Source organism: Falco rusticolus, chromosome 14 (genome assembly GCF_015220075.1).
Source record: "Falco rusticolus isolate bFalRus1 chromosome 14, bFalRus1.pri, whole genome shotgun sequence".
Classification (NCBI taxonomy): domain Eukaryota; kingdom Metazoa; phylum Chordata; class Aves; order Falconiformes; family Falconidae; genus Falco; species Falco rusticolus.
Genome location: NC_051200.1, coordinates 16,875,554 through 18,028,986, shown reverse-complemented (window position 1 = coordinate 18,028,986; position 1,153,433 = coordinate 16,875,554). Strand labels below are relative to the sequence as shown.

The window sequence follows — 1,153,433 nt, the reverse complement described above, 5'->3', positions numbered from 1 at the left end:
ATGTGGCTACCTTTGTAAGGAACATTGCCCATTTCTTTTTTACTTTAATCTTTTAATCCTACTAATCTCTATTATATACTTTGGGGGTTTTCTCTGATTGAACTCATGCTTCTGCCCTTGCCAAGACACTTTCAGCTCTTTTTTGCTTACTATTTACTCTGTACTTTTGAGTACAGAGTTAGAGCAATGTTTGCAATAAGGTTCAGTGGGTTTTGATGGACCTTGAACTACTTTAAGTTGGAAATTTAAAAGGCATATTCAACCTAGAAATGAAGTTTTAGAAGAATTTCCTTGTGAAGGTGATGACTTTGTGATGGAATCTGAAAATTTACTGAAAGGGTTACATGACGATATTGTCTATGATAATTGCAGTGAACTGAAATAGGAGAGATTTCTATTAGCACTGGATATTCCAACACAATCCCAAAAACGAGTGCCTTATTTTAATAAAATCAAATATCTATGACTTTATAACTTGCTTGCAAAACAGTGTTTTTCCAGCTCCTTCTAAATGGAGATTGTGACATGAATGAAAATGCTTATTGTTTTTTATTAAGTTTGACATACACAATTTTTATCCTCTGAGGTGGCTGAAATCACACAAATCCATTTTTTTTTTTCCAAGGAGATCAAATGAAGTGCCTTTTATTCATCCTCCACTTCTCAAAACATACAAACACAAATGAATTCACTAGATATAGTACCAAATGGCTGTGAAGCTACTTTATCAAGACACACGCAAGACTTCCTAATGGATTTTCTTGCCATAAGACACTTCATTTTCTTTATAAATTTATTTTCATGTAGGACCAAACTTAATTTGTGGTAGACAAGTTTAAAGGTCATAAACAAAACATTGTCATTTCAGTTGCCCTTTAACGTCATTTCAAATATGACATACGATCTGCTTAATTACATTAGAATTGGTGTGACTGTATAACTCTCCGAGATACGCCTGTTTAACATGGTGAGCATCACTGATCAACTTAAAACATGCATCACTGTCACTGTGAGAAGTCTAACAGTATGCACTAACTAGTATACGGTAAATCACTAGGTATGCTAAACATTCCCATTAGCATTTCTGAATCATAAAAGAAATACATAGAATTAGGAGTACGAATATAAAATCTTGTGTCACATGGAATATACACAGTGTGCGATGGGAAACAAAAAAAGACCAGTTTTTCCTTCCCACCCATCTATTGTTAGCAGTTGGGATATTTTAAGCCTGCAAAGGTTCAAAAAAGCAAATACGTTCCCAAAAGAAAAGTCTGGAGACAAAATAATATTTCCTGGTCTGGGAAATGGAAGAACAGAGAATGGAAGCCAAGTAATGATCAGTAAAGAAGATCAGATTCTTCCCTTTAATTTTTTCCTCATCTAATAGGTATTTTGTGGAAACAAAAGGCGTAACACTATATTCTTCACACAGTCCTTTTAGTAGGGTGAATGTGTTAACTAATACCCATGAGTCAGAGTACAAAAGAGAGAGCTATACTGCAAGAAAAAAGAACCCAGTTCTTTTAAAAAGCCCTGAACTAAATGGATACAAAAGCATAGTTAATTCTTCTCTGCAGCTACTCTAAGTTATCTGCAAATCTCCTTGTGCTTTTTACAGTTGCATTTTTCTTGAAAGTACTGAAAATAACTTGACTTATGGAACGAGTCAAGTATCTCAGCTAGTGTCATGTTCAGTATTCTTCCAGGACCACAGTCATCTTGGCTCTGTAAACAGGAACATCTGGGTACCTCTCAAAATCACATACTGTAGCCTTTAGTGGTCAGAGAAGGTCACATTACTATTGGAAATGAATAAAGTGCTAATCCAAAAAATGCAGAAAATTATTAAGGTGGCAAAGTAGTAGCAAAACTTCTCTTCCAAATGCAACAGGAGTCTAGTCAAATTTCTGAAACTCTGAGAATGTCATTGTGTTGTGCCTTCTAATTAAACTGCATGGCCATGTACACGCAGAAGTACCAATGTGTTGTGCTCGTTGTCTGACCCCTGGAAACTACTCTGAGTGTCTGCAGTTTTGAAGAATGTTCACTTACTGAACTAACCAAATCCTATATATGCCTTTCAGGCTGTGTGAGAGATGTCCCAGTTCAGTAAGAACAGCTGAGATGCCCTAAAGTTAAATATTTATGATGCTAGTTTTACCAACTTTCTCTAGGAAATGGTATTTTACCTGTTTCTTTTTATACAGTATTTCACTGCATTCTTTTTTGGTGGAAGAGTGAAGAACAGACAAGCCAGGTACCCATTAACTGACCTGCTGCAATTATGCCAAGTTAAAATCTGTTTTTTTTTTTTTTTTTCCAGGACTTAACTCAAAATACAAAGACTATCCTTCAGCAGGATAGTCACATCAGATTTTAGTTTGTTGGTTTTTTGGGTTTTTTTGTTTGTTTTTTTTTTTTTTTCTGGGAGACAGGGGGTTTTGCAAATGAAACAATGAGCAAGCATTCATTTTCAGATATAAATTCTCTTGATGTGATCATTCCTTCTTCCCGTTACCTTTATAATTTTTCTGGATGCTTAGTAGGTGCTGATTAAGAGCTCTGTTTGACATTGTAATACCAGTGACTCTAGGTGGGGCCTTTTCTGCCACTGTTGCTCTTCCTACCCCCACTTTTTTTCCCCAGAGCACATAAACTGCTTTATTGCAGGGCTGATCCCAATAAGCGGCTACTATTTAATGTGAAGACATCAAGTGTACTGAAGGTCTTTTTGAAATAGGTCTCTGACATGTTATTTCACATTTAACCTTCAATTATAAAATGATAGGGACAAATTGTTCTAGTCCCTTACTGTAAGGATTTAAATAAGTTCAGGTTATCAGTTTGTTGCAAAGTGGCTAGACAAATGGTTAGAGTAATTGTCAGAAATGACCACTGTTTTTCTCCACTACTCAATGGATAATGAAATATCCTCACTTTTTATTATGCATAAAATCTTCATCTCTGCCCTGACATTTAAGCAGCAGGAGGCACTTATTAACCTGGGATAATTTTCTGTTCCACTGACATTATCTCCTAAATTTATACTGTTATGAAAGACTGAATATTCACAAAATGAACTTGTTCGGGCCATTCCGAATATCTGTGTTCAAATCCAGAATTACAGAACTTAATTTTTTTTTTAATTTTTTTTTTTTTTTTTTTTTACATCTTGCATAGCTGGAGTAGAGTTAAAAGATGGGGCATGGGTTTCCTTGGTTGTTTGTTTGTTTTTGTTTGGGTTTTTTTGTTGCTTCTGTTGTTATGGGGGGAGGGGGTTTAGGGACATCATTAAAAACATTTTAAGTCTTTCAGAATGAGTAGCAGCACAGAAAAGCCAATTAACTGGTTTTAATGGGCAAAACTGTAGAAAACTACCAAAAGTTTTACATAGGTAAACATCACACAAGGGCTTTTGAATTCCTTCAAATGCTAATCCGCTTTACAGTTCAGTTTGACTTCAGCTTCATTACAAGCCAAAATTACTGTCTTTCCTGCTGAGGAGGTAGCTATGCTGCCTGGCTACCCATGCTACTATGACTTTTTAAGTTTTTATCATTCAAGCTAAAAATGTGTGTGATGCCATATGGTCATTCATAATTGTCACAGGATTGAGAACACACCAAAATATACAGAAGCACTAATAAGACTAAACAGATTTTACTACAGAGCAAGAGAGAAAGAATTAAGTATGTGCATTAACACAGGTGGGCAATTGGTTTCCATGGAAGAACCTGACAAGGTACAATTTAAGCAGAACACCTGTCCAAGCAAAGAACAAGATGCACACGGCTGTTTGCAACATGCTCAGTTATTTTCAATGGAATAAACACAGTAAGGGAAAAGCAGGATGCTGGTGACACACATGTTGGCCCAATACAGGCGCTTCCCAGCAACCAAACCCTTAACTAACCCAGATCAGCAGAGGCTGGCACGCAGTTCACTCTGGCTGGTGTAGCAGGTTGGTTCAGCCATCTGAACACACACATTTTCTGCAGGATCCAACCAAATTATTGTGTTGCTACCGTGCTAAGTGGTTGACCTGTAATTTCTTACAGAAAATAAGATTGTGATTATCTTAGTATCAAAGACTTCATCTCTCCATGAACAATGTGAAAGAGAATGCTGGCTTCACTGCAAAGGATAAACTGCCTTTACAACACTGCTATCTCCGAAAGCGTTCACCTGTAAATCCATTTTCACTGCCTTAACATGTTTGTCCCTCAACGAAAGGTAAATAATATGTGGAAGGATGTGTTTCCAAATGAAATAAATATGGTTTATGCAGCTATATGATACACTGTACAAAGAAATTTAAACCACCCTTTCTTGAGGAACAGTGCCAAAAGTTATTAAAATTCTTTTTCTCTTTTACCAAGTTAAGTTACAAATTTACCCTCCAATATTTGTGACTCCAGATAAACTCATGGTACCATGATTTATTGAATTTATGTAATTTCAAGTGCATTTATGTGACTTTAATAGTAGCATTGTAATGTTATCTTTATATCACCCAGCATATAGATATCTATCTCGCATCTCTAGAATATTAGAAAAAGTCATGTAAATAATTATCCCATTAAGGTATCACAAATAATCTTTCTTTCTGCTTATAAATACCATAGTCCAGTTCAAACAAATATAAAGACCTCAAGATTGTGTAGGAGAAACAACAAAACGCCCACTATGAAAGCTGACAAACCATTAGATATACCTTCACTCTCTCTAATGTCCTTAATTACCTTCTAATTTTATCCCAACCTAAGAATAGTTTTCCTGAGTCACAAAAGTCAATAATTCAGAATGTCCAAATTAATCTTAAAAATAGTTATGCAGGCAACATGTAAGTAGTTAAAAAGATACAACTCCAGCACGTTTTCAAGGAGCACTAGCATGGGAAGCTATTCTGTTCTCATTGTACTGCATATATCTTACGTCCCAAATTATTCCTGTGGGACAGAATACTAGACCGAGTTCACTTCTTTTATGGACAACATCTTCCTATAATCCTTTCACGATCAAAAAACCTCCTGGAGCACCAATCAGACATAACTTATTGTCATCAGTAAACAAGTTTATTCCCTGTTATATTAGAACTGGTAAAGGAATAATTAAGTCTTTAGTCTACAAAATATATTTTTTTTGAGCCGAGTTGTGTTTTAAATTTTTTGTGTGACTGTGTAACAGATGCCTCCCCATCACTGCTTTGTGCCTGCCACTCCACCATGCGGTTTTTGTTACACAACCTGCTGAGAGACCAGTCAGCCAGATAGGACCAGCAGAAAAATGGGAACTTCATGAATAAACATTTGCTTAAAAATCACATTATTTCATCATTTTCTCTTTCTACTGTGGTTACTCCACATCTGTAAATTGAACTAGTACCAGGCACAGCCTACTGCAGTGCTTAGTTTCTACTGGCATAGAGATTTATAGAGGCCCACGATACACATTTATATAACAGCGGTGTTTCCAAGCTCACAAACTTCCTATTGAGATCATTACTTCATCCCTCTGGGTGTTCCAATCATTCCCCATTTTTTACCAAGATAAAGCAAGGAAAATAATGAATAAGAAAGTGGGATAAAGAATAAGAAAAATACTTTCATTTTCAACATTTGGATTTGTTTCTTTACAATGTAGATTCTCAAGTGTTAGCCAGAACAGGCTTGCTAAAGAAGGACAGCATGTATTCATCACAGAAGGATTAATCAGTTTTCAGAAATTATTACTGATTGCAGATAGCTGATTTGAAACACATTAAGAGTCACACATTAGTATGTGCAGAATATGTCTGAAGAATTAGGTGCTACATTATATTTAAATGGACATTCAAAAGTACTATGCACTTCAAAAACATGGCCTTGGGCTCTAATACTCGAACAAAGCAGCAGTCATGCAAAAACATAAAAGTGTCTCTCTCCAGTTTACCTCCTCCTGGTTTTTTCTTTTCTCTTGCTATTCCTAAAGACTATGCATTATGTCATATAGCAAAAACAGTATCAGGAAAAGAACATTAGCAAAGGAGTTCTCCTAGAACATAATCTGAAAAAAGTCAAGGGATATTCCAGCCTGATTATAGAAATAAATTTACAGTATTCTTTCCTTCTCCAGCAACTACATACCATAGCAACTGCCCACCACATGAAGAGAAAAAAATTCCCGAAATAAGCAGTTCTTTCATCCATAAAAAGAAAAAATTCTAGAAAAGACTGTACATGTTTCTAGCATGCAGAAGATCTGTTGATTAAAATGTTCATTTTAAAGCACTTTTTAGCATTCAGTATTGAGTACTGATGTATTGTACTATTTTAATAGCTGTAATTGATTAAATACTCTATGTTTATATACTAGCTTCACTATTATGGGGGGTTTTTTCCTCGTTTTTATTTTTCTATGCACGTCCTTCATTCTTACCTCCTACAACTCTATCTCTCTCACCACTCTGCTTGGAATTTCCAAACAAGGAATTTGAAAAACTAAACCCAACATGAATTCTGAATGGGATTGTTCTACACCATATGAACATTATTAACCAGCTGTCTAAATCTAGCTCACAATCACTCTTCTACTTTAGAAAATTATGGTAGTAAGTTTCTTAAAGAACTACAGATATAAACACTACGTCCTCTGTCATTTTTCAAGCAAAAAGGGTAATAATAATAAAAAATCTATCCAACTTACTGCATCAGTGATTAAAACACAGTTTATACATGATCATGTTTAATCATGATGCAAGATGTGAAGTAGAACACATCATTGGAAATTACCAGATGCATAAAATATCTCTTAAAGGGATGATTTAACAATAAAAGATGAACAAACTAACTGAGAGTCAAGGAAGATGGAGATACAGATGATCTACTCTGCTTAACTAACAGCATGTATGTCAGAAAAGATTAGCTCTGCCTTCCTCCATTTAAAAAAATATAAGCTTTATTCTTGGTGCCAACACTTCATAGTCTTTGAAGTCCATCCCTGACAAAACTTGTTGAAAGAATAATATGTCATAAAGACTGAAAGTTTTTGAACACATACACTGAATGACAAAGCTTCAGGATATTAAAAATGCATTGTGAAGACTAGCTTATCAGAAGCACAGTTTACCAGAAATCCAAGTTTCTTGAAATAAGAGAATCAAACCATCTTGTAGTGTCTTCAGGTATGACTGTGGGAAGGAATACCGTGGAAGCTAGAGTAACACCACATTATCTTCATAACCTTGCCATTCTTATAATTTAATATGGTAATTTTAAAAGTAAATACAATTTACAATAAAAAGAACTAGGATACAGAGATTTTTAACATTCTGGTTGCCTAATATTCCTTTTTGCTGTTAAATCAAACCGTCAGTATGTATTTTTGTGTCATTCACTATAGTAATTTAAAAATGCAAAGGAAGAGCAGCAGAATTTCACATATATGCTCTGCAAAAAAAGAAATACAGTACAGAAACCTTTGAAAAAGACCACTTACATACTAATGGGATTCAGTATTTATATTATAATTAATATCTAGTGGGAAATTATCATTTATGCTTATTACTGCAGGTTGGTTTTAGAACATCCTTATCTGAAGTGTCAGATATTGCACATTAGGAAAATAGGTTTTTGTTGATTAGTTTCATCCCAAATGCATTCCAGTCCAGCAGACACACACTTGTCCATCAGCAGAAAAAGACACAGTGGTTTTGAAACAAAAGAGCTTCTTATCTTTTGCCTTGATTTTTAATTCTCTATAACCATCCACACTAATTGTGCTTTTGCTAGAACCCAGTGCTTTTAATATGTGAAAAATGAAATGTATTTAATAAAGCCATGTGTGGCTTCAGCATAAGGATTTTATAAAAGTGTCTTAATTTTGGATTCAACTTGAATCTTCTATTAAGGATTAGTTCCAGTCCAAACAAAATAAATAAACATTACCAAAGGCTGCTCAGATCAAGAAGTGTTGTTTTGTGCAAACGCAAACTGCAGGAGTAGTCACCTTGAGAACTTTCCCTACCAATTTTGACACAGGAATTAATAAGCTTGTGAAGAACCTATGTTCATGTGACTGGAATTTCAGTGCGTTCAAGTAAAACACCTAGGTTTAAGTGTCCTTATAGAAGACATTAAAAAAAAAATATCCAATAACAACAAAAAAACCCTCAACCACACAATAAAATCCAACTGATATTTATATGGTAGCAAAGATGTGATAGCTAACATATGTCCTTTATCCGACTAAGCAAGTGTTTTCCCCATGCAATAAACATTGGGACTTTAGGCATGAAAGGACTTACCTGTGCAACACTGCTTAACTAAAAGTTGTGAAAGCACATGTACTGGTATAAACTACTCTTCTAGTATTCAAAAATAATGTATGAAGACAAACTCATTTACACATTTCTCGAATAGGTATCAGTTATCTTTTATGTATCTAGAAGACTAGGAAATCTCAGAAACATTAGCTATCTATATGCATGGCAGGAGACAAGCGAAAATATTCACAGTGGGAATGTGCATAAATCTTTTTCCCTTATTACATTTCTTTTAAGAGAACCAAGGATAGATGACAATTATAGTCTTCCAATAGTGTTCTATCCAATGGTTGCTTTTATCCACACTATAAAGAGATGTGAGAGATGCTAATGAACTAGATAGTCTTCCTGGGACTGATAACAAAGTCTATCCTTTGTTTCTCATTAATCCAGTTTAAAAAAATTAAAATAGCTAATAAAAAAAGTATCATGTCTATCACAATCTGCTCAGCTCCTGAGGCAACTCCTGAGACAGACAGACAGACAGACATCCTTCAGCTGGACACAGTGTAAGGTACTGAGCCCTCAAGTTTCAAAGATACCGATGAACACTCTCTTGATCCTTTGCTCCCCCTAACAATTGCACACTTAGGTTCCAGAGGCCCCAAAAGTGCATCTTCCACATCTGTCAGTGGCCAGCAGTGCAACATGGAAAATAGATTCTAATTAATTTAGTATGTGTCAGCTGGTGAGAGAATACTGTTCCTTAACACTGTAAGAAATCCTTCAGAAAATTTACATTGAGGAATCAAGTAACTCAGTCTAAAAGTTTGATGTTTAAATCTTACAGACTAATACTGCTGGCTGAGATTCTATTTTATTTTTTAAGGTTACTGTATTTTGTTCTCTAACTCTCGATTCAAACAGGGTTTGGAATGTTTTTTTCACAAGGGTTATCCCAATTCAGTTTCTATGCCCTTACTAAGTAGGAATGTTAAGGTCAAACTCTGTCTCTCTGCCAGAATGTAAAGGAAAGCCAAACCAATTCTACCATGTTTTTGCTGGACATCTACATAATTTTGGACCCCCTCCAACAGGAGGGGCTGAGAGAACAGTGGTACTACTGTAATCACGGAGCTTTTCACTGTGAGACCTCATCACACTTTCTCAGGAGAAATGGCAGACCTTTCTACAGAGCTCAGTGCTCCTCCGCACTGCTCCTTAAAATCCTGATTTATAGTCTCACCGTTAGACTGGCTCTAATCATATCTTATCAACCAACATAACTGATTGTCTGTCTGCTCTGGAACACTTCTGGCCATACCTAGAAACTCCCCCACAAAAAAACCCAAGCTAGAGACAAGCCAGCTTCCATGAATACACCAGCAGCAGCACTGATCCACTTGGAAATCACAGCAGCAGGGAGTTTACATAAGCCTTGCTCTGAAAACACACCCCCTCACACAACAGATGTCACGCTGCTCCCAATACATCTTACTGTTCCCTAACAAAATATTTTATTTAATCACTGTGCTTGCTCTGTACATTATTTTTAAGGTCTAAAAATGCCATTTTATTGCCACTGCCTACAAAACATGCTTTTTGAACACAGTGAAGTTCCATTTTTGTAAAAGCAGCAGCTGCATAAATCTCTATTTCATTTTGGTCCAGCAAACAGGTATTGCTACACATACATGAAGAATTCAGCAAAGTATAACACCTCTCCGTGGGATGGGATTGTTGCATGGAGTGTGTTAAGCAGTGTTGGTTTCTATCCTGAGGGCATAAAGTTCTTGAGAGAAAAAAAGAAGGGTATTTTCCAAGGAAAGCTTTAGAAGTACAGCTTCCAAGACCTAATGTTCTGTTGAAATAGATACAACGGTAGAAGCTCCCTGTGGTGGTTACTTTCTTTGCTCTTTTTACTACATTCTTTTTTAAATCTTTCTATAGAATTCACTTTTGGCTGACACATTGGAGCAAAATTCAGAGTTGGGGAGTTCTAGGTTGGGAGGAAGGCTATACAATTATCATTGATCAGTTTATTTGCTAATCTACCTTTCTAATCTAATCTACCAAATTTTTTTGTGCTCAGCAGCAGGGAAAGAATGGAGTCAGAGGAGAAACAGGGAGATAGGGGCACCAACCCCATCGGTGAGTAGCAAAGGGAAACATTAGCTCCAGCAGAAGAAGAAACGGAGGTCATGAAAGAAGAACAAACCACAGGCATAACAGCGAGACAATCCCTTAGAAGTCTAGCAGGAAAAAATTGCAACGAAGGAGGGGAGAAGCTCAAGGGCAATGAGGTGAAACTCAGACGAAGTGGAACAAACAGCGATGGATATCACAGAGGTGAAGAATGAAGGCAGCTGGAACGAGACACACTGTATAATACATCTGCCTTTGCTGCAAAGATGTGACTTAAAGTCATGAGAAAATGCCTGTTTGTATCGACTATCCATCTCGGGTACTGTAAAGGCCACACTGAATATATACACCTGAAAATAATCCACACCATAGTATAAAGACACAGTAAATAAAGATTTAGGGACAGATTATGCTAACTAAATGACTCCAAGCACTAGCCTAAGACCATTTCAATTTTTTTCAAAATTTGTAAGACTAGCTTTATTACTTCAGCTTTTGTACCACAGTCTGTCAGCTCTACTCTAATTCGATGCCCATTTAACTACTCTTCTCCATCCAACACAACAGTGGTAAGTCATCACAAATGCTAATGGTATGTTCTAGCTAGCTGAACAGAAGTCGTACCATGCATTGATATATAGTCTGGATCGAATATGTGCTGCCTGGAGATCCCACAGTGCACAGCCTGAACGTTAACGAGTTTTGGCCCAAGTTCAGTGCTACAGAACCATCATTCTATTAACAGTGTTGGCTTTTCCAGCTTTTGTTAGCAAAACAAGTATGATGCTATCCAAAACGCATGCATTGAATTATTTTCCTATAGGCCAGATGTACATGAATGTGTAGCAAGGTTATTATATAAACAGGGATTGTTTATTTTTATATATATATATGTATACACACACACACACCCCTTTTAGAAACAATTCAGAAGCCAGATGTTTCCTTCTGGTGAGAACCTAGACCATCAGGTGTACCAGAAGAGTTTAAAAAAAACAAAACAAAACTACTGCTAGTTTATTTATAAAGTTTAAGAAAGATGTACTTTCCAAACAGAACACATGTTCTGTATGCAGCACAACATTCGAATTCAAGGAGAGGGGTGGAAATCAAGTTTATAGTATTATACAAAAATTACGCACATCTAAAATAATAAAGAACCAAACTGGTTATTAACAAGATGGCTTAGAACTGCATTTTTTTTCCATTTTGTTATTACTGGCAAGAACAAAACAAGACGTCCTTATGGCATTTGGTATTATTTATGTATAAAATTATATATGACCATGTAGAGTATCTGTTTTGAGTGACAATTCTCACAGTGTAAAAAATAACTAAAATTCCTGTCAGACAAATATTTTTCTTAAAGTTTTCAAGAAAAAGATAAAAGGTTGATGAAGGTTTTTTGTCATTCAGCATTCACACAGCATACGCGACTATAGAGAAACAGAGCCACGAACAGTTGATAGATTTGAGACTAATTTTGGGGTATTTACAACTTAATTCAACAAACTATTTGGAAAGAGAAGAAATCAAGGTTTAATCGTACAAACTAAAACACCCTGAAGTCTGTAACTGTTAACATTCAAATCAAATTTGGAGTAAATCCAATGGGTTACATTTGTCTGTGCCAGTATGAAAATTTGTGTGGAACCTTTCAAGTTCCTAAAGTAGTTCTGAATTAAGAGTTTGGCTCATCTCTGTTGTTAAGACTTACACAGGCAGGACTATAGGGAGATTGCTTCAGTTGCTACCCACCATGCATGTACATACTAAACCATGTTACTTACCAGGTTCAAAAAACCTGAGTTCAACATACATTTGTTTGTTGGGTACAAATACTCCCTTATGCCTATGCCATACAATTGACACAGAAAGACACAGTCCAAACATAAAGCTAATTTTAGTGATGAAATGCTAACCTTTGCTGTCCAATAATTAATAACACAGTGTTTGGTTCAACAAGGATATAATTAAAATTTCAAGTGCAAGCATTATAAATTACTGATACTTCAGGATTATAAATCTCTGTAGTGTTTTCTAATGAAAATAAATTGAATTGACATTGCTTCTAAAGGAGTTGACTCATTTCACCTTCACTCTCAGTATCTGATTAAGCTCGCTGACTCTGTCATTTGGAAATATTTGAAACCTCTTCCTAGAAAACATGAGTTTAGTAATGCCCAGCGTCATAAAACAAGCGAGCAAAAAAAATATTCCCAAGTATTGGATATACAGACAACCTGACTATTCATGGAGATTTAGTAACTTTACATTAAAGGTTGAAATAATTACTTTAGGCTTCATGGATACATGAATATTTCTATTATGCTACTTGATCATCCCTAAAATTGCAACTTTGTTAAGAGGTTCCCATCATAATAATCTGGTCCAGTTTGATTAGACAAGAGCTACATTCAGTTTCTGTCATAAACCACAGATGACAGAAGCATGGTAAAAGAGACTTAAGACTCAATTGGTATTAAGCAGAAGATGAAATATAGAAATTAAAAAAAATAATAAAATGTAATAGCATTTACCTTCTCAAAGAAAAATGAAATGGATTTCCAGGAATTTAATGCAGTACAAATACTTTGTTCTGAAATGTTTGATTAAATGGGAATGTAGTTCACCCTATTCTAAGTCATAAACCCAGGATGAATTCCACCAATCCAAGATTTATTTTTTTCTGAATAGGGATTATCTGAAGTTTTAAACAACCTTAAATCTTCATATCTGCATGCATAATGCATATGTAGAAGTTGTTCCAAATATTTCCGTATTTTAAAAACTAATTAAGGACAAAACTTAGAACTGCTCCCTTCCCCCATCCGTCCAACCCCTCCAATCTTCCCAGACACACAATAACATCCTCCAAGTAATCCAAAACAGAAAAGGAAGCTTGTTAGAAATTAAGCATCTGATAATGCCAACTTTTTAATTGCTGCTTCTCAGCATTTTCCCAAGTCAGAAAATTTTGGAATATTGCCTTGCAAAATGCTTTAGTTTTCTTAACTGAGCACAAAAATCCTCTCATAGCTACCTCCTTTTACATGTTAACTTTATCTTGTTTTTTCTTTTAATATAGTGAGCTTTATAACCCCAAATGTGAATATTGACTAGCTGCTTCACATTTTGAAAATTGTTTCAAACTAGAATGAATTCTGCTTTATATCAAGTATGCAGTGGAAAAAACAGTCTTACACACCTGAGACTAAAGAACCCTCTTCATCTTCACAGACACGAACCATATTTTTTTTTTTGCTAGATAAGAGGAGGTATTAAGTTACAAAAATTGACTGTCAATACTATTATTTACTTCTGGAAGGGCTTTTTTGAGTGTGCATCTTTGATGTCACTAACTTTAATGATCTACAAAGATTTCCAACAAAGACATACCATGACTTCTGTACAATCCTAAAAAAGCAGAAGTAGCAAGCGTTCAAGAGAAAGTTAAGGCAGAAGGAGGTAAACAGAGAAACACTCTTGTTTTGGATATTATTTAGAATGTACTTCTGGAGTCATTCAGAGAAGCAAATTCATTACCTATTAACAGAGCGCTATCAGCCTGGAAACAGCATCAAGTCACGGAGTTCAATTTTTAAGAGAGACAGAACCTTGACCTCCCAGATCTTAACTCTTCTTAGAGGATCTCATCTGTTTGCAGTTGATCTAAACTACAGCTGTTTTTTAAAACAACTTAAAACTCTTCCCCATTAACTTTGCAATAGAATGTGCCTATTCATCTTGAGATGTAGTACAGCATCCTTGACTTGATGCTGCATATTATATGTTCAGTGTCTACTCTCAAAAATGTATGAAAAGGTCATAATGATACATTTCTGAAGATGCTGAAGGGTCAAGAAAAAATGCATTTTTCTTAGCATGAAATGAAAGAAATGTGGAAAAAGGAACAAAGGTAGGAAAAAAACCCACAATAAATATCTCATTAAACTACCAATAGCCTCTGCCTCTATGTGAGCAGGTGCTTGCTGAGTCAGAAGACTAAGCTCACTTAACTCAGAAGAGCCAGAATGGAACTTAACCACTAGACAAGTAGTAAATTAAATACACGCTTCAGAGCATAAGCCTCAAGAGAACTCAAAACATTGATTTTTCAAAAGAACTTTTTTTTTTCTTCTCTTTGAGAAACTGTTTTGTTGTTCAGAAGCTATAACCTCGTGAGTCACAGACATATAAAATGTGAATCAAATACATCTTACAAGTATGGTCAAATTATTTTGTGATTATTTTGATAAACATTATTAAAACCATACCATGATTTGCCAAAATACTTTAACATGGATGCCTGTAAAGCAAGTAAAAAGCAGTAAAAGCATTGTGAGGTGATTAGAGAAATTTTTGTAGGCTGCTCTGTATTAAAGATTAATTGATTTCAAACACTGGAACAGTTACAAGAAAGCCAGAGAGAAAGTGTGTGCGTATGTATGTGTGTGTATATATATGTATATACACAGAAGAAAATCTGTACAAGAAACATTGCGTTAATACGGATGGCCAAACCAACCAAATTAATAATTCTGAGAAAATACCTAAGACGTCTGCAATTTTATGACAAACTCATGTTCATATTGTAGAATTTTGCTAATATAACTTCATTTAGGAAAGGAAGAGGTTTAGGGACAAATTAGGCTATTGTACATGAATAATATATTCTAGGTAACAACCTTCATTCTTAGAGAAAAGCAGACAGCCCAAGTAGCAGCTGAGGGGAAAAAAAAAAATAAACACCCCCCCCCACACACAAAAACAAAACCAAAAAAAAACCCCAAAAAACAAAACAAAAGCACATATTTTCTGTCCTAAGACAGACAAATACAGGACACTTGAGTATTGATCAAGAAGGCAAAACATAAGGCTATGCAGCATTGCAGAATTCAGGCTATGATGTAAGGGAAAACTGGAAAAATATTTCAACCATTATTCATTTTTTACATTGCACACAAAGTACTTTTGCTGAGGGAAATATTGTACCCAAGAGTCTGTACTATATATTTTAGCATGAAAGGAAGGAAATATACAGGTGTGAAAGAAGTCTTAAGCTGAGAGCTAAGCTATCCTGAAGCCCTTAAGCACACTTCCTACCATATAATTTAAGTAAGTAATAGCAACTAAAGGTTATTCCAAGATCTAAATCCTACCATGTGGTTGAGGAAAATACCTCTCTTTCCAAATGAGCCCAAGCACATGTTTCATTTTAAGTTTGATCTCTGAATTGCTTCTTGTTCTTCTGATATGTTTGGTTTTGGTTTTGTTTCTGGTTTCGTTTTTTTTGTTTTGTTTGGGTTTGGGTTTGTTTTTGTTTTTAATTTGTTAATGTAGATATACCTGCATTTAAGCAAAACATGGCTCTACAAACCATGTTCTCTCCTCCCCTGCCAAAAAATACCCACCAAAAAACTTCAAAATTTGATCTGCAATAAGAGGCAGGAAAGGCTCATGAGATTTATCATCTTTAAAAAAGTAAACAAAGATTAAAATAAATCTCCCTATACACATATCTGTCTGACTAGATACAAAATATACCAATACATCCAATTGTTGGAGATGGAAAGAGGCATAAGCTTCTTTGACAACCCATTTTGACTTTTCAATACTAAAATGCCATTCTTCAATTAAAATTCCAAGCTAAAACTCAAAACATAAATAGTAGGCTTGTGCAACTTAAATCCCTAACAGTTTCCAGGCACAGAGATATCAACATGTGAAAGACATGCAACTAGAACTAACTGTGCTTGGAGGCAGCATCATAAGTTCTGGTATGTTCCTTCCAAAATACCATCTTCAGCTGCAGAAAAAGCTTATGATCTTTGGCACAGTTTAAAAACAGTGGAATATCAACAACCATTTTAATCAATCTGCTACTTACAACAAGCAATTCCATCATTCAGTTGCTTATTCATAACCCAGAGCCACCTCCTTTCTGGTATCAATGCAAGCATTCACACATGTGATGAATTGAAACAGCAAGTGATCTAACTTTAAGAACAGTAACAAGTTAATTTGATCGAATTCATTGTTGAGACCATATGTATTTGTGCTGGACTAGCATAGCAGTCTCTTCAATAGAATTGCAATTGCTAGGGTTATACAGCAGTGGAACTCACACTGATGCAGATTCCTGTTGCACATTCACACTCACTACTGGCATGCTACTAAACAAAGCAGAAAAAAAAAATAGTAATAATCCCACAAGAACAGTTTAGCAAAATAAAAAGTGAAGACACTTTGCAAGACTCGCCTATCACTGCTTTTAACTGGCACTAGCACAGTACTATTATCACAAGTATTTACTGGAGGTAAACTTTATACTGTTGTCCTATTACAGGGTGAATACAGCTTTTACATATTTCTGATCTTTTCCCTTACCTAGCTTTTGCCTTTTTGTAACTACATGTCTAAAGATTAAGTACACATAGGCTAACATACACGTAAACAATTTATACATCCAGAAAATGTAAAAATGCACCCACCTCAAAAAAAGCTATAAAACAGTTCAAAAAATTGCTATTTGGCCATCTATTTTAAAAAGCCATTCTTGGTTTTGTTTGTCCTTTACAGCCTCTCTTTTGCTTTCTAGGCAAAATCATATCTCGGAACCATCCCCACAAGCTTCCCTTACTCAGGCAGCACAACAAGAATGCAAAGGTACACAAGAGCAGAGTCCTGTTGGCCACTGTGCCAACCATCACCGAGAATCCACAGCTACACAATTATTCTACATGTCCTCTACACATAAAAGATTATTACCCGAAGCAAGTGATTCTGAGTTCAACACAGTTCGTGATTGTCAGCCAGTGCAGCTCTGACTCCTGACATCCACTCAGCAGAGCAGCAGGCCAGTACAGACACCAAACTGAGAAACTGTGGCCATCAACTTAGATAGCAAGAGAATCTTACCGTATCATGAAGTCCAATACCACTTAAGTTACAGTAAAGCCCACCACTAACGTGTTCAACAGCAAGCACGTTAAACTGGCAGCTGCTGGCACTCATTGCAGCGATAAGAACATAGGAAACAGCAGAAAGCAAGAGGTTGCCGGAGCCTCCACCCAAAATGGCCAATTGCAGAAGCTGAGCAGCATGCTGGAACAACAGAGCCACATGAACTGTTCCCACCACTAATGAAACATAAACAGTCGAGCGAATCACCAGCAATATCCATTTCCAAAAGGTTCTTTTCTGCCTGTAACACACAAGAAATCTCGGGATTCCAGAAGAAAAAAAAGTTTATGACATAGAGGAAGCCACACAGCTTCCTGACATCTGTAAGCGTAGGCAAGCCTTAAATGTAATCAGACAAGCCATTCTCTGCTTCGAGAAGATACTACTAATGGTCTGTCACAGGAATCAGCACAAAGCAAAGATGGGATTAGAAAAAGTTCAGGCAGAAACAATAAAGTAAGCAATTTCTCATGCATTATGTGGGAAGGTTTGATCAAACCAAGGATCATTTATTTCTTCAAATACTTTCAGTCTGCTCTGCCAATTTTAAAAACAAAAACTCAAACAAAAAAACCCACCCCAAAACATTACTGGTTTTCATATGTCTTTAGCAGTGTATGAAAATTTATAGACAAGTACATCATTCTATACTTTGTTTAATATAAGTTCAAAATACAGAAGATGCAATGAAATTTTCCCAGCTGTACATGCTTTAATTCGACTTTGTAAAATGACATGTCTTTGTGTATTCAGTATCCTGCACTGTAATTATTAGACTACTAACTGCTTATAGCTCTATGTGGTAGCACAGAACACTCCATCGTCCTGGCATCCCACAGGAAAAAATTGCAGCAACAGACTCTTCTCCAGCTGATTTTCCAAAAGCTGCCATAACATCTTCTCTTGTGAGCGCCAGAATAATTTAGTGGATTTGGCAGACATTCAGAGAACTGCCCGGGTTCTTAATGCATCTGATGTTGAACCCCAGAAGGAAAGAAAAAAAGATAAAGAAAATAGGAGAAAAAACCCCAATAGAATCCCCCTGAAGACAGCAAGACAAGTAACTTCCCAAATAAGGATAGAAAGAAGAGATCCCTCTCCTCTTCGAAATCCAGATTTTCTTCTCCTAACTGCATCACAAATTGTTCCATCATTACTAAAACATAATGTGCAAACTTTTGAAGCACTTGGCAAACCACCCTAACCCTTACGCATGGGTCTCCTATAGGGGAGCCATGAAAGATTATGCAGCGAGAATATGGTGAGGCAACATCCCTAAATATAATAAATACTTATTTCTACTGTTAGAGAAGGTTTTCTCTACCTGAATCTCATTTTAAACAAGAATTTCAAAAGATTTAAGTTTTATTAAAACACTAGTTTCTAAAGGGCTGAGTCACTGTTCAGTTCTGAACTACAGTAAAGACTAATGAAACATGAAGGAGAATTAACCATTTTTCCTCAAAACTTTTCAATGAAATTTAAAACAAATACTATTGGTCAAAGAAACACTTATCCAAAAATAAATAAAATTATCTGTTTACAAGAAGGAACACTCTGCACTTCAATTATTATCTTGTTTTTTCTGGAAAATTAGATTTCTCGCACTATGCATGTATCCATAAAAGCAAGAAAATTTCAGAAACTTCAAGAATGTCTAATAGTTAAAAAAAGTTTACACAAATTCATTAAAATAGGTACATCATCTTCTACAGAAATAATCTTTTTCAGAGAAAAGCACTCTACTGTTACCTGCCCCCAAATTCTCCATCTCCTGTGCTATACTTAGCTGTTCACAAAACTCATTGAAATAAGATTTATTCTCATGACAAAAAAGAACAAATTATTAACACTGAGATCCTGCAAAAATTGTTTGTCTTTCTACCAGTGTATTTTTTAACAGTAAGATGGAACACTGCAGCTACAAATGGTAAAACATGAAAGAATAGTTGTACTGCGTGAAGCAAAGAAACACACTAAAAACTATTCTTTAATTTAAATTATAATTTAAAAATTTAAATAAATCCTTATTACCTAATGATTTTTTAAGTCATCAAGAAAGGTTAACTGATGTTAGTAATTGATATAAAGGGTATACTAATGTTATCATCTAAAAATCCACCTCAGCAGATGCAGTAGCCTCTTTTAAGTGATAATGACTTTCCCTTTAAAGGTATTCAGACCATAACAGAAGTAATGAGAAGGTTTTGTCACGATAGGGATTTCTTTTCTCTTCTTGGTAACTGCTAAGAGACATGAACACTGCTGCGCAGGCAGGTAAGTTGTCTGGACTCTTTGCAGGTGAAGCCCAGCAGCAGGGCACTGCAATCTGTGACCAGCACTGCTCAGTGGGACATTATTTTCAATTATACATTCGACAGCCCGTGCCTAGAAACCAGAACGTGCTGCATCCTCCCAAAGCTCTGTCAGGACAGAGCTATACACCCCTAACCAGGAACAAGGCTGACCTGTTTTCCTGGGGAGAAATTAGAAGGCCTGGCAACAGATCCTCCTCACAACCAGCTTCGCAGCATTTTTCCACCCAGCTCAGACTGCCACAGCGCTGCACTAGCGGGCCCGGGTCCCTCAGCTACTTCCCTTCGCCACAGCGAGTATTTCTGTACAACGGTTCGCTCTACACAAGATACTCATGAAGACACTTATCAACTATTTACTGTAGTTCCGCTTCTTCCATGAGAAAGGCAGGAAAAACGGACTATGAAACTTTCTCAATACCTGCTTCAAAACACAACAGTATTTTCTGCCCTTGTACTTCACTTTCTCTTTTTCTGCTGCCACAGGCCAAGAAAACATCCTCAGAAATTAACACTTACAGACAGCACTTTTATACAATTTCTAGTAGTCAGCAATACTGTGTGTCCTGTACTGCCAACAGAAGGCTATTTTGACATTGGTTTTTAATTTTCTCAAGCCTCTAGGTGTAGGTTCAAAGCACATTTTTTTCACTCTATAGTGTGGAAAAAGGTTGTTTACATACTCAAAAGAGAAAGCAGTATCACTGCTCTGTGCCACCCTCAGGTAAGAGGTCTGCAGCCAAGAATAAACTTCAAGCTAAGAGACTATATATAGATGAGTGGGGGTGTATATATAGATTATATATAAATGTGTGTGTAAATATATATACATATATATGCATATAAACAGGACCTGCAATACCTGCTGTAAATCAAAGTTCTGGCATATTACATATGTTGAAGCCTCCACTGACACAAGGTCTGGTAAATGTTATTGTTGTGCCAGACTGCTTTTGAAATTCTTAGGAAATCATTTGTAATTTTAGGCCTATGCATTCACAGCGGTTGGCGCAGTTTCACACACTGGCAACCTCGTGGTATCCCAGCCACCTGGGAGCATTCAGGCAAAAGGCTGGCAAGCAGATGTGAGGCTGTCATGTACGACAAGGCAGCCTGGCAGCTTCAGGCGCGGTGATGCAGAGGCTGCAGGGAGCAAAGTGGGAAGGTGTTCAACTGCTGTTTCAGGAACCAAGCGTAGGGCAATTCCAATTCTCGTAGAGAGCCTCCAAACCCATGAAATTGTCACTACATCATGTTAACCAGAACGTTCTCAAAACACTTTGTAATGCTAAGGGGAATGTACCAATTGCTGAATTATTGCAATCCCTTCTTTCTGTATGAATGTTCTTTCTCTATCCGAAAAGGAGATGCTGACATTTTAAGACATTACCTTGATGTTTTAGAACACCAGAAAGTGAGCAAAGAGATTTAAAAATACAAACAAAACCAGATGCTGTAAAGAGCCTTAGAATATACAGGATAATAGTGAGAATATGAAGAAATCCTTTACATTATGGTATTTCAAGATATTTCAGTCTATGTCTTTTGGACTTACAAATGTTTATTTCTGTTTAGATATCTCAGTCTTTTAGAATTAGATAATGATAATTTCAAGGTATTTCAATATACCAAATATGGACTATTGGAACTCTATATAGTTGATAAGTTTTAACATTTTCTATTACAGACTTTGTGCTCTCCATATTACCTAGAACGGACTGCTAAGAAAATTCTAAGTCCTTCAATAGTGTGGCTGAAAAAGGAGAAGCACTCATCACCTACACACGTAAACCCTAGGAAAATTTAGTAAGACTATTTACAACAATTATTTTTTGGCATCTACTAAAATAAGACACTCCTTTTCCACATTTTAACTTGAATTTTTTCTTAGCAAAATTATTTTAAGTGTCACACAGCAGTTGTTTCTTCATTAAATAACAAAATAGATAACCTTTCAGAAGTTCAGAAAGCCAAGGCTTTCTTACATATTAGAAAGAAGAAAAGTGTAAAAGAAGGCATTATTAATATTATAGGATTTAAAATTGGATTTCATGAGATGCTGAAATGCTCTTATGTATTAAAAGCCAGCTATAGGTTCTGAAGCTTTAAAAAGAAACAACAAAAATCCCAACACACAGAGCACAAACCAAACCAATTTCTTTCACTATAATAGTAGTCAAACTAGTAATTGGCCTTAAGATTAGCTCAGGGTTTAAGAGCACTTCTCAGTTTTTCTTGTCCAAATGAGTTGACACAAATGTTTGTTTTTGTTGATGATCAGTGTCCATCAACAAGGTGTTTTTAGTAAATAGACCAATTTTATTTTATTTTATTTTATTTTTTACTTCCCAGCAATTAATACAATTTCTGTTTCACAGAAAATGCATATATTCATTAGAGAAAATGGCTGGTTAATATAACTGACTGGTCAATGAACCATCAGTTGTAACACTCAGTCATTTGCTTTCTTTTTTTTGATTCCTTTTGTCCAGGTTTTCAGAAGTGTTGAGCAATAAGAAATGATGGAATCACTGACAAATGACACAATTTAGGATGTGGTTTTACCTTCCAAGAAACCAAACTGCAGGTCTGAAAGGAAAAGAGGATTCTCTTCAGGCTGAAACCTCCCTATTTTATCTTCATTCCTTTTCTCAAAAACATTTTACTTAATTTTCTGCAGGGTGCAGCAAGAGAAAGCCATAAATCCTCAATTTATTGGATATAAGTAGAAGGGTATGTGGAATTGCAAATGTGTTTCTATGAGTAACACAGATTCTACTCTGAAGCCATCACAGCAAAACGGCAAGAGTAGCCAGCACTCCTCCATGCCTGGAGAGACATGTTCTGTAACTCTGTGGTGTTAAGTCAGTAGGATTAATCTGATTTCTACCAAACACCTAGTATCTAGATTGTGGGAGCTGTTTCATACTCTTTCCTTAGCAGTCAGTTTTACATGACCAAAACACACGCTGAGGGACACTTCAGAAGTATCCCATGAGCCCTTCAGAGGCCTCTGGGCAAAGTAGAGTTCCTCCCTCCCCCTTATTACTTCACCTCTTTTTTTCAAGAAAGCAGAAAACAATTTAACTAAATTTCAAAGTAATATAACAGAGCAGATTTATTTGCCTAGCTTTTGAACTTTCTAAATATTTATGCTACTAAAAATTTTTAATTGGACTGGAAAAAGAATGTGGGTAGAAGATATGTAACTATAAAAAACCCACAAACACTAAAGCTAGAAATGCAAGTAGGTATCTATTCACATCATTAAAAAAGTAATCACCTTACACTGTTCTATACGTTCGATTTTTTTTCATTTTTATTTTGGATGTAAATTAGTTTCCTTCCAAAGATTCTGAGCAAAAGTCTGTTTATAATATCAAATTACTCTGCATCCCCACCCTACTCTCCAGTTCTAAGACATAGATATCACTATGAAATAGAGTATGTGCCTTTCAATGCAAACTGAGACTTCAAAAATGTATCAAAACCTGAAGACACAACAGTCAGTCCATTAAAGCTTTTATTTCCCATAGAAAAAAATATTTGAGTAGGTCAATATCTGAATTACGGGAGTATTAAACTATGAATGTGTTCAAAGGAGGAAGATTTATAAACAGAAATACACCACTCTAGGAAAGATATTTAAGAGAAATAAGCTACAATTCCCAAAAGATTATGTCCTGGTTTCAGCTGGGATAGAATCAATTTTCTTATCACTAGCTGGTACAATGCTGTGTTTTGGATTTGCTATAAGAGTAATGTTGATATCACACTGATGTTTTTAGTTGTTGCTAAGTAGTGCTTACTCTTAAGTCAAGGACTTTGCAGTTCTCCATGCTCTGCCAGTGAGGAGGTGCACAAGGAGCTGGGAGGGAGCAGAGCCGGAACAGCTGACCCCAACTAGCCAAAGGGATGTCCCACACCACATAATGCTCAGTATAGAAACCTGGGAGGGGGAGGAGGAAGGAAGGGGACATTTAAAGTGATGGCATTTATCTTCCCAAGTAGCAGTTACACCTGATGGGAGCCCTGCTCTCCTGGGGATGGCTGAAGCCCTGCCTGCCCAGGGGATGTGGTGAATGGATTCCTTGCTTTACTTTGCTTGGGTACGCAGCTTTTGCTTCATCTGTTAAACTGTCTTTATCTCAGCCCATGAGTTTTCTCACTGTTACTGCTCCAATTCTCCCCCCAGTCCTGCCATGGGGGGAGGGAGCAAGTGGTTGTGTGGGGTTTAGTTGCTGGCCAGGGTTAAACCACAACAGATTACTATAGCAAAAATTCTGTCAAGTGTATCGTCTGAACAGGAGGCCTAGAATGTTCAGTGTCTTATTTATCACTAATGAAAAGACCCCAACCATTTTATGCCTGCACAGAAGATGCAGAACAAGTATGTTTGAATGCATCGGGTTTTCTTAAATAAAGCCGTTGAGCCCTGGACTGTATATGCAGCAGGTCTGAATGCTATTCAGCTAAAAAGCTTTGCTAATGAAAAACATTCCAGAAATCTTCATAATGAAATCTCTTAAGGCAACAGCCAATTGATCCTTTTTAACAGACAGAAACAGGTTCAGCCACAGCAGTATTAAAATACAGTGAATAATGTTCCTTGACTGCAAAAAGCAAAAAGGCAAACTGAACTGGCAGAGAGTACAGCATGAGTTGCTTCGTAATCGAATATGGGAAGGCAGTGTGAAGCACACAGAGCAACATATGCACATTACATTATTTCTGTAACAGAATCACTAAGATGGAGTACAGAAAACAGCTATGAACAACTGTTGTGACAGACCTAAACTTAAATCAATAAAACCCCTAGCCCCCAAGGCAGGACTTTGCTTCCAAAATATGACCTTGAACGTAAAGGTCAGGACTCCACTCACAGCTCCTTAAGTGCCATAAGCAGATCTGTATTAACTAATTAGCAATACAGACATAATCCCAAATGTATGGTTTGTTGGTTTTTTTTTTTAAAAAAGAAAACCACACACATCTGTTTGTAAGATTAGATAAAAGCATCATAGATTAGGTAATTCCAGTGTTCCTGAGCAGCTGAGTTCTTTCTCAGAATAAGCAAAAATGACTCCTGACATGTATTCTTTGATCTGTAGAGCCTTTATGTTTTATTAATGTAGAGATGTAGTAATGCACCATAGTAAGGAAAAACATAACTTGTTGTCCAGGTCAATGTTTCAGCAACACACAATCAAAATTTGAGCACAAGCACAATCTAAATTCATATTCACATTTGACAATCAATTCAAAGTAATAAAGTAGCAGGGAAGCACCTTTAGAATCATAAATATTTTGAAAATGCCTGCTGAAAATGATCCAACATTAGAAAAAAATCTGCAGGAATGCTGATTAGAGGACAAGAATGTGTAAGCACGGTACAAAATACAAGGAATTCTACAGCAGTTAACACTATGCAAGTTTATGCATCACATGGAGATCACCAGTATATAGAAGATACTGTTGCTGATATCATGTATTTAAAAAAAAAAAAACTGGAAAAAAAAAAAAAATCACAAAAGCCGTATTGAATACTTCTAACTGAAGCTTAGATTGCCTTTGTATCACAAGTCTGAGCCTGATTCTCTGCCTTTTCTCCAAATGATGACACCTCTAAAGTGGTTTTAAATTGCTATCATATCAAAAGACAAATTATTTTAGAAGAAGTCATCTTGTCACATTGTAATTTCTTTTACTACAACACTGTGTAGGAAAACAGAATCTGAAATATCTGTGTAAGATACCTCTGTTAAAGAAGTTCTTGGATATTCTGTTCGTAGCACATACAAAGGCAAATGTAAGAGAAATAAAGTTCTGTCAATTACGTAAAGGTTGGGCTTTATAGGGCAGCACTGCTTCCCGTTATATCCTGTTCTAAACAGTTGCTGGGTACCTTCTAGGATGCTGCCAGACGGAAGGTGTAACAGCTACTGAGTTACCTCATTCATGGAAGATAAGTATGAGCAAAGACTTGAGGAAAAGTTTCGGGACTGTCTGGAAGTAAACAGAAGCCTGACAAGCCTTTGCCCAGCAAAGATTTATTTACCTCTTGCACTTGCAGAACATTCAGCTACTCACTACTAAGAAACAAGCAGCTACTATGCAAGATTTATACAACAATAATGACAGAATTTGTTAGCGTGATTCTAATTATTCTGTAATGAAAGTCTAATGAAACTAATAAAGCTTTATCACAACCTGCAGGGATCTTACCAGAAGTCAGACAGAATACTTCAATTAGGTTGTGGGAGGTCTTCAGAAAGTCGAGAGAGGAGCAAGTGCTAAACAAGACAGACTTGGTAACATAGAGGCAAGGATATGTAATGACAGGCAGCATTGGCAGTGAAGCAGAAAACAGCATTTTTGTCGGTGTCTTTTGGTGCAGGCTATCTTGAGTTGCTAGAAATATCTGCCGTACATACCTAGAAATATCTCCCATGCATAAGTTTCCAAACAGCACTGAGAAGTTTCAGATTAATTTGCCAACTACTCTGTATTGTTGGCTTTGGACAATATAATTTCTTCTTAAGAGTTTGATATTAACAGGTAAAACAGCTTAAGATTTTTAATTCCTATTAAAGATTCACATTTATTGCATTGGTATTAATGAATACATGAATCTGATGTCTCCAATTTGCCCATAATTTCTGTTCTTCACCATATCTTTTCTATTAATCTGTTCTGGATTCTGTCCACCTCTGTGAGCAGCACAGACCAACCTTTTCAACTATGGAAAACCCAGCAATACATACAGAACAGTACTACAAATATGCTTTTCATTGTCCAGTCATTAAAAAGCTATTATTTAGCATTCAAGCGTTCTCAAGATGATACCATAAAGTGTCTTCTGAGAGATTCAAACTGATTTCATGATAACATTATATTTCTTTCGCTCTCTTACACCTCACATTTTTTACCGTGAAACAGAAGAACACTTCTTGGTTTCAGGTCTACGGACAGTCAGCATCTTACCTGTAACTCCCGAAACAACTGTGAAAGTCCACTACTGTTAAAAATTTTATTCACAAAGGAAAGATTGGTGTTTATGAATGCATACAAAATTTATGCAAATGTCATTGCTGGATTCCTTCCTTACAGAATTGACACTGGTTTCGGAGGAAACCCATCAAGCCACTCTCTTTGAAAGCCTGTATAAACAGCCAGTGGTCTCCTAGCTTACCTCAAATTCTGCCATGTGGTACTGCCTTCATCTGTTCTGCTCCCTCCCTGCAGGGCCAGGGGAGTTGCCGTACTAAAACAACAAGCAAGTTGCTTCTCTATAACACAGTACTTAGAGCACACTTTCTACTCTTGAAGCTGCTACAGCACGAGCTTACTCAATTTTGGCTCTGATCTACTTATAAACACTTCCCACTTCAAATTTCAGTTGGTGTCACCAACGGAGAAAAACAACATACCCAACCAGGCTGTTTACCCACAACTGAAATTCCCAAAGAAGCTTACAAAGGCTAATAAACACACTTAGTGTCTGTCACACTGAAGAACCACATCAAAGCTATCCAGAAAAGTCACTGTACAAAACTTTAAACAACAAGGTTTTAATAATAATAGCTTTATTTCTTCCTTTGCATGCTGCTGACGCATGCTGTTTAAAGATACAGGTATTCTGACATGTTTAGTAGAAAGCAGCAGGGAATTAATCATCTTAAATTTGTTAACTGTCCCTTGTGACTTGTCTCAATGAAGATCCAGTAATGAGCTACATGCATTTAGTCTATTTAAATTATTAATAATCATTTTCAACACAAATAGATGGATTAAAATCTAAGATTCGATAAGATACTCATTTTCATCTGAATCTACAGAAAGCAAGTGAAACATTTTAACTCATGTTGAAAAAGATATTGCCTGAAGCTATCAAATGGTATCTATGTATCTGAAGAGATGAAGTAAACCTTACTTTCACCAAGAGCGGCTAGGTGCTCCCCTGGACAGGGAAGATCATATTTCAGGATAAAACACCAAACCTGTCCAGACTCTGAAAAACAAGTAGAAAACCACCTGTAAGTGTTCAAATCCTCTGTGAAGAAAGAAAATCTAGAAAGGTGGTGTGCAAGTCTTCAAGCAGTCTCCAAAAGCCAACCTGTGATGACAGCAGCTCAAAGGAAACTGCCCTATGTGTGAATTCCTTAGAAAGGCTTCTGAATAGCATCTGTCCAACAGATTGATGTATGCAAAGACTGAAAGCCTAGCTGCTGCTTTGTCAGTAAGTCCACTTCTGATGCAACATCAGTGTAAGTAGTTCTAGCATGGTTCCCTTCCTTTCATCACCTGTATCTTTCATAGACCTTAACTGCAAGTCTGGGCTTTTTTGTTACTGGGTTTTGCAGTTTGGTTGGTTGGGCAGGGCTTTTATTTCAATATAGCTTAAATAAATGTTAACTCTGAGCCTTAACCATCAAGCTTGCAAAGTCAGAGCATTGGGTACCTTGACAAATGTTCACTTGTGTAGCTTGTTTCCTTCCATATCCTAAGGCAACAAAACAGGTCCTGTTTTATCTACACTGGCCAGACAGAGTTGGAGCAGCAACCAGTACTGAGCAGGAAAGTTCCCTGTAAGAACGTCACAGTCACAGTTTCAGTGCACTGAAAACAAATAATTTTGTAACACCTTTAAAGTTTAAATAATATAATTTATTTAAAATTGTTAAATACTTAAGGAAATAATTAAGAAGTCATTTTAAATGTTTGTATTGCATTCCACAGTGTCTGTCACTAGGCCAAAGACTGTTGGTTTCTTACTGCTTTGAGATTATCCTATCTTCATTGAAGGATAATGCTATCTCAGTGAAGATGAAAAATGAAAACCACTGGACCACATATTAGTGCACTTCCCACACATGGTTTGGGTTTTTTGTTTGCTTTGGGGTTTTTGGTTGGTTGGTTGGGTTTTGGGGTTGGCTTGGGTCAGTTGGGTTGTGTGTTTGCAGTGGCACGAACTCTGTCCTGTAGCCCCATCTGCCATAGAGGACTGCTGGTAGTGCTAGGCAGTGAGCATCCAGTCTCAAGCCTTTACCAGAAATGCTCATCTCAAAAGTACACTCGGCCAAGCAACAATCACTTGCCCACCAGGTAACTGTTGAGAATAAACCAGAAGTAGCTCAAACCCAGACCAAGCCCAGAAAAGTCCCAAGAACCTGCATTTGCAGGTCACTGCAAGGCATATTGCTGCCTGCTAGTAATGCCAAAAACATACTTACCAGGCTACACCATATCACAAATACAGTTTTGGCCTCTATCCCAAGAGGATACAGTGATGGGAGACAAGGACAACTAAATTGATCCAAGGGGAGAGAATACAGCTGCTTTTACAAAGGATGGCTGAAAGGCTAGATCTCTTCCATCTGTAAAGGAAGAGGTTGAAGTGGATAAACAATGAACATTTTCAGAATCATGAAGGTGACGTATCCATCTGAATACAGAGCTGTTATTTGTATAACCCTACACTACCAAAACACACAGTAAAAGGAATAGGTAGAGATGCAGCTAACATTCCTAATACATTAAGTGTGGATGCAGGAGGACTATGAGGAGAATGGATAACCAAAAGTGACTAGGTTCACACAGTTGCCCTAAACGGTATTAGTCTAAAATGCCACTGCTGGAGATCAGCTATTGGCCTACATGGACTAATGCACCCAGCAGGCCAGTACTGTTCTTAACAATTCAAGCTGTGTAAGAAAAAAGGGAGATGTCCTTGGGCTAAATATATTATTCATTTGCCACCAGGTCAATTCCAGACACTTCTTCCCTGTGGGATGATTCTGCTTTCTCATCAAATCTTGAATGCACCCCTGCCTCATAGAAGTGGTGCAGCAAAGGCAGAAGCAAGCTGCTGCTGCTGCCAGAACAATTAATATAGCCCGTAGCCAAACCCAGATTTCTTGACAGCAAAAAAACTGCAGGCTAGATTAACTGCACACTCTGGAGCAGCTGATGAGCTGTTGGTGGGTACCACTGAATCTGTAGACCACTTGAACAGGTTTATTGTGCATAAGGGCAGACACCTAGAACTATGCATGCCAGAGGACATATCACTCTAAAGCAACACTTCATTCAAAGGTAGATTAGACAACTTTCCAAGGACCTAACAGAATTGCCTTGGGTTTGCTGGAGCTAATACCGATGAACCATGAAAGCCTTGTTAATGAAAGAATTCTGCGTTAATCATGATAGGAAACAAGCAAACAACTCTTATCCTTTTGAGCATGCTCCCACAAATACACCCACAAAAATGCAACTTCTCCTCGTCTCTAAAGGAAATATTTAAATGCCCAGAAGCTCAGCTCACTAACTGCATAACACTACCTTACATGTAGTTTTCAAATTATTTTTTTTTCATACCACAAAGCTGTCCCCAGCTGGAGTTACACAGAATATACTTATGTATTTTCCAAAATATTATTATACATTTTATTTTCCTTATCAATATTTAGTTATTTTAAGAGCTATATGAACAGGATACAGTTTCCTCTTTCAGGCAGTGATGAACATGTAGTTTGTTTGTTGGGGGGTTTTAAATCTATTACTGAACTACAGCACAAATCAGTCCATTCTTACTTTATTTAATAGGTACACTAAGCTAAGTACTTGCAACCTGCACACCATCCGAGGAGAAACAGCTCCATCTAAAGGTTAATTGGCTGCATATTCTCCTGCCTTGTGTTTTCCTTTTTTACATCAGCTATGTCACAAGCATAATAAACATCAGTAGCAGTAGTATGCTTATAAAAGTTAGTGAAGGACATAGATTGGAAAGCAATGCCCTAAAGCTGGGGGGAAGATGATTTCCCTACAACAACAGAAACTTGAGACCAGAAGATCCATCAACATTTTTTTTTCTTCCTTTGAATAACCTCATACATGTTCATCTTCTCAGTTTACCTATGTTTTCATGGTCCCTGATGTAATAAACGACTATTGTTTTGTAGCTTAAGATCCAACATCACATACAAACAACAGTCTTCAGTTTTGAATCGGTTTTGTCATGGAAACAAGAACCCAAAAAATCACTTCTAAGTGTCCTGTCTTTTAAAGCCACCCAGAAGCTTCTTATCCCTCTTAAAATGTATTGACTTGAAGGGAAGTACATCTCAGAAAGAGACCTTTTACTTGCAAATATCTGATAATTGGTATTGGAAAGCATTACAAAACAAATTTGAACAGCTTTCAGAAACACATTCCAAGCTGCAGTGATGCTGATCTTCATAAACACATAGTTTAAGAGTATGCTGCCTTCACCAGCCAACAGCTTTTTACTCATCCTTATAATGGTACCACGAAGTTCATTCTCAAGACAGTATAACTGCATTTTCCAACATTAAACCTGGAAAGTTACTTTTTAGTCTTCATTTCACAGTACAGTGAGTTAGCCACAGCTAAGAATGAAATAGGAAAGTATTTTATGTAACTTTAAGAATATTCTGATTAAAGGTTTCTAAATTCTTTCTAGGCTCTCATGTCTGTGTAATCCTGAGCACAATTTGTGCACACTGTCAAAGCAACAGCAGTGTTTTAATAAAGGCATTTAGCAAGGATGAAGTACTTGGAAACTGCAGCTGTAATTACAATCACAATTGGCATTACATTAATAAAGATGACAAAACCCAAGCTTTCCCAAGCAAAAATCAAGAAGCATTCATTATTACCATGCAGTGTTTATTGAAGTGCTATTCTTAATCTAGATAGAGCATTAGGAACCAGAGAGAAAAAAATCTGGTTATATTCCGGGTCGCAAAGTATTCTGAGTAGATACAGTTACTCTCAAAGCAAATTCAGCAGTACAAATTCTAACTCCGAGGTGGGATTTACCTATATTCAACACAGGACTGCTTTGGATATGCTTCTGCCGTATTCCAGTACATTTTAGTCTATAATTTCTATAATGTTGACAAAATATATGTACTTTCTATAACTTATTCAACATAATTTAGAAAACAGTAAACTGAGAAATAACGCAGACAATACTGCAAGTTCTACTGGACATTTCCTTGATTGCATGGGATGAAAAAGACTACAAACCAAATCATTTAGGGAGTGAGCATCTACGCTATCAAGTTAGCAGTCTGAGCTGTTGGGTTTTTTTCTTTTTCATGTTTTTTGCTTGTTTGTTTGTTTGGGGTTGGGGTTTTTTGGTTTTGTTGGGGGTTTTTTTTGGTCCTAAATTCGTAGCATACATGCTATTCATCCTATTTATCTTGTATCACATCAGATACTTACAATCTGATCCTACGCACCAAACTTCACAGTATTTTTTCATTTCTTCTCCTTGGGCAGATAGCTGGCTTTCTTTGTAACATAGACCAAAATTCTACATCTAATGAAGACTATTCACAGTGTAACTTTCGTATTGATTAACCATAATAAGGAAAATAGCAGCACCCAGAGGCATCTAGAAGAGTGCAGTGGGACCAGTACCAAACCAGACACAGTGAACAAGCCAGTAATCCTTGCAAGAGCACCCAGTGCATTCAGAAGATACCTCCTGCACATCACTTTGGACTATTTCAGAGAGGCAAAGAGGTACATACAGCCACTCCCTGTTTTTACCACATCCACCTGCAGCACTGTCACGGTTTTAAACAGAATTTTAGTTACAAACTTACTGATGTGCATTGTAAGTCCAGGAAGAAAACCAGAAATGACATTGTATCACCCTAAGGAAACAGTCTCTCTTCAGACATGTAAATTAATTGCTATTAGTAGTAGCACTCTTTAGGTGACAGTACTTCAACACATGTAACTAAAAATTTGTACAACAAAAAAAGAATTCAACCAAAATAAGTCACAGATTTATTTATTATTTTTCCTAAGCAAACACTAAAATTTAGGGCTTTAAGGTTGGGGGTTTTTTTCAGAATTTTCTTCAGTTTCTGATCTATGAATGAAGGGAAGCAGCACCAGGCCTGTCTCTACTGGACTCCCCTCAAGGACTAGACTAACCTGTTCCTATTATCTAGCAACAGAACTGCCCTGCTGGGTCAGACCAATCGCCCACATAATCCCATGCTCTGTCTCCAACTAACAGCAGCACTCCAGCTAACAGAGTAGGGTTAGGAATAGGACACCTAGCAGCTAAATCCTCATCAAAAGCTTTACACATGACCAAAATACCTGTTTCAAAAATACCAACAAACAAAACATAACAGACCACTGATTTCTTGACTAAACAGTATCAACAATTTTACTTTCAGATTGCAGAATTTATCCACATAAATCAAATGGGTTTTTACACCAGCTATCACTGGCTCTTTTTTTGACCCCTAAAAAAAAGAAAAAAAAACCCCAAAACACAACAAACAACCCCCAAACAAACAAAAAAAAACCCAAAACAAACAAACAAACAAACAAAAACACAACAAAGAAAACCCCACCTGGTTCACCTCTTTTTTTGCACAAGACTCAATACCTTCAGTAACAGTTCTATACAATGCTTGTGACTGAATAATCCTCTGCAAGGAGCTAACACGGCCAGCCTAACTTTGCATTATACAGAATCTATAACTTGATGTAATGGGTAATGCAAGAGGGACATGGACAATGGAAGTAGAACAGTTTGTCAATCTGATTTAATCTTTTCTGTATCTACCACACAATGGCTGAGACCAGTTCTGGAAGCTTCTGTTTTATCAATGATAGCACTATCCATCTCTGCTTTTCACTGCAACCTTGCTGCTGGTCGTCGGTGGGAGTATGAATACAGCAAAAGCAAGTACTATGAGAAGTGGGAGTTTTATTAGCTTCCACTTGTTTTCCAAATACAAGACAAAGCCAAACTGTAATCCTACCACGTTGGTAACAAGTCTGTACATATGCTTTGTGCCCCTCTCTGTTCTGCCTTTTCACCGCTGTTCTGCAGCAATCAGTGTAGGTGGCCAATAAATGCCAATTCTCTTTTGTATTAACTGTTAAATGTAAGAAGCACTTTAGCTCTAAATTTAACACAATGGCAGAAAATCCAGCCCAAAACCCAAGAATTGGCATGGGGGAAGAAGGATCAGAATTGATCAAGATGCTTCACAAAGATTTTCCAATAAATACAATTATAACGAAATAAAATACGTAAAAGCATTCTTCTGTCAGATTACTGTGTTTAAAACAATCCTTTAGAAAACAAGCCCTTCTGAGACAGTGTACCCTAGAGAGTTTTTCCAGAGACTGCTGTGCTCGCTTCTGTTACTGCTCATCAACATGCAAAAACATTAGTAGCTATGGTCACAGTTTAAAGCCTGAGCTGAGGTTTTTCTTGTATCAGGGGCAGGAAAAAATCTCCATGCCATACTAGCAATAACAGAAATCATGGTAGCTTAAATAAAGTTTCCACTCTCCCTCCACACCTTTAATTTTCTTTGGATTTCACAGTTTGTCTGACCCATCAGAACTGGGAGCTGTGGCTCCATGCCCTGCTTGTATATCCCCAAACCTAGTATGATTAAGCCCCAGCCAGGCTCACAAGCAAGTGCACAGGAGTGCAGCTCCTCACTTTAATGCCTCTGCTTCAGCTGGAAACCTTGGATAGCCTCCCCAGAGGATGGCACTCCTCACAGGTAACAGCTGGAATCTGTTCCAGTCTTGTAGGTCAACCAGAAGAAAGAAACTTCAAGACTGGCCCCTTCAGAAAAGCTTCCTCTATCACATCCCTTTCCCAGTACAATGTATTTCACATTTTACAGGAACATATTTTAGGTTCGCAAAGGCCTTTTTGCCATGACTACTGAGATGAGTCGATGAGCGCAACAGCCAGTGCTTGTTAACCTAAAACCAGTCCTCCAGGAGGGAGTACTAGTTTCCTACTTCCTTCATCATCCCTCATTCTGGGCCAAGCCAAATCGTAACATTACAAATAACTTCTTCCCAAATATTATTTTTTCTCCCAACTCACTGAAGTCCACAGTTTAATTTCCCAGCTACCTCAACAGGGTGCCATGTAATCCAGTAGTCTTAAGAGTAAGTCCTAAGCCATGTAAAGCTTTATGAATAAAAGGCCATACATATTTTAGAGCTTTATAAACCAAAAACCAGTAATGTGTTCTAATGCTCTTAATTTTTTTGTAGAAGAAAATAATAAAAAAACCCCAAACTTTTAAAAGATAGGTATTTTTTTATTTTAGAAGGAAAAGACTGTGAACAACAGAGGTTTATATCAGGTATGACACTACATACAATTAGAAGTATTATTAAAATTATAGGAATAAAACTGGTGTAGCTAATTAAGAAACAGTAAAAGTAAACAGCTCTTACTTGTTTAATCCAGGTTCACAGTCTCATCCCACATACAGCTATGTATTGCCTGCATGCATTTCACCCCTCTTCAGTCACATTTTTAAATCGCATCATCTCCTATGGTATTTCAATACATCCTATTGCTACTGCCGAAACAATATTAAAAAAAAATATATCTCATAAGACATTTTATTAGGGCTGCTCGCATTAAACCTAAACATATCAAATTAAAGGGTCTGTGCCCTGCTTTGAATAAAAATATTGTATGTTGTTTTTTGAACTTAATTTTTAAGACAATTATTTCTCTTCAAATAGCCACCTAAAAAATGTTTGTACAACACTTGTCACTACACGGTCTATTCTTAAACAACCCCACAAAACTACTAAAATCTGTGAGTTAGATCACTAACAAATTGCAAGATCCTTAATATTCTAACAAAAAATGCAATTCAACTGCTTTGAGGCAGTAATTTTCCACTTGTGTAAGCATCAGGCTGATGGAGAGCTAAATGTTACAGTTAGTTGGCAAAGAAAGAAAGATCATCCGGAATTGCTTCCCTCCTGCAAACAAGCCTGACACAGGACATATGCAATATGCGGTTTGGATAATGTACATCACCTAAAAAATTGATAAATTGGTAAGTTAAGGTGCCGAGCATCAGCCAGGAAGATTTATACTCTGCATATAATGAGCACTACAGTTGGTCAACATAATTGTAGTAAGAACTGTCATAGAAGCGTATAAACACTGGTTTAGTCTTTCTTAGTTCAAAGGTAGCAGTCAACTCAGATGACCAATTTTCACCTGATATCAAGATCTGTATCAAATTTCTATTAACAGATTATTCCCCTATGAATTTATTATCCATTCCAGAGATCACATTATCTTAAGATCTTTAAACAGCTTGCTTCTCTTTTGGAAACCGGAACAGATTTGCTTCTACAGAAAAATTGATTAATTCAGGCTTTGCCAGTAGATTCATGCTTCACTTTCTTATTCCTTCTTTAGGTCTCCTGCTGGTACCACAGTGAGTTAAGGAACCTTGATTTTTATAGACTATTCAACTCCAGTGAACAGCTAGCATACTGTGCACACAGTCTGCATAAAACATTCATACACCAGAATTAAAGTCTCCTACCAAATCCTTTATTTGAGTTCAGGATGTCTCTTCTCCTCAGAAACTTTACAAACATTAAATATTTTCTTTGGAGTGTCTCAAAATATTCTACATGCAGTTGGCTCAATCTGCACACTGATTCATAATCAATATACGGACTCATATTCCCTTGTCCTCTTACTTATAAGGCAACAGGAAACATCAGAATTACATTGTGCATTGTAAGTCTGTAGCTCCACACCCCGCCCCCTTCAGAGCTTCAAGTAAAAGTTGGTAGCTTCTGCACTCACCAAAAATTAGAGACTAACTTTTCATTACCTTGAATATCTACATTACAGCAGCAGAACAGAAGTGGTACTTCAGGAAAGTGGAATCTTAACAAAAGGCATCATCCCTTGAGAAACTATACACCAAGACAGAGGAATTAAACACCTCCTAAATGTATCATCTTACTCTTAACTGCTGTCTAGGCACTTGATCAATCCCTGGCTACATGTCAAATGCAAGTACCACCTCTACTTAAAAACTGAATCCTTAAAGAGATGTGTAAATCATTACTTTTCCCTCTATCACAAGTGAAGAGCCAATCATCATTACAGAATCAAAATACTTGAAAAGGAAGCTAGGATGTAATCATTAGATATAATTTCTCTCCCTTTATAAAGAAGAAAAAACATCTCTTACACAGTGCATCTTACCATGTGCCACTGAAGCACCTCCAGGTCTCTGAAACATACTCAAACATTATTTTCAAAGTATACCAACTATGCAAAGTTAGTCCTGATCACACCTCAAACAGTACTTTGGAGATGACTTTAAATATTGCTTAAATAAGTGTTTTCCATCTGCAGACAGATCACTGACTCCAGTGCAAAATTATCCCCACATTGCACCTTGACATTATTTAGATAAATTTCTCCACAACAGCAGCAAAATAATACTGCTCCAGCCACCAGAAAAACCCATGAATATTTCCAATGTTTTACTCGGGTAAAAAGAAAAAAAATGGTCGCTGAGGATTACTTAAACAGTATGAAATTCTACCTGATCCAATACAGTTCACTTGATAAAGGAAAGCCAAATCCAAAAGGCATTAGCTCCCTACAAAATCACGTTGAAAATAACAGATAGGATTAATGTCCTTCATTCACCTAAGGTTTATGTATTTAATCACGAAACCTGAGAAAGCAACAGGGAGAAACCTGGCTTGAATTATTCCCTGGTTTACTAGGTTTTGTTTAGGAATCAGTCAAGGGGAAAAAAATATGAACATGTAATATAACACATTATTGCTTAATCTACCTTCTGGGATAAATAAAAGAGAAAGACACCATGGCTACATTACAAGAATAAATAGTGAGGATTGCTGTTTTCTCTTTTCTACAGCACTGACTTTCCAATGGCACAACCCTAAGAACATCAACAACTTTGTAAAGTATAAACTAATCAGTTCACCTTTAAGTCTGCATGCGCCTGCCAGACCGACTATGCTAGACTCAATCCTCCACTGGAATTCCATAGAAATATACACAATCGATTTTCATTTTATGGGCAAAGGAAAGCAAGCTGGCTTAAGGGGCTCAGAGGAAGATGATGATCACTCCAGTAAGTTAATGCCTTGAGCTTAAAACTTCTGTCTTTGAATGAAACTTTCTATCAAACCATTAACCTTCATCTTCTGACTTTTGGCAATATAATAGCATATATATGAAATTTTATTTCTGCCCAAGTTTTATATATGCCTGGGAGGCAGCAAAAGCCACCACCAGCAGCTGAAACTACTTCAAATACCAGAGGCTGGAGATTTAGCATTAATATCAGCTAAATATACAAAATCTTAATTAAATTTATAAATATATGTTATGTTCAAACTTATTTAACCAGATATTGCTTATCCCAAAACCATGAAATTTCATTTTGGGTCTCAAATGTACAGCAAATACTCTTTAAACAAAGCAAGCAAATAAATCAACGTAGAAACACAGTTTAAATAGTTTGTTAATTATGCTAGGGAATGGAAAGGAGACATTTATGACTGTAGAAAGCTTTGAAGTTTGTAATTAAAATTAAGCCTATGGACTTGAGAGTCATCTGCACTAGGCAGGGGGTGAAGAAGGCTTTAGACATCACTACTGCAGTGGGCAGTACCATATGTTTTTGTTATTTAGCTTTAAGTCATTAAAAGACCTCTGTTTATACAAAGAATGGGTGAAGTTACTCTTCAGTTATGATGCCATCCAAACAGCACACCATTTGCTTAATAAACAAGACCAAGCCACTCCTGTTTATTAAACAGTAACTGAAGAGACAGGAAATAGCAAATAAAGTAGCAGAATCAAGATTATATATATTACCAGTCACACTGTAATTACATATCTGACAAATTTTTCAGTGTTAGACTTGTAACACAGAACTGATCTTTTCGCCATTCCAAACACATTTTGCACCAAGCTATTAGGCAAATTAAATTTTCTTTGTCATCATTCTTTTTAATGCACTGCCTCCACTGATGGCTATTCACTCTAAAGTTGACTACAGCCAAAAGAACAAAATTAATGGAAACTTCCCTTGATCTATTTTACAATAAAAGGTGGAGCAGTAAATTACACACAAAACTCAATTGCTAAGTGATAAAAGGAAAATTATAATCTTCATATTCATCAATGACATCAGCATTAATCATATAACAACACAAACTAAAAGGTTTAATTAAATAATAAACATAGCTGTTCAGACATACAGGATCAAAAACCTAACGTTTCTAATGGTACTAATGTTGCTCATTCAAGCTTGATTTTTTTTATTTTTATATATAATACAGGCAACCATTCTGCTCTGTGCAGCAAACTGTCATTTCACTTTTAATTGGTTCCAAACTGTACTTCAAATCATTGTGGAGATTTTAGGCTGGATACACCAAACCCAAGCTTGGATTTATTGAATATCATCACTCAGAACAATGTAGAAAAAAAACCCAAAGCTTACTTCTAAAAATGAAATGAAAGTGCCTCCCCACACGTTCAAGTTTGCTTGCTAAGCCACAAGGTCAGCTGTTTGATCAAACTAATTTAACTTCTTTGTAGCTGAGGTAATGATCTACTTCAGATACTTAACCTATGGCATTTACAAATGCCAAAATAAAGTGTGTCTGCTATTACCACAGCTACAGGGCTACTATCAACTACTGTGGTCTTGGGTTTTGAATTCTGACAGGCTTTCTCTGTTTTTAAATGTGTTTTGTTCTAAGTATGAATGTAAGTACATTAACCATTTTGTCATTGCTATTTTCTTTACTCATTACCAGTGAGCCTAAAACCAAGACCCTTCAATTTTCAATACAGCAAGATAACTATCATTTCTAGAAACACCGTGGGGTTTGGAAGGAAATTAGCTGGTAAGATAGGTCTGTAAAATTGGTACTTATCTCATAAAAGACACAAGACAACCCATTTTCCCAGTACTGTCCTGTCACTTACACTAAATTTCTGACCCCAGAACAGAGTAGGAGCCATGGGATGAGTTACTGCAGAAGAATCATTCAACAAGGAAAGCTCCAACTTACATCACACAAAAAAATCTACCTATTTAAAGCCAGCATAACTCCTTTTCATCTCTTCTTCAATATTATGGCTTGGGAATTATGGTGTCTTGCTGCCCTTTCTGTTACACAGCTATGAAATTCAGTATACTCTTGAGTCAGGGAATGCCTCTTAGAAACCACATCCACTTCTAAAAATATGATGAACTTACTGACACACTATAAAACAGTAATCCTATTTCCATTTAATCAGCTCTAAGGAACCCAAGTGTCAGAACATGAGGGGTTGAAAATTGTTAACATGAATACTCTTCACAAATGCCATCAATGTAAACCCACTGTCAAGTTAGTAGCTACAACCAGCTGTCACATCATCTGTTGGAGAACTAGTGGTTACCTATCACTGCTGATGAGTCACACATTCTTCTCCACTTCTTCTAAGACTATAAAATACTACAAAGATGGCTTTTTCCACTTATGAAACAGCAAATAACTAAGGACAAATAAGAAACTGGTCAATTTTGGTCTTCCTTCAGGTTTTACATGGGAATTGTTTCAAGGAAAATAGAATAGCCAAAAAGCTTCCCTGCAATTTTTTCCTTGCCTCTTCACAAATGTCATGATTGCACACATCTGCAGAAACTCTGTATGTGCATTATACCAGTCTTTCAGAAATCTACCTCTGAAGCAAAGAAAACTTGCCAACCTTTGTTTAACTACTAAATACTTTTTTAAATAGTCTACCACGAGATAAGATTACACAGCAATTAACCTTGTCTTTACCACCTTTATCCTCAGCTGGCACATTTAATTGCCTTACAGACTACCTGGCTTCTTACGTCAGAGTAAACTTTACGACCCGGCTTCACAGAATGACAAAATAGTCAGGGTTGGAAGGGACCTCTGCAGATCATTGAGTCCAGCCCCTGCTAAAGCAGGGTCACCTGGGGCAGGTTGCACAGAGTCACGTCCAGGCGGGTGTGAATGTCCCCAGAGAAGGAGACTGCACAGCCTCTCTGGGCAGCCTGTCCCAGGATCTGCCACCCTCATGGTAAAGAAGTTCTTCCTCATCTTCAGAAGGAACTTCTTGTGCTGCAGTTTGTGCCCTTTGCCCCTTGTCCTGTCGCTGGGCACCACTGACAGGAGCCTGGCCCCATCCTCCTGGCACTGGCCCTTAAGATACTTGCAGACACGATGGGATCCCCCCTCAGCCGCCTCCTCTCCAGGCTGGACAGGCCCAGCTCTCCCAGCCCTCCCTCACCAGGGAGATGCTCCAGTCCCCACATCATCTTCATAGCCCCATGCTGGCCCCTCCCAGCAGCTCCCTGTCTCTCTTGAACTGGGGAGCCCAGCACTGGACCCAGCACCCCAGATGTGCCTCACCAGGGCAGAGCAGAGGGCAGGGTCACCTCCCTCGACCTGCTGGCCACGCTCCTCCCGATGCACCCAGGGTCCCACTGGCCGCCTTGGCCACCCGGGCACACTGCTGGCCCATGGGCAACTTGCTGCCCACCAGAGCTCCCAGGCCCCTCTCTGCAGAGCTGGCTCCCAGCAGGTCAACCCCAGCCTGTGCTGGTGCGTGGGGCTGTCTCCCCCAGGAGCAGGACCCTGCACTGGCCTTTATGGAACTTGATGAGGTTCCTCCCTGCCCAACCCTCCAGCCTGCCCAGGTCTCGCTGAATGGCAGCGCAGCCTCTGGGGTATCAGCCGCTCCTCCCAGCTCTGTACCATCAGCAAACCTGCCCAGGGTGCTCTCTGTCCCTCATCCAGGTCACTGAATAAACTGAATAAAACCAGACCCAGCACTGATCCCTGGGGAACACCACAAACCACAGGCCTCCAGATAGATCGCAGCCCTCTGAGCTCTGCCATTCAGCTAGTTCTCAACCTACCTCACTGCCCACTCATCTAACTCATGTTTCCCGAGTTCATCTATGAGGATTTCATGGGAAGGAGTATCAAAAGCCTTGCTGAGGTCAAGGCAGGCAACAACCATTGCTCTCCCCTCATCTACCCAGCCAGTCATTCCATCACAGAAGGCTATCAGGTTGGTCAGGCATGATTTTCCCTTGGTGAATCCATGTTGCCTACTCCTGATAACCTTCTTTTCCTGCACATGCTCAGAGATGACCTCCAGGATCAGCTATTCTATCACCTTCCCAGGGATGGAGGTGAGGCTGACCAGCCTGTAGTTTCCCGGGTCCTCCTTCTTGTCCTTTTGGAAGACTGGAGTGACACCAGCTTTCCTACAGCCCTCAGGCACCTCTCCTGCCTCTATGACCTTTCAACATTGATGGCTTGGCAATAATATCTGCCAGCTTTGTCAGCACTTGGGGGCGCATCCCATCTGGGCCCATGGATTTGTGGGTGACAAGTGTGGCCTAAATGATCTCTTATGTGTTCCTCCTCAACCAAAGGAAAATACTCCTTTCTCCAGACTTTCTCTCTTGCCTCCAAGGTCTGGCATTCCTGAGGGGTAGTCTTAGCACTAAAGGCTGAAACAAAGAAGGCATTCAGTAACTCCATCTTCTCTGTGTCTTTTGTCACCAGGGCACTCACCTCATTCAGCAGCGGACCCACATTTTCCCTAGTCACACTTTTCCTGCTTTCTTCCTTTCTTACTTCCCTGAGACTCATACAGATTTGATGATAGTGTGTCTCATCAAAGTTTAGCTACCACAAGAACAGTGAAGAGATGTTGCAACTGTTGTCCTGTTGACCTTATATCCCTTCCTCCCTCCCTTCTCCCCTCTCCTGTTCTCCACCAAACAAAAATTAACCACAAGTCTTTAAGTATCAGTGACAACTCTGATAAATCAGTCTCTCACACTGCTAATATTAAATTTCCATAAACTGTGACTGTATGTTGCAGAGAATCATTTATCAGCTAAACAAGCTGTCATACAATTTCTGTCTTAAGACTAATTATACAACTTCAGTTTTTAAATAGTTCATGAAAAAAAATCATCAGAAAAACCAATTTGATAGCCAAACTTCCACAGACAAAGAATCCACACATCAAAATTTTGCACATTTAGTTATTACTCTTGATACAGCTTTCAGTGCCTTGTATAGCAGAGGCCTTCAAATTTCCTACCACAAACAGACACTTCAGCTCACCATTAAAGAGCAAACTAGCACTATTTTTGTCCATGCTTTATTTCTTTCACAAGCAAGCTAGTGGTGTCCTTTTCCCCTATACCAGTCATTTCACATCTTATTGTACTCTGAATTGACTTTACTAAACAAAAGTCAGTGCCCTGGCAAGAGCCCCACATATGTACAGGAAGAACAGTGGTTCACTGGTCACTGCAAATAAGTCAGGTTTGAAGCTAACGCTGCAGAAGGACTCTAGAAGTCCTAAAAGCCTCAACTAGTAACTTTCATAAATAGCATCCATGACAAAGTTAAGGAAGAATAAAAACCACCATTTTATGCTGTCAGAAATTTCACATCAAAGTTTCATTTTCCTCCTACTGAAACACTAATATACTTAATGGAACAGAAGGTAAAAGCAGAAGAAAACTCAAATTGACAACAGGAAAGTGTTTCATAGTAACAATGTTCTGATACTCTCAAATTGGATTATTTCATTTGATGTTGCTGTGCTCAATATTTTCATTTTGAATCATTTAACATCAGCTTTTATTTTATGACAGTCTGCATTGTTTCAGGAAGGTTTGAAAGTCTCACTTTTCTGTCTTTGATTGCCATTATGTCCCACAGCAACACACAAAGACCTGTTTCATTAGGTTGCAGATGCAGACAACGCGCTTTCCAGACTCTGTACTTAACTCTTGTATTGATACCTCAAGATCACACAGCAGTTAAGTTTCAAAATGGCAAAGAACAAAGACCTATAGTTATACAGTATCTCATGCACTGTCATACACTCCACCTCAAGAAAACTGCCTAAGGAAAAACTATTTTGAAGTATCCAGTCTTCACCAGGGAATCAGACATAATGTCAGTCATAGACAAAAACATCTACAGTAACTGTACATCAATTCTAATCACTGATTTTATATGTGGTTTTATAATGCCAACAGAAAGAACATGTTTCCAACATGAAAGTTAACATTATTTCCCAAAAAAATGTGCGGTATTTTTAATTTTTGTCACTGAAGCAGATACAAATTATTGACAATTCAACATGTTCTAAACCTAATTTAACCTTTCTTGGTCCTCAAAAGGAAGAAGACTAATAACCAATACCATAACTCCATGTCACTGGACAGCTTTATTTCCATTCATAGTGGAAAGCAGGAAATTAACATATATTCAGCTCTTGAAGTAAATCAGTCTCTGAAGAATTCATTGAAAAAAAATATTTTAAACACACCATGAAATTAAGCAGTATTACAACCATCCAAGGTATGTGTATATTTCCTTGCAAAGTGGTACTTAAATTAGAGAAAAAAAAAAAAAAAGAAAAAAAAAGGACTCAGAAGTGCAATTCATAGCATTCTTGGCTTCCTAAGCACATACCATTAGCTCTGTATTTTTAGTCTTTGGAGGAAAATACCTGTATAATAGTTAAAATTTCAGCTTGGTGGTCAGGGTAAAAAGAACTGCATTTAAAACATAAACCAAGTTTTATACTATTTTTATGTTGTCAGTGCTGAAAGAAATTAAGCTTGCAGTAGCTACAGTTTCATCTAGGTACAGATTATATGTAAGTGTACCATCCTATAGTAAGGCTTTAGGAGGCATTTAAAGACACACTGAAAGCGTAAAGGCATTTAAAGACTGAAAGCGTAAAAATCAAACATGAAAAACAGATACGTTCCAGTACTTTGACAACATAGCACCAATGTAACACGTTAGCAGGGGATTTAACTCCATAAATGGATTAACACTTTCTGGGTTAGAAATATTGTTGTAAGAAAAAAGGGATATCACCTTTACCTACATAGAAGGGACAAAGACATTCTGGGTTGTTTTTTGGAAACTTCTAGATGTTTGGTATCTTTATCATAACAACAATCTCTATTAAGATTATAACGGGAACCTCTGGGAAAATTTTCACAAGTACTTCAAAGAGTTTGGACTTCTGTTCTAAAAAACCACTGGAGTAGATCCGAGTTCATGAAAAAATCTGATAAAAACAGCATGTCTGTGAGTAGTCAAGAACCTGAAATGACTGCTTCATTCTGAAACCACAGGACAGCTGACATTTCCTAGTTTTATCGAAAGTTCTGAAGGAAAAAAAAAAAAATCTTACCAAAGAGATTATTGTATTTTAAGTAGCCCTTGATAACCCATTTCCATGAAACCACCATATGATGAATGAGATTAATTTGGTGAGGGTTTTTTTTTGTTTGTTTTTTTCTGTTGTAGAACTGTTTTGACTGCAGCTGAAAAGCTGTCTTTGTGGGAGACATGTATAATATATTCTGTATAAGAATTGTCATTATACAGAATATTTTTTGCCTCTGATATTTTTTCATGCCACACATTAGTTAGAAATATGCTATTTACTTACCAGTAACTCAAAATATTTAATAAGAACTTGACTTTTCTTACACTGAATGTCAAGCATAAATCATGAAGTACACGATTTAAAGAAGTTATTTTGCTTTTGTTTTGTTAGTCTTCCCTAACAGTATCACCTAGGCATCCAGAATGCATCACACCATGGGAATTAAAAGCCTTAAAAAAATAACACCACCACTACCCATCCCACTCACCCCTGATTTCTGTGTGGTACTTTTTGTTTGTTTTAAGGAAACACTAATTTGGGGGAGTTATTTCTCACTGAACACTGTGCTAATATATTTAACTCTTAACCTCTGGCATGCTGTCCCAGAGCTACTGTTCTAAGTTTACTACATTAGCCAAACACTACTAATTACTTATTGCTGTTGGAAACAGTGTGGTGCTTATAATGTCAACTGATGGCTCTCAATACTTCCTTCATCCAATCCAATTTTCAAATGGAGCCAGTAATGACAGGACTTCATCTGTATTTTTCTAAAATATAACAAGTTTTCAGTTTGGGAAAGTTTTCAGGATTATTTTTTTTATATACTATTCAGCCAGCAAGGGCATTCTCTACACACGTAATTGGTACAGTAGCTTTATCTTTAACATCACAGTATTGCAAGATTGGCAACATCCTGCCTAGATCAAATGCAATATATTGAGGACCCACTGCAGAGTTATGAAGAAACATTGACAGAAATCTTTGTTATACTTAAAGATATCAGTGAAACATGACTTTACCAGCAGCATAAGGAATGGGAAAATCTCAGTGGCTTGATTAAAGCTATTTTTGTAACAAACATTAAACAGTGCTGTATTCTTTGAATTTTGGAATGCATGAGAATGATGCCTTAAGGAAAGAGCACTTCATCAGAAATTCCCTAAATTATTCTTACTCTAGTATTATAGGAGTGGAATGAGCTAAGGAGTCTGCATATCTGCCAGTGAGAACTCTGAAGCGATTTATAAAGCTTTTTGTGCTTGAAATTTTACTGTAAACTTACTTCAAAAAAACAACTCACTCATCTATTAATACTTCAGAACACAAGCAGGGTCTGATGTTTGCTATGTTAAGCAAACAGAAAGGATTTTAAAGCTAAATAAACATCCTCAGAACTTTCTTTTCCAGTAAAGGCTGAAGCTCGTTAGAGGTAAAAGAAAGTGCCGAGAAGTAGTGGGGTACTGAGAATGGAAGACTAACATCAAAGTTGTGCAATACCTTATAACAGTTGATTCTCTTTCCTCAGCACAAAATATCATTTCTTACAACTTCAAGTAAAATACACCTTTTGTAAGTGGCATTTTTACCTGCCAAACATACCTCAAGTATATGCTTTCATACATTTTTTACTTACAGTCTTCAAAAACGTACAGTTCAAAGAACTTCAGGATCAGAAAAGCCTGGTTACATATACGAAAGCTATAACAGATACAGACCTCTTTCTTTATATGGTGCTCAGGTTTATATATGGTCCTCCATCAGTCCAAAAGCATTCTCTACAAGCAACTTCTATGGTATTTCAAGAACTCTGAAATGAGACTACCTTTTCTTCTTTGGAAAAAGCTATCTCCTTTCTCTCTCATGAATCAGAAACTCAAACAGACAGAACTGTTTCTCAGCAATAGTAGATGTTTGACAGTCATTTGCATATGCTGAAAACAGTGTTTTCAACGGAAGTTCATCAATTTGAAGCAATGATAACCAACGGACTTAAGTACAAGTGTAGTCATTCCTACTAACAAATAGCAGTCAGTGAACTGGACCAATGCATCACCTCACAGGACATATACACACATGCACAAATGAAGGATAAAGGATAATGATTTTTGAAACTATACAGGTGTTCATTAATTACCAGACAAACTGTTGCACTTTCCACTAGCTCAAAGGTAAAATTAAAATTAACTATACCCTAAATAACTGAAATACATTACCACTGACATCACAGTATACAAAATCCTCATTAAACATATAATTTAAAAAAGTAACTAAGGAAGCCCATGTTTATATTATGTCTCCCGTTAAAAGAAAACAAAAAGTGAAATCACTTTAAAACAGTTTTTTTTCACCACAGGGTGAAACAAGCATATCCAAATAACTTCAAAAAATAACTAAATTTCATTCTTAGAACTATGAGTGCAGCTCATCTACACTGATTCCCAAGCATCAGTTAATACAATGTTTTTGCCCTCAGGAAACACAAATACTTATTTTCCAGTGTCACATCTGTTTCTTTAAGGTGCCAAAGAACTTAACTGACTGTGTGTAGAAAACCTGTTACAGCCACCCCATAGATTAGTAAAAAACCCTCAAACAATATTCCAGCTCCAAACCTTCCTTCTTCCTAAAACAGAAAAGACTCGGAATGAATAGAAGAAAGACATTTCCTCATTTCACTCTGGAGATAGTTAAGCACTGGAACAGGTTGCTCAGGGAGGTTGGTGAGACCTCCACCCCTGGAGTTTTTCAGGGCCCAACTGGACCAAGCCCAAAGCTATCACCCAGTTTGAATTCTGCATTGAGGCAGGGGTTAGACTAGACACCAAGGCTCCTTCCAGCCTGAACAATCTGTGATCCTGTGAAATACTAAGCTGCTGTGAAACACCATGAGTTTTACTCATCCTTTTCTAGAGGTACCGTTAAATAATTCAAGAATGCGGCAAACTCTGCTTCAGCATCTGACAGTTGCTCTGTGATATAATAGTTCCCTCACACACACACCCCATATACAGACACACATATATATATGTATATTTATTCCATGGTGTTAGTCTTGATTTTACATAATTACATAGGAAAAAGAATGCAGCAGGAAATAATAAAGGACCATCAATTCCAAAAAGTCTACCTCATCTTTCTCCATGTGTACTTGTTCAAAGGAAGTTAAATGATATTTTGCTGTTTACTTTAGAAGAAAAAACAATCAGTCCTATTTTCCTGGAGCATGATATGCAGTTATTAAATTAAACTTTCTTTGTAAATTACATATTCATAAGATTAGGAGAACAAAGATGAATGTTAAAGACAAAGTATCAGGATTTGCCATTTATTAAGGAGAGAGGGGGAAATAAAAAGAAAAAAAGAGATCATGAGGTAGAAGCCCCCCCACCCTCATACACTAATTTCTCAGTAACAGAAAGAAAAGACATACTGACAAAAAAAGTCATTTCTTTCCATAATTTTTTTTCTTCAGTGATAAGACCACAACACTAGTGATTATTTTCCTTAATATTTTTATGGCTGCCTTTCACAGAAGTCCATACAGAAGCTATTCTGAACATCTGCTGCTTCCAGTGCATATGGAATAAAAGAACTCACTTAAAGATAGGCTGCTAGACATACCTCCAACAACTTAATGGAAAGTCATGTTGGGACTTAGTATTTAGTTACCTTTATTTCAAGATATAGTTTTCCTAAAATTTTGGCTGAACTTTATATTACTAGGGAAGATAACATCAAGGAGAAGTACAGTGTAAAGTCAGTTCTTCTGTAATTTATGACTAAATATAAAACCACTCTAAGATCCAGTTAAATTTGTTATTAAGTCTTATGAGGAGCAGCTGAGGGAACTGGGGTTGTTTAGCCTGGAGGAGGCTCAGGGGGACGATATTGCTCCCTACAACTGCCTGCCAGGGGCTTTGGGCAGGTTGGGGTCGATCTCTTCTCCCAGGTAACAAGCCACAGGACAAAACGAAATGGCCTCGACTTGCAGCAGGGGAGGGTTAGATTGGATATTAGAAAAAAATTTCTTCCCTGAAAGGGTGGTCAAGCATTGGGACAGGCTGCCCAGGGAAGGGGTGGAATCACCATCCCTGGGGGTGTTTAAAAAACACATAGATACGGTGCTTAGGGACATGGTTTAGTGGTGGGCTTGGCAGTGCTGGGTTAATGGTTGGACTTGATGTTCTTAAAGGTCTTCTCCAACCAAAGTGATTCTATGATTCTAAATTCTACCCTAAGGAGAAAAATTCAAGTATTTAAAAAGGTCTGAAGATCATGTGTTCATTAACTTATCTCCTGATGTTGTAGTTAAGCTGTATTGGAGAGCCAGCCTGCACCCGCGCTATGAAACACCCTATTTACATTTTTAATATCGTTACAGATAAAAGGAATCCACTGCCGGCTGCGGCGAGAGCTACCGGCGCGCCTCTGCAGCTGCGGCCTGCGGCCAGCAGATGGCGCCGCAGCACCGGAGCTCCGAGCCCCGCTGCCGCACCGGGCGGGGGGGGCCCGCAGCGGGCGCCGCCCCCGCCGGTGAGCGGGGCACAGCACCGCAGCGCTCCTGAAAGGGCCGTGGAGCAGCTGAGGAAGAAACGATTCCCTGAGAGAAGGCTTTTCTTAATATCTTTTCTAATTAGGCCTGCTTCATCTGAAGTACAGCAAGAACTACCAGAAGTAATAAAAAAAATCCAGAGGGTTCTTACACATATCAGACTAAACATGCTGTGCTGCAAGGAATATGCCTTCAAAGCCACTTCATTTCCTACATGCCTGCATTCACATCCATAAACCCAGCCGCATGCATATATTTCTGTAACAGCCTGTAGGTAAGGCAATCTTTTTAAACCCTTTTTTTTCTTATTCTTCTCAAAAATAAGTTAAGGTTGGGGTTTTTTTGTTGGTTTTGGGAGGTTTTTTTTGTGGTGTGTTTTTTTTTTTTTTATCAGGAGAACTAATATGAACACTCAAAAATACGTAATATTTCTATTATTACCACCACTGTATCGCTACTTTGGAAAGCGCTGCCAAGTGACACTTGCCCTTCTCTTTTACCCTTAACTACCAAAAAAACCCACGAAGACAAGGAAACAGTTTCTTACAGAGTTCCCAGCATTGTCATGTATTAATTCAGCTAAAACAAAACTCAAACCAGGAACACATTATTTGAGGTCAGTATTGTATCTGGTATTCCACAGAAAGGAAACTACAGCAGCAGCAGCCTAAGCAGTTAGTGCTGCAGTTAAATATCACAGTGTAAAGGTGGCTGGAAGCAGTCAGTGAGCCTACAGAAGCTGTATTCTCACTCAAGCTGCTGATAAACCAAAAAAAAAAAAAAAAAAAAAAAGCAGGAAGGAGCCCAGCAAAAACAAAATGAGCAAACCAAATGCAGATTCTCTCATAAAAATTCCAGATATTTGCTTTTTTTCTCCCTTCACCTTTCCTCTCCCGGGGTGGGGAGGAATCAATCTGGGAAGAGACACCACTTCTCCCTCCGCATCTTACCCCTCCCTCGTCCTCAGACCATCGCTACCACTAGACACTTACGGTGACAACACTCCTGTAACAATGCCTGCGTGTTCTATCGGCTTTTCTATCACCACAGTTCAGCCAGCCACATAAGCATCCAACAAGAAAGCATCTAGCTACATTATTCCACTGCAAACATTTAAAGGGATAGCATGGCAGAACTTTTTAAAAATGCTTTGCAGGTTTAAAACAGACCCCCATCCTTACCTACAAGGAAGATTTTAATAAAGGCGTTGACACACCAACCTATCAACTGGTGTATTTTTTTCCATTTTTCTTTTCAACAGGATAATTTACAGGTGGAATGTCAAGCCTAAGCATCCATTTCCTCCTTCTAAAGTAGATCTTCAGCTGTTACTACGACTTTGCCCACACTACCAACTTAATTTTAAACAGCTGACTCAATTAACTGCATCTTCCCAGAACATTTACCAGACATAAATATCAAGCAGTCTTTATGCAAATCTACTGCATACAGGCATTTTCCTAACTCAAAGCATACCTCTCAGGTAAATACATTTTTGCTGTACCAAGATGAAGTACTTTTCTACAAACTTAGCTTCATTTTAGCATCAGCCTGCAGAAATGTATGTATTGTACAGTTTATTGAGAAATTAAATTAGTGCTAGCTTTGATTGCAGTAATTGCAAAAATCACTGTAGCAGCAGATGCACTATATATACAACTATAAAAAAAGATTTCAAGTGATAATTTTCAACTGGGTAATTTTAAGCTAGTTTGTCTTGTCTCAAAAACATCAAAGTGACATGTTTTCACAGTCAAATCTTAATTATTGTATTTTGCAGACCTGTTGATAAAGCCTACAGGAATTCTAATTAGCTATGCTTCTGCATTACTGCTTCTGCTGTATATGCCACTGTTCTCAGCATGTGCTCTCCCTCTTGCAGCTTGCTCAGTCAAGAATGAATACAACCACTGGAATATTGGCCTCGATCCAAGTTACAAAACCTGTAGAACTTATTTATTGTTTTAATCACCTACTTCTTCATCCTCTCTAATTTTCTATCTCCAGCTTCCTATATTCAGAGAGTAAAAGAAAATCTTAGTTCCTTAAAATCAGGAAAATTCTCTTTTGTAAATGCAATTTTAAATAATAAAAAAGTTAAAATTAATAACAGCAATACAGTGACAGTAATAAAGTAACAATAAAATTAAAAGGAATAAAAAGCAAAAGGCATTTCAAGGAATGATTTTAGATATTCAGACTTAGCATGAATAGGGAGAATTCTAATAAGATGTTAAAGAACTACCTTCATTGGCTTTTTGCAATGAATTACCTCCCAAGGAAAGAGAAGGGAAGAGGTTTTATTACACTGAAATTTGTATTTTTAATATCTCTTTTTTTATACTACAGGACTCAACAGTTTAAGTTTGCTGGATGTCACATATGAAACAAACTTCCTTACCGGTTTTGTGATCTGCAGTAAGAGTTAGTGATGGATGCTGGTTGAGCACAGTCAGAAATTCTACATCCCTATTTAATTCCCCTTTCCCCATTTGCTACATAATTCACTTCCACAAGGTTTCTAGTGCAAAACCAAGATACAAACAATTTATTTAAACAAGTATAGCAACAGCAACAACAACAAAATCACAATGGAAGACTGGAAATGGAGTAATAAACACCTATCAGTGACTGACTTTTTAATTTGCTAAATAGGAGAGGCAACAGGAGTATTTTCAACGTAAAACCTATCTTGACATCAGTTTTAAATAAGTTTTTAAGATTGTATTTATAATAAAATTAAAGAAATATTATAGTTTGGATACGGAAAACACTTCTCAACGAAGCATTGGCCAGAATAATCCTGTATGTCAGAGGGACATATTCCCAAACTGATAATGTTGCAGTACACTGAATACAGGAAATAGCAGGAAGCCAAAGATTTCAGGTTGAACACAGATATTGTTCTACTGGCATTTGGGACCTTACCATGGCCCAGAGCAGGAGTAGGGATTACAGCACACTGCGTAAACTGGTAGAGGCTTAGAGATCACGGAATCACCAGATGACAAAACCTTGCTGAGTTCAAACATCCTGAGCTCAGCACACCTAATATGCTATCAACATTATTACTGTTAAATGAACTCTTATAAAGCTCTGTAAGTCTTGTTCTCATGGATATTAAATCATATGATGTAAATCAATGTATTTACACGTACCAGAGGATGTGATTAACAGGACTATCTTTCCAACTCATGGTAACAGAACAGCACACCAGAAAACCAGCCAGACGTCTTCCTGCTTAGCTAACAGTTTTAAGCTCATGGCACCAAACAGATCCTAAAATCTGTAAAAGATAAACCAGGTTAGGGTCACCATTAGGTTCTTATGGTGGTTTGGGTTTTTGGGGGTGTTGGGCTTTTTATGTTTGGTTGTTGGGTTAGTTTTTTGTTTGTGTGTTGTTTTTTTTTTAATAGAGTTTGATCTATAATGCCACTTAGTAAGATATTCCACTAGAAAAACAAAATGTAAAGAATTTATGTGTCAACCAGCAATTAAGTTGACGTAATTCTTCAATCAGACCTGGTTGTGTTGCTGCTGGGTTTTTAGTTACTTTTTGGTGGGTTTTGAGTGTTGGTTTGGTTTCCCCACCCCCCAAACAATAGAAGAAAAATAATTTCTTTAACAAAAGTTTTGTTTGGAAATTTCCTATTAAGAAAAAGCAGCAGCTGATCCTGTGATCAAAGGTCTCCAAACAACAGTTGAAAGCTTGACCCAATTTCTGTTGAAGCTACATGGATTTATGCTTCACGCTAGACAGCATACATACTCCTGCCTTAGCTCTAAGGAAGCTTTGGACATCCAAAACATGGGTATCTTGGAATTTCTGAAGTAAATTGACTGGCAGGTTGGAGGATGAAGTAGTACATTCATGAGACACAACATGTACTCTTTGACATAGAACATGACTGAACCCATATAATATGGACTCATGTTCCAAGTTTTTAATCGCACACCTATGCGTAACATAAGAACCTTAGAGGCAGGTGACTGATCTTCTGACCATATTTTCTCTTGGAAAATGTCTCTAGACATGGCTTAATGTAACAGTAATTTACTTAACAAACCTTTCTAAAGCCTGATGATTTAACCGACAGGAAACACACAAAGCTGACAAAAAGCGGCAACTCATTGAGAAACTTGCAGAGTTTTGTAGATAATATTTGCACTAGGCACTCTCAAATTAAGACGGCTCTAACTGCTGTGCTATAGGGTATCTGAGACCAAGATCTACCCTATTCTATCCTATAACAGCCGCTGGGCTTCAATTTCTCCTATCTTCCGTAGCACAAGAGGAAGAAAAACCATTAAAGGCAGATAATGTGAATAGGGGAACTGGGTTAGGCAAGTAACTGAGAAGACTGTATGAAGCAGAATACTGTTTAACCTTACAGCTTACCTTAGAATCACAACCACCAGAGACATGTTGAGTGAGTGCATCATTTGCTGCCATAAGGAACCACAGCATGACTACTCCAAATTATTAATATCCTCAAATTGCTAATTACCCAAAATAATTTTAAAAAGTTACAGCCTCCAAGTACATAAAAAGTGGCCTTCCACCAAACTCAGAAAAAAAGTCACTATACTAAATTGTTCATCTCTCCTGCTATGTTACTTGTACACATAGTAGCAATGATTTATTGTCCAGCTGTGTGACAGACAACTATGTCTTTATGTACAATCTCTAGGACACCTTTTTCATAAAAGTGAAGAGTGATTTAGCTGCATGAGTTCCATTAACATTAATGGGTGTCACACGGCTAAATCCCTATGCCCCACTCTAAAGTTTTATATCTCTGTGTAATTAGAAATAATTTCCTCTGAACAGACTTCCTAAGCAATTGTGTGAGGAGACAACAGGAAAATATTGCAGTACCAACCCACTGTGACATCAGTGACACAGCTCTTACAGAACACCCAAGAAATGATTTCCCATGATTCTAACCATTTCTCTCTTGCTTTCATATGTTCTTACTTTCTTCCTCCAACATATTTTGGTTGCTGAAAATTTATTTCATGGGGCTTTTTCTTTCACAAAATTTACAAAATAATAATGATATTAAGCCTTCCCCTCTTACCAATTCAGTCACAAAAAACCAAGTTTAAGTTACAGGCTTTTAGTTCTTTGGACCTGCTACATCACTTGGACCATCCCCTACGCGATGAGCTACCAGCTTCTAAGTACACTCCCTTCCAACGCTTAAGTAACTGGTTGCTTTAATCTCTCAGGGCAACTCCTGCAGGCATCTTTTCTGCACCAGGCCAGAAAGGTTCTGCTGTGTCTGCTTCTCTGAGACTTGCTCAACAATACAGTTACCCACTATTTCTACCATGACACACAACCCAATGAAATAGTGATCTTGTGCATACACTCACAGGTGTGTAAAACTGACAGTGATACAAAAAAAAAAAAGTGACTGAACTGCATAAAGACAGACTGTATAGGCCAAAAAAGCCTTTTCAAAAAAATTCCAATAATCTGCCAGAAAGAGATGGAGGACTTGAGATATGCAAGTTATCTGTACACTCTCTGGAGAAGTAACCATCTCCAAAGGAGCATGAGTAGAGGTCAAGGTACTTACTGAGAGCTTTTACAGTTAGACACAGAAGAGAATAAGCATAAAAGATATATAGGAGGACAAGGTAAAAATTAAACAATCGGGGTGGGGTGGAATTACGAGTGCCTTTTGATATGTGCATCTACTGCTCCACCTAAGATTTAAGCCATTGTAATCATGACTTCAACAAAGGAGAGACAGGGCAAAAGACAGTTAAGGAAGAAGGTAAATACCACAAGCAGAGTAAAGAGCAAATGGGGGAAAATGCACACATTCACAGAAACGATACAGGAAAAAAAAATACAGCAAACACATAAAGCAATAGCAGCACGATGAAAAAAGCATTTCAAAATGTCTGAAATGTTTGTTTACAGAAAACACTCACTAAAAGCTAGGACGCTGGACTCCCTCTGCCTATTCGTATAAGTGAGTAATAAATGCTTCACCAGCTGTTGTGAGCTGTATGTAAGCTGACACAAGTTTTGTATTAACTGCAAATACAACTGGCAACTTCAAATGGAAGGTTCTCTTAGCTGTTCAAATGGCTTTTAAAAGCTTGCACATCTCAGAAACTTTGCCCCACTTTTAATGATGGCTGTATTGCATGCCAATACTATCCACTACTTACAAGAGGCCAACTGTTCGGTTCCTGCATTCAGGTCTATTGTAATCAAGAGCCATTTCCACCCAGTAACCGCTTCTTTATGCATACAAATTGAGTCATTTATTTCAGTTAGCATCTTTATGAACACCAAGCAAAATTCCACATTACTCTGATTGTTGCCATTTTCATGTGCAAGCTGAACTGCCGTTACCTATACATCTTTTTCATCTTCTGGTAATAGCTCATTTTAGTGCTACACTTCGGGGGGGAAAAAAAAAATCTTGCTCTTTCTAGTTTCTTCTCTCAACATTTATTTCTAAAGTGCATTCCAATTTTGATAATGTTTTGAATGGGTGTGAAAAATACCGATCTATTAACACTTTTTTTTAGTGACACTAGATTCTTAGTGGCCCTTGTAAGGCTGCTCTTTCCTTTTAAAAAGCCACATTAATGAAACCACAGCCTCCCATGTGAGTTCCCCGAGCAGCTGCATATGTGAAGTTTTAAGTAGCTTTTATAGTGTAGATGTGGTGTTTAGGGACATGGTTTAGTGATGGACTTAGCAGTACTGGGTTAACGGATGGACTTGATGATCTCAAAGGTCTTTTCCAGCCCAAATGATTCTATGATTCTATGACATAGCTTTTACTCTCCTGAAGTTGTGTCCAGTATAATGCAAATATACTCTAGAAACACTTAAAGGCCAGAATTCTGTGCCTGCGCTGCATAACGACAGCCAGTACAAAAGATTCCTACCATCTTTATAAACTCAAAGACACTATATTTTAACAATGTGAGACAATTTTAAGGGATTTAGTCCTAAAGAGTCGTATTTTTTTAAAAAAAATCAACCTAATAGCATATTAAAAATCTTTTACCATTACAAGCCACAGTTGTCACATTACTCTGTGCTAAGAAACTCGGTCTAGTAAGCAACTCTGAGAAAAGCTTAGCACAAGTGTAAACAAATTTATGCCACAGCCGCAACTAAAGCATCTCAGAAAATACTTGACTGCCTGGAACATTAAGCTTCTCAGATTTCCTTTTTCGGTTGTTGTCATTTTGTGTGGAATTTCTTTTGTTTTGGTTTGTGGGTTTTTTTATTATTCTTCTTTAGCAATTATAGACCTTTCTTTCATTTTCAAAAATGCAAGGCCAATGCTTGAGAGTACATCAATTTGTTCAGTCAAAAGCCACTTACACATGGTGGGTGTTCTTCCATTTGGCAGATACATGCCTTATATTAAAAATAAGCTCTATATCACTACCTGCTGAATGGCTGAAACCTGACACGCATGGTTACTCACACAGCAGCTCAAAAGAGCAATGGCTTTATATCGTATTGGTAAAACACAGAAACACGTCATCCGTCTTCCTACCTGTTGATATTACCAAAATGGCACTGCAATGGAGTTGTAATTAAAAACTATAAGGCATGTAGAAAGAGGTAAGTAATCCTCATAAACTTTTCCAATTCATGTTGGAGGGTTTAAAGTTCCCCTATATACATTTTTTCCAGGTGAACAAAGAAAGGAATAATTAACTTACTGCCATTATAAAAATAATCAGCCTAATTTAAACAGGTAGAGCAAGATTCACAAATCAGATTTAAGACATAATGAAAAGGTGACAAGAGACAGGAAAAGTTCAGAAACAAGCAACCAAAAAAATCCAGGAGGATACTTTAGAAGTGCTGACAGTGACTCATCCACACTGGGCACACATGTTCGATAGAATAGGGTAGTTCAGCTGGAAGGGACCTACAACATCATCTAGTCCAACTGCCTGACTACTTCAGAACAATACTCACACTACTACTACTAACAGTAGAAGAAAAGGACAGACTACCAATATAACATTTACATCCAGGGAGGTATTTATCAATATACTTGTCAACTGAGAAATATTTATCTAGAAAGGACCAGATACTAACATCACGAAAAACAGCTGAAGTCAACAGTCTCATCTCACTTTTCCTGAGACTTTTTTGCTCAGTGAAGCCATAAAGAAGTAACCTCTGCCAAGTTTGTCTCTAATGTTTGATTCATCCCATATGCAGCATGACTGAAGGAGATGCACTAAGGTTTAATTATCACTTCGTAGCTACTAGGCTGTCAACATATTGATTTCCAAAAGCATAAAAGTATAGATACTTTCCCTAAGGCTACTTCTATTTAATACACATAAAAAACTTAAATACTACCCAAGACACAAAACTAATCGCCTGTGAAAACAACATCACACCCACAATAACACATCTTTTTAAGTAGTGGTGCTTTTATTTGTTAATGGATCTTGGACTTCCTTTTCCTCCTTTGTTTAGTACATCTTTATCTCCAGTTTTTATTTTTCCTTTTAGCCTTCCCTTCCTTTCCCTGTCAGCTCTCATTGTTTTTATTGTTAATTGATCTCATTCCCCAAACCCTTCATCCTCTTCTCTGTACTTTTGTATCATTTTATTCCCAAATCCACATTATTGCTTCAGACTTTTTCCTAATTGCTTTGCAGTTTTATCTTTTTTTTTAATTATTATTTTATTTAATCCCTTTTGTATCTGTTAAGTCTTTCAAAGATCTGCACAAGAGGTACGCTTCTCTTATGTCTTTCTTCTTCAGGTTTCTCAGGAATTCATTAAGTAGGAAACTTGCGAATAGACAAGTTTTACTGGTCTCTAAACAGTATAATTTTGTTCTCACTCAAAATGGTCTTTATTAAAATTACCTGAGAAGGTCATAATTCTAGATGAACAAGTGTTTAGTTTGCATTGGTAGAGAATTTAGCCCTGGCTGATAGTAAAATAAAACCACCTAGAAACAGACATAAAGTAAGCTTTGCATCCAGGACTACTAATATACCTAATTCCCAGACATCAAAGCTTTCATCACCCTCCATCCTTGGTAGGAATGCCAATCGTGACAGATTTCATTACATTTATTTGTACACTGTGCAAAATCAAAAGGATATTTTCAGTAGATGTTCAATGAGCATATTTTTCTTGCTGATCAGGAAAAAACAAAAAGATTGAAGCTAGATTTACGGATGAAAGACTACAGAAGCCTTAGATTATGTCTACACCAGCTCACTTACATAGTTTGCATCTTCGTGTTATGTGACAGTACCATTTGGCAAACCAATACATAAACACATTTTCAGTTCAAAGCAAGTTCATGCAGGTAGTCGTGAATATACTTTGAAGCTAACCATCTGAGAACAATCATCAAGCTCAAACAGACTACTCACAGCATGGTAGGCACTGCTCATTTACAGCTAGATTCCTATGAAGTAAGAGTTCAGTCCCATAATGAGAGAGGACTCATTGTACTGTTTACAATCAGGGTCAATCCACACCTCAAACAGTTTCAAAACTCATGCTAACATTAATAGCTTCAGGATTTACTTGTAGATGTCAAACTCTGTGCAAGTAGCTCTTCTATTAAAGAAAAGGTGTCCCTTTATCATACGTGTGTCCTGGAGTTGCACAGTAAATTAGAGTTTCTACAACTCTATAACCAGCTGTAAAAAAATACTACCTACATTATCATACTCTCCATTCATCAGGGTTAAATAACTTGGTTTTGACAAGCAAGGAAAATAGCACTCGTTTTTCATTACCATTAGGTGAAATATTGAGCAAATAAGACTGCCTAAGCAGGTAAATCTCATGATTATTTCTCAACACTGTTTGCAATGAAGTCAAGTAAAAAATACTCCAGTTTTGGCACTGCAAAAGCAGACAGAATGAGCCAATCTTAAAGAAATCTTCTTTACTGTACACTGCTGCTGCCTGTAAAACTCAGCAATAGTTTGTCTTGAATCTCTTGCTTCAAGATGATGTGGTATGATTAGAGCAGATATCTCAAGACTGCATATTGTATACTCACCGTCTGGGGCAGTCATATCACTTTTTATTCTTTGTAGACTTACAGTTTGATGCTTCCCCTAAAACAAATGATTAAACAAACAAACAAACAAACAAACAAAACCCCACAAACAAAAAACCCACCAAAAGTAGTGACTCTAAATGCAAGCAAGTTTTACTATTATATGTTACACATTTGATTGTTGTAACTAATCAATACACCTTCTCCGAGTAGCTTCTGTCTCACTCCCCCATACCAGCACCGCCCACTTCAATAAGTTTCTTAGTATTGAACTCTTCTGGGAATGAGAAAACCTGCTATTTTTGAAGCTGCCATTGTCTTACTTACTAGATACTAAATAAAACTTTAATGCAGCGTATGAAAATCTTTCCTTCATTTTACTCAGCTATGACCAGAATCTAAGGTGTTTACATCATGTGAGTTGATTCAGTACTGCAAATATTTTAAATAAACATGAAGCTGATAGAAAACTTCATGTTGACAATCCAAACCACAGTTGTAGGACAATGACAATGCAATACCTCTTCTTTCTTCAAGTGTACTTGAATCCTGGAAGCAAACTAAGCATGCAAATTGCCTGTTCTCTTCCATTCTGTGAAGTTACTGCATGATTTCTCTCCTGACTGAAAATTCTGTAAAGGTTTCTAACATTCAAAATTTAAAATATTCATCTCAAAAATCTTGCATTCTGTGTCTGCCCTTTTTTCATCACAGCTCTTGATGCGCACTCCAGTACTCTCTGACCTGCTAGCATACAGACTATTCTTGCAGTAGGGATTAAGGTGGGGATCCATCCCTCCATCAAACCAAGCAGGCTTCTAGGAAACAGGGGCAACAGCAGCAGAGAACAGTATAGAAACTCACCATGACTTTAACTAATTATTCTATTAAAAGATATTTTAATGCCAGTAATATGATTCTGTTCTAGCCTGACTCAGCAGTAACAATAGAATATCTGCTTTTGCTGTAATGCTATGGAACAATGGACAAAGTTTATTTAGGTATGGCTATATAACGTAGGTGTTGCTGAACTCAACTGTAGCAATGGCTGGCATAGCCTGGGGACTCAATTATTCTCAGATCAAGCTTTTTCATAACAATCTCCCAAGCGCTTCATTTTTCAAAAAGAAAAAGTACATTTACTCCAAAAATTTGATGACCAGTATCATCAAATATATCAGCTTTGACAAAGGCAGAAAAATCACAACATTTAGACGTTGAAATATGCAGAAAAAGAATATTTTAGGAAAATAAACTAATCCAGCTGATGTGCTATTCCATTTAAATGGGAACTCTTCCATCCCATCATCATTTGGGAGATCACTGTATATGTCTGTGTCATAATATGAACCTCCTTCTCATTATAAACCTGCTCCTTCCTGTAGGCCTGCCTTCCACAGAGTCAGTCTGCAATTCTTATTAATTTATTTCCATTAGAAGAACTACACAGAGCATGAAGTACAAGTTTCAGGAGGGAAGAAGTCAGTTGGTAAAAACCCCCATCAACATAAATTCACTCAAAGACAGAAAGAAGGAAGTTCATCAGTGATTGACCTGAAGTAAAGATGAGAAAGATATGAAAGGATAACTGCAATTTGATTTCTATGCCATTTTTAATGATTCAGGAAAGAGAGATACTTGCACTATCTAGCTTCTTCTCACTGGATTACAGAATACAGCCACTGCTCAACATTCAAATACTCAACTGCCAATCATATAGATGTATATTCTGAAGGGAGACTGAGATTGGAAATGGAAGAATACTCTTTTCTCTCTTTCTTGAGCAAAACCAGTGTATTATAGAAAGTATTCAATTGCCTGAGCTTAGTCTAATTGAAATTACTGAATTAATATGGCATTATCTTACATCTCCTTTATTTACCCATCACACTCAGAATTTGTCATTCTATCACTAAGGAAAACCTTGAACACTCTAAATTAAGAAATCCGTTAGTTATGAGACACAATTCTGGGAAATTTAACAGCTGTCATACCTTTCCAGAATGAGATGAAGCACTTCAAGTCAGTATTATTAGTAACAAATTACAAAGTGTGCAAGAAGGATTCATAAGCAGAGTTAAGAAGATCTTTCTTAGCTAGAGAAGAAGAGTAGACCTGGGTGAAAGAAAGTGCTGACAGAAATGTCATAGAAACTGCACTGATGACAACTGCATTACTAGCTCACTAGTCAGTATGCAGGAAAAAAATGACAGCAATGAACACCAGGTTATACTGCTCTCCGCCAAAAAACCCAACCAGTTGTAAACAGACTATATATTTAGCAGAGATGCTTGCATAAAACACACTTCAGCTCAACACCTAGAGATTTCTGCTTTTCCAGTCATGATTTCTAAGGTATTTATCTTAAAAACTTCCCATGCAGGAACTGAGGATCAACAGTCAGTTCCAACTGATCAAACCTCACAAAGCAGACAGCAAACTGCACAAAAGGTACAATCAGGAGTCCTTGGGAGGCATAAAACAATTCTCTCCTGTCTCCCTAATTTCCACGATAGCAAATAGTTCAGGGAATACAGCTGGGATAACTTTGATTCTCAATTGCAAAACACATGGGGGAGGGGTGTGTGTGGAATTAAAAATGCATTTTAGCAGAGGTGATGGCAGCTCTATGCAGCACAGACATATAGGCACTGACAGCTCCAAGCCAGCCTCAGGACTGAAGTAACCTACACAACAGCCTCAAATACAGCAAGTTCAGTGATCACAAGTCTTACTGCAAACCACACCTACAAGCAAAATATTCTGCCACTCTTTAATTTTCATCTTATGAATTTTGAAACAAATGGAACTAGAAGAAAGGTAGTCAACAGGAAGAGTGATCTCAGAGACAAGGCAGAGGTTTTTTTTTCTTGTTCTTCTATGTAAAGTATCCCATGAGATGCGAATAAACCAGTCAAACTAATAATGGAGAGTTATTTCACCTTAAGTCACAAGTCTTGACCCAAATTAAATCTGATTTTTTTGTTTGTTTTGCTTTTTTGGGTTGGGTTTGGGGTTTTTTTTTTCTTAAATTAAGGAGATTTTCATCTTTGGCTTAGAACTGTGGATGATTCTGCCTAGCCAAATATTTTTTTTCCTCATAAGAACCTTTGTTACAATTACTGCTATTTGCTGTCTCAGAAAAGACAAAAGACTAAAACCACTGGACATTAAACAAACCTATAGGGAGAGGTTCTGCTCCACCAGAGGAATGAGACAGCAGACAGCCTTGACAGCCTTTGTGTTGTCAGTTCTGAAAGCAAAGAATCAGTGTCTTTAGTGATAACACTGAAGACTCTAGGAAGTAAATTCAATTATTAATTACATCAGTGAATGAACAATTTAAAATCAGTGAATAGAAACTTCATGAATTATGTCCTGGATTACCAGTTTTTGTCATAAAAGTTAACTGTTTAATTATTCAGCAGAAACAAATGATCAAGACAAATCCATTTGATCAATTTCATTGTCAACTCACTTCAAAGAAAATGTTTGTAAAAGAGATGATGACAAACCAGGAGCATATTTAACAGTATCCCATTTCTACTCCAGCTGCTACAATTATTATTGTCTTTAGCATCTGCTAATACCACCATTTTAAGAATTTCAAAACTAACAGTATACCCTGACTAGATACCTACATTAATTTCTAAGTTAACAAATTGATTCCAGTGTATTCAGAGATCTGGTAATTAAAATGACTGATGGTCAATACCAAAGTCTTTTAGAATTCTTAGGAAGTCATTTATAAGTAGTTTATACTGGATGCCACATCCCTGGAAGTGTTCAAGGCCAGGCTGGATTAAGCTTTGAGCCACACTTTCCAATCAAATCTCATTAACCACATCTGCCCTTCCCATCCTTTGATACAATACACAGATATCATTCCCCTGGTCTATGGACCACTGCTGTAAAAATGTCCACAAAATGTCCATTGAGTTCATTTAGTCTGTAACTTTGGGCTCCATCTGCTATGGAGTTCACTCGGGAGAGGAGAGGTTGTGTGTTGTAAGGGGCTATTGGGCACCAAAGCCAGCTCAGGCCAGGTCACTGCTGCACTTGCACTGCTGCTTGTAAGGCTTGTCCTCCACTGGTTCAGGTGGTTCCTGCTATAGTAATTCCTATAACATGCAATTCAGATCACATGTTACAACAATTTAAAGGTATACCCACTGCAATCTTCACCTCTGGCCCCTTCAGATCAGCTCGCAGGATTTAACAGTGCAAGGAACTCTTCCCCTTGCCCCTGCTCTGGGGCTTGGACTTGTCCACAGACTGCAGTCCCTTTGGGCTGTATCTGCTCCAAGTGGAGCCTCAGCTGTGAGCCACAGTCTCTCCAGAGGTAACAGGCTGTGGCATAGACTCAGCCCCAGCCCCAGCCCCTTGGAGGTGCACCTGTTCCAGCGTGGCCTTATCCACGGGCCATGACCACAGACCTGCTCCAGCACGGCCTTACCCACTGCCACACTGGCCATGTACTGCTGATCCTAACTAATCCTGTCTGAGGATTTCACAAAGTAATAAAACAGTTGATTTATCAACCATAACCTGAAAAAAAGAAATACTACAGTCTTGTAAATTATAAGGAATAAACTGAACTTCTAGTAGTCTCGTATTTTGTAGGTACGTACACACACCACTTCCTTAGGAAGAAAAAGAAAACAGTACTTAATTTAAGAGTGTAATAGCAGCAGAGAGGAACATGGAGAGGAGAAGTATGTTCTCTAGATTCTCTATTAACCTATTGAGCAGAAAGGAAATAAATTTAACAAAACCTTGGAAAAGGTGATGAAAAACATAGGAAAGGATACAGAAACAGCAACTTATAACAAAATCAATTCTCTCTCTCTACCAGTAGATAATTGTGATTTTCTGAAAACTCATAGGAACTCGCTTGCCATGAATTTACCATTTGTAAAATGATCCACCATCTGCCTGAAAGAAAGCACCCAGACTTCGTTTGCATTGTTAGAACACAGAGCTCCTAGAACGAATTTCAGTATTACACATACACCAAAACATAGAGATAATATTACCTGTTTTAGAAGAATGCTACAATAGCCCATTTCTCATTTAAATTAAGTCCATGACACTACTAGGTGTTGGGTTGTGTTTCTTCCCTTAAGGAATCCTGTGGGAATAACATACTAGCTTATGTTTTGTCAGTAGACTCTTTCCTCTGAAGGGTATGTCTAAAACAGTAGCTTTTTCAAGCAAATTTAATTTTTCCTGCTTTGTCATTCTAGATATTCATTACTAAAAAAAAAAAATCTAAAAATTTAAACTAAGTTTGTGTTACAGATTATATACCAAACATTTCCTTTAACATATGAAAATTTCTCAAAACTGGACCAGTCCAGGAGATCCATATGAATAGATATGGATCATGTGCAACGTTTTAATACTTGTTACTTCACAGGATTCAATTCAATATAAAAAGGCTTTTAGTTTAATTGGTAATATGGGACTGCTTCATATTTGTGTCTTCTTTGCATTTATGTCTTCAAACACATAAAAAACCCACACTCATAATGAATGAGAACAAATTGCTGAACAAACACAGTAAAGCACATATGTTGATAGTTGAATGAGTGCATTTTTTGCATATAAATTAAAAACTGTCTTGGCCCCCCTCCTTTTGGGGTAAGGGTTGCTTTGCTCCTAGACACTCCTAGAAATTGCACAGGCCAGCTGGTCAGTTTGTGGTTCTCAGAATCACTGCATACTGTGCTGCCATCTTCAACAGCTTACGTGGAAGTAAGAAGAAGGAAGATTCATTCTGGAAGTTCTAACAAGAGCTGTCAAGCCTTGCTGGGGGAAATTCCATGCATGTGTGGTCTAAGTATCTGCTTTCAAGTAGCATCAGAGCAGAACCTGAAACTAATTGTACTGATCAAGCCCGAGATATCTCCAAAGACAAAAGTGAGTGTTCCCTCTTAATAGTGAAAGGCAAGAAGCACTTCTGCTTACAGCAAACCTTTTGTTCCAAATGAACACTTCAAAGAATACAAATTACTAAGTGCAGCACAGACTAGAGCAATTTGTAAAGGTCTGAGATCCGAGTAACAGACACAGACACCGATTTGCTCTAGATCCAATACCAAGGAAGCAAATATGATACAACAATACAAACCACTCCCCATTAGATAATCTTGACTGGAAAACAGGCAAGGAGGTATCATCCACACAGATACTGCAATAATGGGAAAGCATACATTAAAACATAAAATGTTTCCAGACATTATTGTCAACTCAGAGTTCACCACTTTTGCCTCAATTCATTACATAAAAGCTATATTGTACGTAACAAGTTTGTATTTACAATTCTTAAATAACATGCTTCTATTTCACTTTGACTTTTTTGTTTGTTTTCATCTGTTTTCCTACACAGCAATGACCGGAAAAAGACTTCTGTATTTTGTTTATGTACAACAGTTCTTTTGTTTCCAACTATGCTTCAGAAAAACACTGCACCGTACTTCAATTACACAGTCTATAAAACCTCCCGCTTGCTTCAAATGTATAAAGCTGGCCTCGAGAGCTCGAAAAACTAATAATAAATGACAATCAGTAGCAGTTCAGCAATCCTCTGAGGGGAGGATACCAGCATACAGGGAAAAGAGTTAAGTTCCTCAGATTTAGCTGTCATTATCTGCAAACTACATGTCTGTAATGGAGACTAGGAAGTGAACACTGTTCCATGGTTGGGTCACAGCCCCGCCCCCCCCCCCCCCCCCAATGTCACCTGGAAAAAAAAAATCTATTGAATCATCAAGGATGAAAAAAAATGTGACTTGCTAAAATTAAGAAAAACATTTTCATACCTACTGTTTTGTGTTGTCACAGTACTTGTTTCTTTTAAACTACACACAATATGACTTCTGGTTGCATTCACAAAATTGGTCCCAGGGACCCAAGACATTACTACCTGAGGAACTTTCTAATATTTTCCTAAGAGACATTAATAGCCTAAATATTCAACAGTATTACAATGTTTTCTTTAAAACAAATGAAGTACTAGCAGAACAGAATAAGAACTCAAAAAGGTTCAGAAGGAAAGACCTACAGTACCCTGTGTATGAGACTTCTCAGTTCTGCCACATAACATGAGCTCCCTTAGTGTGCAACAAAAAGGCAAGAAACATCTAATGCTACTGCCCACGTGCTGTGCACCGAGGGTCCCTCTCTGCATTGGGAGGCAAGGGCAGGTAAAGAATTTATCAGAGTATCCAAGTGCTGGAAAATGACATCTATTGGAATACCCCAGAAACAGCATCAGACCTTCAGGGTACTTGGAGCAATTGGCGTGCGTTGAAGTTATGACTAATGGTTCACAAGCTGTATGTGGTTGTCTGATACTCTGTTACAGAAATGGGGGGGTGGGGGGGTGGGGGTGGGGGTGGGATTTTTCTCAAAGTTATCATCTCCAATACATCAATGCAGGTCAGTTTTTTATGTCAGTTATTTTCTGAACTTCCTGTGAAGTGATATTTGCTCACATTACAAGATCTGCATGTCTCTGCTCTTACAGACTATGGAGAGTTGAATAAATTACAGATAATAATTACTATAATAATGCCTTATTTTTCCCAGAGGTATTTTAATCTATAATACTATCTACAAAAGATTCTGACAAACTTTTTTGATTCAGTTTGAAAGACTTTTTTTGTTGAAACAAAAGAAGATTTAATTGGTGTTTTTTTTAAGGTAATCTCAGCCTGCAAACAACAGGTTCTTCCAGCATTAAATTAGGAAAAATATTCCTCGTAACATAACTTGAATGGGTATTAACCTTTGCAAGCACACAATGTTTTAAATTTTGTGTTGTAGTTACACACTAAAAAAAAAAAAAATCCCTATAAAAAAATAGATTCAACTAAATGTTAACTCAGACTGAAAAGGACCTCAGGAGCTCTGTAGCCCAACCTCCTGACCCAAAGCAGGTATTTGTCCTGGGTTTTTTACCAAAATCCTCCAAAGAAATCAAGTCCACAATCTCTCTAGGCAACCTGTGCTTATTGTTAACCATCCTCAGAAAGCATGATTTTCAATGCAGAAGACTAGTTATGAGCCCGCACATGTGCTTTTAATTGCTCACATGGAATAATCTCCTCCATACATACCTCATGAAATGTTGCTGAGAAGCCCGAACGAGCTCTGAGTCAGGCTTTCAGTATTGTCTTGCTTGTATGTTCTGTATTACTTTTGTTTTCATATTCTTAGGCCAAAATACTGCTGATATAGTAGGGTTGGGTGAAAACACCAAGTAATGATTACTGAAAAAATGTCACATGTATTTTATAAAAACTTATTAGCACTCTAACCCTTGTATTATATACTTTCCATCATATTAGAACTAATAGGTGATGACTATATTGTTCTGATTACATAAATAAAAGAAATAACACTGCTCTGTATCTCAAAAATCTATCTTTCTGAGTAAAGCAGACTCCAGTAATTCACAGAGTTTGAAAAATCACAATTTCAACTTCCACAAAGATCACTTGATAAAGCCTGGATTGAATTAATTTTTTACTTCTGGGAAAAATCAGCAAACAGTCTTTTATGTAACCAGACTGAAATAGGAACAACATTGTGCAGACATTGCAACAACATGCCAATTACCATGGTGTAGTCTCTGGTGAAATATATTTCCAATTTTCAAAGATGAAAGACCTTCAATAATGGTAATTAAAGATGCTCTAACGCTTAAAATCCTAAATACACCAGGGATGGAAAAAGAGATTAAACAATTTCCAGTGATTTAGCATACAGCTGAAGTTGCAAAAATGTACTGGGACACGAGCAGAGAACACCACGTAGCCTCATTTACAGGCACCCTCTGGAACATTTAGCTGCCAAACCACGGCTGGGACTTGTTTTCATAGTTCACCAGTTGGAACACGCCAAAAATGTATCAGGGACCTTCCTAACAGTCTGCCAGCACACAGAATGTTTCCTAGGCACATTTGAACCAAGTATATATTCATTCCTTATTTGCAATTCACCTGTTTTGTCCTGTTATCTCTGTGTTATTGAAAATGTGCATTCTAATTTTTTTCCTGTGACCAAATTGGATAAATGAACTGATAGATATTAAATAATATCCTAAATGGCACAACTAAATTTGATTTAAATCAGTAAAAAACCTCAGTAGGGCTGATCACCAATCACCATTAGTTCAAGTCTTCTCTTTTAACAGACTAAGCAGCCTCTAAATTGAGAAAAATTACAGTGGAAGTAAAATGTAGTAATTGAGTTCATGTTGCAATCTCCTTCAATGAACTAATATTTCAATGGCTTCAAAGGCAGCACACACTAAGGCATGTTTAACAGAATTCTCCTCCATATTAATTTTCTTTCACAACAGGCAATTGAAAAGCCACACAAACAGAGGAAACTACCCACATTTTATCTTCTGAGTAGTCACTCAAAAGCAGAAAAACCCCTAAAGCTATTGACCTGCAATTTGTATTTCTATTGCACTAATGTCCAAAGCTTGGCCTTAGTTCAGTACTTCTCTTCCGACAAAATTTCTGTGCTCAAAGAAATAAAGCCAAATGACACAACCTACCGATCATCAAGAAATGCAAGTGCATCCAGACGTGTATTGAGATAGCAGATGGCACTCCATTGTGTCTCCTACAGAATGGAGAGGTCATGTAATTTGTAAAATTGCATATATCTGTGATTAAAGTGTTCTGGTATGTGAATGCATTCCAGTTTCCATATTGCCATTTGGTCTTATGGGAGGTGTAATTTGACAAAATGTAAGATGTAACACGTCATGCAGGAGATTTAAAACCATAGGAGATAGTTTATTTCCAAACGCCCCAATTTAAGGTGCCTCAGAAATATTATAATAATCCTGTAATGGGAAAAACCCCATGTATTCACAAACATTATTTACATCTACCTAAATATAAAAATGCATATCCTGTATTTTTAATAGTAAATTTAATATATTACAATAAATATTTCAAATATAAAATAAATATTTTTCTAGCAGTAACTCAAAGATTTCTACTGGTTGTTTCTTTTTTTTTTCTTCATATGAAGGTCTTGTTTATTTCTGCAGCAGTACCCACATTTTATGATTACTAGCCTTTTTTCAGAGCTCTGCAGCATTTTATTATTGACTACTTCTCTTTCTATGAGGTTTTATTGTTCCACCTGGCATTTTAATTACAGACCTAGTATCAATTTTACATACTTGCTGAAGAGGAAAAAAACCTGACCTTAATACTGACTTCCCTGGAAATTTACATCATGACTTCATTAAAACAATCAATTTGCAGCAAAATTCTAGCGTTAAGTATTTTTCCTTTGTAATATAGAAACATATCTGACCATATGTTATCTGACTATATGTCGGACAGCATTAGAACAAGTAATTTAAAATCAGCTAACATTTAAAAACTCATCATTTTCTGTTTTACAGGAAATCATTGAAAAAACCCTAGAGTTGAGTTCCAATGAATATATAAGAAACTCGGTGAAGATTAACGATGTGAACTATTACATGAAGCTAGGCGTTTCTGAGAACACACATGGTACCATCCACCTACCTTCCATCAATTGAGGACCCCAGGTATGTACCAGACATACTGACTGGATACTGTATTCTCTACCACACACAGCAAGGTATGGAAGAGTAACAGGAATCAGCAAGAAACCATTGTACCTCCTTTTACAGCATTTTGCTTGAGATTCAGAGCCTACTGATAGGTTTACACACTTGATACTTTTGCTTATATGAAAGTGATTTGGTTTCAGCGGTCCATACCCTAAAACCCTGTCATATGACACAGATTACATACCCACATCACTGCAATTTCATCCAGACAGGTCAGAACTCCAGAATAAAGAAGAAAACACAAAGAGAACATCAGCAGAAATACTTTCAGTGAACTTGCATAAAGCTTCTCAAAATCCTTATTAAATTCTTCAAGTAACCATACAAGAGTTTTCCCACAGCATCAATATACATACCACTCACATAACTTCAAAGAAAGCACTATTAATAGGCCTTGCTATGGGTAAAGAAAAGTACATCAACACTCTTGGTAAAATCCAGCCTCTTGTTTATCACTTTCTACAAGAAGCGTTATATTTGATACATCATGTCATGTTGCTTCAGATTTCATGTACTGTCACATTACCTAGTATGATTTGATAGGTGTAATTTGACAAAATGTAAGATGTAACATGTCACTTAGGAAATTTAAAACCATGGGAGAAGGTTTATTTCAAAAAAACCAATGTGTCCCCCCCCTCAAAGTGTCTTAAATCAGCTATTTCAAAATATGACATTAAAGAATAACTCCATTGTTGTGTAATTTTCTTATCTACTAATGACATGAAAATTACAACTCTTAAAATATCAGATAAATAAATCAAAAATTTTATTTTAGCATATTCTATTTTCTAATTTACCAGTTATGTGTTGTCTCCAGAAAAAGTGCATTTCTCTTTAGAAAGTCAATGTTTTTCTACTCAACTTTTAACTTTTATTCCTCCACAGACAAGTCCAAATTCAGAGACTTGTATAATTAATTTGCTGACCACAGCTGCCTCAAGATTTACACACAACCACTAGTGCCACGAACTAAAGAATTCCACCTCCCCCAGTAAAATATTAAAACTGTTCCCTATATCAAGTAGTTTATGACTGAGACTGCTTTTTTGATCTGATCAGCAGAAAAAAGCAAATGATGACATGAAATCAAAAAGCATTACCTCTGCTGAATTTTCTACACTGGCTAAGCAGATTTATCAATTCAAGGACAGAAGGGGAAAAAGGGGGCAAGGACTTCAATTCTTCCTAAATGTAAATTACTGACACAATTGAGATACTTATGCCAACATAAAGTTGAATTCAACAGGACCCTCTGGAGTTTTAAATTCTCTGTACAGTGATCCTAATGGGCAGTATGTGCTCTCTTTCAGGCAAACTGACAAAATAAAAATGAAAAATATGCAAATAGGCATATATTCACCTCATCGAACTATTAAAAAAATAAAAATTATCATTTTCTTGTTTATGTCCTGTCCACAGATTATCAATTTTTAAAAGTGGAGCAAATGCATCATCTAAATTTCCTTCCACTACCAAAAAATTTATTGAAGATCACGTAGAATAAAACTAACACTGGTAAATAATCTTTATTCTCTAACAATAATTATTTTCAAATTCAAGTAAACTGCAGAAATAGTTTGCTATTTTGTGCTATTTCAGTCATTAAATGGTACATTTTACTATTAAAATACATGCTGGAAAATGAAAAGGCTTCTAAATTAGTGTCTGGGCTCCTTCCAGTCATTCTAATCCATATCATAATATATTCATAGAAAGCTTAATTTGTCATTAAGGAAAGTCACTTATAGCATGAAAATCCCAAATCAAATACCAGTCAGAGGCTCAGAATACTAAACGAAATCATCCTGATATTAGGTATAGGACCACAGACCAGAGCAGCATACACCTTCATTTAATGCAACAGAAATTTCTACCTGCACACAGACTGCACCAGCATTGCAGCCTAAATTGTTTCATTACAGCATCCTGATGAAGGGGCTGTATGCAGTTACACATGGGGCTTGACCGTTTAAGAAAACAAAGTCATGTTTGGTCCAGGCAGAGTGCTGAGGTGCCTCATTGGAGTCCTCATTCCTTTGTGGGTAGCAGTTTGTGCTTTGTGTTTTGTTCTGAGTGTCTCTAGATAAGCTCTCTTCCCTGAGACAACAGTGGTAATCTGATGTGTGGAAGTCAGCTTTAAAAAAAAAAAAACAAAACCGAGAAAAGAGAGAAAAGGAGGAAAAAAGGAAAAAAGGAGGAAAAAAGGAAAAAAGGAGGAAAAAAGGAAAAAAGGAGGAAAAAAGGAAAAAAGGAGGAAAAAAGAGGAAAAAAGGAGAAAAAGGAAAAAGGAGAAAAAGGAAAAAAAAGAGAAAAAAGAAAAAAGGAGGAAAAAAAGGAAAAAAAGGAGGAAAAAGGAAAAAGGAGAAAAAAGGAAAAAAGGAGGAAAAAAGGAAAAAAGGAGGAAAAAAGGAAAAAAGGAGGAAAAAAGGAAAAAAGGAGGAAAAAAGGAAAAAAGGAGGAAAAAAGGAAAAAAGGAGGAAAAAAGGAAAAAAGGAGGAAAAAAGGAAAAAAGGAGGAAAAAAAGGAAAAAAGGAAAAAAGGAAAAAAGGAGGAAAAAAGGAAAAAAGGAGGAAAAAAGGAAAAAAGTAGGAAAAAAGGAAAAAAGGAGTAAAAAAGGAAAAAAGGAGGAAAAAAGGAAAAAAGGAGGAAAAAAGGAAAAAAGGAGGAAAAAAAGGAAAAAAGGAGGAAAAAAGGAAAAAAAGGAGGAAAAAAGGAAACAAGGAGGAAAAAGGAAAAAAGGAGGAAAAAAGGAAAAAAGGAGGAAAAAAGGAAAAAAGGAGGAAAAAAGGAAACAAGGAGGAAAAAAGGAAAAAAGGACATGAAAAAAGGAAAAAAGGAGTAAAAAAGGAAAAAAGGAGGAAAAAAGGAAAAAAGGAGGAAAAAAGGAAAAAAGGAGGAAAAAAGGAAAAAAGGAGGAAAAAAGGAAAAAAGGAGGAAAAAAGGAAAAAAGGAGGAAAAAAGGAAAAAAGGAGGAAAAAAGGAAAAAAGGAGGAAAAAAGGAAAAAAGGAGGAAAAAAGGAAAAAAGGAGGAAAAAAGGAAAAAAGGAGGAAAAAAGGAAAAAAGGAGGAAAAAAGGAAAAAAGGAGGAAAAAAGGAAAAAAGGAGGAAAAAAGGAAAAAAGGAGGAAAAAAGGAAAAAGGAGGAAAAAAGGAAAAAGGAGAAAAAAGAAAAAAGAAAAAAGAAAAAAAAAAGAAAAAAAGAAAAAAAGCAGCAGGGGGAGTTTAAGACTGTGTAGTAGTATCTCTGAATCAAATTATCTTTCTCCTGAATAAATCACCTAGAGTTTGAAGGCTTCTTATGCACAACCTAAAGCTCACTCCCAGTAGAAAATTTTGTATTATTCTGCTTCATAACTAGGTTATTTCACATGGAAAAAGTTGCTATCTTCCAGATACAAATAATCACACTTTTGTACTCAGTTTTGGAAGGAAAGGAGGTAAATGAATGTCATATTGCCCCTTTTAAACTGCATTGTAAATTCTCATAGTCATAAATATTACAAAACAATACAACACTGTCCTAATAAAAACAACTATCTAGGATCTTCTTTTTACAAGAGCTACAAGCACAGATGCTCAAATGGCTGTTTGGTGGCACTAGTGTAACACCACCATGGTGTTTCTTTAAAACAGACACCACGAAGTTTAAAAGGAAAATAGACACCTGAACATCACAGACACAGAGACATGAGGATTTTCTGATCTGTGTTTAGCAGTAATCCTGAGAGATGTGCTTGAACAGTGGGGACTCAACAGCCTAACCTCATCTACACTTCTCTTGTTCCTTTAACACAGTCATAAATAATATATTTTTTAAGAATTTCTGTGGGCAGATAGGTAAACACCCACACACACACACACATTTATGCTCCTGATACTATAGCCTTACATGAAAGGAAGAGCTAATCTCACCCTCTCTCTTCAATCTCACCCTCAAGTATAAAAAACATTATATACATCTAGAACACAAAGGCTTCCAAGAATTATATGAGAAAGGAAAATGATGGGGGGAAAATCGAGGATCAGTCTAAAGTTATATTACAGAAGAAGTCAAACTGTAGTACATGACAAAAACTGCCCCAATACATTATCAGCAAATGAACTCTTACAACCAACAGGTACATTCTCAAATCATATCAAATCTTAAGTGACTCACCATCTCCACCATAGCTGGCTCCATCATAACAGTTAACTGCAAACATTAATAACAGCATTTCATAAACTGCATCAATCGTCCTAATCAAAGAACTAACCTCTTAGTAGTTTAAAGTTACCAGCACTTGGCCTGTTGTTTCTTTACACACATAATATTTGTGGCTTTTAGTTTCTTTAAAGGACCTGAAAAATATAAAAAATTCAGCTTTTTTTTTTTTATATACTATCTATTTCAGAGCTGCCAGAACTGAATACCAATTTTTATTTATTTATTTAAATGTTAATAGAAATGAGATACAGCCACATCTCAAAGGAGAGTTGAAGTATGGAAGCAGGCTATTAATTTATTTCCCATTACCACCTGGAATTTCTTTTTTTTTTTAATTTAAACTATTCATAACAATGATTTATCATCTGTTCTGCTTAGCCCACACCTATCAAAGTACATACATAAAAATAAAACTGAAAATCCTACTTTTCTGCTATACTACAGCTGTAAACTGATCAGACTGGTGACCTAACAGCATTTTAAATTAGTGTCTCAAGTGTTTAATTTAGATGCAACTAGATGCTTAAAATACAGTACGTTAATTAAATAATCACTTGTAGGTGAAGTTCCTTTGCTTAGGTTACTCAGGCTCCCATGTAAGTAAGAGACTAATTACTTGACTGTTTCTCATACTTAGCTTTGACTACAAGCAACTACCTAAAATCATTATCTGAGCCTCCAGTAATGGTGAAGCGGGAGGATACAGGGTAGTGAACAGAAGTTGTAAAACTTTTGACATTCTAGTCCTTCATTCTACAGTCTTTTAGCAGTCAAAAAGTATCTTTAGTTATACGTATTATTATTAAAGGCAAACTGTGAAGTAGTTATGATCACAACCTTGAAACGGAGGCTAGAACACCATCTGTGGAGCACTGTCTTGTCTAACAGCAATTCTGTCACATTACTTACCTGCACTAGCAGCATATATGGTAAGGGCAGATTAAGTCAGAACCTTCATTTCCCCCTTCTAAAGATGCCAAATGCCACCCCCTTTTTTAATATTCCTTCTACATTGCAATGTTACCTTTTCCCCAGCTGCTTAATAAAACTAAAAAAAAAAAAAAGAGTCATTTTTTGAAGTGAAGTGCTAGAAAATGGGCTTCCATGGTGATACCAAGCAAAATTAGTTATTTACCAACAAAGACATTGCCCCACCCTACTCCCTACAGACATTACAGCCCATTTACAGTGACAGGTTCTGTGCTGAAATCATTTCATGCATAAAACTTTTGACACACGCATACAAACACCAACACCAGTGATTACTAGAAGTAAATGTGGTAAAAGCAAATAAGTTTATTATAATAAGCAATATAAAGGCTATCTTAAGTGTGTCATGTATTTCTACAAAGACTTCATTAAAGCCATTACATTTTTTTTAAATTAGGCTATCACATAACTTACAGCCTACAATGCCTCTCACATTATACTGAATTGCTCCATACAGACATTCTTGGAACTACCTTCTGAATACAAAAATAGCATTCATGTAACAGTAAGAACACTGCATTTCTGGACTTCAGACAGACTAGAAACGTGTATCACCTGCTTAAAGTTATAAAATCTTCTGTTTCTACAACTTAGCACATTTCTCTGGTCATCACCAACTAAAACCAAATAAAAACATGTATAAAAAAATCCGTCTTGATCTCTCTAGAGAGAGGACTCCTCTAATCTTAACAATTTTGCTTTTGACATATTGCTGGTTACTGTGCAATCTTTTAAGGTTATCCGGGCACACAAGTAGACTCAAGACTAATTCTCTCAGAACTTTGCTCTCAGTAATTTCTACCAATTGTCAATATTGTCTTGAGTCATCTCCTCCCCTTCTGTCCATTCTAGAAAAAAAAACCAACCCATGTAAATCAATTATTTATGTAGATGTCCTAAGAATTATACTACCACACACTAATCTTAAAGCACAGTAGAATGCTGCAGTCACTTCAGTAAGACATCATAACTAATATCCTTCATAGAAAAAAAAAATGATAGAGAGAAAAGACAAATAAGTTGAGATTTGTAGCAGTTTCTAGTAGTGTTAAAGAAGGTGGGAGGAAGAGTTACTAGTTCAGATCACCTTGTCATGTGCTCTATAGCTTCTATAGAACTCTCCTAGAGCACAGTAGTCTTTGCTCAGATTTTAATCCTATGAGGGTTTCTTAGTTTTATTTATGAAACTATTCTGGTATCCAAGCTACTGTCTTTCCAGCTTTTGTTTTGTTGCGTTTTTTTAAACACATACTTAGCATCTCAATTTGAACTGTGCATTAAAAGTCTGGGAATAGAAAACAGCTGATGTTATTTCTGTAAAAGCGGCACAATACATATTAACTCAGAAGTGAAATAATGATAGGTACACGTTATCAAGATAGGAAACCCTCAAGTCTTTAGGAAGCAACGTAAAATTGATTTCCGAGCAGTCAATAGGGAATTTAAGAAGGACATTAAAACACAAAATGAACTCAGACTGCTCCCTACATAGAAATAATTCAGTAATAATGCACACTTATACGCTACCAAAATTCACAACCTCCCCCCCCCCCCCCCCCCATCCCCATAGAAAGAGAACTTTTCCTGGTTTTCTGAGTGGGTTTCATGACCCCTATTGCGAACAGGCCAACATCTTTACTTAGGATTTACCCACCAGAGGGCACCACAGGATTTCACAATCAGCCAGACACAGAGAGGCGGGAGAGCCCAAGCAGTACTATAAACACCACCCACCACCACCACCCCAAAAAAAAAAAAATAAAAATCAAACACCACCGAATAAACACACAAGGTTTCAGCAGGTGCTTTTTTATTTATTTAGGAATTTCGCTTGGCACTCACACGTACCCACTGAGGACCTTTCTGTAGTATGATTAACTTTGGAGACACAACAGAAAGCTTTCAAAATTAAAAGACCCAGTAAAATAAATCTTGTACATTCAGAAGTCAACATCAAAACCATAGGGATGATTTCATCTGTTCCCCGTTTTAAATCATCCACATCTCTTTCAAAGTGCAGCTACTATGCTTAGGTTGGAACAGCCCATCAGTTTATAAGAGCTCACTACCAGCATTTAATAATCTTAACTTGATTCATTTTTTAACTAGAAAATAAGAAAGCAAACAACCTTCTTAAGAATTTAAAAATATAACAGAACGTGTACAGCTTACAGATATATTCAGACTGTCTTAATTTTCTCTTACACAGGAAACAGATGAACTTTCAGGATTCCGTTAGTTTGCATTATCTCCCAAGTTCCAGGAGTTGCAAGGACTCATCTAGGCTTCTCCTGTCCCTTTCCTTTGTTTAACTGAATTTTCCCCCAACCAAGCATTGCCTCAGTGAACCTACACCTAATGCCCATGTTGTTCAGTGACTCTTGCTTGGCCCATTTTCCGATTCTTGCTTGAAGTTGAGATGTTCCTTCCCAAAGGAACCAAGAACATTTATATTGATAACCCATCAATCACTGTTTTGCTGTATGGTACTTAGCTTTTAGTCACTCTCAGATATCTCCAGAGGGGGCTGAACTGAAATGCAGTTCCTCTCAAATTCCAATATAACATGTCTTCTATGCAAGAAAAATACTTGAGGATACAGATTCATTATTCATTGTTGAACACCATGATACACAGCTTCAGAGTAGAACCACTGGAATAAAAAATCAAATACCAACCCATTTGTGTTAGTCATTTGTTCCATCTCAACTACTGCTCAATAACTGAAGATCTTATTTTCTGAATCCAAAACTTTAAAATAATTTATTGTAATTACTGGAGCTAGGCAGGAGCCTAAGACAAAGCCTGACAGTTCCTGAAGGAGGCTGCTTGCTCAAAGAGGACCAGCAAGGGCCACAGAAAACGGCAGAAGCAGTAGTTGCACTTTGTGAATCAGGGAAAAAACATTTCTCTGACTGCCTCTGACCCACCTGTCAATAAATACTTCAATAGGAATACCGCAAAAGGGCTTATGCATAGGGTACAATGTTTAGTGCTGGAAGCACTGGGCTTTGTAATGAGCATATATGAGAAGCTGAACTGTTCTGATACCTTCCATTTGAACATTAAAAAAAGTGTCCTCTCTAGACGTTCCAGACAAAGCTTTTAAACTCAAAACACATAGCTGCACACATATGTCATCAATTCAGAAGCCAAAAAATGAAGCAACAGATTAAACAGAAGCTACTGCCAAAGTTATCTGGATATTCTCTGAAGTGTTCCTCTTGCAGGTCTTCTTTTTATCTAGACTTTCCAGGTAGATGCCTCTAATCAGAAACTTGAGAAGTGGGGGTTTTATATGTCCTAACACAAATCTACTTCTGGATTATACTGCCACTATGACATTATCAAAAGTGGTAGGTGTTCAAAAGTGTTTATTTGTGGCTTAGGTTTCCTAAAGAGAGAAAGATCTTTCAGAACTGAAAAATATAATTCATTTCTCTCCACTAACAGCAATAGCTGCTCAATCTCAAAACACAATTTAAGGTTTTGTGTTTGGCTTTTTATTTGAGAAGTGGATTAAGCTCAAGCAAAATTTTTTATTTGATAATTCTTGATTAAGTTTCTCTCAGATTTAAAGGAAAATTAGGACATTTTGTACTGCACTGTAGTCATTTACTCCAACATTCACACCCCCCATAATCTGCCATTTCAAGTCAGCTCTAACACCCACACAGGTCAATACATCTGGAGCACAGCTGTTTAATTTCATATCTCTCCTACAGAAGGTGTTATCTCTTAGAGATCACCTATTACAGTTGTGCCAGCAGACAGGATAACATTATTCTTCATCACTCTTCCCTGACAGTTTTAAGGTTGATATTCCAATCTCCAAATCTAACTAAAACATTCTCACTAGTTCTTGTTCGATTTTTTGGCAGTAGGTGATTGTTCTGGCTGCTGCAAAATTGTCACAGGTGGTACAATAAATGTTGGGAGAACATATTCATGCAACACCTACAAGTTGTCTTTTCATTACCTTTACCATACATCCTACATCCCTTGTATACCTCCTCCAAATACACTTAAAGGTCACTGATACAATTACTATTCTTTAACAGGCAACAAAATCAGTCTTTCAACTGATGACCCCCAGTGAGGAGTGTTCTCCAACTTCAGTTTGGTTGATGAACTGTACCAACCTAGTTCTACAACTTCTTCAACCAAACTACAGCACAGACTGCAGCCAGTTTTTGTTGGCTGTAGGGCAAGGCCTCAAGGAGGAGAGTCTGAGCACTGTTAGCCTGATGGAGACCTGTTAGGACTTGTAGGGCATAAGCCCTGGGAACAAAGGGACAAGTTAACAGCAGACTCTTGAGCCACAGCACTTGAGATGCCAACCCTACAGACAAAAGAGGGACATACAGCAAGATAAGGGAACGGATAGTGCTGATAAGGAACTTTGTTATTCACGAAAGTCAAGTAGAAAGAAAACCCCTAATCTTAGAATTTGATGCTAAGATAAGATAGACTAATCAGTACCTATTGTTTAAATTATGTGTCTTAGAAGATAGCCAGTCTGTGTAGTTCATGCTTAAGATTTAACCAATCAGTGTCTAACATGTAGAAGGTAGAAACGTATATTAATGTAAAAGAATCACTAATAAATCGACATCTTGCTTGCATCAAGCTACATCCCGTCTCTTCATGTGCTGCAGTTGGCTTCTTTTTCCCAACCCCAGGGCTGAAGGTGGGCCTTTTTTTTTTTCTTTCTTTTTTTTTGGTTTTAAACTAGTATGTTCTTACAAATCAGTTGCCCATGGCAGCTGCCTGCCGACATGAATCTTCAGTGAGTTACAGCACATGTACCTAACGAAGACAAGTGCACACACACAAAGAAGTGTAAAAAAATGAAATGGCAAAACGCTGTTACAAAGAAAAAAATGTAAAAAGCTGAAATGACAAAGGCTGCATTAACAGTTTGTCTCACAGTCGTAAACTGAAATAGCTGCTAGCAGTTGTAGAGTCAGAAAGAGCTAATATGATGAAAGGACGGACTTCAGATTGCCCAATTTTTTCTTCTTAACATGGGCAGTGTATCAGCAGCTGAGGGCTGTTGACACAGTAAAAAGTTTACAGAAAGCTAGATATGAAGCTGAATAGATTCATCATCAGGAGATGATTCCCAACAAATAATCATAATGCCATTAAGAAAAAGAAAAGCCAAAAACCAAAAAACCTAAACCAAAATACCTAGGAACTGAGAAGTATCAACTTTCAACTTCAGCATTCTGAAAAGAAAAAACAGAAATTAATTACAAAAAATAGATCAAAGAACATTTGCCATCAAGTTGCCTAAAAGAGAAAGAACAGTAAATGGAGTGCAAGAAACACCATTTTTGTTGTTTTTAAGTGAAGAGAGACAACATCAAAACTGCATGCAGCACTTCCCAACTCTTGGTCAAGATGTCCCCAGAAGACATTCCTATGTCAACCATGTCCACCAGCGACACTTCTCACTGAAGTGCAAAACTGACACCAGAACTCCCCACAGAGCACAATTTGCTCTGCAGTCTTTTCCTGCTGCCAAAGGGTGAGGGAACACTGTCCTCAATCTGTAACCCAAAAGAACACCACAAGCTTCAGGAGCTTCCCAAAGGTTCAGAAAACATTTTATGCCTTGCTTTCAAGCTCCAAAAGCTGGCACAAATTTGCAGGTCCATAGTACACATACAAACCTTGCACCAGGAAATGTATACTATTTTGTTATATGGACTTACGTCTGATAAGAGTGTCCTGGAAATGCCTCCCCATGCTCTTCTACTGTTGTTGAACTCCCCACAGACTTTCACTATTGATTGACTTCAAATGACAGGAGTGAAACAGGATGAACCTTCAATTTTACCCAATTCAGCTAATTCCAGGTTTTCAGTTCCTTGCCTGATCTTCCGATGCCCACAAGGTGCAAACAATAACATTAAACAGTAATACCACAAAACTCCTGTCAATAGACGAATATATTTATTCTGTCAATGGTAGTAAAGGGCAGTCCTAGCCCCTCTGCATTCTTAGGAGTTACATGAAGCCTTAGACCTGAAGACTTCCATTCTCCATATTTATAATCTAAAATAATAATCTGAAATAGATAATTATGGTTCCAGAACTTACTTCTGAAGTTGTAAACCAGAAAATTTATAACTGATGTGTTTATTAAGCATGTTTAAGTTCTAAATATTTTTTTCTCATTACTCTTGTTCCTTATGCCATCCAGTAATACCTGTGCAAAGGAAGATGCAGGGCTCCCCAAGTGAAAAGAGAAAGTGCGTAAAGGAAAGAAGATACCATGAGCTTTCCACTCAAAGACCACTGCTGTATTTATTTTGCTAATTTTCAACACAGCCTATTTCTAACTGCATACTTCAGGATTTTAAACACTAGATCTTTCACAGACGAAGGTTTCCAGTGATTTCTCAGAACTGAAAATCATCTGCAAAGCACAGAAGTACAGCATTTCATAGCAAAGTAACTCAACCCAGATCATAGCAGAAGAACTGTGACCAGTTTAAGATAAGAACTTCTTCAAACACCTTATTTGCCACCAGAACAGAAAGGCAGGCCTCTAGGACAGAAAAGTAAAGGGTGGGGGGAAGGGGGGGAGACAGGAGTGACCTTTTGCTGCAAAAGCTTTTAGCTTTTCTTTGTGCCAGTGATCATATTCACAGCCCATTTCTAGTGTTTGTGAGTCCATTCAACTCTGAATATCATGATGCCAATACTGGCATTGCTATTACTCCACAGTGTAACTTCAGCAATGCATTTAACTCTTTGGTGACTGGAACTCCTCCTATGCTGTGTATAGCCTATGGTAACCAACTGTAATACCAGCAGTAAGGTCAGAATATAGACTGTTTACTTAAAGTATTTCAAACAACAGACAAGAAAGGGAGAGAGAAGAAGAGAGTTTCTTATTTCAGAGCCAGATGTATGTCTACAGCACACATATACAATCAGCATAACACAGTGAATAGACTACAGCCTGACAATTCTTATCCCAACGTGGAAAACCCACAAAGGTTTTCTGTCTGTCAATTTCAAAATCCTCTTGTTAATTTAACAATTACTAAGAGACATTAAGTAGCATTACCATATTTGTTAGGCTTTCCAGTATCTTATGCATGTTTTTGCCCTTAAAACATTTTTACATTCATGTTGGATGTATAAATCTTTTTCAACAAATTAAGAACACTGTAGTTTAAGCTAGCTGACTCTAAGAGCATTAAAAAAACCAAAACAAAAACCCCAAACACAAAGCCCCCCAACAAAACAAACATTTTGAAAAGGGGATACATTGTTGTAAATATTCTGTCATCTACACATAAACATTAAAACAATTACTGTATAAACACAGATATAGTTTACCACTAACAGGTGAAGCAACACTGGACAACAACAAAAAGAGATACTGACAATACTTCTGTGTACCACCTGGTCCGCTTTAAAAGCATGGCAATTAACAAAAAAAAAAAAAAAACAAACCCAAAAAAACAAACAAACAAAAAAACCCCAGCAAACCGGTGTGAAAAAGATCACTGGGAAAACAGCTAAGGGTCTGAAACATGCCAGATTCCCTTCTGCAGCTCTCATATGAAGTTCAAATGAAAGACGTAATTCTCATGGGTAGTGCATATGGACTATGTGCCTCAATATGGCATCTTGTAGGAACACCAGATAGGCTTTATTAATTGTTGGCATTAAGTCAGGAATATGCCTCATCCACAAATAACTATGCAAGACTAATTCATCTACCCCGTAATCACTCACCACTGTAATGGGTGTGTGTGTTACGATTTTTGTCTTTTCTGTGCTTCTAATAGACCTTTCAATGTTTAAGACCACGTCACAATTTAAGATAGAAACCAGTTACCCTTCCCACACTATTTTACACATACAGGTGCTCCTATAAATTACCACTCTCAAAAAAATTTGCACAGAAACATCTTAGAGTTAGACTGATCAAAGTCTTATAGAAATAAAAGTACATCCTTTACTTGTTTAGAACATTCTCAGAAGGATGGCAGATCACCACCTAAGCTTTTCCACAGAAACCTGAAGATGACTGAGGCAAGAATGAGGACAGCTCCTTTGTGTATTTTGTACAAGGAAACCTGATGTGTCATCAGCCTCTGTTTTTCTTTATCCAACTGTCTTGAATGAACTTGGGCATTTAGCCTGCTCATGTAATGTGAAACAATAAGCTCAGAAGTCATTACAGGGCTGAAATTAGTAGTGCACAATGTAAGCATAATTCACTATTGTATAAAGATACATAGCTGACAATAACGATGTGAAACTTGAGTTAGCTACTGGTAATTGCTGCTCACAAGTCACTAAGATCTCATTATTTCACTTTTTTTTTTTTTCCTCTTTCCTTAATTAATCAGGAGTTCCAAATCAACACACTTTAAAAGATTTCTACTGTATTTGGTTTTTAAAATACTGTCCAAAGTGTAGCTTTTGGGTTTTTTTTTACATTTGGAAAATTACTGAAACTTTGCCTAAGAAATTCATTGATATTGTTAACTTCAGTTGCTACGTAAATCACCTGCTATTGGAAAAATGAAACAACTGCATATTGATCACTAGATTAATGAATGCACTGTGACTTAAAAAAATTGGCTATCAAACATAGTAAGTTGCAATAAGGAGTACTCCCAAGTACACTCATATAGTTACATATAATACAGTACTATTTCAGAAAATGACATAGTAATTGTATAGAATCTATTATAATAATGAATATTACACACACACACACAAAAAAAAGTGAAATGGCAGTCTCACTCTAGACAGGTTTGGTATTTAGAGACCAGAAACTTTCAATGAAGTTTGCTGTTGCAAACAATCTATGTCCCTCTTTTGGTAGAGATACTGTTGAATTAGAGTGAAAGGTTAAAACAGTTACGCTTTGCCTATCCCAGTTTCCATTTATTCTTCCCATGCATTAACTAGTTTAAAAGCACTAAAACCAAAACCAAAGTTCTGTGTTGCTAATGGAAAACTCTTTGTGGAGCACCCATTCTCCGTTATGCTTGACACCCCACTGTTTGCAAGTGCCTTGGGGTTGTTTCTGAATTTAAACGGTAGCTGTATTGAGTTCCTTCCCCAACAAGCAAGGTGAATGTGACAGGCTCACACAAGACACACCGCATTACATCTGTTCCATTACTGAAGCACTCTGCACTCCCAGCAATTCTTCCACCCAAGCTGAAAAGCAACATCTTTTCTTGTAGTATTTTCTTACCAAGAGATTAATTCATTAAATAGCTGCTGCAGTGTGGTCACCCAAGGCAGAAATGAGCACTAATGGAAGATCAGAGTAGTTGGCTTCACCATCACCCTTCTTACACAGGACACGAATGAATTGTAGTTGATCTTACAAGTTCGATTCAGAGAACACAGTTGTTTCACTGACACTGGAACCGAGTGCTAATGTAACCCATCCCAGTAAAACCCTACAGAACAATGTTACCTTTCCCATAAGACTGACACCTTTAAAACAAAACAAAACCTAAACCTCACCACAGAAACAACTCCTCCCAAAAAAACCCCAAACAAACCAACACTCCACAAAAAACAAAGCCAAGCCAACACTCACACAGAAAAACAGAAAAACAAAACCAACCCACGCCAAGCCACCAACATTGCAGACTTCATTTACAAGCAATACATTTCTGTCCAGAATTCAGAATATACTATATACATTTTGGTTTTCCTTAAATAAATTTAGAAAAATACCTTCCATTTATTATTTGTGCTGAACAGTGACAACTCTATTCAAAACAATAATACATACCTCTAGTATCTAAATCTATCTGATATTTGAATTACTTTTCTACCAACTTGTTTAAGGCTTTAAGAATGACAGAAAAGCGTAGCAGGCTTGCGAAGCATAGGCACTATCTTCCTTCAGTTGCATGAAGCACTACCACGACGACCGACCCTTGTGATTTCTGTTTCTCCTAAAACCCTATTCCTGGTATCAGGAGATGGGATGCAAAACCCCAAATACAAGAACAGTTTCAGCTCTTAGGTTAACAAAGAAAAACATGGAAGCATCATGTAAAGATAAATTAAGGAGGTCAAAAACCTGAAAGTGAATAGAGTCCAAAATGTAGTATCCTTTCAAAGTTTCAGTGTAGTCTTCAATCTTGTGATTTTCATTTTTTACATCATTTTGAATGACTGACCATTAACATAAAATTGCAATGCTGTTCACCCTGAATTTGGGAAAACAACATAGATATTGTATAGGAGATATCTTACTTCAGAAACACACGTGCATATCTTTCAAATTGAAGTCAGAATTACATTTTACTTTTGCAGAGTTCACGAGAAACATAGGCCTTAACTCTGGACTTGACATCAAGTAATTCTTACTATCAGTACAAAATACCACTGCTTTTAAGCTATAGTTATAGTACATGACAGCAATATAATAAATTGAAGTAACTGCATTGTATTAACATAATTGATTTTAACTAATAAACTCAGGTAAGTTTCTCATTAAAATTTGTTTTAAAATACCACTCCAAAAATGACAAGTACATGAAATAAAAATGACCTACCTAGTCTTTGCCAATATTATTTGCCAATAATACATTCAGCTATACAGCACAGCTGTATATAAATCATTTTTCACATATTCTCATCTTAATGAAGAGGCCTTCATTAAAACTCCTCGTGAAAGACATGTTTGTAATTTAGTTTTATACAGTCTGCACATTTTAAAAAAGACAAACTTCACTAACAGGAACTTTTAAAAGCAGTTAAAACTGAAACATCCCTAACATCCAGAGAAAAAGAAAACAATTTCTACACCTGAACAACAAAATCTGGAAACAAAGGTAAAGGAGACAGTGAGAGAAAGATGTTATCAACATTCTAGGGGCTTGAAAATACGGCTGTAGAAGATAAAAAATGCACACAAAATTGACAAGTATTAACAAAATAGATGTCCCTGCTGTTCTGAAATCATCTTACAGTGTACAGCTTAATAAACAGCTATATATTTAAAGCTACTCAATTTCAACTTACTGGTCAACCCTTTTTATTACTATAGCAACCAACAGTCAGTACAACTGAAAGAACATTTACCTTCTGCATACTAAAGACCATATTATATTTTTCAAATCTAACTCGTCTCTGTGACATTGCCTTCCACCTTCATCAACCTTTCCCACATTACAAACACAGCCCCTTACACAAGTAAACAGCTTGTTTTTCCCTAATTCTCATCCCACATTCTGCACCAGTTTTTCCAGTTCTCTCCCTTCATAATACATTTATTTTCTTTCCAGTCTCTGCAATGAAGTATCAAATTGTAGAGCAGTAATTTAGTAGATTTACTTAACTGATTTTTCTATAATCCACCTTCATTGATGATATTAAAAGTATGCTAAGAGGTATTTCAGAAATCTATTAGAAATTTGTTTAGAAAGGACGGTAATAGTTAATCAGTGCTGGTTAACAGGCTAGTCCTTTTTTTTTTACAAGGCTTTCAGAATTCAAATTAGTATCATGACAGAACAATATCTACTCACATACATCTGGCAAAACTTATCTTCTGTCTCCCAATGTCACTCTTTATTTTTGCTTTATTTTATCTGTTTGTCTGAAAGATAAATAGGAAAGCCTGCATTATTTTTCTATCTTGCTGCAGTATAGTATCATTGGCTTTCATATACCAGATAGCAAATGCACATCATTTTTATGGTATTATGGCACTCAATCCAGGCTATAAAAAAATTTGATCTTTTCTAATATTCATATACCAAAACAAAACAAAACCCAAAAGAATCAAACAAGAAAGGTCTTTTAAATTATTTTAGAATCCTTCCACAATTCATGCGGAATACCTTAAAGTCCTGTGGGTTGTGCAGTCAAATTCATATTTGGAATCTTATACAGTGGTTTTTTTTATATCTAAGACAGATGCCAATATGAATACTCAAGTGTATGTGTACATCACAAAAGTCTACACATTAATCATTAGAAGACTTCTGACTGCTATCCGTGGTTTCAAAGGCACTTTTCATGTATTAAAGCATATGTCCTCCTAATTTTAATCTAGTTCTTGCCAATTATCTTTTGAAAATTGGAGCAATACATGTAATCTTTCATTTCTCTGATTTTCAGGACAGAAAAATTATTGATTCTGGTTTATTTTAGATATTTCAGTTTAGTACTTGTAACAGCTGGAAGATCAACGAGATAGTTTCAAATGACTAACCCTTCACATGATAATGTTCGCATAATTAAAAAAGTAATAATAAACATGAGTGATCTTTATGCCATTACACTGATGTGGATACATCTGTCTACCTGAGATGCTAGCATAAAAGTCTTTTTTGTCTGTATTACATATCAAAACAGAAAACTGACATCTGTTTTCCTAGATCCAAGTCAGAGTATATTAACAACTTAAATGGCATCCATAGGTCCAGATGATCAAAGCTGTCTGAACATTGGGTTGTAGATTAGCTGTACTTCCACCTTCTCTAAATTAAGTTTTCTAAACTTTTCAAAACGACCATAAACATCCAAAAGGGAGAAAAGAACAGATGATGGTTAAATCTGTTGACAATGACAACCAAAAAGAAAGCAAGATCGTAACTAACAGAGCCACAGTCGAGAAATATTCCAAGAAATGTATTTGATTCCTATTAATGCACCTGATGGATGCAGTCATCACAAGAAGGTATGAAAGAATAGTCTTTGTTCCACTCACATGAAGATTGTACATGGGATGCTACAGTCTTAGCTCAAAGTAATCTCTTTGAGGTAAGGGACACAGTGGGTATTTTAATCAGTATTTATTCAGCTTTTTTGCTACTGCTAGCCATTACTTAATTCAAAGGTCAGGAAGTACAAAAAATAAAAAGCAGAAACTATTCACAAATCCTTTCTGAAAGACAAAGAATGAATCTAAAGTAACTTAATCAGTAATCTTTCTAAAAGCAGGGTTTCTTCACTGATTTTGTGGAGTTTTAAGTTGTGTCACATCATCCAAAAAACAGCTTGTTGATAACTGAGGTTTAATTTTATGATTTGATCATGTTAAAAAGCTTGCAACAATAGAACTGGAAATATTCTTAAAGCACCACAAACAATAAAGCACGTTAATTAGATCAGAGCAAGGGCTGTTTCCCTTCACCATCATGCAGACAGCTGCTGAAACCTTAAAAGCACCTGAACGGAAGTATCACAGAGAAGGAAGAATGACAGCACAGAGATCACACTAATCTAAGGCAGACCTTGTTCCTACAAGAACTATGCTAAAAGAGCAATGCATCTCATGTTTAAGAAAACTGCATTCTGTCTTTCTACATTAGCAATTTGGCAATTTGGCCCCCCGCTATGAAAAAAGTAATAGCAAGAATTTTATTGCAAGTAGTTTCTCAGATCCACAGGAAGTTTTCTACATTTCCTTGCATATTTTCATTTCTGTTTTTTAGTTTACTCATCAGTTTTAGTTCAAAGGATCCTAGATCTTCCATAAACTTGGCTGAAAAGCTGTTTCAAATAAAAGATGGCATCTATCACACATAAAGGAACACACTGATTTTGCAACAATTAAGGGACACACTGTTACAATGGTCTATGGGAAGAGTGACACTGACAATTTTTAATTTTAGCATACATGGATACACAGTGAAACTACAAAGGCAGCAAAGCTTTCAGAACTGCAAGCCAACAAGTACAAACATCCATTTTTGGGCAGCTTGAAGCTGTCAAGCCTAACATCAATTTTATAACCAGATCAACAGTTAACCTCCTCTCCTTCCTACTAAAGGAAGATGAGAAAAGGGTCACAGATTTTTCGACACTTTGAAGCGCAGCCACCAACCCCGTATCTTGCTGAAAGGCAAGGAAAATGCAGACACTGGCAGAGAAACTGATCATTAAAGTCTTTGCATTTCTTTCCAAGAGGTTCCAATAGACCTGCAAAAGAACTAGTGAGCTGAGGAATTAATTTTGAACACTTCTGACTGCTCTTTGCAAAAAGACAGGTGATTCATTTCCATGTTATGAACAGGTATGATTTTCACTGGCATTTAATAGAGTGGATATATGTCTGAGAAAAGAAGTACGTACCAATTAAGGAACCCCTTAAAATACTGGCAAGTATGAAAGTTAGTAAAATGCCTCTTCTCTTCCCTCTAGGATCACCTGGCCATGAAAGCCTGTGCTCCAATTCATACTCCAGAGGAATGCTTAGGCCCTCCACCATCCACAATACTGAAGGACCTACACCAAGTTTAACAGAACTCTACCAAATGCCATTCTTTCAGATATTATGCCAAATCCTGTTTTGAGTAAAATATTTTGTAGCCTTTTCAGCCTTGTAAGGTGAGTTGTGGCTTCATCTTCAGCAAGAAGATGAGAGTTGCCTATTATCTTTGCAACCTTAGTTAATCACAAAATATACAAAATTATTTTTCAAATAAAGACAGCAGTCCTACAAAGTGTTTTTCTTCATATACATGTTTAAATTTAAATAAAGACTTTGATGTGAATAAGAGCTCAGTCCCCACTACTGCTGTCTTTCAGAGAAAAGGCTTTTCATTCAGAAAAATTATAATGAGAAAACGGGAGTTATTTACCAATGAGAAATCACGTTTTTGTAAATACATAGCACGCACATTGAACTGAATGCTGACATTTAACTTTAGCCCTGCAGGACAACACTGTAGCACACCAGTTAAAAGACTTGCTTCAGGGCGTCAGTAGAAGCATGTATCGATAGAAGCAGTACGCTGAATGTTTGAGTGGTGCTGGAGCGGACTACTGAGTTATACATGAGGGCTCTATACTTAAGTCCACTGGACTTTCAACCATTTTTCAGCAGTATCTATGGCACAGGCAGATGGTTAGAATGTACCTGAAGTGGTGTGAGCTGTGGAGAAACCATTATTTCATACCCTATGGACACGGATTTAGTACCTGATGAGGAATTCACTACATTCAGGTGATGTTTCTGTGGCTTTCTTATGACTTCATCAGCATTAGACAATGGGCATTTAATCTTACTAATCAGAAAAAGATTATACCGTGAGACCTGAAGCACTAATGAAAGCTTCTGATGTGCTTCAAACATTTAAACAGATGTTACTCACATTGATAGGCATATAAAAAGATTTGATGCTTAAATATGCTCTTCCTTTCAGAAGAGTTTGCATTTGTCACTTGTTCAGTGTAATGAGATTTATTTTCACTAGGGTATATTCTGGGAAAAAAGACAACCCAACAAATAAGAAGAAATGTGCATTTTGGTGTAGTGAGTTCTCACACCTGTGTGTCAGTAACAGACGGGGAAGGGGGGGGGGCGGGGGGCGGGGAGGGGGCATGACAACCACGAAGAGTAAGAAGCAAAAACAATCATAAAAAAATTCCTAAACATTGAGTCTAAAAACTTGATATGTTCATTTAGTCATTCATCTTCAAAACTGTACACCTCTATTTATAACATCACAATATTAAAAATCACAGTTTTGGAACACAGTTTTTGAAATAATGAATTACAGTAAATTATTAAAGTCCCCAGATAAACTTTTCAGATAGTGGTTCTCCTATCATATTTTATGTAGTAAGTGAAAAAAGTAAAATATTTATTAGAGAAACACTACTCTATCTAAGGCCATTGACTAGAACAAAATCAGAAACTGTGCAAGAAAAACAAGTGTTGCTCCTAGCCTCTGAGTCAGTATGCTTAAAAAGAATTAACAATACAGAGAAAATCTTATTTCCTAGACAAATTTTCATCATGGTCACTGATTAGACTTACCTTCCTCTATCACTGTTGATTCCCAATAACTTCCTAAACAAGGAACAAATATTTTACTGGGATGAATTTCTGACAGCTTGCTATTAGACTCTTACTGCACACATTAGACCACCATTACTGTAACTTCATGAATATATTTCAGGAAGAAAATACTGTGTGTGTTTTCTTGGCTAAAAGCACTATCTCTTGATGAAAAAAAACCTTTGCTAAGATACTCTTCTTCACAACATGCTATTGCAAAAATACTTTTTTGAAAATACTACCCTAGTTTAAAAAAAAGTGCTCAGCAGAACTTATTACTAGTAACAATTATGTCAGAGACCTGTCAAAAAATGCCAACTAATGAAAACAGGACAAGATAAACTCCAGAGCTCAGCCTGAACTGGAGGATAACAAGAATGACGCAGACATATAGGTCTATGGAATACGCAACTTTTTAAAGTTTTAATATACACACACCTTTTTATTTTTTTAATGAAAAAGCCTTACTTTTCAAATATGCTATAAAGAATGGGGTGTGAAAATTTTCTTGCAGTTAGGAAAAAAAAAGACAAAACCACAAAGGATGACATACACTTGCAAGACTTACAGGTAATGGAATACAGGAATAAGGTCAAGATTATTTCAGCCAAGATATGACTTCATTTCGGCTGTCTTTCAGTTCAGCAATATTGGTACACTACATATAAACCAGCAACATCTTGACTTTTTCCTCTTGCAAGGTCAGAAAGTAAATGAGATCTTTTGAATTATGAGAAAAGATTACATCTGATAGACTGCCACTATACATCAGAAACTCCCACTATTAATCTGCAAATTTCTTTTTAACTTTCATGAACCAAGTTCTAATCAAGCTGGTACCAGTGCAAAGCCTTCTTGGACTAAGTGCACACTAAGCATTTCCAGTAATTATCTCTCACTTGCACAAGTACTAAACTGATGCAAGGCAAAGACTTGAAAACAGATAAGCAACTGTTTATGAACTAAACTCCAGGAACAGTAAAAGGGAAAATTCTGGAAATCACACCCAGCAGTTAAATAACTTTGAGGGACATTACTGCTAGAAGCAGTAACTTTTGGTATCCTCAAGACTTGAAACTCTATGCAAAATCAAACAGCTGAGTTCAGAGGACTATGCTGGAAAAAAAAGAAAGGCTGCATGTCCAGCTACAATGAAGAGCTGGCTTGCAGAAAGACCGACATACTAAGGAGATAAGGAACTCAATCCTTTTAGCACCTATTAGAGAAAAGGATTAAATATTAACAACGCATTGCTGTATTGTCTATAACGCTTACTTACACTTGACTAACATCACATCTGTTTTCCTGCTTTTTTCCTTTCTACCCTACTAAATTCTCTTACGCACTCCTTGCTACACTTTTTTCTTCTTCTTCTGTGAAGTATTGATTCACCATGCTTTACTACATAGCATCCTTTTTACATAACTGAGTATTTTACTAAACAAACATGCCTGCAAATAATTTTTAAACTGATTACTAAGAAAATTTTTTCAACTGATTGAAATAATAACAAAAAAAAATTAACACTATGTATTTTCCTAACTGTAGCTACCTGAGTTCATAGGAGAAAGGTAAACACTTTTGGTCATAGCATTAAAATCTCCTGCTGCTTCACTTGTTACTTAAAATCTGGAAAACCTTTGGCATAAAACTAGAGCCATGTCACTGCCTTGTTTAACACTTTCAAAAATTACTCCACTGCTTAATTTCCATGTTCAATTCAAAAGTTCACAAATAGCTTATAAACTGCAGCTGGGTCCTCAAAAACATTTAACATTTCATTTTTTCTTTTCTTCCCAAATATGATGAACAGCTTCAAAAAGTTCATTAATAGATGAAGATATACCTTAGAACTTGTTGAGCTACCAAGCATTCTGCATTTTTTCATTTGATCCTACAGATCTTAACAGCAAGGTGGTATACTTATGAAATTTGTATTGAGATTGATTTCTGCAGAGACTTCAAAGACTCCCCCCACCCCACCCCTTACAGAGATACAATTATAGAAAAAACTTTTTATTTGCTGAGAAAGCTGAGCTTTCTGCATAGGAACTTTTGCTGCTTTTTCAGGGTAAAAATACCTATGTTCTAAAATTCTAACTATTTATCTGCAAAATACAATTATTTTTGTTAAACAGTGAAAGATATTGTCACACCATTTTGGTAACAATGTGTCAGAAAGACTTCTGACAGAATTACCCACAGTATCCCTATAGCCAAATTTGTGAGATATGGACTGGACAAGTAGACTATTACAGGGGTGGAAAATTGTCCAGACTGGTAGAATCCAAAGGCTGTAACCAGTAGTACACAGTCCAACTGCCAATCTAATACTACCGGCATCCCTCAGGGATCAATACCAGGGTTGAACCGGTTCAGCAGCTTTGATAACAACCTGGACAATACGATAAGACTTCACTTTCAAATTCATGGCAGTGGCCCTTAGACTGAAGGGCAGAACTGTTCTTCAGAGCAAAGTTGACAGGCTGGAGAAATGGGCTGACAAGGACCTCATGAAGTTCAAAAAAAGGCAAATGCAGTCCTACATTTGGCATGGCAAAGCCCCAGGCAGCAGTACAGACTAGGCAGTAACTGGCTGAAGAACAGCTTTAAAGAGACTTGACACTCCTGGTAGACAAGAACATGAGTCACCAGTGTCCTTGCAGTCAAGGCAGCCAAATGTAAATCAGACTGTATTAGCAGAATTGTAGCTACCAAGTAGAAAGAAGCGATTACACTCCCTGTTCAGCCCCATGAGATCACATCTGGAGTATTGTGGCCAGTTTAGCACAGACATGGACATACTGCAGTGTGTTCAGTAGAGGCCACAAAGGTAATCAGGGGGCTGGGACACAAGAGCAAAGGAGAGAAAAACTGGAAAAAAGTCATAACCAGATGTAATGCCGAGTTAAACCTGCATCTCTTCACTAAGCTAGCTCCTATCAAAAAAAACTAGATGTAAAGGAGTCAGCCAAGGAAAATACAGAGTAAACCACAACCACACTTAACACCAGTACCAAAAATGGAAGTATGACACTGCTCTTTCACAAGCAAAAAACATAGGGATTTCATATGTATAAAGCATATACATGTTTACTTCCTGCTTGTGTACCATTAACGGGTGCCAGGGAGCAGGAAATATTGAACTCAACTGAAAACATTGCTAAAATGTTAAGCTATTAAAAGGAAAAATAATTAAAAGAAATACTTTAACTGTGTATGTAGAAGTCCAATTACAGCTGTAGAATCATGAAAACCAAGTGGTAAAGCTATTCAGAATGAACACACTGTTGTAGTTAGCACAAACACTAGAGCAGCTCAATTAAGTCATTTTAATTATTGCAAAGCAGTATAAAATTTAACAGTTTACCACATATTAACTCAATAGTTCAAAGTGCAGCTAGACATCGATGCAGAGAAAAACCACAAGAGATAAACAGGTGATAAAAGTCTACACTGAACAAATTAGCAAACGCGAAATGCAGTAATATTTACAAATTTACAAAACTGAATCAGGTAAAGCTGATGAGATAAAACTGAGTAAGCTGACTTTTCTTAAAGAAAGGGAGTTTCCTTTTATATATATATCTTTCTATTATGTAGGAACACAGAAGACTAATTTGGCTATAATTTTAAAGCATAAATCATCAACTCTTAAAACTTACTTGTCATTTTAATTCATTAAGATTGATGAACGGTTGTTATCGATTTTGTGGAGCAGAAATCCTTTAAAGCAGCTGTACAGAAACAATCAATATATTTTGACAGCTACTCCCATAGCATCACTGTCCAATAAGACCTACTGTTCCTCCTTCCTCCCCCGAGCTGTTTAGGACAGCTGTATTTTCAGTCTGGCATATGATGGACTTTTGCTTGTGGTTGTTTTGGTTTTCTTGGGTTTTTTGGGGGGTGGGTTTATTTTGTTTTGTTTTATTTACACTTCCCCCAACTTTACAATGGACAGCAAAGTATTGATTTTATGTTATTTCAAGACTTTCTTTATGCAAATATACCTTATTCTTTGACAGGAGAAAAAAAAAATATTCATATACAAATTTGTATCCCAGCTGCAACTTGCTTCTATTCCATAAAAAAATTATCTAGTAAACTCAATTGTTCAGTGAAATTCAGGGAATTGATTAAAAACTGTAAAGGGAAAAAACCAAAACACACCCATTCTACAAACAACACCACCCCACCCCACCGAAATAAAAACCAACAACCAATGTAAAATGGTTACTGAAGATGTGGTTGAAGGTGGATAATATCATAAACTGTAAGAATTACCATGCTACCTACAAAATTTATAATATTCTGTTCACTAGCAGAAATCTAAGAAACTGACTTTTAGGTTAATAACCCATCTAAAAGTGAAAACTGTTTCAGAATTTGGTGGGTTTTACAGTAAATATTAATTTTTTAACTCAAACTCAGTGAGAGTGTTATTAGATAAACCCCTTAATACATGTCTAAGAAGGTGCAAGAAAAAGCTGGAAGGCAAAGTCACTTACAGTGTACTCACAGGAGCACAAAACAACCTGTGTCACTCTGACATACTTGTTAAAAATCACATATTTTTCCTCCAAATTGCACAGAGCTTTGTCAGTCATTGGACTGGCTGCAGCATGAGCCGATTTGGTCTGACTTAAAACATTCTTTGTAAGGTCAAACCTACATATAATCTGTTTATTAGTACAGAACAGCGCAAACCAAAAGGCCAAGGACAGAACTGTGTTACACTTAATGGTGCATGTGCATTCAGTATCATTCATTCCTTCGTGCTATTTGTTATTGTTATTTATAAGGGTACGTGGCTCAAGGATGGTTTGTCTATCCTATAAATATTCCAATTAGTACTGTCAGAAATAAAGCTCTTGTCTCTACCAGTTGTTTGACAGTGCAACTGCCAAACTGCCAGCTCCTCTACAGTACTCCATCTGCCATGGCCAGAGATCCTCATCAGTACACAGCCTGCCACAGCCCCAGCTATTCACATCACCCTCAGTGACATAGCTATGATTACCGTTCTTTTGTCTTACAAACAAACAAAAATAAATAACAACCAAAAAAACCCAGCCACCCACCAGCCACAAACCAACCAAACAAAAACAAACCCATAACCAAAATCACTAGCTGTTTCCATTTTCAGCACTACAGCTGTTGACAACCAACTACTGCCTGGCAATTCTAAAACAAAATGGTGATTGGTGCCACAGCACCTAGGTGCCTATCAAGTATTGAAATCATTATTGATTACAAACTTGCACTAATAAAACTGGTTTGATACAGAAAACCACAGATAATGCTGACAAAGGAACAACCAAGGGAGAAAGACAAGCAGCAAGACATCTAATTCTACAACACTTTATTGTATTCTACTCAGTTTACTAATCTAAGCTTTCTCCAAGTAAATCAAACTCACTGCAGAACTAAACATGCAACAGATGACAATCAATTTACATTTGCCTAGAATTAGTCTGAGTAGTGTCAGTAAAAACATTTGTGCTTTACTTAAAGTATCACTTTGTCTCCTGAAGCACTGCAGCAGCACTAGAAAAGGCTGGAGTGTTAAGCATCAGTTCTGTGTGTGCAAAGCCCAAGACTATGACTACCAGACTCAGATCAGGGTGTTTAAAGATAAACAGAGTAGATTTTCAGTGAATTAATAAACAGGCATCTTGATAATAACTGAAAATTTACTGATTCTTTTAATACGGCAACAAAAAGAATATGCACACAGAATACAAAGGGAGAGGAAGGGGGTAAAATTCAATCTACTTTTCAGATAGAGGCTGCTTTACAGGTTACAGCCTGGAGAAGTGAGAGCTATAAAATGTTTCACTCAGTTTGCCAATGGGGTGATTTTTACATGTTCACTAATAAGATTTGATTCTGGCTGATCTACTTTCTACATCTGCTCCCACTCTTCAGAACATTTGTGCATAAAGTTGTGCTGGCCTGGCTGGAACACTGATGGAAACAGGTAGGGGGTTTTTAATCCCTTTCTTAGCACTATCGCTAACCTATTTTTCACTTTTGCTAAAGTAGGTAACCCAGAAGTTTGTTATGCAAATTCTACAGACAATGTCACACTACTGGTATGTAAAAATTGAAATCTCATTATTACATACTTACAGGCGCATAATCTGAAAATCATTCTTCAATATTATTCTCCTAATCATTTTAAATAATACATTTGCGGTAACTGTAATATGCCATTAACCACTTTCAAGAAAAAATTACTTTCACTGAATGTATTATCCGCTCTGAAGTATTTATTCAGAGTAACTCAGTAAGTTTCACCACTTTTTTTTCCCTTACCATATTAAAAAAAGCTGATGGGCTTCCCATTGGCCAGTGGGAACTATTCTATCAATAGTTATTTTCAGAATGTCTGAAGCATGTCCGTCTTTTTTTCTTTTTTTTTTTTTTTTTTTTCCCCTTCTCTTCCCAGTAACCATTACTACTCTGAACATCTGGCTTATTTGCTCAAATGAACTATCTCCTTTTTTTTAATTTAACTGCTGTTCTGATACTTACTTTGATTCTCTCAAACCTTCTACACTGAGGTCAAAAGAAGAGTCAAAGGTCTGACATGCAGTGTTTTGTTGGCAAATTACCTTGCTAAAGGCAAACAATGCAGTCTTGTCAACCTTGTTACTCCCTTGAAGCATGTCCACGAACTTTTTTTTTTTTTTTTTTTAAACTACTGGCTGTTGGAAGAGTCATAAACTGCTCTAGTAACTGCACAGCTTCACAGGGTTTTCTGTGCACAGTGTTAATCCTTGAAGTCATACTAGCCACATGTGTTATTAAAAATCATACTAACACATTGCCTAGAAATTATTACAGACATGGGTATTTAGAAAATGTCAGCTATAATTCAGGTGGTTTTGCATGATTTTTTCTAATAATAACAATATATTAAAAGAAAATTAACAAGAAGTCTTCATCATCAACATACATACCATAAACCAACCAAAAAAAAGGTACTTTTATTAAGAAGATGCCAGGAAAAATAAAGATGTCTCATAGACATTTTACAGTTTCAGTGTGACCACATTTGGGAGCACATGGCAGCAGTAACTTTCCTCCGCTGCATTTTATTTCAGAATCCACACATGCTAGTTCACAAAATATATACCAATTTAGTTATACCTATACCCCATGGCATTTTAACTTTCATGGTCTCTGGGGGTGGGGGTATAGTGGAGAATAAAAAGAAAACAGGAAGAGTAGGCTACTATAGACAATCTTTTTTCCCCCCCCACCACTGCTCCCTACTTTGATTACACAAAGCTATCACAGGTAGCTTGCCTGCATTCATGAAGCAGCATGGCTTTAACAGCTAGGAGCGGAGAGAGAAAGACAATGGATTTCAGCAGGAGTTGTTAGGATCCTAACTGGTGGAAGAAAAAATGACTAGGAGCAATAAAGAGTGGTCTGACAAAGGGCCACAGAGTTAATGTATAAATGAAACAACTCACTGTACTCACTTAATTGTCTACTTGAAGACACACATGAATTATTACACAGGAAAAGGATATAACATTAAAGTACTGTTGCTCCCCCCCAACAGTACCCTTTCTTTAAAAGGTTTCCTTAGAAAACAATATTCCACTCACACTTTTCTAAAGATAATTCATTTTCTCAGCACAAAATTTTATTACATGCTGTAGTAGCAATGAATTTGCACTATGTGGTTCTCATTTTTAACTTCTACTTGCTGCTGCAGAGCCAGAGAAATTTCAAGAATTTCTAGTAAAATGTTATTTTGAGTATCCTTGATAGTGTTCAGCACTAAGAGCTTCAGAAGACCCTTGAGGATACCAGTAAGTGTTTCATAAATTTAGCAGCTGAGTTTTCACACCAGGCTGCATTTTTTGTCATGTAACCTGAAAGAATCTACACCTGCACAAGATCATCAGTTTCTAGTTTCCACTGAGCTACCAGATGAAAATACTTGTTCCACAGCAAGTAGTAATGACACACTGTCCTTAATGCAGTCTCTTCTGGAGAAGCAGAATGACAACTGGAATAACTCAAACATGCAAGAATCCTTTGCAGGGTTTCCACTCAAGGAAGGACAAAAGGACAAAATATATATCCATAATCAACTTCTGAGCTTGAAGGCAGAATGAGAGCAAAGTTTAAACATTAAATAAGATTTAATTCTTCAATTCAGGCATTCAAAATCTATGAATTCCTATTTGAAAACCTGGTATCAACTACTTTTCATACAGAAGCAAATTAAAAACCAATTGGCAAAGACAAAGCCAGAATTGCTTCATGACTTTATTTGCAACTGGCCATCAATGGAATTTCCTTCTCCATGTTCCTACTTTCACATACTGTTACACTGCACAACTGATTACTTTCATCTATCTACCATACAATGTATGTACAAAAATTGACACCAAATCTGGACCAAATCTCATTTTGATGTAACTAGCGCTTTTAGTCAGCAAAAAAATTTGGACATTGTAGTATTTTCAATAAAAAATGTTTACTTGCCATTGTCAGAGTTCAAGAAGACCTATGTAAGTTGAGTATGATTTAAAAGCTAATAAGGCAGCAATTTCTTTTATGGCACAAGAAAATTAATCAACTTTCATACAACATAGTCTTGTCATTTATGTTAATTCTAAGTTATTCCTGCAAAAACACCATTTTATTTGCTTTGGTTGAATGATTACTGACCCTGTTACAGACACCATAAGATTTTAGTTAAGGAGACTGTGATTAAAGACTGTGTTAAGGAATCCATTATGTGTATACACTACCAGACCTTTTCCAATAAAATGTTCCACAGAAGTAGCTATTATTACCCTGGTGAGATTGTTAGCATGGGTCAACAGTATTCTAATCCTGACATATGACACAGCCTGTTCTGCAATACTGGATTAGCAACTAACACAAAAAGACACTGAAAAATAATTTAAAATTCTCCTTCTAGTGATTGGTAATTACTGTTAAACATTCAAGAGGGAAGAGAAAATAAAAAAAGGATTTGTTACTGAGACAGAGCTGCTCTCCTTCAACTGAAGATATTGCCACGCTTCCTGCCATAGACAGTTTCTCACTGGACTCTTAAAAATTCTTCTGAAGAGCAAATACTAGGTTTTATTATGTACTTTAGTTTTGGGTATTTCAATAAGAGACCTTACAGAGTCTTAAGTCAGACAGACAAACAGTGGCCATAAGTAAATTTAGATGAGAAATGAAAAAGTTTTTTTAACCAAAGGAAGGAGAAAGCTTTGTAATATCCTTGTGACTGGAAGACAACAATCAAGCTAGTTTTAACAACTAGCACAACTGGTTTATTTTCATTCAGACAGAGCTTTTATATGCGCAGCTGACTAATAGCTAGAGAGAGGCAAGCTAGAAATGGAAAGAACTTTTTCAGCCAATGTTTCCAAATTTTCCTACACATTCATTTTGAAACAAAAGGATACGTATGTATGTGCTCCATAAACAATTCATCAATTCAAAACAAATAAATGCAGTGTATATATTTCAAGCATGTGATAATTTTGAAGTAATTTATATCACTTAAATTTAAAAATATCTTCTTAAAGACTTTTACTATGAAGTGTCAGCTGCAGTTACTTTGTGCAAAAGTGGAAGAACACATCTGTTAGTGAAAAACAGACCTTGAGCATGCTGACACAGTTGCAATCTGTGAATGGGAAGTACGAGAGAAGTTCTGCCTAGGACTATAATAAAGTCCCTTGATCGTGGTACCCAAAACAGAAACTATCATCCAAAATAACCTACCTAACAGTACTGTCCTTTGCTTGCATTTAAAGCTTCCCAGTATAAACTGCTTAAGCTTTAATGATGTATCCTTTTGGTTCTTAAACCTGGCCTAACATTAACTTGGAATAATCTTGTGCACATTACCCACATGACTCTTTCAGTCATCACATGTTTACTGTCTACAGATGGTCTTATAAACTGTTAGTTTTCATGTTGCACTGGCTACAACGTTTGCGTGACATGATGTAGCAACTCATCTAGGATATATAAAGGCTTTATCGGAGAAGACTAAGTTCCATATCTGCTTGTCTTCAAATCCTAATTGCAGTCAGATATCATTATAGTATACTTACATTCAACTATTAGATTACATATTCTATATTTTTAATTCTGCTTCTCCAGTAACCTCAGGAGAAAGGTAAAAAAAAAATAATCTGTTTTGCACAAAGCATGCAATCATGTTGTTGATGTAACTCAGGTAACAATCAGCTCAGTCAGTAGATAAACAACACACTGAATTTTCATGTCCAAATTTTTTTTACAGTTGTCTTAAAACAAAACTCTATCTTCTCCATTCCACAAACCAAACCCGATAGCCAGACCAAACAAGTAACGTCTTTCAGCACAAGATCCTGAGCTAAAAAGAGCCCCAATGACAGCCAAAGTCAATACACAAGCTGCAGATCACAAGCCCCAAATTCTTATATAATAGCAGATGCTAAGATGTTTCCAGAACATTTTCTTCTCTCTCGGTATGAATGAAAGATTGAAGTCAGAGCTTACACTGGCATTCAGGCACGCAGCCTAAGGGGAGTAAAAAAGAAAACAAATAAATAAATAGATAAATAAAAATCACTGTATTTCTCCATCCATTCATCTCCATTTCTCTGTAATGCAGACACACCTTCTGTTTAAAAATTTAAGAATTCAACATTTGCCCTACACAACAGAGTCACAGGTCACCACACCAGGTACCACCAGACAGTCTAGCACATCCAAACAACATGGCTCTAAGGTTGCACACAATATAACTCTGGCTACAGAAATAACTGCCTTGATCTCAACAACTTCACTGAACAGCTACAGCAACATGTTAATACAGCTTTACTAGTTCCGCAGGCAGGTCAGCCACACTGATCACAGCACCTTGAGACATGTATATGTAACCACAGGAGATGCTGCTTAGCCTGTTCTGTAGAAAAAAGGCTTTGTTCAAAGCTTTGTAAGGTTTTACTTTACCCAAGAACACTACTTTCTACACCATCAATAAAACAAAGCTTTCCATGAGAAACCTTTTAGTAATGCTGTGTGAAAAGATCACACCAAAACCTGAACTCAATGAGATCCAGCTGGCAGCAGCAAAATCATTATACATAGGAATTCACATATGAAATGATATTAAAAGATATGTTAATGAGAAGAGAAAAAGATTTGTTCTTGAACTAAAAAAATATTCTAAAAACGTAAGTGTTTTGCAGGATATGATCCCTCCTTACCACCCATTAAAAAATAAATTAAAAAAAAACACCACAAAGAATTCAAAACGTTTTACTTTTAAAAAAAATCAGTGCTTTGACATTTTGAAAAAAATTAGATAAAATACTCTTTTGAAACAACATTGAAGTACATGAAAAGTGAAGTTTCTCAGCCAAACTGAACTGATCAGATATTTCATTCATAAAAATTTCAAAATTGTAGTTTTTCATTTAAAAACAGAACAAATGAAAACAAATTACTCCATGCAAATCAAGTACAGCACCAAAAGTCATTTGAGATCTAGTTTCCATAACAATGAAACCATTTTCTTAAATAACTTTTTAATTTACAAGTTGAGGAATATCATGAAAGCTGGGTATGGAAACATAAAAAAAAAATCAGCATGTGAGTAAATTCTGTTTCTTAACAGTGGCTAAATAATTCAATCGGACTAGACCTTCAAACTTCTTCATAAAACATGCCCATTTCATGAAAGACAAATTGAACACAAAGCACTTTCCATTCACTCACAATTCCTATCTGGATGTGTCACACAGTATTTGATCATGACAGTCTTGTCGATACAATCTAAAGGCGAAAGGTAACATTATGGCACAACATCCGCTTTTGCAATGAATCAGAATTAACTGGACAATGCCAAACATACATTTTACTAATACTGTTTCCATTATTATAACATTCAAAACATAACAGATTATATAAATTGTATTAACATTTTAAAACATCAGATGATCTGTCCTGACATTACCAAACCACAACATATTGCAGTCCTCAAGCTGAATTCAAACAATGGTTGGAATCAATAGACAAGAAAAAGCAGCTCATCACCCCTTACTTTAAAAAGTATTGGTGAATTTAAGTCAACAGTTACCTTATTCAGCTTATGTATTTACTTAAACATTTTTTAAAAATTTCTTGATAGTCTTGGGCTCTTTTCCATGTAAATCAATTAGATGCACTATAGATCTATTTTAAAACATAAACAAGAGTTCAGTTATGATTGGCCTCCTCCTTTCCAGCTTAGTATTGCTATCAAGGTCATCCATGCAACTGACAGCTCTTACATGACTGCTACGTAAGGATTACAAAGTACAAATATCCCATATCCCTGCTTCCTTTCCCTGCATGGTATCATATTAAAGTGTGGCAGCTTTAGGAATACATTACAAATACTAAAACATTGACCTTTCTCTCACCTAGTAAAAAGTATAACTTAGCTATTCATCTGAACCACACTTGATTAATTCTCCAAGGTACATAAGAAAAAAAAAAGGGGGGGGGGACGACACACGAAAATCCACCTCAGTTATAAAACAACTTTGTAATTGTAATCCCACCAAACTGACTCACTAGAGGGCAAGATTTAGCCAGAAATGCGCTCCAGTCGACAGGGCGAGGCGGGGGGATGGAGAAATACAAACCCCTCTTCTTTTATAATGCAACAAAAATGGCTAGCAAGATGTTAAAATTTATTTTTATCAGAATTATCCTTTTCATCATGCCTAAAACAAGATTACCAAGATGCTTTTTAGAATATATCTTTCTCTCTTCAATACCCTAAACTGGAAGGGGTTGGATGAGGAAAAATAGCTAAACTAAGGTTTAATGAAGGCATGGCCAAGAAAAATCTCCCTAAAAGCTATGGTACACACAAGTGTTCCAGGGAAAAGAACAGACTTATTGGGAGAAGGTTTTTGGAAAAAAATATGATAAATTATTTTGGGTTTGCATTGTTTTTGCAAGCTGCGGCGTCTAATTTTCATAATGATACTTTATAAGCCAGCAGCCTGAGAGATAGTACTCACTTTTCAAACAGAAGTATCTGAAAGCTGTCTGAAATTAGACATTAAGTAAATTTTGATACATCATTTTTTGTCTTCCTCCTGCATGAACCCCTACATAGAGTTGGAAATCATAATCACAACTTGAGGAATGCAGTACCTTCCCTGAAGCCAAATAGCAGAGCAGTGCTGCATTAAAAAAAAAGTAAAAAAAAAAAAAAAAAGTCAGGCAGATAGTACCACCTGCAATTCCCTCACCTTATTTAGCTCTGTTCAAGTTGACTTGTAATGCTGAGTAAGACACAGAACCCAGTGTTTTGATGGTGCATCACTTAAAAATATTATAATTTACTACAATATACTGTAGTCATATTAGCAATATCTCCTCTGAGGTACTGTTGCAAATTCTGCAATGAGCAGATGAAAGAAAGAGACTGAATTGCTCCACGGGATTTAGCTCATCTTCTTTCTACTGCAGCTGACTGTTCAGTACAAACTGGTATCATTATTTTAAAAGCACTTCTGGTTTTCAGTAGACAGATATTAACAACAGTGAAGGAAAATAATACAGTTGGTCTAAATGATATTCGGAAATGCTCAATGTTAAGGATGTTACCAGGTGAGTAGATCATATTTTCTCTATAAAGTAGTTTAACCTCTGACTTAACAGCTTTAAGGCAATTGTGCTACCTAATCAGCCACTGCATCTCTTGGTCTCCTTCCTGCAGTTGCTGAAATCATTAGTCAGGGAATTGGTGAGGAAGCCATGGAAACTCACACTAGCAGCAGGGAATAAAAGTCTTTAATGGTAATAACTCACACTAAAAATGACAATTTATGGCTTTTTACAGCATGTAATATAATTTATGGGATGTTACACATTGATGTGTATGCCTAATGAGTGTTGTAGAAAGCCATAAATCAACAGCGTTTCCAACTTTCCATTAAGACCTCATTTATTACACTATTCCAGAAGTATATCCTCATGATAACCACAACCTTGTCTTGCTTTATTAAAAGATAGGTAAAAGATAGAAAACACAGATATAACTGCAGTCTGATGCAGTATTAAAACCAAAACCACACTCCCAATAATACACTAGGAAAAAAAGAAAAAAAAAAGAAAGAAAAAAGATGAGTCCTCATTGCAAAATGCATTGACTTCCTCCATCTTATTTATTTTATTAACAACTGGGGGAATACACAACGAAACATTTTACCACATTCATCCTCTGAAATGCAACATCCCATTTAAAAAGGTAATATAAAAGGGAAAAGACAGGAAGCCTGTCTCCAGAGCAACACAATTCTCTCCATTGGTGGCTTTGCCATACTGAATCTAGCATTATGTGTTTGTATAATTATAGTATTCATAAAACCAGAATTCAAAGCTGAGAAGTCCAAACAGTTTAGTAGTCAGCCTTAAATAAATGCACATTAACATAAAACAAGTAATAACACTGAGAAGAGAAACAAAAAGAGCATTCTGATGAAAAAGCACTAAGCTTTAAAAAAATACATAGGAAAGAAAAATATCGGGACTAGCACAGTATGTCTGAATACTGTTTTGGGGGTTGATTGGGTGTTTTTTTGTTTTTAGCCATTAGTTCCTAACTACTGGTGTATCTTGGTTTAAGTCAGACCAAAATCAAGTGAAATTTCCTAACAGTTTCAGATGCCATGACTTCAGATGAGATGTTACAAGAGCTGCCTGGGATTTTATTAAGGAATGTTCTTCAAAAAAAATTTCCTCAGGCACAGGACAGAATCTCTGGTCAAACCGAAAGCAAAAGACATACATTCAGACCTGTTAACAACTTCAAAGGGGTGGCAGAAAGTCCACTTTTTGTTCACGGCTAGTTCAGTCACGTCCTAAGAGAGGGTATTTTCTAGCAGAACAGACTGGACCTTTAACTCCTCCTACTCATACATGCTGTATGCATTTATATATCAGTTAGGAACACCAGGTGTGTTTTCCTGCTCTTTAAGAGGCTTTCACATCTGGAGAGGTTAACACAGCTACAGAGCTAGCAAATTTAAGCAAAACTAAGGAGAACTGAAAACAGTTCCCCTCTCCTCAAATTTGTGAACTGTGACACTTCAAAGTATAAGCTGTCATTATTGTAACTGAGCACACACTGAAAACCCAGGTGTTACAGTCTGCAGTTTTTTAAATAAAACCTTCATATTTTGCAGCAGCTCTAACCTGAAAGTCAAAAATTCTGCAGATTTGCTACACAACCTGTCTTCAGGTTCACTTCTTACAAGCATGCTAGCACCAAAGCCAGCTTGAAGGCCAGAAGATGCTGATCAGCCTTTTGCATCATAGCTGCAAGCATTGTAGATCAGTCTTGCTAGATGACAAAACAAAGACATTAATAAGCTTCCCCCCCCCCCCCCCAATTAATTACACTGCCCAATTCTGCAGCAAAGTTTACAGCAGCCAGGTAGCAACTCTTGGATAACCCATCTGAGAGCATTTCTTGGAGAAAAAAAAAACAAAAAACCAACAAAAAACCTCAAGCTCTCGAATGGCACTGACACATTTTGCCAAAGATGAGACCAAGCTCCAGCTCTCTCATACAACACACAGCTGAGACTATTTCCATAGACCAGCAACATTAAGGTACTTGAATAACAGCAAGAAATCTGTAGCTGATTAACTGGAAATGGAAGTGTCAATGCCTGAGCTAGTATGACTAAGACTAGAGCATGCACAAGCTCTTGTACTGATGTTTTGCTGGCTTTTTGTTTTTTAAACAGTTCTTATGGATCACACACAAAAAATGCATTTATCCATAAATAAACTCAAGTGCAATGGAAATTGTTGAGATTATGCTAACCATAAAACAAATACAGCTTTTAATGTTTCAGCCTTAAATATTTAATTAAGCACAGCAACAGCTCCATAAAAGCAGGTGTATTATTCAACAGTATCCATTTTATTTGCAGTAATCTTGAGAAACTGTACAGGACTCCCTAAAGAAGTCACTCACCCATCTTCCCATGTACACAAAGGGTAACGTTTGCAACCTTGAAAAGCAAACACCATACAGAATTCAAAACACAGTCCACATTTTGTTTAAGATCATCCCAGAAGCTGAAAGAAGATCAGGTAACTTCTTTCAGCTCCCTGTTAACTATATCACACGAACTTCCCAGATATGCAAATATAACAAAAGTCATACAGCAGTTTGGGTTGGAAGGACCATATTGACTTCATCTAGTCCAATCCCAAGCTAAGGGGGGCCAATTTCAGATTTAACTTAGGTTTCTCAGAGACTTATTCAGGCAAGTCTTTAGTGTAGCCAAGAATGGAGATTTATCAACTTTTCTCAGTCTCTGCCCTAATGTTTGACTAACCCTCATTGTGAAGCTTTTTTCTCCACTACACAATCAGAACCTTCCTTGCCACAGAGCACCTCCCCTAGACAGGCTGTTCAACCCCTACAACAAAATATAACCTCAGTGCACTCAAAGTTTCTGAACTGCCTGTGCTCCACCACATTGCCCTTCCAAAAGGTATCAAGTAATTAAAGCCCCCACAGAAAACCAGCGCCAATGATCATGAAGCTTCTTCCAGCTGTCAGAAATAACCACAACCCAAAAGGCCTCCTCCACTTCCTCTTCTTGACTGGATAACCTGTAGGTGGTGGTTACCATCGCATCCCTCTTGCTGGCCTCTCTGATTCTGACCCATGAGCTCGTATGGCCTGTTCTATAGCAAAGCTTCACCTTTTCTCAATGGTGTAACAAAAATACGTTATTCTTGGAGACAGGTTGGAAAGTACACTGCTAGAGCCAGATGAATTTTAATTTGTCCAAACTAGAGTCCCCTGATTTGCATTATGCAAACAAGTCTTTGGGGTATACCCTGACTAAAAGACCAACCAATTCAGCAGTTTCCAGATGTTTATTTTGTTGGCAATTTTTTAGTGTACCCCTTGAGGCACATTAAATTAAACATGTTTGTGCTTGAACATTAAAAAAAGAAAAAAAAGAAAAAAGGCAATGCATTGGGTAGAGTCCTATGACCATAAGCAGTTCTACAAGAAGTCTGCAAAGATGCATCACAAGCAGATTCCTTATATATATATTTGCAGCAGCACCACTCCTGTAAGCATCAGTATGGGGCACCTGAGCTTGGAGTTGGGTCCATACCCCAGCCCAGCTCTGCTGCCCAAAGGTAGCCCTCAAGCCCTGGAATTCCAGGACAGCTACAAGACAAAGCTGCAGCTGTTTTATACCTCATCACCACAGGAAAATTCAATCGCTCAGAAGGAGTTGCTCTGTCTCTGGCATTCCTGCTTCCAGCCAGTTCAATCTGTTCTACACCTGGGCCCTCTTGCCCTCCATGCCAGATCATTCCTTGGTCACAAATTATCACTGCTGAGCAGTTATATCTTGAATTTCCTCGTCTTGAAATTCACCTGGCAATGTCTTCTCTTAAAAATCCAGCAATTTCCTCACATCATTACCTACAGAGTATGATACACTCAAATTTTAATTTACTATACAAATAAAATCTGGAAACATTAATTATCAGTTTACAGGCAAAAAGGTCACAAATGGTTAGAGCTACAAGCAAAATACATCTACAGCAGACTCTTAGCGGAGAAACTCTCAGAAATCTTGCATTTCTCCAAGTACAGTATTCAAGCCTTCAAGCACTTCAGCCTGCTTAGCAGTGATAAAGGTTTGAACTTTTGCTGTCATCTTAAAAACAATCATCTCACAAACATTCCATTCCATGTAAAAACATAGATATTACTGATCCCACATTCTGAAAAGGCCTCTTAACTTCTCTTTACACAAGGGCAGCAACTACAATACTATACTAAGAGCCAGAAGCAACATCTGCTAAGTTGCAATCCTTCCCAACATTTCCAGTCCTTCGGTGATTTTATTCGGTTATGTTTTCTACCAAAGGTTCAACCTCTGTCACTCCAAAGTACAACAGAGGGGTTTCTGCTTTCAGTGAGAGCTGCTTAACCACCTTCAAGACTGTTAGTTGAGATGAGGAAGCAAAATGGGGAACACCCAAGCCTCAAGCTAAGAAATTTAAAAGTAATATATATTAATTGTACAAGACAATCCCTACCTGAAACAATACCATGAAAATTATGAGATAACTTGAGGAAATTACCAATAAATTATCTACCTAAGATCAGCTATCTAGGTCAGAAACAGAACAAGAACACGGGTCTCCCAGTATCAACTTCACAGCCCTATTCATCAGGCCAAAGAAATCTAATACTATAATCTTGGGAGATGCAAATAAACCTAAAAGTGTCACTTATTTGCCCCTTTATTCCACCTCTACCCGTAAAGGTGAGATTTCCCCCCACATACACTTTACACACACTTAGTTTCTTCCATATACTAGATTTTAGCAATTAAAATCAACAGATTGTATTGAACAGATGTGTGCTCTAAACAGTTAAAAAAATTAAGCACAATAACGTTAAGTGCAATTTACTGAAAGGTAGCACTTCTGGCCAAAGCCCCTTTTGCTAAGAAGGTTGGGAGATTTCTACCATATAGGAGCAAACTAATGAATAGTTTTAGACAGTGCTTTAACTCACTCAGTAACACCATGCTTTAAATCCTCAAAATAGTAAAATGCAAAAGACAATAAGGAAAATTAGCCCTAGGGTACATCAGTTTCTTCAAGTTTTTGTAGTGTATCAGAAAGAAGAAAGCTGGAGTACATTTATGAATTGTAATTAAAACCAGCATTTTGGATACCAGGAATAAGTCAGCATTCATTAGGAAGATTATTGGGTACCAGAACAATATAAATATGAAAATACACAGTGGTCTTGATATTCCATCACTTCCAAAACTAAGTACTTAGAACTGATCCTTCTGATGATGCATAAGCTATGCTAGATTGGATGAAAAGAAACAAACATTTCTGCAATAAAAGATGCACTTCCTGCAACATCCAAATCATCTGTAAAAATAAAAAGTGGTGATGAAAGTAAGTAGACATTCTAAATTACTACAATAGAAAAGAGGCAGAAAAAAAAAAATCACTATCAATTCTTTTAAAACTCCATTCCCTTGGAACTTACTAGTTCTGAAGGAAATGAAAATTTATGAAACTTTGCTTCTGCAAAAGTCATTAAAATTAATGGGAACATTTGATATTTATTTGCAATAAAAAAAATAGGAAGTATCATTTTTTTGAGTAAGAAAAAAAATCTAGTCTCCCAGGAAAAGAGTTAAGAAATAAGCTATCAGGTATCGTAAGCCTCTGAATCAAATTCCAACTTCAAATCCTCATTGAATTTTCCCCAGCTCTTGTTGTAAGTTACCTACTTATACTGCATAAGAAAAGATGTTTTTCAGCCCAGTAAACTTTATTTATCCTGTTCCTTCCGCCTAACAAAACATACTTAAGGCACATGCTGCAGCACACAGGTATCAAATATAAAGGATGTAGGCCTGGCAAAGCTAGCAAACGATTTTTAGTTTTCTCTGACCAGTTCCCATTTCAGTTGGCAGGTCCCCCTGCTTCTGCCATCCTGCAATATTCAGCCTTCTGTATAAAAAGAGCTATTTATTATATGCAAATATGCTGGGCATTCCTGCAGCACCCAGTTTACAAATACAGCTTGCTTAATACAAATCAGAAACAATATACATTCAATACTTTCACAGTCATAGCCCAAGTTCAAGTCTCAGTCTGTTCACAATGCACATTTTCATAGAAAAATACACCAGCAGTTCTTAGAAGTTCAACGGGCAACAAACAGCCAAGTTCTGTTTTATCACCACCAGGTTTACATTCTAAGATGACTTATAAAAGTCTAACATATTAGGGGAATTCTTTTTCCTTTGGGCTTGGCAGAACCAACAGGACAGTAAATGTGCAAGACAAAGAGACATGACTTCTGCAGCAGAGCAGAGGTGCTGCTATGTTTCCGGGCAACAAACAGCCAAGTTCTGTTTTATCACCACCAGGTTTACATTCTAAGATGACTTATAAAAGTCTAACATATTAGGGGAATTCTTTTTCCTTTGGGCTTGGCAGAACCAACAGGACAGTAAATGTGCAAGACAAAGAGACATGACTTCTGCAGCAGAGCAGAGGTGCTGCTATGTTTCCAGACATGGACACTCAGCTAACTAGAAGAAGTCCTGGAAGTGATCTTCAGACTTATCACTGAAGAGTATGTGGCATTACTTCAGGCTAGGAAATACTTACCCTATGCAACTCTTAAGAACTACAATTTAGGAGCTGCATTTTAAGAGAAGGAGAATACATTTCACCGATGCTCTCAAGAACCTCAAAGGACTTGGGTGTTTTAACAGCATTGCCTTTTCCAAAGCAGCTGTACGCTAAGCACCATGAAGCAAAAACAAGGCATCATTAAGTACTACTTCAATGGTTAGGCACAGTCCTGAAAATCTTGCAGTAGGAGCTGAAGCTGAAATGCACCCAATTCCAGAAAATAAGTTAGAAATGGGAATTGTACCTTTAAGTGTCAGGCTCAGAAATTCCCCTCCAAACAAGAGGAGCTATCATCTCAGCTTCCTGTGGAAAGAATGGTGCAGACTGGCTTGAGGGTAAAAGGTCTCATGTTCTCCAATAAGTGTGGCCTGGGCATCTCCTTGAGACTTATACAGCATTTCAAAGCAATGTCACTTGTTGATCCTATGGAGACCACTGATTTGCCATTCCCTTTTTCACCACATTTCTTGAAAACACCGGACTTACGACCATACACTAACATGAACTTCTTGCGAAAACCATTCACATTGGAGAACTATTGAAGATTACAGAGGGATAATTTTAGACTTATGTTACTACTTCCATAACAGTCTGTAAGCTTAAAGTCTACAGCATTACAAACACAACAACTTTTGCTGATTCGGAGTTTGCTACATGACTGCAAAGATAAGGTAGTCCGACATGCTGTTAAGGTGACTGCAGAACAAACAAACTCCACTAAATTCCAAAAGTAATTTTCCCATCAATTCCAAAGCAATTCAGCATCCAAACTGAGATTAAAGTATAAGAACAAACTGGAAACTGCGTGTTATGAAATTAAAAATCTGTGCTCAGGTAAATTCTATTTCTTCAAAATTACAACCCTTCCCTTGTGGAAAGTGTCTGTGCACGCATATGTGTGGTTACTCCAACCAGCTAAGCATATTTCTCTTAAGTCTGTTTCTACACTTACATATTCAATTTAGAGATTTACAGGTCAGCAGTGCAGCAGCTGCAACATTACAGGAGACTAAATAATTGAATTATAATAGCTGGTGGTTTAGTACTATTTGATGAGTTTAATTGATTTATAATGCAGATAAGCACCAAGCAACCAAATTAATAGAATCTGTGGAAATTAACATGTCTTTCTTCCCACAGCAATAAAATTCTGCATATAGCAATCTTTAATCATAGATTCTTTACAATAGTATTTTAAAATCTTCAAAAATGAGAGTGAAAGAAATAGCTATACTAGTTTATGTGTAGGAAATTAAACTCTTCATAGAAGTTTTTCCTTCACCAAAACAGAAAAGCCCTAATCAGTTAGGGGTAGTTCTCACTTGTTTTGAGAAAGCAGGTGCTCCAGTCCTAAACAGAAAACAGCTTGTACCTCTCAGAGTAATTCAGCACTTTCAGTTTAACTGGAGATGCTCATTACTGCAGGCATGGAAAAGAAGTCTATAACTCAAAATCATGGAGGGAAGGGCTTCTGTCACACAGAAACACCACGTAAATACTTTTTGGGTTTTCCTTTGTTTTCAGTTAAACAGATGGAGGGGATGAGTGCTTATTTCAAATTTGTCAACCTGTGTAGGAAGTTTGTGACAATACTGAAATGGATGCTGAAGCAGCAAGCCTTACTTATTAAGTACTTAAGAAATATGGCAGTACAGTCTGCAATATTTAGTTCTTCTCTAGGCATAGTAGAAAGACATTTGTTGCAAAGGCTTACGATGTGGGATATGTTTGTTTCCTTATGCAGCTCATTCAAGCCAGCTGTTGAAATCAAAGCTAACATACAAAGTAAGAGGGTTAGGGAAACCCAGCTCTGCACCACCACTTTGTCTTCCTAGCCACAATTGATCTGTATCATTTGGAATTTAGAGGCCAAGACCACACAGTAACACAAGTTTAGTTAAAACCGGTGCTAGATGGAAAACCTTAATTTTCCTTTTCAACTACGCCAAATTTAAAACACATGTAAAAATATAGCAGACACTTTTGTTAGTTTCAGCTATGAAATAGTCCAAACAACTGTTGTCACTATTTGATCTCAGAGTCCTTTGTTTAAATAAAAGAAAAACCCCACCACTACTACACACAGACCTTTATTCTGCCAAAAGACCCTGCACAGCCCAGTCAACAGAATAAAACTGAAATTGCTTTCTCTACTCTCATTATTTAAAAAGAATAAAAACATACAGAGGAAGAACTGTTAATAGCTAGAATTTCCCTTGCACTGGAAAATTCCTCATCAGAACCACACACAAATTTACATGCCCACACATCAAACTTCATGGAAGACCCTCTCTGAGGGACATAGCTCCCCAGTTCTGTGAACTGTTAGTTTCAGTGTTATTCAAATAATCCAATTTCCACTGAAAACACTTCTGGTCTTCCAATCCAAATCAGTTTTATCTAGAGTTAGCTTTGTACACACTGCAGTGCATATGCAACTATTTTAGGTATAAAGCATAACATAATTGTGCACGGGAGCTTCAGCTTTGCAACCTACTCACATATCACAGCATTTATTTCTGCTTACTCAATCATTGCAGGCAAGCAAGTTTAAGTCACTGAAAGTCAGGAAAAGATGTTGGGGGACAGCAGAGGGCACATATCACTAGCATTCCCTGTATCATGTCAGAGGATTTCAGTTATCTTTACAGAGACTGAGATGAGAGCTGGGTCCCCTGGTATTATTAATTTGTAAGACCAGTTACATGCGCTGCTTAACAACTGATATAGCTGCTGATAAAAGGGAATGAACTCTGCTATTTGCATGTTACATCTCTTCAGTTCTATACCTGACTCTGACCTTAAGGATCTTGAAGTGACTCTAGGCTCCTCTCTGTGCACTTAAACAGTGGCAATTCAGGCAATCCAACCTGCTAACCGAAAACAAGTTGAGAGAGCAGTGGTCTTCAGGGAAACTCTCCGGGAGCCTCAATGAGCACGTGATTTGTACTTCACAATAGTTTAGTGTTGTACAAAACAAATTTTTGGTAAAAAGTTATAATGTAAAAAGAGAAAACTGCAGGGGAAAAAAACCTATTAGACTGTGTTGGTTGGGATGCAGTTTTTTGTCCTAGTAAGTTCTGAATGCTGGAAGTAGGAATCTTTGTTCTACATAGTTATCTTCAAGCACTCTTCATTAACTTGATATTGACTAACGATTATCAAACGGAAAATCTGCAAAGGATAGCAAATTCTTCTATGAAGCTTTACCATTTCTTTCACAGTTAGACAGCAGAGATCAAATATACTTATAACTTTAAATACAAATGTAATTTTCAACCCTTCTTGAAAATTAACTAATGACAGTTGCCCGTATTAACTTCCTATTGCCCATAGGCACTACCCAAAACTTGGTCCATGATTAGACCTGGAAGAAACTGTTCCACATAAAGCTGTATACACAGTGAAATGCATTATAGAATTAAAACTGCTGTTAAAGTCTTGTTACCTTATCAGGTAATTCAACCAAGATAATTAGAAAAAAATATTATAATATAATTTGGCTGATACCCAACAGGAATCTAGCTATTACCTTGGTTCTCAAGAGGTTTAATGTAAAATAGCTTTTGTGCTCTGAAGAGCTGCCGTATCTTGCACCTCTCTTAGCCTGTGGCCAACATAAGTTATGTAAGTCTTGCTTGGCTTAATATCTACTCTGATTTGGGCTTCAGAGAAAACAGTAATGATAGAGCAGTAAATTGATCTCAAATAATTAATTTTGTTACAAAAATGTTGAGTGCTTCATATCATTTTCAGAGATTAACTGCTTTCATTATCTTGCCTCTATAGCCCACAGTGTAATGCAATACACATGTAATACACCTCAAACTTACCAGAATGAAATAAACATCAACTTCAGAAAAGGTGATACAGATTCTTAGAGCTTAGTAGAAATAAATGAAATGCCAAAAGTCAATGAGATTTGTAAATCAGGACAGTATCAAAACAGACTAATTACGTGCATTAGCTGTTATTTTTACGCATCGTTCACAACTTCTCACAGGAAAGAAGTATTTTTTAGGATCTCAATCAGAACAGAAGCTGCCAGGCAAATTCAGCAATTAAAATTTATTTTCTCCTTTGCGAATATTTACATACTACCATATTACATCGTCCTCTTTATTACTCTACTGCTCAGCTCAAAGTCAATGGTTTATTTCTTGCTGCTTGGAATGTTACATTTTTAAATGGCATGTGAATTAAAATACAGTACCTCTCCAGAGTGAAACAAGATCTGCAGTTAAGAGCACCCTCTAACAGATGGAGAGGAGCTTTACTGACACAGTACTGTATCTTCACAAGGTAGCCCACAGGAAACATCACTTTTGAACATAGCCATTTTGAGAGTGAACCCTGCTGATAAACACAGACCAGATATAATTATGTGCACTAGTAACACTCCATAGTAGCAATAGGGACTTGACTTAATGGTGCTGAGAGAGTCAGATGAGTGTGCTGTTGATGCCTTGGGTACCAGGAAAAGAATAATCAGCATTTAACTGAGCTCATAAAAATCAGTTTTAGCTAGGACTTTTCTGTTCTAGGGAAAAGAAGATTGAATACAGACAGATTTTATGACGTTAATTAATGTTTGCTTTTCTATTCCTCATATGCTACAAAATATATATTTCGTTATATACTATTACACAAATTTTAAAAATAATTGGAAAACCTGACTTCATAACTTGCAGTAAGAAGGAAATACCAGAACTAAGGCTAAAAAAGTTTTTAAGACTTACTGGAGATATATTCAAATAGAGATCCATAAATATAAATCACCTTGGTATAAGCAAGAATTCTTTGCCTTTCAGAATACAATTCTAAAGACAAAGAATCTGTATTTATTATGACAAAAGGTTGGTTTTTTTTTTTAAATTTATTTCAAATGTATTTTGAAGAAAGATGTAGCATTCCTTAAAACTTTAATTCCTTTTAAAAAATATTAACAAGTATATTGTCATCATAATGTATAGGTCCTACAAAAGGGATCTTCATCCTGTCTTCACATTTAATTTCCAGTAACCCTTCCCAATCTCCATGAACCTAAGAAAATATAAGGTCCCATGCTTTTAACTGTGTTAAATATAGTCCTAAATAACTGAAGGAAAATATGTGTAAGTGGAGGAAGAGGTGTTTTCTGTTTTTTTTATAAAAAGGCAGAGCACATTAAACACTGTTCTATTTAGTGTACTTGCAGGAAAATAAAGTTATACAGGACATGAAAGCTTCCACTTAATATGAGAAGGCAAGGAGTATATTCAGCAGCATTAGTATTAGACAGGACATTCTTACTGCCATTACATCTTTTTGAAATGAAACACACTTGGAAAGGTAGGAATTTGTCTATAAATTGAGAAGATTATTTATATAGGAACATTTAATTTCAAAATCCTAGTATGAGTGGGAAACTACACAGTAGAATAGGATTTTATTATAGTATTTGCCTGCTGAATGCTTTCAATACGTACAGTTTGAGTACTGGTGACCAGCTGTCAGAAAAGCCTCTCAGGAAATTCAGTTTTGAAACTGTTTGACCTGAAGCAGTTCTGTTTTGTAAATACCTGTTCACAAATGTTTAAAAAGCTTGGAACCTGGAAGTAAGACATATGAAATCAAGCACAGCCATTTATATTAAGAATACATTGTCTGTAATGATTTCTAAACTTATAGTTGGAGTTAATTTTGTTACTAGCTTAGCTATGGGGTTACTGACAGTTTCTGTCAAACCTCACTTGGATGACTCACTATGACAGAGAAGAGGAAACCTAATATGGAGTCCAGCGACCTACTGACTGTGTAATAGTTAACTGTACTAGACAGGGTTATTTCTTATTTATTCAGTTACTTTAAGCCTATTATGCACATCCTGATATACTGCATAACCAAATGACCGCTAGTAAATGTAGCTGAAGGGTAGTCATCCTCTGGAAGATACTTTATTTGAACTCATATTTGACACAGCACATCACATCCTTGTAGTACTGACATACTGTTAAATGTTAGACTATATTCCAGTTTATTGCCTATAGAGATACTGTACTTGTGTTGTTCATTTTAACATCACCAAGTTACATAGCTTCTGCTTTATAGCTTCTTGCCTAAGTAAAGATGTAGCAGGCTAAGAATTTTTCTTACAAATGGCAAATAGAAGTATTTATTGAGGAAGCTATTCTTGCAAATGTACTTGTCAATAAAATGTTGATTGGAAGATGTTTCTTGAATACTATACAAATAAAAGAGAAACCCCAAGTCAGAGCAGATTTTGTTGTTTACAAAACTTTAGGACTAATCTTCATTATTGAGATTAACACGTTAACTGCATTTACACGTAGTACAGGCTGATGATGGATTTTATGGTAAGTCTTGAAAAGGCAAGTTGCAGTAGACTTCAGCATGTGAAAAATTGACACAGGAAACATGTCAGCTCAATGACTTTGGAAAAAGAAAATTTGAATTTAAAAGCATTGCTCAGTTGAGAATCTAACTCTTCTTCCATTTATTATAAGATGCACAGAAGGTTTTTTAGCATTGACTAGTGTATTGATTAGCTTCTAAAATTCACGTTTCAGTCCTAACAAATTGCCTTAGCGTGAGGCATCCAGACAATACAGCAAATTTTCTCAAGCAGTTCACCTCACACATTCTTACCAAGAAATTTCTAGGTTCCTTTTATTTGTACTAAAGTTTTTCACTTAGATGCCCAGAATAATTATGATGTAGATTAGACATCAGTAAATTGCTCCAGACCAAAGCTGGAAAGCTGTGATTTAACAGAAAGTTAATTGAGCACCTGGAATGAAAAATAAGAGGTACATAAAGAACAACGTAAAATGCTGTTTATCTTAAGAAGGAACAGTTGGAAACTCACTGAAGCCAGAGAGCTCCCAGCCATTCCCAATGTAGGGAAGCAAAGGGCACATCATATTCATTTTCACAGTATTTCAATCACAGAGTATGACAATGCACCAGAAAAACTTCTGTAGCTAACATATGTTTTATCTAAAGGGAGCAGGAAATGAAATGCAGGTTTCAGGTCATGTAGAAGAAACCTTTCAGTGCTGTGTTTAATGATACTCAGATGTAGAAGTACATCGTATTAAAGTGAGTCATCTGACAGGTGCAATGTGTACTGCAACTGCATTTTCAAATATAAACTCATTACAAAAGAAACAACTTCTCAAACAAGGTCACTCCACAAACAGAAGTAACACTGATGCAAGTTACGGGCTTGAGAATCCAATTTAAGACTCTAATTTGTGAATAGGTCATGGGAACACTTAAGTATTGTAATAGCATTCTGGGGTGGTATGATGTCATCATTTTAAGTGGGGAAAAGCAAACTTCAGCTTATGTGGTGAATCTTTGGCTATAAGCATACTACCAGAGAAGCAAAAAGGATTTTTTATTATTATTACATTCAGCATATTCTGGGTTGGTATGATTGTTCTGTCCTCAGAAATAAAGAGTTCTGTTGACTGACAAAAGTTTTATCATAGTTAATGATCCTAAAGTAGAAATTTCCCCATAATTTTCTATAAAGACCATGTTTATGTCATAAGCTTTAAGACACAAAAAGTTAAGGGCAGAATTGTTCCTGAAACAAAGCAATGGAGACAGAACCTTCGAAGCTGCTCTCAACAATTGCTGATATTACAAAGTGCCATAATTCTCCAAGTAACTTTTTATGATCAGTGCAAATGCTGTCCCTCAACTCCAACAAAATTTTCATATCACCAAAACACTTACAGATTTGCACTTTCAAAAGCAAATTTTCCAGTTAAACAACAGTTGTAAGGTTAACAAAATAATTTGTTCATAAATGAATGCACTGTTTTATCAAGATTAAAAAAGAGAAAAAAACAAGCTGGAGAACCAAGACAAACTCTGGAAGAAACCAAAGCCAACCAGAAGCCAACCCAGGATAAAAAATGCAGCATGGATATTTCAAATTGCTTAGATTTTATACACCATCAAGAGGATTCAGAGCTCTAGCCTATTTGCAGCCTGGCATGCATTCATAAATTCCTAGGCTGTCTTTAAATTTGGTTCCTAGACTGGAAGACCACAAAAAAAAAAAAAAAAAAACCAAACAAACTTTGAAATAAAATAATTTTTGGACAGATTTAACAAAGCTTATGTATTTGCCTGAATCAAGTTCAGAAGTCTCACTTTCTGTGACCTGATGCCTGGCAACTTGATGATCAGCATATATCTTCCTTCCTAGTCCAGGATACTACTGGTTATTACTAACAGCTAGCACTAACTTCAGGGAAGCATGAGCGAAGACAATTTCTTTCTCATTTAGTTATAGAAAGAGCTGTTGATTTATGTTTTCAGAATTATAAAAGTATATATGGTTACTGTGACTAAATTGATATTATAAAGTATCTAGCTTAGCCCTACACCATCTTTACACTAGCAAGCTGGTTTATCAGTGTTCTTGAATTACAAAGAATTCGCAAATCATTCCTGAGGTAGTGGTATGTCCTCAGAAGACAAGTATATCCTTAGGAAAGCCAGCCATGTGGCAGCCTGTGATCGTTGCTTATGTTCCACTAATGGAAGTGCAAACAAGTGTGATGCCCGAAGGAAAAGCAACAACAACAACAACCACCAAAAAGAGAGAGAGAGAAGGAGCCGAGAGGGATCCAAGTTTCTACATGCAGATTAATAAGTGTTCATTTTGGATACAGAAGCATGGATTCTGGCCTGCTTTAAATTATCTTCAAAGCACTTCATCCTCCTTTATTCTGCATGTAGTTTCAAATTTCTCTGTCTAGGAGTAAGTATGATATGCTACCATTCAAAAAAAGCCATCTATCTGTTTCTGCTACTGCTGGTTAGCGAAGCTGTCAAAATTCTAAGTTCAAATTCAGTTGCACTCCAAAATCAGACCTACATCCTGAACAACAAATTCTCATCAATAAGTGCTGCAGTTTTAATGTTCTGCTCCTAGCTACGTATTTCCATGTTCAACATACTTCTGTATATTTTTTTTTTGTTAAAGGTGTAACACAAGCATGATTTCTTCTACAGCTGACTTTTGGCAACTTCTGGATGGCAACTACTCACAAACAGTTGTCAGCCTCTTCTTTCCACTGTCTATACAGCTAGACAGGATTTGTTAAAATATAAATAGTAGCTATTAAAACTGGACTTTGAATTTTTTGTGTGTTTACACATGTGCATACACACATGTGCGTGTGCTCCCTTACACTTCAATGGAGAGGAAAAAACCTGGTTTAACTACCACTCTGTTTTCCAAGGCAAACAAAAATGCTTCGCCAGTAACACAGGGAACACTAGTCAGTTTCTTTACTGCAACCTTAAATAATGGTATGTGGTAACAGCAAGTTCAATTCTCAACACTTCCCCAGCTGGAGGGCAAAAACATACATTACTGGTATTTGGCATGAAAAGACAGGATATTTCTGCACGTAGAATTAACACCTTCCAACACCACAAGACCGAGGAACACATTTCTAGCCCAAACATTTAACAGCCATTTTGATACATCAAGAACTGGAAAAAATACAATGAAATCTAGAACATCTGTGAAAATGAGACATGTCAGGGTTCAGGATTAGAGTTTACCACACTTTCAAACGCCAATCAAACAGAACATCAAGAATGAATTGTAAATCTAGCCTCGAGCACATGCTCAGGGTTAGTGCTGATACCGAGTGCCAGGTGCGCAGCTGCCCCTGTAAGCGGCACCACTGCTAGAAAATTCGTCATGCACAGAATTCAGTATGGCAGCTACGCTCTTCGCTGTGCTGGAGTTTTGGAAAGGGAAGACTGATATTATTGGTGGTTGGGAAAAGCTGATAACCAGAAAATTACCTCATCCTCTGGGAAATAAATGAGGCTTTTAGAGGTTTCTAATGAAAGTTGCAAAAGCATATACTGCTCAGTGGAAAATGCTAAAGTGACAGATAGAAAGTGCACAGTGTGTTTAGGAGGTAATCAAACATCCAGAACCAAGTAAGACGGAACAAAAATCTTTTACAAAACCAAACAAAACAACCCCTACTGAAAACAATGCAAAATTATAGGTCTGTTTATGATTTTTACCTTACTTCACCACATAGACTACAAACAAAACAGCTTCTTTAAACCATTCCTCTCAAAACAGGACAGGAGAGGTGTCTGTTCTCTGCAGCAAACACTGTGCCATCCCTCGGCACATGGTGAAGGCTCCACCCGGCTCCTCCTGCTTACTCTGCAGTTTCAACCAACAAAAACCCAATGCAAGAAACAAACCAACCCCAATCCACTGCCGAGTTACAAAAGAAACACTATCTTTAACATCCAGACAAGGTATTTACGTACAATTTGCTGCTCTCAAGATGCCTTCAGGCGTCTCCACACGTCTCGGAAAAGCAGGGCAGGCACCTGGTACTTCGCCTCCCCTGAGGGGGGCCGAAGGCAGGCGCTGGGCTGCGCCCCCCACCCCCAGCGCTGCTCCGCGACTAACCCGCGGCCCGGCCCGGCCCGGCCCGGCCCGGCCCCGCCCCGCCCCGCCAGCAGAGGGCAGCCGCCGCGGCCCGAGCGCTTCCCCTCAAAAGCCGCAGAAATAACGCTCCGGCCATGGAGGGCAGCGTGTCACCTCCGCCCCCGCCTGCCATGCGCGCGTGCCCCCGCCCGCCTCGCGCTCCCTCACCGGCGCCTCCCGCCCGGCCGCCCGCGTGCGCCCGCGTGCTTTTTCCCGCCATGTGTGCCCTGCGCGTCCCCCGCCTTGCTGACTGACCCGGCACGGCACGGCACCGCCGTACCCCAGCCGGCCCCTGCCCTCAGCTACCTGCAGGGATTTACGTGGAGGGCCAGTTCCAGATCAGTCTGCGGGTACAGCGGGGTTGGGTTTGTTTGCTGGCTGAACTGTTCGGGGAGGAAGGTTCACGTACAACAGTCCAGCGAGGATGTGATGTCCTTCTGTGAATGTCATTTGCACTGAGGTATAGGAAGTTTTGTAGCTTTCAGATTTCAGTCACTTTCCTTTTACATTTATTGTGGAAGCACCAGGAGCTGGGCACCGGCTTCCCAAACGAGGAGCTGTCTGCTGCCTCAGTTACGCCGCCAGCGCTGTGCTCCCCAGTCCCTGCAGCTGCCCCTCCGCCTTTCCAGCTGTGTTCCTGTAACCCCTACGTGGTCAGAAGCAGTAATAACTGTTACATTTTTCATTCTTAGGATGAAAAGCTTATGCTGAATTGGCAATAACTATTTGTGCAGCTACATGCTGGGCTAAATGCTGGTGAAGGTGTCAAGAGACGGCAGCGCAAGGCAGAATGGCAGCACCGCTCCAAACAGCTGGAGAGTGGTGAGTAGCATCTGTCTGACCTTCGCTGTGGTGCTACTGGTGAGTAGCGTCTGTCTGACCTTCGCTGTGGTGCACAGTTGCTTAGCCCGGGCCGGCATGGGCATGCTCTTGTCAGGGTGTGCTTGTCTGCAAGTCATTGCTCTTTGATCATTATAAACGCTACAACAAAATGGAAGTGTTATGCTTATACCTTGAAATGTTACAACTGGTAATTAGAAATAATCGGTTGTTTATTGACATATTTTGTTACAAGTGAGTGAGTGAATGTAGATACTGGAGTATGCCTAGCACAGCAGTAAAAAAGACAGCTATTGTCTTGTTTACAAGGTGATTTTAATTTCATTCGTGCAAAGAAAAAAGAGTTTTTCTTAAAGAAAACTTCTGCTGTCTTTTTTTAATTTTTTTTTAATTGAAATGGCCTCATTACCTGTATTTTTGCTAGTTATTAAGTCATTAGCAGAGTATTAAATAGTAAAATAAAATGTGAAGGACACTTGAAATATTTTCTCCATGTTTTTCACAAATGGGAATAGTAGGGATCTTTGTGACTTTTAAAAATTATTTTCTAGATAAAGTATAAATTTACCTAGCTAAATATAGATAACATTGCAGCGTAAGAAAAAATCTCATTGATTTGACAGTTTATTTAGGGTAAGACAAAAACTGTCTAAGAAGCGCGGAAGTTTTTCATATTCTTTTTATGCTTTGATTTTTGCTGTTCAATAAGGATTCTGAAAATGTCAGAAACATTTAATGAACAAAATGAAATATCCCTATACAAATAACCCATCTGTTCTATCCACCTGGTTAAAATAATTGACCAAGAGTACAACCAGTTGCATCATTTCTCTCATAATTTTTCTGAGGGGTACCATCCATACCCACTACTGACATCAGGAGAGGTCCTGATACTAGTAGCTTCAGGGACACTGGCTGTAAGAAGAGTTACAGAGTATTATGAACAAATTAGAGCAGAAAGCAAAATCCATACTTTCTGAGACAATCTCTGGTGCTGGTAAGAGCAGTGTACAGAAATACTGACTGAAATAATCTGAAGAGAAGTTTCTAAAGCAGAGCTTACAGGGGTTTTTTACACAATCATCATATAGAGCTGTCAAGGAAAGCTTTCAGAATGGTTATGCCATGAAAACTGAGCATGCAAGTTTTAAAACTTGAGCATAAAGGGCATTAACACATTCTAAAGACAAACTAGGGCTACAAATTAAATGTAGTGAAAAAGCAGCAGACTGGTTATGCATGAGCTGAGGTTAATGTCAGCCTATAAACCAATAAAGAGGATCCGAGATACGAGCCTGAATAGCTTTCAATCATATTTTGGCTTGTCTGGTTTAGACTAATACAATATGACTACGGACCGGCCAATAGAAATTTTATCTAGTTAATTGATAACATCTTAAAGTATCTGTCCTGGATCATGATAAACCCAGTGTTTACAGCAGAAGTTTGATGAAGCTTTCATTTCAGATTAAAGTTGAAACACAGTCATTGTCAAGCAAGATGGGTGTGGGATACCTCCCAAGTCTGGACTGTAATAATGCTTTTGCCTCAGGCAAATGACCTAGACAATTGCTGAAAAGGTGTATAAACAAAAGCAAACTGAGCTGAAGAAGTACAGATGACTGGAACGTAAAACAAGGAATTTTCATGTCTTAGAAGATCTTACTGTACTCATGTACAGGATCTCACTTAGATTAATTGCTTGTCAGAAGACAGGTAAGGATCAAAGTGTTAGAAATCAGAAGGCAAGCACAGGTGATTCCGAATCATGTGAGACAATCTAGTAAGATTACGGTGAGAAAGGTGTGTATAAATCATCGTGTACTACATTATGCTAAGAAACTAACTGGGAAAATGCATTCTTCCGCCCTGCTCCCCTATATTCTTTGTGCATCATTGCAGCTGAAAAATTCAACAAGAGTAAAAAAAAAATTCCATTCTACTCTAAATAGAAAAGGAAATTTATGTTGAATTCTAGGCAGCATGGAGGCTACAGTATAAGATCTGCCTTATGCAACTTAGAGCTTAAAAAAACAACAAGGAACAGAGTAGACTGCCATTACCAAGTAATATGAAAGCAATTTCTTACAGTTCAAAGTACATTTTAGGCATTTAATGAAGTAGGGAGGCTGAGCACTAACTCTGAAGATGCTTTGTGTGATACAGTAAGGATATTAAAATGTTTATGCCACAATATCTAAGATTGTTACATAACTGACAGGATTGGAACTAATAACATCCAGTAACACCATTTAGTTAGGCAGAGTATATTCTACTGTCTTGCTTTTTAAATAAATCCTGGTTTAGTTACTTTGCATAAAGACAGACTAACCTAACCGTACATTTTCACAAGAATTCAGTGATTGCTTTATGGTAAGGGCACAATGCAAGTTTTCGCTGTACAATTCATTGTCACTCAGGACTTGCAGCATCCTTCCTTTTCCAAGAAGCAGTCCTTGGCAGAAATAATGTTTTACTCTGTTGTTTAAAATGTCATAGGAATGATGGGAAAGGGAACTACATGTTGAAGTGGAGACAGTTCTTTAATAAGGATGATGGAAAGTAATGCATAGATACACACAACTCATTCCACTTGAACTGAAATAAATTGGGGAAGGAAGGAAAGTGATTTAACAACTGCTCTTCAGTATGCTGCTGAATTCCTTTTCTCTGAGTTGATCTAAATCCAAATTCAAGGCTGGTTTTCTTTAACTTTCTGTAATTACTGTGAGTATGGATTTGGAAGTTGCGGGTGTTAGAAGCATCAAGGTTTTGATTTGTCTTATTTCTGTAAGATTTCCATCAATCATAGATATGAATTTAATTGAGATTTGTTATCTCTGTGTACATGACTGAATGCGACTTTACTGCTGTCATTGGAATAGTTATGTAATGTTTCAACTTCAGTCAAAAATGAGGTATTTATAAAAAACACAAAGTATATAATGCTAACCATAACTTTCTGACAAGATAATACAAAAAATGTACTTTCAGGAGTTGCATAAAAAAATAGGTTATTAGCAGATTCACAATAAAACTATTTTATTGGAATTAATAATTAAAATAATACTGTAGGGTGTTTTTTTAAAAAAGATGAGGATTTTAAACTTTCCTCTAAAGAAGGGGAGGTAACTTTTAAGGATAAGGATGGCATTTGAGTTACTTTATTATTAGGCACAAGCTCTTTAATATAAGTAATTTCAGATGTTAAATTGTCTTGAAAGCCAAAGGGCTCTGCTGAATTACTTTGTTCTATGCACATTATGGCTTCACTACCATGGAGTTAAAGAACATATATTTCATAATCTTATCGAAAATCACTCATTTTTATCCTAGCCAAAGGATGGGGAAAGTCTAGATTATTCTATATTTTTCTAACATTAGTGTGTTCAAGACAGCTGACAGGTATTCAAGACAAGGATGAGTCTACCAGTAAGTATTCTGCCTTTTGAAATAATGATTCCGTTAAATAGTCACAGAAGCGCTTACAGAGTTGAGGAAGTGAGAACAAACACTGGTGCAGATTTAAGCTCAGTGGCTATAACAAAAATGATGTCTTAAGTAAAGTTGTCTGATAAAGCTGAGAAGAAAAGCCTCTAAGCAATAGTTTTGCTGATGGAACTGAAGGGTAGTGAAAATAAAAATTAGAAATAAAGACTTTACTACTCACTTCACTAAAATAGTGCAGGAACGAGAAGGGCACTAAGATAGATTCTTTAATGAAAATACTCCAAGAAAGGATATTCTGAGGGTATGATTCCATGTGTTTGTTAGATATAGGTATAGAAACTGAAATATATTGAAACTATTTAAAAAATGAAGTACATAGTTTTTCTTTTCCACACTGTGCTTTACCACTGGCTCCTTTTGTTACTTTCAGTAACTAAAGAAAATCTGCTAGTTCTGAACTATAATTACATTTTTCATGCAGACACTGTAGACATGCCTTTACACATAAAATTTATAACTATACTCTTTGGGACTTCTAGTTTGTTCTTCTTCCTCCATTATTTTATTATAACTTGGGGGGGGGGAGCCGGGGTGGGGCAAGCAAAGAGAGAGGGATATCCACACTCATCTTGTGTAACTTCAAGGCCAGATTAAAAGGCCAGAAATAATTACAGTTTTTCTTTAAAGCAGAATTAGGTGTGGGTCCTGTCATCCAAATAACTATACTGCTGTCAATGGAAACTTTGCTTTCTGTACTTCCTGGTAGGACTGTTTATGGTTGACACATGGTCAGTTTAGTTCATTGCTATGTCTTGTTTGCTTTGTCAAAACAACTTGAGATCAGATAAGAGAATATGTCCAAATGCAGCAGTGGTGAACTTCTCCCTAATCCCTGTGGACATTTTAATCTCTGAAGCACAATGACTCCTATCTTTTCTTCACCTATTTCTATGATCCTTTCTAAGATGTACTTGATCATGTAATATTTCTGATGTCTAACATGCTTTAGTGGAATGCTTCTACAACTTGTATTTCTTGCCTGTCACCAGGAAAAACACAAATTGTAAAATGTTTCAGATAATGAAAATTGAGAGTAAACACTTCAGGGTAAGACAGTGAAGCAATCAAATGGGTTTCACTAGCAATTAAACCTTGTGGGAAGTTTTAAAACATGCAATTCAATTTTTAATGCTATCCACATATAGCAAAGAAAATCCACAGAATACTGGAACATCTAACCCTAGGGCAAATCAAAATGAAATAAAGGTATAGAAATGAACAGAATACTCTTATTTTCCAGGTCAGATTTTCAGTGCAGTGCAAGTTGGCATTAGCTTAACATCTGATAAATTACGAAGTCAAAACTATGTTATTTTGTTTCAAGGACATCCTCAGCTCCTGTAATTCTTTTTACAAAATAAGTAAAAGATACCATTTCCAGAACTGTGGAGAAAATATTCCAATTATCTATTTGCTTAGATTTCATCCTCTCATAGAGCTCCTTCAACATAGTTCCTTGATTTAAAAACAAAACAAAACCAGCTAATGTCAAGGTAAATGGTGGTATTTCTCTCTTTTCAGTTGCTAGTCCTCCCTACCATAATGGCTGTGATGTGAAATCAGGCTATCTGGTATTTTCTCTTATGGCGTATTTTTGCTTTTGTACCCAACCATCTATTTGTCCAGACACTTTCAGAATTCAAGTAGATGCAATCTCCATCTGTAAATTCATTTGTTCACTCTTCAGGTGGTTATTACACAAAAACCCCCACCACCTTTCTACATGAGTAAATCAATTCCTTTTTATTTTAATGCAATTTTTCATGCAACTAACATATGGATCGTATGTATGTGCATGTGTGGAGAAGCCTTGTAGAGCTTTCAGTAAAAGCTATTTAAGATGATTTTGTTTGTTGTTTTGAGAGATTATTACAGCTATGTTCAAGGTCTTCTCTTTATTCCACTAAATCACAGTCTCCCATGCATCATATTCTTGTGATTTGGTTTTGCACAACTCAAATCCTTCTGAAGTTTTGTTTTCCCAGGTTATTACCACAGGCAGCTAGCAGGGGAGCAGGTTTTATCAGCCACTGAGGTAGCTGTAAGTGGAAAAATAACACAATGACTATTTCTGTCTCTGTTTTAGAGGTTTTTCAGCATTAGGAAATTTCAGAAGGAATGGTGCCATATAGGTTGTGTTTCTGTTTTTACTGATTACTGCTTAATGATTATTACCTCCAATGTACAGACCAAAGCATACTTCAGAAGAGGCAGCAGCACTCGCTGTTGCTTGTTCTCAATAAAGCTGGCACACACTTACAAGGATTACAGTGAAAACAAGAGTTTCTAATGCTTTCAAACATATGAAAGTATTCCAGTCCCTTTCTCAATGTCAATTGACTGCAAGTGAAGAAAATGACAGGCTGAGGGAATGCCAATTATAAAAATCTCTAACCTGAATTTGACAAATGTACATAGAATAGAGTTCACCTACTCTTGGAAGATTTAAAAAAAAAAAAAAAAAAGGACCCATATCTGTGGCGGTAAGATAACTGTTATAATAATGCATGGTTATATAGATCAGCCTTCAGAAGCGTTCCATTGTACTCCATCTACAGTATGCTTAGGATAACATGCAGTGTATTTTTTTTACATACCAAGTGTTTCTTTCAATTTATCATTGGTTTCTCAATGTTATCTTTGCATTTGTGAGAATCACAGCTGAAGACTGATAACAGAACATGATGAAGTACTGAAAGACTGGTTGAGGTTTTTATTGTGTGTGGGGTTTTCTTCTTGTTGTTATTTTGGGGTTTTTTATAATTGATGTTCCTGTGACATGAGACTTCCTATTTAATTTCATTTTGCCCTGAGGTGACTGGGTAGTATTCTAAAAGGGTTTTCATAGCCTGTGTTTTAAGAGATAGAGGTGTTACTAGAAGCACCTACCTAAAGAAGGAATACATGCAGTGCATTTATTAAAAATAAATTATATCTAAGTTAGTTAACAGTCAATACATGTGATGAATTCTATACTGCTCTTTGTAACCAGAGTTCACAGTCTGGTGTATGTGACTTTGTATTTGGTTGAAGATTTTCCCAATAAAATCTTTCTACACTGGTTTCTGCTGTTGGTGAGTAGTTTCTGTTAGTTGTATAAGCAAAAGGTTGCAAAGCTTTTCTGTACAAGAGTGACAAAGAATAACAGTATGCCCATGAAAACAATGATACTTCGGACCAGTTTTCTGTTTTTCTTAGGGATTCATGGTAGCATTTGTCATGCAATGTATGGTATTCTGCACAGTTATCTCTTTTGTTTAAGATTTTAAACCTCACAAAACCCAATTATAATTTTGTACTATTTGCTTGTCTTGTAATACACTTAGAATTACAAGTGCTTTTTAAAACCAATGACTTAGCTATGGCAAATGTATGCAGCCTGAACAGACAACGATCAATTTGTCAATTCCTTTTCATATTTAAGTTTTTAACTAAAAAAACCCAAACAAACCAACCAACCAAACACTAAACCCCCAAAAAACCCAAACAACCCCCAAAAAACTGTAGTAAGATATCAGAGAGAACTACCTGAAAGAGGAACTGATCTGCTGATTGATCATCACATTCAGGTGTTTTCTTTAGGTTTTTTTCACAATATTGCTTTAAAAACCCTTTCCATTTATTTGAACTTAATTTCAGATAACTTGGAAATTAAATCCCATTGCCCTATGCATTAAATAACATTATGCAAGTCCTGAAGTGCTCAGAAATGACTTCAGGACATAGTGTGCAATGGGGATAATGATGGAGTACTTCAGAACGCAAGGACCTCTGAAAATTGCCTGGTGAAACCCTCTGCTCAAAGCAGGGTTACCATCAAAGCTGATCCAGGTTGCTCAGGGCTGTTTACAGTCGAGTTTCAAGTATCTTCACGGGTGGATATTCCGTAGCCTGTTGAAGTAGGTGACCACTCTTGTTGTCAATCATTTTCTTATGAGCAGGAAATTTTCATTGTTGCAGTTTCTGTCTGTCCACTGACTCTTAACCTATTACCTTTTCTCAGTTTAGAGAAGAGTCTGTCATTTCTATAACTCCCATTCGCTAATGGAAGACTGAAAGTAGCTGCTTCTTTTGCCAGCTCTTCTTTTCTCCAGACTAAACACAACAATGCCGTTCAGCCCCTCTTCATACCTCATATGCTTCAGTCCCCTAGTGATTTTTGTTGCCCTGCACTGAACTTGCGCTCTCTTGTCATAAGGGGATCTAAAACTGGTCTGAGTGCTCAAGATGTAGTCTTGGAAGTGCTGAATAGAGAGGGAAGAAAATTCTTGTATCAGTTTGTTATAATGTACTTAATGGGAACAGAAAACATGCAGTATCTAGGGTACTGATTACATCCAGTGCTCTGGCTTGAATTAGCAAGCGTGTTACAGCATGAAAACACAGAATATTGAACTTCACGTGAGTCCATGCTAAAGGCTTATAAAATCATTTCTGTTCCCTAAAGGATCTAAACATGTACATGAACGGTAGGTAGGTCTTGTATGTTTCTTCCCTGATCTTGTGTGTGGGCTGTAAAAGTATGGACAATCACAAGACAGCCAAGGACCTGTATTAAATTTTTTCTTTTGTTAACTGTGTATGTAAGTGGACCGTGAAAACAGGATAAAGCCCTATGTGCCCGTGAATAGTATATTTTGTTTATTTTAGTTGCAGTGAGGAAAAGATAACTCTTGATGGCTTTCCCAGACTCTTTATAGATTGGCTACATTTAATGATAGTTCAACATAAGTGGAAAAAAATGTGATTTCAGCTTTATAAAAGCTAATTTGGTATGAAAATACGGTTTCTGGTTCAGCATTGAAAGTGATCCTATTTACACTGAGAACTGCAACAGATTTTTTGTTCTTAATGTTATCTAGACTGAAAAGTATTTCTAGCACATCACTTCTTCTATTGCTCTGCATCATGGCAGGCTTCCCTTTAATAGGTAGTTTAGTAGAAATAGGAGTGTTCCTAGAGAAAATAACTGTACAACTTCCTGTGGCAGCTTGGTCCACTGCTGTTTTTTCTCAAAATATCTCTGACTTTCAGTAAGGTGACAATATGCTTAGAGAAAGATGCTGTCAGAACCTAGGTCATTCCAAGGAAGTAGTCGTCTTTTCTGTTTTGAACTCCTCTAACTTGTTCTGCCATACCATTGATAATGATCTGCTCTACTTGATTTAATAAGGAGTAATAAGTAATTTGGTGTGAAGTAATAAACAGTATTTTCACCTGTTTGCTACTACAGATCACCATCTCTGCCTTTAACATCCATGTATGTCTTGGGTGGATTCAGCCATGTTCTTTGTGAGTTATGACTTGGACCACACATTATCTTTTATGAATTTTTGGGAGGCTAAAGGACTTTTGCTTTATGAGAGGTCATGCCACTAAACATCTTCAAGATAAGCCACAGCCTGTTGCTTTTTTATCTAGGTCTGTGGTGATCCTTAGTGATACACTAGACTATTGAAAATTTGTTTTCTTTTAGCTTGATTGTGATTATTGTTGCTTGAAATCTTTTAACATGACTTTATTTTCTTTCATTTCTACACCAGAAGTGCTCTTTGTTCAATGTTTCAAGGGATCTGGAGCTTTCATTTGCCATTTCAAGGGTTTTTAACAAGATGATGGGGGATACTATTACAAATTTTTTATATTTAGCAATGATGTTTTCTGGGTGAACACTGAATAAAAGCATGCAGCAAGTTAGTAATATGAGGGGTTTTTATGGCAGGGAAACCTTTGAAAGAGGGGAAAAAAAGATCCCAGCTGCAGTGGGAATATAAACAATTTATGTCCTATGTGTTGAGAATTTAAAGAGAAAGGTCAAAAACCTAGAACAAAGATCTTTTGCCATTTAACTTTTATGAGGTTTCATCATTGTAAACAGACTGATTTGGCTTTTATGATACAATTAGCAAGTGTATGAAATAAGTGCTGCTTTGGTCATCTTTGCAAATCTTTGCAAGCTGTGCAAGGCTTAGTGCTATAAATCTTTTTGTTTCTGTGTCAGATTCCACCATGATCACAATGGCTTGCGATTTTGAGAAAAGATGAAGTATAGCATATGTCCTTAGAATTAGTCTGCTCTCTCTGTCATGGGACTCAGCCTCGTCAGGAAGATGCTATGGGATACATAAATCAGGAAAGTAACCTGTATGTCTCCTGATTTGGTATGCTGGAATACAGCTGTCTCTGTGGTAATATGTTCTTTAATGCTTCGTTGAACCTGTTCTTAGAGAAATGAAAATGCATGTGTTTGACACGCTTGTGTAGTTGGTTGGTTGATCAAAATAGATTTTTCTTAGCATTTCTCTCTCACTCATCTTTTTATGGGCATCATTACCCGTTACTTAAGATTATTCTGAGAACAATGTCTGAAGCTTCTTTGCTAAACTTATTTGAATATGCCTGTATAATCTACACAGAGCAGTGTCCTTTTGGACATGTGCTAAAAAATTAATAGGACTTCAAAATTTTTTTAACAGTTGGCTCCAGCTGCTGAATTTCTTCCTGTATTAAAATCACTTAAAATCTCTTTTCAGTTCTGTTCAGAAAGCAAATTATCTATGAAGGGTAGATAAAGTAAAACTGGCAGATCTAGTATTTCTTGATGAGATGTGAGTGTATTAAAATATGCAGTTCTCTGAGGCAACATATAAAACATGCATAATCTATCATAATGAGATTCTAGAAAGTACCATTCACAGGGGCTGAAATGTTTGGAAGTGATCTAAAGGAATGTGCAGTGCAGGCCTGGCTTCAGATGGAAGCCTGACATCTGTGAAAGTAGTGTGGGAGTTATCTGTGCAGTCCAGGACAAAATATACCTGTTACTATTGACAGTATTTCTATTACAGCGTGGGAGCATTCTTCTTTTTTTTAATTAAAAAAGAAAATAAATGTTGAGCCCTGTTTTACTATATATCACAGATACACACTGTAAAATCACTGTAGTAGTTATAGTCCCTCTTCCTGTGTTTTTCTTTCCAATAGAATGTGAGAGAATTTAGGAGAGGGAAAAGTATTTTTATTATTAATATTTTGGAGGGGAAAGGAAAGCTGAAAGATGTTAACAGAATTTGTCTGGCATTAGGCAGATACTCTGACAGGACAATGAATAATTTTTAAAGTCTCTGTTTTCACAGTATAAGAGCAGTATAGTTCTGTATTCTGCACACTTTAAAATCTTGAATAAGATAGAATGATGTTATAAGAGGAATAATTATTTAGCTCAGAATTGCACTGTCCTTTTCAATAATACTTTTTTTCAATACATTTGAAATTGTTACATGATGATTAGTACCCTGTTGTTGCCTCGCAGTTACTAACATATTACTAGTATTGTGTTAATTAATCCATTTTTTTGTAATAGTCTTCATCTCCTGAGCAACTTTTAAATACTACTTAGGAAAAGGTGTTGTGTGCTGTGAACACAAAATTTCACATGCAAATTAAACAGATACCAGGATATAATTATGTCACACAGTCCAGCAGGAAGAGTTATGGCCCTGAATAAACCAGAAATTCAAGAATGCAAATGAAAGATTTGTAAATGGGACACCTAAGGCAGCTGATGATGGGCAAATGAAGGGAGATGTATTTGAAATACCACTTGTATCTTGACTGGGGATGGCCTTCAGCTTATAATTGGTGTCACTGTGTGTCTGGATTCTTAAGACTCAAATGCTTCTGTCAGCCAACATGTTTTAGCCTTCCCTTTAGGCACACAATTAAAAACCACCGCAGAAATACAAACTGGAATACAAACTGACCAAAGCAGAAAGCTGTCTGCCTTTTTGGTTATTGTGTAATGGTTAGATTACACACCTGGGAAATCCAGGAGATTCAAAGTCCGTTGCAGCCATCATGCAAAGAGTAGGTTTAAGCAGTTAATAGGTACAAACAAGAATTATAACCTCCTATTGACGTCAGGTGAGAGACTCAGTCAGCATGTTGCATACTCATGATTTAGTTCCAATTGATATGAACTGATGTTCACCAGGAAAAGGGTGGCAAAATATGTTATTCTAGTTTTGTTGAGTTTTCCTAATTCTTAGATATTTTACTTGCCACAGAAGGGAGAACAGATGGGTCTATTTGGAAAACATGAGTGTGAGCCCACAATAATTGTTATTGTGCCTCAGACACAGATCTATTACCAGACTATATTTTAAGCTGAGTGTTACAGCTCATGTATGATCTAATTCTTTTTAGAAGAGATGTTCAGCTTGCTTTGAAGTCATATGTTGTTCTAAGTACTTTTGTATTAAATTAAATGGTAGTAATGGGTCTTATAGTTTGCCAAACCATATGCAGAGCTCACCCTTGCCCCTGGGATCACCATACTGCTAAGGTTTTTGAGTAATGATCAGAAATATCTCAACAGGCAGTCATGTTTCAGAGGAGAGGAAACAGTATGTGGAACTTTATCCTCCATTGCCATTCCTTTCATTTTGTTTAGCATCTAAGAAACAAATAAAAGGAATTACAAAAGATTCTTCTGGGGCATGCAGTATCACAGATATGCTAAAACATTTGTGTAATTTGAACACTGTATAAAATACAGCTTATATACATCTTATCTATATCTTATAGATGCCATTAATTAATATTAATAATAAAATGATGAAAAAATTTCTTCTAAACTTGTATTCTTTCTTCTTTATAATGTAATTGTGGAAGGTTGAAGGTGCAGGGTTTGGGAGTGCTGAATATTATTTTTTGTCATTTCAGAAATTATTTCTCTCATCTCACGTATATGCATAGATTTACTGTTATAGTGAATCTGCCTTTGTTTTGTTGGTTTTTTTAAATGGGCATGAAGGCATTTATAGTATTATTAAGAAAAGCATACATGCAAAATCTACAAAGATTCTGCCTATAAAGAGAAAACACATTACATTATGTCAACCTTGATAGCTGCCCTCTAAGTCCAATTTGGGTTGAATAAGAAACTGGATACACAGTTTTATTTGAGCTTTTGAATTTCTCTACCAGTGAAGCAGTCACTGCCTCCGTTGTAGGTAAGTGCTAGTTGTACTGTTCAAGTATTTGGGTTCTCAGTGGATACATTGTGAGACTCAAAGATGCTAGCATCAATGCTTGTCATACTTTTGGCATGACATTGCTGGCATTTTCTATGAATACTGTTGAAGTCACCTTCTGATTTGTAATGATACTTAACTTTTAAATGACAGCATATAATTAATATAAAGGAATATTATCTGCTTTCTTTATAATACAGCCATCATATCAGTGTTAGAACCAGCAGAAAAAAATCACTTATTTGATAGCATGCCCATCATTCTCTCTTTTCTCCCTTTTTTTGTCTACGTACTTGCTTGTGATGTGCTGCTGTTGCAAAACCAAACTTTTATTTGTTATTTTAAAAGATAACCACAAACTGTAACCAGAGAAATAAGTAGAATAGCAATTACTGTGGGAGATTAGTAAATGGCAGCACTTAAAGGAGAAAGAGATGTAAATATATCAAAATAATAAAAAAACCCCAACCAACTTTTTGTTGCATGAGTCTCAAGGTATCTGTGGCCACAGTTTGTGTTGATGAAGTGCCTTTTATCATTCTTAAACACGGTCCTACTGTAAGCAATCAATATCTTGGTGGCGGGGGCTTATTTCTTTGCCCCAAACTGCAAGATTGACTATCTGCATCAGTAATATTTTTAGAAATAATTCATCATTTCTTACTTTAGTCTTTTACAACTTGGAAAGAATTAATATATCGAGGCAAATGAAGCAAGAACTGGATATGTTGATATGTCCTCAAATTCATAAAAAACTGTTTAGCATCTCTTAATGACAACCAGAAAGTCCCTGTGCAACACAGGCATGTTTTTTGCAGATCTAGATGGACAAAGCCGTACAGTTTGCTGAAGTCTGTTGTTGCATGAGGCAGCACTTTGCTGTAAAGCAGATGCTGTTCCCAGTTAAAAGAAGTAGCAAAGTCCTCTTAATGGATATCCCTCCTGTTTCTTAGGACAGTTCTTGCTCCATCCTCTCCCTTGTCCATTGTTTCCCAGAATCTAGAAGAAAGGAAAAGCCTGGGTTTTTCTGAATTACTGTTGGAGGACAGAGGGGACTGCTTTTTGCTGGATGGCATTAGGAAAGGATGATCTGGATCCTAGAAAAGGATGAAGGTAACAAAGCTGCTTGGAGAACATGTTGGGAGCAGTCTTGCAAGGTCTGGGAGGGAATAAGAGTATTTTTTTCATTGAAATGGGGGAGGAGGAGGAGGTGTTAGAAAAGAGATCAATAGGAAGGCTGTGGAAGAGAGAAGTGTAGACCACTAAACCAATCATAATCATCTGAAGTTTCTCGTATTCTGAGAATACATACTCTGAGCCTGATGGACTCTTATTTAATAGAAGCTCATTGGAACTCCTTTCTGCCTCTGTCCCCTATCTACCGTCCACCATTATTGCCTGAAATTCCATACTGTCCAAGCCTCCTCACTCATGGAATATCATTAACTGCCCCAACTCATACCCTATACTAACTGTTGACATTCTTCAGGTACTTTTGAATTTTACATAATTGCTTAGGCTCCCTGAGCCCTTATTACACAACTGATATCTCTTTTATTTTGAAGGGGACGTTCTGTCATTCATTTGCAACCTCCGCTTCTTGCAGATCCTAGAAGGAGTAAATAGAATTTGCTACAACTAAAACTAATCAGATCGTGTGACCTTTTCTGTTTCCACTGAAAGAATTTTTTATAGACTTTCAATGACTCACAAAATTTGTTGAGTAATAGGAGCAAAAGTATAGTATTGTTTCTGAAATCCTTTCTTGGAAATATGCATCCGTTTTCTTCTGGTCACAAAAAAGTGATTTTAGCTTCCTTTTTATAATTTTAGAGATGAGAAGGTCCACCAAAACCTTCACCAGAATGTAAATCGGTGTAATTTGTCATTCAATGGTATTTCAATTTGTGTTTTATTTCTGAAATGGTGTAACTAATTTCAGCTTTATGAAGAGTAAGTTGATACACAGTTGCATTCACTAGATGGACCCGTATGATCCCCGCTTTCTTTCCAGCTTCCAGTTATCTCATCCCCACCACTAACACAACAACAAAAATAACCAAAAAGCTCAAACGGCCTAGGCTGCCTTTACCAGGCAGATATAGAATTACAGGTAATGACCTATTAATTATTTTCAGCTCAAAGGAAGTAGGTACATAACAATATACACTTTTACTTAGATTTCAATTGAGAGTTAAGACTTTGCATTAACTGCAGTGACGTTAGACCAAATCTGTAAAGGATGACAAGTATTTACTATTTTTTGACTTTTGGAATGCTCATCTGAAGTATAAGGAAAGAAACAGGTATAGCTTGGATGAAGATAAAATACTTCAAGGGACAGTAAATTATAACAGTGTCTTTTCTCTTCGCAGAATAGAGAGTAACACTTCACAATAAGCATAATAAGGGTATCATTAACTCCCCTGTGAAAAGTCAGACTAAGGTAAAAAGACAACTTTCAAGAGGAAAGCAGATCAGTTGCAAATCAGGGTAAAAGCACACCACTGTGTCACAGTGCAGCTGACCATTCTGTACCTTTTTCAGAAGAAAAATAAAATCCATATTCTTGTTTACCAGATTTTTTTTCAAAACCATGAAAATTATTGTAAATTAGTATGAAGATGACAACAGAGAAAATGAATGTTCTCAAATGGAAGTTTGGAGGCAGTTTAAGCTATTAAGAAAAACACCAGAATTCTTTCTGTGTGATTATACAAGCGTTCTAGACAACTTTTATTTGTTCTTGTTTTAGAATTGTGTTTCTAAAGTTGATTTATGTCTTAAACTGGTTGCTGATGCTAGGAAGAGTGATTCATAGCCTGAGAGGCTTAGGAAGCTTTGGTGCAGCTGTTTTTAAGGTTGATTGTTGTGGATTGTTAAACTCCTTTTTGGAATAGTCTTAGACTGGTATATCTGTTTTTTATTTATTTCGCCTGGATTAATTAAATGTGTATTGGAACAAGATGGGATGATTTCACAGCAGGATGGATTCATCATTTCTATCATTCTGTGATATTTTAAAATTATATTTTAAAAAGCGTTCATCAGCAAAAGTTCTTGTACTTACCATTTTCTACAGAAAGAAAAGGAATTCTAAAAAGTCTTTTACCTACAACAGGGTATTTCTTTGGCTTTATAGATGCTCTGTATTATTGGTAGTTCACTGTAGAACTCCCTTGCAACTTCAAAACTTTGGTCTTTCTGTGGAAGTTACAGAGATTATGATTTAATTATAAGCTGTGAGACAGCGTATTATTTTGAGAGGAAACTGCATGGCAATGTAAAGGCAGCAAAGATAATTACATGGTAATTTTTGTTATAAATCTGGTACGTTCACATGATAACTTCTATCTTGCCATATGCATCTTGAGATGAATGTCAATGCTACTTCAATATAAACCAGAACAGATGTGTCTGATAAACTGGAAGGGCATTATCTTACAATAAAATAACATAGGGGAGAGATGGGCTAAGTTCTTGTATCAGCTCTCCAGGTTCCAGATGGTTCAGGCCTTAGAGGCTTTGTAGTTCCTGCAGGGATTAAATTTTCAGGGTAAGAGACCCTGTAATTTCGTAGGAGTTGTGAAGGAAGAGGGTGTCCAGTTCAGTGATCCTCTTCAGGCAGGACTGTAGATCCATGGGTTGGGTTGTTTTTAAGTGGGTTTCTGCCAGCTGGAACAGATCTTACACTGAGGAAAAGAAGCTAAATTCTGTGTGGATGAGGGAATTAGTAATTGAAGGGAGTACTCCCCCCCATACGCTTCAGATTAGCCATTTTACTGTTTCTTATGCTCTAGTGTCAAAATCTTATGAGGGCAAACTGCTGCAAATGCTGTGTTTTTATTTTTGATTTCTGCAGCAAGCAGCAATGAAAATTCTGACAGCTTAATCAGCCAGTATTATGCAAATGTGTGGAAAATTACAGTAGTTGATGTTTGAAGAGGGTTGTCAGCAGTGAAAGTGTTTATAATGTTTGATAAAGTTATGGCTTTTTTTGCAAACAAGTAAAAATAAAGCATGCATCACCACAATTTTGAATACATTTATGTTTTGGATTCCTAGTGAAATTCAAATTCAAATAAATCAGTTTTGTCTAACCAGTGCAACTAGATGGCCAGTGTTTAGTGCTAGTTTAATATGTTTTTGTATTGATTTATTCAGTCTTTTCAATTGTCATTAAAACGATAAAAAAAAGAAAGAAAATGAAGGAGAAAAAATGCTGGCAAAAGGCAGAGATAATCATCACTACCCACATATCTTCAACACAACGGTTACTTTGTAAGACATGAGGTGGTGTCAGAATTGTTAGCTTGGTGCAGAAAAATGGACAACAGAACCTTGTGTTGGCAGTTTGGATTATTGCTGGCATAGTCTGATGGAGTGGGCAGCAAAAGACATTGGTGCAGGTCTGAGTTGGACAAAAGGGCTAGCTATTGTATCTTCACTCACTGGGAAATTTCTTCCTGGTATTGGAAGGAAAGTAACAGTATCTTAGGAGATGCTGTGATCTGTGAAGTCGAATGCAGATTGTTTACTCATGCACTGTACTATCTTGTTCTTCATGTTGATCTCAGCATGGCTGAGAATGTAATAATTCTAGCTTGTGCAGCAGCCTCATCTTGATGAGGGGGTTTATTATGCTGAGACTTGTACAGGTATTTGCTCTGAAAGACACAGAAGCATATGAGGAAGGTGGGGATGGTGCCTTAGGAAGCACATTAACTTTGTGGCGTCCAACCCTTGCTCAAGGGGTAGTGCATTCACATGGAAGACAGCAGAAAATACGGACCTACTTATCTGCCTTTAGAGAGGGATGTATAGTTGTGATGACTTCACTGTGTTGTATTTTTAGTCATTCTTATTTTTGATAGGTACCAGCTAATATCAGAACAAGTGAGCTTTAACCAAGATTTAGAAATATTCCTTCCAGTCAAAGGACAACCAGTGTGGGTTCAAGTATTATAAATGAAATGCATTAGAATAAGCTATAGTTATCTAAGGGTTATAAAATTCAATGCAAAACCTGGAAAGTAAGAAGCAGTGAATGGGAAATAGTTGCAGTATATCCATCATGGGGTGTTAAAAACAAAAATAGCATCTCTTTGTGTTGATGAGTATATCAGAACTGTTGCTGATTTCATTGTAAAAAGTGAAAGAATATTAAGGTTTTCATACTGAAAAACATTTGTACTGCACTTTAGAACATATGCTTGTGCGCACAAAAATACAGGCTGACAGTGTACAGGGATCCAGTACTGTGGTTCAGAACTGTTAAACATAGCTTCATTATTTCAATAGTTCTCCACCCTGTTGATTAGACTTCTTTTTTGGCAGCTCTGAAAAAACAGTAGTTCATGGATTCTTTAATTGAATTTCAGCCCAGAAGTCTGTATGGTGTAATCCAATGAACTTGGATTTTTCATTACTCTAAAATTGGAAGCTGAAAAGTAGTAACATACAGAATTGTATGTCACAGCGTCTAAAATCTACCCTTACTTGCAGGTAGATTTTCTTTCTAGTATTGTAGGGTAGCTGCATTGTTTTGAAATAGACAAAAATACTTTTTTGGTAATGAGCATAAAAGCAAGTATACCATGTTCTGTACTGCTTTGGGTAGCCTTTTTTGGTACTACACAATTGCTTTAGCTAACTAACAGCTCCATTAGTTTTGCAGTGCTGACATATATCAACAAAAATGGATGCAGACAGTCAATTATTTGAATTATGTTCAGAGGGATTCTCATCTCTGTTTTATGAAAGAAGAAACTTTAATGGGGAAGAACTATTCATATGCCAATTACTACTAAGGAGAGCTGCTGAGAAGAAGGGGCAATTTAAGTCAGGGTTGCGGTGGTGAGGTTTGATTGGTATCTTACATTACTGTAAGTATTCTTATGTATTAAAACATTACATTAGGGGAAAAAAAGGGCATTGAGTTCAGCCTATACATTTGAATGTAGTCCTGAAAACAGTGTAAAAAATTTAGAAAATAATGATGCTGCTTTTAAGTGGGAGAAGAAAAATTGTGCGTAGAGAGCTTACAAGGTTTTTTCTGTGGTTCCTGTTTAAATTTTCAGCTATGCCCTTTTAAAAAATTAGTACCTTGTATAGCAAACACCGTACAGTGAATGGAAATACATTTTTCTGCTTTCTGGAGTAACCAGTGTGTATTCACTACCACGGCATGGCTAAGCATTTGTTGCTGTCTCTATATAAATAGACTTAGGATTGATGAAATCAGGTAGACTGCCTGTCCCTGTTCAGGAGTAAGGGAAATCCATATACTTTCTTGATCTTGCTTTGCCAGACTACTTACTGACATTTGTGGTGTAGTTTTCATGTTGTGAACACATTCCATTTCCCCTACATTTATATAGTTGATAAGTTTAATAAAACATAAAAGAAATTCACATGTAAACATTTTCTGAACTTACAAGCTTTTTTTAAGGTGAACACATGCTTGATTTACCATAAGATAGTGGGACTCCCTCTTCTATATCACCAAGGTAAGCGCTAAGTATGTTCATAACTAAAATTAGTTCCACATTTTCAGTCTTTTGCGTTTGGTGTCTGGAAGTTAACATGGCTATATGTGTTTGGGAGAATAAATGAAAAACTTTGAACACAGTCATATCAAATGCTTCATCTAAACTTTCAAGTAGAAAACCCCAAGAGTATGCTTTCTGTATTAATGATAAAATATATTCCAAGATAAGTGAGTTTTGGATGGTATTAAATAAAATGAGTCTAACACTCATATAATGCCTTTTAATACCAACTTTTATAATCCTTATTTTCATGACTTGAAAGCCTTCATTTTTTTCATCAGAATGTTCCAGTTTCACTTTTTTTTGTGTGTGTATGTATGAATGCATATTATGGTTTTGGCTTACTGAATGGAAGGAAAAAAGCTGTATTTCTTGGGGTGGAAGTGGGAAGAGCTGCAATAATATTCAAACAATATTCTTCTTTATCTATTTTTTTTTATTGAAATGAGAAAATAACTGCTCTGTGAATATGCATGTCTCCTGCTACTGCGCAGCTGTAATGAAAATTCAATAGACAGATTTTTTTTCCCTGAACTGTACATGCATAAGGAACTTCTGTCAGAGAGATCAATTAAATCATAATTGATGGTACCATATCTCTAAATAGGAAGTGCCTTTATTTTTAAAAAAAGTCAAAAACCAAAGCCTTTCATTTGCATAAAAATATGACCTACAGCTGTAATACACTTCAAAGATAATTATGTGAGGGGAAAAGAAAGAACCCTTATAAAATTAAGGGTTTATTTGCCTTATTCTTGGAAAAAAAAGTATTCTAAAACGTATGTTTCTTATATGCAGTTTGCATGAATAAGTGCTTTCAATTATTAAAGATGATTCCTGGCTCCACAGTTATGTACTGCTCAAACTGACTGTCAAATATTTGACATCCATATTATTCCCCCTGTTTGAGTGCAACTGCAGAGATTATTATGGAAAAATACATGCATTCAGAAATTCAGGGTTTTCGTTGGAATTTCATATTAGCATTTTAAAATAGTATTGCTAACATTATCAAAGCACATTTTAAAGAAAAGTAAAGGTAAAATAACATAGCTTCTTCTGGTGACCAACATCCTTGTTTGAGGATGATGAAAATTGTTTTTCCAGATCATACTGAAGGACAGAATTTTAAAGCTCTCAGGTGATCTTTAGCTTATTCCAAAATAAAGTCAATAGCTGTTCTGGCTTCTTTCCTGATTTTCATGATGTGCATTATAATCAACTACTAAAGAGCAAGCTGAATCAGTATTTTGATTAAGGAGATTGTTCTAATAATAAATTAATAGTTTTTTCTATTAAGCAAAAATAACAACCAAAGAACTTTTAAAGCTTTTTTTCCTATGAGCCCTATCTTTCCAAATACCAAATTTCACAGATTTCAATAATTTTACTGCAGGATGAGGATAACTGAATTCTATGGCAGCTGAGTTATCTAATAGTGCCCTTAAAGAACAGAAAGGTCTAGCTGGAAGTCACTGAAAAAACTTCTGTAATGAGGAGAATAGGGTAGGCTTATAAAATGAAGACCTCTATTTAACAAAACCAAAAGCAACAAGAAACCCCCAACAAAATCTCTGATTGAAATGAATAGAGGTGCACATTAGGACACAAACTGGAAGTATTGTGTATGTTACCCTCTTTCTCTGTTATTCATAGCTGATCACCTCTTGGTATGTAAAAAATATCTTAACAGAGTAAAGCAGGCTTTACGAAAACTATTGGCAACAATAGGATGGATTTAGGGGCATGCTATTAATGGTCATCTCCACTCATTCTCTCATTATCAAGAACCTTTAACAAGTTATCTACAAGCAAGATATTTTTCTCTGTTTTACACTGTCTTGTGCAATTGCTTCCAAATTTGACAAATCAGTCCTTCGCAAAAAAATGTCTGTGCTGTTCTGCCAACTGTGTAGCTTAGCACAAATGACTTGATATTAGATAGGGGAGCCCTTACTTATGTCTTAAGCATATGCTTATGCTTAGGATAGAATGCCATTCTTGTGAACTTTATGCCAAGCAGTGTTGGCTGACTTCAAGATGCTTCTCTGTGCCCATTCCACCAAGTCTTCAGCTGTTATCTCAGCCCTTGCACTCCTCACACGCGAGGGACTGCCTAGAGTGGCTCTTCTGCCAAACCTAACTGCTTCTTGTTTGGGATGGGAAGCTGAGACCATGAGGTATCACCCTAGCCTGGCTTGTCCTAGTTCTTTTTCCCCTGGGAAGTAGTAAAGGCTATTTTGTTAACCTTACTTAACAACAATCAATGAAATTAAAATGAACTGTCACCTAATAGAAATGTGAATGTAATATGTTTTGGTCAGTTCCCTGTCCTTGCTGATCAAGATACCCACAAAGAGCTCTCTGCCATATAAGGTTGCCTTCTGTTTATCTCTGATTTTCTCTTTATTTCATCTTCTGGGAGTATTGATGCCTCCTGATTCTTTACAGACCTTACCAGACTTCCATCAGTAATTTAAGATGATGCTTATGACTTAAACCCCCAAAAATGCATTAAATATTTCTGGCAGTCAGGGCAATGGGACATTGGGTAAAAAATCCAACAAACTATTCTTCAGAAAAATAGATTCTAAAGATAGAATATAGAGATAATCTTATTTCACCTTAGTAATTAGGCCTTGTAAGCAATTAATCAAATCGCTTTGCTGTGTAATACAATTACTGCTGTAATTTGTAGTCATTACAGTTTGTGCTGAGGTATAATTGTATAATTCATTTTATGCAGGTTATTGACAGAGAAGGTCTTAACAACTTTAGCATGGAGACTTACTTTGGGTTTACTACAGTGTAATTTGTGGATGATTAGCACAATAGGCTTAATAGCTTGTTGTGTCTACCTGTCATAGAGTCATTTATGTTTGGGTCATGCACAAAAAAGGAAAAAAAAATTAAAAAAAAAAAAAAGAGATTCAAGGTAGAGACATTACTACCTGATGCATTGTTCCCCTTATAGTCCATTAGGTTCTGTTGAGTCAGCACATTTTGTTTCATGTACAGACTTAATTCCCTGGTCAGCAGTATTTTTATAACAGGTTGCTTGAAGACAGTAGGTGGCTTTTCTACATGCAATTAGTTATTTCAATTAACAATTTAATATTTTGGCAAAGTCTTCTGCATCTGATTAATGCTTACTAAATCAATTGTGATTTGATAGAAATAGATTTATGTCAACTTTCACATCTAAAATTGAGCATAGTAACTGTTGGTACAAGTTTAGGAGCTGTTGTTGCAGGGAAGGAAGGCACCCTTACTTTGTCCTCTGTGCTTTCTTTGTTACTTTCCTGCTAGCTGACATCTGCCATATAATAAAATATAATGAGTAAGTCATATTCCAACTGTGGGTTTTTTTCTAATTCTTCTAAGTTTATATCCTGAATGTTGTTCATGGTGGGTTTTAGGAGTGGTGTTTGGGGTTTTTTTGCCATTGCTGTCCCTCTATACCATTTTACAAATGATTATTTTTACACTTATGCCAGCTCCTTCACAAATAACAGTGATATTTTTCCTCACCTAGTGTCTCTCTTTTAATTTAAAAAGAATGATAAAGTTAAACCAACCAAACAAACAAAAATTATTGTATTTTTGAATGCAGTCAGTGTTCTACGTATTACAACATTCAGGCTAAATAGACATCACTTAAGATTTACTTGGGTGATTTGTATAAAAAGTTCCTCTTGAAAAAAAGTGAGGGGATGATTCTGAAAATGTCATGTCTTGTGGAACTGATATCTTGGCAGGTTTTGGCATGTAGTCTATTTAGTCCTCACTGGTAAACATACATCACTTGGTTCAGACAAGTTTAGTTATATGATATGCCTGTAAACTGTATTTGAAAGATGCTTTTTTGCTAAAGTCTTACTTGAGTGTTGGCTACTTTTGTTTTCTTATGCAATCTGACAGTTTATAATTTTAAAATGTTTTGCAAGTGTAAATAATTACTTCCAGAAGCTTATGCATAAGCTGGTCTTGGACTATTTTTTTTTCAGTCAGATTAAGATTTTGAAGTTTGCGATATCCCTGAGTTATTCAGATGTTTCTGAAATTTGCCATCATTGCAAAACAACTGCCTTCATAGTTAGCCTTGATTTATTTAAAAAAAAAGTCAGATACATATACCTGGCTTCCTGCATAGCCTAAAATTAATTTAAAGTTTCAAATGTTAGAAAAGCAAGAAAATAAGTGAGTTGTGTGCATGTTACCATTTGCTTACAACTATAATATAAATAAAATGTAACTTACATTTGTGAAGCTGCAATATATTCATACGTTGAAAGTGTTCAGTGATAATGATATTGTGAGTTTATCTCTTCTTGATTAAAACCTTGGAATTCCCTTTCCTAACATTCCTCACGAGAAGCTGTCTTATGAGTTTGAAAAAGAGAGCTTACCATTATGGAAAATCAATGGAGTAGGAAAAGGGAGAAAATTGTTATTAGAAACTACCAGAATGGGTTAAGAATCATAAGCCTTAGAAAAGGAAGATCTGATACGAATGAGCTGGTATGTGATGAGTATTTGATGGAAGTTGCCATTGTTGCATAATTGAAAGAGCGGCTGCTTATCACCTCAAGGACGTTATGCAAACAGAATTTGTTGGCTGAGAGGAAACAGCCAGCAGTTGCAAGGGATTGCACAAAGTTTTCTGTTATAAGCAAGCGAGCAAAGCCGAGTCAGTGGCCATCAGCATTCTTTCTGTCTTGGAAAAAAAATTCTATGCACAGTCCATTCTGTTGCAGTAGCAAAGTATTATTCTTTGTCTGTCCCGTCAGAGCAGTGCAGAGATTATGCTATTGGGAAAGGTACTGGAAGAGGTGGGAGTTTGGTGAAAACTGTGATGGCAAAATCACAGTAAATTACTGGCACACAAGGCAGGACCATTTGCATTTGCCATCAGGAGTGTTTCTACACGTGTTGCCTCCCTGCTGAAACCAAATCCTGTTGTTAACATGCACACAAGTGAACATGGACAGTGATTTCAGTCAGTACATCTGTTATTTTCTAGTTCAAGTAGTTGCTGTAACCTGGCTGTTACTTATCATGAGGATGAGATTGCAATGTGAAGTAGGGTTTACATAAGATGACATGGCAGAAGATTTGCCAGAAGGCCAGATACCTTGATTTTCCACAGACATTCTTCCAAAACTTCGTTTCGTCTTTGTTCTGATTCTAGTGGGTGCTCACAGGGAGCAAAGCAGCGGATGAGTATCTTCCAGAGGTAATTGTGCAGGCAAAACATTATCAGCTGCAGCTGCTTGTCTCTGCCCTCTTTTTGGGGATTATACTGTCATGCAGCAGCAATCTGCTGATTAAGCAGCACATGCAAATCCTATCTCATGTGTCTTGGGCAGAATCAGGCTGAACAGTTTAAATAGTCACTTTTTGCCTGAAGTAAATTAGTGAGCTTTGAATTGAAACATACTAGAGTAGATCAAAAGGGATAATAACTTCCTTTTACTGATGTAGTTGAAGCCTTGATATAGTCAATGGGCGTATTTGGCCAATCCTTACAACATCCACTTTACCCAGCTCGAGATCCCAAAGGGAAATACATTCTCTTTGCTTCCGTGCGTGGCTGCAGCATGTGTGATTGTGCTCGTTTGAAGTCAAATATTCAGTTCATTTGAAATGGCCAGGATAAATTAATTATATCAGCTACATGCAGAGTTTTATCATGTATTCTTTTCTGATATATTCTCATAACAATTTGAAAGGATGCTTTCCCCATTTGGTGTGATGCATTAAAACATGTTTCATCTCAGGAATTCTAGTTCTCTTGTTGTCAGTGTCACCTTCATGTAAATACAAATAAATCTAGCTACGTATAGCACAGATTAGTCCTTAAAGGATATATAACTTCTCATATATCCAAAAGAAAAACTAGTAACATGGTTTTGCCTGAACAGCTGCCTCAGGGGAGCTATATACCATTTACATAACATCCTAATGCTTTGCTTTTATTAGGTAATAAATCACATAAATTTGACCACCTTAAGCCTTGAAAAATATTCCTAATTGAGAGCTCTAACAAGAAATATTAAATAAAATAAAAAAAAAAGCAAACTAGATGCAAGATTTTATCAACATGCTGACCCAAGATGTACGGATCTCTAGACAGTATTTATCATGGCTTTATGATTGCCATTTTGGTGGTACTCGAGTGCCTTACTGACTGTAATGTAGGTGTCATTATTGTACTATTTCACTCTTCAAATAGAAATGAAATATGTAGATAAAGTAACTTGAGTAAGGACTTCTGTATTTGCAGTTGTGTAAGCTGTTGAACATGTCTTCCAGTTGCTGGCTACTGTCCTTTTCCTTCCACTACTCTTTCTCCTGATGACTATAACCTATTTTAAAGTTTCCTTCTGTGCCCTTCTCTCTCTGCTGCTACCTGTCAAGATACTGTAAAGAGACCCAATGCACCTCCTAGAACCCCTGAACAGTGACCTTGGCTTATCTGAGCTCTTTGGTTATATTGGAATATTGAAAGAATAAGTTCAGATTGCCTCAGGTAAAAATATTGAAGGTTAAATACATTCAAATCCTAAACATTTTTAAGTAGTTTGTGTATTTCTTTTTTGACTGTATCTTTATTTCTGAGCATGGATTTTCATAAACAATGACTATTAAGTGTAAGATGGAAGAGTTAAGGTGGGGCAGGGGTTGTCTGGTAAAAGAACTGGCTTGTAAGCTACTGTGACTACATTTCTTTGTAATAAATGTAAACTGAGATTATATGTGCCCAGTAAGGGGAAGGGAGGCAGAAAGAAAGCTTTTCATATTTGACCTAAGCAGCAGTATCTAGGAAATTTATATTCATGATTATGAAAAACATTTCCTGATTAAGCTGATGCTACATGGAAACAATAATTATTTTTTCCACACTTCCTGTCATTATTGCAGATTTCTTAAATTGACCATTCTGAATTAGTATGTTTGCAGACATACTAATAATTTCCAAATAGCATCTCCTGACAGTGTTTCTTTTTACTTAAATTTCTTACTGTTTGCATGTGACCTCTTTGTTAACCTACTTCTGTTCTGAAAAAAAATCTTTTAAAAAGTTATCATAAGGACACACAACAAAATAAAGTTATTCTTTTCCTTCATACAAACTTTATACTCAGAACGCAGAATCCAGATTGTAGTGCCTCAGAAATTCTTGGGGGAAAAAAAAGGCAAATGTTGCTATGGTTACAGAGCCATTTCCATTTGCTTTTCTTTTCTGCCTTAGTAATGAAAGTGGAAAGAGGGATTTTTATTCCAATGATTTGTATGATGCTTTGCAGAGGAGATTCATCTCCCCCTAAATACTTCTCAAACATTTTTTTAACTAGAATATTTTGGGTTTTGGTCTTTTCTGAAGTTGTTTATCCCTGTTCTCATAATAAAGTTGATTAAACACAAATGTAATCTTAAAAAGCTGTAGTGAAATGGTGAGTTTCACTGACAATTTAACTTGGATGAAGGATAGATTCAATTTTCATCCTTCCTCAGTCTAATACCCCTCAGGTCTAAAATACTCAGGTTGCCCTGAGTTACCTTAGTTTATTGAGTTACCTTAGTCTCAGGAGTGACTGGCACTAATAACTTTTTTTTTTATATATATATTAAAGCACAAGATATTCTTCAGATTTCTTAAGCGCATGTGGAACAGATAAAGGATTTCTCTGGGATGCCCAGTTTTACCTCACTAGGTTGCTGGGGGTTTTATTTACACTTCTGTGAGCAACTTCCAGTTTACTCTCCTTCCACTAACACAAACCTCTGTGAACCCAGAAAAAAAAGCCTACGATGCTTTGCTTATCAGCCCATGAAAGCATCTTTGATAAGTAATTTCTAGTATGGCTGAATTTAAATGTTTGTGAAAAATCTTCTGATTTTCTTATCAACAAAGCATGGTCATCAGCTCTTCCTGAGGATGAAAATATCTTTGGAAGAAGCTGCTGCCAGGGTAATGAAACTGAAATGTTCTCCTGAGGACAATAAGCAATGTATTTTAAGGTAGCAATGATATGGCATAAATGTACTCTCTAAGGACAGAAAAACTGATGCGTTTCCCTGGGGGTCATTACAATTCTGCTGCAGAAAGCTTACTGTGAAATGACAATGCAAATAAAAGCTGCTTGTCATGGAAACACACATGAGATTGTGTAGAGTTTGTTTGGGTTTTATTCCCCAAAAAAACTCATTTGGGAATGCGAATAGGCTTCCATTTTACAAAACCTGAAGACCTAGACTACTTTACACAGCCCCATAGGAAGAGATTTTTTATTGGCTGTCTTGATAGTGTATACATTTCATGTGGGCATGTCAGCATGGCTATCATTAATGTTTTCTGATACTTTTTTTAGTAACACATAGTTCTCACTAGCTCATAACTTTGTCAAGCAGCTATGTGAATTCTTCCATTCTGAATGGCTTTTCTAGATTTTTATAAACACACAGATATATTCCCTTTAATGTTTTGCCTTATTTTATTATTTCAGCCAAAGTAGTTGCAAATGTCTCTGAGAGTTAATCTAAGGAAGTAGTATAATGCTGTTTTGTTGGGGTTTTTTTTAGTTTGGATTTTATTTTCCCTTCATTCTCTTTAGCCTTTGCTTTTTGGAAATCACACTTTGGCGCAGAAACTTAATTAGATGGCCCTTAGCACTACTATGCTTTTGCTGACCCTATGAAAACCTACCCATGTTTTCTAAATTGCAAGACCAAGAATTTCAGTTAATTCTTGGAAAGATACATTGTTATTGTAGGCAAGCCCTTCACAACTTTTTTTTTGCCTGAGCAGACTGGATATTGTCTGTTCTCACTCAGCATCTACATGTCCAGACTCTTAATGAACTATCTCTTCAGACTAACTGAGCATGCACCGACTGCCACAGCTTTGGAAAGTGAAAGAACTGGAAACATGCCATCCTGGAGTGCAACAGCTGCTCCATGATGCTTAGAGCTGGAAGGAGGGGTGCAGGGAAAGGGCTTTTGGTTAGAACTGGGAGCTTGTGGTCTTGGTAATCCCCTGTTAACACAGTGGAGAAAAATAACGGGTTGAAATGAACGTGGTTAATAGGGCATGGTCTGTGTGTAAGGGACATAAGCCTAAAAAAGCAACAGCTAGTGTGACCTTGGTCTGGGACCATTAGTTTTAGAGCTGGAACAACAGAAAAGCACATGAGGCAGTGCCTGATGGATATAAAGCTTGCATAGATTGCTTAGATTTCATGGCATTTGCTGACACAACAGAAGTGGTGAAATAAGAGGTCCTTCTGTGATGTGTAGACATAGCTCAAGACTTTTCAGCAGCATAGGAAACAAATAACATTTTTTTTGCACTGGCAGTTGACTGGACTCTTGAGAAATGGGGTGGAATGGAAGAGAGTAACTGCAGAAATATTAGAAATGGAAGTTAAAGGTTGAAAATTCAAGAGGACTGCAGATATGAAGGTGAGTAAAAGCTGAGAGGAGCCTGAAATTTCAGGAGGGGGAAATGGGGGGACCCAGGAGACTTTCAGACTGCAGTTGACAGAATGAAGATTAAGAAGGGCAGAATGAAGATCAGGAAAGAACACAGTAGAAAGAATCAAGTTTCAGAAACAGGAAAAAGAATTTATCCACATTATCTTCTGGAGCAGGGGTCCTCAAACTACAGCCCATGGGCTGGACACGGCCCCCCAGGGTCCTCAATCCAGCCCCCGGTATTTACAGAACCCTCCTGTTCCCACCCCCCACCCCCACCCCGGGGGTTGGGGGGGAAACCAAGCAGCCGCAGATGACTGCCTGCCACTTCATCCGCGCCGGCCCCCTCTTTAAAAAGTTTGAGGACCCCTGATCTGGAGTCTGGATTTAGAGCTGGACAACAGCAGACACAATAGTTACTAAACTGACTGCCAGTGTTGCCTGTGCCAGAGAGATGGTGACGTCTTTTACTGCTGCTGGACAGAAAGAGTTGCATTATTAGCAATATGTCTAGCTGTGCTTATATAGTTATGTAATTTACAAGTTCCTTAAAGCTGTTCAAATTTTAAAGTAACCAAAGATGGGTTAATGCATAATAGAGCACAGACAATATACATTGCCTAGTGTTTATACTGACTGAAGCCTCAAAAGCAAAGAAATGGACATCAGAGTCCTGATAAACAACTGCAGACCTAAATACTTTATTGAAAAACCCTTATGATATGCTTAAAAAAAACCCCCACCAACCTTTCCCATTTTTCTCCAAACATAATATTATGGATGCTTTAAATAATAAGTGTTTCTGATTCTTACCACGTTACAAGGTGACTCTGCCAAAGAATTTGAACTCCTATGGGCAATGTTATAAACTAAGCTTCACATTCTAAAGATTTTAAGTAACAAGTGCTTAAAGCTTCTTTGAAAGAAACAGTAACTTATGCAAGTTTAATTTTTGTATTTCTGTGAAATTTTTCTTCAAATATTTGATTGAAGTTTTGAGAGGTCTCTCGATTTCATGAGAAGTGAAACATTTAATTAAGATTGACTTAAAATCTAAAGAAATACATGGTGAGTTGCTTCAGATGACTTAAACATGGGATAGGGAAAGATTTTATGTATTTGCATATTTTATGACTGGATATAAAAAGCATTTTTTCAAATAAATGCTAGTTCTTCTGAGTTTTCTGCCCATTTATCTGTAAAAAGATCAAACAGAGTATGCAATTTCCAGAACACTCTGATTTTCTAAGCTGTAGAAAAATATTTCAGTTCTAGCTGTCCAATGTAAGTTACTGGAGAATGTTCTGTGTTTTAATTGGTCTCTACTGGTTTTATGCTCAAAGGACAGTTACTTTAAGATAGCTAACAAAACTCTTCGAAGAGGAATAGTAGTCAATATCTAAAAGCGGTTTATTAAAGGAAAATGTTATCTTCTTTGTCTATCTCAGTTTGAAGTTTTACATATTTTTCAGTGTTAGTCACTGATTTTTTTTTTAAGTACTAACACTGCTCTGTCTGTAATTTTATTTCCTTTGTTGTTTTCTATAACTGAGTTGAATACTGACTGACTGACATTTAGGTTGAAATATTTTGGCATTTCTAAAAATAGAAAGAGTTTCCACCTACCCCAATGCCTGAACTTCTCAGAATTGTAAGAGTAGCACCTATGCTGTTATTGCTGTGCATTGGATGCATCAGCAGAGTTAAAGGAGGAACATTTAATGCCTTGAAATAGCTTTCATTTAAAACTTTGCAAGCTGGTGATAGATGTGTCCTACTAAGAACAGGCTACCACTGTCCAAATATGCAATTTTATTAAGTATAAATAGTTTTCCAAGTGATTCTTCATCTCAGGTCTTGGTGTTTATATCTGCAGATACCTAAATTTGCCATGAGTTTGAGCATATTATGGCTGTAGTTACCCTTTATGTTATATCTCATATCACATATTCACTGACATAGAAAGCTTAACAGATACGAATTTTTAGATGTCCACAGCCATCTAAATAAATAAATAAATAAAACCAAAAGGTGATTACTGATGCTTATTCTTACTAAAACCAAAGGGTGATTATTGATCCTTACTAAAAAAAAAAATTAAAAAGTGATTATTGACTGCTTTTTTTCTATATTGGATTCAAATTCAACACACGATATATATTTAGAGCAGACTGTTTGCATGTTACATTTTTAACAAGTAAAAATAAAGCATTGGGGGGGGCGGCGAAGAAGTCTGCAGAGCTTCACATTTTGCTGGCAGGTGGAAACTCATTAAAAGCGCACATGCTTGAGGAGGTAGTATATACATTCTCTACTGCTATTGAGACAATTCTCACCGAAATATTCCTGTTTCATCTGTCTGATAAATGGTGATCTTCGAAAAGAATGTGGTTCTTCTCTAGGCAGCTGTGCAATTCACTGCTTCATGCTTCCTTTCTCTGTATGCTATAAAGATGAAGTCTATTGCCTTAGACATTTACAAATCAAATCTTTTCATATGTCACTAACTGCTTTTAGAGAAAAGCACAGATGTAAAATCCCTGTTTGTCTCTGCAGAGAGGCTAGCAAATAGGCTACTGACAGCAAGGCTCGCCACTGTTTAATCAGAATCTATACTCAAAAGCATTACTACAGTACTTTCCAGGGGAAGTGCATTGCTTAGAATAGCTTTTCTTTCGAATGCTGGAAAACAACACTACACTTAAAATAATTTACAAGAGACAAAACTGTAGAATGTCTAACTTTTTGTTTGAAGTCCTGCACTTCAAAGCAAAAAATATCACTCCATCCCCCTCTCCTCTCCATACAGCTTTGTAAGAATTCTGATTGCTGCAGCTGGGACGTGGGTTTCTAGCTGCACTGAAGAAATGTGTGGAATCTGGGGACGGAGGGGGTGGTGGTGTTAGGGTCTTGTTTGGTGTTTGGGGGTGGGGGTGTGCTTTTTATGGGAACACAGGCATTTCTTTTTACTGCACGCTGGTAGGACTGCAAACTATACATTTGGGGAAGGACTGTAGGCTTTGAAAAGTCTGCTGGAAGGGGGAGGGCAATACCAGTGCCTGAATTTCAGTTGTTTTTTCAGTCATTGCTGCTGGACATACACTTGCATCAAGCTGTAACACACTTTAATAGTTTGGAGTTTTTAAATTAAAAGTAAAGGGCAGCAATTCTGCTGCTCTCTTGCTGTTTCTCATTCTGAAAGCAGGTAAACAGACTGAATACTGTTTTATTTTCTGGTCTTATATTGTAATGCTTCACAACATGAATCCGCTAGCAGAACACTTAAAACTAATGCAAAAATGTCAATTTTATTTTAGTTTAATATAATTCAGAGGGATAGAGCTTCAATCTTATGCAACACATATGGTGATTTTATTTTTACCTTCTGTTGTAATGGACAAATTATACCAACAGTTTGAGGCTTTTTAACGGAGAAGGGTGTCAATCCAGTAATTGGTCAAAATTGAGACAAAAACTAATTTTTGAGCCTTTCAGCAGATCTGGAATTGCTTTCAAGAACTGACCTGTAGTATTATATTTTTGAGCTAGAAAGATATGAGGTGGTATAAAGATGTCAGTTTATAAAGTTCTTTCATCCATGAAAGCACAGCATGTTAAAATTGCAAGCGATGGAGTGGGCTTTTTTTATCACGTAGCAGGAAACATTCTGAGTGACTTCAGCATGGTTTTCCTCTTGTCAACAAGATAATTTGAAGAAAAATAGTTGTACTTCCAAAATAATAGTGTCTGCTGTCATAGAATTGCTGAATACTTGGTTCTGCTACAAGGATTTTTATGAGAGAGAAGCAAGACTAATTTACAAACATCAAGAACCGGGACGTGATAAACCTGGCTATGCTTGGATGTTTAGAGAATCCGCACTGTCAGTTTAGCTCTAAATGTGCTGTGGCAGTGAGGAACACTTGCCAAACCTCACTGCAGCCAGAGTCCACTTTATTCTAAAAAGCTTTCTTGGGTTTTTTGAGACAAAAGGTTATGACGTCTCACTTGATGTAGTGTATATCTCCATCATCTAGGTATTCAAAACATATGAGTTGAGGCTTTTAAAATCCTTTAAAGCTACTCAGTTTCACAGATATAAAGTGTACACTTAAATTTCTTTCATGTTGTATTTTAGTTTGGGAGTTCCACAGCATACAATAGATGTGGAAAGAAAGAATGAAGAAGCAGCAGTAGAGATTAAAAAAGCTTTTAAGTTAATAAAATAAAAAAAAAAAAAATCAAAAATTGCATGCATCCATCCATCCATCCATTACATTGCCTATGGGCATTTTTAAAATCCTGAAAGTAGGTATCCAACACCTTTTTGATAACTGTTTGCCTATAAATATACTTTGCCATTCAGTACTTAAGTTTTTGCACTGATCCAAAATGTTACAAATTCCTAATTGTCTGTTATCGTGGCTAAAGACCTACACAAGTTTTGTTACAGACATTTTCATAAGCTTCTATAACTCTGTCAGCATAGCTTTTAGTTATTTGTCTTCCTTTGTATTCTAATTAAAGTATTGAAATAGCAACAAAGGCTAATAATGTATGCCTCTAGCTCTGCTTTTATCATGGCATTTATTTCTCCCTTCACTTAAGAAATATACATTGTTATGGCCTCCTGAACACCTTTGTGAAAGCATGCTATTACAGCTCTGTCTTGCATATTTTTTGACATCTGCATGTGGACTTTATTGTTATTGTTAAACTAGTAATATCCTAAGCCATCTCCCAATGTGTTCACTATCAACATATTGTCCTGATGCAAAGACTAGATGAAATTTACACCGTAAAGCTGGAGCTGGTTTAATTTGTTGCTTCTTCAAGAAAATGTTCTGGTTTTTTTTTACATGAGGACATGCTGTTCTTGTCTCTAGCAAAAGATGGAATACTGTTAACTGTGCTGCCTATAAGTAAGACTCAAGTTCTGTAACTGGGAAGCCAAGAACAGTGTAATTATGACCTCTGAATTGATGTTATGTTTATTTGAACGCATATGTATCTTAGCTACTGAGTTACAAATCAGTACTAATTTAAACAAGTCAAGGCCTGTCTCTTTTGACTTGAAACAGCTGTTACAGGCAGAAATCAAATATATGGAGACACCTGACAAAAATTCAGATGCTGGCAAACTGTAGTAGGTGCTTTCAAACACCAAGTTCTTCTACCAGTATTTTTGCTTTGACTTTTATCAGTGTAAAGGTATTACAAGATTCCCTCTGAAAATAAAGATATCTAAGAAAGATGAAATAAGAGAAAAATCTATAAGCTGAATCTATTATTTGCCTCTTGCCTAAGAGAATAGTTCATGGCTGCAGTGGTTTAATGAGCCACTCTGTGGGGGCACTTGACTTTGACTGCATTCATAATGAAATAGTTGCACTCTCTCCAGTCACAAATAGCATTTTTTTAGTAAGACACAAAGGTAATGGATTTAACTTTTGATTCTGCAAGAAGAACTTGAGAACGCTCAGAACTGAAAACTTCAGCATGCACAAAGCAAATCTGCTTGGACAGAATGAAGTTAATGACAAAGTAGAATACGGCTTAAGACTTATGTGCATGGCTGTTTCAGGGTTCAGTGATCTTTGTCTTCACTGCATACTTCTCTGTTCAGAAAATAATTACTTTCACTAGTAAAGAGGCAATATTGAAAATACAACTGCTGTAAAGTAACTGAGGTAGTGTTAAAAAGTGAGGGAGATATTGTTTGGAGGGGTTACGCCCATGTAAAACTGGAGCTAGAAGAATTGCTGCAAGACATCTATACAGATATATTATTTTTTTCTTCCTTACTCACTTTCTGGATTTCTGCTAACCTGAAGTTTTCTAAGGGAGAAGACAGAAATAACCACTAAATCAGACCTAAGATCTTGCCTCTCTCACCCCTTAATGAATGTCATAAGAACCAGCCTGCTAGGTCTCTCATTATCAGGAATTCATGATGGACCTGAAATAAGTTTCCTTCTGAAGCTTTGTCTGAAACTGACCTTTTCTTAAAACCTTTTAATAAATTGTCACTTTCTGATGAAACTAATCTTGGAAAAAAAAATCTGTTTAACTATAATAGCAAGGATTTCCCTATAACTTTCATTTTAGACATAAGTGTATGGTTATATTTATGTATCTATGATTGCACACTCAAAAACTCGCAACCCTTACAGCACTACTGATGAACTGTTATTTTTCTGGAACCTTAGTTTAATTTTCAGTAATAGGCTTTTTTTTTCCTGATCTTTTTGTTTAACTGAAAAGCTCTGGGAGCTATAGATGCAGGCATAATCAATTAAAGCCTAGTGCTGGTATTTTAAACTTCTCAGTGGGCCACCTACGTTTTGGGAGCAAATGTGCAAAAATTTCCATCTCTTTTCATCCAGTCTAATAACAGAGGAGCAGTTTCATGGCTGTGTTTCTCCTTTCACTTTCTGTTCGCTATAGCTGCATGTAGCCTTTCTTGCTTTATACTTACTTGAACAGGTACTTGGCAGACCTGTGGGCTGCTTTGTGGTTTTGTCCTGCGGCAGGAAACAGAACCTGAGCCCAGATTACTCCCCACGAGAAGAGGCGGGAGAAGGCAGAAAAGAGTTCATCTAGTCATGTCTACTATGGTCCTTTCAGGGACGACACTAGAGATGTGCATCTGATATACCATCCTTTCCTCAAGACCATACTGAATTAAGACACATCCTGAAATTATCTTTCTTAGCCTACTGGCTAAAGGCTACCTGTAAAGCATCCTTAAGTGTGTGTATACATATATATATATGTGTGTGTGGATGTGTTACGGGCATGTAAAGCTCTGCTATACTTCCATTATTCAGATGTACTTTGTCAGTTTGTTGAACTGTTTGATATGTAAGAATAAACAGTCAATTTGCATTCTTAACCCTAGCTCACACGCAGCATTAGAAAAATTGCATTTTCTTGGTTTACTTAAAAAAATATTTAAACAAGGGATCTTCATCTTTCCATCTAACTAGTTCCAGAAGTTATGACAAAAGTCTTCACACAAGTCCCGTGTCAGAAATAGAAATAATCTTTTTCATAGGCCAGATGTGTGTTTATGTATAGTATTTGGTTGAGCAATTCCTAGCACAACAGAAGTAAGAAACGAGTAAATTATATCTGGATGCCTCTTACTAGCAGTTGGAACAAAATACTGAAAAATTAAACAGCAGCTGCACTGCCAATCTGTTTATACTCTCACACTTGCACCAAGCTTTACACAGTTGAAGCCCATGGCACAACCGAGCTCTTTTCCATTTCCTGTGTCTTTAAAGTTAAGGAGTTTATTCTGATTGAGTAAACAAGAGAACATGCTCTAGACATTCTCCCTATCTTTAAACACCACCTTTTGCCACTGTCATCTGACATCCAGATCTCTGTGACAGCTGTGACCTCCCAGGGTTCAGCCTTAGCTACACACTGAACTTCCTTGGGAGTAGGGGAAAAGCAGCAGCTGTACCACCAGCTCACAGCAGTAACGTCCCCTTGGTTTCAAGCTCCATGTTACACAGCCTGTATAATTCACCACAGGAAAGTAAAATACACCAAGAAAACACACATAAATACCTGAAAGATTTAACATTTGTAAAAGTATAATTGCAGGATAGATGACATTGCATATACCTATGAGCATCACTAAAATAAACATAGTCTCCTCAGGACCCTGGCAATACATCGTATTTGTAACTCATAGTTCAAGAGGAATTTCTGCATAATTGTTCCAAACACTGGGACGAAAAGGGTTTCCTGGGTTATCAAACCCAGTGCTTCTTTGCTGTAGGCAACTATATCATATAAACCCTCCCTAAAGTGGTACCTTTCATGTAAAATGAATGAATTTTCCACTTACCCTCCTCAGAGGTAATTCTACTTCCTCAATTGTCTAATAGTTAAGAAGCAGTTTCCAATCTGAATTTCTTCCAGGACATGTTATTCATACCTGTTCTTTCCTAAAACCAAAAACCAAACAAATCAACAAACCACCCTCTCATTTCGTGTTTCCTCATGACATTTATTGTGTATGCTATAGGTTATGCAATAGACTGATTCATTGTGAGTTTTCAATTTCCATTTAATTTTATTCCAATGTGGTCCCTTTTTTCCAAACAGAAAATTAAATGTAATGACAACACCTCCTCCTGGACATAGCAGGCCTGCATATGAATCATACCTTACTAGATATGTTGATTCATGAACACTCCTTAGATTACTTATTTTATGAGTGGCTTTAAAGTAGGACATAAATGACTGTGGGTGCCTAAAGATACTAAAACGGAATGAGACAATATTTCAAGAGTTTCTTATTTTGATTATTGTAAGGCTGAGTTGGTCGTTCTCAGATCAGAGAACAATTTACAGACTCTAACTGTCCATAAAATTCGTAATTTAAGGAGTATCTGAAATTTTTTTTTCTAGATTTTGAATCTGACTAATCCAACACAAGTCAAGATTACTTCATTTCAACATTAATTTTGTTGATTCAGAATAGCACATAATTCTTCAGCTACTACAAATACTGACAGCATCTAGATGGTTGATTTTAAACACATCTTCCTCTGCACTCACTCACAAAAACCAACCCCAATATGCTGTATTATCCTGTAACTCTTGCTTCAGTGTCCTACTTCTTGAAACAAGATGTTTTTAGGTGATTTGGGAAATACTCAGGCCACTCGAGGAAAGCTGGTAGGTATTTCAAACATCACCTTTTAGTATTCACCATTATCACTGTGAAGAGTACACAGCTACGTCACACCATGGAGAATTATGTTTGACTACACTGGGACTATAAAAGAAAAAAGCTATGAATACTTTATTAATTCATTTTCTTTTCAAAAGTGCATAGTTAGGCCTCTCAGAATGTATTTCTCAAGAGTAGCAATTTATGATTGCAATAAGTTAAACGAATGCAGAGATTTGAAACATAAAAATTACACTGTTTATTATATTTTGTAGTGCTATTTGTGCACAGTAAAAAGGGAGTGAAATCAGTAATCCACTGCATACAGAGCACTTGACTCAACAGTGCCAGGCTAGGAAAGACTCACAGCACTGGAATTTGAAGACCATCAGGTGGAAAGGGCTGCTGTTGTCCTTGTGGATATGATCCTGAAGAGGTGCCTGTTGTTGCACCAATTCTTTGGAGAGGACTTGTATCATATTTTTAATGCCTTTCTTTTGACGAGCATTTGATTTCTTAGAACGCAGACACAGAATAAATTCATGTACTAATGGCTCACCAAATCAATATTTCAACTACTTTTACAGTAATGTAGAACAACAACTGTGATTGCAATTCGATTATTTACTGGGAAGATCTCATTTTCAGGTATTCATCACTTCGTTCCCTTCATAGTCTAACTTGAAATGCAGTTTTGACCATTAATTCTCTCTAGGTGTGATGGGTCAGCTTTGGCTAATGGCCAGACTCCCACGCAGCTGCTTGTTCCCTTTCTCCACAGCAGGAGCAGCGGTGGAAACAGGAAGAACACAGACAAGAAAGCTCGTGGGTCAAGACAAAGACAAGGAGATTGCTTACAGTTACTGTTGCAGGCAACACAGACTTGGGGAAAACAAACAACCTATTGTAAATTAAAATACGTTCACTTAGTAAGAAACACAAAGACAAATATTAAAACACCTTTCTTCCCGCCCCACTGCCCCTTCCTCAGACTCAAGTTCAATCCTTCACCCCCAACTCCTCTACCACCACCACCACCTCCTGATCAGTATGCACAGGTCTCTGCTGCTCCTATCTTCTCACCTTTTTCCTTGGCTCCAGCATGGATTCTCCACAGACTGTTGTTCCTTTGGGCAATACCCACCGATCCAACAAAAGGTCCTCCACAGGCTGCAGCAGGGGTTTCTGCTCCCGCATCATGGAGCGCTTCTTCCTCCCTTCTCTAACCTTGGGGATCCCTCTGCTGCTTCTCACTCTTTCATTCCCTCTTCTCTCTCTTTCTCTCTGGTATTTTCCGCCTTTCTGTAAGTATGCTTTCACACAGCACCACCAGCTTTGCTGACGTGCTCAGCTCATCCTGGTTTAGGTCCATTGCAGAGTCAACTGTCCTTGCCACAGGGCAACCCTGACCTCCTCCCACAGACACCCTCCTGCAGCACCACCCCCCAGCCCCCGCTACCAAAACCTTGCCACACACCCCAGTACAATAGCTAAGGCTTATGTTCATGTATGCTCTTTATTTAGTATTGTTATTTTAAATTGACAAACCTGGAGTTACAGTTCTATCAGTCTTTGTTATCAGCTTGTCAGTTGCTTAATAAATACGTTCCATCATCTCTGTGGGAGTTTTAGTCATTTAGGTAGTAATTCCTGTTTCATAGGTATGTTCTGCACTAGGTGCCAAATATAATCATCTGTAATATTACTGGTGATAAATTTTAAGTTTTCATGTCCGTACATTTGTGTGTAGTTTTATTACGTAGGAAGTACCTGAATTTAAACTAACATCTCAGATCTACGTGGGCCATCTTTCCCTTGCAACTTCTTAATGTTGGTGCACTTCAGATACGTGAAGCATTACAAAGCAAGAAATAACATACTGTTAGAGTGGTCATGTCTGTTACCACCAGTAATTATGGTCATCACAACAGCAACCCAGTCTTCATCCCTAGCTGTCAACAGAGTTCGTTATGATGCTCAGAAGGGAAGCCCAGAGGAAATGTTGGAGACCTCTTTTCTGATAAAGTTTAACTGTTACACAGTTTAACTAATAAAACTGTTTCATCCATGCTTTGGGGGTGATTAGGGCCATCTCCAACTGCACTAGAATGAATATTCTCCATGTTCTTTTATCCCAGCTGTTTAATGTATCCATCAAAATACTTATGCCATAAGGGCCTTCAGATACGCTGGTACATGGGAAGCCCTTCCTTAAATAAAGAGTATTTTTACCCTAATTTGTTTGTGAAGTGTCCTGTGATCGTGGTGGCGTAGTAGAAGTGAATTTAAAATTATTTTTCCATATAAACTTTAGAAATTCATGAAGTTTTTCTACAGACTGTCAGCCAGCTGCAAATTACTTTGCAGTTGTCTATCTACACTTACAGATTGGCCTTCAGGGAGGGAATAGAGGCAAAGTGAAAAGATGGCATTAATGAAAGCTAGACAAGCTTTTCCACATCTTGTATTAGATACTTAATCTACCCGGTCTCTGCCAGATCTTTTCCCCCAGTAAGTGCCTATGATGAAAGCTTTTGTATCCACTGTGCTTTAGACTAGGTGCTGTAAGTCTGAGAAAAGGAACAATAATTATACCTGATATTCTAAAGTCATTTTAGTGAGCCTGTGTATAATTTTTGTATAAATAAAATGACACATTTGCAACTCTTTCTATAACTTTCAAGTGCTCTTTGCAGAATGGTTAGAGTAACATACTCACAAGTTACTTTTTTGGTTTCTGACCATTGGTTAAAAAACCTAAACACCATAATCCTAGTGATTTCCAAGCGGTGCAGGAAAAAAAAAATGGGGAAAAGATTAAAAAAATGTTTGGAAATATAATAGGATGCTTTTGAAACACAGCCAGTTTAAATAAAAAAATCACAATAGGCAATATTCCCAAATAATAATAATAATAAACCCCACCCCCCAAACCAACAAACACTCTCCAGATCTTGAGAACTAGGAAACCTGAGAGAAGCGTGCAGAATCATCCCTCCCAGCCCAGTCCTTCGGCGTATTTGATACAGTTCTATTGCTGTCTCTGCCAGTGAGTGCTTACTGCTCTCCCGTGACTAGATTCCAGATGTATTTATTTCAGAAGAGATCATAAAATGCTGGTATAGATGACATTTCATCTTTCATGGATTTTTTTTGTAATCAGAGATAAGCGAAGGTTAATTAGATTTAATACAGTGTTGTTGGGTTATTAAAGAGCACAGTGATTACCAACTGGCACAGTGTGCATAACCCAACTTTTACATTCTTCTGGTCTGTTCAGTAAGTAATGAGATTTCTAGAACAGCAGAATTTGCTGCAAAGACATTGGGCTGGGACTCACGAGACTTGAAATTTATTCCTCACTCTACCGCTGACCTGCTGTGTGACTTCTATAAAAATCACTTCAACTCATTCCTTTTCATTGCCACCCTTTGCTGTAAGTTCTTTATACAGGTAGTGACCTCCTAAGGCAGTAAAGAAACTTCATAATTGGAAGCTGAGCTTTTTAACCTCCTCAGTGTAAACACTGCCACTCTCCTGCTATAACAATCTGCATCAGTTCTGTTAAAAGTATGAACTGTAAGTAGTATAATACAATTAAAATGCCTTCACCTTTTTATCAATAGCAAAATTCAGTGCAACAAACTGACACTATGAAATTACGGTGAAGTGGCTTATTGTAAAGTAAGTTTGATGGAGGTGTTCCAGTTGCCCAGTCAACAGCTACCATCAAGCCCTTACCACTTATTGGAACCCTTATGGGAATTCTCAGCACAGGAAACAAGGAATTTCACAAGCAGAATGAAGTAACAAACCAAGTATGGTTCTTCTTGGACAAGACTGCAATCTTCTCTGTGTCTTATTCATGCATGTGCTCCCACCCCCCCTACCCCCTTTTCTGGGGAGCTGGGAGAGGGGGAGAAAGACTCTCAGAGTAAAAGGTAATGGTAATCTCCTGGTAAAAGGATATGTAGGCTTTATTAAATGTTTGTTAATATCTGCTGTGATCAAATAGTTCTGTATTAACAATAATTAAAGCTCTCATTCTGCCTTTCCTTTTCTTAACAATGATGGTTGCAACAACTTTGCCGTCCTCTAAGTCAGAAAAAGTAGAAAATGCAGAGAATGGCAGTAAGAAAAAAAGATGTGAAATGATGAATTGCATTCAGCACCAAAAATATGTAGGGAGAAGAGTAAGAATGGCTGTTAAAGAAATCATATCATGAAAGATAAGAAATCTCACAGAACATCAGTCATTCTTATTCTGCATATTTGCTGGCACAGTAAAGGCAATAAAACAAAACATACGCTTTCCTTTGTGTAGCACACAAAAGCAAGATCTGAGGAAAAATAACAGCAGAGCACTAGACGGTAGTCAGCTAAAATAAAATAGATTCCAGTGCTGCAATTTGCAGTATCCTGCAGTGTTTGCAGAAGTTTTTTCCTTAAGCATTACTAATGTTAGAACTTCAGACAGCTTCCTCGAGTCTTTGTGGAACATGTTGTATTAATTCCTACAGTGTTAAAATGATGTTTTGGCCTGACAATAGTATGCAAAACTCCCGGAAAGGCTGTGTTTAAAACACAAAAAGCTACAAGCGATTCTTTCTAAATTGCTCCCTCCTGTTTTAAGATATACTGCACTTTCAGACATTGCCACATAATATTCACTATAGTATGCACATAAGAAATGCAGAATCTTAAGGTCTACTTCTGGAGTAGGTTAAAGCAAATGAGTAGTACAAAATGAATCTCTAACCTGCTATATGGTTCCCCAGCTTCATCCTATGCCTACCTCCTTGCTACACAGAGAGACTGTTTGCTTAAATAAATAATAACAATGAAACTAATCATCATCTTGGCATATGGTAGCACTTCCATGGTGGAATCAAATCACTTTAGCCAGATGATTGATCACTGTCTGGGTGGCAACAGGAGTTTGTCACAAGGATCCCTGCATCAGCACTTTCAGATGAATCAGGTAAAACTTCCCAAACCGCTGCCCTGTAAAGCAGGGCTTCATCGCATGTGACAGTGACTGAAGACAAATGCCATAACTGTGAATGTCCTTCCTCCCTCCTCCTTAACCTGAGCTTTTCTGCTGAGCACAGTGTCATATGGTATGGGATATTCCTTTGGTCAGGTGGGATTAGCTGTCCTGGCTGTGTCACCACCTCCCAGCTTCTTCTGCACCCCTAACCTTGCTAGCCTTTACAAGTTCAGAGTTTTTAAAACAAGTCTAGATAGACAATATTAATTTTGAAGAATTTGATCTAAGCCTGAGATTTAAAGTTATCTCCTTTAACCAATCTTTTTCAGATTTTAAAGGGAAGAAGACTTCACTGTACAGTAGTTAGTTCTGCAGCTATGGGTGGGATTGATCAGTATCTGCAACTATGACCAAAACGTGAAACTGCTAAATTAATATTTTCCATCTGAGGTTTTCAGAAGGGGAAAGCATAGAGCCTGTCAATTTCCATCTTGAAAGTTCCATCTCTACAGTTTATCCTATTCTTTGATGTATAAAAATTGAGGTGCATCCAGAATGAGTACTTACATGTGAAACCATGGCAATTAGTTCTTTATGAAAGCAAAAAACTGAGTAAAATTTCAAGAAGAACAAGCTCTTCTGTCTCAAAGATACTGTCCCAGAACACCCTCCTTCCAGAAGGATGTTCAAGAATACTGGGAAACACTTAACAACAAAGGGAACATTTATTGGAAAAATATAACAGTGGTCCTCAAAGCACTCAATTTTTGGTCAAGAGGGTTAATCAATCAAATAGGAAAACAAAATTTTTAAGTGGCAGGTCTAGAAAAAATGGAAAGTAGTTTGAATTTGTATTCTGAAGAAGAACCAAAATAGAGCAAGAGAAGAAAACAGCTGTTTCAAGAATAGAAATGCTAAATTTATTAATAAAAGAGGAGACAATATGATTAAGTTGTTTAATGTACTGTGTAAAGCACCAGAACAGCTGGCATAATATATTTAACCAGGAAGGCTAAGAAAGCCATGAGCCCAGGCTGGAGTAAGTTCCTAAATGGGTTATCACCGCATTCTTTGATTGAGATTGATCTCAAATTATTTTTTGGGGTTTTTTTGTTTGTTTCCCTTGATGCTCAATCCTGGCAAAACTGCATTGCAATACAGAAGTACCTCAATAACAAAAATGCTAGTTCTAGTCAGCACTGACTTCTAGCTGACTGTATCATACTGTGTGTGTTCTTCACATCCAGCTGTACAGCCCAAGCCAAGTTAATGAGCTTGCTCAACCCAACAGGTACCAGAGCATTTAATTATTTTACTATACTCTTACACAGTTGATCTCAGCAAAGGCTCCTTCAAAATGCAAAACAGAGCAGAAATACTAAAACTTTACATAGGCAAGGGAATGTAAGCTTTATTCTAGGAGAGAAAAAAATTTCTGTCACAGTGAACTCCAATAACAGAGATAAGGGACGTAGGGAGATAGCCATATGCTTTCCATCAAATTTTACAGGACTTTCTCAACTGTAATTTTTTCCCTTTCAATATGTCTTGAATTTGGTTGCTTTCAATCATCCTCAGAGCAACAAAAAAGCTAGCAATATTGTCTATTATTATATATATAGTCTGCTACTTCCCCTCAAACCAGCTGTAGTGGGTAAAGGAGGAAGGGGAGCCCTTGCTATTCTCATTACCTAGACAGACTCTGCAAGTCAGTACCAGTGGCAGGAGGCTAGGTAGAATTAAGGGCAGCCAGTTAGTAGTGAAAAGTCATGGAAGCCTTATATTCATGTAAGCATGTATATGTATACACATACCTACAGACAGACAACATATAGTGGGAGAAACGCCCAGCAGCACCGCATCAGAAAGAAAACCGGATGAACTTTAACACACACACACACAAGAATAATTTCTGTTCTCACAGCCACAGCACATTCATACAATCAATAAGAGTTGAATTTGGATCACTGAGTATTGAAAGTGATCCATGTATGCCTTAAGGAATATATCACTGAGGAACAGTAGACTGCTTGTGACATAAGCCAATAACTGGTCCTCTCAAGAGAAAATGCTGTAGAGAACAAATGTCATTTCTCTGCAGGGAGTAAATGAGCAAAAGTCTGCTCACTGGGACTCTTTTTCTTCCACACTGAAGAATTTAGTTCACTGGAAACACTGTCTCCCTCTACATTACATATGCTTCAGTGAAAATAGGAGAGTCTTACTGTTCCGCCTTAAGGACAGAATAACCTTAAAGTTACTGCAGATGGAGTTATGCCTTAAAAGACCTTGTAAAAAGTGTTAACGATCAAGCATGACAACAAACTGCATCATTCACGGAGAGCAGATAAATAAATTACTCAACAGTGAAGTGATGAACTCGCAGACAATATATAAATCCAACACTTTTTCCACACTCACACAATGTGCTACACCACAAAGGGATTCATGGGAATCTTTTGGAAGTGTAGTTATGGTAGTTCTTGGCTACTTCCATCCCCAACAGAGGTTTACCAATACAGAGTACTGTCCTCTCTCTATTGACTATAGACAAAATCTAAAACTAAAACCAACTTGTGTGACTATTGTTACATACGCTGAAATAATCAGTTTTATTCTGTGTTTACAATTACCCCCAAGCATAAAAGAAATGGTGGGGTATATAGTCAGTTACACACTGCTTGCCAGTCTCAGCTATTTACTATGCTGAATTATACAGTCTAAGTGCAAAACCAAAGTTGCCAGAAATGAGGGAATTTATAAATTGGTAAAGCAGAAAGAGTGGGAGGGAAAACCTAACACTGTTAGAAGCGATGGACACTCTTCTTCAAAAGGGTAATTCTATGTGTTACTCAACAGGTGAGTAATTCAACATTTCAGTAATTTTAATATAATTTAGCAGACACTACCCTGCAACAGCTATTGTCACGCAAACTACTACCGTTTCACTGGTGTCATATTGATTGGTGTTTGTAGGATGAGTCCTAATTTCTAAAAGTATCACAAATTGCGAAAGAAACATGTACTTTCACTTGGATTGTAAATGGAGTAAGTTACTTTTATACTGTTCCTTACTTTTTCTTAATGTGTAAACTTCCTCTGTAACTAGTTATCTGAAGATTTTAATTTAGAAGTTAATCTTCTAAAAATAATATTAATTAATATAGTTTTCCTTGTATTCCCCTATTACCTTCTGTCCTTTTAGTTCCAGGTTTTCAGTTGTAAAGGCCTTCAGCTCTACTGCAGGCTTCCTAGCGGAGAAACAAAATTGTGCCAGCTTGCTGAGCAACCTCAGTAATGTTCATTCACTCAGAACTTTTCCATCTGTCTGTCCACCCATCCAAAGAACCAGATGCTCCAAAACAAGCCTTACCTACCTTGCCTGATGTATCAATATCTGAAATATGCCGTTCCCAACCCTACAAGCAAAGGCAACAACTGACCTACCTTGAGCCCTCAGTTGTTTAGTTGGTCCGGCACAGTGTTTTCTTTACAAGTCAACTGTTTCTGCTGCTGAAGCTACAAAGAAACCTGCAAAAGGTTTGTACACGATTCCCACCCCCATCCCCTGAAAAAGAAAGCACTAACTAGAAGCACTGTAACAAAAACTAATAGAAAGCAACCATTTCACCAAGGAAGAAGTTCAAAGAATACGCATATTTCATCAGAATGAGAAGTTAAAAGTTTTTATGCATAACTACAGATCAGCTGCCTCCATTGGTTTTCCACTGATAGGCATTTAGACAGCTCAGTTATTTTATTATTGAAATTACATAATGAGGTAATTATATACATTCCTTTCCAAACTTGATATATTCCACTGACATAGGCTGCAGAAATATTCTTGCCAAGAACTTAATGATTAAATGTGAACGTGCTTCAGCAGATATGAAGAAATGCCCCTGGTTTTTTTTTTTACACATCCATGCAGCTGTTTTTTGAGTTCAGCACAAAGATTAATACATAGGATCTGAATGAGCAGCTAATCATTTTCCAAAACATTTGGCTAGTAACCTGAAATTTCTTCTGAAAATACCTTCAAATCAAGTTTCCTTTTGTAAAAAAGAAAATGTGTGCATGATTTATAACAATTTTTGTCAAAAACTTAACTATGTTTGATTATCATAAGCCACTGCAACTTTTTTCTCTTATACTCCCTTGACTGAACAATTACTTTGGATTAGAAGCTTTGGCAAAAATATTGATTAAGCCATGTTCTTAGAAACAAAAGGAAGATGTATATGAATCTCATGGAAGCAGGCAAAAATTATTTCTGATTTACATCTAACAGACAGATACTGCTGACCATACTACATTGCAAAGCATTGGAAGGGAGATGTTCGTTACACGATCAGGTAAAAGCAGTCCAGTGATTACTCCTGCAAAGTTAAGCGTCTTCAGCCATACTTACTACTAAGTATTAAGAATGTTGTAGAATCAGTTTAAAAGTGAATACCACTAAAGAGTGGAAAGTTACTGAAACTTGGTATTTTATAAAGGAATTTTGTTGAAAATGCTTTACTTTTACTTCCGTTGAAGTGCTTTAGTGTGAAGCGCAATTCAGTTTTTAATAAAAATAGTAATAATACAGCTACAAGTCACGTAAGCCAATGAACTGTGTTAACAAGTAACACTTGGAAAAGGTGCTTACGCATTTTAGTAGCTTAATTTCTTGTTTTTAAGATAAACATTCCATCACTTAAGCATCAAAGCTTCTGCCTTGGGCAACTATTCACTGCTGGAACATCTGTGGAAGCTGAAGTTACTGCCTCCCAACTGTTTGTTACCATTACTCTTTTGCCAAAAATTGCCAGCCCCATAGAATATGTTGTCGCTCAGCCAGCAGAATGGTACAAGGATTCCTTCATCTGTTTCAGTATAAAGTTAGTTAACTTAAATCCAACTGTTCATGCACGTTGGTGAATCAAAAGAAATGGCAGACTTTTTTTCTAAAGACTAGAAGTTCAGTGTTCAACGTTACATACATTTTTGCAAATTTGGTAAGAATCCTATTTGAGGATTAAAAGGGTTTAAACTCATCTCAGATTTAGTCTCCAGCTTCCTGTTCTGCAACAGCTTTAACATGTTGATATTGTTAATCTTTAAGTGATTTGCTTCATTAGGGCTGCTAGATATTTGTTGCTAGGTATTTATAACTACTGCAGCAAGAATCAACAGCAAAACTCTACAAGACTGCTCTATAACTCTACAAGGCAGCCAAAAAAGCATCAGGTGGTGTAGCCACGCCACACTACACAGCACCGCTCTACAGATATTTGCAATACTTTTATGCTGTGTTAATATACTAGAAATACAGTGAAAACATTCAAGCAGGAAATCTGCAATTCTGTCAGGAGCTTATCCAGCATCTTCACTTGACCCTTCCTCAAAGTTCTCCTCTAGAAATTAGAACAGCAGTGTTTTGTATTCTGAACTGTATTATGATCTGGATCTGAATGCTCCAGGCTGGATTCTCTTCGTCTACTAAAATGATTTGTCCCAATGCAAACGGGAAACAGAGAAAGACATGTAAGAATTATAAGCACACACTGTGTACAGCTGGCACGTTAATTTTGCCGTACACCTCACAGTGAATGGACAAGTTGACTGAGAAGCCATGTTAGCGCTGTAACATGAGGCAAACTGAGCTGTCAGGAGAGTTAGAGCTGTACGATGCTCAGTCCTTGCCCTCCCCATCTGCAAGTCTTTGGCCAGAGGCATAACATCGGTCCCCAGCAACTATAAGCTGCGTAGGGTTTGGATGTCTTTGCATCATGAAACTGCAGCCTCTTTCTGACATATCAATAACACCCAATTATAGCCTGAACTGTAGGAATGTGGCATTAAAATCAGAAGAAGGGAAAAAAACCTCCTATTCAGAGAACATCCTTGATAAAGCAGCAGCGTGTTCTGTGTGTCAGCTAGGCCTAGAAAGATAGGGGGGGGTTTACGTAAGACGGAACTGTTGATTTTAGTCTTACAGGTGGATTCATTTATAAATGCTGACCCTGACATATAATCTTCAATAAGAGCTGTGCTTTTCTATCTAATTTCCATCTTTCAGCTGACACATTAGCATTCCTTATTCAACGTTCTTCTCTCTCAGGCATTACCTCAGATTAATTGGCACTGTATAAAATAAGTTCCTGGGTGCACAATGGTAACCATGGTAGCCTTCATACTATCTTCACAATGCATATGTAATTCAGTCCTCAGGAAAACATAATTAGTATGTAGCATAATATATTCTCTATAAACACATCACCACGGTATGAAACGCACACAATCAAAGCAAACGATGCCTACAACCTCCACGGCACCGGGCTGCCACTACTGAGCAGTTTGGTTACAAATGAATATACTAGTAAGTAGTTTTGCTGCAGCATCCCCAGCTTGCATAACGCTGCTTCTCTAACTGTACGTCTTTCCTTTGCGGCCAAAAGGTGGCAATGTTCTACCTAGCATCAGCTGGCCTTCAAGTCAACAGAACTGTACTCCGAAGGAATCGTGAAATCTCCAGCTAAGCCAGGAAGCTATGCATCATTAACTAGGGTGCTGACTGGGTCCCAATACTTCGGTGATGACACCTTCAAGCTGAAGTGACACAAATATTAAAATACCGTTCAAGTTGTAATCCAATGAGCTGTGTGAAAGTACATTCATGTGTATCTTCTTATAAGGAAAATTAAAAGGCATATGCAGCTTAAAAACAAACTGTGTTCTCTGTTACTCATTACATATAATCAGGCTTTATTCAGGATACTCCTGACATGTTTATACAAGACAATTATGGCTGTGCGGTGAGTGAACGTTTTCACTAGCCTGGCTGCTCCGAAGATGCCACCTAGGCACTTCAGAGTTTTACAGAAGCTTATTTCAAGAAATGTAACTCATTTGAGGTGACCTCTGTAATTTATCTGGGGACTCACCAGTTGTGAATATACAAGTCACCCGAAACATCTGCCAGTGAGGCCTGAACACCACACCCACACGGACGGTCAATACACAGAACAGCATGGAAGAGCGAGCATGCAGCTGTTACTCTTCTACTTAGTGTATCAACAACTGCATTACTTCTTTTAACAGAACAAGTTAGGAATAATCACACGTAGGAGTAAACTGCTACCCTGGTGCTGGGCCCACCCCTATGATTACCAAACATGGGGTGTCTCACACCCAAACTTTTGGATGCTGTTTCTCTAAGACACTAAAGACACTGTAAGACACCAACGCGACAAAAGAAATCATGGTGCTCCTGGTGTTTCACAGGGAGATGTTTTTCAGTATCAGTAGTGAAATGGGAACCCTAACCTTATTTTGTGTAACTATGGTATTTAGGATGACGGACTGCTTGCTGTGGAGTTAAAGGCTAAAGAAGGAAAGCCACGGAAGAGAGGAAGATTACAAATACACTGAAGTCATTGTCACATTTCCAACAACAACAAAATAGCATGCTCTGAGGCCAAATTTGGCATCATGATCATTCTGATGAGGTTGAGGAGAAAAAGTTACAATAAGAGATCTAGAGAAATATATACATTTTCAAATGCTGCCAGCGAATATCTGTTAAGTAACTATTAGCAAAATGAGAACTGCTACTCCACAAAACAGGCATAACAAGAGTAAGGAGATGTCCTAACGTGTGCAGAATAGTCAGCACTTAGCAGACACGAAAGTAATTTAATTCCTCATGTGAGCATGTATTGATTTAGTTTACTGATGTACTAGAAATGTTACTTTCATAAGATGTACCATATCAGTGTGTCAGATGAAATGCAGACATCAACTACATCTCCGGTAAAATTTCAGACAACTTGTTTTGGAGCCCAAATCAACTCAGCAAATATGAAATATGATGTGAAGTACTTGCCTGGTGGTTACTTCATTTGAGCCCAGAATCCTTGGTAATTTTAATGTGTACAAGACTTACCTTCATGTTACTCCCTCTGCATGTGCTTGAGGGGAAATACTCTGACTCATAGCAAAAAACCTTGAAACTGTTATATTTTAAGTGGTTTTGATAATACTGCTTCACCTTTCTTTTATACCAAGAATGTGCTATGGACGCTTTTCTCCTGACAAATCCCTGTGATGTGGTAGTACTGTTATCAGAACAGAATTAACTAACTGACATTTCCACTCAAATGCTGTCATACCTGGTGACAGCCTTTTGTCCCAGTCTTCTAGGACAACAGGTGCAAATCTCCATTTCAGATATTTATGGCAAAAGGCAGCATTATGATCATGAAATTCCAGCCACACACATGCAGACAATCCCTGTGCATCTGATTCCACACACTTTGACTTCTAGATATGTGGGGGAATGGAGGGAAAAGTGACAGTGCTATAAAGCAATTTTTCAGGTAACAATGACATTGATATCCATGATATAGAATCAAAAGAAAACACCCTCTGTTAATACTGTAATGCTTAAGCAGACATATCACACTATCCATTTATGGCCCTTATATTATTTGGCAAAAAATGGGGGGAAATGGTAAAATATTAGCATTTTAGATGGAAAAGCTTGCTAGTTCTGGAAAAGCTCTTCATCTTCATGTAGGTGATGATGACAATTATTTCATGCATTTACATTAGGTTATAAATGTATGACAGTAACTTTACATTTTTCTAAGATACAATATTTTATTAGATTTGTTGTCATCTAGTCTCAGTCATGTCATTGATTCTAAAAAACACTTAAAACAGTTCTAATATTTGCTGGACTCACTAAATGTGGATCCATTCATTTATGACCAGTTATCCTGGGACGGAGGAAAAAGGTGAACTAGTGATCACAAACAGAAACAAAACAAAACAAAAAAATTTGTTCAATTTCAGGTAACAGAATTTGAGAGCAGGAAGATCACAAATACTATTTACCATACATTCGACATTCTGTTTCCATTATATAAACTTGGTTCTGCTTTATGTAAAACGCCAAGGCAATACTGTGACTGCAGAACATTTTGCACCAATGCCACTAAAAAAGGGATTACTGAGTCCTCAGAGTAAGAGTTTTTATAACCCATCACATGAAAAGTATATATAGCATGGGGGTGGGGGAAAGGAGTTACTGGAGCTTGAGAATGATAATTAGGTAAAGTCAACTTTTTCCCACAGTCTCTGTGGGAAATCTTATAGGTGTATGAGTAATAAGAACACAAGTTACAAGTCCTATTATTATCCCAAGTAATATAGTTTGAGCATTAACGCAGTAAAATATCGGGATATTTTAAATGTTTTCCAGCTGCTGAAAACTAACAGTTGTAGTCATCAACTATTCAACATTAGAAATACTATTTGTTCATTAAGGTTATTTAATGTTTGTGAAATTATTTGACTATCCTTTAATTACTGGAAATCCAAAATCGTCACCCTTTTCAGACAGACCTTCTTCAACTACCAGTATACCAAATATTTACCAACCATGGATATCTACATACACTGAGTAAAATGTATAGATGTATACACTTTCTAGAAAGCAATGCTCCTTTCAAAGTCTCTCAGTTTTTGTACCAAATATATATGGCAGGATTAATTAGAGATGAATTTCTTAAACATTGCAGGAACACCTCAAGGAAATCAATGGCCATAAATGTGAAGACTCTAAGAAGGTCAGCTGAAAGTAAGGAGTCCAAAAAAAGCTTCTTCCAGCGAAGTGCAGTGGAAAGACAAAACCATCGGCATTATTTAAACAAAGGAGAAGCTACGGAAGTTACCATGACCAGAATTTCATACCAGAGACCTAACATAGAAGTGCTCTGTTCCTTCAACATTAAATACCAAGTTCCTGGAACGGTATTGTGTAGCCACAAGTTTCAGATGCAATTCCAAGGTATAATATAATGCAAGATGCCTACAGATACTAACTCAGAACCAGGCAATGCAGTTAAAATATCGTAATGATTTGCAAACCAGCAAGGTTTTATGAACCAATTCGGATCATCTCCAATATTTTTTTTATGTACTCTCTCTCTATATATATGTATTTATACAACAAAAGAAAAATGAAATCAGCACGAAAACAGCATTAGTCTTTTTAATGTCTGCAGCATACTTATGTTAAGACTTCGGCCTCGCTATATCTTAAAACTTTCTGAACTTTTTGCAGACTTTCTGAACGTTTTGAAAGCGTGATTTTGATGCTGTGAGTTATTTTTCTTATTTTGAGGGGGGAACACAGTATTATTATTACTATTAGAATTAGACATATATTTTGCAGCCATTCTCCTAGTCTGAAAGTACAAGCAGAGGCTCATTTCTTGCTGCCGTACAAATGTTACACAGTCAATCCCTTGTCCCAAGAGCTGGAATTACATGTCAATGTATAGCACAGTTAAGTTCCAAAACTCATGTTTAAAACGCATAGCAAACTTTAGGGTGATTTATATTCAAAGTTCTAGCTACATTCATGAGGATGGAATTCAGGTAAGAGTTTCCCAGTTCAGTCCAAGACTCCTTTCATACACTCAGGAGTGTAAAATACTCATTTCACCTTTTTTGTTAAACAAGATGCCATTAAAGATACTTAAGAATAAACAGAATGAAATATCATATGTAACAGAGTTCCACACAAATGCACAGTCAGGGAGGCAAGTAGTGGCTTATGCCACTTGAAAAATAAGGCCTCCATCGGAAAAAAAAGCTAGTGACAGTAACTGCCTGAGTGACAACAAAAGGCATGATAAAAAAGCCTGCCACTAAGGTGAACACTTACAAATCCTAATGCCCATTACTACTGACTTGTTCTTAATGGATTGCACTGTAGAATGTGTCGAATGTCTCCGAGCATCTTGTAATTGCCATCAACAAGATTACGTTACTAGGTGCTAGTACAGCATACTCTGTGTTATACACCGTCACAAGTCCATTAAGCATGCCAATTAGATCCATTTAAAAATAAGTATATTTACAGTGTCCTGTAAAATGCAGTAATGATTCAGAGAGAAACAGTCACTCGAGAACCGAGTCTTTTCTTTAAACAACCTTGGTTTACAAACCCTGTCATTTTTCAGTATAGCTACGAGTTGTCATTCAGAGGGAGCTGTCATTGTACTGACACGTTGCAACATGAGCTCCAGGGTAATTGTGCAGATTAGGAAACAAAATATTCATGTCCCATCTGAATGAATTTAAAACTTGTAAGACAAATTTGTGTTTGGTTAACTCAGTTTAGCAGCTTGTCTTCTGACACATTCCCATGGGAACTGGGAACCCAAAGGTGTGCGGTACATGAGCTGACTGACTTTGAACACTTCCCATGTTAGCGCTAATTCAGGGGACAGATTTTCACATGTAACCCACTGTCCTTCACAGGGCCACACAGTCACTTCAAATGTCTATTGCCAGTTCATACACACCAGTTTCTGGAAGCTAGAGAAGGCAATGATGGATCAGGCACAACAATGCAGTACTTAAAAATTGGAACATACGTACATCAATTAAGAAGTAGCAGAAATTACAAACAGATCAGAAGTGTGTAAGTAACTTTGGGGTTTTTTCCCTCCAATTTTCTAAGGTTCCAGGAGATCTGGCAGAACCAACATTTTTATCAAAACCAAACAATTTGCAAATCTGCCATAATTACTAATTTTCCTGCAGTTTACTGAATCTTGAGGAAAACCAGACTTAATAAAGATTGGACGCCTGAATTTTCAGCCACAGTAACAACCTGTATAAGAGTCCCTAGTCTATGTGGAGAAATCCTAAAAACATCAGAAAGGCAGAAAGAAGCTTACCTCGCTATGCTAACAGCTACTAGCAAGGGATTATTCCCTCTCTCTGTTTTTCATTCACAATAGTGTTCTTGGCAACAGATTTATTTTGTACTTAGGGTGTCTAATAACAGCTGTTATGCATTTATTTTCCCACTATCCCGACACAGTAATGTTCTCCTACTTAACTCCGTGACTCTTTCTGACATAAAAATGCACCCACCATGACATTCTTTAATACTGTAACAAACTGGCAGTGACCTAGGACTTCATGGCTGTTACCAGTGCACACTCCAGTTGATTTAACTCCCCCATAGTACTAATGGATAGAAGTCATTACAGTTTAATTGCTACCAATAATATAAAACCTATAAAACAGAAAACACCCAGTTTTAATGCCAAGATTGGTAGACACATTACTTTTAGAGACAAGTATTTAAAGTAGCCTTTGAGTAGAAGAATTGCTCCGTCTGTGGTTCTTTTTCTTTCACCTTAGTGCACCGATATTTTTCACTCTCATAGTTCCATTTCAGTATGTTACATTGACTTTGAAACCCAACATTGGCAAGTCATTCCCACAGTGCTACTCTTACCTTCTGCCCATAGTCCCACTATGCTGCTGTAGCTTTGTTAGACTCACCGTTTTGCCCGTCACATACCTCCTCATGCAGGTCACAAATGATGGGTAGATGGGTAGAGACATGACTTTCTTAAGAGAACTCCTCAGTCATTATTAAGTCTAAAAGTACACTTCTTTCTAAATAGATTTGGTGTTGAGGGGGTTAAGGGGGCGGGGGGGGGGGGGGGAGACCCCAAAACAATAATAGCCTTTTCCACGATTCCCATTTCCTTCTAAAGTGGAAGATGACTCAATTTCAACAAACTTCTTTCTCAGCGACTCGTTCTTTTGAATGGAACATGCAGCTAAAAATGTTCATTTGTTCATTCAAAAGATTTTTAAGCATAAAAAAATTTGATGTTTCTACCCATCATCTTTGTCTCGCTAAGTATCCTTTAAGATAGAGTCTACAAGTCAGGCTCTTACTAGATACGCAACTTCCTAGATAAAATTCCCTGAGGTTCTCGTGCATTTCCTTTTATATGTCCAAGCCATCATGTGTCTGCAGGTCAGTGCAGTGAAGCTGGCGAACGGGTTTATAGTTTTTTTTAAAAAATGGGGGGGTTGGGGAGAAAGAAAAATAATGCTACATTGGAAGAAACTCATGTAGACAGAGTCCATAACGTTGCCATTGAGAGAGAGGAATGCGACCTTCTGCAGCGGACACCCCACCCACCCCCACCATGACGATGTCTGCCTCCTGTATCGTTGGTGAAGTTGTCCAGGGTTCAGTAGGCGCTCCCCCTAATAACAGTCCTTTCCTGAGTGGATGAATGGAAACAGAAGCAAAAAACAACTTGGAGAAAGTTGCAAGTTTATAACTTCTCTGCGTTTAAAAAAAAAGAACCACCAAACCCAACCAAAAACTTGTAGAGATTTGATCTAGATTAATAAGAATAAATAATACAAGATAGAAAATGCAAGAGATGAAAGCAGAGGAAACTAGAAAGGAATATAAATTATCAAAACCTCACTGGAAGCAGAAAAGTTGGGCGGCAGGAAAGGCAGGGACAACAACATCAGCCAATTATAAACTGGAGAGGAAAACCGAGTACAAATGACACTAAACCAAAAGCCTGTGTACGTAATGTCTTAGGAAAACCGTAAAAAGAAGTATTAAAACTACTGAAGTACTATACAAAGATATTTAGAAGACAGAGCAAATACTAATCATAAATGGTTTAGTTGATCCTTTCTTATGGGTCTGGGATAAATTGGATGACTCCTGAAAAGCTTATTGAAGCCGTATTTTTCTGTGACCTGAAGTTGCTATATCACAAAAATTCGTACTTGAAAGGAAGTTTACTTGTATTAAAAATTAAAAGCTTGTGTCTCTCTTATTTAGGCAAACACTCCAGTAGTCCAGAAGGCATTGAAGTATTTGTTTACTCAGTCTTGTTACCTATTCTGTAAGTTTTTCTAACCTTTAAAATATAAAATAGCACACTGTATAATAGCTTTTCCAGTTAGTTTTCTCTCAAAATCCTTCACAAACAGTAGCTTAATCTCTTTAAATACTTGTCCAACATTCTCTGCATGCATTGACACCATGGAATGTCTTCCAATAATAAAGAAAAATAACAGCACAGCATTTATTTTATTTTTTATTTCTTTGAGCTGTAAATCACACTTGAAAGATAATGATTACTTCACGAATGTTTAACCCATCATGTACTTAAGATAGATAGAAGACATATATTTTGAGTTGTTTGTTCTGCATTTTCATTGCCAAAATAGAAGGATGGCTTTCTTTTTGCAATTTCATGCTGATTACATTCTTTAAGAGTATGAAAATCTTAATCAGTGGGACTATCCTAAGTATTCCTAAAGACATAAGCCACAGTGGAATATGTCAGGCTTTTCTTTCAATAACAAAATGAAATTAAATAAGGCAAGGAAATAAGCTGGAATAAGCATGTCAGAAGTATTTTTCAGAGGACACACTCTTTACAGAGTATTTTTGTTCCTCACACAAATTGACTGATCGGCATAAAGTGGGTGAGCAGTAGGAAGCCTAGTCTGATTTCTCTTCGATTTTCCGAGATTATTTTGCTCTTACTGGAACAGCTGAAGTGAACATACAGGGTTTTTTTGTTTGCTTCACAAAAGAAAGCTTGTATTTCCCTTGACTTTCTCTATGACAGAGTGTACAATCAAGCTCAAGCTGCGGACAGTGCTTTTCGTCTGCACAGCAATCATCACCAGGAACAATACCAGCAGTCAGATACAGCAATACAATCCAGTGCTGTATCTCTTGGCTAAATCCACATATGAATTTGTATTAGACATAATCCAGCAATAAAAGGCCATATTTGAAAAAAAAAAAGACCATTTGGATGAGTTCCTCATCTACATTTAAAACACAGCAGAAAGAGACCCAAGAAACCATTTGAAATGAAAAAGGGGCATTCAAATTGGGAACATCTCAGCATTGGGAAGTTTTACAATTCAGTTTTCAAACTTAGAAACATACCATCCTAAAGCCACATTTTTTGAAAAAGAACTATATTTCAGGGTCACGTAAAACTTCTGACATGCAACATAATGAATAGAGAGCTATCCTGACATCCGTACCGCTCAGATTTCATGCAGACTGCACTCAAAAATGAGCTAGGCTTTTTGTACATTACTTGGAAAACCATCATTATGTCAGCTGTGGTTCTGTATAATTTTGGTACGTGCTGCTGAAAACTGCTACATAATGTAAAAATAAAAAGCAAATTTTAATTATATACAGTTGTGCATTCACCAGGGTCAGGGGAAGCCCTTTATTGTGTAGGAAGTCCATGTCATGTGAGCTACCCCTCAATTTCTTCTGCATTTTCTGCGTTTTATCTGCTCCGCTGGTTTTAATATGAATTACAAACAAATAACATCACCTACTTGCAGACACCATAATACATAGAAATAAAACCGCACATAGGTGAAGCCTGAGACAAACCAGGGCAATGGAATGCAGTGGGAATGTCGTGATCGCAACAGGAGGAGCTTCAAAGTATTTTAAATAATCCTTACTCTTCAGAGGTAAGACGAAGAGCAAACAAGACAAGGCACAAAATAAAAAATTCTGTGTATGGCTTCTCCTCCTCTTCCATTTGCTTACTGCAAAACTGTTAGCCTGCCATTTTTATGTAACTTTGTGTCACCCTCTTCCATTGGGGGACAGGGAGGCATTTTTTTTTCCTACAGTTATTGTAGACAAAGGTTCAGCCGAAATTAAAGACCACAAGTTAACTGAGATCAGAAGGAAATATATTCAGCTATAGCCCTGATTAAGCATTCTTAATGTCTGTCTTCTTCATGCTTGCTTCTATTTAAATACAGAGAAACGGCTCATTAGAAGAAATAAAAAGTGAATTTGAAACTACTTGGGATCAGTTGGTTCAGAAAACAGCCACCACTTCGTTAAGCAGAATTGGTCTGAAGAGAACTGACTTAAGGGTAAAGAAGCAGAGGTAATACCTAGGTGAAAAATAACAATACTGATCGGACTTGTAGCATTACTGAACTCACTGGCTCACAGACACTTCAGGCAAGTAAGAGATTTGGTAGAGAGACTGTCGACCAATATTACTTCAAATAGGTCTAGCAACGCTGGCTTACCCAGGTTTGCAGTAGCTTCCGATCTCTGAGAGGGATGGATTTTCAGAATTCCTTTAAATTTCCAAACTGTGAGGAAAGTGATATATTTATAGTTCAAGATGACAGGAAGCACTGACATGGAACAGAATCCATTCGCAGTAAAGGAAGAAAGATAAACACAAACTGAAAAAAAAATCACAAAAAAAAAAACCCCAAACAACTGCAAAAACAAGCTGATAATCATCAAATTCAAAACAGAAGATTTCAGTCTCTCAGCTCTCTGATACTAGTTATTGTCCACTAACTTACCAGGTAACCATCACACTGTGACTTCACGTGCACGTTTTTATTCAGTAACTTTTATCTTGCAATGTCTTTTAAAAAAACCCAGAAAAACCCAAACAAACATGGAAAATGAAATCCACAAAGAGTTCACATATAGTGCTGTTAAATACCTGTTCAAATATTTTTTTTGAGAAAAAAGATTATCTAGAAAAAGAAATTATAATTATTTCATCAAAATCAAGATAACATGCAATCCTTGCTCTCATATAGCCCTTCTTCTCTCCAGTTTCTTTCAGAAAACTTAAATTCTGAAAAGCCAGAGAAATCAGAAAGGGAGCAACATAAACTCAAGCATGAAAAATCCTCATTCTCACTGTCCTTGAGAAGGAGAACAGAGAACTATGGAACTATACTTGCCTATGGACCATCAAAACCCAGAAATAATAATAATAAAAATCATTTAGTTGTCAATAGGACAAAATTACTTTAAAAACATTAAGTTGTCAATAGGAAAAATATTTTAAAATAAATGCAAATAGATTATGCTATATAGAAACAATAAACTGAAATAATCATAAACAGGAACAAATAAGATGCTCAGCTCTTCTGTTTACTCCTGTGGTTTTAAAATCCATCTCTTAATCTGACAATTTTACAATGTAGTACATCAAGGTGTGTCTTCTGATTTAACTTTTGGCACAGACACCAGCTGTCTGGTAAAAAGTCTCAGTTAAAAGAAATTATCATTTCAAATTATAATGAACAAAAATATCACGTCAAGCAGAATTTTTCAAACAGTATGAAAAGATAGGCTGTTTACTAAAGTTTTCATTTTTTTTCTTTACTGAATGCTTCATTCCGCATCTTCCATTTCAGTTCTTTTTAACTTATTTGACATTTGCAACGAGCAGTTCAAATATAACAGGAGAACACAAAAGGTGAGGGATGTTTTTACTGTAACAATTAAAAAGTTTCCAACATGAAAGTTCTTTTTAAAAAACCTGCTGATGCCAAGGAAAGCTAGTGCTGAGCCCTCTCCTCCCTAGACGAGTTTGCTACCATAAACTGCCAATGCACACATCTCCTATTTTGTCAGGCATCCTTTTCTCTTACGTCTTGGCACCAAATTTACTCACATTGAAGGTCTGAGTCTTTTAAATAATGCTTTGTGTTATGACTAAATTTGAAGGTTGTTTTTATATGCGATACATACAATTTCTGATAGTACTTAAAACGTTCATCCAAACCAACAAGGCTCCAGGGCACCTGACAGCTCAGATTTCTGGGGAGCACGGTGACTGACAGCAGTTTTCCTGTCTATCTACTGAACAATATTTTTTAAGAAAGTCACCGAACTCACTCTCCATTGGAGACCTTGCCAAGGAATCAATTACAGGCATTACAGGTATCAATTTAATAAATCTCTAGTCCACCTTCTACTGAGAGGTTTGTGAATATCAAGTTTTCTTTCAGCATCAGCACCAGCAGTTCATAGCAATTACGGCCTCCTCACTCCCCCAGAGACAAGGTTTCAGAGTCCAAGCAGCACAAAGCTAACACCTCCTACGCGGTGTTAACTTGTAGAAAAGTAGAAAGCTGTTAGAAGTGTTATAAAGAAATGAGAAATAAATTTTGTGTTAGATGATTTTGTTGAAAATCTTTTCTCCTTTATGATGGAAGTTAGGTTAACATAACTCACGGTTACCTCTCCACGTGTTCTCCTCTTCAAAGAATTACCTCATGCACATACTACTGATAAGTAATTTTCAGACTTTTTGTGGACATTTCGATCTGGAGGCTTGGCATAACTTTGGGACAGGTTTTATCAGGAAATAATTCTGCTTAGCAAACCTGTTCTCCAGCACTCTAATACCTATATCTGCATGACAGATTAAGTAGCACAGGGGAAAATCAAGATAGCATTTTTCAAGGTTATGATGATTAATGATCTATTAATGACTATTAATGATCCTTACTCGTCAGCTTTGCTGGTACAAACAAATGAGAACATGTTAAAGTGAGACCAGATACATAATGTCAGAGACAGATAAGACAGAGGCTTCATGACTGTGGTGCTGTCACAGTACAGAGTCCAGCTGACAGTCTTACTATAACCGACACAAAACACATTTTTTAAGATAAAAGACTGAAAATAGACAGAAAAGGCAATGGTTACATACAATGTGCAGTTGCAAGATTACAGAGGAATGTTGATTAACACATTTTACCCTGGTTATTACACATACATTATCCAAATTTCATAGATTTTTGAGAATTCAGCATAATTTTACTATTAAGATCTTCTTAGAGATGGCTGACAATTGAGAAATATAATCTTTACCAGTATGTCAGGGGCTGAAGTTACATGATGAAAAACAAAATACTGACTAATTCAGATTTTTAGATACTGAACTAATTTCATAGAAATGAAAGCTTGCATGTTTAGCAGGAAGCCATCAAAATTCAAAATGAAGCCTGCTTGAGAAAAATGATGTCTTATTTTAGTGAGGAACTTTTGTCTAATTGCACTTCTGAATGGAAAATAAAGTTTTCAGTGAGCAATGCATGAGAAAAAGCATAGCACAAACAGCACAATAAAGAACATTCCTACTGTACAAAAACTCAATCTAGAGCACTAAGATTTAAAGATATCAGTTATCCCTACAAAATCAGGGAATATTTTGACATGAAATCCGAGCTGGGTGCTTCTCTGAAGGACATTCAAATCCTTCTATAATATTTAGTCAATCCACCATGATGCTGTTCCCCTTCCGTGCTTACACACCAAAATTAAACAGCTATTTTAAGCATTGTAATATAGAAAGTCTTTCAGAGAGCTGGGGCCTTTGGAGTGGTATTCTACCGGAGTTAGCGAATTCAGCCAGAGGAACTCAATCCTCTCAGCTCTCTAGATTGCCACACAGAGGAAACCCAGAAGTTTTCATGCCTCCTTATGGGAAACCTCTGCCTGGCTGCTGTTCGTCCCCAGCTCTCTCCCTGCTTAGAAACAATTCATCTGTCAGAGCTTCAAGATGAGCTGATTAAACAATCCCATGGCAAGGATTACAGCCCAGCATCTGTAGTCCACTTGAGCAGCATTTCTTTCCCTGCTTTCACATGAGCTATTTACCATATTCTATTATTTCGTTTGTTTGTTTTGAAGTTTGTTGTCTTCCCTCATTAGAGACATTTGCATTCCTAGGGAAATGTGCACCTGATTTACATATTTGTTAAATCCAAAAATATAAACAGTCTTGAACATTAGTACACTGACAGAACGTCACAATGTAAATAATGCAAAAGAGTCTCATAAGAATTTCAACACATGTCTCTCAGGGTAATTTGTACAAGTACTCTATGTTGTGGTTTTAATAAGAAAATTATTTTGATGCAAGCCAAAAAGAGACAGAGTTACAAGTAAAACCATGTTAACTTATAATTTTGTCCAACTTACTACAGAGAAAATAATTAAACGGGTGAGGGAAAACATATTAAAAGTCAAGTGAGGAATATAAAGAAGTAGATTTAAAATTTCCATTGCCTTGTGAATACTGCTGTGCTACTGCCAGATTTGCAGAGATACCTCTTGAGGGCATAACAGTGTAACCGCAAAAAATCCCATTGAGCCACAACGTTTTGAAGAGTTGAGTGTACACTACTTGAATCCATCTAAGACTTTCTTTGAACTCTGTAGAGTTTTACACAATTGCCATGTAATTCTCCTTTCAATAGAGAAGCACATACTAAACATTAAAAGGAGTTTTTCACAACTTCTCAGCTGTTATTACTATCAGCTGCGCTACACTGAGTATCAGACTTCCACAAAGACATAAAACAGTCTTTTTGTAGCGATTTTAAGTTAGAGTTGTTATGGCATGAGTTCAAATAAGCTTCAGTTATTGTATTATCTCTTCTGTTGTGTAAGCTACATAGAAACTGTGAAGCGCCCTTAAACTGAAAGTAACTGTTAGTTTTTAAGAGAGATTTGTCTACAGCACCAACTGACCTAACCCCTTTCCTTCTTACATATGTAATTCTCTTTCTGAAATGGTTTTGGACTGTGGAAGTCAAATCACACCTTGATTTCCAGAGGTCTGCCTCCCAGCCCTCTGCACAGATGACATTCAGCTTTAGAAATTGTTTTCTTAACAGAAAGACAAGTAGTCTCCACCTCTGCTTGTGTGCCTCCTGCTGTTTGCATTTGAATAGAGGAAGAGCAGTACCAGAGCACAGCACTACAAAATATTTGTTTGTAAGTAAATAAGCTGCTGATGAATGTCACACTCTGATCAGAGCAACAAGGCAGGCAGGTGACTGTTTATTCTCAAGCATGTCTGCTATTTTAGGCGTGTCAAATATTCTCACAGGAGAAATGGCAAGAAGTTCACTCACTTTTCCCCCCAAACTGAGGATTTCATCCCTGAAATATTCACAGGTGAGATGGAAGCCATGCACATAGCTGTACTTCTGCTGAATGCAAAAGCTAGTGAAGATGGCCAGGGGTCAGTGGTACAAGGTTTGACTTGCCTTCAAATGCACAAATCTACTACGCAGACAGAGCTAGGAACCAGCGCAGAACAAAAAGGAATTAGAATTCTAGGTAATGCCTTAACAGAGGGAGTGAGATACCACAACGCTTAATTACTGCTCATTTCAGAAACACTTAAAGCCTGTGTCCGTACACAGTGATACTGTATCATTACTGTAGGAAATAAAAGCCTTAGCCTGGACATGAATCACGAATGGAAACATTTTTTCCCTCCAAAGCTTTGCAAATTGTCTTTAATATGCAACCAAGAGCATTATTTGACCTTCAGAAGTTGAAATTGTGTAAGTCACATTTCCGGAGTCCCTGTTTTGAAAATCTCCTCCTATCTTTGCTATACTTACACTTAAAGAAGTGTTAAATAAAGTTAACTTTATTTACTCTTAACAATATAAAAATTGTTTTTACTTTTTCATAAAGCATTAAACATTGTAACTTCATGTAGTATCCACTGATATAAAGAAACACATAATCAGTATTGCTAAATATAAAACTCCACAGAAAATTCTTTTTTTTTTTTCGGTATATTTATTACCCCTGCAAAAATAGGAGTAATTTTAAAATCAGAGAGTAGTATAACTATGGTGATAATATATTTATATCGTAAACACAATAACGCAATTCTGGCTTTGAATATTAACATCTCAGTTTCAGTACTTTGAATAAAATGCGTATAGTGAAAAATAGAATACAGTTGGTCAGAAGATAAATCGAAAATAGAAGCCAACTTGAAAAAAGAAAAACATCCAAAGAAAAAACCAGATATGCCTTAAAAGATACTTTTCCTCCAAAATCTTTAAATCAAGTTTAATGTGAAACGTGACAGATGAAACAATCCCAAAATACCCAGAATGTAGTATTTCTTGTGTTGCTACTGGTAGAATAGACTACAGCACTTTCAAGCCTTTGCTCATGAGATCTTCACCCTATTCTGATTTGCAGAGCATGCTAACTTTTTATTTCTTTTCCTTTTTTTATAAGCTCAAGGGCACACTGGGAATCAGAGTATTGAGTAATTTTTCCAAACAGGAAGATTTCTGTGCCAAAGGCAGACAACGTAGCGCAGTGCTGTGTGAAATACAAAGCTGATGGCTGAAGCTGGAAAATGCCAAGGTTGGAGCAGCCAGTTTACTCACATACTCACCTTCCAGTATTGCTTGCTGATTCTGCTGTGAGGTGACTGTGGCGCCAGCAAAGGAGCCCGCAAGGGAACAGAAGTTTACAGGGGTAAGTGTGGGGCTGTAGTAAGTTGTCATGGATCAAATGGGCTACAGACTGCTAATGGAAACAGCAGAAGGCCAGGACAAACAAAGGAATACAAATCTTGAGAAACGGTGCTAAGGAATTCAAAGTACTGAGTTACAGCAACATCCTCTCACTGAGAAACCACAGAGTATTAAACTAAACTATATTTAGAAGTAACAGTGAGATAGCATATTCATGCTATCCCAATATCTCCTCTCAGCTACTGCACAGCAGGGCTGCTAAATTTTCCAGATTTTCATTACTTTATCTTCAAAACTACCGTGTATGTCAAAGCTTTCATGTCAAACATAATTAATTACTTATGTCTGACCTAATTGTGACTAGGGATTTTTGCAATAGGGGTAATTATACACAGAAGTCATTCTCCTATGCTTCCAACCTTGTGACTTGCCAAGACACTAAACCTAAATTTCAAATTATAAACAGAACCTAGATATTTACAAAGTTGAAAGAAATAGCCAATTTGTAGTTGTCATTCTTCATCATTTTGCTTGTCTGGGGACAAAAAAACCCAAAACTCCCACCACTTAAATAATATTTATGCTACTTGCCACACACAGGAAGTACACGCAGATAGCCTGCAGCTGCAAGCAAATCAGTCTCGTTGGCTGCAGCTTGCTTCATCCAACTAGTTTACTATTATGTGTATATAATGAATAACTTCCATGTTGAGAGCTTAGCATCTATAAGAACACACTTGCCTTCATGTTCCCATTTAAGTTACTAAGTACTACCTCAATTTATGTAAACTCATGCATCTAACACTTTGTCTCTAAACCTTCCTCCATGCTCTAGCATTTGTGGCTTTCCAGAAGAATTTCACCATTTCTAGTTTTGCTCAATATTTTATAAAGGCAAGCAGCATTTATAAGGCAGATTTACAGAGCTTGCAGTCAGGTGGATTTCTGCTTGTGTGTCAGCTGAATATATTTTCTTACTGTAACATCTATATAGTTGATAGCTGCAGTCAGATAACAACAGAAAAGTAATAGCACCAGGAGTCATATGAGCAACCTAGGCAAGTTATGTCTATTTAATGGGGACGGATTGTCCCCTGTGAAATTTTTAAAGCATAATATACAAAACAATGAGTCACTGGTTGAGAAAGCAGCCAGATCTGTTACGGAACAGCTTCAGAAAAGCTGTTATCACCTCAGTAAAAGAGGTGAACCAGAAAGCTGGAACATTGACTCAGCAAATTAATGCATGCGCACGTTGCCACAGATGCTGGAACTCTGAAGACTGATTTTCAGCTGTGGTTATGAAATACAGAATTTTGGAAGCGTTACCTTGTGGGTTACAGAGACCTAAAACTGAATTACTGCTTTCTAAAAAGCAACAGTGGCTCCAGAGCTAGATTATACAATGTCAATTTTCATTAATAATTGTCCTACAAGTTATTTGAATGTTAATGAGAAAGCAGAGAAGTGAGTTCTCAAAATCAGTAGGAATTCTGTTGTGCACTTGAAAAAGTGGATACTACAGAAGTCAGCGATAGCATTCTCTGCTAAGATTTCAAACACTTCAAATATTAATTGTGCCTTATATTACCCATGAATTCACATGATTGGGGAAGTCAGCATACTATGTTGTATGTATATATTATATACACTTTAGAATGTTTTCTACTAAATTTTTCTTTTAATGTACAGCTAGACATTAGCATCTACTAATGTGCTTACCACAGTAGAAACAATACACTCAATATCATGTTTTAGATTGAAATCTTACATCTTTTCATACATTACTATATTACATGCAGGATCTTGCTTGTTTGATAGAAATGTTTCTAGAAATCCAGCCCTACTTTCCTTAGGTATATTGTGCTTAAATTCCTATTGCTTTGTTTTGAATTCTTTCCTTACAAAAGAAACTTAATTTATTAGAAAAGAGATCAACAGTACAAGCAACATGAACATCATGGTTTACTGTGAAAATAGACAGAAGCACTGCAACAGTTCTTTGTCATTGCTCATTCTTCCAAAATGACAACTTTACATAACACCGAGAAGAGCTGACTGCCTTCTATCCTGTTGTACTGACAGCTTTTGGCACAGGCAATTATGACTCAATTTAAAAATCCCAAGAGAGAGCATTTGCGCGTGAACACTAGAGATGGGCCAGCTCTTTTTTAATCAGCCATTAAGCATAACAAAATGGCATTTGAGTTCTGCCTGGTCATTCTTCACCTTACAGATTATCTGAAAAAAAAGCTAGTAGGCAAATGAGGAAGGTTCACAAAATGAAAGTAGAGCAGAGAAGAAGCAGAGCGAGAAAGACTGAGAAGAAGCCGTGATTGCAAACAGTAGCAGAGAATGGTTAATAATGTACATCTTTTAACAACAGAATGCTTATTCTAGATGAAGTAGCACTTGCTTTCACTGGAAACAGCCATTTATTTTTCATGCATCTTTCCAAATAGGATAAACTGGAGGAGGGAAGTTGATAAATTTTATCTGCATAATGAATCAGGCATCGTGTGACAGCATATTTCTCAGCAGCTTCCCAACCTCTTCTACATCCCACAGACTAAACAGTTAGAAGCCTGTCATAGTAATAAAGCCAGAAACACTAAGGCTGATCATTCCCATACCAAATTATTTGTGACTAAACAAAACAGAATTGTAGCAATTATTTTCCCTCATGTGAACAAATTTTCGTTTTTTTTTTTACTCCTAAAACACAATAATTATCTTCCAGAAGCAAACCTGTGTGTTACCTGACTGGCGAATCTCTCAGGCCTGGGGTATGCAGGTAGTCTAAGGGAGTGCGCCTGTTAGTTGTCACCCGCTGCTTGCATTTTCCTTATCAATCACCTTGCTGCTGACTAGAATAGCTAGTGGCGCTCCTGATGCCAGTTATCCTCCTAAAAGAAAAAAGATTAATGCCAGTATTTCAGTTCTTCCACGGTAATAGCTGAAGTATTTGTAGACACTGAGACTCCTCTTCCACCATCTCCAAACAGATCCTTCTCCAGTACTGGGGCAAGATTTGCTGAACCGCATGATACTGCTTTCTAAAGGCAAAAGATGAAGAAGTTGTGATGAGAAATGAGACTTGCTCCCCGACAAACATTTGCCAAGTCCTCCAAGAGTCTCTCCTGGAGACATTGTTCTTTTGCAATCACCTAAAAGCAAAATAAGAAAACTAAACTATTCTTCTGTTGTACACCAAGGTTGCAATTCAACCTTCTGCTGCCATTAGCTGACAATTTCATAATAGCCACTATTATGTTCAAGCCGGCGGTCGTCTTCACTTGAGGAAATGCCCGTACCCAGGACTTGCTGACCTGCTGCCCACCCGGTATCTGTAACACGTGCCCAGCAGCTCAGCACAGCGCACAGCACATGCTGGTATCGAAGCTGCTCTAGTTTTTGCTGCCACTGGAACTGTCACCACAGTGTCACTGGGATGAGAAGAACATTTTGTATTCTGACTTACACAGGGGCGCTTTCAGTAGCTTTTTCATCTTTAGAAGGTGATAGCTGAAGAACAACACTGCAGAATTTACAGTATTTAAAAAAAATTGAAAAGCATTTTAATTGACTATGCAGACATTTGTGCTGCTGACATCAGCACATATTTGGGACAAGTTCCTTTGGAAATACCAAGAGAGCTGACAGCTCTTGGCATGCCAGTTCTCAACGGCTCGGGCAGTGCCTAATCTCAGAAATTCTGTGGGTTATATCAAAATAAATGCCAATAGCACAAGCGGTCCTAACTCCTGTTATTAATTTACATTACTCTTCTGCCTTATAAGTACCTTAGCCTTTTTCAAATAATTTGCAGACTAGTTCATGGCAAATCCTATGACCTATGCTTTCTTTCAGAAATTGAGGCCTTTGCTCTATGCTTCCTAGGTAGAGCACGCACTGACTTCTGTGAACTTCCACACATTTTTCTAAACAGGAACAATATGCTCACTTCCTTTTATCAGATACAAATACAAATTTATTAATGTTGATAACCAAATATTAATACTAGATTTACACAAGAAGTTTTCTAAATGTGCCGAAATTTGCATACACCTTAATGGAGATAGTTATGAGTTACATCTTCCTATACCATATGCTTATGCTAGGTATTTGCCATTGCTCGATACCTAGTTAATCAGGTACTCCTGTTCGAACAGCTATTAAGGTACACAAGGGGTGACCGCTCTGCTAAAGATTACCTAATCTGGAACCGTTAGCAGTAGTCAGAAGAGGAATCAGGTAGTGATGCAGCTTTAGAAGTGTCAGTGTCTCGAAACGTATTTTGGTCAGCATTTCTGATCACATTCCTTAGCCCTGGATTGTAGAAATCCACAGTATTTCTATTGCCAGGATTCCTGAGCATCTACAGCATTAAGTTTATTTAAGCCCTCATTCCAGCTTAATTCCATCCTTTTACTTCTAAATGCACTTTTTTCTCTGAAGTCAAATCAAAATCTCTAGACAGAAATCAAACTTAATCTAGGCTAAGAAAACAAATATGTTGGGGGAAGAGGATGGGAGTTTGCCTAGTTATTTCTTTCTCAAGGAGTGAGACAGTAAAACTAATTTTTCCTTGTCCAAAATCCTTGCTGATAGCAGCTTATCACAGCTGTAGCAGTGTTATCACAAGGAATCAGTAGTCTAGAACAGCTAAAGATCTGGCTCAGACAGTCTCAGACAGCGTTTGTGGATGCGATTGATGTTGTTCATGTCTGTGTATCATTTTTCAGTCTTGGCAGGTGAATTTTACTTCCAGGTCCAAACTCTAGCTCAGCCTGCAACTGAGAATATCTATGTTCTGCTCCCTTAAGTATGGTATTATGCAATTAATTTAAAAGAAGTCGATAGCTTAGTGAGACATCAAAAATCATAGGGGTTTTAAAGTTATTTTAATAATATTGATGTCAGCCACAAGTTGGTAATTTTTCTGTGACTCAAAGACTAGCCCATGATTTCCTATGTTATTGACAAGTGACAGGGGGATTGTTCTGAAGGAGTGAGATGAGGTTTCTTATGTGGTAGGGAACAATAATCTACCTCTGACTTTTCCAAAATCTGATACACATTTAAATGTTCTTGAGGATGAGTGAAGACATAACCACATGTTCTGCGGAAGACACATACATGGACAGAAAGGATTAGTAACATGCATGACAAATCCATATAAAAATGGATATAACATTAGTAAAATTCGTAACAGCTGTCAAAAAGAAAACCACCATTTCTTTGTGATGACCAACTGAACCTAGGCATCCTAGCTTACTGAATATCACCAAACTACTCTAGAACTTAAAAGTATGCGCTTTGTAAGGAGCAGAGGACTTTTCCACCCAAGTAACATGCTGACATGACAGACAGTGGCAGAAGGCTGCGATCAGCAATGCTTGCTGCAAGGGTCGACAAGCCACTCACATTCTAAAACAGTTCCACTCTAGCACCTGTATTTATTCATCTGTCCCAGAATAAACACTTGGCTTGAAATCTGATGCAGGTTATTCAGAAAATATTTTCAGAAGCACACACAGCACATTTTTCTATTTGAACAGTGCAAGAGTTTTTCTAGTAATAGCAAGGAAAGGGTCTTTTGCCTTTATTCTTTTCCTGGTCAGCAATAATGCAGTTAGAAAATAAACACAGGTGTCCACCCATCTCCAGACAAACTACATGTAAACATGTAAATTAAAAGCTTTACAGACCTACGAATATACAAGTAACCTTTATTTCCAGACAACACAGTTAGGGATGAGCCGGTTTTGCAATCTAAAACCCAGTAGGTAAGCCTGATTGAATGTTCAGACAGCCATACATGTAGTTAGTGAACACTTTGCTGTTAGGATAGAGATTGATAAATACTTCAGGATGCACTGTACCCTGCATTTTAGTAGCTATCCTTTATCCTTAACATCCTAATTATAAAAGATCACATTGTTGTCTTACAAACCACAGAGCAGAAGTGAAGAAGGAATACCCACCCTGAAAGAAACACTCAAATAACATTAAAAAAAACAAACAACAAAACCATCAAAGCTGTTTTGGTGGAATATGTTAGAGTTACATATATAGTATATTGCAGAAATGAATAATTTTTTTGTCTTCCAAAATTTTACAGTCAAACCTCACAACAGTTTTCCCTGAATCTCCACGAACAAGACATTTTGTATCACTGAAGATTGCATGGCTGGTATTGGTCTATTTTCTTTTATTTATACTAAACGCACATTAGATAATGAAAGAATAGTACGTTGAAATGGCTTACCTTCTGGGCCATCTCTCTTTTTGTCAGAATTCTACTCTTCTGCACCCTTGGAGCTTTTTGTCTGCTTTTGCTTTGCCTTGCAAAGATATTTTTCTAAGCAATTAAGTCTATTGCAAGTGGCAATAGACTTGAACCAAGCGAGTATTCCTCAGTTTGCTAGAAGCTGAAGTGACATAGGCAACAGAAAGCTGCAAAAAGGGGCAGCTCACATCGATGAAGAGAAATCCCATGCTGACATAAACCTCTACTACTCCACTAAGCTTTCTGTTCTCATTGGCACAATTTTTCCAAATAAATGAAGAAAAACTCTTGTAACAAAATTATCTATGGTTAAAATCATTATTTATATTTCTGTGCATTGTTAATTTTACACAAAGTATGTTTGCATAAGTTTAAAAATGTATCAAGCATATCATAATGCAATTATAATCAAAACTACAAGTGTTAAAAACTATCCCTTTTCAAACTACGTTCCACTAAAATGAAACTGTCCTTTTCATTCTGGGTTATTCTGGGGTCTGTGCATTTGTATTTCAGTGAAAGGTGCGTTGATAAGACCATTTTATGTCTGTGATCACTTAAATTAGAAAGTAAATTTTTCCACAAGATAATGAGATGATGCCAGGCGTGTAGTGCTCCAAAATGACTACATAAATCCAAAATCATTTATCTGGTGGGAGTGAAAGCAAGAGAGGTGCAGTTCATCAGCTGGGGAAAGTACATGGCAATCTCCTTGGATCTTCTTATAAACCTGTGATTAATATTTCTGCATTAAGTGCTGATGAACTCTAGCACTTGGGATTTCGCATGCAACATTCTCTGTGACCCTCATTGGGCAGTGATATACGCACTTTTTGAGGACCAGTTGCTAGCGCAGTTCCACAATGGCCAGAAAATAATGGCACAATACTTTCTTCAGTTTTGACTGTGTGACTTGGCTATACAAAAATAATTCCATGAGGTATGTTGTGCCATCTTTTTTGACTTAAGGATCCTATCTTCAGAAGAGGAAAGCTCAAAGGGAAGTGAATGAGATGGAATCACATAGGCCTTCTTGAAACAAACGTTCATGCTATTGTCCTCAAAGTGTTGTCATAAGCTCTTGCCCTATACCCTTTCTTTACAGACTCCTGTCTTGCTTTCAGAAAGAAAAATTCTGTCATGTTTCACTCTCCACTAAAGAGGGGAGAAAAAAATCAAAAGCCCTCACACTAAATTGTATTCCTAGGATACGCCAGTCACAGAACTACACTAGGGTCTGAAAAACCATGCCAAGGCGGTGATAAGCAAGGTTTCATCGGCTCCTTTTTCTTCACAGACTCATTCAATGGTTAAAAACTCATTAGCAGATGACACATGATCAAAAAATCTGCCTTCAGCCATTATCTCAAAGTGAAAATATGTCAAGGAAGATTCATCTGGACAGCTTCGCTACAGGAACACGCAGGACAGGATAAAGCATGCCCCACAGGAGACATCCTGCAGAGTTCCTACAAGTTTTCAGCAGTGTTTCAGTCTGGATAAGGAGTTTCTTGGAGTGAACGCACCTCCTGCATCCCTGAAGCTACAGCTTTGCAAGCCTATAACTACAAGACTGGTAACATAATGAGCTCCCTGCAGACTTCTTCCTAATGCATGCAAAAGGATGTGCAAAATATAGAGTAATATTGCTAATTAGGCAGAAAAATAGCCCTGTAATTCTAGTCCCCCAAGCAGCTGGACTGTTCCCTTCCACTGAGGGCACTAGGGTGACCTTGTTCCTGTAACACTTAGCCCTACTGCAGAAAAACTGCAGAGCACAAATGCTTACATGGCTGTCTGAAACTCAGCTTTTAATGCTGCTGGGATACCACTGTCTTTTTACAGGAACATTCTGTACTATCTATGGATGTAAGGTTTCCAACAAGTGGCCAGCTTCTTTATTGACAATTACACTGATGGCTCAATAGCAAACAAAGATGAACTAGCAGTGCACATGTAGCCGTTTCCTGTAGCACATTGATTGGAGAATGGTCATCAATGACAGTCAATCTACAAAATGAAGTTACCACTGCAATCCCCAATGATTATCTCTTTCCTGAAACTCTTCACATTTTATAATTTAACCTACCTTGTGCTGCCAGGGTCACCTTTAATAAATGAGGTTTATTTCAAGCCATCATAAGTCTCATGCTGATATATAAATTAAGAAAGACTTATTAGAAATGAAGAGTGACCATCCCTAATTGAATAATCCTGAATGAAGAGAGGCCAGGCAGGAAATAATCTATAAAAAATACAATTCTATTTTTGTACAACATTGAGAGCTTTCTGGAAGTTATCAGGGAAAACAGCTTGTCCGGAAATGTCCGTACAAATGCCCAAACTTCCCACAGAAACAGAAATCTCTTAAGATGGTCTGTACGCTAAAATCTTTTCACAGCTGCCCCACATAGTGTTTCTGTGGGATAAAAGAAGCCAGACTTCAACTTCCTTTCTTTTTCTTGCCTTTCAACGGCAACTGGACTTGAAATTCATTCTCCTATATTAAATGGCAGAGTTCCTAACAGCCTACCTATTCTGGACCAGGAAGCAGTACATCTGTCCTGGCTCAATTATCTTTGTTCATTAAGAATGTCTTGAAGCTGGACATCCTCTATAATCTTGGATTTAGTATGACTTGGAATAGGACATTTTTGAAATGCCAACTTCTGCAGGCTTGAAATTATTTCGAAAATCAACTCCAACATGACTACCACTGTGATACATTTCTCTAAGTACAGACATTAATAATTTTTGCCAATAAATACTTAAACTGAAAATGCAACATTTATAACTGCAGGGTAATAAAATTTTTGTAGCTGAATAATAAGATTTAACCTATTAAGCTTGACCAGAAATTTGAAAGCTTGTTACTTATTTCTTTGTGCTTCCTTGAGCAGCACACTCAGCAGTAGACTACTCAGCAGTAGTCTGCAATAGGCATATTTAAAGAAGAAATATAGATAGGGCCAAATCCGAGTTAAAAAAACTAAAGAGAGAGAGAGGAAAAAACTTTGGGAAGGATGGAGCAGAAACTCCTTCCCAATGCAAATTCTAGTATCATAACTCAGGCAGTTTCACAGCTCCTGAAGCAAAAACAACAGAATGAGAACCACGAGAAGAATAGCCCTGCTGAAGACCATTCTGAGCCTGAATATATCTCCTAGGTAATTCGCTCTAAGAAATTTCTCTGTATATAACTACTTCCTTCACACATAATTAAGAGCTGTCATGATTCAGGTAAAGAGTCGCTGGAAGTAGGATAGTAATTGCAATCTTCCACCAGGGATAGATGTAATAAATAATAAAGATCTTTCTTGAAACAGTACCTGCCTCGAGAACAGAACTCCTGCCTCTGTCACCCTCCAAAAGCACATGGAAATCTGCTATGGTAATTTAACTTTGAAACCAGTAGAAACTTTGCTGGGTAGTGCTTTGCATACAGATGTGTATAAGAGAAAGAAGTAAGAGACTACAAAAGAGATTCAGACTAGCTGAGCATTTTGTAGGGGCAGCTGAAGGTGTTGTTAAAAGAGTTTGGCACCTACCAGCAGAAGTCTGTCTCCATCTCTTATTTGCACATTTTTCACCAAATCTTTAAAGAAACAGAACTCATGAATTCTTTTTAAATAAGTAAGATTGCATTTTTAAAAGCCCCAAAATTTATGTATAGCATTTTCACTGACATCTTTTCTTTTTCCATCTGAAACATCTTTACATGTATGTGTTACTGCCTGCACATGACAATAAACTATAGTTTAACACCATGCAGCATGTGTTTTCTCCTCCCTTTCCTACCTTTTAATAACATTCACAGTTCACATGTAACGTTACAGAAACCCTCAGAGGGTAGTTTCATTGTAATTCTGAATATATGTATTTGGAATAATGGGTTTCTCCTCTGAGACCAATATCTCCAGTGGCATTTTTACAAAATCTGTTCAGCACTGATGTGAATCCATATGCATCATACCCTCCTTGCAATATGTGCTACTGCTCAAAATGAAATTCCTCACCGCTTTCTTCTGAGAATTCCTTGAAGCCTCCGACATTAAACAGTTGTACAGAACCTGATAAAGTTTTTAACTAGTATGATACAAAGCCTTGGAAGATGACCCATGAACCAAGTCCTTAAACATGAATTTTGCCTACTACAGCTAAATGGATTTTTATCAAGCACTTATTAAATGTCTGTAGAACAAAAAGGAAAATTATGAATACTTCATGCAAAAAGATTGAAGTTTTTCCTCTCTTTAACAAAGTAGCATTCATCATTTTTTCCTCCGCTGCTACGTTCCCATATTTTCAAGCAATGTTTCTGAAGTTGGACATTTTGCTTTGCCATTTTATCTGTCAAGCAACTGAAAAGAGATCAATAATCTTATTGGCGTCCACTAATGTTTACATCTGCTTTCTTCCTTGCCTTCAATTTCTTCTACTTTTATCAGCACTGTTTACAGACTGATTTCAGACAACAACCTTCTCTAAGTGATGCATCAACAGAATTCAAAATCATTATCTTACTTTATCAATTATGATACCCAACTGAGCAAGAAAAAACCAAGTAAATAACTTTCAGAGAGGAACGAAAAGGGCTTCTGAGGCACCAGGAAATGCAATCATTCAACAAATGTGTTTCTTCATTTTAATATGTGTAAGTAAACTTTGATGAATGTCCTAAAAAAGTCATACTAGTGATTTAAACTGTAAACTAGTTTTGTTTCATGGTTTTCCAATAAAATTTAATGTCTCCCACTTGGACTTAATCCACAAAACTCCTGAATTGTGATGTGTAAAATCTTTTGTATAACCAATACTCTATTTAAGTTTATGAATTGGCTCCTCTTCTAGGGGTGAGGTGGAAGTGGTGAAAGCATTTCAAAATAGCTTTAATGTATCAGTAGAGATACAAACTTCCAAACAGCGCATGAACAGATGCTCTCTCTTCATTCTAACCCACCTCCATAACCTTCCCATACTCCACTTGTTCCTCAAGGACCTCTCTTTCTGCCTTTATTTTCTTCGACACAAAAGTGAAATTCATTTTCTCTCTCTCCAAATCTGGTAGTTGTTAAACTGCTTATCAAAAGAGAGCGTACTGGCTAGTCCTTCCAGTAATTTTACTCCACTTGAAGTTTTAAAGGTTCAGTAACTAGATACATCAGAGAAGGCAATAAGGACCAGCAGCAAAGCTGGCTCCACTCCATGACAAAAAATGCAAAGATGCTCAGAATCACTCCTGGAACTTATTCCTTAACTGACAAACTTGAACAGGGTCCGTTCCCAGGTGGCTCAGAGAGCTGACTGATAAATAATTTACCTAGAAGGTCTTTCACCTTACTTGAAAGAAGAGCAATGATACTTGAGTTACAGAGCAGCAGATTTTTGTTTGTTTCTGTCCTTCTTCAGTGGATTGACATATTCTGTTCCTCTAGACCGTGCCTGAAATAAACTCTGGAAAGAAAGAAACTTCAAGGAGCATGGCTGGGAAATGACCTACTCTGGCAGCGGGAGGTGCAAACTGCCTGCAGCCTCCTAAGACTGTTAACAAGACTAATTCAACTGATGCCCGAAAAATACAGAAGCAGCTACTAGTAAGAAACCGATCTCAGTATTACAGATAATACAAACCAGTGCTGCTAGATTAAGGTAATGTTGACAAAAGGAATTCACAATACAGTATTCTTTTCGAATGTGTACCTTTCACACAACACAAACTTCTTTTCACTTTCACTGATATAAATATTAATTTCATTCAGCCCACTTTTTGCATCACGTAACACTTGGGTATAGAATCCTCTAGGTTCCTTTCAATGGCAAAATGTATGAACATGGGACAGCCACGAGATAAAGGTTGTTCTTCAGAGTGAAATTCCCATGGCTGATATTCTTACAGTGATCTAGGGTAGCCTCAAGTTATAGCCACTGGGTTTTGCTAAAAAGGGGAAATTCTGCTGATCTTCCCCAAAAGATCCAATTAGTAGTCACCTAGAAGTACTTTGCACCTATAAGAGGTAATGGCAGGAACATCAGTAAAAAGACTGAAAAGGAGTTTTGAAACATTATGCAGGTGGTTTTGTTTCTTAAGCAGTCATTAATGGAACAAGCCTGAAAAGCATCACGTTACAAACTAACACTAAAGATACTTGTACTATAACAATTTTTCACACCATCTCTACAGTACTGAAAGTTCTCTTTTCTGCTGCATGAAAATGAAGGACTACTACAAGAAGGAAATGACAAGGAACAGACAGCAGCTACAGGCAGTAAATAACACCCTCAAACAAAGCATAGGATCAAATAACAGCAAAACTACTGGCAGGTCATCCTCAGCTCTCCAATTCTCCCGTTTTTCTGCAAAACAGAATTTTTTGTCTGAAAGATGACTGTTAGCAATTCACATTCCGAGTCCTCCGTACCCCTCTTCAGCAAGCATGTTTACGAGGAAAGCGAAGCATTGTAGCAATCTATTCCATAAGCAGACATGAATTGAGTAACAGAGTTTCAGAAATGTACCTAACACCCTACCCCGCCACCCCCCACCATAGCACATCAGCAGGGGTATGGGTATGGGTGGGTGGGTGTGGAAAAAACTATACTTTTTAAAATCACCAGTTGTTTTGGTGAAAGTTATCCAATTTGGTACTTCCCATTCAGGTCTCGTAGGGCATACACCTCAAATTGCCAATACTTAGGTTAGAGATGACAATCTGTGCTGACCTCTGAGAATATTTTCAAGGCTTTCAACAAACAGCATTAGGCAGATTTTTCATTCTCATTTCATAGTTGAGCATTAGGGAAGAAAAGCAAATAACTTTAAGAGTTAACTCAGTTAAAATTAACATGAAAGCAAGTCTTTTTAGGGTCTTTGTAGGGTCACAATATTCTAATAGCTTTACATATAGAGCTTGGTGCTAATATTTAAATGGCTCAAAATATTTAGTACTATTTTGTAGCAGAATATAAAATATTCTACTCTTAAGAATGCAGCTTTATATAAAACATTCTTGCCTATTCTTGTACATTAACATATTACTCCTCAATTGACTTGTGTAGCATCCCTTTTTCCCCACCCTACACTTTGACTAAAGCTGGTTCAAGGTGTAAGAAATTTAGTTGGAGGAAATAAGCTTCAGAGAGAATCCAGAAAACATGAGCATAAAGAATAGGGAAAGAGTTTTACCTTAAACTAAATTTATTGCAGGGTGGGGGGAGCACGGGGCAGGAAGTGCAGGGGGGAACTGCCATTTGAACTACAGGCTGTTTCCCATGCATCATTAACAGGTTTTGGTTTCTTATTAAAAGGTCCGGGAGTCATCTTTACTTTGTATCTGCAATCCACAGAGATTATATTCACCACTACAAGCCAAAAAATCTTGTATAGCAGAAGCCACTATTTATTAATAAACATAAAGGGAAGCACTGATGTGCAGAGCAGTTCTGCCACAGAAAACACCAGTTAAATGATGCAGAAAATTAAAGGAGGGAGGTAAGGAATAGATCCTGCAATGAATCTTGACAGATCTCTTTTGGGAGAAGCCAAATGCTTCTCATCTAGTCAACGTTTCAAGTGCTGCACTTACTCTCTCAGTATCTATCCCAATGTCCTGTCAGTTAAGATGTGTCCTTACATTCTGGTCAGTTAGAGCAAGTAACAGACAACCAAAATAACCCCTGAGCAAAAACTTAGGCCAAAAATAATCCTTATAGTGGTACCAGTAATTGCTTTCAATAGGGAACCATAAAGAAAGAGATGTCTGCTTTTCCTTTTCTAGTACTGAAACACTTCCTGGAGGAAGCTCTGGCTGTGAACTTTAAGTTATGAGTAAAAGGTAACTTGTATTGATTTTTTTTTTCCTACAAATCTTAACAGGTTTATGCAGTTTTTGAAAGAAGTGTTGACAGAATCCTCAAATGGATTACAATGCCAGAGAATAAAAAGGGAACTGTGATCTTTTATTGAAGAACTGAAAGCCTAAATTCAAAGACACTTCCAGCTTTAAAGAACCTTAATGCAAGGGACACAATTTTTCTTGTCAAGGTGTATTTCCGTTTTGAAGTTCTGTTCAGTTTATTCTGGCTGACTGTGGGGCAGAACATACAGGTTGATGTTCAGCACGCAGACTCCTTAAGCAATGAGTCACAAAGTGGTGTCTGGGATCCAGCCAGCCCATGGACCAAATAATTTGCTAAATTTAGTCAATACATATATGTCTGAAATGTTTGAAATCCTGCCCCTTACTTAGCTTGAATATTGAATAGCTGATTCGTTCAATCCCATATGCAAGCCAGAATACCTCTGGAAGACAGCTGTTCAAATGAAATGCTCTCTGAAATAACTGAGAGAAATTTGTACTTTTATGATGAAGTCCTAGTTGCAGTAACATCAGTCTCCAATGGCTTTCCTAACAATGGCTAGTGTATTTGCAGAGGCAAAGCTTCAGATTCAAGATGTGTATAGACTAGAAATATGAAAAACATCTCGAATTTTGACACTCCAGAATTACATGAAAATTTTGGAGTTTGGGAGCAATTTGACCTAGGCAACTTTAAACACAAATCACTTATCAAATATATGCAGTAAAACATAACCAGACCCAAATCACCCCCCAAACGTACTAGAAAACTGTGATCCTGTAACGGCCATTAAGGAAACGCTTCTGTAAAGTACGCATATATAGATTGTGTATATAGGGCTGTGGACTGAGATGAAAAACAGACAATTTGATCCTTTTAGAGCAATGTCAAGGCTGTAATTTTCAGTACCTTTTTTAAATAAGAAACTAAACACGTAAGAAGAAATTCAATATTTGAAGTGAGGACAGGAATGCATGGCGGGGAGAGGGGAAAAGTGACATATCACCATTTGGAGAGACATCTGTACTTTCCTTCCAGAATTCCTGTGGATTCTTAATTGATAAATTTCCATACCATAGTTCAAAGCTTATGTGCCTAAACCAACAGTTACAGACTTTAGGACTAAGCGTCATAAATGCTGGCTTACACATATGTCTCTTTGAGCTATCTTCCTTGGGATTTTGATATTTAGATTTGAATATTACCACCACCATCCCCAATGCCTCTGATCAGCATAAAGCTAATTATGTGCTGCTATTAAAGGAGATTACATGAGATGCTGACAGTTGGAAAGGCCTAATGGCCAGCTGGATAGGAAAAAAACAAACACATCCAATGTTGTTTAGTAATAAGTCTTCTAGAATTTTTCTAGCCATCTTTTATCACCAGCTTCATTATTTCATTCTACCATTAACAAAAAAAACACAAACAACCAAACCACATAAAAACCCAACAATCAAAATTAAACTCAAACCAAACCCAAAACAGAACACAAATGGAAAAAAGTCAAGCTTGAGAATGCAATGAAATTTATACTCTCACCATAATGCATCACTACTCATGCAGGTCATCCATCATGTATGTGTGAAACCTCAGAGTGGGTGCTGAGACTAGCGTTATTCCTATCGTGGAGAACCGTTTATTTCTTCCAAGTACTGCAGGACTCATAACCAAGATGCGGCCAGCAGGACTAGGGAAGCGATTGTCCCCCTGTACTCAGCACTGGTGATGCCACACTTCAGATGCTGTGTGCAGTTTTGGGCCCCTCACTACAAGAGGGACGTAGAGGTGCTGGAGCGTGTCCAGAGATGGGCAACAGAGCTGGGAAAGTGTTTAAAGAACAAGTCTTATGGGAGCTGTTGAAGGAACTGGGGTTGTTTAGCCTGGAGTAATAAAGGCTCAGGATGCACCTGATCGCCTTCCACAACTACCTGAAAGGAGGTGTAGCAAGGTGGGTGCCAGTGTCTTCTCCCAAGTAACAAGTGACAGACAAGAGGAAACGGCCTCAAGTTGCACCAGAGGAGGCTTAGGTTGGGTATTAGGAAGAATTTCTTCACTGAAACAGTTGCCAAGCACTGGAACAGGCTGCCCAGGGAAGTGGTTAAGTCACCACCCCTGGAGGCATTTAAAAGATGTGTAGATGTGGCACTTAGGGACATGGTTTTTGTGGTGGCCTTGTCAGTGGGTTAATGGTTAGACTCAATTATCTTAAAGGCCTTTTCCAAAATAAACAATTGGAGTTTTTCAATGAGTCTATGAATAACTGGCAGTCATGAGAAGACAGCATGATAGAGAAGCTCATGTTACAAGGAAACCTAAGTGTCAGTGAAGGGAAGCACTCTGAAAAAGAAAGATAAATATCAACTCAAGTCCTATCATCAGTTGCACCAAATCTATTTAAAGGTTAACATTCCAAATATTTTTTATTACACATCATACTATTGAGTCATTGACTCCCAGAATAAGACAAATTGAAAGGGATCTCAGGAAATTATTTGGTCCAGCTCTGGACTCAAAGGAGAGCCAACTGAAAGGCTATTGTTCAGGCTCTTAAGTGATGCTGCATTTTATAAAAAGTTTGATTCATAAATTCAGTAAAACAGGTATATTTGAACCTCTGCAGTAAAAAAAATGCAAAAAAGAAAAAAAGCAAACCCCAAATTCCCCCTTTCAGACAGCAATGACCATTTGGACAATTGAAACTTTGGCTTTTCACCCTGTCTTTTGAAGTGAAAACACTACCTACCTAAATCACTGGGGAAAAACCCCCACCCCTTTGGCAATTACAAAGCCCCAGGCACAGGATGCAAAAAACATACGAGGGAGTTTTTGATTCCTCATAACTCAAAAAGCACAAAAGTTGAAAGCCTAAGCTAGCCAGCTGTTCAGATAAGCTGGGGTGTAAGCAAGCATTGAAACAAGTTATTCCTGCAAAGAATAAATCAGACAAAAAGCATGTTTCCAAACAGTAACTAGTCTTTTTTTTTTTTTTTCTAGTCAACAGCTCCCTGATTTCTTAGTCCTCGTATTTCACATTCTTACTGTCAAGTCAATGGCACTTGCTACATTTGTGTAGAGATCAAAATCACTGTGATTTGTGTAAACTCAACCTTTCAACACCCTTGTAGACCTCTGCAACTTGACACTGCAGTCCAGCCCCTCATACACATACCAACAGAAAACCTGGCCAAAAAAACCCACCCCACCTAAGCTCTGCTTTTTTCATATCATGAAAAAAAGACTCTCCCTGACTTTCTGTTAATATCACTGTCACTGCTATCCCTTATCTCTACTATTGTATATTGTACTCACAATAAGCTGTTTTAGAGATTGATTAATAATTGAACCAGAGCCGAGGCATTTAATCAATCTGAACAACAGATTATTGCTTTGTGTACCACAAAGACAGATTATCCTGTTACTATTGATTAGGCTCGTTGTACTCCTGCCGGTTCCATTGCCCTTATTTCTAAATATTTTTGCTCAGCAAGTTTTCAACTTGCACCAATCTTAAAGCAAAAAACATTTCTTGGAGCTTTATTCATATCGATCAGCCTTCTATGGTAATCCCCCTACTTTTCTTAGATAATAGTGATACAATACATTACACTACTTACAGTGCCTTCTTTCCTCATAGAAAATAGACTGAGGATTCTTGTACCTTTCACATCTTTTTTCATCTTCCCTTTGTTCAGGTACAATAGATTCGATCTTTACTCATAAGACTTTCAGAGAAGTGGTTGCAGCTTACAGGGAAGCACCCAAGTTGCATCATTTCACAAACAAGGGGCTTGGCTCTGGGCTGCGCAGATGGGCGAAGTGCTGCAGAAGGAGCAATCTGCACTTCAAAACCTGGACAGACTAGTACACTTCAGCAAGACTAATCAAAGCAACGAATTCAAAATGAGAACTAGCTTCAGTCGAGCAGAAATGCGCAAACCACTAAACATGTTTGGATACCAGCAGATATAGAGAGGAATGTCATATGCAAAACATGAGGCAATCCCTCCATGTTCCCCAGTGGTGTCACTATCTGCATATACATAAGACCCTCACAAGCACAGCAACAATATTCAGAACTTCAGAAAAAATGTTCTGTGGGGAAAAGAGAAAAAAAACCACAAGTGTCTTCACTGTGAAAATACATGATAATAAACTTCAAAGTGTAAAAAAAGGCTACCAGAAAGGTGAAAGGAGGACATAACAATCCACTGAATAGGACAAGAATGGTGACTTCTCACTGCTGATAGGGAAATGAATCAGAAGTAGGAAATTCTTTCTCACTGTAAGTTAGTGAAGAACTGAATCATCTCACTTAATGCAATTCTGGAAACCATTGCACTAGAGATTTTTAAGTGGAGATTAAGATTTATGAGACATTTCAATGGATTAGATAACCTCGCAAATTTTCCTTCAGCCTTCTTTTTTCCGATGACGTGAATGTTTTCAAACAGAATATTTACAGGTGTTGCTAATGCTAGAATTTGTTTATTTTCTGATTTACCAGAATGAAGTCAATTTTATAAGAAACATTTGTGTTAAGAATTTGCTCTTTAACCTTGACTTGAACTATAAAAGTAGAAAACAATTATTCTCTGTTTAAAGTATCTGCATGACGTGCCAAAACACTGATGCACAATTGAGACAACAGTGCAAATGCAATTCTTCATTGTTGTGACTTCAGAAGGTTTGCTATGTTAACATCAATACACAAACATTGTATTCTCTGAAACTGGAACATCCAGTTTCCAAAGCGAGTTTCCACTTACCACTATAAAATCATAATTCTTCATATTTCTTTGGAGAGTTAAACACATACACTGATTTTAATCTTGCTTATTCATCGATGTGTCCATTTGCTTTCAGAGACCTACGCTCTTCTGGAGTGACCTGCATGAATTCATCCCTCCTGAGACCTGGCTTAAGCCCAAGCAACATACAGCCCTATTTATGGGTCTGACTCACCCTCTTTCACTGCAGGCCCAAGTTATAACTACTTTAAAACAACACAATATTTATTAAGAAACCCACTATTAAAACCCTAATATATCAATTAAATAATAAGCTAATAAAACCACAGCTATTAACTTAGTATTCTGTCATTTTGTGCACTACTACACACAATTATAAAATCATTATGTATCACACCTAAATGTTACAAATCACACACTACTACTATGGAATTAAATCAAATCAGTCCTTAGGTGCTGTTCACAGCTGTGAATACTTAAGTGTGATCCCATCAAGTCTTTGGAATAGAGAAGACACAAGTGCTGGTGATAAAACAGCAACCAGAATGAAGGACCTGGTTTAGTCACCTGAGAAACTGGCAAGTCAGGGTAAGGCTCAGTCCTTCCTTATTGGCACACAGAAGGTGAAGCCTCTGTTCCTCTCTACTCTAAACCTCTGGTGAGAGCAGTACTGAGCACCTCCGGGCACAGACCGCCGCTGCGCAGCCCAAGAGCAAAGGGCTCCTTTTCCAGGTCAGAGCGCTGCCATGTCCGGCTGGCAGCTGCCACTAGCAGGGAAGGCTCAGGGTGCTGCAGGGGCAGCCACTACTGCTGGAAAAAGAGGACTCTCTTCTAGAAGCAGCAACCAGCACTCCTTCTGCATGTAGCAGCAAAACTGAAATTTCACTCTCGGCAGCTTTTTCTTCTTCCCTTGCCTTCTGTACTCCATTTTGCCATTTCTCACCCTGTTTACTTCCACATCAGGGGTTTTGTGTACCTGACCCTCTCCTCCCAGAACAACCAAATTCTGCCTGTACTGCTGAGAAGCCTTGCAGCTAACATCACACCAAACTAAAATAAATTAACTCTAAGAGGAGCAGCATCTTCTAACAAGACAGAAGCTGAGGCATGTTTTTTTGCCAAGAACATCTCAGTTTCAGAATTATGTATTAAGTTGGCCAATAAAACTAAGACTGTTTCAAACCATTTGTAACATGAAAAAGTATTCCCACCCAGTACATTTTTTTATTTATTTCATAATTCTGCCAAAGCACACGCAGAGGAATTTCTCTCTCTGTTCTGCTTTAAACCTACTATGCAGTGAGGCCAGGCTCTCCCTGTAGACAGTATCTTTTCTCAGAAAACGATTCATCTTACTTTGCTGTTTGTCTGAAATCTCTAGCTAGTTTCAAATTCTTGTTTTATTATTTTTTCTTTTCATTTAAAATGCATCTCCAGTATCTGATCACTGTCACCCATTACATACTGATTTGTCCACTGGTTATTTTCAAACAGAAGATGGATGCTAATGTTAAAATGGACTAAACCTGTTCTGTTTGTCCCGAGTGTCTGTGTTACATTCCAAGAAAACAAGGACATAGGGGCAGACCTCTAGTATTACAGCTGTTCCTGGGAATAACTGAAAAATAAGATGCCAGAAACTATGTGGTATACTGGGGAGGAAAGTCACAGCGTGGTGCTGAGAACCTGTGGCTCCAGAAGGGACCATGCCTTCCCCTTCCTGGTACCAGTAGGGGAAAACGCACACTTCTCAGCAGGGACGAGGGAAAATATTCCCCATGACTAGACCAGGCTGGGTAGAGTTTGCCACTATTCCTAAAATGAACACGTTGACTGAAACCCGGCCTGGGGCAAGGACCTCTTCTGAAAGGATGCAGGACAGGACGCAGAAGGGGACAGAGACATTTATAAATCTTTTCCAGTTGTGCTCTTTCTCACCTATATAATGTACTTACAGAGTTAGGTAATTCAGTGGTTACTCTTAATAAATCTGGCTTTTTAATTTTAAAAACCATTTGATCTTTGAAGCACTTCCTGTAAGGAAAGACTTGAAGAGCCTCATCTCAAAGTTCTGGCCACATCGGATTCTGGCTATGTGGGCATTACCAAGACTAAATGGTGAGAACAGCAGTATGTTTATGCTTCTAATCCAAGGTAACACATATAGATCGGTTTTATTTCAGCATTACATCCAACTATGGAGAAACTGATAAAGTGTTCATAGTAAGAGACTGTATTTTGAATGCTGTCCCACTAAATTAATTGCAATGACCTCCTACTCAACTGTCATTTGTCACTAGTCCAATTGAATAGTACATTTCATCAATGACTTCTGTTACATGCTCTCAAAAGCAGAAATGTTGGACTTGCATATTTTTCTCCCCTTCCCTCTAAATTTAACAACTATTGGTTGTGATAACACTTACACATGATTCAATTAACCGAGCTATGCAAAACACCAGTTTTCTCATGTTGCTCAAAGCAATTAAACAGTGCAATAGAAAGGGTTTTCTAAGTATATTAAGAAACAAGACCACAAAAGACATACTTTCTACACATACTTTTTCTATGCAATAAACAGCCTTTTTCCTGCCAGATATTTATACCAATGATGCTGTTAACTCCAGATGCTTTCTGAAATTTTAGTATGAATCTGTGGGTCAGAGGTTTGCATTTTCTGCTAATCTCATCCCTTAAAGAATCTGTCCAGTTCACTAATAACTGCTGAGGATGTGAGGAAGCTCTCCTTATTACATTGTTGTTTCTCTTAAATGGCTGGACCAGTAAAAGTTATATAGATGGTATCACAAACCCCTTGCTTCTAGCAGATTCTCAAAGAAATCACCCCTGAATCCACCCCCCTCCCCCTCCCCCCAAAATAAAAGAAAACCCACAAAAAACCCACAGCCAAACCCCAAAACTGCCACACAAACCCACTACCACCCTGCTCCAAAAAGGTTTATGTGTGGCCTTGCTTTGGGTACAGTAAATTTTGATTCCATGATCATAGTAAACTGAGGCACATATAAGACTACTCCAGAGGTCTCTAGCCCGAGATGGTGATAGTACTGAAGTGGTGTTTATAACAATTAAGTAAAAATTACTTCATAATTAATGCATGAACAAAGATTTCAGCCCTGTATAAGATCATAAATGCTCTACATATACTAACTTGAATGACAAATCAATCTTAGAAACAATGGGCTGTTCTGCTCCCAGCACTTTCACCAGCCAAGTCATCTCACTGTGCAACTGCAAGACTGAAGGCATCCTTTCAGAAATCGGAATTGGCTACCTTCTCACAGTGTTTGTCTATTTATGCTTTTAATATGGTTTTTTTTTTCTTTTCTATTCTCTAGGGTTTCAAACCTCTAGCAACCGCCTTTTCACCCACTGTTTTCATTCAGCAGTCACACTTCTCACCCGTGGTTCTGTTTATTGGCAGCTTTAGGAATATGTCTGGAAATCATTTTGCAGACAAAAGCAGTCATCACTTCAAATCAACTGGAAACTGCATGGATTCAGTTAGCACAATACAGAAATCAAGTCAATGAACCTACTGAAAGGCATGCTAACATTAACTCAAATTCTGTTTCATATTGCCCATATTGCCACAGCTTCTGGTTGGCTCAGTGCTGGCCTGGCAGACATCCCTGTCTGCCTGAAAAATGCAGGAAACCAGATTTATCTTCTGTTCGATATCTGCAATCATCTCCAGAAACTATTGGTAACAGACTTGTGAGACCAAAAAAACTGAAAGACTGACAAACAAAATTCTTGAAACAGTTACTTAAAAACCACATTCTTCCTAGTAAGGGTGTGTTCACATTACCGTTTTCATTTGTATGAGGAGCACACTTCTGAAACAAATCTCCTGATTATACTAGACCTTGCTGGCAATACAATGTCCTCAGCATCATGTTCTAGTCTACATATTTACTCTTACTGCTTGCTAATGAAGACAGCCATTTGTTCTCGGGAGGCAGAACACCCATCTCTGGTACAGCCCCCTGGAAAAGAAATCTGTTTTATTTTGTGTTCCATGGTTTGGCAATTTGTTTCTATTTTATATTTGGACAAAGATCTTTCAGCAGCAGTATCGGGGGAGGTTGGGGAGGAAAAAATATTGTTTAAAAATGATAGCATTTCAAAGTTCTAAGTATTTTTTGTCCATTCCAGCAAATATTTTTTTCTACAAGCTAAACAGGAGAGCTTGAAAGAAAGGAGGAGTGAGCTAATGGTGGAAAAAAACCCACATCTTGTCTGTGGCTTCAAGTCTTGAGTCCAAATCTCTAAACCACCAAAACCATCAAACATTACAATCTTCACATTCCAGATTAGTATCAAGCATTTGCTTACCTGGAATCAGTCTCTTCATGCAACCAAAAGCATCTTTGGAAGAGTACAAGGCTGTCAATTGGAAGGAAAAAAACCAAACCAACCCCAAAAAACACCTTGCAATTCTCTATGCAATGACTTGACCTCACCAAACCAGCTACAAATACATTAACTAGCAATCCCATTTCATTCTTCCATTATCTAAAAGCAGCTCCTTGTACAAAATTTTTTTCCTACAATTTAATTTTGTTCGCATTTCTTTATTAACATAATTTAAAAGTTCCAGGGAGGGCTCAGCAATCGGGCAATAAAACGTTCCTCAAGTTCTCCACTACACTGCCTCATGGTCCTGTTTTTCCTCTTGCTGTTAGCACCCCCATCCCCACCGCCCTCGATGGCCAGGTGCTGCCTGGGTGTTGATAACTAGCCTTTGTTAAAGGTCAGAATGAGATTCAAAGGCACAGCTACTAAAACAAAGATCGCCTGATTTCCAAGATCTGAATTCTTTCATTATTTACTACCACTTTACAGGTGAAAGGGCAGAATTATTCATGATAATGGAGTACATTAGGCAAGGCATATTTCGATGGGTTAAACCAATTTAAGCTTAATTCCTTTTCTTGCAACAGTTTGCAGACTCCTAGAAAAACAACTGTGAATTCCCCGTTTATGATTTCTAAAAAAATAGTAAAAAAAAAGTCTGCCTTGTCTATCTTTCTGTCACTGTTCAGGAATTGGTGTATTCCTATGAATAAGGTCAGTCCAGACTCTTATAACCTAACTCCAGTATGATTCCGATATACATGATAACTTCTTGCTCACTCTGAAGAGAAGCCATACATCTTTTATGAGAGTGAACTAACACATAGCTTCTCTTAAGTATTTAAAACATACTAGTATATAGTAATATTATTTGCAATATTTTAACTTTTAAAAATACATGTCATATGCTGCACTCCCTGTACTAGCACATTTTCCCCCCAAGCTGCATGGCGATATTTTGAAACTATTGAAAATACAGCACTCTCACTGAACTGCTTACATTATGCCCAAAGAGGACTGATGAATAATACTGCTGTACCCATACAGTTCAAAATGATTTACAGAGTGAGAAAATATTACATAAAAGCTCACTGGGGACTCAGAGCTTCACTCTGCTCCAGTTCCCTAGCTGTCAGGAAACGGTGTTTCTCTGGTATAGTTAACATTTGTGTACGCATCTTTGACATCTGAGTAATGTATCTACATGGATATACATTGTTCATCTTACAAAACTATTTAGCAGAATTTAATACAGTAGTTGGAATTTTAACTCTGTAGTTTTTTGAAAGGAATGCAATATACATTAAAAAAGCCACTTATTATGTTATGTCTGATACATGGAATATTAACTATTTACTCCAGATTTATCAGTTGAGACTTTCATTCTATGTCAACACATACCCTACAACAGGACACATTAAAATACTGACAGTGTAAAGAGACCTCCTACAACCTGGAAGACTGATAAAGGCTAAAAAAAACAACTAAGCTTTCTTGAAACAACATTTCGGACAAAATCATCTTTTTGCACCTGTGGACATTTTTATGTAAGAAACTGATAAAACCATATATGCATTCAAGCATAACTTATACTTTATGGGTGTTTGGCTTTGGGTTTTTGTGTGTTTGGGGAGGGGTGGAGGAGCTTGCTTTGTTTTGTCAAAAACCAAACCCAACAAAATAATAATAAAAAAATATCAAAACAACAACAACAACAATCTCACAAACCAACTGTCTGCAAATTAATGCAGACCCCGTTTGCATTCAAATTTCATTGGAGGCAGAGGCTATTTTTTTTCCCAAGATAAAGTGGAAACAAGGTAAATTGAATTTGCTTGCGCTTGCCACTTTATTCCACTCACAAGTATGTAATTGGACAGAAGTTTGATCAGTACATCAAGACATAGTCAGATTCATTCTGGTGTGACAGAACGAGTGAAACTAACAGAGCTCTACTGATACCGGGACCTGAAATTCAGCCACAGGGAAGTTCTGTTGCCATAGAAGACACTGCAATTGGAAGAAAAGTTTTTTCCCTGTTTACATGTAACTATTTCCAAGCTAAATAAATAAAGCGGGATAAATCTTTCCTGGACATACACAAGTGTGCTTATTTTCTCCTTCTCATCTTTACCAGTCTTCCACAACTGGTCCAGGTCTCAAGTTTTCTTAAAGAAAATTACTCTAGGGAGAACACCACTCTCAACAGCCGTTCCTCCCTTGAAGTTAATGATGTGGTCTTGACCGCTCTTGTCACTGCTACATGAAGAACTGTGAGGAAATGGATCCCAAGACAGGACCAGTCAGAAGAAACAGTGAAGTCCCACGTGACAGAGAAGGGCAGGCATTTTGAAGCACAGTTTCCACAATATGCATGACCTTGAACTTTAAGGTGAATTTCCACTTAACCCAAGTCATTGAGTGCCTCATTTCCCTATATTCTTCCAGGGGAACAGTCTCTCAATTTGAGCTATGAGACCTGCTTAATAAATTAATCACCACTATAGAGTATTAAAAGCTTGAAAATTTTCAGTTAAAACTATTAAGTACAAAAAACATACTGCAGGTCTTTATCAGTTCACTATGCACGGGAAAAAGCTAGAGAAACGTTGCTGCAGGCAAGAACATATGCTTATTTACCTGGAATAGGTTTTTGTTATTATCTTGACCCCTCTTCCCCCTCCAAAGCAACCCAAGCTTCAGAAGATTATCTTGAAAAACTACTGAAAAAAAATCATCATTCTTTATGTGGTCAATAAAGTCACTGCAGAGAACAAACACACAAATGAAAGTGGAACTCCTACAGAATGTGCCTTTCAACTGAAAGCAAGCTCAGAAAAATAACACTGTTCGGGGATGGAAAATTGACTTTTTAAGGTCTTTACAGAAGGGGAAGTATAGAAAAAAAAAAGCATGATGTCGATAATGTTTTATCTGTGAATATTTTCAACATTTCTTGTACTGACTCCAAAATACGTTGTTCTTAGGACTTGCATGCCAGAAAGAGTGCTACAAAGAGCAGCACAATACAGCAAAACCGCTCCTGAGGTGAAGACCAGACTATTGGCCAACTAAGTCTGGAGGTACATTATCAAAAAATGGTAGCCAGATATTAATTCAAGTGATCTCTGTCCGTTTTATTTTGATATTTGATAGATATACCATCTATCAACCCTTCCACTATGCAGCACAGGTACTCCCCAGTCAAGATGAGATCCAGTCACATGGAGACATTGTAATGGATTTCCATAGTTAACAAACACAGACACAGATCTGTTTCATCACCCATCAAACCTTTTCTAAATGAGCCAGCTACAGCAAATCTTGATGAAAGGTAAAATATAGCATGTGTGGTGGTGCTGGGAAGGTCTTTCACAACACATTTTTTCCCACCCTCAACAAAATTCAGTACCTGCCTATCATAACACCAGTATAACAATAAAAAGAAAAAAAAAAAAAACTTCCACAAATCTTTCACTTTGGCAACACATCAACTGTTTTCATGTCTCACAGTTTTAAGAAGCGTTGTGGGGTGCATAGGTTACAGTTCCACCAGAACTGCCAGCTCTGGGAAGAAATTTAAAAGCTCTGGGCAAATCGATCCAACACAGAAAGGCAGAACTGGCAGCATTTTCCAAACTGTTTGTGTGCCAAAAGGACAACGTCAGCCAGTGAGTCAGCTGTATGCCTCTGTGTTCCCTGGCATGCTAGAAAAAACCCCATTATCAGTGCTACTACTTGGGGACCAATAATGATATTACTGATACTGCCTTCATGCTCAAAGTCACAGCAGTAGTATCTGAAGCCTTATATTAGCTTCCTCGTGTTTTCTTACTTCACCCACTGCTGTGTAAGGCAGAGACAAAGAAAGTTGCGACACAGATTATATATTCATCACAGCTAGTACAGCCTAATACAATAATGTCAGTGCCACAGTGTCACTTGTCACTTTCAGAGCATGAAATGAAATGATGCCATCTGCGAGAGAAAATAAAATGGGGAAGTGAGTCATAGCATACTCTGATAAAATGGCACAGCCACTCTGGAGCTGGAAAGAAAATGATGGAGGAAAGGCAATCAGAAAGCCACAACACTAGTGATTACCTCTTAACTCATACAAAGACATAGTTTGTTTTAGTCCATAGAAGCATCACTTGATAAACCTGCTATGCACACCTGCAATTTTATGGTAGTTTTATTATACCTGCTAAACACACCTGCATTTTTATGACTGTGTTTGCCTGAAGGCCCTGTACTAGCAGGGCCAAGAATATATCTGGAAAATTAGAGCATCATTAAGCGAATTCAAATTCATATGAACGATCAATAGATCACTAAATAGAATTTAATTAATTCAAAAATATACTATTTTGTAGTTGAAGAAACAAATCAAGTATTTGCAACTTGCAAGCTTTCAGCATCTGAATTTCCTTTTAGGAAGTTCTCCGTCAGAAGTGAAAAACGTCCCTACTCAAGATATCCATATAAAAAAGAAAAAAAACCCAGTTGAATTCTATTTATCATTCTGTTTTTTTAACAGTTTTGTTTTATACAATTCTATGCATACTAGGAGTAATATAAGCTTAAAAATCCAGGTATACATTAGCTTTTCAATGAGTGAAAGAAGTATATTTTTCCATGAATGTAATTTTTTTTTTTTTTTAATTATACAAGCAAACAACATCTGGTACAAAACATGTTTCATTACTATGGAGGAAAGTGGGTTTTTTCTGTATTAACCCACCTAAAATCATGCTGCCAAATAGGCTTCAGCTTGACCACATATGCTGAACTGACAAGGTGCTAATCCCATCTCTCTTTATAACCAACAGAAGGCTGCACCTTTGACCTTCAACTACCAGGCACTCAGGATCTATGAAGCCAATTTTTCATTGTATTTCACTGCTGTACACATCATTAAAGATGCCTGATCCACATACTTCTAACAGATGTTTTATATATAAAAAACATATAGCTTTTAAGGATACTATTGGTATAGTTACACGGAATCCATTGGTCAGCTGTCTTTTGTCATCGGTAACAGTAATTTGTATCATACTGCATCAGGCTGCTAAAGGAGACGTCACTGATCTATTCTGTAACAGATGGTTATTTCTAAAGGTGAGGGTTTAAAGTCCTGCATCATTCATCACCAACAAACTGTAAAAAAGAATTCACAAACCACAGCATGTTTTAGTAAAATCTTACCAGCTACCAACAACTCAATAGAAAAAAAGTTTGCATGAATGCTACTCAATTATATTACACATATACATTCATGTCAGGTGGTCAGATACTGTAAAATCAATTACTGCTTCTTGCCCAGATATTTGACGAGTTGCTCAATACCATGAACGCAGATCAGATTTCTAAGCCCTTGCTTGATGTTGTAAAGATATTTCTTTTCTCCTTTATGTCATACGGCATTATTGATTTAGCTTACTAGTTTCTTACAGAAGCACTGAAAAAGTGCTTCCATTCACCTATGCCAGATTAAGCTACAGGTCTGCAATTATAGATCTCTAAAAGATACAAATCAAAGTTTCTACCATGACAATGAAGAGATGACTGAAAAGATGAATAAGCTTTTTTTTTGCTTTAACAAGATTTAACGGTATACACTTTTATGTCTGATTATAAGAAGCTTAATAGAATAACTATTTTTCTTTTTTCATTCTTACATCTAATCTCAAATAATTAAACTACAGATTCTACATGTCTGAATAAAACCATTAAAGTAACCTAAAGATGTGGTCACCTATGGTAAAGTCACTACCATGAATTTGAGTTGCTAGTCCTCAGCTAAGCCTTATACCAGTGCCAAGTATGTTCCATGTGCAAAAACAGAGAGTGCTGGCTGAAATCACCCTGCAATGGAGAGCAGGTAACCTCAGCTAGTGAGCAGCAACTTGTTAAAGATCAGGTGACTTCTGACTGATGTCAAACCCTTTCCCACTTCCATGGAAGCCAAATACTGATAATTCTACCCGGTAATAGTGAACTTCAGCAACTTCAGTCTTTGACTTTGCCAAAACCTACAAGTTCAACCAAGTAAGTTAGCTAGCTGGCAGGGAGAAAGACCCTTACTCAACAGCACACTCTCTGAGACACCAAAAATGCTATTCAGACTCTCATGTTTCACTGGGGTTTCTCAGATGGTAGTCCCTCAGCAAAATGTGACTTTTATATGTCTACAGAGAAGGTAGCTGTCCACTAGTACTGAGGATTCAGGACCACCAAGCCTGCTATCCCTCCATAGGACAAATCTGTTTTCTAGTCACTGCTCCTGCCTTCCTGCTCCCCTCTGCCCAAGTTTGAGTTTATAATTTTTCCAAGCAGATGGCTGCTGCTTGTAAATAGATAAATTATAGCCAGCGGAAAGCATGAAGCTTGGGATCACTGCCATGGTGAAAAATTTCATCCTCAGGAAACAATATTATATATAACTTAACACTGCATCTAAAAAAATAAAACCTAAATTTTCAGAGCCCAGTATGCTTTACAAAGAAAGCTAACAGTTTCTTTTCTCATGCCTGAAGCTTTGCAATCACTAGGTTTCTGAACTGTATTTTTTTCATTAGTCTTATGCTTCCAAATATAATCTATTATTTGGCAGCAAAGGCAGCAAAACATTTGTTCCCTCTCAGTACAGCTGCAACCAATTGGATTTAAAAAAAAATGGTATTGGAGATCCAACAGTCCTCTGTCATGTTGATTTTTCCATGGTAACAGGGTTGTACTTTTTTACTTTGGGGGATAGATTGGGGGGAGGTGGGAACAGAATGAAGAAATGCATTTCCAGTGTTCTCTGCTTTTCCAGTTCTTACCCTTCCACACACTGATAGAAAGGATTAACCTCAACTCCAGAACTGCATACGATGAAACTTTTAAAAATGTACATTTGTATAAAATAAGCTTTTGTCTTTTTCATGCTCAGTCACGCAAACATAAAGAAACCCCAAACTATGTGATTATATCTAAACATGAGGAGGACACTGGAGAGTTTACTGTGATCTTTTACCTAGACTCTGAAAGGAAACCAAGTAATAGTGCTTCCCTTTCAGATCTATGACAATACACTGAAGATGATACTGCACGTAGGTTACAGCAGTATTTACTTGAGAAAAACTCATCAAAATGAACAAAAACTTGCTGTAAATTACTTGAGGGCTAATATTAGTGCTAGGCTAGAAAGCTGGCCATGCAAAAACCGTAGACACCCATTTATATGGTCAAATTGACTTCATTTCAAACAGAAGGTTGTATTTTTTGTACTATATACAAAATATCAAAACCAGCACAGTACATAGATGAATACAGAAATATGGCATAGTACATGCATAACAGTATACACAAGTTCTGGCAGAAAACACACACAAGAAAGGAACAAATACCAGCTGAAAAGATCCGTCTGTCTCAGATATTGCTAGTGCCAGATGAGCATCAGGCTTAGACTACACTTGTACCTCAGACCAACAGTTGCCCTATCACAGTGCCACCAGCCTCAGCAGCCGGAGAGCTGGTCAAGGATGCTCCACGTGTCAATCTTACTCCACCAGGCACTGAGGGTTCACCAGGTCAGGCTGATCCTTTAACAGTTAAAGAAAACCACAGAACAAGCCAGTCATTTCATGCCTACAGGTTTAAAACTATAGCTCCTGAACACACTGGGATACCTGCAATGGAAAATTCATGTTTTGTTTCTAATTGAGATTTTTATAGCAGGTATTATCGAGTGAAAAATAAAAATAAAATAGAAACCCCAAAGTGGTGGGTAACAGATGAGCTGACAAGCTCCAGATAGGCACTTGTTGGGGGGGAGAGTGGAGGGAATTCTTTCATTTCTGAATTGCAATTTACACCTGCAAAACATTCAAGAAAAAAAAAAAAAACAACTCAAAAACCGCAATTTTGGAGAGAATCAAACACAAGGCCATTCACTTGAGCTAACTGTTTCAGAGCAATAGAACTCATTTGTCAAATATAAAAGCTGACTTCTGGTTTAGTGCCAGACTAGGAAGGGGGAAAAAAAACACCCAAAACCACACCAAACACACCCACAAAACCACAAGAAGCCTGAGTGGCAGTGCAATTGCTGTTGTTTGGTAACACTTCAGATAAGGACCAAAAGGGTTAGAAGAGCTTATTTCACAAGTGTGGTACAAATCAGGAATGCTGTGATAGATCTTTGGCCTCTCAGAAAAGTATTGATTTGACAAGCTGAAATTTCTCACCAGGTTTCTGTGAATTTTGTGAAGTTTACTAGACTGGTTGAGAGACCAAACCAGAGACCAGTCTATTAGACCGAGTTAAATGATTTATTAAGAGGTGGGAGAGAACCTATAATGCCTACATGAAGTTGTATTCTGCTGCTTAAAATCCATCCCTGTATCTGACATTGATTCTTCTGTTTGACTTGATCAATATTTAAGATAGTCAGCTTTGACAGACATTTCATAATGTAGTTTCTGGCAATTGTTCTTTTTATCTATAATAAATTTTCCTACATATTATAGTTTAATTAGCTATCCAGAAGATTCCTACCAGCTGAAAAACACTAAGGCAAGCAGGATTTCACAGTATGATTATTTATCAGCCAGTGCAATAAAGAATTAAAAAGACATATAGATGATGTAAGTATAATCATTTTGAAGATTTAAGGACAGAAGGAAGTTAAAATACATAATTAGAACAATACAAAAGAACAGACACTGATCAGAGACAATATTCTCAGGGCATTGGTGAGTAATTAATCAAAACAGGCACATAAAAGAAACTCAAGCCATAACTGTCAGAGCAGTCCTTCTCTAAGTTCATAAACAGCTCTGTTCTGCAAAGCATCTCTGCAAAAAAGGTCTTTGGAATAGGGAGAGATATTCCCCTGGGTTTTCCACCTCATTTGCTGTCTTGCAAAACCAAAGTAAGTTTTGCTGCCTCCAATCTCCTGTTAGCACTGCAAGTCAACGGAGACTGCTCTCAACCAGTTAGGCCAGGACAAACATACTAAAAGCATCAGGTTTGCATTAATGCAATTAAACCTTATCTTTCAGAGCTTGAGGACATTGTGTATCGGTCATTCCCTGAGTGACTTTTTGGGGAAGGCAATTGAAGGAGTACTTAAGGGGAAAAGGAGAAGGGGAAAGAAAAAAAAATTAACTCTGCACACTAATATAGTGGTGTTTTTAGTCACTGCACCGTGTACGTGGAAGCCTATAACAACATTTTTAAAGTCACTTTGTGGAGCACAAGCTGATAGTAAACAGTGTCAGTTTTCGTCTTTACTAGAGCAAGGGTGATTCACAGCAGATGCCTCATAACTGAGTCTTGGCAAAACACTGCTGGATCCGTATGTGTCCCATTAGTGTTTTAAAGGTTTTAAAGTATAAAATACCACAAGGTAGAATTATGCAGGTTGACAGCATATGATCAATACTGTTATGATATGTACTCCCTTTAATTATCTCAGCTGTAACTACTAACTCCAATGTGCACAACAGATTTCTCTGCATGTTAAGTATGTTTCTGTACATTGTTTATTCTGTTAAAGAACAATCTGATCATCACATTACAGCCAAAAACTTCAATATCATGGAGTTTAAAAAAAAAAAATACAAAACCCAAAGAAAATCTTAGAGAGCCACCAAAGCACATGCCTACACTACTATGAAGTAAAAGCTAAGGTATAAAAGAATGTTTGTTTGCAGAAGACATAGCATTTCATTCATAGGCATCACTGACAAGCTGTTTTTCAGCTCTAAGGAACTGCTATCTGTAGTTTTGAACCCTATATGAAACAATATATACAATGCCACTCAACTCCTTTGAGCAGATATCTACAGATATTAAAACACTGACTTAGAAGGATGACTGTCTTATAATGCACCATGATGTGAAATATTTCATCATTTATTGGAAACTATTAAAATTGTGAGTCCTTTTGAAGGAAGCGTTGAAGAACAATACTTGGAAGATACCTATTTTTTCAAAATATCAAGAAACACACACTTTTTTTAAATAACTTGTTCCCTATCTTAAAAAAACCCTTTCTTATAAGTTTATATTTGCTTGGTTTTAAAAATAGACTTCAGCAAAGTTTTGCTATATGATCATGAATATTTCAGAATACCCTTTGGAAACAGAGGCTATTCTGGAAAAAAAAAAATCTGAGACAAAACCTAGAGCTGACAAAACAAAAGAAGGAAAAGAAAAAAATAGGTAACGCAAAAAAGGGGGAAGTCAGTTTCAAGCACTTTTTGAAGTTGACTGAATTATTTGGTTGTGGCTATGAGACAAAAATGTAGAGATTCAATAGTAACATGGGACATAATTATGTTTTTCAGCCAGAAATCACAACCTTAAGAGTTATGAATCAATATAAATGGCAAAATTATTGACATTTCTATTTTCCTTTTATTGCTAGAGAAACACTCTAATTAAGCATAGCTTGACATAGTGGTAAATAAATGCCTTCTTGGTTATATATTACATCCAATCTGAAAAGAGCTCACTTCGTATGGTAGTAACTTTTAGTTTTGATACACCAGCGAATTATAGAGCATAATTCTTTCTTCATAGTTGCATCATAGCAGCATATATAGATACAAGTGCTAAAAACTGATTTTGCTGAAACTAATGTCCCCTACTCTTTTCTTGAAATTTTGTAATTCAGTACATTAGCATATATAGCCAAAGAGTAATGGATATAGTTCACTTGATTTCTTTCCCTGCTCTTTTGCTTGGGGTCTCATGGACAAGATACACAGGTCACACAGACCTTATTCTTTGCTTGGATTAATTTCATGTTAAAAGAGTTTTACATGACTAACACACGCTTAACAGGTACTTTGATTAGCACCATGGATTTCACTGCCTTACCGAATGTAACTGTTTTCTAGTGTCTCATGAAATTTTCTTTTCACACCATTTCTTTTCACAATTTGAAGACTTGGAGAGCTTTCTTCACCTTCAGCAATACAGCAATCTGACAGAACAACAGTACTGGGAATGGAGGACCTTCCCACCTCCAGGAAGAGACCAGCTGTGTACTGCTCATTACCCCTGCAGTTTAGTCGCCTTGTTTCAATGGGGTTTTGGAACCACATTGTAGGTGAAAACTACAAAATTTAGACCACAGTTACTTTTGTGTAACGTTGCATTCCTACCCTGTAATTACACTGCATCATTATACATAATGATATTGCTACTAATGTACTATCATCATGTGTTGTACAGAGATGAGCAAAATCTAGCTTTGCAACAAGGCCTGCAACCTTTAGAATCTGATTAAACTGGCATTACTTACTTGACTGTTCATCACCCTCTGTAGAATCTTATTGCTTTATTAAAATTAACTTATTCTACTGTTTGACAACTTCATACAGTCACAAATATCCAGTTATAACCTTTTCCTTTGTCTCTTTTTTTCAATTACAATTTCTTGATAGCTCTGTATCATGACATATTTCTCAATCATTGTCTAATTTGCACAATTCAAATCGCTCACTGATCTTTTACATTGCTCCATGCCAGGAACACACTTTAATTCTCAATAATCATGCTGTGTTTATATTCCGAGTGGTGGAACTCAAATGTACAGAGTTTTTGAAACTAATTGTCAGTTTCCTGATTATTTTCCTTCCTTTGTTTGCACTCCCCATCCTTCACCAACCCCACCCCCAGCAGCACATATATTCCTATGACCCCATCTCCCAGTACACTACTGGGTACCTAATGAAGTGGCGGTGCTTATCCACTTTTCCTCCCCCTAACATATTGTCAACAAGATCCTAAGTGTTACTGAAGAAGTAAGCAAACACATTTCATTATTCCAGGCCCTCAAAAATAAATGTAATCCACCACATGCAGTTTCTACAGAAAACCCACATGGCCCCAGTAACAGCCCACTGCATCCTCATTTTCACTTGGGCTTAACTAGTATAGAAGCTCCTTAAGGCTATCACTACTTGCTTGTTTGCAATCTCAGCTGTGGCTCTTACCTTGAGTAAAAATCTCTTGTTTATTTACACTTTTATTTTATATCCTCTATATTAACTTAATAGAAGCAAATAAAAAGTAGCAGTTTCTACCTTCTGTACAAATTTGCATGCCATAATGTATTAGATGTTTTGAAATATGCTGTATTTTTATACTGAAAAAGTAGCAACTTATTCTCAGGTATCACACTGTAATTTCTATACTACAGTACCATATCCACAAGACTGATACTTCTCACTTATAAACAGGGAAACAAGATTATCTACTGCAAGAACCTTTATGCAGACAAACTAGTAATTAGAATTGAAGGTCCAGCAAATCTCTCAGTGGAACTCTACCGACAAAAACTGTGCATGTTCTCTTACCTTGTATTGGTGGCCCATCGCAACAGTAATCAGTACCTCCTTCAGAAGTAGCCAAAGTTTAGAATTATTCTGAAGACAACCTGAATAATTCATTTCATGGTATATATATGTAAGAGACGTCACCATAGCTTTGCAGTGAAATCCAGTTCTACTATTTGAAATATCAAAGCAATGCATGTCATGAGCAATCTAACCATAAGCAGGGTGAGGGGAGAACGACCACCTGACAGTTATAGTTGAGCCATGCTATTATAAAATACAAAACTAATTCAATTATACGGTGTTCCTGGAGTAATAAGCAATGTTAGTAAAGTCTGATCAAGCTATAGTTATATTTTGCAGTCGTTAATAAGTCTTGTTAGCATGACTACACAAAAGGAAAACTTTCTGTTCTCGAGAGATTACCATTTCAGGCTCCATTTTCAATACAATTAATACAGGATTGTTTACATGACAGACAGAATGGACTGGGCCATCCACAGATTGATTTTTGTGGAATCTGTTTGATTGGTTTGGTTTGTTTGATTTTTTTATATATATAGTATGACTAGCTAAGGAGTAAATATATACTCCTTTTTAGTAAATAGATACTAACTTTATACCTACATACGTCAACCATAACCACGGTAAGTAATAAACTTGATGCTTACACAACAACTAGTCCTAAACCCTTTATTTCTACAGATTACCCTACCTTAAAGTTTTCTCCAGTATAAATTCCTGAATGGGTATTAGAATATGAAATACAGCCACACCACCAGAGACTATCTCCTGACTCTGCTCTTCCTGCAAAGCCCCAACTACTCCAGAAACTTTCACACTGTGCCAAGAACAGTATCTAATTCTTATAAGATAAGAATTATATCTTATAAATTCTTATATAAAGAATTATATATAGAAATAGATATATATTATATAAAGAAATCTTATAAGAATTATATCTTATAAAACAAGTTGTTTAAAAATTAGAAAAAAGGATGTTCCAAGTAAGACCTTCTGTACTTGTATTTTACGATTTGCACACCTGTGGCGCACTTAACAAGAAACGTTATTTTAGAAACACAATTTGGCTATATAAGGGCCCATTCAGAGGACAATTACAATTCTGTCAAAACTCTCCAAGGACCAGCTTAACCTCTGTATTTTTCTTGATTGTTGCGTGGAAGTTCATCTAAGTGTTATTGAACTTGAGCTAAAATAGCAGCAGTTTACATAATTTACCTTATTTCAGTCGGAAACAAAATGATCAGTATTGCATCTCTTTCGATAAGGCAGCAACTTAAGCTACTCATCGCTGCAAGCGATCACAGGAATATATTCAAGCTCGTGATCAGTCTTCATTGAATAACAAGCTCCTCAGAGATTGTTATTACTCACAGATAATAATTCCCAATGTTAAAAAATCTGTGCTCGAAATAGTACCTCCCAAAGAAAAATTTCAATGCAAAGACAGTAAGAGTTGAGATGAAAATCTGTAAATTGGGAAAGAGGGAAGAAAAATTGAGAGCTTGCCCAAAATCATCTGACATTTAAGGAAAATCAGCAAAACAATCAGAAGTGTCTTCCAAATTATATTGCAGATAACACTACAGCAGAGAGAAAATACCTCGTTTGTACTATAGAAAATGGGTATATTTACCATTTTATGTTAAGTCAGCTGTGGAAGTGCTGGTTTAGGCTCACTCGAGGTATTCATGCGCTCCAGATGTTGGCCCTAGCAAGTGAGAAATTAATTATATGGCTTAAATTTAGGAAAAGTTGAACAGGATATATCGGACATTTCCACAAGAAAAATCAGTATATTCGATAGCAGGTTCACCACTTCCTAGCAATGGGAACAACTTCAGACGTGTAATCTTAGCTCTGCTGTGTTCTTATCAGTATGCTTTAAGGTGTGAAATCTCATTAGCAGGGAATAACTACATGCTTCCCAGGGAGAAAGAGGCACATTTAGTATTTGCTACAGAGGACTAAGAAGAATACAAAGAACATTCCATTGCTGATAATACTTAACTTGCTAACTGAAGAAAACAGGCACAGAAAAGGTTGATGGAGCAGTCACCCCTGGACACGTTACTTTATTAGAGAGTGGCATCTTAGCTCTCAGTTTCCAAGGCAGGTTAAGACCAAAGACCTGAGATGAGCCACACTGATCATAAGGAGTAAAGTAAATAGAAGCATAAAAAGAGAATGTGTTTATACATATGTTTTGTTCTTTCAAATCCAAGAATATTATCTAGATATGTAACAAGGACATAAACCAAAGGAGAACATGTTCTCAACACAAGGTTAAAATCTCTGCTATTAAAATAGCATTCAAGTGCATCTACAGCCAACTGACTTTCACAGAGCTCCACATGTTCCATTAAGAAACATTCTTCCAAAACAAAAAGCAAGTGACCACATACCAAGCTAAATATGCTAACAAAACAGCTAGTAAGCACATTGACTTGATTCACTAGGATCAACTTCTAAAATGTGATCACGTGTACATGATTACACTGCAGGGCTGTATTAAATAGTGCTGGGTTAAGCAAGATACCTTCAGGAAGACATACTGCCCATAACAATTTTATCAAAACAAATACACCTAGAACAAGCGATGCTTTTCCCTGAACTAATATGACAGCAGGTTCATCATTTAAAAAAATCAAATGGCCGACATCCAGTGTTGTTATCCATGCTTTTGTCAGAGATTCAGACTACTCAGGCATTTACCATTCATATGTTTAACCACGGAAAGAGGTGTCTAACATACCAGAGATATCAGTGTGTTTACTAGATTGATGCACCACATTACCACTTAGTTCACAGGAGTAAGAAGTGTACCTCCTCATCGTTCCCACTAGTGGACTCACATTGGTTCACATCTTGAAATGATTTAAATATGTTAAGCTTTATTCCTTCTGGATTAAATTAAACCAGAAGGTATGCTCAATTGACACACCTGATGTATCCTAGTCACTATAAGTTTTTTGAACCTACAGGACCAAACTACAACTAGTTTCAAGTAAGCATTCCTTTCCCACCCTAAGCGCAGAGATATCATCTTTACTGTCTTACTGCACAGAGCTATGCCTACTTCACCACAATAGTTGCTAATGGTCACATAGTCAGAGTTTGATTGTCTTCTGGAACATCTCCAGAATTGAATTTACTTGTTGAGAATCTTGGCACAATTTCTGCAAAAAGCAAGCCTGCTTCAGCTGAACACTAAGCACAAAATTCAGCCATCTGGATGGACTGCAGCAGTATATCGACAATTGACGCTAATATAGTTAAAAGTAACTAAAATGCTTGTGATTAATCTGCTTCATTCACTAATCTTGTGTTGCTAAGTTATTATTGTACTGTTCCACACTTACTGCATAAAAATAGTATCTGCGTGAAGGGTCATCCAAAGAAGAGGAACTATTTTGCACCTTTGTATTAATATACACTTCCTTTACAACTACACATTTTCACATTTAACTGTCTGACACCACCATGAAAGCTTGGTTCTTTGAATTACAAACACACCTTCAGCATTTCTGAAATCAGTAGCCACACCTCCTTTTCTCAGTGCTTTCAGGAAATTATTACTCACTTAAATTTGGTCAAATAAGCAGAATATGTTTAACTATTGTGGCCAAAAAAATTAAACATTGAAATTTTGACCCAATTTAAAATTAATACTGACTAAGACTGAGGAGCTAGCCGTAAGCCTCAAGTGGCTTACTTGTCATACTGAAGTATAAATCCTGATAATTCAGTTATAAACTGACCCTTTCACCAAAATACCCCAGTATTTCAGCAGCTCTTTCATTTCCACAAGAACAAATACAGAGTCTTGAAAAGGCTCTTCAACATACTTTCAGTTTGGAAGCATTTTTAACAGTTCAGAAAAATGAACTTCAGTTACACAGATCTTGATATATTTCTGGGCTTTTTTTGTATTGTTACTTCCATAACAAAGCAGGGCTTCTTCTTGTTACTTGAAAAAAATTTAGTTATCTCTTATCAGTAATGCAGGATTGTTCATTCTTTTGAATACAGCACATTTATTATGAATTTGATCAAATGCAGAGATTCATCATGAGGATTCTTATTATGTTTACAGTTACTGAAATAGTTCAGCTTATAGCTAGTGCTTGCCGTTAAAAGGCTGATATTTCAATTTAACAGATCTACCGGTTCTAAACTTTGTAACCCAAATATTAGAAAACAATTTTACCTCTCAAATGTTTGTGCTTCCTGGCTTTGCGTAGGAATTCATAGCTTGAAAGCAAGTGCAGTAGTTGAATCATAGACTGTGTATTCAGTATGCACTTGTAAAAAGTGAAAACAAAATAAATGGGATGATAACACTGTGGGGGTTTTTTTCAGTAGGAATAAGACACTTTTTTTACCCTAACCTCATGAATTACCTTGATAATTATTTTGATCATTGGCAAAAAGATGTTCCAGTTAACTCTAATCACACATGAAGATTTCACTGTCAGCCATGGTAAAGATAGCTTTACAAAATTATTTCAACAACGTTTCTTTTGCATCAGAACTTAGTGTGAAACTAGACCATAACTGGCATTGTGAGCACAATAACCTACAAACACTATTATTATCCATGTCTATGTAAATCTTGAACTCTTGTGTCCCTGTTTCCCCACTACTCCTACATGACAACATTATTTTCTCTCCTGTGGTTGGTTCTTGTCCTCTCAACCTGTTCTCCTTGCTCAACTGCCTATAGGAAAGAAAAGACAATTGCAAAGTATCACTATATTTGCCAGCCCAAAGATGAACAACATTTTCTTGAAAATCTCAAATAATATACACATGATCATATACTGTTTATATATACATATATATGTATTTATTTGTAACTTGATTGTTACAAAGGTCTATGCCTATGGCACCCTCAGACAGTAGTTATCTAAACACCAACTGCCCCTGCCCCAAACCCGACCAGACATCATTAGAGAGAATTAAAAGCATGTCCTACTTCAAAAATATTTTATGCTACAACTGGCACCCATCTATCCTGCCTCACTCCTTCAGACTGCTAGAAACACTTTTGTCACTGGTAGTGATGCTTTTATATTCCTTGAGAGCAGTTCTTGAGCAATTCTTGTCATTTAGATGACAACTTAAAAGCCCCATTATGTTAGTAGACGCAAATGCTTGAAGTTCTCATTTATTCCATGTTCTCAGAATAAAACTTCTACAGGGTAAGGGAAAAAACCCCTCCCACCACCACCAACAAAAAAATTGTCATCTGAGTGCATATTAATAACTGTTTATATATAATTTGGATTCTTCTCGACATCTCAGTAAATAACAGCAAGCACCGAAAAATATCTACAAACAAATTACAAAAACTATGAGCTTTTATGAAGAGGGAAGAAGTGGCAATATGTTAGTAGGGCTAACATGTTTTAGAGATCCCAACAGTAAACTTCTGGGAATGAAGCAGAAAAAAAAAAAAAAGGGAAAAAAACCAGGACTGCTTCCAGTTGCAAACATAATCTCTCTACACTGATGCAAATGCCTATGCATCTCAACAGTTCAATGCTTTATTACTCTAGCCCTTCATATTTTTTTAAAAATGTTTCCTCAAACATAGAATTCATACTGAGCCATCTTCCTATAATGTGTAACATTACCTATCTGATTATAATTTACAATTTTTTAACTGTCTAGCTTTATAACTCCACAGCTTAAATGCAAATATAAGCAAATGGCTTCAATTTTATGCAGCTTTTGAAAGCAACATCTAATCTCAGTCAACACAGAATTTCCGTATTGCAATTTTATTTCATCTTCCTCTATATGCAGCATTGCTTAGTATTTTTTAAGGTAGTTTAGTATCTTGCCTCTGTTGAGTTCTATTTTGTGATTTTGGAAGAATTACAATAAAAGTCAATAAACAGGTAGGCTTTAGAAATCTTTTAAGCTTTGTCTTTCTGAATGACTGTATTTTTGCATTGATCTTTTTTAAACAGACACGCGTTCAAGAGAGGTGACATAAGTACTTTCATTAAAGCATATCTTTTTTCTGTCTGTTACTTAATGCTTCAAAACCATTTCATATACTTAAACTCTTTCAGTGTACTTAATGGAAAGAAACCTCTTTTTTTTTTTTTTTTATTTGCTACTTTTCACTCCATAAAATAAGTACTTTTATTACTGTGCTGCAGATCTCTCCTACACGTAAGTTAAACTCAACGAAGCCAGTAATATTTATTAATTGGACATTATTTTCATAAGACTTGTAGCACCAGTTGTTTTCTGATCTATGCTTATCAAGTTTTTGGAGATATCAGACTGCTTCCAAGCATGTTTTCTCTTACTCCATTTATGCAGCTTTATATCCTCCAAAATAGATGGGGGAAAAAAAAGCCCAGACAACAGAAGTTTGCAATTCAATCTCATATATATTTATAACGCATAAAGCATTAAAAAAACCTATCCAGATAGGTTGGCCTCTTCCACTTTTTCCCCTTAACAACATCCTCAGTAGGCTCTCACTGATGTTGCCTTTTCTTCCTTTTATTCAATTACCCCTCAGCTTGAAGGGGCTGCTTCTGTATCCTAATGTACCCCACATACTTAGCAACTTCTTTCCTTTTTGACATTCATCATTCTCATGCAAGTAACTACTGCAAATCTCCTTATCCTACATTCATAATTACACTAGATGTACCTCAAGGAGGCTCCAAGGACTTCAAATGTATTTAGTCACTTGTACAACAATTCCCAACATTCCCAACAACCACTATAGTCAGACAAGCACCAACTAACATGAAAGCACAGGGAACTACTTTGGAGCATTTATTCTGCAAAAATGCAGAGAAGACACATCTAATTACTAATTTGTAATTTCGATTGTTTTCCAAGAAAGAGAAGTCAATAACAGGAAGTATATGATACCTGCCTAAATACATAACAAGCTGCTGCACGACGGAAATATGTATTACTTTTGCATTATGGATGGCAATGGGTTAAACCGCAGCAGGGGATTTTCTGTTGAGACATCGGGAAACACTTTCCAAAGCTAACGATAATCCATTCCTACAGAACCTAGAAGTGCTGAAACTTTTACTGGATGTTTGTTTGGCACCTTTAGGAAAGGCAATATTTTGGGGATTGTTCAGTCAAATTCATGAAACATACATCCAAACCTGATTCTAGGAATATTAGCCTGAAATTCAGCCACAAATACATAATCAGTAATTGAAGTGTCTTTTTAGAGGAATAGTAAAATGTTAAGATGCAATAAAACAAATACATAATGCTGTAAGTACCTCATCTCAGTATAATAATGAAAACAAGAACATTAATTAACTTTCAGTCTAAGCACAAATGGCTGTCCAGTCATGACTCCTTCATCATTAGGAAAATAAAAGCACTGTGTCCTGAAGTAAACATCTTTTACAATTTGCAATGAATGGTTTAATTATGATATCTTGCTTGTCTTGTATACTCTCAAATCACATTAATTATAATAAACATTTCTTGTGATGGTTCTCACATTATTAAACTTGGTCCCCAGCTCCAATGTGTTATTTCCACCCACAGTGCTCAGCATCACCAATCAGGGCCAAAGACACCAATGGAACTTACCGTAAGAACTCTTAAGTATAAATGTGCTTAAAATAGAGTGAAAGCTATTTACTAAGCTTACTGCAACAGTCACTAAAAGCCATAGCTGTACGTATGAGAAATTATTTGAAAGGATTCTTTTTGGTAAATGCATATTTGAAGAGTACACCCTTTATCATTTGTTGAAAAACCTGGAAAGGGAAGTAAGACTGTGTAGCTTGTTAGCTTATTTATGGGCTACAATCAGTGATATTTTTTTTCTTTAACTGTATGAGTAATTCTTTGGCAATATGCCTTCAAAGTTAAAAGGATGAACATCAAATTATGCACAGAACAATTTAGCAAAGACTGCTCAAGCAGCACACAGGAATAAGAATCCACATTTAGAATTTTATTTGGTCTCAGGATTTTAAATTGTGGCAGATAACAATCTATTAGCTCCTGAATCTGTAGGTGCTCTGCTGCTAAGTGCTTCATTTAATGCCCCTTCCACAGACACTCCCCACGTTCAGATTTCCATTTAACAGTTTAAAGAAAATTAAGCTCTACAGGTTCTTGTCAGATGATTTTAATTTCTAGACAGAACCAGCTTCTACATCGAGCATGTAGTCGTTTAGTATAAGTCCACAGAGAAAAAACAAGTCTGTGCAGTTTTCCACTGCTGCCCTCATTCTATCACTGAAACACAAATCCACTTTAGGGCTTACACCAAACTGGAATAGTGATAATTAAACAGTAGAAAACAGAAGAATGAAATCACTCCACCTTAACAAAAAAGATACAACATTGTAAGTGCTTCAGGGATACCAAATCGTAATCATGAGTATAAACGTACTGGGAAATGGTGCACATCTTCTACATAGATGTCACGAGGCTCCTCAAAAACACTGAAATGACACCCCTGGCCAGCTTGCCTTGTGTGCATTAGCAAAATGTAAGTCACCTTAAAACAGATGGTAACACAGAACACAAACTGTGCTGCTTTTACACCAGTACAGAAAAGCTGTGACAGGGCCAACGTCACAACATAACCCGAATGGAAGTACTGAAGGGTAAGATCATGCTCGACCATGAAGGGTAAACTGGCTGAGTGACAAACAGGCTTCTCACGAAGTTCAGAAGTCTAGAAAGGCAGCCTAGCTGTCCATCCAAACAGAGGTACAAGAGACAAGGGCAACTATCAGGCATGGTCTCTCCTTACAATTATTAAAAGGGAAAAAAAAATCAGAATTTTAATTCAATAAGGAAAAAAGTTTCCATTTTAAATGCTTACAGTAAAGGTTGAGGAAAAGGTCTATTTTTTTTTTTAAAAGTCTTCATATGATTTTCAAATGATTAAGTGGAAAATTAGTTGTATGTATTTAGTGGCAAGTCACTTCACAGTGAACACTGTTTTAAGTGACCAGTTATTACTGATCTTAAGACAATAGAGCTCTTTTATTCATACCCCATCAGGGGTCATTATAATAATTGTGTAATGAGCCATCTGCAAACTTTCTGAAACCTTTCCTTTTCTAGACAAACTTACAAGCCTATTAACACCAAAGACCTTGGAAGCTGGAAATTTCAGGCAGATAGCAGAATCACAGAGCTTCTCACTTCTATAAAGCTAGCTGTAGAGTCACACCATCACTAGAAGTGACAGGAGGTCATTATGAAGTCAGGATGTTTCACTGATCTACATGGAACCCTTTGGTGGTCTCAGTCTAGTTGCTTGTATCATCTGTAACACTAATTGGCTCCTGTCCTGGCAGATTCAAATGAATAGAAGTAGTGGAAACTCAATTGTATTTCATTCATTTTGGAAGCAGAACATTTAATCCTTTAGAACTAGCTCTGAAAGTTCTTTTACAGTCTCCGATGTAAAGAACCTCAAAAACTTAACATTGATGAATCATGCAAGTTTATCTTGTTAGCTCTTGCCTAAACTGATATTCACAGAGAATAAGTTTTACTTTGTGGGTTTGGTTTGTTGTTGTTTTTTTTTTCCCCCTCCTTTTCCTGTATTAGAGAAATTATTTGGACACTCACTGGAATATACCAAACTATGCTCATCTCTGCAGAGCAAGGATGGGGCTGGGTACTATAAGAGCAGCCAGAGAAGGGCTATGTTCATAGACAGAGAAAAGATGCTGCAGGAGGGGGCTTTGTGCTTTGAAGGAAAACACTAGGAAGTCCACAGCAGTCCAAAAAAGTTAGCTACTTCAGGGCCTTGGTAACAGGTGAGAAAAAAGCTCCGTGAGAGAAGGCATTTGTGTCAGTCATTCTGACACCATTTAAGTTACAGCACTTTTACCCAAAGTTTAGGATCAAACCACTGCAAATGGCCTTGCAAGGTGCTTTGATAAGCAATCTGAGTAATATATGGTAGTTTTAACTTCATTCGTTTTGAAGGACAACTGTGGCAGTGATATGTACTAATAATAAAGCCCCAAACACTCCACACTTGCTTTTAATTTAGATTTTGTAAAATATTCAAATTAAGATACCTGTACTTCTTCCATACATAACAGCACTAAACAATAAATATATTGCAACAGTCCATTTTCAAAAGCAAATGTAACACCAAATAAAATGAACTAATGCCCTTAACTGGCAGCTCTTTTGTGGTCATTTCAGGAGATGAGTACAGTAAATACCTTTGGACCATCAGAATGCATATGACAAATATTTACAATATTCCCAACTTGACAAATTTAAGCTGTTAAATTCTAAAAAGTGGTGTAAAAAAGAAAAGTTTAAGTTCCCTGCTCTTCTTTTGTCATATAGACATATGGAAAATTTTACTTGTGAAAAAAATCCATTTGTCACAGGAGAAAAAAAACCAACCAACCACATAAAATCAAAGAAACACTGAGTATTTGGTCAAAATTGTTCCTCAGGTAGGAGGCTTGAAAGTAATTGAGAGTCTCTGCCTCAATGTATCTAATATTCATGTGAACCACCATAAAAAACTTCAACATAAAAAAATTAAACAAAATTACTACTTCTAGAATTTCCTTAATCTTATGGCAAGAAAACACACGTGTTAAAAGACATAAGATAATAGCACCATATCGGTGGTCGATATTTATTAACCACACTTCTCACTAAGCATATCTTCAAACAGTTTCATTTGCAAGTTTTGAAATAATTTATCATGTTCTACATCTTTCCACAAGACAATCACCTCATTCTCTGCACACTTGCTCTTTTTCTCAACTGTTTCCTTCAAAATCAGCAACTTGTTACTGATTAATCACTTGTACACTAAACAGAATGAGCACCATTCCTTGTTATTTAAATTACTTTTACTGGTGAATACCTTGCCATACACTGTAGCTACAGAACATTATCTGTGAGAGCATTACAGAGTCTTTTGATTTAAGAGACTGAATCCCAAAAATTATTTGACCCTTCATGCAGGTCAATTATGAGGGAATATTTGTTTGACCCTAGTCAGTATATATGTTGGAAGCAGAGGGGAAAAAAAGAGAAAGAAAGGGCCGGGGGTGGCGGTGGGTGGGAATCAGCAGGAGGTGCAAGAAGCAAGATTACATTATCACCTACACAGGGATTTGCAGCTAACCTAGCAAGCCCTAAATTGTTCCACTTTGCATTTCCAAGAGGTTCATACTGTGCGGAATAACAGCTCCTACCATCTCTAACACCCGCTAAAGTTTGAAAATGAGAGAGAAGGAATTTTTAAGAACTTGCAATTTTGATGAATCATACTGTGCATCTACCTACTGTAAAGCAGCAAGTTACTTCATGATTGTCGTTGTTTAACCCAGCAGGCAGCTAAACACTGCTCAGCTGCTTGCTCACTCCCCTGCCCCCACCAGTGGGATGGGGGAGAGAACTGCGAAAAAAACCCAACAAAGTTGTGGGCTGAGATAAAGACAGTGTAATAGGACAGAAAGGGAAGGGAAAATAATAATAATAATAATAATGATTCACAACACAACTGCTCACCACCTGTTGACTGATACCCAGCCAGTTCCCAGCTGCAGCCCCCGCCAGCTTTCCCCCCAGTTTATAGACTGGGCATGATGTCCTGTGGTATGGCATATCCCTCTGGCCAGCTGGGGCCAGCTGTCCCAGCTGTGTACCCTCCCAGCTTCTTTTGCCTCCCAGCCTGCTCACTGGTGGGGTGGAGTGAGAACCTGAGAAGTCCTGACTTAGCGTAAACAACCACTAAAGCATCAGTGTACTATCAACATTATTCTCAGACTAAATCCAAAATACAGCACTGTATCAGCTACTAGGAAGAAAATTAACCCAGTCAAAACAAGGATAATGATCTGTATCCTACAGGAGTAACTGTACATTGTTATAATGAAAGGGCATGCCAAATAACATCATATTCAGGTAGTCTCTCTAGGGGAGACAGAAAATAGGAGGATCTCTTTGCAAGTCCAGACCTTTTTGTTTCCACATTATGCTGTGCTTGGTAACAATGGAAGCTGTACAAATAATGTAAAACATTGTTCTGATTCTCAAAATGAGAGACCAAGTATCTTCAGCTTAATTACATGCAGATTAAAAGGTTTTGAGATTACTTGACTGAGGTCAATGCACCAATGTATTTTATGTGTCTATACTTACAATACATATTCCCTTTCACTTAAAAAGTAGTTCTACTTAATTGTAACAGTAAATATAAATTGTTAAATAATTTAGAACCCTTCATTTTTGGCTTTGTACTTGGTACTTTGGAAGGAAGATCTCAAAACCAAACTTTTCTACAAGGCACCTAAAGAATAAAAGAAACAGTGCAGAGCATGAGAGAAACACTGGACAGAAGAAGCTGAGTGCAAATCTCATGTTTCTTTGGATGAAAATAAAGCAGATTTAACAATATTCCTTTCTTAAATGAAAAGCCTTGAGAAGTGATGAAAACATGGAACAAAACAAATAAGCTGTCAGGTACTTGCTGTGCAACCAACTCGGTAACAGTCCAGACATCACAGAATTCATAACCTATTTCTCTTCTACACTTCTCGCACTGTTACCTGACACATGGGTGAGGAGACACTTATCAGAGCCATTCTGAAATTGAAGACCTTACTCCACCAGAATTGCAAAGGATGCAACACTGGAAAATCTTTACTTCACTTTATTCATAGCAGTTTCCCTGCCCCCAGAAGTTTTCTCAAAGAGTAATTGTAAAATTTTCTTAAATAAGGTATGTGAGTTTAATGGAACAGTAAAATCCTCTATCTGCAAAAGTTAAATAAAAAATGCTTACCCATATCACAACCCAGGAGCCCCAGTTGCCTCCCCTCAAGCTTCCCGAGGCACACAGGCTTTTATTATTTATCTGGAGGTTTTCATCCCAGTCATTATTTATTCCTAATTTTTTTGTTTTGAAACAATGTAAACTTTTAACAGCCATAACTTCTTGCAGCAAAAAGTCTCACACATTGACAGCCTACTGCATCAAGAACAGTCTTTTGTTTAACGGTCTTCATCTACACCATCCTTTAGATAGTGCTATAATTTTTCTACAACAAGAGACAATGAAGAACTCATCTCTGCTATTCTTGAATAACAGGTTCCATAATATTATATCATTAGTTGTGTCTTGTGTGAGTGGAAAATGCTATGCTAGCTACACATTCTTATTATGAGAAGCATTCTGTATCTTATCATTCTTGGTGATCTTGAAACTCTTTCTTGTTCTTTTTACAATAACACAGCAGATACTTTCTGATATGTTATTTTTCAACAATGTATGTAAAAATTCCATCAGTAACTGGAGGGCTAAATTTCTTCATGCTTATTTTGTGAGTCTTAGTAAATGATATCTCTTTTTGTTCCTTTCTGTAATTTCTTCCTTCCATTCTGTAATTTTCCTTAAATGACCAGAGCCAGATAACTCAAAATTCCTTTAAATTGCTGGTAGTCCTTTAACAGTTGGAATAACAATATCATTTTATAAAATGACAACTTAGAAGAAATTCTTTTACATAACTAGATTGAAACATGAAAGGACTCCTGATATACATATTATAACAGTAGAATGACTATATAGGTTGTTTCTGCATAATGTGGAAATAAACTAATTATCTCACCAAGTTGGTTATTTTCTAAGAAGGCTTCTCATTCACCCCAACAGTGCTATCTTGGTTACTGTCTGAGCTATTGAAAATGCTACTAACTTTCAGATTCGCTACACAGCAAAATTACTAGCAATAGGCATTACAAATACTGACTGTAGTCAGAAGTGTTCGGATGAGCCTCTCAGTTCAAACAAAATTGCCAAGTTAAGTCCCACATTGTCACAGAAAAAAACAAGGGTGTGCAGTCAAAGGACTAAAAGCTGTGTCATGCTGAAAGTGGAGGAAGGCAAATTCTGCATCCCTTTTGCTTGTATTCCCACACTGAATCAACACCTTACTTGCTCCATGACAAGATCCAAAGAATTAGAACTAAAATACTTCAACAAGTGCAGACTGAAATAGTCACAAGATAAAAGTACCAAAGTACTAATTTTGCAATGTCTTTCAAGGACCTAAGTACTATAATGTACTAAAAGGACTAAAGGCAATCCTATCTTGGTTCATCCTCAAGTCAGCCTGACAGTTTTCACTATGCATCTTTTTGCAGTTCGCCTTTTTCTTCCCTTTAGAGTCTCCTGAACAGCAGTTATAGATTGTTGCTCACCCAGATTTTGACTACAAAAAAGTTTTGACTACAAAAAAATCTCTCCAAACTGCATGCAAACATGCATTTGGTAGCTGCACAAGGAATAAATATGTCTCTATAAAAAAACTCCAAAAACTACCATGATAAAATTGCCTCGGAATTTTCTTATTTTTTATAGGAACTTTTTATAGGAGGGGGTGCATCTGAATAATCTATAACTTCAGTCACTGAAGGTGCATCACAGATTTCTTATACTGGGAAGTAACAAGACTGGAAGCAGACTCCAACACTGCAAATACAAATTCAGTTTTTCAAATATAAGTTTTAGCGCTATTGATCAACATAGTGTGTTAATAATGTACAGAATACTATCTCACATTAGAAGGTAAAAGACTGTAAACAAAAAGAATAAATTAATAGTGAAACATGCTGTTATGTGAAATCAAAGAATTTGCTCACATTAGCTCTTGATGCCTATTAGAAAGCCAACAGCACATTTACTGCACCATACAGTTCAGAGGGTTGTTTCTAGCCTGAGATGTTCATATACATATGAACATCTGAGATGCTGAAACACATATAAAAATGCTTAATTATTAGGATTTTTTTGCAGCCAGCTTGCCTGATCCTTTAGTAACTGTAGTAAGAAAAGTAACTTATTGCTGTGCCTTCCCATTTTGTATAGAAAACCAACAGGCTGCCTAATTCGACAGATATATTCAAGTGATCAAACAACAGCTGACAAAAGGCAATTACCAACAGAAAACTGTTCTGAGCAAGGAATAACATAGGAGAATAAATATATATTTATTACACACACTGATTCAACGTGAACTGTTGTTACACAGTTTATAACTGTAACGCTTAACATTTTTCCAAACAGGACAACCAGAATTTCAAGAAACTTACAGGAAATATATAATTTGAGGTCCAGCATCATTAGCCAGAACTGCAGAATTAAAATACAATCAGGGTTGATAAATACCAAATAAACCACCTAGCTAATCATGAGTATGGGAATTGGATTGCTGAATTATAACTCTGGATTTAGAAATAAGAAATGTTATTTACATTATATGCATCAACCTCATTAAGCAAAGCTGGTGAAAGAAGGAAAAACAACTTATAATTTGAAGTTATATCCGTTCTCATTATGACCGAATTTCTTACATCACAAAGAAATGCAGTTATTCTTTAACAGCTTTCAGTCCACAGGTTTCCTGCTTGCCTCAGCTTAGAAGCTCAATAATATAACCTCTTGTTGCACTATTAGCTCCAATAGCATTTACCACTTATTAGCCTGTGAGAATTTGAGAATTAAATTTGGAGTTAAAAAAAAACTAAATTAATGTTGTACCTGGATAACTTTTTGTTCAATAAATAAAATTATTCAGTTCTATTTATCTGTAGTTTTTAAGCGACCATTTTGGAAGCATCCCCAGATGGAAAACTAATTGTTCCAGACCAATATTATTTTCCATCCCACAAAGTGACTGGCATACTGGTCTTTTATGCTTCCCTTATTGCTTTGGATAAGAATAAGTATCCAGGGCTGAAGTATTTCATTCAGAGACACTTCGATACAATCATGTTTTGAACACAGGGAAGAAGGCAAAGGGAACAGTTTTAATTATCATTAGTTAGAAAAACAGTCCTGATGCACATTTTTATTACCTTTTGCATAACATTCCCTTGATATTTCAATTTTATTACAAAGATACTTGAAGTTGTTCTGCACATTGATATTACATGTCCTGCATAAGTGAACTATTTCCAAATGGCACTACATTACAAGTCTTTAAAACTACTTTTGTTGTTTTTTTCCATAAGAGACAGGTAAAGAGTTATGTGTTCTATAAACATTAGATGCAAAAACCTGACATTTTCACAACTAAAACCTGAAGTCAATGTCTGTATTTCATAAACAAACCAGTTTGGTTATAACTGCCAGGAACACTATAATCCTGAAACAAAAGAGGTTTCAAAAAATCACTTCTGTTCTATATTGAACAGAGCAATGAAAATTCTTGTTGTTAAGTACTGTTTAAAACAAACAAGCAAGCAAATCACCCCAAAACTCAAAACCCAACAGAAGTCCTAAAAAAACCCTAAAATTCAAGCCCATCTAAGAAAGTCAATGGCTAAAGCATTCAGATGAGTTAAAACTGGATTTCTCACATCCCAAGAACTGTCCTCAGCATCCAGTTATTCTGCCTGCAGACTACCTTTCTGATCAAAAAGAAATTCCATCCCACATATTCAAAACATGTATTTTGCAGCATTCTAACTCCTACATTTACAAAATGCTACCATGACAACATAGATGCCGAAAGTGAGTTAAGTAGATCATATTCACAGTGTTCTGACATACAAGTATGAATATTTCAACATATATCTAGTGACAGATTTGCAATCCAGAGGAAAAAAGGAACCTGTAAAATAAGGATGTTCTCTTCATTATAGACCAGGCCTAGTCACTGGCATGCTTCTGATGTCACTTACTGGATTTACTACTGCCTCAAAATCTTTTGGATTTATGCATCTAATCTCCCTTAACTTGGTCCAAACAATGCAAAAAAGTCTAACAGTAAAACTTACTGCTTGGACTTTTATGGGCAAGATTGCACTTGCAGGTAAAATTTCATCAGAATTTATCCTAATTGCTGATTGCACTTCTAGTTTGAAGCCTGATCCTTTCCAGTATAACAAAGTAAATGCAACTCCAACACACTGAAGGGATTAATTCCTTAAACTTTCTCTTTTAAGCTCTTCTGATACCACATGTTAGATGTAAGTATATTTAAGAAAGTGAACTATGAGTTTCTACAACCACAAGTAAACAGTATGTTAGAAAGAACAACCCAGTTATTTAGACCTTGGGAGTCACCTAACAGTAACAAAACCCCCAAACAACAATAAAACTAATAGCAGCCCCTAAAAAATAAAAAACAGAACAAAAAATCATGGTGAAGTTTTCCAGCTTATATACCTTCTATTTCAAAACATTAGAATTATGGATGAAAAAAAATGGTAATAATGGAAGCTTGAATACCGTTCTTTGTCATGATCTGGTGACAGCTTTGAGCAACAACTAAGCGTATGAGGGACTTGTCACCATGGGGTTCCCTAACCACTGGCTACACACCAGCTACCTTACAGCCCCACCGAAAGGTCATTTTGGGGGGAGTGGGGGCTGGAGTGAAGACTTTGGAACACAGCTGTCACTTTGGTGTTGAGGATCCGTTTTTCTCAGCTGAAGTCATCAGATTTCTCACATCTCTACACTGACAGCCTTAATCTCATTCATCTTCTTTCTAATTTGGGTCAATCGAGAAGCTAAGTCCCTGTCCAAATTAATTTATAAAACTGAGGTAGATAAACCTTTAAGTACAAAACTTTAAGTTTGATTTATTGTAGTTCAATAAGGAACAATGCTTAGATGAGGTTTACTTGGCTAAGTAATAATTGCATCACTACACTATGAATGTTAACAGTGCCTTATTGCAGACAAATTTCCTCTGATGCAATTTGGAAACAGTGTTTAAGAGCATATAACATAGTTACTTCACATTTCTTAAAGTCTTAGCCACCTTGCTTTGATATCGCAGATTATTTTTTGTGCTGGAGTTCTGGAAAAGTTAAGTAGCTGCTCTGGTAACTGCTCCCCAACAGAGATCAGTTTGTTTTTAGAGACCACAAATTTGGAAGGTACCCTAAGGGAATCTTGCAGTCCTACCCCTTTCATTAGGGGGGAACTTTTCTGACAGAGAATTACATAACATTTTAAATTCCACTGAAAGTGCTTTTGACTTTTTTTTATGTCCTTATTGCAAATAAAGATTTACTTGTCTACACTACATAAAATATTTTGCATTATTTCTGATGCTCGAAAAAGAACCACACATACTCTCACTGGCCCAGCCTTCACTATCCTTTATTTATTGTTATTATTAAGAAAATATCAGTCTTAACATCTGTGCAACCTGATTGACTATATCGGTTGGAAATTCTGAGACACACTAAGCACTCAATTTTCTTACAACCAGTGGGTTCCCATTCTTATAATACTGGTGTTCAAAATAGCACCGCCATTAGCACATTGTGCCTCAGTTGCCTTCTAGCAGAAGATGGCATTGAACAGACTCATCAGACAACAGCAACCGAAGTAACTATTTCTGTACAAACTGCCTGAGTGCCTTGGGATCTCTGAACGAGCAGCTACTACACTCAGTCAGCATTATGATTCAAATCTGAGCCACAAGGCAATCTGACTATGCTTTAGATCCTTTATCAGTGTGTCTCCAGATTAACTATAAGCACTACATCCATAACAAGGTCAGTTTCCACAGCATGTAGATGTTAGCTATCTGACATATTAGACTGCTCCCAGGTATTAAAAAAAAAAAATAAATAAAAGCAGCATTTTCTTACTGAAAGAATTTTTAATGTGTCTGAGGGTTGCCACCACATGAAATATGGAGGTATTACCATCTTCATTGCAGATACTATCAACATCTAATAATACAAATTTTCCTATTTATTACCAATTCAGAGACTTAATAAGAGTAATACATCTTTTTGCTATTCACATTTTAGAACAGATGGAAAAAGCACAAAATGCTTCAGTGAAATTTTGATAAATTTACAAGAACCCTTATTTTTACCTCTTTCAAAACAGTTTTATGTTCTTCCACAACAACTGCATGCCCGTACAGGACTACAGCACCAGATAACATGCTTGACCGTTATGCTGTATCCTAACTCCTGTCAAAAGGAAGTGATAAATCTGAAGAAATTTTAGTGTAGTAACAGCTTAACTAGCAAGTTACCTTATAAAAAAAATCAAAGTATATTCCCTTCAGTTAGAGAAAATGCAGCTATACTGGACAAGTGAGCAAATGATGCAATAAAGAATTATAAAGTCTAACAACCATACCTATGTTATTTTGCCTTTTGTGTAATCCACTTGCTCAGTGCTACTAGTTTAGAAAGTCACTTTGCTTCCTCACCTCCTAGTTTAGATAAGCACACATACGGTATTCTGAAGCCATAGATGGTGAAGAAAGGGAGCACTGCTGCAGCACTTGCCATCTAGCCTTAGAAAAAACTTTTTCCCCCCGCCCCCCCTTTCCTCTCCTGTTGACCACTGGTCTCAGCAAAGCTGGACCCTCAGGTATCACGTACTACGTGACATTTTTTTCTGCCAGTATTGATGAGACGGAAGAATAAGCTCTATCCTACTCCAGCAAGACTGTCATAGATACTCAGCAGCTACCTCATTTCAGTTATTTGTTTGAGTACAACATGGATGTCATCAAAGAGTTAACAACCATAACAAAACACCCTTTGAACTTTATTCCATATGGCTACTCCCACCATAACAGATGGTGTAGCTATTTGTTTTCAGTTTACTCCTGATGTACTGTTTTCTGTCTTCTGTTTAAGTGACTGTGGCTAAACAGTAAAAATGACAGCTGCCCATTCCTGTTGTCCTTTCCTTGCAGCTTGTTATCTTAAAGCTCAAGGAGAACACTGCCGAAGGAGGAGATTGCTCATATGCTGCAGGCTTTCCAATTGCTTTTTTCCCTCCTTCCCACTCCTCCACATTGCAGAAGCTTCTTTTAGCTGAATATACTCACTGCTATCTGGGAAGAAAAAGTAGGAGACTCCAGAGAGGAGCCAGGAACTTCCCTACAGCAGGAGCAGCCCCAAAACCAATCTGCAGAAGTGATAAGGATGAAATAAATAAATAAATCAGCTTGAAGAATTTTCACACAGTTGTTTTTCCCCCATAGAAAACTACAAGTATGTAAGTGTGTTTATAGCAGGCTTCAGAGACCTTTCATCCTGCCATTCTTTCCTTCACTGCCAAAAACACATGTCTATTTTTTTAACCATATCAAAAATTCAATTCCCATTTCTTAATAACAGTTTTGAAAAAAAAAATCTAGTTAAGTTTGTTATACATGAGTTTTCAAACTCATCATCCAAACATACTTAAATGATGTAATTTTAACATTATTTGACCTAAGTGTTAGTTTTACTAGACTTCTCTATCATGTTTCTGTATGTGTATCTAACTGAACTACCAAAACACAGAACAATAAGCTGTCAGGAATGCCTATATCACATTTTCCATGAAGAGCTTTTCCTAAACTGTTAGAAGTTATTAGTTTGTTGTTTATTCACAACGCTTTTTTTGTTCTTGCTCCAGATAAGATACAAATCTTATCAAAAAAGCATTTCGTTAATGACCTCACAGACTAAAATCTACAGATAAATAAACTACTGGTACATTGCTTCAGAGAGCTAGGCCACCTCATATGGGAGGTGTGGGGGTTTTTCTGCTACATATTTTTATTAACTCCCCTAACAGCAATCATATGGCTTTAACAGAAGATGAACTCCCACTATTAATTTTTCATCTTAGCATTACCTCATTGAAAGAGGAGGGGATGCCTGAGCTACTGAGAGAGGAATAGAGTGGAAGGTAAGTCAGAAGACAAATATCCCCATTGAAAACTAAACTTTACTAAACAATACTTTTACTGGTTTCTTTCTTTCTTTCTTTTTTTTTTTTAACTTGAAACTCTTAGTCAAAAACTCATTACAAGCTTATGACGAAAAATAGCTCTGAAATTATTTTTTTCCAAGTTGCATAAAAATGCTTTTCATTACAATAAAATACGACAAATGCTACTGTTGCATGTTTATCTTTAACTCTCTATCTTTACTTTCCCTATTAATCATCTCATTTTCATGAAAGAGCCAAAAAAGAGGACAGGCTTCAGTTCCACACAGAATGATATGCTTGTCTTTTCCCTCCCCATCCAACTGCATGTACCAAAAATTTCTTTAAGTTTTACGAATGGAAAACAAAACAAAAAGTCTGAACTTTCTGCTTGCTCTGCACAAAGATAAATTAAGATGCTTCTGATAGAGAAGTTAAATCAATTACTCAAGGATTGACCTGTAATCATTTAACTGCATAGGATTTGTGGTTTTTAAATGTTTCTGTTGACAAGATATCAATGCCCAGGCTATAAGCACTAGATAAAAGTTAACACTGAGTACACAACATCTTCATAGAACTCCCAGTTAAATGTCCAACATTATGGTATATTTTATCTTATATGCCAGTATAAAGCCAACATAAAAACAACCACATAGATGCTTTACTACAGTTATACCACTTGCATTGTCTAACTTCAGACAAAGTTATGGTTTCCCAAATAATTTAGTTCTAACTAGACTGTATGCCTCAGGAAAGGCTTAAAATGATTTTAAATCTCTTCCTGACTCCTCCTCCATAAAGATGAGGTTCATATTTAATTAAAGACACTCTCAGTCACTTCCTTCTCTGCCTTAGAAATGACATTCTGGCTGCCAAATATCACAGTAACATGGCAGCGAGCAAGAGGTGTGATCAATTTTTTAATTGTACTCTGATAACGGATACAGGCATATTTCATGTAGATTACAGAATGGGGAGGCCATCACTGAATTTTCACTATGATTTATTTCATAGAACAGAGGTGAGCCTAAAAAATGTGGACAACCCCCCCAATCATTTATATATGATAATGACAACAACATGCATTAATTTACAACGTAAAAAGACATATTTTAGGATTATTTCAGCCACTGTTCAATTAAGTCATTAGCTTTCATTTCTTTGTAAGACCCATTTAAAAATCATCCAAATGCCAACATCAAAATGAAATAAGAATTATGTACTGCTGAATTATAAAACAATCTCCTTAATGTAGAAAAATCAATTCTGCAGGCAAGGTGAAATGTGTGCAAATGCCTCTTTGGCAAAAAAAGTAACCATTATTCAGTCTTTTAAATATTTCTCAGGAGAACTTAAATTTATGTGTCATCTATTTACTTGACTTCATGTAATTAAGACTGCCAACAGATGACCTCTATAGCATTGTTCTATACATAGGCTGATGGTACTTGCTCAGTAGTAGAGTGTATTTCACCCCTGGGAAGTAGTAGTAAGGGCTCACCCTTGCAGATTCCAAGATCCTGTGCAGATGCCCCACTCGGGCACTTTATCAAACATCACATTAGACACATGATAGTGTTGTGAGCATTTCTATCTTTCACTGCTTTTAGTCACAATTACAGCAGTTTCACTGTGAAATCCAAGTTTTCAAAGAAAATTTTCCCCTCTGCTGTAACCTGTGCTCCATGTTGTTCACAGCCCCAACATTAACCTCCTCAAAGAGTATGAAACTATGTTGTGACTATATATAAAAGCTTCCAATACCAATTTGGGTCTAAACTATTCATTTGTGCCTAACGAAGTTCTGTGCAGATTAGGTCACCTTGAATCATTTATAGCACCAAGTAGCATGTGGAGTTGGAAATCCCTGTCTTTTGCATGTTGCCACTGTTACAGGCATTCTTTTGTCTTCTTTTAGACATTACTTAACCATTTCAAGGATCCAGGTCACTTATTTTGGTAGAGGATCCATTCGGCAATTGTGCTTAGGCAACTCTTAAATCTTTTCATTATTATCATTTAATACCTTGCACTAATGTATGAATTCCTTATATTTCAAATGGATTGTTGTTACTTCCTAAGTTGATCACTAGACTTGCACCATATCTGAACAGGGAATTTCTTCTACTCAACACTTCCATTTCACCTTAAAGCAAGAAAAATAAAAGAAGTTCATGCTGCATTTGCTACAGTATTATAGAGTTCTATATGCTCAAGCTAAAAGACACCAAGCACTGTAAAACTTTCTGCTGCTATTCTAGACTGTCTAGGTTGAATCCATTATTCCTGCACCACATCAATATGTAGCATAAACATAATCAAGTTTTTGAGTCTCTATTAGCCTCTACGTACTCCAGGATGCCCCATGGTTAATCAAGAATGGCCAGCAAGGCACATGCTCACTGCCTGTTTCATTGCAAAATGAAATTTTTTTGATAAGAAAAAACCTGATATATTGTTTTTGTTTTGCATCTATTTGCAACATCAAATATGAAGTACTAATGGTTCAGCATATATAGTGGATACTAATTTAGCTGGATGCAAACACATTTGCAATTTTTGCAGAGGCTGAAAAGAGAATAGGTATGCTGAAGTGGATCAGTCATTGCCAGAATTACTTCAGTTACTTATGTGCCATGCATACTGCCACTGGGAAGGTTATGTTTCCTTGGCAACTATCAAATATGTTGTTAATGTCCCTGAAGAATTTCTAGTCAATAATAATTTCAGTCCTTTAAAGCTTATTTTTTAAACTAAATTTTTGGATAGTTTCATCCTACCTCCCCTTTGTGTATTTAATTTATTATTGTCAGGTAGCTGAACATTTTTATGAAGGAAGGTTTTGACCTGCACCTTAGTTATCTTAAAAGATTTAGAGCAGTGCATCTGAGGAAATCAGATGCATCCATAAGAAAAAAAAAAAAAAAACACACTTGCAAGGAACCTACCCCATCTTTCACAACAGAAGTTTAGAATCAAACCGAATTAAGGTGAGCACTGAAATTAGATGACAAACACTAATTCCCATGTATGTGTTGCTCTCTCAAGTAATTACTGCATTGAGAACATGAAAAGCATATGCAGTTTTACTACAGAAATAAGGACGATTGCAAATACTAAAGTAGAAAGATAAAAAACAGCTTTAAATTCAGCTGCCGTCCAAAAAGTTTTGAACACTCTTAAAGCTACTATAGACTACATCCTACTGAAAATTAAGATTTCATTCTTAATTAAAAACTCCAAGTTCCATGTTTAACTTAGCACAATAAGAACAGGTATGAAAATTATTACATGGTTAGGTTCCCACTAATTTAAGAAATATCTCATGCATGAAAAACTCAATCATATGTGTGGGGAAATAAAAAAAAAGTCCTGAGAAGGAAAAAAAAATACCTGAAGGATAAATAAAACTGTTTTGATCAAGTTCTCTAGCACTGTGCTATTTTTCTGTTTTCTCAAAGCAGCTGTTTGAAAGTAGGTATACCACACTCGTAAGCAGTAATGGAAAAATGACCTCTTCTCCTGACCCCTTGCTATTTATTCCCCCTCAGTCATATACAGAAACAAAATTCAAGTTTCAGAATTATGTTGCTAATTCAATTAGCGTCATTTAAAAAACAACATTACAACTAATCAAACTTTAAGAACTTTAAAAAACATGCCAAAAAAAGAACTTCATGTCCATGCCAAGTTAAAAGACATTTGACCTAGTTTATGTAGTTGAGTAGGAGAGCTTGGGGTTTTCAGTTATTTCTCGTTTTTATTACTTCTAAGGGCAAAGAAGAGAATCCTAGCTCAAAAGCCTTCAAAAAGGCCTCATGTAGGGGGAGTAACTTCTCCAGGGTCACTGCTAACATTAAAGCAAGAATCTGTGGACGTTGCCATTTCCAGTCTCAATACTTCTTGCAGACCCTGCTTCAAAAGGTAGCCAAGTTAAAATTTTGCTTTCATTTCTCACCGTACCTAAGCAAAATTCTAGCCTTTAACTGTGCAAAACAGAGTTTGTTTCATTTCTTTATTTGGTTGTTTTAAGATATTAACTTGGCAGTTCAAAAGTAAACATATTTCGAATATCTGCATGTTGTTCAGCATGGGAAACAAAAACACCAGAAAAGAGGAATTGAGCATATTTTGGTTCTTCTGAGCCTTCCAAATGGCTGCTTTTTGTAATCATGAGCTTTTACTGTTGAGGGGAAAAGGAAACAAGAAAAAAACACCACACACAAAAAAAACCCCAGCACAACTCTACCAAAAGGCATTTTATCCTCTAACTTACTGTTTATCAGCTCTACAGTTAATAAGTTTTTAGATACAGAAATCATTCCTGATAAGACTTGACAATATTGTTTCCAGGTTCAGATCTGCAAACTACTTAGCTAAACTAGTCCCCAATACTGACTAGGGAAACAGGGGAATCAGCTTGATATTAAACAACCCTATGCATACATGAATTCAAAATACTTGTCTTCTTAATTTTGTGATATGACAAGCATCATTTGAAAGACAGTTGAAAAAAATTATAAAAAAATATATTCCAAGTCAGGAAACTATAAAGGGGATTAAATAAGACATTAATGGTAGTAATATGGATTAATGATGTCTTTCAGCATTTCAGAAACCACATTCAAGTTTTATCTGGAGCAGAACTGACATGTTTGGGTTTTTTTTATCTCTCATTGTCATTAAGTATTTATAAAGATATGTAAAGACATAAAAATGGTCCCCAAACAATTGGGCTACTAGAGGTGTGGGCTACTGGCCAAAGCATTAGTTTACATGTTTACTGCAGAGTTCTCCATCAAACAAAAAGCACCTATAAATATAAAAGATCATGCAGAAGAACTCTCGGAACACTACAATACTTCAACAAAAATAAAAGCAAAAAAAAAAAAAAACCAACCACCTTGCAAAATAGACCACATATATTAATTTTTGTGTGCTTTAACAAGTTACCTCTAAGCATTAGTAGTCTTCTGGACACTTAAAGGAAAGCAGTGCTACAGTTTTCTGTGCTACAGCACTAGCACAGAGATATCAAGTCAGTTCATTGAAGCATCTGAGTATAAGGATTTAAACAGTTAAGCAAAACTTGAAACAAAACCAAACAGATTACAGATGCATTTGTAAACACTTACTGAGAAATTATTAGTATAATTGCATCCAGTCAAATCTAAGAGAGGCAGTACAGAGAAGCAGCGAGACCAGAACTCTCTTTCATCTAAAACATTTCATTTTACAAATATCTTACAACAGTGCCTGCATTAAAGGTATGCTAAGTAGCAGAACAGAAGACAAAGAAGAATAAAACCACACACTGCAGCAGGGAAGAGAGAAACTAAGAGATTAAGATAATACTGAATAGCTTGAATTAAGTGTCAACCAGTGCCATCACTTTGAAATCCAATAGCTTCATGTTTTGAAGCTATTAGTAACAGCCAGCAGTCATGCTTTACCACAAGACTTCTCACGCCACTGGGACTTGCTTTTCCTCCTCCAGTTCTAAATTTGACTCTTATTGTATTGGTAAATACCTGGACCATTGTTAATACCTCTCATTGCTTTTGCCTCTATGTGCTACTAATCTTGGACAGCATAGGTAGCAACTGCCTCGTTTTCTTAAGTTTAATAACAGAGATTAAAAGAGCCCACGTACACTAGTACTTCACACTGAGCACTATACATCTTCCCCAGTGGCCAGCATATTCAGGAACTTGATCATAATTTGCTGATTCAAGATTCTCCTGCCACTATCTATATTACAGTGGCCTTGAGCACTGCTGCCATCCCTGTATATTCTTATCCCTTCAGTTAAGACTACTATACCTCAATTTGTGTCACATCCCATCAGTTACCAGTTCCCTTTCTTCAGCATCTTTGCAAGGTTGTTATCCAGGTAACAGTAAGGTCTTACTACTTTTCTGCTTACCTAACGGTTAATTTTGCAGGTATTCACCTTCTTGTAAAGCACACCTTAACCTACCTTGCTACAACTATAGCAACTTCCATACCTCTTCAACTGTACCTCCACATTATCGTCACAGAAAACTGTCTCTAATACAACCTCCAAATAAGTTCACAGACTAAAGTTGACACTGCCCTGCTGTCATTTCGTCTTCTTTTTTTTTAGTATCAGTGCACAACAACTAGTACTAACATCTTTGCATATGTAATTAAGTCATTTCTAGAAGACAATTTGAATCTGAGAGAATTTAATTAACGCAAAACACTCAAATCCCCTCCATCTTACAAAAAGGTCTTCTACTAGTTTTATGTACGTTGCTTTTTTGCTGGTGTCTAATTTTAAGAACATATTACTTGTTTTATTAAGAACATATTACTTTACTTGGTACTTTGCCACATGAAAAATTTTCAACTATCTTAATATTCAATTCAATAGTTCTGTTCTTACACATCTTTTTGTTCCTTAGTAGTAGCCGTTCAGTCAGGGGTTGTTTTTTTTCTTTTGTTTCATTGGTTTTGTTTGCTTGGTTGGGATTTTGGTTTGGTTTTTTGGGTTGGGGATTTTTTAAAAAATACTACCCACAAGAATAGAAAGAGTGATGTATCTATTATTCAATTTCTTTTGATCTAGCACTATATGCCTATATATTACTCAATCACAAAAGTTTTTTCTTAAGATTAAAACTAAACAAAAATATGTATGAGACCAGTACAATCTGCTTTGTGCTTCTTAAAATGCAAATATAATTGAAGTGCATTTATAGTTGTTGAATATTCAGAAATATTCAGGGGGATATATTAAATTTGGAATGATACGATTCACTTGAGTTTGGTTTTTTAGTAACAGTAATCTAACCACTAGAAGGCAGTCCAGTTATTTTCTTCAGAGCTAGTATTTTTCCTCACAACTAAAGCTTTGCTGTAGAAGGATCTCAGCCAAGAAATAGTTTATGGGAAAAGGAAGTCAATTGGTTTTGTAAGCTATAAAGGTCAAAACGCTTCTGTGAAATATTCCCTTCGGAAAGCTTGGAAACAACCTTTATCTCCAAAATTTTTTGACAGCTGGTAAAGCAAGAAGACATATGCTTTTTTGTATTGCCTAAATAAAAATGACTGATCTGACTTATTAACACTGATTCTCTCCAGACAAAAACTAGAGTTTCCAGCAATTTTATGCACTTCTTATTATACATTATTATACATTATCTATACCTGCTCTTAGATGAGCAATATTTATCCTAAACATCTGTTTGCAGGATCATTTAAAGGATTTAGAAATTATGCTTCCAAATTTATTAGCTTACATGGAAACTATTTTTCAGCCTATTGAGAATGATTAACTGAAGTTTTTAAGGCTAGAGAAATAAAACCAAGTGTTAAGGTCTGATAAAAGTCATGCCTGTAATTATCTGATTCATAAAACAGAGGAGTTATGCTACTTATATTTTGAAAAAGATTTTAGAGTTCTCTTTTCCATAAACTTTTACATTTCAAAACCAGGGAAGAGACTATACTATAATCTGATAATAGAATAGTAAATTCATTTTAGTAGATAAAATCCAAAAAGACTTAATGAAGTCACACAGACATGTACAAACAACAGCCTAGTAAAAATATGTACAGTAAAAGTCCATACAGGTTCCGGAACAAACAACAAATACACATAACAGGAATAAATATAAAAATCTACAATTAACTGGAAATCTTTTAAGAAAGTGAGTCTATTAAATCCTGTTCAGAGTCTCTAAAATAAAGAAATCTAGAATAGCTAGATCTTTCCATTTATATTGTTATTCTCCTTGCTTACATAGAAATTGAAGAGTTACACTAGAGAAGCAGCCTTCCACCACTGTGTCAATGAAGTCAGGTTATAGTATAAGTTTTCACTTGTGGACGCAAGAAGAGTTGAGAGACATGGGCATTCTGCTTACCTTCAACATTCTATCTAGAGAGAAGTACATATGCAAGAGTATTGACCTAGAAGGGAGAAAGGTATTTAGGCACTCATCTGTATCACACACTTATTTTCTGCTCTTAGCTTAACTCCCTTGCTGAGCACAGGCCAGAGTTGCAAGAATCCTGAAAAAAGGAACTAGGCAGACCAATTTTATCAAATACTTGCAAGCTCCCTGACAACATTCAGAGAGAACACTAAATTTTTGCACATATAAAGGCTGCTTGGCTTAAAATATACAGTAAACAGGAACCAGAATGTTGTTAGTAGTTTCAAAAATAAAATATGTTAGACAGTTATGCTATTTGTGTTCCTCATACAGACTGTCCTGCATTCTCACTATTATATATAATGATGCTAATATAATATTCTCCCTTACACATTTAAGCACTTTCTCCCCCCACCTCCCCTGAGAGCTTTTTCTACTATTTTAACATAATCCAGGTACACAACACTGGAATGCTCTCCCTATCATGAAGCAGCACAACAAAGAATTCCAAACTTATTCAACAAACAAACATTTTAGTGCTGACAGATGAGTTGTGTGAGCCACCTTTCTCAGATGACAAGTTTGTTTTCCATGAGCTAGACTCTTGAGCTCATATAGCCATTGCAGCGGGACTTCCAGCCAACCAGTGCCTGAGGTACAGCTATTTTCCCCTTTGCTTTCGACCAGCACGCCACACAAAAGGAGCTCCAGTTATTTTATTAGAAATAATATTAATAAAAAGAACTACAACAGGAAAATACTAAATAGTGGGAAGCTTAGAATTTCTAGACGGCATAAACCAAATCTCAAGGTTGTTAAGACTCTCTCCCTCTGTCCACAGGGAGACAGAAAGGTACGTGGTTTCCTCCAGTCCAGAAAATCTCAATAGCTAAAAAAAGCTTCCATGCAGTGCTTTTTAGTCCCTCTCTCCTGTTACGTCTACATCCCACTGTGCTCTCTACTCCAGACAGGCACATCCCCCTTCTGAAGTCCCTACTTACCAGTTTGTCCTAGTCTCCTTGCCAGAAGGACATGCAAATTTTGTTCAGTTACTCTTAAACAAGGTGCAATCTCCCTTTCCTTCTCAGCAGGCTCAGTCATGACCTAGACTGCATACACAACACAACAAAAACTAGAAGCTTTCATCCTTGCTAAGTTACAAGAGTTCTTTAAAAGCTTACAGGTAACCACTACCAAGTTCAGCAGCTTTACCACATAATTTCTGCTATTGATAATCTCTTCCAGCTACTCTCAAGGCAAAAAACTGCTCTCAAAGGATGAGCACGGCACTGAACTGTACACAGCAACTTCTCTCATAACAGTTCAACAGCTACTTTCCTACGTTACTGTTAGGTATCCCTTACTTCTTGTTGAAGAATTTCATGCCCTCTAAATGCTAGCAGAGATTTGGTAATAAATTAAAATCAATGTTACCTTTCCACAGTTTCTCTGCTTTCCTTAGAGAGCGTCAAGCATCACAGCACAAGCTACATACAATGCTCTAGTAATTTTGTGCTTTGGCAGTCTGCAGAACTTTGAGCACAGCTTTATGTTAAATGGGATTACTAATGTATGAGACTGTCATTTGATGGTACAGGAGAGAGACTAAGCTATATAAGAAACCAGGAGAGGAAGAAATTTACCAACCTCCAAAGTGAAGGCCACATTCACTTGACGAAGTTTACTTGACTTGGCAAATGTATTTATGACTGCAGGCTACCCCAAAACTCTCATTATTTCAAAAATTCTATCCAGAGAGCAGTCTCACTGCTGCTTCCACTGCCCAGGCCATAGAAAACCTGGAAGAACCAACAGGACAAGGAAAAACGTATCTGGTTTTCACATTGCACAGGAAAACAAGAGTAACTATTTTCCTGTTTATTGCTAAAAGTATCAAGGTTAGGATTTCACCTTTGACGTACCGGAATGGGGAAAAAAAAAAAAAAAAAAAAAAAAAAGCTGCAGAAAAACATCAGCACTGGATGTCATGCACTAATGGTGCCTGAATAGAACAACTCTCCAATAAAACATCATCCGTTGTTATACCTTTTTACTTGGGAGTGGGAAGGGATACTAGACAATGATTTAATCTTAAAAGAGTAGTAAAGGAACTGAAGATCTTAACAGAAATAATAAATTAAGCAGCAAATAATCCCTCAATTTAATAGCTCCACAGCACCAAAGATTAAACTACCCTTAATTAAAGTCAACATTTGTGGATTGCTGTATACTGGACAGGCAGAAGTCTAAGTACCCCGTTACGCTCTCATTTTCCAACAAGATTCATCACAGCAAATGCCCAAATCTTCCTGAGTAAGAGAACGCAACACTTAGAAGACAGACCTTAGAGAGTTCTCAAGGACAACTGAGAAGGTAAGCAAACTGAAAAATGTTTGCTGAATTCTCATCACACAATAAAATGATACTTTGAACAAAGAAATTTTCTAACCATAATACAAAATAAAAGAAAAGCTCCCCTCCACAAAGGCATTGCTACTTCATCACCAGCCACTAATAGCTTCGACTTCAGAAGAACAGAATGAATTATTTTCCTCTTCTACTCTTTATGAAAACAGGTTTTTTAACTGCTACTAGATAAAGTCAGGTTAGTGGTTTTTGTTTTGGTTTTTCTTTACCTAGTACATCTAAGTAATAAACTGATGAATCCATCTTGCTATGTCTTTTTCCAAATGTGAAATATTATAGCCCACCATGTCTTTATCACACTAAATGTTACTTTCCTCTTTGCTGAAGTTTCACAAAGCTCCATGACAACAAACATAACTTGCAGATGTCATACAACTAGCTTAGAGACTTCTAGTGCAACACTGACCAGCCCAATGTTAGATACCATCTACCACAGAAGCTTTAGCATCTGAGTTTTGGGTTCTACTGCTGTGCTCGCTAATTCATAGAAAAGTGCCCACTCAACCAACCACCGTTTGTATGTTTCTCAAATTACTCCAATAACCACATATGTGAGCAATCAGAGCCAATCCAAGAGAGAAAAAAAGGATTATGAAAGAAAGAACAAAAGGAAAAAAGGAAGTATTGAAGAAAATTGAGATAAAATACAGTGATTTAACCGACACTGTAGTGTAATATCTAAAGCATAAAATTCCTAAGAAAAACTCCTTAGGACAGAAAGACAGGTGAGGCTGCTGGTCTTTGAATTGTAACATGCCAAGACAGCTCTTTAATCCTGCAGTCTATCTATAGTAACATTCTGCAGTTCTACAGAGCTAAGTTATTTTTTACTTTCTGTTCACTGTTTTTCCTATGCTATCTAAAGCTAATGTGCAATCTGAGTAATAGACTCTCAACAAAAATCAAATTTTCTAGTTATTCTTATTCCAGTGCCTACACTTTCTGAGAATCTCAGTAAGGCTTGTCAGTGAAGGGCCAAACACTCTTTGCACCATCATGTGTCCTATTCCTACAGTCCACCAAAAGTGAGATGCAAGCATAAGTATTACTTCAGTTGTATCTTCACACATGCTAACTGTAGCCAATGTTTTTTGTTTGAACAGATGCTTTCCTAGCCTCAACAAAATTTCTATTAACAAATACAGTATGTTATTGATATGGATGTATTCAATCATTAATTGCATTATGCCTTAAGTGCTAAGAGGATGAGTTACAGTAAACTGGAAAAAATTCAGTACATTCAGAGTGAAAGAAAGTTACTATACTAACAATTTGCCCACGCAGAAGAAAATTTGTTCTATTACCTCATGCTAATAAATAAGCCTCTGCAGTAACTCGTGCACTTACTGCAACCAAACCAGCAAATACAATTCTCATTTTTAGGCCCTTCCCTATGAACAGAACATGAACACAATCCCAGCCGAAGTGCATATGGTCTTTAGTTCCTATACATCATTTCACTGTTCTTTGGTATTAAATTCTGAACATTTCTGTGAAAACTCGTGTGACTCCCCAATCCTGCAAAACTCCAGTAGACTAGATGCACACTGAAGATGGGCTTGTCAGTAGCAAGGAGCAGATTTACAGAGTCTAGAGCTGAAGGACAGTCTTGACACTTTAGAGTTGTAAAATTTTGGTAGACATTAAAGTTACATTATTAATACAAATATTAAAAATTAAATTAACTTGTACTTTTCCAGGATATAATCCACTGCGTTACAATTCCATGAATATTTTAAGAAGGCCCCCAACATTTTATACATACTTAAGAAGGACCTTTTGCAATTATGGTTTCCAAAGTTAACTTGCAGAGCAGCTGAAGTGTTACTAATGAAATTTTGAGAGTCCTTTCAGCTTTTATGCAAACAAAGTACACATCTTCCCCTACACATTTCTAGCTCAGTTTTGACATTCTCACTTGCATCATCCTTTTAGGCAGATCTAATGTTTATTTGTAGCAATGCTAATCTGACAAGAACTTTAATAAAAAGAAAAAAAATCCACCCTGAAGGAGGACTATTAATGATCAGCATTTTTGCAACTGGAAATCACTTGTTTTTATTTTGATTACTGCTGATTTCTAAATCTGTGTGAAATTTCCTTTTGGACAGGGTAACGTGACCTTTTTTTTTTTTTACTGATTTCAAAGATTCTCAAAGGGAGAAAAGGGGAAGGCAAACAAAACTCAACGTGCACTGTTGAAGAACTATAGCATCAGAAAGTACTGAGTAGAAAGTAAATGGAGACAGGAGGATATTTAAAAAGATGTACTTGTACAATAAGTATTTCTTACAATATTAACCTTTTTGAGGGTACGGATAAAGGAACATAATGTCTCTTGTGTTCCTACACACAGTCTTAAAGTTCAAGCTCAAAAGGATAAGGCAACTTTATTGTGAAATGCTGCAGAAAGTTTGAAATACAACCACAGCACAAGGACTTGATAATCAAGTAATTCCTCAGTAAAAACAGTTCTAATAAAACAAGTTATCTTCAGTACATCAACTGATAATCACAGAATTGTAGAAACATTTAGGCTGGAAAAGACCTTTGAGATCATCAAGTCCAACCATGAAGCCAGCACTGCCAAGCCCACCACTAACCCGTGTCCCTAAGCACCACATCTATGTGTTTTGCCAAAGTTTGCAGGGAAGGTGATTCCACCCCCTCCCTGGGCAGCCTGTCCCAGCGCCTGACCACCCTTTCGGTGAGGACTTGTCCCTAATCCCCAATCCAACCCTCCCCTGGGCACCTCGAGGCCGTTTCCCCTCGTCCTGTCACTTGTTCCCTGGGAGCAGAGACCGACCCCCCCTGCCCACAGCCCCTGTCAGGGAGCTGCAGAGAGCGATCGGGCCCCCCTGAGCCCCCTCTTCTCCAGGCTGAACCCCCCAGCTCCCCCAGCTGCCCCCCCCAGCCTTGTGCCGCAGCCCCTTCCCCAGCTCCGTGCCCGTCCCTGGACACGCTCCAGCCCCTCAGGGTCTGTCTGGGAGTGAGGGGCCCAGAGCTGAGCCCAGCGTTCCAGGGGCGGCTTGAATCCTTGTGTCTCACAGGCTGGCTTTATTGAAAGAAAAAATGATACAATTCCCTGTTGAGAAACTAATCCATGTCCAATAAATACCATCTTTGTATCAATTTATATCATCAAGTATACAATTTTTCAGAGTTCATGTCATAACTACGCAAGTAATCTTTCTTTTAAGAGCATATCTCTATGCAGTATGATGCATTTAATGTTTCTTACATAATGCTTATTTACACCCTGGAAACTGTCTAAATGATTCTGGTTTTCCTTCTTTTTGATCTCTATATTAGTAATTAATGCTGAACTGTAATATCACCTTTTGGGACCATAATCTGTTGCCAAGGATACTAGGGATATAATTATAATTTTATTGTAGACTAACTGAAAGAGTTCTCTTTGTTGAGAGTGCAATTCAGACTGATCTACTGTTAATTGCACCTACACACCTCCTTTCATCAAGATATTGTGGAGTACTATGAAAATTATATACCAACACTCCTGTGACTCAAATTTTATTTCTATTATATGGACAGAGAAACTACAGCACAAAAGTTCTGAATGACTTGCTGAAGGTTAAAACTTCAACTGGAAATGAAACTCAAGTGTCACCCTACTTCTGGCTGCTAACTCTAAAGAGGCAGCAATGAGCATATTTGCCCGGCCAAAGACAGCCCTCCACCATAAATTGTTACTTTGTGTGAGTTCAGCTATACGATTGCGAAAGCTGACTCTATTCCTCAATGCTATCAATTTAACTATTGCATCTGACCAGGCAGAAATGCCACTTTAATCCAAGTTTTGTCATTCCTCATCAGTACGGTGCAGCTGTTACCTCGCTTGCCAAAACTGCCAGCCCTCAGGAGGGAACATCATTTAATTAGCTTAGGTTACACTCCAAAAAGCACAGAACTTGAAAAAAACCTAAGCCAACGTACCAAGAATTAAATTGCTGTAATTGTAGTGATCAAAAAACGCTAGGGAGACTCAATACTTCAAGGGTTTTTTTTCCATCCTCTCCTTTTTTAAAAAAATAATGTATTTCACATATTTTTAATGAAATAACAGAATATTCCCCTTTGCACAGGAAAAGCTCTGAATATTGGTATGAGTCCTGTGGACTCATTTTACCGCTCTTTAAAGCAAAAGAAGGAAAACAGCAAGGGGGTAAAAAAAATTTCAAAAAAATATACCTTCAGGAGAAGAAGAAAAAGCATGCCTTGGCAATACACCAAAGATGGAATTAAGTCACCAAAGGTGGAATTCAACTCAAATGCATCCATCAAATATCAGGAAAGATTAAAACCATCATGTTACAAAGGAAGGAAAGAAAATACTACAGGGTTAAAACAACTTGAGCAATTTTAAGCAAGTAATTGGAATTCAGAATTCAGATTCATTGCTGCAGGAGCTTCATGTAACATTTCAAGAGCGTACCCTCTGTAACTGGCCTTGCATGCAGGTGCAGTTCACAGAGCTTCAGCAGTTCATTGGAACCAATGAACTTTCTTTCCCATATTTCTATCTATACATGTTTTTTCCTATGTAGTTTGACATGTCCTGGTAGCTCCAAGTTTGATTTTTATCAAGCAGGACTATAACATGTATTATGAAAGAGCTTTAACCTCTTATAAACTGTCTCAAACCCCACCCCCCACCCCATAGTCAACTAACTTCATGTTTTCCACATTGAGCGAGAGTACATAGCACCAATCAAGCCTTCATAAACATATATTAATTGTCTTTTAATTTTTTTAAAAACATTTTGCTGTTGAAACTTTGCCATTTTTTATGCCTTGAAAACATTTAGTACTCATCAATGTAGTACTCTCACATAAGAACAAAAAAATAGTCTAGAAAACAGAAATAATCCTACCATTTATTAGAACTTTTGGTACAAGTCCTTTACATAATAAATAAATAACCTTCCAGCTGATAATAACTCTCAGCTGAAATTTTATACTTGGTCTACTACAATTATTGTGCTTAAATTATTGAAACACCACCACATGTTTAATTTTTAAAAGTTTAAGTCAATTTCTGGTCTCCTACCTGATTTGATCCAAAATAAAAAAACCTCCAAACCATCTTCATGCTATTAGTGCTATAGTTTTGGAAACCAGCTCTGAAGAAGCCACAAAATTAATTTATTACTTTAATTCTACACGTCTCAAGTGTTTTTGCTTGGTTTTTGCTCTTAACCATCCAGTTTAATAGATCTACTACACAAGGCACTAAAATCCAGGCCAGAGATACTCCACTCTGGATTGATTTTCCAATTGTATGTTGCTAGCTGCTTTTCTCAGATGGGTTTACTAACTGCTGTCATTAGACCACTCCAACACACTAAATGAATTTAAAAGTAGAAATCAAATTAGCTCCTTATTTATCATCCAAAGCAGGGCATCAAATACTAATTTTCATGGGAATCACTATTTTAAGTTTATTCCTTCTCAGCCAATAGTTTAAAGATAGGCCTTAATAACCATTTAGTTTTTACCAATATTAATATTTTGACAAAAAAAAATTCAAAAAGGCCATTGAACGCTTCCAACTTTCCTTGGGAGCGAGGACAAGGTAAGGTAGATTCATCTCTGACACACAACTACGTTTGGTAGATGAAGGTGTCTCTGATAAACAAATGCTACCATCTAGTTTCTTTGACGAGTTGCTTAAGAGCAGCAGCAAGATGATCATGAAACCATCCTTGAAGTCTGTCTAAGCCCTGAATTCCTTCTTCCTCTTTATGAGTTTTGAGGAGAGACAGATGCAGCCTCTTCCAATATGGTCATTCACCTTGTAGCTCTTTGTGCACACAGGACACTTCTGTAACAACCTCATGCTTTTAATAACATTTTGTCTCTCTCTCCAGCAATATATGACACAAAAAATATAGATGATGTACATGAGATCTTGTGGCCTCTTCTGCAATTCTTAAGTGATGCTCTGCTGACAGGGCCAGGAGAAACTGTCAGATCTGGGATGACAAAATAGTTCCTGCATACTTTTATCTTTTTTCTTCTATCAGATAAGCATGCACTTTGCCTAGTTACTCTTCTATAGGATGAGCAATGCCCTGAGAGTCACATGAGCTTGTTTCAACTTCCTGTCACTATAAAGGTTTTTCTTTATTGTGATAGTGTTTTGGGTTGTTTTTTTTTAACTGACTATTCTCCATCTTTGGTGTTTAACTAATTTAGGTTACTACTTTCATCCTTAAGAGATTAAAACAAAAGAGGAAAAAAAAACCCAAACAAACAAAAACCCCAAACCCACAACTTCAGCAAACATTCTGGGGTAAGCCAAAATAACCTACAAGATTTCAGGGATTACAAAAGATAATCTAGCAGACAATCCAAATTGCAACTTCACGGAACTATAGAAGGATGCTTTTGATGGGAAAATTTCAATGGTAATTTTGTCTCATAGTAGCAAGCTGATGCAGAAAAGGCACGGGATCTGAGCTTTCTTAGGGAGTACCATAAGATAACATGAAGAGAAAAAAAAGAAAATTATCCCAAACCAAAACAAAGTAACCAACACTCAAAAAATTTCTTCTTTCTCTTTGGCAGAGACAGGAATTACAAGTATCCTAAAGGATCAAGGATTTGGTTCCCTACAAAGGATTTCTTTCCATTTCAAAGACTAAAGTAAGTGTTGTTACAGTTTCAGTATTTACAAATTGTTATCCTGTACAGAATTCTACCCTAGCTACGTAAAATAAATATGATCATGTACCCACATTAATCAATAGACCAAGATCAGCGATTATTTATGAAGACATTACTACCATGTGCTGCAACACAAACAAATTAGGCTGCAACAAGGCTTTACCGTTGGTCAGGTCCTACTGTTCATGCTGTTTCTCCTTCCCCCAGAGACCAGACCACACTCCTCCTCCTCAGTCCAACCCCCACCCCACACTCCCCAGAGCTATTTAACGACTTAGGAATGAGCTACACTGAACTTCGTCCATGTCAATCAAACCACTGCCTCCTAGGCATGGCCACAGTTGCATATTATCAATGCTAATCAACCTGCTGCCTTCATTCCTCTACAACTCACCCTTTTTGTTTTTAACCAAAAAGGCCATGTCTATCATCCATTGCACCATGGAGTATTTGACTGATAATTAGTCTTAGTGGGTAAGAGGAGCTATGAATGTGTCAAAGTGGTTACCAAGTTGTAACCCATATAAATGAAACAAATTCTGTGCGTATTTTATAGCTATTAGCTTCATACACTTTGTAGCTTATTTTCAGCTGTCAAAATAAAAAAGTCTTTCCAGAAACTTATCTCTTACCAGACCATCTCACACTGGCCTACTAGTTCTGGACACCAAAATTCCTCAATGCATTATCATTTTGATTCCCGTTTTGGTCCTAGTTTCATTACAACAATGCAATGTTCAAAAATTGCTTTAGGTTATCATTAAAGTTCAAAGTGATTGCATCATCATAATAACTGGCTGAAGTAGCTCAGATGAAATCTGTGGCCAAGCTAGCTATCTTTTCAAAAGGCATTTAATGGAGTTTGTTTCTGAATTGTTTCTAATCAGCAGCCAGACCAAATACCCTTCCTTAACAGTTTATTCGCTTGGCTTTTTGGCAGTACACCTGCTAGGCTGCCCCAAAGTCAGTGACTAGTTGAATGGAGCCTTATCTTTTTTTTAGGAACTTTACCATTGTTTGCTCAAAACTGGAACCTCTTGAAGTGCTGGAATATTCCATGGAAAATTATTCTGCACCATCCACTTAGAGTTATTAGGTTATTCTTCCTTGGCAAACAGACTGTACTTGAGTCTCCTGTGGTTCATCTATTGCCATTCATTTGTAACTTTCAACACCTGCTCTGAGAAGACAAAACCCCTTTGTGTTTCAAGGCTTGGTGCAAGTTTCACTACTGTTCAAGCTTCTCTTTTCTACTGAAGTTATACAGTCACTTAACTCATCACACAATTCTGCCTGCCACCTGGGGAAAAACTACAATTTCTGAGACATATGAGGATGGGCTGTTCAGGATTTCTTTTTCCTAAGTTCAGACTATGGTAATTCTATTCAAGAAGCCTAACAAACCAAGTCTAAAAATTCTGAAGTATTCAAAATCTACCATAAATGCATGCTAACACCAGCTTTGGCTTTTTAAAAAAAGTAAATGAAATTCTAAAAGACTTCAAGCTGCAGGAACCATAGGATTCCACTGGATATCTTAGTATCTCAGTGTTGAAAAGTATATTAAAGAGATATTAGCATTCTTCAGCTGTAAAACTCTGGAATAGAGTTGATGGCTCATACTACAGGCATTTCAAATTGGGTATTACCAGCCTCCTGCTGCAAATACATTTTTTTAGTTCTAGTGTCACTGGCCCCTTTATATATATCTGCAAATTTGTATGGAAAGGTGTTTAGAAAAAAGAACAGTTGGATCATACTTTACAAAAATATTTGTTTCTTAGATGTTATCCAAATGTAGTCTTGAGTCTAGATTCAAAAAGAATAGTTTCATGGTAAGTGGCACTATGACTCATGTAGAGTACCAAAATGACACATAAGGGAAACATCTATATTTATTTTGTAGCCATATAGATGCCTGCTACTGAGTCCTGGAACGTTCAGCAGAGAATCAAAACAAAAGCTGGTTTAATTAACAATTGTTAAAAAATCCGATTTTAGCAGGAAATATCATTCAGATCTCCCATGTGAAAACTGACATGCGAAGCATTTAAAACTCAGCCACATAATTTGCCAGTTTGCTTGCTGTCAGGAAGTGGCAAGAGATGTCAGAAGGCAATTTCTATCTTTGTCCATATCTTGCATCTGCTAGTGAGAAAGTACAATTCTGTGCACTTGCTATTTTTAAAATGTGCACTCAGAACACCAGCAGCAACCAACCTTCTGCCTGTTACTACATGGTAACAGCTGCACATTGAAAGTGCAGTGGATCCAGATGAACAAACGTACAGTCCTGAGTGAAGACCTTCGGCCTCTGTGGATCTCAGGGGAGCCAACCTGAGCAGTGCCTTAGTAGCTACGACCAATTTAACATAAGAACTTACATTTTAAAGGGAAGAAAAGGTCTCTCAGCAAGCTGTTCATCTCTGGCTACAAAGGTGAACAATCTGCAACATTACATATTACAGAGGCAAAATGGCATCAATTAAGGAGGGGAGAAATTGTGGTACAAACATAGGAGTCTCTTAATTACTTGCAAGAATACCCTGCGATATGCAAATGCTTTGACAGTGTGAAGCTCTCATATACAGTGCAGTCTTAAACTGTACTGGGCATCTTTCAGTGTTCATGTTAATTAGAATATTACTATCACTGCTAACTCATTTTGTCGAGAATATACCACAATCAAAAGCTAAGCATTTTCTCTTGTTATCTTAGATACTGTGGCTGACCACAAAATCTGTGTCGTTTTTGCATCAACTCACAGAACGACATTTATGCACAAATTCTCACTGAAATTAAAGAAGCATTTAAACTCTTGAAGTTAAGCTGAAAGATAAGTCCATTTTAAATATCAGTCAGAGGCTATACGGTTAACGGGTTCTATACTGGATAAGTCTTCCTTGCAAAATTCAAATACTTCATTGCGTGCTCTTTGTAATGTACTGCAAATACTTAGCATTTGTGCTACTAGTAGATACGAAGTGGCTTAAAATATTAGTGCACTTACTCTTTCCCAAAACTGATTGATGCAGTTTTAGTCACTTTACAATATAAAGCTGGTTTGTGATGCAGGTAAGGGATTATATTCTTTGTGTGTAAGAGACTGCAATAACAATCCTCTTACCTCAGTCCTAAGCATAGGCTGTGCTTTTAAAAATACTTTTATTGCTTATTTCACCAGACAGTAAAATGTACTCTCTGTGGGTCGGCCAGTAGAGGGAAGCATCACATCCCCAAATCTAATAGTACATTACCGTCATGCACCACCACAAGTTTGAACGTTTTATGAATCAGCTCAAAAAAAGTACATTCTCAATTCAGGTTTTTAAACCTGTGACTTACTCGTACGGGACAGCATAGATACGGAAACTACCAAAGGAAGCTGCAGTTCTCTCATCAGATGATGTTTGCTGTTGCAGCCCACTGAAGTACTGTCACATGAGGAAGGATAAACATAAAGCAACATTCTGAGAAGGGGAGTTTAATTTTGGCACGAATATTTTATTCGGACTCAGAGTTTAGTTAAGAATTTATAAAACTCAGTTCTTCCTTGATCACAGTGGCAATTAGAAACATTTGGTGAAGCAAATCCATAACTATTTAATGCTTTCCTGTTTTCATCTTAATTATGCTTCCAAATTCGAAGTTGAAGAGATACAAATTCCTTAAAAATAAACTGAAGCAGTAAATTTCACTCAGAAATCACATGAAGATAAGAATTAGTAGAATGTGCATGTTTTATAAAGCAATACCTGATATTTAATTTTGTGGAGAATATACTACAATCAAAAGCTAAGCATTTTCTCTTGTTATGTTAGATACTGTGGCTGACCACAAAATCTGTGTTGTTTTTGCATCAACTCATAGAATGACATTTATGCACAAATTCTCATTGAATATGTGCATAAATAAATGAAACACAATAGTGTTTTCTCAGATTTGTGAATATCATTTCTTTTCCTAGCATATTGATTTTGGCTCATTATTGCCACCTTCATGAGGTCAGATCTTTAAGGGAGGTCTCCACGTATTTGCCGTCCTATCATTAAAGCAAAGTCTGACGCACCTTTGTGCTTCAGCTGCAGATTTATATTTAATTTTTATTTGTCATTTAATATGACAAATGATCATTGTAATCAGAAAATTAAGTAAAAAGATTCCAACCCATTTACGATTACACACATGATATGAAATTTAACATCAACCCCAAGATTTTTATTAGGTGATCAACATAATAGAAAAATATATCTAGAAAAGATTACCGTATTTCAGGTCTCAACTCACTCAACCTGACTTAGGAAACTGGTCACAAGTTTGCATACTCAATTACTTTTGTACCTAAGTCTTGTTTCCGTTACCAAAAAAGTAAAAAAACCAAAAAAATACTACTCTATTTTCATAGCAATGCCTAAACAGCTTATTGACTCTTCAATAGCAGTCAAGATCTTAATATAAGGAGAACTGGTTGAGGAGTATATTTGACCAGGAAGAGTCATTTCAGCTTGTTATTGTCTGCCTTGATTTACCACCAGAAGCTACTAAGTAATTAAAGGTAAAGTCCTTCTGTCTTTTCTACTTAACATAGTAGTTTGGGATATTTGCCTTCCTGTGCTTTAGCTCAGACAAACAGTTAAACCATGTCAACTATCTTGAGAAATTTTTTTTTATTTTTTTTTACTTCACATAAAATTTAAAAGAAGGTCATAAACAGATTTCGTTTGTCTTCAGGTAAAGAAAAAACATTAAGCTTCAATAGGTATGGAAAAGCTGCATAAAGGATGGGCAGTACTGTTTCACATGTTGGAAAACTCTTATTGCACGTTAGTATAAAAGCAACCATGACAATAAAGTTTTTTCAGCAACTTTAAGAGGAAGCATTCACTCAACAACAAAAAACCCATGAGATTCTCCACCAAGTAACAGAATTAGAAAGATGGGAAGAAAGCAGATTAGCCGCTGAACAAGTCTTGGTGCTTCAAGGCTAATTCTCACAGCTTTGGACAAGTGCTGCATTTTGCAGCAAATTAGTGGCTTGGCTTGACCTAAAATCACTCTCATATTGAGCATTATCATGCCACAAACCTATCATACTTTTAAAACCAAAACAACACAAGAACATAAGTCAACTTGAGAATAATGCTGTATTTTTCAAAAACTGATTAAAAACTGATTCCCCCCCCCAAGTTTTAGTTTTTCCAGAAATCACAGAATGCCTAACATTTGATATTTAGTTATATAGCACTGTGAGGGGAAAAAAGAACAATCAAAACAGATTTCAGCATTAAAAAGCTCTTGTAAGCCATTGCAACCAAGTTTTTGTTTCATATTCCTTTCTCTAATTAACATCACTACTCTCTGCAGTGTGTTGTTTGGGAACCCTAGAAAAAGCTGTACCAAATTTAACAATAACCTGTCTTCTCTTTAACCTACTTCCCTACTAGTTTCATTTGCCTTTTCCTTCAAATAAAAGTGCCTGCACAATCTACCGCTTGCAATAGGCATTTATTCTACGTGCCTGCCTTTTTCAGGGCTCAAAAGCAGCAAGGGGAGACAAATTTATCTCCAGCTTTCCCTACACCTGATTTCTAACCATCTTCACATATCAGACAGGTCAGCCTTTCTTTATTGCTCTGCTAATAGACAGTCTACAAACAGTATTTTTAGGGGTCATACTGCCAACAACTGGCTGGAAACCTTCAGTAACAAACAAGACCTGGTTAAGTGAATCACACTTCAGTGACTATACAAGTCCAAATGTAATTCTGCCTTGGACTGTGATGACAGACATGACCTGAATATGACCACTCAAGCTAGAATTGTTTCTGGTATATGTGAAAGCTTAAATGGTCATTAATTGTTCTCTATATTTATTTTTTTTTTACATCTAGAAATGCTTTGTCCCAATGATTTCTCCCCCTACCTTCCCTGACAATCCACAGTCATTTGTTAGCTTACATCCGACAAACAAGAACTACATTTAAATTAATAAAACTTTAGCCACCAACATGAAGAATTTATCACTAGTTCATAAAATTGTACATCTGAGTCCATTTTGGAAGTATTCTTCAGAAAAGTTTCATTAACAGAACTTTAAAATGGCAGTAAGTCAGAGGAAGCACTGAATAAGGGATGATTTAGTCCTCCCTAGTCTTTTCTCTGAAGTTGCTCGAACAAGTTACTGGACTCTTCCCTCTGTCTCTATCAGTGTATTTATTAAATAAGGATTTCTGTAGTGCTCAGTTGTAAACAACATTTAGTTCACTGTAGCTATGCCTTAACCTTTTTGGTCTGTAAAGGAAGCACATTATTTTCAGGCAGGCTTAATGATTTTAGGTATGGGCTAAACACTGTTTCTCATTACAATATTGCCTTAGCAACTTCTATGCATTTGATTTTTTAAATTGAGAATAGAGGGGCAATGAGGAGAAGAACAGTAGAGAGGGGGTAGGAGAAAGCTTTTCCTAGCATTCATTCCTTCTAACATCAAATTTGGCTGGCAAACTTTAGCCTGCCATTGACCAGGAACACCCAACTAACGTTTATATCAAAATGCATCTATTCTCAGCTGCTTAGGAATGAATTTATCAGCTCTAGTTGAATGCACCATATCAGCTTTGGTTCAATTCTTATTCATTTTATTGTCACTACTTGGATTTTAAATAAGGCTAACATCCATGCAAACTGCTTGTTGTTTTAGCAGCAGTTTCCCCAAGAGTTTTAATGGGTTATTTGTTCTGTCTAATTGCCCAAGGAAGAAAAGCTGTATTTCAAAATTCAAACTGGATATATGTATCTGAGGATGTTCTATTCTCCAGTGACCACATTTAATCTATTCACCAATTTACTTACTGAGATATCAACACATCCCCATCGCAAACCTTCAAGTATTGTAAGCTGAAGAGTCCGCAGTCTCTTCTCATGCATCACTGTGAGTGACATCCTTGAAACTATTTCTTTAAAGATTCCACTCAGCCCCTATGTCATTAGGAAGAATATGAAGAAGAGTTATAAGAACTTGGACAATAAACAGGTATATTTGCTAATATCTAAGGTAAGAATATCTCCTCACACTCCATACAGAAACCAGTATTTGTTGCATGAGATATTCAAATTACTTGGCTTCACTTAACTACTTGTTTTATTCTTTTCACAGTAATTAGACAAAGAAATCATGCAGCACAAGTACATCTTGCTCTCTACCCCAACACTTTCTATGTTGCAATGTACAAGCCTCTGGAAATCATGGAAAAAAAAATTCTGTACATTAACTCTGTTAACATGAGCATAATCAAGTGCAGCCCAATGAAAACAGTACATTAAACAGAGCAGTATCTCTGTGGATGGTTTTCTTTTATGTGGAAGCATTGCTTTCCAATGATGACTGAGTCATTCCTTAGAACAATAATGAAGACATGAATCCTAGATACTTAAGTTCAATAACTGAAAGCTTAAGCCTTCAATGTGCCATCCTTTCTGAAAGGAAACAAAACAAAACAATTCCACTTACCTGGACTTAGGTATGATTAATTATATCAGAAAGCTTGAGTGGGAAAGCTTCAAAGAGCATTTTTTCCTTACAGTGTGCAAAACTCCAGTGTTACATTAATCATACTATTACTTAAGGCTACTTAGTAAACTGTTACACTAACAGATACCAGTATACAGATATTTCTGTGCATTTTTGCTGATTCTTAGTACTGTTTTAAAATTCGGGAAAAAAGTGCAAGCACAATAAGCATTCTCACCATCTAGTCACAGATCGCTTGTAGCCCAGTAAGGTCACATATCTGTAATTGATTTTAGTTAAGGAATTGCAATTAAAAAAACTTTTGTTATTACGTATGTCTAAGTGAGCCACAGTGAAGAAAAAATAAAATCATAATTAAAAAAAACCCACAACCAAAGAGAAATACTGGTTAGCACATATACATATTTTTCTGAGTTCTAAAAAACTTGGAAAATTCAGCTGAAGCACAAAACCAGAAATAATTTCAAATGCAACTGCAGTCAAATTCCAGTAATGACAGACAGCTGTTTTCAGTACCCAAACTTATAGAACTGCAGGACAAATCTCATTGTGACAAAGTTATACAAATTAGTAGATCAGGGGAAACAGCTAACCTAATCTCTGATGATGATGCCAAAATCATCCCATAAACTCACATCTATGCAAAACTTAAAATAAATTGCTTCAAAATTGGGGGGAGAGGAATACGTGGCTAGATTAACATCGAATGAGAAAACAGCTCACAACCAAATGGCTAGTTTTACTAAAAAACACGGTGAAGAATTAATACACCAAGTGTCTTTATTCTTAGTTGGGTTTCTTTCCCCTTCAAATTCAAAGGGAGATCTACTGTCCTTAAATTCACCACAACTTAATATACTTGTCAACCCCTACATAACACTATGAACTCTTTCTTTAAGGGTGGTTTGTGATTACAAGCAAGATACTGACACCTCTGGAACTATTGTAAAGCACACAATTTTCACTTAAGTCTCTGAACACGTTTTAAGCATGTGCTGTACTGCAAACACCTGGAATGGTGTGGAAACATGGAGGAAAGAGTGGAAAAGAATTACATCCATACAGCATAAACATTCCTTACTGGCCATACTAGTCCAAGACTGGACGGCAAAAAAACCCCACAACAGTCACCTTTCAGACTTCTCATGTACTTCAGTGGGACCTTTCTCTTACAGAATTTTATGCTAGAACAGCCTCAAACTGTTCTATTATATTTTGTATAGCCAAATAGTAAGGAGGATAAACTTTATAGCTAAAGACAGAATTTTTTTTTCACACAAACTCAGGTTAGTGCAATGTAACCATAGCTTTCAAAGCCTACCATACCAGGCAAGTTAGAATCAATCTTGACTTCTTAAGAATTACCAGCAATTTTGACATACTAAATAGCTTCATAATACAGTACTACTGCTCTTTAGCGAAGTCAAAAAGGTGATCAAGTATGTTATGAAGTCTTTTCCAGTATTCAGATAAATATATTCATGTGTTCTTCACCAGTCATGAAAAAAAGAGGAAGAGGGAGAAAAGGAAAAAAAAAAAAAAAAAAAAAAAAGGAAAAGGTACTCAAACTTCATGTCATCATTTTGATTCGGTCAAGTTCAGTTAATTCTTCGACACAAAATACAACTATGCAACTCTTTTGGCACATTTTCTTGATTAGATTTAACCATAGTGTAAAACGTCTTCATACTTACTCTACAGGACTAGCATTAAGCATGTATGAGCTTGTGAATACCAGAGAAAACAATATGCTTAAATAAGTCTGAACAACTATTAATTTCAATATCTTTCTTTGGCCCTGATTACACCAAAACACTGCTACTTTTGTCAGTATCCGCAAGTTCATTTTCTTCCTCCCCTGAGTCCTTAAGTCAAATTAAAAAGTCAGGTTTAGATCAAATTAGTCTTTTGCATTATTATGAACAATCACAGTATCCAGCTGTGCGCAATAATAAATCTATTTTTATACAAAAGTATGCAGCAGTATCTTTCATAAATTATTTTTGCAGCTCTTTCCTCTAGTTACATACTTATGAATGTTTTCATACAATGCCTGTTTCCTGTTTCACCATCACTTCCTATCTAACGAAGCTCCAGAGGACATAAATCACAATGTTATCCATCAATCAGTGTTAGCCCTCATATCCTCTCTGCAGGTTCAGGAAACAGTAGGGTGGTTTGATGCTACTAATATCCATAATGGCAGACTGAGACTTACAAAAATATATGCTGGATTTATAGACATAAACACACATACACACTCATTTGTTATGTAATTTTATATTCCTGGAAAGTTTGGAAAGTTCCATGGTCTGGACTTTAAAAACTGTGGAAAACTTGAGGGTGAGGCATGAAAATCACGACAAAATACGGTAATTATGCAAACTTCCCAATTCATGCTATTCTCTATTTTTTTATGCTGTTCTGTGCTACAGAGGGCTCTGGTGCTTTGTAGAAACACTGATTTCACTTACACAAGTGAGTCTGGACCCAAGTTAAAGTTTAATAGAGAACTACCTAGTGTCATGACTAAGGTATTCCTATATCTAGGATTCACTGTCACCACAATAACCAGCATTTGTATGATTATAGCCTGTAAGTCACCTCTGCTTTCTAAGACTTTCTTTTACACACTCAAATTTGAGATCTTTTGAGAAGAGACTATCTAAGCACACACCAAGACCTTTATTTCGCCCATAGGCACTTCATAACATAAAGAAACCATCCATTATTAAGAGGAATTATGGCAGCATGCAGCTGGGATGGACTAGAGATAAGCAACTCAACAGATCTACTTCCATCTTCAAGTTAGGCCTCAACAGTCTTGTTTCTACCCTGCCTGGATTATATATTCAAACACATCAACAACACTATGTAGTGGAAGAATTTGTAAAGGGCTTAAAATACAAAGAAAGAGGAACTGTATGAAAGGCGATGCAGCTGATGACTACAAAACTGTCTACCTGTCATTTAGAAAAGCTGTCAGTGTTTAGCACTGTCCCCACACAGCTTGTACTGCCAGCTCATTTCAGCACTGCAGACCTTCGTCTTACTCATGTGCCTATTTCCAAAACCAGCTTCTTAGAAATGTGTAGGAACCTGGACTTTCATTTTGTGCTGATAAAGATCAAATCCAGAATACCTTCAACAGAAATCAATGTTCTTTCTCTGTGTAGAGGATAAATGTGGATAAAACATGAACACACTCCTCTCTCTTCAATACAAAGATGTTTTTGTTATCCACATGTACCTTCCTTCAGAGATACACAACCTGTCCAAAACTATACATTCTGTGTACTACTACAGGCTAGTGACACATATTTTTAACTATAATGCCTTTGCAGTCTCCCAAGTGTCAGAGACCATTTCTAGGAAGTTTTTTTGCAGTTTCAGCTTCCTATTTGATTACCTTGTTGACTGTTCAAACACCTGAAGAGGCAATAGTGTCCCATACCATTAATTTGTGACTCATTTCCACTGTGTCCTTAATAAATAAATACATAAATAAAGTGTTTCTTCATCTGATTACATTATGACTCTATTACATGCTGGAAAAGAGTATTTCTTATATACAACTATATACAGTTTCTAGTAGGGCTTCACAGTAAAGTTTCACAGCACAAAATAGAACCCAAAAGCAATTAGCATAAAAGTGGTAGATGATAAGGGTAAATTCATAAAACATTGGTCACTGAAGTCTACATTTAAGTCTTGATGACAGGTGTTGGAGTGTCTATGTTAAAAAAAACCAAAACCACAAAACAAAGAACAAAATTAACATCACTAGCAAGAGTTCGACATGAAAAAACAAAAGACCACTTAAACTGATTATGAAATCATGTTAATCATTTAATCATATTTAGGTAATTTCATAGAAAGCATCTCTTTCTGAAATTATTTACTTCACTAACATTTGCTACAACATTATTGCCTCTTGTTAGGAAACACCTGAATTTTTCTCAGAATTTTTTTATTTAAAGTATATTTATTTCACTCTATTTTACAGTCTAGTACAAATACTGTAAGACCCTGGAAACGTTTCTTTCAGCATGCTCATGAAAAGGTAGGTTCATTCAAAATGTTATTTCACAGAATTACTAGTGTACAGTGATGATGTCCCATTTCCATGTATTGTTTATTACCAGAGCAACAAGTAATAACATTAAATATAACTGAAATGTCTGGCATGCAACAAAGCTGAGTGGAAATAATTAGCAAACACTCAACTGTGAATTGTTTTTCATCTGAACAGAATTAAAATGGTAGGGCTGTAGCCTGTAACTTGTCAAATCTCCAAAAAGAAACTATGGTCAAGGAAAGAACAGCTAACATGCTAGACAGCAGAGCCAGCCGAAGTATTAGAATGTTTAAGAAGTTGTTTTGGTTTACAGGAGCCACTTTAGCAGCCTATTTAAGACTCAGTCTTGACCTGTGCTAAAATCAGCTGTTTGAACTGCTCCTTTCTCCCATCTCTGAAGAATTACCTTGTATCTAGCTGTCACAACTGTGGCACTTGTTCCAGCCCTGGGAGGGGGAAAGAGGGGCAGCAGGGCAAGCATGTCTTTCTCCAGTATCAGGCAATACTTGAAGTTCAGAAGCTAAGCTGGTTTATGTGTAAGATAATGGTTAAGATGTCTTAACACCGATTCTAACTCCTAGTTATCTTCCACCAGAAGCAGACACAGCTGTATCACCATCTGGGCATCAACCAAGGAAGTGTGGCCAACGAGTCGAGGAAGGCGATTCTCCCCCTCTACTCCATTCTCATGAGACCCCACCTGCAGCGCTGCATTCAGCTCTGGAGCCCCCAGCATAAGAGGGGCATGGACCTGTTGGAGTAAGTCCAGAGGAGGCCACAAAGATGATCAGGGGCTGAAGCACCTCTCCTATGAAGACAGGCTGAGAGAGTTGGGGTTGTTCAGCCTGGAGAAAAGAAGGTGGCAGGGAGACCATATAGTGGCCTTCCAGTACCTAAAGGGGCTGACAAGAAAGATGGGGACAGACTTGTTAATAGGGCCTGTTGTGACAGGACAAGGGGTAAAGGTCTTAAACTAGAAGAAGGTAGGCTTAGATTAGATATTAGGAAGAAATTCTTCCCTGTGAGGATGGCGAGACTCTGGCGCAGGCTGTCCAGAGCAGCTGTGCTCAAGGCCAGGCTGGACGGGGCTTGGGGCAACCTGGTCTAGTGGGAGGTGTCCCTGCCCATGGCGGGGGGGGTGGAGGTGGGTGATCATTAATGTCCTTTCCAACCTAAACCATTCTATGATTCTATGACCATTGTCCTTGGTAAACTAAGGAAAAAATGTATATATTAACACTCTGATAAGTAATCCACAGTTCATAACTACAAAATTATTTTTATTTACTACTTGAAGTTAGATATAAAGCTGCCTTGTAGGAGATACAAGCATATTTAATTGTGGTTGCTTAATGTAATTGGTTGCTCTGTACCAAGGGATTACTCTGTTGCACTGAATTTGCAATTTATATTTCCATATGGCTGAGAGAACTGTTTTAGAAAATCACAGCACTTTTTTCTAGTGCAAACTATAAATGCATGATACATAAGTATAAATCATACACTATAACCAATTCAAGTTAGTGATCCAATGAGTGAGTGCAATCATAAATGTTAATTTTTATATTTTTTTTTCAATTTTCCCCTTTTTCCATGCCATTAAAGTAATTTTATCCTATAAACATACACGGAAATACAAGCTAACATTAGAAATTATTTAATCAGCAAGGGAGGAAAAGAAATTATTTCAAACAAAATAAGCTAGCCCACAAGTGCAACAAATCTTTTAAGCAGACATCATATGTTATCCAGTTTCTGTCAATGGTAATAGCTCATATTTGGAGTAGCCAATCAAGAAGGCAATCTTATTCATTGTAGCTTTAAACATCTCTGAAACTATTGCCTACAAAACAGATACTGATCACTACTCCAGAAATCACATGAGAGACCCTGCAATAACTTGATTAGTTTGGCTGTTCACTACCGAAAAACATAACTGAAGCATTTATACAGCATCTGTTCTACAACATACTTTTTTCCACAGAATTAACTGTCAAGGTATATACTTTCTCAGTAGCAAAATCCATCCTTGTTTCTTTCCATCTTATTCTAATAGGCAATGGATAGACAACCTTATTTTCGCATGTAGTAGAAAAAACATCACAAACCAACCTTGTTCTTCAGAAGACAGTTACATTCTCATCTGTACAACTAGCTTTGAGTAAGTAGGTTTTAGTTTTCATCATGTGACTACTTAACAGTTTCAAAGACAGTGAAAAGTATTCAAATCCTGAGCAGATAGGAAATCTTCATTATTTTCATGCATAACTGCCAATATTTTTATTGTTACGCAAATTAATTGCTGTAAATAAATAAAAATATCTGGGAAATATGGTTCAGGGATTCATCTAGCATAGCAATTCTCATTTTCATGTATTAGACCCATGCAGGTCACTCTTTCTCCCCTTTTAGAAATCAGTGCACAGCACCAAATGGGACAGTACCTCATGGCAACACTGAAGTACTAGAGAGTTGATCCCCTTTGTCTTCATGTAACATGGAATTCCCTCACTGCTCAATGCATTATGTAATACAGATGAACCTACCCGCTTGTTATGTGCCATTATGCCTTTGTATTTTGGGATATTTTTTGTCACATATGGTTTACCAGTTAAAACATCCACGCTGGTCAAACATACATGGTTGATCTCTGAGCAGTTCTACATATCTTTCTTTCTATGTCCTCATCATTTTTGAGATAGCAAAGAAATGTTTTCCCATGGCTGCCAACTGCAGTTTGGCAAACAAACTACACACTGTATAGCCAGAAAGTGAGTCTGTTGGGGAAACCAGCAACCATACCACCAATTTTTGGCTGCAACATTGGGAAACAGTAGAAGAACTTACTTGGAACTAAACACTTCATCGGCAAGAACTTCTTCCCAAAGTTTTTTAACTACTAGTGCTATAAAGATAAAGAACTTGTGTTCTTTTATTATTTTTTTTTTTTACAATCCCCATTTTAAGCAAATTACACAAAGAGATGTCAGAAGATAGCTTTTACAAGATCGTTGAAGGCAGTCAACAGGATAAAGAAGAGATCCATAGTAAACACTGTATTGAAAGGAAAAAGCACCAGCATAAATTTATCCCTTATACACCAGAGAACCTGTATGGGAAAGAGGCAAGTGCCTCATCTGCTAGAATAATTTCAGAGTTTATACCTTAGATATGAGAACTAGAGCAAGACAGTTAAGGAAGTCAGGCTTCATGAATTCTGATGGTCATAAGATTAATTATCCTTTTACAGCCTTAGTTTTGTTTTTATTTTTATGATCTTTCAAAACCCTCAGAGCATGAATTATTTGAATCTGAATTTATTTAGATTTCAGTAAATGTAATCTACAGCTTGCAGAAATCAAGGAAAGATTTGCAATATTATCCAAGCATTGTAACAACAACCTAGAATGTTACAAAACCAAGTAAGAACATAGCATGTGCGTAAACTGGGTTAACTTAATGCAACCTGGTTTTCACAACCATACTTTTTTGGAAGCTTTCTGTCTAGTCATATTGCATTCAGACTGAAATGCCTTAAAACAAGGTACTTACATTCAAAAAAGGATAAGATCCTTTCAGATACATAGAAGGAAGACACAGGGCTCAAAACAGAAAACAAAACCCCTTATCTACTAACCCAGATCTACCGTATTAACAGAGATCATGTTTCTGTCATAAATGCCTGAATTATTTACTTGGTGCATTTATTTGTAATATAAATGCTACTGTGCCAGTTAAGTGCTCAGCATTCCAGTATCTCATAATCTTGTTGTACTTACATGGAATAAGTATCCATTACCACTTGGAACATGCATTTAGCCTGCTCAACTGACTGCTTAATGAGGTCTGGAAAGTAAAAGCCTTATCTGCAAAAAAGCCAATGTAGAAAGAAGCATGCATACACTCTTTTTTTCCAAAGCAAAGAAAAGTATTTGTTCTGTCTTGATGTGAAAAGGAATGAAATTAAGGAGAGCGTTCTTAATAATCATAATCAAACAAAAAATGAAATACCTATGCATATTTCCTAACAATGAAAGCAGTGCTCTTTTCCATTTGTTGAATATTGTATTGTTAGAATTTTGTTTTTATAAATACTATTAGATTTTCAAAATCTCTCCTAGAATCTATGAATTCTCCTTCACCCCCATCAAGTGAGTTCTTTAGGAATTCCACAGATAAAAACAGGCCTAGTGCAGCTCCCTTTAACATCTATTTTGGAGTCTTTATAGTAAGCCAAACTAGTCTGCATTTTAGCTCCAGAAACAGAGAGTCATCATTAGCTACATTCAGTCAGGTTTTAATTAACATACTAGTCATCACCAAGTGTTTAAACGATATTTTCAGTAAATGCTGGCTAACTCCCTTTCACTCACTACTCAATTTGTAGCTACATACAAAACTGACAAAGGAAACCTGTTACTGCTATCATTGCTATACCACTGCTGCCAATGCAAGTTAAAACAATATCCTTGACTTTATATAGATGCACAAGTTGGATCAGATAGAAATCTGAAATTGCCATTGAGATCATACAGACTGTTTCTTACCATGTATCTGCAGCAAACACATTAAGTCTGAGTCAAAGGCACTCAGCCAGAAGTATTTGCTATCTAAAACATTTCAAATTGAAGCACAGACCCTACATGGCAAAAAAATGCATTGACTGACTGCAGAAACCTAGGTTTCTTTTAAGAAGCATTCCATGAACTTATAGTTGTCTACCTACTGGAAAACACTGTTTGAAGTGGAATATTCTATAGAAGAGTCATTTCAATGCTTTAAATTAACTTTATGCTCAATGACACGTTTATTTTGCTGCTTAAAGATCCACAATTTTATTAAATTATTTAGATTTACTTTTTTATTCAAAAAAAATCCAAAAAAACTCCGAAGAACTTAACTGACTCTGCAGCAAACAAAGCACTTAACCTTTTCTCGTAGCACATCATTACCCAAGATCTGGTATAGAACAATTCTTACATTTGTAGAAAGATCACTGCTGCTACAGAAAGCTTCCTTTTAGTTCCTGTACATGCACAAGGAGAAACCGAATAATTGGTCAGTTATTCTGATGGGGGAGAAAAAAAAATGCCTTGCCATTCTAGCAACCAAAACTGATTTGCTTGTGCCCGCTTTCTTCAGTGTGCAACACTGGGCATCTGCCAGAGCTGAAAAATTAAAGTTTAATTTCGAATAGTGCCATGATGAAGTGTTTTCCCCAAAAGGAAGTATGACAAAAAGCTGTTTCCTGTTTTCTGCAAACTGTGTGGTCATATTATCCATAATGTAAGTAACAAGAGCTTAAGTTTGTCTACTGAGAAAGAACTTGTTTTCACATACTGCTATACTCAATTGCAAGTAAAAATACAAACAAAAAGCCTACAACAAAACCTACGAGAACTGTTACGTAAAATCCATATGCTTTCTCTATGTATAAATGTCTTTTATTGTTCACATAGGTTGATCCTGTCATTCAAACTTTGCTTTTCTCCCCAAGATATCTCATTTGTCTCCACTTACCATGATGCTGTAATTAGTGTGACACTAGTCCAATGCATTTGGTGTGCCAGTTATATGAAATCTCCACGTTGCTGTTTCCATTTCATGAGAGAACTGGCTTCACTAAAGACAGAATACAGTTAATTTCTTAATTAATTGTAAATGGGGAGTACTAGGAGCAGCCAAAAACTGGAGAAGGTCTAAGCCTGTAAAATGGAGCTGCAGTCGGGCATTGGTTAGGTATATAATCTTTTGTAAAAAGCAAAGGGTGGATGGGGAGCCCCCATACTCCCAGGATCCCTAAATCTTCCAAGATTATTATTTCCCATTCTTGTGCTACTTCTTCCCTCACGTTTCATCACTGTTCAGAAAGCTATGCAGCATCTGTGAACTAGGCACATGATATAACAAACAGATCTAAAGGATGGAACAGCACTGCCTCAATGATGAGTCAGCACACACCTATTTCTGAAGTGAAATAAGCTTTTACTTCACACTGGAGAAATTTAAATAGCCCTTGAAAGAAACAGGTCACTGTATCTCAGACAAGAGTAAATTCTGAGGAAAAAAACCCAAACACCACCTCTGAAACAAGATACCAATACATTGGTAAAATATTCCTTACTGTCATATGACTCAGGGCAAGTTAGCTTCCTCATGGCTACTGGCTATGAACTGCGCAGAAAAAACAAGTACTGGAACAGTCAATGTTGCAGTAGTATGTTGAAAACAAGCACACAATTTTTCTTAGAACTGTCTGCCCTCGTAAACTGCTTGTACTTCTAGGATAAACTGAGGATATAGGAACAATGTTCCATTTACTAGATAACTAAGAGATTCCTAAATGAACTAGCCGTTTAGTGTCTCAGGTTTCTTTACTTTGTACAAGCATGTAATTTAGTGCTATGAGTTGAACATTAAGTTTAGTCAAGTTTTAAGTACAGACAAGCCAAAATAATATCTTATGCAACTGAATACCACTTGCAGTCAACAATAAAAGATCATTTAATAACAGAATTAATGAAAGCCATTATTTTATTGTTCCCAGTAGCTTCACGTGCAATTAAAAAAAAAAAAAAAGTTGCCACTAGTTAACAAATTTCTGTTTTAAGAAAAGCAACCATGCCAACCAAGAGTTTTAATACATTTTAATTTAATTTAAAATGCAGAAATGCAAAACAACAACCCAGAATTTCCCCTCTCCAATCCACTGGACATCAAAACTTAAAAGGGGAGGAGGAGTAATTACTCTTCTTAATTAATTTCACCTAATTATCTTTGGTAAGTAAATCACGCAGCCTTTAAACTCCAAAAATCCCAAGTTTTCACCACTTTTCTAATTTTCTGCTCTGTATTATGTTAAAAATGCAGGGATTTTAAACATATCTCAGATTAAAATGCAGTCAACTTTTTGAAATGGGCATTTCTCTCCCTCCCCCCTCCCCCTTTTAAACAGCATCCTTATCTAAGGCTCTTTGTATGTATGCTATTTTGCTCTCAGCTAGCAGCTGAGAAAACCTGAGTTTTTTTGGCATGAGCTCGGGCCAGTGAAGGTCTGTTCTTTGACCATACATTTATGAAATTCTTTTCCTTCCTGCTTCAGAAGTACATTAGAATTTTCTCCTTTGAACTGACTGTGCATTCAAAAAGTATACCTGTATTCTGCAATTTTAACTTCTGTCTCTTTGGTCTGTCTAGTTTTTCTTCCCTCCACAATGTGAATAGCACAATTCTGGGTATAAACCATTCCACTCATAGAAAAGAGTGCCAAAAATAAAGCGAGCTTGTAAAAAAAGGTGATGTAATATGACTAAGTGCTCTCTGTATAGATTATATAGTTCCTCCTACAAAGCAAATGTTCTGGCAGGGAATCTTTAAGCCAATAATGACTCATTAAAACCTTATTTTTTTTCTAAGCATCTGGAAGTCACTGTATATTGGTAGAAAGTATCAGCCAGGTGGAACAAATACTTGGAAGATCTTAAGCTGTATTTTTAAACTAAAGGCTGCCATTCTTTAGAACTCTCAAATTCATTAACAAAATCTACAGAGCTACAGAAGTAAGCCAATGCATGGACAAATGGTATTGAAAATTCAATACCTCAATATTGACATTTATAAATATTTTATTAAAAAATGCAATTACTTACAAATATTAAATATAAAAATTATTTCTAACACAGCTTGGGCATCTGATTAAGAGTTACATTAGACGGTATATTGCAGTATGTAATTTGGATTCATCTAACATCGATAAAAGCACCAGCTATGCTACTCAAGACAGAATGAACTCAGCACCTCCACTAGTTTTCTTTCTGCCATCTATGAACAGTTACTGTCACAGAAGTAAAATTCCCAAGGTTATGACTTATTTTTCCAAGAGGTGTACAACACAATGAAGCAGATTCAAAACAACTTCAACACCTGTACCATATGATACTAACTTCACAACAATTGCCATTACATTGGAAGCATACCTCAACTTCCAAGAACTACATACAAGCACAATATAGTTGTTTCTGTAGATGTTTCTACAGAAAAAAAATATATATCCAAAGATTTTATATATGCTAGCTGCCTGGACCACTTTTCTCTTCAAAATGAATCTCCAATTGACACAAGTTTTAGGTTTTTAATAATTAACATACATGTTTTAGAACTAGACATTTCATTTCAAACTAGTTTTGCGTATTTTTTTAAACCATATTTTTATGCAAAACAGAAAAAGAAACTGCTAACATAGGAATGTGTTTAGGCAACCATTAATGCACTTAACAAATTTCATTTTAGAGAATCAAACTCCTCTATTCATTTGCTCAACTGTCGGAACAGCATACTGTGTTTTAAAAAAGCAGCTCTAAAATTCTCCTGTTCATTTCACTAAAACCAGATTAGCATGATCTTGACTGCTGAGCATCACTTTAACACCTCATTAGCTTCTCTTCTAAATAAGAATATATAAGCCCAGAAACTAATGTTACGTTACTGTATTCTCCTAGTTCCAATAGTTACACCATTATGTTTCCTACACTTAATTAGTAAATACAGCATGCAGAAGCTGACAGCAAAAGGCATTGAATTCTGCATTTGACTTACAGATGTGAAGCTAAACAGAGAAAATTGTGAATTGTCAGTGAACAAGATTATAAACGTTCTGCCTTATTGCTTTAGGGTGGGAAGAGAAGTGTGGACATAACAAACTTTCCAGACTGCGTAAGGGCAAAGCACAGGAAGTGCTCTGCTAAGTACTGACCTCTTTGTGCCAGGGTTTAATCAGTGGTGCTGACAGATTGTCAACAGAAGTTTGAACTGGGAAGAGCAGTAGTCAAAGCACAGCAATACAAGCAGTATCTACAATAGCAGGGGATATGCAAACTAGTAATGACATGCTTTGGTGAGGATGCATCACTTTCAACAAAAGCTTTCCCGTCTTCAGAATGAAGCACCTGGTACCTGCCATTCCTGTGATAAGAGCATTCATCTTAGCACTGGAAGGCCAGTTCTGGCATTCTGCTCAACTGAACTGAAGTAGGCATTTTAATCTTCCAGATAGTATTCTAGGCTCAGTTTTGGTTTTTTTGGTGTGATTTTTTCTTTCCACATACATGACAATCACTTCTGATTTTCTTGTTGTTTCCATGAAAATATTATTTGCTTAATATAACCTATCTATCAGGACAGTCACATTGTAAAAGCCCAAGGTTCAAGTAATTGGTCATGAAAAAACAGATTGTTTCCTTTAGCTCAGTCAAATGTACCACTGTTTAGTCACCGAGTAATCTTAATCTGCTAATCTGGGAATATAACAAGCTTCTTATTAAACTAGTTTACTTGAAATATAAAAATATTTATACAGAAATAAGTATAGGCATTGGACATACTTAATGAGATACCTGCCTTTCAAAACTGGTATTAAATTTAAATTTTAACTAGCTGCTGACAAGCAGTCTCTTCTGTATTTTATACATTATACTGAAAGATAAAAAGATACTAAAAGATATACAAATAACTGACAGGAAAGTTATTTCCAGACTGCTGTTATAAGGGCAAATTAATTTCATCACTAGAAAGTGGTTAATTAATATTCATATTATATACGTCTTTATTTACAAATTTGAGTTTCCAGTGCACTTTTCTCACCTAAAAAACTGCAACAACATCCGAAGACTACCAAAACTGCTACGAAAATTATATAGTTCTGCTTTCGAATATCACATCCAGTAACTTGCCCTTAACTGCTGCCCTGTACGGAAATTTGATTAAGGAACATTTGAAAGCCTAAGTGCTAATCGACCATAGATAAAACACTGCAAATTTGTGAGTTTATTGTGTATTACACTCCAGAACAATTGCAGGATGAAGTTGTGGGTTTTCTCCAGTTTTTTATAAGCATAACCTCACTACAGTGAACAGTGAAAACATTGCTTACTGGAATTTGAACCTAGAATGTGAAAAATAAGATCCAAGAAGTTAGCATTTTTTCACATAAGGAACATGACAGCTAGCCACTAAAGTTTTCACTGATATGCAGGCAGAATTATCTGCCAGAGTCCTGACTCATAAGCAGCTTGGTGGCTATATTTAGCAGCAGTGGAATGTTTAGTTTATTAGCTCTCATATAACAATAAAAAAAGATATTATTTAAGTCTGTGGAAAGTACTGTTGAGGATCTCAGGGAGTGCAACAGTGTAAAGCCAGAGACACCCAATTAACCAAAGGACAAATTATCAAACTTAAAAAGTATTAGTTTTTAAAACCTGGGTGGTTTTTGTGGTTACGTCATCTCCCTTATCTAAACATTCACATGGTTAATATATTTTTAACTTTAGTCTGTAAAGCCATAAACAAGTGACTATGTAATTATATTAAGTAATTCAGTGACTCATCTCACTTAAATGATGGGTCTCACAAAAACTACACAGAAGAACAAGGGTACTGTGCCCTGAAGCCTAGTTTTAGTGAGTTGTTTTTCTGTCATAAAGCAAATCTATATAACAAGACTTAAAAAGAGAAAAAAATTATGCACTGGAAGAAGTACTCCAAAGGAAGCATTGTAGAAGCTCCTAAGCATACTCTACTACGTGTTTGTTTGTTTAGGTGTGCCTCAGTACTAAGGAGAGCCAGAAGAACTAAGGCTAATCAGCTGAGTCTAAGCAAGATAGTATCACTGCTATTGGTAATATGCTGACTAATTTATTTATTATTTTTTTTAGCAAGACAAAGATAACATTGGATACTGCTGTGCATCAAGATACTTATTCTGCCTTAGCCTGTTACCGCATGATTACAGCCAGTGCTTGTTTCATCAGCTTCCAAAAAGAAATTATTTTTGTATTGTTAGGAGAAAAAATACCCAAGAACCATTTTGCTTTATACAATCCAGCGACACAATGATGTTCTAATATCCACTATGCAGAATATCAAGACACTATTCCTAAATAATAAACTTCAATATGCTTTCAATATATGTAGTCACATGTACTCCTCTACCTAGATGTCATTCAAGAACTAACATGGTAACATCAACATTACACTGCACCCTTTAGAGATTAGAAAACTATCAATATTTTTTCTTCTTTCTTTTGGGAAAAGAAAAAAAAAACCACCAAACTGTTTCATAGTAGTTTCAGACAATCACAACTTCCTTTGATTGCAATGATGTCAGACTGTTTCAGGGCAGAAATTGAACTTACTAAGGTAACTCTGACTATTTTCCCTATACTTATAAACTAACTCAGTTTTAGCTCAGTGTACAACTACCGGTCTTGCAACAAGCTTCAACCAGATTCTACACTATAGATACTATCTTGGGACAGGTATTTATTTATTAGAGATAGAGGAAAAGAAATAGGTTTGTTCAAGTGCAGACTTACTTTGGAGAAGTAATGTCAAGGGTCAATTTAACTGGCTAACCATGACTAGTAAAATTATACTAAGATTAAATTGGTAGAGCACAAAGGATGAAAAGGGAAAGTTGAGTCATACTAAAGACTCTAATGTTTTATAAATTACTTAAAAGCTTTCAAGAAAATTGTTTTACAGCTACATTAGGTCCATTAAACAGGTGTGCAGAAAATAACTAACAAAACCCACAAATGCCATTTAGAACTTATAGGATGACCTAAAACGTCAATTTATTTACAATACTACATTAAGATACAAACAGGACCTGAAATAAACAAAAACACCTGTCACTATATAAACTGATTTTTCTAAGAGGAATTTAATCCAGTAAAGCTCTTCTGTTGTCATGAAACTAGAAGCACTGTATCTTAATACCTCCTATTTGAGTGCATCAAAATACATCCCTTTATGTAATTACTCAGTACAAGCCAATAGTACTACTCAAATATACTGCCACCACTGCTTGGGTCACTTCTTAGGCACCTTCAGCCATGAACAGAGACTGCACAAGCAAAATATGTATGCAGTTTAAGAATATAAACCAGTCATTTATAAGTTAACACATATAAAACACAGGTTGGATTTAACAAGTTACTTCATTAAGAATAGTATACACACCAGGCTAACAAAACATGCAAAGAATCCTTGCTGGTGAAACAAGCAAAATCCTGGGAGATAAAAATTAGCTTTCATTGGCTGGAGCAATACAGCCTTACTATTGCTATGTGGCTATCTTTAATTAAGTCCTTAGTCTTTTCAGTTAGGATTTCATTTCCACACTGGTATTTTTCCTTTATAATCCTTAAACCACCAAAAAGCCTACCCCAGACTGTAATTTTGTTTCTTCTTCTCACATGGCTCAAGTTTTACAGGCCTTCTCACAGCTGTTTCTCAGAATTTAGCAATTTCCTCAGCAGCTTGAGCCAAGATGAACACAGTTGGGCCAGATAAGAGAAGGGAGCTGGATTCGTGAAAGGGACAGCTGAATGGTAAAGGGGTTTTATACTGCCCTTTTACCTATCTTCCCTTTTGTACTAGTGCAGGCATTTCTGAGACCACATGACAGGCAAGATCAAGAAACTGAGCTAAGTTAAACCCAACCATTTTTAAATAAGGTAAATTTTAATCCAGATCACTTTTGCAATCCACTTAACAACAGTCACATGAATGTTTGCTGTACACAAAAGGGAGCACTAGGAGACAGGAAAGGGTAACAGGCAGAAACAAAAAGAAAAAATCTTTTTACAGCATTGGTAAGTTTTTAAAGTGAAACCACAGTTCAAATAAAATGTGAAGCAACTTCCAACTAATAAATTTCCATTACCAGAACTGTAAGAACTATACATAAAAAAGAAGTAAAGCAAGAACTTCACAGCAAAGACTTCAACTGATTACCTATACATAAGCAGTCCTCTACCCATGTATACTTCAGTGCCATCAGGTTGCTAAAACTATTTCCTTAAAAAGGGACTGGGAGGCTCAAAAGTCCTTGGAGGGTTTAAAAAGACAAATTCCCCCCAAGGAATAAGCATGATTTAGACCACAGAACCACAAATTCCAGCAGAAACCCGATTGTGGAGCTCCATGCCAGTTCTACTCCTTCCTTAGGCTGCAGTGAAACCACTTGCACTGAAGTCTGAAATGACCTTATACCCGAACTGGGAAACCCTGACCTTTCCTGTGCCATTAGACACCTGTAGCAGCTGACTACACAGCTACCTCATCACCCTCTCTTAGCTTCCTCTTATAGCTTCCAATTCTCTTCCAGATACTCTTTTGGATAGTCTCACCTCTCTCCAGTTGTCTGCAGAGATTACAGAGCCCTTTCCTCTGGACTTTTAACCCTTTCTTCCTGCTGTTTTCTCCCTGGACAACTTGATCACACTTTTCTGTACTATTTCTGTTCTGAAATTGTAAGATTGTCAGAAAAATAGGTTTTCTAAAAACTGGATAGTAATCAGTCCTGTCAATTGAACCTATATTCTTCTACTGTTCTTGTACTATCTTTATCACTCCAGCATTGTGTCACTTTCCTATAAGGCATTAAGCAATGGAACAAGCATCTGCCACATGCTTGTGCCTGTGTACCTCCAGAGAGGTGTATGCAGGAGACTGTTTTGTTTTGGTAGCTTTGTATTCATTCTCCCATAACTGAAGATTCAATAGAGAACACAATGCAAAGGATTCTGACCCAGAAATGGGCAATAATATACACTGATCTGGCTGAGAAGCTTCACTTGCCTCTAGCCTATACACCTTTCTCTTCCTGCACAATTTCAACTGAACTTAACACACATGGCTGTGAATTGTGGCAGCTTAAGTGCAGACAAGTATTCTTCCCTAAGTCATGTGGGAAAGGATAAAAATCTTGCTAATTGTCAAAGTATAAACTATCACATCCAATGTATTAGAGCAATTTTAGTGGAGAGTTAAAGGTGAGAGTAATGAGGATTTGGTTTTACTGTTATATTTTGTATTGTTATATTTGCAATGTCATATTTTAGTACTGTTCTTAGTCTGGTAACCTTCCACTGCCACGTTTGTCCCCTATTCCTTATGTCAGAGCCAAGGATACTACAGACGCGAATTAGCTCAGTAGACTAATCTGGCAGAAAACTATTATTTTATTTTTTATCTACTAATTTTGCATCACATAAGGTTGCTAAGGTGCACAGTACACTTTACATGTGGATAAAGAAAAGGAAATGTATACCACTAGCCACCGTAACTCACCTCCTCTTATACTAAATGAAGTCTAATGTGTCTTATCATGTGAAGAATCACATTTCCTTGGGCTGAGCCTCAAGCTCATGTTCAGCTACTCCTCCCATACTCCTCCCACTAAAAATATATAATTGCACATGTACAATATAACATGAGTTAATCTTGCTTTTCACTGGTGTTGTTATCTTATCACATTCCATCTTCACTCAAAGAGGACTAAGTGGACACAAAAGGAAGACTAATTCAGAACAAACCAAAAATATAGAACAAGAGAAGATACCTCGTTTTCCATAAGCCTTGTGCAATACCATCTTCCTAGAACTGTAACAGATGACAAGAAAGCATATTAGACTTCAGAGCTAGGTTCTTCCACCAGAAAACCTACACATACAGTTTACTTCAGTGGTAGTTATTAAAGATTCTTGTAAGTTACACACAATTATTAAGTGAAACAGAACCAATATAGGGAGTATAACCATTACATTCCTGTTAAGGGTAATTTTTCTCATTCCTCAAAGTTGCAATACCTGCTTCTCAAGATATTTAACTAAATCCTTTAAGTACCATGAAGAAATGATATAATAAAATATTATTAGTTTACCTACTAAATAATTGCATCATGTAACTAGCCTGCCTCCCTTTAAAGAAGCTGTTTAAATAATCTCACTGTTAGCTCATGTAAAAGGACACACTTTTAAGGTGTGTCCCACCATTCTTCACAAGAATGCTCTTTAGTGGAGTTAGCATAGCTATGAAAAAAAACTTGATGCAGACCTGGCCATGGTAATATCTCCATACAGTGTATATACCACCAATAAACAACATGTGCTACACTCAAGAACAAGAACAGTTAAAAAAAAAAAAAAGAAAAATCAATCCCTTTCTTGCAAGGGAAACTATTATTAATATGCTGGACAGGCAAGTACTACGGGTGAAAATTCCATGAGTTTTTACCAGATTCTTCTATCTAACAACTTGAACAAAGATGTCTTAACATGATCTTTAGCTTTAATCAGACCTATTTTTGTCCAACTGCCTGGAAGCTCTTCATTAGCACCTACTAATGCCTTAAATGTGTGTATTTCCATCAAAATAAACTTGTTTAATTCCACTCAGAAACGTACTTGTTGCAGTATGGGCTATAGTGAGATATATTAAAACTATTCCACTGATAATTATTAATTCCCTGTACTGTTAAATCCTTATTTTACTAAGCCTTCCTATCACTTACAGAAATTATAAACCCTATTTGTCCATGATACAGCATTCTCTGCAGACAAAATAAACAAAATAGGAAAGTTACAATGTAGAGCAGTCTGACCATTAAATAACCAGTTCTAGTCTGTCCTGTACTGAGCAGCCCTGGGTAATTACAAGGCATGTGTGAGGGGTTTGCTAGAGAATGGCTGCAGTAGGGTATTTAGTCTTTGTTAAGAGCTGTGAAGATGCAGAAAAAGCAAGATGAATAGAAAGGTCTCTAGTGCTGAATATGCTCAAGGGAACCCATATAGTAAACAAAAGGAGTAGTAAATAAAAGTTTATACTGAACTCCTTAGTTATGTTTGAGAAGTAAATTGTACTATGAGATAACAACTTCAAAAGACATTTTCTAAACAATTTGGGGAGCGTACCACAGCATGACAAACGCTGCAACTCAGCCATCAGTCTGTACGGAGATGAACGTAACAGGCAACAGAATCCCCCAGTAGCCTTAAAGGGGAAAAAAATGCCATGTTCTGAAGAAACATCTTTTCTGTTGCCTTCTGCAGAACCACAGGCAATGATAGAACAGGCTCTTTGAATTACACTGTCAGATACAGCTAGTACATAGGTGATTGGTTTATAAAATACTGGAGATGATGGAAAAGTGTAAAAATTAAGTAGCTTTTACTAAGACCTTGAATACTCTATTTAAATCCACAGTAACTATTGGGAATTGATTCTAAATCAAAAAGATCTACTATATTGATAAAAATTAGTTAAGTAGCCCATTTGAGTAATATTAAATGTATGTTTGAAAACTGAGACATAGTATTTAGTGGTAATATTACATTTTTTCTCTCTCTGTATAGATCATCTCCAGTACATTCAGGCCGGGAAGAAAACTCACTATCATAATATGAGACATAACTGGGTTTTATTCACATAGAGTAGTTGTGTCCTCATACATAAAATGTGAAAAAATGGAAGTACTAACCCAAGAAGTTCTGTATGATACCATTAGGATTATTTTTATGAAAAGAAAATAAACATAAAAAGGCAGTAGGCTTCTTGTTTGCCAGCAACATTGAGAAATTACTGCTAGATGCAATGGTTAGATAACAGTTGCTAATAACTGCATCTTGTACTAGGTAAGTCTACAGATTGGTATTTTAAAAGCAAAGGGGAAAAAAAGAGAATTAATTATTAAGTAATTACCATGTATATTAGCTGCTTCATATATCCACATTTGTTTTGTTTTGTTTTTCCTCTGTGAAAAGCCCCAAATCGAGAAAAAGGATGTATTCCTACTTACTGTTTTTCATCATCCTCTGAAGTAATCCTGTGCAATTTTTTTATACATGTTGTTTCTAGAAAACATGAAGGAGGCATGAATGCTCTTTTCTTACGGTTCTGTTAAAACCTGAAAGTAAAAAACCGACCGAGATAAGATAAAACTAGTTGTGATCTAGAATTACAGACTAAGTGGTCAAAATACAGAAAATTGTGTAACCAGAATTCAGCTAAATTAGTTAATTGTTTCAAAGAGGGAAAATGTTTGTAACAAAGTAACACATTGGAAAATATTTTCCTAAAAGGCACATTGATGTTTTGATTCATAACTAATAGGGGAGCCTGGCTTGGAATAAATTAAAATCACTGAAGAACTGTTCAGATTAAAACCATTATTCAGTTTATTTCTGGATTCATGTTAAGTCCTTTTAATGAAGAAGGTGCCTTGACAAAAGTAGACTCTATACTTTTAATGTGCCATTTAATAATGATATATCTCATCTAGCTCCAGTGCTTTAGGTTTTAAATTAGAGGTAGATATAGTAAGTAAAGTTAAACCATAGGTCTGCTGTGACCAGCGAGATAATCACCTCACTACCATATGCAACATGAAAACTTTTTAAATGATACGTGAGAAGCTGTCACTTTCCTCTTCCTATAAATAAGTACAGGTAAAATGTGTAAGTTGCCTTAAAATTGAAAAGTTAATAGCCTAATAAGTGAACTGTTGCACAGCCATCTCACAGCTGGTTAAAAACAAAATGTAGCTGTAGCCATAGAGAATTAACCTTGCTGAAGCCGTAATCTTATCCATTTATAGAAATGTTCGGAATTAACTGTGCTTTAAATTAATATTTGTGATACTGTTCATCACTGTAATACGAAATTTAATTTTGCTTTAATGGTTAATAAAGGATGTTTTAAAAAATAAATATAAACATTCAAATCACTAACATTTTGCATAAATATGATATGAACTTTTTGCGACTTAATTTACAGAAACACTATAGAATGTACAATTATTGCCTCTAACAGGCCAGGAAATTATTGTTTTAAATTAAATAAAGATTTAGCAAACAAGTATTTCTTGGAATTATCTGACCAGTGAGTGGATTTTCTCTGGATTTAGGTTTGCAAATAAATCATATTTATTAAGTAGTCAGAGTATTTTTTAGAAAGTTATTTTGTCAATAGGAAATGTCTACTCATATGCAAATAATGCTCTTAATTGATTTTTATAGCTTAGTAGTTAATACTTGTCCTATTTTCATACCTATTAAGATAAGCCATATACCCTGTGATTTTCTTTTTTTTTTATTTACCACATTCTCATGTACTCAAAACAATCTTTGACTGCCTTCTTAAACTCCCAAATTAGATTCCAGCTAAAACTGCAAAAAGGAGGAAGGAGCAGGAGAGTAAAAACTGACTGCAGTGATGATACTGATCAGGGAGAGAAACAAGACGTTTTGAAGAAAGATTACAGCTCAAGAAGAGAGTGGAATGATTGTGGTATGTTTTCTGTGGCAGAGTGGCTATGCTAATGATACAGAATTTTAGGATGAAGAGCTGGGGAATGTACTACTGGGTGACTTAGCAGCCGCCTTCTTGTTTTTGGTTAAGTTAAATACTGCATGTTTTCTCTTGTGGTAGCACTCACAACAAATCCTTTTTTCTCCACACACTCCCCCTTGCCCCCCTCCTTAGGACAAAGACTTCAATGTTGTTAACTTTCTTCTTCAACACTAGAAACCTGGAGAACAGAACATTTCTCATAGACTGAAATCTGAATAAGCTGGTTTGGTGACCAGTCACCTACAGCTGTTTTAGAACTGCTGTTATTAAGCAGAAGCCTATGCCTTCTCTATCAAATGCAAATTCTATTGCTGAATTTATAAAAAATGATAAACCAAGGACCCTTTTCTTTTTCATAGATACTTGCATATATTCTGGAACCTTGCATGATTGTATTTTTTATAAGTTTAGAGAATGCTAGAGCAATAAGTTCTCATATTGCTGGGTCAGCCAGTCATCTTCAAAGGCCTATTTCATTCAAATTCAGATACAAAATAGTACGTGTTTTGGGGAGGCTCAAAATATCTTATGCTTATCAGTCTATGATAATTTTGTTGTAAGAAAATTGTGTGGGGTTTTTTTTTTTTCTTTACAGATGCACATGTGCAGTTTTCTGTCACTGCTAGCTGTTGTAGTTGTGTGACTGAATGTGACTGAGATTATATGCAAAACCACAATGAGAAATGTTAGCATTTACATAGAAGTGGCCTTCTGTAGTTACATGTTTTTAACGTTGTGAGATGTTTTTTGTAAAATGCATAGTTTTAAAATACATTTTCTTCAGAGATGAAGCCAAGTGAAGAACAGTTTGTACAACTACTAGTTTCTACCCTCAGGACCTACTATGTTGTTCTCAGAGATGGGCCAAAACACTGCATTGCAAACTGCCAACGTGATCTGAGGTTTGTCTGGTTGCCTTAAGCAGAGTTGTGGTTTTCTGGTTGGTTTTTTTTTTTGTTTGCTTGTTTTTTTGTTTTGTTGTGGAAGGGCTTTTCCATTTAAATTTTCCTGATTGGGATAGCTTGCATTCTTTCAGATCGCTCCTTTTGCTTAGAATTGCCTGCAGAGTTAATATGCTTCTAGATCCTCAGTTCATACACGGAATATTTGTTTCTCAGTCCCGGAAACTGGGATGAAAAAAAAAAAAAAAAAAAAAAGAACACTAAAATGCTGGATGGAGTATGACTAAAAACATTTTCAAAAAAGAATACTGTAGGCTTTAACTTCTGCTAAGGAGGCTATGAAGTAGACTTAATGACACTTGATATATACTAACATATTCAAAAGCAGATCTCTAGAAAATCCTGTAGCAGTATTTTGTACAACTCATTAAGTCACAGCTGAGCACTCTATATGGAAACTTGCAAAATACTTGTAAGATGGAGTTAAAAAAAAGTGACAATAACTGTGCCAACCAACCAGCCATTTGTCCCAGGAGAGTGGGCAAACGGCAGAAGGAAAAGAGGAAGTAAGAGTCCCTGTGGGGTAGCTCTTTCATCACATGATGTAGCTACAGCCTGATGGTTACATGTTTTCTCTATCACTTGGATAACTCATCACTTAGATTGTACAGTAACAATTGCATACTAAAAATAGTAAATATTTTGTGTTTTCTTTTCAGTGTAATGTGAATGGTTCCTAAACCTGACCTCTTTTTGTTTCAAGTGCTCTTTTTCCTGTTTTGCTGAAGATCACGAACGTGATTTGAGGTTTACTCCATCATAACCTAAGAGAAATAAATGCCTGAATGTACATGTGCTCAATTTTCTTGATCTCTGCCACCTGCACTTGTTTGCACTTATACCACAAAGTATTTTTCTAATGTTCTGCCTGCTGCTCTTAAAACTTAGAGGTGGGTCCAATGTAAATGCTTTATGGAAGAAGACTTGGCTAAAGCAGTATGAGTATTGTGGAAAATGCAGAAAATTTGGATTAAAAAAGCTCTTGAGCACTTAGGAGTTATGCAGAACAAATAGTGCTGTAGAGTTTGGATTTAAAAATTAAATTTGTGCAGAGATGTCAGTCAGTTGGAAATTATTCTCAGTTTTTCCTGACTCTGGAATGACTGACCTTTCTGCTCCAGTTATGTGTGCTGCTTAACACAGACAAATAAAAGCACAGAAAAACAAAACGGCCATTAGGGCCAACTGAAGAGAAGAAAAAAACAGATCTGAGTATTTCTTTTTAACTGAAACTGGCAAACTGTTAAACTGTGGCTGTAGAACAATGAACTGTGAAATATAAACTGATGTAGTTGGAAATAAACATTACATTGCCTGTAATGTTACAATGTTATACATTGCTGCAAACAAGTGATTAAACCCATGATTGCTTGATTAATTTCACAATTCCAAAGTTATGTGTGCTTTAGACCGCATAAACTATGCCCAAATACTTACTGTTAAAATTTTAAAAAAAATAAATAAAAGGAACACTTGTACTCAAAAGAGAAGGTGCATCTCAAAGTATTAAGAACTGAGCAGCCCAATGGAGCTGGCCTATTTTATAACCTACTACCTTCTGCCATGAAGATTCGACTCCAATTTTAAGATGCCTGCAAGTTTCAGAGCTGTCATTTTATTTGAAAGCTGGTATTATTGGGTTTTATCAACAGGTTTTCACTGTTGGATTTTTTAAAAGAAATACCATTTCATCCAGTACTCAGGTACGCCTCAGCGTCAGAAGAAATGCAGACAGCTACATGAATTTTAGGCATGCTTTAACTACGTGTGTATTAGAGACAGATGGGTAAAATTCACTGTACTGGTCTTGCTTGCCTTTTTAAAAGAACAGTCACACTGTGGAAACAGTGCTGAGCTGGAACCATTTTCCAAAGTGCAATCAAGTACCATGTTTGTATCTAAATCTGGACTCCAAAGATTTGTGGATTGTCCTCATCTCACTGTAACAGATCATGATTGTTTTCATGACTCTTTTCTCAGTATAACTTCATAAGCACAGACTCAGTTATACCAACACAAAATGGGTATTTTTCTCTTTTTAAAATAATTGTATTAATACAAGGACATCTGTTAATATGAGCCCTCTAATAATCAGGCATATGATTCTGGTTTCCACTACCCACACAAATACGCCCATGGTGAGAGACCTTCAGTTTACGTGGCGAGACTCAGCCTGAGGGATTCTCTAATCCACAGAAAGTTAAGCAATTTTTCATTCTTGTGAACCATGAGCACATGCTGATGACTCAGGTGTTGGGGACTGGATTTCTCAAATTTGATGAAAGAAAGTTTGTCTTTTGTTTGTGGTAACAACAGTTCTATTTTAGCCAAACCACCACACCAGTTATCCCTTGTGTCTCGCCTGTTCCCAAGATAAAATTCAGGCAAACCTGCTGAAGTCAGAGCGTCACAAGGAAACCCCCGTGTGTGTGAAGTGTAAGGACACGCCATGGATGGGGCCCTGAAGAAAACGAAGTGGAAACAAGGCTTTTCTCCAGGGGCCGGCGTCCTCCTCGGCTGCCCGCACTGCCACAGCCAGCCCCGGCCGCCTCAGCTCCCGCCCGCCCGCGGAGCAGCCGGCCCGGCTGAGGGGAGACGGCCGAGCACGAGTCCCGGCCTTCCCGCCTCACGGCGGCCCCACCGAGGGCTCGGCCAGGAGCCCTCGGGACGGATCCCCCTACACACCCGCTCCGCGCTGCCAAAGCCCAGGCCGGTCACTTTTGTGCGTTTCTATTCAAAACGCCGGCGCTCCGCCATTTCCTAGCACCAGCCCTGCCCCGCTGCCGCCCCGCCGCCCGCTGCCTCCGCTCCCGCAGCGCGCCTGCGCGTGCCCATGCGCGGCAACGCCGGCCGGGCGGTGCGCGTGCGCCCAGGCGTCCGGCGTCTGTGAGGCGGCGGATTGGGAGGAGGCGGCGGCGAGGCAGCAGGACCAGGAACTGCTCCGGTTGCGGCTGGGAGGGGACGGGGAGGCGCCCGGTGGTGCTTGTCGGTCCTATGGGGCCTTGAGGGTACAGCCCCGGAGAGAGAGGGGGTCTGTGCTGGGGCGCGGAGCCGGTGGGAGGATGGAGGGGCAGGCGGCTCCGGGCGCGGGCGGCGGCGAGGAGGCGCTGAGCTCCGGCAGGATGAACCCCAAGCGGAGTGGGCGCGCCGCGGAAGAGGAGAGCCGGAACAAGCCCAAGCTGGTGAGCGGGCTGTGGGGCTGGCAGGGGGGCAGGGGAAGCGGAGGAAGGCGAGGGAGGGGGGGAGGGGAGGGGGGAGGAGGAGGAGGAGGAGGAGGGAGGCTCCGGTGCCGTTTTCTTGTTTCCCAAGTAGAGAATCTGGGGCGGAGGGGCGTGCGGCCGGGCCTGGGGGGTGCCGGGCTTTCAGGAATTAAAGGCTGCTTTTTGAATAATCCCGTGAGGGGGTTTGGGTGCCTTTTGGCGGAGGGAGGCGGCAGCTGGCGGGGACGTGCGGCGGCACCGCGCCGAGGGCCGGGGGCGGCCGCTGACAGGGGCCGGGAAATCCCGGGTTCCCCGTGAGGGCGATGCCGGCTGGATTCCCGGCGGGTGGTGCCCGGGCCGCCCCTTTGGGGTGAGGTGCGGTGACAGCGCTCTGCTGTAGGCAGGACCTGTTGGTGTAACCTCTGCTCCGCTCATTTTTCGAGTGGAACGTCACGGGTGGTTTGGTTTTTTCCTTCTGTATGAGTTGAACCATCCAGAATATTGGTGGTTGTGATGCAAACAATGTGAACTTCTGAATTACTGTCAAAGCAACTCGAAACATTTGGGTATTGTCCAGTGTTTTTGGAAATATGTGACGAACTTTTGACCAAAGCTTCTTTAGGACTGTAGAATTTGTTCATTACATGTGGGTTTTTTATTTAAAATTAGATATTTCTACTTACAGACCTGATAACTTGAAATGTAGGTACATTCCAAAGCCAACAGCACTGGATTGCATCTCATTTTATAAACACACTAGCAGCAAACCCAGTGTTTACTTTTGATTGTTTACTTCTGTAACTTACAAGTAACTTATGTTCATGTTAGATCAGTTTTCTGATGGGTTTTCCAAGAACAGCAGTGTAGCAGATGCTTAAAACTTACCTGACTTTTCTTATGAAATAGAGTACTAGTTTCAAACTTTATATAATCAGTGCAGGGCTTTTCAGCGCTAGTGGTAGAACCAAGTCCACATGTAAGTGCTCCCACCTTGTGTTCCCTTCGTGTCTGCCTTGGGCTGATGAGTCTGAGAACTGTGGGAGTGTTCTTGTCACCGAAAACTAAGTTAGAATGCGTGTGGGGAAGAAGTTAAATTTGTAATGTATGAGGCGTTGAAAAGTTACTGAAAGTTATAATGACTTAAAAGGTTGACAGAAAGCCAGAATACTGAATAACTTCAAGTGTGCTTGTATTGAAAGTGACCATGTTTATTTTAGCAAAAAGTAACCAAATATGTGTCTCATTTTCTGTGTTATTGAAAACAAACTCATACTTCCTTGCATAGGATAAACATAAACAAACTTCCTCATATAAACGAGGTGCTTGTTTATGTTTATACTACCTTTACTGTTTCCTAGCTAAAGTGGCTGGGAAGGCTGCCTGAAGATGCCTGCAGGGAAGTGATTTTAAAATCACACAGGAAAGTACCTCTATTGGAAGCTGTGGGCACAAATTTGAATGCTTCTTTAGCAGGGAACACTTTGTTCTGAAAAAAATACATAATTTAAAAAATCAAAGAGCTCAAAATTAGATTGAACAGGGCAACTGTTTGCATTGCATATTCTTTTCAGTTATTCTAGTATCACTAGAGTAGGCTTTTACTGTTACATTTAGTGGAAAATGTCCATGATGTTAATATTTGACTTTGTATGCAGTCATACGCTTTTGTTTCTTGAGGGGATGATTACAGTCCATCAGCAACATGGGTCAGAGTAGTGGTATATTGGTTGAGCCAGATACCTTCTGAAAGGTAGTTTTGCCCTGAGATAAAGTGACTAGACTGATGATGTAACGAGTGAGTGGGTTGAATGGAAAAGTAGTTATTTTGATTCTGGACATGATGCGCACAAATGGTGTATGAAACTGACATGAAGAGGGATCTTCCTCTGAGGGAGAAAAGGGATGGGGTTCAGGTGTGTTTTAAGTTGAGGTAGTGTGAGTGGACAGGCAGATTTATCAATTCTTGCCATGGATTTGCGAGGGAAGAACAGGACCGTAATCAGGGAAAGTCTGCGTCCATTATGTGGGAGAATAATCTTACTAAATTTTGCTGGCTTTAATTTTGAATGGAGTATTGGCTCTGCTGAGGCTAGCAATATCTTTAGGTATTCGGAGGACAACCTTACTAGTACCTCATCCCTGTTCTTTTCACTGTGTAAATAAGATGAAGGTATATTTGGGACTTCTGTAAGAGAAGCCACACTATTTGTGCAAGTATTGTCACTGAGTTTGTATACAAAGCTTTTCAGAGTTTGATGCAGAGATTTTCTTGGTTCAGCTGCATAACTTAAAATTCATCAAGTTTCAGTACAGTTACAAGATGAATCAACCTGCACTCTGTCAGTTTGCTGTGTGTAATTCAAGGAACTCTACTGTGCGCTGAGAGGAGTGTGTCTCTTTTCCAGAACTTCTTTCACACATCAAGTGGAGTGCTGAATAAGGGCTTGGTGAGAAGTGGTGTGCAACTACACATAACAGAGGGTTTATTTTTAGTTCCTGGCATAGCAGCTGAAATCAGGCAAGACATTGGGAAGAAGTCTAGGGGAATGATTTTTATATGATGGACTAAAAATGGCTGTAGATGACGGGGAGCTGGGAAAGCTGAAGTCATTATTTTGGGGGAAGGGAAACTTGAAGAAGAAGGTGGAAGTTTTTTGTTGCCCCATGCTTCCCATCTGAAAGTAGAAGGTGGGCAATGGTGCTTGGCCTGCAGAAGCATAGTGGTTTGGTGGGTCTTTTTTAAGGACTGAAGCCTGATTGATAGCATTTATTCTTGACTGACAGGAAGTAAGACTAGGCTATCAAGAGAGGATCTGTGCTAGAAAAGACAATGATGGTTTAGAGTATTTTTCTGTAAGATAATTGATACATATGTATGCACACAAATAATTGAAGATGGATTATATTAGAACTACTAATTCAATTTTCTTTTGCTGTAGGTAATTGTAAGAATCATTCAAGTTTGATATAATTTCTAGAACGTGACAGAGCTGCACAATGAGAATTTAGTTCCAGTTTTTATACTAGTACTGTGTAAACTGGAATATTTTTCTAAAATCTAATGTCTGTCTTACAGGCACCTTGACAGCTGCTGAAAGAGCTCTACTTTCATTTTTTTTTTTCCTTCCCCCCCCCCCTCCATTTTTTGCTGGCACAAGAACCAGAGGTGGGAATGAGTGCCTGGTGTTTTTGTCATTATTTTTGTTTATAATGAAATGGGCAGGAAAAAAAAATGTTTTGGCAAACAATCACCTGATCTCCTGCCAGCCCTGAGAATAGGCTGGCATGAGATGGCAATAAGCAGTTACATTCTTAACTGGGTTTGGCTATGTGCTTGTTTTGTTTGTTTAAAAGTATGCATGTTATACTAGGGAAACAGGCTAAATTAAGGTTGTCAGGGAGATTGCTGCAATTCCTGTATTTGTTGAATGTCATTTGCTCTCCTTAACACTTGAGTAACACATGGGAAGTATATAATTCTGTTGGGTACCTAGGAAATTGGTAAGTGCTTGAAAGAGTAGGGTCTGATTTGGCATAGCTGTTAATGCTTAGCTGAACCCACAGTCTTATCAAGTTATTCATCAAAAGATGAAGTTGAAGCAGAGAAGTTGAAGCCAGACTTCTTACAGAACTTCATGGGAGAAGGGAAGACAGAGCTTGTAAGAAGGAGCTGGAGAGTGGGCTGAGTATAAGGGGGGGAAAAACATTTGAAGGATGATTAAGCATTGGTTGACCAGAGACACTGGAATCCTGTTCCTTGTAGTTTTTCAATACTTGGAAACCTGGACAAAGCGTTTAGCAGGCTGGTTGGAGTTCAGTGCTGACCATGCTTTTTTGGGCAGGAGTTTAGGCTAAACTGAGAACTGAATGAGATCCTTTCAAACACCTGTGTTTCTATGAATCAGTACTCAAAAAGAGGAGTTACAACAGGATTTGTGGTGCTTCCTGACTGTTAGGACACTGACTAACCAGAAGTTAATATGGCCAATGGTTTTCTGGGTGCTTTTAAATTAGCGTTAATAATATATTGTGTCAGCTTAGTGTTAGCATATGTAGAAATACTTGTGTGCATGTAATGGCAAGTGCCACACTAAACACGCAGCATTACCCCCAGGTTCACTTCAGGTTTGTGTGATAGTTGTTCAGCGATAGATACTCCACTTAGCTACAAACAAAATTTCTGAAAGGGGCTGTCTTCTGAGTGTGATGCTGTCTTTAAAAGTAGATAAGGAGACATATCTTGTATAACATGAAAAACAAATTTTTAGGGGTGAGGGAGAGCTTATTTGATTGGAGAACAAGTGGATTTGGTGATTCATCAAACAAGGAGCAAGTCATGCTTTGTTTTAAAAGCAGAAATTGTTTATGCTTAATACTGAAGTTTTTTAAACCCCCTGAGCTTTGAGATGAATCAAAAGCTGCGAACAAAATGTTCTGACTAATGTGGCATAAACTGGTGTCGAACAGTGGAATGAAAGCTTTCATCAGCTTTAAAACAGAAGTAAACTGAGTGTGCTTGGGAGAATCGTTTTCCCAGCTGGGCTCCTCCACCCATATCACTGCAGGAGTTAATGAGCACTTTAAATATTGAGTATCAGTTACTGTCAGACAGGCTCTGTTTTACAAGACCTACAATGTGCCATCAACTTTGACTCCTAAGGTTGTTTGATATTGTTCTCCTGTGGAGAAATAATGTGCTTTTTACATGTGACTTTAGATGTTTGTACACTTCATATGTGAACTATGAGTCAGGTTCAGCAGAGATTTTTGGCAAATGACTAAAATGTATTATGTTTGAGATCATAGTGTCTCCGAGTTGAGTCAGCGCATGCCTGCAGAGGATTCTTGCTTCAAGTGTATGCTTCACAATAAAGTGAACAAAATGCTTGTGTTTTAGAAGACTTTTGGTCTTATTAGATCAAAGTCAAGGTATTCCAGCAAGTGAAGTTAGTTAGGGTACAGCTATTACTGACAAGTAAAATTAATGTCTTGAAAAATTTGGTTCTGTTTCTGAAAAGTATACAGATTAGACACTACTTCTAATATGGTACAGTAGGGCATGCTTGGTACTGATGTTTAGGTAAGCGCTTTAGCTTTTATGTGAGTGTATACCGACACTGTTTAAATGGGGTGATATGTCAGGCGATAGGCCTATCTGCTTGTGGTACTTAAACTTCCTGAACTACTACTTGTAAGACAAAACTGTAGAGCAATTCTGTATGATACAGGAAGCTTTGCAAACAAAGCAGATTCCACCTAGGCAATGTGAAAGACAGTTACAGCCAGAACTAACAGTGTGCATATCAAGAGTGATGTTTTCAGAGATTTTAAGCAATATCGTTCTGAATATCCAAGTTGAGCATTTGTATTACAAATAGCCTGTAAAGCATGCTAATGATACTGTGATTGCTGATGACTGGGTAGAAGGAAGAGATGGGCTTGAAAAGTTGGATGGGCTACAAGATGATGTCATGTTTTCTGCATCATTTGCAGTTCTTTAGGGCTAAGCAATAATGGCTACTAACTTTCCTCTCATTCTTTTCATCCCTGTCCAAATTTAGAGGTGAAGTAAAACAAGAGATGGCAGTTGCTGCTGAAGCAACTGGCAATTTCAGTTGTTACTCATCAGTTTACTTGTTCAACTTTAAAGCCACAAGAACTTAGGAAACTACTAGAATGAATATTTTTGTACAGTTCCTTACAGGTTGTATATCGTGGTCATTCTTTACTTTCAGTGTTTTTGAAAATAATTTAATAAGTTCATTTTGGAGCAAGTAAGTTTTTTGTTATGAAGGGCTATGGTGGTAGTGCAGATAATTTTGAGAGAAGATTGACAGTAGAAAGACTTCAGTGTTTGTGTAGCAATTCATAAAGTTGCAGGTAAGACAAAGGTAACTTGTCTTAAGCATGCATGTTATTTTTGTATCCAACTAATTGCTTATTCTAAGGTCTCATGCATCAGGTAGCTTTTTTGTACGGTATTGGAGTGAGCGCCTCTGTTTCCCACTCTCAGACACAACTTCCTAAAAGGTAGATAAGCGAAATCTTGCTTAACAAAAGTAGTGGTAACGCACTCTGTAAGGCAAATATATTCTATGTGTTAACTATTAATTGATAGTATGGGAGGAAGGGGTGATTGCAGAGGAATCAAGGCAGTGGGTTGATTAGCATTGATAATAGGCTGCTGTGGCCTTCTGCGAAGGCAGTGGGTTGATTGACATGGATGATGTGCAGCTGTAGCTCTTTCTGCTAAGTAGTTGAATAGCCCTGAGGGGTGCGGGAGAGGTGGCTGGATGGAGGAGCAGCAGTGTGGTCTGGCCTCTGGAGGAAGGAGAAACAGCATGGACAGTAGAATCTGACTGACAGCAAAAGCCTTGTTGCAGCCTGATAGCTTGCTTGTGCTGCAACAGGTGTCAATTAAAGAATTTTTTTTTTTTTTTTTTTTGAGGCAGTGGTGTAGGCTTAAGCAGTCTCCATGCCCACCCTGGTGCTCTACTGCCTTGAAGTTTTTGTGTGGCAGTGGGACAAACAAGATCACGAAACTGAACCAGTCAATGGTTCAGCTTTTTTATTTGTTCTTTTTTTATTTGCTAGAACTGATGTGCCTAATGTTATGGCACACTAGAATTCCTCCCTTTGTATTTTCTACAGTTTTCTCCCTGTTTTTTCTACAGTTGATCTACCAGTAATATTAAGTTATGATTGTGTCTGTTTTCCAGCTGTCTTCTTGTGATAGCTGTTTAGTTGGATGTGATGTGAAAGCAGCATGTTGTATGCACATGGGCAGATCTGAAAAAGATCTGCTATGGCAGTTAAATGATACTGTCACCTGCATTGTGATACAAACTATAAAATCAGCTGGTTTACAGAAATTGAGAAATACCTTGGAAGTTCAATGCTGGAACAAGGCCTCACAGGGGAAACATGTTTTGATACAGCTACAGAGAAGGTCTTCGGTCCACCTGGGTGTGGTAATATTTGGTCTTAAGGTGTAGTGCATGCTGTAGTATCACCACACCTTCTGTTACGTAAAGCAAAAATGTTCTTAAGAGTTTCAAATAGATATGGGCTCTTCTTGTGTAATCGGAAAACTGTGTTTTCGTATTCATTTCAGGCTGTTTTGGGGGAGAGTGGGAGAAGAGGAAGTTCAAGATGATGCATATGATGGATAGCTTTCTTGTCAGGTTCCCTTCTTGATCCTTTTGGTGACCCTAAAACTTTGGAAATAAGATAGTATTGGAGGAAGTATTAGGTGTGCTGGATGTGTGACGTGTGTTTGCTGCTTTTAAATTTTCTTCGCACAGTGTTATCAGATATGGAGGACATCAAAGATAGGAAGAGTTTTCATTACTAAAACTGTTCTCAATGTGTACTTCCCAACAGTTGAGTGTGTTTAAATTTGTCTTGAAAGTATAGAATGTAAGTGTAAAAGTCATCACCTGATTAAAAAAATGTAATTGGAATGAATCCTGCCTTCTGTTTATTGGTGATTTGTGTGTGTGTGTATATATATATTTTAACACACATACTCCTACTGCTTTCCTAATTGCAGTTGAAATACTAAGTTATCTCTTTATAACATCCAAATTAACATACTTGTTACCTTTTTATATGAGAATAAATACAGGAGAACTTGCTTGAGGAATGTGAAATTTACAGAGAAGTGCTACTTTGTAGTTTAGAATAAACATCTAAATAAAAAAGTTAAGTTTGAGATAGTCAGGTAATAGCACTGTAGAATCCCGGCACTTGGAGCTACAGGACAGTAGCTGTACAGCAAACAAAGTAGCATCTGTAATTTTAGGTTATGTAGGCCAAGGGAATTGCAGAAAAGGTACTGGTGGATGCAGGTTGGCTTGAAGGTACACAGGCCCATTCTCTCCGGTTTCTTTGCTCAGGGACTAGCTAGTCAAATGTTAGTAACTTCGTCCCGTATGGGATCACGTGAAAAAAACACATCATAATGCAATTTTAGGCATGAAGATGAGAGGAAATGATCACAGACCTTAAATGTTCTTGAGGATAACTTTTTGTCACAACTAGTTAGTTATGTGTTTGCAAGTGGCTCTGTATAAATTCATGTTGGTGTCTTAGGGATGGTTGAACAAGACAAAATAAGTACTTTGGGCAGGAAAAATGTTAGTTCTGCAGTCTGTTATTCTTTCTTAGTATGGTAAGAGCTAAAGACGGTTGTTAGAATATGACCTTTAAAAATGCCTGTGGGTTTTTTTTTTGTTTGTTTGTTTTTCTTCTGTTTTGTTGTTGTTTTTTGTTTGTTTTTTTTAAATGAGTAGCTTTCTGAGGATCAAATGCTAAGCCAACTTGAAAGTCATTAGATTCTGGACTCCTAATAAAAGATAAGCTAGCTAGTTCTTGTAAAATGCAGACTCTCCTGTCTACATTTTCAGTCTTCATATTCTCCTGCTGTGAATTATTTTTATACCTATAAAATTGAAGTAACTTCTAAAATACTGTGGCTTCATAATGGAACTATGCTGAATGTTTGCATTTATGATTGTGTGAGTGCTTGAGTAGATGAGAATTTGACAGTTATTAATAGTTGAGATGGTTACATGGTATGTTCCAGTTGCATTAGAACAGGTAACTATTTGCATAAAGAAGAAAAAAGATGACAGCGTATCAGGCTAAGCATATATGCTGGTGTCATATACTTTTTAATTTTTGTGCCAGCCACATTTAGAGGGTACCTTAAAAACAAAAGGTTTAAATAAAAAATCTGAAACAAAGGGTGAAGCGATATCAGCTGGCTAAGTTCAGAAGTTAGCACATGAACTCAGATTAGCTTAGATGGTTCAGTTGGGTCTGTCCCTCTTTGTAAGCCATACAATAGCATTTCTGTCTAATTTTGTATACACTTTACATAAAATAAGAACTGTTTTCTTAATCATTGCAAGTCTTTGCTTATAAGAGCCTTAGCCACTCGGATTGAGTGAACTGTTGCGTATGACAGATAAATAGAAGGTAGTTTATGACTAGACTGGAGAGAGAAGTTGCAACCAAAGCTTCGGCACTGAAACATCTAGTAACTGATTTTATCCTGACTTTGGTGTCTATACAGGGATTTATTTCTGGTGCTGCTGCCAGTCTTAATTCCAAAATTCCCATAAAACCAGATTCTTTGTTTTGTTTTTTGTGGTCTTATATAATGGGACAGTAAGAATTGCTGTTCTCAGGCTATCCACTCTACTAGAACTTCTTCAGTTCCTCCTTTCCACTCCACTATGGCAAGTGGATCTTCCACTGCTTTATTCTCATCAACAGAAAAAAGTGAGGTGAGGAAACTTTAGTTTAGCACATAATTTCTTGGCTAAGCTAGAAATACAGCAGGCAATGTCTGCTGCAGTCTCTCAAGCCTTTACAATCCTCCATTCTCCACTTCTATACTGTCTTCCAGCTGTGCAGTTTAATTTTTGTTCTGTAGCTTATTTACAGCTTGATGGAGACATTCCTGAACTGGGAAGGTGAAGAGTACAGCAGTAGGCTTTGGTAGAATTTCGATCTGTAAACTAGATACACAATTTTAATTTCCATATTTTACAAGTACACATCCACATTTGAACTTCAGACAAAGTTTGGGTGGTTAAGACAGGCTTCCTAAATCCATTAAGGTCAGTTGACAGTATTCTGTGATTCTAACTAAATCCTGAATGACTTCGAAGATAAGCAGTAATCCCATCAGTTAACATTTTAGATTTCAAAGCAATTGTTTTGAAATTTTGATTTTGAAATTTTTGAAGGCCTTTATATATAAATTCATGTGGGTGTTCAGGGGTAACCTAAGCACATACCACATCTTAATATTATGATGAACTACCTTTTTTTTTTTTTTTTTCTCCTTACTTATCCTTTAGCAGAAGATAACAGATTCTCTGAAACCTGTTAGAAGCATCTGTAATCCTCCTGAATTCATGTTACTTCTTAACAGGGAATCTCACTTGTTGTGAAGTTGAATTATACTGTTGGCTTTCTCATTATTATGTATAGCATAATACCTCTCTGTTCACATGCTGCTTCATTTCCTACTTCCTTAAAGGACAAAGAATCTTGGGAATCTGTTATAAACAGGAAGGAATAGGAAAAGGAGCAGAGAGCCCTTGTGCTTACCACAGCAGATATAAATTCAGTTTAACCTGATTATGCTTTGACTGTTGAATTATATTATGGTCCATGCCTGCAGAAGCTACTTGATCTAGAATTTCTGTCCTTCAAGGAAAAGCCCAAGTTTACTGTGGCAGCAGCATTGCTCATTTTTCCAAGTTTTAGTATCACGTTGTTCATTATTAGGGGAGAAAAAAGTAACTTTACTATCAACTTTTTTTTTAATGTAGGGATCAAATACTGCTGTGATCAAATACTTGCTCTTTTCTGGGAAGTTAGTGACTTGGAATAAAGACAACATTATTCTAAAAAGTTGTTGACATGATTCCTGTGACTGTATGTTCCAAGATTGCTGGGTACAGACAAAATGAACAATGTTCACTAGTAATTCCTGCTTCTTTGGCTCACCACATCCCTTCCACTGCCAGTTTTGTTAAAGGCTGTGTATCAGTTGATTGGATTTTGTGGGGTTTTTCTTACTATTAAAAAAAAAAAAAAAAAAAAGGCAAATACACATGTCTTCCCTTCCTCAAAGTCTATGAAAAGTAAAATATTCCATTTTCAAGGAGCTGCCCAGCATCCAACAAAGCTCTTCACAGAATAGACTTCATATGAACTTATGAAACTTGCTGTGGGCCTTCTGCTTTATTTTTAAGTGTATCAATTCTCTCCGTGCCTATTTCTATTAGAAATTATTATTTCTAATTTATATTATATTATATTATTCTAATATAATAATATAAATTTATTAGAAATTATTATTATTATTGTGTTAGAATATAATAAAATTTCTATTATATTCTATTCTACCTATATTCTACCAGTTATATAGTCTGCTCAAATGGTAGCAGAGGAAAATGTAGATTGGCTGTGACACTGATTTCAGTGTTTGCTGGACCCCAAGAGCAAGATTTATTCTATGAAACCAACAGCATACTCAGTAAAGAATCTTCCCCAAACTATCTCTGCACAGAACAGGAAGATAAGTATATAGAAATTAGCCTGTCACATATGAAGGGGTATTAGGCTGTACTTGCATCCACTGGGAAATATGAAGCAGGGAAGCAGGAATGAAAAAAAAAAATAATAATGGTGCAATAGTACTGAAGAATTTTCTCAAAGCAGTTTCTGCCTGGTGTTTCAGAATGTTTTCAAAAGAAATCTCTAACTGTCGAGTTAACTGGTCATTGCTCATCTTGAAAGAGAAACCTAGGTTTCAACAAAAGATTAATGCCAGGTTCAAAGCATGTAGTTGTAGTTAAAAGGGCTGCATGTCTAGGAAAGAGTAAAAACAAACTAAAACTGCATTTCAGGGGTGTCTCTTTATGAAGTGAGGTATAAAAGGAGGAGGCCTATTCTCACTACTTTAATTGGCCAAACTCACTAGCTTTGTAATAGCTTTCACTCAGTCTGAGCAGCTCCACAATGTGTGTGAATGAAAAGATCAACCAATTGCACTCAGGAGAGCCCAGAACAAGGAAGGAAGATGAACGGCAATTTGTTGCACATGAAGTATTGCTCTCTAGCAAAACGGGCTTTGTTCTGCTGCCACATTGAAAGCAAAGAGCTCAAATCTATTGCTTGTATCTTAAGTATAAGACTGAGATGAAGCCTGCACTTACTATGTCAATAATTGTTTTGACATAGTTTTTCCAGTTTAACTATTCCAGAATGTTTCAAAAGCAATTCTCAATAATACACCAAAAAAGCAAAAGCCAAGTTCCCTAAAACCTCAATGCTCACAAGTCGAACAAATGCATTTCTGAAATACAAGCAGCGGAGCTATGTGGCTGAGTATGGTACTGATGGGCACACTTGGCAGAAAAGCAGCAGGCATGCCACCAGTACACTAAGCATCTAAACCATCCTTTTACTGAACTAGGAGCTGTTCTGTGTTCTTTTCTAATTAAGTCCTGGAAGTTTATCCAAGGACTATTGAAGTGACTAATTTAGCATGTGAACTCCGTCTAAACCCACTAATTTTCTTCCAAACCAAGTGATGTGCTTACTGTACATACAATACAGAGAAATATGCTGCTACTGACAAGCAATCCAGCCCAATACCAGTACCATATCAACTGCTTGGACAGATGGCTTCTTGTCTGGTAAAGTATACCTGGCACTCTTTATAGTCACCAAATATATATAGAGAAGACTACATGGGTGTGTCACAGGATTTTTGAAATTATTTCAGTGCACTTCTAATTTACTGAAGGGATGCAGCTTTTGAAATAAGCTTTCTTATCAAGCAAAGCATAAAAAGTAATTGGCACTCAACAGTCTGAAACCTATTCTTTTTAAGATGGTGTTCTTCAAGAAAGACCATTAAAGTATCCTTTACCAAGATAATTAGATTTGAAACTGAAGTTATTTAAGCCCAAAATAAATGCAATGTTAGATAACCCCAAAAAATAAAATGTATATGCTTAAACAGATGATTCAAGGACATGAAGAAGTAGAATACCTTTACTTATTTTCCCTATTTATGCTGCTGCCCGTTGGTGCAGTCCCATATGTTATCTTCATATGGCCAAATAGGACTGCCTTGTTTCCTTTATGCAAATACTTGTTGTAGTGCAACTGAGACACGGCATGTAACATGTGAGGTCTTTGTGGAGGTACCTGCGGTTCCTATGCAGAAACTTTGTATCAATTTCTGTGGCTACACTTATTTTATTTGGATTTGCCAGATTGCCCAAAATCCTTGAAGTGGAAGATTGTTCTGGGCCTTAAGGATATGTAGCCATAGAGTTTTGTACTTAATTATTTGTGGTGTTGTGGTTGGTGGTTCTTGGCTGCTTTTTTTTCTTTTTTAATGTGGGGTTTTTTCCCTTTCTTTCTCCTTGTTTGTTTTTTCCTTGTTATTTTTTTAAAGATGTGTTCTATAAAACTTTCTGTTGGTTAATGATTATGCAATGCCACATGCATTTCTAAATTAAGTACTAAAATCAGCGGGTAGAATTTCTCATTAAAAATGGAAGCTTCAAACTAAAATAAAAGGTGTTAAATCTTTGTTGTAAGGGCAGGGTTTGTCATGTCTCTTAACCTTTGTAAAGATCTCGGTTAGTTAAATAGCTTTTAGAACATTAAACCTGCATATTGAGGCTAGTATGCACTTCATAAAAGCAGTATTGCAGTGCTTGCTGCTTGTGAAATTTGTGAATGGAATTATGACTTGGCTCTTTCAAAAGTTTAGTTTGTAGAAGTTTTAACTAGCAAACTGTTGCTTGATAGTTTTAAGTGAGGAATTTAAAAGCTGTAGAGCATCCCTAAGAGAAACAGTTTATCTGTCCTGAAAGGCATGCTGTGCTGTCACAAGAATTTTTCCAAGATGCTCAAGGGAAAACCTCTTGCATGACCACTAGATATCAAAATAAGAAACAGATCCTGGCTGTGTAAAGTGCTGTATAAAGAACTTGGTAATTATGTAGTATAACTGTTACAAACTCTGCTATTCCTGGCTTGGTTGATGGAAGGTGTTTGGACTCTAGCTCTAGCAGTAGCTCTGGAAAATGCTAAAACTTAGTTAATTTGCCTCTGTGCTGGCCAATGTGAAAACTGCCTTTTCTAACATGCTTTCTGAAATTGCTTCTACAGTAGTCTAAGCTGCTCTGGCTGGCTGTCCTGGTGCAACCCTTGCCCTTTTTGTCTCATGGCCAGCAATTTTATTGGCTTAGACTGATGTGGAACTGCAGCTTTTGGAAAAAGCATTTAATTTTGCTCTGATTTTTAAAGATTCCTTATCAATGCAGACCAGTGAATTATTGTCTGAAACAGGCTTTTCAAAACAGTAATCACAGTTTGAGCTACAAATAATAATACTAATAAATCAGTTGAACTGTCTTCCTCAACTCTTGGTGACTTACAAAATTGTTGACATTAAGGATATCTAAATTTGTTTACAGGTATTTTTTTCAGCTTCTGAATTAATCTGGCTTCTTTGAAGTCATCTGGGAAAGCGCAGGTTTTTTGAGCAGTCTGTTTGGTTTTGGAGTGTGATAGTGGTCTGCCAATGAGACAAAAAATGAAGAAGCTGTTTCAGTTTCTCTCAGCCTCTATTTTTAGTTAGACCAGACTGATTCTTAGGGTCTCTCTATTCCCCTTGCACAGTGTGGAGGTGCCCCTTTCACTCAGGGGATCAGACAGTGGCATTTGTAACTTGCCTCCAGCCTGTTTTGCCCTCCCTCCAGTTCAGGATCAGCGCTGATTCTCCCAGCAGCGTGATTAAAGAGTTGGTGCCCTCTGCTGTTAATAATTACCAGCATGGGTGACCCTCTGGCTTTATTTAGCATGAAGAGTTGTATAACTTTTCTGAATGTTGCTTGTTTCTGGGTGGCCAGTCTCCTGGGGAAAAAAAGTCGAGTAATTGAGGAAAACCAGACAGCTTCTTGGTTCTTGGTTCCTCCAGTCAAACAGCACTGACTCTGTGTTGTGCACATTAATAAGTTCTCAGCTTCCTTTTGGCAGCCTTTTGTAAGGTGTTAATGTGCTTCTTGGTCTCACTTTGTAGTGCCCCAGGGAATGTTCACCTGCATGTTCAGGTTATGGATTAATCCTTAGTTTAATAATTTAAATAATGCATACCTGAGGAATTTGTGAAGCCAATGGCTGCAAAGCAAGCAAGAATTTTCCATGTGGTGTCACAGACCAAGTGCAAATGTGCAACAACAGTAACAAAAGTATTAGTGTTGTTACCTTCAATTATCTTTGATGTACCAGATGGATTGCAACAATTCAAGTTCTTTTTGAAAGCATGGTGAATGCTCCTTGAAGTGCCAGGAACTTACCATGACAAACATTTTGTCAATTACTTTTTTTACTAGTTTTATTAGTAATGCCAGATATACTTTGTGACTTGTAAAGATCTTGAAAGTCCTAAATCAGTGTGTAGTTATAGTTTCTGCACATCAGCTAATGTGGCTCAGGTATCTTTTTGCAATATCCTAGATACCTTTTTATATTTAATTACCAAACTGAATATGTTAACAGACAGTTAAATTGTCTAATGGGAACATTACTTGTTCTCTGTACTGAAGAACAGAAGTTGTAGGAGTGAATTCTGTTTTGTGGCTGTAAGACCTAGACTTGAGTTGCACACTTTTTAGACTTCAGATATTGATCAGTTTTGGGTTTTTGTCCCTTTAAATTCCCTTTGTTCAGGTATTCATACAGGATGTTACCCCTTTCCTGGTTTTATGCAAATTTATTTGCAGCTAGTTAAAAAACACTTATTCTTGAGCAAAGTTTACAATGTCTTTTGGAGGTGTTGAAGTCCAGGTAAATTTTAGGAGAGTTGTATCATCCCAATTTAAAACCAAGAAAGTTATGAGAAGGTCTCATTTCCATTTATTACTCTTAGAAAATTAGGATTGCTAGTAGCAGTTGGAGCTGTTACCTGAAGCTTAGTCTGTGTGCAGAAGTGGGGTGTTGCAGTGCACCGCGATTTGCCTGAGCAGTGTGCAGTGGAGTTAAAATTGCTGTTAAGTTTAGAAGTTAGCCAGCTGATCATTGTTTCATTATACATGTGGTAAACTGTGGGCTGCTTTTGATTTTGTTTTTGTGGTGGAAGCAAGTCTAGAGTAACAAGAAAGTGGCAAAGTAATACTTAAATATAATGGAAAGGTTATTCAACCCATGTAAATGCATTTTAATTTACAATTCATGGCCAGCTCAAGTGATCTGGAAGGTTTTATTAACACATAAATGAGAAAAAGATTTAAAGAAAAGACTTGCTGTGAGTTTTGTGATGAAAGTTAATGCAATAATCTCAAGTCTTTAAGTTCTTTGAATGTTGGAATTGTTATTGTAGGAGCCTGAACTGAGCTTGTATGAGGAAATAGTGATTTTGGTATCAATAAATACAGCAAATTACGGTGGAAATCTGTCTACTGTTCTTACATGCAAGATTTCAGTTACACTGAATATTAACATGACTGAGACTGACCTTTTAAGATGAGTAGTGTGATGCAGTTGCATTAGTACATGCAATGATTTTTGTGTGCCTTATTTTCATGATCTGTCAGTACATACACAAGTAATGGGATACTTAGAGTAAACTAAAATTAGGAGGAGTAAACAAAGTGGTATTTAAAAGTAGTGATGGACTAGAAAGACTACATTTGAGAGGGGGAAGCTCTGCCACTGAAGTCTTCTAAGTGAAGAATTAAGTAAATCAGTAGGAAATAGTTCTTTCATATGGGAGTTGAAGAGGTTCCATGGTATGCATTGATATTAAAACCTAGGAGAGCTGTCTTAAATTGCATGTGTGTTTTTACATATAAATACTAATTTGATTTCCCGTATTTGCAAATGTTTTATCATAGAGATTTTTGCAAAACCTTTGGCTTTGGTCTGCTTCTAAAATGAGGGAATGATGTCTTTAACAACCTAGGAAAGGGTTGATTTCATCTTCTTGTGTTCTGACTGTCTTACAGATGGCATAGAGAATAATGCTAGAGGAGCTGACAACAAAAAGTGTGCTATCTTAAACTTCCTCCTGGGGAGGTAAACTACTTTTGGCTTACAGTCTTAAATCAGACTGGAAGTGTGATTTCTTTGTTAGTATAAGAGTCTGTCAAAATTGCATGTCAGTGAGAATCTGCAGGTACATAACTGCCTTGCCTCTGCCTCCAGCTGCCTGCAGTTTCTCTTCTACCTGTTAAATATGTTGCTTATCTTGAGTAGCTACTGGCAGCAATGTAGTTTGTGCACTATAAGGAGATCTGGGAAGTGCGCTTGAGATGTCTGAAAAAAATGCTGTGTGGAATCTTGCTTTAGTATTCTGTATTTTGCCCAGAGGTATTTGAGTGACAAATGCAATATAAATGTAGAGATAGAGTAGGTTATCCTGTTCCAGGTTCTGGGAGAGACTGGCAGTGCTTAAATGAGACGAAGTTGGAGGGGAGGGGGGATGTTTCTAGTACATCTAGACTAAAACGGATACAGAGTTTTCAGACTTCTTGCTTGCATAGGTCTCTGGCTTCCAGTCATGGTTAGGCTTTACTTCATTTGGACTTCTTTCTGGATAAGCTCCACTAAAAAGAAAAGGTTTGTTTACAAGAGTAATGACATATTAGATCTGATTTCAAGGGTGGAGTATTACTTTCTTTTTTAATTCCATAATAAGTCCAGGTAACAAAAATACAGGAGAGGTGTAGTTGTAAGGAAGACGTTTTAGATACAGCAGTTAAGAAGCTGAAGGGTTGGTGTCAACATCTGGAATAGCAAGAGAAGATTTTATCTTAGATGTCTGCACTGGGTCAGGCTGAGATGGAGATAATTTTCTTCATAGCAGCCCATATGGTTCTGTGGTGTAGATTTATGACCAAAACAGTGCTGATAAAACACCAGTGCTTTAGCTTTTGCTGAACAGTGCTTACCCAGTCTTAAGGCTTACTGTTTCTTGTGGCCAGCAGGACAAGGGCAGTGATCGTCCCCCTGTACTTAACACTGGTGAGGTTGCATCTCGAATACTGCATTCAGTTTTGGGCCCTTTGCTTTAAGAGGAACGTAGAGGTGTGGAGTAGAGGTGTCCAGAGACGGGCAGTGGAGGTGGTGGAGGGTCTGAAGCACAAGTCTTATGAGCAGCAGCTGAGGGAATTGGAGTTCTTTAGCCTAAAGAAGAGGAGGCTCGGCGGGGGGACCTTATTGCTCTCTACAGCTATACTCACATAACAAGTGAGAGGACAGGAGGAAAAGGCCTCAAGCTGCTCCAGGGGAGGGTTAGATTGGGTAGTAGGAAAAATTTTTTCCCTGAAAGGGTGGTCAAACATTGGAACAGGCTGCCTAGGGAGGTGGTAGAATCACCTTCCCTGGAGGTGTTTAAAGAAATGCGTAGTTTTGGTGCTTAGGTTTAGTCATGGATTTGGCAATCCTTTGTTAATGGTGGACTTGATCTCAGAGGTCTCTTTCAACCTGGATGATTCCCTGTTTCTATTCTTCCAGTGCTCACCATGACCCAAGAGTAGGAGGGGGTGGGCCAGAGGTTGGGAAGGGACACAGCCAGGACAGGTGACCTAAACTGACCAAAGAGATACTCCATACTACAAAGACATGCTCAGCAATAAAACAGGGGGTGGGGTGGGAAGGAAGTGTTTTTTCTAAAGTAGCAGTTGCTCAGAGGCTGTGTAGGTATTGATCTGATGGTGGTGAGTGATGGCTTCAGCATCATCTGTTTCTTTTTATCTTTTTTTCCCCTTCATTTGTTAAAATGTCTTTATCTCAACCCATGAGTTTTTCTTGCTTCTGCACTTCTGATTGTCTCCCTGATCCCCCTGCCAGGGAATGAGCGAGTGGCTGGGTTGGGGACTGACCTACCAGCCAGGGTCAGTCAACCACACTGTCCTGGATACCTCTCAATGCTTAAAGTATGAACACATTGCTCCTCCTTCCCACCTTGATATATCCTCCGCTATTTGTATAGACTTCCAAATTTATTGAGCAGTGTTTATTAATGAAATGATTCCTTGATATGATGGTTGATACTGGTATGTAATACAAATTGCTTTTTTGTCCATGAATAAAAAGGTAATGTTGGTCATCTTTGTCAGCAGGATTTTACTACTGTTAAGGAAAAAGTGAGAGTATACTAGGAAGGGAGATACAGTGGGGTTTGGTTTGTGCATCATCAGTACACTGGCTTTAGGCAGTTCATGTAAGAAATCAAATTATTTGGTCTTAAGGAGAAATTGGCAGAAGACCTAAGAAGCTAGGGCACAGGAAATTCTACTCAACTGAGTCTCAAAAACTGTCAAAACTGAGAGTGTCATATAGTTATCTGCTGACTGTTTGAAGTCCATAAGTCCATATTTGTGTTGGAAAGCTTTCTAAGAGATTCTGCTTTTTTTTTTTTTTTTGTGTGTGTGTGTGTGAAATATTGGGGGTGCTAGAGCTATACAGGTTTTGCATTCATGAGTTAAATAGTCAAAAACCAAGGTGAAATAGGATGCAAGCATTTTTCATATGAAACACTGTAGATTTCATGCCCTATTAGCTGCAGTTTTGCTACAAGACTTCCTGAAATTTCAAGTGCCTTTTAGTGTTAGAATACATGAAATACAGACTTCCTTATTCTGAAAAAGTAGGTAACGCTGTCTTTTTTTCTTTGATTTGTGTGTGTGTTGTTTTTGTTTTTTTTTTTAATAGAATATTCAAATAAAAACTTTGGCAGATGATGTGGTAAGGTCTTTGTAACATCTTAATTTGCAATGGTAACTCCATGCTGCATGCTGTTTTACTCCAAATGTGGACTATGTAACACATTTTTATAAGGATATTAAGCATTAGATTTCAGAAAATTGAGTTACTGTTCCTAAAGAGCATAATTTGTAACTCAGTTGAAGAACAGTAATTTATGATATCTGTTTGAAGAAGCTTTAACCACATTCTTTACACTTCAGTAATACTGTGGATGTGATGAAACTTACTCAACAGTTCAAGTGCTACTTTTCTTGACCTTTTTCAAGTAAAGGATCTGCAGTGGCTCTTGTGGAGTTAGTTGCCGCATGATTCAACTGGAAGTGTTATGTGTAATAAGTATGTACTGTATGTCAAATAAGTTTTTATTCAGTAGCACTAACTTTATAATTCCAAATACTTTGAAAACTGTTGTATTTTTACAGAAACTTGTATCAAAATTGACAAGCAAAATTAGAAACTTCTGTTTTCTGTATATATTAGTTAAGCTGCACCAGCCACTTAGTTCATTATCACTTACATGTCTGAAATGAAGAAATTGTACCAAATAATCATGTAGAAGATTGATTTATGACTTGAAAGTGATCTCATCATTGCATTGGGATTAAATAAATTTGTTGTTAATAAGGTATATTTGAAACAGATCACAGTACAATGAAATTGATCTTAAATGACTTCTTTTTTTGGTGACTGCTGAACGCACATTTTAATGTATGTGAACAGTAACACTGCATTCAGTATATTGGCTAATTTTGGGTACTGCCTTTCAGGCACTATGTCCTACCTTTGGCCCTTTCAATAGGCTATGCCCTAATTTTAGTTTCAGAAAGTGTGATGTAAACTATTCTAATAAGGAAAAAATAGGATTAAAGTAGTAATCTTGTCAACTATGTTAACAGTATCCTTGTAAGCAATGTGTTTCTGTCCACAAAACTAAGATTTCTAAGGAAGAAGAAAACCCAGCCCCAATCCCCTCCTCTCAAAAACACAAACAAACCAAAAAAACTCCAAAGAAATTCAAAGGGCATGCAGCTTATCTAGGATTACTTTCCCTTCAAAACTTTAAGGTGGTCTTGTAGGATCTCAAAAAACAACAACAAAACAAGCCAATAAAAAGAAACAAAACAATTGAAAAAAGGAAGAGTATTTCTTCGCCATGTTCTGCAACAGTCAGAAGTCTCCACTCCTGACTGGACTGAATGAACACTAAATGAATCCAGATTTCCTATAAAAGAAATACTCCATTAAAGTCTTCACAACTTCACAGAGGTTGTGTAACTATAGGAAATAAAATTTTGATTGACATGCCTTCATAAAGATTGCAATAACTGCTATGAATGAGACTGGTAAACCTACGTAAGCTGCTGTTACATGAAAGCACATCTTCATAAGGCTGTTCAGTGCCTGAAACAAATACGTTAGTATTTGTTGATGCAAACAGTTAATTTAGAAAAATCGTTACAGACATAATGTTATAAAAATGAGTATAAAATATATATCTTGTTAAAGACAATATTATTAAAAAATTCTGCCTTTATTCAGAATAGTTATATATTAATAATACAGTAATAAATGGCCTTATAAGGAAGGTGCTCTTGTTGTTTTTTTCCAATATTAACAAATTAACTGAGTAAGCATGCTTTAAGAAAAAAAAAAAAAGGTGGGGGGTTTGGTGTAAGGCATAAAACAAGTCAGCCTTAACCAGTGAAGCGTCATTGCAGACTGTATGATATGCTGTCACTAATGTCTGTTATGTGTGTTTAACTATGGATGGCTGCCTCTATGTGAGTAACCATTACCTGGCTTTTTAAAATTATGCACTAATTTCAGGAGTCTGTACTCAAAAACACTTCAAGGAATTGTGAACTAAACTTGGAGCATTAATTCCTCTACAAACTTTATTTTACTTTAGCAGGATTTTTTTATAAGCCTGATGAACTTGTGAGTACCTCCTTCCCAACGCTGGCTTTTTCAGTTGTCCTCCAAAGACTTATAGCTCTTCAGGTGAAGGAACGCTTGGACATTACCTTTGTGGTACCATATTTATTCACTATCAGGATAATTAGGGAGTAATGTGAGAAGATGAACTCAAGATTTTGAAATGCTTAGAGTTTAACATAGATGGCATACTTAAGAAACTGTGAGAAATAGTTATATCCCTTTTGCTTGTGACCTGTCATGTATTTACCTTAAATGTTTTTGTCTTCCTATTAAAAGCAATCTCTGAATATTAGAGTATTTTTACTTACAGTTCAGTTTGAGTTTTAACTCTGCTGCTTGGATTAACTAAAAAATGTGTGTATTACTGCCATGTAATTGGCTGCTTTCCTATTTCTGCTTATTTTTAAATGGATGTCTTTGCAGCGTGACAGAATAACAAGCTTCAGAAAATCAGCAGTGAAAAAAGAGAAACCTCTCATTCAGCATCCTATTGACTCTCAGCCTTCTATAAGTGAAATCCCACTTGCCCAGGCACTTGTTGATGAGCGTTGCATGAACTTATCAGAAAAAGAAGTTATGGATCTGTTTGAAAAAATGATGGTAAGATGATGTGCTACACTATATTTGAAAATAACTATTATATACTAAATGCCAACATGAAAACAAATTAAGACACTGTAAAATAATTTTGGAAGTATGAACTATAGCATAGGCCTGACAAATCTGTTTAAATTGGCACATAAAGAATTGAGTAACTCATAGAACACTAGTATTATGTAAGTTTAAATTACTTGGTCTACTTCTACAAACAAAAAAAAGCAGAAAATAAAAATATTAAACTGTTGACTGCTTCTTTAAGATAAACTCTGTTGAGCTTAGTTGCAGTAGTTAGATACTGCTGATGGACAGGTTTTAATAAACTTAAGTAAATACCTTTGGAAAATAATAATTTTCATTACAAAAATCTTAATGTATGGAAAGCTGATTTTTTTTTTTTGTATGGTCTTGAATATTTTCTGTCTTAGGATCACTTGTCAAGGTTTGCGATTCTACTTGCAAGCAAGTTTTTCTATTAGTAGTAAAGAAACAAACTTTTGAAGTAGCTGTGTATTAATCCTGCTGTGCACATTGTTGGTGGGTGAAGTATCAGGAAATGCAGCTGAGTATTGTTAGAAATACTGTTTTCTGTGTCATTCGTTAAAATTCCATGCAGTCAGTATGGCCTAAGAACCGTCCTGTTTCATTGTGTAGCTTTAGTCTGCTCACTGAAGTTGTGAATCTCTTTTGAAAGATCGGGTAAGTGTTAATCTAAGTTTGCTTGATTTGCTTGTTAGGTGAAGGGATTAATTTTTAACTTTTTGAAGTGTAATGTTTGAAACAGATGATAGGTCTGTCTTCCAGAGAGGAGTAATTTTTTTGAAAAAGCTGTTAGTAAGTTATTACAGTAACATTTACTGGTTTTAGTAGCTACTGTGAATTTACTTTGACTTCTAATGGCAAGAGTAGTCATGATTTGTAATGACTACATGTTGCATTTAGTCAGTTACTAAGTTGAAACAGGCATTTATATTTTTTGGGGTTTTTTTATTAATCTAGCATAATATTTGGAATTTTAGGTTTGTTTTCAAATACATCAGAACACATTCGCATCTACGCCTGCCACAAGCTAATAAAGTATGTAATAACAGGCTTCTGATTGAATAGTGCAATAATAGTGTCCGTTCTGATAAGATTTTTACAAAGAACACAGGAAGTTCACAAGAATTTTTGGCTTTATCCTCTAGTTTTATTTCTTGAGCCAGATTTCACTAATGGTAACTACTCGATGTATATATGATTTTGGCTAAGTCTTGAAAACAGGAAACACTTGCAGTGACAGAATTAAATGAGAAAATTGGGTAGCTCAGAATCAAACAAAAGCTGATAAGCTGGAGAAAATCACCTCTGTTTGTTTAAAAATGAGCCGTTTGTTTAAGAAAAGGAGTATAAAAATAGCAAAGACTAATAAAATCCATGAAATAGAATCTTGATGTTGTGTGGTCTGTTTCTTTACAGGAGGACATGAATCTAAATGAAGAACGTAAAGCTCCTTTAAGAGATAAAGACTTGACCACAAAACGTGAAATGGTTGTCCAGTACATTTCTGCAACTGCCAAATCTGTAAGTAGTCACTTCTCCAAGACAGATGAAAGTAAGAAGCTTAGCTTTGTGAGCATCAAGCTTGAAATTTAGAAAATTTTTTTGTCCGGATTCATCTTCTAGGAGTAGCAGGAAAAAAAGTAATAAATATGTACTCAATAATACACTTCTAAATGCTTGGAGCTTCATCTGAAGGGTTAATTGGTATTTCAGCTGTCAGGCAATGTGAAAACTTGATGCTTTCTTCTAAACTATAAAAATTTGCAAATCCAATGATGTAGAGTAATGGGTGGAACCTGAGCATATTTCTGTGCAATTAATCTAGACATTTTTGGTACCTACCAAAAGTTATTGGAAAAGACAGCATGACTATATGGTTCAATTAATGACATGCATACTAGATGTACAATTTGCAGTGTTAGAAGCGGGGAATCAAAATACTGAAAGTATTTAAAATTGAAGTAAAGTCAGTATTTTAGCTTAATTTGGGTGTGTTGAGTACTGTAGCTGGCTTGAAGACTGGGTTAAATAGTCTGCTAAGAAATGTTCTGAAGGCAGATAAAATGATTCCTTTAGTGAAAAAATGGTCTTAAAATGAGTTTAAAATTATATTTTGAGTAGAAATATAGAGGCCTTTCATTCATGTTGATCATTCCCTGCACTTACATTGATTGATTACACTTAGTTGCTGGATCTTTCAAGCAGAATTGTTGAAGTCTGTCTGTTCTGGGGTGCCAGAAATATAGGAGAATGACTGGATGCCCCAGCTTTTGTTGGGATGGAGAAACACAGTTTCAAATAGTGAAGAGGTGCCACTTATTTCCTGCATTGCGACTATTAGTAGTAATTAGTTATAAAATACAACAGTAATGTTTGTGTTAGAACTTGGCTATAGCCAATATAGTTCTCATGTAAAAGGAGAATATGCCACAAAAACTCGTGAATGTTGGATTGGATTAAACATTACATGTGTGTGTATATATATATAAAAATACAGTGTTAAGATTTCACTAGAAATAGGTTTTGTCCCGCTCTGTGCCACTGTTGTATAAAGAATTTTAAAGAAGCTAGTAGTGAATTCTGAGGAATTGAATGTATTGCAGTTTTAGGGAGAAATGGTGGTAGGGCTAACTTTGTGTATCCAAGGGGCAGTAGTATGCTTCAAGTGATAAAATTTGCTATCAGCATAGTTCTTCAATAAAATGCGTATAATTTTATTTGGAAATTAGGTTGAATGTCATTTTTCCCCCCACACTTATTGTGTGCACTATAAGGTTACTGCAAATGAAGACTATGTGTGGAAAAATTGTTCAAGTACATAATGGCAGCACTGCTAGAAGTTCTGCAGAGCTGAGTCTGAGTGCTGAATACAGATAGTGTTAAATAATAATCTCTTTCTTAGTGAAATAAACCAGCAAATAAGATTATGTTGGTGTCTGCCTAATGAAACTATAAGCATGGACTTCTGCATCTGACTTGTCTTTCTTTTAACCTTCAGAATCAGCTCTGCAGAGTTAGATTTCACAAAATTAAAATTACAGTGACATGCAATTATTAAACGCAAATGCTTTGCATTAAACATTATAAACTTTAGTGGAAGGAAGAAGTTGTATTATGATGTGATTTACATTTCTGAGAGAAGTGATGTTCCTGCATGAGTTCATCTTAAACAAAATCCACAGTTGTTTAGTCTGTCCTGGAAAGAATCCAGCACTTAAAGCATAGTGTAGCTAAACATCAACTTATTGGAGAATTATTCAAAGCTTAGGCAGTGAATATTATGAAATTTCCTGTTAATATACTTTGCCTAGACTATCATTGGGAACGATTGATAATGTGTTGTAAGTTTTTTTATCTTCACTTGATGATCAGTGTTAAATGTCTGATTTCTCTTAGTAAGCAAAAATAATTTATTGAAGTAGTAGAAACTTTCACAGTGGAAGTAGTTGCAGTTCTTTCCCAAAAAGTAATTGGACAGCAGTGATCTCTCATGTATGCTGGTACGGAAATGTAGCTGCCTAAGGTAGCATAATCTTGCAGCTGAGTAAGGAAAGCATGGCTACCATTGCATGTCTAACTGCTAAAAAATTTAACAGATTGCGTTACTGCCACCGTATGCGCTGTAGCATGGGCAACTTAACAGAACTGGGGATATGTTTGCCAAAATGTACTAAAATATAAAGATAAATAAAAAAAATCCTGAAATGTCCTCATACATGGATGTGCGCTTTAAACTTCAGTTGGCGCCAGCATGGATGTTTTATACATATGCAAAATATTTTTCCTAATGAAAAAAGGGCTCATATCAAAGCTTGTGTGCTTCAGTAAGTCCTTCTTGCAATTGCATCACAGCATTTGAATGGAATAATTTCAGGTTGTTCAGAAATGATGCTTCTGTAGCGTGTTACCCTAAATTAGCTTTTAAATAGATAGCATCCTAAGCAATTTAAAAAATATATAATGTGGTCAATTTTAAAATGTTGATTGGGACTTTGCAATAAAGCAAAGCCTCATTTTCATTGTTAATTTTGTCTTCTGTTTGGTTAAACTACTATTCTGTGTAGTTGAATTCAAGCCTTAACCAATTCTTACTGCATCATGAATTGTCAGGCTTTCTTTTCTTCAGGCCATCTTCAGGATTGTCTTCCATGAAAATGCTGATGGCATTCAAAATGATTTTTCTTAAAATGTATTACCTTCTTCTTTGGTCATAGATAATTGTTCAAATCTTTTCCTCTTTTATACTGGAAATCCTTGGGCCTTTTATTCTGCTCAGAGCTCACGAAACACACTTAACAGTTGATGTCACTTTTCTTCTGGTTCATTTAATGTTTGTTTTAGTTAGACTTGAGCTCTCTCCTCTCATTTAAAAACACTGCTCTTGTTTGCTGATCCTATCTTAACCAAATTATTTTTAAATTTGGTGCTTCATTTTCTCTGCCTTGTGTGCCATCTGCAGTGTGTTGACCATGCTTTTCTGAAACACTGTACTGTCTTCAGAGTTCTGAGAAAGAAACCTTGATTTTCAATCGGTGAGAAGCAGCTTTCCTTTCCCTTGGGGGATGGAGGAAGTACAGAAGCCAACAGGATGCATGTTTTTATGTAAAGTGATTAATTGTGCTTCCAATTCCTTCTCTCACTTGAAGAGAAAGATTGACCATGGAAAATGGGGAAATGGTGAAGGCTCAGAATTCCGTTTCAGAACAGAACTTAGTGACATCTCATGCCATATTGTACAAGTCGAACATTGGCGAGAGAAGGCGGCAGTAAATTAGGAAAAGAGATTGTCTGGTGGTGACGGTCCCATCTTGTACTTCTAGAGGAAGCTTGATCAGGAAGAGGGCAGAAGGGGTGGTTGTGAAAGACTTGCAGGGACTTCTGTCTTCTGAAAGGCTTCCTGGAAAAGCAGTGGAAGAGATAAGGGTAGAAAATGAAGAAGGTGCAGGCTGAACATATACAACCAAATTCAGATCATGGAACAAAATCATACTGTCTCAAGCTCTTAATCAGATGAAAGTAGTTATTCAAGAAACTGGCAGCTATCAGATTACAGCAAAGAGCTGACGATGAAAGGCCTACAAATATTCAAGCCAAAGTCCATAGTCCTGGTGTTCGCAGGAACATGGTCATTTGTGCAAAGTGGTAGAACAGGGCAGAGAGTGCTGCCTTACTGCAGAGTTTCTTCTGTCTAAAGTCAAATTCTGGGTCATGAATATGCAGAGATGCTGTTCTATGGTAAAGAAGACAAGATGTCACTCTGAAAATCACTGTTTAATTATCCATGTAATTAAAAGCATCCATACTGAGCAGTTGAAGAAAAATGCCGCATGAGATTTTCTGAAATGCAAGTTAGATTTATAACTGTAGGCTATGTTTTTTATTACAAAAACTTTATTAAATTCAGTGATGACATCATCTAGATAGATGAAAAGCTTCATAACAAATGAAGTTGTTACATGTACAAGGAAGTCAGTATGCCATTAGTTTTTAATGTAGCTTTCTTGGTGTCGTTTATAAAATAACTGACCTGATAATTTTAACAAACTGGCATATCTTAATCTTTCAAGATACCAAGCCAGGTATTTAGTTATTTTTTTGTAATTGTGTAAAATACTGATGGTTCAGCAGTGGAATATAAGAATTGAAAGTTATTTCTCCTACAGTAGAAATGCTTTCCTGTTGAGAAGCTGTAACTCTTAAACAGTTTGATAAAGTAATAAAATAATGTAACTACTACTAATGAATAAACACTGAAAAATTTGTGTGATGCTACATCCTACTAAGTACTTTGCTGTGTTTATTTATGTATTATTATTATCTTTTTTACACAATAACCTCTCTTGGCTGACAACTGCATGCAGATAGTCGGAAGTAAAGTTCCGGTGAGTATGAACATGATAGTTTTGTTTTTTCTTATGAATACACTTCCAGTTTTAAAATTAGGCTGGACTATTCTTACTTTTTGTTTTGGATTTAAAAGGTCAGCGTCCATAACTGAATCCTTGTTTTATCAAAATAATTATCAACTACCTCAGTCATAGTTATCTTACAGTATAAGATCATTGATTGCATATTTGAGGGATCTGTTTTCAAGTTTCCAGGAATCTATGTCCGTATACTTCAGACTTGCTAGGAACTCATCTGTTCATTGTGAGCAACAAATAGAATATAGGGTTGCCTTGCTTTTTATTGAAGGCAATCACTCAAATCTTTAAATTTACAGTGTTTGTCTTCATTCTGTTTAGACATGGATTTTTTTCATGTCTTAATTGTTAGTATTTATAGTTGTGGATATGTCAGCTGCTGGGTATCAGTGTGAGAATGAGATTAATGTAGAGGATTCAGAAGGTCAATAAGCATAAGATGAGATCACTCACAGCATAACATGTCTAATTAATTGCTCAACTACATTTTATGTTGTCATGATTGAAATTTGCCATTTTTTATAAAAAAAATATTTGAGACTTAGGTCATATTCAGTACTTATATTTTGTCATAAAAATAATAAAGAACAACCTATGTCTTAAAACTGTAATCACTACTTCAAGATGTACTTAGGTATATAAGGATATAGTGCATAGGGATAAAGAAATTGCTGTTGGCTTTGTTTTATTTAGTGGTCTTTAAACAGACTTCTGCCTGTATTCACCAGTACTTTTAAATTTTGTACGCAGTACTGGTTCTTAAAGCTATTTGAGAAAATACGTAAGCACAGGGAAGGTATTTAAATAAAGTATTTGTTTTCTGAGGGGAGAGATCATGAATTCTCCAGTTTGGTGCATTAAAACCAGTTTCAAATAATTCCTGCTGCCATCTAATTTCTTTATGATACGAATTAGCCTGAACAGCTGCATTGTGCAGAGATGATTTTATAGAGAAAGCTGGTATATGCACTATGGGTAGTGGAGAAACTCTGTAATAACTGTTTTCTTCCCCATGCATTTTAATTCAGGGTCTGATGGAGATCAAGCATAGTTATGCATTACAGGCATGTTTTTGCACAGATAACTTGCAAAATAGTAAAATAAGAAATGCTGCTCTTACAGTATGGCTTCTGCGTATTACTGCTTGAAGAATGCATGCATCTTGGTGTGCTTCTTCTCAGTGTATATTTCCATAGGATTTATCCTTTGGGAGTTGATTGGATTTGGCGGCATCTGTGGTTACTTTCCTGAAGATCTGTAGATGTACTGTGGTTAGGGAGGAGAAGAATTATGGTACTGTTGGCTTGTAGTGACTCTTGCAGAGAAGAGGCTTGCCTGTTAATGGGGAGTTTAGAGCTTTAACTTACTTGAGTTTTACTTGTGATATGAAGTACTGGTGCCCACTTCTCTATTTTAGCTGCCTGCAAAGTAACCTTTCCTTGCCTTTATAGATAGTGATAATTGCATTGAAATGGCAGCTACACATCTTGTTTTTATCTGTAAAGCATTAATGTAGCTGTCTAAAGTAGGATTAGCTTTTTAGTTCTGTTTTTAATGGGTTGAATTAATGAGTTTGGCTAATATCTACAGGGTGAAGTGGATACAAATTGTTTAGACTTCCAATTTGTAGTCCAGGAGCTGATAGTGTTTCCTCATAGGCTGAAGAAGGATACTGCTTTTCCAAGTCACGTGTGCAACAACTAGAGTATACGTAGTTTAAAAAAATCATTGAAAATGCTTTTATTGCTTTCCTAAAAACAAAGGAAAAAACCACCACATCATCCAAACAACTTGTCTTATCTAACTTTGTTATTATACTCTAATTAAAATATACCAGTTTCCTTCCTTATGATAGAAACAGAATTGTATTAATAGAGTGTGCAAAAACTCTTCAGTTAGTCATTAGTGAGGGAAAAAGTACCTGCTAATGAGGTGTGAGTTGTCTGGTGCCTCAAAGAGGAGTAGTTTGTGCAGGTTTCCTGATCTTGTGTATTAACTGTTACAGCCAATCCATTTGGTTCAGGTGTGCTCCACAGTTCTTTACCGAGTAGGTATTCTATCTGCTTATTTCCCCATGGAGGGTAAAATGCCTTTGCTTGCCTATTTTCTTAGATACTGGTTCTCAAGGTCGTTTACACACCTCTCTCTGGTGGCGCATCTGAGTAGTATAAAGCTGGACATTTGCCGAGTAAGGTACTGGGCGAGGAATTTCTTTGTCCAGCTAACAACTTTCAAATCACCTGGAGTCAAAGTGGAGTAAGATAAACTGAAATCTCTAAAATATTTAATTGTTGCTTGGTTTTCTGAATATTTTTTTAAAAAAGAAGTTGGGTAGAGAGAAAACTGTGCTTAAGTTTGTTTTTCACTGTATCTTGCGTTGTAGGGTGTCTGTCCTGTCTCTCTGTCACTGTTGTTCTTAAACCCTGAAATGTGTCCTACACACAGATTTGAATTGATTGGATTTATCTCCTTTATGGGAAAGCAAACTGGGTTTTCTTTTATATACTTGAGTTTTCTCCAGAGATTTTTAGGATTTCCCTTAAGCTTAGATTTTCACTAAAAAGTCATTGCTTCTAACTTCATCAAAGAAGGATTTTTAAATGTGTGGTCCAGGCTCTCATTTGAGTTGTAGTGAGTAAATAATTCTATGCCTTAATTGTTATACTGTGAAGGTGAGTGATCATAAATTAATTTCTAAGATTTTTGATCTTAAGCATTTATTTGATCTCTGAAAGTTCTGGTGTGGGATCTAACCCTCAGAGTTTCTTTGTACTTGGCTTTTACCTTAGTCTTATTAGATGTTCTCACGTAAAGCGTATCTTTCACTGAGACCTTGTATCTCAAAGTAAATAATAAACGTATATATTAAAATCTTATCCATGCAAAGGCATAGCATGGTATTCCAAACAATCTGTCTTTGTACAGGGAAAGAAAAGAGTGCTACAACCAGGTGCTATTTCCAGTTAGCATGGCTGTATGTAAGAGTGAGTTAAGACTGAGCAGTTGATTGTAGAAGAGAACAGAAAGTCATCCTGTTAAACTGAGAACTCTCTGGCCTGAACTGGAGTATTTGGGTGAAAGTTTTTGAGAACGGATTTTTATGAGACATCTTTAGTGACGGTGTGTTTTGAAGAGGCAGAGGAAGAAAGGAAGGGGAGATGATTCTTTATTGCTATGCAGTTAAAGATGCTTAGTCATAGAAACAATGAAGTATACCTGTCCTATAAGGCATGGTAGGGAGTCTTAGGATATCATGCTGTGAATTACTCTAACTTTTCATCTATTTTAACTGTTATTGAGGGAGTCGTAAATCTTCTGAAAACAAGGGGCTAGGCAGAGGAGAGGGTCCTCACTAATGTTCTTGATGTATAGAAAAAGGACACAGCAAGAGCACACCTTGGTTTAAATGTGAAAGAAATTGTAGCAAAGACCTTAAATGTTTCATCTTTTTCTGGAGCTTGCAGCAGACTACAGTGGAAGGGCTAACCCACAGGAAATAATCTTTTCGGAAAACCAAATATATTTTGTATTCTAGAGTGCATTTCAGGGTCTAGTTTAACATGTAATGACAATGTAATGAAGTTGCCATTATCTCCACAGATTTTATGGCTTCCAGGAGTGCTTCTGTTCTCTGCTTTTACTTTTAGGGTTTGGGGAAAGATTGTTGTCTGAAATGACAAAAACTCTATCCAATATTGTGTAGATGGTGTACATTAGTTACACATACAATTTTTTTTTTGCTTCCATTCAATGCAATAAATGGCATAAAGCTGTTCCTGTTTTCCAGTTTTTTACCTTATGGTCTTTCAGAGTGATGATCTTTCTGAACTATGGTGATTTTTAATATATATGCTAATATACATACCTCATTTGAAGTCAGTTCATACTCTTATAAAGATAACCTCACCTATTTTTAATTCTTTTTCCTTTGGTGGAAGAGCATCTCTTAGTTTAGGAAGTTGATCATGACAAATTGTAGTTCCTTCAGTATCCTATTTACTTTGTCTGTCTTGGTCCTTTGATGTGTAACTGGCATGTGTGGTCCAGCCAAAGGTGCTACACGTGTCAGCAAGAATTATCTTCACAGTTGACATGGTCCAGAGGACACTGTTGTCTTAATGAATTCACAATCTGTGTCAGGTTTTTGTTTTGTCGAGGTGAGGACAACCAATCTGAAGGTATATTGTGAACATTTACTTAGTTCTGTTATGTGCATTAATATGGAATGTACGTAGGTCAAATTCGTTAACTTAAATGTAGACAAGTCATTTTGTCACAGTCATACTTAGTGTCATGTTTGGAAAATGAATGGTAAGAATTTGAAAAGAACAAACCAGAAACTTCATAAGAAGGGTAGCTTTTTAAAAGTGAGACAAATAGAAGATTACAGTAGTCAGAGAAGTTCCTGATATAATTAAACCCAAATACTTAAAAATCCTGTTCTAGGTCAGGCACTTCTTCATATAGTGCCTTTAACCCATGACATCTTTATCAGGTTCCCTTCAACAGACCGTTTAGAGCTAAGGAGTTTTACGAACTGCATATTAATCATAACCACTCTTCTGAGATAAGCCTCCTGTTCTGCAACTTGTCAGAGCTGTACAAAAGATTAGTTGCACCCTTCGGCAAAATGTTTTGTGTATTGTTTACAGGTTTGAATACTACAGCTCTAAAAACTGACTATTGGATATTATAATACTGAAATACCTTGTAGTTAGTTCTTCATTATAAAGTTTTATAGTTAGTTATATAGTCAGGTGTTCTTAGTTATACAGGGAAAACAGTGATTTTTAAAACTCACATGGAAATACTGGTGTTAAGTGTTGTCATCGAAATGCTACTATGATCAGTATAACATCAGGCAGCATTTTGTCTTCTGTGATAGGGTGGACTGAAAAACAGCAAACATGAATGCACACTGTCCTCGCAAGAATATATTCATGAATTGCGATCTGGCATTTCAGAGGAAAAGCTTCTTAATTGTCTAGAATCTTTGAGAGTGTCTCTAACCAGTAATCCAGTCAGGTAAGTAATAATTTCTGCTGTACTTTTTAAGCATGCTGTTTTTGTGAAGCAATAGAGAGTTGTGTGAGTGTTGTCGTCTGTGTCCGCCCTGCCCCCCCCAAACCAGGGTCATTAGAGTAATGCTTGTTGGTTTGGTAAAGTAGTTCTCAGCATTGGAAAAGGATGAGTGAAATGTTTTTAGCTGTCTGCACTGTCTTCTGCCTTTCACACAGGTTTTCAACAACTTGAGACTTAAAGCAGTGTCTATAGAGATGTACAAGCAGTACTGGAGACATAACTTTGCAAGTTTTATGTTTTTTTTCTTCCTTTTTCCAGCTGGGTTAACAATTTTGGGCACGAAGGCCTTGGACTTCTGTTGGATGTATTGGAAAAGCTTCTGGACAAGAAACAGTAAGGACTCGGATCATTTGAAGGGAGGGCTGGGGGACCTTGTGAAGATCGTTTGTACTTATGTTATTTTCCTCTCCCTTTGAAGGCAAGAAAGTATTGATAAGAAGAATCAACATAAACTTATTCAGTGCCTCAGAGCATTTATGAACAATAAAGTAAGAGATATTTTCAATTCAAATACTTCTAGCCTGATTGTTTATTGTTGACTTCAAGATCTCTGTAGCATGTTGAATCTCAGAAAAAGAAAGAAAGCTGGTATATCCAGTGTCTGCTGACTCTGGAAATGTAGGTCTTAAATGTAGCGTAACTTGTTGTTGAGAGTCTTGTTCATAAGCCTTTCTGAATATGCATTTTTTTTTTTAGTTTTGCTTCCAAAAATCAGTAATAGTTAACAAAATAATTTGCAGACAGGGTGATAGTGTGAATTTAACGTAAGTGAATTTGGAATTATTTGCTTTTGAAATTGAAAGTAAATTATTTCTTGCTAAAATTAATTTTCAATACATAATTGTTTTTGTTAATATAATGTATTCTTCACCTGATTTTAAATTCAGTATGACTTAGTATCTTTAGCTAATAGCTACAGTTATTAAGTTGGTAGGCAGCAGGTAAAAGATAAAACTTCAGTCTAGTTTAAGCTGTATTAAACTTGTTTCTGATATGGGTTCTTCCAGTTCACAAAGTGGAATTATTCTTTCTAGAAGTTGGTCTGTTAAACTTGTAATTTTTCTTTATTCATAGCAAAATCTAAAGTGTTATAGTGATTAATTCTTCCCCCCACTGTAGCAAATATAACTGTGCATTAAAGTTACTTTTAGCTACTGTTACTCAGTTTAGTAAAATCTCAAAGAATAGCTTGTCTGAAGTGGGAAAAGTAAACTTAAATGGTTGCATGCTTCCCCCCTGCTATTGCTACAATTAGATCATAACTTGAAACAAATACCTGATTTACCAACTATCCTGTAGTTAATGAAAATGGAAAATAATGCTACTTTAAAATAAATGTTAATGTGTACAAGTTTATATGTACAGAAGGTAAAATAGAATAGACAATAAAAGAAATAGTTGTTTAAAAAAGAATTTCAACCTCTGTTAGCCAGTGTGTGGAAAATACTGACTTAACCAGCACTTGTTACAATTATGGGGGAAAAAAATGAATGAATTTTTTACGCTGTTGAGGTGTTTCAGATATAGATAGCAAATAAAAATGGATTTGTCTTCTGGTGGATACCTGATTTTAGAAGTTTATGATATCTTGCTTAGGAACTGACTTTTCCTTAGGTGAAAGCCTCAAATGTAAGGTTGGAAAGACTGACTTGTGTCCCCCAGTGGTAATAGCCAGAAGGTCTTAGTAGAGTATTGCTAGACTTCATATGGGGGGGAGTCGTGTGAGGATTCCTGAGGATCTGAAGCCCAAAGGTGACTATGAGTATTCAAAGCAAATACTATCTTTTCACTGTAAACTTTTTATTTCTTTAAGTACGGATTGCAAAGGATTTTAGGAGATGAAAGAAGTCTCTTGTTGTTATCAAGAGCAATTGATCCAAAGCAACCACACATGATGACTGAAACAGTGAAAATACTTTCTGCTATCTGCATTGTTGGAGAGGAAAATATGTAAGTAAGATACCGAAACAGATTATTTTGTTTTCATGTTCATGAATTGTCAGTTTGGACACAGGTGAGAACTTGTCAATGAAACAACATAACCTGTGAAGTCTTTACTTTCTTAATGTTAAAATGAAGAGACTTTCACCTTTTTTGATACATTAATCCAATATTAATCTGCTACTGAGCCTGTGGGGGGGCTGGGGTAGGGACACGTCCCCAGAGGAGGGGAGGTGAATTTGATTAAATTTGAAAAGTGCTAATTTGACACCACATGTTAAGATCTTTCATTAGTTTTGAAGGTAATAGTATAGCAATAAATACATGTATGGATTTTTGAAAAATATCACCTTTCTGCCTAAACATAACAGATTTGACAGGGCAAAAAGCTTACGTTTATAGCTGAAGTTTTGAGTAGTTCAAGTGATAGAGTTACGTAACACATGCTCGTGGGCCTTTTTAAAACAAAGATATTTGGCACGCGTTTACTTTGAGTTATTGAGGGTCTTAGTTTACTGAAGATTAAAAATGGCAAACTTCATGTCTTCTATGCAAGAAATAGATAAAACCATTATAATTTCTGAAAAGACTATTTATTAGAACTCCTAAATATTAAAATATTAGCTAGCACCAAGTGCACAGTCTTGCAAAGGTAGTGATTCCACACACACACACCCCCCGCCACCCCTCCTGACTGGTTGTTTCTTAGCTGAATGTCACAATAACATAGAAATTCATTCACCTTTTTTTTTTTTAATTCAACGTTAATCTTGTAGATATTTTTGACACTTGGTTCTTGGTTGGTTTTCGATTTCATATAGGTAAGTGTAGATAAATGCATTCAGTTTCTCTTCAGCGCAGTGAAGTCTGGAGTTGTGTAAATAGTGGGCTCAGTATCTTTATAAGGAAAAAGTTGGCTGTGGTGTGGTTTTTGACAGTTTATCTTTCTCTTAGTCTGGACAAGCTTTTAGGTGCTATAACAACTGCTGCTGAAAGGCACAATAGGGAACGTTTTTCTCAGATCGTTGAAGGACTGGAAAACCATGAGTTCTTACAGCTGCAGGTGGGTTTACTACTTTTTTTTGATGCTTAATAATAATTAAGAAATGATCTAAGATACTGGAAAACTGTGTATCAGTTTATGATCTTGAAATTATTTACCAGCAAAATATTTTAGTGGTATTACTCCAGTGTTCAGTAAAAGAAGAAAAATAAATGGAAGTAGCTTGCTGATACTAGATTTTCTAATTTTTCACGGTATGAAAGCAAGAAACTCCCTTAATTGTCCCAAGCATAGAAATAAAAAGTCTTGGCCTTAATAAAAAGAGGATAAACAGTCATACTCCTTTTCTTGGATGCCAGATGTAGCGCTCAAGGCATAAGCCTGTGAAAGCATTTTATTATCTTTCTCACTACTTTATCTTCTTGACCGGGAGTTTTATGTGGTTTAATGGACCAATAAAATTCGAGCTCTCAGTCTGCCCCCAAAATGTTTTAGTTATTGTTACTGGAGCCCTGAGGAAGCTGGAGTTTAAGGAGCTGGGAGGCAGTGCTCCCTGTATGTCCCCTGGCTTTAGGGAAGGAGCCTGAAAAAGTATCCTTAAGTTGCATCGCTTGTTTAAACACCCTCTTTCTTCCCAATCTTGCCTCACCCAAAGTAAGCAAAAACTCCTGTACCGGTGGCTTTGACCTGATTCCATCGAAGTAATGCATTTGTAAAAAGACAAAACAAAATTGTGTTGTGCTCTTGAAGTATTTCAGTTTAATTAGAACTACAACTGGAATGCCTTAAGTGAGCACACACTTCAAGTATCTTGCTGTTTAAAGTACCTGTGGCAGGCATATACTTCCAGTGTAGTTCACTTTTTTGTAATATTACTGAATGACGAAATAGATAAGCATAGATCGTATTAAAATACAGAAGAACTGTGCATTCCTTGATGTGTCTTTGACACCTGCCTGTCATCAGCCACTAGTGCATCTCTAGGGATAATCTAGCAAGTTTTTAAAAGGATTAGGATTTTTATAGGATAATAAACAGTATCCTGTGCCAGTAATCTTAACTGAGTCACAGCCCACATCACCTGTTCATTGCTGCTTGTGTGTCAGTAGACAGGTTTTTTTTATTCTCTCTATACACCTGAATAGCCCAAGAATCTTTGGTTGCTGTTAGAATGCAAGCCTTTTTAATTGTTTGTTTGGGTTTTCTGGTGGGGTCGGTTTTTTTGGTAACTACAAGTGTTTGCACAGATACCAAGTGGCTGAATATTCTGCTGAAGGACGACTTCGACTTATTTCCTTCTCATAATACAGTACTGATACATAATCTGTATTGTTAAAATTTGTATTTCAGGTACCATGGCTGAAAGATATGGAAAATAGAATGCAAGCAGGGCAGGTGTAGCTGCATGGAAGGGATAACTTCTTCCATTATTAGATCATATGTATGTCTCCTATAGTTATCTTAATGCTATGGTTACCATCAGTAGTTATTGTTTCAGAGCTGATGTGTTAATGATGTTCAAGAAGTTTCAATAAATGACATCTAATCTTAATTATGCTATCACAAAAGAATCAATTTTGAAGTTGTCTCCTACTTTATGACCTTGTTGATTGAAAGCAAACAAAACCGACCACAGAACCTACCTGCCCCCCACCCCTGAAACCTCACTTACACGTCAGTAAAGGTACAATTGCAAGACTCATTAACTTGTTTCTGACAAAATCATTCTTTACTTGTAACGTATTAGCACAAGCCATTAAGCCAGTCTCTTCCGGCAAAAGCAATCAGGGCAGATGGCACCTCTTCTCTCTATTAATTTCAAATTGGACATGTACTTTGGCTTGTTAAGGCATGTCATAGTAGTAAAATAACAAGAATCATTCAAGCGAGCATGATGATACTACATTATCTGAAGTTGCAGCTATATAAAGGGAGTGCCTTTGAAAGAGTCTTCTAATAGAAATTTAAGACTCCATAAGGTGTTTCATTAAAACTAAATAGTGAATGTAATTAAAACAGGAAGGGTGCTTTTATCTGACTATTTTTCTCTGCAGCTATTGATTTCTGTTTGTTTAATTTTTTTTTTCTCTAATGCTACATCTATTTGCAGTTTACATCTTTTTCCAAACTTGGTATTTCCCTGGAGTCCCATTTCAGTCTTTTAACGTGGATCAGCACTTCTGGCATTATGCTATTGTCTACCTGTTTTAAAGTAAATCAATTAAAGCGCACAGCTGTTCAATTAAAGCATTAGCCAGTATCCTGAGACTTTAGGCGTTTTGCGAAAGTGCTGTGCAGGAGTAGAAAAGACACCTGGTGATGTGAATTATTTTGTGTATGGGTGTTTTTGTTGTTTTTTTTTTTTAAGTTTCAATTACTGTATAAACAGTTCACGTTTTTTTTCGAATTGGTGAATATTGTGGAGGAACAGAAGGAGCTGTAGTATGGAAATAACTTTCTGAAATAAAGTATGATCCTTTATGTGATACAGTTTTGACGTGGCAGAAGCATTCATGATATGAAAACAAAGCAGTGTTTGATATTGCCTAAATTAACCAAAATGTTGCATGTGTGCTGCATAATAAATAACACCTTCTCTTGATATTTGGTTTTATAATTAAACTGAAATAGTCAAAGGCAGTATTTATTTTCATTCTATACATACTAAAAGTTTTTGCCTATATTTCTGGTAACAGGTAGCATGTATGCAGCTCATCAATGCCCTTGTTACGTCTCCAGAAGAACTTGATTTCAGGATACACTTGAGAAATGAGTTTTTACGATGTGGCCTGAAGAAAATACTGCCTGTAAGTAATTTGTATATAGGAACTGATGATCTCAGTCAACTGTTTGTGAATGTTGACGATAACAAAATTGGTTCACTGAGAGCAGCAGATGTGAAAGATGGAGGTGGGGAAGGTCAGACCTGGAAAGGGCTATCAATCCAAACCTGCTTTCATTCTGCATAGCTGCAAATGTAGGCTCTCATGAGCTATGTAACCCAGAATAGTAGCTGAAATAAGTCAATATATTAGAATTTAAATTGGGGTAGTCAAATTTAGCATAATGAGCTCAAAGCACAGGCAGTGAATGTGAATCTGGCTGTGGAACCAATTTTGGATTAACTTTCTTTGTATATGCCATTCCTGTTGTTTTCTGTGAAATCTGTTTTTATGTAATCTGCCTTCTGAAAATGCATTTTCAGTTTTTAAGGAAAAATCAAATTGACTCTATTGTATTTGAGACTGCATGTCTTCTTGCAGCTGCGTGGAAGTATGTCTTTACGAGTGCTTGTGTATGAATGATTTGTGGCTTACAGGTAGATTTATAACCAAGAAACCATTCTGATGCTGACATCAATATATATTAAGCTACTAAGCAGTTTCTCACAAAAGATGACAGAAATTAAAGAGTACCTGCTTATATTTGTCCGAAGCAGAATTTATACTGCTGTAAGTTGTGAGGTACAAAGTTTTGAATCATTAACATGAGTCAGAAATAAAAACTTTCAGTATTTATTACGTTCAGCTTTGAAACTGTTCCTGATGAGTGTATGTTAATTATTCTTAGGGTATGTATTTAGGTTTTGTGTCACATAGATACCTAGTTGTGATCTACTGTGTATTTGCTGTGGCACATATGAAAGCCTGAAGGCTTAGTTTTTTTTAATGTATTAAAAGTCAGTTTACATCATAAATGTGTAAAATCTTTTAAGAATTGGGTGTGAGTTAGGTGGCAAATAAACCGAATAGTAATAATCATGACAGAAAACTCTATGAAGGGTGTACTGACATGCAGATATTATGAGTTTAAAAGCAATTAATATTTAGTGATAACATTTTCTAAAATGTTTAACAGCTATTGTGTTGCAGTTCTGTTGCTAGTAGGTTTAACTAATGTTAATATAAGCTATAGTATCACCTTAGTCAATACCATCCTGCTGTTTGTTTATTTGTAAGATCATAATTAAATACACATTGAACGCAGATCATTATTCTGCAGGCAATGGATCTCCAAGGTAAAGGGTTTGTTTTCTTTTTTGCATTAGAAAGCAACTTTCTTAATGATAAAGCATCTTAAAAATACTTCATGCTCATATCTGTGCTTAAGGGTAAATTTTCAAGGCCTTTATAAATGAGTTTATTGAACAAAAAAACAGCCAGGAGAAGGATTAATAATCTTAATAATCTGTCCACATTCACAGTAGCCTTACCTGGTTTTCAAACATGAGAATTGGTAAGACTTCCTATATTTTTGGGGAACATACATGGTTGCCATTCAGTTTGTGCATGTGCAGTTATGACATTTCCAGGCCAGTTTTCATTGAAAGTATGGGGTGTATTTCCACTAATGGCTTTTGAATTGGTTTCCTTTTTTATGATTTGCCCAGTAGGAAGCTAAACTTGGTTATTAAGCATATTGGAGAAGTTGCTTTTATTTCTTGGAAGAAAAACAAATTTTTCCCTGCTCCCAGTACTAGTGTTGGGGTATTTTTTTTAATACTCAGTATTACTGTGTACTGTGGATGTTTTTATGCTATGATCTAGATTGATAACAGAAACTGTAACATAAATTCTGTACACTTCTTTAGGCTTTTCAATTAACTTTAATTAACGGTTTGAAATACCTTTATGCTATTTTTTAAAGAAACTCTGACATTAACAAGCATAAGTTGACTGTCCCTTTAAGAGAACTCAACTCAGTTAGAAGGCTTTATGTTTGTTCTGCAGCCCATACCTGCTATATTTGCTGATATTTTGCCTTAATTTTTCTTAGCTGTGCAATTATAATAAAAAAACCCCAGGCACCGAGTTACGGCTTATTGCTGTTCCAAAGGTTAATGTCTTCTATTATGTCATGATATAATCTTTGAAAAGGGGAATTCTTGCTTTAAAAAAGGGAAAATTAAGATATACTATGCCTTGAAAAATAGGGCTTGAAAGATAAGGATAATGAAGAGCTTGATATTCAGCTGAGAGTGTTTGATGAGAACAAAGAAGAAGACTTAATTGAACTGTCACATCGTCTCAATGATATCAGAGCTGAAATGGAATATCCTTTATAGAAATGCCTTTATAGAAATGGTGCTGTAACTTGTTGCACCATTTAATAACTTTATTAAACATAAGCTAGAATGGTCTTGTGTAGTTTGTCACAGTTGTGTATCTTACAAAGGACTTTCTCAAGCAGATTTCTTTGAATTTCTTTTTTATTAAAAACTTTTTTAGAAACTTATTGCTGAAGTTTGCCTGTCAAATGCAAATAATCGGGAACTGAATTAATTTTTCGTAAATAAAATTACTAAGTTAAACTCTAGCTTGCATGACATGAAGGTATAAAATTATACCTATGGCAGATTATAAATTTGAAGAAAAATGAGTTTTGATAACTAGGTTGGAACAAAACTTCTGTTATGTTCTCAAGCACTTAAGATGCATGCCTTCTCTAGCTGTGGTGAAGCAGTAAATTTTAAATTACCAAAGTTCAGAATGGTTGCTTGCAGTTTTTAAGGGTACTGTTGGTACTTAAGAAGCAAAATAAGATAGATGCAATCAATGAGAGGAATATAAAATCACTAACAAGCAATGCTGTTGCATTACAGAACAGGTAATTACAGGTAATTTGCTTCTTTAAGAAATTAAAATGGTTTACTAGTGTGTATTTGCCAATAGCCTGGCTCACTTCAGAATGAAAATGAAACCATTGTGTAAAATATGTTTAGAGGACTCTGTGCAAAGTACGTTTTTTCTGAGTAGTAATTAAATGTGTCTTAATTGTTAAAAAGGGGTCAGAGTTTCTGTGGATAATCATAGTGGAAAAGGACTATTTAGTAACAGGGGTAGTAGTTCAGAGCGTTGAAAGGTTTTACTTGAACAATATGAACAGCTAGGTAACTGGATGTGGGGTGGGTGTTTCGTTGTGTAGTGGGGATTTTTGTCTTTGTTTTGTTTTTAATTTTTGTTTTATAAGTCCTTTTGTTTCCTTAACAATATTTGCACTGATGTGAATGAAGTATTTCATCTGCTGTATAATATGTTGAAAGATACTTCTTCTGAAAATTACTTCTTGTCAATTCTCCAACATTTCCTTCTCATCAGGAGTGATTACTATGTCCGGTAAGTGTTGGCTGTCGGTTTGAATTTTCGAGGGGGCAGGGGGAAGGATAGAAATCAAGACCCTGGTAAACAGAGTAGCTCATAATTACACATGAATAGTTGCTCTGTTACTGATGTGTTGTTTATCTTCCTGCCCAATGTTAATATTGAAAAGATCTTGTTAAATAAAATAATGCTTATTTCAAAGACTTCAACCTCATTCTAAAACCCTCACCCTGAAATATCTTAACTCGTTGAGCACCTTTTCCTTTTTACAAGTTTGATAACTTCATGACTTCAAAGAATATGAAAGTCAGTTATATAAGTAATAATTGAAAGGACTTCCACAGTGCCTTGTATCTTGTCTTTTCAATGTAAGCTTCCTATGAGCATCTCAGAGTGTCTTAGCAGTGTCAAAGTACCACATAAAAAAAGCTTGTTCTAAGAAGTATTTTTTTAATTGTAAAAAGATAATAAAAACAATTCATGTGCAAGATGATAAAATTAAGAAGTAAATTATAACCTGAGAAAATCTTAAATTTTTATAATTTCTGTAATTTGGAAGATCATGAGTTTAGCTTTGAGGGTTTGCTACTTTAAGAGCTCACTGATATGTGAAATTGAGATGTAATACCTTGTGCTGGTAAGAACTAATAACTTTGAGCACAGAATCTCCTAATCTTAAATGCTCCTGATGTTATGCAGAGATTTACATCAAGAAATTAAGTGAATAATTAACTCATTTTCTAAGTAATAGAGTACTGGTACTGTTGCCTGATGGAATTCACTGTGTTCAGAATGTGCTAAATAATTCTTGCAGCATATATTGAAAATAATAAAGACGTTGTATTGATTATTGTCTGGCAAAGGATAAATGAAAAGTGTATTTTGTGGAGTCCTGAATTTCAGATAGCGTTCTGAGAAACTGAAAACAGTGCTTTATTAAGTGCAAAGATGACTCTTAACTTGATCCTTTTACCAGCAATTGTACAATTCATATATTAGGAGTTAAAGTTGCACTTTTTTTTCCTCTCCACATTGCATAAGTGATTTTTCATGTTCTTATTAACTTGTAAAATGTTTTCTTTGTTAGACCTCAGTATTACAAGATAATAGAAGAATGTGTATCACAGATAGTATTGCACTGCAGTGGCATGGACCCAGATTTTAAATGCAGAGGAAGAATGGACGTGGATTTTACTCATCTTATTGGTTTGTATACTATAAGCAATTTTTCCTTGTTTTACTGAAGTGTGTATTTTTCTTCGTATTCTTCTGTCTAGACTTAAACTGATTGTGGAATTTTTTCAGTTTTCTGGAAATAGGCATGTAAGGTACAGGACCACATCAAAGGCTGCACGCTTTAATATAATGACACTGACAAAGATTGCTTGTCCAAGTTTGTATTCAGATATAAGTCAAGACAATAGTCTTAATAACCATATATTTGCTTGTTCATAAACCCCATGATTTTCAGGTCTGTTAAAAATAGCAAAATTTACATAAGCGTTAATTGTTAGTGGATTTATAATTGCTACATGGTTCATTCTAAGAATATTTTCTGTAATACTTTCTAAGTATTTGAGGTTTGTTGAAGGTGAACTAATCAGTTAAAGCACTGAGGGACTATGGATGTTCAGGTTGTGGGAACAAAGCAGCTGAATAAATACTATATCATTTAAATGGTAGTTATCAGCATTTAGAAGTTTTTATGCTTTTCTTAAGATTGGGGTAGATGGTATTGAAATACAAGGGCATCTCTGGAGTAAGTATTTCATAGGGGAAATAATTATTGGAGAAGGCGTTCATTTGGGAAAATGTGTTTTCGGTGATGTGACAAAAGGAATGAAGAAAGGATGTTGTACATGTTTACTTTGGGGGTGGGGGCAGGGAATTGATTTCTAAAAGGTACCTTGCATATCTAAGAAATTTTTCTGCATTTTCTGTTCACTTATGACTCTAGGAACGTGATTACTTATTCTTACAGTAAGATCTTGCTTTCTGTTTCCACTGACCTACTAGTTTTAGGAATAACTGGTTTGCCTTTCCATGCCAGTTCCTACCTATAATATATAGTTACTTCTGTTTATCTCACCTATAAAATGTTTTACACTGCATGAAAAGTCAATAGAAGTGCTTTGTACCATTGAGTAAAAAAGCTTGTGCTTTACCATATGTCCAAATCCTCCTTGCCTACAGAATAATTTTACTGAAATAATGAAATGTTTGACTTTTTGATTCCTAATCTGGAAAGGAGGCTTTCTGATTTGAAACCTCAGAAGTAACTATTTCTTCATACTTACTGAAGAATTCTTTGTTGTTATTTAGTAGTAGATTAATATAGAAGAGAAGGGCATGCAAACTGGCATGTGTCAGAGGCAGAACAACTAGGATGATTCATCCTCAACTTTCTTGGTCATGTGTCTTTTAACACTTTTTTTAAAATTTACAGGTTTTGTACATGAAAATAATTTACCAAATACTTTTTCAGATTGATTTAGTTATTAATTGTATTTTATTTTTTTTTGTCTGGTGCTTTTGTGTCATGGGGTCATAGGGTAGTTATGGTTGGAAGGCACTTGATGGCTGTGATACGTTTTATCTGACTTCTGTGTGGTATTTTATTTAAATTCTAGATGCATGTGTGGACAAAGCTAAAGTAGAAGAGAGTGAAAAGAAAGCAGCAGAGTTTTCCAGAAAGGTAAGTCCTAGTCATCACTCTTTTTAAGGTATGGAACAGAAGCCTGACAGGAGCACAGTAGGCTTGTTTCACAGTAGAAACTTAGTGGAAATGTGGAGATAGTGCATCTTACAGGCAGGATGTTCTTTCACATTTAATAGCTCTTTAAGTTTTGGGCTTTCCGATGTGTGTGTGTGTGTGCAAGGCTCAGATTCAGTTTACTCTGAATTTGAAAGCAGATGAGTAGTATTAGCTGTACATATCTTCAGATATATTCCTCTGATGTAGATAACTGATGACAATAATTTTGGTTGTTGCTTTTTTTCCTGAAATACTTAGTCATAGTTAAATACCTACAGTGCATGTATATGCTTTCAAACAAAAAAAACCCCAAGGTGGGGGAAGTGGTCATTGCTCTTCATCTAGCTTTGTTTTAGAACCTGAAAAAAGTTACTGAAAAGCAGTGTCATTCAGTGTTTGAAAAAGCATCAACTATTTAGGCACAGAGATGCTAACGTTAAAATACTGCTTTATTTCCTAATAATGCCCATGGTAAAGTATTCCATTATGACGGAGCGTAACCTTATTTCCTTATTACTCACATTTAGGAATCTTACAGTGCATTTTGGAACCTCTTTTGCTAACAACTTGATCCCTCTGCTCCGGTCCTCTTCTAAGAGGAACTTGATAACTAAGTCGTATTTTGGTCATGGGCAGATTTAATTTATGACTGGATACAGAAGAGATTAAACATTTAAAATTATTCCTGTAGGAAGAGTTGCAGCTCAGTGTATTTCTTGTAATAATTTTTTTGGGGGATATTTCTAAAGAAATTGATGCTTGTGCTTCTACTTCATCACTGTTGGTGTTTGTGCTGAAAATACCTTTATACAACGTGTTTTCTCAAGTTACTTGAATTTTTATTTCCTAGATTATGTTAATGGATAATTTGTTAATCTCAGTTTATCACACCCTGTCTAAGGATATGAAATGCTGAATGTACTGTGTTAGCTGCAGTAGTACCAAAGTTCATATACCTTGTTATTGTGTATTCAAAGCATTGAAAATTTTGATTTTTGCTGGTGTGGTGTAAGAAGCCTCTTGCAGGCCAGAAGAAAGTACATGTTCTTGAACATTATGATTACAAATTTCAAATGAAGGTTTGAATGAAGTCATTACTTTTTCTGTCTTCAGTGTTATATGTGGATATATTTTCAATAGGAGCTATGGTGTCTAGGCTTTATAGAAAGCCATTTGTTGTGATGCTTCCTTGACAGTTATTTATCATGATGTATTTTGTCAGTAGAAGTCAACACATGTTCATCCTAGCGATAACTTGTGTCTTGTGGAAGAGTGAGTAACAGCAGCTCTTAAAGCTGCTAATTATCTCTAAGGTTTAGCAAATAGTAGTGGGATTATCCTAGCGATAACTTGTGTCTTGTGGAAGAGTGAGTAACAGCAGCTCTTAAAGCTGCTAATTATCTCTAAGGTTTAGCAAATAGTAGTGGGATTATAATACACAGTAGATATCTCACAAACATGTTGTAAACTGGACTTAAGTTTTATATGGTGACATGTAGACTAAAGTGATCACTAGCTTATTTGTATACCTGTTTTCTTGCGTTACTTCGTGGATGATGATGCTGAAGCTGCATACATCTCTTCAGATTTAAGCTTGCTGCGTGAGATGTGTGTTTGAGTTTACTTTGAGAAGTTTGCAGAGTTCTGTTGAGGGAAGAAAACCTGTTGAACTTCAGCTGTACTAAGTAGCTGGATGTGAGAGGTTCAGAATCCTTGCTAAACTGATGAAAGAAATTATGTGATAATTGAAGAACACGTAATGGAAAAATAGTACTTTTTTTTTTTTCTAAAGTGAAAAGTGCGTCTGTGTTGTACTAATTGTGATATTGTTCAAAGAATTCCTGAAAATAAAGTTTCTACTGTGGACATTAATGGGCAAACACTTCTGTATTGCTTAATCATTACAGTTTGATGAAGAGTTCACTGCTCGACAAGAGGCACAAGCAGAGCTTCAGAAAAGAGAAGAGAAAATTAAAGAACTTGAAACAGAAATCAAGCAGCTACGAGCACAGGTAATAAAACAATATCACAGTAAGTTCCACAGTTGAGTTCGTTTATTTATTTATTTTAAGAATTGAAAAGAAATGGCCCTGGAGTATATTGTCTCTATAGAGTCTGGAAATGTATACTGTAGGTGTATTGATTGGTTTTTAAGGCAGCATAAACTACTAAGGTTCGTTAACACTGGTAATATTTTTCAATAGTTATCTATTCAACACCTGTTAGAGAGAACCTGCTTTATTGAGGAAAACAGTTCCTTAGGATATGAAAAGTTTGCATACAGTTGGACATTTTTTTCCTCCAAGTATTTGTTTATGCCTTAACGTTATTACTTCTGTATGTTTTGCAAAGTGTTTGTTTCATAAGGCTTTATACTTGAATTGCAAAGGTGGACATCTTAATAGCCGTGTGTGCACAATATACATACCTTTCAGCCAGCATGTGGATGCAACTGGTAACATCAATATTTGTTTGAGCTCTGGGTATCAGACTGTAGCCATTTCTAAAATGAATATCACATTAGTTTTATACAGTTTCATCAGTAAATGTAAGAAAAAATGCAAGACCTTATGGAAGGGGAAGGTGATACTTAGCTTCAGCAAAGCTGCTTTTACCTGCATTTGTTTCCTCATAAATTTTGCTCACAAGCCCTAAAGATGTGTCTCAAAGTGATCTGTCACTTCAGGAGTATTGCCCGCTGAGCCCTTGCCACATCTCTTGGGTTCTTTTTGTACAATGGCAGTGAATTGGGTTTTAGACAGGTCATCTGTACCCTTTAGGAACCAACAGATACTATGGTTTGATATTTTGACACAACCTGGCTTATTTCCTATTCTTTCAATGCTAGGCAAGGTCTGCCTGTTGCTTTTTTTCTTTATAGTGGATATCTTAATGCCTGTGATCTCACTGCCTGTTTGGAAGAACAGGAGGAGGAAGAACACTGTGTGATGTACTATATAACCTGGTTGCTATCATCCTGCTTTCAGGATGCTGGTCTGCAGCTGGGAAGTTGTCTATGCCATCTCATGTTAATGTAAGCGTGTTATATCGCATTTAACAGTTGGGTTACTGTTCCTTGTCATTGTGTCCTTTGCTAGCAATACAGGTCATTGTTGCAACCTGTGGTGGTTTATGATTTCTTCCTCTGTTTTCCATCATAGACACTTCTGTTCAGACTTCATTCATAGCAATTTTAATGTTTCTTATAAATATCTACAAGACAATGTTACGCTGAAATTTGTCAGTCTGTTTTAATGAGTTCTTCACCAATTGTTGCATTATAATGTGTAATAGTTCATGAGCCAAGAAACCACATGCTTTCTGCAAAGCCAAACACTTATTTTTAGTCTAATAAATTATTAATTCTGTTATTGATTCTAACACAGGTCAGGTTAACCAGATATTACAACTCATCCATAATAATGGTACAATTACAAGTGATACATTTTAAATATGTAGTATCTATGCTTTTTTTTTCTCTTGTGTTATGCTATGCATACAATATATTACAGCATTTGTTTTTAAATGCCGTCAGATTTTTCTCAGCTTGATTTTTTTTTTTTAAATCTTGCTTTTCTTTTTAAAAAAATAATCTTGCTTCCTTTAAACTAGAAACAGTAAATAATTGAGTAGGGACACAGTATACGAATCAGATAAAATGAACAGCCTATATTACGTAATTTTGTAATTATTATTTTTTTTTTAATAATTATAACAAAAAAAAGTTAGTTAGTAGAGGAAATAGAGTATGAGCTTGCTGGCAGTTTGTGCATAGCTCCTGATGCTGCTTTTTAACAGACAGTCTTGAGAAACAAAAATCTGTGAGGAGTTTGTACTAGGCTAGGATCATGTTATCGCTACAGAAACGTCTCTGATGATTTAACACACTGCAGTTTCTCTTCATTGTTCATTTCACAACTTACTAGAATGGATATTACAACTGCTTTTTCTTCCTATCACCACAGAAACAACTGCAGACAGATTTAAAAGAAACCTTAACTGGTGTCTGTTTTCCACCCCTCGCCCCCGAATAAGATGTCAGCATAGTTATGAACAGCTGCAATCCCATAACCTCTTGCACTGCAATAACAGCTTCAGTGATTTCTGTGGAAAATTTTCCACCAGCAGATTAGTGATAAAATTCAGTGTGGTTATTGCCATGTCTGCCCCAGCTTGCCAGAATATCCTGAGTGGGTTAAATGTTTTGTGTATTGGTAAGAAATAAAGTGCTGTTCTGTTTACTTAAATGTTACTGCTACTGTTAAACTTTCTTTAGAACAGGAACAATTTGTTTTTATAAAAATGCCAGGTTATTCAGTTTATTTGGCAGTTTTATGGTATGTGGTAAAATCTATTGTTATTGCTTCTCATTTAAATAGGACAATGGTTGCATTTCTCACTTTCTTGAGGTACCGTTGACTACAAAACATGCTGGTTGGTTCAACTTTGTATTAAACCTCCTCCTCAATGAAAGTAATTCCTCTTTTATGTTTCAGGGTCCAGGCCTGACAGAAGCAGCACCATTACCTCCCACCCTACCAAGTGAGAATGCACCACCATCTCCAGCGCCTCAACTACCTGGTGGAGCAATACCTCCTCCTCCGCCTCCGCTACCTGGTGAAGCAATACCTCCTGCACCACCTCTGCTACCTGGTGGAGCAGCACCTCCTCCTCCACCACCTCCACTGCCTGGTGGAGCCATACCTCCTCCACCTCCGCCACCGCCTCCGCTGCCTGGTGCAGCCATGCCTGCAGCCATGCCTCCGCCACCGCCTCCGCTGCCTGGTGCAGCCATGCCTCCGCCACCGCCTCCGCTGCCTGGTGCAGCCATGCCTCCGCCGCCGCCACCGCTGCCTGGTGCAGCAATGCCTCCGCCGCCGCCACCGCTGCCTGGTGGAGTGATGCCTCCACCGCCACCACCACTGCCTGGTGGAGTGATGCCTCCGCCACCGCCTCCACTACCTGGTGGAATGATGCCTCCACCACCACCACCACTACCTGGTGGAGCAGTACCACCTCCACCACCTCCGCTACCTGGTGGAGCAGTCCCTCCTCCACCACCACCTTTTGGTGGACCTCCAATGCCACCAGGTCTTGGGGGTGTTCCTTTTGCTCCCTTTCCGGTGATACCAGCATTACCACATGGGATGAAGGAGAAGAAGAAGTATAAGCTGGAAGTCACAATGAAGAGAATCAACTGGTCGAAGGTATAGCAGTGTTTGTTTTTATTCTCATTGGTAGAAAGTGGCTTTTGAGAAAGAAGGATGCGATGTGCTAGAGTTGATGTTAGTTTATTAATAGTACTCATAGAGTCTGGGGAATTAATTTCATTCTTTATCCAAAACATTTTTAAGGCTGTGGTTATGATTAAGATGGTTTTGGTTTTCAGAGGCAACTTACGCTATGGGGTAATCTCAACTGTTTAATGCTGCTAAGAGCCTGTAATACCCCATATTCTGGGGATGCCTGTAGCTAACAGCTCTCAAAATTTTTGGCTGAAACTCTTTTGAGTTAAGTTCTACGTGTTTTTATCTCTTAATTGGTATTTGACTTGCCACGTGAGCACTTCAAAGGTAAAATGTCTTGTTTAAAGCAGATCTAAATTACCAAGAAATTAAAATGTTCACTTTGGAAATCATGTTACTCCTTTGTTCAGCAAAAAGTTGAGTTGAAGGATTGCTGGGTTTTAAGGCCTGGGAAAACGAATCTTGAAGTAGACAATTGGATGGAAGACGGCTGGGAAGACTGCCATTTAGGAACTTTGACAATCTGGCGGTTGACAGAAAGAAGGGTCTGGAGTCAAGGGATGACTACAGCTGTTGGTTTAGTAGCTGTGTTTGAGTAATAAAAAAGGGTGCTGAGAAGGTGCTTTGATTATGCCTTCTATAAATTTCTAATTTTTCCTAATAAAATGAATAACTATACTTATTATGATAGTAAGCATACACACTTAAACTACTAAAATGTTCTCTTTCAGGGCTGATGTCTTAACATGAGGTTAAGAATTGTTTTGTCAGTCCTCTGAATAAATAGGGTAATTTACTATAAATCAAAGGATCTAATTAAGAAATGAAGCCAATAATTTTGTGTCCAAATTTCTGTTGTTCTTGTGATATGTTCTGCAATTTTGAAAGGAAATTTGACTTTCATTACCCTACCTGTCTGTCAAAGATAGTTGTATTAGAAAATACACTTAACAGTGTTTTTTCTTTCCAAGAAAGGCAGGCATTTACCTTGTTAACAGTTGCAAAGCTTACCAGAAGGTTTTAAAGGCAATGGTGTTACTAAACATGAGGTTTTGTTGTAAACATTGAAGAAATTCTTACTAGACTGATTTTTGAGCTATCTAGTTTTGTATAAAATTACTACTGCATTTGGTTTAGTATTAGGTGGTTTAATGTTAAATTTTAGTTAAAAGTCATGGCTCTAGTAGAGTTGCGGAGCTGATGTTCCTCCTCCCTCCTTTACTTTACAAATGTAGTTGATACTGTATACTGAAATGAATTTTTAAATGAGATTCATCTTGACAGAAATTTGTATTTAACGTTTGACAGATTAGTATCCCAAGAAGCTAATACAGTTCCGATACAAAATTTCTAAAATATCTGGGTTGCACGTTGCTGAGTGAGAGATTTTTTTTTTTTTTCCCCCGTGAGAGCTTTTAGGGAATGTCTGCTAAGCTCAGTAGGTTTATGTAACGACAGCAGGAGATGGCAGTAGGTGACTGCTGTGTTTTCTTTCTCTTCTGGCCCTGTCATGAGGGTGGTTCTGAGAGGACATCTGTGACTCCTCTGAGGTATGTGGAGTATAATCAGTGGGTGAACGTTCAGTGGGTTTTATAGTTCTGCGGAGTTACTTGTATTGTTGGTCTCTATCAAATCAGAGTGGAAAAGCTGTGGCGACTGAAATGAAAAGATGGGGCAATGTTCTGCAGGTGCAGTGGGCATGAGTTGTGGCTTCGCGTTCGGTTGCATACATGTATCTGAACCATTAGGAATAGTTCTCAAGCAGTTTTCAAACATAGATAACTGCATGCCATGTCATGTAAAGACCTTTGAAGTTTATGGTGTCTCTTGTAGTTGTAAATTCAGAGAATGCTGATATCTGTGGTATAATGATAATTGTAGGTTTTTAACCTGAGATATTTCTTGTTTCAAGTTCGTAGTGTGTGAGGGCAAGGCTATAGCTTCTGGCAGGAGCTATGGGGTTGAAATGCTTGGGCACCATTAGCTTCAAAGAATGTCGGCTTATGCAGAGTCTAAACAGGGTTACATTTAATAAAAACTAATTTTTTAAAACATCATAAAATATAAAGACTTGAGCAATAAAAAAATAAAAATAAATAAAAAAAAAAACCCACAAACAAAAAACCTCCACAAAGCACAGTCTCTGATTTGTAACCTAACCTGTAGGAGCAGTTACTAGTTAAGCGCCTCTCAATATAGTTGGTCACTTTGTGATGTGAGAAGTAGTGCTGGTATTCAGGTGTGTGTTTGTGTATGTGTTGCTTTAAAATCCCTCTTTCATCAGTATAGTCTCTGTTCCTTCCACATAAATGAAATATATATGAGGAACTCGGTAATTGCATCTATCATGAAGACTAAACCATCACATCTTAAAGGCAGTCTGTGATTGGCAGTTTTTTAGTGGTATAAAAGGTGATAGCTGTATTGAGGTTTGCTGTAGGAAAAAAACACATAGATCACCAAATCATCAAGGCATATCAAAACAGGATGTTGATATTTTGCATGCTATCTGGTTTGTGCTCTAGCTCGGACTTCAGTGTAGTTTGACGGGATATCTGCTGCTTATTTGTCAAGGTACTGAAATCTTTGTACTATGAGTAGTGTCTGACACTTTTCTTGAAAATCATATTCCATCTCAATAGTGTGTTGGTACCAAGAACTTAGTAAAATCAAATTGCTGATAAAAGTGAAGTGGCTACAGACTGAAGTTGCTGACCATAAGTTGCAATTTAACATTAAACAACTGTTGAACCTGCAATTTAAATTGTACCCTGAAGTAGTGCAAGTTTTTTTCAGGATGTTTCACAGCTGGTAGAAATGTAAGGAAATTCATATGGATGTAGATATACATCTTTCTATAAAGTTGAGTGCTGTCATGTTGTCCTGGATGGAGCTGGATGACATGGGATGCCAGGTGCTGCTTCTGGCTAAGGATGCTGCATCGTTTCAATATAAACCCTCTGAAATGAATGACGTGCTGGCACAGAAATGACGGTCTGTTGTAGGCTGTTCTCACAGTAGTGCTAGGCACAAGGCTCATATGTCCATTGAGGTTGTTACGTAGCTGATCGACCCTGTCAGACACAATGGGATTTCAGCTCTAAGAGTGTACGTAGCGATGGATGGTCTTAGGGAGCAGCACTGAACCGTGTTTGGAAATGTTTTTTCCATGGGGTTTTTGAGATGATTTAAGCTAAGTAGCTTTGTATAATTTCTGAATATGTACCATCACCATTTCAAGCAAAACCTTTCAAGAACTAGTACCGACAGGTGTTTGCTGTTGGAGGAGGAACTAGACTGTCCTCTGATATATTTGAATAAGTGATCTTAATCGCCTTTCTAACTAAAAAATAAACTTAGGTTTTGTGTTCCTTTGAATTCTGAACTGTTGCATACTGAAATGGCTCTTTCTTCGGAGTAACAAGTAAGAGCAGTATCACCAATGATTAATCCTTCTAACTTTGGAAGGAGGAATATAGAATGTTGAGGTAAAATCAGTGTGGAAATGCATGACATATCAATTGATGGTTTCTTTTACCAGCAGAATTGATGTTCATAACTGCTCTTTAGTATTTTGCCATTGGATTTCAAAATATTTGGAGATATGCCAATATAATCTGAAAGTGTATCTAGTAGTAGTAGCTTAAAAACAGATTTTCAGAATGATTAGAAGGATACTCAAAATAGTTGACCATGTTTTAATAAATCAATTACAGGAAATGTTAAAATAAGTTTAAAACTCCCTACTTTTTCTGTCTGTAATACTTATAATCTGCATGTAAGCATAAATGATAACTTTGCCTCTTTATTGTGGGAGGAGGAATTGAAAGTATCTGGGGGGAAAAGAGACCTGAAATCTTTGGCTTTGGTTAACACACATCAGTGTGTGTTCTTAGTGCTATAGCATACAGTATGACAGGGAATTTCAGGCCCATTATAGAGAACTGTAGATGAGGCTGATGTTAAAAGTAACTGTAGAGTGCAGCAAAATGGAGGGGTATATTTTGTTTGTTTACATATGATTCTCAGTGTATTTCCAGAAAATTGAACATTTTTCTGAAAACAAATATTAACTTTAAAGCTTCTGAATTTTAAAGGAATTATATAGTCCTGCTGTTCATCTGTACGAAACATCTTTAAACTCCTGTCAGCCACACGAATATATTATTTTTTTGGAGGAAAAAACCAGACTGTTTTAAATAGTCTAGTTGTGTTACTAAAAGAAACAGGAATATATCAGTTGTCATACTAAAATAGATGCTCATGTGTGACTGAATCTGGCATTACCCAGTCTTGGAATCCAGAGATTTGGGGGTTGGTGGTGTTTTTGTTTTGGGTGTTTGGTTGGTTTTTTTTTTGTTTTTGTTTTTTTTTTTTTGAAATTAATCTAGCCATATAAAAGTCCTTTTAGTTCGTGTACACTTAGGATATTTGAATTATACAGTATGGTAACCTTTAAAATGCTTATAAAAAAGAAAAATTCTCTTCCCCTTCTATGAACTGTTTGTTGTCTGTTGGAGATACTTTACCATTGAATGTCCTTGTCTTTCTGTTTAGAAGATTATTTTTTTCAAACCATCTATCATACAATTTTCTGGATTATTTTACAACCTGTTTTTTCTCTTTTTGAAATGTAGCTCTAATGTTTTAGAAATGCATTGCCACCTCCCCCTAGGCTTTTAAGAAAATGTTGTGTGGCTGTTATTTCAATTAGCTTCTGTTACTATCTTTAACTTTTAGAGTTTAATTTTAACTTTTTGTGTCTGTTTGGGTATTTCCATCTGGATTTGTTTCCTTACAGAATATAGGTTTCATCATATACATATTTTGCCCATTTCTTTGGCACGGGGTGTGGGGTGTGGGTGATAAAATCTGTATGCCACTGACAATATAATACTCTCTTGAAGTTGCTGCTTGTCTTAGAATCTTTATGCTTTGTCTGGTTAGGATAGTTTCTCTCCTACAGTTCATTTCTCTTTTTCATTTATTTAGGCATCTCCCATAAGTAGAGAAGAATTCCTGCCATACAAATAATCTGTGCTTTTTATACCCAGCTGTCCTTTTAAGTAATATCTGATTCTAGAGTTGTTTGCACTAGTTCTGTAACTGCAACACACTCGATTACTGTCCTGTAAACATGTAGAAGAATAAGCTTTTTAGGTTATAACATGTATTGGTCACTGCAGCCAATTTCATTGTAATCAATTATGTTCATGTGTTTATAGAAATAATTTATAAAGTGTACATGTGAACACTCTGTATGACAATGGAAAATAACTGCAGATGGACACTTTTGCATAAGTGCTCTGGAAATGGTGCCAAAATCTCCTGCATACTGAAAAAGAAAAGTCTATTTGATCATCACTTTTAAGGAGCCATCATTTGGGAAATTAAATTCTTACTGTTTACTGCCTTTTGTTGTAACTGTCTTCACCATTGGTGTTGGATTAAGGTAGTTTTAAAAAAAGTCTTACCTGCTGCTGGTGGTAAAGCAGCTACACATTAACAGATTGATCATATGGTAAAAGGTGGAGGACCAATGCGTTGTAGTGAAATCCTAGTGAGGTTAACAAATACAGTATTGATAAATTACCTGCATATCATCTTGAAGTCAAATAGCCCTTGAAAATTAATTGACATTTCAACAAACTTGTAAACAAAAATTGATAACACTTTAAGAACTGCAGGAAGAATGTATTTTGAAAACAAAATAGCTGTTGGGAATCATACATGAAAAGTCAAATTGACTTTCAGCCTCTGTATTGTAGACTACTTTCTTCTTTTAATATAGCCAACATCAAGTAAAGTACTGTAATGAAATCTGTGTTTACATTTGAAAAATGGAAGCTACGTTTTAAAAAAAGTGATATTAAGTATTAAATTTTCATGTATTTAAAAAGATATTTTTTTCCTACAGTCTTGATATTGAGTCACTGAAAGGTCCACATTGACATGTAATTTATAAATAAGGTATTCAATACTTTGGCGGTGTAAGAAAACTCTTTCTACAGTTGTAGCAAGGATGCATACCAGTGGTGAGGATTTTGGGAACTCTCTAGAAATCGAGAGTGGTGGAAAATTTTCAGACCTAGGTGTCAGCATGTTATCAAGGCTGTTTGGAAAACTTGTTGAAAGGGGGAAATAAAATAAAAATTGTTGAGTAGATACAGGGCAGTTGATCTGATGGCGTTTTGTTTGGGAAGCGTCCTTAAGGGAGCATCGTATCTGGAACATTAACAATTCAGTGCAATTATCACAAAAGTCTAGTAGCATTTGCTTTAATTCGACTATTGAAAATAGTAGTTATTAACTATGGAGATACCATTTTTGTTTCAGATTGAGCCTCAAGAGATAGCAGAAAACAGCTTTTGGGTAAAAGCTGAAGAAGATAAATATGAAAACCCAGAACTGTTTGCAAAATTGGCGCTCACCTTTGGAACACAAATGAAAGGTACATTCTTCTTTTACTTTGTATTATGCTTTTATTAAGTTTAAAACTGTGCAATGACATCAGTGTGATTTCTGCAATAACATGGAATGCATGTAACGGTTTTATAGCAGGAAGATCATATAAAACTTGTGTTTTTACTAAGCATAGAAGTCCATTATAAGAATTGCTCCTCCTTCACTTTATAGCACAATGTGAGGAACTTGAAGAGGTAATAATACCTCTTGAAAATGCAGGGTATGTTGCAGACAGATGTGAATTTTCTTCAAAGTGTAATTAAATTGAAATTTTAATCCTAAAATCATGCTCACCTGCATTAATATTCCTAGTTGTGGGAGCTCTTAAGTTGTCAGGTTCCTTCAGATATTCTACACGTGGAGGTTTTGTTGTGTAACAAAAATTTGCTTCTATCACTCAGCTAAGTCATAGTCCTCTAGAAGTACAACTAAGACCTAGAGTGTAGCAATTAAAATAAGCAGTTGAATCACAAAATCACAACACTGTAATATGTCCTCTGTTACAATTCAAGAACAAGTTGTTTGAAACTATCATTCTTTTCAAAGTTCTTGTGTTTGTGTCCTTAGTCTTTGCTCAATTATTTTTTTATACTGTATGCAGCTCTTTAAAGAAAAAAAGTCTTTAAATATACTCCTTCAATTACTATTGAAATTTGTCATGTGATCTAAGAAGCATTCCCCCCCCCCCCCCCCCCAGATATATACAGTTAAACTGTATTGTTACTGTTGTTAGTGAATGATATGTTAGTTTTCAAAGGGTTGAATGTGTGAATATGCACTTCTTATACTGTTTGGGTAATACCATGGGAAAGAAGTCAGTCTACCAATTTTTTGTTTGTTGCAACGCAGTGTGAAATGGGTCGGTTTGACTACTAGAGAGAACAATACAGTGAGAATAAAAGGTATGCTGCAGCTTTTTGACAAGTGTAACTGCGGCTGCGCAGCGTGTCGTGTAAACAGCTCTTCTGCTGTTGGTTTTAGATGAAAAATAATCAACTTCTCAAATACTTAATTCCTTCAATAGGTGATACAATGATAATATTTGTATCTTGAGTGGGGAAAGCAGCTTCTAACAACTGAATATTGGTTATGATTTTGATACTTCAATACTATCCTCAGCTTTTCATTGCTTTCAAATGGTCTTTGAGTACCTCTGAAGCTACACACAGCCTCTTCAAGTCTTTTCATTATTATCAATGTTTAATCGTCAATTGATCGCTATTTCATATTTGGCCACTTACTGGTAATTTGTTTCAGGCACTGAAAATAAGAAGTACTGTTGAAGTATGGTTCAATGATAACTTACTTCAGAGCTAGTGAGGAAGCCCAAAAAATTAGAGTCTGAGAAGAGGTAGATACTGAAAGAATGAATTCTTGATCTAGCTATAAATCTTTAGTTCATTGATCAACCAGTTAGAATATGAAATACTTTTTGGATGTGCAGTTCTTGAAGGTAGGTGGAGTCAGATGTATCAAGTGTTCAAAGGCCAAATCTGAGTATGCAAGCACAGCATTTAGAAATGAATGTGTGTACTGACTGGAAGAATTTTTGTGCTGCTGTTTTTTTGTGGGTTTGTTTGGTTTTTGTTGTTGTTGTTGTTGTTGTTTGTTTTTTTTACTTTAACATTTTGGCGTTGGGAGTTAGCGATGCGTGTGATGCTTTGTATTTTAAACATAGGGAGTCTTTTGTTTTAATTTGAACCACTAGAATGCTGTCGCTTCTGTCAATTAATTTGAGGATTTTGTTACTTGATAATTAAGTTGCATGTAGAGGTTTGTTTGATTGTGGTGTCCTGGCTGTTGTCTGACTTTCAAGAATAAGAACTTCATTTTATACCAATACAGTGTTTGAAAAGTTAACTTAAGGAAGGTCTCTCAGAGGAGCATAACTTTCCTGAACCATTTATTGTGTAGATTTGAGTTATTTCTGAATGTGTCTTTTTCTGTGCTCTTTTAAAAATACTTTGAAGAGTTAGTCATAGCTGTGTTTTTCGTAAGATAGACTGTTCTTTCACCTAGAGCTCATGCTCTTTTCAGTAGTCACTGCATTTGAGCCATTAGTATTCTGCTTTTACAATGCTTCCCACGTACTGCTCTAAATGTACAGATATTACACGCAGTAATACAAAAGCACCATCGATGGTAATTTAACACTTTTTTTCAAACAGAAGTTTGATAGATTCTTGGTTCATAGCATTTCAGTGAGGTTAAAATGATGTGGAGTTTGTCACTGATGTTAGTGTGACAGCAAGACAGGAAAACCTTTAAGGGAAAGAACCCCTAGCAGCAGATTAACACGTACAACAGAATGAAACTCTTCATAATGATAATGACAAGCTTCTGCCTTGAGCTGAAGACTTTCATCAGAAATCTGAAGAAATGTTTCTGAATTCCTGAAAAGCTTCTTCATTAAAAATGCTGAAAAAAACTCTGTTGAAATTTTGACATAGCTGCCGGTTTCATACGAGAAGAAATTATTGTTGACATAGTTGCACAGCTCAAACTGTGAACAACAGACATACTCCAAATAGCTCACTGTGGTGATAGCCTTGCAGGTATTTTTCCTGTTCTTCCTTATGTTGTTCTTGGTTAACTGTTGTAGAAAACAATATGCCATAATGAAGGATAGGAAGAGTGTTAAAAATGCTAATGCATTTTATCCAGGATATTAAAATCTTATTTGGCTGACTAGTAGAGCAAGTCAGCACTGTCATGCTTTGAGTTCAAGTTTTTCTTAAGAATTGAAAGCCTACTAGAAGTCAAGAAGAGTCTCAGAGCATTTAGTTGCAGCACAGATTCTAATCGCATCCTACAAGCAACTTTTTTTCTGCAGTTTCTATCTGTAAAGGGAATCATTAAATGGTATTCACCATTCTTAATCCCTTTTGTTTTAACAGCCACAGGCAGATAGATCATTAATCCCCAAAGTACTTATTTAAAGCGTAATCTAAGATCAAATTTATTTTCTGCTTTAGTCCCGTTTCTTGGTGTGGTCTCCCAGTGTATTACAGTAGAATGATAGAAAGATAAATAGAAACACATTTTATATTCTTTCAAGAACATAGTCAACATGTGAAAAACATAAATGGATGAGTGGAAGAAAACTGACAATTACTAAAAATAATTGTGATAACTTGGTGTTTACTATTTTGTATTTCATGGCATTTTGGAATGCCAGTGGCAGTAGTAACTGAAGTAAAACAAATAATAGTATAAACAGTTATTGAAAAAGAGTAATTCTATATAGGATGCAGCACTCAAATTTGATTAAACTTCTGAATTCTATTCATGATTCTCTGGCACAGAAAGAATGAAACTTAAGGGGGTTTCCTCATTTAACAAAATACTGTTTTAAGATACTCCAAGAATAACATAATGTTGTTTGTCACTGAACTGTGTGCTGCCTTGCTGAGTGCCGCCTGTTTTCAGGGAAGGCAGCCAAGGAGGTGGTCCTTTGGGATACCAAAAGCTGGGCAGGGGGGAAGTTGAACACCTCTGAAGCACGCTTTTCATTAGTTAACAAATTATTGCAATCATCGATTAGCTGCTTGTAAAAGATAAGAACATTTAATCACAGAGTACCAGAAACAAAAAGGAATGATCCCTGACCAGTAAAATAATTTTACTTCAGATATTCTTAGATCCAAATTTTGTTTTAAAAAGCATGCATAAGGTTAAATCTTTACTTGCTACTTTAACATCAGATATATAGTACTGATGCCCTGTGAATATGTGGAATGTATTTAGTTAGGTTCAGATCATTGCTAACAGTCACTGCAGCATTTGATCTGTAAAATCAGTTACTGAGCACAGTTACGGAAACATCTGTTGTACAGGGAGCGGTGGAAACAAAAAATATTCCCTTTCAGACTTTACAGGGTTTTGACATGTCAGGGTTTAAACTAAGTTAACAGAGACCTATTTATTATGTTCTCAGTACAGACTGGAAGGATTTTCTCCTTTTTTCTTCAAGATAAATACAGGTGATCTGAATGCCTTTTAAGGGCCTCTGAAAAATGGACTCGAGTGCTTCAGATTTTTATTAAGGGTTGTAGATGAGTGTGTTAAGCTTGCAATTACGCTTTCAGATGCAGAGGTGGAAACAATGATTATATTCTCATAGTTAATTTTGGCAAGTAAATGGTATTCCGGATCAGGCATAATTGAAAGTGAATGGGCAACTGTGGTGGTCATCGATGAGTTGGGTGGTATTAAGACATGGGACGGTTACTGCATTGTGGGTGACAATGAAACACAGAGATGCACATTTCCTCGTGCAGCTGCACAGAGGAAAAGAGTAAAGATGGTGCTAATTTCCAGTCAGTTACTTGTTTTGACCTGGTCTAAGAGAGAATCTGATATAATCCAGTTTTATTTTGTGAATTATGTATTGCTGTAACGTTAAAGCAGTGATTTTGCAGGACAGAACATGCATCATTCTTTTACAGTTGGAGTCAGAACTTGAAAAATTTGGCTCAGTACTATTTGATTTGCAAAATAATCTTATCATGGAGGATTGATTTGTGTTGATATTTAAACAGCAGGAGGAAAAAAAAAACCTATTGAGGGATTGTTAACTTAACCTTATCTTCTTGTTTTTAAATCTTTAAATTTTACCTGCAAGCAACAGCCTTATCAGACAGGTTTTGTTGTTTTTGTTTTTGTTTTTTTTAACAAGTAGGGTAACCTTTCCATAGAGAAAATTTTCATTTTTAAAACTAGTGGTCAATTTTAAGCTTTGTGTGACCACAGAAATATTTTTGTAATTAAAAGTAAAATAATCCTTTCCAGTTTATGGAGTATAAAGAAAATGTGAAATAAACTCAACGAACAATCCTCCTTAGCTGGCTGGTGTGGTATGAACCCTGCAGTATTTCTTAATAACTGAAGAGATCCAACTGATCAGAGAAATGCCTCTTGTCCTTGTGAGACTACTTATGTGATCTTAAGTCATTATTTTCTGTTAATACGCAGTAAAATCATGAGGTACATTGTCAACTAAGAATGCATTGTTGATGTCTTTAGTGATGTCCCACTATCAAAATGCTAGAAATAAAAAAAAAGTATGCATTATTGATCAAATACATAATAGTAATTTTTTAGTGAGGGAAATATTTTAACAAAATTGAACAACAATTTCTGTTTAGCATATTAATCTCTGGAATTAATTTAGTATATAAATCTCCAGAAGCTTGGTCTACTGGTGTTTGGCCAGGTTGGGGGGGTGTACCTTTGTATTTCTGTAGAACGCCTTTAAAAAAAAAAAAAAAAACCAAAACAAACAACCATCAACTAAAATCAAGTGTTTAAAACATTACTGTTCTTGGCAAGAACCTACTAAGTAGTAAATATTTGAAATCATTTAAGCAGATCATATTATTTTGTGTAAGTAGAGCATTCTTTTCCTCAGTTTTGCTTCTGTCCCATAACTGACAGCAAATTTTATCTTGTCTACCAGCGTAAGGGAAAATAACACCATCGGCAGCAGTGTGATGTCTGCTGTGAATTGTGGATTATGTTTTCAAAAACTCCCTATGTTGGCATTTAATGTTTTCAATATTAAATACACATGTAATTGTATGATGAAGTGTTTTCTAGCAGGTGAAAGTAAAGGATTAAAATGTTATGGCTCTGTAGGCGAGTTGTGATACATCATGTGCTTGGGGCTTCAGATAACTTTGTAATAATGTGACAATACTCAATGTATCAGGCCTGCTGCTATCAAAATCACCCTTTGCAGTTTGATTGATGGTCTAATTGCTAAACACTACCAAGCAAGTTAATGCCTTCTCCCTAAAGGATCATGTTAATTTCTGTCTCTTGTAATTTAGGTTGTGTATTTTGCCAGTCAAGAATGATAGTGGTGCTCTGAAGAAATTAATTATGTGTACAGTAGATCTGTAAAGGTAGTAATTAGTACATAATAGTCTGTAACTACTGGGATTGTTCCAGTACAGAATTCATTATCCATCCAACTTACCTCAAGAGAAAGCTTCTCGATCAGGTTCTGTTGATTCTTTATGATTAGACTTGTAAACTACAATTCAACAATCATTTTGATATGCTTTCAAAACTGAAGCAAGGTTTTAATACCTGAAATGTGGTTTTCACTTTATGGGAGTCGGAGTGAAAAAGGACAAGAGAAAATAACAAACTTGCATGTAGGCTATAATTGAACAAAATATTCAGATTTTTGTTTTCTATGTATAATGTAGTACTATGTGCATACTATATATTAAATAGTTTATTTCATTATGATGTTGTTTTAGTAATGACAATATGAAAACTTAGGAGGTTTTCCAGTCTTACCTTTGATATCTTCTTTTCTGAACAACTTTTAGGACTCAGCACTCAGCTTAGTTTTAAAATATTAGTAATAATGAAAAAATAGTAGAATGTTTAATTTGTTCATGTTTTGGGTCAGTGCCAGGATTTTGGTATCTAAACTTGTTTTGTTGGTTGAGGAGGAAGAGGGTAGAAACGGGCAATTTAAAGTAGTAGGAAAATGTTGTTGGAAAAATGTAAGAGCGTACCAAACCTACAAAAAAACCCTGAAGAGCAGTGCAGGGAGACAGCATGACTTCTGAGGAAGACAGAACATATGACGTGATAAGGCTAAGAAAAAGGTGTTGTTTAAACAACACTGCAGTGATGATACCAACAGCCTCTTTTGTCAACATTCTTAATAACACTTTTTTTAAGATGATGAATAGTTTCTTTTTTAGGCTGTAAAGGTTGGACTGTAAACAGTTCAGAAAACTGTACTTAAGCACAAGTGTAAGCAGATAACAGTGTTTACCCAAATAAGTTTATTGTAAACGTTATAAGGTAAATGTTCTTTTTAAATTCGCTGGAAATAGTGAAGGGACTGGCTCTAAAAATAGGTGAAGGTGGAATACTAGCTGGTACTATACATAGGCAGTATGATAGATGTATGCAGGTGTTGCACTCAATGTTTTCATGAACAAAAAGTATACAAACGATATATGGAGACTTCAACAATTATTTGTACTTTGTTAATGTGTTAAGTCTAATAAAAATACAACACTATTACTCCAGTTATGTTGAAACTTACATTCAGACATAGACTTCCTATCATCCATCCCTGCTTTTTTCTGATGGTACGCTCACCCATCCTATGCCCTTCTGAAAAGTGAAGGTCAAATGGTCTTGTAACAAGTCATCAGCATCTTGAGTTCTTCATCACAAGTTGTGTGAGTTGTATGAGATTTTTCTCCTTTTAAGTATGCTTGGGGTTTTTCTAGCTTGCTGGTAAAATACTATTTAAAAGGTACTGGCAATTTTTTTTCTGCTAGTATATTATTGACTAGTGTCTTCTGTTTGCATTTGTTGATTGGTGTAGTTTATCAAGACTTCTTTCAGTTCTCATAAAATTTCTGTACATTATTTTCTCTACCTTAAAGTGCTTTGATGATTATCTATTAATTCAAGTGAATTATTAAATCTTGAGCTGTGATAGTATTTTGATTGCCACTAACTCCCTGTGAATACATGGCAATTAAGGTCTAAACTTCAGCTTTCTTGGAGTAGTGAATGTAGGTGGGCTGCTGTTCCCACCCACTTTAGCTTTTATTTTCCCTTGGTTGCAGCATCAACAAGAACTCCTTATTATACCTTCAATTAATATTTTCCATTATTAGAAAGGATGCCAGAAAATTTGCACAACTAGACTACTTTCAGTATTTGAAATTATTCTTCCACAAAATATGAACTTCTGTAGTTCAGCAATAGGAAAGACATGACTGTGTTTTTTGATTTGTGTGTTGAACAAATTAGATATTATAAACTAGGAAGATGCGATTTCCTTAGTATATTTTTTTTATTGGGCTTTAATTAAAACAACCCTTCACTTCTGAACACATTTTGTTGACGTAATTATCATGTTAGTTCTGTAATACCCATGTGCAAGTAAATAGTGCAGTCTTACTCGTTAACATCATGCAGATGATGTTCTTATGTTCATCTGTGGGATACCCACGTGCAGTCTTTAGGAAGTTTTCTTTGAGGCCCTATTGCTGCAATTCGTTGAGCCATTGAATGTTCGCCGTAGTTTCTGTCATTTGAACCTTACTGTACCTGCTAATTTCAATTGTGCAAGGTACCTTTATGCAAGACAGGAACATAGAACTGACTACCAAATTACTTACTTAGCAAGAGTGTATTAAAGCTATGTCTGTTGTGTTCTATTTTTGATATAAAGCAGGCTGATTTTTATCTTCTGAAGAAAATAGTGTGTATTTTTTTTTCCTTTGTGAAACCACCATTTCCTGCAGGATAGTGTGTTATTTTGCAGTGTTTTTTTGAATTTCTAGACTAACTTAGATTCCTTCTATTTACACCTCTGCCCAGATATTGAGAGAGAGAGAGACAGACAGGCTAGTTTCAATGTAGTAGATGTCAGTAGATATTGTTGATTCACTTGATTTTTTTTTTTTTATTTTTTTTTTTTGCTCCTTCCCCTTGCTCCCCTGCTTAACAGGCATATCTTTCTGATGTGAATTTTTATTTTTTTTTAAATCCCCTCTGTGACCAGTGAGTCTATTATAAGAATGAATGTTTTAGCTTCAACCATTCTCACTGAAGGAATTGTTTGCATTCCTTAAGTGCAGTTTTCAAGTTCTTATTCTTCTATCAGTCATATAATATTTCAAGATTGATTCTACTTCTGTGCAGTGTTCCTCTGTGAATATTACAAAGCTTATATTCACTGTTATTCTTGACTGACAAACGACAATATGAAATATGCATCATTCTTTATCAGCCATTTTTACTGGGGAGAAAAAAAGTTCTGTTTATCTCTTCAGCTGTTTCTTAAAGAGATAAGTATCAGCTAAAGAATAAGGTTGGTGCATCATCAAACTTGAAGGAAAACTGTTTACATTCATTTACATTTCACATTATAAAGAAGAGGAAAAGGGATTAGTACTTTCAAAAAATGGATCTGAATTTGATGTGCTAAGAAGCCCAGACCACATTCAGCAAAGAGCTTAAACTTTTACAAACTTTTAATGGACTCAGTTTTGGCCAACGTTCCTTTAACACAGCTGTATTTGTCGGTGTGAGACCACATGCTCCAGTTTTATACAGGAATCTCTAGCATTAAGCACAGTCATGTTGTACTGGCTCAACTATATGCGTTGCTTTGTTGAAATAAAAAGAAAAAATCCCACAGACTCATAATGTATTTGTTTCTGGATTGCAAACTGCAGGTGGCTCCCTTGGTCTTCTGATTAATTCAGGATGTGTATGTTTGCTTTCCCTCCTTGCCCTCTCCTTTTCAGAAGTATATGAATCCAAACCCAAGGAAGGTACTGCTTCACAGTGTGGGGTCACCAAATGTTTCTGTGTCTTACAGGAATTTCATTTAGTTAGATTGCATACTTAGATAATCTGTCTTTGTATCTGTTTCAGATAGAAGTGAAGCAGGCTCATTTGTTTTCATCTTTCAGTGAATTTGAAATAGTTCTTTTTCAACAACAGAATAAATGCAAGTACCATAAAGAAGAAAGAGTTACTAGTTTGCCATTTTTCATCTTTTTCTTTTCTTCTCAACCAGACTTGTCCAGTAGTGAAAGTGTCAAACCTTGGAATGGAAAAAGCTTTAGATTGTTTAAAAAAACTTATGCCTGAAATTATTACCACTTAGCATAGATTTACATTTTTGCGGCTCTGTATTTTTATATGCATTTTTTTTGTTTCTTAAATAATCTTGGAATTATTTACCAACAATCATAGTTAATGTATAAGAAATATATTTTTGGAGGGGAAAAAATACTTGTATAGAAATAGCAATGAAATAGAAGCTTTTCTGCCGAGAAGTGTCAGGGGCAATTTGTACCAGATAACTAGACCCAGTCTTGCTATGTTTGAAGTATCAAGAGAAAAAAGGAGGGAAAAAGGTGCATGTGTTCTTTATAGTTTGTTTTGCATCAGGTACTAAAGCTTATCTGCAGAAGTTGACTTCTTAATAGTTATGCTTGGTAAATAAACTTTCAGTAGTTACACAGAGAAGCATGGTTTCCAAACTGAGCTTAGGAATGATGCATGTAGTTTTGCCGCAGCTGGGATACTGTTCAGGAGAATCACAAATGAAGCCTCTCAAGAATTACTTGTATGTTCCTGTGTAAATTTTGTTCTGTGAAGAAGCCACTGTGCAAGTGGTAGCTGTTAGATAGCACTTGCTCCTGTTGAACAGGGTGTGTGTCTTACTTCAAGAGCATCGCTACCCATTTCATTCATCCTAGCACAAAAAAACTAAAATGAGCATAGCATTCTGAAGGGGCCAAAACAAACAAAAGCTTCCAATTAGGAGGCAATAATTGTAAATTTTGGTTCTTTGTGTTTTATTTCAAATAGTGTTTTAACACACCTTTCAGTAAGTTAGAAGATTCATTTTCTTTGTGGCATTTGCAACATAGATTCACAAAATATGTATTTTATTTTGAAAAAAACATACTATGTAAAACAGATGTTATGTTGGTATGACCTACTAGTAATTATACTAATTTGCTAGAAGTAGATCAGAAGATGAATATTCACCCCAAAATTTGTATTTAAAAACCACTGTAACAGTGTTTTACTCGCTTGACATGGGAGTGCTTGACAGTTCTGTGTTGATTGTGTTTTCTCATACGAATTAATGTTAATTACAATGCTGTATGATGAAATGTACAGGTAAGCATTGTCTTAAATACTGCTTGGAACAAGTGAAGTTTTTCTTTTCATAAATGACTTCACTAATACTAATATTTTGACCACAGGTTTTGTTTGTGGTGGACTAAGGTGAGGGAAACACTGATATTTTGTGAAGACTTTCTCTTGAAACATACAGGAAATTTGAAATATACATTTAGGTTATTTTCAGTTTGGGACTGTAAATTTTTTTTCATCGTGTGATAGTGAATGAAGACTGTCCCAGATAAAAAATATCTGTTTAGGCTTTCTTAGAAGTTAGGCTCAGTCTCAGTTGTGTTATGTTTTGTGTATTGTCTTGCTTTCCTGCAGAAACTAATATAAATAATGCTTTTTAGAATGATCATGCCATAGGGTTGAACAGATAGAGGAACTTAGCTGGAGATCCCGGGCTGTAATACACTTATGTCTCTTTTATGACTGTGCTTTTAAAGGCTTTGTAGTATATTCATAAGGGGAAAAATTAATGAGGGACAGGTGAGAGAGATTCAGTTTTCTTAGATCTCCTCCTATTTGTTATTCCTGGAGCTTGCTTTCTTAACGTGTGCAGTAGTATTTTTTCAGAGCATTGGTGTTGTATCAGAAGGATTTGGATTGAGTAGTTCGGGTCTTGGTTAGCATTACATAAAGAATGGCAATAATTGCAGCTTCAGAAAATCAAGTACAAGTAGTCTGTATGTGAATGAAATTGTATTCAGATTAAGACACAGATGGGAAATAGCTTGAGGTCTGGGATATTTAGAAGTTGCTAGCTTTTGCATTGGTTGCTTTAATGTATATCACCATGTATTCCACACAGTTCCTATAAACATCATGTTCATGTTCAAAATCAGCATCTTGCCTATTCAGAATCCAGGTCAGTTGCTCGAAGGTGGAGGTGATTCCTTCCATTTTAGTTTAATTAGCACTTCTTAACCCTTTTGAAATGTCACTAGGACAGGTTAGTCTTCCCCACTGGAGACCTGAGGAGGAAGGACACAAAATAAGAAACCCTGCTAGTTACTTCCTGACAGTATTACCTCTACAGAGAGATGCTGATTATCTGTCTTTATTTAGTGCCAAGCATGAAACTGAGATTGTAGAGTATGTCACGTATGTATACACTAGCTGTAAGACCACCATTTGGTAAAGAAATGCGCGGAACTGGAAGAATTAATACAGAAACCCCTGCTGCTCAGCTTCACCACAAGTTTAAATTTGTTTGTTTTTTGTCAAAAAGCTTCAGCAGTAGCATTTAAGGCAGGCTATTTCTTTTTTTTTTTTTTCCTGAAGTGTGATATATTTACTATCATAGTTATTCCATTTAAGTGAAGCATGATAGTTCTGCTGCTGGAGTAATTTTAGGTATTCATCGGTATTCCTTCAGTAAATTTTGGGAACTGTTTGCTAATATAAAATTAATAAATTAAAACCTCTTATGTATTATTTCATTCATAAAAATCTGATTGTGGAAATTATAAGGACTGGTTTGCAGACAGTGTAGTTGGTGTTGGGGTTGTGGAGAACTTGTAGAGCAGTGTTTTGTGTTAGAGGCCTGGAAGGAAAAATACTGGAGTATGAAACAGCTATGTATTGCCTTAAAAGGTCTCTTGTATGTGTTTTTAATGATGTTGGGACTGAGCTGTCTTAGTTATAATGTCTTAAATTTTAGGTGGTAGCTTAGAGAATTCATGTATGTATTTGTTAGACCCGATTTCTCAGAATTTAAAAATAAAGATCTTGCAGAGAAGAGGTGGAATTGTCATTTCTGGCTATAAAAGAAGTAAAGGGGAGGTAAACTCAAACTCATGCTTTAGTGTTTTTCCTACATCGGTTGTTTCAGAGGTCCCCATTGGAAAAGGGTAAAGATCACTGCTTGTCACACGTGAACAAATGTATACATACATATATTCAAGAAGTTTGGAATTCCAGCCTAGTGTGATAACTCTGTTATTAGGTAGTAGATTCTGTACCTACGATATGGCTTGTTTTTCTAAGGGAAATAGAACTTTTGTTTGTTAGCAGCTCTATAAAATACAGCAGAGGAAGAGAAGCAGTTTTGTATTCTGAAATGTCTATTTCAGTCTCAGTGATGCAGTGCTCAAATAAACTATAGCACATCTAACGAGCAGTGGAGGACAGAGACACATGTACTAGGTACACCAGGGAAAGGGTTTCTGTACAAAGACTAATTAGCATGAAATATGAATACATTCATGAAGTAGTCTTGATCTATAATGCTTTTACAGAGAGTATTTTTTCTATGAATTTGACGCAAAAGAAATTCAGAAGTTGAACTGAAAAAAGAATCTGTGTTGAACTGAAAAGTGGGTTTTGTTTGTTTTTAAACAAATATAAATATGTATTCCTAGAATAAAACACATTCTGTATGAATAAGTAAAAAGATCAAGACGAAACAGAAAGCTTTCTCTAATGTCAAAACAAAAAAAAATCCTCAAAAGTTACTCTTCTTCAAGTATTTTTTTTCCATCTTTGTTTTTAGCAAGGGAATTTTAGTCAGGTACTGGAAAAATCTGTTTAATTTGGAGTTAGTTACTCAGAACATGATTAAATAGACCATTCCACGGATTTGACAGTCATTTTTTTGTTAAATGAACTGTTAAGATTATCTGTTGTGGAAATTTTTGTCAAGTATGGCTTATCTTTCTTGTGTATAACTTCATGTATGCACATAATACACTGATAATGAGTTGGAGGTCAATCACTTGTCAGTTCTTGGTCTGTGTTCTCTAATTTTGTGCATGGTGGTTTTTAAATAACGTCTTAAGCTTTCTGATGTGTTATTTGCAGCTGTAGCTATATTTTTGGGAAACTTTCTCAATACTGGTAAAGGAAGCTCCATATCTAGCTACTAGTAGAAGGCTGAGCATTGTAATGCAGGTTCTTCAGCTGAAGGAAAGCATAAATTTGTGACCCAAGGGAAGGTGGGAGAAAAAAAAAATGTGTCTAGAGGAAAGGATCGAAAACAGATCAGCTACTTAGCAGGGAAGTTTGTGCAGACTTAAATACACTCTGCACCTATATTTTAACATCCTGAAAGCTTCCAGCAGAGTTTCAGAAATAACAGTGCATTTGTTTAAATAAACAAAACCCCACTGTAAACAAAGCTGTAGTTATAAGCTAAATTTATAGTCTTACTTGTAAAATAATTATTTTAAGTCTGGATTAGAGATGTTTCCTCTATCTTTTGTCAGACCCATAGCTAGTTCATGCTACATCCTAAATATACTTTTGCACAAATTTCTCTGAGATGAAACACAATGTGGGTTTTTTTCTGTGCAAGGGTAGATTGAGAAAATGCTCCCCTTTCCATGCCTGTTGGTTTTATGTGCAAAGCTGATATTTTTTCCATTATTGCGGACAAAAAAAAAAAAAAAAAAATTCCTCATCTGCTTTTGAGATTACAACTTTTATCTGATGGATAGTAGTTTCAACTGTAATGCTATTAGGAGATGCTTTGAACAGAATATCTGTCATTGCAAGACTTTCTGCCATATATACATAGAGTAAGGATAGATATGTTATCTAAATGAATAAAGGTTCTTTGGAGGAAGATATATTAAAAAGCTATCTAAAGGATTAAAAGTTAATCATGCTATTAAGTTTCTGATTTCATTGAGAAATTGAAAATACTAGGTACATAGACATTAACACAGATAAAAAACTGGTAATTTTGTTGAGTTGTTGAATTACTTGTTAAAGGATGTAAATGTGAAATTAGCATTTCGTATGTTCTGTAGGTGTTGTGTCTTGTGCAGTTGTAAGAAGCTGAAACTTCTCTGAAACTTCATTCTTTCAGAAAAACATAATTTCTTTTTCTGTTCTGTAAGGTGGAACATAATTATTTTAGAATACTATCACAGAACACTTTCCCAATATGAAGAGGCAGATGAGTAAGAAACTTACTGTCTAAAGCCTTTCTAAAAGCAAAAAGTCCACATATGGTAAACTGGCTGATTTTTGTAAGTCAGCGTGGAATTATATCTAAGTTGCATATTCGGAAAGGCAGTAGATATGAAATAAGTTTTGAGGTTTTCCCTTTGACATTTTTTGTTCTTGCTGTTAAGACATTTGGATCATTGGCACTTAGATGCTGCCTTCTTAATGAATCATTTTTTGCCAGATTTTGCTTACATTGGTAGTATAACGGTAAGCAAAGCATAGGTTACATGTGCTAAATTGAGAATATACTGTGGATTCTGTATGTGTAGATACTTAAAGTGTGCTGAGGCAAATAGTGAAACCTGATGATGTTTATAAAGGTGAGAGACTGGTAGCTGTGTGTTTCTGGACTATTTTTAGTCTGCTACAATGTAAGCTGCTTAATTTAGTACTCTGATAGGTCTCCTAAGACTAATCCTGTAATGTGGAAGTAATTTATCTTTTACCTCTTGAAGACAGATAATCGTTGCACAGGTATTCAGTGAGCACCTGGGTGTTTTGAACACATTCTGACATACTTAGACCCTAAAAAAGCTTTTTCAAGGTAAATCTGTTAGAAGGTAGTAATAATGGATACAGCCATACGGGGTTACCTTAAAGCTGGTTGAGCCCTGTATTTTGTCTTCAGAAGGTGACTGAGAGCAGATGATTAGGAAAAAGAGTAAATACATGTTAATTAATATATATTAAATGTCTGTCTCTTTATATACGTAGACAGAATAAACTAAATAGTGATACTTCCCAGCCTTCAACACTTGACAGTTTTTTCTGAGCCAGAGGTCACATCTTCATGCATAGTGAGGTCTTCATTGTGTTTTGTCTTCAGCAAACTCAGATTCTTTAGCGTTCATAACCTGTGACATTGACATTCTCTGTATTTGAAACAAATGTGTAGTTTTCCAGTATTTCAACTACTGTTTGCTGGTCTGTCTTGTTTGTTGCCTTCTCTTTCTGTCATTGCAAGTCTCACAAGTACCTAATTTCTATTTACTTTCTCTGTGTTTTCAAAGACCGCAGAGGGGAAGACCAAAATACTATGTGATAAACAAAAGACAAACAGTAATGCATCATTGAATGATGGCCACTATCTAATAAGTATCAGTTGTCCTATCCCAGTTACTGGGAGGGGAACCTCATGGTTTTGGTTGTGTTAGTATGGAATCGTCAAATATCTCAGTTACTGTTTGTTTTTCAGAGAGTTACATCAGTATGCCAGAAATGTTTCACTGTTACAGTATGTTGAAACTCTATTGGGATGACCTTAGTTAGAATGATGATTAGTCACAGTGATTGTGATGTGGAAAGTTGCAATATGTCTTCCATGTGACAACGTATGGTGTGACAGTTCCTGTTCTCAACAAGTCACTGCCCTTTAATGTGTCTGGTTGCAACTTGTAAGTAATTCTAATTTGAAGTTTGCAATAGCCCGTATTGTTGTCACTGGCATGTAGTATTATTTTTGCCCGCATATGATCAGGTTGAAATGTATGCTTGTTATAGATTACATGCAACTAATTAGATTTCTTTGATACCACCCACCACAAGGCCACAATTTCAAACATTTGTTTATGGGAGACTGATTTCTCAACATGAGATAAATAAGGATAAAAGTTGCTATTTGTATTTATTAGCTATCAAAGCTGTGATTAGCAGTCAACTTCACAGTGCAGTGCTTACTGGCTATAGAAATAAATGAAGTCTATTAAGTCAGATAATTTCCCAATTATTTTTAATATGATCTTTTCCCCCTGTAAAGTTATGCTTTGGACCTGATGAGTATGAAAGCATTCCTTTGAGTTCTGCTGGCTAAATAATACAATAAAGCTGATGACCAATATTTTTTTTCTAATTCTGAGTTAATAGGTGGATAGAATTTTCTTTAATAAACATTACATTACATTTCTTAAGTACTGAGTCAGTGGACATGTAACTGTCTATTTCACTCTGTAGGTCAGTGTATAACCAGGTTTAACACTTGACACTTAAAAAGCTACAGTGTATCTTGAAATGGTAAACAAATTGAGGCGTTTGGGATTGAGAGATGTACAAGTGAAACAATGTTTCATGCATGTTTGTTTAAAACCTTGATGGTAGAGAAACACTTCAAAAAGGGGGAGGGTCCTGGAATGTGCATTTGGAGATGTTTATTTTACATAATGTGTAAATATTTAGGCAGGTGCTTTTGATGTCAATTATCACAGTGAAAGAAGAAAATAAATAAATTTAGCACATCAGTTTTACCAAAATTTTAGTTTGTTGCATTAAATGCCAGTATCTACTTGACTGTATAAAGGGATTTTTGGATCTTGGGATCTTTTTTTAGCTTTATTATTGCTAAAATTCCTTTGGAAAATGTCATTCCCCTAAGTGTCTCTGTTGCGAAACATGTGCTTTTTACAAGTCTAATTAAAAGGAACAAGAGCTGAACTATTCATTTAAAAGATTTTTATTTACTAGACTTTTCATAGTAATAACAGAAAATGAGTTTATTAGAATCTTGATAAAATGGGATAGCAATTTTTGGTGTTCTGTTTTACTTGGAGTTTTTTTTTTTATCTGGATGTTGGTACTTCCACTTTTGGAAGTTGTGTCGATATGAGGCGTGTCAGAATCTGGAAGATAATTATAGCTATCCTATCTCGTAGTTCTGTGGTGATGATGGCCTGATATCAGAGCAAAAAATATAACTGGGACATTTGACTGTCTAAATTGGAAATACTATTATAAGCAGCATTTTTTTTTTTTACAGGCAAATGTCTTCTCTGACCCACATAAAAACTTCCTATATAACTTCTAAAATGAATTGACTGATCTCTTCAGTCCTTATCCAAGCACTAATATATAAGCAACAAAGACACCTAATGTTGCAGTGCCAGGAAAGCCCACCTAGGATAAGCATCTCTTTGGAGCAAAACCCAGTGTGTTTGCGTTAAGCGTTGCAGATGTTGAAGCAATAGCAATGGCAAAAGGAGAAACAGGGTGCACAATCCTGAGGTTTTCTTCCATATATTCATGGAGAGAATGTGAGAGAAGAGTTTGTGGAAAAGGCTAGTAGCTTTTATTCCAGCTTCTTACGGCACATCTTACAACACAGTTAAGTAGGCCTATTGAGGATATTATTTGTATAATCGTTGTTTGCCTGCTGTTGTTTGTTTTTCTAATGTTCAGAAGGAACACTTGCATGGATTTCTGTGACCATCCGTACGTGGTGAATTATTATTTTCTTACCATCTTTCAGCAAAAGTAACTTTTCTTTGTATGATCTTTAGCAGGCTAGATAGGGGGCAAAATCAGTTGTGGGGGAGGGAGGGGGGCTGGATGGATTTTTTTGTTTATTTGGTTTTTATTTATGGCCCAGACATCTACTTGAAATCAAAGCTGTTCGTGGAAAGCTGAAAGCAACTGCAACAGGGAGTGGTTAATTAAGTATGCTTTAACTCTGCAACTTCATTGCACAAGTTCTTGATGCAGGTTTTCAAATTGTACTTGAAAATTAGGCTAATTAAAAACATTTCAGGGCAGTTTTTATGGAACAAGAACTATTTCATATAGGCATTAAATGTGGTGTATTTTAATTGTATTTTAAAAACAAATAATAGGAATATAGATCCCCTGCTATTTTTTTCAAAACTAATTTGTAAAACTAAGTTGAGATATTTATTTTTTTTTCTTCCACAGAGCATAATCTGTTGGGTTGATGTCACTTCCTTCAGCTTGATTACATTAATTAGGCAAAAGACATACCAGATTGCAAGAGGTTCCATGTGTTTTTTTTTCTCCAGTCAGTTTTATTTTTTTTTATCTTGAGAGCTGAAACTAAGATCCACTTTCGAATCAATTACTTGCTTCCTTTGTAATACATTTTTCTTTCTTTCCTTTTTTTTTTTTTTTTTAAATGCTGTACCAGGTATTTAGCTCTTCTGATTGCAGAAAGGACAAAGTGACAGCAGGAGTGCTTAATTAATTTTACTTCAGGAACTGATGACTGAGTGATTTTAGGTGAACTGAAAAATGCCAGGTGGCATTGGGAATAAACATGAGATCACACAGCTGCGGACTTAATTGACAAGAGGGTGTGGTTAGCATCTGTTGCTGCTCTTGCATTTATCTCTAGATATTTGGGCAAATGGTTTGCTATTTGTCAAGGTTTAAGACCACATGACAGTGTGGAGGCTGTAAATGAATTTGGATACCAAATGATTTTGATCTTGGTTTATGCATTTCACAAATTGCATGACATGCATGTTCTGCAGGAGAGATGATGTGGTCCAGGAGAGAAAATGTACCTTTAGTTGTGTGAACTGTGGCATCTCCCAGTCTCCTGTCTGGGATCCTGTACTGGGCTTGCATGGCAAGGTTTTGGTAGCTGGGGGAGCTATAGGGGTGGCTTCTGTGAGAAGCTGCCAGATGCAGCCTGTGGCAGCCGGATCCGAGATGGACCCACCGCTGGCCAAGGCTGAGCCTTCTGTTGTGTTTTCTCTGCCCTGCGCAGCTGAAGGCAGCGACGGAGCAGCTTTGGGGGGAACCTGGCACCCAGCTGTGGTCAGCCCATCACAGATCCATTAGATATTCTATAGTTTAATTTGCTGTAGGACTGGATAGAAAATACCTCCTTGGTCACTAGTACATTTAGCTTGCACTGTTTTTTTCTGATGTTGCCATTGTCAGGGCTCTGCTCATTCAGGGTGATTTTGGACACATTTGCACTTCTTGATGACTAGCGGGTAATTTGTGCAGTTTGGCTGTCTTAATCCCTCAGGGCGCAACACTTGCCAGAGTTCATTCTGCTGTCTGGAACTACAGGCTGCATCATTTCTGGGGTGCATCGGGAGGAGGGTGGCCAGCAGGTCGAGGGAGGTGACCCTGCCCTCTGCTCTGCCCTGGTGAGGCACATCTGGGGTGCTGGGTCCAGTGCTGGGCTCCCCAGTTCAAAAGAGACAGGGAGCTGCTGGGAGGGGCCAGCATGGGGCTATGAAGATGATGTGGGGACTGGAGCATCTCCCTGGTGAGGGAGGGCTGGGAGAGCTGGGCCTGTCCAGCCTGGAGAGGAGGCGGCTGAGGGGGGATCCCATCGTGTCTGCAAGTATCTTAAGGGCCAGTGCCAGGAGGACGGGGCCAGGCTCCTGTCAGTGGTGCCCAGCGACAGGACAAGGGGCAAAGGGCACAAACTGCAGCACAAGAAGTTCCTTCTGAAGATGAGGAAGAACTTCTTTACCTTGAGGGTGGCAGAGCCCTGGGACAGGCTTCCCAGAGAGGCTGTGCAGTCTCCTTCTCTGGGGACATTCACACCCGCCTGGACGTGACTCTGTGCAGCCTGCCCCAGGTGACCCTGCTTTAGCAGGGGCTGGACTAGGTGATCTCCAGGGATCCCTCCCAACCCCAACCATTCTGTCATTCTGTGATTTCATTTTTCTACCAAATTTTGTCAATGGGGTTTATTTTGAACTACTCAGTGTAATTAATAGTTTAAGCTGTTCAAGCATAGTGTTGTATGTATAGTTCACATCCCTTGCAACTATATGTACACTTAACTTTTTTTTCCCTGTACTCCTGTAATAGGAATAGATGTCCTTTCAGGTAAAGGGAATAGTAAAGCAATTACTACTTTTTGTAAATTTACTTTTGCTGCCAAATACTAGTAAATACAATTGGTAAGCCACATGCCAGATGGGAATAAGATGAAATTACTCGTTCTTTTTTCCATGACAATATAAGGGTGTTTGTGCACTGTGGGTAGACTTGATAGAAATTGGAGATTAAAGCTCAGGTTTCGGTAGGCTAACATTCACCTGAATCTCTGCTTTCTCCCCACTGGAATTCTAAATACTCCTTTTTATCTCACATTAATTTTCATTCTCACCATATTCATGACTGACAGGTTTTAGTGTTAGCTCTTTATTAAAGTTAGCTGCTCTTTATTTAAAAAAAGGAAAGGAGGAATTTAATACAAACTGGATATTTTAGCTTGAAGTAAAGTGATTTAACAGCTCAAATACATACTATATAATTTTGTGGTATTTCTAAAAATTTTTCATGATGGCTTTTAATGCCATTCAGTAGCTAAACTAATGAACAGGTGTAGAACGGTACTTTTTGAGAGGCATGTCTGTTTACTTTTTTTGCTACCGAGGTACAAAAGTACTGATGGTAGAATTTTGTTCTTAATTATGTCTCTGAAGTATTTCACCATGTTTGTGTATGTTCTTTACCATAATTATTACTAGTGTTGTTTAATGTATCATTAAACTTACATAACATTTTCTTTAGTGTTGTCAGTCTTTCTTTAGACCCTAAATGGGTTTCAAGAGGTGCACTTTCAGTGGGATTAAATTTCCCAGCTGAAGGTAACACTGAAGGTACACACTTGAGCTGCACATGCGTCTCATAATGTTAGATGAACAGAAAACAATCCCTTGCAGCATGTTGCATCAGCTTTTTTCTTCCAACCCAGATAAACAAATTTCTTGTTACTAGCAAAATAGAACTCTAAATTAAAAGGGGCAAAAAAAAAGAGAAGAGAAAAAGAAAAAATAGCTTACATCATGTTGGTGTTGTGATCTGTAGTTTGTGGTCTTCAAAAAGACATCTGTGTATGCTAAAACCCTTTTCCCCTTTTGCTTTATCATACTGTGTCTCCTCTTTCTCTCTCCTGTTTGCTTGAGGTAAATTGTGAAGAAACATAAACCCAACCAGAATGTTCTATACATGTAACCAGTGTGAGATAATTATGCATTAGTGGCTATATTGTCATTTCAATTAATGTTAATTGTGTTTTTTTAAAAAAATGTTCGCTGCTTACTTCTTCCCCACTGAATTGGGACGTTTTTAAACAACCAAGAGTATGATTTTCTTCATTTCTTTAAAACAGTGAAGAAACATGTATGTGTGCCTGAGTGTTTATGTGTATGTATATACGTATTCCAGACAATCCCTTTTTACACAAATGTATGTAGATTAGTATTTGGACATAGCTTTCTAGAAGAAAAAATATGTAAGGTGGAGGTTTAAAAATGGTTTGCATGAACACAGTAGATGTGCTTCACCATGGGTGTGATAATAGGCAATGCTAATCTGAAGTGCAAGGGGACAACCTGGCAGGTCCTTTTGGGTCTGAACTCTGCTGGTACAGCTTTCATGTGGTGACAAAATACTTGGGCTTCTTACTGAGAACGTGCGAAGGAGTTACTTATCACTTTGGTGAAGGGTGACTTGCTAGAGCACCTGGGCAGGATTCTGCCATTGTTCCAGGGCTGTTTATGCAGTGGAGGACTGACATAAACTTAATTAGTGAGTATGTTCTGGCAAGTAAAACGGGTGAGCCGTGATTTTGGAAGGCTGAATTTGGACTCAGCTATTTAAAGTGGGGAAAACTCTGATTATGTGTTCTGAAAGGAGAGAGGCAAACTTAAGCAGGGTACTTGAGGTGGATGGCTAACTCATGGAGTTGGGTAGGAGGTGGACCCTGTGGAATAAAGCTTCAGACTTGGAGAGCTGACCTGTTTGTTTTAGTGTTGTATTGTTTAACCAGCTGTGGTGGTCAGAACATGAGGAATTTTCTCTTCTGATACGCCTTTTTTCCTAAAATATGGCCATCTTTGTTACAGAAACCTGAGTATGACCGTCACTAGTTCTAGGTACTGTCTGTAAAACTTGCCAGTTTGCAAAAAAGCTCGTTTTCAATGAAGATGTAAGCCAGTGCCATTATCAAAGTGCTCTAATGAATAATCAGAGTATTAAACTCCAAGATCTGTATGAAGTAATACAGACTCTTTAGCTTCCAGATTGATTTTTCATCTTGCTTTTTTTGAGCTACCCTATGTTGACTGCTATGAAATCCATTTTTTTTCATTTCTCCTTCTGGTTCTGTGGCATCAAACAAAAAATGTGTGTCTCATCTTCAAACAGGCACTTATGAAGGGAGTACCTGAAAAGGACAAGGAGGTTGGTCAGCAGTAGCATATTGATTCTGAAATGTTTTAAGTAGCTTTTTGTTGATTTAATTATTTTCTTAAATTCTCTAATCCATGGTCCCTGTCACTGTTGAGTCATTGTGAAGATGGACTAAGTGATCAGAGCGAGAGCACCGCTAACAGAGGAGGGGGAAGAGCACGCCTTTTGATAGCTCACTGATGCTTAATGTAATCTCAAGCATGAGTCAAACTGTTGGAGAATGCTGGTGATTTAATGTCTTTTCCTGCCTACAGGTCTTAGGTTGGTAAGATGGTGTTGATGCTGTGTTGTGTGCAGTCACATAAGCATCTGGTTCTAGTACTTCTCCATGTTTTCTGTGAAGTGGCGTAAAGCTAACTTAAGTCTTTGAAGTCTTTTAAGTTAGTGAAATACATGTTTTAAGTTGGGTTCATGTAATAACTTTGTCCTTTAACTCCTGCTCACAAAGGTTTCTCTCTCACTTGCTGTGTCTGATCAGGTGTACCTGAATTACCGATGCAGGACAAGTGTTACCTTTGTGAGGGTGACATCTGGTAAAAAACCCTTTTCTGATTCTCCTGTGTTCTTTTAGTATTTAATATTTTTGTTACCTCTGCAGTTTTGCAAGCCACGGGACTGAAAGGATTGCACACAGAAATGTGTGTGTATTCTCTTAGCTGGCTACAGGACAGGTTTGTCCTCGGTGTGCAACCGTCATGATAACTGGTACCTGGGGTAGATTATGAGGGTGTGTGTGGTGTTCAGCACTTCAGACACCCATTCATAAATGGAAATACGGAGGGTTTAATTCTTAAACAGTTAAAGTTTGGGATACGTCAGTCATCTTCTTGAATCATTTCTCTCATTTGTCTCAAAAGACACAAATCTAGGCTTTTGAGTAGTTTCTGTTCATATAACAGAAATCTTAATGTTTATTGTCATTTTGTGGGACAACTATTTTTTAACTCTTGGGTGTGGTTTTTGGGGGGTTTTTTTGTTGAGCTTCTGGTTTAATTTCCTTGTTTAATTGAGAACAGTTAGTGCTAAGGGTGCAATAATTTCATGGAGTGACACTTCAGGATTATAAATAGTAGTTTGTTAGTAGGTCGGTGTTGGTAGGAACTTTTACTATTATCTGTGTGTTATCAAGCTGATATGTAGCTCTGTCCTTTTACAAATATAAAGCAAACTGGTCATGAAGTAGTTAGGCGTGTAGAATAATGGTAGGGAAAGGGGAGCCCAAGTGTTGCTTTGTTGTTGAATTATCTTTTCTGTTTAGCTTATTCTGCTTTAGGCTTTTTAGAGGTAGCTGGGGATGAGGGAACTATCTTGTACTAGCTTAGTTAACACTGGTATGAGAATGCCCAAGGTAAACTAATTATTCAAGTGGTATAAACCTAGTAGAATTATTTTACGCCAGGTGTTTTCCTAGCCATAATGTGTATAAGGAGAAAAATAACTTTTCTTTGTTTGGGTTGTTGGTTTGTTTTAGTTTTGTTTGGGTTTTTTGTTTTGTTTTGTGTGTTTTTTTTTTTTAAGAGGATGATACTGAGGTATTGTTCTGTACACTGAGAATTAACATAACCTTTTAGGAAATACCTGTAATTAAACCTATGCTGATTAGTACAGCAAAAAGCAATGCTCAGACAAGAAAGGCATTCTTAGTCTGCTTAAAACTTCCTCCTAATTTGTCTTTTAAGATTTTCAGTCACTTTTGAATGACTTTAATTAAACTTAATGAACATTTTAAGTTAAGCATGTTAACTTTCTACTCTTTCAGTGCCAAATATCATATTTAAAAGGACATAAATCCTTGTTAATGGGTTTACTTAAACAGGAAAATTCTGTGGAAATTAAGTATGTTAATTTATGCAAAAACTTGCATATATTTTAAATATTTCAATACCATGTTCCTTTCTATATAATATTTAGCATTGAATATAAGGCTGGTGATCCTTGATAATAAAAAAACCATTCAGTTTTAAATATATGATATTTTCGTATTTGTTTTCACTCTTTACCAGTGACAATATAAATAATTACTAAAAACCTACCTTTGTGTAACGTGATAAATCTCATCTGATTTGTCTTACTGGTTTTGGATGAAGTTCAAATAGTATTTGAGTTACTCATATTTCAACAGAGGGCACTCACGTGCTTTGAGGTAACACCAAATCACTGTATTTTAAAAAGTGCTTGGAATAAACTGGAGCTGACGGTAACAGGTTTTGTAGGTTAAAATGTATAAAATATAATTTGATAGTGCTTGGGAAAATTGGTCATTGATATGAATGTTTTCATTTCATGTTCCTCTTAATTTTATAAATTTGCTTGGTTTCTTTGGATATTTTACAGTACATTGATGCAGTTGGCTTGAATTGATTCTAATAGATGCATTATTATGGCTTTCTAGCTGAGTTGGTATTTGTCTGTTAAGATTGAACAGTTGTGTTAATGAGTCAGAATTTAATAAATACATTCTTTCCAGCTAAAAAGGCAGTAGAAGAATCAGAAGAAAAGAAAACAGTTCAGTCAAAGAAAAGGATTAAAGAACTAAGAATTTTGGATGGAAAAACTGCACAAAATTTATGTAAGTGGCATGAAATGCATTAGGTGAATATCTAATTGGCATGTACACACATGACTTCTTAAATGTTCTTTTTTTGCTTGCATGTGCGAAATTCTTTTTGTAAAAACTGGCTAATGTGAACACAAGTCTTAAGTTCAGGAGTGTTTTACATACATATGATTTGAAATCACTACAAATTGGCAAAACTAACATGGAAAAATGGTATACACTTAAATGTTAACGAACTATATTTTTTTGTAACAAAAAGTTTTTTCTTCCATTAATTGCTTTAGACTGGAAGTATAATTAAATTATAATCACTGGTTCAGGGAAGGCACAGTGTAGGTAGGTTTTGTGGATTGGGGTTTAGAGACCGTTCCTAATTATTCTTTCTGGATAGAGCATTGGAGAAATAGAGCTTGATGGGGGTTAGACTTCTAAAGACAAAAATAGGATAAGTTAGGTGGAAATACTACTATTATTAATTGGAAGGAAAAGAAACGCACTTTTTAATTTTTTTTAACTTCCTGCTTCTCTGATTATGGAGGGAAATCAATCATTAAGAGTAGCAGATTTTCTTATTTGAATTAGGAATACCATAAAATGTCACTACTCCAACTGTGCCTGTGGCAAATGAAGTGTGTAAGACAAAATCTGTGCATTGTTTATTACCACATGCATGAGCACATTTTCTTAAGCAGAAAATCAACTATGACATAAGTGATATAAAGCTTCAAGTTTTGAAAATATGGATGCAGGAAAATCAGCATTAGTAGTTAGGTTGAATATACAGCACTTGATTAAAAGCGCTAATACATCTGTGTTAGGGATACTTGGTAATTTATTGAATGGGGCGCTGTCGAGACATTATGAGATCAAACTGCTATGAGAATTCCATTTTGAAGGGTATACAATATGCATTGTCTCTTGTATAAGTTTAGTTACACTAAAAAGTGATAGAGTTAGGGGTTTGGGTTTCTTTCTTTTTTTTCTTTTTTTTTTTCTTTTTTCTTGGAATATCATGTAAATATAATTTATCCAATTGTAAATGCAGTACAGCTATTAATACATGGCTATGAAAGCAAAAAATAATAGATGAATTCTTTCTAGTGGGTAAGTCATTCTTAGTAATGCAGATGTTGCCATTCATAAAAACAGGGCTTTATTGCTAGAGGTGAGTAAAACTGCTAGGGAGCAACTAAGGCTGATTAAAACAGGTAAAAATGTTGTCATACTTTCATTTCTTAGAAATGAAATTGATTATAAGTCAAACTGCAATTGTGTGCCTCATCTAGCATTTATTTTATATAAAAACATTAATTATGAATCATCTTTATTTGTATCAAGATATGATTTTTTTCATTTGCTTGAAGTTGATGCCTTATATAAATATTCTTGGTTTTGTTGATTCGATTTCTTTCTGAATTTCAGCAATATTTTTGGGTTCTTTTCGTTTGCCTTATGAAGAAATAAAGAATATAATTTTAGAGGTTGATGAAGAAAAGCTGAGTGAATCCTTGATTCAGGTATGTGAAAATATCTGTGGTTTTGTTCATAGCTTGTTTTCCACAGAAAAATTCTGTAAAGGTGTAAGATTTCAAGAGTATGAATCGTGTAGAGTTTCCAGGGTAATAGCTACAATTGTAACAAGTGTGTATTGTTTTATTTCACCTCTACTTTTGAATGTGGTCATGTATAGCAGTAAAAGTGTCTTTAAAAGACACTATTAACAAAATGACTTCTGAATCTCTGACTTTATGAAGTTTCCCTTTCAAAAGAAAAAACTCTGGTAATTCAAGCTTTTCAGTTTCAAAGACAAGCACTTACCAGGTTTAGGCTGGTGGGTAATGAAGTTGCATCAGGCTTTTTGTGGTGACAACTCTGCTTGTCACTAGTGGTAGATGAAACTACCTGAATGTTTCAGGATACTACTACAAAACCCAGAAACCCTTTGTAAATGAAACCTATTCTCAGGCTGGTTTGGTCTTATTTTGAGTCCAAAATCTCTCAGTTGGAGAGAGTGAAGTATGGATTACAGCTGCTTTACATCCCTCTCTTGATTTCCTCATAGTAGAAGAGCAAGTGTGTGTGCTGCCCCTCACAGTCTCTAGGGAGTGACACAGTGCAACAGAGAAACATGTAAACCTGAAATGGTTTACAGGTGTAGCACGCCAATGATACTGGTATCGAATTGGTTTATTTTAGTATCATACACCGGTTCAGATTTTAACTAATATACTAGGCCTCGGTTTATCCTTTTGTCCTTCCTTGTCTCCAGCTTGCACCCCTGTCCCATTCCCCACAAGCCTTTCTAAAAAATTTGGGTTTCCTTTCCTGGACCTGGAAAATGGTCGTTCCAGGGACACAAGGCTAAACTGAGTTGCCTGGTCTTTTCACAGTTAATTATGTAATTCGCAACTTCACATTTTAACAGGAACATGGTTTAATAAAGCTAGTGTGTTGCAAAAAGCACGGTGTAAATGGGATTAAATTTATCAAATTATAATTCCTTGTCCTTTGCAATTTCTCTTTTTTCACCAAGGCTCTCCTACATTTTTGGAGTTTTGTTTGAGACTCTAAAGGAAGGGCTGCTGTTTTATTATAGGTCTCAAACTATTGAGCTCAACAGCACTTACATACTGTTACATTTTCTTATCATGTCACATTCTGAGATTTATAGTACTTAAACTGTGTTCAGAAATACATATTTGGTATCTAGGATTCTCAGTCATACTCCATTTGGGAAATATTATGGCACAGTGTTTTTGGAAGTTGCCATTTGATGGGAAATCATTTCCAGTCTGACTTTATTTGATGTGTTTGACTATGATGTCCTGCTTCAGGCCATGTCAGCATGAAGTTGATTAGCATTTCTAGTGTATATTTAAATTGCTAATAATACTCTCTTTGACCACTGAGTATGTCTTCTCACAAAAAGCCTATGCACATGATATGTAGTATTTGGAAGTAGGTTAGAAGTCCTACGTTTGTTTATTATCAGAGATATCAGATCATTTGATTGAAGATTAGTAAAATAATAAATCAACAGGGAGTAAAAAACCCTACCTTGAATGCCTCAAATGCATAATAGTTTCACACTGGTGTAGTTATCTGCAACAAATGTAGAGATACCATGAGACCTAGGTTAATAGAAGTAGAATGTAGTATGTTATGCTGAAATATAAGGTCATGATCTTACATGTCAACAGTAAAATGCTGAAAGCTGATGTAATGGCAGCTTCTCAGATGGTAATGATGGAGGAGAAGTAATAGTGAGCCTGTGGTCAACCGGACAAGTATAGCTACCACTGTGGTGTAGCTGCACGTGGAGCAGCTATTCCCTCACCCAATCCCAACCACCGGCCCCTGGCGTACTTGTTGGGGCAGGAGCCACCGATTGCCCACCCCATGGGATGAGAAACAGAGGAGGCTTTGAAGCTGCAGAAGGACTGATCAGTAGTAGCTTAAACATTGGTGTGTTATCAGCACTGTTTTAGTCACATGTCAAAACAGCACCACGTGGGCTGCTGTGAAGAAAATTAACTTCATCCTTTCCAGACCCAGTACACAATAAAAAAGGCAAATGTGATTGCAAGGTGTATCAGGTCAAGTATCTCCAGCAGAGAGAATAATTATTATGCTTTTGAATAATGCACTTCAAAGGCCTTATCTAGTATACTTGCTACGTTTCTCAAAAATGAATGTAAAATGGAGAAGCTGAACTTAAAAGCTACTTAAGATGATTGAAGGATGGTGAAACAGGCTACAGAAGGAAGCTAGAAAAGATTGGCTTGATTAGATTAGCAATATAAATAGCTGAGAGGGGATATGACTACATTATGACTATAGGGGGAGAAGAGTGATGTGCATAAGCATTGGGGAGGAAAATGAAGTTGCATGAGTAAAAGGCAGTGTTAATACCAGAATAAATGTATGTGAATTCATCATGACTGCAGCTATCTAGAAACACAGCTGCCTATAATATTAAAAAAAAATAATAATGAAGCTTTAGGAATTGGTTTGTTTCTGAAGGGAACAGTGTGGCAGAGTTGCTCCTCGTAGCAGGGAGATTTCACTGGTAACGGGAGGAGATTCCTCCTATGTTTCTTAGGACTTTCCGACAAATGTATTGCGATGAATGGGCTGTATCATTTATTTCATGTTCAGTCCGTTCTGCTTTATATTTATTCTAATCTTCCGACTGAGTTATTAACCAATTTACTAGTTTAACAGTTCTCGATACTACTGGTTGGAAAAATTTTACAAAGCAAACCTTGCTTTCCTTCATGCTTAGCAAAACTTGTGCTTTCTAAAAATACACATGTAGGAACTGCTTTGTTCTAAGTATCAAAGTGGGGAAGGCTAAATGGGTATAGCGTAATTGAGCATAGAGAAAAGTGCTTTTTAAGTTATGCTTCTCAAGTCCTCATTTCTTGCTGCTTTTCAAACTTAGGTTATAATACTTCATGAAATTAATTGGATTAATCAGTTTGAGTACATGGTAGACTATATACTGTTGTAACTCTTCCTGAGGAAAACACTAGGAAAAAATATTCTCAGTTCCCAGTGTGTCTTTGAGAGAGGAAGTTTTTGTAAACACACAGTTGTCAAATACCACGTTTAGCAGAATTCAGGGCATTGTGACAGTGAATAGAGAGTGATAGTTTCAGCCTCTTAATGTCAGCCATAGATTTCTACTTCTTTTTATGTTTATGTAAACAATTTTTATTTATTTTTATTTAAATCCACATCATGAATACATTAATGAAACTTGTTTCCTAAAGTACTGACAAAGATTTGACTATGTGATCAGTGAATGCTTTAGCTTCATTAGCTTCATTTCCAATTATTCAGTACAATTAAAGAAAGTAAACATTTAAATATATGTATATATATGTATGTATCTATATAGGGAACTGCAGTGCTAGTAGAGTTGAAGTTTCCTTTGTAGGAGCTGAGGGTAAAATGAGTTGATATGTCAGCTCTCAACCATAAGGGGTTGTGGATGAGGAAAAAGAAATGATCAAGCATCTTAGCAGATTTCAGTCATGTAGTTAAAAAAAAAAAAAAGGCAGTTTTTTTAGTTAGTAGTAGGTAGTTGTATTTCTGCATTGATAGAAAAAATGTTTTACAATGTATGTTAATGTGTAATGAAATACAGGTTTCTGCCAAATACTGTGAAATTCTTGATGACAGCATTCAGTAAATAGTTTACCTAATGAAAATAGGTTGAAAAAAATTAGTTTTTTTTTTCGTCTTTACGAGCATTAAACAGTCAATCAGCAGGAATGTTTTAAAGAACCTTAATTTTTTTTTGAAGTAGAAATTTGTGGCACATGGGTTTGGGTTCACAGGAAAGGAAGCATGTTCATGTTTAAACACAAGGCTATAGCTTAATTGTATGACACCAAGGAGAAGCGTATCTCTGCCAAGTATATTCACTCGCTTTTTGTATAAGTGTAAAAATCTGTAACAGGGATGCTTTGTCTGAGAGTGCTTGTCAGCTTTATTTTTCCCTGTTAAGATGGGTGAATATTTCCTTTTATTTTCAGCTTGGAGAATTAGGTTAGCTACCACTTGTAAATTTGACGAATTGAACTGATGTGTTTCTGAAAGTTTTGACCTTAATGTACCTACTTCATCAAGCCGGGCAGAGTGATCAATAATCAAATCCTCCTAGCAAACAAGAATATTGCAAGAGTGTCAAGACTGGTATAATCTAAAAATAAGATATCTATGCATCTGTTCCAGTATATTGGCTAACCAGATGATGTGTACAATTTTGAGATGTTGCTCTTTTCTGTGTAAGGTGCTTTCAAGTGAAATTTCTGTGCAGCTATTTTGACTGTCTAAAGATATATTTTTTAGGTAGTTATGTTTTGCTTTACACAGACCAGTACTTTCTTGATTGATATTTAATGAGCAAGATGAAATCATGAGGGCAAAAAAAGATTGTTGATAAGGTCTAATTCTTAAAGGTCTGAAAGCATCAAGGAGTTTTGTCTAAATTTTTATTACTGAGAAGCCATTCTTCAAATTAGAGACTGTAAGAGAGGTGCTGTATTAAATAATTACTGGTTTGATTTTATGTTTATATAGTGTTAAAGCACTGTAAATAAAATAAATTTCTGATGATTTCCTCATGCATTTCCATGTTGTGGTATTTTAAGCATGTTATTTTAAGATCTGAGCTAGTTTAATATAACAAATTTGATATAATGCCTTGTTTGTTTTAGAACCTAGTGAAGAATCTTCCTGAGCAGAAAGAACTCAATGCCTTAGCCGAATTAAAGGATGAATATAATGATCTTGCTGAGCCAGAACAATTTGGAGTTGTGGTATGTATTAGTGCAATAATTAACTGGAAAGTTCTATTTTGTCAAAGAGATTAAACCAAAAAAAATTAGGTTTAAATTATTTTGGTTATTATTTTTGCAAGTCCTGCAGTAGGAAAAAGTTACTGGTGAGTAATAACCTTAAAATCTCTCTAATTATGGTATTTATTTAAGAGCACCAGGTACCTCTGTGCCAGACAAAAATCTTTTGTCTGACTTTATTGTCTTGTATGCAAGTCTTCTATGTTTTTTAAACAGTTATGGAGAACAGTCAAGATTCAAGTAGTTGAATTTCCAAGAGTTCATAAAATACCCAGTAACTGAATGGCATTGCCAACTTCGGTAAATCTGTCCTGCTGTATCAAAAACTAAACAGCTGAAAGAATTGATATGCCCACAATAACCTGGGCTTAAAAAAAGTCTCTGTGTATGTATATTATGTGTGCATGTGTGTGTATATATATATGTGTGCATATACCTATAAAAGGTATATGTATATATATAAACACATAGACTCTTGCAAAACTGATCTAGAATAGGTGTGGATTCATACTAGAACTGAAATTGTAAATCGTGTTCTGTTGCTTTTACTAATGTTCAATACATACTTCTATTCCAAAAGTAGGGATGTCTAATATTTTAGTGGCTCAAACCTGTCTCCAAATGAATTCGTAAAATTTGAGTAAGTTTCCTTAATACAGGTTGGTAGCTGACTGCTTGTGTGATACGAAATATTAAGCTAGGACTTGGAAGACTGTTTTCTCCTTCTGGTTTTTCAAAGAGCTGATAAATCCTTAGGGAAACTAGTCCCCCTTCATGAGCCTCTGTAATGTGTTTAGAATTTATCTCTTAACTCCACAGGAACTAGGTTTGTGCTTGCTGGGTTTTTATGGTATGTACATTAAAACGTTTTAAAACAGAAATAGAGATCTCTTAAAAGGAAAAAGTGAAAACCAGGTTTTTACTAAAAAGCTCTGATGTGAGCATTTGGCTTCAGAAGTACCTTTTGTATGACTTTTTTGGGGTGGGGTGGGGTAACGGAACCTAATTTGAGATTTTTGCAGAGTATTTAGAAAATTAAAGATATCAGTGACTTACTTAGAAAATCCTTAGACTATTGATTTTAATTTTTTTTAAATAAATGGCATAAAGTTTGAAAAGTTTTATTTCATAACAAAGATGAAGAATTTTGGTAGAGGTGTGATACATTGGTTACTTTTATTGCAAGGTCTGCAGTAGTAAAACATTACCATCGATTTGTTCTGTTAGTAACAATTTAAAGATCTCTATAAATACCAATTTGATGCTTTCCTTGAATTATGACATGAATATGTATATATATGGTATAATATACTAGTCTGTTATGATATCTTTTAGATATGTATTAAAATGTATCCATATATATGGATGTATAATATATTATTACATTTATATTTATCGTTACATACATATATATATTAAATGTATATATTTTATATTGTATTTTCTATACCTACATATATATGTGTGGATATATATTAAAAAAAAATCAATTTCAAAGCACTAGAGGACTACTTGGTTCCCTCTTTGTCATGTAACACAGACTTTCAGAGTGATTAAAAGAATTTGATGATATGACAGTACTACTTCCAGGCCTAGAACAAGATTTTTGAAATTTCAATGAGCAAAGGATGCCATGGAGTGGCTGCTTTATGAAATGAGTATTTCATTACTTCCGTCCTACATCAATACTGCCAAATAATGTAGGAAATTACTTAGATTTTGTGCAAGGAGAACAGCTGAAATGTGTCTAAGGAAAACACAGAACAGAAACAGGCAAGGTGGAGGCATTAGGACAAATGAAGGTGGCGATGTCTATGAATTCTTTATTCAAAATAAGCAAAGAAATTCAGAAAATTCTGCATAATAACCTTGACTTAAAAGATTTGATAGACATTCCTCCATGTTACTGCTGTGAGTTCCTTAATGTTTCACCCATGGACTTCATATCTTGGATCCTTTCCCAACCGGATCCCACTTTCTGCCACACATCTCTCTTTTATAAACACCGTACCTACCTTGTCCCTTCTGCTTCAGCCTTGCTCCTCTATTCAGATTTACTCCATTGATCTCTATAGCCTTTATATAGAGATATTTCTGGGTTAGTGTGCTGTTTATTTGCATCATTCCATCGTGCTGCTCTATGGTGAGTAGTAGTAAATTGCCTTTCTGCCAATGAAAGCTGTGACAGTGGCACTGCATTCAGTAATCAGCCACCCTTGTAGTCAAGTCTTCCTCAAATACAGTCAGAACTTCCTGAATGCTGTGTGCACCTTCAAAAATCCTCTGGTTCCATCTTTTCTTATCTTCCCTTTAGGTAGCAACAGAGTCAAGATAGCTATTTGGAAAAGAGTAGGTCTTGTGGATTAACCCTGGTAGGCAGCTAAGCACCACACAGATTGCTTACTCGCTTTCCCATCCCCAGTGGGCTTGGGGAGGAAGAAAGGAAGACTGGAGGTGATAAAACTCATGGGTTGAGATAAAAATAGTTTAAGAAGTGAAGGATAAGTGGAAGAAGAAAGAGAGAAAAAAAAGGCAAAGAAATAAAACGGAGGCAGCCACTCACCATCTCCCATGTGTAGACTGATGTCCAGGCAGTTACTGAGCAGAAGATGGCTAACCTGTCTGAGCCCCCATCCTCCGCATTTGATTACTGAGCTGGCATGGGATATCTCTTTAGTTAGCTTGGGTTGTTTGGCTGGTTGTGTCCCATCCCAACCTCTTGCACACCTGCTGTCTGTTCACTGGGTTGCGCAGAGTGAGGAGTGGAGAAGGCCTGAACACTGCAAACACTGTCCAGCCCTAGCTGAAGGATTAGGGTGTTAACAGCATTGTTTTGGTCACAAGTCCCAACCACAGCATCATGTAGGCTGCTCTGATGAACAGGTCACTCCATCCAAGCCAGACCCGGTCCAACAGGGTTGGTCAGTGTTGATTGTTACTGCCAAGGTTTGTGTAGAAGCATGTGGTTGTTGAGAGATAGGATAGCTATAGCTGACCACTTATGCAGAGATGATGTGCTGGTTGTTTCTTTGTAAATAAAATAATTCCCCCAGTTTCACCTCTGTTCAGAAGGTAAGATGAGAGAGATTCATTAATGTATGCAACTTCATTAATCACCTAGTCTGAAATTTGGTGGGGTGTAGGACAGGCAGGATCAGGTCTCGCATTTTGCACTAATTTGGTTGTAGTTGACTAATGGCCTTTTCGTTTTGGGTATATGCTAATGTGCTGCTGGAAATGTATTTAGGGTATAATTATTACAGATGTCAAAAGGCTCATCTAAGAGAGCGGGAATGTTTTTCATAAAGTAAAGAAAGCCTGTAAAAAGTAGCCTGTTTTATTTTTTGCCATGCAGCTCATCTTGGTTGGATGAGTATGAATTTAAGTGAAAGAATGTAACTGATTAGTTTAACTGTTTGTCTATGAATTGGCTGCACAATGGGTATAAGGGACAGTGTAAAAACTAAGTTTTCTGTCATCAAATGTGAAGTACTGAGATACTACAAAAAGTTAGTATATGAGAACACTTGGAGAATGTTTTACTTCTCATAATCAGAATGTTATTTACCTCCAGTTCAGGTGACCACAAATTAAAAAGAATAGTTCTTTTGCTTTGTCTTGATGTAGTGGTCAAACATAAGCATTTAATGAAGTTGACAATATACAAGTAGTGTGTATTAAGTGTGTAGATGTAGTAAGTGTTCTTAGCACGCTTCTTACTAGAGTTTGAATTCACATCCATTTATGTTTTACTGATAGATATTTGAAAGCTACTTGAACTAAGAGGAGTGGTCTCGTGTTTTTGTTCCTGTTGGATAGTTTGGGATTTTTTTGTTCATCATTTCTATCAGTTATGTCTAGTACTTAACTCTTTTTTTTTTCCTCAATCTTTTTATATAGTAGTATGATTTGTTTCTTTTTGTAATCTTTCATTCTGATTCTGCTGGCAGTTTCTTTCCCAGCAAATTATACAACTATAGTTGGAAGTCACTTGGGAAACTGTATCATCTTTATTGGTTGTCCTACATACCAGGGGATTGTGCGTTTATCTGACTTAGGATTGCTACTGGACTGAAACTAAACAGTCCTCTTTTTTTCAGTGGATTGTATTGGAAAAAGTCATTAAAGTATCCTTATTTTCTGACAGTACTAATATAGTCATGATCACTTTTCTGTTGCTTTGTTCTTTTGAGGAATGACTGACTGCAAAAAGTTGAGAGAATTTAAAAATATATCATGGAACATTAATTAGAAAAAACTGTTTAATCAAACATCTCCAAATGGTGATGTTTGCCGTATGAAGGGACTGTTTCCTGAAGCTTGTTTGCTTATTCAACTTTACCATCTGGTTTAATAAAAAATATTACGCTTCCTTATGGGTAGCAATTCTGTCTTATTTTTAGAGGTCTCTAACTACATTAATACTACTAAATTGCTGGTTTTATGTCAGATTTTGATTTAATTGAACAATTCATTAATGTGGAAGAAATACAGTTGAACTTAAGCTCTTTACTTGACTGGAATACTTTTTTGCTATGTGTTGAATTAATTTTGGAGTTTTTCATTAATAATAAACTTAACCTTGATGTTAAGAATATATTTATGAATAGAAGAAGACAGAAATACTGTCTAAAGTAATATTAATAATGTGTACCCTTACTTGTATGTAAACTTACTATCAAGAGATGATAATTGGATAAATACTGTGCCCATCAAATTTAATAAGGGTTGGAATAACTGGTTTAAAATATGTGTAGAAAAAACATACTTTGTAAATTATTAAACTATTGGAAGAGACAGATTAACGTAATGTTCAGTGATATGTAAAGGAAAATAAGAATTGCATTTTCATTTAGATGAAATGTTAAGATCAATTATATAGTTAAATAAGTTATTGGAACTGGTTTTGAAGTTATATCCTGGGATGAAAAAAGGCAACACAGCTTCATATAGAGAAGCTTGCATTCATGTTGAAGTGGGCAAGAAAAACAGATTAACTGGATCAGTTGTAAAACATTAAATTAACTAGACAGAATGTTATCTGATTTTTAAATGTAGAACTCGTGTTTAAGAGTTAATATTTTTACAACATGGGAACAGCTGCAACTTCAATAAGGATGAGGCTTTGGATTTCCTTATCAGTTGAATGTTTTAAGTATTATAAAAGCATAGGTCTCATCTATTATACTAAGTGCAAGTACCATCAATTTACTGTCAACTCAGAGGACAGGCTCAAAAAGAAATAAGGTCTTTTGCAGTGTTAGTGGTATTTACATTTGGAAAGCTTTACCCACATTACCGCAAACTGTGAGTTTTGAAGTAGAGTGAAGAATAATATTACCACTTTTAAAAAGACTCACTATTATGAGGTCCAAATTTTAGTCGATAACTCTTCAGTGAATGAACAAAACAAGTGACGGAACTGACCAGACAATTCACTTTCTGATGTGTTCTGGAAAAGCAGGAGTTTTTTTTGGCTGGTTTCTAATGGATGCAAACCTTCTTTCAGCTGTTAAGAACTGGGTTATTGGTAATTTAATTGTTAATGCAAAAGGATAAGTTTCACTGAGCAGTTGTAGAGGCTGGCAGATTCTGTGACCCTTTTTTGCTGTATAACCAGGACTAGCTGTCTTGAACAGTCCTTGCTGGGAGGTAGAAGTGGGAAGAGTTGTACAAATTTATTGCACCTGCATTGGTTTAGAGGCATTCAGTCATCTTAATTGAATTTGTTTGCCACTTATTTGCCTCACTGTGATTTCTAGAGCTGCTCTAGAACATTGCTGGGGGTTGGAAAGAAGGCAACTTTAATATATCATAGGTAAGAAAGAAGCTGAGTAAGTTGTTGTAGTAACTTGACATTTTTGTATTGGAGGAATGTCGGCTTTCTTCCTTAGGAAGCAAGGCAAATTTAATTGTGCTTTTTGCCTTTCTCCAGTAACTTTTGATTCTTGCTTTAATACAGGGCTTGAAAATTGAATGATGGTAATAATGAATAAGGAACCGAATAAAGAACTTGATTAGGCAGACAATTCAAACCAGGACCTTTATGAAGGCCCGGAAAGAGCAATAATGACATGCACTCCAGTATTCACAGTTAGCTGGAAAAGAGATATCCATTTTCTTGATCTTTTAATTGTTTGTGGTGAATTCTAATGCTTTCTGTTACATACACCTATTTTAATTTGTTATTTCTTACATGCCTTTGACACTAATTTTGTACAACTATAAACAATTTGACCTTTTCCTAAGTGAATATAATCTTTGCACCTTATCTATTTTCAGAAGATTCCTTCAAGTTCAATATAGTTATCAGCCATTGGACATATTTAGAAACATGCATATGAAAGAAACCAGGGCAGGGCAGGGAAGGAGGACATAAAATAGTGGTCATCTTCTATCGATACATAAAGAGGGTAATATATATATAAATGTCTGGAATTCTAAGGAAACAACCCACTTGAAACAGTTCTTACGAAATTGTCAAGATACTTTTAAAATACTCTGTAGATCAGCAAATGAAATTAAAACTTGCTGCTGGTTTGGTACTCAAACTACCTTGCAAAGCAAATAAATGATCAGTGTTCCATGACACTCCACAGCATTAAAAAAAGAAAGGAGGTACAAATTGGCTGAACTGTTGTAAAGGATTATTCTTCGCAAATGTTGAAGTCACACTGTTCTGTTGGCTTATATGTATTTTGCTGCACTGTTTTCAGGATTTAAGGCTTTTGACAACTTTTCTCTGTGCCATTTTGAGTAAGAAAAGTAATTGGAGATTGTTCCACTAAAGTTAAAGCGAATTATGTGATTAATTTTAATTTCCATCTACTGCAACTCACTGAAGGTAGATCCTTTCAAGGCAGATGTTTTCAGTATGATATTTCTGAAATACAGGATGATTAGAAGAGAAATATTTCAAGAGCTGGCATGATGTTGGCTTATAGAAGCTCACAGAGAAATTTGTGACAATGGAGGTGTAGAAAAAAAGATTGCAAGTTATGCTGTAATGCCTCTTTTTCTGATCCTTTCCTTTTCCTTGTTCCAGTCTGATCATATGACTTGTTCGAGACCATCTGGAGTGCCTTCAACCTTATGTTCATTTTAGTATGAACTCATCATTATTCAGGCTACCCAAGTTTTTACTGTGAAAGTTATTGCTCTTGCTTCTGGTAGCTGTCTGGTAGATAACACCAGGAGAAAAATCATGGTTTGTCAAAGAGCCATGAGCTTTGGTCAACAGAGACATGAGGACATTAAAATCTTTTCTGTTTTGATATTCAAGTTCTGTGATCTGTCACATAACAAAAATTATCTTTCTGGGGGGTAAAGTGCTTCAGGAACACCACTGATAGTGAATTCATAGTGGGAGAAGTTTTTCTGTATTCTGCTACTTGAAATTAGGAGTTAAATTTGGAACATAATCATTCTTGCCTTAAAATGAAAATTTTCAAGTGGCTTAATTCTTCCACATATTTTTCTCTTAAATTTATCTCTTGTGAATTACAGTCCACTAATATAGTAGGAGGAAATATGACTGATCATTTGTGCAAAGTATGAAAGACACGAACATATTTTGGTAGCTAGTCTAATGGAATTAGTCTTTGGGTTTTAAACTAATGGATCACTATTGTAGATACTTTTCAGTATCTATGTCATTTGCCATGTTACAATGCTGTCATTTATAATCTCCTGTCTTTTTATCGGTTCAGTAAGGAATTAGTCCTACAGAACCTTTTGCAAAGTGTCTGAATCATAAAGGTGATAGTATCTTGGGCACTAGTTCTACAAAATTTGTTGAAAACAACAAGATGATGAGGTTGAAAAGCAGACAGTATGTTCCTTATGGAGTATGATGTCATGGGACCAGAACTCGAAAGGGTATACCAGATCTATGTCCTTACTTTAGTATTTATAGGTTTATTGCCTTTTATATAAAACTTGCTGTCATGAATTTTAGGCAAAACCTCTTTGTCCATCTCCTCAATTAGATTATTCTTTGGGATACAACAGATTTGGGCTTTTTGATATTACGACCTTAAAAGTCTTAGGATCAAATATATACCATAATGTATCTTTGAGTTTGTTTCGTAACTATCAATACTGGTAACATTCATATTATTTATTTTATAACTTGCTATAAGTTTAGGTAATAACTGAACAAAAACTGGTTTGGGTTTCATTTTAATGAAACACTGCAAAAATAAACACCTTATTATATGTAGCGCTGATGTCATTTGTAAATATGACATCAACAGATCGCATCAGTACAATGGCAGAAAAAACTTAATGAGCAATAGTACTAATGGGACCTGGCTTTATACCAATACCTGAGTAGTGAAGCTTGACCTCACATGTCTTGAACTCACTTAGATACTCCCAAGTCCTTCCAGAAGGGTCCCTGAGATTTCATTGTGTCTCTCCCCTGTTGCTCTCCCAGTGACCAAGAGCAAGTTGAGAGCTACACGTCAGCTCAGTACAAGAAGTCCAAAAATGGGAAGTATAATTTTTTAGCTTAATCAGACAGAAGTGTAGCTGTTTGCGTCTGTGCTGGTATCAACACACACACTTGAGACATTCTTTTAGCATTTCTGAAGGAAGAAAAACTAAGCTTAGTTTTAGGAAATTGGTAAATACCAGAGTGCAAGGGTAACCACTGGAGATGTGATGAAATGTTTGCCACGTATTCCTTTGGGCTGATCTTCAGTTCTTGTTAACTGATTGAAGTGGCTTACAAATCCTTTGCTAGGAGGAAGGGTTTTGGCAGTGTTCATTTATTGCCAATGAGTTTGGAATTGACAGGTTAAATGGTTTGTTAAAATAAAGCAAGCTTTTACTTTCAATATGGTGCTTCACTGAATTTTTTCAGGCAAAGTATGGTTTGGGGAGGAATTCCTGTGGGTAGGTATTCCTGGAAATAAAGGATGTGTAATAAAAACGTACAGAAATGGTATTTTTGCTGGCTGCACAATATTGTTTTATAATATAAGCTATTTTGCATAAATAAGCTTTTTGGGTTTTATATTCTGATTTAATGTTTCTTGTTTTGTAGATGAGTTCAGTGAAAATGTTGCGGTCACGTCTCAATGGGATCCTTTTCAGGCTTATGTTTGAAGAGCACGTAAACAATATCAAACCTGACATCATGGCAGTTACACTGGCTTGTGAAGAGCTGAAGAAGAGTGAAAGCTTTAGTAAGCTTTTAGAGTTAGTGCTGTTCCTTGGAAATTACATGAACTCTGGCTCCAGAAATGCACAGTCTCTTGGCTTTAACATCAGTTTTCTTTGCAAGGTAAGATGAGGCTATAAAACTTTTAAGTGTAGATTCACAAAACTCATGACACATGAGAAAGTACCCTGAACAGGGAAAAGCATTCAATCAATGTAGTTTACTGACTGCTCTTCTGTTTTTAATAACAGACAAATACAGAGTAAGCATTTCTAGGATGGTCCCCTGCTGCAGCTGTCTTTATCAGTGCAGTGGCAATTTAAGGCAGTTTAATTTGAAGTCTGTTCTGAGTCTTTCTGGAATATACAAGTAGAACAGCTTTTTCGATCTGAATTTGTTCAGCTTATCATCTTGTCAATAGAATATACATGGAGCTCTGAGTATGTTAAATAGCTCTAGCTACTCGTCTTTCTTCCCATCTTTGACCCAGCTATCCCTCAAGCTGTGTCTCAGAAATAAGTATTGGGGATTCAAGATGAACGTTGTTAACCAAAGTTTAACTGTAATTGTAGTGGTAAAAAAAGGAATGCAAAAAGAACTTCAAAATTTCATGTGCAGGGCTTGTTTGTTGTATGTAAATTGTGTGTAAGGCATTGATCTGAACTTGACAATCTCATTTTGTAAAGTACCTTTAAAATAAAGGGATGCAACATTTGTAAACAGATGAAACAAAAAAGGGGCATAAATTATAGAGGAATTTTTCAGTAATTCTTTTTTTGGTCTAATCAGAGGATCCAAGTTTCAAGTGTCTTTTTTGGGTACCATGAGTAAATATGATGTGTACCTCAAGGAGATTTAACCTTGGGGGGAAAATAATATTTCAAATACACAGCAAGTGTGAACGGATATATTTCAGTGGAGAGAAGCTTTGCTTGCTGTACTTTATAATGCAAAGATATTGCTAACTTCTGACAAAATAAAAACCATCACCCGAGAAAAAAAAAATATTCTTTAATAGCTTTTTAAAAATACACACCAAGTTGAAGGATTTTTTTTTTTTTTCTTCATAGGTATAGTGTTCCATTTTCTTTTTGGTAGTAGTGGAATCTAAAGGGAAATGAATGTTTTAAAGCAATTCAAGTAGAAAGCTGTTTATGAGGGGGAGGGGAAATGATGACTGTGCATAAATGGTACTCTAGCATAGATTTCAAAAGGTATTCTTGCACTTCAGGTGATAGTTTTATGAATTGCTGTCAATGCAAATCCCGCAGATGTTGACACAGCTAATGTAAATTGACTAATCCTGCAAATTGTTCTCTACTGCACTGAATAATTGCTGAAGCATAGCTATCTGTGCTTACAGCTAAATTCCGTTTAGAAGAATTGAGACAAAAATCTATAAGTATTTAATTCAGCCTTGCCCTCAGAAACAAAATCTACTTAGCTTTTTTGTTTGTTTTCAAGATGGATGTTTGAGGGAAGTGGGTTTTGAGTTCTGGTTTTTTCTGTCTGTGACATTTAGAGAAAATACTTAAACATTCTCTGTAATAAAATGTTGACTGTGTTGTTGCATTTAGGCGCTAGGTATATTTTGTTATGAGGTGATGCCAAAAAATAAGAACATCACAAAGACAGTGAGGGTGATTGGAGCAAAAAAGAAGGTCATACCAAAATCTAGATATGCAATTGCATCATTACTTGCCTCTACATATTTATTAAATGTTGTGAATTATCACTCATAAATTCCAACCTCGGAACAAGTCACTTAAGTTAATGGAAATGTAGGCAAGTTTCTTTGAACAGTGACATGTGCATTGTCTGTAATTTAAATTTATTGTTTATTACTCAAAAGGCATTTTCTGCTGTATAAAACCCAATTTTCATTGCTTTATGTATTTACCATTCTAATTTGAATTAGGGTATAATAATAATCTATTTGTATTATAATATAAATTGGTATAATAATTTGCTGTTGCAAGAGTTAACTTTTCTTGTATGGTTTCGTACGTGTACTTTAGTTTTAAATGCTTTATCAAGATACTGTATGCAGAGGATGATTTTTTGTTATATTGATATTATTTCTGAGCCACAGACCTAAATATCATACTCTGTATGTTATTTGATTTGAATGGGTGCACTGTGAATATTGTGCTCTGTGTATACTAGTCTTTAATCCTTCCCCAAACAATGGATCTAATAGTATCGACCATTCAAATTGATTCTTCAGCATTGAGCTGGAAGCTCCTTTCTATAGCCTCCATTTATCTACTGGTTTTTTGGGTTTTTTTAATTACTTATTCATGTATTTTTTACTAAATGTGTTGTTCCCAAATTCTGTGTCTCATGTAAAGGAGGGCCGTAGAATCAGAAGCTGTATTTGAAAATTTTAACACCATAGTGTTAGTGTTGTCTTGAAAAAGAAATAAATTTGGAATACCTAAATTCAGTGATACGCGTTGTTAATGTTTTGCAAATGCCATATATACAGACACTGCTCTGTAAAAGCTTTTATGTTCCAGTGTGTTAACTCTGCTAAAGGTGTGGTAGTAAAGCAATTGCCTCTATTCCAAATAGCAAATTCTGTTACTGTCAGTGGGTTTTGTTGGGTTACCAAATCTCAGGGAACTATTGTGACTTGTCTAATATGGTAATGTTTTGAGAATTGAAAGGATGAAAATACAGAGGGCATAACGCAAAAACATTTGAAAGGCAGGGATTTTTAGGATTCACAAACTTATGTTCCAGTACATAGCTATATTAGACAGGAAGCAAAATTCTTTTGTTATCTGTTGTTTGTCTCAGCTGTTGAAAATACCTATGAATGTACTGGAAACCTGTTTCTTGATTGGGGCAAAGAAGTGAATTTGACACAGTTGTTTAAGAGCTGAATGAATGTTTACTACAGGTGTTAAACAACTCAGCAGGTGCTAATGGTAATTCTTGCTAATATGATGTTGCTGTTGGTGACAAAACATGTTTCTGTTGTAATCTGAAGGCAAAATAATGTCCTGATAGGAAAAAAAAAAAAACGTTTTATCCACTTGATGATGTCAGAGAGATCAAAGACTGCAAATCCTACAGGTCTTGTTCACAGACAAATTGAAATGCAATTTCTTTTTACCATGCAGATGTTTAGCCACTAAATTTACAATTTTTTTCAAGTTGGAAAAACTTGTATGTACGTAATGTATTAAAACCTTTTAACTGCATACCATTACTGAGCATTGTTTAGTCTTTAATCACTGAATCGGTATGAATTAAATTGCATTCTTAATTGCCTAAATACCTTATATTTTTAAAAGCCTGTTTTTTGACTGCACTCATTTATTCTTAACAGGGTAATCCTTAAAGCTGAAAGGCCTGTATTAAATTGAACATCGATGGCAAGCCTGTCATGAGGATTATAGAATTAGAACTTCTAGTGATTTAGAGAATGAGAAAACAAATAGGAGATTTTACACACACATTTATGTATTCTTCTTAAATAAATCCCTGATTTCATTTGTTGTGTATGTTGTAGATTACTTATGTAAGAACTGTACTAGATGAGTTAGTAAAATGCAGTTAAAAAAATACTTACAGATATACTTGTAATACTAATTCTTTATAAAAAGTGAAGTACACTCATCTCAAACTTTTGCAAATACCTACTCTCTGTATGGACTTTGTAAATGAGGGGTAATCTCTACTTTTGCTTCATCTTTAATCAACTCATACATCCATTCTTTGTATAAGAATGGAGAAACTAAATTTGGACTTAAGAGAATGAGAAAATAAATTTGAAGTTCATGAGGTTACTTTGGATATACACATGCACTCTGCCATGGGATTTAGCCACAAGTATCTATGTCTAGTTGGAAATCTGCCACTAGCCCTGTATTTTAACAATTATTTCAGAATTTTTCTTTTTAAAAAAACAAGTTGATTCTAGCAGTTAATGCACTTAGGTTAATGGAGAACAGAGGTTCTTACCACCTTCAAGAAGAGTAGTTTATTTCAGATCACCAAGAGCAATTCTGCAGTTAAGAGGATAGTGAAAATATGCAGTTACATAAATGTGCATCTACCTGCATCTTCACACTGCGCAAAATTTTCAGGCGGCTTTTCATAAATGAATCTGGATTTATTAAGTTTCCTTTCCTGGCAGCTAGGATTACCTTTTGTTTTTTCTGTTGTCATCTTGTAGTCCAATAAGGTGGAGTGCGTTTATTTCATGTGTCTGTGTAGAATTTGTCTGAAAATCTTTCGGATAAAGCAGCATGTTTTGGATTTTGCTTCAATAAAACACTGTGGATTTATGACAAGGAATTTCTTTAACTTGACTGGTAAAAGAGCAAATTCTGACTTTTAGCACACTGTCCAGCTGTGCAGCATTCTGAGGGATTCCTTAAGAAATCTGGCAGTGGGGGACACTGAAGGAATGAACTAAATTGTTTGGTGCCTGTTCACAGCTATTTTTTTAATCACAGCGAGCATTCTGAACGGGCTTTGTTAAAATTGTAGAACTTTATGGGCTGTCTTCAGGTTTTGTTCTTGGCATAATTAATTATTCTTAAAAAAACCTACAGCACTGGGAGAGATTCCTCTTGTATTCTTAAATTATAAAAAACTGGAGAAATTTCATTTTTTAAATAATTTGTTACATATGCAGGCTTCCGGTATAGGTAACTTTTTGCTAATGAGTTTACATCTGCAATATTCACTTTACTTAAACATTTTACTAAAAAAAAAAAAAAAAAAAAAAAGTAGTTATTTTTTCACTTTGTTTTCTCTGTGTTCGCTTCTTTAGATTCGCGATACTAAATCATCAGATCAGAAAACAACCTTACTGCACTTTCTGGCAGAAATCTGTGAGGAGAATTACCGGGACATCTTAAAATTTCCAGATGAATTGCAGCATGTTGAGAGTGCAAGTAAAGGTAAGCAAATAGATAAAACACCTTGAGGTAATAGCAGTTTGCTTTGACATTAAATATTTCCAACATTTCATTTTAGATTGTAAGATTATGTAACCTTGTAAGCATCGATAATCCACGTGGATTTCGCTTTCCTGGTGTTGATTGACCTGAAAAAAAGTGAAGAGGGGAAAAACCGTAGCCAAATAATGTCTCTTCTTCTGAAGCAGATTGTGGAAATAATACAGGGTATTTCAGTGAAGTTCTTAGACAACTCCTGGTGTATGATTTCTTTAAGCAGTGTAATGATGATGATTAGTTTACCATTAAGCCTTTGAACTCCTGTTATAGGAGAGTTAACACCCATGTGTGTGCATGTGTGTACACACAGAGTGTGTTTTTCCTTTTAACACTTGGTTTAACGCCTGAATAGAGCACAATAAATATGCTTTCTAAAGATCCCAGACTGTATGTGAAGTATATAGTTTAATTATACTGTACAGTCAACTGATTTTATTCTTGGTCAGTCAGCAGTATAGCCTGGTGAATGTGATAGAAAGCTTAATTCATTTATTGGGTATCTTATGTGAAATATGCTGTGCTGCTCGGCACACTTGTTGATTAGCTGTAGAAAGCAAAAGCTGTGTTATGGTGGTTGAGGAAGATAATGCAAACTGTTTTATTTTCACTGGGCATTGCTAATTCATCAGAAGATAAATACTTGCAAGAATATGAAGGGAAAAGAGAGGAAGAAAATTTGGATATACTTTTCCAATAGCTTTATCTAGGTTCTCTGTTGCAATTCTTTCTCCATTTTATTTCAGTGTTGTCAGTCAGTGTCCCTTTTCAGTGCAGCGGTTAGCTAGATTAACATAGATTTTTTTAAAAATTAAGCTATCATTTTCATTCAGTTAGTAGTCTTCTGTCTTAAACTTCAGTGTACTGAGAGCAGAACTCTCTTTTCCCCAAAGACTTAGAGAATAGTTTGTCAATCAGTCTAACTTTGGTGGTGTTTCATCTCCAACACATTCACAGATTTATGTGATTGTCATCATAGAATTTTTTTGCTGTTTCTCAAACTTCACAGGTACCTTTCCATTGCAGCTTTTTCTGCATATAAACTAAACTTTATTTGTATTGATTAAATGTCTCCTTGCTTCACTTTGCTCTTTGCTGATGAATACTTCATTGGCATGAATGCCCGTTGACCAAATGCAACTGATCTGTCAGTGTAGGGTCGAGGATGGAGGTGTGTTTTAAGGCATGTAGAGTCTGAAGAGATAACCTGTACATTACCATCTTGAACGTACCAGATATATACACACATATATATAAATAAAATGCATGCTTAAGCAGCATACAGCTGGCTGCTTGCATCTGAGCACTACAATGGATAGTACACAATTTTTAATTTATTTAAAAATTTAAAAACAATTTTTAAAATTAATATTAACTTTGCTGTTTCCTCTCTGTGGCGTTTGTACCTGGCTTCTGATATGTAGTCAAATAATGTCCTCAAACTGTTTGCTTTAGGCTTTGGTGTTGGTTTTTTTTCTTGCTGCAAGTGTCACTGGTGTGACCAGTGTGTTCACAAGGATCTATGACAGAGTAACATAGCGATTAATTTTATTTGGATAAATAGGAGTTTGTCAACTTATCTAAACTCCAGAAATGTTTTCTACCACTTGACACTTCTTTTCTGAGGATAATTTTTTTTTTTTAAATCATCTGTTTCTTCCCTGTTAAATTCTTTACAGAGCCTTATGGTTTATCAGGCACATTTGATGATCTTTTGTTAATTTGCTCCTGTGGCTGACACTTAACCTTGCAGCTTGAGATTTTTATAGTTTGATTCAAAGCCTCATACGTCCTGTAAGTTGACTTGAGGAATCAAACCAGAAGAGTGGGGTTTAGTTAAGCTATAGCATTCATAAAAGAGAAAGCATATTTATGGGAGCAAAGCCACTAATAATCCTGATGCTTAGAATACATATGAAAAAGGTTTTATTGCAGTTATATTTGTTTCATTGTGTAAGATAAAGGTCATTACATTTCCTGTAAATGGCACTGACTTGTTATGAGAAGTATAAATTACTGTTCATTTTTAATGACCAAAATTTCCCTTTCAGCCCTTCTTTGTTTTCTGTTACAAAGCAGATTTTTGGCAGAATAAATGTGATTTGTGCAACTTGCTTAAACTGTTCCCCATGGTATTTTTTGGTTTTTGTTTAATTGTAATGTTCATCTGTTCTGTCACTTGTGGTCATTTTTTCTGTGTGGCAAGCTAACATGCTTTGTGTGGAAGAGAAGATTTTCACTTCCTATTTATTTTTTGGTGTTTTATAAAGCAGTGGTTTCAGGGATGGACAGTTAGGTTTATTTTTCCTGTAGGAGGCTGCTTTTGGAATAAATTGCCTACAGATTTGAGGACATTGGCATCAGTTAGCTATACACAAAATAGAAGGAAATCTACCAGCAAATATTATCTCTGTATGAATTTTAAATAAGAAAATATGAGCTAAATGGGTGACATCCTCATTACTTGAGATGTATGCTTCTTACTTTTTAGGCAGAAGGCCGCCTCGTAGTTTGAACGATAGGTAAAATTCCAAATACAAGACTTAACATGTTCAACTTCTTCTAAATCTTGGGTGCATTGTCCTAGTTCCATGTAAATAAAAAGTGAGTCTTGTTTTGGTTTAATTTTCATATAAGAATAAAGAACCAGCATCTGAACAATGGATGGTTTTTATTTTTTTTATTTTTTTTAAAAATAGCAGATAAAGCATAAAACTGGATTTTAATATGAAAAGGTCAATGGGATTAGGTGAAATGCCCATGCATGTACTAAAATCTTCAATAATCTGATATTAGGTATAATGAAATATTTGATCTTTTCAAGATGGAAGATCAACCTAGTGGTTTATGAGAAGTAAAAATAAATTAGGAAACAGTTTTATTCTGTAAAGTATAAGCAAAGGTCAAACTGATTAACTGTCAAGAGATTATTGGAAAAGCATTACTTATTACTTGAAGCAGACTGTATGAAAGGTAAACTAATAAAAAAATCACAAGATTGTAAAAACTGGATTCTTTGATGGAAGTGATATTGACTTACCTTCCTCCAGTCTGCAGTGTTTTACTCTTGTTCCCCTACCGTTGAAATTGTGTAAAGCCTTTCTTTCATCTTTTTACCTTTTTCACTTTACTTGGAATTCCAGTTGCTTTTCATGTTATTTGCTTTGATCATTTTATTAAATACCTGAGAAATTCCCATCCCTTTCTCTGGGTTCAGTCAAACAAAACGTGAAATCAAAACCAAGAGGTACGTTACTGAAGTCAGATAACAAGTTTGAGATTTCTAGAGAAAGTCATGTTGTAAAAAGTACAGCTTTTAATTTCTTAGAAAAGATGCGGGTTTTTTAACTTGAAACTCTTCTAGGCATCAAGCTTCCCAGAAATCATAAAAAAGAAATATATGATACAGAACATCAGGAGGAGGAGCATTAGCCATGTATTTTATAAGAACAACTTAATTTCAGATTTTAAAAGAGCAACAGTTAAAAATCACAGTATATTATTTTAAGCATTGTGCTTGTACTTAAAACATAACCACATCTTTATCAGTTGAACGTTGTGTCCAGCTCCTCCTAAATTTAACAGTTCTTGACTCATGTTACCTTTGTTTTCCAAGAGTGGGAGTTACTAGGCTGTGTAGAGTCAGGTGAAGTTTTGTGAGCTTGTGTTGTCCAACTAGTATTTGCTTCTGAAACCATTGGATATAGAACGCTGTGATCTGTAGTTGGCCATTGGCCATTTCATATCTTCTTCTGACGTGTTGGGTAAGTTCAAGTGATAACTTGTACATGTAGACAAGAGTATGGATTTGGGCTTTGGCTGAGCCGTTAGGTAGGACTCCCGAGAACAGCTAGACTCCAAGTGAAGAGCTGAGCTCAACTGTGAATGCAGTATAGATAATAAAGTCTTTTCCAGAAACAGTGAGGGGGTTTTCCAGTCCTTAACATACAGAATTCTATACCTCATATAAAGATACACCACTTAATAATTTTTTCAAAGTATTGTTGGAAGAAACACGGGCATTCTGAGTAAAATCCAGTGAAAGATGCCTCAGGGGAGTGTGTGTGTGTGAATTATGTCAATGTAGTAAAACTAGAAAGTACTAATAACACGAGCACAGATTTCTCACTCATGTTGACACAAAAAATTTATTTCTTTAATTTGCAAGCATATGGTTCTGATGGTTGAGGCATCTCTCTAGAAAGGACATTAGTAATCAGAAGCAGTGTGGAATGCAAATATGTATATACTTAATATATTACAAATACTTTAAGAAAATATTGATTTTTAAAATTACATACAGGTATTTCACTTTGATTTAATGCCATAATTTTAGAGTGGGCAAAATGTTTTAAAACTTTCTGTGCCATTTTTGATTTAAAGTATAGCAATTTAAAATATACTCATAAGTAGTAGTCGTTTCTCTGTCAAACAAAAGTTTTATAGTTCGTTGCAGTACAAGAAACTGTGTTTTTACAAAGAGATCTGCAGTATTTTCCACCTTGCGCAGTTTAAATTGCTGAAACAGATTTTGCCCAATCTGGCACGTTATTGGATATAAAATAGACAATGCCTTCTGGCGTGAGAAATTTAATGCCTGCATCTGTGACTTTTCTCTCCGTAATAGAATCTGAAGTTGGCATTTTGCATCATAATCAAAAGTCAATCTTGCACTGTATAGTGACTTATGTCATTCTTTTCATACACATAAACTGCAATATCAAAATGTCAGAAACTATCTTGATGTAGTAAATACACAGTTAGGTACATCAAATACGAGAAGACTTTTTTTCTCAAGTAACACTCTTGTATTTGCATATTGCTATATTGATGGTAGCTTATGCATCATCTCATTAAAAGTTTTTCAACAGACGTGCTCTCCTTCATTGACAAGCATCAGGAAGGAAGACAGGGAAGCAAAAGCTTCACAGATTGGTTTTGTATTGCAGTTCCAAAGTGCAATTATTGAAAGGGATCCTACTGGAAACTAAGTAGGATTCTGGATTGCCATACACTCTGCAAAATTGCTCACTAAATTCGTAGAAGCGTAGAATCATTTAGGTTGGAAAACATCTTGAAGATCATCAAATCCAACTGTTGACCCAGGACTGCCATCCAGTTTTCCTACCTAGTCTGTGAAGGTTTTGAGGATTTATTTAGTTGCTGTCTTCTAACATGTAATCCGTAGTATACAAAACTTTAGTAGTTCTGAATTCTGAGGATACATTTTGAAGCTACAATTTGGTTTCTACATTAAACGAAGTTGTTTTCTATAGCATGCATTTTAAGGATCTACTTCTCTCCCTGAAGTGTAAATATCAAGGGCAAAATTAAAGAATTGTCGGAGTGACACTCATGGGCTGTTGCTTGTTAAAGAAATGAAAACATTTAAGAATTTCTGGCTGTAGTTAAACCAATTCAGTTTCGGAGACTGCATTAAATGACTTCTCAAATTATGTAATCCATTTAAATTCCTCAATACAAGCCACTAGAGAGAAGTGAAAGTTACAAAACAGAACTTTCTTTTTCTCCTTATCTGTTGAATTTGCACTTGCATTGATGTAAGAAAGGTTGTTACACATCTGGAAGCATGACTTGCGCTTCAGTTAATTAGAAAGACTAAAATCCTGGTACAAGTTGAGAGCCTGAAGGGAGGTCTGTTGGATTAAGTTGCTCAACACCTTCTCTAGTGAGTTTTTAGTAAAAACAGATAGGTTGTGTTCCAAAAGCTTTGCTCCTTCTCTTTCTTCGTATTCCTTACTTACTTTGATATTTTTTTTGCACAGGTGCCCCACTAAATATAGTGTGCTGTAGCTGCTTCACAATGAATTACATTTTTGTATTACATAAGTTTGATATGCAAACCAAGCAAAGGTGGACTATGGAGAAATAGTGACACTGCAAAATACGGGCTTTTGAAAGAAACACAGTATAATTTGGCATGTTCAGTTAACGCTTCAAATCTGGATGCAATTAATAGAACTTGAAAGTCCATTCCCTTCTTTCCTTCATCTCACTTGCAATCTGCCTTATACCTTTGCCAGAAAGTTTTGCTTCAGTGTGTTCATTTAATAGATACTGATTTTTGTAATTATAAGCTCTGTTTTCAAAATTAGCTCAACCTTTGAGGTCTTGAAAGACAGTTGTAATTAACATCAGAGTAAAGTGAGTTTCTGGAGCGGTCTGGAGGAGATACTCATATTGCCAGGAGAATGTTACTGAACATAGTGATACTCTCACTGATCAGCTCTAATATTTCTGGTTATTTTTCTGAAATTGGGACATCTGTTTCCTAAAATATGTTCATCTGTGATATGAAACGTCAGTTCACATTCAACCAATAAAGCTTAGATTCTACCATGTACTGTTTTTTACAGTTTACTCAGGGGGATAAGCCTGGAAAGTTAGGTGAAAAAACTGATACTCTCAAGGGAGTTCAGAGAACATAGGAGGTTGGCACACCCAGAATTTATGCTGGTCACAAAAATAAGCATTGCACTTGTCAGGTTTCAACCAGAAGGCATTTTATGGGCTCAGAGAGGTTTTTTTTTTTCTTTTTCAGAAAACTGGTCTTTTATTGCCAATTAATTTGACCTTAAGAAGTAAACCATTTTGAGCCAGTAATGAGTTGGATGTTAGGACCTGTCCAAGGAGGGGATTTCATGTCCTGATACATCACTTAAGAGATCATTGACTTTCTGCTGTGCTTTGGAGAAGAGTTTTAGCAACTGGCTCATGTTGATAGTGGTAGTGGTAATGCATTTTGAGCTCCGAACGCAGTTTGTCATATATAATTGATTCCTCTTGTCTTAATAAGTTGTGTTATGTGCATCAGAATTACTCTTATATTCTTAAAATGTACCTAGGCACATAATTGCTGGAACTGAGACAAGCAGATTCATTCCTTAAACCAGAGTACCGTTCTGTACGTACATTGATGTTAAACACAAGCTGCCCACAGAAATTCTTCTTTTGGTTTTGAGGATATGTTGAATGTTTCAGAATTGTCTGTAATTTCCTCAGCTCCAGAGGAGCGAAGGCATGCTGCTTAAAACGTTTCTGATTTTAGGCCTAACAGGCAATGTTTTGGGTTTTTTCCACTATCTCACTTGTCAAGGCAAGCTTGTTAATGGCATTTGCACTTCACTGTGTGTAATATTTAAATTAAATTTCCTCACTTTAGATGGCTGTTATTGTTATTCTGAGAAGCTGAAAATCTGTTCATAGTTTGTACCCAAAAATTGTTTTTTAACAGAAAAGCTAAAATGTTGTAGTTGTTTTCCAGATGTGTGTTTAAAATCTCTTTTGCTGTCATCTTCTTAAATTGTATCAGATATATCTGTTTTCTTTCCATGATAAGACACGTAAAGATGTCATATACATTTGTATTGTGATGGTTTTAGGTCTTGATCCCAGTTGAGGGTTTTTTGGGATAAGGACTGGTAAGTCTCCTTCCTTTCAGTAGATGGAGAACAATATTGCAATCTAGAGCTTCTGCGCATACATGCCTCATTAAACATCATAATGGATTGAAAGATGTTTAGTGTCTTAGACTTAATTTCTCATTCAACTCTAAAGCCAAGGGCTGCTTGGGGCTGGACTTGTTACAAGGTGCTCTTATCTTAAAATTGTGGTTCACCTCTGCTTGCAAATGGATGGGACGATAGAATCCATGCACAACTGCTTTATCTTTGGTTAACTGAGATAATGATGTTACTGTCGAAGTCTGAAATGATAAAGCATAGCTCTGTCATTGCCTGCTTTCAGCATTCTATATCAGTGTTATGATAATGACTAAAATGCAGAGACTGTGCTGGTGAATGAAATTCTAGCATGCAAATTAGTAGTATGAATGCACATCTTCTGTGTGAAATGTATCTGTTAAAAATTCCTTTTTTCATTTTTTTTTTTCAAATTACATGTTTTCGTTTATAGTACATTGTCATAATATATAAATGAAACATTATCATTTGGCCAGACTTGCTGCTTTTCCTAAACTTTAAAAGATGCAGGGAAAAAAAGGTGTATTATGCATGATGTATTGATTGCTAGGTATAGGTAGCTTGTGGCAGAAAGCTCAGACATATTTTTACAAAAGGAGGATGGTGATGTGCTTTGGCTAGGGAAGGTGGTCTCTATTTTTTTTTTTTTTTTTTTTTTTCATTTTGGCTCCAAGGTTTTTAACCCCCACCTGTAAACACTTTTAAGATTTCTTTTGAGCTTATGAACTTAACTTTTTTTTTTTTTTTTTTTTACCATAGCTGGGGTTCTGCTGAAATTTAGACACTGTTGGCCTAAGAATGTACTTTTCAACACTTCTTCTTTACTTCTGCCTAAGTTCTGTTAAAAACACATGGTGTTTATCTGAAAAGAGGAGGAGTGTTTGCTTTTTACCAGTAGTAGCCTTGGTTGGATGTAATCTCAAGAGCTTGCCTGATCCCATCTATCTTGGCTGTTCATCTAGTTTCCGCTTCAGAACTTTTTATGATTAAGGTCAGTGTCCTTCCTGGCAAATGTATTTCAATATAGGGTTATTTTCACTGTTGAAATTTATTCTAGGTCTGTCATGCTAGCCTATACTGAAGACCTAGTTTCTGATAAAGGAGACAATGCATGTGCTATCTCCAGTATTTTTCCCCTCTGGTGTTCAGGAGGAATTATGATCGAAGCCATATTTGTACCATGCCCTTCAGAATCATTCTTCTGATGCTGGATTTACCTTTTTAGCACAGTGGTTTATCTGTATATCAAAGTGCGACAACATGATTGATTGTAGCTTGTGTCCTGCAGCCACTATAGCTCCGTTAGGAAAGATTTCTAGTATGAACGGTGACATGCTAATTACTGGAGAAGTAACATGTTAAGGGAGCTGTGCTGCTTTCAAGTTTGGAAGCTGTTTCACCATGAATCTTTCAGTATGGGTGTTTTTGTGTGATACAGGCATACTGTGGTGTGTATCACAGATATATATGTGCATGTGTCTTAGTATACACACATATAAATGTATGTATACATACATACGTGCCTGTGAGTTATATATGGTGCACCTGTATCACAGAAAATATACAGATACAAATGTATTAATATGTCTGTATACCTGTGAGCTATACTTACTACAGTATATGTACATATCTGTACAGACACATATAACATACGACATACTTGGAGACACACACATGTGCGTGCTGTGCTACTCGGAACCCTCAAGTAGACTGTGTAGCACTGATACAACTCCAACAGAACATTTATTCTAGGAAATACAAACTTAGTGTCATAAATAGTGTAACCAAAGACTGTAATTCTTGCAGTTTACATACTTGCTCATCCATTTCCCTTAAACTGTTATTTAGACTTTTGTGAAAGACTACTTTCATCTGCCCTCAATCAGAAAGAAATAAATAAACGTTAGTATGCTCAGAATGTAGTTATAGTACAAATACTGTCTAGGCTTACAAATTCACTAATTCATTTGCTTCATATAGACTTGCTGTTGTTTACTGAAGTAATTGATATCATTGGCTATCTCATTTGAGATTTTACTAAATGCAGACGTGGCCATCCCAGTTTTGCATCATGATCAGAGATGCTTTGAATTTATTATGCAAGAGACACTGCACCTAATAAAAATGTATCCTTTCACCTTTTGTTATAGGGATGACTCAGTCTGATGCAATCTTATTTTAGAAAGGATTATTCTGTCCTTTGGTACTATTACTGTAAATATAAAATGTTTAGCCTGACTGTGGGGACTAGCTAGTGTTTGACATTAACATGAGATTAACTGCTTGTAGCGTTTTTCTAGGACTAAAGTGGTCTGTCTACCAGATATTCACTAAGCCTTCCTTAGTGTACAGGCTGTGCAACTGCTTTTTCCAAAATAAGTGGATGAAATTTTTTATTACTTGTATTTTATAGAGGAGGAATTAATATAGGGGAAATAATGAAGTGGCAAAAAAAAATGCCACCTTTCATGTCAAAATAACATGCTATGTTCTTTTCAATTACAGTGGATTTTTCTATAAATAATAATATACAAAATAATCTTTTAATCAGTCTTAGATTCAAGATGCATGATTAACTGATTTATTCAGTATTTGTGCAGAGAGAATATTGATAAATTTAGGTGCTTACATTAGTCTTCCACTGACATGAGAAATAATCTGGCAATACATTAATACACATAACTTCATAGTCACCTGGTTTATATTCATCCTTTATGTTAATAGTAATTCTGTGCGATAATGCTGTAGGTAGTTGAAACATGCACATTTAATTTCTGGTATTGGAATTTTTCTCTGTTTAATTATTCCTTTTATTACAGTGGTTTGAGGTACATGTTAAAGATGCTGTTTTCTTTTCGCTGTCTGAGTTGCAGCAGGTCTCTGCAAGCCAGCCTTATTGCTAAATAAGGGGCCAATCTGGTGGGATTTGGTAAAGATTGAGAGATCTCTCTGCCTTGTTTCCTCTCATTGGCCTTGAACATGGATTTGTATATAGGTTTTGGGGTTTGTGTGGTTTTTTACTTAAAGCGTAAGAATGTACTAAATGCCAAGTGGTCCATGCAACCTGATGCTCTCCCCAGTATGGGCAGCGAGTTATGTATTTTGGGAAAACATTTTGGTTCCTCCAGCCTGTTTCCCCCACCATGCATACATGTTGTCAGGGACATGTTAAGCATTACATCCCTGCAAATTCCTTTTGATACCTTTTCACGGACATGGACGAGCTAAACAGTCCTGTTCTAAACTTGTTTATGCCATCTGCCTCCACTGTTTCCTGTGTCAGCAGATTCGACTTTCTTTGCACTTCTCAAACTTCCCCATTTCTTAAATGCTGACCTTTCCACTATGGAGGGGGGGTGTTAATTCTCCTATAAGGCTGTGAGGGTAGTGAGATAGATTGTTTGTTGCTTTTGATTTGTTTTACTTTAAAATTGTGTCAAATATTTTATTTTTGCTGCTAATACAGGGAAATCTCTAGGCTTCTTTGTAGGCTGCATCCTTTTCTTAGGATGGCTCATTCCACAGTGTGTTGGGGTTATGTATGCTGATGGTTTGTGTTTTCTCCCCTCCTTCCTCCCCCACCTTTCTCCTCTTTTTTAAAAAATATATGCCTCAAAGTTTCTGTCTTGAAAACAGATGTTTGCGTACTGGGTTTAGCTGGTTACTCTCTCCTGCTGCAACATTAAACAGAATAGCATTGTAACGGTTGCTCCGGAGAGGCTTTCCCAGTAATAGTTCTTGAAGGGTGCTTGTGTGCCACTGAAGAGTAAATGCCACCTTTCGTGTACATTTTTAAACTAGTTTTACTACGATGCCTAATTTTTGTGTACAATGATGGGCAAATTGAAGGTGAACAAACCTTTGTCTTGTGATCAGCAGCTTTAAGGAGTATAGTGATAGAGACAGTGTGTTTAGCGTGTGCATTTGTGGAATGGTTTCAAAGAAATAGCACTTTGCTGCAAGTAGAGTTTTATGCCTTCATAAATAAAAACCTTGCAAGACTTTTAAGAAATTTACATGATTTTCCCTGAAAGAGTAAGAGGTATTCATGTTGCCACCTCTTCACATTACTGAAGTAGTAAATCTCTAATAAAACAGTTTATGGGAGGAAATGCAGATATTTTATGATAGCGTATGTAGATGATTTCTGTTATGTAGTCTTTTTAAGCTTGTCTTGCAGAACAACAGCTTCATAAATTGTTTGAACAGAAAATTGTACATTTGCCTGGGCTAGGCAAGACAGAAAAGGTGACTGAAAATGCATATTCTACAATGTTTTTGGATAGTTCAGTGTGGATGTGGAAGTCAGTTAATGGAAGCACAGCCTTTGAATGCCACCTTCTTGCTTGGATATTCCTCGTAGTTTCAAAGTTAGTATGCACCTCATCTGAACTGTTTTCTGAACTTAGTTTTATAGAACAGAGTTACTGAAAATGCCTTCTTCCATTTTAATCACAGAAGCTAAGACTTCTTATTCGTCATTGCTTGCTGAATTTCTTTGCACTTTTAAATATCAGACAAAAATAAGCTACTACTCTTGCTAAGCAGTCATGCATTTAAATATTTTCAAATTGCTGAAAACAGTTAAACTTTCTGTTATGCTGCCTGTTTGCTTATCAGCTGCTATTCTTTTTTCCAGTAAAATTACCTTTTGCATCCTCCTAATTTATTTTTCCAGTTCTAGCATTTTACTTCAGTGCTATTTGTCTCCCTATCCAACTACATAACAGCCTACAAAAATATTATAGTAATTCAAGTTCTTCAGTTCAAGCAAAAATCTGTGTTCCTTTTCTGAGAATAATATCAAATGATTAAACTAATGCAGCTGTAACCTGAAAGCTTTAAACAATGTTTATTGTTTAAACTGCTGTAGTGGTTGATTTCAAGGTTAGCTCTCAGATGTTTAAGTTAATAGCCACAAGGATGCTGTTGTCAGTATAGATTCTCCTCCTTCCCCCAAGTTGAGTTAAGCTTAAAAAGCTGTTTCACTAATAATTTTAAGATTACATGATTAGTAGTTCCTTTGGTACCAGTATATAATAGATAAAATGGAAAATAAAATCAAGAATATGTCTGGGATGAAGACAGCTGTATTGCTGCCTTATGTATTTGAATGTGCTTGTGAAAAATTACATCAGCGGTGTTATGGCTGATACGAATTGGCACTTACAAAGAATATAGAATATATTTTCTTCTGGGAACAGCTTCTTTATTTACAGTGTTTTTATTTCCTGTATACTGTTTTTCAAGTCATCTTGAATCAAATTCCTGCTACTGTGTAATCTCACATAGCCACAGCACAATTTTTTTTTTTTGTTTTAGATTACAAGGAAAAAGGAAAAGAAACTGTTCTTTTGAAAATAGTCTGTGCAACTTTTGGACAAATTGTTTACCGTCAAACAAATAATTACAAGTTGAAACCCCTTAAAAAAAAAGTCATGTCCTTATCTTGCCTACACAAAGAACCCTTGGGTTAGCTGGGGTGCAGATGTGCCCTGTTAGCTTGGTGGAGCAGCTGTCTGCGGTCAGTAACGAGCATTGACTGGGCCAGTTCCCCAAGAGCAGATGATGTGCTGGGTGTTTCCACCTCTGCTCTCACAAAGTTGTTTGTCCCACTGTATTTTTAAGACTTAACCAGGATTATATGCAATGTCACTATGGATGAAGTAGTTTATAGAGTATAAATTAGCTCTGAAAAAAAGTATACTTGAAATGCTCTGTAGTCAGTGTAGAGGAAGGATGGGACATGGTGTGAATGTTACAGCACTCTTCAGGGAAATGTGGCGTTGAGATGGCTTTTTCTTGAAAGCATGTGTTTGTAAACTGTGCAAGAGGAGACAAAGAATAGAAGCTAGAATTTGGTTCTAAAATGCATCTTTGAATTGAGAGCAAGTGCTTTTCAAACTGCTTTTTATGATTAAATTGAGAATGATAAGTGGACTTTATGGATTATGTCATGAAAATCAATAGTATGGATTCAGTTTGTTTTAATTTTAAAATATCAGCGGCTTCTCTGCAGAGACAGTTGGTTTTCTTCTAGTTCTGGAATTTCTTTGTGGTATGGTATTACTTCAACTTCAAAATTGTGATGTCATGATTTCCAGTGGAGATATCTCTCATCATGTATCAATTGGTGGTTGTTTAATACAAATTACAGAAATAGTGCTTTACATTAGAATAGCACATGACAGAGTAAGCAGTGTCTCTTTAGGGCAGCTTCTGGTTTTTTGGTTTTGTGGGTTTGGTTTTTGGTGGTGGTGGTTTTGTTTGTGGTTGGTTTTTTGTTTTGTGTGTGTGTGCTGTACTGTGAGCCCTTTGCTGCTTTTTAATTATCAATAGCTTCTATTATTCAGAACAGCTTTGATGTTAACAAAGGGCTTCACAGTTCTTGGTTTCTGGAAATCAGTTTAATTTCGATAAAAGGAAAATACTTGATCTTTTCTCCCTGTCTGTTGCTTAAATCGTTTCTGTAACAGAGCACATGCGTTAATAGGATCATTCATTTAACCAAGTACATGCATTAATAAGGTAAAATCACTTTGAACCTTAGTTACTTTTTAATCTTTGAATTAGATTTAAAGGAATGAAATATTAGATTTTTTACCAATAAATTCAAATAGAAATTGAATAATTTGAACTAATGGCAGAATTAAGCGGTGACATTTCAACATTAAGTATGATGATTTGGTATATTACGTTAGATATTTTCACTTAATTTTTATGAAGAGTGTGATTTTTATGAGCAGTAATTCAGAAAAATGTGAGTCTACTCAATAGAATCCGTCTCTTTAAGACTATTTATACTGACATTGTTTTTTTCCCCTTCTGATACCCTTTCTGCAATCTGGAACCTTTCTACTCATTGTCATTTTCTTCTTAGTTTCAGCTCAGACTCTGAAGAGCAACCTTGATTCAATGAACCAGCAGATCCAGCGCCTAGAAAATGACATTAAGAATTTCCCTAAAACACAAGATGAACATGATAAGTTTGTAGAAAAGATGAGCATATCCTTTTTGCATGTCTTCATTGGTCATCTGAACATTCTGATCGTCTGGTTAAGTATTTACAGCACTTGAAAATAAGTTTTAAGTCTCTTATTCCATGCTTTTATTCCAGTGCCGAGAATAGCATAACAGAGCACACTGATCGTAAGAAAACATATAACTGAGTATAACTTAGAGCATTTATTATATTCAGGGCTCCAAAGTGGAAACCGTGTAGCTTTCTTGAAGGAAGTAGTTATAGTAATGGGTCGTAAAGATAGTAGTAAGGGTGCATTTTTTGCCTTAATGAACAGTATTTAATGATAATTATTGAATCATTTCAATCTAGAAAACTATCAGCAGTAGAGCTGAGATTATTTATTATTTTAGCTTGAGATGTCTTGTATTTTGAAGGGGTCAGTATTAATTTTGTTAATGTTTTTTATTTATTTTCTTGTAACAGATCATTCTAGAGAAGAAATATTTACCTTTGTTGTACTCAAGTGAGTTGTCCTTTTATTTCTGTAGGGAATAGAGACTGTTGGTCCTTTAAACCTACAGTACCTAAATCTGTGGGAGAATACCATGTCTGTCTAGCCTGTTTTCCCACCAAAATTTTATATATCCAGCTTTACTTTTGCTTAGAAGTGTAAAGCAGTGAAGTATACTGTAGATGCAAGAAGCTCACAAAACTGTGAGGAAAAACTAGGCAAAAGTCCTTTTTTTCTAAAAAGAAATTTGCAGGGTTTTATTTTACACAAAGCACATGTCTGTATGTGTGGGATTATTTGGAGGTATGGTACATGGCCAAGTCCAAGGCGTTTTGTGTATTTATAGAAACTCAGATAATTCATGTGACATCTTTCTTACTGTGACAAGACAGAAGTGGGTTTTGTAGGTTTTCCAAAGGAGAAAAAAAAATAAGGGGTGGGGGGATTGATGTCTAGAGCTCATCACATTTAGAAATTGAATGTGATGAAGAATTCTCTGAACTACTGTATACTTGGAAAATAACTTTTAGCAGGATTAACCATCTGAATGGATTCAGTGACAGAAATTCACAAGGAGATATTAAATATCTTCTCTATATGGATTTATATTAGGTTTCTGACAAGACTGCAGGAAAAGTAGCTTAAGGCAGACAACTCATGACTAAGTGGAATATTGTTTCATATTGCTTACACATTCTCTTCCACCCTGTCTTATTTGCAAGGTTAAGAGACTTGCTAGTAATCATGTTTATCAGTTCTGCTGTTAAAAAACCCCCCAGGCTTATTATTTCCCTGCAATACATTCACATCAGAAAATTTTATAATACTGCCTCATAATTGTCCTTGCCTTGTCGTGCTGTGCGTAGGCTGAATGCTGTCAAGTAAGCCACACTTTTGTTCATAAATGAAACCAACGTTCTGAAATGTACCTTTTGCAACTGTGTTTTCTTGTTAAGCTTGACAGCTGTTTTACAGGTTATATACATTATTTTTCAGTTGTGTTGAGTAAATGCTTTGCTATTTGTTCTTTTGCTACCTGTGTATTTACTGTACTTAGAAAAATGATTGCCATCACTCAAGTGATTTGGTGAGAAAAGAGCCAAGTACGTATTGTTTACCTTTTTCTGTTCTGTGGTTGATCACTTGAATTTCTTAAAGAAGGAGGATTGTCTGACAAGCAGAAGAGTTTAAAACCAAAAACTGTTAATGTTTTGTTTTGGTTTTGTATTGACAAAAATATGATGATCCTATGAAATTCTTGCAAATTAGTTGTTGAGTGTCTCCTGGGCAGCCTTGCTTCAGTGGACATACATTGATGTCATGGCTAGATTCCCAATTCCTGGTAATGAAAATAGGCACCCTGAACTGTAGGTGTCTTGACAGCATTTATCAGACTGGCAAATTTTGTGGCTTGCCAAAACAGGTAAGAAATTAGCTGATTCTGCCTAAGGATTTGTGTTTTCATAATTAATGGATGACCTGAGAGTGTTTTTCTCTTTTTAGAAAGTCATAGCCAGTTATATCCGTTTCTGTTTATCATGAAATATTTTGAAGTTCTTTACACTCCCCTATTTATTTTATTTTTTGGATTGAAGAATAAATCTTAGGGGGTGGGTGGGGTGGGTGGGCAATGACATCTCTAGTTTACAGCATGTATTTCTTTTGTTTCTATCAGCTTGTTGACGAACTGTTGATGACACATACAGAGATGAGATAGTTAAAGAATTTCAGGCTGAACATTTCTCTAACTGCTGGAGAGTTTCAGAACATTTGAGATGTGTCTGACCGTAAATCATCTCTGAGTATAGTGTTTTAGGATGCAGGAATTACACCGTAATTAAAGGCATTGTTCTCTTTCGCATTCCTGCTAATAAACAAAAGCTGTTACCGGTAATTGTGGATGAGACTTTCTTCAGAAAATACAAAAAGGAATATTGCTTGATATCATACTAAGGTAGGAGATTAATTAGAATAAAATTACCATGCATAAATTTAATTAATCATAATAAAATGAATTAAATTCTCATAATATAGAAGCAAAGGCTACGGAAGAAATTACCTGATTTTAGGTTTTTAAACTTTATTTAGAAAATAAGCTTTTGGTACTGTAAGTGAGGAAAAAAAAAGATGGCTGTTCCATAATCTGTTCAAAAAAAAATTCAATATATTGCAGAAATAATATATTCAGGTAAATATACCCCCTTAATTAAAAAAAAATAATTAAAGCTGAATTAAATTCATGTAGTTTTGACTACAGTCTGTTAACTTGGTATGTGTTAAAAGGTTATCTTGATACATTTTGATTAGTTACAAACTGAGAAAAATGGGTTAATATTCTCTGAATAGTTAATATTTAAAGTAAGTGTAGGTAACTAAATGAAATAGTTTCAGAGACAGAAGCACATTCAGCTTCACATCACTTTCTTTAGAGTTCTGCCGATATTCATGTAAATGGGTTCTATGTGTCAATGTGACTTCTTGCTTAATGGTGTCTTATTATTCCATGTATGATGATAAGGTTCAATGAATATCATAACAGAAATTCAGATGATAGTTATAGGTCGGTTGCCATCTTTCATAAGCAATTAATAACTAAGATACAGTATGATCATCTGATTTGATTTCAAACATAATAGAACGGCTTCAGCAAATAATGCCGCTATCAAGTTGATACTTTCTTTTTAACTAAAAACATATATTTTATGACAGTACACAGTCCTGACTTTAAAAATTCAATTATTGTAAGTTCTCCTATACCTGTAGTGGATTGTACCAATGTTTTTTCTCTCAAATACACATAATGACATTGGGTTGACTCTGCAGTTTGTTTCTAGCTTGTGATACTTAAAAAACGCGAAATATTTTGGGGACCTGTTTGTTAGTATTTACTGTCCATATGAGAATCTTCATACTGTCATGAGGTTAATTAAACTTCATTTGCAATAGCAAAGTAGATGCACTTCTTGAGCTTTCTCTGTTTTTACTGGCATTTTTTTAATATCAGATTTCAAATAGATACAGTATTTCAGTAATTTTATAGCTTCATAGTTGTGAAGAGTAAAAACCATGATACTATTTTATCTTTTTCTGCATCAAAACACTGGCTCTGTTACATCATCAGCATGGTGGAACTTCATATTCAAAGAGTAAAGACAGTTCAAACTTGTTTGCGTGATCCCTACTTGCTGGGACACAGTTTGGCATTTCTTAAGTGTGTGTTTATGTTGTTTGTAACGAACACTGTGGACTTTTTTTTTTTTTTTTTTTTTGTATTGAAGTACTTCTGTGGGATTCTGAATTGATTTTTATAGTTGCTGTCTGTCTTGCTGTCATGCTAGGATCTTAGTTTGTCTGTCTTATATTGAGATTTCTGGTTTTAATTGCCTACGTTTTAAGAAATGCTCGCAGCGCTCTTAAAGTCATCGGGATCATGAAGCTGACCTGTCTGGTTGGCCATTGGGAATAATTGATTCCAAAATGAGGATTACAACTAACCTATTACAGAAAGTAGAGCGTAGTATGGAAGGTGGGGGGGAGATATTCTTATATTCTTTCTGTGATTTTCTACTATATTAAATAACTAAAGTGTGATTCTTGAGACAACTTTTTTCATGATCGGATCCATAGCTAGCATCATTACTTGAATATCAAATTGTAAATAATTTAACTTCAAATGTGAGAGTTTTTTTTCTATAATTAGCCCAGCTTCATGCAACACTGGGTATTCTTATTCAACAGTTTAAAAAAGTAATTACAGACTATGAAAAATCTGGCTTTCACTCCTTGTTTTATTTCAGCGTATGTGCCTCTAATTGAAGGGGGTTTTAAGTGGGAAACTGAGTTTTATATTTACTTGCTGTAGGTGTATATGCTGATTTCTTTTTAGTGATGTTAAAACTTGAGTGTCTCGTTAGGAATTGAGGAAGATAGATTAATGGAGATTAATTGTTGTTAAGACAGTTTAAAGACAACAGAATGAAAAGGTATTTCAGCAGGAATAAATGAGTGTTGTACAGAGGTAACTTACTAATTAATCTTTAATTAGAGCCATAGTTACATAATAAATACCATCTCTTCCTCCCATCATGCGCCTGCCGACGACAAATATTTGTTCCTCTAGAAAACACGCAGGACCATTCAGGTTCGTTTTGAGGAGAAGGGAGAAGGGGCAGAACTAGTGTGGCAGGAGGGCACGCTGTTTGGTCACTGGACATTATGTTCATTCTTTTTGTTATCCTGCCAGTTAGGCTGTGTGGCTTTTGGACCATTATATACTTTGTAAACAATAGCATGTTAATTCTTTTATATAATGTATCCTAGATGAAGTAGTATATCCTTAAATGAAGATTTCTTACAGCTTTTCTGTTTTCAGCTGTATCATTTCCCCTAGTAAGAGAGATTAACATGCCTAATCATGCTAAAATCTTATGCTTACCAGAGCAATAAATGGTGCCACTTGGTTTTTCTGATTGCATACATGTGAAGAATTAAAAGCTTATTTTTAAATAACTGCTAAATTAAGGGAGCTATGAATGAATAAACAAAAACTACTGCAGATAAAAATTTCAAAGCAGTGTGCATTCATCTCACCATTTAATAGAACAACAGCAATTTGTGAGCTAATTTTAATTTTCAGAAAGTAACACTATTCATTAAAACAGAATTATTTTTATAAAATAAAAAGCTGCCTTCCTGAAAGGCATATATTCTTATTTGATATGTATTTATGCTCCTAGTTCTAGCTAATAATGACTATTGCTTCACAATTAATATGAATTTTATTAGTTCCTTACTTGATGTACTTCAGTTGGAATGAAATGATCTGGGGAGAATTCTACTTTAAGTGTGTATGGGACTTTAATGCACTGAGAATGTGAGATATTTAATGTGCGCTAAACATCAATGGATAGTTCTCTGGTATGAACCACTGTACTGCGGAATCTTTTAGAGCAGGCCACTAGGGAAGAAACAAATACACTCTGAATCGGAACCTCAGCATCTGGAAACGGCTGTGAACCTTTTTCCTGTCAGAGTGACTGAGCAGCGGGACATCGTTTACACACTGACATGGAGCGCTGAAAGAATGTTAATGGCATTAACGCTCCTGTCATCTGTTAACACTTGGGATTTCCTCCTAGCTTGTTATGGAAAAATAACTCACTTAGTGTTTTGAGATGTCATTTAGAGAAACGCCTGCTTTTGTTTTTCAGTCTATTTGAAATGCACTAGTGCCTTAATTTCTGCATCAGAATGTATATTAATATCTGAATTTGCTCATAACTAGGGGCTTATCAAAAACAACCCCAAAGGGGGAAAGTTTCTAGAAAATTTCTTATATGCCCCTACCTTTGATGTAAATTTATTTTGCCTGAATGTATTTGAATGTTTTTTTTAAATGTGGAAGTATTTTTCAGTGCTTTGGGAACTGGAAAAGAAAACCATTCAGTCATTTTTGAAATTCTAGGTCATGTATAATCCTTAAGACAATTGTATACATGTGCCTTTTCTTGCAGTATTTATATAAAGCTTTTGTTCTTGCTGTCTACAAAAATGACGTTTGAAAATGCTTTCATTGGAAAGTGTAGTTCATGGCTGAAAGAGGTACTTTGGGGAAAAGAATGGTTATTTATCCAGATAAAATACTTTTTCAAGATAGTGTCTAAGGAAAGAAGGTCTACCTTACTAAAGTTTGCACATCAATAAGATTATTTTGGGGGGGGGACTTCTCTGAGAACCTGGTTCTTATCCCCTCTCTACTTCCCTCTTCTTCCTACCTACTCATTCCTCACCAAGTGAGAAAACCTATGTGCAGTAGTTAGAAAGTTATGAAGTTATGTGATGATTAACAGAGGAACAGAAAGACCTATCTTCTAGATGTAGCACGGCACTTTTTTTTCTTTGTTTGTTATGGTTACGTTATATGAATATAATCAGGGTGTTTTGTTACTCTTGGTGTTGAGCATTTGTTTAAAAGGTAAGCCTTCTGCTTACAGCTAAAAACACACTCCAAGGAACAGTTAGCAGAAAGCTCATGTCTTAAGATGTGCTAGCAGGGAATAGTCTTGTTGAAGAAGACGTATGAATGCATACAGTGGAAGGAAAAGAAACAAGAGTGATTTATTCAAGCTTAAGAGATCAAAATGTCAGTTGTGCTCTTCAAGTCTTACCTCAGAAAAAAATTAATACTTGATTACATGGTTAGTCAAGCAATTTCTAAAATGTTTTCAACCATCAATTGTTAGTCTTTTGTACTAATATATAGGGAAGACAGGACAAGTAACATTAAATTATTGTTATTGATACCATTTGTAAATGAGGAAAGACTAGAAACAGTGGAATTTTTAAATCCCCCCCCCCCCCCCCCCCCCGGGGAAAATTGGTCAAATTTCACTCAACTCTTTCGAACTTTGATATACTTGATTCTTAAGAGTCAGTTGAGGCCATCATATGGTCTATTTTGTTGTCACCATCAAACAACTATGAACTTGCTGAAACTTCAGGATTTTGCTTAATAGCAAGAAATTATAGTATAAATTATATATAGATTGAACATCTAGTAATTGTGCTGGTACTAGGTCACGTAATGAGACTTCTGTTTGGTAGTGATTATTAAGAACATACAATTTTTGTAGTTGTTTGCATTGAAGTATGAGCTAAATTATTTCTTCAAAACTAAACTTGCGATTAATTTAACCCTCCATTAATAACCTACAAGAAAACCCCTGTTTTTTTTCTAAGTTAATGAAGTAAGAAGAAGAAAGACTTTGTGCTGCCTACTGCAGGTACAGTGCAGGAAAGTAACAATTTATTTGCTGTTGACTCTTTAGTTTATGGAGTTCTCTATTTAAACTGTATCTTGTATTGTTTCAATATATGCAGGGAAGAAACTAATGAAATATACTTTTGAATAGGAAATAAACAGTGTATTGTTTGGAGAGGTTACATTTGAAAACCTTTTTATCTTTGAACACTCGCATCATATTTAAATGTCCATGCTAAAGCAAACAAGGCACACTTGATTAAACTGATCGTGCTTGTAATTCTTAGAAGTACATCTGAAGGTCTGACGTATTTCATCAGCATAGGCAGAAAATCCCACTTCTGAAAGCACTGTGATACAAGATAGGAAGAATTAGTACATACATATAATCTGCTTTTCTTTTCCAAACTAGTGGGGTTTTTTTTTAGAAAATTCAGGGCATCAATGAATAAACAGTGTTTTCTTCTTCCATTTTTGCGTTGCTAGTTGTTCAAGCTCATAGCATCTCAGCATTTTGAATCCTACTGAAGAACTGACACTGCCAAGTTCAAAATCAAATTACAAGCAATTTGTGCTGTTACGTATATTTAGTTGACATTGTTAAGCTAAGGGGGGGAAAAAGGGACTGCTGTTTGATGTTGAGCTCAAATGTACTTGTTTGCTTAGTCTATAGAGAGTGTGTCTCCCTAGCATATAAAATAATGTTCTTGCATGCTACAGCCTTTTTATAGGGACCAATTTAAATTAGATAATCAGCAGGTGAAAAATACTGCTAGGACCTGGTGCAGTTAGAAGGCACAACATCAAAATCACACTCTGGAGATCTGTCCTGAACAGCACAGCAGCACTCGCACAGAAGCAATCCCAGAAGCGGTAATTTTTTTTTTTTATTTTTTTATTTTAAATCCTGTTTTTCAGTGACAGTGTTGAGGTGACTGTTGCTATTCAATTTCATTTCCACTGAGAAATGTCAGTATGGCCTTGTGGCATTTACTGATCCTTTCACTTAGCTAATTTTTCACCCTGAAAAAAAAAATGCTGATCCCCCACTAAGATTGCTTTGAAATGTTTGCATGAGTAGTGTCAGATTTTATATGACTAGATACTTGTCATGAAGGTCAACAGACATAATTGAATTCATCTAAGGTTAAATATACTGTTTCTGCTGTGTGTAAATGTTCTAGACCAGCAATTTATTATCCCATTGTGTTTGCTGTAATACGCAGCAGATGAAAGCTGTGAATCTTTCTATAAAGTTAAGTTATAAAAATACATTGCTGAAACACGGCAAGTTATTTTGCTATCCTAATAGAATGAATCTCCTTTTCTGGTCACGACTGAAACCCAGTTGGGTTTTCTTTGTTATTTAATACGGTAAATGGTGGTGTTACTAGTTGTTTTCCCAAATAATCTTCTTTTCAAACTAGTCGGAAAGAATTCTATCATAATACTGTTACAATCCTTATTTCAGAATTGCTATACAGGTTTTTATACTAGCCATTTAAAATGAAACTTTTTCATTCATGTACTAATGTGCTTTGAGCATCCATGGTTACTGAGCTTCAATCCTTGTAGAATTAGAGAATTTGCAATAAAAGAGAAGTTTGACCTTGTAGAAAAAAAACTTTTGTAACTTCCTGCTTGATCGAGTCCAGTCTACCAACTGAGAGACAGTGTAACATTAAGTATATTTTCCTTAAACTGTTTCTTTGACAGAAGGGGATTGAGGAATGAAGAAGGTTTGAGCATAGTTTTAGCTTTCACTTTTATTCCCTCTGCTTTATCTCTTCTGAGTAAATGTGATACTAAGAGGTACGTGAGAAATAGTGATGGAACTGTCAGTCCACCTTCCATCTTTCCACATTGTCAATTTAAACAGCCAGTGTGGAATTATGAGGGCTTCTTGTAGGGTATGTGGAGTACAGGCTTATCCTGAACCAGAGTGAACACACTTACCATTTACGAACTGAAAGCCACCTCTTTGTTTTACTACCTCTCTTTGTCAGCTTTGAAGGCATGCTGAAGCTTTCTGGAATAAATGTGGATGGTTGGGGGTGGGGTGGGTGGGTATGTGTGTGGTGGGGTTGTGTGTTTAGTCACACAATGTATGATATTTTCATTAAAGTGTGCTGAGATTCTTTATTTTCCTCTGTGGTGCACTATGCATCAATATAATTGTTAGTCTGTTTTTATTACATACCATAAAATAACAAGAGATACTGTTCAGATATTTCATGTTAATTGTTTAATTGGATACAGCCTGTGTGTTGCTCAGTGAAATGGAATTTGGAAAACTTTGAATCGGTCAGGTCTAATCTGGCGAGATTCCAGATGGTGTTTTTTGTCCTAATACGAGGGGGTTTTTTACAACACTTTGCTGTGCTTTTGCTTCGTACATGACTTTATTACCTTTTTTTGTGTTCCTGTATTTTAATATTTTTATGTTCATGGTTGGAAAAGGAATTTTGTACACATGCATAATTGATCATGAGATATTGCATTGTTTTATCAACAAAACAAGATATAAACCAAGAGAGATATTAGTAAATCATTGTTTCAGTGCTTGACCAGTTATGTGAAAAATGTTGATTTGCTTTGAGACAAGATCAGCCTCACAGACTACAGACCGCTTTAAGGGCATAAACAAAGGATGATGAGAAGTAGCAATTTATTTAGGAGAGTAAGGTATCAGTCAGGTTCTTTAGGGACTGATGTGAAGTCCGTTTTTATGTACTAGCTTCAAGAAGATTCTGTAACAAAAGGCAAACAGTATATCAGTTAGATTCTCAGGTAACAAATCAGCAAGAATACAAACACAAAGGAGATAAATACTACATGGTCCTGGGAGGGGAACTGGGACCTAATAGTGTGAGAATAACTCTGAAAAAAGTGTGTGATCCTCTATGTGAGAAAAACAGCAGTGGACTTTGCGATCATAAGGATAGAGTTTGGTAAGATAAATTGTATACTACCTTCTCTTGTTTATAAAGTTAAAAAAAAAAAAAAAGAAACAAAACCAGCTGGAAATGTAATATAGCTCATAGTTCCTCATGGAGGAAAATTAATGAATTAGAATTTTGCTAAGGGTATGTTCTTTATTTTGTTGTCTAGAAGATAGCATGGTAAGTGTGTGTGTTGATTTCAGGGTTTTTTATGTTTATGTAGGTGCTTTATAGCAAAGAGGTTAGGTAAGTTGCATGGAGTTGAAGGTGGGGCTGTCAGGTGTGTGTGTGGGGACGGTATCACAGAAAGGCATGGCACTAGGCCTGGAGGGGAGAAGCACAGAGATGCCAAAAGTATGAATGAAAAGTGTTCATAACTCATCTTCATGAAAAATCGCACAATTTTTCTGAAAGTGTTGAATCTGTGAATTAAGTCAAAACTTTGTGCTTATATGCCCTCTGTTGTACCTATTAAAAACTTCTCTGAAGAACTTTCCTTTCCCAGGTGGTGAATTTGCCCAGTTCACTGGCTCTTCAGAGTCAGTTAATAGTTTTTGTTACTTTAGTGTTGCTCTTTAAAGGGCTTTTGTCTGTCTTGTTTTCCCCTTCATTCAGATGTACGTAGAAAGAATCACCTGTAAAATGTCTTTCTGCCAGATTCAAGCACAGTGCTTTAGAGAGCTTTCTGCTTCCTTTATCGTCATACATTTTTGCTATTCTTTCTTTTTTTCCTATTTGATTCACCTTTCTTAAAGCAAACTAAAATACCCACTGTGTTCCAGGTGATAACTACAGGATTATATAGGTGTAATCATTACTTCAATTGAACTTGAAAATCACCTAATAATGTGTCGTGTGTCGATGCATAATGTTAATTTCTCTTACAGTTATTTGCTATCAGTATAATAAATGACATCCCTTTAGAAAATGGTTCTTTGAATTTTAACTGGTCTCAACTAAGGTACTATTTCCTTAATATGTAAAAATACAAGAACTATGGGACATTTTAAATGAAAATAGTGTTACATAAAGCAGACTATCAATTTTCTTTCTCACAGTATGTTTCTACCTTCAGATCTTAATTTCTTTTTAAAAAGGAAAAGCCCTGATGCAAAGGGACATAAGACTATGTTGATGTCTTTCATGTTGGGCTATACTATAAATATTGTGAACAGGAGTGTACAAATAATCTGTAACTTCCATTAGAGTATGAATGAAGGAAGAAATTGGAAAATGTTACAAATGGGGAGGTGTAATGATATGCAACAGGTAGCTGTGTGGCAATTAAGAACTTCAAATAGCTTATTTTTCCAGTTTTTGTTTACTGAAAAACATAATTTCTGTAAATTACATAGTACAAACTTTTGTAGGTTATCTGTTTAAGTCCAGATGTTTGCCTATAGATTTGTGTTGGATTTTTTTAATCCTTGAGATTATGTAGATGTACCACTTGAGGGAGCTCCGTTCTGTTCTCACCTTGACGACTGCATCTCAAATTCTGCTTTAAAGCTGGTATGAAAAAGATTGAGAGAGGATTTTATACAAGAAAGAAGAAAAGTATAAAAATGTTGCTGAAATGCATTTTTAGCATATAAATTGGCTACCTAGTGATAGAAAAAAAAATGGCTGTAATCTCCACTGACATGAAAATTTTAGAGGAGGAAAAGCCTGCTTGTTTAGGAGATTCTAAAGAGTAAAATTCTATGTGCAAAAGTCTACTTAAACACTTGGAAATCTAAAGGCTTCTTGATTGTGAATAATTGCCTGAGGGAAACTGTGCTTTCATCCTTAAATTTATATTAAACCCAGTTGTCCAGATCACTGAAAGATAATTTTGTACAGAATTGTGCACTACTAGAATGATAATTCATTAGACATCCATTTCCTAATTGCTGTACACTTAATTTAAAATGTGAAATTAAAGGGAGAGTGCACTGTATAAATCCCTGGAGCTGCAGCATTAGATATCAAAGTCAAGCTGGCATGAGACATTGCTTTATAAAAAATGTTGGTGTTGGTGGAACTGCTTTTTGCCCTCTATCCTTCTCCGCTCCAGAAAAAGAAATAATAATAAAAATAAAAAACAAACAACTTTTTGGAGGGGAAGGATGCAATCGGAAAATATACTCACTTTTTTAAAGCAGTTTGTCTTCAGTGTAGGAAACTTGGAAACTTTCATTTCAGATCCTGATTGCCCTGTGATTATGCTCTTTGCTTTTCTGTCTAACCAGAACATTTGTTTAAGAAATATTTTTAAGTATTTGTTGGCTGAGATCAAAATACGAGGTATTAGTTTACTGGCTTTTCCTTCTTTTAGTCCCAATCGTTTGAGGCAAGGCTATTTGTGTGCGTGGGGCGGTGAGTTCCGAGCGAATAATTGCCAGATGAACTACTAAAACAAAAAATACGTAACCGTATCTGGAAAGAAAGCAGGGAAAGGACATGCACCATTTTAATCAAATCATTAATGGTGAGTGGGTTTAAGTATGCAACTGATATTCAAAATACTATTTATGTGCAAAATAAACTGTTATTTTCAGAGTGTCGTCTTTCACTCTCATTTTCTCCTATACTTGGATTTGTGAAAACTTCATTGCAGCAGTCGTTTGCACTAAACAAATCTCAATTTGAATTAATTTATTCTGTGCTTTTTTTTAATCAGGTGACATAAAATCATTCCTTTTCCTCTTTCATTTTGAAAATCTAGGCTCTTGAAACATATGATTTGAACTTTTCCAGGTTTCTAAAAGTAAGTAAATTAGGGGTTCTGATGCTGCTATATTAAAGAAAACCTAGAAATATAAGAAGGCACTTGTATTTCCTTCCCCACACTTCACCAAAATCTCTATCTGGATGAAGTAACCATCAGATCTGCTGATTGAAGCTTGTTAGAACAGGGCACAACTGACAGCTTGAACATACCTCTCTTAATTAAATCCAGATGAAGTGTGGAAAAAGTGCATGATCAAAGAGGAAGTGAACGTGGTTGCAGTTTCTCTGAAAGATTTAGGGCACGCAAAGCTATAAGTATTGTTTAAGGCATCTTATTTTGTGTCCCAAAGCTAATATAATATTTCTAGGGGTGGCTACCTTACCGTGGCTTTGCTGAAATAGATATCAATAACTAATTTTTTTTTTAATTGTTGTTAGAATATTGTTTCTCAATGCTCTATTTGAAAGTCACATTTAATTTGAATACAGATTTTGCAGAATCATTTTGTTTGTACTAGCTGCATTTTATTTTCTTTCTTGTTTTTATTAATCTAAACAAATTTTTATCTAATTATTCTCCAGGGAAGGTATGCTAGGAATCCATTAGTCTTGCAACATTTTCTGTTTGATATATTCTTGACTATCATGTTTTCTGTGTTGCTTTCTAATTAATGTATGAATAGTATTATAATTAATTGTGTGCCGCCGCAAAATATGAGAACGATGCGAGTTTGAAAAAGCTACAAATACTACTCCATATAGTTTCAAATTATTTTTCAACTTAAATCCCACAAATGAGAATTGAGTTAAGAACTAGATGATTTCTGTTGTAAAAGGTGCCGGAAAAGCACCTGTACTAAAGTATACAGGGAGTGACTTTTCAGATGAGTTAGTATGGGATTCCAGGCAAAAATGTGGTCCATGACTTATAAGGATCTGAGCAAAGATCTATGAATATTGTACAAGCATAGAAAAATAACCTGTAAAGTATTACCAAGCTGGAATAATAGACTGGAAAATGCATTACAGTCTTCTGTAACATCGAAAGACTCCTTTTGTCTGTCTTGTCTCTTGTCATCTGCGTCTGTTCCTGTACCCTGCCGTCAGTTACCCCCTCTTCATGCTATCATCATGTACGTACTGTAGGTCTAAAAATGCTTAAGAGCTGTGAGGGAGGATTAGGAAGTAGTAACCAATACGTGCTGGTTGTAAGCTAATATCTATACCTGTATGTGTTTCGTTCTTCAAGTGGTATAATCTTCCTTTTTCTTTATTTCAGCAGTGCTCTGAACTTTGCCGTTCAGAGCAGATGAGGCTGCATGGTCACCTCTCATTCATGAATGGTGTTTTGCCAGTCTCCTACAAGGATGTTTTTCACCCGTCAGGCGGTGTCACTCAATTCAGTTCTTCTCAGCATGTTTTTCCAAAAGCAGTTTCAAAATTCTGGTGACTTCATCAGTGGAAATGAAGTTTTGCTTTTGTCAGGATGAAAGGTCTGGTTTGCTTTTTCAATTGTTTTGATCTTTCTATCTCCTGTTAAAAATAGGAGTATGGACTTTAGGGATTATTTCCCTGTTACAATTACGGGAAAAACCCTTAACTTCTGAGGTCAGCAACTTCCTTTTTCTCTTGGGGGATGGTGGGGCAGGGGGAGAAAAGGTTCATTTAGGTTAATACCTAGCTCTAATTTTGGCATTTCTCAAGAATTCTTTTAAGTATTTTTGTTTAAGGAAGACAAGATCAACCTTCTCTCTAGTCTGTGGCTTTATAAATGTTGCCTTTTATGTGTTCTCTTTGAGGAGTCAAGTGCTCTTGTTTCCTTCTAAAGTTTTCTTCCTCATGCTACCACAGCAAATTCCTAAATTGGCATCGTAAGTCTTTGAGCAGACTTTTCCAATATAAACCAATTTAAGAAACAGCCTGTGGAGCTTTGTTTCGTGGACTGAATATTTTATACAACTGGCCCTTGTTTATCATTTTTTGCCTAGAGAGTTCCTATGGGACTTCTGGAGAACTGAGCACTGATCGTTGCATCCTGATGAACAGAAGTATAAATAATAAAGGCAATGTTCAAATTATGTTGACATAAGCTTTCTCTTGTGCGTAGTGCTGTATGTAGAATCAATGGCGATGGTCTTTTCATTATTGAGAAGTTTGAATACATGAAAATCAGGAATTGAAATGATTGCTTAGAGCTAGCAGTAAGTAAACATTGACAGATTTTTCTAGTGTTTATCAAGATGCAAGTTTTATGGCCATTTAGGGACAAATCAGAAAGCCTCATCTTAATTAACATGAACCTAAGTATGAGTCTGCAATTTAGGAGGAAGGTGCAGGTCACAGCTAGCATTGTTATCAGAGGGTTGTGATCTCTGTGCTTCGTTGTCATTAACACAAACACTGAAAAAGTGTCTGGACACAGTGAATGCAGTTGTATTAAATAATTCTGATAGTTAATGATTTCTTAGGTACTGATGTAATGAAGGCCAGGGAGGGGAACAGACCTCTTTGCTGTACAATAACTTAGAAGCAACTGCTCTTTGGTGTGTTTTTTTTTCTGGGCTCTCCTGTCAAATGCTGAATTATAAGGTAATTTGTTTTGTAATGAGAAATCAAAAGCTTATTGTGAGAATTTCTGGGTATTTTGTTAGTGAATCTTTAAGCTCTTCAGACATACATGTTTTTGTGTAAACAGGTAAAGTGGGTCCTGGTCCTTCTATGGGTCTTGGTCTATTTGCGTTCCAATTTGGGTAGATAAAGTGTATTGTAATGAAGATTTCTGCATGGTTTTTTTCCCCCACAAATGCTTTAAACAGGAAGAAAAGATTAGGTATATAATTGTGATTCATAATTATCTGTGTATGCTCCAGAAGTCTTGTTTTCTGTGTAGTCACAGAGATACATTATGTATGTAGTGTGAATGATAAAATTGTTAGCATCTGTTTACAACTGATAGCATGTGAAAATAAAGCTATCAGTGCAAATGACTTACTGTTATTAAAGCTGAATTTCTGTCTTCAGCTAATAAGTTCTGCTTGTGTTTCTGCAGTTCAATTCAAAGGGTGCTCTATTATGAATGAGCTTGGAGATTAGAAACTAAGAGCGTTGGTACATCCTTCATTAAAGGTGACTACACTATAGAATCAAACTTTCTCTTTTAGCTATATAAAACATATTTTTAGCCTAGTTTTAGTGGTTCCTTGATCGAGAATCCTACTTGGAAATGGTATGCAAGAGTTTTGAAATGACATAATGCAGCTTGCATGGTTGAAATATTTTTTGTAAATTTTCAGTTACTGGTAGTTTTTTGGAAACCATTATAAAAATATTTGTGCACTTGTTGAAGTGGATGTCTTAAATTTTATATATTAGATAAGCGTATGTATAGGAAGGAAAAAAAAGTGGTTTGCTCTGTGATCAGTGTATGGCAATAGATTAGCAAGCAATCTACTTATGGTTTTAATTTCAGATGATCATGCCAAGGGATTACATTGTTTTCATGAACGAGTCTGAAGCATGGGTTTGGGGTTTTTTTGTGAAGCCAGACAATGAGTTGGCTGAAGCGTGGATGGGAACCTAAATCAAACCCAGTGCAGATAAATACACTCAATTATTTGGTCCTTATACTTTCTCTATCTGAATTGTTAGTATATTGTGAAATTCTGATGACTATGAGAACAATCCATTTTATTAAAGAACAAGTTTAAAAACCATTTAGATTTGTTGAAATAATGAACTGTTCAGCAAGGTAGTTTTAAAAGTGGATGTTTGTAGTTCATAGTGATGATTCTGAGAACTGTTTCATTTTTAGCATTTCATGTTTTTCTTCAGGTGTTTTCATAATCAAAATTCATGATTTTGGCATGCTTGGGGTGGGACAAGCTGTATTTGGATCAAGTGCAGCGTGTGAAGCATCTATTTCTAAATTTTAGGAGTTTTTAATGTAATGAAGTTACTTTACGTATCCAGCTTAGAGGGAAAGAAATTATTTAAGGTGTTATATCTTGAAGTTGGAATTACATATGAAGAGGGTAACCAAAGCCTTGTTCATTTGGATTTCCCAGAATCCCAGAATGGTTGAGGTTGGAAGGGACTTCTGGACATCATGTTGTCCAAGCACTCTGCTCAAGCAGGGCCATTTAGAGCAGGCTGACAGGACTGTGTCTTTTGAGTATCGCCACAAGTCCATAACCTCTCTGGGTAACATGTTACAACACTCAGTCAGCCATTTAAGCTCAGCTTGGCTGCTCGTTTCAGATTCAGACTTGATTCTTGATTCAGACTCAGCAATATAGAATATCAAATATGCATTAGGTTGTGAGTTTCCATTAAAGTACCTTTAGGTACAAATGCAGATCCCTTTGTGGAAGCAACCTTCTAATTGTTTTCTGATTTCTTGTCTTTTCTACTGTACATTTAATTTCTTTTTGTTGCTAATTTCTTACTGCTGAGAATGTCAAGTGCCACCTATGACATAATGTTTTCTTGCAGGCAGATCTGGTGATCCACAAATTGATACTAGTAAAATGCAATATTTATGATGAGTGGTGTCACAAATATTTTTTAATCCCACTCTTGTATGCTTTGTTTTCTACATCATAAAGGCATAAAAAAGATAATCAGCTGTTGTCTGATTGTTTACACAATTCTTTCTGCCTAATTAATTCTCCCCCAACTATGTCATTTCAGGCTCCAACAACTTTACTTCCGAGCATTTTGAATAGGCAGCTTTTCAGCATATTTATTAATTTTTCCCCACAGTCTGCAGTAGCATGTTACAGATTGAGCTGGCTGACAGTTAACAGAAGTAAAGCTAGCTTTCTTCAAAATAAAAGAATGGACACTCAAGATAATAGACTGGTTTTATAACATTAGAATTTATATCCTCTGCATTGGATTAATAATGAAGTTCTAATTTTACCAAAACATCAACTATTGCTATGTTCGTTGTTCCACATATTCTAGATGCATCTGTCCCTTTAAAGAGTTGTGTGGATGCGTATCTCCAGAATAGTAAGTGGCATTATGATACGAATGTAGCTGCATTGCCTCCTGCTTCGTGTACTGCTGACGTTAGTTCCATAGCTCTGCTCAGGACAGGAGAGAAACATTTAAACGTATAATTTGTCATAGACATTTTAATAAACCAGTTTTAATTAAACTGTATTATCTGAGACACAGAACATTCGGTTGGAAATTGTCAATTTTCAGAACAGTAAACGAATACTCAAGAGTTTGAAATAGATAACAGAATAATTATTTCAAATTGTAAATTTAGTAAAGCATGAAGGATTATGTGTTGTCATATATATTTTCAGTCTTGCAGTATTTAGGGTTATGAAGGCTTGGAGCTTTATCACTGCATAATGATATAGTACATGGACATTTTGCACTCAACACAGATTTATCAATCTGCAACTTAAAGCTAACAAGCAAAACACTGCGCATTTTTCAGAAATGTATTATTTTAAGAAACATAAGTTATTTGCATTGCAAATAGTAAACGGATTACCGGTTTTCTTACTGTAAATTCAAAATTACTGTTGGCTATAGTTTTTGTCTAAAACGAGTGTGTCATATAAAATCTAACTGTAGAATCAAACAGAAGTGCACCTAAAAAGACTGGTGTGGACAAATTCAAGCGAAGTCATACAGAGACTTATAATGAACATCTTTCAGGTTTTCTTCAATGATGCTGTCTGTCTTGAGAACAGTTCCTGTCTGTAATTAATATGAGGATCAGTGTGGAGAATAAGAAACCTCGATACATTCAGTAAAACTGGAAGTTAACTGAAAAATAAGTAGATCAGACGTTTAAATTTGAAGTGGCTTGGCTTTCCAGAGTCATAGAAAATCCCAGGCTAACTATTTTTTATTTTTTTATCTCCTCATTATAATGCTGATTTATATAACATGCTAAATACATTGATTCTTTCCCTTTTGGTTGAGTGTGTTTATGAATGAAAACATCCTCCATCTCTAGTCCCAGTGGGCCTTTATTTTCTTTTGCCCTTGTGTTTTTGCTCTCTAGGAGTTAATACATCTGTAGTATAACGCCAGCTACCTCTTTCTTAAATGTGTTTTTTGGTTGTTGTTTTTTTGGTTTTTTTTCTCTTTGCATCAGCACAAACTTTTAAGAATCAAGTGTTACATGAAAAACTCTCCCAGTGGAATGCTGCTTTTGCCTGTTTTCAGCTTCCTGTGACCGGTAGCTGGAAGGACATGTCAAAAAGAATATCTATTCAGTCTTTGAAAAAATACTTTTGCAAAGTGTTTAGAAGTTTCTAACAGGTATCTCCTTTTGATGCGCATTCTTTCTTCTTCTGGAGGTATCAGAGACATCAGCTCTGTAGTCTGTTTGTTTTACTGTTTCAGATCTGTTATGAACCTGCCTTAAATTCCCTTTCTATAGAGACTGTGTGCCTTGGAGAGGGACCTCACTAACTGCTGGAACACCAGTGCATTTTCTTCTATAATTATAGTTAAATAACCACTGTTCTTTCTGCAGTGGCATATGTATTGTTGATGAAAGCCAAGCTGTCAGTGGACAGTAATAAGTGTTGCCTTTGGGGAGATGAACTTTTTGTGTGTTCAGGCACTTTTATTAACTATTATTCAAGTTATCAATATATTTATGTGAAAATAATAGGAGATGTTATGGTAGAAGTCATGATTTTCCCTCCAGCTGATCTAAGGTCTTTAACCTTGATTTCTCTATCTTTTTATCTCATATGTTTACATGGAAGAAACCAGTAGAAAGCATGGAAGTACCGTGATAGTAGTCCTAATATGGACATAAAGAATTTAATTCTACTATTTATGGTAATTAGTGATTCTTTATTTCTGATATAATGTGGTAGCATAGTTCATGGTAACATTTGTATCCATTGCTTGCTTAATTTAGTGAATTAGTTTAGGCATTGCACTGAAATGCCAGCAGACTGGTCATCTGGTCATATTTCAAAGTGTAAAAAATCATTGGTTTACTTAAAGTTATTTTTAGCTGTTTCAGCTGGCTGTGTACAGCCGTACTAATATTTACCTCTGTTGTGATACTGACACTACACTTATTCTCACTGCAGAAATCCTTATCCATCTGGGTATCTAATTATTTTTCCCCCATTCTGGGGGTGGTCATTGTTAAGCAAACCACAGAACTTGGATGGAAGCTTAAATTGGCAGCTGCAGTGCAGACACATTAACAGGTTTGTTTATTTTTTTATTTTTTTTTTAAAAAAGGAAGAAAAAAAGGTGTGGAGGTTTCCCAGCCCCTCTCCTAACAGTGAGAAGAAACAGGAAAAAGTAGAATTTGTAGATAACTGCAATTTGGGAAAAGAGTTAAACCAGTAAGAATAATGGAAGTTAATGGTCTACATTCACCTGTATGTTTTTAATTTAAAAGACACAAAGTTTTCTTTTACTTTTTGTTTGCATTTTAATGTTCTTCAGAGTTCTTCAGAGACATGGCATGCAGAGGATTTTACTGGATTGCATGGTGAAGCATGTATTACTAACTTTTTGATACTGCTTACTGAACAGTGATCTATTTAATTAATCTCAGGGTGATGTGTTAGAACCAATGCAGTAGGATAGCACTTTCAGAAGACACCTGTAAATTTTAAACTGAAATAACACTTTTTCAAAAATTCACACTTGACACTTAGAATATCTCAGAGTAGTTTTGTGTAGTTGCCTTTTGCAGTGGTATTAAATTGAAGAAAGGAAAGGGATGAAACAGCATAAACTTTCCTTTATGTAGCAATCGCTACATATAAAAACTTCAGTAAGGATTGTATGTCCAGAGTTGCTTAGATGGTGATTAGGGATGGTTCTGTTATCCTTGCAGTGCTGTATTTCCTAACCTTAGTAAAGCAATAACTGTCTGTGTATACAGATTTACAAACCTGTTTTTCTTGGTTTATGTGGAACTTGGGGAGGCAGGTATGGTGCTGAAGAAGAAAGAATGTTTCCAAGTGGGGCTTCTGGGATGATTTTTTTTTGTTTAAAATTTTCAAATAGTAGTATTTAAAGTAAAGTCTTGGCTTAGATTTTTCTTATGGTTATGAAAGAAATTGAAAAAAAAAATAAATGTGTATGTGGAAAAAACCCTTGTAAATAAAGTAATTTCGTTTACCTGAACAACAGGTTTGTGATTTTTGTTTTGATTCAGAATACTAAGAATGAAACCTTGTTTACAGTTTTTAAATGAGCACTCATTAAAGCTTCAGTCTATATTAATGAAAACTTTTGGAATTAAGTACTAATAATACGTACAGTTTTGATAGCTTAGATTTTCAATCGGTTTTTTATGCAATAGTGTAGGCAAGTACAGCTTTGCTTCTCTGTTGTATTGACTGTCTTTGCAATGAGTTGTAGTACATTTCAAGGTGATGTTTCAAGTTATTAGTATTTCATGAGCATGAAGACTGTATGAAGCATATAGAGTGTGACAAAGGAACTTCGTTAATATGATGTACCATATGACTGGAAACTATTGTGTTTACGGCACTGACTTGTTTTCTTCAAAATTAAGTAGAGTTAAAATATTCTGTCTTACTGACATTCTTTTGTCTTACAAGCCATGTGTTAATGGTATTTATTTGCACTTTCGTACTTATCAGATCAAACAAAAAAATTGTTGAAATTACAGTATATGTTTCTGCGCTGTTACTTGAAAATATTTCCTAGTTTCATTACCAGTATTGGGGTTTTTTCTCTTTTAAGTGCTTACTGTGGCTATTGCTCATGTTAAATGTGCAGCTTGAATGGAGAATTTGACTCTGGGAGTCTTGTCTGAAAGAACTAAATTCACATCTAGAAGGTTGAGTGTTTTTTTTCTTTTATTCAGACTTGAGTCATTCTTAATATATTGATTTGGGTTTATATTGTATTATATGAGGTTCTTTCTAAAGGAATCATAGATAAAATTTGTATAGTTATATACCTTCATATTTCTGTTTCCTACCATATTTGGTGAGTTTTTCAATACAGTGGTCTGCTGACTCCAAGGCAATTCATGTTTTTTTCTAAAATTTTAGGCTGTGTTCAATAATTCAGTGATGTGCCATTATTACCTACTTAATGTATTCTTGCTATTAAACTTTAATTTCCTTTTGTACAGTTAAATGTCATTAAAGAGGGAGCTATCCCAAGTTTGTCTTGTGTTAACATGAGTGATTCAAGCTTGACATTCTAACCAAGCAGGTTAAACTTCATTTCAGTAAACTGGAAATATAGGTGTATTAGTACTGTGTTTGCAGTGGTATGAAACTATACTGGTAGATATTACTGTTTCAAAGTCTTGATATTTATGTGTAAAGATCCATAGTGTTGGTTTTTACTTTCTGCCTGTCTAAATGAACATTATAAGCTGACATTCTATGAACAAGATAAAACAGCTTTCCTTTTATGCTACTGAGGCTTTAATGAATTAGGATTACTTAGAAAATTATCCCTTTGGAGGAAAGCTTATATTATGTAAAGTTTTCAGACATACTTTCAAGAACCTGTTTGTAGTTGACTATTTACATACTCTCCCATTAATCAAAGCAGGAAAATCTAGGTGAAATATCAGGCCTCTTCACAATGGGAGATACTTTCAGCCTTGTTAGGCTTCCTTTTAGCTTCGTGTAGCTTGGAGATGGCAGCCCTTTACTCAACAGTATCCAAACACTACAGAAAGGCTTTGAATAGAATATCCACCTGAATTTCTTTATTCTGCAATTTGTTGATGGTTCTCTAAAGAATCATTTTTGGGTTTAGTCTGTCTTGAAAAGAAATGGTTTATAAGATTTCTCTGTATGTCTGTTTTCCCTAATTAGTTTCTAGGTTGTTTGTTATTTTACGGAGAGATACGGATCTCAAAAATATTGAGTAATTACAAATGTGGTACTAGGCAGAGTCTCAAATTAGAGTCTCAGGTATGGGGAAAGGTTGAAGCATGAGCTCTGCTGTATTAAGAATCAGAATCTGCATGGAAGAGAGTCATTACAAGTGAAAGCCACAGGGAGCCAGGCTGCATGATTTTTGTAGTTCAGGGAATAACTTGTGTCTTTTGTTGTTGGGTTTTGATAGGTACAGCACAACACTTTCATCAGCTACAATTTGGTATCAGCAGAACTAGTTTAATCGTGTACTAGCTGACTTTTTTACAGTGATTTGTGACTGTTATCTTTGTGGATACAAACAAATACAACAGAAGAAAACAGCAGACGAAAACCTACTTGCTTTGAGACAGACTTAGTGTTTCCCTTAGCAGTTTGCACCCTTCCTTTATTTGCAAATGAATTGTTCTAAAAATATTTTTTTTCATATAAGGGGGAAAAAAATGCCACATTTTTCTATTTAAAAGGATTATGCCAAACTTTTAACGATGACTGCTGAGATGGAAGTCAACCTCTGTTGCATTTCTAGACTTCCATACTTCCTAACAGAAATACAGAATTCTGTTGTTCTGTGATGTTTTTCTTACTAATAATTTTTCAAAGCTGTTTGTCGGTTAACTGGGGCAAGTGGGTGGATGTTCCATTTTTAGAAGTTCTGTGAAATTACATAGTTGAGAGAGTGCCCCAAATAACTGTACATTGTACAAGCAGCCTGAGGCATGAGCTGAGCTTTGTGGCTAGGCATTAAAGAATCCACAAAAAAGACATCCATATTAAAAGGCAATGAAAATTAGACATCATATTATATAATTTTGTCATTGATGGTTATGAGCAATGCAAATTCTACATATAAAATACAGCTATATAATACACAGGGACATGACATCACCTGAACAGGGTGGATGTTATAGTCAGATTCTCACAGAAAACTGATTTTCAGTATGACTTTTAATAGACAGTATTTTACAAAATTAGATTATTTATTAAAAGAAAAATGTCTAAGGTATTTGGAAATTTTACCAAGTTAGTTGTATAGTGTGTTAATGGCAAACCTTCACCATTGGAAAGGGATCATTTAACGGAAAAGTGTGCCACAACTTGGTATAAACTTGCAGACATGTTAACATTAATATATAAAATTGTCATATTTGAAAGCAGAACAGCACTAGCAAATTTTCCATTTCTAACCGTTGTGTTGAGTTTTCTTTACTTCTTTTTTACTGTTAGATTGGATTACATTGAATCATTTTCCTTAACAAAACCTTACAGCTTTGCTGAGAGTGCCCGAGAGCAATACGAAAAATTGTCCAACATGCACAACAACATGACTAAATTGTATGAAAATCTGGGAGAATACTTTACCTTTGATCCCAAAGCAGTAAGCATAGAGGAATTCTTTGGCGATCTGAGCAACTTCAGAACTCTGTTTTTGGTGAGTAACATCTGCAAAATGTTATGCATATTCTGGTATCTTCTTTCTCCTAATTTTAATTCTTTCCTCTCTCTCGTTTTTTGTTATAGTTAACTTTATATTTTGTTCTGTGGCAGGAAGTCAGGTGAATGTTTCCAGAATGATTTAGATTTTGGTCACTGATAGCTATCATCCTGCATTTTGTAACTTGCCAGCTCAACTGTGTAAGAGGTTGAGACATACAGATAATAACAAATTGTTTTTCCTCTTTTCAAAAACTTGCCTTTTGGATGACACACAACAAACAGGTGTGGTAGTGAAAACCATGTTAAAATTGAGACCTGACTGGATGTGTATCTCTGTTCATATTGTGTTAGAATTGATGATGCTTTAGTCATGCTGTGATGCTAAGGCTAAGACTTTCAAGATGAGCTCTGTCTGTATTGCTGACAGAACTCATGAAGTTCACTTAGATGCTTATATTTTTTTTTTCATTCCAGTCATCCAGAGTGGTTGATGTCTGGGTATGGCTTTTTTATGAAGGAATTTAAGAATTTCATTTTAAATAGCTAAGTTTTTAAATGGGTTTAATGTCATCTTTCCTAGTAGCTGTGTGGGAGCCATAATTAGCTGCACCATAGGAAGTGTATAGGGAAAACAGATGTCTAGAATGTCACATTGTGTCTCTGGAGAATATTAACACCACTTGGAAATACCATCATTTACCATACAGCTGTGCCTCACTGATCTGTCTATTGCCAGTAGCTAGCTGAATATATCATGTAATCATAAGGAATTTCAGTTTCAGTGTGATGGAGATAGAACTAGTTTAAAACATCAATTTCATGCCAAGTTTACTTTAACTATGATATATTTAACTATTCATTTTAAATTGGCTGAAATTGTTCTTTTTCTTTTTCCCCCATAAGTAAATCACCAGTTCTTTCATAATTATTAAGTATACCAACACATCTGTGTGAAGACTTGTCAAGAACAGGAATAGTTGTTATGAGGTATCTCAGAGCATTTTTCCTAAATCCAAGGCTTGAATTTTCAATGAATTTGGAAATCTGTCCTATTGTAACTCCTGGAAACAGACTTCCAACCCTGAGCGTTCCATGAATCTGTGACTTGAGGCTAGTAATGTCCAAATACTGTGATGAAAATCTGTCCTCGAGTATGTATTTAAATTCTATGAAGGTGACAGGAGCTAGAAGGCAAATGTTTTCTAGAAGATGTATTGGAATGAGAATACTTCCAATTGTGTTTTTACAGTTTCCTTGCTTTTGACTTCCTAAAGATCTGGCTGATGGCTCTTCAATGCTTATAATTGAATTTCCAGGGAGAATATTTCTAACAGATTCATGTATTGCTTTGAAGTGGCTGAGTAGGAGCAAGGGGGCAGAGGAAATGTTATTACAGGTTTTTAGTGTGTAAACATGAGAAATTAGATAGGAAGTACAGTAGCTCTTTTAATAAGAAAGCTGGAATATTTTTGTGGCCTTTCTAAATGAACCAAAAGCAGACAACAAACTATTATGTGCACATCGTCACAGTTCCAGGAACAGATGACATTTTCATTGTTTCAGGTTTAGAATGAGTTTCTGTAAGTAATTCTATAAGTGTTAAAGCATTGAATTCAGGGCTGGTGGTGCTACTGAGTCATATGTAAAAGAGTCTTATTTCGCGGCAAAAATTGGTACTTAAGAGTTCAGAGACATAGTGACAATTTGACTATTGACTTTTCTCAGTGTTGTGAATTTTGAACTCTATGATGTAGTATTAGTGATAAATTTATTCATGTTATGATTTCAGTAACACTTGTTCTTTTCAGTGTTTTTGCATGGGTTTAACTGATTGGTGTTGCTAATTATTTTATAAAGGAAATGAAATGCAATCTAGCAGACTACATTTTATCCATGTTTCTTGCTTGCTAGTTAGAAAAAGAATTTTGCGGTTTATGTGTAGATCTTTATACAGAGGGCATATCTGTGAGTTTCATGGTATAACAGTTTTATATTTTCTGCATTAATGTTGTATTCTATGGAAATAAATGGTTATTCCATCCTTTAGCCTTTAATATAATGGCCATATGATGTATGATTATAATAGTTATTGCTTTACCTATGTCCATTATTTTGTTAACTTAATGAACAAAGGGACAACTGAATGAAAATCTGGCTATGGAGGGATCACCACATGCCAAAATTTTAAATATATGGATATGCAATTTATCTTCTGATGATCTAAGTTCCACTATCTGCAAAGGCAGAATCTGCGTTAATTCCTGAAGCTTTTATACTTTCTATACAATATCAACACTATGTTGCTGGGTATCCATGTCTAAATTCATGTGATATTGTTGATTAGGCTTCAGAGATTATGTAGTTTAACTTTTCTGCTCAGAGCAAGGTCAGGTTAGAGCAGGTTGCACAGGGCCTTGTTCAAACTCTCTGGGTTGGTTTTCCAGTCTTTGATCATGCTTGTGGTGAGAAAAATAAATAACTGAATAAAATTTCCCATGTTCCAGCTTTGGTCTATCACCTCTTGCTGTATCACTGTGCATCTCTGGGAAAAATATATTTCTGCCTTCTCTAACCCTCCTGTTAGCTCACAGGCAGCAATTAGATCCTTGCAGAGCCTTCATTTCTTACAGCTGAACAAACTCATGTCTCATTTTCTGCTTGGCATATGCTCTAGATTACTTACTGTCTTGGTATCATCTGCTGGGCTCACTCCAGTGTGGCTGTATCTGTCTCATACCGCAGAGCCCAACCTGGACACTGTCCTGCATCAGCCAGTTACCCATGAGGACCTTCAATTTTCTGCAAAACAGTTTTCTGGGATTGCGTTTACATTTTACGTTAGTAGTGTTTAGGGCTAAGTACAAGCCTGGTAATGCAAGCCTATGCTATACAAAACCCCTAAAAGCTGGCAGGAGGGAGTGTTGGAGTATTGCCTTTTTTTTTTTTTTTTTTTTTTTTTTTACTTGGCTGAATTTCATTAAAAGTATTTTTGAGATGATTATGTCTAGTTTTAGGTTTCCATGCATGTCTGCCTGCACTTAAGAGGCCTGAATTGTCTTAACTTTTTTTTTTTTTTCCCAAAAAATATTTGCTAATTTACCTCATTTAAATGGAGTCCTGTTTTAGGAGCTTTTAATGAAATACTTTATTCACATGCTTCCCAATCTAGATAGTTCAGGAGAGGTGGTTACTCACAGAAGAATTTTAATTTGAATTTAGAATAAGGTTTTCTTCAGTATGAATTCACTTCATTTGTACTTATAGCAAAGCTATAGATAATGAATGTTTCAGGAAGTTGTCGAAGAGTAGGACAATTGTGACTTCTTTTTTAAGCTCTGAGACATCGATAGCAATGAGAGTAATGAAGGTTTTGAGACTGTTTATGCAAAGTACTGTCAATTATTATTTACACATAATCTTCTGGTTAATGTTATATACATATGTATGTATTTTACTTCTGCAAATACTTCTCTGTAGATACAGAACAGTGGTGTAAATTGTGTAAACCACCCTAGTCATTTATACTGAGAAATACTGTGTGGGGTTTTTTTGCCAGAATCTCCTTAACTTTGTTGGCTCTTCATATGTGAGTGCACGAATACCCACATTCTTCTGAGTACTAGACAGTACTCAAACCAGACAGCAGACTTGCTGTGATTATTATTATTGTTGTTCCTATTATTACATAGGAGGGGAAGAGGCTATTGAGGAAGTGTTTCGCAGTTAAAATATCCTCTGTAGCTGAATCCTTCTGCTAGATTTGATTTTGAGCAAGTGGGTTTTCTATATTTTCAGCAGATTATAACTACTCTGCTTTTTTCAGATGTAATCCATCTTTTGTATTTCATATATATGCTAAATCACTTCTAGTGCACTTTCTGTTTAAAATTTTCGTAGGGGTAGCTAAGGACAAATAAAAAGTAAGGCTGCCTTCTGGTAGGCACCGTGTAGTTAGTCATGAGCTAGTAGTCCCTTGCTTTTTACTGAGGATCATAATAACTTCACGTATGCATTCTTAAGATCCTTGGTATGGGGTTGTCATGTTTTAATAACATCCCATAAAACCCCTTCATTTTGTGGTATGAATACACTCAACAAATTAATGCACTGCATTAATTGTCTTACTACCTAATTAATGTAAAGTGCCTTCTGTGTTAAAGGGAAGTCATTACAGATGCAAACTCCTGTTACTTCTCCCAGCAGAAGTTTCAATCCAGCAGGTGTTTCAGAGGTTGGAGGCCTTTCTGCTCTTGGAGTTTCTACAAACCTCTTTATTCTTAGTTCTTCTTACGATATTCATGATATTATATTTGGCCTGATAATAACGAACTGCAATTGAATGGTTTTCTTGGGTGGAAAATTATCCCAGAGACTAAGTCTCTGTAAACTAATCTAGTTTATCAAGACAGAATTGTCAATTTCTGCGTTCTCATTTGGAATATTAAACTTGCATTCCATACAGAAATAACCTATCATAAATAGTGGGTTTGGGTTTGAGGAAAAGTAGGGTTAATCTCTTGCATTGCTTTATAATTTTAAAAAGTGAAAAAAATAATCTGCTAGGGTACTGTTCTACTGCTACATGTTGGTCTAAATAGTTCATTATTTCCATCTAGTGCTGTGGTCTTTAAAGTATTTATCTGTCCTTTTATCTTCTAAGCCTTTTTTTAAAGAAAGTTATTAAATAAGGAAATTAACTTGGACCATATGTATGATGCATACTAATTTCAATAGTAATGCTTCACTAGAAAAAAAGTGAAATCTGAGGCTCACGTAGCATCATTTGTGCTTCAGTCAATTCACTTGTTCAGATAGATACAGTAGTAGTAATTGTAATTAGGTCTTTTGAGAGTTTCTTGACTTATTTTATCCACTAGAGCAGAACCTTGTAGATTTTAGTGGCATAAAGATTCTTGTTTAGGGATTTAATTTTTTCCAGACACTTGAGGAAGGCCTAGGGCAAGCATTAAAAGTTCACAGTGCAGGATTTTTTTTTTTTCTATAAAGAAAAAAGTACTAAAAAGAATTAAGTTTTTCTGCAACATTTTGATGCTTGTGAGAAGTTTCCCAAAAGGAAAAAGACACTGAAACTAGTTTAATCTGTGGAATTAACTGTAAAAAGGAGTCATAATTACTGATAAGAATTCAGGAGCAATCGGAAAAGACTGAGCATATACAGCATCTCCTAATACTCCCCGTAGCGTGCATATTTATTAAATTTGTCCAGCTCAGACTAATGCCTGTATGCTTACTCTAAGTGGTCTCATTAATTTTTATTAGTATTTTGGTAAAGGACTGAAGAATAATTCCAGATATTTTGGAAATATTGATGACATTTCCTCCTGTTAGTCGTTCTCCTAATGTTATTGCTAATGCCTGTCTATTGATAAAGCTTGTTTCTTCTACTGCTAGCAATTCTAAATTAGAAGTTCAAAAATTCTTTAGATTGGTTCTTCTGGGTTTGTTGCGAACATTTCTGGTGTGAACATACGTGATGACAAGATAAACCATAGAATCATAAGGTAATTTAGGTTGGAGGAGGATGTTAAGAGGGTCATTGAATTTGACATTCTGCTGAAAGCAGGGCTAGTGTAGTAGTTCAAGCTGCGTGGGACCTTGTCCATCTGAGTTTTGAGTATCTCCATGAATGAAGATACCATGACTTTAGGAGTCTGTATTGAAGGGTTTACTAAAGCCCAAGTAGGCCATATCCATTGCCTTCTCTTCATCCAAAAAGCCGGTCATCTCATTAGAGAAGACGGTCAGGTTGGGCACAATTTACCCTCAGTAAGTCAGATGTCAGGTGTTTCCAGTCACCTTCTTGCCCTTTATGTACCTTGAAATGCCTTACAGAAAGAATTGCTCTCTGATCTTCTGGAAAACAGAAGCCATGACTGAGTAGTGTGTAGCTCACCAAGCTTTCTTCACTCTTCTGAAGATGAGCATAACATTTGCCTTTTCCAGGCACTGAAGAAGTTCCTTGAGTCCCACAACTTTTTGATGAAATAGAGGCCTTGCAGGGACATCAGTCAGTTGCTTAAACTACCTGTGAGAGAGTGATGGCAAAGGTTGAGATGAAGGCAGCGCAGACCATCTCAGCTTCTTCTTTGATGTTAGGTACCATGCTCCATTCAGCAGCAGACCTACATTTTCCTTAACCTTCCTTTTGTATATGTTTGTAGCTATAAAAGCTTTTCTTATGGCTTTTCATGTACCTTGCCAGTTTTATCTCCATTTGAGCTTTGACTTTCTTAATTACTTCCCTACCTGGGCAGTATTCCTCCTGGATGGTGTAGTTGTCCTTCCACTTCTCTGTGTTTTGTGCTTTGTGTCAGAGCTCCGCCAGGAGTGCCCTGTTCAACCCGGCTGGCCCCTGCCCCACCGCCTCACCTTCCTGCACAGCAGGGTGGGCGATTCTTGGGCTTTGAGGAGGTTTCCCTTGAGGGTCAGTTACGAACAACAAATACTTTATGTATGCATCATATACGTGTGCCTATACACCATGAAACTACGGTCTGTATCGTTTGAGATAACTGGCCTTTGTGAGCACTTAGAATTGAACATAGCCCTTCAGGAAATCATCACTTGTCTCCTGCTGCCTTTGTAGAACAGCTGTTGCTTGGATTTCCCTTTGTTCAACCGCTGATTCTGTGAATGATTCCGCTCTGTAAAAGTGAGAATACTGACTAAATAGATTGATTGTAATGACAGTTTTTCTTCCTTTCATTTGCTAGTAAAGATAAGAATACCTTATGTTACAGAATCATGCAATTCAGCTAGTGTATTTGAAAAAGATGGAATATATATGGATGTTTTTAAAGATGAATTCAAAAGAATTCGTTCAAAAATATATTCTGCAGGGCACATCCCCAGGTTACAGAGAAAATGTTCTCTGTGTGTTTATATGTTTATGTATACATATATATATAATAGTATGTTTGGAGCTTGATATATATTTGTCTTATGTTTATATCAAGCTATTTTAATGTTAAGAAAACAGCTGGTCCTTTGAAAACTCAAGTTAAAGACTTATAAACATCATTAGAGGAAGCGCCATGTATCAATTGAAAAATAATGCCTGTTTATTACTTGAAAAACCACATATATATGCATGCATTATGTTTTCTAATTGCTTGCCTTTTGCAAGTTGGACAGAAACAGTATATAATAAATGCACCTCCACATAATATAAGCATTCAGAAGTTCTTGTGCTGAATGGCAAGTATCTAGAGTGTGAGAGAAACATTTTCTGGAATAGTCAGTGCTGTTTTTTCATCCTTCATTCTTCTGATCAAAATGTACAAGCAATACTGCGATACTCCTTTGCGTCCAGTAGTTTGTCTTCAACAAAATTTTCCATATAAATAGGTTGTTATTCTGTTACCCCTAAACTACAGGAGGGAAGGAAATTGTAGGCAGGCAGTGTGAGCTGCCCTTTCTCATTTTCTGTGTGAGACTTACTGGTTGCCACAGGTGCACTTCCTATACTTTTCCCAGTACTGGACAGTTACCCTGGAAGTTTAATGACTTATGGACAGTTTTTGTTAGTTTTTCTATGACTTTATAACTGTACAGGTAAAAAGTTTCCAAAGTACCAAATCAATGTTTTGTATTTAGTTTTTATCAACGTTTGTCTACTTTTGTGGGACAGAGTAAGTATTTTGGGGCTGTTCTGTGATGGTAGGAGGAGAAAAAAAAAACCCACCGCAGCGTTAGGAATTCACAGTCTAAGTGACACCATGAAAACTGCCCATCATATGACTGTAAATAGTCAAACTTACAGCACCTCTGACCAGCCATCTAACCAAATAGTCCTTGTGAGCCATTTAAGTTAATTGAGCTGTAATATAGTGAATCAACCCAGAGATGCAGATAGAAGAAACAGAGTTTGTTTATTTATTATTCTATGTCTGCTCCTGTTTTATCCCCAAGCTTCTCTAACCATTTCTGCAGGAAACATAATTAGAGCCCAGGGTGTAGTGAAACAACGAAATAAAGTTTGTATTGCTTTACCCTTCTGCCTTTTACAGTTAGAAATCTTGTCTCTCATGGTCCCCTCATGGCTGTCCTGCTTCTTGCTTAGTCTTTTATTTATTTGTCCTGAGATTAGGTAGCATATTTAAACCTATGAAGTGAGCTTTTAACTAGATTTTTGCTGGTACTTGTGTCACCTGTCTGTTTACTACTTTGATTTTGTGCTTAAGTAGGTGTTGATAACCTCATTGTATTCGAGGCATATCACAAGAAGTAAGTAAACCACTTGAGCACTTCCTTTGCAAACAGAGCACTAGACAAAATCAGGCCTGGAAAGCGGGCGGGGGGGGGGGGGGGGGGGGGGGGGGGGGCGGAAGAAGGGGGGGGAAGTGTATTCTTGGAGCTGACAATTAAAGAGACATTTAATCAAAAGGGGGGGCGGGGGGTGGGGGTGGTGTGGCGTGGGGCGCTTCAGGTTTTCTGGGTTTGCTTTTGTGTTTTTTTTCTCTTTGCAGATAAAATGGTAGATCCACTGAATAATAACATGCCTTTTATATTTAGGACTATTTTGAAGAAATGTTTTTTAGATTTTATTGATTTAGTGTCTGTCTTCCACTGAAAATAAACACAAATCTCTATTGTCCTTGAGGACAATTGCAAACTGATTTATTTTGGTTTGATACGGTTTCAAGCTCTTATCAAATAATGATTAATCATTTGCCTGAAGCAAGATGCCAGTTTGTTCTTTTGTTTTGGATCTTCACTTTAACCTGCTGTCTTAGAGTTTATATCAAATGATCAGAAATATTTTTAATCTGTCACTTCCTGAATGTTTCTGTTGGTGCTAGAGTATTTAAAATATCCACCAAATCTTTCATGCCTGCATCTGCAAGTGGACAAAAACTTTCTTTTAATCAGATTTTGTGCTGTACAGAAGTTGTATGAAATAAATACTTTTACATTAGATAGGAAATGTTCTTTTCTTTTATACAGTTCTTAAATATTTCATATTTCGTTTGCTCTGTGGGCTCCCCCTTTAATGCAGGTAGTCTTAAAGGTGAATTTTGAGTCTGAAAAACAGATGTTGTAATAAGGCCTATAAGAATAGTTGGGTAGAATTTGAAGCAATAACAGGCTTTGATGGGCATAGTTGTTAGGAAATACAGAGAAGCTTTTTCCTTCAGTGAAGTGATATTCTTTTATATCTGGTAGACATTTTTATCAGTGGTGACTGTTTCCCTCACATTTGTTTAAATGCAGCACTTTGAATAAGTAATTGAATCTTTAAATTCCATTATTTATGTACTTAGGGGAAAAGAGTTGTGTTCTAGTATAAGTAAATATCTAAGCAGATGTGAGTAACTCATCAACAGAGACCTATGAAATGAACTGCCCTTTTGTATCTGAACTGACTACTGATTGATGATTACTATGTGGCTGGGTTCTTTTTTACGGTAACCCTGTAATTCAAGATCCAGAAAGTGCAAATCTCCCCAAAATGATAAAACATTTTATGGAGCACCTGCTACCGTGGGCTTTCAAGATTTTGTAAGATGGTAGCCCTGTACCAGGCGGGAAACAAAGTATCTGTGATGTTGCCTTCGTAAGAAAAAACTTCCACCACAGTAGATAAAGCATCTTGAGTATAAATGTACCTGTAAGACCTTTTCTCCTTCCTGTTATCTGTTTGCTTGTAACTTGTTTCAAAGTAAATTTCAAACTCCATGACTCAGGAATGTTTTTGGGTTTTAGTTGTTGTTCCCCCCCCTCCCCCCCCATGGCTTTTTTGAAATGTCCTTTGAATATACCAGGTCATTGGCTAAAAAAATATAAATCAATGAATATACAATACATAAATAAATACATAATAAACATATGATTTACTATGAAATGCAATACATAGTCAAGTCCCAGCTTTCAAAATCATAAATTGAGTTGGTAATTCAGGAGTGGTATAAAAGCAAGGCTGTATTTATTCATTGTTCTCCCTGGTTACTTGTCTGGGAATAGTTTCTCCCTTTTGCCTAAAAAGTACCAGTTCTTTAATGTAGTCTGAAAGATAGCAGTTTCTAGCTAAGAAGAAGCTATGAAAAAATAAAGAATAATGACTAAGAATATGTTCTCCAGCAAAATTTCCCAAGAGGTAGTATCAATAGTGAAACGTTGTTCATGCTAACAGGCAGTATATAGCAAGCTCTTCCTCCTCCCCTGCCCCAACCCCCCCACAAATACCCTTTTGTAAGCTCTCTAAATTCTCATCTGAGTGCATACATCCAGCTAGTGCTGGAGAATTATTTTTGTTTTTTAAATCATAATATTGAACAAATCAGTAATTAGACGTAGGCTGGGAAAGTTTATAAGTAATAGAATTAGAATCAAAAGAATTCACATAGGCGTGATAACTCATCAACTTTATTAACAAGCTGTTAGTACTGCTAGATAAGTAGCTACTCTATTCACAAGCTGTTGGTACTGGTAGATAAGAAGCTACTCTATTCATGATATAGAAGGTGTGATGGCATTCCTCTTGGAAGATACCCAAAATATGTAAAAATAAATAATAATAAATTGAGCTGAGTTACAGTATACTGCATTTGCAAGTATTTGAAGGTAGGCAAGTGTAGAAGTAATAGGCAACATAAATGAGGTTGGAATTTGTTTCAGACAAGTCTTAAATTTCTTCTGTGGCGATGTGGTTGCCCTTGTGGATGGGGTAAAAGCAACAGATGTTATATTTCATGGTAGTGATGCTTTTGATTAAGTAATATTTTCAGAAGTAATATGGGAAAACATGGTCTAGAGGAAGTGGTGGAGTTAAGTTTCCTAGCCTTGAAAAGGAACGGAATTAAAAACTTTTCTTTCAAATTTTCCATTAGATAGTTTTAAACACACTCTCAATTCAGTGCTGATGGCAGGCATTATTTTGGGAAATTTATAATATTTAAATGAAGATTTTGAATCCTTATTCCACTCTGGAAACTAGGCATAGTTTGGGGTTTTGACTGCCACGATACTTAAACTGTGAATCTAACTCAGATGCTGGGAACCTCTTGTAAACCAGTAGACTTTATTACTTGCTCTAAGTGACTCACTTTGTCAAGAGTTGAAGTCTAAAAGAGACCTATCCATCCCTTACGTCTGCACCTCACACAATTCTGAAAAGCTGTCATGGGTTAGAAGGAATCTGACTTCTCTGAAATCTCCACAAGGGTGTTTCATGTAGTCTTAGCCTCATCATTCTGTTTGTTCATATATCTTATTAAGATAATTTGATAATTTGAATCCATGTTTTTCTTAATTGTGATTTCAGATTGATCGCTGCATTATTGCATCTTCAATTAGCTTGCTGATGTTGTAGTAAATTATAGCTCATTCACTTCCATAAATTCATATTAGTTTGCTTATCACGTTTAGGAAAATCCAAGGCAAACTAATAGAATTGGATTATCCTGTCAAATTATAATGAGAAGCATGAAGTGGAAGGTGTAAGAAACCTCAAGAAAAAAATTGCAGATGAATAAGCATATCCCTTAGATGTAGGGGTTTTCTTTCCCCGTTTATCATTTCTTTGGAGTGTAATGCCACACAACCTCTAGAACACTTTCTTTTGGTAGTCCGTCAGCCCTGTCTTGAAAGAAGCATGCAAGATCTTTCAAACCCAGGCACTGAAAAGAAAGACTTGGGGCTGTTGGTTGACAAGAAGCTCCACATGGCCCGGCAGTTGTGCGCTTGCAGGCCCAGAAAGCCGCCCACGTCCTGGGCCGCACCAAGAGAAGCATGACCAGAAGGTCACTTGAAGGGGCTGTCAAGAAAGCTGGAGAGGGACTTTTTACAAGGACATGTAGTGACAGGACAAAGGGGAATGGCTTTAAACTGGAAGAGGGTAGACTTTAGATTAGATACAAGGAAGAAATTATTTTCAGTGAGGGTGGCGAGGCGCTGGCACAGGTTTCCCAGAGAAACTGTGGATGCCCACCCCTGGCAGTGCTCAAGGCCAGGTGGGATGAGGCTTTGAGCAGTGTGGTCTAGTGGAAGGTGTCCTTCCCCATGGCAGGGGGGTTGGACTAGATGATCTTTAAAAGTGCCTTCTGACGTCAATCATTCTATGACTCTGTGATACTTTATATTAATATACACTGCACTGTGTGTAATTCTCACAGCCTCTATTAAAATTTGTTTCAACATTTCTGGCTAGGAATTCTTAACCTTTCAACACATCATATTCAAAATCCTGCTGTTTAAAAAAAAATAAATCACTTTTTCTACTGAATTTAGACTTCTGCAGGAACATATTTTTCAGACTTACCTTAAAAAGAGTGAGTTCTTATTCAAGACTCTAAAGAGTTGTGCTTTGTGCTTGCATGGTGATGCAAGGCTTCATGCGCCAGCCTGTTGATTTGTCTCTTCCTTGATCCAGAACGATCACTTTTTGAACAAAACAGTAATTCATCTTCTGTGGCCCTTGGTTCCTCTTCTCAGGTTGTTATGAAAACAGTAAACATTTGTTGCTTTTTTAATTTTGTTTTGCTTCGGGTTTTGTTTGTAGTGACAGTAATACAGTTTTGGTAGTTGTGTATTTCAGCTCTGTGTCACTTACAGGAATAGCCTGAATTAGACATGCATGTTTATTCTGCTATCCAAATATTGATTTAAAAGAGCTATTAAAACAATCTCAAATCTGTCCACTTGGGGGCTGTTTAGTAATTAGTCAAACATAGACTGTTAAGTAATTAAGACATACAATACAGTTTTTCACTGATAGCCTTAAACTTGGTTCAGTAAACACTGAAAACGGCTTCTACCTCGCACTGCTAGGCAGTTTGAAGAGCTTGTGCAGCGCACACAGTAAGGCAGTAGCAACCCCCTTCTCCCTACCTGAATATGCAACAGCAGCTACACTTGCCAAAAATCCTAATCTGGAAAGGCATGCCAAAGCCATTTCATGTCAGATATAACGGCCATGATGCGCAAACCATGGGACAGTATCCCAAACATAATCTTTTCTACTTACTCTTTCATGACCACCCATCAGGAAATTAAATTTGTCTGCTTTTGTTTAATACCAGCTCATTGCATCGCTTTTCTATTTTTTTTATAAGGATAACAATGTATTTGCATATGTTATCCTCCAAGGAATACTCACGAAAGGTCCTTCTACATATAAACTGATTGCTCAATCTGCTGTATTTTAACTCCCTTTATTTCTGTGGATTAACTTCCACTTAATCTGAGTTTGTTGTTCCTAATGAGTTCTGACTGAAAAAGATTATTTTTTTTCCACTGGAACTTCAGTTCACATATTTTATAGTTGCAAGGCAAATTTAGGGAAGGCCTGAGGGATCGCAGGCAGCCTTCATTATTGGTGCATGACCGCTTTGTAGCCAACTGCATCTTTAATACATCCAAGGAGATTTGTGCATTACAGTTCTTCTTTCTTCTTGTTTTTAATAATTTACTTTTGAGAGGTTACTTACAACCATGTTTATGTGTGACTATCTGTTTGTCTGTCGAAACTTCAGATATGTACAGAATGCAAGAGATATATTAATCTTTTATTTGTTCCTTAAGGAAGCCAAACTATAAACTGTCAATCCTGCGTACAAGAGCCTCACTTCAGTGAATCCTTATAAACACAAGGGGGAACATAAAGCTATGTGCTCCTTCAACTTAGCTCCCTTAACAAGAGATAATATTCCTTGCTGAATCTATGCCTGCTAGGAGGGACAATAATTTGTTTTGTTTTTCTTTAAAAACAAAAAACGGACAAGCAAACTTTCTCGAACTTTTAATTTGCAGTTGAATTTGGTAAACTGCGTACGGTTAATGCACCAACCAAAAATACAGAGGCGCATGAATAGCACATCAAAAAAGGGGGTTATATACATTAAGATATTTCTGTCTATTGAGATTTATTTGAAAATTATTTCAGTTTTTGCATGCACGTACATGTTTTGAAAAGATAGCATCTAGATGAGTACTTTTCAAAATGTTTTCCATAGCTGTTGGGAGGGCTTTTATTCTTAACTGTGGATTGCTTCTTGCTTTGTGACATTTGTGTAATTTGTAACTAGTATATTACTGTGTTTTTATCCTTTAATTGGGGAATAAATATAGTTGGGTAGTTTATACCTGTGAACACTAATATGTACTTTGTCACTGTTGAGCTACATTGCAGTAACAAAACTGCTGATGTTTTTTTCCCCTCTTCTAAAAGCAATGCTAATCACAGAGCTGTTTTTGTCAGTGCTCAAACTGATCTCTACCTTTTTAGGTAAGATAGCCTGCAAACCTACACAGAAAGGATATCACTGCCATTCAATACTTAAAAATAACTGATAACCCAAAGTAGTACAGTTCTGTATTAAAAGCAGTCCACTGAAGCTCAACAGCTTGGACAGAGAATAGACATAGAGGAGTATAAAAGTATGCCAAAGAGAAGAGAGATGGAAGCATGAGCTGATGTCCAGACTTCTTTTAACTTAAGGCTTAACTTTAGATTGGTGGGCTCCAGATAACTGCTAAGGCAGGTGCAGAATTGTCACCTTTGTGTTAGAAATTGTTAGGCTTGTCCACAGTCTGGAGGTCTAGAAATTGAGAAAATAATAAATAATGAAGAAACGGAAGCCACATCAAAAAGAAGAATAACCCTTTGTAGTGAAGCTGTAGAAAATGAAACCTAAAAGGATTGTTGGTCATACAATTCAGGCAAAGCAAGTGCTGTAGAAACCACTATACATCCGAGTCAAAATTCTCTTTACCTTTATTTACAGTCGTCTTCAGTCAACTTTGAAAAACTGTGATGAAATTTGGTAGCAAATATTAATTTAAATATCAAGTATGCTTATAAATACAGATGTATATATATTTCTTTTACTTTCAGCACATAACTTGAAAACAACTGGGAGTATGTTCTTGCAAATGATTTATTTCAGGCTTTCATCCAACTCTAACGAAATGTACAGTAGTAAACGACGTAACAAATACGAAATGGTTAAGAGTCAGACTGCCTGATGGAGAGGAATAACAAAGTAGTACGTTCCAGGTGGTTTGGTTCTGAGATACACTTTATGAAAGAAAATTGCATGCATTAAATGATGGTGATGATCACAATGATGATCTAATTTTTTCCACAATATTCATTTTGAATTGGCATGTAGATGAAGAAAAAAATATATTAACTTTCAAGGAATGCGGCATAGAACTATTTGAGCGGGCAGGCAGTTTTAAGAATTGAGGATGTCAGGAAAGAATCCACTATATAACAATCAGAAATACTAGAGCTGGTACCAAGCAGTTACTGGAGTACTACAGCAAGGTAAGAGTGGATAAGATTTTTTTTCTCTATGGTACCAGTTTTCTGTTATTTAATGCTTCTGAAGCTGTTTGTGTGCAGGGCTGCATTACAGTGTTAGTTCAGAAACAGCCAGTCTAGGTACCAAGAAGCCCAGAGGCATGTTGATGTGATGTTCTGCCAGGGTTTCTGTCTCCTGCCTTGCAGAGTGCCCAGTTTAACCATTTCAGAAGAGGCTGGGTGTTAATGCCCTTTTGCTGCCACTTGTACCTGTTGTAGCAGCAGATTGTTGGGAAAAAGCTCTGGTATGTGTGATTAGAGCTTAGTGGATTTTTACTTGGCGTCCCCAACTCTTTCTTTGTAGTCTCTGGAAAGTGGCTATATGTGAAGATACTCTTAAAGTGTTGACATCCTGGAAGTAAATAAAATACTAGGAAGTGTGTGTTTTGAAGAAGTAATAGACAGTAATGGACATCTGAGCTCTTTGTGCTTCCTGTGCTGTACGTGTTGGAATGGTGGGGGTTGTTTGGTTTGTTTGTATGTAGGTATGCATATCTATAAAGGGATGGGTGTAGGCAGATGGAGATAGGCACTCCTACACGCCATTACTAGTATTTTGTTATTTTACTGTTCTTCAGGAAGATGAAACTTTCATTTTGAATGGCTTTTGTTTGAATCATCATTACTAAACAGTGTGTTTTATGAACTGCAATATGTATTTTCATATAATCTGCCTTCAGCTAGGACTTGTACGGTCTAGCTCAAAGTGAATTGCTAGATGCAGTAACTTCAGAGCTTGTTTCGTACAGTCTACTGTAGTCTTCCTGTTAAAAAGTGTGACAGAATCTATGATCTAATCATAGTATGTCAGTGGCTAGTGTGCTACTAGTTCAGCCATGACATTTCTTATTTGCTTTCTCTCGTAAGATTGTGGGCATTTACTTCCATTACAGCCTGTGAAGCTGCAGTAAAATGAAGTCTCTGTCAAGTGTGATGGAATGTGCAGAGACAGAACTGTCCAAACCCAAACAGGATAAAACATTGATTTTTGCCCTTCAACTCTCTTCTCTTTTCTGAAAGAGAAGGTGTTTCTCAGTGCAGTTGGATATGTGACGATACCACAAATGCAGTTCTTGCTCTGATTTTCCAGTGCGTCCACAAGTAACGTCGCTGGTAACTATGGTATCCAGCATCTCTGCCAAACAGGGGCTACCTGTGGTATTTTACCTTGGTAAACTCTTGAAATGGCATATGTGCGCTGAAGTATGCAGTCCCTTACTTGAGTGAACGTTCTGTATTTGGAGACATTTGGGAGTCCTGGATAACCAAACACTGATATGATTTAATATAAACCTTAACACTTTTAGGTGCTTTAGATAGACTTATCTTTTGGAAGTGACAGTCATTGTCCATAGTTTCTTCCTAATGTGTACACAGTAAGATGAATAGTCAACTTCATTTGAAAGCATTTGAAATGTCATTTCTGTGGAATATATAGAATTGTGTAATGTGCCTCTGCTCCACATTTCTTAAGGAAATTTTACTTGTGGAATAATAACTGGTAAATTGTCTTGGACATCCACAAAGAAATCTTCTTTGTATTTGTGAACATATATGATTTTCCTGGTTTTAAAGGCATGATTAAATTGTCTGGGGAAAAGAAGTCAACATTGACATGGAAACCATTTATCTTATGCCCTGTGCTTAGCAAGTATTGATTGTTCAGCTTCTTGAGCTAAAACATCATTAATGAGCACATGCCATGTTAATTCTGGACATCTTTGTATCCAGTGTTTTCTGTACTGTTATTACTACTTGTTGGAAATATTGTGTTCCCAAAATCACCTGAAACCCAGACCTGCAGTTGTAGGTACAGCTTGTTGGTGTACTGCGAGATGGAGGGGAAAGGGAGCAGTAAATACATCGCTGTCGTGAATATAAAAAAGAAAATCATCTCTAACGCTTATCACGTCTGTCTGTCTGACATTAGGTGAAATTCCATGATGATGGATTTTAGTGAATTTTGTCATGATAAATGAATCTTAGGGAAGGTGAAGCTAAGGAGAAATTTAGGATCTTGGGGAACAGCTTAAGGGAGCTGAAGTATTTCTTTTTGAAAAGAGAGCATGAGCAGGCAATGTAAAAGGAGATATGAAGGTATTTGTGAAAAGAAGTGGTGAGAAAGCGTGAGGGGTTTGTGTGTGGTGCTGGCCAAGAGCCGTCTCTGTGAGGAGCAGCCTGGGACACAGCCAGCTCCCGCGCTGCAGCGGCTGGCCCAGTGAAGGTGACGGGGCCTGTGTAAAACCTGTTCAGGAAAGGGCGACATGTTGCATGATGGTGAGGATGAGGGGGAAGAAGCGTGAGGAACAGCCCTGGGAGCACCAGAGCCTGAGGCGGGGGGAAGGAGGCGCCCCGGGCCCGGAGCAGAGGCTCCCCTGTGGACTGCAGAAGACGACCCACGCTGGGGCAGGTTCATCCACAGTGGGGCAGGTGGAAGTGTGAGGAGAAAGGAATGGCAGAGAGGAGCTGTTACAGGCTGACTGCAAGTGCCCGTTCACCCCATCCCTGCTGTGCTGCCTGCAGTAGGGGGGCATGAGGAGTGAACCTGAGCCTGAGGAGAAAGGGGAGGGGGGAAGAGATAAAATCAATCTTCCCCCAGTATTTTGCCTGTGACTGTAATTGGTGAGCGATCCCCCTGTCTCCATCTCAACCCGTGCACTTGGCACCCCTTACCTGGTCATGTCCTGCCGAGGAGGCTGGGGGAGAGGGGCTGGGGGCGCCTGGCAGCCAGCTGGCATCAGCCCCGCCACAGGGCATGGCCATGGGCCCCCTTTGGAAGGGGACGGGATCTTCTAGGCGGGATGGAAGCAAGATCATGGAAGGGGGGTTTGTTTTGCTGTTGGTTTTTTTGTGGGTGGTTTGGTTTTTGTTTGTTGGGCTTTTTTGTTGTGTTCATTTTTTTTCAATCCAGGGATGTTCTCTTACATCTATAGGGTTTTTTTAGTTCGGTAGTTTGTGTGACCTGTTGACGCGCAGACTTTCGGTTTAGGGTTTTAATTGATAAGTCCAACTGTTTTCCTTTTTTTTTTTTTTTTTTTTTTTTTTTTTTTAATGTGTTTTGTGTAAGTAAGTGATCCAGGCTGCTTTGGCTATTTCAAGAAAATTGTTTAAGGAATTGTAGCTTAAATTTTAGTAACTTGTTTTAGTAATCCAGTTACTTGTTATTGAGCTCCTTTGTAGTGGGAACTTGGCTTCATCCCCACTCATCCATCCCTCCTAACAGCAAGTTACAAGTTTAAGCTAGACTTACAGTCCTAACAGGAAAAAAAAAAAACCAACAACAAACAAAAAACATGTTGCTGCTGACAAATTTGGAACTTTGTCATTCACCATAGAGGCAAAGCTATTTTAGTTTTCATTCTTCTCACTATCTAATAATGTAAATGTGTACAAACAGTGTGGTGAGTTATGTTCCCTCAAAGATTCCTGAAGATGCTTCAAATACTGGGTGCCAGTCCCTGGGTTTTTTCCCCCGCTCATTGGATGTAAATACACTATCTGTGCAAACAAGATTATTGTTGTTTTTCTAATTTTCCTTAGTATATAGACACCCATGTTCATTTTACCTAATGCAGGAGGCATTAAAAGAAAACAACAAAAGAAGAGAAATGGAGGAGAAAACAAAGAGAGCCAAATTGGCTAAAGAGAAGGCTGAACAAGAGAAACTGGAGCGACAGAAGAAGAAGCAGCAGTTGATTGATATGAACAAAGGTAAGGCATCATTTTTAGTACAGATTTGTTAAAAGGAAAGGAAGGAGTAACAAACTGAAGGTATTCCTGATCGATACGAAAAACACCTGCTGTTTTGAAAGCTGAAGAAAAAGGTTAACTTTTTCAGTGAAAATTCTGTTTTGTTTTAGCCTACCTGATCATATTATTCCATTACCTGCCACAATATACATGTTTCTTTCAAGGTGTTTTGTTGTGAATTATTGGCTTGTTTTCATTTGCAGCAGTTAATTGATTTTTTTATATGGATTTACTTCCAAGAAGAAGTATCTTAGTTGCTTTGCCATTAATTTCATTCTGTAAACATCTCTATAATCAAGGTAGCGTGGCAGTTTATGTCTGTCTTTTTGGGCTTGGAGGCTCTATGTTATAATGGATGTTCTCTGAACTGTCCTATTAGGAGGTGGAAAATGTGGTTGAGCTTGGAGCCTAAGTGTAGAGTGACATTTCAGCATGATAAAAAGCAGCATGTTGAGCTTGTCAGCTGTGGGAATATTGTGTTTTGCATGAGGCCACCTTAGAGGAAAGTAGGAAGAATCAAGAGGTCTTGATATTGATGCTGTGCAGATTTCCAGAAGGTTGTTAAATACAGGCTTTATTATTTAGGTTTTTGACTCCAGAAGGCAAGTAGAGGTTGTAAAACTGTACATTATTTGTGCAAGAGATTACCTGAGGCTGCATTTTTTTGTTCAGTTTCCATGAATTTGTGTTAAACTGCTAATCTGACTCAGCTGTAAAACTCTTGTTCTTTTTATCCACTGAACAGTTTTAACAGGTACATACTCATGGAAAAATGCTGTTTCCTTCTTGATTGTGATGACCTTTATGGAGGTTGTGATGATGCGTTAACTTTGTGTAAGGATGACACTGCAGTAAACCATATAATTATGACAAACTAACATAGTGATATGCTGGAGGTGTATCAAATGGGGATAAATTTAGAAATAAGACTGGCTTCCAAGGGCCTAGATACAGCATCTGTAAAGTTAGTTTATACAAGGGTGAAAAATACTGGAGAAATACTAGACCAGGCAAACAGACCCACTCCAGCATTTAAGATTGTGGAGATGAACACAGAACCATTCAAAGACAAGGTACTGGTCAGAATTTACATCACTGATAATGCAGTGGTGCAAAAATATTGTCGTGTAATACGCTACTGTTTAGTGTCTCATAAATTTAGAACACCAGTATTTCTGGTGTATCGGTAAATTTCTCATCACTAGTGAAAATCTGTGAATTGTGCGTGGACAGCCAGCCCCTAAGGAATGTAATACATCTTAAAAATATATCATCTATTTAAGCATTACTTCATCAATCTGATGCAAATCAATATTTGCAACGATTTCAGCAAGTAGCGCTGTTTTGTCTTTATTGATATATGTATACAAGTGTCACAACTTTGTGCTTTTTTTCTGCTCAGTAATTTCACACTTTACATTTGGTAAAAATCAGCAATCCATATATAAATTGCAAAAACAAAGTAGTGGACAATATGAGAACAATTATTTTTTTTTTTACAAGTGAAAGATCATTCTTCTGTGATCACTTTGTATGTACTATTAATTATATTTTAAGAGATCATATACTAGATTTGCTATTATATTTGCAGATTGTGATAAATTGTTTTTCCCAATACTTCATTCTTTGTATTCTGAGCTTTAAAAAATATAGCACTGTACTTCATTTGAATACCATGCAAGCAAATGTTTTATGTGAGAATCTTTTAAAAAATCTTGTGTGTTTGTGTACATAGGTTTGCCACAAAACCTCAGAGTTTTGCTGTTGATTTGATTCGTTTCTGTTGGTTTTCAAGTGACTTCCCTAGGGCTGGCTTGGAGGGTTTCTGCAGTGGTACTACAAGTCCTATTATTTGTGGCCTTGCTCAAAGTGGCATTGACACTGCATAGAATATAATGTAGCATAGGTTTTAGTGAACAGCTGCATTGCTTTGTATAGATGACGAGGTTTAATTTCATGCCATATAAAGATTCTTCAAATAATTTCAGTTTAATTATAAACAAAATACAAAATTTAAATAAAGGTGATGCATACGTACATTTCCTATATTTGGGGAAGTTAAGCTCATGGAGATTTTTAATGAGACTTTTCTAGTTCACTCTTTCAGCATTTGATTAATCTTTCCTTGATATCTGTCACCTGCCAAAATAAAATAAAATAAGTCCTTTGTAATATGGACAAGCACTCTTCTGTGAGTGGGGTAAGAACCACCTAAATATCCCATTATCACAGTCCCCTCTACCAGTGTAGTATTCAAACTGGTGTGTGCTGGGATCAGCAATAATTCTGTTGTTCCCTTGAACTGCTGTTATACTTGCATTGACTGTTGCAGGATACAATTCAGGAAGGTCACCCTTCCTACAGTTCTCTAATGATTCCCTGCTTTCCTGATTGTTAAGTCTTCCTTCCATGTCCTTTAGCATAAACAGAAATCCATACTAAGTTTATTATGAGATACATACTGTTTTGTAAATGTCTTAGCCTTAATCCTTTGAATTTATATATTGGCTAGTTGATTGAATGGGGTGCCTGAGTGATAAAACTTGGGGCTTATTTACGTGCTACAGATTATTAGTTTATGGTGCTGGATGCCAATGAAGCAAGAGTTACAATTCCTTTGGGAGGTCATTATCTTTCATATTGATGTTGATGGTCTGTTTGAATACGCTGCACTCTTCCTGAAATACAATATTCACAGAATAAAATTAGATGGAGATTACATTATGCTTCAATGTGAGCATCTATAGAACCAGGATGAGGTTTGATTTTTTTTTTTTTTTTTTCTTCTTCAAAGCAATTATGCATGAGTTGCTCAAAATTTTTTTTAAGATCTGTTTATGCAGGAGTTTGAAGCCATCTTAATGGAGGGGTGTGTATGTGTGTGTGTCAAAATTACTGTAAATTTTATTAACATGCATCAAAAGCAGCTAAAGAGAAATAACAACATAAACTATAACCTGTTAAAATTTTGCAATGGAAAAAGTATGAGTATGGCATATGGTACCTTCCAGGTAAACTGATTTAATGAAGTAATTTGTCAGGGGAGAAAAATTATTAGACTCTGTGAATTCTGAGGTTAGGATAATTACAGCTGAAGAAAGGCAGAACAGTCGGATTCTTTTCTCTTAAAAGTAGGTTTCTTGGGGACTATTTACTGAGCAGTAACAAGTGGTAACTTTGGGTAGTTGTCTGTGCAAATTCAACTTTCCTTTTCCTTGGAGAAAGCATTGTTAGTTCAGAAATCAGGTATTATTAATTTTGGAAATACTTGTCATATTCTTTATCTGAATGTAATTGCTGCGTAACATTGTATTTGTGTATTTTGTAGAACTTCCAGTGTTAAAAAGCATTTCTGAAATAATCAAATTATTTGATCCAATAACTTTTTCTTTCTTACAAGGTTTGTTCAGGAATCAGATAGCAAGGAGGAGAAATGCATTTAGAATTATTGTGAAATGGAAGTTTATTTGACTGTAATGGTGGGACAAGTTTGCTGACTAAATTCTGTCTTAATGCAATGATGATGTTTTCCTGTGATTGTAGTATCTCATTTCTAATAGAACTGTTAAGATGCTGCCTTCACAAGACTAGTTTCCCAGGTTGTGTGGGAAAGAATACCATGTTGAGGAGCCTCTTTATGCTTGCTGTTGAACAGCCTCCCCCAGCTGTTTAACAGTAGTATACGTAAAGTTAACTTAGAACTATAAATTAAATAATGATCATTTGCCAATATGTATAATAATCGATCTTTACGAATAATTTTCCATATGAAGTATTCAATAATGGAAAGTTATAACACTTCCACATGCATTAGCAGTTTTGTACTCCATTACAATCATTATACTTCAAGGTAATTTAAAAGGCTGATGGTAAGGAAATGTATACTTCAAAGGAAAAGTTAGGTAAGGCACCAAAGGATATTTATTTTCATTATAAAAGCCTATTTCTTCTCAAATGCAGAGGTATAATCAAATGAACTTGAATGCTATGGCATTGATTTCAGTGGTTTGTCGTTAGTTGTATAATCAGACTTTCAACTTGAAATTACTGGTTGTTGGTGAGTTATGCAATCCGCTGGTAGAATATTTTAAAAATTCTAAACATATTGCATTTCATCTTTTAAATGTGCAGCAGAAACCAAGACTCTGCTTCTGGATTTGTATCCAGAATATACATTTTTGTTGAAAGCAGAAAGCAGAATTATGGCTGTGTCTTTTTAGACATCGCCAGGTGAGTAGTAAAGGTAAAAGTGTGACTTTGAAGGTCTGAAAATTTAGATTTGTAAACCTAGAGAGGCACCATTCAGTGTCATACTCCCAAAGGTTTGTGCTGTAACGTAGTAGCATTTGTCTTGAGAGTACAGAATGTTCAACTTCACCACATAGAAGATGATTTTCAGGGAGCCATCAAAAGCTAAAAACAGAAGTCTCTTTAGGCAGTGAAATACGGTAGTAATGAAAAAACTATCAACTAGAAACTATAGAAAAGTCAAAGAACTGATAGTTGGTTTGTACCAGCATAATGAAACAAGTATTAATGAGTAAATTCATATTTGGGATTGGGCTCTAGATTATAAATGAGTTCTGAAACTATACATGGTTTGTGCTATCTTCTGTATTCTTGTAAGAATAATCACTGTAATAATTATTGTTTTGAGTGTGGGTTTCCATGGTTGCAGTAGGGCTAGTCAGTAGATTCCAGGTAAATCCTGCCTGTGACATATCAGGGTCAACATTGAATTTCCTGTTGGAAACATCTTGGGCTAAATATTCTTAATTCTGCTACATTTTGATGTGTGTGTTAAATTCAGATTCCATACTTGCCCAGTCCATGTGAAACCAGTTAATCTTCATGGAAAAGTATCAAGGTTGCAGGGCCACTTTGGAATCGGTGTAGAAAGGATTAAAAAATATGGTCAGTTACAGCTTTACATTTGCCATGGCAGTTTACTATGTACACATTCTTAGTAGGAAAAGTCCTGAAATAGCATGCTTGTCTTTCCAGCCACTATTGAAAAAGCTAATCACAAAAAAGAAGCTTAATAAAGATCCTTTGAAAGATTTTTTATTTTATTTTATTTTGGTTTTTTCCCAAAACATGATGTATTGTAGGTATCATGCTAAGAAATGAAGTTTGGCTGTTTAGTCTGAACTAATTGTTTCCCTTTTTTTTTAATATTAAATGGGTGATAAAAGAGAAGATACAGTGAGTGATAAGTCTGTCAAGAGCTAGCTGACCGTTTTTTAAGCCATTTCATGAAAGTTTATTGATTCTCTATCATGTGCGCACGCAGTTGGTTTTGCTCTAAAATAAAATGTATTTTCAAAACGTTTTCTTGCAAACTCTGTAATAGGAAAAAGTCAGCTACAAAAGTTTTCTTCTAAAAGGTAGAAAGGCTCATATAAAGCATTTACTACCTGATTCATATTTTTGTTGTGTCACAGGGAGGTTTATTTTTTAACTATTTGACTCTGTAATTGTCATCCCAAACTGAATTTAAGATCAGCATTGGCCACTTTTGGGTCTGGCACTGAAATCTGGTATTTTTTGTGACATCAATTAGTACAATTGACTTAAATTGTTTTAGGACTTGGAATAATTTCAATTGAGTGAGGTCACTACAATATTTAAGTAATAGCTGTGGTGTGCTTTTACCCCAGCCGGCAGCTAAGCCCCACAACTGCTTGCTCACTCCCCCTTTGGTGGGATGGGGGAAAGAATCAGAGGAGTAAATGTAAGAAAACTCGTGGGTTGACACAAAGACAGTTTAATAGGTAAAGCAAAAGCTGTGCATGCAAGCAAAGCAGAACAAGGGATTCATTCACCACATCCCATGGGCAGGCAGGAGTTCAGCCATCCCCAGGAGAGCAGGGCCCCATCACAAGTAACAGTGACTTGGGAAGACAAACGCCATCACTCTGAACGCCCCCCCTTTCCTCCTTCCCCCGGCTTTGTATGCTGAGCATGTGTCACATGGTGTGGGACATCCCTTGGGTCAGGTGGGGTCAGCTGTCCCGGCTGTGTCCCCTCCCAGCTCCCTGTGCCCCCCTGCTCACTGGTGGGGTGGGGTGAGGGGCAGAGCAGCCCTTGGCTCTGTGGAAGCGCTGCTCAGCAGTAACAAAACCATCACTGTACTACTGACTCTGCTTACAGCACAAATTCAAAACATAGCCCCTTGGTAGTTACTATGAAGAAAATTAACTCTATCCCAGTCAAAACCAGTACAAATAGTTTAATTAAAAAAAAAAAAAAAAGGTAGCAAGAATATGAGTTTCCAAGACTGTTTCTTCCCTAAAATATTGGAGGAGTTTTAAAAGCATTGATGATTTTTCTGCTGCCTTATGTATCTGCTAATCACATAAATTTAAAAGTCACTTAGTACTGTAATTGAAGCATAGCCTTCAAACAGTAGTAGAACTTGATTACAGATGCATTTAGGTATCATATGGTCATTTTTCTTCGATTTTTTTTTTTTTGAGCTGCACAGTCTTTTCCTTCCCACATAGAGGCAATGTCTTCCCATTTGTTACTAAGTAAATCCGTGTTAAAGCCTATTTTTTTAAGTTAAGTGAAAATCATCCTTGCAAGGGGCATAAGTCCATTCAGAATGAGGCTCCAGGGGTAATGCTGATGTATTTAAATTAAATACATTGCTGCTGAAGCAGACCTTGACCACTGTGACATGTTCAGAAAATGAATAACTGTGTGTGTTTCAAAAATTGTTTTCAATAACCTGCCAGTACAGCAAAGCATGTTTTTTTCTCATTCTGTTAACTTTATGTAAGCCTGAGATCAGGTTATCATAAACAATGAGCTTAATTGGCAAGCAGGGATTTGTCTAGTTTTGTGAACTGACATAAGATACAAGTTCACTTATCTGTCATACTGTCCTAACTTGTTCTCCTTTAATTAAAAAGTACATAACAGTCATGAGACTGTATTCTAGTGCAAAATGCTGAGGAAGACTGCTTCCTGAAGATATTTATTATGCATACAAAATTAATTTAGCAAATTAATAAAATGCAAATATATGAGGAAAACACACTTTCCAAAAGACACTGAAAACTGACCTTTTTATGTGAATATATTAATGAATAAAAATGATTTAAAAGATGCGGTACTGATTATTGATCAAAAGTTTATACAGGATTCATATTAGACTTATGGAATGTACCTTAAAAGTCCACAACAGGGTAGTGCAAAGTGTGATTAGAAGTATAATTTTGAAACCATTTGGAGAAGCAGGCAGGTAGACAGCACGTGTTACCTAACATGGTATTTGACTGGACTCTTTCAGTAAGGGCCCAAATTTAGGAAAAAATTCCTGGGAAGTTGCTGTAAATTTTTGCCCGAATGGCTGTGCAATATTTACACTATTTATTAACTTGTATTACTATGTAGTTAGTATATTTGTACTAACGAGTATAAGATGTTTTGCAACGTACATGTGAGTATTGCCATTACTGGAAAATGAAAGCGCACCAGTAAAATAGTTGGTTATTCCTGCAGTTATCAGCAGACAAGGAAAAGGGAAGGCAGCAAAACACTTCAGGTAGAAGAGCATGTTCCCAGGGCCTCATTGATCCTTAGCTGTGCATCTGAACCACAGAAACAAAGTAGGAAGGAGGTGGATCATGTTTTGGATGCATGGGCTGGGATCCGCTGTGGCTTTAAGTGACTTGCAGTTTCTGTAATTCTAAGTTATTCAAGTACCTTAAAAAGCCCAAGCTATTTCGTTGTTTCATTTTACCATCAATAGTGCTACCTCAGTTCTTCTGTTTCATTTAAGACCAATACTAGTTATTGGGATTTTTTATGTTCTAATCAAAATATCCTTTCTAGTACAAACTGGAAAAGCAGTCATCATGAAGGTCCTGAAAAAATCTGCTAGAAGATGCTTATTCCTACCTTTTTTGATAGATGATAACATGCTAAAAGCTGAGGTAAAACTTTGTGCAAGAGAGGCCACAAAAAGAAACTGAAATTGATCTCACTGAGTTTCTAGTTGTTCCAATCTAAATCAGAAAATAATGTTTCTCATTCCCTTCTCTAGTATGTAGTGAAAATTTTGAGCTGGGAAAAAATGCGACTGTTTATTTTGTGCATGGAAATATAGCTAACATTTGGAAGCAATGTTTAGATAAAACCTCTTCCAAATTTACTTTAACACTGTGCATAAATCGACTCATTATTTGTGTTCCGTAATGAGGAGAGGGGAAAGAAAGTTCAAATATTTCAATACTTGTACTCAAAAAAAAAAAAAAAAGGTAAAAAAGGAAGTTAAATATTTAAAAATTTCTGTTGAAAATAGGTCATAAGAAGTGAGCTTGGCTTTAGGGGAATTTTAACTTGTCTTCTTGAAGAAGTTAAGGACATGTTTTTTCGGACATTTGGTACGATTCTTTAGAGGAGCAAAGCTAAAAACTCCCATGAAGTTGAAATCGTTGGAGCCAGCCACTACCACAGAAGCAAGTTCAAGAATGCCTACTGAATCAGAGACAACCCAAGTAGTTAAATAATCCCATCTTTATAGAGAGTCTATGAAAGAGCTCTGAATTTATGTGCATTTACCATTCGTGGTTCAAGTTACTCCCTGAACTATGTTTTCTACCACGTTTTCTAGGGTGATCTTTCAGCAGTGCTCTTTTAATTGCAAGAATGACTTTAAAAGTCTCATAAGCTACAACAGACTAAACACATTTCAGTTTCCAATATGAAATTTTAGTAGCAGTTATTTTTTTGAAAAAGACAAGACAGTAAAACCTGTTGTTCTAGCTGGGCTTTAGCTTTTATTGTTCCTCAGGCTAGCAGAATGATACTTTTCCCCTATATTTTTTTGTCAATTTTCATTTTAATCATCTGAGCAATAAATAGAAAAGAATGTTACTTTGCATTTGATATCAGGAGGTGTGGATGTTGGGGTCTCTTTTGGAGGTTTAGATGGGATTGGTCAGGAAGTGATAAAAGAATGTAGTATCGACAAAAAGGACTCTAAATCTAACCTAAGGGTTGTTTTTCATCAGGTGGTAGCAAAGGGAAATATTTTATCTTCATCTCCATGTTAAAATGATTTCTCTGTTTCAGAGGAATGCTGTTGAAACAGAGAAAATGGCTACAGAAGCAGGTGAAGGATTGCATTTACTCTGTGAAAAATAAGATCGAGTAAACATTCTTCATCATTCTCAAGTGTTTGTTTTCTATCTTTATAACACAGTCCTCATGGTTAATTTAGCAGTGTACAGATTATGCAAAAATAAATTACTTAGTGAACTTGCAGTAGAACTGAGGAATCTTAGTTCTACATCTGTGTCAGATTTAGTCATAGAGTGCAAAAGCAGGCTCTTTCAAATAATTATTTTAAAGAATGAAGTTACTTTAATCCCTCTGCTGTGTTCCAGGGGTGGGTTAAATGTCAGCTCCGTATACTTACTTGTGTTGGGTAAAAGACCTCATGTGCTTGATGAGCTTTATCTCTGGACTGTGTTAACTGCTTAAACTGTTTTTGCACAAATTCTTATAGAGTGGATACAAGCAACATAAGGCATACAGAACAGCAAAGCATCTTGATTTTTTATTTTAAAACATTTCCTATCTCAAGTACTTGTCAAAGAGAGATTTCATATGAGGAGGGTGATAATTAAAAAACTTAAATGTACATACAAAGCAGAAGGGAGATTTGGTGACAACAGGACTTGTGTAAAAGCATGCCTGAAACTTCTAGTCCTTCATGTATTGATTATTTTTGTAAATCATGATGTTATATTTTCAAGGGAGGCTTAAGGATTTTGCGGTACTGTTGCAGTCTTTCCTGCAATAGTATTGCACATGCAGAGGCACACTGAGATTATTTTTACCTTTTTCGAAAATGTTTCTTTTCCTGCCGTGTTTCTAAATATTTACAATTTTAAAGTTGATATTGTTGTTCCATCTCCCCATGCCACTTGCTGATGGATAAAATATAAAGAACAGCTTGAATCTGAGGCAGGTTATCTGTCCTTGGAAAGCTCAAGTTTAAAAAGAATGTTCTGGAAACACATTATATGCTTTGTTTCCATCTGATCTTTATTTCTTTGGGAAGTGCTTTACATTAGAGTTAAACTGCTAATTAATTGTAAAGCTTTGAATTCAGTGTGTTATATAAAGAAAAATTAAGACAGACTAGTCATACCTGATCACACACTTTCTAATATATTTTTGTCTTGATAAATATCCTAAACAAACAATTCTGATTTGGAAGGACAGTTTTCTTCATAAGTACAAAGGTCATATCTGTACTAGAAGGCATGTGAAAATAAAAACACTTGCCTCAAAACTAAGGACTTAGTTCACAACTACAAATGAGCCAGACATTGTTGTTCACAGTGTAATTTATGCGGCAGCCAAACTGCCAATAACTGGGTTCTTACACTCGTTCCCCATGTTATCGCACACCCTTTTTAAATATAAGCCGTCAATAAGGAGTTGCAGATTGATGCTTTAGGTAGACCAGATTGAAAAGATCATGTGACTTACACACCTGCTGTTCCCTGTGCTATATCATACAATCCCTTTCAGAATTTTTTCCTTCAACCTTAAAATCTTTAGACTTGTTATTCCCACGGTCTTGTTTGGAAGTCCATTCTACAACATGATTTTTTGCTTGCAAAGATACTTCTATTGACTCAGCCTGAATGTTTTCCTGTTAGCTGCTGTACCAGAACAGCCCTCTCTCGGGGAAGTTATCTGTTGGGATGAGTTTTCTCTCTTGGGACTTTACACATTCTAAGCACAGAAGGAGGTTGTCATAGCTCTTTTCAGTGCCTGCTTTATGTAGTCTAAAGAAATCGTACTGCCTCAGGCATTTCTTATTAGAATCCACTCCCCTGGTTATTGTAAAAGCTTTCCTAGTTGTGATTTGTCTTCTGTGAATGCCATAATCAAGTTTGTATACCACTACTCCGGGAAATGGCATATGCTGACTTTTAAACACAGATTGGTAATTCATCATTGTTTCTTTGGTCACTTCTTTGTATTGCTCCTGGCTTGCACCTAAGTTATACACGTTTATTCTATTTCTATTATTTTAATTTAGTTTCTTATTCCAAATGTTATGCATGCTGATCTTATCTTTCAAGATGTTAGTATTTCTTATTTATATGTCATCTGTTGTTACAGCAAATCCACTAATTAGGTTTTCAGACAAATTAAGGTGATAAGCTCTCAATAAGCTTATCATATATAATAATAATCAAAAATCACAATAATCAATAAGGTGATAAGCTGCCTGTCTATAAACAACCTTTTTTTGTTATTCAACCAGATATTTAAATAATAACCATCTTTTGCACTTTCCACTAACGAAGTAGGCAGGTATTATATCAAATGTTGAAGACCAGATAAATGAGACAGAAAACTTTTCTAGCCAAATGAAGTGCAGTACATTGCATTAATAGAAACCATAAATTTAATCTAATATCTTTGGCAGAACTACACTCCCATGATTTTGTGTTTTGTTGTCTTGGAAAGGCCTCTTATACTACAAGGTGATGGCTATCATACTTTTTTTACCCCCAGCTAATGTTTTGTTTTTTCTAATAAATTCTACATTTGCGGTTCTCAAATAATAATGGTAGCTATTGAGTTATTTCAGATGGCATGTTAATTTCATAGAGATTTGCTGTTTGCTTCCACATCAGCTGAGAAAACTTTATATTAGCTGATTTGGCATTATTCACCTGTGGTCATTTGTCTATCTTGTGTTTGTTCCAAGGGGCAGTACTGTTTGTGTGTGCTAACAGTGAAGAATTCACCCAGTTTGACTGTGTTGAGATTATTATACATCTGTAGTAATAGTCACTGTTGTGTTTGTAATACTGTCTTTCACCCCTCACCTACCACCCTTTAAATAGTCAGTTTCTGATTTAATTTCTTATTTTCTAGTTTACCAAAGGTCTCCTTTTTTGAAATTGGCAGTCTAAGTCCAGAGTACTAATGTTTAGAATGTCATTTAACCTAAAAATCTGACGACAAATACTAAATGCTTATTAAGAACAGTTCATCTGAAGTCTGTTGTTATTTATAAAATGAAAGTGTAAAATCCAGAGTATTGCCTTTATAGACAGTGGATTTGTTTGTAGATGCATGGTATGACTATTCCTCAGCATTTATAAGTGGATTGATTTTATGCCAGTGTCTTTCAAACACACTTTTATGTTATCATGTACTGTAATTACCTTTTAATTTTCCCTTTTCTGTTCCGTTCCCTATAACTGGTAAAAAAATACAAAAAGTTTAGGTATCTTGATATTAAGATTGCCTGTGCACCTCAAGTGTGACTTTGTTCATTATATATATTTTTTTTTCTCTGTGCCTCTCAGCTTGCTTGGGACTCTTCAGTATAAGAAGCAATAACATTGTTCTATGGAAGAAGAGGGTTATTTTTTGTCTTCATTATTATAATTAAAAGTGGCCAAAATCTGTTGACTATCACTGGTCTAAATTGTGGGACCTGCAAGAAGACGAGTTTTACTGTAACCTCCTAATAATGCACACATTTTCAAAACAGTCTGCATGTGCTAAGCCAAATCTGCAATAATTATTAGTCTGAAATCCAAATTAAAACAAGTCAGGCTTGTAGTTAACACATCAATTAATGATTAAGAATTTATTTGCCTTTTGAGTTCTGTCTAATACCTGTAGTGACTCTGGGTCTTTGCTAAGCCTAATCAAAGCTTGCAGATTTTTTTGCTCGAATGCATACATTTGGTCTGTCTTCAATGGTTGGGAACAACTTGGAAAAGAAAGAATGAGGATGAATATTACTTGTTCCAGCTGAATCCTCTATCCTTGTGTACAGTGGAATATATCTAAAAGAGTCGTAAGGATTATATATTTCATTTCCACTGACAATTTCTGTTGGAAACAAGGTCCTCTGTTTCAAAATTTCTGGTGTTTTTTGTCTTTGTTTCTGATTTGTCTACAAGGTTTGTAGGTAGTGTTAAAAAAAAAAAGGCAAATCAAAGAGATAGCTAGTAATATGTGAAGTACCTCAGCAAGAACTGTGAGGAAAAGCTGAGAAATCTGTGGCATTTTATTTATGAATTTTAATTAAAGCTAACTAAAAACACAGTTCTTTGTCTGGTTGCTGCTTAATCACCTGACAACTTCAATTAGGATGCAGTGCTGAGATCAGACCTAGCATAAATTCTGATTTGAGGAGTTAAAAATCTCATCACTGTGTTCTACAGCTTCCTTAATTTATGTGTCTTTATATTGTATATTTTGATATTCCAAAACCAGGGTGGGTGTTTAACAGTTGCACTAATTAGCAGGTAGAGTAGCACACTCAGCAAAAAAAGAAGTGGAAGGCTACATAAACATTTATAAAGTATTGAAGGATTTTAGTCTTTGAATAAACTCTGCCAACTCGTTTTTATTTTAAATGAAGATCGAATGATACAGTAATTTTTCTACACATAATATATTCTAACATGTTAACTAATTCAATGTATTACGGTTTCATCCATTAAATATTTCAGACCAACTTGATGTGTATTAGTTTGGGCAATGTGTATTCACAGACCTTTGATTTAAACAGTAAATTTAATACAGAGCCAACAATAAATCAATGAATAAGCATGTGTAGGATAAGGAGCACCGAAAAAAGTAATTATTTTGTGTGCTTTAGACATGATTCTGGCCTTGTATATGTGAGTGTGAATTGAGAGAAGCTAATTTACTTTTTTATTTTGTGGGAGCTTAGTTTTTTAAGAGTTTTAGTTGGAATGTAATTAAAACTGGTATTTCAGAGCCTTCTGCTGCTTGCTGCTCTTGCTCTTTTACACTGGAGAGAACTTTATGTATGTGTTGTGTATTGTGCATAGTGGTTTAAATTATGTTGATGTATAATTTACATTTATCAAGTAGTTACACTGGTGATCATCATGTAGAAATTAAAACAAGGTACTGTTTTAGAATTGGCATCCTCTTATATTAGGTCTGGATTTAGTCTAATAAATCTAAATGTAATAGAGAACCAGGGCAGAATACCTTTTGCATTAATAAGCTGCTTTTAAACTTGAACATTTGTGAGCTTGAATGTGCATTTAACCTCCTACACTTTGTGTGAGTCAGAAGTGGTTTACTCTAATGTAAATCTTTTTGCATAAAGTAATTATCTTCCCACTCTGTCTTGGAGAAATTTACATTAACTTCAAGTCTGAGAGATGTGAATAAAATGTCCACCTACCTGCTGAGTCTAGTCTGTATTTTAGTTTTGGGTTATAACACAGACGTGTGAACAGAAAAAGAGGCATTCAGTAGTTTTGAAACACTGCAGTTCTATGACCTCTTATTTCTCATACTGTTGAATGCTGCTATCAACTGTTATTAAAAGACTGAAATGCAAAGGCAGTTAAAGACTTAAATATGTGTAATGTCAGTCATCTTTCTATGCAGATTTTCATAATGCGCCATAAAGTCCAGCAATTTAAAGGCTCCAGGTTAGCTTGGATATGAAAAAAAGCAAGAGGAAGATTTAGCAGAAGTAGGATTCAGTTTTTAAGAATTGTTATGCCACCTGCTTTCCCTGTGTCATTCTCCCCTCAGTTCTTTCCTTGCCTTTACCTTAAGATCATCCATTGTGTACAGTTACATGTGTAGCATATGGGGGGTGTATCCTTGTATGTCGTATAGATAATTTTTTTTTTCCAAGGATTTAATGCATCATGAAGACAGGAGCTAATGTATAAAATATTTGCAGTACTACAGTATTTCACTTTGTGTCATTCACTTCCATCAGATTTTCCATGTGCATTGATTAAATCAAAAAGAGATGACCTGTTTCTGCTTCAGGAAAGTCTTAGAAGAATTTAACAGTGAAACAGCAGTCATTCACCAGCAGCTGTCTATCTGCATGCTGAAGATGTCATCAATAATGCACGAGATAACATCTCTAAGTTGAAAGAACAGTAGGATTGGCATCAATTTTGCTTAATAGAGCATCATACACAAACTAGGCAGTGATACCTGAAGCACTGACAGCATCCATTACATTAAAATGTATATGTCTCTTATTTGGAAGCGTTATGTACACTTGACAACACTTTTTTTTCTTTCTGAAGGCTGATTTCAATTGCAATGAGATTAATCCTATTTTTCTGCTGTTCTCAGAGGGTGATGAGACGGGAGTGATGGATAGTCTGCTGGAGGCCTTGCAGTCAGGAGCAGCATTCAGAGATCGCAGGAAACGAACACCAAGAGGACAAGGTAGGATGGTTTCTAAAAACTTTTAGTTATAAACTCAGTGGGCAAAAGTTGTTCTGCCAAGATTTACCAGCAGTTTTCGCTGAAAACCATTGAGCTTCTGTTGGTTATTGAGCTACTGTGAAAACTCAGCATCCCCTTACTGATCAAGGATTTTTAACTTGATAAATGTATCTTCAGATAACTGTGTGCCCTAAGATATCACAGGGGTTCCTGTTGTGTTTGAAGCGGCATTTAAAACATTGCTGCACAAAGTATGTTTGTCTTCATCTTTAAAACTATAATTAATTTATTCTAGGTGGTGCTGTGAAAAATATTATCTATTTACACCAACAAAAGTTTGGGCATATAACTGATAGTCTTTTTCAAGCACTAGTTTTAGATATGTTCTGGTTTGGTTGGAAGTTACAGCATGCGTAGTCACAAAAATCAAATTACATTAAGGTACCTTCTCTTTCTTGAGGGTAACAGTAGTATGGCACTGAATTTAGCCTGGTGTACTTGGTTTAGTCTGAACGATTACTGCTTCCTGCTAAGCTGGTTTTGAGAAAATTTGAGAGAAGGCTAAGTGACTGCAGTGTTTCGTCTGCTCACTTTGCTTACGATACGCCGTTTGCATACAGTTTGTGAACTGCATTTACTCTGCATTTATGTTTCATGAAGGTTCATGGTAGTATACTGCATTTTGCAGTTTTTCATTTAAAACACGTCTTAGAGTAAAAAATACAGTCTTAAAAATTTACAGTTGAAATATTATAGTTATTTGGAATAAAGTCAAAAGCTTATATTGGATATGTTCTGCTAAAGTTTGGCAAAATGGTGTCGTCTTATTTTATAAATAAGCCATGTTCATCTACCTAATCCACAATGAGCTAGGGTTAGATTCATGTTGGCTGATTTTTAGATTATTTTTTTTTCTTAGAGGAACAGAAGACTAAGGGCAAATTCTGCTACGCTCTTTCGTCTAGCTAGCAAAGATGGTATATAATTATTTTTAATTTGCCATATGTCTGATCTTATGGAAAAAGTAAAAAGAATCATAGATTCACTTCGGTTGAAAAGATCCTTAAGATCATCAAATCCAACTATTAACCCAGGACTGCCAAGTTACATAATTCATTCTAAGAAATTAATTCTGCTACAGTTCCAGTATCATTCTTAATTCTGAGCTTGTTTCTGCTCTCAGATCAGAACTGAAAGAACTCCTCGATCAAAATGTGTTTTTTCCCATATCTTGAGAAATATCATTGTAAGAGAATGTCTCTCTGTGTTGTGGCTTGAGGAGAGATTTGTCACCCAGTGGTGACAAAGAAAAGCTTCCCAGGGACCAGAGGTGATTGCACAAAATCTGCTGCAGCTGAGAAAGCCGATGAGATGACTGAACCCAGGTCCAAAACCAGGGACTCCTCTGCAACAATAGGGGTAGAGCTAGTTAAAAATCCCTTTTATTTCTCTTCTGTTTCATATAGTCACCGTGACTTCTGTGTGTTTGAAAGTTCATTGTATCAGTTGATATTCTATTGTGTTCATGCTTAATTTAATTTAAATTTTAAGGAGTTGATTGAGTTTGGGGAACTTGCTGTGAGAGAAGGTCTAAGTAATCTGTTTCCAAGCTCTCACTAACTATAAGTCTTCTCATGAGTGGGTAAGACCATTATGTGAAGTTCTCAGTGGGCAGCTAAAACTTTAGACTAGAAGCAATATATGTTACTCACAGTTAAGTGCCTGATTTAAACCATTACATAATTTTTCTCATGTGATTTGGGAACACACGTGGCATCTAGTCAGTAATTTGTCTACATACAAATCAGAAAACACTTTAAAAAATGGCTATAACGTCTGTAAGCAGTGACCTATAGCATTAAAAAAGCAGGGACCAGGTTTCCAAAATTCCCTATCTCCCCTTATAAACTGGAAGGGACAGGGACAGTTTAGTCATGGTACCATCAGTAGGCTCTTGAGTGTTCTGGAGAGTTTCATCCAGTGAGATTTTAGTAACCAGGTAACTGCACGCCAGCTCTTGTTCTGTGAAAGAAAGAAAAAGTAAATAAAAGCTATGGAAGGAAGAGGCTGGAGGATTTCTGGGCTTGCTGGGTCATGTGGTTGTGCTCGACAAGCATATAGCAAATGGTATAGTACTGTCTATACATGGAGCACAGCGTAGGAGTTTCCCCCTTACTTTATTGATAGCTTGCTGCACTGTCCTGTGATCAGCATGCATTCTTAACACACAGAGGGGAAAAATGAAGAAAAAAAATAATAATAAAAAAAAAGTTTTGAGAAGAAAAATTGTTGTTTTCTGCCTGTTTGGACACAGATTTCATTTTTTCTGTCAGTTGTGCCTGGTAGTTTAAAATTAGTGAGAAAAAATGATGCTTGATTACTCTTTGTGGGTTTATTAATTACTTGGTAAAAGATAGCCCCTACAGAAAGCCTAAAAACAAACTAAAAAACAAACACAAACAAGAAAGTGCCCCCCAAAATGCTCAGCAATACAGTGAGTTCATGTGTACATTTTCATGGATGTGCTGTAGGTCTGTCTTATTGCAAACTTGTTTATTCTCTTTGTATCTGCTTGGGGTGAAAATGAAAACTATGGAAGGTTACAACTGTGTCAATGGTTACAACCAGTAGACGATGAAAATCTGGCTTTTGTTATATTGTCTTTCGGTGGTTTCACAGAGTAAATTTAACTCAAAGGAGCAAACTGCACCATCACTACTAATAGCATTCTTGATCAGTTTAGCTCAAAAGGAAAAAACCCCACAACTTTCCAAAATAAAAACCTCTGTAACAGCATGTGTTCACTGCTAGTGTTAGGCAAGTTGGACTGGGAATGATCATTTCATTTGAATGACAGAGCTCCAGTTACTATAGGCCTACAGCTGCCCCAGAAGTGTCAGTCTACCAAAGATACCTACTCAGTTAGCCTTTTGTACAGACATCACTGATGTACCTTGTAGCATACGTTTGTGCTTGTACGGTCATGTCTTGAAAATGTTGAGTGAGAAATGAGGGTATGAGGTGGAGATAGGAAGGGAGTGGGTCATCTAGAACGGCACCCCTACACCATGGGGACTACTCAATATCACAGTATTCCTACTGGGCAAAAAAAGTCTGTTGAGATGTACAGGAGAAACTAACTTAAAATACGTTTAACTGCATTGTCTTCATTTGTTTACTAAGCCTGTAAATGAAAAGCTACACTTCAATGGTTTGCATGGTAACTATAGACATTTTCAGTAAAAATCTTTTTGTTACTAATAAAAAATTCCCTTCCTCCTCCCCTAGTTTTTCATTCCATTTTACTCTAATGTATTCTTTGTTATGTAGACTTTTCAATGTGCAAAAAGTTTCACTGTGGTTTCTCTCTCCTAAGGTTATTCCTGTGTCTGTATTGTCTCTAGCTACTGGATTTTTGAGTACAGAGATTGTAGTTTCAGTAGATTGCTTATAGAGGCTATAAAATAATAATTAGAAATCAGGTTTTAGAAATGTTGCTTCCTCTTCCAAAAATATACTTGCTTTTTGCAAGTTTGCTAATATTGGAATGAGAGTATAATGAAAAACAGTATTAGGTGGCATTCATGACAGAGTTAACAGTTTAAAATGTGTGTCCAGCACTACTGTTGCACCAATTATCCCTGACCTTTTTTTCTGGCCTTGGGGTATGGTATTATTAAAGAAGACTGATTCAGGAATATTTTCTCTCTAATATTAGTTTAAGCAAATTTCTGCACAGAGCTAACTATTGTGTTAGGGTTCTTTCTGTAAGCGGCTAAATTTTTTGGAATTTAATTTTATTTTTTTCAGAAATGTTAATAACTAGTGCCCTCTCCTATACAGCCAAACTATTGCAACTGCAGTGATAGTATGTGCTATTATTTCTGTAGTTTTTTGCTACTGGGAAGGTATAGCTATAAGGAACATACATGCAAGTTCTTCTTGCTTTAGATCTCAGCGTAAAAATATTTATCAAATATTTAAGGTGCTCTGTTAGTATGTGGTTTGGGTTATTTTTTAATCCATGCATCAAAATCAGGTCAGTACAGTGGGGTGCATAGTAATTACAATATAGGAACTTTTGAATTTTGTGTCCTTGTGTTGCTACACTGTCATTACTATTTCCATATTGGCAAACCACCTTGAGAGGGAAAAAGAAAGAATGAACCTCCCTTGTTTAGTTTCAAGATCTAATTTGAATCTGTTATGCAAGCCATTTGAAGTGCTGCCACCACTTGTTTAAGTTCTGTAAGAACTTAAGTTGAGGCAATGGTATGTTACTACTTTTTCATAACTTTTGATAATTTTCAAATGGCATTCAGATGCTTCCTTTAATTAAAATTTTTTTTAATTAAAAACTGTAGGTTAATATCTTGCATCAAAGTTCCTCAGAGTTCTAATAAAAATGTTAAAGTTTTAAGAATTTTGTGTCTTTGGCTTGAAGATGTAGCTATGCTTAACATTAAAGGCTGACTTCTATGTTTACCTTTGCATTGATTATATGAAATAAATTCTTGAAAGTTAGTTAGGTTTCTGCACGCACAATCCATATTTACCTAAAACACAATCAAATAAAAAATCTTGAGTCAAAGTGGTTTTGGTTGCCTGAAAGCATTATGAATCATTTTTTATGTGGCAGTTTAGCAAATAAACTGATTTTTGACATGCTTACATCTGTCTGTAAATGGAGGAGAAGATTCATCATTGTTAAAATCCAAAAATGCGGTATAACTTTATTTTTAACAGATCATGATTTGTGCTTCACTAAAATGGTGTTTTGAATAGCCTTGTTTGCTGTCTTTCAGTTGAACAGTGTGTCATCGTCTTTATCATTAAGTATCCGTTATGTAGTTAAAAATATCCATAATAGACTATAAAAATGCTTGTCTGAATTTTTTAAAAAGAGTATGTATTTTAAACATATTTGGTCATCTTTTTAAGCATCCCATGGTAAAGAACTAGTATTCCTATTTTATGTTCAGTTACCATCTCTTAATTTTTTGGTTATTTTACTTTGAGAAGCCGAGTATGTAAAAGCATGTTTGCCGCCTCAGTTATATAATAGAGTTTTTTTGCTTACAGTCAGGACTCGTGGACTAATGAGACACATGTGGTCTAAGTGCTTCAGAATTATCACAACTATAATAGCAAGAGCTAAACAAGGATCACCAATAATACACTTACTGGTTTTGCCATCGAGGCATTATCGTGAGATTTAAGTTTGCTTTTATTTCTAAATATAAGTATGGGTAGTATAAGGAAAAATCTATTTATAGCACCATTCAAATCAAGATTTAGCAAATTACCTTAGTCCAGAGAGCTCCATAAACAGTCCCAAAGCTATTTAAAAACAGGTATTTGTGTTGTAATCTGTTTTTACTGTGTATGCATTTTAGCTTATGGTTTTGTAATTAAAGGAGTAATATTAGATAATATATTATTCTGGTGGCTTAACATGAAAGCAACAGCTGTGGTATGCAGAGGCATTTACTTGGCATTTCAGAGGCATTCTACTAACGAACAAGGTGAAGGAGAAGTGGTGAAACAAGGAGGGGAAAAAGGAACTAATGCAGCTTTTAACCTCCAGCCTGCTTAGACTCGATTCTTCAGGTTTTTAGATGGACAGCACTCTTCAGCGTGCAGGGAATGAAGAGGCTCTGATTATACCTCAGTAAGGACATAAAGACAAAAAATCAAGAAGTATATATGTCTGAATAATTGTTTTCACCCGTATTATTGTGTTAATTATCCTTCTTTGGAGCCAGTATTGAAGGTTGATTAGTTTTTCAAATTGATTGTCTGATCTTGGTATGCATGAGATTGTTCACATGTTGACTTAGAGTGTGTCAAGGGCTTAATGAACGTTTGGTAAACTAGACAGATGTAGAGCAATGGTATTGTGAACTCCAGACTCTCCATATATTGCTGCTGCTCTGTCTAATTCTAAGTTGTTACTTGCCATTTTATTTTAGGGTGTTTTTTTCTGAGACAAGAATCTTACCTGAATAAATGAAAATTCGCCATGAAATGGCAATGGCATATACACATTCTAAAGAATGTCCTTCAAAAAGATGGTACTTTATAACTGTAATGCCATCGGAGTTTGTCATTCATCCAAAGCCTTTAATAACTTACACAGACTAAGGAGAGTTATGTGCCTCTTCTTTTATTAGTGGAAGTGCTTCAAAATGCATTTCAGCATAGTATGAAAAGTATTCCCTGTAAGTTCTTCTGGAAAAGAGGTACGTAAAATTTTACACTGAAAGTGTCAGAACACTTTTCAAGTTTTAGCATTTTAAAAAATCACCACTGGTGCTACTTAATCAAATTGTCCTAAGATCCCAAATATGAAGTTATAATTTTTTTGTTACTTAAGACGTAGCAGAGTGCCTCTTTCCTTTTGAAGAAAGAACACTTTGTCCTTCAGTGATGATGAGAATGACATGCAAGTGCTGAGGATTATTCTGCAGCCTCATGACATTTGTAAATTGCGTCATGTCATATCTGAGCTGATGCCAGCCAGTTGCAGGGCTGTGCCAGTTGCTTCAGACATTGAAACTGACTGTTATATTATTTTCTTTAAAATTCGGGGGTTTTTTGTCTGTTTCATCTAGGCCTCTGAAGGTACCCAGAACATCTATAGAGTTCATACAGAGTGTATATTATGGAGTTTCTTCTTCTGAGAGTTGACCTGGCACAGTTGCTTCTGAAGCTCTTAAAAGCATTTAGAATTCTAAAGCCTTTTTGAATGTTCTACATTGTGAAATAGATTTTTTAGAACTAAAACGAAGTTTTTCTGTGAATTAGTGAATTAATTGTTCGTAGTAACCAGCCTCTCAAAAAGAGTAATCCTGAAGGAGGCTGTCGAGTTCACATGGTAGAATTTTGTATGAGTTGGAAGTCACCCACAGTTCTGAATTATTTTTTTTATTTTATTTTTTAATTCACACTGAATCTGAAAACTGTTCTGTTGTAATGAGATGTGTCTTGCTAGGTGGTAAGGCCTACATTTCTAGAGATGCATCACAGAGTTTTGGCCACATCTGTATGCGGTAGCTGAAGTTAAAGAAACTACTTTTACACACGGAGAAAGGATATTCATGCATTCCTTTCCCAACTACATGAGTAGTAATGACTGATATGCAAGGCTAACTTAATTTGCATTTGGACATTTGAATTTTCTGTGTCAGTGCTGACACTGTTATCATGCAATTATTGTGAAAAGCTTCTATTTCAAAAATTTTTGGCCACAATACTGTTTACTGAGGTAATGCACATTGGCTTTAATATTTTAATATATATATACATAATGAATGTAAAGGAAAGAGATGAAAGTCACTGTTGCAGTGTATGACTTGATAGCAGATTAATTTAAATGACATTAGGTTAAAACGGTTATTTTGCAGATAGGGATGCTTTCTGTTCCATCCTGTTCGAGGCACGTAGCGTAGAACTGACAGTCCTCTACCCTCAGCACAGAGAGGCTGTCACAGGTTTTTTACTAGTGGTTGTCATCTTGACTGTAATAATTAATTTACTTTCTGCAGAGACAATATTCACCCTGCAGGTTATGACATAACAGAACAAATCATGGAGATTCTAATTTTCTTGTTGCATTGTCAGGACCAAATGAGATTCTCTGTTCAGCATACCCAAAATAAGTGTTTAGTTACGAAGTACTAATATCATCTTAGCAGTAGACACATATTAGTAGTTACGCAGTTATTTCTTTGTGTGAGAAGCAAGAGTCTCAGTTGCTGTGTATTTCCTTAACTCTTTTTACTGATGTTTTGAATTTAATAATCTCTGACAGGTGAAACTAAGGATCTAAGCCAGGGGTGTCCAGTGACAGAGGGACAGGTAGAGACCAGCAGTCCCTGTTGGAAAGGAGTAGGAGGACACTATATGTGGACCTGACAATGTAACCCACCTACTTTGCTTTTTTAAATACTTTTCTTTATATCCTTTTCCAACTTAAGTCCCTGATTCTCAAAGAAAAGAAAAAAAAAAAAGTCAAGGCAACTTGAATGCTTGAATGTACTGTGCCATCTTTTTTTTTAACCGCTTTCTCCAGCAACTTGTTCATACATTTTTGTAGCATTTGTATTTGATGTACTTTTGCCCTGAAACCACAGTCTTTTATTGTTCAACTGCAGTAGGTTCTCAGTGTTTTAAAGGTATCTGGGGGAAGGTTTGTTAATAGCACTGTAATGGATTCCCACCCCACCCCGCTGTGTTTTATTCTGAAGTCTAACAAGTGATGGATTTAAAAGAGGGTATTGGTGATATCACTCTGTATTCTTTGTGTTGTCTTTATCTGAAAATCTGAAAGCTCTTTACAGAAGTGAGCACTACTCCCCTTTCTACCATTTAACAGATGAGTAAACAAATGCATAGCTCTGCCATCTTTCAAAGCTAGCCTACCCTAGCACTGGTACTGACAGAGCAGTCTTGCTCTGACAGCTTTTTTTTTTTTTTTTTTCTTCCCAAGCTTGTAATAATTTCAGTGATTCATTTTCACTTTGTAGCTTGCTCAGACCTTTATTTAACTCTGTAGAGGGTCTGTTCTTCATGCAACAAGCTGTACGTAAGCCCAGTCTACTGCAGGCAGCAGTAGGCTGAACAACCAGCTAGTCTGAAGCCAGCTAAGTACCAGTCAGTTGTCTAAATGCTCTTTAGGTTTGGCAATGCCGGTGCTGATCTCAGCCCAGCGAGGATCTTTGGAGGCTCTGAAACACTGCCCCAATGTAACTGTGTTGGCTTCCGAGTGACCTGTCTGCTAAAGACCCAGCAGACATTTCTTTCATTTTATTATAGCTGAACAAGTTAAAAAAAAATAATATCTTGTGTGTGTATCAAGAAGGTAAGTTAAAAAGCATTAAGTAATTAGTGTTCTTTTTTACTGATCTTTCAGGAATTCTGAAATTCTATTTGCATATGAGTTTTCTTGGGGCTTAGCGTGCAATGATGCATTGTAATTACAGTGGAACTAGAAAAATGTCTCTGCAGTATTCCTACCTTTAATGCATGTTTGTATTAAATATCAGAAATACTTGGATAGAAAAGAACTGAAATATTCAAACCGGATAGAACAGTGTAGTTCTCAGCTATGTAGGGAAACATTCAAACAGTTGAAAAAAAATTGGGGGACAGAGTTGGGGACAGACTTTTTAGCATGGCCTGTTGCGATAGGACAAGGGGTAATGGCTTCAAATTAAAACAGGGTAGGTTCAGACTTGATGTAAAGAAGACATTTTATACAGTGAGGGTGGTGAAACAGTGGCACAGGTTGCCCACAGAGGTGGTAGATGCCCCATCCCTGGAAACTTCCAAGGTCACCTTGGACGAGGCTCTGAGCAACCTGATCTAGCGGAAGATGTCCCTGCTCATTGCAGGGGGGGGACTAGCTGGCCTTTAAAGGTCCATTCCAAGCCAAAATAGTCTGTGTTGCTGTGAAAATACAGCATCATGTTCAGTTTAGGAAAGGCTCATATGCAACATAGGGCATTCTTAATGAAGCACGGCCTAAAATTCTGTCAGTACAGTGTGTAAAGGGGAAAAAGAAGTTTGTAAGAAATCTAAAATGTTACTTTGTGTATATTAAAAAAAGAACAACAGGTGGAGTGAGTTACTGTTCAGTTGAAGGAATGATTCTAGATAATGAGTTTGCTTAGTCTAACCAGCAAAAGTCCTTACTGAGGGGCAAATGTCAGGGTGAGTGACAGAAATACCTGGAATAGGCACTCTTGTGTATAACTGCAGCAGTTATGAGACTTGTTGGATGCTGTGCTTGCTGCTGACGCTGGGCCAATTGCTGCACATTGCATCCTTTTCTTCTCTGGAGCAGACTATGTTTCCATCTCCTTGGAGCTTAAATATCTTGCTTATTTCTTGCAGAGAAAGAGAAATCTTGTTTTATTTATGTTCAGCTTGTTCCTTGCATACCTTGTTGAGATTTATTGCATGGTGGGTTTGGTAATGTCTTTGTAATGGCCACCTTCAGCAGTTGGTTGAATGCCTTTTTTAGATAAGTCAGCTGAGACCAATTTGAGGGTATTACTATTTTTCTTCTCAAAAGTTTCACCAATAGGGAAGAAACTTTTCAGGCATTTATTCTACATAGCATTCAGGAGGTTAGTATCTGGCAGAGCTGAGCAGTTTAGGTGTATTAATTGATTCCTTATGAACACTTGTCTGTCAGTATTTTATTCTGTTCACTGACGTGTAATTCTTATTTAGCTTAATTTTTACAGAAGACTGTTTCTAAACAAACAATAATTTCTGATGGAAATGTATGGTAAGTTCTATGATACTATTTGGGTTTCAGTGTTCCTGTTAAGATTTTAATGCAAAAGAGCAATTTTTAATGTATTTTTAGTGTACTGTAATGAATGATTTAAGCTACTGAACTGGAGAGTACCATTGCAAATAAAAGATCAAAGAATCAAAGTCAATGATAGACAACAGAAAATATCATGAAACAGAAGAATTTGCCTATGAAAAAGTAGAATAGTTTAGCTGAGGAAGCAAACTAGTCTTAATTAGAGTTATAGATAAGACTTTGTATGATCCATGTTACTTTTTTCTGTGCTTAAACTTTTGCTATTATTATGAAGTTAATTAGAGGCATGCTACCAAAAAAAGATGCTTTGATCTTTATAGCTTATTACAAGTGGAAACTTTTACCAATTTTGGGGTACAGATTTTGTAATATCAGCTCGTCCTTAATTTGATTACTTTTATGCTTCTAGGAATTTTTGAGAAGATAATTGTAGGATATTTTCTGTATTGGCAAGTTGTTGGGTAGTTTTGTACTATTTTTTTTCATCTTTCTACAAAGCATCTTGGCCATTTTCATAATATATTGGACTTAAAAGACTACAGGTCTGACTTTGCATGACTATCCAGTTTGTCAGATTACATTTCCTACTGTTGTGCTGCAGGCAAGTTTAAATTTCAGGGAGCATATTGAAACCTGGTCAATCAACATTTTTAACACAACTTCTTGTCATTATCTCCATTACATTTCTGAATCTGTAGCACAGGTGGTTCCTCTAATTATTTCACATTATTGCCTCAACATAAAGTGGCTGAGCTGTTACATTTGTAATATATGTAGTTCCAAAATTGCTCTCACATCCTAAAGACTATTAGTGCTAGTTAATAGTAATACATTTGTATTGCTAGATTGTTTCAATTTGACTACTGTTACATTTCAAAGGGTGTTGCAATTAGGTGAAGTTATTTTTAATGATTAATAACAACAGATGTGAGATATTGGTGATGAAAGTTAATAATAATTCCAGTAGTGCTATATTTTTAGGAACTTCTAACTCCAAATCCTAGAATAATCTATATTCTGTAAAAAGAAGGCACCTCTGTAGAACTCTGCATATTACACTCCTGATTTTTTCTTTTTTTTTTTTTTTTTTTTGAGGCAAAAATTGTATAGGCTATAAGATTTTTTTGAGAATATTACAACTAGTACATCTATCAGTGTGTGCCTGAGCTCATCCTTTTTTATCCTTTCATGTAGGTATATAACATCATAATACTGATATTTAAAAATCATATACATACAGTACGGTACCTTCCAGTTGGATGTCTAAAAATAAAAAAGATACTGGAGTTCTTTGTTAGATCTTTATTATGCTTATTTCTCACTTTCTCTGATTTCTGTATTTTTTTTCTTGCCTTTTCTGTTAATACATTAACTACTATTTCTGTTGTTGAAGAGGACTCTATGTAAAAAACTTTGTAAGGTGTATAGAGTTGTACAACAGTGTCTAAGTGCCTGTAGCTCCATTCATGTATATTTGGAGTGGAATATCAGTATTTCAGCACTTTTTCTTACAAATTTAAGTTACAAAGAAAAATAGGCATACCGCACTGAAATAAGGAAAATGTTTAGTTATTGTGGTATTTGTTGGTTTTTGTTTTTTTTTCATTTTAAAGTGAACAGGTTTCTAAAATAACATAATAGAAAAAAGAAAAATCTTACTGACAGCATTCCTGCAGGAGTTTATCTTCCTCAAGTGTTTACACTGAGGTTATTCTGGAGACCTTGGAACTACAGTGATATCATTGGTGGCACAGGAGACAATGCCCAAGGTAAAACTTTAGTTCACCACTTACCAGGGGATGTGTGAAGGCTCTTGGGCTGAAAGGTTCATTAGGTCAGTCTATAGAAGCTGTCAGTCAGACTAAGCAGGCAAGAGAATGTGTTTGTGCTCTTCTCTTCAGTAAAAGAGAGAGGGAGAAGAAATCCAGCTTTAAGGGGGTCTAGCATTTTCCTTCTGTAATCAACTGACATTGTAAAATTATGTAGTTTTAAGCTCTGCAAGATTGATGGATAAAATAGAATTGGACAGAGGACACAAAAGGTCCTTATGAATTCATAGAGCACAGTCTGAGTTTGAATTAAGTTCATTTGAAAACAAAACCAAATTTCACCGTTACTGGGGGCTGGTTAAAAATCTACCTAGGTGTTGAATCAACTATTTGGAAATTAATTATTGATTTCCTTCACACAAAAAAAATCTCATGATTCACTCCTGAAAAAATATTTTGCCACTTCTGTCAGTCATTCCAAAGATGCTGTGAATTATTTTTTTTTGTATAAACACTGCTCATTACAAGGTAGATTTGACAAAAGCATATTTGATTTTTAAATCTTCTTTACTAGAGTGAAAACCTTAAAGGGAGATTTACTAAAAGTATCCTAATGGATAACCTCTCTGAAGGAAGCTAGAATTATGTTTATGGAGCCTTTTGAATATTTATTTTCCTTTTAAATAATATAGTCTATTACTAAGGAGTGTACATTGCAGGAAAGATGATACCTCTTCACTGAAGGCAATCATGATTTTCTTTTAAAGCAGTAGCAACATACTATCTAAGTGAACAGGATTTGAATCTATTTCTGTGTTATGCTTAAAAGTTCATAGGAATACCTTTTAAAATCTGTTGTTTAAAAAACTGGGAAGTTTCATAGCAGTGAGGGGAGATAATTTAGGGGTATGTGTAAGCTTTTAAAAACTGTTTTAGCAGTTTGCTGGAATTGTGTTTCTGTTAGAGCTTTTATTGTTAGAAAAGTTGTTGAAAGAATGCAATGTTAAAAGAGAAATCAATCCAACGCAACATAAAACGTGTCGAGAAATTATTCTTCATTGTATGGAGATAGTTTAAGGTCTGCAAAAAATTCTGTAATTCTGGCTATGTAAAGTACAACGGAGGATAAAATTACATCATGAGGGAGAAAAATATAAACACATTTTGTACTTGATTGAGTATCAATTGTCAGGTATTGAAGGCATTAGAAGACATGGTGCACCACACAAGTACATGTATGGGTGAGCCCGTAGAGAGGGACTGGTGTGAATGCATAGCTGACCTTGTCATTTGATATTAAGGCCACACTTTTGCAAACAGCACCTGTGTATTTAAATATCCACTGAAACATTTATCTCTTGCCATATGGGTAAGATGGTGTGTGTGTGTGAGGGAGCGCACATACATGTATGTACACATTTGCTGGTAAAAATATCCTGAATGGCTTTGATGCAATATATTCTGTTGTTTTCTCATTTGTCTTCCAGAATACCATAAATGATGTGGGTTTTTGCTTTGCTGGCATATCACAGGAACATTTAATATTCAGAGAGCTTTCTGAAATTGTCTGCGCCTTTTTTTCTTTGGGGTGGTTTGTGGGTGGTTGTTTTATGGGGTTTTTTTAGACTGAAGTTTTGCATAATATCAAGATTGTTTTTGAATTACCACTGATAGTTTTCTAGATGCAGGTCATTAGATGCCATGCTTTGTAGGTTTTGTTCTCCTGCAGAACTTTGGCAAAAAATGCTCTGTAATTTCCTGTGATTGTTTCATACTTGCTTTGTCTACATACCTGCAGTGTTATTTTCTTTCAGGATGAATACAATAAGCTCTCATAAATAAAAGTAAATGTTAACGTTAAACAAATTATTATAGGGCAGGGGCAATGATTAACAAAAGATAAAAGCACATTGTGTTTCCTATGGAGCAATTGTTCTATTTGAAACCTCTCAGAGCACCGCATTTATTATGCTGACTTAAGGGCAGTTCTTTTCTTGCTTGTAGTCCAGTGCCTGATTTTGGAGTGCTTTCTGCCTTCTGCATGTCAGTAGTAACATCTGCAACACAATTTTCAATTCTCTTGTGTGTCTAGAATCCCTGACTTGGAAAAATCTGCTGACATTTTCAGGAAAGCAAAGCTTTAAATTGCCAAAAGTCTCTATAACTGGAGATAAAATTTGATATTTTTAATGTTGAAAAAAAGAGCAACAAAACCCCAAAAAATCTTTGTGTAGTGCCTTTAGCTCCTGGAGGTGTCATTTTGCCCCTGTAGTCATGAATATAGTAGTTAGCAAACCCAAGAAGATAGTTGCAATATGACAAAAACAGTCCAGAATCTCTTCAAATTTTTATGTGTCTTGGAATTTTCCACCTTCTCAAAACACATCTTCCATGCCCTGCAGTTTCTTTACAGTTCATTTGTATTAAGAACAGAAAGATCAATACAAACTGGGTGTTCATGTCTTTTGTTTCAAAGATGCTCATAGCACGGAAAAACTTTAAAATGTCTCACAGGAAAATGCCAAGGTTTACTCCAACTTCTTTACCCACTAGCTGTCTTAACAGTTGTATCCTCTCCTAGTGAGGTACACTGGAGAAATTATCCTAATGCTGCCAAAAGATCAAAACGTATCAGAAAGGCAAATGGTGCAAGAGAACTTTTAAACTATCACAAAAACATCAATCTGAGGCAAAAATTTCTGCAAAATATTGGTAAGAAGGCAATGTTACTCTGAGAATGACATATATAGAAGTGAGCAAAACCAGTAAAAGCCTCCGTGCATTTTAATTGCGCATTGTCAACTTTAAATAGGATGGCCATAACTTTATAGACTGCTAAAGACTTATTAAAAAGTTACTTGCAAATGGACCTATTAAGGATATCAGGTAGACTACATTTGGAAAATTTTGTTGGAACCTCTACTTACTTGCAAATGGACCTATTAAGGATATCAGGTAGACTACATTTGGAAAATTTTGTTGGAACCTCTATGTTTATTAGCATAAAATACTCTTGTAGGGTTTTGGACTACCGGAATTTGAATATGACACAGCTTACTTTTAACTGTAAGTAGCTTTCCTTAAAACGTGATTATTTTTTCTTCCAAGGAGTATGAAGGAATATAGTAAAATAAATGACAAAAAGCAAAATTAGAAACAATGCTCACACTACAACTATACAAAATTTCTAGTTAGCTCTTTTAAATTTAGGCCGCAATACATTACCAGGTTCTTGAATATAACTTTCTTGGTGTTATAATGAGGGCTGTGAGTCCAGCTGTATGTTGGGTTAGAGGTGCTTCTGCTTCAATTACGTATTTTATGTTCCATTACACTATTTATAAAATACAAAGATATATTCCTTCCTGAAATGTCATTTTTGCTTTTAAGTGAAAAAAAGTTTAATCTCAATAGAAGCAGTCTGATTTGAAAACAAGCAAGAAAAAAAATTGCAGCTGCAGCTATTACCAGGTGCATTTAATACAGAGACAAGTACCACTGTAGATCACACAAACATTTTAAGTTTCAGAGGTAGTTGAAATCCTGAACTTAATTATTTGATTACAAAACCAGTATCAAATAGTGACTGGGTCTAAAAGAAGTTCTGGCTTTTTTTTAAAAAAAAAGCTTATCTTTTATCTGCAAATAAAATCAACAGCTGGTGTTCTGTAACAGAAATTGAAATAGAGAGTGCTGGTGGTTTATCTTGCTAAAAATGAGCTCAGAAACTTGATGGTTCTATTCATGTAAGTGCTGAAGCAATGTGATCTTGAGATAGTAAACAGAAACAGTAGAATTAGGTACTTCAAAGACAAGTAAGTGTTCTCACGCAAATGCATCATTATCTGTTGCAGATAAGTACGTGCATGCAAATTATGATAGTTTGTACTGGAGTGACCCCTGTGCTCCAACCCATGGTTCACCTTTAGAGTTGTTGTGGGAAGTAGAAGAAATGTTGTCCTTAGCTTGAAAAGATTTTGGTTTTCTCTGAAATGCAGAGGGAACTGGAGGCTGCATACTTCTTCTTTGTCCTTTCTGTATTCTTTTAAAAGGAACAAATACTAGTAAGGAGTGGATACAGAACTCAAACTGAACAAATATTCTGCTGTCACATTTCTTTGTTTCAAGTGCAATCTTGAAACTTTCTCTGCTTAGTCAGTAAACAGGTCCACCCCTACCGTGTAGTGTTCCCCGTCCTTTTAGGAGTACCCCTATCCCAAGTCATGAACAAGGAAGGAGGACATTCAGAGAAGTCCAAGGCAGAGTTATAAAACCAACTTTCCTATGGCTACCAAGCACAGTAGATTTCTGTTTCTTCTTTAACTTTTCTTCCATTTGTTGTTTATGCCCTTTTCCAACAAGAACACTTTCAAGTGGCTGTACCCTGAAGACAAACATGTTTTTGTTCCAAAAAATTAATTTTGAAGAAACAAAACCAAGTGCTTCTACAATTCTGATTTTAGATTGGATTTTTCATCAGATTTATCTTATAGATGTGAATGTCTTTATAATGTACTTCAAGTGAGATTCCTGTTCCCCAGTATTTTTGTCATTAATTTAGAACTTCATATAAAATACAAAAAAATATTGGGAGAATAAGATGTGTGAAGGACTGACGGTGTAACCTTTTGTTTTCCACTTTCAACTCTAGTGGAGTAGACTTCTTTTGTGTACGTGTGTGTGTGTATTTTTAGTGGGTCTTCTTAAATGTCATTTGAGAAGAGCCTCCATCTTGAAAAATTAGGTTTAAAAGGTTGCATTTGCTGGTTTTTCAACCAAATTTTTTAAGAAGACATCTCATCTAATAGCTTGCTTTTACTATCAGTATTTCAAGCTAAGTAGTACGGGCTCTGGATTTAGCCTTTTGAAAATTATTCAATACGCATTTACTGTAATGATGGGCTAATTAGTTAAAGTTCACTGAGTTTAGCTAAACATACAGTGTTTGATTTAGAGAGATAAATCTGTGCTCTGTCAACCTTTTCAGACATAATCCCACTTTCAACATTATCTGACAGGTAGTCAGCCCATCAGGCCGGAGGATGTGCTCTGAAGCAGCTCATCTCTTCACTCTTGACTAGTTATTTATCTTGTGAAGCATAATTCATGACTGGCATATGGGTAGTGGGGAGGACCAAAGGAGACGTTCCAAGCCTTCCTTTCTTCCTTTCATGCACTGTGAAATGGTTCACAGATGTGGCTGCAACTCACGTTCCTCTGTTTCAGAATTTTGTTTTTTGTGGCAAAACACACCTAAACATAAATAGGTTTTGGTTACTGTAAACTGTCTCTCAGGACTGTATATTCTGAAATATGTATCTTTAGCTATGCTTTGTTATAAATAATATTCTGCAAGAAATTTTTGTTATAAGCATTGTTTAACATTTTGCATTTTCAGGGTATTGCATAATTTCAAAAGATAATCTTAAAAACGTCTTCATGAGAGAGGTATTCGTATTCTTCAGCTAAATAATATCTTTTTTTTTTTTTATTCAGCTGGTAATCTGAGATATCCATATATGTTACTTTATTTGAAAGGAAAATGGTTAGTTGTTTCTAAATATCTGTTGTTGCTGCCGGCATACAGAAGAATTAGTTTAAATCAATCATTTACCAAAGAATGTCTCTGTCAGTTGGTAGTTATAAGTCATTGGAACCAGGGTACATAGTTTTCAAATTCATGTGCTGATGGATGCAACAAACTCACATGATGAAAGCAGCTTTCTTGAGAGAGCATTAAAGTACCCAGCAGAAGACGCTTTTTTTCACAAAGCTGCTCTAATAGTTTCATCCAGAAGGAACTTGATCCTTGGCCATAGTTGAGAGCTAGGTATTTGAAAATATCAAAAGGACCCACAAATGTAATCTTTAACTACGTAGAATTTTCTAATAGTTCATTGTAGAAATTTTAACATTTTACGAAGAAATAAATGGGAAGGGACGCAAGGAGAGAACAATTATGGTTTAAGGAGAAAAGTATTTTGTCTGGATTCTGCTTTACAATTAAAACTAATTTTAAGCAAATGAATCACCAATCAGAATAACTTGTATTAGTTCAGAGATTATCCTTTAAGTATGCTTCTTTGTTGTCTACAAGTGTTTTAATCCATAATTGTTTACTATGCACTTGGAGAAGTTCATCTTTTCCTAGTGCGTGTGCCATTAATTTGCCTGTCATCTTTTCCAGTCATGGCCAGTCTTTTACCCCATATGGACAAGCTTGCATTTTCTTTCAGAATGTGGGTTTACACTTTTATGGCCTGAGCAGAAGCAATGGAAGCCTTTCTATGCAAACCTCAGCCACAGTAAACCACTGGTTTGTACCGGAAACATAAAAGGAAGAGTATTTTAAAAATAATAATAAAAAAAAAATCTAACCACTCTTTTGAAAACTCTCCAAACCACTAGTTTAACAACTGTAGACAATACAAATAAGTGGTAGTGTGGAGCTCATCTTTTTTTTATAACCCCATTTTTTGTCATGAAAATGCTAAACTGTATTTTAAACTTCGATGTGTATTTGTATTTTTACTGGAGGGACTGGTACTGCAGGTATTCATTTACAGATGAAGGTGGTACTTAGTTATCTGTGGTATTAATTACAGTATTAAGTGTTCGTTACTAAGCACTGTGTTTTGATACAAGAATAATGAATGTAAGGTCTAATCCCATTTTCAGAACTAATCCTCTGGATCAGTGTAGTTTGGTATGATAGGGCATTGTACAGTTCTATGTATGCAGGTATGCAGTCATACGCAGAAAAGTTCAAACTACTTGGTAATAATGTCCGTGAGGGGAGAAAGGTCATTTTGTGTTTTGTTTTGTTTTGTTTTTTGTTTTTAATGGCAATCGCTTGATACTGCTTTTGACTGGCTGGGAGTCAGTCCTACTAGAAGGATCTTGGTCTTCCATGAAGTCTTATTTCCAGATGAATGAGAAATTACATGATTTCATTTTGTGGTAGCCTCATGCCTTTTAAAGGCTTAGCCTTTAAAATGTCAAGGTAATAGCATGTATGAAAAAAATAATTTTCAATAGAACTGGCTGTTTGGAAATCAGTTATAGTCTGTTTTACATAATAAGATTTTAATACTGTGCGGGGGTGGGGGTAAGCATGCTTGCCTTCCTCAAGCAGAATTTTTCAAAGTGCTAAAATAGCAAGGGGATCTGAAGTCATGGTTCAGGTGATGTCATTAATAGTTCTGGGGGTTGGCAGGTGGGTCTAGGAAGCTTTCATAGCACTTGTCCATATGATGCCCACGTGGTCCATATGTCCATGGATACCACTAGGTGGTACCATTAAGCCTCCCTTTTTGAAAATATTAATACTGACTCACCAGGAGTGTTTTAAAAGGACTGATGTGAAGGATTTTTTGCTTGGTTGTTTTTTTGTCTGTGAGGGCATAAGTAAATTACTGCCTGCTTGGTTGCAATTGTTTTCATTAAAATAGGCAATACAGTCTTTCCTGTACTGCCACTGAGATTGTATTTACTGTCAATAATGCAAACTTTCAGGTGTACTCCCTCTAGAATTTTTTGAGTATGTGTCCCAGTTGCTGTCTAAAATCTACTTTCACAGTTAGTGATCAGTTCTCCAAAAAAATAAAAATCACGCTTTTAATATAAATTTCAGGGTTTGTACATTTTTGAACTGGTAGTATGAATGAAGGAAAGCACTAGAAATACATTTTTCAAAATAACTTCTCTAAATTTATATAGCTTAATTCTCGTAAAAAAATAATAAATGATTCTTCATTGGAGGAACCAACTTCAAACTATGATTGTGAGCAAGAGATAAGACACACTCCTTTTTATTTTCTCAGTTACTGTGTTTGCTTGCATTGTCTTACATTTCAGTTCTTATACATGGATGCTTTTGTACAGTAATTGATCTTTTAGTACTGTCACAAGGCCATGCTAATTCTAACTTCAAGAACCTGAAACATTACTGTAAATGGAGCTCTGCTGTGAAATAATGTAACAGCAGAAAAAACAATTGCACCTTGAAAATTGTGGAACACCTGGTAATAGAAACAGGTAGAGTTTGTTATTGTGCATTTTTTTCATTGACGGTGTTTGTTGTAGTAAAAGATTAGCAGAGAAGAGAACTTTTATATTAATAACAGTTCCTTATCTCATATATTGTCTTGTGTCTTATATATAGTAAAGGTGAAGTTTTTCATCTCGGGATCTACATAATGCAGCTGCAGACAGCAGGGGGAAGAGTTTGGTATAACAAACATCTATAAAACAAAACAAAAAAATTTACATTACCAATGACAAATCAAAGCTGAAAGTTCGCCTTGCCTGTTGTCATTCATTGCCATTCATATTTAGAAAGCAGACTGCTGTGATAATTGATTTGATGGTCCAGCTTGAGTGGAAGCACTTCTGGGCATAGCAGGCCTCAGAGATGCCAAAAAAGAAGAAAAGGTGGGAATGAAATAATGCACTACTTTCTCCTCAGAGGCATGTGGCCCAGTTTTTGAGAACAGAAAAACATGCTTTAGAAGAAGGAAGAAAAAAAACTTAGTAACTCAGTAATAAATACAAAAATGACCATATAGCCTCAGTCAGATGAAAATGGGCATTCAAACAGAGACAATAAGTGTACATATTTTACTGGCAGGTGAATAATAGGAGAATGCTGTGGAAATAATCTGATTTTTAACGGACTCTGTCCAAGGGAGTACCTTTTTTGCTGCTTGTTTTTTGTGTAATCACAAAAGAGATTCCCTTTCCCCCCAAAAAAAAAACCCAACAGAAACCAACACTTCACCCCCACTGCCCCACCACCCCCCAAAAAAAAAAAAAAAAAAAAGGAAAACAACACTCAGGTTTTTTAAGCTTTTCAAAGAGGAATTGATGTTTTGGAAGAAAGAAAAGAAAGCAATAATTGAATTCAAAAGGCAATATATGTGCTTGGATTATCTGAACTCCTATGGAGGTTATTTACTTCAAGCAGTAAGTGGTAATGAAGCTTGTCCCTCTCTTTTTTTGACTAGGGGGTAGTGTTCACCCATAGCCTCCTGCTGTTATGAATAACTTAGGACACTAAAGTGCTACTTGAGGAAAAAAGTAGATTAAAAAACTTTTGAATTCAGTGCTTGACTTCTTAATCGCCACTGCCAGCTCAACTGTGCACCTTGTCATCAATTTAAAGAACCAAACAAAACCAGATAAAAGATGTGAGCTATCAAACCACAAAACTGCCATCAGAACTGGTTTCTCTTTTGCGTGATGCTTGCTTACTTGCAGAAACAGTGTGGTCCTTTCATTTTGCTGAACTCTTTGTATTTGTAGTCTTAAATCTTTTATACACAGCAAAGCAGAAGTGACTGAAATTTACCAGTAAAGATTAAAAAAGACAAGCTTGATGAAGTACCATGAGGTTCTAAATACGCTGTTCTAGGTCATGTGTGGATATTACTAATTTTCAGTTTTTGAGCTTGCCTGCCTTAATGAGGTAATAGTTAGTGTAAGCATGCAGGATATTCTAGACATACAGAGGACAGTCTGTAAAAAATAAACTGTTATTAATAATTGATCTTTAATAGCATTCAGTATGTTATTTGCTATGTAATATATAAAAATAATATACTACAATATTTATTACTTTTATCCTCCTTATTAAGAGAGTATTTTAAATTTTCTTGTTTATGTAATATGACTTTTTAAATTCCTTTTGGTATTTAATTCTGTTAATATTGGAAGCAGAAGCTCAGATTTGATAATCTATTAAGAGCATATGAAAGTGGGATAGCCTGTATGTCAGTATTCATTTGCATTCTTTCTGGCTTTCTATCTAATTATCTATAAAATTTCATTTTAAGTATCAAAACACTCCATTAAATTTATGGGTAGGAAACTTAGACATCACTTGTGGCATGAAACGTGTAGAATCATCTGCACTGCTGTTTTTAGATCCCTTCTTGCTGCTTGAGGAGATGTAGAAAAATGAAACACAGATGCATCAGAAAACCTGACAATTTACAAAGGTTTAATGAAGAATTGACTGGCCTTACTCTCTATGTGATTTTCTTCCTGTGCACATGCAGAAACAGCATTTAGTGCAGTATCAAATGGCCTACATGTCAAATAAACAGGTTTTAGAATTCATTCCCTTAATATGATGTATATCTGATTTCCACCTCCCTCCCCTGGTGCAAGGAAATGAAAGTGGTTCTGACTCTTACAAGAAATAGTCACTGCACAAATGTAAAAAACTATGGCCAGGACCCCTGATGCATTCTGGCTGTAGTGGATTATCAGCTTGCAGTACCAGATTCACTGCCCAATTCATTACCTCTCATCAATATTTAAGTTATTTCCAGCCACTTTGTTCTATTTTTCCTGGACTTGTACTCCCCTTTGTAAGTTTTTCCCTTTCGCAAGTGTTGCGTGTTTTCTGGCTGAGAAGAAAAGAAAATGGGGTCTAGCTCATAAAAGCTGAGCTTCATCATCTTTATTCCTTTTTCTCTCATACCTGTCTTGTGAACATCTGTAGCTGGTTTTGCTTGATCGAAGAGGGATGATAATGAAATAATTCAGTTTTTGCAAGGCAGTGTGTTTGAGCAGGATCCAGTCATGCTGGTATCGCTGTGCAAATGAGCCATAACTTGCGATCAGTCTGAAATCCTATGTCATTTTTGTATGATATATTATAATAAATGTGTATTTTTACCTTTAAGGGAACCTCATTTTGGTAGAAACCCTGTGTGCACATTGAGATTTTTATTTTTATTTTTTTTATAATAGTACCACCCCAGTTTAAGGGCTGCATGTTCCTGCAGCCTGTCTATGTTTTAAGACTTGCTCTACCCCTCTGTCACTGGGATTTTTTCCCCTGCTATGTTATCCAGCTGGTGGCTGGCAAAGGCTTTGACTACTCTGCAGAAAGCTGTAGGTTTTCAGGCACGGTGTCTGTTTTGTCTCTAAGAATTTTTGGAAAGTTTCAAAACCAAATGACAGGAGGACTCCGGTGGTGGTGGTATCTCTGCAATAAAGCAGTCTTAGTCTCTGATTCTGCTGCCACTGAGCTCAGTCATTACACTGATTTCTCTGGAGTTGATTCAGGTTATGAGAAGTAATTACATAGATGTTTGAAATTTTATGGAAAGTATATAGTGTCATCATTTTTATTGCATTGCCAGAAATCATGTGGTCAGTCTAAAGTATGAGCTGATATTAGTAGAACATACATACTTCCAGAATTTTATCTTTTGAGAAATAATTTGCAGAAGCACTTATTACAACATATAAATATGTATTGAGGCACTTTTGTGCAAGTGCATTTCTACCTATATAAGCACACAAAATCTTCAGTATGTTGTGGAATAGTTGTCATAGTTTGAAGATGATCACTTTTTCCCTAGGTAGCCTAGAAAGAAATTACTGCCCTAAAGTATATTCACATTTCAACAATAAAAACCTTGCAATCTACTATTTCAGGAACTTTAGGGAGGCAGGATATACTGTCAACTAGTTAGTGACAGGAATGCTATAGCATCTTCTAAACTATCCCTACTGAAGACTTGCAAAATACTTGTAAATTGTGGTATTTGTCCAAATCTCCCTTTTGGGCTTTCATGCTAAAGAAATTTGGAGAGAATATTTCTCATATTTTGGGGGAAGGGAAAAGATATTTTTCACAGAATGTCTAGTTGTTGGCAGCTGTTAAAAAATTGATTTGAGTCTTAATGTTGAAGTAAATTCTTAGTATAGAGATGTCTAGTTTCTGCATCCATAGCTATCTGATTATCTAGGGGTAAAATTTATGTTGTTGTTACATGTCTGTGGAACTTAACATGCTGATGCTGTCTTTGCAGCGTTGTGTGTTCAATACCTATAGATTATTTCTTTTTCTTAAAATGCTGAAAATGTTGTTTCCATGCCCTCAAAAGCTTTTATGAAGCGATTTGCTTTAGTGATTGTTGTTGCATTTCAGTGGATTTTATAATTTTTTAAAAATTAATACCAAAAGTTACACCCTGTTTCAAGCTGTAAAAGAAGAAAAATGTATCTTCATTATATGAAACTATTTTAGAGTATTTCTTGTATTGTCTGTTACAGTAAGAGAATATTCTATATAGAAAAAATGCTATATACAGGTTGGGTTTTTTACTGTGTTCAGTTTCACTTTTAAGAGGTGTAGATAATTGAACTGTAGCATATAGCTACTTCTAATTTCTGTGTTGTTCTAATGAAGGTAAATAGCCCGTTTATCTAAACACAAGCATAGATAGACAGTAACTGAAAATTGTAACTTATCTGTCGTCTTAGGTTTGAAAGAGTTGTTGTTTCTCAGAAGAAAACTTCTCTTAGTTTGAGGGTAATGCTGAAGCTCCGTGGCAGGTGAGAAGCTTGTATGGTTCACAGTGAGCTAGAAATGATGTAGCAAGGAAGGAGGGACTAGTAGGAATTGAAGAGTTCTGTTCTAGTTGTAAGAAAATCATACAGACAGCTTGAAGGTGACGGCAGCAAGGATGCTCGGCTGATGAGGAGAGCTGCCCGGATTAACCTAACTGCGGATCATTTGTCAATGCTGAGTTAGTCTGGTTCTGAACCCCAGATAAATTTTATGTTACTCCAGAATGTGTGAATTCTCCTTCGTATTTGTAGGAAAGTGTGTACTTATTTTCAATGTTTTTGGAGCCATTTGTGACAAATTAGTGTATTTCCTAAACATACAGAACTTGGCTAGTTTATTGGAGCTGGAACTAAGAAAATGCTTCCTGCTGAGCACACTAGTAAATATTAGCAGACCTTGATTAAAATAGAATTCAGCTAATTTAGATTTTCACTGCAAATTCTGTGTAAAATATTGTATTAATAATGATTTCTGGGCCAAGGGTTTGTAGACATTTGTGATTATTTTTATTCTATCTTTAAATTGGTCAGCATCACCATCCTTCATTAATTGTGTTTGCCTACTTCTCAGGCATATCTAGTCAGCCCATCGCCATCACAAGGCTTAAGGCCAGAGAAGAATCCAGGAAAATGCCCATGCTCAGCATCCTAGCTGAGAGCACTGCCTGTGAATGGAAGGTTGTAGCAACTTCTGCGTTACTTAGGTTTTATGCACGTACATGCTTATGGAGACCCTGTCCTGTAGCCTGGCCTGAGGAGCTCTTCATGCTGGCAGGAGTAATCAAGAGACCTTTTCACAACTGAGTACGCTCCCACAGAACTGCTCCATCTGTGTTACTTACTTCATTCATATAGTAAGGGTAGCTGGAATTGCACAGATAAAAATCCCCTTCATCCTTCGAAGTATGCTTCTTCTGGCCATCATTCCTCCAAACAGTAATACAGAAAGGGAAGAGAGCGCAGTGATGGTAGTTTATGTAGCCTCATCCATGTGTTCACAGGATAATGGAAAAGTCTCGTCTGGAAGGGACCTCTGGAGGTCATCTGATCCAACCTGCTGTAAGAAGGTCCACAGGTTAGGGTCTGCTTCCCTGCCAAGCCGTCTTGGGTATTTGTAGTAAAAGTTTCCAGCACTCATCTGAGAAGCCTGTTAACATTTAATTGTCACAATGCTGTTGCATGTTTTTTCCTTACATAAAGAAGGAATTCACCCTGAAGGAGCGCTTGCTTTTTGCCCCTTGTTCTGTCACCATGCACCCTTGTGATGACAGTGCCGTGATCTTCTCTGTAATTGCTATTTAGGTATTCAGATAATTCTTTATCTATGTTAGGTAAAATCTAACCTGATCGCCAGATGTAACATTTCAGAAAAGAGCTACGTGTTCTGTAACTGGTTAAATGTGCTTTCCATACTGTCACATCATTTTTAATAGTCATATGGAATTACTAAATCATAAAAACAACCTGTCCAAAGCTCTTCTCAAAGCAAAGGAGAGATCAGCACAAAAGCACCTTATTTAAAAAGGAAGAAAGCTATTGGAAGGTGACAGCTGGAATTCCACTGCTTCATCTGTGTAATTAAAACTTTTCTAAGGAGCAGGAAAAGCAGGTTGGACTTGAGGTAGTTTTAGGAGTTAATTAGCAAGGTCTTTTTGAATATTAAGAATGCCTTTGAAGGATAAAGTTTTGAAAACTAGTTCAGGGCTTTCAAACAGCATAAATGATGGCAGAAACTTTTTTTTTTTTACACATCCTCAACATGCAGACAGAATCATCCTCCCTAACCGTGCTATTTCCTTCCATCAGAAGTATAATCATACATCCTCCTCAGTGTCTGATCTTCGTAAAGATTTATTAACTTACTAGCAGTACAGTGGTAATTTAACTGGAAATAATATTTTTCAGGTGTGTTTTGTTGTTTTTTTTACACATTCACAGTTGTAAATATTAAAGTCAGTAGCTCTTCAGTCATAAATGAGGTTTCTTTGCAGGCTGGATACTGTAGTATATTACCAACCTGCATATTTCAAGGTACAAGGTGGTCACTTGTAAGAAATCATAAAAAATGCAGTAACAATAATACAATCTTGATGTTCTCCATATTTTCTTCTAGAAGTACTACATTATTACAATGTAATGTAACTGAAAATATGGCCTTGCTTGCTTTGGTCTGGTGTTTTTTTGTAAGTGTTTGCCAAGATATAAGAAAACACTGAAAATTTGGCCACATCTCCTAAAACATATGGAGAGTATGGGCTTGTCTCTCCATATTTTATGTGCTTTTGTGCTTTGTTTTGTGAATGCTCTCACTTGCACAAAACTGAGGTCTGTGGTTTTGTACTTACATATATGGACAAAATTTAGGTGGTGTGCTTTACTTTTACTATTTTTAAAATAGTTTTGATGTACGTGGCGCTTACAGAATTTCTCAGAATTTCTCAACTTGTGAGCTGTTTTAAACAGCTATTTTAAAAGTGCATCTTGATATAAAAATAAATAAATTCATAATTCATATAGTATATTACCTCTGAATTTGGGAAGCAAATCAACCTAAGAATTGTCTATCAACAAGAAATAATATCAAAATGAGAATAAGACTTTGAACAGTAGTAAAGTTCTTGTGGGAACTCTAGACGTTCTGTTTAAAGATATTGTGATAAAAATATTGTGAACTACAGGGTAACTGCAGCATTGTGTTGAAGAAGTATGAGTGTATGATTTAGTAACTCTTTCTACAAATGTTTTCTCGAATTATTACTAGAGAAAAATGATCAAAGTGGAGGTGTGAAGTAGGAGTGAGGGAGTTTTCCAAGTAGTGAACTATACATGTAATTATGCATGTATATAGCTATGCATGCTGCATCTAAAATGTTATGGACTGTTTATTTTCCACAAAAGTAACAGATTACCCATAGTTTGATAATAGATTACCCATATTTGAAATCATTCTAAGGATTTGTTGTTCCCACTGTGCTCTCAAAAACTGGACCTTTTATTCGTTATTGGTATGTGGGTAAGAGAGAGTTCTAAGTTTCTTTGTACAGACTCAGTGATTGGGAATCCCTAACTCTCATGGGTTCATACAAATTTAGGTATTGCCTAAAGGCCAGAGATCAATATTGAAGATTTCACTCTGGGTATACGTATTGGAGATGTTTAAAAGTTGTAACATTTTACAGGATTCAGTCAGTCACGTGGCATTCTTTACAAGTCATTATTTAAATTAATTTTTAATAGAACATATTTTCCAATTAATCATTTAGATTGCCAAACTTGAAGTAGCGCAGAAAAAGAAAAAAAGGTCAACAGGCTTCTAAACTTCTTGATGAAGAGTCAAAAAATCCAGCCCACATGGCAGCACTGCAAAGGAGGGTGAAGGTGTAAGTTATAGAATCATGGGATCGTTTAGTTTGGAAAACACCTTTAAGATCATCAAGTCCAACTGTTAACCCAGGACCACTATACCATGTCTCTAAGCACCACATCTACACATTTTTTAAACACCTCTAGGGATGGTGATTCCACCCCCTCCCTGGGCAGCCTGTTCCAATACTTGAAGCCCCTCTCAGTGTAGAAATGTTTCCTAATATCCAATCTAACCCTCCCCTGGTGCAACTTGAGGACCGGTTCCCCCATAAATCAGTACTTATTGTCTTACTTTTTAAAAATACATTGTTCTAGAAACTGTAGAAATTTATAAACAGAATGGTCCAAAAGTAAAATGTGCTGCTTCTAAGAATACGAGCCTGTTAGGATTCCTGGTTAGAGGACAGAAACAAGTAACAAGAAAACCCAATTCTGCTGCAGTTACGGTAGTGTTAAACACTTGCCTTACACTGGACTAATTTTCACAAATATTTATGGAACATTGCTGTTGAACAAGCACATTACAATTCTGATCTCAGCTGTGCTCAAACAACATGTCCATGCATGAGAATGTTAACCATGAGAGCTGCAGTTTCAGCCCAGTTTGACTCAATAGCTGTGCAGATGTATTTATCAATTAAAATGGTGTTTGGCCGGTAATGAAGGCCTTCGTGACATGTAATTAAAGTATAATAGAGTAAAGAAATAGGGGCTAACAGATAATTTATTCATTCGTTTGGAGTGTTGTGAATTTTGTGGTAATCTGAAAGAAGAAAAGAACTCGTAGTGGAGAAAATGTTGTGTCTCTATTATACTTTAGTTCCATTACTTAGGATTTTTTGGTGTCTTTTCTTTTGTTACATCTACCTCAAAATCATAGAGAGTAATGGTGATCCTTGTCATGTCTGTCAGTGTGCCTTTGCCCTGATTCTAGCAATTTTCAGAAGGAATTATAAAGAAATTCTTCATGTCATGTTATACATAGAGTACTTCAGACAATACTGAATGCAGCAGAGAAATCTTAGTAAAATGCTTCATGAGCAAGACTGATATATTTAAGAACATATTTTAGACAACCTGTCTGTGGTGCAAATTACAGATGTGAGAGGTAAAACACTTCTAAAGTAAATGTCAAAACATTTTATCATTCAAAAAATACCATGTCTTTTTATATTCACTTAATCTTGATGTTGTATAATGGGAGTGTGCAGGTCTTAAAAGTAATTTTTCCTGTGCCAAAAATGAGACTGAAAAATATGTGTCTGTGTATTACATATTACACGTATGTGTATGTGTGTTTGTATCTAAACAGACACATAGATACATGTATAAAAATTCTGTGCTGGTACAAATATTTCATGATGCTATGGAACTTTATATTGATTCTAAGCAGATGTTATTTCAAAAATGCCTCTGCATGCAGAAATAAACCAAAATGTCAATTAATTTGTGTGAGAAGCTAATACGTAGTTTATTAAACTTTGACTTGTAAATTTTCCTTTTATGATAATCCATGCTGTCTTTCAGTTTTGTGTCACTTCCCCATTTATTTCTGATGGTCATGCTTTGAAGAAAATGCTTAAATTACAAAATATTTGTAGTTATTTCTTTAAATATTAGTTCAATATTTATTTACTATTGAATATTCACGATTAGTATTTACTCCTCATTTTCTATACAAAAAAGGTCTTGCTGCAAATTCTCTTTTTTTCCTGTAAAATTTATTGAGCAGAAATGGTCAGTATGTATACTTTTTCCTTGTTGAGGTTGTGTACATTAACTGTACCATTTTCATTCCTGATATCAGTTTATTTCCAATGCAGTAGCATATACTGAAATTAAAATATAAGTTGTTTCTATTTAATTTAGAGAACCTATTGCTACAGCCATCTGTGATTACTAGCAAGCTGCGTTCTCACATTGCACTAATACTTTTTTAAATTTTTTTTCTTTTTTTAAGGAATTTTTAAACATAAGGTGACTAGTTTGCTTTCTAATTTTTTTTTCTTTTTCCCCCAAAATAACCTACCTAGATTACTTAGATCAAATTATTTCAGCTAAGGGTAGGAGACAAAAGTGTGGCAAGTGCAGGTAACAATATGTATATTAGTTTCACAGATTAGTGGATATAAGTATCTGTAAGTGCTTTAAGACTGTAGTTACAGTCACTTTCTCATTATACATGATCTAGAACTTTCTCTTTTGGAATAAGACCTGGAAAAGAAAGAGAAAACTGCATTCTACAGGTTGGTTCACTTAGGCAGAAAAATATTTGCAATACTTTCAGCTACTAGTCAAGGAAAGAGTATTCCAAGTATATTATGTCTCAGTGATCGGTCCTCCATACTCCTTCATAAAGCAGTAGATAGTTCAGTGTACTTTATATTTCCGTATTTCTGGTTTTAGGTTTTATTAATTGAGCATGTTCTCAGCTATTAGCAAAAAACCAAATGATTCATTGGCATTTTCAATTGAAATGATCCAAGCTCTTTCCCATACTTAATAATCTGATTCTGTCTTGATTTCCAGGTTATTTGTAGATTTTACCCAGACTTAAGCAAGTACGGAAGTGTCATTGACTGTGTCCAAACAAAACAAAAAAAAAACCCAAACAAAATTCTCTGCAAATGTCTTCATTTTGAGTTTATTTTTAATTTGGCTACATAGTAGCAAGGTAGTTGTAGTAATATCTTCTAGCTGTAGTGTTTGTTGTCTTTTATTATGTTTTATTTTTTTTATGAAAGCAGGCTTTTATATCCTGGAAAAAATAAACATAAGATACTATTAGGTGTATTAAATGTGTGCTGTTAAATGGCCAGTGCCCATTAAGAGGGAATATTTATCAGCCATGGAGAGATAGTTATTTGGTCTTAGAGTTGTGAATTAGTGTTAATGTTAAATATGTGCTTTTCATTTCTTGATCTTTAAAATATATTTCATTTCCAAACTGGGTTGGTCTAGATAACCATGCAGATCTTTGTCTGGCCTACTGAATAAAACCCTGTGTTCCAAGCTCTAAAGCCAGTTTGTAAAGAAAGAGTTTTGGCAGATGATAAAAACCTTTTTCATTGATTAGCTTTCTTTTTCCTCTGGTGGGCTTCCAGGTGTCAAGTGAGGATCACACAGTTGCTTTAAAATGGGTGAGATCGTGCTGAGAGGTGTGCTGCCAGGGAAACAGCTTTTTGTTTAGAGTTAATACAAGTTGGTTTTCGTCACCTTTTTCTGCCTTTAAAAGAGTCAAGAATCATCACTGTCATATAACTAACCCCATCAGAAGGTGAATATGAAAGTAATGAGGTATTTATTTATATGGCAGGGGAAAAAAAACACTCTTAAAGTAAGAAAGTGCTTTTATCGTCACGAAAATTGGTTTGTTCTGTTTCATACAGCTTTCCTTTAATTAGTGACCTTTCTTGCATAATTTGTTGGTGTTATTTTTTAAAGGATGGCAGAGCACTCTAAATTTCAATTCATCTTCCATTCTTTTATTGACAAGGTAAGGGATATAAGAGTTTGCAAAATGCAATGAGTGTTTCCCTGTGGAATGGACTTTCCAGTGCAGTAAGCCCTCCTTTTCCCTGAGTATGTTCAGGGTCAGAGGATGCAATGTAAAATATTTCCACATCATTTTCTTCTTTTAATATCCTCCAATATTTTGTTGTCATTTTTTTGCTGAATAATACACATGTTAAATACTAAGAAACAGTAAAATAATGAAAAAGAATCAAATTAGACAACTCATTCGTATAGATGATTAGAAAATTTCCTTTTATGTTTGTTTATACTGTTAATATAGCTTAAAGAAACTTCTCTTGTTGTAATCTAGTTTATTCCAAGAAAAATATAAATGTGTTTGAGTATTTCCCAAGTGCCAACAAACCACACAGCCTTGCATTTTTGCAGTCCCAGACATTTTCTTTACACATCTGCCAGGTATAGCTTTGCTACTGGAAATTCTGCTACTTCAATTCCTGTATAACTAGTTTCAAGGTTGGCAGGAGTGAACTGTTACCCATAATATTGATGCGGTGGTATTGGGCAATGTGTTCTAAAACACTGTAATTCCGTTGGAATGTACATCTGAATGCAAAGAAGCAATACCTTACAAGATAGGTACTGACCAGTGACCAGCAGAACCCTTGTCACCTTTTCCAGATGAAATAAATCTCTCCAAATTCATTCATAATACTTTTGAATAGTGAACTAGAGTTTATTATAGGAACCACATATGCTTGTATCTTAGAGTTTCTGTTGTTTTGACAGAAAAGTATCTGAAATGACCTCTTTTTTGGGGTCTGCAGAGTGTGTTGCTAAAGTGTCCGGTTTCATATCTGGTTGCATAGCTTGTGATCCAAATAAAGAGTGAATTAGTGTAGATTTTAGATACTCTTTGAGGAATTTCAGTTTGGAAGTGATTTAAATACAGGTAAAACTGTAGGTCTTGTGATATGTCTCATTTTTTTCTAACAGAATTTGTATTGCGTAGAGTGCAACAAGTTGTGTTTAAGACAGTGTTGATTTTAAAAGTATCCCCTCAAAATAGTATATTGAAATACATTAGTTGACTTTTTCCATGAGTCTTTGAATGTAGTCTGATTCTTTGTTGTTTTAAAGTAAAATATAATTGTGACCATAATGACATGCATGTTACAGTTCTGAAATAAAGTATTTAACACTTTTGAGAGGAGGAGGTGAAAAAGAGCAATAGGAATGTGATGAGAGACACCCCTGGTGATTTGGCTGCTGTACTGTGCAGTGCCTGCTTTCAGCAGAGATGTGGTGGTGGAGTCAAGGTGACTTACCATAGCAAAACCCACGGGCATCTTGACTTTCACAGCCCCTCACTGGATTACGTACAAATGAAAATAGACAGGAACATGATATTTATGTTTGATAAAACTAAGTATTTAAAGATGTCCTAATAAACTTGAAAGCACTGCTGTGCACTAGTTGTGATATCATGACAGTGTCTCTGCAAATGTTTCTGATGCTGTGGTTTAGTGTTGTGATACCTCTAATATTATACTGACATTTGCAGCCTTTGCACTGCACATTATTGGCCAATATTTATGATACATGACATTCTTGCTAAGTACTGTCTGGTATAATCTATCATGAAACAATCCTTTAGAGTATACACAGGGACTGCAGTCTTTCTGCTGGGACACACATCCTTGGGAAGATGATATTCCTAGTTTTAAATTATCTGTACCCTGGAGAATTAAAATTATTAGGAAAATCCGTATCTTAGGCCAGAGTAAGACATCTTGCATTACCAAAATAGAAAATTTAACTTCAGATGTGATGCAACCGATTTAAAATTAACCATGTGGCTCAGCACAGTGAATTTCCTACGTGGTTCATGCATGACAGTTTTTTTTTCCACTCAGCTATTGTAAAACCACTTAAATTGTTCTAAAGATCTGCAGACAAAAATGTTCAGAAGGCTTTAATTGCATCAACTCTGTGCCTACTGATGACCTTCCTGTCTGTTGAAGCTAGATACGGAAAATACACAGACTTTGGGGACAGATGCAGAAATTTTTAGGTCAAATCAGACTGGTTGTTTTTTTTCAGCAACAAGGGCAAGGAGTTCATTTAGATTCTGTGCCCTTTATGAAAGAGGAATAAGGTTATAGATTCTTCTACTGCTTAGTAGCTGCTGCTGGATTGGACATCATCACTGCAAAAGAATTTTTTTTTTCTTTCTAAATCACGCATTTTGGTTAAACACATGCCCGCTATTTTCGTTTTGAAGAAAGGTGCAAAATTCATGTAGAATGGAGATAAAGCCTTGTCTTAGTTGTGTTCTGACGGGGTTAGGCAATACAGTCTTCTCAACTTAGAGGTGTGGACTAATTGCATGGTCATAACTAAGTAAACCCCTTTTGTCCTCATGATGAGTTAAAGATGTAAGAACTGTGTTTTAGAGGTTTTGTAGATTTGTCTGGGTTCAGTTTTATGGATTGCTAGGGCATGCTCGTAAGTGTAATGCGTAAGCATCAGGACTGTATTACACATTGGTATACGTTTAATGTTTGCAATATAATTCAGATACACATATTAATTTGCATTTTGTTTTATTTACTCTGATACCATGTTTCAGAGAGAAAATTATTACTTTATTGGATCATCATTTTTTGAACTGTTCTGTAATTAACCACGCAAAGTAATGAATTCCAAATTACATTTTCAATTACTTGTGACTAAAATTATCTTAAATTAAAAAAAATGGGTTTGTCCTATGGAAAACGTCATTGCTTTATCAGTGTTGTTATAGTAGAGCTTTAGATTAGGGTAACTTGGGTTTTAAATTAAATGTCAAATATAATTTGCTATTAGAAACAAAGTGTACGCCTATAGTCTGAAGGAGCAAAAAGCTACTTCAGCACTTTAATAATGATATATATGTAAAATCAGCTTTTTACCAGTTAGATAATGTCTGGCAGAACAAAAGTGTGTGCTACCTGTGTATGTGTGTACACACAACCCTACTTCTGTATGTATGCATCTACATACAGCACTGTATGTAAATATAGGAACCTGCAGTTTGATCACAGATCTTCTAGAAATAAAACATTCCATAATTTAATAATTTCCTAAAATATTAATGACTTTTGAAATGTGAAATTCCTGCTCTGTTGGTCTTTGACATCTCAGGCTGGTGTTACGCGTGTGAGTGGATGTGTGATCAGCTGTGTTTAGTAAACACCGATATGGTTCTGACTCAACTGTGACCATACAAAGCAGCTACCTCAGCACTGCTGAGGGGGTAGTAAAGAGCCAGAGAGGAGCAGATGCGGGTAGGAATTTAAATTTGATGAAGAAATTGTAGGGAATGTGTTTGGGTACTGTATTGTAGGTAATACTTAGTATGAGTTGCAGTTATTCAAAATTTTCACTGACGATCTTCAAAACCAGGAATTTCATCTTCTATATTGAGATTGAAAAGAAGCTTCTAGTGAAAAAGCAGTTCAATTTTTTTTTTTTCCCTCATCATGTACAGAAATTTATTTTGTAAACATTTCAGCTTTTGCCCTTGAAGCAGGGTTTTTCCCCAGGAAGTTAAAATAGGGAAGTAGCGTGAGGTAAGCATTTTAAGTAAAATATTCAGAGTGTTAGGATTTTTCGGACCAGTCTAATATCAAGGTTTTAAGGAATGTTAGTCTAAAGGGAAATTTTGTGTGGGTAGTTAATTTAAAACCATAACAGCATAATTGTTAGCATCATTATCATTATCACTTCTGTTTATTGCGTGGAAGACAGCAATTGCATCAATCCTACGAAAGCCAATGTCTGTAATTTTTTATGTTACAACTTTGGCATTTAAAATTGCAGACAGCAGCTCTTTGAGGGGAAGGGAGGGAAGCTGGGGGGGGAGTGCTTGGCCTGCAAAGGTGAAAGCTCTTCAGGAGCAGGACCGCAGCTCAGTTTAACAGAGCTGTAAGGCAAGCTGCTTCCCAGCACGGGTGGGATACCTGTCCTCTTAGCGCGTCACTCAGGGAAAAGGGCTCTGCTCTTGTCTGTATCCCCATGGGACCAACAGGGGTGGATTAAGCACTGCTCTCCTAAGCTGCTGCCAAAATGTACAATAAATATCAAAACTTATTTCCTACTTCTTTTCTAATAGTCTTGACATGAACCGCTAGCAATTTTATGTTAAAGCACATAAGGATTTATATGCTGAAACAGGAAAGGTGGTATCAAAGAATTTTAAAGCATCTTTCATATGATGATTCCAGACTCGTATCAGGTTTCATGAATCTATGTAGAACACCTTCTGCATAAAAGCTTAGATTTACTGCATGAAGTTTTTAACCTAGGTACTCTGTATATTTTTACATTTTAAAGAACTGTAACGTTATGTACTTGAAAGCAGCTTGCAGGCAAAACATAATCATCCAACGCTTAAGGTTGGTGTAAACTTGAGCCTTATTCCAAGTCCACATTCATGATGTGAGGGATGGACATGCGCTGCCAGCCAGAAATATGTCTTGCAATTGTTAATAGAAAGAGTTTAGGGGGGCAATTAGCTTTTGTATGTGTATATATATATACACACACACCTCCTAAGAAAATGTCTGCTCTTCCTTTTCAGTAAATATTAAGATGTTTTAAAGTTTGTATATTTGGTGGTTTAAGCTTACCCAGTTACTTCTATAAATGTAATGTTTGATGTTTACCATTTGTGAAGGGAAAATATTACCAAGCAAGTTATTTTGCACAAGTTTTTTCTTGACAGAATGATGCCTGTGTATTGCTATTGACTAGCAAAGATTACTGCATTCTCTTAAAGAAAGACTTGCATTTATTTCTTTTTTTCCCCTGTGTTCACTCTGACTTTTGGGGGGGCGGGGGGGGTGGAGAGGTTGCATGCATTGCCACTTCCCTTCTTTATATTTCTACCTGTATTTCCTCACTTACACTAATGGTATAAGAAGCTGTATTTAAAATGTCAAATGATCTTAAATCTTACAGCTGATGTTGTTTTCCTAGGAATTCAGGCCACCATCCAGTAGCATTACTGAAATCAGGTTCATTGACTCCAGAGGGTCATAGATTTGGTTGCTTTTATTGTCAACTTCACTGCATGTTTCAGCGTCAAGAATTTTTATATTCCTCCCTAAACTTTCCAGCAATTTCTGTTACTTCTTTCACATATTCAATGCAGCCTGCATCTCGGTTCTGTCCTTATGTCCTTCACCTTCAATGTTCACCCTGCCCTTAACCTTTACGCATACTTAGAAGGGGAAAGATTAACTTAAACCAACATTTACTTAAACTTCTATATGTAACGCTGAGTTTCCCTGTACAGAAACTTCAGGGAAATACACACATATCAATGCTGATGTTGAACCGATCCGTGCTAGACAGCTGTTAATAGAATATGCATTCCAATCATTCAGGTATCCTAGAGAAAAGCTCTTCAGGTAAAACAATTACCTTACATTTTGTAGAATCATGAACAATAAATGCTTTGGAGACTCAAGAATTAATAGAGAAAAGTAGCAAGAACTTCACTGGCAAAATGACCAAGCAAATTTATGGCTAAATACAGACGTGGAAAGTGGTTAATTTAGCTAAAGACTGTCATATGATACAGCCATTGAAACTTATTTTTGTATTATTTAGGAACAAAATTGTGTTGGTCTCAAAACTTCACCTCCATCAGCCCTTCTTCTCTAAAACATGTCTAATGAGATTTGTCTCCTTAATCATAACTAATGTAGTTCGTACAGTAGTACTATCTTTATTGTAAATATATGCCTATGTATGCTTTTTGTAGTAATTTTTAAAGGGCTACTTGATTAATATGCAGACATGTTCAGACTATCAGTCTGAAATATTTTGTTGGGAGTTTGTTGATTGAAATTTTGTTATATGAGCTTTCTTAGGCATTTCTTCTCCAGCTTCAGTTTGTGTTTCAATCCAGTGCTCAGTGCCCATTGAATTGACATCATCCAGTTCAGAATGTCTGGGGTTGGAGGTGGGAGGAGGAAGTTCAGGGGAAAAACTTAAGATTAGATCATGTGCATGTAATTCTGAGATTTCATACTTACCAAAAAAACTACCTAAAAGCTGAATAATAATAATAATAAAAAAACAAAGCAGATGTTTAAAACAGCTTTCATGTTGGTTTTTTTGCTTTTATTGTAAGTCCTAAGTGAAGAAAAAGGCATTGATACATTGGAAAGTCACATATTTTGGCCGTTCTTTTTTGTTCTGTGTACTGGGTAACCGGTTTTTATCTATGGCTGCTTTTAAAGCTTCCTTTTTCCACTGACTTTAGTAGCTGGATAGTATCTCAAAATACTTCTTTCAAATTGTCAAAGCAGAATGGGAAGACTGAGTAAGGGAGCGGTTTAAAGGCAAAAGAGTTAATTACTTTCTGCAAGTCCCAAGGTCCTCATATACCACTTAAAATATTCAGCACTTTTTAGTGTGCCTTTTAAGTTTTATCTTTAAAATAGCAAAGAAATAGATTTTTATAGATAAGAATGGTGTCATTAGGGAACACAAGTCGTATAAAGTTGGAATGAAGGACAACTCAAAGAAACTTTCACCTTTAACTCAATCTGTATTCTGCAATCCACTTAATACTAGTGATGTATACAAATCAAGAACTGTATACAGATCAAAAAATTAAATGGATTAAATTTAAATGTGTGGAGAATATTATAGAATATTATAGAAGTATATGGAAGCCCTTTGCCAATGTCATAAGTGTACTGTTAAAAATAAAACTACATTTAGGTGAAATACATGATGACAGGGCAAAAATGCTAAAGGAGTTAGAATTGCAATAATGAAAGAGGAAATGCTGTTCTTATCTTTCATCTTCACACATCATTTCTACAGATGTAAAGAAGGTCTCCAAAATCTTTTGTCAATTGCTGTACAGAAATGTTAAGGGGAAAAAAAATAACTAAACTGCTTTTGTCATGGTTTAACCCAGCAGGTAGCCAAACACCACGCAGCCGCTTGCTCGCTCCCCCTGACCCGGTGGGATGGGGGAGATAGTTGGGGAAAAGATGTAAAATCAGTGGGTTGAGATAAAGACAGTTTAATAGGACAGAAAAGGAAGGAATACTAATAATGAATTTACAAAAGCGTTGCACAACCCAGTTGCTCACCCCTCACCAACCGATGCCCAGCCAGTTGGCGAGCAGCAGCCCCCAGCCAGTTTCCCCCCCAATTTATGTCGAGCATGGTATTACATGAAATGGAATATCCCTTTGGCCAGCGGGGTCAGCTGTCCTCCTGGCTGTGTCCCATCCCAGTTTTTTGTGCGCCCCAGCCTGCTCACTGGTGGGGTGGGCTGAGAACCTGAAAAATCCTTCACTTGGTGTAGACAGAGAGAGCTTAGCAACAACTAAACCAACAATGCGTTATCAGCATTGTCCTCATCCAAAGTCCAAAACACAGCACTGTACCAGCTCCTGTGAAGAAAATTAACTCCATCCCACCTGAAACAAGGACAGCTTTATAAAAGTTGGTTTCTATTTCACAATGGTAGGTCTTCAGATTTTACGGAAGGCAAAAATTTGAGGTTTTGCTGTGGCTTTCATTCAAGCAATTAACATTTGTTAACCACTTACATATTCGTACCCGAGATCAGGAATGGTTTCTGAGCTGTTTTGGTCTCCCTCCCTGAAACCTAATTTAGTGTTGCACGGTGGGGTATGCTCCCACCACTCTTTCTTCCATTTTATGTGAATTGCCAGAATCGTCAGGGTAAAACAAATAATTTGGCATCAGAAGATTTTTTTTTTCATAGATCAGACTAGTGGGAACCTCTAAATCCTCTTTCAAGTTTATACAACTAAAGGATTTCAGAGAAGCATCTGTCAGGATTGTTTATTACAGCCAGAATGTACTGGAAGTGCCATTAGAGCTTACTTTGCCTCTTAAATTTTCTGGTGTAATCTTTTACTCAGTGCTAGACAGAATGCTGCCCTGGTTGAATTTTTTGTGTTTGTAGTAACTTTGTGTCAAGGAAGGGTGGTGTACGTACATTGGAGAGATACAGTTTTAATTGCTTTGAAGTATAAATATCATTAAACAATATACAAAATAAAAAATGAACACAGTCATATATAAATAGATTGTCATTGGCTTGTACTTGGTTTTAAAGTGTTTCTGCTGGCAAAGAGAGCTCTGGGACAAAAAAAAAATCAATGCACAGGCTGTACAGTTTCTGCATCTCTATTTTTCACAGCACTGTTAGTTCTAATGTTACTTCCCTGCAGACATGACCTGAAAGCTAAAAATTTACCTAAAAATCATTTGCAGCATATCATTTTTACTAAGTTGAAATCAGTTTCTCTATAAAATTGTACAAAGCACATTATTTTAATATTTTTGGTGTGATGAGCCTTGGTGAATAGATAGCTTGATCTTGAAAGTGATGTCTTGAAGTAAGCATTATTATTGCAACAAGGTCACTGGGTTAAAATTATTTCATATATTTTCCTATCACAGGCTCTTTTGAAGGTGTGCTTGAGGGGTTCTGTTTGTCTATTTTATCTAAGTAGGGGTAGCATGGTGAAAGGTCATCAGATGCTAATAAAGGTCCCCTTTTTGTTTGTAAACTTTTTACTGTACATACAGAAACAATTTTTTGCACTGTATTTTCTTAAATATTATTAGTGCCCCAAAGGAAATGCCTAAACGGGCGTTCTGCATGATGTTTTTCTTATATATGTAAAATCATTTTATTTTGTCTGAATTATCATCGAAGTTTACTTTGTAATTCCTAAGGGTTATCAGATGATCATTAAATCTTGATTTTCTGTCAGGAAGAATTAATAATCTTGACTTCTGAGTGAATTTAGAAGCAATAGGGGAATGGAGTCAAATATTTGAATACCATTTCAGGGGTAAATCAGTTATTCATGTTTCAACTTAGGCTGACTGGTAGATAAAAAATAAACTCAATTCATAAATCCTTCTTTGCATTTTAATTTAATATTTTTTTTCCCTTTAGCTGGGTAAAAAATGTACATGATTTTGGGTAGACATTGCTGCTCAGGTGTCCTGCATGTAGAACATCTTTTCATACAAGTTCTAATAAAGAACTTACGTAGCCATATGCATAGATCACATATAATGCTATCTTAAAGTTAAAAATATATGGAGTAAAATATAGTAAGAATTGATTTCTGGGTGAATTAGTCAACTTCAGCTTTCCTTTAAAATTAAGGGAAGACTTTAATCTTCTAATGCTACCTTAGAAGAAACTGCTGCATAGCTTTGAAGCCCGTGTTTCTGGTTATAATCTGTCATTGTATTTACTTTAAATGGCTCTGTTTTTAATTAGTTATATTTTCACTCCTCAGTCACAATCACAGGGTCCTCTGAGGGAAAAATCAATTAAGTTGCAAACATTTAACACATTTTTGTTGTCTGTTTTGTGTTTTATGTGTTTTTGTCTGAGGTATAAGTGAATATAGAGCCATATTGTCCCCACACCTTATACTCTCATGCAGTGACATGCCAGACTGCTCTTCTTTACACAGTATGTTCATCCACTACATAGCATGGCTTTACATTTACAAGATATCGGAGATAGTTTTATTCTCAGTTTTCTTTGTTCTGGTTCTTTATTTAACTTGTGTGTCCTGCTGCACACCATTTAATGTCTTATCTGAAGCTGTATGAAAATATTTTCCTCCGCTGTTTTTATTTCCCACTAATTAACTGCTCTTGTTGCTTTTCCTAGTGTAAGATTTCTGATCAGCTTTCCCTAATCCCATATATTTGTCCCATATATATTTGTATAGATACATGCAGGATACATATACTGTGCATACATTGTATACGTACATATATACTACATATTATGCATGTGTTTATAGATTTAGGCTTGGAGTCTGTACACTATTTTGAACCCATATGTCATCCCATCTGTCCTTTTAAAATAAATAAAATTACTTGCCTGTATTTTGTTTGTTCTGTGTTTAGGCAGAGCTTCTGAGTGCAGTATTCAGCCTTCAGTGATTCAGAGTTTTGCAAATCTAAATCATGTTTTAATTTCTCAAGTCCAGCTTCAAAAAGCTATGAACTACAAACAAAGGCGTGTTTGCAATTAAATCTGAATAAGTATTTAAAATTCTAGATCTAATGACAGCGACAGTTAATCCTTTTTTGGGATAACAAGTAGGTTTACTGGAAGCTACAGGAAAATACATAGTCAGAAGGTCGAAACCACTCTTTTGCTATCTTGAAAGTTACTTTATCTTATTTTGCTTTCCTGTTTATAATAATAGTCTTTCTGTATACAGTTTATATTTTCTAGAACAAATGCTGTTTTTAATAATATTTTGTTAGTTTGGAGACTTTTTTTCCTATTACCTCTTTCAGACAAAGAGCACAAAATCTTACTAGTCAGCTATTGCGTGTGTGAGAGCAGGAGGATTTGATGCACTTTCACCTGAAATGGCTTTGTTTGCATGCCAAACTAGACTCGTTAGGGTTTTGACTTCAGCACCCATGCATATTCAGACTTTGTGGGTATATGAGGTGACAGCATATTACTCTGTTGTACCTTTTTCTTCTCTTCAGTCCTGTTTAGACCGTAATTCTACCCCGAACAAGGGCTTTCTCCGCAGGTGCAGTTTTCAGTGCTGACTGAAAGTTATACCCCAACTGAAAGCAGAATCAAAAAGAATATTACAGCAGGTTTAGAGCAAATAAGACAACTTCAACGAAATAGTAAATTACAATATTTTTTTTAAAGTTAAGCATATGTCATATATTTAGAATAAAGTGAAGCTGAAATTGCTTGTGCTTTGTGTTTTCATACTGTGCACGCTGGAGAGTCATTTGTCAGTCACTCCTGTCCTTACAGATCCAGTCTTTGCTATAATAAGGGCACAGAAATATATAAAACAACAACAAAATCCATCAAAAAAAACCCACCACACCCAAGTCCTGTACAGATACCAGAAATCTGTTTGCTCCTATTATTTAACAGAGCAGTCAGTCCTGTAACTTTTTTTTTTCTTTGGTTTCTTTTAACTTCTTAATTTCCTTCTGTTTTCCACGCTGACTCTTTTCTCAATTATATATCATTTTTTCTGTGGTATACAACCTTTGAAAATCTTGGCATCGTCCCAAGAATTTGTCAAAGCTTGCTTCTTTTCTTGGTATATTCCAATTCCTTGCCGTTATAGAGCAGATGCTGTCAGTATTGTGTTTTCTTTGGTGCAATCTATGGGAATATCAATCAAATTAAGGAAGGATAACTAAGTTTTCTCAGTCTTCCAGTTTTCTCCCCTGTTCCTTCATTATCCTTGCAAAACTTCCTCTCTGGGCTTTTAGCTGCAGATGATGGGAGACAATCTCAAGAGCTGATTATTTATTTACTTCTACATAATACAGGGAGGCTGTGCTCCCCATCACAGTGCTGACTGAAGTCCCTTTGCTCGTCTCTGTGGCGTGGGCAGATGTTTGATGGCATATTCAGGAGTCTTGGTCCGTGTGTTCAATGCATCCGCATTCCAATGCATGGTGTTCCTCTGGGCAATGTGGAAGGAAATCCAGACACACAAGCCAAAAGTGACCTGGCTTATTCTGTCCTGGCTAGCTCAAATCAAACGGGTAGGGTACCTTACTGAGGAAGGCACCTGCTCTGCAACTGGGATGTGGCCAGCATATGCACGATAGGTTCAGAATGATAAAATACTGTGGAATAAATATAGTCAAAAACACAGAACCCCTGCACCATATCCATAGCAGCAATTCTTAAATGCCAGTGTTATGGTATTTATGTTATGTGTTATGTCAGTCATACCTGACTATGGCTGTTGGAGTTATGAATGTGTTTAGTAATCATATTTCACATCTATTAAATTCTGAACCAATAGTGGTAGTTTTGTGCAATCGGGAATTTATCGGGCAGCTAGCCTGAATCCTAGTTCTACCATAATCTCCTCTCAGAATCCACGGTAGAGATCCCATATCTATAACTTCTGTTTATTTTTTCAGTATCTGCTATAACCTGTGGGCATATGTTAACTATTCTAAGAATGAAGCTAAATAATAGATGTTAATTTATTTTCATTATGTACAGTTATTTATGAAGAAGTCTCATTGAAGTGTTCTGGCTTAAGCTTTGAACAGATTAGAAATGATAAATTGGCAAAAACCCCTTTCCTATTTGAAAAATATCACTGAAACTAGAACCTTGGCATTTAGAACTGCTAAGAAATATGGATGTAAATACTAATGACAAGCCAAAAATAACTAATGTTAATACTTGTTATTTCTGAATCCCTGATACATGCTTGCCAAGAATCGGGGCGTTGTTAGGGTGTGAGAAATGTTTGGAAGGGTTTTCGGAAATTATCTAGCACAGCCTTCTGCTTGAAGCAGCATTACCACCACACTAGATGAAGTCAGTTGTGACTTGTCAAACCAAGTCCTGAAAACCTGCATAACCACCTGGGTAACCCATTGTAGCACTGCCCTGTGTAGAAAATTTTTTTACTAACATTCTAACAGAAAATCTGTCCTAGCGTAGAAAAATTTTTTACTAACATTTAAGCTGCAGATTTGGATTGCTGTCTCTTGTTTTACCTTCTGTCCCAACCAAGAAGCATCTAACTCAGGTTTCGTGATTCACCTTCAGGCAGCTGAAGGCTGTTCTTAGATCCCTTCTTAGCCCTTCTCTTCACAAGGGCAAACAAGCCCAAGTCCTTCACCTCTTTGTAGTTCACGGGAACAGCCATCTCGGTCATCTGAAAGGAAAAACGATATTAAGAACAAACCATATTAAGAAACTGATTTTCCTTCCTTTCATAAGGAAGAAATATACAGGCTCGATGTTATGAATTAATTTAGGGGTTTGTACAAAAAGAAACTTTTGTAAAGACCAGGGGACTGGAGACAGACGAGTCTATTTTAGTGTATTATCTGAATATGGTTGATGTTGGTATTATAGATTAAATATAAATTCTGTAGGATAAGAATTAATGTTTAGTTACATCAATTGCCAGCTATAGGTGGGGAGATTTTTAATTGCATAAAGCCAGACTAGGTAATTAAGCCATTTACAGAATGAAAGAAAGACAGCTTAACTGCTAGTTAAACTACTAGGATTAGACCCAGAATATCCGGGGCTAAGTGGTTTGTTTAAATGCTGACTCTCTATTTGACCTTGGATTTTTTAAAGATACTTGGTGAGATGTTCAGCACCACTTAGGTGTATAGGAAATAATTCTACTAGACATCTATCGGTTTTGGGGAGAGATGTGAAAAACCTTTGTATTCTTGCCCATTACTCAAAACAGTAATGGAGTAATACTGCTATTTCTTATCAGGGTGTGTTTTGCCTTTGTAAATTTTTTAGTCTTGACCTGTGTGTATGCATGATACCTAGTACTGGAAACGTGTTGCAAAGATCATGCTGTTTTGTTTCATTAATTAGAAAAGATTTGAGTGTGAGAGGATGCCTGCTTGTTTATAACAACTTCCTGCATCCCACTGCATAATCACACCTTTTTGTTTTTTCCTTTTCCCCTGTGTCTTAAACCTACTGCTGTTACTTGCTATGTCTTTGCTGTGTATTTCCGAGTAGGGTATGCTTAAACATTCTTTATGCCACCTCTAACAGGTGAATAATCTGTCCCTTAACTTTTTTAATAGCTCTTCCCTTTTTTTCTTGTTTGGTTTTATATAGGCCTCCTTTTCCAAGCTGAACAGAACTGGTCAATTTTTGGTGTGTTGTGTTGATGTAAAGATTCTAAGTCATGGTACCACACGGTAACTGTTACAGGATGGACCTTGAACTAGATCCTCCAAAAGCTGTTGTACACCAGCCCAGAGGTTTTCTTTAAACAGCTTAGGTGGAGTTAGATTGTAGGTGTAGATCTTACTGCTCTACAAGTTAACTGCTAAGTTGACTAATGTTTTATTTACAAAAGTAAGAGTGCTGTGCATTTGTTAGCGGCTTAAAATGTAGTATTGTGAGAGAATGGCCGTGGTGGGATGAAAAATATTTTTCTTAGTGATAAATTGGTATGAAGATGCTCCCTTTTTCTAAATTATTCTTTAGGAACCTGAGGGGGGTTGATGACACAATTTAATGTGCGAAACAATCTTTCCAAAGCTTCTCTCTATCATGAATCTTATCAGCTAGCCCTTGGCGATCTGCAGGCTAAAGTCCTCTTAAGTATCCTCATTCACACAAAAAAATTAGGAACCTCTCATGGTTACTGTCAGTTTTTGCAAAGACTCTGAAACTTTCTATCCATTCTTACTCTTTAGAGAGATGGACATTTAGCAGCAGATTTAACTTTTTGTGCTTTGTCTGATGAAGCTGAAATAAAACAATAGAAGTTAATTTGAAAAAAATAAGGTAATTTGATGACAAGCAAACTCAGAAGACACTGAGAAGAAACTCAGAAACATACAGTTAAAATAACCTGTAAGTGTCCAAAGGTATTTTAGAACATAACATTGCAGTATGCTGTTAACCCCTTCATGAAAGTTGATACATCTATTGAAGGCAGATGAGAAACAAGCTCATATTCTCAGCAGCTGCTGCACAAAGTACTCCCATTATCTCAGCTGGCTTGTCTGCAAGGCTGACAGGGATGACCCTGGATGGGGAGCATCCAGGCAAAAGTCAAAATGAGGTCAGTGCTTAAAAACCTTCCTAAGGAGGAAAAAATATTACTTTTTTTTAATAAAATATTTTCAGAAAACTTAAAATTTGCTGGAACCATATTGTACACAGAAACATGTAGTTGCCCTAAACTTAGGTTGACTGCTTGAAAATGTTTGGGAAAAAGCACTGAAAATTGTTCAGTATTCCATTTCAGCATTTATTAAAGGAAAAGGTTTTGGTTCTTCATGTAGTCAGTTTATGAGAGCTTCAGTTTAATATTATTTCTAGGATTTTTTAGAATATTTTTAGACCTGTATTTTTTTAATTCAGATTCCAAATGGCAAAGATTTTTCAAATGCCCTACTAGAAGAGTATTTTTAGAGACAAAATTTACAATTAGTTTCAAAGTGATTGGCCATGGTGTCTTTAAACTGCAAAACCGTAATTGTTTTCATATGCTAATCAATGTTCAAAGGACCACATGTGAACAATAATATAGATGATACCATTTTTAGTGAATTATTATGAAGCTTGTGCATTTCCAGACATCATACATGTGGTCATTACCTATGTTGTTAATGAAACTCAGAAGTCTTGGATATCAGCTACTTAGGTTAAGTCCTATATAATTTTTTCAATGATGTTAAAAGACATACTCTGTTGTTTCCGTAAGTTATAAAATGTGTTTATGTACACATACATAAATGTAATAAAATTATTTTAAGGCATATGGGACATTTTTATTGAATGTTCAGAAAGTGTCTTCTGTGAACAGTCTTGTAATCATATGTGTGTGATAACGTAGAAGAAAAGGGAGTGATCTTTTTTTTAAGAGCCACAGTGTGGCTTGACCTTTTTAATAGTTCTTTTGCTGGGCTGCAAAATGATTGTGTCAGTCACATTGAACAGCAGTAACTGAGCATACACTGATGGCAATGCACAGCGACTTTTTAGTTTGCTCATCATTAAGCTTGTCAGTAGACCTTGCAGCCTGATGCAGATTATTTTTTTTCAATGCACCCTGCTGTACTTTTCCTGTTTAAACTCTTGAATCATTACCTATTTTAAGGATCTACTGTGCCCTGAAGGTATCGTGACATTTACTAATCCTTCCCTCTGGACTTTGCAGACATTATGGCTGTCTCACGCTGTGCTGGACTTGAAGTACTTAAGGCTTGTTTTTGAACTATAAGTCAAAACAAGCACAGTAAATCAAATTGCAGTTAGCACTTTGTTTTTTACTGTTCATGCATCTGTGTCATTCAAAAAGTAAATGCATTCTTGTTAAAAAATTAAAAAAGGAATATGAAACTACCTTGCATACTTCAGAGTATTTCTCTTAGGGTTTTTTTTTTTTCCTTTCTGTATGATGGATGTCATTTTCAGCCCTTTGCAAACATGCTTTTTTATGAAATAATTATTTGCCTTAATTTGCGGTCATTAGAGCACTTGGAATGTAAGTGGCAAGATTTGTATACTTTAAAGGAAAAACAATCTCTTTAACAAATTTTGTATTACAGCTTTTGAAAATTTTTAATTTACAGTTTGCCTTTCTGTCAGTGATGAGTAGGATCACAGATGTCAATTTCATAGAATTAAAACAACATGTTAAAAAGTTCACATCCTCACAAAAAAAGAAAAAGTCTGTAGAGATAGCTTTCTCTGTCCAAAACCTAGCTAACTTGGAAGACAAGTTGTTAAGCTGAAATGCAGACTGTTTTATTTGTTGTTTTTCTTGGTATCTTCTACTGAAATATTAGGTTGGAAAATCGCAAAAGTTTGCTAATCATTTTTTTCATCCATCATAAACAGCTGGTGAAGTTTAAGAGCCTCAAAAATTAATTTATTCCTTAAGTTTACTTTGTTGTTTCCTTGAGTAGTGCAAGGGAATTATTTTGACATCAACAAGATTTATTATCAATGTTCAGCAAAGTCTCAGTCCTATTTTGTAGAAAAAGCTGTCTAAACCATCTAGTTAAAAAGAGCACAAACAAAAAGGTAACACGTCTTTTGATCAAAATTTTAATTCAACAAAACAGGCTTTTCATTTTTTTGCTCTGAGATCTGATTCACTCTGCTCCTGGTGAACAGTGGACAAGCTGTTCATGATTTTTGTTGCTTTACCTTTAAAAGCAACCAGATTTGCTTGGCTTTAGGAGTTATAAGAAAACAAAAGGAAGACGTGGGTGATAGTTAAAAGTGTCTAATGAATCATAATTAATGATAATAATCATAATAAGCCATTAATACACTGACTTTGTTATTTGTGAAGATGAAACTAGTTCAAATGTGAAAAAAAATATTCCCTTGGATGAAATTGAAAGAGCTTGTAGTTAAAACTGTTTGCATACAGCGAAACATAATTCTAAACAACATTGGCAGCTTTGGGCAAAAAATCTGATGGATTAATATTATTTCAGTGGTATTAAGGTTGTATTTTCCTAATCATTTTGTCTGGCAGTGAAATCTGTGTAAGTTCCTGCTCTCTCCCACCCCAGACAGAGGCTCCTGACTTTTTTCCACCTAAATTTAGAATTTCCTTGTTTGTATGGTAAAACGAGTTTTGGAGTGGTACTGCAAACTAGACCTTTAAAAGGAAAAAATGTTGGAAGGGAAAATAATGTTTATTTTGTGGCACAAAACATTATTTTCAAGTCTGGAAGGTATCTATGAGGAGATGTAGAATTCTGAAGTCTCTTCCATGTGACAGTGAAGGAGGTTACCCAACAACCCTCACCCTTATTAGCAAACCGAGCCCAGTGTGTTCAGAAGATGCTTAAGGCCACATTTGTCCCTGAATGACTTGCTCATCTTTCTGCACTGTCAGCAGTGACCTGTTCTGGCCTTTTCTGCAACCTTATACACAGCCAAGCAACCCTTGCCCTACCCTTCCCTTCTGTCGCTTCTGTCTCGAGAAGGGTGAAGAGCTGAATTTAAATTGCAAAATCTTCCTGAGCATCTTTGTGTAAGCTGTCGGTACTGCTTCGTATCCAGCCCAAGTGAAAATGAATTTATTTCTTCAAGCTTTGCATTCACGCACGTATCATGAGCTGAATAAGTGGGCTTGTTTAGTTCCGCTGCATCAGGTTAGATAAAAAGACTGAGTGACCGTCTCCTTTTTCAAGATGTGGAGTGGCATGGGGGATGCTGGGCTGCTTACCTGATGTTGTGGGATACAAAATTTTTGGAAGAAAGGCTATTTAGCCATGTTCTGAAAATGCTGAGAGGGAAAAGCAGGTAAAAAAGAAGCTGGTTCACCTACAAATTAAAGCAAAATTGGGTGTGTGAGTAGATTTGGTTCAGTGTGGAGAGGAAGTTGGAGGGCTCCAAAAAAACCTGTGTAATAGTTACTGGTTTATGTTCTGTGATGAAAAAGGCTGAGAATGGAGAGGAAATTGAAAGAAACAGTAAGAGAAATGAGGCTTACCTTTAAGTTAGTAAGGTAAAGCATTTGAGATCTTTTATTTTATTTTTTTAATCTTTCTGTCTTGATCACTGTTGGAGCCAAGAAATTACAGTCTTGGGAAGTCATGTTCTCCTGTAATGTAATCAGGTGGGGGAACGTATTTAACCAGTTCTTTGTTGTATGTTGTGCCTCAGATTCTTGCTGATAGAAGCATAAATAAATGACAGGAGCATCTAATGACTGTTTATTAGCTAAACAAAAAGGTGAAAAACAGGGTTCCTTTTGGCTGTGTCTGTTACCTGGGATTTGCAGTATCTGGCTTGTGCAAGAATTGACCAAGTAGAGATGATTTTCTGTTCCTGCTCAGAACAGATCTGCCCAGCAGTTCTCAGTTCGCCTTTGCACAGTTGCAGCTCATTTTCAATTAATCAGTGCAGAAGCTGGACTATGCTATCAGTGTTATCTTTAAGAGAATTCTAACGTCGTGTAAGTTTAGTATGTCAGGGAAGAATTAACTGATAGATAATGTATTAAGGAAATTAATAACTGACAAAGAGGTCAGAGAACACAGGAGGATTGTGAGCAATTGATATGAGGTAGTTTAACTTCCAGAAACAATGCAGTAACCAAGTGAGACCTGAAAGCATAGAACAGCAATTCTCCCTGCTCAGTGGAGCTGGGGAAGTGGATTTTTCTAACACAGTATAACTAGTTCTTCGGTGAGCCAGAAGGACAGTAAAGCTGCAGAGAAGCCAAGACTGCATGGCACAAGGCAGCAAACAGGTAGGGGTCCATAAACAGCAGTCCTATATTATCTTAATTAGGATTAGGCAACTAGATAAACTTAACACCTAAAGGGGCAGAGAGGAGTCTGTTTATATAAGATCTCCAAGAGAAAAGACTATAGACTATTTGCAGCAGGTTTTTGGATGAGTATGTTATTTAAAGTAACAAGGTCATGCCTGAAGTTAAGAGGGAAGGACTAATTTTCTGGTGTAGTCAGCACATTACCATCATTCTGCTTTCCTAGCATTCACGTATGTAAAAATGTTTTTATTCATATTATGAGTGTTGGCATTAGCACTTGGATGTAGTTATTTTTGAATCACAAGAGTAGTTAAAAACTCCTGGAAAAATGCTTCTCATTTAACTTGTTCATCTGTTACCTAGTGTTAAATTGTAGTGTAAGCTAATTTCAACTAAATGTGCTTAAGACAACACACCCACATTTAACAAAATATTTTTTAAAATCTGTAAGCAATATTAAGGCTGTATCACTCCCTGACAGAACCCATGACAATCAATGCTAACCTTGGCGTTGCTTGCTCTGGAGCTCCTTTCATAAGCATTAGGTAATTTCATAAAAGTTTATAGCTCTGGTATTGAGAGGTTGAAAGATTCCGGTTAGTTTTCCAGTTTTGACATTTGCCTAGAGAGTGCCATACTTGTGGGTTGTAATAAGTCATCATCTGTTAATTGGTGACCTGAAGAGTATTTTTGGTAGCAATAGTGGGATGAAGAAATCTCTGTCAGTTAAAGACCTTAACTTCTTTTTAGCTCTATATTGTATATTTTTCTTTTAAAATAAAGTGAAATTGTTATTTTAAACTTGTGGAACTTGCTGCTTGCTACATACTTTTGTTGCTAATAGGATGTGTTCTTTAGTTTCTACCAAGCCATACCTTGTCTTGTTTTTAATACAGAAAAAAAATAATGTTTAGGGCCCCCTTCACAGTGAGTAGCATAGGCTGTCAGCACTGTCACAGCTCGCTGTTTAGTAAAGGAGGTGTTTGTAGCTGTGCATCTGGGAAAGGTAAAAAGGCTTGACCTCAGAAAGAAGTTTCAGAAAGAAGATCTATGCATATTTTGTTGTGTCCATATTTATTTAATTGCTTTTTTTTTTCTAAATAGGGATTCATTTAGACAGTTAGACTCATGTGGAAGTAATATTTTATGTGTGGTCTTAAAAAGCCATAGCATTTTTAAACCTGTTTTTGAAAAGCAGACAATAATAGTCCACCTAAACATAGTAGTCTCCTTAGTCTTTGCAAAAGGGCCGTTTCCTAAAATATTCGCAGGTTCTTAGGAGCCCTCTGAATAACAGATTCAGGTGCTGTAATCACACGCTGCCCCTGCCCTTCCTCCTGTGAGGTCCTTGTCCGACAGAGCTGTCTTGATGGGGAAGGGACACAGTGGCAGACTGCAACCAAAATAAACCAGGATTATGGCGTGATAAGGTGTTAATTGTGAGATTCCACTAATCTGAGAGAGTTGTTACTGAAATAGCACAGGAAGCCTTAGAAAATAACACCCCTCGTACAAGTATTAATAAATAGGAACTGTTTTGAGCTGTTAATGGAATCTCGTAGCCCCGTCGAAGCATTAACTGCTTATATACTTTTGTTTTTTGTATGAACAAAAAGGGTCAAATTCTGCATTATGTGAGCACCGAGGTCTCATGTTGAATCATAATGGACTTGTCTGTGCTCAGCCAAGAATGGAATTAGACTCCTATGTTCTGAAAAGTTGTTATATTTTACCTCAGAGTCTGCCATCTATAGTTGAAATTACTTCAATTAAAAAAGAATTTAATTCTTTTAATAAGCCACACTTCACATTCACATAGCCTGTATATGCCTTTGTTGCAAATAATTTGGAGTAAATCACGTGCAGTATCTAGTTATTCTTGGTTGGGGTGTGTAGGGAAGGAGCAGGTAGTGATGAGATCATCTTGCCAGGCTCAGACGGGAGCTTCTCTTTCGTGTTACTCCATGAAGGTGCAGATGGGCACAGAAGACTGCAGCCTGTGCCAGCCCATCATACGGGAGTGATGTAGTTTTAAGTTTTCTCATAGCATATTCAATTCCATTTAAATATTGCAAAATGCTGAATTGTAAATGTTAACCTAGCCATGAATAAAAAATGCTGATATTTTATTTAATCAAAAAATAATTATGGATAGTCTGCCTTTATTGTATTATTTAAAATATTTCATTTTACATGTAGACTACAAGTTATTGCAGTTATTATATATATATATATATATAGAAAGAGAATTTATTTCTGATGCATAAAAAATACAGGAGAGACTTTTGCAGGCTACAGGGAAAGTTGTTTGCTTTTGACTGGGGCTGTAGTTTTCTGGGTATGGAGAAAAACTGTGGTAGCCAGTTTACATGAACCAGCAGGAAATCCTTGCTCTTCAGGAGTGTTATCCAACTACTGTTCTGAAAGAAGGTCCTTTATAGAAAAAAGAGGTTTCTCTTTTTTTTTTTTTTTCCCCCCCCCCCCCCTCCCCCTCTATCTTTGAGTTCAAGTTATATGCAAAGAATAAAGCACCTATGAATGGGAGATGCAACTTCCAGTATTCAACCTGCTAACTGATAAAAATGAGGATTGCAGGTGGGGGTGATCCTACTGAGACAAGCACATTTGCACGCCACTCTTTAATAAAATATTGTAAGGAATAGCTGGAAAGCTTCCCCTTTGACTTTCATCTGTCAGGTTTTGACTGTAACTTTGCAAAGCAATTGGTATTGACTTCTATCAGGCAGTTTTGGAGAAGAGGTGAAGAGTCTTCTCTCTTGACTTTCTGTATGTTTTGTCAAATCGAATACTTCCATTTGAAGTGCGAAGTGAAGGCTGATGTCAAGAAATGCCTTCAGCACAAGCTGGTGCTGGTCTCTCGCTACTTTATTCTTTCTTAAAAGTATCAGATTAGATTGTAAAATGATGGCAATCTAGCTGGACATAAACACGTTTATTGCAGGCTCAGCAGCCATTACATATCATTAGTGAAAGGAGGCAAGGGGCAAGGGGACCACTTCGGTGTCAGTTTGATTCTTTTTAAGGACAAATGCATTTGGATGAGAAGATGCTAACTTTATGGCTGCTTGTATACTTGGGAGTTCAGAACCTATTACTGTCTTTATTTCTTTGTCCTGTTTGTAACCTTACAGTCAACTTTCAAAGCAAATGCAAATTGTAAGAGCAGTAGTGTTAATAGGGGAGCTGGGAATAGGACATTTTGGAAGCCATTTTAAATTACAATATTTACGAAGAGTATGGTTTGTTAGCTTCAGAACAAATCTGTTTAAAATGTGAATAGATAATTTTGCAATGTCATGCACTTTTCCTTCACAGTCAAATAGTAGGAACAATTAAAATAGGAAACTCATCTTCTATATCAGCAAATCTGTCCTCTCTGCCATTAAATTCTTGTGGGGTTTTTTATTAGAGGATCTACTTTTACTTTTAGACAATTGTTAAAAGTGTGTGTGTAATCATGAAAGGAGAGACATAATTCTGTGGTTTGAGGTTTGGGGTTTTTCCTTACTGAAGCAGACCTAGTATTTACTCTCTGAAATTTGTTTCAGCCTTCTGATTCATAAGATACACCTTTTCCCCTGTACGTGAGATGCAATAAAGGTTACAAATGAGAAGTTCAAGTGAAAATATCTGATTAAATGCAATTTTATTGCAATGGATCTCTTTTTCTGTTTCTTTGTTACTGTTACTTAGACCTGACCTTCTTCCAGGATTCGACACATTGCATCACATATCTTGTTCTTTCTTTTCTTTACTTTTTTTATTTTATTTTATTTTATTTTAGGAAGTACTTTCAGTTGTCTCATTTGGTTTAAAACAAATCATATGTTCATGTCCTAAATGTTTCACTAGTCAGAATAATTAAGTTGGTCAGGTCTGGGAGCATTCGGAGGAAAAGAATAGGGTCATTGAAGCATTCAGGCTCTAATGGGAACCTGAGTTCATTCAGATATCAAATCTAATAATTGCTTTACACCTGTATACACCCTCCCAGTGAGCAAGTTCACATTAAAGGTTTAGTGGTACACGTTCAGTGCTCTGTTTCAAGGGAATTTTAGTACTGTTTTTAAGAGACAGACGTTGTTTTGACTTTTTTGGACTTCGTTGTTGTTGTTTTTGTATATCAGTTGTTGTTCAGCTAATTACTCATCTTAATGCACTGGAAAATATTTTCCAATGAGAATTTCTCACTAGAGGTATATGAGTAATGTATTGCACATCACCTTCAATAACAATAAGAAAAATATGAAGGCTCTTGTATGAGTTTCACTGCTTTGAAGCAATTCAATAGCCAGGATAAAATTTACTGTATACATTTTAACAGTATTTTAAATCTGAAACTGTGAGTTTATACATGATTGTGTGTGTAGCACAGCATAAGGATTGTAGGGGATACTCATAGCCATGATGGCTGCTTGAAAAAGGTGATTTTGTAAGGATGAGGTAAAAATCAGTACTATTTTGTGAGACTGTATGGGAAATGAAGCAGTAATTATAACTTCTCAGTTTAACTAAATCCTGTGACAGATCTCCATAAATGTTGGTGGTACAGGCTGTCACAAAAAAATCAAGTAAACTGAATCACAAACAGGAATAAAAAATACTGACTAGGAAAATGACAGCTATTTTTAGCAGGTTTCAGTAAATCCAGATTCCAACACTGGTCACAGGGCTGCTTTCTTACTGGAGAGGGTTTGTACTGATGCAATCATTCCTCTTCACCTTCTTTTTATTTTCCCACCTTTCTAAGTTTATTTCTCAGCTGAGAATTCAAACTGAAAAAGAAATGAAAAATAGCTGTGTATGTGCCTGCACTGTACTGACATGAAGGCCTATTTTCCTCTGTGATTTTAAAGGCCAATTACCCTTGGAGGAAAGGAGAAAAATAGATTGATTTGTCTTGTAACCCCTAAGGCAGGCATGTGTTGTCTCAAACCAAGGCTTTTCCATTGCAACTCTAGTGGAAGAGCTTTCAATGCGTATCCCAAGTGGTACTATTAACAAAGAAAACAAAGCCAAATTAAAATATTAAACAGATCATTTAAAGGTTTAAGGAATCTTAGCTTATTGGGCCAATTCATTATAATTTTTTAAAATCTTTAAAGCTTGGAGTAAGCAATAGTAAAATTTATTTTAAACAGATTACTTGAAGATAGTTTATAAATCCATTTTTATTCCATAAATATCTAAGTTTATTAAATTCTCTTCAGCTCTATAATAGGATAAGTATTTATTTGCTTAATGGAATTGTAGTGCAGATGGACAACATCCTAGATTTTGGTTGCAAAAGTGCTACTTTTATTGTGTTCCCATACTGTATTGACGGTGGTCACAGCTGGGTTGCGCTGAGCTGGTAAATGTCATCACACATGCCATTTAACATTAAAACTTCTCACATTATTCTTTTTTAAAGCGTTTTAATGCATAATACATTGAACATAAATAAATGGCTTTTTTACTGATGTGCTGCATTTTCATGCGACTCAAAGGCTACAATTAACGGTGCCCAGCAAGCTGGGTCTGACTAGCAGCAGTAAGATTAGATGTGTCTTTGTTCCCTTTTAATCTTAGTGAAACCCCTTTGTGTCAGGACTTAAGTCCTTTAGCTCTCCTTATTTTAGACCTGGCTCTGTACTACAGTGCTTCTGGATATTAACAACTTGTATTTAGCAAGTTAAAAAGAATTCAAACATCCACATGTACTCAATGAGAAATTGTAGACATAGGCTGGTCTGGAAACCTTTTTAAAATGAAGGTACTGTCTGTTATCGAAATGACTAATGCTTTTGAAGCAAGTATTTTCAAACAGAATACATATCTGCATACAACTCTATCTGACCTTAAGGCTTCCTATGTTATGATGATAATTTTGGCACTCCTGACTTCTGCAGATAATTCAAGAGGTAGATGTGTGCGTCTCCTTTTTTCAGAGGAGGAACCATTCAGTCTGGAGAGAAGTCCTTTATAAGTCTGTTAGTTCTCCATAATACTTTTTCTTCCTATCCTAGAAATCTTCCTAACAGCTACACAGAACCTTTTGTTTTTCCCTTCCCCCTTACTTATTCTAAAAACTTTTCTTACTCTACAACACCTTTTCTCTACATGTCAATATACTGGTAAGCATCCCACTTGACCAAGCCAGGTCAAGAACATGATTTTTAAATTATTATAAGACAAACACATGATGCCTTTATAATTAATGTTTCAGCTGTTTATATAGGCCATCTGGTTTTGAGAACTTTAAAAAAAGATACAAAAATCACATACCCCACCCCACCCCACCCCTGCTATTTCTTTGGGCTAAGGGTAAGTTCCTTTTTCTCCATCCTAACAACATATACAGTGTATATGCTCAGGTTATCGCTCAGCTTTCACATGAAAGTCTGGGGTCAGACTTAAACCAAAATAAAACAGGCTGTATAGTCTGACCTCACAGCTACAGGGTTTGCTTGAAATCTCAATGTTCTCTTTGAAGTTGATGCTAAAATAACCAATTTAGCTGTCATTTAAGTTTGATTGTCAAGAATTTGAGATTCTGTTCAGGAAAAAAAAGCTGAGAACAGGGATGTCTTATCACTTGATCTTTTCTCTTTTTTGGTTACAAAAATATCAAATCCGAATGAATGTAAAACGATCCAGTATGATGGTTATAAACGGTCTAGTTCAGATTGTGCCAGGCATGTGTAGGGTGCCTGTTGAAGTTGAAATATTCATGTTTAAAATACTACAAGTTTGAAAGAAAACATATTAACTTTACAGTTTCCCTTAACCCAGTTAGAAAACTGTTTTATTTGCTTGTTTCATGTATTTGCAGTAAAGATCTTTCAGAAAGAGCTGTCTGTTTCAGAGAGTTCTTCTGAGATGTTATTTTGGCTGCATTTCTCCCATACTGATTTTTACCTTGTTGCTGTTTTGGTTTGGTTTGGTTTTTTTTATATAGGCCACACATTTTGCAAGATCAGTTCGAAATCAAATCTCACGGAGACGGACTGAAAACAGAATTGACATGAGGAGAGCTGTTTTTTCTGAAGGTTCTGTTTCTCAAAAGGATTTTGTTCTAGACGCAGACAACAGTTTCGAAGCTCTTATTTTCCTTGAGTAACTCATTTCTTAGCTGGTATTCTCTAATAATGTCATAGGTACAGGCCAGGCAATATCGAGAACAGTGTTCATGTGTAGCTGTTAAAGAGGTGCTGGAGACTGATGGGCTTCCCTGCTGTTTTACACTGTCTATCGTTCCTACTTCTGTCTTACGTTCTTTCAATTCCAAGTTCCAAAAAGATTTACCTTTCATTGTGGGTAAGCTAAGTTGGCAAAGGTGCATGCAGTCAATAAAGAAAAATAATAAAGTTAATTCTCGTTATGGGTTGCTCTTTAAAGCAATAGATAATAAGCTGTTACATACAATGACATTGTAACTTGGCTTCAGTTTTCCTTGTGCATAGCTGGCTGTTCTGTTTCAGCTGGGATAGAGTTAATTTTCTTCCTAGTAGCTGGTGCAGTGCTGTGTTTCGGATTTGGGATGAGAATAATGTTGATAACACACGGATGTTTTCAGTTGTTGCTAAGTAGGGCTTATACAAAGTCAATGACTTCTCGTGCCCTGTCCGTCAGCAGGCTGGGGGGCTCAGCAAGCTGGGAGGGGGCACAGCCGGGACAGATGGCCCCAGCTGGCCACAGGGATGTTCTGTCCCATGTCATGTCATGCTCAGTATGTGAACTGGGGGGGGGGGTTGGCTGGGGAGACGGCTGCTGAGGGACTGGCTGGGCACCTGTCGGTGGGTGCTGAGCCGTTGTAATTGTGCATCACTTGGTTTCTTTTTGTTGGATCCCACCCCCCACCTTCAGTTTTATTTCTCTTCCTCTTTTTATCTCCCTTTTCCGTACAATTATTATTGGTGGTGGTAGTAGTAGTAGTCTGTTTTACTTCATTTCAATTATTAAACTGTTGTTAACCCATGGGTTTTACTTTTTTTCTGATTCTTCTTTCCATCTCACGGGGGGCAGTGAGCGAGCGGCTGTGTGGTACTTAGTTGCTGGCTGGGGTTAAACAACAGCAAGGGTTCAAGGAGGAAACCAGAGGCTACCCAGGCTAAAGTGATTTAAATTTAGTATACCTTGTCCCAGTTCTAATCATTGACAAGATATAGAAAATGTTTAGTTATCTCTGTAAAGTGCAATTCAGATTTCCAGCTTTTTCTAAAGAAGAAATGCCAGTGTCGTCACTATCGAAAGATGCACTGTTTTCTCCTTGGAATTATCATCAGTTGTGACAGTTAATCCATTTAGAACATTCATAAATGACCATCTTACTATTTATCTTTTTTTGTGTGTGTAATCACTCCATATTTGCAGGAAATTAACTTGCTCTTCTGATTGTTTTCCATGTCATATACATTTGTGGTGCTTGCTGAAGTACCTGGGACTGTATGAGGGTTTCCCCTTTGGTTGCTCAGGAAAACAGGATGTGTTTCAGTAGGATTTCCTAATAAAAGTTTGCATGAATGAATAAATAAATGTTTGGTATAAATGCCTTCATTGATTCCCAAAGGCATAGGGCCATACAAATTCCCTTACAGCATGCATTTCTGCATCTTTTGCATAGTCAAATTTATTTCAGAAAGATGAAACTTGGAATATTTTATTCATTACTGAGTATTTTTACCTTCTTCATGTGGTCATTTTTAGGTCAGCTCAAGCTGGTACCTTCTTTCTCTGAGCATTAAACAACTTTTATTATTGTCAGCTATGGGAAGGTTAATTCTTTCACCTTGGAGTGGTTAGTCAGGAGGGAAAAGAAAAAAAAAAAAGTAGTGATCGTACAAGTTAATGGTGTGAGCTTTTTAAATAAATTAGCATTTCAGAGTTCTCACTGGAGCTCATGCCTTCCAGCATGTGCTCAAGCACAACGGTTGCTAGCTGAGTACCCAATGCTGTAGCTACCCCTTTTCAGATTCAACAATTTGGCACTTGTTTAAGCTCTCACATTGTATTTATTAACTAAGACAGTATTTCAAATAAGTTTTGTTCAGGTGTGACGGCCCTGTGATCTCTGTTTTTAAAGAAGGCAAAATAGTTCAGGTAATATTTTATTCCTGAAAACCCCAGTATTCTTTTTAGCCCATTTTCTTACAACATTTAGGTGTTTTACTTTCTCATATAGATTAATTTTTCAACCTTTTGTTTTAAAAGAAGGGCAAAAGGTAGCTATCTGCACCAGTCATGTCTGGTTGTTGGTTGGGGGGGTGTATGTGTGTGTGTGATTTTAGGGCATAGTTGGTGCTGGGTTTTTTTTAATGCTAATCAAGGGGTGCTGCAGTTATTTACCTTTGGGGGGAACTTAGATAATCTGATGAGCAGTCTAGGAACGTCTGCAGGGAAATAAGATTTCAAAATCAGTCTAGTGTTTGAATTGAGTGCTGTAATTAAGGCACAAAGAAACACCTTTAATGCTTTAACTGAGTGGGAAAAAAAAATATTTAATCTTGGAGAATTAGTCAACTAAGGTACCAGGCCCAAGGTAGCAGGTTATAATACATCTATAATTTTAATATAAGGCATGTCAAAGAGAACTGGTTTTGTGGTTGTTATTTGTGGATAATACAAATTCCAGTTGGGTACCTTTGAGTTATGCTTTTATAGACTATTATCAGATATCTGAGTCATGACTAGTTCGTTCGATTGCACAACATCTCTATTACTACTAGCATTGATTGCTCATAAAAAGTAAGGTTTATAATTAGGAGAGCATAAAGTTACTACCTGGAAGAGTGAATAAGCAGAAAGCAAAATGGAAAAGTCACTTAATCATAGTATTGCAGTTCTGCAAAATACTATTTATTTTTCTCCTAATATTACCAAGTTTGTTGGTAACATGCTACTGAGTTAATCAATCTGTTGCAGCTATTGAGACTTCTCCTTTAATAACAGAACTAATGAAGGAGCATTAAGGAAAGGAAAAATACATTTTACAGATTGTAGTTTTTTGCAAAAATATTTTCCACTCCCCTACCAGTGTGTTTTTAATTGATTGTAATTTCTAATACTTTATACATGCAGAGTATAAGGGAGAACATCTTAAGGATGAAGTTGTCAGAGTCCATAAAATCATAATACATTGTCTAAACCCAACCTTTAGATTTTATTTACTTCATGGCAAATATTCATTGTATTTATACACTAAGCTGATTGTGGGTTTGCTTCTTTTTCTTTTTTTATTTTTTTATTACATTAGTAGATTGATATTACACAGTGAACGAATTGTATGTATCAAAAGCACCTCTACAAATATGTTGTAGATACTATTTATTCCCATCTTGGTTCTATATTGAGTGCAAAAAGACTTGGGCAAGTAATAATTATAACAAAATCCATATATTTTTTCCAGTGGAGGTGTAAAGTTTGCATGGTCAAGATTACATTCCAGTATTGTATGTACTAAAAAGGAGCTACCAATTTGATTTTTCAGCATTTAGTTGTGTATTTATTTCATTTGAATTTGATCCAACTAGCTAAAAGATTATTTTATGATATAAAAATAACACTTTTTTTTCCATTTTAGCCCTTCATTGGTCTACCTTTTACTGCTACAAGAAAAGGTCCATTCAGCTGATTGAGAGACCACATTTAAGTTCATGTGTTCATTTCTGAGACAGATTAAAATATTTGTAATATGAGCATTGGAGATGCTTCTTAAATGCCCTACTTTTAAAAGAGATGGACTTTGGCAATGGCTTTTCGCTTAATTTTGAATTCCTTTAGGCTTCTGCTACTGTCTTTCCTTTTCCCTCCTCACCACCACCCCCCAACAAGTGAATAGTTTTACTATTTATTGAAGTTATACGTAGTTTTATGCTACACTAGCCGTAGTCATGTTTGTAAGACAGTCTTTCTTTGTATTGTATTGAATATAGTCTGTAACATTAAAAAAAGGTAAATACAGCCATTGGGGGTAACTGAATGTGTATGCTGAAAGTATTGTAAATGTCATGATTTTTTTTAAATTGTTGCTTGAGTCACTGAAATACCAGCGCAATCCAACTTTAGACCCTGATATGAAACCCTTTGTTTTAACCAAACAAATGTTTATATATAAACAAGCACATTTTACATCTAGTGAAGAAATGAGTCATTCCTTTGTGTTTGTATATATGTTTGTACACATACTAATGCTTGTTTCTTTTAACCAGATGTATATATGCACACGCACAAGGTTGCTTCAGCCTTTTTTCAACAGTGAATATGATTCACTGTTGATTAAAATAAGTCTCTGTTTAAAGAACAAGAAATACTTCATATTAACGTCCAAAATTTTCAGATACGTTAAAATTTCACATTGACAATAACTAAATCTATATCATCCCATCCCTTTTTTATAACAAAGTGAAAATTTTATTAAAGTGTAAATATATCCTACTTGCCTTTTGGTTTAGTAAGACTCACTATAAAGTGCTCTAAGCTTTGCAGAAAAAGGTCTTGCAAATGCTGACATTGTTTCTTACTGGTAGTCACTGACTCTTTATACCCCAGTTTGCTTGATTAGATTCAAGAGAGACTGGAAAGAACCACAAGGTTCTTTCAGATTTTGTATTGTCTGTAATAGAAAATGTAATTTTCTATTTAAAAACTGAAAATCATTTAAAAGAATAGATTACTTCTAATAATTGGGAAAATACTTTGTCATCAGCTGAAGAAGGAAATGGTAATGCTTCTAGTTTTTAAAGTTCTCTTTTTTGTGTTAAGTCCCATCTCAGTTGTGCAGTTACAGGAGAATCTGAACTGTCATTTGCAGGAAATGTTTCTACTATGATGAAATAAAACAGAAAAGAGAGAAATCTAGATGAACAAGTATGGAGAAATCAACAGTTCTTAGACTCTTAATCTGTTTTTAACCTGTACAACCATTGACAATCGTGAAATTCAGTCAAGAAATAGTCTGCTGGTGAAGGCACTCTTACCCATTGAGAGCAAGTGTCGCTACACTCTTTACTACTGAGTGTTACGGGGGAAGAGCAGCACGCTGGAGTTGGAAACTTCCCTCCACGGGTTTTAGACAGCATTTTTGTGCTTTAATTTCCAGTGCCTAGTGACACTGCAACCAGTATAGAGATTTATTCCCGTGCAAAACGGATTGACTTAGGGTAATTTGAATACTTTATGCATGGATAGATTCATTGGGAAAAGGAGGCAAGGCAGAACTATAAAAAGAACTAATAATCTTGCTAAAGGAGCCGTTAATTCCCTATAGCATTGGAGACAGTTTCAGTGAACAGGGAAAAGGAAAGTTGATTTGCAGAGCAATTTGCAGATCTCCACAGGCATCCCCTGTTCTTTGTCCAGGAACAGATCACAGAGATTACTTCCTTTGTCCTCTCCAGAACCTTATTTAATGTGCTGGGACCATTTCTGGCTTCGTTAGCTTAGAACAGAATCATGAAATGGTTGAGGTTGGAAGGGACCTCTGGAGGTCATCTCGTCCACCCCCCCAGCTCGAGCAGGGTCACCTATAGCCAGTCGCTTAGGACCATGTCCAGACAGCGTTTGGATCTCTCTAAGGGTGGAGATTCCACAACCTCCCCAGGCAACCTGTTCCAGTACCTGGTCACCCTCACAGTAAAAAACTGTTTCCTCGTGTTCAGAAGTAACCTCAGGGTCCAGTTTACACCCATTGCCTCTGTTCCTCTGACTGGGCCCCACTGAAGAGAGCCTGGCTCCGGGCCCTTTGCAGCCTCCCTTCACGTGTTTGTACACACTGGTGGGACCCCAGATTGGTCCTTACTCCAGCCTGTCCCCTGGTCTCTGGAACAGTGATTCAGTCAATAGCTTTTTGAAAAACTGCATTTCTGCCCATCAGACGTGTTGGGGTCATGCGTTTTATGCCTTGGCCCAGGTTCAGCACCCTCCCACAGCACTACCAGTAACACATGCTGTTAGAGTCTGCAGCGCTGTGGGAACAGATAGAGCTAATTCAGCTCGTTTGGAAAAAAGCTGAGAAAACCTGCTTGCCTGCAGTTTGTCTGTCAGATTTTTTACTTCTGAAGTTTGATAATAATCCAGGAGTGCGTAGGAGTTCCAGGCATATAGTGGGACACCCTGATGCTGTAACGATGGAGATAGTGTTCTGGTGCAAACAAAGAGCAGCAACCTGAATATGACAGGAGAGAATAGAAAAGGCTGGGTCAAAAGTAAGCAGTCACACACACACACCCTGAAAAAAAAAAAAAAAAAAGGCATGTGGCAGGACATTTTAAAAAAAGAAAAATCAAAACTCCCAGAAAACTAAGTGGGAGTTAATTTTCTGTCCTATTTTTGTGTGTGTGTGTGCATGTGTATATTCATTGCTTTAAAATTTTATTTTAAAGGCATTTAGGAATGTGGCTGGTACTCCATGATTGTTTCCCTGTGATAGAGACGTATTTATTATTCATTGCAATAATTACTGTGTAATATTTTATACTAAAAGTTGTTCGCATTGCACAATCAGGAAGTGCTTAGGAAGTGGCTGATTTAACTGTTCTATTTTTAACTCTGTACCAAATTACGGTGAACAGTGTTAGCGCTTTTATATTTGTAGCATCTAGTAGGCTTCTCACCACCACACTGGTCAGTATGTTTTCATGAAACTTGAAATTTATTTTTCCAGAGCTTCTGTGCATAAATTGTTTATAAAATAAGATTTTTACCCAGAATTTTACTTATTGCGTGCTGTTTCCAAGGGGACTGTGTTTCAGGATCCTCCTAATGCTTTTATCACCCAGCTTCTCTGATCAAGAAAGTAATTTATTGCTGATTGCAGAACTCTTGAACTCATTCTGGCAGCTGCAGTGTGAAACTTCTCTGATCCAGTCTCCTAGTTACTTATTTACATATCATTTGAAATTATTTTCAGGGCTGTTTGAAAACCTCTTGACATTGCATTATCCATGTTTCAAATCATATGGTGATTTGTTTTTTCCTCTCTTTGTATTACAGATAACAGACGAGTAACTTTGGAAAGGTCTCGTTCTCGCCACAATGGAACAATCGCAGCTGTATGATTCTTTTGATGCCAAAGAATTAGTGAATCTTTTTATTTGCAATTAAATGGATATACTTTGAAAAGAGTTCATCATGCAAATTGGCAATGATCATAAAGGAATACTGGTATTGATTAAATGAGAAGGTGTATAAATATTATGTATTTTAAAAGCTATTGCTAAATAATCCACATACTGTATCTTATTACCCCAACTACCAAGATCTGTAAACAGTGTTAAACAGTACGATATATATCTTATTTTCTTATGTTCTTTTTTTCTCCCCCCTTTTTTTTCTTTTATTTCTTTTTTTCTTTTTTTTTTTTTTTTCTGAAGCTGGCAATTTACATGAAAGGAGTTGGGGATTTCTAGGTTATGTTTTATATAGGTAAGGAAATACAAATTTGTTGAAAGAATGCAGCTGTGGATTCCATTTGCAGTTCTGATTTGGACATGAAAGGAAAAAATAATAAAAATGTATGTTAATAAATTCAGAGATGAGCTGGTCTACATTATCAGAATCTTTTTTGTAACCATCAAAAAGCAACGCATAGTCCCAATCAGGTTGCTGAAAACCTTATCTCAGTGTAAAGCCTTGGTGGATTCAGCTATTTTGTCTGCAAGTAGGGTATACCACGTATCTACACTTTTGGTGATATGACGATGTATAGTTACTTATCACTGCTTAAAAAAAAAAATTAATGAATAAAACAGAGCATAGGATTTTACCAAAATTAAATGATATCAAGGGCAGGCTATGTTTTTAACTATATCTAAGGAGGGATTTTTCTAATTATGCACTTATATATTCTTTGTAAAGATATTTTAGGGAAAATACAATTGTCCTATTTTAATTATGCTAAAAATACCTGTGTGTAGGTTTTTAGAGACGAGCTACATTATGAAGTTATTCAGAACTGCCTCTGAGTTTTTCCTCTGTTTCTCAGGTAAAATACGTAGCGGGATCTCTCCTGGTGGGTTTCAGTGCTGAGGGTTTAGCAGCTAAGGACACGTGTTCTGCCTGCAGCACTGCATGGCAGTGATTGGTGGTTGCAGCAGCCTGATTTTTGGGGAAGTTCCTCCCATTCTACTTTGTGTACAGGCCCCCTGCACTGCGGTACCTCAGGTGAGCAGTCAGTGTAGTAGCTGACACTGTGTATGTTCTGCCACTCAAGGGGAAACTGTAGTTCCCTTTTCTCCCCAGACTCTAGTTGAATGTACAGTCTGCTTGGTGTTCAGGTCAGTCCTCACCATCCTTCCTACTAAAGGGCCGTTGCTTATCTGGATGGGATGGAGGATTTTAAATGGGAGTTCCAGTGGAACTGCTCATATGTTGTTCAGCTATGATTTAAAAAAAAAAAAAAATGGGATACTATGTAGTAGATGGCACTTGTTCTCAAATTACTATTGCTTTTCACTGATTGATGGATTCTTACAAATGCTTTTATTGCCTGGTGTTACAGGGAACTTTTTTTTAAATGTTGTATAACGAATATTTTGAAGGTAAGCTGTCACGTTGTTTTCTGTGCACAAACTGCTAGCTCTAGAGGAGCATTCGATACTGGGGCAGTGTAACTTTGCACTACTGCTTGAGCCAAGCGTTCTTTGTACAGTAGGTTCTTTTTGCTTCTCTGGCAAGATACTCTTAAGACTGTCTGACTTATTTTGGATAAATTCTCACAGTTTCAAACTACAGTGATCAATATCCAATTTTTGTATGAAAAGGTACAGTTCCTTTTCAATCTCTTATTGAATTTATTATTTTTTTAAATTGTCTTCAAAGGAAACGGGGTTTGCCTATTGCTATATCTCTAAACATAGGAATACGACTGAAGCCTAGTGAAATGTGTGCTGTCAACTAACAATTTTCCTAAACTCTTTGAGGTTTTTTGTGGTTTTAGTAGCAAACTAAAGAATTACATGGTACTTCAGGAAAAAAAAATGCACGCAACAGGATTCTGTCTCCCTGTTTATCAGTAAGAGAGATAAAGATTTATATCCTGTTTCATGTAAGGTCACCATCAACCTTCTATTTAGCATAACTTTTAAAAATGGAACTACTAAATTTACAGTTATAAAAATGTGCTTAATGTACAAAGCCAGTTTAAAAGGATTAGGTTCATAATGTCTATATAAATTTGTACTACAATCAACAGTGTATTAGAATTCAAATTTTAAAATGAGCATTTTGCTGGGACTTACAAGTATTGGTATAATCTTCATATGTGAAAACTCAAAAGCTCACAACAGAATCTTTATACTGTAGCAGTAGTTATTAGTGCACGAGTTTTTCATTTCCATGGGTTATATTCTTTTTTAAAGCTCTGTGAAAGCTGAGTACAGATTTTCAAGAACCAAATCTTAGAAAAATAAAAAAGCAAATCCAAAATAACATCATCTGATGCTTCTATTTTACTACTATTTTTTTCATATTTGAAACATTTATATAATTTAATGGACATATCTGTTTGAACAAAAGTGTCTTTCAAAGGAAAACTAGTTTAGAAAATTTATGTAAATATAGGGTGCTCGTATTTATGAAGTCTAAAATATTTTCTGAAATTGATGCTGGTCACTTTGTCTTTTGATAGTTTTTCAGTCTATATTAAATTGCAGATATTTTTAATGTTTTTATTATTGATCTAATTTTCAGAGGTGTCACGTGTTTATCTAGAAGTGTAGAAGAGTAGCACCTTTTTCAGAAATGCACTTGCCTTATTTTCTAATTTTAAAAAACGAAATATATCAGTTAAATTATATTTGTATTCAAAGTAATCCCAGAAAGAAAATCGCTGGAGGGTTCATACATAAATTTCTTGCTAATTATGTTTCACTATATGTCCTCTGAGACATTATGTTAACAATATACCAGCACATCTGTTTGCATTCACATTTTACCAGTTACAAGTACTGAGGAGGTTTTTAGGTTTTTTTATGATGTTACACTGTTTACATTTCTTAGTTAATTTAAGAGGAAGATAATCTTACCTTTGCAATGAATTGAACTAAATTTGCAATTGACACGGGAATGAAATGTTTAAATCATATACAAATATACATCTCTGTTGCTTAACTCCTGGCTGTACAGATCAGAAATGTAAAGACACTAGACATTTTTTTCTCAAGTTTTATGTGGTTCACTGATAAAAAAGTGCAACACAGTTTGTCATGTATGTTTGTTTGTGATTCAACAAATAGCCTTTCCCATCACATGGGTGATGTTTGGTTTAATGGTTAGTCATATTACGAACTGATGCTAAAGCCAAAACAAAATTAGTGCCTCAGAGGGCATTGACAAACAGCTTCAGGAAGTACTCCCAGTAATACCATTACATAATTTGTTCTGGTTTTAGACAACCGTGGTCAATATGAAAAACATTACCTAAAATTATCTGTTCTTTCTTGAGAATTCAGATACAAATGCAAGCATTCCCATAGTTCCTTTCTGTAATATGCAAATAATTATGAATATCTGTATATTTTTGCATTTTTGTGTGTGGTATATGTACTACCTCAGACAAATGCTGTAAAAAACACAATGTTTTCATGGTTTTTATCCAAACCACAATTCATCAGTGACTTTAAATTCATCCCCAATATACAAATGGTTTGCAAAACTTTGAGGATCAGGCTGTTTTAGGTTTGTCTCTGGAAATCCTCCTATAGCTTTCATCAAAAAAACTTTGCAATGTTTGGCTTTTGCATCCCTCAGGCAAATCCTGTTTTGATGGGTGAATTTAGTACTTCCTATATTGAGAATGATACATAGCTAGTAAATATTTAAAGCTGGTCATAGTTATGTGGGAGCAAACTTACCTATATATGTAAATTGCTTCTTATCCATTAAACAAAGGCTTGGCTGAAATATACTTTAATGTTTGCCTTCAAATTGCTGAGAGGTCAGGCATAACAAATGCTAAGTGATAGAGCAATGTAAAGCCCACCTCTTACGTGCCATACTGTATTTGCAAGTTACTCATTTTAAAATAAGTATTGTAAGAAACCTCTACATTTCTTCTTCTGCAGTACCTACACGCACGCCCACGCATGCACACAAGATGTAAATAAATAATTTTTTTAAAAATCAAAGCAGATAAAGCCAAATCCCTCAGCTTCAGGTGTCTCTATTTCAGATCACATATTGCTTTTGTGCACAAAAAAGGGAGTTGTGTAAGCCTGTGAATTCTGCAGTCCTGCAAGCTGTCACTCAGCATCCACTGATATCATTAGAAGAATGTTAAAGGAGAAGGATTTGTTCTTGTAGTGCTTCTTTTAGCACTGTTTGAGGTGATACATATGCCACAGAATGTGAACAATAATTATTACAGTTTAGTCAGTCTGCTATCATGCACCATTTGGTTTCCCTTTTGGAAGTCATGTGATTACTGATGCCAAAAAAAAAAGAAAAAAAAAAAGACAAAAAAAAGACAAAATTCATGCATTTCTATTTTTTAAACAGCTCTGTGTTTGTATGTAATGATTAAAATAGGAATTTGATGAAATCACAGCGTGGCCATTGTTAATCCATGTATTCTGAAAACTGTAATAAAGATATACATAACATGATTTTGCTAGGTGCGCCAATGTTTTACTTGTTTATAATGATTATTACCTATTGGGTACCATCACCTCAAAATCTGTTTTTGTTATATAAAATTATCATTCTGAAATTACTTTCCATTTTAGCTTACTGAAATTTTATAGATCTGTTTTTTTTTTTTCTCTGAGGTGTCAAGTATATTTGACTTGAATTTGGGGAAAAAGATGCCTTTTCCAATGGAGGAGGGCTTTAAAAACGATCTAAACCAACATATACTTCAAAAGCCCCAGCATTAAATCATGGTGATAATGTTTTATTTTTACAAAAATAACAATAAAAGGGAATCACTAAACAAATTACATGGGTCCATATTTATTTTCAGTTTCTGGATTCCAGTATAGACTTTTTAAAACAGACACATGGTCAGTCAGACAGCTGTTGTTGGTGTTTTCCAAATTATTGACTTCACCTCGTCACAAAATGGTCTTAACAGAATAGAAGCTTGGCAGACTTTCACCTTCAAAACTGTGTATTGCAGCTTAAACGCCTTAATGATGCCACCGTAACAGGCTGAAGTGCAGAACCGTATGGAGAGAGAGCACCGCATTTCTGCAGTGGGTACTTAAGATTCTAATTACCCGGAATTCTAATGAGTATGATCAGCCCTGTTCATACAACACTCCTTAGGTAACTTTGTATAAATGGCAAAGATATGCCAAAGGATGGTTGAAGGCACCATTTTATTTTTAATGAACTGGACTACAGTTGGAATGTGCTATTTGATATATGGTGAAGCCGTAGAGGTTTATTATGGGATTAATATGAAAAAAAAATTGCCAGTTACAAATGTAAATGCTGTGATCATCATGACTTAGAAAAATGTTGTAATGATGCTCTACATATACCATATTCTTGTTCCTTATTTTGGGTTTAAACGTTCTTGACTTTCTAATGTTGGGAGTCTTGGATTCCCGTCATCTTCTCAGACGTTTTTGCCTTTGGGAGACTGGCAGGCAGAACATGTCCAGAAACAAGTGGCACCCCCCTTAAATAATTACCCCTGAGAAAGGTATTCTGTTGCCTTTGCACATGCTTAAGACATCCCCTATGTGAACTTCAGATTGATAGCAGGTTGTGGTGCTCTGCCACATGTTAGACCTCTTACATTTGGGTACTAACTGTAAATTTGAGCTGTGCTCCTGCCCTCTGTTATGTCTTCCAATCATTGTCTCAAAATTAGCCTTTCTGTGGTTTTTTTAAGGAAGTCGGTATTACTGGGCTGTAGTAAAATTATAAAAGTGGTCAATCGATTTGCTCAGAATTCTTTGACGAGTACTTAATGACTGTAATTAATCCCTTTCAATAGATACGAAGCTACGATTAAGAAGAAAAATCCAAATACGGGATTTTTTTATTTTTTTTTCCTTTAGGCTGTAAGCAAACACTAATTTAGTCCACTTAAACTCGCAAGGTACTGAACGCTGTTTCTTTTTGTTAGTGTAGTAAGTAGGCCAACCTAAGAAACTCATCTGAGAGGCAAAAGGTAGTATCTCAGGCACCAGCTCACAAAGTCACAAAGCTTTTTGGTTTCAGCTGGCTCTGGCCCTGCGGGCTCGGGGACCTGCAGGGCTGGCGTGTGATGTGCTGACCGGGAGGCAGTGGGACAGCCAGGTCTTCAGGCCAGATTTTCATAAGGGCAATATGCCCAACCTTCTTCCATTGAAATAATTGATCTCTGAGTCTTAAGGGGCAAATTGTCTGTGAGGCACAGATGACTGAAAAGCCCTGGGAGTGCTTATCTGCTTTTTAGAATATCTCAGTCTTTTTAAGAAAAGAAAAAAAGAAAATAAAATTAAAAAATTAAAAAATAATAATTAAAAAAAAAAATTAAAAAGACCTGGTCCTGGTCAGGCATTGGTCAGATCTGCTGCAAACTAATTCTCAGTCTCTACAGACATGACACCAACCCCATGTAGCCAGACCTCTGAGCTGTGGATACTCGTGCAACATTCGGAAAGCTGTGTTTTTAAACAGTCTGTGAGAGTACAAGGATGACTTGATGAATAATTATCAGACTGGTAATTCGGTGGCGTGAGAGATTCATGTCAGGCTGTTGCTGTTTTAGCACTTGGCAATGCAGATATGCTGAAGTAGTTGGGAAGGCTGTTCCACTTGTGGAAGCAATTGTTAATGAATGATCACACTTTCTCGAACATTCTTTATCTGCTGGAGTACTAAAAAGGGAAAAGGATTACTTTGGTGAGATAAAAGCAAGTGCTACCAAAGGTTTGTATATATTGTAAACTACCAAAGGTGTATGTGTATTATAAACTATGGGTGAAGTTGTAAATTTAAAGAAATAACATTTTAAATGCACTGCTGCTACCTATTCAAGTGAAGTTCTTTTGCTTGTGTGGCACAGGATCAGCCAACTTAAAGAACAGCAGTATTTGCAGGATTTAAAAAAAAAAAATTAAAAAAAAAATGAGAATTCAATGACTGAATTCACTGCCATGAAGAGAATGAGGTTACAAAGGCAAAAGGTAATGGCAAACCTGTAAAATGCCTTTAAAAAAAAAAAAAACAAAAAAAAAAAAACCAAAAAAACCCCCAGAACCAGGAAGATTTATGGGATTTTGAAAGCTATGGTAACATAGAATGGCCAAATGAAAATTGTGCTTCCAGAAATATTTCAAAATTCTGTTGGGCCAGGAAATCAACCTGCAATTCTGTTAGGCCAGGAATTCTAATTTCATCATAGGCAATGTATGTGTAAAATAATATGTATTTTACGTGAAACTAATGAAAAACTTTTCCAATAAGCTGTAGTTTAAATTCCAGTAAACAATAATCTGAGCAAGACCTAATGAGTTTCAAATAATACCTAAAACAGAGTGACAATATGTTTTATAGCTCATTTTGTGTCTAGGTGACAGGTCTTGAAAAAGTCATCGCATCTTTTTCTTATGAGGAGATGCACTTGCAAACATTAGTAAAATCATTTTTATTTGAGATGGCATAAACAAGTTAAAACTGAGAGGGTTCTTATATTTCAACTGAATATATTTCTGTGTGAGCATTTTATTTTCCTTTGCATTTCACTGTCCAGAGTTGTGCTCAAATTCTCGAATACCAGAAAATTAATATTATATGCTTGCAGACTGCCTAACTGCACAAGTCTGCCAATGTGTTATTTATGGGGAAGAGAGGAATTTACGCTGTTCCAAGCAGTCAGCCCAATAAATAGCCCTTTTGTGAAGATTTTTGAAGCACGAGAATAAACTGATAATGATTGAGATTGTGAAAATTTTTTTTCACTGTTTTTTTTTTTTTTTTTTTACTCAGAATTTTAGCTTATCATAGGATATTGTTGCCAGTTAGGAGTAAAGCTTAGTAGTGGTAGCGTTGCAATGTAAGTCAGTAGTCATGGCATCATTAAGTCTAAATAAATATTTTACTCCCTGTTCATGAAAAGTGTAAAGTCAAAGGGTGTAAACGAGTAGGGTTAGACAGTTTCTACAGTAGTGATAATGCTGTAAGTTTTTTCTTTTTTTTTTATCTTTTTTTTTTATTTCCCAGACAGTAGTTACAGATAATTTGAAGTGCTTTTAACTGTGTCCTTTTGGTTTTGGGTTGAGTTTTGGGTTTTTTGGGGAAAAATCGATCATGTGAAACATCACGCTATTGAAACAAAAAGCAGAAAAAGCTGGCAGTGAATTATTATAGCTGAGAAACACTCGGGGGGGGGGGGGGTAGGGGGGGAGGGAATTAAAAAAATATATGCTACCAGCAAATGAAAAGGATGTGGAAAGAAGGTCCACATTAGTATAACAGTGACTCTTCTATTCTCCTGTTCTAGTTTTCACTTTTTAACCCTTTCTTAGCGAAGCGAAGACCCAACCTAGGGACACTGAAGCATGGCAGGCTGGCTGGGGCACGGGGGCTCTGGGGGAGCAGTTGGAGCAGACAGATCTACCGGGCGCTGGGCGCTGCTGGGGGTCCCCGGCTGCCTTCACAGCAGCACAGGAGGCACAGGTTGCATTTTGATTGACAGGTCTTGGAAAAGAATTTCAGAAAGCGCGATGCTCCTGTAGGCCAGCTCCCAGCAGGGCAGGAGGACAGAGCCGGGGAAGGGGAATGCTCTCTGCTGTCTTGGATGCTGCCTGAGAAGCAAGGAGCCATTGCTTCCTCAGTCACAATTTTACACTGCAGGCTCAGGCAGGCATTATTGCAGCAGTTTGTTCACATATTTCAGCCTTCTTTGTGCTATCAAGTGTAAGAAAAAGAAATCAAAGAGGTGATTTTTAGTTACATTTGAACAATGCAGAGAAGTCTGCAGTACAAGGGCCCTGTGTGTAGCATAAAGCTGGTGGTGATGGTCCTTTGATTCTGTTTTTAGCCCAACTACTAACCTAGAGCACATAACTTGGAATCTGACTTTAATTTCATCACCTTTAAAGTAAGGATAGATTAGCAAAACTTGCACAAGATTATGCTGTTATGAGTTCTGAAAAATTGGCAAAGAAATTTTCCCTTGCATTGACTAGATAAATTGGTCCAAATTCATTTTGTCTTCCCTCTCCTAGGTAAGACATGAGCAGATTTCCATAGTTGATCTGCAGCGCCATTTACATTTCCTCAGCACTAACACCTGTAGAATTCCAAGGATTGAATTGTAGTGGAAAGCAAAAAAATACTGAAAATAGTAATGTGCTCAGACGAAATGCAACAAATGCGTTTTGTTGTTATGACCTGCATGAGTTATTTGAATCAAAAATTTGTATTGATTCACTTTAGGTACATAAGTTTATCACGGAGGTATTGCTGCTGTAATGATATGCAAGCGTCTATCACATATACGCAATGTTGCACAATGTTAATGCTTTCGGTATTGATTGACTCAGCCCGCTATTCCTCATAAGCAGTAGGAAGTCTTAAAGCCTGATGCAGATGCTGGAATGTGATTATGTTATGATGGAATGGAGCTTATTCAGCAATCCTGTGATTATTAAGGTAATGAGGGTAATTTATAGCCTCTTATGACCTACTGGTACCAGAAGCTAAAATGCAGGTGTTAGAGGAAACAAAACCCTTCTTCAAGAGCCAGTAGACGCAAAAGCACATCAATTTTTGTTAGGTAGTGGTAAGATACAAAAAGTAGCTTGTATAATTTATAGACAGCCTTAATTAGTTCACATTTGCATCTTTAGGCCTGGTTAATATGCCAGGATGCATCCAGGATGCTCTTCAGTTTAGTATTATTAGAGCAGTTACCCAACAGATTATTGTAATGGTCATGTGTACTGTAGTCAGTCATCTGGGCGCTGCTCTGTGGGTTATGCGTATTAAGCCTGGCTCTGCTGATTGCAGGCTGATACTCTGAAACACTGAAATAAATAGCAGCTCTTCTGCGGACTTGAGAGTCATCCCCCATCTATATGTCAAATTACAGTTTTCCATATCTATAGTTTTAATGAAAGATAGTTCTCCATCAAAAGCACTTTCTTCATATAAAAATTTTCCCCAAACCATCTGCAAGTGCCCACATAAATATTTAACTTTCTCTGTTTTAATTCTTGAAACATGATTAAATTGTTTTTAAAAAATGGATAATATCAACTGTATGAGTTTAATGAAAGCTGTTGCTTTCTTTGATACCCTTTAGACACTGGCAGAATATGTGTTGCTTTATGACGTAATTTTTTTAATCTCATTAGTTCCTAAAAGTAGCTGGTTCACCACATGTAAATACTCATATTCCGAAGCTTAAAGGTAGACTTAGTTGTGGTTTCAGGTGGTTCAAAATTATTTTATAAATTTTTTATCATGAAACTGGGCATGGATTCTGTTGGGAAGAAAATATTTCCAAGTATCTAGTTACTGTGAATTTAACTAAATATATTGGAAATGACTTTTGAATCATCTTCATGATGTTTGCACAGTACAATCACTTCACAAAAATGAATAACCTGCAGTCATTCACAACAACATAACTTAATAATTACTTTATTATAGCATTCCTACCCAACTGGATATTCAAAGTATATGTTGGTAGAAAAGAGCTGTCTTGAGTTGAAGTGAGTGGGAGACAAGCATCTAACTTTTCAATAGTGAAGGATCGACAGAAAAAGGAAGTGGAACGGTGTTAATCAGCTGTCAGTCTCGGTTCTCCATCATACCGGTAAAAATATCTCAAGGAAGGTCGTGATTTACACTGCAAAGCGACAGTTGGTATGACGAATCATGCCAGAAAGGATAGGGAAGAATAATGAGGAATAACAAAATACATATAAAATAGTGTTATCAAGTGATTTATGAAAGCTGGTGTTTCAGAAAGTAATGCTGCAAAGAGAAAACATGGCACTTGATAGCACAGAGAGAAAAAGTCTGCAATGCTAAGGAAGAAAAGGAGCAAACTCGGAGCATATGGTTAGTTTTATCATCTAACACAAGGTGTTGCTCAGCTCTCATCCTTCAGTTGGCAGTGTAAAGCGCCAGTGTGTTTGTCCGTGAGGTTAATGCTGTCACACCGCCTGTGAACGGTGCCGGTCTGGGGGAAGGACAAAGGGTAGGGGTTAATTCACTCAGTCAGCCAGAACTGGGTTCCAACTGTCTAAATTGCATTTTTAAAATAATAACCATTATTTTCTTGCCTGCTGAAATTTAGTGGTCATCTTTAGGCATTACTGCCGCAGCGCTTCACTAACAAAACTCAGCCCGCGTCTCTGTAAAGCGGACCATGTACCAGCTGGGACTAGTCTGGTAAGAAATCACTTAAGAACTGCCATAAACAAGCACACACGGCTTAGAAAACAGGTTTCTCTAATGCCACTTTACAATATGTAAAGCTAAAGTTAAGTTAAAGGGTGTTGCTTAAATACAAGCTGGAATTAGATAACTTTTTAAAATGAGGAAACAGAAGAAACTGCTTTGCCATTGAAATACTTCTGTATTGTAAGGCTTCTTACGTTCTGTACTGTAAGGCTTCCGTACACGCTGCAGCGAGGTGGTCTAGCACTTCTCTAAACTGGATTTTTTCCAGAATATGGTAATCATAAACAGAAGTAGATAAAAGTTACAAAAGAAGACAAGAACATAGTAATGCGAAATAATTCAGCAAAAACTATTTCAGGTGCATTGGGGGCTCTTTGCATCCGTCCTTGTATTTTTTTCCTAAATCATTTCGGTTTTGTAATCTTACTTTTACAGCAGCAGCCATTTAAAGAAGCACTAAATCATAGGCAGTATAATCCCTTTTACACAAAGGAACAATTTAAAAAGGATAAACTTCATTTTATGGGTTTCAGTGAACTGTGTCAGGGAAGTGTTGCCTTTTCCCATTCATTTAGCTACTGTGTTTGCCTTGAGCTCACAATGTGTTTTGCCCTGTAAAATCTTGAGTGTTCTTGATTCCTGCATTTGGCAAAGAACTGACACAGTAGATAAAAGGTCTCTTGATCTGTTCCCTTGTGTTGTCCAACAAGTGACTCAGACTTGCAGCTACTTATCTATGAACGACACAGACTCAAATCTGAGGTCAGGCACAATTTCTTGTGAAGTAAATTTTAAAAAACTGCACAGGACTTGGACTGTAATAAAAATGCATGTGTTGAATGCTATCTCTGATGTCTTTGGTTTGGTTGGAATGTTGGCCTTTAAATAAAATCTATGTGTATTATTAAAATATCTGGTAGAAGACTTACGCCAGGACTAGCTTTAGATACTGCTTACTACTAGAATTATTCACCTAGCCAGGTTTTTGTTGTTGCTCACTGATGTCACCATTGTTGGTTTCCAGTTTGAGCCAGACTGATGAACACTGTTACATTTGAGGAGAGGTGTACCCTGCCAATTTCAGCTAATGTATGTCGTTGATCAAGGTAGGTAAAAGACATCAGTCCTACTGATGTAGTTAGCAGGGGAAGACTTTAATGTAAGTTCTGCTGCATCAGCAAAACTATATTTTTGCTGTAGTACATCCTATAATCAAGGAATCAAATTACATAAACCGTAAATCTGTCATCATGAAGTTATTTTCCTTAAAAAGTAGTTTTCCTACATTAATAAAGCAGTTGCTCCTAATCAAGACATAACCTGCAATTTTGGTACCATCCAGTACCACAACAGTTACGATTTTCTTAATTTTTATTTTAATCAGATTGCTTTCATGGAGGTTCAGTTGCAGGTGCTGAGTCTAAAAAGGGGCAGATGTGAAAGGTCAGGTAGGATCTGATGCCTAATTCAAACTAAAAGGTTTCTGTTGAACTTCAGATTATTTTTTTTCACCTGTGGAGCAAATCCTGAAATCCTTTTCTTTCACCCTGTGTTTCATCCAGTATTCTTTCCAGTTAGTTTGTGTCTCTCCACATAATTTCAGTTGCTACTGCGGTGTCTGCCCTTTGCAGAGCAGAAAATTGAAGTTACCAGCAAACATCTGCACTACATGTTTTCAGATTGGAAAAGTAAGGAATACCCAGACAGAATGTGTGGGAGAATTTTCTAAAGAAACAAAATTCAGCAAACTGAAACAGTGAGACTGAGTCCGCATAATTTTCCTGGAAGCAGCCGTCTGCATTCAAACAGGCAGGCTTTCACCCCTGAAGCCCTGCGTGTTCGTATAGACTTTTAAACCATACTTCACTCATCTCTACACTTGGAAAGATGGCTATTACCCGAGGTGTGGAACAGAACGAGGGTCGTGGGATGGTGGAGTTCTCACCCGTATAGCTGCCTGTGTTTCTTTTTCTACAAGCTGACCATCTTTTCTCTTTCTCAGTTTCCCGAACCATTTTGTGCGCCAGTGAGTTTGTTAGGTACAGTGGAGGGAAATAGTTTTATGGACATCCCTTGAGGAGTCAGAACTGACCGCGAGAGAGACTGACAGAAGTGTCATTAGTTCTCTGATGCAGCATGCTAGGAGACAGAACACTGCATCCTACACCTGGAGGGCTTTTTACTTAGTGCGAGGGAGACAGCAAGGTAAGCGTGCATGGAGGGATGCGAAGATGTGCGCTCGCTATGTCAGTGAGCAATGACAAGAATTGTATTCATCGATGCGAGGGTAGAAGAGGCAGGGGTGTGTATTTCTCAGAAGGCATTGCTTATTCTGGCCAAACGTAAGTACACCAATCTATAACTGCCCAGCAGCGTGTGATGCGAATAACTATTTTGGCCCCAATTCATTTTTGGTGCAATTTAACATTGGTGGAATTAAAATCCAGTCCTTGAACTATAGGCTTTCTCTTCCCTAGAGGAAGTAGTCCCCAGTCTGGCTAAATGCCCTTCTCGGAAAATCTCAGTAAAAAATGAATCTCGTTCTGAATGTGTCAGTGCTAAATGTATCTAAACCCGCTATCTTACTCTAAAACTGGGGGTTTTATATGTAATGCTAGGCCTAGCCTTTTTGCAATGTTTTGTGTACAAGACAGCACAGAGACTGATCAAAAAGTTTTCCGTATAGCTTCTAGCTGGTTGCAATTTAGAATATAAGTTGCTATACTAAGATGCTGAAAACTGTAAACAGTATTTGCATTTTGTTATGAATATTTTGCATAACTTTAAGGATGTTTTCTTTATCCCCAAGTGGGTCTGGTTTGAGCCCATAATGTACTGTGAAGTTTCAGTAACAGAAAAATTTGTTGAGCACAAACAGGCCAGTATTGCAGCAGACTAACAGCATTCAAGCAAAGAGTGTTTTGCATTAAAAATGTGTATACATTTGCATTTTTGATGCAAAAATCTACTTAATCAGCACTGCAAATGAAGCCCGTAACTGAGGCAGTGCAGAATTCTATGAAATTGAAAAGTTATGTGTAATTTCTGAAAAACAAAGTCTATTTTGCACAGCTCTAACTATAGCTAATATTTAAACCAATTTAATCATCGGTGAACTAACATGGCAGAAATACTCTGAAGTTTTTTATCACTGTAGGTTTTTAATGTTCTTGGCTCTGTCGAGTGTGCTTTTTTTAAACATTTCTTTATTAAGCATTTATCCTATTTAATTGCTAGGAAAAGGAAAAGCACAGAAAGATTGAGATCTGAATTTTAATCATCCTCATTTTAGGCATGTTGATTTTTGCTCTTGATTTTAGATGCTCAGGGAATTATGTTGGGGGAAATTCAGCACACAAGACTCCTGTTGAAAGCCAGAGGTGTTGCAGCTGTTCATCTAAGTCAGTTGCTTGTGTCACAGTTGAGGTATCTGTTCTAGATTTCTTCAGAAGTGCGGTCTGTACTTGCTCTCCACAGCTGACTAAGAATTCCAGAGTTTTATTTGCAGAGTTCTGAAATTTGAAAATACTCTTTTATCTGGAATGGGTTCTGTTTTCTAGCATTTGTGAGTCACCATAAGTTGGCTTGTGAGATACATGCTACCTGGAAAAGGGAGTCACCTCCATCCCAAAGCAGCTTTTAATCCAGTTAATAGTTATTATCAATTGTTATTCCTTTTGGATATATAATTTCTTTCTCACACAATTCACTTTGCTAGCATTGATTGATTTTTAGTGAACAAGTGTCTACACTACAGAAATTCCACCAGACCTGATATTTAGTCTTACCAGAAGACTGGCTACACCGTGCAAACTGAACAACAGTGTTATACCTGGTCTCAGTCTCATCTCGCTGAGTTGAGGAGGTTATAGATGTGCAAACTGGCAAGGACTCCTCCTGCGGGCAGTTGGCTACCATTTTTCTCTACTGGCTAACAGAAAGAATTTCTTGTTTGGTCTCCCAAAAAAGAAAGGGGATAAAAAAAAAGGTTTATAAAATAAAAGTTAATTTCAAGGAAGAATCAAAGGAGACGTTTATTTTTAAGTGTGTACTGGTTTTTGGTTTTTTTTCTTTTTTTGCATTAGCGTTATTAAAATAAAAGCAGAGCCTTCTTTTACAGGTTAAGGGGAAAACTACTTTCTCAAGGTTACTTCTATAAGCAGAATTTCTTCTATAAAAGATTTAAGACACTTTACAAATACTATAGGTGTTCTAATGTATTTTGAATTCTCTGCTTGTGACTTTAGGTGTTGCATTTGTAAACAATATAAGTCTAAATAGGGGATCTCAGTCAAATGTCAGGCTTCTTGTCTGTAAGGTATTTCCACTCAAGTGTAGTGCAGAATGTCACTGTCATTCCAATTAGTGCAGCTGATTACTATTAAATTTGTTTTATTTGACATACTACAATATTTTTGCTTCAAGCCAGATATTTTGTACAAGATACAGAACCACCAGATAATCACAACAGACATTAAGGCTAGTGGCAGAAGGGACCTCGAAGAATGTGTGAAATGAAAGAAACTGGCTTCATAATTTTTGCAGGTTTTCAGCTATATTTGTTACAACAATATTAAAAGATATTTTAGGAGAATACAGAGAATTAAACCATGCCATCTGCATTTGTATTTTCCTGGTTTACTGGATAATAGTATTATTCTTAGAACTTTGCCACGTAACGACGTCCTTTTTTAACACAATTAATTTGTCATTATACCTTCTTTGCCTGGAAAATGGAGAGGATAAAATTGAAAGTAAGATTCTTAACGTTAGTCTCTCTGTTCTTAACTGGCTTCTGAATTGGACTTGTATGGCTTTGGAATCCCAGATCCGTCACCACCCTGGAGCAGCTCTCCGTCCCTGGATGGATTCATTAGTTACGTGCTGAATACAACTTGGCATCTGGGATGTGAAACATTTGTACAATAGTCTCAGTCCTTAGACTGAGAGGCCTTTGCAAGTGACTTTGTGGATAAAGGTGCAGGAAGAGGATCCTGAATGCTGGACAGATGATGTTTGGCTTCATCTTTATCGTCTCCTGACCGGTAGGCAGAGTTTTTATCTGTCTCTGCTAGTGGGTCACTTGTCAACAGTCAATATATCTCTGGTGCCTTACGGGAAAATATTCAGTGTTAGAATTTGAGAATCCCAGTGGTTTGCAGAGACATCTCCATGCTTGTTTGCAGCAGTTTTGGATGAGAGGTTAAAGGCTGAATGGAGCTGAGACTGAACTGCTTCTTTGCCTGCCATTGCTGGCCATGCTAATTAAGCATATAAGAGATGTTGGCAAGGCACTGGGGAAGGAACGGCAGGAAAGAAGTCGCCTCCATCAACACTGCCTGTTTTTATATAAATACACTTTTCTCTCTCTGCCTGTCAGTCAGACATCCTCCACTAGATTCACATAAGAAACATTTATGCATGCCTAACTTAACATTTTACTTTGCTACAGTGCACTCCGATTGAAAAATAAGGCACAGATCTTCCCTTTGATATCAGTGGTATGCAGTGATATCAGGAGAGTACAGTTGCTAAGCCAAAGGAACTCCTCAAACAAATAAACAGTTTTCCTTCCCACATTGACACATCTGTGTAATTACACTGATAATGGGACAAATGTCAATTTTTCATCTGCATGACAGCTTGCTTGGGATCCCTTTCAGGCACAAACCTAGGTACCATTTCTATCACAGAGAGCCAGCAAGCTTCAGGAATTCCTTGGTAACAGAAAATGTTCTGGAGCAGAATGATAGCAAACAGATTGACTCCAAGGGATGTGAGAAAAGTAATGTATTATATATTGAGAATATTTATTTAGGAGTATTTGTAAAAGTAATTCCAGGAAAAGCCCCTTCCTATATCTTAAAGTGAATGTCGTAAGAGGCAATTTTTGGAGGATAGATTCAAATGTCTTCAGGCGTTTCCTGTAATACTAGTTATTACACTGGCCTTTAGGGAATTATTTTGTTTTGACTTAGTGTGTCTTTCAGAACTTGATGCTACCACCCATGTTTTCAACCAGTGACATGACGTCATTTCTCTGGGATCCAGTGATGGCCAGAATTTCAAGCATCATCTTCTTGAAATATTAACAAACTACACTTACATAAAGTCAAACATCGCTTCCCTGTTCTCAATTGTGCAAACCAAACTACAGAGCTTTAATAAACGTTAGAGACTGGTCCTTTAAGAAACTCAGTTTAAAAAAGAACCCAGAAAAGTTTCTTACAGTTCAAATTTCATTTTAATAAATTTGTGAGTATATGAAAAAGGATCTTTCAAGGTGTGGTGCGCTTTTTTTTTTTCCTCCCCATGAAAATGTACAACTATTGCTACCATATTTTTCTAGGGCTGACAATCCCTGATATTTAAAATTAATACAAGAAAATCGACAGGGCAAATGGAAAATGGGCAGTCTGGGAGGGTAGTAGACACCTTAAAAGACTAATTTCCTTTGGCTGTCTGTGTTCTTTTCCAGAGGCTGCCACACTGTAGTTTGAAAACCGTGTTGGGCTTTCCTTCTTCCCCATGTGAAGATTACCTTTCCAATGTGTTGCTGCTCTTTTTGTCTGTCCTCAAACACTGGGTAACAGCAAGAACTGTAAGCGCTTGTGGTTTCCATAACCCTTTCAGGGAGGTTTAATCCTCAATGCCAGGAAGGAGCCATTAGCCAAGAAGCCAAGCCTGAGAACGTGGAGGTGTTGTTCCCACAATTGTACGCACAGTGGCTGTATCTGGCGTTACAGAGAGGCAGGTATACCTGAGTGGGATGTCACTGCCATGCCTATGCCCTTCAAGTGTGATTGCATGAGCCTTACATCTCTTAATGCCTGTTGGCACTTTGTTGCTACCCATGAGGCTGAAGAACAGGCAGCAGTGCCCTGACTTTAGAATTACGGAGTGGCAGATACCATTACACAGTACCAGTACAGTGTACTCTCAGGTGTAGTCAGGAAAATGGTGTGAATAGTCAAAGCTGGCTTGAGGACACAGTGCTATTGACTGTGCTGTTCTTACAGCACTGAGCTGCATTGAAAACTGTTGCCAGTATTTCTTGACTAGATCTGCTTCCAAACTCTTGAACTCCCCAAGTGACCAGTGAGGACAATACCTCTTTCTCCAGATCCTCCTGACCTTTTCTTTGCTGAGAGTGTTTGGCCAAGCAATACACAGGCCACCTAAGATGACCGTAATACACTTTGAAGCGTGGAGAGCAGGCTATCAGCATGCAGATATTAAACCATGCTGTGTCTAAGTCTTGCTTTCAGGTTGTGCTGTTACCTGCGTAGCAGTGGCAACAGGAATGCATGTGGTATGAGCAGGAAGGGTTCTATGGCCAGTTGTAGAGACGCGTTTGCGCTGCTTGCACAGTTTTTTGTTTGCGCTCCATTACACCAAGATGAAGTTGGACAGAAGCCAGGGAAGTGCGTGAGATGGGGAGCACAGATGGGTGCTGTTTGTGTGGCACAGTGGTATTGTTGCTGCTACACAGGTAACATGCATCTGTTCAACGGTGCCAGGAGACTCCAGCGAAAGCGAGAGATCTGAGGTAGACAAGTAATCATCCTTCTGGGAGAAAACCCAGTAATACGTGGGTTATGGCTTCTCTTGGTCCCTTTGACCCTAAGGGGTAAGTATTGGCAGAGCCAGCAGGGGTACTGGGGCTTTAAAACAAACAAAACCTTTATACAGCTATTCCACAGTGTTTAATAGAAAAGATATGTGGATGGTACAAAGCTGCACCAGGTGCTGCTGTAATAGGGATAATAATAATAATATATTCTGTAGATAAACATAACAAAACATCTTATGGAAAGCATGCATGCTCCTTTGTGATTTTATGCTATTCCTTTATGGAGTTTTCCATAAGGATATGTATTAAATCTAGTGTATTAAATATATGTCTAATTACTTGTGTTTTTAGTGGCTGTTGACAGATTTTATTCCAGCAGCTCTATTTACTCATGTATAAGAGAAGATATTCTATTATCTACTGCATGCAAAGTCTACATCTGTTTTTGTTCCGTTCTGCTGCCATGTAGCTTTGGTATAGCGAATAGGAATTACTTCGTTCTGTCAGAACACATAATCATCCCAGGTTAATTCAGAACTTTCCTTCTTTCTCCCAGCATTACCCTTTTACATCCATTGCTTCCTTTGTTTTGGGTCACTGGGCCAGGCGTACTGTCTTGTTATCAGAGTTTTACAGTTCACAGTCTGAAACCCCTCCAGTGCTTAACAGATGTTGCAGACAAGAGATATTTAACCACTAGTGCTGCACTGGTAAACAGAGCCATCGTGGCAGAAGGTGAAGAATTGCATTCAGAAATAGAAATGACACAGTAAGATATTTTACTAAGGCTTATCTCCAAATTATTTGATGTTTAGAAAAACTGCGGTGTACCTCTCCATTGTTTGCCTTCACTTATCTCTGGGATTTCAGTTCCACTGCTTTTAAAGGCTCTAACCAGATACAGTAAGTAAATAATATTGTTCTAAATACTGTATTCTACAGTAGCACTCTTATTTCACAGAACTGTCTATCAGGTCCTGTTCATTAGTCTGAACAAAATTATGGCAACTACAAAGCCCCTGGACTTTTGCTCTAGTACAGACATTATCCAACTAAGTTTCTTTTGTAGAAAATGACTCCGAATCTTGACATCAGACCTGAAGCCCACTAAATCTATGGGGATGTTGATGAGTCTAAAATCTGGGAAGAATTTATGGCTTTTTCTAATAATAGGACAAGAGACCCACTGTTTCGGTATAAATGAATGTGTCAACGCGCTTTTGTGTAATTTCATCAAAACCAGTGGCAGGAGCTCCTTCCCAAGGGATGCAAGAAGTCCAAGGCAATTCATCTCTGCTTGACATTGTCACTTTTTCATGAACCTTCTATCATCCTACTCCCCATATTTTTCTTTTTCTTTTTAAGCGTCATTGTAGCTTAAATGCCAACAGCAGTAGAACCTAAAATTTGGTTTCATCGACAAGTATTTAGAAGTAAGGATAGGTAGAGAGAATGGAACTGATGTGTCAACCACTTTTCATAATCATTCCAATGCAGCATTTTCCAGCCAGTTATCTGCTTCTCTGCTTAGAATGTTCAACAGGGGATGTTCACCATATGTTTCTATAACGTTTAGCCAAGTTATATCCTGAGTAGAGCGTGTGGACCATTAATAAAATATAAGTTAATAGTAGTAATAAGTAATAAGGATCATTCAGAGATGACCTTCCCTGATGGCAGAGTTTAGCTATTCATAACCTTCTGGTAAACACAAATGGTGAAACAGAGGAAAATGATATATGAGAAACAGGTGTAGCATCTGGGGAGCACTGTACTCTTGAGCTGTTTGACATGCTCCTTACATCTGCGTTTAATAGGAGAGTAGAAATTATTACTTATCTTCGCAAATTGGATATGAGAGGTAATTAGAACTGTATCCCCTTGAAATTTCATAAGCTTCTAAAATGAGCGACAGAGCTTTACGTTTCCAGTTCATCTGTTCAAATATAGCTGAGAACTGCCATCACCATTTTAGTGGACTAATCTGTACAAACTAGAAAATATAGTCATCTTCAGGATCCAGTTGGATTCTGACTCCTTGCTCTTTACCAGTGCTGCTTTCTGATGGTTAAATAAGCCAGCAAGTGGGACCCAGCCTGAGATTCAACAGACCTGAATTCATTTTCCTGCTGTGCTGTAACCTTGTCTGTGACCTTGGAGATGGATACACAGACTATCTTGGTGTGTTGTAACTCGACGATGCAAGATCAACAGCTCTGAGGTAAGTACCTACACTCCTGTGCCGTGAAGGGAATTAGGAAGTGCAATTTACAGTAGTCGACACAAAGAAGGGACATCACCCATGTTAATCAACAGGAAAGGATGAAGAGGAGGATGTATATTAAAGCTTAAATTCCTTGACAGTTTAGGGGTCTAACACTGGTCTGATGTTGTGTATCTTAGATCAGACTCCTAGCTGGTGTTGAATAAGCATGTCATACGTCTCAATAATCATCACTATTTTCTCTTAATATACATCTAAAGAAAGATGTCCTTCTGCTTCCTGCTATCGCCTTTCATATAATAACTTTGTAGCCCTACCATTTTCCTGTGTGGTGGAAATAATCTTCCCAGAAGCAGGTGGTAGCATTATCCTAGTTTTCTGTTAGCATTCCTCTGTAGTACTCTAGGCTCATGCTCATGTTTCCTACTCCATGGAAACTTGTCTTAATTCAGCACCTTTTCTGCACTCTGCTTATTCAACCCTTTTTTTTTTTTTTTTTTTTTTGTTTTAACCTCTTTGTAAAATGTACAGACCACCCTTTCACCTGATAAACGGCTGTATTACAAGAAGGCCTAGCCAACTGCTTTTACTCTGGCAAGCTGCTCTGCTTGCTGTGTTTCCCGCAGAGCATGATAATGCATGTAAAGTATGGCCAGGAAAAGCCCCTGGGACACATTGCGTAGGAGGGACAGAGAGCCGAATGTGTTTAGATGAGACACCGGTGCTGAGCCTCTCAGCCCAGTAAGAGGCAGGCCTAAGTGTGTGGTCCTTTCAGGTATGAGGAAAGGCAGAATTTTTTGCACAGTAGACACCACAGTGATCACCAGCATTATGAAGAATGAAGCTGCGAGTTTTAAATACATGAACTACAGCAGGTTTCATTGATACTGGTGATACTGGTGATTACAGTCAGGGAAGGCAAAGCTTATGCCATTGTGTCATTGTTGTCTCTGTTCTATAGAAAATTTCAGACCTTAATGCATCTACTCTGGCACCTTTCATGGTTGTCTTCTATAGGAACAAATGTGAAATTTAACATTTCCTAAAGTTATTCTTGGCCTTCTATTCCCCTGATTTTCACTATAATGTCTTTAGAAAAAGGATGGAGGAGAAAGGAGAAGGAATGTACTGTTTGTCCTGACCATTGAGGAAAGCATGAGCCATCACAGAAGTGACATGTTTTGCCCACTGTCCATTTTCCAGTTCTGTGTCTATTGTTCCATTAAATCTTTAATGCAAAAGCTTCATATGCTTATCTGCTTGATTAAGTACATACTATCTTCTTTCATCTTCATCATTAAACTGACAGTAATTATACAAAATTGAATGCATGACCTCTAAGCCTTTGCCCCAGTAGGTATACCAGAGAAAGACTGGTCATACTCTAATCCACTGTCATCAAAGTTACAAAGATTTAGTTCCTCCAATTCAGAGACAGTGATTCACATCAGAAAAAAGGTACAGATAATTACCATTTATTACCTGCAATACAAATCAGGTCTGAATTCTTTATATGTGTTGGCATGAAAAATAACCACTACTCAGTGGAGCAGAAGGTGATGACCCACTGGCTAATGAAGTGTCAAAATGAAGCCAGGAAAGGGGATCAACTTTCAAAGTCAATGAAATGTAACAGCAAAAGTAAAATAGTAAATATTATATTTGTTTTCCAGATTTAACACTACTTTGGTTTCTTATTTTTTTACTTACCATTGTTAATTCAGTCCTGCAGAATAGCCTCTATCTGAAACCAACCATTTTTGTAGAATATTGTGTCACGTTAAGAAGGCTTAAAAATATAGGCAAACTCCCATATTATTCACATAGAAAGCTCTTCTACTTTTCCTGCTTCTATGAGATTACAAATTTCAGATAGAACTGACTATCTTATGAATGAAGACAGCACTGCTTCTGTGAAATCATCCCACAGACTTTGACAGTCTATAGTATTACTGCTGATACTTCCCCACAAACGTCTGGTTCTGCTTTGCTTTGTCTAGAATGGAATGGAGACAGATCATCTTGGGTTTTTGCACAAGAATCAGGAATAAATGTCACTCCAAAGCACTTCTCAGGCAAATGGTGACATCTATATTTAACTTTTTGACCTAAATATAACTGGGTCTAATCAATCACAAATAATTTTCAGTTTAAACGTACATGAAAAGTAGTAAAGTGCTGTTCTTTGAGATATCTCTCTGGTGTAGCAGCTTTGATTTAAATCATTCCAGGGGAAGCTATAGTATCACTGGTTAACTTCTACGCTGCTTTTAAAGAATACAAAAGAATGAAAGTTTAGTTGCTTTTATTTCTAACTGTTTCTATTAGCTGTTGCAAAAGTTTTGTTTGTCTACATGACAATTTACTACTGTGGTTGCTAACTTGCATCAATTGGCACATAATGAGATCAAGTGAGAGCTCAGCCTTAAGCTGTCTGTCTGTCAGCATATTAGCTATTCTGTCATGGAATGGGAACTAGCAGAGCAGCTTGGATAAATCAGCTTTCACAGTTGTCATTTCCTGCTATACGGGGACTTTATGTTAGAAATATATTGTCTAGATTAGGCACGGATTGATAGCTGTGCTCTCCAGGAATGACGAAGAAATATCAGAGACGATCATTATCCACCCAGTCAGCTGCTTCTGGCCAGACACTGCTTCGTGTTCCATGGGAATAACTCTAACCCATCTCCTTCCGTACAGCTGAGCTCATGTGAGAAGCAGGGAAAAATCTCATCTGCAAGTGCTTCTGCAATGGAGCTGAGCAGCTGGCAGAACAGAATTCCTGAAAGCGCTGCATTGCTTGGACACAGTTTCTTATGAGGTTTAAGGAAACACAGAGGCAACATCAGATTTCATTCAACTGGAGGTTTGTAGAAGGAGAGGGTAAAAACAAACAAAAGAATAAAATTCTCTGCAAGGCAGTATGAAATGCTGAGCTGTGTCACAGGACTAAAGCGAAGGTCAAAATTGGAATCTACAATATTGTATGAATCTCTTGGCCCCAGTTTCAATCCCAGCACATATCAGAGCAAATCAAAGCTGTCGTCATTTAAATGGTGGCAGTCATACAGAATAGACTATGAAGACCTCTTCTCTTCTGCGCTTAGCTGTGCCTGCAGGGTTACACAGCCTACAGGAGCGCTGCGTGGCTCGGGTACCACCTCGCCGTCGGGGAACAGCCTAACAGCCTGACCCAGTAATCGTATCGGCTACAACACGTGTGTTCTTTTTTAAATATTCATAACTTTTCGACTACATTGCTTCATTATTTGTAGAAAAGACAGAGAAGAAACTTCTGCTAAAATACATTTCTGTTCAACTGTAAAGGCATCTCGTTTTGTCACATTCTAGTTTACCTAGATCCATCGGATCTTCTAATGTCTCCCATTCCAGCTGTCCTGCCTTTAAACCCTCCTGTCAGACAAACTAGAATTAAAGAACGGTTCTTTTAACCACCTAACAAAGGAAACAAAGACCGCTGGCAAGGTTTTATGCACTGAAATGGGCTAATGGTACAGCCTTCCTAACCATGCAGCCATGCATCAGATTTCTAATGCTATGGCCATAAATTTTGTAATATTTTACTCATAACAGCTTTTCCATTCCTTATAAAGGTGTTAGGATGCAGCTGGGTGGGGGGAAACAACCCTTAAGAAAGGTTCTCTATCCACTTCTGGCAGTTGGAATGCATTTCTTTATAATGTGATTGCAAGTAGTGACTTTAGAGTCCTCACAAAACTTTGAGGTGACATTTCTGGGTGCAAAATATTTCCGTTCTGGTGTAAGATGCTGTTCAGAGAACAGCAGACAAGCTGTCTGTTGTCACCCCAGCCTTAGCCAACGGCTGGGTTAGTACGAGTTGGCTGTGGCAGAGTTAAGATGTGATAGCTAGCTGGCCATACTTGGCTTTTGAAACTGCAGAAGATCGTGGTGGAAACTTTGGGATTTAGGATGCACTGCAATGCATTCCATTTGTTTGTGAGGAGAAAACATGGGATTTGGTCTAAAACTGTATGTGATGAGGAAACAGCATAGCATTGAGTCCCAGTAGGAGGTTTCAGTGTGATTAAACAAGTAAATGCACTGGGTGAAAGGATTTGTACCTCTTGAAGGCTATTCTGTGCAGCAGGTCCTATCAAACATGATATCAAAAATGATATGCAAAAATTAAAATAGACTGCATAGGCACAGGTTAATTTTGTTCAGTAATGATACCCACCGCATAAATGAAAAAACACTGGTCTTTCTATTACTCTTATGTTGTTAGGAATTGGATTATGTGGTTTAAGGTTTAGTTTTCTTTTCATCTAAATTTTGGAGATAATATTTACACCCAGCTTTGGAACATAAATACTCAAACATGGCATTTGAGTAGCTATGTACTGTACATAGTGTTTTACTGCCTGCAAAAGTCTTGAGTATAAACAGGAACATATTTAGTAGGGGGAAAAAAAAGATTTTATTAAACTAATAATTATATGGAAGTCTGCAGCCTGCACCGTTCTTGCCTGTCTATTCTTTTTTCATACCTGTGGGACCAGAAACTGCCAGATGGAAGCTGTCCCTATCGTTTAGAACACTGGCTCAGGTAAAAACAATCCTTACACGTAGATCACTGACTCTTAAGAAAAAGCTGATTTCATAGTTGTCCATAAGATTCCTTTGATTTGAAAATGCTGGTTTTCCATATGAGATGTCTGAGGTATGAATATTTCCACCAGCGATAAAAGATGAATAAGCTTTCCCCAGGAGCATCTCCCAAACCCATTCCAATATGTCAACCTAGAGCTTTGCTAAGCAGAGCCTGCCACTCATGCCAAAGCGCGATCTGGGTTTGAGATGAGACATATGGGCACTGAGATTAAAGCTCCTAACTTATCACTTACAAATTAAGTTAGAATTGAACATCAGAGACATCAAAGTTTTTTTGCCCACATCATAAATCGAGCAGATTTTTTTTATGGTATTCTGACAAGGCACAAATATAAGAATCATATCAAGCAAAAATTGTAAGAAAAGCAATATAAGGAATGAAATCAAATACTGTTGGAGCTGAAACTTGAACTGGGGAGAATTGGTAGGAGCTTCTTTTATACTTGCCTAAGAATGAAATAAAGAGTATCTTGCAATTTGTGTGGCAATGTACTGGTGAAAAATAAATGTGATCTTTAACTTGGAATGATAAGATTCCTGACCCCATTTCTTCAAGTGCTTGTTGTTCACAGTCTTGAAGCTATTGTTGTTTTTCTAATGCAGATGTGAATGCGGTAAAAGTCTTACTTCAATCCACTTCTACTTTTTCACTGCTCATCTGAAAACACATTGAAAATCTGAATTCCCACATGAGGGTCCCACTATTGCAGGGCGCTTGCGCATGTGCCAGGCTCTAAACACAGATAAACTCTGTTGGCTTTAACACCACAGGTCAGCAGTAAACCGAGGGATTCTCAGTCCCAGTTGCCACCTCTATACCGCTGTGGGACTCTGTCCTGGTCCTCACCAAAGGCTTTCTAGCATCTGTATAGAAGCAAAGGGGAGCCTACACCTTGCAGTTTGACGTGGGATTTTTTGTTTATTTACCTAATTTCCAATAAGCCTTTGAAAGAAAAGGAACATATGGACACTATATATATGGAATTATTTCTGTGAAAATAAAGTGCAGATACCTATGGGACTCAATGAAACAGCTGTTTCAAGATCACACTAGTTTTTGAACAAGAATTAAAAAGCATGATTTCAGGATCACTGTGCAGATCAGCAATATCTGTGTTTTATGCAGCAAACTAGCATCACTTTGTTTTTGCAAAAGTACAGGATTTGGTTTAAACCTTTGGGATTTAAACCAATCAAAATAAAGTTCAAGCTAGGGACTGGTACTTTAAAGATGGACACTGATGTCATTTTCTTAAAGGGGCATCATTACAGTTGAGAGGACACAGTGAGATGCGCCCTGTTGTGATGGTTCTTTTCTCTGTACAGGCTGTGTATGCGGCGTTGAAGCTACGTGCAGGCATTGCCGAACAGGCTGCTTGAGCAGTCGTGGGGGATGTGTCAAGCTATTGCGCCTACGGCTTTGGCCATCAGCAAAGTCAGAGCTAAATAAAAAGTTCTGGTTAGTGTAATGTTTCTGTCGTATTCCAAGTGGGGAAAAAAGTGCCAGTAAGAGCGTCTAGTTTGGTGGGCTGAATCCTTCTGGTGGTCTTATTGTACAACCCATGCTCATTTCTCCCTCCTGGTGATGATCGGTGAAGAAGGGTATCACTCTATGCCGTAGTTTTCAGAAGAGCTGGAGAGAAATGGTTCAGTGCGTGCAGTTCCGTAAGATTTAGAAGAAAAGTTTGCAAAGCTATCAGGGAGCGGCTGTATCTTCCTGTCTTGTAAAAGCTTGTCTTCATTATAATGAGGCTTGGCAACAGCGAGCCTGTTGCAGTTTCTGTGTTTGAGAATAACGGACAGCTACTTTGTTGTTTGTACACTGGCTGCGCCGCCAACCATCCAGGCCAGTACTGCTTTTTGTATACAGCAGAGAATGCCTGGGACACTGCAGCTTTAATCTAAGAAACAGCTTTCTGATTTTATCCTAATCTCTCTGATAGAACTGTGATACAAAGCTGGATACTGTCCTTGCCTAATTCTTTCTGATGCCTTTCTTCTGTGGTTGGCATCAATGAGCTTGGACCTTCCAGATGATGAACTTTAGCAACAGTCACTTCTGCATTTGCATATACAGCACTAAATAAATGCAAACATGCAGCTTAAAGGTATACAGTGTATATATAGTAACAGCAATACAGGAGGCAGAGATAGCATGTGCATGCCAATCATTTTCACTCCTGTGAACTTATGCTGCATTTTCCCACTCCTACCCCACTGAAGATGATCATATGCTATCTTGATGTAGTTGGGAAAATGAACAAATAAAAAGAACAGATAAAATATTCTTCAGTTACTGAATCCTGTTTATCAGTTTAGTAATTGTTTTCATGTTAAATGTTCTTTTTATTTGCTTGTGTTTAAACAATATTTAAGTACTGTGAAAGATTATGAGATGTGAGAAGCGGTGCATTCTTCACACCCATTCTTTACTGCTAGAGCATTATTACCAATAGATCAAAGAAATCAGTGGTATGTAGTTTAACATTTTTTTTCTTCAAGTAAAAGAAATGTCTTAAGTATGCAGCTTGCCATCTACAGAAGGGTTTGCAATATATAAAGGTTACATTCAAAATAAATAAAACCTAACATGCAGACTCATTCTGCCAGTAATTTTTCCCCTTAAAGCATCCTAGCTACTCTCTGTGTATTACAATATGTAGCCAAAAATATGTTTGCTTCCCAGCCTAGTGCTAGGTATCATTTCGAGCCATTAGGTCAGACCTGACAAGTGATTGTTCAGGACTCTTGAAACTCTTAAGAAAAATTACTATTTTGGTCACATTAAGACTTTTGCATCTCCCCCTTCCCATCTGTTTTTAAATTCCTGGATGCTCAAATATCCATGTAGGAAGGTGTTAAAAGAAATGCTCATCATTGTGTCTTGACGTAAAGGAGCAAATGTCTTATGAATGCTCACTCTGGTATCTTCAGACTTCCAGAGCAGTGAGATTTCTAAAAGGTTTGTAGTCCTCATTCATTGCTATGTTTCTTCCCAAGCACAACTGCAGGTTTTGAAGGCTTTACTTCCAGAATGCAATTTTTAATTAATATATTTTAACACAGGCTTTATATCTAGCTTCCCTTGTGAATAAATTATTCCGCTGCTTTTGAATCCTGTAGAAATGGGATGTTGTTTTTAATGGGCAGGAAGATATGATCCATGTTTTCTGGTAAGATTTCCTAAGTGTGGAACGGGTATGTGTTCCTCGAATATGCCATCTGAGTTTTTCCTTTTGTCTTAAAGATTACAAAGAATAAGCTTTCTACTCAGCATTCATTAATTGATGTGTTTTAGCTTTCTTTTTCTTTATGAAGCTGTAACAATGAAGCAAAATGTTTTGAAGCCATTCTTATAAACCAGTTATGACATAACAAGACTGAAATCACATTAAATAGTCACTATAGGAATGCTATCCAAAGGAGGGCACCTTGAGATGGAATTAGATTTTTAATTACTTCAGTTCGTTAAATAAAATTCACTCATTGACTCAAATATGATAAATTCACAATTTTATATGCATATATCACAGCTGTAATCACAAATATATTGACAGAACTATAAATCTTATGCATAGGACTGTTAAAATCTTTCTCCAAAAAAAAATATATCCTTTACAAAAAAAATTTCCTTGAAAACAGGTATGTCCACTTTGATAACTAAACCAAGCTATAATAAATGTTGTAGATATTTATACTTTTATTTGAAATTATTGCCAGATTTCATGTCAATAATGTTGAAATGTTTAATTTTCAGGGTTTTTTGGTTCATCCATCTTTCTGTTTGCTTCAGGTTTTTTATCTTTTTTTTCTGATCTGTAATCTATTTGAATATGAATATTAATATGGGAATCTTTTAGTAGCTCAACATTACTAACATTTTCAGATTTTTCTTAGATTTCCATCCATCTATTAAAAATACAAAACTGCCATTGAATTCAGTCCTAACCCAAAGTAAATATTAACTGGATTTTTTCTGTTTTTCCATTGAACTTGACTACTGTGCGATACAATCTCATTAATACATTTAGAACTTAATTTTGTGCAGATGATAAACTTCCTAGCTTGTGCAATAGTATTGACCTTTTTGTGTGTGTGTGTGTAAGTACGTTAAGATTTTGGCTTGCTGGAGGTGGCATGCACGTAAGTTCAAGTTGGAAAGTTCTAATAATCACCAAACAAAATTGTGTAAAATAATTTACATATTATCTCAGCTGCTTGCCACAAATTTCATTTAGTAAATACCAAATACAAGCCCAAAATGTCTTCAGGTTCTGACGTCTGGTCAATACGTACTCGTCTCAGCTTGTTTGCCCATAGGAAGCATGTTTCTGTTCTGATAATAAACTGCTACTCTGTAGAAAGTATCTGGGAACCTTACTGAGAAGCACGAATTTGAACATAAGGCAATTTTTATGCTGTTAAATGTGAAATCATAATGTTTTTGCTCCTTAAACCAAGCTTATTTCACAGCCTGATTTATTGTGGCACAAAAAAAAAAAAAAAAAAAAAAAAAAAAGAAAAAAACCATGAGAGACTGAGTCATTGAAGTGAATAAATCTTTAAGAGAGCCTTAGTACTGCTGTTAATTTAAAAAATCTGCCTAAACTTTTGCTGTGTTGAACAGATTTTTATATGTACTCTATAAAATTGGTGGCTGTTCTTCCTCAAAACTAGATGTGGGTTTCTTTTAATTACTGGTTTGTGATGGGATTTTCAAAGCCAGCTCCGCAGCACACAAAGATGGGAAGAAAGGGAAGGGAAGGGAAGAGAGCTTTGCTCCGATTGCTCTGGAGATACGCCAGCTGTGTAACTCAGCTTCTCACACCAAACGAACAAAAACCCCAGACCTCCCAGAGGGATGAGGGTTGGCAGTAGAAAAGATTGCATGGTAGTCAGCAATGGGAGCTAATTACCACTCCATCCTACTTTATGGTGCCTATGCAAAACTGGGGAGCAAGGTAAGAAGGTACGTTTCTTTGACTGGCTGAGTGTCTTCTCTTCAGTAAGGGAAGTTTAAAGGCATGATTAGCAAAACACTTCAAGAAGGAAGCATCAAAACTCTTCAGAGGAATCTGTTTTCAGAATAATCACCAGAGAATTTACAAAATCAGCTTTGTGGCAAAATGAGAAAAGCAGCGTTCTAAAAAGTTCTTCCTGTTGAAAGTGTTGAGTTGGAGTACCTGGGGGTTCAGCTGGGTTAAACTGCGCCTTATGAAAAACACACAAGAGGAGTTAAAGTAGATTTTCTGCAGTGGCCCTCCATCAGATTGAAGATTTAACTCCTTAGCAGGGCAATATAAAGCACGACCGTCCCATCCCACATGTATTAAGATCAGCAATATCAGCAAAGGACAGAATACCTGACTCAGACTTGCACCAGAACGAAGCTCCTTTCCTGAAAAGGTAAAGGTTTTACTAGTGTGAACTGGGAATTCTTCTAGGGTAGATGTGATGAGACAAGCAGCGAGAGTCTCTTATTTGCATAGAAATAGCAGCGAGATTCCCATACGTTTTCAGAGAAATAGTGAGTTATATAAATACTCTGCCCTCCCTGTGCCCTATTTCCTCTCCACCTTCAAAACCCTAGATCTGAGTGACACAGATGCAGGTCAGCAAGGCACAGAAAGTGGCTGCCTGTGGCAGGATTTGGCCCAGAATAAGAGATTTCCATTCTCTTCTCTTCCATAGTGGAGAGGAAGGTAGACGGTTGATAGTCTGTAACTTTATATGTGGAAGGGGGTTAGACATTGTTAGTAATTTTGCTGATTTACAAATGTCTTGAATTAAATGAGATTACAGGAAAAGTCCATTCTAATTTAATAAAATTAAATGTAATTAGATACTGTATTAATTTTTGTCTGTCAGATTTATTACGTTTAGGAGGATTTGTAATATAGTATAAATTTTAGCTCATAATAAGTCGTCAGAGTAATAGTGAAATGACTTAATTTTATTAGACACTACAATTCTAAGTGATTAATTTCTTCTTTTAAAAGATTGGTTTCTTTACTTGACAAGTCTGTGTTTATGAACAAAACTTTTAAATTTAGTTACCATCACGTCACTCTCAAAATTAATAAACTTAGGTTTTTATCATGAACAACGTTTGTGCTAATCTTAGTCCTATGGCACAGAAAAGGGAAAAAAGAAAACAAAAATTGAGATTGGTTTGCTTCTTTCTGCTTCGCTGGATGAAGGAGAAATTCTGTCTGGATTCCCAGCATAGCAACCAGCCCATGAATCCCATTTGTTAGGAAAATCTTCCATTTGAAGCCAAATTTTAGAAAGCTGGCACAAAACCAGATATCGATCTAGTGAATGTTTGAGCATTTTTCCTGTACTTCTGTTGTTAATGGAACAAGTTGCATGTTTTTATGCTATATATGCTGATCAGCTAAAAAAGAAAGTGTGTCCTACCCATGGTCCTGTGAGATTAATTTTACTTAGGACAAATTTAGGCCATAGCAAAATGCTGATGATACAACCAGCTTGTGTGTTTCTATTCTCAGCCACTGCCACAACAGCAGCGGGTTTGGTACGCTGGAGAGCCTGTCTGGTGATCATTTCAGACCTTATCTGGGCTCTTCCCCTCCCTTGTTGTGAGTAAAGACCTTTTACCAAACCGCAGGTCAGCCGCAGTGAACCAGAGCCTCTCTCTTTCATTTCTTCTGCTGTTCTCCTGCGCAGACTGAGAGTGAAGCCGACCTTCGCCATAAATTTCAGCATTCCCATCTCCAGCTGTTAGCATGATGCTGACCATTGGTTTAACTCTGGTCAGGTTATCAAAAATGACAGCTTTCCAGTGATGAATTTAGCTTATTTCTAGAACAGGAAAGAATATTTTTACTGATTTTCCTTTATAAACTTTTTAACTCACTGTAAAATACTCTCAGAATGGATTCAACAGCTCTTGCCAGGCAACAAATTACTGCAGGTGAATAATAGATGTTCCACGCTACCAGATTTGCTTCTTTTGCCGTTATTTATTTCCTGCTAGGTTAGGCAGCCTCCTCTTTTACCTCATCCTCAGCCTGGCCCTGCTTCCAAGTGGATGGTCTGTGCAGTCTTTTCAGTTTAAGATGAAAAGCAAACAATTGACAAGGGGCAGTAAGTAGCACAAATTCATCATCCATTTCTCCATTTCATGAACAACCTGAATTTTTGAAACTGTTTTCATTCCTTTTGGAGCCTGGAGACTGCTGAAGTAATAATAGCTTACCCTAGGAGCAGATTTCTTAGTAAACACTATACCTTTGTGAAGAAAGAGCTATTATTATGTTCCATAGAAAACCAACGATACAGTTTTATTGTTTTTTGGGAGGTTTTGTTCCAAAGTATTTGTTTCTTTATTAAAAGATGTAGAAAAGTTTGTGGATTTTTATCGATCCATTCTAGCATAAACCTGTGATTTACCATTTCTGAGTAACCTTTTATGAAATCGACAGTATCTAGAGATTGTTAACTAGATGCTTCATTACACAGCTTGCGTCTTTGTACATCACAAGCCGATATTACTGTCTACTGAGGAGCAGAACTCTCACCTGTGTTTTAAAAGTCACAGATTTTTGGAAGGAAGAAACTGAAAGCTTATTTTGGAGCTTATGTCTGTATCCTTCACTGTAGTTTAAAGTATTCACAGTCAGCAGCAACTGAAGATCTAAGAAAAGCATTTCTATTTTGATACCTACACAGCAGAACATAGCTCTGGGAATTGTATGCATTTGGGGTACTTATGCTATGTATAAAAATAGGTGGAATGGAATCAATATTTATAAAAAATGACATTTTGTCTATAAATGTTAGTGCAGAGTTTAAATATTTGGTTTCACACTGCTCAAGCTAGTCCATACATTATCAGAAATTAGTATAGACGTGACTGCTGGCACATAAACTTACCGATGCCTTTTAAGCATCCTTAATCATATCTACCTCTTTCCACATAATTCGACATAGATGGAATGCACCCCAAGTTTCTTCCCAAAGCTGAAATAGTAATCTATAAAAGGAGAGATACTAGTCCTGCAGTGACTAAACATTAAATGGCTATGATAACTGCTTTTTAGACAATGGATACCACTACAAAATGGCAATTTACTGCTGCCCATGTCATCGTGCCCTCCGTTTTGAGCCTTCAGAATACAAAGCTGCTGGACATTTTGCTAAGTCAAAGATCACCTTATCAACAGGTATAATTTTAAAAGCTTCATGCAGATTACAATTAAAAAACAGCAAGAATTTGTCAGTGACTGCCCTTGAGATTTACTGATAAAGATTCTATTTGGTGGTAATAGCAGAGCTATTATCCTGGATCAATCGCTAAATTTGATGATAGAGCCATATGCTTGAAAATAAAATTTTCTTGATAAGGAATGCCAGGTATTTCTGTCTAATTTTCTTGCAATAAAGTGTTCACAACACAAACTGCTAAGTAGCCTATATAATCTGTTGATATATGAGTGAGCAACAGAAAAGTACAGACAGTGTGGTGTTATATAGGTCTTAATTATAAGATGCCTTTCACACCTCTGATTGGCTGTAAGAATTCTTATATTAAGTCGAATTACTTCAAGTATTCCAAAACAAAGAACCATAATTTCATTAATTCAATAAAATATCTTTCTGTATGGGGGAACTACAAGAGATCTTTTGCACAGATCTATTAATAGTTACAATAAAGAAGCAGGAAAAGCGTTATAATACTATAGATGAAAACGACTACAAGGTACAGAGAAAGTCACTACCTTTACTTGCACAGTTTATTATGAAAACCTAGGAAAAGATGTGAGGTAACCTTTATGCTGAAACGGCTGGACAATCTTGGATTCTTTTGAAGAATCTTCAAGCCTTTTGATTTTGAAGCCAAGGTGTGAACTTACTCATTTCCTATTGATCATGGGTTTGACTTTATTATATTTTTTGGAGAATATAGGAGACCAATTACAGCTGGAGTTGTTGCAAGGTTATACCAACACGTGTATTTCACATATTTTTGGATATTTAATGGAAAACAATAAAATGAATTAAAAGTACAAGGCTTCTTGTGAGTTCTTATCTATCAACCAAGAAAATAATTTCATCCTGTCAGAGGAGAAATTAAAATTGGAGTCCTACCCAACAAGGTGCAAAGTTATTGCTTACTATATAAGTAAATAAGCTCCTTTTGCAGTGCTGTTTAGGATGGTTGGATTCAGTGTTTTTCTATTTTTTCTATTTCTAGAAAATGTTTTTCTATTTCAGAAAAAAAAATAAAAATCAATCCAGATATATTTTAGTTCCTTTATGGGAACAAAATATCTAGGTTAATACATGTGTGCAGTGATCCTCAGTCATAACTTCCTACTGTGCTCCAACATGGGAAATGGAATTGGAACAGAGTAGGAGACTTACACAGAAGTTGTTTCTAGGGAAGCAATATTCTAACAGAAAATGCAGATTTCACAGAATCCATTCGGGGTTTCTAGAGTTGTTTCCAGGGAAGGAATTTCTCAACTGAAAAGGCAGATTTCAAAGAAACAGTGGGGGGGGGGGGGTTGGTTTGGGGTTTTTTTTGAGTATGCAGATTCTGTTGATATTTTTAGTAGAAATCAAGCAGTTGATTGCCCTGGTATGCTTTGAATTTTTTTCCCAGCAATACAGAAGACTCTAGGGTGTTGGGAAGACAAGTTGCTGGCTAACTTGCTGTTTGTCAGCTGCCAGGTGGACTGGAGGATTGTCCAGTTAATTGGTCAACCAAATTCAGATATGTTATTCCACTTTACTAGGAATTCCAGTACAACAATCCATAAGTTTTGATTGAATGGAAACATAGCCATCCAACAGCCTGGTTCCATCCCTTTTTTATAGTCATGGTGTTTCCTTGGCCAGAACTTTTGCATATGACTGCTTTTGCATAAAAGCTGACCTCGATTCAGTATGAGAAGTAGAACGGGGATTGGCAACTTTAATAGCAGTTCAAGCTCATACGTTTCTCCCGGGAAGCAGTGATTTTTGCCTACCCACATAGTCCTTGGTACCAGCTGCCTGAAGCTTGCTCCTGATCCCTCTGCCTCTGGAATGCTGGAACATTTTGCACATTAGCAGACAGCAGAATGAAACTGGTCACGGCTCTCATGATCTTAAAAGGCGTACTGACAATTTGTGCACTTTTAATGAAACTGGTGTATTTCAAACTGTTGTCTAAAAAGAGCTGCCTATCTTGTCCCTAACATTATTGTCCAAAGGATTTGATCATGTCTTGTTATGTATTTAATAGTTTTTGAGAATACTCAGCTATGTTTTTTAGAAGGACAGACCCTAAACACAGAAGTTTTGATTTGATCTCTCATTTCCAACTTTACAGTGTCTTGCTGTTATCAATGCAAAACCTCAAATAACAAAAAGTGTGGAAGCACCTGGACTGAACTTCCCCTGGAATACCGAATGTGCTAAGAGTGATTTAGGTAGGAGTCGATGAACACACTGTCTGTATCGCTGATCCCACCAGTCTCAGAAGAAAGTATATTGCACTCTTACACTGACCTGATCCCTGCAGCTAAGTAAGATTTTTTTCTTTTTTTCCTGTTTTCTTCTAATACCAATGCAAAATATAAGCAAGCAATATGAAGACATACTGCTTTAGATTATACCTCCTGCTGAAGGTAATCTAGCCTCTGCAGATTGGTCAAATGAGAAGTTCTGATAATTGTGTTGTCTCATGCTCTACCTTTACCCTTCATGACATGCAATGTAATCCTCCTTACCCAGGGCATCTGGGATTGAGGAAAGGACTTGTCATGTTGGCAGGCACTGACAGCTATGGAAGGACAAATACAGGAGGGAATTCCTTCCTACAGAAATTCTTAAAATCCTGCTTAACATGTATTACACCTCTATATAAAAAGGAGGTTCTGTGCTGGTATACTCTGCTGACACAGACGTGTTTCCCACATACAGAGTCATGATCTTGTTTCCCTCCCACGTGGAATTTTTTCTTTAACATCTCTAGAGACACATCACAAAGTATTACCTTTGGATGTTGTGTTAAAGGAGCATGCTATTTTGGGGAAAAAATAACCATGTGTTGCTACATTTTTACTAGTACATAGTTTACTTGTCTGTACTAAGGAAAGGTTTGCTAATTAGTCTCTTCTCAAAAAGTTTTCATTTAATCTATTGTCTCGGATAATTTTCCGTTAGTTCAATCTATTGCTATCCTTATTTGCTTCTTTAAGCAATTATAATACCAGCAGTTTTTGTAAGTAAACCTGAAGGATTTCATATTCACTTACAGTAGGAAAGGTATATGCTGCCACTTCACTGGCAACGTGGGACACTACTGAGACCGACAGAAAGTGCCGACCTTCCCTCCTTCCTCAGCCTTCGGTTTTGTCTGCTGCCTCCACAAAGCACCTTTCTAGAGTGCCCACAGTGGAGAGCAGAGAGTTTTTTACAGTCCATTCTCAAAATATTTCTGTGGGGGTTTGAAATGTTTTTAACTTACCTTTTTTTTAACCAAAGCTGTATTTGAAACTGAAAATACCAGTTTGGCTGTTACAATAGCTTTCTGCCCGGGCCAGTACTATTGTTTGGAATTAGGCAGGCTTTGCTTTCCTGTTTTGCTTACAGTTTCCACTCAGATTAATTGAATATTATGTATGAAGTGTCTTTAATTTCTTGCATTAGTCTCCCATTGGGAAAGGCAAAAAGCTGGAAACTCACCCCTATAGTTTAGCACCTATCATTTTTTCATCTGTCGTGTTCCATTTCAGCTAAGGGACTCTTTGGATGTCTTTCAATGTACTAAATTCTACATGGATCTAAAAATGTGTTTAGCTGGCAGTCTTCTCCAGCTACTTTTTTGGTAATGTTCTCTAAAAAAGGTATTTTGCAGCAGCATATGAAAAATAAGATTTCAAGAATTTGGGATTTCTATGATTCCAGTATAGGTTTGTTTGGTTTTTTTCTCTGACTTTATCTAGGTGGTGGTGGACACAAACTTTGTGGAATGCATAAGGGCCACGACTGACATCAGCTCCTTCATCTTGTTGTTTCTGTTCTCTCAGGAGATCAGCTCTGTGCTGGTGAGTTATCACAACTGTTTGTCTGATAAGCCAATGATAATGGCTTTGCAGATTGTGGCTTCCTGCCGCACTCCTTCTTTGTCTGCGCTCTACACCAGACAATATTTGAATGACTGACTGAAGCCTTGATGTTTTATGAGCAGTCCAACCCCCCTACAACTGCCAGTACTATCTTCAACTAGATCAGGTTGCCCATAGCCCCATCCAACCTGGGCTCAAACACTTCCAGGGACGGGACATCTACCAACTCTCTGGGCAACCTTTTCCAAGTTTTTCACCACCCTTATTGTAAAAAAATTTTCCTAATATCTTACCCCTTGTCCTATCATGACAGGCCCTATTAAAAATTGTCCCCATCTTTCTTATAAGCCCCCTTTAGGTACTGGAAGGCTGCTACGTGGTGTCCCCAGTGTCTTCTCTTCTCCAGGTTGAACAACCCCAACTCTCTCAGCCTGTCTTCATAGGAGAGGTGCTCCAGCCCCCTGATCATCTTTGTGGCCTCCTCTGGACTTGCTCCAACAGGTCCATGCCCCTCTTATGCTGGGGGCTCCAGAGCTGAATGCAGCGCTGCAGGTGGGGTCTCACGGGAGCAGAATAGAGGAGGAGAATCGCCTCCCCCGACCTGCTGGCCACGCTGCTTGTGAGGCAGCCCAGGATATGGTGGGCTTTCTAAGCTGTTAAAGAAAAACCTGACAAAGATATGTTGGGGGGGGGGGGGAAGCATTAGTTCTGAGATGTTAAATGTTGATATATTTTTATTTTCAAGAATCCTTTGATGCCAAAGTGTATCCTTGATTCAGTGTCTGGATTGCAATTGATTGGCATTGCTTGATGTGGATACATAATAGATCAACTGCTTCTAACATGTTTATGCCAGAACTTAAGTTCCTTATTTGCTGCTTTCCAGACCACCCGGCCAAGTTGTGGTATGTGCTTAAACACATAGCACAAAGAGAATAGACCTATAAGAGAGACATGCAGAATGAGTACTGAATTGGTTTCTATCTTCTCTCAATGGCTGTTGAAATCTACTTAGACAGAAACAGAATCAATTTCCGTTCTGGGACTCAGAAATGATTGGGTCTTTGATGGAAGTGGCCCACATATTAAAAAAAAAAAAAAAAAAAAAAAAAAAAAAAAAGGAGAAACACCTGCAAGATTTTTCTCAAACTTAGGTCTTGGGGGGGGGGATATTTTTTTTTTTGAGTTGTTTTTTTTTATTATTTATTTATTTATTTAATCTGAAAAGCAAATGCTGTTCAGGTGTTTTCAATTAGTATTTAAAAATCTTGTTCAGAACTTGAGCATGCAAAGTCACACTTGACAGATTTGTTGCAATGTCTCTAGGAATCAAGCTGTGTAATTCTGGCTCCCTATACTCATCTTACAAGCTAACTGCTAGCAGAGGTTATTGCCATCCTCATGGGTAGCTGAAGAATAAGCAAGTGAGCGCATTGTTTCTTGAGAGCCACTAGATTTGGACTTTGGTTATTGGGGAGGGCAAAATACAGCGATGTTCTAACTCCCTGTCAGTACTCCCGTGAGGAACAGTGAGTCTCTAGTGATCATCTAACCTGGTTTCTACTGAAGTCAGAGGATATTTTTATGATCTTTGGTGAAATAAAGTAAGAATTTCAATGGGTGTCTTCCGCATTTAAAAAGGCTTTTGGAGAAAACCTCTGAGCAATTTAAGTAGCTGTCCTGGTTTTGGCTGGGATAGAGTTCATTTTCTTCCTAGTAGCTGAGATAGTGCTGTCTTTTGGATTTAGGATGAGCGTAGTGTTGACATCACACTGATGTTTCAGTTGCTGCTGAGCAGTGTTTACACAGAGTGAACGACTTTTCAGCTCCCACCTGTGAGCAGGCTGGGGGGCACAAGGAGCTGGGAGGGGACACAGCCGGGACAGCTGACCCCAGCTGACCCAAGGGATGTCCCGTACTGTATGGTGCCATGATCAGTGTATCAACTAGGGATCATTGGGAGTGATGGTGTTTGTCCTCCCCAGTAACTGTCACATATGACGGAGCCCTGCTCTCCTGGGGATGGCTGAACTCCTGCCCACCCATGGGACGCGGTGAATGAATCCCTTGTTTTGCTTTGCTTGCGTGCACAGCTTTTGCTTTACCTATTAAATTGTCCTTGTCTCACTTTCACTTTTCCAATTCTCTCCCCCATACCACCATGGGGAGAGTGAGCAGGTGGCTGCACGGGGCTGAGCTGCTGGCTGGGGTTGAACCACAGCAACAGCAAACTCTGTATGCTGTGCTGCCTTTTTCAAAACTTGAACTCCTAAGAGTTTCCATTACAGATACGTTTTACTAGTTGATGAGGTGAAGTATGAAAAAACCACGTCATCATTTTTCTCGGTCAACAATTAATTTGTTGTTTCCACAGAGGGTGTTACCATGTTTAATTTTTAGTAACTCTTTAACTGTTTATGACCCTAAGAATCTCTGTCTATGCTAATGATATACTATAGTTTATTTCTGTTTATTTCTGCAAGTCATTGTTCAGTTTCCTGTTTTGTAATATAACTATCTGTTTATCACTTGTTTATCTTCATTCTTCATCTTGGTTTGGCTCCTGCAAATATGTGATTTTTATTTACTGCATATTCCTCTCCTTTTATATTTCATTCAATTTTACGTCAGCAAGATAACATTTTTCCTTTTCCTGCATCTGAACTACTGAAGATTTCCTCAAGTGCTTCTATGCTGACGTTTTGTCCTAAATGTGTGTTATGCTCTTCCCGCATTTTTGTGCTTATTGCTGTGTGCCCTTCAGTCACGGTTTTGTAGCTCATTTGATTCTTGATCTTTTGTATTATATTTTCCAACTGTAGTGCTTTCTGCTCTCACTCCTGTTTTTTGTCACATCACTGACATGATGCCATCTCATTAGCTTCCTTCATTATATTATTTTACCTGGGTTTATGTCTAATGTAATTCTGGTTCCTAATAATAATGTTTCTCCTCTTCTAAAAACTGTGCAGTATATCACAATTCTTCCACATCTTTCCCCATCCTGCTCTTTCTGTTTCTACTTCCCTTCCCCACTGTCATATCCTAGTTGATACCATCTTGATGAATAAATTATCAAGATTGCTCTACAAGAAATCTGTCATGGGATATGTGACCTCTTTTAAATCTGAGATTTAGCTATGAATTCCATATTAGTACTACATGAGCTGCTCTTATGTAAATGTATAGAAGTGGTGTCTGACAATTTCTTCTGAAGACTTTCCTGTCTTTGTTCTACTTTTCTATGCTTCTATAATTTATCACTTTTAGGACAAAGTGAGTGACTTTGAAAAGGATGTTTTGCCCTAATTATAGCTTGATTGAAGTAAAGTTCAAAAAGATGTACTCAATACAAGCCTTGTAAGGACGTTAGTTATTACATATCAATAAATAAACACACATGGACACATGAAAAAGGTGGTTGTTTTTTTTTCTTTACCTTTATTCTTTCATAATTAATAAAGGGTAAAAGTTTATTATTATTATGATAATCACTTTTAGGTTCTTAGCTCAGCCAGGAGAAGGTAGTACTGGAAACCTTAGTTAAAAAGTTCACTAAATATTTTTTTTTCAAATGTTCTACATTAAATGAACATTTGTACTGTTTGGCTTTTAGTAAAACCTATCTGGAAAAAAAATACCTTAAAGTTCATCCTTTAGTATTTAAGCAGAAGACCCAGGGGTAACACAATGAACTTTCAAGAAGAAACATTCATTTTGTGTTTTCCTTTTATGTTATGAAAATGGTGCAGTCATCTCAGACTTTCCATAACTATAGGAAACATTAACAAGCGACAAATTAAAAGCAGGTTGGAAGAAGATGAGTGAAACATAAAGCTTTTCAGTTATCTGGCTTCTCTGGGCTGTTCTTAAAGCACAATGACCAACCTGGTATTTAATCCTATGTGCTGTTCTTTCAAGAGTGATGTTTTAAAGACACATTTCTGTCTCTTCCTATGTACCCCAGCTCTTTGAACAGTTGATGCCAAGAAACTCTGCTTTCTAACAAGGTATGTAGTTATTGCTGCAACTGAAGTACTTGCAATAAGCTAGCTCTGAATCATGTTCACAGAGTGGAACTCTCGCAAAATGTATTCAAGTCCAAGCCAGCCTTTGTTCAGTAGCTGAAAGGAGGGTAATGTATTTGGGATCCTGACATATATATAGGCTGTTCCTGATGTCATTGTGGTATAATACTGCTATTAATTAAACAGGTAAAGATTCATTATGTCCAGATTGGAACTAAATGCACAAAATGCATCTCTCTACTTCTCCCTGATAATGTGTTCTCTTTGTAGCCAGTGAGGTTTAAAAGAACATGTTATAATCTCTATTTTACATTACTTCTACACAACAGTATTATTGAGCCAGACTGTACTCATAGTTTCAACAAACAGAAACTATTATGAGTTCTGCCTGGTATGTTCTGGGCAGGCAAAATCCACAGATGATGACATACTCAGCCTCTCCTGCATAAAACAAGCACGCTAAGAAAAGAGATTCTACACAGTTCCCAAAAGGTACAGTACCTGTCATCAGTAACCCAAGTGCCATCATTCACAAAGTTAAAGCATGTGTAGACCCAAACTTCCAGGTCCAATATCCTTAAATAGTTCAACTTGCAGAATAAAAGTAAAAGTTAGTGTAACAATTGATGATGAGACTTTGCATCAGAAACATACAAATTATTATATATATATATAATTATTATAATAAAAAATATATTTATATCTATTATAATATATATAATAAAAATACTATAAAATTATTTTATATAAATATAAAATCAGTGTTCTGTGGTTTGGATTTATGGCATTGTAAATGCAAACGTAAGACATCTATTGTCCTGGGCTTAGGAATTCTTAAGCTCAGAAGTGAACTATGGAGGGCAGATTTTAGATTTTATTCTGCAATTTTAAAGTGTATACAACTGTATGTAAGAAATAAGTGGAAAATGGGTAACTAAGTAAAATCATGGACTTTAAAAGCACTTAACAACAATGATTTTTATGAATTTTCAATTGCTTTAAAGACTATACTTAACTTTTCAACTTAACTGTAGTTTAGTTTATTTTACACAGGAATTTAGGCTCTAAAATTGTCCCAGAAGATGTTTGAAGGCACACAGGTGCTGTAACAACTGACACTGTAAGCTAGAGGCATGCAAGGGCTGAGGCAGAACTTGCAATATTAGTTTATGATCATTCCAGTTCCCACCCCCAATATCTCTTCTTTCTTCTCATTGTTGGGTGACTGTAATCTTCTTTATGAGGTCTCTCTCTGCCCTTTGTGAGGTTTTCATAGATGCATTTTTAATACAGGAACATTTAGAATTTAATTTCTTGTAGTTGTGGACCCATATTAACTGGACATTTTATGTATGTGAATATGTCTCATTATCTCTGTATCTTTCCTGAGGAGATTTGTACAAGAGACATGCTCATATATCCCCCATGCTCAGCTAGGCAAAGTGATCATTTGTGTGCCAGGTCATTTTGGAAAAAATATAAATCTACAAAACAGAAAATCCAATTTTGAATAAGCAAAGCCTGTACATGCCTCAATCAGTTTCACCCAGATTTCTTGGAAGTATTATTCTCCTCATATATCTTGCATCAGATTAGCAGACAAATTGGTTTCATTTTAAAAAGTGTAGAGGACTGTGTGGGTCTGTGTGCATATGTTTGAGATCCAGAGAGAGAAAAGAATGATAACAGACAGCTAATTCTTAGTTTGAACAAGTGCTTTTCCTTATGTTGAAAGAGTATGTATAATCACAAAGTGAATAATTTACAGAAAGCTTTGGAGGTTTTTCAGGGAAAGGATGTATTTTGGGGAGTTGGGAAAAGAATTCTCTGTATTTTATCAGAATGACATTTCATACAGTATAAAGCTCTGAAGCTCAGAATTCAACTATGGGAGAGTTTGGTACAGATATGCAAAATGTGGCATTTCACATAAAGAATCAAAACCACACCAAAAGGATAGAGAAATGAATAAGTGTTTTGTAGTTATTAGCTGTAGTTTGATTAGGTAATGAGGTAAATGGGGATTTTAGTAGAAGTGTGGTGTAGCATAATACAAAAATGCCTGTACTAGTGCAGAAGTATAAGACTGAACATAAGAATATTCTCAATTCATAACAGATTGCATGCAAATTCAAGAAAATATTAGTTAATCTTTAAAGGCAGTATATACAATGCAGCAGAGAAGTAGTGGATGGATTTACAGAAGCCTCACAAAGAATACAAAAGAGAATAGGAATTACAATAGAAAGATAATGACTTTTGCTGTACTTTAAACCAGATTGTGCAGTCCTCCAACATCCACTGTGAAAGAGAAAAACAGCTGGGAGGTGGAGAAGCAACAGATTCTACTGAGTGAAGGCTCTTACAGTATTTAATCCCTTCACTGCACAGCACCTGCTGTGTTAATGCACACCAGTGTCACCAGTGTACTAGTGCCATAGTACACGCTGTTCACCAGCACAGTGGGTGTTTCCTATCTGCAGTATTTGGCAGTAGGCAGGAGGTTTCCTGGGCTGGAGAATGTTCTTTCCAAGCTTTGTTTTTGTTTCATACACAATTGTTTCAATTTGCATCTTGTGTGTTTTTTCCTCGCTTCTGATGCCTCACTATTTTCTTTTAGTTCTTCGCTCTTATTTCACAACTCACACCTAAGTAGCTTTACAGAAAATGTCCACCAAATGTTTTCATTAACAGTATATAGTCCAAGCCTGAAATACGAGAGCGTACTTCTCCTTGATGCCTGCCCAAGACTTCTGTGATCTCACAGGTATGTCTTAGACCTCTGGTGAGCTCTGTTGATGAACCCTGGTGGCCATATGTCCACCTAAAGTAGCCTCGGCAAAAAGCCTTCCTAGTTCAGGGGCTATCTCTCTAGGTTTTCCCACCTCTGAATATGTAATGAGTCACCCTGTGGCTGCACAAAGACTGGTGCAAATAAGGTCTTTCAGTTCATACTAGTTTGTATATGACCTTTATTCTCTCTTGTTCATTAACTGAATGAGGCAATTTACTTTTATTGGGTTTTATTAGTTTTAAATTTCAAGGCTATTTTGCCCACCCTGGAGTCTGAAAGTTAAAGAAATGAAAATGTTAGAAAGTTCTGCCTAGCAGAAGCACTTTTTTTTCCTCTGAGTCAGGCTCTGTTTCCACAGTAATGATACCACATGTATTAATTATTGGAATATCCAGCAGTACAAGTTTACATGCTTTAAATATCTATCAGACTAACACAGGGGAAAAAAAAAAAAAAAGGCTAGTGCAATTAGTCAAATCTTTAGAGCAATTTTCAGTCAGCTGAATGAGATAGTATCAATCTACCACAGCGTTTTTGATCTGTAACCTGGCACTGCAAAGCCAGATTAACTTTATTGTCAAATTTATTTATTAGTCAAGTCAGATGGAAAGTTACTTGATGCTGAAGCAAAATGCCTAGCTGGTATGTTCAGACTATACCTTAAGTATGTGTGTATCATTGCAATGTAAAAAAAAGCGGGGCAAAGGAAGTTACGATTTGCTTGCCCTTCTCAATTGATCAAATTAGAATAGATCAATAACATCAATCTTAATCGATCTAATTATATGTCTTGTACTTTTGTGAAAATAGGTTGACAAGGGCAATTGATGCTGCCTAAGTAGTACTGAGGAAATACATATAAGTCAGTTTTACAGCCCCAGATTGACCAAGTCTGCCCTTTATAACAAGAATCAGTACCAATAATAACCAATAAACCCTTCTTTAAATACTATTGGATATTTTACAGTATAGCAGAAATTGGTTGTGCTGTGAAGGAGTCCATATGGAAAGCTTGAAAAATTTTTGTCAAGTACTATAGTTCCTTGACTTTAACATTTGAAAAAATGTTTGGATTAGTTTTACAGCTTTAAGATATTAAAAGTAATTTTGGCCTTCAAAAGAAGGTTAAAAGGTAGGTTCTGTTAGTGTACCTAATCTCATCAATACTTACCAGCATCTCAGTATCCTTAATTGAGGTCAGTAATTACTAAAAATTTTAGATCGGTTGTTTATTTCAACTTAATATAAAGGGAAGTATGACAAATCCAGCAGCTGCTACATTTATTACAACAGTATACAAAATTTTATTTCTCTAATTTCATGAAGCCCCTTTCTTTCCTGAACTCTTTTAGAAAAGGAAAAATGAAAAAAAAAAAACAAAATGTTCTGCCTAGAGCATTAGTGGGATGGGTTCCATGAGTGGCTCCTGTTCCACTTCTTCTCCTTTCTTTTGATTATTCCATAGTGACTCCGAACTTCTGGAAACTACTCTGCTCCAAATGTGTCTTATTAGTACTGGGAGAGGGACACACAAAAAACACTGCTCATTTTTTTTTTTTTGAATCAACACAGATTAAGTCTGTGAATTAATTCTAGAGGCTGTACCCCTTTGCAGTGAAAAAAACGAAAATTAGTTTTACTGAAACTACCAACAAGATTTCTGGATTGCTTGGTTGTATATTTACCACTTTAATATACAGCAGCTACAGTGGTATTTTCCATCTAAGTGTTTTGAGGAGAGAGAGAAAGTGAATCCAATAGTTATTTCCAAGGTGAAATCGATTTTAAGTAGAACCAATGCATTTTATATTCCTGTGCAACTCAAGACTAACTTAGTATTCATGATGCTTTTCTTCATACAGTACTCACGCAGTGTGTTTCATTTGCAAAGTGGCATGCACAGGAATAAAGGCCCAGAGGAATATAACCCTTCTACCTCACACAAAAAGTAAATTAGGTTTTCTTAGCATTCTGTCTCTTCATCATCTGAAAAACCTGCTGCTAGTCAAATTTTCTTCTGATGTGTAGTGTATTTTCTGATAAATTTGTAGCTTGCTTAAAAGGCAGCTGCAGTTTGCATGTAATCAGCAAACATCTCCAATAATTCAAAAGGAAAAGGTAAAACATTAGCACTAGACAAAATGATCAGAGATCAGGTACAGCAGATGCAGATGTTATTAATAACTGAAAAGCAAGTGAGCTAGGCTGCTTTAGGAGATTCAGTATTGTCCAGGAAATATAGGGGTTGCCTGTCCCACCATACACAACAGCTGTTAGGGGAACTGCAGAAAAGCCTACAGGAGAAAGTCTGATGACAATTTTTGGTTCCAGCTTGACAGAAAATGGTTTCTCTAACTTCTAAGATCATGTGTTTGCCAGCGTAGATGCAATTACGTGTGGTATACAGTTACTGAACATTGATAAATATTGTAATTGGCCTTGTACTGATCACATGTCCCTAAGATCAGAATTTGGCATTCTCTGCTTTTGCAGTAGGAAGATGAGTATTTACACACACACACACACACAAATGACTGTAATATACATTTTGTTCATTTGTTAAAGTATGTAAAACCTCAGATATCCAGATTTGTTAGCTTTTACATTTTCAAGGTAGTAGACAAAATCTTGTCTTCATCTTGTAAAGTTGCTGAGACTATGAATGTTTTTGAAAGCCTTTTTTGTTTTACTTGGAGGTACAGGAGGTTCTTAGTGAAGTGACTTTCCCTAAGGCATAAGATTTGATAGAGGAAAAAAAGAATTAAGACAGGCTTTTCTGGCTCCCAGTTTCATGTTATTATCCATCAGATCAAGCCAGCTCTACACTCAGCTCGTTTCAAAGTGCTTTCTTGAGAGGATACCACTAATACAAAGGGGAAAATGTGTCATTTGGGTGAGTGCTGTGTATAGACATTGGGTCTATCACACTGTTTCTAAAAAGAGCATGATAGTCACACAAATTCACAGCAGCCATTAAGTCACTTAGTAAAATTCACAGCAGAGGTCATCCTGTCCACACCAAGTTTTTGTCCTCTTTCCATTCCTCCTACTCGGTAGGCAAACAAATATGTTCTGTGTTAATACATATCACAACAGGCTGGCAATCACTGAGCAACCAAAACAAATTACTGACAATATCCCTGTGTCAACTTAGTAGCAAATCTGAACACCACAGACTTTACTATGATGAATATAACAGAGAAAAGGAAGTGCTGAATACATGATTCTGCCATGAGCTAAAGGAAAATAATTAATTGAAAACCTAAGTAAGAGATTATGTCAATCTACCTTCTCTGCTGTCCTAATTTTTAAATTTCTTTTGTCTGTCTGTCTACCTCACATAAATGTTCTCATTTTATGAATGTTCTGATGTTTTTTCTTTCTCCAAGATCAGTTTTGTGTATCCGTAGTTATAGCCATTCTCCTTATATGCATCGAGTTGCCACCTTTATTCCTCTTCCTAATTATTCTTTGTTCTTGCTTTAAACACCAAAAGATCTTGGAAGTTTTGAAAATCTTACTACTTAATAGTTTATATTTATCTCATGTTAAACTGCTTTTATCTTGTAAATGTCGGTCCTGACTGGCTGATCTTCCTTTAGGCTTCATTAGTATTTAGTAATCAGGAGTTACAGCATTGCAAATGCTTAGTAATATTTTTCCAAGTACAAATGAGAATTCAGATGACTGGAAGGTGTTAATAAAGAAAGGAAAGAACTAGAACTTCTAGAATATTTAAGTCACTCCTCTAATCCAAAGGTGAGATTTACATTAGGACCTGAAAAGCAAATTCCACTAGTGGCTGACATTTCTCTTCCCTGGAAAACAAAGTTTTGGAAACTTTTAATTCCCCACTGAAATAAAAATGGAGCCACTCAACTGCTTTCAGAGAGGGGAATGCTATTATAACGCTTATATTGGGCATTGGCTTATGAGTTCCATATTCCTATTAAAATTTCATTCCACACCTCTTAGAATCAAGCCAAACAGGAGCTTAAACACTGTCAGACCAGTATGGTAATTGGTAAGCAACAGCTTTTGATTCAGTATTCCAGCCTGGGTCTATGGAAATAGTTTCACTAGCTTTACCAAACAATTGGTTCATTGTATAGAATGTTTTTAGACCAGTGAACCAAATCCTGCCTGCCTTTCTCTTCAGTTTCAGTAGGAGTTTATAAGCAAAGTAACAGAGCTCAGAAAATGGCACACTATCCCACTTGAACTAAAGGGGGAATTTTAGGTAGGTGGAATGTACTTACGAGACTGGAACTCTGCCAGGATTCAAGCAGGAGGACTTGTGGATCTGTCAAACAGCTATGAAACGTGTCTGAAAGTTGTCCCCAAAGTAGAGGGAAAAGAAATGTTTTGTCACCTACAGAGTATTAGGCTAAGAATTTTGTTGCCTTTCTCTGCTTTTAACGTATGGAGGTAAAGGGGGAAAGTGAGAAGTAAAGAGAGCTGCTTTGCAGAACATTCAAAGAAAGGCAGAGGAAAGTGCCAAAAATGGGACAAAATATCAGTGAGTTTCACAGCATGTATTTTATTTTCTGTCCCATTCTGTTAGTAGGTGGTAAATATAAGCAGGGTGTCTAATGTTCACAAAGGCAATAAAACATCTTGAGGTATGCAGTGTGGGCTAGCTTTCAGTTGGTGTTTTATGTAATAGTCCTTTGTAGGAAATGCATAGGGAGAGGAAATTAAGGTGCAGAAACCTCATCAAAATCCAATTTTCTGATGCATTAGAATTGGCTAAACAGAACTCTGTGACTGGTTATCATTAAATTATGAGCAGTCCTTTATTACCTCTCCCCACTTGCCTGCAGTCTAGAAATCCTGTTTAGCGAAACTGGCTTTTTCAGGAACCAGACAGAGCTGTGGGTCAAGAAGTTAAGACTTTTTTTTCGGTTCTACTCTACTGTAAAAAATAACGATAGATTTTTGATGCTTCTAGTCAGTCTCCAAATTGACATAACAGTAATTAGAAGTGATTTTCTTGGTTTCCTTCTCCCCCTTACCAGCTCAGTCTTCCTAGGCAATAACATTCTCCAGAGATTAAAGTGACAGTCTGTAGTTAAGTTAGGAAGCAACATGTCAGAAATAGCTGCTGATTGCTGGATTGGCAGTGTTGGACTCCAAGACGACCCTCAAAAATAAATGTCAGAAAGTGGAAAAACTTTATTTTTTTAATCAATTTTCTCCCTGGCCCTTCTTTTCTCCAGTGAAGTGATGTTTGTGAGTCCTGCCTGGTTTTATCTGTTTGTTGCAATAACGTTACTGTGGTGGGCTGAGCCCGGCTGGGTGCTGGGTGCCCCCCACTGGGTGCTGGGTGCCCCCCACTGGGTGCTGGGTGCCCCCCGGGCCACCTTGTCCCTGCCTTGCTCAGCCGGGCCCGGGGCAGGGACACAGCGAGGGGCTCCTGGGGCAGGATAAGGGCAGGGGGAGCGCTCGGCAGCTGCCCTACGGGCAACGCGGGCTCCACTTAGGGAAAATGTTTAATTTATTACCATACAAATCAGAAAAATCCTTCCCCCCAAACCCCTCCTTTCTTCCTGGGCCTAACTTCATTCCCAGTTTCTCTACCTCTTCCCCCTGAGTGGCGCAGGGGGATGGGTAACGGGTGTTACAGTCAGTTCACTACATGTGGGTTTTTTTGCTGCTCCTTCCTCCTCACACTCTGCCCCTGCCCCAGCGTGGGGTCCCTTCCACGGGAGACCGTTCTCCATGAACTTCTCCAACGCAAGTTCTTCCCATGGGTGCAGCTCTTCACACGTGGCCCCAGATGGGTCCCCCCGCAGGCGCAGCACCCCGGGCCCAGCCAGGCCCAGGGGGGTCCCCGCAGGGTCCCCAGCCCAGACCCCTCCCCACGGGGCCACAGGCCCTGCCAGAAGCTGCCCCAGCGCCGCTGCCCACAGGTCACGGCCTCCTGTGGGCACCCCCTGCCCTGGGGTGGGGGGTTCCTGCCTGGGCTGCAGGGGGATCTGCCCCCCCAGGGGCTCCCCTCGGGCTGGGGGCACAGCCTGCCCCCAGGGGCTCCCCACGGGCTGCCGGGAGCCTCTGCTCTGGTGCCTGGAGCCCCTCCGGCCTCCTCTGGCCCTGGCATGGGGGCTGCAGGGCTGATGCTTTCACATACGGTCTTTGTTGCTGCAGAGATTATTTTTATTTATTTATATATTTATTTATTCTTTTTAATACATTATACCAGAGGTACTACCACCATCGCTACTGGGCTCAGCCTTGGCCAGCAGTGGGTCCAACTTGGAGCCAGCTGGCATTGGCTCCATTGGACATGGCGGAAGCTTCTGGCAGCTTCTCCCTGTAGCCTCCCCACTGCCAAACCCTCACCATGTAAACCCACTACAGTTACTTAAAATATTTAAGTAATTTTTCCATTCCTTATTAATTTTAAAATATTTTCCTTAGGTTAAAATTAGTTCAAAGACTGTTAAGAACAGCAGTGCTCATTTCTTTGGGGTTTTTTTTTAGCCCAACAGTATATCTTTTCAGTAAAATATGAAGTACAGACCAGATACACATACAATTAAAAAAAAGGACATTTCCTTAATCAGATTGTCAAGAAAAAGGTCAAAACTAAAACATCACCCCAAAATTCAGAAAAGTGTAACAGGGATATTCTTTGTTTAAAAAAAAATCACAGAAGAACCAAAAAAAATCATTTAATTCTTTAAGAGACTATAATTAACTTTTATAATAAATGTTCCTGCTAAATAGCTACACAGGGAAGCATCTTCTGAAAATGGAATATAAAATAATCTTAAAGCAATTATAAAGAAGTTTTTGATTTGCAAAATTTAGTATAATTATGTAATTCCCTTTTGTGTGCAAGCAGGCTTGGCATTGAACATTGCATTGATGAGTCATATGGAGCTAGTTATTTCCCAGTGAATAGCAAGAAGCAAGCAAAAATTACCCTTTAAATACAACAGCCTATGAGTATAATGCATTAATTTAATTTTACAGTAGAGTCAATGGCAAAGGTTCATTTTGATGCTTGAAGATGCTATACCAAAGGTGTTATCTGGAACACATGAAGGCCTGACAGGATGTCTGTGACAAGCAATGTTAAAATGCTCCTTTCCTGAGATGTGAAAATGCTTTCAATCACCACCTTCAGTTGAGTTCACTCCTTTAAAAATTTCATTTCTTTGCCAGTATGTTTGCAATGAAGTAGCTGTAAGAGTGTGTTTGACTTTATTATGCACTGTGAAAGGTGAACATATTGTAGACATTTAACAGGTTCCTTGTATCAGGCTTGTTAAAAATGGAGAGCTTAGTAAATGCAAATGTTCCCAACTGAATATACGGCATTACATGTGTAGATACGTTGCATTTGTGACTGTAAGTATATATAGGTAAAGTAAAAGTATATGTAGTAGTGATACCCATAATCCAGATTTTAGTGACTAAGTGTGTACTCTTGTAACAGAAATTGCTGATCTGGGTTTTTTAGGCTGCAAAATAACTTGGCTTGTGCCACATTGGTGTTTGGAGGCAAGCAAATGCTATTAAATTATTTACAAAAAACCTGCTATTTCTTTTAGGTTTTAAAGTTCTTTTTTACTATAAAATTTATTACTCAAAGGTGCTTTATCACATTCTGAGAGTCCAGTATTCACCAATAACAGGAATTCAGTTTTGGAGAAGACATACTTTGGATTAAGTGGTACCTTTCACATTTTTCCAGAACTGCAAATATTTTTTCTTATTTATTTGTTTATTTACGTGGTTTTTTTCCCTGTGGAGATTACTATTAGAATTAAGTCCCTTGGAAAACTACAGTCAGGTGTCACTGGTGCCCAGTGACAGGATGAGTGTTAATAGACACATCATGATACATCAAATCCAAGGTAAATGTAAGAAAAAAAACTTCTTTGTAGTTAATGTGGTCAAAGTAGGTTTGCCCAGGCAGGCTGTGAAATATGTATTCTTGTAGATAAACAAGAAGAGACTGGACCAAGGCTCTTGGCAACCTGCTCTAGTTGACCCTGCTTTGGGCAGGAAGGTCGGATTAGCAGAGCTCAGGAGGTTCCTTCCAACCACAATAATTCTACGATAAATATTAATCAGTAAAATGGATTATTCACTGTGTTCAGAGAAAGGAATTTCTAATTAATGCACCCTTTTCAAAATGAAATATGCCTATACTAACACAGCTTTTAGAGTAGGACTCTATTTTGGTACTCATTTTTTTCCAGTGGATTATGACTCTGGCAAGAACTTTTTGTGCCATCTCTCATCATTAGCATATACATGACATGTTCAGATGACCAAACCAAGTGCTTTTTACAGGACATATGCTATGTGACTTGAGGCACATTAAAAGATAATTAAGTATATTAAACAATAATTTGATTTATTTTGTATTTGTTTTATACGGGGATATAAAAACTGATTCATGTCTAATTCATTTCCCAGGCAATATCTTTTCATGGCACAGATGTTTAGCAAGCAGAAACAATGCTGTCTCTACAGTAATTCTCATGTAGCGTCAAAGAAAAACTTGACCAGACCATCTGTATTCAAAGGAACAATCACATAAAGAGGACAAATACATCTGATTGCTTGGAAACAAAAATTAAAAACAAGGTCCCTGAATATTTCTAAAATAGTATGTTTATCAGAAGTTGACCAGGACAAGTAATGTGAGGACTGCTAAAAACAGTTAAAGACAATTAACTAAGAGAGGAAAAAAGTAAACCCTGATTTAGTTCCTAGAAGTTGTTTTTTCTCCCCAGTTATGAAAGTTACCTTTATCATTTGCAAAAACCTAAATAAATGGTGTTGTTTATTTTTTTACTTTTATGTGCATGAGTATGACTGCTTGAATAGATGAAACCTGGACAGTAGACTTAAAGTCAACAACCTGATAATTTCTTCTTTGTACATCTGCTTTGAATTCTGTTTTTCCAAACAAAATGACGCAGTGTTGTACTGTGATTGTTGAGAAGGACATGTTGATGGCGAGCAATCATAGACAAGCATTAGCCTGTTAAGTTAGTTTTTTTCCAAATACAGTTGAACAAACTTCAGGGTTTATCTTTTTAAAAAAATCACAGTGCTGTGCAGCCTCCTGCTGTATCACTTGGAAAAGCAACAGATTTTATGTTCCAGCCAGTCAAAACCAGAAAACTGGGCAACTGGGACAGCTTCCCTGAGAGACAGATATAACTTCAGCTCTGGCCTTGCCTGAGTAGCAGTGTCCATTAAGACATATGGTCAACCAGTGAAAAACAGTATCTGATGCTACTTCTCTGGGTTGATTTAATTTTTATTTTGTTTCAGTCTAAACCACATACAGTTTTATTCTGGTTTTGAGGACACTGAAAGATTCTAAAAACTGAAAATGCAAAATATAAAGTTAAACATTCCCAAAGTTACATATAAAGGTTATATTTATAATTACTCAAAAATGGTAAGCTTCCAGTTTTGTGTTAAAGCATGTTCTGATTTAGATGGCTGGCATGTTATCAGTAAACCATTGCTAAAAAATGACATTTGTAAAAGAGCACTTAACACATCTCGTGTAACATCTCTATTATTGGCAGATTGTTGATTTTTGAAAAGGAGAATAATACTCAGATGTAAAGGTAAGAATAAGGATGACATTTCATTTTTGTTAAGTACAGTTGTTAAGGAGGTAAAACAAACCATGAAAAGTGTTATCAGTTATTCTGGAATCCCATTATTTTAGAAATACTCTAAGAGGATTAATTTAGAAGTCAGGTTTAGAAACAAACAGAAGAACATGGATATGAAAAGTAAAATGTCTTATTTGAGAGCTTTTACAATACTATCTCGGCATAGTAGCAGTCATTCTCAAACATTCTTGCACAGCAATCAAGGTCATCCAGCATACATTGTGCTACAAAGAAAACCACCCACTGTGTTGGTCTGTGACACTAAGATGATCTGGAAGAAGCTAACCATACTATAACTTTTACCATACAACGCGACTCAGAGGTCATGGATCTGTCCCTGACACAGTCCACAAAGACAGTAGTGATGTAGTAACTTTTAATTTTGTTTTTCACCATTTACAAATTCAAGTTTTGTTTTGGTTTGGGTTTTTTTGGTTTTTTGCGGTTTTTTTGGAGTTTTTTGGGGTTTGGTTTTTTTTGTTTGGGTTTTTTTTTTTTTTTTTCCTGAGGCAGAACTGTGTTAGGAATCCAGGAAACCAAAGTGTTCTTAAATGGTAGACAAAACCAAGTGGACAATTATGGGCTCAAGTTTTGTTTTTCACTAATGTTCTGAAGGCAGTTAGTGATATATTGGATGAAATTGCAGATATGTTAAAAATTTTGTTCTTTGTTTTACAAGTAAGAATGACTGTGTCTGGAGATCAAGACCCTTAGCTGATCAAGAGTACAGGCTAATGAAGCTGGAAAGAGAGCGGACCTGAGTTACTGCTTTGTGTTCCTGGTCCTGGATCTGCCTTGTGTGCAGACAGGCACGGGCTCCTAGCACAACCTGGATTGAAACAATGGCTGGAAGTCATCATTCACGTGAGAATTTTCAGACTGGAATTATTAATATTTGACATGAGCACTTCTTCACCAGCCACTCAATGATTAAAAAAAAGTTGCATTCTGGTATGGATGTACATTTTTACAGTGCCTTGTTCTGAATAAATTTGACCCATGAAAAATGTTTATTTCTGGTCAAACTTTGCAATGTCCCTTTAATTTCAGTTCCAAAGAATCAGTCTTCATTCTTCCACAGTGGTCAGGATGCTAAAGCACTGCATAATTCACAGGCCTCCTTTTGACAGTACTGCTAATTACTTTTTTTTTCTTTTTCATTCTTTCAGAATATGTTCTGCCTTTGAAGGCAGAACCGGAAGGTTTTTCTGATAACTTCAGCAGACTATTGAAATATTTTTTTAAAAAGATTTGTTTACCAACAGGATTTCCCTTTGCTGTTTTTCTAAATTAATAAATTCAGTGTTTAATATCCATTAATCTATTTCTGTTAGAATGTAAGTGCAATAAGCATCCTTTTATTCATTTATTTGTATACTATCCCTTAACCCCCCCATTTGCAGATTATGGATGGGTTATGCAGGACTCTCTGCAGACCTATAACAAAGAACCAAGATTTTACTCCAGAGAATTTACAATATACATGAAAGAGAAGATGAAATAACAGGACAAGACAGACAATCAGGGCTGAGGAAGAGAAGGAAGACAAAATAAAAAATGAACAGAACTGAGCAGAAAAGCAAAAGTCATCGATAACTCCTGGAAAAACAAGAAACAAATAGTAAAGTATGATATCTGATCAAAGATGTTCTTAGGTGCACAGGTGTTAGAAAAAAGTAATAATTAATAATATCAACTTCAATTATTTCTAATTAATCAATTAATTTCAATGCTTTCTTAAAATTTTATAGAATGAGACTCACTGCTTCTACTTTTTCTATTTCTCTAAGAATTTAGAGGGCCTTTGTCCTCAGGGTCTTTGGCTTCTTTGGTCTACTTCTCAATTTTATCAGTAACGTTCTCTGTGGACAGTTACTTCACTAGTTATTTTATGCAATAAATAATTTTGAGAACTGGTCTTTCATGCTATAATTACAAAGATGCTTAGAAGTCAGTTGTATTATATTTGTATTATATGTAGAGTGTGCTCTAGGTCAATATTCTACATAATTGTTAGTTATATGTAGTTATACTCTAGTTTTTTCTTTCTTTTTCTGGTATGTCTTATTTTATTCTCCTGATAATCAAGATTGAAAATACATTTCTTCCATTAAGAAGGACAAAAGCTTGACCAAAGACAGTCTCTAGCTTTAAGAAGGGTTCCATTTTCCTGTTGTCTCGCATTCTGCATTGGAAAATTTTGAAATTTGAATTCTGTCTTATTCTCTGGCTTTTGTATGTTCATGTTTACATCTGTAGTCATATGCCTTCCACATACAGATTACGAAAGCCTTGCAACTTTAGCAAAAAACATGTCAAAATAAATACACAAAAATTAATTCCTACTTCAAGATTGTAATGGTTTTTGTTCTTAGGCAATTTGTCATTTTAGACTATTATAGAAACAGTAAAACTTTGCTTTGTAACGTTCTCAAATTCCCTCAACACCTGTTTTAAGGGCATGCAGTTCTGCTGATGAATGTCCTATGCTTTAAGTAGTGATATGTCATTAATCACATTAAGAAATAGACCTAACGAACTATAAATTAAAAGTAAGACTGTGTTACTAGTTCTCTTTTTTTATAAAAATTAAATAGTCTATTAATATCTCTGCATTTGAGGTAAGGGAACGTCTGGACATGTTATTGCCATGATGGCTCCTTTTTTGAAGTAATGCTCCCCATGGCGGTGACAGTTCAGTCTTTGCTCTGTACCAAGGAACAGTGACAGAATGCATTCCTATTTCTGTGCAGCTGCTTGTATGAACTTGCTCAGAAGACTGTGGTCCATACTGTGCACTGTGCTAATCACTGTCAGAGTATGGGCAAATTACTGAAATCTAATCCTGATTTATACTTTCTGTGAATAGAATTAGAAAGCTGTTAGGCTTTATAGCCCGAAGCACTCTGGGAATGATATCCACAACTGGAGCTATTTCCTTCAACAGTTACGTTGAAATTGTGATTATCAGAAGCTGCATTATTTAAAAAGGTAACTTACTGCAAGCGAGAGATATAATTAGCATAATCTGTTCTTTAAAAGATACATATGCCATTAAAGTTTTAAAGAAAGAAAATCTTAGCTGAAATCATCTTTGTGTTTTACTGAAGCTCATTTCTTTTCCATACCATTCTGTCAGAACAGCACAAACTGGCTGTTGGAATAGCCTAAGCCTTAAAAGTTGTGCTCAGTTTATATAGTTTTCATATGTCTGTAAGAATGACATTGATTCCCTCAGATTTCATACAAATTTTCCATTTGCGCTCTCAGAATTTTATGACCACAGTTTTGAGCATACAAGATTGATGAGAAACAATTCTCTCTGTTACTGTACAGAGTACCTATGCTAGCATCTTAATTGGATGGATGCAAAAGGCAGAAGACACATTTTTATATTGGTCTGTGTCGTGTGGCGAAGGAGAAGCAGCGATGGCTATTTCTCTAACTTGTGACATAGTAATTAAATACTTTTAGTAATTTCTATTTTACCTACCTCAATTTCATGATATCAAGCGAACCTGCTAACCCCAAGATATTCCATAACCACAGAGGAATTGCTGGCTACTCCTAGATGCCCTAGCACTCCACTGAATTTCTCCTACATTAAGCCAGTCCAGAGATATCAGGTCAAGATGTTATCGTAGGACCATAGACCACTATAGGTTTGAAGGCACCACTGGAAGTCATCTGGTCTAAGACCCACCCAAAGCAGAGTACACTTAGAGCGGGGCCATGACTTGTCAAGTTTTTAGTATCTCCAAGGAGAGAGATTTCACAGACTCTCTGGGCTCCTCTTCAAATATTTAACCACCACCATTGTGAAATTTTATTTTTCCCAGTATTTGAATGTATTTTCCCTTGTTACAGCTGGTGCCTGTTGCCTTTCATCCAACCGCTATATATCTCCAAAGGAAGTCTGACTCTTCTCTATATCTTCCTGTTAGTAGCTGAAGATAACATCAAGATCCTCCCCTTGTCCTTCTCTTATTAAGGCTGAACAGCCCGGTTCTCTCCACCTACATTGCACTCCTGCTTCCTACTGACCTCGATGGCCTTCTGCTGAATTGTCTCTACTTTATCCATGCCTGTCTTGTACTGGAAGCCCCAAACTGGACATAGTACTCCTGCAAGAGCCAAATAGAGGGAAAAATAATGTCTCTTAATTTTTGGGCTATGCTTTTATTAATACAGCCCAGGTTGCATTTGGCCGCCTTTGATTCAGAAGCACACTACTGACTCATGTTCAACTCCTTGACCATTAAGCCCCCCTAAGTCCTTTCCTGCATGTTGGAATTTTATTCAGGACCTGATACATTTCAGATATGCATACTTTTTTGTGTTTGAATTTAAAAAATGCCAAGCATCTACAGTGCCTGTTCACTCTGAATGGCTTTCTAAAAGCTATTTTAGAAAGCCATGCTCTAAATTTTTACAATCTTTATTTGCCAGCAGGAGAAAAAGAAAGATCACATTCAATAAGAAAAAACAAAGAACTAAACCCAAAAATGTCACTTTTCACTTGTAACTGCAAAGGTCTCTACTTTCAGCTATTATATTGTCTTTCTTGTATTAGTGTCTGAAGTGTTTTATTCACCTATGTGCCATCTCTCCCTGGGCATGTGAAAATTCTCTTTCATTTATGCATGTGTAATGAGAACTAAATAAAAAAGTTTTTCTGAAGCCTGGCCTCTGCAGGAACCAGTACAGGTAGAAATGTAAACTGTTTGTAATAATCAGGTTTTTATTTCAGGACTTATTAGTAAGTAGTAAAAATTGTGTTCATGCACACTTCAAAGAAACTGTGAAAGCCAGAGCAAGTCACAGACGTGTTAAAAGATGTTCTATCTTAAAGCTGCTTTAACTTTTTTCTTGACTAACAGGTCAGAGACTCTACAGGTGCAATCACTTCTGAGGCCACACACGCTCTGTTGGATGACGTACTAAGGAAGCATTGTGGTGTACCAGGGTAGCGGGGAGCCTGGGGGCACTGGTTACACTCCTGCTTGTGTGTGTCCTTCCCAAGACGTATGGACTGCTCTGCTACATTAGGGAAGTGCAGGAGTTGCCAGGGAAGTGCTAATGAGGGCTGAGCCAGTGCAACACTCGATTGGTCTTTGTGTTTAAAGGCATTTTTAACTTCTACTTGCTTTCCCTTCAATAAAGTTCACCCTTACAGGTGGGATTATGTGGCAGGGGAAAACAAGGAGACTCCAATGCCTTCCCTCCTATTTCAGTGTTCAAAAGGGAGAATTTGAGCCTTTCACAGTGAACTATAGAATTGGACAAATCATACAGTGATAAAATCTGAGTTTAGAAATCATTTTTTATCTGTTTATGTTTGGGATGCTATAAAAAGCATATCACCATGGTATCCCAGCTCTTTCCAATTAAAGAAAACTATTTCTACCATTTACTTAGCAACTTTGACAATAGCCTCCAGCAGCAGTAAAACAACTTGACTGCCTGGCATTTTACAAGATAAATTCTTCACTACTGTCAGTTTTTTCTAGCACTGTTGCTTGCAAAGGCTTAAAAAGTTACTGCATCTTCAACCACTGAGGCTGGTTTTGTTACACTCGTTTGAGCTATGGATCACTAGGTACACTTTGTACCTTTACATGCCAGTTTGAGAAAAATCAATTTTAGTCTTGAAGAGATGAAACTAGTGTTGCAGAAGATCAGTGCACATTTCCAGGTGCTGCAGGGCACTAGCATCTTGATGGGGATTCAACAAAACATAACATAGGTATGGTGCGAAATTGCTTACTCTTATGCTAAGAGATCTTCTGAAAAAAAATACAGAGTAAATTGGAATACTGTGAAGAAGCTTGAAGTCACACTAGCTACAGTCATCACTTCTACGTTACTCACAATCTTAGCATCAAAAATATAATTTCTATTACCTACTACAAATTACTCTATGCCAATAATATTGTAGGTACAATAGAAAAATCAGATAATATTTAATATGGAGATGTAAAATAGCACATACCTGATCTTGAGGAAAGAAACAGTTTGTGCATAATAACGTGTAGAAGTATTTAATATACTTCTGTCCAGGCAAAGCTTGGCTATCACCTAGCCTGGACATAATGTCAAAACAGTAGTGTTATTCTCTACCTTTTTCTTCACTAATATTTTAAGTCTTTGCACCATTTATATACAACTACAAAGCATGAGAAGAGATGGATCATTTACTTTCTGTTCCCTGCTATAATTCTACTCGGATAGAAAAATTCATTTTTTAATTTTCTTTTTGTAATTTAGAAATGAGGGTACTCTTTCCTGTTTTGAAGGCCTCAGATTGCCCTTCCGTGGGATATTAACTGTGCTTTCTGTGAGCACAGGCCAGAAATGCTGAGTCCGGATAAGACATTCTGCTGCAACTCATGTAAATGTTCTCTGCCAGATCATATTTATTAACATTTTTGAAAGAGTAACTTTGTCTCAGAAGAGGTTATGCTAGATCAAGTATCATCTGTTTGTGAAAATCTAACTTAATGCTAGGTCAGGTGTTGTCTATTCTCCTGCAGCTGATATAAATCAGATTTGTTCTGGTAGAAAGTACAAACCAGTACATATATTTATTGTGCATTCAGGCTAACTTGATGCAGATATATTCTTCTGTCTGGAGTCATACCAGCTTGGAGCACTTGCTGCTCCTCCAGCCCTTCTCCCTCTTCATGTCAATATTCCCTGTAGAATGTAATCCTTTTTCTAATCTGCTGGATTTTTTATATGTATGTTTCTTAACTAAATAATCCAAGTTAACAAATGGGGCGTACATACTAGAATTTTGCTAATTAAACTAATTGGAACTAAAACAGGTTAGGAATTGCTTATACAAGCAGTTCCACTGGGAGATTAGAGGAGGCAGTAACCTCTAGCCACTGCAAAAGACTGAAAGTGATAATTATTTCACCAGTGTTGCTCTATCTGGAGAAGGATGTATAAAAACAGTTTAAATGATAAAAAGGGTATGGAGCTTATATAAATTGAGATTGGGGCATGCACTCCATTTGCCAGTGGAAGCACTAAATATGCAGCCAACTGCAGGCTCAAGAGCAAAACCAAAGGAAAAACAAAAAAAGAGATTGTGTAAAAAGACTTATCCAAGGTCTTATCCCATTATTTATTTTTTTTTTCAGCACAGTACAGTTTTCAAAGAAATACAGTTATAACATGCAGGAATGATTTTGAAATGCACTGTGCATTCTTCCTATAACAAATATAGATTTGTGCAGAGATAGTCAAAACTTGCCTAGTCATACCAGCTTTACGTGTGCTCAATGTTGAAAGAAAAGAGCAGGTGAAAATTCACTTCCAAATACCAATTGTAGAACTAGCTGGATAAAGCAGTTATAAAAGAAGACTGATTTAAGAAATTCCAAGTATATAAGTAACTGAAGTTGAACATAAACCTGATCTTCACCGAAATACGAGAAACAAAAAGGAGGTTTGAACTGCTTCATTAAAAAAAGTCAGGGGTTTTTCTGTTTTGGGTTGGTTTTTTTTTTCTTTTTCTTTTTCTTTTAAAAACCACAGCTGGTGATGGTGACGATTTTGTGACAAATTATTTTGACATTTACATATTTTACTTAATGTTACTGGACATTTCTGATTTATTTTAATTATTATTAATTAAAAAACCTACCAGTGTTTAAACTTTGATATCATTTCTGTAATGCTGGCAAAGATTTTCTAAACAATAATTGTTCTTTTGCACTTTAGGATTTCTATAGCACATTTTACACTATGTAGTCTTTTGTTCCTAGAGGGAAAAATTCTCAGTGACAACACTTGATCGTCCTTTTCTTTTTTGAGAATACCTTTGAGCACAAATTATTGATATTTTTGTTATATTCCTAATGCTACAATACTCCAGTTACAGATCATTTCTACCACAAGTTATTGTATTTGCAGTTCATCAGGAACAATCTAATTACACCTTTAGCCTATTATTATAGTCCCCCATATTCATCTGGCATTATCCATGGTGGCAGATTGCTGTGTTTGCACTGAGTCTCAATGATCATGGTAGAAGACTACATGGATGCAGCATTAACCCACAAGCAGTAAATGTTAACATGAACGCTTCACTCCAGAGCTGAAGTTGGGATCCTGATTGTACTGTGTTCCCTCTGTATGCAGTAAAGAAAGGTAGACAGCTCCAGAATGTGATTCAGTCTGCCAAAACTGTAACTAGTCTTCCACAAATGTCTTTATAGGAGGCCTAGGGAGATCACATACCTAATAGACACCTAAGCATGGTACGTGAGTTACACGTGCAGTGTTAGATGCAAACCAGTAAGCAAGCCGGAGATCTCTGTGCTTAGTTTCCTCCCTCTGCACTTAGCACCTTCATATTGATTTCAGGGTTCAAAAATATTGTTAGGCTATCCAGTCTTGGTCCAAATTAGCTTTTAATGGAGGTTAGGCTTCTGTAGACAACATACACTCAATGTCTTTCTTTTCACAGCGAAGGACTGAAAAAAGAATCGCTTTATCTTAGAGGGGATTGCTGCTGTTCCTTTTTTATTAAAAAGAGGCGTATCAAGACCCTGGCTGATAGATTAGGGCACCAGAAAAATAAAAGGATTTTATAATCTAAGACCAAATCCATTTGTGGAAATCACAGTTGTGAGGTGGATCGATGGGATATGTTTAAAAAAAAAATGGGTTAAAGCTTTGTTAATATTGCCTCTATATTACCAGCCAGAACCAGTGGGCCATTTTTATGTTGGGTTTTCCTGTAGTAGGCAGTGTTTCCTGTTAGAATTTGAGCTCTTTTGTTTCCATTTTATTTTACTTAATGAAGAAATCAGCCATATTTGAAGAGAAAAAAATCCTACTTCTTCAGCTAGAAATTAATCACACTGTTCAAACCTGAGTGGAACAATTTAAATATTTCCTGGACATCCTCATTGTCTTTCCATGTGATTAACTGTCAAACTCTAACATTTATTTGTTGAAATTACGGCTGTGGAAACCCACTTGTGTCAACCCTAGCATGTAATTCCAGACTGTTATCATGCTGTTCAAGAACTGTTCATCTATATTGGCTTTTCTGACCATGTGACCATATGCTTAAAAGTTCATTTTCAGGAGCTGAATCAGTTGATGTCTGAGTTACATTAGTATTATCTCCACCATTACACTTAAATAAAGCAAAACTCAGATTCATTTTGAAGATTTTCCTAAATCACCTTGAATGAAGTGTGCTGAAGCAAGAATGCCTCATCCATAGTCTAATTTTCATTGCTTTCTGTTTATTTCATATGTTGAGAGCAATGCTTAAAGTAATATTACTGCTTATTATCTTGCTTGGGGCTTAACTGTTTCCACTAAACCGGCAGAATAATTTTTTTTAAGAAAAAAATCTTTTTCCTCTTGGCTTGCTGTTTCTAAACTCAACAGTTGCATCATACACCATTTTCTTTTTTGCTGTTTCTACAATACTACACTTACTATACAAAGCTAAAAATAACTGTGCTTTCTATTTATAGGTGATTTCAAAATTAGTTAATTTATGGAAAATATTCTTGAATTAGTACCTCTAAAGCAAGCCCACCCCCATTCTCTTCTATACATAGGAAAAGTAAAAATACCCAGATTTTTTCTGACTTCCTGTTTTTACTGCCTTAGATGAAAAGCAGATAATTTTATTTTTCTCCTCCCCTGATTATTCCCTGTACTTCATTTTAGGACATCTTTGAAGAAGCTACTCAAGGCAGCTAATAAGTATAAGGAACCAAGATTTCATAAATTAATAAGATAAACTTCTTCCTTGACTCAGCTTACTCCAGTGTTGTTTTACTGTGAATTTAGTAGCGCTCTTTTTTTTAAATCTCATCAGTTTGTTTTGACTTGTAGTGCTATTCAAAAGGATCTATAACTTCTGCTGTTAATGACCGACTGTGCACTTCGTAGTTGTAATGATTACCATTTCTCTTGTTAAATACTGGGGTAAAGGTATTTATGCTTATTTGAATGATGGGTGTTTATTTTAAATATTTACTGAAAAGGCAGTAGATCATGCAACATTAGAAGTCCAAAAATGTGAATTCAATTTATTTTATTCCAGCTTAGCACCATTCATTACATCTGATATTCCTCCTGTTCTGTAAACAGTAAATGTATTGGGCACTGAATCAAAACCAAACCTAACCTGTAGTTATACCTTTACAAGGAGTATATTAATTTGTCAGAAATTAATTACAATCATAATCTGTGAGTCTTTTAATTAATTATTTTGACACATAGACAGAAGAGGCAGTAGAAGGATTCAAGAAAACTGTAAGTTAATTAATTGAACTTAGAAACCTCAGATGAAATATCAAAAGAAAAAAATAGTGGTTATTTTTGCTTCAGTACTTCTGACACTTCTCACAGATACATCGTCTTTTCCTGTAGTACTACAAAATACTTATTTGGGTTATTAAATATTGTGAGAAAAACAATGTTCTTATATTAAACATCTTTATTAATATCAGTATTCTGTGATATATCTGGGATAGCTTCAAAACATGATGTTTTGGAAGACAGAGTACAACCATAATTTAGAATAAATGTGAGAAATAATCATTTGGGGATGGATACTTCACTGTCAATTTGAGTTTAATCCTTATTCAAATTGAATTTTCTTTGTGAAAGCTCAAGGCCTTCAGTCTACTATCAGAAAACAAAACTGACTATTAATCAAATTGTTTGGTTTTCTTTTATTAAACCTGATAGAGGTTTGGTGAACCAATGCATTTGTAAACTAAGCCTGCAAAAACACAGCAGATTGATAGTTATGCTTAACTTGGTAGGAAAAAAGAGTTTTAGTGCAGTTTGTGGTTTTTGATCTTTTTTTTTTCTAACATACTTCAGTTCTCATTCCTGTCACCATTCTTTTGTCACTTTCTGGTTTCTGTTGCTCCCTTATAGCATGTGTTATATTCTTTGTTCAATACTAGATTGAATTAAGGTAGTGTGAAAGCAGTAGTGGTAGTGGTACGGGATTCACAATTGGCTTAGGTGCCTGTGTTAACCAGCTGCTCTCTATAGACCTAATAAACCAAAACTGTTTTCATGGCAGAATCTTTGAGATCTGATGGGAAGGTCAAATGTGCATGACCATGGATCCCATGTCTGACAGTGGTACCTTGCTTTCCACAGGACAGGGAGGAAAGCAGAGCAGCAGGATAGAACTAAGTAGATATGGGATTTACCCTGAAACAAGGGATATTTGGACCAAAACTCTGCAGGGCTATTTTAAATTCAGTGCATTAACTGAAGCCCAAACCCGTATAGACATTATGGTTCTGGAAGAACATAGTAAACAGGACAGAACCACAGCTTCTGTATGCCTGTGTCAAGCCTTAACACAATTACCGAGGATATCACAAGAGTGACAGTACTTCAGCTGGCTCAGATTCTGCAGGGTATGTTTGTCAGGTATTTCTCTGTTGTCTTCACAGTTCACTCTGCTGACTACTAGTTGGGGGATGCAGCTGTGCTAATCTTTGTTCTGTATCAGTGACAACTTTCTTATTTCTGAACCTCCATCTTATATGTACAATATTGCTTTCCTCCTCTTCTGATTTTTAAATTGCTAATGATCATTATTTGTTTACTTTGCCAAAAAAAGGCTTTTGGGAGACCAGCCAGGACCAACAAAAGTAATAGATCACACATTAATAAATTGCTTTTCTAAAAGTTTAAAATCTCTGTACATTTTAAAGTTAAAATGATTTCTCTTACCAGTGACCTGTAATTAAGACAGATTATTTTTTGGAAAACAGTAGTAAAACCTGTATCCTCCATCTCATTAAGTTATTTTTGTATGGAACCATAGTAATTAGTGGTTTAATGGTTTGGTATGTTTATGGTTAAGGAAGTGTTTACGCATATATTTTGGAAGAAGACTCCAGAGAACAGGGTATGGCAAGACTACATCCAGAGAGTTCTTCTGAGGTTGGTAGGTTACAAGAATAACATTGCTGACCTCCTTCCTTTTTTATAAACAATACTTTAAGGAATAAAAATCCACACTCACCAGCAGAAAACCAGCTGATAGGTATTGGTCTGAATATGCTACTCAGTCACAGCAGAAGCATCACTTAGGTACATTCAGTGTTAAATTTTTCTGATAGTTATATCATTAGGATTTTGCTTGAATTTCGAATGTTTAGTATACTATTGATACAATAACATGACATGATGAATCGCCTATCCTAGGAAATGTGTCACGTCAATAAAACTGGTTTTTAATAGCACTGTTGCAATTCCCCAGTTGAAAGAATTTCAAGAGTCAGTTAAGACAAAACCTATTTTTCATTACATTATAGACATTCCTTAGCAGTGTTGTACCTGAGCGCAGGGGACAGAATGGGCTCAGTAACTACACAGAGGATTATTGCCTCATTCCTTATTAGGGAAGAGGCAGTAAAAAAAAAAAAAAAAAAAAAAATCTGTTTGGCATTCCTTTCATGGTTTTTGTTTCCTTTGCAATTGTAGGTGTACCCAATAGTAGAAGTCTCTGGGTTCTTTTATGATAACTTCTCAACTTTTTAAAATTTTAATTCTTTTTCTTTAAGAAATCTACTCTGAAGATATGCATTAGGATGCCATGGGCTTTATTTAGAAGGGGGTTTTACTGAACAACACTTGAAAAATCTAGATAAAGCAACATAAGTTAGTAAAACCTAGTCTTTTTTTTGTTTGTTTCTTTCCCTTTCTTCCTCACCTGAAAGTGCCAATGTACTCATACTTCTGTAAATATGTAAATACTGGCACTACCATAGCCTGGAGTTAACTGGTGGGGTTTCTAGAGCTTATGTCTTAATTCAAATTAGCCCACTGAGTTGTGATCTGCCACACACATTGTTTTGCTGTGTATTGTGTGAGATTTTGTCTGCTCCAGGCTTTTACACACAAGTACTCCTGGCTTGCCAGCTCAGTACTCTAAAGTAGGGCTGGTTTGGTGTAGTCCTCCTTTCTGCTGGTGGGATCTCTTTTATCTGGAAATTAGTCACAGATTCACTGACGGTGACGACAACTTCCAGTTGTTGCATTGCTACAGTGCTCGTTTCTTCAGACAGGGTTTGTGCCTGTGAGAAGACAGATGGAGCCTGCTGAGATAGGTGGGCCTGGGTAAGGGAGAGTAGTTGTCAAAAGTGGAAAACAAAACAAAAACCTCCAGACTTCTGGAAAGGTTGTTGCTGAAAAGCGTCAAAATTATAATACTCAAAACTGATTGCATGAAATTTCCAGCTGTTAAAAGCTGAACTTGATTCCTCCTTTAATCACTCTGAACACATAATACATGTCTAAACTTAAAGGTCATCCACTCACCCAGGGCCATACAAACGTGCTTTGACATTAAAAGATTTACAATTAAAATACACCTGGGTCGGGAAGTACCAGCAGGGCCTGTGGGGTTAGACGGAGCAGTTCCTAGTCGAGTGAACACTTTGCATCCATGTTGGGGCCCAGCACAGCCGGCCACTCCCCGAGGGAAGGAGCGAGCATGGCGGTGCAGCCAGAGGCCCATCCCGCGGTCCCCGCGCACTGGGAGCGGCCACGCCAGTGGTGGCAGTCGGGCCTGTAGCGTCAAGGTGGGCACATGGTCAGTGACTCGGGGGCAGGACCAGGCCTGGTGGCACCAACCAAGGTCAGACATATCTCGGTGACTGCCAGCCAAGCCCACAGAGGTGAGGCAGGCCCATGGTGGGGTGGCTTGGTTCAGGCCTGGGGCAGCTGGGACACGGGCCAGGCCCGGCCCCGGCTGCAATGTGGCTGGTGCTGCAGTGCAGGGGACTGCCGGCCACGTGAGGGCCAGCGCAAGGAGGGGGTCAGCCATGGCTCAGGCCCCCCCGGTGGTGCTGCCTGAGAACAGGGGCAGCCCATGGCTGCGCTGGGGCTGCAGGCCCCACAGCGGGAGCTTCATGAACGGCTCTCAAGGCTTTACACTTTGATGCCTTAACATTTAGCAGAAATCTAGCTATTTCTCTATTTAAAATTATTTCTTTACCAGCAGAGTGGAGACGTTCTTTTTCTTTACATTCCTGTCACAAAACAATTGGTGTGTCATGTTGCATTATGTCATGTCATATGGTGAAATACAAGCTGACATACTGTATCCAAAAGGTATTTGAACACATAGTGTCAGAAACTGGAAGAAAGAATACACACTTTTGCTCTCTGTCTTGGCAGAATTTGTTGTCTTCTACTCTCGCTTTAATTCTTCTGTATTGCCAATTTTATAAAAAATATATCACTGAAAGGACAAGTGCCCAGTTCTCATGCCTGTACTCAGTGCCCCTCTAATGTTTTCTTCTCTTCTTTGAGAAAAAACAAGACAGTCATGAAAGCAAAAGAAAAATCTACCAGGTGAATAAATTTCCTAAAAAAAAAAAAAAAAAAAAAAAGGAAAAAAAAGCCAAACACAAAACCCACTTCTGAGACGTGACCACCTGAGGAAAGATTAATTAAAGTAAATGGAAAATTTCAAATGAAAAAAACCCAGGAATCCAAATAAATCAGTGCACAAGAAACCAGGGAAACTTGATGGCAGTCATCATCACTTTATGGGCTGGTTCATGTCAAAGATTAAAATTAAGTGATTGGCAGTAAATTAAAAAAAAATGTTTTTTTGCAAGGAGGAATCCAGGGCAATATATGCTGCTGCCTCAGTGTGATGGTATTAAGAACCAGCCCTAGGTGTTCTGTTGCTTTGGGTGAATCTGGTTATATGTGCCCCTGACATCTACTGATATATCATATCCATTTTAAATATTCATTCATTTAACTACGTACTTTGTCATTAATGCTTTTCCAGAAACTGTAAAAAAGGAAATATAATCTCATTTGTATTCATTCCCCTTTCCCACAGCTTTCTGTTATTCTCTTTTCTATAACTGCTGTATACTTTCTTCTATTTTCTGTCTTCCTTCCTTGATTCTGTTCTTTGATATCGTTTTGGCACATTGCACTTTTTCCTTACTTTTGATCTTCCCCTTCCTTGTTTTTCTTGTCACATCCTCCATTCTTTTTCCATATTGTTTTACATATTTTCTCATAAAACATTTCTCATTTGTCTTTTCCTGTTCTGGAGTAGGAACCTTAATATTGCTGGAAAGGAATTTCAAAAAGATGTTGCTTCCCCAGTATTCCCCAGCTATGGTAGTTACCTGAGGTAATACTGTTTCTGGTAGGCATTAATATTTACAGACTTATTTTATGAATCTGAAGATTGATTTAGTTTGAGAGTAATGTAGGGAAACAGGTGAACCATGGAAATGGTAAGGTCTACTTCCCTAAGATTCATAAATTTAAAAGCCATTCTGAGGTGAACAGCTTTTAGAAGAGCAACACCTAATGACTGAAAATGATTAAATGTCCATTCGAAAATTAACTTTCACAGGTACTGAAAATGATCTTTAATGGTTAAAACATTCTTCAAACTTACACAATTGCATCCTTCTCTATAAGATGTGTAAAGTCTAAAAATGTCAAGGAACACTAGTTTTCTTAGGTAGTCAGGTGATAAATGTGCTGTTTACTAACATCACATACGATGACCCTCAGAAATTGTGACACACCAGTATTTCACAAACTTGTGAAAACTAAAAATTTTAACTGTGTTCCCGTTTGCCAGTTGTCAGTGTTACATCCTATATATGCTCATATCTGTCTTCCATATGCTAACAGCTACTCTTCTGTACGTAAATGGAATTTTTGTTTCCCTTTGTATTCATGTCTAGATTACAAAGCAGTTTGAAGCGTATGTTAATCCTTTTGGAACTATCATAATGTATACACTTTAGTTTAGCCTAATAGAATTTTGTAGGATACCTTAAGGAGAACTGTGCAGATTTTAATGCTCTTGATCTCCAGTTCATCCATGCTATATGTATCCAGAAGGTACCAGTACTGCAACTTCCCCAGCATGTTTCTCAGAATGGACTTTATTTAAGTCTTTCATTGTATACATTTTAGCCAGTATAAAGGAAGTTGGTTTCAAGAGCTAAATTGCTCATTGTAATCTATTTTCTACTCTTAAATTCAACATTCACATTAATTAAGTTTTACTCTGTATTTTTTAATAAATGCCCAAAAGGAGAGCTTTTGATACTTACGGGTTCTTTACTGAACTTCTCAATAGAGTTATATTATCTGTGCTGCATCCACCTACATTTCAGGTACGTAACTATGACACTTCAATATTTCTCCTAGGCACATGTTCTCTAGCAAAAGTCACTGCAGCAGTTTATGATGACAGTACCCCCGGTATTCTGACCCTCGTCTCCACTGGGAACAGTGCTGAAGTGGAAGTGAGTATGAGCCCCACCTGATCAACCATATGCTAGTTAAGTACTGATAGAGTGTGTTTTGTGTTTTTTATCTAACAGCAGTTGCTTGAATAAGTAATAAAATGTAGAACAATGTAAAAGTAATTTCTCTGTCAATCACTATCTTTATGATTTTCTTTCCTGTTTGACATTTTTTATTGCGTTTTCTATGCCTTTTCTTGCAACAGCAGGGCATATATTAAGCTATAGCTACTCTTCCTATTCTTATCATTTTCCTTTTTTAAAAACTGTGATTTGTTTGGCACTGAGTGCTTTTTTCTTCTAGATACTAAACCCAAACATTTTTCAAGGTCAAACCATGAAATATAGATTTAGTTTCAACATGGACACTTGAAACTGTAATCAACACATAGCTATTACTAACTTTCAAAATATATTCCTATTACAAGTGAAACATGGAAAAAGACTGATGTCCTTTCATCATGAAGAACTTTTACTATTCCCAGCTGCAGTACTATTCTGCTTTTAGACTGTTAGTAGAAAGTAACATTTTTTAATAAAATATGACATTCAGAGGCTAGATTTTTGCATATCTTATGCACGAGAAGTTATACAATGGAAGTATTACAGTTTCATCTTAAGCAGAGGATTTGACACATTTACTTCCCTTCTGATGAGGAAAAGATAGGAACAAACTAAATGTGCCTGTCACACAAGCTTGGTATTTAAGAGTAAGACACATTCTTCTTCTGGCAACTGTGAAGCATAAAGATGGAAGGCATCTGATAATTGTACCTTGTAATAGTCAAGGACTTTGCTTTCTTTTCATGTTTTGTATTAATTTTGTGCTATAAAAAAATATGTTGAACTCCAGGGTAAGGCTGGATATGTACTTGTGTAAACTGTGCACAGATGGTCCCTTTTACCTGCAAATTTCATTTTACTGTAAGACAGGCAGAATAAACTCTTTCCTTGAACCACTACACTCTTCAAAAAATAGATCAGTGAGCCATTCCTAACCCAATCACATTATTTTTCTATTTCCTATACTTTATGTTTGATTTATGTATTGTGTATTTGGATGCTTCTCATTATTTATGGGTTAACAGTGTCACTTGTACAAAGGCTCATTATAAAAAAGAAAAGTCAAAACCAACATGCAGTGTGCAATTAAAGTGTATAACTGCAAGACAGTTCTGTTTTCAAGAGGCTGCTTACTCTATCAACACATCGTATAAAGTGATGCTCATGTAGCTGCTGCAAGTCTCCAGTGTGTGTAATATACACATCATAAAAATACACATTTTGGAAAACAATGTGGCACTTATTCAGGATGGAAATGTATCAGAGAAATCACTGGAGAAGAAAGAAAAAAAAAAAAAAAAAAGGGCCTGTGTGTACTTTCCCTCGGTTTTGAATAAAATTGTGAAACCAGGAACAGGGTGAGAAAAGAACTTGCAACAGGTTCACATATGCACTATAATGTTTCTATATGCACTCATTTAATTCCAGGAAAATTGTTGCAGAGTGATAGAAAAATCAGATGGCAGACTTGTCTGTGGGACAGAGATGAGAGTACTGATTCTACTTAAGCACTGCATGAAATTTGTTGTTAATGAACCATATTCTAGTATTACACATTGTTCTTTTATGAAAATTTGTACTTCTTTGGTACTTATTTCTTAGCATATAAAAACATCTGCATGCCAGTGCTGTGTAGCTGTGTGCTTTTTACTGAGCTATGCTGCAGAACCTATCACATCCTCTAAGCAATTTCTGAGTTTTGGGAGCTAAGTAATGAAAGTAGAGACATACAGCTTGGTAAATATTTTTGGGGAAAAAAAAAAAAACCCAAACACAAACCCAAAACCCAAACCTCAAACCCCACTCTGAACTACTGCTTAGTTCTGTATTTCTGTATTCTAAAATAATGGCTTTGCTGGGTAAGTTTTGGAATAGAGCACGGGATGCAAATGGTTTATATGGCCACAGTGGTTTTCAGAAGTATCCTGAACATCACTAAAGAATCAGTACTACAAGGAGAATCTGACCACTGTATTTGGTTGCTCCTTGCAATTGCAAAATCTGTGGTCTTTATCAATATTCAGACAGTCAAACCATTTTCCCCAAACTATTAACAGAAACCCTTTATATATTGAAGGCAGGTCTACATTTGATAGTTTATAGGTAATCTAAGAATAAATTATTTTTAATAGATTTTTTTCTGAATCTATATTGAAGCATTTGCATTGTGCTCATGGATTTATAAGAAAAAGTATTATCCTTTATTAGATCACATAATGTATCTTCAAAAATAAGTTTCTCAGGCTCACAAATGCTTTTTTTGGCCCCTCTGTATGGATATGGAAAAGAATCTTGCTTGGAGGAAGAGAGCTCAAGGGAGAATATAGATGTCCTGTTAATCAGGCCATAAAAAAGAAAGGAGAAGCTATGATGTGACAGTGACTGGTGGAAGAAAATCTGGCAAACAGCAGAGAGAAGATTGGGAGATATGACAATTTGGGGAATGCATGTATAATTTATAAATCCAGACTTATTTTATGAATTTCATGTACCACTCTATTCCTCAGTCTGTATTTAATCTGCCACTTGCTGGCTGGGACTGTCATAGATCACACAGTCTATGCAAGAACAAATGCAAGAGTAATACAAGAAGAGATAACATGAGATGATTTTTTTCTCAGTAAAGCATTGAATATGCTAAATAGACTTGTTAAACTAAAGGAAACTGATCATCTCAGGTTGTCTGCTTCTAAATTAGAGCAATGGAAGTTGCCTAGTAAGAAAACAGATGAAAAAAGAATGCATTTTCTCTGAGCTGGGCAGCTATCTGAACAAGTGAGAGAAAGCTAGTCCCAAACAAATGAGAGAAAGTTTGCTGAGCAAGCTTGCAGGCTGATCTGGAGGACACTGAGGCTGTAATACCATGAAACAGTTGTCCAGAAATTCAAGGTCTTACAGCGTGCCAATGGTCCCAGAAAGAAGTTTTTTATTTCCAGGATTTTTATTTGCTTTTTTTGCTTTTTCTTGTGGAAGTTGCAAGTCCAGGTGATTTCTCCATTAACATGACGTGTATAATAATATGAATTCAAGGGCTCCACTTACTTTCTAAGTACCATACGGTCTCAGAAGATGAAATTAAACTGCAGTAGTCACGAGGGGAAGCCTTATACCATGGAGAGGTTAGAACTAGCTTTAGAGGTCTTGATTACAGACTCTGAAGGCTGCCTGAGAATAGGCATCAGTACCTGTGTGTTGCAAATGGTCAGCAAGCATTCAGTGCTCAGCTGTAAAGCACAGCAACAAAAGCAGCATGACCCGGTCTATTATGAGAGGGAAGGGAGATTTAATTAAGAGTGATTAGAGGAAATGAGAAGCAGGCAGGAGGGAACTGTCTATCACAGACAAGTTGGTGCCTAAAAGGAGCTGCATATCAGGATGGAAGTAAGTTTTTTAAGCAGTCTTAGTAAAGAAAGATAGGGGGGAAAAAAAGAAAAAAAAACCCAAAAAACAGATCAGAGGAGATTTTTTTGGCGTGTTTCATGTTTTCCTGTCAATGGCAGAAAAGAAGGGAGTGGAGCAATCTAGTTCAAGGGTAGAGAAAAGCTGTACAGCTGAACAGGTAGGGAACGTGAAGTGGCAATCCTTCTATCAGATGAGTCTCTGGAGCTGGGGATTGAAAAGTGAGGCTCTGGCAATGATGAATAATAAGCAATGCATTTTCACATCCTACTAGAAACAGCGGATGGATGTTTTGACCCCCTGGTTTGCGTGAGGTTTGTAAGGTTTTCCTGCCTGGAGAAGTAATACATCCTCCACCAAAAGCTGGCTTTAGGAATGTGTCTGCCCTAGGCACATGGTGAAATCTTTTCATTGTGCACAGACGGTAGAAAATGTGTTGTCTGCTGCCACTGGATGCTTATCCTTGCTTACAGACACGGTCTCATCACAGAATTCCTTCTGCATGCTCATTCAAGAATGTGTATACAACCAGAGAATTTTGTTGCTACTTACTTCTTCTGCCAATCAAGTGTTGTGAATATGTTAAAGGTGTGTTGTGGAGGAAGTGCTTGCTGGTGGTGTATTTCTAGTAACATGTTGTTATGGTCATGCCCACAGATTCAACAGCACAAGTAGGTACAAGGGTGAGAGAATTAGTTGAAACAGAAAAATTAACGTTTATTAATATCTCTAAAGCACATGCTATTTTAAAAGGCCTGGTGAGTTTGGCCTTGACATTCAGAAATAAAACCACTTTGCTGCGGAGTGAAGAACTAAGTTTTGTTGGAAGTGCTGGATTCACTGGAGAGTTTTAGAAATAAATCTTATAAATCTACAGTTGAACATTTCTTCTCTTCATACAGCAGATCCCAACTCCCACCTGTGCAAAATACAAAAGATATAACAGAATTACATAGAATGTGTTCATTTTGACAGAAGTGTCAAGTTTGTCTTAAATTTTTCATTTTCCATAAAACATCACTGAAGCAAGCACAGTTAAGAGGAAATACTTTAGAATTGCTTTTCAAAAACAAGTTCTTCTGGCAAATCAAAAGAGCATTTTTTCAACAATTATTAGCTATTTTTAGATTCTGTTGTAATATCCACCTTTCTAGTTGCCTTTTATTTTCGTACCAGCAGGAATAAAAGTATCTGTAAAAGAAAAAAATGATTTATATTTGGCTTACCCTTGGTTCTTAAAGCTAACTCTACTCAAAGTAGTTTCTACTATCTAATAATTGTTGTTGTTGTTTATAGTAAGTCTCCCGGAGCAAAGCAAACACGAAAATGCATAAACATTTCCTGTAGAAATCCAGACTTTTAAACCAACTTCAGTGAAATTATGTTTACATTGATGTATCAGAGCAGAAACAGCATATTGCATGTCTTGCTTAGACAGGGATGTAAAACTGCACTTTGCATGTCTTGCTAATTTCATTGTTTCACTTCTGTGTAGTGTGTCTTTATTTCATTTTTTCTTGATTGATTCAAATTATTCTAGAAGGTGGTTTTGTGTAGATTCCATTCTAATGAATGTTCCATTTGCATGTTTTAAAATATTTTTTTGATTCGGAATCTGAAAACTAAACAGAAGTAGTATCAGGCACTATGCAGAAAGGATTCCTTTCTCAGCTTAGCTAATCCTTGTGGGCATGTTCCTCAGTACTTGACTTCGATAATTCTGGAACTCTGTTGAACTGGAAAGAAGTTGTGGGCTATGCACAACTGTGGTATTGGACAGGATCACTGAAATTCCTGCCATTCATAATCACAGTTAGCAAGGATGTCCTTTACAGATGCTAAACTGAAGTACATGGTAGTAGGACTCCTTACTCATATCTCATATGTGAGTCCTCACATTTTTAGTTCTTCTTATCAGTATGTTGATTTGAAACACATTTACATTCTTGTAGCTAGTTTGAACTTTCAATTCTTTAGACAGATGTGTATTTATGATACTTCTTTTCTGATGTTACAAATCTGTTAAACTGTATTTTTGGCTCTGAAAATAGTTAGGGGATTATTATTGTGCCTTACCGCTAGATGTGTAAATTTAAGACACATTCAGAGACAGTTGCATGCTTTTGACGGGAATCTGACTTGGAGCTGGAAAAAAAATACAGCTTTGTGAGAATGCAGTGAGTCTTGGCTGCCTGCAGTCATGTCCATTTTAATCTAATATTGTGCTTGTTAATTGGTTGGACCACCTCACTGGGGCATAGATGCCAAGCACTAATAGCTTTATATAGGCACTTTGCATAATGAGGTAAGTGGCACCATTTGCAGCTGGGAGACCCATCACACTAACATCTTCAAAGCACTGATGCCTCATGTCTTTTTAACAATGAAGTACACCTGTTGGCTTTTCTGTGCCAAATCTGACCCTGAATGGTGGAGGGATGGAAAGCATGGAAAACAAGGCAAATTTTTGTTGCCAAAAGAGGGTAGCTATACTGCAGCTGGCAGCTTGGACTGCTTATAATATATCTAACAAGAAAACACTGCCTGATTATGGCTGGAGAGGAAAAATTAAACCACCCAAAACAGAGATTGTGGCCTTGCTCTGAGAAATTGACTGATGCTGATAATTCTCCACAGAGAAGGAACAATGTTGTTCAGTCCGGGTGGTGGTATGAAAAGTTAGGATTCCTGGGCCATAGATGCTGTGTGGAAGGTCTGCCTGCTCCTTCTGAGTTAGGGTTTGGCTTTGCTTTTCCTTTCTTCATGGCCAAGATCTTCTGAGCAAGGTATCTTTTTCCTGCTTTTCCTGAACAAAATTAGAATATATTTTTGCTGCAATGTTCAACATCAGATTCCCACCAGATCTTGACAGTAGCCCAGGATGATATGTACTTAGAAATCACATGATTCAGTTCTCAATGGATGCTTGACAGGTGCTTTAGGCAAGTGTTGCTTTAGCTACCAAAAATTCTATTTGAAAGAGTGTTTGGCCTAAGGGATACGTAAGCCTGTACATCGACATATTTCAATTCAATATAGAGCACATGCATTGCTTAGGACATTTTATGTCCTATTCTATTATATATTTGTCCATTTATATTAATTCTCAGAATTTTAGAAATGGGAGAGTGTTCTGTATGTTACTTGATGTAATATTGGGATCCTGCAGTGGATATGTATACATCTTTATTTCTATCCTATCAGCTGCCCTCCTTGTATCTTATACCCATCTCTTGCAAATATTTCCCAATCTCTCTTTTGAGGCTGAACACTTCTGAGAGAAATATCTTTTCCCTGCTTTTTCTGCCAGGTAGTCTTTTTTAATGCAGCTATTTCTCAAATCCAGCCTTTGTGCTAGTTCTGAGGCAACAGTAACCTCTTACATAAAGCAACAACATCACACAAGGAATACCAATAGGGATCAAGAATAGCTCACCAACTAGAGAGATACCATCCAAGAGAGTTATAGGGAGGCATCTAGCTGCTTCTTTTCCACAGTGACTGCATACCCTCTTTTCCACTTGGTCTAGTGCTTAGCCATCTGGAAACAAGAGGGTCGAGAAGGTGACATTTTTACTTATATGCAACTTTCATTTTACATCTCAGGCTTCCTGGTAATAAACCTGCATGGAAATAAAGTACCTGCAAAGCAAACAAAATTCTCAAGTGTGAGAATGACAGAGTTACAGAATCACTGAGGTTAAGAGTGGTGTCTTGAAATCATCTAATCCAAACTCCAGCTAGTGTCTGGTCGGGTTTTGTGTATCTCTACGGAATCATCAAGAAGATGTCTCTTCTTGCCACTGTAACACAATTGAACAGCTGCTGTAACCAAAAAGCAATTACTGGTGTAGCAGTACATGGCTTGTTTATCAAGGGCTTTCCACCTTTTCCTGATGACTGCTGGAACAGAGGAAGGGTTTAGGAGGAACAGAAGGAACAGAACTGGACTTTTAAACAGTTACGGACTTTTAACTTTTTCTCGTGTAGTAGTTGTGCATTGTGGAACCTGGTGATGCAACAGGCTCTCAGAACAGGTTTAGGTAAACCTGTAGTCTGGTAATAAGTAACGAGAACAAAAATCTTCCCCTAAAACACCCTAGCTGGAGTTCAGCCATTAAACTAAGACCAAGCATTGCAACATTTGGCATGGAGCGGAGGTGTATGTCTGTTACTGCTCCAAAAGTAGGACCAGAGTTCACTTTCTGTTACATGTGTAGCTGTATTTTCTGGCTGCGATACTGTGAATACATATTTTCTTGTGTTAGAGGTAGGTCTTACTATTGAAGTTTAATTTAGGTCTTTGCATATTTAACAGTCCTGTGTGTTTAAAAATGCAAATAATAACTTTTAAAATGTTCTGAATTTACTTCATCACTAAGATATTTATACACCAAACCTGGGATATTTTACAGGTTCTTAGATTAACTTTGCAGACAGCTTGTAAGTGAGTGTGGGTTACTCGTGTGGTTCGGTGACACGTTTTGACAATCTGTTGCCAGAATATCTGTCTATCAATAAGTTTATCAGTAGACTTTGTTTATTAAAGAGAAAAGTAGTAGAAGTCTTTGTTTTTCTTTTCTGCTTAAGAAACAAGACAGTCAGTTGACTTTTTTAATTTTTCTATTTTTTCCCTATTTGTTTGTTGTTTGTGGTTTTGTGGTTTGTTTTTTTTTTTTTTTTTCTTCACTGCAGTATTTGTAGTTTGATTGGAAATACCTGCAGGAATAAATTCTTTTTTCAGTAATGAGGATTAAAAGAGAGCACCAAGGTATTACTATACTCAGGCAATATTCCTTGGTGTCTTATATCAAGCATTCCCTGAAAGTAAAGATTTGCATGTTCCATGTTAATTATCCCATCTATAATTTATACCATCACCATAATATGCTAACGAAAGCACTATTTATATTAATAAAGCATTACATTCATAATAACAACTCTTCGCAGTGGTCTTCATTCTACATATAAACCTCCTAACATTAACAAGAAAAAAAAATAGCTCTCCTCCAAGCAAAAACTAAGTTAGTATGTCTGGCAGCTTACAGAAACAGAGCACATCCACAATCATATTTTTCTACAATCTTAAGGGTATTTCATACCTCAGTCAACCTCTTTTTCTCCCTCAGGGATCTTAATTCTCTTTATCTACTCATTAGCATGTAAAATTAACACCGTTCCTGAGAATATTAGTGATCAGAATTTTAGTAATGCTCATATCAATGTTAATCTCACTGCATTTTCCATGACAATTAAGCAGATAGTAGAATTATATTGTAAGAGTCCTGTGACATCCATGTTTCTCAAATATTTGTCCTCTGCACTTGTGCATGAGACTTTTTTAAAAAAAAGACTAGTGCACTTCAGAGGGACAAATCTATTTTTGCCTTTTCTTACTGACATTACTGTAATAGTTGACACTTATCAGTAATATTTAATCATGGTGCAGAGTTGCTTCGGGGTGACTTATCTGAATCATCTTGGCCTATCTCTTTAAAATAAATCTGTCATATATTCATAGACAAACATAGAGGTCAGATAATGTTAGTTGTCAGGTCTGACTATGCCCTGACATATATTTTAAAGCATAGAGAGACCAATCTTAATAGGAGAACAGAACTGTTGGATTTAAATTACATGCTTTTCATCCTTTTCTTATTTGAAAATCCTGTCTGCTTAATTTGACAATAAATTAAGCACCAGTGTTAAAACTAGATTTTCATTGAGACTGAAGGGACAATATCCCTGTTAAGAAGAAATGATGGCAATGAAGAGGTCTGGTTCTTTCACCTTTACCTTAATTGAGCTATGTGACCATGGATTTAGATTTAACCTGGTATCTTCCTATCAAAGATCAGTATCAACAAATTATGTGATTTTAGGATACCTATGAAAAGATGGCTTAGTTGGTATGTTTCATTATTCTTTTGTCTTTTACCTACCGCTACATTGGCATGTCTTACCTGTGCTGCCCCAAATCCTCCTTGGTGATGAGAAGGGAACTGGCTTTGTGGAAAACGGAGGGATGCTGGATGGTTTCTGACAGCTGAGGAAACATTACATAGGTAGCAGCCTGGAAAAGTTTTCAGTTCCAACTCTTTTTCTTTTTTTTTTTTTGTCAGTCATCTTCCAGCAGGAAGACAGTGTCAAAGGCAGCCACTAGAATAATGCAGAGGTGAGAGTTTGTAAAATGGAAATGCAAATAGGCTGTGAAGACCACTTCCTTCTGTTGTCTCTCCCCATATAAAGCTCTGGCCAGCCTCTGAAAGGGGAAAAAAGGTATTTATATAAAAATATGAGTTATATAAAAATGCATATATAAAACTGAGTTATATGTCTAATGTGTCAAGCAATTTGTAATAATCAGAATTAATTTGTTAACAGGAAAGTAAAATTATATAGTTACATATTTTACTAAAGCTGTTCCATGGCAGTGAGCATGATTAAAAAAGAGCAGTTTTCATCCTATAATTTGTATTTTAAAGTTAAATTATAATAATGCTGTCATTCATGTTTCCATTATTTTTAATAAGTAAATTGTTTACCATCATAATCTTTTTATAAACTGGATTTCTATCCTATGAAAAGATAAACAAGTGCTTTTCCAAAATTACTCAATTACAGAATTTCTAAGGATATTCCTAACATTTAATTTTCACCCTATATTTAATCTTCCCATTTGTGTTTATAGAGGTTTTTCCCGGTTCTCATTTCTAAAATGTGTCTCCTGGTGAACATTAGTTACTGTTGAACCTATATAAGCAGACATTTATTGACACTGTTAAAATAAACTTAGTGCCTACAAAAGAGAGCTTCTTTATACATTTTTATATGTCTATTTATCTTTTTATTTCTGCCAGAGTCAGTAAACAACTGCAGTAGCTCTCCTTTATAGATTGTAATGACCTGAGTGGAAAAGCTTGGCAATTTTTTAATTAATTCTATCAAATATTAGTGCATATGGTTGGCGAGGTATTTATGATCACCGGAAACAATCCTGGAGTTGATTTGTTGCACTAAATGCGTAGGGAATCATGCAGTTTTAGGGCTGGGGTATCATCTAGTTTATTAAAGAAACCAGCCTGAAGGCGACCTGTGGCTCGGTGCTGGGGCTGGGCTCAGCACTGCAGCGGGAACGCTCAGCCAGAGGTGCCCACTGTGCTTTGAAATTTTGAATCGAGGGAAGATCTCATGGCAGTCAGGGGGCCCGGCGGGGAAGGGGAGGGCATCACCTTGGCAGGGGGACCATTACGGAGTCCAGGTTGTGCTCCTCTTTTGGAGCTCGGTCATTGTTGTTTTGGAATTCACTCCGAGCGCAGTGCCTTCTCCTGAAAAATAATACGTTTGTCATTTAGTCCACTTTTTTTGCCACGTGGCATAAAAAGGAATTTGTATCTTTTCCTACCTTTTGTATCTTTTACCTGCTTTTTTAAACAGCTTTCTGTATGGTTTGGAGTAGATATTTTACGTGGGTCCTTTATCAAATCTGTAACTGTATTTAGGATGGTAAGCACACTACCACAACAGAAAGAAATGTTTCCTAGTGTGGTGTGTCCTTCTAATGTTGTTAGGTTAACCCAGTTCAGGAGGAAATATGGGCAACCATAACTTTTTGAAACTCCAATTCCATCCCAGACTGGTGCGCAGAAGGCATAGCTCATCGTCCCATAAACAAAAATATCACCAGAGGCAGAGTTTTGTATTAAACTGTATTCACCCATTGTTAAACTTTCTTTGTCTTTTGTTTCCACTTACATCAAACAGGCTTTTCATTAAGGAGCTCCCATTTGTTCAGAATTAGCTTCAAAAAGAAGGCAACTGAGTTGACAGAATGTAAAAAGTCAGCAATGTTTTTCTGAGGGGAATGTACTCTCACTACCATCAGTTATCCACTGACTTAGCACTAGTGTTTGGTTCTAAAAGAAACAAGAAATACCTTACTTTATTTTTATAAATGGATAGGAACACTATATATAATATTAATTCTTTGAATTCTTTGTCCACAGAAAATGCATGCAAAATAATGTAGAAGAAACTGCATACCTCGTGGATGAGCTGTGCACAAGTAAATGCTACAATTAAACACTGCAGGTTTAAGAAAACATTTTAATTTACAGAAATGTTACTATTAGTACAGAAAAAGGGCAATCTTTCCTGAAAAGATATGGTGCAAACACTACAAATCTCCTTTGGAAACCAGCAAAATTTTTAAAAGGGTCTGAGATAGAAGAATTTTTCCCTGTGGCATTAAAAAAGAAGAAAGTAGAGCAGAAGAAAACCCTCAGTCGTTCAAAAAGTGGATACATATGGTTCCCAAGAAATCTTGTAAGCTCAGATTTTGCTAATTCTAAACAAAAACATCTAAACAAAGGCTAAAGAAAAATACCTTTAAAAAAAATTGGAAATGATGTCACTGGAATGTGTACAATTATTTGGACTTTACATGGCAAAGGATACATTTGTGCTGGCAGAAGGTTGGGTAATGGAAAGAGCAGATCTGCTCTTTCTTTTACTAATTTCAATTAATTTGATTTTATAAAGCACAGGCTGATTAAGGAGATTGCAACAGTCTAAATATTATATGCTTCTTGAATCTTTACATTTCATAGCTGTCAGTCTCAGTTTATCGACAGGTAGTTGTCTTTTTGAAAGTGAATTTAGCGTGCTAGGAATCTTGGACCAACAGCTCTGAAACAGCTATAGGAAAGGGGTAATTCTTTTTCTAGACCACCTCTTTAGTCTGGTTTTATCTTGCCTTCTAGGCTTGCAAACACAGTTTAGTCTCTGTGCCAACTCACTCCTTGACCTTCTGCTGAGAATGACATTAGTAACGCCGGTTCTGGTGATAGTTCGTGATGTGGATATTTATCTACTAAAGCTGTGGACCAAACCCATCAGTTCCCTTCATACAGGGCACAACGCAGCCGCTGGGCAGCAATGACTTTCAGCCTTTACTGTCTAGGACCAGAAGTGAGCCAATGACCTTTACATGAAAGGCAGTATTGCCTATCAGAACCATCATAGTAAACACTCATTTAAAACACTATTTTAAAACTGATGAAGATATACCATAGTCGCTAATCAAAGAATAGCTTTAGTGCCTTAAAAATGTTAGTGTCATCAAAATAAATTACAACTGATTTTGAGCAGTCGATGAAGATAAAGTTCAGGGGCCATGACAGAAAGAGACCTTGGGATGGGTTGATACATTATTAATACAGTTTGTTGGGTCAAGGTTCAAAATACATATTAAACATTTACTCTTTTTTATTGCTCTGTGCCACACTTAGCACTGATCAGCATATTTTAAGAAAGTTACACGTTTTGTTCAATTATTTTTTTTGGCACAAGATTAGTATGTGTGTATGTGAACATACAGTTAAGCCTGTTCTCTGAAGACATTCAAAACCCACCTGGATGTGACTCTAAAACCTGCCACAGGTTGTTGGACTAAATGATCCCCACATGTCCCTTCCAACCCTGACCATTCTGTGATATATATATCTGTATACAAAAACACATGCGTGTGTATATATAGACAGATCTGGGGTTTATCTTTTCTACTGTTACATCATTTGCATGACTTTTTTCCCCTCCTACTTCCACCGATCCTTGATAAGATTAGACCCCGAGGCAAAAAATCTACAGGTTTGCCTGCTATTTTGACTTTCCAAATAATTCAGGAGGAATACCATAGAGTAGTTCCCCCCCATTCTGTTTCCTTGCTTCCCTTCCTCCTCCTCTGCACTTTTCTTGCCTTTGTTAATGATAAACAATTTTTTTACTCTTTTGACTCAGTAACCCTACTGACCCTTCATCTGTCAACGGAATAGGCAATTAAATCGATGCTAAACAGCCTCAAATCATATATTGCTTACACTCCTGTTGCTGCACGCTCAGAATTCACCTTATATTCCAGACCTCAGCTGTAGTTAGTTACTACAGCACACTAAAACTTGCTGTACCACCTGTTCTCTAAAGGACTGTACTGTAGTAATATGTTCCAACAGTTACTTACATTTCAAGGTACTATAAAGACTTTTTTTCAGTGTGTTAATGGTATTGTTGTCTTTCTGCAGGTACTATCATGTGTCTGAATCATGTTACATTGGATCAAAGAGCATGTCTCTTGTCATGTGCTCATGTCAGCACACAACAGGTGAGGTATGCTGAGTATGTTAAGACAGATGTTATTTTTTCCCTCTAAGAAGTAGAATGTTTTCTAGACTACAACTGGAAATGACACTTATACCTATTTTGACAGCCAAATCAATGTTATTCAAAACAGTCATAGGTGTTTATGACAGCCTGAGTGTTAATACTTCTAACATTTCTGAAAACGGCTGCCATGTGCAAGCTTTCCTGTGAGTGAATCAGAGTTTCAATTATTTTTTTTTTTTTTTAATTTAAAAAGTGTTTTAAATTGGTAGGAAAAGAATTTCTGCCAAAAAGGACTTGGGAAAAGCTTAATTAGTTCCTAAGTGGTAAGAGAATGCATCGAATCCATATATTTATTGCACTACTACTAGAATTTAATGGAGAAGTGTGAAGGAAGAAATATGTTTGTTTACCTCTAGTTAAGAGTCATTTTTCCAGTAGTGATGGATGGGAGTTCACACGTATCCAGAGCTAAGGAATACTTAATGTCTCTAATTACCTAAGCATAAGACATCTATAATACTGTACAGAAACTTCCAAAGTCTGTTAAGATTTGTATTTCTTCTTCCAAATATTCCTTCTGGTAAAAATAAGAATTTATTTGAATTCTTTGTATATCATAAAAATTTAACTTTCTTTTTGGAATGAAGGCTTTGAGGGAAGACCATGGGAAGAAAGACTTGAGCAGATAAATGCAGCTGATGTGTAGCAATGTTGTTTGAGTTTGACCATGGGTTTGGTGCCAAATTGCAGACTTTTCATCATTTCATATACCGGTACTTACCTTTGTGGAAGCAAAACCCTCATGTTTGTTGTAAACTGATGTCATTCCAGGTAACACAACGGAAGAAAATGCTAAAGATCCAAAACTTACTTATTTTTGTTGTTGTTTGCCTTGCAAAGGTAAGTCTTTCTCCTATAATACAGATATGTTTCAGAAGTTTATAGGTGTATTTGTGGCAAAGAGTTGTAGACTTTTCTCTGAAAATAGAAACTCTTACTCATGAGAATTCAACTATCACACAGTAAAGAAAATTATTACAGTAAACATAACCTTTCTGTATAGATAGCAATGAAATGCTTCACAGTTATAGGTTCAGTTAGTTTTTTCATGTAGCTAAATCTTTCCAAAGATGTGTGCATTTTCGGTAACTCTGTTTCATGCTTTAATGTATAGCTTATACCAGACTGTCTTTGCTAGAAAATCCCATGTAAGAATTTAAAAATCTGGATTTGTGGCATTAATATAGTTTAAAAAAAAAATAAAAATCAATTCATGATTAGTCTTTCCACCTGCTTTTACCTGCACAAAAATTGAGAGCAGTGTAGCATCCAACACAGGAGAAACAATGCCACTTCATCTCCATGAAGTGCACACCTGACTGACAGAATTATGTGCATAGATAACATACTAATAAAATGGCTTGGACTATATTAAATTGGATTAGCTATCAACTGGTTCCTGAAGGAAGAAGGTTTGGTATGTGAAACCGTTATCTATGCAAGACTTTTTTTCATTTAACAAGTAATTCACTGTAATTAAAGTTTAAATGTAATAGCTTTCACTGTAGTATCCTGAGAGAGTTTACCAAAGCAATAGCCTAACTATATGAAGGCAGAGGTAATTTTTTATCCATAATGTATTTATGGAAATATGTCTATTATTTCCTAAGGCAGAAAATGATACTTTTTAAAATTACATTTTCTAAGAAATATTTCTTGTAATAGAAATTTTTACATTGTGCATAATTTATGGGTTTTGGAAACAGCTGATTAAAATGATGTCCTTGGTAGAGGTGGTCCAAAGAAGTCTTTGATATGCATTAAGATCACCTATATTTACAATACCTTTTTGATAATTTTATTCAGATGAATGTTCACATGGAGTTTTCACAGGGGGAGAAAGAACACTGTCTAAGTCTATTTGTGTTTATAGGTCTATTCTATGTTTACAGAGCAGTTTATTTTATGTTCTGTTTTTAAAAAACGAAAAAAAAAATCCAATATGGGCTCTTTTGAAAACAAGAAAACTGTAATTGAAGGCATTGATGGATAGTTACATTAACAGCTCGTCAACAGCTAATCTGAGACCATCTGTTCTTTAGTGCTCTGAAAAGGTTAACAGCAGGTTAAGGATGCCTCTCCTTGCCACGTATTATAATACAGACTTGCCAGGATGAAGGGATGGTTCTATAGTGCAGGACTTCTGGCGAAGCACGTTGTGCTGAAGTTCAGTTTGCGCTGCCAGAAGTGGCCACACAGGACAAGGTTTTTCCAGGCAGGCACATCGTTAACTAGTGTAATTTTTTGTATTTTTTTTTTGGCAATGTGGTTTAAGCAGACTTAATCAGCAAGCAGGTATATATGTCAAGTTAAGAGACAGGTAATAAGTATAACTGAAGTCTTAAGATTTTATATTTTTTTGGGGTGAGGACCGTGGATTAGAGAAAAAAAAAAGGAAAGATTTAAAAAAATTATCAGAAAACAATGAATGTCCAGGAAAACTCTGAAGTTGATTCATGAACAATGCATTATCTACAGAAAACTGATTTTTCAAAAATTTTGCTGTGTATAATCAATTTTCAATATATTGTGTTAAAATGAATAGTGTAGTCTCTGGGGCAGAGCTGTTGTATTTATATGGAGCTTGGCACAATAGGTTGTGGTTCCCAATCAACCCCTGATTAGCTGTTTCTGTGAGGTGTTAATGTCAGGGCTACAGTTATGCCTGCCACCACCTATGGACCCTGATGATCTGACTTTTGACCTGTGCACAGCTTGACCTTGAACATGTTTCCTCACTGTGGATAGTGCAAGAAGACATGACTGTAAAAGTTATCTTCTAGTTTGTTTCTTTCACTCTTTATCATCAGTGTAGTCTTCATCACAGGGGAGAGAAAGTGAAAGTATACTTGCCTAATTCCAGAAAATGGGATTCATGGTAGGGACACAATGATTCTCTGACTGTCATTTCCATGGAAACGTAATAGAGGTAATAGTATTGTTGTCCTTTTGTGTGTGTATATATATACATACATATATATGTATATATATGTAAAATATATAGTTCTTTAATGGTGTTGTGAATCTGTGAGGTAAAAGGAAATCGTGCAGTTTAGTTAAAATATCATGGGGAAAGATTTCTCATTCTTGTGAGTATCTGGGTAGTAGGATAGTTGTAGAGGAATGAAGGCAGTGGGTTGATTAGCATTGATAATATGCAGCTGTAGCTTGTTCCCACTAAGTAGTTAAATAGCCCTGAAGGGTGGGGGAGTGGTGGTCTGACAGAGGAGGAGGAGTGTGGTCTGGCCACTGATGGAAGGAGAAACAGCATGGATGGTAGAATCTGACCGATGGTAAAAGCCTTGTTGCAGCCTACTAGTTTGTGCTGTAACAATGAGTGCCCCGCGTAAGGCTGACTGAGTTGGACTCCGACTACAACAACTGGTGCCCAACGTAGCTGAGGCAAGCGGGAGAACCTGCGACCCATAACAGACACCATGAGAGGTGAGCCGTCGGCAACTAATCGATATGGGTGTTTTGTATTGTTTGTTGAACATCTTAACTCAAATTGCAGCTGATAGTCATGAAGGAAACTAAACTGTGGACAAGGTAAACTACGGCGGATAGAGGGAAACTGAAAATAGATTTAAAGGGGCAATTGAGAAGCCATCTCCACCTGTTATTGGCTCCCCCACAGCAAAGAAATCTTAGCAGATGACAGCCTGGCTCTTCATTTTATAATTTTGAAGTGGTTGTAGGAGTTCTTTGGGTTATTGCTCTCAACTGGGTAAAATACTTGAGGGCTATTGTTTTGCTTGAGATTACCTGTTTGACTCTAACATAGGCAGATTCACTGAAGGTGGAAAGCCTGTCACTGAAGGTGGAAAGCCTGTCTGAGAAGTGAAGAGAGGAATCATGTTGCAGTGGCTATGCTTTATCAGTATGTAAAAGCTAGTTAAAATGTGTCAAGAGTATTCTGCAGTCCTCCTGTTGAACTCTTCATCCTTTGCAGTAAAAGCATGAACATGTCACAGTACTTGTATACCTGAGTTAATGAATCTAGATCACTTTTGAAGTCTGACATGCGGACTTAGGTTGCGTTTTAGCTATGTAAGCAACTGACTTCTGGCTGTACCTACATTCTCAGTATAGCTGTCTCTTAGGACAAAAAAAAAAAGGAAGCAGGGTAACTTTTCACAGGATAGAAAATGGCATAAGTTTCAAATGTATTATCACAGAATGAAGTAGAGTAAAAGTAATTTAACAATGAACCACCAACTATGTCTCTTATCAATTTAAAAAAAAATCACTAAAGTGTTTGAGTGGTTGAGCAACTTCTAGAGCAAAAAAAATAACACTTGTATCTGTAGAAAGAACTAAGTGAATAGGGATTATAAATTAGAAGAGTTTATTCATAATAGTGTCATAAGAGGGACAAGCAGAAGAATATTACTCTGTCAAACATCTTGTGTATCTGCGTTCCTATGGAAGGCATAAGAAAGAAACATGAGAAATATATACAATAATGAAGAGGAATGGAAGGTCTTAGCACAGGGTCATGCTTACCATGTAATTGGCATATGGAGACTTGAAGGAATAATTCACGTGCTATGCATCTTGAATAATACTTGTATTTGACAGGAGTGTAGCTTACCAAAGAAAACAAGTAAGGTGATATTGCCTTCCAATAACTCACTGTTATATCTAGAACACAGTGTTTAAGTGTCTGTAAAGGTATGGCAAAAAGAGCAAAAGCATTCTGATGTTGTGCATCTAATACAGGCCCCCAAATAGGGAAGCCCACACTCTGGAGACTTGAGGTGAACATCCATGAAACCGCAGGTTTGTTAGTTCAGTTTAATTACCACAATGTGTATAATTACAATACAGATTATATTGATTTTCACTGGCTTGGGGCTTTTTTGTTTTAAATAAAAAACCTACAAACACTAGGTAAAATACATATATTACAAAACTGAAATTGGAGAAGTAAAGAAAGGGAAACCTAGTCAAGACAGCAGAGAGATTAGCAGGGAGGAATTTGTTGCATTCCACCAGTCTATTCTCAGTTTTGGAAGGTGGATCATGAAATAATAGAGTTCATGATCTCTAGGAAAGAATGGAAGATAATCAAATAAAAAAAAATAGATTTCAATAAATCTGAGTAAGTGATTGGTTGTGCTTCATGTGAACCTAGATTAGGTGAAATAGGGTTAAAGACACTGCAAAGAAACAGTTTTTTATATTTTTACTACTTTTACTTAAAAGAGGGATGGAAGACAGACAGAAAGTGTAGCAGGAGTCCTATTTTGGTAAATCCTGAGTTGTTAAATTGCTGTAAAAATAAAGTACACAAGGACTAAGGTTACTGAGGATGAATACATAGGTACAAAAATAGAAAGGTTAATGTACAAAATGAGATGCAGCTAAGTATTGAGGCTTTTTTTTTTTTTTTTTCTGCTACCACTAATTTTCATCTATACTCAGTGAAAATGAGAAGTTACTGAGCGAGAACTCTAAGACAGTCCGAGTGTTTGGTATGTTCTTCCTTCACTAAAAAGTCCAACTGTGATTACTTAAATAAGGCAATTAACTTTAATACCAAACAGGCAAAGCAGGCTATAACAGGAGAATATAAAATAGTTGGGTTATGTGTTTTCAGGTTAGTTGGACCAGATTAAATTAATCCAACCATCTGAATCAATCTCAGAGCCATTAACAATGATCTGAGAGATGACGGAGGATGAGTGAGGCTGTGAGAGTCTGAAAGTGGCATCCATGATTTTTTGAAAACATAAGAACAGGAGAATTACAGGTGAGGCCACCTAATTTCAATTTCAGGAAGAACAGTAAACCAAACATACTGCTTGTGAGCACCCACAAGATGGCAAGAAACCATCCATGTGGGTTTGTCCAGAACAAATCTTTTAAAGCCAATCTGATTTTCATCTGCAGCAGTATAACAAGCCTTGGGTAGATGAGAAGCAGAAGATTCCTATCTTCATTTTAAAAAGATCTTTTGAGACTTCTGCAACACTCTCCTGAGTAGGCTAGAGAAATTAACCCAAGGTTAATGTTTAAATGGTTAGAAAAGAGCACTCAGAATCACTTCTCTGTGTTTTACTTTCATGTGGTAGGTTGTATCAAGCAAGCTTCCTTAGGAATCCAACCTGTGATCTTTCTATTACATTTGTTCATTAATGATCAGGGTGATGGAAAAGTTAATGTGCTTGTCAGATTTCCTACAACAGTAATCTGAGAAGGGCTGCAATCAGAATAGAAAGCAATATTTAATTCTTGATAAATTAGAGGTAAATTTCTGAAAGAATAAAAAGCATAGAAAGGCCCTATGCATAGACAGTAAAGATGAACTGCATGAATACAAAATTAACAAGAGTTGTCCGGTGGGAGTTCTTCTGGAAATGATTTGGCGAATATTTTGGATTACAAATTGAATAAGAGTCAATGATTTTGTGCTGTTTCATGGAAGCAAATATATTAAGATTACCGAGCAGACCTGGCACTGTACCAGCAGGCCTACTTAAGAGATGTGCAATGCCTGGTGTAATCTTATCTGATATGCTGGTTTTTCTTTGCAATTTGATTGCTCTGATGTCCAAGCAAATATGTCCCAAAATGTATGGAGTGTAAAACTCATGTCGGTAGAAAGGTTTTTTTACAGTTAAAACCTATGAAAGTTACCCGGCACCTTCTCCTTCCCCTTTCATACCAAGGGACAGACAAGTGTGCTGATTGACTGGCTTTAATTGCAAAGTGTCGCCATGTTTTGATTTTTATGCCTTAAGTTTCCAGCACTGTAGGTCTGCTGTTCTGTTTTGAAGTGAACTCTGCTATTGATATATTATTAAGTGGATATGTGGTTAGTACATACTTAGAATAAATTTTTTAAACAGGCTATAATTGCCTCAGTGGAGGTAGCTTCTATTTGAGTCTAGAAGCGCTGCAGCTAAATATTTTGCTAGCTGAATTTCCAAGTACTCTCCAGTACCTGAACCAATTTATGTGATCATCCTAAAAGTTCTGTTTACATTTACTGCATCTAGAGAAAGATACATACTAGTAAATCATTGCACATACAACACTATTATATTTTGCCCTTCCTTTGGGGTGGCAGAGAAGGGAAAAAAAAATTGTTCCAGTGACAGGTCCTTCATGTCTCAACTACAAACTAAAACACTGCCCTGCAGGAACCTGCCCTGCAGGTAAGTTATTGCTTTAGTACCTAGCAAAACATAGCTTGTCAGTTTTCATACCAGAAGTTTATTTGGTCAGTTTATTTTATCAGTTAGAAAGCCTAGGAAGTCTCAGGTATATTTGGACCTTAAATGTGAGTGCAGTGCCTTGTGGGTGACATTTGGAGTAGTACTAGTGTGTCTTGACATTCTAACTGAAGTCTTTGAGAACCTTGTTGTGTGGATCCCAAATTGGTGATTTTTGTAGTCTTTTCAAAGGATTTACTCTATTTTACTTCTAAAATTCATAGATATTTGTATATGATTAAGGATTTAAATGACCAGAAAACTTAAACCAGTGTTCAGCATCTAAATTGCAAAATCAAATTGTTGTGGCTATGTGTTTGCTTGGTTTTTTGGGTTTTTTTGTTGTTTGTTTTTTTTTTTTAAACCAAAACTAAGTTTATGGTCCCTATCCAAGCTCCCTTCATTAAGTTCTGGAGGAAGTCCAGGTCTGGATTTTATATACTTTGGTAATCAAATTAAAGATAGTCTTCATTTATTTAGGGATTTCTCTCCAATTTTTCTTGTGAAAGCAAATTCATAAAGACTTCTTACAAAGGACAATGTCTTCATTCCAGATTAATGTTAAAAATCTTACTGTATAGTTTAATTATGTCTTCGTGCAAGATTTAAAATTACTAGTTTTGCATAGGATTCCTACTCTGATAGCTGAAATTTACAGCATCTGTATCTCAAGTATACAGCAATGTTTGGATATTATAAACTTTTTCTAAACTTGAAATGCTACACAAATGCCTTTACCATTGCAACAGAATAGAAAAAGCAAACTAATGCAGAGAAGTCTTTACAAGCACTTTGATATAATTATGTTCAATATAGTTATGGCAGCCAAACTTTCAGCCTTCTTGCAGATGTTTCCAGTTTTTAAGCCTTGGGCCCATTTTCCATTTGGAATTTTTTAAGTTGTTTTCATTTTATTTTTTTAATAGAATGGTCATCCTCATATCTTAATAAAACAAAAATTGAATTATATGCACTGCTAGGCAAGCATGACCGGACTTTTGCTAGCAGATGTAAGGTGTGAAACCTGTGGGAAAATCCTATTCATTTTAGGTTCCACTTGAGAACACTGCAGTGCACTGGAAATGGATTCAGTCTTTACGGTACTGAAAAAGATAGAAGCTGGGGAACAATGGAAATCAATGATTTGTACCTAATTAAAAAGACCTGATAAAAATTCTAGAAAGACAGATGGCGAAGTCAATTTCTCAGTATAATATCAGCAGAGAGAAAGAATATGATTAGCTGTTGACATTCTGCAAGGGTAGAATGATCCTATCAGCAAGGAAGTGAAAGTATTTCTTTAACAATATTAGGCTGTACTTCTATAACTATTGTAAACCTGAGTTAATGTAAATCATTCACTTTCCAAGAAGTATGAGATATAATGTTTTTCTCAAATGTCGTAGTGTTAAACTGACAAATTGAATAACTTGATCCAAGCTTTAGACTTTGATTGCTGAAGGCTAGACATGTACATGATCGGAACGTCAAAGCTGAGACAAAAGTCTGATTATAGGTGCTAGAAAATATGAGTACTTTCGTGGGTATTTATATCTGTATTTGTGTTCATAGTTTTCCATTAATTCTGATGAACTAAGAGTAAATTTTGGAAAAGGCTGTTTCCTGTATGTATGTATAATGAAGATAATGTTTCAATACCTTCAGCTGGGCTGTTCATTTTTTTTTTTTTTTACAAAATGCTTAAAAAGACAAAATGAACAAATTGTGTGATGGCCCAATAGCGAAGATGATCACGGTGGAGAAAAGATTTCCAGGATCTTCTAGCTCCTGCTCTAGTGAAAGCATTTTGTGTAAAGCGTTCACCTGATAGACTGGGAACATCCAGCAAGGAATAGACTAAAAGGTAGATTGTAGTTTGTACTGCACAGATATTAACATAATATTTGTAATGTTAATTACTAACTCATTTTTTATTTTTGAAGTTGAAACGGTAATAATCATTCAGTCCTCCAAGTGAAAGTAATTTTTCAGCCATTTTGGCTTTAGCCTAGTGTTCCCTAATCACTTTGTGTATATGGTGGTTCTAGATCTGCATTTCTTGATGCTGTAGTTAGTTCTATTTTATTGTACAGCACATCTGTGACACTGCTGCGAATATATCTCATGGTCTTGTTACTGGATCAAAGCCTTAGTCTCTTGGGTCACAAACCCGCTTAATGTTCCTGTGCAGACCCCTCCAGACTTCTACAAAAAACCCAGCACCTTGTGCTCATAAAAACATCTGTTCAGGACATAAGCAATCAGAAAAGAGGGGGAAGAAGCACTCTTAAAAACTATCTGAGCTTCTGAGTTATAAAACATTTATTTCTTTTTTTTTTTTTTTAGTATCAGCTTTTCATTCTATCTGCTTACCATGTTGGTCTGTCACAACCGGGCTCCCCAAATTAGTTGTTTATTGGTTTAGGAAGTAAAAACGTGGGGGGAAAAAGCTCAAGGTTGAAGACTATTTAAAAAAAAAGTTTATGATCCTGAAAAGAGAATCAAGGACTTCTTGATTTTTCAGATGCTAGTGCTTGTGTTTTATGTACATTATTTTATGAAATATAAAAGCTTCGTATTATTAAGCTGTGATAGAATATAACAAGAAAAAATATGGACTCTTGTTTCCTGTTCCATGAGGGAAGTTTTCTGATTTTGAAATTGGATCAATTGACAGCAAAGGAGTAATCCATTCTGGAAAGAGCTAAATAGATCCCTGACAATGGATAGATGGATGCAGCCTTGAAGTAGTGCATGTTGAGGTCATACCCTGCATTACAGTACTGATAACAATCCTTACCACATCTGGTAACTCAAGGAAGAGAGCAAATATTTCAGGATTCCTGGGCTTTCTTATTGTCCTTGGATTCAGGCCAGCTGCTGCCAATAACTGTGTGGTTCTGTAGAAAGATGGCCTGTGGCCCCATCACGCGGTGCTTATTGCCAGTGGGTACGTTTTTTAAAGCATGGCCAGATTGTGGAAGGGAAAGCAGGTTTCACTGGATGGTGAACAATGTTGAGCATGCTAGCAACATACCTGTACCTGGGGTCTACGCCTTCTTGTCAGGAGCCCACCACCTTCTGCCTGCTTGACAACAGGGCTGCCACTCAAAGGGACCTAGGCAAGGAGGAGGGAATGGGTTACAGGAACTTTTTGAGATTCAGTTGAGGACAGAGGTACTTGCAAAGCAAAACGCTCTTGCAAAAGTACAGGCTGAAGTCTGACTTTTGGGAACCTGAGCCTTTCTTGTATGGGGCATAACAGTCACAGAGTCTGTATGAGATCTATGACTCATCCTACCATACTGAGTCATCTGTGGTTTTAAGGCCTGATATGTTGTAGTGTCCTCCATTAAATGCTCCTGATAAAATAAATCATGAATGTAACCTCTGTATTCCAAAAGAATGCAACATTTGGCTGTTATAGCTGTGAGCTACACATAGCTTTAAATGAGAACAAGAGTACAGCCATAACTTGTGTTAGGGTGTGTGCTACATTCATACATATCTGACAATATAGAAATGTGTATCTAACAATAAAAACTTCTGCACATATGTTGGTTATTCTAACCATAACATTTGCAAAGTTGTCAATAAAAATGGTCTGAAAGTGCTAGGTGCTGTCTTTTGAGGAAAACTAGGCTAACACTGAAATTTCATATAGCCTTCTGAGAACCTACCTGATGGGAAGACAACAAAAGCACCTGCTTTTCTCCCCAAGGCAGGAGCCTGCTGCACTTTTGGAAGGTTTTAGCACTGCATGACAGACAGTAGCTTTTCCTGAAAGTTTTTCTTGGCATGTAGGTGTCTTTGGTAGTCTTGCCAGTACAAATATCTATCTGCATTTTCTCATCCTGAATAATCCTTCATTTAAGAAAAAAAAAAAAGGGGGGGGGGGGAGGCATGACGAGGTAGAGGTTTGCAAATCCTCTAGCAAAGAAGATTTTAAGGCTTAAATAACTGCAATGTGAACTTATTGCCACATGTAATACAGCTGCTTGATTTATCACCTTGGAAACAGCCTGAAATCTTTGTTTTGTATACTAGCTCTACTGTGATTTAAAAGCGGTAGATGAGTGAAACATATATCTAATAAGATTTAACTCTTCTATGGTAAGAACATGTAATTGGACATATTAATTTCTCGATTCTGGCCATAATTTTTCAAATAGAAAAGCTTTCCATGTGAATGAACAGAGCTCTTGCCACTATATCAAGTTCCATCTTCATACCAGTAAATTTGTTCTTCTGCCCTATCAAAAGCCTTCTAAACAGAGTTTTTTACTGACCTACCAAGTTAAATTCTCTTACTGGTATTTGAAAGAAACAGTTAAACCTTTTTTTTTTTTCTTCCTTTCTCCCCGCCCCCAGCTGGTATCTATTTTCTATCGAGCATAAGTGGTAATGGCAGCTCCCTATAACTAGAATGTTTGCTCCCTTGGGAGAAAATGCCATCCAGATCCTTCCACCTAACGTGCTAATACATATTTCTAGAGCAACACTTATGTACTTTTAATCTACTTCCAAGATCTTAATACAGATGGGTGGTTACAGTAGCTAAGACTGTATAAACTGCATAGATCTCAAGAATCTATACATGCCGTGAATATTCTGTAATCAATAGGTTCTTCAGACTTCATAGGGACTGTGGAATGGCCACTAAGTAGACTTTATTGAGTTATTTCTTGCTTTCTCATTACATATCTGCTTGGGTTTTTTCCACCTTCTGGAGAATCAACAGAGATGAAATAAAAGTGCTTTTATTTATTAGTCTAAAAACCTGTTCTCTGACTTTCTATTGCTTTTACTTGTACAAGTCAGAGGCATACAGTGGCATTGCACAAGGGTTTGAGCCCATGTCATATTTTTCTGCTGGTGACAACCGGCATATGGAAAAAGTAAATCTCAAGTTTCTTTCCTTTTTTATTTTTCTTCATTAGGTTTACTATGGCAGTCAAATTATACTGTGATTCACAAGCATCTCTGATAAGTGAAATTGAGTAATAAATCTAGAACCTGCAAAACACCATTGATCCATGTCCTGAAAGTGAATTGTTTCCAAATATCACTGTACACTTAGTGTTATAGGGTATATTGCATTGTTCATCCTTTTTAATATCATATTGCGTTTTAAATAAAAGAATGCTTGATATTAAGAAAAATGAATAGCTTTGAATCTTTTGAAGCTTGCTTAAGAGAGAAAAGTGTTATATCTTTGAGAATTTAAGCAATAGAACGTTAAATTAGTAAGAAAGTAGCAGCCATAGCTTTTCAAAGATAGCAAACTTGTCTTAGCTGGTTGTCTACAGGTGACAATTCATATGCAAAGCATATAAAGTAGGAAAAAAATCACCCTAATCCAGGTAGCCGCTGGAGGAAGAAATACTTGGAAACAAGATGACTATGTATGTATGCATGCATGTAAAGGATTCATTAAGGCCTTCTAAAATGATAAAATTTTAATTAAAAAAGGATTCTAACTTGCACAATGGGTAAAAGAGAACAGGTACCTAAACTGTCCTAAAGTAATGACTACAGTACTGAACTTTTATAGGGCAGTAATATGGAAATGAAATGATGAATAACTGGTTCTACAAGCTTACATTTAGTTTGGTTTGTTTTCTAGCTCTTTCATAGAATAAGCCTCACACTTTCACATTGGGCCTTTCTCTTCTGAACGTTTCACAATAAATTGATCTGTTGTCTCAATTTTAGAAATGATCTTGTGGTGGAAGACAGACAGGGACTTAATCAAAAAACTGAGAAATTAACAGGGCACTACAGAAATATGATTAGAAACAGAAATAAAAACTACTTTAGTAAAATTATCTGATATTTTCAGCTGCATTTTTAGGTTCTGTATGTATGCATTCATCTGAAAAAGGTGTTTTGCTGTATGTGTGCTTACCATGGCAGTCAAGGAAAAGAAACTTTACATGATGTGCATGGTGAAAGTTTTGGCTTGTTATCAGATTTTAAAAAATGAGATCTTCAGATGTGGATACACGGGTGTAAATAAATTGTCATTTAGAGACTGTAGACATATGAAAGACAGAATGGAAAATACTAAAGCCTTCACGGTAAACTGTGGATGCTCCATGTTAGTGAGGGTAGCTCAATGCTTTTTCTCAGAAAGAAAAGCAAAAAAATCCAAACTTGTTCCTACTCAGAAACTCAAACAAAATAAATGTAGACTTTTGGTTTTCTGAGGAAAAATAATGTAGTATAACAATATAGTACAATATTAAAGCCAGCCAGGAGACTGACCCTTGGTTTATTAAGGAACTTTTTACCTGATATCAGTTACAATTTGTGGATACTTAATACCTACAAGAATTAGCCCCATGTAGCCATTATAAATTTGTCAGTGAATTGATCCCATATTTCTTAAAAAATCCTACAAATTTATTCAGTTTACATTGTATCATTTCTTTGTGCAGATTAATGGTGTCTATCTCAAATATTTCATAGAACTGAGTAGAGGAAACAAATGCTCAATCAATAAATATTTTATGAGGTTTTTTTCTTCCTGTTGTTTTTCTTGTCTTTAAGTTAACTTAACATTGACAAGTCCCAAAACCAGGAACTGAGCTGTTAAAAATGGCTTAATTCTGGGCTCTAGTCCAGGTCCTTTGAAAGGAGCACAGGGCGATTTTCAGAATCCGTTCTCTGAAAAGTAAACTCTTTTGAAGGATTCAAATGTTTCTGCCTTGTTTTTATTATCTTACAAATGGCATCTTCAATTGAGAAGCCTATGGGGTTTGAATTTAAGACTTGACACCAAGCCTGAGCATTTCTTCTAGCAGTATAATGAAAGCAAATCAGTTGTTTCAGAAAATCACTTGAATTATGCAGCCTAACTGTTGGATGGCGCTAGATTATTTTGGGTTTATTTGTGAGTTATTCACAGATCAATCTCAAATTACATTAGAACACTAGTGATCAACTGGTTAATTCTATATGGTGTTAACCAAGGGCTTTCACTTATGACACTTTGCTAAGCGTTCCTTTTGATGCAAATTAATGGCCTCTATTTAATTCTTACATTATTCTGCCTCTTATATGCCTGACAAGCCAGGAAATGCACTTTGGTCACAACAGCCCCCCCAGCGCTGCGGGCTGGGGCAGGGGCCGGGAACTGCCCGGTGGGAAAGGGGCTGGGGGCTGGGCAAGGGCCGGCTGGGCAGGAGCCAGCAGGGTGCCCAGGTGGCCACGGGGGCCAGCAGCGCCCTGGCTCGTGTCTGAAGCAGCGTGGCCAGCAGGGCCAGGGCAGCGCCCGTCCCCCCGTGCCCGGCACTGGTGCGGCCGCCCCTGGAACGGGGGGCTCAGCTCTGGGCCCCTCACTCCCAGACAGACCCTGAGGGGCTGGAGCGTGTCCAGGGACGGGCACGGAGCTGGGGAAGGGGCTGCGGCACAAGGCTGGGGGGGGCGGCTGGGGGAGCTGGGGGGTTCAGCCCGGAGAAGAGGGGGCTCAGGGGGGCCCGATCGCTCTCTGCAGCTCCCTGACAGGGGCTGTGGGCAGGGGGGGTCGGTCTCTGCTCCCAGGGAACAAGCGACAGGACGAGGGGAAACGGCCTCGAGGTGCCCGGGGGAGGGCTGGATTGGGGATTAGGGACAAGTCCTCACCGAAAGGGTGGTCAGGCGCTGGGACAGGCTGCCCAGGGAGGGGGTGGAATCACCTTCCCTGCAAACTTTGGCAAAACACATAGATGTGGTGCTTAGGGACACGGGTTAGTGGTGGGCTTGGCAGTGCTGGCTTCATGGTTGGACTTGATGTTTTTAAAGGTGTTTTCCAATGTAAATGTTTCTATGAAATAGCCAAACAAAGTGTATAAGAACCAGAAAAAAACCTGAATAGCTAAAAAGTTGTGGGGAGCCTGTCAATAATAAGTACGTGGTAATAAAACAGACATGTTAGGGCCAATGTTTTAATTTTTCAGAAATTTTGTATAAAGAAGCATATATTACTTTCCTGAAAATGTTTTACTAGAATTCATAAAGCTAAGCTGGTATGGTGCTGTTGGCTAGAAGAATTGCAAGAAGTTGAGTCTCAAAAACTGCTTAAGTAACTTGTGCCAAGCTAAGGGACGCATGTATACATGCTTGTGTCTGCATGCCTGTGTGTGTTAGAGGAGTGTTTATTTAATAAACTGAAGTAACATACTTCTGTGTAGACAGATGTATTTAATATTTCCTCCAAGTGATCAGATAGGAATCTTATTAAACAGAGTAAATGATTCTGAATAAATTGCGGGAATCATAGCACATCTAATTTAATGCTCTTCTATTTTTCCTTCCAATAATTGTCACGGAAGAAGGACTGATGTTTCTCACAGTAGTCTGCCTTTTGTGTTGTTTTTGTAATCTTAACGGATATGAATTAATATTTAGCCACTTTTCTTTTTACTAAATTTTGTTACAAGCATGTAATATGAGAATCCCCCTTGAGCACAATCCTTCCAAGCACAAAGCACCATGTATCTGTAATTACTCCGGTTTTCTCTGTGAGCTGAGGCCAGTCAGTGCTTTGAAAGACCGTTCTGTAATTTTGCAAGTCCCTGAAATTACTATTATTTTGACCTTTTTAATATCCTGGATGTAGAGTGTTTGCCCTGCTACAGTATTTCACAAAGTGAATGAGTGACTATAGTTTTAGGATTTGAATTGAGGATTTAAGTAGGAGATGGCCAGAATAAATTTCCTTAATCTGTAGATGGGATAGTTTAAATAATCATGGTTTCCAGGCTGTAATTTTATGTTTCTCCTCAACGAGTCTTCCTTCTATAGTTTCTTCCTGGAAATCACAGTTTTCATTTAATTAGGGGTATTAAGATGCTATATGAAAATTTTTTTGTGTTTCTGATATACCTATATGTATGTCACAGTCTGAGTAGTGGGAGATACAAGAGTAAAGCTTCCAGGTTTACTCTTGATACTTCCACTTGCTTTTGGAATCTGCCAGCTACTTAGCAGAATAATTCATAGGTGTAGCTGGCAAATTGCATGTAAACATACACAAACTAAACATACATAGTTCAGACTTATGTAGGGAATATGTATCCTCTTTCTCCATTTTTCTACCAGTCTTCCATATCAAAAATTACTAGGCTGATACTGGGGTAAATTCTTCACTTTAATGAAACAAACATTTTATCTTCTTACTTAGATGGGGAGAGTTTTGATTTCCCTCAAATTACTTACCTTTATTTGATTGGTTGTTCTTTAGATTTCCTTAAATTTATATGTATTTGGCTTTGTGGTTTTGGCAATGTTTAGGGGGCAAGACAGCTGTATTGTAGGGTACATTGCATTAGAAATTAATGTGCAAGTGGACAATGCAGAGGAAATTTAATATGCAAAAGTATCAGGGAAACATGTAAATAGTTTTAGTGGTTGGAGACGTCAGGAAAATTGTTTGGAATAAGTATATATGGACTAAATACGTACTAAATTAAACATTTCAGTTGGTAGTGACTTTGTACACCCCCCTGTGATATACACAAGGAGATTCTGGGGTCAGCAACTGTTAGGGAGTCCCTAGAAACTGTTTGCTGACTGATCTATATGTTATTAGGGAACAAATTGGAGGAGATCGTAGAAAAGGGCAATCTTCATATCGGAGGCTGTAGGGGATTAACTCATCTGTCTCACTGCTGAATCAGTCTTATCCCTTTTCCAACCAACAAAATTCAATTAACTTTTATGAATTATTTAGCCACACTGAAGTCTCAGATAGTATTAATATTTGTGTTTCAGACTTTTTTTTTTTGCAGGGAATGTAAAATATTTCTTCTTTATCATCAATCAAACTCCAGTGTAGATTGTAATTTTCTGTTTCACTGTTTTAAGAAATATCTTCTTAATCACACCTGATGTCAACAGAAGTATTTTACATACTAGCTAATGTTTATATTTAGATTATGAATTGCCTCAGGAAAAAGTCAAAGATTCTGTCTAACTTAAATAACAGATATTTAAGGGTTTTTTTACTCAGTGGCACCTTTTTAAACAAAAGCTTTTAGAACTTGAATGCTACCGGATGAATTACAATCTGCTAGTTCAACCCAAGAAGAAAGGAGTTTGAACAATGTTGCTAGAAAAATTGCTGGAGTATTTATGTCTCTGACAAAAGACATAATTCTCATCTGAGAAACTATGCTAGAGAGAATAAAGAATAAAACAGGATTAACTTGTAGGCAGGAAAAACTTGTTTTTTGAGTGCCTTACAAAATAAAAGATTGTCAGTTCTTCAGTCACTTGCTGCACTGTTCTTACATGGTAGCAAAGATATATAGTCATCAAAACTGAGAAATAGGAACTTGAAGACTTGACAAGCCAATCAAGATAATGGGAATGTCTTTTGCAAGTGCTCCATGAAAAACAGAGACAAAAAGGCTTGAAGGATAACGAATGAGACTGCATGGACTAGTTAGCCACTCTTGTCAATATTGTCATGAAAAGACAAAAAGCTCGGCACAATTTAGTCACCCAGCTGCGTTTTCAAACTCATGGGTGAGCGTTGGAGTCTGCAGTAACTTCATGTTGCTTCACCTGCACTGGCGTTCATTCCTGAGCTAGGCACTTTACGCAGCTGAAAGCTAGTGGGCTTGTAGGCAAAAATGAGAGTCAGAGCAGGGAATGGTGTGAACTATATCGCTAGACCTTAAATCATTTTTGCCAGGATTTGTCCTTCCAAGTATTTTGGCCAGTTATACTGTCAGCACTTCTGCATGTAAATGGGTTATCCAGTACCTATGTACTCTGCCTTCATTTGAGCTTGAACAATATTGCATGACATCCTCTCTCCTTGAAGTATCATATCCTTCACCACCAATCAGGTATTTTATCAGTCCCCTCTGGTTTCTCTTTAATTTCTTCAGGCTGATCTAATATTAAATTTTACTATGATTTCTTACTGCATTTTTTCCATTTACTTTAATTAAATGTCTGAGCTTTGTGGATCAGGATAACTTGTATTAAAATTAATAAATGGATGGTACTCACAGATCTGCTTGTAGTTACTTGTAGTTTCTCCTAGTTTCATCAAAGTAAAAATCTCTAAAGATAGAATATGGTAAATCTGAAGACTTTGGCAGGAATTTAAAATGCAAGGTGCTAATTTTTTTTTTCTTCAGAAAACACAGGGGCAGTGTTACCAAGAAATCTGGAGAGACACCTTTTTGAAAAATCTTGGTCAAGTGCACATCAAACCTAACAAACATGATTAGGTGAGACAGGAATGTGCTTACAAAAGCACAGAAATTTCCACTGAAACTTGGCATGTTGATTGCAGATGCTGAATAATTTAGAAGTCTCAGCAGTGCTGTCAATGCTAGTAAGATATGCTAATTCCTAATACAAGAATGTGCCATTCAGTACCTTTGATTTTACTCCACTCTTACAACACTCTTACCTTTTCAGTGAACAAAACTCAGAACATATTCTTCTAAGTGTCAAACTGGTATGTGATGGAAGGGCAGCATATATCATATTTTAAATGTACTGTTGGAAGTTCTTTGTGTTGTACAATACTATAAAAAAAGTATCTAAAATGTAGGAAGATACACACACTTAATCTTCCCTTTCCGTAGTTTCTCTTGAATTATGTAAATAATAGTTGGAAAGGAGAAAGTGTTCAATCTGATAAGAATTTTTTTGAGGTGAATGAGGATTTCTCACTTTAATTGTCAATACAAGCAATTGCATTGACATTAGCTATTAAAATAGTGCTCTACATTAATTATTGTAGACTGATCTTGCAGATAAAGCACACTAAAATTGGGTTTCTTCCCTTTTTTCAGCATCATTACATTTTTCTCAACTGTTTACAACTGTATTGTATGTTCAACATAAATGTTATACAGATGGTTGATTATTTGGTTAAGTAGCAGTTTTTACGGTCATCCTTTGTATAGTACTTAAGTAACAGCAGAAATCTTACCTATAGTAGTTCACCGTTTTTTCTGAAAGGTAGACAAACTGATATATAAGAATATTAGTTTGATTAACCTTGTGATCAGTTTTGTCTGTCTTTTGTCATACCTGTGGTAAGTTCTTGTGAGACAAATTTGAAAGTCATTAAGAAATGGAAGACTATACTAAAGTCAACAACAACTGTAAGAGCTAAACAGGAGAAAACACCATTTTGCACTGCTTATGAAATTTTTCATTCAGAAATGTAGTTCAATAGCAGTAAGCTAGCCTTGCAATAAAATCCAGGGAATACAGACTTCTCATTAGCACTTAAAACCTCTCTAGGTTTTATGCCACAGTCAAATTTTCTTATCTAAATATTCACATACTTGTTACTATCATGCACCTAGACTAGTTATGCGATGTTTAATTACACTGACAAAAATGAGGATAGCTTTAAAATTTCAACAACTGCTGAGCTAGATCCATACCTTCTGCAAGTGGCAGGCTTTTTGTTTCAATGGAGTTTTTCACTTAAAGAGAATTGGTCTTTGTATGATTTGGTTGCTACGCCGTGATATGATAGAAAATGTTTTTTTCCATTCCAATGTACTATTGAAAAATGTATGGATGCTTATAAAGCATGACCATGAGGAAATATAAATTATTTTAGATTTTGTATGGAGCATATAGATTTTACATATTGTGAATTAGTGTGTCAAAGCCACACATTGGATCCGATACCTAAAACCAGCTCAGGCCAGGGAAAGCTATGTCCTGAGGTCTTGCACTGCCACGTCATTGCAAAGCCCTCTGCCATCTACTAATATCAGCGAAAGTCATATTTACTAGGCTGTTTAGCTATACTTGAGCCTAATGCCAGTCTGATTGATTAAGCTGAGTAATGTTGAAGTTTTCCAATCCAGAGAGTGTGGCAATACTCTACAATGAATTTCTAGATCATTCCTGCAGTACCCAATATTACAGTTGACCGGGATATGAAAGGAAACCATATATGTCCAGTTTAGGAGCTTACAAAAGACTTGTGGAGAAAGTATGTTCCTGCAATAATGATTAGGCAGACCAGCTTCCTGACTGAATTAAATAGTTTAGGCTCAGTACCATTTACAGTTCAAAAAAACCTAATGAGCACTGCCTAATACAGCTTTAAGCCTGTTTCATTAAAATAAGACTGTTTGAATAAAAAGGTTTAAAATGCCATGCATATAGCAGATGTGGCAAAATTTCACAAGGTCCTATCTCTAGAGCAGTAAGTTTATAGTATTGTCCTGATGCAGCAAAGAACAGTTAAAATGTCCACATTTCCAAGCAGTATTCTTCAAAACAGCAAAAAGCAACTATATTGTTTAGAATATATATAAATACTATACATCTGAGGAACATGCCACCAATCCAGATACAGTGTTCTATTTCAGGCTTAGGTAAACAGGTTACAACATAAATGCCATCTCCTGAGAGCATTCCATTTCCCTTTCAACTCTTTGGATGGTTTGGGTTTTATGCCTATGGTTATGACATGCAGATTAACAGAAGCATGCTGACTGCAATAGTAGTGTCTCTTTCTAACAAGCAATGCTATGAAATCTAAACCTGGAAAATACTCTCAAGGAATATAAACAGATTTTGAAGAGGAATATGTACATCAAATGCTTAATTTTTATGCTAGAATGTTTAATAAATAACATTTTTATTCTATTAAATAACTTTAAACAATTTAGAATGCTTTGTTCAAAACATATTTAGCTGTCATAATACCCACAGGAGATAATATCCTTTTCCCCAGATCAACAGATAGAAGCATAGAACCTCAACAATGAGATTTAAGTATCCCAATAGGGAAGAAGCCATAGGAAAAGAACTCTCCTCCCTTCCCCAGCCTCCCACTATTTTGAATCATTATTGTTTCAGCTTGTATTTCAACCCTTGCCAGTTGCACTTTTTTGAATTGCTTTGATGCACAAATAAGCAGTCGTAGTATTTATTTTGTGTATGTAGATACAGGTAAACATACGTATACGCCCTGCAAGCTAACAAAGTGAGAAATTAAGTGATCTAAAATGTTTCTGTTCAATTTAAATGCTAAAAGACAAACTGTTGTTAAAATCCAGCATGAGCTTTCTCCTTAGGGCTTCCAGTATTTCTTCACCTTTGTATTGTGTCGTTTTAACAATGCCATCATAGTAAAAGCAGTACAAGCCCTCTAAAATCAGCATAGTAACCTGTGGAGTAGGAGCGAAATTTTATTAATGCAGGTCATCTTTCTACATACAGATGGAAGCATAAGACCTAGGTGACTGAAATACAACTCTATTTACTGTAGTTTTATTTTAATCCTCTGGGAATTCATTAGCATCCCTCTCAAATGCTACTCTTCAAATCCTGCCTGTAAGAGAGCAAATAAGAAAGATAACAGAAATGATTTAATAGAAGACATTTTCCCAGGTTATGCAAATGCAGCTAAAGGAAATGCTGCATTCTTCTGGGTTTCCCATATTTTGTTGTATTAGAGGAAAGATACAGAAAATAATATGGATTTCCTCCTTGAAGAATAATTTTTTATGGGGGTGAATGTATCTCTAGACAGGTGAATAGTGGATGCCATTCACTAATACTGCACAACCTCCTCATCACAGATTCTATTGAGCAGGAAGGAAGAAAACTGTTGTGGAGTTGTTTTAAGGATAGATTAGGTGCACTGCATCTTTTGTAAATCTTATTTTAGTAAGACAATGAGGGAAGCTGTTGTTAATGAAGAAAATAATGGCAAACAATTCAGATCTTAAATTGTCCCTGAATAAGGTGGTCATGCTTGCCTAAGTTTTCAGTAAACCATCAAGAACAGTGACTACTGAGGGATATGTATGTCCCGAATGCTGGACAGAAAAATCTATAAATAATGCTGGAATTGCATTTTGAGAATAAAAAATACTGTTTCCACTCATCCCTAACTGCTTTTTGAAAGTTTTACTTTAAAGGCTGAGATTCCCTGTGGCTTAATTATTTGTCATCATGTATTGTTCATGTATATACGCACAGTTTACCTGTGTTCAGAGGAAGGAATTTGCATAGAATGTGCCTCTGTTTACTAACTGACCACCACTGAAAACTATTTTCTCCAGGGTGTAATATGATGACAACTAATTGCTTCTTCTTGGTGCTCCTGGAAGGCTTGCTTTCTCTTACCGTTTGTCTTGATCTAAGGATATAAATATTTCTGGTGTAGGAACCGTATTGGGATGTGCTCACCTAAAGTAAGAGAACTCATGGAAGGCTTAATACTTGGGTTTTTTAAACCCCATGAATATAGGGCTTCCAGAACATTATTTGGTCTGTTCTGCAACCTAAATCTAATCTAAAATCTACTTTATTCATTGCCACAGCGTAAAACTAAATTCTGTACGTTACAGATGGTCACCAAATTGACAATGCATTTACTGAAGCATAAATTTCCAACCCACTGAAACTGTTTCCTATGTGCTCAAGAGACTCTTGGAATAACACAAAGTGACAATATGCATGGGTATGCAGGCGAACATATGATGCATACAGCATATGTTATACCTTAGCTTCATATTGAGCTGAAGGGAATTGATAGCAAAAAAATAATGCTCTTAGCAAAAGATCTTTTTGGTATAATCAAAACTCTCAATCCCAATAGGCTGGCCAAGGGACGCAGCTATTCAGATCTCTGTTATGTGACACACACTGTACTGCTAGCCACGTACATGGTAAAGGTTTCTGTAACTCTAACAGAGCTGCCCGTGAACAGTCAACACTAAGACCAGGACCCTTTGTTGTGGTTATAAGTACTACCGTTCTGTTCTAAATAATGGCATTCTAGGCTTCTGATATGGTGCTTTAAACTTTGCAAGTGTGTACTAGCTCCACAAACATAAATTCATATTTACGTGGTGCGTATGGAACTTACAGATTTGCATTGGTCTGTAAATGAAAACATATGCTTCCTAAAGACAGTGCAGGTAAGAGAATGTTTTACTTCGTAATGTCAAAATAGCATGCAAGTCCATTCATAAAGTCAGCCTATAAATCTAAGATATGAGAAATATGCCCACTATCATATATTTATATAAATACTTCTATACACACGTACTGTGCCACTTTAATATTAAACACAAACATGTGTTTCCAGATTTAGAAGATCTTTATTTTTCTTATTCCTCTAGAACATGGTTTAGAAATTTGGATTCTGCTGAAAATTTGGTATCTGTCTGATCTTAATTGTCTTGCTTTTTAATAGATATTGCTGGGTTATTTTTCCAGTGGCTATTTTCTTACGGTTTTTGGTATCAAGGCTGAGGTGTAAGGATAAAAAGGAAACAAATGGGGTATCTAAATGCAGGATTCTAGTCCCCTCCACCTCCTGGCCCAAAAAGGCATGGCTTTCTTACATGTCCTATTCCATATCTTCCAGACCTGTTCCTGTGACTGGGATACCATGGGGTATCTGATATGGCACTGGATGCCGATATTTATGGGCCAATAATTCTTATAAGGCAGCAGATTGTTTGACTTACTAATTCCTGTCACTTCCAGTTGATTTATAGAGTGCTGCAGTTGTTGTTCCTCTTACCCCTGAATGCACACATCTGAGCTTCTAATATTGGCCCCCAGAAGAAATTTCTAGGTGGATCAAAACCAAGAAAAGGAAGAGTGGCAAACAAATAGAATATAGGGAAACTTTCCCAGTACTCTATCTTATTATAAACTGTGGTGCTTTAGAGTGACCAAGTAACTAAAACTTCTCCCCCCCTCCCCCAGAAATGAGGATAAACTTTACAAATTTGAATATATCTTTCCATTGTCTCAAAACTGTATAGGCCAAAATCACTGAGCAATTTCTGAAATTGTTCAGAAAAGTAGCTTTGTGAAAGCTACTTTCTGGTTTAGAGACACAGCATTATTAGAAGAAGAGGTGTCCTTTCTATTTCCCTGGAAGATCAGCAGCAGCAGTAGCTCACACCCAAGGTGTGAGAGACCTAAGTTCAGTTCTCAGGAGGCAAGAACCGTTGTCTATGAAAATCCTTGTCCAAATCCCGTCTCTGAACCAGGTGGAGAGTGGATTTTAATGTGCATATTCCACTATCTAAAGAAGTTGTAAGCAATTTCAAGTGGATTTTTCCGAATTTTTATAGCTGGAACCTGCGGATATATTTGTATAAAATAATTATATAATCTCCAAGCCATAGAAGGAATAAGTCACTAACTTGGTACTCACCTGGGAAAATGGGGTGTGTAGCTATCTGTCTCTTCTCCAAGTCTTAAAGATTTATGCAGGGTAGAATAACTCCATATAAGATAATCAGAAAAGCATGCCTCAATAGTCCACCTAGGGCACATTCTCCAGAAATAGCAAATGTGAGCTCAGAATCAGAGGTCTGTGCTGCAACTTAGTCTCTTACTGTCTGGGAAATAGATCTACCGAGTGAGTTGATAGAAAAGACACACCATCAATACCAGCCTTATGAATCTGGTCCCTGTTGTTCTCTCCTAACAGGTGCTAAAAAGGCATTTTTTTCATTTAAGTTCTCATTTGGCAAGGTTTTTTTCCCTGTTATTTGGTTTTATCCAAATATCTTTTTGCCCTTCTGCTTTAGCTGCACAATATTAATTTCAAGTAGGTTCAACTTTTGAGAAGAATGGCCTCAAGGTCACCTATTTTTAGCACACCAAATGAAGACTGCGGGTTCAAATGGATATTGTCATGATTAATAAGGAACCTGTGTTCGTTGTGTCTGGTGGTTTTTAAAAAAATGTAATAGGGAGATGGAGGAAGAATGGAGTCTTTTTTTTCTTTTGTTCAGCAATAGTGTGATGGTGAAGGTAATTGAACTATCTGCCTCTTTCTCACACACATTTCTAATTACCATTTAGACTAGAGAAAAGGAGAGAAAACCAAAAAACTATGGGAATTTTCTGAATCTCTAATAATTGATTTTTGAAGTATGGTACAACTGTTTCTTAATAAATAATGAATAAGTGGCAATACCAAGATACACCTTGTGCTGGAATAGACAGAACTTTAACACTTCACAGTCAAGGAAAAAGCAAGCATCGGGTCTCTCTGGAATTACCACTCTTTTGGATCATCTGGCAGAAAGGACTATATAAGAAGCACAGCTGGGTCTTTTTCTCTCAGGAGAATCAAATGAAATACCCTGGTGTCAGACTCAGCTGGCTGAAAAAAATTCATGCCCAGAGTTGTCTCCCAGTTGCCTGCAAAATGCTTTTTAAATCTATCTTGCACTAACTGGAATTAGTTCAGCATTTCAGATTGATTAAGAAATGTTTTAATAATATTAAAAATGCACATCAGTCTCAAAGAAATACATAATGTCATGAAAATTACTATCAGAAATATCAGGCTCTTAAAGACAAAATGCTAATTATTTTATAGAGAACATGATGAAAAACTACAGTAATTATCATAATTTCTATTTTGTTGTTGTAACTACAAATATTTTCAGCTCCCATTGCTATTCAGTGATATAGGAATTAAAGCACTTACTAAAAATAAATATTAGTATTCCAATGTAAAAATTGAAAAGGAAATAACTTGTCCTGTTTGCACTACTAGATGTGGTTGCTTAGGCCCCTGCCTTGCAAGTACATGCACAGGTTTTTAACTTGATGCTGGTGATTGATACTGCTAAAAGCTAAGGGGGTTTTGTGGGTTTGTTTTTATTTTTTTAATATATATTGGATTAAGGTGATCTCATAAAATGTTCTGAGAGGTAGCGTTGTGGTAGTACAACACTCACATTGTTTTGCTTCATATTTGTTTTGACTGGTAGACACGCAATTTTCATAGGTGTGGAGAAGCGCATCTAACAAAAGGTATATAATTGTTGGGGGTCTTAATCCAGTTCAATGATGTAGAGATTATATTACATTATGAAGTATGGCCAGTAATGTACATTACATGTATATGAACTCATAATTCATACAACTGCACTGTAAACTCTTTATTTGTAGAGTGGTAAAATGTCTATATGCATGAAATGGGAAGTTTACTGTTGTGGTTTAACCCCGGCTAGCAAGTCAGCTCCACCTGGCTGCTTGCTCACTCCCCACCCCACCCCTGGCGGGATGGGGGAGAGAAATGGAGGAGTAAAAGTAAGAAAATTGGTGGGTTGAGATAAAGATGGTTTAACACGTAAAGCAAAACAAGGAATTCATTCACCATGTCCCATGGGTGGGCAGGAGTTCAGCCATCCCCAGGAGAGCAGGGCTCCATCAAGCACAACAGTTACTTGGGAAGACAAACGCCATCACTTTAAACATCTCCCTTCTTCTCCCAGCTTTATATAGTAAGCATGATGTCATACGGTATGGGACATCCCTTGGGTCAGTTTGGGTCAGCCATCCTGGCCATGCTCCATCCCAGCTTCTTGTGCATCTCCTCATGGGCAGAGCATGGGAAACTGGGAAGTACTTGGTTTAGAGTAAGTCCTACTTAGCAAGAACTAAAACATCAGTGTGTTATCAACGTTATTCTTATGCAGACCCAAAACACAGCACTGTAATTGCTACTGATAAGAAAATTAACTCCATCCCAGCTGAAACAAGGACATATAGCAACAGGGAAATAAAGAAAAGGAAATTCAAATAGCTATAAATATTTTTAAAAATTCTCATTTGGGGGAAGAATAAAGAGATACTTGCAATTTAGTGAAGACATTAAGGATAAAAATAGAGAAGAAAGTCAGCTGTGTAGAGTAAGGTAAGCTAATATCTGTATCTCAGAAAAATAAAGAAGAAATTGCTCTTTAATAAGTGTAAATAGCTGGTTTTTTAGGGGCAAACTTAGTATAGGTAAAAATACATACTCTGACTGCAAAACCTCAGGGCCCCAAACTGTCACTCTTCTAACGTCTTTGTCTGCACTTCATAATCATAATTCATATTATGCAATATGAGCAATAAGTCATAAATATCCAATGCCTATGGGTTTTTAAGTTTTTTTTGTTAGAACCAAAATAATCAGAATCCCTCAAACTCTGAATGGTCCTGTGGGCTTCTGGATCAGCTGGAAGGTGTTGATAATCATTAAATTGGATTAACAGGCATTGTTGTGAGACAATGGCAGAATTTTGCACTTTGGATCATAAAGACATACCCAAGACTTGAGACTGTATTTGTATTCAGTTAGTTAAGAAAGAGTGAGTTGAAACTTAGTTGTGAGGTAGCAGAACTATGACAGTTTCCACTTAGCTGTTGTCAGAGTAGGCCATTAACACGCCAGCCGTGGCACAGAAATATGTACCTAAGTCTTCTCGTGGTCTGAGCCTAGTGCTGCTGAGCAACACAGGTAGGCTTGTAGAAATGGAATTTTCAGTTTTGAAATTGCGAGTATTAACTCCAAAGCCTTATACCAGGATATAGGTGAAACAGCCTGGGATAGAGGTGGATGTTCACCATCATCTTCCATCTGCTCAGTGCCCTGCAATGTTGGAGAGTGTCTAGACAGCATATTTTTTAGAACAAGTCTTCAGATGTAGGTGCTGGTATGCAACTCTGCATCTCTTCCTGCGTTTGTAGCGTAATACTGAAACTGGCTAAACATTTCCAGACGGGTTTGGCTGTTTTGTTGTTTTTCGTTGTTGTTGGTGTGTGTTTTTTGTTGTGGTGTTTTTCTTTGTTTTTTGTTTGGTTTTTTTTTTCCCTGAGACTAGTACACTGAGAATGGCAGCACCTATGAGCAAATTAGCAACTTCAGTTACTACTTTCTAAATATACCTGCTGGGAAAATTTCCATTGCTTAATGTTAAAATCTAATTATTGTTTGAAATGGCAGATTGAAATCAATAACGCCAACTTATTCCATAAACCTTTGTAAATTACAATACGCACTGAAATCTAGTATGTGTTTAGGAAATATATCCGAGAAATCTATGCACGTTTCTGTCTTGCATATTCTTCCGAAATTTCTGTGCTCAGAGCACATGTTCACTATTAAATTTCAGCATTAGGAAAAAACAAAGCCAGAAAAAAACCAGAAACTGCAATACGGCTGACCTCAGGCTCTAGAACTGTTTCAAAGATCGATTGCGTTATGTTACAAAGGAGTAGCCACTACCTATCAGCACCCTGTGCAATGTTGCAGGTTGCTTTTGTGAGGGCAAGAGCACTTCAGCTTGATCAGGCGATGATGGTAGATGAGGGAACTGGGATACTCTACACAATAATGTATTCATTCAGCATGCTAAATGTACACAGATTCCTTTAAAAATCTTAAATCCTCACTCATGCTTCCCTGTATCATGCCATTGTATTGAACAGGTCTCAAACTGGATTGCACAACAAAAAATTAAACTGTAGGAATTCGGAGATGGAAAGGAGTAAAGAAGGAAACTACCTTTGTAAGCAATAGTGCGTTGGGGTTTTTTTAATGTACTTACCTCCTTGGGTTTTAATGAATATTTTCTGCCAATTAGTTGCCTGTAGGAACTTCAAGCTTTGATTTGGACTGGAAAGCTTTAGCACTCATGTACCCAAGATGAGAGCTTTGATAACTCTCATTGGTAATTCCAGCAGTAGTGTGGAAGTTGAAGAAGCTTCCAGGTTTCACAGAGGAAAGGAACTAATAGTCTGGCTGGATTCTTTCCTTACATCTTATTCAGAAATACTCTAAGTGCCCTGAATAATTTGGTTATGTGAAATTATATTTATAGAGTTTCCAGATTTATAAATGTATTCAATTTATTTTACATGATATTAATCTAAATTCAAACATTTTCAGAACTGTCATGAAATATGCAATCGCAACCATAAGAATCTGTTGGTTATTTATGTATTAAACATAAAACTAACCAACCACCAAGTAAGAAAATATGTGCAAAAAGGTCTCTCTTGACTGTTGGCTGCGGTCAACATTCAGATGTATTTCCTAAGGCAGTGACTGGTTTCAGTTGACAGGTACTTCTCAGGACAGTGCATGGTGACACTGAAGTAACTGCTTTGTTTTGTATTTTTGCCTTTTATTGACGTTTTTTGTTATCCTTGCAAAGAGCCGGTTTTTGGTTTTGTTTAGAAACTGTATTAATATTTTTTCATCTTTTGTTAAATTATTTTTTGTTTGCCTCAGAAATGCCATTCAATTTATTATTGAACCCTGAAACTTGCCTTTGCTTTTACTTACCCCAGTCATATGATGTAGTTGTGAAGGATTTTAACCTGTAGACCACTTTGGTATTATCTGGCAAAGCAGAATTTATAATAGACTCTTGAAGTGAAATTAGCTAGTGTTTTACGTTATGGAAACATGAACACTTTGAATCAAACTCATCATGAAAATACATCAGGCATGAGCTAGGCTTTTGAAACCCTTCCAGGGCTTTTAAGAAAATATGTAAAATATCTTAAACTGAACTTCCTTAGTTTAATGTGTCTATTCCTTTGAGAACTCCAGTTTTATGGAATATGTCTAGATGTAGCCTTTTATTGAAATCAAATAATACTGGGAGATACCTAGAAACATATGTCTCACTGCAGTCATACCAGCTATAATATATAGCAATATATTTGAATGTTTTCTACATTAGCAAACATAAGCTTATTGGTGAGAATATATGCTTAAACAGTCTGACATACACTAGACAAATATTTCCAAAGTGAATTCATTCCCAGAGAATATTATTACCACTTTAAAACAGACCATTGGAGATTCAGCTGTGATTGCTTCTTTGGACTGGTTTCAGGATTACTGTATCAGTGTATATGCCATTTTATTTCATGATGAAACTGTTGTAGTAAATCTTCACACTCCCTCTTCCTCCCCAATTTTTTACCTTTCAAATAATATTTTTTTGTAATATTACTACATAATGATAACAAAGGCAATGCTTCTCAGTGCTTTGTTGTTAGTTGCATTGTTGTAGATGTTTATGTAGATACATCCTACAGTTTATTCCAGTATAAAACACCAATGAAACTGCATCAGGGCTGAAGGGGAGAGGTAGATTTGCACTTTCTTGAAAAGCAATTAAAAGCAGTAGAGTTTCTTGTGTACATAAGTTGTTTGTTTTGAATACAAAATGCTACCCATAAGATAAGTTCAAAGCTTCTGGTCACAGCAAGGCATTACCTATTGTGGGGTCACCTGAAGCCTTATGGGCCGTGCAGGGGGAATGTTTTCTCCATCGTCTGATAAAACAGTGCTAAATGCAAACAGTCTGGGTCTGTCCCACTCAGGTGGCAGTGCATACATGGCCTTGGCTGAAGGATTGTCAAGGAAAAAGGATGATGGCCCACATAAATTGCTGTGATGGGCTGTACCCAGCCTGTTGCATGTAAATTCACTCAGTTGGGAAATATAAGGGTGTACTTAGTTTCAACAGCTAAGAAATGCGATTAATACTTAATAATTAAAAAAATGTGGGGTGAAAAAAAAAATCACAATTTTCGTAATTGCAAATATCACAAGTTATAGGGTGCATGTGGTCCAGCTCCTTCAGCTCCATACTGGGAAACTCATCTACTATCAAAGTTCTTTAGGAGACAAACAGGTTTCTTTCCCAAAAAATGCTGAGTTCTGTCTGCAGATTGCCTTGGTTATATTCCAGTTCATTTGTCTGTTCTTATTTGGAGAGATTTCACTACAGTCTCTGCAGTCTTTGTCCAGTTGCTTCTCTCTGAAATGAATGGAAATTTTACCAAATACTTTTTTCACTCGTGCTCTCTTTTACCAAATATAACTAAAGCAGCCAAAACCTGCAACTATGTATTTTAGCTTTCTTAATCTAAAGAAATTAAGTTTGATTGATCATTTTATTTGTACGTGTGTGTGTTTCTGCAACCACCCCTCACGTTTTAGTCTGTGGATGAGTATCACATTCTCAAGTACGTTAGATTCTTACAGGTTTAGTGAAAATCAGCAGTTATGTAGGGAAGAGAGATCCTATTAATTATGCAGGTTACAGTAAGTTTGCAGTATCATCCACGTTTGTTTAGCACCAGAGAATCTGCATGGGAGAGGGTTGCTATGAACTGACAGGGTTCAAGCTCCTGTACTGCTATGTTGCAATGCAGCAAAGCTTTATTTGGAACTTACTGTATTAAGGTCAAACAATCTTATCACGGGACAGGATTTTTTATGTAAGCAGGCTTCCTGTGGGTCCACAGTGTGTAGAACAGCCTGCCATTTACTTTTGTTTGGCGCTTATAATGCAATTTCTGTCTAAAGCAATCAAAGCGTGCATTAGAGTCATTATCAGTTCCATTGTTTTCCTCCTAACTGGTTTTCAAATCATCAAAATGTTATCTTTTGTTCTATAATAAATTAATTGTATTTGAATCTTTTGTCATTGGCAGGTGAATTTCTTTGTTTAAATATAAATATAAAGATGCTGACTTATTTGATTTCTTGAATGCTGATTGTATGATAATTTTGTCTTCTCGTGAATAGATGAATTAGTTTTTTATTAGGTTAATCTAATTTCCCTTAAAGCCTGCCTGAAAATCAGACTGACTTATTTACATGTATAGGTGAATAAGTAATCCAGAATTATCTTTTTAGTCTGTAAAAACACCCTTTTCAAATTTCTTCTGTATCTTATTACTGGTAATGCTGGTTAGAGCACTAGTGCTAATACAGCTGCAGGCAGTAATGTTTTTGCAAAACGACAGCTCATGCAGGTTATTCTACTGTAATTCTGCAGTAATTAATTCTATGGTGTTAATATTTTATTAAAAAAAGAACAGGAAAGGACTAGAAATGAGGATTAGTCCTGCATTATACTACATACTGTATGAAAGGTATTTGAAGTTTTTGCCTACCCAAGAGATTTTTTTATATAATCAATAGCCTTTGCTGGTGTTACCTGGTTGTTGCATCCAAGTTATGGAATATGTTGTGTCAATTCTCCATCAATTTCACATGCAGAGTCTTGTAGTGGAAAAAAAGAAACACAATTTTTGTTCAAAGCCAAAATTGTGTTATTAGCCTAATTGAAGTTTTAACACTCTCAAAACACCATTAGTCAAGTTATGATGTTACTGTTCAAATTATATACAGTTAAAATTAATACATGCAAACATTCCAGTACCTACCACTTTACCTCTAGGTCCTAAGGTCAATGGCTTCACTTATGGAGTGAGCACAGGGTACAGAAAATCATTAGCATCCTGTGACCTTTGCTGGGAGAACTGTGGTGTTCATGCTTTCTTCCTTGTTATTTTAGGTTCTGCATGGAGTCATTTGAATGTATTTACTAATATGCCTTATATCTTTTTATTTCTGCATTGGTATGGAATTCTGTGTCCCATCTGAATTTACTACATATGTTTTGTATTACATATATTGGACACTAACTGGTTTCCTCTTTTCATATTGCTAAAACTGGTTTTGTCCAGTTGCATTTTTTGTTGATCGTTAACTGACAATTGAGTCAATTGAGTTGCTTACAGCCCTGAAATCTCTGGAATCATTCTGCAATTGTACTTTCAAGGCTACTGCTGTCATCCCATGCCTGTTCTCCTGTTTGTGGCATATTGTTTTAAGGTCATAGTTTAGTCTGTACAGGGTAACTGTTCATTATTAATAGATAACCTTTCAGAAATATACATATATAACAATAAGCATTAAACCAGTCCCAGACAAGTCCAGAAACAGCCCGACAAGTCCCAATGACTGAGTTCTTAGCTTAATATAGAGCTAGTGGCATGTCACAAGGACTGGCAATACCATATACACTGGGCTACAAGGCTATACCGACAAGATTTAATCCAGAAATGTAAAGCTTCTCATGTGTTTTTCGTTTTCTGCTTATTTTTCATCTGGATAAAGATCAACTGAATACAAACTCCCGGTATACCAGTTATCTAGCATTGATATGCTTTGACCAGAAAAATGAATGACCTTTTTATCCATTGGAGTATCAGTAAACATGAATAGTTGTTTTATTACTGAGTATCAGCAATGTTGATCACATAATTTGCTACTTCATGCTATTTTGCCTCAGAAAAAAGTGTATGAGAAGTGGAAATACATTTATTATTAATACTTATCCTTGATCATATGAAGTAAAATCCATAGCAGTTAACATAATTTTGAGGTCAAAAGAAACTTGACAGTAGTTTGACTGGTGGGAAGTATATTCCAAGCTCAGTGTCTCTGGTATCAGTAGAATATTTGAGAAGAGAAGGACATATGTTGGCGTGGCAGCAATGCTTAACTCATATTTGTCAAGGCCGCTGTAATTACTTAGCAGAAGACATAGGTCACAGGAAGAATGTTATCGGAAGCAAAATTTTTCCATCTTCTCAACTTCTAAGCCAGAGGTTTCTAGATAAATGAAGAAGTGCAGTTGGGTTGGAGGAACTCATTCGCTCTTGCCTCAGCAAAATCTTGTTTCGGTACACGTTTGTTCCTGTGTGTTCTGTATATGAATTGCAGATTATTTTGGTGAAAGCATCTTTCTCTTGTTTAAATGACAAAATGTCTGGATATGAAAGAACAGATTGTTTACTTACTTGAGGTGTTACTGTTGAATGCCTTTCAGAAGTCACTACTTAATATCTGAGATCAACACCTCCTGACAGTAGGCATTAGCATACAAATCAGTGTATCAAACAACGTTTTTGAGGAGAGATCATTAAAATACAGTGTACTGTACTTCACTGTATTTATAAAGTAAAGTTGAAGGAGTGCTTGTTTGTTTGGGGGCTGAATGGATCTGTTGTGGCAGAACTGGAAGGGTAGTAGAACACCATTGCTGCTGGTTTGCTGTAAGGCTTGTGTTAGATTGTGGTTTAACTCCTCTTAAAACCATGAGCTGTGGTCTCCCATCATCACTATTACATCTAAAAATTGTTCTTGTCAGCACAGGGTTTTGATTTTTTTGATCAAAGTCTGAATTACTTGTTACCACTAAAGACTGTTTGTTGCATATAAAGGTTGAAAAATTTCTTTTTCAGATGCCATGCTTTTAAGGAGCGAAACTCAGTGGTTGTTACTGATCTTTCTGCATCTCCAAATTCATTTAACTCACTTACAAATAGGGAGCGGTAAAGCTTCTCCAGTTAAACAGTGACAATGGATTTCATAACTAAAAGCCTAAAGAATGGCTACAAAGCTAAATATTTATTGGTATTTCTCCTCTCTTTCTTAACACCTGACACATTTTGCATGCCTAGCTAACAAATACAGACTTTAAAACAGGCTGGCTCCTGCGTGTGCATCTCTATGCCACAAGACATGCTGATGACTTGACATCTAAGGGGTGCTACGGAGAATATCTATAGGAAAAGGATTTCACTGTGGCTTATGACCTACTTCTGTGCCTTGGCCGTTGCCTGTACTACCGGGTGCTGCAGCCCTTTCAGCTCTCGCTTCAGGAAAAACCCAGCTGCATCTATATTCAGACAAAAGGCAAATAAGTGTTAGTGGTTGCAGAAATGGGGTTCTTTGGCCATAGTCTACTTCCAAATTGAGATTAAAAATGATGCTGAAGGTGATACCTTCTTTAGCTGGTGTCTTCAGACCACATTAAAAACGCTTGATTTCTTTTATTAAAAAGAGGGATATTACTGCCTGTGCTGGATAACAATTTAGTAAATTATTATGAAGCCTGTTTAAATTCTAGTTGAAGCTTAAATTTAATTCATTATTTTCTTTCTTTACTTTCCCAGAGTTGTGTACACAGTGTTGTGAAACTTCCCATACAGAATTTCACACATAGGTTATAACATCCACTGTTTCTGATAAGTGGCTTGTAAATGAAAGATGTTATGGATTTTAATGGTATTTAAGCTTTATTTCTATTTTCTTCTTGGATTTATAATATGCTTCTTCTATTGATCCATGCCATTAATGCACAGATATGCTAAATTTATTTTCTGAGATTGATCGTGCTAAGTGTGGTTTGTTGGCTTTAACCTGAATGTGCATAAGCAGAAAAGTCTGAGCAGAGGGAACTACTATTTGCAACACAGAGGTCTTTTCAAGGAAAAAGTCTTAGAGAACGTTTCTCTTATATTATAGATTTTACCTATAATTCAAGTTATCAATAAAAATAAAGCCCAGAGGGAAAATTTTGCTTTGCTTTACAGGAATACAGATTCTCAGTTGGTATAAATAGATCTAACTCATTCAATTTCAATGGACTTACACCACTTCATAGTGTCAATGTGTATCATTTCTGCTTGGGGGAAAGAATATTACTTTTGCCAGCAGCCTTTCAGTTAAATAATCCAGTAATTTATCTGAGTGGCATTGTAAAAATAAAAATGTAGACATGTTCTTGTTGGAGCAGAGAAACAGAATAACAAGGCTGTTTGAGTTCACACCTTGCTGAGGACATTAATTGAAACTGAAAAATCAAAACAAAGCAAAAGCAATTAGCAAAAGGATATAACAATAATGAAGTTTACCACTTGGAAATGATCTTATTTGTTCGCCAGAAATCTTTATAAATTAAATTTCATTGGGAGTGTTTATTTTGTAATTGATTCATAGAGTTATCTGTTAGTGGTTAATAGTGATATTTCATTTTATTGCATTTGCTTAAAATAAGGTAGCACAAATTTTAATCTTTTATGTTGTGCGGTCAGATTCATGGGCTGCAAATACAGTCTATGAAATCTGCAAGTAGTGGCTGCAGTCGGTAAGACAGCTTGCTGAAAACAGCTCTTTAGTATCTTGTGCAATTCTCCATGCATGCCGTTGTATAACGGACAGTACCTTTAAAAGCCACCATTTTTTTTCATTGGCACCACTTTGTCAGCTCCTACCTGAACTCCACACAAGGACTTCATTCTACCTGCATAAAAATCAAAGAAGACCTTGAAAAGTTAACGAGAAAAATAGGGGGAAAACACTTACTGCAATGTGTTTGGAAAAAAAATAAATGCTATCTCAGATCTATCAGCTTAAAAGCAATAACATCAGCCATGCCGTGCATTGCACTACTGCCTATTGCCCTGAGATTCCCAGTCAATTCTGGGAAAAACCTAGGCTTCTGGGCTTTTTTGTTTTCTTTATTGTTCCTAAAATGTTTTGCTGTTTTAAGTATTTATGGCTTGATGTGTTTTTTGTCTGTCATCATTAACAAGACTTGTGGCTTATTGCTATTGATATAAAATTTTTATTTTCACCGTGGAATAAATTAAGCTGAAAGAGATTCGGGACCAAGGCTGAATGAATGTTCCATACCAAAAGATCAGTTATCCCATAAGGACGCTGGTGTCTCTTAACACAGAGTACCTCACTGACCTCTGACTGGACCATTTTCAGGGCTTACAGATGCCACTATTTGTGTGTAAAGGACAATGAATTATTTCCTGCTCGAGGTGCCTTTATTTGAAAGATGTAACCACTAACAGCTTACTGGAACTCTCCTGTCTTGCTGCTCTTGAGTATGAAAGTCTTATTGCAGAAGACCAAGGCGCCTGTAACTTTCACTTTATATTTATATTATGAAGAAAAAAAGGGTGCTTCTGCTGTTGGTGTTAAATATTTAAACTTTCATTGACTAAAGTCAACTACAATGCCACAAATCAGCTGAAAATCACCTAAATTTCGTACTTATTTCTGATGCTGTCCAATTTTTCAGCTGAAATTTTTGTTATTCTTGCTTCTAGGACAAGTTTAATTTACATGATTTTGGGAAGAGATACAACAATGTGTTTGTTCCAGAACATTCCTTACAAGCTTACGCTTGATTCGCATAATAATGTTTTATACAATTTTAAAGTTAATTGGAACTTAGGCGTAAGAGTAAACAATTTTCTGTTGGTTTCTGATTTTTTAATAGGTTAGTAGTTAAATGCTCATCATAGATGCTTATTGCTATGTTTCATGCGAAATGAGTTCTACTCTTTCAGCTATGATACCAGAACTTAATTTTGTCTTCTGACATGTTATAAAAGAAACATTCATTTTGCTTAAAAATGTGATATCGGTACTTTATTTTTTGTTTCCCATAATGTATTTTCCCAACTATTGATATAGTTATGAAATAACTAAGAAGGTTAGGAAAGGAATAAGCTGGTGTACATTTTGTATCTTACACTTGACCTTTAAATTAAATTACAAAAGGTAACTGCAATAATTGAGAATGAAACTTTTCTGAGATATTTTCTTGTTCATGTCTCAGTTTCTTGTACATATCAGAAAAGCTTCAAGTGGTTTAAACATTGTGTTTTCTTTCTGGCATATAAATGAAGTTGCTGCAATATATTTACTTTTTTCTGAATTCTGCAGTTCCTTTTATACCTGTTCTTTCTAGTCTCACAATAGCACTGGTAAACAACAGAGCCGTGTGGGATATGTGTGATACCTCATATAACTGCACTCCCGCACAAGTAATTTTAGTGTGAAAAACTTGTTTCCTTTATTATTTCTTACAAATCACACTGTAATCAGTTTTGTATGAGAGGCAAAAGACACAATCCTGCTTATTGGACTATGTGGTGAGTTTATCCAGTGATTTAATTAAAAAAAAAAATCTCAAAAAATTAATGCAAAGGTAGAATTCAACCTTGACATTGTTATCGAATATAGCTCTGTGTCAAGTGGAATAAGATTCTTCTGGCAAAGAAGGAAATAGGCAGCAGCTTTGTGGACAATGTGTATTTGCGGTTGGTATTACAGATTGCTACACAAAGGCATTATTCATTTTCTTGACTTGGCCTGCCTTTTGATAGAAACCAGAGAGGATCTCTCATCTCATCTTTGGATAGCTCATTCTATGGAGAAACTGGAAAACATTTAGTCAGTTCCTTTGGGACTCGGTATGTCTTCTGAATTGCAATCAAGAAATCGTATTCCAAATAGCTGTACTGTGGTCTGTGGTGAGAAACTGCTGATCCTGAGTACTTCTATGACCTCTGTTTCCAAGGATGGGGTTATTTATAGTCATAAATGCATTAATTCATACATATCATTATGTATAATTATGTCATACATAGGAAGCAAGAAAAAGATATCCCTACTTCACAGGGAATGTGAGTCATAAAAGATGAAGATCTAGATCATTAATGCCAAATTTCTATTGAAATAACAGAGAATTAGTTATCCATACATGTTCAGCATCTGAACCTGAGTTCGTTCCTTAGCAGGGAAAGGGAATGTGTGGAGTATCCAAAGTATCTCAGATTCTAGATTAGCAGTCTGATTGCTAAATTAGCTATTGTATAGCAGATTCAGTTTTCTATATGTAGATTTACTGTGCAATCATCTGAATTTCATTGGCCTAGGATGATATTCCTTTTTGAAGCCCCTATTAACACAAGATTTCTGTATGAAAATGCTGATTTCCATGTATCTAATAATGGAATTAATTACCAATATAATCATTATTCTGTTTCTACTTCATGGAATATAGTTTTAGTGAAAGTATAATATATTTTATTTTTGTTGTTTGTTTTTTTTTTAAAAAAAAACACCTTGAAAAGTGTATCTTAAAGAAAAACCACGACATTTTTCAGCAGGCTTGATGCACTATTTGTTCCCAGCTGCTACTAGCTAAAATTTGGCTTTCTGTGGCTGATAGCAAACAGAAAGGAAATGATCTTCTGAGTCAGAATTGAGAGGGGGAAAAAAAATCAAAGCAATAAGGTTTTGGCAGCTAGTCTTTAGAGGCTGTCATGCTTTCATAGTCAAGTCTTAATAAGAATCTTTTTTTAGAGGCAAACAACTGGGTCAGTTGCCTGGGGTTGGCACAGTTAGGTCATCCAATATGCCATGAGGGAGAATATCAGTTCTGGTGTCAATACTTACATGATGAATACAGATATTTTTAGGATATCTCTTAATATTAAGGACGTTAATTCTGTCTTTAATGTTTTTATTTTAAATACTTTTTTTAACATCATTCTAAGGGTAATTCTTTTCAAGATCATTGTGTATTATGTAATATATGATGGGTCTGGCTTTTACAGATGCCAATCTTCAGTTGGGCAGTTATTAAGAAAAAAACCCAAATTTTATCATTGTATTGGTTAGACTTTGGTGCATATCTCTTTCATGCTCTGTACACATTTTATGCCCCCTAGTCTTTCATGATAGCTGGTATAATTTGATGCCTCCTTAATCAGACCTCAAACAAATTTTTTATGTTTTTTTTTTCTAACTACAAAGTTCTTGTAAAAATTTTTCACAAATTTGTAACTGTTTACTAACAGAACAAAATCCATAATGTTTTGTTCTCTTGACTGAGCTGGGATCAGTTAGAGTTACATGGGACCTCGTAAGGGAGGAAGAGCGATGTTCAACTGAGGTGACAAATGCAAATCCTTCTGTTACCTTGAATTAAAAAGTGCAGCCCTAAAGGGTAATTTGGACAGTGGCTACATTACAGTGTCAAGTGCAAAACCTTTAATGGAGAGAAATTGCCTCAACTAATCTATTTGTCAGTAGGGAGGGGAAGTAGAAAACTATATATAACCTAAAAGCTGAAAGGTTTTGCCGTTCTCCAAAAGAATAAAATAATACAACACTGAATAATGGTTTTGATTCTAGTTTTAAATTAAAAATCCAATTTGTTCTTATGAGCTCCCTACTCCATTTCTTCCTACTCTCTCAGTTCTTCTGGGTGATGTGAGATAAAGCAGAATTTACAAGATTGAAATAGGTAATTTTTTCATAAAGCTAGACTGAAACATGTCCAGAATGATGTATATAAATTGTATTGCTTTTATTAATAAATGCCAAGAATCCCCATATAGGATAATTAAGTTTTATGTGTAGAGATGTGTTAAATGCAGATGCCAAAGCCATCCTTTTCATAATTAACATTACCTGTTGAAAGAGCTGAAATATGGAATTTTTAAGATAGTTGAATATAGTATTGTGTTGAGAATACTTGAACATAGGCAGGGGAAACAGAATTGGCAGGGAAAAAAATACTGTCAAAATAAGTGATTTATATCATTTGAAAGCACTCTCTGATAATGATAGGCTCTACAAGTGCTACTTAATAATTTATATCTATGTTTAAATTGGGATTTATCTGATATTTTTAAAAGAGTGTTGTGTGTTCACCATGCCCTAGGGTGGTAGGGGTGAAATAGGTGATGAAGAACTGCGCCAAAGAGCAGTTATATAGTTTAATGAAGTAGAGAACTTCTCAACAGTGCAATATATAACATCTATTATTTTATTTTGCAACTTCTTTTTAAAGAAAAACAATAGGGAAGACTCTACATTTTCTCTTCTATTCTGTGACTTCTACATGGGCAAGCTGTGAGAAAGTGGGTTCTGTATATGCCAACGAAAAAAGTAGAAAAGTACATTGTGAATCTTCCTGTTACTATGTACAAAGTATGTGACAGGCAGTGGAAAAGTGACCGAACATAGTGTACTTGAATTTGTAATCGAAATAACTTCAAGAGTTGAACTTATTCATAAGCTGTGGTTGTAAACTGCATTGAGAAAACTGCAAATTTACATGCTAGTTGAAAAGTAGAGTGCAAACCTCAGAGACTGGCATCATAACACATTTAGATCAGAAACATTTATTGGCTTGTATGAAAATGAAAGTATTTATAGGGAATATTCTAGTGGAATTGTGTTTTGTATGTTTTGTGAAAAAGTTTGGAGAAGAGGGAGGCTGACCCTTTGTTTCTAAGCCACAGCAAAACTTACAGACTTCAATGAAAGCTCTGATTTTTCCAGATTTTCATTATACTTGTAGTTCTAAGACACTGTAGCCAAATGAACAGAAACAGTTTCAAGCTTTATTTATATGTGTACAAAGTTATTGATTGACCTTTTACAGTAAGATCTTGCTAACAGGGCTTCAGACTCCTTCATTACCCCTTATCTATAAATCACATTCTTGCATTTGGTAACACATACTAAATGTGTTCTTTTTCCTCTTCCACTGTGTATGACTTTCACCCTCTCCTCATCTAAAATTTTCAGTCTGAAAAAAATATAATTCCAAAATATGAATTGTATGAAGATACAATTGAATCTGAGCTTTTTCTTATCAAAGACTAAACATTTACTATGGTTTTACAGTTTTATATTATTCTACAAAGTACGGTCATCCTAGTTCCTGCACAGTAAATCCAGTTGTTAACACTTTCAAAGGGAGTTTCAGCATTTCTTCCCTGTCCTTGCCACTTTCATCCTACTGCTCATTAGTGGGTTTGTTAACAATTGAAGAGGAAAGTAGCCACACTGTGTCAGACCAAAAGTCCACCTCCATGAGCACCCCGCCTCGGAGCGTGAGCTGCAGCGGACAGCAGTGAATACAGGGGGAACCACAGCTGGAGGCGGGGGGGGGGGGGGGCTGTAAACACTCCCCTGACATGCAGTAATTAAGGCACTTCCTAAGCCAAAGCTGGTATTTAGTAAACTTATGGGGGCGGAAAAAAAAATATGTTTGCATTTATATATTTATTTCCCTGCATGGGTAGCCCATAGAAACTGTTTTCATATTAATGTCAAGGAATTGTCACTGAAGGATATTGCAAATGATGTAAAACGGCGTTCAGTGACAGCAGGCTCATTTATGCCTCCAGAGGACATCGTCTACTCTATAGAGCTGAAATTGCAGCATGATCTTGTTCAATAGTGTATCAGCTAAAAAAATGAGGTGAATGGTGAGATAGTGATGAGAAGCTATGCATGTTTTTATTTGAAACATGTTCTGTCTAATAGCCCAGTATGTACTCTACATACCCGTTCCTAATGGCCTAATAGTGACTTGAAAGGGAAGGATGTCATTTGCAGAGTAAGCAGTGACAGTGCTCTTGAACAATGTATTGAAAAGCTTAGGAGGGAATTCCTGGGTAATACAGGGTGTATCTGTAAGGCCAGGTACAGACAATTGCAAGCAAGATTTGTCTGAAGAGAAATTATTTGGGGGCTTAGTAAAAGGATATTGATTATATTTTTTTTTTTCCTCTCGACACAAGAATACCTATACTAATTTTTTTTTTCTCATCTACTCAAAACTGATAAGTAAGCAAACTGTTACACCAAAAGCTGTGTTATTCAGGAGCATAACAACCATGATGTTCTTTACATTTGGTCAGCATGAATATGAAGTCTTTTTCCAGACTGCACAAAAGGAGCCGCAAATTCACGCCTTTAATCCTCCAGGCGCTGAGGCAAACACCAGGCTGAACATTTCTTACCTTTTAGGAGGGCTTGCCAGCTCTTGCTGACCTTTCTGTTGGCTTCCCAATGACTTGCTGTGTTTCTTTGGACGCCAAGATTAGCCAGTGGTGTGTCACAGAGGGGGCAAAAACGTGCCATGAGGAAAAAGGCTTCATTGATAAAATTATCCTTTTAAAGACATAAGTCTTAATTAAGTTCAAGTTTCCTAGTTAAAATACTGCATTCTGTGCCACCTTCCTCATCAGTGCCATTTGGCACTTGCCAGAAGGCTTTGCATTGTGCCTTCGTGTATGCAACTACTGCTTAGGAGACATTTCCCGATAATGCCTTTGCCCTCTCATATGAATTATGTTCTTTGACTGATTTCCTTCACATGTGAGGAAGTTCTCCTCCTAATATCGATACCGAAACGCTTCCTTTTTAGTGACATTCATGTTGCTCCTTGCTTGCTAATATCCACTATGCTTATGTTTAACCTTAATGTGAATTATTAGGCTTTAGAAACTGGAAATGTTAGCATGTCGTTGCTGTAGGCTAAGTGTAATTCTTTTAATCATGATGGTAATTTCTTGGTTAAATATTTTAAATACATACATTTAAATAAATAACTTTGTGCAAGCAAGATTACTTAATCGTATCACTTTAGTAGTACATTTGGATATTCAGTTATTTCTGACTATTTTTCAACTTTTATGTTTGGAGCCTAATTTGCCAAAGAATTACCTTGTTTGTAATCACATATTTTCATCAGCATGTTTGAGTTCCGTTGGTAACGGTGAAGACAGTGAAAAACTGATTTATAGAATGCTGTTCTTCTCAGTGGTAATCTACAGGCACTGAGAGATGACAGGGACTTTCTACTGTGTTCTCCTCTAGTTTCAGAATGTTTTAAAAGACAAAGCTGTGGCAGAAATTCAGCTTTTATGGCATTGCTTTTCATCTGTTAAAAATAAAGATTAACTGGTTAGGTACGGCTGGTATATGTGTTCTTGTGTAATGAAATTGTAGCACAAATTCTTATATTTAGGTGTTCTGGTTGGTTTTGGCTGGGATGGAGCTAATTTTCTTCTTAGTAGCCAGTAAAATGCTGTGTTTTGCATTTAGTATGAGAACAATGCTGATAGCAACAACTAGAGACATCAGTGTGTTAAGTAGTGCTTACTCTTAAGTCAAGGACTTTACGGTTTCCCATGCTCTGCCAGCGAGCAGGTGCACAAGGAGCTGGGAGGGAGCATGGCCGGGAAGGCTAACCCCAACTCGCCAAAGGGACATTCCATGCCATAGAACATCGTGCTCCCTGTACAAACTGGGAGGAGATGGCTGGAGCAGGTGGATCGCTGCTGGGGGACTGGCTGGGCATCACTCAGCACGTGCTGAGCAGCTGTGTTGTGTATCACTTGTTTCCCTTTTGGATTTTATTCCTTTCTTCCTCTCTCTCCTCATTACAGTTGTTGTTGTTGTAATATTTTATTTTAATTATTAAATTGTTCTTATTCAACCTGTTTTCTGAATATCCTCCCCATCCCTCTTGGCAGGGGGGCAGTGAGCGAGCAGCTGCATGGGACTTAGTTGCTGGCTGGGATTAAACATGACACTGGAACATTGCTGAAACAAAGAGAGTTGGTTTCAATTTATGCCAGGATTCATAAAAAACTTGTTTTGATGATCCCCTGCAGACCTTCATGAACTTAAGTTTAGGTCAATAAAAATCAAATGGGTTTTAAGCAAAGACCCAGCCATTGTAGGTGTCTGTTTTCTCACAAACAATATTTACAAGATTGTTAATCTTAATCAGGAAACCAAGGGATGGATTATGAGTCATTGGCATAGAGGACATCATAAAGTGTGGAGTGAGTTACTGTTTTGAGAGAGATGATGCCCTTTTTTTATTCTATCTTGTATTGTCTGATGTTAATGCAGGTCTACTACGATTGTTTTTACTGTTCTGCTTGAGTATGGTTGGACTTGTAATGATCTTAAGGTTGACCTGCAAAATGAGAAGAGTTTCCTGCTTTGAAAGATCTCCTACACTGAAGTGTTTTCTTTATATTCATTTTATGTTTTTAGGAAAAAAAAATAGAAACAAACCCTAAAATTTCCATGGAAATTTAATATCTGTTTGCTCCTTTACATTTCAGCTTTGGGTGCATGCAAACCTCTCTGTGGCTGGCTCTGTTTTGTAAGCTGTATGTTTACACCACAGCCCCTAGGTCATGCGTGCTACTGTAAATTCTGGTTGTGCAGAGCAATTTGTGCTGTGGAATTGAAAAATTTTTATAGCTCTCCCTTATGAATACCCAGGTTACTACAAATGAGTTAAACAGAAACACCGTAAAGACAATTTTTTTTATGGGACCATTGCCCAGATATGGAATGCTTCAACAGTTTAAGTGTATTTTTTTGCATTTAACAAAATGCTAGATTTCACTGAATGTCACCAAAAAAAATATAATTCTTTCTCCTACTGGAGGAATTAAACACATACGTTGCATATTTATATAGACTGTGCATAGTGTTTTTCTATTTCCTTTGACTTAATTTTATGTCTTTTTCATCCTTCTATCCTATTTTTCTGGCTTCTCTTTTTGCCTTGTTTCTTTGTAATGTAATTAAAATTTCAAGTACCCTTCCTATTAATGTTTCAGAAAATCCCTATACTTAGTAAGGTCACAATGAAAATTCTTTTAAAGTTAGTTTTAGAAAACCAATTTGTTTCAAACATTTCTGTATAGATGACAATTTTCTTGGGTTCACATCTGTTTTACAAATATGCAGGTACAAATATAAACACAATTTTCAAATAATATTTGGTCTCTTTGCTCCCATTTTGCTACACAGTAATTCTGAAATAGTGAGCCTTCCTGGTTGGGACCTTTTCTATTTCAGAATAATTCTGCAATCCAACTGAAATACCACACATTGCCAGAAGAATAACAAACTAAGAAATACTTTGAATGAGAAATAGAACAGTGAAGCTTTCAGGAAGTGTGAAGAACAACTGGAGAAGGCTTACACAGCATTTCATTCTAAGCAGCGGATGTCTTCCAGAAGGAAAATGCTGGCTCCAAGCACTGTTTTGCAGTTTTCAGTTAAATCAAGGGAAGTAAGCCAATTATGTTTCTTTTTACAAAAAAAATTGAGTGTTGTATACTGCATATAAATGAACTGGAAGATACATATTTTCACTTTGGATACAAACAGATAGGGAGACCAGTGACAAACTTACTAAAAGCTAACGAGCCTAAGGCTGGGACAGTTACAGGGGAGCGGGCTAATGGAGGGCTGGCAGAATGCAGTCACATTTCTGCACGCTGGGACTGACTCCTTACAAGATGCAAGTGGAAATCCTAGGGTTAGTAGAATTTACCAAGCAAAAAAATTTGTCCTAAAAAAAAATTGAATGAAGCTAATATAGACCATAATGGCAAAAAGATGTCCACTTAAAGAAGGGATGGCACTTTTTTAATTCCACAGTATCTTCACAGTTCTAAATGTATGATAGCAAACTCCTTAGATATGGACATGCTGACATTATCACAGTATTGTAATGGTTTTGTGTCACACTCTCAGCCACCCTAGTCATCCTGGCTTGCACCTGCTCTACTAGGCAGCCAGCTGCGCTAGACCTCCCCTTGCAAAGCTCTTCCCTAGAGCCACCAGCTGTGATCCTCCTTCCCGTCTTGTGGCTGACAGCAGCAAGTAGGGGCTGGGGAAAAAAGGGGTTATCGTTAGAATAAATGTGTTAAATGTTGCTTTAACCAAAACAGTAAATTGACTGATAGGGTTGAGAACTAAAATGAGTATTTGATGATATCTCCTAAAGCATACAAAAGTTCTAAACACAAGACAGGCTATAGCTTTAAAAAATAAATGAGGCAAGATTTGTAAGTTAAGGTAATAGGTCTTACTTGATCATCTGATATAGATAAAAAAAAGAGACAAGCTTTTGGGAGGAGAAGTTTTTTGGGGGGTCGCTTTTCTATTTTATAGGGTGTATACTTATAAATAAAATATTAATTATAGATTAGATAGATGTTTCTATGAGAAGTTATATTTCACTTTCCTTAATAACTGCCAAGGTAGTTACTTTTCTATTTACCAAAGTTTGTTAACAATTTTTAGATAAATATATAAAATGTAAATAATTATCTGCATTTCTAGACTACTTTTAGAATTTATTTCTTACAGTGGAGCCATAAAGCAGATACAGATTCATTGACTTATCAGACACCCAGCATTACAGTTTCTCAGACAGTTTGGTTCTGAGGTGAATTTTGATAGCTGTTGTTCACTCATTTTCTGGTTTATTGGGCAGTTTACGTTGTTGTCTATAATTATAAAAAGTTTTGATTTCCCACCATTTCTTTCTCCTGTAAATTGACTGTCCATATGTTATAAAACCACTAAGCATAAAATCTATAGAGAGTTTACTATATTCAATATAAAATATCTGCCAGAGGGGAAGAGCTGGAATAAAATATTTTTTTTTTTATCGTAACTTACATTTAAATCTGAATATAAAGAATTGTTTACACTTCTCCATTCTTCTAATAAATAAGTTTTATATAACCATTGCATTAATAAAAGTGACTTTTTGTAACAGAGAAAAACTTTTTCAGACTTTATATGATATAGATAATTCAAGAAATGGAGAACTATACTGTTGTTCAACAAGATTCTGGATACACCAATATTAATTAGACATTGTCATTAGGTTGTCTTTTGCCACATTTTGTCTTTGACAATAGCTATGGAACAGTTCAGAATTTGGTCACATAATCCCCAAAAGCCTTTGGATAAAGTATTATTTAGTTTAAAAAAATCAAATGAGTTTTGGTAAAACACATTTAAAACCATCCAAACCATATCTGTAAAAGTGATTTAAAGTCTACGTGAGTCTTTTCCCATTAATTTTTCATGAGACAGACTAAGTGGATAAATTATTTTGAAATTGGAATTTAGTTGTCTAACTTGTTACTTAGTCAAACTTTTAATTAACTAAACTGTTCTCTTTATAATTCATATTGAGCAATTTCCTGCAGCACTATTTTACAGGTGAAAATCCATGGACTGCTGACTTACTGAATAAGAAATAAAATATGAAAAGAATGACTTGTAAAAAGGTCTTAATTTATTGCTTTTTCATTTCACTCGAGGATGCTTTTATTTTTGTTCTGTGGGTTTCCAATTTGTCTTAAAAGCATTATTTTATGAACCATTGACTCTCTAAAACTGTAAAATTCTTTTAAAGAATTGCAGGTTATTCTACATGGAACACAAAACTACTCAAGCACCAGCTGTAAAGTTTTTATTAAAATGGCAAATAATTATTTTAGTAAAAATAATGTTAATATTAAAAAAAAAATATATCCAGAAGGAAATCCTTGCAAGGATAATAGTTTGAACAAGTCTTGTAACACCCCAGAAGAAACAGGGTTCTTCTAAAAGTTATATATATATAAAAAATTGTCACACATTGTGCATTGAGTTTGTACAGTGTAAACTGGATTGGAAATATTTTAGAAATGGTGTTAGTAGTGGAGAAGAAGTATATTTCACAGAGATACAGGACACCAGCCTTGTCTTAAACAATAATCCTGGAGGGCTATAAGGATGGCAGTTCTATGTAGACAGCCTAATTTGTCCTGAGTTCTCTCTTAGACTGATCCTGCCCAGCGTGCTGAATTATGTTGGGTATTTTCTTGCTTTAAGTTAGTAAGGAAGAAAGAAATAGTGCTGATCCTCATGCACACTTCACAGTAACTTGTGTACAAAATATCTCTCTGATCTGCAGATAAGCAAGGTACATTCTAGTCAATGTGTGTTACTTAAAACAAAGGTAATTTTGATTCTACAGGGTGTATTATCTTAACTAAAATACAGGTATGCCAAACGTTCAGAACACAGCTAATTAAATAGGAAGCTATTTTATAATAAGATTAGTTCATCCCACTTGATATATCACTATCCAAATGCAGCTTTTAAACTATATGAGATCTTATTTTGCACAGCATTGTTCATTTGTTAGTAATCCATATGTACTGAGGTAATGGAACTATTTGCAGTAGAAACTACTCACGTGCTCAGAAGGCTATAAAAACATCTCTTCATGTGACAGCTTGTATTTTCCCCTAATATTTTTTATCATGAGATGCATTTCTAATAGATTACATAGCATTTTGAATATAGTGTACATTTCCAAAAGGACTTGAAAATTTTCTCTTAAATGGCTTTTGAGATGCATCTGAATTTCATTCTTGTGACAGCCCCAAAAGAAAAGAATGCAAGTTGCCATCAATAGGGAAATTTCTATCATGTTGTCATAAATTTTATATCCACTTTGTTTCATAGAGCTGCTGAGCAATATTAAAAATGGTTAGAGTTATATCCTTCCAGTAATACAAAGGAACTTGTTCATTCATTTCTGCAACTTACTCTTGTATTACCAATGTAACCCTCAGTTTTTCTGCAGAAAAAACACATATATAGTAGATCTAGTTGTGTTATTTTGTTTTGTTTTTAAAAAGATGTGTTATTTCTTTATGTAATCCCCTACCAGGAATAAATTTAGTTTAGACTGCCTCCAGTTTTTATCACTTTGTAAATGGCAGATTTATAAAATGTATACAGAGTTTTATACAGAGATGTGAAAGATTTAAGTTTGTGTTTTCTAATAATTCTTGCATACTTCAGTTTTGTGTTTTTCCTACCTAAAAATGTCTATATTTCAACCCTTCTGGTTTTCCCACTTCTCCTTTCATCTTCACACATCACTTTTATTTGCTGAATGCAGGAATTTAATATATGCATCATTTTCCAGGTTGCCTATCTTTATCGCATTTAACAGAAAATAATAAGGTATTTTGGGTAGGAAGGAATCTTAGGAGGTCTCTAGTCAAGGAGACATGCCTCCTGCTCCAAGCAGCATCAGCTGTGTTACCAGAATAGGTTGTGTAGGGCTTTACCGAGCCACGTCCTAAAAACCTGCCAGGAAGGGGATTGCTGATCCAACGCTTGGCTGTCCTTGTGCCGAGACAGTTTTTCCTCCTGCCAAGTCAGGAACACTCTTATTTCACTGCTTCAGAGCTTGATTAACAGTGTGTACTCTGCAAGTGTCAACAACTTGTTGCCTCTGCAACTCTGCAGATACCACGTTGAAAACAGCTTTATATTTGCATTTCATCTGATATATACATATTTAGCCCAGTCCCAGCCCAGTGATGGAATCTCTGTACTTGGTGTATGGTGGTCACTTCAAAAGAAGCTGCATGAGTTTAATGACACGTTCAGGTATATATTTGGAACCAGCACATCCTAAGCATGTACTGCACAGTCCATGAAGATAAATTACAAGATCTTTTGGGTTTTGTGGAAATAATTATTTTAATAATAGTGGATTTTAATTAAATTGCATTAATTTTGTAATTGCAATGCTGCCTGGAGACTTGAAAATAGGTATTAGTTGTAATAAGTTTAGATGTTTCTAAATGTAGGATTGGAAAATCAGGCAAGTAGTACATGATTATGACAAAGAAATAATAAAACATTGACCTGTGTCAGTTAAAAGACTGTATGTAACATAGTTAGCTGTTAATAATGAGCAATAATGCAAATGGAGTAGGCTTGAAGAACACCAGCAGCCCTGGCTCGCGTCTGAAGCAGCGTGGCCAGCAGGGCCAGGGCAGCGCCCGTCCCCCCGTGCCCGGCACTGGTGCGGCCGCCCCTGGAACGGGGGGCTCAGCTCTGGGCCCCTCACTCCCAGACAGACCCTGAGGGGCTGGAGCGTGTCCAGGGACGGGCACGGAGCTGGGGAAGGGGCTGCGGCACAAGGCTGGGGGGGGCGGCTGGGGGAGCTGGGGGGTTCAGCCCGGAGAAGAGGGGGCTCAGGGGGGCCCGATCGCTCTCTGCAGCTCCCTGACAGGGGCTGTGGGCAGGGGGGGTCGGTCTCTGCTCCCAGGGAACAAGCGACAGGACGAGGGGAAACGGCCTCGAGGTGCCCGGGGGAGGGCTGGATTGGGGATTAGGGACAAGTCCTCACCGAAAGGGTGGTCAGGCGCTGGGACAGGCTGCCCAGGGAGGGGGTGGAATCACCTTCCCTGCAAACTTTGGCAAAACGCACAGAGGTGGTGCTTAGGGACACGGGTTAGTGGTGGGCTTGGCAGTGCTGGCTTCATGGTTGGACTTGATGTTCTTAAAGGTGTTTTCTAACCTAAATGATTCTATGGCTTTAAAAAATTATTCTCCACATTCTCTCTCTGTACAAACTGGAGAACAAATAGTGGCAACAACAAATAGATTTTCCTTATATTTTCCTTACTTTTTTCTTGATGTATTTACTACTGAAATGCCTGAACATACACACATTACGTGTAAAATTCATGCAAAGATGGAGCTTGAGGTGGAATACGTAAACAGATAAATGTAATCTACTTTTTGCACTTGCTTTCTTTATTAAATGCATATTTATCTATTATATACTCTATATATCATTTGTTGTTAGTTGTACAGACATTTTTATAACAATATGGAACATAACATGATTGTGCAGTTGCAAGTGGTTGGTGCAATGTAAAACATATACTAATGCAATCAAAGTAATCACTGAGCTAGCCAGAAAAACAGACAAAGCAATGCAGAAGAAGTAGTAATCAATGCTATAAAACTCTGTCTTACTTTTTGTATTAAAAGGACAGTGGAAAAAATGAACATGAATTTTCAAATGCTGATATTCTTTGTGTTTGTTTCTCTTTGAAGTCTCTTTGTTCTTTCTGCGTAAGTTTTTCACTATTCTTCCTATCTGTTCAGAATTAAGATGTTTCAGAGAGCACAATGGTAAAGTGTTTGTTATTTTGAACACACACATTTTTACTTTAACTGTGCTTTTATTTGTGAATACAAACCACAGCATTTTCCCAGGCACTAAATCTCTTTCTTACTTTAATTTCAAAATACAATCTGAAATACACTAAATGCCTTAAGAAATATATATTTTGATAGAAAACACTCTGTGTTGTAGTAATGTGGCTCCGATACAAGATTTTATTTCATGTCATGCTCAAGTAGCTGAAATAACAAGTAGCAAATGTAGCATGAGGTGGAGTTTAATAGTCTTGGATATAGAAGATAAGAAAGAGGAATTAACTTGTGTCCTGCTTTCAGCCGGGATAGAGTTAATTTTCTTCTTGGTGGCTAGTGCAGTGCTGCCTGTTGGGTTTGGTGTGGGAACAGTGTGGTTGGGGACTTTTGGGTTTGTCTTGTTGGTGGGAGGGTTGGAGGGGTGCAAGGAATGGGACATCATGCTCGGTATGTGACCTGGGGGTTGGCCGGGCTGGGGATGTTACTCAGGGACCAGCTGGGCATCGGTCAGCAGGTGGTGAGCAGCTGTATTGTGCATCACTACTTTTCTCCCTTCCCTTTAGACTTCATTCCTCTCCCCTTCACCCTCCTTTTCGTTATAAATGTTATTGTTATCATTTCTATTTTTGGCTTGTTCTTTATTTTATTTAAATTATTACATTGTTCTTATCTCAACCCGCGAGTTTTACATTACTTTCTGATTCTCCTCCACACCCCTTTGGGTGGGGGAGGAGGGAGTGGGTGGCTGTGTGGCACTTAATTACCAGCTGGGGTTAAAAATGACACTAACAATTTGGAAGCTCATTCTTCCATGAAGCCATGTCTTCGCGACATTTAGAAGACCACTTCATCCCCAAGCTAGCCACTGTTTTGAGCAACAAAGTCTTAGTCCTATTTTGAAAAGAGGATTTATGTAAGGTTGCAGGGTGTGTGCTATTTTTCTTTCAGAATCAACTAAAGATAGCCATTTTAAATGGCTGGTACTAGTTAAGTTTTACACTTAAAAATATATTGTTCTATATTTCTACTGAAATGCCAGTAGATGAAGAATTACTTTTGATATAACACTGTTTGCAGAAGGGTGGGTTGGAGTGAAAACTTGTAAATGCTGATGCTATCAGTGTCATAAAGGAAACATTATGCTTTTTTATGCCATGCCCCATCAGCAGACAGATTTTCTTTTTCTCTTTGCTGTCTATCTCTGTCTTTTAATAATTATGATTAGGAAGGCAGAATCATTTTAGTTTTCTTTTTGTTTTCTGAGCTTTCAAATTGGTTTTGCCCTGGGCAAAACCTTCTCTTGCTTAGTTTCTGTCTAACATACTGTGCTATCAAAATACCAAAGAATAAAGTGCAGTTGGGGGTCAAGAAAGTAAAATATATCCACCTACTTGGCAGTTGTTCCTTGTGACTCCTTGGGTCCTAACTACGTTTCCCCGTCAGCACTGCATATACATTGCGGCTTGGTTCAAGGGCTGAAATTCTGCTCTCATTCCTGTATCCAATTGTCAGCAAAACGCTAACTCCTGGGCTTGTCATTAGTGGTGCAATAACACATAAATCAGTCAAACAGCTACAGCTTGGTTAAAAATTTTTGAGACTCTATTTCAAGTCTGCAGTTCTGAAAGTTCAGTAATAATATAATGTGTAATTAAACATCTGAATTAAGAGGTGAACCTCACAGTGTGTCCTGAATATTTTCAGATTCAGGCTTTGCAGGTCATTTGAAAGAGAAAAGTCATTTATTAGAGATCTCTTTTTTTTCCACTGCTAGGTTTCAAAAATCAAATACTAACCTAAGAAAGGGATAACTTCAGAGCACACTTCTAAAACCATAACTAACATTTTCAGTTGTATCTGAAATTATTTCAGTAATAAGTGTAATCACAGTTTATTCAGTCCGTGGGCATTTTGTACATGTTGGGGCCTCTGGAAAAGTGTTAATGTCGATAAAGGGAAATGAATGCCATGAACCACTCTTAAAATTGTAATGTTTCATACAGACATAATGTAATAACTGCAAAAATGTGTGGTGTCTTAACTACAGCCAGCAAGTAAGTACTATGCAGCCTCTCGCTCCCTCCCTGCTCCTCCCCAGTGGGATGGGGAGGAGAATCGGGGAAAAAGATAAAACTGGGGGGTCAAGATAAGAATAATAATTGAAATAAAATTAAATACAATAATAATCATAATAATCAAGAAAAGGAGAGAAAGGGAGAGAGGAATAAAATCCAAAAGGGAAACCCGAGTGATGCGCAATACAACTGCTCACCATCCACTGACCGATGCCCAGCCAATCCCCAGCAGCAATCTGCCCGTCCTGGCCACCCCCCCACCCCCCCATTTATATACTCAGCATGACATTTTATAATATGGAATACCTCTTTGGCTAGTCCAGGTCAGCTGTCCCAGCAGTGTCCCGTCCACACTTCTTGTGCCCCTCCAGCCCTTCCACTGACGGGGTTTGAGAAACTGAAAAATCCTTGACTGAGTATAAACATTACCCAGCAACAACTAAAAACATCTCGGTGTCCTATCAACATTGTTCTAACACTAAACCTAAAATACAGCTACTAAGAGGAAAATTAATGCTATCCTGGCCACAACCAGGACAATATGGAACAAGAAAAATGAAAAAAAACTCACATCTTCATTATGGGAATCTTGAGGGTACCATCAGCAAAAGGAAGATTTTAAAATTCTGTATCCTCTGGACTGCTGCACTGCAATTGCTTGTCTTTACAGTGTTACAGTTTAGGGGGTTTGAAAATTGACATGCTTCCTTAAACTGGTTTAGGGTTTTTTTGGGGGGGGTTTTTTTTTTTTTTTTCCTAGTACTGAATGGCAATTTTTTGCAGGAAAGAAAATAGCTATAAAGGGAAAATTGAGGTACTATTTTTTTGCAGTTCCTGGTTGGTTGGTTTGACCTCCACAGTTTGTTTTTGTAAGGACAGTACAGTAAAATCCCACATATGGATGATATTAACCTTTACCATATCTTTTCTCAAGGGTAAATTCCTTCAGTCTCACTTGGGAGAGCTGTGTGGGTAAATCCTGTAAATACTAATGGAATGATGAAATCTTTTGTCTATCATTGAAAAAATTGTCAAAAGTGTCCATTAAAACAGGCATACAACAATTCCTTTATACTTGATGCATTTTAGTAACAAGTGAGATCTCCATTACATTGGAATTCTGTCCTCATACTACGTATATACGCTTACTACAAATACCAGAGGGACATAATGTATAAGAGGTTCTATTTTGTACATTTGTAATTAACATTCTTAAGGATACTTCAAAAAGTCTAACACTAAAGTTTGCTAAGAAATATCCAGCAACAGGGGCTTTCCTTGCCTGAAAATAATTGCCATAAGTTGAAAATGTTCAGTCTGGTGCAAAAGACATAGACAAGTTGCATATGAGTAAGTCCAAAATTTAGGATCTGTTACGACAGCTGAAGTCCAAGTGAATATGATGCCTGTTTTATTTTGTTTTAATTTTGGTTGTGGTTTAACCCCAGCAGGCAACTAAGCCCCACACAGTCTTGCAGGTTCATTTTCATTTTGTAAACTGCAGAGGCATTGCCGAGCATCTTGGTGATTACAGGTATGTGTAGATTGCACTGCGAGTATGAACAAATTGCTCATATTAACAGAATAACACAGGTAAATCACTTTATTCTGTGCTGAAATTATAGCTTTACATTAAGCTTTACTCAGAACTCACCCTGTGGATACACAAAGTCAATTTGACACCAAAGACAGAAAACATTACAACTGGATGTCATAGAAATTTGGCTGTACAACAGAGAGGTTTCTGTATCTCTGTTTTGTAGTTCAGGCCAGTAGCTGTAGCTGAAAGGCTTGAAAATCTGGCCCCATTTGGTGAGACAATCTGCAATATTCCATTCAATTCCAGACAGTTTTATGCCTAAACCACAAAAAGCCACTTTTCAAGCAGTTTATCAAATAGGATTGAAACTAATCTTTAATAAGTTTTGATACTGGTGGTGGATTTGAAATGGGCAGAGTGATTATGACTCAGAACATCTGGCAGTTAATTGGATCTATGACTCCAGTATATTTTGAAATCTGTTGATGTGATTTCTTATATAATGTCTGGATTTGAGGTGCAATTTCAGTACTGTAAGCTAGATCTCGTTAGCAAGACATCCATGATGACTTTTAGGAGTCAAGGATATCAGTGAGCATAGGAAATTAAAGATCTGATAGCTTCTTTTGTGTTGATTTAAGCTTCTGCTTTTTGTTGATGGGTCAGTTTGTATTTTATTATTTTCAGGTTAGCATCAGATTTCTCCGTGGACTGGCTGGTATGTGATAATCCTGAAAAACTTGTAGTCTCTTCTAATTCAGGATTACAACATTTTAACAGAGGAAGTAGGACAACCTTGACTCTGCAGTCATTAATCTAGTATTTTTCAATTATTATTCAATTTTATATATATATATATATATATTCAAACATTTAGTGAGAGAGGTAAATAAAGACATATTTTTTTTAAGTTGTGATAATTAGTAAAAAGGCACCTGGCAACATTTTTAGTCCCTACCACAAGCTAATGACCACTTCCTACACTAATTCTTTCAATTATACTACTTTTGTTGTTGTTAGTGAATAATTTTTTATTAATGCAATCTAACACAAACTATATTCTTGCCTTAGAAAAATGTAGCTAATTTCCTCTTTGGTGTATCATGGTCCTTCATGCATAGAACTGATTTGGTTTTCATGGAAGACAGTCATGTAAAGAGAAAAGCCTCCTCCCATACAGATAATGTTTGGGTAGAATCACTGTTAGAAACAAAACCAATTTATCAAATGGCACAGCTGTTCACTGTATGTTAATATTTGGGTGCTGTTGGTATTTATAGCTAATTAACTTCCTTTTCCACCAGCCAGCAATCTGCATTTAGAGAACAGAGAAAACTGAAGTAGATTGAATTAGGAGATGTTAAACACGTAGAACAAATTCCATTAATTCACTGTAGACCAGTTATTACCAAAGCCCTGAAAGATATTTTCAGCCTTTTTTTTTTTCTGTTATTGTGTCTTTATTTTTATAAACTTTAAGTACAAGGCTAGGTATAAAGACTTCCACAAGTTACAGAAACTACATAAGCAAATGCCCTCATTTTCTCATGATTTCTTTGAAGAAATGGACTCTTTTCAAGGTAAGATTAAGCAATTGATAATGCTGAACTATTGATATACAGGTAATATTTTCTAGTACGTGAACAAAAAAGATTTCATGTTTACTGTCATAGAATATCAGTTCTTTTTGTAAGCAAGAAGTAAAAAAGCTGCACCTGTGTCTTGTGAGAGGATGAAGCCTACTTTCCCCTGTGCCTCTGGCCAATTCAAATAAAGAAAATATATTGCTTTTTTTCCTCTTCCATTGCTTTGAAGTGAGTAGTTTGAAACTGAGCTTCAGAAATGGAGAATTGTGACATTGTCCCTTAAGTTTGTAAAATGGCTAATGGTAGCTTATGAAATAGTCTTCCAGGGTAGATGACAGTAATTTAGAAATGACTTGCTGAGTGTTTGTTCACAGAGCACAAATTCCAGTTAAATTCCCACAGTAATATGCTGTGTATGCCTTCCCACCACAAATTTTGGAATTTAGTTAATACAAATTTAGAATATCAGTTACTAGCTATTTTGGGTGGACACTACCAATCAGAGGAAATGAAGAGTACTTCTTACATTGTTCTAATAGACAAAAAAATAATAATTGGATGCTTGAGCATTTCTAAAACTTATTTTTTTCTTTTCCTTCCAGTCAACTTCTTTTTGAACCAAAATTAATTATTTCGGTTTGATGCTTCCCAAGGTTTTTTGACAGGACTTACAATTTTGGGGGTGTAATATTAATTTTTTTCTTCGATGTAGTTATTTTGGACTGATGGGTTTCATGCTTTTCTTTTTATTCTTAATTCTCACTGGGTTTAGAAAAGTCACTTTAGGGCAAATGTTTAACAATAATTTGTATATAGTTTATACAGTCCGTTCCTAGATGATGTCATACCCCATTTATAAAATGTGTGATAAAACTGTCCTCATAGAAGTATTTTGGAACCTTACTTTTTTTTCCAAATATTTAACCTTTAGCTTAGTCTTTCTTACAATTCCAGATAGCAGATGTAAGGGAAAGGAGACCTTGTTACTTATGCGGTTTATCTGCAGTAAGCCTCTTTCAAAAATTATAGTTGGAGTACAGATATTCAATTACTTCTGCTGTAATATCTCCAGGCAGATGAGGTAGGCACGGGAAGCAAAAAAGGAGGAAAGAGACCCCGATCCTGCTGCCTGTGGGCTTTCTGCCTGCTGCTTCCTTCAGGTTGTGCACGAATGGACATGGTGCGAATCCGGTGTTAAGAGTGAGGAATGGATTTACCTCACAAATCTGGTGAGACTGCCTTGTGTCTGGCTGTTGGGCTGCTTACTACCCTTGTGTAGGACGGGGACGTTTGTGTGCCTCGGATCTGGGGGAAAATTCAATGTCTGCCTCTGCGTGCTGCCAGCTGCCCTCAGTCAGTGCCACACCACTAGTAAGAGAATTAGTTCTTGTCTTCTTCAGTGGTCCCTGAATAGACCAGACCTCTTTTAACCAAAGCACAGTCCTCCTAACTCTGAACATCAGCAAGGAGATATTAAAATGTTATTTCAGTATTCCAATGGCATGTTGTTTGTTTGTATATTATTTAATTTTCACGGACTCCAATGCGAGGTGATGTTTCTATGCTTAATGTTTAGTAGCACAAGTGGGTGTTGATTCTGATACAGTTCAGGAGCTAGTAATATAATGCTGCTAGAATTTTAGTAAATAGAAAACTGCTGTAAATTTTAGTAATACAGTGCTGGTATCAAATAGAATGAGCAGCCAGTCTGCAGACTAGAGATTCAGACCACTTTGAACAGATCTCTTCTTCAATTGGCAATCATTAAACAGGCATTTTTACTGATTTAGCATCTGGTATTCCGTCAGAACTCATAGTTCTGAAAATGTATAAAATAAATGCCTTTTAGAAGCTAGCTAGTTTATTGGATTTGATTGTAACTTCAGTTGAAAACTCTTATCAAGAATATAAGCATGAAGAAAAATGTATCATCTCTATAATTCTCTCTTAAAAAACATCTCAGTGTGAATTTGTAAACATTGAACTACATAGAAGTCAATGGCAATTTTTCAGCAGACTTCAAATACCTTTCACTACTTTTATTTCCGGACTGATTTTTTCTTTTACTAGGCTTCAAGATTTCTACCATCTGACCAAAGCATCAACTCAGGGAAGTACTGACAATGTCATCCCAACTTAGAGAATGACACATTTTACTTTCAGTGTATACTTGAGTCCTACTTGTGTGACTTAAGTAGTAGAAGGGATTTGAGGCTAAATTGAAAAAGTTGCCTGAAAGAAGACTTTAGATGGAAAGGGGCGGGGGGAGAGAGAGATCACTTTCCATTTAGCAATTTTGAATTGTGGACAATCATGAATAAAAAAACCAAACAAACAAACACAGGAAAAAAATACCAAGGAATGTTTTCCCTTTCATTCTATTTTAATATGTGCCTTAGTAGATTTACATTACTGTAGAATCACACAGACTTTATATGTGTGTTTTCTGAAAAAGAACTGTTATTTTTTTGTTTGATTTTCTGTGTCTTATGCAATCTTTGTCCTTAGCTTCCTGTTATTTGTTCCTCATCACTTTCTACCCTCCTGCCCACCATTAACGTTTATGTCTGTTGGCCAATTTCAGCCAGGTTTGACACGAACATATAGGTCTGAGGCTTGGGGTCCTATGAAGCTCTGCATGACACTGGAGTCCGCACATGTCTGAACCAAAGCCATTTCTTTTGCTTGCCGCTAATTTAGAGGTAATGCTTCTCCAAGAATCAAGAAGCAGCAGCCAGCTAACCAGTCAATACACGTCAAGCTGTAAACTAAAACAAAGCATATGTCACTCAGCAGGCTAAAAGTAAATTGTTGGTACGCATGGAATGGGATGAGTTTAGGAAAAAGAAAAGTGAGACAATGAGGCAGCTGGAGATGAAGGAATTGTGAAGGAATGGGTTACAGAGACATGGGGGAGCTGAATAAATCAAGTGTGATACGTAAACTCGCAGAAGGCCAAGTTCTGTTAGCTTTCCTGCTCAGAGTATTTGTTGCTTGTCTGTCTTTGCCTTTGCTGCTGTTCACAAGGAAGTAAAAGTAAAAAAGAATCATTACATTGCAACTCAGATGGGAGATAAAAAAATAATTCATAAGCAGCCCACTATATTTAATATATTTTTTCATAATAATATTTACTAGAGATTGGTTTTAAGTGTCTTAAAACTGCTACTTCAAAAGGAGTTCTGAGGCATTTTTTTCTGGGGGAGATGTTTAGAGTAAGGCTAATTCAGACACACTGTTAGTCCTTTCTTTGTGAATGAATTTAGTAGATATGGGAACATCAAAACAGATTAAGAAAACCTGCCAAAGTTTTCCTTCCAGGCTCTATGACCCTTGTTTGGTAGCAAATTCTGTGTAGGTTTTAAAATGTCTGTGTGTTTCAGCATATACATATTTTTAAGGCTTTGCATCAGATGGAGGAAAAGTAGACAGTGACAAGATTTGCTGAGTATATAGTGTATATAATCTGACATTTTCAGGACACGGATTTTAACTTAACTAATTTACACCATCAAGCCACACTACTTAAAATATTTGACAGCAAACCATCTTCAAATTTTATATATGGGTTTCTACACTTTATAGATCTAAGATCCATCAATTTTGTTGTGCAACACTTAATCTTCTTTTCTCCTTCCATACTATCTATGACTATGAATCACTATTGTAGTTGCTGTTAGCTCTACATTTAGTCTATTTTGTGTCTGTATGAGAACTCACCTCCTGCTGTCAAGCCCTGGCTCCTCCCTTTCATAGAAATTCTACAGATGGATGGATTAAACTATAGCCTATAGTACTGTGTATATCTGATTTGGCCCCTGTTATCTGTTCAAAGGCCATAAGAAGTCTGACTCATTCCATCCCACTTCCAGGATGAGGAGACTCAGCATGGCATGTAATTGCTGGTGAGAAGAGACTTTTACACCAGCGTTATTCGTGGTAAATAATTGCTGTTCCAGAGGGAGTGGCCGATATCCGTTGACTCTATTGGTTGTCATAGCATACAAGGAAATCCATGTGTTATACAGTTTTCAGTGAGATTACACAACTGTCTTTAGATTTCCCAGTTTTGCAGCTCAGCTCGGATCTTTCTCACTATTTTACTCTTCGGCTATAGTTATACCCCAAGGCCTGATGTTGCTTGAAGAAGAAAAAATACATCAGAGCATAAACCACTAAATTCTTTGGTGGAGCAGAGAGAGTTGGATCCGGAATAACACAAAGTTGGAACATCTGGTTCTTGGTCAACAATAGATTAGTAAACTGATGAGTTGATACAAGGATTACTGTGAATCAAAATTTGCACATGAGTAAATTTCAGCTACTGAAAAGCCAGCAAGTATCAAAGATGTGAAATGGCAGTAATTATTCCTGGAGTTTCTGAAACATGCCGTTATATGCTTTATAATTAAAAAACCAAAACAAAACAAAACCCCTTTATGGATACATCTGTTCCCTGTAACTTAAATAGCACCCCTCCCAAGGTTACTATTTGGATTTTTCTTTAATGTGAAATTTCCTTCCAGTTCTATAATCTGTTCTATTTATACTCCTGTTGCTTTATTGGTGGATGTTTAAATTGCCTCACTGACTAAGCAGGATCAAAATCCAACTTTACTACTATACCGGAATTGTTCCGAATTTACACCAGCAGTTCCTAGTGAACTCTTAGACGAAAATTTTCTAGCAGCCTGGTATATGCAACAGGCCATTTTCAGGTATCTTCTGGTCTTTGTACAATCAATACCTCCATCTTGGTCCACTGTTTAAATTTTAAAGTACCAGAAGCCTTTCTTTAATTTGGTTTGCCTGAAGCCAGTTTCTCTTCTAGATCCCTTACATACCAGAACTTTCCACAGTGCTGCCCTACCTTACCTATACTTTCTTTTTCATCACATTCAATCTACCCCTCTGCCTCTGTGTTTGGACACGCTCATGGTAACATGAAAGCCTCCCACCTAACAGCTTGTTTTGCTTCTAGCACATACCTCCTACTACATTTGATACTGTTGGTACCCATGATCTGCGCGTCTAACCACCTCCTTGGGTACCACAACTACAGCTATTTGAATGCCTCTTAATCAAGCCATCCACCACTGCCTCTGTTTATGGTGTTGTGAAATACAACCTCACTTAATGTGGATAGTTTTTAATTTGTACAGGCCAGAGGAAATATATTTTCATAATATTGCGTGGAATAGATGTGGTAACACTGAAAAAGATTTTATTCCTCAGCTAGTTACAGGCTACATGACAAACTTTCCCTATTATGTGCTAAAGAAGAATGAACCGCACTTTAGGGCATTAATCAAAAAAGATAACTCCTATGTTTTCATAGTGTTATATAATGTTATGATTAAGATCTTTGAGCTTTTCAGAGAAAATCAAATTTTCTTTGCTAGATCCACATTATGTTTTATCTAAGAATAAATATTTTAACTGGAATATTGAGGAAAACAAATAGGCACACAAAGCTACCCTAAGAAATTCCAGCACTGCAAAATCCCAAAATGCTCAGCTGGATTTGTGTCTCTTCTATATTATTGCTATAAATCTCCCCTTTCATAGCACTGGATGCAGGCAGGCTGAGGGTTAAAGGCAATATGACTGATGTATACTGCGTTTTTACAGAGTGGTATACAGAAAACCAGATCTATAGGAAGCCACCATCATATACTGCTGATAAAAGCTATCCAATGGTTTAGGACACTGGAGCAGGTGGAGGTAGCCTTTGGGCTAAAGGACTGGGAACATAATGGTACATTTTCTTTCCCTTGTTGCTTTATTTTTTTGGAAAATAAATTGTACTCTCTAAGTGTTAAGTGACAGATGATCTAAATTTCCCAAATAAATTCTGGACAACTACAGCACGGTGAGGATTTAAGTGGTGTTATGCATCAGGAACCTGGTTTGCCTATTTAGAAACACATGCTGTTCTTTTGTGTGGGAACATTGTGTGCATGTTCACGAGAACGTTTCTGTTCAGACACTGAACACTCTTGTTCCATCAGCGATACACTGGGCTACGCATTTTCCCAGCTTTATCTCCTACTGCCTGCTCTGGGTGGAGGGAAAGGTGCTTGTTGGGTGGAAGGCAGTATCTCAGTGTTGCAGTGTCTTTTCCCGATTGTTAGAAACTGATCTTGTTAGAAACTATCACCATGTTAATCAATTGTTTCTACTGTTCTGTGTACGTGTCCGGTGCCACCAAAAGCAAAATGTAGGGAGACAGGAAAGTATTTGCAGTGCAAACACCTTTCAGGTAATTAAGCTAGAATTGTATACTGCTGATTTTGCTCTGAGAGAGAATACAAATGGAACAGATCTGAGAAAATCGCAGTTGTTGAACAGCAATGGGGTACTGCTTAAATCCCAGAAAAAGAAGTGAATGAGTACTGAAGGTAATTGTAGTTTTGGATTAAATATGCCCAGAGAAAAAAAAAAAAGTCATATATAATTAAAGATGGCAAAGGCAAACATTTAAAAGTTATTGCATAGTAAAATTAATGTTGCCAGTACAACCTTGTTTGGGCTTCCTTGTGTGAGTGGATTCTGACAGATTGCAATTACAAATACATGTGCTATTTTTAACACCAACTCCATGCTTTGTCTTGTACACCAAGATAATGTAATTCACCCAATGAACAGAGGCTCAATATTTCATTTAATCTTTATTGTTAATTGTTGCTCCTCTGGTTCACTGGATGCCACTAGGCCTTTGATCTGAGGAAGGCACCATTAATCACTTAATAGTCGGTTATATGGTTCTCATCAATACAACGTATAGGTGTCTTTCAATCATTAATGTGATTTATGCACTTCCATAATGCTCCTGTGAGATGGAAGGGTATTGCTTCCCTTTCACAGGTAAATAACGTAAAAAACAAAGACATTGAGGTCAAAAGCTTTTGCTAATTTCAGAAAACTTGGATTTTCTGTATTTATAGGACTGCTCTGAGTTATCACAGAAACCAAAAATATAAAGTCAAAAGCCTGGGGAAAAAAGAACACCACAGAGCTACTTTTTCTATGAAGATGTTTATTTTAAAAAGTATCACAGAATTCAGTTTTGCAGAGCTATTCTCAAGTGCTATAGCCACGTGACTGTGTTTTTTCCCCACAACATCATTTACTGTATGTCTTCCAGTTTATTCTATTAAAAAAAAAAAAAAAAGAGAAAAAATTAAAAAAAAGAGAATCTTAGAGGCAAAATCAACCAGAATTTCCAGCCTAGACCAGGCCTACCTTATGCAATAAATGACTAAAAGGGACAGTACTCACATGGAGAGGGAGGGGGAGAAAACACACGATAGTGGAGTATTATACTTCCCAGTTCCAAGGATGTGTTTGGCAAACTTAATCTTATTAATACCATCTATGTGTGGGTTGTAGTTTTTTTGAGATTGACATGTAAGTTGGGAAGGAGTATGAAACTAGATAAACCACATCAGTCACTTAAACAGAGCAAATGATCAACAATAGCAGGTTGTGATTCCCAGTTTAGATCAATCCTAAAAGAATATGCTTTTCCTTTTTCTCATTCCTGAGAATGGACAAATACAGCAGTTCAGAAGTAATGCATTCTCTCAACCTGCATCTCCTAGATTTTTTCTTCCAAGTGTTCTTTTCATCTTGGAGATCCTACCAGCTCCCTAGGGACCTTGTTCCATCTACTTAGCTGGTTTTCCATTCACGTAGCATTTACATTAGGCGGTTTCTGCATTTATGACTCCTGGCAAACAGTGGGGCAATCTTGAGTACACAAGTGGGAAAGTTTATGTCATTAGCTGCACCACCAGCCTGGACAAGCCTTTAGCCATGGGGAGGTTGCCATGCAGTTCTGCGCTCTGTGGTGCTCACCAAAAATTGCACCTTCAATGAAATTACATGTATGGTCTGAGTTTCCTGTGAATTGCAAAACTCCCCTGAATGAATATAACCCATCATTTTCATGAGATTTATAACTTGTCCATTTTTTGGTTGGTTTCCAGGACTGACGTAAAGACAGTACTAGCCAGGTCTCTTGTCAAAGCATGAACAAACTACAGATTGTAAAAAGAGGCCTGCAAGGAATCAGAGGGGGGTGTGTGTCATGTTTTTTGTTTGTTTGTTTTTTCTTGTGTTGTTTTTAATTCAGGAAAATCTTGAAATAGACTCAATCTGTAACGAATTAACTGCTTTGACTAGAAATTTCCCATGAAACTCGAAGTGAAAGACTGACATAGAATATTTCAGTTTAAGTGGGGAAAAACCAACCAACCAAAACCTAATACAAAGCACCTTATAATGAGGAATGTTGGGCAATATAAGCAAGATTTATTGTCATTATTCTCGTAGCATGTGTACTGTAAAAATCTATTGAGCAAAGCAGGAAGTAGTTCTTGTCTTTCTTCTAATTGTAGAGTTTTAATTGAATGTCAGATATTTACTCCTCTTTCTAGATAAGCTGTGTAGGAACAGAAGTAGAATGAGTATCAGGCAGATTCTTGTAGTCATGTTAAGTAAGATTGAGAATAAAAATGTGATAAACAGTAGCATGGTATTGTTTGGCCAATCCTCCATCAGAACAGTGTTCTCGATGAGATTTTTTTTACTAGGTTTTAATTTATTTTAAAAGTTATTTTACAATTAGAGCACTGTCCAGGTGTTTTTGTACAACCATGCCCGTAGCAACGGGATTCCTGCTGAACATAGTTCTCTGAAAGCCATCAAAGGGAGAACAGTAAAATTTCTAATCACATAAATACTTTTGTGTGTGTGTGTGCATAGAAGCATTCTGTAACATTCCTGTGACTCACATCATATGGATTTTAATGTGAAAAAAAAGTAATTTTAAATTAAGTGTCTGGGAGAAGAGGTCCAACTGAGACCTTTAAATGATCTGCTTTCAGCCCAGTTGCCATTCAAAAAAGGGGCAAATATATGAGGGGAAAAAAACCAGTCAGAATTTGCAGATAGTCTTACACGAGTAAGGTGGTAATAGGAAAGATAAATTGTATAAATATATATTTTAAGGCTTTTTTTCATTTCAGGGATTTGTGTTTCTATTAAAGCTTTCAGTTCAAAGGTCATACTTGCAGGGAAGAAGTGCAGGTCCCACTAACAGCAGCAATTTATTTCCATTTTTTAGGATTTTTTAGTTTTGGTGAAGGATTTTTCTTAAGTTTAAGAAGTGAGTGTAATCTGTTAGTATTAAATAAGTAAAGGGGATGAAAATCTCCACTTCTGTAACTCCAGTTACCATGAGTTCACTGAAGTTAAAGAAAGTATCAGACTTGCATGTTTCCTGAATGGTTTGAAGAAACCTTAACGAATTTGGATCTCTTTGTGTGCTTTTGTATTCCTATAACACCTTTTTCTGCATACCTGAATCTGCTTTTAAATAATCAATTGAAGTTTGTTGTGTCTTTGAGGAAATCTTCAAATCAATATTGACTTCTGAATAGATAGTGATGCTGTAGTAAGGTTAGAAATAAGAAAAACTGGGATAATAAGACCAAGCGGATGAAAGAAGACTTTTAGCTAAAGGTTTTTAGGTTTAAGTCTGCATACATTTTGTTACTTAATTGGAATTCTAAATCTATTTTTATAAATCTGTGGTTTTCACTAGTAAATTAAGGTTTTAAGCTCATTTAACTTGGTGGCAAAGTAAAATAAACTGTCTTGAGGAATGTCTCGAGAAGGAATTTGCAACTCTAGTTAATGTTCTTATCTTCCATCTTTTATTTATGGCACAGCAAACTTTGATAGTATTTCCTGAAAAATGAAAGTGTCTCACTCCTCTTACCCAAATCTTACATAAATACAGTAAATTGAGCACCAGAGTTGTTCAAGAATGGAGCTGAACAGACAGACCAAAAAAAATGAAATTTAGGATTACGTTTATGGATTGCATCAATAGTATATCAACATAAGAATGTCAGGTAGAGTAAATCATGGTTCGCATGAAGCTTGTGTGGTTTTGGAACTGGCAGTTTAAATGTCCTTGTCGTATCCAGTACTGGCCAAAGTAGTAGACCTCTGTCTTATATGTGATGGTATGTTGCTGAAGCTATAGACTAGCAAATGAAATTAAAATAAAGGGCTAAATAAAACACTAAAAAAGGGGAAAAAAAGGAAAATTATGTTGTTTGCTAAATCTGATTTTGGACAATCCATTATTTACTTGTGCACTCTCTCTCCCTTTACCCCCTTGAGTTCCCTGCTTTTCCCCCATAGATATATTTGTATATATATTTATATACAAATAATAAACTTTAATTTTTTTTAAAGATATATCACAGTATTTCCACTTTGCCTCACCAAATACTTGTATTTGATGTCTTTGTAATACTAGTGTTTCTGTCTCTTTTAAGAAAACAGGTTTTAAAATTAATCTTTCAGAAACCAAACATTAATAGTTTAAATCTTCTTAACTTCACTTTGTTCTTGATCAGATCCTTGGAGGGTGGTTGGTGGGTTTTTATGTCATTGTCTTGTTTTGTCAGTATTGAAAGTATTTTCTTTGTTTGTGCTTGAGGGGAGGAATCAGCTTTCCAAAGTCCAAGAGATTTATTCAGCAATTCATGTATGTAAAGACAGTGGTACTGACTGAGAATCACAGTGCCATGTTTCATGTGACTTGGGAAATGCTTCTGTGAAAACAACCTTGCCGTAAAAATGAATATAATTTATTAATAATAGGTTAGAATTACAATGTGGATAAATTATGATAGATCTTTAGGCCAATGTGTATCTGACAATGATTGGCTTAGCCTGAAGAAACTACTTTTTGGTGTCTTGTTTCCCTCTGGGCATGTTGCTGCTAATGGAGGCACTAAGGAGTGGGATAGCAGTGCCCTGCAGCTGAACTTTTACAATAACTGTGAAGGACGGGCTGGGGCAAAACCTGGGAAACTTAAGAAAAAAGGGATGTGGAAGGTAGGGTGCAAATAACATGAAAGAAATAGAGAAGTGGAGACAGAGAAGCAAAACCAGATATGCACAAGAAGTTACATTTCAAAAAGAGAATGAACTCTCTCTCCAGCTTCTCTCTCTCTGATTCTCTTATCATGAATTGCCTTCATAGAACTGTACATAAACTAAATGACTAATAATTATTCAGGCTAAAACAGTAGGATTTAGCCATTAAATGATTATATTAATTATTTCAAAGTGGATTTTACTTTAAACTTCTCTCTATAATGAAATCTGAGAATTAGTATTATTTTTTAATCTTAAAATGTGTTAAGTTCACTGTGTGTAAAGGAAACCTTCCATTAACACAGCATTGCTGATACAGAATATGAACAACTTCCACATCTGAAAACACCATTCCAGTAAAAACTGCAAGGTATAATGTTGATTTCTTGTTATTTGTGACTTGAATTGAAGTAGTAGCTTTATTTGTCTCCTAAAGTAGAAAATTGGAATTCTCCAAGAACACTGAATTTCCAGTGACCCAAATGTCTGTAAAGTGTGGGAAAATTGTGATGCCTAAAGCAGATTGTCATTACCTCCTCCTAGTTATATGACAGGGAACTGCAGCCAGTGTTACTACGCTGAGAGGAGCAGAGATGAATTCTTAATAGAGAAACCACTGCTTCATTTCATCCTGGTCTTTGGCACTGATTTTGTCCTCACCGCTGCAGAGAGATGCTTGGAGAGAATGTCAGGGTATTCATACTCATCCATTTCCTATGACATGGACTGTAAAAACTAGAGAGAAACTTAAATTGCTACATTTAGATCAAAATATTAAACATTACATACAATAAATAAATCTGTCTAAGAGTATACTGATGAACTGTAAAGGCTCACATTACGGATAACAGTAAATTTTGCGCGTGGAATGAAAGATGATGGTTGGGATTTTTTTTTAGTTTTGTTGTTTGTTTGGTTGGTTTTTTTAAATGGAATTGAGAGTCGTGTGTTTATGCCTTTCTGAAATCTTTACTCTTCATCCCGAAAATGCAATGGTCAGACTTAATCAGAATTGGCAATAAATTATCCAATATTTATTTTAACTTACCAAATCACAATGTTTTGATATGTTTGCCTTCAACTTTGCGTGCATAAAAAACCAGAAGCAAATTAATTGTGTGATTTCAGACTGGCTGTGTTGCACATTTTTTAAACGTTCCCTCTGGGTTTTTTAAAATAACTTGTCCTGCCTTGTCAACAGGCTGAGGCAATAAACCTTCTATTTAAAACAAACATACAAATAAATCAGCCTATCACTGAACACTCGGAAATTTCTATCAAAATGTCTCATTTGCCTCTTACCAACAAATGTGTCTTTTGAGTAAAGTCATCAGCTACTTACTATCTGTTGACAGCCTTTGAGTCTGAATACTGCTCCCAAGCTGACATCTGTACTTAACACAGAACTGTCCACAGGGGTCTTATAATGAGAAACCCCAAACCTGTTGGCTGCTTTGGGAATTCCATAAATTCCTCACTCAGCTGTAAGCAACAAATATAGGTGCAACTTGGCTTTTTTTCCAGCTGGTATGTGTCTTATATCTAGCCATAACTTATTCTTAGATGACAAGTGAGATAAGGAGACTAGCTCTTTTCAAGTCTGCACAACCATTATGCCACTTCACATGCCAGACCTAACCATATTTTTTCTGTTTGATTTCTATTTTCTAGGTTATATTCTGTCAACCCATACCGAGAACAAACACCTTTAGGGTCTTTGTTCAAAACAGTCTAAAGAAACTCTGCTTGCGTATTTATTCCACTAGCAAATCACTTCAAAAATTAGAGAATTGTTGCTGAGGTATCCCCACAGTTGTATAGAAGGGATGTGGCAGAGTAAGACTGAGAAGTCAACATAATGGGTTTTTTTTATCTCACTGTGAATGTGTCTCTGTCATTTGTTGGTAGCCCAAAAAGCATCTTGTTCTTCTTCAGGATCTTTTCTAAATCTGGAATCTTTGAACTTTTTGAATGTTCATTAAAGGAAAAACAATGCATCTTCCATTCTTCTTCCCTCTAAATACTTTCCCTGGACAAGATAGCTCGAATTTATAAATCTTTTATGTATTAATAATTTGTTCTTTGTCAGTATATCTAGGAATGACAAGAAAAGAATCCTTGACAGAATATTTCTTGGACATGACAGTGTGGCTCTTAATTTAAAAAAAAAAAAAAAAATTCAGACACAGCAAGAAGCCATAGACAGCCAGTGAAACAATCATTCATTGAGAGAATGAGAGAACAAAAATACTGTCAGCAATACCATTTGAGCTTTTTCTTCCACTTGTTACTACACAATTTGATCATTAATTTTAGATAAAAAGCGTGTTAAATGCTTTTAAGGATGTACAAAGATTACTGTCTCTTTCTTCTTTTGCCACCTTTGCTGGAGTTATTAATTATATATTATCTTCTTAAAATGTAGCTTTTCCTACTAATTAAACTCTTCCAAAGATAAGGAGGTATTCTTTTTTTTATAGATCATAACAATTGGTTTGAGCATTGGGCTAAAAGTGCTTCTGTAAAATATCAGATTGTCTTCTGACTAGAGGGGAATCTGTACTGCTGTGCCTCTACATGCGGACAAAAGAAAGGCAGCTTTGCAAATCAGAGTTCAAACCAATAGAACTGTTAAGCATACCTGACAAAATATTGATCTATATTTTTTTTTACTAAATCAATTACTCTTCTGGAGTTTTATTAAAAAGATTTATTTTTTCATTATTATTATTATTATTATTATTATTATTAAGATTTCCAGAATTCTCAGCTGCTACTATGGCAGCTTGCATTGCCCTTCTGCTCTGGTTCCAGAGTGCTTATTCTACCAGCGCTTGCAGTGGATGTGCACAATGCCCAGCCCTTTGGTCATTCCCATTGGGGTACAGGCTGGGGGACTTCCCCGCTCCCTCCTGCTCATGTTCTAGAATGGCAGACGTGTCTCTTTGTGACCTAAAGCTTTCATACGGACAGGGAACACAGAGGGACTCAGGCTGTGCTGTGCACAGTGAAGCAGCTCTGCCCCATCGTATAGATTTGGCCTAAAGAATATTGGTTACAACAGTCTGATTTATCCCCCCACACCTCCCCCTGATCAGAAAGCTGCGTTGACTCGGTGCACAAAATGTTCTTAGAACTTTTTGATGGAGCAGAAGTTCTCAGGTGCCAGGTGAATATTTAACAATTACATCAATATACAGGGTGAAATAAGGGTCCATCAGACTCTGCTCCCAGTCATTCCTTTTTGTATGATTTCTCTAGTTGTATCTTGTGCGATACTTGCAGCTTTTATATAAACCCCCCTTTGTTAATATTCCAACAGGATTTCATTCTAGCAGGCACAACAGCATGCAATGTAAAGCTACCATGTTCCTGTACTTTGATGAATCCATAGTAACTACAATAGATCACATTGCCTACGGTTGTAAAGTAAAATACATAGTTTAAGTCACCATGAACATGGTTCAAATCAATGGATTTTAATTTGAAATTGTTATTCGGTATCTATATACTTTATTAATGCAGCTTCTTTGATAGACAATGACTTATGTTGCATTCATTTTGAATTGTTCCATAAACATTGCTCAGCCAAACATTTAAAAACACTGTGTACAAAATTGTGTAAATACTGCTGGAGAGAACTGATTGCAGAACTTCTTTTGTCATATTTGCTTAGATCTAATAATAATCTTGAGAGAAATAACCTAGTCGCACAACTTGCTGCAAAGTCAGGTTCTTCCTTAAAACACCCCATTAAATTCTTGTCATTGTCTTGCATTTGGTACATGACTTGACAGTAATTTTCTTGCATGTTTGCTCAAATATGAACAAGTATGAGTGCAAAATCCCTGAAATGGTTAGAAATATTAGTATCTGCACGATCTGTGTGAGTGGTTGATATTACAGTGATCATTTTTTTGTACCCAGTTACCTACTGTGAATTTTAAAATCTTAATTGGTGACGTATCTATCTATATAAATGCAGAAAAATGCAAAGTAAATTTTTGCCTTTTTTTTGCTTTCTTTTTTCTAACTTCTCTAGAAATTGGTGTCGAGTCAATTTGTGATAGTTATAATAGAGACTAACACATGGCTTCCTTTGACAGAAATGTGTTTATGCATCTCTATTTTCTTTCTAATCTGAAATGAAAAAAACCCATTTTTTTCCTTTTGTTCATGGAAAGGGTGAAAACTCCCATGATGATTATGACGGAAGTCTTGTTTGAGTTATTCATTAAGACTGGTGTACATTTCCAGTCAACCTTCTCTTCCTAAAACAGAATAAATAATCACAAGCTTGATAATTCTTTCAGTGCTGAAACTCAGGATGTAAATTAACAACTTCTTTAGGTCGTTTGATGGTGGCTTTTTGAGAAACATGGCACGAGTCACAGCTCTATTATTTTGCCTCTGGGAATAAGAAATAGTAAAGCTTTAGATAACAGCTAGAGGGAAAGGCTACCCTAACCTAAAACCAGCTATTTATACTTATATAAAATTCATAATTGATAAAAAAGTATTTCCCACATCTCTACAGGAACTAGTACAGTACTGTACTATTGCTAGATTCTACTTATCATTAAAGAGAGATGAATATTTGCCACATCTTCCAACAGTAGATACTGGGAAGGTTAGGAAGGTTTAATGGTGACTATTGTACAAATAAACACAGTAATTGCATAGACTGGATATTGTTTTTTAAGTCGGAGAAAGCATGCAGTTAAACCTCTTCACAGTTTTTCTTTCTCTCTGTAAAACACACATGTTTTCAGCCCACTTCTGGCTGCATTTGTAGATAGCCTTAGAATGTGTTATACATCAGTGCACAAACTTATAAGTACTGGAATAAATTAATACTGTGTACCAGGAACGTTTCCATAATTACACTGAAAGCACCCAGTAATTAGAGACACTCTATTAATAATGTTACCAAAATACACTTAAAGACTTCTAAGGAAATTTCAGACTGGTTTAAAATTTCAAAATCCCCAAAGATATGAGGAAGCAGCTAAATCTGCATTTGATATAAGTCCAAAACAATCTCGCTCCCGTATAGTCGATCTTTAAATTAATTACATAAAACTCTTTCTAATTAAAGTCACATCACATAAAAAATGAATCTAAATGAACTCATCTGGTAATGAAGATCTTTTCCCTGTTTGCTCATTCTAACACAGACTAACTTCACTGCATGTTTTTGACAGAACTGCAGATTTCTTCCCTATGCATTTCTTTTTACTGTAGCAGATGTCATAGAAGCCTTTTATAACAAAAGAGCATAACATATCTTTGCACCAAAAATTGCATGATATTAATGCTTTGCTTTATGGATCCAGACTCTTAGAGGTTCTGTGGAAAACACAGATTGATTTTTATTTGATGCTTTTAGCAGTTCTGTTGGTATGTTGTCCATTGCATTAAGGTTTTGTTTTTTTTTTCTTTTTTTATTATTTTTATACTGCTGTTTTTAGCTTTGATCTAAATGGGAAAAAGTTTCTGGTTCAATCAGTTCTTCTCCATGTCACTTTGATAGCCATTGGTTATGCAGAATAGCTCTTCACAGTATTCCTTCCAACAATAGATGTGAATATTTTCCACTCTCTTGATTTAATAGGTCTGAGTTTTGGATTGGATGTGTGTTGTTAGAAGCGTTACCATGCCAGAAGTTTTTAGCTGAAATTTGCACGGCTTTTCACTACAGGCACTCTTATAGGAGACAATCAGCTTTGTCCCTTCCTGACATTCTCTGCTGGATGCTTTGATATTCAGCAAACAGGAGTACATGTGAATGCTTGTTAGGATGAAAACTATTTGTCTCCTCTAACCTAAGTAAATGACCTTACTTGGCATGACTTCTGTTTTGCAGTATGTAAGTTTAGAAAACTTTATTCCCAGGGGGAATAAAAGAAAGTTTTGTGCTAATGTGACTTTTTCTTTCTCTCTAAATCATTATTATTTTTTTCCCCCAAGTCCTTTTTCTTTTTTTGGTAATTTCAACAGGTCATGCTGAGGTTTGTTGGTGCCAGACTTCAATCACTGTATTTTCCTACCAAAGCCAAGCTAGATTTTCTTCTGTTTTCAAATCAGTACCTTACAGTCAAAAAAAAAAAAAATATAATCAAACAAGATCATAAATACAGCATTTAAATAATCCTATCATAGCAGACTGGTGTTCACATTTAGAGGTAAAACTGCTGTTTGCCTCAATTCTGAGTTCTAGTGCCTTTATTTTAAATATGATTCTTTCACTAAGGTTACAAAAAAAAAAAATTAGAAACATTGAGAAGTTTCTCTTTCAAGTGATTTTTTTAAAATTCTGTCTTTATATAAGCTTCCCCGCACCCCACCGCGCCCCCCCCCCCCCCCCTTTACTTTTTGTTAAGAGGGTAGAAAACACTTGCAAAGTCTCCCCAGGGAAAGCTCTAAGCCAGAGGACATACATCTTTTCCACTTTTTTGTGCTTCAGGCTAAGATGGTTTGACTGATCCATCATCTGACTAGTGGGCAAAGTATAAATCATGTATGAAAACGTCAGCTGAAATGTAAGTGCATCTTCATGTCATTAATTGCATTTTTTTAAATCTTAGCTCTGTATGATCTTTAGAAATTCCCCAGCATAACACAGTTGCAAGCTCCAGATACTGGCTTCAGGGTTTTTTTGGTTTGTTGTTTTTTGTTTGGTTTTTTTTAATGGTACAAAAGTTGAAGAAGTGACACATGCTTGCTTTTTGAACTGTTTTGCAAGGTGAGGTCAAAACATTAGATATGAGAAGTCCTTCCAGTCCTACTAGTTTAGGTGTGTCTTCTAGACAAGCTCAGACGAATGTAGAGATCTTCTGAAGTAAAAGGTCAACTGACCAGTGGAATTCCACCCACAGTGGATTTTCATCACTATTTGCAATCAGGCAACACTTTATACCTTTACTCAGAGTTATTTCAGTTCTTGTAAGTTATAAATGTATATCAAGAGATACTCCACTCATTAAAAGGTACTATTTGACCTTCTTTGTGTGTGAGATGAGGGGGAAAAACAGGAAAGCAATTAAACTTACGGTATTCTTTTCAGAATTTCCTTTAGAGAATGTGGATCCCAGTCAAGTGTGGCTGTATAAGAGAAGCAGTTGTAAGTTGAAGTACGCCGCTCTGAAATCTCTCCAGCTTCAAAATTTTATTTTTATGTTGATTTTTTTTGGTACTGACAAAACCTAATTGACTGAAATGTACAAAACCATCTCACAGAATGGATTTATTTCTTGAAAGCTATACAATTTTGTGGGAGTTCACATAATAATTCATATATTTACAAAACGGAAGCCTGGTATTCATGTAGACAAGCCTCTTCTGGAGGACAGTTTTCTGTCATTAATTCTCTTTGGTTTTGAGGATTTTGATTCTTTTTATTGTGAAGTCTGTGGCTTGGAATTGTTTCATTTCTCAAGCAGCAAGAAAGGATTGATGTACTGGAAACCGAGTGATTCTGACCTTTTTCTGTTTTGTTCATTCAACTTCAATTAGATTGCTTGCTGTACCAGACTGCGGACTATTAATGTCCTCGCTAGAAAGCTTTATTTAAAACTGAATCATCAAGCAAGATACAGTAATCACTAGTACAACAAGAGAGTTTAAAGAAGTTTAATATAACCTTTTCGCTTCCTCCTGCCCCTAAGACAGAGTCAAAAGAGAGGCCAACTGGAAAATGAAGACCTACGTGCCATCAGCTTTTAGTAGCACGAACACAAATAAAGCGTAAGAAGGTACTTCACATACGTGAAAACAAGATCCTTTTTAAAATCACAGCTGTAAAGCCAAATCATACCTTCCACTGTTTTTTCTGTTTTTTCTTTTATAACGTATTTACAGCTAAAAGGGTCCCTTCTGTTTCCTAATACCTCAGGCTGCCTTTCTTCTAAGTGGTTTAAAGACAAGCTTGGTTTGCTTTATATGGTTACGTACACTAAGTAATAAAAAGATGGTGGCAGCCTTAATTTACTCGAGACATTATGTCAAAGTTTGCCTTAGTGAGAGAAAAACATCTTCACAATTTTCTTTCCAAAGCATTTGGCATATGTGAAAGTTTAGCTGCTTGAGCAACACTGAACCTACTAATAAGCTGTGAAGCTTCTGTGGGCCAGTAAGATTGTACGGAATAAGAGAATAATCAGAATTTCTGACTATGGAGTAATGGAGGTAGAATGGACATGAGAAAATATGTATCTGTTTTGCCTCTTTTTTCCTATTACTTTAGATCCAGAGATGTCACCACATACCCTAGAAAAAAGTTTGCCTCTTGGATATTGCGCATTTCAGAAATAATATTTTGAAGACAGTTCAAGTGCTGCATATTCCTTCAGGTAGAATGCAAATGTCTGTCATTGCTGGTGCACTGCTGAGGGAACATGCAGTCCCAAACACTAAAGACAGATTTGTTGAAATCAAACTCTTCCAGAAAGCGTGTGGTAACAAACCCAGAATTTACTCACCCTTCTTTCTGCTTTTTTGTTGAGGTAATTTGTTGAAGTAATGTTAAAAAATTTTACTATAAGGGAAAAAAATAGAAAATGAGATTGGGATTATATAATCCTTTGTAAATAATCATCCATTATGGTAAATGTGGAATAGAAAACAGATGCATTCTACTATAGAATTGAGATGTTGCCTCTTGTTCTTCAGCCATGTAAATAGTATAACACTGTTTATATCCTTTGACCAAACAATTCTAATACTTCTTAGGACTGAGTATTTGGATGCAAATTCAAATAGTGTTTGTTGATATTTGTCAAGCTTCACTATGGAGTAATAACTGATGTCTACAGTTTCTCCAATTGTACATTCAAAGGCTGGTTTCCAGGTTTTCCCAGACAGTTTATTTTCATTCCTTTATTTATTTATTTATTTCCTTGAGATTTTGGTAGCTGAATAGAATCCCCTTGATTATACTTGTATTTTTTGATTAAGTAATAGCCTGGGAACAGGTTAGAGTATAGATGCTCTAAAAAAGGAGTCAGTAAAATGCGTTTTAGTGCAAGGAGAAAGAATATATTTGACTTACAATCAATTATTAGAATATAGTTTAATCACTTGATAAATAATGTTAATATTTTAGTTTCATTTATTGAATTACTGTAAGCCTTTTTTAAAAAATATAAGCATGATACTGATTTAGCAATTATGGATGATATAAGATCATTGTTAAAGCAATAATCTTTTTGACTTCTAGATCATATAATTGAATCCATTTTCTATAAACGAATGAACAGTCTGTATGATTTTAAGGTGTCAGTCACAACTTTTTCCAGTTGTTAAACACAAAACTGTTACCATTCTGTTAATATTGCAACACAGTAAACAATGTATACTAAATAACACTAATTTGTCATTTTTATGAAACTCTGGTGCCTTTTTTTTTTTTTTTTTTTTTTTTTTTTTTTTTAAAACAGTAAGATGTAATAAGCTTCCATTGCTAGTTTAGGACCAAAGTAACTTCTGTGGAATATTTTACTGCTGCATGTTGGGAACTGTACAAATGAAACTATCCAGGGCAAAACCCCCTCCATTGCTCCTATAGCCAAGCTGCATTTAGACAAAATATAGGACAGCTATCACAGGGGCTTTGTATGTGAGCCTGGAACTGAGCTCAAACTCGCCTGGTATACCAAAAGTTTCAAGGCAAATTATTGATCAGCTGCAAACATTGGGCAAAGTTTAGGAATTTAATTTTCACCTTCCCTTTATCATATCCTTAGAACTTGCACTGTGGATGAGGCAGTCCACGAATGCCTGTGTAAAACACACAGGGCAGCTAAGTTAGTTCACATGCATCTTTAGAAGGGGCAACTGTTCTCCTCGATAAGGTGGTACTCAGCGTTCTAAGAAACACTTATCAGTGCACTGATAAATATGTGTCATGGAACATCCATACTGTTGAGCATATCAGTGGCAACATTTTAAATGCATATTAACATTTAAATACATATTTTTAAACGATAAAATTGTTTATGTTCAATATAATTTTTTATTTTAAAAACATAGAGATTTTAATAAGATCAGTCCAAAACTGTCATTCAAAATTAGCAGTTACAAATGCAGCTTCCTATAGAAGGACGTGAAATTACTCCTGCTGGGAATATCTATACAGGATTTTTGTTTGGAAAGTCACAATAATCTGAATTCCCATACTTCCACAGACATGTTTTCATTGGGTAGAATCTTCCTTTTTCTCTGTGACCTAATGTCTGCCGATTTGAACTTTGTGGCTAAAATGTTTTTGCTATTTCCATTTGTCATTACATATTTCCTCTTTCTTGCATATTGCTTTCATTAATATTAAATTAATTGCTACTTCAGAATCCCTGAAAATGAATTTACTGTTTCAATATTAATACAAATATTAACTTTCTTTCTGGAAATTCTTTGTCTTAAATCCACCTTTTCTTAATTATTATTCTTCTGGCCATGATTCCCTCCTGGACATTTGCTATGGATATAAAAGTTTTCATGCTTTCTTTCCCGGCTATGTATTCCTCAGATAAACGCAACCTTCATTCTCTAATGAAATTCTCAGACCAAAGAATTTATTAGTATTTATTATTCCTTGGGGAAGGCATATACTTTATGAACAAACTCATGTTTCTTATTCCCATTGCAAGAATGAATTCATTGACCTGTACCCTGCTGGGCTATGTTTCTTATTTTTCTTATCATTCTGCCATAGAAAGATAAACTAAGGACTTTATCAAATTAAAGTTTTGTGAATGTTACATTTTCACATCCTCAGCTCCTTAAGTTTATCCCCTCATACAAAATGAATCAATCTTCTAGTCCACAGGTGAAAACAGAAAAGTGGTGCTTTCTCACAGCCAGAGATTTTTAGAATAAATAAGACTTTGCATCTCTCTGTTTCTCTGGAATGCTAAGTCAGAAACTGTTTCTGTGTTATTCCTACATTACATTCAGCTATATGCTTAATTATATATGCTATTTTAATTAAATCCATAATCATAGCACTAATGTTTCCTGATTTTGTGGGTGTTTCAAACATAGCAATTTTGTTGAACCTCAGGCTTTTAGTTACCTGACTTTTTTTTTCACTCCAAGTCACTTCCTTGGTAAGAATTAAAATATTTGCTATTTCCACAGAAGACAAATTTTCTTGTTAAAGATGACTGAGAGGCTGAATTTCTTCTTAAAATAATATTATTTATATCTTCTCAGTTATACTATCAATCAAATAGATTAAAACTGATTAAAATAAGCTTGAGGGGGAAAAAGAAAATAAGACTCAAACCTGTAATTTTTGAAAATTTATCCTCCTATTCTGAATTATATCCAAGAATAAATGTAATGGTTTTCCATGTACTTTGATAAAAAGGCAGCACAATAGATTTAAAAGATATTTCAGTCTATCATTTATGTTAGCAATAAGCAAATGAGAGTCAAATTACAAACCAGCAACTTATTCAGACTCAGAAATTTAATAGCTTAGCAATTCCCCTTAAAAACAATTTAAATCATATTTTGAATCTGCTTTTAAACATTATTTTTATTTGTTAATTGCTATTTAAGAGGGTTTGAGATAATTATCTTGAAAAAGCATTTTCATCCATCAAAATACACAATTTTTCCAGAAAAAGATTTGAATTTCTAATTTAAAGAGGAGGAAAAAATTCCTATGTTCACATTTGCTAATATTTTTCTTATTAATCATGATTATCAAGGTTAGACAGTGTACTTGTATCTTCTTTATTTATCAAACTATTAATTTTTCCAAGCAGCTTGCAATATTTCTTAGTCCAAAATAATAACTGCAGTTCAGTCTCCTGAGCAGACAAGGCAATTGGAGATGCATTTTTATGAGTACTTCTGAACCGTTTAAAAACTCAACAGCTGGGCTGAACTTCCATTGTAACTCCGACATAGATATTTACCTAAAAGAAGTGATTCTAGAATTTTCAGACAAGCAAAGCATAATTCTTAAAATTGTGACACTGCTATTATTTTAGACCTTCCTTATGGCAGTTAAAAAATTCTAAGGTTGCACATACCAATTCCACAAATTCTTGCAGCAGCTGTCTTACAGAGGAATTCCACTCCGTTTCTGGTTTTCTTTAGAAGATCATTGTAGTAGGAACCTGCAGCTTAATCCTTGTTAAATATTTTACCAGTGGATTAAAAATGTGAAAGTGTTTCAATACCTTTTCTCACAAAATGGTGTAGAAATGCTGTCTTCTCTGCGCTTCCTGAAATAACTTTTTGTATTTGCAGTTAATTTAAAAAGATTATCTTGGGAGTTTTCAGGGCACAAAAATTAAAAGATAAATTGCGTTGCTCATCTAAATGTTAGGATTTGCATGCTAATCTGACATTTATAAGCAAGGAATTTAATAAAAACTTGGTGGTATAGGAAAGACACTGTTGTATACTGAGTGGCTTTAGGCTACTCTTCATACTACTCATTCTCAACCCTCTCCTAATGGAAATTCTATTTACTTTAATTTCTGTCATTGTTCATAAACCTGATTCATAAGTCTAAATGGTTTTATGCTCCCGTTTACCTATTCAAAGGCCCAGGTGATAGTATAGTACCTTATTTCATGTTAAGAGTACAATTTCCAATTCAAATGCCTAGATATTACAGTAGGATGTGAGTTTCAGGGATGACAACTTCAGAAAAAATTTGAGGACACTTAGCAATATTTTATTGTATTTAGCATTCATGATATTTTCTGTTCTCAAAGGTAGTCATAAAAGGTGTTTTTTTATCCAACGTGTATAATTTGACCAACTACAGTCCAAGCTTTTCTCCCATTGTCCTTTTACTGTGAACTTTAATGTAGGTTTAAGTTTCTCCTTGCTCATTTAGTACTTGGCTAATATATAAGTTTTTTCATTTTTAAGTAACTTCCCCATTTGATAACACTTTCAATACCTTTCTATATATTTAATATATGGAACGTATATTGATTTTGGGCAGATCATTTTGTTTCATATCTCTTTTATGTAGGGACATTAACTTATAAAGTACTACATTCTTTAAAGCTAGTCAATGAGGCCAAGTCCATAAATTCTGAAAAGCGGGAAAGCACAGGGGCCATTCAAATGAATTATAAGAGAATTGAAAACTTGAGGCAATGGTATGCTTTTATACTGCTTTTCAATTCAGAATTAAGAATATAAGGTGCTTTTAAGTAATTATCCATTACCTAAAGGCACAGAAGAGATAAAGTGCAAAAAAAAATAAATAAACCCAATATGCAAAATAATAGCAACAAATACAACAGTCCTGAGGTAAATACTTAGTTCTGTGATGTCTTTGTTGCATGAAGGTCTGTACTGAGGTCTGATTACATAGAGAAACACTCCACTACTCTGTTCCTGTTGCGCATGGGTCTTTTCAGAATTAACATTCATGGAGTACGTACTGTTGACACCACTGTGCTAGATGGGAGTCAGTATGGGAGTCAGCATATCTATGCTGTTAGGCAGGGACGTTCTCTTCATTGAAACCACTTTAAGTCCAAAAATAACAAAGTCCACAGTGACAACAGTAATACTTGGCGTGCTCTTTATGTCTTTTCCTCTCCATTTGGACCCAGCACGTGGGAAAAGTTGGACTCAATACTAATTTTCTCTTGCAAATTCTATGGACATTGCAGAATTTCACAATGCTTAAGAAATCTTACGTCACACACGGTGATAAAGCCCAGTACTGGAGACTGCTGTGGCATGTCCAGCTTGGGGGAGCACAGTGCTTAACAGCTGAGCCCTTGATGCCAATGCTGATTCAGAGACCTACTGAAGGGCCAAAGTTGCCTCCATCACTAAGGGAGTGTAGGGGCTTCTAACGGCTGATTCACAGAGGGTGGAAGCATTGGCACTGGCAAGGCACAGAACTGTCTGATCCCAAACCACAGCAATGCGTGCCTGCAGGCTGCGTCCTCCGTCCGGCTTAGAGCTGCACGCAAATGCTTCATTGCTTTGCTGCCTCTGGACTTCTGAGGGGAGATGCTTAACTGACAATAAATGTTACACCTGCTGCCATGTGAAAAACCAAAACAAAGCCCCCAAATAAATAAATCTAAGGGCAGGTGTGCTTCCTTCTGTTTTACTAAGGCAAATCCCCACAATTACCAGCAGTATTTCAGCAACTATGTAACTTTCTTATGTTATGCTTTCTTTTTTAACAGCAACAACACACCCTCCCAAAATTGATTCCCTTAAACCAGAGTAATTTATGCCTGTTCCTGCCCTCAGATCAAAGATTTGTTACGCCTTGTTTACATGGGTGTGGTAAGACTAGTTAAGTGAGAGTGCTGATTCTCGGTGCACAAGTGTAATGGCTCATCTGGATGTTCATTCATGACTGGAACGTCTTGATTTTCTACAAAGTTTTGACATTAGCAAAATACCAGTTAGGCAGCAGCTATGCAGGAACAAACTATTTTTTCCATAGTGATAGGGAATTCCAAATCAATTCACCTTTTTCTTTCATGCTCATGCCTACATGGCTGCAGGCAGCACAATATAAAGTACTGCTTCTGTGTGCACATTTCATTCAGAATATTAATTGCTATGACCAAAATTCTCAATTTCACATTTAGCAGATGCTACTTAATCAGTAACACAGACAAAAAAATTAAACAGCAGTCGTTTAACTGACATGCAAGCTCTCCTTGAGCTTCCTTTTATTTACCTCTTCCTCCTGCAATTATGATGTTTCCAAATCTTGTATGTAGACTTCTCCCTGCAAAACACTCCAGGCAGAAAGGATGCAGTGATGACCTGTTTACCTGACAAAGATCTTAATTCATATCATCATATGATGAAAATGTATTTAATTTCTGTTGACTGACATTCCAAGAATGCTCACCAGGAATTGTGCATAACAGGGTGAAATACATGCTTGTACCAATATTACATCCAACTCAGATTTCACCTCTTTTTCTGGTTAAATATTGGTTAGTTTTTCTTTATGTAATGCTGTCTAAAATACAGAAAACATTTGCATGAGTTTATAAACAGCAGATACCTATAAAATCTTTAGAATTCAACTTTTCTTTAAGAATCAGGATAAAAACTTCAGGATTCATTTGTATGATGTAATGATCCTCACACAGAAAATCACAATAGTGCAGAATTTTTGAATATTTTCATTATTGTGTGCATGTGCACCTGATTTTATGACAACATTTGGACACAATTACAGTGATCTTTTTTCTGCTTTACGCTTTGAATAAAATTGTTTTCTAATCAAGTAGCATCCTTGATCAAATTACCAAAAATTACCTGTGACAAATATTAAGAATTGACCCAGCACTAAGCTAGCTGAGATTAAGATGGAAGATTAAAAGAATGCTCACTGGGAGAAATGTCTTTTTAAGAATATGTAAAGGAAAAAGACATATGGAATTACTTCTTGGCTGTATGAGAAGAATGACATGGGATGGCAAGGATGGCAGCAACTTGTTCATGCCACACACTAGAAATTAAGGGGAAAATGAGCATCACAACACTGGCAACAGGTATAATGTGCAGTACTCCTTGAAATGCAGACAAAATTATAGTAAAATAATCAATACCGAAAAGGTATGACAATAAATAGGATCTTGTGATATACGTGTGGCATACCTGTAGGTTTTTTTAAAGCTCCCTGGTATTATTTTCCATCACAGTAAACTGCATAATAATAGTAAACAACCTGTTAAATTCAGGTAGATAAAAAGGTGAGTGGATTACATCTGCTTTAGAGCCTGTGATTCCAGAAAGTCTAGATACTAAATTAAATTCTTATGCAACTAAATTATCCCCTGTTTAGCCACTGTATATATTTAAATATACAAATTACTGTCCTCTTTCATATCTGACAGTCAGTTTTAGTCTGTATTAATGATTACAAAAATAATATGCCACTCTTACTAATTGGTTTTGCATCATGCAGAATTTCATGGAGAAGCTGTTTGACCTCAGCAGCAGGAATACAAGATGACTGTTTGCTGCATTTCAAGTGCAGCTTCAGAGACTGATAGGAAGGGAAGGTAAATATTCAGAGAGATATTCTATTCAGCTTTACACTTTTTTTAAAAAAAGGCTTCTTTTAAATAGATTTTGGTTATATAAAACTTTGACTGTTTTTAGCAATTACTGTAATGAGCCAGACAGTACTACGACTGCTAAGCAGCATGTATAGACACTACAAACTGAAGAGTTGAACCTCTCAGTCAAATCCATCTTTCTTTAGGTGTGGGGAAGAAAGGATGAGTTCAGCTTTTCTTTGGGAATCTGCACCCCACAAAAAAAGAACCAACAAAACTGAACACAGACCCCCCCCCCCCAAAAAAAAAAACAACCCAACAAAAAAAAACAAACTACAGAGAAGTGAGGGTTGTCTTTTCAGGAGAATGCAAAATGACATGATTTTGAAGTATGTACTGTCCATAAGGATTTGCAAGAGGTGTCTTTTTCCTCATCGGATATGTATTTGGCAAGGGCAGTGAGGTACTCTATGAAAAAGACTATTCCTGCTAATTTAAGATTGCCAACCCCTTGCCTGTTGGGTACTGTTTGATACTGAATTGTGCCTAAAGCTAATGGGTTTTGGTTTTACACTAGACTGTTGTTCTGTGCCAGTTTCTTCCGGTTTACTGTTTATTAGAACATATTTTAATCAGATCAAACATCACAGTTTCTTCTTATGGTACCTTGGACACTCTGCATTCAGGCACATTTGCTCCAGGGCATTGCAGGTATCACTGGTAGCTGCTTTCACAGATTGACATACCATAACACTGAAGATAGCAGCACAAATTGCATTAGTTTGCCATGAATTGTTTGAATATTCTGGCTGGTAAGATAATGATGTTTTGTGAAAGCCTGTCTCATATGCTGACTATTAGAATTCAGTCATTTCCTCAGAGTATACTTCTCAAGAACTGCATAGGATGTCTACAGGGCTATTGTTGAATATTAAAGGAATAGAAAGAACTCTAGGATATTTTATTTCTTCTTCTTGAGTTATGTCAGTGTTGAGGAAGTACTCTGTATAACAGTCGGGACAGCGTTGAGCTCATGATGGAAATCAAGAGCAGCTGCTATCATTTCTATAGCTATCCCTTTGAAAGTCTCATCTGCACTTAAATCTGATAGAATCAGACTTTGTGCCTTGGAAGTCAGTTAAGGCACAGAAAAGCTTGCTGCAAGTCGCTCCTCAACAAAAGCACTGATCTTGTCTGATTGCTTATCATTTACTTTTCCCCAAACTGGCAAGTATCACAAATAGTTGTATGCTGTAAGGCAGATCACCTCTAAAGTTTCATGCCACAGATTCATTTTAGATATAACTTCAGGTTTGCTGTAGATCATCCATATGCTCATCAGGATGTTCACCATCCATATGATGGTGCTCATAAAACAAACAAACAAAACTACCAAAACACCTCTGAGGGCATCCTCAAAAGCCACACCAGCCCTATTGTTATGCAGATGAAGGCACATCTGCCTTAGGATAGCAGACCTGTGTCTTCAGTATCTTAGTATTTCTGTCCCTACTCTCCTGCATATGGTGCTCCGCAGATTTCTGCTAGGCTCTTAGTCTTTATTAAAAGTAATTTATCCTTGTTCTGCACGCACTGGGTGGGCATTGAGATTCCTGTATCCCTAAGGCTGACTGGAGGCCTTGATTCTTGGCAATAGGTGACCAAAGGACTAGTTTGACCTGTTAATTTTTCTAGTTGGATAATTTGTCATCATCTGATTATTTCTGTTGAACTCTGGCACATAAGAAATAAAGAGAAGTATAAAAGCAGTCTGTGTACCTGGCAAGATAACTTTCTCAAACTAGTCTATTATAATCACCTACAGCTGTTTCAATATCATGCAAAATTATATTCTCAAAATGTCGTTTCTGAAATACTCCTTCTCATTCCTTTTTATGTTTTCAGCTTGTAAATAGATTATAAATGGAACTGCAAAAGCAGAATGCAACAGCTCAAACACACTGTTTGTGTGTTTGACGCACAAACTTCACAGGAACTGGTGAATCCTTCCTGTGAAAGGATTAGAAGCTGGTCAGTGTTTGTAGAGTCGTATCCTATTTTTTCTTAGTTTATAACTCAGCTGGAAGCTGAAGTTTAACTTGATTTCCAACAACCAAATCAACATCTGAATACAAGGCTGACTTACATATAGATTAAATAATTATATTTAATAAGCATGTGTTAAATGTGATGTTGGATGCTCTGTAGGTTAGAATACAAACAAACTCTTACTAGAATAATAGCAGAATTGTGTGTTAACTGCCATGACCAGCAACCTCACATCTGGAACTCTGTCATTGCTCTAATTCAGAAAAAAAAGGTAAACCCAGAATTAAGTAGAGCTTTTTTTAAAAGCTTATACTATTTTAATTAATCTTTGGTCCTCTCTAGTTTTTTATCAGGACAGGAAAAAATACAGGTTGTGCTGCCAGAAAATACTGTCACAAAGTTTCCAGTGCTGTTGTACTTGTTTACTGAATAGATTATTTTTTTTTCCTTTTTGTGTTTAAATGTTTAACAGTTTAAAATATTTCACCGGTGACGTATGCACATAACAAGGAAATATAAAACCCCAACCCTATATAATATTAATATTTCATTACAAGAACAAGGGCTATCTAACCCAGTATCTAGCTGGGTTATCTAGTATCTAGAACAAAGGTCTGTTTAACCCCCAAGCAGTGGCCAGTAGCAAGTATGTGGAGAAATATATTTACTAATAACAGTATATGGTGGTACTCTAACCATCTTCTAGCAATCTTTATCAAAAGAGCATCTCTGTTTCACAATGCTGGTAGATTTTTGTTTGACATTCTCTTCTAATCAGTTGGTAAACCCCATTGTTCCAGTGGTCACTGAATCTAGAAACAATGTCTCATCTTTCAACTATGTGTTATATTAAGAGCTACATGCTATATTAAGAATTTCCTCTTTTTGCTTGTTTTGAACAGTTGCTAGTTTTGTTTGATGCCTTCTTATTCTTGTATTCCAAAAGATGGTGAAATATATCTCCCTATTCACTGACTCCATGCCAGCTGTGACTTCTACATCCTTGAAAAAAACATAGCGGTCTTTTTGTTCACCAAAAAGACACCTTGTCAATTTAGCCATATGGAAATAATTCTAGCTGTTTTCACTTTTTTATACTACTACTTTTACTGGTTTACTATTCTACTTTTACTATATGAATGACCTGTAATGCACAAAGGATTCAAAAGCATATATTGGATTTCTGTGCTAAAACAATGATGTTTTCAGGTTTGTTCTCTATTCATTTCTCAACAATAGTTAACATTCAGTTGCTTTGTGTTTGCCACTGAGCTGAGGTTTTCATAGAATTGTCTACCGTAATTCCAGCAACATACTTCTAAGTGGTAACAGCTTGGTTGGAGCCCAACACTGTAGATGCAAATTGAGAATTCTTTCTTTTTGTGCACTGTTTTTATATCTATCAGCATCATATTTTATTTGCTGTATTATTGCCACTTTCTCAAACTTTCAATAAAAGCTCATTTACATTAACATCAATAGATTAGAAATGACAGAAAACCTCATAACTTAGTAAAGTTTTATTTCCAGTTCATTTCTGAATATAGGATACAGTACAGATCCCTCTGAACAGCCCTCCCACTGTAAAAACTGACCTAGGTCCCTGAGCAACTTAATTTCTTTGCTGTTATTAATCAATGACATCATCTTCTATTCCCTGTTCCTCTTCCCTGGGCTGGCTTCATTTTTTCTCCCTGTATAGATAATCCTGTTGTAAGTGACCAGCCCTTCCTTCCCTTCCTGCCTGTCACAGCCTAACCACAGCAGGCAGCTAAGCACCACAGCCACTAAATCACTTCTCCAGAGGGGAATAGAGGAGAGCATCAGAAGGATAAAAGTCAGAAAACTCATGGGTTGAGATAAAGACAGTTTAAAAGGTAAAGCAAAAGCTGCATGTGCAAATTAAAATAAGGAATTAATTCACTACTTCGCATGGGTGGGCAAGTGTTTGGCCTCCTCTCACACAGCAGGGCTCCATCAGGTTTAACACGAGACCAGGACACTGCTGCCTGCCTCAGATCAGACACGCATAAAGCAATTTGTCTGGTGAGCAGGAGAAAAAAATGAAGTCTGCTTTCTCATGGTTTCCTGGTGTTTGTCCTCCAAACAATCCTCCCTCACAACTCAGTTACCTCAGCTGTTCCCGTCCCCCTGTAGCATCCTCACCAGGCATGACTAGTCAAGGAATATTCATTCCCACATTCCTCTATGTCTTATGAACCAAAATCGGTGATAAGATGGCAATTTTAAGTCATGAAGTTTTCAATAATATTTGAGTGGTTATGTGCTAAATCTTATACGTGTAAATACAGTGCAGTATATAGAACCAAATAATCTAGGAGGGTTAGGAACAGAAGTTGCTACATATAAAATGCAACCATTGCAACAACAACTTAAGAAAATTAATAAAAATCTAATGAAGTAGCTTTTTTTAATCAGAAAAGAGTGTGATTTGCAAACTAGTACAGTCTATAGATAATTACAGACTAGATAGATAGAATAACAATATTATGTTAACATTTATCCTGAGAGACTGGAAGTGTATTAATATTGCAAAGACTTAGAAAAGATCTCGTGAGAACTTGCCATCGTATTTTTGTTAAAAAAGTTCTGTAGAATATATACTTTTTTTCCGGAGCCAACTGGAAGAACTACTGAGAAAGATTTATGTAAGTGTTTGTATGCCTTTCCATATGCCACAGTTTAATAGACACTAGCAGGTCTGTTTATATCATCATTTTTCCTGTTTAAAAAAAAAAATTGCTCTTTGCTAGTTTTCATATGTTCCCTAAAGATTTTCATCTTGCAAATAAAAGAGCTTAATTATTTCTATAATGGAAGGATTAGCGTTCCCATGAGCAGATTCTTTCTGTTTAAAAATCATTGTAGGTATAATAAAATGCAAGTAGTTCATGACCAATGCAGCTGCTTCACAAATTACTGGAGTTAAAAAAAAACAACAAAACACACACAAAAAAAACCCCAAACAACCAAACAAGAGACAAGAAATCCTTAAAAAGATAGGATTAAAAATAAAACTAAACAAAACTAGTTCCATTAATGGATAGCAGCATTCAGATTGAGACCATGGAGGATAAATTAGTTGAGAGAAGATTGATAAAGTAGGTGACACCTAAATGACCTTTAATATATTTGGGGGTTTACATTTACAATACCCTTGCAAGAGAGGTTTAGGTGTATTACGTAACAGCTGTCAAGAGAATTTCTCTCTACTGCAGCTAAAGCACATTGAACGCTTTTATATATACCTCATATTTTATTATATATTGGCAAATGAATTTGGGTTTCTCTGTTCTCATTTCCATCAGTGTAACTACTGGCTTCAGACAATTCATGTTTTACACCTCTGAACGATGGGTCAGCGCCTAGGTCATGAACAGAAAGTTACCTGCCTAATGGATGTGACATCAAAAGCGAACGTCCTGTTGTCAGCTTCCTCTGACAGGTTTCTGTTCATTTTAAACAGAAAGCATGACAGATCCAATCCACTGGAGACACGGGATCTCTCAGAGCTCCATTCTGCAGAGGAGTTCCATTGGACAGATGGAGTTGCTTGTCTATCTATTCCTGTCTGGCTGTAGGGCTTTGCCCTCCAAAAGCTGCGACAAGACAACAAATTTAGTGTAGGGACCACGAGGCTTTCCTTTCCTTTCCTTAATTGTTTTACAATCCTTTCCTGCTAACGTAGGAAATTTCTTTATGACCATGAGACTCTCACTGCTTTAAAGTATTCTCGCGTTTTCTGGGGACTTCACAAGTCCCCAGCACAATTTAAAATGTATGTGGTAAAGGAGACCTTAAAACTTCTCTTCCTTTTTCTTACCTTTTAGGAAGTAGCATCAAACTGCCCTTTAAAAATGAGTCTACATTTATGATTCAGTGCAGTACTGCAGCCCAAGGGTCAGTCTACAAAAGCTGCTGTAAATCATTCAAAGCAGGGAGGTAGTAACACCATTATTTAAGATCTGTCTTTATATTACGTATGTTTGTAAACCAGAAATAAGTGTCTCTGACTGAGTCCTACCATTCCAGCCTATTTTTGAGAACTCTTTTCTGTGACTCAGTGTAGTCTGATAAATTTGCATCGCTGTTCAGTGAGCAACTTAATGTTTACTTATATATTTGATTTTCTCAGAAGTACTTATAATTAAAGTGAATCCAGCATGTTGTAACAGTAAACTACTCTCTTGCCATTGTGGAAACAGTCTAAAATGTCGAATTTTGGCTGTCATATGAAACTATAGAACTATACTTAAAGGGGTGGTTTACGTTACATCTAATCCAGTTTAACTGTGAGGGATACTGGAAATGCAGTTCTATCACGATTCCTCTTGTCCCTCTCTTTCCTCCTTTACATTATATTTAGCAGTCAATCACGTATAGAAACAACTGAAAACTGATTTAACAACCCTTTCCCCAAATACTAGTTTTCTATCAGATTAGTGAACTGAGCTGAGTCAGTCTTTACCATCGAATCTAATGCACTGCAAATGTCAGGGGAAAAAGAAAGTGCGTCTTTCACTGGAAGTTTCCGGTTACTTTAGTTTATATACACTGTGCAATCATGCTCTAAATTAATAGATAGGCTTCTGACTCTCAGTGTATATTTTGGACTCTTTTATTTAAAAGGTGGAATGCAATTATAACATCCCAGCTACGTCTTTGTTATTGACCTTTCTTGAAACCTTGGTAGTACACAGCGTTTTTGTGAAGTATTCCTGTTGGCATTAGAAGCAATTCCTGATTTATTATTATGTGTCAGTTTAATTAACATGTTGCTTCACTCCCTCTTCCAGATTGTTAATGAAGATGTTAAATAAACAGGACCAAACAGTGATCCCTGCAGAGCTCTACCAGACACCTCCCACCAACTTGATACATTGCCATTTTTCATTACCCTTTATTTGCACTCAGCCAGCCATTTTTAAATCCAAGTGACAGTACTCCATGTCCAAGCCAATTTGAATTAATTTTGCAAGTAGAGATTTTGTAAGACACTACATCAAGTGTTTTACTCAGACCAGATATATTACACATGTTTTCATCCACTAATTTTCTAAAGCTATCAGAAAAAGCAATCAAGCTTTGAAGATTACTAGTGCACCCAGCCAGCTTTTTGCAAGTTTATTCACTTACAAAACCAATCCTGGCATTATCAAAGAATTGTCACTCCTTTAGCTGAGGACTGATTTCAAACAATGTATCTTTCTAATCCATTACCTTCTCAAAATAACATAAACTCTGGTTATTCCACCTAACTTTTAGTTTAGGGCTGTATGGCATGTGGGTTTAAATTCTGGTTGTCAGACAGATCTTTTTCTTTAAAAGGATCTGTGATTTCAGTAGCTTAGGTTATGTTTATTTTACATATTTCTAGCTGCTAGCTTGTATCAGCCATTATTTCTTGCTCTCAATGTCAAAGTATCAAACTATGACAGCTCTTTAATTATATCAGTGAAGGAACAACAGACTGGCAGTAGGGGCAAAAAATACAATATAGCGGGACTAGTTCTAGCCAAGTCAGACTTACAGCAGGAGGAGCATGCCAGTCAAAATAAACTTTCTCTCCCTGTTCAATATACTCTTTCCCCTATGTTTTATTGCTTACCCATGTTATACATTATTGTACTTAAGACTTAAGAAACAGTTGGGCTTTTTCTCTTTTGGCGTGTCCATTCCTTATTTTTCTCTCTCCCTGAATCTGGCCCCACTCATTTAATATCCGTTCCCTTCCTGACAAACTCTTGTTGTGGTAGTGAGATACTATGTTTGTTTTCCAGATGTGCCCTGGGGCACAGAGAAACTTGGTGACTTATTTCATGTTACTTACAGACTCTTTAGTAAAAGTGGGAAGGTTTCAGGTACACCAAATTTTTCCCTCCTAAAGCCGACAACTAAGCTGTTCTTTTACAGATGCCTCTACTAGAACACTTTCTTATTCTTGCTACCATCATTCAAATACAGTTCTTGGTGTTCTCTTTACCTGGGGCTCTGGTTTTCCTCTAGTTTCTTTGTGGTGGTTTTGTGGAAATGCATCCATAAAGTTTAATGCAATGTTTCTCAAAATTTTTCATACTGTAAGTCAGCTTCTTCAGGATAAAATTTTCAAACTGAGATGTCACATCTACAAAGATGCTGGTGACTTTTATGACTTTAGATCACTGGGATCCTACAATAGGTGCATTGTCTATCAAAAAGTGGGTTTTTCTTTATTTATTTACATAATTTTATTTACCAAAATCAGTAGTAGCTTGAATTCAATCTTTCAGCTCATAGTGAAACGATTGTATCAGAATGCCCAGTGCTTAACTTCTTTGCATGCATGCATGAAAACAGAAAATACATTGATTTTCTTCCCAATGATAAGAGAAACAAAGTTCATATCTCCCCAAAAGTCTAATTTCTGCAAGATTAATGCATAGAATACAGCACAGTTCACTTAATGAGGATGAAACATGTAGATGAGTGAACAAGGGTATCATTGTCAGTTTTGATTTCCCAGTGGAAAGAATATAAAATAATGCAATAATTTGAAATATCTTTTTTTAAAATCTCTTATTAAGACATGAGCAGTATTGTATAATCCTGTTTTGAGCTGGAAATAAGAAAAGCAGGCCTCATTTTTCTCTGCTCAGCCTTTTTAAAATACCCTGCGTTAGATGCTTCCATGCACAATGTGAAAAGCTGGGCACATGTTTCAGGCTCTTGCCTTGATATTTAAATGAGGTTGAACTTGTGGGAAGATGCTGTTTCACAGAAATACTTCTGTGGTAATACTTCCATGGTGTGCAGTGAGACTGTCAGAAAAAGAGCAGAGCTTTGTTTTAATCAGTGTCTGTAATCCTTAAAAACAAAGGAATTACTGATTAACTCAGTAGGATAAGAAATGGCTGATGTCTACAGCAAATTGCCCAGAGTTAAAAGTCTCTTCTTTCCACTGATCAACCTTCTGGAGTCAAATGGTCAAGTGTTTATGCCAATTCGTCCCCCTTCAAGCTGAGCCTAAGGGCACAAATCTTCAAACGGCCGCAGGAAAGTGAAGACTTTCCTTTGATATCCATCACTTTCAGGGCAAAATCAGGATAATTGAGACCTCACTGACCCCACTGACTCCTACTGCCAACTTCATGGTTAAACACAACCCCTGCACTACGAGCCCGAGGAGCACTCCTGCCCTCAGCAGAGAAGCTGCTGCGACCGGGAGGGATGGCTTCTTTCTGCTGACTGGCTCCTTCACCTGTTGCAGCCAAGGCAGCAGTTGGCTCCGCTCCCTGCCATGGGCTGCTGGAAGGTTCTAGAAGATAATGCCTGTAGGCAGGGGCAGGGCAGAGGGGCTTGCTGGCCGCCAGTGCCCAGGTGCAGGCTGGTGGGAAGGAGGAGAGCGGGGTGGTGGGGGCAGGCTGCCCTGCGGTTCTTGTGGCGCAGTGGCCACTGAAGGCCGGAGGTCCGGGTGCAGGCGGAGGGGCAGAGGTCAGTGTCTGCTCGGCTCTTTTGCACTGATTTAATCTGCTGCATCCTTGCTTTATAGATTGGGCCACCCTGCTTGAATGTCTGTACTGACAAAATACAGCTTGTGAGACTCAAAGTGCCTTTGATGCCGTGGTGGTGCCGTTGGGTGCCGGCAGGGTGCTGCCTGGTGATACGGTGCTTGGTCATCAGTGCCTGGCTGTGTGGTGTCCGTGTAGAGCGTACCTGGAATGGAGAGTTTACAGGTGTGTTAAAAGTTTATGATACATCTTTTTTTGTATGTAAGCGTTCCCATTTGCAAGGCAGAGAAAATTACTTCTTCTCACGCATGTTACCAGTGTGCCATAAATAATTTTTCAAGTGAGGGCCTTGTCTGAACACTAGGGAACGTTGTGGGGATGTCAATGAGAGGAGCAACTGTATGCGCCGTGCATGAACTACCTTTCAGGTTTAATATTGGCAAAAAGAGGACATCAGGTTACTTGACTCCTAACCTTAACTTCAGTCCATCATTGGCTGAAATGAACTTTAGAGATTCTGATTACAGTACAGGTTGAGTTTGGGAGGCTTTTTTGTTTGTTTTTAACACCTTCCTCAAAAAGTATTTTTTTTTAATTATTTTTTTGTCAAAAGCTGAGGTTTGACAGATCTGTAGCAAATTATTTCATCTCCCATAGTGCTGTGAAAGGCATTAAACTTGAAAGGCTTGATAAGCACCAATATTTTCAGCATCTTTGCCTCCCTAGCACTTTGGGTGATAGGTTAAGTAGGGCTGGAACTCACAGCACACCAGGGATGGTCTTACAGTAGTAGTGTCTGGGGTCTGGAGTCTGTCATGGGCAACGTGGCTGTGCTTCATCCTGCCAGCCTGGGCTCTATAGCCTGCAGGCATAGACATGCATGTTGAACGGTGTCTCAGTTGAACACCAGTGTCTCTAAGTCACCTGTCTCAAAGTTCTGTCACATTGCACTGTTTGGGCAATAGAATTTGAAATGCCCATTTACACTCATCCTTAGCAGTGATTATGTTGTCATTTCTCTTCCATGAATCCCTTTTAGCCACTCTACTGCTTTGCAGAGCTTTTCCTTAACACTGTGTTAGTGACAGAGATACAAAATAGGCAAGTCAAAGGACAAAGATAAAAAAACAACATCGATGTTGCTGCAGCAGCAGCAAAGTCATAAACAGTGTATATTTAGAACATTCAGATTTTTATAGTATGTAGTTCAAAATGAAGTTCTGCTCTTTAGATGAGATTTATTGTATCTGAATGGACAAGTATGGATTTACTGTGGGCTTGGAGGGCTAAAACGAGTTTTGCTCCTGTGCATTCACATACCTGGGTTTGTATCTTACCTTAATTGATGACCTACCTCATAGATAGGTGCCTGTTTTTTTAACTCCTTCTAAGCCACTCGCATTATTAATGGGCAACACTCAAAACTTCAGCAGTTATTTTTCTCTTCAAAACTGTAATGGAGGCTTTGACAACAGTTTCATCTTCAACAATGTGTTGCAACTTCCACTTGAAGAGGAAATAAAAATTCCCATTTCACCCTATAATTGAATTTAATCTCCAAATTTTGCTCACTAACTCCTGAGAGGTTAACTGAATTTTCAGTTCACCAAGCAGAAATCTTTAAGATGTTTACTGGAGCTTTGCTCAATTTTTCTCATGTCTCATGGATTTTATGAAACAGTTAGTCCAGCCCAATGCCAAGCTTTAAACAGCTTCCTGGCATCCAGGAAATAGAAAACTTCTGAGCATTCAGTACTAACTGCATAAGTGTATTTCTCTGTATTCATCATAATCTAGTGGTTTTAAAAGATTGTTCATAGACGTTCATGTCCAACGGTGGATGTTGTTTTCTGATGTTGCTAGAGACAACATTTTGACCAAAAATTAACCCGCAGCTCTTCCCCTGCCCTTCTTTTTTTAGAAAAAACAACTATTTCTTCTATGCTCTCTCCTCATCTATCATCAGTACAAACCATGGGGACTAGGCAGGGCATTGTGTAATGTTTTAAGTGAGAAAAAGGTTCTGATGTGGTGTATAAATGGTGGAAATATAAAATGGGAGATGGTGAACACTGAAGGTTGTGAACCGTGGATTTTCTGAAGACGCAAATATAGTAGTAGATAATTACTCACATAATGCTTTAGGAAGGGGCATTTCTGTTTGCAACTCTTTAAAGGAATCAGGATCGTGATGTTCTAAAACAAGAAATAACTCCAAGCATTAGTATTTGATCATTAGTGTTTAACTCCTGCATTTCACAGTTTTTGTCCCAGCTATTAGAGCTGGCTAGATACTTAGTCTAAAACTTTTAGCAAAACACACCTCCAACCAAACTGAAACCTTTACATATTTGTGTCCTTTTCAGGAGCTGGAATTACCTGAAAACAATCCAACAATGAAAAACAGGCAAAAAATCTTTAAAACTGCCCACATGGTGAAATATTTAATCAGTCTATGAGTGTTTAGCCTACAGAACTTTCTGATAAGTGAAAGGATGGTGACACTGACTTCCTGCTCTGCTACTTCTGTTCAGTGCAGTAAAGTAATTATTTCTACTTAAATTTTGTATGCATTTGCTGTTTGTTGTAAAAATAGCTAAATGCTTGAAGTAGGTAGACACAGGAGAATCTTTTCAGATCACAGAGCATTTTGCTTGAAAGAGTAATGTCTGTGTATACCTTTCTTTCATTATGGTGATCATTTGGAACTAGGATCATTTTCTGCCTCTGAAGAACTTTATAGTGCTTTGTGTCTTTTGCCTAAAGTTCTTGGAGTAACACTACTAGACTGGAAAAAGAAAGGTTATTCACAGCTTTATTAGAAGTATGTAATGCCGATTACTGAATTACAATCAAGTCTGATATAAGCCTAGATTGCACTCACCTCATCAGAGGTAGTCTACAGTTCTCTTCTTGTCATAGAAACTGTTGCTTTTGATTGAGTTTTCCTTGTGTTTTAGAAATGCAATGTTGAATGAATGAGTTTCTTCCTCCACTCTGATTTTCAAAAGCAAAGCAAAAACAAAATTCATGTTGGCAAGAATTTTCTACAGTACCAAAATAAATTTGTGCTGTGTTAGCTTTTCTGTATTTTTTCATACTTCACTTTTATTTCTAACAAAACTGGTTGCTTATCCAAAATCCTATGGTAACTTCTAGACTACAATCTATTTCCAATGTCTTTATGAAAGACAAGCTCTTTCATTCTGTTCCCAAAGGGATATACCAGCAAACCTGAAGTCTGGGGAATAAAATTGGAAGATTACTGTTTCTTGTCATATATTTCTGTTTTATGGTTTTGAATACACTGCAATGGCTTAGTGGGGAGAAAAAACACTGGCAGTGAAGGGAATTAACTATTAATGTCCTATCAGAGCTTGATGGAGCTTGATATAATTAAAAAACTTGTGAAATCTCCAGCAATTGTAATTCCAATTATTTGCTAGCTAAAGGCAACTTTTAGTGCTTCAAGTTAGGAAATCATGTAAATAGCCTAATTAATATAATTTGCCTTATGCTCTACTAAGAAAACAAAACCAAATATGTCATTTTTAAAAAAATAAATAACATGGTGTAAACTAAATATTATAAATATTCAGTCCATTTGTAAAGCAAGCATTACATATTAGAAGTCATTCTCAGCATTTCTAAGTAATTCAGCGTGATTTAATGAAATTATGATAGCTTGCTTTAGCTTTACAACTTCATGACAATAAAAGGAAAGTATTCCTTTGTGTGGATTAGAGCTAGTTCTTTTACAAAATATTGTGTAACAACGTGTACAGCAGGGGGACAGAAGATATAAAGAAGGTTTCATCATCTTGTATCTGCAGTCCTCTAATATCAAGAGACTTCCACAAAACTTAAAATAAGTCTTTGAAATATTCCATGCTGTGATGGTAGAAAGGTACAATAAATAATACTTCCCTTTTTCCTCATGTGGAATGAAGAGATAAAGCTATTTATAAAACTGTAAAGACTTACAAATCATTCTAACAGGTTGTCATATGTTAATGTCAGTGAGAATTTAATCACCCAAGGTAAAAAAATCTATATATATTTTTTCTCCAATCCTATCTTGTTTTCATAACTCTTTCTATTGACAGATTCTCTCATGATGATAAATTAAAGGAATGCCCAAGACCACAAAATGTAAGAAAAGAAGAAATGCAAGGAGTGAAGAAGCAGATTGTTTTTAAACTGTGTGGCATTTTTATCTTTTTGTTGTTGTAGCATTTACAGGATCTAATGAGGAGTCATTGTGCTCAGTACTGTACACCTGCTTAACAAGACAATAGAGATAACAAATAGATGGATTATGAAGATTCAGATTTATATAACAAATAGCAAGACTTTCTGTGGAAAGTATTTTTTTCTGAGAGAGAAAGAGAGTTGTTGATTCAGGATTAAAAAAACCTTGCTTAGGTAGGAGCAAAGCAATTTTATTCATCAATTTATTAATAAAAATTGTTACGACAGCTGCTTACCCAAAAAGCTGTTTAGTGTCGGTTTTAATTTGCCAGTTGGGATTGGAGTAGACTGAATTTTTTGGCTCTTAGCCAGATTTACTCCTGTTGAAATGAGACACTTCCACAGGCTTTCCAGGAGATCCCATAGTGAATTAGACTTTATCCTTCTGTATGTGCCTGAACCAAAGAGGCATTTTAGAGAAAAATAATGGTACGCAAGCTTTTTATGTTTTTCGGGTAATTTTATCATTTTCTATATATCTCTGAGTAAATTCAGTATCAGTTCTTTGTCCAGAGTAGGATAGACATACATTTTTGGTGGCCTCTGTCCTCCATTTAAATATAACTGAGTAAGGTTTATGCCATGCTTAAAAATCATCTTCTCTCCTTCAGAATACTTTCATGCTACCTACCTGTTGATCAAACTGATGGCGTTAGTTGTCTTCTTCATAGTGTAAGAGCCAGACACAAAATTAAAATGTAAAATTTGACTCCCTTTTTTTCCCTTGATTCTGTAAAGCCCTTCTTTGAATCAATGCTAGCTTTGTCAGACAGATTGCCACTGCAGAAATCTCATGCCCTGGTTCATCGAAGAGCGTGATGCATCCTTAGATCTGTCTGTCAGCCAAGGAGCGTGTTCTGTGTTCTGCCTCACAGTCCAGTGATGTGGGAAGCAGGAGATGTAAAGTTTCCTTTCTATTCCTAGATGTGGCCTGCTGCACTTGAAGGGGAGAGAGAGAATAAGAAATTATTTTACATATAAAGTAAGCACATTTGATCGAGAAGCCTTTCGTTTGTGCTAAGTATATTCATCTCTATCTGGGTTTTCAGAATATGATCTCCATTTCTCTCTCTCAATTTCACGATGTAGGGTTATTTCCCAGCTTAGATTTTTGAATTAGGTATTTTACCTATTAGAAATGCAGAACTTGCTTTATATTACTTGACTCCCTGATGAAAGGTTAGTTGCCTAACCCCATGGGTTTGGTGGCTATGGTGCAGTGCAGAGTGTTAAGGCTGTAATAGGAAATCAAATAGTTCATTTCACAGCCATCAAATACATGCTGAACTGCCTGACTGGTTTATGCTGCTTTATCTTTTAGGACGTAAAACCTATTCTTATTTTATGAAAACAGTACTTTGTGTTAGATAATCATTTCATTTACATATAAAGGTTACACTTAATAAAAATATATGAACCAAAATTGCAACAAAGATACAACATCATAAACCACCTTTTTTAGAGTGTGCTGTTTTTTTCCCTTGAAAAGCTTCATTGCTTTTAAGACAGGAGATATTGCTTCAGAACTAAAGATTTAAAGCTTTTTTCTTCTGCCTGTAGTAAAAGTAATAAAGCTTTTTATTGTACAAAGACTGTAAATATATTTAGCAATAATTTCAACAGCTGGAAGTGTCTAGATGTCTGTAGTGGAAATACAAGGGTCATATTTACTTAGGCTTGGCCTAGAAATTTCTATAACCTTTCTCTTTCCACCTAACCAGCACTGAACAGTTATTGTTTGTTATCTTGTAAACACTGGAAGACAAACTCATGGAGGAAATGACTCCTGCAGTTAGAAATAAGATACTGCTGTATCAAGTTTGTTGTGATTACTTTCTGTTGCCACCATTTGTTATGATTGTTTACTGCAAATAAGCATCACTCCTGCAGTGTGGACACTGGCACCCAGGCCCATGGTAGCTCTTCCAAGGCTCCATAGCGGTACAGTCTAATGATACAGAACTTTAGTCCCTTAGAAGAACATGCCGTGGGAAACTTGCTAACTTAACATAGTAGATATTGCTTAGGGAATCCATGGCAAGAGTACTAGAAAAGAAAGTTAATGATATGCCTTGAAGAGCTGACTTTGGGAAGAGTCTTGAAGGACTTTGTGTATAGGCCAAATATCTTCCCATAGCTTTGTAGGTTCTACTTTGTGAGTAGAACGATCTTAATTACAATTTTTGTTATTCTAATTTAAATATTTTGGGGTTGGTAGAGGAGCAGATTTAGTATACAGATACATTTAGAAATAGAGAGAGTTGAGAAACAGACTTGTATCTATTTTCATTCCTTCTCACAGCTCACTGCCTTTCTCAGTAAATATCTCAGCCTTGTCAGTGTTTCATTCCTAAATCAATATTAATAGGTTTCTATTGTTTTGGTTTTATATTGTACTCCTGTTGACCTAAGATTACAAGCATACTTTTAACTCCTAAATCTTGTTATCCTCTGAGGAACATGTACAGAGACAAGGGTACCCTGTAAGCAGTGAAGGAGTGTATCTTTAAATTCCATTTTTAAAATAATCGTAATTCTTCCATCTTTGTATGATATGAAATATAACCAATCATTGCATAGTTATAATAATGAAATAAGAACAAAATGCAAGCACAGACACTCATTGCTAATGGGGAAAAGAGTAATCAGCAGTAAGTTTTTGATGAGTACCGTTAGAATGTCTGTTGAAATTCCATAGTGGGTGGATTTGGAGACTAAATACTTTCACAGCTTACAGGAAAAGAAGAAAAAAAAATGCAAAATATTAGTTATCCATTCTGGAGTTGTTCATCTTGGGGTTTTTTCACAGTTGCACCTAGGTCTTTTCCTATATCCAGTTTTTTCTGGACATAGTCTTTGATCCTAACATTTACCATGTGGATGTTTCTTATGATGGCCCAGTCAGTGCAAAAGCTGCTGTTCCTGGTGAGCTTTTCAACTTCAGAAACGTCAAAGAAAAGACTGCTGCGTGCAGGAAGAGTTACAGCACAGCTCTCATACAAGGAATCCAATGTATCTGTGCTGTGGTGGACCTACTGCATGTGAATTTCTGCAGATAGCCAGTTCAGGGTCAGTGAGATTGACGCATCAATATCAGTATACAAAGGGAAACCAAAAATGGTTGGATGACTAGTTATCCATGTCAGTGTTGTACCTTGGAAGTGTCATACGAAAAGTCTGAGTCCAGCCTTATGAAAGGGAAACATGGTGACCGGAGCGCAGATCTGGATGCTCTTGGATCACTTACTGTACCTATATGGTACTGCATGACCCAATGTGAAATTGTTATATATTCTACTATCCTTTGGTTTTGTTGACCTTCTGCTAGAGGTTTCTGTCCTTCTCAACCGACATCTGTTCTGCCTTTTGTACTCTTACACAGAAAAGACCATACCGAAACAGAGAAGCATTGATGAACAGAAGAAACATTTCACTCAAGACATTTTAAATTTTGTCTTGTAACATTTCACAGTTCAAGATAGCTGGAAGAAATGATACTTTTATGTCTCAAGAAGTTTTGAGACGATACTGAAACATCCAGGTTTTGACAGCATCTTGCCAGCTGCTTGAATTTGAAACATGAGAAAAATGGCCATGAGTCTCCTGAGAATACAGGAAGAGTAGTGATAGTAAGGAGGAAATGAGCTGTATATTGTTAAAAATAAATGGACCTATCCAAACATACAAGAGTAATGGAAGGTAATCAGATGAAGGAAAGTGTTGTTGTACTGATAATAGATTAAGTTGAGGTAGTAAAGTTTCCCAGTAAGACCGAGAGACAGCAAGTTAGTGAATTTCAATATACTTCCTCATTTTGGGGAGCCTCTTTATGAATATATGTAGTGTTTCAGAAAAGGTATAGGGCATTAAAAAAAACCACCTCATCAGAGCTGGAACTTAATCTCTGTAAAGATCATGGCAGAAATTTTTGGTCCAAGAGTTATTTTTTTGGGGGGTTGGGTTTTTTGGGGGGTAGGAATTAGTGTGGTTTAAGAGAGCTTAAAATGATACATCTGTAGTAACATATGTGAGATTTTAATGTTTTACTATACTGGCCTTTAAGAGTTTGGTGGAGGTCTCACATGTTGCTTGTATAAACGGTAAATGCTTCTGGAATTTCTGCTGAAGATATTCTCATGTTGGGTAACAAATTCATTTTCTTATTTATTAGTATTTAGGATGTACCTCATGTAAAGATCAGTCAGACTGGTTAAATGTGTTGTCCGCCTCTGTTTCTGCAAAAAGGTTAACAGCTCTTTGAAGTTCAGTTTCTGTTACTTGAGGAGAAAATCAACTTTGGGCTACAACATAGATTATAAAAGATGCTCCTACTGAATACACGTCAAGTTATTTCCTAAGGCTGAAAGCCCATAAATGAGGGGGAAATTTCTTTCTGACAGGTGAAAATACCAAAGTGAAGAAAAAATTGGTAAAATAATGCATAACTGCCATTTTTTTAACAATAATAAAGTGGTTTAGAAATTATTATTAAAACAGATTTGAGCAACTTCTAGTTATAAATCTTGGTGTCAGTGCTAGTGCTAAATTTTTTGGTAGTTGGTAGCAAAACATGTATACCACTCATTTCTAAACTAAAATATTTAATGCTATATTTCAGTAGAAAGTAGAAAAGGATTTAGAAAGTAGACATCAGTAGTAATTATATATGTAAATTAATATACTGTGAACAAACATGAGCTTGTGTATTTCTGTGAAATTAAAACAAACTGTCTTGTCAGCTGACAAAGATTATTTATCACTGAAAGGTAACAGTTCTAAAGCTACTAGAACTGCAGGTGATCTATTATACAAATTATCAAATATAGAACATTAGAGTATCAATTTATATCTTAAATCTGTGATATGATTTTAGGAACATACACATTTGACAAAACCATTTTTCTGGTATGCTTTGGGATCAGCAACTGAATTTTGGTTTTGTAAAACACAATCACATGTTCAACTGGTAGAAATTGACAATGATATTAATACAATTAGAGCTGGTTTGTAAAGAATTTGTACTTCTGAGTCTAAAATCCAACAGTAAGTCTAATGTCCACCTAGCTTGTCTTAAACTAATGCAATATAACATATAATCGCATGATTTAGGTCTCCACTTTGGGTGACAGGAATCACAAAGATATTTCCCCCTACAAAAATAGGCCTCTCATAAATCCTTCCTGAATATCAGTATTGTCTGAATTCTTCAGGTGAAAGACAGCAAAATAACAAGAGGAACTAAAAAGGTATTTGTAAAGGAAGATTTGTTTTTACAAGCGGAGACAGCTTAGCAGTAGGTTGTAACAGTGCAGAGTCAGAAGAGCTTAGGTTAAACCTGTTGCATGGCATAAGCTGGTAGAAGTGTGATACTGTACAACTAGAGGCCACCTCACCAGAGAGAACCAGTGCACTGTGAAATGAATGAAGCAAGTTAAAAAAACAAACAACACAAAAAAGTCCTGCCCCCCCTTGTAAGAAGCTCAGTATGATGGGGCTTTACAAGCAAATTTCACTACTTAGAATCTGGGTAACTATTAAAAACGCATAACTTTGTACTTAATTCAATGATTTTAATTCTTCCTTCATAAAAACAAATTAGAGTTAAAAAGTATAGTGGCTGAAGCGAAATTAAAAACAAACAAACAAACAAACAAAAAAGGTTATTTGTTGAATGTGAATGGATTTAATGGGAATGACCAAAAATACTGTTACATGGAAGTTCTGTATACAGTATAACATGACATCAGCATTTGTGTATGCTTTTCTTACAGAACACCTTGTCATCTGTACCTTTACACCACAGACAAATCTTGTAGCTCACAGAATGTGGATAATTAGAACGCAAAATATTTCAATAGTTTGAGCAGAATCAGATCAATCCATTTTGACTTGGACACTTTCATTCCTGTTTATTTGATAGAAGCATCATCATCTCAGGTCTTACAGCAGTTAATGATCTGCCTGAAATGACAGAGATTTTAGAAGCTGAAAGTAAATATTAACTATTTCACTGCAAGTATATGCTATTGCAGAAATTAAGATGGTAATAACCCTGGATTCCCAGTTCAGAAGTAATGTTTTCATGTAATACTAACACACACTTTTTATTGGTGATGTTGATATTTGCAACAGAGATGTGTGCTGTATTCATAATGCCTGTCTGGGCTGTACTTTCATATTTATTGAAAGAGTATACCATTTAATGTGGAGATAGTATCTATCTTCAATTTTGGGTTACATTCAGCCACTTTAGGATAGTCCAAAAGATGTGGAGGAAATGTTTCAGTGTTTAATTTTTATGTTTATGGTGAAACAAAGTGAAAGTTTACTCCCTCCCCAGGTAATTAGTTTTTAGTACAGGATACATTTTAGGGCAATATAAGATCTACTGAACAAAATATAAAGTATAATGAGAGATGGAATGGATTACAGACAAGTGAAGAAAATGGAGGAAGTTTTAAGAGAAATTATTTTATATAAAATAGTTATTATAACAGTTAGTCATTAAAGCAGCAGTAATAAAATTATATTTATAGCTGAATAAGGAGTCTCAGTGTGATTAAGATATGGAAGTAGTTAATTGAACTGCTGAAATATTAGGAAATTGAAGTGATGAAAAGTATACAAGTGAAAACAAAAGTGCATAAAAATTAATGAGGAGGCTGAAATAGGAAATGGAATAAAGGAAAATAACAAACCAAGTAATGTATAATGAATAAACATATAGCTGGTAGACAAGGAGATATTAAGGCTATTGGAAAAGTGGATGGATATTCATTGACTAAAAGTTGCTATTTTTGCAGAACCTTTGCTAAAATTACAAAGTTTTGGTTTTATCTCTGTACAGAGTGATGATTTCTCCTTTATGTGATTTAACATTCTACAAGGTGTATTTGCTGTCAGTGGAGTTGTGAGATTTTTATCAGTAAAGCCTGCCCACAGGACTATGTCCCAGGTACTGCCGCACTGCTGCCGCTGAAGGAAGCTGTCCTTCCCTGCTCTCGCCACTTGTTTCTAATTCTGTTCTCCCTGTTGTGGTAGCACAAATGTTGTGGGGCTGGAAGAACTGACCTAGACGTTAAATTAAATCAGACTCAGCTTTTATGAGGAAAGGAGGGAAGGCCAGAGATGGGTTTTGTTAGGCTACCTTTAAACTTGATTCGTTCCTTGATGCAAGTTATTGGTGGGAGGAGGGGGAGTTTTCCCATAAATACTTCTGCTGTCCCAAGTGCCGGCACAGGCAAACTATGGGAGAATGTGGGACTGCTTTTGTCATAGGCAATATGAAGAAGTTTTGGGAACTGGCCTGAATTTTCAAGTTCCATTTTACATCTTCTAATTGTAAGCTAGAGCTTTCTTTGTGTACTTTTAAGACCAATTCTTTCTGTGCCAGTCAGATGTGCCTTGTCACTGAGCATAACATATTTCCAGGGCTGCCTGTTGTGGGACCAGTTCAGACAGATTCAGATACACCTTAAGCCATTCACTTGCCCACTAGAGTGAGTGAAGTGAGACCCCGCTGCAAGGTGAATTATTTGGAGGTGATTAAATAAGGCTATTTATTTTTATATTTTTACAATAAATGATAAGGCTATGTGCTTGGTACCTCATAGTACTTAACATGGCCGTGCCCAGACACTGTGATTAGTTCTTGAGACCCTGAAGAATAAATAAGAATAATTTAGTGTATGTAAGAAGAAATAAAAATAACTTAGTTTATGTAAACCTATGGTTGATACAATTGTGTTCTCCAGAATGGATCCCAGTACCTACATGTACATAAAACTAGATGCAGTTCTTGATAGATTATTCTAGGGCCTCTGTGTAAACCATGTGCTCTGACCACAGCTTTCATGGCAGAATCACTTCTCATTCCACATTCATCCTTCCAGATAATCCCTGCAGCTAAGAAGGGATTCATGTCCCTATTATTTCCATGTACTCATTAATATAATTTGTTCAAACTTAAGTGCTTTCCAGTGCCTTCAAATCTACTTTGAATTATGTCTTATCTCAGTAACAGAATGATGGGTGGTAGTTAACATAAGAGAGTTTGCTGAAGTTCAGGTGCCAAAACTGTCATTATTCTAACATGTTTGTTATTAAATGTTATATTCTTGAAGACCATGGTGTAATAAAATGTGGATTACAGACTCTTATTTCTGTTTGTTCACACTTATCCAGATTGCTCATTTGTTCTTTTGAAAGACAAATCTCTCATGGACTTTCTGTGTTGTCTTCTTTAAATATTCCAAATAGAAGGGCAATAGTGTTTGTTTTATAATGGATAGCCAGATATACAACGTCAGTTTAGTACCATAAAGACTAGTGTCTTTGTATTAGAGCCAGTCAAAAGCATTTATTTTCAAAACATGGGGCTAAAAATAGAACACATAATGTTTTCTGTGTTTCCTCCAGTACCCTTTCTCTTTTCCACAGTGGCAAGATACAGAAAAACTGTTTTCAGAATATAGTATCTTTAAAGGTTTATGAATTAAATTATTGCATGTCCTTTGGCTTGCATTCCAATTCTTTCAAGATTCTCATAATAAATGTCTTACCTATTTTCCAAGTTTGGAAGATGTGGAAAAAGACTAACAGTCTGGAAAATACATAAAGCATTTATTATAAGAATTATGAGATTTGGTGCATATTTCTATCTGTAGCTTTGCAGTATAAGTCAACAGAATTGTTTGTGCAATTGTATGTGAGCACACACAAAGATGATACTTGCATGGAACTATGAGATGAACTCTCCCACCAATCACTTTGCATACTAGCTGGTGTTTCATTATATCCTGATTTATACCAACAGGGTACGATAATGTATTTACAGTTAACTAACTCTGTAAAGAAATTTGGCCTCCGAGATACCTTGACCTGAAATACAGGCAGAAATGAAACCCAAGCCAAGCTATTTGGATTAAACCCATTCTTTTATTGTGAGCAAATAACTTTATGTATATGTACCTATTTAAACTGAATTCTGTTTTATACAGAATTATATTATTCCCTTCAATATATGTAGCTAGAAAGGCTAAAACCCAAAAGCTACATTCTTAAAGTATGTTGTGTCAAACATGCACAGTTCCAGCCATACCTACTCCTTGAACTTAATGTAAGAAAGCAAGCAATTTAGATTTAGATGGCCACTGGATCTTTAGTTTTAAATTATTTTTTTTCCCCACTGAGTACTATAGTTTTCATCATGACCAGTACAATGTTGTCCAGAAGGCAAAGACACAATTTCTGTCAAAAAGCTAAATTTTTGTTCTCTAATTTGTATTTTTACTTTAGAGAGTACAGAAAGCGGGTTTCTAGCAGATGCTGTTGGAGTGTCTGGGAATGGTCCAATGCTAGAGCAACTTGAATGTGGTCACATGACTGTGTATAAAAACTATCATAAATTCTGTGCATCTTCACTGTCTAGTTAACCTGTTATATTTCAGGCAATCACAATGCTGTGTATTTGCTTCTGAGTGGCAGAGAAAATCAAGTATTATCTAGTAATATAAATAAGTCAGAAACTGCACACAAGACTATCGGAGGGAGTGAAATAAACCACTGAACTTAGATGCCTCTTGACTTCCATTCTTATTGTATAGTGCTACACTGGAAGGGACATAAAGAGGTTGTTTAATGTAGTTCTCTTTGCTGAAGCAAATTTAATAGATCCCTGTCATTTCAGAGAGATTCTCATCCCGTTTTCTATTAGAGTAGTTATGTAACTATCCCAAGCAGTCCTTTTGATTAGCTTTACTATTAGGATGGGGTTTTTCCCCCCCCCCTAATATCCAGCTTTGAGCTTCATTACTACAGTTTAAACCTAAAAGCTTATTGACTGTGGACATGAAGACCAGGTCATTCTGTTCCTATTTTCAATGGCCTTTTATTTTCCTGATGACTCCTATAATGCTGTCTCATCTTTTTGTCTTTGCCTTTAGGCAAACTATTACAATTCAGTTATTCTTTTGGTGTAGGTAGTATTGATTATTCCTAAGTATTCTTGTCCCTAGCACTTGTGCCATTTAAACTAACTTCTGTTTAAGAGCTAATCTCTACCTCAATAAATTTATCATGTGGAAGTTTAATGAAAAAAAATCAAATCTTTTTTTCATACGATGTGTAAATAAAATATGGAAATCTTTGCACTGGGCATAGGAGAAGCCAAATTATAAACGGGTTTAAAAAAGGATTATATGCAACCATTGTGGAAGATAGGCCCACTGGGAGCAGCTGAAAATAGTTTTACAGATGCAACCTCTAGCATAGGAATTCTGAAACTAGGGATTCTACTTGGGAGGGAAGAACAAGGAAAAGGTTTGTCTGTACTTGTCCTGTTTCTTATATTCTTTCTCTAAGCCTCTGCTATAGGATATTTCAGTTAGGACCCTTCATTTTATTGTTTCATCTTTAATAAGCTTAGTATACAGTGGGGTTTGTATGCTTTTTATAAATTTGTTGCCTTAATATTTCTGATAAAGCCTATAAAAGTATTATATGCATCTTATCTCCTACCAGATTAATTGTGAGCTAAACCAGCAAAGGTTAAGGGGGCTGCCATTTTTTCTTTTTTGCTCCATTTGCAAATGGCTGCCTGAGTCTCTTTAAAATCATTTATCCTTAGTCTTGTTTATTAGTTGTTGACCTATACCTTGTAATACAAGCTTCACTCCTTTTTAAGATAGAGCAAACACATTATGTTATTATGGAGGTACTCTCATTCTTTAAAATGTCTAATTATTTTTTTGAACTGTCTTTGTTTCTTGGTTTCACATCGGTTTTAAGGCAGGGGGTTTCGATTTGGAATTATTCAAGGGGAAAAATTCATACTGCTTGTTTTTAAGTAGGCTCATTTTGGGTTTATTGATTCACTCTTCTCTTCTTCCCTTTTTTTTTTTTTTTTTTTTTTTTTTTTTTGTATTAGGAAATTTGGCTGAGATTGGTCTTTGGAGGAAAGTAAATTGATTCTGTTCAAGCTAGATATTATTTGTGGGTTGGGGGAAGAGTCGATTAATTTAACACCAGGGCTAATATCTATCCATTTTCCAGCTTCTATTTTCTGACTCATTTCATAATTTCTGAATACTTCTTATCTTCACCTGGCATTTAATGTTGTTCTTTAATCTGCTTTGGAAAAAAGATTGTGTATTTTGATCTCCAGTACTGTCCTTCCCAGAGCAGGTGGGTTATTGCAGTCGTTTGCTTTGGGGGCTCCAGGTGGAAACAAATGAAAAACTTCAGCTGGAGCAGATTGCCTGTTACGTAGTACTATTTTATGAGTCAGCTGTAGATAGATTATATTTTAAAATTAAAATTTCAAATAGATTATATTTTAAAGGTTCCATTTTAAAAGAAATTAAGGTTGGTTTGTGTTCCTATGCACATGCCTTCAGGAGGCATGAGGGCAGCAGCAGGCTGCGGTTCCCCGAGCTCCCCTCAGCTGGGGTGGCCACAGCCAGGCCCAGGTGTGGCAATGTGGGCTCAGAGCTCAAAGCCCCGCTGGCCAGCTGGTTTTCTGGTTTCACCGGGGCCCCACCTCATTGCTGGGAACCTGCTGGAGGCTCTGGGCTTGTGGTTAAGCCTGCTGCCATCTCTGCTTTCCACAAGCAAAGGTACCGTGCAGCCGGGCTCTGGCGGGCAGCTAGGTGTCATGGCGCTCGGCTCCCCGCCCTGAGGAAGCAGCTTGCCTTTCCGCAGCCTTGGCCTTCCAGTGTCGGGATTAATGAGGTAGGGTGGGCCATACTTTCGGTACGGTTCCCAAACAGGCTTGTGTGTTTGTCAAGGTCTCTGGTTCTGCATTTTGTTCTGTTGTTTGTACTGTCTCTTGGTGTTTTGAGACATGCTGCGAAGCTGGTTTCCATATTCAAAACTTGTAAAGAGGTGTTTTGAAAAGGAATGGGTTTTATTTGGTAGAGTGCTAACTGAGGTGTACTTCACCTCTTACACCTGTGTAGAGGAGGTATTAGTTAAAATGCATGAATATAGAATTTAATTGTAAGTTGTGAAATAAAAGGATGATACAAAATTAGGATAGAGTCAGTCATCTATCCCCATGACTTCATGGAATTGGTAGAGCGGGTAATATTGCTGAATCTAAGTGAAATACTACAGCTCTTGGACTCAACAGTCTAGTACCCTGTTAAATGTCTTCCTCAAGAAATAAGCAGGACTCTTAAGAAAAAGGTGAATGAGTTGTCTGAACACAGTTCTAAAGTAGGAGCCCTCTCAAGTGAGGGAATGGTTCTAAAACAAATCTATTTAATAAATAATAGTTAACAAAAAGAGTGTTTCAGTTGTTTAGAAAACATGAATTGAGCTTAGTCAAATTAGGAATAATATTTTTCTGAAATGTTGCAAAATAACATTTACCTTTTTTGATTATATTCTAAAGCCTTGAAGTTTTGCTGCTGCTACTGTGAGTGTTAAGAGATTCTGTACTATTTTTTTCAATAACTTTGAGTGCCTTAGCTTATAGTTGAATAACTGAGGAGGGTTACGTCTTTGGGATAGAAATAAAAGATGAGTGATGGTCATATAGGACAGTAGAAAAAGGGGAATGATTAGAAGTTGTTGGCTTAATTATGAACATTCAGTGGAAGTCCAGGGACTGCCTTAGTAGAAACTGTCGTCTTTTGTTGTTAGTTTTATTCCAATGAAAAACAAAAACTGCATTTATTTCCAAATTGCTAAGTTTAAATTGAAATTGTGGACTCTGTGGAGCAGCAGCAGATATTCATTCTTTACAGGTGCTGCTTTTCAAGTCTAATTACAATCTCACCTGTTCCTTTATTGAGGATTGCTGTTGGAGGGTGTGGACTGCAATACTAAAGATGAGGATGGAATTGTGATAAACCTTTTTCTTTTTTCTTCCATGTCTTAGACAAATTAAGACTGGCAAAATCTATCTAAGTAATGAATTGACTTTTTATGGCAGTCTAGACTCTAGTACTTAAAAGATGCTTTCAAAAACATCACAGGGTTCTCTAACATTTTTACACCATAACAAATGAAAAGTAATTTTGAATCCTCTCTAATATCCTGTTCCTGCATGGTTTAAAGAATATTGAAGAATATTGGAAAATGTTTTACTTATTCCTATTTCCACAAAATCAAGTCAATAGACAAATACTTATGTAAAAAAGACACAAGAATGGAACACTACTTATGTATGGTTTACGCTTTGATTAAACTACTGGATAACCTGTGAGATAACAAAGAAAGGAAAAATCCAGAACCTGGAGGTTAATCAACCTCAGAGAAGAAACTGGTAATTTCAGATGATACTATAGTCAGCAGGAACAGCTGAACTAGGCATGGGTTATAGATGTTAATGCAAACTACTGCCAACGTTGGTTCATAATAATATCCTGGAATAACAACTGGGTTAATACAGTTTACAGTCCTTGTCCCTCATTTGCCCCTGATGGAGTAGCACTCATAAGAAGGATAGTGTTGACAGCTGGGTGTAAGAATGTTTTAGCCACTTTAGATTAATCTGCTTACAACTGTGAGTTGAATTCCTGAACCACAGTTAGTTAATATTTTTCAGCAGCCTTCACTTTGACTTTGTTTTTATGCTGCTGACCAACCATAATTTCAAAAAGGGAATATGAACGTTACTCTTCTACTGAACAGTGGTGAGCTGGCTGTTGAACTTTATAATGCAGTTTACTTGTTAATAAACCCTGAAAACCCTCAGCGCAGGTTCATGGAAGTGGCTGAAGAGCATGCAGCTAAGATCCTGCAATTTATAGTAATTCTGTTCCTACATCAGGTCATATCTGCTTGCAGAGGCCTCAAGCTTCAGTGAGGTTTGATCCAACCATTAATGACCACGTTGAAAATTAGCTTATTACAAATACCTGGATGTGTGACTTCATTTTTGTTTTGAGATGTGTTGAGATTTTATGTTTATAGAAATCAGAAATAGAATACCTGTAAATGGTTTTGCATCAGCTGTTGACTTTCTACTAGAATCTACTTTCTCTTAATAGTCGTCATTCCTTGAATTTTATTTTTTTAAAATATTGCTCTCATTTTCCCCTGGAACAGAAGGCATCTACATTTTTTTTTTTTCATAATGTAGCCTGGATGACTATTATATATATATTTATCAAAGCAGAATTATAACTGAGCTATGATATCTGATCCCTTGTGGAGAAAATTCTGCATAGTAAATATAATGCAGAAAAAGAGCACAACTATAATAGCAATATACATTTTAAAATGGCTGAATACTTAATAGTTACTAAGCATCTTTGAGCCAGATGCCATTCCTTGCTTTCCATGGTGTTTTGTAATTAACAATGGAAATAAGTAGCTACAGGCAAGATCTTTGTGCATAAATATATACGTATGATAGTTTTCTCACTTACCACAAAAGAATTTATCAGATTTGCATACTTTTTCTTTGGCAGGACCTTTATTGCTTTTTATAAAGTTTTTCAATATCTTGAGCACAGCAGCAACTTTTCTCAATTGTTTGTGTGCTCATCTCATTTACACTTGTTAACTGAAAGTAGCATTGCTGGAGAAAGAAAAATGGATGTTTCAGCATGGGAATGTGTGTGAAGTTGTATCTTCTGTTTTTTTGAAGATAATAAAAATTAAAATAACTAAATGCAAAAGAGAACAAAATTAATGATAGTTGATCTTATGTAGTGGGATGTTTGTTTCCTAAAAACTTCCAATAGAGACAAAAGTTGCAAATTGTTTTGGAAAGCAAAATCAGACTTTAAAGTATACAAGAAAAAACTACATGGTCATTATACTTACTGAACAAGCATGCAGTCAGACATCACATGTTTAAAAAGATGGAAGAAGAAATTTGAAAGGCATCCAGTTATATCAGGCAAATAGCTTTAGATGAAGACTCCAGCAGAGAACAAATAAAGAATTGGCCCAGAATGTGGGTGGTAGTTTTGGTCTAATCTAGTAGTGCGCATTAAATATCAATAGATTTGCTTCATCAAAAAACCATGTTGGCATAGTTCCTGTGGATTTTGTCATAAAATGACTCTCTTAATGCCATTGATATACAGTATTTGATGGCAAAAGTTGACTGAAACGGTGTTCAGCATATGCAAACGTGGCATATATTGTCAAAGCCAATAGGCTTTGGCATTGGAAAGCAAAACTAATCTTCCACTGTAATTTATAGTAATTTTACCTTTTTTGCGAATGTGTGGAGTTTTCAGAACTCTTGAAAATTAATTGAGATTAAAATGCAAAGCAAGGCATATTTCTCCATTATTTTTCTCACCAGTGAGCTCACTGGACTTTCCTCAGTAAGCAGTTTGTTACAAGGTATTCTGCAGATGAAGGCTTCTGTTAATAATCCTTGCATATGTAAATTTTGACTCTGGTAGGTTATAGTATGAGAACACACTCACAGATATATTTATTAAATGCACCTGATTTATCTAATTTCGAAATGCAAGAATGCTTATAAAGCAATGTGATTCTTTGCTTAAGACTTGGTTCAGCAAGACCTCTCTCACTGATTTTTATTTTTTTTCCCCTAAGATACTAGATTGGACCCTTAATTTCTGTTAGTGGTATAACTCATCTGTTGATGTATTTATGTTAGCTGAGACTATTTTATGGGAAGGAGGAAGATTTGTCTGCTTTTACAATCATCGTTGCAGACTTTTTTTTTTTTGAGTGGAAATGAAATTCTGGTTAGATTTTTTTTTTTTTCTCTTGAAAACACACAAAGCTAGTATAAAATCACATTCAGCAGTGTTTTTACTTATTAATGAATACATGCCAGGTGCTAATGGTTTTTTAGAAGGGTTTTTGGTCACAATATGCTCTTGAATATATATATATATAAATGGTGTTTAAAAATAAAAAAAAAAAGAAATTGTAGAATGTTACCATTTATTAGAAAGTAATAACGTTTTTATGTTGGAGATGATCTTAAGTTTTCAGGTATTTATGTGGCTTTTCTTTCTTTCTCCCTCCCTGTATTTTAAAGAGTCATCGGACTAAATGGCTCCTACCCTAGACAAGATTCACTTGTAAATTTCATCCTTTACAAGCATTTTGTTAACCTGTTTATAGATGTCAATTTTGATGTTCTCTGCAGGTAGTCTATTCTAGCACTTTGTCTTTGCTATAGACAATGACTTTGAATATTTATTAACTTGGATTTGCCATGCTGCTATTTAAATTGATTATGTTGTATCCTTCTGGATTGAGGCTTACAAAACAGCAGAGTCCCTTCCTTTTCACCACAGTGTTTTATGTTTATTTGGGTTTTGCTTCAGCCTTCAAACATCATAACAAAGCCTTCATACATGAAAAGCAGGGATTCCTGTTCTATGCCATAAGGCATTTCAAGGCATGTGTAGCAGATGCAGAAGATGAATCCCGACTCTGGTTATCACTTGCACATTGGCAGATCCAAGAACAAGCTCTTGGTTCCTGTTGGCCAGAAGGGAAACTGGAGAACTGTTTCTTGTCTGTCTTCTATCACCACTCACCTGCATGTTACTGGCCTCTGTTCTGTATCTGCGCTCTTGGTGAGGGGCTAGAACATAGGAATCCTTGTTGCTATCGATTTAAACATGAAGGCGAAAGTGGAGTGCATGTTTGGGAAGCATTCCTCTAAAGACAGAGTTAAGAGTTGGCCTCTGCCCTTGCAAGTAATCACTGGCTGGTATCTCTGGCAGGCACTTGTGAATTGGCTTATATATGCATCCAAGCAGAAGCAGCCTGGCACTAATATTCAGCTGAATCAGCAAGTGCAGTACTTGCACTTCTACAGCTTAGTGTGTCAACAAACATTGAAGAATGAGGCAAAGTATGTGGGTTAGGGATAATTTACATGGCTCTGGGCAAGGATGAGGTTGTCACTTGTAGTATTTCATCCTTAAAGCGTAAGTTAAGGAAGCAAGCGTGTGTGTTGCTTAGCTTAGCACAAGGAACTGTTGCTGGTTCCAACAGTAGTAATTGTTCCTGTCAATGATGGGATTAGCCTACAGTGATGATATGGTCACTCTTATGTCAGTTTAGAATGTCTGTAAGCCCAAAATGTCACCAACACCTGCGTTTTCCATGGGTACCTGAGCCAATTTAGAAATAGGCCACCATTTCTTGAATTTTGTGGCTGAAGCAATGTTGTTATCAGGAGTCCCATAAAAGACAGCTGTTCTGTTGGAGAAAAGCACAAGTATATTCAGAAGCAGCTAAATGTCTTTAGATAGTGCTGTTGAATTCTTTTCCATTCTGTTTAAATGTTTCCTATCCTAATTTCTCCTTGGCATAAAAATCCCCTGTCCAGGTTTTGTCAAAATGTTAATACTTCCTGTGTTTTGATGATTCGCATGTAAAACCTTAGAGTGTATTTTGAAGCAGGTCATTGCTAGGACAGCTCATAGAGATAATTTTATATTCATCAAGCTGTTTTAAACATTTAACTTTTACATGGGCTTACAACATTATATTATTGGGGATATTTTTTTCTATTGTCCTATCTGTGGCAGTTGTCTGTCCCATCCCCTGTTGTGTTACCCCTGCCACAACAATAAAAATGTTTGAAAACACTTGGATTTCTAGCAGGCTGACTTCTGCCTTTTCAGTGTAAAATTTCTACATAATTTTGTTTTATTTTGTGCTGAATTTAAACTCACATATGTTTGACAGACATACATATGATCATTTATATATCCCTTCAATACCATGAGTATGTACATAACATCCTTCAACATATGTTATACAAGAAAATATGACATGCTGTGTTGGATTATACTTATCCCAGTTGTTGAAATCTTATTGCCAGAAGAAAGGTAGTGTTTCATTTGCTTAGTTTATGAATGACATAGCTGTCATGGGGAAAAAATAATTGTGTCTATTTACTTTAACCTTGTTACAGTAAGTATTTCATTTGCCATAGTTTGATATTTGGATGACAGTACCTAAATATCATTGTAACTCGTTTTGACATTACCATGATAGTAGATATTCTAGTAAATAGTTTTATGACTGGTTAGGTTGATGACATCAGCAGAACTACAAGACCACAAAAACATTAAGTAGCACAACTTTCATTTTTTTAAAAAAAAAAGGTAATAAAAGAAGTAGCAGTTTTGTGTGCCAGTCTCTTGAAACATAAATGTTTTCCAGGGGATATGCTTGGTATAAATTTGTAGAAAGCTGTTTCACGTCTGCAGGAGCCGTGGTGGTCTTGTGTATTGTATGTGTGAAGGCTTTTGGTTGGATTTTTTCTTTTGCCAGTTAAACAAACCAGTCACGTATGTAGCAGTTATGCAGTATGAACTATCTGCCATCCTCAACCAGTTTGCAATGGTTTTGTATAAAAGTAGTTCATGCGTTCAGTTGTGTCTTTGAACAAAAATGCACTAGTCCCTTAATGTTATAGTGCACACGTGTGCAGTAGTAAAAAGGTTAATATTGAAGACTTTTTTTTCACATTAATTGATAACATAGAACCAGTCTTAAACTACTGAGTTCAAATTTGAATAATGAGTATCAAATAATAAATTTTCTTAGATTTTCTATTTTGTAGCTAGAAGATGCATCTTATAGGAAAGGTTAAATCTAACAATACGATCATTTGGTGGCTTAAGTACTCTACTGAATCAAGACTGCTTTTTTTCTAATTGGAGAGTTTTAAAATTATCCGTATGTAAGGATGCAGTTAAAACAGTATTTCAAATAGGCAGACAGCAGGAATTTGACAACTGTTCAACAAAAAATGTCTAATGGCTGCATTAAAAGATGAGGGGAATCTTTACATTTCAGAATTACTGTCTTCCTCAAATTAAGGCCATATTTAAAAACGATATGCCCCCCATCCCCCCAAAAAAACCTTCAAACCTTTAATACCTTGTGGTGGGTTGTCAGCTGAATGTCAAACAGTAGAATATTATCCCATACAGACTTCCCATTTCCACCAGTATCTGTTCTTCCATAACTTCTAGTCAGTGCATGCATTAAGTTTTTTTCAGATTACTTTGGGCAGTAGTATAAAGAGGGATAGGATAACCTTACAGACTTTCTTATTACCATGAATGAGAGCTTTGGTCATATCTTTGTGTACAGAGAAAAAAAAATAGCCAGCTGCACAAAAAAGGTTCCTTGGTGTTCTGTTGGGTCTCACAATATCTAGTTCAGACTCTAGAACAAGGCCAAGTTTTTTCGGCTTTAAAATCTGTCCATCTTGTAATGTACCTGCTTAATGCTGCATGTCTTAGTATCTTTTTGCAGTGGATGAATGGCATGGTCTTAACAATTCAGCTGCGCTTTTTTTCTTTCAGGCAGGGAAAGGTGAGTTGCACTTGTTTTTATGTGGTGAGCTGACAAATCTGATTCCTAATTGTGGTACTACTAGTTAGTGCCAGGAGAATGCCTAGTCTTGAATTAAGAAACTGTATTGGCGTAATACATTCACTAAGCATTGCATTCTAGATGTGGAGTTTGCAGAAGCCAATAGTCTGAGGGGGAGCTACCGAAAGTGGACATTAACAAGTGCCAAGGAGAAGCTTGGGGGGGGTTAGCTGGGCAAGCTCTTAATTGAAGACTATGGGTAATTATACAGAACAAAAGAGTTTCAACAAGGCTGTTCAAGAAAGACTTGAAAATCCTGTGGATTTATTCTTGGAGAATGACCTAAGCATGGAAGAACTGAGTCAAAGTGTATTTAAATGAGTCTGATAGAAGACATTAAAATAGATATCCTCTTTCCTGGGTGAATATCTTCAAATGGGCTGTTGGACAAGCAGAAACATGTGTTAGCAAGACAGTTCCTAAATATTTCTTTCTTCTTGCACTGATATAAAACTCCATCTGTTCACCCAAATTCATATTTTCTGAGAATCTTTGACAAAAATGGGCCTTGCATGGGAGGAATCCGTAGTCTAAGACTTTTCTTGTGCCCTGGTGTGGAGGAGGCCTCTTGAGAGGCTTCTACATGTCAACCAATACAAATCTATGATTACTTGACACTGCTAAAGGCAGGTTCCAGTGTCTAAACTGATCAACAGGTTAAACTTTGTAACTTATGCAGGTGATCTGTGTGTACCCCATGTAACTTATATTGGGAGGTATGCTTGTGAATGTGGTGAAATAACAATGCAGATTTGTAACAGAATCATGTTGCTGTATGGACATCTTTGTCATGAGCTGCGAGTTACTTCTGTGATGACTAAGAGGCCTGAAATGAAGGCTACCATATTCAAATTGTTTCTTTTTGCATTTTTGTTTTCTTGAAGCTTTGCACTTGACATTTGTTCAGGTCAAATAGAATAGATGTATCTGTTCAGCAGCTTTTTTTTTTTTTTTTCAGGGGGTAGTGGTGGTTCTTTTTTGTTTTAGCTTATTTTTTGGGTTTGGTGGGTTTTTTTCCTTTGAGGCTGGATTAACTGGACATCTGGTGCTTGAGATTTTCTCCTCTTCGTTAGAGGCGTGACTTGCTGCCATGCCAGTCTTCTGATGTCTGTCCAGAAGATTCTGTAGTCACTGAGACATGCTGAGTTGTGGGTTTAGTTATCCTGGCAGGTTTCTAGAGACAAAACAAAAGACAGGAATTGCTACTCTGATAGAAAGCCTGTACATAAAATTCCTGAAGGAATACATGAAAATGTGAACTGCTTAGTGATATAGGAGATGCCTAAATATGTTCTGCATATTTCTGGGAATTCCAGAGTCATGATTGTGTTCACTTTTAATGCTTAATAGAATGATTGTTTATGGGGTGAAAATAAAATAAAGTATTTGCATTTGATTATCTTTTTTTGTCTACAAAGCAGGGGACTGTTAACTGATGCAAATCAAATTTGGCACTGGTGTTTCTTGGGTTTGATACACTGTCATTGGTCATAAATCTATTGTATTGTATATTTTATGTGTTAAATATTAGTGTACAGTTAAAGAATGCTATATTTATAATATAGTTCATATTACTGACTACAATTAAACCTTTTATAGATAACCTGTTAAAGGGGGTTGTAGAGCTTAGTACATTTCCTGGTTCCAGCAATAAAATCTCACCTCAAGCTCTGACTTCAAGGTACTGATCTCTGTTTATCCCAAAGGCAACTGGTCTTAGTACCAGTTTTCAGTCTACTTTGTGGACCATTTCTTAAGAGTGTCATCAGGTCTGTGGTCAAAATAGCACAGTTTACTTTGCTTTTTCTTCTTCTTTACAGACCAAAGGTTAAGAAGCTGTCTGGGACTGGTGGAAGCAAATGTAGCTTTCTTGCCACACAGTTAATTAAACCCCGAATCAGGAGGAGGGTCAGTGTTTTGGAGAGTAAGCCTGAAGAGGTGGATTGACTGCTGGGTGGCACGAGTCTGTAGGCCTAAGAAATATATACTGATATTTGAAGGGATAAATATCTATTATGTTAAGGTTGAAGTTGTTGGTTTTTTTTTTAAATGAAAAGATTTTATAAAACTTAGCTTTGGGATCTATGAGTCCTCAGGACTGGAATGAATGCTACATTTCCAGATTGAATTGCTTTTGGTTAATTCTGAGGGAATATTGTCCCTTGGGTATGTTCATGACAAGAAACGGTTATTAAGTTTTGGGATAATCTGGCTCAAAAAGATAAGCTTCCGTGGGACAGTAATGAAGGCTTGAGTTATACTGGCAAAGGAGTTTCAATGTTTTTAAGGTGTTTTTTTTAGAAAAAAAGTAAGCATATGATACAGAACTGAAATCATTTAAGAGCAAAACAAATCCAGCAGGGGTGCTGGTAGGGTGCAGGCCGTATCCCAGGAAAGTAAAATGGCAAAGAAATTTGAGTTGTAACATGCTACTAGTAGGCATATAATGCAGATTTTGGAATATAAGTAAGAAAATTTGCATACTTTAGAAGAACAAGTTTGACTAGGAAGTCCAAATGCTTTTGAAGTGCAGTCCTGAAATTTGAACTGATTTTTCTGGTAGAAAACATAATTTCTATTATTTAAAAACCAAAACAAATCCACATAAGGCCAACAAATTTTGGGTGCGTACATCTTTATATGTACTGGATGCTCCTGTTATGCGTGTTAGTCATAAAGTTTCTGAATTTGCAGTCTTACACAAACATGCTTTAGGACGGTTCAAAACTGCAAAGTATTTAATTTAGCAGACATATAGGTTGTTTTCAACATTTTATGAATTATTTTTCAAGATTTATTAACTTGATGTCCAGTCAAAAAGTAAATGTGTTTTATGGAATTGGGCCAGGGATTACAGGGAACAATTTGATACCATAAAGGAGGTGCTGTAGTACAGCCCCTGGTAGTAACTCATACTGACTTTGGTTTGCCTCTCAAATTATGTGCAGATGTTAATATTAGCTATATTGACTTTACTCATGGTGTTACATCTGGGTGAAAATGGGTCCAAAGAATAACTGATTTTGTTAGGCTTGTATTTCATTCAGAACAGAGTTACTCTTCCAGCTAGAAAAAGTATGATGAATGTATTTACTGTGAAATGCTGGCAAATGCACCTGTAAAGTACATTTGAAGCCTGGTAGGCAACAATGCTAAAATTACGTAGCTTAGTAAAACATCACAGTTTCCACTATGTTCATTCCATGTATCCTGGACAGCCCTAGTTTTACAAATGAAATGATAGGTTCTGAAATGACATCTTGGTACTTCTCATGGCTTATTGAAAATATTGAGAATAGGGGTTAAAAAATCCAGAAAGGCAGACAGAACATTAAGACTTAGTAGGAGATTAATAGAGACTGGAAAAAATGTAGTTGTGTATCTCTATAATTCCATATTGTGTGGGCATCTCATACTGTCTGTTGGTTTCGTTTTTTTTCTTGTCTTGGGATGTTGTAGAACTGGAGAAGATCTAGACAAGAATGCTGAAGGATAATGAGCAGAATGGAATTTTGTTTCTAAGAATAACAACTGGGTTATACTAGGAGAATTTTAGGCTGGAAAAGAGATAACAGAAAGGAAATCTGAATGACATGGAAAAAGAAGACAGGAGGTAGTTGTCTCTTCCAGTATGGCCTATCAAACTCTGCATGTGGTTGGCTTGGTATGGTTAAAGGAAACTTTCTCACACAGCATGAGGTCAAGCTGTGGAAGTCAGTGATCCAATGCGTTGCATGTAGATAGTAAAATTTATGTGTGTTCAAAAGCAACTGGACAACTATGTGACAAATTCAAATTATTAAGGTTTATTATATGCAAAGAAATTACTTCTTTTCAAGAAATTCTTGACCCATGAATCTTTGGATTGTAGAGGAATGTTCCCAGGGAACACTACCTAAACTCTGTCCATGTATACTTGTCATGTCCTTACAAGCTTACTCAGTCATCTGCCACTGGGAGACAGAGTACTGAAGTATATGAATCTTTGGTTTGACCTTGCATTCCTGTACTTACAAATTAGATTACTCATGTGAATCTGATTTTTTAAAATACAAATAACGTAAATCTGAAAGTGAAAAGGGCTAACATCTACTTCCAAGAATAAGTATAAACTAGCAATTAAAAAACATGATACACCTTATGACTCCTTGCTTCTGACCTGTTTCTTGGACAAAAATCAAGGCTGTAGATCAGACCAAGATGTGTTAGATTAACTGGGAGTGTTAACCCAACTTAAACTGCTTTTTTTTTTTTTTCCTGAAAGAACCTGGAAAATCTGCATAAATTTTTAATCAACATTAACAAAGTGAAGAATTCAAGCAGCAACTCTTCAGTGACATCAGCCTGTTGATAATTTATGGGCAGGGATTTCACAGAATTGGTGATGTGGGAAGGGACCTCTGAATACCATCTAGTCTGACCCCTGCTCAAAGCAGGGTCAACTGGAACAGGTTGCTCAGGTTGTCTAGTCAGGTTTTGGGTATCTCCAAAGATGGAGACCTCACAACGTGTTCTAGCCTCACTTAAATAAAAAATAAAATTAAAATAATAATAAAATAAAAAAGTGGTGGCATGTTTTTGTCGTGCTGTCAGGTTTTGGTAGTCTTTTTCAGGGTTTTTTTCAAGTATAAATTGAGGTGTTTGTATTTCAATCTTTGTTTTCTGCCTCTTGTTCTCTGACTGGTTACCACTAAGGAGAGTCAGGCTGCAACTTTTTTTTACATGCTCACACTAGCTAATTATGCATATTGATAAGATTCCCCACCCCCCTACCCCCCACCCCCCTGGAGGCTTGACTTCTCAAAGCTGAACTGCCCCAGCCCTCACAGTCTTTCTTCATAAGGCAGTGGCTTCAGCCCTTTAATCATCATCTTGGCTCTGACTTAAACCTTTTTAAACAAAGCCCATTAACTTTTAAAGTCAAGATCTGAAAGAGCTGATTCTTTGTTTTCTTTTCATTCTAAGCTTTTCTACTGGATTTGATTCTTTTTCATTTGACTAAACTGGCCATGTGAAGGATATAAGAGATTTCTTGATATTGTTGCAATTCTTAACATGTTAACACAAATAACACATTCCTTTTATTTACAAAAATAGAATTGTGGTATATCATGTGGGCAAATGATACTAAGCGCTCTGAATGGAGTGCTATCTATTCCACTTAGATTGATAAATGTGTGTATCTTACAAGTCAGTCTTTTTGACTGACATTGATGTCGAGCTCTTGTATAAAATCTGAGTTTACAGTTGTCAAACCTATGAAAGGTGTGTTTTTTCCTCTATGGAACAGCTCTGAATATAACAATGTAGCACTGTTTGGTGTTTCACTATATCTTCAAAACTTTCTTGGTAGGAGAAAGGCCTTGCTATAGAGATATGCAAAAGGTGTTCTTTCAGTATATCTCCTGTTTGAAGAACACCTTTAGACTATTATGTTCGCCTTATTTTAGGTAATTTGCTTTAAATACAAGTTATTGCATACTGTGTATCTAAAGTTCTGCAGTTTTGATCAAATATAGTATAATCTTCATTTTCTTCTAGTGTTGCATATTTTTCCCATACTACTTGAACTGTTTTAATATTCCTCTTCAGCAGTACTTGCTTTCATGAAAAATCAATGTCTATTTCTATAAAAGTAGCAAAATTGTTAAAATCTATTGTACTGGTTAAAGATTTTTCACTTGCCAAATATTAACTGACTAATTTCAGAAAGTTAAAAGCCAATAAATACAGTTCTAGACAAAGAAAAACTAGAAAAAGGAACTAATAATTATTTTTAAAAGAACATGTATTTCTTTAAATTCGGTCTAAAGTAGCCAGATATATTAAAGATCTGAGTGTTAAATTAGAGGAAGGGAGTCCTGAAAACAAAACATTCACTTTTCAAAGACGGAGACGTGACACTTCTCTTTTCTCACTTCAGTACTACTTAATAATTTGATTTTTATACAACTTAAAATCAGGCTGTAGTTATATATTAGATTTTAGGAATGGGGATATTTCAGAGTGGAGATCTTTGGGGACTTCTGTAGGCTGTGGACTTCTGTAGGCTGTGGTACTCCAAAAGTTAGGATGAGGACTGGTATCCATTTGAGCATGGATGTCATCATTTTCTGAGCTCCATGGAGCAATCTTCTCTCCTCTGTACAGTCGGAAGCTATAGAGTGGAGGTTAGAATTGGAGGGAAAATGAAGTAGAGAACTTTGAAGGCTTTTACAGATTGTTACAGTTTTGTAAGTTTTAAGTGAAAGCTGTTTTCCCTTTGGCAGTGTGTGTTGTCTTGCTTTGACCTCCATGAAGGGGTGTCCAGCCTCAGTTCTACCTTTTCTGCTACTGTTTATATAACAAGCAATTCCGTATTTGAGGAATTTTTATAATTATAGTGCAGTCTGAGGTTGGCAGTATGGGTTGGTTTGATTGTTATGGTTTCCAACAGTACTCTGTCGGTTCTTACTTCAAGGGCTGTCTCCTCTCAATGCAGCTTATTTTTAAATGCATAGAAATACACAGTGACTATAAAAGAGACAGCTTTTGCACCACATGATTTTATTGCCTGGCAACAGGAATTTAAGATGGAATTGCCCATGATTGACAAGAGAATTCTTATTACATCCTTTTTATGTGTTCTTTTTCCTTATACATCAGGAAACTTTTTGGGTGCACATATGTCTGTTTCCCAAACACAAGTTTTGTAACCAATCATCCAGCTGGCTGATATTACTGTATCAATAATATTTCTGATGGCTTCTTACACTTAAAAACTGTTAGTTAAAAACTTTTGCAACAGGAACCTCAGTATTTTTGAATTTACGGTTTTCTAATCAGTTTGGGTTTTTTTAGCAATTAACACTGTCACGCTATGGTCTATACTTAGCGTGTCCACCTTAAATGGGACATTCTTGATCAGTTACACACAGTCTTATTTATTTTCCACTACATTCTTCTAAATTCAAATTTTTATTGTCCACAAAAGTGTATTTGGTGATGACCAACACTTTTTTTTTTTTTTTTTTTCAGAACCTAATGCACTCTTGCCATTATAGTAATTAAGGGACTGTTATCTCTTTTGAGATAGATAATTTTCAGAAATACTGTCTGGAGCAATTGCCACAGCCCTTGATACGTTAGAGCCATTACAGCTTTCTGTGTGCTCAGGATTTACTGTTCATTCTGATCTCCATATCATCGGCCAGTTCTCACTCGTGAGTGTGACTGAGTTTTGACTTGCATGTCCAATGTTCTCAACATCTGGACTTAAAGTATCCATTTAGTATCTCCAGAATGTATGTTAACCCTTGCCATGATTAGTTTAGATTACCAATCTTCTAAATAATTGAAAGCAAGCTAAATACTATGAATGGGAGATTTTTGCACCTTTAAATAATAACTTAAGTGGTTATAGTCTGTTTGGAACTCTTTATTCATTATTGTTTCATGGCAAATCAATGCCAGTTTTACAAAGCTGAAATCATCTTTGTCCTTCTTTGTTAGTTTTTGCTGTTACTGCATAGTATCTAGAAATTGTGAAGCAGAGCTTCGAGAAGGTGGTAGGAGGGGGAACATACCTGTTGGTGCATTTTATTTATTTATGTTCAGTTTTTAGGACCTCATAGGTTAGCAGCAACTTCTCCACCTGCTCTAGCCATATGGCACATGTTGGTGGTGGGAGAGGGTCAAGTAAAAAAGTGTCATTGTGTAGCTGTGTGCCATGGCCTCCATTCTCAGCATGGTAGGTTTGATGCTACTCCACACAGTAATTGTGTACTGTACAGTTTGATCGGATAGTGAGAGTGAGGTGAGTCCCTGAAGCTTGCCTAACTGGAAGCACTCAGACGTGGTAAAGAGAAAATTGATAGTTTTGCATGGCTCTTACTAATCTCTTGATACAAATATCTGTTCCACTAGAGACGTTTATGAAGAAAAATGCCTTGTGACTTAAGGGAATTGGTATTGCAACTCCTATTAGCTTTAGTTCTCCATTGCATTGATTTGTGGCCACCTCTGTGGTTAGGAAGAACAAAAAACAACTAACCAAAGACAACCCCCAAAACCCCAAACCAAACCCTCCCCCTCTCCACCCAAAACCTGCCTTTCAAGATGTAAGAAGGCTTCTGGGACAAAATAAACTTTCTTTAGCTTTTCAGTTCTGTTCTTCTAATTTTCAGGGTTCTTCCTCTTATGCTTAAATCTTTCTATAGTAATTCTTTAATCTAATTTTTTGATACAGTTTCTCTTGCCATTGGTGCTACACATTTTGTTCTGTTATACATTAGAGTAAAATTTGCAGAGCTAAAGTCTGTGTGAGTTTTATACAGCCACTAATGGAACATATATCTAATTTTGAAACCCACAGAATTTCTTAACTTTTGGGAACTGATTTTTTTTTTTTTAACGGCTGAAAAGGTGTTAAAAACATTCTTTGAATGGTGATAAATTTATCTTATGTAACTTGATGATAAAAGAAATATGTAACTTTACGACATATAGGTTGTTGCTAGAGATTGGCAGCATTTGCAAAATTGCCAGAATGAGCCAAAAGACCTCTGGAATAAAAACCAAATGAAAAAAACACATTTCAGGCACATTAGGAGAACATGAGTGGTATTCTCATGATAGATGAGAAGCTTTTGTAAAGGAGAACCAAGAAATTTAATGCCCTTAAGTTATTCTATTTTCTCTGAAAAGGTAGACCAAAGTTATACAGAAACCACAAAAATACAAGAAAAAGGTATGTAGGTCTTCTGACTTGTAGCATAAATTTTATTATTCTGAATGAAGAATACTAATGAGTTCCCCCCCCAGATTCTTTTCTATTTGACAGTCCCAAACAAACCATCCAGTTAAAGATGTTTAGTTGTCATTAACCATTCATAGCTGCTCTAAATGGACTAGAAATGTATTGCTTTCCAGCTTAACTCTTCATTTGCATCTTTAGTAAATTGTGATTTTTATATAGGTTTATGGCTTTTCTGTTGGACTCGGCAAAAGCAATTTTCATTATTACATGGTGTAAAGCATATTGGGTTAGGAATATTTTTCTATTGTGTATTAAATATTGAAACAATTACCTTTTTTGCAAGAATTTATTTTGTCTTTGATGGTTTGTTGGCATGTTTCTGAGTAACGTGGTTTTTTTTTTTCCCCCTCCTCTTTTTCAAGGCTTTTATTAAACATGATGTTTGGGATTAATCCTGTTATCTGTAAGCAGTGCTATTTTTAGATGAAGTTCTGTCTACCCACTTCACGATGACCGGTGACTGCTTATTTAAGGACTGAAAATTTCTTCCATTCCTCAATGCTGAGTCGTGGGTGATGGGATGGTGGTTCTTGATCAATGAATGAAGCAAGTGGGGTTTTCATTTGTTTGGGGGTTTTGTATTTTTTTACGAGACTTTTGATGGCCCATAATATACCAAAGCGGCATACACAGAGTAGGAAATACATTAATAGCCTATGAAGACCTTTTTGGACATGCAAATTGACAAATGTGTGTACTTATCCTTACCTGGAAAATGCTATTGACTAGCTATTGCTTCAACTGAATTGGTTTTCTATTGAAAAGCAAGTTGTTATAATAGTTTTGTGGTATAAATTGCCAGTTGAAGGCTAATTTGTAGAAAGGATTGAAGTCTATTGAATTGCTTTTCCAGTGTAGCCCATAGAAAGTATTCTGGCTCTTCAGAAACTGTGAGGTAGAGCTGTAAATGTGATAGCTTATACAAGTGCAGCAAGCTGCTTGTTGAGCTCCCTTAGTATTAAACTTGTGTATAATCAACGTGCCTTTGAAGAAGGAAAAACATTTTTGTTGATAGTAACCAGTCAGCACAGAGGGACCAGTACTCAGAGAGAGGACAAACCTTATAATTTAACAGTGGCTTGAAGATGCTGACTGTTAATTTGTCCAAACGTGTGTATCAAGCTGTCGGATATTTCACATTTGAATTTTTTTGTGCTGTTATTGCCAGATGTAGTAATTTATGACTCAGGCTTCTTGGAATTTGTGAAAATGGGAAGTTGGGAAAGTTGTTTTCTGCTTATTCTGCTTTTATGTAGCCTCTTTTTGTGATCTCAATTTATTCAGCAACATGGTGTGTAATGTGAAGTAACTCTTGATTTCCTTGGTTCTGGGTGGTGTGGAAAACCTTTCACTTACACTTGAATAAAAGTCACTATAGTGATGTAATTCTTTCAGATACCTGGTAAGGGACTGATTTTTAGATTGTGAGTGGGAGGAATCCATAGTAAGTATCTGTTTTCAAGGTGAAAACCCTTCTCTCTTGAAATTCTTATGTTCTCCTTCATCCGCTGTTTTCCTTTGTGCAAGGGGAACAAATAGTCATGCATACTTTTGGAAATGCATCTATCAACCCTGAGAAACAGGGTTCAGCCAGCAACTCCCACATGTGCTTTCGCTAACCAGCTGAAGTACTAATGAGTAATCAACAGAAGTGGGAAAATTTACAGCAGGTCTGTGTTATACACTTAGCACAGTGAGCAATATCTTGCTGCTGTTAGGTGTCTCAGCTTGACATCTGGTGATATATCTCAGATGTCTGAGACAAGCTCAGAGTAGAGAGATGGGCATCTGGGGTGCAATTTGCTAGTGTAGAAGCATGGTGTGAGGAAACCTCAACATCTGGGAGGGAAAATTTCCATTGTCTTCAAGGCACAATGTGAACCATGGTGTTTTGCTGTGATGGCAGATGACACCAGTTTTATTTCATGCTATAAATTCAAGTTTTGAGAGCTGAATTATGATGAGAATATGGCTAAGCGGGTAGAAGAATAAAAAGAGCTTTCCTGTAAATGTTTATCCTTAACTTCTACTTCCTAGTGTAAATTACGATCCTGTTCTTCTCTTGGTAAATATTTTTAGTTAATATTCTTGCAGATTGCCACCATGTGAAATTTTGGTACTAGTACCACTAGAAGGCTACTAATTCCTAAGCCTGGAGAAAGTGCAGTAAATATTTCATCACCCAAGAATGTAGACTTTAGCAGTAAATGAAGAACTCAACTACATCAAAGCCAAAGCATACACTTTTTAAATATGTTGAACCACAAAGACTTGAAAGAGTTTGCTAAATATTCTAAGAGAAAATCAACCTCCTCCCAGCAGTCTAATAAATAATTTTCCCCACTCTCTTTTTAACTTGCTTTGCAGAAGGTACGGTAGAAAGGCTACTACCAAAACAATAGACTACAAAAGCTCAGCCAAAAAAAAGCCACGTGAGCTTGAAATCTTCCCACAGCGAGATGGAAGATTCTGGACAATCTATTCACTTAGTAGTCTACAAATCTGATCTCATTCCTGCTGCCATTACAGTGCTTCAACATGCAGTGTAGGACAGTATGATTTATCTGCCACAGCAGAAATGGTTGTACAAGATTACAGGATATATCAGTTACCAGGATTTCCATACTGAAAACGTTGCTTTTTCTGATTGTTTAATGTTGTCAATTCAAGCGCATGTGATGATGGATTATGCCAGCCATAGTGGACCTAGTTTTAACACCAGAAGCTACAGTATTGCAGAAGCACTTATAACTAAGTCAGTGTTGTCCCATAGGCGGGCTTGTAACCTGGTGTGCAGTGCAGATTCACACACCGAGTCAAGATATTTCTATTCCTTTTTTCTAGTTCACACAAAGGAAGGAGTTAGGCGGTCACCCACAAATGCCTGGCTCCCCGGTTGTCAAAACTTTACACTATTTACACAGTTCAGCAAGCAAAGAAGTCAGCCTTCATTGGTTACAAGTTACACAACTTTCACTACCTAGTACTCGGTTTCCTAGTTCTTAAGCAATTCTCTTGGTTCCTGTGTTAGTCTGCGTGCTCAGTCTGGCTGACTTTTGAGTGGGTGGTCACGATCTCCCCCACCTTTCCCCTAGTTTTGCTGAGCTCATAGCCTGTGAGGAGCTCCCTAGCAGCTCATCTAGCTCGTGGAGGTGCTTCCTCTGTGAAATTCCTTGTCTAAACAAAAGGATTTGCCGGTGTTTAAGGAAGCGCTTAGCAGGACATACAAGGTGTTTATAACCCGAATTAACCCTTGACAATCCGTTTGCTCTATATGTCTTAAAGTCAAATGGCTAACAACACATTCAATTTTATCATTCATGGTACCAGTAATATGTATGGAAAAAAGTCAGTAGTGGTACAAAATGATATAACGATAGCTATGTTAATTAGTGAATGTAGAAAGAGTGAATAAAAATCAGAGTATATTAGATCTTACTTTTACAACTGGGTGATTTTGTTGTTGTTGTTGAGATGCGGAAAGCAAACTATTTTGTGCAAGTTTTTGTGTCAGCTTCTCTAACATTCCTGTTCACTGGAGTGGCTGGCCTCTGTTCCCTGCTGGTTTAGTTACTCTTGCTGCTTTACTTCAGACACTTGTAGTTTAGGGGAAAATTAAAACTGTGGAAAGGTAGCAGGTACCACAACAAGGCAGCAGGAGAAGCTAGCCCTGGATTAGAAGCAAGTGCTCCTCATGCATCTGTTTTGTCCAAACAACTGCATGCACTGTTAATGCAAATGTGTTTCTACTCTGATTGAATGTTGATTTTGTGTGAAAGTCATCTCTTCTCAAGTAAACTGCTTTCAGTCATAGAACTTGTACAAAGGCACTAATGTTGTTCAGCATTTTTTCATTATGAATGACAGCATAGAAATGTTTATTTATTTCAAAAACTGAGATCATAGTTGACCTTAAAGCTGACTTTCAAATTAACAAAGCACAGTACAAGAGGATTTCTGGTATCAAAAATGATGGTGCTGAGAACCTGATGTCCATACTCTGCACACTTCACAGGTTCCAGTTTGTGAATTGAGTGTCTCTTAGTGCTTTTATAACATTACATATGATCTTGGAGTTCATTTTCTGGGTTAGACATGTCTGAAAGGAATTCAGCTCAGCTGCTGTTAGGTCACTCTGCAATGCCAGCCAGTGTAGAAGAGAGGGCTACAAATGTGAGATTTTTTCTAAAGTCCTAGAATACTGATATAAACACACCTTTTGAATCCATGTGTCATGAGACTATTAAAATGCAGAGTTAAAAACTGACTTTGCAGTCCTTGATGCCCTTCTATTCAGGGTTCAGCAGAATTTTGTTCTGTGATATGTCTCAGAAAAATATTTGAAATACTGTCCATCAGAGACAGAAGAACAGTTCTAACAATTCTGTGGTTTTCTACACATGGTGCATGATTTTCTTGTGTTTAGTTATCAAGTACTCTTTCCTGACTAGGTTGTACGGTTAATTTTTGGCTTGGGGACTGTTCACAGAAAGATTACTATGTGTATCTGAAGCAACAAATGAGACCTCAGGACAAAGGAAAAACTTCATTGTACATGTTCAAACAGAAAATTAAATTGGCAAGGGTGAATGTTTTCTGGTACTAGAGTATCACCAGTAGATAACATACAGGCTGGACAATACATCTATTAGCAGATAATCAACACTACATAAACACTTAGCTATCATCTTTGAAATCTGGCTTTCAGTGCTTGTTAGTAGGTTTGGAGGCTTTCATGGACTCTGGTGTTACTTTAGGCTGTACAAGAGAAAATAAATTCAAGAGTGAATGTTAAGGCAGAGGGATGCACAAAGCCTTCATTGGATCTGATCAGCTATCTTCATGCTAATGATTTTTAGGGATTTTGGTATGAGTCACTTCCAGTTCAAGAATTCTTGCATATTACTGTCAGATTCTGGAAAAATCCTGAAGTTTCTAAAACCAAATGGCTCACTACCTGTCCAGAACAAATTGTAAATACTTAATACTTAATGCAGTAGTAACACATGCATTTCAGAATTATAGTTAACATATGTAGTGATTGTCATATAAAAAGGTTTATTTGGGTATAGGAATAATTACTAATGATGGATGTCAATGGTTTTAGGTTTCAGTGCAGAGAACTTAGCTCTGATTATAGGATTTTGTTAACACCTATCACTGAAGATTAACCTGATCTCCGTAGCAGAGGAAATTAAAAATCTTTTGACAGTCATTTTAAGATTATGAGTGGGAAGGCAAGATGATGAGTCTCTTAGGCCCTCAGCATGCACCTTTCTCTTCTATTTCCTAGACAGAGGTAGGAAAAGTTGTAGGGATTAAAAAAAAAAAAAAAAAAAAGCCAGTGTTACTGACAAGCAACATATCTTTCATCTGGCCTACAGTAGTTTTCACTTCTCTGTATGTTACTCAAGTAGCTCAAAGTGCTTTTATGTTGAAAATTCAGCTTTCAAAGATCATACTTGGGAATGTGTAAGCTATTTTAATTTTTTCAAGAGTGTTTTAATCCTTGGGTACTGCCCATAAATATTTAACAGTGGCTACTACAATGCGGTCTTCATCTTACTAACACCCATGGACATCGCCACAACACTGGTAACAAATGTAACATTGACAGAAGTTGAAGAATCTTGCCCTCAGTAAGTTACTTCCCAATCTACTCTGTAGTAAAATTAGTCTTTGTAGTGTTTAGCCTCATCACAAGAAAATATTGAGGGTTCTTCCTTTTCTGAAGGTTTTATTAAAATACCATCCTGTTTTCTGCCTTATCCCAGCCTTCTTTCTTTCAGAATGGAGTGGAAAGTGTACGCTGTTGTCTCGTGGGTTACTGAAATGTTACTTTTAGTCTTTTGCTTGTGCTAGTGACACCCTTCTGCCGCACAGATTTAATCAAGCGTTAGTTTGCCTGTGCTTTTGAGAATTAAGTTGGTTTTATAATGGCTGGTGAGCCTCTTCCTCCTGTTTTGTCTGCAATTCCTTGGAAATAATTCTGCTAAGAGCTAGATTTGTTGCCCTGGTGGCATTTGATATAGTCAAGATTTATATATAGGTCAGGAGAATAGGTCAGTTCTTGGTGATTAGACTGTGTTCTTTGTACCCATTCCTCAGGCCCACAGATTTTCTAGTTTTGTGGCAAATTAGAGAATTAACAGCTGCATCAGCTTTTTGTGAGTGGAATATTGAATTTAGAAATTGACTGCCTTTAAGACTGCATCTTTGCTTTTCCAAGACATAATGAGTCCCAGTAGAAGATTCCCTTCTCCTTTTCCTCTGGGGAAAAAAAAAAATAAAATCTGACAATGTTTCCAGAGACCTTAAACAGCAGTGAAATACCGTGACTGTTGTCACCACTCCTTGGGATAAGAAAAGAGTCCTTTAGTTCTGCCTTCTTACAGACTTGTCCTTGTAGGAAGACTGAGCTTTGCAAGCAGTGCTAGAAAGTCTTCGAGGTAAAGGGTAAAGTGTCAATGTGAAGGAAGAGATAGGAGTGGGCTACGACTTAGTGTCTCCTGTTACCCCTCTCAAGGCTAAATGTTGTATGTTAAGCGCTGGTAACCTCTGTTTCTATTAAAGTGTATTTTCTTTGTTGAATTTCCTAGGTTTTCATTTTTATCTAGCTCATATAAATAAACCAGTCGTGGCAGATTTACTGTGCTTCAAAAGAGGCTAAGATAGTAGAGAACATTGCACACTTACAATGAAAGCTACTCAGGGGCTTTAGGTGTATAAATTTAAAGTCTTTTGTCATTAGTTCTTTTTGGGTACAAATAAAAAGTGTATGCTAGCTACTCCTCCTGTAGGTATGACCACCAGGATTCCTGTGACCGAAGCTTGGGTAAAAACACCACCACAATATCGGAATAGCTGAATTTCTGAGAAAAGTGTTTATCTCCTGAGCTAGATAGTGGCAGAGTACAGTTTCAGGCAACAGTTCTACAATCATGTGTCCGCTTCTTTCATCCAGCTTATAGGTGACTCATTTCCTTGGTAGAAAAAAAAATCTAAAATGCAAGCTCCATTATACAGACATGGGAACTTAGATGCTAAACTCCTTGATATCCTAGTTTTTTGAAGGTGCTTGAAACTAAGCCTATATATTTTAATAATTCTTTAGTTGTGATACGTATGTTTCAGACACAGCCTAAGTCATTAAATTGTAAGTTTGGATCTGAATTCTTGACCGGTTAGGCAACTCAAAAGCTAATTTCACTGCTTGTGTTTTCATGTCTCTTGCTTGCCTCTAGTACTGCAATTGGAATTGCATTCCTGCTGGAAACTGGAAATAGTTAAATTCTCCGAAGAAGTAATGGAAAGTGGGCACTTAAAGGCACTTATACCTGAAGTGTCTTCTGTGTTTATACGTACAGAGATATTCATCTGCTTTTCAGGTAGAGGAGCCGCTCTTTCTTTCAATGATTATTTGCTGTTTCATGATAGGCTACTTTAATTCATCACAGGTCAGGTTTATGTCCTTGATTTGGCATGTAAAAAGAACCCCAAACAACAACAACAAAAAACCCCCTACCTAAAATTAGTAACAGAAAAGGTGCCTAAATTCTACAACTCTTCCCCTGCTGCCCCCACATTAGGTGCAATTAAGTGGAATAAAGCATGGTAAGTATTGCTTTAAAAGCTTAGATATGCCAAATTCAACTCGGGTCAGCTGCTGTGAAATCACAGAAGGTACAGCAAACAGCCAGAGCCTGAGACATAACAGCTGCTGTTTTAAAATAAATACATAAGTACGGGAAAAATCTTATTAACTTGAAAGAATTTTGTTTAAACATCTCCTTGAAGAAGATGCATCAGATCAGATGAAAACTTGAAGTAGAACAAATGGAGAAAAACAAAGTAAGGTCTATGTTATGTTCTTTACTTTGATATACAGTGTGTGCTTAGGAGATAGTTAACTGTTAAACAAGAAGGAACAGAAAAAATCAGGCTCAAAAGGATATGAATTTTGAAGGTCACATTCTTGAATGTCAGAAATCAGATATATAGGGAAAAATTCTAGTGTCAACTATTAGCAGTTTTTGTAGATGATCTAACTGCAGATTTCTTTGGTTGAAAATAAAATTATTGTGTATGTCATTTAGTGTTATTTCAAATCATCTGCTGCTTTATTTTGTACCACAGAAAGAAAAAGTACGGTAAGAGGAAGAAAATAATTCTGATGAATGAGACAGGAGCAGTTTAACCTTTCCTTTGGCATTTCTGTAAGAAATCCAGTTAAGTTTATTTTTTCCAAAAAGTTGTAAAGGAAGAGATTGAAACTTTGGGATGGAGTGGGGGGAGGGAAACATCTTTGAGGCACAAAAATTAGCCCAACTTTTCTCTTAAATAAGCAGAACTTTGTCCTCTTTGACTGGGTAAGTTAGAAGCAACTCAAAGCCCGTTTATACCACACTTTGATGCCTGTGAAGAACCCTGTGCCTGCAGCCTCTGGAAGTGGAAGTAGCAGGGCAGCGTTAGCAAGACAGAGCTTACCAGACCAAGCCTGATACTGTTAACAGGAATGTTGTGCTTCCTGGATCCAAGCTAGTATTCTGCATCATGCCTTGGAATTTTCTCTCTGCCATCTGGAGACCTTGCACAACTTATTCTTTTCAAAACAGAAGTGGGCTTGAGCAAATACCCACTTTTTTAATAAATTTCAATGTTTGTTGTTTATCTTGGTTCATTATGGTAGCAAGTAGTCTGACAGTTATAGAATGTAGAATTTATAGCTGACCCAAACTGCTATTAAATTAGAAATCTGGGTAACTATCTCTAAGATGTATGAAAATCAGATTGAGATGCTTCCACTCCGGCCTGACTTTCTGGTTTTGAACAGATTGGAGCTTTAATGACATCACAGATGGAAGCTGCAAATATGTTAATTCTCATAAGATATACTTATCTAGAATTTTGAGGTGCCTGGTTTCTACCCTGTTTCATATAAGTGTATGACTAAGTGGAAGAATGCTTTTAGCTACTGAAGGTAACCTTTCTTTTTTGCCTCTGACAAGAAAAAAAAAAAGTGGCTGTGCTGTCAGTTTTCCTGGTGCTTCAGGAGCTTTCCTCAATGAGAAGTCTTATCTATTTTGCATTGTCTATGAGAGTCTACCACTAAAGGTGGCTCTTATTTTGACCAGATATATAACATTAATTAGAGATTTTCTTAGGCTGCAGTGTATTTTTTTTTTAAGAACTTTCTCCATTAAGAACAAATCAGCTTTCTGCAACTGATATTGTACCACAAGAACTAAACTTCAAAATAAGCTTTCTCTCAAGTCATTATAAAATATTCAAGTGCAATACTCAATTATTTGATCGAAGCATTATAAACTCAATTATGTGATCTTGTTAATATGAACACATTTGGGCATGAAAACCATGGAAACTAACACAATCCAAGAACTGCACAAGTGATTCTGAGATGAAAATTGGAGCCCCCTGTTCTGAGCCACTGGCAACTGAAGCAATGTCACAAACTCCATTCGGTGCCAGGCTCTGTCTACACAGAAAAATCTCAGTATTAAACATCTGCCTTCTCTTCTTGCTGAGGGAGATGATCCTTGCTCACCTATGTCCTGGCAAGAAATATCGGCTATAGAAGATGACATTGCGAAGTTGTTTCCTCTTTTTGCTCTTTATCTGACTTTCAGCTAATAGTGGATGTCAAAAGTAGCAAAAAGACTGTTTTTATGCAAGATCCAAGTCAGAAAGGAAAGAAACCAGTTCCATGGAAAAATTGTGGGGTTTTTCTGGCCTATCTTGTCCGATTTTATTCAGGTATTCTACAGTAGAATTATATGGAAAACATAAGGAAAAAATATATCAATTCTAGTATGATTCAGGCATTTCTGTAGCACTTGATGGAGTAATTATTACAATAGGATTCAAATTGTACTGTATTAACTCCACTTCAGTTCTAGATTATTAGTTGAAATATAGGTCTATGAAGCTGGAGCCAGAATATATAACATTTCAGGCAAATGTCCTTTTTTCTTTTTTTACTGTTAAAATCAAGGATTCCCATTTTTAACTGCCACCACTTTATGTCTTTTATAATAGTCTCAATGCAAATTGTACAAGCTTTTTCATCTGTGCCTACAAATGATATGACTTTCAATGTGTATTGAGGAATGTAAGTGGGGCAGCTTGGGACAGGGGAAATCTTTGCTCCTATTGCCTCTGCTCTGCTTGTTCAGTGGCTGTTAAAGAGTTTGGTTTCATTTATGGTTGAACCAATATTAATGTGTATATGTGATGAGATGATTACAAAAAACCAAACCACAGAAACATTTAGGGGAAAAAAAAAAACAAACCCACCCACAAATGAAGAGAATTTCAGTCATGTCAAAGCAACGTCTGATTTTATGCATGTCTTAAGGCTCCAGAGAATCTTACAGTTCTTGTACTAGGTAAAAAGAATAAAAGTAGCTCAACTGGTTCATGCAAAGTACAGGCATCTCTACTAATTGAAAGAGAAAATGAGAACTGATAAAAATAACCTCTTCACAGAAGTTTATTTTATCTATGAAATTAGCAAAAACAGGTTAAGAAAGCCCTGTCGAATGTTCAGGAACAGTTAATCTTCTAGTATTTGTTTGAAACTTAAGCAGCCACCACTTTAGTTGTATGGAGAAAGAAAAAAAAATTGAATAGGAATGTGGACAACCAAAATAAATTTGCAAGTACTTCCCAAGCTATTTTTGAAGAATAAGAGGTATTATTAGTTTTTGAAATAAAACTTTTTATCCTTTTTCATCTTTTAATGGCAAAATGAACAGGTGAGACACAATGCATGTGTATTGTTTACCTGTCCTTTTAATCCTACCTCCACCTGGATTCTTGCAGTATGCTAGATTCATGTTTGCCGTAATGAATTTCAATTTTGCTATGCTGATTTACAGTAATAGATAGTTTGGCCTAGATTTTCAAAAGTCTGGCTAACTGAAAGGAAATATCAACAAGTGTTCAAAGGCGCTTTCATAACCACTGTGGAGTAATTGGAGTATTTGGTAGAGTCAAAAGAATAGCAACTCACTAAGGGAATTAAATTAAACTAATGAAAGAAAGCCTTTTACTTAGAACCAATAAAATGTATTAGGCTTTGCAATAATCTGTCTGAAGTGGTTTTGAAGCCCTTTGGCTTGATTTTATTTGAAGCTGAATTGGACAGCACGCTTAACATACTGTGGGAAGTGATCTTGAACTGGTGTGGGGAAGTATTAAATTGTATGTTAGATGTTTTTTCACTCGGCTCTTGCAACCCCAGAGGAATTTGTACAGTCTGAAGACCTGCATGAATGATCCAGACTTTGCATGGTTGAGGTGTATTGACTTTTGTAGAGGAGCAGTGGGGGAAAACATGAAACAAAACAACTTTTCAGTGACTCTCCAGTCTGAGCGGGGTTCCTGGTGGTAAAACCCTTTGTATGTTTTCTGCTGTATCTCCAGGTGTTTGTAATCACTGTACTAATCTGCTAGAAAATGGTTTGCATATTCACAAGTCCTGGCCATTCTCAGTAAGATATTGATCTAGATGGGTCGTTGACCTTACTTTTGCATGGTAACTTCTGTGATCCCCGTGCTTTTCTTTTCCTTTTTTTCTTCCCTTCAAAAGGTTTTCATGCAGAGCAACACTGAAATTGCTCTGTTCAAGTAGTAATGAATATTTCACAGAGGGCTGCGATGCTGCTTGACTTCAGGTTTCATTTTTCGTTCCTGTTTCTTTGCCTACAAATAACCTGGCAATCAAAACAAGGAACAACAGAAAAATGTTCATTAGAGCATTACATTCGGATCCCTTTCTATTGTCATAATTACCTTTCATTGCAAAAACGATCACAAAAGTTTTTACAATTTTATTGGCTTTGATTTGTTTGGAAGTGTTTGTTTATTTTCTATGGTTGAAGCCACCGGTTTATTTCATCATGACTTATTGACAGAAAATCCTGTAGAAAAATGACATCCATTATTAACAATTCCCCCAGGAAATCTCTAGGAGACAAAAAACTTTACTAGCTATATCTATTCCTCCTTTGCTCTTTTTCGCTGTGCTTATCACAATATCAAAATTTTGTTCTTCATAATTGGAGTAACGATAATTTGTATGCAATGCTTTAATGTAAAATATAATCTAAATACATTTATTTATAACCTTTGTTAAGTTGTTCTGTCTTCCTAAAGGTTGACTCTGTCATGTCCTTTCTCTAAGAAGAAGACAGAAGACAGGGTTTTGCACTGTCAGTGTGTCTGCTTCTCACAGACCATGTCATACCAATTTTTCTCATGGTCACAATGCACTTGGAAGACAACTTACCTTTTATGTTGCGTGTTTTTGCACTGTTTTACAGAGATTGTCACTAAACCCAAGGAGGTTTCTCCGAACTTTCTTGGCTTCTGAGGTGGAAATGCTAATCTACTGCATTTTGTTTAGCATTGTTTTGATGCTTATACTTGTATTTGCAGATATCTGTTTGAAACAAATTAGGAACAGAAAGTTTACTAGTAACCACCACCTCCTTCAACTTGTATGTAACAGATAAAGTGAGGGATGTTTGTTCTGGTGTGCCTGTGGCTTATCAATGCTGTTGTCAGAAAGCAGGCACATTTTTCAGGCAGACTACAGGTGGTGTTGACATTTATGGATCCCATTTTCTCTAAATAGGCTGCTTTAGAATCAAGATCGTATTCAAAAGCTGCCTTTCAAAACAGTTTTATTTCTCTTTGAAGGGAGAACTTTGTGCATTCAGACAATTAGCATTTTTAACAGCTTGCATTTTAGAGGGTAAGAAAGTCAGCACCCACAGCTCTACCATGAGGGATTAAGTAACTTCTAAACTGGAGGCATTCTCAGTTTGCTGTAATTAGCTCTCCAATAAAAATTTGCTCCAAAACTCAGTTAAAATGGGGTAAACTTCAACTAGTTCTTTTGAAAAATCCAGACCCCTGCTGCAGTGCTCCACTCTTCTGAGTTTGAGGAGCATCATTAAATATGAAATATGACATAGCTTGTAAAAAATATTTTTAGTGAAAATGATTACGTGCCAAAACAGACAAAACTTTTCTTTCTAATTCTAAAGGCCTCATTTTCCTGCCAGTCATGCCCATACAGCTGTGCCTTTACCAGCAGCCACCTTAACAGTGTGGGATCACCCGTTGGCTTTTTTTGAAACACCGCCTGAGATTTTGTTCAGTGTGTTTGTACATGAGAATTCATGGAGTGACAGAGTTTGCAGCTGGTCTTAGTTGATGGCTGAAGGTGATGGGATGGTAACACTCCTTAAAAAGAACAAACTTTTAAAAATATACATGTATAAGTTCAGTTTTTCTTAGCTGCTCTGATACGCATGTTTTCTACTGATATGGTGGGTGACTGAAGGAAATGAAGCAAGCCACAGGACCAGTAAACACAGAAGTCATATGGGTACTGCATGAACAGTGTACTTGTTTAATTGCTTAAGAGGTAACTACTGTACCTAACCTAGCTGTGTGGGGCAAATCTTGCTAGACTGGTAGGAGGTATTTCAAGTAGCAGGATGAGTTTCTTAGCAAGTTGTTCTCCAGGTACAGCATGACTCTGATACTGAGTGTCTGCTCTGTGTAAGTCAGAGTGCTATGAACATAAAATATGCTAACCAGTGCCTTTGCAGTACATATTTTGGTAAAGGTAAGAATTCACTGTGCGTTTGCTGCCCCACAGTAACTGCCAGGGCCAGTATTCTGCAGTAAATGCAATGTGTCCTTGCATCCTGCTTTTAAAGGACAGGTGAAATAACTGCAATGAAGTATAAGTTTGCAAGGCATTTGAAACTTTTTTTTTTTTTAGCTATGCCATAAGAGAATGACTACTAATTACCTTTTATTTTGCACTTTTTCTTTCCTCTTGGCAAGATGGACTTTTCCTACTTACTTTTCCTGTGCTAGTTAGAAAAGAACAGATTTGCTATGAGGATCAGGGCACCCAAAACAATCTCAACATCTTCTCAAGGAAATGATTCAATACAAAATATTGTACTGACCTTACATTTTATTTCCACATCCTTACATCTCTGTTTAAAAAGCATTTCTTTTCACTATGCCAGGTGTGTATGCTGCTATTTCAAACATCCTTTTAAGATGTATTAATTTGGAGAAAACATCTGAGGCACAGTTAATAGCTGAAACATTTTATTTACTTATGTTCTTAATACTTAGGTAACTCCAAAAATTCGTGGTTTTTTTCCACCCCATTTAAAAATAAATTGCATATGGGTCAGAGTAAAAGCTGAAGAGATTTTTAGCCCAGCTGGTGTGTTGTGGTTTTTGTTTGTTTTCCCCTGCAAAGTAATAAGTGAAGAATCATCTTGAGAATTGCTGAAGTAGTTTCCTATATTATACCATGATTTCTAAAAACATTGGGCTGTATCTTGCTCAGTTGTAAATCCTAACATGAATAAAAGAAACAAAACTCATCCACAGAGTTAACATATGCCTCAAGCAGCATAATGAGTGATTTTTTTTTCCTTTAATAAAGAAATCATATGTTTACAAATAACAAAAACATAAGATTTCACATAACAATGTAAATAGTTGTGGAAATTATATTCCTTAAACGTAAATCTAGTTTTGACAACAGAAAGTCTCCAGAATTCTCCCTGGACAATCAAAGAAGGCTTATCTGAATTCCAGTTGTTTGAAATGCATTGCAGTTTGTAAACCTGAAATATGAATTTGCACTTCTATTAAAAAAAAAAAATAAAATAAAATACCAGTTGCCTCCCAAGGCTCTTCAGGTGAGAGTGTTTTTCTTTTAGATGGGCAAACTAAGGTGTGGAATAATTAATTAGTTTTTCCAGGTCAGATAGCTTAGGCCAAAACTATATAATAAAAAATCCCAAATGTCCAGTATAGAGTAAGTGAACTAATGGTATCTTATATTCTTTACTTTAAAACCATGCTATAAATTTTTACTTTGAGCTCTTGTGAAGAAAACAAAATCCTGCATTTCATTTCTGGCTCATGCTAAATGTTGAAATTTTACATGGATGTTTGATTGTTTTTCCTTTTTCCTTGCATATGAACTGAAGCAGAGTAATCGTATGTGCTTTTGCTAGAGACTCTTAACCTCTAAGGTTATATGGGGTATATGAACTACACAGGAAACAAAAATTGTCTGCTGCACCACCCCAACAATATGACTGTGTAACCTCAGTTGGAAGAATTTTCAGTGTCCCAGTCCTTTGTGTGAAAGAGGCCGTTGGTAGTGGGGTCTGCTTTCTGCTCCTTACCAGGAGCAGCTTGAGGCTGGTGGCTTCTTGATCCTGGCTCTGCTTTGGGAGTCAGTTTTGTGTGAGTGCTGTTTATATGCCTAAGTGTGTTTTATGCTGTGTTCTTGTGCCATTGGTCTGCAAATATGCCATATCTGAATTAATTACATATTACATGTTTACACATATATAGTTGATCTCTGTTCACTTTATTCCTAAAACTAGACTCACCCAGTCCCTAAGGTTATGTTGCATTTGACAATAATTGACCAGTGCTTGTTTAATCTGACATCTGTTATATTGCGCCTGCGCTTTCAAGACCTCTACTATTATCGTATGGCTGTACTTCTTTACATTACGTTATTATAGTAGGATCATAGACGGTTTATTCTGCACAGAATATATATATGTATATAGCAATAAATGTAACACCACAGTCATGCATGCCTAGAATAAGTCAGGCAGTGGTTGTCAGACAGCTGTGGTAGTTTAACAGGTGAAACCAATCTTTTTTTCAGGCAGCCCAGGAAGGATCAGACAAAACCTGAGACCTGTGTTAACATGAAGCCTGTTATAAGGAACAGCTGTGCTTTATTTATTGGGCTACAAAAAATGTGGGCTCTATAGCTTTGGCCATACTGCGACTGCTAAAAATTTTGACTTAAATTAAGTCAGTAGTTGATTTTCATCAGTGTAGCATTCAGCAACAAATAAGTAGAATATGAACAAAGGAAAAAAAAAGCAATGACAGCATTATGTAACTTTTGAATGTGCCCCAATCAATCATTTTACACTGCTTTTTGTGTCTGGGGTGATATGTAGAACATACTAGCTCCAGTTGAACTAGATCACCTCACCTGTAATTAAAAAAGCAGAAGGTATTAATGCCAGATTTGTTGTGACTTTCAGAGCAATTGCAACTCTAAAGTTTTTAACCAAATATTTCCAAAGGTATTAAGAAGAGTGTTCTAAGTGCCTCTCATGATATCTTTTATAGGTATTTCTGGGTTGCAGCTTTTGATCACATCTACTAGTAGGCCTCTGAACCCGTTTAACTCTTGGTACTCCTAGACATTAAATACTTCTTCCTATACCAGGTAATAGTTTCTTTATCTTCTGTTTATATTTGTACCATCACAGCTGTGCTTCACAGGAAGGCACAAGATGAAAGAGGAGTTTGTACTTCCTCCTCATTCTCTACATATCTGCTTTGGATGGGTAAAGGATTGCCCCTTGTTTTAAAGTCCTTACTTTTACTTGGAAAATGCACTTCCACAGCTCTGTTGAATTTCTGTACTGTTACCTAAAGGTCAAACAATGTTGCCTGTTCTGGAATTGCAGGGAATTAGTATTAGAAAATAATTTTTCTACTGTTTTATAGTTTTGCTTTAATCAAACCAGATAAATCCAGGGAAAAATGGAATAGACCTGAAATCTCATTACTTCTAATTCTTTCCCCCAAAACTGTAGCCCAGTACTGACCCAGCCTATGTTAAAAGTTCATACATTGCCTAGAGAAATAGACATAATTGTTTCATTAACTTCAAGATTATAATTAAGCCATCTTCAGTGTTTTCAATCCTTTTCTCACAATGTCTCTATGAATAAAACATCTCCCAATGGTATAATGTCTATTTTTTAAACATCCTTCTGGATTCCTCTCTAAACTCATTCTAAATAAAGATACCATCTTGAACAGTACAGTAGGTCAATTTGCTTTTTACAAATTAGGATTTCTGCTATTAATTGGACAGTTTCTAAAATATGGCAAATCAAGGATTCATAATTGTGTCGTAAAAGACTTGAACAAATACATGAATGAATTTTTCATGCATTCTAGATTTGTTAAAACGTGTTCATTTCTCAGTGGATAGAGAATAATAGACAAGATACTAAAAAAGGCCTTCATTTATGGGCATAGGGGTGAGAAAAAAACTTAAAAGGTATTACTAAAGGCAGAAGAGAATCTTCAGGTGAGAAGGCGGCAGCTTGGGTGTTGTATGGAGGTAGTTTATAGATTGGGGACTTCATTGGAGTTGGAGTGGGGAGACCTCAGAGGTGGGTTGTGAGGGAAAAGAAAAGAATTTTAAGAGGTGGAAAGGTGACCCCAGAGAGAGCAATGATTGGGATGTTTGTGTGTGTAGAGGAGAGTGAAAGGGAGAAGGGAAAGCAAAAAGGAAAGTATTTTGTAGCTCAGTCAGAACTGTTTGGTGTTAATCAGCTCCAGCTGCATTTAGTAAGGTAACTGGCCCCAGAATCAAGAGTCCTTACTAGGGATTAAGGTCAAGCAGTTTAACACTTCTGGATGTCATATTATCAAGTGACTAAGCTAAGTGTCCTTAGTTAGATTCACAGGCTCTGTATGCAGCATTTAGAAAGAGTGAAACACACACTGAATGTGAGTTTTACTGGAACCAAGAAGGTGGTCTAGGGTCTGTTCAATTTGGCAGCAGGAAATTCCTGTGAAAAGAGAAATATAGTTTAAAAAAAAGAGAGCTGGAAGATCTTCTACTGAAAAATACAACAATATTTCACAGCTTTGTGAGCCTGGGGAACTAATGTCTGTGTCCTCTGCAAATTTTTTCATCCAGCTCCTGCTTCTTGGCTACCTATATGTCATTAAAACCACAAATTTATCACTGGCAACCAAGTCACTTGCTCTCAATCTATATCTGGCATTTGGTTTAGTTATGTTTGTTTTTTTTACTACAAAAATTTAGTTCTAATAAAGACCTTGTATTTTCTTTTCCATGCTAGAAGCCAGATTTGCATTTACAATGATCGGAGAAAGCTTTAAATTCATAGTAACTGTGTGGACAATTTCAACACTATTTTTAATTCAAAAGATGACAACTAATCAATAATGCATGTTTTCTCTGTTTGTTGTTATTGGGCTGCAAAAAACAGAAGTGTGCTTTTGCATATAAACTACAGCATCTTCTATAAAGAACAGTTTACTCCATTGGCTTTCTACTTTATAATACACAATAGTATCAAATCCAGAGGGAGGCCTTTTTTTAGTTAAAACCCTTTTGTTTTATTGTTAGTGGCGATTCAGGTTTAAGTTATGAAATCTTATTTATGGACTTTGAATCAAGACCTTGTTGAAAGTCTGTCTCTGTTGCAACAGAATTGTCATTCTTGCAGATTTTTTTTTCATTCACATTTTGGAAGGAAGGAAGAAGCTGAAGAAAAGCAAATTACTTTTGTTTCCTTAGTTTGCATTTATTTGTAAGAATAAATGCCTTAGGAACTCTGAAGCAAACCTTTAGTTGGGCTGCTAGAAATGAATACAGATACTTTAAAGTATTAACGTAAGATTTATCCCCTTCCAGCAATGGCACCAAAGGGAAGCTACCTATCAGTTAATCCCCTCCCATCCCATATAAAATAAATAAATAAATGTATAAATAAAAAACTTAGTCTTTCAAATCTCTGGCTCTTCAGACTAATTCCATGTTGGAAGTTTGTTGCACATGTGTAAGCTCTTAAAGAAGTTGTATTAAAAATATTACTGTTTGAGCTGCTCCGTCTTTGACATGACTGATTTTTAGGAAGAAATTCCTTTCGCAGGAGGCTGTTTCAGGCTGTTTAATGCTACTTGCTTTTTATATCTTCTTGGAGAGCGAGCTTCCTTGTCCATTCACACTTGGGGTGTACGTGTGCCCCAGCATTCATAGGTGAAGAGTCTTCCACTTTGTATTGCCTACAGAGGGCATGCTTATCTTGCCTCCTTCATCAAGCTCAGCACCTGAATGAGAAGAGCAGGATTTAATTGGTGTAATTTAAATTTCTCTCAGTACTGGTTATTATAATACCCCCATTTTCTCATGTAGCAATAGAGTTTGATAGGCAAGCACCAGGACTGACCTGGAAAAGGATTATGTGAAGTAATTACTGACGTTGATTTTTTTTTCCTGGTGTTTTTTTGGTTTGTGTTTTTTTGTTGGTTTTTGTTTTTCGGGGTGGGTTTGTTGTTTTTTTTTTTGGTCTCCTTTTTCATAGTTTCTACCCTCAGAGTGATAATGGAGTAATTTCAGTGCTCCTGCTCCTCCGTCCTGTGCTAACCTTCTTTGGCAAGGGGTGGCAGCACTGGCAACTGCTAGTTGGGGTGTTGTGTGTACGAGTGCTGGCTGGGCAGTCTGTGCTGACAACCACAGCGTGTAGTTTTACTGCCCCACTGTACTCTGGGTCTCTCTTGCACCCAGCAGCCAGATTTTCATAAAACCTGTAAGAATAAAATAATCCCTGATAACTTTGTCAAGATTAATTTGCTGATTCCAAAATTGTATTGGGACATGCAGTACTGGCAGGCAGACAGATGGAGACCGTAATTGCTTAACTGGCGTTTCTCTGGAAACAAATAAATACACACATTCTTACATTATTTTGAGCAGATCAAATAGTACTATCTCTACTGGTGTATGCTTTTCCCATAGTGGATGGCAAAAGAGAAGTGCAAAGGCAAGATGGACAGCAATAATATTTCCCTGTAATATCTTTTGCTTTTGGCAACTTTTGGCTTCAGGACTTTGAGCTAGAGGTTTTGCATTTGTATTTAATAGCCTTTAATAGAAAACTTACAGAAGGAAAAGGCAGTTGAGCCCATGCAAACTTTTTAGCAGCTACAAAACTATGTTCTACACTTCAATTAAAAGGTGTGCAAAGGATCAAATATTTTAGTTATTTTGAACATGCCTGCCTCTCTAATTTGAACTTCATTTGAGGCCCTTGCTTCTTTGACAGGTGGGAAGAGAAAGAAGTTACACCTAAGAACCAAATTTTATGGAAATAGAGATTGCTAGGCACAAGGTGTGCTAGATTAGCTGGTAGAGAAGGGTTCTGGAAAATAAGAAAACGGAATATTTGAATGAAACTGAGGTAAAGGAACATTGGAAACAACCTGTTTGCAGAGGGAACAACGTAAGGAGGACATAGATACTGCTGTTCATAGTGGAAGAATAGGGAAAACCAATCTCACAGGGGAAGAGAAGGAAAAAGGAGAAATTATGGCTGAAAGGAGGAATTAAAAGGCATATGGGGCTATTGGCACGGGACAGCAACATTTTGGGGGGCATATCACAGGGGCCTACCTACTGGCATATAAAAGTATATGGATGGCCTAAAAGAAATAAAATAGGGATGCAGTTATGGCCCATGGATAACTGGAGTTGAGATGGGACAAATTAAAGTAACTTTAGTAACTACTGCTTTCTAGAAATAGAAACCAGTGGGTATTTTTAAGTAAAACATTCTTTCAGTTTATGGGTATGAAGATGAGTGAGAGAGATAACATAGTTGTTGGCTTTATATTTTAGCTTAGTTTTCTTATTATTTCTCTATCAATTCTGTACAGGCTTGATGTGGCACTCTGAAACAGTCTTTGTGCTAGCTGGTGACCTTTTTGTAATGTCCTTTTCTTACAAACACTGTTTACTGCCGTCATGAAGTTGTGAATGCTGAGAGACTTTTAATAAAAGGAGACTTCATATTGCATTCTTACTGTAGCTGGTGATTTATGATAAAAGACTTGCTATGCTTGGGGTTGTCTTTCTCTTTATTTCCACCTCATACTTTAACTTGGATGGCCTATGCGTTTCCCTGTAGGAAATATCATTTGAACTTCGATATAAATCTCAGAGTGCTAGTGTTGGCAGAGGGAGGTGTGTTTTTCTTAGATGCTCTCTGTGTAAATGCATGGTGTTGTATTCAGCAAAATTCCTGGGAGTGCAGTTTTTAACTGATGTTTTACAAAGTCAAAGAGTGAACCCATACCAAAGAAGAAAATTAAAAAGTATGCTGATCAAAAGCCATACCCTAAGGTATTCGCATATATGTCTGTATGAGCATTAAAGGAAAACAACAAACCAGAAATCACCTGTTTATATTTGTGTGCTGAGAGAAATTCAGTTTCACATCTGAAATGAAACAATGATTAACATGGGAAAAAAAATATTTTTAGCCTTCTGTTTTTTGTTTAGTATCCCTTAGGATAGGAGACAGAGAAGTAGAAACTTCAGCCTTCTGTGTTTTCCTAGGACAAATACTAACACCTGTTCTTGGGATATTGGTTATTTCTTACATTAAGATGCTGAGAAAACACTGTGCTGCATATTGGACTACATCTTTTCACTGTGTTGGGCAGCTACTTCAGGAAACATGGAATGACTGTTACCCTTCACTGAGCGCTTTTACATAGGCTGAATTTTGTAGAGCTATAGAGTAATACCCTGCTAAACATGTCTTCTGTGTTGAGGAGGAGGATCCTAAAAGTTTTGATTCATAACTACGTCTATTATAACAAGGAAGACTATTCATAGATTATTTAATTTTTTTTAAAAATAAAAATCTAGTGCTTGCAATTTTTAGAAATGGTCTTTTTCATTTTCATTAGAAATTTCATTTAGGAGACAAGCACTGCGAAGACTTCAGCTTTTAATTAAATCATGTCCATTTTTGCCAATTTGTCTTAACTATGTGGGAAATATGAACTGAGATTAGCGTTGCATGAAGAGAGAGATCCATCTCTTGAGTTGCTGAGCTTTCTAGGAGTTAAATTTTTTTCTAACATAAATCTGGCTATTCTTACTAAGGATAATTATTCACTTGTCCATGGTGCTCAGATGCTATGAAACAGACATGATAGACTGCAGTTACTGAATGTGGATGGGGACAGCCAAAAAATGTGCATTTTAAAGATTCTTAGATCAATTATAATTTATTGCAATACTTGTCAAAGCATGAGAGCTGCTTTTTTTTTTTTTTTTTTTTTTTTCAGACTTTAAAAGTGCAGTTCAATACTCCAAGGAGTATACAACAAGTTTTACATATGAAGGGCAGAGATACTCAATAGGAAATGTTACAGATTTGTTTTGAATATGGGAGAATACCAAGGGTTCCCTACAGCTAAGTTTCCTGTGTCTGCCAGTATGACTTTGTTCTGTTACCTGTGGACTGGAAAATGGCCACTTTAAAGCTTTATACTGAGACCTTCTCCTAAAGCCATTCTTACAAAACAGTTTCAAGGTAGTATTGCTTTAAGCAGCACAATAATGTCATATACTTGGGGGATGAGTGAAAGCTGTCAATGCTTTCAGTCATCTGTGTGATGACATTCTGTGTCTGGGCCACTGCTGCTTCTGTTGGTGTGTCAGGTTTTCTTATTGACAGAATCGGTGAACGTTTCTACTGGACTTGATACTCGTTTTGAATTGTTTTGGGAAATGTGTAAACAGGTATACAAAGCTACTTTCTTTATGTAGCAGTAAATTTCCATTTGATTTATTCTGATTACTTCTCATAACTTGGATTACACAGTAGGTTACAGACCGACAAATGTAGTTATGGTGATAAAAAGAGCTTTTTATTTCTTGAAGAGGGACCAGACTTTTCTTTCAATGATCTGATCTGCAGATGATGATGCAAAAGGAGGGGAAGAAAGAAGGGAAAAAAAAACCCCAGGGAAAAAAAGGAAAAATAGATGCTTATATGGGTGAACTGTTAAATGTCCCTGATAAAATTGATGGTTAGTTCTTTATATTAGTCAGGGGATTGGATTAATTCTATTTCTGACATTACTGGCTTCTAGGAGTAATTAGACTACTAAATTAGGAAGTATCATTTCAATAAGCTATATAAATATGCTTTTGCAAAGAAAGTAGCATATTAAGCAAGATCCATGACATGACTGAAGTATGGTGGGTATTTGAAGTGCTTTCAAGTGTGACTCTCATTTAGGCACTAACCATGGTGAGTAGTGAATGGAAAACTTCCACTGTAGCACTTCTCATTCTTCTGGGTCAATACTCTTCTCTGTTAAGGCCTAGGGAAGCCTGGAAAGATTCAAGGGCATCACCACAGCAATGATCTATGGAAAGGCTTTATGCACACTGGTTCCACAAAAATATTTTTTATCACTAGCACTTTTTTGTACGTTGCTGCTGCTTCAGAAGTAAGTCAAAGACTCAGTACATCTGCAGGTCACATTGCCAATATCCTGTTAGATTAGTATCTGTGTCAACCGATGATAGTCTCATAAGATAGCTGTTGGTACCACAATAAGCACAGCTGTGACTCATCTGTGGGGCTGTGTTCTACTGTATTGTTGAGGAATGTAATTGGAAAGCAAAAGACAAAAGACAGCAGTACTAACTGAAGACTGTCTACAGAAATTCTGTGATAAAAGAAACACAAGACAAGAAGGAATTTTGTGCATCTTGGCAACAATGTTGGAACCATGCTTCAAGGGCAGAATTGAAGTGGAACTTGCAAAAGGGTGCAGAGAGGCTATCGGAAAGGAAGACTCATAGGATTGGTAAACCTTTTCCTAGATATTGCATACAAAAGTGAATCTGAGGAATGCTGAAGTATGTCTGCTTTGGAACCTATAAGCCAGTGGCTGTGTTATTTTTCTGTTAATTTTTTTTATGCTGAACTTTGCAGCCTTTAAACACTGCTATTCAGAACAGTAGATTCTGCAATAGGTAATACTACCAAAATGGTAGACCATAACAGGCATGTTTTCATTCTCAAAAATCTCTTCAAGAGAAATGCTGCAATGTAAGTCTTAATATTGCCATACTTAACCACATGACTGCATTAATCTGATTTCTTGATTCTGTTACCTCTTCATGAAGAGATAGTGTGCTAAAAAAACTATAAAAAGGATATCTGGCTTCCTACCAAAAGACCAAAATAATCTGAATAGGTAAGATACTTAGCAGGCTTCAATGTAAAACTTTTCCATAGGCAGTTACAGTAGCTGAGGCATTTGCTCTAAGAAGTCCAGTGGATAACCATATGCAAGTGATTGAATGGTGGAAATAGCTAGGAAGGACAGAGGTTGATTTCAGTAATATAAAATATAAATCCAGAAAGCAATAAGGAAAAAGCGAAGAAAAAAAGACTTAATGTTGTATTTTATGACCAAAAATACCTTAAAGAGTGAGTTTCAGCAGACGATGAAACTACTTCCAAAAGGGAAATGATGAAAGCCTCATCTCATTATAACTGAACTAAACAGGCCAATGCACTGTAATAAGAAACTCTGCTTCGTTTTTTGACAGATGTGTTAGTGACATGATAGGTCTTTGATGTTTTACACTTTTCTGATTCCAGAAATATATTCACAAAGCGAAATCTGTTCTCATCAGAAACAGTGAGATTTGGGGGGCAGACTAGCATATGTCAGGGAGTATTAGAAAAGAGTATCTAAAAGGACAAACTTGAATCCATGTTTTCTGCATTGGTGGGCTCATTAAAATATTACAGCATTTTCATCCTTTTTTGAATATTGATTTACTTGTATGTTAACCTGTTACTTTAACCTGATGCAATACCAGTCGACTGCAATGGAGAGACCTGTTGTTGTCGTTAGAACAATTTGGCAGTGGATCTTAAGATGTTAGATACCTTCAGGACCTGTTAAAAGAAATGTGCACAAATTTTCTTTTTACAGTAGTTAGAAGGTGTGAGATGGCGGTAAATCTGTGCAGTATTCTTTATCTAGCTGTTGAATTCCTTACCCATGAACATTCCCAGAGTCTTCTGTTTAGCTGATAGAGGTTGTTTTTTAGAGAAGTCCATGAGCTAAGCATAGATCTGGTACTGGTGACCTAAAAGACGCTGCTTCTGCAAAGAATTCATGCATGAGTACTCATGGGGGGGGTGGTGGTGGTGGTTTTGTTTTGGTGTGGGGTTTGGTTTTTTGTTGTGTGGCTTTGTTTGTTTGTTTGTTTTTCAGTTGTTTTTTTGTGATTGCCACATGGTATAAAGTGAAGGAAAAAAGTTTGACTTGGTCAAGTCAGGCCCTGGAAATCGTTTGTGAGTGTTTCTTATATGTCTCCTAGGTGGTTTTTTCAACAAATCTTCTCACTTTCCAATTCCTGTGCATTATAAACTGAGAACAGTCTCACTGCATGTGGTATATAGAAGAAATTAGGAGCTCAGTTTGTGAATCAAGGAAGCAACAGAGAAGACAGTGATAGCAAACACATAGCTGCAATTTAGACACAAGTAGGTACTATTGTCACACTTGAATAAGATTGACAATTTATTCTGTAGGCTGAGATATCTTTAAAGCTCAATTAGCTTACTCATCTCTCTAGTATTTTTTTTCTTTGGGGGGCTGGAATTATATTTGTTAGGGTTTAAAGATGTTAATGCTGCTGTTCAACCACTCAGGTACACGGGGTTTTCTTTGTTATCTTAACATGGCTGAGGTACGCTGATACAATATTGCTGTTCCTACGTAAATTATTTGACTCTCAAGCTCTCTTATTTAAACTTGTATCTGCAAAGGACTGTTTTATAAAGGCAAGGATGTAAATGACTTCTGTATTCTATTTATTCAAATAAAGACACAAGTCATGTTAGGACTGCTATAGGTATGAGCATGTGTGGGTTATAGTATATAAATCAAGCATATGTTTCCATAATGGTGAAGTGGCAAGGCTTTTTTATTTGTTTCTAGTAGGGAGTTATTGCAACAGGCAAAGTCTATGCATAAATTATGACCAAAACTCAATGTGTGAAAACCAGCTTTTGTATGTATTGGATGTAGTAAGTATTGTATTTTTAAATGAAAAAAAATTACTACTTCTCGATCATACTGAATTTTGTGAGTAACTATTTTCCTTATGGAAATTTCACCTGCACAGGAGAAACAAAGAAATCATTAGGGCTGTGGGGAAGAGTAATTTTAATTTCCAAATACCATTTAAATTAAAGTATCATAGGTTTTCTTGTTTTAGAATAGATGAAGGACATGTTAGCTAAATTATTAATACAAAATATTTTTGTTTGTGTTTTACAAAGAAACAGTATCAGGATTTGTATCTTTGTTCTTTCCTTTTTTAGCATGCCCAAAGTCAAGTGAAATTTGGAGAAATGATCAAATTAAGCCTTGATTTTTATTTTATTGTTTCTCCCAGCTTTATTGTTTAAAGGTAATCTAGGCAAGGTTACAAAATCGGTTATCCTGAAAATTAAATTTATTAAATACTATTTGTTTCATTTGGGACTGCATAATGTCTAAGAAGCTTCAATTCTGTAACCTTTGCTTATAAGTTATCATACATGATTTCTTATATATTCAGTGGTGGGTAGCTGTTTTTGTTTGCATTGCTATCAGAGGCAGGCATTTTTTTAAACTAGTGCAAAATCAAATGTTTAAGCTTTTGTCAATCTGTACACTGCAGATTTTAAGCAACAATCTTTTTGAGATGTAAGCTTGTAACATCAAGTCCTTTGTGCACTCGGTGACTCCTGCATATTTAAAATTCTTTAAAATAAATGGAAGTAGCCATTCATAATTCCAGATAATCTTGTAATAGCATGTTTACTGTTCAGAGACCACAAGGTTTACATCTGTTTGTACAAAAAAAAAAGGGGGGGGGGGGGGGGGGGGGGGGGGAGGCGGGGCAATCCTCATTCCCTAGCCTTTAAGGTGAGCACTGTGGAACAACTCAGTGCTGTAAAGCTAAATGCTTCACAATGGTGTCGTCTTGTCCGGATTTCAAGTTGGACACAGTTCCTGCCCCTCCTGTCATTCAACCATTCCCAGTTGTTGTACTACTTGATATAAGTAATGACATAAGCGCAAGTACTTGATACAGGTGCAGCTGAATGATTAGACAGTATCAGTGGCTGTGGGACAGTGGTGTGCCCGCACCAGGCCCTTGTCAGTTTACTGGTGTGGTTTGGGAAGGGGAGGGGCGGAGTGAAGCGGTGGGAGTTGCTGTCCAGGGTGCTGGGGGGCTCGGGCTGGGGGTCTCCAAAAGGGGGGGCTGGCCCCGAGGAGGAGGATATGCTGAACTTGTGCAGAACAATGAGAGGCAGAATATCCTTGTAGCTTCGAGGTGAGCTGCTATTGGATTTAAGAAATGGATCTATTGGTAAGAATTTATTTTTTTTTAATATATTGTTCAGTCTTTCACCCTCAAAATTAACTCAAAACTTTTAAATTCTAATTATTTCTTGTACATGGTTTCCTGTGCTTGCTCATAATAAGTGTAACGCAGAAAAAATTGGAACAAATAAACGGAACTCATAAGACTAAATAGCTTGAATAATCCTTATCTTCATTTACTAGCACAAGAGAACAAGGAAAGTTAAACATGGTCCTCTGCCTTGGAGCTCCAGGGAGCTTGTATGGCTACACTCACTAGTCAGGAAAACAGACTTTGCAACTGTGGTGTGAAGGCTGCGTGAGTGGCAGGTGGGTGGGGAGTAAAAGTGAAGGTAACAGTACTAAGAGTTTTCAGTTGCTGTTCTGTTGTGTTTTTTTAATCTTGTTTTCGGGGAATAAACAGAGAACTTCCCACTTTAGGACTCAGAGGAGCGTTACAGACATCTGCAAAAAGCATTTGTATTTCGTTTCCCTGAATTGACTGTAAAAAGCTGCTCTGAGATCCCATAGGGCCTGTGCAATGTGTTGTAAATTGCTTGACTAAAAGAAATGTACACTATTATGTACTACTGCCGCCCGAGGCTACTCTATTAAAACACTGTGTGTTCACTGTATCATATTGTTGTTCCTTAATTTTTATTAATAATAAGCATACCTATGAAGTTATTTGTATACTTTTTGGTGGACTCTTCTCTCTTTGGTTTTAGAATAATGGAGGGGCAAATAAAAATGTACGCATTCTGTGAAGGATGAGGAAAATCGATGCTAAATATTCCTAATAAATTATGTAGGAAAATAAATCTAAGGCATCACTAATTTCAACAAATGAAATTACAGGGATCGTATTTTCTGTAGTTAGGGTAGACGCATGTTATGTCAACAAAGATGGACGTAACACAATGCTGCGTTTTTTCCAGTTCAGTATTTGTTTCTGCTTGCTAGTCTTCTCTCTGACCCTTACCTGCACTGCATGGTACCTTTCTCAGCTCATTTCAATTTGATTTCTTACAGAGGCAGATGCTACTGAAGGTTTGCAAAGATAGTAAACCACAGCTTTCTGTTATCAATGAGAGTTGATGCTTTTTTCCCCTCCTCTGTCATGTATGGCTTTTAAGTCTTTATCCGTTACAGAGGACGGGTATCTTGTGGAATTCTGTGTTTCTGTCACTGATGACCTCTTTATTTTCCATAGTGATATTTTATTGGCACTAGACAAGACAGCCATTTAATTTCTGAGCCCTCTAACTACAGACTATGTGCAGAGTAGGTTTTTAGAGCAGCATGTGATAGAGTAACTGATAATAAAAGAAGCTAGGAAAAAAAATCTGTTAGAGCTTCATATGAAAGAGGTTAATGGATTCCAAGGAAGAAATGAACTGGAGTGTGTTGTCATTCAATCGTACTGAGGTTTGATTTCTTTTATCAGGCTGAGTAATGACTGTAGGCACTTGCCCTTTCCATATCATTATAATTTGCAATAAAATGAAATGTTGAGGACTTTCTGCGCTAGCTGAGGAATAGTAGTTGATAATTTTCTTGCAGATTCATGGCCTGGTGCTTATTTCAGAACAAAGGTAAAAAAATTAAAAATATTTTTTTACCTATTTTTTTAAGAGATCAGGTATATGTAAAATGGAGTATCTTCTTGCCCATGCACATGCCCTTGAAAACCCTTTCAGCTTCATCTGGAAAATCACAGAATCATAAAATCATTTTCATCAAGTCCAACCGTTAACCCAGCACTGCCAAGTCCATCACTAAACCATGTCTCTAAGCACCACATCTAAATGTTTTCTGCACACCTCCAGGGACAGTGATTCCATCACTTCCCTGGGCAGCCTGTTCAAGTGCCTGACCACCCTTTCAGGGAAGAAAATTTTCCTAATACCCAATCTAACTCTCCTTTGGCACAGTCTCGGGATGTTTCCTCTTGTCCTGTCACTTCTTACCTGGGAGAAGAGACCAAGTACCCCTGCCCACAGCCCCTGTCAGGGAGCTGCAGAGAGCGATCAGGCTCCCCTGAGCCCCCTTTTCTCCAGGCTAAATCACCCCAGTTCTTTCAAGTCCCCTTTCATAAGACCTGTGCTCCAGCCCCTTCTCAGCTCTGTGCCCATCTCTGGACAAGCTCAAGCACCTCAGTGTCTGTCTTTATAGCAAGGGGCCCAAAAAGGAACACAGGATTTAAGGTGCAACCCCACCAGTGCTGAGTACATGGGGAGGATCACTGCCCTGGCTCTGCTGACCACACTGTTTCAGATACAAGCCAGGATGCTGTTGGCCTCCTTGGCCACCTGGACACACTGCTGGCTCAGGTTCAGTCATCTGTCAACCAGCACCCCAGGTCCTTTTCCTCCAGGCAGCTTCCCAGCCACTCTTCCCTAGGCCTGTAGTGTTGTGTGGTGCTCTTGTGCCCCAAGTGCAGGACCTGGCACTTTGTATTGAACCTCATACAATTGGCCTCAGCTCATCAGTCCAACCTGCCCAGATACTTCTGCAGAGCCTTCCTGCCCTCCAGCAGATCAACACTCCCACCAAACCTGGTGTTTTCTGCAAACTCACTTTGGCTGCACTCAATCCCCTTGTTCAGATGGTTGAAAAAGATATTGGACAGGAATCGCCCCAATACTGAGCCCTGGGAAACCCCACTTGTGACCGGCCACCAGCTGGATGAAACTCCACTCACCACCACTCTTTGGGTTTGGCTGTCCAGTTGGCTTTTAATCCAGCACAGAGCACATCCGTCCAAGCCATGAGCAGCCAGATTCTCCGGGAGAATACTATGGGAAACAGTGTCTGAGGCTTTACTAAAGTCCAGGTAAACAGCATCCACAGCCTTTCCCTCATCCACTATGTGGGGCACCTTGTCATAGAAGGAGACTAGGTTAGTCAAGCAGGACCTGTCTTTCAAAAACCTGTGCTGGCTGGGCCTGGTCACCTGGTATGTCCTGTATGTGCTGCGTGATGGCACTCGGAATGATCTGCTCTAGAGCTTTGCCCAGCACTGAGGTTAGACTGACAGTATTGTTGTTTCCCAGATCTTCCTTCCTGCCCTTCTTGTAGATGTGCATAAATATTTGATAATTTCCAGTCAGCTGGGACTTCCCCAGTTAGCACGATGACTTATAAATGATTGAAAGTGGCTCAGTGAGCACTTACACCAGTTACCTCGGTACCATTGGGCAAATTTCATTTGGCCCTGTAGACTTGTGTGTGTCCAAGTGGTATAGCAGGTCACTGACCATTTCCCCACGGATTATGGGGGCTTCATTCTGCTCCCCATCGCTGTCTTCCAGCTCAGGGGGCTGAGTAGTTGGGGAACAACGAGTCTTACTGTTAACGACTGAGGAAAAGAAGGTATTAAGTACCTCAGCCTTTGTCACTGTTTCCCCCCTGCATCCAATAAATGATGGAGAGTCTCCTTAGCCTTCCTTTTCTTGCTAATGTATTGATATATTTTTATTATTATTGTCTCACTCATGCTGCGTGCATTGGTGTTGATGCACATTGGTTGGGCTATTGATCCTGCCACCTTTTTGGGAGGTGAAGCTCTAATTCCTATGTGTGCTTCCATGGTTTCTAACACATCAGTAACACTTGTGTCTTTGCTGCTGCATTGGATCTCCATCCTCTATCTCCACTGAGATGGCAGACCAAAGGATCTAACTAGCACACTATTCCTCAAACACTGCTGTGTTGCCCTCAGGCTTATCTCCAACAAGCCTGGTTTCACCCCTTTCAAATCTAGTTTAAAGCTCTTTCAATGAGCCCTGCTAACTCCTGTGCAAAAATGCTTCTCCCCCTTTGAGACAGGTGTGCTCAGTCTGTCACCAGCAGTCCTGGTGTCACGTAAAGGGACCCATGATCAAAAAAACCCAAAATTCTGCCCATGTCCTATAAGCCTCTTTAAGTGATGAATAAGTAGGAAGCATCCTGTAGTTGCATCCTGAAAAATGAATATAACTTATAAATAGATAAAATATTTTTTTAAAACAGCCCAAAAGCTGACTTGACTTTCTTAGGGGGCTGTTTTTCAAGAAAGCAGAAGATCCAGTGACTACTCTTGAGAATTGTGAGAACTGCAGTATTTAAAATGGGGATTTAGATGCCTGGCTTTTCATATCTTATTTTCATAAACATGTCACTGAACATGTCCAGAGAAAAAAATATGTTAATCTCTTTGTTTTCTACTACAGAAAAAAAAATCATGAAAAGTCATGTCTTTCTGTCTTGGAGACTGACTTATTTGCTTTGGAATTTAATTTTCGGACGTTCTGGTTAGCAAAATAGTCTGGACTGGCAAGCAGTGGTATTTTGCTGATACCAACATAATTCAGAAATCCCTGAGGAAGGGAGATTAGAGGGGTAAAGTGATAAAATGAGGAAAATAACCTGAATGTCTCAGGCCAACTTAATGCTTTTGTTTATATGTTAGTGATAGAACACCTTCCTTTAGGTTTGACCTTATTCAATACATAGAGTAGATTGGTTAAAATTGGATTGTTTATAGGAAACCATAATCTTCAACAAATGTTACAAGAAATACATATTTACTATTTTGCAGAAAAGCACTTTCCCCCTGGCTTTTATATATAATCTCCATATTGTTAATTTAAAAAATAGTAAGTAACTCTGCCACATATTGTCTATTTCCAAGATCCAGGTATGTTACTTTGACAGGATATCAGACTATTGTCCACATTTATAGGTACTTAAATTTTTGTGTGTAATGATGCACACAATATGGCTTGGTGTTGTACATCTTATATATTCCTCCTGTCAAGATAAAGATAATGCATGCATTAAGTTTACTTACTATTTCCTCCTTATGTTCTAAAAAAAAATGTGGTTGCCTTTTCAGTAAAGCTGTCTTTATACATTTTCTAGTTGATGCATTGAATTACAATGCTCATGTCAGATTGTATCAGTTGTACAAGAGAACTGAATGATGCACCTCCAAGAAAGGAAGCAATTAGATGCCCTTTTTTTTTTTCCTACAGTGAGTTTTCATTTTTATAGCTAAAGTCTGATAGTAGGGGTGTGTGTGTACTAGGATGGGGAGGTAATCTAACAAGTAGCTGGAAGCAAAATGCTAACAAAGAAACTGCCATGGACGTGATTCCTTGAGATAAGGAAGAGGGCAGATGATGGTGGATTTTTTTTTTTTTTTTTTCTTCCTCTTGGTTTGGGAAAATTGGAACCGGTCATTCTGGTTCTCTTCTTAATTGTCTGTGATTCTTGTGTGCATGAATTATTTCACTTATGAACTGAGAAAAGGAAGCTTCAGAACAGATCATGTGAAGGAAACTTACAATGTTAAATAATCTTCCCCAATTAGTGTTAATCTATTTAGAGAAAATAATTTCCCTTGTATTAAGGCTAATTTATATTAGGCTGATTATCTGGTAGTCCTTCAAGTACCTGCTATAGATATCTTGATTATAAACTTAAGAGCGTGCCAAACATATTTGCAAGTATTATAACCTATATATATATATATATATAGGTTGTATACCTCTCTCTATATATATACCTACCTATATATATATAACCTATATATATATATGAATTATACCTACTAAAGCTAAAAGTTCAGTATCTTTTAAGACAGTAGTCAAATAGTGCCAGCAAGTAGCTATTACAGCAACATTCAGAGTCCCCGGGCAAGATCAGAATTCAGCTACGTTAGGCACAGTGCTGTTGCATGCTAAGAGTCTTCTGTTCCAGAACTTTACAGCTTCAGTACATTGAAAAACCCCCAAACACTCAAATTAAGACAATTTAGTGAAAAAGTACTCTCAATGAATCTCCATAATACCAGTGAAGTGTTCTTCCTACTGAAGACAGAAAGACCAGTGAAGCTTTTTTGGTTAGCTTGGTGTTACAGAGATGTCTTGCAAGTCTTCCACAAAAATGCGCCCACAAGTGGACATGTGCACTGGGAGTGATTACCAGTGTGTGCAAGTGTTTCTTACACTTGAAATAGTGGTTGCATTTGTAAATTTCCTGATCACATTGAATGACAGATTTTCTTCAGTTTCAGAGGTGTCTGAAAGCATAATACATGGATCCACTTTGCTAATGTATGTGTTAATTGTGAGAATAAGCAGGAATGCATCACCAAGGCAAAATGTTATATTTAGTATGTTTAATCTTGGGAGCTGATCAGAATTCTCCTCCCCCCCCCCCCGCCCCCCGCCCAGATGACTTGATTGATTAGTTATGACAGGAGCTGGAAAATGGACCACTGCAATACTTAAAGACCGATTTTCATCAGATGACTTGGGTAACGCTGGGAAATTGGTAGCAAAGAGATCATTTCATAACCTAAGTACAGCTTCATCCACATAAATCCTGCTTGGGGTGAAATGCAGGTAGCTTTGTCAAGGTGCATTTTGGTGTTTTGAAGGTATTAAATTCTAACAGAGTTGTGAGAAATGCTAACAAATAGTAATATTAGAATACATGTGATCTCTCTTTAAATCATAAATCAAACTGTTTTTTTCTATATTGTGCCTTTGTTTAACCAAAATATTTTACCCTCAGTCTGGAAGCTAAATGGGGGGAAAATAAGCAGTCTGCTCTTAGGATTCCAATATTAATATAGATTGTCTCCCAGTTTCTTTATCCTGCTGTTGTGCTAGGGAAATTTGGTTTTTGAATTACATACTGCATTCTGTCATTTTGGAATTGGTGTTGCATTTGTGATGTCGTGAATCCAGAATTTCAGCAGTAAGAATTCTACACCTCCATTCCTCCCCGCTGTCATGACAGTGGAACTGACAGGTCTGGCCCTACCTGCATAAATCATGGCACAGCTCAGCTTGACTTTGTTCTGTTGACAGCTTTAAGCAGGTCTGCCTTTCTGTCGATGGGTGTGGAAGCCAGACTCAAAGCTGAGTTATACAAAAATACTCATAAAACAGGTTTGCTTCCTTTTATGATGGGTTAGAGAAATGCAAAAGCAATTTTGGAACTGGGAAAATACACTGAGTGTACTGTAGGAGACAAAGTATTAAAGATATATTGGGGGGTGTGAATTGTCTATTGTGATGGTTGGTTGTAAGGTATGAGGAGTGGGAGAAGCAAGGTTTAATTTGAAAGAACAATGGAGAAGCTGATTGGAAAAAGAAAGTACTAAAGTAGAAGTCCAGGTTGTTAAACACGGGGCTGAAGTTGACAGACACTGTCCCAGGCTGAGTACAAACAAATAAGACCTTTTTAGTGTGTTAACAAAGTATGCCAAGACCCTTTTAATAAAAACAAGAAAGCTCCTTTTACTGAGGTTGCTTGCCAAAAGAAAGGGGGAAATCTTACAGACTGGATATTTGGTAGGCTTTAGAGGGTCTACTTTTAATATCTGAACCTTTGTAGATTTCCTATATCCTACCTAAGGATGCTTTTGCTGTGCCTTTGTTTCTCACAATTAATAGAGGTTGGTAACAACACCTTGCTTAATCATAAAGATCCTGAGAGAGTGAGTAGGTTGTGCTGTAAGGTATTCAGTTTTGTTGATAGGAGTTACCTACTGTTGTGGCTGTTTGCAACATAAAAGAAATAACTGGTATCTGATCTGCAGTGTAATTTTTATTGCTCTTACTTTTTTTATGTAAACAGAATTTTTGAAAGAGATATTCGCTGACCTATTTCATCAAAAGGAATGAGGCAGATCAGGACCTCGGATCTGGTCACAGTAACGTACTGGTACGAATTAATAATTAAAAATCATGCCAGCATAATTCTATTATCATCTCAATAGCTCTGGACAAAGGAAAAACAATGCAGTTGCTGCTATCGGCTGCAGAAAGATTTTCTCAAGGAAAACCTGGGAGATGGCTGCTTTAGGAAGGAGGATAGAGTAGGGAAATCAACTAGGAAAATGAGTCAGTCTAAGCAAATGGGAGTAGGGAGACATCATAGGACTCAGATCTCATTGTACTTACTGGTAAGAGCTGTCGGAAATTTGCAGCGACTTTTTTTTTTTTTTTCTTCCCCCCCTCCTCTTTTTTTTATTCTGGTATTCATTAAGGTGCTGACATTCCATATCTTTATTATTTGGTAGTGTTACAATATTCTCATGCAAGTAGGATCTAGAAAGTAATTACACACAACTTATGGAAGATGTACTGACTTTAGTTATACATTGGTTAAACACATCAAGAGAATTTTTACTGAACAACATGTGTTAGTCAAGATTTAATAGAGTACAGAATTCTGGTCATTTGCCTTGTCACTAGAACTGAAATTTCTTGGCTTTGTTCCTGACCTCCATAAGTTTCCTCATCTCATTTTGCTTTATAACCTGCTCTAACAATAATCTTTAACTATCTTTACAGAAAGTTTTTGTGTTTTGAGATTTCTAGGTGAAAGTTGTTATATAAATGCACTTTGCAGTTAAGCACATTCAGCAGGACCAGTTAGGTGTTCACAGTTACCATCTTTGTCCATAATTTACCCACGCACATGCTTCTTTCTTCTTTTTATTTTTTTTTCTTTCACAGTAGGAACATGTCTATTTTCAATACAGCCATTTATAATAAACAACAGGTGTTGTGGGTGTTTCCAGGCATGCACTTGCCAAGAGGAAAGTACATAATCCAGTACTTGACTGCAGGGACAGCCATTTTTGCCATTAGCAGAGCGTGGAGCCTTGGCGCACATACTGAATTCTGGCAAACTTTGCTCTGTTAAGTGCAAATGGGATTTTATTCATTGTGCAGTCTCCAAATAAATATATGTGCCTGTCCAAATGTATTGTTAAATTCTTCAGAGGGAAAGAGCTTAGATTGGGAGAGTTGCCATTTTTCTCTAATTAGGAAACAAACAGAACAAACAGGGACCTGTATAATTAAAACCTTTGTTTATCCAAAAGAAATTTTAAAAAATAAGCTATGATTAATGTACATGTACTTTGGAGTTCAGTCTAGATTTGGAGCTCTTTCTTTTCTCAAACTAAAACACAAAGGTTTCAGTATAAGATGATTAAGTCTAATCAGTTACCAATGGCATTGCTGCCCAGTGTTGATATTCAATCTGATACAAGCCTCAGTCTCTGTTAAATGCTAAAAGATTTTTAATACTTGGGGTTCCTTGTGGTGTAAATCAGGGAGGAATAGCTTGTGGTTTAAATATTTTGTGTAATGAGAATTGGTAGCTCAGGAAACTGGCTATGGACTAGTTAAAATACCTCAAATGGTTTATTGGAAGGTGTACTATATTAAATCATCCTACCTTTTTCCCTACAAACTACTTAGCATATTTTAATATTTCGTCCAATATAATTGTGAGAAAATAGTGTTCCCACTGCTGGGTATAGGGGTTTGTTCTGACTTGGCTGAGATTTAACGTAGGCCACAGCTGATGGAAAATGACTGTGCACATCTGCTAGGGTAGCTGTGTATTCTCCTTTCACTGTAGTTAGTATATTAGTCATTCCTGTTAGACTGAATTACAAACGCTCGCTTTCTAATTCACATTGCCGTATACATCACGCTTTCCACAAGGCACATTTTTAATAGAGTTGTTAAGGCTTTACATTGCTTAGTTATTTAGTAGAAAATATATATATATATATATGTTGGAGGTTTCTTGTTTCTAGTTTCCCCAGTCTTCCCCCTAAATTCTCAGTATGTGCCAAAAGATGCTTAATGTGTTTATTCAAATTGGATCTATTTTCAAATGTGACTTTTTTCCTCCTTTAGTTTTTTTTAATGAATAAAGGAAGTACTCATTACATTCTTCTTACATTGTGTGTGTGTCTCTTACAAAAAAAAAAATACTTGAAATACTAGTGGAACAATTTCTTCATAACTTTTCTAACTTGTAAATTTATGGAAGTCTCATTAGAGATTCTAAGGACTTTACTTGGGTGTGGCATATTACAAGTGACCTGTTTAGATGGCAATGTGAAGTATTTGAGGGGTTATAGCACTGTCACTACTCGGGAGGAATTAGGGCAAGAGGAAGTTAAGGGCATATCCATGGGAAAAGGAATTCCTGTTTCCATTAGAAAGATTTTTCAAGATCCCAGAGGGTCAAAAAGATGCAAGGTACTACTTTGACCTGGCATCTTTTGAACGGTGTGTAGGGCCAACATATAGCAAAACTATTGACAGTTTGTCTGTATTTTCAGTATCTGATTAAACGGGAAATTTTATCTCATTTACCATGTAGGTTGCTTGAAATTAAGAGAATATAGTTCATATGAAGCACTAAAATGATGTGCTGTTCCTTCTGTTTTAACTACCTCAGCAAGTCAGTGCTTTATTTCCTTGAAAGGAGAAACTAATCACAAATAATTAGCATTCAGTTTTCTTCATTTCCCTGTTGCTTTTGATTATAGCGATATCTCTGCTTTCGTTACTACTTTTGACAGTTGGCCATGGTTACTCGACCTGAATTTTGGAACTCTGTAATACAGTCTTAATCAACTGTCATCTTGTATATAGAGAGAATGTCTAGCAAGCAAACATATTTTTTTATTTGCTATTGAAGAAGTGTGTATCAGGGCTTAATGTGGGTGGTGGTTCCTCTTTTAAGCTGAGCATGAATGCATATGCTGCTTTCTCAATTCCTACATTACCTCTGCTTCTGCCCACATTGAGAATTAGGGCCACAAGATTACACAAATTATTAGTGAAGAGTTGGTTTAAAGAAGTAGGAAAGTGTGCTTGTTTGTTCTTAGTCATTGATACTTCACTGCTGTTCTTAAAATGAACTTTTCTAGAGCAGAAGTTACTCCAAGCTGCCAGCTGCCCAGGCCCTCAGTTATGAAGATAAGTCTGATTCGTAGCCTTTTGTTGAGTTTGAAAATTCTTGAGGTCACCAACTCCTGTTGTTGTCTTCTCTGCATTTTTTTTTTTAAGGTTACCTTGAGGTTCAGTTCAGCAATAAGGCAAGCCTGACTTGGCAGACTTCTAATGAAATTGTTGTTTAAAAAAAAAAAAATTGATGTGACTGGTCTTTTGTTCAATTAGAGTAACTTTTCTTATTCTAAAGGTGCTAACACTTGGTACTCTCTATGTGTGTACCCATGAATGACGACTGTTTAGAGGATTGTTAATTCTCTTAAGGCTTGATCAAAAGCTAATTGAGGTCAGTGTAGAATCTCCTCTTACCTTGATTGAAGCTTGGATCAATTTTTTGTAGTTGTCAAATCTATGAAACACTACATGAATTTTGAACACTATTGCAATGCTAAGTTAAAGCAAATTAGGCTAGTTAATGTATTTTTTGGAAAACACGTACAAATGTTATACACAAATATGGATTTATTTTTAAAGCGTACAGTAATGCGTGTGTTCTGTTATGTTTTGGTAATTTGGGAGGGGTATTCCTTTCAAGACATGATTCTGCATATTTTTAGAGGTTTGTTGTTTTGTGTTGTTATTAGTTTACTCAGACTTCTACTGATGAGTAGATAACTCTACCCTAGAATATTTTATGGACTTTTGATAGAATTGTTTATCATGCAGAAACTTTGTTACTGCTACCATTAAAAACACACTAGTCTCATTCTTTGACATACAATTTTCTTTAAGAGTCAATCCCAGTTTATCTTGTACCCTGACATCTTAAATATTTTCTGAGCCTTTGAGACCCTTTGTTCTGGTCCCAGAGGATAACATTGGGGTGTGAAATTAAAATTCTCTTATTCCTTGCCTTATCTGTGAAATACCTCTGCAGACTCTACTCATATTGTGTAAACCAGTGATTAAAATACGGTTATGGCATCAGTTATTTGCCCAAGTATATAGAGATCTAAACCTATTTATTTTTAGATTTGTGAAATGCTTTATTCTGCATTGAATCATGATTTCCTTATATATTTTTTTACCACTGTTAGATTGCTAGAAAAAAGAATGCTGTATATGGACACCAATTTAAGTGTATTTTCTTTGAATTCCTTGATTTTTTTCTTATTCTGCCAATTTAGTACCAAATAGCTGAATGAAGAGCTGAGTACCCTTGCAATGCTGTGATGAGCTGGTCTGCAAAAACCTGGTTTAAAATGTTTGGAGAATGAAATGCATTTCTCTATTCAAAAAACCCCAAACCCTAACAACAGAACCTCCCCAAAACCCTAAAACCAAAACAAAGAAAAAAACCCCAAGCCCAGGCCCCAGAGCAACAACAAAAAAATCCCAACCAACCAACAAAAAAATCCAAAAAACCTAACAGCTTTTCAGTCAGGTAAAAAAATTCTGCGTGCAACTAACTAGGAGGAGGTGAGGTTCTTATTTGCAATAGATTGATTTTGTGGTATTTTAATGAAATACTACCCTGATATAATGTATGCCAAAGGAATTATGGATATTTTTATTAATTGTATATGTGTAATATTTTGGAATAACTCATTATTTTTAGAAGTTCAGGCCAGTTTTAAAGGGGAAATTCTTTTCCACCTTGTAATTATAAATGTCCTCCACAGAATTCTTAGTATTTCCACTTAAAAATAAAATAAATAAAAAGCAGATTAGAGTTGCTCTGCATGTTTATCAGGCTGACATTTTTTAGCCTGAGGTTGACTGTCTTTCATTAAACTCCCCTCCCATGAAATAGGACGTATAAATATTCTGTGTATATCTGGGTTAATGCCACGCTCAGAGAACCTCATTATATCTAATCCTGTAGTAACAAGGACTAATAGGTGCAAAGACGGCACACCTTGCTGCCACAAACGTATTGGAATCCCCTGGAATGTCTCAACGTGATAACACAAGGTGCTACATACCCACATACAGAAGAGCACAAATGGGTGGCAATTTTGTTTATGTCCTTTCTTTTTTAAATCCCCCATACCCTACAAGAACCTCAAATTGGTGTTAAAAGACTACAGGTTTACTATTTCTATATACTATCAGAAAATGTGAAGTCCTCACAGTACAGCTACTGTAAAGATACCTGATTTTCCAGAAGAATGTTAGATGATTTGTAAAGGTTTTTGAAATCCTGCATTAGCTTTCCTAAAAGCCTGAGGTCTGTAGATACACCTTATTCAAAAAGACACATGATCACATTCCCATACCTGAAGAAGTTTTCTATTGTAAATATCGCAAAATATTTTATTTGTTAAGTTACGGTCAGTTTGAGCCCCGCTCCATTGTTATCGGTTCTTTATTTGTGCTCTTATTTGGGTGCCTATGCCACCATGTATTAACCCGTTCCTCACCACAGTTCCTCTGAGTGCAGTCTTCCTTACTCTCAGTAAATGTGGGAACTGTTATGGCATGTGTAGGTAAACCTGGTTTGCTGACAATCCTCTCCAGGGACTGAGGATTATGCTTTACTGGCCAATGCTTGCAACTCTGCCTTAATGTCTTGTTGCTATCATCTCACAGTGTACGACCTCTCGTTGTTTGTTGACTACAAAATGTGTTTGGAGTTGATTTGGCACGTCTTTAATTTACAGCAGGGATATGGTTAATGATAGGCTATAATGCCAACTTACTCTATATTTACAAAATGATAAGAAAATAATTTTGAACATCCTGCATCTGCTGGTGTTTTATGGGTGTGTTATAACAATTTTATGCAGCTTCATTTAACACAGAACTAAATCTTGAAAACACAGTTTATTAATTTAACGGGTTGAACTTTAAAGAGATTTTTGTTCTGCTGTTGAAAAGGCATTGAAAAAAAAACCTTAAGGTAGCAAAACAATTACATTAAACAAAACAATCATGAACTATCCCTATTCAGGAGGAACAAGTTCAGTGTTGCCTTTTAGGGGAAAATAAATGCGACAACAAAAGGCAAACTCAAAGATGTTTTGAAAACTAATGGCAACACATTCATATTGGCAGTTGTCTTTAGAAACAGGATATTCCCCACCCCCCCAACTCATTTTCATGTTTGAATACAGCTGTCTGAAACTTTTAACGTGAGGCAGTTTAATGAGATGGAGGTGATTCAGTACAGTATTAAAAATTAAGCTATGTTAACAGAAATGTATTGATTATCTGCACTGGAAGAAAACTCCTTTGTATCTAACTAGTATATTTAAACATTTATTCTGACCTGTCAGCTGCTTTCTGTTATTGGATCCAGAACCTGGTTGTAACTGAAGAAGGCTTCAGTAAGCTGCAGCTCATAAACTTTTTCTTTTCTAAATTATCAAGGATGAAACTGCATAATGTCTACACGTGTTGCACTTCTGGTGTAAAGGAGATTCTAGAAGCAGAAGTTTTGGAATTGACCTTTTTATTCCCTGCTATTTATTTAAGTGATCCCATGACCATGTGCACGAGAAGTAGGTTGCTTAAACTATCAGTCAAGCGTGGCCTGTTGGAAAAAGAGCTCGATGCTAATATACACATGAAGTATGTGTAGGAGGATGGATTTTGTCATTATCAATTGACTGCAAGGTTAACATGTTAGAAGCAAAGTTTAGAAGTCAGACTTAGTTGAAGGGAGGATATACAAATGCTGTTTGTACTAATGTAAACTCATAGAGCTCAAGCCAGGGGTTAAATTGTATGTACTCCTGTGTTGTAAGCAGACACAACTGAACTATTTAATGTAACGGATAATCTTTGTAAGTCTGATCTATGTCAGGTGATGGTGTTAGGAGAAAAAGGCAATACTGTAGGATTTGTGAACGTATTCCATTTTGTATTGCCATCCTTTTTGCAAAATAACTTCTGAAGTTAATTTGCATTCTTGTTTCTTTATTGAAACTTATTTAGACTTCTTGACTTGTGTGCTGTGGACAGCTGTACGTTTCTCCATGCATAGTTTGTCTAAAGTATTTTACTATGAGAAAGAGTAATCTCTTCACTAGAGCTTACAAAATGGGACAGATCTTATAAAAAGCCAACACTGTCTTCTGAAGTAGAGCAGTATCTCTGTCTTTAATCTGTGAAGTTAAAGAGTCTTATTTTTTGCCTTTGTCCTTCACTCCATATCTCTTTTCTTAAGATCCAACAAAAATACTAATACTCCCTGGCAGTATAAGCAGGTCACAACTCAAATGAGCTCTGAATGTTGTTCCCATGGGAAGCAAGAACTATGTCACACTTGCTCAGTTTCAACATACATGTATTCAGAAATTTTAGAAGCTAGGATATACATTGAAAGTTATATTCTTAATATAGTCAGATACAATGAACTACTTTATTATGTGACAACTCAGCTTGAAACACTTGCTTGAAAGGGAAAAGAACACTTCTTCCCATGACTTATTTACAGATGATGGGGTAAAGGCAGAAATAAAAAAAAAGAACCTTAAAAGTAACACTATTAACATCTAAATATTCAATACTGGATGAAAATAAGAATGGTGTAAAAACTTTAATTATGAGCATAGATTGGACAGTTTCTAAAATGTTTGTGCGTTGTACAGATAAAGGTCTGTAGAAATGAATTTTTCTGTCTGTAAGCATAAGAGGGTCTTGTACGTGGTAGTGATCTTAAGTGGATGCTAGTAGGAAATACTGTTTAATGGTGGGATTTCAAGAATCTGTCTGGACTTTGTAATAAGCACAAACAGAAAAAAACATTACAGAAAATTTCATATTTACAAAAGAAGTCATGTATGTGGTTGCCTAGGGCAACAGAATAATTTTTCTGACTAATTTAGCTGCATTAGAGCTCTAGAGAGCTGAGCTGCTGCTGCTGTAGAGGGAAAGGTCAACATATAGGAGAGCAGCCTTTTTCGGCACTGGGATGGCTGCTCCTCTGAGGAGCAGTAGCTGTGCTTAAACACTCTGCTTGCCTCAGTGATGGTAAGAACAAGCCAGGCTCCGCAGTTCTCTCCCTGTCTGACCCATTCTCTCACATCCCGTCCTACAACAGAGGCTGCCATTCCCTAGCTAAGCCTCTGTGCCTTATTTCTGGAGCAGCAAAACTCCGTTTTGCCTATGCCTTGAAAAAATTTTAGCCAGCAGCAGGAACTGCCTAATCAAGTGGATATTTATTACAAAACTAACCATTTTTTTAAACTTCATGTACTCAAGAGTCAATGTCATGTCTATGAAAGTGTTCATTGCTTGGAGAATATCTTTAAAACTGATTTGACTACCTTAATCAGTGCCTTTGCTAGGTTGCTGTGTTGTTTTTTCTACTGCCTGCCTGATTCATAAATCAGTAGTGTTTTCCTGCTCCTTAACTGACTGCAAAGACCTCTTGGGGGGCAGGGAGAGAAAAATGTATGATTCTGATAGCTGAATAATTGGTATTGAGGTACGTGAAAATTTTAGCACTCGGAAAAAGTATTTCCAATACAATCCTCTGCATACATAAGGAGAAGAAAAATTGGTAAATAATAGTAAACAAATCTGACTGGCAAAAGAAATTAATGGTTCTTACAACTCTACATTTATGCAGAACAGTATGTGACTCAATACTGTACGTGCCCATTCCCATTTTGGTAGTGGAGCAGATACTGGGATAAACTACTACACTACGTTGTACCTCTAGGTCTCAATGATAAGTAACATCTGTGGTGACTTTTATTTGCATCAAGGTAAAAGTCTTCCAGTCTCAAAATGCTTTCTGAATTAGATCATAGCATCAACATAAAGCTATCCATTAAAAAGCAGCATGTTTGTCACGTGCCCAGATACGTGTGGTTTCTTAGTTAACAGTGAAAAAGTAAATGTTTCCCACTAGTTTTGATAAAATTTCCTGGAATATATTTACACAGTTTGAAATAGAGTGCAAGTAAGTGCTTATCTTGCTAAAATTAGGGAAGTTGAAAGATTCGTGATATGCCATTTTACTACATGTGAAAAGTATTACAGTGACAAAGCTACAGGGCAACAGCACGGGCTCTCAGAAAGACAGACTTTGAAAGGAAGAATCAAGTAATTACTGCTTGCCCAAAATGAAGATACAAACAGGAAGACTTGAATCTAGTTTATCCCTACTGTCTTGCCATGTTTTGATTGTCTGCCACAATTCTTTTCTATTACAGGACTTGAAGAACGTTAAAGTTTTTCCTGCCAAAGTTGCACCCTAGAGTAGAGAATATGTAAAAGGCATTTCTGTTTCCTATTACACCAAATCTATTTTGTTCTCAGGCCTTTTATTCTAATAAGTGATTTCCAACCTTTGGCTTACTTTAGGTTGTGGGGGTTTTTGTTGTTTTTAGGGTTTGTTTTCTGTTGTTGTTTTGGGTGGGGTTTTTTTGTTTGTGTGGTACAATATGAGAGACCTCAGTTTTTGGATTGTTAAACGAATATTTTATCTAATGCTTTCCAGCAGTATTTGAACTTAGAAAGATGTATTTGCTGCCCTTTTTAAAGATGCTCAGTGAGCTTTTGTAGAACTTAAAGGAAAATGTATTCCCATGTATGTCCTGTCTTCTCTTACTGAAATCAATGTCACCTTTCATGGGAGTATCCTTAACCATAAAAGAAGGATGAGATGATGCTGTAAACAAACTTTGGATTTCATTGTGGTTTAATGTTATTTTTATTCATATTATAAAATATGCATGTGAGCATGTGTTTATTTATGCACACTGAATGAAATATAATTAACACTGTTGCAAAAAAAAGGTAGCTCTCTTGGTCAACTGGTCCTAAAAATCATGTTTGTAATTTCTGCTCTGGCTTTCAACCATGAATAAACAAATATCAGTTTTTATTTGATTACTGCCTGTGCCCATGAAACAGGTTTTAAAAGGAATGTGGCTAAAATTACATGGAAGATTCACACTGCCTCCTGTTTGAGATTCTATGCATATACTGTTATCTTCAGCCACTGTTTGATGAATTGTACCAGGGATACTTTCCAAGTGGGTCATTATTTTCCTTCTTTTTAGACTACAGCTCTAGATGGCTTTTTTGGCCCTTTTTATGGAGCTCCTTAGAATGAATTTTCTGCTGCCAGTTGGGAAAATCTGTAAAATTGCTCTGAATTATGAAGGGTTGTAAAATAAATAAAATATACTCTGTTTATTTTTCATCTAATGAGAATGAAGCAATTAAAGTTGTTTCCAAATATTACATGTCCACAAACTTCTAGCTTCCATCTTGAGGCCAAGATGTAGAAATATTGTTATTAAACAAAAACAATTATAAATGCACATAATGCTTTGCATTATACATAAAGTGGAGGGTGGGGGTGAGAAGGAGGAAATTCCCTCTTGTTCTTTAACCTGCTAAGTAACTCATACCAATATAAAAGAAAGTAAGTCTTTCATGAAGCACAATCAAATTAATACTGCTGCCAATCAGAAGTGATAAGGTAAAGCACCCAGACATCAGAATTTAATTTTGTCCCTCTCACTTCTGCATCTCAAAAATAGTTTGTAATGGATTGTGTTAGTGGGAGAGAAGAATTTGCCTGCCTTGTGCTGTAAAGATTAGTGTAGACATTTTACAGCTGAAATGGGATTATTTGAATTTAAATTGGAGAGAGGACAGTGACTAATAGGATGTGGAATATGCCTTTAAGAATAGAAGAACAGGAAGAAATACAGAAGTAAAAAATGCTGGATATAGAAGGCAGCAGGAAAGAAAGAGAGAGATAAAAATGAATGCAAGTAAAAATGAAAATAGAGATAATAGTCATGGCTAAATTGTGTGGAAACACTATGTGGAGTGGTTTAGTTCACAGTAGGTAGATAGGAGTAAACTGGCTGAGGCTGACTGGAACATGGCACTGTTAGAATGAGGGAATTGCTAGTCACTCTGATGGTACAGCACATTTCTTGTGGGTTTTTTCTCTAATTTTTTAGAAGCACTGAGTATGAAGGTAATTTTGAAAAGCATTGCAGCTTATGTATATGAAGTATTTCTGGATATGGTATTTCCAAAGAAAGCTTGAGAACGTGATCCAACTGCAGTCTTCAGAGTCAAAGAATCCTGTTGAACTTTTCTCACTGGAGTTGAGTGAAGCAAACTTGGGCATTTTTTAGTTGTAATATTTCGTATGACAAAAAGTATGTTGGAGAAGGAGAGAGGAATATCTGAAAGGCTAAATATACAGAGCGCTCTTCCATGTGTACAATTTGGGAAATACTAAAGAAAAACATGATTATTTGGCTACAGATAGAAAAAAAAAAAAAATGCTTGCTTTAGCTCTTCAGTCTCCAAGAGTTTTTCTTTGTTAGTATTCCTAGGAATATGCTACTTTGAAAAGGGAAAAATTTTTGGTCATTTATGTGCCTGTTAAAGGTATTAAATGCCTTGCTTTTCATATCTCCTCCTCTTCTGCTCTCTTGCATCTTCTGTGTTAGGCAGGAGAGGCCGTTGTTGGTGAGGCATAACGACATTAATGGAATCTCTGAGAAAGTTGTCTGCCTGCCATAGGTGCTTTCAAACATGTGCAACTGGTTCTCAACAGGGAAGAACCTAAAAGCAAATAAAGAAAAGATTATACTGCGGCAAAAAGGCAAAATCCCCCAATTCACATGTTTGCAGAAGAACATGCAGTGGCAGGACCCAGTGTCTCCAGTCCCAACATCGCTTTGTGAACTAGGGTCACTTCACAGCCCATCGTGAATCCCACCTCTTGCTCTGGTATCTCCTGTTTCACTTGTCCGTGTCAGGAGGACAGAACATATTTGTAAACAGAGCAGCTTGTTATCTACGGTGGGAAAGACAAATCAGTAGTGCTGCAATATGAGCAGCTAAAGCCTGGTTAACATCAATAGTCACAAACAATATCTATCAAACAGAAATCATATGCAAGAGTAATATGCTATCTGCTGTAAGAAAACACAGTTAATGATGCACTGTCCCAACACTGAGTCACAAATGTAAATGGAATACTGGATACAGAATGGCATAGACTGAGATAAATGAGAGGTGCTACTGCAGTGTAAATATCCTTGCACAAGATTGCTATTATGCTTTGCTGTTTTAGAGACTGATTCAGCTCCTGCCACAGGCGAGAACAGTACTAAGGGTTAGCCTGGGCTTTTTTTGTAACTGCTTAGTAACCCTGTGGGTTGTTGCAGAGGTTGGGATTGCGATTAGCAACTCGTGTAGTACTCTAATTCCACGTCTTCTGCATTCTGTGATGTACACATCTGTGTCACTTTACATTAGTGCTGTTACATCCACACACAGAACCAGGACCTGTGACTGCTAAGTGAAAACACATGCAGGGGAAACACCAACCTAAATAATATCAAACAGTGCTACATAGCTACATTTCCTATTTTATCAATATAGAAATGAACACTAGAAATATTCTGTTTAGTGGTGAGAGTAGGTGCTATATGACTGCTTTTATTGGTTAAAACGGTATACATGAGAAATGTTTTCTTCTCATAGCTTTCATTAGTCTGGGTCTATATTTTTGCAGACAACACTGAACATCAGAGAACCAAGATGCCTACTAAGATCATATTATAAATTCCCATCATATTTCTTCTTTGTTTTTTATTGCTTCCTTACTTGGCTTGACATTTTCATGTGAATAAAGCACAGTACCAACATCAAGTTGTTCTCACGCAGCTTTACAAAGGAGGGAAAAAAAAGGTCATTTGATAAACATGATGAAAAGGTGAAAGAAAATACTGGAAGCCAAGCTACAGATGGAATGAATTTTGCATATTTTTTTTTTTTCCTTTTTTGTTCTTATTCAGAAACAGACATGTTGGTCAATTCAAAGAAAACTAAGGTACAGTTTTGCTAGTGCCTCCAATAGCTGCTAATGTAATAGATTATTTCCTGATGGTTGAGATTATTTTGCTACTCATGCTGAGGTGAAATGAAGAAAATGTGAGTTAACATATTAATTGTCTTTAAATGGTGGAATGATTTTGTTGTAGATGTTGTTGTTACCATTTCTAGACTGAGAGGAAGTGTCCGTCCCAAATTTCATTCAGGTCACAAGACAAAGTAATTAAGTGCTCTGTCCTTGAACACTCTATAGGGAGAAAATCATATGTAGTGAATAAATATTAACAAGTACATAGTTATTCCCATATAAATATATTTAAACTGTATGAACCTAACTTGAAAAAGTTATCTCAAACTAAATCTGCTATGAATTTGTGCATTCTTCCTGGCTTTGTGGCGTTTCATTCTTGTTCTCCCTTTAATTTTCTCAGTCAGTTCTGTGTACAAACATTCCTATATGATAGAGAAACCAAGATGACATTATAAAGCAATATCTAATGCTCATCTGTATCCTGTGGATCTTCAGAACAGGATTAGAAAGACTTTGATCCAGTAAATTTGCATATATTGTAAGAGTTTGATGCAGCTCTGGTGAGGACTTATATAAGAAGAGCCTAGGAGATAAAACCGTGAATAATCCAAAGTACTAATTGAAATGTCATTTATTCTAGAATATGTGGTTCAGGTTCTCTTTGAGCTTTGGATGAGAGCTGTTTTGTTTTGGTTTAGGTTGTTCTAAGTGTGGGGGGTTCTTTTTTATTTGGGGTGTGGGTGTGTGTGAGCAACAGGAAAAAGATATTCCAGGATATGTAACAGGCTCAGCGTTACTTGTCACTTTGCTCTTGAAATTAATGTAGGCTACAACATTTACTTGATACTTGAAGCTTTCAAGGGTTCAGAGTTTTAAATTGGTCCAATTGCTAATTGATGATCCATAAAATTATACTATGCAACAAAATATGACTTTCCTCACAAACATTCAATTAGGATACAATGTATTTCAGAGTTTTGCTGCATAATGAATCTTATGCTGGGTCTTTTTTAAACCTCTTAACAGATCTGAGTAAGTGTTTTCTCAGTTGGGTAATGTTTTCTAGAAAGTCACAGCACACTTTGAGACAGAGGTGCTTTCACACTTGTCCTTTTTAAAGGACTTGTTTAGTAAATGTACATACCTACCTAAGCCCTATATAGGCAGAGTTTTTTACTGTTACATCTTCCCCTGTTACAGGTGAAAGAAGAATATATGCCATGACCCTGAGGCTCAACTACAAATAATTTTAGTTGGAGTCTAGGGTTTTCTTGGCTATTATAGAGCAAGGCAGACCAAAAATCAAATCTACATTCAGGACCTCCTTGACAGAAATGCTGGGTTGTGTAGTAGCTGTGTTCATCTCTAATCTCTACAGAGTCCATAGCATATTGGAGGTTTTGTTAACACTTGTTTCACTATAAAATAGAAAAAGAAAAGTCCCTCGTTGAGTTACATGTGTTTTGGAGGCTTTGCATATAATTTTTACTCTTAATTTTATGTTGCAGAATGCTAACTGAGAGAGTGCTAAACAGTTTTAGTTTAAATTTACCCATTTCTGTTGTCCTTAGTAGGTAATAGTTTAACTAAAGGGGAGAGCTTGCCAAAAATAGGAATATAGACGTGTTGATTTAACAGAGTGGAGCACAACAGTTTGTTTGCAGAAAAATTTTGAATGCCTTCAAGAAACTTGTACGCTTTTGGAAAAATAATTTAATTTAATTTAATTTAAAAGCTTTGTTTGAAATGTCCCTGGCCATAGAATTATTATTTCTTTATTATTGCCACCACCAGGAGTATCTGTAAAACCAAATCCATTCAAGAAGATATCACATTGATGGCAGCAAAGGTTATGACCCCATCCAGGTTTTATGGATAAATTATCATTGCTAAAACCCTTGGACAGCTTCTGCAACAGAATTCAATGTACATAGTTTTTTTTTTAAAAAAAAAACCAAAAACCAAAAAAAAAACCAAACAAAAAAAATAAACAAAAAAAAAACAAAAAAAAAAGAAGAAACGAAAATCCTGCTGTGAAGCCCTGCAGAGTTGTGTGAATGGGGAGCACAAGATGAGTTATCTTTTTGAGTATTTTTGAGTAGTTTTTATTGACTCTTCACGATCATATAAGTAGAAAAAGAAAATAATATTTGAGAGCTCCTGAAAATCTTTGTGTAAAGATGGAAAGATTCTATAAGGAAAGGTGACTTCAGCCTGTTCTCAAGTTTAGTCATTTCAAGTGTTGCTCCTGACATTAAACATCCATAAATTGCGCCAAATGGCAAGCACAGTTAACAAAATAAAATCTAATCAAAATCCAACATTCTGCTGATACAGATGGAATATAAATGTCTGTCCAAAAATTATGTGATTTAATTGTTTATTATTTCAATATGTATCTTGAAAATCAGAACAGAAAGAGAAATGGATTATTAACTTCCCCTCATGATCTTTTCTACTTTATTGGAGTATCTTGTTTAACTTCTAGAAATAGCAAGTGTCTTCAAGAATAAAATACTCCTTCTGTTAACATAGGGCTCATGACAACCTGCTAACCCTGGAGATTTAAGATATGTTATCTAACAGTTGTAAGCGGTGGCAGAAGACTATTTCTCTTCTGTTGTTTGTCATATGCCAAACACCTCTGAAAGAAAGGGGTATTTCAGTCTTTAGAGCTAAAATTCTCTCATTGGAATTTCTGCTGGAACTTCTGTCAGAGGTTTTAGAATGTATTTCTTGTATTTCTTTGTAGGGTTTTTTTGAGTTTTGGGTTTGTGGGTTTTGTTGTTGTTGTTTGGGGTTTTTTTTGTGTGTGTCGTCCCCCCACCCTCCTCCGAGTGAAGTTATTTCAGAGTTGTTACCTAAATGCCTGCTCTGGCATAATTACAATAGTTTTGTTTACCATTTCATGTCCATCTGCAGAAATATATAGAATATCATCTTCCATTTGTGGACACTCAATCTTGCAATGTATCTGCTTCGTGTATTGCTACTGACCCTTTCTCCTTTTCTAGCTGTGTGATGTGTCTTCCTGCAAAGTGTTCTTGCTTTTCAGAAAGAACTTACCTGATTATTGATCATCTGTTCATACTTCAGTCCTATTTTTTTTAATAATTTGTTATTGTTTTAGTCCTTCTACTGTCTGTATTGCCTTAATAAATCCATTTGATGGATTTTTTCTCTGTACTTGTTTAATCTTCTAAGATTATGTTTGATCTAATTCCTTTAAATATCTTTATCAGTCTTTATAATTGCGTTATGTTTTTAGTATCACGTTTATTAGCTCCATTTTTGTTTTCATTCCTCCCTGAAGTTTCTTGCTTTTTTCCTTAGCCTTTATCAGTGCATATGACTTTAACTTTTTCAAAATTTTTCATTTCAGTGGTGAATGTTCTTGTCCTGCATAGTTTTGCCTCTTTTAAATGTAATATTGTCAAGCTATTGTTACTGATGCTTCATAATTTACATTTTAACAGTTTTTTGAATACGGTGCATGTGGATCAGTTCATAAGTATTCACAAATTATCACTGCTGTGACACATACATGCATACCTCCATAGCCCAGGAAAATATGTCAGCTCAAGCATTAGCAATACATTTCATCAGCAGTACAGCCAGAGCTCATCTGAGTGGCAGAAACTGAAGGTCTTTGGTTAAGCAGTAGATTTTGCAATGCAGAATACCTCTAAAGAATACAAAACATAGCAAATTAAGAGTACCAAATGGGATTTATGGTTAGTAGTAACAAATGGGATGAGTGAAAACTACCTGGATATTAATTTCCATAAAAAAAGAACTTTTTAAATATTCCATCTGGACATGAGGTAAGACATCAACAATGTCTGGTTGATAAGGCTGGCTGACTTCAGTTGCTAGTTGGTTTGCATATGCTTACAAACCATTTTGTACAGGGAATTGGCTATTTCATGATTAAAGCGACCACAGTGAAGAAGCAGAATAGTCCTGAATGTTAAGTTCACTTGCTTTTCCTACAAACGGTCACTAAAATGGAAATCACTGTGGTACATTTAGACTCTCCCAAGATTGGTAGTGTTGCCATCCTATGGATGTCATAGGCAATCAGTGTAATCACTGGTACACAAATGATTCACTGGTAATCTTATTCTCATGTGAACACAGATTTCCATAAACCAAAGAACTGGGAAAAAACCAAAAACAAAACCCAGAGCTAATTCTATAAACAGTTTGCTAATTAAAGATCCAGCTCAGGCTGCTTCACTGTCTACTTCATTGGTTTGACCTAATTTGTTCCTAAAAGACAGACAAACAGTGTCCTTCAGGGTGGTGTTTCTTTAGTGACAAAGGATCTCAGACTCATGTGTTCTTTAAAACGTAAAGAAAACCAAAAGCTCTAGATTAATACAAGATTTTTTTTCTGTACTCATATCTTTTTCTCTAGGACTTTTTGGGAGACCAAGATTGATGCAGACTCCTAAATAGATTTAGAAAATAAAAAATTATATACCACAGTTTGATGCTGGTTTGGGTCATGGTTTAGCAGACAGGTCCTGGATGTGTAAGTGTCACAAAGCAGCCTGTTTCTGGTGCCAGAAGCACGTCCATTGCAAATTAATTTAGAGGCTTAGCTGTTGAAACAACTTCATCATGCTGAGCTTGGCAATTTTCTTCTCCATATTAGATGTTACTAAAATTTCAAAATGCAAATAACACAGGGAGTTGCCTGTCCCATGTATTTTTTGTACATTGTCATATCTAGTCTCTATAACAGTGCTTTCTGAAGCCTTTTGGAAGAGTACTTTCGTTTCTGGTCATGCTGAGTCAGCAGCAGTTCAACTTCTCCAGGGTGTGAGAATGACAACTAAATTATTTATTGGCTACAGGTGTTTATACTTACTCATTTAACCCTAAAGCATATGAATTCCTGCTAGCAATTAAAGGTAGTTAGCAGTTTTCACTCTAATGTAAACATTTGTATGCAGTAATTAGAGCTTCTTCCCATTCTCCCATAATGAAATGAAAATGTTACTGATAGCTGCTGCCTAGTACTCCCTAACTTTTTTTTTAACCTGAACAAGTGTCACTGTTAATTGTTTAAGAAATGCTACTCTGATAAAATAGTTGTTTTGACTTAGTACTAAGAATTCAATTTTATTCCTGTGAACTAATAAAGTTTGACTGCAAATGCCTGCTCCCATGGTCTACACAGCTCCGGGGTATCTGTTAAAGTTTCTGTTGTTGCTCTTCTTGTTTCAGGAGTAGGGTCCTCTTTGCATTTTGCCCAGAAATTCTTGCTCTCTTTTTTTGAAACAGATTGCAAAGAATCTTAAAGTCATCAGTGGCTACAAAATCCTTATGTGGATTTTTTACTGTATTAAAGTAACATGAAAGAAAGGAAAAGTAAATAGAAGCAGCAGAAAGCAATTATTTATAGCAAAGATAGCCATCAGTTGCTATGGAAAATTATTTCAAAAGCCATTTCTGAACACTGAACTTCTATAGTTATCTTAAATATTTTGGGAAGAATACTTTTGGTTTGATAATGTAATTTATTCTTGAGTGGCTGGTATAAATGGCAGCAAATTCAGGTTTTCTGTCTTTCCAAGTAAATTTTTGGTGTAACTTTAATAATCATTTAATGTAAAATAAGAGAATTTCCATCTATGTTAAATGTAAAATTGCATATAAAATCTTTCTGCACTGAAATGATATATTCTGTCTCTTCTGACTATGTCATACTCTGTGGGTTAAAATTTTATTCAATTTAGAAATTTTTTTTAAGACACTTGGCACTACCTGAAAATGAGTACAGCGTATCCTTATTCTCTACTCCATCAGAAGAATCTGATCATTTAGCTATAATGGATTTCAGGTTTCCAAAACAATTTTTCTTGGATGCTAGTCATTAATAATACCTTAGACAATGGTTCAGGAAGGTTGCTAGCAGAAAGAACAGTGAAAAGTCAGTGCAAAATGTAGGATGTGTTCAGTGTGAACTGGTGTAATGGCAGTGAGTGAAACAGTAATTTAGATGGAGTGGAAACACTTCAGGTCTTAAACGCTCCAAGTACACTGAACAGACATGAACAGTCCTGGTAGACTGCTCATTTGAATCTAATAACTTCTTTCACAGATGTTTGGTTTTGTTAATAAAACAACTTAACATCTTCAGTTCATTCTTTTTTAAGATTATGTCTTAATAGCCCCCAGAGAATAGAGAATTTTGAGAATGCTCAAGTTGCTTGGCTTATTCTTGTTTCTTTGTAACAGGTCCATTAGTTAGATCTTTATAGGCTTGCTTACATTTTTAAATATTCATTTCAGTTGGTGACCCAGACAGTTAACATCTGAAAATACAGTTTCATTAAACTGAAGCACGCATAACTTAGAGGCAAGTTACATTGATGATTAAGTGAATTTGCAAATGTAAAGCGGTATAAGCTTAATACAGACACACAACGCGACATGAAGTTAGGATAAAGGGTAAAAGAAGGAAGGGCAGAGGTCAGATCGAACAAAAAATATTGAATGAATGACTGTTCCCCAAGTTCACTAATGCGAAGAAAAAAGCGTATTAGATACTTTAATTTCATGTGAAGATGGTCTTCAGTGAAAATAAAAAAAATCAGAATCTACTGTTTAACAGGTTTGACATAAACTTTGTTTTGACCTGGATGTTTTAGAGTTACAGTAGTGTTGGAATTTACCAGTCAAGTGTAGAATGAGAGTGACTTTGTAAAGGTTTGCAGAGAAGTCACATGAAGCTGAGCAGTGTCTGTGCCTGTAGCCTGTGTGTAAGCTTCACTCTTCAGTGCATTTCAGTGATGTGGACAGTTCCGAAATGAATGTGGAGAAAACTTCTTCCCATTCAACCTGGAGAAGAGAAGGCTCTGCGGGAGACCTTATCGTGACCTTTCACTTTGCGCGGGGGGCTTGTAAGAAAGACAAAGACTTTTTACCAGGGCCTGTAGTGACAGGACAAGGGAAAATGGTTCTAAACTGGAAGGGTAGATTTAGACTGGACATGAGGAAGAAATTCTTTTACACTGAGCATGGTAAGACTCTGGAACAGGTTACCCAGAGCAGTTGTGAAAGCTCTATTGTTTGAAGTGTTCACGGTCAGGTTGGATGGGGCTTTGAGCAACCTGGTCTAGTGCAAGGTGTCCCTGCCCACGGCAGGGGTGTTGAACTAGATGATCTTTAAAGGTCCCTTCTAACCCAAACCATCTGTGATTCTTGGAAAATTGCCTTTTGTGATATGATTAAATGGGGCTAGCATTAGTGTTGGTTGCTGAGGTTTGCTTGTTTTATTTTGTATGCTTCTTACTGAGCACATGTAAAAAAGGTTGCCTCATAGCATGATATTAATGACATGATTTCCTAAGTGTGCATCTAGGTCAGCTGCTGCTGTGAAAATGAGCGACTAGAAATTTGAAAGTAACCCAGTACATAATAACTTGCATTGAATCCTAAGGAAAAAATTACAATTGATTTGCTTAGCTTCAAATTTTGATAAGAAAGTGACTAGAAGTGCTACAGTACTCTTCCATTTAAAATATTGACTTAGCAACATATATAGGTGTAAAAACAAACAAAATTTAGTCATTCAAAAACCATTTAACAGGTTTAATTGGGAAGCAGTTTCAAAATAGATTTTTTCTAACGTGTTAGACAGTGTTGATCACAAACAGCAGAGGAGAGAGTCTACAGGGCATTGATTCTGTCCCATTTTTTTTAGCTATGCTAGGATAATGACTAGTCGATGTTCTAATAAAAAAGTTTGAAAATACAAATTATTACAAAAGCCGTAAGCATTTAAAATTCTTAATGATGTAGCTACAGTTGTTGTTACTGGAATAGCTTTTGCTGATTTATATTGTTTCTACTCAGATGGTTGTCTGATTACAAATGGTGTTTCATCTACACTGAATGAAGGACTTAGCTTTTTGAATTAGCCTAATTAAATGCTTATTAATTTTTTAATAATTATCACAACATCTTTTTTGGCTGTGGTTTTTGAACAAAAATGTGCTTACCCTCTTAAAAAGGTTAGGAAATTAAGGTAAGGAAAGGTTAAGTAACTTGCAAGTCACTGAACCCAGACAACAACCATGATCTTAATTTGCTGAGCCATGTATTGCTTCACTTTAGCACATACATTAGATATCATCAAGGACTGGACTATGTTATAATCTTTGATTCAACTGGAGACTCACTAAAGCATCAGGGAATAAAAGTTTGTATTTTATTTATCTGGGGCAGTTCATATCTAATTAGCAGCTTCTCTTCTTGCTATCACTTTAAAGCGGGGTGAAAAGAACGTGGATTATAACAGAGGAGGCTGTACTGTTCACTTATATCATGGTTACATGTTCTCCAGAAGTTTTTTTTCTCTGATACGTAATTCTCTTTGTTCTTTATCCAGTATTGTAGGAGAGGTAAATGGTCTTGCTGACTTTTCACAGCAGTGTGCGGGTCTTTTTTCTAAGCAATAGCTGGCTCAGAATCCAGCATTATACGCAAGTGGGTAAAATCTCTACGTTACCTGGCATTTGTGAATGTTGCACATCCACTTACATCATGATACTTGATTAACTGTCTTCTACAGGTCACTTCAAATTTCCTCAACTATATTTTATGCTAGTTCAATTTTATACTGCTTAAGCATTTAGTCATTTCATTTACTCCTTCCTAAAAAGCCCTTTCTCTGCTCTATTCTCTGCACTTTCAGTGAGCAGAAATGTCTTACCTCTCATCCACAACTCTTTTTTTCATTGCAAACTTTTGTGATTGACTTTGTTACAGGCTTTTTGAAAGCAGACAGGTGCTATCTTCGTGTTGTTTCAGAGGAAGAAACCTGCCTGAGTAAAGGAGCAAAATTCCCTCGGAATCTAGAGAATTGTTGCTTCTTTCCTCCATGTAAAATATGTGGAAACAGTTAAGACTAAATAAAGGTTGAGATCAATCTATTGATCTATTTTTCATTTCAGACCAGGAAGCCATTAAATTGCAGTTCTTAGAGTTCATTTGAATGTTTTATTAGTATCTTGACAATTGGATCCTGAATGAAACAGGCAAACCCTGTCAATGGGGTCCATCAGGCTCTGGCTCCTTGCTGATGGTTCCTGCCCAACTTCATTCTAGCATTGCTTCTTTTAATACTTCTAATACTTAGGAGCTGAAATAGCACTTATCTTACACTCTATGCAAAAAAGATTAAAAATATTCATTTTTAAGTAGCTGCCTTTTTATTTTCTTCTTTTTTTTCTGGAAGACTTTGATTCTGTCACAGACTCTGAGCTTCTATATGCTTAGAAAGATCATTTTGTTCCTTGGTTAATTGCTTTCTCATGCTTTTTAAACTTTTAATTTCCATCATTCTTTAATCTGCTGTCATTTTGCGTATTGTCCCTTCTCCAAGTTATTTTGCCTTAAAAGACAAGTCCTTTGGGACTAGTGGGCCTTACTAGGACATGCAATTATTGCCTGGATATGGTACTAGTTGCAGACAGATTAGTTCAGGGATGGGTTCAGAAGCTGTGAAACTATGCCTTAGGAAAAGTAGCCTCAGAGCACAACACCTTGGGATATTTAGAACTTAAGAACATTTACCTTGCCAGAGAAGAGGGGGTTTAAGTTTAATACAGAACAAGCAAGGAAACACACACACACCCCTCCAAAAAACCCCAACCAACAAATAAAACAAACAAAAAAGCTCCTTTGGTTGAGGTGTAAATCTTGCAGGCAAGAAACATGGAAAAGAACTTGTATGCAGAGATGTTAGCTGCATTCTGAGAACAAAGAGCATGGCATGGAGAGCCAGGATCCAGCAACAGGTGGTAGAGGAACACTTTCTTAATTCCTTGTTACACCACCATCCTGCTGCTTCATCATTCAGTTGTAGTCTGGCCAGTGCCTAGCAGGAGCCTCATTCTGTGTCAAAAATATTTTTTTTAAAAAATTGTTAGAAATATCGTATTACAATTACTCTTTACATTATACTAGAATCTGTTGGTAATGCTTTAAAAAGGAGAAAGAAAATCTCTTTACCAGAGAGTTTAATTTTTCTAGCTAGAGTTTCACACAGAAGTGAAACTTCCTACATACATACTTTTCATACATAAATGAAAAAGATATTCTGTAATCATGTAGGCTGTCTTTAAAGGCAGTTGCTTTACCTGCTGCAGCAACATCTGCTTGCTTTTATGCAATTAAACAGCTGCAATATGTTAAAGGAGGTTGTGCTGACTTTCCTCTTCACTATGATTTATCCAAACATCATCTACAACAGAATTTGTTACGCTGCTACTAGGCACTTAGCCATCTGAAGATAGGTAATTAGGAAGTGTCCTTGTTTTTGTATATAAAACCTTATTCTGCAATTATTCTATTAAATTAGAACAGAATGTAGTCTGTGAGTGTTTCTCTCTTGTATTAACTTCTGTTATAATTAAAAGGAATGTTAATTATCTCCCTTTGACTTTACTGGCCTCAGACTGGCACAAGGATTTGGCTTCCTACTAATCCAGCCAGAGTTACTGCTGGCATACTAGTGACTGCAGCTTTTCTGACAAGCCTAATTCTGTTCATTTAAATTGTGCGGTATCTTCTATTTCTCATGATTTAATGTTTTTATATCTTAAAACACTAGCTCCCGAAATGAAAAGATTTAAGGTTGAATATCAAGTGATGAATTGGCTTTTTGACTGTTTTATTATTAATTATTTTTTTAAAATAATGTCTTAATTTTAGGTGTCTGTCTCCTGATTTTTGACGTTTGGGGTTGGCAGTACTTAATCTTACTGATCGGCGAGGATAAACACTGACCTACTGCTTTTTTCTTAATGTGGTAGTATTCACTTCACTGAAGTGGTGGATGGCAGGCTTAGGGGAAAAATACTGGACTGGATTGTGCTTGGTCTGTATTTATATCATTCTTGATACACTAGTAGTTAAAATTTTCATTTTGTTAGCTTTTTGTTAAGTTTTTTGTCAATGCAAGTGGTATATTTATAAACTGACTTGCCTAACTGTAGCTTTGGTAATTAATGATTATTTAAGTCCATATAAACTGTTTTCTAAAAAGAAAAAAACTATTTTTACTTATCCGTTAAATGAGGATGGCCTTGTAGAATAGCTCCAACGAAAAAGAATCTGGTAATTGAAATGCTAACAGATCCATAACTTTACCCCATTATTGTCTAAATCATTTTGCAGATATTCAGCATAGTCTCTTTTCAAATTCCTTTGTGAGTTGGTTTTCCCAGTGCAGAGGATCTTGATGAAAAGAATCAATTAAGCCTGGAAAAGGTCTGATGGTATAAATATCCTCAGTAAATAAATTGTTATTGTATTAGATAAAACATGCTGATTTAAAACAGTTGATAAACCCTATCTCTAGTCAGTGGCACATTCTCTGGAATAAATCCCAGATTTCATAGAATGAATAATGCATGAGTATCTTTTTAGGTGATTGAGTTGACTCGTTGCGATGTATCTGAATATTCTGTTGTTTGCTTCTGATTTGTTCTCTATTGAGAGCTTCCTAACCAGTGCCTTCCGAGGCAGGGCAACAGCACGGAATTGCTGCCATTGGATTAGTGCAGTGCATTTCTTCAACATTAGACAGCATCAATAATGAGAGCAATATTTAATTTTGAAGGTACACCCATGGTAAAATCAGGGATGAAGTGATGAAATCAAGGATGTTCTGGGATGTTAGTGTAGCTATTACTGTCAACCACCTTGTCAAAGGGTCGAGACAATCCACTCTGTTCAGCTTCCAGCATACAATGCTCATTTTGCTATAATTTTCAGATATTGAGATGTTATTTAATTCTTGCCACGTGGATAGCTTTCTATCTTCTTAATTTTTTTAGAATAAAATTTTAGTATTTTATGTTTTCAGCCTCTCCAGTGTGTACATATAAAATTGGATGTTATAGAAGTATTTCTTGTATATCTGTAGTGTTAATAATAAATACTTCTGCAGGAATGCATGCTTCCATGAAGATATTCTTAGGGAGTTGCCCTGAAATCCATGTTTGTATTTGGTTAGATCTAACATTAAGATCAATGAGAATGATGGTTAAAGGATGGTTTTACCAGTTATGACACTGGGTTTTTTAAATTGTATAGCTCAAAGTCTAGGTACCCAGGGGTGGGGTGGAAGCAACTTAGGAAAGGGAAAGTGTGATGGTCCAAAAATTAGAAGCTAAATAGTATAAAAATTGGCAGGTTATAAAGATGAATAGAGAGGAGAATATAACAGGAAGAACATACTGTATCTTGTGGGGGTAAAATGAGTGAAAGTGCATGGATGAACATAGGGATATTGGGGGAACATGATTAAAGAGGTGGAAAAGCATAAAGAACTATAGAACTGGGAAATATTAATTCAAAGAAGAGAGGATCAAATTGCTTATGACAAAAAATGTAAGGAGACTAACACAAAGCTAAAGCTGGCTAAAACCTGCAAAAATATGTCTGCAAATTAGTGTTCAGATTTCTAAACAAATCTTCTTGGTTTCATTCCCTTTCTTCTGTTGTTTGTTTCTACTAACAGTCAAAGCACTGAGCTTAACCAGGTGAATGTTCACAGAGAGTGAATGCAAAGGTTGTGTGTTAATGGGTGCGTGTGATTCCACCAGGTACTTACTGCGTGCAAAGTATGCACAAGTCATGCACCGCGTGACTTTTGCGCAACACCTGGAAATTTGAATATTCTGTTTCCTGGACTTGAGAACAATTCAGTTTGCCTTTAAAATTCATCAAATTAAATAATAAAAAACATTCAGAGAATCTATGATATCTGTATAATCATAAGTATGTCCTTACCTGCAGTATAGCATGTATACCTCCAATATTTTCCAATTATACTTTAGAAATTATTCACTGTGGTCTAATGAATAAGCCTGAAAGCCTAAAAAATAAAATAATAGAGGACATCTGTAATATTGAAGATGCTAGAACGAAGACTTGAAAGGTCAGAAAGGAAAAAATGAACAAAAAAAAATCCCTCTATCCTGTTCAACATATCTATCTAAGTAATTTAACTTCTGGGAGAAATTGTACAAAAGTCAGCCTGGCTATTCCCAGGAGTGAAATTATTCATGAGCATGCAAGTTTACTGGGTCAGGCCCTGAATCAACAAGCCACTGACTGTGAAAGACAGTCCAGAGCTGGAGAGTGAAAAGGAAGGTTAATGAGAAGCACTGGAAAGACGTTCATTAAAGTGGAAATTGAAGTCACCTAGGCTGAGAGTAGTGAGCTCGAAAGCCAGAAAGTGAGCTTCACTCTCAAAGTCAGAAAGAAGGTTAGAACAGAAGTCATAGGAAGCAAATCCTGCACGGGCAGTAGCGGTGCTGTCAGATGCTGCTGAGTGGCAGCTGACCAGCACGTTCTCTTTCAAATGCTGAATAATGTGTGCTGACTTGAGTTTAACAACTGCCTGAACTGGGAGCTGAAATACAGACTCTGAAATCAGGTGCTTTGTGGATTATTGAGCTTTTGCAGTGAAAGGAGAAGTATTGGAGATACAAGACTTTTACACTTAAATAAAATGTTGCCAGGATTTTTCCCTTTCTTGCATTTTGAAATTCTGAAGTTTAAATTGTATTTTGACACATCAATTTCTGTATCTAAAGTTATGTAGAAATTTTGAATATTCAATTTTGTAACAGCATTTATTTTCAACATTCGCAATCGTAGAGCTATAAAATATCCTGGAAATTGTGGGGTGCTTTTTTTTTCACCCACAAAAGTCTGTAGGTTCGCTTTGTTTTAGTTTTCTTTCCCCAGCTCTTTTACTTATCGGTGGCAAACTGAAATACGACCTGGATGATTCAGTCACATTCACTGCCCTTGTCCCTTATGCTGCTTCTTTAAATGATTGGGGGTTTGTGATTCTTTAGCTCTGTATTTTCAGGAAGGCATGGACCAGACACCATGCCTGGATGCTTAGCAGCCTGCTATCCACACTGTCCCTGTTCTCCCTGAGTAATGCTCTAAGGAGTTAAACTTCTTTTACTGCAGCTTTCGAGCTTCTTGTAACACATAAGCCTCAGTGGGTCAAGAGGTTGTCTCCTGAAAAAGACAGTAACATCACCTGTTCTCAAACAGTTCTGTTCTCTGGCTTTGTGTTTGATTTGATAGCAACTCTCAAAATTTGTAAGGGTACAGAGCATTTGCTGGTTGTTCCTGAGTGCATGTGTCTGCAATGGAACCCATTCACTGCCCTTCCTCTTATTCCTCTTATTCTAAAAAGCTGGGATATCAGAACTGACAGTCTGGTATGTGCTGGGACTACATGTGAAGAAAACGAAATGCAGTAGAAGAAATAAGCTATAAATACTGCACAGCAGGTCATTCCATCAAAACAAATGGCAGAGACTGAGAAAACACTCATACAACGCAGCTCACGTTGCTTTCCTAGATTCATGCACTCGGTAATGTTAAATAAACAGTTCAGAGGTCCTGTCTTCTGATAGTGGCTAGTTACTGATACAACATTTTAACTTGCAGATGAGTTCTGGTGTAAAATTTAATAGCTGAGCTAAGCATAGTCAGCTTATACTTATGTAGCGACCTGCATAAAGCCTGGGTTGTACCATTGTCAGAGGCTTATGCTTGGGATTTCAGGATTTCCACACAGAACGAGATCTTAGTGGACACTTCCTAGGAGAGAGACAAAGCTATTTCTTCTATGGCAGCAGAGGCTAGCAGTTTTAAGTTGCATATCTCCATCCTTGCTTGCAAGCTGTCCAACTATTTTAATGTACAAGCTGTATTCTGGAGGTGAAAGGAGTGGAAGGATTGTAATTGCTGGAAAGAAGGGAGGAAAGAGGTTGTCTCTGTGAAGAAAGAACCATACAAGAGAAGTTAATATGCTGACTGTAAATTACATAGCTGCCCAATGGGTGTGCCTAGATCTGGTCAGTCCTCATGACCCAATTGTGAATTAATTTGCTGCAAAATATGTAATTTTGCCAGCCTGGTCACTTCTTTCAAACTTTTAAGGGTTATGTTTTAGTATTTGTTGCTGCACGTTCCCTATCCTGTGTTGTATTTACCTCTTTTGCCCTTTGAGGCAAAGACTGTTGGATACAGAAGATAGTTGTGCACATACCAGGATGTTTCTGGAAAGAAATGCCAAATGTCACCCAAATACTGAAAAGTGCATGTATTTCTTGGATGACTGTTTTCACAGCATGTAGTTGCATCCAGTCTTGTACAGCTGCTTCACCTGTTCTTTGGTGATACGCTTTTAGAAAACAAAAATATTTACCCACTTGGTGCTAGAGAAAAAACTTTTTCTTTTAAAGTCAGTATCTCAGAGTGGCAGCTTTCCTGTGGCCTGGCACAAGGAGAAGTTGATCACCAGCACATTTTGTATGTGGGTGCTGTGGTGATTCCCAGAAGCAGAGGAGAGCTGGCCTTTGTCCTCAGCTTCCCCTGTAGGTCAGTCGTTGCTTCCATGTTGCACTTAAGATGCAACCTATGTTGTTTTTAGGATGATTCCTTCCTTCGTGCTCTGCCTGTCCTGTTTTCTCTGGCCCAGGTTCTCCCACTCGAAGTCAAAAGCAGATTTCAAACCTGGGGTATAATTATGTATACCATACCAGTTATACCAGTGCCTTGGGACCAGCTTCTTTTCCCGTATGGGTGAAATACAGTGTTTTGTAGCTCAGATGCTGCTTCAGCTTTGTTAGTATCATTAGGTGAAAATGCTTGCTTTAAAGGTAAAAATAAGTAAGCACTTTTTAAAAGATTGAACTATAAACAGAGATGTGTTCCTGGAGGGCATATACTTAGGATTTTTTTTATATTGAAATGCAAGTTTTTTGTGTCCTGTTTTTATCACTTAGCTTACCCAACATCAAAAACAATTACAGCAATTATGAAAGACCTTGACTTTTGCTTTAGGGAAACTCTATCCAAGAAAACTCCCATTATTTCTTGTTTTTTCTTCTGTCTCTCTTAAAGCTAATATTTAGCATTTATCCTAGAGGAAAAAAATGACAAAAATGACTGGTATTTCCCCAAAGCATGTATTTACTGTATCAACTGAATTTAAATTTCATGATTTTATTTTCCTCAAGTCTTTTTTTTTTTTTTTTTTTTTTAGGATCAGTAACTTAAAATAATCCCTGTTCCCAGTTTGTCACATTAGATCTAAGGAGGATCATGGAGAGATAGAAAAAGAAGTCTCATGCAAGAGGCCATCATTTATTTATTTATTTATTTATTTTTTTCACTTGAAGAGCCATTTGCTTCCAAGGATCCCCAAATAGCTTGTTCATTGTTTGGACAAGGACTATAGCTGTCAGTCATCATTTGTCAAAATTAATTTCTTCTTTGAAGGGGCCCACTGGTTCCTGTTTACTGCTATGAAGTGGAACCTCATCTGTAAAGTGCAAAAGATGCGATAATGAGATTCACTTGACTTGCCATGAATTGGGGTTGCTGTGCATGATTAAAAGGGAGTTTTCATTACTTCCCTGGGAATTCTGAAGCTGGGGATTTGCATGTTAATAGTAAGATTTTACTTTTAAAACATGCTTTTTTTTTTTTTTTTTTTTAGTTCAGCGTTTAAAATTGTGACATAGAAGCTACCATTATCCAAGATTTCATGTTGTCTCAGTGACATCAGAGAAAATTCAGTTTACTTCACAGTTATAAGTAAGATTTTGTCTGTTTGTTTTCTGTTGGGTTTTTTTTTTTAGGTTAATATCTCTAGAAAGCTTGTTCTAACTTCAGGAAATTGAACTATACTTTTTCCAGCTTCTGTGTACCATTGTCAGAAAGACAGATCCTGCCAGCCAAATCTATCCTTAGCTAGATTTCTGAATTTGCACCAAGGTCTAAGAGTTGTATTGATTTTGCTTTGCAATTTGATTTTTGCCTAACAACTCTGTCAGTATAGTATTCAGGCCAGTGTCTTTCTTCAGCTCATAGTTTTATTTGATCTGTGTGGCCAGTAGTGGAGTTGGGGCAGGGAGTGAGTTAGGCAAATCTCTAGGAAAACATTCTTGTTTCAAATAAACTGTTGTGAACGGCAGTATTCAGAGGGAGCTAATCCAAACTTATAATGTATAGGTAAAGATTTTTAAACTTAACAACTGCTTATGAGCTTTACAAGTTCATGAGATTATAGAATTGTTCAACATGTAGAGTCTAATTTTGGGGTGTTTTCACATCTTTTAACTTCTGCTGTTCAGGCTTCTCTGTCTTTGCAACATGCTTTTGCCTACCTGTGTTTTATGTAGTTACGAAAATCTGTATCTTCAAATTCTTCCAACTTTGGATGTCATTTTGGATCTATCCTCAAACTTCTGAGGAGATGATGAGGACAAGAAAAAAAAGATGGAATATCCGTAATGAACTGCTATTTGCAATATTCTTCCTTTCTGCCAACCGTTGTTTATATAAAATTGTATATCCAAACTTCTAAGTCCTCCTTGCCTTGTTTGCTGCTTGCTGAAAAACTGTTTTTCTGTTGTTGAGATGTGAAGGTAATGGAGTTGAATTCTTTTCTCTGTTTTGAAAGCCTGTAGAATCTCATGTCAGATTTCTATGGTCACCTTGTCTATGGCACAAAAAGTGCTAATGCCTTCTTTAAGATATGTTAGCTACATGGCTAATGGAGAATAGACGTGGTTAATACAGTTGACCAATATTGAAATTAAGAGCTTTTGCACATAAAATTTGTGCATGTAGATACGAAAACTGCTTTTGTGTCTACCAAGTAGTTAATATATTTTGAGTCTGAGGCATTGTTTTACCAAATAGGCAAAGCCCTACTAACCAGACTTTGTAGAACACTGTCACTAGGAAGCTTTATAAAGAAATGTACATGTATGGTGATTCTCCAGTGCAGGGAATCATGTTTTAGGCAAATGTAATACATGGGCCTCAGGCAGGCATATTTAGCAGGTTGGTGTGGAGACTTAGATTTTTTTTTTTTTCCTTTTATCTAAGAAGTTACACAAATACAAACAGTATTTGTGTCTGACTCCTGTGTGAACTTCATACAATCGAAGGAGGTTTCCTTCACCTCAGTTTTTCTTATTCTCCTTCTGAAGAGAGTAATTTTCAAACACTCACCAATGAAAGAAGCTAGTTAGATGATTAGCTGTTCTTTATGCCCCTCATGCTTCCAACAGTGTTGGGTTTCTGCTCTGAAGTCTGCTAGTCCCTCTAATTTCCAAAATATCATTACTTATTATGGGTAGTAGAAGTATCTTTTAAACTATATACTAAATAACTAATATTTTCATTTCCACAAGTCTGTTGTTTGTTGTCACTAAACCTTATAAAATTTAGAGTAGCTGGATTAATCGTATACTGTCTTCTGATTGTTAGAGGGTTTTGTCAGCGTACTTGGTGTAGCTGTACCATAGAGGCAGAACAACGGTGTATTACAGATGCATAAAACAAGACTTCATAAGAACATACGCTTACCTTTAAGTGAAGTAGTGTATCGGGTCTGTAATAATGTTCATTTCTAGCAATAATCCAGCATCTGAGATGGGTACTTCTGTTATGAAGTTGAAAACCAAATAAATAAAATAAACTGTGCCATAAGTGTATAATTACAGAAGATTTGAGAGTTGATTAGAACTGCTACAGCTACAGAAGCTTCTCACAACATTAATGATTCCTGGCCAATATATTTTGTACAGAATTAACGAGTGTCTAGGGTTATGGGTTTTATCATTTTTATTTGGGTCATTAACATGCTCGTTAAAGCTTAAAAAGTACTCTTAGCAGCCAGCTTCTGGTTTTGTTTTGTGGTTTTCTTTTCTTTAAAAAAAGCCAACAACCTGGAAGTCTCTTTTTGCTGAAATTCTCGTACACTAAATTTACTGGTTTGTACCCACAGAGTACCTTGTAAGGTGTGAAGCATTAATACCTCTGTTTATGAATGGGCATGAGTAACATTTTGCCACTCCATGGAGCTGAATGCAATAGGTTTTTGTTGTGTGCTTATAATGTAGTTCCGAAGATTGCTTATGTCAGGCATCTAGTCTTCAAGGAGTCTTAGTGACCAAGGTTTGTATGAGATATTTCCGAGTCTTTTTGTCCTTTTTATTCTGTAAGTGAAGTTATTGTCTCAGAATTCTTAACAGAAAAATATAGACTTCAAAAAGGTGAATAAGAACCTGTATGAAATATTAAGAACAATGCTATTCCAGAACTCAAATTTTGCACTTAATCATGAAAGTGTAATTGGTTTCCAACTTCTGTTACTTTACACTGAACTCCAAACGATACTTAGTCTGAAAATTGTTTTGGTTTAGTTTCTTTCAATGAGAGTTTACTTTGTAATTTAATGGTTCTATAAAGTGGGATTTTGAAGATGGGTATTTATAATAGTCATGAGACTTCCTATATATACTGTATTGTTCTGAGAACAGTCTTAAATTTTCAAAATTAAAAGAGCTGCTCAATGATTTTTTGTACTCTTTTATACTTAGCTTTTCCTGGAAAAACTTACTGTTGGAGTTAATGATTCCTCTCAAAGAAAAAGATCCAAAGGAGGGCTTTGTTCCTTAGTAGAGAATAAGAATAAGGCGGCATCCAATGTCATGAGGAATCTAGATCATCAGGTGGAATACACCATTCCTTTATAATTATATGCCCACCTCTTGCCAGTTGCGCATTGTCTTCCATGTTTCAAAACATGGAACTGGAGCTTGATCCTTTCCATATTAGGAAATTTTAAATATCCTACCTTATTCAATATTTCACATTACTGCACTGCTGGCTACGCTTATATGTGTCTGAATAGTGTTTGTGAAATGTTAATGTTTCTCCAAACAGAGAAAATTATCGTGCTACTATGATATGCTAGATAGGTGAATAACATAGGCTTTGCTTGCCAATGGGAAAAGTAAAAAAAAAAAATAAATAAAAAAAAATTGCAGTGTAAGTAGAGTTGCTTTAATGATATACAAGTTGTATTGGAAAGAAGTATACATTACATTAACACATAGGCATTGTACTCTTGGGGAGAGGTCCAGTTGCAGCTCTTACCGCAAATCAAATGAGTTTGATTTGTAGTGAGCAGTTATGCTTTAGGCAATGGATGTAATGCTGCTGGCATAGAAAAACAGGAACGTACTAATCGGATCCAAGGCAATCCTGTTTGATATGAGATAGCCTCTTTAAACATCTGGCAAGGAAAAGACCCATAGCACTGGTGACTGCAAACAGAAAGGACCCAGTCTCTCATTATTCTATGTATTTGTAGGCTAGCATAGTTTTTCAGGCACTGAGGACAATTTTTGGTAACTTTATCAGCAAACTGTGCATCGCTGTGGTTTAAAGTTGGAAACTATTGCAGCTATCACTTCTATCCTTTTCTCCTCCCAATATAATTATACTACTGAAACTTTTACTATAGTGGGTTGGGTTTTTTGTGTGTGTGTCTGAAATACTGTATGACTTGCAGTACAGCAGGCTTGAGTGGTCACAGCTTATTGATTTTTAGTTTTTGATAAAAAACTTCATAATAACTGTAATATCTCTGATATATGATTTTGGTGTACACTGCCAAGGAAACGGTCTTCAGCAGCACGCTATGTATATTCTTCATTGTACTGATGTGTTGCCCATTGGAACGGACTGTTTTTCTAACAAGAACTGCTGTGATTTGTTTAAGCTTACTGGCAATTCATTTAGATTCTAACTTATTTCTGAGGTGTTTTCAGTCTGAAGCTGTGCCAGGGGAGGTTTAGATAGGGTATTAGGAAAAATTTCTTCCTTGAAAGGGTGGTCAAGCACTGGAACAGGCTGCTCAGGGAGGGAGTGGAATCACCATCCCTGGGGGTATTTAAAAAGCATTTAGATGTGGCGCTTAGAGGCATGGTTTAGTGGTGGGTTTGGCAGTGCTGGGTTAATGGTTAGACTTGGTGATGTCAAAGGTCTTTTCCAACCTAAGTGATTTTATGGTTTGATGTTACTGAAGAAATAATTTAAAAAATAATAATAAAAAAGCATAACAAACTAGCACTCCTCTGCATTCATCCCTCTAGCTTCAATACTGTCCAGGAGGAAATATGCTGCTAAAAATCTGGAGACAGAACAGAGTGATAAAACAGGATAGAGAAGCAAGATAAGTGCAACCACACTTTCTTGTACTGGATAACAAAGATGGCACAGGTAAAAAGAGGCAATTAAGAAAGAGGACAGTCATGCTTAGAAAGCTGCTTATTTCAGTGAGCTCGGTTCACTGCCATATTCAAACAGGCAATTAATTCCCTATTCTCAGCTCCTGTTGGGTCATTCCTCATGTTTTAGCTTGTTGAATTTCTGAAAATAGCTTGTTAACTTAACCTCTGGGTATTGCTCTCCTTATAGTCACTTGAATGAGAAGCAGTAGGCTAGGATAGAACATTTTATTCTAGAGCCTTTGTTTCATGTGTATATACTGTGGATTCCTGCTAAATAACTTTTCTAGTTGCTGTGTTAGATCTGGCAGTATCCTATGTCAAGCACATCCAGAATAGCTCTGTACAGTTTGCTTTTTCTTCCCCTCTGTCATTAGTGCCATCTTAAAACAGTTGTTACTGCTGTTGAAATTATGATGATGCAAGTGAGGTTCCACTAATGTATTTTTCTTAGTTTGGTAGTTGGTGATCCATTAGTTTGTATTAACCTGGTGATACCTTTCATGCCTTTACATTTGAATATACTACTTATCTCTTTTTAGAAGTAATCTCCTGTCCTTGAGGAGTGTTACAAAGCTCTACAAAAAGCATGCATAGGCAAAAAGAAATAGTATTCACAAGTAGAGAAAAAACATGCCTAAGTTAAACGTTATATGGTCACCTCTTTGGTAGTTGAGGTTGTGTCTAGAAATGTAACTACCAACACTTTCATTACAGTTGTACAGGTCCAAACTTTGGTTTTCCATATGCATTAAAATTTGAGTTAATCCAAACCAAATGCAAGCTTCTAATAGTTGTTGGATTGCTGAGCACTGTTTCTAACGTTTTGCTTCTCACTATGACCCTGGTAGCTGCAGCTACTTAGAAGTTATGGGATGGTCACAGTGGTAGAACTAAAAGTCAAGAATGTAGTGCTCTGCCTAAACAGGGGGTCCTTCTTATACTTATAATGTCTCATACTGCTGTAATGCCTGAACTTTACTGGGAGACAGCTGGTGGGTTTACAACATGTTTGTAAGTGAAATTGTTACAAATTCCATTTCAGTATTCCAAAAGTTTTCATGCTGTTAGGAAGACCTTTTGCTACACCTGGAGAGACTAAAGGATTCATCAAAAGTTCAGTCCTTCTTGCTTTTCTGATGCAAGATGAAAGTGCCATCTTGCTTTTCTGAATGTGTAAGTCTAACTTGTCTATTTTAAAAGTTTTTGTTGAAACTGATTTGTTGTCATTATTTTTGTTACATCTATGTGCAAAAAAATGTCAGTGTGAAGAGCTGCAAATTTGCAGAAATTAACATTGCAGAATATGTGACTTCAGTGATAAAAGTTGAGTCGTGCTGTCTTTTGTTCCCATATAACATTTATGTTTGCACTACAGTCGCTTTTTTTGTTGAAAGAACAGTATCAGTTCCTTAGAATGCCATTTTATTTGTCATGCTGGTTTGTAACATCCTTGGGTAATTTTGGTTTCTCTGAGTATAGTACATGAAGAGCAGTATACTTTGCACATAGTAACACGTAGACACAATGTGTAAAACTTTTTGCCATCACTTTTATTTAAGTGATTAGTTGAATGAGGGCAAATTAGCATGTAGAAATGTAGCCTTACTTGCTAGCTTTGATGACTTGGAGCCTTGAACTAGAAATATTAAATATAAGATTTTTAGCAGTTCTGTGTACATTGGCAGCATCAGTTCAAGACAAGAACAGTGAACCATAACTGTCTTTCTTAGGTTATGTTGTTTTTATATTCTTTTTTTCAAATTACTTCAAGAAGACCCTTGTACCTTGTAATTAATTGGCCAACTAGGGAAAGCTGCCACAGGAATAAATGCAGTTCAAGTAGCCTTTCCTACTAGTTGGCATTTGTTGGGAAACCATTTTTTTTTTAAGACTATTAAAATATTCATGAACAACTACCAATTACTTAGTCCAGGGAGAGTTTCTTATGAAGAAGGTACAGAAATTATAATACAATAATAACAAAAACAGTGACTGTGTCACCTACAGCATGAGCATACGTGTTCTAATAACTTCAGGCAGTAGACTATCTGTCTAATTAAATTCATCAATGTGCTTCAATATCAGTTTAAATTAGGTGATCCCAATTTGAGTAAAACTAAAATTTATTTGCATGAACTGCAGAGCTGCAAGTCTCAAAGTGACACAGGATATTTATCTGCAAGGTTATTTTCTATTCCTGTGAAGTATCTCTCTTTCTGTGATTTATAAGAAAAAGTATTGATATAGATGAAGAATCAGCTTTTCGGGAACTTTTTGCTATACAAGGGGGAGTGTCTGCTGGTTAGCCACTGCCTGCATCCATAATTCCTGGATGCTGGGAGCTTGTTATGCTTCAGGCTATAGCAGGAATGTAACGATCTGTCCTGTGACGTTGTTGGTGTTCTTGTCCCTATCATTTTGCCACTGAACAGGCTGCTGGTGAAAATAGAGGCTGGAAGTAGGTGTCAAAAAGGTGGTGAAATAGAAAGCTTGCTGGTGTTAAATACCAGTGGGTGATAAAATGAAGCTGGTCTCCCTTGCACCCAGAAATGAAGGCTGAAACAAACAAGGAAAATAAGATGTGCATCTTAAACGGGAGATGTAAGAGAATAGACACACCTCCTTCTCTTTTTTTGTTTTTTTTTTTTTGTTTTGTTTGTTTGTTTGGTTTTTTTTGTTGTTGTTTTTTTCCCCTTATCTACTGATGTATTATTCTTTCTTCTTGAAAATTCTGTCTTTTCACATCTGGAATGGCAGTAATTGAACTGTACTTCATGCCATGTCTCTCTGTATTTACTAGTGTTGATTGACTGTTAAGGGGAAAAGGGAGTTGCAGAAAAATGGTGTTTTCCTGTGTAGTGCTGGGTATCTAATGGTGTGGATACTAGATGAAACTGGAAAAGTACATTGTTTTAAAACAGAGGTGATAAAAAGAAGATAAATTGTGGCTAAAGAATAAAACATATGATGACTTGTAATTAAAGATATGTGCAGTGAATATCCTTCAGAGCTGCCCTAGAGATAATCTTTCTTGGGATAGAAATTTGGCCCAATGAGATGTATTCTGATGTCCCTAGACGATCTTATCTTTTATCCCTACCAGTGATGACTGGTATGTGTGTTTTGGGCTTCACCACTTCCCCACACACACACCACCTCCCCAAAGTACTTTCTGAAGGATCCTTCAGCAACTGAAATTACCATGATAGAAATCATTACACTGCTTCTCCTGTATTTCTAGAAACATGCTGTAGAGTAGTCCTTAACGAGTAAAAGATGAGCAGCGTACAGTTGCCTCATTGCAGCTTTCTACCATAACCTCAGTTTTTCAAATTACTACTCTGGTTTTATGATCCCAGATCGTGCAGAGCATTTTACTCTGAAACAAATGGGAATGATTTGAGGGCTGTTTTTCTGTTTAGCACATGCTTGAAGGTAAGAGTCTGTACTCGGACACCATAAACATCCAAGCAAGGATGAGTTATTTGCTTGCTAGTTGGGATGCACTTTCAGCTTCTGTGCTCCTTCTGTTGCATGCTCTGTAGCACTTTGCACAAAGGTTGAACCGCTGCTGGGCTCTCCATTATTGGATGAGGCATGGAGCAGAAGGACTTTCAAAAAAGTAGGGGCAGCAAATGTATCATTAGAGCAAAAGACTGAAAGTGATCAAAACCAAGTGGGAATATTTTAGGATTTGTGGTAGCAGGCTGGCAGGAACGTTAGGCTGTGATCATAACATCCAGAATGTAGTGGTGTTCTAGGTGAAACTGTGAAAACTTTAAAAGCCATTCTTTAGTAACTGCGCCTGTATAGTGTCCTCCAAATATGTTTCTTTACATTTGGTTGAAGAAATCAAGGTGGATAGAAACATGCACATAGTTGAAGTTGGAAAACCTTGTTCTGCTTTTAAAAATCTTACGTTATTTTTCCATGATATTGAGACAGAACTTGTGCGTGATGTATGATTTTTAAAGGTCATAATTATACAGTATTTTCTGAGGAAAAAAACCCCAAAAAATTGGCCCAGAAAATCTATTAAATCACATGAAAATCTTGTGGTTTTACTGTGGACATTTAATTACAAAGCATAAACATGTGTTGTGTTCATTGACAAGCCTGTCTTGATCAGAAAACTGAAAGGAATATGAGCTTTGTTTCCAGAAAAACTCAAGCAATTTATGTTTCTTTTTATTGAAGCAATGTGAAATTTGTGAGGCTGCATGGGTTAGGTGTGAAATCAGATGAACTTCAGTAGTTCCAGTTACATTACACTGTGGCTAATGCCAAAGACACCCTGTGAAATGAAATTGCTGAATTTCACACAGCACATGTACATAAGAAGAAAGAAAAGGGACTTCACTTGACAGCCAGTAGAGAAAAATCTGCATTTCTGTTGTTCTAGCAGCAATAGAATAAAGGATTTCTTTTCAAAGTAGTATTATGTGGATATTAAATAAACCCCAACCATTTAATTCTATATTCTAAAGTGGCTTAGTCTCTTGCCTGTAAGATTCTGCCAATAAATTCAAACTGGATCAGATACAGCTTACAAAATCTTTCAACCATTTTGCTGCCATTACAGAAACTGATGCAGTATTTCTGAGACTCCATTTTTTTGTTTTAATTATTTTTTCCAATTGCAGCATGCTTAAGTTTATACAGAATTTCAGCCTGAATGTAAATGTGTTTCCTAAAAATAGCTTTCAGAGAACAAGATTAATGTTTACCATAATGCATAGAGCTATTAGAAGTTAACATTTAAAAATAAGGCTTTGTCATGATGATTATTTTGGGGTTTTGTTCTGTTTTTTCAATCTGTTTTCCTCAAAGTTGTATAAGTCAGCTGGACTTCAAGAAAGAAGATTAATTGAATCCTAGCAAATCCATGTCCTACGTGTGTTTCTTTTCCTGTAAATTGCCAATATTGATTACATGTTGATACAGACAAATGGAGCAAACCAAAGACATGTTGGGTTCAGGTTGTTCATGCTCCTTATGAGCATAACATAAATGAATTGGAGAAGGGTCACTGCAACAAGCATCAAGCTTATATAGGTTCAAGAAGTATAATTTACTCGATACATGGCAGACAATAATATGTTCCTCAAATAAACCAAGCTGGGAATGTAGCTTGGTTTCTGACTGTGGTTTCTACATTCCAAATTTTATTTGGTGATTTCCCTGTGGTTTTAGTAATAGCTGTTTATACAGAATCACATCCATTAATCTTTCCTTCAGATGTGAAAATATTGAAAGCTTAAAGGAAAGGAGTATGTGCATGTGGTGTGCATAAAGTACTGTTATATGTGTATCTGTGAACTATGCTACTTTGATATTTGACATATATATGAGTCCAAAGACACACTTAATACATCACGTACTCTCATCCTTTGGTATAGATTTGGTATTTAGAGGTTATTTAATCTGTGGAGCATTAGGAGCTCATTTATATTTGGTGTAAATTCTTAAGGTTCAAATATACTGTGGGATACTTAGTCATGGATAATTGGTATTTGGTCATGTCTTTTTTGTGAACCTAAGTGGTTTTATAACTATCTGTTAAGGCCAGGTTGGTTGGGTTTTGGGTTTTGCTTTTTTTTTTTTTTTTTTTTTTTTTTTAAATTCCCGTGGTAGGTGAATTCTGCATCTTTATGCCAATATTATTATGTTCTGTTAACTTTATATTCATGTGTAATATTGTATATTAAAACATGCATGGGAGTGGCATGGAGTGGTCATACTATGTAACGGATCACCTAGCTGCTTGCTTGAAGTAAGGACACTGCACAGTTGATAAATAGACTCATATTGCCTTTGCCATGGTTCCCAGCAAACATTACATCAAATTCCTGAAAGGAGTGGAAACACATGCTATGTTCCCTTGTCAGGCTTTCCTCTCCAGAAAGGATATCCAATAACTGTATAAAACCACGTGCAGAATTATTGCAAGCCTTCTGGGTCTGCTCCACAAAAGCTGTTAGTGTTCAAGCACCTTGTTTTTTCAGATTGTAAATCTGCCCCTTTAACTCGTATTTGAAGGACAAGGCTAAATACAGAAGCTGAAAGAGCTACCGGTGTATCCATGTAGTGCAAGTATAAGTGAATCCCTGCACATACGAGGTTGGTTTAGGTGAAAAGTGTAAGTAGAAAGACAAGACTGGTATTGTTTGATAGAGACAACTATTTGCACTGCTGCTAATCCATCTGTGCTGAGCTTTTACAATGTGAAGGTTACGTAGGAAAAAAAAACACAGATCAATCTTTTACCCCCCCAGAGTAACTAATAGTAACAACTTTTTTTAAAAAACCCTGAGATACTAAGTTTATAAGTTAGGGTATTTGATCTTAAAATTTATTTATTCATTCATTTGTTCTGCATAGGGGGAAGGGATGCTGGTATCTCCTCTGTATAACTTTTCAAGTTCAACCCATATATTTTCTGTTTTGAGTTTAGACTTTTTTAAAGGAGAGAGGAGGACACTTGGGCAATTTCAGAACACTACTTATATTTAAATCAGGATTAGCAGTAAAAACACTAAGTTCACACTCTTTCTATCTCTCTTTGCTATTCCTTTCACCTCCTTAAGAATTGTACTGAAATGCACCTTGAAACATGTTTTATGGCATTGGGATTTGTAGGGATTTAGTAATCATGAAATATTCCTTGATCTATATGATGATGATGAGAGGGACGTGTTTAACAAGCGTGTCAAAAACAAACAAACAGAAAAAAAGCCAGAACACCAGAAAAACCACAACTGGATGTGTTAAGCAACAGTGAAGAGAACAAAACGGGAATAGGACTTAAACAGACTCCTTATAGTTCTTCTTTTACTGAATTATTTTAAATGCATTATGTCAGGTGTGAAATCAGCTTTTTTGTTGGAGAAGGAAATACTGTTGTAGAAAAAACTACTATGTGTAAAAGCACATAGGTAACCTAGGGCTGTTGGAAAAATAGTAAGCCAGATTTTGTAAAATCAGAGAAACTTGGACATTACAAACGTAAGCAGAGACATCTAGCAATGTTGGTGGAGTTTTTTCCTTGTTTTCAGGGTTTTTAAAGAAGTTCTTAACCAATGAATTTCCAGTGACTTTGAAATATCTGGTTGAAACCACTGAGAACAACTCCATCAATTTTGAGATGCCAGATATTTTAAAAAGCTGTTGAAAATATGGGACTTAAGTTCCTACGTCATTTGCCCATTTTTTAAAAAGTTACTCTGAATGTAAAGATTATTTTGGCTAGTTCTTTTAAGTAGAGTTAAAGGAGAAAATAATGAATATATATTGAAGAGAGAATATATGAGGAAGCCTGACCGGACTGTCTCTAGCACTCTTCTCTAGTGAGGTGACTAACTCATTGTTAGTCCTAATGATGCCTCTCCTAAGAAATGTCTCTGGCTTGCCTATGAGACAAGTCTTGCTGTGATATGGATCTCAGATTTCTACCAGAAAAGCTGCGGTGTTTGTTTAGCATAGAGTGTTGTAGCTGGAATGGATGGCTAGCTGGTACATGAAGTAGAGGAAAGTCGGTTTCCCATTTGCTTTTTCATGACAATAAAATGACTTGGTTTCTTGGAGCTAATCTGGAGAATAGTGAAAGTGAACGTTCTTCACATGTGATCAGAATAAAGCCTTAGCAAAGGGGAGCTGGCTTTCATTCTAGTTGTTTTGGGTCTGATAAGCTAGTGCCCTTGGCTATTCATTCTTCTTAGCATGTGTCACTTTTTGTTAGTCTCATTAACAACAATTCTTGCCCCCTAAACTCAGTTTTATCCTCTTTGATCAGAAAATTCATATGTCTTGGCCCGGTTTCAGCAAACGCCTACATATCTGCTGTTGAACACTTTAGTCTACTCTCTCTTTAAATTCGTATTTTCAAAGTGCATGAAGGAGAACAATTTTTGTCATCAATAGTGAAGAGAAGCTAAGAAGCTGATGTAATCACATGAGTATCTTGTATTGGTTATAAATAAAACTTTAATCGTTAAGGAAACAGCACTTTTCATGTAAAAGATGGTTGACGTGCTATACTATTGTCATGGTTTAACCCCAGCTGGCAATTAAGCACCACAGAGCTGCTCGCTCACTCGCCCTGCTCAGCGGGGTTGGGGAGAGAATCGGAAGACTCAAACTCGTGGGCTGAGGTAGACAGTTTAATGGGACAGAAAAGGAAGCAAGCAGTAATAACAATGTTGATAATGATAAAAGAATTAGAATATAAGAAACAAGCAATGCACAATTAAACTGCTCACCACTCTCCAACAGATGCCTAGCCAGCTCCTGATCAACGTCCACCAGCCAGGTTTCCCCCCAGCTTTTTACATTGAGCATGACATCGTATGGCATGGAATATCCCTTTGGCCAGCTGGGGTCAGCTGTCCTGGCTGTGTCCCCTCACGATTTCTTGTGCCTCTCCAGCCTTCTCACTGGCAGGGCATGAGAAATGGAAAAGTCCTTGAATTACTATAAACATGCAGCATTTAACCAGAGTACCAGGAAGAAAATTAACTTTAACCTCACTGAAGCTACAACAGTTATATTTACAATTTCCTCAGTTTATCATCCTATTTTTAAAGCTACATAGACATCTGAAATAACCCTTGGTAACAGAGTCTCGCAGTATATTAGTGCAAGCTTTGGTTAATTGTTCACTATGTAGGGGTTTTAGATCTTGTTGTCATCCTGATTCTGATTTAAATTGTTCAATAAGAACACGAGATTAACATGATGTTCTTGCACACTTTTGAAGCTCGGTGTTTATAACCCTTATGTTAGCAATGTTCCATTGATAACTAATGGAAACGGTATGCTGATCTTTATTTGTGGTGTGTATGTCGTTTGTAACAATGTGTATAATCATATGTGTAGGCTCATGTCGCTTACGTTGTATTTTTACATTTCATTTAAATATTATGTGTAAATGACAATAGGAAGCAATAGACAGAAGTGTTTGGAAAATTTAGAACTTCATTTCAGCCCTTGAACTTTCGTCCAGTTACCAGGGCATCTTTTAACTTTGGAAATTAGAGAAAAGTTTCTTCAGTTCTTCCTTCACATGTTTTCCTGTCTGTTTCTGAAATTATCTGAAGTCAAGCAGATATTCTGAAATATATCTGCTTCTGAAATTATCATAAGTCAAGCAGAAATCTCTCTGTGCTATGAATCATGACTCTGGTACCTTAAGAATGGGACATTTGAAGCGATAGAAACATTATTTGATCTAATATTCTAGTTGTTAGGGGGAGGGAATTACTTGTTCCTTTTAAGTGAAATTTAAATAGATGTTTTTTTCTCTGAACTCAAAACTTTCCAACATTTCCTGCTCTAAATGTACAGCTGTAAACAGTTGTTAACACTGATTAACAATACGTAATGTATTAGTAGTACTTCATCCTTAATATTGGTGTTTATATATTTTTGTTTGCATATTTGTGGAAATTGAGAAGTCTGCTTTCATCACTACTGTAAATAGCTGGTACGGGGAATGCAATTATTTATGTTCAGTATTGAGGCAATTGTGTGATATCTAAAACCAGAAATGGGAAACGTAAGTCTCTTCTGGATGGCCTGTTATAAATGGTGGTAAATCATCACTGCTTCTTAACGTGTCTAAAGTCAACAGGATACTGGTGAAATGTCCCACTGAACTGGATGCCTACATTTGCAAATGCACAGCACAGACGTAATACCACAAATCCCTTGGCACTGATCCTTGGAGTGAGGAGGATTTCCATGTTACTAAGATTAGTTTGTAAAGAAATCTTACAAACAGACGTCTGCCTGAAATTAGCTATGCTTTAAGTGGAATAAGGACAACACACCTGTATGCAGAGCATACTCAGAACGGAAAAAGGAGATCCATTCATGTCAAACATGCCTTTGAACTGAGTTGATAGTCATTGTGAAAGAGAACTGCACTCGGAAACAAAAAGGAGATTAAGCTTGACATAAAATGGCAGGATATAGTTTTTGCAGGTAAGAATTAAATGGGAATATTAGGACTTAAAACTATCACTGAATTTTTAAAGCTAACAAGTTGTGTAATGACGTATGTGTGTGCTCTTCGTGAGTTGGTATCTCTTAGTTATAGGGTACTGTAAATATTGTTAATATGAATAATGTGGGTATTATTTTACTGGTTGCTAAGGGAACCATACTTAGTGGATTTCTCTTTTATTGTTTCAGTGAAAGTTGGCGTGTATTTTAGAATGATTTGGACAACTGATCATGCAGTTTTCACACAAGTTTTCTCTGCAGATCATCCAGAAAGCTTGTTAGAAAAATACCTTATTGTTTGGATTTCTTGATACTTGTTCTTGAATTTTGAGACATTTGCAAATCTTGAACTTTCAGATCCTTGTTAAATTTCTTTACCCCTAATACACCATGATAATAACTTCATATGATTTTGAAAGAGGTAGATCATAGATTCTGCTTTGAATTTTATCACAGTTTCTAAATACTTGATGAAGAGATCTGATTTGTCAATTATGGTATGTTATATTCCTGGTGCAATTCATTAATGCTTGCTTGGTTTAGAAGGTGTGTAACTGAATACTGTGCTCATAACTTATACAGGATATCCACAGGAATCAGTCAGTCCTTATCATTGCTCATGGCATGTGTTTGGTGCAGACTGGCTTTTCTTGTTGTAAACTTCCCATATTCTATCTGTACAAACATTTTCAAGGCTTCTGTAAGCTTCTAAGAAGGAAAAGTATGCTGGCAAATAATTATTACTTTCAGACAGATCTCCATGAACATTACTGTTCCAAGCATCTGTGTTGATTTGACTGGAAAGTAGCTGCATATTGTAAGAAACAAGAAGCCTCTCCCATCAAACTAGCTTTTGATGGCATGTCTCTTTCAGTCCTCTGCTTGAAGTTAGTTTCTTTTTAACATTGGAAGTTGGTCTTCCGTTGCTGCAAAAAAAGAAAATCTCTAGCATGAAAAAGATTTCCTGTCTGTTTTACCTCTGATGCTTTGCCACATAGAAGTATTCTGTGGGTGAACAGACTGTTCCTTGATACTGTAAGTTGGCCCAGATTCCTGCAAGAAAAAGAAAATTGTCAGTGCCTTGATATGGTAAGTCTTTAAATTTGCAATATAGCATATTTCCAAAAAAAATTCTGTAGTTGACATGCCCAAGAACCTCAGTGCACATAATGCAAGACATTTGTGCCTCAACTCTGGAAATAGTCAGCGTGCCTACTTCCAGATACCCGCAGTTTGAAAGTTTCTAGTCTTCAGTTCCTGCATTTTCTTTAGTGTAAGCACAGAAGCAACAGATGCTGTACAATCTTCTTTTAGGCCAGAAGGTATCAACGCATAGGAATCTGAGGTATTGCCTCCCTCTCTCTTATTTAAAAATACAGTCATCAGAGGCAGGGGATTACTCAGGGTCTTAGTAATGCGGCCGCTGTCTCTGAATATGCAGGCTTGTTGGTTCAGTTAGGTTGTAGGTATATTATGGGCTAATTTCATTAAACTGGAAGTACATCTCCAATACACAGTTAATGTTGTGAAGGAGCTTTTTATTAAAGGGTTAAGGTGTTAAGGTGTTGCCATTGTAAAGCACTAAAATTTTATTCTTTAGATTCTGGGAGATCTGAAGATGTTTATGGGCCAGACCATGAAATCCAACCAGACATCTGTCTGTACAAAGATTTCTTTTGGTTTTTTTCAGTGTAATGCATAATATGATTTGGCCTGTCAGTTTAGTTCCTGACACATGGATGCCCATATTACAGAAGCCAGCAGCGTTCTTAGTATCAGTTGGCTGTCTTGTTAGTGTTTGTAGCTGCAGGGTATGGAAAATCACCCAAAGACGACTATGCTTCATTTAGAACTAATAATCATTAATATTCAGGGAGAAAAATGTTCTTCTGGCTAAAAAAATAAGACTTGAGGTTTAGGTTATCTCATTCTAGGTCTAAAGTTCTGTTTCTGGGGGGGCAAGTCCCTTGCATCTCTGCAAATTTTTAGTTTCTGAGAAATGAGAGCTGCTTGCTGAAAGTTTGCAATGAGGTTTCTTCGTAATTGGAATTGAGCTCAGGACACACCTCCTGCTGCCTCGTTTTCTCTGACCTTCCAGCTTCAAATACAGAACACCTACATAGGCATGGTACCATATGTAAGTTTTCAGGATAGAAGAAACTATTGGAAACATGTTGACCTGTAATGCACGTTACTTAAAGTGTTTACATATTTAAAAGGTTCAAGTTGCTATTTTGTAGTGGTTCCTTGCAGTTAATATCCAAGTCTTTTATTTAACGTGAAAAAGAAAAAACAAAAACCTAATGACAAAAGCCCCACAGCTTTTCAGGTGTTAGAACAATGTTAAAAGTCATAAATAAAAAGCTTCCACCTTAGTAGGTAAAATTTAACTGTTACCTTTTAGAAGAAGTTGTATCATAGCTGTTGTGGAAAAGGGTATTTGGTTTTCAGGACCTATATTCTCGGATGTTTGGGGGAGATAGACCAGTGTGAATACAAGGCTTGCACTCCTGCTCATGATTCAAGGAATATATGACAGAAGCTGTAAGTGGAAGCAAGAATGCAATTTCTTGATCATCATTAAATTTGGGGAGGGAAGGAAATCTATGGTATTTAGGCAGGTTAACGGAGGGGAAATAATCTTTTACAAAGCTGCTTTTCCTGTTCCCTTTCTTGTTCCAATATCTTCTCCTTAAAGCTCTTCAGCTTGCTTTTACCTTCTTTCAATATATAGGCATAGAAAAATGAAATAGCCTTAATGATATGTATTAAAAAACCTGCTTTATACATCCATTTGTTCACATCCATCTTCCATTCACATAACTCACAGCTGTAGAATACTCAAACTCTAAACTGCAGAACAGCCAACTAGTTATGCCAGATTCTTGTACTCTTTCTTCTTTTTTTTTTTTAACCAATCCTTCATTTATTTTATTTCATTCTGTATGCTCTCTGAACACAAGTTTGGAAGCTAATAAATTAATATTTGAGCTGTTTAGCAGTCTGTTCCACTGCAGCCCTTATATCTTTGTCCGTACAATATCCTGAAAGACTTTATGTGCAGAATAAACAGCCTTTGCAGTACATGATTTCAAAGCCTGAGTGCTCTGCCACTTTACTGAATGCAGTAAATTTTAGGATAGATTGTAATCCCATTCATACTTTGGCTTTTAGAATGCCTAACAACTTTTAGAAACTACAAATCATTACATAAATGGAATAGAGCAGCAATGTACTGAATGTGTAGACACTTTATTGTGCAGCTAATTTATATGTCTGTGTAATTCTGCTATAAATACACATCTGCCAAATATTCTTTAACTTAATGTAGTACACAGAACTTTACCATATTAATTCATTTTGTACTTTCAACAATCATGTTTTAATATGAGCTGATTGAAGTTGCATAGTCTGTTGTAAAAGATTCATTGGATTCTTTTAAAGGTTTTCATAGCAACATGTACTAAAACGTGTATTAAAAATGAGGAAAGATTTTGTGTAGGACTAAATCTAGCACGCTAATAAGAGCTTGAAAAGCAGCATTAAGATTACTTCTTAATTTAGAAGCTTGCTCAGTGCTGGTGGGAACTCATAAAATAGGTCGCATAGGGGAGAACCCAGTATGCCTCTAATCAGCTAAATGCTTTGGAATCCAGATAAATGGACTACCTAGATTTTAGCTGGTCTTGGCAAAGGTGCATGAAGTAGAGTTACTGTTACTTACCCGACTAAAGTTTTCCTTAAGTCTGTCTTCCATCTGGAATCTTGGGTAAATTGCAAAGTTTAAGTCACTGGTCATATGGGCTTGGTCTTTCTTAAGCATCCAGCTACAGACAGGCTCCACAATGTAAAGGTGGATCACATCTTCCAGGTTATCTTTTCAGTAATGCGTTTGTGTTCTCAATAGTCCTACTGAAGTTTTACATGAGCAGCGCATGGTAAAATAAATCCATATGAGATGCTAGGAGAATACTCTGACTTGAGAAATATCCTGCTGTACTCTGGTTATCTAACTTGGTTTGCAAGTTACTTGAAATAATTCGGTTTTTGTTTTAATACAGAAAATTTTCAATTGTGTTGAGCTATAATGAAAACAGGAGGCTGAAATAGAAACGCCATACATTCTGAGCTATTTTGTGTGTGTGTGTGTGTTCTGTATGGTGTCATGTTTTAGAGCACTGGATTAGTCATTTGTGTATAGCCAGCTACAAGTTGAAATAATTGCAAGTATTATTTGTATAATCATGTGTGTATTCTGTTCAATGTGTGCATTTCTGTCCAGTGTCAAATGCCATTTTAAGATATGGAGTTTCTATGAGAGCTAGAATGGAAATTGGTATAGTATTTCCAAGCAAAGTGAAGAAGGGAATAGCATGTGTGCAGTATCTATTTTACCTTCTGTGAATAAAATAAATCTTAAAAATCTGAGGCCACTAATACAGATTTCTTTCTGTAAAACCTGTTCATTTGAAGGCATTACTGTGGATTTGGTTTTTGTGTCTGTGTGGTGTATGTGTGTGTCTGGGAATGGTTACAATATCATTTTTTTTTCAGCATTATCAGCAGTTGTTGTCTCTGCGGTGTGACAAAGTGCATGGCAGTTCCTGTCATATGCTTCCTGAGCACAAAACTCCTTATCAACTCCTAATAATCCAAATTGGCTCTACAGCTTGGCAGCCTAGCAAAGTCTCTTCACACAATACTCAGCTCTGGAAAACATAAACAAACTTTTGCTAACCTTTGTTGTGAACTTGACTCCTTGAAGCTAGTTTAAAATAAATACTGAGTTCACTCACTTAGATACTGATCGTGCAAGCATAGTTACATATTTTTGATTCGTATATTTAGTCATACAAGTTGAACAGTCTGAGATATCTTGTGAGTATTAAGATACAGGTATTTGTTTGCAAGTTAAGATTCTTGGTTGCTGCTGCTGCTGAAATAGCAGTTGGGCCTTACTGTAAACTCCAGCTCTGGGAATTGGTAAGGTATGTGTCTGCTCTTGTGAGGTTACCAGTTCAAGTTCTGCCTACACCAGTCCTCACCTGCAGGTATTTCTGTCCATTCTGGTCAAGAATGTAATGAGCCTGGAACTTTTCTATGCATTTTCTCATCTGCGTTACAGATGGTCTTTAGGTTATGCCAAAGGACAGAGCAATAGCACAATGAGGACCTTGAAACTGAACTAGTTCTGTTGATGAATAGAGGATTTCAAGTTTTGGTCTTTTCTGATACCTTCCATGGCTTTTTAAGGAAAATATGCCTCTTTTATTCCTCATTCATCATGCAATTATTTAAACTGTTGAAGCAGGCAGTTCTGTTGCTCCTGTTTGTACTGCTGATTTAGCTTGTTACTCAGCCCCTCCATGCTTCACAGCTCTCCCCTGTAAAATGTGTATTTTAAGACTGCTTACATGAATGAACTGGTTTGAAAATTCAAGGTCGGGTGATTGTACTGTGGAAAGCCAACTCAGATACAACTATTGCATGTAAAATCTTTATTAGGAAGTAGCAGGTTAATTGGACAAGATTATGCAAAGGCAAAATATGTACTTTGCAAAACACGATTACGAAACTTGGCCAAAATTTTGCTGCAGATTTGGGGTGAAAGTCTGAGACCCACAGTGGATTTCGGAAGACTTGAGAAGCATACGTTATTGAAGAATATTAAGTACTTGGAACAACTGAATGCATTTTGGGATGGAGGTGTTTTATTGGTTGGGGGTTTTAAAGTGAATTGAATTCTGGAAAAATTTGACATTAGGGAATTTTGAGGAAACTGTATTCAGTTTTTATTCATTATCTCTTATTCATCAGATTGTATAGACCATATATTGGTCAAGGCCCAGATATATTAGAATGGTAAATGGATGACCGGTGTCTCCTTTGTCACAAGTTTTACAAAATCACTATGGTTAGAAGAGATCTCTTAAGATCATCAGGTCCAACCCCCCTGCTCGGGCAGGGTCAAACAGAGTATGTTGCCTATGACTGTGCCCAGCTGGGTTTTGAATATACCTCTGGGAAACATGTTGCTGTATTTGATCATACCTACACACACACACACACACACAAAAAAAAAAAAAAAAAAACAAAAAAACAAACAAACAAAACTGATGCCTTTGGCCATATTCCCTGATTTTATATAATGCATAAATTTATGCTTACAAATACCTTAAAATAAACATTTCATCTAGTCGTACATTTGCTGTGTTTCCCAGAAAATTATTTTACTTGTTTTCTTAGTGGATTAATTGACTTGATAAAATATATCTCCTGGAGTGCTGGTCCTTAATGTTTCCAGTAAATATATTGAGCCCTTCTCCTTTTTTATTGGAAGCTTTTTTGTGTCTGCAAGGTTTTGTATAAATGAAGTGATAGTCACTACAGATAAGATTCGTTTTTGTGCTTCTGTTTTGTCTGAGTAACCTCAGCTTTACTTGGGCTCTGAGAGGGCATGTGATTTGTCTTCTAGGCTTGTGTTCTTAAGCCACATTTATTAGCTCCTTTGAAGTGTTAAATTTTTCCTAGTGTGTGCATTAAACTACAAGGGCTTTTTTTTCTTTCTTTTTGAGAAAAGGGGAATATTAAGAGAGTGTCAGCTTAATGAGTTATATCTGACTATGTAAATGTTAACAGAATTAATTGTGCTGCCAGGATATAAACAGCTCACTTAAATCAATAGATTGTAATTATAGAGGTCAGTAGTCTTGGTTCTACTTTTGACCCTAAGAAAGCCCCTGTACATTCTCCTTCCCTACCAGTGAGAGGAAAAAAAAAAAAAAAAAAAAAAAAAAAAAGAGCTCAGAAAATTCAGGTTTGTAATATGTTCCTTCTTGCCTGCTTAACAGTGTACAAAAATGACAACATAAATGTAATTCTTGCACTCTTTACCTAGATTGAAAGGGTGTATTTCACTTTAAATAATGTTTGGCTTGTCTACCACATAGTAAAAAACAACCCAAACTCGTATGCAGAGCATATGTTTCTGCTGTCTGCAAAAGTTCTGTGGATTTTTATTCCTTCCTATTTTCCCAGCTTTATGCTGCTCCCAGTTATAAGAAAGCAGAGGTCACACAAAATGACTCTTCAGAGTTTGCCTACTGTCGCAGTTATGAACCTCACACTTTCACTCCCTTGCTTCTCGGCTTTCACAGTTTACCTGTGAGATTCAGGATTTCTCAGACACAGAAATGTCAGTGACAGTTTGGCTTAGTGTCAAAGTGTTGTGGATTCTAGACTTGAGCTGTCAAACAGACTATAGTCCAGAAGGAAATGGAATTATTATTCCTCCACTTAAGATGGCAGATCATAGATATTTGCTTGTGTCTGGCTCTCTTTGTGTCAAAATATATGCCTCATCCACATATAAATATTTCACATGCAACCACTGAGCACTCTTGGTGGAATCAAACTTGACCTAAATTCCTGCCAAGGAAATTTGCCCCATTATGCTCCTTATAAACTAGCTTAATCCAACATGGAAATGAATTCATTGTGCAATGTAAAGGCAAGATGTGGGATATTTGAGAATTTTCAGAGAGCAAGTGCCAGGGGAGGTGTGTAAAGGAGCTCCAACATGCAGAGATATTTAGAAGCAGATCAGTGTAGAAGCACAAGCACATGCTGGGAGGTCTGTTCACACCTTTTCATCTACACTTTTTTTTTTTTCTTCTGGGGGAAGGTACTATTGGAAGGGCTGACTTCTATCCTCCATATGGTGCAGCAGCACGGCTGCTGGTGAGCAGAGAGAAGAGCTGAGGGTAAGCAAGCACAGAGGCACCATTCATCTTCCCAGTCACTGGCCAGTGTCTCTTCTCCCCAGCAACATCAGCATTACCGTATTCAGTATTGTTCCACCTTCCTCAGCTTCTGTATTATCCGATCATCCTATCGTCACTTACCATACCTGTGTTTTCTTAGGACTCCAGCTTCCAGTGACTATTCCCTACAAAACCTTGGTATCGTTCTGCTCATCCATGGGGTCCTGCGAATGCCGTCCCCAATGGGCCAAGGCACATTCCAGCTCTTTTGGAATTAATTGTTGCTCTGAAATCTCTCAGCTACTTGATCAATGGAGATACTAACTCATTAACATGAACATTCTTGCTGTGTCTTCCCAAATAGTTACATTTTCATTGTCATCATCACGGCCTTCCTCAGGGGAATAAAATTTGATTGACAGTAAACAAGGGGGGCTGGGGCACAGAGGGAGGAGTAATGATCAAGCATTCACCCTTGTAGGTGAAGCGGCTTTTCAACCTCTGAGATACTATAATCTACTCAGACTGCTGAGCCTGATGATTCTGCTGCCTTCTGTCCTTCTTACTGTGTATACCCTTTCTCTTTGTACAAATTTGTATATTTTGTTAAGCCCTTGCAAGCATCCGCTCTTTATTATGTTAATTCTTGAGGGGGGGAAATTGTCTTGCTGCCCACTGAACTCAGTTGCTTGATGAGACTGATGATGATTAGCAGAGCATGGCATTAAGTGATAGGTGATGGAATTCTGAAACATTGAGATAGGCATGTGACAGATAATGATGGCATACATATACATGTTTTATCAGCATATTTTTATCCCGTGACTTAGTTTGAAAATAATGTGGTTCCATTGAGGATTTTCCCTATGAGAAGAAACTAGCTGTCAAACATTTTAAAATGCCCGGAGGGCAGATGATTACAAAATTGATTTGTGCCTAAGGAGTACTAATGGACTTGGGCTTCCTGCAGTTTTTACGTTAGTCTCTTACACTTCAGCACCATGTTCCTTATTTTCTGAGCTCTTCTGAAGTGTTAACAGGATCGTGCATTTCCTCCCACCTCCAATTGCCCTTTCTTCCACAGCATTCTCAAACTCCGTGTTCTAGCTGAATAATAGATAACAAACACCATAATTAATTCCAGTTAATTAATTGTTGATCGGTTGAAGAGAGAACTATTGAGCTGACATAGAAGCCTTTCCTGTGGCAAGGCACACTAATTCTGATATTATATCTCTATTATTCTGCTAATTCCCTGTCCCTTCCACCCTATTCCCCCCCCAATCAAGAATTTAATGGTCTGTGAAGCTGCCGTGCTTTTGTTGTATTGGTTATAATTGGTCAACCAGCTCAAAAGTTATCAAGTATGACTGACATCCAACAGTGTCATGGGTGCTTAAACTGCCAATTTTCACTTCACAGTGTGATTGTGTCAGCTGTCTTTTCTTAGAAAAGCAGGAAAAAAATCTAAAATGCCCTTCTAACAACATGTAGAGACCATTTTTTGTGAATATTTAAAATATATTTTTGTAGTATCTCTTAAAACCTTTACTGTGTTAGGTTGCAGGCCTGAGATAGTCATCAGGATATGGATAGGTAGTCATGTGTGATGTTATCCCATTAATAAACTCGCCCTGGTCATGATTTGAATGCAGTTACACTGTGGATGTAACCAAATGATTGAGTGAGCAGCTGAAGTAATCATCCTGCTCAAACGTGATGGTCACATTCCAGGGTGAGGATCATATGCAAAAGTAAAATGGGCTTCAGCTGAACATTGGTAACTTTGTGCTAAAGAACAAAATTTTATCGAGCTGCTGTTATTTCAGTGCTTGTGGTTTTGCAAGCATATGCTATGTGTGTAGTTCTGTCATTGCTGGTATGTATTAGCTTAGGTGTTTAATCTTTCTTAGTTGTTGGTTGATTATTGAAGGAGTTAAAACCAATATAACGTACAGTGCTGCAAAAATCAGTCTTGATTTGAAAGTTTAATTATGGATGTGTCTGGATAGATAGTCAAGGGTTTTACTGTGTCCAATACTTTAGAAAGGCCATTAAATTTGCATAAGGCTACACATTTTGGATAATTACTAAAACCATGTAAAGAAAATAATTTACATTTTCCAACTCCTCTTGTATGACAGTCTGTGTTAAGTTATTTCTTCCTACCGGTTAAGGTGAAGTCCAGCCATTGATATTCTGTGTATTAATGTTTCTCTTTGCCTGTCTTTTGCTGTTGTGCTGTCAGGCTGGCACATTCTTGCCATTCTGCCTGATGCAACTTGCAGGTATCTCCTTTCAAACGCAGTGGCAGGGGTGCTTGAGCAGTCTTTCTAGTTTGTTATCCAGATTATGATGTTGTCTACCTTTCAGAAAGGAAATGGCAGAGATAACTAGGTGTGGGTGAGTGTCACCTTACTCTTTCATGAAAGGATGAGGGGACCCTTATAACAAGGTTCAGCGCAGCATGGTATAGGTTGGTATGAGTATGTGGATGAATTATGTGATACATGCTTAATGCTAGAGTGGAGGGGAAGGCAGATTCTTATCCACTGACAGTAGTAGCAAAGGGGAAAAAAGGGGGCTTACTGAAGCATGTGCCATCCATGATCCTCTTCATTAATGAGCTTATGGATATCAGCAACTGAGGGTGCCTAATATGTTGGGATTTACATGATGGCATAGAACATGGAACTTAAAGGAACATATTAATGGGAAACTTGCTGTAAAGGTAATTGAAAATGTCTGATTTAAATCTTCCCTACATTTTAATCAAGCTGATACAAAAGCATGTTTTTAACCGAATAAGCTCTTCAAAAGTATTATTTAAAAAATTAATATGAGAACTTATTTGGAATCTCCAATCCATGCATGTATTTAGCTGCTTCTTTTATCATTATGGGTTATATACAGCATTTCCTTTGCCTAGTTCCTTTAGAGAAATCTACTTTCCTAACTTCTGAAGAGGAAACAGTAGCACTTCTGCTTGTTCAAAAATTTCTCATTGACTTCCTGTTTCTTTCTACTCTTCTTTTCCCAGTTTATCCACTTGCATAGGTTACAGGAAAAATACTTTAAATGAATTGATAATTTAAGCTAATGTAAAACAAGGTATTTGGAAGATCAAAATGGTAAGCCCAAGAAAACTGTGCAAAATTATGAAGCTTTAAATGTTTTAAAGAGTTCTTATGCAAAATTAATCCAAAACATGATTTTTTATGCCATATTCTTTCATACCTTCTCAATCATTATTTCTTTCTCACAAAAAAAAAAAAAAGAAAATTGATAAGTATTTATGCAGTTACAATTCTGAAAATACAGAGTAGTATTTACAACCTTAAAGCCATGTCAGTTTTCAGTCATAGTTTCATACTTTGACGTTCCTTTTCATGTTGAAATAAGCGCAGGAATAAATGATTTCATTTAGATGTCTCTTACTGTATCTGCATATGAAATAGTTTTTAAATGGCAGGAAGCTATGTTCTAATTAAAGGGTAGGCTTGCACGTTCTTACTCGTGGGACTAGCTCTCATATATCTAGTAGTATGCATTTATTTGCATAGGAATACCTGTGAGGGTAAATGTTGACATTAGTGCTTCTGCACCCCATGTTTCTGAGGGCCATTTATATCTTCAAGTGAGAAGAGTTGATGAAAGAGCTCTGATTACTTGCTTAAAACAAAGTCTCCTGAGGTAGCATTACGGACAACTTCTTTTCTGCAGCCAGACAGGTTTTATGAAGTAGCTGAAATAAAAAAAAATGATGCACTCTGTTATCACTGGAGGTCCAAGAGGTACCAGATTCCTCCTTTCTAGGTTTGATTGTGATTCGCTTTTCCAAAGCAATCAGTTTGAGATCTGTAAACTGAGGAAGATGAAATACTTGCTCAATACAGTCTCAGCCTATTTCCATTAAAATAAGAAAAATAATTGTGATTATTTTTTCCTATTTTATTATTTGCACAGCTTTGCAGTGTTATCCAAAGTTAATATTCTTTGTCATCACAGTGTGAAGCTGTTTATAACATGAAGTATATTTCGTGGTCAGCACTGTCCCCATGTACCTACAGAAACAGGAGATATTTGATGTCAATGTCACAAATTGGGGTCCATACCAGAAATATATTTGTTTCCATAGTAACTAATTATTTAACCAAGAAAGGAGGGAGGAGCAGAAGATTTTGGTATCAAAATTAAAAATAAGATCAGGTCATAAAAGTGATGATAAAACCTGTGGAACTTAGTATCTTCTTTATTTGTTTACTTTGAAAGATATCCCACAGAGGCATAAAAAAAAGTCGTTGCTATTGGCTCTACTATTAAGCTGCATTAAAATTTAGCATGTCACGTGATTCAATATTTCAGTGTTCTAAATTATTTCTAGCACATGTAAATATGATATATATGATGTATAGAATTCTGTATAAGCGCATATGCTAACACAATCTATTAATAGTTCTGTGTTGATCTTTCAACCACTGTGTCACAAACACTCCCCTTTCAAAGTCTGTGCGCTCTGCCAGCATGGATACATGTGGATGCTCAGTCTCCCTTTCCTTCCATCACCCTGACGTCTGCCATGAAAGGGGAAACACAGCTGCCACCATGCCAGTTCTGTCCAGCCTCTTTTCTTGCTGCGTGACGCTATTGATGTTGTTTCCTTTCCTCTTCGAATCTTACAAGCTTTCTCAGAGGGCTGTTTTCTGTCCTTGTGCCATTTCTGAGATTTGCAGCCAATTTTCTCATCCATGTTCCAGGTATTTGTACAGCCCTGGCGATGGCCGCTTGTTTGAGAACTGCCATTATTGTCATTCCTTTAAGCTTCGGATAAGTCCAACGTGAGAGTTTTGTTTTGTTTTGGAGATGATTGCAGCTGTCAAGGGTTCTTTTTCCTGGTGACTCAACTGAGCAGGCATCGCCAGAGATCTTTTCAGTCACCTCTGCCACAAAATTCTTTTCAACAGATATTTCCTCTGTGGGATGAGAAGCTCACCTGGATGCTTTTCTGGCTCAGGTCCAGTGAGGGGGTGGTTCCCTTTAAAGTGCTGTTGAACTCTGGGTAAGATTTATCTTCCCTACAGGAGCAGGGCTGTAGGTACACTGCAAAGAGCAACTTGTGTATGTTGCAGTGTGAGGGCATTAGACCTGGACTCTACCTGGAAGTCCTGCTTGTCTGTCACTCCTATTCTCCAAGACCTGCAGCTGACAGTTTTTTCCCTGCCTCTTTCAGAGGAGAAGTGGAAATGCCAGTGGATGTGGTCCCTCTTACATTGCCTGTGCTGAGTAGAAGGAAGGGATTAAAGTGTATCTGTTATGCATGCAAAACTTTGAAGTCATGTACGTTGGAGGATAAGTATACCTATATGAGAATTTACGTACAGACTGTATCTCATAGAGAACCCAGGTTACTGGTATAAGTGATGTTAGTTTTAAATGCATGCAGTCACATGAAAAGTTGTTTTCAATCAGAATTCTGTTCTCTATTATTCATGAACAACTGACTGAATTTGCCTGTGATCTGCTGCACTGTGTATAGATATTCTCCATATGTTTCTTTATCCATTTTTTTAAGTATGATGCATAACAAAAATTATATGAAGATTTCAGTACATCAAAAGATGTCAATATATGAACCAGGTACATTCTATAATACAATAAAAATAGACAAAATTCAGTATAGATCAAAGAAATGTCATAAGCCACTGCTGCATTTCAGAAGTAAACATTACTTAAAAATTTATAAAAATCCATCAAAATTATTTCACAGGATGATTTGGGAGAGAAGTTTATATAATCTGCAATTGAGTTATATCTAATTTTGTTTAAGAATAAAAGTTATTTTTATAGAGAGAGCCTATTATTTCCAGAAAGGGGATCTTTCTGTGACAGAAAAATTTACTGCAACCATAATGTTAAAGGAAACAAAAAATATGGAAGACCAAAATTGCTTTAACAACCCCTTTTGGGTTTGAAGTTGTTTGGAGTGGATTTTGTTTGTTTGTTTGTTTTGTTTTTTACATGATCTACTTCCTTTTTTTGGAAGGTTACTTGCTTGAAATTTAAATATTAGATTTATAAATCAGGCTCTGGAAAACAGGAGCAGAGGTTGACCTTTATGGACAATTTAAAGGTCTTTTTTCTCCCATTATTTGTATTTATGTACATGTATTCAAAGCTTTTCATTGCCATACTGTTAAGTGAACAAATTATATCTTTGATTTAGTGGCTTCCACGTGATATTTTCCATCTGCTGTTTACCATGTTCATTAAATGGGGGAAAGGATTTCATTAGCAGTTTCTGACAACCTCACTGCTGAAGGAGTGATATAAAGATTGATGGAACAAGTCTTGCTGACAGCTTTAGGGTTTATTCTAGAGACTTCCTCTGGTCTGTATGGTCTCAGGCAGACAGGATTATACATGGATGCAACAAAGAGGCGGGTAAGGATGTGTCTGGGGAGTATAAGGTTTCTTTGGCTTTTTTTCTGGCTGCATCTCGCGCATGAAGCTCTGGATCAGGAAAAGGGCTCTTGGAGCACATGAGGTGGGGGAGCGGTCATATGAGTCTCACATGCACTGCTAAATGTGTATGATACAGGAGCAGAGAATATGCTGCTCCAGAAGGAAAATGTGAGATAGCAAGCAGTGGCCTAGTGTCATATCCTAAAGAAAACAGAACTGGATAATTTTGGCTTTAACAAGTGACAGGGTTTTCCTGTTGAATATTTTGAAAAGTATGTAGAGTAAGATATCTAGTTTTAATTTATTTTGCATTATTTGGCATGCTCTCAATTTTTGAGATTTGTCTTCAGAGAGATAAAGCAGGCTAGAGAATGCCCTGCTTAACTGTTTTAAAAAATATCCTAGTATCAATTTCTGATGTATTTACACTACTTCTATGTTTTTTTCCTGATTCTAGTAATCTGGCAGATATTGTCTGATTTTTTTGGTGCTGGATATGTTCTTGCTTATGAATCTGTAAAATGCACAGCAAAGCCTGTCTTCTCTGGAGAAAAAGATTCTAGGGTATGCAGCCAGTGTTGTCTGAGGTTGAGGCACGGAAACTGCATGTTTTCAAAGGTCTGCTGTTTTATCAGATTCTTTTTTATGCACATCAGAATTGTCCAGGGCGATATATGGTAGCATTGTGTATTCTGTCACTGTTGTACTTTGTACCCAAACTGAAACTTTTGGTCAGTTCGTGACTTCTGTTTGGCCATTAAATTGTGCTTCAAAGTCCCTTCCTCCTTACTGATGAGATGTCTAAGAGTGTTCCTTCACGCTTGCATAACCTTTGTCATCAAAGCACTTTACTAGCTTTTATTCTATCACTTTATCTATTTCTGACTTTTGCTTCTCTTTTTCTCTGTAGTGGAGGTATGGCTTGTAGCTAATGTCTGTTAAATCTCAGAGGTATACAATGACTGATGATAAAAGGGAAAATTCGTATATTTTTTTAAACTTCCTGGCCCAACATTCCTCTGAGAACAGAGAGGCAAAAAAAGATAGCGGGGTCGGCAGATTTGTCATCACCAAGTGGTTAGAGGGTAAGGAAGCAGAAAAGCTATGTTTGTGGATGTGGGCTGCTGACCACAGTTTTACTGGTTTGAGAAATCATAGCCAGAGGTTTAAATAAGCTTTTGTTTTTCAAAAAAGTCAATGGCTGTTAAAGAGTGTTGAAATTGGAAATTGACTAAGCCATTGACAACTTCTAGAGAAGGGTAGGCATTATGAAAAATTCTCTGAAACACAGCAAAAAGACTAGTTTTAGAACCAGAGGAAAATAACTGCAGCAAAATGAAACTGCTTACTCCTTTCTTTTTGGGATTTGAAACAATCTTCCTGGAGCATCTCCTTCCTGTCAAATTCACAGCTGTTTCTGGCAGGCTTCTCAGTCCTTTTAATGAACCAAAGCAGAAATATATTGGCAATGAAATCGTTGAAACTTCTGGAAACAATTGAATCTTCCAGTATTGCACTACTCTTTTATTGGATTAACTGTTTATGAGGTACTTTAGGGTAAAAAAATCTGGGCAAGACACATACAGTATTATTGTAGCAAAGGGATGCTTGGTGTCCTGCAGTGCGCAGCAATAGGTACGTTAAGTTTATGCAGTCATCTTCCTCCATAAAGCTGGAATCACATGTAAATACATAGCGGAGAGGGGAGCGAAGTAAGTGAAGAGAAATTATTTTTCTGAGAAACTGACTTAAATCACATGAAGCCATACTAAATCAAGAGGATTCAAATAGGATTATTAGATGCAAAAGCACTTGGCTCTGTGTGTACGTGTTTAAGATGGCCAAAGCCAGTCATGTCTCATAATTTGTATCAACTGATGTTTTCTTCAGTCTTAAGGTTTCAGGTCACAAAGTGGAATTGCTATGTTTGGCACAAATTAATGCTTTTATTTTTTTTCTTTGAGGGGAAACTAACTAAATAGTGTAAGTGACTGAAATATGGTTCATTTTCACTGCTTGAGGATCTTATATTGGAACAGGTTTAAAGTTTTCTGGCAAAATAATCAGGAGATTCACCCATGTGGTATTTTTTTTTTTTTTTACTGTATTTTGTGGCTGTAGATGTTACGCCTCCAGAACAGTAAATCTATCATTTTTCTTGACTAAACTGTGCATGCCTGCACATTTGCTAATATTAAAATGTGTTCTTAAAGAATAAATTATGATAGAAATGAATTCAAAGAATGTAAAGGAGAATCTTCCAGGAAAAAATACATTGTTCAAGACTGCAATAGGTCTGTCTGCTTCACTTGTTTGCTGGATGCTGGTTAATGGTGTCTGCAGATCTGAGTCATCCTTCCTTCTTAAGATGTCAGAGCTTCTGCACACAGCTATGTTGTCTGGAAGGTGTCTTGATAAGCAGGAGAATACCTGATTCATCTCTCACCCTGGAAATATGTAATCTTCGGACTTTGGAGGGACAGAAAAACTGACACAAATAAGCAATTCTACAGCTTGTAGAATTCTGGTATTTTCAAGAGGCAGCTGGCTCTCCAGGCTATTCTGTTACTACTTGTGGATTTCTTCTGTGTGGCCTGTATTTGTCACGCTGAATTTTAATCTGCATATTTAGAAGGAGTGAACTTTTAGAGCAGATTAATTTGGTTGGGGGAAAATATGATTGGGAGTTTTAGTGTGGTGAGGACTGTTGTGGTTCAGACAAAAAAAAAAAACAACAATTTAGTCAGTTAACATGATTCTGAGGAATCAGCAGCTAAAAATGTCTCTTTACGTATGTTTGAAAAAAGCACATAGCATATACTAGTGTTCTCTGCAAATCTCAGATTTTATCTTTAATAACAGATGCTCCTGTGACAGAAGGGCTTTTTGTTTATATGGCCTCTTTGACCTAAGCCCTGAGCAGTGCCTGTATAAAATGCTTTTGGATGGACTACTGAGCAAAAGTGGTAGAAGTACTATGTCAAGTGACAGAACCCTGATGGCTTATATTTCTCATATAAAATGCTTTCTTCTGAACCTCTAAAAAGGGTTGAGGTGAATAGAGGTATGCAAGTATAAATCCTTTTTCTCTATGATGTGTCAGAAACTGCTTTTCTGTGGAGGGCGTATTCTTTCAGAAGTTGGTCAGAGTTGTTATTGGAAAGAAGTAAGAAATATTAACTCAAGAGAGATAGCATCATAAGTGAATTCCAGAAAGATTGCTGTAAATCTGCAGAGAAACCACATGAAAAGTGTTTTTCAGATTTCTAGATTTCTGTTAGTAGAGGTAACTTTAATGTTGACTTTTTGCTCATCAATGAGGTCTCAAAATTCAATCAGATCATTAAGATATTGACATATATCACCATATGTTACAGCATTATATCAAAGTTGCTTAATCTCACCTAATTTCTCATGAGCCTGCAGACTTCTCTAACTGTTGGCCCATGTAATTGAACTACATTCTAGTTCTTTGATATATGTATTAGTATTTTTGATAGCGACAGTTTCATTTCTGTGCTGCCCCTTTCTTCTGCTGCTAGTCATCAGATTATTTTCTGACTATTTGTTGCTTTATTATGTCTTTAAAGCTTTGTGGATCTCTGTGCAACAGATTTGGGGGAGGGGGTGACATTAATTTTTAATAGAAATTGTGGAAATAATACAGACTGCTTTAAAAGATCAATCTGATCTTTTTTCTTGCTTTTATTGCCTGTTATTGTTATATTACCATTATGGGTTTTTATTAATATTATTACTATTTTTATTATTTTGTTATTATTTAATTCTGTTGAGGAAGGTTGCGGGAGGAAGAGAGAGAGGCTTACTCAGGACAGAGAAGTTTCTTCTGAAATAACTTTTCAAAAATTGAACAGAAATGCATAGGGTTCACCAGACTGGGGGTGGGTGGTGGGTGTAGGAGTATCCAACTAAGTTCTGTAAATGTGGGCCTTTGTTTTCTGTTTGTTGCTTGGTGGTGTGGCTCACTTGGTTGCGAGGAACTAAGGTCTTTTTATGTATGCTTGTTGACTAACACTGAAAAAATATGCTTATTATCTCAGTAATAAAAGCAGATTCCTCCTCATCCTCCTCTTTACTAATTTTATTTAGTTGTTGACACCTATGTGTCTGCATCTTCTGTTATGTATGAGTATGCTTAAGCTGCTCCTTAAGGGTACTTTTATTTAGGGTATTGTGTGTGTACACACATCTTGAACCAGTCTAACCAACAGTACTACAATTTATGAAGTAATTTCTTTTGTGTTTTATGTCACTGTGGAAGCAGTTTCACTGTAACATTTTAATTTTTTGCTTCAGCTTACAATGGTGGAAGTTTCCTGTGTGAACAAACTTTTTAAGATGCTTCTTCTAAGCATTTTTTCTCCTTCTTTGTTAACATTTTAAAATGGCAGTTAGAGAATTTTAGATAGTATGTGGACTTTTCATAGCCTTATCGGAAAGTCCACTTGCAGTTCAGTTTTACTAAATTTCTAAGCATTTCACTCTTCATGTTCTTGTTAGGGATGCAAGTAACCTTACTCTTAATTTTACTTGCCTAGATGACACTTCTGCTTCTCTTAAATAGTAGATCTATTATTTTTTAAAAGGAAAAAAAAAGTATACTGACACTAAGTTTAGACAACGCAATTTGTGGTGTATGCACTAAAACCACCCCTATTTTTAATTAATCATCATTTTCTGAAATAACTAGTACAATTCTATAGGAAGCTCAACCAGTAACTCTTAATCCTTCTAGACAATTATGCAATATTATCACTGCACTATTAATAAAAATAGCATTGGAAAACGTGTAGTCTACCTCAGGAGTGTTTAAGATGTTATTGCATTCTAACAATGTTCTATAAATCATAGACTGAGAACCATCATCAAGATAAGAGGAAAATTCAAGCTCTGTATCCTCTGAAGAGGGACAATGAGGAAGACTGGAATTGTTTGACCTCCCAGTAAGTCTGCGGAAGAAGCAACCCTACTCCCATCACGAGACATCTGTGGTGTGGGATTTTTCTTCTCTAAATTTAAAGGGCAGCAGCAGAGCAATCTGTTGTTTGTATAGAGAAGAGTGGCGGTAAAGAAAGAAAATACACTCAAGGGAATATCTACTCTGCTGTAAGAAGCCACTTGAAAAATAAGCACAAGGAAACAGAGAAGAAGCAAAAAATAAGGAGGCAGTGGGTAGGTCTCTAATATAGAACATGCATATGGAGCATGTTCTTCCCTAAGAAGAGAACCATTTTTAAAATTCTTGTATTTCTGAAAATCCACTGAAGGATTAGATCTGACAGGAGGACTTGACAGTATTCTGAACTATCAATATGGTTTTGAGGTGATAGGAATAGCTTTTCCTTGTCAACCTGAGCTCAGAGGTCCAGACTGGGTCTAAATCAAGCAGATGTTGTTGCATAGAATAATGTAGTGTCTCAGATTGATGAAGAGGACATACGTGAATGTCATTTAACTTTATATCAGTTATATTCAAAGTAGTTGAGATAACAATGTTCTGGCTATAACTTTTTCTTCCTGGTAGCCTGCCAATAAAGTCTAATATTATCTGCACCTATTTAATACACTAGATATTTCTAGAAAATATCCTCACAACTTTGCATTTTAATGAAGTCATGGTGGGTGGACAAAGGTTTCAGAGAAAAATCTTAGCTAAACATTGATTGAAAACAAATTAAGCTGTAACATGTAACTGATGAGAAAGTTTTACTATTTGAATTTTTTTTCTTTTTTTCTCATGGAAAGTATGTTATTTGATTCTAAGTGAATTTTTGGCTATGTTAAGCATTCATGGTATCTGTGTGTGCAGACAGATTCCTTGCTAGTCCTATTGTAAGCAAACAGGGCCAAATGAAAGCAAAAGTCAAGAATTATTCATTCATTTCTCTGGCATAAGTTTTGTGCATGTGTATGGGGAGCACACATGGAGGAGGCTTAGTGTTATAGCAGTGAACCTCTACAATGGCAATGAAATGAAACTCTTATTTGTTCATTTTTAAAATGTAAGGAATGCACTGATTTTTTTTTTTTCTTAATGTTCTGTTCATCTCTCACGTTATTAGAAAAGTTTGCTCTTACAACATGTCATGCCTACTACCCTCTTTAGAGTCCTTGTATGCTATTTCTGTGCAGTTTGGCCTTGCTTTTTGTAATAGGATAGAATGTAAAACCATGTATTCCCAAAGCCACAGATGTATTCCTTGTTATATCTAGTACCTGATTTTAGAAATTGCGATAACATGCCTGGAGGGTGCATGCGTTTATTATCATGTTCTAAAGTCATTGTCCAAACCCATTGCAGGCTTAAACCTTAAAATTAAATGGGGTAATGGTACCTGTATCAGAGAAAATTGGTTATAAAACTTCACACTATGCTGCTCAAGAAAGTCAGCTGCTTTTGAATAATTACGTGTTCTTTTGAATAATTAGCTAACAGCAGTTTGTGCTGGTGATATGATACCTACTTTGAAAGTCAAGGGAAAATGAGTTTCTGTTAAACTACGCACAACTGGTAATTACACTCAGTAAACATTAATGTTCTATTTCTCCAGATGCTTCCAGACAAGCACACTTTGTGCCCTAGACACAGCACAGCAGGCCTGTACTGTAAAAATGGGCCAGAGAAAGCTAAATTGCTTTCACTCCCTGTTAAAGGGATTTTAGATAGTGTTGAATGATGAACTCCTGTTGGAGCTTGCAATTGTGACAAGTGATTGATAACAAGAAGTAAAATAATAAACATTAATTGGTAAGAGCTTATTAGAAAGGGAAGGAATCTTATGTCAAACTGCTAACAACAAACGATTCAGATGTGTTTAACTCCACTTGCTGCTGATTTTCAGTTTCTTACAAGGCCTTACACTAACTCTGCTATTAAATGCTGAGGTATTTCCAGATTCCCATTTTGCCAGTCTTTAGCTTTCTGAAGGACTTGTTGGCTGAATTGTTTCTATATAGTGTAAAATATAAGCTGGTCTACACTTTGCCATTTCTGTCCATCCATATAGAAAGGGAGAAAATACTCTAAATCCTCTTTCAAAGCAAATGTAACTTCTGAGTTTAGATCAATGCTTCCCAATTATATGCTATTTCCTTAGTGTATTTTTATGCCTAAAGGAAACAATGTCTTAGTGGCTTTCAGTGTTGCTGTCTGTTTTTTCCTGAGCTGTAAGTTTTAAATTATGTCAGTAAGTACCTTATGTGCCTTCTTGAATTATGTTTAGAGGGCCAAATGCTGATACTTAAAGATGATTATCAAAATGAAACCACAAACTCAAATGAAAGTTCTTAGACTTCCTTTTCCTCTTTTTAGATTATAAAGCGCTAGTTTAAATAAATATATGAATCTACTGATTTTCATCTTTACTTTACATTTTCCAGGTCTACCATTACTTTTGCCTGATGTTAATGTCTCAAAAGTGCTCTGGAAAAATAAGAATCCATATTGTCCGGTTATTTCATTGCAGCTGTTGAGTTGTTTTTCAGTCAGTGCATATTTCTTCTATAATGCTTGTTCTAGTTTTGGACACATAGTTTCCTTATGTCAATCATAAATTAGAGTGGCATATGACTTCTGCACTATAACTTGGTAGAATTTTTATTCCAAAGCTATGGAAAATTTCCTTGGTCTTCTGCTGAGGTAGTTTGTTGGTCTCATTGCTGCTCTCTCAATTGTTTTACAAATTGGTTTTAGTATTTTACTTGAAGGTTTTGGGATTGAACGGAATGTAAGCAGTGCTCTGTTAAGACCAGGAAGTCATGCTTGAATTGTGGTCCTCATGATGACAATAAATTAGTTTTGCCTTTTTTCTATTTAATAAAGGGTTCATATTGGAATATCAAGAGTTGGTTGCATTTCAGTAAGAAGTTCATAGATATTGAACAAATTTAGTATCTCTGGTTACTTCTGTTCCTCTATGGGTGCTGGTGCTTTGCATTTGTATGTTTCCAATCTTTCCTGCTTCCAAAGTCTTACAAGCAGATGCACAAATGTTTGCATATCTGTTTGAACATCAAACTCTACTTTCTAAAATGGTGCTAGATGATAAATTATAATAATTCTGAAATTGACATGTATGCCACAGGGGGGTGGATTTCTTCAATTATTATCTGGGCTAGCAAAATAATTTGTACAAACTCCTTATCATGTCGTAAACAGCCACCCCACAGGGAAAAAAAAAAAAAAAAGCCCCAAAGAAACAAACTAATAAAAACTGAAACCCCCGCCAACACAAGAGCTCAATAATCTGAAAAGTTTGTATTAAAATATACCAGACTTTTAGGTTACAGATATACTCAAGATTTAGTGTAAAGGACAACTGCAAAAATCTTTGCTCATCTTTTCACAATTGCCTATCAAATCACATGAAAAAATCAGCTTCCCAGATTTCTCCCATAGTGACAATTATGCTTGTAGGTTTAGAAACGATAGTTCCAATTTTGTTTACTTGTAGAAAAAAAAATTAAGCTGGCATCGGCAAATAAGGATTCCAGATTCATTAGTATTCATTGTCCAAGTTACGAGGCCAAGAATCATAATTGGCATATTTTGCTCAGACATTAAACTACTTATCCATAATATTAGTCTTCTCTGTCCTTATCTTTCTTTCACTGGGGGAAGTATTAAATATCTGCTCTTTATGAAATACAAATATTGATTGCAAAGAATGGCCATACTCATCTTACTTGTGATTTGAAAGGAGCATCTAGCATCTATTTGGGAGATCAGTTGCTGTTCCCTGTTTCTGTCATTGGTATTTTCCTGGCATTGTCAGACATGTCAGCGGTGGACTATGGTGCTGTGTCAGGCCCCTTTTGAACAGGAATTGTGTAACAGGATAAACAAGAATAAAATAACAACAGAATTAGGAATGAGGTAACAGATAAAACCCCACCATCAACAATCATGCTGTTTGCTTACAGAATAGGAACTGAAAAACTCATAAACATAAGAAACTACAAGGAAACACTGAGTCAATATTAGGCATTGTAACAGACATTGACATCAAAACTCTAATTGTCTGATTGGTGCCAGACTCCAAAACTGACCTCAGAAATAGTTTGCTCATCCTAGCTAGCTTTTTACAAGGTAGCTTCCATTGTATAAAGGGTCAGAATGCAGGTCAGAATGGAGACTGTTACTAAATTGAACAAGCTAAGGGGCATTCTCTTTAAGGCATCCTGTCCTTGTAACCAGAGTGGGACAATACTCATTCTGAAAAGATGCACCTGTATAGTCAGTCTCCAGATACTTAATCACCCTCTTGGAACTGGTTTCATTTCAGATAGTAAGACCCTGATTATATATTGTGTTCTCAAATGCTTAAATCTGCATTAGAACCTTGCACTGAAATGCCCTCTTTTGAAGTTTAGAGGTTAAAATCAACATCAGGAGCACAACTCTTTTGCTTGTCAGGTTATTTCATGCTTGGGTCAGGCAGTCCCAGAAGCGCTTGAGGGATTCTGGTTCAATTCCTTTTTGCTCTTGTTCATATTTACCTTCTTCAGAGAGGACAGAGTTTGTATATCCTTATCAGAACTCCCTGGACAATAGCTAGGAGGGCAAAAATCCCTCAAGTGCATGCACATCAAATGCAGGACATAGCAGACATAGTGTTCATGTGCTTAGTCTTCCATATACCTTCATGATTGCAGGCCTGGGACTTCAATACGCTTTTTTTCTTAACAACTATTATTTGCTTAATGTCTGGAAATTCCGGGAAAATTAAGACTTATTTCCAACAAAATAAACAGAACAAAACTTCTGGTTACAAAATGGAGAAAATGAACATAAGCAATCTGAGATTAAAATCTGTAATTCAGACCTTTTGTTGGACATTCTGTAATTCAGACCTCTTGCTGGACAGGTCTGTCAGATCTTTTTGAAAAAGACCTTTTCAGATCTTTTTGAAGAATATAAAAGGCATTAAAGCGTTGTCCGGGTTTCAGCTGGGATAGAGTTAACTAGTAGCTGGTGGAATGCTGCATTTTGGATTTGGTGGAAGAACAATGTTGATAGCACAATGATGGTTTTGGTTGTTGCTAGGTAATGTTTATGTCAAATCAAGGACGTTTCAGTTTCTTGGGCCCTGCTAGTGAGAAGGCTGGAGGAGAAACAAGAAATTGGGAAGGGGCACAGCTAGGTGAGCTGACCTGAACTAGCTGGAAAGGTATTCCATACCAGATGATGTCATGCTGAGCATATATAAACTGGGGGGAAAATGAGGAGGTGGGGGACTTGTGGTGTTATGGCATTTGACTTCCAAAGTAACTGCTATACGTGATGGAGCCCTGCTGTCCTGAGGATGGCTGAACTCCTGTCTGCCCAGTGGAAGTGGTGAACAAATTCCTTGTTTTCTTTTACTTGTGTGTGCAGCTTTTGCTTTACCTACTACGCTGTGTTTATCTCAGCCCACGAGTACTCTCGCTTTTACTCTTCCGATTCTCTCTCCCATCCCACCATGGGGGGAGTGAGTGAGCGGCTGCATGGGGCTGAGCTGCCAGCTGGGGTTAAACCACAAGTGTGTTCTTGTCATTTTCTTGGGTGTCAAAGCACACCATGAAGGCATTCACAAATAGAAGTGCTAGAATTGATATCCAGATCACTCAATGGATACTATAGTTATGATGTAATAGTGATGAATATAGTGCAAATTTCCCATGGTCTTATAAAGACCTCCCATTGCCTTGTAGAGTAGCCACAGTACAAACGTTCTTCATGTTGTATTTTGATAAAACTTGTGAAAAGCCTCATCTCCATTGACCTATGAAGAAAAAGAAACCCTGTTCTATAACGCACTACTGACACTCTGCTATGTCTGCCATTGAAGTCACTGCGTGTTCTCACTGGACTACAGCCTACAGGAGAAACAAAGCATGTGATTCTCTGGAGTACAGCTTCTTGTTGGTGGGTTGACCTTGGCTGGGGGTCTAGCAAGTGGGGGTTTGGAGACTCTACAGGCTGCAGTCCTTCAGCATAAACCAGCCCCTGCCTGGGTCCTTCCTGGGCCACAGGTCCCGTGCAGAAAACCTGCTTCTACCTGGGCACCTCCATGGCCTGCTGATCCTTCAGGGAACGCCAGCCTGCTCCCCGGCGGTCTCCCCTGCCCCGCGGCCTGGCGCGCCCCCTCCCCTCCGCCTTCACCGGCCCCGGCGCTCCAAGGGCTGTCCCTCATGCGTCTTCCCCTCATTCCCCCTGTCTCCGAGGTGCTTTCCCAGCGCTCCCAGGGTTGTTCCTCACACATCTCCCCCTCACTCCTCCCGTCTCCAAGGCACTTCCCTAGAGGCGCCAGCACATGGCTGCGGCCGGGCTGTGGGGAACCGGCCCCGGCCTCCCCGCACAGAGGCCCTGGCGGCTGCCTGCTGCCAGCGCTGGGCACAGACACCCGGTGCAGTGCTGGAAAAAGTAAGGAACAAAGATAAATGTTAACCTAGTGAACTCTTAAACCAAAATAGATTTTCTGGGAGAGATTTAAGAAAAATCACCTCGACATTTTAAGCACTGATACAGTGATTGCTATGGACAGGGCAAACACCTTGGAGTGGCATTTGCAGGCCTGCTCCTCCCAGCAAAGGTGGGTCTGTGAAAGCCAAGGATGCGCAGTAAAATGTTACCAGCTCTTTCAGAGATGACAGAAAGGAATTGCTAGTATCCTTGGAAAGACTGAGCATGGTGACAAACCAGTCATAGTGACCAAATACCTAAGGCTTTATCCTTTTCAAAGCATGCCATTAGTTTTTAAAGGAGCAGCTTCAGAACTTCCAACTATCAAGCCCCAGAAGGCAATGGCAGATCAGTGCAGTCTATTCAGAGTGACTGTGTCTTTGCACTAACTTTGCTGCCTTTACTGTCAGCCAGCCCCAGGTAAGATGTTGGTAGTATCACAGTGAGCATTTCTGGTGACCATACAATAAGCCAGGGTATGTGGAATTTCAAGTTCAAAGTGCCAGTGTGCCTACCCAAAACCTTTCATTTGCTCTCTGAAATGACTCGTCTCCAATTAGTAGTCATCTCTACAATCTCTAGCAGGGCCAGGTTATGTTTACCAGTATTACAAAAATACCTTCACTGATTAACTCAAAGTTAGAATCTTTTAAAACATAATTTTGTTGCAATGTGGTTTTGCTTCTAGCTTCTCAAAATGTTTCTAATCAGTGTGCTGAAAATGTTTGAGGTGAAATGCTTCTGCCATTAATGTGAGATCTTGAAAAAGCAAATGTAGTGTGTAAATATTCTGTGGCTGGTGCACTTCCCATAGGCTGTGCAAACTTCAGGCAAGTGAAATGAGTGGGAGATTCTAAGATGGGACAGAAGAAAAAAAGATGAAACAAGTAACAAGAAAAAAAAAAATAATTATCAAAACAGTTGTTATCTTGCTCCTATCAGTAGATGAAAAATAATGAAATGTATGTGAATAGGCTTGTCCATTGTATGATTCTAGCTGTTTCAGCTTGTATGTGATTCAGGAAATGGAAGAAACCTCAGACTATAGCAAAATCTGTTCAGTGAAGTTAGTGCTCCTTGAGAACATCTTAAGTGGATATAATTTAAAAGCATGTCAGCTGGGCCAGGTGGAGTTGGGTGACTCTCAAACTGATCTCAAGTTGTGTTTCCAGCTGGTAATATTTTAGTCTACTCTTGTCATCAGTTAAGAGTAACTAGAGAATGAAATGCATTCTGCTCTCTTCCACTTAAGGAAAAGTTTTGCATCGTGACAGGTTTATTGCTTATGTTTGTTGTTACACAGTAGTTTGTTCGCTGTACTTTCTGTAATGGATGTGGCACTCTATTACTCTCCTGGAATGCAGGATTGTCCTCGGAAAATTTGGCTTGTCCGGATCTGTGGAGGTTTGTCCTGGGCTCAAGCCAGCTTTTGTTTACAGAAGCACCTCGCGGTTAGAGGCAAAGGTATAAGAATGTCCAGTGGCTTTATGTGATCTATGCTGTAGTAACAAATGTGGCATAAATAGATCAGATGGGCCTTGGCTGTGTCTTTTTAAGTGGAAAGAATGCCACTATGTACTGGATAAACTCACACCAAAATTTACATTGCCTGTTTCTGTGCATGTAAACTGTATTTTGCAGAAAAGTATTTATTTTTCAAGTAAGCAACAGTTGGAAAAAATAGCTATTGTAATATCATTCTAGAATTCTGAATGGATGATTTTGCTTCAGTGTGGGTTTTTTGGGTTGGTTTTGTTTTATTTGTTTTTATGGAATTAGCCTGTATTAAAAAGCTTGCAAAGTAACTCATCAAAGATAGAAAGGAACTCAAAACTGACATCTCACATAATAGCACATCTGTCCTATTGATTTGTTCATAAAATATGGATACTGCACTTAATACTGGTTTTATCTTATTTTTTCAAGTTCTGCCTTTTGGCACCTACATGCTCTGGCCTTCTGTTCAGCTGCATAATCTGAGAACTTCTCCTCACTTGTTTAATGCATCAGTTTCTAGAATACTATTACTTTTAGAACTTCTGTTATCCTATGATATTATTTTGCTGCTGAAACCTGCCAGCTGAATACTATTAGAAGAGGTACATGGTACAATTGCTATAGAAAGAGTCTGTTTTGTTACTTTGCACATTATAGCATTCTTTAAAAGGCTGTGGCTGGGCAGAGAGAAAACTCTTGTTTGTCTTGCCCTGATTAGGGTCAGATGCAACCACCTGGCACTAAATTTCTCCTTTTTATGGACATGTTCAAGAAGAAATAAACTGCTGGTGTGCAGTCTGGGGCAAGAAGGAAATAGAAGTGAGCATGCAGGAAACCTGTAGTGCAACAGGGTCTAAGGCTTCTGAGGAAGCACATGAAACAATTTACCCAGGGATATAATGGAGCATGTATTATGGTTTATTGCAGTTTAGGAAGCCCTGATGAATAGCTTGATTGAGAGCAACCCTGAGAATAAGGGAAAACCCTGTAAGGATGCAAAGGAAGACATTTGTTTACAAATCTCCTTTATTTCTCATCTCCCTCAGTCATTCTCAATTCTCCCCATACCAAAAATTACTTGTTTTGTTGTATATTTTCAAAAAAAACTGGCATTTGAGCTTAAAAGCCGTTCTGATCTTTTCAGATGTGCTTGTTTTTAAGAAAAGGTCTAGACAGATTTTGTCAAAGCTCCTACCAATTTGAGCTCCTGTCATTGTAATAGGTGCTGACTTGTTTATGTATATTCTCAGGGAATATTGCTATTTTAAATGCCATTTGTGCTTGCTGATGTTTTTCTAGAATTATGGGACTAAACAATTTAGACTTGCAAAAATTGTGGCTTTGTATGTGCATTTGTATTTTCAAATGCATAGAGAAAAATGGATGGGTATTGTGTATGTTTGGGTGTTTTCTTGTCACCTGAACTGACCTCACTTAAAATTTTGACCATTTTTCATGGTGAAAGCTTATATTCAAGTGGAAATTTGTATTTTTAAAAATTTACATTTGTAAAAACGTAAAAATTTGGGAATGCAACCGAGTATTTGAACTTCTGTGAGTTGTTTTTCTAGTGTACAGCCTAATGTGAAGTAAGGAAGACAAGGTATTGCTTGTAAACACCTCTTTGGCTAGTGGAATTCTTCATTACACTAAATATTTTTTTTAGTTAATGCAAAAGGGACTCTGTGTGAAGTTTTATTTTATACACACACTCACACACACCACCCAAATTGCTGTTTGTACTACAGGAAAACTTTTTCATAGGGAAATGCTCATCTCATCACAAGTAACTGTTAGGAAAATGTACTTCTCTGTTCTTTCTTGGTCTAGAATGTCCAGGACTTAAATGTTCCTGTTTATCAGTGTTAAATGAATGATGGGCGCATATTTAACACTGTTATATTTGAAGTAAAAACAAAAGTAGGGCCACAGAGTTTTTGTGACAGTATTGTGAATGCCTTTCTCATTTGTTCTGTACCAAGTGGTCTTGAAGTCTGTAGATCTCCCTTACTCCACTGTTAATACCACCTTGAGAGGTCAAGTCTGCACAAGACTTATATCACTGTTTTCATCGTGTCCCTAAACAGTAAACTCTGGATTGCATTAGGTAATTCTTTTCTCAAAGAAGGATCAACTGCTGAGCAAACAACTGGTTCAGGTCTTTGAAGAACTGCAGTTATTGCCCGATAGCCCTGTCCCATTGCTTCAAAGGAATCAAACCACCAAGGAGTATATTATTGATTTTACTGTTTTGGTTGCATTTATTAATGATACCATAAATGTTGTCAGCTACCTTCTGTTCTTGTAGCTAGTATCCAGCAGTGTGTTGGTTCAGTCCATTCAGTAGGTAGTCTGTTTTGAGAACATGAGGATTAAGAAATTTCTGTCTTTTTCACTCTTCCAAACACAGGAATATTCTGTAACTTCTAGTCACTGTGATTTGTCTTTGTGTTTCCTATTAGCAAGGGCAGTATGTACAGTTTCTTATGGAGGTGGACTTTAAAGGTCGAATTTCCCTCAACATGAGGGCAAGGTCATTGCTCTGTCCCAGAATCTGGAAAGCAAGGGCTCTTTAACATTGCTCAACATTCATTGTTCAATAAAATATATTTTCTATTGGAAAAAATGCAAGTTATTAGGTTCTTCAAGAAAGATCTTTGATAAGTGCTTTAATCACTGGACCAAAGCTAGTCTCTCATGCTCTGCCTTAGGGAAATTGTTAGTAATTACACTAGGTAGGATGCTTCCTAAACAGAATAAGAGCTCTTTAGCTTGGGGCTTAAGGCACGCTGCTGATAGGCCAAATAGCTTCAGATATTTGGCCCTACCTTGAAAACAGTGAGCTGGAGAGTGGATCTGAGGCAGGCAGTTGGGTGGCTTTTTAGTTAAAGCTTTGGAACTCCTTGCCACAGTATGCTCTAGATGTGAAGAGTTTACGTAGGTTCAGAGAGAATTGGGCTAATTCTTAGAAGAAAAAATAAATCATTAAGTTCTGCTAAATAAAGAAAAATTTAAGAAGTTCCTGAGCTGCAGCTTGTTGTATTAAAAGTGAAGATATCTAATATATAACATTGTCAGTGAGAAGATAGCTAAATAGGTCAGTATGGCTGCTCTTACATTCTTTCTGTGTTTGTTGGGAAGAATAGTGATATGAACATGAGTCTGCCATATCGCAGGTGAAAGCCTTATCTGTAAGGCTTACTCTCTGTTTGTGGGGGATGTAAAAGCAGTGCCTGTTTTGTAAAAACTTTCTAAACTGTCCAGCTTTTTGTTTCTCATTAAATTGAATCCAGTTTTCTAGTCAGCTTTTCTCTTAAGCAAAAAAAAGGTAGGAAAGGAAGCTCATACATGATAAGTAATGGTTTGATGGTGAGAGTCAGGGAACATGAGGTACGGGAAGTTTATAAACTGGGAAATAAATTCAATTTTATTACATTTTTTATGTAGGAGGGGAAGGTAAAACGTAAGAGTGAGAACAGAGTGAATCAGGCAATTGTTTCATAGGAAGAGGTATAATGCTCAAATAGGAAATACTGTAATAGGAGCTTAGAATTTCTTTCTAAACTCCTTTCGTGTTCTTGAAGTGTCTTACCTGGTGTGGCCTTTCCAGTGCCTCCACATCTGAGAAGTCCTTGATACATTTTGTTTTAGCAGCACTTTGGTATTTGGAGGCCAAACAATTACAGTTCTAGTACAACTACAAATCCTGCTGGAGTCAGTGCTCCCATTAACGGTAATGGAGGTTGGGTCTCTGCTCCTGAACACAGCACTCAACATTCACCCATAATTGTCTATAAAATCAAATCATATCCACTTTATTATTTGACATTGCTCCCTCTGACAGTCCTGTAAACACATCAAAATTGCTTTCTTGGATGTTTAGTACATACCCCTTTGTATCCTTCGAGGCAATTTTCTGTTAATTTAAGATGCTCTTGCATGTTGCACGGGGAGGTAACTACTGAAGATGGTTAACCTATTGATCTGTTACCCCTTACTTTGTATTGCTTTTACCCTCCCATTTCTCTTCTCTCCGATGTTTTCTCATTATCTGTATCTCGCATGTTAATGCTCGTCTTCCAGATGAAATCATACACACTTTCCAAAAGAGAGGGGTTTTTATGTGGAGCTTTGTAGTGTTTTGTAGTAGTAACATCATCATTTGTTTGTAAGGAATGTAATGTTTGATTGTATTGTTTCTGTTGGTTTAACACATAAGTTTATGAATGTCAGTCATGAAAACAGACCAATTTATCTTCTGAAAAAAAAGGAAATAAAATCTTGATAAAACCTTTTAACTTTCAAAGCTCCTTCTGCTCATTGTTTATGTATGGTTTTGCAGCCTGGATATTTTTAGACTGGTACTCCCATTGAAAATATGAGTTTTGAATGTTTAAAGAACACATGAGTACATCTTGCTGAGATCATCTTTGCCCCTGTATTTTTCCAGTTTCTTTGCATCTACTCATACAGCAGACTTGATGGAAGCTTTTTTCTCTTTTGCTCATTAGCATACATTCCTCTGTCTTCAGAGATATAAATGTTATAATGTTGTAATAGCAGAGTTTCTGGGAAAAAAAGAACAATTTGTTGACTTGGAATAAGTACACTGCTGTTTGCTTGGCTAAACTACATCTCATCACAATAATGTATTTTTATTCACTTTTAATGACCATTTCACTGTGCTATTTGCTCAGAATGCTCTTAAATTTGAACAGGAGTTTCTTCTCCTTTTATCACCTTATCTTTGTTTTCCCCAAGAGCGTTGTTGGCCTACCAAGCTGTGACAATTTCCATGAAATGCCACGATCAGGATATGATCAGAAAAATGATACTGTCCAAGTCTCAAGGTGATATCAGAAACATTGTGTTTATTTCCTAACTGAGATCAGTTAAAAGAAGTGCCATGTGTATTTGAAACCCACATAGACAGGTGTTTATTTGGTTATCCTAGCCACTAAGAAATAAGAATAGTCAAATATAGTAATATAATGAGACTCTATCAAAATACATATGTTATTTTTTTTTCATCTGTGCTTAAGTCTTTGCAATGTTAGTAAGTGTTTGCAATGTAAATGCTACAGGCTTTTCTAGGTCATTTAGCATTATATGAGAAATCACTGCTCTGACCCCATATGGTGAAGCGTCAGAAGCTAAACAGATTGGCAGGGCAGGGTCATAATGCACTATAATCCTTGAGGACATCAGATGCTGTTTAGCCAATTCAAAGCAGCTTGACATTCCTTTCACCAGAGACACTTTATTTCTCTGTAGTAGTTCTGTCATAAAAACTAACTGCAGCAGACAGATTTGATATGCATTTCCTGAAGTAGTTTCAGCAGAGGTGGACAGGGTTTAATTCTAATATATATTTTGTGTTAGTTGGTTCATACAATAAACTACATGTCTTGGAAGTGGAATAAATTCCTGGTTCTTGTATTTATTTTTTTCCTGAATACATAGCGGGGTCATGAAGGAAGAGGTTACATGCTTTGAAATGTTGTGGTTTAGTAGTCAAATCATAGAGGTGACAGGCTTTCTACATTCTACTTTCTGGAGTATTATTTGCTATTAATAAAAATCTCATTACACTTTTTTCGGATTTCTCTTATGCATTCATAGTATGAAGAAGAAAAGTGCATCTGCAGAAAGATTGCATTGGAAAGGAACTCAGGAGACTGTCTAGTCTGTCTCCTGCTGCAAGATGGAATCAAAGCACAAGTAGGTGCTGGCAGAACTTATTCTAAAAGATCTCTAATGATAGTAACTTCACACTTTCTGTAAGCAATCTGTTCCAGGGATGAAATAATGTAATTTTTTAGGCAGGCTTTTTAGCTCTTCTAACCATAAGAGCAGTATGATATATTGCAGGAACGAAACTGGTGGATTTTGCATGAGAAGCATTGAAGGTATTTTTTCTTAGTGAACACAATTGTTTCTCTTTCCATTTATTGTTATGGTAAACCACCCAACCAGGACTTATCAGAACTTTATGTATATGTGTGCGAATGCATATATATATCTGTCAACTTGAAGACCGTGATGCCATCAAAGTTATTTAGAAAAATCCTGTTAAAAATTGTTAGTGATTTATATTCCTGAAGCTGAAGGACTAGGAACATGGAGATTCTATTCATAGCAATCCTCTCTGCAAAACTTTGAACTTGTTAGTTTGAACATCTCTTCACCTTTAGAGAGGATATAACACTTACGTGGTGGTGCAGAGCATTACGAGTCTGACATTTATGACATGGTTTTGTTCTTCTGCCTCTCCCTTCATCTCAACTTGTGAATGTTTTTGTTTTACTTTTATCTAGTTGGTTTTATCAGACTAGAATTATACTAAATACATGAGAATTATCTAATGATAAATATCTGCGTTAAACTGTATATAAAAATATTTAATGTAGAAGGTGTTTGAAGGTGTGTGCTAATGGTATTGGGTTTTTCTCCAATGTGCCAACTGTATTTCGAGGCTGTTTTATTCATCAAGGTTAATTTTGCATTTTTAACTCCTAGGTAATTATAGAAATGCTTATTTTAAAACTGAACAGGCTGGAATTGCAGCTCGAGGTGTGTTTGCTATGAATACACAGTGAACAAATCTATGCACAGTGTATATGTTGCTCACAGTACAATTATTAATATAATTTATTTATAAATGGGCCTGTGAAAATACTGTGTATTTTTGATAGCAGTTGCAGTCAGAGAAGAATGGCTGGTTTTCTGCTGTTATCTAAGATGTTATTCAGCTTGAAATACAGGGTTATCTAGCTCAGGCACTTCAAAATTTCCTTTAATATCCACAAACTACTGTATTCCCAAAAGCATCATTGATCATCCATCTCTAAAATTATCTCATGGCATTGTCCCTCTTTTTAAAATGTTTGTTGTTCTCTTTCCTCCCCTACTTTCTTTTATGCAGATTCATTTAAATATACTTATTTTTTTGATTAGTTTGTTTCCCCTCTCTTTAGAAATTAGGTTTCTATCTGTTTTGTTTCTTCTCGTTCTTCAGTTTTACCATAAACGTTGAGCTCATCCATAAATCCTAGGGTTTCAGATATCCCAGATGCTATTCCTTTTTTCTTTATTTATCTGTTAGAAAAACAGGGGAAAAAAGAGCAAAAAAACCCAACAAACCAACATTTTTGACCAATGCTCAGATATCAAACTATACTCTCTTATGTTTTGTTTTGTTTTTTTTTTTTTTAATACCATCATTCTAAAATAGTCCAACATAGTACAATATTTGATCTTTCTTTGTGTCTGCTTTGACTACTCTTTTCAGCAAGTAATACAGGTAATACCATTACACATGACTCCCCAGGCTGTCTTAAGAGCAATGATCCTACAAAAGCTTTTTCAAATTCATGAAAAGCAGAATGTATAGCAGCTATGTAGTATTCCTAGTCTCATTATGGTAAATAGGAATATTTTTTCCTGGGGTCATTAATAGACCTGTAGTCTCAAACAATTAATTCGTGTTTCAGGTTACTGTATTTTATAATGCAGAGCTAAGAAATTTGGTTCAAATGCTTGGCTTGTTCACATGATGTTTAAATTTTAATCTGCAGTGAATAACAAGTGTGGAATTCTTTTGTTATCTGTCAGCATTTTATATTATCCAGTGGGAATCTTGTACAACTTCAGAGGAGACCCATCTGTTTTACTGTTCTTCTCATTATGCCAATCAAAAAGTCACTTCTAATAGCTTGAGAGCGCCGCACAATGTTTTTGGTTGAGTCATAGAAGAAAATGAACTTCCCCTATCCCCCTGCCATGAGTTGTTTTTAGTTCTGAGAATTTGCATTTTCTGAATGGAACTCTCAGCGAGTTACCTTTTAACTCAGATTTTAATTAGTTGATGTAATAACTATTGACTTTGCTGTAGGAATATGCCAGTATTATTGATATGACAATTAAATGCAAAATGATTAGTCTATTAAAGAAGTACTAATTGACTTCTGTCTTACTAGGCTAAACTGTTAAGAGCTGATTGGTCAGAATAAAGTGAGCTGTATCTGTAATTATTAAGCTCTGAATTTCACTTCTTATGCTATTTATATTTTTTTCTGTTTTTCTTTGAATAATCCTCTGAGTTGATAGATGCATGTTTTCAGATGGATTTTAATTTAGTTTGAATAGAAATTGCAGGAATAGTTTGCATTTATTGATGATGCATTAGTGTAACATTTTGTAGACAAAGGAGAAAGACTTCTAGATGATCTGGAAATTGTTATATTTTGATGGTGCTGAGAGGCTTAAGAATGTTTACTAATAAGATAATTATTCATTGTGCTTAATATTGGGTCATAATACATTTACTTGACTTTCCGTAACATAGTGTGGCTTCCTCAGTTTGTAAAGTGGATGAAAGTTATGCCTAATGGTATTTGTTTAAAATTGATCCTTCTTGTCTTCATAGGAGTTTATGGTCATTTTGCATGGATACAAATGATTGCACAAAATATGAAGTACTGTGTTGTTGGGGTGTTTTTGTTTTGTTGATTGTTTTTGTCTTGACCTTTTCTGCATTGTCTTTATAAACACCATTGCCTTATTTGCAGTAAAACCTTGGCTACTTTGACTCTTGTGCCTACAGACAACATACTCTTCTGTTTGGGAGAAGCCTTGTCAATTCTGAAATTTTGAAAATATATGAAATACAAAACTGTTGTAAATGAAGCTTTACAATACCAGAATGAGTTCATCACCATTTTCTCCTATGTTATATAGGGAGGAAAAAAAATCCCCTTAGAGTTAAATTTTAGTTTTATTGCTGATAGATAATTTAAATGTTTAACTGTTAAATTGAAATGAAGTTGTTGCTGACAGCCCTTATTTATCAGTTGTAATAGTCTGTGTGTACTAAGCATTGCTCTCCCTTTTCTTCCAGGCCAAGTGTAAAAGGCACTGAAATAGCTTCATAATCAAGATCTAGGAAGAAAGGTAAGACTTGAAGGACATAAATTGATGATAATTGTCTTACTTTGCTGTTTTGGATTCAATTTTTGTTTTGTGTTCTGCTGCCTAGAAGGCTCCGTACTCTTGTGAAATTCCTGTGTTTTTGCTTTCATAAGAAAATAATGTTTTAAATTCTCCAGAAAATTTCCCCCTTTGTATCAGTGTGGTGCTTCCAGTGTCCATGATTTGTCTGTTTGTCCTTCATGGTGTAGGACAGTGAATGACTCTGGGTTGTTGATGTTCCTTATTCACACAAGTTTAAGCAGAAATGTATAAAAAAATCCTTTGTATTTTTCAAAAATTCACTTTTAGGTAATTAGTGATGTTCACATGTTTTCATAATTGCCTATTTTTTATGTCTGAATACCATGGCTTAAAATATTCACAGCAGTCAAAGGAAAGGAAACAAAGAGAAATGGAACTGTGTCTGTGAGTGTTGCGCACAGTGACGACAGTTTTGCTTAGTTACGTTGCTGGTGGGTGCTTTAGAACTATAAGCCTAATTTCTTTGGGGTTGGTTTTTAAAATGCACATATTGCATCATTTTAGGAATATCTGAGATGCTTTGGTATTAGCTAGCAGCAAAGATAGTGGTGAGAGAGGATGAATGCTGATGTTTAGGTGAATCATGTGGAGGTGGGTAGAAGGAAATGGCATCCTGGGAGCTGTAAAAGTGCCTCCAGTTTTCTCTCTACTAGCACTCTGTGTCTTGGTTGATAACATATCAAAGGAACAACAAGAACAGCTGTCTGCTTTGTTATAAAACTGCCTATACATGCTACTCCCCAGGCAGTCCATCCCCCTAGTACAGGGGATCACTAGGCTAACAGCATGTTTCAGACATCTGCCTGCCTCCTTAAATCTGTTGTTCCCCTCCTCCCAGGCCAAGCTCAGTGGATTCATGTGACTATAGTCTCAGTATGTCAACAGACAGGACTTCTTGAAGCTATAGGATTCAGAACTGTTTTTCTGTTTCTGTGGAAAGTACAAAAAATAAACTAGAAGAGTGTGTGTGATGGCTTAAATTGAACTGAAGGAACTAGCTTTAAATGCCTGGAACCAAAAGCATACTTTATGAAACAGGTGGGACAGGAAGAACAACTTGGTTAGTGTAGTTCAACAAGAATTGTGAAGGTGTTGGTACAGCAGAATATACTTAATTTGAGCAGAAGTTGAGGTAGGGACAACAAGATATGTAACCCTATAGCTGAGACCCAAACTTGATCCAGAAGGTAAAGTAGTCCGACATTTAGAAAAGAAAATCTCACAACATGAAAAACAGACATGAAGAGTGACGAGTTCTTAGTGAACTGGATTGAGATTTGTATCAAAGAGTATGTTACACTTGCAAGAGCTGAGGCAGCTAAGAAGGGAATGAATGTTTTACACAGTTTTAAAAGGTATTGAATTCTTTATCTCTAATACATTGTAGATGGTGTTGGGGATCTTGTATGCTGTGGAGTGGGAATGGCAATCTGGAAGCAGAAAAAAATAATTATATAGATGCCTAGGATGCTAATGCTGACAATTAAGTAATATTACAGAAGGTTCCTGATGCAGTATTATCGTAACAGAAAGAAGCATAACACTACCATGATTTTCAGTCACTGGTAGAGAAATCGCTAGTTTCTAACAGTAAGAATAGCAATTAAAAAAATAAAAAAAGAAATAACACTTTTTTCCATCATCTTTTTAGCTGAGCATCTTTTTTGCTGTAAGCAAATCACCTGAAAAATTATGTGCTGAAATAGAACTTTTTTTCATTATGTACACTCACAAGAGACTAGTTTAAAGCACACTTGATTTGGCAATCCAAAAAAGTATAAAATAATTATCACAAAGGTTACGTTCCTTAGATTATGTGCTCTGCTTTATATTTTTGAATACAAGCCAATGTTCTCCAACTAACCATTTCAAAAGACTTGAAAATCATTTTAAAAAGAAACAAGCAAACCCCATAAAATAACTCAAAATCTTTTCACAATTCATTTAAGTAGCTTTCTAATCACATATGCAAAACTGAAGTAGCTTCTTTTTTTCCTTCATTACATTCACAGAATCTAAGTGAGAAACATGTTTCATTTAAAGACCTGCATGCAGTAAACCAGGCTGTATGTCTATGCAGGACTTTCAAAGAAATCTGGGCATTGACCATTTCGGCTGTAGGTCAATTACATAACTTTAAAGCTGAATGCATGGGATAAATAGTGATTCAGACAGACAATGTCAATAAATCTCTGAAGGGAGGAATGGAGCAACTTGGTACATGGGATGAAAGTGATCTACAAATCAAGAATGGCAGATAGAACAGATCAACAAACTATAGGTAGAACTACATATGTATAAATATATATATATAATGGTTTTGGAAAGCTTGAAAACTAACAATATTTGGGATGCTTTTAATTGAGGTTTTAAGGCAGCTATTAAACTATGAGATGGAATGTAAATGGGATATTGTGTAATGCTTATTTATATAAGAGGAAACAAGTAAAGAAATTATGATGAGGAAGAACCCTTGAAGTGTGACATTCTTATGGTTACATTTAAAAAGTTACAGTTCTATTTTTTTGGTCTTACCTAACAGCAGTAGAAAGTCAGGTAATAATACTAGGTCTCTATGGCATTTTAATTTAACATGCCATTATCTCAAAAGTTTGTTTAAATCATTCCAGTAGGTGTTGAACATAGAACTTTTTTTGATAAAGCTGTTGAAAGTTTATAGGTTTGGGGGTTGTATGATTTGAAAGGACCATCACAGACAAGAAGGAAGGAGGAAAAAAAAAAGTGCACTGCTGAATGGCATCCTATGACGAAAGAATAGTTGAAGTGATTCAGTAATTTTAGTTTTCGTATGGGTGACTTGATATCTCAGATCTTGTCTTCAGATCTGCTGAACAAGTGCAAAATTTTAAAAAATCAGTACATTTGTGGTCACTGCTAGTTTGTAAGTGAAATTTGTTGCTTGTTATTTGGTACCATTTGATATTCAGTTGTGAAGTTCAAAACCTGGAGCTGACTGGATATTCCACCCACCACCCACCCCCCACCCACCCCCAAAAGGAATGCCGTGCCAAAAAAGACGTGAAACTTACTTATGAAGTCTCATTAATACAATGATCTATTAGGTTATGCTTTTCTGTTTCACTGTAGGGATTTTTCAAAGCTCTACAGCGTTGAATGTGTGAAACACATGTCTTTGAAACAACAGAGAATGCTGTTACAGGCATACATAGCCTGTCTTTCCCAATCTCTTTTGGAAAAGAAATGTGAAACCTGATTTACTGTTGAAATAGAAGTGGAAATGTCCATCTCACTCCTGCTATTTGGTAGAGTTAATTTGAATCTTTTATTTGCTACACTGATAGCAATTGAGACAGAAGAAAAAATGAAAGAAGAAAACAATGAAATATATTAGATAAGTTTACTATCCTTATATGCTGTCTTAAGGAGGATCCTTCCTTTATATCTCTGATTTGAGAGGCTGAACATAATGCTGCCTCCTACTCAGGATTTCTTTTTTCTATTTTTTTTTCTTCTTTTCTTAAAGATTTTCTGTATGCCTTTTCAACGCAAAGTGGGTCATCTTCAACTGCAAGCTGTTAAGCTTTTTCAATCCAATTTTCAAGAAAATTAACCAGCTCTTTCTTACCCAGATCATATGGGAGCCCATGTAGCCTGAGGATTTCATCTTGGATCTAGTTCTCAAATATTTCTACATTGGTGTGTAAGATTTTATCTCCTTTCATTAGACTTGTGTATTCAGGCTTTTCCTCAGCTTTCAAAAAGTAACATTTTTTTCTTTCCATTACATATTCTTCTTATTTTATACTTTCCAAGCTCTTGAGAAGCTTGAGCTGACACCGTTGTTTTCCTTAAAATCTACAGGAAAAACAACCAATTTCTTAGGAACACTTCTAATCACAGTTTTTGCTGCTAATTAGTTTGTTCTCAGAAGATGGATATTGTTTCTTCCAATGTTTTGGTGCTATAAAGTCTCAAAGTGTACATCTGTGTAATATTAATGTTTTAATATTTAAAGTCTTATTTCTTTAGCTATGTATTTTGATAGATTTATGTAAGTTTTATTGCTGTGCAGTGGGAAAAAGTAAGTTACTAAGTGTGGCACTCCATGGCTTGATGTAAGGGACCTTCCAGTCTTTCTAAATAAATATATTTTTAAATTACTTAATCTGTCAAAAAGCAAAAAAGATAGTTGGCAGCCAAAGCAAAGGGGCAAATTATGGATGATACTATTGAAAATGCAATTGCTGGTGCTCACCTAAGGTGGTAATATGTGAAGCTGGTACCCAGCCACCTGCATAAGAGGATGTTTTTGCCTTGTAGTGCTTGCATGTTATGACATCCTGGATGTTTAAGGATTTCAGTAAGTGAAAAAGTCAAGTTATAGGTATGTTAGTTAAGTGTGTTCCAGTACAAATTTGGTTGCACCAAGGCAATCTTATTCACTGAGTTAACAAGGCAGCTATGTGGCAGTAGTATGCTCTCAAAACAGCACAGAGGCAGTATGAGAAGGCTGTGTTTAGATCTAATCAGAAAAAGTATTGCATAGCATACATAGTCATAAATGAATACTAAACTTTTAAAATACCTATTCTTCTCTGCAGGGATTGGGATGGTTTGTGGTTTAAGAGAGTAACATTGCTAATCATCACTACTTGGGCATTGAACCAGCCCTTCTTGTCCCACTCCTGCAGCATGATTTTTAGTTCAAAATCTTAATTGAGTCCTTCAGGAATTAATTACATTTTCATTGGAAAGGAAGGAAATGGTAAGATCCAAAACGCATTTGACAAACACATGAAATCCTGAAGAATTAGGGAACAAAGTACCAAAAAGAGGGGAAATGAGCTTCAGTTTGGGAACAGTTTCAGACAGATTGGAAGTATGTGGAAACAGTCATCAGTGCATTCAATTAGTCTTAAAAGGCTAAGTTATGCAAGACATTGCTAATTTTGTCTAAACAAAGAGGATATTAAGTTTACTGTTGAGGAGAAGAAATGTATATCAAGTTAAAATGGGACTCCTTTCCACAATTTTTATTTTCTTCTTTCCTGTATTAATTCCTATATTATATATGCATTTTAACGTGGTCTTAAAATCTTTTTAATGTGATATTGTCTGGATAATGAATCTGAATGGACATTCCTAAACATTTTTTTTTTTTTTAAATAATCTGTCTGGATACTGGACACCTTCACATCCTGTGCTTGCTGCCATTTGACCAGTACTGTACCTGTGCTAGCAAGTTTTATTGCTCGTTAGTTCTAGTTAGTTTAACTTTTTCCCCAGCAGCCTGCTGCATCTGAAAATTATGATCAATATTAAAACCACTCAAAAACTACTGTCTGGCAAAATGTAAGTGTCTGGAATGAGAATCAATGATCTTCAACAGAAGTAAATTTCTACAGAGCCATCTGTTGTTACTGCTGCTCTATGCAGTTGCAGAATTTTGACTAATATATAGTTATTGCATCAAGATCTCATCCATTTCCATATTTACTATTCTTATAGATCTGTATATTTGTGGGAAAAGCTTTCCAAAGCTGAATTCTGAGGCTGCAATTACATAGTATTGTAGTGGTACTCCTGTAGCTTCATCTGATTTTGGTTCAGTTATAGGATGTATATACTGCAAAGATGCTAGAAGTACTCCCCTTTTTATTTGTTACAAAATTGCAGTGAATAGCTGAGAGGTCAGTACACAAGCGCAGCACTTCAAGGACAACTTTAAGGCACGTCTTGATTTGTGTGGTGTCAGCTTCACAATGTGGAAAGCTGCAGCTGAGGGCTGTCTGCTCTGGAGAGAAAATGTACTCACGCTGTCAAAGCCTATGAACAAAACGAGAATGACACTGGGCAGCACAGAAGGTGCCAGACAAAAGAAAATCCAGTGAGTTCAGGAAATTACACAGGTGGTAGCTTTTTGTGCTACTATAAGGTGAAAATCAGATTTCATAGCAAATAAGATGAAAAAGTTGATTCTTCATACTGTGAGTCAATAGAAAAGCTTTATCATCTATCCTCGTTTGGCTTCTTCCACTGTCATATAGGTGATCTTGTGCTCTCTGGATATTCATCTTAAAGCTTTTGGTCTTGGATTTTCCAGCACGGCTGTTTTTCAAAACAAATCAAACCAAAATCTTGCCATCCCTCAGGCATCTTTAAAAAAATTAGTGTACTTTGAATATAGTTCTTGTCTCCCTACAGTTGAAGTGTATTGCAGCAGTATGCTGTTTTAGAGTAACCCAAAATACATAGAATGTCATTTAAATGGAATTTGTCTTTGCTATTGATCCTGATAAAAATTATTCATAAACAGGATTTAGCAGGGACAATGTGCAGCTGGCTGGCACCTTAGATACGTTTTGTTATAATTGTTCAAAAATAACTGTTCACTGACTAGAGGGATGGTATCAGAAGCACCAAAGGATTTTTCTTGTCTCACAAAAGACTTTAATGGGCATATTTTATGATAAAAAGCAATGTAGACCTCTAACATCTGGAGCTGTAACATATTTACTGTTCTAAGATACTTTGTTTTGTGTGTGTTGGGAACTAAAATAACAGTTGGAAATATCACCATTTGTATCGTGGCTCTGTCAACTCACGGCGTAGTAATTCCTTTATTCACTGTGCAGGGAAATAAAAGTGATGTTGTTCCTTGCATGTATATCCCATAACAGTTGTGGTCCTTTTATTCCCCTCCGACTCAGATATATGCAGTTGTTAATAGAGTTGCCCAGCAGTGCTTTTTCACTTTCTCAGCCATATCATATCCGTATCTGTGTCTATCTTTAGTTCTTTCTCTGATAACAGAGTATAAAGATATATGCAGTGATAGGAACCACTGATAGACAGGTTTATGGTCAGGTTTTTGAGTGATTTTGCATGCATGTGGAACAGTGACATTGGTAAAGCTACTGTTCAAAGACACATAGGAGTCCTGTGAGGGGAAAACAGGTTCACTTAAATTATGCAGTGCAGACTTCTAGACTACATATGGAGAAAAAAGGGAAAACATGAAGAGAAAGTCCAACTGTAGGGCCTATTAATGCTTATATTATAAGAATTAATGAAAATGTGGAGAGAAAAACATCACTGGCCTTCTTTAGAATAAATGTCATGACTATACCCAATGCAGTCCACTAAAGAGAAATCAGAGCTCCCCCATGAAGGAAAATCCCTGACAGTTTAACATAGAAAACCATAAAATTTACTCTAGGATGACCAAGAAAAAGCAAAGGAATGTTTTGACTCTATTGACATGACATGGTGTTGGTTTTTTACAGAGAAATAAGTATGTATTTTGTCTGATGCATCGGAAAGCTTTAATAGATAAGAACAATAAAGTAATCCAGTTATTATAGCCCTTGAGGGCAGTTAAGAAAGCCAGATAACAAAATGTATTGCTGATTTAGAAGGAAAAAAAGTCTTCAAGAGAGACAGAACTTTGATCACGGAGGATTTAATTATTGAGATTTTGATTGTGATAACTACGTTAGTCAAAATATATTTTTTGACAATAATACTGCATTGCTTAGTGAGACAATTTGTGGAACAATCCATGTAGTCAAAGGCTATTTTGGAGCTAATCCTGTGAAAAAGACAAGTCTAATTTATAAAAAAAGGATCATGTAAGAACTAATGATCAGCATTTGAGCATACACTTGAAGAACTAGTAAAGAAACAGAAGTTTGATTGTGAAGCAGCTGATTTTGAGACTATATTAAAATGCCCTAAGGAATTTAAGTATCTATGCAACATATAGTGAATCATTTAATAGAGAAATTTGAAATGTTTTAAGAAATTTTTAACAGCAATAATGTAGTAACTCAGTTTGATTAAATTAATAAAGCAAATGGAAGTGACTAACTGGTGAGCATAAAGAATAGTTCAAACAATAGGTGACTTCTTCAAAATATTTGCAAAAATAAACATGATAAAATGTACAATTATAAAGAAAAATAGATGAAACCTAAGATTATGAGAAAAGGGCAAAACTCTTCAGTGTGTTGAAAAGTACTTAACTTTCATTCAGTACTTTGCTAGATTACATTCAACGGTAAATACTAAAAATAAGTGGTCCAGTGGAGAGAATCTGCTGAAGAATTGAAAGCTGTTGGCCAAGTTAAATGGTCTTGTGTATGCCTTCTTCTGATCTAAAATAATGAAGTAAAAAGAACGGATACCGCTATAATGAAGTGTTCTGCAGGAGAGAGATTTGAGTCTGCACTATAACAATATATCTTCAAGCCAAAGCTTTGCATTTAGCGGGGCTGCCACGTTTTCTGGGGGGAAGCATGGAGTCTTCAGTTCAGGCTTAGTCTGAAGCAGCTTTATGAGTGGAGGTCTTTAATATATGGTATGAAAAGGTTTCAAACTCAAATGCACCATTTTCTCAATTTAATACCCATTCCCCTGTTTTGTTACAGTTACAGGCATTCCAGTATTTTATACCTACTAAAATGGGATATGAGTGGGGAAAAAGAAATCTAAAATTTTGGTTTTCTCCTATCGTCACCACAGCTGTCTCCTGTCCCCAGGCTTTGGGTAGTATGTTCATTGAAATACTTGGTTCAGGTGACTGCATTTTCTTACTGAAGTGTACTCTAATGACAAAAATAAATGATATAGGTAGATAAACATCTTTTGGACTTCTTACTGCCAGGGTATGTATTAATTTCCACAAACCTAATCAATTTTCTTAATTATTGTGTCTACAGAATACTGCCTTTCTGCAGTTGTTTACAGAAAGGTGTGCCTTGGTCTTCTACTGCTGATTGACAGTGATGAAGTGTTACTATAGCAACAGAATAAATTCATTTAAAAAAAACTAGTCAGATTGCCGGCCTCTAAAACAAGGGATGGGAAACTAGCAACTAATCTGTCATAAAACATAATTTTCTGTTTCCTGAAATATAGGAGTTTGTAACTCCCCCCATAGGATGGATCTGCATTTGAAATTGCTGAGGTACATGTAGTGTATTTAAGTCTCAAATTTAGACTCTTAGGTGTAAATTAAGGCAGGGAAACATTGTCTTGTGAAATTGTGGCTATGTAAATGTCTTTTCATAACCATTTTTCTACCTGTCAAAAGGGGAGAAAAAATCAGTATTGTAATAGCAAAAGCAAGACTCAAATTAGCTCAGCATACTGACCCTAGGGAATTAGGATGCTGTGGTCATATCCTGGATCTGCTTTTTCCATATTCCATGACAAACCCTAATCACATGGTTTGTAACTTTGGCACAGGTGTGTCTTATTCTACTCTTTGTGGTTTACTTGTGGGAAGTAGTTGAGTTCCAGCAAACTGAGAATTGTGGTGTTGGCCTGGAATAAAGAGAGGCAAAAGCTGAAAATCATTGAATGTAGACTGATCTGGAGTAAGTGAAAGTATGTGTGCATCTCTCTGGTCATGACTAGAAATTCTATTATGAAGCTGATAAAAACCATTTTCTGCTTGGTTTCATCAGGTTGACTCTTGTCATGTAAAACCTAAGCAGACCTAACAAAAACTACTATATATAGACAGGAAAATTGGCTGAGTCTTACTTAAAGAAGTCTGTATAAAGCCTATTCATATGTCATAATTGTCACCCCTGTTCATCAGTTTTAGCAGCAAATACCAAAAGTAACAACTTTTTAGAGGTGTGACTACTTTAGGCTATTTTAAAAGTTGCCAGTAGCCATTGTGTGTTATGCCTATGTTTTAGTGGGAAAATTCCTAGTTTGTAAAGCACTCTAGCATTTGTGTTCTGATATAAGAGCACGTACTGCACTTTTGTTGAGAAGCAAGTGTTCATTTTCTGTTAGTCTGTTGCTTTCATTAATCTAAAAATGCACTATTTAGGCTTGAAACTACTTCTTTTTAATAACAGTATTTTCTGGTTTGCAGTGTTACAAAAAATGTTTTCAAGGTATCTCGGAGGGTTTTTGAACTCCAGCTTTGGACTTATGTATTTTGAAATGCCAACTGTTATGTACAAAAGAAATTCTTGCTTTAGGATTCTGAGGGATTAATTGTGAACTGTGTCCTATGTATAGCCTAAATTATCAACTGACATAAGGAAAATAATTAGAAACAAAATGTGTCACTTAAAAAAAGTACGCATTTGTGTGTATATCTGTCTAAAGTATATTTTAATCATTGAGCCTGCCAGTATTAACTATGCCAGCAATCAGGATTCCTAAGCAAGTTCAAGGTCCAATTGCATTCCATAGAGAATATGGCCCAATTATGCAATTATTCTTAAAAATAATATATCATGGAAACTTTTAACAGGGAAAAATACAGGTAGCCTTTCTTGTGACATTTTCTGTCCTCTTAATTGCAACTTTTTATTAAGAAAGCTGGTGCTGCATGACCCCCAGTTAATGAACTGCATCAGTTTGTACTCCTTTTAACTGTTGCTTCAGAGAACGGTTTTCATTTTAATCATTTTACTTTCACTGAAAATGTCTTCCTTTACTTTCCTTTGGTTTCTTATATTGGATCTTAGTAAGTTTAAGAGCACTGCTATGCCGTTTACATAATACAGCAAAGATTATAGCCTTTTCAAGAATAGAGGTGAAACAACCGTATTCAACTTGATGACCTTATCAGTCATGTTTTCACTTACAATGTCTACAAACCACAAAGCACGGTTACAACTGTTTTTAGCTATTGCTTTGACCTTTGTTGCTTGGGGTTTTTTTTCCACATATCAATAAATCAACCCCTTAAATGCAATGAAAATTCAAAACTTCAGTTTGTCTTGTCACAGTCTGGGAAGTGGATGATTGTAACCTTTATATATCTGATTAGAAGAACTCGTGATGTTCATGTCTGACTATAGAAATAGGATACAAATTTATCTGATTTCATTGTATGCAGAACTGCAAAAGCTGAAACTGAATGTACTTCTTGCTATATAATTAATGTTTTGTGATTTTTTTTAATTACTTTGTTATAATTAAATTCCCATATGTCCATTAAAGAAACAAATTTTGTTTATAAAGTGGACATAGGCAGCATTAGCAGCACTGATAACATAGCAAATGTTCCAAGGCTGGAAGTTGGCATTCTTTCTTTTCCAGCTGCAAGACTTATCTGATTCAGATATTTTATTAATAATAACAATAAGTTGCTGACATTTCAGCATGCTTCAGTTACTGTGATATATCAACAAATTTCATAGAGGAGTTTCATGTCCCAGTAAGCATGTGGATAGAAATGTTCACACATTTCTTTTAAAATTGTAACCAACAAGAAATAACAAATATATAATTTAAAGTTTGTAAAATAAGAAAATAATAGCAGAGCTTCCTATTTGCGTTCTATCATTTTCTTTGTTTATCCTTCACCTGAACTGATAAAATTGTGTTCATGACATCCCACTCATAAAATTACAGCTGCACGGTATTAGTTGGTATGTCACAAACAAGGGTTAGTTTTTGTATTTGAGGGGTAAAAAGCAGAAAAATATTTGAATGTTATCATAAAGGACTTGTGCTGAAAATACATAAGCAGGTATAAAGCAGAAATAAGTTTAGATCAAGCATCATATTACCTGCAATAATTAAGCTTCTTGACTCAGGAAGTTAAAGGTTAAGAAACCTTAACTTCTTTTAACTCTTGTGCTGGCTTTGACTTGACAGAGTTGCAGGACTGTCACATTAAATGGTTGTTTTTATATCATACAGACATGGTGGAATAGAGAAGAAAGGATTCAGTTTTGGAGCTTTTTTTGTTTTTTGGTGTTTTTTTTTTTTTTTTTTAAGGCAGGAAAAGGGAGGAAGGGGAGGAGAAAGTAAGCATGATAACAGAACACTGAAAAACCTGTTGCACCAGAAGCAGGCAGAATTAATTTTCCTCACTTCCTGTCCTCTACCCCAACCACCCTCTAAACTAACCATCATCCCAACTAAATTATTTTTCTACCATTGGGAATGGAATTACTGAGATGGACTAACTCCTATGCTCAATTATTGGATACCACCTAGAATCTGTTTTTCATGGTTACAGGGAACCAACTAGTATCAGCTCAAAGTTTAAGCAGGTAGGCATATGCCGCCGTCACACAGCAGGGTGCAAGGAAATAGGCTGTCACGTTTCCTGGTACATCGCAACAAGGAGCCAGACTAGCCTAAAGCCTTCCTGCCAACACAGATAACTGCTGACCCTATCACTGTTGCTGAAGATGGAATTAGGAAGTGTGGAAAGCAAGGATCTTGTGGCAGATGTCCCAATCCTACAGCAGTCATCACCTCTGACAACACAAAATTACAGAAAACTCATCTTTCTGAGATAGTTTTCTGGCTGACTTTCCTCACCCTTCCTTTTCCTCACTCTCCCTATCCCCTCCCTCAAAACATCTGGGAAAGCACAAGATCTCCAGGGGAAGAGGGTCTTATCAAGTCAACCAAGGGCTGCCCATGTGCATGAATTATTGCTGCTAAACTGGGCTCTGAGTTTCCTGGGCTCTAAGCAAAAAAACCCTTTTGCCATGGTTCCTCTCTTAGTTAATAAAGTCTTGTTAGTGTTGGTCACCTATAGTGCTTAACTTCGTAGCTTTAGTGGCCAGGAGCAGGTGTCCCTGCTTGTCTTTGTTACCAACTGCTCCTACTGGATCTGTTTGCTTTTAGTTGTTCCTGCCAACCCCTTTCTAACTGGGTTCAGCGTCAGTGGTTCTTGCTCCCTGTACTCTCAACGGGATGCCCGTGTGGCTGTGCCAGCTGCTCGGTGCTCTCCGCCAGCGCACTGGCTGCAGCTCTGCGCTCTCTCTGCTTTGCTTTGCCAGACCCTCACTCTCAGCAGCTCTAGAAATGTTTTCAGTCTTTGTGGAAAAAAAATTAATGCCACATGATACCCACCTGCAGCCCTTGTCAGAACTGGGGCTGCTGTGAGTAGTCGAATGGAAGCTTGCCTTTTGTGAAGAGAATGAGGTGGGGAAAGGCCTCAAATTGCTTCTGGGGTTTGCCTGGGCTTCGGTCCACTGCTCCAGCTTTCCAGCGAGCACAGCCAGCCCCATTGACTGCAGGAGCACTCGGGGAGAGCTTTGGCTGCAGGCTTACACTGGAATAATGTCTAGTGATTTATTCACTGATATTATTTAGCCGCTTGTCAAACTGTTCCGAATTGGAAGTCTTTGTGAACAGTTGGTTTCAAAACAAATCCTAAAACTCGCCACAAATTATTCATAATAAATACTTCTCCAGCTCTCATTACATCTGTGGTTTGTATTACAAAAGCACCTGGAGGCCTAAGTTGACATTATGACAACCAGTAGGCTAGAAGCTGTGTGTATAGACAATAAAATAAAATATTTATAGGAAGACCTTATCTACAAATAATACTTGAGGCCAAAAAGCATCATCCCATTTGATGATTTGCTGTTGCATTCATGTTCCATAGAATTCGGTGTATTTTGAATTGGACTGCCTAGGCAGGACAGTTCAGTAGATTTATCTTATAAGGAAGTATTTTTTTCAGGTGCTATCCCATGCACCACAAGGAATTAAAACTTAAGAATTTAATCAGTAGCATATCAGTATAGGGTTTTTTAGTTTAAATACTGTATTAATTTGAGTGAAATGCTCTTTACAGTAGTGCTTGAGAAGTCTCTGCGAACACAGAAATCTGCTGGTGAGGTATAAGAGTTTACATTTTTTCACTAATAATGCTACTGACTTTGAGAATTGTGTGCAGTCAAGGTAATGTGTTGTCTACTATCTGTAGAAGTTTTTGCAACCAGGTTTTGCACTGCCCCATGTACATTTTATGATATTTTTCCTTTTATTACACTGCTCGGATGGATTATGCATCAGCCATCAACAGTCTGTTTATGAAAGTGGGAACACTCTGGGAATTGTCAGTAATATCTTCTGCATATCCGTGCATAATAACGAATATTTGCCATTCAGGAAAACTGCTGTGGTCTGCAAAACAGACTGCTTTATACATTTTTTTTTTCCCTGTAAAAATAAATGTTTTGAGGGGAGAGTACCAATTTTTTATTATTATTTTTCAAAATAGTGATTCCTGGATAGATATGAGGGAAGTGTTTGTGAGCTTTTGTGTGGAGGAATGCTTATCAAAGTAGAAGAGGTGCTATTTCTTATTCACATGCGCATCTTAACAGCGCATAAAATATTACCATATTCTGGAAGTGTAAAAAGCTAACAGGTCTTCATGTTTCAGGACATAAAATTCCATTCAATAACTCTTTTTATACACAAATGGCTCGATGGTATGGTTTTTTTTTTCTTTGCCTCCTTAGGTACATGCTACTATATTTTCTTAAAATGTATTCCCAGGTTCATAATTTTTACATGATAGAATTTAAAAGGAATACTTAAAAGGCAATAGCAGGAGCTATATATAAATGTCTAAATTATAAGAAATATTTGCAAAATGTTTTACGGCTTCCTGATATTGTTGAAGTAGGCTCTTCTGAGACCCGTGGCATATGTTATTTTAAAATGTCTCTACAGCCCGTTTAGTTGTTTGTAGATTGTGCTGTGATGATATGTTGTTGTGCTTCCAAAAGAAGATGGAGGAGCATCTTGATCCTAGTAATCTTAGCAATACCTAAGAATCTCTACCGAATTTTGTGAAAAGTTAATTGAGTTTGTATCTCGGGCAACATAGTATGAAGTAATGTCAAGGCTATGCAGTTTGTTTCTGTTTAGAGTTGCCAGGAAAACTCATACGTTGCTGACTTTCTAGCATATGTCATTTAAGTGTGTGAAGCATATAGTAAGATAAGAGCCCCAGAAAAAGCACCTTCACCTCCTGTACTGTGCATTGGGAAAATCTCCGAGTAGCTCAATATTGTCTTTCTCTTCAGCTGTCACTTGCACAACGATTTCCTTGCAGTGTTTTTGAGGTATCAGTTTGCTTTTTATATGGAATGTTTTCTATGTAAGTACTAATGATGTGGAGGCTAGGTAAGCCACACACTAAATTAGAATTGAAGTAGACAGTGTTCTGTAGCTACAAATAGTTATCATATGCTTTCAGAGGGAATGCTTTCACTGAGTAGTACAAGAACATGATGGTAATTTCTGTCTTCAAGGGAATGCTGGCAAGACACTGGCAGATTTTTTTTTTTTTTCCTTTTCATGCCTTTGCTAGACTTCTAACAACAGTTCAGGTTTTCAATGGTCATAACGTTTTTAGAAGTGATTCCTGCCACCCCCACCCCCCATCAGTTAGGTTTGTTTTCTTTGTATAAGTTGAACAGGGAAATAATTTGGTCAATTTATTGCCAGTGCACTGACAAAGGAGTTGTCAATTGGATTTCTAACTAGGCTTCAGTGGCTTATGTGAATCCTTCTCCTTTGTCATTATAAGGGATGTTTCCTTTTATGTGTTTTTGTTCTTGTCATAATAAGGGTAAGATTAAAATCACTACCGTACGACTGTGCAAGTTGAGTCCCCAACATGGTAAAAAAAAAAATGTCAGAAAAACAATTTAAAATTATCATTCTATCACATTTTGTAGACTTCTGGGTTTTTTTACTTTCTGTTTTTCTTAACTTATCAAGATTGCTTTAAATTTATAACTTGACATCATTTGTAGCAAAAGAATTTTTTCTTAGATGAAGCTCTTTTAGAGGAGAAAGTGAACATATCTCCAAAGATTTTATTGCACTTAGAGATCATTTTACTTCAAGGTTTCTTGTATAACCATGCCACTGTTATTTATGGAGTAATATCACATAAGAGAATCTTAAGTGGCATCTCACGGCAAAGTGGACAGAAATAGCTGCAGATCAATTCTGTGTTCAGCCAGAGATATTTGAAAGATCTATAACTTTTTTTGAATATGAGAAATGCAAAAGCTTAGAAAGTTTGCCTATGTTGCATTTTATAGTTTGGAAGCCAAGAGTATTTTAAAACTGTATTTTTAACAAAGACGAATACCAGAAATGCTCATTGTCTAAATATCTTTAATTTTAATGGCCATATTTCAAGGCATTGTAGGTAATAATAAAAATAAGCGTAGTTAATTACATTAATTTAGGTTAACTATTTGAAAGCAGTAAGATCAGAAGAGACTTTGAGGAAGCTCAATATCCCTTTTTGATCAGGGTGGCTGAAGATGTTTCAAGTCAGTTCAAACAATAAACTTCATTTTCCATCATAACTCTGAAAGCCATTGTTCTTTGCACCTTCAAGAGCAGTCTGCTTCCTGATTATGTGAAGAGTAATTCTGCATTCTGGCCCAAGTACTTCACATTGTAACTAAAAAGGAGGGCTGAACACTATCAACTAGCTGAATTTACTTCGTCCTTTGATCCTTGCAGTATTAGCTGTTGTAGGACTGATTTCTCCAGATGTAAGCTGTATACCACTTTCATCTCCGTCTATTCTTAACATGTTAGCTAAGCCCTCAAAACAGATATATGTTTGAAAAGTATTTGCAAAATCCTTTTATATGAGAGTCTTTATGGCAAAAAGACTCAGAATGTTCTGTCTTATGGCAAGCTGTCATTCATGCTATCCATTACTCCTGTAACTCATGTGGTACTTGAGAAATTTAATAACCTAATTATTTTTAGTGACTCAACCTTTCTATGAGTAACACTCTGTCATGACCAGGTTTGTAATTAATTTTTAATTATTATACTCTTTTCTGTTCCTAATATAAGTACCATCAAAGTTTTGTCATTTTTTTCCCCTTCGGATTGTTAAAAGGTGATAGACCTAAGCAATTAATCCACTGCCAATTCAGATAGTGAGATGGAGATGTAGGATTTTCGTAAAAATTTATAGGATTGCATCTTATTGGTCTTCCTACCTTCCCATGAAAATGAGTTCAGCTGCTCCCCTGGGATTTCTATCCATATTTTTGCTATACTACAGGAAAGATGTACAGCTTCTCTTCAGTGCTCTATGTGACATACCTCTACTGGGAGGTAAAAATACAGACAGTTATTTCAAATGTGAATCACAACTGAGGACTGCAAAAAGCATATCTTATCCTTTTGATGAATCTTACCTCCAGTAATTTGTATTTGGCAGTAAAATCTGTTGTGCGCTCCTTATTGGAATTCGTGAGCTTTGCAATTCCATATCTGCACCTGACGTTCGGTTGGTGTGTTATTTTGGGCAGAGCTTACTTAGCTGTGTTTTTAAGTGTCCTTTTACATTGAAAGAAAAATAATTTAGGATACAGTTCATCCTGATATGTGTGTAGTTACCAGCACTAGAAAAGTTTTACAGTAAAATGGAGGTTTGGACCTGTCTTTTTCTTGCCATTGCAGTTTTACATGCATCTTATTCAATTCAGCAGCTTATGTCCTAGCATATAACTGACATCAGTAATTTAGTCATCATGAACTGCAAAAGGGATGGACAGTTCGACTTCTAAAAGTGTCTTTTCCTGGTTTGGTAAATACTAGTTGAAACACAGATTTTTCTCCCCCATCCCTAATGTGGTGTGTAATTTGGAAAACCAGATAGATTTATTTGGGTTTGAAATAACACCACTGTTGAGTTAGGCACCCTAATAAAGGGTAAGACTTTTTAGACTTGTGCTGTTTGCAGCTGCTTTTCAAGGAAGTTATTAGGTGCTCAGCACCTCTGGTACAGATGCCAAATATTTTGGCACCTTTTATTAGACAAGAGCTATATAAAAGGAAAAAATAGTTTTATTGTTTCCTTTTGTCATTTGTGTCTAAACTGCCAGGATACAAAAATCATGCTTATTATAAGCATGTGCCTACAACTCTGTGCTGCTCACAGTACTGATTCTGGACCTCTGTGTCAAACAGTTTCATCTTGAAACCCATTACATTGTGGTTGGTAATATGTAAATATATTCTAGTGTGTACATGTTCACAAGTTTGTGCTCTGAATTCCAGTTGTTCATTTACTTGACTGTTAAACATTGGTTAATTAACAGCTAACAAGTTTTTGTGCTGCATGGCTTGAAAATTTTCTAGTTGAATAATTTCTATATTAAGAAATTTTAGGGCTGCCAGGTAACTTTTTTCATAGAAACTGACTTTTGGGAGAATATTATGGAAAAAAAAACCCAACCCCAACCCAAAACAGATATCATAACTGTATCTAGTAATTAATTTTCAAATCTGTTCTTTTACAATGCTTTTTACTTTCTGTTCAATGTAGTGTTTCTGTGACGTTAACTGTTTTATAATGATTTTGGTAGGACTCTGTAGGGACCCAGTTATGGTACTATTATGAATGAGATTAGAATGGGGAAAATACGTAAGGGCACAAGTCTGTGGAGGATTCATTAGGATGCTAATTTGATACCACTAATTTGATAGCAGTGAGATTTCACTGTAAGCCTTTGGAGAACTTTTGATGATGTGGAAATGAAAAGGTGTCAACACACATTACACTGTCTTTAGAAAATAAACCAAACACTAAGAAAATGTCATAAAATGAAAATGGTAGGTAAGGTTTTTTTGCAGACCAGAGAACTTGTAGTATACGTTCAATTTCTTTCTTGTGTTTGACAATCAGTGCATAAGATTGCTAGCTGGACTTCACCTGCCAGAATAAGAGCTATCACATGGAAACCATCTTTTGTTTTGGTGATGGGTGTTTTTCCCTTTCTCTTTCTTCTTGACATTTTACAGGTGTAAATTATCCTACTCAGTTTAGGGAAATTAACTGACAAATGCTTATGATGCTAGTTTCAAGAGTACTAAGCTCTGTAGGCAGAGACTGGATTTGCTCACTAAAGCCTGCTGGTAGAAACTTTCATCCCAAGGATGAAAGGATTGTCTTTCCAGTCTTAGAGGTGGGGAAGAGCTGGAATGGAGCAATAAAAATGCTGAACTTTAAATGACCAGTATAGAGGCTAGTTTATATAGGTCCTCAGTTAAAAGGACCTCTTACCTTGCATTTCAGCATTAGTACCTTTTGGAAAGATTAAAACACAGACCAATGAGTGCTTTTGTATGTACTATTCCGAAGAACTTCTGTAGAACTACTTGGTAAAAATTTAAGGGGTTTAGCTATTTTTTTTTAAGTTACTATTTGACTAGAAAAGGTGGTCTAGAGAAACGTGAGCAGCTTAAAAAAACTGGAGTTTGAGGTAAAATAGAAAATTTTCTGATGTATTTTCTGTACTTGTATTCTGTAAAGAATGATTGTAGATAGACACAGATGCTCAGAGACTTGGGTGTATGAATATTTTTGTGTAGAAGGAGCTGTGAAATCTGATCTTTAGTTCTCTAAACTGTTTTGCCACTAGTTCTTCACCACACACACACACAAAAAGACAGGCAATGTTCCGTAAAAATGAACTAGCAGTTTTCATCAATATTCTATCCATTATGTTTCTTTAGATTAATTGGCTACTGTTGTTGATCAGTTGAATAGGATTATGGTAAAACATGGTGTAAACTGGAATTGTCATATGACAGGAGCTAGGATATAGCTGGACTGTTAACTCTGTTTTTGTTGATTGAGTTGATACACATTATCTGCTATTATTATTCATTTATTTATTCTCTGCAAGAATAGACTTGATATTCAGCCAAGTTGAAGCAAAGCCTTCTGGGACATGGGTGACAAAAACAGCTGCAGGTGATTGCAGCACTTCAAAACTTGCTGAATAATTTTCATTTAGCTCTTCTTACTGATGGGGTGGTTTGGGTTTTTTTAGTCTTTGATTGGATTCCTATGGTTCACAGCGTGCATGGGATATCTCCTGCTGTTGGTTTTTATAGGTATATGTTTTTACAGATATGGCATATTGAGATCTCTGTGCAGGGCAAGTTCTTACCATTCATGTATACTTGACAAACAAGACCAGTTTAAATCCTTAATAAACTAGATCAAGGAAGGAAGGCGATGGCAAGTCACAGGCATATTTCTTTCCTGAATTTAACTATCGTGACTGTTCAAGGGTGCTTCTTGGGGAAGGCACATTTCTTTCTTCTGTTAGATGAATTCGCTGGCTGATACATAACAGATGTATTTATATGTAATAACTCAAAGTTATATTAGTAATATCTCTAATAGACTAATCAAAGACTGAATTATATTCACTGTAACTGAATTCAGTCAAAGCAAAGTTATCTTTGGAAATGAAGTTCATTTCAGGAATGGTGAATATTTGCAAGTAAAAAATAGATTAAGATCTTCTTAAACTGTAAAACAAACAAGTGGGATTTTTCTTTCTCAGCTTGATCCAAAATATGTTATCGAGCATTGCCAAAATGCAGATATATTCTAAAGGAAAGCAGTGTCTTTCTTGATGTAAAACCTTTCTTACGAGACACCGTCAGCTAAGACAAAGGAGAAATACAGCCCAATTCATTCCTGAAAGTACCTCTGCTGTACAAAGATTCAATGCTTGAAACAGAGTTCTTAATGCATCCCTAAAGCATCATTCTTGTCCTGCCTGGTTTGCAGAAGCAACAACAAATTAAGGAAAACTGAGTTTAAAAATGATTGATAAAGCTGAGGTCAATTTAATCTCTTTAAGTCACAGGCACATGCAGATACACTTGTCTCATATATGCGTATATATGTTACGTATATACGTTTACCTACAGTAAATAAGTCTTACTTCCCCAATATTCAAATGGAAAATAGGGCTGTTGCTTATGGCCACCATATGAGTCTCTGCAATACGGTATTGACATTTCTTTCTAAAAAAGATAAAACAGAATGGGAACTACTGTTGGCAAGAAATTTAACAGCAGTGATTAGATCTCTCTATAAAGTCAATGAAAAATATTTGCTAAATGCATTAATAATGTTTCAGACAGCCTAAAAATATTCACACTCACACAGATACAGATAAGATACAATTCATTGCATTAACAGAAAATCTAGTATAGCATTTACAAATATGCACTTACAAAATAAAGTAGATCCGTAGTCCAAATTGGATGTCAGGTCCTCATAACTGAGGAACAGTGGGGGTTATCACATAAAATTGAAATAATAAAGAATTACTTCTATGAAAACTTGTTGAGGTTATACTTGTGATGGGATAATGTGGTTAAAATGGCACGGAGGTTCAGAGACTGGTGTTCAGGCAATGATGAAGCAATCCTGTCCTATGTCAAGGGTCCATACAATCTACTATAAGATTCAGCTAAACTTTTTCCAAGTTTTATTAAAGGGCTATTAGTTTCTGCTTATTTTGATCGACATCACATTTTATTTTCTGTTAGAAAGAATCAAAAGAAAATGAAAGACTACTCACATAGTTGAAGGATGCCAATTCCCATCATATCAAAAGCATATTGATCTTTGTAACCTTTTCCAGTGCTGGGTGGCACATCAGAGACAAAATTTAAACCAATTTGCAGCATATCAGAGGATCTTGTCATTATGAAGTCATCCTTCATTCCTACTGCTTTTGAAACTTGTGATTCAAGATCCTTTGGCCTGGAAGTCAAATTTATATACATAGCTTTATTTTTAAAAAAAGTTATTATCCTGATACAGTAATGGAACATTAGGCCTAAACACCTTTCTCCCTGATTCCAACAATCTTGCTTAATAACAGATGTGTTGAGTTTAAACTTTGTGAAGAATGAGCCTGTAAATTGTGTTACATACAAAGTTTAGATCAGTTTAATCATTTTTACACTATTTCACAGTTCTTCATTTCATACACTTGTGTAACTACCTAGTAAAAATATATAATGTATGACTTTGTACTACAAACTGTTAATTTATAATAATTTTATGTCATCTACTGTAATTATGGCACTGTGTAATCTGTACTAGTTGACAATATTTTGGCAGAAGCATCTACTGTAATATTTACAAGGCATTTCTGGCTCTGTTTAGTTTTCATTGTGCTCACAGTTATTCTCCTGAGTTATTTGGATACTAGTATATAAAAATGACTGTTGTTTACTTTGCTTCTTGACTAGTTAATCAAACATATTTTAATATCTTGGAGCTTTTCAAGAGAAAAATTATACTCCAAAAAATCCATTATACACAAGCAGAAAAAGTAATGAAGTTTTGCTGGTACTGAAGTAATTTCACACCATTTAAAGCTAAGCTTCATCATTTAATCACTTCTAATCATTTGCTTATGAATTTCAGTCTGTCTCAACCGAAGTCTCTGAAAGTGTTTTACTTAATTTTTATTTTCATTATCTCACTAGATAACTGGTGTAATTCCTAGATCTCTACAGAAGTGATAGTTAGGTTGGATGGCCAAGGCTAAACATGTCCAAAGAACATTGTAGTTGCAATCAGAGCAAGATTTCTAGAAGAGGTCAGTATATTTGGAACTCTTCGGAAACTGCACTTATTTATTTGTGGTAGGTGTTTTGCTATCCAAGTGGAAGCTGCTAGCTCCTGAATACATCCTCAAACTGATCTGATATTTTTGTAGTTAATAGGCTCTTAAGCTTCTTCCAAATTCAGATCAGACTACTGAGGGGGAGCATGTGGTTTTCATTTATTTTATATGATATTAAATTTCATATTTGTATTTTGTTCATGTGTCACTAAACATGTTACGATGAAATATCTAGATCTTTGTTTTGTGATGAGGGTAGGTTGTGTGGTGCGGTGAAACTTGCACCTAAATACTTGAGAAAAAAATGATTTTGCATGTTCTCATTTTTTAATTGCAGATCATTTATGCTTCAGCTACTGAATTTTGTGGATGTTTACAGTTCTGTATTGTACAGTGAGTGAGCTTGCATTAGCATTTTGATTTGGATCAGGAGTGTATATTTGAAGTAAATGTCCTGATTGCCTCCAGGTAATCATGCTTTCATATGCATCAAGAAGCGGTCTTGGAGCATCCCATCTGGATTATTTTTGGATGAGGAATTGCATACCAGGAGAACAGCTACTTATTAATGGGACCCTAGAACCAGACCATTCCTAGTGCTAAATATCTCTGCTCTCAGCAATACGTACATTCTGGACCCTGGGTCCTCAATACCAACTATGTCTTTCTGTACACCAGGGATCCTCAAACTGCGGCCCGCGGGCCGGATACAGCCCCCCAGGGTACTCAATCTGCCCCCCCCCGTATTTACAGAATGCGCCCCGCCCCCCCCCCCCCCCCCGGGGGGTTGGGGGGGGGGGGAAACCAAGCAGCCACAGATGACTGCCTGCCACTTCATCCGTGCCGCCCCCCTGTTTAAAAAGTTTGAGGACCCCTGCGTGTACACTTTCTCCTGTTTTGCACCAGTACAAATTTTACTTCCCAGTTACAGTGGAATTTGAATAAGTTAACAATATTAGAAGCCTAGAATTGTTAACGTTTGATAATTAAGAATGTGATTCCTTACCGTTTCTTTGCAAGACACTGTTACTATTGATACAAGATTGTAAGAGGATGTAATTTGCCCACGTACATACAGGGACTGGAACACCCCTCTGAGAGAACAATAGAGATCACATGTCTTTCTTTAGAAGAAGTTAACTCTGTGATTTAAAAAAACTTATAGCAGTATGTGTCAAAGGTAACTTTTTTTCGTCTCTCATCAGCTTGTGCTGATCAAAAACCAGCGACTATATTCCGCTTTTTGATACGAAGGCAGTTGTGTTTTTGGAGTTAGTGGAGATTACTTCCCCCCAGGACATTGCCTTTGAAAATAATTATGCTATGTAGTGTATGTGGAATTTTGTCAGGGCTGCTTTTCTGTTCCACTCAGATATGCTCATATAGGTTATGTTGTTCCTTTGACCCATTGCTTAGTCTCTTTGCATGCAGAGTTTGTGTTGTATCTGTATTTATTCTTCCTTCAAGGTGGGATCTCGTGATTTATCATGCAGCCAGGTTGGTTCCTTGTTACTCTGTTCCATTGCAACTGTTCTCAAGTCCAGTTAATTTTTCACCTCTTCAGCAGACTTCTCTTCACAATTTATGATCAATATAAAAGAGAAACTTATGCAAAGCATTTATTTATTTCTCAGTAAAGTGCATTGTCTATCAAAAAATAAATATAGCAAATACTAAGATGCATATTACATAGCCTAAGCCCTAATCCTCTAGTTCAAGTTTTTGTAGCCATCAGCATGGTCAAAGCCTCACTCCAGTGTTAAGCTGGATGTGATAGATTGCATCCCTGTAATTTCTGGTTTAAACTGGTTTATGCAAATTTCTAGAGATCAGACACTATTTTTCATACAGGTTTTGATATGTTTTTTCATTAGAGCAGCAGAAACAACTTTGAGATATCTTCTGAAACCACTAGGTGAGCTTTGTATGAAATTACTCCTTTGAGTTCTGTGAAACTGAGAACACTTACATTAATCAACTAATAGCAAACTTCAAGGCTAATGACAGTAAGATAGCACCTTGTTCTTTACAGTGCCATTTCAAGATACTATTCTCAGTACTTGCTGTATTTGTACAGGATATACGGACTATGCATAGGACTAATGGACCACGGCAGCAGTTCCCTCTCCCACCTTAGTACAACATTTGTAGAGCCCACATGTTTGTGAAAACCTCCTAATTCAATCCTACCGTAGCTGGAAAAGGTCTTACTAATCAGTAGGTGACTCGTGTTCTTTTGAATTGGTACTTGCCCTGGAGACTGCAGTAGTGCTATAGTAGCCCATGTTAAGAAGAAGACTGAAAACAAAGACCTTCATTCTTTGTTGTCATTAGTTAATCTAGGTCACTTTAAGAAATGTCTGGGCTGTCCATCACTTTGTAGTCACTTAGATCAGAACAAACATTGAATACATGATAAAATACTTAGTATTTCTAATTGTTTCTTCATTTATGTTGTAAAGTTGTGGGAATGAACAAGGCAGTCCCATTTCCATGCCTGCATTTTATTTGAAAACAATGCTTCTCATTTCCCTCTCTAGTGCTGTTTTGCTGTGGCATGGCTGCTGCACTGAAATGCAGTGACATTTGTGCTTGATGTTGAACTCCTATGTTAAAAATTGGGGAAAACTGAAAATTGTCAACAGTTGCCTGTGGCCATGAATGTCCAGCTGAGTCTAGGAATTGAACTAGGGGCAGCAGAAGTCAGAATTATAAAGGAAGGACATTTACTCTATAGTATCTACAACAACAATACTTGAGAATAATAAGTTGTAATTGGGGTGTTTTAATAACAGAAAGCTCAGGTTGGTTGGGGGTGTAGTTTTTGTTTTGCTGGAGATGTTTCTTTAAGGGATTCTTCTGACATTTCCAATTTATACATTAAAAGCTAATAAATTTTCAGTTCTAATTTAAATGATTTTTGTTTATGGATTTTATTTGCTGTTCCAATCATTATCTAAATAATTTTATGGCCTGGAGAGCTCTCTTTAGAGAATCAACAAACTTTTGATCTATACTAATTGTATTATGAATCATTTAAAAACCAACAACAACAAAAAATTTGTTTTGTTGTCCTTTTCCGGTATACTGTTGTCATTTAAATTCCTTTAATTTTATAAATTTCCATGATCCAGCCATAGGGCTGGAACAAACACTAATGATTTATTTTATGTGCCAGTTCAAACTGTTGTACATTAGAGGCAATAAGAAACATGATATAATGCTAAACTTCAGAAAGACCAAAAGGATTGCAACATTTTCATATTTATCAAAGCTCCTGCATCAACAATGAAGATTAAAATATTAGACCAGTTATTTTGTGCATAAAAAAAGATTTATCTTATGTAGGAAGACTTCAGCATCGTTGTTGATTCTAAGGATGGCTCCATTCATTTAATCCCTCCCGAATGCTTTGCTTCTGATCACAAGAATCATCTAGTGCAATTAGTGATTATGAAAAATGTCAGCATGCAATTACTGAGAGTAATAAAAATATTCAAAACAACAGCCAGAAGAATATTCAGTAAACACAAGAAATCTGAGGTCAAAGTGAAGTAGTTTTGTTTGTGGTTAAAAAAAAACACAACAGAGAAACTATGAATAAATTTGCCACTTGCCCTGAGATAATACACTGTATCTGAAGGTTCCACATCTGGACCTTTGTTGTGTTGAAGGGAAGTATACTCCAAAGGTACAGACTTTTCCCCAGGAAGATCCTGTTGCCATTTCTGACTTGAATTATTTTATGTCAGATATTACCATGATGCAAACCTGCTTCCTCCTATCAACAATTAAATATTCCTTTGGAATCTGGGAAAAACATTTGGAAACTTTTCCTTTGATGGAATTCATAATAGAAAAAGTAACCCTCCCCTGTTACTGAGAACTGGATTTTGTTTATAGTTTAAAACATTTGAAGTATTTCTGGGGTAGATTGTGGTTCTCTGAAATTGCATTTGGATTCTGATTTTAGCCCCTGACGCTACTGCAAGGATCTATCACTGGTTTTGCAGCCTATTTCATATACATTTTATTTTCGTAAGGGTTGTCACAGCTGATGTGGACCTGATAGTTTTCATAACCGCATCTATTTCACACCTGTGTAGGACCGCTCCCATGTTACTAATGTGGTTTTGCTTTTCTGGGCAAGTAAAGAAACAAAGGGAATATGTGGCAACAGAGTGATACTTCATCAAGTTTGACATGTTTTTTTAGAAAATTGCTTAGATGCTGAGTCAGAACATGATTTGCTTTTAAAAAGTTTCAGACCATACTGGAGGAAATAATTTTAAAATACAAATTCCTCTTACCTTGTCTTGACACACAGTCTTGAGTCAGACAAGCAAAACTGCTGCTGTTTCTATCATAGTACAGCTGTTTTAATGATTCTGTGCTTAGACAATGTTTGAAGACTAAAGTTTTTGGGCAATGTTTCGTTCCACTTAAATTCTCAGGTCTCCAATCCCAGTGAAGTATCAGGTTATTGCAGAATTGATCATAGTGTACATTGTCATAGTGTCTTCCATGGTTGATATCTAAGCAGGTCACACACAAATAAACAACATCAACTTGACCCCATTCTATCAAACTCCTGAAGAAATTAAGCCAGTTTCAGGATCAAGCCCCAGTGATTGAAGTTTTCAGGCTTACTCTGATAATGTCCTCTCTGCCCAGTCAGCACCTGCACTCAAGGTCAAAGCACATAGTTCACAGACCTCTGCCCTAGAAGTGCCCAAGTCACTACTGACTTAATTATAGCTGAGAAGAATTCAACAAAGAACAAAACCTGATGATCTTGGATGCTTGTCTCAGCAAATAATATTTCTTGCAAAATATTAATGAGTCTTGTATCCAATGAGAGCTGTATTTTTGAATACGTTGTCTACATGGGATTAATGTTGATGCAAGTCTCCTGATACTATTAAGGTGTTAAGGTAATACAGCAGTTTCTTTCATGTAAAACAACTTTATTGATTCCAGTGTGTACTCAATACAAAGCCACTTATGCGCCATTTAATAATTAATAATTTAAAAAACAGGTTTTTGTTGAGTTTAGATTTGCATGGTTAATAATGAACTTAACACCATAATTGAAGGGTATTCTATTTGTGAACTACTGGCAAAATTATCAATAATAATCCTATCCACACTCAATGTTATGATGTAAATGTGTTTCTAGTTGGTCCTTGTGATTAAATATAAATGCTTCTTCACGCTTTTTAAATTATTCATTCATGTTCAATACATTCATTCTAAGCTATTGCTGGAATTTAACTTTCTTGCAGTTGAACTGAGGCACTGTAATGACATAGGTATGTTTAACCATTTTTAAGAGTTCATATCATAATGAGTATTCAAGCTTAAATGTATTTTATCCCATTGATTGGCATATCTACTTTTTTGAGACAATTATGTTTTTTAAACAAGATGATCTGTAGTTGAATAGTTATGAAGGTGTTTCTCAAACCTGAGTATAGCCAAGCCTCTGCACAGCTTTAGCAAAATGAGGTTAATTAGTCTGCTTGGAAGAGCTAAGATTTGATGAGCTATAAAATGTCATAATTGTGAGAGGCCCAAGCAGTACTTAGAAACTTTCTGTAGGATAGAGTGAGAAAAGGCTTTGATGATGGATTAATCTTCCAACTGAAACATGGGACACACGTTCAGACTAAACCCATGTACTTCATACTATTATTTACTGTGTTGGTTTCTGTGTTTCTACAATATTTTTAGATGTGTCTTTTTTTAATGAGGACTATCAGCAAATATTACAAACTGCATTGTGTTAGGCATTTAAATACCAGTAAAGTCAATCCTGAACCTGGAAAACTCAACCAACTGAGATGCGTAGTTTTTGTTGGCTTTCATCTTGTTGATACATTTTAAAGTCAGAGGTTTTACACTTAAAGCATGGCAAAATATATGTTTTTAATGAACCTTAAAGTGACTCATGCTTTTGAAGTTGATGAAATACCTCTTTTTTTTCTGTCTATTATACAGGAATATGAAGTTGTGGAGACAAAGATTATAAAAAGGCCATTGCTTTCAATCAGCTGTGTTGTTGGCTGAGTGATTGAATAGGTCTCTGGATGAGGGAACCCAAAGCCACTGTGGTCACCAAAGCTGCAGGGTAGCTCGAAGGGAGCAGAGCAAATCACATAAATAAGAGAGAAAAGGCCAAGGACACTGCTGGGTTGTCTGAATGGCCCTCAGTCATTTGGGCTTGTGTCCAGCTCTGAGCATTTTATCTGAAAAGGTGGGTGGAACTTAACATTCTCTATGTATTATTTATTTAAATATTTTGAGGTTATATTTATTACATTAAAACAGTGGAAAGGTTTTCAGGAGAAAAATAAATTTGACTACTAAAACAGAAGCCTGAACCTTTGTAAGACATTAATAAACTGGGAATCAGTTATTGGAAATCTTTAGGTAGACAACTAAGAATGTTGTTAATGAACCAGCACTTCTGAGTGGTATACTCAGAAGGTTGGAAATTGTTTTATATCAAAATACTTTTTTTGGATAAGTTTTAAGTAACTCTACCCAAAAGAAATTCTTTTTGGTTATGTTCTAATACAGCACCTCTATTTCCAGTTAAGACAAACTTTTCTGATTGTCCCTTTCTTCCTTGGAAGAACTGGCACTTGCTTCAGTCAGTAAATACGAAAATGCTGGGGCTTTAAAAGTATTGCTGTTACTTCATGGGCAGTGACAGAAATTATACTGTAACAGGTGGTTTTCTCTTGTACAGGTGTAGTTTTAATACAGTTCTTTAAATTAAGAGTTAGAACGCAAGTACTGTGTTAAAACAGGTGAGTGCTAGTTTCCTATCCAAAACCTGATACCAACAATGTAACCTGCACCTATATCTCCCTTTACAGCCACAAGGGTAGTGTTTATATGATAAACTCCTGGGTACTCTGACTGTTCAGAAATGGTAGCAGATGCAAACTGAATTATCCTTCTGACTATCATCAGGCATCAACTGATAGTCCCACGAGTGTGCTTTGGGAGGTTTAATCAGTCATTGCAGATGAAGCTGGCAGGATGGGGAAGTGGGAAGGATGAACCATGCGAGAATTTCACCTTTCTCATGTGAGCAAACATATGCACGTTTGACAGCCTCATTCTCCAAAGCTATTCTGTTTTCTTCCCTCTGCCTTTCAGTATGCCAATAAGATGAGCTATTAAAAAGCTATACTTTTTAATTACTAATGAATTGGTCTCATTTGTCAGGTGTCTGAAAATGAGAACACAATATTTTTTTTCAAAGCCTCTTTGCTTGTGTGAATAAATAGCTAAGCGGTCTTTACCTCCCTTGGGGTGTGCAGTCAGGAAAAGGTGGAATTAGACAATTAACAAAAGAAGAGGAAGCAGTGAAATAAGAAGGAGTCTTCTGAAAAAGTAGGTGTTACTCTGAACTCCCTGTAGCCATTCTGTGGGGTTCTGCTTAATTGAGATGAATAACATGGTTTCATAAAGGAACCAGTGGAAGGTGCTTATTTAAACTTTCTAACTAATTAATAGTTTTTCAAGGATGCTCAGCAGTGGGGAAGTTAAAGTGCAGCTCACACTATTACCATGTTGTCTGCTGCTGTGTCTGGTTTGCGTTTCCGTAGGAAGAACAAAGCATCTCTGGTAACACAGATTTGTCCATCTGTCAGGGAGGGAGGGGGTCAGTTACTGTGGGGTATGTTCTATTACCTAAATGCTGTTATGATTCCAAGACAGTTGACACTTTCCTGACCATTATAGACAAAAGAACAAATGTGTAGGCTTAATAGTTGTTACTTTCATGTTTGCATCAAAGAAGAGATGCAAGATAATGTTTTTCAGTATTTATGTATTGCTTTTGTGATTCGCTGAACTGGATGTCTTGCTAGAAATTTGCAGGCATCTGTGAACGTGAGCTGCCTTCCTGGAGAATGTGACACATTTCTGTGGCCGCTTCATCCTATCCATATCTCAAAGTTCTCTACTCATGCATCACTAAAGTATTCTCATAAGATAGTAATGTCCTTGGGAAGACAGACTTTTGAATCTGTCTTTAATACCAGCCACCTTTCTGAACATTTGGTCTTGCTTTTATGAAACAGATCTTCAGAGTATACAGGGCATGTACTGAACAAACAGTAGATCGTGCCTCTTTTTAGCAAGTCCTGGAGGCCACCTGCAGAGTGCACGGGTCCTTCAGTGCACCAGTCAACTGAAATATTTTCTGAAGGCTTTGATTTCTTTCTTCTTTGTTATCATGTCTGTGGGTTTGCTTGCATAACTGCAAATTGATTTGCTTACAGCTTGTCCTTTCTGTACTGGGCTTGTCAAAAAGTTTGTTTGCTCTATGGTTGTCACCGTAATGTCAGAGTGTAGGTATGTCTTTGTTTCCTCCCTCACCAGCTTGGATAAAAGGCTTCTGATCCTAGTTAGGAGTTACTACAGTTTTTGCAGGTGTTACACTCGAACATTCACTAAGGAACATCCCTAGGTGAATGTAAGGAATTGTAATATCATGCATAGCCAGTTCCCAATAATATGAATTAGAGCAACAAAATACATGGATTTTGTATTGCTTGAAATCTTTCACATTGCCAATCTATGAGCTAAGTTTCAAGAAAGCAGTTGTCACTATCTTGCTAAGTGTTTATAACACTTTTTATTATATATGCTTCCTTCAGTATCCCTTATTGTTCTGCCATATGTTGTTTTTCCTTCTACCCATCTCTATGGGCCCCTAGTGTGTTTTAGCAGAGGAAGTCAGATAGATATACAGCAATAAGTATTTGCCCTATAGCCATTCAGTACATTATTTTTCTTGATAGTACATTTGTTTTCTAAGCCATTTTCTTTACTACCACTTTTCCCTACTTTCCAAATTCAAGTAGACTTTCTGGTGGTTCAGTTACTTCGAAAGTATTTGGCAAACAAGTTATTTCTCACTAGGAGAAGCAACAAACTTAATCCAGGTTATCCTTTCTGTTCCCTGAGAATAGGTGCCTGCTTAATCCTGTAGAGAAGTAAATACTGTCTTGAACAAAAAATCTCTATGCTGTAAGATTGCTTGATTTTTATTTATTTTATTTTTGTCCAGAAAGGAAGAGAGATTTTTGCTTTAACTGCTGTATGAAGAGCTAAATCAATACAAGATAAGACCTCAGAGGCCTTTTTTTTCATGTTGAACTATTGGATAAGCCTGTATCATTTTACATCTTGGTATATGTGTTACCTTCCTCCACTGCTTTCCATGGCAACCTGTGGCTGTGCTAGATTATAAAGTCATACCAGGAACTCTGTTACACAACAGGGGGTGAATAGACCATAGCAGTCAACTTACGAAATGGTCCTTTTAATTAATGAGCCTTTGGTATTGGTTTAGTGATATGTCTCTGTTCATTGTACATGTCTCTGAAATGTTACTGTTCAGTGGTGAATAATGTTAAACAAGCATGTACATGAAGTGTTAGCATGTTAATGTATTGAGAAGATAATGTATGTTCCTCACAGATTTTCTATAGGTATCCATTTTTCTCAATTACGAAATTGAGACCGGAAATTTGCAAGAGCAGCCCCCCATCCTTGGTGCTCCCATAGCCTAGAGCAGATGAAGGAGGAGATGGAAACTAGGATTGCTTTTAAAACCAATAGTCAGAGAGAAAAGCAAAAGAGAGGGGAAATGCAAAACAGCCATGCAGTGTATCAAAAGGGACAAGAAGGTCAAGTGAAAGGTCGTTAAAATAATGACAGTAAAAATCAGTGAAATTTACAGACATCAGGCTCCTTTGAAGCAGTGTTGTTAAATTTATTGTTCCATAAGGCTGAAAGGCTGCACAGCTGAGATTCTGTATCAGTACGGAGGCTCTACTACCTTTCATAAAAGCATACACACACACTATATTTTAATGTCACTTTTTGGAACCAAGCTGATGCAAAGGTGTTTGACTCTGTTGTTACTATCATTTTAGATCTTGATGTAAAATCATAGGCACAAGTTGATTTTCTGGAAAATGCTAGACATATCTTTTGTTTTTTCTTTGTATTTTTGATCTTCTTCGATTTTGAGCTCTTGTAATGAGCTCAAATACTGTAACTCAAATTCCCTTGAAGTCTCTGGGAAACCTGCAGAGCTCAATCTCTTTGAAACATGACATGAAAATTCAGTTTTCTAGTTCTACTGTTATTTGTGCCTTTACTTTATATCATGAATCTTGGCTATTGTAAAGAGTAACGATGAACCATCTGGGTATTTTTTTTATTTGGGAAAACCATAGTCAAAATACTGATAGGCATTGCAAAGTGATTAGCAAGCCAAGTTACTGTTTTCTGGCTTGTGGCAAGTTTATTAATATTCTTGTTATTTGTTTTCTTGTGTTTTATCGCTTAAGTATAGGAAGTTTCTGCCATCTGGAGAACACCCCTACTCGGTGTCTCACAAGCACACAGATTAATTTTTATCATCAAAACTGATCTAATAAATAGGGTATGTTGGAAAGCGAATAGTCATTGCTATTGCGTCCCAAAGTGTTAGCTTGAATGTTTTCATACTGGCCTAAGATAGACTTCTTGTTCTCTATTCCAGGATTTGATAACAAAAGTAAAAAGAAAGTGAAAAGGTACAAAAAAAATAATCTCAGTGGATACTGAATCATCATTTATTTTTACAGAATATTTTGTTGTTTTCCCAACTGTGAGCAATGGAAGAAGAGTTTCAGAGCTTTACTGGTTCATGTGGGATGAACACTACAAAATACAACTTATTTTCAGAGTTGCTTCCTGCCTTTCAAATTTCTGTGTGTTAGTCTTTGCACATGCAGAACTTGGACCTAAGTGTACAAATGACTATTCCTCTATCACTACGCATGACAAAGTTTCTTGAGACCCTTGGGACTTATGTACATTACTCTGTTTATCTCCTTGGACTTTTTGGACTCAATATTAATGACAGAATCTAAATTTTATACAGATCCCTTCACATGTACATGAAATCCTAATATTCAAGACACTTTTTGCCTCAGTATGAGCTCTTTATAATTTCTCTCACTAACTTCCTGTAATTTCTCTACATGTCATTCAAAAAGTCTTATCTCATGGAAAGATTTTTCCATGCCAGGAAATCAGCTTTTTGATTATTTGACAGATCCCAGAGTCTGGTATCTTGCAAACATCGCATTTCTCAGGGAAATGCTGTGTCTTGTGAAGGAAAGATTAAATGCTAATTTGATGGCAGCATAATGCCTGTAGCCTTCTGCCTGCTTTGCCAAATCCTCTCTCTCTGCAATGTCAGTTATGTTTTTCATGCACATATCCAGGGGTAAATTATCTTACTGTTTGCACCGGTGCAACTTGTGAAGTACCTTAGTCAAGTGACGACACTGAATTCCCAACTTCCGTTGAGGTTTTGCCCATTCTCTCTGCCACAATCAATGCAGGGAACCAACTGCAATGAGAACAGGATTGTGTTGGCGTTATGATCTCTTGAGAACGTTTTCTGGTAGAAAGGAATAGGAATATTTAAAGCGTACATAGAAGCCTCTTCAAAATTCTCTGCAGCTGTAGTTTGACAATATTACACAGACTGAAATGTTTGCTTATCAGAAAAGCTGAAATGTTTAAAGAACATTGATCTACATTTCTTGTCAGTTTACTGTCTCCATTGGCACAACATTTGGAAGGATTCTGATTTTATGAAATGGAGAGTGCCTCAGACTTGCATCTGCAGTGAATACTCTGTTACCTCTTTTTGAGCTTTGGAACAATAACTCTTTCCCACCTAAACACTTACAGAATGTGAAACATATGAGAGATCTGTGCAAGTTGTTCCTATCTTCCACCTTATGTTATAATGGCAACTGCTGCCAATCAGCAAAACAAGGAAGTCTGGAAATAGAAAATCTCTGTGAATGCCACAGGCTTCCTTAATTTCCTTGAAATTAAGTACAGGCACTGTTCAATTGTTGACATTTTTCAAAGCTGAGATAGTGTCAGTGTTACTGACACAAGATGTTTAACTGCTTATATCAACTTTGTGTGTTCTGTAAACGAGCTCTGCCAGATCACATGACTAGTTTTCTGGTGCTTATCCAAGCCTGTCCAGAAGTTGTAATAAAGGAGTCAGATGGAAAATTTCTATCGGTTTTTGTGGTTGGTTTTTTTTTTAAATATTTTTATTTTTAAGTGGAAGAAGAGGTTTTGTGATCATTTGCAGCCAACTGAGTTGTTGATCAAAGCCACGATAAGCAAGCGAGCAGAAGGTTAAGCTAAGTAGGAATTGACAGCTTACTTTCAGTGAGAATTAGAGTACCGAATTGAATGTAGATGCAGAAATGATTAGTCCTTTCCTTTCCTGTGGTTTCTTTTGTATAACCCCATGTTACCATTTAATAGCATTGCTTCCTTTAAAGCTGTGAAGCTATGGTTTTATTTGATCTTATTTGTGAGTGTCTTGTTGCTGTATAACCATGGTAATCTTACAGTAGTTAATTCTTAAGAAACTGATGGGGAAGCAATAATAGAAATGTTCCTAATTTTACTACAATAATTCTCCACAAATTCTGCACAGAACACTGGCTGTTTTCTCCTGCTTCTCAGCAAAAGCTGAGTTGCCATGATACTTAAGACTTCATTATTTTTTACAAAGTATACTCCAGAGCATTTGCTAGACCATTATGAAGTATTATCATAAATGATTAAGCTGAACTTTAATTGTCAAAATATGTGAAAAAAGCACATCTGGCAAGCCTGGTTTTTCACTCCCTCATTCACATGACTCAGTAATTCACAATGGATCCTTCTGACAGTGCAAATAAGTAAGACTGTCATGCTGGGTAGGCATGGGAACCTCAGCTTCTTCCTAACACTGCAGGCAATTCTTGCTCAGTCTAATCCATGGAAGCAGAGACCTGGGTTAGAGAAAGTTTGAAAGAATTGGGGAAACAGGCATATAGACAAGTAGAAACAGTGTTGGTCATCAAATCTAGTCTCATGCAGCCAGGTTTATGTAATAATTTTTGTATGCTGATTAGCCTAACTAGTTGTGAGTTTTTTGTATCTGCTGTTCCTATTCCCTTTTTTTCCCGTACTTACTAGATAGTTACATTGTAATTTTTAACCTAAGTGTGTTTATGGCCAAGTTATTGTTAGTTTGTTAGAACAAGGTTAGTTCATGTACCAGCATCAACCTGTAGGTGAAGTGCTTCTTTTTCCTCGGTGCTGGTTAGTTCTATGATGAGAGAGGAAAATAAATAAAAACCTGCTCAATTTTCATTTTGTAAGGTTATACAAACCAAGAGTCTCTTCTTCAATTCCCTCAGACATACTACTAACACAGATTGAATTTATTTTCTTTTGATGGAATTGTATACATTATTCCAGATGAGGCCTCACGGGTACTGTTTAAATACCTCTCTCGATTTAACCTTTCACAGCTGTATTATATTACTGGATTGTGATCATTTTGTGATTAGGCATTAGATCCAGATATTTTTTTCTATGTTTCCAAATAATGAGATGTTATTGTAAAGCTCCTATAACATTATTTTAATAATATGGCTGTCAGAGAGAATATCTAATAAACATATTCTGTGATGGGATTGTACAGGGAGGATGGCTGAAGTGTGAGATTCCTAGTTCTTATTTGTTCTGAGTCCCTGAAACACAGTAATCACCTGCAGGTGACATTTGCCTACTACCATTTTTCTTTTCCTGTGAAGTGCACAGAAACATTTTTGACAGACTTTACATTTACAATAACATTAAGATCTTTAGCTGTACCCAAGTCTGATTGTGGAGGACTTTAATAGACCTTACTATTCTTTTACTGTGTTTCTCTAAACTGATTTTGATCACAAAAGGTTTTGCACTGACTTTCCTGTTCTTTTCCTATTTCTTTGCGGTATTACTGCATGAGGCTACTGTACTACCATTTTATATCTTCTAATACTTGCAACACACTTAAAAATTGATATTTTTTTATGTTGCAGTTATCTCTGATTGACATTCTTTCTGTGTCTGTCCACAATTGTCTGCCCAGGATCCTTTTTTAATCTCTTTCCACCCCCCACCCCGGTTAACTCCAATTAGGTCCTCTAGTATGTCGGATCAGATCATCTTTATTACATCTGAATTTTGTTGTCTCCTCCACTGTTCCTTTACTTGCCAGCCCCTTCCACCTCTTGTAACTTTTAAAGATAATATTCAGAGCAGGTCCCATTTTTCCTGTTTACTGACCTCCTTATTTTGGGTTCCTATACAATTTAACTTGCAATGTGACAGTTGGTTAGTATTTGTAAAGCACTTTGAAAACCTTAAGTGTGTGTAAATGCTGGTCATTTCATCTTGCTTGACTTTTGCCATATAGAAGCAGAAGCTGCATATTTTATAACTACTTAACTCCTCGGGGGCCAGAACAAAATCAGGTACTGTATATGCCAAGGCACGCCTCTTTTGCATACTTCACCTTTCAAAGACTGTATCAGATAGTACTGAAGAGTTGTGGTTGAAAGGTTCACAAAGTTGCTTTATGGGATCTGCATCCGCAGCAATGTTTTTGCTAAGGAGAATTATATTGCTGAATCTGTTGATAGGCTCCCCTGCTTTAACTCTAGGATATGAGGTGAACATACTTGAGTTTTCTCGGTCTCTGTCCAGAGGGAACACAGCTGAGAAATCTCACGCTGCATGAAGCTATCATCACTTCTCTGCCTAGAGAGCCTCTGCAGGAGCTCCCAGCCCAATCTAACAATACACGAGTGTGTGCTGCTAAGCAGTACAGTTAGGCATATTATGTACAGAGGGGGGCAGTGAGGATTCAGCAGCAGACTTAAAATTATAATTTTGAGCAACTGAATAAAAATTTGGTCTGGAAAGTATTGAATATATTAATACTTGAAATAACTGGGGTTTACCTTTTGTGTTCAATGTTTGCTGTTACTTTGCTGTCGTGGAGCTGTCCAGGTACCTCTTTAGGCTAGGCTGTCTGTGAAGAGTAATTAAAAAACCTGAGACAGACATTAAGGAATCTCTGTCATCTGAGGTACCTGGTTTGCAGATCCCTGCTCTAGGAGTGTATGGGAATATTTCAGAGACTTCAGGCTGGCTTGTGGGAAGGGAAGGGGCAGGGTGGAAGGCAAGGTGGATGAAGTAACAGAGCTGTGCAAGAACAGCCGTACAGGGTCAGACCAAAGGTCTGCACTGTTCAGTATCCAGCAGCTGTCAAATAACAGATATCTACAAAAGAATTTGATGAGCAAGTACTTTGCAGTTTGTGAATCTGTGGGGGATTTTTGTTTGTTTTATTAATGTTTTGAGTTGGCAGGTAGTATGTTTGTATTTAATAAGTCTTGATGGATTTTTCTTCCATAAATGTCTGTCAATTTTAGCCTTGTACTTTGTTTTTTGTTAGTAAATTACTATATTTTTGTAGAAATACCTAGAGTTTGAAAATTCCAATGGTTTTAGCGATTTTTATTGTTTACTTATTTTCATCTTATTGCCTTTTTTTCTGCTCAAAAAGCAGAAAAAATAATCCCTATAAAACCTTTTTCTAAGCAGAAATGTTATGTTTTACAGTAGCCTTTCAATGGAAAAGAAAGTGTTAACCCTTTATCGTATGGGGAAATAGATCACAAAATCACAGAATTATCATGATTAGAAGGGATCCCTGGAGATCACCTAGTCCAGGCCCTGCTAAAGCAGGGTCACCTGGGGCAGGCTGCACAGAGTCACGTCCAGGCGGGTGTGAATGTCCCCAGAGAAGGAGACTGCACAGCCTCTCTGGGCAGCCTGTCCTGGGGCTCTGCCACCCTCACGGTAAGGAAGTTCCTCCTCGTCTTCAGAAGGAACTTCTTGTGCTGCAGTTTGTGCCCTTTGCCCCTTGTCCTGTCGCTGGGCACCACTGACAGGAGCCTGGCCCCGTCCTCCTGGCACTGGCCCTTAAGATACTTGCAGACACGATGGGATCCCCCCTCAGCCGCCTCCTCTCCAGGCTGGACAGGCCCAGCTCTCCCAGCCCTCCCACACCAGGGAGATGCTCCAGTCCCCACATCATCTTCATAGCCCCACACTGGCCCCTTCCCAGTAGCTCCTTGTCTTTTTTGAACTGGGGAGCCCAGCACTGGACCCAGCACCCCAGATGTGCCTCACCAGGGCAGAGCAGAGGGCAGGGTCACCTCCCTCGACCTGCTGGCCACGCTCCTCCCGATGCACCCAGGGTCCCACTGGCCGCCTTGGCCACCCGGGCACACTGCTGGCCCATGGGCAACTTGCTGCCCACCAGAGCTCCCAGGCCCCTCTCCGCAGAGGTGGCTCCCGGCAGGTCAGCCCCAGCCTGTGCTGGTGCGTGGGGCTGTTGTGTGTCATCCCCCCACCACCCAGGAGCAGGACCCTACACTTGACTTTGTGGAACTTGATGAGGTTCCTCCCTGCCCAACCCTCCAGCCTGCCCAGGTCTCGCTGAATGGCAGCGCAGCCTCTGGGGTATCAGCCGCTCCTCCCAGCTCTGTACCATCAGCAAACCTGCCCAGGGTGCTCTCTGTCCCTCATCCAGGTCACTGATGACATCACTGGACCCAGCACTGACCCCTGGGGAACACCGCAAGCTATAGGCCTTCTGCCAGACTCTGCTGCTGGTCACAGCCCTCTGAGCTCTGCCATTCAGCCGGGTCTCAGCCCACCTCACTGCCCATTCATCTAGTCCACACTGCCTGAGTTTACCTATGAGGATTTAATGTAAGGCAGGTGTCAAAAACCTTGCTGAGGTCAAGATAGACAGCATCCATTGCCCGTTGCTTTCTCATCATCTACCCAGCCAGTCATTCCATCACAGAAGGCTATCAGGTTGGTTGGCATGATTTTCCCTTGGTGAATCCATATTGCCTACTCCTGATGACCTTCTTTTCCTGCACATCTCAGTGTATATCATCTCTGCAGAGGAATTAAGTATGTTCCATTGCAGACATGAAGCAGTCAAGGAGTTTCATGTACTTAGTCCTTCAGGTTATTAGAAGCTGCTGCTCAGCAGAAGGAAACCAAACCCCTGTATATCCGAAGTGCTAGAGGAGGAAGAAGCTGTGTAACTATACTGTAGGTGGGAGAGTAATTAGCAGGCCAAAAGGGTTGAGATAAGGAGGCACAGGACCAGGGCCTGATGGAAAAGGAGCCTGGCAGCAAATAGAAAGAGGAATAGGTACCAGCATAGGTTGGAGGAGGGGAAAAGCAAGGTGTTAGAATAAGAGGTGAGGAGCCAGAGTAAAGCTAAATGATTTCTAAGGTCTAGGGAACAGCTCAACAAAAGAAAAATAAGACCCATTAGCAAAAGTGTATAACAAATAAAGGAAAAGTAGTACAGAAGACAGCACGGAAGGAATGGATATAAGGTCAGTAGCTGAGTGGAAAAGATGGGTAAATGGAAGCTAGATGGAATAGCAACAGGAGAGAGCCCTAGGAAAGCTGAAATTGACTGTGCTTTTGGCTGTGTTGAGGGTCTCTGGAAATGTGATTCTTCCTTATGTGTTTGGGATCCTTAAATCTGATATATCTCATTTGAAACCGTTTCTTATATTTACATTGTCTGCTTGTGAAGAGCAGGTCTGTGGAAATTATAACTAGCATTGCACTTTTGGGAGAAGGCTATGGCACTGCTTTACTTTAAGGTTTGGATATCACTGGTTAATAAATGTCTATCAATCTATTTATGAGCCTGCTACAGGCCAAGTACAGAAATGTATGAAGACCTCAGAAATTATTTATAATGCATTTACAGCACAAATAGCTAAGCTGCCAACTATGATTGTAAAGTTCTTCCTCTACTTCTGTACTGTGCTTTTCATTTAATATGGCTTTGTTCAGCTAAACAATTCATAATTAAAATAGGAAATGATGGAAACTTAGAAACAAACCAATCCTGTGAAGGCTTTTAATAGCTGTAATAAAATATTGAGAATATAATGTCTGCCAGTGTGGTGTAGACACACGGGCTGTCTGTGACTGTGATGTTAGAGCTAGTTAAAAGTGAATCAAGATGGAAAGGAGGCTTCTGGAAATGGAGAGGAAAAACTTAGGAAATTTTGTAAAGCTTGAGTCTGAAATGGGTATTTTTTTTGCAGCCATGTTGGATTTCCAGCCTGAGGTGGAATTCACTGTACATTATTCCCTGTAATATTAAACCTGTGTGTTCCTGTAGTGCCCTATCATAAGTCAGTTTAAAAGTATACATTACTTGTAAAGAAGAATTGTTCTGAAACTAAGAACATGAAAAAGTTGATCTGGCATCATGGTAGACCTGCACAAAGAGATTGTGCCTCAAACTAGGTAGAAGATACCATCGTAAAGTCACATCAATCATTACTCTAAAGGTATTGAATCCAGACTTCTGAATTGTACAAGTCATTACATAAACTGATCAAGTTCCCTCCTTAAAAAAGGCAAACATTTTGTCCAGTTGTTGATGGGAAGAGAGAGTTTTACTGCCTGTGGTGTAAGGAGATTCTAATACTTCATGTGACTTTTCAGCTGTAGCTTAATCATGGCCACTTTATGTACACTTATTCCTCTATCAATGTTATTTTTCAGCTTGAATATATGTTCTCTGGGTATATTTATGGATAGCAATCATAACAGTTTGCAGCTTTCAGTTTGGAAAGCTAAACAAATCGGGCTCAGATAGGCTCTGAGTTCGTCTCACCATCCCAGTAGGTTTGCTCCCTGTCTATTCCACAGCAAATTGATCTTCCTGGAACACGGTTACATCCAGTTTCCAGATATTACAAATGAGAACATTTGCTGAAGACTGTATTTGCTGTTTCCACCCTCACACCATGCTGATGTCTCGTAACTTTTTGTGATAGACTGCACTACTGGGTTCCTTGCTCTTGTCAGCAGTTTCTAACTGCTAACATGTCGTCACGAAATTCTTTAGCAATACTAATAATGATCTATTTCTACTGACAGATGACTTAAAATATTTTTGTGTAGTAGTTCAAGGTAGATAATCTTTAGTGATGTTTAAAGAGAAAAACCTGGCTTTTAATTTCTTGCTCTAGGAGATAAAATGTTGGAGGTTTTTGTCAGGTAAGGGAGTTGTGTCACTTTTGGTGTTTCTGGGCCTATACAGTATTAAGAAACTGTTGAAGGAAGGAGACAGAGCAAGGAAGGCAGAAAACAACCCCCCAGTTTCCTCCAACTTCCCTACCAAGGAAAGATTTCACACATTACAAAGTGCATCAGAATTAGACAAAAGAAACTGTCTTATTTACTAGCTTCTGCATGAGATGTTTTACTGGCAATATCAAATGATCTTTTTCTAGACGTAGTCTAAATGTTTCTCCACGGTTGGAAGATTGGCATGAGAAATCCAGTAACTAGATTTTCAGTGGTTTTATGGAGACTGTCAATGGAAATGTGAGACTGGAATTAAATCAAATGCAGTATGTTAACAGTAATTGTGATATATGGCACAACTGAAGTTTCGGTGTTTTGACTTACTCCTCTAAGTCAGCCTGAACCTCCTTAGTATTCACAAGTTTGTTGTAAGTCTCCTGATGTTGACCTCTTGAAGAACCCTATTATTAATACTTCTGACTTTCAAATTGTTCCAAAATGCTGACTTCCCTTGTCAGATTAGTACCCTGGATTCTGTTTCCCGGCAGATTTTTAGCAATGCAGAGATGTGTAGAAAAATAAAATAAGGGAGAAAAAGAAAACAACATAATACTTTTCAGCCTCCAGGAGGTCTTGCTGGGGACCTAACATCAGTAGAGCAATTTTTTTATTAAGTTCTGCAGTTCTGGCCTAGGTATCAAAATAGTTATATTGGACCACACTTTAAATTGGACTATACATGAATCACTTAAGCACACACTCAAATACTAATTGGGTTGCCTATACCCCAGGCTATTCTTTTAAGGATGATATATTTAATAGTATAAAATTCACTGTGACACTCCTGAACAACAATGAAATATCTGTATTCCTTTTTGGTCATCATAAATGCCATTGTACTTTATCCTTTGATTCTGTGGTGAGAGGCACAGTGTAGGAGCCTGACTGGAACAAACAAATTTTTTTTCTTTCTTTTTTTTCTTTTTTTTTCTTTTTTTTTTTTTTTTTTCTCCCTGGTAGGTCTGGTAAGCCCACATGCCTCTGTCCTAAGACACTATCTTAGTGGCACTAAGCTTGATACTGTACACAAATTATACATCTATTTGCTTCATGCTAAGCTCAGTGCATAAATGAGACTTTAACAGTGCCTGAAAAAGTCAGTCAAGGTTTGAAATATAAAATGAAGTGTGTAGTTCAGTATTCTTACATTGACCTTTTTATCAACATAAATCCAATGTCCTCAGAACAGGTTTGGCCACATAAGCCTAAAATAATACTAGATTTTCTCACCTGCCTTACATATTTGGCTTATTGAGGTGTTTGCAGAAATGTTAGTTAAAAGGTACAATCAGAAGTGCAGTTAGTATATTTGAGCATTCAGTAGCTGAGGTTTGTCTTTGCTATTTTTTCTCACCTTTGGTTTGGTGAGAAATCACCCCTATTTTTCCATCAGTTTTGCCTTTAAGCATGAATCATTCACCAAATGCCCACCTAGATGCTGGTAGAGCTGCAGCTGTTAGAGTACCAGGCAACCTCCTGGAATACACGGTAGATGATAGAAGAAATGTGTGTGCTCTCTTTCCTCTAACATAGCCATCTGTACGTGGATATGAGAAATTCAGATTTTGCAACTCTTCTGTAATATCCTGTGGAGGAGAATCAGAAAGCTTTAGACGCAGTTTTTTCCTCTGTTAGGGAGCATGTGTCTTTACAAAGAGAGTATGTGTGTGAGTCAAATGCACATAAAACATCGTGCTGAAACTGATAAAAATTCCTTCATACTGCAGGGAAAATTTCACTTGCTAGTGGCTAAAGATGTTTCCTATACCAGGTTAACAGCTGGTCTTGTTTCATTGATACTGAAGTATTATCCTGCTTCCCAAAAATTTATAATGTTGGAGAGCGCTGACGTAGACACGATTTCCATTGTGCAACACACAATTAGAATTATACTTGCAAAGGGTATTTGTTAATAGTTTTTGTTGGCTTATTACACCTGTAGTATCTGTATGCACTAAATCATTTTTGTGTACGCTGTAATGTATGCTGTTACACATATTCCCCTTCTCCTGCCTGGATCCTGAACAAAGTGGAGGGAAAAGTGCTTTTTAGAACTACTCAAGGAGAAGTCATAAGCACCTGAATGCATGTACATTGCTGTCCAGATAAGCATACCTTTAACTGTTCAGCCTTAATAGTCTGGGTGTCTATGTCAGTAGAGTTTTCCTGCCTTCAGAAAGACTGATGTTACAATACAGCAGTTATTACGGATTTTAAGTGTTATGGCCTTTTGTAAAGGAAAGGGAACTCTGTCAAGGAACATTTTACAGTTTGGAGATGCAGTGTGATGAAAAATTAAGGAACCATTCTTTATTATGTGCTTCTGTAAAATCCCATAGACTGCATTTTCCCCTACTGCATTCCCTTAAGCATACCAGAAATTGAGAGGAATTTATATGGGAGGAGGCTAGGCCACTTGTATTGGATTCATATCAGGATAATTTCTTATGCAAGAGAAATTCTCCAGTGGCCATTATCTATCAAATAATAATTGCTTTGGGTCACCTGGGTACTTGTGTCTGATGCTGTAACAAAACTGAGATTGTTATTTCACAGATATGGATGTAGTTGACTAGAAAAAAAATCCTTTACCATGGACATTTTAATATCCCAAGTAAGAAAAAAGAATTCTTTGTCTCCAAGATTCTTAACCTAGATTTAGTGTGCTGCAGAGATATTTCTCTGACATGTTCAATGATAGCAGAAAAATATGTGGTGGTGCATTAAAAGCTGTAGAGCAAAGGAAGTTTGGGGAACTTAATCAGAGCCTTAGGCAAGAAAAGGATGTGTAACACTGATACGTACATTTTGCTTGTGCTGTAGTTAATGAAAAATGTTATGCCAACACTGGTTTTTGTCCCTTATGGTTTAGCAATGCAGAACCAATCCTTTTTATTCTTTGTGTTTTGTGTTTTTCTTCTCTTAATGTTACTTAATCTGGAAATAAAAATGTTTGATTTCTGTCATTCCCCTTGGCTATTTTGCTTAAAATCGTGCTTAATTGTTTTCACTTTAAAGGAACGGTGCCAAGTTTAAAGTTTTATTGTATTTTCATGGATTTTTTTTTAAGATTGCCTTTTTGTATATGCTCCTCCTTGACACCTCTCATAACATTAGGCTATTCAAACTTAGCCACCATGAGTCTGAGGACTTGTTAGTGAATTCTCAGGTTGCCACAAAGACCAAGTTTCTTTTTGTTCTCTCCTAGCAGCACTAATCAAGACAATTCTTTTACTCAGCACACTGCAGTAAATGCCTCCTGTTATTACACAGGTCATCAGGAACACTTGAATGAACTGTGTTGGTTTTGTTGGGAGCAATGGATGCTTACGTTTCTAATTTTCTTTGTGTAACTGCCAACTTCCTTACTGTCATTTAAAGAAAGGGCATTTAGAGAACCATTTCTGTTCTCCAGTGGACTACTAAGTATCCCCCTCAACTCAGTATGGTGGATTTGGGACTTTTTTTCTTTTTTTCTTTTCTTTGAGTACAGATGCTGCTGCTTGTACTTCAGGTACTGCTACATTATTGATCAAAGCATAAAGAATGCAGAAGTAACATTTGAAGTGAAGGTTGTATGGATGAGAGAAATTAGCTGTTGACAGAAGCTTACTGTTTTCTATCTTAATTTTAAGATATTTAGGATGTTTCCACTGGCACCAAGTTAAAATTCTGCCAGTCCCCATTTATCTAAGGAATGATTTATGCTTAAAATTAATCATCTCTCAGCTTTTAATTTTTTTTCTTTAATGTTTCTCTGCAAGACTGTGGGGTTGTTGTTTTTTTCCTTACACTTAAGCTTTTTCCCAATTTCCAGATTTTGTTTCCCTTAAACATGTTGAAAATTCTGTTTTCCTGTGCTGTTGTCTGTTTCAGTAGGTTGCAGTCAAATTTGGTTATAGCTAATTAGAGAAAACTTGTTTCAGCACTTTGAAGATTGTCTTCTCCTTCATAGCATAAACAGTTTTAATTCTGAAGGCCACATTCTCCTCTTGTCTACAGCACTAAGACCAATGAATTGCCTGCTCCTGAGGTTATGGTTCCTGACCTGAATAAAAGAGCAATAAATCAAAGTATGTTCGCTGGCATTGAGGCAGGCTCCAACTGTGTGGAATCAACATGCCAGTTCCAAATTGTAATTTCGCTAAAAATAACATAGTTTAACAATTTTGACAGTTGTAAACTTGAAAGATCTAGGCACGCTGTCCATCTTGCTGTGTCTCATGTGTTCTGTCAACCATGCATCTTTTGAAAATAAAACCAGAAAAATGCTGAACATCCTTCACTCTGCTAGGTGTGCCCATCCCTGGCCTCTGCCTAAGAAGCAGAAATTTTAGAGTGATTTCTCAAAGGTAAAACAAGAATCCTTTTGTGAGTGGTGGCCCTAGGATGGGAGGAAGGGTAGAATTTCGGATCTGTATCTCCTCTTCATCACTTCCCTTTTCTGGGTCTGTCTGTTTCCAGGAATCAAAAGACAACTTAGCAACTGTGTTGCGGTTCATTAGTTCTTGCAGGGGGGTACAACGCAACTGGTCCTGTTCATTCTGTAGTCTGGAGAGCCACAGATGAAAATTTTACTGTATTTCTTCCTGTCAAGACTTATCACCCAATCCGTAATTCATCCAAGCTCTATTCAGCAAACATTTAAGCATGTATTTAATATTAGGCACATTATTTGTCCTTCAGTTTCCATAGACTGCATGGCAGGTTAGAGTTAAAGCCACAGCTTTATTTGAATTGGGCAGCAGTTACTTCCCATTGGGGAAAGATAAAAAAAGCAAGCTTTTAAACCTGTTGTTAAAGTTTGTTGGTAATGCCAAACTTAACTGTTTAGTTGGCTGTTTCCCTGACAGAAAAGTAAGTGGTGTTGTATATTGCTTTAACACCAATTAATTGCTCTCTGCCTCACAAAATGCCTGAGGTTGAGCCACACTTTGCTTCATCAGAATTCAGCACTGCTATTGGTCTGTGGGGAGGAAAAAACAGGAATTAGAAGAGACAAGAGCACTGGGGAGCAGTAATCTTTTATTTATGTATAATGCTGTACATTTCCTAACTGTACTGTGAGTTTTTCTTCTAACTCTCACTAATTATGGTGACTGGCATGTGGCATGTGATGGAGCCTCAGGAGAAGTGGGATACATACAGCTGTTCAGATCTGGCACGTTGCATTTGAGTTTGCATTTGCTGGCAGGCCAAGCTCTCTTTTCAACGAGAAAAACAGGGATGTTGCAATTGGCTTCAAGTTGCGTTTGTTGCACAAAAGAAGACTTTATTAGAGGGAGCTGAATTACTTTCTGATTTATCCAGAGTTCTACACATGAAATGGGAATGTGGTTCCATTAAACTTCAACTGAATTTTCAGAGGCCGTTGCTATCTGTTTCATCTCTAAATTACCCACATACTGCTTATCCTGTATCACGTCTGGCAAAAAAAAGAAAAAAAAAAAAAAGAAATGTTTGGTCAAAAAAGGTGATGGCTGCATAAAGTGTTAACTACTGAAATATATATAAATTCACCTAGAGTTATTAAGGTTTGTGATTTTTGTCTTTGTTCAGAGGAGGGCAAGGAGGAAGATTATTTTCGTATCATTGCTGTTACTTTTTCAATGTGCTATAGTACTTAACTCATTTTGCAAAATGCATATTTGCCAACAGTCATATTTGTTTCATCATTATTAATTTTGTGAGCTCAGGCAGAAGCTTTCATAACTTTTAAATCCGTACCTGCAGGAAGTGGTAATGATATACCAGATTTGCTGCTCTTGAGGCTAGATTTGTACCCTTGTTGCACAAATTGAAAGTAAGCCAAATAAATTCTTTCCCACTCTTGGGAAATATGTGTTAGCCTAAGTGCAAGACTAGGAGAAATGTGTTAATTGTTTGACACTTCATCATTTACAATACTCATTAAAGGAGATAATGGTGATGCCACAAATATTGACCTGACAAAATTTTGTAGATCTCTAAGGTGGCCACTGCATCCTTAATATATAGACAAGACTTTTCAGAAGATTCTATAAGGATATAGTCCATCTGTCTACAGTCTGAGTAAACCTTTCTTTGTTTCCAACTTCTTCCCATATGCATGATGTTAATAATCACTTTTTCGAAGAGCAAACCGTGAATACAGGTCAGGGGACTACAATATTACAACTGGTGAATACACTATGTCCTCTGTGGTGGTGTACTATTGCTTGGTAATTTTTTGTTTTGTTGTTATAGAAGACATTTTAAGTAGAGCAAAACTAAATATATTCTTTCAGTTTTCTTTTCCCTAGGCATCAAAGAAAGAGTGTTATTTTATTTTATTTTTTTCCTCTCTTCTGTGGAGCCTTTCTTTAACAGTCTTTCAAACGGAGCCCAGGGATATCCTTCATCATTTCCTCTATTGGTTTCTTCTCACTGTAAACTTAATGGAAGCACTCAGGCTTGTAGGGAAGAGGAAACCCACAGGCAAGTGACAGAAGCATCAGAAGCTTCAGGGAGCTAGTTTAACATGGTTAATTAAAGGGGTGATCAGTTCAGGGCAGCACCAAGTGTGAACAATTGATAGACAAATCTCTACAGTCAGTCTCTAGATGAATGGTCTAAATATGAGAAAAGGCATATCCACTTCTGGGAGCCTATACTTATTTACTGGGGGGGAAAAACCCCATAGCAGCAACTGCAAATTAGTACATGGAGCAAACCCATGTGTTTGCCATTCCTGCCTTAAATTTTGGTGCCCTAGGTGTACAGTGCACTGCATAGTTTATTTGAATAATTGCCTTTGGTTTGGTGTGTTAGCTTTGGTTAATCTCAGGTTTCTGATCCACAACAATGGGGGAAGCTCCATCTGAAATTCAGCTTGCTTGGATTTAGTCCTGATCAGATTTAAAATTTTCACTAGGGAACTTTATGAAAAATCAAGAGTGTGCTAATGAAATTTGCCATTTACACAGTTTTAGGTGGCGTGGTCAATAAAAAGGAAAATTAGACTGTTGTATGAAAAGAATTTAATGGCTTTGAGATGTAGGGTAATAAAGTTAAGGTATGTTTCTGTTGTACAAGAGTACTAATTCATACACTCAAGGCAGAATAAAAAAAATATGCAGTAAAGAGGATGCTCAGTTCCCCAAAGTAAGACCGAGGTCTTCTTGGCAAAGCTGTATCAGTCAGATGCACCGTTATTACAGATGTGCCACTGGGTGATCAGACAGTGGTTTCTTTTACTGAGCCAATGTTGAGAGAAGACTAAAGCAAATCCTGAAGAGTTTGCAGAAAAGCACAAGTCACATATAAAGTGATTTGCCATGTGAATTCAGCAAAGAGCTCTGTGTTTCAGGTCTTTGTGAACCTGCAGTTAGTGACAGAAGCCTGAGCTGCTTCCCCAAGGGCTGGCGGCATCCCTATCCCCTTGCTCCTGCCACTTTCCTTGTCCTGGCACTATCATCTCTATATCTGTGGGATGAGCTGGCTTTAGTCAACTGATCTGTTTAAAGAAAAAGGAGTTGTTTTCAGCTAGTTAATTGTCTAATCCAGATTACCATATTAAGCAGGAGTGCTTACAAAGCTTTGGGGAAGACAGGTTTGTCTGGGGCTTTGTTGGGTTTTCAGTTCCTCTGTGTGTGTGAAGTTGATTACAGTCTTTGGAGTGTGATGTGGATTAAAACACACCTGAGCACATACATCACCTAGGATGTGATTTTTGGTTAGTTGGTGTTATCCCTTGGGTAGTTCGCTGCATATTGCTTTAAAAGGAAGAGCAATAGGGATTATCCTCACAGTTCTTTGCTACAGTGCAGTACCAGGTCACTAGGCTACCACTAGTGCTGTTCTTAAAATCATGTTATTCCATAATTAATATTAAAGCCAAAGAACTGCATGACTTCAAATGCTTGGTGAGGGATTTTTTTAAAATTTTTGACAATAATTTTTAACATTCTTTAATTCTGTGTGCTAGCTATTTTTTTTGAGCTCTTTGGGTTTTGATGTTAAAAAATTAAATGTAACTTTTTGAAGAGTACTATTTCTTTTAAATTACTTATAAGCCATTCATTTTTCTGCTTTATGAATGTTAACAAATACACAAAAAGTATTTATTTAATGTACGCAAGTCTAGCCAGTCTGCAAAACCACAGTTGTGGCATATGCAGATGCAGTTGAAATCAGTCGTAGGTCTTTTTCAATAGTTAGCTACAACATTTATATACAGTCTATTTAGTGGTGTTGTGTATTTATACTTCATTGTACCATATATATGGTATTTTTAGTCCTATAAAGAGTCCAAATAAGGATTTAATGATTTGTGCAGATCACACTTTTTATTTTTCTGCATTCAGGATGGTGTAAACACCATGGCAATTTCTAAGCCCAGTGCTGTGGCACACGTCTTTGGGGCAGGGTACGTTTGTAAGTTGGATTTTTACTGCCTAATCTTCCTTTCATAAAAGAAGGAAGATTCAGGGAGGAGTGAGAAGAAAGCATAACTGTGCTCAGGCTGGAACTTGGCCAGGACACCAACCGTAACAACTGGGTTGTGTAGTAGCTTGTAGTTCCTGAGAGCAGAAGGGTCTAGTTTTTATATTTTGCCTAAAAGACAGAGCCTTTGTTATGTCAGGGTCCCTTTTAACATCATGTGGAATTATCAGTACTAACTTAGAAATAAGAATGCCACAAATGTATCATTGTCGCTTACCAAATACTTCATAGCAGAGCCTCAGGTAGCTGAGAAAAATCAGAATTTAGTAACACCTTTGTTCTTTCTTTAAGCAAACAGGCAATAGCTGTTGAAATGCTGCACCCAAAATCCCAAAATACAGTAAAAGACACTTCCTGCCTTCCAACATACCCTCAAAGTGTGCTGAAACCTGGGGGGGAGAAGGGGAGTGTGGTTAGACCTCATGTCCTTCAAATGATCATTTGAACTTCTCTTCCCCTTTTTCAATGGAATTATACAAAAAGAGACTGAAGACTTGTAATTTAACTATGTTTCATTGTAACTCTTTAGAAGGAGAAAAGAGATTTTTGTGAGAGAGAAGGTAAATGAAAGGCTAAAAAGCAAACGTACTCCAGGTCTGTCAAGACAGAATGTCCTCCAGCCTTTCTTTGTAGTCCATCAACTTTCCCTCTCCTGCTGGGTGTCACAAGCATGGGCTGTCTGCAAGCCCCTCATGGTTTCCTGGGAGAGCGGGGACTTTCCTCCACCTCTGAGGCTTGGCTCAATACCAAGCCCCTTCCACATCCCAGCGTTCAGGCTGCCGCGGTTTGCTGGGTCTGAGCCCTGCTGGCGTTCAGCCTGCAGGTGCAGGGGCAGAGCAGCCCCTTCCCTGCTTGAGGAGCAAAGCCTGCGTAAGGGGTCTCATGAGGGAGGTGAGCAGAGCCTTCATCCCCTTGCTCTTACTGACCAACAGAGCAAGTGGCTCTGTGCACACACTAGACCAACGATAAATGTAGAATGACAATAGTAACAAGTGCAGAGGTAAGATCCAGTGTAGGATTTTCACAAGGGTCTTGCAAAAGTGACTGGAGAAATGGTGCCCATAATGACAGGCTGAGGCATGAATCTGGGGAAGATGTTTCCACATATAATTTCTTTAGGCATTAAGAAAAATTAAAATGAAAACATCCTGGGAGGAATTCAGTGACTTCCAAGAAAATATTTTTAAATACTGAAGGGGAAAATATTTTCATTGCACTGTACATAATGGGCGTTCACTGCACAGACCAGGGATTTTTTATTTTTTTTTTTGGTTAGTCTATGCTCTTGCTAGCACATAAGCTCAAATGGAGAAGTCTTCTGCTCCAGTGCTGTGCAAAGCTTGTGTCCATTCCAAAACCAAAATGTTAAGACTTTAATAAGCAGTGGTAAAGCTCAAAACCACACACGCTGCCACTGGAGATAAGTATACCTCTGCAATATTTTGAAAATTATTTTACTTTATTATGAAGTTTAACCTGAAGGAACTGTGTGTCTGAAAGCTTGTCTGCTTCTCGTAGCTGCATCATTTTGTTTAATGAAGTATGTTACCTCTCCTTGCAAATGCTGCTTCTCTGAGGTTACTTGGGGGGTAGGGGGGTGAGGGGGTGGGAAGAGGAGAGAAAGACAAGGAAATCCTAGATTTTGTTGGGACTACTAATCTTTTGCCAGTTGTTTATTGCCTTAAGGCTGAATTTTAGTGTACTTTTAAATAATAGGAAATAAAGTTTTTAATTGTCATTAAAACAATTATAGCAGGATGACTCAACAGTCTGGTCAAAATCATGATGTTTAGAAAAGCCAGTTCCCAGTAAAAGTAGCAGAGGTACTGCCTTGAGTAAGAACATAGGGGAAGGTGAAGTGGAAAGGAGCTTCTTCAAGGGTCTTTGAGTGGAAGGTTTGACTTCAGCTTGGTGGGCAGAGAAGGGCCAGATTTTCAGGAGTGTTCTGCTTTTTAGGTCCGGTCCATTTCAGAAACTGTCAAGGAGGTGAAACAATAGTATTACTGGAGGTCCAGCCTCAGTTGTGTGTTCGGATCACTTTAATGTCTGAGCAGACCTAAATCTGAGCTACGCTAAGAACTATCAACCCTAAATGACTTGAAATGACTTTCAGCTGCACAGATTAAAAGTACATTTCCCAGAAAGCTGGGAGTAGTGAAATAGCCTGTTTTATTTCTAGCCATGTCTGCGCGACACTGAATTTGTGATTATGACTGGAAGTTACTGGCTTGTATTGGCCTCATCATTAAAGTCTGACCCTACAGTTGGAATATGAACTAGTGAACTAATTCCAGACTGTATTTAAGTCTGCTTCTCATAAGATGTTCATATTTCTTCTTCCCTAGTTACTCTCTGGAGCCAAGAAGGGTGAAGTTCTTGAACGCTGACAGATTGTGCTTTGTCCTCTGAGTGCTTAGGATGGAAGCACATAGATGGCTTTCAGAGTGCAACCTTCAATTTTGATGAATCTGTGCTGTTCTTCCCATTTGGGTATAAATTTTTGTCTTGTTTAAATGTGTTCTCCCGCTAATACAATACATGTTATGTGATCTAAATTTCCTCGTCTCCTGTGACCCGGGCGTTGATAAGCACTGTGTGGAATAAAAGATCCCTACTTCTGTTTGGAGAACAAACTGTGTGAAAAAACCAGGATGCTTTGGGATTGTTAATTATTAACATTTTTAATTATTTTTTTAAATTATTTACTCTGCTCACTGCCATAATAGCAGCAGTGTCCTTATATGGAACAAGCATGGCTGTAGGGGATTTAGAATGTGCTTGGTTTTGCTTTTGAGCTTGACAGCCATTTCTCACTTTCTGTAATAATGACAGTTAGCTAGGGAAAACGAGGAATATTAATAGATTTTGAGTGTGCTGTGTTTCTAGAGTAAAAACAGAAAAAGCTTTAGCAGGAATAAGAAGGGAACAGTGGAAAGGATTATTCCTGTTTCTTGGTTTCTGGTTCATTTTTGTTTGCAGTCTTTTATTTATACTGTTCTTCTAAAAGTAAATGTAATAAAAGAAAAAGTCTCCATCAAGATTTATTCTTGCAATTTTCCTAGGCTTGTAGGATTACACCCTGCTCCCTCTCCTTCTCCTTGCAATAACCAATCACTGTAAATCTAACTATACAGCCTTTGAAAATAAAGGGGTTTGCAGAGGAGAACTGAATCAACCTTAAACTTGCATGTTCAGAAAACCCCTCAAAAACCACACCAAACTGAGAAGCATGGGGCTAGCAGAGCTCTGGAAGTATTTGTAGCATGTTATTGCTAGACTAGACCTGTCTGAATGTGTTGCAAAATAGACACCAGTGCTTGGGGCTGATTGTTCTTTAGAAAGCAATGAATTTCCCTGAAAGTGTTCAGAGGTTTTGGATATTTTTTTTCACATTTTTACTTTCATCTTGGATTTTTCTTTTTTTGTTTTAATGTTGAACTTGTATTTGCACTTCATCTGACAGACAAGAGACTGTAGACCATTTTCTGAAGTGTGTTTGCCACTACCCAAATATGTCTTTGACAAGCCCGATGGTTGTGTATTCATCTTATTTCTACTGCAGCACATAAACCCAGCACTAATATTACATTTATCTTTTTGTTCCTTTGTTCTTTTTGTGGTTAAAGAGAAAAGTTGTTGTGTAAAGATACAGTACACACATTATAGATACTGTGATGTGGTGACACTTGTCACTTCTTCAGTGAATAGATAAGTGGAGTTAGAATGTAAATTTCTAGAAACATTTTTTTGTTCTCTTTCTCATTGGTTAGTTCTTAAAAAATGTTAATTAGCTTTTTGTTTGGCACTACTGGAGTACCAAGAGGCATTTACTGAAAATCACTTTAATGAACAGAGTTCTGATAGGCAGAGTAACTGGTCTAGAGTATTTAATAGGTTCAAACTATATACCTTCTGAAAGGGTGGGGTGCAGGGGCAGGTTTTAGAACTCAGAAATAATTGTGTTTCTACTGAAACAGCCTGAATCTTCTTCCTCTTTTGCTGAGGACAACAAAAGGGCGAACAAACAGAAAATGAGACTATGTACTGCTCTTCAGCAGGGTTCAAGTGAATGTATGGGGCTGTTAATATCTACCTATGTGAAGGAGTATGTTCATGTTTTGAGTGAGGTCTGAAACACCATATGGCATTCACTAGAGACTGTTAGTAAAATTTGGAACCTCTAAAATACCATTTTAAATCATACCCATGTTCACAGAAACTATGATTATTTTACAATTATTTAGCCTGAGGTGTGCAGGAAGTGGTTCATCTAATTCTTTTTAATAGAAAAGCACTCCTGCCACAAAACCACAAATTGACTAGTGCTATTTGACAGTAATAAAGAAGCAGTTGCATAGATGATGAAGAATAAACTCATTGCTCACCTTACGAACAGGGCTAGGCATGTCAGTTGGAAAGCTTTTACCAGTAACCACTTTATACCCCAGACATGGGTAAGCAACCCATATTGTTCAGGTGGTCTAAATCAGGAAATGATAGGGCTGTAAGCATTGGAAAGGGTTTCTGTTTTTTTTATATCAGGAAGGTTTGCTGCTAAAAATATTCTGATGAGAAACAGTTTCTTAAACGATTCAGAATTCTGTACAGTTAATACTTGTTGATGGTTGCACTCAACATGTCCTTCAGGACTTCTTTCCAGTTCCTGAACTAGTAAATACAGACAAGAGTTAAAAGCAGGAGTGCTTTTTCCTTACTGATACCTGCTAATATTTCCAGATAAACTGGTTTGTTTTTTTACTGGCTTGGAATTCTTTTCCACTGGGAATTTTGTGTCATGATGCAGATACTCTTTGAAAGATTAAGAAAAGTGACATCTGACTTTTTTGTAGAGGATACAGAATGCATCAGATGCCTTGGCAAGGTCTGAGAAAAATATCTCTGTAGCATGCCATAGCTCTGTTTTAAAGTTTCTGTATGGTATTGACTCAGTACAGCTTGTTGCTTAACTACGCTAAACCAGAACCTATTCCATAGCAGAAAACGCTATGGAATGAGAGCTGGAAAGGACTTCTAGCCATTGATTTGATGCCCCAAGTAAGAAGTTTTCCAGATAAGAGCAGTAGCTGGTACCTTCTTGCACTTTCTGTGGCCTTCTGTCACTTACATGTGGAGCTGTGTACCAGGACTTGTGAGCCACTGGCTTTGGCTTGCTTGTCAGCTTCATTGCAGAGGGGGTTTTGTTGCTGGTTTTTTTCATCTGTGCTGGGCTTTGTCTTATAGATCAGGATTATAGTCTTGAATAATTCTTACTAGTAATGTCACAAAAAATTTGTAAAAGCCAGTAAACACATCTCTTATCTGGCAGTACTGTGTCACACATGGCCAAAGTGGTTTTATGTTGATGCAGTATGTCAGGACAATTACATGAAAAACCGAGCCGTTTCCCATTGTTCTTCCAACCCCTCTGTTCCCTCACCCCAAAAGGGAAGCAAGTGATCTTTTCTTGTAATTGTTGGGATTTTTCTGCACATTTTGAAAAAAAACCCCAGTCTGTGTCCTAATGTGCCATTAATATTAGGAGAAACTTGGCGCTTTGCTGGATGTGGTTCTCATTTCAGGGTTTTAGCCTTGGCTGAACATTCATGATCTGTTTCTGTGTTGTATGCTCATACTCTTAAGAGCAGAGAAATGTGTTTTCCCTGGTAAATTTTTATGCAGTGGCACGTAAAAAAACCCCAACAAACAAACAAACCCCAAAAAAACCACAAACCCCCTTTACTTACAGTTTTTGCAGAGTAAGCCTTTGCATTGTAGTGAATCCTCCTTTGGAGGAGAAACTGAGTAGTGTTATCAACTGGAAGAAAGCAGACAAAACTGGGTGAGGAACCATACTATCACATGGCTGACATAAAAAATTAGCAAAGCTTTAAGCTGCCTTGAAACACCTCTTTTTATTCCTTAATGTTTTTCTTATTCCTCATCTACAGCTGAAATATCATAGAAGTTAGTGTTGGGGAAACCTTTGCTGGCCTTCAGCCAATTGCACTGAAATGCATTACTGTTATGTAGTCCAAGTGTCTGTTCAGTTCTCTCCTGATTTCTTTGAAAACACTTTTCCTTTTTTAGGTCTGAGTCCTGGAATCAGTAGCAATCCACCACTATTTGCAAACGCAAATTTGGCTTTACCCTGGTAATCAGGAGCTACAAAATGAAACAACATCCTTCACTTGTCACTAAAGGATTCAGAGAGCTTTTAGTTTCCATTATGGGTGTTGGTTTAGAGAAAGAGAGATGGAGTTTTCACAGGTAAGTAATTTGAAAGGTTAACAAAAATAGATCTGGGTGTTGGACCTGTTGTCTCTGAATTGCATGCAATATTTCAGTTAAATGAACTGTCATAAAATATTTAGTTTTCTTTATTGTGGCATGCTGATTCAGAGGAGCTGTAGCAAGTGACTGTACTCTGCTAGGAGGTGTGCTTCCTGCCCCTGTTTCCATGGTGCAGCACGGTGTTGCTCCATAGAGTGGCATGGTGGCATCCAGATGTTGGATGGAAGGACTATTTCAAGAAGGATAACCTTAAGCAGGGGGCTTGTCCCATGGAGAATATAGACACCAAGAAGCGTAGTGAACAATTTCTGCAAGGCAGTGTGCTGCAGAGGGGAAGGTAGCTTGATGTGGAACTGACTTAGCACAAAGTATTTTTCTTCAAGAATGCACCACTTTTTACCCAAAATATTGAAATTTTTATGTTTAATCTTCTCCCAATACTGTGTTTCAGAACATTGATGGTGAAAAGTAGTCAGCTACTGAAATGTTATTTCTTTAATTCTGTTCCTTATACATCTTATATAATTAAGTTGAGATATCTTTTATGTTTTGTGTCTATTGTAAAAGAGGAAAGTAAAATGACCTGCATAGTGTCATACAGCATATTAGTCAGAAGCCCAGGATTTACAGACTAGGGCCAGCTAGTAAACAAGATTTCAGCATAGCAGGAAATTCTGCTTCCTGCTTTAGACGTACAGTACAACTGAATGAAACCAAAGGTATTTTCACCAAAGCACATCTTCCACCTATATGCCACACAAATGAAACAGAACTGTACTGCAATTTTCCATCCCTCACAAAGTGCCTGAACTAGACCTCTGCCCACCAAAGGGATGTGTTCTGCAGCATGCAACCTCTGTGATTTATGCTTTCTTCCATTTATCTCTTTTCCTTTTAGAATGCACGTTTCCTAATATTTCAGCTATTTGGAACATTTGGGTAGTTTTATGTCATTTTTAACAAACTCTGTAAACTCTGAAAAAGTTGAATAGTCAATATCTCTCTGATGGCGTAACCTATATTGATTAGGGCAGTAGCACATCCCTCACACACCCACTGCAGCCACCAGAAAAAGTTGCAGTTGTTGTCTTCTGTGAAGTCATTCAGCTACCATTTGTGCCAAGTTGCTGTGATGTAACCCTTGTGTACTCCACCATTCGCTTTCTTTCGGGAGGAGAAAAACTTCAGGGTTGGAAACAGGTTTGGAAGTTTCATCTCATCTCAGGATGTTCCTGAGAAAGAGATTTCTATTTTCATTGTCTTACCCTTTGTGGACTGAAACCTTCAGAGTTGCAGAGGTGCCTTGTTGTCAACAACTGAGTGAAAGAATATTGAAAATGTGCGGAACCTAAACAATAACATTTAAACACAATACACCCAGCATGTTTGTAAAGCATAAAGCTAAGTGGGGGAAATCTCATCCTCTCTGCGTGTCCAGTCAAATAATTTGTCAGTCCTGTCTTGGAAGTTTCCTCAGAGCCCCATCAGCTTTATTATGGCTCCCTCCCAGCACTGTCAGCTTCTGGAGCTTGGAGAGTTTTCTGTGTGGGAGCCCAGACAACCTTCAGGCTATTTTCACTTCTAGTTCTTAGTGTGCTCTCCATCTCAGAAATCCAAAGGTCCCTGAAGGAACAAGTTCCTGGAGACTAGGATGTAACAGATAACCAAAATCCAGTTCCTCATTCTTATGTTCTTCACTGTCTTCCAAAGAGAATGAAACTCTGTCTTGTCTTACCCCTGAGAGGAAAATAAATGTTACAAAAGGAAGAGGCCACGATGCTTTGGTGCTTAAGGTTGTGTTCCACACCATCATGAATAGGATGGGGCTTAGACACCTTGCAAGAAATCGGCCCTTCTCAATGCTACTAGCTGAATCCTTCCTTTCCTACAGTCATCTAACAGGATTTACAGATCTGTTATCTACCAGTTCAGTGTAACCTCTAGGAGGCTGAGGGTTTTGTGTTTGTTTTGGGTTGGGTGTTTTTGAAACACAACTTTTCTCACTTTAAGTGTCTCTTGTGGAATTTTGATTTTATTCTGAAGTTGTGTGCAGGCTGCCGGAAGCAAAGTATCCTCAGAAGGGGTGTTCTCATCCATCTATTCTTGTAACTTTATTGATCAAGTCTGTCCTTCAACTTAGCCTGGACACTATAACAGCGTTCCACTTTCTGCATAATACTTCCTGACATGCTAACAGCAGGTAGGAATCTAGGTATGTGCTTTGTAACTTTGTCTTGGACTTAGTGAAAGTTATTAAACTTCAGATACTTGGGAAAAATTGTTTCAGTCGCAATGTACTGATGTTTTGCAGTGCAATATCAGAAGTTGTACTACAGTGTCCTTAGGCAGAAATATAAAAAGGAGCTTCACAATGGCTGGTAGTTAATCTCATTCCTTTCCTCTCTTGGTCATACACAGCTAGACCACCTGAAAGCAAATCCTACACGTGCATTGTGTGTACTTTGCTTGTACATGGGGCTTCAAACCTTCCTGTACTCACATGCATCATGTTCATAGTGTGCTGATGAGTCTCTGGAGCCATGGATATGGGCTGAGAACAGTATTTGCCCCTGAAGCAAAACATCCATTGAAAAGCTGATTTAGGGCTTCAGGACTTGACCTTAGGTATATAGATCTTGCCTTGGTGCTGTTAGAGAGCCTGGAACAGCTGTGCCTGGGGTTTTAAATGAAACGAAACAATCCTTCATAATCCTGCAGTGCAGGGGAATAAATAAGTGGATGTTTGAAGCTGCCATTTCTCCTACCAGGACTTAATATCTGAAGGTTATTTTAGAAAATGTTTCCATTTTATCACTAGAAATTTTTCCTTTTCTTCCTTTTTCCTTCCCTTACCCTCCTCCCCACCTGAGGGACAGGCATATATGAATAGTATCATTCATAAGTGTTTCACTAGAATTCATTAGAGCAAGGCTGAAGGTTTCATTATTCTTTTAGGGTGCATTAATAAAACTACTGTACGCTTGGGTTTTTTAATACTATATGAATTATTCTGACAGTCAGTTTGCAAAGCCAACATATCAATCATTAAATTAAAAAATGTAGTAATACAAATTAGTGTGATTCAGGAGCTGTAGAACATGTAGAACAATATGCTCTCTGTTTGGAAATTAATACAGATCTGTCCTTCAAATGAGAGAAGATAGCAAGCAAGGAAATGCAAAAAAATTACAGTGAATTTATCTAGCACTCCATAAAAACATCTGTTTCCACATATCAGATACTACTCATGTTTTGTCCATATCTCTGTTACTCTTTGTTAATATTGCTACAATCGTTAATGATCAACCATAGTGTTCATTTGGAGGATGAGGTGTAATTCATGAATTGCCTGACATGGTGCTTACATCTAAAGATGAGGCAGCAGCACATTAAAAGCAAAACAGATCTGCCCACAATTACTGCTTTTCTTTGCATGACAGAAGATGCAAACTAAATATTTTGCAAAAAACATATTGCTAACTCACCACTTCATGAAGTAATGCCTCACAGAAGGTTGCATCAGTCCTGTAATCAGTCCTAATCTAGCCTGCCCTTGTGACTTCTGGAGCTCTGGGGAGAGATACCCTTTCTGCTTCATTTACGTGAGGAAAGAGAAATTATTTTACCCTTAATAAATGTGAGGGACTAGATGAAATGCACAGGACAGCTTGTTTTTTTCACTTTCTTGAGCAGAAAGTTCTTTTTAAGCATCTTTTTTCCTTCCTTTGCTGATTCTGTGAAAACTGTGTGGCTGTGAATAACATGTTGGATGTTTGAAGTAGTCCAGTGAATGTGAGATAATGAAGTTGTGGCTAAGGTGCAGGACATTTTCAATGGCAAGTCTTTGCCTGTGGATTTTTCTCCTTTCTGAATTATGTTTCAGCCAAGCTGCTTTAAAGCAGCTTGCCTACGCTACAGATAAAACCATGCTATGCATAGCTAGGCCTGATGTGCTTATGCCGTACAGTATGCTTACCCTAGTTGTGTCCACATAGCACTCGTCCTAGCACATCCAGTGTCAGCCTTGGTGCCTGTCAGCAATAATTGTGTAGAACAGCAAAGTCTGTATCAGTGCATTCCTGGTGACTCTTGTTGCCTGTCCCTCCTGCCGTGCTTAGAATGGCGAGCAGTCTTCGTACAGCACCACCCTTTTTAATATATACTTCTCAGTCAAATTCCTGTCTTAACTGTACCACACAAGCACGGTCAAGAATACCAGCAGAAGAAAACAGACTTAAAAAACCCTGTTCACAGCCAGGACAACATGTTAACGATCCATTATAGACTCGCCACCTGCGTGACACAAGGAATCACAGCGTGTCTGACCTTTGCACAGGGTTCAGCTGTGTACGATCTTATGAACTCCTTAAAAATATCTGCAGTCTTAAGATATGAGATACAACTTATTATTCAGGCTTTCTTCTAACCACAGATTTAAAATCCCTGGGTATTTCTCATCTCTGGTCCTTTCAGAGCTGTGATTTTTGGTGCCGCCAGTGAGGACTGCAGAGGTAAAAGCTGTTTGTTCTTGTTTGCTCCTTATCTGTGCTATATAAGATGCATGAAATATCACAGTGGTGGAATAAAGGCAGTAATCGTTTCTAATAATGAAACTGTTCTGAAAGGGAAGACCTAGATTTCTCACCAAGATAGTGTGCTGAAGTATTTGCATAGTAACTGGGCTATAATTACAGATTCATCTCCTTTATGTCTCTTAGCTCTCAGGCTTAAGTAACCATATCTTCAGAGCAGTCACTCTCTTTCCTGGAAGGCTGGGTGTCAGGCAGCATATGTTAAGGCTGTGTGCAGTGGTACACTGACTGTGAGTAATGAGTGTTGATAAACTGTTTACTAAAGCTGGCTGAAATTCAGGATTTGTGTATTGTGGGGGGTTTGATAGTTCAGAAACAATTCCATTTTCAAGCAGTGGAATATGTTGTTGGAATTCCTCAGAAATCTTAACATCTGGGATAAAATACAGCCTAATTTTTACTTTTTTAATTCTGTTATTTTGGTTCTGGAATTTTCAATTGGTTTTATATTTTATTACTTTTACAAAACAGTGGTGGCTGTTGAAAATATACCAACGCAAAATAGTCAAAACTTTCTATTTTTGTTTTATTTAAAAATCATTAACATCAACTGTTACTTAGACCCGTCTGATAAACCCTCTTTTCTAGATGGGTGTGTAACAAAAGAGCTCAGCCCTGTGGCACAGAGACCTTGCCTGAGTGACATGGGGTGGTGGAGTACTGACAGTCTCATACCTGTGACACAGAAAGTGTTGCCAAGCAATGCTGCTACACAGAGCTTTTTAGTTTCTTTTTATTGCTGTACTAGTAAATTTGTAGTCCTGCTAGAAAGAATCCATTAACAATATATTGATTAATATATTAATCAAGATATATGTAAATTATACAAGATTATGGATAAAAGGAGTTAGGCAAAAGACTCTTTGTCCCAAGTCAAATTAAGCTGTCCTGGGTCTGGAGTTGCTCCTTGAAAACTAAGAGCTGACTGTGAGCTGAAAATCCCAAAGATGGGATTGTCTGGGAGATTTTTGTGTACAAGAGTATTTGCAGCCTCTGTGTCACTAACTTTATTCTCCCAGAGAAACCAAACTGCAAAGCTTAGATATTTTTCCTACTATGCAGAAAGATTGCTCAGAGAAAGACAGTAGTATGAACTTGAGAACCAGATATTCCGTGTCAAGGTGACTGTGAGGGTAGTGCTTTCCTTTCAGGTGTGTGCCAAAACATGAACAATGTCTCTGTAGAGACCAAGAGCATTTTTGTTTCCTCCTTAGAGTCTGAAGTTGTTTGTGCATTTGTATATGGTGTAGAGCTTTGTTACAAAGGGGACTCTTTATCCTGTTGTACTATCCATGCTGTTATGTTTTAAAATATTCCTAGATGTAGGTGCTTCATGCATCTGAGAAATTTGCAGTTCCTTAGTATATATAAACTCATTATTACTATGTTAGTAAAGGTGTAATTCTTTTCCTCTTCTCTGTCCCTAGACACCAGTCTGTCTTTCTCCTTCAGTCTGTTATCAGGGCAAATAGCCTCCCTCTCCTGAAGAGTGTCAGCTTTGTCATTGATTATCTGTTCATTCCTGCCTGTCACAAGCTTGACTTTTTCACAGGTGAGCTGAGGTGATCTTGGCAGGTCTCAGATACTCAGTATGCTTCCTTCCTTGAGAGGGCGGATTCCACGGAAAGCAGAAATCTACTGTGGTTACCGTGTCTTAGCTCCAAAATTAGATTAATTTTTGTGGGTTTTTTTTTCACCATAGACATGGTGGTACCAGCTTTGATTCCATTTCATCTTGTCATTGTTAGACACTGTCCACTGCTAGAAAGCAATGAAATAGCTAACCAGCCCTTCATTAAATAACATTGTTTCAAGTAAGGGTGACTGTCAGAACATCATAAACAACAAAGAACTAAAAAGGCGAGATATGTCTGCTCAGTGTTTGGGGTGAAGCAGGTAGAGGCATCTATTCTGTATATTGTGGCTGTAGCTGAAAGAGAAGGTCTGTCATATGTAACAAGAATGTGGAAAAAATGTAATAAAGTTCATATCTAAGAAGCTTTTTAAAAGGATGAGAAGCTTTCCAAATCACTACTTAAACAATGTTGGGAATCAAAGAAATGTCACAGGATTTGAGAAAATGTGTATATTGTTTCTTGCTTAGAAGAGGTAAAGAACAATGACCAGGCAGCTATAGGCAAATTGGCTTGATATTGATCCTGTGTAAAATAACAAAACGCTTGATTCAGGAGTTCACCAGCAAGGCTTGGAAGCTAAAAGTTTAATTAATACTAGCATAGTTATTTGGAAATAAAGACCTTGTCAGACAGACACTTAATATATCTTTCTTTTTTCCCTTTTTTTTTTTTTTTAATTAGTGGAAAATGGGCAGGTTGATAAAGGCAAATTAACAGACATCGTGTGCTTGAACTTCAGAACTTAATACTGCATGACATTTTGATTTAAAAGCTTGGATTTAGCTGGGTGTCTTTTTAAAATTGAGTCACCGGTAGAGCTCGAAAGATAGTTGTGAAGAGAAGAGAGGTCAATCAGCAGTACTCTTTTTGTAGGGCCAGTAGGAACTGAGTTGTCATAACATTTAATATTTTCATCAGTGATTTTAATTGCCAGCGTAATTTTTTTGCAAATCTTACAGGCTTTGCAGCTATTGGTGGAGTAGTAAGGAAAGAGAAGGCACATTGCTTGTATTGAGTTATCCAAGCGTGTTAGTCGGTTGGTCACAATTGCGAAGGGCTATCTTCAACAAAACCAATGCAAGGCAACTTGTGTGGGAACCATAAGTGTAGACTCCATGGACATGAAGTTTTTGAGCATACTTAGGTGAGGTTCAGAGGGCTGCCATAAAAAAGCCCTTAAACACAAGCTCTAAGTAGTGCTGTGTCTGAAAGGAGAAGAAATCTTTCAAATAAATGAAGAAAGTACTTAAAATGTAAGTCGGAAAGTGATCTTCTGGGTACAGCCTTACCAAGATTGTTACTAGAATTTTTGTGCCTTGTTCTGGTGCCAGAGCTTCAAGGGATACAGAAATACTGAGCAGAGTTTTTAAATAGGTTAGAAATATTCCTGGGATTGGAGGGGAAGTTTAGGTTCAGTTTATCATTCAGTTAATTTAAGAAGAGGCTGAGAAATCACATGGCTGGAAGTAGATAATAAAAGGAGGTGGAGATGGGATACAAACAAGGTGGACCAGTGCCTGGACATTGCAAGCATGTTCCTGAGCACGTCCTCTTTTTATAGCATAGTTCTATGGTTAGCGCAAGCTGACTACCAGATTTGGATTGCAATACTTTTTCTTCTGCTATTTTCTGATTATTGGACTTTGCAGGGATTTCTGGTTTTTTCTGCAGCATGAGTATATTCCATATGTTGGGATGATGTCTGCTTCATGGGCTCAAGCTTTGGGGTCTACCTATTGTGCACTAAATTTTAGGAAATTTAGGACTGTGGTGTTCTGCATTGCTGAAGATGGTGGGCTGGACAAAGTTTAGCAACCTGAAATGTGCAGAAGAGTAAACAAAACACATGATATAACACCTGCTTCTGTGAAGGCTTAAATTCTGTAAAAGCAAGGAAGATCATCCCTGGTAAGGCACCACAGGGACCTGAATAATTGTGTGTAACTTATATCACTTGGCAGCACTAAAAACAGGATGCATTTTGTGGAGGCTGAATCATCTGGATCCATCCCTGTTGTAAAGACATAAACTTCTATGCCCTTGTACTTTGGATTCTGTACTACATGAAAGGTCAGACCAGACATTTTCAAAAGTCCCTTCTGGCTGAATTCATCTCTGAGTTTTGCATGCCTTTGAATGATGCAGAAGTAACAAATAATCAAACAGACCTTGAACTGATGTCTTATTTACATAGCAAGGAATTCAATATAAAAGAGAATAGGTTTGAAGATGCAAAAAACCCTTCTTTAATACACATGCCATATGGCTCAGTGCCATTTAAGACTCCTTCAGATAGCTGTGAAATAGCTAGTTTCAAGAAATATCTACAAGGATGTGAGCTCAGATCCCTCAGGCTACATAGCAGTGACAGCACGGCCTCCATCTGAGCTGGTCTTTCAGCTGCAGAGTGGACGTGCTGGACGGGCTACCTCGCGTTAAGATTGTGTGACACAGACATGAGGCACTGATCTCAAGAGCTATCTGCTTTCATTTGAGGATATCACATCTAGATTATATTGATAGAGTCATCTTGATCTAATGAGGGGAATGGAGGGGCGATGGATAATAATATTTCAATGTCAGAAAAAAACTGAGGCAGGGCAGGTTCATCAGCCATTGAGTATTTTAGTAGTGTAAAACATAATTAGCTGATTTTGATGTTGTCATGGCAGAAGTATGAACAAAGGATGGATTTAGTGTGTGTATACACTCGCCAGCCCATAGAGCTTTTAGTGTTTTGTGCCAAAAATGCACTTTCAAAAACATCTCAGTAGGAATATAGTCAATAGGCTACTACAATGGGTAAGTACTGTGCATTTCCAAATTAGTAATCAAAGAATGCATGTATTTAGCTGATAGACTACAACAGTTACAGTGGATAAGCAAATATTTTGTTTCGAACAGGGGTAGGGATGGGGACACAATACAGAAATAAACTAAATACTGTAGTTATATATATTTATGGTTAAACTGACTGACATGTGATAACACAATGCTATTAATGTGTCTCAACACAAGTTTAATACTACAATAAAATGGTAATTCAGACAAACCCCTACATTTAAACATTAAGGACAATGAATAAAACCCATAAAAGCAAGAGATTTTAAAGTGAAGGCAGGGAGGCTGTAATTAACTCCATGTAGGCAGTGCGGCAAACCGATGTGCAATAGGTAGCATTGTAGATGTATTTAATTACTTCCTATTAACTAACCTATTTGCAAAGGCTTTCTTGGCCAGGATAATGCCATTTCAAAATGGGGCATACTGAAATTTCCATCTCTGGAAGAACTGAGCCAGGTTATGAATGCTCCCCATGCAAACACAGATAAAAAAAAATCTTGATGCACAGCCCAAATATTTGTCTCTTAGGTTAGATCATGCATTTTCCTTTTTTCCATGTGTGTTTATAAAACTGAGAAAGGGACTAGCAAATGCCAGTTGCTAGGATCTGTCAGATCTTGTGTCAACACCTGTTTTCTCAGGAGAAAAAACTCAGCCACTGTAATTAGAAGCTTGAAAATCAAATATTTGCAAAACAGTCCACTCCTACTGTTTAATCAAGAAAAGAATTCAGATCTCCAGGAACATGCCAGTGCCCAGCTCATTAGATCATGATGCCTCCATGTGATTTGTCTTTGTTGCTAATATGCTTCTTTAAAGTATTTTTTTCCAAATATAGTGGTGGGATCAGCTAACTTTCATCATAATATGTTCTCATTTCTCACAGAAAGCAAAATATATAATCTATCATTGTGGATCAGGCAGGTGGAATACAAAACGTGTCCACCTCCAGCAGCTAGTGGAGAATTATAACCTAACATTCCTACAAGCAAATATGGTTCACTCTTGAGGTCAGGAAACAGTAACTTATAGTACCTTGCTGCTGGTATTTGTGTGCTTCCTTAGAGATCCACTCCTCTTTGTTAATGCTCACTAAACTTAATATAGTATAAATTTTTACCTGAAACGATTGCATACTTGTTTAATACTCTCCCTTCATGTCTCTTCAGTTGTTCTACTACAAGCAGATATTATTTATGTGTTTCTACAAACCTAAACACAAACTGCAATTGTGTAATTTCTCTGGGCAGCTTTCTGCAACTTGGGGGCAGATAAGCCACTAGCACAAGTCCAGAAGAGAAAATACTGCTTGCCCTTGGAGAGAGCTGAGCCCAGCATGTGTGAGAGGGCTCCAGAAATGTGCTGGAAGTGTTCCAGGTGCAAGTGGGTTCTCAATCCATCCAATCAGACTCAAGAGGTGCATAGCACAACTGTCAGGTGCACATCACTAGCTGTCCCACTCTACAGATCCATCACCACTGTGCAGTGCTAGCTGCTGATGTAGCTACAGCTGCACACAGTGATACCTTGTATAGTGAGAACTTCACTATGCTTAGCAAGTCTCTGTTTTTTGAAGCCAGTGACTTTGGTTTATGTCTTATTTGGTTTCATTTCCCTTACCTCCCTTTCTACGGGAGCGCACTCTGATGTTTTCTTTGAATACAGTATAGAAAAGTAGGCAGATGCAGCTTCCCTTCATGTGCAAATCTCTTAGGTACCCAGTGCAGAAAACTCTGTAAATAAACAGCATTGACTTTTCAGAAGCAGTCAATGTTTGTGCAGTTCTCCTGCTGAAGTCAGTGAGACTGACTATGGAGTGAGTACAATGGTAATCCTACTGGGGAGAAATACAGTCATATTCTGGAATATCCGTGTGCCTTTTTTTTCCCCAAAAAAATCCTTACACTGCATTAGAATTGTGAAATTCTACGTTTTTAGTCTGTGTGGCTTGTTTTCAGCTTCAGCAAGATGTAGTAATAAGAATTTGTTATTTAGTCATAACAATTAGCATAAAACTTATTGTTAAATTATTCATAAGTAATAATTATCTTTTTTCCCAGCAAGTCATATATTAGGCCAGTACATGCTTGTGAGTTTGCACTTGTGCCAGTGGCAATGCATAGAAGCAGTGTGATTTCCTGATTTTTCAACAGTTAAGAGTAACACCGATTGCCAGTACAAGTAGTGTTCTGTAATGCATTTTATAGTGGATTATAATCTTTATTTCAAGAGTCACATCCTTCCTTCCAGGGTATGCCTGTGCAGTTCTTACCTAAGGGAGCATCAGTGTCTAACCTCCTTCGGAGTTTTGCACCAATGCCCCCATTTACCATTTCAGTAAAGCTTTTTCAGAATGTGTACATGAGAGCAAGATTTGGTTTGAAGACTGTTCTATTCAGAATACATGGTAGGTGGCTTTGATGAGTGCAGCCAGCTTAGCTGCAATTGTATTATGTTTCAGGTTTTTTTATTTCTGAAAGGAAATAAGACTATTTGAATTAAAACACTCCCAACAGCTCATGTATGAACTCAAGGACAGAATCTACAACGGTCAGCTCTGCATCAGTTGTTTGGAAGCTGTGGTCAACAGTGTGTATGTGCCATTGGGAGGGGAGGGGTGAAGCTGCCACAACAATGCAGGGCTGCCTATGCCTAGGAGCCCTGAAGTTCAACTCACTCTGAAATATTTTTTTTTTCACTTTTTTAAAAGGAAATGGGTTAAACTGGCTTGAGCTAGGAATTCTTTGCTCAGTTTGTGTGTTTGGTTTTTTTTAAAAAAAAAAAGCCCAGAGAAGTTAGCTGCTGCCATTTGTAAGGGTACAATGCATTTGTACACAGGTTTATTCTTTTTGTCCTTTAATAGAGTCATCAGTTTTCCTCAAGGTGCAGAAGTTTCACGCTCACTCTCATAGAAAAGGGAGAGTCGGAGGATGGGTAAATAGCTGTTTTCCCCTGGGCGATACACCAGGAAAATAACATGTTCAAGGGCAATACTGCACTTTGTTACAGTCTGAATTAATAGGAAGAGCAATGGTGGTTTCTGTGATGAGGTGCAGTGTAAGGGAGGCTCATGTTACCTGTTAGCTAAGGACTGAGCAAACAGGTTGAGCCAGTTGCAAACCGCTGCACTCTCTAAGGATCATATGGCTTGACGTCACTGTTGCCAGTTTGACCTAATTCATGCATATCCCCTGAGCTAATTTTATTGGGTATCTGAGTTACAGATTTCACCGAACAGAAACATTCCTCCACCTACAGCTTTTATGGTTTACTGGTACAGCTTTGTAAAAGCTCCAGTGTCTTCGCTTTGTTTTTTTCCCTTGAGTGCAGACTAAAGCTCAGACACTTGAATCTCTATTTAATGTAGAATGCCTTGATGGTTTAAGAAAGGATGTAATTCCACAGCTCCATGCTGTGGGATACATGATTAAGTCACTAAGCCATTACGCTAGCTGAATGCAAGTGTCTGAAAGTTAATGGCAAACTGAATTTCATCCGTTCACATACTTCTAATTATGACCGGCTGGTGTTTGTAGGTCTTCTGCCAATAAAGACATCCAAAACCTACAAATGTAACTGGATCAGAGAGCATTTGGCTTTAACTAGCTGTCAATTAGGAGGAGAATGATGGATTCCAGATATCTTTTTGTGTCTGTGTGTATGACTGTGTGTTCACTTCTTTTTTCCTTCACCAAGCTCCCTCTGCGTTGGAGTAATAGGATGTGCCGTTTCAGAGCTACTTTGGAGGAAAAGTTCCCTAGATATCTCCTTTTTGGCAAAGTGTACCATGCTTGTAGTGTTTTAGCTTAGATAGTCTCTTCAATTGCCAATTAATCTAGTTACCTCTCCCTTGAAGGAAATTTGATAATACATTGATTTTAGGGGAATAATATATGGAGAAAAAAATGTACAGCTTGTCTAAATGAAGTGATTTACCAATATAGCTGTATCACTGTAGCTTTACTGTTACAGTCCTGTATATAATTTCCCATGTGGATGCTTTTAATCAGGAATAAATGTCACCTAACTAGAAAAGGGCTATCTTATACCAAAATAAGTGTTATAGCATTAAAGGTCCGCTTCAATGTTCTCTCCCAACTGCAGCTTTTCTAGCTGTAGAAGTTAGCACCCTGTCTCAGTCCTCTGCTCCCTGTTGCTATTGTGTGGGTGGAGGCAGCTGCCCCCTCTGATTTATCTTCTATTTGTTTTCCAATTAATATTATTAAAATAAGTTTAATTAGCATAAAAATTTAAAATCGTAATGTAATTTAAAGTTGCAAATCGAAGGCAAAATAATGACCATTAAAGGGGCAGGGCTGAGTGTTTAGGGCCATCTCAGACATCGCAAAGGCAGGCAGGAGTGGCTTTCAGCCGGAGAGCTAAGCACACATACAACAGAACTAAGCTGTGCCTGTTCAGACGAGAAAGAGCAATATTCTGAAATGTTAATCAAAGCTGATGGAATTAAGTGAACTGAAAATATAGTTTGTTCCCTTGTGTAGCATCAGGTACTCCATGTTTAAAAGATCTCTTGAGATCTGTATGCTGGAACCTACAAAAAACTTTCTCAGACCATCCCACTGAAAATGAAGTGTCAAAATGAAATTCAACTTCATCGGTATTAATCTGCAACTTAGAGCTGAATGTACAGTCTGAAATTTATAAGGCAGATTTTGGCCCTATCCCACTGATGGATAGAAGAGTGAGTGTTCACTTGCCAGAAGAGTGAGTGTTCACAGTTGTTTTCTCTGTGGATTTATTCAGCACCATTTGTCATGAATTAATGATCAATTGTTAATTCAATATTCACTTTTCCAGCTGCACTGATTAGATGCAGGAATCTAAAATAATAAGTCACATGGCATTGTTTCTGTTGCCAGTAAGATGAGTCTAACTTGAATAAAATCTGAGCAACTCAATTAACATGAGCTAATGGAAATTGAATTTTAAATATTTCTTGTGCATTTCCCATGTACAAGCATAACATTTTGTTTTCTGAAATAGCCATTACTGTGTTAAGATGCAAGAATAATTGTATGTGCAATGGAAATTCATAAAATCATAAATGGTTTGGGTTGGAAGGGACCTTAAAGATCACCCAGCTCAAACCCTTTGCAGGGCCACCTTCCACCAGCCCAGGTTGCTCCAAGCCCTGTCCAGCCTGGCCTTGAGCACTGCCAGGGATGGGGCATCCACAGCTGCTCTGGGCAACCTGTGCCAGTGTCTCACTGCCCTGACAGTGAAGAATTTCTCCCTAATTTCTGATTTAAATCTACCCTCTTTTAATTTAAAATGATTACCCCTTGCCCTCTTGCTACAGACCCTACTAAAAATTGTGCTCAATATTTTCCATTGTTTACCTTCCACCAAGAAATGTCACAAATTAAATAGTTTATTAAAAAAACCCCTCTCATTAGAGGCAGGTAATCAAGAGTGCTGTGATTTTTGTGATCAGCTTTTCACACTGGAGTGAGCTAAACCAAGACCCTGTTCCACACTGTGGGTGTGCTTTGAGATCAGGATGGAAGACTAATAAACTTTGTCCCAAAGAACAGTCAGTATCATGGATTTTTCTTGAAAGGGCAATTGGCATGTACTGAGAGCACAGACAGGCAGCTCTAGTCCTGAATGGTTTTAAATTGGAAAAGTTGAGTTTTAGATGTTTAAGTCAGCTGCTCCACCATTTTTCTTGTTGTTATTCTAACTTTGTTGTGAACTGAAGAACCTTTGGGATGTAAATTCAGTAATGGAAGTGGTGCTGAGTAGTGATAGTGCTGTTGTGTACTGTGCTGTGTAAGACCCCCAGGGAGATCAGTCAGTCAAGAGCATTCTGAATGGATGGGTGCATCAAAGCCACGTAGGCTTGTCACCTCAAAGAAATCTAAGGGACATTCCTGGACCACTAAGACCTTATTACTCAGTAGTGTTCAGCACTCTTTCTGTCTGCCCATAGTGTGATCTAGCAATTTGGAGTAACAAGTTGCAAGGCAAGTACATAGGTAACAGTGCTTGGTACCTACCTTTGAATAATCGTTAAAATAGACTGCTTTAGAACTGGAGTCAATGGTGATGCAAACCTAGCTGACAAGAAAGAATTGGATGTAAATGATGGCTTCGTATAATTGATGCCTACCTGCCTGCTGTAAACGGCTTGTAAAACACATGCATCTTGCTTTGATTTGGTATTTTGTAGTAGAGTTGTAAATGATGTGTAGCTAAGATTAGGTAGGAGGATCTTGCAACCCCTTGCAACCTGATTTGCAGTTCCTAACAGCTGCCTCTGCGGTGACAGCTGTAGCTGTGTAATCTGCTGAGAGGATTCTTCAGGTGCAAGACGTCATCCGCAGGCCCAGCTAGCCATCTGTTTCTCAGGAATACAAGGAAGGGGAAGAAAGTTAAATAGGGATATATTGCCTGCTGAGGTTGTTGCCTGACAAGAATAGTATTGGCGTGGCTGGTACCTAAGGATATAAGGAAAGCAGAATCTCGAAGAAGAGGTAGTGTCTTCTATTAAACCAGGTGAAGTAGCTGGAAAAATCAACCAAGCTTCGAAGACTATAAAGTGTGTGTCTGGATCCTTGGTTATCCTGCAGGGTCCTGAATGCAAAAAGCCATTCCAGGAATGGACAGTGCTGATCTGTGCAGCCTCTCATTGTGTTTTGAGTTTGATGTTAATGAAAGGTCAGATCTGCTGGTGTGTCATTGTTTGCATTTGCATAGGTTCAAGCAGAACCAGCATAAGTCCAATATTTTGTGGCAGATTTTCACTTAACTAGGGGTGTGCAACAGTGAATCAAGCCCTTTGTACAAAACGCTTGTTAGGTCACCTTGCTCATGACTTTGAGATACAATATCTTGATGTGAAGCTTCAGCATGATCATTCATGTAAGTTATACCTGCTTTTATTATGTTTGATTTGGCTTTCACAAGGTACTAGTAACTCTAACTGTTAAGTAAGTTTTATTCAGCTTTGAGTAAAGGCTTATGTGTTGCTTTCTGGGGGAAAAATAATCACTACTACCAGCAAAAAGCAAATTATTTTCTATTACAAATCATGTAAATAATGTCTGTGTTCTGGAATCTTTGGGGGGTTATAGGACTGGATCTCTCAATGTATGTTGCTGTATCTTTATTTACTGTATTTTGTCCTGTCACCTTGATCTTGCATATTAACAGCACACAAAAAATGTCACCTGCTGTGACTTGTAACTGTTCAATCTGAGGCTACACATGTAATTTCTTTGAAATATACCCTGGTAGATTCACACATAAGCATTTGAAGGGAAGAGTGGAAGTCACTTCAGTTGGGTGGAGCAGTATGGTTTTGAATTTGATTTTCAAAACAACTACTTGTTTGTTTTGGGAGAGGTTTTTTGTTGTTGTTTTGTTGAGGTCGCTGTCCCCGTCCCCCGTCCCCCCATGCTTGCAATTTTCAGAAGATTTGCAGGCATATGGCTCTGAAAAGAATTGTTCGCACAGTTCCAGCTCACGTTGTCATTTAGTGGCTGGATTCGATAAATTACACAATCACATCTCACAAACTATCAGTAAAATGCTAGCCACTTAGGATTATTTTGTGTGTTTGGATTCAGGTAATAGTTACTTTTTACTAGCTGTTTCATACAAACTTAAAAGAGAACTAACCTCTGTGACATGAGAAATGGCAGTTTCATGCTATTCTGATCTAAAATGTTGGAAAAGGTAATGCAGTTACATACACTAGGGCTTCCTGTAAGGTATTGTGGATAGTGATATGTGATTATTGGCATTCTTTGAAGCAATCAGGCTTAAACTTCTTTCAGCAAAGAAAACAAAAAACAAGCTTAGTGGAAAGGGAACAAGCTGAAATATAAAGAAGAAAAAATCTCTAAGGAAGTACATTTTCTAAAGATCTTTCATGTTTACATTTCTTTTTTCTGTACTGTGAATAGAGCAGTGTGGATGCGGTAACAGCAGGGCTCATTTGAAACTTGTCTAGAGGACTTCTTCATATGCAAGGCACACAGAATTTACCTTTTAAAGTAGTTTTTTTTTCTTCAAAGTACTGAATCCTTATACTTTTATTAAAGTCATTCCTCACAGAAGCTCTCTAAAATCATTAGGATCCTGGGCGGAGAGTTGCATATATAGTACCTTTCAGAAGTCAAATTCACTTCTTGGTTTATACCTGGCACATTTGGACTGCAGAGAATTAAATTGGAGATTTTGGTCAGTAACTGCCACATGTTTTGTACTGTTATGATAATTAAATGATGTTTGGGCTATAACAAGCAAATGGGTTTCAGCTATTTAAGAAATTGCTGACATTCAGTTGGTAACTTCATCCTCCCCCTCCTCAACCTGCCCCCAGCTGATAGGGGATAATTGGCCATGAGTAAATTCCTAGTTTATTACAGTATAAGATTATACCTTATAGGTTAAGCCAATTTTAATGAAGATGTTTTCAGTTTACACAATTTGGACTGAGAAAAAATGCAGTATTATTTTGTCTCAGTTAAGGATGGGATAATTTTCAGCCACGACATTCTTAAACTTCTTGACTTTGTGATTTCTGTGTGTCTGGTCATTCCTGTAGAAAGTTTCCTCAGACTTTTTAGCAGCAGTATTACATTTATGGCAGTTTTGTTGTTGCAGATGATGAAACAACTGACATTTTTCTTCTTTTTTTCCCTCTCTCTCTTTTTTTTTTCTTCTTTATTTTCTCTCAGCTAAAAACCATGACAATTATGACAAGAGTCATAGAATCATTTAGGTTGGAAAACACCTTTAAGATCACAGCATCCAACCATTAACTGCCAAGGCCACTGCTAAGCCATGTCCATAAGCACCACATATACACATCTTTTAAATACCTCCAGGGATGATGACTCGGCTGCTTCCTTGGGCAGCCTGTTGAATGCTTGATAGCCCTTTCACCAGTCCTGCTAGGTCTTCCAGTCTTTCTTGCAAAAGCAGGTGAAATAGCCTGGTACAGAGCCACTCAAGGCTCTTCTCCGATGGTCCTTTCCTCAAGGGTAATGACAGTGTAATGGTTACTACCTAGAGATTGGCTCATATTCTAATAAACGTACAAGATTTCCTGTCATGGCTGCTGCTTCTGACTGCACCTGCAGAAAAGAGGGTTGTTGGGAACAACTTGTAAGCCACCAGAGTAAATAGGATATGTCACCATCCTGCTATCTGCCTTGGTTGAAGTCTTTAGGAAAGTGAATGGCAATGGGTCAGAGAGCTGTCCTGGCGGGTCAGGTGTAACCCATGGAACCATAAACTGCCTAACAAGGCTTGAAGTCAGCAGGACTCCTGTCTGTAGTCATAGACTACAGCCTCCAAAGACTGCACAAGTGAATAAGTTAAGTTATGCATGGTCAGTGTTCTGGTGTTTGTGTCTGAGTTTCCCCTGATATAAATAGTTTCAGGAAGGTTAAAATATGTCTCAGAGAACTGTAATAACAACTCACGATTTCATAACTCTTTGCTGGTTTTGTTGTCATCTTCTATACGAATTGTCTGTGCCTGCCTGCCAATTTATTTATATAATTCTTGCTGCAGACGTAGAATCTTGAACCAAATGAGTGTCCTTGTTCTGTTGTGCTTTAATTTACCTGTCACTTAACTGACTCTGCAGCTTGATATTTTATGTATCTAGTCATTTTCCAGGCTTCACCAAATTTGTTTTTCCAGAAATATTGCACCTGGAGTATCACACCTCAAATGTGTATCCTTTGTGTTTTATAGTCATATTGCATTTCCTAATGCTTACATAGGAAAATATTCAACTCTTTTCTCTTTAGCTTTCTATTTGCACTTGCTTTTACCCTATTTAGGAAGTTTTTTTCACATTTATAGCCATTATGAGACTGATTCCCTCACTGCATCACTTCAGTTGTACATGTGTATAATACTCTGGATAAACTGGAGCACTATCAGCAGAGGAGTAAGCTGTTGGATTCAGGATCTGCCTCTCATTTTAGGGACAGCATTTTAGCACAGATTTGTACTTGACAACCTTCCTTCTCATCTTCCTTATATGTGTTCAAGTAAAATTAGTTATCATTCAAAATAAGTTCTGTATGTGGAATCACCTATTTAAGGTAGTGACAATTTTATTGGTTCTATTAAATAAGAAATGTAACCTTCTTTATTTAGCTATTTTTTTAAAATTATTTTATTTATTTTTTTTTAGTTTTCAGACAGTCAAACATAGAAACAAGCTGTGCGGACAGGTTGCAGTAGTCTCCATCCTGAGTGGTTTTCAAGACATGAGTAGGTTAAGTGCTGAGTAATCTGGACTGATCTCATAGCCAGGCCTCCTTTGAATAATAGGAGTTTGTGTTAGACACATCCTGAGATCCCTTTCAGCCTGGATTTTTCTGTGATACTATAAAATGCAACTAACTTTTTAAAAAAATAATTTAAATAAATATTAATAGGAAAAAAGATACGAAGTATATATATTTAGTGCAACTCTTGAAGCAGAAAGGTATCACCTTGCAACGTGTCAAGGAAAGAACTGAAGTCCATCTAGGATTTGAAAGATAAAGTTGCATTTCAATGACCAATATGTGTTTCAGATAAAATGAATTATGTATACATATATTTCTGTTGCATTTAGTAAAACAATTCTTCAGAAAAAAACATTGAAGCATTTTTTTAAACCATACAATCTCGCTGAACTTGTTGATGCTTTTATTTATTTTAATACAATATTTAGAAAATCTTTGTAGAGTTTTAGAAGTGCAGACATTTCTAATAAGTACATATAGTATCAGTCCGTCAAATACTCATGTATTTGAGTGAAAGATAGAAAATGCAGCAATAAGGCAGCTCTCCTCTGGACATCAGGGAAGAGCCTAAGTATAGCCTAAAGCAGTACAACATGGCTGTAGAAGTTGACGAAGATACCCTTTAAAAAATGACACTGCCCAGAAGCATGATCAGTGACCGGGGTGAATTGTTTGAGTGATCACACGAAGCAGAGAACTGTTTGAACCAGTGTCTGTTTCTGGTATTTATACGGTATTGAGTTTCCACTGAGATTCTTCCAACTAATATGCTTATACTTCTAGTATGACTGCAAAAGGATGTCAAATGCTTTTATTTTAGAAAAGCAATAATATACTGGTGCAAATGATAACAAAATAAAGGATTATTATGTATGGAATGGAGTGTTACCCAGAATAATTCTCCTCCATGTAGAATTCATTTCCCCTTCTGCTTTGGAGATGAGGTATATAGGTCCTGATCTGCATAAATGTGAATATTTGGTTGAAATCACATTGCCAGGAATAATGTCATATTAAGTGGGAAAGTGAACCAACTACATTCTGCAAGGTAAAACTTGTCTGTCTTATGTGGATGTTATTCTAATTCTTGAATATACTTGGAAATATTTCCATTAACAGTTGGGTACCACTTGTTCCCAACAATAACAAAACCACAGGAGAAATTTTTACTTCATATGTTATGTCCCTAAAATTTTAAGCAGGTTTCTGTGATCTTCCTTTTGTCTTTTATTGCAACTTGCAAGTCTGTGATAGGTTCACCTTGAGTGTTCTGTTCTGTCTTAACAGCTGATGCTTAACCTTTGTTCTAGATGACTACTCAGTGTCTAATTAGCTTGGTCTTGAAAACCAAAAAAATCCCAAAAACCTCTATCAAGCATGTTATAAAATCCCTCCTACTCCCATATCTTCTTCCTCCCCAGCTTCCTCATTTTGGTGTCTGAAATTATGCAGTATTACTCCCTCTTTTGTATTACCCTTTACAGAATCCTTTCTGATCTCCTGGTTACCACAATCTTCTTTGTCACTTTATTATACACACGATTATCTTTTCCTGCAATTACAATATTGGGGCTTCTTCTGTTGCTGGTTTTAGTGATTATCATGCTTGTCATTTGTAAGCTTCTGTAAATATTAGCAATTCCGGAGTGTTTCACTTGTTCCCTAATTTTGTCGACTAGTTTTTCAGCAATGCAGTTACTGTTTACTCTTACTTCATTAGTTCTGAAACCTTTCCAATTTTGAAATATATGATTTGTATTATAGCAAGGCTACAAGTGCTTGCTGTACTTACCCCTTCCTTCTCACATTCTGTAGTCACAGCAGCATATATACCCTCTGTTATTTGTGACTTAAGGGAACCTGTAGTGTCATAGTGGTATTTATGCAGCTACCGCTCCTTGGCGACTATCTGTTGTGTTCTTTTTTTATTTTATTTTACCTTGTTCTCATGCTCTTGAGATAACTTGAATTTGTGAATTAGGTGGAAGAATCTCGGAATTCTGTCTAGTGATGACTTGTGCCATGGTCCTCTTCCTTTTTCATAAAGCAAAAGCTTCAAACTAGCAAAACCATGGCTTTCACTCTGTCACAGTCTAAAATTAGGTTTTATTTTCTTGATATGCCAAATATTGCATCATAGTGCTCAAGCCACTGTTTGCCTTTGTGCTGTTGTTCTGTTTATAGAGGTTTTAGAAGGAAAGCAGCAGATTCAGAAATAAGATAAACAAAAGCTATGACATTGCCATAGGCTTACTGATTATTTAAAACAGACAAGCAGAGGTCATCTGGTTTAAGGTTCAAGAACTTTTTTGACTAGATTTTTGCCTATCATGGAAAACCTTATGTTTGTTTTAAGTTGTCAGTTTATTTTTTTTTTTCTTCTTGTGCATATGTGGGAAAGGAAAAAGGATGCTCAGAGTCCTCAGTTGGCCCAGGTCAGTTATCTTTTGTACGCACAGTGCTCTATGCTTGAGAGGGGGGGTGGGGGGTGTGTATATAGATATGTATATATAATGCTTTTTCTGTTTGTTGGTAGCTTTTGTTTCCCTGCTCTATTTTTACCACATTTTTTCCAACAGATATTTTCAGCCTCTATCTTTAATTATATTATTTCTACTAAAAAAAATATAAATGCATCAAGAGATGAAATGTCAAACCCACAATAATTCAGTGGATTTGAAATCAGAGAACAGTTGAATTTGTTTTCCTTTACCTTTAGGCTGTTTTCAGATCACTCACGTGGACGAGACCACAGCAGCATTCCAGTGTACACAGAGCCCTTTCCTCTAGGTGCTGCTGCAGTATCCAAAGAAACTGGTTTGGTCCAGAGGGTTTCTGATGGGTCATTTCTGTTGACCGTGTATCACTTTTGTAGCCCCTTTAATGTGTCTATAGTACAGAGCTGCAAAATAATAAAACTTTGTGTCAAAATAACTGTATCACATGTTAATCACTAAAGTAATCCCACTCTTCAGGTAGTCAATGTGTTCTGTTCTGCTAGATCATTGTTAGAAATATTTGAATCCTATTTAAACAGCTTGACATTGCATCAGTGAAGCACACTTCCAGTTGCATTCTCCTTTGATTGCTCTCACTTTTTTTGTAGTGTGTGACATGATGTGTTATGAGATTGTACCTGGGGAGATATTGTTCCTTACAGCCACCATATAGCTTAGTGAAGGTCACATGTAGAGAGGTATCTGGCTACCTATATTTAAGATTTGTGCCTACTTGGCACCTTTCTGGGTGTTTTTCTGTGCTTATTACAGCAAACTTTTCTCAGTTTTTCAGCTGTCATAATTTTTTGGACAGTCTGAAAGTGTTTTGGTTTTTGTATTTTAATGCATAAACATTTACAGTTCTCTGTAGTATGTTTCTTATTTAGTTCATAACTGAATGCTTAGCAAAACCAGTAATTTTAGTAACCTGAACAATGATAAAGAAACCATCAGAAACTTGCAATGTGGCAGTTACTTTACGTGAAAGAATTAGTAAGTGAGCAAAGAAGTGAAAGAGAGGATGCTTATCTATTATTTGCTTTGTGCTGCTGCAAGTCAGCCTAGTTTGTACAGCTCCCATCTCTTGAAATATTGTTATTCTGTTGCCGTCCTGCCCAATTCTTCTTTTTTTCCCTGTGCATAATTATCTCATAGTATCCAGTATTCCATCTCTTTGCTCTTTCTTGCATGCAGAACATGTTTCCCACAATCTGTTCACTTCTCCCTGAGTGTCTTTCTTAAAGGAATCAGTTTACATTGACACTGAGTAGACAGTAGAAGAGTCCTGCTGGGTGCCCTCACTATAACCTGATTTCCTCCCTATTTGTTCCATGGGAAATGGTTACCTGCAGTGTTTAAACACACTTTTAGTCTGCTGATTCAGAACTAAAGAACTTAAAAAGCATACAGAAATGAGATTTGCAGGATCATTTGGAACGTTAAGGCTTTTGCTGAAAACATTTTCAGACAGCAGTAGTTGTAGTTATTCTTACAGAGTGGCAGAAAGTTTGCCACAGAGAAATTAAATTATTGGTTTTCCTAGTCATGTCATATTATTGCCTCTGTCTGGGTATAAAATTGAATTAATTATACCTCTGTGTCTTGCCAGTTGTCTTTTGTCAAGCTTCAGAATATTTTTCTTGACCAGATGGTTTCAAATATTAGTTTCAAATACTTCTCAGGATCTGGACATCTCAGTGGTTTTTGCAGGAACTGTGGAGCAGCTGACAGTTCTGGGTCTGGTTCAGGTAGGCAAAAGTCTTTCTTCATATAGAAGACAAACAAAAAAGCAAAAAGCCCCCCACTAACTGGCATTTAGCAGCCTGCGAGAAGCGATTTTTGACTTGCTTAGTCAATCTTGAGACATAACTATATACCCAAATGATTAGTTGTTGATATTAATCTGCATTTAGGTTAAAAGTCATTTTGGGATTTTGGTTTTGCAAACCTGGTATGCTGTGGTCTTTGAAATAACGGTTAGTTCATCCCACCATAGAATAGGGCTGTACCACAGGGACGTAAAAAATTACCTTTGTCCAAATTATAATTTAATTTAAGATTTCGAAATATGTCAGGATGAAAGGTATGACATAAATATAAAATATTGTGTGCTCTTATAAATCTTACCTACTCTAGCTGGGCTATGATAGAACCCCTTAGAAAATATAGCGGAGTTCAGTTAGGTGTAAAACCTTCAGAAATGTGTCATTTTGACAGGATAATTAGATTGCGAGTTTTAACTCACAGAAGTGGTGAGCCCTTCTCTGGATTTGTATTATTTAACAAACTAGAATGTTTGCCTAATCAATGATATCAGGACTGTGTTCCTTGTGCAAGGTCTAAATATAAATCTGGAACAAATCCTATCAATAATCTGGTTTTGAATGGAGTATAGACACATTACCAAGATGTAGTTAAATGGCCCTTCCAGCTCTGATATGTCGTATTTAAATCCTCACAAGTACAGCAGAAGTTAAAATGCATCCAAAAGTAAACTGACAGAGAAAAGAAACAGAGTTGCAACTCTCTATTTAATGTTGAAGAACAGATATTTGCCTGGACATGTACTTGACCTGTTTGTTCAGTTGAAGAGCAACCAGTGCTTTATCCAATAAGGTATTACAACTGTATTTCAAGACAGCTATTTATCAAAACCAATGGTCTCTGTAATCCATCTAGTTTTCATCATCCTGACGTTTTAGTACCTTCCACTGATTCCTAGTGCTTATTTGTCACTCATTTAGGACTTTGGTCCTGATCCTCACAGCCATCAGCCCTTCTGCCACTATTTAGCTACTGTATGATTCCTTACGTGGCCCACCAAGATTTCTGTGCTTTCTATTTCTTTTTCAAAAAGCTCATAAAGTCAACACAGAACACTGGAACCAGCAAGAAAGAACCCGTCTACCTCCGCCTCTGCAGCAGGTACCTCCTAGCTGGTCTTACTAACTTCAGGTTAATGTCACTGCCACGTGGCTTTTCCTCGGCTCACAACCAGGGAGCTCGCATCCCTCTGCAAAAGACTGTGCAGACACAGCTAACTACGACTTTATGGGGGTATTTAGTCTTACAGATTTGAAGCTTTGTGGTGTCATTTGGCACAGCTCTTCCTCCCCATGAAGGCTTCCAACTCTAATTAGGACTGTATGTACTTGTACTTGAGACTGCACAGCAGAATGGAAAAGTGAGGGAAGAAAACAAAGATCATAGGAAAATAATATCCCTGCTTCTTCCTCTCCCTTTATTTGAATCCATTAAATGTTCAGTGTTTTCAGAGACTTCACCATATTTTGGTACTCTCATGCTACCCTGAATTCTAGGCCTCTCTATGCTTTTACTGCCTTTCAGAAATTGAATTCCTGGAAGGAATTTTTGATAGCATTAAAAGCACCCACAGAGGGAATGGGTTTGTGCATCTGTTCTCTATCTTACATATACTGAAAGGCAAGAAGTTCTTCAGTTACAAAAGCTACTTTTTCAGATAAATTTCACAATAAACAGTACATCTCCTATAGTGAATACTAGTGCAAATATCTGTCTGAAGTATTCTGTGCAGGCATTCATTACATCTGTGACAGCTGTTGTACATTATGTATCCAAAGCCTTTGTCATGCATTTGGGAGGAACAGGCTTACAGTTGATATACGGTTCAATCTATGTACCTTCATAACACAGAGAAACTTCATTTAGGACTTTTCAGATATATATGCATTCACAGGAAAAATGTGCTATTATTGTAACGTATGGCAGAAATAACTGCATTGTCAGGCTATCATTGTTAACCTATAACAAAGGGCTTTTGAGGAATTGAGGATGAACTCTGAATATTAAGAAGCAGCTAAATATTAGAATGGAATAAAAGGGAAACTCTTCTTCAGATTCTTCCATTTGCTTACATACTTAAAATAGGGATTTCTCAGTGCAAATTACTGGAGTAATCTTATGGAGACCAATACAAAAACTTATAAGTGATACTGTTTGGGTTAAATTGTGTATCTAAACTAGCATGTGTATCTGAACACTAAGCTGGTCCCCTCTGGGTTTGTTATATTTGCCTTGGATTTCATATAGTTGTCTTAACATACAGTGTTTACATGATTTGGCCATTTACGTACTACCTTTTAAACAGATGGATCCTTCCAAATGATATCAAATTTTGCCTGTTGTAATTTGTAAAGTCTTGTTGCTAGTATAATAAATCTCCCTGTTTAAAAAAAAAAAAAAAAAAAAAAAAAAAAGCATGTGTATGTAATGAGGAGTAAGCAAAATATTCAGGAAACTATGATTACAGTCAGACTCTGTCTGTCGAAACAGACCAGTGCAAAAAACCTCCCGTGGTAAAAAGGAAGGATATTACAAACTCCTGTGAGATGGTTTGTTGCTTGTAACTTCTGTATAGGTGTTCCTGTGGGTTCAGAAAATTTATTTATAAACTAGAACTGTATTTTTGCCTTGGGAAACTCCACCCGGCAGAACATTCTGCAGAGTAGAGAGATTATAAAGAGTGGTAACTAATCAGTTATTTATTAGTATTTTAAAATGTCATCATTATTTTTATTCCTTGGAACTTTGGAAACAATTTACATATTGTTTCACTTCTTGTTTTAATATAGAATAATTCACCCTTGAGAGATTCATTGTCATTTATTTTATGTACAACAATAATAACGCATTGTATCACGAAACGTAGACAAAACCAGGATTTATAACAGGTCTTATAAGTACATGAGAATTTAAGTCAGATCTAGAAGAAATGGAACATGGTTCTTTATATTTGTAACATAAAGACATTCCTGGAAACTGGAAAATTACTATCCTTTGGAAGTTACTCAGCACACAGTTGAATCTGGCCTTCTCTCAAGCTATTACACCATTTTAGATGTCTTATGGGTTGCATAGGCTAGTACAGATTTTACACATACCAATCCCAATAGTTTCTCTTTGAGCATGCCAAAAGTACTGAGTATGTACAGATGAAATGCCAGGACTGAACTTTGGAAGTAACAAATGGGAATAAATAAAAATAAAGCCTAGCACCAAACATAAATAAAATAATAGATAAAAATACACAAAGTAGACTTCAAAAATGTGTCAAATAATACTCTGGTGTTATACAGTTACCTAGGGATCTAGCACTTTTTGACAGAGAGTATCAGTCTATGTACTCAAAGCCAAACATTTTATTACAACAAAATATATCAGTTTTTAAACATGCTATGTATTCTGTTCCCTGAAGAACCCTTTGAGAAAGATGTTCGCTGAATTTCTGTGCAAGCTGATGAGTGATTGGAGCTAAAAAGCAGAAAAACAATTTTCAACAGGTTAGGCTTATTTTGATCAACAGTGCACTCCAATACACCGCTTCTATAATAATGCATCTATCTTCATATGTCAAAAAAATGCATATTTGTGTATTATAAAGGAAAGTGCCATACGGTAGGTTTAATGAAGTATTGTATAAGTATTTCTGTATATTTTTTTATTGTATAAAAATCACAGAAAGCAATTCGGCAAAATGCCCATTATAGAGGCAGGTTTTAGGCTTCATGAACAGACCCCAAGATGTGTCTTCATGGAAGAAAACTGTATCAGTTATCAAGTGGGGAAACTTTCTACGTTGCCAGGCATTGACAAAGCAAGTTGCTGTTTCAGCGTGTTTATCTTAACAAGTTATCAGCATGCAATGAATACACTTTTGTCCCTAGCCTGAATATCGCTATAAAAAAACAATATGGAAGCATAAATGCTATTCATTGCCATTTGTGCTTCTTGCTGCCGAGTTCTCCATGAATATGTGCATGCTGATTCTTATGTCTTTCCTGAGTCTAAGCTTAGACTGGGAGACTACTCAAAACAGTAAAACTCCAAATGCTTTCTCTAGTTTCCCTTCCAAAAGTGCCTGTGGCAGCAGAATGCCATTGGAGGGCCCAGCCACCCCCTGCAGCTGGACATCAAGCTACGCAGAAACTTCTTACACAAAACAGTAACTAGTGGTTGTGAGGTACTAAGGAAAAGACATTTGAACAAAACATGCATTCCTTTGCTGTTTTGGTACCAAAACAATTGTAACAGGGGTTTGAAGTAGTCTGACCTGGTACTGAAGAGAATATGCCTGAACATACCTGAACAATAACCAGTTCTCAGATGAGAAATAGCATCTGAGCAAGTTAGAGAAATATCTTGAGCCCATTCAAACCTTTTGTTGCTGCAATCAGTGCTGTGCAGTGAAAACAAGATTTTAGAATAGAATTGTCGTTAGATAGGCAATTCTAGTGATGAATCTGTTCAGAAGTCTTTATTCTCCTGCAAAACAGCAGTGACTGATTGCAGGTGGACTAGGCTGTGACTTTTCCTCATAAATACTAAAACATTTTCTTTTGTGAAGTTCAAGGAAATAGGTAGTGCAGGACTGTATCAGTGAGGTTGAAACAATCTTTTTCTCTAAATAAACTATCCATTTATAGACACGGAAAACAATGTTTTGCAAACAAGGGATGCATAGATATGTATCCGAAAGCTTGTATTCACGTTCGACCTTTAGAACTTCCTCTTCCATTTATTTTGGGGTCTGTGTGATTATCTCTTCAGACCTTGTTTGATATAGAACTGTAGTCTGCAGCAGCTGCTATAGATGCATTTCCCCAGTGTTAATTTTACTGTGTAAAATAAGCTCTGGCAACATGGTGACTAGTTAATTGAACTATATAACCTTTTCTGGAATTGGTGACTCCAAGCCACTGAACAATATAATTCATCTCAGACTTTTTATTAAAGTCCTCAGTGAAATTGTAAGGCTATAGTGGTATATTAGAATGCAGAGACTACTGTGTGTAACCAAGAAAGCCACCTCTCCAGTGGGCCTTTAATAAAATAAACGTTTTCTGATGGTGCAGTACTTATTTTTAGCTTATTCCTGTTTCAGCTCAGAAACATTGCATCTAGAACAATTCAGAAAACTGTAAAATGTATTCAAGCAGAGGAGGAGGAGGAGGAGAAGGGAAAAGGTCATGAAGAGATTTAAATGTTAAAGTAAAAATTTAGAAATCAACATGATTGTTGCATAGCACGACATTGTGATCAGTAGAGTACAGCGGAAATACTGAATTTAGAAAGAATAAACTGCCTAACAGCATGCTCCTGAACCATTTGTTATTTCCTAATTAAAGCTTGTGAAAGGGCAGTTTATAGACAATTATAATAAGCTCAGTGTGGGAGATGTCAGAGTGTAAATCAGACTTTCTACAGCAGTGGAGCTTTAAACATCTCTAATGACAAGTGGTGGTAGGTAGATGATGCAAAAAGACTGTTTTGACAACATGATTGACTGAGATCTTGAAATATATAAGCAAACAAAAAATGTGAATTCAGCATGAAACCAAAACTGCATGCTCTACAGCAAATAAAATATAAAGAACGTGAGGGGAGGCCTGTGGCAAAGAAAGTTTAAAGCCGTATTTGAAAATAAAAAGTAATACTTAAGCAAACAAGTGATTGCTACTCGAGTCAGGATTTATCTTAAAAATATACAAGCAGTTGTATTAAAGGGTACACCTTGCATCTTAAGATACCACAGTATCTCTCTCACTCAGTTTAAGGGCAGTCGCTCCTAGCATTGAACTTGTCATCCACTCTGCGGCACGCACCGATGTGCTTTACTGCACCTGTTTTAACGCACGTTCTATTTCCTCAGGTGTCTCCCTCCTCTGTATGTCTGTCCTTCCTCTGTTGTCCAAGCCTAATCTCTCTGTTATGCTCAGGAACCTGAGAACCAGACAGTAATCTCATCTCTTTTGGGAGAACAGAGCCCTAGGAGACCATGGCACTTATCAATACTACTTATTCACATCTCTTTGTAACGTTCATGCTTACAGGTAGGACTTTCAGATGTGTCTGTTTTTGACCAGCCTGTGTTTTCCAGTTGATTAAAATAGGAGCACAAATAGGTCAATGTTAAGTGCTTTTTCATATACTCCCTTCTGTGGAGACATAGCCAAGTACATTCTGTGGCAAGCTGCTTAGTTCAGCACGTGGTTCAAAAATATCACTGGGGACAGAGGGGTAAGAGCGGGACATTTTAGATTACTTCCAGTTTCATTTTGACCTTTGAAAGATTTGAGAAGCAGACACAGCAGAGTGATTGGGTTCTCTATACTCATCTCTCTTGGCACATTAGCAAAATACCCGTATAATTAGTAGAAGAGCCTCTGTTAGTGTGTGTGTGTGTGTATGTGATTTTGTTAAGGTCGCTGTGTGCCCTTGTGTTCTGTTTGCCACTTTGATACCTATTTGGTCTTTACTGCCCCAATTTGCTTAGCAGTCTTAATAGATCCTTGCTTTCCTGCCTTTGCTGCATGAATCATTGTAATAGTTTGTGAAGTCCCATGCAGATTGTTGGGTGAACCAAGAAACGAGCTTCTTGCTACACCTGCATGTGACCTGACAGTTATGGTATTAACAAACACCATTTATGTAGAACCCAACAACTGGTATCTGGCTATTGGATGCAAGACTTTTATCACCCGTGTCTGTCATATTAATCACAAACCACAATTAAAGCTGTTGACACTTTATGCTTGACATTGCATTTTGTATTTTTTGCTCTGCCAAAGTCCAATCTGTATCTTCTTCTTCTGCCAATCTAGAATAAAATTTCAAAGATAGTAGGGGATACCTGAAGGATTTGTTGCCATTAAGGATGGGTTCAAACCCAGAAGCCTTGAGTCTGCAGGAACCTCACATAAGTTGAGGTCTGAATACACATTTTGTGGACTAGATCTCATTGGAAGCTTCTCTAGATTGTTGCTCCTGAATTCAAACCCATGTGTCTTACACAAGCTTTGGGAATATGCTATCTGCTGTTGTTGTCTGAAAGGGGAGATGTTCAAGCACAGAGAAGGAGCTGGCAGTACTTCTCCAAGGGTATATATTTGTCGACCTGCTTCTGTTTCCCAAATGCTGATGTTTTATTTGAATTTATAAAAGGCTAGGAGAATAGAAGTTATGCAAATTTAGATTTATTTAGAGTCAGTTGACTGAAATACAGTATTGAGAAGATCTGATTGGCACTTTCACTGCCATAGTATCAGATCGTTCCCTACCTTCTGCCATCCCACAGTATAGAATCAAGGATTCAGCCACTGAAATAAAGGCGAGAAATTCTATATTAGAAAACAGCTTGCTTACACAATAATTTCATAATCTGGAATTAACTAAAACCAAAAGGTCATGAAAGCAAACATTTTCAGGGAATTTCAGAAAGGAGGGGTTTTTTTCCCCAGTTATTTTCCAGTGTAGGATAACTACAGGAGTAAAATATTGTGGCTGACCAAGGATCAAAGTGCAATTTATACACGCCCATCTGCTGCAGAGTGCTACCTGACTATGGCTGTGTATAATAGATAGTTGGGCATTTGGTTTTGCCTTTTTCAGATCCATATTTACATAAAAAATTAGTAAGTGTGTACTACCTGTCGCACCCGGCCATGTACTGGCTTCTGCAGCCTGATAGTCTGTGGCGGTTTAACACACTCAATCAGAACACGAGGAAAGAACACACAAAATTATCTTTGTTTTCCTTGTAGCTATTTTTCTGTCCTTTTTGCTTCATGTAAGCCCATACATCAAAGTGGCACAATTGTGGCATCTGAATCATACGCGGTATGTTTTAGAGCTCTGCACAATTTCCATAGAGGTTAGCAGGTACTGCACAACTATGCCAGCTCACTGAGCATCGTTAGGTGTTTTGTAGGAGGTAACAGGACAGTGGGTGTTTGATAGCAGCCATTTAAGTTCCGCTTCCTATGATCTTGCTTGATTTTTTACTTGTAACTTAATACTTTTTCTCTCTTCATCCCTCAAAAAATCCCTCCACACCCCCATCCCCACGGCTGCAGTCACTCTGGCAAAGGCAAGTTGGTCAAACGATCACTAGAAGCTGTAGAGACTCAGAGGTACAAAAGGGGCATTGAACTGTCTGGTTTCTTTGGAAGGAACTGTCTTAGTTCTAAATTAAAACCTGCCAAATGCTTCCCACTGTTTTACACGCTGGCTGAAACAGCTTTCTACACACCTTTGGCTATCTTTGTTTTGGATCTGTAGTTGAATCTGTTAAGCTGTTGAGTTTAGTAAAAAGGAGAAGTTGCTGAAGAGTTGGTAACTCCATTTAACCTTCTGTGAGATAATGGCCATGGGGTGTCTCGAAGCACCTAGATTGTCCTTCAGATACCAATAGCGTTAGGAAAATAGGATTTTCATTAAATGCAATGGCTGATTTTTCTTTTCAAGATGGAAGTCTTTTTTTGTGCTGTGTCATTGTTATTATTAAAGGTTTGACCGTCCTGCACAGTGTATGGCTATAATCTCTCAGTGGAGAAACAGTCTGCTTTTCTGCTGTGATATCACTGTGTTCATCCAAGATTTTTTTTTTCTTTCTACCTCCTGTTCTTTTGCCATTGCTTGCCAGTATTCATAAATATGCGTTATCAGCTGAACCTCTCCAAATTTGCCTGGCAGAATGTATCTTTCTTTTCCAAAGGTCTCTATTTAATATGAACTGCTCTCCAATCATTTCTAGCACCTGTTCACTGGTTACATGGTGCATCAACAGCAATTTTAGAATTCTTCAGCAGCGTGACAGCTTGAAATTGTTATTTCTTTATGAACACTAGATGCACTGAAATCATGTTAGTGCAGTTGTCATTTTTCTTTGCATTCAAGCAGTAGATATGTTTTTGTGAGTTGAGATGGGTGGTGAACAGCTTTTCACTAAGCACCGTGCTCAGTTTCCAGGAAATGAGAAGGGGTCTTTTGCGCAGGGCATATGTCAATGGGTATCCATAGCAAGGAGAATGCTTTTTGAAGTGGTAGATATGGTTACTTCATCTTAGCATGCAGATGATGATGCCACATGAAGGACTTTTTGAAGCACTTAACTTCATTATAATAAGTGGAATAACGTTACTAGCAGGGATTGAAGCAAATAATGATTTTGGTTTAATATATGTAGCACTAAGCAGAGGGAGAGCTTTTCACTCAAAACTGAAATGAAGGTATAAATTATGTGATACTCAGCAGAAGTAGCATTCAAATAATGTTATTGTTTTAACACATCACATTAAGAGTATCTTCATGTAATCAGATGAATGAATGTGTATGTTCTCATGTGTGTGGTTCCAGAGAGGATTATTTTCGAACATCTCCGTGGTTTACACAGCTCAAAGCATTAGGTATTGATTTTATAGCCAAATGTTCATTGACGCATTCTAGATAATCTTGGAAGGGTTTTTGTCTGGTTTTAGCCTTTTGTATTGGTAGTTTAAAATCTCCAAAACAATCCACGATCTCACCGTGCAGAGTGCTACAAGTGCTGGAGCAGAACTTCTGCAGAGTGCCCCAGGGATTTACTGCCTGTGTATGAGACAAGATAAGTGGCAAATTCTTGGAAATAGGGCAGACAGTAAAATGGAAGTGGCTGTGGTGAGAGGCATTAAGCTAATCCACCCAGTTATTGGAACCCTACAAGATTTTCAGTGTACATTTTAGAAAGGGATGTTTTAAGAATTAACCAAATGTCAGACACTTCTGTTCTTTGGTTTGTTCAAGCAGTGCAGTGCTCCCTTGAGTTCAGCAGAATCTGCTGCAGGTACCGAGGTCTGCACTAACTGGTAATGACCAGGAGCTGGTACTACAGTGTGGCTGCTCATTCACATATGGGAAGTGAGTGAAGGCGGTTGATGTGAAGGAAACCCCAGCGTTCGTATTTGCCCTGTTTGATGTTGGCAGCAGAATAGCAATGGAACAATCTCCTCACTTCTATATAGGATTAAACTATGAATATCCATATATAATTTGACAGGAGGCTATGGCAAATCTAAGCTATTCCTGGTCTTTATGATTTCATTTTGCATAACTAAAGATGATAAATTTTAATATTATTTTAACTCTTCCCTGATTCTTAGAAATAACTGTATAGAGTAATTGTAAATACTCATCAGAATACTGGTATCAAAATAGTTCTTTATTTCTGTTCTATATCAGGCATGATGAAGAATCAGAGAATGAACTGTGAGGAAATAAATGTTTTTGAAGAATGGCTAAGCAATGATAGATTAATTAGTGTCGTTGTAATTAGTTAAGATGTGTCACTATTGTGTTTAAATTTTTTGGAAAAGTTTTTAGACTTCAGTTCTGTGCCTGTACTTAGACTAATACTACAGCACCCTGTTCTATATCTGCAATACTTAAATCTTGTAGTTGTCCGAAAGCTGCAAAATATTAATTTAGGTTGACTACTTATTGTGCAAGCTATGTCACTATCATTAATTACTTTACGTACTAATTAATACACTTCTCTGTGTTAAGGTTATTTGTAGCAGAGTCAAGCAGAATCAAAAAATAATCTCAGAAACCATTACTCCGGCTTCTTAATCAGACAGTTCATGTCTTAACTGATAGGCCATCATAGTCAGCTTGTAGGGGATTTCTGCTAGTATGGTAATGATTGAAGAATAATTTCTGGTGTTCACTGTTAAATTACTCCACCTCTAGCTCTCTCCTGCCTTCTGTGACATGCATGAATGACATAGCCAATACTCGTATTCAGATGAATCCTAAATAACTGTCTTTCTTCCTGACCTGTCATCCAATTTCTTGAACTACCACTTTGAAATAGTGTCTGCTATTTTTTGACTGAACGTTACCATCTTTATAGCTGATCTTATCACCTACCTCTTCTACTTTTATCTCTACAGTGTTGATCCAGTCATTCCTTACTGTCTATCTTGTAAATATTATGTTAACTTTGACATTTATAATGGTTTGCTTTTCTTTCCTCTATTCTATTCATATCTTACCTTGGAATCTATGTATTGACTTAATTATACTCCTCCAGTCTGAGTCTCTTTTGCTACCCCTATGGATGTGCAGAAATTGTCGTCTTTCCATTTTGGTTCTTTCCTCCTTTTGTTCTCGCTCCTTCCACATATTCCTCAGTACTGTTCATCAGTGAAAATTGTCTTCTCATTGTTACAACCTTTTGTTGTGCTATTTCACTCAATCTATTCATCCCGCTTCCTAATATGACCTTTATTTCTTTATCTTGACTGTCTCTGGTATAATTAGCTCATACCTGGAACTATCTTTCTTTCTTGTCTACTGAGTAACTTCTCTGTTTTTCATTGAATTCCTCCATAAATTCTGCCTAGAAAATCAGGTCCACTGAAATCATTAAAGACACTCAAGTGACTTTAGGATTTTACAACATGTCTTAAGCAGTCTTTTAACTTTCCCTTATCAATAGCCTAGGTAGTATCGCTTAAACTTCTGTCCGTTACCAAATTGCCCTTCTGCCCCTCCCCCGTATGCAGTAGATTATAAGGTCTTTGAGGAAGAGTTTCTGTTTCAGTCTTTTCATGTATAATAAACATGCAGTGGTAAATAAATTTTATTTCATCATGGAAATAGTCTTTGAACGCTAAGGAAGAAGTTATGTTATTTTAACATTTAAATGGTCACAAACTGGAGAGAATGAGGAACAGAAGGAAAATATACATGATTGAGCATTAATATTTTACTGTAAAAGAATTAAATATCCTAAGGAAATAATGAAAACAAGTTACTTCTTCCAGATGATAGTTAAAGTTTGATGAAATAAAAATAAAAATTTAATCTCCCAGTTAACGAAAACACTCCACATGTTGTTAAATATGCCTAAATTTGAATTCAATTTTTTGGTTTTCTGTCTCAGCCAACTGCTGTTTATATGGATCAATTAGCTATAAATAAAGACCAAGACATCCCTTTTTTTGTGTGATCATCTAGAACTTTTATCACATGATTTTTCTTTTGGATCTTACTGCTGTTCAAACCTTAAGGGCAAGACAGAAGTAAATGGCTGAAGAGAGTAAATTCATGTGAGAAGCATTTGTTTGTCTATATGTTCACAGAACATACTGTATTTAAATACTGATTCTTTTTTAAAACTGAACTGGTGCATTTAGGACCATTGTAACCATGGAACAGACACCTTATGGATCTCAGAACATTGTTTTATATCTTATTTGTATTTTTCCATCTGCCAGTGCAGCTGTGACAGTGGAGCTGAATGACATTCTTGCACTTTGTGTTCTGCATCTGCTTCATAACTCTGTTTATCTCTAAACCTTTTTGTTCTGTGCCATTCTTCACTCTGCTTGTTCTGCACACTCTTGATCTTTCTTCTGTTTATCATTCCTTGCACTGTAGTATATATTCTCATGTACAGTATCCTTCCAAGTTCATTCTTCACATATGCTGAGATTGTTACAACTGCCTTCTTGCAATCTTTTGCAGCAGACTTGCTTCATGCCCTAGACCTTCTATTAGAACTTCTATTTTATTTCTGTTTTCTTGAAGCCTTCGTTATTCCTTCTAACAAGCACATTTTTGTAGCTAATGCCAGTTGACTTCATCTAACATTCAGGTCATTCTCTCTGTGTCCACCATCATCATATCTCTCTGTTAGTAGTCAGGGTAAATGCATGAAAAATGTTACTTCTGAAAAATTTCTCATCTTCCTACCCTTTTGCTTTGCATAAACTGGTGATTTCCCATGCAGATCCTTTCATTTTATGTGCCATTACTGCAAGATCTACCAATTGCTAGAATATTCCTGCAAATCTTGGATACACTGTGTTCGTGTCATAATTCCTGGTGCTCCAGCTTGATGTGTTTGTTCCTGTGCCAGTCACATGCTTTTTTTCCCACTCTTTCTCCCCAGTGGTAAATACAGCCTTCGTGTAGCTGGCAATTGCCATCTTTAAATGTGTTTCTTTACATCCAGTTCCCGTGATCAGATACTCAGTGAACAACTTGCCTTTAGGAGTATCCCGTGTATCTGAGATATTCAATGGGTTGTTCTGGTGGTGTTGGCACCAGGTGTTTTGCTTGGTGATAGTTTAAATACAGGAGCATTCACACACTTCAAAAGTAAATTTCATTTTTCACTAAAACTTGTTACTGTCAGCTGTCACACTTGATGGGTAAGCTAGTGAAGGCAGGATCAGTGGGCGTAGCCTTGCGTGGCAAAACTCAACAGGATTACCTGTGAAAGGTCAGCCAGCCACAGGATTGAAAATATCCCTTGCAGGTTTGTACCTTGAGTTTCGACAAGTGCCCATCCTAAAGTTAAGGTTATCACTGAGCCATTCTGTTGCTGCATTTGCTATGCTTCAGGGCTGCATCGCTCTAGAAAACATGTAGTGACTGTGGCACAGCCAGCAGGAACATGCAGATGTTTCAGAATACAGTTTACAGGATTGGGATGTCAGAGGGCAACACTGAAGATTCAGTGGATTTAAGAAGATGGGCAGGGACTTGGGCTCCTAGGCTTTGAAGAGAAAAACAGTTCCTTAGCATTCACCGTGCAAAGATAGTCAAAGCAGGCGATCACTTTATACTCATTTATGCGTGATGTATCTCTGTACATCTTTGTAAAGGAATCTTCTAAGAAAATAATGCATGTGGCAAAAAGCCAGCCAGGGGAGCAGCCAGAGGAAAAGTAACTGAAGTGCTTTGATTCGCAGGCATGAATATTCTAAGTAGACAGATACATGTTAACTTTACCTGCTACCTTTAGCACACACATTTTGTTTAAACTTGGTACTGTGCAGAAAACATTAGATGCTTTTGACAATCCTGCTGCCCACATTACTTTTAACAACTCAGCTGTGGAAGCTTTTTCAGAGCCTTGGGGTGTTGTACTTCAGTATGCTCACTCTTCTCAACTTCTCCTTTTTTAAAATAAGTTTAATGAAACACATATTTAATTAGCATCACACTAACAAATAAATACAAACAGCTATGCACCTGTACACAGTGCTATTGAAGAAGAATATCAGTGTGAATATTAAAAATTAAAGCAAATATGACAAAAGGCAAATATGTTGAATAAATAATAGCTGCTACTATTTACAAAGCACACAAAACAAGACGGGAACCTCCCTTGTTAAAGATGCAGAGATTGGGGGAAAGTACAGAAAATCTGGAAGTACCTGCAACAGAATTTTATTTTTACTGGGTTTTTTCTCTCTTTCATTCTGTCCCTTTGGGATATGGTCTAGTTCTTTTTATCACACTTGTGAATGTGTCAAGCAACGTGCAATTCAGTGGATTCAGCTCAGGTGCTGAATTTCAGAGGATGAAAAGGCAATACTGCTTCCACTGTATGAGCTGCATCTTTCAGCCATGTTACAGCTTTGAGCATAATGCTGGTTTAACTTTTGCAGATGTTTCTGTCCTTAGTATGTGTATGTAGACATTTAAAAATCTTCCAGACTTTGTGGCAAAGAAAGTAGAGGGTCAAGCTATTTTTGTACTACACTAATACCCTTGTTTCTTTTAGTTTCACTGATTTTCAGTATCTTCAATTCCTGTCCTAAACTATGTGTAGTGACGCTGTACACTGAAGGGTGCTTGACTTTGTGTGGTGTATAGGTGTGACTGAGTTTCAGTGGCAATTTCTTCACTGGGCTAAATTTGGATGTATTTATCAAAAAAACCTATTCTTGTAATCTCAGTACAGATAAAACAATTACCATTCTGCAATATACAGGCTATAGTTTCTAAAGAATTTTAGAAAACTCCAGAGGGAAACATGTAACAGAAGTATCAACTTCTTGATCAAAATCAAGGATTTATAGAAGTAATTTTTTATCACCCATATTTTCTGCTACAATACTGAGGTTGGGAGAATGATAAATGCATAATGCAAGGCCTTGCATAATGCACCTTTAAGTATTTAAAGATATTCTTGTAGGATCCTGACCATCCATTTCCTAAGTTCTCAGTCAAATTGTGTATTTCACATCACATTTTTTTATCTAGAATTTTAAAAACCTTCCCTTTCAATATAATTATGATCTCTACTCTGCCAGCTTGTATCTAACCAAACTCTTTGCCTTGGGGATTTGAGGATGTTGAATAAGTAGTGATGTGGAGCAGCAACACATTTTCTCTTAAGATTCAAACATAAAAATAAAAAACAAATTAATGATCAAGAGGTAGCCTCACACAGACCGTAAGTATTCTGTGATGATATACAGACATATTTCTCCTTTTAAAAATAAAAATATATCAGAACTGAACCCAGCACTCACCTTGTAAAAGTAGCATTTATTATTCATTGTTAACAGATAAATGAAAAGCTGTGTTTGTAACAGTTACGTATCTCACACATACAAGCATATATTCAGTATTTATTCCTATCAGCCATTTTCATCTGTGTAAGCAGGAGAAGCCTTTCACGACAAGGGTAAGGATCAACAAGAACTAGAAAGGTCGTTCACACAGTAATGCTACTGTATATAACTCACTACGGATTGGGCCATTTACTCCCACCACATTGCACATACATAAAAAGTTCCAAATTGCAGCTGGTTTTATAAATAGTGCAGGGAGTTGTCTAAGTTTTCCTAATGCTGGGGGCAAAGCACCTGCACTGGAGGCTGCCTAGCTGTAGTGTTCACGCTGTCTGCCCTCGCCCCTCTGCTTGTCTTCTTGCTGGGGCTGGTGGGGAGTGCACGGTCCACTGCAGGGAGTGGAAAAACACACCGTTCGTGGTTTAACCCCAACTGGCAGCTAACCGGCAACCACACAGCCACCCCATCACTCCTCCCCTGTGGGATGTGGGAGACAATCAGAACGGTAAAAGTGAGAAAACTTGTGGGCTGGGATAAGGACAGTTTTATAGGTAAAGCAAAAGCTGTGCACGCAAGCAAAGCAAAACAAGGGATTTGTTCACCGCTTCCCATCGGCAGGCAGGTGTTCAGCCACCCCCAGGAAAGCAGGGCTCCATCACGTGTAATGTTTGCTTAGGAAGACAACTGCCATAGCTCCGAATGTCCTCCCCCCAGCTTTAAATGCTGAGCAGGACATCATATGGCGCTGTATCCCCTCCCAGCTCCTTGTGCACCCCCAGCCTCCTCACTGGTGGGGTGGGGTGAGAAGAAGAAAAGGCCTTAAATCTGTATAAGCACTGCTCAGCAACTGCAAAAGTATCCTTGTATTATCAACACTGTTTCCAGCACAAACCCAAAACACAGTCCCATGCAAGCTGCTACAGAAAAAAATAACTCTCTCCCAGTCAAAACCACCTCAACACCCCTGGGCTTTATTCCGCCTTTTCCCTGGGCCTAGCAGGATAAAAAAGAGGTACCTCCTGTCTAGGTTTGTGGCTTTGATGGCTGCTGCTGTTGCCTTTGGATGCAATGAGCTAGTCTAGAAAAGAGATGTTTCTGTAGGGAATGAGTTTATGTAAAGATGGAAATTAGAGGAGAGATGCTGTCCTTGGTGCAAGATCAAAGGGAAGGACATGGGCATAAAATTCAGCTTTGATTACACTGCTGAAGAGTCCTGAGCTGACTGTATCCTAATCTAGTCTGGAGATTGGTGATCAAGAATGGTGTATGTTGATCTTTCTGCATGACCTTTCTTTTTGTTTCTTTGGGTTTTGTTTGTTGGGTGGATTTTTTTTGTTTTGTTTTTATTAATAGGAAATTTTCTGGAAAGATAATTAAAAATCTTGTAATAGCTTTTGAAGCAGTAAGCTCTTGCTGTTTGCCTTCAGAAACTGCAGTTAGACCACAGCTGAAGACCTGAAAATCCCACCTGCACACTTCCTTAATGCAGTACTGCTTCTGAACGATGTTATACAGTCACTGTGGGAGTGAAGATCATTCTCAGGATCACAGTAGCGAGGGAACTCATCCATGAGACTGTATCTTTATTAAGCTCAGGTCCATGCTATTAAAAATTTTTGAGATTGCCTGTCCTTTTAATGGACTGTAAGTTCACTTTCAAAATGTTACTTAAAAATGATTCAAAGTGTGTCTGCCCAAAAAATGGAAACTCTCATCTGATATATATTTACCAAAGTGGTCAGAATGCCATGTGAAAAAAATAAGAGAATACTTTATTATTTCTTAGATGTGGCATAGTCAAAGGGCATTCACATAAAAATATATGTGCTGAAAAGAAATATGACAAAAATATTCTTCAAAAAGCTCCTTGAGGAATATCAAATGGATCCACTGATTCAAATGTGAACAACATTTTCACATTGGTGGTCCATTAGTCCATCTTTTTCAATGAACCTGAAGATAAGACATTACAGTGCAGTCTGGACATGCTTTCCCCTCGTCTTCTGTTACTAAGCAACTTCAGTGAAAATGGAAAGATGAACTCACTGGTATTGATGTGGTGGGTAGAAACACATCTAGGCTGCAAACCAGGATGTTGCCTGTGGAAGAGAGAAAAATGATCATTTGGAATAACAGTAAAAGCCCAAATCAAACCATACTGGCTAGGATGCACGCTTCTTTGCTGTTTCCCCTAGTTTTTGTTTTAAAATGTAAGACAAGTCCAAGGAGAATTACAGCCTAACACTCATCCAATTTCCTTGCTACCTCAGACAGACGGTGGATGAAAAACTGTGACATAATGTGTGCGTTGAAAAATACATGATGTAGCAACCTGTCACCTCTTCACTCCTGCCGCAGTTACGCTGCCAGTGCACAGAGATGTTCACTCCAAATTGTGCAGGTTATTCAGTTTATCTGATCATCAGGAAAGGACTTTAGCAGCAGCAAATCACAATTCTAAAAGGCCGTGATGGGTGTAGAAAGTAAAGCTATTGCTATTGCCAGAGGAGAATGGGAAGGGAAGAGTAAAATGACAGTGTAGGATTGGAAACTTTTAAGATGTAGTAGCATACAGCTCACAAGTCAGCCTGAAAGCCTGGCTAAGAGAATTGGGAGGTAAATACAAGCATTCCCTGCAGTGCTTTATAGTTTCACTTTAGAAGGACTGGGGAGAAACAGAAAGATACTAAATGAATTGAGAACTTTAATCAAAAGGACTAAAAAAGAGATAAGCTGACGAGAGGAAAAAAATGCAGGTTAGCAAACAAAGAACAAAGAGAGTGTTTGAATACAATTACCAAGAAATAAGGAATAGAAATAGGGCACTCATGCAGACAGAGAACAGGGAGGGAAGGTTGAGCAAGACAGGATTTTTTGAAGATCCATATGGAGTTGTACAGAAGGTATCGGAGGGAAAAAGGATGCAGAAGTTCATCTGTCTCTGAGAACCTAATTGAAGTGATGGGTGGAAATTGGGTCAGAAAAAATAACAAAGCCCTCCTTCTCTTCCTCCCAATTTTCCTTCTCTTCCTTTAATATTTATGTGTGTTATTAAAGAAACATTTCTGGAAGGCACTAAGAGCAGAAGCTTTAAGTATCCCTGCAGAGACTACCTTGCTATAGCAAAATCTTCAGCATTAGAGACTGACTTCCTCCAAACACAGAAATAGTGACTGTAAACTGCAAATGACAATTGGAAGATAACATGAGAAAGGCCAAACTCAGATAAATGACAGCGCAACCAGAGTAATAAAGGAGACATATGAGAGGGCAATGAGAAAAAGCAGTATCTGCCTGACAGGGAAGGGGGGGAGCAGAAGGGATAGCAGTGCAATATATAGCAACCTGCACAGTCTGGAGCTGACACCACCAGCAAATGAATGGCAGAGTCTCTAAAGCTGCGCTGGACTGATCTCCCATACCTCTGGCTGACCCCCCGGGGAGTCGCTTTCTCCTGCTTAGAGTGTGGCAACGGGCACATAGTTTGTCATGCTAAAGCAAACAAACAAAACCCCACCTTTTTGAACTGAAGAGTAAATAGGATATTGACAGTCTGTTCTTAGAGAAAACATCTTCTAAAGTGGCAGTCAAAACCTGCATTTTGGTTGAATTTGGTTTGTATCTTAAAGCTGTAGTTTGACAAACATTTATATTGGTGGTAGTACTGGCTTAAGCAGTTTGTATCCATCTCCATGCCATCCTGTCCGTTGTGACACCAAACTGCTCAAGGGTGCAGGGGGTGAACCAGACCAGTGGAATAATACAGGGCACAAGCAATCCAGAAAGTGTTTATTTTTAATCTTTATCCATGCCTTGATCCCATTCAGAACACAGTGCCAAAACCAATTGTACTGGCCCAATGTGTACTGGGAACAGGCAAAGGTGTGTGAATTTAGACTGACCCACACCCATCACGGGGTGTGGGTCAGTCTAAATTGGCATCTTCATGACAAGAAAATACTTAAGTACACCACTGGCATCTTGATTGGAAAGAAAAGGGGAATTTGGTTCATTTAATTTGCAGGTGGGTGGTAAGTAGACACAGATGTATCAGTATATCTAAAGCTTGGAGTAAAGCCACATTTTAGTGTTGGTCCCCTGGGTAGGCACAGAGATAAATGGCTTGAAAGTCTGATTTTGGACTTTACAATGATTTAAAAGTTTCCATCAATAATAAAGTCTCAATTGCTCTATGAGGGACTTATTTCTTTCCATCATGGAATTTCTTTCTATTGATGTGCTGTTGGGTGTTGAGGAGTTACAAGTATACATATAATTGTAAACCTCAGTGAAGCAGGTTGGTTTACCAGCTACTGTTCTTTCATAATAAACAGGGGAGTAGTTATACATTGTTTAATTTTAGGATAGCTGAAGAAGTCAGGCTCATCTAGAACAGTGAACAACACAGAGATTTCCCTTGAGCCTTGTTGCAGATGCAGGAGCGGGATGATGGGTGGAAAAAAAAGTATGTCCGATCTCAAGAGCAGTGAGTACAAGTATTGCCTCAAAATTAAGCCTGAGAATAGTTTCTTTTGACACAGGACCTGAGTGGTAGGACAGCTTGGGTTTCTGAACAAGAAACTCTTGATCGGTTTTAGGATTCTTTTTTTCCCATTTGGATTTACAGAAAGAAAATGTTGTCTGTATTCTTGCTGTATAACTGAATTGTTCCAAATGTATACCTAGTTCATATAAGCAATTGTCTCCGAACAGAAGCAACTTATTGAAGCCAAACACCCTGGGTACCTTACAGGATCAGTGCTTTATGATGCTTTTATTAGCATACTTTATTTGAGAGGCAAGATGTTTGCTTGCTTCCCAAGAATAAGTGCATTCTTCACACAATGAAGAATTCTCTGTTGTGCTTCTTTCTCTGCAATGACTCTAAGTTATTGATACTTTGGTTTTCTGAATCAGGATTATAAAATGCTGTGGGATTATTTCTTAATGAAATGTGCACAATGGCCTCAATGTCTTACATAAGCAGGTGACTTTCTGACAGACACTACCACCTGATTTAGCTTTTGATCCCATGATGAAAACTTTGGTTGTTTTTCTACTTTCGTAAACCCATCCCCATAACAGCAAAAAGACACAAGCATTCAATTTCTTACTCACCAGGTAGGCTTTATTCACATGCAGGCTTTCTGCCAATGATTAGAGGTTGCAGCTGGCCAGATAGAATTTTAATTCAGTCTCCTTTGGTCACCTAGGAAAACTGGTAGTAACACCAAGAAAAATGAACAAATTTCTGACAAAACTGAAATTCACAGTACTTCAAAAACCAATATATAAAAAAGTATATAAAATGACAACATACAAAAGCTACAACAGTCCCCTGAGGCTGCCCCATTTCTAGCTTGGAAAAGAAAAATGGTTAAGATCTAGTAAATACCAGATTACTCAATTCGTTGCAAGTAGTTGAAAATTGCATTAATCAAGAGAGGTAGCTGTTGTGAAATGTCATCGTTTCAGTGTGAGAGCATGTGGCTGTTTGTTTGTTTGCCTTTCTTTTTAATCAAACACACAAAGCTTGGTGAAACAAATAGATTAAGAAGCAAGAAATGAACAATGAAATTATTAATAGGCTAACAGCAGGCCCACTACTTTGGATGAGCCACACTCATACTCTGCAGGTGTCAGATGATCTGATTTAGGCATCCAGTAGATGATTCTTCATCACTACTCTAACCTGCTGAATCAATTAGCTCTCTCATTAGTGGTTTTACCATCATATTCATCTCTCGGAGAGGCTATATTTCCATTTAATTGCATCTGCCCTAACTGCTGCATTTAGTGTTTTTTTCTTTAGTCAGGGAGAGGTGGCAGTCTCTCCCTGGCCCTGCTGTGTGCTTCCCAATTTCTCTCTCACTGTTGGTGGAGCAGATATGAGTAGGTTCTGTTCGGTATTGTCATTACAGTTCCCAGTAAAATAATATGAAGATACTCTGATTTTGAGTACTGTTTTCATCTCCATGGGTGTCTGAACAAGGTATATTGAGCATATTTTTACCTTTTAAGATCGTATTTCTTTTTTTAAAATTATTTTGTATAGTAGTATACACATGGTTTACAAAGAGGGAATCTTTCTGTAGCTTATTGTAAAACATTCTGTAAGATATTACCTGCTGTCTTCGGAAGAATGTCTTCCCCCTCACATTTTACTCTGTTGCTTGGAACCATCCTTCTGCCATCCATCTTCTTGAAGGACCAAGAATTTCTTATTTTGTTCTCTTTGCTTGGAGAATACTAGATCAAAATCTGGTTACCGTCTTGGTTTTGTGACTGTTCGTGGAGGTCAGAAAGGCGTGAAGGGGAAAACAGTCTCTGGAAACTCTACCTTTATTTCACCCACTAGAAAAAAAAGTTCAGAATTGCCCAGAGCAACAGCAGTGATACGCTGAGCAGTCTGACGAGAGGTAAGCGTCTGTGCTGTCACACGTCAGCCGGAAGCGAGGACAGGGCCAGCTGAGCACCAACCAGCTGTAGTGTGGCAATTGCATAGACACTGCAGCATGTGCTGCATGAGGAAGCCCTGCTTTTCTCCTGTGTTCTTCAGCTCTGGGTCTAATGCCGCTGCCCGGTTGCCAGATCAGAGCTGGCTAACACCTACCAGCTTGGATTAGTGCAGGTCTGGCATGTTACCACCCATACCTGCCCAGGTAGACATGGCATTCATAGCTTTGTTGCTCTTGGATCCAGGCTAGTTCGGTAATAGTTCTGTATTCACCCACAGCACTGTGCTTTGCCACTTAGGTATATCTTATTTTTTGAGTTATTTCACTTCAATCAGTGACGTTATAATGATAGCAAGGGGAAATGAGGTCTGTTGCCCCCAGTCAATACAGACATATTGTCCTATCTACTGAGGCAACATTTCTGAACTCGAGAGAGGGAGCGAGATTTCACTGGGAGTCGTGCCTGAGTGAGCAGGACAGAATTGGGCTACCATTTGTAAACAGGAGAAAAATTGAAGGAAACACCTGCTTTAGTTTTCAGAGAAAGATTAGTGTTTGTGATGGACATGTTTTTGCAAGGTTAGTCTGGCAGGTCTCTGCAGACAGCACCATCCTCCCCTCTGTCTTTTACATTTTCCGTAAGTATTTCAAATGAGTTTGAATGTCTCAGAGGAACTGAACACTCAGGAGCAAAAATACATTCTCCTGCAGATCAGTAATGACTAAAATAGCTTAGATCTGAGAATAAAGAGCAGCCTGTAGTTTGTAACCAGGACTAGCTGGCTGCTGCTGGAGCTGGAGTCAGAGCAAGGATAACACGTATATGTGGTCACTGGGGGAGAAGCAAGAAATCACCATGCACCAATACATGTTTTCAAGCTCTATTTTGGGATTGTCAAAAGTTTCGGTCTTAGTAGCCTAGGCATGTCTATCGATTTGCATGCTGTGGTTTCTGCTTGACAGATACGCTGTAGATTTTGGAATACTTGCAGCTTAAAAGAAAACTCAACAGCCAAGGAAAGCAATTCAAGTACTGATCTCGCTTTAGTCTTCTCAGACACAGTTACTATCACAAGAGGAAGAAAGAGAAATAGTGATATCAAATCAATAGAGAGAGAATGAGTCAAAAGAAGATTGCAGTGTATGAGGATATACGAGAAAAGAAAATAAACCAGGAAATGTGTTTTTGCTTATGGGAAATGTTTTGGACCAAACCCTGATACTTTCTGAATTGGTTTGAAGATAACAGGCAGGATTTGGCCCTTGATGATTATAAGTCCCTCTTCTCAGCAATTTACTGAAGCTTTCAGTGAAATTATTTCTCAAAAATAAAGATGTGTGTGTCAGTGTAAACACTGTGATCAGTTAAATGCTAACTAGCATAGGTTTGTGAAGTCTCATTCGTTAATCTTTCAGACTGTATAAGAGAAGCAGCTTTTGAAGTGCAAAGTATTATCATCACCATTATACGTTCATAAAGCAGGTTTTGTGCCTCATTCAAATGTGAGAACACTGAAAGTGGTACACAAGGATGCCAGATCTGTGCCAGATTCTGAGTGTCTTCTGGCTTCCCCACGTTCTCCTCACTTACCCAGAGAAGTCTGAAGGGGTGACAAGTTGTCTGATGTGGAACGCCTTGAAATTCCCTATTTAATTTCTTCCTTTCTGTGCTTGAGCTGCGATGGTGTCTGCTTTGTTTCTGTTGATTGCTTTTAGATTATTTCTTTTTTCTGAGGGATGTCCAGCTCAAATACCTCTGACTGTATGATATTATTTAGATGCAATTTAATAGATGACTCTTTCTCTAAAGTACTTGTGTGCAGAGAAACAGGTACTAACGACTGGAAAATTAGTAGAAAGGGCAGAGATCACAGTGATAGGAGCATGAGTTACAGGGAATTCATGCATTCACACAGCGCGGTAAGCCAGCTGTGAGCTTGCTCTGCCTGCACTCCCGGTGAGCCAGTCAAGAGCTCTAAAACCTGGTCACCAATCCGAAACTATTGAGTCCTGCTGGGAGTTAAATAATATTGACCTGGGCTCAGCAGTGTGCCATATAAACATACACTAGTTATGAGTATGATCATTTGCTATTGTTCATTTTAAAGTTGTCTCTTGCTAAATACATTTAAACCAAAAAGGGAATGAAAATCAGTGTTACTGATTCATACGGGTCACTCATCTTGCCTGGTATGAATTGGCCTCCTGATACCTTGGAAAGGAATTTGAAGGCAGGCAGAATAATACCTTTATAGTCCAGCCAGGGAAAGCATCCTGTATATAGGGAACAATGTGGAAAAGCTGACTTTTTAATGGCTTGGGCATCTCTGAATACATGCAGGCACACATTGCTGGGCTTCCACAGTGCTTCTAAAGTCAGCTGTGAAATTCCAGTGTCTTGTAGGAGCAAAGAAAAACCTGTTGCTGTTTAAACCATTGCACTTCTCCTATCTGAAACCTCTGCGAGTCCTTTATCTTTATTCTTAAAGCAGCAGTAGCCAGCTTTTGAAAGCAGTACATCATAGTACAATGTAGCTACCTGGAAAGGAGCAGTACATCAGAGAGCCTTACTGGGGTTTTTGCCCCTCATTTTTCTTTTCTTCTTCAGACAAAATCTGGATGTGTCAGGCTTCTTGGAATAAAGCTGTGAACACCGGAGGGGGCAGGGAAAGGTGTATCGGCTGAACTCCTGCACAGCACTCTCACCTCCCGCTGTTCATGAGGGAGGTTAAGGGAAAAGGCTCCTATGGGTAATCTCAAGTATTGATAAATAAGTGGAAATTGATGTTTGGCCCTGGAGTTCAGTACTTGAAAATGCCAATGAAGTAAATGGTGCTATAAAATCACTGACTTAAGCATCTGTCATACTAAAGAATCTGTGAAGCAGCATGGCACAGGCACAAGGCTTGTTTATCTCAAGGGACGAGAATAACTCTCAATAGAGCTGGGTAGAAATGAGAATTCTCCCATGGGGATTTTCAGAGGAAACCTTACCAAAAATTTTCTTAAGAAGTAATTTTCTTCCTGTGTTAGAATTAAAAAGAACAGGAGGAGGTTGGGAGAAGGGGAAAAACTTTTCTCATTTTTGTTACTTTTTTCCATCTGCTGGAAAACCATGTGCAATTACAAAACTATGTTTTCTTCTTCTTTCTTGTGCCTCTTTTCTAGACAGCAAAGCTGCAAGAAATTTTAAAACTCAGGAAAAACATAGCGTCAAATTCTTTACTGTTTTCCATGTACTGAATGATGCAAGCCATTCACAGAAAGCATGGAAAGCTGCATCTTCTATAAAACATATTTTCACTTTTAAAATTCACTTTGCCAAAATTGTCACTTCTCTGTGAAAGAAAATCTTCTTTTACAAAATATTTTTTTGTTGAAAAACATTCAACCAATTAGAGCGTTCAGGAACATGCAATTCCTCTTTGCAGTTTTTTAACTTCATAATCTTTTTTTTCCATTGTCTTACCTTGCTTTTAAGGTTTGTTTTGCTTACCAAATTGATTTCATGGTTTGCTCTTCTGCTTCGTATCATTCTGCCTGAGCTGCTTATTTATTAGCGAACCTTCTACATAGTCAAAAAAGATAAGAAAAAGCAGAAAGGCTGAGTATTTTGAAAATAAGTAAGACCTAGAAATGGCAAACTGAAATGTTTCACTCTGATGATGAGCGAGTTGCATACTGATTCTGTGGGTGATAGATCTCTTGAATAAGATACGCTTTGCATTCTTCAGTGCTGTACACAACAGAAATCCAATTTTAAAATCTCACAGCAGCTCCTGTTGTGTTTATGTTCTTCAAAAATCTACATAGTCTGAAAAAATTACCGAGATGTCTACCATTCTCTCACCTGTTTATAATAGCTATCAGTACTGATTCCTAATTTATGCATACTGTTCAACTTGAAAATATTTCCTTTTATGTGCTTAGCATGTGAATCCTGACAAGTTAGGTAGTTCTCTAGCACCTTTCAGCAGCTTTAAAAGATCAATTAGTTAATTTCTGAAATGACATGGAACCCAGAGATATTTCACAAACTTCCTTTCCTGTGTCCTCAAATAAATGAAGTTATTGGTAAAACTCCTGCCTCTTGAAGTAAGAAACACAAAGATATTTTGATACGAGAAGCATATGATAACTTGCAAAAAATTGCAACAATAATTAATTTTTAATGTGTCTGATAATAAAAAAAAATCTGCTTTCATCTGATAATTTGAAGTCACGCATAACCTGAGCTGACTGAGACTCATGCTATGTAAGTGTTACTCTATGTAAGCTATGTTTTCAGCATTATTCTGTTCATTTTGCATACTGAAGTGCGACATACACGTTCAGAGAAGATATACTGTTGCACCTGAAGTCAAGCTCCCTGTCCTTTGGCTTTAACTGTTGTTCCTCAATACACTTTTAACAAAAACATTGAACTGTCAGGCGTTGTAAGTGCTGCAAAGTTACACTGTTAGAGTGACATTTTGGCTGATTGCTTTCTTACTAACTTATAAATGCAATTGGATGGGTGCAAGTAAGTGCTTTTGTTTGTTTTCTAGCAGAGCTTGGCTGCTAGCATGTGGAGTGCCTGGTGGTTAGATGGTTTACCTGGAAATCAATTTACACAAAAGAAAAATCACTCAAAATTCAAAACTAATGTTAAGAAAAGAAATGGTAAAGCTGGTCTGACTGTTCTTTGTGGACCACTGAGTCATTGGGCTTGGTGCTGATTTATAGTTTATTGCTTTGCTTGTATTTGCTTGCATTTCTTAGGGGTTTTTTTGTTGTAGGTAGGTCATGATAGCAAAGAAGTTTCAGAAAATTTCCAGGTGAAACCCTCAGAAGCTGCCTGGGTTTGCAGGAGTAAATGCACACCTGTGTAGAATGAGCACCTGAGTTTGGAAGGTGGCAGGTCACACCATGACACAGGGGGAGCTTGGGGGCCTCATTTCCCATTAGTGTCTGTGTGAGTACCACAACAGCTCCATCTTGTTGTTTGTCATTTTCATACCCTATAGGTGTCTTCAGCTAGAGGTAAGAGAGATCTGTCAGCAAGCAGGTTCAAAGAGGAAGGTTTTGTGAAAAGGAACTAGTGTGACTGAGCTCATTTAAACTGTTTGCAGATTGTCTGAGGAGATCAAGACTGTATGGATGTGTTTGTTCAAACTTGCTCAATTAATAGCTTTTATTTGATCTGGTGGATAAACTGTTTGCAGAGCAGTTCAGTGTGAGTGTTCCATTGATTATTTGATATTCCATGTTTATCATTAGGTTTACATTCCTTGTGTTATATACGAGATGCAAGATTATTTAAGAAATGCCTCATCTATAATGTGTAATAGATCTTCCATCAGGGTAATGAGCACCAATCCTCAGAGTTCAATAAGAGGACCAGTTAATGTATTCATGAACACAAAAGAGTGCTATAACTTTGTGATTTAGCTGAGTTATCTATGCAAAGAAATGGGTGGACACTCACAGTTTTGTCCTCGTAACTTCTGCCCGATTGCCTGGATCATAGGGGAACACAAAACAGTAAGAAAAGTCACAAGGTGATGAGGAGGATAAAAAGTGACAAAGTAATGCTGAGAGGCACTGTTTTTTCTGCTTTCCACTGGGAAAGGGAAGGAAGCTAATCTTTCTTTATAAAACCTGAATAGTCCCTGTCCCTACCAAGAAAAAGTTTGCTACAGAACCCTGACAGACAGCACAACTTTGGGCATTGCAGGCCTCGGCAGAGGAGCAGCCTGTGGGGCAGCACAAGGAACAGCTACTCTTTTCTGGCAAAGCGGTCCAGTGATTGTAAAACAAATTACCAGCAGTCATTTAAGCATTCTGGAGCTTGTCTCCACAGAAATAGTTGGATTACCAGAATTTGACCTCAGATGTCTGTCTGCTTGAACCACATAAACCTTCTTATGGGTATGTTTGCATAAAGACACACACACACAAACACACGTGCAATGCTGTGCTTGGTAGAGAAACTAGTGTGTGTGTATATATATATATAGTGTATATATATATATAGAGAGAGAGAGAGAAAGATAAACTATCTGCAAAGTCTGGAAATCTGGGGTGAGCCTGCGTGCACCAGGGAAGCGTGGCTAATGAGTAATTTTGCTGTAGGTGCTGCTTACCCTGTGTAACTGACTTTAAAGTTAGAACTAGGTGCCAGCCTGAGTGTGGGAAAATCAAGGCTGATATATTTAGCTTGTCACTGCCGTCTGCATAGCCCAGAAAAGTAGGATGAGTGCAAGTATTGGCAAGGATTTATAACAAGTGTTGGTTTTAATGTAAGTCCTTGCTGTAATTAAGTATCTAGTGAAGATAAGGGTTAGGGCTTTGGAAAAGATGCAAGCATTAAATTATCAAGTCTGTTCTTGTATTCTGTGTGGCCTCAAAACCTAAGGTGGGCACTAGTGACTGCAGGGGCTAAGGGCTGATGTTCAGTACTGGTCAAAAGAAGCCTAACCAGGGAAGGGGTAAAGCTAAAGGTGGAAAAATATGCATTCATACGTTGCATTTGTGTTTCATTCAGTAATGCCCAGAAATCAGGAATGAGTAGAATTACCAGTAGGGACAAGAGACTGACATAGCATTTTCAGCTATGTCCTGATGGCCCAGTAATAATCATAGCTGTGTTTGGTGCTGTGACCACAGACAGAGGAGTAACTGGGTTTAAAGCTGCGTTCTAGAAGGTGAAGAAACTAAAGATGCACCTAGCACTGGTAGAGATGACTTTTCGCGCAAGTACTAATACCATAGGTACCATAAAGACTAGCTTAACAGTTCAGTTTGGAGTAAAAGGTTAAGATTAAGATTAGTATTTGGAAAGGATTCCTGTATGATTGATTTAAACTCTACATTCTGTATGGACCAGAAATATAAGTGTTAGTAGCAGGGAACAACTGATGCTTGTTTTTCCTCTAGGTGCAGAAGCACATATTTCCAGAAGGTTTTTAGGTCTTTTGTCAAACGAAACAAGTGACTAATATGTTTTTTTCTCTGCCTTGGTCACACAGATATAGTTAATAAGTGGAGTTAAGGTTGGAAGTAAGGTTCAGGTTTAGGGTTAAGGAAAGGGCATATGGCTTAGGGTTTCTGTTTGGACAAGAAATAAAAATTGAATGAAATAATTGCTACTGGTCACCTAGAAGTGACTAAGAATGGGCTGTGGAAAAGCACACCCGTATCAGATGAATTCATTGCTACATTATGGGAGGCTCGGAAATGTTGGAAAACTGCAAGTCTTATCAGGAATGAGTGCCTGATGTTCAGTATTTGGTGAAGTGAGGGTCCCTCAGTTGCAGTGAAAGCTAGGTATAAGCGAAGTCGGGGGAATCAAACATTTCTAAGTCAAATTTATTTCTATATTCTCTAGGGCAGGGAAATGCAGGATGAGTTTGCTCTCATCTTAAATGCATGATGGGGCTAGAATCAGCTTCCCTCTAGGTTTTGGCTCCCTGCTATGGTGAAGGTTAGTGCTAGGGTGGTGGTTGAGGGATTATGATTGAAGAATTTGTGAACAGAGGCATTTCTGAGTTAGGCTGAATGCTGTTTTCTATGTGGAGTGTTACTGTAGGATAAGTGAGGTTGTCAGCAATGATGAATGACAACTGTTTGTTTTTCTTCTGGATTCTGTTCTCCTGGGTATCGTTAAGGCTACTGATAGGATTAGGGACAGAAAAAGATGTATTTATGAATCAGGTTTATTGCTGCAGTACTGCTGGTTTTCTAGGATAAATGTGAGTATAAGCATGGAAGAATAGATAATGTTTGGTTTTCATCAGGGACAAATCACCTTGATTCAGATGAGGAAAGTGGTTATGCTAAGTTAAATTTAGAAAGGAGGAATTGCTGAGTTAGTTTTATTGCAGTATTCTCCCAATCCATGAAATATCTGGGATGAGGGCTGAGGTCAGTGGGGAGGAGTTGCTTGTGTTTAGATTCCCTGGCATAGTGATGTCTGTGGTTAAGGTTGAGTTTCAGGACAATTTTTGGCAGAAGAAACATTTATGCATTTGTTTTGAGTAAGTTTGCGTAGTTTTGTGTAAGTAATAATGTCAGCGAAGATGAATGACACAAAGCCCTGTTTTTTCTAGTTATCCTCTTGAGTGAGGTTCGGAGAAATAAATTATTAGGATTAAGATTTAGAAGGAAAAGTCATTTCTACTGAGGTTTGTTGGGACGTCCTTCTAGATCCAGATGTTAGAGTTTAATAGCAGTGTCAAGGTAGTATTTGATGTTTTGGTGTTATGCAGAATTCCAGTTACAGCAAAGAACAGGGTATGTATTAGGGCAGGATTTTGGGAAGGAAATATGGCTGAGTTCAGTTTACTGCTGAATCCTGAAACTGCTGTACTCTGTGTAGTCTAAAAATAGACAAGGGAAGTGGGGTTTGTCTGCAGTTCTCATTACACTCTCATCATTTGAAAATGATTAAAGGTAGTTTGAACCTGATGTTGAAATAGGATTGGAAAGAGCTCAGTTTATTTCTAGATCGTCTAGGCATTGGACAGTTGGTTTAAGGACTGACATGGGCACGGATGGTGGTCTATACTGTATTTAGATGAAAGTAATTTTGTGCCTTTAAAGCTAGGAGTAGGCTTTAGTTACGATTAGGATTTGTGGAAGAAAAGATTTAAAGTCACAGTGTGCTGTCGAATGCTGCATACCTAGAAACCTGTGATGGACCATAATCTCAGTAGTGATGATGGTGTAAGTCTGAATACTGGATTGAATATACTTGAGAACAGTTGCTTAGGTTTTAAGGACGAAAAAACAAGGAATCCACAGCTATTGCTGGATTTTTCAGGTCGAGGAGAGTTGGAGAAAAGGTCTGATAATGACAAATATCATGCTCAATTTGGATGCAGAAATCTGCCCTGTTTGTTGGAGGTTTGGGGGTTTTTTTTTCCCCCTTCAAGTAGTTGCACTGCTCCACAATCCATATTTGCCAGCTAAACCATCTTGTTTAGATATCCGCAGATTAAAAGCTCTGAAAAAGAATTGGCTGTCATTGCTTGTTTTTCTTGATCCTTATTTTCCTTTATTTGTTGGAAATAACTGCTCTTCTACCTGAAAATATGCAAATTTGGGGGATGAATAGGACTGATTTCAGTTCATGCTCGATTATTGAAACTCCTCAGAAATTGCTTCAGAGATTTGAGTATCTTCTTCCTGCCCTGTGTCTGCTTATTAGAAGATAAATAAATAGCTAAATGCAGTATATTAAATTTTGACACATGATGATTATTGTCTGAAGCAAACAAGGGCTCTTCATATTTCTAAAGGAAACTACTATTTTTTGCTCCTTTTGTTTCACTTTGTAACAAAATTTCTGCAGGACACTTGTGCAACTCCTCTGCAGTTGGCACCATTTAAAAATTAAATTAGCAAAGAATGAGGCAGTACAGAAATATTCTTGTGTATGTGTGCTAAATCATCAGTGCTAACAGCAATTAGCAAATCGACAACATGCATATATAAGATGCAATTTGTCAATAGTTTTTAGTGTGGAAGCACAATTCTTACAATTCTCGTTTGTGTTCTGTCTCTTTACAGTATTGAAAGTATTGCAATAATTAGAAAGCGTAGTTTTTTCTCAGAGTAAGCTATGGTTAATCTTACTGGAGTGCCTATTAAGTGGATATTGCCTCAGCTGTTGGCTGTTTGAAACCTGGCACTGATCCTAACAAAGCACCAAAGGCATGCACCAGTGGCCAGGTAATGCAGACCCTGTAGTGCCTCATTTCTTCTTTGAATTTAAATTCCTTTCCCGGACAGGTGCTCAGTCTTTGAGCTTTGCTCTCTTTTGCCTTAGAGGACTTTCGTTTGTGAACTTGAATGACTTACAATTTCAATATCCATGGATAGAATTCTTTTCAGAGGGGTATCTCTTAAATCTATTTTTAGTTTTTAAAAAAGTAAGTGGATAACATTAGTTTGCTTTCAGGTGTGAACAGGGTAGAATATATTTTCTCACTTTCCTATATTCACAATTATTTTTTGTAGAACAAAATCAGACACACATGCAGTACCCTTTAGGAAAAAAGCAAAGAAAGGACTAGCTCAAGCGTTAATAAAAGCCATTTAAAATGCCAGATACAAAACATGGTTCAGACTGCAGTTCTTAATTGATAATTTTCTATGAAAGAACCTAGACATCTTCCTTAATTTCTGTAAAATAAACTTATTAAGTTTGAGGAGTTCAAGACTTCCTTTGGCTAGCTTAGGTAAGGGGCAACAGGGTAGGAGATTTTTTTTTTACTTTTAGCTATTGTTAAGTATTGCCTCCAGAACAGAACAGCTATTTTAGGACAGCTGAATGTCAGCTGTGTGATCAAGCTGGTGATCACAATCTATGTCCCAGTGAACAAGCATTTCTTCACAAAACCCTGTCTGAGAAACTTAACAGGCACTGGCCAGTTTTATCAGAATCAAGGGGTTGTGGCTTTAATCCAGCAAAACACTTAAATACATGAGAAACTTTGAGCATATAATAATTCCACTGAAATCAATCAGACTGTGGATGTACGCAAGTGCTCTGCTGGATCAGTGCCTGCAGGAATGATGACAGGGCTCTACCTCTTATATTTTAAACATGGTTTCCCCATGGACTGTTCCGGAATCATAATGATCAAATGGTATTGGGAAGTATGTGTTGCTTGTGCTGTACCTTGTCTGTGGATAAATCAGTTTAATTCTGCCACGCTGCCTGTCTAACAATGTTCTTGGCACTAAATTAACCATGGGGGGAAAATGGTTATTGAGCAGTGTACCTGATTAAAAGTTCTTATTTTTTAAATATTTTATAAGTGAGTCATAAATTGTGGGGGTCACAGGGAACGTAAGTTGATTTGTTCCATAATTTGCGGACATCAGAATTTCCAAGATGGAAATGGGAGCTGACAGAAGCAGGTTGCACTTTTCAGGATTGTTCAAGACTTTCGATGGCACCTTGCCTGGACTGCAATGAAAGCAGACTCCAAAAGCTACAGGAGAAAGGAGAGCAAAGGGGATCCGATCTTTGAGACAATATGTCCAATTATCATAATGCAGAGTGAAATAAAGAAGAACAAATAATTCATAGCACATCAGGTGCCAGATAACAGGATATAGCAGTGGAGGTGGGGTGAATTGATATTTAGTACTGTCTACCACAGATAAACCACTGTTGCAGACAAAAACTACATCTCAGTGCTGTGTAAGGAAAAGAAAGAAAAAAAGGAAAAGGGTAAAAAGGACAGGCAGTTTCTACTCTAATTTTTGCTGAAGCGAGTCAAGAAAAAGATCATTTTCAGTGGAGTTACTCTGGAATAAGAGGGGAGAATCCAGCTCTGAGAGGTCTGTAATGGAATCAAATTGATCCAACTGGCAGAGAAGAACTACATTTGAGCAGAAAAATAATGTGCAGAACTTACGCTTTTGAAGCACAACAAAGAACCACAATGGCCAAGCAGGACAATGAACAGGAGAAGAAAAATCGCCACAACCAGTAACAGCTGAAGGATGGCTTTAAATTTGACACCTGCAGAATGGTAATAGTAATTATGTTTTGTTCTTACTGTTGGAAAGGGGAAAAACCATTGAAGGAGGGTGACATCAAATCTAAGAATCAGGAGTGGGACAGACCATGTAATTTAGAGCTATTTCAAAAGGATGCTAAATGGAAAGATGGAAAATAATAGCAGGAGCTAAATTTTCCTTCTGCAAATGACAGCAGTTTCAGTCAGAGACGTTTAAGTGCTTCTAGCAGAAAAAATATAAAAGAAATTGTCTTTTAAAAAAGTGGTTTCAACCAACAATTGCATTTGCTGATAATGTAGGGATTTCTTGCCAGTTTATTCTGCATGGCTACTTCTCTACAAATCACAATGCTGGTGGTGTTTCTACTTTTGTCTCAAAAAATTAATCCCAACAAACACATATCACTGCTATATTTAACACCATGAGAGCCTTAAAACAAGGTGTCGCTCATATGAAATAAATAGAAAAAAAAAAAATTATCATAAGAAGTTAATTCACTGAATCTTTGTGAGATGAAATGTTGTGAACTTGAACAAATTAAGGACAAATTAAACAAACAAAAGATAGAGATTGTAAAGAGGCAAAAGATTCAGTGCTAGATCTTTAAAAAAAAAACCAAAACCGATTGAATGTTTGGAATGAAATTCATTTTCAGCTTGGATAGCATCCATCTAAAGATTTTTTCCCCTCCAAATTAATAGCATAAATGTCCCAGGCTGTGATAAGTCTTATTCAGAGCTATTGTGTTTGCTAAATGGAATGTGACAGGGATCTGAAACACTGCTATACTACAGAAAATAATTAGTTGAGAAGTAACTTGATAATTTTACCACTCTGAAGAATAAATGGAAATCAACCTTCACTTTAATTATGTGCAAAGGAGAAGTATAATTACCTGCACAAGATACTAATCAGTGAAAATGATAATACATTCCTCTCTTATCTAGTAGATAGCAAACTAGCTTGCTTAATCTGTTCACCTCTGGTGTATCAAAGATAGCAAATTAGTTACTGCCGAGCTATCTATATTTTAAGGTTACTTGAATCATTTTATGCAGTCCTTGAGATAAATGCTTCTGTAGAAATTTTGAAAAATAATATTACCAACCACTATTTGAATATTCCAAAGATAAAGGAAAAAGTCAAAATACCATTCTGCAGCTCCAGAATATCAACCAGCTGTGAAAATGTAGATGCCTCAGTGGTAAGAGGTGGTCAAGAAATGAGGATGTTACCCCGGCTAGTTTGTCATAAACTTCATGATTCCCAAACATGGTTGCCAGCAGTGGTTCTGAGAGTCCATTCGCATTGGCCAGATTATTAATGCTTTTCTACCTCTGTAGGAGCAAAATCAGGACATTGTTCCTGAAAGCAAAACTGTGCCTCAGAAGCAATGCTTACGGTGGCAGACATCAACAAGCCCCTTCCCAGCTCCTAAATGCCCATATTTAAATTAAGCAGAGAAGTCAGTGCTCCTTTGTCTTCACCATCGTAGGTCAGGAGGCCGAATGGGCAAGTTTGATTCTGTTGCATGGAGGAAGGCAGAGAGGACTTTAAGGGGATTTTTCCAAGTTTCATCTCAGATAAATACTGTGTAAATGGGCAAAAACCTCTGAGATTTTAACACGAAGCCTGGTGGTTCCATGTGTGGAACATCACCGTGCAGACAAGGAAACGCAGTGACCAGGCATGTTTCTTCTAGTGGAGGCCTATGAGAAGGCTCTTTCTTGTAAATGCAGTAATGTTTGCTAATGAAGTTATACAGCAGCTGAAGGCACCCTCATGCCTGTCTCCATTAAAACAGTAAAGAACAAATCAATAAAGTGAATCAGGAGATCATATAGTTATATTATGGCAGTAGTCAGAGAACATCACAAGGTCAGGAAGTATTACAAACTAGTATCAGGGCATTCCCTGTGTAAGGAATCTTCTGAAATCAGTCTATAGAAATCTGCTAAATACAACAGAGCTTTGAGTTTGTGGAAAATACTTACATGGCAATCATTTAATCAGAGTCTGTTTGTAACTTACTGAGAATGCTGTGTTCAATTTATATGAAATTCTATTTAATCTTTTCAAGGATATTCCACAGTCTGTATTTGCCTTCTGTTTGATCATTGAGGAGTCTTCTCCACGTGTTTATGTCAGCTTGTGGGTCACTAGAAATTTAGTGACAGTGTCAAGGAAAACGCTTGAGCTTCAGGGTTTGGAGAGGAAATAATGAACTGAAATTCATTGTTCCTATTTCCATCTTTTAGTCATGTTGGTCTATTTGTAGCAGTAAAATTGTACTGGTCTCAATTCTAGCTCTCACAATGACTTCATGCAGTTTGAACAAAAGGAGAAGAACATTAAATGCATCCCTTGCGTCATCTCAAGCTTGGCAGAGTTGCACTAGAGGTGTCTTTGGCCCCATGTGCACTTAGCCAACAGGACATTCTGTATCGTAACCTGAGTTTGTCAGTGCTATTTAAGAACAAAGGGAAGTTTCTTAAGCCATGTCATTTCATACTCAGTCTATTCTGAAACTCAAAGTGTGCTGGGAGACTTGGTTGTGAATAGGGTGTAAACGTGACTGAGACTGGCATGATAGAGATGAAGTTAGCCTAGGCATGTAGATAAGAGAGAACTGATATTAAAAAAAATAGTTTGGAAATGTGCTGTAGGCTACCAGGGTAACATTTTCAAGATGTCTTATAATGGTACATTTATGTGTTTTGGTAAAAACTAAATATAGCTTGAAATTAGTACTGTCTCAGCAGTACAGAACTGCACCATTGACCATGGCCATGTGTGGAATGAATGCAAAATAAGGGTGAACTGCTGGAGCCCACAAAAGATAGTTACTAGCCCTCTCTTTCCCCTCCTTCTCTGTTTGAAAACTGTAATCAATGTCTTCCTAAGAATACGTGTTTCTTTCTGAGCTGAGAAAAAGCTTTTTTTCCTCTTGATCTTTGACATACATGACAGCTACTGATGTACAGCAGTGGGCAAGGACCAACTGAAAGCATCCACTTTGATGGCATACCTTTTCCCTCTCCCTGTCCTTCCCTCCAACTCACTTATGTTTTATGTACCTGTAATTTATTTTAGCCACCTCCAACGCAGGTTTTTGAGGCAGACATTATTATGTGTGCAGTGATTAGTACAACAGAGCCCTTATGCTTGCTCAGTATTTCTAGCCACTACAACAAAATAAGTAGATTCCTGAAGAACTGACACCAAACTACCAAGTTCCCTGCCTTTTCCATTGCAGTAGCAGATGCCTGCTACTTCTTTGGGAAACGCTATTCTGTTTTTTTATTATTATTTATATTTTAGCTCTTCATCCAATTCAGAAAGAACATTTTTTTTTTTTTGCGGTCGTTCTTGACCAAACTGACAATGAAGTGTCTTTGTTTACTTTCCCCCAGTCATTACTTAAAACATACTAATTTTCTATTTTCTTTCATTTTTTTAAAGAAGTGTCTGTCTGCAGATCTGGTCCTCTAGTACGTAGATGCAGAATTCTGCCTTCTAGAGAGAGAGCACTTTCATATTGTTCTGCCACTGCCTGTCTATGCCTCCAAATTAAGTTTTGGTGTTTTTCCTTGAAAAAGTCATTCTTGCTTTATGAAAATAGAACCAAATATTGTGCTTTACACATGAATCCTAGAACCAAAGAGTCAAAGAAAATAATTAATTTAATTTCTTTTTATTGCCTGTGTAATTAGTTATATGTCATAAAATATCAGATTGCATCTGGAGTTAATTCCCTGAGCCTCATCTTAAATTTTCTCATCAACATTAAATTAATCCTATATATCCTTTACATTCCCCCTTCCGCAATTTCCAATAATATTTCATTGCATGTGAACTTCTCTTCTGAATCTTCTCACCTACCTTAGTGGCAATTAAAAACTGCTGTACTAAATCCATGTTCTGGAGACCAAATTTGTAGACTATGTATCTTCTCTTTTGACAGTTTTGCGCTTAACATTTGTACTGCCAGAGATGATAAACTGGTGTGGTATGTATGAATGTTAGATTACATTTTTCCTTGATTTAAATACTTGGCACATTTTCTTCTCATAACTCTGTCCATAGAAATTCATCAGTCTATTGGATCTCAGAGGTTTGGGAAATCTAGTGATTTTGATTTTATTTTTTTTTTTCTGAACCACTGATAACTTCCTGGGTTCTGTACTGTGTGCTGTCTTGCACAGTTTGAAGGGTTTCAAAAAAAAAAAAAGTGGAAGGAAGCAGGAAAGAAGAGTACCATCCAAAGCAGAATGCAAGTGGGTGTATGTCTTTCTGAGCTTTGTCTGTCATTGAAAATAAAACCTTGGCTTTACTTTATGAGGAATAAATAGGGCTGATGACAAAGAGACATGAATGAGGAAGTGAGAAAGAACTGGAGAGACTTCAGAGAAAATAGACGTGGATAACATGAGAAGCATGAGACTTAAATTTTAGCGAGAATTTCAAAGAGACATTAAGAAAATATTTCTTTTGGTGACAGCAGTTATGAAGGTCATGGATTTTCACTCACTGCAAATTTTTAAAGACAACTCAGTTAAACATCTCTTAGAAATGTCTTGGGTGTGGTTATTGGTGCTTTAGGCGGTGATATGGGCAGTGCGATTTCTCTGTATCTGCTTTACATTATTTAGAAAGGTGGGATGTAAATGAGAGGGAAGACGAGGGATGAAGAACAAATGGGATTTGGAAGGCATATTGAGGAGAAAAATTTGTTGAGTGTCTGCGGTGGCATGAGGACTGATAAAAGCCAGGCCCAGCAACAAGTGAGACTATCACAGAAGAACACAGCATCAGTTTAGAGTCCCAGTGTTAGAAATTTGTAGGAATATCATTGACAGGCTGTAGTGCTTCTCTAAGCAGTTTTTTCTCAGTTTTTTCTTATGGTTACTACAACCAACTTTGTGCAATTTCCTGCTTGTCTTTTATATGGTAAAATCTGTCTCATCTTCTGTATTCTTAACAGCACTGATGTGAGCTTATATAGCTGCTTTCAACTTTCCATTCACAGGAACAAGTTTTAGAACATCCTTTCATTATCCAGTTGTATGGAACTTATCGCAACTTTTACTCTTCCTTTCTTTGTTGTGTTCCTCTGCCAAGCAAAGACTTTTTCCTTAGACATGTTTCTTATCATCATCACCTATACAAGCAGAGTTAACATATTGCTATGTTTGCAAAGAGCCTTTCATTTGGATGATGCAAAAGATATGTGGATGTACACGTCCCTGTTTCCATTGAATGGTTGCTTATTATATTAAGAGGTAAACAGCCAATTAACCAGTTCACATGCACAACTGCTGGTACTGATTGAACTAAGGAGCGTAAGTTTAGATTTTTGGATGTATACAAATTTAACGCACACTGGAAATTTTACTTCTGATGCTGTTTTTAGATCATTGGCTATGGGGAAAAAAATAAAAACAAAATTCAAGCTGTTTTCCAGATTAGATAAACAAACCCTTGGGCTCATACAGTAAGCTTTTAAGACAGGGTAGAAAGCTCTAGAAATTGTATTATATAATGGTTCTGTATGCAGTTTCTCATTTCAGTGAATCACAGCTGATAGTGGGACTTCTTATCACCACACTTATCTGCTGCGAATACAAATGTATTAAGATGAGTTACTGTGTAATTACGATTGCTCCAGACAGATTTATGATGAAGTTACCAGATTGTTACCCCTAAAAAAGCCTGTCTTATTTCATGATAATTATGCAAACTGGTGTCATTTTTGTGCACAAGTTCTTAACTGATAATAAAGCAGGCACTCTGCCAGTTTAAATAAGCAGTAGAAATTAGTTACTCTCAAAGAAAGAGGAGATGGGAAACACATGATTTATGCTTACAAAATGTTCATCTGCAGAACATGCAGGTGAACATTTTAGAGGTTGAGTTTCAGATACAGAATAACGGCACAGATGGACAAGGATACACAATACACAAATGGAAAAGCTACTGAAGGAGGACATCACACTAGCATTGTGTCCTTAAGTTTTGACCTTTAAATACTTTTTTATAAAATTCTTTTTATATGGAGGAGAGTGAGCATTATAGCTCATTGTAGTTATTCGTGCAGTATTACGTATAAATTAAACTAGAATTTATTTAGTCATAACTACTAGGTTCTTGTTATCATAACAACAGCTAAATTAAAGCTTTCACAATGGGAAGGGTGGTGTTTCTAAATCAAACTCAGTCTCTGGCTCCACAGAAATTCATCACTAGTTTCCCAAGAGAAATAACCAGCACAAAGTTTTACCAGAAATTCAGAGTGAATTTGTGGATTCTGGAAGAGATCTGTCACTTTCTTTCTTGACATGCTGTGTTTTCACGTTCCTCTGCTGCCAGCTTCAGTTCATATAAATTGTTGAAGTACCAATAGAAAGTCTTTCTTGATGGTTTGACTAACCTAACCAGATGTGGGTAACATTGGGAATCTTGTTCTAAGCCTGGACTAAAAATTTTTTCCACCAAATTTTGAAAAGCAAAGGAACTGGAAAATAGTTGAGTGTGTGAGAAGAACACTTTTTTTTTTTCATGCTTATCTACATACTCCCTTCCAAACTTTGGGACTTTGCCAAATACTGCTTAAATCTGCATTCACGTCCTTTTAGAAAAGTTAACATCTGTGATGATATTGACTTTTCCAATGACTTTGAGTATAACAGTAGCTTTCAAAATCTCATCACTTTTCAAAATAATATAAATAATTAACCTAAGAATTCATTGAAAATACACAAGGACACAACATGCCAAAAGTTGTGTGAACACTGACAGAATAGATATTGATGAAAGAAAACATAAAAAAAAAAAAAAAAAAAACCAAACCAAAAAAACCCAGCAAATGAACCATTGCCATCTGCCAGGTCAAGTCAAGATGAAGACACTGAAAACAGCAAAAGTATAGCAGGAGTTATCTGCCCCATCTTCAAGGAAGTCTCCAATGCCTTTTTTCCAGTATTTTATTTTTTGATATCTCCAAATTCAGGCTTCACATATTGTCAAAAGACAATAGTCTGTCTGTGCCAGGAAAAAGGGATTTTATAGATTTGTTGCTCCCTTGCTTAGGTAGAAATCCACAGTAGTTTTGTTTATCATTTTTACTGTGTTGTGGAGTGTAAATTCTTAGGTGTTTTTTCCATATTTTGAAAGCAAGGGATTAAGGTCGCTTTACTGACTTCATAGTAGTTTGGATATTACTCTGAATTCTGTCACAGAGCATATGAACGTTGCTGCCTGAAAGCCTAGGGTTCCGCTTGTGATGGTGTAACTCCACCGGACAGTAAGCATTCATTTGTGCAAGGTGATATATGGCATTCCTTAGGTCACCGGTTAATGTAGACTCTTGTAGTAGAGAACCCAAGCTCATTTTAAGAATGAAAAGCACATCTCTGGGAAAAAAAAAAGTCATTATTCATTATTTAGAAATTTCATAAATAATTGACTCTTGGCTAGGGAAGTGGATGAGGTTTTCATCATAATAAGGTTTTTTTCTTTTGGTAGAAGAGCAACGTATTTTTCTCAAACAGGTTTGCTAATGCATGTATCGTATACAGCCTGTTTGCTTTGAAGAAATAATAAAGCCAAGTACGTCTTGCTGCACACTTTTGTCACCTGGAGTATTTTGCACTATTCTTTCTCCCTGATAACTAATCCCAAATCCTCTTTGCTGCTTTTTAGACAAAGTCATGCTGAGTTTTTTACTTCCATGATAAAAGAAAGCTATTTGAAAACAAAGTTGTTTATGGGGGAAAAATATTTTCTGCATTGTATTTTCTGATACATTTTCACTTGAGAACCTCCAGTCTTTTCATTTCTTGGTGAATAGAGTTACAGATTTATGTACAATTTTTATGTAAATATAATTAATTGATGTTTTGAAGTGAAAATTTGCCAGCTTACCAAACAAGACATTATTTTTATAACATTGGAATTCTGCGATTTATTGACACATCTGTCCATATATTGAAATCTTTATCTACTGGAAATGCCCAGCAGCATCAGCTAGCCTCTAAGCATAATTTCAGATACTGCTGCAGCCACTGACTGTGTGTCTGTGTTTCTCCAAAGTAACACAGCATGCTTGAAAGGAGGCTGCACCCATTGTGTTCAGCAGAGTGTTTTGACAGAGAGAGTTCCCACCATGTATAAAACTTTAAATTGTATTTTAAATTAAACTAAACCTTATGTTGGTGGCAAGGAGACCATGTTGCTGAAAAGAGACATCATTTGTGACAAAAGCATTACAGACATTGAATGTCAGGCACTGTAAAACAGTTTCCCTTCTGCTTTAATTGAGTGCTTTCTCAAACAGCTGAACCTCAAAGGAAATCGCAGTGATTCCCATTTTTCCACAAGCAGTTGAGCTGCTTTAAACTTTACTTAAAAAAAACTAAACTGGGAGTTGTTTTGAGGATCCCAATTTAAAGTATTTTTCTAGGCTGTGATAAGGAAGACAAAATAGTTACCAAGAACAGCAGTAGGAATGAATGCAATAGTCAAAGGGTTTTTAGTTACCATTGTGGCTGTATCTGTTACTGGGTCTTTTAAAATAATTTAAACAAGGTGAAGGAAATGTACCACTTTTTCCCCCTTCATTCCATTGCTTTTAAGATCTAAATTCTCCTTTTCCATTGTGTGTGCATGCATTTTTTTAGCTTGAGTGATCACCTGGCATCTAGAGATCAATGGGAAGTGTTACACAACCGTGTCATTACATATATTTCAACAAGCAGATGCTAGTAGGAAGAGTTCTTCGACCAGTTTTTGAAGCTGTTGTCAAATTGTGGCTTAAACATCAGAAGAACATTCTGCAAATTTACATAACCTCTACAAAGCTTGAAAAATTAATTTATGGTGAACATCACTCTGCACTCATTTCCAAGGGGGAAAAAAAAAAAAAAACCAAACCAAAAAAAACCCAACAGAGCAACTCTTTGAATGTCCTTTTCAGTCGAGCTCATATTTATAAAATTGCAAAGATAACAACGAACCAGATTAACAGCAACTGCATATGTGCAAGTGCTGCTTTGGATGAATACATTACAGAAGTCACAGTGAATTAGAACCATGTGAAATGTTGCAGTCTAGGACTGGAGTGGGGTATAATGTTGTCATCCATGAGGCTAGAAGCTGAAAAGATTGATGCTAAACAAGATACTGCTAATCTCTGCAGATGGGCATATACTCTGTGGTTTTATGATGCGAACATCGAGGTCTTATTCTCAGAACTGTTTTCTACCTGTTTTCTTCTTCTTTCACCTCCTCTGTTTTCAGTATGTCTCTGTTCAGTGCAAAAAAAAGAAATATCTAATTTGTAAACTTCAAAGTTGAGTGTTAAATTCAAAGAGGTGATGGACAGGAGAGTCTGTTCTGATCTAGATTAGTACTGTGTTTTCCATGTTTTTAAAAAGTCTGGAAACAAGTATGATTCAGGTCTGTGTTTTCCATGGTAAAAAAAAGATTTCATAAGCTCTGAACCATAGTGGTGAATTCCTTATGATATCTCCTGAGCCTGCCAGGTGTTTCTTCCATATTGAATCTGAATCACAGAAGAACTGGTCTTTAGATTTTTAAGTTTTAAGGACAGGAGGGGTTAGACCATCTAGTCTGACCCACTAATAGCACAGCTATTGTTTAGTTACTCTGTGAGTCCAATAAAATGTGCGTGATTTAAACTTTTACTTCAAAAAGATACTGAAACCAGGTTCTGAAAGTGCACAGGCTGGTTTTGTGTCTTAGATGTCAACCCAGAGGGATCTCTCTCTGTGTTCGGATTTTATTATCTTCCTTCTTTTCTCCCTGAAAATGCAAAGGAGTTCAATTTGTAAATTCTGTGTTAGCTTCTTTGCTTCAGACATGGGAAGACAAGAAAATTAGAATTTCTTTCCAATGTAGTAGAAGAAACATTTTGATGTGTTCCAAATGCTAAAATGTCAGGGATAAAAGGACTTGCTTTGTTTTTAATCCAGGAGAGAGAGAGTTAGAAAACTTAATATTTGCAGAACTGCTTTCGTGCATTTTTAAGCACTTCAGTAAATGTGTTCTTGATTGGATGTAAACTTTCCCCTGTAGTGTTTGCAACCCAAGAGAATATTAAAGTAAAAAAACACTTTAAAAAGTTGGAGGACTCTAAGTGATTTTATATATATTCCAGTCTTTAGGGTCCTAATTTTTCTGACTCGTATTAATTTCATTCCATATTTATAACTTAAGTGAGAAGAGAATCAAATTCAAGAGGTCCATAACTGTGTATAAATAATTACTTTTTATGAATATTACTACACGAATTATAAAAGGGATGGCAAAGCAAGACAGATGAAGTGAAAACCTCTCCTGAAAGATATCTATGTATTCAGCTCACAGTGGTATATCAGAAGGGCTTAGAAGTACAGGCAGTTTGTATATTTTCTAGATTGTCTATTTGTATACTACTAGCAGTTGGGCCTTTTAGAGGAAATTCTGCTATCTTGTTTCAAGCATTTGATTGAGGAGCTTGTGTGAGCAAGGCGCTCACTGCTGGCCTCTTCTATAACCAAGAAGACAAACAGGCATCTCTAGCTTAGCTTTCATTAATATGGGGGGAAATCTTACTTCACTCTACAGGTAAAGATGTAGGAAGTGGCAAAGCTGAGAGAGGGCTAAAGGAGTTTTGTGCCTTGTGCCCTGTTCTCTGAAGTGGTGTGTGAATTTGTACCAGTTTTCACCCAAAATGTATGCTGTTAATTACATTAATCTGTAATAGATACTTGTTTGGGAGATTTTCTGTGGTGAAAGGACTCTTTGAGGGTTTCCTAGTAGTCAGGGCTAAAGTTTGATTTCCTCTCCCCTCCTCCTTTTTACTCAAAAGACTCCATACCATATTTATTTACATATATGTTAAATTTAGAATGCTGAATACTATCTCAAATACTTGGCTTTCAAGAAAGTCTCCTGTTCACAACCTGATTAAACTTAGTCTTTCTAAGTTTGCAAATGGATGAGATCAGGCACAAAATAAAATGGACTGCTGCACCGTGCCTTGATTTCTCAGAGCAGACCACAGCACTGAGCCGAGAGGTCAGAAACAGAACTCTCACCTATCTCTCCGTAACTGTTTCTTTTTTTCTTGTATATTGGGATTTTAACAGAGGTACTACTTAAAGTAAGATTATGGCCCTGTTTGTATACCTAGGAGTGCAAGACAGGACATTAATAAGCCCCTGATGGTTGGACCAGCTACTTACACCATCCGGGAAACGCGGGAGAGAGAAGCTGCGGACCACAGAGGCAGGGAGAGAGGAAGGGTAGGGATGAGGGGACTAATTCTCCACCCTCCGCATTTAACACCATTTCCAGGTCCATGTGTATCCTGAAAGAAATAGGGTATCTCATTAGTAGGTTGAAGCAGGAAAGTTACCTCAGAGGCTTGTAACTCTTGAGTTTCTCTACCCACACCTGTGATCACATGGCATTGTGAAATGGCTGGCTTGCACAGATGGGGAAAATATTCCTCAAATATTAACAAGTTTAAAATGTATTTAATAAAGCAAAGACCAGCAAAATTTGAAAATGGATGCATAAATATTTATGAAATTACAACACAAATAAATATTACAAAAGCTTATCTGATTAAGACAAGAGCTATGACAATTCTTGTGAATTTTTAATATTAAAAATAAACATTACATTAATGAGTCTTCATTATATCATTAAACATTTTACTTTGTTTTCTGTAGAGAATTTTATTTTTACTTGACATACTTTTTAAAGTGTCTAATGGGTTCTTATGACATTTGTAAATGAGGCAAAACATAAGGAATATAAGAGTTAATTCTTTATATTCATCACTAATTCGAGCTAATTTATCATAAGGGAAATAATAGGGAAGTAATCTTTTCCTTTTTTAATTTACATATAAATAGGTCTAAATCACAAAATCAGGATACAGATTTTAAATACTCCAGAGTCCAAATTGACTTAATGTGGGGTTTCATTTTAATTTATTATAACATAGCAAGGACCTGGATTTTTTTCTTAAAGGAAAAATAAAATATTCAAACTATTCAGGGATGCTAGAAATTGGAGATCACTCTGATGTATTTCCAGTGGCTTGTGTGGAATCAGCAAATATAATCTACTTGAACCCAGTTCTTTTATGCCTTAGGAATTAAGCTTTTATATATTATAGCCTGGTTTTGTCCCACAGTATTTGTCATACAGCACTGATTTTAGACTGTAATCCATGCGTTCCTTCTGTCAGTGAAGAAAATGAGTAGCTCTGGTGCACACTGTGAACTGGGAGCCCAGCATGTCTTGATGCTTAACGTAGGTGCTTAGTTGCCTGACTGGCTTCAGGTGGGATGAATGGGTAAGGTCAGTTTAGGTAGGAGCAGTGAGCGTGAATGAAAGGTTTACCATTTAGCGCGACTGCCTTCACTTTTGCCTAACGTTTCATTTATACCTTTCCCACAGTGGCTACGGTATATTATGGTGATATTAGAGCTAGGTTTGCAGTTAGTATGTTTGTGTGTAGATGTACTGGAGATCTGATTTTTGGCTCTACATCAGTAATGCGAGCAGTAAATGTGATGAACTCAGGAGTGAATTGTGGTCATGTATTTATATAACAAGTCCAGCATAAATGGAATTCAGCATGCTTTTGGCTTCGCTATCCTGGCTGCAAGGGAACGAGAAGCTCCTGATCCTGTCTTGCACAGTGATATGGGCTGTTCACTCCTCAACAAAAAACATATCAAGTGAGTGCTGGATAGGTAGGGTGATCCTTCTTTTGTTAAAATTGATCTTTTGCCATCTCCTGTCCATGTGGGTTAGGGAAAAAGGGCACCTTTGACGAGCAAGCCTTACCATAACACAAATAGTGTGCATTACAAATGTCCTTCTACCTGCTGTTCCACACAGCTGCTAGCTAAGAAATATTCCCTCCAGCGGTGGACCTCCACATCAATTCTTACTGATCCCCCAAGAAACCTGCCTTGAGGCTGCTGGCCTTTATGCTCGCAGAAAGAATATGACTCAGAGTAGCAGTATTGGTAGTCCTTCTGCATTTAATATCATGGATCTCATATTGCATGTGGTGTTTCCGTGGATGATATTAATCCCAAGTGTTATTAAGAAGAGGTTGGTCAGCCCAATACAGGTGTTAGCTTCTTAAAAGCATAATCTGATCCAAGACAGTTTCTTTAACATTTTTGTTTAGGATATCACCCATCTCTTTGTCATCTCCCCAGGCCACGTCTTCTGTATGGGAATTTACACTACAATGCTTCCATTACTGTGGTTCTATCAGTGCACCTTCCAGTAATTTATTGGATTAAGCAATATCTTTGAAAACCTAGGTTTGCCCCAGTGCGCAGCATCCGTGTTAATGGTTTGCACTGTGCATTCACAGTAATGTTGTTGGAGTGGATAGCATTTCTTTAACGGACAAAGGGCATCAGTTTTGTGAATTTGTCTCAAATCCAATACTGTGTTAAGACCTCTTCTGCCATTAGATTTATGCACCCAACTAAGCAAAGCAAATACTGATGCGCTCTGTGCATGGAATAACAAACACATTTCTTCACAAACATTTGAATTTCTGTCAAACATTTTAGCACATTTACTTTTTGCTTTGCCCTCCCTCTTTGTGCATTTTTTAAGCAAATTAACTCAGAAGAAAAAAAGTAGTTTACAGATCAAAAGGAAATGTTGAATTATGCACTTTCTTATTCTCTCTCTCCCAAGACTGGTAAATGCCTCTTCTCAAATAGAAACTTGAATGCTGCCACATTTTTCACACTTCTCCACTGATCCAGTTCCAACGTGATTATCTTACGCTGTTCATACAGGAATGAATTTTACAAGAAAGGCAAGGACCAGGAGTCTCCCTACTCCACAGAAAAAGTGAGCTTCTTTAGGAAGATGGCTGACCAGTCTTACCAGTAGGTTCACCTTGACTATAGCTTCACCTACTTTTTTTTTTTTTTTAACTTTCCCCACTTTTTAAAGACATCAGAGAGCTCTGACGATTATTGATTTTTTTGTGATGACTCAAGAGGTATGGCTGGAGCTGAATGCTATGTGCGTTGGAACAAACTAAAGTTGTGACAAAACAAGAGAAATCCCCTCAGCCCTTGCTTTGCTTTCAGGTCAATTTCTTTAGGGTTTCCAATAAAACGAACCAAACAATAAAAACCTTTATCAGGCTATTGAGTTACAGACTTATTAGATACTCTATATTTCATCTTCATTTACGTTCTTTTTATAAAACATCTTTCTGTATAACATCATGGTGCGTGATAAAAACCTGAAAAGTAGGAGCCCTCCTGTGCTTTTAGTTTTCTCAGGCTTTTCCTAACCTGATCTCATCCTCTGTCTGGTCTAGCTGTTCAGAAACTTTTGGGCGCCCAGGTAGGTATTGTACAGAGAGTGGCTAAATCCTACAATTCAGACTAAACATCTAACAGCACCGAGCTGTGAAATGAGGAAGGGAAGAGGGACTAGTGAGATGAAGATTTATACTTGCTTTATCTTGCTGTGTAATGAGAAGTAACTCACCCTGTTTTGAATAACACTAGGGGAGATATGGTGGCATTTAGCATACAGATCACCTCAGTTCCTTACCTTTTCCTGGTCTTGCTCCTTCTTGACCTTTGAGGACGATGTTTGTCTTTCTAGTACAAAGACATTACTATGTGGAGAATGAGGTTAGGGCAAGGCATGCTTGTGTTAATGAAGCTTTTTAAGAGCCTCCTAAGAAAGGACAATCTGTAGTTTTGTGCAAGCATCATGGAACAAGATTTCCAGATTTGGTTTTGCTGCAAAACATAACTATGCTATGACCCTAAAGAAAGAAGCTATTAGGGTTTTGGATAATTTATATTTCAAATGGTATCAGTGCCTGAGTCCCAGAAACCCCTACAGCGGGGAAAAAAAAAAAAAAAAAAAAAAAAAAAAGGAAATAAAAAGAAAAAGTAATGTTAAACATTTTATTTGGAAAGAAATCAGAGGTCAGAAGAGAGCAAGGACTGAATACATTCACATATTCTGTTGTTCTGGCCTTAACGTAACTTCTGAAGCATATTTGAAATAATTGGGTCTGCTGGAAACCTTCCAAAATATTTCAAGGGGCAAGAGAAGAATTGGCTATGCTGTGTCTAAACTTTAGTTACAGAGTCTTAATTCTTAGATGTATAAAAGTCTTCTAAAAAAAAAAAAAAAAAGATTTTCTTAGAACCCTTCACTTGGTCTTATTAAAATAGCACTTCTCTGCAGAGACGAGTTAATCATGATTGCCAGACTAAAGATTCTGTTAAACATAAAAGCTGTCACAGCCCTTGTAGTGAACTGCGGCTTAGAGAGAGAAAAGGCTGAGATGATTCTGTTAGAGAAAAGGTTGTTCAAATTGTACAGACACCCATCATAATTTGTGCTAATGATAAACAAACATGGAGCAGAATAAGAAAAAATCGGCAAAAGGCAAAAGAGTTCCTAACATACTGTTCTCTCAGTCCAAAGATGCTCAAAGAGGGAAATTGTGCCTTATCTAGAGGAATGCCAGAGATGTTAAAAGGTAGAAAAAACGCAGATTCATTGCAGTTAGCTGAGCTGGTATCATTATTGCTGTGTGTTATCTCGAGCAGCTCTCTTCTACAGCAATGTCTTCTTCAGGATCAAATGCCACCAAAAAGCATTGCTTCTGGGGTGAGATCAGTCTGCTGATTGTTCAGTTCTACAAAGTACAACAGCATGAGAACAGAAGTGACTTGACATCTAATTTACTCACACGAATAGCCACGCATTAACTGACTGGCAATTTCCCTTAGGCAACAGCAGCTGGCTTGCTAGCAGTAGACTTTCTGGTTTTCTGTTCATCCTCCTGAAACCAGTCAGACTTACCTGGAGTTGTCTGTAGCAGACTGCCCTAGCTACGGTAGATAGTACCTTGTCAGTTATCTTTTAATGGGCAGATATTAAATCATCCCTTTACTATGACTTCTTGATAGCTCCAAGAATGCATAGTAACCTTGACACCTCTTCAGAAATCTTCTTGTCTAAGCCAAGGAGTCTGGAGAGACATTAGGTTGAGAACAGTCTTTGACTGACTGGTCTGGCTTTGTCAAATACTATGGGAAGTGTTATCATGAAGAGGCATTGCTGTGAGCCAAGTGGAGCTACATTTTGTATTGTACAGAAGGTAAGATATATCGGAACACATCTGAGGGCTGATCAGTAAGAACAGTCATTTTACAGCGTTAGGATTTCCAGTTAATTTTGTATTCAGGTTTGAGAAGTGCTGCACTTCTTGCAAAAAGAATTGTATAAGAGCAGTTTTTAAAATTACAAAAGAAAGGTGGAAAAGGCAAATTGCACTAATCCAAGTTTGAAGAGCCCTTCTTGTGATCTTTAGGGATTGAGTCCCCGAAGAAAAGATCAGCTTGTGGCTGAGATCTGAAACAGGGTTTTCTTGAGTGTCTACTCAAAGATGCAGAATGAACCCCTCAGGAAAGCAATGAGAATGTGCCAAGCAAAGAGACTTGCCCCACATGGGCTGAAGTTTCTTGAGAACCTACAATCCTTTCCATGCTTATGCAGCATGAGCGTGATAGCGAATATAGTGCACAAAGGAGAGCTCAGACAGCTACCTCTGACAAGTGCGCTAAGCCTCCAGGAATTGGCACAGATTACCCTGCTATAAGAAGGTGCCACAGGAGACTGTCTATCAAAAGTTATGCTGGCAGAAAAGAGGTGTAATGTAGTCTGTGTGAAGACATGAGGAAAAAGGAGATACAATTTGCAGAAAAGGCCACTTGCCATCATTTAGTAAACAGTAAGTGTAAAAATTAGTATGAATAGCAAGACGTTTTAATTTGCTGCTCACTGTATATGCATTTTCTGAGACGCTAAGCTCACCGTCACTTACACTGTTGCAGGATTTGGGTCACCATGTTTATCTCTTATTTTCCACCCTAAGAAAATGAGTGTTGTTGACAGTGCTTTGACCCACGCTTACATTATTATTGTCACACCGCCTTTGTACAGAGCCATTCTTGTAAACACTATTTTGCCTTGAAGGGTGGGACGGCACAGGACAGGACTTTGGGAGAGGTAGGAAATGTTTAACCAAGAGAAGGAGGGTTGCTATGAGATCTCGACTTAACAGGTATATCAGGTTTTGAGACTTTTTGGTGGATAGAAGCAATTTTTCTCAAGGCATGTGAAAAACTGTGCTGCAATTCACAATTGCCAATTACTAAAGGAGTAATAAAATATTCAAGTGCAGGTTCCTGTAGTTAAGGAAAATGTTTTCTTCATGTTTCTGCTGTCTTTTAAGCTATACTGTATTTCCCTCCCACTACCAGGCTGCCAAAGGTTCTCAGACCCACTGCGGTAATTACCACTTCTCTGATTGCCTTTGCTAAACGTTACACTTCTATCATTTTAACAATGGAAGATGGAGGAGTATGGCAAAATATATGTGTGTATGCATGCGTGTGTGTGCTCGTGTATATGTTTGGAGAGAGGTTTATTAGATGATGCTGTCATATCCCTAATGTGATGCTTCAGACCTGAACCTGCTGGGTGCCTTCAACTCCCACAACCTGATTTTTCAGAGGTGGTGACTCCCTGCGAATCTGATTGATTTCAGTGGAATTATGGCTGCTCAGCATCTTTGTAAAGGCTGGCCCCTGCTGTCCTCGGTGAAGGTGCTTAGCATCTTGCCACATCAGGCTTCTCCCAGTGCATTTTCAGTCATACACCATGGCTAGGTAACTCCAAAGCTGCTAACAGTCTTTTCAGTGTTTTTATCAGTCCAACACCACCCAATGAAACGTAGTCATGCCTGAATAGCTTGCAACTGGTGATGAATACTACAGTTCTGATAAAAAGTTCAGAAGTATCACGTATCTCCTTTCCTTGTCCCATCATTCAGATACTACGTATAGTAATTCTTTTCCTTACTGTATCTCTCAAATGCCTTCCATCCCTTGATGCTGAGTGCTCTTTATAGTGTTATGTCAGCGATCCCCTTACACTGCATATCTGTTCCTTGTCCTGCCTCTCAAATACTTCTTATAATACCGCATCTGCCTTCCCTCTAATCTCTCTGAGAATACTTACAATGCTTCCTTTCCTTGTCATACTTTTCAGTTGCTCCATATATTATAACCTGAACATTTCTGTGCTCACCTAGCCAGAAAGATTGCCAGTGCTCTGAACGACAAAAACGATCAAAAGAAAGATGATGTAGTGAAAAAGTAAAAAGTTGCATCTTACTGCACTCAAGAAGGATCAGTGTGGCTTTTCAGGTCTACTAGCCAAGCAAGGTCTGCAGCTACAGCATCATTCGTAGTTCCGATTTGCCTAGCAAATATAATGAAATTTCACAGTTCTGGCCATTGTGTTGCAAGAAACCTGCACTGGCAGCATACAAGAAAAGCTAGACATTGATATAATTCACTGAAAGGATTTTCCTGTCCATCAGACACAGAATTAAGTCTCCATTAGGTAGAAAGTTGTGTATCTTCATTCAAACTACACAAATAATTTTTCACAGCTTAATTTGGCAAAACATACTGAGAAAGACAAATTCTCTGCAATCGCCCTGAAATCGGTGGGACCATACTGAGTTTAAACCAGCTCCCAGTTCGACCTAAGCAGTTCTGCAAGTTATTTGACTAAGCCTGTTCCTTGAAATGCAATACAAGCATCACTTGTGCTGGTGCAAGAGGTGTGCGCTACATCTCGCTCCACCTCCCAGACCTTCCTTCGATATCTTGCTGTGTGCTTGGCCATGGTACCATCACTGGGGTTAAAGCAGAATGAGGTGTGAATTCCCAGTGCAGTATGCAACCAGGGAGGAATGGGAGCTGTAGGAGTGTGCTGCTTTATCTCAGTCAAAAACAAGAAAGGGAGATATTTTCAATTTGTATCCAGGGATACTTTACCAGGTAACAGATTTAAGTTTATACCTGTAGTCTCTTCAGTTGTACAGGAAATGCAGGTCATAGGCAGCATTTAAATATGTGATTATACAGTGGTGGTGGCTCTGTGGTGTGTGGTACCAATGAGCCCTCTTCCTTTGCATGGGTACTACCTCCCACTGTTTATACCTCCTGTGCCAGGTTTGGTGCTAGCAGATCCACAGCTCTGCTTAGCACAGGTGGGAAGTAAGGCCCAGATGTTACCAGGAGTTACCAAGTTCTGATGGGGGTGAATTCAACAGTCCCTAAAGTAAGTACCTCCTCTCTACTTACTCCACATACACCAAAACCTCTCTGCTGGTGGAGTATAGAGAGCCTGGTCAGATCAGTGGCTGCCAGTCTTAGACAGCTCTCTTTCCCATCCAGTGTTCCTATATCCGCTCCTCTGTATTGTCCTTCCTTTCTGTACCAGGGGAGGGTTTCAGCATTCTTTGCTGTAAAGCCCTCCAGAAGTGGCATTTCTGCCCTCCATGATTGCAGCAAATGATTGCCCCAAGGCAAGCCCATGATTTGTGGACCTGGGTGATGCAAGTGTGCTAGTGCAGCAGTGACAGCCCATTCCTCTAGGGCCCCACCGCCACCAAGGCTGCAGACACCCTGCTCGCAGCTTACTTAGGCTTCATCAAGGGTTATAGGCAAACTAAATCAGAAAATACTAATAAAACCTTCCTCTTTTCCATGTACTTTTGTCTCAAAATTTTAGTTGTATCAATCCACCCTTGTCTGAACGATTGTCAGAGTGAAATTTTTATGTCTATTAGGCATTTTGCTGTTACTTCTGCTAAGCAATGTGATACCATCACCACTTACTTTAAGGCTGAAGTCTTCAGTCCCAACTCTCTCTCATGTCAAGTTTTTCTTTTCTTTTTGGCCAGTGGGGATATGTTTCTGTTTTACTCTTTCCTCATTCATCATATGGAACAGGCTCCCTATCCATTTTGTTTCTTCCACCAGTGTGTTTTGCTGCAACTGCTTTGATTATCCTTCTGCATGGAGGTAGTTCCATTTGGATGGGCTCTAATCTCATTAACACTACTTTCGTTGTCTCCATCCCAGTGATGACATCTGCAATTCCATCAGTGTGATTAACATCCCGGTCTGGCTTTTGGCATGTTTAGTCCTGATTTATGCCCGTATGGGATGAGAACCAGGCTATCTGGCTTTCTCCAGCTTAGGAATTTGATCCCTCTAGATAGGTTTTTTTGGGGGGTTGCTTCTATTTAAAGTATGATCCAGCTGTTGTTTTCCACATTCTTCTCTATTATCTCGCCAATGAAAACGGTGCTCTTCCTCTAAACAGAGAATTTTAATACTGTCACACAAGTGTAAAATTGCTTCTTGCAGATCTTCACTTTGAAGATTGAAGGTATAAATCAGTCAAGAAAGTCACATCGTATCGGTAGATATGCTTGTTTTTTGTAAATAATTTAATCTGTCTATATATTGAGCCATGCTAAGAGGCGACTTGGAAAATACTGATTTTATGAGTGACAGATAATCTACTGTGGTGAAGGCACTGCGATTTAGTTCCACAGCAGACTTGTTACCAAGGCTTTGCAAATTCCTTTCCTGAAGAATTTGACATTTACTGTTATTAAGTCAAAAAAGCAGCATTTGCTCCTTTTTTGGATTGCAGAGCTGACACATCACAGTTATGAATATTTGTTTAATCTTTATTCCTTATTATCTTGGAACTTCTGCTTTAGGTAGGCCTCTTGTTCTTTTTAAGTTCAATTTTAATTTCATTGTGGTTTTGTGGAAGTTGGGCTTTGCAGTGGTGTCTTACCCTAGCATGTGCCATGGAACAAGTCTTAACAGGAAAGGAATATGTTTGAAATGAGCGGTAATTTTCAGTGAATGTCAATCTTACTGTAAACTAAAGGAAGAATAGATTGTTTTGTTTTGTTTTTCCAGAAAATTATTACCTGAAAATGGGAAGTTAAGTTATTTCTGGAGCATACCTGGGATTCTTTTCTGGTAGTGCTTGTGGTGCATCCAGACTGTAAGATAGGCAGAGAGATGAAGAAGAAACAGAGAGATAATAGTAGAAAATCAGGCAGTGAACAGCACTGATGAGTCAGGAAAGTCCTGGAAAGAAGGTTTACAGTACAGAATGAAGTGAGAGAAGTGTGTGGAAATATGGTCTTGAGAACAGCTTTTCAAGTTCCTTTTTAAGCATTAGAAAGATTAGAAGAATTGCTTTTGTGATTTCTTAGCATTGCCACGTGACAAAGACATTCAGTTTCTGCCCTGCTGACCAAGAATCATCTCCCGCTGCTCCAGCTAGAAAAGTCTCTGCCTACTGCAAGCACTTTGTATCTGAAAAGAAATACTGGGTAGAAGATAATAAAATATTCACTTCCAGTCCACTGAGCTGGTGAAAACTGATGTGGTCTCTGGTTATCAGCTTACAAACATAATTACACCTTATAAATCAAGCGAGGCCACTGAAGAATTTGGCAGCTCTTCTGGTTTAAGATGTTTACTAAAGCTGCTAACATTATGATAATACAAGAAAAGTTATATAAAAGTAATTGGTTTTTCTCTTATAAAAGTAACAGCCATCTATAATTGCTCCTCCTTGTCTTCTCCTTGGGAAGAAATGGTATTTCGATGCGGAAAAGTTGGCTGCCCACTGTTCTCTTTCTAGCTGAAGCAAGGAGAGTAGAGAGGGCTTGGCCTGTGCCTGGCCGCGGACAGTGGCGGAGGACAGTGTGAAAGCAGGAGTACCTAAGGATTAGTTTTGGGAAGGAAGCAAAAGCAAGGGGGAAGGGAGATTTTTGGCACAGGAAGGAGGAGAGGAGTAGTTACTGTAATTTTTATTACGTTAGAAACAAGAGGCTCTAGCTCAGGCAAGAGCCTTGATGACCTGGTGTTTGGCACTCGGTGTAAAGGAAAAGCAGTCTTGCACTGGAGTGTTTATAATCTGAATAGGAAATGAATGGGGAAAATTGTCTACTCTACTCTCTGGTTTTTTGGACAGGTAAACAGAAGAAAATTGAATTTAAGTGACACATCCAGAGTTACATGAGGATTCTGTAGCACAGCTGGGAATAAACCCAGATAATCTTTCTTTGAAAGAGCTGGCAGTATTACCCATCTCATTTTATAGTCAGGTCATTGAACCCAGCCCAATGCCTTTGCCGGCACTCAGAAATCTATCTTGAATGCATCCCAGATCTGTCTCTCTTTCCTGATCCAGAAACACTTCCAGAAATCTCTCACAGCTTCTCTCAAATGCAAGCAATTTTTCTTTTTCTGCTTTTACAGGAATTACACAACCCCAGTAGTTTTTCAGCTCTGACAGCATTCTGAACTGCTTGCTTTTCTCCAGTGAAGATGAGAGAAGCCCTTCAGCATTCGTAAGAAGAAATTAATTACTGAAGGGAGTAACGTTTCTTCTCTACTCTCTCCTACCACTTCTGGAGATGGTTCTGTCATCTAACAGCTGCATAAAACGTCCAGAGAGTTACATGTAGTTTGTAGCAAGCTACAAAATTCAGTTTTAAGAACAGCTGTTGTTAAGCAAAAGAGGTCATAGTCCAAAGGGCACAAGAGGCATGAATGTTTTCACCTCACCTTTTTGCTCTTGGTCTCTACTGAGCTATTATCAGTGCTAAAAGCAGTATGGAAACCACTGCTCAGATTCTTTCTGTATTACCATAGCCTCATCTGTTACAGGGAAAAACCACTTCTTTGTTAATGTACACATCTAGTACCTCTCAGGTAACTAGGTGAAAAATTAAAAAAACAAGGAAAACAATCCCTCTTACACATTCTGTTAGAAAGAATGATGCAGATTGGAGGAGTTAAACCAGGAAAGCAGCAGGAGAAGCTGAGCAGCTCCTGAAAAGCTTCCACGTAGAAAAATGTATTTGATTGCAACTATGGTGTGACCTTTTGGCTGCAAAGAAAGGTCTTTTGACCCAGCTCAGCTTTGCCCAGTTTGGTGTGAGCACCAGGTTTCCCTGGGAATAATGAAGCAGTAGGTAAACTGGCAAAAGACAGCAAAGGCCAAAAACATACAGTTGTCTTCCTTCTGTTGCTAACTGCCATGTGAGTCATTTTGGGCTTTTGCAGTTTATGTGTGCTGTAGGACTTCAGAATTAAGTCAAGACTGTCCCAAACTGACAACTGCCATGTTTCCTTACGTGGAATGGAGTGTGGCTGGGCAGAGCTTCTCCAGCACGGGGAGCAAGCCTGGACCCACATAACCTCATCCTAAGAAGTGCTAAAGGCTGTGGTGCAAAGCAGTCATCTTCAATCACTGCTACTGAAGCGCAGCAACGCAAGGGTGGGCTTCTGGGTCCCCTCTGGTAAGCCTGCACAGGGCTGTGCTGTGCCCTGGAGATTTCCTAGCCTGGGTCTTTGCTTTATTGCCTGGGAGCTATCAGGTCAGTCCAGTGAAGGAGCCCACTGAAGCTTTAATGTAGTCAGCAGTTACACTAGTTGTTCAGTATCAACTTAGTGCCATTGCTTGTGTCTGTACTTGTTCATAGGCGATTTCACTTTTTAACTGACTCGGTTTGAATACTAAACCTATGCCTTTATAATTAGAAACCCTCTAAATTCAATATGGGATCTGAAATTCCTGCTAGTTTCTATTATTTCTTGCACTGTCACAAACAAGAAAGATTCCAGAAGGTAAAGATGGCCGGTAATTTTACTGCTAATTCTCAAGGGAGTCCAGGATCCCATTTGCTCTTGCATTGTTTCACTGAGTCTGTTGTATTACCCTCTGTAAACATGGCACCCTGAGCATTTACAATCTGGGTGATGAGCTTCTCAGCTGTAGTTCAAAATCTTGGCCCGTATCTTTAAGAAACTTAACAGCAACGTTAAAAAATCAGTAATCACTACTTATATGAGGAGTAAATGGACAGTATATCACTTTGCAAGGTAGATTTATGAGTGCTGTCTGTATAAATAGAATGTATAATGTAGTCAGTAATCCACATACTGAGAATTTGCAAACTAGTTTCTTAAATATAGAGCCACTTTGTCAGCTCATGTAAATTGGCTTCATTCTCTACCGCATGTTGTAACTCCACTGAAACAGACTCATTTACCAGACTCTTCTTAGTGACAGGGCAAAGGGCACAAACTGCAGCACAAGAAGTTCCTTCTGAAGATGAGGAAGAACTTCTTTACCTTGAGGGTGGCAGATCCTGGGACAGGCTGCCCAGAGAGGCTGTGCAGTCTCCTTCTCTGGGGACATTCACACCCGCCTGGACGTGACTCTGTGCAGCCTGCCCCAGGTGACCCTGCTTTAACAGGGGCTGGACTCCATGACCTCCAGATGTCCCTTCCAACCCCAACAGTTCTGTGATTCTTTTTTAGTCAATGTAACTAACGGAATTTACTTCAGCCCGGTATCTAATCCACAATTAAAACTAGGTTTACAGTAAAGATTTTCTCAAAGCAAAGTTCCTGTATAGAGTTTGAGGTGATCAAAATTTTCTCTTGCCTGCTTCTTAGTTCCTTAATCCCCAATTAATTTTTAGATCTAAACACACATGTGACTTTTTCAAAGAACTTTCAAAGAATACTCTGAGTCACTCCAATCAGTTCTGAAGCACAAAATACCCCTTGGTTGACATTCTGAGCTCATGAGCTGTGGTTATGTGTATTTCACTGTTCACATGGTAACAGAATCAAAAGAAAATCATAATGAAACACAATGGCTGGATTCAGAAATAGGTTACAAAAACATTCTTTTGAGCACTCTTAACAATGGAGAAGAGATGAATTTACATTGGGCCAAATTCATCCTTGTTGCAGTGCCAATTAACTCACTGAAGTTGTGCCTTGGAATAACTGAATAATTAGGTAAAATTCTTTCAGTTAGACTTGTGCCACCCCTACCCTCCCTCCGATGCTAACCTGAAAATAACGTGGCTGCGAAAAATCAGAAGTCAGTATTTTCATTAACTCTTTGTATGGCTTTGTTTTTTAATTCATTAATTATTTAATGCCAATTTGCATTAGAAATTGGTATTGAAGCTGGATTTATCAGAAAAGATGAGCCTCTGATGGTTTAAAACAGAAACAGCTTCTGTATAAGCATGAGAAGAAAGGGATGAAAAAGACTTAATTCTGTAGCTCTAAGCTGTCCTTTGTCTTAAAAGGTAAGAAAAGAATTACCATGGAAACCTGCTCACTCACTTCTTTTCATAGAAAAAGAGTTTGACTTAATTACTATGAACTTGTACTATCTTATCTTAAAATAATATTCCAGGTCTTTTTCCCAAGTAGTGTATTTATGTGTGTCAGAAAGAACTGAGGAAAATGCTATCAGAAGGGAAATAAGCATTTGTCTGTGTTTAAATCATAGCTCTCGCTCTGCAGCAAACATTTTTATTGCTGTTGTGAAATTCACACCTCTCAGGAGGAAACCTTCTTATAGAATCTGCTGGTTTCTTTCAGCTTCTATACGTGTATGTAAGCAACTGTAGCAAATCTCTTTTAACTGGCAACAATAAAGAACAGTAATTGCACACTTTAATTTAAAATTACAAGAATGTTCCTTCCTTTTCTGGAGGGAAACCTCTTCTGTGGGCCACTTTCCAGAACTAAATGCCTGATTCTCAGAAGAGAAAAGCATCGTCTTGTTCAGATTTACAGAGAACACAGCAGTCAAAATGTGAGACACAACAAAGAGCTCTGAGCACTCTGCTTTTTCACTCTTCCTTGCGCTTACTCCATTTGTACTGTCAGCTCAGGTGTTAATGAAATATTAGAAGGCTGTGGTGTTGTGAATTTATACCTGCAGGTCTTGGGTCCAGCTTTGAGCAGGGTTTGCTCCTGAAGCTGTCATGCCATGAATCATACTGGTATTCACCCTGCTTTTGAGGCACCGCTCCCATTGCTCTCTCTCCTTGCCTTCCTTCAACTCCTCCCTCACTCTGCAGGGGAATAAGGTCCTACAGCTGTTAGGAGGTGTAGATTTCTTCATAGATTTCTTCTAAGATAACTTACTTTAGCCAGCAAGACCTGCACTGTGCTCCTCACATGTGAGCTTCATCCAAATATCTGACCGTCTTACCCAGCTCAGCAGTCATTGAAAGTGGGACTGGTTCCCCAAGTGAAATTTTGACAGTCTAACCCGCAGTAAATGTATTAAACATCTTACAATTCACATCTAAAACTGTAGCTTCCCATGTATCTCAAAGTACTGCACAGGCTTCTGGTAGCGGAGCTTCAAAATTTTTTTCCAATTAGCTGGCCCCCGTAAGAGTGGAGCCTGCATTACTGAGTGATGTAGGGATAGAGAGTGCATTGTTATTTATCTCTGTGATAATCCTTGGTTTTCATATCACATCTGTGAGGCTTCCAGTTTTCTTATGCAGTTAGACTGCCAAGAATTATATCTGTGGGAGTTAAGTTCCCTCAAAAAAAGGCAGAGAACTTTCAGTCCGAAGTAATTTAATTTAGTGGAAGAAAAGCCTTCGAAACCAACAGAAAGAGTTTCCATGAGAGACCACAGGAAACACCTCTCTCCTGAAGCTCTCTGCTTTAATTTTAGAACTAAATGGCTGATATCTTTGCAACCCCTTGAAACGTATGAGACTTAATAATTACAAGGCACTTTGTTTTAGAACAATATAAATCCACAGCTATCATAGATGTATTTAGTTATGCTAGGATAAGTTAAGTCCTGTTTCCTGCCAAAAATTGGCACCTTCGCATTGTAACAGCGATCAGTAAGTTTCTCCGAATAAGTGAGACTACCAATACACTTAACATAAGAAGATTTAAGGTGTCACCTTCTTGCTTAGTTTGGCCATGATTTTGCCCTGTGTTTCTCAGGGTGGAAAAGACAGTAAGACACAGAGAAGAGAACATGGTGAATTTGCGTTGCATATAAGAAACTTGTTGTAGTATGGGTTTAAATGCAAAACATTGAAACCTGAAAGCACCACTTGGGCAGCATACTTCCCTGCATCACTACCTCTATGCATCAGGAAATTTGATATAGCCCACTTTTATATCGGGGCATCAAAGCCATAGAAGCTTCAACCTTCAACGTTTTAATTCAGCTAGTTTTAATAACGCTTACAACATAGAAAGATCAGCTCCAACTTTAGTGAGGAAAAACTGTATGTTCTGCTATCTGCTGTGTGTCATGAGTTTCTATAATAACTACCAGGATTAGGTTAATAGCATTACAGCTGGGGGGGGGGGGGGGGCAGGGGTGGGGTTTACTTCTGGCTTTGTGAGGGACCTGTTTACGATTTACAAGGTTGGAGTGATTAGTAGTGCAGATGTAGGCTTTGCTGGTTACAACAGCTTCTGTTGGCTGGAAAGCATAGTGGATTTGTGTGCTGGGATACAATACGGTATGTTACAGCAAGAACTGTTGCTGGGTGTGGAGAATCTTGGGCTCATTAAGGGTCTATTCACAGAAGCAAAATAACTCTTGATAACATGCTGCTAGGGTTTCCCCCACCCCAGTAACTGGGATGTCATACAGCAGCGTACATTCCAGAAAGTTATGAAATAAACTGGTTCTGAAAGTATTTGAGTGGCAAATCCCTATAACCCACACAATGACAATAAGTTAGGTCTTCCAGGATCCCAGTTACATGGAAAAATCTCTTCATTATGAGGCATGGCTAAGAGCCTGACAGTCACTACAGAACTTGTTTGAATTTCATCTGGAGAGTAGCTGTGACCATCCCTCACTTCAGCCAGTCTGCTTAGAAGGAATGTAACGTTACTTTATAGCAATGTTAAACTTTCATGGGGAATTCCCAATTTCCATTGAACTATGTTTTTACAGGTAGATACTTCTTGTTGATGTTCTGGACATCTTCACTCTAAACTAGGCTTCCAGCTGTGTGAGGTCTTTCATCTAATATCTTGACCAGACGTGCCCTTCATGTGAAAATGGTGGTTTAGAGACTAGCATACTGTCAACTCAACTAATGCCAACTTCTTTTACTCTTGAAAATTCAGATTTTCTGGTCTAAAACTTTGAATCAAAGTAAATAAGATTGTTGCATCGTTGAAGACCTGATAATACAAAGAGCAAAATCTGACAGTCTTTATATTAATTTTCCTCCTTTAAATTGTTGGCACCAGTGTCCATGGCATTGCTAACCGTGATTTACAACATCGGAGGCTAGCTAACACTCCTTTCATTCATGGATTTTGTCAGTTTTCTGGTGCTCTGGTAATCTGTTTGGCTTCTTTTCTCCCAAGTAGTTTCCAAAGATTGACATTTCCCGTTGGTATACTATATATTATAAAATGGAAGAGTAATCATTCATACAGACTGTTCTTCAAGACATGGGAAGGAGTGATTAGACTCTGACCACAATGGTGAAAAGCCCTATGTCTCATTTAATTCCCTTTCTGCTGCATTTCTCTTAGAGATGTCTTACTAGCGACAGCTTTCTATAGATAACCGGGCATGGCGTTGGAATACTTCACACTCAAAGTGAAGCTGACACAATTTGCATTTGTCAGATTTTACAATGAGGTTGAAAAATGGCACCCTTTACTCAGAACAAACTTCAGGCATAATTGCTTGTAAACTAAGCAGATACAAATTCATTTGGTCATAAGTTAGATCACACTTTGGTTTTGCACATTGCAGCCTCCCAAAAAAGGACAGTGTTTGCTACCTTTAGCTGGGAGATTTAATACCATCTGAAAAAACAGATATGGTATATGATGTGACTAATGGAATACGAAGACTTCTGTGTCATCTTCAGACATAAAGACAGCCTGATTCTTCTCAGACTGCTGTACCTGTCCAACATTTCAATGTTGGTCCAAGATGCTGCCCAGTCACAAGGACAGTTGTGCTAACAGCGCTTACTTCAACCGACCTGTCCTGCATACAAAACGTTTGCAAAATAAATTGGGTCCTTGTGAAGAGCTTTAGTCTAAAGAGTGTCCTAAATTTATCCTCCAAGGTAGTAAAAGATTATGCTAGTTGAAAATTCAGTCCAGCTTTCCAGGAGGCTTCCTGTGACTGCTGCTGCTGGGAAGCTCCCATGCCAAATGGCAGCTGTGTTTAAAAAAGCATGACAGTCAGTGACTCTTAGCTTGCTCTCGTAGCAGAGGACCTTAAAAATGCTTCAGTGAACCTCAGAGAAAATTCAGATCACAAGAGAGACTCTTGCAAATTTGCCTAGAGGAACTGAGTTGTTTGGGTTTGTTTTGTTTTTTTATTCCCTTCAGAATGTATTTCTTCTGGGGGGTGGGGGAAGAGAGAGACAAAGACTGTCTTGTCACAGGAAAAGGTGGCTATGGCATGAAGAAAGGGTAATGGGGGGTGGTGGGGAATTACAAGCGCTTTTTGTTTGCTCGTATGTGTTTTAAGTGCTATGTTGCTGATGCTACTTATGCCATATGGTGGAACAGCTGATGGTTAAGTGCTGATGCTGAAACATGATGCTGACACAGCAGATGCTAAAACGTGATTGTGGCAAAGATGATAGCAAAACACTGAAGGTGAAACGCCAGTGCAGAAAATGTTGATGATAAAAGAGAAATCTCCGATGTTCCTCTGTTAGAAACTGTATTTCTGGAGCTGGCAATAACTGTAGCAGCCCAGATGATGTTTGGAAGGCCAGACTGGAGAGCTGCCAGATGCGTGGGAAACTAGAAGCCTTGTCAGCTGTTTATTAGCAGGAGACAGTGAGCAAAGTTTCTTGCTCTTTGCTCTGAAGGGAAGGACACAAACCCTTTAGGAAGAAGCAAATCAGTTGTGAAACTTTGTTTCCACCTCTTACAGTCCACCCAGCAGAAGCTTGCATCAGCTGTAGCTGGTCTTACAGACATGAGAGAGGCTGGCTGCAAACCAGCAGCTTTCCAGCTGGTCACAGCAGAATAATGAGGTCATCCAACACACACACAGGCTGTTTGCTTGCTTGTCTCCCTTAACATTTATGTATTTTTTATGGTCCTAAACATTTAGAACAAGAGTTTTAAACATTTAGTTGCAACAAAATATGGTCTGTGGAGGGTTTTTTTGGGTTTTTGTGTTGTTTTTTTTAACAAGAAAAGTCATTCTGGGGTGTGCTTGCCTGTTTCTGAAAGATGGCTTTGACCTTACTAGCAGATATACACCGTGGTCTGGTGAGGCACGGGAATGGCATTTTGTTTATCAAGGACCCATGCTGTTCCAGAAAACTGAGGTAATTTGAAAAACTGGGAGAGGGCCAAATAACTTAAGTGGTGGTAGAAAAGTTACAAGAAGATATATTTTCAGGTATTAAATATTCTCCAATCCATTGGTCTGTACCCTCGAAAATCCAGGGTAAATTGTGCATCTCTCTGGCATCAGAAATAGCTGCTTCTGTTCCCTGCAGACCAGAACTTTCTCAGCTTGTTTGCTGAATGTAGATTGAATTGTAGAATATAAAATTCATATCATTAAAGTACTTTGTGATTATTTCAGTAGCCATTTACTTGTCAAGGGTCTCATAGTATGCATGTGAAGGGGAAGTGGAGAAAGTCTGGCCACTAGCATGTGATTATTTGAAAAGGAGGGAGAGCACAATCAGCGTCTCCCAAAAAATACTGAGGGTGTTCAACCTCGGTGAAATGTTATTAGAAGCCTTCAAATTGTATGTTTCCTTTGAGATACTGGTGTGTGTTTTACTTGTTTATTTGCAGCTTACTGTGTCCTCTAAAAGAGTGTAGGTAGAGGGGGGGGCTTGTTTCTGTCTGTGGTACCATCTGCTGTGGTTTGGCCAGATGAGCTCTGTGAACACAGACAGGCCTGAGGGATGCTCCTGGAGTACAGAGAGGGCACAAAGAGATGATGATGAGAGATTTTGGTGGCAAGTGATGAGAATAGCAGAGAGATGCCAGGACTCAGACGTGATACGAAGTGTGGGAATCACTTACCTAACCGCTGATACACAGTAAGGTTTTCAATACCTAAAGGCATTGACCTGTCTGCAAGAACCAGCTGATGAAACGCATGGCCTGTGGGAAAGCAACACTCTCTGAAGCCCTGGTCCCTCACATACCCTGTGATGTCTCCAAAGGCACGGCACGCTAGTGCTAGGTACACATGTCCCTTCCCAGGGCTTTCTGTCACCAGTACATACCTTGTTGCAGCAACAGAAGCCACTGAACACTCGTTGTGTGGAAGGGCAGGCGGAGGGAGGTTGGCTTTCCAACTCTTTGATTCTGTTTTGAGCAGCAGATCTCTAGTTAAAAAGTAAGATGTTCTAGTTCATGTTTAGAGATTCAAAATCCTTCTGGGGCCTTTGTTTTAAAGAGAAGGACACAGCAATTCTACCCCAGGCCCTGCCTCACCACGTTTGGTCCTGGGGGGATGCTTCCAGAGTAAGCACCAAGTTCTGTCACTGGAGAGGTGCGTAGGTTGGGTGTCCCTGGTCTGGCTGTGAGTAACTGTTAGGGAATCAAATGCCACTGTGTGAGGAACAGGAGTGCCTTTTTTACAGACTGCCACTCTTGCCTTCTGAAGTAATGAACCCTATCAAATAATGTCAGTGTTAGAAGGGGGTTGACAGTAGCAACACACATGATTGTCAACTTTGGACAGGCGCGTGGGAAAGCAGACAATACCGTAACTTTCCTCCAGAGAGAAACTTTCATGGTTGTACACTAAAAATGTGAATTAATTAGTTATTTTACAGTAAATTGTATGACTTCAGTTAATTTTGGTGGGCATTCGTGTCCAGCTCATGCCTTTCCTGGTTCTGTGGTTGCAGTCTTTATCCCAGACTAACCTTTTTTTGGACTTCCCCTGGGAGGTGTTGTGGTGGCTGTTTGCTTGGCCAAAGTGACAAAAAAACCAAAAAAAAGATCACTATGGAATATGACTTAGAGTTTACCAACACTTAAGTCCAGAAAACCAGCTCCAGCATCCAGCTAGGTGTCAATAACTAGACAGAAGTCTCCAGCACAGAGCCTGGGGGAAGGAACACAACTGTTGTCCCTGGGAAAGTTCATTCCAGTGTTAAAGCTTGTGGTTAAATCAGTTCCAAAAATGTTTTTGAAAAGTAATTTGCACCCCAGTGATTTGGGAAGAGGTTCAGTGTTTGGTACCTAATAAAGATAGCTGGCATTGGAGGGGATGTTATTTTAATTATAACAACATGGTGATGGCATTTTCAGGAAGGGATCCCACAGAGTTCTGACTGCAGACGTTTCTCTACTTGCAGCATTAAACAGCTGCCAAAGGGTTTTCATTAGCAGGTTATTTGGATAGAGTATATAGAGGCTTATGCTGTGCTATCACTGCTTCACAGCCCTTCTTTCACTTTCTTGACTTTCTTGGAAAGATGAGCCAAATAGATTTGGCCAGAACTAGTGTCTTAGATTAGAAGGCAAGAAAGCAGCAAGCAATGAGAGGCAGCCGGTATTGCAGCTCTGTACCAGAATGCAGAGTGAGACCCTCAGCCGTCAAGATCACCAGCCACTGTAATCCCACTCCATAAGTAGAGCATTTGCAGGACAGCTTTCAATGTCTGCACATCCGAGTTGACTGATGCAGTAAAAGCCTTCCTAAAATTTGTGTTGTAACCATACCGAGGGACTGGGAAACTGCAGCTTCAGTCTTTACGTGAAAGCTCTCTAACTACCTGTTATTCTGGGAAATCACACCATTTGTGACTTGCTGTCATTTATTATGCTGGTGTAACTAATTGCCAGTAGCCTTGCTGGTATTTAGAACAGCTGAGGATCTCACTCCAGGGCAGGAGCCGGGACCCAGCATTCCTCTGCGCTGAGTGATGCATGGTATGGCCAGGTCTCGTCTCACGTGTATCGCCACACACGAGCAGTATCCCCACGTAACCGTGTAGGAATCCTGGAGCCAAACCAGTGCACAGTGAGAGTCAGGCCCAGCCACTCATGCTGGCAAAGTCACTTCTCCTGAGAATGAGCATCTCTTATTGTGCTCCCTTGGCACAGCCTGGGTAAGAGGAGAATTCAGGGAGCACCCGGCGCCTGTCAGAGCTTGCAGCAATTCTCAGCTCAATTCAGCTACACGTTCACATTGCTTAGAAGATTTTGCAAAAGCATTACCATCCCAATCAGATTGTGGTGCTCCATTTTATATATATTAGAGTCTCTAACCAACAAACCTTTATATGAAAAAAAACCTGAAAATAACTCTGTGTAAATCATCATCAATTTTTTTATTATTCATTAAAATAACATTAATCATAAACCTCTTTGGTATTCATGTGGATGTAATATGTAGTTCCAAAGGAATTATGGATTAAAGGGGACTTAAGCTCAGAACACTCAGTTCTCTATGAACATGCTGTGTTCATTATGTTAGATTTAGTGTGAACTATTTTCTTCAGTATTATTAGAAGGGAGTAATGGTTGAGTTTCGCATTTATTTGAAAGTGATTAAAGTAAAATTTTCACCTTGAATAAAACAGCAGCAACATATTAACAATTTTTATCATGCCCACAAAAGAAATCACTTCTCAAAAGATTGGAAATAATCCTCTGAAATCTACCTGCAGCTGATTATATTAACCCGTGTGAAATATACATTTCCACCTCTACGGATTATTTTTTTTAAACTTTACACTGTTGAGGTTGTTAATATCTCTGCTACTCACATGCACCTAGGGGTAATGTTAGGATCACTGCTCATTCACTCTTCTGTTTCTGACTTCTGAAGGCTCAACATTAATATTCTAAGAATCATTACTGATGTAAAAACTAACTGGTTTATTGAACATTGCATGTCTTGCCTCATGTCTGTATAGTACTAATTAAAAACCACAAACTTCTTTACCAGCAGGAAGCTTTGTAAAATGTGGTGTGGATTTTTTAGAGGATTTAATCCCGTTTCTATGTATATAAACCAGAGGGCATTTTATAGTCACTCTTGCAAGTTTGGCGGTATTATTTACAGAAGTAATTCTATGATGAGTATACTAGGTTGGGTTCTGCCTAACCTACCGTTTTACACCACAGTACCAGCCAAATTAGTTCTAGGCATGAGAAGTCTGATGGTAAGAAATTAATTTATCCCAGGAATTGTGAAGGTATGGGACACAGCGGACCTTGTTCCTGCCCCTGAGCCTACCATGCAGCTGATAACATTTACTTTCCAAAACACTCACCTTACCTGAAAGGCAGAAAGTCCTCCAGATCCTGGAGGTCAGCTCATGTTTCAGCCCTGAACTTTTCCTGTTTGAATGGAGATTTACGTTAGGACCTTTATGAGATAGCATATAGGGCCATATTTTATCAAGCAGTGGATTTCTTTTAATTTTGTATTAGCAAAGTGTGTGTAATCCTAATTAAGAAATAAGTTAATCCTAATGTCAACTGGCATAAATCCTTTGAGGAGGAGTGTTTGCATTTACAAAGTACTAGCATGTATTTGCTTGCCCTTGGTCTCTGTGTTGTCCTTGCTCCTGTGCAGCCTAGTCTAAGGTCAGGAGAATCACAGAATCGTAGAATGGCTGGCTTGGGTTGGAAGGGACCTTTAAAGGTCATCTAGTCCAAGCCCTCTGCCGTGAGCAGGGACTTCATTCACTAGATCAGGTTGCTCAAAGCTCCATCCAACCTCCTGACCATGGAACAGCAGTTGGTCCGCTGCCCTTGCAAACGCTCATCTTGTTTGGTGGAGTGTCATAAGGTGTCTTGTACTTGTATGGACACTGCTTAGACCCCTCACCTGTCTTCGTCATCCACAGTGCAACTCTTTGTAAACCCTTCAGGTAACTTTTGAGGTTGGTTTGTGGGTTTTTTTACTTTTATGAATTCCGAAGTGCCAAAACTTCCAGCTACTATTCCTACTATCAGATATTTAAATTTCCTATCACAGGTGTGGCTACATATTCCACATAATATTCCATATTAGCTTCACACCACTTAAACTAGGTTTTGGGGTTTGGTTAAAGAAAGAAAAAGATTAAAAAAAAAAAAAAAAAAGAAAAAGCTTTGACAACTACATTATTCAGAAATGGGAAGAAATAGTAAAGAGACAGAATTAACTCAGATTAAAGTTCCAAACAATCCTTTCAGTCTCTCTCTGAGCTACGGTTTGGGTTGACAGGATCCCATTTCAGCTTGAGCTCCTCCATGACAAGTGCCTTCCCCACTGCCAGGTGCTCCTGGTGGCCGGTCTGTGCTGCTCCCAAAATGCCTGCAGCCCAGTTCCCCACAGAGGGGTCCTTGTAAATATGTGCTGGCTGAGGACCACAGTTGTTGCTGCATAGGTACCATCCTCACTGTGTATCACTGACTTCTGCTAATCCAGTTAGAAACTCAGTGTGGGATTTTTTCCATCCTCTGCCCTCCTTTGCACAGATGCTCAGAAGAGAATTGTACAATTTCTTAGAGATTTTGGGTTTATTCTTTGATACGTGGTTCTCTTAAGGACAAATCCAGGTTTCAAGTCATGATCTACTCAGTGTTATTAGGTAAACTAACCTGGCAGAGGCAAGGAGCAGTATGAGCCTGTGCTCTGACAGATGGGATTTTTGTGTGGCTTTTGAGGGTGCAGGTGAGAAAAGACCTGCCCCCAGGAATGGTTTGGGGCAGAGGATAGAGCCAGAGCAGCCTTAGGGGTAAAACTGTTGGGAGAAAAGGGAGGAAAAAAATCCTATTCCCTGCCACTCCATAGTACATTGAAGCGTGGATTCTGTAAATATGCTTTTATGTAGAATAAAGATGTCTGTGTAAGGAAAGCTATAGCACTAAACACCTTCAAATAGTGCCTTCTTTAGTCTGTAGGGAACCTTTATCTGCAGCAGTCACAGCTCTCCTGCTAGAAATCAACCCCTTTATCTCTTTTCATATGAAGCATGGTGCGGGGCAGGGGGGATAGAAGAGTTTCTGCTGTCTCATATGGCACACATCATAGTGTTTCTGAACCTCTCAGTTATTAATAATAAATTAGTCTTCACAACACAAATATAAGGTGGTTAGTAGTGTAATTTTTGGTTTAAAAAAGTGGAAGAATTGAGAGATGAGGAGAGCTGCTCAGGGTTGTACTGCACCAAAATTGGAAACTGAACACAGGTTTTGTGAGTGCTATTCCAATGCCCTAGCCAGCTTAAGAACTTCAAATTTCTTTTATTACTAGCTTGCCCTGAAGATTTTTTATTTTTGTCCTATTTCTTTCCCCTTTCTTTCTCTCCTGTCAGTGTAGTACAGAGATCCATGTTAACACAACTTCGTGTTCTACCAAAAAAATTGAAAGGCCTCGGGTCACAGTGTATTTGCAACATACAATGCCATTTTGCAAGATTAAAATCGTATTGCTATTACAGAAAATAGTAAGAAAAAACCTAATGCCAGTATTGCAGCAGTGAAACATATATGTCTGTCCTTTTCTCGTGACTATTAGCTGTTCTTTTGTTCCCGGTGTTTCCTTCTCTCCTTCAGACCACAAGCTGGTCAAAAGCTACTTGCTGTTTTGCATCACAGAAAGAAAATAAATACGGGAATGGATTTTTCACTGCAGGTTTATGACTGCCTGTAGTGTGGAAGGCTGCCAAAGGGAGCGTTCACACGCTCAGGGACTGGCATTGCTGGTGCTAGTGCTTGTGTAAGCTACCTGGTAAGCTGTGGGCTAACGCTAACTTTTTTTTTTTTCCGGGGGGGGGTGGGCTGGGTAAGAAGATTGACAGCATTAACTTGCAGCTGAATTAGCTCTTTTGATAGTAGTCCGAGAGATAGTCTTGAAGCAATCACCAAATCAGAGCAGCTAACGCTGCTTTGCTGCTATGTAGTCTGTTCATAGACCCAGGAGCACTGTTGTCCTGCTGTGAGGGGATCTGCAGGCACTGTGTTCTGTTACAGGTTTTTAATCATGTGTTTCCATCACCTGCTCGTAGGTATCATAGGTGGGGAGGGAAAAGTGCCCAGATACCTTTTGATATTCAGCCAAGATAAATTGCTGTAACGTTCAGGCCGCTCTACGGTGTCCTGAGCAGAGCAGCAGCAGAGCCGAAGCAAGGAGATGTAAGCTGGCTGTACCTCTGCTGAAGCATGCCCCAGTTTGTGCCCTGAGGAGCTTTGCTGTTCCTGGAAGGTTTGGGATACGGTTTCTCTTCAAGTAACAAAAGAGGAGGACATGCCCGATACTTCCTCTACACAGCCCTCTGCTTTGCTCGGAATACTGCCACCTTTTAAGTGCTCCTCACTATTACTAGTAGCAGACGTGTTTAACACCATTAACACCAAAGCGAGAAACTCTCCTTTCAGCCTCTAACCAGGGCGCTGTATCCGTGCTCTGATTATCAGGATGAGGAAAAAAACCACACCGAGTGAGTAAGAAAGCTGTTAGAGCCAGAGAATCCCAAAACGTTAAGAAAAAAGCTTCCTTGATGAAGGATTTTTACTGGGCATGGTGGGAATTTGCTGTAGGGAAAAGTAAATCTTGTGAGTAACAGGGCTGTGAGTGGGAGGAGGGGAAGAGCAGGGCTCCAGCCCGCGGCTCCCACCCGAGGCTGCTGCTCTGTAGCCCCTTTGCACCTGTTCAGTTCAGTGGCACAAGAGGGTGACCGGTGCCTCACAGGGAAAGGTCCGTAATGAATAAACATCTTCATTTTAAATCACTGTAGGCTCCTGATTTTGCATTTCATTTCCAAATGCAGTTATCCAATTTTCAGTTTAGGTGTTCTGAGGTGTAGAAAAATAGAGGTAAACTGCAGAAGAGGGGAGAAAAAACCCTCTAAAAATCACTAAAACGATGCACAAAGCAAGAGAAAAAAATGACCTTTGGTTGGGCATCCAACAGTGCAAAGAAATTCTAAAGTAGTTTACTTTGAAGTACATTTCAGTCAGAGGGATTTTCTAGCAGTAAAATCAGGCACTTAGCAGGGATTGCATATAATTTCCACTCTATGCCAGTATAAAGCTTCAAACAGTGATGATTTTTTTTTTCTCCATTCAGCACCAATAACTAAAGCCCTTAGTCATTAATAATGACTCATTCTTCACCTGCACTATTTGAACTACATTTGTCATCTACTTACTAGCCTTTAAAATAACTTAACCTGACTCTTTCTTTTGCCTTGTCTTCCAGTTTGAGTCATTTTCTCTACAAATGACACACCTTAGAATCTGACATTTACATAGGACGCTCTACCTTACATTAGAAGTGCTTTTAGATAGCATTTGTCTTATTTTTTTTCCGTTGCTATTATATATTACTGTATTTTACTACATTGCTAAGTTTAATGCTCCCATAAGAATATCAGGTCAGGAATGGTAGGGGTTTGGGAGGAGGTTGGTACGGTATCTCCAGCACCAGAACTTTCTGCCAGGTATGAGGTGGAATGATTCACCTATGAGGCAGCCAACCTGTCAGAAAGGCTCATTGGACACTAACACATTTTTCCAGAAAATCTGTCGTTGGCATCTGTAAAATGACCTAGTTTAGTATCTGGATGAGGCAGCCAAGCAGAAGCTGGTGGCAACCAGTCATCAATTAGGAGTAAAAGCGACTTTCTCAGTATGTGAAATCCGGCAATCTGAACACTCCGCAGCAATGCCTGTTGTGGTTTTCCTTGCTTTGTTAACAACCTGGGTGTAACAGGAGGTAAAAGCTGTTTCAACTCATACCCTTCCTTACATTTAAGATATGGCTGAAGACCAGGTGAAGGGTGACAACGCTAGCCCTTGTGTCTGTTTTCTGCACGCATCTGTAGGTACCGTCGTATCAGAAAAGTCCAGTTGTGCAATTCAATCTGCTGCTGTGCCCTCAAAAATGGCAAGGTCCTCTGGTCTAAACTTGTAAGCCTCTTCCATACAAGAAGAAATATTTCTAGCTAGAAACTTTGTCTGATTAACATAAATTCTGTTGGTATTCATATTAGTTTTAGCCCAAGAAATGCTTTCTGTTTTGCCAGTTACAAAATCCTGCATTCCAGTCGTGTGGCAGCTGCAGTAACCGTAAGCAATGCTAATGAGGGAAACAAGCCTTGCTCCCACCAAAATCACTGTACGTTTTGTCAGTGACCTTCATGTCAGAAAGAGCTGGCCCTTTTACAGAATTCAAAAATAAACCAAAACTGCAAAAACCATAATATTTTCTTAAGGGAGTCATCCTTTTGTGTTTTCTTTCAGTGCCTGAAGTGCCTTTTGTAGAAAGGTTACTAACCTGCAACAGATGAAAGTTAAAAGAACACAGTTAGAAGGCAAAGTAAAAGGTAGTTATGAACATATGGTTGGTAGAATTATTTTTAGAAATGAGATATAAAACTGTTGAAAAGATAGGCAACCAGTGCAAACAAATGTACCATAAATTGGAAGAACTTCGTAATCAAATATTTATGGCTCTCTTTGCAGTGTTTGAAAAATTAAATTATTAAAAGCAAATATTGTGGCAAATAGGTTCCCATCAATCTCAATAAAAGTTACATTTCACTATCACTGTCACATTATTACTTTTTTGCTTTCAGTCTTTTAAGATTGAAGGGAACAGTAACAAACTCCAGTAACAAATCAAAGCTTTTCAGTGTAATTTACTTGGTGAGTAATTTCTAATTGATTCAGACTGATGGGGCTGCATAGTTTGATGTATTGCCGAAGCGAGAGATACTTTGGACGAAGTGAATTTATAAGCACCTCTTCTCCAAAGAAAAATGGCTACTATATTTCATTTTGTCACTTTTAGCTATAGCAATGTTCTTGTATACCTATCTGTGTGGACTCCCAGGAAAAGAAAAAACCCCAAACAACACGTAGGCTGTCAGGAACCCCACTCCTCTCTCACAGCGGGGCGAGGAGCCAGCTCCCGCGCTGGAGCCAGGCACGGGCAGCCGGACACAATGCGTATTTACCCCTCACTGGCAGCCTGGTGTGCGTGTACCGCTCACTCCTTTTCTCTCTCTTTTTTGAAAGTGTAGTTGCTTAGCAACATAATTTAGTCACCTGCAGGTCAGGGTTCAGATCTTGTTAATGTCATTGTGAATTAGAAGGAGGAAATGACTTTGGGGGTTTTACAGCTTCTTTGTGACATTGCTGTTAACCAAGAGGTTTGTATCCTGTTTGGTAGAAAACCTTCAGTGACTGCTTGTTTTTTATGTGATTATTTCTGTACGGATTCTGTAATATTTCCAAAGTGAAGAGGGGAAAGGGGAGTATGACTGAAGATATGTTATTTGATATATACATTGTGGATGATAAAGGTCATAAGCAGTGCTTTGCACCCAGTAACATATTGCTTCATTTTAGGGCAAATTAAACTCCTTACTTTGGAAAGAATTGTTCCAGTGCCAGTCCTGCTCGTCCTCTTGTCTTTCCCCACAGCACATGCAGGGAGGCTTTCAGGAGAGCAGCAGCAAGTTTCCCTGCACACATGTCTGCCACTTGATTTCCCACAGCAGAAATCCCTGAAGGCTGATGCCTCAGGGGAGCAATCTAAGTTTAGCAACCACAAAATTCATCTTGAATTTTTGCTCCATACATTTGCAGTCTCCTGGATACCTGCCTGATACTCTTTGCTTCAGCCTGATGTAGTAACAGCTTTAGTCCTCCCCTGGCACCCTGCTCTGGTCAGATGGAGAGGTTTCCCAAGACCGCGTGCTTAGTTTACCACGGAGGTTCCAAGGCATCCTCGCTGATGCAGTCCCAAATGTGGAGAGACTTGCGTGGCCACTCAGGCTTGGAGAAGTGTGTGCTTTCTAACCTGCTTGGGCGCCTCTGGGGATGCTGCACACCCATCAGATCCGTTCAGCTCATCATGCGTGCCAGGAGGATGGGGCTGTAGTGCAAGGCTGCAGATCCACAAAGGCTCAGAAAAGCAAATGGGTTTTTTGCATGTTCTAGATGTGAAGGAAAGGCTTTGCCATTTTGATAGAAATATTTGTGTAGAGCTGTCAGAAGGGGTTTTCCACTTCATCAGCATAACCAGTTGAAAGGAAAGCATGTCTATATCCATGTGTACATATACGTATATCTAGTGTGTGTGTTCTTATTATGGATGAAGTTCCAAATTTGATCTGAACTTGAACAATTTGGTCCAAAATTAAAATTTTATTTCATTTTCAGGATGATAAGCACTTTCTGTTGCCATTTTAAAATAAGGTTTGTTTTTTTTGAATTTGAATAATCACAAGTAGTAGCCTTACTGAAAAATAAAAACCCCTAACATTTTCCTTGGAAAATAACAGATTTAAATATTTTGCATGTGCTGGAAACATTTCTTAATCATTTAGAGTCAAAACAGTTTCTTCAAATTCAATCTGAATTCATGGGTTGTTACTATCCTCCTAAAATAGCATTTCTTGTCAAGCTTATTATTCACCAATTTTTTTTAACCAAAGTTTGTATTGGATTTCCTGATCAAATTTGTATGCATTGCTGCTGTCTCTGTGGTTTGAAATCCTGTGATAAAGGCTCTGTCCTGCTGAGGTTTTCACATACACATTGTTTCACATGGGCTTTGTGGCTCAATTGTAAACTGTGCGAGAAGCTGCAGTTGTGTTCACTGCTCACAAATACTAGCAATCCCAGGATCATTTGCATGGGTGATTTGTGGTCTGGAGTTCATTAATCTTTTGCTGTGACTGTTCATTATTTGTGCTATGTGACTGGTCAGCTAAGACATATGGGGCCAGATTGCCAGCTGCTGAAAATCAGCGTGGCTCCGCTGATGGATGGAGGCAGGCTGGTTTCCGTCTGTGACGGATTGGATCCTGGAACAGAGTGGCTTCCTGCTTGTTTGCCGGGCTTTGAGGCAGGGTATGCTAGTTTTTGTAATATATGAGCTTCTACACAGGTGAAATCCACCTGTGAAACAAGCTGCCTTCTGATACCTTGCTTATGTAAACATTTGGGATCTTGTAAAAAAACCAGTGTGAGCAGGTGTTTTTAAACAGAAGTTAAAAAGACAACCAATAAATAGCTGAACTGGAAAACATGGACAATTTTTATTTTTGTTCAGGTGACTCCCCCAGTGCAAACCCAATCATTTCTCAGGTGGCTGTTTTACTGTTTCAGCTGATTTGCAGACCATATTCTTGAGTCCATTTCCTGCAACAGCTTCAGTAGCGACAACAATATTATGCAGCAATTGTGCTAACGTGTAAAACCTGAGTAATGCTATAAACCATTATTTACAGGGATTGATACAGCAAGCATCACTGATGCAGGGTAAAGCTTTTTAAAGACTGATAGCGGCAAAGGCTACACTGCCAGCTTGTAGTGAGCTCTGTAAAGGGGAGTCCAAATTACTGGCAGAAGGGATCTTTACCAACTTTTCTGTGTTTTCATTCAGAATTGGGTGGCCATGAGCAGCTACGTAAAGCAAAAATGTCTTGTGGGTCCGCCTTCGTATGAATTAACTCCAGGAAGATTTCAGGTTCATTGCCTGACTCAGGCCCTGAAAAAGCTGTTGGTGTGTGAGACATCAATCACTCATGCAACAGGGCATCTACCATCAGGGGTGCTAATTGAGACTAATGTTGTGGGTAGCTGGTGAGATAGCAGAACAGCGATTAAAACTGAGGAGAGGAAATATTTCCTCCTTCCTTCCTTCTGGGCAGCATTGGCACTACAATTTTAGGGTCATACCTGGACTTTTCAACCTCTACCTGTATTATGCCAGTCTCCGGCAGCACCTTTAATGTACGACAGACACCAATGGACATAAGACCATCCTTAACCCATGATAGGGGTTTAAAAGGCTGTGGAGATGGAAGTTTTGTATCGTTATTGATTGTTCCCCATCCCTCTTTACTTCTTCCCATAACATTTGACAGGGAGACTATAGCCAGTAACAATACTTGGCAGTTACAGGAGGTGAAACTTTGAAAACTTTTGGAAACTTTTAGTCCATGGATATGAAAATGCTTTTTAGACATTGACTGTCACAACTGGTTTGTTAGTTAAGGATAAGGCTGGGGGAAAGGGAAGTTACACAGTTTGCCCCATGGTAAGTGGAAAATCAGTAGCAAAGCTCAAACTAGAAGTCAGAAGTCTTTCCTCCATCCCTCTGCTCCTTCTCCAGACAGTACGTACTGCTCTTTGATCTCATTTGAGGAACAGTCAGGTGCCTAGTAGGGATTAGTTAAACCTCCGTACCCTGATAACTCCTAATAAAAGCAAAGTCAATTGACACACACAACAGTAGAGTGAGGAGTACATCAGAAAGGAAAAGTCTCACTGAACAGCTAGACATTTTGGTTTTGATCATGAAATTCCACATTTCCTAGCCACTAGAGATCTGGGGGTTCAAACAAAAGGAATGGAGTACAGATTTTAGAAAGGCTTCATATGTTGTTTTATCTATCACGTATTGTCTCAAAGACATCTAAACCTACTAGCAACCCCGCTACATGAGACTGCGGTGCTTAATGTTGGTGGCTAGGGACAGGTTCGTACGAGGGCACAAGTCCCTGGTTTTTGTTTTCTACGTGTGCCTAGTGCGCCAGGGCACCCAGAGTTAATGAAACATAAAAATGAAATGGTTAAACACAAACTTCTCTGTAGGCAAAGTTTCTTTTCTTTTCCTTTGTATTTTTGGAGACATCGTACCTGTTTTGTTTTGTTTTGTGTTTTCCTTATAAAGAGAACCAACAGGGCTTGAAAGGAAGTGGATCTGTGGAGCTGTCAGCAGAATCTATAAAAGAGACTCTCTGGGAATCCCATCCACCTCCCCACTTGCAGGCAAAAACATGGAAAATAACACATCAAACCTACATTTCTTAAATATTTTATATATAACGTCCAGTGTTCCAGCTTTCACAAGAATGTCAGATAGCTGTATTTCTTTAGTGTTTTATATATGATACTTTAAAAACATCTGAAGTAAGTTTATACCTTGTATCGGCTACCTATAGCAAACTATCTTAGAATCAGTGCTATATGTAGTTCTGTTGCATACCATTTCTTAAAGGTGTAGGCAATGTAAAGCTGGAGCTTCTCTCTCCTGAAGTACCTGTTCTTCAGCTTATAGAAGCCAGCACTGTTCTTGAGCCTGTGTTTAGGACTGCGATATGTTCCAGTGGCAAAGCTACAGTCAGGTCTCAGATGAGTCTGTGATTTACAAGAACTGATTGACCAAACAAATATCCTAAGCCTTCAGGAGGCACAGTAGATTGAAAGTTAATTTGATGTAAGGTTAATGACTTGGTGAAACTCTAAATGTCACTGAGGAAGTTATGCCTCTACTGTAATCACAAATCCGTAGTGATTGCACATGTGAATGGGTAAAGTTAAATACAAGTTGAAAAATTTGGAATTCCTTATTCAAGAACTGATATAGAAGAGGAAAACATAACTCTACATTTTAGCTAATTTGACAGCATAAATCCAGATTAAATCTTTCTATATTTCTTAATTAACTGCAAGATTGCTTTACACAAACACAGTTTCGTGTACATATTTGTGTGTGATTGGTACAGAGATCAACCATGTCAACTTTAAGTAAGCACAGGCATACTAACTCAAACAACAAGATGTTTGCCCAGCAAGGCAGCGTAACTCTTGCAAGCAAAGTCACTTCTTCATCTTGACTTAGAAAATCTTGTTTTCTTAGTGTCTTTCCACAGTAGAAACCCTGCAGACTTGGGTCTTTAAAGTGCACTAAACAGTTCTGTATGCATGCAATCAAGTGTATTGTGAAGTACCTTGGTTTTACTTACTGGTACAAAGACACCTGCAAAGTAAGGCTTTCGAGATCTGGCTGCCTGACTGAAAAAACAAACTATTGCAATTGTTACCCAGTAGACCAGAAGATCTGCTCTAGAGCAAACCTTGACCTTCTTATTTCCATTATTTGAATTAATGTAATGTTTCTGAGAGATGCTGGAGAAACAGCAGTGTAGCTCAAAGTCCAAAATGCATCCTATAGCCAGTATAATTGAATCAAAGTTGTAATTTTCTTTTCTCATTATAAAATCTTGGTGTATATTGATCAACGTATTCACAAATGTGACTCTAAAATACTCATTTCCTGAAGAAGGTACAACACGTAAGGTCTGATTTCCAAGATTCCCTCGCATGTGTAGGACAGGAGGGGCTGGGGGTGGGAGAGCTGCCTGCAGTTTGCCTTCCCTCTGCCTGCATTTCAGACCTGTGCAGGGGGACCTGCGTAGCCTCTGGGTGACCCAAAGAAACCTCACAGGCCACAGGAGACAAGGTAAACATCACGGAGCAGCAGCAGTGGAGCTAATTAATCATAGAATGGGTTGGGTTGGAAGGGACCTTAAAGATCATCTAGTCCAACCCCTTAGGGTGGTGATTTTCCTTGTACTTGTGCCTAGACCATGCTACTTGGACCAAGCAGGAGCTGGTAGCAGCTTTCAGTCGCTGAAAGCTTTGATATGATCCAGACTCCTGAACTACAGAAGAACTGAATGATGCAGAAAATATTTAAAAAGGTGCAAAGAATTTCCTGCCAAACAACCTTAATCATTTCATACTCTCTTCTCTCGCTAAAACTGTGTTTATAGAGTCTCTGACACTGTGGGTTGTGAGCCCAGCTGGGTATTTCTGTGGACAGACATCACAGCTCCACACAGCAAAGACAGAATGTAACTCACCTTGAAATAGAATCTTAAAAACAGGATTTTTGCAAAATTGTTTTGTCCTGACCATGTTGTGGCAGGCTACAACAGAAGGTGATCACTTCTGTCTGGAGCTGGTCTGCTGTGGAAGAATTGAGGAGATGAGTGTGTGCAGTATTTTATGTTGGCTTTGGATAGATTTTTCTACCTGGACTTCTTTGTGTCTGACTTCCAAGTCTGCCCATACATCCCTTTGGAGAGTGGCTTGCCGGAGTAGAGCAGCTAGGGAGGAGGTTAAGGATCACTGTCTGCTGAAGGTCTTTTAGCTTTCTTCCTAAAACCCCCAGGGAGGCAAGGGGGAAGGTGATGTGGGATCAAAAGCAATAATGGAGGAGCATTTGCAGAGGTGATTTTTTTTAAGATGAATTGTTTGGTTAGAGATATTTCTTTCTTTTTTCTCTAATACCCAGCTGCTGAACTGAAATCTAAATGCACCTGGTTAGTGCAGAGCATTGCAAATCTACACTCCAAACGTCCCAGCCATTTCTTGCCTAGTCTTTTCTTACTCTACCCAGAGCAGGAATACTTCCCATAAACAAGTAAATCCTTGCCAGCCCCTCACACACAGGCACTTTCAAAGCTCTTTATAGATTTCAGAGTACAGCATCCAAGAGCTTTAAGACACTATTGCTTCAGAAAGAAGGGAAAGCTGCCATCTGTCTCTTCCTTGCTTCTCATTCCAAATGGCAGGAGAATACTTTTTTCTGGCCTAGCTCTTCCTATCTTTTACCCCCTAAAGCATTAGGTAGAATTAAATGTCAGTGTGTTATTCACACGGGGAAAGTAAGGTAATTTATTTACACGCCTGTATAGTGGAACAACATGTTAGAGAAGGTAGATAACTGAAGGAGGATGGGTCATGTGTCTGAGAAGAATAGACTGCTTATTTAAGAATTAAAAGGAAGTTAAAAACAAAAATTTGTATTCCTCTTTACATGCAGCTTTGAGAAAGTAGAGTATTTTATGCCATCCAGCTGACAAAATTACTTTTAAGCAAAGTGTGTAAGATCCTGAAATGCAGGAAAGCAGAGCTGTGGTGACTTTTCCTCTAATCAAACAACGTGGCAGGGAGAAAAGCACAGATGTAGTTCTGGGGCTTTGAGATCAACAGAGCTGCAACAACAGAGGCTGCAGCTTCACCTGTAGCTGAGAGCAAGGCAAACAGTGTGCTGTATTCAGTGTATCTTCAGCTAAAAAAAAAAAAAATTGCTATTGCAGCAGTCTAAAAGTAACACAGCCAATGCAGGTACTGTTTTTTGGGGTGTTCCTAGAGAATAGGGGATCATATTAAAGAGGGGGTTTTGTTGGTTTTTTTGTGGGTGTTGGTTGTTTGGCGGGGGGTGTGTGTGTGTTTGTTTTTTGTTTTGTTTTGTTTTTTAATAAGAGACTCCTGTAGTTACACAGTGAAGTCTTTACTTACTGTGAAAATCAAGTTCCTACACAGAACAGCTTGGATTTCCCACTGGACCAAGAGAGAGTGAGTTTAAGAGGGAAAACAGCTGAGTTTGGCTCATAGTCTCAGTCATGGGGTCTTTTTCTGTTTTTTAAAAATGTGCCAATGGCTTTTCTGGTTGTAAGATCAGCCTTTGGGGCAATTCTTCCCTGTGGTGTCAGAGAGAACCACACCCAACCCTTTAGAAATATCCCTCCCCAGGCTTTACTCTTTAAACTTTGAAATCTGCCCTTTATAAATAAAATCTTTAAAACCTGAAGGTGGACTTGGGGCAGATAAAGGGGCAAAAAAAGACTCTCCTGAAATCTGCACTCCTTTGAAGTAGCAGTAGAGGTAATTGGATGAAAATTATCTTCCAATTCAGAATCTTTACTTGATGAGTTTGAATTTAATATAAGCAAGCAGCATACCCGGGTTTGCTGAAAGCTGCCAGTATTCTCTTGGTGCATGGAAAGGACAGGAATTTTTCTTTTCATACATCATTTACAAGTAACTGCAATGACTCCACAAAGTCAGTACAACTCCCTAACACAAAACAGAAAAATGTGCAAAGGAAAGGATATTTTCTTGCTGCTTTTTAAACAGAAGTCCTCTGTAGGCATAGTTCAGCTGCATTGGGGTGGCATCAAAGGGCCAACATGAATGACTCTCTTTCACCTCCTGGAATCTGGATGTCTGGCTTTTGTGTCAATTATCAGTACTCTTGAACAGTGCATCATATGAAGACAGCAAGGTAATTTGGTATTTGCTTATGAAAAGCCCATTTCTAAAGCAGTGGTACCGGAATCTTCAGCAGCTTTCACAGGGACCATTTGCCAGAACTTCAAAGAAAATTATTCTTGAACAAGCAGACATTCAGAACAGACCTGCGTTTTCTATAACCTGGGGAGAGTAAATTTTCACTGAGAGGTGAAAATTAGTGAAGCAAAGCTTCAGACTTTTTGTGCGCAGTCCAAGCACCATAGCTTTCTCCTTATGCCCCCTTCTCACATGCAAAAGCCACATTTTCCTCTAGCAGCCAGCCTCAAAGCACTGTCATTCCTGCAGCTCAGACATGATTTTCAGATCAGGCTGGAAGCCAATCTTCCCACCCATCCTCACTATTTATTTGCTGAAGTGATGACAGGTCCAGCCAGTAAAAACTCAGTTATTCCTTCCATGTGAGACAACATTCATAAGCACAATTTCCTGCTGTGTGGGAGGGCTCCTGTTCATGTCCCAAATGTCTCTATTATCCCTTCTGCCTACACCGTTCCAGGTAGACAAGAAGGCAGATGAGATAACCTTATATCTTTTCCAAAAGCGCCCCAAGCTTGGTGCTTCGTGATTGAGAGATAGCGGTGAGCAGAGCTCTGTCCCCACAGCTGAGGCAATGGGCCAAGTGTGCAGCGTTTTGAGAGGGACCAGTCACAGAGAGTGAGCAACGGAGAGATATGAGGTATCAAGTCAGAGAGAGAACAAAAGGAGAATAAGGCAGGCAAAATTCTACATGCAACAGAGTGGAGAAGGGTTTAGAAAAAATCCTTTGTGCTTGTTAAGATTTTTGTAAATCCCAGCCTTCTTGAACATGGGCTCGTCCTTCAGAGAGCAAAACAGCTGGCAGAGGAAGAAGTGGTTAGAAAATTACCTTCTTACATTAATTCCCTGGATGGAAAGAAATTTACTTGTAAAGGTATATTTTTTATCTTCTTATAGGTCTTATCAAGCACAGCTCTATCTACAAGATTTTGGAAACAGCAAGGGTTGTTTTTTTACTTTGTATCTCTGAGGTTCATTGTCAGCTGTCCACAAAGAGCTTAGAAGCATTTATCCATCTCCCCACCAGCATGACAGACCTTGTTGCTATTCTGTTGTCCTCCAGATACCCCTGTCTTAGAAAAACTGGATCTCTCTTAAAGTGCTGCATTCCTTTTCTTTATGCAGCTGAGTGAGATGGAGTGGTATCACAGCATGTGACACAGTTCATAAACTGGGTGAGTCCTCCCTTTCCTACCTCTGCCCCTAGATACCTCTCTTATTTCACTACTTCATTGTCACATAAATATTAATCAAGAATGTGTAATGTTCACATGTGAGCTTATTATGCAACTGATTATTAACAATCGTTATAAAAATCAGTCTGGCTCTGGCAGTCAAGTGGTGCTAAGCTGTCTGTGATAGGCTGAATTCAAGGCCACACAATTTCTGTTCTGAATATCTGAAAAACTTAAGGCTGCCTGTCTTAAAAGCTTAACTTTGCACACCGCCAATCTTGGAACAGGCTGCTCAGGCAGCCTTGTCCCTGTAGTTTTCCAGATTTTCTGATTTCATCTTAGTTAAAGCTTTATTTCCACAGCCCATCACTTTTAGCCATCAGTATGTAGTATATCTAAGCTTCCTGCATATCAAAAAGCATACACACAGAGATAAATTGCCAAGGAAAGATACGTTCAAGGGGCAGACTTTAAAAGGCATTTAGATGGTAGAGGGGCACACTGAGAAAAGAAATGATCAGAGGAATTACAAACTGACACATGTTTTGGAATTCTCAGTCTTTAAAATCTGCCCCAAGCTCCTTAATTATGGAACAGGTCCTCAAGGAAAACCGTAACCTATTTCCCTTTGTTCAACTCTTTCTGGTTGGAAGGATTTATTAAGCCAGTGTCAATATTCTTCCCATCAATTTTGGAATGTCTGATTCTTTGTTGAAACAAGCTATTAGCAGCAATAAAAAGACACAGGACTAGAATAATTTGTCTGGAGTTCTCTTGTGTGAATTATTCGCAATAGTGTGAAGAAGCCCGTAAGTAATATTATATTCAGGGCTTACTTTGGCTCACAGGTGGCAGCAAAATCAATTAACTACTTCTATCCATAGGAATTTATTGACTTCCACCCATTTTAGAAAGAAATGTGACTTTCAGTTGGTAAAGTTACAAAATGCTTGTCTCATGCTGTGCAGTTTTGTGATGTGCTGCAAGACATACGTTCTGTGCTAACCATCCTGGCTCTGGGGCAATGTGCTTCATCTGGTTATTCTTTCCCAGAAAGCAGAAGCTCCACCAGTACTGAAAGCCTTCCTCACTTGAGTGAGCTGCTAATCTGTGTTTTCATTTGAAGTTTCTCAAACTACTGGTTGGCACTGCTACTTACCTCTGATTACTTTTTCACAAAACTCGAGTCAGCAAAATTTGCAATGCCTGGTATGAATCTCATAATAGCATGAGCAGTGGGAAAGTGTGTTTTTGCAGATAAAGCACCCCACACTACTCATTTAACTTAGTACGATCCCCACACTACGTACCTGGCACCATACCAGAGAAGAATATAGGAGAAAGAAGCCAAGCTATTATAGCAGGTAGATCAGTACACATAAATTCAGGCAATCATTTAATGGGAAGTCAGCTAAACAAGCTGTCCCTCACCTTTTGTTCCTTTATAGATGTTTATGTTACTAATTAATCTGCGGGTTTAGGTCTGCAAGGTAATGAGGCTCTTCCACCTGCTGATGTCAAAATATCTGACTGTTTGCTGATACTTTAAATAAAAGCAGGTAGGAGAGCAGGCTGTAGTAATTGACTGGTAGCCTGCAAGAGTTGTTTCAGGGTAAATGCTGGAGAGGATGGACTGGCCTAGAATATTACAGAGAAATGTTGATTTTTCCAGAGGTTGCCTACTGGAATGTTTCCCTGAGAAGTCTTAGCATTTGGTAGTGTTCCTCACTCTAGGTGTAGTATGTACTAAGCCTACATCTGGGTTTTCATAAGGGAGCAGATTGTGTGTGTCTCTCTTGTATAGTCTAATTAAAATAACTTGCATACATATGTCAGTGTTCCCACTGAGTCTTATGGTATTTAGTTAACTGGTTTTCATTTTGTTGAATGTAGACTGGGACAGGTTTGTGTTTCTAAGCTTTTGTGGCTGACAAAGTTTTAATTGAATACATAATGAGTGTTGTATTTAGGTAATTATTTGAACCTTATGGCAGTGACAAACTGAAATCTAGCATGCTCTGGTATTTTGCTTTACATTTAAATAGCCCTGTTTGAGCGTTTTGAAGACCTGAAGCTATATTTTGGGCTACATGTTTTGATTCTGGGCTACAGTTGCATGGGAGACCTCTGAGGAACAGTCCAGGTTTACAGAGCAAGTCTGGCAATGCTATACATTGCTCTTGCCTTTTTCTGCTCCTTCAGACTTTGACCCTGAAACAAAGCCGTCTTTACAGTGCAGTTCATCACAACTATCCAAGATGAGTTGTAAAACCTAGGTGCTGAACGCTTGCTATGAAGTTTTTCAAGGGTAAGACCATTAACCTGGATCTGCTGGCCAAATTCCAGGTTTTGTATTTAACTTCTTATCTGCGTTCCTCTGGTAGTTTCAGTTATCGTGATCTTCACCCTCTCTCATCTCTCTAGCTGCCATGTGACATTTCCTCACTTCAGCAGAAGTTGCAGATTACCCAGCTCTAGTTTTAATTCAATAATCAAGCAAGCATTTTTGAAAAACACATTGTTGCTAAAGAACGTTCATGTTTACTTAATCAAATACTAGGTTAAAATCTGGATCAACATATAGGAATGAAATAATATATTTGCATTTCTGAAAGGATAACAAAGCTTTTTGCTAACTACTAAATCCAATCGGGAACTGCCTTATCAAACTATCTGAAATGAATGGGCTGTTAACAAAGCAAGTTATTAAAGCACCGTGTAATAAAAAGGATTACACGTCCCTGTATAAGAAAGGTTTCAGCAATGGGTTAGTATGGCCTGTATCTACTGTTTAAAAGTAGATAAAAAATCATAGCAAAAATAGGGGTGATATGATAAAAAGGCAACTACTCAATGACTTAATGTGTGAAAGGAAGTAACAAGAGTGGAGAAATCAATACCGTAATATAGATAGGTTAGCATGGGTTCAAGCAATAAGTGATGTAGCTTTTCATGAATAGATCACCTGGTTCAAATCCAGATTACAAAGCAAATTCTGCCTTGGCATAAATCACTTATTTAACCCCATCGACTCTGGCTAGTAAAACTAGGTCCTGTCTCAGTGATGACTTACATTCATTACTGCACACAAGAAGAAAAATTGAGAAAGAATACATTACATATTCAAAGTTTACTTATTTTTATGGTCACGAACTGATTTAAAAACTTCCTGATTAATTTTCATAGTTCCTTATCCAAAGAACTTTCTCGGGGTTGAAGGGTACTGTTTTTTCAGTTGTTCGCTTTTACAGCTTGATACCTGCTTCATGGCTCAAGAACAGTGACTATGAACGTGGTGGATTACTGTATAGACTGAAGGCTTGTCTGGACTTTTTTGAAAGCTATTGACACTTCAAGCTTCTTTAAGGGAAAGACCGTCTGAATCAGAAAACTCTACAGCAGTTTTGCTGAAGTTTCTTCTGGGTCTCATCACTCAGATTTTGGATTGTGCCCAGAAACAGAAGTTTGAATTTTCCTTAAAGATGACCAAAAGCAGTATAATAAAAGTTGGTTTTACTACTGAGTTCCTGATTCATGCTAAAACTGAGTGATCAGAAGGAATATTACGATTTATGATCTGTTCTGAATAGGGGTGTATTAAACACAGGATTGAAATTCAGGATCTAAGAGAGAAGACCAAAGAACAGGAAGGAATGAAGAGGAGTGAAATGTGTCATATTCGTGATTGTAGCCAAGTTCTACAAGCCCAGTAAAAATAGCTTAGACTGCGCTGTAGTATTAGTCCCTGGGCCAGCTGTTTAGCACATTGAAACTGAGGCATCTTCTCATCCTTTATAAAGAGAAACTCTCCACCACAAGATTAAGACCTGTGAAGAAAAGGTTTGAATTGCTGATGTTTGCTAGAGAGTTAGAAAAGCCAGGCTGAATTTAGTTTAGCCTCAAAAGTACTTAAAAACCTGATCCTAGTTACTGATTTCTTTCCCAAATAATGCATTCTTTTAGCATGTAAAAAAGAGATGCAGCAAAGCTGCCACACGAGCATGATGCAGGAAATAGACCTTAATCAATATTTCAATCAGCCACCTGTGGGTGACTGAGAGTTGCTACTTGGGGATTCTCCCAGGTAAATAAAAATCTATTTCTTCTCTTTCTTTGAAGGAAGAGCTGTCGGGAAGTTTACTTTTTGGGGAATTTCTTTACTTATATAAGCAATAGTGTTCTTCCAAAAAAATGAAGTATTCAATGAATTCAGTCCTAGCTTTCAAAAACCAAAAATCCTGCTTAATTTTGACTGCTAAAGGGAATGCTAGATGTTTATGTATCAAATCCAAGCTGGTATGAAATGAGTACAACCCCATCAATTGCCATGGGGCTGAGCTGAGTGGTACGCACCGTGTGATAGTCACACCCACACTTTTGCAGGGAAGATAGGGTTTGGATATTTTTATTCTTTTGTTGTTCAGAAATTCTTATCTGAAGAAAACAAGAAGCTGTAGCTTCTTGGAGTTGACACTGCTATGACCTCATTGATTGAATGAAGGTTGCTATGGTAGAACTGAAGAATCTGTTTGGTGATGTAGACAGTATCACCACTGAAAGCCCATGATCTGCCAGATACCCCACAGTGATAACTGGGAGCCTGCGTTTTCCCTCCCGCCTCCCACCTTCACATAGTGCCATATGGTAACTGTTGCAATCACTGACCTTTAGGGCCTATGAGTGTGTCTTCAAGCTACCTCTTTTATTTATTAAATCATTCTTGTTTTCAGCTGCAGGACTTAGTTGCACATCAGAGTTAATAGGATCACTTACTACTGTGGATCTCTTCCTAGAAGAGCTGACTGTCTTGTCCTTTGAAATCTGCTAAAAAATAATTACAGGCAGGCTGCAGTTTTCTCCCCAAAGGAAGCAAGTCCTCCCCCAAGGTACCTGCTGTGCCAGGCTGGTGGGGTCAGAGCTGCCTGCAGGCAGCAGAGGCTGCTGCCCGTGGCTGGGATGCTGCTGGACACGGTTGGGTGGCTGGGCCCATACAGAAGTGTCTCAGCACACGGAGACTGGTCTTTTTTTTGCTTCCAGAACTGTTGTGAGGCTTTTTGCAGACAGTGGTGAGTGCAGCTCAGAGCTGTAACTGCAGGATGCTGGTGGCTGAGGGAGAGGTGAGGGCTGTGGGCAGGATTACTCACGCGCTGCCTGTCCACCAGGGACGGGGGCAATATTAATATCACACTAACGGCAAAGCTGTGAGCACTCCATGAGGCGTGAGGTGATTCAGCTAAACATAAAAAAACAGGTTTATGTAGAATGTGTCAGCCTTGAGAAGTGGGGGGAAACATGTCACAGCAGTCTAAAGCCACGTGTCCTGTGGCACCCTACCAGGAAAGTCAAAAGCAGCACGCGAGGTGGGCGGCTGGGGGCTGACGCGGGGGAGGTCTGTTTGTACGGTGCTGTCCCAGGGCAGGAGAAGAGCTTGAGCTGTACTTAGTCTCCTTCTGGATATTGGATGAAAGAAAAGCCAGTGTGTGCTGAGCAAGGAGGGTTGTTTAGAAAGGGAGTGGAAGAGAGGGAGAAATTTGTTTGCCTCAATACTGAGGGGAAGACAAATGTCTGTAAAGAGGAGGAATAAAAGTCCGTTTGCTCTAATACAGCTAACAGACACTAGACATTTTCCAGCTACCTTTTACCCCCAAGTATCTGAGTTTTTCCTTTATCAGTTCATTTAAATGTCAGTAAAACATAAAAGCAAAGCTTTAATTTCTTCTGGCCGCATGGTATCAAGAGCTTTCCTTGCAGCTTTCTCGGTCTTCTCTGAAACTGGTAGAGATGCCGTCCTTTATATCCTGGATTTGAGCTATTAAGATCAACCTGAACTGACATGAGAGAGTGTATCAGCAATGAAAAAGTCCTGAATCCCTGGGTTTAAGGTTGTCAAATCTCTGAAACTCCTTCAGGGATCTAAATAGCATAGTATCACTCATACATACTCTATGTATATTAGAGTGTTCCTCCTAAATTTCATGCTGGGTTTCTACTTTTTTCCAGTCGCATACCTATACTATATATAATGCTCTTTTATTCTTTTGCATTAAATACACAGAACAGGTAGAGCAGTATGAACAAAAGTAATTGTCATTTTACTGCATCATATACAAAAACCAGCTGATACCTTCTAAGATGCAGAACAAAGAGAAAGGAAAAGGAGAAAGAGCGTTTTTGAAACTCCTATTTCTCCAATGATCTGTCAACATATTTTTTTTCTTAAGGGAAATTTGATATCAGAGCCTGTCATGTCCACTACACTTTTACCAGTGAAAAGGGCTTTACTGATCCTTTGATTTGAAATTAAGTAGATATATAAGGTTTTAGTTATAAAATAACAAGGTTTTTCGATGGTAAAGAAATCTTGTTTTCTCTGTTCCTGCTCTCTGACAGTTGGTTGGCAGAGAAAGGAGGAATAATAAGTTTTAATTATATCTCCCCAAACAAGCAGATTTGAAAGCAATGCAGGGATTACATGAGAATAAAATCCCTTCAAGCATTAACTGTCGCTGGTAAAAGGATGTTAGATATAATCCTATAAGGTTAGATGTCCAGACATTCTGGTTTAACCAGGACAGTCTAATTTTTAATTTAACGTACTGTCATCCTGATTATTTTCTTCGGGAGGCTCATATGTCATGTTTGCCTTTGTGCCATACTCAAGAGTGGCACAATCATGAAAATAACACTTTAAATCATCATGCAGCTTTTCTCCTCCAATTTCATCAACCAGCATCACATGTCAAAATGCATTGAACATCACAAGCCAGGAGAATAGGAATTGTATTATCTTCTGCATTAAAAAGGAATAGATAAGCAAGAGAACAAAGGAAAAGTAATAAAGAGGAGTGGGGAAAATAACTCCAGATCTATACACGCCTTTTTTTCTTTATGAGGAAAGATGCCCGTGACAATACACAATACACTTGTCACTTGCTTGTTACATAGAGCTTGAACTAAACTACTTCCAAAAAGCTTCAGGTGCCGTACCCTTCAGACACTTCTTAGCTGGCAAGAAACTAGTAAGCAAATGCCAGTGGAATAGTTAAGAATACGGAAAGAATTTTTTTTTTAAATTCCACCCATGAGCTTTCAAACTCCCTCAGACAACAGATGGGTGATCCAAATTGGTTCTAATAAAGCAAGGATAGGTATTTTTTCTAAGGCTAGAAGAAGTTTGGTCAGACTTAACAGAATGTTTATTGTGTTCTTGCATTTTTTGGTTTTAGGCTGAAAGCAGAAAACTCTGCTGAAATACAGCATAGTTTCCAGCTGAAACCAGAACAGCATTGTGAATCACATGAGAGAAGCGGATCCTTTGTGATTTCTAGGCAGAACAGGTTCAGAAAAGCATCTGAACTCCTTCAGGATTTCATGATCATCCAAGCCTGAGGCTTTGCTTTTCTCATTCCTCCACCCTCTCTCTGAGACTCATTGTGAGGGTCGCTGAGTGCTCCCTTTGTCCAGCTTCACTGTCAGGTAAGAACATTCATTACCTCTGAGAAGGTGCCAGTGTTTTGTAGGATGAGATCTTAAAAATACCATGGCCCAGAGGTAAGGCACGAGGTTTTAATAAGCATCTGACTAAACCAACCGGTTGTTTTCTTTTCAAGACAGATTTTCTTGTATAAATCATTTAAGTCTTGTTAATGTATTGCTCTTAGAACCACATGTTCATCACCACTTCACTTAAGTCAGGACTTGTGTCTGTGATTCATTTGGAATTTCCCAGGTGCTCAGAGGCTCTGTGCACAGAGCCAGCATCTCAGCCAGCCTCAAGGATTTCTTGAAGGTCTAACTACTACACAGCTTACTCTTCCCTTAGGGTAGACAACAGTAAGTTTAATAGATGTCTCGTTGGATGAATAGGACATGTCGTGCTCAGGCTTGGGCCAGACACTGTGCACAGGTCTGTCAGTTGTTACTTCCTGGCTGCTTTGCAAATATGCAAGCACAGGGTAATGTGCTGTACAGCAAAGCATGTTAGTCATGCCGAGGGAGGGTCCTCTGGGAGCTCTCTCAGTGAAGGAAAATACTGCCGCAAGAATTAAAGATGAGGTGTGAACAAAGCATTACCACTCCAAGGAACTAAAAAAGCTCTTTCTTAAGTAAAGAACATTCCTGGCCTACTGCTAAGGAGTCAGCAGTCAGTGGCACTTGGAGCCTGTTGATCCTCAAGCATTCATCCACCTTGGATCCAAAGGTAGAGCGAGCAGTGCGAAGGCCGTGTCAGTAAAGCAGTGGAGATCTGTTCTCTTCACACGCTCATGAAATTCCAACTGGTTCTAACTGGAGTTCTGACTGCTTTCATGCTATGGTAGATTTACAGCGAGCTGGTCAGTAAGAAATGGAAGGAGCGCTCTACGTCTTGGCACAGCCCCCTGGAAGCAGTTAAGCACTGTAGCAGAGAGGGTGAAGCCAGTTACTTGTAGCAGAAAGATAACATAGGAGCCCTTGGGTAGATGTAGAAGGGTGGGATAGGATGAAGGGTGGCCAGTCCTCTTCCATTGCGTTGTGTTCTTGCAAATGCAATGGTAAAATATCCAGGCTGGAGCCACAGCATCTCTACTGCCCACCTCCAAATGGGATATAAAGTGGAGAAAAAGTTCTAGGATCCATTAATCTCTGTTTCTCTCCTTCTTACCAATTCTGGCAGACTCTTGATAGTTAGATTTTGCTGTCAATTTTTATCATTTTTATTTTACATCAAAGAATGAAAGAAAGAAGCTTTCTGTTCTGTCTCAGCAGATGAGCTCATGGGTAAATGAGTAAAATCAGACCACTGAAATCTCAGTGCTCTGAAGTTTGATGGTTGCCAAAATGACAGGGGACAATCTTCCAGTTGGGCAGGACACCCCCTACCACCCACCACTAATTCTGTCATTCAAGATTATGACTCAGGATGCTTTGGACAAGATTGTGATTTCAGATACACCTATTTAAATCTGGCATCAATCTTTCCTTCTGCTTCTATATTAATTAATGTCTTGTAGGCTGTATTTCTGAAGCTAGATAGTAGGCTGCTTTGGATCCGATTTATTTCACTGGATCAGGCAATTTAGTTCTCTTTGAAGTTTCCATTGTGATTTATATTTGGACGTGCCTTTATATAACTCAGAATTAAAAATTACTATTTCTGCCTTTTTGTTATTATTATGTCTCTGCGATTAAATGCTTGTCTTTAATAGTGGGTTGTGACCCAGGAAGTCCTTTCCAGTCCTGCATTCCTCTCCTGAAGGCAGCAGGATTCTGGGCCATGCAGTGTGGTGTGGATGCAGAGCTTAGAATGTGGTGGCATGGAGAAGGGAAACAGATTTTTGAAGACAGCTTCCACTGAGGCTCGCTGCCAGCTGCTCAGGGTGTTCAGTGCAGTAAGAGCAGCGCTACCAGCCCTGCTGCTGGTGACCCAGCTATTGCACCGTCGGCCGTAGTTTGGCTTCAAAAGAAATGCCACCTTTGCATTCCCCAACTCCATGTCAACACTGAGGCAGAGTCCTGGGGCAATGAGGATAGTTTTATGAACCTTTAGCTATGAAAGGCACTATGTAGAAAACCAAACGCATATCTCCCAGCCTCAGGCTGGACTCAGGCATGATAGTTTGTATAACCACCAACAGCTGTTCCTTTGCTGGCTGGGGCTCAATCTTCATGGAAGCATTGGAGGGAGAAAGATTAAGTAATGTTGCAGGCACAGCTGCATCTATTTTTCCCCCCTGTGGCATCACCGCTTTGCCACTTGTTAAATGAATAGCCTCTGCTGATTCCTTTCCCCTTCTGTGCAGTACAAAAGCAGGATGGACTTGGACTGTGCTCTCCACCCCACAGCAAAACAAACAGTCTAACTTCTTAACAGCCAACAAATTAAGCAAGGCAGTTAAATAAGGCCACAAATTATTCGTTTTATCAACTCACTGAACTTTGGTTTGCTAGAGCATTCAAAGTTTTACACCTGCAAAGAAAAGGCAGGCTTCCCTACCTCAGCTCAGCATCTCTATCTCAAAGCACTCCACTAGGACATTTTAAATATCACATCAGACGTGGGAGCATGTCTCCAGCATGTTGAGGAGAGCTTGGCTATAACCAGGGCAAGATACCACTCAGACAGGACTCTGAGTACACTTGGGAATTTACCTGAACAGCCACATTCCCAGTTTCTTCTTCTCGCATACCCTCCTCCTTGCCGTCGCTGTTAGCCTAGCACTGCGCCCAAGGGCACGGCATGCACTGGCAGGAGCACATTGCTCTGGAGAAGCAGAGCTAAGCTTCACTGTCCCCTCTGTGTTGGTTGGGAGGTGCAAGGTCGTTACTTGAGGAGAAATCATCAGCATTAATTAGGAGAAGCCCACAGTACATTTTGTTATGTACACGGAGAACTTGGTACAACCTTTCTCATGACAAACCTTTGGCTAGAGGAATGAAAATGTTCTGGCAATAGCTAAAAGGAGCAGCGCACCTTGGGTAGGAAGATTTCTGGCTACTCAGTCAAGGAGAAGCTCACTTTGAGTTGCTGCCTAGTGTAAGTCTCGCTTTCTCACACCCTTTCTCTCATCCCAAGGAATCCTTTGAGATTCCTGTCCTGATACTCACTCTAGTTCATCCTTCAGCAACCAAACAGCTCAGGGAAACTTTGACACGACTGAAATCAGTAGTTCTCTTGCCTTTCCTGAACCAGCATTTTACCCCTATGTGTTTGCAGGCCTTCAAAAATGTTTGTTTTATGGATAAGAGTAGCCACTTCTTTCTCTCCCCATATAGGATGTTGTATCTTTTGCTATCAGGTGGCCACATATGCTTATACGGTACTTCTTTTTTTGCCAGTTTTTTTTACCCAGGGGTAAACTCTTTGACTGTAGAAGCTGTTGCCATTACTGATCTACACCAGAGAAGGGTAAATCAGATCCATAGGTCATGAGTAATGTAGCATAAGTACTTTCTGTTCTGTTTACCAAGAGAAGGTAGTGCTGTTTAGGTGCTAAATAATGAATATCATAAAAAAAATGCACTACTTCAGCGGGTGAGGTGTCCCCAGGAAGAGAATTCCACCAGAGGCACAGAGGATTGAAAAGCACAGCACTTGGAGCGTAGCAATATTTGGGATGATTAACTGGTACTGTGGAAGGTCGTGGCAGAAGCATAAAGAACATGCTGTGGAAAACAGTGATTCTCTTCCATAAATAAAATAGCATTGTGATCTTAAAGAAGCAGGACTTGGAAACAAGCAGACAATGTAAATAAGTAAGTAGCAGGGGGAATGTGAGAATATCAATCAAGAAATTAAGCCGACAGCATAAATAAGCAGGCAGCCATAGCCTGGGGGGTGGATAGAAGAACACGAACTCAAGCAAAGATGTCAGAGGAATAGTCAAGAGAAAAGAGAATCTGTGCTATGAAGACAAATGGTGTGGTGGAAAGAGTCTGAAAAAGAACTTCACCTCAAATACTAAATTCATGATAAGCAGGGCTGGCCAACAAACAAATTAATATAAGTGAAGTATAGGTCACAGTCGAAGGGACAGTATAGGATAAAACTACATTAGACTCAAAAAGTGATTTTGTATTTAAGTCACTGGTTTTATATCTCAGAATATTTTTTTTTAAATACCACACACTATATAGGCTGTAAATGTGCCTAGGGAGGAATGCATTATGCATATAAAACTGTCAGTTATTCTTTACATTTCTAAAATCCTTCACTTTGAAAACCCATAAATGAACTGTAGGAGGGCATTTTTGAGGCAGGCGGCTGTGATTTTTGTTTTTACTTTTAAGCTGTATCATTAGCAAATACTTTTATTTTGCAACTAATAGTTCTTGTGGGATGTATTTGAATATTAAAAAAGAGAGAGAAGGTCAAAAGATGTGTGTGGTAAACTTGGTTTTGTCATTTGACATATTTTCTTCCATAAACCATCAAACTTTCTAACTCATTCTGTTTGGCCCAGTGAGCCCATCTCAATTCTATTTCATTAACAAAAGCCGTAGAAAATATCACCAGTGACAAATTAGGAGGTGTCTGAAGAGGTGTTCTCTGTTCGTGAGAAAGCGTATGTGTGAGAGGACAGTTTGGTGCAAGAGTTAGATATGCAAAGAGAAAGAAAGGAAACCCTTTCTGTTCTTAACAAAGAAGTTGTTTCTTTGAGATTAACGAAAAAATTTGCTGAGAATAACAAAAGAGGATAAAGCAGGCTAGACTGACAGAGTACCCCTATGGCCATTGAAAGCAGTGAACACGATTGAGAATTTAATCAAAACCTTTTATATCCATGGGTGTAGTCTCATTCATTGGCACCCCCTTGTAGAAACAAGTGCCTCCATCTTTCTTCAGAACTAATTTTGGAATTTTTTTCCCCTTCAGATCCACGTACCATTAGCTGCTATGCTCAGAGACTCTAAAGAAGGGGAGAATTATGTTATTTCTTTAGATTTTCCTCTTCCAAATCATTATTTTCCTGCATTTACTTTTGGGAAAACCTTGATTAGGTCTAGCTTGAGCCTAAGAAATTTCATGACCTTTCAGGGCTGGGCCCCAGGGTTCTCTTGTTCAGAATACAAAGCTTGCTAATAGGTTGTGAGGGCATTCGTTATATCTTTAGTTCTTGGAGGAGTTGTGTGTGTTGGAGGGTGGATGCTTTTAATCAGTGCTCTGGAGGCTCACTGCTCCAAGGCCAGCAATCTGCTTGCTCTGTTTACTATACTGGGTTTCAGTGTTGGTTTTTTTCCTGAAGAAAACAAAGTGAAATGATCACATTATGGGGCAATGTATTTGAGTTTTTTAAATCAACTCCGATATACTGGGTAAGGATCATGTTGTCTCCTTTTTTTCCCCTGTCTTTACCTCGTGAACTTATTTGGCATGGTTAGAAAATCTTCTATTCTTCTACTTCGAATTTAGTTTCCTCCTCCAGAGAGCACAGATCTCAGTACTTTGTGGAGTTTGCCTGCTAGCCTGCACAATACAACTTTATGTTGTCAGCTGCTTCATGCAAACTGCATCCCCAAATACAGACACAAAACAAGGCAGGAGATAGAATATGACATAAATTACAGAAAACACTCGCTCAGAGATAACGTTTGGAAGGAATACGATGAGCAATCAATCACAAAGCTCAGGGGTAAGCTCTCTGGGACACAGCCTTTTCTGTCTTCAGAGCTGTATTCACGTAACAGCAAAGCCCTTGTCCACAGTGGGATTTCTAGGCATTACTACAATACAAATAATAATAATTAAAAATAAGGTGTTTAATTCATTGCGATTCCAAACAATTCTCTGCAGAGTTCTCTAAGAATTCTGCAGAAGATAAACAACTTAAAAGGAAAGGCTCTGTATACTTGATTCTGCTTGCTCACAGCTCTGATAAAAGCGATTACCGAGTTAGACTGGCTTATCAAAGAGGAGTATCAGGTGTATCAAAAAGTAATTGGTAAAGAAAAGCCAGCACTACTTATTAATTAGCACCTATCACTGCTGCACAGATGACTTTGCAGAAGAGGTGGCCTTAAGTCCTGGCCAAGTCCTGTCATTCATCATTTATAGTTTTTAGATGCTATTTTTTTGCTTTACCTGAGTGAAGTTTTCAAGGTCCAGTGGGGTTTTTTTCATTACCAATCCCAGCTTTTTCCTTTTCGTTTTTCCACCATGTTAGGAGTGAACATGGCTTTCCACTCCACTGAAGTGTTTGAACCAAGGAATTTGAACAATCTCTCCGGGCACCAGGAGAGCAGGGAGCGGGTTGTCCTGTTTGCTTGCTGGAGCAGCTGCAGGCAGCCAGTTTATGGGTCTGGTCAGTGAAGGATAAAGTATTTGGGGGTCCTTGTTTTCTTTAGTCCAGTGCTTTGTATAAAGTCATGAGATTTCTGAAGACATTAATGAGTATCTTTACAATTTTATTGAGCAAAGGGATCCTCCTATGGATCTAGTCAAATAAACAATTATTTTTTTAAAATCTTGAGCACTTTGTTAAGACCCCTTCTCATTGTAGTCCTGTCACTGTAAGATATAAGCTTTTTTTAATAAAAAAAATTTCAATGTTGCCAGCAAGCAAAGATTGACTGGTTTTGATGTACATTTCAATTTACAGTGCTTTTGGAGGCCATGAGGGAAATATATAGTCCAAACCGCTTAGCTGAAAGTCGCTGTTATGTCAATACAAAATCATTATAATAAAAAACTCCTGTCAGCTCTGAACTTAAAAAGTCTTGAAATAATTTGATATGTATTTTATACAAATCCATAGCTTACCTCAGTTGGAAATGGTATTGTGGTTAGCTCCATTATCATTATCGCAAACTTATGATCATAATCATGGCACCCCTGCAGAAAGAGTTCTGAAAGGCTCCGCAGCCCCTCACTGCTGACAGGCAGTTTCTATGGAAGGCTTTACATCAGGGTAATGGATCTAGTTAACATATGGTTGAACTAGCTAGGACTGGGATGGAGCAGTCACTGTATGCCAGGACATGCCACCACGACCTGAACGCATTGACTCTTCTGACAAAGCAGCAGACTCTTAGTGCACGTTGGAAGGGAACTCTGGAAATCACCTGGTCAAATCCCCTCCTAAAGTTCGGCCAGCTAAATCAGGCTGCTTAGGGCCCTGCCTAATCAAGATCTGGGTATCTCTTAGGATGGAGATTTCCCAGCCTCACCAGATCCCCATTCCAGTGTCGAACTGGTACATTTTTTTCCTCTAACATCTACTTGGAATTTCCCTTATTGCAACTTGTCCACTGCCTCTCATCCTACCATCTGTGCACCTCCAGTGGTCCAGCTCTGACTTCTCTGCACGCTGCCATTCAGCAGTTGAAGACAGCGATGAGATCCTCTCACCTTTCTCTTTTTAAGTCCGCCATACCCAGTTTCCTCAGCATCTCCTCATCATCATGTACTCCAGGCCCTTGACCAATGTGGTGGCTCTCTATTTCTTGTTCTTCCACACCCCAGGGACCGTAATTTGGGGTGGAAATTGATGACTCCACAGAACTTAATACCTGGAAAAGGAAATAGGGATTGGTACAGCTCCTCACAGAGAAACTCACCTTTGGATCAGGGATGCTGTCAGGACCTAAGGGCCGCCTTCTGGGGATGGAGAGCTCATGCCTGTTACTCTTGGAGGTTTCTGGCAGGGTGCTTAACCTTCCAAAAGAGAGTTCAGTAAAGTTTGGGAGATGATGTATGGCAGGGTAGCAAGCAGTTTTCAAGCTCACTAGATCAGGTGATGTGAGAGGAGGGTGATGATGAGCTGACAGTTAAAGAATATAACAGGAGAGTTCTACTGTTTTACTTTCCAGATGTGTTTTACTTTCCAGTAAGGATAGGCTGAAGCAGAAAACTAAGAGAACAAAAATCCCCTGTATTGCTGAGCTCCTAGTAAAGCAGAAAACAGGTCCTTTTAGTAATGAACTCGAAAAGATTAAGAAATTTTGAAGGCAGCATCTATCTGTCTCTAGATTCAGCTCCACATGTGACAAATACTTTTGCTATGAGAGCGAGCATCTGACCTTTTCCTTCCCATCTCTCCTGCAGCTGCAGTGCTTAGACTGCTCATTAGCAGTACCTAGGTATTAACCTCGAAATAATCCAAGAGAAAAGCCTAGAGAAAGCTGCAGCCTCCGTTCCTAAATACTCCATTGCAGGCTAAATGAATGGAACATGTACTGTGTTCCTCCACCCAGGAGAGTTCCCATGCAGGTGACCCATGTTTTGGAAACTACCAGTATAATCCCTTTGAAAGCACTGATGTGAATATACTAGAAATGTTTTGGTTGACCCAGTAAAATCTGTAAGGTGTGTGGATCCATAGCTTTACATGGGGTATACAAGAAAATAAAGCCCATCTTCCCACCTCTTTTCTTCTTTGCCGTGCACAGACATATGCTTAAAACATAGGAAGTACAAAGCAAGGGTTTGAAGGGAAAGGTGCTGGCAGGAGCCTGCTGACATCTCTGATGCTCTCTGACATCCTCAGATGCTGGTTTCTTGCTGTGGCTATTGCAAGCACAGCTGCTGCTTGTTCAATTGCTGTCAACACCCCTGTGCTGCTGGTGGAGGGCCTGTAGGGAACACAGAGCTTTGCTGTTCTCATACTTGTTTTGAGAAACTTACTGAGAGTTGTGCTTAAATATAATTTGGAGCCAGGACTGGTTCCCAGAATATACCTGCATTTTGAATGACAATGGCTTGCAGCTCTCTCAAATGGAGAAGAGCTAGATGGTAACAGTGACTGTTTACAGAGCCCCACAGGTAATTACTTGTAATGTTGGAAGCACTAACATACCTAAGAGATTGTTAAAATGTAGCTAGCCAGAGTACAGACTCATGGTCCTATCCATTGTTTGTCACCAGCTTTTGCAGAGAAGTTGCTTTGTTTTCTTCCCTTCCTTTAAGTTAAGTTTGGTTTGGGGAAACAATCAAATGTACCTCCAGAATACTTTTACCTGATACTGCTAAGATCATTCCCCTACTGTTTCTAATATTCAGTAATTATATTTTAATTCATACCTCCATATTTAATTGGCAAGTTAGGAAATCTATAGTAACAAACCTGGAACCCAGCTGCCTTCTCTGGAGGCTGTGTCAAGGTATGCCAGCACATCACTGAAGTGAGCCAGTAGCTGGCGTCCCACTGCACAGCCTCCAGCCATACTGATATGACTTGCAAAAGCCTCTGGATGCTAGTTTCTCTTCATTTTACAAGGCTCTTCAATAAATGATCAGGTTCTGTACTCTCCAGTAATTTGATATTCATCTTAAGGCAGTGATATTTGTCATGAGCTACCAGTTTTGCTTTTTGCAGAAATAAAGGCCAGAGACCAAAGAGCTGCACGGCCATTTCGTCTCCTTCCTGATAAAGAAATGTTTTCTTCCATAGATTTTCTACATCCTGCAGCCACCCTCCATGATAATTTTGCCAGCTCACGTAAGGTAAGGAGGGTTAGTTAGTCCAGGTTACTCAGATGCATGACTTCTAAGAAACAGCTTGGCTGCTGAAGAATAATGTCTGTCTGGTTCAATAGGTGAATAGTAGCACATCTCTGCTACTAAAGATGCACTCTTTCAAACAATACAGAAAACAACTTTTTGAGCACATACTGTCATTAGATAGATCTGACTACACTTTTGAAAGAGGTGGTCTCAATAAATTCCCATTTAGGTAACCTCCTGTGAAGTATGATTCAGGAAAAGAAATACCCCAAAACATACATGAGGCTTTTTGTGTCATCATGTTTCCAGTGTGTTCCTCACCTGTTTGTATTTACTGTTTTTCTTCAGACTTGTGTAGGAAGTGGAACGGAAACAGTAGTAGCTTATCTGATCAAGTATGACTAAGCAGTATTCATTCATTTGCCAACCTATAAAATTAAAAAAAAAAAAAGAAAAAAGAAAAAGAAAATTAATGACTAACAATGCATTAAATAAGCTGAGGTTATTTTGAATTGCCAAAATCCCACAGGTAAATTGATTTTATACTTTCTGCACTTTTTTTCTGTACTATTTCCTCTCCCTCTTTAAATTCCCTTGTGCCTTCAAATCTTCAAATGGAAAAGATGTTTTCTAGTTCCTGTCAGATGAACTCGGATAGTGCTAACATGTGCCACAGCACAACTGCATCACATGCTGGATGCATGTAAAGCAGTCCCTCCAAACAGATTCTTGGGAAGGTTGTTCTTTATTACTCAGGGGTACATAAGGATGGTCAGAAGAATAAAAAACACGTGTTAAATTTCTGAAGCTAACCTGAAGGAGAGACAGGGTGGTCTTGTGTCTGTAAGAATTTACCTTTCTAGTAATTCTGTTAAACCACCCAAGCAAGGGATGCCCAACTCCAAGGCTCAGGAAAATGCTTCAGAACTGCCATGCTATCAGTGCATTCCAGCCATACCTAATCCTTCTCATCATTTCTCACATGAATAGTCTCACTGACTTCAGTTGGACTTCTCCCAGTCCTCAGTTCAGGAATGGAATCAAAGTGTGACTGTCAAAGCACAGCCTCTTGCACCTTCATTTGCCACTCAGCACTTCTTCCTGTACAGCTGTTTTAAACAGGTACGTCGTCCTCCTCCCTGCTCCCCCTCTCCCCACGTGAAGTGTAGCCCAGAGTAAGAAGGGAAAAAGAAAGAATCTCTTGGTATATTCGCAGTGGTTTGGAATAAAAGGGTGCTGTAGAACTGCATGATGGAAATCATTATCACTTATCTCTTACTGCCAAATGTTCTCAGCTGTCGATCTAGTTGAGCCTCTCAGATGAACGTATCATTATGACTTGCTGTCCATTTGAGATCCAACCAGTCTGTCCGTCTACCTTCTCTCTGTACTTTTTTTCCCTATGAAAGTAAAGCAAAATCAACCCTCTGCAGCATATCTCTGTCAATAAATTGTCTGCATTTTGCATTAACAAAAACAATCTTTTGACAGTTAGGGAAGATGATTATTACTTAGTGCCTCTTTACTCACTGCTCTGCTCCTCCAAACTCAGCTGCATGCGTTAATTTAAAAGAAGAAAAATAACAATAATAAAAAGAAAGAAGACCTTGTGTCATAAGAAGCTCAGTTTGAGGAGTTTAACTTCCTACAGGGAGTTATGCAGCAAAAACCTCTCTAGATGCTTGCCTACACCGTTAAACTTGGCACATTTTTGCAGATGCCTGGTTTTACACTATGCGGTCAAGTCATCCAGGTGCTAGAAGCATGACACTGTAGTTGGTGGAAGAGACATTAGCACTTGCAGATAACAGACCAGACTCTTCAAGGTTCTCTCTTGTAGGACCCAACGATGCAATTTTCAGAGATTTTTTTTTTTTTTTTTTTTAAGATTTAAGAACAATAGCTGATCTTGCTTCCTTCTGCATGGGTATTAGAACGGGGGTGTCAGCATTCTCTTTGGGAAAGTGGCCCTTCAGCTGTATTACCTCTGTGGTGTTCAGACCTCTATTGTTTCTCCTTTATTTTATTGAAGACTTGACAAGATCCTTCATACTCAGGTATTTATACACGTCACCCTAGCTGTCCCCGGGCACCAGTACCTACTGATACATTTCCACTAAGTACGCAGTTGCACTTCCCACTTAAATGCATCTACTCAAGGCAAATAGGCAGGTACAGACCCATTTCCCCCTGTAAAAGCTCATCAGCAGAATCAAGAATAAGCCTGAAGGGGTTCTCATTAAAAACAAATGGTGGGTGCTGTAAGGGCGCAACTAGTGATTAAAGCAGAGCTCAGAATGCTAAAAAAAAATTCTAAGTTATTACGACGAGAGCTTTTTTCTCTCCCGTGAATGGTAAGGAAAGGACATATCTCGGCTCTGACATCAGAGAGCTCCTTGATCATTCCATCATGCATCAGAAAGCTCCTTGATCAGGCCGGTGATTGGTACATCAGCGTTCAATTGTCATTTCTGTGAATGTTTTCTTGTTAATTTTCATTTTACCGTACAGAAGAATCAGATAGAAAACACTTACTGCAAAGGTCCTCTGAGGTTAGGTATTAGTGTAAAGGAGTGTTAAAGCTCTTGGTCATTTTGCTATGGACAAAGCTAAAGGTCTTTTTCTGAGACCTTCATCACTCGCCTTTCTGGCAGCCTTGCCAGCTTCTCCCTTCCCCCAGCTGTCTGTGCTGGCAACTGCTCAGCACAACAAGAGGTGGAATTTGGCCTTGTACCTACCCCTGTAAGGCTGTAATGTGTTGTTGTTGTTGTTGTCCTTTTGTACCTGATGTGTTCGGGAAAAACACTGATATCTTGGCAAATATCTGGACATCTTTGCTGTTAAGAGAGCAGTGATTAATGTGCTTTTTTTGTTTTCTCTGATTAAATTAAAACATGTATTCTAACATGTCTTGGAGACATTTATAATTGTCCTTCTGTAGCCCAGCTTATCAGGACACAGTAGCAGGTGTTGTCAGCTCAGCCAGCCAGGATTTTTAATCCTGTATGCCAGCCTCTCTGCTGAAGGCCAAGGCCCAGATGCCGCAACCCTTTGCTCATGCTAAGCAGGATCTCCAGGAGCAGTCCTGCTGCCCGGGATGGAGGCTGCGTGACTCTGAGGACCACGACAAAGCCCTCCTGCAGCCAGTGTGCTAAGCAACAGTGCTGCATGTGGTGCCTTCAGAGGTTTCTCCACATTAGCCCACCTGGCTGCACTGGAGACCAGGGAAGGTGGCTTTTTAGATTTCTCAAGATCTGTGAGTATTTGAAACAAACTTTACTGGCTTTATCTTAAATAGAGCTTTTTGCTAGTTTATCTCAAGGTGTGTTTCAGTGGAGAGTAGCAGCAGCTTTGATGTAAGAAAACAGTTTCTGTGAAGAGCCCTCCCTTCCTTGCCTGTTGATGTAACCATGAGGAAAGCATCTCCTTCTATCATACTGCTGCCCCTCCTGTCACAGGGTACTTGAATTGAAGAGGATTGAGCAGATTATGACTGTCGAGGTGGCTGCCTTCCCAGTCTGCCCTAACCCCTGCCCCTGTGCTCGTGTCTCATCTTATGGAGGCTACTCAATTCTCAAGGCAACAAGTTTGTCTGTCTGGTGGTCACTCTTTACCCAGAGCTGGGATCGGCTTTGTGATAATTAATCTCCTTCCCTTTTTCTGGTGAATTTTAGGGAAGTGGTGCAATCTTCTCTATTTTCAGCCCCTTTTGAAGGGGCTGACCTATAGGCTAATACTATAGAAAAACCTATCCCTCCAAAAAGCAGTTCACAGACTTGGAGTCTATCCTTCGTGTTCTAGAACAAAGTTGAAATACATTTTATTTGTACTTTTGCCATCTTTGTGTAAGGCATAAAGAATAAACCAATTGATAACATTTGCAGAATTGCAGGAGTTATAATCAAAGGCTCATCTTTTTTCTGCTTCTACCATTTTGTTGTTATTTTCCTTTAAGGAAGTTAAGGTCCATGGAGATATTAGCACGTACTGGTTGAAAGTCTGAACAAATGAGTATCAAAAAGTTTAAAAGGCAAGACAGTGTTTGCCACGATGTATTCGGCAGCTGGAAAGATGAATGCATGCTTGTGATATTGTTCTGTTGTGACAACTCCTTGGCAAATTTTTCCTTGCATAGGGAAAAGAATTAGCAGTCTCTAAATATACCTAATGTTGGGGCATTTTTGCACTTGTCCATTTGTGTCACTTAAGTTTCCTTTGCCCATCAGCCCTGGTGTCACACTAATTCATCAGTTGTGTTTGGGGGATGTAAATCTATTTGCTGTTCTGAAATGCCCACAGACAGGGATCTGGTAGGAGCTCTGTTAGGGCATTCATCAAAAAGCATCACGTAAATGGTGTGTCTGATCACAGTAACGGCCACTCAGGGTTATCATTGATTTAGAAGCAGATGTGCAACAGACAACTGAGACTTTTATCAAAGGTTTTCTGGGCAGTGAGTTACCATGGCAGTTGCACTAAGATAAAACACCGTAGGATCTTTGAGAAGGACTCTGTTACAATTTTGTAATTCTATAGGTCATATTGTCCAAGAATTCAAAGCACCCCATTAAGTTTCACTACACTATTGTAAGGTGGGTAAATATGATTAGATCCATTATTAGACTGGCAAAATGAGGCACAGAAGTGATCCGATTCCCCCACTGTGGCATATATAGCACTGGTGTCGAGTTGGTGTTCCTCTTCTGCCACGTAAGCCTGCCACAGCCCAGAAAGGCAACTGCAGGATGTCTGATGGCTCTTTTGTGCAGTTTTGCAGGCTCAGTTGCAGTTGTGTTTTCCCAGTGGTGTCTATTCCGGGTCTCTCAGAGATTCACCCCTGTAGTGAATATTTTACATATTTTACTTGATGTATCTAAAAGTAGAGTTCATTAAGCAGTCCGTAAAAAAAGCCCTACCACACAGTTCATGCCTTCATTAGCGTCTGTACACTGTCAGCGCTTTTATCAGCCCCCTCACACACTTGAAGTGTTATCCCATTGAAATCAGCAGTCTGTGCCTTTCCTCCCACACAGTGCATTTGTGGCTGAGACCGTACCTTCCCCCTACCCACGTGCCCTCGACGCTTGCAGCCCTGATGTTGTACTCTCGGTGTCCCTACCACAGCTCCTTTTGATTGCGGCTGCCCTCCTGGGAGCCTCCACACAGACAAGCACAGGCCAGAACTTCCTCCTGAGCTGACTTTTTATTAAAAATCACTCCCATCGGCTGATTGTTATTATTATTCTTTTTAATTCTGCTATTGTCTCCCTTAGGCCAGTCAAACTGAGAAGAGACGAACTTTAATCTGTGATTGCTTTTACACTTGCTTGTGTTTCACATGTGCTGGGAGGTGGGAGGCTCCTGCATGCACTCTCCCAGTGTGCTGCTTCATTAACTTTCTGAGATTCTTTTTGCAGTTGATTTTCTACTTTTAAAGGTGATCTGTACTCTAAAGGAGAAAACATCTCTTTCTTAATCCTGTCTTCCTTGCTCGTGTTGCTCTACCTTTGTCAACATGCGGGATTATCCAGGGCATTCCAGTGGTAAAGCATTTGGGATGGGCAAGGAAGCAGGACAGCCATGCCTAGCTTTAAATCCAGCCTTAAAGAGATTCAGCTTTCTCTGGGAAAGGGCCAGCTGCAGTATTTTACATTTGACCTTGTTCCAGCTCTAAGATCTTGTCTAATCTGTGGACGCAGGGAGTTCAGCGTGCTTGGGAAGGCCAGCAGTGGTCTTTCAAAGGGAGCCTCAGCAGTCCCTGTTCAGTGCCAGCCGACCAGCATGATGTCTGGACCTGCAGGGCAGCTACAGTTCTAGACTACAGCCCAGCGACTGGTGAAGTGTAAATGCAAACTGAACCTGCAGTTGTGCGTAACGGCAAGCCTTCTGTTCTCTTGAAGCATGAACACCTAAGCGCTGGTGATGGGAATACGTGTGTGTGTGTGCACTGTGGGCCCAGACCTCTGAGACTGCAGAGCCAGCTCTTTGCTTCATGTTCTTTCTCAGAAGAGCATGCAGAAGGGGCACAAACAATAGATCAAACAACATTTTAGCTTTTTAGTTTAAAAAAATCGGTGCTGTTACTCACTGCATCCTTCAGAACCTAGACTGTCCAAGTCCTTGTTGTTTGCTCAGTTACCAGCCCCATGGCAAGAAGATAGTGTTGTACACCCTTCTGCCATTCCATCCCTGCTGCCCTGTTTGTAGTGGCATCTGTCAGCCAGGGATGGTCTCTGGAAGTCAATGGTGTCTGGAAGCCATGGCATCTGGAAAACCAGCCCCTCCTTGGTTCCTTCTGCCGTGGCATCCGGATAACAGAGGTATCTTTTCTTGTCCAGTCTGGGCCCCTTTAGCTTGGTTTATCATACCCCCTTTCTTCACTATTTTGTGATCTCCTCAAGACTGACTTCTTAGTCATGTTTATAAAGCATGCTAAAACGTTCTTGCCTGAACCTTCCCAATCTTTCCTTTCTCAGCCCTTCTTTTTACAAAGGGCTCCTATGGGAGCCCTGCTCTTCCCTGTGCTTCATTTCATAATCCTCCACCCTGGTCTCAAATATTATATGATAGATCTTGCTGATTCACCAATTAAATTGAGCAGAATAATTTTATTATTTTAAAAATTCATTTCTAACATACCTTAAATCAGCCTTATTGATTCTTCTCTCACTTGGCCCCTTGTTAGGTGTTTTCTGAGAGGGGAAAAAAAAGCATTGCTTTTACTCTTTTTTTCTGACTTCTGGCTTTTGTGGCAGCACAATATTTGACTCTCTGCTCTTTGTCTTGCTCTGAAACAGTTTATCAAATCTCCTTCAACAATTACTGTCTGCTCCTCTATTATTCACTTTCACTAGCTTGATTCTTTCCTATCAATTTGTCGCCTTTTCCCTCTCCAGCCTGTATTCTGTCAGCATAAAAGTTTCCTGCCTTGAACCGCAATCCAGGGTAAATGTGGACTTTTAACCCTTCCCACGAGTGCCCAGCCCTCTATATCTTCATGCCAATGCAGCAATTATGTTTCTGTCTCCCTAGTTCAGCTTAAACTGTTCAAGATCTCCATCATGTGCTCACTCTTTCTTTCTCTTCACTTTTTAGTGTGGGATTTCTGAGTCACTAAAATGGTCTTCCATAGTTTTTGCTCGCCACCCCAATGACATTCTATGTTTCTTCATCATTTTGGTGGGAGCTTTAAGTTTTTATGGCTAAAGCAAAACCTACTGCAGTCCTACAGCTTCTCACTGGTTTCTGTGGGTTTCAAATTAATCCATGCCATAAAGCTCCCCACACCATGAATATCTCCTACATCTATGTAATTGGCTTCAAGTAAGATTGTGGCAGAATTTTTTTGCTCCTGAAAACAAAAGTTGTCCATTCATTATGACCACAGAAGCGGGTTCTGCTCCATGTTCTGCTGTGGCCTATAGCGTATTCTTGTCATCTTTACTTCTGAACCGCTCTGCATCCTCCCTGCCCCCCGTTCCACCACCCAGAGTGCCAGTATTGCTGGGTCCATGCACCTCACAACCTTCCCATTTCTATTTTAGAGTCTCTCAGAGAAATAGGTTTTCATAAGTAGGAAGTAAAACTGGTTTTATTATAATCGTCCCATGGGTTAGGACTCTGTAATGTAGTGGGGTCCAAGAGAGCTGGCTAATAATAACAGGACAAGGGGCAAGGGACACAAACTGCAGCACAAGAAGTTCCTTCTGAAGATGAGGAAGAACTTCCTTACCGTGAGGGTGGCAGATCCTGGGACAGGCTGCCCAGAGAGGCTGTGCAGTCTCCTTCTCTGGGGACATTCACACCCGCCTGGACGTGACTCTGTGCAGCCTGCCCCAGGTGACCCTGCTTTAGCAGGGGGGGACTAGGTGACCTCCAGAGGTCCCTCCCAACATCAACTGTTCTGTCATTCTGTGATTAATAAAGCAATTAATTTGGTCCATGTGGTAGAAAATTTGAAGACCTTTGGTAGGTCATGCTTAAAAGTACATGTCTTTGTATCAATGAAGTGTTAAAATTCAAACGGAAACGAGAAAAGTTTTCTGCTCTTTCCATAAAATGTGGGGGGGAAAGTGCTAGAATTTTGCTGGATTATTAAAGGAAATATGTCAGGGGTATTCTTATTCAATGATATTTAGTCTCAGAAAAAGATGTGAAATACTACAATTTTCCATTGAAAAACAATAGTTTTAAAGGTAGAAAATACTGTTTATGTATGAAAAGTATATAATTTTGTACAATCCCAAAGCCCATCACGGAACTGTTCTTGCAGTGGCGTGCCACCCGTGGCAGCAGTCTGTGCACAGCAGTGTAAAGCCCGTGAGCCAGTGGAAGGACGGACCCTACACTGCGCAGGTTAGTTAGTGTCTGACCGTGCTGCTCGTATGGAGGGAACTGGAAAGAGAGTAATTGTATCTGTGCTTCCTATCAATTAGGATCAAAGCTACTTAGTTGGCTGAGATATGCTTTCTCTGAATCCTCATTCTGGGTTTCTGTCATGCTTCTCTAATCTTCTACAAAGTTACATTTCCATAAAAAACATTTCCATTTTTCCTGCTTATTTTTGCTAAGTGGAAAGTCTCCTTAATGATGTTTTCTTGGATTCAAAAACTCCTCATCTAGGTCAGCATTTTCAGAATGCCAGTTTCCCAGTTGTTATATTGCTACGCCTCAAATCTTTAATTTTAAACAATAAAAGTCTTGGAACAGTTCTTGCTTTTCTTTAATTTCCTTTCTTCTGAGAGCTGAATTTTTCCTCTCATCGCAGTCTCCATCCCAGCTTCAACCCATTTATCAATTTATAAGTCTCGCTTCTTCCAGAATAGTTTTTCAGATACATATTTTTAGATGAGAGCTGTTCCATCTTTCCAAAATGATCACTTCAACCTCAGCCACTGGAGCTCAGACATACAATATTTAAATTATTATTTATAGTACAGGAACATGCGGAGACTTTCATTAAAGATAAGGCATTAGGCATGTGCCTTGATGAGTAAAAGCACAGTGAATGATAGTCCCTACTCTGAGCAGTTTGCACTCTTAAGCCTGGGTGGACTTTCTGGAAGAATTTAAGGAGAAATGTAACCCAGACACATATTAGCATCACCCAGGGTTGAAGGCAGTCTCCAGGTCTTGTCAGACTTACCCAGGCCTGGCTTCCCTATCAGCACCGCTCCACCTCAGTGTGATGCTGCTGTTATCTCAGCACCCAACAGGCAAAAGAGACAGCAGGATGGGATTAAACAGAGGAATAAGGGAACTGAGTGCCATGAGAGCATGATCACCCAAGGGAGATGCCAGGGGAGCACGGATGAGCACATCTGCCTCCACGGTGCGGTGCAGTGCAGTGCAGTAAGGCAATCCCCAGAGCTGCAGTCATGGTGGTGTAGCTCTAGGGCATGGCAATGAAATACCACGTTGAGATAAGAGATCACATATACAAACATGGCCAGACAACTCCTGATTCAGTTTTTCTACTCATTGCTACAGGTCACTTTTCTCTAGTGTGTCCCCCATTCCTTTGCTTCCTCAGCTGGTACCAACTCACGACCTGTTTGGCTTCTACAGAGACTGGTACGTTTCTGTACTGAAAGAAACCTTTCTACTTGGATTACCATTTATAGCTCCAATTTTTTTCACTAAGTGGTGTAAATTAGTTCTGTGTGACTTGATGGATTCCCTCCCTCCCCCTTGACAACAGTGATAAAAGATCTGACCCCTTTCTGGGTGTTTGTAAAACCAAACATACAAAATCTAATTTGTTTAGGGCCGAGCTTTTAATTGCTTTACCATCACAATGTGAAACTGAATGCTTTAGCAATCTTGGGGATTGATCGACTGATTTATAATAAGGGACTTGACCTGAGAGGGGTTATCGCCCTTAGATGTAGTAATATAAAGCTTGTTGGATGTTCGGGATGTTGGTGCTGATCTCTGTGGGGCAAGGATTTTGTGTACAGCTTCTGAACCCTGCTGTGGTTGCTGATGAAATGTCCCAGTGAAATGGTCTTCCAAGCTGCACTTCTTATCAGGACTGAACAGTAGCAGAGAAATAAAGCTTAACAGCACTGGCCAGAGTTTTCCTCTGCTCCCAGGTGTCCAAAAATCAGGCCATGTTCCCTGACCTAACAGGGAGGAACAAAACCTCCTGCAGGTTTGAGGGGGTTGGTTTGGGTTTTTGACTGCTCAGAATTAGGACTGCAAAGCAAAACCAATACTTAAGTGCAGAACATGCCTGGTCTTAAGCTACCTCATATTAATTTAGGGCTTTTCGCCCTAGACCATAGATCATAAAGCCTTCCCTAGCCTTTCAGAGGCAGCACTGGTTTAGCCTTCTGTTTGTCCTGATTAGTATCCAGTCAGACTATTTCTTTTTTCCCCAGAGAAATCCCCCGTGTTTTACTTATAAATAAAAAAGAAAAGGAAGAAACATTCTTGATGGTATTTTTGCGATTTGACTTTGCCATCAGAGTAGAACTGCACACATACAGCACTTGTCGTCCCTAAAACTTACATTTTGAAAGTTCTTTGAAGATGTAAATTACAGATCTTTCATATGAAAAGTTAATGAAGGACTCTAAACAAAATAAAATAGAAATGATGACATGAAAGAGCCTTCTTATGGCTTCAATAACAAGATAAACAGTTTAATATTCCACATACTGCATTAAAAATAACAGCTGGGCTCTATGGAGACGAATCCCTAACTCAACTACATTGGTTTTCACATTAGCCGAGGACAGTTAAGGAGACTGATGACTCTCCCTTAATTGTCACCTCCTTTTGGCCCCCAGAAACACTGAAGGCAGCCAACACCTGCTAAGTTTTAGCAGACACCACAAGTATTTTACAAATACAGTAGTAAAGTGCCATTACCCCCAACACTTCGGTAGCCTCTGAAGTGATAGACGTATATGGTATTGACAGCCTAGAATTTTAATGAGCTATAGCTGTTTCAGGCCGTATTGATTGTTCTTTTTTTCTCTTCCTCTGATTCAGACAAGAGGAAACAAGAACCAGTATTTCATTAAAAGGAGACTTTGTCCACTGATTCATATTTCATGAATACTTGTGAGTGAACATGTCCTGTAAAATAACCAATTAATTCAGCCGTGTTAAAACTAAGGCTGAAACCCAAAAACTACAACGCTACATTTACAGAAGCCTGGGAAAGCACAAGGTTCAACATTTCCTACTGTACAAAAAGTTCCCAAACAAGATTTTGAGCCACATCCCTTGGTTCACTTCTACACTTTCTACTTCTTGGCTTTCCTGACAGCTTCTCCTGTGTATATCGTTCTGTGTGACTACTGTACCGTGCCGTTCACAGCTCAGGATGTTTCAAGATACAATGCCCATTTTTCTGTGCGTGTTTCTTGGTGGTGGTGGATTTGACAGCATCGCAGATTCAAGTTAAAAGAGGCAAAAAGAGCAAAGGAAGGAGTAGCCTGCAATAATGATTTGCAAATTGTGTTAATTTCATAGTGGGATCCTGCTTTTTGATAGGATTTAATGCGTAATGAGCTCCTGAGACGTTATTTTTGCTTCAAAGCTTTGCTGAGTACTAGATCCTATTAAATTCTTGCAGTGAACACACCAAAAAATACTTTGAGCTAATTTTAATAATTTTTAATTGAAGGAATATTTTTATTCTGATTTGAATATTCAAGCTGTTTAAAAGTTAACACATTCTCAAAGTATTCATCAGTCATTTCCTTCCATAATATCCTCTTTTTAAAGAAGTTTGGCTTTTTTTTTTTTTCTGGGGGGGGGGGGAAGGCTTTTTTGTCCCAGAATTATAGTTCAGACCCAATGGAAACAAATTTAGATGAGTTTTGCTATTTATTTCTTTTAAACTGCATGCTGCAGTTTAATCTCCATTCTTTTTATTGCTGTTTTATAGTCTACCATAATTGTTTGTTTGTTTCCTTTTCTTTTCCCTAAAAGCAGAAACCAAATACCAATTTCCCTGTTAGTCCTTTCTTGTGTCATAGCAGGAGCCAGATTTGCGTGTATGTGTGTCACGCTCGGTAATGTATGTATTTCATTCTTCGTAGCTTTGTTATATTACGTTAAATCTTATGGACCCCAGCAGAGACTGGCATCCCAGGTTGCGAGGCAGCTAGCAGGAGACCAAACAGCACCACAATCTACATGCATAAGGAAGAAATATGTTTTACAACCGTGTTTCATGAAGGGAAATAGATGCAGAGAGATTCAGTGACCTGGTTCAAGCCTTCCTAAAGATCCAGGATTGGTTCCCATTGCCACAAGACTGTTTCTCCAGTTGATTTATCCTCTCAACTTTATTCCTGCTCTCCAAAATCGCATGGAAAGCTGGAGGACAGCGGGCAGTCGTATGACAAATGAAGCACAGCTGTGTAGTTTCTCTCTTACACAACTCTGCTTAAAGTGACAGCTGTGCTGAAGGGAACCCCTGATGAAACAAAGCCTGAGCCCCCCCTACACGATGACCACTCAAGCTATGGCAGGCATGAAGAGGTCCTGAGCCCCACATCTCTACCTGCAGCAGGATCTGGAGCCAGCAGAGGTGAGCACTGGTGATGCTCGTGCCAGCAGAGGTGAGCACTGGTGGTACTGGTGCCAGCGATCCCAGCCTGCCCGTCATTTCCTTGCAGGTGCCAGCAGGGAGTGTGCGGCCAGGCACTTTGGTGGCAGGGGGATGGGGTGGCCATGGGCTTAGCTGTGAGGATCGAAAGCCTTTGGTTTGGTGCTATGCCTGCCCAGGGCTCTGCTCCTGGTGTAGCTGGCACAGGTGTGGCTTTTCCTGGTAAATGAGAGTGACCCTAATGAGGCAGTCTTTCTCTCTCCATCTCCATGTTAATTTTCAGGAATCTGAGACAGATGGTTAAGAGCTTTGAGATGTTTGGGGTGACCTTGGGGAGGCTCTAACTGCAACACAAAATTGCAAATGGTACATGCGGTAAGCAGATTAAGAGTCTGGCACTCTGGCAAATCTCAAGACCTAGTCTTGTGTTGCTATTTTTCCCCTATGGCAAACTTACAGATTTCAGAATGACTTTGCTGTAGCAGTGACTTGAAAATTATAGTGAGTGAGTGTTCCTTTTTAAATAATGGATTATGAGGCAAAGATTAATTTTTGCTCAATTTTCACACTAATTCAGTGCCTTCCTGCCAGCAGAAGCACAAAGAAGGACATGAATTCACAGTGGCTTTCTTTTCTTTCAAAGTCTTAACATGCTTTTATTGGATGGGACTGTTTGTAATAAAAGTCCCATCGTTCACATCTGGCTGGCTACCTAACCACAAGCCTCTGACATCTCTGGAACATCCTTTGGTCAATGTCATCAGTGAAGATAGTCAAACCACTTCTCAGCTTGCTCAATACCTGTCTAAAGGAAACCAGTCCTCTTCTACTATGGACAGAAGGTCATATACCAACAATCCCTGCGACAGCCAACACTCTGCAGCTGCCAGGTGTCACTTATTTTTAGGCCAATTGAAAAAGAGGGGAAGAGGCAGAGAGGGAGAAAGAAAGGGAAGGAAAAAGACAGATGACTGGGAAGAGGTGAAACCAGAAACGCTATGTCCCAGAGGCATTTATCAGCCCAAATGAAATGGAAACAGTGAAAAGGAAACACTGCTTTGCTTTTCTCAAAATTGTATTTCCAGTTGAATGAGTCGAAAAGAAAATACCCTTTCCTTTTCCTGTGATTTTGAGAGATCTGTTTGCTAAGTCTGCAGCCTCAGTAGGAGAAACAAGGAGTATTTATTTTCTACGTACATTCGTAATTTATGAGGTTGCTATAAATGCAGAGTTTATGGAAGTAAAATCAGGCCATGAAATAAAAAGGATTTTATTCAAATATCCCAGCTTATTATTTCTTTCTAATTCTTCACAGAGAAGGAGATGAGTGAGGATGCACGCAAGGTTTACTGAATTTTAAAAGGGAGAAGATCCAGTAAAAGTGGCAAATGCAGGTATATTTTCAAAATAGAAGAAGGGGAAAGATAAGTGAATTTTATTAGGGTTTGAAATGTAATTGAATTTTCCTTTTCCTATTTTGCCATCAAAGATGTCAGAAAGAAGTTTGCTGTTCTGGGAAAGGGTCTTGCATTACTAACTAACCTGCTTAAAGTGGCTTCACCTTCTTGTGCAGCAGGGTGTGACTGACGCGATGTAAATGCAGCTCTTATCTATGACACATGAATGGGTGGAGAGGAGATTTAGAGCCATAAGCCAGAAATAAGATGCCACAATTGCTTTCACTGGGAATTAGTGTTCCACCAGGAGCAGAAATGGGGCAAACACGTCATTCTTTATGAGTTATATTCACTACCAGTTCTGCTGATTGCCCACTGGTATGCATGGCTGTGTATTGCGTTATTGTCCTGCCTCAACCTCCAGAAGCTTCCAAGAGGGTGAAGGAGTGGGAAAGGATGCTGTTACGTGATGTGCTGTAAGAAACATGGAAAGATAGAGGTGCTGATAAAGCATCACAAAGGCTAAGATGCTGTACGTGACAGCCTCAAAAGCTTTCAGAAATCTATCTTTTTTAAATGTTTTTTGGAAGAAAATAGCGTAGCATGAACCTTCAGTATCTGCTGGCTTCAGGTCAGCAGGCTTTCCCTGGGCATGCCGCACTTCCCAGTGGCTGCTTTACACTGATATTTGGCTCTGGAAAGGGAAAGCCCATGAGTGAAGGTGTATTGAATGCTAGAGAAGTATGTTAGCTGATATTAATCTTAGAGTAAAACAGAACAATTATTTGGAGGCCTTCACCAGACCTAGTCCTGTTAGCCAACTTTGGAAAAATGTGAAAATCCCAAGAAATAACTCCTTTCTTGGCAGATCCAGAGGCCCTGCACTGCTTTCTCCCACCCCTTACTCTCAAGGTTTGTAAAATCTGAGTATACTCAATATTGCTCAGCTGTCTTTAGGGTGTCTGTTAGCGTCCCGTCCTCCCCCCCGAGACTGACACTTCATATGCTTCTCGATGTGAGGGACTAGGATACAAATAAAGCCCATGTCCTTCATAGTTGGACCGTTTTCCTGGTTAAGAGGAGCAACTCAGTCCCCAGAATGTTGGAGCAGCTGGCAACAGCAATCGTCACCCAGCTCACTGGGCTAAATGAGATGGGGAGGACAGAAGCTGAGATCTGTTTCCTTGAATTAAACTGATTAGGGCTCTGTAGCTGAGGCAAGTGGCATAAAATGAGCGAAAAAGTCACTGCAGTGATTCTGACTGGAGGCATAAGCCTCCTTCCCATCTTGGCATCTCCTGACCTTGCATGTCCATCTCAGCTACTCATCTCTGCAGGGGTTAGCTGTGATCCCCAGTGCCCCCATGAGTGCAGCTCTGGCAGAAGGTACATTAAAGCTGGCAATGTGAGGCAGAGGAGCAGCACTGCTCCTGGAGTGTCAGTTGGCCGGATGACACAGAGCAGTTTCACAAGGCAGGAATAGACTAGAAGTCTGTGATGAGACCAGGGGACAGAGGGGTTTGAAGAAAGACTGGCTCTGGAGTTCCTAGTCCAGTGGTACCCTACAGGGGGCTGTGACTGGGGCTGTGATAGCACGATGAGATGAGCTGCAGTTTGCGTAGTGCACTAGTAGTATCGCAGTTCGTGTACTTTGGTGTCTTTTTTTGGAATGCTTTTGATAGTAGAGGTGCCATGTGACCTTCTGTATTGAGATCTGATGGCTCAGGAATTCCCAGCTAAGCTATTGGCCATCAGTCCCTATTCTCGTATACAGAACTATTGCCAAGGTAAGAAAAGCCTTAGAGAAAGCTGGCTTTTCAAAGATGCAATTCCCATTGTTGCATTCGCCTAAGACTCCTGGACCCCTGAGGCATACAAGGGAGTGTCTGAGTTGTAAGTATCAGAAGGAATTAATTATTCTCTACTATAATTAAGATTTTTTTTTAAATAGCTGAATAATTTAAAAAAAATTGTGAGTTACAGTGCAGTTTTTCACATAACCAGATAATCTGAAACTTTAGAGCTATTTACCTGAGTAAAAGAAATTTCTAGCATCAACAATTCTCTTTCTGTAATAAAAACAAGTAAATAACAGCTCTACTGCGGCTGCAAGAAAGGCAGCTTTCTTAAAAAGAAGTCTGTCAAGTCAAACTTGTCCCTCAAAATGTATGTTTTGTAAAAACCTTCAGAAAATGTTGGGTCGAACTGTTTTAGTGTTATTGTGAGGAAATCGATATTTCCCTGCAGCCTTTGCAACCCCCAAATCGTAGCATGTTGTTTGTGTAGAAGAAGCTGAAAGTGAAACTGTCTAAAAAAGAGCGAAGTAAGCTGGCCTGTTTCTATAATTTGCCCTAAAAGCACCTGAGGTAAACAAAATGGCACACTAGAGCAGTCAAAAATGAAAAATTCTTCTATATGTAAATAGCTGAAGGGGGGGGGGGGGGTGTTGGTGGGATTTGGGGAGGGGATTTTGTTTTTCTTCCACCCTTTGTCCCTCTTTCCTCATCCTTCCCATCTCCTTCAATGCCCTGTTACTCGTATGCAGCATGTCTTCCAGGCTTTGTGCCCCAGTGAAAGCATCAAGGAAATTGTGCAAGATCCCCATATGCTTCGACACTGAAATTAGTGAATTGCCTGCAGTGGCTGCTCTACCACTGGAGAAGAGAAAACCTTGTCATATTGCCCTGAAATTCCAGCATCCAGAGCATCAAACAGAGGTGTGATCACCAGCTCCACCAGACATTGTGATGCATTTGGGACCCTTGAGCTGGCAAGGATACAGACAGCAGTCCCGTGTATTCCTGATGCCCTGCTACATACAAACTCTGCCAGACGACATGGCCAAAGGCTCCGTAGGGTTAGAGCCTGGTCAGGCGATACCAGGAGGAACAGGGTTTATGGTCTTGGATACTGTCGTTGTAGATGGATGTGTTAAGTTGCTGAAACTGAGTTCAGAAAGGAACCACATTGGTTTGGGGAGCCTGGCTGAGACCTTTGTCAAGAAAATGAAAAGGGAAAACCTGGGAGATGCATGACGTGCTCATAGATAGACCAGTGTGGGTGCAGCAGCTTTACAGTGTCGCATGTTCACCTGCATCAGGCAGAAAAAAAAGGTTAAGCCAGGTTGTAGGAGAAGGAGGGCAGAGAGCAAAGGACCAGAGAAAAGAAAATGCTGCGCTGACTGGCAAAGAGACTGCTCTCTTTGTGTTCTTTGTGCTTAGACTCAAACATCTTCACAGGATATTTTTTCCTCTAATCTGGAAATAATTCTGATTCATTTTAAGCCTTCTATTAAGACAAGTCACGCAGCACTGCCTGGCTGGCAGTAGGAGGTTGTGTGTGCGCATGTGCATGCAGACATGCGTGTGTATTTCCAAGGGTGCTGCCTGCTTTCTTTTGTTGACACTGCAGTCAATTATTGTGTTTTCAATTATATATAAAAGGCAATGATAGAGTTTTTCAGCTTTTATAGCACCACAAATCACAGAGCCCTTCACTGTACAAGCAGTGTTGTTGCCACAGTGGAGCATGGCAGATCACAACTTTCATGTGCAGACTTACAGAGGAACTAGTGCCACCAGGGACCCCCAAACAGCAAGAGGACCACCTTGGGGCAGGCAAGCGCTTGCAGGCAGCTGCTCCTCTGCGTGGTCCTTTAGCCATCAGACCCTGTCTGACAGACAAGGAAGGTCAATGTGGTCCTTGGGCTGTGCCATGGAAAGGCAGAAAGACCTATTTTCTGCATGCTTCTCATGTTCAGCAGCAAGTTTTTGAAGGAGCTGTGAAGCTTGGATGAGCGAGGAAGGGTTACAGAGGCCAGGTGAGGAGATAATTCATGAGAAGGGTCACGATACAGAGAATTACTCTGGCTACAGCACAACTTACCATGAATACCTTAGCCACACAGTGGGTATCTGGCTAGCCCAAAGTAACTTGGTAAATCTGAAGCAAGTAGGCTGGAAAATTGTTGGAAACTAGGGTCTGTTTCACAGAATGATCCTTTAGTTGTACATAATAAAGTCACATACCTACTGCTGTGTTTGCAAAGCTAACCCTATAAAAAAGCAGTTTGGACTGGCAGATCAGGAGTGTTTTCCTTTGAAACTAGCCTATATAAGGAAAAACCTGAGGATGTAATGGTGTACAGGCACCATAGTCCTCACCAGTAGCCAGATGATGCCACCTACCACCCAGGGATCTGAACAAGACTTCACCACTGTCAGGCTTGATCTTCCCTTGGCTTTGGCATTTGGGTATGTTAATGCACATGTAAATGCCTTAAAATTGCCTGGCACCAGGGCAGCACTAGCAGTTCCTCCAATTTTGTTTAGTAAAGGAGATGTTAGCCAAGTTGGTTTTATTCAGCTCTGCACTGATGGGGAAGGGGGTGTCTGGATGCATCATCAGACTGCATTTTACTTGTGGCAGATTGGCGGTAACCCAGCAGTCACGTCCATGAGAGTGAGGCTGTGAGAGTCTGAGTGGAGCAGGAATAGAAATCAAATCATTGCCACATAGGGTGAAGAAGAACACTTGAATTCTGAGACTCCAGTAAGCAAGTAAGTAAGAAAAGTAAACAGAAGTTGTCAGCTAAGCTGGATATATTGACTGCAGTACAAACTGGAGAAGGAGCAGTGACCCTGATGACTGGGATGGAGACATTTCACCCAGGCCGTACCCTGGAAATTTGTGCTCCTTTGCATAATGAGCTACGAGCACACAGGCAAGGAGGATCCCATCATGGTAAAGAATATTGCCAATTCAGGGAGACAGAGACCAGCATGAGAAAGAGACCATTGGAAGACTCACTGTTAAATGGTGCTGGTTACCACTCAAGGGTGAGTTTTCACTATGGAACTGGGACTTTAAATAGGGATATTTGTGTGGAGTGGATTGGGGCTTCAGGTGAGCAGCCCAGTTAGACCAATTCTAATGAGAATCCTGGAGGTAAAGCTGGCTGAATGCCCACTGACTGGACTCCACATGACACTGAGCTCCACGAGCCTGCAGTGGGAAGGGCGAATAGGCTATGGTGGTTGTGATGAGCGTCAAGATTTTTAACTGGTTTGGAATCTAATCTGGAAGAAAAAGAAACAATCAGATGAGGGACTGGAGTCATGTATTGCTAGAAAGTTACTCCTGGGATAGTTCCTGCATTGCTGCTGGGGGACACCGAGGTCCTATTGATAGTGAACCAGTATTCAGAACAGCATGCTACGCTAGAGGTTAGGCATGACTGCAGGACCTGGGATTTCAGCTAACAGAAATGAGAGGCAGGGGTGCATGCCGGGAGGGATGGAAGGATACTCTGGAAAGAAAAGGAGCTAGAAACAAACCTAGTCAAAGCAATTGGTACCAGTAATAATCACTTTCTCAAATCAGGGTCCTGAGGACAAACAAGGCCAAAGCTCTGGAGGATGAGAGGGAACTTTACAGTCCCGCGGTGTGCGGCACTCTGCCTGCGGGAAGGTAGGGGGTGCTTTGTCTGGACTGGATAAGTCTTGGAAATGGCATTTGAATTCGATGTGAAACAGGGTTTGGAAGGCACTAGAGAGCCTGGGAAAAGATCTGGCTAGGTGGAATATAAAACCCATTAGTGTCTTAATGCATAAATTGGCAGAACTGTACAATAGTAATTAAAACCAAGATACTGAGAGCCCAAATTGTTATTAGATTCTGGTGCCTCAGTGACTATTGAAATTCCTAGTTTGCAGGAATGTGGGTACCTGCAAGGTACACCGTACAGACAAAAGTGTACAGTGGTCACCTGTGGTGCAAAAAGCATTTCAGCTCTGCTCCTACACCCTGGTGCAAACCGGAGAGTGCAGTTGGGTTTTCTTGTATTCAGCTTCATGTGCAGGATAAAAAATGGGCTTTACAGCAGCCGGTCCTTAAACAAAATAGGTTATTTTAGATCTTGCTAACTGTGGAAGGATAATACAGAAATAGAAGGGACTGATAATTGTCTTACCTACAAAATTAAGTACTCCTGTAAAGGCTCCTGAAATACTCAGAAGACCTCAGGATGAGGGTGAGTTACCTTTCTGCAAGTATAAGCTTGAGATAAGTTGGAGTATGGAAAGATTAATGCCTTTGCTTTAATAACAGGGCTTGATCCAAGACTGCAGAAACGATGTAAGTACCCAAGCGAAGCTCAGAAAGCCTGGTGGATCAAGGAGTGCCAGTGCAATGACCCAGTGTGTGTAATTCCCCTGTATGGCTGGTATTAAAGGGAGATAGAAAGATGCATCTGACTGTGGATTTCAGAGCATTAAATGCTGAAACTCCACAAACATCACCTCTTCTTGTTAAAATGCCAGAAATTACGGCTGCAATAGTACAAGGAGCTAAGTGGTTTTCAGTCATAGATCTAGCAAATGCATTTTACTTCAGCCCTTTATCAGAGAAATGTTGGTAAAAGTTTGTTGTTACATTTCAGGAGAAACAAAATTGTTTCACATGAGTTCTTCAAGGATTTCACAAGCTCCTGTGATTTGTCACATACACATCACCCAAACGTGGAAGAAATTAGCCTGCAGGTTCTGGAAGCATGTAACATCATATGTGGATCACACCTGAATTCTGAAGAACAAGCGTGTCAGCAGACAGGAAGTTTTGGCTGCAATCCAGGAGGAAGGATTGAAAGTCAACAGACAAAAGGTTCAATTAGTGCAACAAGAGGTAAAATATTTAGGAGCAATACTAGATATTGAAGGCCAGACTCCGGATAAACAAAGTGTGGAATTAATTCAAAAGCTCCCCAGCCCCACCACTCTGCCTAGCTAAGAGCACTGCAAGGCACGTTTAATTGTATTCAGGATTTTTTTCTGATGTTCACTGAAGTGAGTCATCCTCCAGCTAAGCTTTTAGAGGAAGCTAGACGGTGGGAGCAGGGTGCAGAAAAGCAGGCAGCTTGGTCAGGCTGAAGCCAGCCCCAGCTGAAGCTGTGGTGGTGGGCTGTCAGGACCCAGGAAACCTCTTAGTGTGTGGTTTGCCTCTCTTAGCCAGGAAAGGAGTACTAGTTTGGCACAAAAGAAAGATACCATGTCACAGGCTATTCTCTGTGCATCTCAAATCTTATTGACACCATAACTCCTTGTCAAAAGGAATGAGTATCTTTAGCCTGGAAAACAGAAAAATTGGATTATACTGTTGGAGGAAGGCCAATGGCACAACACAACACATGCTTCCTTGAAATACATTGTGTTCAATAAAGCACAAGACGGTACATACCTAGCTCTAGGTTGGCAAAATGGACCCTCACATCAATGACCTGAAGCACCTCCATACCTTAATGATGTGGAGGGTGCTAAACATGAGTGCCAGATATTGCAGCCTTCTGACGTGCAGGTTTAATTGCCTTTGTCAAAATACATCCACATAAACCAGAAATTTGATTTACAGGTGGTTCAAGTTCTCGTAGGATAAGGCTTGCACAAGATTTGCTCCAGTCCATGTAAAGAAGAGCAGGAGCTAGGGGGGCAGGTCTCGCCTCACTCCGTACAAGTGGCAGAAATCCCAGCTGCATTGTCAGGTATGCTTCCCAGCAATGTGAGCAAACAAGGGTGAAGGATTTCATTTGACTGAACAAGTTTTTTGCCCAGCTAGGTATAAAGCAGAAACTACACACAGCAGAATACCCGCAAACCTCAGGATACAAAGAATTTGGCTTCTAAAGGAACCTTTTAAGGAAGTTAGTACAGGTGAGTGGCAAAAATTAGAATGTAGTATTCCCACCTAAATGGCTCCACAAATGCCTACAGCCTGCCGTGATTATATTCCTTTTAAGACCATGACGTGAAGGGAGATGTGACTCTGACAGCACTGGTGGCTAAAAACTTCTGTATCAGATGAATAGCAACTGAAAGGTCACACAGATTAATGGATAAAAGGATTTGACAAACAACTGCAGCAGGATAATCAACAAATAGCTGAGCAATTAAGGCAAAATGTTCATAGAATAGATAAAAGGTTGGAAATGGTAAATAACCAACATGAAGAATGGCAAGTAGCGGGGCAGGTAGTATATCATGGGTTTCCTGGAAAGAAGCACAACTTGAGCTGTAAGTGGGATGGATCTGGCACTAGCACTGATAAAGGCATTTCCATTGCTTATTAGTTCGAGTAAGTTCTGACAATGTCAGGCAGTTTCATCAATCACAGCCAAAGCTTTGGAAAGGAGAAAAAGACTAAGCTATATAAAAAGTTGTCTTTATTTTTCAAGATCACATAAAAGAATGAGTGTTAATCAGTCACCAGACCTGGATCAGCATAGAAAACATGGATTTGCTGTGGTGTTTAAGAATAGCTCTTCCAGCTGTTGTACAGGAGTTCAATGTTACCAAAGCTGGGAACGTGATTGAACAGTATTGGGTTCTTTCTGTTCTGCCTATTCTGTCAGGGCAAAGTCTGTATGCAGCATGGCACCGTCTGTGTTTTGCAGCAGGGAGAACAGACTGGAAGGAGCAGAGCTGTCAGGGATGCTGCCTGAGATAGTTGCATCCACCTCCTTGGTGTTTTGCACCCTCTTTGTATGAGCAAAGCACTTTCTGCAGTCATTGTGGGTGGTCAGTGTGACAAAACCATTGTACAGGCCTTGACACGGTAGATGTATCTAGCCCGTATCACTGAGATGTCCAAGCTCCCTGGTCATCCAGAACCAGACGCGTGCAGGGATGGCTTCAAGCTGCATTAGCCCCACTTTTCTGGAGCTAGTCATGCTTTGCTGTGGCTGTTAGAAGAACACAGTCTCACCCAATAGTTCAAAAGTCCTCATGTTTGGTTTCCTTTGCTCTTCCCTTCATTTCACAGAGTCCCATCCACTTTATTTTAAAAAGTATTGTATTTAGCAGGAGACACCCCTCTTTCCTGAGAGGCCAGCATGCCCATGACAAGTAATGTAGACATAGCCATGCACTATTGTTCCTGTCACCTCTAATTATGCAGTGATCACCATCACACTAAATCCCTTCCTCCCATCTACATTCTTCTGAATCATATTAAATACTCCCTCACCGCTCAGTGCAGCCTGAGCTGCTCTTGCTTTCTCCATCTTTGCCCCTCCCCAGACTGTGCAAGCAACCCAGTGGTTCCAGATGGGAAAACTGCCTCATTATGGTGGAGGGTCCCTAACTCGCTCCTTTTTCCTGTTGGAGAGACTACTTTCTTCTGCCATGAACTAGAATCCCGTGAGCGAAAGCAAGCTAAAAAAGTCTTTCAGCAGCCTTTTCTTTTCTGCCCTCCCAGCGCAGTTGAAAATGAGAAGGGGGGGGGGGGGGAGATTAAAAAAAAAAAAAAAAAAAAAAAAAAAAGCAAAATTCTTCACAGAGGTAGACATTTCTAGAGCCCAAACAATCAGTCAGACAGTAGGAGAAAATAATTCCACCTCTGCCGGATGGGAATTTTAAACCCCATGTCTGCCAGAGGTGGTAAAAGACCTAAGTGATCCACCTCGGCTCTGAACGTGGCGCCTTGGTGATGAGCTGAAAAGCTTGTTGCTCACGTTGCAAACAAAGACTTAGCGGAGGGCAGAGGTAAAACCAACCGGGACCCGGCCTTCTAATCAGGCCCGTGCTGTGAGCTCGTGGTATTAATCCGACAGCCAGTGACATCAAGGCAGGAGGCCTGCGTGACCCCGAGCCCGTCCAGCGGTGGCTTACACTACCCAGTACCGTGTGTTCCATTTAATAAACTCCATTGATATATTTAATAAAGACACCTCACACTTCCACAGTTTCATGTGTGACCTCTCTGTGGTTGCTACCAAAAACACAAAGAACAAGAGTCAAGGATCATTAGCTGACAAGGCAAAACTGCCCCTTCCCTTGCTCTTCTATTTTTCTTGTGAATATCAACTGCTTGGGAGGCAGCGATTGCTTGTAATCCTTCCTGTCTCCATTATTGAAGGGACAGATTTCTGAGAGCTTTGGAAAAAATTGCAACATAATTGCCTGCAGTTTGGGCAGCTCACAGTCCCACTTGCCACCTTCAGACTCCTCATGCCAGCACTCATCTTCTGCCCAGAGGCTGTGTCGATGGGCTCCTGAGAGCCCGTAGCGGCTGGGTGCTGCTCCCACCCCATCTCCCCCCAATTTTTTGTCGAGGCAGGAATAACTGCAGACACCAAAGGCCAAAGCAAACCATTAGCAACCCACGAGCCCCCTTCTGAGGGTCCCTGGCTACGCTGCACCAGACAGGGGACTTCGGCTTCTGGTAAATGTCATCTGCCTCAGCAGGGGAAGAAAAAGATGGTTATGTACGTCTAACTCTTCTAGGCAGGGTAATAAAAACTTTGTAGGAAAAATGATCTGTTTTAAAACCTAAAAAGGTAAGGGTTTGTTTAGTAGATTTTCTATTAAGTTTCAGACTTTATGTTTTGGGGGATTTTTTATTATGATTATTTTATTGGGTGGTTGTTTTTTGCATTAGAAATGTTGTCAGTTGTCAAACAAGACTCCTGATTGATTTGGGTTTTTTATGTCTAGCTTTCAACATCCTCAAAGGCATCTAATTGTTCAGGATACACTGAGTATCTGCACTTAGAGAAATCAAGCCTCGAGTGGAACTCCCCTGAAAGCAAGGCACCGGGAAGCCAAGATTAGTTCTCAGAAAGTAAGTGGTTTTCATTTTTTGGTTTCTCAAGGACTCTTTCAAGGGCCAAGCAGATGGCTGGGAGATCCACAGAATGGAAACCTGCAGTTCTAATGGGGACAGAAAAGTCTGTATGGAGGGGGTTGTTTGTTTGGAGTTTCTTTTACACTATTTATGCAGCTGAAATGCCAGTGCATTCTTTTTGTGTGGACTCTTCCTTTTCAACAAAGGGCTGAGGAAATTGCCACGCTAATTCTCTGAGCTTCCTAGCAGCTCTCAGGCATAACTAGAAGAGCAATTTCCAACTTTAAAATACAAAGGCAAACAAAAGAATAAAAGCATGCACAGACCGGTTCAGTTCAGAAGGCCTCTTGAAAACTTTAGGCAGCTACAGTTCCATTCTCATTGCATTTTGAGCGCCGACTTGGCCCTGTGCTGAAGACCAAGCCAGCCTTAGCTGCCCTGTGGCTTTTTCAGGAACATGTAGGGCCGTGTCAGCTTTTGGGGGAGCCCAGAGTAACAGTCAGCCTGCTGTGCCGCCAGACAGGCTGCCTGCGTGCCCTGGCAGCAGCGACGTGCCCCGGGGAGGCTCTAAACCTTTGCCACTGCAGGACCTGCCGGCTGCAGGCGGGCAGAGCGCGTGGGACCGGCAGCAAAAGCCGCAGGCGCCCCTGTGGCACCCAGCCCTGAGCCTGGCCAGCCAAGATATGGCACAGCTGCACCCCGAGGTCCCAGCAAAACCAGCTCTTTGTACACTGGTAAGTGGGAACAAAACTAAAAGCCAGCATTTCAATTCTTATCTAGTGCGCACCATCTGGACCTACCAAAATGCCTTGTTACATTAGAAAAATAATGCTAATCCGGCATCTGCAAGTGGGGAAACTGAGTCTCAGGATACCGGTGGTGCCTCTCTTTGGGGAGCCCCATGCATTCCCGGGCATCCCGCGCCCACTGGGCACGGGCTTCTCTGGAGAAGTGTACACACACACCCTCTCTGTGTCTATGTTTGCATGTATTTGCTATATAGCTGTCCCACACATTTTCCTTGCTAGCCTGTCATAACCATTACTAAAATATGCTTATCTCATATATGCAAATAGCAGGATATTTATAAGGTTCTTTGAAATTTCCATAATTGTGTTATAAAAAAAATCTCTTTGCTTATCTCACAAAGTGTTGTAACCACAGTGTTACTTTTATTGAAATCCAAAAATCACTCAGCAAAATAAGAATAGTTAAAAAAGTGAGTTTTTTATGTTTTTGAAATAGAAGGGAAAGAAAGAAAGCAAACCAGGCTTTATTATTTTAAATTAGAAAGTTTAATGCTCACCAAAAAGGGTATAAACTGTAAATGTATTTTAGCAGTTCCTAGAGAAAAAGGCAGAGGTTTTAATAATAACACTGTGTGCTCCTATATCATTTTCATTAGAAAAAATCTCAGAGCACTTTCTGCTTATTAAAGAATGGAATGCCTCAGAAGACTCTTGGGAGGCACTATAGAAAAGTAAGGTAACAAATATAAATCCACATTATGTTCCGTGGTGTGATTACCTGGAACTTCCTAGCCACCTCGGGGGTGTACAGCCCCCTGCCACGGCTCAGGATCACAAACCTGCACCCCACGGCACAGCCTCCCCCGCTGGATGGCTGTTGGCTGTGGCAGCACGAGGGGCTTCACCGCATGTATCTGCTCATTTCGTGATGAGCAGCCCAGTGCCTAGAAGGTTTTTCCCAAGCTCAAAGGTGAAGAACAGAAATGAGGATCGGGGGTAGGGCAGGGACCCTGCTGTGCTCGTGGGGGGTCCTGCCACCTGGTGTCCTGCCCCGTAGGGACATGTGAGGAACCCTGCAGGGATTCCTCTGCCTCCACGCAAGTTCCTCACCGGTTACAGGAACATTCCCAGGCAGGCTTTGACCATTCACCTTGGAAATGATCTGGAGGGGACACAAAAATAAGATACTAACCTAAATTTAGCAAGAGTCATCAAATGTTCACAGAAACAACAAAAGGAGGAAGAGATGCTGTAAAGGTAGAGGATATTCCCTGGGCTGATGAAGTAAATAATGTTTAAAAAATCCCTTGCGTTTAATTTCAGAAAATACAATAGACTGAATGAGTGCCCAGAAAAGGAACAGCATGTTAACATATCTTAGATAAACAGGAGCCAAACTGTTAGCCTGACAGAAAAACAAGAAAGCCCATCAATGCAGTGGGGGAAAATAATAAATTAAAAAACAGATGGTTCAAAGATGTGATTGCATCTTCAGCTTAAGTGAGAGGAAAGAAAGGGAATACATATGTATTACAGGCAGGCCAGGAACACAAAAGCTGGAAAAACATACATGAACAGAAGAGGCAGACTCGTCATAATGAAGCTAATTAAAATAGCAGGACCTCAAGATATTTTAGGTCCTAGTGGTAGAAACCCCAGAATTCCAAGCCCCATTCTTTATTAATACAAAAAAGTTTCCTATTTCATCCATGCTCAGAAAAGGGACCTCTTCCTTTCCGTGCTAGATAGTGAGTCAAGGCAGATGGGAATTATTCTGAGCTTGGAGAAAACAAAGCAGCACAAATTAACGGCTTACTGGCAGAAAGGCAGCTTAAAGCACTTTGCCAAGGCACATTTTATTCCTACACTTACCCTACATACATTTTTTTTTTCTTTAATTCTGTTTAGAAGTGCATGACCAAGCAGAAATACATATCTCTGGTGCATATAGGCTGGAGTGAGCATTAAAACAAACAAAAAGTAGACAAAAGAAAAAAGGAAAAGGGCCAGGCAGGGAGGATCTATAATGGCTAGTGCAATGACTTAACAACTTGCTTCATGTCACTCAGTACAGGGAAAACAGAACAACCCCTGTTGCCAGTTTGAACTCATCCCATAATTTCTGTATGGCTTTATATGCATCTGCTTCTGTCACACGTATATACATATATGTACTTGCACACCCATATATTACTGTTTTGTATGAAGAAGCACTGATTGCTTGCAGAGGGTCCTCACGGCTGCAGGGACCCTGGCCAGGATCCTTGTTGTGCCATAATGAGAGGGTTTGACTTTGGCTTCAGACATGGCAGGGGTTTCACTGCAGCTTCCTTTGCAGCAGTAAAGCTTTAAATCTGCAGCTAGACTTTCTCTGCCCAGGAGTATACTTCAACCACTTCTGTGAGAAATCTGGAAATGATTTAACTGTGCAAATTAACCATGCATAAACAATTTAAGATATGATACCGATTTTATTTCAATCATAATTTGGCAAGATGATGGAGGCAGAAACTCAAACCGTACTTGTGTTTGAATAGTGTTGATTATTTCGTAACTGTTAACTCTCCAGACCTCAATTTTAAATCCTTGGGGAACAGATTCTTTCTGTGTTTAGGGGATTAGAAACAGGAGACCAGGAGATGTAGGTTCAGTTCTCGTTATATGACTTTCAGCTGCTTTCTTAACTTCCTGCCACCTTTTTTTTTTTCCCTTGTGTAAAATTAGGATATTGGTATTTCTTCACATGACAGCTGCTTAATGCATTTACGTCTAAAACGCTCAGGTGAAAGGTGCTATACATTTCAGACATTATTGTTTATTACCACAATTGTTATTACTGATTTTTGTGATAGTTTCACTCTCTCATATATAATAAGGGCAAAATTTTATGAACATTTTGCCTTATTTTAAACTCAACACCAATTTTGTTCTGAATTATTCCTTTGAATAGAATTATTCCTGAACTACATCAACTGGGGACCAGCTGCTGACCCCAAGTGTTTAAGAACTACAGATAATCATGGATGAAAAGAGACAAAAATACATTTTATCTAAGAAGTATCTACGGTTGTGATAGAGACTGAAATTAAAGTATAATCCAGAGAGAGGGAGAGTATTCTTTAATTAAAATCAGCTACCTCAAAAGATGGATATTCTCAGGAGCGAAATTTGCACAGTTCTCAAGGCTTTCCACTTAAACCCTTGATGATGCAAGGAAAAAGAATTCTCAAGGAATAATATTGGCATTAGCAGATAGCCACTTGCCACTGCACAATAAAGCAAAATTTGAAGAGAAAAAAAAAATGTGGACAATAGAATGGAAAGATGAACAAAATAGGAAGCTATCTGAAACACAAACCCATGATTATCCAGCAACAAATGAATAGTTTGGCAAAGAAAGAGAACCAAGATAGAGACTTGGAGATAGAGGAAGAAAAATTAAACTAGAAGCAGCAGAGAGCAGTGAAAACAATCAACACTTTCTGCCAGGAGATATGTTAAAAAGACTGAAACTGAGGCTTTAGATAACATGTTCAAAATGATCCATTGTTCCACCCACCATCTCCATAGCAATTAATGGTCCCAGCCAAGGACAAATTATGGTTCAAGCCGTGGAGACTGTACGGACCCCCATGAAAGGCAGTACATGAAAGGCACAACATCCATTTGCAGTAATTCCTAGGCTTGTGGTAATAATGTCTTCCTCACCTTCGGAGAGATGCTGCTTCTGGCAATGTGGGAACCGCAGAGCGGAGGGAAGTACTTCTGACGAGCATCTCATAGCGAATCCTGTTCCGTTCTCATTTTAGTTACCATCACAGATGGCTTCCTGCAATACAAAGAAGGCTCCTGGCGAGGCAGTTTGCTGGATAACGTTAGAATTGGATGTGATGGAAGTATTACCTCACAGAAACACCAATTCTCCAGCATTTATATCGTTGGGTTCAGCACAGATTTGAGCAGCTACTTTGCACTGGCACTGGCTCCCTTGCACTGCGCTCACATACAAATCTCTCTTGCGTGAATCTTGCCTAGCAGCCTGCAACCAGGTGGTTTCTGTGAGAAGCAGTTACGCTGCAGTGAGGAAAAATGTATCCTTTTTTTTTTTTTTTTTCCTTCCTTTTTAAAAAATATATTTCAGCGGTAGAGTGGAGGAGCTGCCGCAGTGGTATAAGAGGCTCTCTGGCTACATCTCTGGGGACCACGGGCAGTGGTGGGGACAGCAGCAGAGCACCCTCCCTGTGCTCTGGGCACCTTATTGCTAGGGAAAGGATGCAAATAGCTTCAGTGCCTATAAATACCTTGTAGCTTTGTGGCATGTGATGCAAATGTTTTTCTAGAAAGAGCCTAAAACCAAATAGTTGTCCAATATTGGCAACAACATATTGCAGCCAGGTTGGATGGGATATGTAGCAGGGGACTTTTTAAAGTGTCAAATTAAAAAACCTTTGCAAATCTTGGCTGAGTCCAGGTTCCCAAAGAGCTGCTGTGGACTGAGGACAAATTTCAGTTCAAGCAGAAGGGTTGGCTAATCATTAAAATACATCATACAGGTAATCTGGCTCTTAGTCCCAGACGTTTAAAGGTATTTTAATACCAATAGTACTTTAAGCGCTAAAATGGTTTGACCAAACTTGGCATTAGTTACCAACATCTCTTTAAAGGGAAAAAGAGTTCATGGCAGTAAAAGAGCAAGACCCCCCTGGCAATGTTATTTACGCTGGAAATTAATGGATCATACTGAGCCGACTTACAAGTTCTCAAAGTCATGATTTCTTATAGCAGCTCTCATCACTCCTTATTTGCCCAGTCCCACCAGCCTTGCTCACACTGATGTCACCGTCCCGTGGAGCCCCTCTGAGCACGCAGGGCTGGTTGTTTTGTAGGAGAAGACAAGTACTGAAAGTCCAGCGATGGTGGTGCATGCTGGCGAGCAGTGTTCACATATTAACAGATTTGCACTCAAACTGGCAAATAGAAATGTCTATGTTAGATATGCTGCGTGAAAGCCAAGGCAACAAAAGTCAAAATGTGCATATGAGAATATGTGGTACACACAGTATATGTCACAATGTTTACCATCACTTCAAAACATGCACCCGCCCACAGTTCTTCACTAGCAGCATCCTGGAACTTCTCCAATTGGGATTTGCTATATGAAGCAAAAGTCAATTAAAATCAGCCATTATTGTACAGATCATGAGATCCATAGTACAAGATACCATACTCATCCCAGATGCTCATTAATAGCAGTGTGTTGCAAACAAGTCCAGGACAATTGCATGGGTTTTGTATACTTTTCTGATTGCTGTGTTTCCTCAGTTAGCATATAACATTTTCAAATGGGTTGGTTTAAAATTTTTAGTAAATAGCAAATTCCCCAGAAACACAGTTCTGCTGCATTCGGGAACTGTTGCAAATGTAGGTCAGAGTCAGCAAGTAGGTTTAGCTAATGACAGTACAGGGGGGCAGAAAGATTTCAGGAAAAGGAAATTCTGTCTATGCAGCTTGCTAGAGGAAAGACCTGTTAGCACCAGCTCACCCACCTTCTTTTACCAAAGAGCCTGCTGCTGTGCGAGGTGCGTGACTCATCTCTGCACCACACTAATCCTCCGTTTTTAGCTCGGAAAGTAACCACCTGCTAAAAACGTGGGGTGCTTGGTTGGGTTCCCTCAGTTTCTTGTGGAGCTCTTCCATACAGTTAAGAAAACATGATTTTTCAGGGAGGTAAGCTGTGTCAACTCATGTTCAGGAGCTCACGTGCTTGTACAACTCCAAAAGCCTGATTCCTGCCACACATTTATTTGTGAGGAAACAGCCTTTACTGGCCCAGTTCAGAGAAACCCACACAAGAACGGCCTTTAGCCAAGATCATTCTGCTGGGTGGGGGAGGCTTCCAGCCCTTCAGGCAGAGCCAAGCACTAACGTACAGCTCCCAGCTCCCAGGTACAGCCTCACCAGCGTTACAGACCAGCAGCAAATCTGGCCCTTCGCTTCCTGCTTGGAAGCAAAACATCGACAGGTTTTTTTTGAATTAAATAAAACATTCACTCAATACAAAACAAACATCTTTGTTTTGCAAAAAGATTCCCCCACCCCTACACACACAGAGAAATGCACAGTAATTTTTAGGGTTGATTTATAAACCAAAAAAATCTGTAATTAGCACAATTTTATTTGTAATTAGCAGGGATAAGTTGTTTGCTTTGGTGCCAGTGTTAGTGGCAATGGAAGTGCACTCGCTCTTTTGTTTTTAATTCTTTCACTGCCTCTTTACATATAGTTTCAAGGTAAGATCAGTAGCTGGAAACATGATGTAATTTATCCTGTTATCATTTCATGAACTTCAGCAAATCTACTCCCGATAATGTATTATAATTATACCGATGATCAGAACTGGATTTGAAAATGCACAACGGCTGGCATCAACTGCCACTGTGTGTCTGACCATATCAGAAAATGAAAACAACAGTTACTGGCATTTATTATCAGAGGAGCTCCAACCCAGATTTGCAGACAGATATGGACTGCAAAAATTAAATGGCTGTTCACTTCATGCATGTACCTCATTTTGTGGATTTTGGGACTTGCGTCCTAATCTCTGTTACACTTTTTCCCATTTGCTTCTTCCAACAGCACCGGTTTAACAGAAGCTTCCCTACTTTAAAGCCAAATGCAATGCTCCCTGCTGTGATGGATTCCTTCTTTTTCCTTCCTAATTGGAGGCATTTCATCGGATCGAGTTTTGACAGAGATAGTAATTGTCATCCAATTTTAAGGCAATGACAAGATCAATATGAATTCTCAGATGACAAGTATTATTACCAGGTGAGCACAAAGAAACAAAGAAAATGAAAAATCCATGTTCTTGGGATCAAAACAGTTAGAGGCACATGCTTGCCTTGATCCACGTGTGCGTGAATCCTGTTGACAACAATAGACACTGTGCATGTGGATGGATGGGGTAGAACAGATGGCCTTTGCCAGTCAAATAGCGAAGGAAAACGAGCACCCAGCGCTTTAGTACGTTGCAGCTTCAGTAATGTGGGAGTCAATTAACTCACCACCAAACAGGCTTACAGGGAAAATTACCCACAGCCCCATCTCAGAGAATTCTGCTTCTCCTTAATATTTTGTACTCCTCCTGTTTCCTGAATGTCAGGAGTAAATACCTAAGAAGCCCCCGGTTCCTTAAGGTAAATATATTCAATGTATGCTTATACAGGCAGAAGTACTTGATTATTTTTATAACATTGTTTAAATGAGATTATCTGATTAGTTAATGGCCTAAAGAGTTCAGATAGGGTTCAAATAAGAATCTAAAATGTGTTGCAGCATCTTTAGACATTTTCCCCACAACAGTGGTTTCGGGACAGATTCTGCCATGTAGGCGTGACTGTTGCCAGATACTGTCATTTTATTTTAGTAGGTTTACCCTGCAGCAAGACACTTCTTCAAGGCATTTGACCCTTGGAGCTCATCTCTTGTTCCACATTTGCTACTCAGTGTGCATTCAAGTTACTTCTGTAGTGCCACTATGCACACATTTATCATGCTACTAAACCAGACCTCCTGCTTTCCCACCCCCAAAATGTTAAATCTGAGGAAATAGACATTTTCCTTTTTTTTTTTTTTTCTTTTGCAGTATTTATATTCAAAATGCAGTTTAACTGAGGAAAGGGATTTTGGCAAAATAATACATGATTGTCGTACTAATTGGCAGCTGCAATGATAACAACCATGACAAGTTTTAGCTCTGTCCACTTCAACCCAGCCAAGTCATTAAAGGTTTCCAAGCAGAGGATTGTGTTATGAAGCTTAATATACGCTGGTAACTACACTGGTATCCCTGGGTTTCTAAACACAGTTTTAGCCACCCAAATGCAGGTTCAGTAGGATTTTGATCCATGGAGGAAGATCTCAGCCAAGCACTAAAAAGATGTTTGTTAGCCTCCAAAATATAAATAAAATATTTACAAAGAGAATAATTGACTTTTGATGTTTACTTCAGGCTATGGTTAAGCAGGCAATGTCTGTGCTAAGCAATGCAGTGACCACCTGCCACAAATGCTGTGATATTTGACAGATCCCTTTCTGCCAAGAACTATAATTCCTATTTAAATCTAAATAGAGGAGCCATGAATGCAGATTTCTCATCACAAAGACGCTGATGTTAATCCCCAGTACAGAAAAATAAGAAAAGCCAGAACGTTTTATTGGATTTTATATGGAAGATAATTAAACAGTATTTCTTCTTTACTTGTTATACGGCATCCCATCAACATTCCTGCTGAAATTTGTTTGTAAAGAAAGCCAGAAAGTTTTATTACATTTTTATGTAAAAGAAAATTAGCATTTTGTATATTTGAACTTACGTTAGAATAACAAAAAGCAGGTAAACAAAAAATGACCAAAGAATCATGAAAATAAACAGAAAAAAGGTAAGGAAAGCACAACGCCGTTCTCATACACACGGTTTCATATTCTAAGCATGCAAACAAAATAAATGTTTATGTGCATATGTATGTATTGTATATATTTAAGTACCAAGCAGTTCTGAAAAACTAAGCTCCCAGAAGTTAGGAAATGCTAGAATTAGATGTGCTTGCACATCCTTAATTTGGCCTTTCTGACTGTATACACGCGGACGTATGCTTTTTTCCTTTTCCCACCCGCTACCCCCCCACCCCCCACCCCCTATACAAAATGGTGCAGTGTAGGCAGAAAATTGGCTGGGAGAGTGATGTAATCTCTGAGCGAGCTGCTTTGCAGAAGCCTGTTTCTTTTCTGCCCACAACCCAGTTTGGTATTTTGGATGTACCCAAGGAAGTTATCTTAGCATGTTTCCCAGCAGGTGGGTGCTGCCAATCTGAGTCTGTAAGAGAATGTGTCTCAGTGTGCATTTAAAGCATGCTTATTAATAGAGGGGAGGAGGGGGGTGGGGGAAGCTGTAGCCAAGGTTGCATCCTCGGCATTTAAAAATGTTTCAGTTCAGCCTGTGCTGCCATTTACTGCATTATGTGATGCATGTGGATTTTCCAAACAAAAGATGTTTATGAGGAGAGTATATTTTAAGATCCCTTTCACGACTGTACAGACCCCTCTCCGAGCAGATGGCCTGACAGTTGCAAGAAAACTATTCATAAGCCAAAAGTAGCATTTAAAATTCTTTTAAAAAGACAGTTTGTTCTCCGTATACATGTACATTTTAAGCAGGTACTAATTCTGTTCACAGCGGCACCTTCCCTGCTTTCCAGCGCATTCCCAATCTGACAGCACCAACTGAAGACGCGCAGGCTGCAGGGAACCCAGCCTCCAGCAGCACCAGCAGCACAGCACAGGACTGCCATGTTGTATCAGCGCCCTGAGCCACGCTCTCTGAGGCTACTTTCAGCTCTGGTTGATGCAGAGGGGACCATTAAAATTCAGACTCCACTCACTGCTAGCTTGGAGTAATATTGGAGGTACAACAGTTTCTCTTTTAAACTCAAAATAGGCTATATCCACAGTGAACGTGTTTACTTACCATTTACAAGTGCATAGAAACAAGCAGGATTAGCAATGAACTTTCCAAGGACAAGAAGATACTTAATTCCATTTTCATACACAGCCTTGACTATTACCTAGCTGTAGTTGAAGCTCATTGGGGAAAATTACCAGCCGAGAACAAAATAACTAAACCTGAGGCACTTGACCATTACTAAGTTTATGTATTCGGGAAGAAATCTGTTGGCAATGACTTCATACAGCTGCATTTACTGACCGTTTTAATTGCCTTCTACAGAACCTCCTGCTTGAAGGAAGCAAGCATCCCCATATCATGTGCTTGATAAATAAATAATGCTGTCCCTCTGGAGACAATAATTCCATCTCTAACCAATCTAAGTACAAGGACAGGGACTAACCGTACTTACAGGTTGGGGAGATTGTTTGGGTTTGCTTTTCCTTCACCTAGGTAACTCAGACTTGTGATTTGTAGTGTCTAGCACATTCAGAAATATTTCTGAAAAATCCACCTAATCCTGCAGCAATGAGTTGCAGAGTTGGTTATACACAGCACAAATGTTTCCAGAATTTTTTCTTCACCTTTACATGCACATTTGTTCTTCAGGGAAAACAGAATAAATAGCCCCTTCTCCCTGCTTCTCTTGTACCATCTTTTACTCTTGTGTTTTGCAAACTAAACAGTGCCAGTCTTTTTAATCACCTTTTAGACGGAAGCCTCTTTCCTCATGTGTCTAATCATTTTTGCTGTACTCCTCTTGCTGCAGAAGTACATACGTGTCAGCCTACGCACCCCTGGGGTAATCAAAAACTCTATGAAGAACAGGGTTTAAGGCTTAGCAGAGGTTTGCTCTTTGCTCCCCAAACAATCCCTGTTCATCTCATTCTAAATTCACTTTAAGAAACAGGGTCCCCAGTGCAGGTGCTGAGATGTGCGTGTAGATGTGCAAGATTAAAAGTGAGGAACAGGACAGAGAGGGCAGGAAGACTTCATCTCGCATTCAGCAGCGTGGTCACCAGGCCAGTCCTGACTTGCTGCAGAAATGAAGCCAGTCTGGTGCGGGGTAAGAAATCGTTTCTTTTGTATGAGGATGAGCTTTCTTAAGCCCATATCTTTCAGACATGACAATTTGTAGATGATGCTGTTTCATCTTCCTGAGGCTCACCTTTACTCCAGCCTGCCTTTCTCCTTCACCCGCGCTGTGCAGTGCTGCAATCTCTCTTTGAACAGCGGTAGTAAGTTCAGATCTGGTGCTACAGCTCTACTCAGCCTAAAAGGGAACATGAAGGAGAAATGAGAAGCTGGCAAAAAGCCTCAGGGAGAAACATGCTCTTCAGCTGGGACCAGTGTCCTCATAGAGGTGCAGTCAAGGCAGTTGCTTCTCTTTTGGCAGCCTTTGGTTTTCTGTCCTACAGAAGATTTTCTCTCATTGCTTTCTGGATCCAGAACGTTGTGTGTATTACAAAGGCCAAAACCTTAGCTGGGGGAACCAGCACATGCTCTGTCAAGGGGAGTGGGCTGGGTCTACGCAGATTAGCTGAACACCAGGCCCAAAAATGTTTGGGGAAGGATTCCCCTAGTCTAATTGTAGCCCTCTGAAGCTTGATTATCCAGTCCAAGCTTGTTGCTTAATCTTCTCCTGCAGTTGACAGAGAGACGAGTTGATTCATCCCATCGTAACATTGGGCTTTGAGATAGAAGGGGTGGCCTCCTGCCCCAAAAGTACCTCCCCCGTAGGGGAGGCTGTAGAGCTATAAGTTAAAAGTTCCAAAAGTACTTGCTCAGAGATCCTACTCTTAGGACCACTTAGGTTGCTGTTATTGATCTTGGTATGAGCTCTGAGGAGGCTCTTACTACCCAGGCTGCCTTACAACAGCGCCTGGAAAGCGTGATCATGAGTAATGCTGCCACAGACCTATTGCCAATCGCGCTACATCAGTAAGATTTATATTTATGATGCTGATATATGGTTACTAAATAAACTGCAATATTCAAACTGGTGTTTGGGGGAGAGGAGCGGAAGTTTGGATTTTACCCTCATCTAGTTATAGCTTCTCTCTCTGAACCACTTTTTTTAAAAAAAAGTGAAGGCACTGAACTTTCCTTTCGGTCTTAAAAGCCAATCCAATATATCTTGTCCTTGGAAAGTTTTTTGTTAATCCTGTTTGTATTTTTTAAATGCTATGCAAACATTTTCATTGTGGATTAAAGTGCTGTTTCAAAGCAGTTGAGATTTTAAGATTGTCATTAATTCAGAGAAAGAGACTTCTGTTACTATTCCAGTTCTTTCGGAACTAATTTCATCCAGTGCCCTTTCTGAGGCTTTGCGCTGGAGTGCTAAATGCATACTATCAAAGGCCGTATTAAAGAGGATTGTATATAGTTGACCAGGGTTCATACAAGGGACTAGTTTTAGATAGTGTCTTACATTGAAAATATGGTTCTTCAATTATACCTCCTATTGCAGAAATGAAATTACCTTGAATGCTTGGTCTAGTAGGCTTATTCCTCAGAATACAATAGTAAATGGTCAAATTCTTCCTCACAGTAAAACATATCTGATTAAAAGATGAAAGAGAGAGTGAGAAATGTGAAGAGGGAGGTCAGTTGTAGGAGCCCTGAGATCAGTGAAAGGACAGCTTATATAAAAACTCCATTTGAGTAGCCCAAATAGTTCTAGGACCGCCTGGATGCTTCAAGCAGGAGCATCTAAAGTGCCTAATGTTCTTCCAGCTGATTCAGGACACTGCAAAGAGGGGTCAGAGGGCCAAAGCCTCATAAACACATTCACACTATTCACAGAGAGCAATAAAAGTGATTTGCAAATATGTCTTCTTAGCAAAAGTTAACATCTTTGAGATCACAATCATAAAAAATAATTGATACAATTAGGGAACTGAAGCTACGTTTGGTGTGACTGCAGCAATTCACATTTATTACATTTCTAAGTGTTTTCTTGTCTGCTTTCCCAAGTCATAATGTACATCTAATTTATTTGGAGAATAATAGTGATTTGTAGTCCTTCACTGTTCTTTTTTATCTTCTGCTCCACACAGATGTTTTAGGTGTGACTTCACTGTGCAGAGGGTCCAGCCCTGGGAGGACACACCAGGCCTTGGCCAGGCGGCGCTGGCTGGCAATGCTGGCAGGCTGGTCTTGGCGTTTACTGAATTGAGTGCCTACTGCTGCTGAATATACACACAACCTCAAGGCTACCTACTGTGGTGTTTCTAAACAGTCTGCTTTTCTAATTCCAGGATTACAGCGCTTAAAGGCACATAAGGATGATGAACAAGTGGAAAGGATCTTATGTCCTTACATCCACAGGGAGTTTTGTGCCTCTGCCCTGTTGGCATTAGTCATGTAAGCCTCTCATTCATCTACCTTGGGAAGACTGATTTGCTCAGCCTTTGGTATTTTCATCTGTTTTTGATGTGCTAGCTGAACTAACTCAATGATTGCTTATGTGTATGAGAATTAATTATAAATTTTGACTACATAAAGCAATCTTGTGGACTCAAGGTTCATTAGTAGTCTGATCGGTTAGTCACTGCAATGCTAACTGACTTAATTTGCACTGCAGATACTATGGCTAGAAGGCAGTGGACATTATGGAGGAAGATGGGATGCAGAGTTTCACCAGCTCTGCATTAAATTCTTAGCATCCTCCTCTTACCCAGGGAGCGTACGACGAGAGGACAGAGCACAAGACTACGCATTGTACTCCCTGCTGAAAACTTGTCTTATGACAAAAAAATCTGTTGGTTGACCAGAGAAAGCAAGCTACTCAGGCTGCAGGGGTCTAGCTTGCTGGGCACAGATGTGCACCTTGAGGCTCTTGTGCTCTCACTTTCTTCAGAGTCATAGTAAAATGTTCCAAGAGCTATTGTTCAAAAGCGTAACAGGAGTGAAGTGGTTACTCTCTTCTTTTAACTACTTTCTTCCTTATCTTATTTGTAAAATGATTAAAACTATTCTTATGGACATATAAAACACTTTGAGACCCTGACCCACCGCCTGGAGGAATCTTATTGTTTGCTAGAAAGGAATCATTCTTGTTTTCAAAAAAAGCTCTGAAGAGGACGAAGAAACATTTCTATATTGTATGCATTAGTAAGAAGGATTAGACAGGCTGTAATCTTGGTCAGCCTGACTTCTACAATTATGGAAAATTACAAAGATTGATGTTAGTTGCAATTTATCTTATTGCACAAACTTGTTCAGGATGAATCTTCTCTTTTAAAATACATATTTCACTAAAACTAGCATGTATATGAAGAGATTTTGTTCTCTTTTTTTTTTCCCCCATCAGACTGATAATAGACCGTGTAGGAAAGTGCTGAAAAATACGAAAAGAAAAAGTTGGAGCAATTTGAATTGTCATGGCAATATCCTAGATTTTTCAAGAACTTTGGTTCTGTTTAGCTAGTCACTTTAATTTTCCTTCGCTAACTTGTCTCCATTCTCTGCCATAATGATAATTCTTTATATGACTGTCAGCCCTTTGCATTGTGACAGCTTAAATTAATGTTTTGATATTTCTCTCTTTGTAAGAATACAACAAAGAAGACAACTGCCAAGGATAGGACAGAAACTGTATGAATGTAAAACAGACATTGCACACCAATAAAGCCAGAAGGAATAATTTTCATTTTATTGCCTTGTTAATAAGCTTTTGCAATACCTAATCCTGAAGACTTTGGATTCTATAGGTTAGTGTGGCCCTTCTGCTTCATCTGGGTTGTGGTAAACGTCTTACTGGGGACCTTGGACACTTCTGGGAATACTTCAGCCCATTTAGGTCAGGGAGGTTTAATACCTGAGGCAGGCTGGTTCAGCCTCGAGTCCTACACCAACTGTACATGTAAGCTCTGGTGGATTAGCTTGGTTTACAGTCATAATCAGAAGAGCACTTGTTCATAGCAGAGACTCTGTTGCAAACTAATGTATGTTCATCTCATTTTCACATGCCACCTTTCCAAAAGTTAAGAGGATCAATAATAAGAATTCCAAAAGGAAGATGCAGGAGGAGTTGGAAGGGTTTAATTTGGCACTTACAAAAGAAATAGTCAAAAGGAATTGTCTTATGATTTTGTTGAGGTTTATACCAGTCCTTATGTAAGGTTCAAGGCCTTTAGTAGCATCATTCCTGTTCTTAACGCATGCTTCAAAAATCCCAACCACATCTGGCACTGCCTTAAATGAGGATTGACTTCAATGATGACGGTGTTTTTCAATGTTCTTTTAGAAATCCTTTTTAAAAGATCTGAGATATTCAGATGCAGTTTAATGTTTCAGTGTAGCTGAGGATTTCCTTATTACCTTCTCTCATTTATATTATTTTCTCTCTGTTTTTCCTCTCTCACATTCCTTCAGGACCTGGCCTCACCCGAGAGATGAGGAATTTAAATGAAAGTAGAACAAAAAAATCAATTAATCCATTCTTTGTGGCAGAAGCCACCAGATGATGCTGTTACTCTTACAGCTTCTGAACATGTGAGCAAGATTTCAGTTTCTGAAGGAATGCCGCATTGTTATTAGTTTAGTTTTACAGTAATCCTCTGAGAGAAGCTGGCAGCAGTGTGCTTTCTGCTTTATTCTCTATAGGATGCAGTTCTTGGGACAAATTACTTTCCTTAGAGTTAAATTTCAGTGCCCAGCTGGAAAGCAGTGCTTTCTGGAAGTAGTAAGAGCTTTTGTGATGACTGCAGATACCACTGTCACATGGTTAAAAAAAAAATAATTAAATTTTATAAAAGGCATAATGAAAATGGGCCTCACTTAGGAGAAAGTCCACATTACTTTCCGTTCCATCAACAGGTCAGTACCAAAGCCCCAGATTCTGTCCCTGTACAGAAAGGAGTGATGGTTGTCACAGATGGAAGACACTGAAGAAGTAAAGGACACTCTTACCGCCGTGGATGTGCTGGGCAATATGAAGAAAGCTGTAAGGAGAGCACTGCTTAGATCTCAAGATCCTTTTGACCTGTACCTCTCCCTCTTTAACAGATTTCTGGTCCCAAAGAGCTTCAAGGAATAGATCAAAAGTGTGAGACATACCATTTATCTTAGTGGACCACAAGTGCTGAAAGCTAGGGATGAAAAATTTAACATCAGATTTGTCAAATATTTCACTGCTGATGGGATCATTTTAGCAGAAATGACCAACGACAGTGCTTATCCATCAAATTGAAGGTTTAATATAAAAAATAAATAACACGGGAGATAGAGCTTTTAGTAGATGATTCATTTATGCATTTTAATTAAAATTCTTGATTGTTTAAATGCAAATGAAGCAAACACAGAAATGCCAGTGCATTGCATTGGCATGCATAAAATCACAGCAGCAGAGATTTGGTTCAGTCAGGTATAATGATGATAAGATCCTGAGTGAAACATATAAGAAAGTTTTACTGTATCTGCAGAAGATATTGCCATCGGCTGTTCCTTACTCTGCTTCTGCCAGCAGAAACAACCCCCACAGCAGTCATCTGAAGAAAGTGAGAGCTCATGCCTCAGCCAAGCTGTTGCTGGACAGTGATCTGTTAAAGTAGAAAGTTTTACTGAAGGGCGCATGTCACTGGTCAAACATTTCCAGATCGGAACAAGGTAAGATTGAACTATTCTGCTGCTTACGCTAGGAGGACAGAAGTGGTATGCATATACCTGAGACTGTCTTTGCCCTGGAATTTCTAAGCCTGACTGCCATTTTACGTAAAACAAGTTCTGTTTACTTTCTATAGATCTTACAAGAAAGAATAAGCAAGCACATAGAGAAATCAAGCAAGCACATTATAGTGCTAATGCATCCAGGCTTTGCTAAGCCAATTAAGCAATCAAATCAAGGTCACAGCTGAAATGGACTCAACAGATCAATGAGATTGAATGGCCAAAATTAATACACTAGGAAATTAAATCAAAAGGATAAAGTTGAGACTGAATTTGTTTTATTGGTCTTGGGCTGGGGATATTTAAAGGGAAGCTAAATATCTTCTTTTAAGTCTAAAGTCACAGCCAGTATTCAGCTCAAAATGTAGGCACCTGGCCAGCAAAAGATACAGGTACTCAAATAATGTTTGTGTCCCTCAGGTGCACAAGCATCATCTGTGCTGGTCCTTCTTAAGAGACCCTCTAAAGCAAAGGGTGATCCTGACCTGTTTCATTTAAGGAGGAGGTGCAACAACCATAGTGCTGTCAGCAGCTCTGCTTCATTATTTTCTGCCTTAAATCTCACTGTTGTAACAAGTTATTAGCTTGCTGTTCTGATTTTCCCTTTCTAACACAGAGAAAATCTTCCCATAGAAGTGACACAGATGACAGCCAAATCAAGCAGTAACAGCTTTGGGGAAAAAATAATAAATCCAGAAGAATCTTCCTAATTATACGCAAGATTTGCAGAGTTTGGTGTTTACTTTTAGGGACCTGTATGTAGTGCTGTTTCTCCATTACAGAGTGCAAATATGCAAGTGTGTGTTTGAGATAAGGCAATATAGTCCTGGTATAATGAAAAGGAAATGAAAAGAAAGAGTTCAAAATGCTTTATATTTTGGGATCCTTCACTTGTGCTGTTGACAGCAGCTGTAACAAAGTTTCAGGCTGAACATAACTTACAATTCATGTTGAACATCTCGGTCCGTAACAAGTCTTTCCCCTCTTTTCCTGTGAATTGTACAGTCACAAGAGGGAAAAGCTTTATGTCCAGAAGCTGTCCATGCTGGCTGGCAATGACAGTGCTTCTTCCCATCAAGATCCTCACTCCTCTGAGTCCTATGTGGTGGTTAGGACCAGACCTTGCTATAGATCGTATTGCCTAGTGGAAAGCTTGGGCCATGTGGCCACCAGGATGAATGCTCGCTGCCATGCAGGATCTGCTAGTCTAATTGCAGGCTGCTTGTCAAAAAAATAAAAGAGAGATGGAGGGCAGGCTGTAAAAACCTATGTTTACTTTCTGGCTTAATGAAAAATATCAAGTGGACAGGACAGTAAATTCATTCAAAAATAAATCCTTTGTGAGCTCTTCCACAGCGGTTACTTCCTCACCCTACCTTAGGCAATTAATTCAGATAAATTCATATCCTGCACAAATTAAAATACTGCCTTTTTTTTTTTTTTTTTTTTTTCCATCAGGCTAAATGTTGCTCATAATTAGAATTTTTCTAGGTCCAATTCAAATTGATTGCAAGGAACCTTTGTTCGAAAGGAGCAGCTTTTCCTTTGAGCGTAGGCTGGGTGACCCCGAGCCCAGTGAACTGGGTGGCAAAGCCTGGGTCTGCCACCCCCCTCGGGCTGGGGCACGTGGACCCTCTCCTCCCCTCGCCACGCGCCCCACTGGCAGGACACAACTAGCCACTTGCCAGGTCTCACCAGCCCCCTGCCCCACAGCGGTGGTATCGGGGGCACTGCCCGAACGGTGGTGGAAGGGCACGCCTGAGAGCTGGGATTCTGGCTGGAGGTGGGAGGGGAGTTTTCTTGTGGTGGGATGGAGAGTCCCTATGGACTCACGAAGCTGGAAGCCCGGTGGCTGCCCGCTGGCGCTACGGCTACTGCCACAGCCCCGGCAGCTGTGGCACAACTTGTGCGAGCAGCTAGTGCCCGGCGTGAGGGGCAGGCTGCGGCACCAGGCCTTCTGCTTGGGCAAAGCCCAGCAATGCTGCTGAATTAAAGACATAATTGAGGTTTTGGCAAAATGGCAACACAGCTGCCCAAGGTCATCTCCAGTGAAAGTAGCCGAGGAGGTTTACACAGATGATGTTAATTGGATTTTCGTTTTCTCTTTAGAAAGGTTTAGAGCTATCGGATCTCACCACACTACAAGCTGCATGAATATGTCCAATGATATTGTGAGCTGATTATTGTTCATTCTTAACGGCTTTCCATCTCCGTAACAACGGTATTAGCATTAATATTGTGCCCAGGGCTCTGAATATGGATACTAATGGAACTCAATCAGCTCTTAAAGAACAAAGTAACCCTTTTACATGGCACCCTGTGACAGTCAGAGGATTGGATTAGCAACTTGTCAATCCTCCGGTTTGCAGCTCTTTTTTGATGCGCTCTTGAATGTGCAGATAGTATGCAGAATTACATTATCTGAAAAATTAATACAAAACATTAAGTGAAAGCTATGTGCTATTCCCTCCTGACCTGATTATTCTAGATTATTTAACTAAGTAGCCAGCATACCCCCTAATTTAAGTGCTGAATTTCTACAACTCGAAACGCTGTCTTTTCTCATAAAAGAAGCCCACGAAAGAGCAAGCTCAATTGCCAATTATGCTTCTTCCATGAAATCTCTTCTATCCCCTTCAGGATAGGTTTGGGTAAAAATATAATTGCAATGGATAAGAAAGCTTAAGAAAAGATGTAAATGAAAAAATGTTATGTGTTGGCATCTGATTGATCCGTTTGAAAGGAAGAGAAGGAGAATTTGACGAGATGGTAAGGAGCTCATATTTTGTTTCGAAGGAACCCGGCATTTTTAACCTGTACAGGGTGCTGAGCTATAATTAAGAATGGCAAGTCGGTGAAAAATCTATTTAAACTCATGACAGCTTCTCTAGATTAGCATTTTTGACATCTACATTCACTCAAGCAAATCACTAATGTGATTTTTTTTTCAAAATTATATTTTTATTAGCATTCTGCATATAATAACAAAGTAAAAATGATGTTACAGCCTGGACAGGTCTTTAGCTCAAAAGCTCAGTACTTACAATGTGCTTAATTAGCTGCCTGATTATTGTTTTATTCTGAAAGAAGTTTAGTAAATGTGTTTTCATCTTTAAGGTGAAAGCAACTGTTTGATTCTGTTAGTTGGTGAAAACTATAGCAAACCCTGGATAACAAAGCACTGTGATTAATTGATGTCAAGATACTCATCTCTGGTTTGTTGGTTGTTTTCTTTTTTCCCTAGAGATGGTTGAAGTACTGAATAACAAAACAAATAACTGAATTTGTGTTGAGTTATATAAGTCTTTCCCATTAATAATTATTCTGCAAAGGAAGAATATGGCTCAAGCCTGGCAACTTGGGTATAGGTATAATATTTTAAAACAAATCAACAATCTTCCTTAAACTGTGAAGAACTTGCAATAACATTTAAATCAGATGCACTGTAATGTGTTGGTTTTAATTTGATAGCAAAGAAATACCACCATTAATTAGAATGCTTTCAGATTAGTGTTTGTCTTGCATAATTCAACATTTGCCAAAGTTCAGGAAAGATATGCACTAAATAGAAATTATTACTTTGATAATGCCGTACATTTCCTCTCCTTATTTTTAATATGGCTTTTTAATTTGGGTAATGAGTATATATCACTAATCATTTTGAAAGCCTATTACCAACACCAACCAATCTGTCAACTTGAGTTAATAATTTAGTTTATTATAAAAATTGGAACTGGACATAGCTGTGGAGGACTGAAGGAAAGAAAAAAAACCTTCTTAACAGATAACCTATTTTCCTCTGTGCAAAAAAATGCTCCTTGCTCTGCCGGGACTTGTTTTCCCACTGCTAGAACTCCATTGGTAGCCATTAAGCTCCTGCTCGAGACACATTCCACTGCAGGGCATTTGGAAATTAAATGCTCAAGGAATTAGAAGAAGACGGTCTTCTCCCATACTTAATTTTCCTGTGTATTATTAGTAGCTGCCTCTGCACTGCTAATGCCCTTCTCCCACTGTGTAGGCATGAGCTGGCAAGGTCATTTATTTTTTATCGTGTTTACTGGAAAAATGCGGTTGCATCTGAATGATTGTTTTGGGAAAAATAAAAATCTTTGGATGAGTCATAAGTGAAGAAAAAAAGGTCATTTGAGAAGATTTCAGTGAGAGGAGAAATTGATAAAGAATATGGAAATGCATTCTAATTAGAATGAAAAGTTTGAAGACTGCACCCTGTAGTGAAATTAGTGTCTGCAGCAGACAATGCTCCTCATTAACAAATCGGGACCTCACTTTTATTACACTTAAACCAAGATTCTTCACTGTGTCCTACCACTTAAAAATATGCATCAGTGACCACAACGCTTGTGCCAGTGGTTCTTCTTAACCCTCTGCATTCACAAGCAGCCAGAAACTTTGAAAGAAGCACTAGTCAGGTAAGGGATGATACCGAGATACGGAGTGTATTATGCTGAAATTGAATCTTCCTTTGAATAGTGGAAGAATAATAAGGACCCTGCATACTGAATCATGTTAAACTGCAGCATTTATTTATTTTTAGTACAGTTTTATCTGGTGACAATGCAGTCATTATAGCTTTTTGTTGTTAAGGTATGTGTATAGTTCTATTTGAAAACCTTAGCATAAGAAAGGCATGAACAGTAAAGCTTTAAAATCGATCCCCTCCAAATAATCACAGCCTTAGCTCCCCCAAGTTTGGATATTTTGCCATTACTGGGGGTCGTTATATGGGAAGGAGAGAAAGCAAAACAATTAAACGAGCAAATTTTCAGAGAAATTTAAACTAAAGTCTTTTCTTTAGTAAGATCTTGCTTTCAGCTGCAGCTTGAGGTATCATTGGCCTTTGCATGAATCGTGGTCCCGTTCTTCCCCACAGCTCCTGCAGGCTGTACTCCCCTTCCATCACGCCCCAAACCCAGGAGATGAGTCAGCCTCGGCAAGGCCAGCAACGCCTCTGGAAATGGAGCACTGCTCACAGAAAATCCCGACAGCCCAGGTGAGTGCAAAACTAAATATAGACCAAACCTGACACGTTCCAAGTCAATGAAATACCTTTTCAGGTTTTTCAGTGGAATATTCCACCAAAAGCCAACTATTTGCACACAGGGAGTTGAACAGTTTTCCATTTTCTGATGGAAAAGTGTTTCCCTGAAATATGGTGAGTGGCGGTTTATTGCTGCATACAGCCCACATGCTTAGAAAGCAGAAGCCGCATCTCCAACAGCTGAACCAGCCCCATCTGTCCCAGTGGCTGCCTGTGCCCCCGAGCTCGCCCACCCACCCCTGGGCCACTGCCGGCCTCGTTGGCCAGCACTGGGGCTGGCTGGCCACCCCGTGCCCAGCCCCGCTGTGCCGGGAGCCAGGAGCTGCTCTGCCAGAAGCCTCGCCTGCTCTTCCCCCAGCAGCTCCCGGCTGCAGCAGCGGTGCTGGGTACCCAGGCTGATCCCTCAGCTCCCGACGCTCCGTGGGCAAAAGGGTACCTCGTGGCTGCTCCCTGCCCTCCCAAGACCAGGCAGCGTCACCCGAAGAGTGCTGCCAGAAGCAGGCCAGCGCTGGCAGGCACCACGCTGAGTGCAGGGGTGTGCCGGAGGTAGCCGCTGCCGACCCGCTGTGCTGGTGCAAGGTTCCAGCTGGGCTCTTGTGCTGGCAGGAGGCTTGATTTCCCCAAAGCACCTGCGTTTCAACCCACCTGCAGCTCGCAGTGAGCACAACATGTCTCTAACAGAGATAAAACCTGACTAGCATATCAAGAGAAGGCTACTTTTATTTACTTCTTTAGTCTTGTAAAAGAAAAGGGGAGAGGGAGGGTGTAGATAAAGGTAATAAACAACTCCAACCTCTGGTAACGTTTGAAATGATTCTGCTGTTTATGGTTTCTTTAGGCTACAGGTGATTCTGTGTCTGTTAAATAGCCAGTAGGGCCTTCCGACTGATAGGACCAAATCCCAGCACGGAGCTGAAGCCCCAGGCAGGCGGATGACAAAGAGGAGGCACACCGGGTACAAGGCAAGCATCTGTCTTAAATTCACCTGACTCGTCTGCTGTTTTATGGGCCTTGTTCTCCTCATTCACACACTTGTATTCCATTGGTGTCAGTACAGCAACTTCAGTGAAGTCCTCCTGTGTAAGAGCACTTCAGACCCTCCAGACACAGAATAGAAAGGCTTTTCATGCCGTGGCAGAGCCTGACTTCACACACACACACGTACCCCCTACACCCGCCCCCAGCCTCCCGGCTCTCAGGTTTGTTCTCCACGCTCCAGCGTTCTTGCTGTGCAGCACTGTTAAGCCATTTGGGTAAATATTTAAAAAAAAAAAACCACCAAGTTATTTTTGTTACCTACTTTGCCCAGGGAGCTGCAAGAGCTCACCTTGCTGAAGAGCTCTGAGATCTCTGCTGCCACCCAAGCAGCACCGCCTGGTGTCAGGGGTCAGGGGGGTGCGCCTGCACAGCGGAGAGGGAGCTGGGGGGGATGCTGGAGAGCTGCAGCTAATTACAGTCAAAAATCATAACTTTAGACAACTCTAATGTTTGCAGCTGGAAAGACTTAAAAGCTATTTGCCTCTAATCTCCCTCTGACAATCAATGAATTGAACAGTAAATGTTATTAGACTAATTTACTGTTCATCAAGTGTAAGAAATGAATAGAATAATTTACTATTCATACAGCCAACTGTGTGACATGTGTACAGATCAGTTTGAAAGAAAAAGCAACATTAGGGTTCCAGTTCTCCTCCCCTACCTTTTTTTATTCCAATTTATCTTCATTCTCATCCGTAAAGCTGCTCTGGCTTTGCCCCAGTGGCAGAATGACCACATCTGTTTGGGTATACATCTGCTTTGGTACATAGAATAGTTTGCCACTTACCTAACCATCTCAGTATTTTCCACTGGGGGAAGCAATCACAAACTGCACAACTGTAAAGGAATCATCAATTCATAGAAACATTTAGGCTGGAAAAGACCTTTGAGATCATCAAGTCCAACCATTAACCCAGGACTTCCAAGTCTACCACTGAACCATGTCCCTAAGCACCACATCTACGCGTTTTTTAAACACCTCCAGGGATGGTGATTTCACCCCCTCCTTAGGCAGCCTGTTCCAATGTTTGACCACCCTTTCAGTGGAGAAAATTTTTCCTAATATCCAATCTAACCCTCCCCTGGTGCAAATTGAGGTCGTTTCCTCCTGTCCCATTGCTCGTTATCTGGAGCCCCTGCTGATTCTCTCTGTTCTCTGTGGGAGGCATTTACCTCCAGGTTGCGAATAGCTCCCGTGAGGATGCTACAGTCGTGCTGCATCCCGAGTGCCTCAGCTTTCTGCTGTGGCTACTCTGGTTATTTGGAAGTTTGGAGCATATAAGGAATAAATCGGATTAATTGCCCTTTCTAGGCCAAAACTGGGATAGTGTTAGGCATTTAGAAATGCTGGGAAAAATGCATTTGTTATAGAACCTGGCAATAGTCATATGTGGAAAGAAACCCAGGCCTACAGCCTCTCTGGTCAAATAGTCTCTGAATATTTTAGGTATTAAAGAGAGAATAGGAGAGCATACCATTCACTTTCTAGGTGTTGCAGACCTGAACAGAGGGAAGACACGTCAAAAAGCTAAAATGACTGGAGCTGAGGGTCTTGGTGGGGTTCACGTTACCTGCTGGAGTGGGTGCCATTCCAACCCTCAGCGATGGTTTCCAGGGTCAAAACTCTGGGCTACCTGGCTATGATAAGTGCTGTGGCAGCCCTGGTGACCTTATCTCCCAACCCAGCACAGGACCAATGTTCTCCCTGTTAATTCTCCTTGGCTAATTTTTTTAATTTTTTTTTTTTTTTTTTTTTTTTTTTTTTTTGCAAATTGCACCAGACAGAAGCAGGTTTTTAGTTCAGAGGAAATAGCTGGTAAGTGCACACAGACAACATCTCACTTCAGCTATATAGTTTTTCCAGCACCTCAGGAGATCCCACAGTTTTTGTTTTGATAAACAAGATGCCACCTACCATCTGCCATCTCCCATTGCCTCTGTCAGGATGTGCGGGTTGGAGAATTCTTCCAACTGGAAGTCTCAGCTGTCTCTTCACTTCAACACTATCCTTTCGTGTAATCTTCAAAGGTCTGTCCACAAACTCTGAAATGCTAGTATTGAAAAGAAAATCTGACAAAACCAAAGATTTAATCTTGAAGATTTAGGATCGATTTTGCTTTAAAATTTAAAAATCAACAACAAAGCAAAAAGTACAGTTTTATCTTTTTTTCTTACTTCTGAGGTGCGTGCCTTTTCCCGGGACCTGACAGACAGGCTCATTTTTATCCTCCTTACACATGAGCACCAGTAAGAGAGATCCCACCAGCTGAATGTTACTTCAAGTCTCCTAAGCAACTCTTTCCTCAGAATGTCTCCTTTCATACATATGAAATGTAAGAAGAGTTCAGCAATGAGCTCAGGATGAAAGCTTTCCTTCCAGGTTGCCACCCATGAAGATGAGCCCCAGAGTCAGTGATGCTCCAGTGGAATTTGCCTTTTTCTGTGACTTGCAAAAGGGATGTGATCCTTCCTCTGGAATATGCCACAAGGAGTTCAGGTTCATCTCAGGCCACCTGTCTTGCAGGACCCCTCACCCAGTGGACCCGCATGTAGACAAGCTGCGGACTCCGAGCCAGGTAAGATAAGTTGCGGTACAGTTTTAGCTGGTGGCAGCACAGTCATTACGAGATTGCCATCACTGTTACAGCGTTAGCAAGAAATTGTGCCAAAGGCTGGCTGTGATCATGTAAATAGTTCATGGAGGAACACAGGGATTATGATTAGCTTGTGCTGGAGGTGGGGAAACCTGAGAAAAGATGCTCAAGCCCATGTGGGAGCACAGTCCTTGCCCGCGGAGACACAGGGGCTGGGCATAGCTCCTGCCCTGGAAGGCAGAAATGTTGGACTGTGTGGGGCAGAGCTGATGGCTGGCTGAGCTGCAGCCAGCTCCGGTTTCTGTGCTAGGCAATGTTTAAAAAATAGAATCAGCACATCAAATGATGTGTCACGTAAGTTTTCCATGTCAAGGAAAATAGCCCGAGGCCCTTCTTCCCACATTTGCTGCTACAACAGCCAGACAACCTGGCCCCAAAATTTATTCTGGTCTTTAATCAAGCAAAATCCCTGTGATCTCTGAGGTTGGGCTTCACGGTTTTGGAAAGAGATGATACGGTTTACTAGAAGGAAGGCGCTTGCCCACTGTTCTTGAGGTCTGTGGTCACCATAAGAGTCACACACGTTGTGCACTGCCTGCTGAAAAAGTGGAGATGTTCTCATTTGCCCCAGTCATATCTGTGCAATAAACATCCCGCATAGCTGCTTCAGAGCCATTACTCATGCTATGTTTCCTTCTCTATACACAAAAGCAGATGCTATCCAGCACCCAGATGACCCTGAGTGCTGCTTTCATCCTGTGCTAGTTTAGCTTGCTTTTTTTTTTCCATGCTCTTTGTGCTGAGGTTTACCTTTCCCCATGACTATGTTGCTCCAAGAACAAAGCTGGTCCTCCACACACCGGGCATCGCAAGGCTGCACAGGATGCAAGGTCACTCCTACTCCTGATTTTTTGTTCCTTCATTTAGGGCACAAATACATTTTTCAAGGGGCCAGAGTGACATTTCCTCTCCATCCACACACTGTGCTTCCCTTTCTACCTCAAGTAGCTATTTCACAGGTTTCTTTTTACTTGGCTTATTGTGAGATGGTGATTTTTGCCTTTAGGAAAGAGCAGCAACCTGAAGGTGTGTTCAGCTGATGCAGACTCCAGTGACTGCCAACTCCGGGTGGAGTAGGACAATCGCAACACTCACGAAAGTCTCCATTTCATGTTCTCAGGACTCTGAGTCATCCAAGGCTCTAAAATGAACACGCTCCCCAGGAGAGAAAGGACATAAAACTGGGTAAGAGCCTGGGTTTAAACAGCAAACCCTAAACAGGCTTTTAGGCCAATATGCAATTTCTCTGGCAGGCAATATGGTTTTCTTGTATATATAATAAACCTCAGTAATCAGTATTGCTCTGAGCTGCCACAACCCCCTCTCTCCCGTGGTGCAACCCTGGTTGCTCTCACTGATGTGTGCTATTTCTGAACTAAAGCATAAGGTTTATCATCCCTGCTGTTCTACCCTGCAAGCAGGAGTAAAAAAAGGTCGACTACTGTGTTCAGGCAGCATCAAATTACTGTAAAACAAGTGAGATACTGCAGGGATATATGGAGAATCTCAGCATCTTCAGTTCTCTTTCAGATTTTTATTATAAATGGGTCACAGACTATTGCGTACCTAACAGAAACAGGAGCCATCAACTCACACATCCCTTCCAAGCTAATATACAGTATGGATTTGCAAATGAAACTGGTTTGTACCTGGACATGCTGTGGACCACCTGGTGTGCTTTGTCTGAGGTATGTAATGCAGAATTTGGTGTCATAAACCAGCTTCCAGACTGTCTTTGGGCTTCGTATGGCAAAAAAGATGATATGAAGTGTGCACAGCTACCTAGAGGGTGTCACACACAGCTCTGGGCACATGAGAGGAGTTGGGCACTGCTTAATCGGGCTTTTCAGTCTCCCAAATCTGAGTGGGAATTACTCAAAACCCTGCTGCTGTAACACCAACCTGCGCACACTGCCCGAGAGGCAGCACTCTGACCGAGCAGCCACCCAGGCAGCACAGGACCAGCATCAGTCCTTCCTCAGTCAGACACAGCACACACCTTTATCTTTTCCAGCCAAAAGCGAGCCATGCGATTGATCTGCGTCTATAGACCGCAACACTCCTCTCATTCATCTATGGAAACATGTGTACCTGACTGCTTCTGAGTCCACAGACAGCACTCAGCATAACACCTACAACTAATTGTGCAGCTGCATCCCGTGGGGTTTGGTCTGTTGTTAATTACTTCGCTGAAATTCAGGCAGGGCTGATGACAGGGAGGTGCAGCCCACTGGCTCTCTCACCTTTTTGAAGATGCAGAGGGTAGCAGGGAGCTGGCAACCTAAAGCAAAGGTGAGGTGGGCGAGTTAATATGGGAGTAAATTAAAGGGTAGGAGCCTGGACTTGTAGCTGCAGGTGAGCTGATGGAGTTACGAGGTAACGGCTGAACGCACCTCCTGTTAACCTGCACCTCTTGGGCACCAGCTGACCGCTTAGCACAGTCCCCATGCTGATGTCTCCAGTGCCACAAGATGCTGTTAATCCTAAAAGCAGCACGTCAGCCAGTAACCCCAGAGGTCCTGCTGGCTGTGACCCATGCAAACCGCAGCTTCTCCACTCCCGGGCTAATGGCAGTGCCAGGAGCTCAGCCCTGCAGCCTGGCCAGGAGCAGCAGGCTTCACCTGGTGGGGGCCTGGTGGCAAATTGCAAAAGCTCTTACCATACCGAGAAAGAAGCTGATTTCTTACCAATTATTTGCCGAACAACACATAATTAAATAGCGCAGAACTGTCTAGCACGCATCTTTGGGTCTTTAGGCCATTGCTCCCCCCTGTTTTGTGGCACACTCCTACAGCACTTCAAGGCTACTGTGCGCTGCAGAGGAACAGTGTGATAATTGAACAATTAACAAGTGATGTCATAAAACAATGTACTTAAAATAGAATGCATAATTAAAGTAAGTGAACCAAAAAAAGATGCAACAGGATACAGAAAAAGCACACACAAAAGGATGTTGACAGTAAGTCTCATGTAGGAACTGAAATATACAATTTGAAGGGAAAAAAAATAGCACCAGAGTGGTTAAACAAAGACGCGGCATAAACTAGCAAGCATCTCCGTGATTTGCCAAAAAATATAATAAGGTTGCAGAAGAACCATTCTCTGAAGTTAACAAGTTTGGACCATAAAACAGTCCTTTGGTGGCTCCCTGTATCATTATTTGCTACCAAGACACTGCACTGATGGGCTCAGTGGGATCGCTGGATCCAGCATTAGATCAGTAAGCAGGAAAGCAGAGTTCCCACCAGATTTCCTGCCTGGAGAGCTGTTAGGATCCGTGCTAGTTCTTTAAAGAGCAGAACTGTGTACAATACTGTGCTCAGAATGACCCCTTTAGGAATATAATCTTCTGCTACAAATAAGATGTTTGGGGGAAAGAAACCTAGGAAAGCGAACAGAAAAGGAAAAAACCCAGCCAACAAACAAACCCACTTGACTGAAGTTCATCCTAAAAACGCAATTTTTGAGGAGTTCTGCATGCTGCCAGTATCTCTGCTCTGGGGAAGCCCGGAGAGGGGATTTACCCGTGGCCACTGCCTCAAGCCAGGCTCTGGGCTGCTCAGCCTGGCTCACCCCAGCCGGCTGCCGCTGCCATGGGGCATCCAGCACGGAGCCGGAGGGGCCGGGAGGTGCACGCACCTGCAGTCATGTTCATTCACAGCAGGTGAAGTCCTTTACTCCAGTTTTTCTGCTTTCTTTCAGTGCATTTTTTTTTAAACTCGAGACACTAGGAAAGATTTTAAAGCATGAGGCAGACGTGCTTTCCAAGAATAATTGCTCTTTGGCTGATGCACAGGAGCTCTTGTTCATGCATTTCTGGGAGATGCCTGCAGACTGCTAACTGCTCTGGAAGCCTTTCAGCCTTTGCTGCCTGCAAATGGCATTATTATTCACTAATAGCCTTGGCTCACCATGTTGTCTTTTGGTTAGTTAGCAGCTATTCTGCAAGTCAGAGACAGGGAGAGAGGAACATATGTTTAAGCAGTAGCCAACTTCTGACCTGTAAAAAAAAAAAAAACAAAACTGGAGGGTTTTCTCAGAGCAATCCCCACCATTAGCTGGGGAGCGATTAGGAGGGAACATGTCAGCACTGAGAGGGGGTGTCCGTCCCACCTCCCACAAAGCAGCTGTTGTTTCTCAGACGGAGAGAAGGATGCAGAGGATATTCGTGCTGTCTCGCTAACCGTAGGATGGCTGCTTCCACAGGGTCACAAAACAAGCAAGGGTTCCATGGGGGTAAAAGAAAGGAAACTTGATGTGGCATCTGGCCCCAAAAATCCATGGCACAGCATTTCCAGATCTAGCTGGCTACCCTTTTCAAATCACTTAAATGACAAGTATTCATACATCTCATTAAAAGTCAAGAAGGCTTAATGATAGAAACCTTGCTGCTTTGTTGTTCTTTTCTAAAGGTTAGGGATTGGGTTTGTTTCGTTTTCTATCTGTAAGGTTGCTTGCTCACCTGCTCATTTCTTTTTGGGTATTGTAGGATTCTGTTATTTACTGCTCAAGCGATCCCAAGAACTGCTCTACTGACATTTCACGGTATTTAGTATTGACCAAACGCTACATGATAAATCTTTATAATACTCCAGAGAGACCATCAAGGGAGCAGTTACAAATATATACATTGCAGCATGTTGTGTTCTGGGTTAAATGAAATATAAAATCACATCACCGGCCTGGGTACTAATGGCTCTATCAGTATTCCATCACACCCCAGCTGCAGGTATGGTGGTTGCCATTAAGACATCAACATTTGTCGATCGCTGCAGATGGTAACTGATGGATCACTCTTTCCCTCGGTACGTGGGGAAGGGAACGGGAATTGCAGTAACTTCTGCAACCTGCTCATACCTCACAGGGAGTGGTGAGCCTTGGCAGACGGAGGGAGGGATGAAGTGGCACAGCCAGTGCCATGCAGCACCTCAGCATGGTTGCTCTCTGCCATCCGGCGTGCTAGGCTTCCCGCGCCAGGAGACACGGCGTTTTCAAGCTCTCCAAAAGTTCCAGGTTAGTTTTGAGTTTTGCGTAATTTATAGCCAAGTTGATTTCACCATCATTAGCTTTTGTACGTTCAAACAAGGTTTAATTTTCTTTGGAAGATGCAGACGTGTGTACAGCTAGATAATACCCTGTTTATTTTACTGACTAATTCATCACTTAAAGTGCAGGGCTATAGGTTGAGAGACCAAGACTTATGCACAGTCCCATACCCCTAAATCAGGCCAATAAAAGTTAAATTCACACTGTTTGCAAGCACTTTATGCAGATGGAAAATGTCACCTTGTCTGAAATACTTTATGGCGCGATGCTGAAGCAAAAAGAAATCCCACAGTGAGAGATTAAAAAGCTTCACTAATGCTTAGCTGGGAGGCACAAGGCTCAGCGCCGCCTCCTCCCCGTGTGGTGGGAGTCTTTTCCATGAAGCAGCATCTGGCTGGTACTCTGGCTGCGTACGGAGCGGCTCCGTGAGCTCCGGTGCCCCGACACCCACCTGGGCATCATTCAGCCCAGTCTCGGGCAGTGCTGAGCAGGGGGGCTGCAGGGGTCATGGTCAGCCCCACCGATGAGGAGCCTGCTGGCTGCTGGGCAAGCTGCCAGGGCTGTGGCATCGGGTCAGGCTCGTGTCCCACAACGCGGCTTTAGTGTATCACGCAGATTGCTGGACGAGGGTTTGAAGAATGCTCTGAAGCGGATGGTTATGACTGGTATATTTTACCATTTAGTTATCAAGATCAAGGGCCTTCTAGCCACCTCCGTGCTGTCTTCTGCTGCCCAAGACAGAGCCGGGACAGTGCTACAACCACGGTGGGAAACTAACTTTTTAAAAAACATCTTAAGAACTACAGACGGCAAAGGCTAACTTGGCTGATGGGCCACTGCAGTACAGACCCGAGGGGTGCCCTGCTGTAAGCCTGGCTCCTCGGGAGTCAGGGACGCGGTGCCTGGGGGAACCAGGTACGTACGGAGCCCAGCCCCCTCCTTGTGGCCCTGCACTGGGCAAATACAGACCCTCTGGAAATCAGCATGCCCGGCCCCGTTAAGCTGTGCAGAGTTGCACTCACTGAAGCAAAATCAACAGTCTCAAAAGCCGAGCTCCCAAGGTGGGAGAGAGATAAATCACAGGTGGAGCTGCCGCCCTGCTGCCCACCCCCCGGCCCAGGCTGGTGGCAGCTGCCGAAGCAGGGCAAGGCTGATTTCCACTGCAACCTTCGCCAAGCTGCCCTGAATCGCTTTGCCCCTCTCCTCACCAAGAAGCAGGGGGATCATCTCGCTCCCCGTGCTTCAGCAGCGCAGCGGACTGTAGGCAGAGCATTAAATGCTCTGAAAGCGTTTTTACAGTGGGGAAGTGGAGACTCTGCAAACAGCTAATGGGTGTATTTCAATTCCCTATTAATTGCATATTTATTACTCGGCTGTTGCAAGGAAACGTCATGTTACATTGATTAAAGCTTTGCAAGCTGTACAGTAAATATTTTAAACAAAAAAGGTTTTGATCTCTGTTGCTGTTGGGAAGGGTGGGGGGAAGCTGCCATTAGAGTTGCTATAATTAGCAAGCTCCATTGCAGACAGTATTTCCCACAGGCTCTGCAACATGCTTTGTGTGTGTCTGCCTGTATTTAGACAGAGTATTATTTTATGTATACGTTATCTATAAATGATATATATTTTTATATGTATCTCATGTGAGAGGAAAAAGGGAGAGAAGCAGCAAGCCTGCTATCTCACATCTTGCAGACAGGAAAGGCAAAAGACTTAAAAGGCAGAAAAGAAAAGGGGATTTCCGCACATGGACTGAAGTTTGGCAGGGCAGAGGTGACCCGCCTGCTAGCCCTGCTGCCTGGACAATGTTTAATTAAGCCCTTGCCTGTACATGCTTCTGTTACTTACTGCCAAGTCTCCGCACACAGGCTTTCGGTCTCCCTTGCTTGATGGTGTCAGGAATGGACCATGTGTACGGGAAGGTTTCACTGGACAAGCCTTGTAAACATCACCCAGACGTGGGGCAGAGATGGCCATCCACAGACATCCCGAGCTTCATCTCCTGACCATCTGTGTGGTGTCATCAACGTCTCCCAACAGCAGAGAAAAAATCCAGTCTGTATTTCTGACAGACTGAATCATCTTCATCTCTCATACAGCCCCCACTCACCTTCTGCGCAAGAGGCTGCAAAAAAACCAAAACCCACAGCAAAACTACAGCGGCCATATGTGACCAGCTTTGCTCCTGTGCTCACTTCAAAGGTGCTCAGGCATCAGTCTGGTCCCGGCCCACAGTGGCTGCAGGGACCCTGGCCCCAGCATGGGACCCTCTGCCCGCTCCCCCTGTGCTGGCCGAGGGCAGCTCCCTCCTCCCCAGCTCTGCTCTTCTCAACATTTGACATGAATTAGAGGAGACACCAGTCATACCCAGCCAAAGAACCATGGATACCTGCCACAGGACAGGACAAGCTAAAATGACACTAATATGGGAGAGACAGCTCCAACTAATAAGTCCAGTGATCTGCAGCTGAGTGGAGTCATGGGCAAACCAGAGGGGTATTGCTGGGGGGGCTCAAACAGCCCAAGCTCGGCCACGGGGCTGAAAGACCAGCACTAACACAAAGTAGTGCTGAGCTTTGGTAAACCTCTGAAGGGCCGATACCCCCTGAAGAGAACAAAATCGTTACTGTCTTCAAACCTGCTGGCTGTAAGCCCTAAGCCGGAGAGCAGTGCCTGGAGGAGGCTCCCAAACGCACTGTGTGGGAGGCAATGCACCCATCCCTCGGCGCGTGGGGCGTTCGGCAGCATCACAAGTTGTGTCCAAGCCACTCTTCAGCTTCTAGACTGAGTTAGCAAAGGCTTGGTCGTATCATGCAAGTGTCTACGGAGTGAATTATTTCATTGTGTAGCCCTGAGTGCACTTGTGGTTCTCTCTGTTCCCATGTTGTTTTCCCAGAGGTTGTAGCTGCTATAGGCAAACCGATGGGCAATTTTCAGGAACAAAATTTGTTGTTGTCAAGTCTTGGGAGTTTATTAAGCTGCAATATTTGACTTGGCTCATTTCCTACAGTGGCTCCCTCTTGGAACTGTGTGATTGCAGGGGATGCAGCGGTTATTAAGAGTAAAACAAGTTTCAATCTCTTATGATTCTACATGAAGGCTCGGAAGTGTGAACCTTCAAAGGCACAAAATACAGAAAGCAAACCCAGAAATTATTCAGAATGTATTTCTTCAACAAGGGTTTTTGAAATCCATTTCAAAATTCAAGGGACCTTACGTCTGATTTTTGAAACAAAAGTTGGCAATGCTAAAACTAAATGAGCCGTATTTGCATCTCACTGATTTCTGTGAATGAAAGGGGGGAGGGGGAGGGGACAGGGGGACGGGACATGACTCCATTTGGCAAGTCCCAGTGCAGAGAAAAGAAATTAAATAAACAAAGTAGGAACAGAGTACTTTCAAAAAGAATCAAACAGCATGGACCATTAATGTTTTAAAAGATAGGAGCTGTATGTGAGCCAGCCATCCCCAAGATATTTATTCCCTATCTTTAAAATAGGGAATTGCATTAGAACAGGTAGAAACTTTCAAAGAGGGGAAAATTTTTAAGGGCACTCACTATACTTTAAAGAAGACTTCAAAAACCATCTCCAGTATTGAGCTGAATAAGTTGGAGAGATTTGTAGGTTATAGCAAGGGAGAGTGATGGGAATACATACGGAACAAGCTGGTTACTGCAGTAAACAAACCTCCCCCAAACTAGCAGCAAGGGCTTCAGCTCAGGAACAAATGGCTTCACATCTAGAAATACATTTTAAAACAAGACAAGGTGCTGGGTAAACACAAGCCAAGAGCTATAAACTATTGTTATAGAAGGTGAAAGCCAACTAGCCTTGGCCATCGGGTTGGCGAGGAAGAGCAGAGCTAGAGACTCCGTTCTTCATAGGCCAAGATGTAGCCTTGAGGAAGCTAACCCCTACAGGCTTTGAAATTAAAAATGATGAAAAAGGAGAAGTTTTCATTACAAAGGAGGACAGCATAACACAGCTATAGAGGCAGAGCTTCAAACAGTGCTGCTTTAAATCTGCAACAAAGCCAGCAACTGCACCGGAAGAAAGTGAATCTGCGCTTCTATTCATCCTGCACCATCAAGGGCAACATGCAGCTCGCCGCTCCGTGCATCCCGGCTGGTTTGTAACAATGAACTATTTTATCTCAAGGAAAGAGACATTATCATTAATTGACTTGCATAGTGCTTTTCACTAATGGCTGGGTGCTGTAAACCAGAGATACTGTAATCATGCCAAAAGTTTTAAAATTAGCAAAGATTGCCGGGCTTTATTTCCCCTCGAAAAATGTGTAAGAAGTGTCACCCCTCGGGGCCCGCCAGCTGGCAGCACCGCGTAGCCAGCGGTGGCCAGGCTGGTGTCCCCAACACACCGAGCCCCAGCCGTCACCGTGCAGTTGCCCCTCAGCACAGGTCACCTTCGCTCCCCACCTGCACCTCTGCAGAGCTCTGTGTGGGCAGGGTGGGCATGGCCCTGGCACTGCAGTCCCCAGGTTCTCTCCCAAGCACAGGAGCTGTGGCAGGGACTGCAGGAGGCTTGGTCTCCCATTGCCAGTGTGTCCTCTCCCTTGTGCAGCAACCCCAGTTTCCTCACTTTCCCGCAGCTCCTCTTCCCACGATCCCAGTGAGACGGAGGTGATTGTCCCTCCTGCATCCTTGTACTATTGCCCCATCCTGTTAGGATGTGTTATTATTAGTCATTTTAAAAACCATTTGCAGGTCTTCTTTTTCAGGTTTTCTTATTTTTTTTAATAATTTTTCTATAATATAGAATAATTATTATAAGGATTTACTATTAAACTTACAACAATCCCTCAGACTCTGTCAGCTCTCAGAGTCACTTCAGGAATGGACTGAGGGGTTCAAAGGCTTCTTTGTTTTCCAATTGGGTGAGGCGGATGAAAATCCCAGCATCCCCAAGGTTGCTGTAAATGGGTCTTGTTCCTTCTTATCCCTCATTTGCACTAGCAGACGCCTAACGTGGTGCAACCTGACAAGCCTCGAGCCCGACTCTGCCTGTGACCCACAGCAGGGCTGAACACCAGAGCCTTTGCGTCAGTCCAGCACTGTTCAGTGAGGTTACTTGCACATCATGTGCATTCAGGGACACCTTTCCTACCTTTCCTGAAGGCCAGCGTGTTCCCAGATAGCATGAAGGGTCCTTAATATAATATAAGATCAGGTCCAGGATACTCCATTACCAAGAAGATACTTAACTAATGTTCTGCTTGTAGTAGGAGGTCACAGGAGATTTATCTGAGGAGATGCACATAGAAAGAATTAGCAGACAAGCCATTTCACAACCTCCAATACCCTCACCTTCTTAGCTGCTCAGCTGAACTGCCTTAAGGGATACGTTTTACAGGAGCTCAAAAGTGAACTGGAAACTGCTTAGATCACACAACTTATGCATTTTAAATAGCAGTGTAAAATACTGTGCTTTACAAAAGCACACTGTTGTACCGAGCAATAAAGACATGCTCTGAGTGGTGATGCTGGAGAAGTTGCAAGAAGTACAATAGAAAAAACCCACATACAGCAAAACAAATCTGTGACTTACTGAAGTTTATGATTAAAATTTAAAGACTGTTCAAGTTTTATTCCCCATAGCTGCTGCTCCCTGGACAAGAAGAGACAGAGAGAGACTGACCTTGAATAATTAAGCTGGTCTGTGGCACCAGATCAATTGCTGGTATTGGCAGAACTCCACAATCAGGCATTTTGAAAAGCAAGTGTCAAAGTGCACGTAACTATGGGGCTTTTGGTGCAAAGCAGCCAATATAAAGGAGAAGAGGTGAAGAGTGAGAGAAAATAGATTGTGGAGTCTTGAGCGCAGTCATGGGGGAGGGATGGGAAAAGTTTCCGTTCACTAACTCTAACAGGGCAAAGCTTACAGCTGACAGAAACCCGACATGCTTTTTTTTGTTTCTCTAACCTTGTAGAAGTCACCTGGAGTGAGCTGAATTGTCTCCTGAGTGACTTAAATCCATCACTAGTTCTGGAACAGAGTCTGAGCAAGTACCAGTCAACAGTTTAATTGAAAATAAACTTTCTAAATCCAGGGAAACATCTCTGTGCAACATCAATTACTGAACAAACCCGAAAGTGTCTGAAGCCAGGTGGAAGCTCCCCGACGTGGTGGGCATTTTTGCTGCTGTTTCTGCACTGCCTCTGATCAGATAGCACTAAGGTGACCCACCAGAATGGAATGTGGTGAATTTTATAACAGCCAAGAAAGGCTTTATATTAATGTCAGCCAAGTAAGCCTTTGTATTAATTTCAGGAGCCATGGGAACTCCTATTTAAATCTCTTCCCAATCCCTTGACCTACAACTGTGTACGTGGAAGAGCAGCATCAGGCAGATAAGATAATCATTGTGTTCCCAGTGCAACAGTCCTAGAAGATGCCCTTTATGCTGGCATTATTCCTAAGGCTCTCTGCCAGACACTTCTATCCAAAATTCAAGACCCCTTAGGTGGTCTTCCATAGAAAAGGCAAGGGATAGCATGCAGAGAGGATTTTTTTCATGTACCCCTGCCCAGTGGCTCTCTCCAGCCACGAGGAAGGTGGTAAGAGGTTGGCACAGACATCACAAGACATCAGGGACTGTCCTCTTCCCTCTTGCAGGGTGGCCTGTGCAGCTTCTGCACAGAGGGAAACCCCACAGAAACAAGGGAAGGGACAAGATATGACCATCTCACTGTCAGTCTCATAATTTTTATAGCAAGTTTTGTGGTGCCTGGTGTTCTCCAGAAAGTTCTAGCCCCTAGAGTCCTGTGATGAGGCAACATCAGCTTCCCTGGATTTAGTTTTAGAGCTCATAGTGACTTACCATTTCCACTTTTCTCAAGTACATCTTATGGCCTCAAAATCCAGAAGGAAATCAAAAACAACCTAAACATATTTTAAAAAGAACATCAATTGTTAAAACAAATAATTAATGAAAAGACTTTTTAATCAATACGTGGGGTGGCCATTATGTAGTGATCTAAAGACTTAGCTTAAAGTAAAGCACGCGGCAACAAAGAAAGCCTGATCATGGACAGCTGCTGGCCAGATGGGCTGGGAGGGCAGGAGAAGGATGGACATCTTCCTCAGGTTCTCCCAATCCATGAACACTCTTGCTAAGTACAGGGACGACCTTGAACTCACTCCTCTGTGAATATAATGGAAGGCAGGAGGCAGTTAGGAGAGCAATAAGAGATGGAAGTGTTTCTTGACACTTACAGGGCTGGCTGCTACACCATCCCTGCGCTACTCCAGCTCCCACTAACGCTGGCACATTACAGGCCTTTCAGTGCCTTTGTTCTCCTCTTTCCATTTCATGGGCTTTTGGTTCACACAGCTTCTACAACAGAGTGAAAGGGAATCAGCAGCCCAGGCTCCCCTCCTCAGTGGAAATGCTTTGAAACTTTCAAAGAACCCAACTCTTTCCCCACATCCCCGCGTTAATATGCACCAACTCTGCTCTTGACGCACTCCATTGTAAATGATGTATGAAATGAAATCTCCTCGCTCGCCTAATGCAGAGAAGAAAGGCTCTGTAGGCAATGCTACAACATTCCCATCTAGAGAAAAAGGCAGCAAAACCTCAGACTCCCTATGAACGATGTGGGTTTTTTTAAGTTGTTGCTCTTCAGTGTTGGTGTTTTTCCCTTTTATTTTTTGTACTGAGAATGGGGATTTGAATTCAGATTTCACAGGGAAACCCAAACCACTTACATATATTTCTAAGCCTTTTGCAGTAATTGTGTGACTGTTCCCATCCCCTCGTCAGAGGGAATAGCAGCGGTAAACTCATTAGCCCCACGAAGCAGCAGAGTGAAAAGAATGGCTTAAAACGTGCAGGAGGGAAGAGACTGGGTGCATGGGGGAACAGCAGTGGGTGTTAAGCTTGATCTGGATTTGAGACCTCCTTCTAGTTTTATATGAAGCTGTTTCAAAACCAGAATGTGTCAGCAGTCTCCAAAGGGAAAAGGGATCAACGCGGACCAGGCACTGTCGCAGAAGCAAAGCCTGAAGGTCAGCAGTTTAAAGCAGCAGATACACCACGTGTTGTTTCCAGGGGCCAGACCAGATGATGGATTAGTTGAGGGCAAAGTCACTGAAAGGAAGAGTGGAGAAGGTGACTGAGACATTGCAGGAGGTGCTGAGAGAGTATCTCCTAGTGATGAATAGTCATGTATGGCCCATGAAGCCCTTAGTACGAGTGTATTGCAGACGGCCCGACCGCAGCAGCCCCTGGGCGCCCGCGTGCCCTCTGCACGTGCGTTCCCAGCTCACCCCCAGCCCCCGTGGAGCCACCCCACAGCTCGCTGCCCTGCTTTGAGGTAGAGCCCAGCTGGGGAGGAAAGTGCCTGCACCGGCAGAGGACAAGGCAAGGTTACAGCTTCTCTCCAGTGCCTTTTGGCAAGCCCGGTGCAAGTGGGTGGGCTGGCCCCCGCTCTCCCCACATCCCCAGCAGATACCTCATCCTCTCCAGTATGACACTGGTGCGATAGAGACAACTGGGCAAAGCTTTGCAAGAATAACAGAACAAGAAGCCATGCTGTGTGAAACCAGACACAAGGACCCCCTGCAGCAGATGCCACCTCTTAGGCCAGCTGACAGTCCGCCACACCGATGGGCTTTTTGATTTCCTCTGGCAAAGTGGCATACCCTGGCATGACTGTCTCCTCTGCCTCATGTCTCCTCTGTCTCCTCATGCCTTTGTCTCCTCTGCAGCCAGGACTGAAGGAGACCCCAACCTCTGGGCTGACATGCATCTGGCCAGCACTCCCAGTGCTGCTCCTGCACCATGTGGGTACTGCACTCTTCTCTTTGGCCATGCCATGCCTCCTGCACACTGCCATCACAGCACTGCTGCCGTGAACACTAAAGTCTACTTAGACCTTATAAAGCTTTAGTAAACTTCTAGGGATGATATTTTTATAGGCGACAGATGAGCCACCTTGATGGATTATTAGACACCGTTAGCCATCCTTGCAAGACTTTATGTTACTAATGAGTTTTAGGGGGGTTGCTTTCATTTTTCTTTCCCTTTTGTTTGGTCTGAGCAGCAACTTTCAGAATGACAAAACAAAACGCTTCAAGGCAGCAGCTGGAGCTTGAAATTAATAATAAAAAGTACTTGAGCTGATGTTTGGTTGCAGAGTCATGCCAGTGAACGCGTGTTTCACACAACCACAGTACTTGCAAGCAACCTGCTTTGCATGCCCATCTCCGCAGAGCTGCTGCTGGGCTGGCACATCAACGCTGCCTAGGCAGGCAGGTGAGCAGGAAAAGGTCCCAGGGCTAGAAACAGCCAGACAGCTCAACAGCAAGTTTCCCTGGGCACCACTGAGACCGGTGACAAATACGAACAATTCCACAGCAATGAGGTCCCCCTCGCCCGGCTCCGTGCTGAGCCTGCCACCTGCCAATCGCCTCGCCCCGCACGGCGCTGCCCGCTCCCGTGCTGCTAATTGCAGGGAGCTTGCATCCCTCAGCCCCTGGGGAACCCACATTTATCAAAATACCAGAGACATGCTGCTACACCTGTAATAAATCTGCCCTTTTTAGATACAGGAAGGTAAAACCTGCGTGAGTTAAAAGTCTTTAAAAAAAAATAAAAATCTCAAAAAGCCTAAAAGCCCAAAACCTTTGAATAGGCAAGCAGTTCTGGCACAAGTTCAGCTGCAGCTGACCTCCTTACTCCCCCTTATTCATGAAGTTAACAGCAAAAATATCCATGTTTATCTGAGAATGGCACCATTATTTCATAAAGCTGCTTTATTTCCCTTTCTCTTTCTGTATTGGAAAAATTCCCCAACATAAACTGAACATTTACTGCAGGCAGATTTTCTTCTCATTGTTCAAGGATAAGATGTGAATGGGAACGGCAGGAGGCCAGCTATTCTCTAGCTATATAAAGTGAAAATGATATTTTGAAGAAGATCAAAACCAGTAGCAAGTATTCAACCACTTCCATGATGTGTCACATTATTTTGGCTGCAGACAGGTGACAGCAACACAGCACACCAGTCCTTGTGAGTAAAATGAGGTGCAACAGTTTTTAATCAAACTCTGCTCAGGGAACCTAAACTAGAGAAAAGGAGAATAAATAATAAAACTGATTCTCAGGCAGGTTTACTTGAGTTGTGATTAACGATAATAATACTTAATATTCCCAGACTCTGCCTTACCCTGTACTGCTTTTGAAGGGGTGACATCTTATAAAAAAACCAAAGTATTATTCCCTTCCCAGGACTTTGAAAGGGACAAATGTGACAACCAAGCAGCAAGGGTGCTCCTAGCTGGATGGCTGCGTTGCACAACTTTAGTGAAAACGGAACCCCTCTGGTGTCGCTCTGCAGGCTGCTTCTGGTTATCCTTTTGCAAACACATAAAACCAAACACACAAGTTAAACCTTCAGAAAAACACACATTGCATTTCCTGGCTCAGAAATTCCTTCTTTCAGGGCAAGAAGGTGTTCACAAAGTGTTCATGACGTATTCATGACTACATAGCCATCCTTCCTCCTATTTGGTACCACAGGTGGTAGCTCCAGCAGGATAAGCTGCTGGAATAAACAACCGAGAAGGCTCAGTCCTGGAAAACATTAACTGTGCGGCAGCTGCTCTGTCGGAAGGGAGTTTGCTGTCTGACTGATGCTAATTGACACCCCAGGGCAGGTTAGTGCAAGGTGGGCAGGAGATGCTCATAGTGCTGCTCTCCACAACAGGGTGCAGCAGTGAGGAGCCCGTCCCTGTGCTCTCTAAGGACCCACAGACACATGAGGGTAGAGGTTTGCTGCTTGCAGGTGTTTCTGGCCACCAGGAATCTGCTACTGTGAGTCAAGGAGGAGAGAAGAAACACAAAGCCAAACAGAGGGGGTTAACCCAGCACTGCACTCTTCCAAAAATCTCCAGGACGCCCCTGGGGCAGCCCTAAATAAGCCACAAGGGACCCAAAGGTACAAGACACAACCTGCTGTAGCTGCAGAGACAGGCCCGGAGAGCTGGTTTGATAAACGGAGCTTTAGGGTCTTTTCACGTCACACAAGTCTGAAAGGATACCGCCTTGGAGAGCCACCATTATTAAGCTCATAAAATTCATGCAAAATAAAGCTGATGAGTACCATACAAGTTCAAGCAGAACACTTGAGCACTCCCTGCCCACAAACCACCACTGCTGTCTGTCGGCAGGGGGGATTTTCATCTCCCCAGAAGAAGTGGGCTGGTGCAGAGCACCCCTCACTCCCAGCGGGTACCCGCGCCATGCCATCCTCGCACACGTGAACATCAGACATCCCCCACACAGGCAGCCCCGCCGCCAACCTCATGTCAGGCACGTCAAGTCAGAGAGAGCCCAGAGGGCACAGTCCAATTATAAAGAAAAACTCAGGAAAGGTTTAGAGTTGGAGAGGGGCACACAACAGCTTTACGTGCAATTGCTCAGCCAAGCCCATAAACTTTGCAAACCCCGTTCCATTATAGTCATGCTAATAATAATCGTTAACCAGTTATTTAAAGTCATTCACATGAAAAGCTATGCACACCTTTTTTTTTTTTTTTTTTTTTTTTTTTTGAGCTGGTATAAATCAACCTTATAGGCAAAAGAATAAATACAGGAAGACAGCTGTACAGATCACACTGTCACACCAATCACTGCTTAAAAGCACACACTGTAAATAGCAGACAAAATTCACCCCCAGTGGAATGCCATTGACTGCATGGGCTGGAGCTGCAGCAGGGATAAATTGGCCTATCAAAAATACATAAAAATTTAGAAACAGAATTCAGTGATGTGTGGGAGCGATTTATCACAGCTATGTCACTTAAAATGACATTATCACTAGTGAACCCATTAAATATTATGGGCTCTGTTAAGATTCCTAAGGGGCCAAACAAGAAAGGAGGCAGCAGTGGCTGGATGGGGCAGGAAGGGATTCACACACCAACCCGGTGGCCAAAGCCAAGGACTACTCACCCAGTTCCTATCCGAGCCCAGGGATGGACACAGCCAGGGTGCTGCGGGGTGGCAGCCTTCGCCTGCACCAGCAGCACACGGGAATGCATGTTCCTGGTGATGCTGGCAGGAGAGCAGAGCATCACCACTAGCTCCTTGGTCTCTCGTCTTACAAGCAGGAGAGTGAATTCCACCAAAGCATGGCTTTGGGAGCTCAGCGCGTTTGTCCTTGACCTGCCTATTTCCGCTGCAGCATCCCAGCTCCGTAAGGCCATCCCAGTGATGCTGCTTTAGCTGGCTTCCCATTTTCAGCAGCTGCAGTTTGCAAAATGAGCCTTGCAGGCAGTGGGAGGGAAGGAAAGGAGACATCTCTTTTTTGTGACTCTCATGGTGTTACCATGATCTCAGACCTTTAGAAAATCATCAGGCTGCTTTGTAGACCACTCATCAGCAGTAGGAGCCAAGCATGTGGTGCTGTCTTAACAGCGGAGTACAGTATTGAGCTACAGTAGGAGTCATTACATTCGGTGCACGGGCTCATTGGGGAGCATTGCAGCGACATTGTGTATCACAGTATGTATTTAATGACAATAATCATGTTTTCATGGAGATGGGCTGAGGAATTTTACCCTAGTCTGGAAGCATCTAAACTCAGCAGTTCTGCTCAGGGACCTGGATTCAAGCAGTCATGTGGCTTGGGATGGCTTCACCGACGCTGCAGCAAGCAGATGGTTTGGGAGAGCACACCCCGGCCAAGGCAGAGCACACCAGAGGAGGGGAGTGGCTGGGATGCAGACCCAGGGTGGCGGAATAAAAGAACAAGCAACTGTTTTCTCCTGGGAAAAAAAAAAAAAAAAAAAAAAAAAATACCCCACAACTTGATAAATTGCCTTACCAGGATTTGATTATTGCAGCTACTGGGCTAGGCAGTGTCAGTCACAAAACATTTGTGGGAAGCAATTTTATCAGGGACATCAACATAAATAAATAGAAGAACTTTTTCCCAGTGTCCTTCCACACTTGTTTTGGAAGGCTCTCTTCACCACTCTCACAGTAGCTGTCGGTCGTACTCTCCCGTTCTCCTGTGCGGTATCTGTGGCAGCAGCACATGGGCACCCCGACTTCTGACCACACGTCACCATGCTTTGGTCCAGTAGCTTTGCAAACTCCCTCTTCATATTATTTTTTTTAAATTGTTAAGGACCGCAGGTACGCAGGAGCACAAATAGAATCGTTGCCCCTTCAGCGACATGGACAGGGAGGTCTGGCAGCAGCGCGGGGATGGATATGCCGTGTCCTCCCTGCTGTTGGTGCAGGGACCACAGGGCACCCTGGCATACAGATGGGCCACCTCCAGCCCAGGCGGCTGGTGATCCTTCCCATGATGCGGTCCCAGGCTTTCACCTAGAAGAGAGGGGGCAGGAGGAGCCGTCCATATTTCATGTAATTGAGGTGTCATGATGCATTAGTCTGGAGACGTAAAAGAACAACAATTGCATCTTAAACTGTGATAGTTAATTTATTATTGCAGAACTGAAAGGCAAAGTGTAAGAAGGTTTTTTTTCCTATCCTGGATAGTTTGTTATAAAACAGATGCATTAATCTCTTTTTTTTTTTTGGTTGGTTTTTTTTTTTTTCCCCCCCTTGGCTATAAAAATAGAAAGTTACCAGTAGAATCAAGAAAAGAATTTTAGGTCTCATGACAGCTTATGCCCCTGAAAAACTTCACCAAGTATTTCTAGCAGGAGTGTCTAACAAACTCAAACCATACAACTGCATGTTGTACTTCTGCTAATTGGTGGTTTTAAACAGTACACTACCTCATCCCTGCTTATTAAACCAAACTTTATTCCTTAGCAGCACAATCAGCAATATTTATTTGGGCACTTATCCATTCAAAATCCCAAAGTATTTTCCACGGACCTTGTAGGCAAGAGCTTTTATCCCCATGTGACCGAAGGATGCACCAAGGCAGCAAAACTTGGTGCAACTTAAATGATGTCATACATGAACAGGCTGCAAGCCTAGCAAGAGAACAGGCTTTCTTCCCAGCACCCTCTAACCCACCGGAGGCTTTTTGCTTCTGAAACAGCCATGCAGAGAACATTGTTTGGTTTTGCATCACTCCCCTCCTGACCACACCTTATTCCTGAAAGGAGCAATGATATCCCAGAAACAACTGATTTCTTGGGAGAAGTACAGAGAATTTGACTTGTTTCTCAGCTGGTTATATTTCAGCTCCCTGAGGCCAGTGTCAGTAACACGGCTTCCGTGCCCGTGCCTGCTGTGGAGTGCAGCAGCATGCTCCTGCGCTCTGCGTGCAGCAGCAGGCGGGCTGGGGTCCCTGCTCCCACCGGCACAGCCGCTCCCGCTGCTGCTCCTTGGGTCGGGTGCTCTCTGTATGGCCTAAATGCTGGCTTGCGTGTGGAAGGGAGTTTCACCTATCTCACTCACCTGTCCCTTCTCTTGAAAAGCTGGGGACTGCGTTTGCACAGTAAGGGCGCTTGCAAGCCACCACCCCCAGCCTCCGGTCACCCTGCCCACATCTACATCAGTGCAGCCCACACGCAGCCCTGCAGCCACCTCCAAATATAAGCCTCTGGACAACACCACAACATAACTAAAATAATGAAAAGAAACATAACTAAAAGAACTAAAAGAACCAACAGAAGTAAAAGAGGGTAGCTTCAGGCTAGATATAAGGAAGAGATTTTATTCGATGCAGGTGGTGAAACGCTGGTACAGGTTGCCTAGAGAAGGTGGCAGATGCCTTATCCCTGGAATCATTCAAGGTCGGTTTGGGGACTCTGAGCCACCTGATCTAGCTGAAGATGTCCCTGCTCATTGCAGGGCGCTGGACTAGATCTTTAAGGGTCCCTTCCAACCCAAACTATTCTATGATAAAACCTGGGGCATTACTTCTTTCATAATCAGACTCTTTCTTTCCAAAAACCAGGTACAGCCAAGCAGCTCCTGCATGGCAGACGACCACAACCCGTTAGCATCCAGAGATGCTTTGAAATGTTAGTGTATCAGTTCCATGCCCAATGGATTATGCTATTAATCAAATCTGACATATGACTAGCCTGAATACCTAGGCCTTATTCTCAGCTGGAAACGTATCTGGCTTGTATTCAAAAACAGCTTAATCAAGAGGTGGCCTTTAGATTAAAGACAAAGTAAAGTATTTTTCCAAATTTTGATTACTGGCTGTGAGTAACAGGAAACGAAACATAATAGTAACGTCTGCGCAGCTACGCAAGGTAAAAGCAGTGTAAAACAAGCCGCTGGAGGGTTTGGCATAAGAGTTGGCTCTTGGACGACATTTCAGGATAAGAAAACTCCGTTTCAGAAGAATTCAGCCAGTAAGATAAAAAAGGCGCTAACAAGGATGCTGAACCGGAGGCTCTGCAATGGGGCTCAGCAATCCTGACCCTGCTCCCTTTGTGCCCATCAGGCTACATCTTATGGCGTCACTTGTCTATAAAAACTGTGGGTGCAAATTGGACACACTGCTGGAAGCAAATATGGTGACTTTGTCCACAATGAAAGTTTTCCCCACATTAGGAAGCAAATAACTCCAGAAAAGGACAATTTGCGTTCTGTATACATTGTAATTTTATAGGACTGCGGCAAAACAACTGCAGAACCCAAAGCGACATATTTCCTGATTCTCTCAGTGTGGTTAGAGTTCAGTGCAAAATGGGATACTAAATTAAATATAGCTATCACAGGCTGATCTTCCTCCCTGAAATATAGTTATACACAATTATACGTTCATGCATAACCACACATACGTCCCCACAGCCCCTGTGTGCACACCAATCCACCTACCAGCAGAAGAAAGATTTTTTGGATATTCTGCTGTGACATTTATTGACAAAGTCCCAGGGGTATTGCACCTATTCTTTTTGGCATTACCCATGTAATGCAAGATATAAAATTCTCGGTAGATGTTCAAAGTTTGTATTTAATAGACCTGGAGGCTCTGAGTGCCTTTTCACAGATTGCGTTCCAGCTGTCTGCCGATATTTGAATGTGCAGGTCTTGGTCCCATGCTGTGCAAACAGGCAGCCTCCCACACATTTTGTGTACCAGGAGTAATTTATGAGTCTATCTATAAAGGAAATAACAGTGCGTTAAGAAGGGGTTATGTAAAGCTCTGAGATTGAGAAGTAGCTCAGTTAACTCAGTAAAACTTCCCAACATCACTGTTATGTTTCAGCTGATTTACAAATACAGGAGGCCTTCAGCTGGTGATTCATATTCCTTCTGAAGCAGATGGGGGGAAAAAGGTATAATAACTGTCTCTGCATAAATTTCATGTCACTGAAAGGCGCCTACCTTGAAACCTCATATTCATTAACTATCTTTTGCAAATACGAGTGTCTGAATTGAACTGCAAGTCCCAAGACACTGTGGGATATTCTAGTACCAACCAAATAGGGAAAAAAATAAAATAAGAGGCTCTGGCCATTTATTTTCAATCTCAAACCACAGGGATTCCTTCCAAATTGTCACCTAATGCAGAGACTACAGGCGAAGCATTGAAATCCGCATTACGAAAGCCCACGCAGAGCAGGCGAGGAGTGGTGGGACCGCAGCGGGGCCGTCCTGCCCGCCCCCGTGCCACGGGCAGCCGAGGGCAATGCCCTACTGCCACCCACAGTGACCCAGGCTGGGGCTTCCATCTGATCACAACCAGAACGTTCATTTGCAGCACTCTTGTTTTTCTTTTTCTGCCCCGCAAAGAGGAAACCAGCCTGCAGCTACCAGAGACACCAGTTTTGCAGACCCGTCTGCATACCCAGCTAGCAGATAACAGGGTCTGAACAGCAAATCCTTCCCTAACTGCAGGGCAGGTTGTATTTAGAAGCCTCACATTGCTTCTCAATTGCCAACAAGACACAAAATGCAAAAGTTGCAAAGCCGCTCAGCTTAACAAGTTCAGCATTATTTATTTAATGTCCCTTAGAACATGAATATTTAAAGTGGAAAATGACCTCTAAACAGAAGAAAGTTATCAAAATCCATATGTGCCACCTCTCCACCCAGAGGGCAAGCTGAGTTTGCTGCTCAGCTTGGGTCAAAGGGAACCAGAGCAGAGGCTTCATCCTTCATCTTGGTAGCTAGTGACCCAGCTGTCCTCGTTGTGGCACTGACCTACAAAACGCACCTTTCTACAAACCTGCCTATAAACCATTTGTGTCTGTCATCAGCTGGCAGCTACTTACAGGCAGCAAAGAAAGGGGGAGCAGGCAGTGTCCGTCACGGTGCCGCAGCCGGGGGCCCCGTACTTGAGGCTGATGCTCGAGTATGTCCCCAACACGCTGCGGAAGGGGTGGCAGGGTCTGAAGCTTCGGCAGATGGCCCGGCTACGCAGCCAGTGGTCACAGCCGTTACGGTGATCTGAAGGCTGACATGAACTGTCAGGTGAAAGATTTTATTACAAATGATGGTTTCCAAAAACATTTCTCCCTACCTTACATCAAGCTAGTGCCAGCATCAAATATATCTACTCTCACAAAATATTCTATTCATTTCTGTTCTTTTTTTTCGAACTCTCCCAGTTTCCTTGAGACTGTTACTAACGTTATGTACCCTTTCTGCAGACATTTCTATTAAAAAAAAAAAAAAAAACTCAAAGACAAAGATCTAAAAAACCCTGACAATTCTCCCCAAAACCCATCAATTGGTTTGATTTGAGGATTTCGAGACAAAGCCAACAATGTGGGCATGGCATTTTTTCTGCATTTCTCAGCTGACAACATAGCTGGTCTGGAGGGGTCTCTTGGTGGCTTTGGGAGTATCTCCAGGAGCTATCATGGGGCCAGCCCCAGCCCTGCCCAGCTGCACCATGGGGCCAGGAGAACCAGCACCACCACCTGCATGGGACGGCACCATCGCCACCATCACACAGGCCAGTAACGTCAAGCAAATGGACCCACGTGGATCAGGCTCACCTGGAAATTAGAGATAATATTTTCCTACCTTGCAGGCCCATTACAGATCTTCATTAGAACTGGAGAGGCAATCAGAGCATCACCATGATGAGTGCCATAAAAAGCTGTCCGTGAAATGTGTCAATCACTCAACCAACCAGCCTGAGCCCAGTCCTACCCTCTCTCCTCCTGTCACACAAGTGAGACAGCCCAAATTTAAAAGCCAAGGAGCTGTCTGCCATTTTCTCTGGTATTTTAGCCACTGGGACGCAAGCTTTGCCAACTGTTAGCACCTAATGTTGCAACCAGCACATTTCAGCTTCAGCTTGTGCGATTTCTGGCATTTCACTTAAAAAGATGCTGTGTTCCTAAAAAAAGCACTTTTTGCAATAGAAGCTTCTCATGCAAAATGATTCACACCCGTTTTTCACCAAAGTGTGTTAAAAAAAACCCCAAAAAAAACCACCAACCCAAGGAGAAAGCAGCAAGCAAGCAGCACTGGAAAACACCCCAGGGAGATGAGACCCTGGCTGGTGGCATGACAGTGTGACAGCGTGATTTGCTTAGGTGTCTGGTTTGTAGTCTGGGACCTTCACAAGTTTCTCCATCTGGCCAGGAAGAGGAAGAGCTGAAATAATTATCACCAAGTCACAAAGCTACACAAAACCCTCCCCACTGGGAGGTGAATCTGTCGTTGTTTGGCACAGAGATGCTTGTGCCACCCAATAGAGTGTCTGGACTGGGACCAGGATGGACTCTGGGATGGCTCCATTCTGAACTCACTGGTTTCCAACAGCTCCTCCACAAGAAAGCAGCACTTCCCAAATGCATTTTCACCTCAGCGACCAAAATCCCAGTTCTGCCAAGCTGTCGGTTTTTGCAAGCAGCCCCAGCACCCTGCCCTCCTCCTCACACTGACAGCTGGGGATAGACAGCAGATTTTCGGGTGCAGTCTGACACCAACCTGAAAGTTGGAGATCAAAGAGGATGAGATGTAGATTCATTATAGACTAATTAATCCAGCAAAAGACTTCTGGACAAAGGTTGGTGACATTCACTTCAGGATAATTTTGAAATAAATATGAGGATTCACAGAAGAAAAAAAAACACAGTTGGGAAAAGATTATTTCTGAAGCATAAATATAGCTCATTTCTAGACCCCCTCCTCCACATATCAATTAATGAAGCAAATCATCTGTCTGAATCAAAGATGTGGGAGAAAAACATAGTTATCTATTTGAACTACAAAAAAATTAAAGGATTTAAAATGAAACATATAATTAGCCTGTAGGACTCTGCTGTAGGTTATTGAGGCAAAAAAAAAACCCAAAAAACCTTACTAACTTTCAAAAAAGGCCTCGACAGCTACATGAATGGCTTCTGCTGCTCTGTAGAGGAGGGGGAAGCGTTCATCTTCCACAGACAGGCAGGTCCAGCCCAGCTCCAGGCTACCAGGTCTGTAATCCTGTCCCTGCACAGGCTCCAGCCGTTATCACATTCTGCCCAGCTTTGTGTCCTTTAATTGCTTTTGATTTTACTGTGTATTTCGTTCTCTATCTACCTGTGCCGGCGTCCCCCCCGCCCGCCGCCCCAGGTGCCCAGCCGCTCGCCCTGCACTCGCAGGTGCTGCCTGACAAGCCCTGGTCCATAAGGTGAATTAGGAGAGCACGAGCATCAGTGAACAAAACCCTTCATATGTCGGGTCCTGTGTTGATGCTATCCAGTGATTGTAACTGCTGAACCTCCATCAAGGATGACGGCTCTCGGTCCCCTGACATCAGGCAATCAACAGATAGCAACAACACAATACCTGGCATATGAGGGGTTTCATTCACTGGTGTTTGTGCTCCTCTGATTGAAGGCAGGCAAGAAGCACTACGCGTGGCTATTTTCATCAGGCCCTGGTGCTGCAGGACACATAGCTGATGAACACCAGCTGGCAGCGGGAGGACGTGTTCCCACCAATTAGCTGTATGATGATGCTCTGCAATCTCCTCTGAAGCATCTGGCACGGGCCACTGGCAGCCCCGGCTATGGGATGAATCGGTGCTCTGTTGCACTGTGGTAATGCTCACGTTATTAAAGTTGAGATTGAAATGAGGAGTTCAATGTCAAATCTACAAGCCCAGCCAAAGACGCAGCAGATGCTGCATATATAAACATATACAAGGGTTAATATAACTCTGGACAAGTCTGACACTAGCTTTCATAGATAAATTGCAAGAACATCCCTTAACAGGCATCTTTTTTCCAGAGATTATCACTTGCATAAACATGAAATACCTATGGGTCACATCTGAAAATTCCTCTTTATCATTACTATTTATTTGCAAATGCAGTAGCTGCGAGAGACCTCAGGCAGGACAGGCACCACTTATCTTCCACCAAGACTTGGATCCCTGCCTAACCTTAAGCGTTTGTGTTGCCACCACTTGCATCAATGCAGAAGTAAATGCAAAATGCCATCCTAGGGAGCTGGAAGCATTTTCATACACTCTTATACTGCTGAAAACACCTACCCAAAAGAGAGAAAACACTCCTGCTTGGCACCTGCTGATGAAGTTTTCTGAAACAGGCAGGTCAGCGTAATCCAGTCATTCCCAAATAAATGACCATTTGACATCTCCAGAAGCAGAGCAAAGGTTTCACCGGCTCAGTTAAAAATTTACAAGTCACTTGATGACAATCTCTTAAAAAAAAAAAGCTAACAGAAAATTATTCCCTCGCAAATAAGATCCCTTTGACTAAGTTACTTGCTTCCCTTCAGAGGAGATTTAAGGTTTTTCTCTCTTCCTCTGCAATCTGGCTCCCCTTTGAAGTTAAAAGAAAGGAAGGTTCGGGGGCCTTTTTATTTAAGAAGAAAAAAAAAACCCTTCTCCTCTTTGAAAATATTTTTCTTAGACAATTGCTGTCTCAAATTTTAACAAATACTCACTAATTTGCACCTTGTTCAAAAGCCAAATGGTAAGTTTGATTTTTATTTTTTTTTTCTTACTGAATGTTTCTTTGTCTTAGTGGCAGAAGGGAGAGTCTTAAAGAAATCAAACTACCAGCTCCATTCCAGATTTCCACAATTTGCTATATAATTTCTTAAAAGGAGCTGTAAGGCCACTTGGAAGAAAAAAAATCTTTTAAAAAGAAGAAAGAAAATAGATTTTTTTTCACCCATCTTCTTGTAGATGAAGTAGATGAGACTATAAAAGGTGTTTCATTTGAAACATTGTATTTGAGCCCAAGAAAAAAAGCCAACAAGGTGTCCCTGCTAGGAAATTCATTCACAGGGAGCAGACAGTGGAAACCAAGAGACTTTCTTCAAGGACAAAGAGAAAGGAAGTTTTGAAAAAGATGAGCTCAATTTAAAACAGCTTTCTTTTTTTCTTCTTCTTCTTTCCTACCCCCCGCACCCCCCCCCCCCACACCCCCCCCAGCTGCATGAGAGGAGGTGCAGAGTTTTGTTTTCCCGGGGAGGAGAATATTTGGGTTCTGTGTGTTTCGGGTACAGCGGGTACATGAGTAACAGGCAGGACGGGGAGCACGCAGGGAAGAGCTACATGTACGCCTCCTGCAATGCTGCCTCATAAATACCATAGGGCTTTAGCGACGGAGCAGTACTTTATGAACCAGGTACTCAGGGCTGCTCAGGCTGCTCTGTGTTGCTCCAGCAACAAGAAGCTCCTCTGAGTGGCCAGCAAGCTTTCCCCTGTGAGAAGAGAACCCACCAAGATCTCACAGCCATGGGTAATGGGGAGAGAAGAGGGTGGGCACCTCAGTCTTCTTCCACTCAAGGGTTTGCAGCAGGTGACACATCATCGCTGGGAGCATCCCCATTACTCAGGGACCTGCATCTCCTCTGCAACTGCCCCGCCTGGGGAGGCTGACCAGTCCTACTTACCAGGACTGTGGGCATGAGTCAGTCCTCCAGACAGCTTAATGCATAAGTCCTTCTCTATCTCCTGCCGTGCACATGCATACGCACATGCACCAGCGTGCACGTTCATACATATGCATGCCCACGAGGGAAGCATAATGAAATGCATCCAGCCTTTCCTTTCCCAGAGGGAGCAGATTCTCCCGCGGCTGCTCGTGGTGAAGCACCGCCACCACCCAAACCACACTGATGGGCACAGCAAATCCAGCTTTTCCAGTCTCCTCCTCTGAGATGGGCTGAGAGCATCTCATTCTCCTGTCCACATCTGGTCCAGCTCCTCACTGCTCTGCAGCTGGAGAGAAGCCCCAAGGCTGCTGTGTGCATGTCGAGCACTGCTGGGGGCTGGGGTGGCTCCAGACCAGAGGGGAAAGGTGAAGGCAGCAAGAAAACGAAGTGAGGGCCAGAGGTCATAAAGTTAAAAGTGATTCTGGGGGAGGCAGGCTGATTTTCACACCAGCCATTGGAGCTGGGCAGGGGTGAAGGAGACTAAATGGCTCTGGGGAGAAAAAAGCAGCCTCTGGTTTGTTGTTATTTATCAGTTTATGAGCACTAGTGTATGCTGTGGTGGGTGTGTTTGCACATCTCTAATCAGCTAAACAGTTTGTATGCAGCCCTGGAAGAATGGCAAATTAACCCAGGATTCTGGTGCTGGAGACATTTTGTACTGAAAAGATGCATTTGGTGGCAGACTCACAGATTCGCTCCTGGATCACACATTTGCATCCAGGATGTTTTCTCTCCAATATAAAGCCAGTGAAAACAAAACCAAACAGCCAAACATCCTTTCCAACAAAAATAAATGGAGTTTTAGCATCAAAACATATCTGCACATTTCAGCTATTTGCTTATAAAAATAAAAGTCAAAGCCTTCAATCGCAGACTTTTAGGTCTTTTCAGCTCAGAACATCATTTACGAGTTTCCTCCACTTTTTAAAATGCTTTCAGGTGAAAACCAATCCAAAATTAACCTGAATGACATTTTCCTTCTGCTCGTTTCATTGCTTTTTTCATCAAAAATCCCCCCCGAGACGGCTCCCACCAGCTCTCAGCTCTCCAGGGAGCTGAGGACAGGGGTGCTCTGCAGCTCCGCTCAAGGACGCAGAGCCAAGCCCAAGGGGTTTCCACGGCCCCGTTCCTGCCCGCACCACATCACCTGAACTCCGGCACTGCATAGAACACTGTGGCAGGGCCAGTACTGGGACCAGCCTGCCCTACCTGTCTAGGTGCGCCTCTGTTTCTTTCCGCTGCCGAAAAAGATTGCATTTTTTTCCACCAAGCCTCAAGCTGCATCTTCTTGGTGAGGTTACAGCAAAGCAACCACCACTAACAAGCCAAGGAGCAGGAATGTGTGCATCTGGTCAAATCTTTTCACAAATAACTTAATAACGTCATGCAAATGAAAAGTATTCTGCATTAATATAGCTTTGCCACAATGCTATTACAATAAAGATAATAGAGATGAGTGAGTCAGCACTGCATTAGGGAGCAGGCTTCAACTGCATCTCGCTTCATTAGCAACTGCCCCACCCCTCATGCAATCGTTAAGGGTGCACTCCCAAGCTATAGGCATGTGAGGGGGACAGGGCCAGGGTGAGCGAGGCAGACCATGATTTCAGGGACCTGTTTCTGCTCCTTCAAGGTGCACAGCGGGGTCAACACTGTTTGCTTTTTCCTCCCTCTATTCTTTCCCTGCTTGGTTTTCACAGATTGGAAAACCAGGGTTTAGTTCTGCTGGCCCAGATTGCTCCTCCCCTCCTCCCCAGCATTATTAAAAGCCACAGGAGGGTATTTATGTGAGGAAATCTTTGCAGAGAATCCCCTGCTTGGTCCCTGCAGAGCATCAGGTTTGTTCTTCCCCAGCTCCATGCAGCAGAAAAGCTGCTTTCAAACCTACCTCATGCAAAGGCAGCTGTGCAATCCCCAGCAGCGATGAGGCCGTTCCTGCCTGAGCTGCCTGCATTGCCCCCACCCTGGGCACGTCCCAGCTCTGCTTTCGGTGGCACATGGGATTCCCGTGCTCCCGCATCCCCCTCGGGAGAAGGCAGCTCGAGGCTGCACCGCCACTTCCACAGCACATGGGACCGATTCCTGCCCAGCAGCTCAGTGAGACAGACAAATATCTCAACGCGGAGACATTTCTGCAGTTATTATTTTTTCTTACCTTTTTGGCAATAGACATGGGGAGGCAGAAGCAGAGGTCTCCTCCTCGCTGCTGGCACCCTTGTGCACCCAGGTAGGAGCAGTTCCCACAGCCCGCTCTGCAACTAATTGCCCGAGCTCTTCCCCGGCACCCAGGGGAGAGGAAAAGATCATTATCCCTTTCAAAATGAGACTGTGCTTTAAAAACACGAGTTCAAACAGTAATTGTATTTCCCAGGGCTGGAGGGGCCCTTTGCTGCCAGACCCGCAAAGAGCCCAGCGCCAGCTCCTTGTCCAAGGCCGGCTCTGGGCAAACAGCACATCAGTACGCAGGGTGTTACAGCTTGGCATAGGGCAGAGAAAAGATGTGATGCTGCCCTACCCTTTCTGTGGAAAAGGGGACGAAAGGTGAAGGGACAACCTCCACCACTGCTTCCACAGCCCCAGGCTTTGGCTGCAGGGTGCTGCCCGCTCCCAGCCTCACCACGACTGGGGTTAGCAGGCTTACATGGGAGCATGGCCCTGAGAAAGCCTGGCCCGGGCAGGGCTGGCCTCACCATCCACACTTCCAGCCCAAACACTTAGCAAAAGCCCCACGACACCTCGTGCTGCTCTGACACAGGGTGGCTCACATGCCGCCGAGCCTCCCGGGTGGGTCCCTGCTCCCCGCTGCGATGCACTGCTGGTTTCACCCCAGCAGCTGCTGCAGCCCATGATCCCCTACGGCTTGTTTGGTTTGAAGCTGTTGTGTTTGTTTTCTTTCACTGTTAACTTTCAAGTACAAATGTGCAAGCTGGGGAAAGTGTTCCTAATGCCCCATATGTTTCCCCTCAGGAGCACAGCTATTCCTTCCTATGCTTTAAACTTTTAAGATGTTGCTGCTGCTTGGTGGGGGTTTTTTTTCTCCCCATTGATACAGAGCCACGAGCTGGGCTAGGGGGGCAGCCGAGCATCCCCTGCCCGGAGACAGGCAGCAGGATGGGGCACACGGCTCCTGTTCCACGGCTTCACACTGCACCCATGAGCTGGACTACCTCCTTCCAGAGGCTGTAACAAAACGCTTTGAACCTAAAAATGAAAAGAGAAAGGAAAAGGATGCTCTGTTCCCTCCCCGATGCATAGACATGCACGCACACACTCCTGCGGACTTCTCCTTCGCCTGGTATATCAAATGGCAGTGTCTTTTTGAAGTTACCATGGCAGTGAGAGCAGAGCAACAGCACAACTCACAGAGGAGGAGAGAGCAAGGGAAAAACACTGGCACAGGGATGGGAAGGACAGGAAGGGGCCAAGAAGCCCCTCTGATGTCTGCAAGATGCGGTGCAGGAAAGACTTTCCCACCGGAGAAATTAAAATAAGCAAATAAATATCCAGCCATGAGAGGGCAGACAAAAAGTAAAGAAATGAGAGATCTAAGAGTAGAGCTGGGAAAAGGACTAGCGGAAAAGCAAAGCAGAGACAGAAATTCAAGTAATTAGAGAACAAAGGGTGCACAGAAAGAGAAACAGAAGAAGGTGAAAGAGGATTTGTCATCGAAATCTAGAACAAAAGTTAATTCCAGGAAGCAGCAGGTTTTGAAGACAAAACATGCAAAACCACCAGTGACAGACTGCTTCCAGCACCCGGCTCGGCCACCGCGCTGGCCTCAGCAGGGGTCCACTGCCGCCCTGCGCCCAAGGGGGCAACCCACATCGCACCACCCCTGATGCTGCAAGGCCCAGCCAGGGCCCGCTGGACACCCTGGTGGCAGGGGCTGGCTCACAGTGAGCAGCTCAGGGCAAGGCTTGTGCTCAGTGGTGCTCCTCACCAGGAAAAGCCCAGCCACCCTGCTCAGCCCAGCCCCACGGGTGGTCCCTGCAAACCCAGGCTGACCCCACACACCAGCCACGTTCCCACCGCGTGTTTGTGTCTGGTAGCAGGTAGGCACGTGGCGGGTGCTTCAGAAACCTGGCGCCCAGAAACAGCACAGCGCAGGGGGAGGAGGGACAACCTTATCCAAGGCCAGCGCTGTTCCTGGTTGCGCACAGCCACGCCGCTCTGCGTCCTGAGCACGCCTGCTCTAGGTTCAGGATCCTGCCCTCACAGCACGGGAGTTGAGCTGAGCCTTCCCCCTGCACCTCAATAACATGAACCCCGGTGCTCACTTAGAGCCCGTGACCAGCCTAAGAGGCCCTTTGCACAACTGGCTGGGAAAGCACCGCTGACCTGTCTTCCAGCCAAGATCAGATACCTTCTAGCGCAGATCTAATCTACTCCAGCAACAAGGACCTGACATCCCCCTCTTGGGCCATTCCACAGATTCCATTGCCAGGAAGTCATTCAAGGCATCCCATTTTTCTCAGCATGAGTCTGTACTCCCAGTAGAGCCATGCTAAATAATTCCTTTTTGCTCTGGAAGTTTAAAATCTTCATATGTCATTTTGGCATTGTACCTTATTTAAAATGGTTGACATTTCTTCGATTCTAGGCTTACCTGGAGGGTGCTAAGCAGAAGACCATGAGACTGGAAAACTTTGCATAACAAAAATCTTACGGAACAGGAATGTAGGATGAAAACAGCATCCCACGCATATTTAAACACCAACACCCAGAGTGAGCAGGATTATGATTACTTGGCCTGAAACAAATGGTTCCACTTTTGCTGCTGCTAATACCATTAAATAACCAAGACAGCGAATGTTACTGATTAGAAAATAGCACAGAACATTTGTGAACACTAATCAACTTTACAGAAATGTTAACTTTCAGACCTAAAAAACCCTTGACAGTGTCCCTGTGAAGTTATTTTGGGTGAGGCTCTGCATACCGGAGCTGTCCCTTCGCATTAGGCTTGATCCCTGCTCACCGTGCGCGCACACAGCAGAGTGCACCCTTAATGCTTTTCAATTACATGACAAGCAAAGCAACTTATTGGTGCTCTTTATGTTAATGTCCCGATATTTTTCATGTTTATGATATCTAATTACGTTTGCTCCTGATAGTGATGTAATGTTTAGGTACTGAAGATTGAGAAGACTGCTTTAATGTTAATATATTTACATTATTAAAAAGTAATACATTACATAGGCAGTCTGCTGTGTAGGGCTGGATTTTGAGATGAGCTCTCAAGGCAAATCCATTATCTTCTCCCTCCTCCTGTCCCCTGTACAGATTCTGATAACTAGGATTGACTGGCAGTGTTTAAAGTGACTGCAGCTGGTATCATGGTGCCAAAGGGGAAAAGGTATCTTACAGATGCATGAAATTAAATAGGCCCAGGGGTCTCAAAGGACCACACTGCATTACCAGGCAGAGGGATTCAAGACATTAGCTCAGAAGATCAGCATTGCAAAAATGGTGAAAAAAAAAAAAAAAAAAGCAAAAAAAAAAAAAAAAGCTCGAGAGGGCTGGAGAAAGGCAGACGCCCCTGTGCAGTGCCATCAGAGGCGCTTTCTGTGAAAGTCTGTTAGCTGGAAGAGAAGTCTCTGCAAGCGCCTCCAGTTTCAGACTGCCTTTTCCCCTTTGGTCATGGAATTGCACATGCCTGATGATCACCAGGGCGTGCTGCAGAACCTGTTGCCCTCTTCAGATGAGGAGACATGGTATATTTATAGGAGAGGTTGAGTTATTTTATTCCCGAAGGATCACCTCCTGGGAGGGGCACATTCCCTTTGGGACTGCATGCTCCTCCAACACTTCTTCACTGATCACGTCTTCAGAAGTTCACCAAAGAAGCCAAGACCTGGGCCGGTGCTTCATACATTTTTTAGACACACCTCAAAGCAGCTAACTCAAAGCTAAAATGTGTTACTCAGTATTACATGTCTAGTCGACTCAGGAAAGATGTCAACTGCAAGCGAAAACTGGGGGGTGGGATGCAGAAGCCGTGGTTAGCTTTCCATCGGGGGATATCCGCAAGCTGAGCAGGTGCCAAGCATCATCTTCTGCTGTGATCTGTGAGAACTGAGTGTGAGCTGCACCTCCCATACAAACGCAACATCTCAGATACTGGCTCCACATCAGAAACCCTGAAGAGCCCTTCCCTCATAGCCAAAATGAGTCATAAACACGCAAGAGGACGCAAAGATGTCCAGCACTAACAGCCCTGAAGGATGTATTGAGAGACCAGCCTATTCAGGTTTCATTTACAAATTCCTAATAAATGACAAATAAGCGCTTTAATGAACAGCAACTGCAGCAGCAGTGCAGGCGCAGTGGTCTCAGGGCTGGAGTGATTGACACTGCAGAAGGCAAACGACAAGTCTGGGGCACACAAGCCCTGTTCATAAACACTAGATAACTAAACAAAAAAGCATAAGTAGTTGCAGGATCCTTACACACTACAGCAAGGTCTAACTGATCACCCATGACCTGCTTATAAACTATAGTCTGTCACCTATATGCTGCCAGCCACACGTTAGAGACCTACTGCCCGCTGGAAGCGACACTCAGCAGCAGTGCCCTCCGGTGCAGACAGGCACTTTTGCCTGTGTTTAGACCCTGGACAAATTAATTGGACGATGAGGAGCTGAGCAGGTGGACCTCCAGCACCTGCTTCAGTGTCGGTATTTCCATTCGGTACAACATGCTCGCATCTTTCAAAAAGAAAATATATGAAACTAGGTCTTCCTGGCTATTTCTGCTCCTTTGGATGTAATTTCTGTCTCCTTAGAGTGATGTGTGCTTACACTAAGGAATTGGAAATGACTCCTGAGTCAGTAATAGTGGCAGGGAGGAGGGGGGTTGCTTGCAAGTCAGAACTCATCTACATTGACAGAGAAGTTGTAAGGCAGCTTCTGTGATTTCCACCCAAATTAAGCCTAGCACAAAGGAGGATTCTCAGCCTCTTCTTTTAATGAGCACAGAGCTATAAGGACAATTACACTGAACGAAATAAAATTAATTAACGCACACATTTGGGGACTAAAAATGCTTATTATCTAATATGTATGAATTTGACCTAGCTTAAAATTAGTGACAGAGCCAGAATGTTCATGACATTCAGGTTATATAAAACTGAAATAAACATGGTGCAAAGAGAGACATTGCTGATCCCTTTAATATCAGCACTGCAAGAGCTAGGAAGAATGGATGAAAGCATGTGCTATACATAATTTTCATAGAAATTTCCTTCAGTTGAGCTTGTACTTTACATGTGTTTTAACAACTGAACTTACTGGCAGGAATGAGCTTGGCAAAGTGAATATTAGGTAATACTTCTATGAATATTTTCTCAAGCTGAAATTCTCTTTTGGAAAAAGACTAGCACAATGCAGCACTTCACTTTCCGGGATGCCAATAACACTTACGTAATTGATTGAGTTTGTGGTTGCCTGCATCCCAGCGTTTCAGCCAGGATGCCTGCTTTAAATGCTTGATCAGGAATTTTTATTCTTGGAGGATTCTTTCAAGGAGAAGCATCCATCCAAGCTGAGAACAGAAGTATGCCATGTGGCCTACTGATCCAATTAAACTGACCAATACATTTAAAATTCAACATCAAGAAATGTGCAATTAATCACTTGCATGCAGTCGACAGATCACAACTTATTCATCCAACTTATCTAGCAAGAAATAACTGAATTATGAGGAAATTCAAGAACATCATAAATTGTCCATGGCAAGGCAAAGTTTATTAAATAGCTCACTCCAAATTAGTTGGGCCATATTATGTATGACAAAATAGTTTCAGTGCATAAGATCTTCTTGGATGATGTTAAAGGGCAATCCTATCTGGATAGTGGCTGTGAAATCACATCTGGCATCTCAGGAACTTCAGCTCAGCATGCTCCTCTTATTAAAAAAATGTACAAATGTGTAGTTTTACTAATTGGTCCAAAAAATGAGCTTAATGGAAGTAAGGCACCATGGGTCCGCCTGTGCTTTCTGATAATGGGAAGAAAAGCCCTCTTGCAGACTAGAGCTACCAACCATCCATACTGGAAACCCTTAGGCCTATGCTTGGAGACCGCTACCAGAAAACGCCCAAGGATGTGCAAATGATAGAAATAAATCCTCATATCATTGTGTTGAGGACAGAAGACCTGTGCCTAATTATAGTGCTGGTTTCCTGAGCCAAGGCAAGGCTCTTTTCTACAGCGATGCGTGCACGGAGCATTCCAGCACTTCCCCTGCTCCTACAGATGCGGAGGAGGGAGGAGAATTGGATGCACATGGTTCAACAGGATTTGGACCAAGGAAGTCTGAAATTTGGCATGTCTCATGAATCGAGCAGTCTCCTACGTATATAAATCCAAACAAAACTCTGCTTGAAAGGAGCAAAATAAAATCTTCCCTGCTTATGCACACATGGTCTGCAAGACCCTGGACCTACCCAGGCACAGAACAGAAGGGTGATGCAGAAAGGATAGAATGAAGAGGTAACTTCCCATCCCTCTGCAGATGCAGTTGCTAAGAGCACACTTGGGAGCAGATTTCCCAGGGTCAGCAGTGCCGAGGTCAGGGAAAGGACCACGAGCAGCTCTAGGTCCCTGCATGCTGTTCCCGGCTGCTGCCGACGCTGTATGGCAGCTGTTGGGATTTGCGAGGGAGGACAGGCTTTCTGCAAACCCCAAATGCACAGGGGTGTGCGGTCAGTGCATGGGGGCAAAGCCAGCAAGAGTGCCCTTCCCCATACCTATGATGGACTGAGGCTGCTCTAGGGACACAGGAGTTGTCCCTGCAGCACTGGTGTAGGGACTGGCAATAAAAAAAGGATAAAGACATGCAATTCCTCAGTCAGAAAGCCACGGATAAGAGTTTTCTGAACTAAGCCACAGGTTTATATATGTAACGCTGGTTTTCTACAGTGAAATCTCCCATATATAACTCCCATGTAATTCTTTATTCAATATTTTTATAATCCTGTTTTTCTTCTGGGGAGATTTCCTTTGCTCCGTCTGCCCCCAGATCCACATCAGGATATAGGTCTGATTTATTCCCAAGGGAGAAAGACTGCTACCACTCCTCCCAGCTGCCGTGAGGCAGTCCCTTAACCCTGCAGAGGAAGGACCCTTTCCTAGTCACGTTATTAGCATTCCCTACTACTTGCATGTCATTTTTCTTTTCCTCTTCATTCTCTCTCTCTTTTTTTTTTTTTTTTTTTTTTAACTTCTGCAGTGAATTCTGCTTCAACACCCACATGTCTGCTATTGAAGCCAATCAGCAGGATTGACTCAGGTAAGTTCTTTTATTAGGTACTGATTTCTTTGTGTCTGATGTCTTTATCCAGACTCCTTTGAAAATCCCATTTTGGCTGAGCATATTGAAGCAAATGCCTCTCTCACTCTCTTTCATTAGCAATTTTAGGGCAGCACTGGCAGGTTTTTCACTCCTCTCTCTTGAACTTGGGGAAAGAAAAAAAAAAAGCTGCAGCAGTTTTATCTCTTTTCACTGTCTCCCTGAGGATGTCCTGCCAACACTCCCGCACCTTTAAAATCGGACAGGAAAATGTAGGTCTTCAGTAGTCTGATGGGCTGAGATTTGGAAGCAACAACATTTCACGACACTGGCTTTCTCATTTCCTCAGACTAGAATTAGTTCTGCCACCAACATTTTGCCCAGGGCCCCCAACCCCAGGAGTGCTCACAGTGTGTGTCTCTCTCTCACAAATTATTATGCTCCAATGAGGATGTTCCTAGCAGAGCTCTAACGTGTCTGGCACGGATTCATGTTATATCTAGGTTTTGACATTGGGCCTGCTCCTATAGAAGTCAATGTCAAAATTCCCTGCGAGTGTTACAACACGAGGATCAGGCCCGCTCCTCTGATTTATGCAAGTTATTTTTACATGATAGCGAATTGGATGCAGTATTATAAAGTCTGGAATTAATCTGCATTCTAATACTTTATAAAAACCAGTAAAAAAAAAAATCCGAAATTAACATCCTCCTTAACCTTTATTTTTATCAAGTGTACTAAATCAACTGAAGAATAATTGCTCTGAGGACTATGCCAAATGAGTGCACATTTAGTTTACATATTCCCTAATGTAATATGAATTGATGAACTTTCTGAGATACACATGATATAAATGATCACGATGTGCCATTCTTAATTTCTTTCAATTGTCTCTGCAAAAACACTTTGCTCTTAAAATGAAAAGTGCATTACGTGCATACTGGGCCCACAGGAGGGAAGGAAACGCACTTGTAAGTATTTGCCCTTTTGGCAAGAAAAGAAGCTTTTCTAAACAAAAAGGTCGGAATCCTGCTGTCTGGCGGCCGGCTGGAACCCGGATTATTGCACAGGGCAAGGCACGGCTGGGAGCAGAGCAGGGCCCCACCACTCTCAGCTAAAGAAAGAAGAGATCTGAGCCTGCCCCACCGCCCCGTGACGGTCCTTCCTCCGTGCCATCCCCCCGTGAATGCACACCTCAGCCCCCGCCTCGCCGCTCCTCAGCCTGCCTCAGCTGGGGAGAAAGGCTCACGCACCAGCAGCCCCGAGGTAGTCCGGCTCGAGCCACGTGCCCTCACACCCCAGCTGCAAGGGGAGCCACAGGTTCACCCTCAAGAAGGACAAAAGGTGAGCCAGTGATGGCCCACTGTGTTTGACTTGCATCTGTTGTTCAGTGAACGCCACAACACCTGTACCTGCTAGCCAGCTGTCTCCTACAGGAGCGAGTATCTCCACGAGTGAAAACCTGACAAGGACCTCCTCTGCTTCTCCTCCTGACCGCTGTCAGGGACTCTCTGTGGCATTGCTTTGCTACAACATGCAATTACCAGATGTTTTCCATACCCTGTGAGCCTTCCAACCTTGTACGACCTTGGGCACATCTTCTCTGGTCCTCAGTTTGCCATCTGTTAACTGGGGCATAATAATGTGTTACAGGTTTTAAAGCCAAATAGGATAAGCAATCATCTGAGTTGGAGCACTGTATAACAGAGGCCACTGGACTTCCCTGAATTCTCTTTCAAATCAAAGCAAACCTCTTAGAAAATGTATCCTGCTTTGATTTACTCATAGCTAGACTCTAAGGATCCAAAGGAAATGTGGTAATTGTTGCCAACGTTAATTACCATCACAGACAGATATGTCTGCATTTAGTTCCCTGCATGGACTCCTACATTTTGCTGAGCAGAAGAGTCCAACAAAAAGGTTTGCTCCTCAGGCAGATACAAACCGTGATCAAATCACACCCTCCCTTTCCTGTTATGGCACCAAATTATAATAGCAACATTATAATGGTAATATTTATCAAATGTTCCAGTCCCTGCCTTCAACCATATGGTTACTCCCCAGATCTTGCCAAACTCCGCTCAGCAGATTGTGCACCAAGGCAGGGATGCCAGTGCTGAGCTGGCTCTTCCCATCTCCTCTGTGCACATCCCGACACTCCCCGGCAAAAAAGGGGCCGTGTCTCCATTAACCTTGATAGGCGCTCCTGCAGTGCAAATAATAATGCCCGTGGTGATCACAGAGCTTGCTGCCTAGGGAGAAACTTTTCTTCTCTGACACCTGTGAGCAATCGGGAGCCATTAGCCATTTCACTCCAATACTAATGATGCTCCCTTCAGTCATTATCACTTACTTTTTTTGATAAAACCCTACAGTAAAGCTGAATCTAACAGGTCATTAAAAGCCTAAGGAAGCCCTGACTGACTTGATCCCAATTGTTCCTTATGTCTGACAAGATTTTCCCTATTGAGCATTTGACTTGCATTTTATGTTGCCTCATTAAACTGTGCTAGACTTTAATCAAGGTCAAATGGGGGCAAATTTGCCTTTCCAGAATCCAAACAGCTTGTGCCAGGGTGCTGATCGGCAGCTTGTGTTGTTGCACACGTTTTCCCCACAGATCAAGCCCCGTGGATTTCCTTAACATGGGGCACGACCTGTGCCTCATGGGGCCTGTGGAAAACCTAGGACCCTTGGTTGTTTATACTTCATTACAGCCTCGTTCAAATCCTTCCCCAATGCCTCTGAAGTGAAACGCCCGGACGAGGAGATCAGTGAAGAAAGAACGCCGTGTCACAGCATGAATAAAACATATTCTAATTTTATCAACACCTAGAGTCCCGGTCTTTAAAATCCTGGGGTATTTTTTTCTTTTATAAGGTATATGATGAACAGCCGATTACATTTTTGATGTCTTTTAATGATCATAATTAAGTATGATCCATCATTGTAATTTCACCACTAAATCAAGGTAGATCGCCATAACAGTCATGATAAATCATGCTCTTTGCACAACTATTCCTGAAGATGAACCAGAAAATGAAGTTAGAGGACTTCAGAACCTCTCTGCTCCGTCAGCAGGATACTTGGCAGCAAGTGCTCGTGCCACCGCGATGCACGATGTGGTGAGTGGAACCACTCCTCGCCCCTCGGATCCAAGGGCTTGCATGGCTCCTGCGAGAGCTGTGCCTCTGGCCCTGCCTTCCTGCGTCGCAGGGAGTCACTGCCTGGGCAGCCATGCTGTTTATTTTGCTTCCTAAAAAGCCAGGTTCAGGGTTCCTTATTTAAAGGAAGGTGGTACCTAAAGAAAACAGCTCCTTGCGCTATCCTCTCTGCAAACCTGCGTGTTAAATAGAACACTGTTTTTGAAGAATGTGAATAACTGAAGTCATGCCAGTTGTGACTAAAGCCCAAGTCCTCTCCACTGGAGGTCAGGTAAGACCCCTTGGCACTATCCGTATTTAGCAACGCTCTAATTTAGTCCATAAGGAAGTTTACGATGGGGCACTGTATCTTCTCAGGGGCCATTAAAGCTCCCACATCACTTCTGATATCTCGTCATATATTGCTTAAGGGCAAAAATCTTGATAGTACTAATAAGATGGTTTTTTCTTCGGCCACATTCAAGTCTGAGGGTCTACACAGTCTTTTACTGACTTTCCTGTGTAATTTCAGTTCTGTTAGGCACTGTTCTACAGCGTTACATGCCACAGATGGCTGCCTACCCAAGAAATGTGAAGAGAGCTCTTGGGAATATAAAAAGCAAAAATTTTACATAAGTTCCTCAGCCCAAAAGTTGAGCAAATAAGGGCTGAAGTATCTTGTTGACTGCTCTAGGACTGTCTGGAGGAAAAATAGACTTGCTAGTGTATAATAGTGACTTTTCCACCTATTTCGGTGTGATGGAACGTGCTTCAAGTTCACCAACCAAAGCTCTCAGCAGCTCATATAGAAGATGTACAATACTCGTCACCAGACAAATGGGAAAACTGGGTTCCACGGGTGTCAAACGCTGTTGTACAGCATGCCAGTGGCAGACTCTCTCTTTCTCAATCCATTAGGTATGGTTTCCTCTTAAAGACCACGAGAAGAACAGAACAAGGTCCCTCAAGAAAACAGTAAAGACAGTAAAATCCCCTCATCATGGTCCGAATGAGAAGTACAGTAAAGGTGATACATCACAGCTAGATTTCCCACTCTCCCGCAAGCTAGAAGAGGGCTCCCATCGCTCTTGGTCTTCTTTCTCACATTCATTTTAATCAAGTCTCTGTCATTTTCAGGTTCGGGTACAGCACGCTCAGCTCAACCTGCCTTTGGCTCTGTGTCAGGGGTGTCATATTATCCATCCATGTTACAATGGTAATGCTTGATAGCCAGGAAGGTCATTTAATCTCTAATAATTCCCCCCAAAGGGGATATGAAGGTAGAATTATTACAGAGTCATATACCTTCTTGCAGAATACCTCATCCTCTTTGTTGCTAGATTATTTAAATGATAAATGGAAATTGGCCAAGGGAAAATCACTTAGAAATGAATTGTGGTCATAAGACACAGGAAACACATTAGGTTTCCAGAAAGACAAAATAAAAATCGTCAAAGGTTACTCTCTTACTAGATACAGACTAAAAACATCTATTGAAGTATTTCAGATTTAACACAGCATACCTGTTATTGGGGGGGGGGAATACCATGAGGCAGGGTACTGGTTCTACAGAGGTCCATCACTGCACGAGTGGCCCAGTAAACTGACACAGCTTGTTGAAACTGAAACAGCTTGTCAAAACCTGGACCAGGTACTCTGATGATCCAGAAAGAAGGCATGTGTACAGAGAGACTCTGTAAGCCCGAGGCACTCACATGCTAATCTTAGACTGTGCCAAGCTAAGAGGAAGCAGTGATGCTCCTGTATAGCTCAAAAAACCTGGGAGCTGAGATCTGAGCTCTTTCCAACACAGGATGACGATATTGTAATTCTAAAAAAAATAAAAAATGTATTAGAAATTTTCTTCACAGTCATCTAAAGTTTTGCTTTTGCTACTGTCTTTGTTCACATTCTTTGAAATACAAGTAAATACCTCTTATAATCATCCCTCTGTGCAGTCAGCCGAGAGACGCGAGCAAGGGAGTGCCAGTGAGCATGGCAAGGTTCACCCCCTAACTGCCTCGACGCAGCCGAGTAGCCTTGGGCTACCCAACCCAGCACCACAAATCTGTCTCAGATCTCCTGATTGCAAAATGAGGATTGTAATAATGCTGCTGTGGCTCTACGATGCTTAATTAACATTTGGGAAGATCTCTGCATGGTATATACACTGTCAAAATGTCAATGCCTTTGCGATGTTGCTTACAAGATAAGAAAATGACAGCAGGTATGTTGTGGTTGTGCTGGGGCAGCCTGCATTGCGCTGAGCAGTCCTCACCGGTACCACGTACACGCTTGTCTGTCTGCTCGTGCCCATCTACTGTCTCTTGACTAATGTTTAAATCATAAGCTCTTTAATGCAGAGGCATTTCTTGCTCGGGATCAGTGCAGTGTGGGATCCTGGTTCATGGCTAAAACCCAGAGGTATTGCAGGAGTGCAAATATTATCAATGTAAATGGTTGCTCTGCTTTGTGGCATAGGTTTAGTTTGTGGGCATGTGCTGAAATCCACCTGCTTTTCCCACCTCTCTGTGTTTTTCTTTATTGACAGTTTAATCACCTTTATGTCTGCTGCTTATCTTGGAGGATTTTCTATGAATTGAATTCACTTACTTCCACTGTGACAATATCTACACTTTACTAATTAACCACCTGGTGGACAGGGTTACAAGCCACAATAAATATTTTCTGTAACAAAGAATAATCACGATGCTGCCACTTGACCTGAGGGTTTTCACGTCTTTAGATGTTGGTTTTGGGGGATTTTTTTCTTTTCTTTTTCTTCGGTTTTAAGACTGTTAGCTATCTCACTGCAAATGCAAACAGATGTTTCACATCTTATGACTCAATGACCCATTCCACAAACCTAAAACAATAAAACTTCAGGCACTGATGTTTCTATCAAATGAAAAGTCCATCTACTCCTTTCAGCCTCGTACAAAAGATGAAAAAAAATAAAGGTTAGCCTAGGGGAGCTTAGTCTCCAAAAACCACCGAATCCTTGGAGACTACCAACAATATTAATAATTATGGTTCAAAGCAAAGCTGAGTTGGCATGGAGACCACCAAGAGCTGGGTTCTTTAAGAGATCAGCTCCTATTCAACATATATATTAAGTGCTGTATTAAGTACCTACTGAAGCCCAGAAAAAAAAATATAATCACAGAATTATTTCTAAATGGACTTTCTCATTTTTTGTAAGTCAAGAAAGGGGGTCATGAATAGAATGGGCAAAAATCAGCTTGGAGAAACATTTACCTCAGCCTCTCTGGGTGCCATTAATCACCCTTTCTGCAAAGCCTTGAACAAAAACCATTAAAATTTAAGATAGGAGAAATTGCTGCTATTCCTACAACTACAGCTATTGCTGCTGCTACCACTCTTAATTAAGGTCTGAGAGCAGTTAAACATTTAAATATGATAAGGCTTAGAGGTGAGCTGACTTGCCAAATGGAGAAAGAAAACATTGCCAAGCAGAATCAGGGAGAGAAGCCCAGGCAGCGAAATGAGAGGGGCAGAGAGATGTGGGATGCGCTGCCGAGCACCTGCGCCGGGACCGACAGCTTCTCCTGAGAAAAGAAGCCAAAGTTATGCTCCGTCTCAAGCAGTAAATATGAACACAAATATGGATTCTGAAATGGCTTTTCTGCAGAGGTACCCTGAGACCATGTCTCAGTGGAGATGGCATTCCTGAGGGCCGCCTAACACAGGAAAGTAAGGAGGTGTTGAACAAAACCACAGGGAACCTTCCCTGGAGAAAAGCCCAGGCCAAGAGCTAATATGAAAAAAAGAGTAAAAGCCAGAGCCAGAAGCTCCCCATTTTCAGGTCTAGGAACCCGGGTCTGGAAAACCTTTGGGTGATAAAAAGGGTTTGACATCATTGCCAAGCACAAACAACTCAATATAACTTGTGCTCAGAAGCGGCTCTGAGCGTTACCTGGGAAGTTAGTGTCGTATTGTATAATCCACATTTGCTTTATGATGACACAGTGTCTTCCCTGCTGGATATTTTACCTTTCAAGCAGTAAGACAATAAACTAGAGTCCCTGACAAGAAATGTTTTCACTGCCATTGTTTTAGAAACACATGTTTTCCCATTCACTATCAACACCACCTAAATCAAAAGAGGTGACTTTCACAATAAATCAGATGAGAATGGCTCAAAACTGATACCTGCCAGCTTGTTTTCTCCCTTAATGGTGCTCCTGAGGCAGGCTGAGATGCCTTTCCCCAGAGCAGCCCAGAGGATGGGCGTGAGGAGGATGGCAAAGCACCAGCGGAGCTGGACCACCGCATTACGGCGATCCCAGACTGGTGTGGGCGATCGCTGCGCGCCTGTGCTGAGCACCTCTCAGGCTGTGATGAATGACATTGCATAAAGTAGAACAGCATGGGAAGTATGCAGAGAAATGCGTGAGAAATTAACCATTTCCAAGCCCTAAAAAATGCACTGCTGAGCAGCTCTCTTTCAAGTCTTTGCAAGCCTATGGTACAAACACAGCCACTGGCAAGAGAGTTTTTGCCTTAGTGATAAGTGTGGACTTTTGGCTGCCAGACTGAGGATGCTGAATAAAAATCCAGTGCTGTGGTTTTGGTGCTCACAGTTAAGGGCTCAGAATTCTCTCCCCTTGCCCTACAATATCCTGGGATATGCAGGGTGAATTAAACATGAATGACCAACGGAATCATCATCTTCAAACATCTAAGCAGATGTTTGCCCAGCTGGGGATAAGCACAGGTTGTCTCAGCAGCTGTGAGTCTGCGCTGCACACCTGCACTCCGCATCCATGGATAAACTGTAACCCTGCAATATTCCTCTGCTCTGTTGTTTGTGAGGTTTCTGGGAGGATGAAAGGGTAAACGGAGGTTCTGTGCACTGCAGTTCTTCATTTTGGTTTGCTGAAGCTGGTGAAGCACCACAACAAAGCAAGGCATCAGTAAGGATACCTGAGAGCAGCAGGTGGGTGGTGATGAGAGTTATTTCTTCTCTTGCCCTGGGTGAATCTTTCCTTGTGCTAAAAGAATGTTTCTTACACACAGGCACAAAATTTACTTTCTGCGATTTTTCTCCATGCACAGTGGAACCAACTTCTCCCCTTAAAGCAATGGATTTGTTCAGATGCCTCAGTCCCACAGGGTCCCAGGGACCATGCCTGGATGGACTCAACACTCTCATTTTTCCTGATTCCTGCTTGCCCAGGAGACCTGCCAGGCCAGCAACTGGAGCTAGGGTATCTTCTACACTGTCGCTGCGGACCAGAGCTATGTGGGGTGTACTTTCCCACCGGACCCCAGACCAACCAACCATAGGGTACAAACCCTCCCCAGGAGCAACGAGAAACTCCATCACACACTGCCTGGAGAGACTGACTCAGGATAGAGTCAGTGCCAACACTGGGAAGGATGCATCTCCTCACACACTCAAACCCTGGTTCCCACCTGCTGTGGTGGACACAAAAACCTGCACAGGGAGAGCTTCAAATGCCCGCATGAGTCATTAGCTCCAAACAGCGAGAGCTCTTGTGCTTGTCTGCTGGGATGCAGTGGAAAGGCACATGCAGGTCAGCAACCCCACAGTAATCTTGCCCTGATAGGAAGGACATCCTTTGCCCTTACATGATCATTTCCTTCTCATATTGTCACTGTGCTGCTGGTCCTTAAGACACCTTTACTCACATATCACCTTCCATTTGGAGCCTTTACAACCTCTTATCTACAGCATGCCTGTATTTTAAGTTCTGCATTATGTCTCCTTGCATTTCTTATTCAGCTACACAACCAGTGCTGTTGTCTGCACTCTCATTATCTCAGACCTCCATTAACATAACATCCTCCCTGATCTTGAGGAATTAAAGCTCACGGTGAACACTGCTGCCAAAATGAACATCCTTCCTCACCGCATCACCGCTTTGTACAGCCTTCCCATAGCATAGCCCGCAACCCTGTCCCACCAAACATAACCTGTACATCTCTGTGCGTTCTCCACGCGACTGATCATCGCTCCCAGTCCGAGGAGACACTCACTTCTTTAACCCAACGGCACAAACCTCTGCTGTCCTGTTCCCCAGGAAACACATTCTTACTTTCTCTCCTTACCAGTCATAATTATATAGTCTTTGTAAATTCACTTTGTTGTTCTCCCCAAACATTTCCTTAAGATGCCAGTTTGTGCTACAAAAAGAAAGGCATTGATTAGACTGCTGATGTGTTGCAAACAGCATCTAAAAAGGTGACTAGCATGTCCGGACCACAGTTTCATTATCCTCTACTTTTCCACCTCAATGCCCGCATTTCTATTTGTCTTATCTCTTAAGTTTTGGAAGGTGGGGACAAGCTTTTTATACAGCAACATGCACATCATGGTCCTGCTCCATGCTTAGAATCTGTGGCTGATGCTATAGCAATCATAAGGAAATTGCTTCTTCCCCCTTCAGGTGCAGAGCTCCCTATGCAATGCAGGGATGGCATCTCTTCCAGATGTCTCCTGCCGGCTTCTCCTTCTGCTTAAACCCTGCCTGCTACTTGTCCAGCATCTGCTCTCCATTTCAACCTTCTTGCCTTCTCTGCTTTCACCTGTCCCCAGTTTTTTGTCTCCCTCTGGAGTTTACGTCCATCTGCCTTTCCACCATTCAATCCCCTTGCTCCCATCACTCGTGACACCAAAAGCCCTATTTGTTTATGCCATCTCCGGGTTCCTGGGTCTGCCCTGCCTCTCTGCTGCATTCCTACTTCCCCGAGCTCTCCTGCCTCCCTCTTAAGTCTTTCCACTGACAGTTCAAGTCACTATCTCTGTTCATCTCTTGAAACACAGGCACACCTCTCACAGGTGGAAATAAAAATACATGAAGAGGAATGGGGGCTAAGACAAGCCCCGTTGCCTGTCTCATCCAGTACACTTCCACTGGCACAAGCTGTTCTAGCCAAGAGTATTAAAATCCCATGAGCAGCCTTAAGATTCAAACTCCCCCAACAGGAACATTCAACTGTAATCCCTAATAGTTACAGATCATTCTGTGTCTTAAGGCGGGAAGTTTTATGTGTCTGTATTAAAACATTATCATTCAAGACATGGATATCTCATTACCATAGCCAGATGTGGTAAGACAGGACTTGCTGCTTTTCCAGATCATGACTTAATCCAAGGAGAGTTATCAGGTATTGTTCCTGCCTTGCTGTGATGGAGCCAGGAGCAGGGGGGGCGGGGGGGGGGGGGGGCGCAAGATCCCATCTCCAGAAGACAGACATACAAACACTAATTTTGTGTGTTGAGGGACAAAGTGGCATCCTGGTGACTTGCTTCAGGTTATCAGGACAACAGCAAGTCCCTAGGAGTGTCCCAGACAGACAGCGCACCCTCACACAGGCATCATGAGTACGTGCAAAAAGGACCAAGTGCCTACCGCAAATTCGCCTTGACTTTTGCCAAACCCCTGAGTGCACAGCACGTGAAAGCGCAGTTGGCATCTGAGGGTGAATTTGCTGCCACTGACACCCAGCTCCTCCAGCCCGTGTCACATACCACTCCCGAGCATCCCATACTGACAGGGCCCAGGAACCCCATCACAATTTGGGTTTTGCTACAACTCTGGACTGAGCTTTCACATTGTAGCAAACTCAAGCCCATGCTTTACAGAGCTTATTAAAAAAAAAAAAAAAAAAGCTTTGTACAGCTCTAATTTTCATTTCAACACCTCCAGGCTTACTAGAAAAGTATATTTGTACCAGCAGAAACCTTGATTTGTATACAGAAAGAAAACAAAAACCTCAAAATTAAACATATGAATTCAATTGCTGAAAAACACCCTTTTACTAAGGGTTCAAATGTAATGACACTATCATTTAGAATAGCCTGATGTGGGTGTGTGCCTACCGAGAGCCGTGAGAGGAAAATAAACCACATTAAAATACAATTCCTCTAGCAGTTTCTGAGATGCAATCAAAACCTTACAACAGGGATTTTTCAGAAGACAGAATTCTAGCTCAATAATATCTATAGATTAGGTAGTCCCAAATGGCTCATATGGAATTTTTATTCCAATCTAAAGGTGGAAATAATCTTTATGTATACGTGTGTGCATATATAGTCTTCACTCCTGGAATAGCCGAGTGCCTCATGCTTAGATTCTTGTCCTTGTACAGCCCACATAAAACTAGAAACTTAGTATGCGAGACAGAGATTAAGACAGAGGCATCGATGCCACCCATTTGTAAGCAACCTATGGAGGTGGCTTCAATAGCAGGCTGCTCTCCACAGGTCATCTCCCGGGACAGACACTCTGCGGGGTCACCAGAGGGGGAATTAAGGGAATCTAGCTGGTGTAACCTATGGGAGACCTCAAAGTGCTGTTGGCAACATTTCTCACCAAAGGGCTTTAAAGAAACTAAGGAGTCATAGTGCAAAAATAAAGAACTTCTCTTGAAATAACAATTGTTCAATAGAAACAAAAATAAAAGAGGGAGTAAGTGCTCAATACTTGCAGTGGAGGAGGTTTTCTGCAGGGATCTGTGCTGCTCAGGGCTGCCCAGCATTTCCATTTGAAATGGGAAAGGTGCTGTTTCAGTCTGCAGCTTCTAGATATGTTCAACTGGAAATGACACATAAAGAGCACAGATGTGACCACAGCTGTGGAAGGGCTCCCATCCAAGAAGCCATTATCTGGGCTGGGCTACCCTACCCCTGGGAAAGAGGTACCTAAAAGGTTATAAAATCAGGAATATCATGCAGGAAAAATAAAGGGAACCATTATTTACTGTTTCCCACAGTACAAGAAGTAGGAGACATGACTGTCTAGAAATGATTAGTAGCAGGTTCAAAAGAAACCAAAGAAAGCCTTTTCCACAATGCTGCATAGTTCAGCTAAGGCACAACTGCACCCAAAATGCCTTCTGCTGGCACAGTGTTGTCAGTCACCGATGCTCATGGGGTGGAAGCTCTTTTTTATATTAAGTAGAAGTATGTCAGAGAAGACTCCCCAGGCACACAGGCCCATGGGCTTTGTCAAGCCTTCAGAAGACAGCACTTCCACGATAGCCCCTCCGTCAAGTCAAGTACTCTGAGCAAATCCCACACGTTCACAGCTTCAGCAGTGCAAGGACCTCCAAGGTACCATAAGAAATCATGGTCCCTTGCTCCTCGTCTCTCCAAGTCCCCATGTGTGATTGGAGGCAATGACTCTCACCTAAGTATCCCGCAGGCTTTGGTCAGCCTGCTCCAGTGAGGTCTGCACCAACCAGGACACCCAGAAACGGAAAGCAAAATATTAAGAGGATTATGCGCTGAAAACAAGTCCTAAATACCCATCTCATCTAGGATCTTCTGGGCTTATCCAGCTGCGACTGCTGCAATGGTCTTCTGTGGCGAAGATACTGGGAGACCCTGGGGAGCATTCCCAGACAATCTCCATGCATTTTTCAATCAGCCCTGCTTCTGGTGGCTGGGCTCACCAGTGCACATGACTCGCTCCCAGAACGTTGGGAAGCATGAAGCAGAAAAACATCCATAAAGGATTAGATCACAATCCCAGTGACAGCACTGATGATTATTAAGGGGGGCAGAAAAAAGGCTCGTATTAAAGACTTTTTGCTAGGATGAGTATTTTGCAGCATTTAAAATTCTTTGAAGACTAAGTCTGTGTTAAAAGGTACCCTTACTCAGAAAGAAGACAACCTTTGGCCAGTATTACATGATACAGCTATGTGGCTATCTGGATTTTGCCTTCAATCATTTTCATCGATTCAGAGGCATTTTAAAACGCTTAAGCTAACTACATTGGATTTAAATTTCAGATCAATGTTGTCTTTGCAGAACTGCTCTGTCTAGAAACACGGCTGAGCAAACCCCGCGCAGTGACAGCGAGGGGCTGTGCCAGGCCAGCGCTGGAGCTGGGACCTCTCCGGTGCAGGCAGCTATTGAAAAGCATCCTCCCAAAGCTTGTTGTTTTAATTCTGATGCAACCTTCAAGGTCTTAGACATCTTGGATAGCAGAAGGTCTTTGTGCATTAAATTCTTCTACTGGCGACAGCAAAGACCACACCAATTACCATCTTCATGGCAACTTCTTAACAAGAGCCAAACAGCCTTAGGGTGGCTTCATTGGGTCTGTGGGTGGTTGGCGTCTGCTTCTCCTTCATCTCCATGCAGTGCAGTCAGACGACCCGTACCACACTTGCTGTCCACATCACCTGAACTGCCGCGTGCTCCAGGAGCAGCCTCTCCGCTCCTCCTCCTCCTCATCGCAGGAGCTCTGCGTGCTGAGCCGGCACAGCATGGAGCCGGCCCCTGCTTTATAGGGCACAGCAGAAATCTGCCAGGTGTGCTGCTGGGAACTATCCTCTCATGCTCAAACATAATGAACCACGGGCTCTTGCTAAATTATCTGCTTCGCACAGCGAAGGCGAACTTCTCCATCACACTCCCCAACAGGATTACTCTGCTCGGCCTGGCTCCCAGCCCAGGGGTTTCCTTCCCCCCACTGTGCCAAGCCTTTGGATCATGCTCGGCTGCAGAATTTGGTTGAGGCTTGCTCCTTCTCCTCTGCTCCTGTCCACTGCTTTGCAAGAAGCCCCTACAGAAGGGATATTAGTTCAATCCCCTGGTGCCTCTTTTCCAGCACTTGTGCAGGGAACAGTGCTAATTACCGAGTTACATCCTGCGGCTTGAAAGGAATTCGCAATGAAGCTGACAGAATTGGACTGAACACGATGTAAGAAAATGAAACTTGACTGTCAGCAAAGCCGTGACAGCATCACAGGACATAATTCAGCCAAATGCATCTGCCACTGTGGGTGCTTTGCCCCACAGTAAAAGAAATTAAGATTTAGTGATAAACCACAGCCTTGCATTGGTAACAAGAAATACAACAAGAAATACAGCTCCTTCTGGCTGTAAGGGGCTGCAGAGGCTGAACCATAAAGGCTTCTGCTAAATTGCACGTGGACAGGTCTCAACCAGGATTATATTTTTCCACTTGAATTTTGGTACAAAACAAATACTGTTTTACAAAGCTGGGATGAGAAAAAATTGCTTCCTCCTTTCAAGCTGCACACAGTCATTAAAGCTTTGTTGTTCCCTTAAATACCTGACACCAAAAATTCTGAAATCAGAGGAACTACCATTTCCCCAAGCTTTCAGGGCTGTTATAGGGGGGTAAATTGTTGGCTGACATACAAAAAGCCAGTAAACCTTAAACTAACTTTAGGAGATTCTTCCTCTTTTTCTGCAGCCTCAAAACATGCATTTAGGGATTAGTATCCAGGGCACCTATCATGACAGTCTTTAAACAGGATCAATAGAAGGAGAAATGCATAATCGATACATCGATGAGAACAACTTGACCTTTCCACAAGAACTGCAGGGACAAGGAATCATCTAAAGAAAGTTTAGGTAAGTTTTCATAAAACAAATTTCAAATTTGCAGAAAGTTCTCAGCTATATATAGATCAGGATGGGGGAACAGATGTCAAACGATTGCATATGTAAAGGGCCTCTGGCCAGCTTCTGGTCCAACTGCACCACGCAGCCCATCTCCTAGCTTATTTGCACGGCAGCCCAAGGTAAAAATACATCAAGTAGGGGGAAAAAATAAGTAAGTCTCCTGCTATGGATGCAGGGAGATCTCAGGCAGGTCAAGCCTACCTGCCAGTGCAGCAGGGTGAGAAGCACATTCACAGGAGCCAGGGCTGCTGCTGGCCCCATACCCCCTGCCCATGGAGGGACAGCCCAGGAGGTGCGTTCACCTCTGCAGCAGAGGAAAATGCAGAAATAAAGGCAAAACTCTGCCCCAGCAGAGCTCTAGAGCTGCTACAGCAGCAGAAAGGCAGAGCTGACCCTGATGCTTCGAGAAGCCATGTTATCACTGCAGCACCCATGGCATCAGCAGAACAACTCCCTCAGAGAAGTACACAGTTAATTAATTCCCCACGTACTGGGCTCTGTATGTGCTGCTGAGCAGTCGCCGTTGCAACAAGAAATTAGTCCATGTGTGAATATGACCGAGTAGTCAGGAGCTGACTTATTTTTCGCCAACCTCCAGCCACCCATCATTGTGGCAACACCAGCCCTAATGAGAATTTATAACAAGCCACCAGCCAGGGAAGCTCACCTTGGGCTGGAGGATGGGTCATGAACCAGAATCTGGGCTTTTCTTTTGCTGAGAGGGCAGACAAGCATTTTACTTCTCCTGGGGAAAGGGACAAGTGGTGCTAGCATAAATCAGAGCAGGGAAGCGCTCAGTCTGCTTCATGCAACCAAAACACTTTGTTCCCCAACAGCTGTGGCCAAATGTGGGAGTGGGCCATCGCAGTCCCCCCGCAACAGCTCCTTTTGCTGGGGGTCAGCACCCTTCACTCCAAATCCCTGGGTTTAGCTTTCCGCTCCTGCTTGCAGTGTGAACACACACAGGGATGAAGCCAGAAACATTGTGTTCGTCATGGCAGGGGAGGACCTGCGTGGAGGACCTCATGTCTACCCAGTTATGACCAGGGACTCGGGCAGCAATCTGAAAGGCATTCCAGGAGATCTAACTGTAGTAGCAATCAGTGTGAGGAACTGTATAATCTTTCCCTATAGGTGATTTTGCAAGCAATTATATAATTACCACTTTCAAGATTGGCATAAAAGCACCATAGAACTGTGCCAAACTGATCTCAGGACTTAAAAACACTTGGAAACCTTTGATACAGAAAAGAGGTGGGACAGGCTCATATCTGCAGTGCTTGGAGGGGACTCAGTGACAGGCTCGATTTTTCCCTCTGCTGCAGATTTCCTGGGTGGTACCAAATATATCATTTATCCCCATTTCCAAAATGGGAAAAGCCTGTTTCTGTTAATTTGCAGCAGCACTGTAAGCTGCTGGAGGCAGCTGTGTGCTGCCCAATGCAACAGGGTGTCTAGCCCCATTAGAATAAAACCCTCAGCATTAATAAGTGTTGTCAGTGCAGGACTGGTATGACATGCCCAGACTTTGAAAATTCCTAAACAAATACAGCAAAGTACAAGGCTCTGTCTTGCACTGACAGTGTATTTCATTTAAAACCTATTATAGGCAGATAAATAGATATTACAAAGTATATGTTATATATACATACATATACACACACACAGAGTTTTTCTTTAAAGCATCTCTATTACATTTCTTCTTTAAGTGCTATTGCTTCTCCTGTGCAACTTCAAACCAGAACCAGATATTTTAAAGCAAGGAAATTATGACCAAAGGTATAAATATGTCTTAGCATACCACTGACTGACATGAGCTTCATTTTCATGCTTTATAACGCCACCTGAATCACTAAATATATTTCTGTTCTTGTAAGACAGCGTTCCACGTAACTTTTATTTGTGAATAAAACACGCACACTACTAGAATGAGGAATAAATTATTTCAGCAGAGTCCATTACTCGGGGAAGCAGCCTGAATACCAAGCTGGCAACATAAATATAGACCAAGATTAACGCTAGTCCGTCACCGGCATTTGCAACATTTGTCCCATTACCTCTGCTGAGCACAAGTCAAAGCACCATCAGTGCGAGTCCCCCCATTGCTGCTGACAGGCCCTGAGTCCAGCACCAAGGGGCTCATTCTGCTGCCATATGTTAAGCAACACCTCTGTGTGTTTCAAGCCACTGACCATTGTAAAAAGACAGCTGCTGCTGTATGCTGAGCTGTGCCAGCGCCCAACAGACCCAGCGCCCTCATCGCATGCCTGGGCACACACAGCCCCATGGACACCGCAAACAAGGGGCACTGGGAAGGGCTGGGATCCCTTAGAGGCAAGATCAAAAGCAGAAAATTCCCTGGGGTTGAGGGAGCACGCTGGTGCTTTTGAAAAAAAAAAATGGGGAGCAGTTGAGGAGGACAGCACTGGAAAAATAATTTTTTCATCTAGTTCTTAAAAAAAAAAAATTGAATGACAATCAAGAGAAACACAAAAACATCATTCAGTCACACTGCTTTTACACTACATCCCCTCTTATTCAAGTCAGAGTTCCCACCAAACCTGCCCAAGGCAAATGTCACGGGTGGCTCTGCCGTGCTACCCACACTGCCCAGCCACGGCTTTGCCACCCTGGTGTGCCAGGTCCTGGCTGGCCTGGGAGCACCGCAGACAACGGCAGCTGCGCTCAGACCCCAGGGCTGCAGCTCCGGCCAGGTTGCCAAGCCTGCCTCCAGCTCTTTCCCTGAGATTTGGTGTAACCACACTGAGTGCAGCTGACCTGACAGCTCCTTCCAGCCACACATGCGTGGGGGCCCCGCCAGCTCTGACTCCTGTTGGGACTACTCGGCTTGCACAAGCTCTGGGCACAAAATGGATGATGTATCCAAGCAGCACCCAACAATGTCAACTAGTGACGATGACATACGGAGGCAGGTCCTCATTGCTACACCTGCACCATAATCTATGTTCATCTTTCGTTGAACATGAGAGGAAACCTGTCTGCTCTATATCTGTTACATCCAACAGTGAATGTGGAACAATCTCCATTTGGTGTCAGCCCTGTTCCAGCCATGATACTGAAGGTCAAAACAGCTACGGGCAATATGTACAAGAGTGCTGCCTGGGTTTAGAGAGCCTAAAGCCGGTTGTCTAAGGTACTCATGACCATTTCTTTCAAATGCTGCTCTGGTTCTGAGGACTATGTAAATAACCATAGTGACCACATCTTTCCTGTCTATCCACTACTTAAATGCCTTTCGCACACCAGTCTTCCCATCAGCAAAGGAGAACCTCAGGATATCCTCATATTTCTAAATATTCCGGAAACTGCAGATGATTTACTCTCACAGCCCTAATGTAGCTCAATCCATTCTCATTTTCTATTCGTGACAGCAGTAGTTTGCTAAAGAACATCGGCTCCTATCAGTTCATATCGTTCATGACAACTTTACAGTATCTGATATAATTTCTAATTTTTGTGCCTCGAATGGCAACGCGCATCCCAGCAGCTGCGTGTTCCAGGGAAGCGCGAAGGCACAGTCTGCATCCTGCCACCAGATGGTACTCCATATGGACACAGCAGAGGAGGACATACTGGTGCTGCATCACCAGTGGCAATCCAGGCCCTTCCCCCTCACCATACTGTCAGTAAAGGCTGTACATGGTGGTGGGAACCGTATAGCCCTAGATCTCCATTCTCTTCTGCACGCTACATGGACTCAAAATGTGGTGGAGGCCACTTCACTTGGTGCCATTTTCTGCTTCAAGTTGTTGCAGGCAAGTGTGGCAACCCTGCTTGCATGCACTCTCCCCCAGGCTGGTTTTCTGAACTTGTACTCTTGCCACTTTGCCTGCAAGCTCCTGAGCACCATGAGTACAGTTATAAAAACTTCATATGGAGATAGACGGCATTCCTCCAGGGACACACGTGTCCCGGTATGGTTTGGAGGCCACAGACCAGTTGCCATTTGGGTGGTGCAGAAAAATCAAAGCCCTGCCTCCTGCCAGCCAGAAGACATCCTGCCCTTGCTCCTTCTGCCAGTGCAGAAGAGGGAATCCCAGAGTACTAGCCAGATCCCAATTTCTGTAATTACTTATTGACCTGAACATCTTCACTTGTACCTTCAGGTAGAAAATCTGTTTGACATTCTGGAGCAGAATCGTCCAGACAGGATGACTGGACTGTCACCAAGGAGATTATTTTTCAGTAAAGTCACATACCCATCCCTGCATGAGCTATGGATCTGACAAATCTGTTACTGGAAGGTCCTTGGTACACTTCCACTATGGTTACTCACTTCCACACACAGGCACTAGATCAGTTTTTACTTTTGTACACAGAGAGCAAGACTTGTACACCCCGGTTTCGTACAGAGCCTGTGCTCCAAAGCACATCCCACATACCTCTACTTCCCTGCAGATGATGGCACTAAACATCAAGGAATATCAACCAAGTACGTGCCTGGAGGCTGGACTCAGAAAAGGGATGCGTCTACCTTTCTGCTGCAGGAGGAAAAAGAGAATCTTCTGAGCCACCGACACCCAGTGAAGCCTGTGTAATAATATATGTACATAGATGAGTTTTCCTTGAAAGCAAATACTAGCAGTCACCAACACAGTGACCACTGCAAGAGGAGGACAGTGGTATGACCAGCATCAAGTATTCCAAAATTCTGACTCATGACCTCAAAACGCTTGAGTTCAGCTAAATAATGATAAAGAAAATAAGTGTTGGACTGCTGTTTGCTTTCTTGTACCTGAGCCTTGAGGATGCATTTTCTTCTCACATTCAAGAGTCCTGATGCAAACCCATCTACATGTTTTTGTGTAAACACACCATCCCCTGGTGCGGGATCCGCGTGTGCAGCAACACCCCACAGCTGGTGGAGCAGCTCCAATCTCTCTGCAAGCAGCCACTTCGGTACTACGAGAAGAACACATCGTCATCTGCTCCCATGGCCACATCTACTGCTGACCCTTGCCCAGGCCTGGTCTGCCTCATGTTTTGCTCATCGACAGCTGATGGGCTGCCAAGACAACATAAGCCTGGAAGCAGCACGCGGTCATCTGTGAGGGGCTAAGGGAGGGGAAGAGTCAGGCACATGCTTGAACAAGTGCTCAGTCCTGAGAACCTCCCTAGCTAGAGAAACTGCTGAGGCTTTGTTGCCTGAAATCCCACCAGGCAGCAAAATAGCCCGACAGCTCAGCGCCAGCTCAGGACAGCTTCCCCACAAAAAGGAGCTCCCAACCTCGGCACCGCAGTCCTGCGATTCCCACTGCTCCCTGAGTGCAGAGAGAGCCATCCAGTCATTATATCCCCTTTGATCTTTTCCAGAATAAAAGGCTGAAAAAGAATAGATTGTTTTCTTTAAACACGGGGGGAAGGTGGGGGGAAAGGAGCAAGGGCGAGGAGGAGCAAAATTGGCCTGCTAGGTTCATCTCAACCATAAGAAAAATCTTTTTAACTTCTCTTAATGAGGACTACTTTTTTTCCAGATACTACCTAATTATTGCAAATTGCTTCATCTTTTAATTGTTACTGCAAGGCAACTAAACATTGTTACGTTGATTGCTCAAGAGTGGATTGTTAATGGCTTTAATCATTTGATAATCCAGTAATACAATCAATGTAACTCTGCACCTTGTAGGAATAATTTTTGGATCCACATGCTAGGAAACATATATTGCCTTACCGTATGTCAGCCTCCGTGGGCCGGATTCTGCCAGCCTTCCTCAAGCGCAGCTGTACTCTCACACAAGTCTAGTCCCACAGATTTCCGTAGGAACACCCAAGTAGCAATGACTCATTTTACATAGGGCCGGCCAAATCGGGTTAGGCAAAGGGGAAGCCTACAGATCTGGGTTCAGCAGCAGATGGATGATCTATTGTCGTGGGAGAGCGGAGATAAGTTCACACCTGTGCAACTGTCACCAGGGCTGGGCGCTTGTTACGGCGCGGAGAATTATGCTATAGAGCATACATTCTAAAGGAGGGTCCTGGAGCTCTGGAGCTGACAAGTGCACAGATGGCGCAAACTGCCTGCGGTGGGGAGGAAAGTGGTGGCAGGGGCTGATGCTGATGCTGGCAAGGCAGGGGACCTTCTTCTAGGGGCCTCCAGAGATCAGTCACTGTAAGTGCCAGAGCAACTTCAGCAGCTAGACAGGGCAGCAGAGAGGAGCTGTGTTTCTTGCCTTCATGCCTCTGGTCTCACTGTTGCTCGGGACCAATCCTGGCAGCCGAGGTCCAATGTAACTAGATCCAGGGCATCTCCACTGCCTCCTTCACAGAAATACAGGATGGCTGGGATCAGAAGGGACCTCTGGAGATCACCTGGTCCAGCCCCTGCTAAAGCAGGGTCACCTGGGGCAGGCTGCACAGAGTCACGTCCAGGCGGGTGTGAATGTCCCCAGAGAAGGAGACTGCACAGCCTCTCTGGGCAGCCTGTCCCAGGGCTCTGCCACCCTCACAGTAAGGAAGTTCTTCCTCGTCTTCAGAAGGAACTTCTTGTGCTGCAGTTTGTGCCCTTTGCCCCTTGTCCTGTCGCTGGGCACCACTGACAGGAGCCTGGCCCTGTCCTCTTGGCCAGATTTTCAGCATCAGACCAACACTTTTGGAAGCTCAGTTGTCCACCAAGGATGCAGGACAGGACCAGATGGGTGGGGTGGGACAGGACAGGATCAGCTGATCCTCCCATGCAACTGGTTCTTGCTGGGGACCATGGAGGCTCCCCAAAATGCACCTTTGAGGCATAAAAACAGCACTGGAGGGTGAATTCCTTCAGAGTCATTACGAAAGAAGGGAGAAGGAGCATCACCTGACACAGGCTCAGTCAAAAAAGTCAGTTCTGACAGACAGCAAGGAGACTAATAAACTAAAAGAGTTGCTTTGATTTAGTCTTCAAGGAAAAGGAGACAATTAAGAGGCTGTGTAATCCAATAACAGTTAGCAGGAAAAGGAGCTGTCATAGGCAGAGAAAGGAGCACTGCGCGCAGGTACCCTGCAGAGGAGCAGGGCAGCAGGGCACAGCCACACTCACCCTCGGGGACACAGGGACCAGCATGGGGTGAGGTGACCCATGGCTGTCCCCAGGACCCCGGGTAAGGTGAGGGAGGGTGATGGGGCAAACATCCTATTTCTCAGGAGGGCAAGGGGAAATCAGGATAATCACAGATCCGCTTCCCTTTACTTTCAATGCTGGATAAAATTAAAGGGCATTTGATGAAGCACGCAGGGGGACTACCCACCAAAAAGCTAAAAAGATGTTGAAAGTCAGGTAAGACCCATCCAGGGCAAAGCCTGCCAGAGGAATTTAGCCCCAGTTTATCTGGAACTGTTTCAAGATCAGTAGGATTAATTTTTATTAAGGCTTGATTTTCTCACAGGCTGGGAAAGTATTTCCCATCAGTGGTCAAGGGACAGGCTGACATTCACCAGCCAGGGATCTGCAGTGTCAGCTGGGACCTAAACCGAGGGGATGCTCCCAGAAAACGCTGGCCTTGGAGACTTCTCCGCAATAGCAAATGGAGCAGTAGCCAGTGCTGGCAAGCAGCAATCACTTAAAACAGTCGTGTGAAATGCAAGCTGGTTCTGGCAGTCAGAAGCATCTAACTGAATTAGTGGGATTTTTTTTTCCCCTGTCACCTCTCCTTTTTCTTAAAGGCAGCTTCTATCCCCAACAGAGTGAAGAAAACCTGCTAAAGATAAGCTCTTTTGAGGGGCAGAGCATCTGGTTGCAAGGCAAGACTACCCAGGGGCCAGACAGCCACAGGAGGTGTGAGATGATACCACCCACTCTGGTGCCGGGGACTTGACCCTTGAGGTTATCTCCTTGCTCTAGAGACCAGCTTCATCACCTGACACGGGCTTTGCACAGCTCCTAACTCTGCAAACTGCCCATGATTATGCTCGTGATTAATCAAAGTCCACAGGACTCTGAGCAAGCTGCTTGCTGATGCGCCTTCCCAGAGGACCAGAGAGCTGCTGAACACAACTGTGCTCCAGCCACCAGCCTGGCCAGCACACTGGGTGGGAAAGCTCTGGGGAATGGGGGAATCTCGTTACACAACCAAGGCCTTGTAGGTATTTTTGACAATGCAACGTGATATTTTAACTTCAGACTTTACATGACTTCTGCCCATTGATATTGGCAGCTCATCAACAGACAAGGGCTTAGAGACCATCATGTCAAATACTATTCTATCACTAGGAAGATCCTCAGGCAGGTGGCTCAAACTACACAGATCATCATTTTATTATCAAAACATCATATTGCTCTTTACATAGTGTAAATAAGATGAGCTACAAGAGCAAAGATGTGCTGCTGATTAAAAATACATGTGTATGTACCTCAACAGTTCAGAGTCCAGTGGGCAGAAATGTTAAGTGGGGTCCCACTGAGTGCTCTGCGAGGTCAATACAATTCAATAGCTTTATTAACAACTTGGAAACCGGACCAGGGGTATGCTAATCAAATCTGAACATTTTACCAAGGTGGGAGGGTAGCAAATAATTTGCAGGACAGAAATAAAATACAATACGAGCTTGATAAATTAAAGAAGTGGCCCGCAATCAATACAAAGAGATTCAGCAGGACAAATGTAAAAGATTAACACATAGGAAGGAATAAACAAAAGGACAGAGGCTGTATGGAGATATCTAGCCAAACAGCTATACAACAGTGAGTGGTCTGGGGGGATGATCGATTGAACAGAAGTCAATAACATCAGGCTGCTGCAACCCAGCAAGGTAATTATTCTGCTCTTCCCAGCGCTCATCAAGCTGCTGTTTGAAGCAGCACACCCAGATCTGGGCATCACATTGTAACAAAGACAGACAAGCCAGAAGGAGATCAAAGATCAACAAAAATGCCAAAAGATCTGGAAAACAAAAATCTTTGTATGCATGTGAAAAATGAACCACAAGTGCAAGACTTGACTCTGCTTTTGTTCCCTACTGTTGCAAGGACACTGTGTAGGCTGGAGGTGTTACAGCCTTGAGAAACTGAAGTTGGTCTGAGGTTGGTCTCAGACACAGCATGGGGAGAGACATGCTAAATAACAGGATGCTACAGATGGGCAAAGGGGATGCAACATAGGTGCAGGGATTAATTAGGGCTCATTTTGCCCTTGGTGAAATTGCAGCATTGGGCCAAAACTCCAGCAGAGAAAATTTAGGAGAAATTTGACTCTGTAGCATTTCTGAAAATTCAAGCAATGAAAAGCAATAAAAGACCAGAGCCCTCCTCTTGGATGGAGCTCAGACCAACCAGAACACCAGCAAAAACAAGAAAAAGAAAATAGGTATAGAATGCCCAGAGAAGTCTGTAAAATCACTCCAGCTGGAAATGCTCTACCTGCCTCCCTGCCAGATTTGAAGCAAGCACTCAGCTCCTGCAGACCCTCCTGAGGAGGGGTCCTGCGCCACGCTGCAGAAACCCCACATAGCTCAGGACTGAAGGTCAACTTCTCCCCTATAGAAGCAATGCACTACACATATACTGCTCCCACTGCCGTCAAACCTGGCTGCAATTAAAGCAGAAACATGCTCTTTCCCCTTCAGTGATGGCTCAGAACTGTCAGAAATCAAAGGTACTTGGCTGCAGCTGGAGGAAGGACCCACAGGAGCTCCCTCCTCCCCAGGCAGCTCTCTCAGCACTGAGAGCTGGAAGAGGGAGCAGGAGCTGGAGGAAGGCAGTGCCTGGAGAGGAGCCAGAGCATCGCTCAGTGCTCCAGCATGGAGACGGAGGTCTGCGACTCCACAACACAGTGTGCAGACTCCTGCCAAAAGCCCAATTGCACCATCTGCCAAATTAATATTCCTATTTTTAATATCTCGTTTAAAGGGAAACATTAAGGGGCGAGAGGAGAGAAAAATAGAATACCACCATGCTGATTGGATTTATAAGCTCTGTAAGTGATCGCACCAGACACCAGGTCTGCTTCTTTCCTGTCCTCCTGCGATCAATCCTCTCTCCAGAGGTGCAGGGCTGCTGGGTCGAACTCAGGGAAATGCACCGCTGAACACCATGCTGCTGCTGCCACTGCCACTTAGCAAGGAGAGGAGAGCAAGGAGGCTGGAGAAGATGAATCAACATGGTTCATTTCTTTGTGAGGAACTGTTACCTTGTCCCATTTCCATCCGGGAAGCAGCCCCTGCAACCCTGCTTATCCTGCAAGGCACGTAGGAATTGCACCCTAAAGCAAAAGGGGGGAAAATGGAGGAGAGAGAGACAGACAGACGGAAAATCCCTCTGATGAACAGAAATGAAATGCACAAGCCATGTGTCAGGAAAGAGACAGCCTGTGGAGTGGGCAGCAGCGATTGATGCTGAATTAGCGGGGGAGCGCAAACAAGAGGCAGATGCTGGGAGCCACGGCGGTGTTAGCGACTGCTGCTGGCTGATGGGCCGGGGCAGGGCCTGATCCTGGCTCCCAGCCAGCCGCAGGGTCCCCCTTCCAAGAGTGGCACCTCCTGAGGCTCATTCAAGCAGCTCCCGGGCTGAACAGCAGCCACCGCTGCTGATGCTAATGGAATTAAACATTAATATGCTAAACAGAACGAAGAGTGAGAGGGGCTTGGATTTCTCTAGGTAGCAGACATGTCTGAGGTTAATGCCTGCCAATTCTTATTTGCTTTGCGATGTCAAAATCAGTGTCCTTATTAGCTAGCCCATTAGTCCCCTGAGGCTAGTAGCCCATTAGTTCTGTCTTGGTCCTCTCCAGCACTTAACGATCTCAAAGAGACTCACTCCCACCACCGGGCAGACCCTTTATAACTGACCTGGTGCCACCTGGCATCCCCAGCCAGGAGCCCTTGCAGGGGACCAGCCTAGATTTCCGAGACCAGGCCAGAGGCATTACAAAGCTTGCCTCAAACAAAGTCCTCAGGGAGTGCTGGTTTTGCCTCTGCCACCCCGCTTCGGTGGCAAGCGGGGTCATCCTGCTGTGTTCTCTGTGCTCTGAAAGGCAAGGTGAGCTTCCTCACCTTCCTTGTCCTCCTCCAAGACATTCCGCATCTGCTCCAATTCTCTCATCATTGATTCTACACTATGGATCCGATCCTATGGGACAGGAAACTTGTCTTCTCTTTGCCTATAAAACACTGCTCTGTACATAATTAATACTAATAATTAGTAGGCGTAACTATGAGAGACAAAAAGAGTACCAAACCACATCAGTATGTCAGTCCATTAAGCTCAATACCTGTTGCGTGCACGAGCACAGGTGCAGTGAGGGGTCTCCGGCTCCCTCTGACGGGGCAGCAGCTGTGGGAGCTCAGGGCACTGCTGCTGGGGCACTCTGCACCAGCAAAAAGTTCAGCCTGTCCACTCTTACTGCTACAAATACAGATTTTCTGTCAACACCTTGTGAAGCACAAGTGAGACCTGTATCGTCATCCCCATCTGCAAGATGGGGAAACCGAGGCATGCAGGGCACACAGGGAGCTGTATGATAGGGCTTGACCAAAGTCAGGCAGCAAGGCAGGAACGTAACCCAGATTTTCTGCAGCACTCCTATTTCCCAGCTTTAAATTAATCATAATATAAGATTAAAAGGGTGTATAGTGCCTTCTTCACCTCCCCCCAAGAGGGGAGTTACTCACTTTCATAGTTTTCTTACATTTACATACCAGGCCATGGCAGCATAATAAATTTCCTTCTCCTGCAACCACGAGAGAAAGCAGTCCAAGCCCAGTTTGGAGCCACGTTTTCAGTGTGAAAAACTTCCCAAAGACACCGCGATGTGGATAAGAAGTTTGCCCTAGGACCAGTCTCTTGTCCCTCCAGAGTAAACATTTCCCCAGAAGGTCCCCCCTCGGCAGGCAGGATCCTTCCATCTATTTCTGTTCCCAGACCTCAGATTTAGCAAAGCACTGAAGCAGGTACTTACCTTTAATCAAGCACATTAGTTGCCCCATTGAAGTCAATGGGACTTCTCAGGTGCTTAAAGCAAAGAATGTGCTCGGAGTGTGCTGCTAAGCCAAGGGAAGTGGTGGCTGATGAAGACAGAGAAAAAGCAGTCAACAAATGAACCAGAACCATCAGCAAATGACTCCCAACTGGGCAGGCTCCTTTCTATCTCCTTATACTGCTTTCCTTGCTGAAGAATTTTTCATTATGAATACAGAGCTCCTGCTGCTGCTACTGCTTTTAAATGGTGCTTAGTGATGCTAAACCCTTGGGGTATGGCACAGACACAGCCGGAGACTCCTTCTCCCTGCTCGGGCACTTCCAGTGACTTCCAGTCATGGGTGGGAGGTCAAAGCATGGCCGTGCTTTCGTCCGAGTGGGGAATAATCCCGGAGCCATCATATGGGAATAGCTGTGAAGCTGTGATGGAAGCAATCCTACCGGAGTTAGGCTAGCCCAGACTCAAACTATGGCTCAGACATACAGGTGATGTCCTCCAGGGACAACCAGCATGCACCGCTACAGGGGAAAACACGGTGCAGCTCTGCATCCCACAACGTTATCCTGGGATTGCTCTTCCCTGGTTGAGTTGTAGCTGGTGTGAGTGAGGGCACCTTGAAAAAGGTTTCCCACAAAGTAATCTCTGAAAGTCCTCCTTCATCTACCCTACCTGCTGTAAGCGAGCAGTTCAGAACCAGCATGTGGTCAGATAGATTTGCTGGTCTGATGTAATCGTTAAGCTACGTCAAAACCTGCGGTCTGCAGACTGCTGTGGGAAGGTGGTTGTGGACACTTGTGAGAGAGGCTCTGCAGCAAGTACTGTGCCTTGCTCAGCTACTGTAACTCTTAGAACGAGCACCTGGTATAAATGGTTCTTCCTAAAAGCTCCAAATTCATGTTTTACAAATAAGCCCTTAAAAATTCACAATTTTCTGCCAGTAAACTACTATAAAACATTCACAACATTCAAAGTTAATCTGAACGCCAAACAATCCTTTTTCAGGTGAGAAGCTGCAGAAGATGTTACCCCCAGCTCCAGTCCTGGGAGGCAGAGCTGTTTCAGAGTGGCTTGTGTATGTTCTCGATTGCTTTTTAAAGACATTATAGGTGGCAGATTGATTTTTATTAATTATTTCTATTGCAGCAACTCCTAAGGCTGATCTGATGTTGCTCTTATATTGTGTAGGAGTAGCAAATAATGAGATTATCAGGTTGTGTACTGCCTCTGAAAATGCTGTATTTGGGACTTGTATCATTTGTTGCAATGTACCCTGTAGACAGTATTTATCAGAGCAACACAAAAAGAATCTGTAATATTCAGCTGGCTGTTGCCGCCTCCACGATAAGATTACGATGGCTGTGTCAAACACTTGAAAAAATTTCAGTGTCCTCCCCATAAGGGCTGCACATGACAACCACCACAGACAATAAAACACAACTGTCATCCTGCTTCAAAATGTGTCCTCAAATGGAGACACAACTTACAGACACACACTCACAACCCCAGGGCCGGTGGCGCTGGTGCGAGTGGCAGTGGTTAACTGCAGCACCAAACGACACCTCCAGGCATTCACAAACCAGCTGGGGAGCACCAAACCTACCATCATCTTCAATCCCTTCATCCAAATACTTGCCCTTATTAACACAGATGCATACGTGCCAGGCAGGAGGTGGGTATCTATTCAAGAACAGGATCCACTATGCATGAAGAGAGAGAACTGCTGACAGAAAGAATGTAACTTACTATTTCAATCCCACTTTAGGGGAAAAAAAAAAAAAAAGTCTTTTTTAATAAAATTTCCTTAGAAGAGTCTCTCTTGTGTACACAAAGCTGTGGGGAAATTTCCCAAAGGGTACAGCAGAGATTACAAGATAGAGCTTAGGCTGGAGCATCAGGGGGTGGATGCTTTGAACTCAGGGGGTTTCTAAAAGCACAAGGGAAATTCTTCCCGAGTCAGAGTATTTCAGTGTTTTAATAGGTGACAAATTACTCATTTTTTTTCCACCCTCTGCAGATCTGCCAAAAGAATCACAAACATTTTTCCTCCCTTAAATCATTCTCTAGTGAGAGTAATAACAATACATCCCCAATAGTCTAACTCCACCTATAGATCTCAAAGCACTCAGTAAAGTTTCACAGGTTTCATGAGAGCTATTTTTCAGGGGCAGGGACAGGTGAAGTGACTTCACTAAAGAGCTAACGTAAGTAGTTGAATCAAAAAAGACCTTATTATAGTAACACAAAAGCTTTGTTTGAGATACCACGATTTGACATCATCCCAAAAAATATAATGCTTTAGGGCATGACTCCATAGCCATTAACGTTTGTGTAAGGCTTTCCACTGACATCGGTGGAAGCCTTTTAAAAGCTATCCCTTCATCCACTCAGACAAGTCTTTTTTTTTTTTTTTTCCGCCCCTTCCCATTTGCAGCTGATGTTCTCCAGCCTGTTTTCTGGAAAGCGACAACTTTTCCATTTTCACATAGAGCAACTTTATTTCCATGGTACGCCAGTCTGCTTGGGATGTCATGGCATGGCTCACAGCAAACACTAATGTGACATGACAGGCAGATGCAACTCGCTGAGCTCTGCCTTGGCAGGACAAGCCAGGGAAGAAGTTTAAAGCTGCTTTTTCCCAAGGAAATGTGATGAAGAGGAAGAGGAGAAGGGCAGGGCTGAATCCCCCATTTCTGCTTCCAGACAGAGACACCCTAAGTTTTACAGCCAGGTTTCCCTTCTGGCACAGCACGGCATCATGTCCCCAGACCCAGCAGGGACAGCAAGGGCACTGTCAGCTGAGCTGAGGATGACCACAGCATCCCAAGCCAGGGTGACGTGTCTCTCTGCATGACTTACCAGCTCACAGTCACACAGCCAAGTTGTGTGCAAGCTCAGGTTCGCCTCTCCAAACACCCAGGAGACATACTTTAACAGAGGGACAAAAAGAATAAATCATGTCGCCTACCCAGGCTGTAATACCTTGGAGTGATGCCAAGACATTAAAGCACACAGGCAAGTGACAGAAAGAAGGAAACGTCCCATGTCTGTGATGGCACGGAGCAGCTCGCGGATGTCAGGGAGGGTGAACTCATCACCCAGCTGGGCTAAACCGGGACAAGGACCTGCACCGGGTCCCCAGGGACCCTCTGGAGGGGCAATCAAAGCAGGAGCTGGGTGCCTCCCCAGCTCCCTGCACTGCCAGCGGAGGAGCAGGGTCCGGGCAGCCCCGCAGCGGGTGCGAGCGGCCCCTGCGTGCCCCTGCTGCTGGGCTGGGGCCACTCGCAGAGGAGCTGGCTCAGCAAGGTGCCCTGCCTGCACCTTGGCTTTGGTTTCATGGCAGCCA

General features: G+C 37.8%; 1 protein-coding gene and 3 long non-coding RNA genes across 16 annotated transcripts; all 4 read left to right on the top strand.

The window, feature by feature from the left end:
- Positions 1-293,902: 293,902 nt before the first annotated feature.
- Positions 293,903-538,435, top strand: DIAPH2 (diaphanous related formin 2). 3 transcript variants are annotated; one of them, XM_037407807.1, is made up of 28 exons: positions 293,903-294,201; positions 313,483-313,515; positions 315,898-316,074; positions 317,530-317,634; positions 321,975-321,995; positions 326,923-327,062; positions 327,378-327,452; positions 327,538-327,607; positions 328,933-329,069; positions 330,015-330,123; positions 332,760-332,870; positions 334,997-335,115; positions 336,063-336,179; positions 337,252-337,370; positions 338,795-338,859; positions 340,827-340,931; positions 343,416-344,126; positions 350,502-350,616; positions 375,703-375,804; positions 377,215-377,309; positions 382,020-382,121; positions 391,210-391,449; positions 396,116-396,245; positions 410,682-410,806; positions 434,842-435,006; positions 453,912-454,047; positions 469,237-469,332; positions 533,496-538,435. In XM_037407807.1, the coding sequence occupies exons 1-28, from the start codon at positions 294,082-294,084 to the stop codon at positions 533,558-533,560; spliced, it is 3,705 nt and encodes a 1,234-aa protein (XP_037263704.1). In that variant the 5' UTR covers positions 293,903-294,081; the 3' UTR covers positions 533,561-538,435. The 3 variants fall into 3 exon arrangements, with proteins under 3 accessions (XP_037263704.1, XP_037263706.1, XP_037263705.1); XM_037407809.1 differs by lacking the exon at positions 313,483-313,515; XM_037407808.1 differs by lacking the exon at positions 321,975-321,995.
- A 73,373-nt stretch (positions 538,436-611,808) lies between these two features.
- Positions 611,809-1,053,557, top strand: LOC119157571. 3 transcript variants are annotated; one of them, XR_005107574.1, is made up of 8 exons: positions 611,809-611,918; positions 613,771-613,927; positions 617,728-617,807; positions 618,641-618,709; positions 858,117-858,169; positions 1,049,234-1,049,727; positions 1,051,061-1,051,139; positions 1,052,170-1,053,557. It is a non-coding gene; the product is annotated as an uncharacterized LOC119157571 (long non-coding RNA). The 3 variants fall into 3 exon arrangements; XR_005107573.1 differs by having other exon boundaries at positions 1,051,061-1,053,557; XR_005107575.1 differs by having other exon boundaries at positions 1,049,234-1,049,758; positions 1,051,061-1,053,557.
- A 71-nt stretch (positions 1,053,558-1,053,628) lies between these two features.
- LOC119157485 lies at positions 1,053,629-1,084,698 on the top strand. 7 transcript variants are annotated; one of them, XR_005107538.1, is made up of 12 exons: positions 1,053,629-1,055,980; positions 1,057,582-1,057,823; positions 1,058,547-1,058,676; positions 1,058,751-1,058,845; positions 1,061,627-1,061,753; positions 1,069,142-1,069,333; positions 1,071,741-1,071,969; positions 1,075,268-1,075,373; positions 1,077,831-1,077,957; positions 1,078,477-1,078,619; positions 1,083,574-1,083,693; positions 1,084,580-1,084,698. It is a non-coding gene; the product is annotated as an uncharacterized LOC119157485 (long non-coding RNA). The 7 variants fall into 7 exon arrangements; XR_005107537.1 differs by adding an exon at positions 1,076,565-1,076,722 and having other exon boundaries at positions 1,053,629-1,057,823; XR_005107541.1 differs by having other exon boundaries at positions 1,053,629-1,057,823; positions 1,078,480-1,078,619.
- A 2,465-nt stretch (positions 1,084,699-1,087,163) lies between these two features.
- On the top strand, positions 1,087,164-1,095,761 carry LOC119157486. 3 transcript variants are annotated; one of them, XR_005107545.1, is made up of 6 exons: positions 1,087,164-1,087,355; positions 1,088,440-1,088,618; positions 1,088,964-1,089,121; positions 1,092,298-1,092,446; positions 1,093,163-1,093,394; positions 1,094,348-1,095,761. It is a non-coding gene; the product is annotated as an uncharacterized LOC119157486 (long non-coding RNA). The 3 variants fall into 3 exon arrangements; XR_005107543.1 differs by having other exon boundaries at positions 1,093,163-1,095,761; XR_005107544.1 differs by having other exon boundaries at positions 1,088,953-1,089,121; positions 1,093,163-1,095,761.
- Positions 1,095,762-1,153,433: the final 57,672 nt, after the last annotated feature.

Coding starts and splice junctions, on each gene's coding strand:
- DIAPH2 (XM_037407807.1), top strand. CDS start 294,082: ATGGAGGGGCAGGCGGCTCCGGGCGCGGGCGGCGGCGAGGAGGCGCTG. Junction 340,932..343,415: donor TCAAGCAGCTACGAGCACAG/GTAATAAAACAA, acceptor TTTATGTTTCAG/GGTCCAGGCCTGACAGAAGC. Junction 375,805..377,214: donor AAAAACTGCACAAAATTTAT/GTAAGTGGCATG, acceptor TCTGAATTTCAG/CAATATTTTTGGGTTCTTTT.